Here is a 1153433-nt window from a genome sequence, read left to right as displayed (position 1 = left end):
CAGCCCCACCGGGGGAAGGTCAACTTCTTCCGCCAGGTGGTGATCAGCCCTCAAGTGAGCCGGGAGGACATGGACTTCCTCCTGGATGAGATAGACCTGCTGGGCAGAGACATGTAGCGGTGGCTTTTAGTCCCCCAGAGGCACAGGTCTGTCCTAGGGAGGGTTACAGATCCAGGATGTCTGGGGACAGACACATAAGCGATTACAGCCCTTCTGATGAGAAATAGGAAACACACCCATCCAGGCCCAGCAAAGCCAAAACGTTAAGCAAATAGTGTTCAGGACTCTAACCTAGGCACTACTGTTGCTGTAAAAGAGGTAGTGAAAAGTGGATTTTCTCAAGGATTGTCAGAGAATCGTAGAGAGTTTATTAAGTACCTTGTGGTGCCTGGAATCAAAGCTTTTGTTGCTCTTTGAAGAATGTGTAAGTCAATAGTTTAAAGCTGAGGTTCTCAAAGTGCAATCTTTAGACTAGCAGCATGAGTATCACCTGAGAACTTATTTAAAATGCAGATCCTTAGCCCCACCTCCTACCTGCTGAATCAGAAACTCTGGCGCCCAGTGGCACCCAGTCTTCTTTCTGGATTATAAGGAGTCTTTCCGGATTATTCTGAGACAAGGTAGGGCCTGAGAACCAGTGGTTTACTGAAACCTCGTAATGACTGAATAATTGCTCTGATGTTTTGCCAGCAAAGGAATATTGAATATTTCAGTGATCCCTGAGCCAGTCTTTGAGAATATAGCTGCGGCATTGGTAGCACAAATGTTTAGGTGCGTCAGAAGTATACCAGAGCTATTTTTGAAAGAGAAGCTATTTAAGATGTTTACTTTATAAAGATGTATCTTTTATGCAGGCTGAATGTTTATTCTCAAAAGTTGAAATTAACCATTACCTAAATTATTTAGAGAGAAAAATAAAAGACAAGCACTGTGTTGCATGGCCCTTTAAATCAAAGCAATAATCCTAATTCACTTCTGAAAATCATTGTATCATTAGTTTGGTTTAGAAGATGCTAGATATATGTGTCTCTAACTGTGTACCTCTTTTGGCTTGAGGGGCTCATTTCTTAGCTTGCTCTCTGCTTGTAGAGGAAATAACCAGAATGAAGTTTGCAATGATACATTCCCTTTCTCGGGCTTTGATATGTTAGTGTCGATTTCTAAATGGTTCATATTGGGCAAAGTACCTGGTAATTATAAACCTTTCAGTGCAAATACCTCCTCCATTTCCCCTGGGAGTAGGTGTTGGCAGTTCTGTCTCTTATACTGCCCCTAGATTTCTAGGAGAATCTTATTTAACTGAGAAATAAGCAAAATTCAGAGGTATGATTGCAGAGTTCAAGTAGGTAAAATTATGAATCTAACTAGAGCACCGATTTGGAAAGCAAATGATCGAAAAGCTAGACTTACCACATTAATTAACCTTTGGTACTCCATCATTAACTTGTGTCGTTTAAATTTTGAAGAGTGACAATCCGATATGTATGTACACTGCTTTTATTCCATTTGGGGGTGTGTGGTTTCTTTATATCTCCATTGGGCAAAAAATTAGTTGAGTTTCTGGTAATAGGTATTTGTGTGCGCATTGCATTTCTCACTGCCTTTTGTTTTAATATCTTTATAAAATGTTCCTGAAGCTGATGTTTGCAATAATCTGGGTTTCATGAAATAAAAAGTTACATTAGTACACACTTAGTGTTGTTTTCTTTTCCCATTATTTCCTTTTTATTAAACTGAACCAACACAGTTTAGAAGTGATTTGGGCTCCATTGGCATTTTAGCTAAACAATTGCATAGGTTGCAAGCTGTTTTTAGTTGTTAGCACCTTGGATTAAATGGCAGCAGCACCTGTAGCGAGTGTGGACTTGCCTCTTACTTAGACCTTCTTCGTCTCCTGGGCAAGGTGGGGAAACTCAGTAGCTTCAGCTGCACATTGTGTGAGAGATGCAAGTTCCTTGATCAATTCAAAAGCGGCTGCTACCCGGTAGTTTGGAATTTCCATTTTGTTCTTGAAATGCCAAGATGTACAGCACAATCAGGTATTGACTGGATGGTCAAGAATGATTTTGTATAAAAGGTTAATTATAATTCATTCACTCATTAAACGTATTGATAGTGGGGCTACCTTGTTCCAGGCAGTTAGCATGGTGCTAGGATACGTATGTGTATGTGTGCAGTGAATGAAACAGAAAAAGTCCCTGTTCTTTTGAAGCTTTTCATGTACTTGGGGCAGACAATCAACAAGTAAATAGGTAACAGATCAGGTGGGAGTCAATATTTTGAAAGTGAGAGCGGGGTGTGCTATTGGAGAAAAGGGTTAGGCAGGGTCTCTCTGTAAAGTACCATTTAAATGGAGATTAAGAAAGTAAAGGTGGGCATCTGGGGGTGGGGGTGGGTGGGTTCCAAGTGGAGGGCATGGTGAGCTAAAGGCCCAGGGAGCTGCATGCATGATACTTTCGAAGACCAGCATGGAGGTAAGCATGGCTCGCGCAGAGGGAATCATGGGGTGAATGGTAGATGATGAAGTCAAAGAAATATCTGGGAGTCAGTACACTGGGCCTTGTAGGTGGGGACTTGTTAGATGGAAATGCATTAGAGAATCTGAAGAAGGTATTGAATGATTCAACTTATATTTTATTTATTTTTAATTGAAGTTACTGAGGTGGCATTGGTTTACAAAACCATACAAGTTTCAAGTGTACAACTCAATGAAGTATCATCTATACACTGTGTCGTAGGCCCATTACTCCAAAGTCTTTTTCTTTCCCCATACCCTCCCCACCTCTTTGCCCATTTCTACCTCCTTTCCCTTGGGCTATCACCACACTTTGTGTCTATAGGTGATGTATATATGCTTCTTTTAATCTATCCACCTTCTTTCATCAAGCCCCCCAACACCCTTCCTCTCTGATAGCTGTCAATCTGTACCATGTATCTGTGCCTCTGTTTCCATTTTGTTCATCAGATTATTTTGTTCATTAGAATCCACATATAAGTGAGGTCATATGGTATTTGTCTTTCTCTGACTGGCTTGTTTCACTTAGCATAATAACCTCTAGGTCCACCCATGCCTTCGCAAAAGGTAAGATTTCCTATTTTCCTTTGTTTTGTTTTTAAATGGCTGTGTAGTATTCCATTGTGTAAAATGAACCACAGATTTTTTATCCACTCACCTATTGTTGGGCACTTGAGCTGTTTCCAGATCTTAGCTATTGTCAATAATGCTGTAATAAACATGGGAGTGCATATATTCTTTGGAATTAGTGTTTTGGGTTTTTTTCAGACATATTCCTAGATGTGGGATTGCTGGGTCAAAAGGCAGTTCCTTGTTTAATGTATTGGGGAAACCCCATACTGTTTCCACTGTGGCTACATCAGTCTGTATTCCAACATATACTTTAGAAGGATCACTGCAAATACTGTTTGAAGAGTAGAGTGTATGTTGGCAACTGCGTACTCAGGGTGACCAAATAGGAGGCAATTGCAGTTGTTTGAACAAAAAATGTTGAAAGTTTATACACCAAGGTTGTAGTGAAGGAAGAGGCTCAGTTTTAGGTATTTAAAGGTAGAGTTGAGGGGGGTGGCTATTGGAGTGGAGTGTTCAAGGAGAAATAAAGAATTAATAATTACTTTTGCTTTTGGCCTGGATAGCAACCTCCTTACTGCATCCAGACAGTGATTTGGGGCATTGTCCAATCTCCTCATCAAACTACAACCTGATTAAAACACAAAACTGATCCCCTCTCTCACATTCTTGGAAACTTTCAGTTTGCTCTTAAGATTGACAACTTCCAACTTTGCAGAAGACCATCAGAAAGCCTGGTGGTCAAGCAAAGCTAAGTAAATTAGCCCTATTGAGTGCAGGAGAGCTTTGCCTTCAAAGAATCTTCTTGGTGTCTCAAAAGGGAGAGGCTGTAGGAGGATATTGACAGGCTTCCGGTCTGTGCTCCAGGGGCCTCCAGTGGGTCTTTCAAAGCAAACTGATTGGGACACAGTTCATCACATCCTCGTGTAGAACTGGTGGGCACAACAAGGTGAGAATCTTGACCCAAGCCCCGATGAATAAGCTGCTGTGTGACTAGCAAGCTGTTTCTGTAGGTGAGGCAGCCTTTTGTCCTGATGGGAGAGACAAGTCAAGCATTTGTCTGGATAGATTGGCTGGCAGGAATTTGCTAAAGCAAACAGGAAAGTTGTTCATTGATGTACAGTCTTAACTTTCTGAGCAAGAATCTCCTGAAACAAATGGTTAAATCACGTTGACATAAGTGATCTCAGTCCTGATAGGTAAGCTCTGCAGAGGCAAGTGACTTCAATTTTCAGGATAAAGATCAAATTCCTGCACGTGGCTGCCAAGGCCCAGCATCCTCCCAACCCTCAGTTTAACTTAAAGTTGTGCTGTCTCCCTCTTGCTGAGAGCCAGAAAAACGAGTCTTCTTTCAGATTCTACCCCACCCCCTTCCTCTTTATCCTGCACACCAAAACCTTTGGGTGTAGTAGTCCCTCTTCCTACAATGCTATTTCCCCTTCGCCTAACTAAATATCTGCTTACAGTTTCTATTTCAGCCTGATTCACAGTTCCTTGGAGGCGCCTTCTCTTTCTGCCCTCCACCTATCCAAAAAGGACTCTGCAGCAATATAAGTTCTCTGTCGTTTTCTTAAAATGCAGGCATCACTCTTTGCAATTATATATCTCTGTGCATTTCTAAAATTAAGATGTATTGTCCATTGGAGACTTAGCACATAATCATCACTCAATAAATAATTGTGAAAATAAGCACGGTTGGCATACAAACTGTGGTATTGAATGTTTGGGTTAGTAAATGTGCCCCTGAAGAAAAAGAGGAATGTTCCTCCTTAGAAAGGAACTTAGATTTGGCTCATCACAGAATAATTCTCTTCTTTGGACAAGTATGATTTTGATATCTAAATATTTGCTCACAAGAATGTAAAACTAGAGCCATAACCACCTTAAGTTATAACAAGTTGTGGGTTGGTTTGCATTTCACTAGCATTACCTGGAATAGACTCACATGTGAAATATTCTGCAATTCTGACTTAATATCTGATAACAGTTTAGACTATGAATCATGTGGATGGGGAGTTTGAAACAATTTTTTTTCTATGATTTGAAGGCTTTGAGATTTCCTTGTGTTGGTCATTTCTGCTGGGGAGGTTGTTGGGAGAATTATAGCCATAAACTGCTTCTGATCACTGGAAGCTACTGATTCCCAAAGGAGTCCAATAATCATGACGGGCCAATATGACTTAGGTTCATTTTCAACAGATGAGGCCTGAGAAATGTCTGTTGGAGCACTGGGCAACTCCTTGTTAAAATTCAGTGGGCAGTGGGCTCTGTGGATGGAGCTTCTCACCAGGCGCTCTGTGTAAAGGATGAATGATGTGACTCCTTGGCACAGAAGACACAAGATTGCTCACATAACTAGATCCTGGAGAATCTAGAGTGTCTGACTTAGTCTCCACATTGTTCCCATGGGCTGAAAAATGAAGGCGCCACCCTAAAGAGGTGTGGGTGTTCTCTGGATTATGACTTAACCTCAGAGGTCTGCATGGTTCCTCCAGCTCCCCAGCACACTGGTCCCCAGCCTCCTGGGCATTGCTCCACATCATAGTCCCCTTGTCTTCTTCCACCTGGGACTGTGGTAGGCAAACTGTGGCTTGAGAGCCTCATGTGGCTCTTTGGTCCCTTGAGTGTGGCTCTTCTACAAAATACCACGGCCTGGGCAAGTCTATTTTGAAGAAGTGGCGTTGGAAGAAATTTAAGTTTAAAAAATTTAGCTCTCAAAAGAAATTTCAAATCGTTGTACTATTGACTAATGAGTTTGCCAACCACTGAAGTCCTGGGGAATCTTGGCTAAACTTGATGGTGTGGACGTAAGAAGTTTTGTTCTGATTCAACCTGTCTTCCTCCTTGCTTTGAGTCCACCACCAGCTTTTGAAATTCAAAAAGGCCTTTTCTTCTTTAACATACATACCTAGAATCATCATGCCCCCTTTAGGTAATTCCCCATGATCTGGCCTGAATGGACATGCGAAGGCACATCATGAACGGAACTTACTCATATGTTTATCTCCCAAACACTATTCAAAACCTCCAGAGTCTGATAGATTTAGAAATCTGGACATTTGGAGCAGTTTTAGAAAGCTAGTAAGATGGATATTATGTGAGATCCTAAAGGGCGATGTAGGTGACATTCCCATAAGTAAACACATTAATATTTCTGCCAAATAACATAAATATTCACCCTAAGTGGGATAAGGAACAACTATAAGTAGCCTCCCATCAAGTTTAGAAACTACATGAAGGACATTTAGCTACTAGTATATTTTTTTCAGAGCTCTTTGGTGTAAAATAGCAAATAAAGGATATGGACCTGCATTATCTCATCCCAACTATAAGCACTGTGTCTGCCATTTTGTTCTCTTTTTTGGTATTTTGTCAGTGCTGTTAGCTGTGAAAGAAGCTGTTCTCCCATCAGACCTAGGAGATTTCAGAAATGGTTGAACACAGATTCAAGAAAACTATCAGATGGAAGTGTGATTCCCTTTATTATACTTCAGGCTGTGCAATGCATATAAATAAGGCTGATGTTCTTTTGTTGCAGGATGTGAACATTCCCTTTCATTATGGGAAAAATAATCAATTGGTTCTTCATCCCTTTCTTTCAAGCATTAGAAAGATGGAATGCAAATGCATCCTTCTCTGGGGAAGATTTGAAGATTAAGCAAACTAATTACTTAGTTGCTAATAATTCAGGCTCCAAGTTGATAAGGTACCAAAATCTGATGAGCCAAGAGCAGGAGCAGAGCCTGGGCAAAGAAAAAGATGGGAAGTTGAGAATTCCTAGGACTTAAAGGAGTGATAGTCATGGGTGTCTCTGGAGAGGAGGGCCCCTGCCTATTTCTCCAAGGCAAGGAGCTGAGGGCCTGGTGGGTTTTAAGATAGCAGCCATGGTGCACGAGGAAGCAAATTTAGACATTTGGCCCTCAGATTCTCCCAAAAATAACTCTAAGCCCCCAAAGGCAAGGAAGCAGAGGAGAGGCAGATTTGAGCAGAGGCAGCAAGTAGGATAATGGGCCTCACGGGGAACCAGCTTCACTGACAACCGAGAACCAGCACTCCCCAAACCTTTGCCCCTTTTCTCTGCATAAAACCTGGAGCAATGGTAAAACCTTAGGAGTTAGTGGGGAAGGGTGTCCCAAAAATTAGAGCTGAATTTCTCATAAGCCCAGCAGGATAGGGGTTCATATTAAAAAAAATAGGTAGGTTTATATAGAAAAATAAGACATGTGATATTTCTTACACACCTGAGTTTATAATCTGAGGGTTCTAACCACAACAATTTAATTAGAGTATTACATTTTACTGCTATAGAGCATGTTAGTTGTAATGGTGACTGATGCCTCTTAAAAAACAAGATTCCAGAATGTCTTTCTGGCTTGATTCATTTTAAGAAAATGATTCCAAAATGGTAAACTGGCAAGATCAACATACACACACACACACACACACACACACACACACACACACACACAGCACCACACCCACATAGGCAGATGTTGGACAGCAGGCCATTTTTGGTTCATTTATCCCCTTCCACTTCTGTTTAGCAACATTTTATTTTTAAATTTCTCATTATAATTGACATACAATATTCAGGGGCATAACATAGCAATTAGACATTGATATAACTTACAAAGTGATCCCCACAATAAGTCTAGTATCCATCTAATACCATGAGCCCTTATTACACTATTATTGACTGTATTTCCTGTGCTGTACTTTACACCCACATGACTGTTTTTATAACTGATAATTTTTGTTTCTTAATCCCTTCTCCTTTTTTAACCCAGCCAACCCTAATGCCCCTCCACATCTGGCACCACTCCCTTTGTTCTCCATATCTCTGAGTCTATTTCTGTTTTGTTTATTTTTGTTTTGTTTATTTTATATTCCACATATAAATGAAATCACGTGTTTGTTTTTATTTGATAACCCTATTCTTACTACTCTCCCAAGTCAGTCCTGTCATTTCCCCCATTTTTCACAGAGAAACCAAAACATAAAGTCCAGGGCAAGTCAGTAGCAGAGATGGGCTTTGAACCAAGCGGTCTGATTCTAGAGGCCCTATTCTAGGAATGTTGATGGGACTATTCAGGCAGACATGAATTAATTTCAAAGGCATTTTACCTCTTTGGATGGCCCTAGGACAGTGGTCGGCAAACTCATTAGTCAACAGAGCCAAATATCAACAGTACAACGATTGAAATTTCTTTTGAGAGCCAAATTTTTAAACTTAAACTTCTTCTAACGCCACTTCTTCAAAATAGTCTTGCCCAGGCCATGGTAATTTGTGGAAGAGGCACACTCAAGGGGTCAAAGAGCCGCATGTGGCTCGCAAGCCTCAGTTTGCCGACCATGGCCCTAGGTAGGACACTGGGGCAGTGGTTAGTTATTATGTTTTCTGACATCTTGGGCATGGATGGAGAGGAGATGTTGGGGACAATTTCAGATGCACAGGCTATGTGCATAAGTGACTTAATGATCAAGTGTGTGTGTGTGTGTGTGTGTGTGTGTGTGTGTGTGTGGAAAAGGAGAGAACATTTCACAGTGTATGCAATTTTAGCTTAATTAGAAGAGGAAGAGTGTTAACAAGTTATTTTTAAATGCACCAAAGAGCAGGAGGTGTATTAGAATTAAATTACACCCCGTGAGGCTGATTGGCAGCCCATGTAATGTTGGGAAGTTCACAGTCTTGTCTTTATCAGCTCAGTTTGCAAAGTAGGCCTGAAAGCTGTGTCCCCAAACCCATAGTCTGGAGCTATAACTATTCAAGTTAAAAAAAACAAAACTAATTGGAAATGTTATAAGCAACGATTAGGCAGCCTATTTCAAGAAGAAAATGAGCAAAATGAGCAGATGCCAACTGCTGTGACTTTTGTGAATAAAGGATGGACACTGGTTTAAATGAAAGCTTTTCTGTCAGTCACCTAGGAAAGGCATTTCCCTCAGGGCTGCATATTAGCATGTCATTTGCATAGAGAAGTTCAAACAAAAACCAGCACCACCAGCTAGAAGCTCCTGGGCACAAAGAGCCTGCATTCAAAAGCTGCTAACTGGTGGGAGGGAGGGCGTCCCTGTAGAGGTCACTGGGAGACTCACTGCCAACTGGGAATGCCCCTGACCTTGCAGTAGCGAGAACTGAAATAACCCTGGCAAAATGGAGCCTGCAGGGGGTCAGAGGACCTTGGCTCCTGTTTTGGCTGAAGTTCTTGGGCTGGAGCCCAGAGTCCATGTGCCTTTGAGGAATGACCTTCCCTGGGCTCCCTGGTGGCCATTGCTTCCCTCCAGGGCAAACTGCATCTTCCTCCTCTGATTTGAAGGCTAAGAAGTCAGTCCATCAGCCCTCCACCTTGTCCTCTAACTACAGCTGCATCTCCTGTTCAAGCAGTCGTGTGGATGCTGTGTCTATTTCTGTGCAAATCCCAGCCTAAAGATTGCTCCCTGGGGGACTGTGAGCAAGACGTCCCTATCTGCCTCAGTTTCTTCATGTCTAATATGGAGGAAAGACTACCTCCTAAGTGTGTGGTGAAGATTAAAGCAGATAAAGAAAATAAAACAGAGAAGTGTGTTTGACACTTTCTGAGTGCTCAATATATGTTCACAATTGACGTGGATTTGCTTCTTTGCATGGAGCTAACATCAATTATTCATATTCATATCCCCTGTAGTTGCCAAGAATAAATACCATCATGTACTTAGTGCATTTAAAAAAATCAGTTCCAGTTTTTAAACTCAGCTATATTTCAGGTAATCATATTTGTGAAGGCTCACATGTAATGTGTTTATTTTTTTCTAATATACATAAAATAAAAACAGACTCACTGAACTAATGTTTCCTAAGGTTGGCAGCATCTGAAATACCAGGACACATTTCACAGGTTGGGCAACGCTATCTACACACAGTCATTCATCTCTCAGTGGCTCTCTCAACAAGAATTGAGACAACACTTATCAGGCGAATGGAGAGCCAGAATGGCAATAGAAATGGAAAAGCACCTTCCCTGCCCTCACTGAGCAAACAGACATGCAGCCGGGAGATGAGAACAATGAGAGCCCTGGAGATGGGGGAAGGGGAGCGTGCGGCAGGGCGCCCCATTCCACTGGGCAGGCCAGTTCCCACAGGAGACAGGACAAGGAACGAGGACCAAACATCCTTCCAAACTGTTATTCCAACTTATTCTAAATTCCCATTTCAAGACAACTTGGCTGTGCACCCAGATTCTACCTCCTGGAGATTGGAGGCCTGTTCCTAGAGCCCTCCAGGCATGATTTCTCATCTGTAAAATGGGCACATCGTCCAGCTTGCAGAGCTGGTGGAGGATAGAACCTGCTGCCACAGTAGGTGCCAGCAAAGGAGAGTTTACATCAGGGGATCGATCCTCTCGCGACAGGATCTTCCTCATCGGCAGGCTTGCTGTATGTGCTTGGTTCTCTTCTGGATGTTTAATGCTCTTGGGTTACCTCTTTGGCAAAGCAGCCCTTGGCATACTTAACCAACTTAATATGGGTTGTGGGAAGGCTTTCCAAAGTCAAGACACAACTCTCAGAGCCCTGCATGTATTTCCTGTTGCAATAATATCCTGCATAGGTGGAGGCCCATAAGATCCCACTAGAAACTGAGGCATCGAAAGGTTTTGTCACTTGCCCAGGTCAAACAGCTGGCAAATGGAGGAGCAGGTAACTACCAAAATTAGTAACCACTAAAATTACCAACTATTTGCTCAGATGCTGGGGTTCTTGTTCCAACATTAAGAAGGGTTCAGCAATCTGGAGAAAGGCTGTGTGTAGATTAAGTAGGAGTCCAAAGACAAAAGATAATTTTGAGAGGCATTGGGGGTCAGAGGGGCCTGGCTGAAGAAGCTACATTCTTAGCTCCCCTTGTCTCAAGACCCCTTGCTTTTTATTAACACAAACTATCCTAAGGCAAGGTGGAGATATACACTTCAAAGGGTTTCATACAGGAGCATTGTCAGATTGGGAATGTTCAGGTGTTTGGCCAGTAGGAGGCAAGATGTAGATTAAGATGTCCTGAGCTATCTGGCGGCAAACAATCATCCTATTCAGGTTTGGGAGAAATGCCTTTAGCCATTCCAACAGGTAACTACATATGTGACTCAGCCCTTGTTGAGTCCCCAAGTTCCATCAACTTTTTGATGAAACTCTTAAAATGACATGCTGGAACTGGTTTCTGGCACTCAGATATGTCTCTAACTAGTGCCCACAGTAGTGTAGGACCACATCATCATCTAGCTCAGTGATTCTCTGCTAGAGCAATTTCTGTCTCCACCAGAAGACATTTTGTGACATTTTTGTTGCCACAGCTGTGGGGTGGGTGCTACTGGTATCTAGTGGGCAGAGGTCATTGATGCTATTATACAACCTACAGTGCAAGGGACAGATCTCTCCCCAAATTATTAACTAACATGGAATGTCAGTAGTGCTGAGGTTCAGAAACCCTAAGGTAGGCATAGCCTTCTTAACTCTGCAGAACCTTTACTGTGAAGCACACAGCTATCTCTAATTCCAAAAGGGGGAGCTTCAAGTTGGGGGCAGGAAAACCATATGTGCTTTTGTCACTGGAAAGTGATGACCTTGAGCCAACTGCCCAGAGTACATTTGCCTAGTGATGCAGATAAGCTGGTTACAAGCCTCAGGTGAGACAATGTGGCTAGGTAGAAAGGAAGAGGGACGAAGCATGACATCTGGCAGAAGTCGAAGATAGCTATCAGCCAGCTGCTCGTGTAGAGAAAGGCGAAAATAGAAGAAGCATGTGCTCTTATGCAGCAACCTTGGCTGAGCCACGCCCTGGGAGAAGCAGTCATTGGGATGGAGGCAGCTCCCTGGACGGTGGGGAGTGGGGAACTGGCTAAGAAGGTAGCCAGGGGATGCAGAGGGACCTGCCAGGGCCCTGGGATCAGGCAAGCCACCCACAGCTTTGGCTGCATCTCGTGTTATTGAACTGCTGCTATGAATGCTTTTTTAAAAAGGGGACCTGAGGCTGTCAGTCAAAGAAGGATGCAAATGGAAAAGTTGGAGAGGATTATGTCTTGTGATGTTTTTCTACATAAACTGCAAAATAACCAAGTGAGGCTATAGGGCTTGGCTACTACGAATAGGGACAGGAGACAAGAAGCTGACCTGAGTACTTTTGCTTTATTCAATCTAATAAACATTTTATTTATATAAAAGACTAACAATGCACAGTATGAAAATAAGTGCTTGAGACATTTGATATAAAAAGAGTATATAGCATTCACATTCCTATTTTAATACATGAGTATGGCTGAAGTGTTCCATAAAAGAATAAAACTTTCCCTTTGTGTAGAGTAGTAAAAAAAAAAAAAAAAAAGTCAGTATTTTTAGGAACTACAGATTATTCCTTGGTCGTCGTCTTGAATAAGAAAAACAACAGCACATAAACAAATCAAGCCACAGTATCATCTGATTCTACATTCCAGTTTATGCTGACCCAGAAGTGATAAAGCTCTTTGGAATCATTAGTAGGCCAGTATTCTAGGAAGTCGCCACTAGAGGTCAATGAGCAACAGCTATTGAATGGTGTCAACAAGCCTTCAAAGTGCTCAGAATTTCTGGGCACTTCCCATGTATTGTAGCCAACCTGTCCTTAGGTTTCAGCCCCTCATACTCCCTCCACCCCCACGGGATAGGGTGCCTAAAAGTTCCACCTACTCCCAAACTTCAGTATGCCTGCTAAAACCCCAATGAGATGAGCTCTTTCAAAATCCACATAGAGCTGATTGACTCACTGGGAAGTCTCTAATATTCCTATATTTGGCAGAAAATAAGTAGCTTCTTAAAAACACACACACACACACACACACAAAAATGATTATTTGCAGCATTGACACTTGTTTGTGGAAGAACAAGTTTCCTATGGAGTATTAAAGCTCATTCTTTGTTCTCGGCCACGCGGATTTCCTAACTTCAAACAGGACTCCTGTGTTCCACCCTCAAATCCTCACTAGGAGATTCTGCAAGGTTGGGAAGGCTGGTGTGATGGAGAGACCGGTGATCATGAAGAAAGCTTCTTGGAGAAAAGGACTCCCCTCCATAATACAGAGGGGAAGGAAGCTCTTAATAGAGAGACAAAAGAGACCTGGGCTAGCTGGGACCGCTCAGAGGAGGTCCCCTTTAGTCCAAAAAGGCCAACTTCAAACCTTAACACCAAATGGGGAGAGGAAGGGAATCGGTCATATGATGCAGCCAGGGAATTATGCTTGCATGCATATCCCTTATAGGGGGACTTGGTCCGGGGAGGGGTAGGGGTGGGTGGGCAGAAAGCGCCAATGTTTACATCAAGAAGTGAAGCAGCTTTATAAGTGCGTCCACACCTTCATTTTATAAGTGATGTGGGTCAGAGAGAACTGCAAACCATCTGCTAACTAGTCTCACTGGAGGATCTAGATGGTGTATGTGTATGTGTAAAATCTCCAAATATGTAAAAACTGGCTCTATTTTGTGAAATACAGCGCTGGCCAAGCACAACACATGTTCGGAGTGCCCGAGGAAGTGGTCCCGACTGGGGCAGTGTTGTGTAGCTCAAATCCTTTGCACCAGACCAAGGTACACTTGAGCACTCTGGAGCCTGGGAGACTCAAGCTACTGGTGTGGCTTAGAAAGCTGGAGACTCACACCAAGCGTGCTGAAAAGTTAAACACAAGGAACTCTGGGGAGATTTGATCCTTTTTAGGAAAGGGAGAAGTGCTGGGAGCAAACAAGAGTAACATAGGTATGGGAGGAGGAGAAAATTATATATATATATATATATATATATATATATATATATATATATATATATTTTATTAGTAGAAGGTATAGCAATTTCATGGACAAGGAAATTTGTCCTGATTTTTCTGCAGCCAGTGAAGGCAAAAACAATGCTCAAGAATATTTTAACCATTAGAGATGGGGCCACATTTCTGCGCTAGTTGAGGAAGGCAATGCGAGGCTGGCCAGATGTTGGGCCGGAAGCTCAAGTGAACAATCCAGGACAAACAGTGGCACAAGGAGCCTCGGGATCTGGTCCCCATACAGTGGGACTCTTTAAGTAGCTCCGTGGACAAAGGAGGGCCCGCACACACGGAATGATTTTGCAGAAGCAAGTGCGATGTGGCCATAGCAGACTGTGGGACACGGAGCCTCTCTCCTAATGCCAGCCCCTCCCTCCCCCCATGTAGTCAGAGAACCACCCATCCCACGTGTGATTGTCAAGTGCTAATGTTGTCATGGATCCCTTCTTCTGTGCTCAGCTCTGGAGCTCTCCAATCAAACCCATTTCCGGGGAAAACCTTATCTTTTTCTTTATCTCTTTCCAGAGTATGGCTGTATATATATATATATATAGATATAGACATATATATATATATATATATATATATATATATATATATATATATATATAAAACATAGCTATTCCATATTTATTTACAGGCATTAATAAAGTGCAAATGTTATTAGCAATTATAAAAGTCAATCTCATTTCCTGAGGAACTGCTAACACAGCTTATCCTATGACAACGTCAGAGGCATAGAATGCTTTATGTCACCCACCCCGGCCAGCTGTTTTCTGCTTAGTCCCGTCGCTTACAGGGAGGGGAGTGAGCCTTGGTTTTCCAGAAAGCATCCGTCGGCTTAGGGGCAGCTTCCGCTGCCTCTGTTCTTTGGACTTGGCCCAGCCTGCCCTGGGAAGAGCTATTTGGTGGTGCCCAACGAGCCATCTTCGGGAATCTTCTCCTCGGAGCCGCTCCTCCCCGAGAGCCTGTCCAGGTGCTCCAGCTCGCTGAAGCGCTCGGCCACACACTGGGCCGTGAGCCGGGCTTCTGGGTCATGGTCCCAGCACTCGGTCAGAGTCTCACACACCATCTGGATGCCCTGCAGAGGAAGAGAAGTCCACAGGCAACATGAGCAGGTGTGTTGCTGGGCTCCACGGAGGGCCAGATGGTCCCTTGTTCCCGCAGCGCAGGCCAGGTGGGAAAGAGCCCATGCATCGAACCGTTTCCACCAAGCGCTCGCGGTTCGAGGCCAGCCAGTGGCATGCAGAGTGAGGGGGCTGTGCATAGCCCTGGACACCTGTTGGACCTGACCGCTCTGCTGCCTTCTGATCACAATAAGTCGTGAAACGGAGAGACAGCACAAGGACCCTCAGTAGGCTTCTGGGGTCCTGAAAATTCCCAGGAAGTGCCCCCGTAGCATATTGCGGGACCTGATACCAGTCAGAGCTTCCCCACTCCTCCCCAGCGTTAGGCTGGGCCCTGCGAAACAGTTGTCTTTGTGGGTCAGACCTGCCTGATTCCAGGCCTTTTCAGACGGTTCAACCTGACCCCAATCATGGCCCCCATTCAAAAAGACCCATCCAGAAAATGCTGCCCAGTACCCTAGGGAGGGTCTTCTTCCAGGGCTTGAATGTTTACTTTGCATTGCAAATATTTTTGCTATTATTTCAAGTCCTTGTGGGAAATAAAGCAGGCCTGGGGTTACACAGATAGCCTACAGGCAGAAGGGGTGTGCTCCTGACGACATTTAGGCTCAACACTCTTATCTGCGGGACCACTCACCAGGTGGGCCTGGTGAACAGATGACTCCCAGCACTGCCCTGAGAAGCAGCACACTCTCCCCACTTGTAACTTTCCGAACACCCCACAGAGCCCCTCCCTGCCGGGGATCACGTTCGTGATGTTGAATTAATTGTATAATGCACCTAATTGACGGTATTGATTGATGGCCCCTGTTAAGAGTGGAGTGTTATTGTTGGTACACAAGTAACATTTATTTTATTCTGACACTGTAATTACAGGCAGTAAATTAAATTAAATATTAAGCATTAACTTGAAATCAATAGGGCAACAAATCTCATTAAGGGGATAAATGTATTATGCAAATTCTTTCCAGAATTTTATAATCATGAATCATGGCTTCATTACAAGAACTGCACAGTTGAGGAGGCGCCTTTGCAAAGGAATAACAGGAGTGCCTTGTGATTTCAGAGTTAACGCCCCACAGTCTCCTGTCATCTGAGTCTCAGAGGCCTGCTATAGATGACCTTACCTACCATTTCTTGAAAAGAAAAAATAAAGAAGCCATTAGGATGTTCCCAACAAACTGACTTCCTGTTTGTTCATTTGCCCATCCCTCCTCTTTACTATCTTTCATTCTTAGCTCTGTGCACAGCCTGCATAGGCCTGCACAAGGACTTGGGTGCTTGCCTCTCAGCCCCGCGGGCTTACACACTATGCTGATTTCTCTCTGCTCAGTATTTACTTCTACAGCTGAAAGTTTCCAGAAAACATGTGGAATCCAGAAGGGAACAAAACATAAACTCCCTAGGTAAAGGTCTAGAGGTGAGGGGCAGAGACCGCAAACAAAATATTTTAACTGGAACCAAGGGGCCTGGGCAATGGGACAGATGCCCTTCAAAGGATAACCGTGAGCCCTCTGAATGCTGTATCTACCTGCCAGTTGGGACTTCCAATAACAGGGTCACCCCACTTGACTGAAATTTTCTTTCTAAATAAAATCTTATGGGATCACAGCACACAAGGGAACCTGCCCTCCGGTGGAAGCCCAATAGCTCAGAATCCTCTCCTACCTGAGGGACCACTCAGATTCTCTCCTCACAACAGCCACCCCTTACCTGGTGGCTGAGCCAGGAGCTGGGAATTTCCGGTCGTCCCCGATCTCTCAGCACATTGTCCTTCATGCTTTCGACACAGGGATGCTCCCGCACCTTGGAACCAAATGGAGGCTCATACTCTTTCACTTCTGTTAAGAAAGCAGATGAACACAGAGGCATTGAGAAGAGTATCTGCAGCCGGGGGCCAGGAGCATGCTGGGAAGGCTGGCTGGACTGCAGAGGCACTGAGTGTCCAGATATATCCGTGACGACTCTGAGTACAATTTTTAATCTTGGATTAAAACTAGAAGGAAGGAGTGGTTGTAGAAGGAGCTTGAGGAGTATTCCACAAATGACGACTGAGTGCTAGGTACTGATTGGGCTAGCAGGTAGGGACAGAGTGGAGTGCAAGACCAGTAGGGTCAGCAAGCTTTCACTGGGACACAAGCCATCTCAACGGGGTGATGTTGCCCCAACGGAGCAAAACTGGTTCTTTCTTGGGAGGTGAAAACAGTCTTACACACTAGAGTGGTTTGTAGCCCGACAATGGTCCAGAGTACAAAAAGAGATTTCATAGATGGTGTTGAGTTCATGGCAATGTTCAGCCTAGGAAGGGATGAAATTCTGATACGTGCTACAGTACAGATGAACCTTGGAAACGTTATGCTCAATGAAAGAAGCCAGACAAAAAAAGATAAATATTGTATGATTCTCCTTACATGAGATACTTCGAATAAACTAATTCTTAGAGATAGAATGTAGAACAGTGGTTGCCGGGGTGAAAAGATGGAGGATTAGTATTTAGCAGATTACAAAGATTCAGTTGGGGAAGATTAAAAAAAGTCTGGAAATGGATAATGGTGATGGTTGCACAACATTGTGAATGTACTTAATGCTAGTGATTTAATTACACACTTAAAAATGGTTAAAATGGAAGTCGTAGCGGCCCCGTGGCGGGTGAAAAGGCGACGGGATCCCGGCCTCGGGTGCAGGTATCCCCCCAGTCCAGTAAAGCCCAAAGGCCTTCACCATGGACTTCCAACATCGCCCGGGGGGCAAGACCGGGAGTGGGGGCGTGGCCTCCTCTTCCGAGAGCAACAAGGACCGGCGGGAGCGCCTCCGGCAGCTGGCCCTGGAGACCATCGACATCAACAAGGACCCTTATTTCATGAAGAACCACCTGGGCTCATATGAATGCAAGCTGTGCCTGACACTCCACAACAATGAGGGGAGCTACCTCGCGCACACCCAGGGGAAAAAGCACCAGACCAACCTGGCCCGGCGAGCAGCCAAAGAGGCTAAGGAGGCCCCCGCCCAGCCAGCACCAGAGAAGGTCAAGGTAGAAGTGAAGAAGTTTGTGAAGATCGGCCGCCCAGGCTATAAAGTGACCAAGCAGAGGGACACAGAGATGGGCCAGCAGAGCCTCCTCTTCCAGATCGACTATCCTGAGATCGCTGACGGTATCATGCCACGCCACCGCTTCATGTCTGCCTACGAGCAGAGGATCGAGCCCCCAGACAGGCGCTGGCAGTACCTGCTGATGGCTGCCGAGCCCTACGAGACCATTGCCTTCAAGGTGCCAAGCAGAGAGATTGACAAGGCCGAGGGCAAGTTTTGGACTCACTGGAACCGGGAAACCAAGCAGTTCTTCCTCCAGTTCCACTTTAAGATGGAAAAGCCTCCAGCCCCACCAAGCCTCCCGGCTGGGCCTCCTGGGGTGAAGCGGCCACCACCCCCACTGATGAATGGCTTGCCCCCTCGGCCACCACTGCCTGAGTCTTTGCCTCCACCCCCACCAGGAGGCCTGCCTCTGCCCCCCATGCCACCCAGTGGGCCTACACCTGCAGGGCCCCCGGGCCCTCCCCAGCTGCCCCCCCCAGCTCCTGGAGTCCACCCTCCAGCACCAGTGGTCCACCCACCAACATCTGGGGTTCACCCTCCAGCTCCTGGGGTCCATCCCCCAGCACCGGTGGTCTACCCACCAACATCTGGGGTTCATCCCCCTGCTCCCGGGGTTCACCCAGCCCCAGGAGTCCATCCTCCAGCCCCAGGTGTCCACCCTCCCCCATCGGCTGGAGTTCACCCCCAGACCCCAGGGGTACACCCACAAGCTTCTTCAGTCCACCCCCAGGCCCCTGGGGTACACCCCCCAGCCCCGGGGATGCACCCCCAGCCACCTGGGGTACACCCCCCTCCTCCAGGGGTTCATCCTCAAGCTCCTGGGATTCACCCCCAGCCTCCTGGAGTTCATCCCTCCAATCCCGGGGTCCACCCCCCAGCTCCCATGCCCCCAATGATGAGACCCCCCACTGCCCTCCGAAGGCCCTGGAAACATTCCACCCCCTCCCCCAGCCAACTGAAAAGCCACCCCCTCATTGCAGGTCTACTTTCCTGTTTCCCTCTCTCCCCTCCCCAATCGAGTTTGGTGTTTGTACAGGCTGTGCCGTGTCCCTAGATCTCATTAAACAGCCTTCTCAGAAAAAAAAAAATAAAATAAAAAAAAAAAAATAAAAAAAAAAATAAAAATAAAAATGGTTAAAATGGAATATTATGAATAGTTTCAGCACACTAATTCCAGTGGGTGAGCTAACAATACATGTCAGAGAGGCACGGGAAAATTTAAAAGATAGAAACAACTCCAGAACTAAAACATGTCAGAGCTAAAAGGGGACAGGAGGCTGGATGCAACATTCTTCTCCCAAGGAAAGAGGATCTTTGACCTATTAGCTTCAAAACAATCCTGTTTAATGAGTAAAACTTTCTCTCGTCGGCCCTCCCAGGCCAAGAAGTGAAGAAGCTTTCAAGGCAAAATGACATTTTGTGAAAATAGATGGCTTGCTCTTGTTTGTTTATTTGGTATTTTCCCCTCTTTTCCAGAACCCTGCTTGCATACTTAGCTTCTTCAGCCTCACCCAATCAGGAGAGCTAGCAAGATGTTGTCTTTCTACATCGTCTGAAATAGAGAAATGTGGGAGGAAGGCCTCCCTTCACACAAAGATAAGTACACACACCCTGCTGTGTGTACGCTTTTGCCTTTGTGGGTCCACAGTGTTTAACCCATACTGCTCTTGGGGTGAGACCTGAGTTTTGATTTGCCTGCTGTTCATTTATTTCTTCCATTCTCTTTCTACCAAACTATAAAATTCCCAGGAAGAGGCTGAGTTTTGTGTTTTGCAACTCCCCAACCAGTGCGAAACTGCTGGGGCCAAATTACATATCTTTTATCCTTGTTTATTGTTCTCATTGCTTCTTTATTTTAGAAAATGCAGATAATTAAAAGTACAAAATCACTAGATAGATATAGACAAAAGCAAACATCTCTCAATTCCTTGCCCCTCGTTTAACCAAAGTGGCTTAGGCTAAAGGGTGGGATTAAAAGTTATTTAAATTTTCCCCTTGTTTGACCTTTACCCATATATTTCTTTATTTAAAAAACAAACAAACAAACAAAAGCAAAATTGCCCCCGGTTCATTGGGGAGTGAGACTTCCGGGAAACACTATAGAAATGAATTATAAGGAAAATGAATTCCACTTGGGTGTCATGGCAACACCAGATTGCTACTAAAGCTACTAACCACCTGCTCTCGTTTCCATCCTCCTCCACGTCGCAAATCTGAAACAACCAATCAGAGGACCACAGATCACAGGTCCATGGCATCGCTCTACATGTTTTGCAAGGAATATGCGCTGCATCTCCACAGAGGAAATGAATACAAGTTATTACAGATACTCTAAGGGTTTCAAATGGGTCAGACATAGAATGCTAAAGGAGAGTCTTCAGAGATGTGACCCAGCACCTCATTTCCACAGGTGAGAAAACGAAGGTCAAAGGATGCACTGGATCCCGGGAAGAGCTCTCGGAACTGCCGACGGCATTACTGTCACTCTGATGGGGACGGCTTTGCCTTTTTAGGAAGCTTTCTCCTCCTATCAAACATTTCAGAGACTTCTTTCTCCGCCACCCAGAACAAGCACAGCTGGGAATATGCCTGTCACCAACGTGACAAATGTGTCCTGGCTGCCTGGACTAGGCCCTTCCCACCAGAGGACCAGAAAAGGGGAACCTTCTGGGACAAGTTGGATGTTATGGTTTGCCATTCCTAATCAAGCACTGCAGAGACACTACTGATGGCCAAGCGGACCCCTCTCCTTACTGCTCTTCTGTACCAACATTGTGCCATTCTGGGGTTAGGAGTGCTGGAGGACCAGAAAGGGGGTAGGAAGGAGATGGGGAAAAGGAGACTGCTGCATTTTACGCTGCAGGTACCAGGTCAGGGCATGGCTGGCAAGAGAGTTAAGGCAGTATTTTCTAGAGTTCCTCTATGTGCCTTTGATCAAACAATGCCCAGGCCTCCCTTCTGTGGTGAACTGCAGGGGCAGCAAGTTAAGGGGTGAGTGGGATTAGTTCAAAGAGTGCCGTCCCTGGCTAACCTAGAATGAGAACTACCCTTTAAAAACATCTGGAAATGCCTCTAAGAAAAGAAGCAAAGAGTCCAGAGAGTAAGACTGAGTTTAGCCCTTAAAAAAAAAATAGTGCTAACACTATGCGTCACAGGTTGGGGTATTGTCAGTGTTGTTTGCCCTGGCTCCATTGTGAACAGATAGGAGGATTTGGATAACAGACATGTGCACTTCATGCCTTAGTTCCCATAAAATGAGGGAAGTCAGTGCCCTCCACCATTACTCTGTACTGCAGCCCTTCCTATCCATGGAATCATGCAGAGTGCCACCCTGCAATGTGTGTGTGTGTGTGTGTGTGTGTGTGTGTGTGTGTGTGTGTGGTGTGTGATTTGTTTTTATTAAGTCAAGCCCTTTCACCTTTTTCACTTAAAGGAAGCAATTTCTGGCTTCTCTTTGGCACATCCAAATTGCCAGCAACACTACTCTTGTGCTTCGGGGCCATTGCTAAGTGAAACAAGGTTGGCCTGGACACAAGCAGTAAGATGCCAAGGCAGTGGATCTGATGATCCAGCGGCTATGATGGGCCTGGCAGTGGGGAGGAACATAAACAGCGTGGATGCACTAGACAAAGCGATGATCCCCCTCCCTAGCAGGCCTCAGCACGATTTCACTACGCTACTCGGTACACTGTGCAATTTAAAACTTATGAATTGTTTCTGGAATTGTCCATCCAATAGCTTTGAATGACTGCAAGTAGCTGAAACTGCAGAAACCACTGTAAACTGCTATAGGACCGACCACTGGCCACACCCCCCTCTACACTTACCCTTTCCATGCACACTGGGTGAGCTGGCAATTCATCCTCCCACCTGGCCCAGGAGCAGCCCTTGACCAAAGACGGATGGGCGCTGTGAGATAAACACCCAGCTTCCTCCTGAACCAGGTGGGGTGAGGCTGAGGTACACGTCTGACCTGGCACCCCAGGACCCCAGGGAAGTTAAGCTCCAGTTGTCCACAGTGCAGACCCGCTTGCCGACACACCACTCACTGGCTTCCTTCCCTTTCATGACTCACTTCCCCGCTCCCTCGTTGGCATTTCCTGAGATCTATTCCCAAAGAGCTACACACACTCCAATTCTTGTTCCAGGCTCTGCGGCACCCAACTCAAGGCAGATGCCCATACAGTACAACTACGGGCTCAAACCAAGCCCCCGTCTCACCCAAGGCTGCTTCCCACCCCAGGCGTATGGGGCTCTACACCTCAGGATCTAGAGGGTCTCACACACCTTTCCTAAGAAACATCATTTCACTGCTTGAGAAGGTGTTCTTCTTTCCGACTTCTTTCCCTTCCCCTGCCTTTCCTTGCAGTCTTGACCCTGACAGTCTTTGGTCTGTCCCTCTTTACCCTCCCCGCCAGGCCCTCGCAGCTTCCTTTACTTTCTCTGCTGTTTGGTGTCCATGCGAGTGTTGCTGGGGTGTGTGGGAGGCACCGGAGAGAAACCACACTTGCCTCCCTCTTCCCAGTTGGGCAGGCCTCCAGGGCTGGTCTCTGCACAGCAAAGCCACTCCCCTGAAAGTCAACATCTGGCCCCCAGCTGCTGCACGGACTGCAGCTCCAGCTTCACGGTGCAGAGAAGTTGTTGACAGTTTTCCCCAAAGCAGGGCCCCCGCGTTTTTATGTCTGCCTTCTAAGTAAGCCTCCCCTGAAATCCAGCAAAACCAAGTGCTTCCATCTTAGTCTTTTTGGTCTTTCTCTCCCACCCCTCTTATTTTATTTTTTTCCTTTTCTTTCTTTTTGATGCATTTGCACTTTTTGTCAGTCTCACAAGACTGCAGCAAGCTGACAGTAGGCGCAGGAGCCATTCTGGGGGTTTTGTTTTTCCTCTTTGTTAAGTATCCGCTCGGCCAGCTGCTGTGTGTCAGCTTCTATTTGAAGGCCTACATGGCTAGAGACTTGGAAGTCGGTGGGCTTGTGGGCCTGTTTTGGCTGGGGATGCCATGAACATGGTGCCTGCTGTGCTCGCCAGCGGGTGCCCTGAGAGGCACCCCGCCTTCATCTGCCTCCCACACACCCCACAAACACTTGCATGAAGACTAAACAAACTGAAAGCCACGGACAGAGATTTCTTTGTAAAAGAGCCGGTCACTGGACTTGCTGTTGCTGAATGGAGATTTCAGCACTTTTCTCCTTCTTAAAAAGTAACACACCAGTCTCTTCCTCCTGTCTAGCTCTCTCTTCAAACAACTACAAAGTCCTGTGTTCTTGTGTTTTTCCTCTTGTATTCCTTCAGATCAAAGTATCTAAAATAACACCCTTGGTCATTGTCTATTCCCTAACTCTGCTTTAGTTTTCTTTCTATAATCACCCCTGATGTTATAGTATACTAGAGGCCTGGTGCACAGATTTGTGCATGGGTGGGGCCCGGCCTGCCCATCCCGATTAGCCGATTGGGCTGGGCCATCCAGGGGGAGGGGCCAAGAGTAGTTGGTGGGCCAGCCTCGCCCCATGGTTGAACTCCCCGTTGAGGGGACAATTTGCATATTAGCTTTTTATTATATAGGATATCTACTTGTTCATTAGTTGTCTTTCTAAAATATTAGCTCTTCATTAGACTTTCTGTCGCTTGAGGGCAGAGGCTGGTTTTCCTCACTGCTATATACTTAGCATTTTGATTAAATGCCTGGCACATGTTAGGTGTTCAATGAATATTTGTTGAGTGAATGAATGAACAAATGAATGCATCTTCAGAGAAATGTAAGAATAAGGAAGTTATCTCAGACATGAAGACACCGAGCCTGCAACATGCTACAGAATTTACTAGCCTTGGGATTCTGTGAACAGAAATTCACCTGGGGAGACAGGAAGGTCAATCGCTATGGTATTTCAGAAGTGAGGCCATCATTGAACATTCTTCAATGTGTGGCTGTCTTGTCAGGGACCTCCAGAAAGGCTCTCGTCAAAGGCCGGGATGCACACAGTACTGCTGACTCCCCCGTCCCTAAGAAAACAATGGTGACTGTCCCTGCCATTTATTATTAAACATGTACTCTATCGGTCAGACCAGCAGCACTAGGAAGGTAGGGCCTGTGGACTAAAGTCAGATAATAGGGCTTTGATTCCTGGCTACACAGCTTTCCTCCTGAAACCTCTGTTTTCTAATCTGTAAAATGGGGCTTATCATAGTACAGACTTCAGCCCAGCCAGTGTGGCTCAGTGGTTGAGTGTCAACTCATGATCCAGAAGGTCATGGTTCGATTCCCAGTCAGAGCACAAGCCCGGGTTGCGGGCTCAATCCCCAGGAGGGAGTGTGCAAGAAGCAGCCAATCCATGATTCGCTCTCATCATTGATATTTCTTCCTCTCCTTTTCCCTTCCTCTACTGGAATTCAAAAATAAAACATACCTAAAAAAAAAAAAAAAAAAAATAGTACATACTTCAAAGAGCCCTTACTGGATGAAATGAGCTGATCCATGAAGCTGGTATTCATGTGATGGTAGCAAGTGTTCCTTTGTGTTTTATTACATGGCCAAACCTACCTCCACCAGAAAGCCTTTCCCCTTTGGCCACTCTCCTCAGTTATGGCAACCCATCTCTTGAGCTCCCAGGTGGAAATCTGTGCTAATGGGGCTGTAGCAATTGGCTTCAGAATGGTGCTCTTATCGGCAGTTTGCATTTTCTCACCCGATGAGAGTGAGGATTCCCCGGTGTAGTGCTCTCTGAGCTGGTCTGCACAGTGGAGAAGCTGGATGAAAAGATGCAACTCACGAGCACATGCCTGGGTCTTTCCTTTCCTTCCAGAGCTGACCTGTCCCTCGCAGCCACACTTCCTTTAGCCGGCATGGGCATTCAGTTCCCTGTGCCCCTGCCTTACCTCCCTGCAGCACTAACCACAGCTGAACCGCACGTGCCTGTTTACAAGTCGATTTCAGGGTCCCAGGCCCAGTAAACAGCATGAGACAAAGGCTGGAGGTGAGACCTAAGAGGCGTCCATAAAGGTGACTGTGGAACGAAGAGAGAGTCGAGCGGAGAGGAGACCAGAGAGGCCGGCCAGGGCCAGGCTTCACCCACGTGAAGAATTTGGGCTCAACCCTGAGAATAGAATGGACTTGCTCCAAGCCAGGAAAACAGGGAGCTCGTATTCTCCTGCAGGACTGTCCCCAGCCACTTCATAACCTGCTTCGTTCAGGCAGATGTTCTCTCCCTCAGAATGAACTAATGGGAATATCAGTTGCCCCATTTGGTGGGGGAAAAATATCGCTTTATAACTCCTCAAACTAAGGTGAGCATAGTCTGCATTTTCTTTTTGAAATGAGGCTGGCAATGAAGAGAAATAAGTGTCGTATTTCAAGTCACAGAAAAGAAGCTTTAAGCTTAAGGAGAGACATTTTTACCCTGCCCTCTCTCTTAGACCTTATCCATTGAAGCCGAACATCAAGTGGAGGGAATTCTCGATTTTCTTTGGAAGGGAAGAACTGTGTCTGCATGGGAAAATTTTTTAAGAAGGAGAACAAAATAAAAGTCGGATTCATCAGTAAATGACACGCTTCTTGAGAGCAAGCCCCGTCTTTACACGTGTGTTTCTACAGCAGCCGGGAGGGAACTCATTGCTCTTCAAGTTTTAGGTACCTTCTAAGAGACTCTTGAAATGTAAAAACCAAATCTGGAATTAAGACAAGCCAAAAAAAAATAATAATAATAATAAAAATCTGGCTTTAAGGTTTTTAAGGCAACCCCCCAAAAATATGCTCTTAGAAAAAAAGAGTGTTTGGTGTGTTTTTTTAAAGGACTTAATAAATGAGTTCACACATTTAACTGAGTGAAAGGGTTTCTGTTGGACACAAATGACGATAGATAAACAACTTTGTTTTTTCTTCTGCCTGAGCAGAGATGGAAGAAACAGGACTGTGGGCTGACGATCAAACAGAATGAGAGCCTCTTTCCGGATGCCCCGAAGCCGGCCATCTGCTCTTACCTTAGCGGTTATGAAAGGCTCTCTGGGACCAGCTGAACAAATGGGATCCTGTTCCTTCCTTGGGAAAACTTGTTTATACTGTATCTGTTTTTAGGCCTCATAAAAGTTGGTGAGCTGCGTCCCTCCCCATTAGCCTGAATTCTTCCACACTCAGCAAACAGCAACAGGAAAGGGCCTCAGTCATGGATAACAACGAAGGCAGGAAGCTCACATGAGGCCCTAATGAGCTGGCTGCCCTGACAGAGCGAACGGCACAGAGACACCCTCTCCAGCTCGTGGTTGCAGGATGTCGGGTTTGAAAAGACAGGAAAGATGCCGAAATGTAGGGAAATGTATTCTGACAGTGACAACAGCATCATCTCTTCCACAACTCATACAGGTCCTAAAGGATTCATTTGGGAACTGTCAGAGCTTTCAAACAGAAAATGATCCTCAGTGGCTGAAACCTGGTTAAACAAATATCACTGGGTAAGGAAAAACCAAGTAACTTTTGAAAGTGCTGTGGAGGGAGGAATCTGAAGCAGAAAACCAGAAAATGACAGTGGCAGCAGGAGAGCAAGTGCCATCCCTGGGCAGGGCCCCAGGGGAGGAGGGGAGAATACAGCAATGTGCTCAGGGGCCAGGGGTGACCTGGGCCCGTCCTGGGAAATTGGGTGAGTGTGTTCTCAACAGGAGGAAGAATCAGAGTCAGCACGCGTGTCACCCAAATCTACCTCGGGTGAAATGTTGGGTAGACTAGCCCAGTGAGCCAAGCTGTGGCCATCAAGGCAACAAAATAAATAATTATTACATCACAGACCCGTAGACTAAAATAAATATCCACAACTCCATACTGATATAAATTCATAACTAAATAAGTAACAGGGAGTGATGAAAGCAAGTATAGCTATTCCTGACAGTAGAATATCTATAATAAACACAGGAGGAATAAGAAACAGAGAGAATCTCTGTTAGAAAAACATTACAATAATTATTGCAGGCAAGAACAACTCATGGAGGCTAAAATTATTAGGCAGAATGATAAGGAAACAGGTCTAGTATCCTTACTGTGTACGTGTTTAGTGTCTTTAGAAACGGGTCAAAGTATTCATTACAAATGGAAAAAAAGTAGCTACTGTATAGGGAAGAAAGCTGGTTGACGCCACCTGCACCAAGTGACCAAGGTGAACTGGCTCCGATATGAGACACAGAAAAGGACACAATGTCATTTCTGGGGTATTCTTGCCCAAAATATATAGCTTCAGTCTAATCATGAGAAAACACGAGAGAGACCCAATGTGAGAGACTGTTTATAAAATAATGGGTGTGAATTCTTTGTAAGTCTCAAGGTCATGAAAGACAAAGATAGACTGGGAGCTGTCACAAGTTGAAGGATGCTAAGAGGGTGTGGACAGCCAACGTTGTGGGGAAACCTGGGTGAGATTCTGTTCCAGAAAAGAACATGCCTGGGGACTTGGAAATTTGAATAGGTTCTATAGATTAATTAAAGAGTATTGTCCCAATGTTAGCTTCCTGTCTTTGCTATTTCTAAAACTATTCTGTAAAAGTCTAAAATTATTGCAAAACAAAGAGCTAAAAATAAAATTGAAATTAGGTTGGCTAGACTTAGCAGTCAGCCTGGACCATGTTTAGATCCATAAATTTCTAAGTTGGGATCTCAGACCCTGATGGAAACTACTGAGAAGAGAGTCAGGCAAGGATCAAGTACTGTAGACCTCAGCCATTCTCGTGTCCAGAAAGCTCAGGGGACAAGGGACCAGTACTCTCTAAAACAGTGACATCACCCCTGCACTCCTGAAGAGTGCTGCATTACTCATAACCTCTCTTCGCGCAATTTTTCAAAACCTAAACAGATACATCAAACCATTCTGCTTGCTTGTTTTTCCCAGCAAAGGAAAGTCCTGACCATAAAAAAGTAAATTTTGAGTCAAATCCATATCCCAGACCTTATAATTCTGAGTAACATTAAAATACAAAAAATACAAAAAAAAAAAAAAAATCAGATATTTTTCTGAACAGTATCCATTTGATAAGTAGAAATAATTCTTAATATTAGTGTTTATCACTTTCTACATATTCAAATATCTGTGGGAAGCTACATCAAGATAAAGACTTAGACTTTACGAAAGGTGATAAAAGCTTTATGCTCCAAACATGGGGTTTCAGGTTAAAGACCTAGGCTTTTTAGCATAATTCCAAACCCTACTGAGATGGCTATTACTACCACATCTCAACGAGGCTCTCATTGTGGGGCTGACTCTTTGGCAACCTTGGAATCCTGTTGGAAGCAAATAACATGACATGAGTGTGAAGGCGCACGCACCAGGATGGGGTGCATACATACCTCCCACGGCATTGCAGCGAGACGTCATCTCCCAGAGCACCAGAGCCATGGAGTATACGTCCGTCTGCTTGAAGGACTCCACATTCTCCAAGTTCATCCTGGACTCTAAGACTTCCGGGGCCATGTATCTTGCAGTTCCCACCTAAAGCAAAAACAGACATGGAGGCCCATTATTTCATCCCAACTGCATTTTTATTTTCTAAATACAGCTGATGTTTGTCCCCTACATTGGGTAGATAATCTTAGAAAGTACAACACTCTTTAAAATAAGGAGACCTGCACGGAAAGGTAGACCTTATACCACTGTTTTTAAAAATAGGATGTTCTCTTCCTGAACACCCTTTAAGGAGTATAAACAAAACATGCCGAAATAAGGAAATGCCAAACCCCAGAGCTGCCTTGTCCAGCTCCGTGAGACATGTCACCGTATTTTACAACAACATCCTTGCAAGATAACCTGAGAGGCAACATCTGTGGTACTTCAGATGTTTATTTTTGCTTTTGCCAATAAAATATTTCCTCATTCCTGAAATTCCACAACTTATGGTGGAAATAATCATAAATGCCATTGGTCTGGGTCACTTAAGGGCTGTCTGAATCTTCTTTGTAGTGCCGAGGATTTAGTATAATTTCATAAAATCTCTACCAAATGAAATTGTATGAAATATTTCCCCAGTAAAAGACCAAATCTGGATCTTTGTGTCATTTCATTTGCTGAAGTTATTATGATAATATGAAAATTATCTGATAATTATTACTGATAATTATCAATGACTGATAATATGAAAACAATGAGATACAGAGGAACAGCAAAATATTTCTAGGGAAGGGATTGCTGAAATGCTTGCTGAGGCAGCAGCTATAGAGCTAAATAATAATGGAGTCCTCCCTTCTCAAGAATCTAAGGAAAGTCAAGTGAGCTGGTGTTATTAACCCAGAGAATGTTTTTTTATTGGCATGCATTACAAGACATTTTTCTTTTTAATAGGTCATTGCATGAGTCATTCTCCTGGCACATTGATCTGTTCGTGTTTCCACATGTTTACCTCAAGACTGCCTGAGCAGTCATGGACCCAGGGGGCTGACTGGGCAGTGACTAAAGGCTTCAGAAGCACGTTCCTCCTCCCGGGTAGAGAAAACATTGGTGCCCTGGAGACTCCACTCTGGTCCACAGTTAAGCCTCCAGTGTGGGAAAACAAGGGGCCATGTCATTCATAAAGGATGCTGGTAATTTCTAGTCACTTCCCAATAGCTCCATAGCTAAATGGTTTCTATTTTACTCTGCGAGATGCTTTAAAAGTGGAATTGTTCATTCACTCAGCCCATCACTCACACAACGAATGCTCCTTGGTCACTTTCCCTGTTCAAGGCATTGTGCTAGATGAGACCAAATGGGCGTGGATTTGTACTCCATGGAGAGTGCCTTCTAGAACAATGTAAAACAATAAAATAAAATAAAAAATAAAAAATAAACACAACTACTAACAGTACAGAGTATATTTCAGAGAGGAAAAAAATAGATATAAAGTGCCAACAGTGTTTGAAGTACAAAAAAGTAATTGGCAAGTGGAAGAGAAATGAGGATCGACTCAAGAAGAAAAATGTCTGTCCTGAATTGGGGAGGATTTAAAGAAATAGGAGGAAAAATGCTGCTCATTAGCACCCTGCCACGAGCGAGTGGGATATAGACAAGTATAAGAGTGTGGGGCTATTTAGGGATGAAGAGGTAGGTGGGGCTAAGGACAAGGTAAGGGGAATCCAGGTCTGACTTACCTGCCCACTGTTGGCCAAGTCATCCACAGACAGAGTGGGGTCCAGACGCAGGGAAAGCCCAAAGTCACAGAGGCAGCAGGTCAGGTCATTCTTCACCAGGATATTGGAGCTCTTGAGGTCCCTGTGCACGATGGGCATCTTGGGCCTCCCACACAGGGTGTGGTCGCTGTGCAGGTGAGCTATGCCCCTGGCCAGGGAGCTGCCCAGCTTGCACAGGTCCTCCCAGCTGATGACATGTCTCGTGAGATACTCCTGTAGGTTGCCCTTGGCATGGAAAGCAGTGATCAGCCAGTACTGCTTCCCCAACTCTGTCTTCCGCTCCTCGGCTGTCAGGAACTGGAGGATGTTCTCGTGCTTCAGGTTGATGTCCGAGAAGATGTCCTTCTCCATCTTCCAGGAGGCATACTCCTCGTAAGGGAAGATCTTGACAGCCACGGTCTCGAACTGCTCTGAAGTGTTCTGCTTCAGCTTGGCCTTGTAGACCTCGGCAAAGCGCCCTTTCCCCACCAGGGTGTCCAGCTCGATGGGCAGAAGCTCTGTGTTGTGGTTGATGTTGTTGGCACATGTGGAGCTGATGTCAGAGCGGTCGTCTTCTATAATAATGGCCAGGCGCTCGCTGAGGTCCATGAGCTTCCGTGGCTTGCTGGTCTCCCAGGACGGGGTCAGCTTCTGCTTCCGGTGGACACGGTAGCAGTAGAAGATGATGATGACGGCGATGGCGATGACCAGCGGTGGCAGGAGGCTGACGCCTGTCACTTGGAATATGACTAACAGTAAGTCAGGGTTGCTGGTGGAATATTCTGATGTGGCAAACAAAAGAGAAAAGGAATTGGGTTGAGTAAGTAGGTACATCCTTGCAGATAATCTGGGAGGCAACATCTGGGATACTTCAGGTGTTTATTTTTGCTTTTGCAAATCAAAATCTTTATTCCTGAAATTCCAAGATTTATGGTGGGAATACTCATAAATGCCATGAGTTTGGTCACTTAATCGTCTTTGTGAGAAACTGGGTGTATACCTTACGTGTCAGATGTTTCAACATCAGTATAGTTTTTATAAATAATGCATTTTGAACTTTTATTCCGTGGATGAACGCAGTGTGCACCAGTCTCGTCTTCCCTGCCTTTGGCCATTCATTCAATGTTTCCTCCTCTTCCCTCAAACTTTAGTTTAAATGCCACTGTCTAAAAGAAATCTAGGAAAACTTGGAAAATATTTTCCTTTATATAATCTCACAGCACCCTACAGTGTTCTTGTGTAACAATGTACCAATTGCAATGAAATAACTATGACTCTACTTAGTGGTTTTATATTTGTCTTTTTTTTTTAAATATATTTTATTGATTTTGTACAGAGAGGAAGAGAGAGAGATAGTTAGAAACATTGATGAGAGAGAGTCATAGGTCAGCTGCCCCTTGCACACCCCCTACTGGGGATATGCCCGCAACCAAGGTACATACCCTTGACCGGAATCGAACCTGGGTCCCTTCAGTCCCCAAGCCGACGCTCTATCCATTGAGCCAAACCGGTTTCAGCTATATTTGTCTTTTTCTCCTTCCCACCCCAGTAGACTGAGAACTCTGTGCTGGCAGGGACCATGTCTGTCTGCTTCACGACCATAAACAACACCCAGCGCCCATCAGGGCCTCAATAAGTGTTGAATAAGTGGAAGAAGTGTTTACTGAATGTTAACTATACTCAAGGCATTGCAGGAGGCTTTGGGAAGATAGAAAGAATGACAACTCCTGCTTCCAAAAACTTGCATATATGGGATCTGGTTTAAACCAAGAGATCACCATAGATGCCCAGAGTCTTTGCTCCAACGTTTCCTGTTCTGATCAACATCTAGGCTACCCGTGAAGCATCAGCTCTGAGCCTAGTGGTGGTGGAGGGAGAAATCTGTGGGAAAGGTCTCTTTGGAAGTCAGTTCCCTTATATTCACCCCATATTCCTCTTTTCAGTGTGCATGTGATTTGTAGTTTCACAGAACAGAAATACTTAGTGGCAACAAAGGTGAGAGAAGTTTAAGAAGGAAATATAGCCTGCTTGCTGACTTGGTCTCTGAAGCAGGCCCCATGGTTTGACACCAGCTATTTCACTACAATGCCTCGTATTTCAAACTCTGATTCGTGTGCTGGCCATGGCGGAGGCTGGTTAGACAGTTTTCCTCTTGGGGAGAAGGCCATGGGCGGAATCATTCAGGGGGCAGGAGGAAGTGAATGGAAGTTCAGTGAGAGCTTTGTTAGGCAAGAATCTCAGAATTCTGTTGCTTTATGCATCTTCCCTCAAAGGTATCCTTTCATTAGCAGGCCTCATGCTCAGGTGCTACATTCATTCATTAAACACAGAGCTCCTGAGTTCCTGCTATGGGTCTGGCACTGCCCTTAAAGAGGTTATAACCCAGTAGAGGAGTTAGGGCAATGCCTAGTGATATATGGCTGTCCAGAGTGGGAGCTACGTGTGTGTTGAAGTCTATGTGTTGGTGGAAAAGCTTAGAGAAACCGGGAAGACACAGGGGCAAGGACTGCCTTCGAGTTGGGCAAAAAGTTAAAGATGTGTAAAATGTTATGTTAAGAATTAAGAATATATTATCTACTTAAGGAAGAGGAATCCTCCCCACATTGATTATTCTGCATAAGGGAAATAAAAAGGAAAGGAATGAGTAGGTGATATGGAACAAGGCATATCAGATAAGGGATCTATAATTATTCAATTGGCAGTTTTCACTGACTATAGGCATTTGGGGGTGGGGGAAATGATGAGAATACAGTACAGGTGAAATGGAGATAACCATAATCTCCTTAAGGGAACCCACTACCTCTTTGTTTTTGATACAGTCATTTAATGAAGCACAATGAGTAAGGAAACTAGGACACGTCAACTTGGAGTTTTTAAGTTTAATATGATTCACAACTTATTAGGGTAACTTCTAAGTGGAAACACCAACTTCCACTAACTATATATCCTAAAAAAGAGCCTTAAGTCTTAAGCTTGATGCCACTAAAAACTGGAAAAGTAACCCCAAAACATATTTTCAGCAACTGAAAAAAAAAATCAATATTTTGAGGAAAGATACATTAATGCATTAAAACAAATAGGAAAAGGGATGCAACTTGACTCTTAAAAAACCTGAATTCTTGCCTGGCTGGTATGGCTTAGTGGTTGAAGGTTGATCTATGAACCAAGAGATCACAGTTCAATTCCCAGTCAGGGCACACGCCCAGTTTGCAGGCTTGATCTCCAGTAGGGGGTGTGCAAGAGGCAGCCAATCAATGATTCTCTCTCATCATGGATATTTCTATTTCTCCCTCTCCCTTCCTCTTTCTGAAATTAATGGAAACATATTTTAAAAGAAAAAAACAACCTGAATTTTTACCCACACCCGGAGGCTTAAATGGGCCAAAGGATAGGTAGGACTAGGAGTGGACATGACAGTGGGATGAAGCAATAACAGAAAAGAATTGTGGAGACATGTGGACTTTCCCTGGGATCTGGCAAAGAATAAGCCTGGAGAGCAAAATTAAGGGGACAGATGAGATAATATTCAGGTGCAAAAGCTGAAAACAACATTCCTTCACTGTAACTCCACCTCTATTATCTGAAGTATCCGATGAATGTGTTTGTGTCAAATACCCACTTGTCTGCAAATAGAGATGTTTTATCATCATAAGTTGTGTGCTGCTCTGATCGTTGGTCTCTCCCATGAGAAAGCATGTTCTGCTTGGGGGAAAGCCAGGTGTGTTTTGATCCTCATCATACACCCAGAGCTGGCCTCAGGATGGGGCACTTTCTGGTACTCTGCCACTATTTGTTGTAGAAGCTGAATGAATGATGACTTATGGGGGACAATATCCCTCACGTGTTTTATGTTCTGCAGCAGGAGTTGGCAAATTACAGCCCAAGGACCCATGGCCTATTTTTGTACAGCCTATGAGCAACAAATGTGCATTTTTTCACCTTTAAAGGGTCATTTAAAAAAAACAAAAACTTCACTGATAGGGAAATGAAAATCAAAACTACAGTGAAAAGTCATCTCACACCTGTTAGAATGGCTATTCTCAAAAAGAAGAGATAAGTGCTGGAGCCGATACAGAGAAAAGAGAGCCCTCAGGCATTGTTGGTGGGAATGAAAATTGGTACAACAGCTATAGCTAACAGTATGGAGGTTCCTCAAAAAATTAAGAGTACAGCTACCATCTGACCCAGCAATTCATCTTCTGGATGCTTATCCTAAGATATAAAAACACTAATTTGAAAGATATATGTGCCCCAATGTTCATTATAGCATTACTGACAATAGCCAAGATACTAAAACAACCTAAGTGTCCATCAATGCATGACTGGATTAAGAAAAAGTGGTATATACATACAATGGAATACTACTCAGTCAAAAACAGGTGAATTGTTGCCACTTGTGATAGATAACATAGAAGGATATTAAGGGTACTGTGCTAAGTGAAATAAGTCAGATGGATAAGGACAAAAGCCATATTTCACTAATCTGTGGAATATAAAACAAAAAAGTAACAAACAAACACAAACACAGAAAAGCAAATATAGACACAGATCTCAGAATAGTGGTTAACAGAGGAAAAGGAGAATGAGAGGAAGGCAAATGGGTAAAAGGGGTCAAATATATGGTGACCCATGAAAATTAGACTTTTGGTGGTGAGCACACAGTATAGTAAACAAATACTGAATTATAATATTGGACACCTGAAATGTGTACAGTTAATAACCAATGTTATCCCAATAAAAAATAAATTTAAAAAAAGAAGAAGAAACTAAGTTCATGCAAGAGAGTTCATATCTGGCTCAGACAGCCTGAAATATTCACTACCTTCCCCTTTACAAAAGATGTTTGCTGAGTACTCTTGCTTCTATAGATGTTATTTTAACAACCTGTAACACACGGGCAGAATTTGAAGAGATTGTATTTTGATCCATTGTGAATATTCTCTTTCACATGTGAGAAATCAACACAACTAGAAGTTTTTAAATATTAATTGCATAATTACTTAGTCACATCTCCAATTCATTAAACAGTGCAAAACGTCCAAATGAGCTGTTTATCACTCCTAAGTAAATTTTATAATTCCTGGCCATACAGCAAAAGGGGCTTCCTCACTAAATTCTATTCTCCTTCAGGTTAAGAGACACACAAACACAAAAATCCCTGAAATGTATCTGGTTATTCATTGAAGACACTATAGAAAAATACTCCCACCTTCAATGTCAGAAACCAAAGTTTTACTTTCCCCTCAAATTTCCTGTGTTTTCTTTTTGAAAATCTACTGTAAATGTCTTGTGGGGAGGGAATTATTGAATAACATCTGTCAATTTTGAAACTTCAAAGAGGCGGTGAAAAACCCTCACAATAGCAAAGGGGCTGAAAGGAAGCTTTGGGATATGGCTTTATCTAAACAGGAGCCACCCACACCCTCTCCACAGTATTAACCCTTAGGCTGCTACTAAAAATAACAAAACCAACAGCTGTGGGTGTAGGTACCAGCTAGCATCTTCTATACTCAGAGACCAGCAGGAAGTATTTCTTCTCGCCAGCTGCCAATTACACAGAAACCCCTACCTTGAATTCTTAGTATGAACCTGGCTGTGTCCTAAGAGTTTTATATACTATTTCTATTTCATCAGAAAAAAAAAAATATGAGGCAGAAACTGCTATTGTTATAAACCCCTGTTATAGATGGGGAACATAAAAGGGCCAGATGGTTTAAAAAATTTCCCAAGACCATAAACTTGGGCAATAGGAAAACTGACATTTGAAAAGCACCTGTCAGAATGGTGAGACCCCTGCTCTTAACTCTATGCTGTAATGCTCAGACCCCCCATTGGTGAGAACCAATTTACAATGACTTCCATGTAACCCCCCAATTTGATAAAAGTTGGGGCTGGACTAAGTGAGTGAATAGCCGTCAGTTAAGTGATATCAGCACTTCTTGGATGATGAGTCTTTAAGGGGCATAATCTGATAATGCTCATTATTTCTCTTTTTCTTAACTAAGTACCACAGTTGTGTGGTATCCCTGAAAATATGCATCTTTTCTCTATGTGGGAAGAAAAAAATCTTACATGAGGAAGAACCCTAAAACACTTTTTTCTCTACGAGCCTATTCCTAGATAGAACATAGTGGGGTTCAAGATGTAAGTGTTGAACTGCTGGAAACTTCCATGAATTGTTTCTTAGGTGCATAGGTTGGTAACCACCATCATGTGCTTCGTTGAGCTAGGTTCTGAGCAATTCACTTTATAAGCATCATCTCACTTTAGAGATGGAGAAGAAACTAAGAGAGAGAGGTGGAAAGAGATACAAGAGAAAGGAAGAAAAAAAATGGGGAAATTGAGATTTATGATGGTTCGCACAAGGCAAGCAGGGGTGCCCATTTCCCCAGGTGTGAATGGTCCCTTCACCCTATGCCACCAAGCTGTGTTCCTAGCAATAAACCTAGAGGCCCATTTAATCATTCTGAAAATTTCCTACGAAATGTGTCCCACATAGGCCAGATTTGGTTGCAAAGAAGGAGCCATTTGCAAATGTCAAATTTGATAAATCTTTTTTAAAGAAAATCAAAGATAAATGTTAGTATGCCATAAAAAAAAAAAAAAAAAAAAAAAAAAAAAAAAAAACACAAACTGGCAGAAAACCTCAAAAGGAAATTCCATGGTACACATTCCTCTGGAGTGATTTAAAAGTAAACAAGTTGCTGAATCACACACACACACACACACACACACACACACCCATACCCATACCCATACAGAGGACAATGAAGACAGGTTGCTTCCGAGCCTCTTTCAAATCCTTTGTGATGCCCATATCCAACACTGGTTGAAAAAGAAAATCAAATTTGAGCCTCTGTAAATCAGTATTTTTAAGAGATTGCATAGAAGGCGTTTGGAGCAAATTTACCAAGACATTTATCCGAGCACTAGCAAGGGGCACAGATGATCATTTCCCCATCTCGTGGTGCGTGGGCATACAAATGAGCATCACATGGCAACTACAGAGATTCTTCTGAAGTTGGTAATGACCCTCTAACCACAAAGATTTTCACAAGCCGAGATGCTCATCTAAAGCAACAGGATATATATGCAACTGGCGGAGGTCCAAAGAAGGAAGCTGTGCTGAAGAGAGATATGCTGGGGGAAGGGAACATTTCCTGTCTTGAGCCATTCTGTGAATTATAACCCCAAAAAGTACAGCATTCATTTATTGAGCATCTACTAAAGGCCATACACTATGATTTTATATGGGTAAGTTTGAATCCCCATAGCTGCACAGCTAGGTATGTATTTCCCTTTTCATAGAAATGGAAATGGGAAAATATACATAAAGTGAGCTGGGGCCCAAGCAGAGGAGCCTTGCATGGTAGTCAGCGGTGTGTTTGGAGGAGTTGAGCTTCATTGATGAGGTTGCTCATGGTAGCTCTCAGGAGAGCAAGCCAACACAGGGTTCAATATGAAACTTCAGAAAAAAGACAAGATTAAGAAGCCAAAGAAAATATAAGTAAAGGTAGTTGCAGTTGGTGAAATAGAAAACAGAGATATAAGCAGGAGAATCAGCAACACCCCAAGTGTAGAGTAAATGATTATACAACATTTGGAGCTGATAATGGAACAAAAGCACAAAGGAGACATATAGTTAATAATAGGCCCAACAAAGATGCAAAGGTTAAGAAAATCCATGAGCAGTATTTTGTTAATAAATGTGAAAACTTAGACAATGATCAAATACCTAAAAAAAAATTTATATATATATATATATATATATATATATATATATATATATATATATATATATAAAACTTACCAAAACTGACCCAAGAAAAACTTTAGAATTGGAATAATCTTACAAATATTAAAGAAGATGAGTAAGTAAAAATCTTCCTACAGCAAAACCTTCATAAGTTTTTATCTTTGATTGTAGCCCTTTACTGTCCAAGTAGTTTTCCTGGCCTTAATATGACTGAATACAAATGTCAAAATTTGAGTTTTGCAGATTTGTCCAACCCTACCCCCAAATTCTTCCTACAATAAATACCAGCAGAATCCTTTAGAAAATGTTTAGTCAAAACCCAATTAATAAAAAAGGAAATGAAATTGCTATCTTGAAGATATGCACCCTGATGTTCATTGAAGCATTATTTACAGTAGCTAAGATATGGAAACAACCTATATGGTCCACTAATTGTATATGTATAATGAAATACTACTCAGTCATAAAAAGATGGAAATCCTACCATTTGTGACAACATGGATGGACTCTGAAGGTATTATGCTGAGTGAAATAAATCAGACAGAGAAAGACAAATATTGCACGATCTCACCATATGTGGAATCTTAAAACATCAGCCCTAGCCAGTTTTGCTCAGAGGTAAAACATCTGCCTGCAGACATAAAGGTCACAGGTTTGATTCCCAGTCAAGGGCACATACCTGGGTTGCAGGTTCAATTCCCGGCCCTGGTCAGAGTGTGTGTGGGAGCCAACCAATAGATATGAGTCTCTGTCATCAATGTTTCTCTCACTCTCCCCCTCCCTCCTTTCCACTCTCTGTAAAAAATCAATGAAAAAAAAAAAATCCTCGGGTGAAGATTAACAAGAAAAATATAAAGTTTAAAAAAAAGATAGACAGTACTGATATCTCATAAATATTTACTGGATATGTTCTGAATATGTTCACTGATCACGCAGAGGAAGCGTTGCTGAGTCACAGCACTCACCAGGCAGACATGCTGGGATCCCTTCTGAAAAGATTAAGGATTTCATAAGGAGCAAAACAACTGCCTCTTTATTTTGTTACATTTTATATCCTTATCTGCTTTCCTCTATTCTTGCCCCATCACTCACACATACACGTGCACATACCACAACCTATTAAATATTCAGGGTGTCCCCCCAAAATACATACACTTTAACAACTGGTAGCACAATTTTGAAACTGAAATATATTTTAATAAACACTGCCTTTATAATTATTCAAAGTGTGTACATATTTTTGGACTATAGATATAGAAGATTAGATAGATATAGATATAGATACATATATATATAGATAGATACAGATATAGATAATAAATATCTCATACTAGAGAATTCCAATATTTTATCACCATTTTCTGCATCTTTAAAAATTTTAGTGCCATGGTCCAGAAAGAATCTTTTGATATCCTCTAGTCAAAGTGTGCTCCCCAGAACAGTAGCATATGCAGGCATTACTTGGGTATTTATGACAAATGGGAGACTCTCAGCCCTGACCCAAATTGCTGAACCAGAATCTGCATTTTAAAGAGTTCTCTAGTCAATTCATTTACGCGGTGAAGTTTGAGGTGCACGGCTCTGGCAAACATGGAATAAGCCCCTGGTGCTCTGCCACAGAGATGTTTCCCTCTTGCAAAGAAAAGTTGTAATGGACCAGCTTGCAAAGCCCTTTTATAATTTCATTCAGTGCAAGCCAGTGAGAAATGGTACCTGAGAATTTTCTAGTCCAAGGAACCTCTGGAGGAGTGTAGAATGAGATATGATTCCCCATCCATCATCTCAATAAAAAGCAAACAATTAAATTCAGGCAAACAATGAAAAAGCCATTTTAATTAAACAACAGAAGGACAGTGAGCTCACTGGGCATGCAGAATTTAATTTAACCTCCAGCCCATTGACAGGACTGTTTGTCATTCCAGACAGACACTGAGAATATTGTTCCCCCAGAATGATGGAAGATGCTTCCCTCTAGTTCATATGGTTGTTTTATTCCAATTATACATATTTCAAAACCCCCTCTTGCAGCTCATCCCACAGGCTCCCTTACATTATTTTCTTCCTACCTCTCTCCCCAACAAGAGGGTCTTACATGTAGTCTAATTTGAATTTTTAAAAAATATATTTTATTGATTTTTCACAGAGAGGAAGAGAGAGGGATAGAGAGTTAGAAACGTCAATGAGAGAGAATCATCTACCAGCTGCCTCTTGCACACCTCCCACTGGGGATGTGCCCGCAACCAAGGTACATGCCCTTGACCAGAATCGAACCCGGGACCTTTCAGTCCGCAGGCTGACGCTCTATCCACTGAGCCAAACCGGTGCCAGCGTAATTTGATATGACAACCTCTTCAGGAATATTCCAGAGAGAGAGAGAGAGAGAGAGAGAGAGAGAGAGAGAGAGAGAGAGAGAGAGAGAGAGAGATGAAACGTCTGGCTGAAATATTGCAAGGGAAACCCACTACTCTGTAAATCACCCCAATATCTAATCCCAACAGATCTAGCTGCAGGACTATTAGGATAAACTAATTCTAAACATTGGGCTATTCAAAAGATTATTCTTTATGGTAAGTCATATGCAGCCTTCCTGTTGCTGCTCTCTAACACAGTGGTTCTCAACCTTTCTAATGCTGCGACCGTTTAATACAGTTCCTCATGTTGTGGTGAACCCCAACCATAACATTATTTTCGTTGCTACTTCATAACTGTAATTTTGCTACTGTTAATGAATCGTAATGTAAATATCTGTTTTCCGATGGTCTTAGGCTCTACAGCAGCGGTTCTCAATCTGTGGGTCGAGGCATTAGGAAGGTTGAGAACCACTGCTCTAAGACAAGGGACAACAAAAGGATTCCTTCTTCTGTGAGACTAGAGCTCTTAAACTCCTGGTGGGCATTTAGCCCATTTCTCTAAATCATTTCCTTTTCCGGTTGAACATCCCTGTTTCCTTCAATCACTTTTCAAAAGACATGGGTATCAGACTCTGAAGTCTGACGTATTTGTCAGACCCTAAAGTCTGCCTGCCCAGCCTACAGCAGGTGCCCAATCCATGCCAGGTCCTTTTGTGAGTCTAAAGTGATGTGTTCTCTGAAATCATTCTTGCTACTCAAGAGCCTCCAGGTCGTTTCGGTGGACCCAGGTAGGAGACTTGCGGCATAGGCTACAGTGGGCCCCTTCCAATGAGTGCAGTGTAGGATGACTGCTGGTTTGCTTGTTCTGCTGTTCTGGTTTGATTCTCTCGGCCAGATCACCCAGGTTTCAGGATGACCTTGACTCACCTGTAAGCCCCTGGGCCTTTATCATGAACAGATGCCCAGCCAGCTTTCTCGTGAGCTGCCCCTCTACCATGGACTATTTGAATTGATGTGTCTCACTTTACATTTATCTGTTGCTTCGTATTACTGGTCATTCCAGGCAATGAAAACCCGATTGTGTCTCTGCTGTGCTAGGCATTCCTTTCACTCTGCTCGTCAACCTGTGCGTTGCTCCTGGGGACATGGATTCTTGCTAGTTCCGTGGCTTTGGTTTTAGAAGGAGGACAACTAATGCCATCAGAGAGCTGACACCGGGCCAGGCTTTGCCCAGGATATGACGCCATGTCTTATGAACGTCCGTTCCATCAGGGACAGTGTCTTCGCCTGAGATATGTTCTTTGGAGCTGGAATTTTTTTCATTTTCTTCTCAGTGTTATAGTCTGCTGACCACTAAGGTGGGGTTTTGTTAAGATGCCCAATTCTTCAACTCTTTTTATAGATTATATCTTCTACTGTGTCTAGGGGCCCTTCATGTTCTCAGGAAACCAGAAAGTAGAGATTGAGTTCTTGAGTGTTTTCAGTATCTTCTCCAATAGGGAGACTAGCCGGCTTTAGAAAATGTCCATTGATGGCTCACACTATCAATACCTGTCAGGTCACCAAAACATGTGTGACTTCTCTACTGGCTTTCCACAGGAACCACAGCTTGCCACGATTCTCTCCCACCTGAGGGTCTCACCTCCTCCAACTACACACACTGCCCACCAGCCACTGCCCCACCCCATCTTTGCCAGGGCAGTAGCATCCAACCTTTCAGCCATGCACCCGCCCCTTAGTGTATCATTTCATCAGTTCTAAAATCTCATATACCTATTCTCAATGAATCTTACTCTTGCCCTAGCCGGTTTGGCCCAGTGGATAGAGCCTTAGCCTGGGGACTGAAGGTGTCCCGGGTTTGATTCTGATCCAGGACACGTACCTCAGTGGTAGGCTCCTCTCTGACCCTGGCTCATGCATTTGATGTATTTCTCTCCATTTGAAATTTCTCTCTGTCTTTCCCTCTCTCTTCCACTCTCTCTAAAAATTATGGAAAAATATCCATGGGTGAGGATTTTCAAAAAAGAAGAAGAATCTTATTCTTCCTCAGGGGATTGGTAATATGGGTGTTTTGTTTGCTTGTCTTCCCCTCCTTTAACCTAGAAAGCAAATTTCAGCTACTTCCTGTGGTGGCTGGCATTCTCTAATTGCCACCATCCTTTTCCAGGTTATATGGGGAACGTGCTGAAAAATACAAAAAGATTTGGCAGAACAAACTGTCTTGAGCCCAGTGTCTCCCAGCATTGGCTGCATATTAAAATATCTTGGGAAGTTTCTGTGGTTTTTTAAAAACCCCAATACAAGGCCTCGGACCAATTAAGTCCAAAACTGTAGAGCTAAGACCCTTTAATGAGTAGTTTTTAAAGCTTATCAGGTGTTTCAAACCTGCAGTCAAGGTAGGGAACGACTCCAGCCTGACAGGCGACAAGGTTACTTTAAATACGCTGGGACCGGACAATGGAAGGAATGGAAAGAACTTTAATGACTGAATGTAGGATCAATTGTTCCTGTCATCGGAACTAGCTATATATCCTCAGATAACAGGAGGTCTATATTTTTCAAAAAAGTAGAAAAGCAAATATTGTTTCTTGAAAAGTTAATATTAGATTTTTTTAAAAGACATCGTTGTTGCTGGTAAAACTGAAATCTTACATAATTAGCAATATGCAGGAGTGATTTGCAAAGCAGAAAAGGTTTTTTCCAAAAGCGAGTTGGCCAGATGTCCAGCGGGTGGTAAACACGCCCTCTGAAGTTTAGTATGGGCGGAAATGAAAGTCAGTTTCACAGTGGTTAGCCAGCTCCCTGGTGTTTTTCCACCGGTGGGGCACTGCCCTACTTGTCAAGTAGCAAAGAGTCTCCCTCGACCCTTTTCACTGTCACCCATCCCTGTGTCATTTCTAGAACACAAGGAAGTGGCTCAGGGAGAGATGAGAAACTGGATGTGTGGATGTAAGGATGTACTACCACAGCCTCAGAGCAATCCCAGCCTCATGGGTCCACCTGTTACATCCAACCAGTGGCAGGGATGCAAGGCCGAGGGTCCTTCGTGATTCCACTCTGCCTTGATTCACATCAGAACGAGGTCCCAGAGTAAAAATAATCATAACCAGCAGCCACATCTGGCCTCGAAGCATCTTGTTTACTTTGCTGCTTAGGAAAATAAAAATCTACAAAAGCCACAGATTTGCCTGAAGTCACTACAAATACATTCCCCCGGCTTCACTGGACTGCGTCATGGTGGTCTCTGGCTCGTACAACTTTCATTACTTTCTTGGCCAGATACGGGCCGAATCCACGGATTCCGAAGAGGCTTTCTAAGTGCACTCATTCACAACCCCAGGACCTGTGGGTATGAGTCATCCTGCCAATTCTCTTCCCAGGAATGAGACGACTGACTTGAATCCATCATTTTCCTCCTCTGCTAACAACTCTGCACAACCATACGTCCACTCCTATTTTTTTTTTTTCTTCTTCTGCATTTAGACCAGAAAGTAAATCTGGTTTGCTTCTCTCCAAACAAAAATGCACAGCTGGCGAGACAGCTATTTTGAGTAGCGGGTGCACAACTCCAAGGCTGCACACCCAGAACCCCCCGACCTGCCAAAGCACCACTTAGGCTTCTCGTTTCTTCCACGCAAGAACCAAGGGGCCAGCTCCTCCCGGCCCCACAGTGAAACAAACACAACAATGAGATTTGAGAGGAAAGGGGTAGTACCTCCCTCCGAGCCTTCACTGACTCCGAAACCAATACAAGTCGATCAAGGGCACGGGGCGTTAGATCGATAAACAGAGTGGGTTTGCTGGTTGGCAGGAGGCAACATTATGAAGGTCACAGTAGGTCCACGGGGAACCAGCTGGCTGAGATGTTCTGCTCGCAAGTTAAACACAGACAGGAAACCGCGTGTCTGATACTGTAAAAAAAATCATTTGTCTGCCTGCCAGAGTCAGGCTTGCAAACCAGAGAGGCTGTTTTCATTTAAAAGCAATTCTTACAACAATGAGAGAGGAAGGAATGAAACTCTGTGGCTACCAGAAGTCCTCGTCTCCCCTCTCTCTTGACTTCTCAGGTTAGAGAGGGAGCTAACGGAACGCCTGCACGCAGCCCGCAGGTCAGCAGGGAGCACACCCCGGGTAACAGCCTGCATCTGCTGGTCTGCTTCTCCATTAACCCCATCCATTGAACTTTGAGTCAGAGTGGTTTCCAGAGTCCTGGTTTCTAAGTTGCATAGATGTATTTGATAGAGTTGCTGATAGTTCCATCTTTATTTTGTTTCATCTTTACTGTTGAAAATATTACCTAGATTCTTTTTCTCTTCTCCCCTCCTCCCCCATTAACCTCTTCCAGGATGCTCCCATCCTCCTCCCCAATTTCCATCCTTTTAAAAAAAGAAAAATCACATGCAACCTATGGAGAAATGTAATAGTAAAGGAAGACAGAAGGAGCTGGGACCAAGACAAATGGGAGATAAATGTAGGAAAACAGGCAAGCAGGGATGGTAGCAGTATACAACAGTGTGCTCACAAACTTGCTAGGAACATGACTTAAATTGGACTCTAAGCTTTTCTGGTAGTTTGTATCGAAGGGAGAAGTACAAAACAAACAAAACAAAACAAAAAAACATGACCATCTACATCAGGGGTTGGCCTGAAGCCCGGTTTTGTAAGTCAAGATTTATTGGGACACAGCCACATCCAACTGTTTACATACTGTCTATGGCCACCTCAACGGCAGAGCTGAGTAGCTGCAGCAGGGACTCCATGGCCTGCAAAGCCAAACATGTTTATTGCCAGGTCCTCCATCAGAGACGTTTGCTGGCCTCTGCTCTGCATGCTTCCAAGTGTCCCCAAGTTCTGATGCAAACAGGTCCTCATGAGGGAGCCATCTTTCTGAGGCCTGGAGCTGAGAGCCATTTCTCCTGGATTCTCAGGAAGTCAGCAATGCAATGCACTAAAGAGCTTCCTCAACCACATTCCTGACAGTGAACATCTCACTGAGGTTCACGGGAATGCTGTTATGGTGGATGGCATCACAGATAACTCACCTGAGGCTTTCAGGAAGGAAGAGAACATGGCACGAGGTTGCTATAAAGCTCCTTGTCCATTTGAATCGAGAAGAACAATAGTAACAGCCAAAATGTATTGAATAATTAGCTCTGTGCCAGGTATTATTCTAAGTTCCTACATGAATCAACTCATTTATCTTCACAAAAACCCTAATGAAATTGAGCACTATTTCTATCCGCATTTTTTTTTTCAGAGCGGAAGTCTAAGGTGAATTAGTTCACCCAAGTGCAAACAGCTTAAAAATGGCTTAGATGTTAGAGGGAGGAAAGAAGGGGAGAAGGAAGGAAAGAAGATCCTCATAGATTTGTTCATACATAACCCATTATAAATCCTACCTCTGCTACCCACTGGCCATGTGATTCTGGACAAAGTGTCCAAGTTCTCTGAGCTTGGCTTTCTCATTCATGGGATGAAGATGCTACCAGAGCCTGTTTCATGAGGTAGCTCTGAGATTCAATGGGGCCATGCCATGGAAAGGTCTGAGCATCTTACACAGCAACAATACATTCTCTCTGAATGTGAGCTATCATGCATCACAGCACGGAAAGTAAAGATCCACAATTAAAAACAACAACCTGCCAAAACCGGTTTGGCTCAGTGGATAGAGAGTCAGCCTGTGGACTGAAAGGTCCCAGGTTCCATTCCGGTCAAGGGCATGTACCTTGGTTGCGGGCACATCCCCAGTAGGAAGTGTGCAAGAGGCAGCTGGTCAATGTTTCTCTCTCATCGATGTTTCTAGCTTTCTATCCTTCTCCTTTCCTCTCTGTAAAAAATCAATAAAATATATTTTTAAAAAATAAAAATAAAAACAACAATCTATGGCCCAACATTTTTTCCCTTACTTAAGAAACCAGATGGTGTAAATAATTATCATCCATTGCGTTTTCAGGTCAGAAATCTGGCAATAAGACCAGAGTACTATTATACTAATAAAAGTACAGTGTAAGAATCCTAACTGGTTTGGCTCAGTGAATAGAGTGTTGGCCTGCAGATTGAATGTTCCCAGGTTCGATTCCGCTCAAGGGCACATGCCCAGGGTTGCAGGCTCAATCCCTAGTAGGAGCATGCAGGAGGCAGCTGATCAATGATTCTCTCTCATTGTTGATGTTTCTATCTCTCTCTCCTTCTCCCTTCTTCTCTAAAATAAATTAAAAAATATTAATTAAAAAAAAAGAAAAAACTCAGTGTACGGTCCACCAGAGATTTTGTGTTCACCATCTTGTTTGGCTTGGACTTCCAGAGTTTTTATTTTTTAGTATAAAAAAGAGGAGAAATGGATCCTAAAATGTTGCTGGTTTAGGCGGGGGAGTGGGAGGATAATCTCACTGTGGAGAATAGAGATGTTTTTTGAAAAAGGAAACACCCCTAGAACATTTTAGAAGACTTAAGTGCAAACACCTCTGGAAACGTGTTAAAAGACTCCAAAATCACCCAGACATCTGAGTCATCAGCTGCACTGGATCTCTTGAGTTGTCCAGTGAGAAACTGCCTTTAGGGTGATTATCTCATATCATAAGGAAATAGTCTGATAATGAATAAGAGGGAAAATATGTGAATGTGGGCCCGTGATTATCACCTGAGTTGAAACACACTGAAAACTGAAGTCACTAATATCTTAAAAGCTTATAATACTATATGTAGCCAACTCGCAGGTCATTTATCACATTTTGTCTTTTTGGGGATGAAATAAACTCTTCCATTATGAGCAAGCCAGTATGCAAAAGAAGAAAAATACTTTCACAGATGAGAGTAAACATAGCTGATATTCTACTCTCAAATATTAATTCCTTTAGCTTAGCCTGGAATTTTTTTTAAAAAGTGAACTGTTAGAAGAGGTCAATAGTAGAGGGGAGAAAGGGACATATAATACTTTCAACAATAACTTTTTTTTTTTACGTGAACTACTTGAAGAACATTGACATGTTAAGCCAGGATATCAGGTGTTAACATGCCTTTGTGTGATTTAATCTAGTTATATCTTCCCTCCTAACTCAAATGACATAAGGAAAGTGAGAAAAATGGTGTGTTTACACAATGAGAAAGTAGGAGAGAGGAGTGATTTTTAAGTATTACTGATAAAAATGTACATGCCTGCCTTCATGAACTGAGAAGCTGGAGTAAGTGGGAAGCTGGACAGGAAGAGAGGGGAACGAGCAGGAGGTCAAGGACACAGAGGGAAGGAGATGGGTCCGCATCATTGGGACACTCACAGGGAGTGTGCAGACATAGCACTTGTGTTCCAAAAGGAATTTTTATAGAATCAGATCTATTTTGGGTTAATAACCTGTTCCCACTCTGAATTTACATTCCTAAAACCAAGAGAATATCATTTTCACCATAAGACAGACAAAATTAAAAGGCTTATAATTGTTAGATATGGTAAATGAAAATCCATATGCTCAGGTATCTGTTTTTAGAAGGAGAACAATTTAGTCGTGGTTACTATATTTAAAACGTTCATAACTTTGATCTAGAAACTTGGCTTCTAGAAATCTAGCCTGCAGAAATATTAATAGTACACATGTATAAGATGAGTTTTCAAAGGTATTCACTGTAGCATTAAGTGACAAACTTAATCATCCCCATGGAAATGATTCAGTTGGTCATAGAAGGTAATCCATATTATGGAATTAAAGGTGTGCAGTATATCTGTATGTGTATCTTCTTTAGAAGGAGAAGTAAAAAGTGGTTGGCTAAAAAAAAAAAAAAAAAATGTTGCCCAATAGTATTTATAGTCTGATCAACTATTTGCCCTGAAAGATGGATGAATGGATGGGATGGGTAGATGGATGGACAGAGAACAGATGCATTGATGGAGGAAGACAGGGAAGGGAGAAAGGCTGCAGGGATTATAGGAATGAATGTCAGAGAAACATGTTTCCCATAAGCTCTCAGTATTGAGTGGCTGATGAATTGGGAGTGAGGGGATGAGGTGAATGTACTTTTAATTTTAAAATTTTGCATGTTGTTGGATTGTTCGAATTTTTCATAAGGATATACTGTTTGTATAATTAAAATCATTGAATAGGGTGTTGTTGGTTTTTTAAGGGGATAGCGTGTACTCTTCTTTCAAGCTGAGTGAATGCTGAACGATCTAATTGAGTCTTCTCCTGTCTCCATGGGTAAACTTTGGCTCATTATTGTCCCTCTGCATTTTGGTTCTTTTCTCACATGGAACCAATAATAACCACCCTCAGACAGACAAATCCTAGGAGTATGTACACTCAACCACTGGAGTTCGTTCAAAGCAAGTCCCTTCCAGTGTCAAACGGCCTCCTCCAATCTAGTAGTTCTCAAATTTTTAGCTGGATCAGAATCACTTGGAAAGGTTTGTTAAAAGAAAGATTGCTGGGCCCCGGACCCAGGGTTTCTGATTCAGTGGGTCTGGGCTAGGGCCCCAGACTCTGCTTTTCTAGCACATTCTCCAGTCATGCTGTACTTTGGGGAAAGGAAACTATTGGTCCAAGACAAATACTAATGTGGACCCTAGGATTCAGATTCGAGAAGGACCAAACCTAACCCTGTTGCTCCATAAGCACCTCCTTCCACCATAGACTCACTCTCCAGCACCAGCCAGAGGAGGAGGAACTGTCCTGTGAGAGTGCAGACCAGGGGCCCAAGAAATCAGCCCAGAGGCAGCCAGGCTCCATGCCATCCAGGGAAGGAAACTCACCCTCTGAAAAGATGATGTTGTCATTGCACTCTTCTGTGTTACAGGAACACATGAAGAAAGTCTCACCATCCATTTTCTTCTCTTTCATGATACACGTGGGAGAAGTGGCATCCTCAAGAACAAATCCATGGTAGAGGAGCTCAGGGTCATGGCAGACCGTCTCTAGTGTTATGTTCTCATCGTTTTTCCTCCTTGGGTGCCAAGGTTCATAGGTGGAGCGGGGATGGAGAGTAGAGAAAGAGAGAATCGATGAATGGGGTGGGTCTCTGGACAGAAAGGCAATCTGGAATGCATTTCCTTCATCAAGCTGTTTCTCAGAAGGGCAGCAGATTCTGGTTTTGCATCATAAACAGGTTGCCTATAGTCCCCTGTGCTTTCTCTACTCCAGTGTTTCCCAAACTTCTCTCATGATGAGAATCACCTGATGGAGTTGTTAAAATACAGATTCCTGCTGAAACCGGTTTGGCTCAGTGGCTAGAGCATCGGCCTGCAGACTGAAGGGTCTCGGGTTCGATTTCGGTCAGGGGCATGCATCTTGGTTGCGGTCACATCCCCAGTGAGGGGTGTGCAGGAGGCAGCTGATCGATGTCTCTCTCTCACCGATGTTTCTAACTTTCTATCCCTCTCTCTTCTTCTCTGTAAAAAGTCAATAAAATATATTTAAAATACAGATTCCTGAATCCCAACTAAGAAGTGCTAAACTAGAATTTTTGGGAACATATAGGTAAAATTGTATGCTTAGAGCACTAGTTAAGTATACAATTTTACCTATATGTTCCCAAAAATTCTAGTTTAGCACTTCTTAGTTGGTATTCAGGAATCTGTATTTTAACAACTCCACCAGGTGATTCTCATCATGAGAGAAGTTTGGGAAACACTACTCTACTCCTTTCAGCCTTTCCTTTGTTTATTCTCCAAGCCCACGTATGATCACAAACATGAGTGTTTACCTTGGGGGCTATCCTGTCAGAGGAGTTTGCACACTGTCTTAATTTAGTCGTTAAAGGGGAAGACATAAGAAACAGAAGACTGCTGAGTCCCCAGGGTGATTTCAAACCTTTCACCCTGAGTGTACTGCCAGGCTCAGGTGGCATTTCTAGGTAACTGGGCAGAACCAGGGTCTGTCTAGCTAACTTCTCAAAAGGCATGTCTGGGGAAGTAGTTTCGGTTCCTCTTTCTGTTTGCTGGGCACCATGAGTGAAGGCATGTTCCATGTCAGCAGCGGGCTGCGCTGAGAAAACGGAAGGTACCTCCTAGACAAAGAACTGCAGTTTCCAGAATTGAATTACAGAAAGGAACAGAAGAAGGAAGAACTGAAACCTATGGGAAAGACCTGTAAGATGTCCTTCACTTACAGTTTAGTAAAATAGTTCACGCTAATATAAATGAATTGTGTCTACATTTTGTATTCCTTTACATCACATATTGGGAGCCTAATTCAGCTACAGGCTCAGCGACTCTCTCACATTTTGCTTGGGTCCTATGAAGGGCTCAATTGCTTCTATGTGTACATTGCATCTAATAATGACATGATGAATACCCCCTATTATAACTGCAGAATCCAAAAATCAACCTCTGGCATCCTTGGAAGTGCATTGCTTCTCTGCCTGCTCCCCTCAAAACCCTGCCATCTTGGGTAACTGCTTTGGTCTGATAACCTTCCTCCCATCTTCCTTCCCCTTTTCAGATGCAAAATAGCTGTTGTCTTAAACAGTAGTCTCTAAATCTGGAGGGAAAATCAGGCCTTAAATGACATGCTAGGTCCAGTCAGGTTTGCACATGTAATCTTTTCCGGGAAGGATTCTGAATGCATGCATATGAGTGCCTATGTGCCAGCATACACTAGCACACACTCACCAATCAACCCCCTTACCCCCAAAAAACTCAATGCTCATAGAAAGGAAAATGGGAGGCAGGCTGGAAGCATGAAGCTGTTAAGACAGTTTTCCCCTGAAAAGAAGTGGTTATGGCCCATAACCATAAGGAAACTGCAACTTGACTAATTCCCCGCTGGCTTAGGGCTTAATTCAAGGACACTAAAGAACAGTGTGTGAAGGAGGGGATAAGGGAGTAGGGATGAGGGTGAGGCTGGAATGGAGTCATGGTTGTGACATCCAGAGGTGACTCCAGCAGAAGCAGGTGTGTCATTTTGTGAAATACATTAGTGGTCCTCGAACTAACACTCCAGCAGGAGCAATAGAAGCAAAGCCTTGCTACGCAGGTCCCCACCTTTAGAGGGGGGCAACGATCTGAACCCTCCCTCCAGGGTGGTAGCAGGGAACTCAATGATACTTGGCTTGGCACAATCCCACAACAAATATGCCCATTGGAAAATCTACCCACCCTGAAGTCTTAGCAGAAATGGTAGCCTTGAAACTAATCACCTCCATTCCCCCAAAGCTGTGTCTGTGAGTGTGTGAGTGTTGCAAGCACACGTGCATGTGTGTGTAGATGTATAGAAAGGCACACTGAGTCCACTGTGCTCCCAGGGAAAAGCATGGTGTGTCTTTGTTGTGAAGCTTCTAGAGGTCAAGGAATGGGATGAGGAAGGAGGTGTGAGAACAGCCCCTCGGCAATGACTGGGCATCTCCTTCAGAGCCTCTTGCTTCCCACCTCCTAGCTCCTAGGGAACTAAAATCACAGATAGGAAACTCAATACAGTGCTTGAGTCTGGGTGAAGTCCTCAGCTGCTGTCTCCACTCAGTCTTGTAACACTGTTCTCTCTGATGGCAGAGCTCACTTGGCAAACTATCTTGGGATGCAGATGAACATAGGAAGGGGGGAAAAAATAGATGGCTTTGCCCAGCAACATTTGCCCTGAGCAATTGAAGAGTTTGTCAATAGCCACTGGAAAGCAGAACACGGTCATGAAATTAATTTTGGTTCCAATATATTTCTGTTCTTGGAAAGAACTTGAACGTTTTTACATAAAATGGGTGCACAGTTGACATTAAGTGAATGAATGACTCAATGGATGAATGAAAAGAACACAAACTGATCAGGCCTTGGCATGCATGCCCTATATCATGGTAGAGGCTTTAAGTTTCCATGTGTGACTGTTTCTAAAATAGCCCCCTTTTGCCGAAACCGGTTTTGCTCAGTGGATAGAGCGTAGGCCTGTGGACTGAAAGGTCCTGGGTTTGATTCTGGTCAAAGGCATGTACCTTGGTTGCGGGCATGTCCCCAGTAGGGCGTGTGCAAGAGGCACTTGATCGATGTTTCTCTCTCATCGATGTTTCTAACTCTCTCTCTCCCTTCCTCTCTATAAACATCAATAAAATATATTTTTAAAAATAATAAATAAAAAAACCGGCCTTCCCTGGGAACCCATACCTTCCCTGGTTTGAGTTCCCTGGAAACAGAGAGTGAGGCTATGATGTTTCTGTGCAGGCAGTGTTTGGACAGGCACCTGTAAGTGACCTGCACATGGGAGGATTTGAACCACAATGCAGGTTGCAAATAAAGGACACAGCTGATACCTCAGGAGCTGTAATGCTGGGATGGCCCATCAGAGCTGTCCCTCATTGAGGCCAAGTGGCCAGGCATTGGACCCCTGCATCAATCAGTTCTAGGATGCTGACTGCCCAGGAAGAGGGGCCAAATTTGAGGAAAAGCCCAACTCCAATGCAGCACTTCTGCTCAGTGCCAGGGAGTCCCCAGGAGGGACTAGGGTGAGCCCTTAGCAGCCAAAGCTCCAGAGGCTGATGGGTAAGTGCTAAGGAGAATGAGGGGGGTAGAGCACAGCACCCACTGCATGTGCCTTTCTCCTCATCACACGCATGTGTCTTTACCAACACAGGTAAAACTTAGGCTCACTGTTCAGTACTGACTTCATGGTGGAGACAGCAAGCTTCCTCTCCCCCACACATTCCCATTTTTGGAGAAAAGTAAAGCCTCTATTCCAGTGGCTTGATTCACAATCAATCATTCTGACTTGTACTGTGAGTCAGGGAAAAAGATCCTAATTAAGAAGCCTATTTTTTTTATTTATTATTATTCATTAGCAGAAGTGAGCTCACACCACAGTGATACTTAGTTACAGACAGTAAGTGGAGAAGCGCAGTGAAGAAGGAAGCATTGGGGTCACCAGGCGGGTGTCTCAGTCTTTCCAGCACTAGACTTGCCAGACACCCAGCCCCTCCTGAACTTTGACCCTTCCAGAGGAGGAAGTCTGCTCTGCTGTTAGGAAATCATGATTGTGAAAATGTTTAAGTGTGTACTGAGCATGCGTCCATACCCTGGTAAACTTCATAGACTCTCCTCCTGCCCTTCAGCATTACAAAGAAAGTGTCCACTATTCTTCCTTCTTGAGCTATCTCAAGAGATATCATGTCCTTCAGTATCTCTCAAGAGAACCCTTGTCCTTTGTTTCCTGGAACCGTGTCTAATGGCCTCAGCCATTCTTCAGACGGCACCCTTTCTAAATCTCCAATGCTGGTCCCTTTCTTCTTCACACAGGCTTTGTCAGAATCCTTTTTTTCTAAAGCACTTCTCAGAACTGGACATGAATGAAGCTGGCAGCTACCGCAAACTGTCCTGGCAGGTCTGTGCTGTTAACATTCCTTTAAGTTCTTAGGAAACAAGTTCATCCCCCCTGTATGCACAGAAATTTGCAAAGTTTTTAGATCGCTCTATCATCAAGGCCAACTATATGTGGTTTGGAGAAAGTCCAAAAGACTCATTCCCAAAAAGGGAGGGGGAGATATGTAGGTTTGCATTCTCATTTGCAAATGGTCAGGAGACACATAGGTTATTTAAAAACCTGAATTCAAATAAATTCAAATCATGATCATATGTTGTATTTCATTAATGAATGTAAACACTTGTATATCATAGGGACTTATTTGATGATCTCTCTTATCTTTTGTTCACACTTCCAACTATAACTATGAATTAATCAGATAATTTATGAGTGCATGTGTGTGTGTGTGTGGTAAGGTTGAGAGATGAGAGAGAGAGAGAGAGAGCGGAAGGAATCTGACCTAAGGGAACTATGAAGCTCTGATCCAAGAGAAAAGTAGTGTATTGCCCAGTGGTAGTGTGAGTGACATGGCCAATGCTTCTGACTAAGGAATGGGTAGTTTTCTGCTTCCAGAATACCTTCCCCTTTTTGACAAGTGCTCCCCTCTTCCGACAGCCAACCTTTCATCTCCTCTTTTTCCTTAAAACAAGACTGAGGCTGCCTGAGGAGAACAAAGCTCCTGGTGTCACTAGGGTGTGTGTGGGGGTGTCATTAAATGTTGAAGAGTGTCATATTCTTCTCTTGTATAGAAGGAAGGGTCTCCAGATTTATTGCAAATATTAAAAGTCATCTGATACTGTCACACACATAGATAGATGTGTGTGTGTGTGTGTGTGTGTGTGTGTGTGAATTTGAAAATATACAGAATGTCTCTGGAAACCACATTTAACAATTAAAAGAGAGATGGTCTAAGACAGTGGTCGGCAAACCGTGGCTCTTGAGCCACATGAGGCTCTTTGGCCCCTTGAATGTTGCTATTCCACAAGACACCACAGCTTGGGCAAGTCTGTTTTGAAGAAGTGGCATTAGAAGAAGTTTAAGTTTAAGAAATGTGGCTCTCAAAAGAAATTTCAATCGTTGTACTGTTGATATTTGGCTCTGCTGACTGATAAGTTTGCCGACCAGTGGTCTAAGAGAAAGGGAAACAGGTTGTGTCTACGCTTAGGGTGTGAAGTCACTGGGATTCCATGAATCACGAGAATGTGTTGCTGTAAAAGGGGGAAAAGGTTTTTTCCATGGCAACCTTACCAGACAGCTACACAGACTTCATTGGGCTTCTCACAGATGGATGTGATACTGCAATTGCTCCTGCACAATTTCTGGTTGTCACAGGTGGAAGATCTCACGTCACAGAATTTACACAATTGTGGAATCTTGAGTGCACCATTGTTTTCGGTGATCATCACATCATTATTAACTATGGAGGGAAAAGAAAGAGACACTGAATGATTATCTAATGAGTTCCTACCAATGAATTCCTGATGATGGTATGCAATTTCCAATGAACCTGATGTCAGAAAAACAAATACGAAGAAAGACAAAATAATGCTTTCACATCAGATGAGCATTCCCTGCACCTCTACAATCTGTTAACGTAAGCCATTGCAGGGTGGGAGTGGGGAGGATTTTGAGTTATTTCTTGCTTTTGTCCATGACTTCATAAGTCACTCTTTCTACACAAACCTTATCATCCCATCAAGAAACACAGATTAGATTGGCCTATTGCATTGTTCTGGGTGCTGGGAGCACAATGAAAAGTAGCCATAGGGAAATTATAGTTTAGCTGGGTGGACAGTCAAGGAAACAGATGAGGGTAGGATAACTCAAAAATAGAGAAAAAGACAGAGGATGTGGAAGTCGGACAAGAGTCAACACCCAGATGGGCAGAGAGGTCACAGAGGAAGCAGAGCCATGAAGTGTGAATGGGAGCTGGCTACTCTCAGGAGACATTGTAGGTGAGGCAGGACTTGACCATTTTGTTCCTGACCCGAGAGAGTTGTGGGAACTTCTTGCAAGGACCTGGCTCTGCCTTGAGGAAAATCAGTTGCTCAACCAACATTGACAGAATGCCTCCTAGAAACAATCCCAAACACTGCCACGACTCTGGATTCCTGCAGGCCAGTGAAAACTGAGTTCACCGAAGGGTCTGCTGCCTCACTGGCTTCAGCCCTCGCCACCACCACCTCCTTCACCCATCCTCTTACTCCTTACCCATTAATTTTGAGGACACATGGGCTATTCCTGGAAGAAAACAAGTTCCTTCCTTCCTTGGGCCTTTCCTTATTAGTCCCTTTGTCTGGCTTCTAGTCACCTTTCTGGTCTCTGGTTAAATGAGAGCTCTTCATTTATAGTAGTCCCCAAGTAACAAGGACCAGACTCTGTTTTTTTTTGTTTGTTTGTTTGTTTGTTTGTTTGTTTTTTTAATATATTTTATTGATTTTTCTACAGAGAGGAAGGAAGAGGAATAGAGAGCTAGAAACGTTGATGAGAGAGAAACATCGACCAGCCGCCTCCTGCACATCCCCCACTGGGAATGTGCCCGCAACCAATGTGCATGCTCTTGACCGGAATTGAACCCGGGACCTTTCAGTCCGCAGACCGACGCTCTATCCACTGAACCAAACCGGTTTCGGCCAGACTCCATTTAATCACTTGCACAATCCAACTTGGTCACTTACATGCTTATAATCTAGCCACCAAAAGGCAAGCTCTGTGAGACTTTATCTGTCTGGTTATATACTCTGCCAAGAAGAGGGCCTGTCGCATGGAAGAAGATATTTAAAAAGACTTATTAAATAATTAGTGAAGAGATGAATACATAAAGAAATGAATATCAGAAGTTTGCATTTGGTCCTTCATACCGAGAGGGAAAGAATATAGAACTTCTTCCCCCCATATTAGGGGGTGCGTGATTATAAATGCAATATCCATTCACATCCACCAGTCACACACTGAAGGCAGATTTTCCTTTGCAACCCACATATTGCATGCTGAGAGGCAATAATGTATAACACTCTACTTCCCCAGAATTTTCCTCAAAGAAATCCATTTCTATTGGCAGTGAAGGTAATTAAAGGCATGCATTTAGAGAGTGAGTGAGACAAGGCTAGAAGGCATTTGGTCAATCAACCTGAACTTCAAGACACTAAGGAAGATCAAGTACCTAGACCAGAAGTCACCAACTGGTGGTCCACAGACCACTGGTGGTCAGTGAGGTCTGAAAGGTTGGCGACTGCCGATCTAGACCAGGTGTGGCACTAACCACTCCTTGCTGGTTAAGAAGGTGGGCGGTGTGCTTCTCCCAGGGGTCACGCCTGGAAAAGCCTCCTCACCACCTCCTCTTGTTAAGTATGCTCCTGCCTAAACCCGGAGGAGCAGTCTCCACGCCCTCCCACAGTCCATGTCCGTGAAACCAGATTTCTGTCACTGACACTTTGCCACTCAGCCCTTGGACATAGCACCTGTTTCCTGGGTCTCTAAAAATATAGACGTATATAAATTCAAGGTTTGCTTTCTTGTGGTGACATTAAATATAGAAGAAAAAATAAACCCATTCATCCCTCCCAGGCTTCAAGTTCACTTCAGGAAGTGTATTTTTAGGTAAACTATTTTGAAATTCTCTATGCTTAGCTAAAAATATAGGCCGAAGTGCTCTCCGAACCCTGAGTTAAATTTGGAATGAAAGCAGCAATGAGTATATATATATATAAATATATATATAATTTATATATATACATATATATATATATATATATATATATATATATATATATAATTTTTTTTTCTGCAATCGTTAGATTTGGACCCATTTGTGAAACAATCAGTTTAACCCTTTAGGTTTCCCCACAAGGCATGGGCAAAGCAAAGGGGGGAAAAAAAGTAGGCCGTGTTTTGGTGTATTGGATTTCTTTTTAATAGAGTTTGTGTAAGATAAGTATCTATTTGTGAGGAAGCCTTATTGTTTTTAGCTATAAAATCAAGCTTCCCTTGACTTGGAATTCAGCCTCCCATCACATTAGGATGTTAGCCTAGATTAGTGGATATCCACTTGGGCGCATGTTAGAATCCATCACCTGGGAACATTAAAAAAAATAATGCCCGTCTGGTGTAGGTCAGTGGTTGAGTGTCGAGCCATGAACCAGGAGGTCACTATTTGATTCTCAATCAGGGCACATGCCCAGGCTTCAGGCTCGATCCCAAGAAGGGGGTGTGTAGGAGGCAGCTGATCAGTGATTCTCTCTTTTCATTAATGTTTCTTTCTCTCTCTTCCTCTCCCTTCCTCTCTGATATCAATGAAAACATATCTAAAAATAATAATAATGAAGCGGTCCCATTCCAGATGATTTTATTATTCTGGAGGGTCCCCTGGGCATCAGGAATTTTAGAAGCTGCCTGGATGGCCCAGGCTGAGACCCCCTGACCTAAACTTACCTGCAAAGCATCATAACCAGCACAAAACAAAGCAGAGAGAGGAAAAAACCCTTTCCTCTCTAACTCCACTCAAACACATATACAATTTATGTGACAGTGGCGTGGAAGCCCCCCAGTAAAACTGGATGACTCCTTGTGGAAAGCATGCACCCAAAGCTAGGAGATTAGCATTTTCACACCTCAGGGGGCAATGCATCCTTTTGGGGCTGTCCAGTCCTTTCCTATCAGAAGATAGAAGTGTGAGGAAAGTGACAGAAGTTAGGGGTGATAAGTAAAAACAGATGAGATGGTGCTGGAAGCAGCAGTGGCAGCCACAGATGTGATGACAAGTATAAGGGGGTTGGATTTGATGCCTGCAAAACAGTCAACAGTGAAGAGACCAAAACAAAAGAAGAAAAAAAGACATTTAAAAAGGAGGAGGAGGAGTTGTTGGAGGAGGAGGAGGAGTTGGAGAAGAAAAGGAAAAGAGAAAGAAGAATAAAGAAAAGTCACCAAGTTGCACAGCCCAGGGCACCACTCACATTACACACAATCTGTGCAAACAGGCCCCTGGATATGGGCAGGTGTGAATCCATGTGCCTCAAGGTGAGTCACGCCCAGAAAGAGAAGACGTCTGCATTGAATTCTGAGTAAAAGGCAAACAGCCAGCTCCACTCCAAACTTGGAGGCCAGGCAAACAGGGTTAGGGGAAAGTGTACATTGGGAATTTATGATAAGCTCCTACTGCTGGTTAAGATGCATAAGTTAGCACGTACCACCTGGGAAGTATCCAGCAAGGAGGCCTCATTTTTTTTTCTTTTTTGTGACAGTAAAAGCCACCCCTGCTAAGGTGAGCAGACTTTTTTTTTTAATATATTATTTTTATTTATTTATTTTTTATTATTGATTATGGTATCACATAATTGTCCTCATCCCCCATTGTCCATGTGTCCATGGATATGGACACCTGAGGAAAGTGACCACTGGTTAGGATTTATATGCATGCACACAAGTCCTTTGATTGATCTCTCCCCTTTACCCCCACCCTCCCCTACCTTCCTTCTGAGGTTTGAGCATCTGATCCCTGCTTCTCTTTCTCTGGGTCTGTTTTTGTCTTTTTATCTTGCTCTGACTTTGTTCTCGTTTGAAAGCCTTTTCCACCCCCTCCCCAGCCAGCCACTCACATTAGTTGATTTAGGGAGGATCCCCACCCTATAATTCCAGCCAGTCAATCCCCAGCCATTGCTTTAACTATTCTCCTTTGTGAATAACTGTATTGCTGCGATAGAGTTCAGTGCAGAGAACAAAGCTACTCTTAACCTTTGTTGGGGGTCACCTCATTTTGATAAAAGCTTTATGAACTCACTCGGGCTGGGGGGGCGGAGAGAGGTACATACAGACTTTTGCTCATCATTTCAGAGGATTGGCTCACAGATTCCTTGAAGGTCCATAAGCCCCAGCTGAAGACTGCTAGAGTCCTCAAGAGTGTTAGGTAACTGGCTAAGCAGCAACCTGCCCATCAGAATGGGGTGAAGGGCCAGTGGGTGCCGGGGGGGGGGGGGGGGGGGGAGGGGGGGGGACGCGGGGGGACGGGATGGGGGTGGTGGTGGTGGTGAATTGCTTCTGTGCATTCCACCCACAGAGGAAGAAGTTACTGTCATGACCTCACTTATCAAACATCTTTATGTTTAATACATAATGCTCGTAAGGCCAAAGGAATGCATAAATGCATAAAGTAGGTGCAGAGTTGGCCTGTATATCCACAGGTTTTGCATAATATTTCCCAACTTGTTTTAAGTTACTTTGCTGCTGATGGTTAGCTAGGCCGACCATGGTTGCATCTGTACTAAACACAAGACATTTTTCTTATCCCCTGTATAACATAGTTTATGACTACTTACATTCATAGCATTTATGTTGCGTTAGGTATTATAAGCAATCAAGAGATAGTTTAAATTAGTGGTTGGCAAACCGCGGCTCGCAAGCCACATGCGGCTCTTTGGCCCCTTGAGCATGGCTCTTCCACAAAATCCCACGGCCTGGGCGAGTCTATTTTGTAGAGGTGGCATTATAAGAAGTTTTAGTTTAAAAAAATTGGCTCTCAAAAGAAATTTCAATCGTTGTACTGTTGATATTTGGCTCTGTTGACTAATGAGTTTGCTGACCACTGGTTTAAAGTATATGAGAGGATGTGTGTAGGTTAAATGGACCTGAGCATCCATGGATTTGGGTATCTAAGGGGAGAAGGCAGACCTGGAACCAATCCCACACCCCCAGGATATCAAGGGACAACTGTACCTGTAAAAAGCTAGGGATGGAGCCAAACAATACAACAAAAGCCACCTAATTAACCCTACAGCAAACCCTAACCAACTTCAAAATTACTCCCACCTCAGGTTGCTAAATTACTCCCCTAAGCCTCTTTAGCTATGATGTTCTCATGTTAAGGTAGTGCATTTTAATGTCTGTAGACCCTCTGCGAGCAGCTGACTACGTATCTTTAGGGAATTTTCTACCCATTACAGGCAAATTAGCTATTTGTAATATTCCCCCCAAAAAGTTCCAATATGAATGTCTCCCCTCCCCCCCCCCGCTCTCCCATGAAAGACTTTCAGTAAAGGAAGTGGACATGGGCAGCTGCTTGCAGCACATGATGGTGTCACATGGCCCATCACATTTCACTTCTCTTCAAACAAACCCGTGAGAAATACTACATCCAGACCTTCAGTTTAGGTCATACTGCCTTCCTCATTTTAGGGCACATTTTCCCCAAGCTCAGTGCTAAGAAACAGAGTTTCCAGGTCTTGAGAATATGAATCAAGCAAATGCTTAGCTGTGTCTATTTCTGAAACTATCCTGTTATCTCTGAAGGTCAGAGGTGAATAGCCTAATAAGGGTTAGATTTATTCCTGATAAATACTAGACATTTTGGATAGGAATCCTGAGTCCATATCTTTGGCATAGAGTCTACAACTATGTAAAATCTCAAGATTCCCAAAATAATCCCACACACTTTGCCAGAAATGCTATTGTGTGTCTTTGAATTCATGCATCTACCTACTGTTGTTCTGTAGCATGTTTTGGGGGTCATTTAAGACGTCACTTATGTCACAAGCACCTCTGGATGTCTTGCTTAGTGCTGTACAGTATATTTCGTAGCATGGTCACTAAAATTGATGCAACTCGCTGAAACCGGTTTGGGTCAGTGGATAGAAAGGTCTGCAGACTGAAAGGTCCCAGGTTTGATTCCGGTCAAGGGCATGCACATTGGTTGCGCGCAAATCCCCAGCAGGGGGTGTGCAAGAGGCGACTGGTCAATGTTTCTCTCTCATCGATGTTTCTGGCTCTCTCTCCCTCTCCTTTCCTCTCTGTAAAAAATCAATAAAATATATATTTTTAAAAATAAAATAAAATGGATGCAACTAAGTGCAGCATCTCATAGAATAATCCATGGCAACTGTTGAACAGAACTCACTACGCCTGGGAACCATGAATGTTAATAAGCATGAATCTCTTGGGAACATAGCCCCTAGAAGTGCTGGATAGTCACCATCCAGCAGTGTGTATACTGGCTCATGCAATTGTGAAGCTGGCAACTTTGAAACTGATAAGGCAGGTGGGCAGACTGGACACTCAGGCAGGAATCCATGCAGCAGTTTTGAGGCAGAACTTCTTCTCCAAGAAACCTCAAACCTCAGTTTTGCTCACAGGCTTTCCAACCAGTTGAATAAGGCCCATTCCCACTACCTAGGGCACATGTGTCAAACACAAGGCCCGCGGGCCAAATCCAGCCCGCCAGGCCTTGCAATGTGGCCCACACCGCGCTGTCATCACTGCACTCCGCTGTCAGTTTATGACATTGTCAGTTTATGACTGTTCAGTAAACCATTCGGCCCGCGATTTAGGCTGGATTTTAGATTTTGGCCCCTTCTCTGATTGAGTTCAACACCCCTAACCTAGGGTAAACTTGTCTTAAGTTCAACTGATGGCAGTTGGTATTCACATTATAGAGTCCCTTCACAGCAACACCTGGATGAGTGTTTGATTAAAGGCCTGGGCACCTGGGCCTGGCCAAGTCCTCAGACACTGACCAGCACAGGTAGGAATGGAGACTCTGTTCCCGGGTGACGTCCATGCCACTGGTTCACACTGAGTAGAAAGGCTGTGAAGAACCCAACTGTTGACTGGCCATTATTTCCCTTTCTCCATTCATGTTGGACCTAGCAAAATTAAATACTCTACGTCCTCACTCAAAGTCGCCGATAGGTTCTTGGACTTAAAGCAATGACGTTTAATGAAACTAACCTGGCCACAGGCTAATGGATGTAAGCAAGAGTTAAGTAGCTGTGTCATCTCATCCAAGTTATAATGAAACAGCTTTGAATGAAACGACACTATTCAAGGACTTGCTGTACTACTTCTCACCTTTTTTAAAAGCATGTCTCATCTTACAATTCCTCCCATCTGCTTTTCTCTGAAGCCTGGCCTCTTAAACAGTCACAGGCCCAGCATCTCCAATCACCATATGGGCCCGGAATAGAAAGACTTGTTCTCTAAAACTTTTTAATCACAGTTGGCATTTCAGAGTCAGACACTGAGGCGACCATCTGGCAGTCAGCCGCCATTGTCTGTGACGTAGGCAACACCCCTCCCCCCCTACACACACACACACACACACACACACACACACACACATACACACACGGCCCTTGAGATCAAGTGGGGCAAGTTTACTGGCCTGGCACACATTTCTTCCTGCCCAGAACAGAGAAGCAAGTCACACAGCCTCAGAGGTGTCCCTTTCATGAAAGAAAGACATCCCCAAGCTAATCAGATAGTTTGGCCAATTGCTATAAACAAACAAAAACCACCTTGTGATCAAGTCAAAGATATTGTAGGAATAGTTCCCTTCTCTGAATATCTATTGCACAATTGGAACTTCTAATACAATGAGATACCTTCTTTTTAATTTTCGAATTGTATTGGAACCCTCACCCCCTAAGTAATGTTAAGTACTGTGAGAGCAGGAGAGGTGGAGCTTTCTTTTAGTGACAGTCCCACATGGTCCCAGGGCCAGTCCTGGAGAAGCCATCACTTAGTAAACAGGGAGACCACCGTGTGGGCAGTAAAGAAATGAAGACAAATGGCCTGAAGGCGTTGATTCTTCTTTTTACATAAATGTTTTCATAGTACTAATAATTTTTAAAAGCTTTGCAGGATGACCTAATAAATACTCCCTTTCAAATGGTAGGGAAATCATTTGTATTAGAAAGAAAAGATATATATTTTTCTAGTAAGAAAAGATATGGATTTTGCCACATTGAAATTGCCTATCACATGGTCAGCAATTAAGGATTTATCAAGTGTCTCTGATGTTCACATGGTAAGAGATTTAAAACAAACATCAGGTTGGCTCCTATCCTCCTGTGGTTGACATTCGAGATTGAGAGGCAAGATTACCAAAGCAATGTGCTTGCCTTTGCATGCAAACATGAGGTGAGAAAAGGAGAGAGCCCATACAGGAATACCCAGCTTCACAGAGGAGTTCATTCTTGCAGGATGGTGGTCTTGAGAGGCAGAAGAAGGTCAGAAAGATACTGTGGATTGAGAACATAGCTCAGACCAAGAGGTTGAGCAGAATGGGCGATCCAGACAATCTAGACACCATATCTCTGAAAACAGAGTTATTCAACAACTTGCATGTTTCATTTCACAGATGGAAAGGTTGAGAGGCCCACGGAGATTCTAGGTGTGTATACGGTTCATACGATTGGGTTGATCAGAACTAGATTTGCAACAGGCAAAGAAAATTGAAGAGGCACAAAGTCTCAGACTTTGTCCACCTAATCTCACAATAGAAAAAATATTCTGTTCTAAAATGAACTGAATAAACTCAATGCCTCATTTAAAAATGGAAAAGTCAAGAACTAGCAAATAAATCTGTGAATCTGTAGAACTCCTTACTAAAACTCCAGACTACATTGACTATTATATAGTTATATAGGTAATTATGAATGAACTAGAGGCCCAGTGCACAAAATTTGTGCACTGGTAGGGTCCCTAACTGCTGCTGGCTGCTGGATAGTACTCCCTTCCTTACCCTGGCAGGCCCCGGCCCTGGTCAAACTCCTGGTTGAGGGGAAATTTGCATACTGTACTTTTATTATATAGGATAGGAGTGGAGAGGGGTGTGTATGTATGTATGTATGTATAACTTCCTTCCCTGTTTGACTTGTTCCAAGGAGGGGATTTAGCTTTTTGGATTTGGATTTCAGTAGCTTTTCTGTCCCGTGAGTTTAATTTTTCACTCTGGATTGCTTTAAGAAGACTGCATAAACATAAATCTGTATTCACCAAACAAGGAAATTAAGGAATTACAGGATGCACCAAAGGGATTACCCAAAAGAGTACTTTAAATTAAAAAAATTTGACTGTAGCCTTTAGGATTTTAAATCTTTGATTGACAAGGACATTTCAAAGAAACCGTATATAGAATAAAACAAACCGTAACTGAATGGGAAAAGTAATTGCCTTTTTCTAGTGACAAACATAAACTAACTGAGCTGAAGCTTCCATTGCATCCTGCCCTGTTGAACACGCCCCAGTACCTTTAAGAATGCCCAAATATGCACAGTTTTTCTGCTTCTCCCTGAACTTCATGGATCGCTGAGGAATGAGGTGTAGTTTGAGTTCTAACCCTTGCTGAATTTGCCTTTTTTTTTTTTTTTTTTTAATATGTCTCAGAATCAGGGCACACATTTAGGAGACAAAACCCAAACATTTAAAATGACTCTCGCAGATGGAAAAAATCTACATTGTTGCCAAAGGCAGTATTTCAGAATACCAGCACTTCACCATATTCCAAAAGCTGAAAAACGTTCAGGCCTCTGGATCAGCTTCCTTCTTCTTTAATAGGGATCATGTGGATAAAACACACTCCTGAAAGCTGCGCAGGGGTGAGCAGTTTGCAGCCAATACCGCCATCCACACTTAGAAATTTTAGTTTAGCATTGATAAAGCTGATTTTAACAGTGTATGGCCGAAACCAGTTTGGCTCAGTGGATAGAGCGTCGGCTTGCGGACTGAAGGGTCCCGGGTTCGAATCCGGTCAAGGGCACGTACCTTGGTTGCGGGCACATCCCCAGTGGGGGGTGTGCAAGAGGCAGCTGGTCGATGTTTCTCATCAAAGTTTCTAACTCTCTATCCCTCTCAATTCTTCTCTGTGTAAAATCAATAAAATATATTTTTAAAAAAACAAAAAACAAAAAACAGTGTATGTATCTGGCCAATCCTAACTGTAGGAACTTGAGCCCCAAACCAGGAGCATGCAGGGGTTGGGGCTGAGGACAAGAGTAATCCTGTTGATGAAATTAATTTTATTCTTCTGCTTGGAAGCGCTGAGATTTTACATAAAGCAATAGTAATTGAGAACACATTCTCCTTCTTCTCCCTGGGTTGTTCAAACTTGGACTAAGTGCTGAGCAATTAAAGAAAATCATCCAGATTATTGAAAATAAAAGACGATTAACTCTCTTGGTGACAGTCAAAACAACACTGGTAAATAGTACAGTCTGAGAGAGGCAAGAAAATGAGCACACAATTTATGGAGTTTTATAGCATAATTCAGCTAAAATAATTTGTTGCTTAGCAGAAAAATCGGCCAACTTAAACAAATATACATTATTTATCTACTCTGTGAGTGCCCTCACATTAACCCCAGAGGAGAGGTTGGACAGTATAAGACACAGCACTTTTCTCAAGGGGCTTACGTTCTTGCAGAGAATGAAAAAATATGCACAAAAATTATTTTTTTTATCAAACAAGCTGAAAATGAGAAAGATCTACAGGAAGATGTGCTTTTAAAAACCAACTTATTAATTTAAGAGTGAAACCATTCTTAATCTCAAAGAACTGCATGCAAAAATGAGTAACAGAATTTGCTAAGAAAGAACTTTTTAAAAGATAGCAGCTCTTAGAGAGTCTGAAAAACAGGTACCTGAGATGACCCATGTGCTTCAAGTGAGCAAGGAATTTGGTCTGAATATCAATTTCCTGTGAGGCCGGGCTTTTCATTTATAAATGTTGTGGAAGCTTTTACTCCCCCTCCTTCCAAGCATGCCTAGTGCCTGAAAGGTTTTTCAATTACACTTTTACTAAGTATGTGAAAATATCCGTCAAAGCAGACGGTTCCCATATTCAAGCTCTGGAAAAAGGCTGGAAACATTACTGCGCTGGGGGGGAGGGGGGGGGGGGCTCCTTTTAAAGGTGAAATCCAAGACACATGGTTTCTGACAACCCAATAAGTGGGGAGTAGACCAGGCTGAGAGATGCTGAAACAGAGGTTGTTGGTGGGGGGTGGGAAGGGGAGGATGAAGTGAGCCAGGGAGAGTCCAGGATGTGTTCTGTTGGGCCTAAACTATTTTCATTTTAAAATGTGAACCAACATGCATCTGTTAGCTTTAAGTCTTCTGCAGAGTCTTGTGCAGCAAGTCCAAGGACTCTGAGTAAATCTACTCCAGCAACAAAAGAGACTCATTTAGTAGCTAAAAATATTAATATGTCCATAATTCTGATTTCTCATTTTGTTGTTTTGCATTGGCATTGTTGTTATTATTTAATAGCCAGAGTTTTGCTCTTGACATTCAAGTTTTGAAAAAAAAAAATGTGAACCAAGCTTTAAGATAAGGATACTTCCCATGAAAAGCCAGATTCCCAACTCCACTTAAGAAAGTAAAAAAAAGATGGAGCAACAGTGGGCATACATCATCCCATGATGACAGTCAGCTGGTGGTGAGGGGTGGTGGCCCCTTAAGGTGGTACAAACATCTTCAAGTTTGCCTCACCCCTGCCACTCCGTCAGATCTCCTACCCCCTGCCTGGCCCCTGTGACCATCTGAAATTTTACCATTAATGATCATTTAACATGTCCATTCGATTCTCTCTCCAGTATTAGAGATTTCACTGAAATACAAAAAAAATTCATGATTTAACTCGCTATTGTGGCCATTTTCTAATATGTATTTGATTCTCTAATGTGGATATTGACAATATGGTTCAAGGAAAAGATCAACTTTTTAATCAGTTCTGTATGGGATAATATTACTGGTTATTATTTCCATTATCACTACCTATTGAATGCAAGCCAAACCTAGCCCCATGCTAAGTGTTATGATGATTATTTCATTTGCTCATCAAAACAACCATGTAATTTTGTCATCGCCATTTTATATTGAGGGTCAAAGAGGTGAAGTAACTTATCAAGATCAATGACAGACGGCTGAGAGGCAAAGCCACAGGTCACATGGAACCTTCTGTCCTTCCTCATGCAGCAATAAAATGGATGTTCCCAACAGAAAGGCTTGAGAGCAGAGCTTTGCTGGAATTCCATGGGACACAGAGACACTGCCTGTGGCCTGCAGAGGTTGAGGGGAGTATGTAGGTTCAGCGGGAGTAGTAAGTTTCTCGGAAAAGAGCTTTGATTGTTTGTAATGACTTCACTTATTTAAGAGACATATAGAATAACGGCAGCTTGGTGAAATTCAAGAGTTTTAAGGTCAAAGACCTGAGAGTGAATTTGGGTTCTGCCAATATTAGCTGTGGGGCCAAGGTCAAGCCTCTTAACTTCTTGGAATCTCCATTTCTTGATCTATGGAATGGTACTTTCCAGGGTCAGGAAAAAGAGAAAACATGCTGAGGTACATGTGAAAACTGTCTAGACAATAAAAAGTGCCACCCCAGCACTCTGGTTAGAAATGGAACACACACTGCATGCGATGCTCTATCCCAAGAAAGAAATTTACAGGCAAGGCCGGCCAAGATAATGAAGAGTAATGTAGCAGTTTGATGACTTTTTTTTTTTTTTTAAATACTTCAGGAAATTTGAGTGAGGAGACAAGTTGAAATATAATGTTTGTTACCACTGTGCTCCAAAGCTTTCAGAGATATACTGGAATCAATCACTGATTTATAATAAAGCTCCCAAGAGTGTTTAGGATCTTAAATAATCCTTCCAGAACCAAATAATCCAGCGTTAAAATATTATTCATAACTAGTTTAGGATGAAGTTCAATTTTCAAATTCTCTGCTGACTCTACACAATACTCAACAGGCGAGAGCTGATCTACTTTGGCCTGGAGACACTTTCATAGGTTACTGGCAACACGCTAATAAGATTAGTGAGTCTGACACGCCGAGGTGGGGAGGCAATGAGGCGCCTTGAGATTATGAAATTCTCAAGTGTTGAGATAAAGTTAGATTTGGCTTCCTTTCTCAGGGAAATAAAACCAGTACACTTTGACTCACAGCTGGTGAGAGAATCAGAGTAGAAAATGAGCAACAGTTTGGCTAGATTTGTAAGTATCCAGTTAAGAAGGGCTTTGGGCCATTCAGGTATATGGAAAACAGTATTTCTTAATCTCTTCTCCTTGAGGCCATTTACTCACATAAAAATTAATTATGTGACATTGCTATGCAATGTCTACTGGAGGGGAATCGGCCGTGCTGGGGGCAGAAGCGGGCTGCAGCAAAGAGGGCTATGGACCAGCTGTGAGCTGGGGTCACACCACTAGACACCAACTCAACCACTCTCTGCCTGTCCTCTGACCAGACAGGTGGGTTGAAATCATGACCTTTAAGGTCCCTTTCATTTTGGAAAACATTCACAATCCAAGCCCCCAAAGTGAAGAAAGCTAAATAATTCAAATATGGCCCAGCTGAGAGCAGATAGCCCTGGTGAAAGAGAATGAGATGCTGTTTCAGCTGAGAAGAAAAATGGCTTCAGGACTGTCAGGCAGGGCGTTTACATGATGGGTTGTTTTCTCTGCTCGTTGAGAAACCCACCTTTGGAACCTCTTAGCGTGCTGTTTAAGTACCATGCTCCTCCCAAGCCCCCCTTAACACTCATACACAGACGTAAAACCTGAACCCAGCCACTGCTCAGTCCTATGAGAACAAAACTCCACAGTGTCATTTGGGCATCACGAGGTTGGAAGGAGGAAATGTATGGAAGGGTCACTTTCCATTCAGCCCCTGGAGGCATTTCCTCTCATTTTATGGGGGATGTGGAGGAAATTCTGATTTGCGGCAAGGACATTTACTGTCACAGTTTAAAACAACAACCCGGAGCAGGTTTCTAAAGATTCTAGTCTCTGTTTATTCTGAATCCATTCTCCGGGTTCAGCTTGGATGATAAGGAATAACAACAAAAGGTTGGATTGTATTTTAAAAAAAAAAATTCCTATTGCTTGATCGAAACCTTGATTTTGTCTGACAAATGGCTGTGGAAGGTTAGCATTATTGTTTTCATGTCACAGCAGAGGAAAGTGTTTAAGGAACCTGCTGGGTCAGCAGCACAGGCTGGAAGCTCCCCGAGGGCAGGGACTGTCATCTGTCTTGTTCCATGATGACAGCCTCCGTCCTGGGTGTGCCACCTATAAGGGCCCAATACATGTTGGTTGGATCAAAAGCCAAAATTCAAGATCAAGCTCCTTCTCCTTTGTCATCTATTCAAGGCTGACTTCTCCTCAAATGAAAATGAAGTAAAAGAAGCATAATAACTTTAAGGAAAAGAATATAGAAACAACTTCTAGTGTGCTTCCACTGACATATTAAAAACAGTGATCCACTTCTAAAAAACTTGGGGAGGCTTTTCATTGGCTGGTAGTGGCCAAACTACCTTTGACTACTTAATATATGAGGACTAAAAGGCCTATTCAGATTCATTTTGGTTTCTAAAATAACACCAAACACACCGGAACCTCCCCATCACCACCGTCACCACCACCGTCACCACCACACACACATACATACTTCATGTTTTTCAAGCAGAGGAAGTGAAATTAAAAAGAAACAATCTTCAAGCATTGTCAAGGCTTCAAGAAAAGACAACAAAGGACAGGAAATTTGAAACGAAATCTGAGAATCAGCCCTTAAACTGGGCAACTTCACTTGCTTTCTCACAGTGCAGTTGGATGAGAAAATGTGAGGCTGGTCTTGGCCCTTTCTGGGCATCATTCATTGTTGACCTTCAAGTTATTTGCAATAACTAGGATAAAGGTATATAGCTGCTGTTTGTCTGATGCAATCCTCCAATGAGGGAAAGCCCAACTTCTCTCCAAGCCAGTGCAATGCAACTCAAGTTGGGGAGAAGAGAGAATAACGTTTACATGATGACATTGTCAACAGGCTGCAGTAGAGTCAAGATAGATCCCAGTAGCCATTTTAATATGGAAAATGAGAACTACACTCCAAATCCTTGAAGTACATTCCTCTCACATAGTATTGGAATGTGGGGAGCTCGTGGCATCAAGGAGGAATGACCACATTTGCATACTGAAATTACACTTCCTACTAGGGTGTAATAAGTAACTTAAACTGTGAAATGCTTTGGATTGCCTTTGACTAGAAAATCGAATTAAAATACTTTCTAGTTCTTAAGACAGCAATCTCTGGTATGCAGCTAATGTTTGTGCCTTCAAATTGTCTTCCCCCACCCCATGCAATCTTATTTGTTAAACCTACTGAGAGTCAAGATATAACTCAGCATCATCTCTTTATCAACACCCAAAGGACTGCAATTGGCTCCATTTCTATGGAGTCTAATGTAAAAAGAGAGAAGCAAAGATGACAGACCACGGGGGAGTAGAGATAGCGGGAAAAGATGACAAGCACACTCTGTTTTAGGGGCACTTGAACTTGTTCCCTCCAACTCCAATGTTCTTACCCCAGATATCTGCCTTCTTCACATAGGAATGTGACAACCCTTCTGAAATGACAAACACTCACCATCACTCCCTGCCTCTCAGCTTGCATTCACCATCCCTGGCCTGTGAGTAGAATTCTGTTTGCTAACTTGTACACATGGGTTTTGTTTAGTTACTGCTGTTCTCCAGCATCCTGAACACTGCCTAGAACAGGGGAGCCGGTAGTCAATAAGCGCTTGTTCCCAGCTTTCCATTTCCCCAAGTCCGCTAACGCCAAGTTTCATATCCTGTTCTTAACTCCTAGAGAAAGCTTTTACCCTTCTGGGAAATTCCTCTCACTTGTTTTTTAAAAAAAATAGTATTTTTTTTGCAGTTGCTGGAAAAGGAATAAAGATGTGCTCACAGAAGGACTAGAACAATAGGGGGGAAAGTGTTGAACCCAGGCATGGAGGGTGGAGGTTGTTGTTTTTTTTAAAAAGCTCAAGGTTTATTAGTCAAATTAGCCATATAAAGAAGTCAGCTCACAAGTCCAAAGTTTCTTTTCTGGGAAGAGCTGGTTCATGAAGGTGCAGGGTCAAGAGAACAGTCAAGAGAAGTAGCTTCTCTCAAAACACACAGTTCTGAAATCTGGGGACAATCCAGAGCTGCGCTATGTAATTCGGTGGCCAGAGGCTTTTCAATTCAACTTTAGTTCAATAAAAGCACCTACTCACTTGCAAGGTGCACTAGCCATTTTCAAATGCTTAGTAGCCACATGTGACCTATGTAGGCTACATAGACATAGAACATTTTCATCACCACAGAGAGTTCTGCTGGGCAACACTGATGGAAGGAAATCCAAGAAGACCTGGGTTCCTCACTCCCAGGGAGACCCGAACAGAAAGGCTACAGCACATGGAAGGAGAAACAGGGCAGAGCTAGGAAGAATGTCCCACTGAGAGGAGATGTGCCTACTGGCTCGGAAGCCATCTGTACTTAAAGTTCCATCCTGATTTCTTAAGGAATGTGTTCTGTATTAAATGACTGGCTGTCTGTACTATTTCTGTTGAGATAGGGGAGGAAGACAATTAAGGACAAGAGCTAGATTCCACGGTAAACCTATAAGCCATGAGTGGCAGCAGCAGAAGTTTCCAGAAGTAAGAAAAACGGACCAGACTGGGTGTGCAACAAGCTGAAACCTGTGAGGGTTCGAGTCAGCTGGCACAGCCTCTCAAAATGCAAATCCCTGCGCCTAACATAAAAGACTGTGTGAAAAAAAGTCAGACTCCGAAGGTATTAAGTAATTCCTAGTAAGCCCCATTTCCATGGCTGAGACGTAACTCAGGGCTGAAGCACACAGAATCGGTTTCCAGTCAAAGCCCACATGAGCCTACAGCAAGGAAATGAACATCTCAGAAAAAATACTGGCCTTTTTTGTCAAGGTTTTGCGGAGGATTTAAATCACAGCTGGCCAAATAAGGGTGAGTTTCTAGAACACAGCAGAGAGGTGACCAAAGCAGGAAGAATGTATTCACAGGGGGAAATCCCAGTATCCTCAGAGTAGCCACTTCCCATGGAATTCTGTGATGGAAGCTATACTCAAGGGCAGCCTTTCTCCTCAGAGCCCTTTACCTGCCTTTTAGACTTCTCTTTAGCCAGTTTGTCCAGGAGTTTGAATGGTTTGTAATCCCTAGCATGCGTTGGGCATCCACTGTAAGCATATTTTTTCTCCTGCAGGACAACACTAGTTTTAACTTTTTAAGATTAAAACTAAAAACACAGGTGATAAAAGAGACCTGGCTGGCTCCTCCCACAATGAAGTATTATAATCAGAGTATATTACTAAAGAGTATTTTCTTTTTTTTAAAAATATATTTTATTGATTTTTCTTAGAGAGAGGAAGGGAGAGAGATAGAGAGCTAGAAACGTTGATGAGAGAGAAACATCGACCAGCTGCCTCTTGTACAACCCCTTACAGGGATGTGCCCACAACCAATGTACATGCCCTTGACCAGAATCGAACCTGGGACCTTTTAGTCCACAGACCGACGCTCTACCACTGAGCCAAACCGGTTTCGGCATAAAGAGTATTTTCAAAAGCATGAAAATATTTTGTACCCAGGATAGAAATGGTCTGTGTAATTCCAAAGTACAGGAGTGGAAAAGTACAAATAATTGAAGCTGTCCCACTATGATTATAGGTGCAAAGAAATGACCTCAATAGACTTCAGTATTGGATTTGAGAAAAATGGGAATTTAAAGGATACGCTACCGCTGTTCTGCTATGATGGTAGCCAAGAGCTGCTACATGTGTCAGTGACATTTAAGTTCATTGAAATAAAATAATATTTAAAACAAAGTTCCTTAGCTGCACCTGCCACATTGCAAGCCATAGGTGGTTAATGGTTACCACACTGGACAGCACAGATATAAGATATTGTCATTAAGGCAGAAAGTTTTATTGAATAGTGTTGCCCTCTAAAATCACTATATAATCTGCCCCAATATCATCATAGAGATTATGAAGTGAAAACACCAAATTTCTGGGCTGTTGGCCACCTTCTAGACCAGGGTTCCTCAAACTTTTTAAAGTGGGGGCCAGATCACGGTCCCTCAGGGAGCTGGAGGGCCGGACTATATGAACTACTAATTCCTACTGTAACACCTCGGCTGCGCTCACTGCCCAAAAAACCTGGCGGGCCGGATCAGACTCCTCTGCGGGCCGCATGTGGCCCGCGGGCCATAGTTTGAAGACCCCTGTTCTAGACCCTGATGAATTCCTTGCAGTGCTTTATACATGTTGTATAATCAACACAACCTCGCAGTCTCAAGCCAAGTAAAATGGCTTTAGATGCTAGAAAGTATTCCACCAAGGTTCTCCCCAAGTGAAAGTCTAAATTCTTCAGAGTTCCAAACGTACACGAATCATATGGGATAACTGAAATGTGAGCTTATCAGGAGCATGAATGAGGCCCAGGCAAAATAAGGCACTCTCTGGAATGAATGTACTGCGTCCTTTGTTTTGTTTTGTTTTGTCACACTTATCCCAGAGGATTCAGCAGGCTACTTTGCATGGAGTGAAGTCTAGATAGCACCTCAGGAAAGTTCTGGGACTCTTAAGAGCTTCCCCATAAATCTTTTCAGGTACAAAGAAGGAATGATACCATATTTTCCGGCGTATAAGATGACTTTTGAAATGAAAAAAGTCAACCGAAAATCGGAGGTCATCTTATACACCGAGTATATCCCGAAAAACGTCTCGATATGCCGCTAAACGAATTTTCCAAGTTGATCCCGCACCAATCACTGCAAGGCTGCTCGGACCACCTCTCTAACTCAGCCAATCCAAGCAGGCTTTTTATGCATGCAAATTATACATGTTCTGTACCCGAAGCTACACTGTGTTCTAGTAAAAAGCCTGCTCAGATTGGCCAGGGTCAGAGAGGTGGTCTATTAAAAAAAGAACTGGTGTTGCCTTGGAAGTGGGGGGTAGTCTTATACAGCGAATATAGGCCTAAAACTATGTTTTAACTGTAAAATTAGGGGGTCGTCCTATACACCGGAAAATACGGTAGTTTCTAAAAATTGTGAAGCACTCACAAGGAGTCCTAGCCCCCACATGCTCACTGGGTGCACAGGGAGGTCCTGATACGCTCCCCTGCCTCTGCTATGGCAAGGCATTGTGGGAAAGGAAGAAAGAGATGTGTTACCTTCACATCATGACAAACTCGTGGCCTTGCAATAGTTTACTGATGTCATTCTTCTACTTACAATTTGTAAGCAACTCAAGCCTAAACTATAGAGACGTAAGCCTAAACTACATGGGCTGGCATTTATGGTAATCAAAAACCCTTTGCTCAGTTCACTGCCTTTTCCACCCCCAGCATTTCCACTTCCCCTCAAGATCATGGCCAAGGCCCAGACCCCTGAAAGGATTCAATGGCCTCTTAGTGTGGCTAGGAGAAGGGGCTCAGAGAATGGCTTCTCCTAGGACACCTGGTGTCTGACACTGTCCAGGAAAAGAGGCCGAAGGCAGTCAGCATGCTATTGTCCACACTGGAGGTGGCTCGAGGAAGCTGGAGCACTTCCTCTGTGGGTTCAAGTGGACACAATGCCAGCAGGCAGCTTCCCAGCTTCCCCTCTGTTTCTTGAAGAAGGTAGAGAAGTATAACTCTGGGCTAACAAGTAGACAGTCCTGCCATTGAGTGTTAGCAGCCTTTCAGACCTTGCTCAACTGTTTTCTCCTTCAGAAGTCATCCTGACTACTTACTGCCAACCCAACCCCCCAGTCTTTGGCTATTCTGGCCTTCACTTTTATTTCTCTTCATTGTGAGTAGCCTTTTAGATGGGCATCTATTTTACCCCACTCTGCACGTGAGTTTCCATAAGTAAAGGGATTTTCATTCTCCCATAGCTCTACTCCAAAACCTGCCTCATATCTGTTATACTGGGATTTAGTAATACAGTCAGAAGATGGGAGGTTTTTGAACTCAATAAATGGTACGTCTTAGCTGGGGAATATCAAGTAAGTACCTTGACCTCCCTGGTCAAATTCCCCATTTGTAACCTATCTGGAATAGGCTGCATCAGTGTTTCTCAACCTGGGTTCCACATCTGAATTATCCGGGTATTGGTGTCAGGACCCCCTTACAGGGATTAGGCTCAGGCCTTAGAATTATTTTACAAGCTCTCTAGATGATTCTAATGTGCCCCTAGAGTTGGAGAAACAACAGTTCAGTAAAGGATTTATTTTATATGGAGTAAGAACTTAACAAATAAACTTAGAGGTTAGAGATAGGGGCCATGACCTGAGTTAGGGATGACCAGGCCCATGAGCAATGTGTCTCCATTTACCCAGCTGCTAAGGAAGATCACAAACAACATTATCACAGAATCTTATTACACCTGGGCATAGCTAGAATCAAGCCCAACCCAAATAGTTTTCTTATGTGACTCAAACTCTAATAGTTTAGGATGAGGCAGGGATCATAAGCATAACCACCCCTAAGGGATTTGGTTGTTATTGTACAATTCTTCCTGGAAGAGGATCTTTTGATTAATTTTTTAAGTACGGATTTTAACTTATTAAAGGATGGAAATTCTTTCCCAATTACCAAGGAGACAATAAGCTTAAAGGAAGCTTGTTTTGAAAGATCTGAGGAGCAGGTTTCCTGAGAAAGTTGAATTCCAAAGTATTTTGACCCCATGAGGCAAAATGAATAGTGAATTCAAACAAACGTGAGAAAATGCATCTTTCTTTAGATAATCTAGCAAACAAGTTTAAAAGGCAAATAACCAGCTCCTTAGATCAGTGAACAGTTGTGGGTAAGATTGTCCTTCAAAAAAATCTCAAAGCTAAATAGATATAACACACAACAGATAACTTCTAAGTCAATATATTCCTATACTTTAATTTCTTTTCCTAATCTCTGTGGTATTTTTGTTAGTCCATTAAACAAATATACATTGAGCACCATCTGTATACCAAATCTGGGAATCATTCCTGAAATGTGCAGAAGTTGAGTATTTTTCTTGGTACAATGGCATTTGACTTAACAGAATTCAGTATGTAAAAATTACAATTTTTAAAGGATTTTATATAAAAAATGTATTATTCCAGAAGATTTACTTTGAAGTCCTTTTTTTTTTTTTTTGAAGTGCATGAAAATGTAAAACCTAAACCTATGATAGTTTTCAAGAAAAACTCTCCAATGATAAATTCATGAGTCCAGTCATTATTTAATGAAGCTCATCTTTTCTAGGAAATTTTCACTGAGGAGGAAACATCAGAATGATTGTCAGTTCCAAGTCCTTGGTTGAAATCGTCCTGATGAATACTAGTGGGAACGAAGAGAAAGAAGTCCCTATTAGTGTGGGAGTTGATTTGATGGGCTTCCTTAACCAAAATTAAGTAAAACAACATCATGACTCAACTTCTCTTTTTATGTGGCGGGGGAAATAACATTTATGCAAAGCAAGTTGCAGGAAAGCAAGAATACAAATTAGCCTTCTGTCTGGCAAACCAAATACAGTTTCTGCTCCTTGAGATCATTATTTACCATATCCTTTGAAAATGTCAAAGTCATATAAGAAGTAGACTTTGCTACTCAAGATATAACTTTGTTTATCTGAAAGCAACTTGACTAAATCTGAGATGTCTATGTTATCCGTGTTATGCCAGTTAAAACTATTTTGTATCTTCAGATAGTCATCTTCGAGAAATTCTGTGAAAGGAAGCCCCAGACAATACTTGACCCCTCGGCCCACATGGGTAAGAAGTGCCCTTCCTATGTACAGATGCCCGCCACTGATTACGTTAAGCGCTTGAAGCTCTGGGAAAGAGCAAAGCTCCAGGACTGTAGCAGCGACCACAATGTTTTATAAATGGCAACATCTGTCTACTGACCATGCCCTCAAGGAGACAGACCACATGTTACTTAAAAGAGAAATTATCCCCACATGAAAAAGGGGTAAAAAATGACTCATTGCATAGCTTGAACTCCAATAAGACTGGTGGACAAAACACTCAAAGACATGCATCTTGAAAGAGGGAATTCTCCAATCCTAAATATGGCTTCTGCTTTTCGAGGCCAAGAACAAGGCTTCTGATATCAATCCTTCCATCCCCTTCTTCTGCAATCCAGCTACAGAAATACGAAAACACAACGGGACCCTAGTTTTTAATCTTAGGGTTAGTCAGACAGCAAGCTGCGAGCAGAACACAAGGACTAGAAATGGTAAAATGAGGGAAAGACAAATTTGTGATCCATTGCAATGCCTCAGACAGTTACCATCTTTCTGGGTCTCCATTTGCATATGATCTGTAAGGCAGGATCATTATACCCATCCTAAAGGATTGCTTTTAGAATTAAATATGTTTTGTGGACAATAAAGCATCCTGTTAACCTGAAAGGTTGTTTTAAATTATTATCATGCCCTAACCAGTTTGGCTCAGTGGATAGAGCATTGGCCTGAGGACTCAAGGGTCCCAGGTTTGATTCTGGTCAAGGGCATGTACCTTGGTTGCAGGGACATACCCAGTAGAGTGTGTGCAGGAGGCAGCTGATCGATGTTTCTCTCTCATCAATATTTCTAACTATCCCTCTCCCTTTCTCTCTGTAAAAAAAATTAATAAAATATATTTTTAAAAATTATTATCCCCACACATGGTCAAGGTTGCCAGGGTAGACTTTGTGCGCACTGGTGCTCTTTCCCCCATAAGCTGCAATGATAGTAAAGTTATTCAAATCACTTCTCTTCTCTGTGTTCCTGGCACTAGTCTTCATTTGCCTGGACAAGTAGGCAAATGACTATTTTTACAATGTTTATTGTGCTTTGAATATTTATTTGACAGCTATTTTAATAACAACAAGAAAACAAAACACTTTGTTCTCAAGAGATATGCACCCAAAAGGACTGTGGACAGAAATGTTTATGAAAATGCAGATTCTTTACTGAGCCTTGGTCACCACTGGCGTCGGTGACCAAGCAGCACAGTCATCAGCCACCCTCTCTGGCCCCTTCCTTTTCTTATAAATTGAAGGCACTTCAGTTTAGAGAACAGGGGCCAAGTCTGCCTCTTGTGACCATCTTGTGTGACATGGGAAGGTGATTTAAGAGAGACGATGCCAGATCCATCAGACTTTCAACAGCTCACTCAGAAGTCTCTTTAATAAAACTTTTATTAAAGTACTGATCATAATCAAAATAGTACATTGTATCAGAGGTCAAGTATTGTTTGGGGCTTCCTTTCCCATAATTTAAAGATGTAATGAGAAGAGCAAAACTGTTTTGACCAGCAGAACACAAGTAATGCAGACATCTAACATTTATTTCTTTTAAATATATATTTTATTGATTTTTATTTTATTTTTTATTTTTTTACAGAGAGGAAATGAGAGGGATAGTGAGTTAGAAACATCGATCAGCTCCTTCTGCACACTCCCCACTGGGGATGTGTCTGCAACCAAGGTATATGCCCTTGACCAGAATTGAACCTGGGACCCTTCAGTCCACTGGCCGACGCTCTATCCACTGAGCCAAACCAGTTACAGCATCTAACACTTGGTCAACTGCTACTATTGCAAAGAAGATATTCCTTGAGGAATAGCAAAACCAATAGTGGACTTGGCTACTAAACACAGAACTAAACACTGAACTGTTAAGAAACTAGATTCCCCTCCCTGTGCTCTGAAGGCAACATAAGCATTTCACTAACAAATTGGTAACTGGAAACACTCTGAGTTGGACAAAATACTTTGCATAATGCTGAATAAATATGCGTGATTATGTAATTACCACAAACATCCTCAGGGACATTATCTTCAAAATCTTGGAAGGTAATTGCTTTCAGCAGTTTGAAAGCTTATCAATGGTACATCAAATTAAAAGGACTCTATCTCAACCATTTCCAGGAAGTGCCTCAGGAAATGAAGACATAAAATTCTTATTTCATCTCCTTTCTCTCCTAGGTAGAGCAGGTAGGGCGTTGCTCGTCCATGTTTCATGTTATAAAGTCATTGGTGGCTCCAGAATTCCCAGAGAGGAAGGGCTGTATGGGTGATGGTGAGCCAGCTGGAAGGGAGGCTGGTCTGGAAGCTGGCCTGGAAGCTGGGCAGGCACAGGAAGTGTACTACCTCTGGTTTCTAGACTCGCATTCATCCAGGGAGGGCTTCACAGGGAGCTGATGGAGATGACGATGGGAGAAGAAGCTGAAGACCTTTCAGAACATTCTTGGACCTTTAAGACTCATTCCTATGAAGCACCCATCGAAGAAAGCCTCCATATTTAAGTCTCCTTAGCATGTGCCCTTGACAGGGCTTTCCAAAAAGTACGACCAAGAGTCACCTTTGCAATATGAGATGTTCACCCTCAGGCTGGTAGAAGAGTGTCAGTGTCTTCAGACATTCTCTACGCACCAAGCAAGACCCTCCCATTCAATGGCCCCTTCTTCAACCATCCCAATGACAGGAGATAACCTATGATTCATAAAAGTGAAAGGCAGGAGTGGCAAAATTGTCCTGAGTCAGATGGGATGGTTTACGTTATGACTTTTTCTGGCCTCTCCAGTCATAACATGTTGGCCCTCTATAAAAAAAATTCACACACAAGAAGATAAATGAATCAAAGGCAGCCTGCAATGGGTGGAAAAACAACAACCTTGAACACCCACAGACTACTGTTCCCCCAAACTCACAGACACTGAAGATTGAAGACAGAGGAAACCTCCCCTGTAAAGAGCAGCTCACACACATCAGATCGTCTGAAATTTCCCATAAGACAAAGTTCTCTCAAACAACACTGTAGGTGGCTATAAATAACACAGCCATGGATGACAGACACACTTGGTGGTGAAAAGGTAAGAGCAGTCTAGGGGGGGAAATGTGTGTGTGTGTGTGTGTGTGTGTGTGTGTGTGTGTGTGTGTCCTGTCACCCCATTGTGGATTTATAAGCAGTATTTCCCTGGCCTTTAAAAGTAATGAATTCCAGATAGCAACAATATTTTAGTGAAATGTGTGCTGGGTGCTGAGAAGAATCAGACGGTTCTCCTTCAAAGAGTTTTTATCCTAGTAAGAGAGTTGAAGCACACACACCAACAGCCACAGGTAGTCCAATGGCCAAGACCATCTGAGAGAGAGGCAAGGCCTGTTAGAGAGACTGTGACGATTAAAAAGGGAATTCTGACTAGAATAATAACAAAAAGACAAAATAGAAGAAGTGGCATGTAGTCATGCATTATTTCAGAAGGTGGCGGTATTGTAGGGTCCAGGTAGAAAATGGGAAAATTGGGAGGAGCAGAAAGTCACAAGTTAGAAAATTGGAAAGCTAAAAAAAAAAAAAAAAGTGTGAGGAAGCCTGATTGGAGTGGAGGCAGGGCCTGGAGCATGCGCAAAGGAAGTGAGAAAGAAGGTTGGTCCACTCCATGCATGGGGCCATCACACAGCCCCATGTCCTAACTGTGTGTCTTAGGAGCCAGGATCACTGATACAGCCTCTGCCCTCAAAGAGGAAGCCAGGGCCATGTAATCACCTGGATCCAGGAAGGGGAATCCAAGGGACATTTTCTAACAGAGGCCACCTAGACAACTGATGTGTGTGGAGGTGGTGGGAGATTTAACTGATAACAATGTATATGTATCAGAGAGATAAGGGACTTTGGGTGGCCAGGGGCAGAAACCAATGAGGACATTCTTACCAATGACAGAGAAGAATTCAGCCTTGCATTGTGGTAAAATAATGTAAGAGCAAAAATGAAACCAAACAATTATGCATTTCATGTAACTAGATTCCTCTTGTAAATAAATGTCTCATTAAGAGATTCTAGGTATGAAGATTTTAAAATTATTCTGATAAACAAGTTGACATTTGATGCAACAGGAAACGATATCAGATATAGGTTGCAATGGAAAGTCCTTCACTGTTCTTTTTTTCTAAATATAGTTAAGATGTCAAAAGAAAAAAAATAGGTCAGAAAAGAAAATTTTTTGGAAAAATCAGAAAGAGGGTATGAGAACCGGTTGTTGTGACTGAGAGGGATCCATAATACTTGAAGAAAAAAAAAAATCGAGGTGCAAAACAATTGCTTTTCACTGAGTAAAATACAGAAGTCAGTCAATGAAACAGTCAATAGTGGTCTTCTCAGAACCATCTAAAATAAACCTGGAGAGGAAAAATTTAGTGAGTCTTCACTGAGCAACAGATAAGTTTCTGAAGATAAAAGAAGATTTTTTTTTTTTTAAATATTGATGAGTAGCATCACTTCCTAGAAAGACTTGACATCAATTCATTCATTTATTGGGTACATACTTTGTACACAGTAGAGTGCTATAGATTTTAAGTAAATGCTTAATAGGTATAATAGCTCTTAAGTAAAGCCTCCAACTGTCAAGGCCGACTGTGATAAGATGCCTAGTGAGTAAACATGATGAATGCTGTGAGTTCAGCAGAGGCACGGTTCCCTGGGACCCACAATTGGCAGTCAAGGGGTATTCTGTGGAGGAAAGAACATGAAGGACGCTTTGGGGAAACAGTCTGGTTAAAACGAAGGTATTCACTGACCTGCCGTCAATGCCTTCTCTATTCTGCTACCTTCGTGCATTAGCTACAGCCAGTGAAACGGGGCCTTGGGGCTTGGGAGGAGTCAGAACACCCTCATAAAACCAGGAGCTACTCTTCCTAGAACCTTCTCTTGCTCAGTGCCAGAAACGAGCTGGATCTGATCTACTGAAATCAGTGCAGGTCCCTGGCCTCCTCTGTGGAAAATGCTTCCATGCTACCAGTGCAGTGCTTCTTCACCTGAGGAATATTATTAAAATGCAGGTTCCCACACAGTAGGTCTGGAGAGGGGCTCAGCATTCTTCATTTCCAATAAATTCTCCGTGCTAATGCCGCTGGCCCCTGGATCACCCTTTCAGTAGCAAGCCATTAGAGCATCTTGAGTTGCTATTATCAGGGGACGATATAAAAAACATTGTTTGGGGGGGGGGGGGGGTCAGAATGCTCGAACTCAAATTGTAATGCATGAAAGGTAAAGTTACAAGAGGAATGAGGCTCCTGAAAGAGTGAGGAAGAACAAGCGGGGTTTCAAGCTGGAGGTGATGGAAAACAAGAGATACCAACAAAGCAAAAGATTGGCTGGCCTGTTGCTCATCAGAATAAATAAGTAAGTGATAAGAGAGGCAATAAAAATTATATGATTAGTTATAACAGAAATCATAAGGATAAAAGTAAGAGTGCCGCTCGGCGAGTGTGGCTCAGTGGTTGAGCGTCCACCTATGAACCAGGAGGTCATGGTTCGATTCCCAGTCAGGGCACATGCCAGGTTGGGGGCTCAGTCTCCAGAATGAGATGTACAGAAGGCAGCCGATCGGTGATTCTCTCTCATCATTGATGTTTCTACCTCTCTCTCCCTCTTTCTTCCTCTCTGAAATCAATAATAATAATAATAATAATAATAATAGTAAAAAGAGTCTGGAGAGGGGTTAGATTGTTAAAAATTATAACAATGTTACTTAAGGGAATCCAGAATAGTGAATACAAAGTATTATTTTAGGGTGTTGTTTTTTTTTTTCCTTTTCATATATTTAAGGAAAACGTTATCACTTTTTTGCCCAATACTGTGAGTTTTAGAGAATAAAGCATAAATGTGATATGTAGCCACAAGATAGTCATTCAAAACAATAGTTAGAAGACTCCTCCTCTGCGCTAAGCAGCATCTGTAGAACACATTATGTAAAGAGCAAAAACACTTTCTACAGAAATGCAATTATGGGACTCACAGCGACTCCCCTGCCCAGAAAAAGCAGTCTGAAAACTGCCAGTGTGTAGCAAATTCTGTCTTTTCTGAGAGTATTTTAAGAAAAGTGGTGGAGAAATCTTTGAAAGGCTATGACTAACTATATTCAGACAAGTTTCCTTTCTTTTCCCCCCAAAACATAGAAGCTCCTTGAGAGCGTTCTTTTCCCGGACGTGGCCCAGCATTTCACAGCTCTCTACCTTTAGGGAAAACCTTCACAGACATCCTAACCAACCCAGAGGAAGGGAAGGATGAACACACCATAATTAATCAAAGAGAAATGGAATTACCACCAAAACTAAGTCAGCCTTTTCTTCAGCAAGAAGGATTGCCAGCCGGGGCAAACATGCTATTGAATCAAGGATGTATGCTCAGGCACCCGAACTAGGAACTTTTCGAAAGAACTATGGTTTCTTTTCCTTTTGTTAACGGTAGTCATGGCCAACAAACTCCAAGTGAATGTCTTGTGGTATTTGTCAGTTCCGACCTGTGATGATTTTTGACAGATTCCTATTTTGACTAGTCAAAGCTTGTGTTTTCTAAGTCACTTCAATGGTTTCCTCTCCTAACTAACCTACAGAATGAAAGATTTCAACAGAAAAAAAGCAAAAATCTCAGCTAGTCCAATGCTTATCATTACACACGGAAGAAAAATGAGACCCAGTGAGACCAAAAGACTTAAGCTGGTCACCCAGGCAGCTCGATGGCCAGTATCATATGCTTTAGTCTTTACCAGCTGTCTCCTAGGGAGAGTCTTAATCTCCAACTAAGGGTTAGATCTGGGTTACCTTTCATTCAAGATCATGGGCTTGTGATAATTACATATTTGCAACTTCTTTTCAACTTGGCATGGGGCCTCTCCACTAGGAAAATGATGAGGGGGTTTAGCTACATCTGGGGGAAAAACAGATGGTGATGTAACAATGCAGACTTAAGTAGTCTGTTTGTCCACAAGAAGAGGAGGAGGAAGCAGTTGTTATTTATTTTCTAAGTCAAAAAGCAAATCCTACCATTAGCCATAGAGTCAGGTCTCATGGAAGCTGAAACTTTTAAATTTCAGGGACACTTTTTCAGAAAAAGAATACAAAAATTAAGAATAGAAATTTAGGTATGAAAGTGAATATTTAGAATTTAGAATGGCTTCTTACAAATTACAAATCCTATATAATAAAACCCTAATATGTGGAATGATTAGTTGCTATGATGTGCTCTGACCACTAGGGGGCAGACGCACAATGCAGGAGCTGCCCCCTGGTGGTCAGTGAGCTCCCACAGGGGGAATGCCCCTCAGCCAGAAGCCTGACTCAAGGCTGGTGAGTACAGTGGCAGTGGTGGGGCCTCTTCCACCTCCACTGCAGGCAGGGGGTAAGGAGTGAGGGGTCTCAGACTGTGAGAGCCCTGGACTGCGAGAGGAATATCTGCTTAAGCTGGCAGGCAGATATCCCTCGAGGGGTCCCGGGCTGTGAGAGGGCACAGGACGGGCTGAGGAACTGAGGAACACTCCTTCCAACCCCCAGAGCACAAATGTCGTGCACTGAGCCTCTAGTTTAAAATAAAAGCTGTAAATAACACACATAGAAAACTTCAAAGAAAACAAATATGTGTGTTAGTTACCTGTCTGACACTACTGAAATACTTTACTACATTTTTGGGGGGTTGCATACTGTTTGACCACCAGTACCAGGGATATTTCGCAATATTGTCCACAGAGAAAACAAAAATAATTTAATCTTTCCTCTAGAGCTGTTAATCAGAATTTGTAATTTATTGTTGAATAACTTGGAAAAGTTTCTTTCTGCTTCATTAGTCATTGTAAGTAATAACATATAAATGTTTGGATTGCCTCTCAATTTGGGATAACTCTATCACATTTCTTTTATATGGGAGCTGTAATATTCAGGGCACAGCAAGATTTCTTAAGTGTTCTTTAACTTGATGACCCTCATTAGCCACATTGGCAGGGCCCCATCCAGAGCCAGGAGATGGGCCAGTACCAGGGAGCAGCCCCGAGTGAAATTCCATTCACTTCATGATAAATTCTTCTCGGCACACCATATACATCTCCCACACATTTATGCATCCTTGCATTCCCCCCAATCTTTCCAAATAAAGTGGCTGTTCTGCTCAGAAAACCTGAGCTCTTTGATGGCATAACTATTCCATGATTCAGCCCAGACTAGATCACCTGACAGATAGATATATGTAAATCTCATTTCCCCATTGAGATCACAAGACAGGCACGATGTGTGACTTCTTTGTGTATGAATCAAACATCATTTTATTTAGCTAAAGAAAGTAAGTGGAATAACATAAAAAATGCTAACGCGTTAGAAAAATGTTGAATATTATCATTATTTCTCTTAATCCCTAGAGTCTCCCAAAATCCATGCTACAGTGGAGAAGTGGTTTATGTCAGTTGAGGTGGGCTAGTCTTAGTATAACATAACAATTAAGGTCTAGGTCCCCAAACCAGAGTATTATCCACTTGCTAATCGGATGGCCTTCATTAAGTTTCCCAATCTCAGTCTAGAGGACTTGTAAGGAGCATTATAAAATCTACCTCCTAGAGTTGTGTAGAAGATTACATAATACAGGGGAAGTGCTCAGCACAATCCAGGCAGAAGCAAGGCCTCAGAAAGGGGTAGCTACGTACATTATCGGAAACCTGTCCAGAAAGGCCAGAGTAGTATCCTCAAGATAGGAGCACCCCTCACAGGGAGCATAAAGCCAACTGCATTTCTCTGTTTAGGAACGTTCTAGAGAGTTTTCAGAATGACCAGTAGTTCTCCACAAAGCAGCGGAGTTTTCTCCAAAGTCAATGAACTCTCTATAATGATACAACTTAAACAGATAGAGAGCTGCTGTGCATATGCTGAAAGTATGCACCATATTTTTCTTCAAAAGCATTCATGTTTATTCTGCCAAACCCCTAGTTCTCTAAATAAGTAAATAAATAAGAAGAAAGAAAGAAAGAAAGAAAGAAAGAAAGAAAGAAAGAAAGAAAGAAGCATATATCTTTGACAACCCTATACCTGTTTCAGTGTCAGAGGGATTTTTCACTTTACACTGTTCTAATATCTTGTTTTCTTTAAAGAGGATTGAGAAGGCCATGGACTAGTCAAATATTTACAACAGCAGAAGAAAACATCCAGAGAAGCGTTACCATGTTCTCCATACACAAAGGAAATGCAGCCAAGGCACTGGGAAATCTTTTTTTTAAATGTGTCAGTCCAACAGCAAATAAAAGGAGTCCAGTGAATAAAGCTAACGTTTCCTTCTGGAGCATACAAACTATGAAAAACTGAATTTCCCAAAGGAAATACCACAGTAGGGTTACCAACTCTTGGCTTTTTAATAATAAGCAATCTCTCTACCCCAGGGCAACCATGATGCAATCAGAAAATCACCTTTGTCCTCAACACCTCTGCACAGGAAGGTGGCTGATGCCAGATCCACCACTGGCACTGGAAGGCTCAAGGGCAAGAGGACAAACGGAGGTCCACATACTCAAGGTCACATACCGACAGCTAAGAAAAGCAAGCAGACTGTTCAAAAACGTAGGTTGAATCCTTCTACCTTGACTAACAAATACATCTTGGAAGATCAAGTACTACTTTAAAACTCTTGAACTACTTGCTTCCCTCTTTCCACCACATGGTCCCTCCCACAGGAAGAGGCCCCTGTGAGATGTGTATGGACACCCAAGTTTGAACACATACCACACATGCACAGCTTAACCACCTCTCTGGAACACAGACCAGTGGCTATACAGGCCTGGGGAAGAGAAAACCAATAGTTCATGTAGGTTGTAAAAGCTGGTCTTGCACCATCTGGACAGTGAATTTGGGGTTCCCAGGTACCTGAAACATGATCTAAAAAGAGGGCAGAGTTTGGATTCAGAGGTCTGGAATCTGCTCACCTCATGGACGGGGGCTGGACCAGAGAAGAATAAAAGCAGTACCCACTAAGGCTCATGATAGAGCTCCTTTTGCTCATTTTTTTTTTTTTTGGGGGGGGGGGGGGGCGGGGGGGCGGAGGACATATCTCATCAGAAATTTTTTTTTAAAAAAAGAGAAAGAAAGAACTACATGTCTTGAAAGCAGGCAGCCTTTCCCAAATTCAATGTCACCAGTTGTAGGCACTTAGCCTGCAGCTAAATCCATGCTAATGATCTATAGCTTCAGCCCTGTAAACACAACACAGATGCTAGGAAACCCTTACGGGCTTAAGCAAGCCATCCCACGTTGGCTGTGTCCAAGGAGGCAGTTGCTCCATGTTGAGTGCCAACACCTAAAATGCTGATCAAGGCCAGTAAAAGGCCAGATCCTTCTGTGCAGAGAAGTATCTGAGCCGCCCACGAGTTTTCAAATTAGTTGGACCTCAAAAGTCAAACCATCTCGCCTTTACTGCGTAGGATAAATTCTGCTCTTTCTGCCTGTCCTCACCAGCAGTTGTCTGAGGCCTGAACATAGATGCTGGTCCTCTATGCTGGAATCTGGGGTTCAGTAACACGCCTTTGAAAATGGTTCAGGTATAACCGTTGTAAATAGTCAAACCATGGGTTTCCAGCAGTGGGTCCCACCACCACGATGCCGTTATCAGTCTAGGACTGTAGAGTTTCCTGTGCAAAGAGACTCTGCCCCATCTTGATGTTCTGTTGGACGAAGATAATCAGGAAGGAGCCAGATCATGCAAGCAAAGCAAATCATGAAATCAGGAGCACTGAACTTATGACATTCGCTGGTAAGTTTCCCCTTTCTCAAAAGGAATGTCTCTTTACCCTCTCCCTAACTTCCATCCTAACTCACGCATACACACAGATGCACCATGAAAACAGAACCTGCACAATGCAAGCAGGGCAAGCTTAGAAAACACACACACACGCGCACACACACACACACACACACACACACATAAACCTCAAGTGACCCTGAGCAGATTCCATCTTCCTAACTTATAAAATAAAGATAACAACACTTATCTTCCTGGTTTCCTCTGAAGATTAAATTAGGTTAAGGAATGTCAAACAGCTGGCTTAGAGCAGATTCTCCCTTCTCCCCACTTCACCCTGAGACGAGCCAGTTTGCCTGCTCACAACCTTCTGACGTGCCAAGCAAAAACAGTCAGCATTATCTTGAATGTCAGAAGCAACAAGTATGGGGGGGGGGGGGCAAAATATTTATTATACAATTAAAAGAGGGAGAGCAAAATGAATGGTGAGCCTTCTGGCTGCTAATGAATATCTGCTATATCATTTATACTGAAAATCAGGAGTCAAATCTGCTGGATTAACCCCTGGAAGGATGAAGCTAACAAGGTGATACAGCAATGCTTTTACATGGAAATTGACTAAATGATGCCAAGCTATAGCCAGGAACCATGTTTCCTCAGCACCCTATTTTAAACCTGGTTTGCATCAGGCCTAAATAGCATCCACACTGCTCTATAGCAGTCGGCAGCCCTATAGGACCACCCTTCCCTTAGACCAGTGGTCGGCAAACTCACTAGTCAACAGAGCCAAATATCAACAGTTCAACGATGGAAATTTCTTTGGAGAGCCAAATATTTTTAAATTAAACTATCTAGGTAGGAACATTGTTATTAACTTAATTAGGGTACTCCTAAGCTGGCTTTTGCTAAAAACTCAAGAGGCCGAAGAGCCCCATGTGGCTTGAGAGCCACAGTTTGCCTACCACTGCCTTAGACCAACTCTGCTCAACTACTTATAAACCAAAACATAAAACCCTGATTTAAAAAAAAAAAAAAGGAACTTAGAAACTAAATTATGATTTCAGCACTCTTTTCCATAGCTCATCAGAATAAAAGAACCCATAGACCAGGGGTGGGGAATATCCCGCCCACGGGCCATATAAGGCCTGGAAAATCATTGGATCTGGTTCTGCCAAGGCATTAGGGGTGAATTAATTAAATGTCTGACCAAATACAGCAGGCTAATTTTAAGTTGATACTTCTGAATGGCCCTCAAATGATGCTATAATCATCCAAATGGCCCTGGGCAGTAAAATAGTTGCCCACCCCTGCTATAGACCAAACTCCCAATGAAGAGTGATGGCCTGGTTGGTCAAACACTTGACTCGGCTGCACTTTGTCCAGGGGGATGAAGGAGAGACCAGCGTTTGCTGGATAGTAGTAAGTGATGCACCAAGTATGTACTGCAGGAGACCTGGAGATAGAGGAATGAATAAGCCACACCCCTTACCTTTGGGAGAATTAAAGGCCTGATGGGCAAGGTGATCACATAAAGATATAATTTTGGCCAAAACTTTGGCTCAGTGGTAGAGCGTCGGTGTGCGGACTGAAAGGTCCCAGGTTCGGGTCAAGGGCATGTACATTGTTTGCGGGCACATCCCCGGTGCGGGGTGTACAAGAGGCAACTGGTCGATGTTTCTCTCTCATCGACATTTCTAGCTCCCTATCTCTCTCCCTTCCTCCTCTCTGTAAAATATCAATAAAATATATTAATAAAAAAAGATATAATTTTGGCTTATTATTGTTAACAGTTGTTACAAGCTAAAAAAAAAAAAGATGAAGAAAATAGGCCTAGCCCCAGGAGAGGATGTATCAGCTCACCCAGAGGCATTCAAAGCAGGTTTCCTTAAAAAGAGATGACATTTGAGTTAAGTCTTAAAAGACAAGTGAAAATTATCCAAGGTACAGGTATTCCAGACAGCACCCTCAGCAAAGGCACAGGTGCCTGCACTGCTCACAGCATGTGTGTGCACAGTGGGTGATAAGAGGGGACTGGGAAAATGTGAGTCTTGGCAGGATGTTAGCTGCAGAATCAGAAGGGAACCAGATCACTGAGGGCCATGTTAGGCCAGATTCCCATGTTAATAGGAAGAATAGAAGCTGGTATTTAGTGAGCATTTACTATGTTGCAGGCACTATGTTAAGCACTTTAGAATATAGTATTTTATTGAATCTTCTGCAGAACACCATAAACCCCATTTTACAAATAATGACAATGACGGTGAGAGAAGTAACATCATTGCAACAGGCTACACAGATAGTAAATGGGAGGTGGGTTTGAAACCCAGGATAGCCTGATTCCAAAGCTTGTACCCTTTACTCTTCTACCTGCAAGACTAAGCTGGAAGAAAGACTGGATGGGCACATGCATATGGGTCCCTCATGCTGGCTACAGACTGAAAACTGAGGTAGCCCAGTTATGGACCTGAAACAAGGCCTGTGTGGAAAAGAATAGATCAATGAAAAAAATGTTCAGTGAGACTGAGAAGGAAACATACCCACCTACTAGCATTCAACAAGGAAGTGGGCTTTGGACAAAGGGGTCTGGAAAATAAACTGCCAGGGCTCCCTAATGCTTCCAAATGTACAGGATTAAAATGTGAATGTTCTGCCGAAGCCGGTTTGGCTCAGTGGTAGAGCATTGGTCTGCGGACTGAAAGGTTTGATTCCGGTCAAGGGCATGTACATTGGTTGCGGGCACATCCCTGGTAGGGGGTGTGCAGGAGGCAGCTGGTCGATGTTTCTCTCTCATCAACATTTCTAGCTCTCTATCTCTCTCCCTTCCTCTCTGTAAAAGATCAATAAAATATATATTTTTTGAAATGTGAATGTTCTCTTCACCTTCAACAGGCTGCCACATGTTAAACTCCATGAGGGCAAAGGCCATGCCTCTTACTCAGTGGCTGTCTCCTGTCTGAGCCCCTTGCCTGGCACAAGGAGGCACTAGCTATAAATACTGTTGAGAAGGAAGAATGAGTAATAGCCACTTTTTACAAGGGCCCCCAAGAAGTGTCATTCTTCGTTAAAAAAAATAGGGCCAAAAGATAAAGAAAACCTTTAAAAGTTGGGTTGATAACCGAGGATTGGTAAACTGGAGTGAAAAACATGTAGCATGTATGCGGACTACACAAAGGACAATGAGGACGCATCACCGTGGGGTGCCATCTCTATAAAAAGGTGAGGAGCCGAAACAGGTTTGGCTCAGTGGATAGAGCATCAGCCTGCTGACTGAAAGGTCCCAGGTTCCATTGCGGTCAAAGACATGTACCTTGGTTGTAGGCACATCCCCAGTGGGGGGTGTGCAGGAGGCAGCTGATGATTCTCTCTCATTGATGTTTCTAACTTGCTCTCCCTTCCTCTCTGTAAAAAATCAATTAAAAAAAAAAAAATATATATATATATATATATATATATATATATATATATATATATATATTTAAGTCGAGGAATCCAGAATGTGATGAGTGTTCTGCATAAATCATAACTGGTTAAAAAAAATAAGATATTGTTAAAGGAAGTGACTTAGAAAAGGAAATGTGCTATCTGGTAACAAAAGCAATGAGACCTAAGATCACATTCTGGGCCTACTGCTTTCTGACTCTGACCAAACCAGCACATCATCAAAGTGACCTTAGGAAAACAGTTGATTAGTATGACACTTTTACCAACATTTAGTCAGTAGCAAGCAACTCTTGTTAGGTATTTGAAATATGGAAGTCACATTTTTCAGATTGGAAGAGTTTCCCAACATGTAAAGTTTTTCTTCAAAAGAGTAATTACTTAATGCTGAGCATTTAAGGAAAAATGAATCTATTAATTTAAAAAGTTTTTTTAAGTTAAATATATTTCTTAGTGAAATTTTTTCTTATAGTGCAATCCTTTGCTCACTTATCAATCTGCTGAACAGAACATGGGTGTGTGTGTGTGTGTGTGTGTGTCCTGATAAGATGCGGTAAATAATCTCATTTCCTCATATCTTATCATGAATTAAGATATCTTGAAAAAAGTTTTGACAGTTGACCAATTATGTTGGAAAATCCTGAAACCATTTACTTATCTGGAAAATGAAAATGTAATCATGAAATTATTTTCTCATCTTCACTACCTTTACTTTCTAACCTTCAACTAGCTTCAAAATTTTAATTTCAAATGAATACTCATTCAAAATGATTCCTTAGTTCAACCATTTTGAAACTTTAATTCCATAAAGATATGAAATCTGTGGGGTTTGTAAAACTGTTTAAAGGCCCAAATAAAAAGCCATTAGGCTTTTAATTGTTTAAAAGTGTGTACATAGATGAAATGAAACTGACTCATGAACTACTGAGTCTGGAATTTGTAATCATAAATCTTAAACTTGTAAACAAAACCTAACAAATCAGAGCCCACAAATTTCCTTCTTTCGTAATCTGAAACAAAAATTTTAATGATTTTGCACGTACAGAGAAAATTAAGGGTGCATTTAAAATATTTATTAGTTAGCTATAACTCAGTTTTTAAGAGTCTGGGGTATAATCAGAGACAGTTGAACATATTGAGCATTCTGGTACTGAAATGTAGGACAACATCCAAGAATGAAACACCGGGATTTAATTTAACCCTAGCACTCACATTTGTGTTAGGAACTTTTGTATAAAATAATGCTTCTTCCTCATTCCATTAACAACTCCCATCTCCATGTCAACCTTCCATATGAAATTCTCAATCCCCTGCCAACAGTCTGGAATGCACCAGTTAGAACCTGGTGCATATTTCTTCCAGACATACCTACAGATAAAGCTAACTTCTGCCTTAGAGTGATGGTGTGGACTGTCAAACCGTCTTCATTCCTTCCCAAATCTACACAGGGCATCTCCAAGTCACCGCAGGGGGGAGGAGAGGGACAGAAGATGAGGGAATGGAAAAGTATCCAAACCTAACCATGCCATTTTACAGATGAGAAAAACTGAGCCCTGCAAGGTCCAAATACTAAGCTACCCAGACCACAGTTGTAGATACTCTGCTATATGGATCCTAGCTGAAAAACAAACAAAATTTTTAAAGTGTCAGGGGCTAGGTACTTTCCAAAACACATCTTTAAGTGTTCAGTTCATTCATTCCCCTCCCCCAAAAGAGAAACCTCTAGAGATAGAGATCTGTTGGGCTGCAGTTTACCATTTTCATTTAACCTTTCCGTTTCCACCCAGATAATTGCAGAGAACCATCAACTCCCCAGAAGATAGAGTCTTGCTGCAGGCAACCCCTCAGGCACTGAGCACCTAGCAGGCCCTGGGTCAATAGGTCAGTAATTCTCCGCCTCCTCCTGACCATCCCCAGCCCCTGAAGCATCCAGGCCAGCCAAGCCTTCCGTGGAGTCAGATAACTTTCCTTTGCAGATCGCCTCTTTTTTTTTCTTGAGAGTTTTAACCACCCAGTAACTCTGGGCCAACAAGCCGGTCTGGGGGGAGTGTGTGGCCCTTCCCAGGGGCTAAGGATGTAATAACCGGTCCAGTAGGGGGGTGGCCCGGCAAGCCCTGGGTAGGCACGCAGCATCGCCAAAGGGCCGCCGGGGCCCCAGGTGTGCCAAGTGCTCTGGCGGCTCCAGGCCGCGGTTTCCCTGCCTCCTCCAGATCACCAACTTCTCAAACTTCCCTTTCCGGGGGCTGGGGCGCGCCTCGAACGCAGCCAACACACAACGCCTTTCCTGCCCGCACAAAGGGGGCCCGGCGCGCCCCGCGCCCCCTGCAAACTTGAACTTCCCTTCTTTGGAAAGCACGGCTCACCCACGCCTGTGGCTAAGGGGATCGGGGTGCGCGATGCCCCAGGGGGAAAGGTTCCCGTTTCTGCCGATCGCTGTGTCCCCGGGACCAGCCTGTCAAGCGCAGCGCAGAGGCGGGGAGACGGGGGTTGGTGTGGGGGGGACCCCAGGCGCCCCGCCAAGCCCTGGCTGCGGGCCACTCACCCGACTTCTGGACGTGCGGAGGGATCGTGCTGGCGATGCGCGTCCACAGGACGATGTGCAGCGGCCACAGGCCCCGGAGCAGCCCCCGACCCATGGCAGCCCCCCGCCGATCGTCATAGACCGGAGCCCCGGCGCCTCCCTGGACCCCTGGCTGTGTCTCCGCGCCGCGCCCTCTCGGGGACCCCGCGCCTGGGCCGGCCGGGCAGATGTGCGGGCCAGATGTGGTGCCGGCTGGGCAGCGGCGAGGAGGAGGGGGCTGGAGGCCGGCGAGGCGCGGGGAGGCCCCCGGCGGCCGAGGGGAGCAGCGCAGGAGGCCCGCTCCTGCCCCGGTCCCGTCCCGTCCCGGGCGTGTGCGCGCGCGGGCGTGTAGTCCGGCCGGGCGCGCGGGTGACTCACTCCGCTTCACCCGGCGCCGCGGGGGGAACAGGAAACTCCTCGCCAACAGCTGGGCAGGACCTCCCGCCGCCCGGAGCCTTCTCCCCGCTCGGCTCCCAGCCCCGGCTCGCTCTCTGGAGCTGCCAATCACGTCCCGGAGACCAGCCCCTCCCAGGGCTCCGGCCAACTTTTAGCTGCCCCAGGCCGCCCTCGGGAGTCCCTGCTCCGAGGATTGACTCCGCGGTGACTAAGCGCACACGTTTCACCGAGTAACTGCACGGAGGAAGTGTAGGTACTTTGCAAAGCACCCCCACTGAGCACCTTCCCTTTCCCCTCCCCCCAACTTCTCAGGATGGTTCCAAGGTGCTTGCTTGAGAGCTGTGTTTGCAAACTGCAAGTTGCAACCCAGAGGTGGATGCTGAAATCCAAAGGAGTTGGAGCCCTTTTTTTTTTTCCTGTTAAAATCCACAAAGTATTGCCTGGTCAAACTTGTGTTTCAGTTATGTAGGCAGTGTAGGTGGAAGTTGAGAAGTTTTTTTGGTTTTGTTTTTGTTTTGTTTTTCTCATATACTGTGCCTATGGATCACCTGAGACTCCTGCGAGAATGCAGATTCTGCTTCAGCACCTCTAGGTTGGGGCATTTCTGATGAGCTCCTGGGTGGTGGCTCCCATGACTCTTGCGGGGGAGTGGAGGGGGTGTGATTCAGTGAAGAATTGAACATGATCAGTCATCACAGAGGTATAATGGCGGGAAAGTGTATCCTGTGTGGCAAAAATAAAAATTAAAAAAAAAAAATTAAAACCAAAGTGGCCTGGAGGTCAGCTGGAGAGCCCGGGTGTGCATTCCAATAGTGCCAGCGATGAGAGAGAAGACATAGCCTCAGCTCTGCAGCATGTGAATTCGCGGGAGCAGAACAGGAGAAACTTTCAACTTCCCCTTCTTGATAGGGGGACCAGGTGTGCCCCCAAACACTTCTGGTGTACATGTGTTTTGAAGTTAATCATTACCCAACCAAAAACACATTCTCTTTTGCATGTGTCTCACTTGGACAGCGAATTATAGGCCCGCCCTACTAATAGCTCCAGAGGCTTGGATTCCATATAACCCTCTGGCCAGGGCCTCCTCCAGCAGGTTCAACAACTAGCTCCTTTATCTGAGACAAAGATTGTTCGCAGAGAGGCAAGGTGGCCAGGCTTACCAGAAATGCATCAAGTCAATGGCCTTCCCCGTAACCCCAACTCCCTGGGTTCATTTGCTGGATCTGGACACCCTAAGTCTTGCCACCATGGTTCTAGCCAGCACCGAAGCTGCCTCTGATTGTGTCCTTTAGGAAAATGCCACTTTCCCAGGTCTGAGGGTTAGGGGGCAGGAAGGGCAGGGAAATGTGGAGGACTTAGTATCTCCTTGCCCACCAAGGCCACTGGCAAAATTGGAGCCACTTTGCCGAAACCGGTTTGGCTCAGTGGTAGAGTGTCAGTCTGCGGACTGAAAGGTCCCGGGTTCGATTCCGGTTAAGAGCATGTACATTGGTTGTGGGCACATCCCTGGTAGGGGGTGTGCAAAGGCAGCTGGTCGGTGTTTCTCTCTCATCGACGTTTCTAGCTCTCTATCTCCTTCCTTTCCTCTCTGTAAAAAATCAGTAAAATATATTTAAAAAAAAAAGATTGGAGCCACTGAAGATGCAGAAAACTTGAGTTCAAATCTGCTTCTCCCCATTTCCTTCTCCACAGCCACCTGGCCTCTCCCATTGCCATCCCTTGAGCACAAATCCCCTAGCCACTCACCCTCAGTAGGGCCATTCTGAGCCCTTTTACTCAGTTTCTCAAACCAGACCTGAAGTTGGTGTTTCAAAGTGCAAACCGGAGCATGCCCACCTTCTGATGAAAATCATGCAATGGTTCTCACTGCTCTTGAGATGGAGGGTAGGAACCGTACCCTTTGCATGCCTTCAAGCCCCCTTCTCTCTCTTATAACTTTCCATTGGACTTTCCCTCCTCTCCTGCTGAGGGCCTTCTCTACAGGCCTAGAAAATACCCTTTGTTCTTCCCACACAGGGCCCGTCCCTGGACCTCTTCGCTTCCTCTGACCTTCCTTTCTTCTTCACCCAGCCAACTCCTGATCAAAACTTCTGTAATGGACAAGCTTTCCTTGGCCCCCCTTTCACGATAGGTCCTCCTGGCACCAAATGCCTCTCTTTTTTAACACTTACCATGGCTATAATTTTATCATCCTGTAACTTCTATTCCTCTCCCTGACTTAAATCCAAATTTTTTGAGGACAAAGATCAGTTTCCCTCCACTCATTATTGTACCCTCAGCACCTAGCACAAATAGGTGTTCAATACATTTTTGTTGGATGAATGAGCAAAGGAGATAATAAAGATTCAGAAGGGAGCTACGCTTAATCCTCCTAGTTATTTCATGATTCTAAAGAGGGCAATGTATTACCTAATAAAATGAGATAAACAAGTTAGATTTTAGCTGAAGGTGATGTCACTAACTACTTCCTTTTCTTAAAAATAGAGAACTGTGTAAGTTTCCTTTTTTTTTTCTTCCTTTTTCTAAATTTGCCCAAGTTCCTCCACATAACATACATTTGTTTCCTTTCTCCCCAAAACACACTGAGGCAAATAAATGCCCAATTGATTCTAAAGACTTTATTTTCTAATTGCAAAGACAGATGTTTACATTGTTAGAGACGAAGTTTGAGGTATTTCATTCCATGGTGGAATATTTAACTGGTGGGCCCTGTCATCATGTATCACTAATGCTGATTTCAGTTTCCCTTTGCCATTAACATTTCTTTTTATTATTATTATTGATTATGGTATCACATAATTGTCCTCATCGCCCCTTTCCCATCCCAATCCCCTCCCCACATATGCCCCCACCCTCCTGTGCCATTAACATTTCTGATTTGATCCTCAATATCCTGTGAAATTGATAGTCTGAATTCAACATTGCCAAGTGCAAACTTCTCTTTTAGCAACCATCATAATGAAATCAGGCATGTAAGCACACCTATGACAACTTGACAATCTTGAAAATTTGTCAAGATCACCTTCCTTTCGGGATTCTCATTGAGAGAGAAATTTAACATCCTTGATCTAGACATAGTGTCACACATCATTGTATATTTGACTAAATATAATTTTCTGTATATTCACCTAGGCAGTTAATATGCATATGCAAAAAATCGGGCCACTTGCAGATGGAAACAAACAAACGAAAGCTCAACTCGGGACTTAAAAAACAAGGAAGGTAATGTTTGAGCCCTTACCAGGTTGAACAAGGATAAAAACCAAACTGAACCAAAGTTAAACAGCTTGAATATCTTCATTTACAATCACTAAACACACACACATAAAACAATTGGACTGAATCAAAATGTGGTTAATGTGAGCCCTGCATTTCCCAGTTGTGATGAAGCAAGAATTTTCTACTCCCCTGAACTTGTTGACATGCAGCTGTTGAGGTTACTTTAGTCAACCCAAGTGGCTAAAGCAGTTGACAGGGAGATTCCTCTCCATGTAAATCAATCACTCTGCATTCTGGGCTCTTATCTCTTGCCCGATTTTCCTTCTATTGTGAAGCAGACCATTAAGCACTGAGACAATAGTGAACTTGTGAGGGTCACCCACCCACCCTTTTAAGGTCATGGGTGATGCCAGGCCCTCTGGGAAACATTTTGTGATAATATGATCTCTTCTCTCCCAGGGAGAACTTAAGGAGCATTATATTTACTTATCTTTTTTCTTTTCTTTTTTATGTCTGCTCCATGGGGACATAAAATGCATTATAGGTAGGCACTTATTTTTTGGAATTCTACCTCACCAATGACAAAATCCTTGAAAACACAGATTATTCCTTTGTCAACTTTGAACTCCACTCTGCACCTTACAATGTATATTTCTTATCTTCAATAGAATGAAAAATAATATCTATTTTCTTAATCCATTCTGTTGTTTGCAATTCTTCCTGATATTAATAGAGCCTGCAAGTGTGTCACATGTTTACAGAAAGCATGAATAGCTTCCTTTGGAAAAAATAACTTTAAAGAAAATTACAACAGTAATTTATAGATTACTTTTAGTAGAGTAAAATGTCTGAAATACGAACAAGCCAAAGGTAGAAAATAAAAAGAACCCCTTAACTTTATCACGAAGAGATAATCACTGTCCACCTTTTGGGACACATCCTTGCAGTACTATTCTAACCTTCACTTTCCAAGTAAAAGAATTTGAGGGTTAGAGAGGTGAAGTACTCAAGTACTTGGCAAAGGTCACATGTCTAGATGGGAACTGAACCCGGATTTGAAGTAAGGCCTATCGAGCACCAGCGAACTAATACACCCTCCTTCCTGTTTGCTTGTTCAGCTGTTTCTTCTCAATATCTTTACAGGCTTGTTTTTCTTCCACTTATTGTTCAAATGGAAGTGCTTACCAATGCTGTTTTCTGCCCCTCTGTCACTCCTGCTGGGGACACATCTGTTTCTATGGCTTCACCAATATACCATGTTTTCAAAAGCTAACGATCAAGTTCAAATTTATCATCAAAGCTACAATTATTCCAGCTGCCTATTCTCTTCATGGATATTCTGCTGGCATCCACACTTTTTGCTCTGGAGTGGAACTCCAAAATGTATGCCCCCTTGGCACATTTCCTATATGAAGTAAAGGCTCCATCGCCAATGGGTAATCCAAGCCAGCAGCATAAAAATCAGCTGAGAGTTTGCCTCTATTTTACCCATCAGAACTTAGTAGGCATTGGGGTATATTTACTTCCAAAACACCTCTTAAATCAATTTTGTTCTCATCCTCATCACTCACATTGTTTTAGTTCTATTTCTTATTTCACTCTCTTAATCTTCTTGCCTCTCGTCTCACCCCATTCTATCACATCCTCCAATGTTACCAAAATGTCCCCCTCCATAAATGCAAGAAGAGCAATCAAATTTAAAGTCACCCAATGCCTTTTCATTGCCTTTAGAACCTAATTTCAACCTACCATTAATCTGTTTATTTATTCAATCAGCATTTAATTCTCTACTATTACAGAAATATTGAGGTAAGCAATGAAGACATAAGGACTCAGAACATATAATCCTAGCCTTAATTGAAGGGCACCAGGCTATGATCAGATTCATGATCTAATGTGAAACATTCATAAGGAAACAAATAAGCTTATTAAATATGATGCCAGGCCAGTGTGGCTCGGAGATCATGTTCGATTCCCAGTCAGGGCACATGCCTGGGTTGTGGGCTTAGTCCCTGATATGGGGCATGCAGGAGGCAGCCAATCAGTGATCATCTTTCATCATTGATATTTCTCTCCATCTCCCTTCCTCTCTGAAATAAATTTAAAAATACATATTTTTTAAAGCTTTAATAAAAAAATAAGTATGATAATATGATTGTCACAATGGTGATAAGTTCAGCATGATAAGCTAAGGAGAAGAGACTACAGGCCACTAATCCAACCTGAAGGACAAAAATACATTTGAGCTGAATCCTAAAGAATGGTTAGGGAAGCTGAGAGGAAGATGCTGCAGATACAGAAGTCAGCAGTAAAGATAAGGAGACACATGAGCTTGGATTAGGTAAGGAGATGCAAATATTTCAAATGCCTCAAGTATAGATTTGAAAGAATTTTAGATTGAATTTGTGGGCCCAATTCTCCACCCCTGCCTGAGTCCATGCTCTTGTGACTATGTGTACTTCTCGCTAGAGGCAAAAGGTTCTTATAGGCAAAATGATAATGGGGTTTGCTATGGAGATTGGGGGTGAAGAGAGCAGTAGGACTCTAATTTAAATTTGTGGTGTCATCTACAAATTTGATTATATACACTCTTACAGAATATGGCCAACATTATTGCTTGCTTACACAAAATCCATTCTCCCTATCTACTTTGCTGTCAGAGTCTAATTGTGTTTAGGATGTGACCTTACATCTTATGGAAAGGGCCCAACTTTGTTAAAGGGTAGATATGTGATCTAATTCTGAACAAGGAAATGTAAGCAGAATTCTGATGGGGGCTTGTGAGAAAAATGCTTTTCTACTGGTTACAAAGAAGTGTCCGTGAAGAGTTCCTCTGCCCCTCACCACTCCTGTTCCTTCCTTCAACATGGTTAGAGGAGGCTACAACTCTTAGGGGATACAGTCACCTTTCAACAACAAGAAGAAGGGCAAAGGTATCACAAAATAGAACCAATACTAGCAACTAACTCAGTTTGGACATTATCTGAGGGTGGTAGGTAGTCTTCAAAGATGGCAATGGTCCCTTCCTTCCTCCCATGTTACTCTTCACCTCGAGAGGTAAGATGGAGTCTATTCTGTTTTACCTCTCCTTGAATCTGGGAGAGCTTTCACCAACAGAATATGGTGGGAATGACACAGTGCCCAATCTAGAACTAGTCTCAAAGACAGAATTCTTCTCTTAGAAACTAGTTACCAGGTAAGAAGTCAGAACATCAGGCTGTGAGAAAGCTCAAGCTAGCCACGTACGAGGCACCTGGAGAAAGAGATACCTGGCCATCCACCAGCTAGCTGCTCAGCCCTTCTGGCAAAGGCACTAAACATGTGGATGGATGAAGCCATCTTGGACTTTCCAGCCTTAGCAAATGCTTAGCAATCCTAGACCAAACAGAATCATAAGATATAATAAACTGATACTGTATACATTGTTAGTTCCAGTCAACATCATTTCTAATGCAGAGTAGTCCACTGAAGAAATGGAAAGATGTTGTAGTCACCATATGGCTGTTAATCTGTGTACCAAATACAGAACCACATCAACTATGAATTAAGGATTGCATGGTTTCTCCAATTATCTTGTGAATCATGCAATTATATTTGTATGGATTTGTGTTCAAAAATAAATATATTTATATCTTACATGTGTAATTATATGTTGCAAATATGTACATATACCAACATTTTGTGGGTTTATTTAGCTAGTTAGCTATTTGTACACAATAATAAGGGATCACCGAACCCAAGAGTGGCCCAAGGTAACTTCAGCTCTGAGAGGCCCTGTCTTTCATGCCAGAAAGAAGCTTGTACTTCAAACCCAAGATGATGAAAGACATGGGAAGGGGATTTTGTTCAGGGGAGGGAGATGGTCAGAGATAATCATGTAAGATTTTCAAATTAGTGATCTGAAACTCTGAAAGATGCTCTGAGGACATGCCTATGTCAGAAAAACAGGTGTGAAATAACAAGTCTGAACCAAACTCATGATCATGGGAATAGAGAGAAATCTATATTAATAAAAGCATAATACGCTAATTAGACCAGACATCCTTCCAGATATCCTTCCAGACGACCTTCCAGACAAAGTTGCAGCAGCAGGGGCTTAGCCCTTTGCACGAATTTCATGCATTGGGCCTCTAGTAAATAGATAAGAAAGCTAATAAAGAACTCAGGAAGCAGGAATTGGTGTCTGAAACTGAGTTGGGATGAAGAGAGGGATGCTTTTGCAGAGGGCAGCTTCCAAAGCACCATGCACTTCATAACTGTAGCCAATCACCCCATTTACTAGTATGTGCCACACTCTGTGCTGAGTTTTTTATATGAATAAATGCCTTAAGACTTCCTAAGGACCCGTGAGGTAGATAATATTATCATGCCCAATTTATAGATGGGACTACTGAACCACAGAGAGGATAAGTAATGACAGAGGCAGAGTTCCAACCCAGCAAGACGGGCTGCAGAGGCCTCACTCTAAGCCACTTTCTTGTCTGCTGCCATTACACTGGCTACATTTCAGTCTCTGCTCCTAGACTATGACATCCTGGAGGCACGGACTGTGTTTTAGCTTACTGTGCCTGGTCCATATTAGTTGCTCAATAAATACTTGTGAATGAGAGGGTGACTCGATGAACAAATTCCACAGTATAAAACACAAGAACCCATTGTGAATTTGGGAAATTAAATCTGTAATGCTCTTGATGCCTGACAGCCAAATGAGGCTAACTATGTTTGTCATGGAATTTGAACATCAACATCAACTTCCACTGCTGAAAAATGCTTCTTAAATGTGCAAATGGTACAAATAAATAAGGATAGATTTCACTTCCTGAGAGAGCATTTATGTTCTTGACAGTGAGTTACATTTATCAACTTCAAGCTGGTAAAAATGTTAATCTCTGATTCTTAAGATTTTTTTAAAAATGAAAGTTACAGAAAACACTACATTTTTTTTTCTTGTCTAACTTGATCTTGCTTGCTTAGAAACTCTGCACAACTTCACTCTCATCTTGACATTATTTTCCAATCTGAGCTCCAGAATCATTCCGTTTAATAAGTAGGTATTCACCAAATTATCTCATAAGACTTGAAAGTTAGAAACTTAATCAAACATAAGTTATTACTTTAATTATAACAAACTATTTTAATTGTTCATTTCACAAAAGTACAAAATCACTTAATGGTGCAGGTTTGTTGAGTTAAAAATATGTCTTAATGTGAATTACTTTAGTTCATGTCAAATAATTGATGATAATCATTTTAAGAGCTACACTTAATTTGTTCTTCAAATCCATGGAAATACATATGAATGTGTATAATTAGATTCAATGAGTTTTGAAGTTTTCTGGTAAAACTGTATACCCTGGTCAAAGATTCATTTTCTAGGGTCGTGGTAGCATTTAGAAAGCTCTTATCAAGAAACAGTGCACCCTAAGCAGCTTCTGCCATCTTTCAGATGGATTCCAGAAGTTTTGTTAATTGACATAATGGAAGTCAGAAATAACATTTTTATTACTGAAATGATTGGTTCTCAAGATATGTTGATTAGCTTATGGGAATGGAGCCCTCAGCCTGACCCAGGATCCTGTGTTTAGACACTTTGGGAGGATTCTGACCCTTGGTCTCAGACTAGCTGGATCCTACTGCTAGAAATTGTCACACTTTCCTGGAGTGAAGCATTTCAAAATATGTTCAGAGTACTGTAGGTACCTAGTGCAGAGTCTTCACCTCCCTACAGAGGAGGTCAATGCTGGTTTGCTAAAAAAAAATATTTGTATGGGTAGCAGAATTCAATCTGAGACTTCCTTTCATCATTAAGTGTGATGCAGAGATATGGGGAGACCTTGAGTTCTGACCCATTCCTAACTAACTTCTCCCTTCTACCCAATGGAACCAAGTATTTGCCAGGGACAAAATAACTTTGGTCAATTCACAGCAGTTTCATAAACGCAGAAACTTTAGCTGCTCAGGACGGTTGCCAAGACTGTTGGGTAATAAAAGCCTCATGCTTTAGTTCATTGGGAGTAAAGAAATCACAGTGTGATGTGTGTGCTTGCATAATCATTTGCACAAGTCTCGAGAGGTTATTAATTATTAACCCACCGAAAAGCATGTGTCACTTATGCCATCAGACATTTCAAAGGATTGCCTCCTTCCTGAACTTGATAATACGCATTGGTTCTTGGTAAATGATTATCTCTTAAGTCATTATTGCATTAAATCATCTGCTCTGTGCAGTCATTCTTCACATAAAGGCTATCACCATGCTACCAGTCCTTAGAATTCCAGAGGAAGCAGTTCAGAGAGGCTGCCTTTGAAGTTTATGGTTATTGTTTTGCCTCCATACACAAAACAAACTCTTGAGAGATAATTAAAATATCAGGCATTTCCCCTAACACTTAATGTTTTATTTGACTGATTTTATAGACACCTTTTATGATGCTCTACTTTTCCTTTCAGTTCAGCCATCTGCTCCAATAAAATGTATTTGCTTCTTTCATCGGATAGGACATTTTTTTTTCTCAAAATAGAGAAAACAAGATCATGGCTTTCCAATAGAACTTTTATATAGTTCTGGTTTTCCAATCAGGCCTTATATGTAAATATCTTTTACATCAAAATGGCAATTCTGTACATAAGATTCTACTTTTGGGTGAAGTGTACAATGTCTAGTCAGATCCAAAAATAATATTGGTGTAGCATTTTCCAATTCACAAAGATTCTTCACTTACGTGATCTTATTTGTTACCCAAGAAAATCACATGATGGAAGCAGGGCAAGAATTAACTCTATTGCACAGATGATGAAATTGAGATTTCAAGATTTCAGTGACCTGCCTGAGGCTGCACAGCTAGTAAAAGCCAGCACAGAACACAAATTAGTTACCTGACTGTTCTTTCTTCTGTTCTCCAGGATCTTCCTAACCTCTCTTTTTTGCCAGCGTACATGTTTAAATTGGACTTTCACCTCTGCACCTGGCTCAGGGTATTCTGATATGCTTAAGTCAATCCCTGAAGTCCATGTATTGTCACCTGTCTGGAGCTACTGTGTCCTGGGAGAACTGTTGCAGGGCAGGTAGCATGGGGAACAATAGCATACAGCATCTTAACATACAAAGGAGCTCAACAGAGCTGTCTGTTCAGGACCTGATAGAGATGGGGGTGGGAGGGGGGAGAGGAGGGGAGATAGGGGTTGGGGACAACTATAGAGTCTGGTGAGAAGAGATATATCTTCAAGTCTAACTGCTGCTCTTAACACTACCATGATGCTCCCATAGTTGTTCTCTCACTGCATGGCCTCAGAGCCCCTTGATCTAATTTTTCAATCAAATGAATGGTCATTTGAATGGTCTTTTAGAATGTGATTATTTGCTGCTACTTCATAAATGTGGCCATTCTCTCCCCTACAGGTAAGCCCACGGCATACTTTTCTCCAAAACATGAGATCCTAATCTGGAATTCATATAATTTGCCATGATGTGAAAAATGTCCTAAGTATTTACATAAATGTGCTTTTCAAAAGAGGGGATCATAGCTTTCATCAGATACTCAAAGGAGTCTGTGATTTTAAAAAAAGAAAAGAAAATGGAAATGCCTAATAATACTTAGAGTGAGTGGTAGATCTGGGAACCAAACCCATTCTATCTCACTCTAGAGTCTTTATTCTTAAGGCTTTTTCTGATCTTCCATATTCTTCCTGTGGCTTCTATCTTCAAAGTGACAAGAAGGCTGGTGGGACTCTAGCCATTGTACCTGGGCCCATGAAGGAATTAAAAAAAGGACAAAATCAAAATGGTTGTATTCCAGCTCTCTGTTCTCTCTCACAGAGGAAGGAGGAGGTAGAAACATCAATGATGAGAGTGAATCATTGATCAGCTGCCTCCTGCACACCCCACACTGAGGATCAAGCCTGTAACCTGGGCACATGCACAGGAGGCTGAAGAATGTAGTACTTTCCCTGGCCATACTACCACACCCAACAAATAGTATAGAAGAAAAGAATGCTATTCCTGGTGGTTTGTTTTGTTTTTTTCCTAGTCAAAACAGCCACAGTTATTTTCTGAAATATTTTAAAGAATTTATCATCTCTCATACATCTTTTTTAAAAAAAAAACATATTTTTATTGACTTCAGAGAGGAAAGGAGAGGGAAAGAGAGATAGAAACATCAATGATGAGAGACAATCATTGATCAGCTGCCTCCTGCACATCCCCTCCTAGGAATCCAGCCCATAACCCTGGCATGTGCCCTTCACTGGAATTGAAGCTGGGACCCTTCAGTCCGCAGGCTGATGCTCTATCCACTGAGCCAAACCAGCTAGGGCTCTCATATATCTTTTTTAATAGTTCCCCAACATGTATTCCTTTCTGTATCTATGTATTACAAAAGCATGTGGCAAGACTAGCATAAGCTGAGACATGTATAAACATCTGTGTTTTTATTTAAGTACACAGCACCTTCCTACATGTGTGATTTGCTCTAATGTTTGTTTCTCCATCTCCGTCAATGTTTTCCACATATTTCCTGTGAGTTTGCCAGCAACAGCCTCTCAATTTGTTGCCAAATTGCACCTTCATGTTATTTCATCCATTTTTACTATGGAAGAAAAAAAAAAAACAACCCACACACATTTATAACTGTTGAGTGGCATTTGGTAAAATACTGTATTGAGCATATTGTCACACAAACTTCACTGAACATGTGTAGTTGTTTAATTATCTTGTTCTCATACTAATATTAGCTGTAAATTTAACCTGCTTCTCTTAAGAAAATTTTAGCACGTTTTTCCAGGACTGGCCTTTATGTTATTAGCATGACACAGCCTTGTGCCTTAAACTGTTCAGATTTAAGTACTATCAGCTATCTGATGTAAGCCATGTTTGTATTTTTCAATGTCTAGAAGCCACATTAAAAAATGTGAAAAGAAACAGGTAAGATTAATTTTAACAGTGTATCTTATTTAAACCAATATATCCAAAATATTATAATTTCAACATATGTAAATAGAAAAAATTATTGAGATTCTTTATATTATTTTTATACTGTCATTGGTTTTCATTGTATAGTTTCCATTTACCATCATGTCAATTTGAACTAGCCACAGGGTAAGTGAAGAAGAGGAATGGCAATGGGGCACCAATGTCAGGGACACCAGGCCCCATGAGAGAGAGCCCAAGGAATCCATTTTTGTCAAATGTAAGGGACTGTTAATAGCTTTTAGGAAGGTGGTCTGTTAGGGACTTTTCTCTTTTATAACACTAAAAGGAAGGAGTCACCCCAAGAATATTTTCACAGACTATATTGTCACACAGTACAAGGGAGAGCATGACAACTTTATTTTTCTAAGAAGTTAGTGAAAGAAACATAGATTAAAAAGGAAAACTAATATATATATACATACATATATATACATATATATGTATATATATACATATATATGTATATATATATATATATATATATAAGCCTAAGCGACCGTTATGTCTGAACAACCGGAACTGGTTGACCAGTCACTATGACACATACTGACCACCAGGGGGAAGACCCTCAAGCCAGGAGCTGCCTCCTGGTGGTCAGTGCGCTTCCACAGCCAAACTCCCACAGCCCACCCGTGGCATCAGCATCTGGCATCTGTTCCTTCTGTGACCAGTCCAGCGATTGTTGCCTTCTCTCTTAACCCCACCAGGGGACCCTGGGCTAGGCTAGGTAACCAAGGTGGTAGTGGCGCATGCAGCCTCTTTCCCAGGAGGGCCAAGGGCTGGTTCCCTCCTTGGGGTTGGCAGCCAACCTGCCATGCCCTGTCCCAGGCACCAATTGGCCCGTCCCTGATTGGCCCTGGTCACTGGTTAGGCCTAGGGACCCCACCCATACATGAATTCATGCACCAGGCCTCCAGTATAATATAATATAATTGCAAGTTTTATAGCTGATGAGCTGAAATTGTCAATGATTACCAGATCTTTCTAAGATAAAGATCTGAATACTTGCATAGCTGAGTGTATTTATTCCCATTCACTCTAAAAAAGGGAAGCAGATGGCCTCATGAATGAGACATCCTAAGTTTCATGCCCAGCTTCACTACCTACTAGCTGTGCCATCCTGGGCAACTGATTGAACCTCTCTGAATTTGACTTTCTTTATTTCCAAAATAAGGGAAAATATTTCCCCTGCTTAGATAGGGATAATGTGACACAATGAATCAATGGATATAAAAGTGCCTTGTGAAGGCTATGCTTTCATATTTTATGATTTATTTATGACCGTATTGGTACCACAGGACATTGACTTGGGGGCATTCTAATCCATAACATTTCTGGATTTCCAGTAATATTCCAGGTGTTGGGGATGATGCTTCTAATGTAGCATGTTTTCAATACTGTATATGTGTGCATTCCCCTTGCATCTCAGAGGGCTGAAGCATCCCGCACTCCTTGAAGGGAGAGCAGGCTCTGAGTCCTTTGCCCTGAGTATATTTACCTCTCTTTTGCAGGTGGAAATCTTAGGAGAGCTTTCAGGGGAGGAGTGCTCTTTCAGGGTTGTGGTCTCCACTGATTGGTCAGTGGCAGGGCAGGGGGTTATTGGTTAGTGTAGCTGTTCCTGAGGCAGCCAAGGCACCACTTACTGGGTTTTGCTACTTTTCTGGGCCTGGAGCTGAAATACAACTGAGCACAGAACACAGGGAAAATTATGCTACGTAACTCCGACTCTGAGGGCAAGGCCATAATACAGTTGAGGCCTAGATGCTATCTTTAGTGATATGAAAGATCAGGGATCCAAATCACCTGACCTGTGATACGCTAGAAGAGGTTGCCCTGGAGGCACCATTCTTGTTTTCCCAGTTTTTCCTCTTGTGAGGCATCTGCATCTTTTTTTCCCTGGTGAGTCTCTGAACCTGGCCCATGGTCCTTGCTCTGGTGGGGGGTGGGGGTGGGGTAGGGGTGGGTCTAACAGAGTGAACTGAAGTGACTTGGAGTCTTACCCTGGGAAATGGTAGATTTGGTGTTTGAACTCATGTCTGCCTGGAGCCAGAGTCTTTGATCTTCTGACCACCGTCAGGCTGACCTCTGAGGGCTCACATGCAGCCTGTCTGCTGAGTCCACAGGATGAAGGGGCAGAAGCAGAAATCTGCATTCTTGCTTTAGTGCTTGTTTGTTTGTTTTCAGGCGTCTACAGGGTGATCATTCAAGGAGCCGAATCCCTCACATTTGTTATTATCTGCCTCAGACATCTTAATTAAATACTTTGGAAGTCTGTACCATACAATCAAAACTCTAAGCACTTTTCTCTCTCTGGGGTGGGGGGGGGTGGGGGGAAGCAAACTAAAATTCCCATCCACTATTCAGATTACAACCATTGATTTTTGCTCTTGTTTTTAACCTACTTCTCTCCGAGAGCCCAAGCCCCCCAACAAGATAAGAATGGATAAAAACAAGTTCGTGCCACCTGAATGAATGAGGGTGGGGAGACTAGAACACTGATAGGGCTGGCTGGCGTTGCTGGTTCAATAGGACAAGGTTAAGAGACCTCAGTTTAAAACTTGTTTCAACTTGAAAAATCCTTTCTTGAAACCCAGGTGGAAGGTCTTTTCACTTTCACAGTATGCTTTGTCCTACATACTTTGGCGATAAGAAAAGAGAGAGAAGACAAGAAAGCAAAGAGATGTGTTATCTAAGCACAATTTTCATCAACTGTTTTAGATGGAAAAGGGATTTACTCCCTCAATCTTTTTTTAAAAATGTTTTATTAATTTTTACAGAGAGGAAAGGAGGATAGAGAGCTAAAAACATCGATGAGAGAGAAACATCGACCAGCTGCCTTCTGCACACCCCCTACTGGGGATGTGCCTGCAACCAATGTACATGCCCTTGACCGGAATAGAACCTGGGACCTTTCAGTCCGCAGGCCGACTCTCTATCCACTGAGCCAAACCCGTTTTGGCTACTCCCTCAATCTTATTAGATGAAGAGAACATGGCTCAGAGCCCCATGTGGTGTTTCTGAGACGGCAGAAAACCAATGGAAGCAAGGCCAGAGAAGAATTCTCCATTCTGTACTCTTATTCCCTGAGCATGGTCCATATTTATGTTTATATTGCTCATGCCTATTTTTCTTCAATGCAGTTGTTATGACTGATACTTGTTTTACATAAAATTGGGCCGCTTTGGTTCTGTGAGGTTATATGTAGAATCAGAGTGGTTAAGAGACTTTTAGAGAGAGTCAGAAGGGGAGAAAGAAGAAATACAGTTTGAAAGCTGAAGCATCAGAACCATGTTAGCAGTGATGGCTTAGCAGCCCCCAATTAGTCTATGGAAAGCTCCCATTAGATGATCTGCATATGTTATTCCATTTAATCGTTACAATTCCCCGAGGTCAGTTTCTTTATCTCCATAGTTACAGGAAGACTCTTAGCCCTGGATGGTTTGGCTCACTGGATAGAGCGTTAGCCTATGGACTTAAGTGTCCTGGGTTTTGATTCAAGGCATGTACCTCAGTTGAAGGATCCTCCCAGACCTGGGCCCTGGTCAGGGTGCATGCAAGAGGCAACCAATCTCTGTGTCTCTCTCCCTCTTCCTTCCATTCTCTCTAAAAAATCAATGGGAAAAATGCCCTCTGTCGAGGATTAAAAAAAGACAAAAAAAAAAAAAAAAAAAAAAAAAAAGACTTGACTTATAAAGAGGTTAAGTCATCTTGGAAATGGAAAAGCTTGGACTTGAACACTCATTCATCTTATCCTGGAATCTATGTTCATTCTACTGTAGCCAGGGTTTCCCATGGTACATCCTTAGATAATTCTAGGAGGATGGGCACAATATATTTCATATTTCTGTACTTATTTTAGTGCACATTAGAAAAATTACACAACAGGCACGTACAACTAAAGTATTTATGGATATCCTTTCTTGCAACTTGGGTTAAGACTGTGCATTTAAGTTAACAAAAAGTAGGCAGACTTAAAAACATATACTAAATAATCACAGAAATAAATAATAATGTAAAATAGTTTACGCAAAACTATGAAGTAGTACGCAACGAATCTGGTGTTTGAGAATCTCTGCAATGTGCTAGGCTGCCATAATATTATTGATGTGGCTACTATTTAAAGATTCCCAAAGAATTTATTTAGTAGGTTTTCTGATAATTAACACAAGTGAGATGCGGTTTTATTTTGTGTCTTTTGCTGCAAAAACGCTTCCCTGTTTCCATTTTGCCCACAGCATGGTAGAGGGCTCCAGGGTAGTGGCTGCAGGGAAAGGCTGGGGCAGAAACCAGGCACCAATGGGGGGAAGCAGACGGACCCCCTCAAAGGCCTCAGGGCTCCCAAAGCCCCTAGTCCTGCTTGAAGGAAAGCATTTCCCAAGCTACCTGCCCCATGGATCCTGGGGGCCGGCCAGGCTGCGGAGGTGAGTCAGGTGTGGCCCATCTTCTTGATGAGTTTTACCTCATCACCCGGAAGTGGTTCTGCGGAAGTCGCAGAGATGAGGTTCCGCGAGGGCAGACCCCGGGGCGCGCAGGTGCAGAAGGGCCTGGTTCAGGCTCCTCTCTAAAGCCACCGCTGCTTCTAGGGAGGCCTGAGTTTGATCACATTCATTTGGGAAGCTTTTAGCACATCCTAGAGAAGGATACCACGGCCATCACGACAGTTCTGCATCTTCAGGAGATGCTGGGCCCCCGCCTGCCAGCGCCACACCCGCGGGTGGACCTGGAGGCCAGGTGTGGAGAGAGAGGTAGGTGTGGAGCCCGCAGATGCAGGCTGGCCGGGCGGTGGGCAGTGGCCTCGGCCTCAGTGGAGTGATTCTGACCAGTCTGGGAGCCCAGGGTGGCTTGGCAGGAAGGAGCTAAGCTAAGAAAGTAGTGGGTTGGTCCGGAGGCTGAGGACGACTGAGATGGTGCTGAAGGCGGCGACCGGGAAAGAGGTTGGAGGAAGGGGCATCTTTGGGTCCGTTCTGTCCAAACATTGTGGAGCAAGAGACAGATACAGGGGCCACCGAGGGCACTGCCAGTGACATGTGGTTTTAAAGTGATAGCAACGGTATTTTAGGGTGAGAGTATGCTTTTTAAGAAAATCACTCCTTTCAAAGGCATTTGTTTAATTTTGTAGGATTGTAATCTCATGTATTCACAAAGAGTTGTTCTCACATGTCAGCACTATCCTTCCCTCCCTCCCTCCCTCCCTCCCTCCCTCCTTCTCCCCTTCCTTCCTTCCTTCCTTCCTTCCTTCCTTCCTTCCTTCCTTCTTTCCTTCCTTTCCTCCATTCAATGTAGTTTATTAGGTTCCTGGAAAGTAGTAGAAATAGTATAATTAATGCACATTCCCTATGTTAAAGGATCTCATGTTCACTGGGAAGAACATTCATGTGAACATTTATTCATGACATATTTATTTGTGAGCAAAGTGCCATGGAATCTACTGAAGAGTGAGTTAACTCTCTTGTTCTTGGATGGTGTTTCTTAGTTGGTAGAACATTGTCCCATGCATCCAGAGGTCACTGGTTCGATTCCTGGTCAGGGCACATGCCCAGGTTTCAAGCTCCATCCCCAGTAAGGGGTATGCAGGAGGCAACTGATTGATTCTTCTCTCTCATCAATGTTTATCTCTTTCTTCCTCTCTCTCTCTCAAAAATCAATAAAAACATTTTTTTAAAAAGTGAATTACTCTCAAACTCTCTAGTAATGGGACCTCTGGGAAGATTTCACAGTGCAGAGAATTCTATTGTAGATAACAACCAGACATTAAATTCAGTACAAATGCAGGTTAGGTGAAAATCTGCTACTTTCATCTGTTAAATTATGGGAATACCATTAAGGGTACAGGTGGAACATGGTATTTTACACAGTGAAAGATCTAGCATAATTGTTACCCAGAGCTTGTCCTCTTTTAACAACACCCATCTTTATTAGATAAAATAATTTTCAGTAATAATTCTGAAGTAAAAGATTCATAAAAACAATGGTCAGAAAAGAAAGTAATGAGGCCGAAACCGGTTTGGCTCAGTGGATAGAGCATCGGTCTGCAGACTGAAGGGTCCCAGGTTCGATTCCAGGTCAAGGGCATATACATTGGTTGCGGGCACATCCCAGGTGGGGGGTATGCAGGAGGCAGCTGATCGATGTCTCTCTCTCATCCATGTTTCTAGCTCTCTGTCCCTCTCCCTTCCTCTCTGTAAAAAAATCAATAAAATATATTTTAAAAAAGAAGGAGTAATGAATGGATTAATACTTTGTGATTACCTTAATATACTTTTTTGAACAAAGGGGAAAGTGTGTGCCATCGTATTATTCTCTCATAGTAATAAATAATAGCATGACAAGTTTGTTCTTAAGGATTAATTTGTGCCAATTTGTTGATGACTTCATCAAAATTAATCTTCAGATATACCTGAAAAAATGGATAGCTAGATTTTTCAATCTGTTTCACTCATGATTGATCAAAGAACACACTTTATTCATTTTAATTTTAAATGTTTCTTTCACATGAAGCAACATATATGGAAATAGTTACGAAAAACCTTAAACATAAGATAAATTTGGCAGAGATTACAAAAAACCCCAAAATGCAATACCCATATATTTGTTTTAAGATAGTAGATTTAAGATAACTTTGTACAATATATAAATGCCTAACCATTATGTTGCATACATGGAACTAATAAAAAATTGTATGTCAAGGATAATTAAAAAATAATTTAAAGTTTTACCCAGTTTGGCTCATTGGTTGGAGCATCATCCCAAGGACTAGACTCACAGGTTTGATTCCAATAAAGGGCATGAATTTCAATTACAGGCTCAACCCCTGCCCCAGTTGTGGCGTGGTATGTGCAGGAGGCAACCAATCAATGTCTCTCTCTCTCTCTCCCCTTCTCCCTTCCACTCTCTTTAAAAATCACTGGGGGGGAAAATCCTTAGGTGAGGATTAATACAAATTTTAAAAAAAGAAGAAAATTTTAAAAATAAACAAAAAAAATAGTGTGATTGATTCCAGGGGCTTTAGATAAACGTCTGTGCAGTTGAAGAACTGTAAGCACAAATTAAGACGTCCCACAATGGCAGAATTAGTCACTCCAGTTCTGTTCCTTGGCTTTGCAATCACTGTCCCATCATTGTTTATCTCCAAGCTAATGTTTAAACTGGAATTGTACCCCAGAGGTAGAGACAGGAACTTTGCTTGAAACCAGGATTTCAGACTTACTCTCAAATAAGAATGTAGCTGGGGCAGGTGTTCTGTGTTAGGCTGACTAAGAGGAGTCTCCTAGTTTCATGTGCAAATAATAAAATTAATTAATTTTCTGATTACATATACAGAGTGTCCCCCCCAAAATGTGTACACACACACACACACACACACACACACACACATACACACACAGACACATACATATACACACTTTAACAGCTGATAGTTCAGTTTTTAAAATAAAATGTACTTTTATAAACACTGCCTTTATCATTATACAAAGTATATGTATACATTTTAGGGACAATATACATTATTAATCCTCACCTAAAAATGTTTTTTTTCATTGATTTTTAGAGAGAGTGGAAGGAAAGGGGAGAGACAGAAAGAGAGAAACAAACATTGATTGCTTGCCTCCCTCATGTGCCCCAACTGGGGTCAGGGATTGAGCTTGGAATGGAGGTTGTGTGCCCTTAAGCCAAACCTGTGACCCTATAGTCAGAGGGCCACACTGAGCTAAACAGGCTATGACAAATTTTTAAATGTAATGATAATTACAGCAATTGTTTAGAACTTAAGCAACAACATTTTTTTTTAGAGAGGGGTTTTTCTGTATCACTGTCATTCTTCAGATTTGTTAGTGGGTAGAATTATTAAAAGGAGGCTGACTTTTAGTCAGTTTTCCTGTTGTTTTAGCACTGTCCACAGGCACTAAGCCTGTCTTATAAACAGAAGCAGGGCCAGCCACTCCCCGGCCCACCCTTAGTATGTCACTGCTCTTGGGCAATGTTTGTTAGATAGTGGAGCTAAGTCACATATCATCAGACCCAGGAATTGGGCCTAGCCCTTCCTGTAAGGTTAGGCTCTGGCATGAGACTCTGTATAAGTTTCTTGGGAGGAAACAGAGCAGACGTCGTAAGGAATTCTGCCCACGCACCCTGCCCTTTGGGATTGGCGCTCACTGTCCGGAGGGGCACCACTTCACAGTGGCATGGGGGAGTACCACTCCCTGGGTGCGGCTCCTCTTCACCTACTGGGGGGTAAGCCACTTCAACTGTTCACTTGCAACTTCAGTCAAGGCCTTCAGTTCTTTTTGGTTCTTTTATTTTTTTAAAAAAATGTTAAGGTGGTGAAAACAGGTTTTACCTAGTGACTGCAGATAGTAGAGAAAGAGCAGAGGTCCATTCCCATTTGCACAGCGGTGACTAGATGGTTTATTTTATTTTTAAAATATATTTTTATTGATTTCAGAGAGAGAGAGAAACATCCATGATGAGAGACAATCATATTGGCTGCCTCCTTCAGGTCCCCAGCCTGAGCATGTGCACTGACTGGGAATGGAACCATGACCTCCTGGTTTATAGGTCAGTGCTCAACCACTGACCCTCACTGGCCAGGCTTATTTTTTATTTTTCATTAAAGTATAGTTGGAGGATGATCTTATATTTGTTTCAGGTGTACAAGATAGTGAAATTAGGGAAATCAAAATGAACAAACAGAACAAAACCAAAGCAGACTCATAGAAACAACAAGCACACCGATGGGGTGCAGGATGAAGGGATGGGTGAAAAGGTGAAGGGGAACATGATAACAGTGTAATAACTTTGCATCGACTAAGTATGGTGAGCGCATGGTAAGATATGTAGAGGCTTCTGGAAATGTGCAGACACTGGTGAACCTCAGGAAACACACCCAGAGGGCTGTGGAGGCCGGGCAGGCAGTGATTGAGTGGAGAGAGGAGGGTGTGGGCAGGAGGGAGGAGTGCAGGCTGCTAAGGCCCCAGCACCCACATCTGTCCCATATGGGTCCCATCTACCTCATTCTTGCCAGTCACTGCCACATTCAGGCTCAGGGCTGCCATGTGTTTTCATTTTTTCCAAGAAGATCTGTTATCTTGCTTTTCTTTGTTAACTCTCATGTTTTTAAATGTTGATAGTGAATTAAAAAATATTCAAAATCGGTGTGAGCCGGCCAGTGTCTGGTCTCCAGATGTGGTGAGCTTTCTGACCCTTGGGTTTCCTTCGTGATCTCATTTTGCTGGGGAAGAAGGTAGGCCATCCAGAAAAACTGTTTCTGGTCTGATGCTGAGCTTACCGTTGTAGTTTCATAAATCAAAGACTGCATTGTTGGTTTGGTGCAAATCTGTTTAATCCATACTGATCTCATCCACCAGGCTTTGAGAAAAAGGGGTTATCTTTGATCAATGGTCACTATTCTATATCATGGCTTTCAGGGCCATTTGGAATGGTTTGACTTTTTCTGTTAAGATACTAATATAAATATAAGTAGAAATGGAGATGAAAGAAATGGAAACTCGCAAGCTAGCCAGGCAAAATGAAGGCACAGAAGCTCTTCATGCTAATATGCTGTTTCATTTTTATGGTGAAAGGTGAGGTTATACCCTTTTTGAAAGGGTAAATTAAGACCTATATTTTCTATTTGCTTTGTATAAACTCGTGTGTGTGTGTGTGTGTGTGTGTGTGTGTGTGTCTAAGTGTGTACAGTAACATTATCAGCTTAATTTGAGCAGTAAATTATTAGGGACACTTTGTTTGTTTAACTTGCAATTTATTACAACTCACTACCCATTTCAGTTCTTCTCTTATTGCCTCAGTATTTTTCTAAAGAAACTCTAGCCCAGCCACTGTGGTTCTGTGGTTGAATATTGACCTATGAACCAGGAGATCATAGTTTTATTCCTGGTTAGGCAACATGCCCAGGTTTTGGGCTCAATCCCCAGTAGGAGATGTGCAGAGGGCAGCCGATCAATATCAACATTGATGTTTCTCTCTCTCCCTCTCTGAAATCAATAAAATATATATATATATATATATATATATATATATATATATATATATATATTTTATAAGACCATACAAAGGACTTTTAAGGATTAACATGAGATGAAAAGACATTAAGGTTAGAAGAAGGAAAGGGAAGCAGGGGGCCAGGAGAAGGCACAGGCAGGGGAAATAAAGCCTGAACAGAATTATTACTCATTTTAGTCATTAAGCAAAACTATTGCTCTTTATTATCCTGCTGGGTCTTGGTGGGCTTGCCTCTGGGATAGAAACCTGTGCCCTCATTCTTTTGTTCCATGTTTCCATTGTAATGGGAGAGGTCACTTATTCAAATATAATGCTATTTCTGGAGAAACCATAAGAACATATTGAAAGTCAGTGTGTGAGAAATCTCTCATCCCCAGTTTTCCATGCCATAAAGGACATTTTCATTTGTATTGTTTGTTGTGAACAATTAAAGCAGAGGAGAGAGCATATTCAATTATAAATTAAACCTTTTCAGAAGAGGATTAAAAATGATCTTATAAACAGGCTTTTTAGTGTGAGAGCATAAGCTTTAACTCTGAATTGAAAATCAATAGCACATAGAAACTGACACAGGAGCAATTAATTAATCCACAGTTTATTCTCTGGTGTTGAGATAAACAAAGAAACAAACAAACAAAAAAAACCACAAAAAAAACCCACAAAAACAAAACAAAACAAAAAAACACACCCACAACTCTGTAATTTTCTTTGAACCTTTCTGTTTAATTTTTAGGAACAATTGCATTAACTGAGAGGGTAATTATTAGTGCAAGGGAATGCCTGTGGATGCCTTGCAATCATAGGAACAATACTAAAAGTCTCCATGCTTGAAATTTAATCTGTCTCATATTGCTGTGGTCTAATAAAAGAGAACCTGAATTTCAACCACTCATAAAGTAGTACTTCTTGTATTTGTCTGTGCTTGCCTGTTTTTATTTAACTCCTAGGGGTTGGGGGGGCATGCTTCTGTAATTTAAAACAATTATTCTAAGATATGGCCTCATTGATGAAAGGAACAAAGCAGAGCCAATAAGTGATTTATATACAACACTTTTCAGTGAACATTTCACTTTTCGCTTTGCATACATAGACACAAGCCAAGAGAAACCAGGAATGTAATTTCAGAATCTGTATGAGAATTTCAAGGCCAAATGTCAAACACAAGAATTGAGGAAAGAAGAAAAAAAAAACATTAGCATTAAAAGTAATCATCCTCAAAATTTAACTTTGGTCACATCTCCAATTACTGAAATAGGTATCTTTTTAGGGCAGATTTGGTTATGGAGAATCTTGGTCGGTTTCCAACTTTAGATCTTGCTTAAAATCCAGAAACTTGGGACCTACCACAAATCAATGAATCAGAATATCAAATTTATAGGTCTGGAATGGGATTCAGGGAAATGAATTTTAGACAAGCATGCCTAGGGGATTCTGATGCAGATCACATTTTGGGAAACCCTACACTACAGCTGCAACAAATTACCTATGCTGATCAGACATTTCGCTAGCAGTTAAATGCTTTTTAAACCCAGTAAAGAAAGAGAACAAACTCAGAGCAGATCTGTCAAAGTTAGGTGATCATTCCAGACCTGTGGCCTTGACCTGCCTGGCTTTCAACCTTGAGGTAACCTAGGAATATCCCCATGGACTGCTGACAGCCAGTGCACCTCCCTCCTCAGCTCCACGTTCAACAGAAGCTCTGCAGTCTCTTTCCTGGGAAGAACTACAAGGTTAACACAAACATTCTTGTGAGAGTTTTGCTAATGGTTTGGTACAAATCTAATTACAACTAATGTATGCATAAGTGGAACCTCTTCTCCCCACCCCTCCCTTCATTTTCCCTCCCCCCACTCTACACATACACACTAGATTCTAACCAGTGGTGCAAGGCTATTCTGATTGGTTATTGCTCCATCTCTATTGTTAAATATTTTATATAACCAGTGTTTGTTTTGTTTTGTTTTTAAATTCTTGTGGCAGACAAGAGTATTTGGCCTCTTAACAACCATTCCTAGCTTCAATTTTGCTTTTCTGCTTTCTACTATAAGGGATGAAAAAGCTTCCATGGAAACCAAGAATGGCATGTCACATAGATTCCAACAAGTAGATATAAGAGGCAGTCTTCTGGAGTCTTTATGAGATGGTTTTCTTCCAGGATGAAAGCAGGAAGATATCTGAAAAGAGCTTTCCTACTTTTGGGAGCAGTCACATGAGGAGGTGATATAGGAAGTGGCAGTAGCCACCTGAACATCCCAGGGCAGAGTCCAGGAGAAGTCAGACACCTGTCCTCCACACTATCATACAGAACTGATGAACTAACCTGGAAGGAGCAACCTCCAGTCTTCTTGTTGAATAAAAGTATAAGGCCTTGGATTTTAGATCTTCTTATAGGTTTTTTGTTTTTCTGTTTGTTTGTTTGTTTCTTTTAACTAGAGCATTCTAACTGATGTTGTCTGTAAGTCTCTCTCTTCTTCTCTGTCTTCTCTGGGCCATCTTCTCTTAGTGGAACATCTTCCCCAATTAATTTATTATGTGTTTAGAAAAACTACTTATACCAGTAGTTGTTAAACCAAGATATAGTTATTCAAAGCCAACCCATTGTTCAGAACAATTGTAACTGTTCCTGAGCCTAACGTCAGAGAGGATTATGTCTTTCTGAAGATCCTTATATGTAGACTATTATGCAATGTCCGCAGGCTTTGAGCTAAATATGGCATCCCTCAGCATTTGACTATGGCATCACACCCGTGTGTGGTCTTTCCTGGAGCTCATCAGTACATCCCAATGAAGCTGAAGCAAAGCCTAGTCCATAAATAGACAATTTAAAAGGGATTTATGGAGCATATTAGAAACCCTTGCTTGTTTTGACTACATGAAATCAAATTTCTTAAAAAAAAAAAAAAAAGAGAGAGAGAGAGAGAGAGAGAGAGAGAGAGAGAGAGAGAGAGTGAGTGTTGTGATTTTAGTGTGTTAAGAGCACAGACTCTGGAGCCAGGCGGGCCTGGTTTTGAATCCTAGCCTTACTGCCTACTAGTTGAGTGACCATCGACAAGTTACATAATCATTTTGTGCCTCAGTTTTCTTCAAATAATACTTGGTTCTTAGTATTGTGTGAGAAATGCATGTGTTACAGTTCTAAGCACATAGTAAATACTACATAACTGTTTGATATTATCCTAGTTAGGGTTTGAATTAAGCCATGTAAAATGTTCCATATCCAGTTGCAATGTGGATGGGCAAGGGGGTTGGGTGGAATCCCACATCAAGAAGTCTTTGAACACCAGCTGAGTATCCTACAGTTCAACTCAATTTTGACACTATCTACCCCAACATGGTATTAGATTCCACAGGTTAAGGGCTCTGTCCTATAAGATTGTCCTCCACTTCAGATGCTGACTGTGAGTCCAGGTTGTCACCTGTACTTCTGACCAAACTATTATATTGATCAGAGGTTCCCATGACCCCCTCCCATTTTGCAAAAACAGCTCGGAGAACTCAGAGAAACATTTTTTTTTCTAGATCACTAATTTCTTATTAAAGGGAAGAACTCAAGAACATCCAAAATGGAGAGATGTATAGGGCCAGGTATAGGGAAGGAGCTCAGAGCTTCCCTGCCCTCTCCCACTCTGCCACTCTCTCAGAATCTCCACGTGTTTCCCAACCTGGAAACGCTCTGGCCCCTGTCCTTGTGGGTTTCTGTGGAGACTTCAATACATTGGCATGGCTGATGAGACCATTGGCCAAGCAATAAGAGCAATGAGAGCATCTTTTGTAATGATAGTTCTTCTCTTGTCCTTAGTTCCTGAACACCTTCAAAGCCATAAAGGTAAAATGGGTGTTTTGTTACATATAACAAGCCCCCTTCCACCAAAACTGGGTTTGTATTAAGAGGTGACTTTTGGAAAGCAACTAAGGATGGGGGCTGGTTGCCAGGGGAACCAACCAGAAATAGAGGGTTGGAATTTTTAGTCCCACCCCCCTCTCCCCAATTTCTGGGAAGCAGATAGGGGACTGAAAGAACACCACTGGTCTCATATATGTCTTTTACCTGGTCAAAGTCCCATGTTGGGGGATCCTAACTGAATTTGTCGCTCACACTATCCAATGAGCACACCATTGATTATTCTGTTTTCATTATCTTGTGATATTTTTATTGTGTCTGAATATGTTCTGGGTGGGAATTTATGCTTCTCTCTTAGGCTCAGTCTTCACTATCCCTTATTGTCATACACACATCTGCTTCACTTATGTCTGAAACTTGAGAAGGTCTCATTAGTCCTATGGCTTTTCTCTGGTCTTTAATTGTTTGGGGTTCAGAAGCTAACCTCTAACATGAAGGAAAATGAGGACATAAAAATGTATCATCCACTCACAGCTATTGAAGGCAGGTTCTAGAACTGGAGCCAAGTGAAGCTGGGGAAAGAGTGGATTGATGTCTGCACTACTTAGTCTTAGGGGAGCTGGTTCATAGCAGTGGTATCACCCTGATTATTTTTGCTGGTCATCTTGCAGTTTGACCATTAGGTTTGAATTGAATATTGAATAATTTGACACTTAGTTTTAAGCTTCTTACTCTGGTATTTTACATTTGCAAAAAAACTACTTCAAAAAAAATTGTGGGGCCCTGGCTGATGTGGCTCAGTTGGTTGGGCATTATCCCATGCACTGAAAGGTTGTCAATTCCCAGTCAGGGTACATGCTCAGGTTTCGGGCTTGTTCCCAGTAAGAGATGTGCAGGAGATAGCCAATTGATGTTTCGCTCTCACATCAATGCCTCTCTCTCTCTCTCTCTCTCTCTCTCTTTCTCCCCTCCTCTAAAAATCAATTAAAAATATTTTTAAATAATTATGGAAAAGACACCACTTTAAAAGGATGTGCTCAGGAGGGTTAACTGCTTTTCCTGTAGCTCTCTGCTTGGGCTGGGGTCATTTTCCTAGGGTCTGAGCAGCTAGTTGCTAAATTTATTAGCAACAATTGCAGTGGACTCCTCAATAATCAATAGTTGTAAGGAGGACAAATCTTACATAAGTCATTGGAACATCATGAAATGGACATTATTAGTTACCAATCAGATGCATCAGATCAAGCTTGCCCATGTTTTGACAGAACAAATTCAAAGAAAGCACTTTAATAAATGATCATAATTTATTATATGGATTTGTACTTTCTGGAAGATTTTTCCCCCCACCTAGAATATGCATATTCTCTACATGTTTGCTCATATACATTTCTTCTCATTATTAACACTTTAAGAACTTTCATGTTAGGCTACAAGAAGGAATGTTTCTCAGGGTCCATAGGAAGAAAATGGCTGGATTTCATTCAGAAAATTCTGGAATTGAACTGAAAATAACAGTGGGCCCTCGAGTTAAGAGATTCCTTTACTCCCAGACCCCTGTCAAATATGATGCAATTTGAGACCCTCTGGGTTTTTCCTTCCTCTATACTTGTTGCCTTTTGGTCCTGTGTCAAAGAATTATTCTCATTAGAACAATAACAATAAAAACCCTTTGTTCTTTCAGTGGTCTCTTGGGTAGTTTTAGTGATATTGAACTAAGACATATATTTGCTGTTTCTTGAAACCATGAATTCGACATCTCAGTGGGGTCATTACAGCCCTGTAGTATGAGATAAATCAAATTGTATGGCATTTGTTTGAGAGATTTCTAAAGGACAAAAGGTGTGTGTGTGTTGGGAGGAAGGATGGGGGTGTGGATGAAATCTATTCATACCTCCAAGATCATGGAAAACTCCCTCTCCTTAAAATAGCTGCCCTTTGTGGCAGGTGCTAATGGTTGGCTCCCTCAAATGCATTTTTCTTTTTTCTTCCTAGCAGGATCCCTGGTTTTGTGCATGGATGCAATGTGTGTAGTTTAAAAAAACACACACACACACACACACACAGCTCCTGAAGTTCCTTTGTGTTATGGAACTTCTCTATATTTTAATTGTGACCATAGTTATATGAATCTATATAGGTGATAAAATGTCACTGAAATATAAACAAAAAAGAAAACCGAATTCATGAAAACAACACACTGGTGAAAACATAATGAGATTGGTAGTCTGGTATGTCAATGTAAATATCTGAAGTTTTTTTAAAAAAAATATTTTTATTGATTTCAGAGAGGAAGGGAGAATAGAAACATCAATGATGAGAGAGAATCAAATATCAGCTGCCTCCTATATGCACTGCATGGGGGAATGAGCCTGCAACTTGGGCTTGTGCTTTGACATCAGAATTGAGCCATGACCTTCTGGTTCATAGGTCGACATTCAACCATTGAACCACACTGGCTGGGCTGATAATGTACCATAGCAATGGAAGATACTATCATTGGGGGGAGGGGGAGTAGTATAATGGCTACCTGGCACCTCTTGGTATGATTTTTGCAACTTCTTGCAACTCTAATTATTTCCAGATAAAAACTTAAAAAATAAAGATAGTAACTTAGACATTTTTGCAAGTAAGAATGATGCCATGACTAATTTTGACCTATGGGATAGAAGCAGAATTGGGTAGGCTATTTTACCATACTTAAAAGGGGTATGCCTATGTTTTCACTTATTTTTTATTTTTTGTTAACCCTTATCTGAGGATGATTTTTCCATTGATTTTTAGAGAGTGGAAAGGAGTGGGAGAGAAAGAGAAAGAGAAACTTCAATGTGAGAGAGACTCATTGATTGGTTACCTCTGGCACATGCCCTGACTGGGACCGTCGAACTAACCTCCAACGTAGTTTGGGCCCTTGACCAAGAATCAAACCCAAGACCCTTCTGTGCGTGGAGTGATGCTCTAACCACTGAGTAACACCAGCCAGGGCTCTTTATATTCTTTGTTCTTTTGTCTTCTTCCTGCATGGAACTTAAACATGGGGCCAGAAAGGCAGCTATTTTGCTGCAAGTACAAAGTAAAAAGATGCTTAAGTAGGTGAAGATGAAAATGAAAAGGAGCTTGGGTTCTTAACTATACAAGCTCAGGTAAGCCTACTTTGGAGTTTTGTATCATGTGAGAAAAATAACCCCCTTTTATGTTTAAGATGGTATATTGGGTTTCTGCTCTTTGATGTATGTAATCCTAAATAATAATATCTTCTTTGTTCCAAATGTAACCTTGATCACTAAAAGGTCAGATGCCCATGGACTTGTATTTTATCCTCTTTAGGAGAATCCTGAATGTTGTGGGGTCGAACCCTGGGTTCAAAATAAGACCACTGGAGGCTGATGATTGATTAAAAAAAGCAGGCAAGGATTTATTGAATTGGCCAGGATGGCCACGAGAGCACCACACGCAGGTGGAGTCCACACGACCGCATTGTTTCAGGTGTAGGCAGTCCTTTTTTAAAGGTCTAAACCACAAGAATTTTCCTTTGTTCTCAATTCTAAATTCTAAAGGCTGGGAACAGCCCACAGGGTCATTCTCAGCCACATCCTGCTGGACATTGGAATGTGGCCCTATCTTGCGATAGCAAATAGTACAGAAGCAAACCTGAGCAGCAAATCTCTAAAATTTATCTACAGTTTCTACTCCTGAAGCTCCTGAGTCAGTGGGAATCAATCTCCTGTGATCCTGGTCCACAGGCACAGGAAAAATACCTTAGCCTCCAGGTCTCCATCTGGAAGCTGAGGTAACTACCTTAAGCAAGTGTAGAAGCCAGAATAGCAGGGTTAAAATTCAAACAGCAGTTTTTACCAAAGTATGGTTGCTACCATATTTCACTGAAGAGGGCCCTGGAATGGCATTTAAGAGTCCTGTGTTCTTGTAACGATTTATCCATGAGCTATAAATATGCTTTTGGACAACAAGTGCCATTTTTTTTCTAAGATAGGAGGGTTGGAATTAAGAACACTGAAGACTCCTGTTTATATGATTAACGAAAAATCTTAAACTGGAGAGTGGGTAATGATGGACTCTGGGGACATGCTAAGTCAGTTTATTCTGAGAAATAGATATTGAAAGGAAGGAGGTAGATGACACCAGTTTTCACAATTACCCTCCCCCTTTTTTCTTTCGTTTACAGAAAATGTTCTTTAAAAAAAAAATAAAATCTTTATTGTTGAAAGTATTATGTATGTCCCCCTTTATCTTCCCATTGACGTCCTCTAGTCCCCTCTCCCACCCCACCCCAAGCCATCACCACCCTATTGTCTATGTACATGGGTGATGCCTATATACATACAAGGTCTTTGCTTGATTACCACCCACCCACCCTCCCCCTCCTGCCTGTTGCCATATATCTTTCTGTGCTTCCTGGTTGAAGGATAAACATCTTGCCTCACTGCCTTTGGGTTTGGCCAAATGATGTCCTTTGGACAATGAAACATGAGAGGACGAGATGTATTCCTTGCTCACACAGAGACTTTCAGAGGCATCACATATTTCTATCAGAGCACCTGCTCTTCTCCTATGCCCTGAACACAGGCGCATCACACATAGGAGCTTCTCTTCCCTTCTAGGTCTCTGAATGAGCAAACCTATGGAGCAGACTACAGCCTGGCTGCAGTCCTGCCACAGTAGAAACATAACATGAGCAAGGAATAAGCCTTTGTTGTAAGCCACTGGGATTTTTGAGGTTTTGTCACTGTAGAAAAACTGGCTAGTACTCAGAGGGACCTCTAAGGCTTTGGGGAAAAGCAGTCCATGGAGATAGTTACACAAGCCACATTCCAAGGAAGAAATTGTGAGTAGAAGCTGGGAAATAGAGTTAGGTGCTAAAGAATGGGAACATAGGATTGGTTTGGTAAATTCTTTAAATTCTGCTGTATGCTTTCTATGACATGACACAATGTTTACAAGTAGTGGCTCTGAGGCCAGATGTATGCGTTCTCATCCCAGCCCCTCCATTTGCAAATTGTGTGTACTTGGTCAAGTCACTAATATCTTCTCTAACATCGGGTAAAAAACGGGATTTAATTCACTGGTTAGTATACAAAAGGATTAAGTGTATTAATACATAGTACTTCAAATCATCTAAATTATGCACTCAAAAGTTAGCTAGCATTAATGTGAGTGTCTCTCCCATCCCTCCTGCTGCCAACCATTATGCAACACTTCTTTTGGCTACGGCAATGAAAAAAACTATCGGAGTTGTGAATATAAGCACTGACCAATGGATTATGGTTTAGAAGAAATTAGGGCAAGACAAATGAAAGTCTGAAAAATGAGTACAGAGAAAATCTATCTATCTATCTATCTATCTATCTATCTATCATGTGTTTATTCATCCATCATCCTTTTTTTTTTCATTTCCCTGTGAATTGGCCTCTAAAGAAAAATATATTTATCAAAGGCAAAGGCAGACTTTAAAATAGCTCTGCCTTTTAACTAAATTGCTATTTTTATTGGTAAATTTTAAGCGTACACAAAACTGGAGAGAAATGTACAAGAACCCCTGTGTACCCATCACCTAAGTATAGGCATCATCCACTCATTGTTGTCTCATCTACACCCTCTATTCCCCTGCACCAGTAAATCATTATGAAGAAAATCCCAGTTGTCATAGCATTTGGTTGAATAACTTTGAAAAATTGTTTGCAATTAATCTTTTTCTGATAAAGGACAGTATGCTTGGACTCTTCCAATATTCTCATCCTGAGTTACATAGCATCAGAAAACGGGAGGATAATAATGAACTGGTGGGTGGTATATCAGCTTGTTAAAATATAAAGTGTGGGCTGTGATCATGGTCTGGAGCCAAGAGACTGTCTCGTCTGCTTCCCACATGGCTTCAGGGCGCTCCTTTTTGGAGTGCTGTGGTATGTATGAGAGGGATTTGTAAGAGTGGCAACTTTATAAACCCTTAAGAGCGAATCGATGCAAACTATCAATTCACTTTATTTCCATATATATAAAGACCACCAAGCAAATATAATACGCTTTAGTATTTTGGAAAATAAGTGAGTTCAATATGGGCCCTGCCTTTACAGTTTAGTGAGGATGACGCACATGTAATAGCTAATTGCAACCCGACGCAGGTTGAAGACTTAGTATTCCAAACCAAAGGCTATATCATCACAGAAGTGTGAGTAATTTTGCATTTGGAGGAGGTGAGGCAAAAAGAGAGTTTCATAGAGGAATCAGTTTTTAAATTTAGCTTTTAAAGGATGAGTAGCATTTTAACAAGTGAACTAGGATGTGGGTGGTTGAAATCCCCCCTCTAAAAAAAAAGGAAAGAAGTTCTAAAAGGAGTGAAAACATATAGGTGTCTTAACCCAGCGATCAACTCTACTTTTGGAACCTTCTTTCCAGTATTACTTAAGTCCAAGGACTGTTCTGGAAACGTGTTTTTCAATAGATGTCATTTGTTGGCAACATTTTCTGCATGCTGATGAAATTTAATGGGCAAATCAAATAATGTAACATTTGTATTCATTTTAAATATTCGCATAGACCTAGAGTTGGCAACCTATAGCCCTCAGGCCAAGTCTTGCCCACTGCCTGTTTTTATAAATAAAGTTTAATTGGAACACAGCCATGCCTATCCATTTAGTATTATTCCTAATGTTATGGTGCTACAATGACAAAGTTGGGTAGTTATGTTGATGGAGGGGAGAGGGCTTTTTCTCCCCTGGTTGCTTATGGGAGTGGGATTCTTGGGGTAGCACTGGAATAAGAATTTCCAGAAGCCCCCATTGGAGGATGAAATATAGTAGAAAGCTTTATTTTTGTGGAATTAAATCTCAGAGTTTCCAAAGTCCCACTTCCCTTAGTCCAGTCAGAGAAGAAGAGTAGCTGGGGCTTTAGCAGAGCTAAAATCAGAGTCAGTGTCCAGACATTCCCTTTCCATATTGGAGCTGGGCCTAGTCCAGCATCAAGCTAGTTTAGCTTGAGTTTCCTCATTGCAATCCATTAGTCCATTGCATGTGGGGTTCACATGGCCATGGGCTATTGGGGGGAATGCAAGGAAGCAGAAGCAAAAGAGCCCCACAAGCCAAGGGTCAAGGCCAACAATAGTCATGAGCCAAGTGCACCAAAAAAGTGAGCTCCTTTGTTTTAAGAGATTGTGTTGTCCCAAGTTTTTGCATGCTTGCAGTGGCCCTGCCCATTCTGGTCAACCATCTCTGTCCACAGGTGTGATTGAGAGACAAGTACTTTCCCTATATCTTCCCAACTTTATTGGGCCTCTGTCTTCCTTTTTCCCAGCTCCCTTCCCACAGTACTTTGCAGGGAACAGACTGTGGTTTTCCCAGGGAGTGCAAAGCTGCAGCTTCCTGGGAAGCTGCCCAAATAACATTCCTAGATAATGTCTGGCCTTTCCTTTACTCCTTCCCTATTATTAATAACTAGCTAATTACAAAATTAGTTATAAGAAACAATCTGGCCGGCAAAGCCTAACAGATATACCCATGGTCAGGACTAGGGTGAGTAAGGTGCCCAGGGTGCAAAATTTAAATATGCACTCATTTTCAGAGGCACCCGCAGGGCCTGAGAGTGAGAGCTTTCTTACATTTCATGCCTTGATGACTTACCCTAGTCCTGGCCCTGTACTTATTTATATCTGGCTCTTTATAGAAAAGTGTTTTTTTTTTTTCCCTAATTCCTGTTGCAAAACAAAAGGCTTTGTAGCAAGTTATATTCATAAATTATTTAGCAGTTTTTTTGGGATGAAATGAACTCTGTTAATTCTCCAATGAACAAGAAGAGTGAGCAGTGATGCATGTAACATTCATTAATTTGTGATTTAAATGTCACTTAAGGATACCAGAAAATGTCACCCCAAAATATGCCACTTTGGCATAAGGACTATATGGAGAGCCAGCAGACACAGGAGACACTCTACCTCACCCCAACTGCCTAAAAAGAAAATATTAATTTCTCCTTTTATGAAGGAAATTTACACTTCTAAAGGAAATTTCCATTTGTTGAGATGTTTCTATACCAGGAAGAGCACAACTCACCACCTGAGGGTCCCTAATCTGCATAACAAGACAACCCTCATTTATCATATTCTTCTTCCCTTCACTTTCCCAAAACTTACCTCCCCTGACCAGAAGCCCCAAATCCCTTTTCCTTTGTTTAGCCTAAGATAGTATACAAATCTCCTTCATCTGGCTGCCTGCTGGAGCCACATTTTTTCTGTGTGAGATGTAGTGCACATATATGTAATTAAAACTACTCTTTCTCCTTGTTAATGCCTTTAATCAGTTTGATTTGTGGGCCCCAGCTATTGAACCAAGGAAGGTAGAGGGAAAAGATTTTTTCTCTCCTACATCACTAAATGGAAACTCTACTCCACGATTTCTGCAAAGTATCCTGGGAACAGGACTGTTGAGTGTAGCATGAATGGGCCAGTCAAATAGGATTCATGTATTGGTCTTCTCCTATTTCATATGATATAATTTTATTTTCTGGTTATTTCTGGATATTGCCTCATTAAAAACATAAGGTTATATGGGGCTGACTGCTTTGTATTTTATACATTTGGATCAGTGCATGCATTGAGTTTAATAAAATTGCTCTCATAAAAAGAAAACAATATAAAATATTTTTTTACAGATTTACAGAACCAGACAATAGGAGGTTGGCCAAAATAAGTGGAAGCTCAAATGCAATGCGAATGGCTCTTGCCCCTTCATCTGCTCCTAATTTTTCATCCACTCCTGCAGGCCACCCTGAACAGCACTCTGGCTGTGCCCCAGTTTCTAGTGCTTCTAAAGGAACATTTTCAGATATGAACCCTATTGTCACGTCAGTAAGGGCATTCCTTTCAGAGAAAATTGCTTTGGAATAATGTTTCACTTGAGTTGTTATCCATTTTCTTGTAGCTCTTACTGTAATAGGCAGTTAAGACATACATGAGCAGAGCAAGGCTGATGGCCCAGATGTAGAAGGTCACCAGGCCAGAAAACCCCAGGTGCTTAGCAAGGGTCAAAACTGGGGAAAACAAGGACCTCACCCCAGGTGACCTTTCCTCCCCTCACATATCACTGGTCCTGCAGATTAGCCCCCCTGGCTTTTCCTTTCTAAAGATAACATCTAGGCCTCAGTTGTATTTCAGCTCCAGGCCCAGAAAAGTAGCAGAACTAGAGAAATGATGCTTTTTCTGCCTCAGGAACAGCTGCATTATCTGATGACTCCATGTCTGGTCTCTATCAGCAGAGACCACAATTCTAAAAGAGCACACTTGGGAAGCTGAAGAATATTCTATCGAGATGCTCCCCTGAGATCTCCCCTAAGATTCCTGCTTGTAGGAGAGATAAATATCTTTACCACTAAGGACCCAGCACCCCTCTCCTTTTGGGGAGCATGCTTGTGCCATTCCCTTTTTTCTCTCCTTCCCCCACAGTCATGCATCTCTTAAACTCTAAGGGACCCCAGGAGACTTGCCACTAGGAAAACAGTGGGCAGCAGCAGCTCATCCCAGGCTAAGTCCCTGAACCTGTCTCCAATGCCCCCTTTTCTCTGACTTCCCAGTGAGCCAAAGCAGACCTCCCTCCTAAGCTCTCCTGTTGCTTCTTCTATGCCAAGCCCTTCCTTGTGTGTGTGCTTTTGCTGCAGCCAATACATTCTTGCTTGTTTTGCTGCCCTTTGTCTCTTGAATGAAATCTTTCCTTTAAGAAGATAAGATTTGAGGTTTCCATGTCTTCCTGGAAACATTACCACGAAAAAGATGTCAAGTTGTATATGTTCACAGCATCTGGTGCTACAAACAATGGAAGAATCAGGGACCCAGATATAATGAGATATAATGAGAACATATTGTGAGATCTTTAAACTTTTTATAAGAATATATGGCTACTCAGTTCAGAAGTTAAAATTGTGGCTGTCTTTTGGAACCTCATGAATAAATATAAAATGTCTAATAAAAATTTCATTGAGTAAACATTCAATTCTAACAAAATAATGCAAGGAGTAGGAAATACAAAAATGCATTTGGAGTTGCAAAGCATTCCGGAGGGAATAGAGTTGTTGTTTTATAAACAGCTGTGTAAAAAAGTAAATATCAAGTAGAGATAAATAGAATAATTGTCTTGATGCTCCAGGTAAAGTTAGAGGTCATAAATTTTTAATGCACCTAGTCAATATGGAATACTAGAAGTTATTAGTATTCCACGTGCAAGAGTGAAAAATCGAATACATGACATTTACTCAAGGTCAAAGTAAAAAGCTTAGAAAAGTTTGATGGTTTTGGAAGGCAAAGAAGGCCAGGCACAAAGGTACGAAAGGCAGTTGCAAATAGCAAAATACACAGTGGCGTGTGCATTGTCACCACCCACAGCATGTCTTCTGCAGTTCAGAAATCCTGTTAACCGAGGTCCCCAGAAATCCAAATTCAGGGACGAATGACTGGATGTTGTTTACACATACCACATGTTTCAGGAAGAAGACCACCCTTCCCATACTCTCTAAAGTGCCCCCACTTCATACCAGATCAAGTGGTACACAATAGGGTACTTAGTGGTGTTTAGCCCTTCCTCAAAAGGACCTGGCATAACCCTCAGCAGGAGACAGGATATCAGAATAAATAGGTCATTGTTCCCTTCCATGAGGGCAATGCTGGTGTTCCTGTTGCTCCACAAAGACACAAGTGCCGGGAAGTGGGGTTGATTGTTTCACACAGCTCCTGGTTTAGTTTCAAGTTCTCCTCAGTGGCTTCTTTTGAGAGTTGTTCCTCTGCTGCTAGCCCAGCTGGGGAAGAAGTCTGGACCACACTGTCACGGGGAGACGGCATTTTCTTTTTTCCTGCTTCTCATGTTCACCATGTGTTACTAACCACTTAGCTCTATTTGCTAGGCATTTAAAAAGTAGAAAAATGACTGAGAACGGGTTGGCTCAGTGGATAGAGCGTCGGTTTGAGGACTGGAAGGTCCTGGGTTTGATTCCTTTCAAGGGCATGTACATTGGTTGTGGGCACATACCCAGTGGGGGGTGTGCAGGAGGCAGCTGGTCGATGTTTCTAGCTCTCTATCCTTCTCCCTCTCTGTAAAAAATCAATAAAATATATATCTTTTTTAAAAAAGTAGAAAAATGAGCAAGCATCTCAGATCTGGCTTGGGGATGATCTTGTGTTTAGAAGTGGGGTGAGGAAAATCTTGTGATCAGCACCCGAAAACACAATCATGATATATCTTTCTTTCATAGTAATGAGACATTTTTAATTATGTGTGATTTGATGGAGGAACCAACTGGATTTAGACATTTTGGAAGGTGCCTGTCTTAGTCTGCTAGGACTGCCATAACAAAGAACCCTAGACTGGGTGGCTTACACAGCAGGAATGTATTTTCTCACAGGCGAGAAGTCCAAAATCAAGGTTTGGGTAGAGTTCGTTTCTTCTAAGGCCTTGTAGATGGCCGTCTTCTTTGGGTGTCCTCACATGGTCTTTCTCTATGTGTATTTATGTCCTAATCTTTTCTTCTTATAAGGACACCTGTCATATTGGATTAGGGCCCACCCTCATGACCTCATTTATAAAGACTCTATCTCCAAACAGTCATATTCTGAGGTACTCCAACATATGAATGGGGTGGGGGAGCACAGTTGAGCCCATTGCGTATGGCTTTTTAACTTCTGACCTGCAGAAACTCCCTGTATGGTTCACACTTAGACAAACATTTTTCTGGTTTATCAATCTTACCTGTGCTGTTGAGGGCCCACCTCACACTAAGGGAAGTCTTTTGATCCAGGTTAACTTGGAGATCAGAGGTTTCTCTCTCACTGAGCTCTGGGCTCTAAAATGGAGTTTTCCCAAGTTTCCCCAGAATGGGGTTGGGGAATGAGGGGTGGATCTCTGTGTCAAGAGCCTGTAAGAATAGACAATTATAATCCAAAAAATGGAAAAAGTTATCACATCATTTGCAGTATTATGCATACTTTATCTTCTTTACATAATTATTTTCTAGTTCCCCAAGCCTATGTTACTTTTCACTTTCTGTCTTTCTTTTGATGGCAATTAAAAATATTTAATTGCGATTTTATCTTTCATTATGTCACTTTAATCTAATTAAGGCAGCAACTTTGATCAATATTTATTTTTCTGCTAATATTAAGTTTGTCAAAACTTTCCTTCATGTTAATTATCACTATTAGCATTCCTATGATACCAAAAAGGATTTAAAATATCCCTTTCACGTGCACGCATCAAATGTTAATTTTATTTTCCATTAAACCTAAAGATTATCTAAACCTTTTAATTAGATACATTTGCAACAAATTTAGAACATAGACAACTAAAAATGTAACATGACAGCCAACAGACAGCCAAGTGGCTCAGATAGAACTATGTCCAGGGATTAAGCTGTGTCAGATGGAAGCCAAATGGAATAAAAAGAACTTGGCCTTATTCTTTTATACAACTACTACAGGTCCAGTACATGAATTCATGCTCAGGTGGGGTCCGGCAGGCCTGCTCTGATCGGGGCTGATCAGGGCCAGCTGGGGGAAGGGGCCTGCAGGAGGATGGCCGTCCTTGCACCTCATCAGGCCAGTTGGCAGGTGACAGTGCGTGTCACGGCGACTAGTTGTTCCAATTGTTATAGTTGCTTGGCATCTATCTATCTATCTATCTATCTATCTATCTATCTATCTAAAGAGGTAATATGCAAATTGTCTGTTACGGTGTCACAGTAATGACTAGGCTACACATGCATGGAGCACCTGTAGGTCCCCACTCCCCCCAACCCCCATGCAGGCAGCCTTGGTGTCTCCTTCCTGTCTCCCCAAGCTATGCGGCTCCCTCTCACCTCCCGTGGAATTGGCATGGATCTCTCCAGTCTGCCATGGAATTGTGGAATTGGCGCAGCTGCTTCCTGTCTCTTATGGAAGTAGAATGCCTCCCGCAGAATCGGCATGGGTCCCTCCCTCCTGCAGAAGCGGCTCAGCTTCCATGGAAATGGTGGACGGCCTACTGTGCATGATATCATGTGCTGGGCTACTAGTATATATAGATGAAGCTTTTCTTTTCCAAGGCTGATGGTTCCACTATCAGACTGGGATGACTCTGTGTGGGAAGTAGTGATGGAGATAGATAGATAGATAGATAGATAGATAGATAGATGATAGATAAATGTGCATTGAGGACTGTGGGTCAATTCTTTCCATTTGCTTGTTGAAAATATGGCAATCTCTTTAAAACAGAAACGGGGTAACTGGATAAAATTAAGTGCCATGTGGGGGACAGCACATTCTGCTCTTTAAGACTCTTGAAGATACAATCATCTTCTCCCCCTCAGAATTACCCAGTAACAATGGGCAGCCTGTACCCTGAGTTCTAGGTCACAGGGCGGGTTGCTCAGGTGTTTGATCTCCATTGGAGGTGGGGAAACTAAATCTCAGAGAAGAGATACTGAAACGCAGAAAAAAGAAAAAATAATAATAATAATAATTTCATCAGAAAGATGATGTTTTGGTGGCAAATTTGTGGGATACATACTTGAGTCATAAATGAAATTGACACACCTTTAAAATACATTACTTAATAGGCAGACTGGTCTTTACCTAAAAAAAGTAAATAAATTCAGGTTATATAAATTTTCTTTCCATTTTACAGTTCTTCTAGAAATTTCTTATATTAAAGAGTCAGTTTTGTCCCATAACTCTGTTGCTCACTTTAATAAAATGATAACACTTTTATTGTGTATAATAATTTGAACACCCAAGGATTGCCCACATGCATAAAATTGGAATTATGCTGAATTTATTTGTTCTTACCAAAATGATATTGTAAAGATTTTACACAATTTCTATGATTTTTTTTTTCCATCTTAACCTGAATGATTTATTTTTCTTAAAAATTGGTGATATTTATCTTTGGACCAAACTGACTAAAAATGTCTTTCAGAGAAGGCACTATCTCTTGACACTTTCTGCTCTTTTCCTGACTATCTTTTATTGAGTTAATCAGATAGATGACTAGAAGAAATGCATTTCAAAAATAGGACACAGGGTAAGTACATTTTGAAGGATAGAGTCAGTGAGAGGTGCAGAGTGTAGGGAGTCAAGTCTAGTGGGTCTCCTGTATAGTTAAGAGACATCTTCAAGCAATTAATCAATAAGTGTCCTAATAGAAAGATCCCCAGCATTTTCCTTTGGTCTAAGCATAATCTGAAATCTATTCAGTTTAGAACCTGTGATGTCCAATATGGCAACTATCAGCCACATGTGGTTATTTAAACATAAATTTAAATGAACTAAAACTAAGCAAAACAAGGAATTTAGTTCTCAGTTGCATTAGCGACATTTCAAGTGCTCAGGAGTCACAGATGGCTAGGTGCTTCCACATGGTTAGTGCAGATATGAAACATTTCCACCGTCACAGCATTGGCATTATGGGAAAAGGAGGGAACTTCAAGAGAAGGTAAATAAGTGGCAAAAGAGGAGCTGAACAGGCATTGAAAACAACCGATGGCTGCTTTAAATATGGCTGTGGCCAAGATTTTATAAGGCATGAACTTCTCTGCCCTTCCAGGATCCTAAGAATTGAACACAACACAAGTAGACATCCCCAAATTAGTAATTTTCTTTTCCATCACCACCTGTGCTCTACACCAGAGCCTCCTTGCAATGGAGCTGTGCTGTTTCACTTTTCATTTCATAAATCACTTCTTGGTATTTCTTTATGGGATGTCAACTCACTCTACCTGTTCACACATTACATTCTGTAGCTGATTCCCACTAAATGTAATAAAATATATTAAGTAGGTATATCTCCCATATTCTCCAGAAGAAACGTCTTTCCATCAAATTCTGAACATCTCTTGCAGTGGTCGACAAACTACGGCTCGCGAGCCACATGCGGCTCGCAAGCCACTGTTTGCTGCTCTGTTGACTAATGAGTTTGCCGACCGCTGGTATAGTGTATTGCCATATAACAGCATTTTGGTTTTAATGCTGAAATCTTTTAATCATATGCTTAAAGTAAATGGAAAATAGGTCATAAGATCCATGAATCTTATTTTGTTTTGCTATTCTAGCACATTGTTAATTTTCATATGTGACAAGTATTAATGTTATACTTTAATTGAATCACACTTTTCCAATCCATTTTATATTCAGTAATAATGATTTTTAAAAAAACTCTATTTGAATTCATTTGTCCTGGCATCCAAAAGTATGATATTTTGGCTCTCATAATAATTGTGTTTATAAAAGAGATGAAATCATCTGTTGGTTTTAAGTGCTTTTACGTTGAAAATAATTTCCATATGGTAGAATTAGGCATGATCTCCCCGTCGTAAAGATCCATATGGCTGAAATTATATGTATATAGATTTAGATAAAATGGAGAGATATGAAAAATTTCCCACCAATAACATGTAAATTAGCAAGGATGGATCACGAGTCCAGAGCATCTAAAATTAAATTGCCAATAACAAAGACATTAACAATCAAGTTTTGGCTTTAAAAGTAAAAATAAAAAAATCTCATTATTTATTAGCACTTACTATGTGCTTTATACTGAATTAAGTGCTTTATATAGATTATCCAATTAGGGGTTGGCAAACTTTCTCTGAAAAGAGCCAGATAGTAAACATTTTAGATGTGTGGACCATACAGTCTTTGTTACAACTCAGCTCTGTTGTGGTGGCAGGAAGCAGCCAGGGGCAATACTGAAGAAATGGGAGTGGCTGTTTTTCAATGAAGCTTAATTCACAAGAATAGGGAGTGGACCCAATTTGGCCCTTTGGGCTCTAGTTTGCCTGTCTTTATCTAAATGCATCCTCCTAATTAACAGATGGCCATCTACTGAGGACATAGCTCTCTAAGCCATTCAAAGCTGCTGCTAATGTCACAGAGGAAGTCGGAAAAACATTCCCTCTACCACTTGGTCAGGTAGGATCCACTCATTCAAGGAATCTCTGGTGCCATATCTTTAGGAATCTCATAATTACCACTCATCCTGCTTCCCCTTGAAGCACAGGCTAAAGACTTTAGCCCAGGTCCCTTAATTGTGGGGTTCTCAGGCCTCAGCCAGCACTTGGATTTAAGACTCTGGATTACCTTGCAAAAAGCCATATCTCCAGCAAATTTTTTGAGAAAAGCTATTCCTAAGTAATGAGCAGTTGCTAAGACTCAGGGGCAGGAACCCTACTTTGACAATTCTGTTTCCATCTTCAGCCACATGTAATAATGTGGGCCTCTCTGGCCAGCTCTTCTCTCATATACATCCGCAGTGTGCTTCCTTTCTATCCTACTGGCCTCCTCTTCCGGCTCTCTGTTGTGAGCTGTGGAACCTTATTCCACTGTAAATCAACCCTTCTTCATCCACAGACTCCCCACAGAATCCCTTTTCTATGTGTTCTACCTTTTCTGAGCCTCCTATTTCCATACTAGTCCTTCCCAACTTGTGTGAGGACATAGAGAAAATTATGCCTGGCCTCAGAGTAGCCATATGGGGTTGGTCACAGCTGGAGCCTCTGAGATGTTACCTTTTCCAGCCACATCTAGGCCATACTAGGAAAAGGAAAGTAGAGTCCATACTGTCTCATTCCCTTTCTTGTTTTTAACCACCACATAGATGATGCTCAAGTCTGTGTCACTCGCTGGAATTAATCTTCCGAGCTCCTCAAATTCACACACAGCTGTTTAGGTATGTTTTCCATTTGGTTGTCCCACAAGTTATCTACAGCTCAAAGATTAATTCGTGAACTTCCTTGCAAACTAGTTTTTGCTCACATTGAATAAAACCACGATCTATTCTTTCATCAAATCCCGAAGCCTGGAGGCACTCCTTGACTCTTCCCTTTGCATGAAGCTGGTCCTATAAGATCTAGCTTTCTGACATCACCAGTAACTATTCCCAAATGGTTCCAAACAGTTGCCTCTAAAACCATCTTTCTCCTTTTCACTTAATGATTAGATGTTTTAAAATAACATACTCACCTGGAATAAAGACCATCTTTTGGAAAAATTTCATTTGTAGCTGGGGGTAACCATGTTATTAAGTTCAGAAAAGGAAAAATAAGCTGAAGTCTCAAGAGTATTTTCCAGGGAATATTCTTAAAAGGAGAATACATAGCCTTGTTGTTTTTTTTTAATTACAATTTTTTTTTGGAGACATGTTTCCTAAGTTTGAGTTATCATTCTTCCGATTCTGACTCTACACTTATGTCCCCTCTTTCTTAAATAAATATATTTTTATTGGTTTTAGAGAGCAAGAGAGAGATAGAAACATCAATGATGAAAGAGTAATTGATTAATTGCCTCCTGTATGCCCCACAATGGGGATTCAGCCTGCAAACAGGCCTGTGCCCTGACTGAGAATTGAACCATGACCTCCTGGTTTATAGGTTGATGCTCAACCACTGAGCCATGCTGGCCAGGCTACTTCCCTCTTTCAATAATGTTTGTTAAGTATCTGCTCTACCCCTCAACCCTAACAACATATCTGGGAGGCAACTTAAACCATTCCTTCACACTTCATCAGAAGGATGACAAAGTCCAAACAATTCTATCTCCTTGAAATTCCTGAGTTTCTTCTCCTGCTTTGTTCATCCTTATTAGGATGACCCTAAGGTCAATAGTGTCAGCAAAGCTCATACTCTGCTCTTCTAACTGCCTTCATTTTCTCAGCTTCTTTTGTTTTTTTTCAGTCTTTTTAAAATTTTTTTTTATTAAGGTATTATATGTGTACATATCTTACCATTGGCCTCCCCCCCCCCCCTTATACATGCCCTCCCACCCTAGAGTTTTTTTGTCCATTGGTTATGCTTATATGCATGCATATAAGTCCTTCGGTTGATATCTTATCTCCCCCATATCTCCCTACCCTCCCCACTGTAATTTGACAGACTGTTTGTTGTTGTCTCTGTATCTATCTTTTTGTTCATCAGTTTATAATGTTCTTTATTATCCATAAATGAGTGAGATTATGTTGTGCTTTTCTTTCATTGACTGGCTTATTTCACTCAGCATAATGTTCTCCAATTCCCAGTTGACGCAGCAATCCCACTCCTAGGAATATATCCTTAGAAACACCAATCAAAAAGGATATATGCACCCCTATGTTCATAAGCAGCACAATTTACAATAGCTAGGATTTGGAAACAGCCTAGGTGCCCATCAGCAGATGATTGGATCAAAAAACCAATGGTACATCTACACAATGGAATACTATGCTGCCATAAAAAAGAAGGAATTCTTATCATCAGCTTCTTATCCTCCAACCCATTCTTCATGCAGCAACCTTAAAGTGACCCTTAAAAGCAAAACAAAACAAAATCCAGAAATGATCCTATTACTCCACTTTAAAAACTCACAACTGGCTTCTTAGTGCTGGCAGGATAATATGCCAACACCCTAGTGCGCTTTTCAAGATTTTCCGGGATAGGATTTCTCCTGGCATCTTGATGCACAGAGTACCTTTCTGGTTCGTGTCCCCAAATCTCTAGGCAGGCTAAAGTCCTTGCATTGTCTTGATCAACTGATGGACTTCCATATGTCCCTTCTCACACTGTCTGCAAACTGTCCAATACTCCTGGTCATTAAGCTTCTTATCTTTTAAGTTTCTGTATTATGACTCTGCAAGTTCAACTTTGATTTCTCTTTGTCCCCTTACTTCAGCAAGAGTTTATCTCCTTCCATGCTTTGTGCTCTTTTTAGCCTTCTATTTCATTTCCTGAAACATAGTACTTCAGGTAGGTGTTTATGAGTGTCTTTTTTTTTTTTTTTTTTTTTTTTTTTTAAATAAATTTTTATTGTTCATATTATTACAAGTGTTCCTTTCCCCCCCCTTCCCACCCCACCCTCTGCCCTTTCCCCACTCCCCATTGTCCTCATCCATAGGTGCACAGTTTATGTTCAGTCTCTTCCCACATTCCCCTCTCCCCTTTTCCCCAAGAATCATTAGTTCACTCCCCTTCCATACCTTTGATTCTATTATATTCAACAGTTAATATTGTTCATCAGATTTTTTTTTTTTTAATTTCCTTGGTTTTTAGATTCACTTGTTGATAGTTACGTATTTGTTGTTCATAATTTTTATCTTTATTTACTTTCTCTTCTGAAAGAACCCCCTTCAGCAATTCATATAATTCTGGTTTGGTGGTGATGAACTCCTTTAGCTTTTTTTTATTAGTGAAGCTCTTTATCTGACCTTCGATTCTGAGTGATAGCTTTGCTGGGTAGAGTATTTTTGGCTGTAGGTTCTTGCTATTCATCACCTTGAATATTTCTTGCCATTCCCGTCTGGCCTGCATGGTTTCTGTTGAGAAATCAGCTGACAATCGTATAGGTGCTCCTTTATAGGTAACCTCCTGCTTAGCTCTTGCTGCTTTTAATATTCTCTCTTTGTCCTTTGCTCTTGGAATCTTAATTATGATTTGTCTTGGTGTGGTCCTCTTTGGATTCCTCTTATTTGGAGTTCTGTGTGCTTCCTGGACTTGTAAGTCCAATTCTTTCCCCAGGTGGGGGAAGTTTTCTGTCACTATTTCTTTCAGTATGTTTTCGATATCTTGCTCTCTCTCATCTTCTGGGACCCCCATGATTCTGATGTTGGATCGTTTGAAGTTGTCCCAGAGGTTTCTTACATTATCTTCAATTTTCTGGATTCTCTTGCCTTCTAGCTTCTGCAGAGGAGTGTCTTCTGGCTCTTTATGTTCCAAATCTTTGACTTGATTCTTGTGATCTTCTATTCTGTTTTTAGGACTCTGTATAATATTTTTTATTTCAGACAATGTATTCTTTATTTCTTGTTGATCCCTTTTCATATCCTCATAGGTCTCAATTATTTTATCGGCCTTTTCTAGGAAACTCTTGAAAAACCTTATAAGTGTGGTTTTGAACTCTATATCCAGTCGCTTTTTGTCCTCCATTTCTTTTGTTTGTGATCTATTTGGTTTAGGCATTTTCGCAGACAGCTTTTCTGATGGGGCGGAGTTTCAGGGTGGAGCCTACAGCTTTGGCTTCCGTCAGCCCCGCCCTATGCGACTCCTGAGACTCAGGGTCCTTCAGTACTTGTTGCAAGCGCCTCTGAGAGAAAGGTGCCTTCGATTTTCGCCTGCTACCAAACAGTGTAGGCTCTCCCGCAATGGGCCCGAAACTGGGGTTCAGTTCAGTTGGAAGTGGAGTTGGAGGTGGCGTTCAGAGCAGTCTGGAGCCCCTGTCTCCTTCCCGCCAGGGCAGTCCTAGGGCACAGCCGGCCGGCCCTTCTCTGCGCACAGTGTGCACGCCTCTGGGACCTCCTTTCGCCACTTCCCCAGGTTCCGCCTTACAGCCCAGCTCCCTATGGATGAGCCTGGGTCCCCGGGGTCTGGCCTAGAACGGAGGTTCAGAGCAGTTGGGGGCCCAGCACAATCGGAGCTTTTCTCTGCTTCCCGCTAGGGAACGCCAGCCAGGCACTCGGCCTCCCTCCTCTCTGGCTCCGTCCTCTCCGCGCGCCACGTGTCTCCGTACCTTAGGCTTTTACAGCTCCTCCGCGCTTCCTTCTGGTTTTCTCCTTGCTTCTCGTTGTAGAATTTCCAGTCAGTCGACTTTCCTGTAGTTCTGGGTGATGTCCATTTTATATTTTAGTTGTATTTTATTGAAATTGTTGCGTGCGGCTGCGGCTAGGTGCCTATCCGAGCAGCCATCTTGGATTCTCCTATGAGTGTCTTTTTAAAAAAAACATATTTTTATTAATTTTTATATTTTTATTTTACTAAAGAGGAAGGGAGAGGGAGAGATAGAAACATCATTGATGAGAAAGAATCATCAATCAGCTGCCTCCTTGCATGCTCCATACTGGAGTCCACAACCTGGGCATGTACCCTGACTTGGAATTGAACTGTGGTCTCCTGGTTCATAGGTTGATGCTCACCAACTGAGTCATGCTGCCCGGGTTGTATGAGTGTCTTCTTTCTGACTGTGAGCTCCTTCGGTGTAGACATGATGTCTTATTCATCTAATTTATTGTTTTACTCTAGCACCTATCATAGAACCTTGTAATTACCCAATGTAAGGAAGGAAAGAAGGAAGAAAGGAAGGAGGGAGGAAGGAAAGGAAGGAAGGAAAGGAAGGAACCGAAGGCACATATCAATTTATTAAAAACTTTTATTGCAAGTTACATATATTCCTAATATAGAAATACATGATGTCTGCCCATCAATCAACCAAATATTTGGGTTGGAAACATTTCTAAGCACATTCTACCAAAATTAAACTATATTTTAAGTAGTCCTTGGTAAACGGGGACACAGTTCATGTTATTTCTATCCTTTCCCTAAGCTTAAGCCACCCGCACTTCACCTCCCCCTCCTTCCCCCTCAAGCCTCAACTTCTGAAGGCTGCAGCTGCTAATAGCAGAACTTGATGAGCAAGCTGCCAGGACCCCATCTGGAATTCACAAAACCCTGGCCAGCCTTACTCACGAGAGTCTGAATATGCTTTAATCGAGCAAAATTAACTCAAGAGCATGTGGGACCTGAAATCCATGCTCTGCATATTATTGCAGGTGCTGAAGACGAAGCAAAGCACCTGCTTTTCACATTTGAGATGCATTTTAAACAAAAGGTCTGTTCTTGTAGCTCCACAAGGAAGTGTGAAGCGGACCACAGAACGTTTACATCCACGCATCTCTCTGCTGGAGTGGATCTCACTGACCTACAAGAACTGATGGCGCTCATGTCTTCCCAATTCCCTGTGAATCATTGCCGATTTGTTGATAGAAATCGGCCCCAGTAAGTGTATTTATGCAGTTGAACTTGGCACATGCATCAGGGATTTTTCTTTCTTTTTGGACGCTAGTTTAACAGTGCACCACGTTTCCCATCCAATCCTCCCCTTCCTGCCTTCCTTTCTTCTCCCCTTTCACTCTCCAATCCCTGCTTGAAGAGCCCTGTTCCAAATGAAACACTCCTGAGAAACAGAGAACTTGTGTCTCCACAGGAAGATTTATGTGTTCATTTACTTAATACGGGAAGTTCCTCTGCAGTGTTTTTCAGAGAGAAGTGCTGAAAGACCATGTCCTCTTTGGCTGTTCACCTCTGGTTTATGTGGCCTTTGTTTACTAAGAAGGTGTTGAAATCTTTGTGGAACACTGCACTAGAACTGACCGTGAAAAATCCCCTTAGTGGACTCCAGTTATAAGTACACACACACACACACACACACACACACACAGCAGAAAAAGAAATCTGTTATTTTCCCCTTCTCCCTTTCTCTTGTCCAAACTCCCCCAGAACATTCAAATCGGAAAAGTTTTAAAATTAAGAAAATCAGGCCCTAGCCGGCATGGCTCAGTGATTGAGCATCAATCTATGAATCAGGATATCACAGTTCGATTTCCAGTTGGGGTACATACCTGGGTTGCAGGCTTAATCCCCAATGTGGGCCATGAAGGAGACAGCTGATCAATGATTCTCTTTCATCATTGATTCTCATTCTCTCTCTCTCTCTCCTCTCTCTCTCTCTCTCTCTCTCTCTCTCTCTCTCTCTCTCTCTCTCTCTCTCTCTCTCTCTCTCTCTCTTCTTCCCTAAAATCAAGAAAATATATTATTAAAAAAAGAAAACCAGGAGTTCAAGTACCTTCTGCCTGGCCTATGGCTTGAGTGACTTTATGACTGTTATTGGTAATCTCTCTAAAATAGTGTCATTAGGAAGGGTTTTATCATGGCGCTAATGAGGCTTAACTTACAGCATCCTTCATTTTACATGGACATTTCATCCCAAATTGCAGTGTGTCCATGTAGTCATATCTTTAAGAAAATAACAAACATATTTTTTCATTACTTTTCTTAAAAAGTATCCCTCATGCTATATAAAGTTCAGGTTCCACAGAAACTGGATCTACCCCAAGAGTTATTTTATTGTACATTCTAGTAACTTATTGGAAGTCATAACATTGCTTCCGATCGTACCCTTCTCATTAGCTAAACCCCTATCCTCTTTCCCTCATTCTAATAAGTTCACAAGGTAACCTCTATGTTATGGAGTTGCTGTTTTTTTTTTTAAATTCTGTGTTATTACCAAGAAAAAGAAAATGGATATTTATTTAATTTCTAAAGGGAATTATTATAACATTATTGGCAAGAAAGTTTAGTGCTCAACTGTTTTCTGACTCACTGAATCACAACTGCCTATCCTTCCCAATCTCAGCAGCCCACCGCCTACAAGTCATCCTTTTTCCTTAGCCTGGATAACTTTGCCTCATCCTTCAGGTTCAGCTTCAAGTTCATCTCAGCTAAGAAGCCCTTCCCGGGTTAGGAGCCCTTCTCGTGAACTCCCACTGGACCTCGAGTTTCACTCTATAGAGGACTTATCACACCATTGGGATGTGTTTGAGCTCTGAAGGTCCAGTGCATATCATATATATTACCTCTTATAGTGCCTGGCATGAAACCAGCCCTCAATATATATTTATTGAGTGGATAAATGAATAAACAAAAGAATACATTTCTGAATTAGGAGTCAGGTTACTCAAACTCTGGTTTCAAATCTGCTACTAAGAAGCCTGAGAAAACCAAACAAACCCATGAATTCCTTGGACCACATGTTCCACAGACAGATGTATACAGCAGGGATCTCAAACTGAGATTATCTTTAAGGTCTCATGCCTTTGGAACCAGTCTTTACAAAATAGAATGAGGTGCCTCTTAAGAAAGATCACACCTGGCCCTGGCTAGGTAGCTCAATTGGTTTAAGCGTTGTCCCAATATACCAAGGTTGTAGGTTGGATCTCTGATTAAGACACAAGAAGCAGCCAATGAATGCATAAATAAGTAGAACAACAAATCTATGTTTTTCTCTTTATCTCAAAATCAATATTTAAAAGAGATCATCAAGCAGTGACAGATAACTTGGTTCAAGCTTAGTGGGTTGGTGTTGAGGAGGTCTGTGGGTCTTGCATATATCCAGGGCCCATCACTCTGGTTGTTCTCTAGCCCAGGCCCCATTTCCTCCCTACTAATTGCCTCACTGGCTTTGGGATCTCAGTATGTCAGTAGTATTAGTATTGGCAGGTTGGGCAGAGGTGGTGTACGGCCTTGGTGGTGTTGAGAGATGATGGCTTGGTGACATCAGCAGGATGCTAATTGGTGGCCACTGGAGATGGGCAGCCTTTCTCACGTTATAAAGAACTAAAGATGCCACCACAGTTAGATACAGCAAAGAGAAAGTGGCAGACATCTAGTGTCATACAGAATTCACAATGCATGTATCACAAACACTCTTAACCATTTGTAAAACTCTATGGAAGAAATGTTAGGTGGGATCAGTTTCTCACAAAATCAGAGATATGTTATTATTTTACTATTACTGTGTGAGCCTTCCTTTACTCCAGGGTGTGGGTTGAAATACATTTTTTAGGTTTATCTGGAATTCAAAATTATAAATGATTCTACTATAATACTTACCCCAAGGATGTGATACATATTCACACCTCAGATATTAATAAACTAGGCAGCATTAAAAACAAAGCTGACCACAGCTGTGAAATTGGGAAAGTAAAGTTCAGAACCTAATTCTTCTTTTCCTCGTGCAAAGAAAGGCTTTGGAAATGGTCTGGTATCCTCGCTCTGATACTTAATAGGTAAAATTAAGTATTTAATTAGATATTATTTATCTAATAACTAGATAAAAAAAAAACATAGTCAAGTTATTTACAGTATCTGAGCCCCAGTTTCTCAAGTGGAAGATGGGGATGGCAACATGTATTCTGCAGGGGTGTTGGGAAGAGATTTGATACATAAAAACACTATTAAACTTAAAGTTGGATTTGCAGACTTTCTGCACAAACACAGCACCCCGAAATGGTAGCTATTATGTTAATATTACATACAGAACAAAACAACATGTTAAAGATATCATATAAAGATTATTAACAAGTAAGTTTTAGGAGAAAATTTAAAAAAAAATTTTTTTTCAGAGATTTTGCTAGTAAAGGCCACAGAGACAGAAAAAAAATTTTTTTTTTTCCCCACAAACTTTTCACTAGCCAAGGGAAAGGGAGGCAACTTATTAAAAAAAAAAAGAGAGAGAGATTATTGCTTTATCTACTCTTTCCAATTTTGTCATTGGGAGTGAACTATAAACACAATATTGATTCAACACACTTACTGAAACTTAACCAGCAATGTTCCTCCAGGGCCTGGTATCTTTCTGGGAGAAGCTCTGACTTAGCATTATTGCCTCTTCCAAAAATGATCTGGCAGAAAACAATATCCTGCCCGAATTCACAACATTTCTTCATTGGCAAAAACAAAGCTAAAGGTTCATTTCCTCTGAAATCTTCTCAGGACCCTTTCTCCTAATTTATCTCCTAGAAATAAATTTTCCCACAGCCTCCTCCACTCCCTGTGGTGACAGAGAGCAGGCAGGCACTCTTCAAGATGGAAATGGAACCTTGGAGGAGCAATGTAATGCCCCCTGGATGTTTCATAATTAAGTCTGAAAGGATTTAACCAAACTCTCCATAGTCATTATTTTTGGCCGATGGTTCTAGAAGTGATTAAACAATTCTCATTTTAAAAACTTATCTATATTTTCTAGTTTTCCTACAACCAATACTTATTACAAAACACAATGGAAGTTGAAACAAAAAATATGGTGATGTCCAGGTTGCTTCCAAATACATTTTTCTCATTGTTTGAGGCTGTTCTCATCTTGAGTTTCTCTGGGATCTGTGCTTGACATACATTTCCTTATTGAATTCTTTCAGTCATATCTACTCATTTTGCCCATTCTACCCTTGAAGAAGCACAGCCCAGAGAGTTTAATAAGTCGATCTAAGTCTCACAGCTAGGAAGAGGCAGTGCCAGGATTCAACTAGTATTGAATGAAGAGCCTCATTTTCAGACACCCTATAAAGTGGTGGCAAAGTGGGTATTTGAACTCAGGTGTGTCTGAGCAAAGTCTATGTTTTTAACCACTATTATTCCTTCAAACATCTTCTTGTGATGAAACACTCGGAGTATGACCAATGTGGTTTCTTTTTGTAGTTACAGTTAACATGGAGAAGAAATCAGTTTCCCACTGAAATGAAATGGTTCTTTTTTGAAACTGATGAATTTTTATGAAATAATTAGTGGCCCAGTGCACTAAATTTGTGCACGGTGGTGTCCCTCTCCAATCTGGGACCCCTTGGGGGATATCTGGCTGCTGGTTTAGGTGGGATTGGGCCTAAACTGGCAGTCGGACATCCCTCTCACAATCCAGTACCACTGGCTCCTAATTGCTCACTTGCCTGCCTGCCTGATCACCCCTAACCACTCTGCCTGCCAGCCTGCTTGCCCCGAACTGCCCCCTTTGCCGGCCTGATTGCCTCTAACTGCCCCCCCTCCACTGGCCTGCTCACCCCCAACTGTCTTTCCCCCGCCCCCTGCAGTCCTGATCACCCCCAACTGCCCTCTCCCCACTGCTGGCCTGCTGGCTCCGAATTGCCCACCCCCGTTGCTGGCCTGCTTGCTCCCAACTGCCCCTCCAGTTGGCCTGATCACCCCTAACTGCCTCTGCCTCAGCCCTATGGCTTTGTCTGGAAGGACATCCTGAAGGTCTCCTGGTCTAATTAGCATATTATACTTTTATTAGTATAGATAGTCTCAGTTATACCCATGAAAAGGCCCACTTGACTGAAAAGACCCATTCTAAACACAAAACATCCTTAAAGGGTATCTTTGTTATGAAATGTGTAAAGAAGCTTCCAAATCTGTTAAATGACAAGATAAAATGAGGAAGATCGAACAAAGGGATAACAAAGAGGCATGAAGTGAACCCCCAAAAAGGCCAATTAGTATAAGAAAGAAAGAGCTTAAATCCAGGACACACTCACCCCTACCAAGTAACTATGGAAGGAATGGCTTAAAATAACTCTTAGTAATGCCTAATATTCCAAATTTTTTAGGCAGGATTTAAAACTTAATTTTCTCTGGGTTATAATTTAATGACCATTAAATACTTTGTAAGCCAGAAATATTTGGACTTCCTTTGAGGTTTAAAAACTTGTGCCCCAAACCTTTTCCTTCCATGCTTATGTTTCTCCTTCTCAGAGTTTGGTTTTGCTGAAAAAAAAAAAAAAAAAAAAAAAAAAAAAAAAAGATCTATTTATTTTCATTTGGTTCAAGGTGAGAGACAAGGGCTTACTTCTCTCTTGTGGAATTCCAGCACCTATGTTGAGTTTAATTGAATGGCTAAGGGAAGGAATCTAACAGCAGCAAATATGAATTAGCCCAACTGCCAAGGAATGGATTATAAAACCAGACATGTGCTTTTAAAGCAGTCCCAGGTTTCAATTTTGAAAAGCTGGATTTAAGAGTAACTAAAATCGATGCCCAGGGGCGAGTGAGAAAAGAATAAAATCTTACCTGCTCTGCCTTCATCATATTAAATTTCAAGCCTGCCACCCCCCATGCCTCAGCTTCAAGCTGAATTAGCTGAAAGCTTAAGAATGGCACCTTCAGGGGTCTGGGGAATTGACAAAAAAAGAGAAAATCAAACTCATTGGGCCAGATTGTGCAGAGATGGCTGGGGAGCACAGGGTGCCCTGTCTCACTGTGAAGCCCACCAGACTTGTGGACAGAGAAATGTGGATTTTATTATTGTTTATTCCTTACCTAGAGCCCACATAAGCCCTTGCTCTGAATGCCCAGCTTTGCATCTAAGGCATTTCGGTGTCTCCACTATGGCAAAGGAAAATACTTTTCTTCCCCTGTTGCTATGTATGTTGGCAAATATCCTATCCAAAGAATTGTGCTCCAAGAACTCTGGAAACACCTGCCAGCAGAAAACTTGGGAGCTTTGTTTAAACAAGTGTACCTGCCAACTTTCCAGTACTGTTGACTTTGCAAGACTGAAAAACGCGGACTATTTTAAAACCTCCTTGATGGATAACAGGAACTGGACCATGGAGATGAGGCACGGAATGTGCCTGGAATCATGTTTATCTTTTTTTTTGTTTCTTTTTCCTTTTTAACATTGAGTAGCCTGAGTCTTTTACAAGGGCACTACAATGTTAATGTCCCTTTAGCACTGAGCCTGCCATGTGGCTGTGAATGAGCAGAATGCTTAGGCCTGAATTCAAGCTATCTGGCAAGACAGTTTCTAAGAAATACTGTGGTCATTGAGAGCACTAGGCTCTGACATGTACAGAAAAGGTGTCCTTCAGGTTATCATGAGCATGTAAATTCCTTTTGTGCTATTTTTTACAGTGTATTGCCAGTCACTTAGGGTGGACACTCTTGAGTTTTGGAGAGCAATTTAAAAAATATATATATTTTATTGAATTTTTTACAGAGAGGAAGAGAGAGGGATAGAGAGTTAGAAACATCGATCAGCTGCCTCTTGCACACACCCTACTGAGGATGCGCCCACAGCCAAGGTATATGCCCTTGACCAGAATTGAACCTGGGACCTTTCAGTCTGTAGGCTGACTCTCTGCCCATTGAGCTAAACCAGTTTCAGCTTGGAGAGCAATTCTAAGTCTGAGTATTAATTGGGTTCTAATATAATAAACAGTTCCACTCTTAATGCCCTGTGTCAAATTAACTACCATCGGCATTTGCCCAATAGGCAAGACTCTGTCTCGGGACATTCAATAAAGGCATTTGGATTCATACATTTTAACAACTGGTTTTAAAAAGAAATTGCCATGGTCAAGACAAAAACATTTCATGCCATTTGTTTTCTGCCAATAGGCACTGAATGATTTTTTGAGAGAAACTGAGCTGAGGTCAGCTGAGGAGGTGAAAAGACACCAAGTCTTTCTTGAAGAACCTAAGATCTCATTGAACTTCAGTTGTTTCCTTGGCTGAGCATGATATATGCCATTTTCTGGAAGAAACCAAAGCTGTTGCTCCAAAGTTTCATCGACCTGAGGATAATGGTCTACTTTGGGTAATTGGAAAAAAGTGTGAAAACCTTTTTTTCATTTGTCCATCTTCTGGCTAGCTGTGAAAATCCTACCATTTTGAGTTCTTTGGATTAAGGCTTCATTCGATAGTCACTTTGCTTTTTACTTCTTCTGTAAAGTTAGGGAATTAGACTAGGTGTCATGTAGCTAGCACCATGATAATGCTTTGCACTGAAAGTCTACCTGGTACCGGTCAATTCTGCCCTCACCTGCCATTGGCTACACACATGACCAATCCAAAACTCAAGGGGTGTTGAACTATAACACACCCCTGAAGACGTAGAGGGAGAGAACTAATTAATCCTGTCACAGACTAGTTCAGTGCGTTCTACACTTTGGGGTTCTTATAGCTGTAATAGATTGTATTTCTCAAATACAATCCAGTACAGAATTTAAAAATTGAAAAAATATAAAGCTACAACCATTCTCTAGGAGACTCCTCAGGCATTAGATTTTAAACATTAGTATCATGCTGTGAGCTTGAAAAAATGAAGGTCCTGAGTACCTCTGTAAGATGTTCTGATTTAGTAGAATGGATATGGAGGCCTAGAAAATCCTATTTTTAACAAAAAACAAACAAACCAACCAAAACCCCATACCCCTCCAGATTATTTTAATGAAAGGGCCTAACTACTATAGGATATGAGGATTCTAAGATGCACCTCTATTTTGACATTTCCCATGAATTCAAGTACCAGTGCCATTTTACTGAGTCAGGCCATATATGTCAGCTGAAATATATTACTCTTCCTGTTCCAGCTGATATACTTGGCAGAGACAGTGAGTCCATAAGCTAATGCAAACAGAGAAGGTGGAGCAGAGTGGAGGAAAGTCATTTATCAAAGTATAAATACTAATATCTCAAATTTTGTTTACAATAACACTAAACATGGAAGGTTAGTGATCATTTTAAGCATTATTTCCATGCAAAGTTAATATGCAGTGAACTCAGGCAGTAAAAACTCAAGCAAAATTTCAGACATTTAATAGGTCATTCAGTGTTCCACCAGAAAAACAAAACCAGTAAGATTGCCTGCCTATCTATCTATCTATCTAATCTTTCTATTTATCATCTCTACCTTACCTAAATTGGCAACTATAGGTGCTGACTATACATATTTGGAATCTGATGACAGGCCATCATGTCAAGGTCAGCTGGAACTCTTGGGCAAGAGCTGACACTGTGGCTTACAGATAGAATTTCCTCCCTGCCAGGGATACCTCAATTCTGCCTTTAAAGCTTTTCAACTGATTGGATCAGGCCCAATCAAATTATAAGGATAATCTCTTCCTTAAAGTCAACTGAGTATAATGTTAGTTATATCTACAAAAACACCTTCACAGCAGCAGCTGGACTAGTATTTGATTAGGATTTGATAGCTAAATGAAACTGGCACTTAAAACTGACCGTCATGCCTGGCTGGCTGGCATGGCTCGTTGGTTGAGTGTCAGCCTATGAACCAGGAGGTAATGGTTCGATTCCCAGTTAGGGCACATACCTGGGTTGTGGCTCACACTCCAGTTGGGGCTTGCTGGAAGCAGCTGATCAATGATTTTTCTCTTATGGATGTTTCTAACTCTCCCCCCCTCCTTCCTCTATGAAATCAATAAAAATATATTAAGAAAACAACAACTGACCATCATAATTGAAGATTCCTCTTCTTGATATTTGCCACATTTTTGTGTTATTAGTATTCTTACTTAATATTTGTTTAATTAAACTACTTCATTTTACCCTTATTTTAGCCCCCCTCCTAACAATAACTATGAAATTACTGATTTGATATCCTAGTTATGTAGGTTATAAAAATAAATGATATCTATAGGTTATAAAAAAATATAAAGATTAAAATACCACCTAAAATGGTTACCAAACCCTCTTAGAAATGTTAGGTTCATTAACTCAACTGCCAGAGATCTGGGTTGAAGAGTTTGCTACAAAGAAAGAAAGAATTTTAATGAGCAAATGGAAGTCTTGAACCAGTTCAACCTAAGCATGGCAAAATCCCAGAAGATATTTTATGCTTGAAAAAGTCCAGGAAAAACCTGGTAAAGATGAGTATCTGGGAATTGGGATTGAACCACCTGTGCTGGGAATAGAAAATGAAAGAATACTAAGGGTTTTCCTACAGTTTCATACATTTTTAAAGAATGACTTTAGCTACTTGGGTTGTAACTTTAAGAGGCCACACTATAAAGAACTTGAAGAAATTGCGTTCATCAAGCCAAAGAGACAGAAGATGAAAAAGAAATAGTATTTGTCCCTGTGATTTGTACAGTCTGCTGATAAAGAGGAACATCAGAAGATCAGTATGAAATACTATGCTGCTGGAAGCCTGCTGAGGGGATGAGCCAAGGAGTGAGGCACCCAGGAGAGGCTGCTTGGAGGAAAGGATGTCTGAATTGAGGCTCAAAGAATAGCAGGGATTAACCTGGTGAACAGGACCTGGTTGCCAAAGGGGGAAGTGAAGGCGTTTCACATAATGTAGAAGCATGAACAAAATCACAGACTTGAACTTGCACTCTGTGTGTGTGTGTGTGTGTGTGTGTGTGTGTGTGTGTGTGTAGGGGGATAGAGCTAGGAATGGATATTCACAGTTAACTATGGCTAAAACCAAGTTGCCACGTTACACAGCTCCAGGGCCTTCCATTCATAAAGATCTTAGTTCCCATTGCAGAGTCTGCATTGCCATAGGTGCCTGAAGCACAAAGAATAGAGGCTGCCATGGCAGGGGAGGATACGGAGAGGTAGGCAGAAACCAGATCATCATGAATTCTTATTTCCATGATAAAGAGTTTGGTCTTTAAGCTACAGGGCAATGCTGGGTTTCCCAATGGTATATGCTTAGGATACCAATGAATCAGGAGAAGGGTAAAGGTTTTGTTTTGAAATGGTTTGTAAAATTTTTAAGTATAATTGGAGTTATTTTAGGAAACCCCCCAAAATATTGGTTTTCTTATACTTGTTTAATGCTTTAACATTGCTTTCATTTTTAAATTGCATATGGCAGGATGGAGGTAGTAGGAGGCAGCATAATCTGGTCAGTGTTTTGGGCAGCTAAGGGTTTTTAGATCCTGTTATGAATGCTGTGTAGCTTTTGAAAGGTGTTAACATAAGCAAAAAAAAAAAAAAAAAAGGAGAAAGAACCTGGTAACCAGGGTTAAGTGCCTTGTTTTGGTGTCTGATGAACTAAAAGTAGAGTTTTATTTTGTTTTGTTTAACATTAACTGACCTCTGTGTAATATATACAATAGTATCTTGATATTACAAAGTTTTAAAGTTATTTGAAGAAAAAAGTTTACTAAATCAAAGTTCCTGACAGGAAACAGATGACACATTCCATTGAAATAGTTCAAGGCAATTTACTAAAGGGATTATTTACCAAAGGGAGACTAGGAATTACTTTGTTTTAAGGGAAACCAATGGGGAATATTAAGAAGCTGGCAGCAGCAGGAAGTTGTTAGCACCCAAAAGGTACAACACAGAATGCTGCAAGCCTCTCTGTAATTTCAAGAAGCCACCAGAACCAGAGCTTTGACCTTTGATACAGGGACATAGCCAACATGTGTTAACCCAGCATGAAGAAAGCCAGAAGGCTACATACCTTGTTTTTATTCTTCGCCTGCCTTCTACTTTTCTAAAAACTCTTCCTGTTGTCCAAACTCAAGCAGAAGCTAGGGGGTAAGGTTGTCCAGTGATGGATCCATAGAAGTCAATTTTCCCTACAGAAAGAAGTGTGAGGAAGGATGGCAAGTGGATCTGGAAAACAGAATAGGTGTATATAGCAAGCAAACATTTATATTAATAAAAGGGTAATATGCTAATTAGACCAGGTTGACTGGCCATCTTCTGGACAAAGCCATGGTGGTGGGGGCTGTGGCAGAGGCAGTTAGAGGTTATCAGGCTGGCAGGGGAGAGCAATTAGTGATGAGATCAGGCAGGCAAGGAGTTAGGGGAGATCAGGCTGGCAAGGGAGGGCATTTGGGGGCAATCAGGCCAGCAGGGGAGGGCAGTTGTTCTATGGCTTGTTTTGTGCTACAGTGGCAGAGTTGAGTTGTTGATATAGATTGTATGGCCTGAAAAATTTTAAATATTTATTATCTGGCCCTTTACAGAAAACTTTTGCCAACTCTTGCTGTACACAATGGAAAAGTAGGCCTTCCCTTTCCTAATAATGTTTCATAGTGATAAAAACATGTACTCCAATAAGTACGTGCATATTTTTACTTCTCTCATCAGCAAATATGAATTATTTTTAGACTTGTTTATTTGTATACTGATACTATGATATATATATATATTATATATTATATATTATATATTATATATTATATATATTATATATAATGTATAATATTTGGTATACATAATAATATATAATAATTGATAATATTATATAATATACACTGAGTGGCCAGATTATTATGACCACCTGATGTTTGTAGGCAAATTAGCCGTACACTGCATCATATGGGATATAGATGCCGAAGGCCTACCGAATTCAAACACCTTTGCTGTCTGCTGTTACCAAGATAAAAACATCTCCAATTCGCACAGGAACACAAGGATTGGACAGCCGAGCATTGGAAAAAAGTCATGTGGTCAATGAATCATGTTTACAGTTGCATCATGCAGATGACAGAGTGAGAATTTTGTGGAAACAACATGAAAACATGCAACTCCCATGCATGAGTACAACCCTTCAAGCTGATAAGGGCAGTATTATGGTTTGGGGCATGTTTTCCTGGCATGATTTATGTGGAACAACGTTTGAGTAGCACAACATACCTAAGTATTGTTGCTGATCAAGTTCATCCAACATGTTGATGGCATAGCCCAATGGATATGGCTTCTTCCAACAAGACAATGCACCATGCCACAGTGCTCGTATTGTGCAGGAGTGGTTTCAAGAATATGAGAGAGACTTTACCTTGCTTAGGTGGCCCCCACAATCACCAGATCTCAATCCAATTGAGCATTTCTGGGATGAAGTTAAAAGAGCCATCAGGCAGCTGGTTCCACAACCATCAAATCTCACAGAACTGGACAGTGCTATTCATCAGGCATGGTGTCAGATTCCTCTCATCACCTTTCAATATCTTGTGGAGTCAATGCCAAGAAGAATCATTGCAGTATTTAAGGTAAAAGGTGGCCCAAGTACTGAAGGGATGGTCATAATAATCTGGCCACTCAGTGTATATATGAACTGGCTTTAACATGCAAGTATCTTAAACTAAAAATACATAAAATTAACCAGCAAATAATTTAGAGTACCATATTCATGGTGGAATTTCTAATTTTCCTGCTTTTTCAGATATTTATATGTGAAATATTGCTTTTAAAATGAGTAGACTCAATGTACTAAGTGTACATTGTCATGGGGGGGAAAGAGAAAAAAAAGATGTTTGCATATAAGATGGAGAAAATATTGCAGTTTTTTACTTCATTAATCATACTAAGGTCACTATGACTTGTTTCCTTGTTGTTTTTTAATGACTATATTTCAAAACTCTCAGACACTATCTGTAAAACTTGGCTTGGATCTTTCTTGCTGTTGTGCCATTCCACATTTCTAGCACATTTCTAACAGGATTAATTATGATCTGGTATAGCAAAGAGCAGACTAAACTTGAAGAGTAAGATTAGAGATGGGAAATGAGTTAGGAAGTTTTAATAAGTTAGGAGCTAGAGATAGAGCTGGAGCCAGAGATAGAGCCAGAGAAAGAGATAGATAGAGATAGAGATAGAGATAGAGATAGAGATAGAGATAGAGATAGAGATAGAGATAGAGATAGATAGAGGTAGAGGCAGAGATAAAGGTAGAGATAGAAGTAGAGGTAGAAAGGTGTAAACTGGGCTGGACTGGAAATATTATAGAGATAAAGAGGAATTTAGAATGCCAAATAAACAGGACTTGATTTGGTGTTGGAGTAGAGGGAAATAATAAGAAAGAACAAGAACTCTGAGGTTTTGATTTTGATGGCAAGGACAGTTATCAAAATAGGAAACAAAAAAAAGAAAATATTGGAGAAAGTGAATTCAGTTTTAGAATACTATGCTCTGTGCTTATACTTTTCTCTCATTTAAACCTCCAACCATCCTATGAGTTTATTATTATTCCCACTTTCCAGATGAGAAGTTCATCCTCAGAGAGGCTGAACCACTTGCTAGAGTTTGTGTGACTTGGAAAGAACAGAGTAGGGCAGGGGTGGGGTGAGGGGGTCCATCCAGACTTGTCTATTTCCCCATTCAGGACTTTCAGCTTCCATGTTTTCAGTGGAGGTCTAAAACACCATGCAAGGCCTTCCAAATCTCAGCACATGGATCCAAGTAGACTCACTGTCCTTTCGGATAGATTCAAGTGCCATCTAACTCTGTAAAACTTGCTAATGAGCTACTCATGCTACTGATAATAACTTTTAATAAAAATATTTGCCCACCCAAAAGATCCATCCTTTTTCCTTGTGAGTGTGAGCGAAACAGAGACTGAGCATCATGGAATCCTAGAAAAGAAGAGCTAAAGGGACCATAGAGTAGCTCATTACAGCCTCTCAGTCTGTGATGGAGAAAGCACAGGGACCCACATTACTCAAGGGCACAAAATAAGTGGCAGTGTCACTAGGGGCTCTTATTGCTACTGTCTCATTTTTCCAGCTTCTCAGATCAGTGAAGTGCCTTCTGTGCCCTAACTGGTCCCCCAGGGACATGAGAAGCCACAGGTCAAGCCAAAGGGCAGCCTTGGCCTGACTAGCCCTAATCCTGGATAATGTCATCTTCTGTGCTGTCCCTGAGGACATGGCACATGCAGGGAGATAGAGGCATGTTTTATGAGCCCACATGGATCAGAACATCATGTGCTCTGTCTGGCTTCCTGCCCATATGCACTGGAAGTCACGTGATCTCATTTCTCTTTCCCTTGTAAGCTGCTTGCACTTCTGTGGAAGACAGACTTATTTGGAATCAATAGCAGCTGCCTGGGAGCCCCCTGTGACACTTCTCTGTGGAAGAGTCACCTCAGACTGATCTCGGGGACACCATTGTGCAGTCTCCTGTCAACTTGGAGCCGACATCGCCAGGAGCAAAACATGTTTGTGCAGCCTGGACAGTCTGGCCCTGCAGCCCCTCCCTGTGTCCTCTCTGACCTATCTGAGGAGCAGCTTCCACTGGCAGCCTGGGAACACAGACATAATGCCCTTCAGGCATAAGCTTTTCCTGAATTTAATTTTCAATACATTTCTTAAAGTTAGGAGGAAAAGAAGGAAAGGGAAGAAGGAAATGAATATTTGCTGCATCTACCATGGGTCAGCCTGGGGCAACTCTTTGCATAAACAACCTCTGTATCCCCACAAGATACCTAAGAAATGGACAATATAATATCATTTTTCAGATAAGAAAATGGAGGCTCAGAGGTATAAAGTAAATTGCTTGTGTCTAAAGGGAACAATGTCCTCGCCCTCTTATTCTTTTTTTTAATCCAAGTGGCTTCCTGTGTTTGGGGCAGTAACCACACTTATATTTATAGGGACTTCAGAGTTTGCACAGCACCGTTATTTCTATTCACATTAGGTGGTATTATCTTCATTTACAGACAAGAAAACTGAGGCTCTTAGACTTAAGATTTCACTCAAGAACACATCTCCTAAGTGGGACAGCCAGAATGAGAAATCAGATTACAGAGAAGACTCTTCATGAATAGAATTTCTTTCCATTGTTCTCTGATGCTTGTATGCCTACCGAGCTCTTATTCATCCCTCAAGGCCCCAAATCATCATAATAAGCATGTATTAAGTGCCAGTTGCTTTATGTATGCTTTTTACTTGTTTGCTCCTTAGAATCTCTGTGAGATAGCATTCAATATCTGCATTTGACAGATGAAGAAACTGAGCCCTGGAGAGATTCAAAACTTAACCAGGGTCACCCAGCTGACCAGGGGCACAGATGGACTTTGAACTGAGGCAGAATTGCTCAGTAGGCCAGAGTCCACACCAGAGGACGTGGGTGAGCCTAATGCAGTCTGCCAGGCCTCCCTGGCTCTATGAACACCGTGCATCTTGCTGGACAGGAGAAATTTTGATTCAATTGGTTATCTTCATAAGCTTTAAGGAAAGACTCCCTTTCTCAGATACGGCCCCTCCTTTGGTGATCCAACACATAACTGAGCGAGAGTAATGGAGAAAGCTCACCAAGATATTCCCCATAGAAAGAGCAATTCTCACTGATGGCCTCATTGTGTAACAATGCAAATTCCTCCACCCTTCTTTCTCATCCCCACCCCTAAACATACTTCCTGTTATTTGTAAAGAGGCTAAAGGAAGAGGCACAGAGCAATGGAAGTTTCTGTAGACTTGCTTTCACCATGCACACCTTGGAGGAAATACAGAAGTTTTCCAAAATAAGAAGAGAGGAAAAGAGTCCACATATTATAACATGTTTGATAGACAATGCCCAATCCCACCTGCCATAGCTGCCCTCACCATCTCTGATATTTTAGTTCATTCTCCCGCCCTCTGAATATCAACAGTAATTCGAGTCCCCCAGCATTACATCAAGTTTATCCTGGAAATGCTGAGCTCTCCAGAGACTTGGAGTAAAGAAACATAATTAAAAGTCTATTAATTTTTATATAATCTCGTCCTACTTTTACACAATGCTGTTGATGAAGGCAGAAAATGGCAATAAATAATTAGTTTCTCCGGAAAGAGAATAACGGGGGAATAGGATGTTACGCAGGATCACGTTTGAAGAGCAATCTGTCCCAGGGGCTCTAGAAGCTCAGTCTATTCCCGAGAGAAGAAGAGAGGTCCCTCGGTACTTTTATGGGATGTCTGTGCATGTGGAGAGGGGTATGAATGAGGCTAGTTATGCTGTAAAATAGCCATATCGTTTCTTGCCACCTTTTCCTGCTTCCAGCCCATATACACTTCATGTGTTTCTTGGCTTCCTTATTCGGATGAGGGACCAGTGTCCAAGTGAGCGGAGGGTGCAGTTTAAAAAGCTTCCCCTGGAGACAGGGGCGGTGGCCGAACCCACAGGAAATGAAGAAAACTGATAGGCCAAACCTCTGAGCTCCACACCAAGGCCAGGAATCAGGACACTTGCTCCTGAGGACAAGGACCACTTTGTAGAGAACAACCAACGTACCCGCAGCCCACAAGGCTCTGTGCTTAAGCCAAGCCAAGCCCCGAAACTCATTTTTCCATAAACAAGCCTCAGCCTCAGACATAACTCCCTTTAGAGGCTCGGATGACTTCATTTGCCAGGCATGCCGGAGCATCCAATGCATGACTCGCTCAGCCCCCTTTGAGGGGAAAGGGATCTTGTCCTTTGATTCGTCATTTGCAGAAATGCCATTTATCAAGGTTTTTCAAGGAGGTCGCCTGCTCATAACTCGTTTCTTAAGACCCCGAGGTCACCTCTATCCGACTTACAGCCACACAAACCCTCTCCCTAAAGAATACAGACCTCCAGTTTCTTCACACGGAATGGCTGTTCCTTTAATAAAGACCGATACAGCCCATTTGGTCTCTTAGATCCTTCCGTGTATAAATCCCTTGGCATTTTTATGACTTTTTAGTTTTCAAAAAGAAAATGATTTGCTGCCATCGCTGTAATCCTTTTAATGTAAGATAATTCCAAAGACAAACAGCAGTAACACAAGCTGATTTTTCTGCCAAAAATTCAGGCTTGATAGGCATTGCTCATCTCTCATGGCTGTTTGAGAGAAAGTGAGGTGGTCAGGAGAAAAACCAGATCTGAGGAGAAAGTGCTCCATTAAATTCAAGAAGTGGGACTGAGGCAAACCAGGCAGGGGAAAAACAAGACACTTCTCTAAATTTTTATGTGGCTCAGCTCTTTCTGAGTCGGTCTCAGACAGATGGCAGAGGTTAGTTCCATCTTCCCGTCAGCTGTCAGCCACGGAGACAATTGTGAATTCCCATCTGGTCGGTCTGTGAGGTTTTCTTTAACTGTGGCCACCACGTCTCCTGAATTTTCCAGGTCATCCTAATTTAACCTGCTCCATCCCATGGTTTCTATAAATACCTTGACATTTTCATGCTTCAAATTTGGTTCAATTTTGAGATGTTATTAAAGTATAACATGCATTCAGTAAAGTATAGAAACCTTAAGTGTACACCTGGATATTTTTGACATATGTACGCACATACACAGGACATTTCTAATGAGGTTGTCTTGTGCCTTCTGCCAGGCTCAGAAGCAGCATAACTTGACTTTTATCATCATTGTCTGCTTTACCTCTTGTTAAACTCCATATACATGGGACCGGTCTAGAGTCTTTTGGATCTGGCTTCTTTTATTCAACATTGTATCTATGAGATCCACCATTTTGTTGTATGTGACAGTGCTTCTGTGTAGTATCCTAAATTATTGATATAGCATGACTTTTGAGAGTGAAACACCTTGACGTTTGATGGTGGGAAATTTGGTCACCATACCTCTAGGATACCAGACATCCATCAGAGTGGGCCAGAAGGATGGATACTAGGGTTCAAATACCCATTGGCTCTGCCACATATTAGCTTTATGCCTTGAGGCAAGTTACTTAATTTTTCTGAGCTTTCCTTACATGGCAGGGTATAAATAATATCTATTATGAAGATTATGAAGAATGGAGTTCTGGGAATTGGTTTCAAGGATAAGGTCCCTAAAGATTTATTTCCAGAGACACATACTAATTATTCAATATTCATCCAAGAAATGATTGTGAAGCAACTCCAAAGTTCAGGCTCTGTTAGAGCAGTGGATCAGACATGTAGTTTGTCCTCATGACTATCAGGGGAGAGGGATACATTAGGGGAAGGAAAGAAGTTAACATTTAAATGAACAGATAATTTTGATATCAGTAAATGCTGATGTAGAAAATAAAGCAGGGAAAGGAGATACTGGGTGTCAGGTACTGTAGTAGCTCAGGAGGCAGGGAAAGACCACATGGAGGAAGTTATATTGAAGGAGAGAGCTAAACAAGGTATGTGATTCCTTTCTCTAAGTCTCTAAGGACAGAAACTTGCAGGCAGAGAGAAAATAAGTACAAAGGCCCTGAGGCAGAAATGAGTTTGGAATATTTGAGTAACAGCAAGAGACCCCAAGTGCTTAGAGAAGGAAAAAGGGAATAGGAGAGAAAGAAAGAGACGAGATCCAAAAAGACACAGAGAGATATAGCTTAAGATGAGAAATAAGAAGAGAGGGGGAGAGAAGAGATCGAGGAGTTTGAGAGAATATAAGAAAAATGGAGGCAAGTAAGTTTGTGGGCATGAGTGCAGGTGCACATGTACATGTGTGTGTGCATGTGTGTACATATGTGTGCCTGTTCCTGTACATGCCATTTTAGGTGCCCTGCTCCTGGACTCCCATCCTCTTCATCTCACTCCTTGTGCTTTCTTACCAAATCTAGGCCCAGGGAATCCCATGAAGGTGGACTGCATGCTGGTTCTCCACGAGAGCTAATAGTAAATTCAGCATTTTTTGTCATTGCAGCCTTTTCTCTCAACATCGTGACTGATCTTTTTGCTCAGAATGCCTTATAATCTTATGGGCCCACAATCACACCTGCAATCCGTATTCACCCAAAGCATCTGTAAGCAGCGCAGGACGGTAAAGGTAGGTACCATTATTACTCTTATTTTACACCCAATGAAATGAGGCTTCAATCATAGGTAAGTGGTGCTCAAGGTCATGTAGCTAGTAAGCTTTGGGACTGAACTTTCAGCTCAGCTCCTTCTGATGACAAAGTCTCTACTCTTTAACATGAAAAATGCCACCACCTAGCAATTTCTGGATCCTCAATAAAACTTCTTCACACTAAGTGCCAGGGAAGTTAAGAGACTCCTCATCTGCTGCAAGAGAGGAAGACGAAAGTACTGTGGACAGAGGGCAAGAAATCCCCTGCATCAACAGTTTTATTTTAGAAAGTCCCTCTGCCCGGTGCCCAGGGGGCAGGGAACCGTCCAGTGGTGCCGCCTGGTCCACATGCATGCGGGCGGCTGGGGCTGGGCCCGGCGGCCGGCGGCCACAAGCGGAGTTAGGGGTCTGTGCTCAGCTGATAACTGCCATGCACTGCACTGCACACGTCCCCAGAGCCTACTGCTTTTCAGGGCATTTCTCCCTCTCCAGCCAGCGCCCGACTCCCACCCGCCTGGGCCAGTCTCCTCCGAGGAAGCCCCAGGAGGACTGGGACCAGGGAGGGCGTGGGCCTCGCCTCCAGGGGCCCCTCCCACCCTGAGCCTGCCCTCCGAGGCCTGGAGGAGGCCCCCCGCAGGGTCTGGCTGAGCTTCCCTCCCTCTCCCTCCGGGCCCCTTCCCCGTCCCACCCCCCAGCTGAGGTTGCTGCCCAGAACGAACTGCGTGTGGGGCCGGCACATCCTAGCAGGCAGCCCCTGGCGCCTGCTGCCTCAGGGATGCTCCAACCACCCTCGTTCTCCGGCAGTGGCCCTGGCTCCCGCCTCCCCGGCTGCCATGGGGCCCCGTCAGCCTGGCCCCACCCCATGGAGAACCCAAAGTCTTACTGTATATAATGCCAGGTGATGTTTCTATATTTATAGCAGCGTCCAAACCCCTCGTATTTTACACAGACAACCATCCTCTTCCAGCCCCTCCCTTCCCCGCTCTACAAAGAGGTTTTCAAACCCTCCGGGTCCTGGGCAGGCAGAGCAGGCTCTCGGGTGGCAGAGGCTGCCACTGGTTCCAACGAGCAGCTGTTGACGGGGGTGGGAGGAGAAACGACGTTTTTTAAAAAAAAATCATTTAAGAGAAGATTTATAAAACAATTATTTAGGATGTTTGTGATTTGCTGACCTTGCTCTAGATGCCATGTTACCAATGATTTCCTGTGGTGGGGGCTTGTTAATGTTTACTCTTATTTACCAACCAACTTCTGGCCTAGGCATGGCAGTGGGCAGCATCCACCAGCCTGGCTGGGCCCAGCACCTGTGTTCTGTGTTAGAAGGGTTTTATATATATATATATATATATATATATATATATATATATATATATATATATATATATATATATATATGTAACTACAATATACATATATATACACACACATATAAATATATGTAATTTGGGGGGCCTGTTCCTTGCACATTTTACAGTTACCTCATTTTCCCCATGTATGTATTTGAGAAAATGCTAATATATAGAGAAAAAAAATGGTTAAAAAAAAAAAAAAGAAAGTCCCTCTGCCTGAAACACAAAGTGGTCAAAACAGTTGTCCAATGAGATGCCTGTAGTGAGTGGTCACTACAATGAGCGAAGGCACGAAAGGGCCAAGCTTTCCCCAAAACTTTCTCCACCACCTGGCCCCACTGCTAGTGAGAACCAACTGTGCACACTTTGGAGTTTCTTGTAGAACTAAAAGTCCATGTAAATAGTAAATGGACTATTTTCCTATCTTTTATTCATCTTTAGGGGATAGATCATAAAAAGTGGCTTATTCCCAAAGCTTTGCCACATCATTCTTTGTAAGATACTAAAAATCTATCTGGATTTGATGATTCAGTTTGTCTAGCTAGAGAGGAAAGTGCTTTAAGTTGTTTTATTAAAAAAAATATACACTCCTCCTTAATTATTGACTGAAGTAGTACTTCCACCTGTTTTTAATTTTCTGTAGAGCATCTGGCATTGAACTTGATGCATTGTTAAAAACATGAATTAAAAAACAGGCACCCTCTAATCAAATCAAAAGTTTACGATGTAGTGAAATAGACCATTTTTAATCTCTTATCAATGTCCTCTCCTCTCCTCTTTCCTGAAACTTACTTCCAATCTTGAATCTTCCTCTTTGCTTCCTAGGTTGGCTAAGTTGCTGAATTAATCATTGAACATGCAGTTCATCTGTCAAATACAGGAGACTTAGAAATTACGTACAGACATAGTGTCTGCCTGGCTCCAGGGTTTCAGGTGGCCTTATCCTTTCTCTGCACATGGCTTACTTTATCTAGTGATTTAATCTATAGTGAGGTGGGCCAGTTGATAATGATGTTCTCAGAATGCACTGTCTCAGCAATCCACAGTGAGGCCTCTTCTTGTCCCACCTGTATATCTGGAAAAGTGGAGGATGGGCAGGAATTACTATTTGGAAATGAGAGGACTTTAAATAATCACATGATTTTGTATAAATGTGGCTTAGGAGACAATTCATGACTGGAGCAGTTAAAGGGCAAGACTATATTCCTTCCTTAAGAAGTTCACTTGCCCTCCTTTTTACAAAAGGAGAGAAGTTATTCAGGGGGATAAATGTCAGCCTTGGACACATTCTGACAGGGGTTCAAATGGTTGCATTTATTACTGAGTCACTTTGGACGTTTAAGTTTCCCAAGTCTAAAATACTGTCTTTAAAATAGACATATGGAAAGTAACTACTTTATAGTTTCCCTGAACTCAGATGATATTTTATGTGCCTGGTGTGGAGTGAATGTTGACTGCAATTTCCATCCTTCTCCATCTAGAATTAACCTCCCAAGCAAAGTATGTGTATTTTTCAATGAAAGATAAATTTTGCATTGTTTCTTTTGTGGAGGAATGCCTTAAAAATGGTACAGGAGAGTTTAAAAAATGCAAAGTTAAACAGTTAAACAGGCTCCTGAAGAACCACTCACAGCCTTTAATATGCTAAAAAGCATTTATGCATTATGAGGTAAGAAGGAGAAATAGTGTGCAGTGTTTTGCTGGATGATTTGACCATAGAATTCTAAGATTTTCATCTTTTTTTTTTTTTTTTTTGAAGAAACTTATAAATTGAATTGTTCCAAAAAACAAACTTTAGAGCAGGCTAATTTAATAAGGAAACTTGGCTTGCTATGAAGGGAAGAAAATAAGTTTGAATTCTCTGCACACCACATATATTGAATTGTTTAATGTTAAAAAAAATGAAGGTATATTAAAGCCAGAGTCAAATATAAAATTTAAAAAATATTTTTGCAGTTCAAGGACTTTGTGTACTTAGAATAAATGGAAACATTACAAAGATGAATGTTGATGGGTTTGATTATATAAATGCCCAAATATTTCTTAGGTAAAAGAAAAATTCTTAAATTTAAGAGGCTGAAGTCAAACTTGCAAAAACTCATTTATTAATAATGGCAGCCTATACTAGAAACTAAAACAAATAGTGAATGAAAAACAAATAAATGGTTAAATAGATGAATTATATTTAGATATAATTAGTATAAGAAACAATGAGATTGCTAATAAAAACATGCAATATAACATGTAAAGAAGGGCAAATTAAATAAGAACATGATATTTCATCTATAAATTTGTAATCAATACTCAATAGAATACTTATTTTGAGAAGGAGTTTTCCTGGTATTGTTTACATGAGCCTGTGGGAAATTAATTGGTATCTTTCTAAAGGATAACTTGGTAATATATATAAAAACAATTGCAAGTAACATAAATACAAAAAATAAGGATGTAGTTAGGAGAATTATGGAAAATGCCTAAGAATAGTATGGTTTAGCCTTTCAATTATTTATGAAGACATTTAACACTTGGATAAAAGCAGTGTATACTATTGCAGATGCAGTATGGGCTCAACTACAATAAGTTTACCAATAAATGTAAATGAAAGAAAATATACCAAAAGGTTAACCTTGATTAGCTCTCCTTGGTGGAATTACGGATAGTTTTTTTTTCTTCCTTCAACTTTCTCATAGTTTTTGAAAAAGAAAACAACAACAACAAACTTGTAGGAAAATATAATGACAAATTTTGACACTGCATTGTGTCTGTGATGGTAGAGAAAGAAGCAGAATTCTCTGTGCTCCTGAACACTCCACAAATGCCTGCTAGTCCACTTACTTGTATTTTGGATGATTTCCTAAGGTAAATAAAGTATCTAGAAAGCTGACAAATACATTTTTAACCTGGGTTGTGAGACCCTTCTAGCAAAGAAGAATAGTGGTTTTGCACATCCCAAGAGTGAGGGTCATCATTGAGATTGGAGAAGGTGATAGCATGTGCTATACATTCAAAGAGCTATGCTAATGTTATGAGGATGAAAATCACCTGCAATAATTTTTTTTGGCAAAACAGAAACTAGTCAAAACCACAATGTACTGAGTCATTTTGGTTTATGCTAATTAATTTGATAAATAATGAGCTTAACTTTGATTTGCAACAATAACCCATATTTATCCAATAATATTTCTCAAGTGCCTTGTCTACTCATAGGTTCCACTTTAGATCCTATTTAAAGTAAGGAAACTTACAAACACTTACTGAGTTCTTTTGATGGTTTTGTGGCATGAAGGCAAACACCAAAAAACAACTGTCCTGCTGTTTTGCATTTTGGGTATTTGTTTGTTTGTTTGTTTTTGTTTGTTTTGCAATACATTCTGCAAAGATATGAATACTCCATTAGAATTTTTAGAAGTATGCGGTAAATTGAGTCATCATAAAATAGGCAACTATCCTAGTATTTTCTTAGCCTTTCTCCCTCCTGCATATACAAGGGAATGGAATGTCTCTGCAGCAGCTCAATATCTATTCACAGTATGTTTCTCTGTTTCTGGGTCCTATCAAAGTTGGAGCACTTCTGTGGGACATTTATTTGGCTTTCTCTCCAAGCTGTTCTCCTCTCTGAGAACAACCTCCTTCCATACAGGCATGTGCCCATACAGGATTGTACTGTATGTTCCCAGCCCTTTCCCATAGCTTACTCGGGGCAGGGGTAGGGTGAAGGAAACTGAGGGTTGGAAATCTGACTTAAAGTGAACCAATCAGAATCTTCCTCCTAGGAAATTGGAACTAAGGCCTGAAAGCTGAGAATCTATTTTTACATGTGGCTGGAACAGTAACAGGGAAACTCAGAAGTTATGAGGCCATATGGCTAAGTTGAGAAGGCCAACTTGCAAAGAGAGTAGAATTAAGTTTTGAGAGGACAAAAGAAATAGGTTGCTTTCTGTTTTTTTCTTTTTTCTTTTTTTCTTGTTGCAGCATTCCCTCTCCTGATTTCCATTCCTCTTTAAAACCATGCTGCACTATGACTTGTATTTTCTATGAAGTACCTCTTTTTAGGAGGCTATCCTACTCCCCCACCTCCCGCCACCCCCCACTTCCTTTTTTAGAGTAAGGAGTTTAAATTGACTTCGGTTGTTTGCAAGCCAGGAGGCTTACCTAATATAAACTTTTAGCAGAGGCACATATTTTATTCATTTTATCTCCTTCAGGCCTTCCTGACAAACCTGCCTTCCTTTGGGGCTGTTTCACTTGTAACTTAAACTTGCTCTCTATTTACATCATTTATAAAATGTTCTTGTATCAGGTTGTTTGAACTCCTCTGGAGAAGTTATGGTCTATTATGTAAACACAGCATCGATGTGATTTATACAACTTGTGTTATTTACCCAACAGACTGTGTAACTGCTGCAAATGAACCATTATGGCTGTCATGTGGCGTAAATCCATCTTCAGGCACTTTTGAAAGCATGACTCACTGTAGTCTTTTGTGTGAGGGAATTTATAAAATGTGTATTATCCATTCAATAAGCTCTAATGTCTGCCTGGTGAGGTTTAACATTAAAGCAATCCCCTGGGGGAAAGTGAAACCTATGAATAAAGAAAAATACAAAGAAAATGTAATCCCTATTCCAACCACTTCTTTCCTATATTAAGAAAGAGTGAGCCCCGAATTATTAGCATCCAGTCCACCTCTTTAAAACCAATATTGGAGTAGGTGTCCATTAATGTCTAATCTAGTCCCAAGATCTTGTTTACTTATGTTTTCTTCACTAGACTAAACACTTGGGCCCTGTTGGTTTTGCGCACTATTTTATCCACAGCAAAGGACCTGGCATAAATAGGCACTCATTACAGTTTGCTGAGCAAACCCATATAAATCACCTCATTTAATTATAGCAACAGCCCCATTTTACAGATGAGGAACTATGACTCAAGAATGGTAAATCATTTCTAGCCTGGCTGGTGTAGCTCAGTGGTTGAGAGATGACCCATGAGGTCATATGATTCCTGGTCAGGGCACTTGCTTGAATTGCAGGCTCAATCCCCAGGAGGGAGTGTACACAAGACAGCTGATTGATGATTCTCTCTCAGCATTAATGTTTATGTCTCTATCTCTCTCTCTTCCTCTCTCTAAAATAAAAAGGAAATTTAAAAAAGAATGGTAAATCATTTTTCTTCAAAGTCCCATAAATTTGTAAGTGGAAAAACTGAAATCCAATCTGTCCCACATCAAAGCCATAGTTATTTCACCTACATCAAAAAGCAGGAAAAAGGCAGAGTTAATAAAACTCTAGTGGAATATCCAGCATAAAACTAAAATATTGGATTGAAAGGAATCTTAAAACAAGCAACTGAAGCATGGCAGACTGGAAGTCAGATATATCTGTGTTTTCTACCATCCATCCTTTCAACTTGCAGCACGCATAGGATAAATCACTTCATTTTTCTCATCTTCCCTTGTCTCCTGGTGTCCTAACTCATTTTCTAAAATGTACTGTTTTGGATTCCTTTATTCTTTCTTCCTGGAGAGTGCCTGAGAGTCTCCTTAAATGTGACTCCCTGAGCACTTGGCTTGCTTCACACCAGCCCAGGCCTTGCTCCCTCCAAAATCTTTTATCGCTGATTCTAACCAGGGAAATCAGTCACTGACAACTTCCACTAGTGGCCCATGTCCCCAAGGAGGCTGAGAATGAAGAGTACATTCTTATTTGTGCGATTTTAAATGTCTTGAATTAATACCAGGGTCCATGGGTAGGGTTGTTCTCTCTTTTTCTTTCCCTTTCTTTTCTTCTTAATTTTGCTGCATATTTGAACCTTCCCATGCCTTTGGCATCGCAGCAGGTAGATAACCATCAGGGTGCCCCGAAGTGGACTGTGACAAGAACAGTGATATCACCTCTCCTCTCAGATGACATTATCAGATGTGACCATTTTCACCTTCTGTGAATGCTGCTCTGTTGAGCATTCCCACACTTAACCTTGCCTTTGTCTTCTCTTATGTGATGCTCATGTAATCTCTGGTTCATACCACCCTTTCCTGAGAATAAAGGTGTGTGATGGCGATACTTTGGGGAAGTTTTGGGCTTGTGGCATGCAGGGGGGGCCACAGCCCTGTGATTCACTTCTTTTATTTTTGGATCCACCCAGGTCTGAGGATAGCATATCTGGGTGATTGCTCATAACCCCTAAGTAATAAGCAGGGGAAACCCACAGCTGCCAGAGATTGAGGTTCTTTGCAGCTTAAGCTGGGCTGGATTGAATTCAGAGCACCACTTGGGCTCACAAGAAATGTCTCCTAAGCTTCGGATTGCTCTCCAGAGAGCCTTAAGGTAGTCAAGTGTCACAACATTGGAAGAGAAAAAATGAGGATGGATGCAAAAGCTTTTCTCTCCCTGCAGATCCAGCGGGCTCCATTGTTAGCTATCAGTGTTTTGAATTTCAAGACACAGTACAGTACATGTGCTGTTTCTTAAAGTCAACTGTCCGTAGACTAAGCACATATGGAGGGGTCTGAGTTATTTTTAGATAAATACAAACATTGGGTGGTTGATTACTTAGGGGGGGGAAAACCCACTTAATGAATACGAAATTGAAAATAAAAGGAAATAATCCAACAAACACAAAAGAAGAGCAGCAAAAAACAAACCCCACACAAAGAGAATCAGAAAAGAAACAAAATTAAAGGCCTGCATGGCATTTGAGTAATGGTGAGAGATAACATCAACATGCTGCCTTCCCTTATAATTCATTGAAATAGCAGAGAGCCATGAATAATACACATGCAATGAGGAAAACAAAAGTCTCTTGCATTTCCATGCTCTCCAGAGTGTAACTGAGATAAGCCCCCATTCCTGTTTGAATGTGGCCTTGCAGGGCTTTGAAATCAGAAAACAATTCCTGCATGTGGAATTGGTTGCTTACTAGCTAGCATTTAAAAATGGGAAATGAAAATGAGTGGCACACTAGAGCACTGGAGAAGAGAGAAAAAGAAATATTGCTTTCCTATCCTTCTGTCCCCTTACAATCCATTCGGTCCCACAGGCGTAGTGGAAATTGCTTTTGCATCAGCGAGCAATGGGTTTTCACCACAAGTTACTGAAAAGTCAAATCAAGGGTTTTAGATCCTTGTAATTACAGAGCTAAAAAGCAATTTGAAAAATATATATTCATATTCAGCACCTTCAGAGCATTTGCTGGGACTTCTCAGTGACATGTGGAGCAGGGACGTGCTGTAGAAGAAAGGGTTTCCTATTCAATTCCTCAGTCCTTTCAGAAAGAAAAGGAATTCTTAGCACTGTCTTTGGATTGAGTACATTCAGTTAATTAGCTTCATAAACAGAGCAGATGCATTTTATTCAGCAGCAGACAATTCATCAAAATTGTCTTTCCACAGACAGCCTCACTGCCTGGGCTAGAAGAGGGTGGCATTTGAATAAAAAGTCAGATAGGGCTTTGGATGGAAAGATAAGACATATTGACTTATATGAGTGTGTAGGAGTTGGGGGTAGTGGTAGATGTGTACATGAGTTGTGAAAAAAGGGTGAAAGAATCTGAATGATTTGAAAAATACATCCCTGACCAGGTGGCTTAGTTGGTTGGAGTATTGTCTCATATACCAAAAGGTTATAGGTTCAGTCCCTGGTTGGGGTGCATGCAGGAGGCAACAGATCAATGTTTCTCTCTCACTCCCCCTTCTTCTGTCTCTAAAAATCAATTAAAAAAATCAACATATTATTGGTCGAGGATTAAACAAACAAACAAAAGCCCCACAGTTGGTTTATTTCTTGCCTGGATAGATGTTCCCTGATTTACCCTATTTGTTGAGATCCAGTAACCCTAATTCATGATTTTAGCACAGTGGGCCTGAGCAACTGGACATACACACGCCTAGAGAATGGATTCTCTAACCACTCTCACAAGGACCGCTACATGTAGCTGGGGAGGCAAGAATCTCAATCTATCATCTTTGATTCATCTAGGAACTGTGTTCTGGGAAAAGGAGAGTAATCCAGGTCATCCACCTGTGTCTTTGGATGCCATTGACCATATGGTACGACAGATTCTAGGAATGTTTCACTTGTCCAGTCTGTTCTCTTGATAATGAGGAAATAGCTAAAGGAACATCAAGCAGTTGTGCAAGATCCCTCAGTTGGCTAGCAGCAATGCCCATGATCCCTTGTAGCTTGACTACTGTTTGGCAGCCTCAGAACAGCCTAGAAAACCAGCTTTCCTACCCTTTTCTGTCCAGTGATTTTTTTGCTCTTTATTCTCATTGAGAAACTTTAAGGAGTAGGGGTTGTTTGTGGGTTATGTAGATAGTTTAGGTTTGAATTCTGCTTCTGCCACATAGTTTTGCAATTCTGGACAAGTTATTTAGCTTCTTTGGACCTCAGTTACATCTTCCATAAAAAGAATGGTTATAAGGATATAGATGACGTAGTCATGTGACCCATCTTACTGCCACCCTTTCTTCCCCCTCCTCCACTTTCTTTAAGTGACAGGCCTCATGTACCTTCGATAAACATGGTTTAATGTTTATCGAACCAAGATGTTATGGTTCCATGCCCAGTCAAGGCTCAAGTTGCTGGCTCAATTCTCAGTAGAAGGCAGGCAGGAGGTAGCCAGTCAGTAAGTGTCTTTCATCATTGATGTTTCTATCTCTTTCTCTCCCTTCCTATGGAATCAATAAAATATATATATTTTAAAAACATGAAGAGAGTGATTGATGAGGCTGATGGTCTATAAGATACAAGTTCAGACTAATATGCTACAGTCTTGAGGTGAATAGCTATTGTTTTGTGTACTTAACATTCTCGCCTTCTTCTCAGAAAAAAACACCCATCTCCCCCTTTTTCTGCCCATTATTCTTTTACTCATTCCAGTGATGTGGTTAGAAAGTTAAGTCTCCATGTTCTTATATGGTCCTGTCTCAGTGACCACACTTAATTACAAAGTGGGCACCTATGCTAAATTGAGTAAATAGGTAATTCATCTGGAATTTCAAGCAGGATATGAGAAAGAAAAACGCTTCTCATTTTTAGTGGTGAAGCTGGGGTATTTGAGACTCATAGGACTCTGACATCCATCATGTAGACTCAGTAGAGGAAGTAGGAGGACTTTGGTGACAGAAAACGAAACTATCACAGTAAGAAGAAGAAATGAGCTGGAGAAAGACTTGGCAACATTCAAGCCCCTAAACTTGGCTTTCCATGGGGCCTAACCCTGTTCTGACTTTCAATACATTTAGCTTCACATTTTCTTTGATTAGATGAGATATTCCAGTGTTCATCCATTGAATGACACCTTTACCTAAGTGCTTCTCCACAGTAAGTAAAGAGCATGCCAACTTTCTTGCATGATTGGCTTGAGGAATAAATATTCTCTGTAAGGCTCCTGATTCTTACTGGGTACACATGTTTTATCTTTACATGAGTTTAAATATAGGGTCTGCCATTTATTAGATGACATGCATGTCTATCTTCCTTGGATCAATTATTTCTAAGATGGCATTAATAACAATTCCATGACAATGCCATTGTTAGTATTAAGTGAAATAAAACTCAGCATGTGAGAGTGCATTGTATATTAAGAACTTCTATTTAAAGATATAATAAAGCATGACCTTAGTCAGACTATATTATACCTCCCACAATTCTGAGTCTTATTTAAGGAAATCTTTGCATCATACTTTTTTCTGTACACTTTTTATATAAACTGCTAGTATGTAAGCATAGTTGCACAATTGACCAATCTAAATGACATCAATTTGTATCTCTTTAGTAAACCTTTTTCTAGAAATCTGGGGTTGCTTAAGCACTTAAGCAACAGAAGCCAAGAATCTTACTAGTTTTGGAATAATCACTTCCGAGATCTGAACATACTTGATGCATGTGTGGGAAGTCACTTGACCAGTTATTAAGTCATTTGCTATGATTCTGAAAGCAAGATTTCCAAATTTTCTTGGTTTGGCATTCCATGTCTTTGTTCTTGGTTTTGTTTGAGTGAGATTTGGGAAACCACTGGGCTGAAAATCAAGGCATTTTATTTCTGGATCAATGAGGAGAGAAGAGTAAGGCAGCCAATTATTTCAGTCCTCATAAGCAGTGACTTAAACAGAATAGATAGTCTATTACTTTTTTAAGTGGGGCTTTTTAGCACTTGATTAGACAGAAGAAAAATAAATGACCACCCAAGGGAAATGCATGAAAGAAGAGGACTCTGATTTCATCCTTGCATTTTTTTTCTATTATAAATGTATGACAATTGATAACATTTATTGAACACCAATAAATGAAACTGGAGATTGACATGTAGTATAACCTTCATGATACTATTTGCCTTATTTCACAAATGGAGAGATTAAAGTTCTGAAATGCAATGTGACTAACTTGAATCTAGGGATTTTCTGACTTCCATTGAGTCCAGTGCTTCTCAATGATGAATGAAGTCTTCCTCTGGTCGCAGAACTGCCGCTTCAAGGAGGCATCTCAGCCCCTCTTTCACATGTCTGCCATCACAGCTTCTTGCTATGGAATCAGTTTCTTTCCTCTTTGAACTCTGTCTCTCAAGGGTTGTTTCCTTCTCGCGCCTCCCTTTGCTTTCAGTGGAGAATCCACTTCAACACATTCCTGAAGTGAAGCTATCATTAATGATTCTGAAACCTACAGCCCTAGAGGCCTTGTAAGGGCCAAGACCTCTGCCACAGGATCTCCTCAGGAATCCTGACTTGTTTCAACATGAACTGTCTAGTCCTTCATTGGTATAGTCACTTGGGAAAACGGTCTGTCAGTAGCCACCAAAACTGCACATAAACATACACTTGGACACAGCAATTCTACTGCTAGGTGTGTACCCACAGAAATGCTAACATATGCTCACTAAAAGACATACACTGAAATGTTCGTAGCAGCCCTCTGATAACAGCCCCAACTTAGATCTCTGATAAACTTCTCAAACTGAACACATTCAAAACTACTGATCTTCCCCAACCCCCAATCTATATTATACCTCATTAAGCGGTAAGCAAGTCAATTCTTCTAGTTTTCCAGGTTAAAAACTTCAGTCATCCTTAACTCTCTCTTTTCTCCCTTACATATAATCGTACTGATCAGAAAGTCTGGTTGATGTTCATTCAAAACATATCCCCAAGTTGACCACCCTTTATTACCTCCATTTTGATGACCTTGGCCTAAGTTACCAAAATGCTCATCTGTAATAAATGCAGTAGCCTTCTGACTTGTGTCCCTACTTCTTCCCCCCGCCCCTTTATTCTATTTTAGACAGTAGAATAAAGGGGCGGGTGTGTTTGTTTGTTTGTTTGCTTTTTACAAACATAACTCAAATTATAGCACCTTGGAATGATGTTCCATCTCAAGCAGATCTGCACAATTTAACAAGTCCCTCCCTCATACCTTCCCGACCTCTCCAATATTCTTCTTTTAGCTCCCCGTGTCTCAGCATCACCAACTTCCTTGCCATACATTTTTTTTTTTAAATCCTTACCCTATGCCTGGTATGCTCTTTTAGCCCCCTTCCCTTATAGCTCCATAACTCAAGCCATCACCTCCTTCAAGCCTTTGCTCTAATATAATCTCTTCAATGTGGCCCAGCCTGATGAAGACATTTTACATTGGAAACATTCCTTCAAGCTCTGGAACTCCTAACCCTTTTATATCGATAATTCTTTACCTTTTGTTCACTGATGTACTTCAAGAGTTTAGAGTAGTGCCAGGCACTTAGTAGGTTCTTATGAAATATTTGTGCCTTTGAAGAACTGAATGCTAACACAAACCTGTGCCCATAAAAACAGTTCAGGGTGATTTGCAGAGGCCCCCACAGTCCATGCCTGTTAAAAAGTAGCTGCATAATCACCACAGAACCTGCTACAAATTACCAAGATCAAAAGCCAGAGAGGCCTGAGTTTATGAAACACTGAAGCATGAAGCCTAATCTCCTTGCCCTGATTGAACTAATAACCTTCATGTCTCCATGGATTCCATGGATTATTTCAGTCTCTGAATATCGGTGCTTATAACTATCTATCAGGGTTCCCAGTTGATTCACTAATTGGGAGTTTTATGAAACAATAAATAACATCCTCTCTTGTGTTTCTGAGTTCAAATAAATGAATTAATTAGATGGACAATAGAATAGCAACTTTATTTATGGTAGAGGGGAAAGCAGCTTGGACCCAGGACTATAATTAGGTTTTTCCCGATATATCCTCCTTTTCTTTTTATTTGTTCGTTAATAAAATCCACCACAGCTCTGTGGGTCAGTATAAGTACTGATTCCTGAGGAAAAATGCTTTATATACTGGTATGTGGGGGAGAGAGAGTAGTTAAAAATAAAGATAAAATTTATCTATTGCTAGCTTTCACTATGGGGACAATTGCAAGTAAAGGATGAGTCCTTTCACGTTTCCTCAGTATTGTAGGCAGATGTAAGCCAACATATTCCATCTAATAAGAGAATCTTGTAAATGCTCTGTGGTCTTGATTTCTTCATTTTACTACTTTTGAAGCCTCTGAAGGGAGAAGAGGAAAGACAACACTCATCAGTTCCACTAGCTAATTATTTTCTCTTCCTTGTCCATATTTCTCTCATTCTCCTCCACCCTTTTTATTCCCCTTTCTGATTGCATTCTTTTATGACACAAGGAAAAGGAAACCGAAACTTTTGGCTACTTGAATTTCTCCCCTTTCCTATTCTCTCCCCTTCTCTCTCCCCTCCCCTCCCCTCCCCTCCCCTTCCCTCCCCTCCCTTCCCCTCCCCTTCCCTCCCCTCCCTTCCCCTCCCCTCCCCTTCCCTCCCTTCCCCTCCCTTCCTTTCCTCTTTTCATTCCTTCCCCTTCTCATCCCCTCCCCTTCTCTTCTTTCCTTCTCTCCCTCTTCATTTACTCCCTTTTTTTTCTCTCTACTCCCACCTCAAATTCTCTCCCTGGATTTTGGGCAGCTTTCATTTTATTCACAAACCATGAGCCCAGATGTTTTAAAGTTAGTTGCAAAGGATTATTTCCTGTACGTCATCTTTTCCTAGGACGATAAATCCTAAAATTCTTGAGCCAACAAATCACCAAGTTACATAAACAAAGACTAGGAAAACCACACCATGACTGAGGCATTTTAATAGCTATGGTTATCCCAGCAGCAAATGTTTTCTGTCACCTTCTCTGTAGCTGACTTCTGCTTCAGATGCCATTGGTCCATGAAATCATTTAAGATTCAGTTCCAAAGTACAAGCACACTTGATGTTTCTGGACATGTCCTTGCTATAAAAACATTCAGGGTTTTTCATTTAAACATTTATGAAAGATCCTATGCATGTCAGCATTTTTATGACATGAGTGGTGAAATTTATAATGTTATCATTATTCACAGATAGAGGAAATGTTCATCATAAAATGTAAAGCACATTATGGAATATCTGTATGGCTAAGCATCTCAAAGCAAGAGGAATGACTCTCACCCCTCCATCTGCTCCATCCTCACCCTGAGTTTAAATTCCCACTCCCACTATAAGCTTAAAATTATGCATTGAATACCCCTTCCCCACTGACTTTTTTAAAGCTCTGGAACAGACTGACTACTGAAATACTGTAAAAGTCAGGGAGGTAGTGTAAATGAGAGAGGTGTTTGAATATAAGAGAACCAGCAGAGCAGGTTGATGATAAATATTATAGTAAAGTCAGCTGCAGTGTAAGAGAGACAATAGGGAATGGTAGAAATTGAGGTATACAGGAATACACATGCCCTGTCTAAAGGAACAAGTACTCTGTTCACTGCGACCTTATGAGAATATAGCATCAACCCATGAACCAAGAGTTTGCTGGTTTGATTTCTGGTCAGGGTACATTCCTGGGTTGTAGGCTCAGTTCCCAATAAGGGTTGAACAGGAGGCAGCAGATCAATGATGTTTCTCTCTCAATGTTTTTATATTCATATCCCTCTCCTTTTCTCTATCTCTAAGAATAAAATAAAATAAAACATCTTTTAAAAATTAAAAAATAATAAAAAAGAATAACAGCAGGCTAACAAAATCCTTCTTTTCCCTACTCCCAGTCCTTAGCTTGCAGGCTGCTTGGTGTCCATCACTATGAATTCTCTTACTGATAGAATCAGCTATCCTAGGAAATGCAGTAGGCCACATAGATATCAAAAGAAGAAACCCACTAAGCTAATTAGAAGTGGAAGAACTCATGATGTGGACTAGTTGCATGAGAGCTCTCTAATTTGAGGGAAGCTGGGAAAGTAAGTTGGACTATTTATTAACAAATCTCTTTTCCTCTTCAAGTATTTATGAACAATCCCCAGTTCTATAGATTATATAGTGAACTCTTTATCTTACACATAGATCTGCTCTTTGTTTTGTTTTTTATCTTGGTCAATTCATTAAATCACCCAAAGATAGAAATTTAAATCAATTTAATTGTTCCCTCTGATTTAGTCCTTATGTTAACCACCAAGGCCTATCTATCGTACCTCTGAAATTTCTCAGGGACTCTTGTTCTTTAATTGTTGTTCTTCATTTCTGCTGCCTTTGCCATAGATTAGCTTTGTAATCAAAAGCTTAGATAATTATGATAGACTCAGTACTAGTTTCTTTGATTCTATTTTTTTTCAATATCAATGTTTTAAAAATGATCCAACGACATGCTCAGAACAAAAGACTCGCACATGGTGAGAGTGAAGGGATAGAAAAAAAAAATTCCATGCGAATGGAAAATAAAAAACAACAAAAAGCTGGGGGAGTAATACTCATATATATGACAAAATAAACTTTACAAATGAAAGCCATCACAAGGGACAACAAAGGTCACTACATAATACTAAAGGGATCAAGAGGCTATAACCCTGGTAAATATATATGCAGCCAATATAGAGCACCTAAATATATAAAAAAAACTTCTAGATGATTTTAAAGGAGAGATCAACAACAATACAGTCATAGGAGGGTACTTTAAAACATCTTAGAATATGATTATGTTCTACTTATTCAAACTTTTCTTAAGCTTCTACTGTTCACTCATTGAAAAAATAATAAATAAGAAATAGTTTCTGCCACTGTAGGATACTACCTAGAATCTAGTAGATAAGTTTTATGTGTAAAGACAAATATAATAATGTAGTAAGTGCTAGTTAGAAATTTGTTTGAGATGGTATAAGGGTTCCATAATTGCAGATTATCCTGCTCTTAGTTTTAGGCATGGAAGATGTGACCTATAGGCCAATTAGTGTTTTCCTCTCTTCTGGTCTCAGTCAGTGGTTTAGAGATGAACTTATGAACTCAGCTAATTAAACAAAAATGAGTGCTGGTATTTTTGTAGTGAAATCTGGGTCAGTATTGCTCTCAGTTTCTTTCTGGACAAGGATGCATAATAACCCAAAAGTTACTGGCAGCCACTTGGGAAATGAGAAGGAAGCTAAGGTCACAATCAAGATAACACTATGAAAATTAGAGCAAATTGATGACAGGAAATATATCTTTGACAATACTGTTGAGTTAGGGATCAAGAATTGCTTAAATTCTGCCCTAATTCTGAACTTAGGTAAGCAACATGTCCTCTTTATTGTTTAGGCAAGATTATACTAGTATATGGTTTTGGTCCCAGCCTTTTATTTCTCATCTCTCAGAAAATGCTAGGAACCTCATTTCTGGGGGCTAAAGAAAGACCAGATTTTTCTTTGTGAGGTCTATATTACTTTGTCAACTGTGTTATATGTTGAAATGTCTTCTTTTTGCTTCTGGACTCTCACTATTAAGTCTCTCTCTCATATTCTTTCATATGGACTGTGCTGTGTGTACCTCCGCCAAATGAGTTTCACAATTTACCTTTAGTAAACCATCCCTTTCATATTCTCAGTCTATGTTATGTAGTTGTCTCTTACTATAGCCTGTGACTCTAGGAGAGGATGCAAGACTCATGATTGGTTAATGAACTCACTGGTCACAAATATTGGATTAGGAGTGGATCTGTGGCCAAGCAAGGTCAGTCTGAGTAATTAAGCACAAACACTGGTATATCAGGAAATTTATATATATATATATATATATATATATATATATATATATATATATATATATATTAATTGGAACAAGAAAATTTTCTAACAGGCTTGCAGTATATTATTAAATGATATATATGGAATTGACTAAAATGGAATCAAAGTGAAATTTAAGAATATCCGAGGGGTGAGGAGGCATAGCCAAGGAAGGAACAAACTTGTTAGGTGGGAAATTCTCCTCAAAGCCAGAATTCAGTCCTCATTGGAGAAAGTATGATTGTAGCCAGTAGATGGTGAAATTATTTCCTAGGTTGCTTAATTGCTTAGACCAGAGCTGGTCCAACATGGTGGGATGTTGGACCATCTCTGCGAGCGAGCAGAGATCCACCTTTTGGGGTGCCCCTTAAATTCACTAGGAAGTTGCCTTTAAGAGTTGCTGTGGAACTTACTGATCATCAAGCTGTAGTAGAGTGGGACTGTGGTTTTTGGAACCCAGTGGGAACACTGGGAAGCTGTCACCAAAAGCTGATAGTAAGTGAGCTATGGTACCTATGGAACTCACTCAGAGGAAGCCCTCTGTGTCACTATTAGCACTTGCCTGAAAGCTGCCCACAGGAATTTGTTCTATGTATCTCACTGCTGGAAAGCCACCTGAGGGTGTTGCACTCCGCTGAGTTTGCTGCATGCCAGCCCAACAGTGGGAGCAAGAGAAAAAGCCAAGCCTGCTTTGGTCAGGAAGAGAAGCCCTTTACTTCTCCAGGGTCCCTCAAGTACCTTCTACTGTCAAAGCTTAATGTCATTCTAGTTGGCAAGGAAAAATGTTCCAATATTACAAGGAAGACAATGAAGGGTGGATTTGCTGCTGATAGGCAATACATTGCTATGGGATTTTTATTTTAAACCTGGAAAAATGATGCTCTTCATTGTCCATTGATGAATACTCAGAGCAAGATGGTGGCCATCTTACCACCAGGTAGGAAAAGTCTACCTTAGACTAAAGCCAACAGAAAAAAGGAGAGCTGAAAGATGGGGAAAAACAAGTTGCTAAAAAACATTGTTTGGGTGCCTGAATCCAGCCATGCTTTCGATCCACGTCCACTTAGACTTTCTAGTTATAAAAACAAGTAATTCCCAACTAAACCAGTTTGAATGGGATTTAAGTATCTTAAAGTGTTAAGCTCAGGTCAGGGCTGTTTCTCTAATCTGGATGTATTGTTTCTCATTCTTTGACTGGTTCCTAGATTTATCATCCCAGATGCTGAGGTGTTCTAAAACCTAAAAATTCTATTTGTACAGGGAGCCTTCTGGAACTTAAAATGGATGCTACATTTGCATAGTACCATAAAACTTCTTATGTAACAACCTTTGGCTTCCTGTGTAATGCCCTTTGTGGGAGTATTTCAGGCTGTTATTGCTTAATCATTTTATTAGCAGTATCATATTTTTTCTTTTTTTAAAAAAATTCTTTATTGATTAAGATATTACATATGTGTCCTTACCCCTCCTTTACCCACTCATGCCTTCACCCCCCTATTGTCTGTGTCAATATTAGTATCATATTGTTTTACTAGCACAATGAGATTGAGAGGGGTTGAGTGACAGTGACAGAGCAGCATCCTCAATGAGAGAATCAGGTTTGGGAGCTTGAGCATTGTTTTTCAGATTTGAGGTACTGTATTTTTCCATCTATAAGATGCTATTTTTTTTCTAAAATCGTTAGACTGAAATTTGAGGGGTGTCTTATACACGGAAGTCAGCTGAAGAGGGAGCCATGTGGGTAGCTGCCCTTATCTTGTCAAACATGCTTCTTCCAATCACTAGCCTTATTGTTGCTGATGTCACTGATTCCATAATTGGAGGTGGAGGTGGAGAGTGCACAGACGCAACAGGGACCAGAGTGTTCTGAGCCCATAAAGATGTCAAAAAATAAAAGACAAATTCCAGTAAGCTATTTTCTTACTCTTTAAAATTCAAGCAATGTAATCAGCTATGCAAAAGAGCATGGAAACAGATCTGCAGAGAGACAATTTAGACCTCCTCCCACTGAGGGTATGACCAGCCAGTGGAGAAAACAGGAAGAACAACTCCTTAAGATGCCAAAAAAGAAGGCTTAAGAGGAAAACCAGCAAAACTTTAAGAAATACTGATTTCTTAATTTGGGATTGGAAAAGTGGGGGCCGGGGCATCTTATACACCAGAGTGTCTTATACATGGAAAAATATGATATTTGCTGGCTGAATGAAGTCTCTAGAGTGAGCCAAGATACTGAACAAAAGCCAAGGTACTATCTGCCCTTTTTTGAACTGAATAATTTCAATGTGAAAGAGGAATGAATAACTGTAATATAGCCCCATAAACTTAAATGGTCGTAATTTAAGAAATTGAATTGTTTTTGATGGGTACTTTTTCCTATTGCTGTTGAAAGGTAATTTGCTTGAAAGTCAAAGACAAGGGGAGAGAATTTTGTTGAACACACAGAGAAATGGTTTCCAGGTGAACTATTAGCTCTGCTCCATGATCTCAGTGTCCTCAACCGAGGCTGAGTTGTATCAATAGCAGTCACTCATGTAATCTGACTGGAGAGGAATTGCCTGGTGGAGAACATTTCCAAACACGTGATAGCCCAGAAACTGCTCTCAAATAACCTGGCACAATTCCCAGAGATGACAGCCTCTATTATATATATCTTTGTAAGGAAAGATTTCTGTGTTTCCTGTATTCCCATGAATTTAGTCCAAGTTAGAAGGTTTACAGAAGAACAGAACTGATGTTGGAAGAATTAAAATACCTATCTTATTAATATTGATGATTTTTAGCATTCTTCAGCTTATTGTATAAGAAACTTTGTTCTGACTAGGGTCTGAATGTGAAATATGAAGAGGAGAAAAGGGAAGGAGTGTGGCAAAAGTGAGGAAGTACTATGAGAGGATTTTCATTCCAAGTCACAAATGTGACACAACGAAGATGATTGAAAAATTTATTTTTCGAGGATATCCTTCTGTTTTTAGAGAGAAAATGGTCTGTAATGTAAGCAGAATATTGTGAGCCCTATACATGGGATCATAGACTTATTATGACCAACAATGCATTTTTTTCAAGATTTGAGCCTAAAGCTCTCTAACAGGAGATAAGTGGTTTCCCAACATGTGGGAAGAGAGAGTTCACACTTTCTCAGAGGGCAGAAAATTCTTCTTGAGGAACAATTAGTTTTAAAGATATGCACCTACAATGCCTGAATATTGTGCAATTGATGTTTCATAAAAGCATAGGCCCTTGAGGAACTTGTTCAAAGTTCTCATAAAAGGAGTATTCTATATAATAAAAGGATAATATACAAATTGACCCTCAGGCCCTCATACAAGATGGCTACCCCATGTGGTCAAAGATGGCTGCCTCCATATTGTCAAAGTTGACCACAACAAGATGGCCAGCAGGGGAGGACAGTTAGGGGCAACAAAGTTAGCAGGAGAGGGCAGTTGGGGGTGGCCAGGCTGGCAGGGGAGGGCAGTTGGGGGGGATTGAGCCTGCAGGAGAGCAGTTAGGTGTCTATCAGGCTGACAGGGGAGTGGTTAGGGAGTGATCAGGCTGGTAGGCAGAAGTGGTTAGGGGCAATCAGGAAGACAGGCAGGTGAGTGGTTAGGAGCCAGCAGTCCCGGATTGTGAGAGGGACATTCCCTGAGGGGTCCCGGATTGGAGAGGGTGCAGGCTGGGCTGAGGGACCCCCCTCTACCTCCAGTTTATGAATTTCGTGCACTGGGCCTCTAGTATTTAAAATAAATCTTTAAAATAATCAGTTAGTCCTTAGAAGACCCACGAGAACCATAATTATTGACAAGCCTGTCTACCTAAGATAGATTAAATTAACCATGCTCACTGTATTTGTAATCTCCAAAATCTAGGGATAGCCCAATTATTTATAATTAGATGAATGGATTAAAAAATGTATATCCATTTAATGGAATACTATTCACCAACAAAAATAAATGAGATTGTGATACACATAAAAATATGGATGAACTCCAAATAATTATGCTGAGTGAAGAAGACAGACAAAATGAGAGTATGTACTATGTAATTTCACTTATATAAACTCTAGAAAATGCAAACAAATCTATAGTTATGAAAAACAGGTTGATAGTTTCTTTGGTATTTGGGGAGGGCAAGAAAGGATGGGAAGGAGGAACTACAGAGGGGTACAAGCAAATTTTTAGAGATGATGCATATGTTCAATATCCCAAATGTGACAATTGTTTTACAGGTATATATGCATGTTAAACATATCAGATTGTGTACTTTAAAACATTCAATTATGCCTCAGTAAAGCAATTAAACAACCATATAAACAAACAACTCTGTTCACTCAGTGGCAGAAAAATTAAGTGTGACTTTGAGAATTTCTGAAAAGTAAAACTGTCTCCCAACTTAAAGAATAGGAAGCATTTCATGGAGATGGTGAGAACTTTGGAGTGGTCCATTGGCCATGGAATACCATGGAGAAGCTGCAATAGCATCCAAGGTGGTTAGAGCTATTGAGTTTGGAATCTCAACAGAGAGACCAAATGAGACTTTGGAGCTAAATCAACTAATTTTGCTATTGATATCCAAGTGCTTGGTGATAGGTAAGACTTCAATTGCAGTCAGGGGTAGGAAAAAATTATACAACAAATATAAGAGTACATGTAGATTTGGCATTTATCACCATGAGGCTGGGGTGTTAAGAAGAAACTAGAAGGCAGGAGGATCAATCTCATTGGTGTGGATCAACACAGAAGTTTGTTCTGGTTCAATCCACAAACATCAAGATCTACCTATTTGTCTTCATTTGTATTGAGAAGGTATTTACCAATCAGGATTGTATTGGCCCCAGGATAGATGAAGCAAATCAAGAAGAAAACATGACCATTTCCATACCATACCATGTGTAGGAAAAATAAGACATCTTATGGATCCAGAGAACTGAACTTAGAGCCAATGGGTAAAAATTATTAGGTGGTGGTAGCTCTTGATTTAATATGAAAAAGTCATTAATGATAGCAGGTATGTTAAAAATGAAATGGCCTCTTTCTGAGACTGCACTCTCCTTGTCAGCAAGATCATTGGAGCAGAAGTTAATTATAGATATTGTTTCTACAGTTTGTGCTCCCTTAAACTAAATTATGTATACTTTGATTGATTAATTCAGTAACACAATCTGTACTGTGCAGGCCACTATTAGTTATAACAAGATAACTAAAACAATTGTCGCAGGAAGCATAAAAATACGCAGATATTTTAAGTGGCTGCTTGCTTATTTTGCATTGAATTTCTTTATTTAGTATTAGCAATTGTGAACTGTGTTAAAATTTTGTGTATTTTTGCAGTTTAATTTGAATTTTGTTCATTTTTTAAACAGCATGCAATACAGGTATATGGAGGTATACATGAAACTGTGGCTTTCGTATTATGTAGGTATACATGAAACAATTTTTAATAAAGTAAAATTCTTTATGATTGCAATTCTACCAACTTTAGTGTCACAGCCCCATAGAAGGGCTGATCTCACTGAGTAATATTAGTCTAGATCTTCTATGGTGATTGTTAGTTCTTTAGTTGTCTGATTCTAACACTCTTAGAAAGGTGAATTGATGGAGATGGAGGTCCTTCTATGGGCATTCCACTAATCTCATCCCACCCTTTATTTCTGTCTGGATTCATATTTCTTATTCTGTAGGTCTCAACTCTGAAGCTCTGGGAGTACATTTTGGAGGAAAAGGATCAATAGTTTGGATTCAGCCATGTTACAATTTTAGATGCTTCTTGGACACCTCCCCCTGAAAAAAAAATGAATTGAAGGTTGAGTTACCTGAACTTGAGTGTAGGGAAGAGAGAGCATAGTATGGCTGGTACCTATTTATGTGAGATTGGATGAGACCACCCAGAGAGAGATAGAAGGAGGAGTGGGGAGGAGGGCAAAGAAAGTACTCTGGGCTCTCTGACATTTAGAGATCTAATAGAGAAGACAGATAGAATAGCCAATGAGGTAGGAAGTAATTCAGGTGCACATCATGTCACAAAAGTTTTGGAAATAAAATATTTCCAAAAGGAGAATAGGCTGCAACATAATTTTTGTGCTATTTTTTAACGAAAAATTAATAATAATAATAACTGAATCTAATCATGGGGAAACATCAGGCAAACTTAAAATGATGGACAGTCTATAAAATAATAAATGGCTTGGAGTCTTCAAATATTTCAAGGGCATTTATGATAAGAAAGAGTGAGAAACTCAGAAAGACTGAAGAGACATGACAACAAAATGCAATGTGTGATCTTGAATTAGACTCTGATATAAAAATACTGTTTTTTCTTTTGCTGTAAAAAACATTATTGGTGAGATTTTGATAAGGTCTTTAGATTTGATAATATTGTTATATCAATGTTAGTTTTCTAATGTTGATAACTAATGCAGTATGCAGGAGAATGTCTTTTATGCTAAGAAATTCACATGGAGGTATTTAAAGGCAAAAGGACCAAATTTCTGCAATTTATTCTCAAATAGTTAAGAAAAAAATAATATCTATAATCTATCATCTATTTATTTATCTATGTATGTAGAGAATGAGAAAACAAATGTGAAATTTTTATTTGGAAGATTATAAGTGAAGGGTAGATGATAATTATTTATACTCTTTTTACAACATTTTACATCTGCAAATATTTAAAAACACAGAATTCTGAACATTTTGAAAGATAGAAGAGAAAATGACACTTGTATCTGTCAATCATCATTTTATAGATTGAAAAATGTGGCCCTTTGTGGTCCCGAAAACCCATCATATGTTGTGCATATGTCTTTTAGCCTTACACCTGACTTTTAATACTCTTTCTGCTTTAGGAATGTGGAACCATGTTTTCCAATAGAAAGATTTCTAATGGTCTTAGAATTAAGCCCTGATGAAAGAGTATTTTAGTTTGGTCTATGGACCTATTCTGCTTGACATATCATTTTATTAAAATGACTTCTCTCATGAAGGGATTCTTTGATACATTAGAACAACAATGGCATTATTGTCACCCAACCATTTCATTCATTCCAAGAGCCAGAGCTATATATGTCATAAGAATGCATTCATAAGAGTTAGAAAACACAGCTTTGTAAGATCAACAAGAGGACATTTTAGTATTAGAACAAGTGAGCTTTCTGAAGAGCATTTCCTCGGGGTCAAGAAAATGGCAACAGGGTCTGTAAGAAATTCATATCACTACTTTTCCCCTTTAACATTTGCAATTCTACAGAGGCCAAAAATTACATCTTTGTTTCCTTCACATTTTCTTGGTCTCTAAGATATCTGAGTGATTCCTTAGTTGTCACTCACCAACAAAGACTTAACATTTACCAGGGAATTTGAGAGCAAATTCCTCAGTCCTTCAAACCATGGATGCCTAGAAAAGCCAGTATTTAGTAAATTAGCCATAAGATGAACCTGAATGGCAGAATATTTGGGAGGTTGTTGCAGAATGTGGTCAGTAGTTGTTGAGCATGAGGGACTCCTCTTCCAGGATAAGCTCTTCAGTCTTTAAGAGGTCCCAGGGACCCCTCTAGCTGTGCTGCAGCTTTTCCCTAGCTGGAGATTTTCTGATTCTTCTTAATAGCTAATGTAAATCACAAAATTTCATAATGGTAGACGGGCATCCTAGGGTTGGCTTAATATGGATCATCTAGCAATTTGCAGTACAACCTACTGGGTAACTCTGCATAAGTTATTTTGATCCATTTATGCAACATAATGATAATGGCTTTTCTAAATTGCTTGTTTTTCTTTCCGTGTGATAGATTTACTGCTCAGAATCTGGAGGTGACTCAGAGACCTTAACTTTGGAGAAATATCAAGCCTCACCCCTTTGTGTTAAAACATGAAAATTCTAATGAATCAAGAAAATGCACTTTATATTTCCGGAGCTTACACAATCACAGGGGAACCCATCACAATATCTGTCTGCCATGAATATTTACTGGTATTTGCTTCCTGATTAGCATTTCCTAACAGGGTTCTCATGTTGAATAATAATTATTGTTTTATTCATGGAGAGTAATTATCTTAGTTGGATTAATGATCAGGCTTTTTCTAGATTGGTTTTCTTCCATGAACTCAAAAAGCATGTACTGACATTATGACATTAAAGAAGAAAGTAAATGAAAATGAAAGTATGATAGGCCCTTGTTTAACCTTTCTCAAGGCAAATGAATGAAAAGTAGTAAACATTTATCTACTTTCCTCAAAAGTATCAATAAATATTTAGCAAATAGTCCCAGGGGACCCTTATGTGCACTCCAATGGGGGTAATCAAAAAGTTTATGATGTGGTTAACATATTTTGCTAAGTTTCCTACTCAATCATATCTCTCACTGTTCTTGGTAAGGAAGAGGGGGTGGTGTCTGGTAGAGTAGATGTAGATGTAAGCACCCTTATATAAACACTCCAAGTTCCTGTCTTTGCAGTCATAAATTTCAATTACTTTTCCTTAAAAGTATAGCTTTGGCAAATAAATATCCCCGAATAGGCCTCTTGATGAAGTGATCAGGAAATGACAAGGAGAGATGAAATTAAAAATGGGTAGTTCCTACTAACATGACATCTTTTCATGAACTTAGCCTGTTGAAATTGAAAGAAACTTAAAAAGTTACTTCATAAAACATTTTTCTTATTCTTGGATTTCTTCTCCAGTCAACAATTGTCTTGACGTTGGATTGTTGGACTTGCTATGGTTTGGGATTGGCAACTCACTACCTCTGAAGAAATCACTATAAAAAAGCTTTTACTTATAGTTTTATTATTGGTTTGCTACTGTGTGCAAAGCATTGTTTTAATTTAGCTTATACTCTCTGGCTTAATGCCAGAGTAGAAAACAAGTCTAATTCCTTTTTATGTGATATACATTCAAGTATTTGAAGATGATAATGATATTCCTTTGTTCAACCTGTCTTCTTCAGGTTAGGTATCTTCCATTTTCAACTTACACTTGTAGTTTGAAGTTTTTTCCTTGTTATTTCACCAGTTAACTAGTGTATCTGCAACCCAGATTCAGATCTGACTATAATGTCCCTTATGTTTCATTTGGTATTTCCATGTGTGTTCCCTAAGGTGTGAGTAGCTCCTGTTTTTGGCAGCTACACTATATCATTTACATTGATTTATTTTAATTAGTGTTTGTCAAGAAATTACTATATACCCAGTACTGTTATTTCCTATCTAATAAAGAGAGAATATGCTAATTGACCCTCATGCCCTCGCAAAAGATGGTGGTGGTCACAGCCAATAAGGAGGGAATATGCTAATTGACTGTCCCGCCCTAAAAAATGATAGCACCGACAATAACAAGATGGTGGCACCCAGTTCCCTCAGCCCTGCCAGGCTGGCAGGCATGCTCCGTCTGCTTGAGTCCCCCAGCCCCCTCAGCCCCCCAGCCACCCAGGCTGGCCTAGGTGTAGGCAAGCCTCGGATGGCAGCTGCCCAGCTGCTCAGGACCGCTGAGGCTCAGGTAACCAGGGTTGGCTGAGGTTTGTGCTGCTGGCAATGGCAGCAGCAGAGGTGTGATGGGGGCATCGCCTTTCCCTGATTTCCGGGATGCCTCCTACCTCTGAGGGCTCCTGGATTGTGAGAGAGGGCAGACTGGTCTGAGGGAACACCCCTCCAGTGCATGAATTTTCATGCATTGGGACTCTAGTGTTAAAGAAAAAAATAAAAATGAGACATGGTCTTGACATGGAATCTATATTTGTATAGGGTCACCAAACATGATAAATACATGACTAAGTATAACATGATATGCTTCATGGTCTGAGAAACACTCTGGGAGCATGGGAGAAGGCATAATTCCCTCTGCATGGTTGTGTGGTGGCCAGTAGTAATATCAGAAGATTTATCTTAGAACTACAGGGAATTTGACTGTGACACATGACTAGGATGTTTCTAAACAAAGAAGATGGCAGATGAGTAGGAATATTCTAGGAAGATGCAAAATAGAGAAAATCAGATGTGGAAATGAGAGACATGTCCAACAAAGGCAAATGGAGTAAGAATTAGGGGCTTAGGACTGAGAGAAAGGGCAGCAGGTAGAAAGCAAGGGCAGGTTGGGGCCCAAAAGTGAATTCTGGAGAAAGGCATTTAGAGTTTACACTTAGGCTCTCACCACTCATGTGTGGTCTGCATCATCATCACCACCTGGGAGCTTCTTAGAAATGCAGTGCTAGAAACTGTATCTTAACAGGGCAGCCAGGTGGTTTGTGCACTCATTGAAGTGTGAAAAGCACTGTTAGTGGTGACAGAAAGCACTTTATGTGGAGTTTGGGGCAGAGAAAGAGGTGGAAAGAAAAAGTATATTGTTTGGGTTTATCTCACTTAACCCTTACAATAGACTTCCATTACCTTTTCTTCAACAGAGAATTAAGACTAGCTTAATTCTATCACCCAAAGTCATGACCCAACAAATGGCAGCACCAGAGTTTGGACTCTGGTGTTTCTAGCTGCAAAGAATGTCTGGCTCCTTTCTGTTGCCGAGTGATTTGATCAGCATTGAGTATAAGAAAGTTAAGTGTAAGAGAGCCAATGAAGGGAGATAAGACTGCTTCCTGTCCATGGTAAACTACTTTTGCTCTTGTGAGCACTGAAGAAGCTGGCTTGAAGAATGTGTGTTGTGTGTGGAAGAGAGATGCTAAGAAAACATGTTATTATTAGGAACTGAATCCTAGAGGCTTTCTTATACTCCTTTTTGCAGCCTATACTTATGTCAGCAAATATCTCTGCAGTCTCTTTTCTGTTTCATACCAAAACATCAACTATCTGAGTTGTCACTGTGAGTGACTGTGGAAAGTCTGATCTTTTATATTATCCCCTCTCAAGTATATCTGAGAATGCCAGGGGATTGTTTACATGTTTGACAATTCCCACATGGCTTTCACTTGTCAATTTTACCAGCCATCTGTTTCATATCTCCTTCCTCAGGCTTGTTTCACTCTAACAATGGGGACAGGCATCTCTACTAATTCTCCAAAGGACAGTTAAGGTCAAGGTTTGAGAACAAGAGCAGGAAACGACAATGCAGAAAATATGGTTGGATCCTGAAAAACCTTTTGGTCTCTTCCCCATGGATCTTTTTCTTTAGAGCTTCAATTTCCTTTGATGTTTTAGGGGCTGAATCACATCTCTCCACATGAGCACTTTGGTCATTTCCACTCTGCCTTGAGACAGGCTCTCGGCTTCCTCTTGGACTCAGCAAGAAGGGAAAATAATTCTTATCTCCCTCAATTTGAGATTTGTCTTTTATTTTTCTTTCCCAGCCCTTGTGTGATGGAAATGTTTATTTCATTTAAAGGAACTATCCACCTCTATCCTATGGGTATAAATTGGCCTTCCTGTCTAAATTAGGCAAGTGTAGTATTCAGCATTGCATTTCCTATTTAGCTGATTCAAGCTAAAAAGCATCATGGGGGTGGAAAAGCAAACTGAAGGTAGTTTCTCCTCACCCTCCAGTACTTCATTCCTCCTGATGTGGCTTGGTTTTCTGATCAGTAAGAAGTTACTTTTTAAAACATGTGTACACATTAAGAACAAATAACTTTCTTGCAAAGGGAAGTCTAAAGTCTAAGCAATTAATATCTTGGGCTGAATTGGGCCTTCTCAAGGACGATGAGTGGATATTAGAATTACATCTGCATTTCTCAATGGGCTTGGTCAGCCCACCCTACCTTATCCATTATGATGAGCACATAGCATCACTCATAGGACAGATGTATTTATGAATGGGTATATGTAAATGTGTTAGTGTGAAGTAGGAACCACAAGGTTATAGAAAAAATAAACCTATCTACCTGCTATATTCTTTGACACCATGTTGACACAATAAATCAAAGAAACTGGCAGTATTCAAACACTGATTCATAGCTCCTGCTTGATTTAAGGGTCATTTAATTAAAAGCACTCTATATTAATGCTTGAGGAAATGGTTTACAAAGAGGGTACACATACCCCAAAGACAAAGTTTCCATGTACTTTGAAAGGAAAAAATATCCTGCAATCCATCAAAATGGCATTGCAAGCTTCAACAGTTTTAATATCCTCTCTCCCCTCCTCCATGGGCTCCCCTATGACCCATGCCCTGTTGTTTACCTTGGATACAAGATGAAGACTTTGTGTTTATACCTCTGAAAATTATTCAGGTCATGTTTAGCCACAGAATAAGTTTTGCTGCCTTCACTGAATGGAATCCTTTTTTTATATTTGGAGTTTGAAGGAGTAGGAGAAATAAGGAAATACTTTATCAAATCTTATGTTTTTAAAGACATATGCCCTTATGTGCCTATGGGTGTTAGCCCCTATTAGACTAACAGATAACAGTGAGAATATAATTTGAAGGACCTGATGTATTCTTCCACAACTTTCATAGACCCTCTTCATGAAGCCTCTTGGTTTAAGAATATTTTAGAACAATGGGGATAAAGATTATGTTGCTGTCTTTCTGTAAAAGAAAATGTTAATGCTTTAAGAAAGATTTTCTGCCTATGAAGAATATTTTCTACCATTTCTTACATCATAAACTCAAATGGATTAAAGACTCAATTAAATGTAAGATCTGAAATCTTAAAACTTCTAGAAGAAAACATAGGCAATGAACTCTTTGATATCAGTCTCAACAATATCTTTTTAGATATGTTTCATTTGGCAAGGGCAACAAAAGCAAAAATAAACAAATGGGACTACATCAAATTAAAATAATTCTGTATATTGAAGGAAATCATCAACAAAATGAAAATACAACTTACTGAATGGGAGAAGATATTTGCAAATGACACATCAAATAAGATGTTAATATTCCAATTATGTAAGGAACTCATACAGCTAAATAACCCCCCCCCAAAAAAAAAAACAACAAAAACACACACACACAAAAACACATCCCACAATCAAGCAATGTAATTAAAAAATGGGCAGTGGACTTGAATAGATGATTCTTCAAAAAGGACACACAGATGGCCAACAGATACAGGAAAAGATGCTCAGCATCTTTAATTATCAGGGAAATACAAGTCAAACCCACGAGATACCACTTCATACCTGTCAGAATGGCTGTCACTTAAAAAACCAACAAATAACAAGTGCTGGTGAGGATGTGGAGAAAAAGGAGCCTTCATATACTGTTGGTGGGATTGTAAACTAGTGCAGCCACTATGTAAAACAGTATTGAGATTCCTAAAAAATTAAAAACAGAGTTGCCATACAACCCAGCAATACCACTTTTGGGTATCTGTAGAAAACAAAACCACTAATTTGAAAACACAGATGCACCCCTATGTTCATGGCAGCATTGTTTACAATAGCCAAGACATGGAAGCAACTTCGGTGTCTGTCATTCGATGACTGGATAAAGAAAATGTTATATATAATGGAATATTACTCAACAATAAAAAACGAATAAACTGTGATAACATAAATAGACCTACGGATATCATGCTAAGTGAAATAAGTCATACAGAGAAAGACAACTATCATATGATTTCACTTATATGTGGAACCTAAAAACAAAACAAAACAAACAAAACAAAACAAATGAACTAACAAAAGAGAAACAGGTCTATAGATACAGAGCACAAGCTGGTGGTTGCCAAAGTGGAGGACAGTAGGATATAGAAGGGTAAAAAAAAAAAAAAGAGTATTGTCAGCAGCATCATCTTACTTCAGTCTAAGGTAAAAATGAACTTTATGTTACCATAATGGTTTTCCTGAGGCCAGCCAAGCTGTTGACCAGATTTATCCCTTAGTAGTTAATGCTGGATGCCTGCAGCTTCAATGGCTTTTGAAAGTGGCTAGGAGCTATATATCAATGGTTGGATACTGCTAGTTTCTATGGGTTTTTCTTCAAAATGGAGCCAAGAACAGTAGGATTTAGTTTCTCAGTGACCAGGTATTTCCTTTTTTACACACACACTGACTCCCTGAGTGATCGTGTGTGCCAGTCACTCCTGCTTCTGGAGCACTTGCAAAGTGTTTTATCACTGGAGTCCGTGGAGGTTCTTTAATGGTGCTGTCCCCACAACTTATGTTTTCTCCTCCCAAAGGGATATGTTGTGGTTGTTCTCCAAAACCTGAGAGAGAGAGAGAGAGAGAGAGAGAGAGAGAGAGAGAGAGAGAGAGAGAGAGAGAGAGAGAGAGAGAGAGAGAGAGAGAGAGAGAGAGAGAGAGAGAGAGAGAGAGAGAGAGAGAGAGACCACACAAATTTGTCAAACTAGGATTGTCAGTTTGCGGATAACAAGAGATTCTGTGTTTCTCAAAGTAAACATGCTTAAGTAGCCTACATTTCAGAAGGTGTTTCTCTGTGGTGTAGATTTTTTGGAAGCAAATTTTTAAGAGAACATATAAAGGCATTTAACTTGGTTAAATGTCACCTAATTTCCAACCTTGAAAAGCTATGATATTATGATGTCTCTGATAGAAACATGGTTCTATACACTATTCAAATAAAACTCACATGTTAAAAATGCATAGTAATTAGTTCATGGAAAAGTTGAAAACTTACCTATTCTGGTCCAAGTCTACCAGGGAGTCTGACCAAGACTATAGTAGTCATCTCCCAGCTGAGTCTCCCTTCTCTGCCTTTGCTCCTTGTAATTCATTCTCCACAAGGCAGTCAAGACAACTTTGAAAAAAAACCTGTGACTGGCATCAAGCTTAAAACTTCCCAGGACTTCACATTGTACTTGAAGTCAAGTCCAGTCTCTCCTGGGACCTGGGTGGCTCTTCTTGATTTGCCCCCACTTCTCTGGGAGTTCCATTCTGTACTCTCCTCAATGCCCCAACCCCGCTAGCTGCTTGCTGTTTCTTGAACAAGCCAGGTTCATATTTCTTTGTATTTTCTATTTCCTTTTATTAGAATAAAATCTTCTCATTAGGTCTCTGCTCAAAGTCATCACCTCAGAGAGACCTTTCCCAGAACATTCCATCAAAACCAGCCTTCTCCATTCTCACTCTGCATCTAATCATTCTGCCTGTCTTCTTTATAGCACTTATCACTACTTAAAATACAGAATAGATTCATTTTGTTTACACATTCTTTTTATTTTTAACTCCCCCAATAGGATCTAAGCTCCCTAAGAGGAATGTTATTGTATTCAGTTATATCCCCAATCTATATTACAGTGTTCATCACAGAAATTATTGCTCACAAAAGATCTTTGGATGATTGAGTGAAAAAAGTACTAGGTTTCAATGATATTCTGCATACTGGATCTCTATGGAATGTGGATGGACTAAAAAAAAAAAAAAAAAGCCTATTTTGCTCATTTCCTGACCCTCCCATAGAGACAGTCTCTAATCTTGCTAATTTGTGAGCAGATGAAGAGGGAGCCCCTGGAACTAATAGTCTTTGATATGTTTGGGAACCACTGTAATCCCCAAGTAAGGGCAGGAAGAAGCTTAAAAGTCCATGATAAACGTAGAGTGAAAACAGGAACACAAAGTGCATCTCTCTGAACATAGCACTCAATAGAGTCACGGTCATTGTTCCCTTCCTTGTGCACAGGGAAGAGCCTTGGACTCAGGATCAGATAGAAACTCATGTTCTTACTACCATGCACCTCTGAAAAACAGGACAAGGCCTAGATTCCTGTCCCTGTTTTCTCATCTGGGAAGTGGGAATGCTATTAAAAAGGGATAATAATTTTATTGAGTCCTTACTTCATTCCAAGCCCTATGTAAACATTTGCATGTATTATTTTGTTGAGTTCTTGCACTCATCTTCATGAGTAGATGTTACTGATCTACTCTTTCCCCATCCCACATCACAACCAACCATTCTGAGGACTAAGAGAGATTGGGTCATTACAGAAAGGCACATTGCCATGACAGAGCTGGGGTTGTGGCCTGATGTATATTTGAACTTGAAACTCAGAGTCTTAATGGATATATCATATAGTTTCACCATCCAGTCTGGTTGGGAGGACAAAAGTAAGTAATCACGTTATTCTAATTGAATTTTTCACACACTCCTGTAATGGTGAATACACTTTGCCTCTGCCATTAGGCCCGGAGCATCTCGAGATGACAAACATGTTCTTTATTCCCTTTTGTGTCTCCAGGATCTAACAGGATTTAGCACAGAGCTGTTTTCTTCTGCACTCCCTTCCTTGCTTTCACTCTCCTCTCCTGGCAGAAATTACATTTGTCATAACAAAGGCATTCCCCTGGAAAGAGTGGGAAGCAGAGCATGTCCTCGGCTCACTCCTCAACTTTCCCTCTTTCAGCCTGCTGAGAGGCCACACCGGCTCCTGCAAATGCAGCTTTGACAAGTCCTTGGTGTGATGCCCAGGCAGGTTAGGGTGAGTGCTATGTTTAGCTCACAGCTGTAAGTAGGCAGGAGTTTATTCTAGATAGTATCATCAGGTCCCTCTGAAGCGCAGGGCTTGGCCCCATTAACTTCACAAGGTGCAAGAACAAGACCCCTGGCCACGCATTGTATTTAGATTTAATGGTGTTAATTTCACATAAGGGGAAAGGCATTCTGATCCAGGCCCAGAAAGTGGTGATTCAACAAATACCATAGGATACACAAGGTTTAGAAAACATAGATTTTTTAGTGCCACCTACTGTTGAAGTTCTGGGAGGAAATGATTTAGTTCTTATTTATCTGCTTGGTTCTGTATTAGGGCCCCAAAGGGAAATGTAAACAGCTGTTCTCAGCTGTGTGCTTTTTGTTTATTAATGTTTTAGGTGTATAATTTGTGCAATATGTGATCTCTCTTTGGATCCTTTTATTTATACAGATAGTAAATAATAATGCAAGAGTGAACACACCAGGGTACATTCATCATTCCTGGCGGATACAGAACTGCTGCTCTTTTTTGCAGAATAAAGGGAATGAAATTTTAAGAACTTTAAATGGCATGCCTTGGACCAGTGGATCGAACAAAGGCCAAACCTCCGAATTCCCTCATTAACTCAGTAATCAGAATTAGATTATGTGAAAGCACATTGGAAAGAAAAAAAAAAGCAGGCTACTTTAAACTAAAAGTAAGTTTGGGGAGTTTTGAATGATTTACCGTGGCTGTCCTCTGTCCTTTCAATGACCTTGACTGGACAGCCAGTTGGGATCCTTAAGGCTGATCTCCTATTCCCTAAACAAATAAGATATTTGGTGCACTTAGAGGAAGTTGAGTATAAGGAAGATAGAGGATGTGCCAAAACATCTGCTTTTTTTTGCTAATTTCACATTTCCCTGTAAATATCCATTACTAGGGAAATGAAAGTAGACTCCCTTTATTGTGGAAAGTTACAAACTATAGGAAGACGTAAATGAACTCATTTCTTTACGTGGAGATTTACTTGTGTGATTTAAAATTCTTAAAATTCCACAAATAAATTCTGAGCTAATCTACCTATTCATAACACTCTGCACAGAATCATAGGGCTGGATTGCTGCAGTTTACCCAGAATTGCGCTCTAATTGAACAGATGAGGAAATAGCGCCTCTAGAAAGAGAAAGAGAATTGCTTGAGGTAACATTCCCACTCAGTAGTACATTTGCCTTCAACCCATTTTTTTTTCATTCTCAAGTTCTATTTATCATTTTCCACCCCACCATCTTTGATCTTCAATTCTTTGCATAAAGTCATTCAACTAACATATGGCAAAATACAGATTTTTGGACTCTTCATCTACTAGTCTTTACACCTTTGGCCATAATATTTTGTATTGGAACTTTTTTTTTTTTAATATACAATAAATAAGAAAATCTAGAAAGTAACATTGTACCATTGTGCTTTCCTGCCTCTGACCTTGTTGTACAAATGACATCCTAATTTCAGGTTTTAGGGTAAAAATATTTTATAGAAATAATGGATTTCAAGGTGAACCACAGAAGGAGTCCCTTAATGGAATTGATATTTTTTTTTTTTTAGCATTGTCTTTTTTGTTCTGAAAGGAAACAATTTGGCAACAGACTCATTAGAAATGTGGGCCATTTTAATATTAATTATTTATTATAAGCTGTAACCACTTACACAGAGAAACAACAAAAGCATTATTTGGCCATGTTCATTAATTTCCCCAGAGCTATTTTTTTTAGTACTTAATTTATTATCCTTTAGTTACTAGAGAAAATCAGAGAGCAGTTACTTCACTTTAAAATATATTGAGAAAGTGTTGTTTTAAAATATCTTGAAAATTTGAAAGATAATAATACAGTGTTTTATTTTAAAATTACATGTAGCTCTCCCTGGGATTTTTTTCTTAATTGTTCTTTAGTGGCAATAACTAGAATATTGCAGAAAAGCAAGCAAAGGAAGATTCCTGGGGGGAAAGAAACAGCAAGTTGTTTCTAAAGTGGAAACTTCTTCACTATTGCTAGATAGGACATAATTGGTGGCGCTAAACTTCTTCTTGTAGTTTTGATGAACTGGCTGAATCCAGAGAGTGAACACTACTCTGCAAGGGCCATGGGGTCAATACCAACTAGGGAAAAATTGGTCCAAACGGCTGTGAGGTCAAGAGATGCCGGTACTGAGTTGAAATGGTAATATTAGGGTGTAATCATTGAAATGTTGATTACTTCTGTTCTTCCTATTTTCAAAAAGAATGTTAGGTGACATAATAAAGAAACAGACACACTGAGGGAATTATATGAGGAATAGAAAGTTAACCATCATATGGAGGGCTCTTTATGAACAGGTTGCCTGGCTGGTAGTGCTTGAGTTCCAATCCCACCTGGTCTCTCTTATACTCTGAAGAGAGTTTCTGAGTCTTTCTCTTAGTAAATGACACCTATGGTCCATGTCAGAACATGCGAGCCTTCTTTCCTTTCCTGCCCCAACTCTATTTTACTTCAAAGTACAACTGATATACAGTGAAATGTACAGGTCATAGAATTTTATGAGCCTTGACTAAGGTATTCCTCTGTTTGACCCACATTCCGGTTAAAATATAGAACATTTCCAGAAAATTTTGTTGTGCCTGATGCCTCCTAAGAAATAAATTGTGGTTTTTGAAAAAATAATCAATTTGCTTTTCTTGGTTACCTGACAAGACTTTTGTGGCCTCCTTTGGCAGATCCCCAAAGTCAAGAAGATGTGAAAAGACTCTTTTCAGTGGCTTTGGCCGGTTGAGTGTTTCATGGATTTCTAGGTAGTGATTGTCACTGACAGTATTACATAAACTCTGAAAATAAGATGACATAGCCAGAATTCCTACATTCCCAAAAGAAAACCTTCATTTTACTTTCTGTGTGAGCTATGGATTGATATGTATGAAGCAGAATGGTTTCTAATATCCAGTGTCCCCTGGCTCTAGGGCAGGGAATATTGGGAGTCGCCTTTGTACAACTTTCCCGCTGGTTAGGCAAATTCCCATATCTCTCAAGGGAGTGAATTTAATTTCAGGAAAAATAAGCACTGGGGAAATAAAGTTTCACATGGCTAATGAGGCAGAATACTGTGTTGTTATAGCTGGCCCTTGAAAAGTCCCTGTGCTGGGTGTATCCTTCACACCGTGGAGTAGCCTGGCCACATGACATGCATGCAGCAAGTTGCCCAACCAAGGTTATGTTGAGAGACTCTCCAAATGCTAGTCTCCGGTAGAGCCCAAGTTGACTTTACAGCAAGCAGTTACTTAATATGTTTAGTCGTTGGGGCCAAAGCAATATGTGGACACCACCTCCAGAATTCCACTCCCACTCCCAGGCCTGTGAGAGCACTTGTTAGGGGAAGAGAGAAATAGATTTATCCTGCTTTTCAAAATTAAAGATGCCTTTCTTAGACTAGGGCCTCCTGAGAAACATGAACTTTCTTTAACTAGTTAGTGGCAGCAGCAAAAGTACCAGCAGGGGAGTTGTTCCGCTGAAACTGGGCTGAGGTGCTATAGTTTATTTTAGATTAATGGGCTTCTTGGGTTTCATTCCCAGAGTCCCCACCAATGAATGTGGACGTTTCTCCAGTCCCGGAACCGTGATGCCTGCCTTAGGTTTGTTTCTAGCACGATTCTGTTAGCACATGTTGTCTTTCATCCATCTGGGACATATGTTTTTTGTTTTGAATAAAAGATGTAGGATGAAAGGATGATAGTTTCCTACTGGGAGAAGGGTCTGACTAAAATTTATTGATGCATTTGTAGAGACCCTTGGCATAACTTCTAAAGTACATTCATTCTCAAGTCACTGCAGCTAATAAAATAAAACTCCTGCTGAAGTTTCAGGAGAATGTAAGCATGAAGCTTAGAGAATGTGATGGTATTATGCATGAGGTATCATGGGAGGTCAGGGGGGAGGGGGGTAAACACATACTGGACTGAGAGCAGGGAGGCCAGTGTTCTAGTCTCAACTTCACCACTAAATGGGTGAGTCATTTGCAAAGTAGGGGGATTAGAAAGAGATACGTTCTGAAACGTCTTCCAGCAGTAAATTTCTATATAGATAGATAGCATAAAATCAGAATCAGTTTTATGAGAGAAAGTTAAAATTTCAGTATTGGAATAATGATGACCTGAAACTCATAAAATTTTTCATCTGCAAATCTTTAACAGAATGTGACTTCCGCTTTTTGCAATGATGGAGTAGCTTATGCTGGCCAATCGTTCTGCTTAGTTACCTATAAAAGCTGGCTAAATTACATACAGAAGAAAATAAAAATCCCCATCTGTTTGAAAGCCTTAGACAGCAACCATGATTTTAAAGAAATATGCATTGTGGTGATACAACATTCCTGGTTACTTTTCTTCTTGAGGCATTTACTCATTTGTGAGAGGGTGGGCCAACCAGAAAAGAGATAGCTCAAATCTGCTGTAGTCTTAGTAGCTTGAGGAGACAAAAATTGATGTTCAAGGTTATTAAGCTAGTGGGAACTTGAGGGTCTTATGTCTCAGGAAGGAGGACTCCAGAGAAGTGATTCTAAAATACAGGTTTTACTCTGAAAGCATTTGCAAAATTGTAAATTGCATGTAATAAAAGCATACAAGAAAAGCAGAGAACAGCAGCTGGGAGTAAACATGTTAATTAAGCACAGCCTTTCCCACAAACTCATGATGCTGGTGAGACAAAATTTAAATTTTAGAGCACTTCAAAGGAGTTTCCTGGTAACTAAGCCAAGATCTCATTTGCAATGACTGGGAAGCTCCTCAGAATAAAGCAATATTTAGAAATAGACCAGCCCTCACAAAGACAGAAATGCAGGCTCTACTCACTTCAATTCTTGATTGTATCAAGGTGTTTTGCCCAGATGTGTCTAACTGAAGAAAATAATATTTTCTCTGAAAACAAACAAACAAAATGCAACAAACATGACACAGAGCCTGTGCAATATTTGATCTGCAGTGCCCAGTACTCATTCAAAATTACCAGGAGACAGGCAAAATAAATGAAAACTAATAAAGAAGAAAAAAATAGTCAAGAGAAACAGGCTTATAGGTGATCCAGGTATCAGAATGATTAATTATGGAATTTAAAATAAATACAATTTCTTTTCAGAGTGATGAAGATATTCTAAAATTGAATGTAGTATTATTGTGCAACTATATGAATATACTTAAATCAATTGTACTTTACATTTTGAATGGGTGTACTTTACATTTATATTTGAGTCATATTCCAAATAAAACTAGCAAAAAAAAAATTCCTAAAAAATTAACCCACCAGAAAAATATATCAATATTAAGTTTGTATAACTTAAAAGGAAGCATCAAAATATATACCGTATTTTCCGGCGTATAAGACGACCCCCTAATTTTTACAGTTATAACATAGGTTTAGGCCTATATTCCCCCACTTCAAAAAAAAGACTTACTTTGCCTTCAAATCTGCAGGTAATTTTTGTGCAATTTTGGTCTTTTGCCCCCGATTTTCGGTTGACTTTTTTTCGTTTCAAAAGTTGTCTTATATGCCGGAAAATATGGTAAAGCAAAAATCAATAAAATTTTAAAAAGGATATACAGTGGTGCCTCACACAACGAACTTAATTCGTTCTAGGAGCAAGTTTGTTATGCGAAAAGTTTGTTATGTGAAATGCGTTTTCCCATAACAATACATGTTAAAAAAAATAATTCGTTCTGTAGCATAAAATATGCTAAGATGACATAAAAAAAGATAAATTTTTTGTTATTATTTTTATTTAGATACATCTAAAAACATAATTTTTTTTAAAAAAAACAACACACATTTTTTAAATTTTAAGACAGACTAAGTAGAGTCTACCGAATCTTGCACATCTTCATCCATTTTCTGCTTTTTGGCCGATGGTTTCATGAAAAACCTGTCCAAAGTCGTTTGTTTTTCTCTTTTCTCCAACATCTGCTGGAAATAACGGACAAGAGTATCGGAGTAAAGATCGTTGATCCTGTTTGCTTTAGCTGAATCCGGATACAGTGTATTGAGTTTAACTTAAAGGGACGACTGCCGTGATACGTGCGTGATTTAATTCGTAATGAAGAACGATTGCCGCGATACGTGCTTAAGTTAAGCGCAGTGACTAACGACTGCCTGCAGTGCCTGCGCGGAAGGATGCAATACATCGGCAGCGATCATGGAAGCTTGGGCGAAGCAGTCGTGGAAGCTCGGGCAAAGCGGTTGTGGAAGCTCGGGCGACTTCGTTGTGTGAAATGAAGTTCGTTGTATGAATCATGAAATGAAGTTCGTTGTGTGCAGCGTTCGCTGTGCGAGGTGTTCTTTATGCGAGGCACCACTGTAAACAATTTCAAGTCATAATGACAGACTATAACATACTCCTCTCAGTAACTAATAGAGCAAACAGTTAAACAAAAAGTAAAAATATAAAAGGTGATATATGAATTGACCCATAGATGCATATACATCACTATACCCAATAAATGTAATACCCATATTCCGGTATATTGAGAATACTTAGCAAAATTGATCATATTCTAAGGCATAAAATAAGACTCAACCAATTTGAGATGATTAACATTTGGCAGTTATATTCTTTATCAGAATAGAATTAAGCTGGGAAAAATATTATTAAAAGACAAGTAGAAATTCTCAAATGATAGAAAACTTAAAACAAAACAAGTTTTAAATAACCAATAGGCCAAAGGAAAAAAATCATAATGCAAACAAAAAAATATGTTCAGCTGAATAGATTAGAAAATACATTATCTTAAGCCTTTTAGAATTTAACTTAAAACCTTGATAAAGGAGAATTTAAAGACAGGATTGGGTAAGAAGAAGTAAAACTTAGCAATCTAAGTAGCTACTTCAAATAATTAGAAAAAACAGCAAATTAGATAGGAAGAAAGTAAATATAAGAGAATTGATAAAGTTAATGAAGTAGAAAACAAAGATACAATTGAGCATCAACATTTGGTTATTTGGAAACATTTAAAGTGATAAAACTCTGGTTTGATAGGTCAAGAAAAAGAGTAGTAAGAAGTAAAAAAATCACTATAATGCATAAGAGAGAGATAACATTATAGATACTATAGACATTAAAAAATTAAAAAGGATTTTATGAATAATGTCCTTCTAATAAATTTAAGTCTTAGATTGATTGAGGACTTACTTTAAAAAAAATCAGACTTCTAACAGTGACACAAGAAATAGAAAATCTGAGTAGAATATTCTTTTTTGAAATAATACAATTTTTAATGAAACAAAAACAACAAAGAAATCTTCAGGTCCAACTAACTTTGCTGGTAAATTTTTTCCAACATCAAAGGAGAGAAATATCAGTTTTATATAAACTAGAAAACAAGGAGCACTTTCAAATTCACTTTATATGGCCAACGCATCTCTGATCGCAATTCCTAAAGATGACAATAAAAGAAAGAGTTATTATAAGTCAGGCTTTTTTTAATGACCATTAGCAAAAATAAAACAAAATAGAGAAACCTAAATAAAACCCATTGATATGTGTGTATATATATATATATATATATATATATATATATATATATATATGGTATAGCATCATAATCATACTGGGTTCTTTTCAAAAAAAGAAGGCTGATTAACATTTAAAATTCCAATTAATTCAAATGTACATGTTAAAAATTAAAGAAGAAAATTATATGATTATCTCAATAGATGCAGAGAAAGCATTTTATGAAATTCAATATATATTTATGGTTAAAGTCGATTTTAGAAATTTTGAGTAGACAAGAACTTTTTCAACTTAAATAAAGGATTAAAAAACATATACTGTATTTTCCGGCTTATAAGATGATCCCCTAATTTTACAGTTAAAACATAAGTTTAGGCCTATATTCGTTGTATAAGACTACCCCCCACTTCCGAGGCAACACCAGTTCTTTTTTTAATAGACCGCCTCTCTGACTCTGGCCAATCTGAGCAGGCTTTTTACTAGAACACAGTGTAGCTTTGGGTACAGAACATGTATAATTTGCATGCATAAAAAGCCTGCTTGGATTGGCTGAGTTAGAGAGGCGGTCTATTAAAAAAAGAACTGGTGTTGCCTCGGAAGTGGGGAGTAGTCTTATACAGCGAATATAGGCCTAAACCTATGTTTTAACTGTAAAATTAGGGGGTCGTCTAATACACCAGAAAATACGGTAATAAACCCTGGCCAGTTGGTTGACTGTCCTCCTGTGCACTGAAAGTTTGCTGGTTTGATCCTTGATCAGGGCATATACCCAGGTGGCTGGTTCAATCCCTGATTGGGGTACATGTGGGAGGCACCTAATTGATGTTTCTCTCTCTTTCTCCCTCTCCCTTTCTCTCTCCATAAAAAATAAAAAACAACAGTTATTTTTTTATTTTTTTATGTATATAAACAAAGAGTAAACCTTGTAGTGAAATATTGAAAGTATTGCATTAAGATTAGGAATAAGACAAGGAAACTATCACCAGTTCTATGGATGGCCCCCCATGATACCTTTATCCTGATACTCATGCTCCTATGTAATCCTCTCCTCTTTAGTAAAGGCTGGACTTGTTGATTCACCTCTAACAAATGAAATATGGCAGACATGATGGTAGGATATTGTGAGATTAGGTTATGAAAAGACTGTTACTTCCATCTCACTCTGTTTTTCTCTCTTAAATCAGTCTTCATGGGAGAAGCCAGCTGCCATGTCTTGACATACATGTGAAGATGTGCAAGTAGGAAGGGAGTTAGGCCTGCCAGTAGACATGCAAATGAACCTAGAAGTCAATCATCTCCTCCCCACTTCTCCACTGAAGTCTTCCACAAGACCACAGCCTTGGCTCTCTGGTGTTATTATAATCTCATGAGGCATTGTAAGCCAGAGGCACTCAGATAAACTTCACCCACATGCTTGGCTGATGAAATAATAAACGCTTGTTGTTTTAAGTGACTAAATGTAGAGTTAATTCGTTAGGTAGTAATAGATAACTAATGTAACCTCTGTTTAACATTGTCTTGTATATCTTAGAATGCTCAATAAGAGAAGATACTATCATTGAGTATATAAAATAAATACATGTATTACAGTTGTTGTTTACAAGGTCAAGCTACAAAGAACAATCATATTATATTTATACTAGAGGCCTGGTGCATGAAAATTCATGCACTGGATCAGGGTCCCTCAGCCCAGCCTGCTCCCTCTCATAGTCCGGGAGCCCTCAGAGGTGGGAGGCCACCCAGCGATCAGTAGAACGCAATGCCCCATCACATCTCTGCTGCTGCCAATGCCGGCATCGCAAGCTTCAGCTGGCCCTACTGACCTGAGCCTTGGGCAGCCCTGGGTGGCTGGGCAGCCTCTATATGAAGCTTCCCTTTACTTTGGGCCAGCCCTGGGTGACTGGGAAGTTGAAATCCAAGGCTTGCCTGCGCCTGGGGCCAGCTCTGGGCGTCTGGGGGCCTGAGGGGACAGGGGGACTCTGGAGGCAGGCACTCTGACTGGACCTACTTGGGGGCGAGCCTGGCTGTGCCGCATGCCTGCCACCCTGGTGGGGCTGAGGGGACTGGGCACTTCCATTTTTAAGGGCAGGGCAGTCAACTACCAAATCCCCTCCTTTTTTAAAAAAAAAAATATTTTATTGATTTTTTACAGAGAGGAAAGGAGAGAGATAGCCAGAAATATCAATGAGAGAGAGTCATCGATCAGCTACCTCTTGCACACCCCCTACTGGGGATATGCCTGCAACCAAGGTACATGCCCCTGACCAGAATTGAACCCGGGACCCTTCAGTCTGCAGGCCAATGCTCTATCCACTGAGCCAAACTGGTTTGGCTACCATATTGCCTCCTTATTGGCTGTGGGTGCCATCATCTTTGCCATGGTGTGAGGATCAATTAACATATTCCCCCTTTATTAGATAGGATAGGTATAGGCATAAATCTGTATTAGAGATGAACAATTCAAACATAAAGTTTCAAACAGCTAATAAAGTTAGAAGTTGATAAATTGACTTTCACATACATTAAAAGTTTCTATTTGTCAAAAGATATTATTAAAGAGTAAAGAGCTAATCATTGATTGAGATAATGTATTCTAGCATATATACTCAACTAAATAAATGTATTCAGAATACAAAAAGAACACATACAAATCAAAAACAAAAAGTCCACCCATGTAAAGTCTGAAATAGTCACTAAATATAGGATATCTAAATAGCCAATAGACATATGAAAATGTCTTAATATTATTAATCCTCAGAAAAATTCCAATCAAAACCCCAATAAGAGATTATTGTAAACCCAATAGAATGGCTAACATTTTAAAAAAATATAAAATGTTGCAATACTAAATGATGGTGACAGTGTGGAAAATGGAACTTTTATATATTGCTAGTGAAAGTATAAATTAATTCAACCATTTTATTTATTATTTTTTTATTGAATTTATTGGGGTGACATTGGTAACAGAATTACACAGGTTTCTGGTGCACAATTCCAAAACACATCATTGGTATACTGCATTATGGGTTCACCATCCCAAGTCAAGTCTCTGTCTATCACTACATTGTTGTCCATGTCCATGAGTTTTTTCTTTTTTCTTTTTTGCTCTGTCTCTTCATCCCACACCTCCCACAGCTGTCAACCTGCTCTCTATTTATGAGTCTTTCTCTATTTTGCTTGTTAGTTCATTTTGTTCATTAGATTCCACATTTTGTTCATTAGATTCCACGTGGTACTTATCTTTCTCACTGGCTTATTTCATTTAGCATAATATAACCAAAGTATATTTATGCTTACTCATCCTCCTAGGAATTTTACTTCCAAGTGTATAATCTGAAAGAGAGACTTATATATGTACATCAAAAGACATTGAAAAGAATTTTCATGGCAGCATTATAAATAAGTGCACAAACTGGAAGTGATCAGTAGTAGAATGGATTAATAAATTGTGATCTTGTCATACATGGAATACTATACAGTAAAGAAAATTAGCAATTACTGCTATAAGAAATAACATGGATTAATTTCAAAATCATTATATTGAAAACAAATTAGAAATAAGAGTACATCGCATTATCTCACTTTAAAAACCAGCCCAAACAAATCTACAGGGTTAGAATAGTTGTATTCTTTGGTTAGTAATGATGTGAGGCTGTGTCATTAAATGGAATGGAGAAAACTCAATGAGGAATACATCGGAGGTGGAAATTCAAAGTTTGTTTATAATCTGACAATGTCTATTAGACATGCAAGGATGGATTTCAAGTGCACTGTGATATCAAGAGCCTAAATGAGTGAAAAGAGAGAGAAGAAGAGATTTTGAAGGCCATGGGACCCTCTGACATTTACACTATCACTAGAAAAGAGAAGTGTCAAGCAGGTGAGTTTCAAGGAGCAGCCAATTGTGTAAAAGAAAAGCAAGCAGGTGAAGACTCACAAAAACCCAGCAAGACAGTATATTACGGAGAGGAGAGAAAAGTGAAAGTACAGTCTTGTATCAGTGACAACTCTATAAATGGATAATCAAGCCCTACACAAAGTCCTTTTCTTGTCCATTATGCCATTGCTCTCTCATCATAAACCAAAAGTTCCATCAGAATCAGGGTGAGAGTGGGTAGACTTACCAAAGAATTTGTTCCAAATTAACATAGTGCTCCCTCTTTCCAAGATGACATATAATGAGTAGAATTTTGACTAATCCTAGTGCAAATATTTATCCCCTCTGTGTCATCTCAAACTTTAGATAGTAAAAAAGGAAATCACAGGCTTTAGAATTATGCACATCTGGGTTCAAATTGTAGGTTACTGGCTTATAAAAATTAGTTCTCCTCTGTAACTCAGTTTAATGAACAGTAAATGGTATGTCAACAAGGTAAGTTATAAAAGTCCCAGAAAGAGGCTGGTGGTTTTTTCTCCCCCTTTTCCTTCTTTTTATTAAATACAGCACTTCGCATGGTTCCTGGAGCCTGGGACATGTTTGCAGGTTTCGTGACGTGAAACCAGTTTGAAATGATCTTTGAAAGAGACTTTCTTTCTTTCTTTCTTTCTTTCTTTCTTTCTTTCTTTCTTTCTTTCTTTCTTTCTTTCTTTCCTTCCTTCCTTCCTTCCTTCCTTCCTTCCTTCCTTCCTTCCTTCCTTCCTTCCTTCCTTCCTTCCTTCCTTCCTTTCTTTTCTTTCTTTCTTTCTTCTCCTCCCTCCCTCCCTCCCTCCCTCCCTCCCTCCCTCCCTCCCTCCCTCCCTCCCTCCCTCCCTCCCTCTCTCCCTCCCTCCCTTCCTTCCTTCCAAACTGGAAGGTCCTTAAGGACAGAAAGATTAGTCTCCTAGGAAAAGAGAATTTAGTTGGGTTTTAAGTGGCTATTTTGGTCTTGGTTTCTAGAGATAAATCCTGCTGTGCTGTGTACAATTATGATTATGTCCTGATTGGTTGCTATGTGCATATGGCAGTAGCCTTAGAATCACCCGGCTGTAGAGAGGGAAACATTTTGGTCATCTGAGAAGAGTTAGGAAACCGAACCACAATCAGGCAGGGAGTGGAGAGCTGTTGCTGGTGGTGGGGAGAGGAAATGGAGTAATGGTGAGAGAAATCCAGTTAAGGTTATTATTTGGGGGTCCAAAGAAAATGCAGTATCTGTCCAACCCCAGTCTTCTCCTATAAACACGTTCTTCTCTTTAGAGAAGCTCAGCCTCCCCAAAGTCCAATCCCGCACTAAGGTAATGTCTATCATTAGCTCCTTCCCTCCTCAACGTTTAAAGCTTAGACTGCTCCCTATTGTAAAATACAGGAAAACAAAGGGCTTGTTTTCCATCTAGGCTGTTTTCCTAACTGAATTCCTCCCAGTGAGTTTAATGAATGTTGATTCAATTTATAGATGGTGCTGTTACTTCAATAGCCCCCAAGCCTATAAAACCAGAAGAGGAAAATACCCTTATTCCAGGTGGTAAAATGGAATCTCACCTGTTTGCATGTCATCTTGAATTGTTTGCCTCATTTTGTTCTGTCCACGTGAAATGGAAATGCCTGGAACTGCTGCACAAAGCCAATGAGGTTATAACATTTCAAAGTTTAAATCTCTTCCAAGTTAGTTTGAAAATAAATTCAAACTTATTTTTTTTTCTGTTTGAAATGAGATCTGCCCCTCTCACCCCCGCTCTGGTATGTGCCAAATATATTTTAAATCCAGAATTTTGAGGTTTCTGATCTCTTCTTTGAAAGGAAAAGTCAATGTAGAGTATTACTTATATGATAACTTTTTTTCCCCATACACTTTTCAAATTCTAGACTAAAGGGTGCATTTCCCCTCTCTCCCCGCAATGCCAAGAGTTTCAAACTCTAAAGGAAACAGTAAGATAAAGGGATATGACTGTGAGAGTATCCTGAAGACTGGGGTTTTCTGGCCCTGTCAATCAAGTGCATTTTACATTGGACTCTTCATTTTCAAAGATATGAACAAGAATTCCACATCCAGAAGACATTCTGGCATAGTCCCACAATTGATGGGATGCAGAGCCAATAGAAGGAGGAAAAGGAAAGAACAATGCATGAAAGCAAAATGAAGGAACGAATGTAAAGTGGGAAGGCAGCTACTCAACAACTTTTCTTTCTCCATTCTTCTTCCCACAAAGCAGGCACTCTGGGAAGTTTTTTTTTTACATCATCTCCTGTGAGATACTTTTAATGATTCCCATTTAAAATGCTTTCCATTAAATAATGAAGTGGATGCTCGGAAAAGTTGAGTAACTTGCTCCAAATAACATGTTCTTTTTGAGGTAGATGGATTTCAACCTGAGTATGCTGTATCTATGATAATCTCCTCTTTCATGGGTAGCATTAAAAATAGATGAAAAGATAAAGGAGAAAAAAATACTCTAAAATATAAAATTCCTTCAGATAATTACTAAATATAAGATATTTAATACTTTAAAAATTGTATGTATAGGATCAAAAATTGGAAAATTCAGTAAGGTATAAAAGAGGAAATTTAAATGGTCTGTAATCTCATTATCCCCAAATAATCACTGTTAATTTTTAAACCCAGGGTTTAAAAATATTTGGTATTCAACTATGGGATTATATACAAATATACTTATAAAACTGAGGACATCTATTTGTAATCTGATATTTTTTACTTACAATATCATAAATATTTTCCTTTGTCTATGCACACTCTCCTATAGCATGATTTTAAATAATTGAGTGATTTATTAGATCAAAAAAAGCTTTACTGAATACATCCTATGCCCCAGGCGCCATGGCGGGAAATAGGAGTTCCCTAAGGGATAGGGAGGGGAAAGCAAATGGTATTCTAGCCCTCAGGAAGTTTACCTTCAATGGGAGAAGGAAGATAATAAGCAATAGACAAATAAACAAGATAAATGCAGAATTTATTTTACAAAAACATCACAAAGAAAATACATATAAAGACCTAATGGAAAAGAACTCTATTTTAGTTAGGAAAGTCAGAGAGAGCATTGGAGTTGAAAATTAAAGGATACAAAGGAATTTAAAAGAAAAAGCAAACTAAGAACTCGCATTTCAAGCAAAGGAACAGCAGTCCAGACAAAGGGTCATACTAATAAGGTTTTAGACAGGAGAGTTCTTGCTCTGTTCAAGGAGAAGAAAGGGCTATGTTGCTGGAATATTGTGGATGGAAGGGAGAGAGAAGAGCTGAATTAATGGATGCAAGCCGAGAGGAGACCACACGGGGTCTCATGGGCCATGAGTTTGGATTTCATTCTGAGTAAAACCGAGAAGCTATCAAGGGTTGCCAAGCAAGGATAGACCTGATTTGATTAAAGTATAATAGGCATGAATTTCTCAGTCACAGACTCTGGCATGCAAAAATAGAATTTATTTCATAACCCAATTAAATTTTTGGCTTTTAGCCTCAAGCTTGCCCAGCAGCAGACAATCATATCTATCTAATTGCAAGTTTCTCTCAGTTTCTTGCAGTGATTTTTCAGTAAATCTAGAAGTGTAATTCAATCATATTCTGTCCCTTGCTTCTTCTTCTTTATTTATTTTTTGGAAGAAGGGGCTTATGAACATCAAGTTGATATCTGTGTACATGTGTCATGTATGTACACCATGTTGTATGTGATAGCAGTGGTTTAGTTGGATTATTGCTTCTTTGCTGGCCTTCAGTGCTGATAAAACTGGTCCAGTCCTCAGGCACATTCCCCATCCATGTGAGTGCCTGTGAATTGTCCAAGTGTTTCCTGCCAGATGCGGGGCATCAATTTTGGCTCCACTACCATGGCTCTGGTTTCACCAGACTTCCAGTTACCAGGTTCAAGTAGATTGCTCCTCTCAACAGTCAGGCATCTTCCACACTGCTGGGCTTCCCTCAGACCTTCCATGATCTTCTATTTGTTATAGGAGGGGCCAGTGGTCCTCCTGTACCTTTGTGAGGCCCAGAGGATATGGGCTTGCTCTAGGACTCTCACAAGGTCCGTGATACTTCTCAATCTCTTTCCCAAGCTTCTGTTGACCTGCAAGCAGGAGTACAGGTTTACTTTAGATTCCCAAAGTAAAAGGAAGCATTCCATTGGCCACAGGGCAGAGGCATCATATAAACTACCATATCTATTTCTCTAGAGCTCTATTGTCTGAACTAGATTGCTCCTCACATGGTGGCAGTGTGATGGCAGAAACCAAACTCAGAAGCCAAATTTCATTGGATCTTTGACTTCACTGTGGACCCTCATAGAGCACTGAGTGCCCATTCCATGCAGCTAGCAGATCAGTGGGTACATGCCATGTACATTTTGGAAGTCTTCTGAAGTTGCCCCATAGCTTTTACTCAAAGAAATAACTGTTCCTTGGCTTCATCAAAGGCCATATGTTAATGGAAATACAGGTTCCTTCTTCCACCCCGAGCTTTTTCTGGACTGGAGGGCATGAATCATTGTATTGTTCCTCTTCCACATGCATGAGCTAGGGCCCCCAAAAGGACATCGGGTCAGCGGCTACAATGACAAGAGGGCAAAAAGAAGGGAAGACACTTAGGATACAAATAGGTAAAAATATAAGACAGTTGAAATATTACATAAAAAATCAGAGAAAACAATTTTCTTTGAGGACCAAAGTATGTCTTTCCATTAGAACATAAGGCTAACTCTCTCCCATTTTGTTATAGCTGCAAAGTTTGGGGTGTTATGCAATGATCAGAGTTAGTATTGGTTTTCTGCTCTCCTTGTCATAGTTCCCATTATGTTATCTTTATCCTGATTTCTTACTTTTCCAATAATAATCACATCAATTCTTTTAAATTAATGGATTTAAATTATTTTATAACTGGTATTCAACAGGAATTTTTTTTACCTTTGTTCTTGTTTTCCTTTTTAAATATTTTTATGTTTACTTTCTTCTGAAAGAGAAGAAAACATTTTATACCATACAAAGCAAATTTTACACTATCCTGTAAAATACATAATACTACATTGTGGGCTATCACACTTACTAATCTCAAAGTATTTCAAGTGGTGGAATGATTGCTATCAAACTGGCCCCTTGGGGGAGGGGGTAGATTTTTGTGTGTGTAAGAAAATGAACTTATTATGTCTCTCGTTTGTACATGTGCCCATGTGCATAGAGAAAGTGCTTTGTATATATGTGAGGCTTGTTTTGTGTAGGATAGCACTGACAAGATAATGTTTGTAGATAGGGTACACTTTATTATGGGAGGAAAGTAGGCGAGGGGAGACTCACAGGAAGGGACTTGGGTGCACCTGCTCTCAGCCTCCCCACATGGCACAGATGGCTCCATACTATGGGCAGGGAGCAGATGTGCCTATAAAGAGAATTCCCGTGTAAACATCCTGAGGACCTATGAAAGGCAGGGTGGTGAGGTCTGTTTAAAGTAAATGACTGCTCTTGCTTCCTGTGGCAGAAGTGGAAGAAAATAATCTATTACAGGAGTCCTCATGCCTTCTGGCAAACGATATTTCTGGTCTGTCCAAGAGATGAACAGATTTGAGGACAGAGCATGGAGAAAGTGGGTGGATTCGTTGTTCTGATGGAATTTCTGGCAGAGGCTGCTGCTGATCACCCAAGGCTGCTGTTCTTCTCTTTGTGGCAGATCTTATCGTTGCTCTAAATATTTTCTGTCCTTACCTCTCAGTTGGGGTTGCCAGAAGGAGACTCTGAAGTAAGGATTTAAGTGCAAATAGTTTCTTTGGGAAGTGGTCACAGAAAATAGTCACATGGGAAAAGCAATTCCAATCTGACCCCAATGAAGACCATCCACTTCAGAGTCTCCCTATCAGAGGGATGAAGAAGCTGGAGTGTTTGCTGGTTGAGAGCCTTGGGAGAAGGCTTTCCTTCCCTGGCTGTACGAGCCTGTTCTAAACACAAACAGTGGCGCCTCATGCTGACAGCTGGATGTGAGGCTGATGTGTACTGAAATAGCGAAGGCCAAGCGAACGTTCATAGTGCACCCACATGGAAGGGTCATACATCCTGCCCCATTGACTTTCAGCTTGGCTGTGTAATGCATCATCATCATCATCTTCTTCTCTCTCTGGGAGGATTATATTTTTTTTTTTTTACTCTGTTGACATGAGGATTTGATCAATGAAATGTGAGCAGAAATGATGTGTTCAACTTTTTAGTAAAAGTTTGAAGAGCCACCTGGCAACATTCTTTCTTCTACTTTGCACCAATATCCTGAAGAGAAACTGTTCATTAAGTCAGGGGCCTGAGATGAAGAACAGATGTAGCTGTCTCAGTATGGTCAGCATGAGAAAGAGATAAAAATTGTGGTTGTAAGCCTTAGCATCTTTGAGGTTGTTTATTACAACAGCATAACTAGCCCATCCTGACAGCTGCCTGTGCCTAAAAGTCAGTTGTTGAGGGGAAAAACAAACAAACAATATATGGGGTATTGACTATGTTATTTGGCAGAGAATAGCAAGGAAACTGCTACTGAGGCCACACATATGGCATCCAATTTATGTAGTAGTGAGACATTTGATAAAACTGTCAGCAATAATTTGGAAGGCAGATAATGAGCTAAATGAGCTTGTGGTCTTAGGTGAAGAAGTTGGCAAACAATATTCGTTCTCAGATGTGGTGCCATTGGTTGAATTTCATAAGGAGGTAAGTTCAGAAAAATCACTGGCTGCTTTGCAAGTGGAATGAAAGGAAAAAGAGAACATCCATAAGTGTCAGGAATTGCAGGATTGAGAAACCTTGCTTAAAAACAAAACAAAACAAAACAAAAAAACAGAAGGAGCCAGGTCTTCTAATAGTACTCTGAAGCCACCGCAACTGCCTCGACTGTCTAATTCAGTTATTTTCCTTGGAAAACTTTTATCTTTTTAATGTCATTTGAATTTCTAGCCTCTGTTACTAATATATGAGAGCAAATTTAAACTCATATGATACAGTCCAAAGACTCAGAGGAGTGTTTGCTCTAGGAAACTTTTAACTGATGACTCTGGAGAGACTGGTCTGTGTTTGATCAATGCATGTTCGTGTGCGAGGGCTGAGAGTTAGGGGACAGCATAAGGGCATGTGCCTTATACAGGTGGATATTACACAGTGGTTCATTGGTGGGATCGAGGAGAAGCAGGAACAATAAGCTGCTAACGTAGCTGCTGATGGCCTGAAACATCTGACATTAGTTGTCTTTAGGCTTACCAACAATATCACATTTTTGGGCTCTTTGTCAAACTGGGAGAGGCATTTTATATATTGCCTGCTAATCAGTATGAGAGATCCTTCAGGACTAAGGGGTCATTTTCCTCATTATTTTCATGGCAGTTCTCCCCACAAATATTTGTGGCAAAGTATGAGATAAGAGCTGCTGATCTCACTTTTGTCACTATTCACCTCTTCCTGCTGGTCTACCCCCTTAGTAATGGAGTTATCTTGAATGCATTGTATGGATTTCTAATGAAAAGCATGGAACCCAGGGCATAGAGATCTTGGTGGCAATTAGCTGCAGGTTCTTGACAAACAAAGGAATATTGTTCAGCACCCATGGCTAACTTCGGGCAGGTATGGACTTCTATACTAATACCGCAACCACATTCTTCAGCTGCTGGGCTGACAGGACTGTAAGCGCATTACTATGATTGTCCAAATGTAAATAAACCTCCTTTCCCCAGAGTCTGTTAATAATTTGTGAAGAATTACTATATTTGGTTAGTAAATAAAACCTCAAAAAATTCCAAAAAGCAGAAATAATAAAAGTAATCTATCTGATTATTCAACACTGAAACTTTAAAATGTTTTAATTTAACTTTCACAAGGAAATGTCATAGAAAAAAAAAAGTGAGGAGGCACTTGTCTAGATGACAATAACAAGTGACATACTAAATAACTATAAAGCATTGATCTTGTTTAGATGCTGATTCAAACAAACCAACTATAAAAAATATTTTGAGACAATTGGGTCAAATTAAATATGTACTAAGGATTAGATTACACCAAGGATGATAATGGGACTGGTTTTTCCTTCCATAACTTAAATGCTCCTGATAAAAGAAAGATCATTGGATGTGGGAAGAGAATTAGGCTGGCATAAACAAGCCATCACAGCCTGGCCCAGCCATGTCTCAAACACCATTTGTAACCATCATAACTTTGTATGTCCCAGCCAGGCTACTGTACTTGAAATTCCACAAACACATTCTCCTTTTTCAGAATTTATTGCCTTTGCAGGACTTTGTCTGCAACCCTTTAACCCTTCACCTGGCAAAACTACCCTCTAAGTCTCAGTTCAAAAGTTGCCTTATGTATTCTTTCCTCAGCAATGTGGAACACAGGTTCCTGTGTTACCACATTTTCATAATGCTTCATTGGACAGCATTTATTTATGGGAACATCTGTATTTTCCACTGTGTCCTGAATATCCATCCAACTATCACCTTAGTCTGTCATTTCTTTCAAAAGAGAGTAGTCTCCATTTACTTACTATCTTTTACTCTATCATTTATTTTAATATTACTTCCCCACCCACCTCTCCAGTGTTCTGATTAACAGCTGTCTCTGAATTTTCTAATCTTGCTTGACTTCTATGTCATATTTGAGTGTTTTCACCAACTCTTCCTTGATTTCTTGTGGGTCCAATTTTTATTGACTATTTCACTTTGACAAGTCTTTAAAAAAAAAAATATATATATATATATATATATATATATATATATATATATACACACATATATATATATATTATTTCAGAGAGGAAGAGAGAGGAAGAGAGAGATAGAAACATCAATGATGAAAGAGAATCATTGAATGGCTGCCTCCTACATGCTAACCCCCCCCCCCCCCACCGCCCCCAGGAATGTAACAGTGATCTTCTGGTTCATAGGTCAATGCTCAACTACTGAACCACACCAGCTGAGCAGCAAGTCTTAACATGGATTCCTCCTTGTGAGTCAGAGATTCTATTCAAAAGGCGATTCCAAGAAACAAGAGTGAGTGGGTTGGAAGAGTAGAACAGGAAAGAAGAAGAAAAATCTGATCCAAGGGTTCAGCCTTGACTAAGAAAGTCCCAGCTGTGGACCATAGAACTTCAGCTTGCTAAGAACTGTCTAAGGAGTTTTGAAGATGCCCTTGAGAATGTTCCTCCTGAGGATTAGGAGAGGGGAATATTTATCCACTATTTCCCATTCCCTACTGATCAAGGGTGTTCCACAGCTATGGCTGTGAAGAAAGAGGCAGGAGGATATGAGATATGAGGTAAAGAAAACAGGGGTCACGGATGGTATGCAAAAAGCTCAAGTGGCATTAGTGACCAAAGGCAGTTAGTTGTACAGGTTCCTTCTTCCAGGATTGTCTGTAAAAGGATGTACTTGGTCTGAGAAACAGCTTCTGTTGCTCTCTCTTGTCAATGAGGATAAACAAGTCCCTTAGGCATCAAGCTGTCTGAGCCTAGACACTGATATTTATAAAAACTTGCTAGAAAGACCTGTTGCGAAGTCTGGACAATGTTAAGTTAAGGGAAGCTAAGTTTGAGGGCAATCCATCTTATTCTTAAAAAAAAAGTGGATCAAAAGGATTTATTTTTAAGATGAAAGCGATAGCAACAGGTTCTTGTGCCAATGGCAGTGATCCAAAAGGGGAGGAAAATCTGATGAAGAAAGGGAGAATTCCTTGGAACAAAGTTCACGAATAGGAATGAGGATAGGATCTGGTGCACGAGTTTGGTTTGAGATAGGCACATACAATATCTCATCATTCTTAGTCTACTTGTTCTCTCCAGGGGAGGACAGAACAACAAAACCAAACGAAATGCCACCTTTGGACTCTGGTATGCAGGAGAGCACCTACTTGTCTCAGAAAGTCACTTTTTAGACAGCCCAAACGCCAGTCAATTGTCAACAGCTCAGGCATGTGGATCCAACATTGCCAGGTCTTCTAATTTTCCAAAAAAAAAAAAAAAAGCCCGTAACCCCAATTTTATGGGAGAGCTTCCAATTTTTAAATGCTCGCAAAGAATTCAGAATTAAAATAGTTTTAAAAGCACTCTGCAGGCCAGAGCACATTAGTAAGTTGAATCGATTTGTGGTCTTTGCCCTAGGTAATCACATCCAGGTTCACTATTTTAATTAACATCTCATTCTCCATACAGTAGCTGAAGTGAGTTTTTAAAATAAAAATCTGATTGTATCATTATCCTGCTAAAAATCCTTAAGCAACTTTCTCTTGCACACTGGAGAAAGTTTAAACTCTATAAAATAGCTTTTCCAGGATCATGCCTGGATTAACCTTCCCAGCCTCAGCTCTGGCCTTTTCCTCTTACACTCCAGCCAATGGAACTTCTCATCACTTCTCAAGAGTACCCTGCTCAGTTTTGCTTCCTGGTCATTGTGCATGAAGCTTCCAGTGCTTGTAAACTTCTCCTCATCTTTTCCATTAACTCTTTAGGTCTCATCTTCATTTAACATTTTTACAGGCTGCCTGTCCCACTCCCCTCCCCCGATATGCCACCATCTCAAGACCGAGTCTTTGTTGTGAACTCTCTCCATGTTCTCATCACATCTTGCATTTCCTCTAAGGGCACTGAGAAGCCTCCACTACATTTGCCCTCTTTGAAAATCCCCCTGGACTCAAATATGTTTGGAGTTTAGGGGCATTTTCCCTTATGTTTACTGAGTCAAGCTTACTGGCTATTATGTTAGACATCAAGGAAATCTGTGATCAAATTTTCCGCTATCCACAACTTGCCACCAGTTGTCTCTCATAAGCTCTTTAGAGCTGTTCTCCTAATTATCTCCAGATATCTGAATGGCTCCTCAAATTCAGTGTTTCCATCCTATTATTTTTCTTCTGAATTGATGACACCAAAATCCATTCACTTAATGAGCTAGAGAATTGAAGTCACTCTCACCTCTCATATCTGGCATCATCAGATTCTACTGAGTATTTCTTGATTATATCTTAAATTGAGCTGTTGTTTTATTTCTCATTACTACTGTCTTAGGTAAAACCCTCTTTACCACCTGTACTATCCTATCTAATAAAAGAATAATATGCAAATTAACCATCACTCTGCAACAAAAATGTGGCCCATAGCCACAAGATGACAGGGCCCAGTCCTCTTAGCCCTGTCAGAGTCCCCAAGTCTGTCTAGCTGCGGCAGTCCAGGGTGTCTAGCTGGGAGATACCTGCCCTCCACACAGCGATCCCTGCCCAGTGGCGGCAGCCCAGGGTGTGCGGCTGGGAGGTGCCAGTGTCCAGCGCGATCCTGGCCAGCAGTGGCAGCCAGGGCTGGGGTCTCAGGCTGGCAGAGCCTCGCACCCAAACTGCATGATTCCCTGACCCCAGAGGCAGCCTGGGCTGGGGTCTCATGCCAGTAGGGCTGGGCACCCCCACAGCTCCAGCCAGCGGCAGCAGCCTGGGCTGGGGTCTCAGGCTGGCCAGGGTGTGATCCCCTTCCAGTTGTGGCAGCCTGGGTTCTCAACCATGAATCACACCAGTCAGGAAGATATGGAGGAATTTTAAATGTTTCTTTTTAAAAATATATATTTTATTGATTTTTTTTTACAGAGAGGAAGGGAAAGGGATAGAGAGCTACAAACATCTATGAGAGAGAAACATTGATCAGCTGCCTCCTGCACACCCCCCACTGGGTATGTGCCCCCAACCAAGGTATATGCCCTTGACCGGAATCGAACCTGGGACCGTTGAGTCTGCAGGCCAATGCTCAATCCACTGAGCCAAACCAGTTAGGACTGTCCAGTTTGCTAAAGAAAAAACCCTATCTAATAAAGAGGGAATATGCAAGGGAGGGCATTTGGGGGTGACTGGAGTTTCAGGGGCGGGCAGTTGGGGACAGTTAGGCGTTGATCAGGCTGGCAGAGGAGTGGTTAGGGGGTGATCAGGCTGGCAGGCAGAAGCGGTTAGGAATAATCAGGAAGGCAGGCAGGGGAGTAGTTGGGAGTCAGCAACTAGATTTGAAAGGGACCCAAGGGATCCCAGATTGGAGAGGGTGCAGGTTGGGCTGAGGGACAACCCCTCCCATGCACAAATTTTGTGCACTGGCCCTCTAGTTTATATATATTCAAAAATCTCCCTGTATCTATCATCCACTCATCTCTTCATTCTAATATATTCTTAACCCTTCTGGCAAACCATTCATGTTTTTCCTCTGCTTTAATGCTTCCCTGATTCCTTATGGGCATTTAGGTCTAGTTCAAGCACTGTAAGATATTTATTTCTGCCATTCAATTCCTACCCATTTATGATATAATACTGTAGCTTACATTTCTTCTGACTTCTCACTACACTCCCCTCTGCTTCTCCATTATGCTTTAAAAACATCAAACCTCTTGTTTTAAATGTGTTCACACATACTGTTATTTCTGTCAAAATGCTGTTTAATATCTCCAGAGGAACTGTTATTCATCTTCTGAATTTAGGTCAGTATTCCCTCATCTAGGAATTGCTTCTTTAATATTTCCCTAATTTTTTATGAGCCACCTTTGACCCTTGTTTATATTTCTATTATACTTATTTACACATCTATCTCTTCCTCTACTCTAAGGTCTGTAAGAACAGAGACTCGGCTTTACTCATCTCAGTTGCCCCACTGATGAGCACAGCACTGAGGCATAGTAGCTGCTTATAGACATTGTTTGCATGGATGAATGAATGAATGATGGATGAAAGTTTAAATTCTATAAAATAGCTTTTCCATGGTCTACAGAAAGGGAGACATTGCCACATGTACCTCAAATATATAAATTATTCTGAGACCATTTAATACCCTCACTTATATTTAAAGCATTTAGTTTTTTACTTACATGGAAATAATTAAAGAGAAAGGATCCTATTCTTTTAAAAAATTATATATATTGATATAGATAGATTGATTTCAGAGAGGAAGGAAGAGGGATAGAGAGATAGAAAGATCCATGAGAGAGAATCATGGATCGGCTGCCTCCTGCAAGTTTCCCACTGGGGATCAAGCCCAGAACTCAGGCATGTGCCCTTGACAGGAATCGAACCTGGCACCCTTCAGTTCGCAGGCTGACACTCTATCCAGTGAGCCAAATCAGCCAGGGCTAAAGGATCCTATTCTTGATTTTGAAGTCAATAAGCATTTTTGTGCTCATATCTGCTACAGAGTAGCCAGGAAATGTCTAAGTAAAATAGCGAGAAAATTGAAGCTGCTTTTGTTATCTTCCCTTTCAGAGGTTATTTCTTTTGTTCAGAAATGTTTTGCCTTTTAACCTTCTGTTGTAATCACAAATACTTCTCTATTTCTCATTTCCAAGGCACTTCATTTGTTGGTCTCCAATGGAATTATAGAAACATTGATCAAGAATAATCTTTAAAGTAAATTGGGATTCTTTTTTAAACTCTTGATCTAAGAGGAATAAGTCTACTTATGAGAACAAAGGGATAGAATGTTTGAAATTGAGTCTGTGGCAGGAAATGTACCATGTATGTTCCAGGTAACCAGAGATGACTTCACATCACACTGTTTTTATACATAAGAATGCAAAGCCCTCCTACATTGCCTGAAACCTAACTGCTAAGCAGATCCAGCCCAATCTTTCATGCTGCCACTCACAAAATCCCATTAGGTGTTAGGCAGGTTAGAGCAAATAGTTTTCCTACCACATTTCCCAAGGGAATTCTTTACATTGGGATACCATATAGAACTTAGAAGAATACATCTCCAATGGTAAAATTCTGAACACAAGGCGAGAGAAAAGTTACATGATGTTTAATTACAGGTACATTATTGGATCACGAATGCCATATAATACAGAGAAAAAAATCCAAAAAACAAAGACAGGCCAATTTTTCATAAGTTTTTTTGTTCAGAACTTCAGAAGGACTAGAAGAGTAAGCACGCGGAACCAGCTTTTGTTTTCATGTAACTTACTAACTTGGCATCTTATAGGAAATCCCTATTGTCGCTAAGATAGTTCTGGGAGTTTTCTTTCTTCTCTTTAGATCAGGGGTGGGGAACCTTTTTTCTGCCAAGGACCATTTTGCTATTCTTAGCATTATTCTGGGGCCATACAAAATTATCAACTTGAAATTTGGCCTGCTATATTTGCTCAAACATTTAATTAACTCATCGCTAATGCCTTGACAGGGCCAGCCCAAATGATTTCTCAGGCCTTATACAGCCCACGGGCTGGGCGTTTCCCCGCCCCTGCTTTAGATGCACAATGCGTATTGTGGGTACCCTTTGGAGCAGATAGCAATGGGAGGATCTTGCACTGGCTGATGCCTGAGATACTGCAAATGAGGGTAAAAAAGACTGACAAGAATCTGGAGTCACAGCCAAACAACAGGCCTGGCCTTGCTCATAGTGAGCATCCATCTACAGATTTTGCTGATTGTAGTCTCTGTCTGGGAACTGCACACCCAATCTCATAATTAGCCTAAGAGCATTAATAGCCTTCTGACAAACACCCTCCCCCACCCAAGCTCTTTATTTTCTTTTTAACTTCTGTAGCTATTTTTCCCATGTTTTCTCTGTGGAGTTCGTTAGGAAACTAAATGATGACCATTGCATATTAATTACCTAGATGCTAGGCACTGTGAAATACATATTTTTTTGTTGTTATTAAACAATGTACAATAAAACTCACATCCCCGTCTACAGATAGGGAGACTGATGCAAAGAGAGTTTAAATAATTTGCCAGGCATTGTAACAACTAGTAAGTATGTTCCAAGGACCACTCTGTCACATCTTTGACAAGGTTTTTTTTTTTTTTTTTTAAATTGAGAGATATAGGTGTGTAGTGGGTATAAACTTCATTTCACTAACTCAGGTGTACAAGAAGCATACCTTTGGTTTTCCATACAGAATGAAATTTCCACTATAAACCCTCCATCTGGCCAGTTAGTGGAAACTTTAGTTCAATCATGTCTGGATTCCTCCCCCTCATCCTTTTCTTGGAGTAGAAGAAATTTATTTTGGCCAATTCCTTCTTGGAGTGGTGTCAAAGAGCTGGTGGGTTTCTATAATAATGCCAAGGCCCCAAGGGAAGCATGCAACCTGGACCATCAGCTCTCCAGGCAGCAGCTCACTGAGACGTCCTCATTCCTGCTTGTCTTTCAGTGCTGATCCATGCAGGTCCTGCCAGAGTTCTCCCGAATAACCAGACTTCAGTCCAGCCACAAGGGTACTTTGAGTCCCATACTCTCTCAATGAACTCTCAGACCCCTCTTTGGATTTGGAATCATTCTCCAAATCTGGGCCACACTGTAATTGGGAGACGTGGTTTGACCACCTGTGGCCCTCTGTTTACCATTTCCATGCTCCTCATGGATGCAGGCACACTTCCTAAAGTGTGTTAGTGACTGTGTTACTAAGTGACAGTGGGGCAATGTCCCCATGAGGCTGCCTCAACACCACCTGCACGTACCACACAATCATTTCTGTTTGGAAATTTTGACATTTTTTTCCTCTTGCTCTGAAATCTCCAAAATTATCTAAGGTTCCTTTTCTATCTCTGTATCCCAGATAAAGACAGGGTCCAGCCCAATCCATTTCTCAATAGTCTACACTAAGCATGTCAAACTCAAAGGCTAATACGGGCCAAGTAAACAAGGTTTAAGTTTATGTGGGCTGCAAAAAAACAAAAGCTTTAATTTTCACAGAAACGTAGGTTTATTTAGAAATAGACATGCTGAATACAAAGGGCTGAAATAAATGAGTGATCATTAACATAAAATACTAGAACATTTTAAAAAAAATTACTTTTTCTTGAGCATTAACTTACCAGACACTGAATAACTACACAAATTACCATATTTTCCAGCGTATAAGATGACCCCCCAATTTTACAGTTAAAACATAAATCTAGGCCTATATTCGCTGTATAAGACTACCCCCCACTTCCAAGGCAACACCAGTTCTTTTTTTAATAGACTGCCTCTCTGACTCTGGCCAATCTGAGCAGGCTTTTTACTAGAACACAATGTAGCTTCGGGTACAGAACATGTATAATTTGCATGCGTAACGCAAATAAACCTGTTTTTCTTGTTCTTTGAAAGGGAGATATTTCCTGTTGCCCACACCAAATAAGTCAGTCCCAAGACTAATGATGTGGCAATTGGCTGCTAAAATATTCACTACTAGTATTAGTGGAGAGAAATGGTGGGCCTGCGCATAAGGCTCATAAGGGAAATGAATGCAACATGATTATAGTAATCAGTCATTAGCGAATGTTGTAATTCATAATTAATAATTATGAATAACAGGATATTGTAAAAATTAAGTTACAAATTTTTTATTAAAATGTTTCTTACATATCATTATGTAGGCTGGGCCGCAAAAATATTTGTTGTGGGCCGCAAGTTTGACATGCTTGGTTTACACTGCCTCTTCACCCCTTGTTAAGTCTTTCAATACCATATGGAGGTAGTTTAAATTGTACGAGGGTAGTGTATCCTGAATTTATTTCTCATAAAAATCCTTCTTTTCTCCCAATTCTACTGTATATTTTATTCATGTAACTAATTTTCTTTCTTGAAAATCTAAATTTTTGAAATAAAACAAAGTATTCATTTAATTTCCTTTAAGAATCTCCATCTCTTCCTGGAGAGGATCATGAGATAACAAGAAATACATGAGAGGAAAAGCACATTGGTTAGGTATTCCTTTTTTTAAATTTTCAAATTGATTTCTAGAGAGAGAAACATTGATGTGAGAATGAAACATCCTTTGACTGCTCCTACACCAGGGTGGAGCTTGCAACCCAGGCATGTGCTGGATCAGGAATTGAACCGGCAACTTTTTGGTATATAAGATGGCAACCAACCAACTGAGCTACACCGGCCAGAGTGCCATTGGTTAGTAATACAGTCAACAATAAAAAATTAAATTTAAAAAAATATTTAAAAAAGTATTGTTCTACCACATTCCAATGAAAGTAAATTCTAGAGAATGCTCAACAGCACAGTGTAAACCCAGAGAAGTGGGGGAAAGGAACCTGGTCCACAAAGACAATGAAGCCCACATAGGTGTCCATTGAGTCTCACTTAAGCACCTACCTTGGGTCAAGCTTAGCGCATGGACTGTTGGAAAATTGCCTTTTATTCTCTCCACGAATCTACAAGACAGGTTTTATTATCTTCATTTCAAAGATGAGGAAAATTGAAGTCTAGAGGATGAAATGACAGCAGGGTCTAATTTGAATTGCATAGAGATTGGACAGTGTGGCACCCAGCCCTCCCTCCCACCACAAAGGGTCCACTTATATTTTCCTTAAATTTGTGTCTTGCATTTATTTAGTTTCCAAAGCTATGCAAGATTGTGTTAATATTATCATGGACTACTTTAAGTAAAAATCTAGGCAAAATAGACATGCATTTGAAATAATTTATACTTTTTATTTTATCAAGTTTATAGATTGTAAACCAACTCAAGAGAGAGACATTATCACTTAAGTATGTGCACATACAAGTGACATATCTGACATACTATAATTATTTATATATAATATATATTACTAAAAATTAAAATACATAAAGTATGGCTCTTTTCCTTCAGCTCCAAATATAGTAATGAAATTGGAGAGATACACTAAGTAACAACTTTTTTGAGGATCTAAGTTTTCTATTATTGTTTTTTAACATTCAGTGACTTATAATCTCTGCCCATGAAACTGTAGAATTCTAGAGTAAAAGGTAAAGCCATAATACATTTTTGTTTTGTTTTGTTCAAGACTAAGTCAATTCACGTAGTAAACAATGTGTGGGGAACATAATTAGCATTCTTGGTTCAGTGTCAAGGCCAGAGGCATTGTCCTGGGAAGGAAGATGATGTATGTGGCAAGGTCTTTGTAAAAGCACTTATGAAAGTTGAAAAACAGTAATTCGAGTAAAACCAAAAGGGCGGAAAAAATACTAGTATTTCAGTTGTTAGCAGGTTTTAAAAAGGAACTTGCATTCAGCAGTCTCACGTGGCTTGCTGAATACTGAACATGTGGAGAGTGATATTAACATATATCCTACTGCTCCATACATATTAACCAAATAGCCTAACAAATGCAAAGTTATAACTGAAATAGCTTAAACCATACAAATGTGTGAAGCAAACAAATATCTCACTTTAAAAGAACCTTGTGAGCCTTGGGCTGGTGTGGCTCAGTAGGTTGGGCACCATCCCATGCACCAAAAGGTTGCCAGTTCATGCCTTAATTGTGGGCTCAATCCCCAGTAGAGGGTGTGCAGGAGGCAGCCTATCCATGTTCCACTCTCACATTGATGTTTCCCTCTCACCGTCTTCCCTCCCTCCCTCTCTCACAATCCATTTTAAAGAATATTAAAAAATAAAAAGCATTGTGATTTTTAGAGGTGATTGAGGCTCAGACATGACACTGGGAATCCCCCAGGTGAGGCTTTCTCCCTTTCATATGAGAGAAAACAAAAACTTGGAGAATAACTTTAAATATATAATTGCACTATCTTTGCTCCCCACATGTGATCTATCGCCCTATTGCATTATATTTACCAATGGTTTCACATTTCTTCAAAAGACAAGATACATTTAATGTCAATTTGGTCATTAAGAACAGAGCAACCACTTCCTAGAAAATCTGTACTTTTTGTTTTTCCAAATATGTTGTTTCATACATTTTACTCTGTCATAGAAGGAGGTTTTTTGTTTTGTTTTGTTTTCAGATAAAATGGGTGTTAACCTGGATCATTTGATTAAAATTATTTTGAGACTTCTGTCTGGAAAAATACAGTGATGGTAAGGATTTGAAAAACTTGGGATAATCCAAACCAGAACAGCCTGGCCCTGATTCCCCTCAAATTCTTTCCACTAGATGACATTTGTCACTTGCTATCCAGACATATTTTTTTTTAAATCCTCACCCGAGGATATATTTAGAGAGAGGGAGGGGAAAAGAGAAAGAAGGAAAAACATAGATGTGACAGAGAAACATCCATTGATTACCTCCTATATGCACCCTGACTGGGAATTGAACCCATCACCTTTTGGTGTGTAAGATGATGCTCCAACCAACTGAGCTATTTGGCCAGAGCTATCCAGACATAATTTTAAATCAGGTCTCTTGTGATCATTGAATTGTCTAATATAAGGTGATTGGCTTATTTGCTGTGTCTTTATAACGAATATTTTTGTCAGAATAATCATGAGGAATCCAATACTGACTAATATTTTTCTATTTGTAGTACAGGATTTCAAATCAATTTCAAAAAATAAGTTTCTTTTTTTTTTTTTCTTAGAAGCATAGGTTTATTTCAGTAGAAACATGATGAATACAAAGGGCCAAAATAAATGAGTAATCATTAACATAAAATAATAGAACATTTTAATAAAAATGAATATTTTTTTCTTGAACATTAATTTACTAGATACTAAATAACTACACAAATTAATAAGCATAACACAAATAAACCTACTTTTCTTTTTAAAAAATATATTTTATTGATTTTTAAAAATTATTCACTTTTTTTATTGATTATGGTCTCACACAATTGTCCTTATTCCCCCATTCCCATCCCAAACCCCTCCCTGGATATGCCCCCCCCCAACCCCCGTTGTCCATGGCCACTGGCTAGGCCCATATGTATGCACACAAGTCCTTTGGTTGATCTCTTCCCCTTATCCCCATCCTCCCTAACTTTCCCTCTGTGGTTTGAGAGTCTGATCGCTGGTTCTCTTTCTCTGGGTCTGTTTATATTGTTCATTATTTCCTCTAGATGTGTGAGATCATGTGATCCAAGAATTGCCTACCTTTTCACTCATTGTACCTGTAAATAAAAAAAATCAATTTTACTGATACCCCAAATATCAGTTATAGGAAATGAGGCTTTACTCATTGGGGAAAAGACTAATAATTTGGATAATTGGACTTGAATTTTACCCTGAGTTGGCCCCTTGTTAGCTGTGTGAACTTGACCAGCACACTTTACCTCAATGAGCCTCAGTTTCCTTCTCTGTACAATGCTTACCTCTTAAGGCATTTGTGAGGAGTGAATAAAATCCCACTTGTGAAAGGCTCAGGCTAGCAATGTGTGAGCTGAATCCTGCCCAGAAACATGTCTTTCTTGGCTTATCCAAAGTTTAAAATTTTTTAAATTTATTGACAACATTTAGATATTAGACAATTCAGATTTCTGACTTTTTGTTTTTAAATCTAAACACTATGAAATTTACAACTGGCTGGAATCGAGTATTGGTATAGATACATTCCTATCACCACTTTTTGTCTTTACTCATCCTGCTCAGTAGATGTTCCCTCATTATAAAATAATAATAATAATAATAATAATAATAATAATAATAAATAAAAGTTTAATTGATTACCCTGGTGACATCCTGTTAAAGAACATTTTCTTAGAAAAAGGTCTTGACCACAAATCAAAATTCAGTGAACTACTGAATATTTGCCCTAACTGGTTTGGCTCAATAGATACAGCATCAGCTCATGGACTGAAGGGTCCTGGGTTCAATTCTGGTCAGGGACATGTACCTTTGTTGCAGGCTTGATCCCTAGTAGGGGACATGCAGAAGACTGATATTTCTCTATTATCAATGTTTCTAACTTTCTATACCTTTTAAAATATATTTAAAAGAAAAGGTGCTAGTGAATATTTGAAAAGGTGGAGAAAATAGGGTGTGTGCCTTGATGATAGAACATGTACACAAGTAACTGTACAGTTAAATAGATGCAGGCTTATTTCACAGAAATGTGAAACCACCATCACTTTTTCAATTGACATGGGTTAATTTTAAGATGTGATTTGGAGCCATCCATGGATATAAATGACCCATACATCAGGAAAATTAAGCAATCTACATCAGACATAATGATAAGTCCATTGATCTGTGATTAATAATAGCAAACAAGGATTTATCCCTGACATAGTCAGTGAGCATGGAGGCGCCAAATGGTGTTACATAAAGCTGACAAAGGCATACAGTGCCCTGGTTCTTCTCCAGCAGCAAATTCAAGATGCTAAGCACAGTTAGATGAATTCTAAGTTCAGATTCAAATGTATTTTATCACCATCTCCTATCACTTCAGATATCTAGTTCTATTTTAAATATGTTTATTAAAGTACTAGAGGCCCAATGCACAAAATTCATGCGAGAGTAGGCCTTCCTTTCCCTGACTGCTAGTACCAGCTTCCCTCTGGCATCCGGGACTCAGGCTTCCCTCCAGCCATGGCTTCCTTCACAGTCTGGAAGGGCATCCAGTTTAATTAGCATATTATGCTTTTATTATTATAGATAAATAATATTAATCATATATACATTTTATTAATCACAAAATAAGTGCTGTTTATGTTTTCCTCACATATCAAAATATTTATAAGATAGACCAGCTAGTGTGGCTCAGTGGTTGAGTGTCAACCTATGAACCAAGAGGTCAAAGTTCAAGTCCTGGTCAGGGCACATGCAGGCTCAGTTCCCAGTATGCAGCTTGCACGAGGCAGTTGATCAATGATTCTCTTTCATCACTGATGTTTCTGTCTGTCTTTCTCCCTCTCTCTTCCTCTCTGAAATTAATAAAAATATATTTTAAAAACATTTATAAGATTTAACCATATTTTTAAGTGTAGTTGTAAGTCTTCTATTCACATTGCTAAATAGCATTTCATTGTGTAAAAATGCCAAGATTTATTTATGCATTCTACTGGTAATGGACATTTGGGTGGTTCCCAGTATAGGGCTATTATAAGTAGAGTTTCTATAAATATTCTTGTACATTGTTTTTGGTGCATGCATGAATGCATACTGCTGAGGTTTCTGTATTCCTAAGGTCCACTGTAAGAGGTTTCCCATCTGGTTAGAGTCATGGGATTCAATTATGGGGCTGTCCTTATAATCTTATTTGAGGTAAAGATTGCCTTGGGCTTCAAGTGTCCTTGAATTCTGTTCATAATTGTGCTCCTGCTCTTCAGATTCTCTGCCTGCCTGGACCCTCTTTTCCGTCTTTATCTCTGCCATCTGACCCCCCTCTCTCATCTGACTGCTTGCTAGCTCTGGTGCATTGATGACATTTTTTAGGTCCTGTTCACTCCTGTTTTTGTCCTGCCCTTCCTGTCTCTTGTTATTGTTTGCCATATTATGCTAACGCTCTCCATTGCAGTCAAGGATCTGGACACAGTTCTTCAGGCTTGGGCATGTCGGATGAACTCCATTAAAATAGCTACCTTGTCTTGTGTCATAGCCACATGAGAGACTGTAGAGAGAGAAGCTAAGAGCACAAGCTCTGAAGGCAGACTTCCTGGGTGCAAATTCTGGCTGTCATATACCAGCTGGGTAACAGTTGGAAAATTTTCTCTGGGCCTCAATTTTCATATTGTTACAGTTTGGAAATTTCAATTCAATAATGCTTGTAGTAAAATTCTCTTTCTTCTAACTTACTTTTATTATTTTGATGTATCTAGCCTTTCTGATTGTAAGCTAGTAACTATTCCTCTCTTTTGCTTACAGAGTGCTACCTTCACATCATTTCTCTCTAAAGTCATAACTCATTTAATATTATCCTGCATAACACTTATTCCTTTTCAGACTTGTTAACAAGAACAGCATCTCTTTTATGAACAATAACACACTATACCATGCACTTCTCAATTTAAGGCCTTGGTTGTATTCATTTCCTGTTGCTGTTATAAAATATTGCCACAAACATACTGGCCTGAAACTACATAAGGGTATTATATTCCAGTTCTGGAAGTAAGAAGTTCAGAATAGGTCTCATGGGCCTAAAATGAAGGTGTCAGCAGAAGTGAATTTCTTTGGAACCTTCCAGAATGAGTCTGTTTCTTTGCCTTTTCCTGCTTGTAGAGGCATCCTGAATTCCTTGGCTTGTGGCCCCTTCATTCATCTTCAGAGCTCATTACTCCATCCTTGCTTCTGTTATTACATCTCCTGTCTCTGACCCTGCTTCTCATGACTCACTCTTTCAGGAGCCCTATGTTTGGCAGGTAAACAGCAGGAGAATGTGGGTTATGCTCTCGATCTGGCTGTGCCTACCACTTAAATGATTCTAGTAGTGCCCAGATAGGAAAGACTATTACTAACAAGCACCTACTTACATCTATAGCCTGCGGTTTGGAGACCTCTCTCTGTATAACTGGGATTATAAATAAGTTAGTTTGAGAATTTTATTAAGTAAGGCAAAGAGTTAGAGAATTATTTTTCTGTATGGAAGTGATCTAACTGTGCAGGAAAACACAGTCCAGTTCAACAAGGCAGTGTTTGAAAAGTGAAGACAATTAGGAAACTTGCTTATGTTCACATTACTAATTCAGTAGATTCTCCAGAGATAAAAATTGAAACAGCTTGGTGCTGTTTTTTTTTTTTCTTTTTTTTCTCTCCTGCAAATGCATATTAAGCTGTTAGAAGTGATGGGATAACTAAGACTACTTAGGGCATGGGATCTGCTTCAGGAGGTGTGGTTAAAGGCACATCTGAAATCATTGTGTCAGGTTAATTTTAAACAAAAAATGTCACTGCAAATGAAGAAAATAAAACAACTCTTTACTGGGCTGTATTAATAGTGCAGAACTTGATATTGAAATATCACCTATTCACATGCAGAGAAACATAGAAGTTTATAGAACTAATACCCACCAGACCATTCCAAAATATTTGTCACTTTCATACAAAGTTTTCAGAATTTGTCTCTATGGTTTTAAATCCATATACAAGCAGGTAGAGACTCTAGTAACAATTTGGGGGGGGGGGGGAGACACAGGGAAACCAACCATCTTGAACTTCAAAATGGATCTTCATCCACTCTATTTTCTTGGCTTAGAAACTCTCCCTCCTTGCTTTACCCCAACCATTTTTCATCTCACTCTCATTCTCAATTTAGATATTTCTGAATTGAGGAAGGTTTCTGGACTTTCGAAGCATATGTATGTATAATATAGTATATGTAATATAAATATTGGCTAGGCCTAAATGCCAGTAGAGCATGTGGGGGCAGGTGGCCCCAGGGGTTCTGTAAGCAAGTTTAGTTCTGTCTGTTTACTATTATGCTCTTGCATACTCAGTATAGAGCCTGGAAAATATAGGAGTTGCTCGAGAAATACCTAGTGATATTGGAGTAAAGCCAGATCATTTTCCTCCTTTATTAACTGACTAGAGGCCTGGTGCATGAGAATTCATGCACTGGAGAGGTTCCCTCAGTCTGGCCTGCCCCCTCTCACAGTCTAGGAGCCCTCAGGGGTGGGAGACAACCCAATGATCAGGAAGGTGATGCTCCCATCACACCTTTGCTGTTGCCACTGCTGATAGCACAAGCTTTGGCCAGCCCTGATTACCTGAGCCTTGGGCTGGCCCTGGTTGGCTGGGCAGCTGACATCCAAGGCTTGCCTGTGCTTCAGGCCGGCCCTGGGCAGCTTGGGGGGCTGAGAGGCCTGGGGGACTCTGGAGGCAGGCACATGGCAGGGCTGCGGGGACTGGGCTCCATCATCTTGTGGCTGTGGGCACCGCCATCTTTAAGGGCATTAGAGTCGATTAGCATATTCCCTCCTTATTGGCTGTGGGCACTGCCATCTTTTGTGAGGATGCGATGGTCAATTAACATATTCCCTCTTTATTAGATAGGAAGATAATTAGGTAAGAAGCCAGGTGCTTTATCTGGAGACAATACAAATGACTATCAGAGCAAACATAGGAATGTAAAAGCACATGTCTAGAGAAGCATACAAGGAAAATAACTAACATGAAAGGCTATTGGTGCTATTAGCTTTTTTTTAAAAAATCCAGTTCCCATTATATAAAACTGGTTAGCTTGCTTAGGGACATCCGCTGCCTCCTGTTGCTATTGCTACAAGCTTCCCTGGTTCTAGGGAACAGTCTCCAGAGAGGCTCTAGCCTTGCCGAGCCAGCCATTCCTCAGCCTGAAGAGACCCAGAGAGGAGTCTGGGAGCCGCCTCCCCTGGCACCAAGCATCCTCCCTGTAATCCAGCTCTGGGCTTACCAGTGTGCTCTAGAGTTCAGACAGGCCAGTTGGAAAGTTACATTTAAATATAATCTCACTGACATCCTAAAAACAACATTTCTTCTAAAGCTGGATGATGATGTAACGAATGAAAAGTAGAAACTTGAGAATCAAGAGATAATGGCTTGGGGGCATCAAATTAAAGAACTGATACCCAAGCCCAGGCTTCCTTGTTGGTGTGTCACTTCATCTGTGAATTTACAGTTACATTTTCATCAACATGGTTTTGAATCCAGTACAGCTTTGTCTTCTCTCTCAATTTTAGAACTGACCTTTTATGAATTACTAGAAGACTTGACTTTGAATTAGAAAAAAAAATTAGCAATTTCATGGTAGTTTAAAAAAAATTGTCTATAAAGTTTCTAACTCCCCTCTCATCAAGAATTAGGGTCCATGTTCCCCATCCTTAAACCTGCAGCCTAAGGCTGCTCAACCATAGAGCAGGGTTTCTTAACCTCAGCACTACCGATATTTTGAGCCACAAAGTCTTTGCTGTGAGGGGCTATTCTGTGCATTGTATAATAATTAGCAGTTTCACGGGGCTTGAGCCACTAGATTCCAGGAGCCCTCACACCCCAGTTGTATAAACCAAAAGGCATTGCTGAACGCTCTGTGGGGGCAAACTTACCCCTGGTTGAAAATCACTACAATAGAAAAGGCTGGAAATGAGGTTGCAGGACTTCTTAAGCTAGGTCATAAAAGGTCACTCAGGTGCTCTTGGTTCTCTTAGAATACTCATTCTGGAAGAAACCAATTGCGATGAAAGTCCAACTACCCTGAAACTGCTATTCTTGGAGAGTCTATATTCTGGGAGTGACAGTCTCAGCAGAGCTGAGATGACAGCCCAGCTGAGTTTTACTCAAATTCTTGACCTGCAAACGCTGTGAGATGGAACAATAGTTGTTGTTTTACCCCACTAAGTGTAGGGTGGTGTCCTAGTACAGGAATGGTCATAGAAACAGAACCACTGGGAAATGAGAAGAATGTAGTTTACTTAAGAAACATGTTTGCCTTGAATTAGACGTTTAGCTTATTAGACGAGTAACAGATACACAGGTGCCCACAAGCATGAATTCTTCACACTCCGTTATTTGGGTGTGTACTCCTGGTATGCTGAGCAAGGAGGAACTGGCCTCTTGAACTTGCTCTAGTCCCCCTTCCCCCTTAAGAGAAAATATTCTAACAATGTAAGAGTGTAAGAAAACATCTGGTTTATGGGAAAATTATAAGAGCATGCTTTTCCCTCCCTTGCTTCCTACCAGTCCCACAGTGAAGCATTAGCAGATCCTCAGACCTTAGCAACAAAATCAATAACAACAGGCTAACATAATCACTCTGTCGAGAGGGCAGACCGTGTCAGCTATTACTTTATTACGCAAGAACAACATATGTGGAAGGACAGCATCCTGCAAGGATGGAGAATGGGGAGAATGCAGGAGAGGGGGTGAGGCAGATCCTAAATATGCTGAATTGAAGGAATTAGGATCACACCCCGAAATGGCAGCAAAATGAATGTTTGCTTTTTCTGGCTCATTATTTGCTTAGTGAGACTTCAGCATTTCAGAAAGATAAATGCCTTGGCTGCAGGTCTATCAGTCTCCCTGCTCTATTTGATTTTACAAAGAGGAATGTTCAGATGTTAAAATATTTGTTCTCTTTCACTCACGATTTGCTTCATTTTCTATACAAAATGGAATGGCCCTCCGAGGTAAGATCTGAAGGCCAGGAATTACTCGTTGTTCATCTGGCTCAGGTCCTGTGATAAGTTCTTGACGCATTTTCATTATTTTATAAAACACCCCTGGGAGGTGTTTTGAAACTAAACAATTTATCCCCATTCACCTTCCTTCAAGAAGGTCAAGAAAAAACATTTAGAACGTCAAATCTCCCACACAAGCACATTTTCCCTGCAGTTTTCCACCATTGGGATTAAAGAAGCATCTCACCAGTACAGAGGGGGCAGGCCTTTTGCCCTCTGATACATTTCCTCATCTTCCTCTGCTCTACCCACCTTCACAGGACTGAGCTTTCCCAGGCTCCTCTGTCCCTGCTTCCAGCCTTGTTCAGCCAATAGGAGGCGATAGAGAGAAGGAAGGGTTGGAGAAGGGAGAAGCAGCCAGAGTATCTCTAATCATTCTGTGCTTCTCTCCCCCAGAGTCCCCTCTCTCTCTAGCAGCTCCAGCCCTGGATGCAGTTTCAGTCTAGCTCTGATATGACTGTCTCTTTCTATTGTCCTTCCAGGCCTAGGGCTAGTAGCAGCTAATATTCCCATTATTAAATTTCATTTGATGAACAGCCTGACGTACATTCTGTTTTCCTCCCTGGACCCTGACTAATTCAGGAAGAATCTAGTTTCAAATGAAGTCCAGCATGAAACCTAGATATTACATATGTTTTGATTGACCATTAGAAAAGGAGAAAAACTTGTATTATTATTATTATTATTATTTTTTTAAATTATATTATTTTTTTTACAGTTTGTTCATTGAACTTTACAGGTCAGGTCAGAAACCATTTAGTCATATAGGATTCTAGTAAAAGCAAAACCAATTTATAGTGACAGAAAGTTGATCCATGACTGTCTTGGACCAGGAAAGGGAGAGATTAATTGCAAACAGAATGCAGGCACTTTTTCAGAGGATAGAAATATTCCAAACCACGATTTTTGAATGCAGGCACTTTTTCAGAGGATAGAAATATTCCAAACTACATAGATGTTATATTTGCCAATATTGTTAGTTCAAGGAGCTGTTCCTCACCTTTAAAATTCTCGCAGGTGCATAGTACTTCCTGAAATTGTGCCTGGTAATTCTTTATTGACTTTTAGACACTATACGTCTTACCTTGTTAGAGCTGGCTATTTTCATATTCTTAAAAAATATTCTTAAGCTTTTTACCAGGATGCATTTAAGTTACTTGGAAACAGTTTGTTCCTTTAGAGCAGTGGTTCTCAACCTTCCTTATGCCACGACCATTTAATACAGTTCTTCATGTTGTGGTGACCCCTAACCATAAAATTTTTGTTGCTACTTCCTAACTGTAATTTTGCTACTGTTAATGAATTGTAATGTAAATATGTGTGTTTTCCGATGGTGGGTTTCGACTCACAGGTTGAGAACTGCTGCTGTAGAGCCTAAGATCATCGGAAAATACATAACAGTAGCAAAATTACAGTTATGAAGTAGCAACGAAAATAATTCTATGGGTTGGGGGTCACCATAACATGAGAAACTGTATTAAAGGGTCACAGTATTAGGAAGGTTGAGAAACACTGCTTTAGAGTCTTGCTTTCAACTTTAGTTGGGTAGGAAGACTAAAGGCACTAGTGGGGCAAGACCCATTGGCCATCTACCCACTACCCCAGAAAAAAAAAAAAAAGTTTTCTACTATAGGATAGGAAGTGGCATGATTTCTAGATCTGTGTAAGTGCTGGAAATATTACCTCTAATGATTTCTGTGATTCTTTCCAGGGTTCTGATATTTTCTTGCATGCATGCACTGACCAGTATAATACATACTCAAGAAAGAGCCTCTGCAGAAACCCCTCTTTTCTCCGTGTGCACCCATCTCCTCTCCAGGATGCTGTCCTACAGGTTCTGTCTGCTTGGTTTCCCTAGATTCTTAACTCCATCTGCTCACTCAGGGAGCCCACCACTCTCTACCTGGAAACTCTGTCATGGCATGAAGATAAAGCAATTGTAAGGCTCACCTCATTTGTTTTCCATCGCTCAGGAATCAGTGTCCTTCTATACGTGATCTCTATTATCTTAAAAACTTTTGTTTCATTTTTCTGTCCATTTTTTTAAATTTCATACATTTGTCCATTTTTTTGTTGTTGTTGTTTCAGGAAGAAGGTAAATCTGGTCTCTGTTCATTCATCTTGGCTGAAAGTGGATGTCTCTGCTACTGTAAGTGGAAGTGTTTTATTCCTCAATTTTTAGTTGTTCACTGCTAATATTTATAATGGATTTTTATGAGTGGATTTTGTATTTTGCAATGTTGCTAAACTCACTTATTAGTTGTAATAGCTTTTTTTTTTTTTTTTTTTGTAGATTTTTTGGGCTTTCTATTGTACAGACCATTATGTTGTCTGTGATTAAAGACAGTTTTACTTCTTCCTTTATTTATTTTTCTTGCCTTATCTATGATCTCTAGTACAATAATGAATAGAAATAATGACAGTGGATGTCCTTGCCTTGTTCTTGATCTTAAAGACAAAGTATGATGTCTTTTGCAGTTTCTTTTCTTAGATTTTTTTAAATCAGGTTGAGCTTGTAATTTTTCTTTCTTGTGTTTTTATTATGAATGGGAGATAAAATGTGTTAAATGCTTCTTATTCATTTTTTAAGATAAACACAAGTTTTCTTTTCTGTTAACTTGGCAATTTACACAAATTGATATTTTTCTAATAGTTTTATTGAGATATAATTCACGTATCATAAAGTTCATTATTTCAAAGTAAACAATTCAGTGGTTTTTAGTATAGTCACTAGGTTGTGCAATCATCACAACTATCTAATTCCAGAACATTTTCTAGTAATTGATTTTTGAATGTTAATCCAACTTCATATTCCTGAGAAAAACATACTTGGCCATGATGCATTCTTCTGCATATAAATGGATTTGATTTGTTAATGTTTTCTTAAAGATATTCCAATTTATGTTTATGAGGGATATTAGTCAATAGCTTTTTTAATTTTAATCTCTTTCCTGGATATGGTATTTTGAGTTATGCTGGTCTTATATAATGAGTTTGGAAGTATGTTTTCTCCCCTATTTAAGAGTTTCTGTGGAACTAATATAATATTTTCTTTTCTTTTACAAGTTTGATAGAATTCATGAGTAAAGTAAATCATCTGAGCCTAGAATTTCTTTGTGGAATCATTTAAATGAAAATTTTAATTTATTTAATAAGTAGGCTATTTAAATATTCTATTTCTTTTTGTGTAATGATTATTTGTTGAGGGATTTGTATTTTTAAATTTTGTTGTTGAATTTATTGGCATAAAATTCCTAGTTGTGTTAATTACCTAGTATTGGTTTGAAAAAAAAATGGCTTCAAAATATAGTGGCTAAAACACGAATAATATATTACTTATACCTCTAATGGTTCCAGTAGGCCAGTAAATCAGAAACGGCTTGACTGCATGGTTCTGGGTCAGGCTTTTTCATGAGACTGTGTTTGGATGTCATTGGTACTATAATCATCTGATGCTCTAACTGGGTTTGGAGGATCTGTTTCACTCACATCATGAATAACACGGTCTCCCTCCCTCTGCAATGGTCTGGGAAATCTGCTTCTAGGCAGAAAGCTGTGATAGTTCTAGGGCTTCCTTCTTTAGTTTCCCACCCATCTCAAGGATTATGTTCTGCTTTTTCCTGTTGCCTAATGTTGAAAAACTGTTTCATGTATTTTTTTCCAGTTGTCTAGTTTTTATAGTGTGCAGACCAGTCTAGTCTCACTTACTTTGTCATGGCCAGTAGCAAGAGTGTGTTCTCTCTATTTTAAAGAGCCTAGTAAAATTATATATATATAACCTATTTTTAAATTTTTTGAAATCCCAAATGGGACCCCTTTTCAGGTGGATGTATATATCAATCTGAATTATTTACTGTGGCAGGAAAGAGACTTTTGAGAAGTGTGGGATGAGGTGATGAAGAGAGGGCAGCGAAATTAAAGATACACGCAATACTTTCATGAATTCAGCCTGAGCACAGAGGCAAAATTGATACATCAGAGTCAAGAGGCTCATCTCTTTGATTGAAGTCATCAGGATAAATAGTAATGGAAGGAGACTTGATTTGAGGTAGTGAACACAGAATATAATATACAGATGATATGTTATAGAATTGTACACCTGAAACCTGTATAATTTTATTAAATTATACAATTTAATTTAACATTAAACAATGCATTCAATAAAAAATAAATTCAAATAAAAAAGGACAAAAAATGTGAATTTTGACCCTTCACCCAGACTTAACTGAATCAGACTCTGAATGTAAGACCCAGAAATCTTGAATTTTAATAAAATCTCCAAGTGAATTTTTATGTAAAAAAAAGAAGTAACCAGAAGACCAGAATATGAGAGAATATGAGTAAAATAATGAAAACTGGTCTTTATGTAGATTTTGCCATAGGAATTCTGTATGATCAGTGTCAAGGTGAAGCAGAGCATTTTATTAAGAGTAGAACAGTGTGGATGTAAGCACATCCAAACCTGTAGAAACTTTTTCTAAGAGTTTACTTGAGCCAGAACTGATGATAGTACTGGGAATCAAGATCTCAGATATCTCCAGAGGAGGTCTGGGAAAGAGGATCATTTCTAGCATTTCAAAGGTGTGTTAAGTTAGATGCACAAGAACAATGGACAGGGCTTGTTTAAACCCTTCACTAAAAGAATTCTAGACCTGGGGCATGACTAACTACCATGACCTGTCCAGTTAGGAACTTATGATCAGATCGCCATGTGAGTTTGCTTTCAGTCACCGAACATGTTAGTTTTATTACAGAAGGTGCCCCCCCTTTTTAAATATCCACAATAAATAAGCAACTGTGGTGTATTCATAAAATAGTTTCCTATACAGCCACATATCGCAATATGGACAGACCTCACAAACACCATGCTGAGTGAAAGAAAGAAGAAAGACACTAAAGAACACCGATTTGTTAATTTCCTTTATATGAGGTTCAAAACCACATAAAACTTAGCAAGTGTATTGAAAGTTAGAATCATGGTAAACTTTGGGGAGAAGGGTGGTTGTTTTGATGTAAAAGACATACCAGTATTTCTGGAAATGTGGGTACGTACTATTTTCTCTGTAGATCTGGGTGGTGGGAACATGGGTGTTTTAATTTGAGAAATTCATATTGCAATTCATTGAACTACACAATTATATTTTGTGTACTTTTCTTTATGTGTGACATATTTTAAAATTAACAAAAAACCCTTTATTTTAAATATTAAATGGCCCAAAATATTCAAATCTTTTTTTCTTAATCAAAACACAATTTTTAGTTAAAAATAGTGTATACAATTACTCTACAGACTATGTTATCTATTCAACTAGAACTTTGGAGAATTGTCTACAAACACTCTCTTCTCCTTAAAAAAGACATTATGAACAGAATGCCAACTACAAATAGTTTCTGGCTGTTAATTGAGTAATTTCAAGTTAACTGTATATTAATGTATTTTTTAGTGTTATCATGGAAAATCAGATGCAGTTCTCCTAGTAAAACAGGAAGAAATTTACAATATTTCATGAATGAAGGAGTTTTAGTTATTTTCTGCTGTGTCTCCAGTGCTTAGAACAATGCTTAGCCCGTAACAAACATTATGTAAATGTCTGTTGATGACTGGCTGGGAGTAAGAGTAAAGGCTTATTGGGATAAAGTAAATGCATATTTGAAGAGAAGATAATGATCTTTCTAGGGTGTGGCCAAAACTTTTATTTCATATCTAATGAATGCAGTGTTGTAATTGTAAATAAGTTTTAACCTCCTGGGTATTTGTCACTCTAGTTGTCTTGGGAACTGAGAGGAGGCAGAAAAAACATAAGACAGGCCAAGGCAAGGGTGTGTGGGAAGAGTGAGTAAGCAGTTTTTGGCTAAACTGTGAGGGCAGCAGGGACATAATGACAGTAATGGAATTATGATAAGGCAAATGGGTGATATTGAACATCAAATTGTGACTTTACACTTTTCATTTACTTATCGGTATGACTGTGTTTCATAGTTCCACTTCCCAATACCACAGTGAAGGCCCGGAAAGTCCAATGAAATGACCTGGGTCCATAGTAGTGTCTGCACAATTTCCTCAAACCAGCAAGGTTTTCTCTAAAATATATCTAAGTAGAGAACATCAAGATATCTAACAAACAATAAACAAACAAAGGAATCTATTTGCTTTGCTACAAATGGTTGAAAAGCTGACTGTCTTTCATTTATTCCACTTTCATTGGATAAATATCTGAAGATTGTGGGCACCTTGGAGACTTAGCCTGGTCATTCATTATTTTAAATTTCATGTTTTACCATTAGTCTGGTCATTATTCTAAATTTCATGGCTTTTGAGTCAGCCTTGTTGTGTTCTGGCTTGTTTGGCACAGTTTTCCCAATAAGTCAAAACAGCTATCTAAAACAGCAATTTTCAACCTTTTTTTCTTTTTTTTAATCTCAAGGCACACTTAAACTAATTACTAAAATTCCGCAGCATACCAAAAAATTTATAGTTTTTGCTGACCTGACCAAAAAAAAAAAAAAAAAAGTATAACTTCCATTTTTTCACACCAGATATGCTATTGTGGTGTTGGCTGTTGTCATTTTTTATCTGACAGTCTATGGGAAAAGAGGTCAGTGCCCCTGACGAAGTAGTCAGGTACCGCCTGTTTTAAACATTCTTGCAGCAAACCGGTTGAAAATCGCGGATCTAAAACAACACTTACCCATAGATTGCCTCCTGGAAGGCATTGATTTTATGCATCATAATGAAATGAATCATATACACTTAAGAAAAGGATTTGTAAAATATAAAGCAAGCAGTACAAACCCAAGTGGCCTCGCTTCCATTAAGCAGTGCTGAATATGCAATTACATTTTGAACAATAGGTATTCATAAATCAGGCAGAATGCTCCTGAGAAAACAGCTCTCTAATTAAGTAAAAGGAGAATCAGTGTTTCTTGTTGCAGGGATTGTTGGTGGGATTAAAGGATTGTTGAGCCCAGCACACATAAGAGAGACCTGCTGCCTGTCTTAGATCTATGGCTCCCCCTGCGGAGACAACACAAGCCCTGAGACCAACTCATCTTCACAAAGTGGGAGGATTAAGTCACACCTTGACCATCACTCCCCCTCATTATCAGGGCCACTGTGGAGCACTGTGCCCTTTGAACACTATACCAAGGTGCTGGGCTGAGAGAGAAAGAGGGCGGGGGGGGGGGGGAGCAAGAACTCAGTCCACAGGCCATGGTGCCAAGCCATGCCCCTTGGTGCCAAAAGACTGTTGTTCTACATTAGCTATTAAAGAAGCTCTTCTTCACTTTCTGGACCCACAGGAGCTTGCCCATCTCTCATACTGAATGTTTCCTGAGGTTAGGGATCCTCCTGCTCTGCCCCAGGCCCAAGGACACAACTTCTAGTACCCAGTGCCGGGATCCTCTCTGTAGTGGTAACCTGTACTTCCTCCAGTCATGAGCCCAGTACCCATCACTGATCATCTCCTGACTGCAGAACCCCTTTCTCGAGCTCTTGGGACTGATTGCAATGTTAGCATGATCCTAAAGAACCTTAAGGAGAGCATCTAAGGTCAAATGGTCTGAGGCTGGGTGGCCCCTGATAATTGGCATAAGCAGTATGGTCATCTTCATTTTAGACCAATAGTAATGATATGCCATTGATTGGGATACAAGCCCTGATATCAGTATACACCGAGTGGCCATATTATTATGACCGATCTCTGAACGCATAATAATCTGGCCACTCATTGTATATCCTATATAATAAAAGGCTAATATACAAATTGTCCCCTCAACCAGGAGTTTGACCAGCAGACAGGCTGGCTAACCACCCAAGTCCCCTCCCCCTGGCCAGGATTACCAGACTCCACCCATGTATGAATTTATGCACCAGGCCTCTAATATATTTATAAACACACTATATATATATATATATATATATATATATATATATATATATATACACACACACACACACACACACACACACACACACACACACACAGTCTGAGTGGCCAGATTATTATGTGTTCAGAGATCATAATAATCTGGCCACTCAGTGTATATCAATAAGGATACTAAAGCCCAAGGTGGCCATATGTCTTTCTCAAAGATAAAATGCTTTCTTAAAGATAAAAGGCATATTCCAGTGATAGAATTCCTACTTCAGTTTACCCAGAAATACAGCTTTTCTGCACCACGAGAGCTGAGCTACATAAATAAGGATTGATGTTTAATTGTCAGAAGTGGTGGGAAGTAACTAAAGAGCATTTATGTGTGTTCTGCTACACCATCCTGAGCCACATGGAACTTCTTTGAAGACCAAAGTTCCTTAGGAGTCACGATTGGCAGTTTCAGGAAGTCCCTCCCCATGCTTAGTCAGTCCTGTCACAAAGGAGAGCCTCGCTGGGCATGAAGCACATAATTAATTAATTTCCAGCTCTGTACCTCAAGGTCCTTTAACACTCCCAAAGCAAAAGCTCTTTAGACAGATCTGAAGAAGCTTGGTTCCCACAAAGTAGGTCAGCTGCTGAGAGGCAGCCCGGTGCTCCCTAGCAGTGCAGAGGAGGCCTCCTGGAGCTCGGGGAGCCTGGGCTGAGCCTAACCCCGAAAGAAGCAGACCCTGCACATGCCTGGCCTGGGGGCACACACACTGGGAAAGGCCTGTGTGACTTCAGTAGCCCATCTCTCCAGCTGCCCTGAAAGGTCAGCCTCGCGTTGGGAAGTGGAGCCAAGAATAGTCAGATGTTGTTCTGCTGGGAGCCCAGGTCCCCAGAGAGGACTATTCTGGGAGGGAGTGCATAGTTTACAGCATCCAGGCCATGGGGACTGGAGCATCGGTGGATGATATCCCAAGTGCCATGGCAGGAACTGTGTCTTACCTATACAAGTCTCCTTAGCACCTGGGACGTACTGGGCTCTCAACAGATGCTGCTTGAGTAACTGAATAAACAGAACTTAGTTAATCTCCAAATAAAAGATACCCTCTAAGTGTTCAAAATCTCTCTTTGTGCAGCGTTCTTAATATAGTCTGTCACAGAGACTGCTTTTCTGTTTTAGCTGTCAGCAAAACGGGGCCTATTATTAGCATGGCTGTATATGGTTTCACCTGGCACTGAGCTGGCACACTGTGGGCCTTCAACTCATCTCAAATGATAACAGGAAGCAGGGTGTCTGCAAGTGCACCCAGAAGGGCGTGCTCAGGCTGTGGCTCCACTCTGTGTGCACATTGTTTTGTCCCAATTAGGATTAAAAAAAAATATGTTCTTGTTATTTTATTTCAGAGAAGAAGAGAGTGGGAGAGAAATGGAAACACCAATGATGAGAGAGTCATTGATTGGCTGCCTCCTGCACACAGCCTACTGTGGGAATAGAGTCACTACCCAGGCATGTGCCCTGACCGGGAATGGAACCGTGATCTCTTGGTTCATGGGTTGACCGATGCTCAACCACTGAACTATACTAGCTGAGCCCAAGTAAGATTTTTAAGTTGAAAACATATGACATTGAATTAGAAACTAAATAAACAAGTAATCCTACTTCTCTTTTTGGTCATATTTGGTATATTAGGATAATGCTCTGAGATTCTTTCCATCTGGGAATAGAGTCACTATATTGCTAGTGGGGTTAAAGCCATAAAAATTGCTTTCTTTCTATAGGTGATTCCACCAATAGGTCATGGGACATTAATCATGGAGGGCTCTTCTAGTTGCATCTGGGGGTGCAATTACATTCACATTTTTTAGGGCATCAGTAGGCGTGTGTAAATTCTAGTAGCTTTTAAAATAATTTCTGAGCAGTGTTAGCCCTGTTGCATTTTGCTGAGAATGTTTCATTTTGCTGCTTGATTCAGATGCACTGCATTGGCTTCCTTAAGCTGAAGATTGATAAGCCTTTTCTACTACGGGCCTGATGGTAGCTATTTTATGCTTTGTGCTCTATGCAGTCTCTGTTGCATCTACTCAACTCTGTTGTGTGAGAGCAGACACAGATAGTACGTAAACGAATGAGTGTGGTTGTGTTCCAATAAAACTTTATTTATGGACTGATATTGAAATCTAATATAAATTGTGTGTGCCATGAAATATTATTCTCCCCTCCAACACACACACACACACACACACACACACACACACACACACACATACACACAAACACTTCAAATGTCTTCCAGTCAATGTGGTCAAATACATGGCAGGGATTATAAATTCAGCCCAGGCCAGGTAGCTAATATTATATAAATGCATAAGACAATAAGAAAACCTGAGACCCAAGTTTTCTCTGAAGAGAGGAGACAGAATTCAGCTTCAGAGATGATAATACCAGGCAGGAAGGAGGACTCATAGTCCCAAATCTGTCTATTTTTCACAAATAGTTGTGTATGGACTTTTGTGTTTATTTATTTATTTTTAAATGTTAGAAACTAATTTTTAAAAAATATATTTTATTGATATTTTACAGAGAGGAAAAGAGAGAGAGAGCTAGAAACGTCGACGAGAGAGAAACATCGACCAGCTGCCTCTTGCGCACCCCCTACCGGGGATGTGCCTGCAACCAATGTACATGCCCTTGACAGGAATTGAACCTGGGACCTTTGAGTCCGCAGACCGACGCTCTACCACTGAGCCAAACCGGTTTCGGCGAAATGCTAGAAACTAATTTTAAAATGTTGAACTCCATGTAGATTTAACTTCTCTACGGGCTAGCACTGATTTATGTAATCTCTGGTTTATCATCCCGAGAGGGAGTGCATACATGGGGAAGATTATACACTCAAGGAACCATAATCAAGGCGAACTAGGAAGGATGTCACTGAGAAATAGCTATGTCTTGGGTATGCCTATTTGTCTCTTGTCAGTTCCCCAGGAAAATGAACCAAGTTCTCAAGTATTCGCGTTTTAGGGTTCTGTTCTGTTTCTCAAACTGCAAGGATTTAGCTGATGATTTTTGGAAAAAGAATGCACCACCAGACCTGGGATGGTGTTTATAATATGGATCAAGACAGGAAATGGTCATTGACATCATCTTTTCCAATCTCAGTGTTTGCTTCTTCCCCGTGACATGCCAGCAAGGAGTCTTACTTGCCTGAAGATCTCTGTTCAAAACATTTTATTACATACTTGAATTTGTATGGATATGAATATTACAGCTTAACAATAACCCACAACCTTCGGACCAACTAGATATGAATATTACATTCAGCTTACATTTACTTTCTCTACCTTTAACTCTGACTTTCTATTTATCATCAGGTAACACATTTCAAATGTACCCTATCCTAATTAGGAGGCCTTTATATCAAAGACAGTTATTTTGCTTCATAAAATCTCCCTTCTTTTAGGCTAAAGCCTTCAACCATTCTTTCCAAGATATTCTTACAAGTTTTTTCATGATTTTTACCAAACATCTTCCTGATTGTCTAAATCTATTAATGCCTAGAACCATAAATTGAATAAATATTTTGGGAAAGACCTGATTAGTATAGTATATTAACTTTTTTTTGAGTTAGTCTAATGCTTCATGAGTTTTTCAAGTCTCCATGCCACACTGCTGATATCCATCATCCTCACCTGCACAAGAATGAACTGAATGCAATCTTTTAAATTTGGGTGTTTTTTCTGAATTCACTTCATACCTGCTCTGTTTTATATTCCTAGCCATATTTTTCCTTTGCTACACTTTCATCATCTACTTATTTTATTTTAGTGCACGGATTTTGCAAGCTGCCTCATGTACTTTTGGGAAATGAGATAGAGTATGAAGAAGTAATATGTGAACACTATAACCAATCATTTTTATTTCTCAAAGATACAGAGAGCAATATTATTTTCTCCAAACAAGGTTGGATTAAAGATCCACATCTCAGTCTTCTTTTGGCAGCCAATCAATTCATATTTGTTGACAGAAATGTGTGCCATGGAGATGTCTGCTAGGTAACAGGTTATCTGTATAACTTTTATATTTACATATGTATGTAACATATATATACACATATATATACATATATATGTATAAAATATATACAAACTCATATGTTGGGATATAAACATATGCAGGTTTATACATATAAAATGAATATATATATATATATATATATATATATATATATGCACACACACACATTCCTTAAAACATTATCAAATGCAAAATGTTTTCGGTTGCTTTAGAATGGGTGTTTTTATTGCCATCTGCTCCTGTCCCATTCTTCAAGTCTACAGTTATATTTTCATGACTTAATTCTAACAGAATCTCAGATGCTACATCTTGCCTATGTCAAAGCAGCTGGTTAATAGCTAGGTCAACCCCAGTACCAAGAATGTTGGCAGTTCCTCTTCTAGAATTTAGATGTCATCAGACAGGGGTTGACCAGAGAAATAGAACCACTAGGAGGGACATAGAAGAAACTTATTTAAAATAGAGATCTGACTTTTCACAGTTACGGGAGCTGGTTAAGCAGTTTATGTATGGTTGCCATTCTAACTTTAGCACTGGTGTCTGAAGTCAGTAGAGCAAGCCTTCATGAAGGAAAGACCGATGTGAAGTGGGAGATAAAAAGACAAAAAACAAAACAAACAAACAACAAGAACAACAAAAACACCAGGAGGATGGGCTGGAACCACATCAGCCTCTGTTTTGACTTCCAACCTCAAGGACGAGCATGTCCTGCAAGAGGAATTGGAGTGCCTCATCACAGTGCTAATCATGCATCTGGCCTGGGAGCTGGGCACCAGCAGGAAGTGAACTGGTGGGAGCTGATGGAGCTGCATGCCTGGCTCCCGCCTATGTCCACAGGAGGAGCCAGCTGCAACACTGCCTGGTGCTCTGCACTTGTGCATGCTTCGACCTTCAGAGCTTTAAAACAATTTTTTTCTTTAAAAGAACAAACAAACAAAAGCAAAGCCAACTCCTAGTGGGAGACAACAGAAGGGAAGAAGGTTGGGGGAGAGTGAAATGATTAAAGAGGGTCAAATAGATGGTGGTGGATGGAAACTAAGCTTTCAGTGGTGAGCACACTGTAGTGTATACAGGTATGGAATTATAATGTACACCTGACATTTATATAAAGTTATTGATGTTAATAATATGGTTTTTGCTTAACTTCTAAGTCCCACCATATATGTTTTTGCTTAACTTCTAAGTCCCACCATATATGTTTCCTGTGGTCCATGCTAAACGGGAATTATGCCATGGAGGATCCTATAAATATGGTTCCTGCTTAGCTAAATTGACACAGCATCAATCTACCACACAGGTTATCTACTCAAGCTCATTTTCCTCAGAGACAGCTTGAACTAAAAGTTTTATAGTGTTTCTTCCTGTCCTGAATCCTTGTCCGGTTCAACCAGGGTCCATTTCCCAATCCTGTCCTGGAGAGCAGGCATGACAGCCTAATCCTTGGCATGACAGTCTCGGGTTTAGAAACATCACACTGGGAGGCTGGGAGAACAATGCCATGTTGGAACCACAGCCTTCCCCAGATGTGGCTGTTTCTCCCCTCCCCCCTTGGGGCTGGGGCTGCAGCCTGGTTCTCATGGTAGATCTCATTAAACAGCCCTCACTTCCTGGCTTTCTCTCATCAGGGTGGCAGGGGGATGTGTCTCCCTCTGCAGCAGCCTTCCTGTGTTGACAACAGGGTTTGTTCTTCCCATCTCCCTGGGGAGAGTTCGCCTTATCTTTTCTGTGCAATATATTTGGGAAAAACATATTATTGTCTCTTAAAGGAATTGATTATTGTGCTTCTTGAGACTAAAAAGAAAAGCCTTTGTGGATCCAAATACTGACTTTAAAAAAATCGAAATTCCTTTACAATAGCAGGAAAAAGGACTATTTTAGTGGTGAGAGAAGATATATTTTGGATCACTCTAGGCACCCAAAATATAGTGTGTGTATGAAGAGAAAAAGAGAGAGAGGGAGAGAGAGAGAACAAGAATTGGAAATATTTTTCAAGTACCTGACCTACATTTCTTGTTTTAAGTGGCCTGGGAATTTGTACATATTGATTGAGGTGCTCAGGGTTTTTATGATAAACTTCAATTGGCATTTAAGTGCAATTTAATTAAAATTATCTCTGCACAGGAATAATTTGTGTGTGCGGCTCCTATTTCAGGTGCACTGGATTGTGACAATGATGTTTGTGAAAAAGAAATATATTTTAAAAATATATGAGCTATTGCAAGAAAATTTATCATTAACTCTGTGTTCCGCCTCCATTTTTTAGGTGCATTCCCATCCTCCCTGTCATTCATAACAGAGGACAACCAAGAGATCCACTCATTTTCTCTCAATAATATAATTCTATGCATAGGAATATTGCTCTTTTTTTCTCTCCTTGATATGTTTTTTTCCCCTGTAAGGTTAATTAAGGTTACAAAATTGAGGGGAAAGTAGAGCTGGGGCTCTGGCTCTGTTACTGATTAAAATAATGTATAGTTTCCCCCCAAAAAATTGAATTGTAAAATGATACTATTATGTACATTTTCACTTTTGAGACAAGGTCTGTTAACCACAGTCAGTTGTGTTTGTGTGTACGTGTGTGTATGTCTATGTGTTCAGTGTCTTCAGTCTCAATCTCAATTAAATAGGCATTTATAGAATCTTTTGCTATAAATTGAAATCCTTTGACAGCATTAAGCTCTATTTGGAACCAGAGATGAGTCCTCAAGAATTTCCTAAGTTAGCTGGTGAGAAGGTCTTTCAATTAACCAGAGAAAGAACTAACTGCTTGCAGCAAGAGAGGGTAAACACAATGTGTTTGGAGAATTTAGAGAAAGAAGAAATTAATTCTTTGATTTGTGGGATTGGAGGAAATGTTATCAAGGTGAGGTTTGAGTTTGAGTTGAATATTGTAGGATAAGTTAAAATGAGATAAGAGGTGGGTAAACTGTTTTAAAGGAACACATGTGATGTTTGGCCAGACCACGAGTTGTTGTTTCATAGACATTTCTTCATCACCTTGTTCTTGTTTTGGAACATTTTAGAAGACTGCTTAGGGGTATTTTTGTAAGACTAGCATGGAGCAATTCATGTCAAATCCTGACTCTGTTATGCATCTGTGGACTAACATCTTCAATATGTGATCAGAATGTAGTTCAGTCTTACTCCAAAGCTTATGCTTCTTCCATCAAACTGCAGAAACTTGACTTGGGAAAGATCACTCATTGTATTCTTCAAAAGTTCCAAGGTGGAACAGGATTTTTCTTTTTGTTGAGAAAAATCTTTGTTAATGAGCCCAGGATGATTCAATGCCATCTAAACATAATGGACTGAAACTTGAATACATCTTTTAACAAAATAACATTGGCTACACATCTAGGCACCCAGCCATATATTTCACTTCCTTTGGCATAAACTGTTCATTTTTCTTGCAGGTGGAAAATTACTAGTATTAATGCAGTCTTGGGCCAGATAATGATGTGCACTTGACCCCTCCCAGTGAGAGCAGGGTTTAATTAGATTTGCAAGCAGCCATCTGCAGGTGTAAATTGTCACTTGAACACTGTACATGTAGGTGGGACAGCAAAACCTTTAATACTGTTCAGTCATCCCTATGGACATACAGTTTGGTTCAGATCTTGAATATGTGTAGGGGTGAGTGTGAGCACTTGTTTCTGTGTATAAGAAGGGGTATGGAGGAGAAGGCACAGAAAGGCAGAGAAAGGCAACATCCTCATTTCAGCTTAGCCATAAAATTCAAACACTTCAAACCATGACAAATATGTGCTGTCAGTGTAATATTCTAGTTATAATTTCTTTCTTAGAGAGGTTTTGGAACCAAGTTATATTCCAAAATATTGCCATTGGCTCTCACAGGACTGGACATGCTGGGAGTGGTCTAAGCAGTATGCTTGCCTGATTAGTTTCTTGGGAAGTCATCCAACATAAAACTAGTTTAGTAAATATGAAGGGAGACTAAATAAAGTTAACGGTGAGATTGTTTCTTTATTCAAATGTTTCCTTCCACCTTTTCAAAATATTTTGCCTGACTTAAAAAATCTGAACCTCCCTTGATTTTTTTTTTTTTGTTAACTGAATTTTAATACTAACTGGAGATGTGAGGAGTATTTTTTTGTAAAACATCTTAGGAAAGAACAAAACTGGAATTACAACTGATTGGGGTAAAATAATGGAGATCCAGTTAGCTGAACACACTATAAGTCATCTATTACTCTAAGAATGGAAACTCATGTTCTATCAGAATAGATTTCCTTCTAAATATTAATTTAAAAATATCTAGCAATTCCAAATTGTCAGGAGAGGCTATTCATTGAGGGGGGGGAGGGAGAGAGAGAGAGAGAGAGAGAGGGAGAGAGAGGGAGAGAGAGGGAGAGAGAGGGGAGAGGGAGATTGGCTTTAATAATTTTAGTTTGGGATTGACAGCGGTTAAATTCTTTGGGCACCAGGGAAGAAAATGGTCTGATTAGGATCTGTCACAGGAAATCAATATTCTTTTCTACCTTTGCCCTTCAATTCATCTCTTGGTTTGCTTTTAATAACCTTCTCCTATAAAACTGCTCCTTCTTCTTGCTTTTGGCAATATAGGAGTTATGCAGAGCTCTGATGATGGTATCGGGGAAACTCCTTCGCCCTCAGTTTAAGCTGGAAAACTCTGGAGTTAAACAAAGACTCCTGAGCCTGGTGACCTTCCCTGCCTTCTCCTAGACTGTGACACTGGAATTTTGAAACCTTTCTGGTGTCAATTTCATATCCGATAAAATGGAAATAATGATTAATCCAACTTCATAAAGCTGTCATGAGAATACAGTGATCTTTATATATGAGAAGATTAGCTTCTAAGACACAAGTGAACACTTTCTTCCTTAATAAAAATCTAACCTATAAACCAGGGGTCTTCAAACTACGGCCCGCGGGCCACATGCAGCCCGCAGAGGAGTCTGATCCGGGCCGCCAGGTTTTTTGGGCAGTGAGCGCAGCCGAGGTGTTACAGTAGGAATTAGTAGTTCATATAGTCTGGCCCTCCAGCTCTCTGAGGGACCGTGATCTGGCCCCCACTTTAAAAAGTTTGAGGACCCCTGCTAAACTATACAGAGGCCTTACTTTAGGAAATAGATAGGTGTTATATAATTTCCTATTTTATTGAGCTATAATTACATTCAGTTAAATACACTTAAGCGTTTAGTGTGATAAGTGTATATATTTTATATATGTATCCAGGTGTGCATGTGTGTGTATGTACGCATTGCTATGGTCTGAATGTTTTTGTCCCTCCAAAATTCATATGTTGAAATCCTACCCCACAAAGATGATGATATTAGCAGATGAGATCTTTGAGAGGTGACTAGGTCATGGTGGTAGAGCTCTCATTAATGAGATTAATGTTAGAGAAACTCCCTAGCCCCTTTCATCATCCAGAGTACAGTAAGAATTCTGAAACCCAGAAGAAGGCCCTCACTTGATCAAACCGACTCTCTGATCTCAAACTTCTAGACACCAGAACTATGAGCAATACATTATTTTGTTTATAAGCTGACCAATCTGTGGAATTTTGTTGTAGCAACATGAATGTACTAAGACATATATATGTAAATAGAGTATTGGTATGTAGCCAGGTAGATAGATAGATATACCCATACATCCATATGACCAACATTCCAAACAAGATATGGACCATTAAGCATCACAGTAGATGCTTGGGTCTCATTTTTTTTAATGTTTTTTTAAATTTCTTTATTGATTAAGGTATCCCATATTTGTCCTCAACCCTCCATTCCAATCCCCCACCGCTCCCCACTCATGTCCCCACCCCCCTATTGTCCTTGACCACTTGTTAGGCTTATATGTATGCACACAAGTCCTTTGGTTGATCTCTTCCTTTATCCCCACCCTCCCTCTGAGGTCCAACAATCTGACCCAATGCTCCTTATCTCTGGGTCTGTTCTTGTTTATCAGTCTATGTTGTTCACCATTTTCTCTAGATGACTGAGATCATGTCCTACTGGAAGTATAGTTATAAGAATCGAAAATGAGACAAGCAACAATGGTTATGCTGAAAGGCATATGAGTCAGTCTGTAGTGAGTTTCTTTCTGGACCAACAGTTCTTTTGAGACCCAATTTCAATGTCAAACAAACAGTTCCTTATGTATATTTCTTTCTAGTCTGTGCCCCTCTCCCACAGAGTCAACTACCATTCTGATTTTTTATTCCCATTATTTTAATCCAAGTAAACTGGTTTGTTTATTCTTAAACTTTCATATAGATGGAATCATACAGTAAGTACTTTTTATTTTTTTGGTGTGGTGTTGATAGTTCTATGTTGTGATTCATCCATGTTGTTGCAAGGGTTAAGTACTGGTCATCTGTTTCTTTTCATTCCTGAGTTATTTTATTTTATGACTATGTCACATTTTATGTGTTCTCCTATTGCTAAATCTTTGGGCCATTTCTACTATTGCTAGTACTATAAATCACTTCAATAGTGATGTACTTGGTGTACTGGTTAATAATGCAGATATTTTTCAATAGTTGGAGTTACACAGATGTTGATATATATGCGCTTTGATATGTATGCTATTTTGTTGTATTGCTTCTTCAGATTACCATGTATTCCGATCAATGGCATACACACTTTCTGAGCAGCACTTACTGATTAAAAATGTGGATACTGGTTAATAATGTGGATTGACCATTAACCGGTTAAAAATGCAGATTTTACAACCAGAAAAAACATGATAATTTCAAGAGAAACATCAAAAGTGCTTTATTCAAAGTAATGTCCATCGCTAGCTACACATTTCTCCCATCTTTCAGGTAATTTGTGGATACCATCTCAATAGAACTTTTCTTGTTTTAGGCAGACCATTCAGAGACCCAATTTTACACTTATTCCTACATTTTGAGGTGCCACTCAGAAAGTGTGTGTGCCATCGATTGGTCAGAACATAATCTGAAGGAGCAAGATCTGGTGAATATGGTGGGTGGGTTACTACTTCCCAGGCAAGATATTTTAATGTGCCTTTAACTAGTTTTGAAGTGTGTGATGGTGCGTAATCGTGAAGCAAAATTACTTTGCTGTGTCTTTTGGCCCATTCTGGTGGTTTTATGATCAAAGCATTGTTGAAATAGATTATTTATTGGTGGTATAAATCAGTATTAATGGTTTCACCTGGTTTTAGAAGTTCATAATACCACACCTTCCTGATCCCACCAAAAGCAGAGCATTGTCTTCTTTTCAAAGCAATTTGGCCTTGCAGTTGATGTGGATGGTTGACCTGGATCATCCCATGATTTTGTGCATTTGGGATTCTCAAAATAAATCCACTTTGCATCGCCAGTCACAATTCGATGCAAAAAAGACTTTTGTGCTGTTGAAGCAACATTTTATTGATTACTTTTTGGTTTTCCATTTGTTTTTTGTTCGGTTGATGTGGCACCCATTTTCCTTCCTTTAAAGTCTTTCCCATTGCTTGTAAACTATTGGAAATTATTTGCTGAGCAATGGTTGATCTTTCTACAAGTTTCTTTTTTTGTTTTTGTTTTTAGTTTGACATGCATCTTCATCCAATAATGCTTGTAATTAGTCTTCAAACCTTTTTGATTGACCCAGACGTTATTTATCTTTCACGTTGAAATCATCACTTTTAAAGCATTTAAACCAGCATTCACAAATTTCTTGAGATGGAGCATGTTCACCATAAGCTTCCTGAAGTATATGATAACTTTCAGTAGCACTTTTCTTCAATATAAAGTAATGAATTAAAACTTCCCTCAAATGCTCTTTTTTTGGGGGGGCGGGGCACAAAATTCAGTATTTTTAAGCGTAAAAATATCTATGATATAAATACCTTCAGAAAATTTGACATATGAAGTTTTGAAGCTTGTTGTCAATACAACAAAATAGCATACATATCAAATCACATATATATCAATATATGTGTAACTCCATATATTGAAAAAATCTGCATTATTAATTGGTACATCTATTACTGTATATGTATGTACCTTGCATTAGTGGTCTTTATTCTGCACCTTAGAATATGTGGCATTTCCTAGGCATTCCCAATCTTTTTGAATAGTGTACAAGAATCTAATAAATCTAGATTGTCTGCTTTCAAATGGAACTTTATATTCTTAAAGATCAACAGAGAGTTGATAGATGGGTAGGTTCCAAATGGCCCATGTCCAGCTAGGCATTCCTAAGACTCTTTGTTGGCTGATTCCAGCCAGTGAAATATGGTTGGTTTTGCCCTGATGAACCTCTTCTGTAGTGTGCTGTCAGAGCACCTGAAAGTACAGAGAGCTAGCACTAGAGTTTGCTCTCTAGTTTATAAACTGTTATGCCTTTTTGGTGAAAGAATTTGGTCTTAGTCTTATTTGCATGACAATCAGGTCTTAACAATAGGGAACATGTCCAATAGCCCTCAGGTATCATGAACAACTAGAAGTCAAGATTTTTACCAAAAAAGGTATGGTGATTGGGAATGACACAATTAACTTAATAAAACAAGCAATGTATTTCAGAAATGTTTGTAAAAACAATCATTATAAAACAAATACCATTTCTCCATAGATCTAATCATTTTCCAATGGCACCAGTTGAGAGTTTTTTCTTAAGCAAGGGTTTATGATCAATGCTAACAAATGCACATTAAAATTGAACTTTCTCTTAACTAAAGAATACATTGGAGTCACAGTCAGTATGTATCTAGAGAGGCTCAGATCTTGCTGATGCTCTTATAGATTTGATCTTGTAGATCTCATGCCTCTTACTTGCTACCATGCATTTATTTATTTATTTCCTGACCAAATAATGTCTTGAGGATTATTTTTGTTCTACTATATATGTTTAGAACTATACCCATATATGGTTTGGTTTTGTTCATTCTTGGATATTTTGGCTGCTTTTTTTATTGCCTTTAAGAACCAATGGGATTTTTCATTGAATTATGGGGGCATTCCTTCATCCAATCACTACATTTCCTTTAACTGAGAGTTTGCCATTCACATGCCCTCACTTCCTGGTGACCTCATTCCTACCAAAATTGGAATTTTTCTCTGACACAGTTTCCTGTGTTCTCAAAGAAACTCCTTTTCCCTACATTAATTGACATTCTTCTTTTGTTAAGACTTAAGTGTTGTGAAGCTAAATTCTCATGTTTTCCTCCAGTGCCAGCTTGAGCCTTAATTTTAAAATATTGGAAGCACTCCCACAAGTGAGTTGTGTTCCCACAATTTCCTAGCATCATTTGTTGCTCTCATTTCACAGAATGCAAATACAAAAACACGTCCTTTTGCACATAACAATTATAAATACTTTCCCAAGGTCGGGAATATTCGTATCAGGAAACCCTTATTTTGCCAAAGAACAGGATGTTCTGAGACACTTAATATGTTGAGAATTATCATAGGTGCCTATCAATGTTTCCATTGGAAGCCTTCTACTTTCTCTCCACTGAGAAAAGACATAAGCCTTTAGTTTGTCCTCACTTCTTTGTAAACTGACCCCACCTAAGGGACTCATGTATTGGCTCAATGGTTCACACGTTGTTGAGAAACAGAGATTTATATTACAAGGTAAATGAATGAAACTTTTATGACTGAGAATTTTAAGATGGTTCCAATGCATTAATTCTAGGGTTCTTTTTGCTTTGACTCTAGTTTTGTCATTTTATTTTTGCTCTTGATTTCCATCTTGATATATATTTATTTCTGTTAGCTCTAGAATTTCTGTTTTTTACTTCTGGCTGGACTCCTGTGCAGTTTTGGGTTATTATTATTATTAATAATAATTATTACTGGTTTTGGTGGGGTCAGGGCATAATCCTTTGCCTCATCCAAAAGCTGAACCCGACACAAGAAATTTATTTCCAGAGTCTAGGTCACTCAATTAGCATATACTAGTAAATGTAAGCTCCTGTGTTTATCTGGATGCTCTTACACAGTTATTAGGAGCAAAAGCAATGCCTTTTTTATTCTACAGAAACCAAATATGAAAATATTAAGTGCATTACATGGTTAAAATTTGACTTTTAAAATGATAAGAAAACTGGAAAGTTACAAGAAATTGATGCAGTTATGATATCATTGCTCCATTATACCCAGGGGAGATTGCCTAACAAAGTGTGTGTGTTTTTCACAATTCACCACCTGGCTCAGATCCTCATGTTGTCATCTCCCCAAAGGGCCTTGTTAATGACTCTTAGACTCAGAAGATGGTAGCCTGCAAAGCTTGAGCCTCATGGACTTTCGAGTCAGGTAGATCCAAGGTTTTCATCCAGCTGACATATCCTGAGTATGTTCCTTACATGATTGAGAATTGGTATTTTCTTTATAAATGAAGATCCAAATAGCTACTTCCTGATATAGTTGTATAGACCAAAGAATTGAATGTCTATATACATACACACACATACATATGCAGGTAAAATGGCATAAAAATGGTAGCTATTCTAAGAGATTATTCTAAGAGTTATTATAAAGCAGAATTTATAGCCAGAGGCAAATTTTCTAAGAGAATCAGATACTTATAAATCATATATGCCAAATTATACCTAGAAACTTCGTTGTGCAAACATAGAAGAGGAACAGAGGCAATCAAACATAGTATGTGGATGGGAAGTGTCAGGCTATGCTAACCTAATGTTTCCATCTCACAAGATGAGTATACCTGCCTCCAGGACCACACAGGTGGAGATGGTGAGAAGGGCCATTCTTGATCTGAGCTGAGCATTGTCAGTATTTCCTCTCAGGTCTCTCAACATCCCTTCTCACTGACACGTTCTTTTCTTATATTAATACCTACAGTCTGGGTCTAGGCATGTCTTGCTTGTCTTTGAGTTATGCTCTCTCCTTAAAATAATGATATATTTATTTTCTAATCTATTTGGGGTGAAGAATACCTCTGTTTACACTTATGTGCTAATATAGTTGGTAGCCTCAGGATGGCAATTAGATTTCCTATTACTCACATACCAAAAAGTCTAATGACTAAGGTGTGTGTAAGGGGGTTCTTGAATCACATCCACTTAAGCAGGAAGGAGCAGCATGGTTGATAAGTGATGATGGGTGGGTGAGGAGATGGGCAAGGCTCAGTGTCATGGTTGAGAGCCAAATATTTGTTGATACTGCTTTAGGTCCTGCATTATACCCTAGGCACTTAAAAAATAGTACATATCTAATAATTATTTGCTAAACATTTTTCTTATGAGGGTAGGAGGCAAAATATACAACATCATCTTCAGTTTTGTGGATTGTTTTTCTTTTATTCCATCTTCACCCATCCATTATCAGCTTTCTTTCCAGAGCAAGCCAAACCCTAGAAGCCAATTCACTGCATGACCATTTTGCCAAAGGTAAATGTGTTCTATGACCAATTCACTAAACTTCCATTTCCAAAAACTATTTCTTAATAGACTGCTTTTCATTCTGCCTTCATAACAGAATGCTAAGGAATCTTAAGACCATTTCTGCTCCTGCTTCTTGTTCCTACCAGCTGAAATATGATAGAAGGGCAGGCAGAGACACAAAATACTGGGACATAGAAAAGATAGTTCACAGGGGTAATTATTAAATATGAAAATGCCCATGAATATATTATTATGCATGAGGAGATTATGTTAAAAGAATTCTGTGCATATTTGATAAATATACTTTCTGCAACATTTTCTTGAATATCAGGAACTATTACAATGATCTGTTTGCATGATTAATAATATATTCTTGAAAACAATATTGATAAGAATGTTTCATATTTGAGAATATAGTCATAATTACATCCCTCTTTTCCTCTGCAGTTCCTTTCTCCTTTAGCCCATGTTTCCCCTTTTTCTGTTCACATTTCTGTCCCCATTTTCTGCTCTCATTTTTTTTCAGCCTCTTTCTTTGCCCCTCAGCTCCTTCTGGAACAGTGGAGACTGTGATAGAAACAAATTAAAAATTCCTTAAAATGCAGTGAGGAGGACAAAAGTACAATTCTTGGGCCACAGCTTAATAGTTGAAAGATATAAGTAAATTTGATGAATCAGTCATTTGGCAAATTGGCCTTTCTACTAATTGGCTTTAGGCAAATTGCCCATTCAGCAAATATATTTCTGGTGAATTCTGGGAAGAGTTAGACTGGTAAAACCATGGAGCTTGGAAAAGATTATATTTTGGAATTGCTTTGAGGATCCACAGTAACACGTAGTTCTATGGAAGCAACAGTGACCTGACTTAGCTGATCATTAGCCAGGAAATGTAGGTGCTATTGTTCAGCCCTGACCATTGGCCATGACTTTTGTATCTTTGTATGCACCGAGTATCACTTTTACTTACTTTATAAAATAAGGAAAATGTGACTGGCAAAGTTTATATGACATATATCACCAACATCAGCTTTAAAGTAATTGGCAACAAAAATTACTAAAGTGCCTAATTGCTGTGTTTGGCATATTTTAAAAAATATGAAGAAGCAAATGGCTTTTGTTTATTTAGTGATCCTTTTCTAAATCCTAAAGCTATGGCTCAGATTCAAAAAAATTACCATGTGTTAAATGCTTTATTTGGTTCTCTTATTTAAGAGACACACTAGGAAGCAAACCCTTATTACTCCCAGTTTATAAGGGATAACTGAGCTTAGTGTAGTCTTTTGGCTAGCAAGTGGGGATTCAGAATTTGGACTAATTAGCATCACTCAATCTAGACCAGCACTGTCTAATAAATAGACAAGGTGTGATAAAAGTAGGCTTAAAGTTGTTCATATGAAAAATAATTCAGTAATTAATAACTAATAACACAAGAATGAATTTCATTTACTCACAACTATAAACCTACCTTTGCCCACCCCTGTGTAATGTGAACCACATTAGTGATTTTACATTTTTGTAAAATCAGTCCTATTTGGAAAAATTTTAAAAAGTTTAATTTAATTTTAACAGTTTATCTTATTTAATCCAATATAACCAAAACACTATAATTTCAATATGACATCTATATAAAATATTAATGAGATATTTTGTATTCTTTCTTCATATGAAATTTTTGAAATCTACTGTGTATTTATACTTACTGCACAGTACATCTCAAATCAGACTAGCCACATTTCAGGTGTTCACTCAATAGCCACAAATGATAAGCACCTATCGTATTGGGTAATTCAAGTCTAAAATCTTTGCTTCTCAAAAAATGGTCCATGGACCAGCAGCACAGAAAGCTCAATAGAAATCCAGGCTCTCAGACACAGCCATTTCTATTGGATCAGAATCTTCACTTTCACTGGATACTCCAGGGAATCATGCACTTTGCACATCAGAGTTTGAGAAGCACTGCTCAAGAGTACATGCTCTTCACCATTTACTGCTGGTCCAGAGTGATCATTTGTTTCCTCATTGCACAGACGTGTATTGCATGTCTATTACATGGCGGCCCTCTGCCAGGGAACTGATAGTAGTGGTACCTTATGAAAAGTACATTGGCTTTGGGATGAGGTAGATCACTCACTATCATGTTTTATGATGGTGCACACTTAGCCATAGTAAGCCTAATGTCTGCCTCTGTAACATGGAGATGACATTGTTATCAGCTGCCTATTAATATCCTCCTCCCCTTCCTTAGTTATAGACTCGCTGTTTTTAGGTGAGGACATTGTCTCCAGAAAGAAATACCTGTTTTACGGTCTTCGTAGGAGTGAGGCTCCAACGAGATGTTAGCCCTGGGTGTGTTCCTTCTAACTTCTGGGAAGGTTCTTTAATGTTTCTGATACAGTTGAGAACCCTTCCTGCTTATTTTTTCTTTCCACCTGGATTGTGAGCATGAAAGCTGGAACTCCAGCAGCCATCCTGAGCCATGAGGCTATCTTGAGAATGGAAGTCACATACTAGGATGGTAAAGCAGAAAGATGAAAAGCTCCCCAATTCCTACCTATAGTGGAGTCTCCATATAAGCCTAACTGCCTTCTTTATATTCCTTTTCTGTGTTATCCAGGTAAAATAAGTTAACATATAGAGGGAGCCTTCATAGGCACTAAGGCACTAACTAAATATTGTGTTTTTAACATATATGAGAGACATGGTAATGGCCCTCAGAAGCTCAAAATAGAGAGTAGACTATTAATAAAGTAAGTAAAAAGTATATTGAATATTTATCTGGCATCCCATGAATTCTTTCCCATGAACATTTATCTGGCATCCACACATATATAAGTGCACATCTTCTGACCTACTTAAATTCATAATAGCAAGATGGTCGAGCTAATGCTAAATATGTTTGTCTAGGTAACACTGCTTCGTTGGACCAGTAATGAGATATTGCCAGCGGCAATATGCTTCTTAGAGAAATCTGTGTTTATCGAGTTGCCTTAAAGTTTTTACACACTGTCTGCTACCTGCAAGCCACATGTCACCTGGAGGCCGTGTACGGACATGAGGTTAATCGTGGCTCAAACCCCAATTCCAAGAGCTGTGAAACTGAAGCCCTGCCTCCTCCTCTGCCTCCACTTCTCTGAACTCCTCTGCTTTTCCTCCTGCCCTGCGCATTTGCCTCTTCCTGCTGACAATTTCAATACTCAGTGGTTTTTGAATTATTGGAGAAAATGGAATCATAAGCTTTGTGGGGTTCCTTACAAATAAATACAACCATAGCAAAAATCCTAAAGACCAAAGACAAAGGCTGCATCCTACAATAGAATCATGGAGCAAGAAGCTGACAGCATCTGTTGGTGGGAGCAGAGGTGGCTTCATGTGTAGCTTTGTTATGTCTATAAGTTGATGTAAGTTATTGAAAGTAGAGGGACACATTTTATGCTTAGGAGAATCCAAAGCCAAGTGCATGAGTGCATATTACATGTCATATAAGAAGACCAAGAAACACGTATTAACTTCTTCTGGAGATAATGTCCTCATCTAAATACAGAGAGTCTATAACCAAGAAAGGAGAGAATGATATTTAATAGGTAACCAACAGCAATATCATCTCCATGTTACAGATGCAGACATTCAGGCTCATTGTGGTTGAATAACTGTGCACCATCATAAGATATTATAACTGGAGATCTGCCTTATCCCATAGCCAATGTACTTTTCACAATGTAAAACACTGCTACACACACACACACACACACACACACACACACACACACACGACATATTCCACAATGTAAAGGTGGCTGTGGATTTGGAGGTGGTGGCTGATTTTAAAGGCTTGCCTTTTTATTGAGGTGTCACCATCACCCAGATCAAAATATAAAACATGGTAAGAAAGCTCATTAGGTCTCCTCTCAGTCCATACCACCCACCCCCAAAGCCTGCCTGCTAAGATAGCTACTCTTCTGACTCTTACCATAGGGGTGATTTTTTATATCTATGTACTTTTGTTCTTTTTTTTCCCTCTCAAATATTCTACAGTAAAATGGATTGTTTTTGTAATTACTAAGTCAAAGTATATTAAAAGCTTTATTGAGCAGTATGGGTGTGTCATAATAATGAAGAAAGTAATTTTCACACATTTCCAAGGTCGAATAGCAACAAAGGATGCAGGGTGGTAGTGCCATGAGGGTTGAGAGAGCAGGGGGCTTCCATAGATAGAGGATTGAATGGAGGCCTGAAGTTCAGCTCCAAGGCTTTTGCTCCAAGGAAGGGTCTCAAGGCTATAGCCCAGGGTTTCATTGCTCTAATAGTCCTTTTGCTTTCTAAGCAGTAAAGTAGGATTATAAGCTTCCAGAACCTGATTCTCGCTGATCTGTTTCAGAACCATATAGTTCAAGCCCATCATTATTCAACTGGAGAGTTTGATGCTCCTGAGGAGAGGCAAATTATTGCCTCGGAAGAGCTTTGCTGGCAGAAAGGCAAATATCAGTGTTATGGTAGTTGGCTAATTATTTTCAAGTCTGTGCTAGAGTCAAAAGCAGCAAGACTGAGAGAATCCTCATTACATCTCTCAAACCCTTCATTTGGGAAGGGGGTCCGCTGACAGGGAAGTAACAGTCTCACCATGATTGAAGCTGAATTGTTATTCTTCAAAGCACCTTCCCTTGAAGGTTTTACAGTGGTGGAAAATTTGCTCGACTCTCAGGGAAGACTTTTAAAGGAACTACATTTTCCTGCCTGCCATGATCTTCAAGCTTTTCAGACAATTCCGAAATAGCAGTTTTTGTGCTGACTCCTGGAGATACTGATCATTAAGATTGTTCATTTGTTCTCAGTTTTAGAGGCAGAAGGAGCAAAATGCATTTCCTGGTATCATTAAGGAAGTCAACTCTTTAGTAAGTCCCATGTTAGCATCTGGGCCTTGGAAATTACAAGTGCTACCTTCAAACTGAGCAGCACCCTTTCTAACATGATGTGAAACAAGAGTTAATAATGAGAAGTCACAGATTTGGATTCAAGCAGGACCAGCATAAATCACATGGAAATGTCATTTGTACAACCATATTTAGCCAATGCTTGCACCTAACAAGTGTTCCAACCATAAGTTAAGAATGATACCATATTTTTACAAGATAATTTGGGGGATTGCATTTATTGGGGTGACATTGGTTGATAGCTTTCAAATGTAGATTTCTATCATAGATGATCTGTAGATTGCGTCTGTGTGCCAATAAAACAGGGACATAAATTAAAGCATCAAATGGACACACTTAAACAGTTGGTTTCATCTATCTCTACCTTTCCTGAGCTATCCTAAGGAAGCTATATCAAAGTAAGTATGTAAGTGATGAAGCTAAGAACACATATTTTGGAATTAGGCACAAATAGTTTCAAATCATGGGTCTCACACACATTTTCTGTATAACCCTGGACAGGTTACTTAGCATCTCTGATTTATGGTATCCTCATTTTAAATATCAGATTGGTATTAATTACTAATTAGGTTGTTATGAGAACTAAATGGTATAAACATGTATAAAGTGTTTTTTATCACAATGTTTCACACTTAAGAAAAAACTCAACAAAAAAGAGTTTTTATTATTTAGATTATGCCTTAGGTGCTACCATATTATTTACAAAGGTGGAGAGGTGGCACTAATATTTTTATGTTACATTAATTATATAGAAATGCAATGATTTCTCTAAGTTTGAGAACATTTGTTAAGGATTGTGCTTGATTGTGAGCCATGGTATCAACATTCCAGCCCAATGTTTAACCCATTGACTCCTGAGATTTAACATTCTTTCTTATTTTTATTGTTGTTTTATTAAGAATTTATTATTTGTCATACCTGGTTTTGTTCAGTGGATAGAGCATCAGCCTGAGGACTGACGGGTCCTAGGTTTAATTCTGGTCTGGGGCACATGCTGGGTTTTGGGCTCAGTCTCCATAGAGAGCATGCAGGAGGCAGCCAATGATTCTCTCTCATCATTGATGTTTCTGTCTCTCTCTCCCTCTCCCTTTCTCTCTGAAATCAATATATATATATATATATATATATATATATATATATATAGTATTATTATATATATATTACAAAGAATCTATTATTTGAATAAGGACATAGAATTCTTAACATTATGTAGGCTAAGCAATAAATATCCCAGCCTCTAGCGGAGGAAACCCTGGCATGTGGAAAGTTAAAGGTCTGGTGATTACAATAATGATGAAAACATTGTGACATTTTGTCCTCAATTAATTTCTTTAACACTAAAATTTCTATCTTCTATCTTTGTTTATTCTTCTTACTCTGTTTTTTTTTTCTCTCATCTTTGAGCCTTCGTTTCCTAAATTTGTGGTTGTAATTAGGAACTGAATTTAGGAACTTAGTGCTTAGTTCCTATAGCACCGCTAAGAAATTTTTCTTTTTTATGAAGGTTTATATTTTCTTCTGGAATACATTCTTGATCTACTTTTGCCATATTATTATTTCACTGTGTATGCTTGGAGAGATGCATTCTCTCTCTCTCTCTCTCTCTCTCTCTCTCTCTCTCTCTAATATTGGGTGCACTGAACAGGGCAATGGTATCCAGGTTTAATACAGAGTAGGTGCATTCTCCTGACTGTCTCTTTCATCCAGCTGTGAACTATCTCTTCTTTTATAGTTTAAAACTTAAAGGTATTGTTTATGTAGCCTGAGGGTTGGAATAGAGTGGGAAGCAACAGGGTGTTGAAGTCTGATTTTACCAGCTCATGAGATCAGGTTATTAAATTTTCATTATTTATGAGTCAATTGTTAAAAACATATCACTGTTATTAAAAATTAAGTTTAGTTATTTTAAAAATAAATATACTATAGTACAAATCCATCCTTCCTGATGACTTTATTGTATTTTACCATTATCCATGCCATTGCAGTTATTTAGGCCAGTTTTTGTGCATTCAGACACACCATATTTATTACTTGATGTTGGCCATGATGAGAGTTTTTATATCATGGTAAATGGCAAATGCTATAAATCAGGCCTTGATTTATTGGTTTTTCCCCCCATATTATCTAGACTCAATAAAGTGATGGGGAGATTGCTAGTAACACAGGTTAAACTTAAGTGCTCCATCTTTTTGGCATTACACTGTGATTAGCATAAATAATTGAGAAAATGAGTTTTTAGTACTTGGAAACTATGACCCAGTTCAGAAAGTTGTTCACTGTATTTACAAATAACAAACATCTTCATGGTTTCACTTTATTCTTATTTAATAAAATGCAGTATCAATGAACATTCATGTTGGAACTATACTCGTTTATGAATTTCAACAATAGTTTGTCCACAAGTCCAAGAGTTCAGCAACAATCAACAAAAATATACTATGAGAATTAATTGACTCTGGAATATATGGCATATTATATTATCCTTAAAGACTGGAACTGTTTTGGTCTCTTTAATTATTTCACCTATCCTTAATTATCTCATTTTTAGTTGTTCTTTATGCTGCTTGTTGTTCATCCTTTTTGTTCTTTCTCTGAGAGTCAGTTATTTTACCCATAGGCAAAATGCTTGACTTACTAGGCTAAATCATGGTAGTTATATGCTAACATGCTACTGCTTTTAAAATTGGTCAGTGTGAATAGGAAATAATTCTGATGTTTCTATTTTAACTGTATGCAAATACAAAATATAAATTCAAAATGTTTTGGGGAAATATGTCTTTTCATGTATTAAAATGTATCTATCTCTCAAAGCAATATATTTAGGGAAGCATTAATGTTTAGCTCTGGCCTAGATATTTGGCCAAAATGTGCTCTTTAGCTTCAGTCTCAAAATTGCCCTTGACAGACTCAGATGAAGTTTCATGTGCAACTTCATACCTTCTGGTACCCTTAAACATGAGGTAGTCAAAGTCATGTGATTAAATCGGTTGCCATCATATCTAAACAGCATAACCAGGTCAATAAAATGAGTAAGCTATTTCATTTGATTCATTGTTCATATATAAATATTCACTTTCAAATATAAATATACACTCTAGATGTACCTTGAAGTGAGAAATCTTATGCACTTTACATATGATAAAACACTAGCAATCATTTGAATATAAATGTACATTTATTTTTTCAAACATACAATATCACAGTAATTAATAGTGATTTGGGAAATTGTTAATGTTTATATCAAATATGGTTAAGAACTTTTAACTAGTTAAGTAAATGGGGAAGTGAATAATAGAAAATACTAATACATTGAGAGAGTGTATTAGCCAGATAACTTTGGAAGAATCTTGTATTTTTCTTGGATCAAAATATATTTATAAAAGTTAACAATACAAGGCAGAAAAAATTAAGTTTAAATTATATCATACTTTTAATCCTTATAATGTTATTTGGTATACTAGTAGTCACACTATTAAATGAGATAGTTTTAATAACTGTTTTTAAGTTCTCACTTATTTAATTATACTTAGACAATAGTCTGTCAAAAAACACACTCAAAAAGTCCTATTAAGGAATTCCTTCCATTTTGTGAGAATGAGTCCAAAGAATGTCAACTTTCCCAACTTTTTATAGAATGGAAAATCTGGGGGGAGAAAATGTCACATGATTGTCACTGACTACAGAACAAACACAAATGCTCTGAATGATTCAGCAATCAAAAGCCTTAATTTTTTTTCACACTCTTAGCTGTGCATTTGAAACATAATTATGGCAATGTACAATATAACAGACTTACTGGCTGTGAGCAAAATATATGGACGTTTTCCTCATTCTCTTTAAGCCATAGAAGAGCTCCATGGCATATCAGAAATGTTGAAGCTTCTTGTCTGCACTTTTACAAAATGTTCAGACAGGAAGGAAGAACAGCTCTTGCATGTTTAAGACAAAAGCTGCTTGAAATAAAGAAAGCCTTAATATTGAACTTTGCAAATAAGAAAGACAAATTAACAACAGATGACTGCTTGAAGAGAACATATTTTTTGTTAAAATCTACCAAAGAATAAAACCAATTCCTGTTTCTTGAGAGTGCAAGCATTTCTTAACAGTATCATATAAGAATAAAGGATATTCATTCCATCATTCATTCCAGCAAAGGTGCATAATTGAGGATAATTTCATGGAGAGCAAGAGTGGTTAGTACCAAGAAACATGCCAAACTTTATGCCATTACCTCTGTGAAATTACAGCAGCTCCCCAGCTGGCATATATACATATTTCAGAGAAGAGGAGAGAAGGAGAGAGCAATAGAAATATCAGTGATGAGAATCATTGATTGGCTGCTCTGGCACGCCCCACACTGGGGATGGAGCCCAGAACCTAGACATATACCCTGGCGGGAATCCAACCATGACCACCTGGTTCATAGGTCGACAATCAACCACTGAGACATGCTGGCAGGACCCAGCTGGCTTTTATTCCCCCATTCTCACAAAGCCTTCCCTGATGATCAAATGTGCATTGACCTGTACAATTAGTTATTCAGCATAAGAACAAACATCTCTGAGTGAGTGGCAGGATCCATTAATTATAATAACTCTGGAAAATTTTAGCACAGGCAACAGTTATTTGCATAAAGATGTTATTAGCATAAAAAATGTTTCTGTAAGTGTTCAGAAATGTCTTGTCTGTTTCTTCACTGACACTGGCTTCAGAGAATCTCGAGACAACAGAGACCCTAAGAAAAGTCAGTTACCTGTCTGATTTTGAGTCTAATGAGAAGGATTTCTTCAACCTAAAAAAAACATTTTGATTTCTAGCAAATTTCAGTTGGTTATAATTGAAACCTTTCCCCTTCAAAATGAGTAAGGATAGAAAAGCAAGGAGGGTTTATCTATAGTGCTATATATGGTGAAACAATGTCATATTTTAAGTTACTGACTTTTGGGTATGGAATTCTAGCTCTGCCCCTTCACTGCTGTGTGACATTAACACTTCCTAAACCTCAGTATTCTCATTCATAAAATGGGCATGGCCATAGAATTTACTGTGTATGTTTATTATGATTGAATAACCTAAACCTTGGGAAATGTTTATCAGTTAGCTATTGTTGCATGCCAGACACCCCAAATAAAAACCAGTTATTATTTCTCCTGAGTGTGTGGGTTGCTTGGCATTGCTACTGCCTGGGCCAGACTTGGTTAATAACATTTGGCTCACTCATATATCTATAATCAGCTCAGGGCTGGCTGGTCTAGGAGGGTTCCCCTTATAGGCCTGGAGATTTACAAGATGATGGCTGGCTATAAAGGTCATTTAGGTAACGGCCACATCTCTCATCTTCAGGAATCTAATTCAAGCTTTATCTCATAGCAGATACAGAGTTCCAAGAGATAAAGCAATATATTCAAGGCTTGTTGAAGCCTAGACTTGGAAGAAGCACATAATTACTTATACTGTATCCTATTGGCCAAAACAAATCACACGATCAAACCAAACATCAGTGGAACAGGAAGTACTCTCTGTTTCCATGAGAGGAACTGCAAAGTCACAAGGCAAAGATCATGAAAACCTGGAGGTGTGAACAATTTGACTCTTTATGCAACCTACCACAATGTGTACCATAATGGTTGGTACATGGTTAAGCATTAAATAAAAGATGACTCCTATGTTCTTTTTAAAAATATATATATATTTTATTGATTTTTCACAGAGAGGAAGAGAGGGATAGAGAGTTAGAAACATCGATGAGAGAGAATCATGGATCAGCTGCCTCTTGCACACCCCCTACTGGTGATGTGCCCGCAACCAAGGTACATGCCCTTGACTGGAATCGAACCTGGGACCTTTCAGTCCACAGGCCAACGCTCTATCCACTGAGCCAAACCGGTTTCAGCTACTCCTATGTTCTTATTGTAGAGTAGGTTGGAGGGGTGGGAGAGATGAAAGTAGTTGCATGGTGGGGAGTGGGTTGATAAATGAGGGTGCAGGTAAGGCATGATAATGCTGCTCTGGTCTTTTAGGGGGAGCCCTGAGCTCAGAGGGTATGCTGGACACCAGCTTTCCCTATATCTCTAGCTGAGCAATCACCAAATAGAATGTTTGTATCATTTCTTTCAACTACAGAACACTTTTAAAATATTAAAAAATCCTCAAATTCTTATTCTGTAGCTGGGCAGAGAATGGATAATCCTATAGTCCCCAGGGAGCCTTTGTCACAATGGCAAAGTGATTCATCCACCTAAGGTCACAGGCAAATTGAAATCTGAGCCAGGACATCAAGGGAGTTGCTACCTCACGGCTAAGTGTTTTGACAAAGGGATGATCCAGGTTAATAGAAAAAGCCACTTATAAAAGAGATATTTTTTATCCATAGACTTTGCTAGAAACCTTAACATGAAGATTGATAGTAAGTTGGAAAAATTGCATGGGGAAAGAGAAAGGATTTACTGAAAGTAAGGAGTATAAATTGGTCTTAAAACACTTCATGAGCTGCCATTGGGAACAACTGAAAGGGCCACAGGGCAGTGGAGTGGAGTGGAGCTAATGGAAGAATTATTTCAGGAAGAAGAAAACAGGGACCAAAATGGGGGCTAGGAAATTTCATTACAAACATGTCACTCATTATAAGCGAAGAGAAACATTGCAATCCTCTGCCAGCCAAGCCTAAAGCATGCTTATCTCTAACTTCTATTCCCACACACATAAGGTTCATGTCCAGGGTGTTTTGTTTGTTTGTTTGTTTTCAGTGCCAAATAGACCCCTTCTCCTCTCTTCATCATATCTCTTGAAGACTTATTTTATGGACCTTTATTTTCTTGCCCACAATCTATAATAATAAGAGCAAAATATGCTAATTAGACCGGACAGCCAAATGACCTTCTGGACAAAGCTATGGTGGTGGAGGCCGGGGAGAGGTGATCAGGCAGGCAAGCAAGCAGTTAGGAGTCAGTAGTCTCAGATTGCAAAAGGGATGTCCAACTGCTTGGATCAGGCCTAAATCAGCAGTCAGACATCCCCTGAGGGGTCCTGGATTTCGAGAGGGTGCGGACACCTCACCATGCACGAATTTCGTGCACTGGGCCTCTAGTTATAATATATTTAAGGAAGCCTAGAAGAGTCCAAGTTTTGAATATTGTACTACTTCCTCTCCTTCAACATCCTTTCCTCCTTCTGAAAGGAGCCTCAGAAAACCAGATAATCCTGGCAAGACCTCTACACCTCCTAATTCTCTACCCCTCATGGCCTCAAGGTGGTTATTGAACTTGAGACCACCAGAAATAATAGAAATATGCTATTTACATCAGTTTCCTTGGAGCAGCATGAGGTTTTCAGGATGTCCAAGCCACTTGTCATGCTCAGGCCAAAATGCTAATGGACACTGTGGGCTGGGAACTATCTCAGCTCTCAGCCCCCAGCATTCTCTACCATGGCCCATATCTTCCTTTATTCACAGTCCTTATCATCAACTGTCCTACATATTTTACTAAGTTTTATGTACTAATTGATGTGTTTATTTTTTCTCTCCCTGCTAGAACATAAGCTCAGTGAAGGTTGGCATGTCCTTTTTGGGTTTTACTATATTCTTAGTGGCTAAGATAGTGTATGGCTCATCAGGGGCACATGATAAATATTTCTTGAACTACTGATAGTAATTGTCAGCTCACCCCATGCCTATTTAGATTTGGGGTGAAAAACACCCATGAGGCACACTTTTATTTGAATTTTGAATTATTATAGAAGTATGAATGCTGGTAGAAAGATAATGGGTATTGGAGTCTGATAGAAGTATGAAGCCATTGAAATGTTGGACTTACTTGTTACTGAAGTTTAACCTATTTTATTCTAGCTGACTATACACTAGGTGGCTTAGGAGGTTACTATGAGGATAATGACACTATACTGTGCAAATGATGAAGCTTCTTGCATAAAACTGGAATCAAATTAATGTATATAAAGTACTTATCATGATCCTTTGATTCATAGTATGTCTTCAGTGCAGCAGAGATAAAATATTTGCAGCACAATTGTCACCAAGTTTTCAGTCTTCTGAAGTCACCCTTTCATTCACTATCCAAGTAAAATAGTTCCATTCACTGGAGAATGGAGAATGCAATTCATCCCCTAATATTCTTTCAGGAAAATAGAAATGAGAAAACTTGGACAATAGTTACATTCTTCTGATTGTTATTTGTCACTGCTGCATCCAAAATACCACTTTCACTTCATTGTGTCCCTCTGCTCAGCTTCTCTTGGATTTGCCAGATGTTTTATCATGATGAGGTTCATTTTACTCTAAAACATACATAATGCCTTCTCTCCTTCATGGGCACAGTGGCTAAAATCAATGCCCTCAAATAGTTGAAGGACCTATTACTCAGAGAGATAAGATGTGTCTTGCTTTGCCTGCTGCAAATACTGCAATGGACTAAGCACATAAGCATTCAGTAATTACTTGTTGTTTACTAGTACTTACTTGTGTGCTGCAGTCTTGCTTTATTTAAGTTTTTTTTTAAAAAATCAAAGGCCAGGTATTAAATATTTTTAGTTTTGTGGCCGATATAGTCCTGTCACAAACGTGAAACTGCTGTAGTGGTGTGAAAGTGGCCATAGGCATTATGTACTCAAATGAACATGGCTGTGTTCATTTTATTTATTCAATAAAACTTTATTAAATATATAAGCAACTACTGATTTGGTTCTTAAGTTGCAGTGTGCTGACACCTGGGTTTGGTTATTCCAGTTGCCTTCATCTTTCCAGAGGACACGTTCCTTTAAGACATACCCAGAGATGTTTTTCTTCAACCTGTCTTTATTTTTGTTTATTCAACAATTGTATGGGCCATCTGCTATGTTGTAGGCTCTGGGTAACATTTTGATCTTATGAGACAAGTAACCAATAGTCCTGCCCTCTGGGGTTTCAGTCCAGGGGAAGAATAGAAATGGAAACACAGATAACAATAGAACTGTGCGGGAAGCTTTATAATGAAGTGTTTCCCAAAACACAGGAACATGGGTATTGTCCTGGAAAGTTTATTTCACTCTTCAAATCTCCTAAAAAAAAATGAGACACATTAGTCTGCTGATCTCACAAGTAGATTCTCTCCAGCAGGGATTCAAGGAAGCCATCATTTCCATCTTACCTTACTAGAGATTTTAACCCAAACAACTTGTAAACATGAAATACCTGTTAAAGTGCTCCCTCTTTTATTTTGTATGTATAGATACAATAGCAAGCATCCTATAAGGGTGAAGGCACTACATACTGTTCTTCATTCATAGGGATGCTTTGATGACTCTTACAAAAAGGGGACCGAGACCTGGAATCCTGCCAGCTCCCAGCCCTGCTTCTCCACAGCCCTACCAGATGTCTGAGTCAACCTCAGCCAAAGGGCTGGGTGTTCTTTTACATTTTAAATTACAAGCAGAAGCATATGACAGTTCTTTGTCTTCTCTGAAGGGAAGGGAATTAGGAAGGAAGACATTTAGAGAATAAAGAAGTAGAGGCCAGGGACCTGACTTGGATGGAAACTTCTCAGCCAAATCCCTGTTAGGAAGCCTTTTTATCTTCCTACGGGAAGACATTATGGCCTCATGGACTTATGCCTCTGCCCTCTTTTCCAGACCGCAGAGAGGGCCTCAGCTGATTAAAGTCGACAGGGCCCCAAGGACACTGTGTGGTCGCTGAGTGGAGGACATCCACATCTCCCTGGGGGCTGTTTCTCTGGACTTTCTTTAGTGTCATGACAACATCTTAGAAAAAAAGGCCTGGACTTCAAAAGACAAAAGGCCAACCTTCAGGTTTGTGTAAAGGAAGGAAAGGACAGGTTAGTCAGCCTTATGCCCATCAGACATGTAGTCAATGGGCCAGGCGTGCTTTTCACAGGCCAATAAACATAAAAAAGATGGGATGGCGCCCACTGGCAGGATTAGAAACAAGGGCCCTGCAAAGCCATTTTCCAGGGATGGCTTTGAATGGGTCCACTCTCCTTCCAATCGATTGCTCTGTCTTTTCATTAAATTTTTCAGAGGATCAGGTGTTCTAAGTTTTTTTTTTATTTCGAATGGACCTTAGCCAGACAAATTCTTTTAGCCTTAATGAATGTTCTGTAGCTAAAACGCTGCAGAGATTAGCAAAAAGCCTGCAATGTATTCCTCCTGGAAATGGTACTTCATCATATAATTGCCTGTAGCAGTGATTCTGCTTGTGAATGAAGAATTCCTGTAGCTTTATTGTATTCACCTCCCAAGAAGATATGAACGGCAGGGAGGCAAGAAGAAAAGCTACTTGGTGACTTAGACCACAGACCTCAATATGCAGTCATTAAAGAAGTTTGAATTAGTCGTGGCCATAGATTCTCTTTATACAAATCAGCAAAGTAACCTTAACTACACTTATCCTCCCACAGGCTTGTGCTCAAACACCACACAAAAAGCCCTCCATCAGTGTTACCCATGTGTTGCCTCCTCACTCCATCTGCCATTTTTCACCTTGTTTTTTGCACTGTTGGCATTGGTTTTGGAATAATTCTTGCTCTCTGTCCATATGTTTAGACTTGGCCTTTTGGGATGTCCCTTGCTTTGGCTTTCCATCATCAGGATTGTAGAAATCAGTACCACCATACAGATGAGAGTTCACTTGTTCTGCTTATTTGGCCAGACTGTGATACTGGGAGGAAAAACAGGCCCTCAAGGACAGAGGTTCCCATTTGCTCTGGAAAATAGATGGGGGTCTATTTCCTGAAGATGGATTGGTTATGCTGGTTTGGGAATGATTACAATAGGACAGAACTGGGAGTGGGGTGTTAAGGCCCAACCGAAGAGGGCAGACTGCTATCTGAGGGAATGGCTGAGCCATTTCAAGTCAGAAATGAGAGAAATTAAAGAGAGTAGAGCCATGAAGAGATCAAACAGAAATGCTCAGGAGGACACACACCCTGGAAGTACCCACACCTTTATTGGCAGAGAAAGCACAGGAAAGTGGAGTGAAGGATTCCTTTTGGTTGAGTTGGAAAGTGTAGTTTGTAGTCTATGAAGACAAAGAGCCAGGACAAACCTAGACTGCCCAGAATGAGAGCCTGTTTCTATTCTCAGATACAAAATTAGCTGATTTGACATTTCTTTTCTCCCAGCCCTATGATGGCCAATTATCACCCATTTTGCATGTCTAGAATTTGAGCGTCAAGTTAGGGAGGCCCAAGAAAAGGAGCTAATAATATCCTAATTATCTGAGCCAAATTGGCACCCCCTAATAACACCCTCTTTACTCATGGCTTAGGCTCTGTCCCAAAATGACTTTAGTAAGTTTACTTTACCTCTGTTAGCCTATGTTTTATCACTAGGAACATGAAGATTGTAATGTCTGTCTTACAAGTTTATTCAAGATTGAGTAATAGAAGGAACATAAAGCACCGAGCCACTGTGATGGATGGGAAGTAAACAGTGCTGAGCACTGCCAGCTTTGGGGACTTTCTGCAAGCTCTGGCTCTTGTCCTTAGATTCTGATCTGACAGCTCTGTTTTAATGTCTCAGGTTCTTTTGCTTTTAACCTCCTTTCTATCTCAGAATATGCCCCAATTCAAGAAATAATGTCTTGTAATGTGGGGGTAGAGACTGCAGTGATGCACCTATAAGCCAAGGAACACCAAGGGTTGTTGGCCACCACCTGACGCTGCAAAGGATTCTCCTTTAGAGCCTTCAGAGGGAATGCTAAAACCTGGGATTTGGACCTCTCCAGAATTGTGAGAGAATACATTCCTGATGTTTTAAGCCATCCAGTTAGTAGCAATTTGTTATCTAAGATCCTAGGAAAATAATGGACCATGTTAGGGGCAGGTCAAAGAGTTGGGGAATAGAAACTCAAAGCATAGGTAACACAGATAGTAAACAAATCTCAATGATCTACACTAATAAAATAGTAAGATGCAAATTGACCATACCTTCATGATGCCCACTAGCCAATTAGGAGTGAGTATGCAAAGTAACCCAATAAAGATGGCAGGTTATTTTGCATACTCAGGCACCAACCAGCCGGGAGCAGGGCAGGACGCAGGCATTCTGCACCTCCCTAGCCTCTCCAGGCCTCTGGGCAGTGTGGGAAGGTGGAAAGGTAGCTCAGGGCCAGAGCAAAGGCAGTGCTAGCAGCCAGGGGAAGGAAAGCCCATTCTTGCATTAATCTTTGTGCATTGGGCCTCTCTAGTCATTTATAATTCAAATGTTAGGTTAAAAGTGGTTAGCAACAACTATAAAGAGAACGCTGAGGTGAGCCTGATTCTGGATTGAGGCGAGTGGAGAAAGGGACATCTTCAGTGTTCTGACCATGTAGGAGGGAGTGAATCTGAAGCTTTCAGCATGTAAGAAATGAAAAAGGGAGCTGGCTGTGGAAAGGGTCAGGACTCGGTCACTTACAGGTGTGTCCTGATACCTTGAGATCCTTACAAGAGGGCGATTAGAACCATGGCTTTATTACCCTACAATTGACTAAAACATTTTACTTGCAATGCCAGGCTGACTGCACAGAAATAGTGAAGATGATTTATATAACTAGTAAATCTGATTTACTAGTCCGTAACATTTCTCCTAGTTATTCCTTTCTTCAATGAGAAGCAACTCTTTGAAATGAAAATGGAGTTTCCCTCAGCTGGTAAAGAATATGTCATGACTGGATAGTAAAAGGCAGGTGTCAACGGAGTGAGCATAGGATTGAGGGGGATGGAGGAGGGATACCGGATTACTAGCTCTGATTCCAATGATCTGTTCAGCATTTGAAACATTGAGAACTTTGTGTAAATGTTTATTATAATTCCTGGTTGTTTTGAGGTCTTTAATAGGCCTGAATGAACCTGCAAGTATTGAAAAATTGTCAGCAAGTGGACTGTTTTGCAGAGAGCAAAAACTCAAGGGGTAGAGCTATAACCTTTTACTTTAGTTTGGTCAAAGCAAAATATTGCAATCTCATCTTAGCATCACTAGTTCAAATGAGTTTGCCTCTCCCTTTAATTAATCAGGGGATCCCTCTTTAATTACGTGATAAAATCTATTGCAAAGATGACCCTTTTGTCCAGTCAGCAAAGTGCTAGAGAACTGTTGTTTTGTCCTTTTTTTCTTAATCAGGTATGACTTGCACATTTAGTAGCTTAAGACAGTAATTTAAAATTTAGATTATAGACAGAATACTTAGATTCTTGAAACTTCTTACACCAATAAACACACAATTAACTGTAAATAAGCAACATATGTAACACAAATGACATTCACTCATGTTCCACCTTCATAGTTTCACAGTTATCATATCCAAGTAATGTCTGTATAATTTTTTTGATTGTTTTTGGAATCCACTTTTCTTGCTTCCAATCATTTAACTAGGAAGGAAACTATATATTACCAGTACAAGTGAAAACAGAATATCCTGGGCCACTAGTATACAGCAACTATAAAAATAAATGCATAATTATTGAAACAAAAGTGTTAATCTGGGAAAATAAAAAATAATTTGATATGTCCTCAGTGGCAGGAGTGTCATAATTTAAGAAATGGTGACCAATAGCAAGTTTTCCTAAACTAAAAGACTAACACATTCGTTTCTTTACCAAAGTCTGACTATGCTTCTTTGCTTGTTACAAACATTAATTCATTTATAATTTTAGTACTGTTATTACCTTCATTTTGCAGGCAGGAGAACTGAAACACAGCACCCCAAATCTCAAAGCTGGAAAGTGGTGGAACAGGGGGTGCAGCCTCAGGCAGGCTGGCTCCAGAATCCATGCACTTCACCATTAGAATTTATATTCTAAATATTTATTGAATCTCTCTTCTTTCCATCATTTCTCTTTGTCTGAGTGCTTATCAAAACTCAGGCAATTGAGGGAGTTTCAACGGTCAAATATCCTGTCTTTTTTTATATTCAAAACATTCTGAATCAGAAACTTTTAGAAAATTAAGGAATCTTGCAAGTAGGTGACCATACCCAAAGTACTCAGGTCCAAGGTCTGACAGCTGCTGAGCTACCAAAAAGAGAATATTTTTTGAGGGTCAAGACTAATTACAGTCATTTCTTTTGGAAATCAAAAGCAGAGCTTCCTTCCAGGAATAGGGAGAGCTACTTTGTGTTCTTTATTTTCGCTGTACTGAGAGAATTCCCATGGAATTACTTAGGCCAAAGAACAGGTCTTGTTCTTTCCTTAGCTGTTAAAAATAGGTCAGGATATGAGGGTTGAAGTAAATGTACATGTTTATCTTGGTGTCCCAATTTATCCTATTCTATTTTATAGCCTTCCTATTTGTGTGTGTCTCTGTCGGGGAACCACATGGAAAACAAATGTCTAGCACACAGGTTTTCCTCAGAAATAAAAATCTAAAGGCAAAATGTCTTCTTCAGTAAACCTGCTGCCAGGGGAATTGTGATAGGAAGGCAACGTTTAAACAGATTTTTTCAGAAACCTAGATAAACTGTGAGAATAATTGGTGTTGTTTCTTGAGAAAAGCCATTAAAGGCCCTGATGTTGAAATGAACAGGGTTAAAAGACTTTGAAGAGCACACACTCATTTCCCCTGTACATAATGGTACAAGGCCACGTTTACTGCTGCAGATGGCTCTGTTTCCACGGGAGAGTTGCAAATATCAATAGATGGCAGTGGATTATGGATACCTACTTGGTTTCCTGGAAACAACTGAGATGATTAAATTCCCTGGTAACTAGAAAAAGAAACATTGATCAAATGTATAACATGGATGAGACTGCTAGTATGTGGTTTGCAAATTGGGCTGCTTTTTCTTTGATCTAGTCTTTGGTAAGCAAGGATATTTGATATTGGCTGGAATTGTATTCAAAGCACAATGTATTTGAAAGCTTTAATATTTTATGTTATTTTGTATTTTATTTTATTTTGCTGGTGGTGACTTGGAAGACTATTATTCGATTTTGAAACTCTTCAGATCTGGACCAAGAATTAGTGAGCTGAATGTGTTATAAAGGTGGCTGAATGGTGGTTGTATTGGTTGTTTTACCTGTGTGTTTCATTAATCACCTCTTATTCCTCAAAATAGCACCACAAAGTCTCCATTTTTAATGCTTATGGGTAATTATCACTTAAAATTGTATTTGGAATTGTTTTTTCAAAAATTAAAAAAAGATTTTGAAATTATTTCAGAGGAACAACTATTTCAACAATAGTAAAAAGAATTATTGTTTGCTTTCTACTCAGATTCCCCCAAATGTTAATCTTTGTCACATTTATTATGTATTCTCTCTCTCTCTCTCTCTTAATTACAGACATTCTATGTTGATATATCACACCACTTTAATATTAGCTTTTTTCACTGTTTCTAAAAAATTTGTCGTCACTTAATTTTCATGGTCTGAAATGTCAGACCAAGAATAAGGTGATTTATCAATTTTCAGAGACCCAAATATAGTACAGTCACCATTTGCTCATACAGCAAATGCAAATAAAGAACTGTGTTAAACCAAAGAAATTCAGGAGCAGATCTAATGAATAACAGGGGTAGGAAAAGATGAACCTAATCCCTGGGTCTTTGTCCCAGTGGAGATTTATAGACATCTTCTCTCAAAGGAGAACCCTGAACATGTGTGTGGTATGTAGATATGTATGTCCTCTTAACCCAGATAGTGAGAGGCAGTAAGAGGCAGACTATACATTTGATAAATGTAGGTGAAATCAATACTGATGTAATAGAATAAATAGAGTTTTGATTAATGTAATTATTTTTTGAAATCCATTTATCAATACAAAATAACTGCCTGTGAAGCTAGGGATGAAATATAAAGTACCAACCCACACCCACCACCTTGGCTTTTTGTGAGCTCTGATATATTTACACAAGCAGTGTGTGTGTGTGTGTAGTGTGTGTGTGTGTGTGTGTGTGTGTATATACATGTGCATGCGCACGCACGCACTGGTGTGTGTTTGTTCATTTGTGTGTCTATGAAATAAACATGGGAAAACATGAGGATATGATGAAATAAGAGCAGCTATAATGTTTGCTGAAGTGTGGAAAGTTAGTGGGCATTTCTGTGTGCATAGTCTATATCACTTCCTAGATTGAGTATATTTGGCCTGTTTTTGTTTTTGTTTTTATGACTAATTGATATCCAGGTCACTTCATGAGAAGGGACAGTTTGCTTTATCTTTTAATATTGTGAAAGATCATCAAAGAGCTTTCATTCATTTAACTGCCATTACTATTTGTTCACAATTAAGTATGAAAAATATTTTCGTTGATTTGATATGTTAAATTGTGTGGGGCATGACTTAGATCAAGATAAACATCCTTGCTTTTAAAAAGCCTACCATTAAAAAAAAAACCTAAATGATTTAGCAGCAAATGCCATTTATTGAATACCTACCATGTACCAAAGAGTGTGCTGGGCATAATACATGTCTTGATTTATTTAATCCTTACAACAAATTATTAACGAGGACACTGTCATTTCATTATTGTAGCTAATGTGATCCAGCCTCAGAGAGAAGACAATGATCACTGAACCAGTGGGTGATAAATTCAGGGTTTACATGTTGTTTTCTCTCATGGCAAAGCTCTTGTCTTCAATCATTTTGTTAAATTGCCTCTCATGCTAGTTAGAAGAGGATAAACATGTAAAGAAAGTATTCAGATACAACAGGGATCTTTCCCTTTAAACTTTATCAGTTTATTTCATATCTTGATGAACCTGGAAGCAGAGCCATAGCTGTGGTTAAATGGTTTGTGGATTCCACAAAGGTACCTGCCCAACAGAATGAGAGCTGATCTACTACCCTTGCTGCACCCCTGTCTGGATCTTACTTGTCCACTCACAGGGGGCTCCTTTTTCTAATACCAAGAAGCAATGGAGTGAAGCAATGGAGTGGACACAGTCCACCCAATTCTTTTTCCTTTGAAGTTTTAAACTGACAAACTATGTTTTCTAAGTTTCAGGATAGCTTGTTTTCAGAAACTCTTAAAAGTGAGCCTCGGCAATAACATTATTCTCTGTTAATCAAAAATGCCACTGTAATCTGCTGTTTGCTCTATTCATGCTTTTATTCTCAAAATTCACCTGAAAGGGGAGTACAGACATGCAGTCTGCCATCCCATGGATGAACCTCCATGGTCATGTATACCACTGCAAATAGTGTTTCCTTTAAATATTTTTTAATTGATTTCAGAAAGGAAGGGAGAAGGAGAAAGTGAGAGAAAATCAATGAGGAGAGAGAATCATTGGTCTGCTGCCTTCTGCAGGCCCCCCACTGGAATTTAGCTCAAACCCGAGCATATGCCCTGACAGGGAATTGAACTATGACTCCCCTGGTTCATAGGTTGATCCTCAACTACTGAGCCATGCTGGCAGGGTGCAAATGATTTTTCTAGATAACATTTATTTCACCCTCTGCATTTCAGAAAAGCACCCAGAATCTATTTGCTAGCCACTGTGTTATTTGAAATGTATGTTACCTGATTCTTACATTAATCTGCAAATAATGACTACTAACAATCAATTTTAATGGACTTAATGTTAAAAAATAATTTAGAACTTATTTTAAAAGATCTTATATCTCTGTATGCTTAAATAAGCTCCCACAAATATAAACACAAATATTAAAAGTTGTTCCTCCACAGTTACAAAAATAAGTGACTTATCTTCTCCCATCCTTTAAATACATACATGATGGAGGATTAAAATTTACACTTGGAGTGAAGAGTAAGAGAAGATAGTAAGAGGAATTCCAGGAGCACATAATTTTGAGGCTCAGAAATACAAAATTAAAATTTGCTCTGTTGTCCCTTTTATTCCCTCTCCTCTTCCCCATTTTACTCTAGCATTCATCCATTTGGTAAATATTTATTGAGCATCTATTATGTTCTAAGCAGTTTGAGCCTGATGAAGTGTGCAGACTACTGAGAGGAAACAATGTTATACAACACTTTTTGAAAAAAAATAAAAAATGGTTGGGATGCCTGCTAAGAAAGGAAGGACCAGGGTATGTGGTTGACCAGAAATTGTAGACTGAAGTCAGTCTTCAAATCAACAGAGACGTCTTCCTTTCGTCTACTCACAGGACTTTGGGCTATTACGTTACAGAAACAGTGTGAAAAATCTTGTATGAGCATTATAAAGTTAAACTGTGTTTGTAGTCATGTGAATGTGAAATATCATGTATGAGCATTATAAAGTTAAACTGTGTTTGTAGTCATCAGAATTCACGCACACCCTGCATTTCTGCAAACTAAAATAAAGACAGAGAAGGGGACTGGCTAAAAGCATGAGTTGGACTGAGCACATGCCCAGAGGTATCATTGCCAAGGGCAAGAAGCCCAGTGCTCAGAGCTGTGTGGCGAGACCTCCCGGACAGCAGGGCCTGATAATACCCTGATGGAGTAGTTTCATGGACTGCCTCCCTGCTCTGCTTCCATGAGAAATGCTTTATTCTTCGTAATCCCTGACTAGCCCAGGAAAGCTGTTGGCTCTGTTGGCTCCTATGCAGCCACCACCCTCCTTGCAGCCTTTGCCTTTCCAGTTCCCATTCCTTCAATTTTGCTCTCTGGGGAACTAGAATTGGGAAAAGGACACAAGAAGAATGTAAGGAATCCAAGCATTCCTACTCTTCTCTTTATTCTGGGTTACTGCTAGTCTTAGGACAAAACCATTCCTTACTAAGGAAACAGTTATATACTTAATTAGACTTTCGGAAATGTAAAGCTAAAACACATGACTCTTTGAAAACAGACTGTCTGGGAGGTCAAGATGAAATGCTACTTAAGCAGAAACTTAGGTGGAGCGGGGGGGGGTGGAGTGAATTCCAGGCAGGAGGAATGGATCCATGAACACATTTTTGTGTTTAGTGGGAACTGAAGAGGAGTGTGGCTGGTGCCTGGCAGAAATGGAGGGAGAGTGACAAAAATGAGGCTGGAATCTGTAGGTCCTGGAGGGCCACTTTAAGCAGACAGCTTAGAGTAATGGTCGGCAAACTGCGGCTCTGGAGCTACATGCGGCTCTTTGGCCCCTTGAGGGTGGCTCTTCCACAAAACACCATGGCCTGGGCGAGTCTATTTTGAAGAAGTGGCGTTAGAAGAAGTTTAAGTTAAAAAAAAAATGTGGCTCTCAAAAGACATTTCAATCGTTGTACTATTGATATTTGGCTCTGTTGACTAATGAGTTTGCAGACCACTGGCTTAGAGTAATGGGAAGCTCTTCAAAAGCATTACTGAGTATCATCAGATGGAAAAAGACTCAAGCTAGTTAGAGCATAATCAGTAAGGCAAAGTGGAAAATTCATGCCTCTTATTATCCTGCAAAAGAAATGTTGACATCCAAATGAATGTTTCAACACCTTTAGCACTAGAGCTTCCTACCCACACAGTCATAGATATCCTTAAACCATCTATGTCTCTTTATGGTAGTACTCACCTACAGTTCATGGCATTCAGGGAAGAGAGTTTTCAATACCACCCACCCCATTCTCTCTCCCTCTACCCCTCCTTAACAAAAGGATACGGAGCAGGAACTCTTGTTTCAAAGACAGGAATAAATAGGTGATATACCCAGTAATTTCAGCCAAAATAGCAATATGCTTATTTTTGTGGGACAAAATGTAAAATTCAATAATAATGTCAAAATCAGAGTCTGTTTAGAAAAAAATATTTTAATGGTCATTACACATCTATTTTCAAAAGGTAAATGTAAGTTGCCATTTATATTTGAATGTTTTTACATCAAAATATATAATGAGATTGGCTGGGGTTATTACAGAACATCAGTGAGAACATAATAAATGGAAATGTATTAAAATTATCAGGAGAAGAAAGGAATTAAAAATGGGAACTCATAACACAAGGCGGGTTGCAAGGGCTTAACATTCATAATATTCCTCATTTTCAAGACAATGATGTTATCAAATATGAAAATAATTTAATGTAACTGAATAACTGTAGGCCAAAAAGTTGATAAAATGCCACTCACTTGCACATTTTAGATGAAAGCAAATATTAACACTATGAATATCTATCCTCAGAAATACTTCTTTGCCTAGGACCTAGAACGCTGGTACAAGCAGTGCTACATTTATGTATGGACTCCCAATGTGACTAGGATGGGAATTCTATCTATGCTATAAATTAACAAGTATTTTTTTTAAACAAATGCTGTTACCATATGCCCAGACATTTGCTATGTGTTCAGGGGACACAAAAGATAGAGACAATATTGTCCTTGCTTTCCAGGAGTTTACAACCTACTTCAATATTGTGCCTGAGAAAAGTGTCTACAGTGAGTGTGTGTGTCTGTGTTGGGAAAGGTGGGAGGCGGGGGGGAAGGTAGTTCTGAAATCATATGTCCTGATAAGGAACTTTTAAAATTCAAGATCAAAGTCATATTAATATTGGAACCTTGAATTTACTTTAGTACTTTATTACCCTTTCATTTAGCAATTAGTTATTTAGCATTGACTGCTTTTGGATTTATTACTTCATATGGTACTTACCATAGTGACTAAAGTTCAGTGTCATAAATCTAGAAAGCAGCAGAACGGGGTTAAAACTTACTACTATGTCTACCCACATCCTAAGTCCGAGTTCCCCCCCCCCCCACTCTATCTCATTTCATCATCCCCCAATCCCTGCCCCCCCCACACACATACTCATGTCTTTCTATCAACAATAACTTCTAATAACAAGTTTGATTATTACTAATGCCAATTCTCCAATCCCCCTAAACATTTTCCTTGGAATCTATTTTTCAAATTCTTACTATTTGGTGACAATTTTCCATATATAGACCTGAACTGGAATGCCGTGCACTTATCCCAAGCCAGAATTTCATCTTGCTTTGCAAATTGAGATGTCTTGTTCATTTATTTAATTTTGTTAACCACACTCATAATAATTATCATTTAGATGCTTTTAGAATGTAACAACTTACTTATATAGTTTTGAAACAGATTTTCTTCTTCTAATTGGCAAAGTGCTTTAAAGGTGGAGTCAGCTTTTCCTGTGTTTGAATTCTAGCTTTTCCACTACTACGGGTGAGTCCGTGGGCTACTTGCTTAATTGCTTGAATCCTCAGTTTGCACATGTGTAAATCAGGAAAATAGTAATATCAGAAGTCTACTGGGAGAGTTACATGAGGCTGTGGGTGGAACATACTTAGCAAAATAGTATATAATCAATGGAGATAGTTATCATATGCCATGATCTTCTTCATTATCATAATAATGGGCATTATTGACAAAGTTTATGAAATAATAGAATGTATGTATAAATCATTTTACAAAGAGTTTTCCAATATTGACTTTTCAAGTAATGTAAAGCAGTCATAGGGATCTGTGCCACTAGAAAAAGCTGCAAATTTGCAAATTGGCAGTCAGTAGCTCTGATTTAACTGATGTTGTAGTGAAAATGCTGTTCTTGTTGGAGAAATGTCTGCCCAGAGATAAGCCACAATTTGGAAATAGAGGAGGTGAAACACCTTCACAATGGCTGAGGCAAAGCACCCGTTGGGTATTGAACAGGACATAACCACTCTGTTAGTCTCACTTTGTGTCCCCACTTCCATGGCTGTTACAGGTGGAATAATAATCCATGAAGCACCATGTCATCAAATCAAGGAGGTGAAGGGATTGAATCCTTCTTTGTAGAGTACAGTGGGTATAAAAGTTGTAAGTAGGACTGAGAAGTCATGGTCTCCTGTTCAAAGCTGTTGAACAGGCATCTCCTTAGTTCCTGCTACCACCCAGTACTGTGCCTGGTGCTGAGCAGGCAATGTCCCAGCTCTCAGGAAGCTATAATCATGACTGGGTTGGAAGGAGAGAAGGCCTGTAAGAAGGGAGTATCAGTCAGCTTTTGCTGCAGTCATACAGAGAGAGCACGAGGCCGTCCTACATCAGTGACTTAAAACAAGCCAAACAATATGCACTGGAGACAAAGGATCATATAACCCAGTGTTCCTTCATATTTTTTCATTATGCCCTCTTACAGAGCCTTTTTAGATATTTCCTTTTTGTTGCCAACTCCAAATGAAATTTCCACATAGAAACTGCATAAATATATCCTATATGTACAGGTGTCCCAAAAATGTACACACACTCTGAATAATTATTAATTCTAATGGATTAAATATAAAAAGAAAGAAACATCAATTGGTCTATCAAAAATGTATCTAGCCCTAACCGGTTTGGCTCAGTGGATAAAGTGTCAGCCTAGGACTGAACGGTCCCAGGTTTGATTCCAGTCAAGAGCATGTACCTTGGTTGCGGGCATATCCTCAATAGTGGGTGTGCAGGAGGCAGCTGATTGATGTTTCTTTCTCATCGATGTTTCTGACTCTCCCTGTTCCTTCTTCTCTGTAAAAAAAATCAATAAAATATATTTTAAAATGTACTTGCATACATTTTGGGACACCCTATCTATCAATATGTGTGTAAGAAGAGTAGGAAATTTTTGCCTTTCAAGAGTCATTTTCACCTTATTGTGGGCAATACTCACCCACCCCATCCCCTGCCCCATTACGATTGTAGGATCTAACCTACATAGGAGGTTTCATGATACTTGGATTTAATCTTGGAGGTAGCAAGAGGTTCTCAGACACAGACAAGGGAAGACCATTCCAGCCAGTGGGAATAACAGTGGTTAGCAATGGGTGAAAGAACCTTCTGTGTGTTGGAAGCTGCCAGCGTGGTTGGAATGCTGGGGGTAAGTAAGGCCTGTGCCTGGTGTAAGAGAAAGCTGGAGAAGTATATTGTGTGATTCAGAGCCCTGGTGAGCACCTCACCACAAAATCAACATTCCCATTTCCTCTTGACCTTTCCTGCCTACTTACACTCTGGTCACAGAAACAACTTTGTTTACGAGGGCAACTGTCCTTCACTTTAGCCTTTAAATTCTCCCACAATTGAAGGGGAGGACTTTGCAGCTCTGGGGCTTGAAACCTGCTGTTCTTCTGAATGGCTCAGCTGGGAAATCAGGGGAAATGAATCATTGGAAACAGCTGTGTGGGTTGAACATGCTTTGGCCGTTGGCCATTGTTTGCCAGTAAAAGTAGCAGCAGCAGTCAACCTGTACTGAATGTTACTCACACATTTGGTTCAACCTAGGGTGGATTTCTTAAGAGCCATTTACAGATTCTTTCTGAATTTCACGATCAACAGGAAAGCCTTAATAGACCACAGAGAGATATATTTGGGCCGCCTATCGATATGCAGTATTTATGTCAACTTTTCTATCTCCCGCCTTTGCAGTTTTAGCAATTAAGAAAATGACACCAGGAAGAACAGTACACATTCTCTTGTGCCCGATTTTTGTATGTTCATATTTTCTAAACAAAGATTTGGTCACCATGATGTGAAAAACATGGGCCTCTTGCGGGGCGGAGGGGGATTATATAGAAAATGTGAAACCAGGATTATTCCAAAAATTCTGGATATAAAGTCACCATATTTTAGGGTAATCTGGGACTTAGTAAAAGCAATCATGTTACAAAATATTAAAATACTTCCCTGACCTAATTTAATTTCCAGAGATATTTTAACCTCCACAAATAGCAAAATTTCCTCCCCTGCATATTTGCAAAATTGAATTCCAAACCCTTTCTTTAGGTTTGGTTCCTATAATCTAACATGGGTGACATTTGTGACCTGCTCTGAGTTGTCTATATTTCAGTAACATATGGAGAAACAGGAAGCCCAGAACTGGGAACTGCTGACCATCAGCCAGATATTATTGTGCTGAGACATAATATTCATTCTTCTGGGTCTTGTTAGGGGTACTCTAATTAGTTAAAAGATGACAGATGTCATTGCTGAATTCTTTGTCCCTTAGAGTTCAGGCTTTGTTTTCAGTGTGTGGCACATCCTAAGTGAAAATGATTCACTAATGTCATGTTAAATAGAGATAAATAATAACAATGAAATTAAATAGGAAGAACTGAGACTAGCTATGATTCAGAGGTGACACTAAGTCCAGTGTACTTCAATGATGCAGAAGTTTCCCTATGTCCAAAGCCCCAGTCTGGGTTGGTGCTCCAGGTTTCTCATCACTGGCGCCCCCTTCAGGAGCCACTGCCACTAGCATCACTTGGATAATAGCACTGTATCACCTCCTAAACTGGCAATGCTCTTTATTTTTTATTTTTTCCGCAATGCTCTTCTGACAGTGGGAACCTTTCTCTAGGCCAGGTTCAAGTGGATAGCTTTGAGTCTCCATCAGCCTTTCTGATACATTGATGCACTAAGGTATTTTACAAAGAGAATTGAAGAACCAGGGGTACTGGAAGAAGTCAAGGCATTGGATGATCCATATTCTTGTTCTTTCCTTCTCTTGCGTGTGGGCTGGAATTGGTGACTCATTCTAACCAATAGAATAGAACCAACGTGATGGGATGTCAGTTTGGAAATTAGATTATAAGAAGAAGAGAAAAAAAGAATTTCTTCTCAATTGGGACTCTTTCCCTCTCACACGCAATGAAGCAGCTGCTGTGGTGTGATCTGCCCTCTGGAGAGGCCCACATGGCCAAGAACTGATGTCTTGGGCCAATAGGCAGAGTAACACTGAGGCCTACCAGCAGCCCAGCGAATGAGCTTGGAACCTAATCCTCCTGCCCTTTCTCCCCCACCCCTTGAGCTACAGCCCGACACCTTCACAGCAGAAGCCTTGTGAGAGACCTTGAGCCACACACATCCAGTTAAGTCACACCCAGATTCCTAACCCATAGAAACAGAATTAATAAATATTTGTTGTTTGAACTAGCTAAGGTTTGGAGCAATCTGTTATGTGTCACTGGATGACTAATATATTGCAAAGGATAAGGATAATTTAATCAACTTGTTAAATCCTTCCTCTCAGATAGCATAAAGGAACATTGTCTTAAAAAAATATCATGTCCTAATAGTGGTGAACAATTCCCTTCTTTCTCTGTATGTTCCATAAGGGTCTGGCAATACTCATGAATTAGGATCATATTCACAATGATTGACAAATAATTAATAATATTAAAGAATTTGCATTCCTAAATCTGTATGCTTGTAGGTTTAGATAAAATAATAAAAGATATATGAAATGTGATAAGCTTATTTTCATTGAAAATTTGACAGACTTTGACTTAGAATGATGAAGTTTTATTTTTTAATGATTTAAAAAGATTTACTTACATTTTTAATAAAAATTTTAAATACAGCTTTAAGTACATTTTAGTGTAAAATTGATATTGATGAATTATAATTGTATTTTACCTTTTGAATTAGTATCTTTTAAAACACATGCATAATAATTTTACTTTAAATTTTTTTACATTTACCGTAATTCATTTTTATGATAAAATAATATTTAAATTTGTTTATTTGGAATACAGTTACATTTTATTTTTGATCCTGTAGATGATTAGAAAAATCATGTAAAAAATGTGCTTATTTATATAGAGATTTTTCTGAAATGAAGAAAAATATAATAAATTTTTGGAGTAAATATATCAAATATTATGAATATCTCTCTATTTGATTATTCAGTTAAACATGGGTAGCCCCTCAATACAACACCCCAAAACACATATTAATAATTAAATTCAGTAATGTTTGATATTTTTGTCATAAAAGTCATAACTTTATACATAATTTTCCAGTTTTCCATTACAAAGATATCTTTCAAACTAAGAGGTAGGAATGTATTTTAATTAATTGTTTGTTATTTTGATTTACAATTTTAGAATACTTAGATGTATGGTATGTGGACCCTATTGTCATTCCTGCTCAAAGTCCTGCAAATATGAGGAACAGTGCCTTGACAACCCTCTTTATAATAAAATGTCAGCATCATCAGCACTCTCCATAAACACTTATCCCCCATTCCAGATATATTTTTCTTTAAAGCCCTTATCACTATTTCTCTTGCTATGCAGTTTACTTTTTATTTATTTATTGCCATTTTTCTTTAGAATCAAAGCCTGTTTTTATTTTTTTCTCTTCATTGCTATATTCCCAGTACTTAAAACAACTTCGAGATATAATTCATGCTCAAATTCATTTATTCATTCATTTTCCAATCACAGAAGTAATTATTAAATATTCTTTGTGTTTCAGAAACTGTTGAATTCTATTAATTGGTACTTGAGAAATACAGATAAAAAAGGAAATGAGATGATCTGCTATATTTTTATTTTATTTTATTATTTTATTCTGTGCGAGTCAGTTTATTCTGTGCAAGACAGGTTATTGCTGAAATATTAAAAGTGTTTAAATATTTATTTTAAAAGTTAAATTTATTGGGATAGCATTGGTTGTTTCATAACACAGTATCTGTATTTTACATTATGTGTTCACTGCCCAAAGTGTAGCCTTCCATCACTATGTATTTGACTCCCTTTACCTTCTTCACACTCCCTGCCAAGACCCTTCCCTCAGGTAACCACCACCCTCTTGTCTGTGTTTATGAGTTTGTTTGGTTTGTTCATTTGTTGCTTTCTATTTTATATCCCACCTATGAGTGAAATCATGGTTCTTATCCTTTTAATTAGAGAAAGAAATCAGTGAGGTCATCTCATCTCCTCTCTACACAGTTTTCTCACGGGGCCTGTTAGAGTATAAACCACCACCATCCCCCTTCTCACTAGAGGATTCCATTCAACTGCTGGTTTCAATTAAAAAATCACAACATTGTTTCTTTGTCACCCGTTTTAGAAGACAAGTAGTGACTCATGAATTCTTTAATCCCTCCTGGCAGCAAAGTTGGCTTCAGGTCCACTTAGTTAATTGTTGCCTCAGGATTCACTCCTAGTAAAGATGGATGTGCACCAGTGTTTGGTGGTCAGTCTCACTGGTTCTGACTGCAAAGGCTTTCATGGAGCTACCTTCTTTTTCCCCCACAAAGGGAATTTGATCAGGCATTGCAGATGTCAAAGGCTATTTGCAAGCAAGAACTTATTATAAAGCTACACATATACTTTTGTCAAACAGAATAAAAACTGAGCTTGGTTCTAGCAAAGTACAGTGTTGCCATCATCGAGTCTCTTTATAGAAATTAAGTATGTGTCACCTTCGAGAACAACAAACATAGACTAGAAACCTGAGCTTTATTTTCTGCCCTGCCACCTTTGGCCATGTGACCTTGGGACAATTACTAGAGATTATTTATGCAGAATGATTGACATTGTTAATGGTAGAAATGTTTTAAAAGCTTCCAAAATTGGAACCTAAATATACATTATAACATATTTATAATTTATGCTGAACATACTAGTATTACATGTTGAATATATTATATATTTTTATATTCACTATAAAATTCAACATATTTATCATTTACATTTAATATGTTTATTTTACATATGTATTTTGTAGGGTTTTTATGTAGAAAAAGGAAAGAAGGAAGAAATAAAGACAGCAGAGTGTGCTTGAAAAATGAGCCTCAATTGTTTAAGCCATGTGATTGGTAGTAAATCAAATAGATGAGAGGAAAATGCCAATCTAATTCTGCATGTAATTGGCCATTCAGTTTAGTCAAATGTAATTTGACCTCACGTATGGACACATAGAAGACCATCTGCCATGTGGTCTGTTGAATTCCCTCATTGCCAATAGTTTCAGGCAGCAGCCTCTGACTGAGCATGGAAATCTGTGCAAAGAAGGAATCTGAGAGTCCGATAGGAAATCAAAGGCCCAGGTGGATGCACAAGGATTTTTAATTCAGACTGCTTGTAATAACAAGAAATAGGAAATAACCACCCATTAAACAGAACTGATTGAAATACAATGTGATAATGAGAGACATCCATATAGGGTGACTCTTGAGAATAATGTCATAGAAATAAATGTGTTTACATGGGAAGATGTTTATGACTTATTCAATAAAAAATTGAAGTTAATAGAGTATAGCTTGCATGAACCCATCTTTACAGTAAAAAAACATGATACATGAATTCATGCAAATATATTTCCTTTCTCTCTGCAGTTATCTTTGGGTGGGGGGATTGTGGGTGATTTTAATTTGCTTCCTTATGCCTATGCTTATTTTTAAAATTTTAGATAATGAACATTTATTTGTGTACTAATATTTAAATAAAACACAAATAATAAAAGCAGTGAGTTTCTCTGCCTTCAAGCCTTGAAACTTGAGAAATCTTTAGAGTTTTCTAGATCAAAGTTTCCTAGATCAATGATTCACCCTTTCTTGCCAATAGGATGTGACCAGTTAAGGATTCTCCTGGAAGTCCAGTAATTAGAGCCATTCAATTGGGCTGGATAATAATGATCCCTTAGCTTGATATCCTGATGATTAGTTTAAAACACTCATTCATGTTTCATTTGTTGAATTAGCTAGCAAATATTTATTAAATACCAAGCATGGGTTTTATTTTTATCATTTTATTGATTATTATTAATTAAATATAAATGATATATTATTATTTTATTATGCATTAAACACAAAGCATTTGTCAAATAAGCCTGGCTCTGTGTTAGGCAATAGGGATACAAGGGGTGAGAGAAAAAGACCCTAGAGAGACATGGTCCTTTCTTCCATGGGAGCTAGAAAGGTCATTACTGAATTTTGGAGATGGTTACAGAACAGCACAGAGTTTTAATAACCTGCTTCTAATTTGCTGAGCATTGACTAGTTAACAGCTTTTCTATATCTTATGCCAAAGCATATTTTTGTACACCATATTTAAATAAACTAAAACCCAAATGGTCCATTTTACCTAATGTCAATTAGAACATTAGAAAATAAGAAATAAAATAATTCTTATCCATAATTTTACTACCCTCAGCTAACTACTAATAAGATGGCATGCCAGAAATGTTTCTATACTCATATATGGACTATGTAATTTTGTAAAAAATCAATTAGTTAATATTAACTATGCAATAGAATGCAAATGAATTCTATGCCCACACTCACACCCAATCTCCTATTTCACTACAGGATTATTAATGCATATCCCAGATGAAGATAATTCTCTCCCCCAAAGTCTTCTGTTGTGTGCTATTAAAAAATAAACATGCTTCCCTTTCTGTATAGGTTTCTTTCCCCCTTTTTATTCTAAGATGCACAACTTTCCCAATATTTCAGCATTTCTGAAACCTAGATAATTGTGTGTAGATAACAATAGTGAACTATTTTGACAGCCAAAGGAATATGGGTTTGGAGCTGGAAGGTGGTAATAATGACTCAAATAACATTTTTCAAAAAGAAAATTAATTTTTTTTTTGTTTTCTCTGCTTCATGTGGCCAATGTGCTTTGTAAAAGACCCAAGCTGGTTTCCTATGTTCTAGGAGGTAATTTACTTTGTATATTATAGGACTATTAATGGCAGTTTTGTCATCTGCTGGGTCTTCAGTTCCAATGATTTTTCTGTGGCCAATGCATCTGCACATAGAAGACTATGGCTCAAACACTATGGCTCAGTGAAAATAGGAGACCATTTGATCTATAGGGTCAGCACTTCAGCTGGACATGGGGTTTTGACACTCACAACAAGGTGGTAGTTTCAGAGAAGAAAAGTCAATATATCAATGTACTTCAGGGCAGTGCAGCATCTTATAAATCAACCAGAAATTAATGGTGCATAAACTCACTTTGAAAATGCTCAAGTAGAATGTGCAGTCCTGTTGGAGGACATCATTGAGAGGATGTGACAACTGGTTGACCCATGGGCTGGAACCAAGTAGTTGGAGCCCCCTTTGCTGTCCTTGGAATGTACTAGTCTGCTCTGCCCAGTGTTCCCACAGTGGAAGGTGGTTCCCAGGTTGCAGCCTTGAGAGAGTAAGGTGTTGTAGGGACCATCTGGACTGAATAAGTGACTGAACCCAGTTAAAGCTTCTACTTAAACTTTTAAGATTCTGGTGGGTGGTGTGGAGACCTACTTGCCTTGCTATACTCAAATCAAGCCTCATAAGGAGTGACCAGATTCTTTTTATTTTTTTCCCTTCACGTGTGGGCCAGTTTGTGAACCAACAAATTCAAACGTGTCCAGAGCTGCTACAAAGAGATTTTGAATCTTTATGCCCAAAGGTGACTACCAGGTACTAATAGTAACGCAGAAAAACTAATATTAATATGACCATTTAAAATAGGAGATGAAAAACCAAGAGGTGATTGCTGTAAGAAAGCTTTCATAAATGGTGAGAATGAAATTTGCTATATTCTATGAACTGAAGCTTAATGTGTTGACTTTATGGGCCCATTGTGGTACAGAGTTTTAGCCACATTCCCCAGCCAGCGTCTGGGTCTTTGTGCAGGAGGGCTTATTTTCTCTAAACCACAGAAGACTGCTCTGTCCAGAATCATGAGTAACAAGACAGGAATGCTAGGAAATTAACACTCCCTGGGAGCAGTGCTCCACCAATAACTCGGGAGTAGGTATATAAATACCCAGGCGCACTCACCATCTGCGGATTATTCCAAGGCATGTGCTCTGCACTCCCCATGTTCTGCCCTGGACTTAAGCTCTAGCTGTTCATCAGGCTCCATAACTACCTCTTTTGTCTTTCACTTCCCTTTGTAACCTGTTGTTGTTCCCTGCAACTCCTAGACAACTATTGCACTGAATCCTTGTCTCAGGTCTGCTTCTGAGGTACCAAACTGTGGCACCCACCATCAGACTTAGAAAGTTTTGGATCTCCAACACTTTTTTTTTTTTTTTTTTTTTTTTTGTGAAGAGCCTGGCCGGTGTAGCTCAGTGGTTGAACATCAATCTATGAACCAGGAGGTCATGGCTCTATTACCTGTCAGGGCACATGCCCAGGTTGCAGGCTCAATTCTCAGTAGCGGGTATGCAAGAGGCAGTCAATTAATGAGTCTTTCCTCGTTGATGTTTCTATCTTTCTCTACCTCTCCCTTCCTCTCTTAAATCAATATAAGTAAATAAGTGAAAGCTTTGTTATTGCTAAGAGAAAACTGATAAGAGGGTAGAGCAATAAGCGTGACAAACTAAGGATTTCTGCTTGGTAGGGAAACAGGTGAAGCTTGATATATATATATATTATTGATTTCAGAGAGGAAGAGAAAGGGAGAGAGAGATAGACATGATTATCATGAAGATTCTTTGTTGATGATCTTGGCTGTTAAAAGTGACTTGCCATTCATTTTTGTAGTGCCCATGTGCAACACCAGACAACCATGTTATGAAGAAGTGGAAATTAGCTGATGATATCATTTTTGGGTCTTATTATTTGTACTTGGTATTTGGGTTGGTCTCTGAACATTGTTGGTAGACTTCAGAATTTAATACATACTCATTTTGGTTTATTTATTTCAGTGTCTATAAATTTACAACTTTGGCAAGTGACTTGTTTTATTTTTAATGGCAGATGTCCATTTTAAAATGTTGAAAAATCCAGATTGTGTAGCATATGATCATTAACTTGTAACCAAGGTATGATCTCATATTATTGCTTCTCCCTTTTATTGAAAAAATTACCTATGTTTTTATTATCTTCCCTCCATCAACAAGTCAGACATATGGTTGAGATAAAAATTAAAATACAGTAATAAATAGTGAATGTTTTAAACTGAGAAGCTATTAACTTTATAATGCTTTTATTATCAATGGTATCTTAAAACTGAAAAAATTCAGCATGCATGCATGCATTATGTTGGAAATAGGTTTATTATAAATTTTTCTGAAAAAAAAATTCAAAAAGCATAAAGAAAAAATTAGCCACAATCCCAACATTTAAATAAAAATACTATTAATACTAATATTTCAAAATATATTTCTAAACATCACTGTCACTATATTTTTTCATATATATTAACATAAATAATATAAAATATATTATTTCATAAACTACTATTTTTACATAATAATGCTTCATAAATGTTTTCCACAATATCTTCTCTTATTCAGAATGCCAACATCTGCTTTAATAAGAGTAGATGCCATGCAGAGGCTAGTAGATGATCAGGGTAGAGTCCTTTATTATTATTTAATTTTATGGTTTTTTTTTTTTTTTTTACACTTTATCACTTTAATTGTATTTTTATTTTCCAATTACAGTTGACATTCAATGTTATTTTATATTAGTTTTAGATCCGTACATAGTATTGATTGAAAGAAGTCCACTGTGAAGTAGCATCTCTTTTGGCATGTCAACCATTGTGTTAATTAGTTTTAGTTGCTACTTTTCAGAGACTATGCAAGCATGTACTATAAGCAGATAGTGTTTAATCATCTCTCTAATGTACCTACTTTGGTGAACAAAGCAGAATTGAATAGAGTTAAAACAAATTTATTCCAAATGTTGGGGCTTATTTCAGCAAGACAGGCTCAGGCAGGTCCCCAGAAGTGGATGACAGAATGGTTAAGGAGCATGAAAAAAACAAAAGTGGGACCATTCTTCCCCTAACTTATTGTGGAAGCCTGGGGAAGTTTCTCATGTGCTCTGTGCATTTCTCACTACTCCTAGAGGAGGCTGTGTCTTCTCTATGATGATTTGGTTTGCCCACACTGTATAGTTGACCAATCTGAATTCTGTCACACTGCAGTGAACATGTATGGTGTCTCTCAGCCCAGCTTTTTTTGCTCCTGTTAGCCCAACCCATATCTTCCTTCCTCATTGTTCACTGTGAAATTTGTGTGGGTCTTACCCTACCTCTGGCTCCAGGGCTGGGCATGCCAGTCAGGGCAGGCCAGTCAGGATACCAAATCACTTTGATCACCTTTGTTCCCAAGTTGACATGTGATTCAAGTCAGTCAATGAGAACTCTACTTGGGAAAAAGTTTCTCTCCCTATTTAGGTTGCAGTCTGCTAGAAGGTTAAGTCTGGGCTGCTGACTGCTTTCTTTGCCATTGCTTGGGGAGAATATATGGAGAATACAGTAAGCATGAAGGGAAACACACAATAAAGTCAAGCCCATAGATTCAGATCCTTTTTGTCTGTACCCCTAAAAATTTTTTTTAGCAGAAAGAGGTCTAGGGGTTCCTAGAGCAGAGTGACTCATGAACCACATGGAGGCAGTTTGACAAGGTGAAAGGCAGACTTTAGGGTGTCAGTACTCTGGACATGTTGTTTTCAACCTCAGCTATGATCTCCACATTTCAAGCTTGCCATAAAGCAGAGATCCACCACTGTGGGTTGGGTAATGAGGGTGTCAGTGCATTTGGGAACTGCCTTTAGAAGTCCGTCTCCTGATTCTAGTCCCCACATAGACCTGGATTCTGGTGTGAGCCTGCAAGGAGGGTAAGGCACAAAAATGACTGCATTTGCTTTTCCTGCCAACCCATAAAGCAGAGATCCACCACTGTGGGTTGGGTAATGAGGGTGTCAGTGCATTTGGGAACTGGCTTTAGAAGTCCGTCTCCTGATTCTAGTCCTCACATAGACCTGGATTCTGGTGTGAGCCTGCAAGGAGGGTAAGGCACAAAAATGACTGCATTTGCTTTTCCTGCCAACCCATTTCAGTAAAAGCTCCATGTTAGTCTTCAATTAAAAATATAAAGCTATAAAAATACAGAAATGAGATATTTCTTGCACATGAGAGTTTGTTAACGGAGAACCATGACAACTGCAAAAAGTAGGTTTTAGTGCAGGCTATGGACTGCTTAAAAAACAAAAACAAAAAAACAAAACAAAACAAAAAAACACGTGAAGAACCTGGCCAGTGTGGTTCAGTGGTTGAGTGTTAACTTATGAACCATGAGGTCACAGCTCAAATCCTGGTCAGGGCACATGCCCAGGTTGTGGGCTCAGTCCCCAATAGGGAGGTGCAGAAGGCAGCTTATAGATGATTCTCTCTCATCATTGATATTTCTTTATCTCTGAAATAAGTAAAAATATAAATAAATAAGAGCTTTGTTATTGCTAGGAGCAAACTGCTAAGAGGGTAGAGCAGTAAGTATGACAAAACAAGAGTTACTGCTTGGTAGGGAAAGCAGTGATGCTTGATTTACATATATCTCTATATCTATCATCTATATATACCTATCTTATCTATCTATCTATCTATCTATCTATCTATCTATCTATCTATATCTATCTTATTGATTTTAGCGAGGAAGAGAGAGGGAGAGATAGAAACATCAATGATGAGAGAAATCATTAATTGGCTGCTTCCTGCACACCCTACACTGGGGTTCTGAGCCCCCAACCCAGGAATGACCAGGAATTGAACCATGACCTCCTGGTTCATAGGTGATGCTCAAGCACTGAGCCTTGCCAGCGGGCTTGATCTGCTTCTTAAAGCAACTGCAGGACTAGTGAGGATGGTGGAAGAAGAAGTGCATGAGAAGAGCACAGCATGAAAGGTCACAAATTGCATACTCAGCATACCAGTCCTTGTGTGGGCTGCTGGCATTCTGTTCTTTTCCCATTCTTGCTCTACATCTGAGCCATCACATGCTCATCCCTCCAATGAGTGCAGAGTTAGTATATTCACTTTTATCTACTGCCAAAATTCTGACAGCTTTTCAATTTAGAAACTTTTGGGATTCGTTTTCTCTTTCTAAAACTCTACCTCTACTAAACACACACACACACACACACACACACACACACACACACACACACACACACACACATTACTACAATTCCAGGTGGCAGGAGTCTGTGTTTAGGGTGCCGGTTACCCATTAGATAACATCACCAGCTGGTAGCATGCCCCCACCTTTAGGGTCTCATTCAAAATATCTGCTGAAAGACTGACTACATTTGGGCAGGAAAGTGAGAAGGGAGTATCAGACCTGGGTAATAACAAGAGGGCCTAGACACACCCTAGAAATTGAATGAGCCATTATTCTAGAGCTTATTTGCAAAGGGTCCAGGATGTGGGTTTCTGCTGTTGTGTAATCTTTCACCCATAAGCTCCTTCCCAGGCCAGCTTCTCTAACTTACAAGCATCTGGTCCTATGATAACACTGAATTCCTCTGAGGGCTTCAGCAACTCCTTGGCATTCAATCACGCATACTTCATTTGGGGACTGAGCTGGTCTACATTGCTGAGATTTTAGAAGCTCTTTTGTGCTAGGGATAAGAAAGGAAACACTTACCTGAAGTGCAATTAATGAAGGGTGTAGAGAATTCCATTCATAAAAGAATGCAAAGGGAAAGAGATTATTTGGCTGTGAATTCACTAGGTTCTTTCAGACTATAAATCTATAGTAATCTTAAAAATTCCAACTCTGTGCTGAAACTTGGATGAGATGCATAGAGATAATTTGATATAACATTGCAGGCAAGAAAAATAAGGGCCAAGGAATTTAAATGACTTATCTGAGCTCATTTAACTGGTTATTAGCAAAGCTATTGAATGTAGCATTGATTTCCAATAGATAATTTGTCTTGGGGACATCAAATATAACCCATTGTTGAGCAGCACACCATATGGTAAGGGGCTGTAATTTCACAAGCATTTACTTGGCATTGAACATTTAATTAAAAATCTGCATCAGCTAGAAAGCTCCTAATGGAATATCTGGCTCAAGCTTCAGATGGGCTTACCCTCACAAGCCACCATGCTAATGAAAAGGGACACTGTTCCCCAAATAGGTAGAGATACACAGTATAATTTCCTCGCTCAGGTGGGTGTATACCCAATTGTGGATGCAGTTGTATTTTTACCAAAATGGTATTTTCAAGAAGTGGAGATGATAGACCTTCACGGCCTTATAGTGTCTGAAGAAATGGCATGATCTCAGCTGCCTTGTTGGTATTTAATACAGAATTTCAAATACCACTGCATGTTAATACATTATTCAGTTGGAGAAAGGATGTACTTTACATGTGAGTCACACGTAGAGTGCTGATCCAACTTTAATGTCAGTCGGAGAGCTTGTTAAAAACACAAGTTCAGATTCCACAGGCCCAGGTGGGATCTACTGTTTCCATGCTAACCTACTGACATCACAGTATTAAAAACACAAGTTCAGAATCCACAGGTCCAGATGGGGGTGCTGCTGCTTCATAGACCACACTTAAGTAGCAAAGATCTAGTAGGTTTGTATGTGAAAATGAGTAGTGGAAAGATTATAGACCCTAGATATGGAAATCCAGGCACCTGACCCTTATGTCTTCTGCTCACTAGATAAATAATCTTAGGAAAATCCTTGAACCATTTTGAGCAGTAGTTTTCTAAGAAGTAAAAGGACATCATAATAATGGCACTTGCTCCAAGCAAAAAAGAAAATTCATGGGCAAGTGATTTTGAAAAGCCGTATAAAAAAATTGCTAGCTAAGGATGTCATCCTACTGTGTACCTAATATGAACTCTTAAGGGAGAATACTTTATGGTTATTAGTTAGGGAAATGTTCCTCAATAAAACTTGGAGAGTGAATTTCTTTCTATCTGCACTTTATCATCACATTCCCAATAGTTTGATGGAGAGAAAGTGCCCTGCAGGAAGTCGCAAAAGTGCCAGCAAGCACAAGAACACATTTAACTATGATCCCAAGAACATGTTTGATTCAGATTTAACTGTGAAAGGCATAGCCTGACAGAAAGGATGGTGCACACCATACTTTATTATAGACTCAGGACTTTGGAAGTCTTTCCAGACAATGGTGGGTCTGGAAGAGATGCCACTGCAGGCTGTGCAAACACACAGTGTGCCCAAGCCAACTTCTGTGTGGTTAATGGAAATCTCACAGCAAAGCAAACCTAGAGGCTCTGTTTGTCATGCTGTCCTTTCCTTCCATGGCAAACCAAGCAGGAAAGTGAATTCCTGTGGGATAGCCCACAGATGCCTCTACTAGGTAAATAGCAGATTTGTCAAAAGCTGTCTGTCCATTCCTTCCCTATTTACATGGCAGATGGTTCTCCTACAGCATTGTCAGCTGCCAGGGAGTGCTGACGGAAGGGATAGCTGTATCTGTTAGACTGTGGTTCCCTTTCTCTCCCCGCTTCTTCCCCACCCCACTTTCCACCCTTGACTGAACACTGGACTGTCATCGAAATAGAGACAATATGATCAGTCCAATTTATAGTCTGTCCTACTTAAATGGAGTGGAAACAGTTTCATAATAACAGCTTTCAACAACCCATACAACCAATGGAAATGGGACCATACTTTATTCTGAGTGTTCAGGTAATGATCTTTAACTCACAAGACAATATATCAGTGATGAGCACTAATGTTCAATGTTTATTTTATAAAACTACTAGAGGCCCAATGCACAAAATCCATGCAAGTGTAGGCCTTGCTGGCATGCTTCCCTTTAGCACTCGGGACCTGGGCTTCCCTTTGGCCGCCAGCAGGTACCCAGGACCCAGACTTCCCTTGCAGCCCTGGCTTCATCCCGAAGGTTGTCCTGAAGGATATCTGGTCTAATTAGCATATTATGATTTTATTATTAAGATGTTAAGAATAGAAACAAGATTAATAATTTCTCTTAAATTGATAAAGAAATTACCTCTAGAAAGTTCTTTATAAGTACAAATATTTGTTCTTATACCTCATTGGAGAAGAAGACAGCTATTAGTTAGACCTTTGTTCAAATCTTAGCTTCACCTCTTTCTAGGTTTGTGCTCTTGGACAATTTACCTTATTATACTTCAGTCTCTTCATTTATAAAAGGGCAGTAACAGTAGCACTCCTGGAGTCATTGTGAGACTTAAATAAGATACTGTACATGTGTAATGTTTATTTAGCACAAGACATGGCACAAAGGAAATGTTTAAAAAATACTAATAATTTTTACTCTTAGTGTCTCCATGCTAACTTACTGACATCACAGTATTTCTAAGAGCCCAGGAGCACATATTTTTGGGGACCAGGAGCTTATAGAAGCCATTTCTGAGGTCTTTCAGATGTCTGGGTTCAGTCAATATTGAAATTCATAATCATAACAGTTACCAATAAGGACAAGACAGAGTTAAGTGTTTTACATGTGTGAATTCCCAGGGCAAACCTAAGATGTATTATTTTCATATACCAATAAGGAAACCAAGATTTAGAGATGTGCCTGGTAGGTTGTAGAATTGGGATTTTAATTTCCAGATATATAATCTTTGTGTCCCATGACCTGACACACAAATTAGCACAAATTCTAAAGGCCACAAGGCTACTGGGTGCTGAGACTTACACCCAACAGCTGTACACTGCTAGAGTATTTGGGGACTTTCTGGGGGAGGCATATTTTTCTTCTAGAAACCAACAGAATTTGGGGAGGTTACAATACCTGTATATATGCAAACAATTCCTGCTTTTAAAAGGAAGGCTTCTACATAGTCTCCAGATATATTTTGATTTGTAAGGAGAAAGTTCCAAAGGTCTCACTTTGACATGAAAGACATCTCTGTTATCCTCAGACGTGTATCTATGAGTCTTACCTTCAGGCATCAGAGCAAGTAGCCAGAGTGTGATTTTAGAAGACTCCCATGGTCCCCCAGACCAGAACACTGTTACCTGCTCTTCAATGCACAAGTCTCTTTAAGGCAGTGCAATCCTTCTGTTATCATTGATCATGTTAAACACACACACACACACACACACACACACACACACACGCAGATGTGACATACAGAGACAGCATTTGTGAAATGAAAAAAAAAAATCATATATTTTGAGTTCAATAGACTTATAATCAGGGTCAGCATGGGCAAGTTTCTTTCAACTTCCCCAAACCTTTTTAAAATCAGTCTAATCATAATTATCTCATGGACCATTGCAAAGATCGAATGAGATAACATTTCTAAAGCACTTAACTCAGTACTTGGGGTATAGTAAATTCAATAACAGTAGCTATTGCTATAGCTAGTTACTTTCCAGAGTATAATTTTTCATTGAACTTAAGGACCCTGGATACCTGTGAGATATTATGGGATGTTCTGGGGGTGGGGGAGGTAGGAAGTGGAGAGAAGGATAATAATAGGGAGAGGCAGGCAAGCTTCTCAAAATAGCTGACCATTATCCCTGGCCCACAATCGGTGAGCCTTTCTGTGTATGATTCTAACTTTGATGGGGGGCATTTTCTGAGTGTGTAGAACTGAACCCCCTTTAACCAGCCTCCCTAAGTCACTGTTCTCCATTGAACTGACTTTAAATTAGCCCTTGAAAGGTCACCAGTGATATCATATCTTTCCATCAAATTAGTCCTTGAACGGTTTGCTTTGCTTAATCCAGTGGTCCTTAATTCTCCATTTAACCAATAGCATTTGAGACTTTGATTCCATTGACATCCAATAGAATCTATCCTTGAATGTCTTCCTTCTACTCTGGCTACATATTCTTAGTAATTTTTTTGCTGATTCTTTCTCATCTCTTTGACCCCTTTAATGTTTGACTGTTCCAGGATTCCGTCTTTAGTTTTCTTCTTTATTCTGTCCACACTCATTCTCTTGGCAGTTGCATTCAGTCTGATTGCTTGCTGACCCCATTCTACCTCCAGCTTCAACCATTCCATTGAATTGCAGACATATTTCTCCACCTGAATGACTCATAGACATTTCAGGTTTAACTTATTCAAAATTAAACCCCAACAGCCCTATACTTTCCTCCGACAGACTTTTATATCAGTTCATGTCTGCCTGCTCTGCCAGTTGTGCACACCTAAAACTTCAGAGTAATCTTAGCCTTCTCACTTTTTATTACATGGCACCTTCAGCAAATCTCTTCCCTATCTTTAAAATATATTCTAACTGCATCCAATTCTTAGTAACTGTACTCTGTCTACTCTGGTTTATCATCTCTCATCTGGAATATTGCAACAGCCTTGAGATTGATATCTTGCTGTAGCCTTGCCCATCTACAGTATACACTCAGTAAAGCAGCACAATTCTTTAAATATCTGACTTAAAATTTAGTGTGATTATATTGCTTTCTTGTTCAACCACTCCAATGGCTTCATATCTCAGAGCAAAGGCCACAGTCTGCAGTGGCCTGCTTCTCCGATCTATTTCCTATCCACTCCCTCCGCCTTGCTCCCCCTTCTCTGGCCACACCAGCCTCTTGCTGTTCTTCACACAAGAACGTTCTTGCCTTAGAGCCTAGACTTCCTGCCTCTTCTGTCTGGAATCCTCTTTTCCCAGACATTCTCACTTCCTTTTGGTTTCTGTTTAAATATTGTCTTATCAGAGAGGCCCAAACAACTCTATGTAATATACACCCCCCCCCCCAACTAACTCACCATCTTTGCATACTGCTTTGTTCTTCTGCCTAATAGCTGATGTGTTGTATACTTTGTTTGTTCCCTCTCTCTCTCTCTCTCTCTCTCTCTCTCTCTCTCTCTCTCTCTCTCTCTCTCCATTAGAACAACACTTTACAAAGGGCAGTGACTTTATCCAGTTTGCTCACTGCTCTGCCTCCAATGCCAGGCATATGAATGAGTGAATGGATGAGTGAATGGATGAGTAAAATGAAGTGATGGCAGAAACAGGCTAGAGACCCATAGAACCTATTTTTATTTCTGGGAATATGATTAATTTGACATTCACCAATAACTTCAGTCTGGGTGGTAACCATGCCTGACTTCCATCAAGGGGAGGAGTGTACTTTACTGTTCAAATTTATTGAGACCATATATTGAAAATGACAAAGCCAGAAAACAAAGGAATGTAAGACCTTGAACCACCATGTGGAAGGCAGCCTACTGAACCACATGGGATGTATATGACCAAGAAAAGACCAGGTGTTGCATTAAGCCCCTAGAAGGAGGGGAGTATTTGTTATAGCAGTTAGTTTCACCTAACCTTAAAAAATCCTATTAGAGTTGGAAAGTATTTAGGTAAAAACTAATGTAATTGAAAATACTGAGGCTCAAAATATTACGCATGTGATTTCTCTACAGAAGTGTTGCCAGATAAATTTCTGTGTGCCCATTTAAATTTTCATTTCAGATAAAGAATGAATAAATTTTAGTATAAGATTGCATGAAACATACAATTTAAAAAAGCATTTGTTGTGTGTGTGAAATTAAAACTTAACTGGGCGTATGCATTTTCACTTGCTAAATGTGGCAATCTTAGGCTAAGGGACTTTGTAACAGTCCTGAACCGAAGTTTAATTACCAATCCAACTTTCTTGCCATTGGTCTACCCAGAAAATTGCTAGTGCGGACATGTCAGGAGGCAAAAACTCTCAAATGTACATCATCTATTTCACATTTATAAAAATCCCTAACAACATCTAGAAACCTTGAGAATTCATTCTTCTGCTTTTTCTCCCAGGAGAGAATTGCAGTTTGAATACTGGATATGGCCCGTGGCTATGTCTAATTCTGTGTTCCATACAGCTCAGCTTTAGTATTATTGTAATATCCAACAACTTTTCATTACCAGCAGAAGTAATTATAACTAGATAATCCCACTGATAATATGATAGGGTCAGTGTAAAGGTCAGTTCTGTAATTTAAAAGTGCAATAAGAATTCATTTGTTCTCAATACTCATTTGCCATCAGAAATCACAAACCTCAATGGAGTTTTGGTAATCATCTCCATGGCAACTGGTTACCACCTTCATCCGTGGAATAAGGACTGTAAAATTTTCAAGAAAAGATCCAGTATTTAAATAGACCTTCCTTTCAAACCAATAAAGAAACAAAAATGAAACAAATATTCACAAAATGGAAAAATATATATGTATAAATATAAAACTGAATGGCTTTCAAAATACTTACTATTTTTACAAGGTCATTATGAGAAGAACTAATGGATTGCTTTATGAAATTCAAGAATCCTAAATTTTCTTTTAGAGTAATCTGTACACAATAATGACCATTTTAATTCATTTAAAGAAAAACAGTATAAAATTATAATGCATACATCAACTTAGTCAAATGAGTAGAAGCTTGAAATGACCAAATAGTTCTAAAAATGAATTATTTATTGTGGTACTTTTTATATATGCATTTAGAATGTAAATGCTTTACTTTGGATTTTGAAAGTACAGGGTTGTGCTTTAGACCAGGGGTTAGCAAACTACAGTCCCTAGGCCAGTGGTCGGCAAACTCATTAGTCAACAGAGCCAAATATCAACATTACATAGATTGAAATTTCTTTTGAGAGCCGAAAACCAATTTCTGTGCATGGGCCATGAAGTTTCAATCACATTGTATGTGAGCTGCAAGTGGTATTTTGTGAAAAAGCTACAGTCAAGGGACCAAAGAGCCGCATGTGGCTCACGAGCCACAGTTTGCCAACCACTTTCCTAGGCCATATCTTGTCTGCTAGCTGTTTTTAAAATAAAGTAATTGGAACCAGTTTTCATCCATTCATTTATGCCCTCTCTATAGCTGCTTTTGCTCTAGAGTGGCCACAAGGCCTGCACAGTCAGAAATACTTGCTATCTGGCCCTTAAAAAAAAATTGCCACATTGCCTTAGATCCTACAGGATCTGTTGTGGGACACTATCTTCCTTACAGTATTCTCACTTCAACATTAAGGTCTGTGTTTTTAAGTCTGTGTTAGAAGATGTGACAAAATGTCCAAGAAAGTTGTTCTGGACCTAGCAAAAAGTGGCAGAAACTGGATGATAGGACTAGGTGCTATTTCGAAATCCTGAGCTAAAACAGGGGTGGGATTTTTTTCACTAGGATTCTGAGAAACGGATGATTAATTCTGAAATTAGAGGTGGATTCACCAAGGGAGGCTAGAAAGAGACAAGAGTGGCAAATGAGGAAACAGGACACAAGGACCACAGTGAATTTGGCTCTTCTAGGCAGATGTTCACCCCTTGCATTGAGTGTGGTAACATTCCAACAGCCAAAGCAAGTTTCAGGATGGAGCATAAAAGGCACACAGTAGGGAGGAAATGGGAGGAAGTGCAAAATCACATTGAAAAACGCATGAACCCTGGGAGGGGAGAGGAAACGAGGCCATTAACTCAGCCTCCCATTCCAACACCACCTGTTTGCTGATACATCCTATAGAATGCTTTCTCGCTCAGCTCTCTCCTCACAAAACCTCTTACACCTGGATAGCTTTGCTCTTGCCCGGATACCTCTCCATTTCCCCCAGGGATATACTTTGTAAAAAATACTCTACCTAGTCATTGGGAGATGAATACTTTCACTTAACTCCCCTAACTGCATGGAGGTAGCAACTCTCTGATTATAAATGAGAATTTAACAACTCAGTGTCAGCAGACTTGTCCCATAAAAGGCGAATGTTAGATTGAACAGTTTCTTGACTTTATTATATTTTTTTATAGCTTGAACCTAAAAGCCTTGGAAAGGTTTAATTTATTCCACCTATGCCAAAGCTTTTAGAATTCAAAAAGTACTTCACCATGCTTCTCTCTCTTGCATACTTACAATCCTTTATAATTAAGCTTTCCGGACTGATGTGCTAGTGAAGGTGACTGTGGAGACATTTTAGATGTGGCTGTGGAGGCTGTCACAGTGGCTGTTCTACATATGTGTGAAAATTCCACACCGCATGTGGAGGGCAGGAAGGGAAGGAAAGAGGAAGGGAGGAGAGGGGTGAGGGGAGGGAAGAGACAGGGAGGAGAAGGGAGGGGAGGACAGGAAGACCTTCATTCAGCTCCGGTGAAAATGCTAATTTTTATATGCCTCCTTGGCAGTGGCTGTTTTAAAGTTATGATTTACTGTGATATTCCCTCTGGCCTGGCCAAGTGCCACTTGACTGCAAAATTCTGCAGTTATCTCAATCAATCTATCTCTGCTTTGTGCAGTTCCCGGTCTCATTTGGAATCAAACCAAAGGTGATCATGTATCTGTTAGGCTTGTCCAAGCATTTGCCCTTTCTTGAGCTGAGAACTCTGTGGTCTAAATTGGAAGTATTCTCTCTGCCCAGCTGGGACACGTGACACAGCCCACCAGTCTCCACATGGAATAAAGGGCAAGAAGCCGCCTCAGTGACCCCGGCAAAGTGAACCTGAACACTATGAGGCCAGGCTTGATGGTTCCTCTGCCAGCTGTCAAGGAAAATGAGCCTGTTGTTGTCATTTTAAATTACTCCTGTAGCTCAAGTTCAATAAGCTTTCCATGGTCCTTGTATGACTACCATATTCCATGATTTTATTGGCCTTGCGACTGGAATGTGATCAATTTAACACTCTGTTTTTGAATGGCCCTTTGGCAAAAATACTACCGTTCAAGTGAGCGTCAGGTAAGAAGATATCACTGAATGCTAATGTGAGATTGCCTTGATGTTGAAACATAATTAACTATTTGTTTTCACCAGCCCTGTTAATCAGAACCTTTGTACCAATGATGGTTGATTGCACACTAGGGGCAGTAAGATTATATTTTTTTAGTTGTTTACTGACTCATCCAGAACACTCTCATAGGAAGTAAAATAAAGCTGATGTCCTAGACCTTGCCCCTGGGGAGGTCAGATTTTCCTAAGGGAGGGTAAAGGCACACACATACAGAGAGAGAGAGAGAGAAAGAGAGAGAGGATCCAATATTCCAGAGGCTGTCCATGCTGAGAACGAATGAATACTCTGGGAAATAGCTTTTGGAAGAGTTGGATGATGTCAGTGTTTTTCATATACTTTTAATTCTATAACAATGCTTTTCCAATGTCACCTTACCAAAAAGCCCTGGATATAAAATATTATAGAAACATGGGGCTCTCCTTGAAATAGCTTCACCTTTGACCCTCATGAAGTTTAAATGATGGAGATGCTACCCATTCCAGGTCCAGAACTACATGGATACACTGCACTAGTCATGCACAAGCATCTTCACTACTGTGAGCTCCAAAAAGGCAAGTGTTTTCATTCATCCTGTCCTCCTAGGGCAGGGAAACAGCACATGAGGCAGATGAGTCCACACACCTCTCCCTCATCAATAAGGGACAGACAGTGCTTATTGATCACAAATCTCCTTTAGTCTGAGCCTAGTTTTCTCTTCAAACCCCTCCTCCCAGGGCTCCAGGCTGCCATCACCAAGCTGTTGTGTTGACAAAGGAGAATAAATGGACTTACCCTTCCTGTCCTATCATTTAACACAGTGCCCGGCAAATGTTAGATAAAGTAATTACAAGAGATGTAATGTAAGAAATAAAGCATTTCTGAGTCTCAACACTTCCTCTTCTCCGGAAATGTCTCATATCCTTCAGTTCATTTCCCCTAATGCTACAAATTGGAATCACCCACTGCATTGAAGGAGGAATGCACATGAAGGCTTATTCACACAAATGTTCCTAGCATCCAGGATGAGGTTGCTCTGCATAGCTGCATTTGTGTACAGCTTTTACTTTTTACTGTTAAACCCACAATGCCGCCAAAATAACAAAGCAATGAGTTGCTCTCTGCTCTTGAAGAACAAACAACACTTGGATATTCCTGTGACTTTTTAGTGTGTAGAAGATGGCTAAGGACTCAGACCCAAGCATTACCTACTTATTGAGCATGTGTTAAGTAGTAAGTGCCAGGCACTTTGCAAGTGTTTATTGAATGAATGAATGAACAAAACCAAATTGCATAACATCTGTTCATTTTTAAAAGAACTAATCAACTGTGGAAATGGTTATTAAACATCTAATGTCTATAGTGTATTTTTCACCTCTTTTTTTTTTTTATTCCTTTAGACTTCTCTGTTGGTCTTAATTGCCTTTCTCACCTACCTCATCCACCTGGAATAGTGCTTTTCATCCTTTGAAACTTAATTCAATGTTATATTCTCTAGTGAATCTTTCAAATCCATGACCACTAGTAGAATTTAATGTCATTTCATCTCTGTTCCCTTAGCACTTCATTCGTAGTTCAATTATTGCAAAGGGCACCTTTAATTATGGGGAATAATTTATGTTTCTTTTCCCCAACCAGGTCCTTCAGGGTGATAACTATATTTTTCTCCATTTTTTAATTTTTAACATTGAGAGTTAGCACACATTATGTTGCAATCTGGGTTTCGCAGAATTCAAAGCCTATGGCAAAGGCTTATGTGTATTCTTATCAGAAAGAGACATTTCATGAAGCACGAAGGACAGTAATAGAGGGACATTGAGGAAAAAAAAAAAGAAAATTTGTTATGGAGATGCTCCTGCTTGCAATCAAATGTGAATGATTACTTGATCTCACAAGACAGTTTTTGGGAGATCATCTGAATAATACTTTCTAGGCCAGCCTGTTTTTGATGAAAATGATGGAAAATTTTATTTACTAGTTTTTGTCTTCCTTTGGTTGAGTATTTCCCCTTTTGATCTGAAGTGGCTCACAGTTCCAGAAGCTGCATATGTGGAAGCCAAATGAATTCCTACAGTGTTTAATCCTCAGCCTCTGTAGGGGTGACCCACTGCAGGAGGAGAAAGAGACATGGGTCTATGATGAGGTATTGGCAGATAGCACCTGCTGGAGTGGATCTGAACCCATACAGAGCTGGTCTACACATGTAGTAGTGACTGGACCAAGGGAGAAGCGAGGCTTAGAGGATCTCACATGCCTCATAAGAGCTGTGTGATTCATAGCAAGGATGTGATAGTATTTACAATCGAGTGGAATGCAAAGCAGCCTGTGGTGATTGTCACAGTGGAGGTAGTGTACATAACATGTCATAGGAGCAATTAGTACTATGGAAAGGGCCCACAGAAGCACAATTTAGACAGAAGAAATTTCATAAGAAAAGTAATAGGAAAAGCATATGGCAAGTACAGGAAATGGAGAAAACCTGTTTAACTCAGAGTATGGCCTGATTATAAGAAGGAATGAGGTTAGAAAGTTTATAAAAGTCCTTAAATCCATTCATTCAGTCAATATTTTGCTGAACACCTACAATGTTCTAGGCCCGATTTTTATTTTTAATTTATTTTTTTTAAATATATTTTATTGATTTTTTACAGAGAGGAAGAGAAAGGGATCGAGAGTTAGAAACATCGATGAGAGAGAATCATCGATCAGCTGCCTCTTGCACACCCCCTACTGGGGATGTGCCTGCAACCAAGGTACATGCCCTTGACCGGAATTGAACCTGGGACCTTTCAGTCCGAAGGCTGACACTCTATCCACTGAGCCAAACCAGTTTCGGCTTTCTTTCTTTCTTTCTTTTTTTTCTTCTCTAGATTGCTTTGGCTAGTTTGGGATCTTTTGTGATTTCAAGCAAATTTGAGGATTCTTTGTTCTCTTTTTGTGGTTAAAAAAATGCCATTTTGATGGAGATTGCTTTGAATTTATGGTTGTTTTGAGTAGTATGGACATTTTAACAATGTTATTTTTTTCCAATCTTTAGCATAAATTATTTCTTCATTTATTTATATATTTTTTAATTTATTTAATCTATATTTTATAGTTTACAATGTACAAATTTTTCACCTTCTACCTTAATTTTTTTCTGTTTTATTTTTTGATGCTATTATAAATAGGATTTTTTAAAAATTTCTATTTCTGAATAATACATTGTTGATGCATAGAAATTCAACTGATTTTTGTATATTGATTTTTTTTACTCTGTAAAATTACTTAAATAATTTATTAATTATAACCATTTTTTGGTGGAGTCTTTAGGGTTTCCTATATATAATATTATGTCAGCTGCAAATATAGTTTTATTTTTTTCTTTTCAATTTGGATATCTTTTTTTTTCTTGCCTAATTGCTTTGGCTAGGATTCTTAGTACTATGTTGAATAAAAGTGGTAAGAGTGAGCATCTTTGTCTTATTTCTTATCTTAGAGGAAAAGCTTTCAGTGTTTTACCATTGAATATGGTGTAGCTATGGGCTTGTTATATATGGCCTTCAATACATCCAGGTATGTTTCCTCTATAACCAGTTTGTTGAGGGTTTTATCATTAAAAGAGCTTGAGTTTTGGCAAATTCTTTTTTTTTTCTGTATTTATTGATATAATCATATAACTTTTATTCTTTATTTTATTAATGTGTTGAACCATCACATAATTTGCATGTGTTGTACCATCTTTGCATCTCCAGAATAAATCCCGCTGCTCGTGGTGTATGATCCTTTTACTGTCCTGTTGAATTTAATTTGCCAGAATGCTGTTGAGGATTTTCACATCTATTTTCATCAGGGATGTTAGCCTACATTTTTCTTGAACTGTCCTTGTCTGGCTTTGCTATCAGAGTAATGCTGGCCTTGTAAAATGAGCTTGGGCGTGTTCTCTCCTCTTTTCTTTGTTTTGGAAGTATTTTAGAAGGATTGACATTGATTCTTTTCTCAGTCTTTGGTAGAATTCACTTCCCATTTCCTTCTATTACGATTTTAATAACTGTACTTAAGTATAATTAGTTTCCTTTGTCAAGTGTATTTTATTTTTATTAGTTGGAAAATATTCTGTAGATCGATTCTCAGACTTTACCAGACTGGTAAGGAGATCCAAATAGCTAAACATAAACAAACAAATAAACAAATGTTAAGGGCCTCTACCTTGGAGTAGAGGCAAAAACGAAAAACATATGGTTAAAAGTCTAAAAGGAACAGTACTCTTGGCTACTTCTCCCCCAAATGTCTGCCATATGAAGCTTTTCTTGTGGCTCTCAAAAATCCTTCACAGAAGACACCTGGAGAATCTTATTAAAATGCTGATTTTGAGTCATCTTGCCTGCCTGTCTGTAGTGGTGCCCAGGAATTGCATTTCTAAGTTCCCAAGTGAAGCTGATCTGCTGGTCTGTGAATCATTCTGAATAGTAAGGTTGTGAGTCTTAACCAAGTTTTGCTTCTTTTCTTATAAAATGTTTATCTATTTTGTTTCATTCAGCTAGTATTAAGCTACAGGTGGTATTTGTAAAATCTGACACAGAGTTTATGTGATCAAATTTAAGAGATGGTGTTTTACTTTACGACCGGCCAGCCAGATTATAAGCATTTTTCATCCACCAGAAGAGCAAATATCTCCAAGAAGCTTCAAAGCAAAAAGCTGTGCCACTGGCCTACATAATTAGCACAAGGATTGTGAGTACCCTCCTTTTATCAGAGACTCAAATGGATTTTTTTTTTGTAGTGAAAAATTTCAAGAAGACTATAAGGCTGGTGTTATTTACCTGAAAGGAATTTCAAGTAAAACTGGATAACCCCATTTTGTCCCCTCCCTCTTCAGAAGGTCAGAGAGCTCAACAGAGGCTTTAAAAATGCTCTGTGCATTGTTCTCCTTAGCTAAGAATGGACTTGATTAGGCAAATGGCCTTTATGTTTCCACATTTCCCATCATTGGAAACTTCTGGAAAGGAAAGATCATTATCAAGGCAATCAACCATTGTCACAGGTTAGTGGTCCCTGGTGGCTTTTCGCAAAACTTTCTCTAGGGATTTGGTTTCCCAAAGCAAATTGGGAAACATCTGGTCTGTCCAACCCAATCTCCTCATAGTGCATTTACAGTCACACTCACTTTTGGCCTCAGCTAATGACTAATTTGTTCATGCTGCAGTCCTTAAAGAGAGAGCCGGAGGCTTCTCTTCCAGACCAGTCTCTGCATGTCACATTTCTTTGATCATCATTCATTCTTTTCCAACTCACTCAACAGCCCATTTTCATAGGTGAAAGAAACTTGCCTCAATTACAGAACATGGGATAGATTCAGAATTCAATCCCAGAAATGTAAGGATGGCCTGGGCAAGGGTGACTGTTTTCAAGAATTAAAATGATGTCCTGCCAATGTTGCTCAGTGGTTGGGCATCCTCCTGTGCACCAAAAAAGGTTGCCAGTTCAATTCTCAGTCAGGGCACATGGCCAGAATTGTGGGCTCCAACTCTGGTAGGGTCCGTGTAAGAGGCAGCTGATCAATGTTTTGCCTGTATTGGTATTTCTCTCTCTCTCTTCTCTCTCCCTCTCTCAAACTTAATTAAAAATCCTTTTTTAAAAAAATGCTAAAATGAATCATTCACACTTTCTCTTCTTATTCAGTTACCAGATCCTTAGTAATTCAAATCTGTTTCTACCACCTCAGTCCAAGCTTCATACCCTACTATTCTCCATGCAGAGCACAGTCCTCTATGCTGTATTCTCTGATTATGTCAGAACCCTGCTAAAATCTTTTCTGATCCTCCATGGCCTCAGTAAAAGGCCCTCCCTTAATGGAGGATCTAAGACACTTGGTAATCTGAGCCTTTCTCATAATTTCTCCAACTCTTCAATATAGTCAACTCAAGCTGTTCAGTTTCCCAGATGCCCTCTATTCTTATGATCATTTATACCTTTGCCCAGACTGTTCTCTTTTCCTAGAATGCTACCCACCCCATTATCTGCTTAAAATAAATCTGAATCTCTGGTTGAGATTCTTGGTAAAAAGCTTTTGTTGCTTTTGCAAAGGAAAACTGTTTTTTCCTCATGCCCTTGTCTTGTTCATAGCATCTCTGTAACTCTTATCACAGTGCAATGTAGGTTGTTTGTGTCTGTAGGACCACTCGCCTAAACTTTGAACCATTGGACTTGGGTTTGATTCCTCTGTGCCCAGACTTCAACACAGTGCCTGTCACTTTATCAATATCCCTTAAACGACTGATTGATTATTTAGCTTCTTTACTTCTCTGTGGTTTTTTAAAACTAATTGAAGAAAAGGTAGCTCAGAATAGAATACAACAATGTCAATACAACCACAACTATGTGAAATAAAGGTTAGCCTCATTGCTAACATAAAAAAAATGTTTGTCTGTAAAAGGACATCTGAGCAGTGATTTTTCATTCTCTGTCTGACTTAACTAGATAGAATAATTTTACTTTACCCTCAGATACTATTTATTTTTCCCAAAAATGGCTGGGCTCCGTGTGCAGGCAGGCGTGTGGAATTTTGGAGGAGGGAATATGATCCGATTATTATTACTTGGATGGGTTTTCTTATTATCTTTCTCTGTAGTCACAGATAAAAGTCCCCTAGTTTTTGGATCAACTTACATGAGACAGAGAAACTAAATTACCCGTTCTGGGTTTACAGTGTGCATTGTATGTTGCAAATGTGCTTTCCTGTAGGGACAGCACATAAAGTCTCCATATTTGTGTCCCCTTGCTATTCTGGAAGGTCATTATTTATTTCATCCTTAATTTCTTCATTCTTTTTTTAAGTTGGTATGCAATATAATGTCAGTTTTATTAGTTTCAGGTGATACAATAGAGTGATTTGATGTATTCATACTTTACAGTGTGTTTCTTCATTCTTAATGTCTTCACTCTTGTTAAACTGGAATTCACAGAAAGAAGAAAAGAAAATTGAGTAAGGAGTGTCCCTTCCTATTGCTTTTCAAGCTCAGCTAGGAAGCTCAGATATTTTATAAGTGTTTGAAAATTTGATACTATTGGTTTATCTGTAGATATCTGAATTTTACATGATTCCTTGATCCACATAAAACCCATCTCTGTATGTGGGACCTTTTCGGCTCCTCCAGTCTTGCTCTTCTTTTATGCTCAGCTTCTATTCACTTATTTCCACAAACCAGTTCTGTAATGTGTGTCACTTAACTGTCACAATCAAATGACTGTGTGGCAGTAATAAAATGTCCCCTCCTCCCCCATATAGCAAGATATATGTTATAAGCTCAACCATTTTAAAGCATTTTCTCTGGGCATACTTTTGCAAATGATGTAAAGATTTTAAACCTCTCTGAACCCCGTCCTAGTTTTTTGACTCAATACCTTTTTTAAGTTTTTTAAATACATTTTTATTGATTTTAGAGAGAGAGATGAATGGAGAGGAAGAGCTAGAAAGAAACATTAATGAGAGAAACATCTATTGGCTGCCTCCTGCATGCTCCCTACTTGGGATCCAGCCTGGGACAACACTCAACCAACTGAGCCACACTGGCCAGGGCATTGACTCAATACATTTTTAGAAAATGGTACATACATGCATATCCCCTAGGATTTTTTTCCCATCAGGGTTGAAATATTGTCTACTTACAATAATTACATTATTACTTAATCATCTTTTCAGGAAAGTAATGTTTGCTTTTATTAGCATTGAAGGCCCACTATGAGGGAGACCAATATCAAATTTTAGCCATCAGTTACAGCAGAACAGAAATTCTAGAGAAGGTACAGAAGGAAGACAATAATGACTATGAAAGTACTAAAAAGTGGGACTTATCAAAGCAACTGGAGTTTTTTTTAATTTTTTTTTTTTTTATCTGATTGGAAGGCATGGGAGAACATGAAGCCCTTTCAAGAAAATAGCAAAATAGGCTTCTTGAAAAATTTAAAAATGGAGAAAATAATGAACATCTTTAGAATTAGTGATGCTTAAGAAAAACAGAGACTTGACATAATTTTGCATTTGCTTAAAGGGTGATGCTAAGTTAGAGAGGAAGGAGAGGTCAGCCCACCTCTTTTTTTCACAAAGGATCAAAGAGAAGTCTTTTATTTTGTACTGCACTGTGAGGGATTTGGGCCAACTTGGGATCATTTTCAGACACTGAGGTTTTAAAGCACTGGATTAAGAAGGTGAGCAAGCAGGTCTTTAGAATTTACTGTCGTTTCTAGAGAACTATATAGGAAAAGGGTTTAAAAACCCTCTCTGAATTTTGGGAGAAAAGTAACATTCTCTTTGCTCAGAAATGATAAAAATGTGTCCTAAGTGCAAAGAAAATATATGATAGGTATTTTTCCTGCTTGACAATTCTAGGTAATGGGTGAAAGTAGATGGTGGGAAGTGAGGGTCCCAAATGAAACCCAAGCTTTGTGCATGGTTGGGTTTCACAGGACTCTGGAAATATCTAGAAGTTGGTGGAAAGGACTGCTAAAATTATATTTGCCTCTGGGAAATGAGGAGAGGGAGAGATTGAGAAGCCGACAAATTTGGACCATTAGCCAAAACTCAATTAAAAGAAGTGAAGTTTCCAAATAAGGCATAATGATTACCTCTTTTAACTGCTCCTAGGCTTGGACTGTAAAGAAATTAAGTCTAGAAAAGTGAGGTAATGTGTACAGGTTTAGCAGGTAGGGAGTGGCCAAAAATAAAGTTCTAAAAATTTATTTTCATTAAAATTCCTTTAAGATGTTGGGCCACTGGTAAAACTACTTTGAAACCCATGTGTCAAATATCACACAAAATAGGGAGAAACACGTGATTTCTATTTCTGCTCTAAAGTCCAAGGTGTTGGTACCCAGAGTAATCCAGCACACAGTGTCCATATGAGAGGCCAGAGGTTTCTGGTGCATTTCGGGCCAGCAGTGGAGGTGACAGTGCAGAGGATGAGATGACCATAGTGTGTGGCTGTGGCAATTATTTCCAGGCTGTTGAAACCTTCACATTGAGCCCAGCCAATGTTGCTCAGTGGTTGACCTCGGTTTGATTCCCAGTCAGGCATGTGCCCAGGTTGTGGGCTCAATCCCCAGAGGGGCCATGCAGGAGGCAGCCAATCAATGGTTCTCTCACATCATTGTTGTTTCTATCTTTCTCCCTCTCCCTTCCTCTCTGAAATGAATGAAAACTTTTTTTTTTAAAGTTAACATTGAGGAAAGGCAGAACTTTGGTGGGAGCACATGTGAGACACTATGAAAGATGTCCCAAATAATTAGAAAATCATTGCCAATTATATCAGTATATAGGAGGGGAGTGAAACAAAAAAAAAAATTTAGGTGACTTCATTTATGTATTGAACTATTATGGCAGAATAAACATTGGTTCATAGAAAGAAAAATATTGAGAAAACTAGGAAAACACTCATGAACAATAGTGTGGTGATTGTGGGAGGTGATTTTGGGGATAAATGGTGATGGACGGAGACTTGACTTGGGATGGTGAACACACAATACAGTGTATAGATGATGTGTTGTAAAATTGTGCACCTGAAACCTGTATAATTTTGTTAACCCCAATTAATTCAATAAGAAGAAAAATATAAATTCTAGTAATTTCAATGCCATGAACTTTTTAAGACAGAGATGATCCTGACCAATTGCAATAGAGTCAGAAAGATAATATAGCCAGTATTCCTGGAGGAGGGGAAAATGATTAGATTTGAGAAATAGCTTTTCCATTATAAATAGCATCCATTATATCTGTATACATCAAGTATTATATTTAAACTAGAGGCCCAGTTCATGAATTTGTGCACGGGTAGGGTCCCTAGCAGCTTCTGGCTGCTGGCCAGGCCTCCCATCCTTGGCTGCTGGCTGCTGGCCTGGGCCTTCCTTTGTTCCTCACACCCCTTGGTGGTCAGTGCAGATCATATCGAGTGATCAAACTCCTGGTTGGTTGTACTCCTGAGGGGACACTTTGTATATTAAATATATATATATATATATATATATATATATATATATATATATATATATGTTTAGTGTTTTAAATGTACTGTCTTTTAACCCTCACAATAACCTTATAGGGTAGTTATTATTATACTTGTTATGATCCTTTCAGCTATAACTACAGAAGACCTAACTAAAATTAGCATAACATTAAGGATGGTTATTGTCTCTTATAATAGAAAAGCAGAAAATTGCTGGAGGAAGTGCCAAAGCTGGTGCACTAATTTACAAATATCATTAAGGATCCAGGGTCATGTCATGTCTCCATTATGCCATCCTTCAGACATTTGTTTCCTTCTCAGCCTTGTCTGTCATTGTTTCAAGGCAGCTGCAGGTCTGGTATCCTCATGTACTAGTAGGCACAATTACTGGCAAAGAAGAGGGGAGTCCTTTCCTCGCATCTCAGAGGTCTCTACACAGACCTGCTCTGAGATGCCACTGGATTTCATTGGTTTGAGTCATGTGCTCAGGTGCTAGGTTCAAAGAAAGCTGCAGAAATGAATAATGGCATTTTCAGCCTGTACTATAGGAGCAAGGCTCTGCTAACAAAGATGGGGGGTTGATTGCCAATGAAGTAAGCAGCAATCACTTTATATGTGGGAAGAACAGAGAGGATAAAAGTCTTCCCCCAGATCAGAGCTCTCAGTGGCTAAGCTGGGTTTCAAGTCCATGCTCATTGTAACTAAACTATAGCATACTCACTGCAGAGCATCACTATGAGATGCACCAATCTCTTGGAATTCCGTGAAGGTTTAAATGACCAAAGTGTGGCCTGAGCCTCAGTTGCACCTTGCTGGTGCTTCTATCATTATTCTTTGCCCCCCCCCCCAGCTCAGCACTAGGCTGGTTTATGGAGCAGGCAGACAGTGAGTTTGCCAGCCTGCCCTGCCTTCTCTTCCCAACTTCCCATTTGACATTGGTATATCTCATTTCCTTTGAATAACTGGAAAATTCCATCAATGCTATTCTAAGAAAACGTATTATATGATAAGTCCCTATCAAACATCAAAGAAGCTTCTTTGATTTTAATACTTCTTTAAGTTTGTCAAAAGGCTACAAAGAAGGACATTTTGCTAAAGAACTAAAAGAAGCTTCAAAAGCCATCAGAAGGATTTTCTTTGTGGTTGCTGCTTCAGATTCCTTAAATCCTCATCATTGCACTTGAAGTATCTCTTTAGTTTTCAAATGACCCCTTTGAGCACTGATAATCTGCCAAGACGTATCCAAGAGCTGAAAGAAAAGGAGATGGAAAACATGGTATCCGTGATATAGTGTATAACAGTGGGGGGTTGAAGCACTCTCCAAAATTCAGTCTACATTGAATTAGCAGCCTTGCACTCACACCTCAACTTTTCCAAAGTCATTGTCATCCTGGGGCAAGCATACTGACACAGTCCAACAGCCAGGCAAATGAGGCTTCCTGTTTAGTCCATGGTGTCATAAACACTCTGGTCATGAAATAAAATATTGACAATCAGTCAGAAGAATCCAATTTTTCTATTTTTTCACTGTCAGGCTGTATTTGGCATTTTAACTGAGTCAAGACAAAAATACTCAAATATACTAAAATGTATCCAAACGAAATGTAGTTTCACTCATTCATAACTATATGACCTTGGACCCTATCATTTATTGTCTCTGAAGATCAGTTTCCTCAGTTTGTAAATGAAAATGCTTATGTACATTCACAAGGTTGTTTGTTTTGTTGTTGTTGTTGTTTGTAAGAATTAAAATAAATAAGAAAGTATCCATTTTTACATAACAAGAACATAGTAAAACTTACTTCATTTTCCCCAGAACACTTTTCCTGTTGTTTGTCATGGTTTATCTCTGGATTAACCATGACTAATAACACATAGTCGGTGTATAAAAGGACATTTAGTATAGCCTAAGAACTGGATAAGAAAACCAGATAATACAAATTAGCCACCACATTAACAGACTTTTGTTAGGTAGGCCTTTGTATACTTATCTTTCTGAGAAGACTCTAGAATTTCTGAGGTCAAGAACTTGACCTTGCATCTCCTACCTTGCATCTTTTGGCCTCTTCTCCTATGCATTATGTATAGCATTCAATATAATAGATATTCAGTAAAGTTGGCTTATTAATCAATTTGATGAATGATCAACCTAGAATTAACATTGGGAAAAGGAATCAGCAATTCTACATTTTAATGATCGCCATGTCCATGACTATCTCAGTAACCTGGGGGAAGTCGCTAAATGCCACAATTTTTTAAAGTAGGGATTAAAAAAGAATAAAGAAAACACACACATACCTAGGGATCATGTCTACTCTACCCTCTACACAGGGCTTTTGTGAAGATTAAGTCAGACAGTTAGTATGAAACACATTTATGCTAGTAACACTATAGAAATTCCATGTGAATTTTTAATAATTATTGTACTTTTAATAATTATTAAAAGTATAATAATTACTAGTATTTTTAATAATTATTGACAAAAATGAATTCTTGTCATACTGTGGCAGAAAATGAGCAGAGATGATCTAATGTCTTTGACATGATGTTTATACATCGATTTCCCAGTGATGTGTATGCTGTAAGGATAAATCATGCAGATGGTCCTCACAGTTTTGGCTCAGTGGATAAAGCATCGGCCTGTGGACTGAAGGGTCCCGGGTTCGATTCCAGTCAAGAGCATGTACCTTGGTTGCGGGCACATCCCCAGTAGGGGGTGTGCAAGAGGCAGCTGATCGATGTTTCTCTCTCATTGATGTTTCTAGCTTTCTATCCCTCTCTCTTCCCCTCTGTAAAAAACTCAATAAAAATATATTTTTAAAAAAGTGTTTTATTCTAGAAAACTAAAATTATTTCTCAGGGGATTACCAATAATAGTACACAAATATTGTCTGGGGCCCAGAACACAAATAGATTAGGAGAGAAGAAAGCCTCATAGGACAGACAGAAGGGATATGCCACAAGCCAGGATGAAAGAGCACCTGAACATTGACCTTGAAGCAATGAGATGAGCCCCATGCACCTGTCTGCTCAGCTCCTGCTGAGCCATGGTTCCCCCGTGTTCTCTGTGGGTCCTGCCTACAACCAGCCAAGACAGTGTTTCCCTTTTGCTGTCATGCTGCCTCTCTCCCCTTCCCTTCCTCTCATCGTCTTTCACTTCACTCTTTCCCAGTCTTGAGAGAAGGTATCGTTAGAGTGCAGCACCTTGCCTTTTATTCTTTGCTTTCGGATCATTATAACAAGCTACCAGCTAAAATTTCTATACCAGACGTATTGATTCCTAGGGCTATCATAGCAAATTACTGTAAACTTAGCGGCTTAAAACAAGAGATGCGTTCTCTTACCATTCTGGAGGCCAGACGTTCAACATCAAAGTGTCGCTCACAGGACTGCACTCCCTCTGGGACTCTGGGGAGGATCTGTCCTTTGCTGCTTCAGATTCTGGTGACTCCAGGCATTCTTTGGTTTGTGGCTCCAAAACTCCAAATTCTGCTCTGGCTTTACATGCTTGTTCTCTCTCTCTCTCTCTCTCTCTCTCTCTCTCTCTCTCTCTCTCTCTCTCTCTCTCTCCCTCCCTCTCTCTTTTTCTTCTTATACCTGATTTGTTATTAGGACACCGATCATTGGATTTAGGACCCACTTGGTAATTTAGGGTGTTTTATCTCACAATCCTTAATATCTGCAGAGACCCTTTTCCCAAATAAGGTCACATTCGCAGGCTATAAGGGTTAGGATGTGGACAGGTCTTTGTGGGGGAGCACCATTCAACTACTACACTTGGCAAAGAATAACTTCCTTGCTTTTTATGATAACTTCATCTAAGATGTATCCCAAAACAATATAGTTTTATTCCGACATCCTCCAAAAAGTCCCAGATTGTGGGAGGGTGATTCTCAATGATGTACCCTGTAATCAGTCTTCCTTTTCTCTCATTCCGAGGTGCATTACCTGAGAACCACCACTGTCAAGTGATTGCAGCTCAGCAGCTCCTGCATTGAGTGTCTGTCCCCTGTTGCTTAGTGCATATCATAGCTACTGGCTGGTCAGCCAGTCAGGCAGTTGGATGTCACTTGGGCTTTTATATATATAGTTAATTTAAATTCTGTCTATGTAAATATATATGGAGAGAGAGAGAGAGAGAGAGAGAGAGAGAGAGAGAGAGAGAGAGGGAGAGATTTAATTTCTATTGTTGAAATGATCTTGAAGGAAGAAAAGAAAATAACAAGAGATACTTAACCATGACAGTAAGAAAGCAGCAAATTTTGACGAATTGGAGAAGTTGAAACTGATGAGGCAGAGGAATGCTGCTGATGCAAGAGAGAATAAAGGGAAGAGATGAGAGAATGAGAGAACCCATGACAAATCTGAGGATGGAGATTCAAAGGGAACAGAGAGGGAGGAGAGGGAACGATCTAAAACTGCCCCTCCAACCCCCAGCAAAGGGAGCATGAAGGAATGAAAATAGAATGAAATGGATACAGAATTCATGAGGTACAGATCTAGTGTTTGAAATCTTGAATGAAAGAGACATGAGTGTTTCCTAGAAAGATAGCAAACGATAAGTGTTTGTAATGCATGTGGGAGAGAGCCATAAAACCAAGAAAGCGTGAAGGGGCATTGGAGCAGAAAATTCATTATGGCTATTGATTCCACATTGGACATTGCATAGCACACTGAGATTCTACCTCACAATTTGAGAAAGTGAGAAATGGGGCAATGTGAAATCCAGTTTCTTGTGCATTTGCCATTCCCATGGGAGGAAGTTTTTTGATTCCTCAAAGTACTTTGTTTTATATGCTCATACCACAATTTTCCAATGATACCAAAGCTGCTGCTGCTGCTGCTTCTTTTTCTATTTCTTCTTCTTCTTCTTCTTTTTCTTCTTCTTCTTCTTCTTCTTCTTCTTCTTCTTCTTCTTCTTCTTCTTCTTCTTCTTCTTTTTTGTACAAAGCAAACAGTTTATTATTAGGATGTGTCAGTGGAAAATTACTTGCTTTATGGCTCTTACAAAATATTAACCTTTTGGACTAAAACAAAGTTTTGTAGCCAATTTATGGAACTATGCCTGACATAATAAACCAAACACATTTAAACTATACAACTGATAAGTTTTGACATATGTACACAGCAATGAAACCATCAATGCAATCAAGTTTCCTCATTCTTGTTTATAATCTTTCCCTTCTGGCTGTCCTTGCCTTTTCCCATCCCTAGGCAACCACTGCTTTGCCTTGCATTACTAGAGACATTTCCTGTGATTTTATATAACTGAGATCCTAAGGTATGTACTCTTTTTGTCTGACTAATTTCACTCAGTATGTAGTAGTTATAGTAACTTCCAGTATATGGTAGTTTTCCAAATGGTTGTACCATTTTATATTTCTGCCAGTAGTATATGAGAGTCCCAGTCATTTCACATCCTCACTAACACTTGGTATGATCTGTCTTTTTAATTTTAGACATTTTAATAGATGTGTGATATTTCATATGGTCTTATTTACATTTCCTTAATGAGAAGTGATGCTGAGCATATTTTTACATATGTTTGTTTACATATTGTTTAGGTATTTGTTCAAATTGGTTTTCTAATTTCTATTAACCTATTTGGTTATTGACTAGTAATTTTGAGAGATATTTATATATTCTGAATACAAGTCCATTGTTGGCCTCATAAAATGTTTTAGAAAGAAATCTCAGGTCCCCAATTTTCTGGAGAAGTTTGTATAAAATTGATTTTTTTCCCCTTAAATGTTTGGAAGAATTAGTAAAGATATCTGGGGCTAGAGTTTTCTTTGTGGAAATATTTTAAAAAACAGATTTGATTCTTTGGTAGATAGAGGGCAATTTAGGTTATCTAATTCCTCTTAAGTAAGCTTAGTAGTTTCTGTCTTTCAAGAAATTTGTCCATTTCATCTAACTTCTTGAATATATTGACATTAAGTTGCTCATATTTTTACTAGAGTCCTGGTGCACAAATTTGTGCACCAGGGGATCCCAAGGCCTGGCCTGCAGGATCAGTCCAAAACTGGCTCTCTAACATCCCCTGAGGGGTCCTGGATTGCAAGAGGGCGCAGGCCAGACCAAGGGACACGACTGTTGCATGATCAGGGCTGTGGAGGGATGTGGGAGGTTGGCCATCAGGGGAGGGACTGCAGGAGAGCTCCAGGGCATGTCTGACACACCTCATTCAGTCCTTATTGGCCAGACCCCAGCAGCAAGCTAACCTACCGGTCAGAGAATCTATCCCCTGGTGGTCAGTGCACGTCATAGCGAGCGGTTGGGCGGCCTTAGCATATCATTAGCATATTATGCTTTGATTGGTTGAATGGCTGACCGGACAACCAGGCACTTAACATATTAGGCTTTTATTACATAGGATTATTCTTTTTAATGAAGGATAATTGAATCTACCTAGTAATTTACCTCATTCTCCTCACTTCACAAGCACTGCTGGGTTCCAGTTGAGCTCCTCTTCTCTGAACCACATCCTAGACTCTCCTTTCTTTCCTATTTCTTAGAAATTGTTGTCTGTTGCCTGATGTCAGTCCTCTTGACAAACCATTGTTTCATGTACTTTGTCCTTCTTTTATGGTCATTTCAAGTAGGATATGTAAATCTAGTCTCTGTTATTCCAGAACTTAATGTTCTATTTAAAATGTTAATAACAATAAGAATATCATATGTTACTATGTTTGACACCCTCTAAGATATACAATAATGTGTTAACTTTCTGCTTATTTTGTTAAATTTTTTATAGTATAAGTGTTATTTCTGGATATGTTTAAGTTAAAAGATTCTGTCATAAACAGCTATACATTTTAGCAAAATTCATTCAATCTTCTTAAGTTTTGTTAAAACAACTAACATAATTCTCTGCTAGTTGTTGGCTTTAAATAATTTTATTTTCTCATGTACTAAAGGGTGATTATAATTCTATAGTGTGTCAATTTCTACTATAATAAGTGTTATATCCTGATCTAAAATCGGAAGCGTGAAAGCCACTGTGCTACTTCCCTGGAGGTGGGCTAAAATGAAGACCTGGGAATCTGCAAAACAATTTTATCTCCTCTATCACTAGGTTTACACCCATTTCAAGTCCCCTTTGCACTTTGATTCAGTTCAGCTACAGAGAAGCGCCATGCTGCATCCTGGGAATTGAAAGGTACTTAAGTTATTGTCATTGCCTTTAGTAAGCTCATGTTCCAGTGATTTGAACTCTGAAATTCACCACCTCAGGAAAACATGCAGACTTAGGTTACTATTCCACTTCCCTAATCATCAGGCCTTCTTGGAATATCCAAGGATATTGATCTTGGGCCAGTCTGTCTACACATACAGTCAATACCTAGGGTTTGAGAACTCTCTAGGGGTAGAGGGACTAAAGCATCAGAAAATGAATAGATAATGAGAACCAATTATTTCGAGATAAAGAAAGATGAATATGAACTTACATGAAGGGGAATTAGCTACTTGGTGAAGCAATGAGCTCTCCATCACTGATGTGTATATATATAAAAGTTCTTCAATTTTATTTTAGTTTTCTAAGCATTGTATTAATCAGAATTTATCCTAGGTATTTTGGATAGGAAGAAATATTCTTATAGGGAAAACATACATTTATTAGAAAGCTGGATGAATAAAGGTCACTATGGGAACTTTCAGGACCCAGAAGTTCAGAAATTTCAATTGTCTAAGGCACCAACATATGTAATTCCTTGTAAGATGTCTGAAAGCCACAGGCAAAACTCCATGTTGGCTGTCTGCCAATGCCCACTTTCCTACCTATAGCTGTCACCAGACAATAAAGGCTTCTCATTCCTTCTGCTTTTAAATCTCATGTTAGTGCCTCTCACTATAATCTAACCAGACTCATGCTGGCAGGAGCACATGAGAAACATAGTTTCTAATCTTTATGCCTGTATACAAGCATCAACAAACATTATCTATTTCAGAGTTCAGTTTTAAATGCTAAGTGCAATGGATACTCGTGGGGAAAAGATCAGCAATTCAAATTTATCAGTATGTCCATCATTCCAGTAATTCATCCATTATCCCATCTACCCAGGTATCAGTCCATTCAAAGATTACTTATCTCACAAACAGGTAATGAGAATTCAGTGCTGGCGAAGTCCTGGTATACAATCCACAGGTAGTGAGTGCATATACACATGACAATCAAGATGATGATATCATCTCTTATATCCAGTGGCTAGAGCACTGGTAAAAGCTAAAATTGCATCTATTTCATTCAATATGTTTCATCCTGATTTTGATGTACCAGAAAAGCACCACATTGCAACCGAGTTCAGCCAGTGTAGAGCACACAAAATTTGTCTCTACTCTCCAACTGATTGAATACTTAGGATGCAAAAGAAACCAACCTTGAGTGAGATTATTATGGGAATCATTCATGGCTAACCTTTGCATATCTAGTATGTAGCACCATGACAGATTCATGTGTAATCTTCAGTGACTATTCGTGGTACCATGCATGATAAGAATTTGAATGCCTCAAAAGATCTATCAGGATCTTTATATTAGGAAACTAGTGGTCTCTTATGCTAGTGGAATTACAATACAATGAGCTCCATGCTATAATACACATAAATGATAAAGAAACAGCACACAGAGCAGAGAACTTCTGAGCCCTGAAATTTTAGAGAAGGCTCATTTGGGGCAGTGATAATGGATATAGATCTTGAAGTATGAATAGAAATTTGCCCAGTGATGGGAACAGAGGACATGACAGGCTGCAGGAACTGACTGTTAATATGGACAGAGATGCTAAAGCTTGTGGCAAAAGAAGTGTGTGGCAAAAAAAGCCAAATCTTTAGAGGAACTGGTGGTGTTGAGCCAGAAAATAAGGTTGGACAGAAAATGTGAGCCAAATCAGAAAGTCCTATATGTCATGCTAAGAATCTTGGATTTTATTCCAGCTCAATGGTTTCAAGCAAGAAGATGACATGATTCCATTTGCATTTTAGGTTGAGAAAGCTGGTGACAGAGTGGAGAATAGATTTGAAAGGAAGGAGATTAGCAAGGAGGTACTTGCTGTGAAATATGTCATTCATGTTAAGGAGTGATATTGGTAATTGAGACTGAAGGGTGGATTCAGAGATATTTTGGAAGTGGTAAATGGATAGAGGTTAAAGGACAGGGAAGATTGTTGACAGCCTCAGCCTTCTAGTATGGACAATGGACTGAATGGGGAAGTAGGTTGGGGATCCATACAAGGTTCCAATATCAAATCCTTAAGATCACTTCCTAAGCACTAAGGAATCATTCAGCTGGTCTGATCTTGATCCTGCTTTCCTTTTCCACACAAAGCATCCACTATTAGTAGCCTTGTACCCTCAAATTAATGAGGAAGCAAGACCTAGCCTCCCACTTTCTCTTTTCCCTTGCTCCTCTCAGGAGTGCAAATTGTATTGCTCTTTAAGGAATGTGCAGCTAATCACTGTTTTGTTTTGTTTTGTTTTGTTTTGTTTTGTTTTGATTTTAATAAAAAAATAGAGGTCAGTTTTTAAAATTTTATTTTAAAAAAGCTTGTAGAGTTCTAAAGATTGTTATTGCTCATAGCTATTTCTTGATTTCTGTCCATGATGGTGCTTATAATCCCTACTGGACTCCCTGATCTTTTATCTACAAGGATGGCATTTACTATCCTTTTTCCCTGACACATTTTGTCTGTGTTATCATGACCCATTTCTCATTTAAGTTTCCATCCCCTTTGGATAAGATCAGGATAGGAGAGTAGGTTGTATGTTGTCTCAAGTGAGCAATTAGCATTTCAGGGAATCTTATGTCTAGGAGTCTTATGTCTGAAGGGAACCACTGACCCGCATTGGGCATAATAAGCTAGGCTGAAAAAAAATTTAATGAATTGCTGGGAAGATGATGAAAGAGAAGTTGCTCTTTGGCAAGTTTAGATTCTGTAAGCACCATAACAGTTAACAAACGCTTTTGATTGGCAGCTGGAAATGGGGGTTATTACTGAAATTGTTTCCTGAATGCTGTGAATTTAAACAAGTAATATTGTGAGAACTGCTTCTGAGTCACAATAGCACTCTATCAAAAGTGGAGAATACGAAGATCTCTTAAAATGCATTTTCTTAAAGAACATTATCCAGAAAGAACTTTGAACAAACATCTGCAGAAGTTACTTCTAGTCTTGACGCCCACAATCCCAAATTCAGTAGCTCTGGAATATATAATGGCCTAGTGTCTTGGCATTCTCATCTCTACAATGAAACTTATGCTATTATTTAAAGACTTATCCAGTTCTGAAATTCTATCATTCTACATTTTCTTTTTTCTCTAGTGCTTCATTAAAAATAAAGTGAATGAAAACTCCCAGTTACCACATGGCCATCTAGAATTAAGTTATACTACTCACTTTCTATGGGAAATTTTTCCCTTTTCAACTCTAAATGAATTTAAGTTAAATTTGGCCTTGACATACCCTGCTCCCTTTTTTATTTCAGAGGTAAGCTCTGCTGCTCTCCTGAAAATGTAGAACTCTGTGGTGATTGTTAATCCAGAAGCCAACAGGTGGCGCTGCAGGTCTGCATCAACTTTACAATCACTGACTTTTCAGCTTTTTTATAGTAATGGAATATCTGCACCTCTGCATTTTTTTTTTCTCAATTCGAAATACAAAGGACCCAGTGAAATAGCCTAATAAGTCTCCAATCGGTATAAACCCTGAGGATCAATAATATGTGTTAGCTGCTTGCAAATGAATGTGCCCGCTGTATAGGAGACATTCCCCACCCTACCACCCCCATAAAAATGTACTACCAGAAAAGTTTGCCTCTCAGAGTTGCTGTGTAAATTAAAAGTGGAAATCTGTGTCCAAAGGGCAGTTTACCAGCCTTGGGCCATCCAGCGTGATTCCATACATGTCATGGTGGAGATCTGGAAAGGTTTTATAACTATTCAGGCATCACCATTCAGCCAAATGTGCAATGCTAACCATTTTTTTATTTAAAAAAGTCACAGCATTTAGATCTGATAGTGTCCTTGATGATAAATGAAACCAAGTGAACTCATGTTAAAGATGGGGTAGCAAAGACCTAGAGATGCTGAACGACCTCCAGGAAATGGCCTCTGGAGAACATTAGCTCATTCAAGGTAAGTTCTAGATGCAGGCAAATCCCCACGCCTCAATTTCCTGATTTATTGAAATACCTCTCTCTCTCTCTCTCTCTCCCCCCCTCTCTCTCTCTCTCTCTCTCTCTCTCTCTCTCTCTCTATATATATATATATATATATATATATATATATATGTGTGTGTGTGTGTGTGTGTGTGTGTGTGTGTGTGTATGTATATATATGTATATGTGTATATATATCTTTTGTAATTTATCTGATTCTTGCATTTCATCTTCACTAGGGTGGCTTACATGTGTTGAAAATTGTTATTCTCCAGTTGTCAGGATAAGAAATCAGCTTGGTTTATGATTCAGTGAAACAATCTGGCAGGCACCCTTTTATGACATACACTAGACAGCTTGGACAAGTTGTACTGATAAAGAACTTGTCTAAAATCCCTTTACTTAAGATCAATAAACCAGCAAAGAGTGCAGCTGTTTAATCTACAGAGGAGTAGGGGAGCTAGCCGTGCAGGGGAGGGTGAGTCAACATCTGCTTTTCTGCTCAGTCATTAAGAAGAGGACTTCTTTGGGGAACTCCTAGGCTCTGACTTCCTCCGAAGGACCTGTAGCCCAGTTTCCAAAAGGGACTGGTTATGACCTCCCTTCCACTTCTGACATTGAGCCTTACAACCCCTTGGATCCTAGAGAGAGGTTAGCAATGACCATCTACACCCAGATGAATCTGTTTTCTAAATTGTTTGTGGTCAAATGGCTTGAGCAGCTGCTCAGGAATGTTGAGGGCATGAACTAGAGGACTGAGGTAGTAGTTCAGTTTATCCTCTCTCTCTTGTGTCATCCCAGGGGGGAGCAGAATGGAGAGTGGGGAAAGACCCTGTGGTAAGTTCCTGCAAAATGTAATACAGAGAAAATAAAGGCCCTGACTGGTCTGGCTCAGTGGATAGAGCATTGGCCTGTGGACTGAAAGGTCCCAGGTCAAGCACATCCCCAGTAGGAGGTGAGCAGGAGGCAGCTGATCAATGTTTCTCTTTCATCAATGTTTCTAACTGTCTATCCCTCTCCCTTCCTTTCTGTAAAAATGTAATAATATATATTTTTTAAAAGGGTATTTATCTGCCAAATGCTAATTAATAGTGATAATAGCTGCTGCTTTCTATCAGGTGGATCTCACCACTTCTTACCACCAGCTTGATGACAGATATTAGTCTTTTCTTTTCTAGCTGAAAAAAATTAGATTCAGATAGTCTCAATTAGTTGTCCAAAGTTATAATCTATTAAAGTAACTAGTGGGCTAGCTCCAGGTAGCTCATACCATTATAAAAAGTAGAACTAGGATTCAATTTCAAGTTGGCTTGACTCCACTACTAGAGTTCTTTGCTTGTAAATGGACTCTAATATATAACTGTAGCCTGGAAGCATAATGAGCTAGAAGAATATGAAAAAGTATAATGCTAAGCTCAGCTATCTTAGTCTAAACTATAACTCCTTAGGATCTATTCTTTTATTAGGATATTATTTTTTTGGTAGATCTGTTGTATTCTTAATGGAGATATATTTAACAAGTTAAATATTTAAAAGAAATATAGTGCATAGCCTCATTGTTGCAATAATACAAAGCAGCTTTTGAAACAGACACATGGGCCTATGAAATCTGAGTGGGGAGTCCAGCTTCAAGGCTTGGAGTACTGGGGTACAGAGTAAAGTCAAGCATTTGAAATATGAATCTTGGTTTTTTCCTTCTCTATGAAAAATCATTTTTCTACATTTGTTTCTGAACTTGTAAGTGCAAAACCAGAGCAGCCTTACTTTTCATCTTCCTTGTCTCATGCACCTGGGGAAAGTGTCAGAAGATGCAGGTTGTAAATGTTTATATTGCAAAAAGAGAAATGGTGATTATTTTCAACTCAGCTGTGAATTTCCATCCAGGTGATTTACTTTCAAGACTTTCCTGTTTCCTTACGAGGTAAATTCGGGGACAGTCCAGAATGTTAATGGCCACACGTAATTGTAAGCTCCTATTAGCTTATGTTCTTGGAGGCTCATTTTTCCTCAGGCGGCAGTGAAGTTAGATGTAGGCAGTTGCTGGGATTGGCTGGAAGGTGTCAGTGCTGACATGTGTGACTCTCTGAGCCTTGCCTTCATATTTGGGCATGAGATGGCCGTCCAAGTATTAGACCAAGGTCTCCACTCAAGGCAGCAAACAGAGGGAGGGGAAGCATGATGCAAGTCTGTCCTCTTTCTTAGGAGTCAAACCGTTTCAGATTCTGCTTACATCTCCTTGGCCATCACTGAGTCTCATGGCCACCCCTATGGGCAAAGGAGTTTGGGGCAGTAAGATTTTAGTGTTTATGGCATCTCAGTGAAAGGTGGGAAAAAAAAGTGTTGTTAGAAAGACTGTCACACTTCCCACCCTGTGAGAGATGACTCATGTGATATATGCCTACAAATGAGAGCAACTATACATGATTCCCAACTCAGTAGTTTCAAAAGAATATGCATGTTGACATTCCTGCATTTAATTCAACAAAGACTGATTAAGCATCCTGTTATACACTGGAAATTACAGATACAGTTGGCTGATAAAAAGGTTAAACTCTACCACCAGGATGTCCCTTCACCTAGGCCTTAATTGGTTGGCCAGCTGGTGTAAGGAGACCAGTAGCCTCAGGCTGGTCAGGTTGCGTACAAGGAAAAATGGTGTAAGTATAATGAAGAAGAAGCAACTTTCTTCCTCATAGTTCTTCTGCCTGAAACTCTGGGAGGGAGAAATACATTTCACCCCTTTCCTGGCTCCACTGCTCACTTCTTTTCTAGTTATTTGCAATGGGAGAACAATTAGTAGTATAATTGTTCAGAACTTGGAATGTTAAGGAGTCATGATTTCTAGTGGGAAAATATATTTCTTTCATAGGTTCTGCAAATGGCACTCAGGTTCCACTTTTCTGCTCATTCTACCTAGTACATATGTCTGTGTGGGAAATTTCCAGCCAGCTATTTCATGTCAATGTGGCCATATTGTTCTTGCCATATATTAATCTCTTTCCTCTGTATAACCATCAACAACAGACTCTCAGGATGTAGATTTAGAAAGAGATAGGAAATCTTCATTCTAAACTGTATCTGCCAATCCAGTTATAATGTAGAGTTTTCCACTATAGGTATTCGATTCTTACACAGTTATTAATATCATAAACCTGGTCCCTTCCATGTACTAGTCATTGTGGATATAGCTCCTTTGGGAATCCCATGGAAAGAAAGTTGATACACAGGCCAGGATTAAGGTTTCCTAGGTCTCTGGAAAATATCATTAATATAGCCCAAGCCCACAATCTCACCCAAAGTAAATTTGAACAGATGACAAAAATAGGAAAATGTAGAGGTCAGAAAACTGAGCAGTATCCTGTCTCCTTTGCATGCTTCTACCACTTTCTTAGCTCTTCCCCAGAGCATGGGAGTAGTTCATCTGACTGGTCAGTTTATAGACATTGATTGGCTCACAATTGCCAGTGGGCAGTCACTGTGCTCTTACAGACAAACAACAAAGCAAGTTCCATGCTGCTTTTGTTCAATTTCCTCTTAGGTAGGAAACTTAAAATGTCAATAAGGGTTCCCATCAGAGGTTTTTCAAACTAGAATTCTCACCTCTGACACTATATATCCAAGTGAGTCAATAAATGTAATTGTTTTCACTAACTCCCCACTCCTTTCTTTTTTCTTTTCATAGAATGGCCTAAAGTTCATGCTCCAAATATACCTTTACACATAAAACCCTGTATTGGTTCACTAAGGCATATGCGGCTTTAATAAAATTGTGATATTTGTGCTTCACTATTGTTCTTTGTGTCCAAGGGATCCAACTATCCCTGCATGCCTGATTACAATACTGTATCACCAAAAATATCTTCTTGACTCTTTTCACACTCTAGTAATAATAGTATCAACCATTAATTATTTAATGCCTGCTACATGCAAGATATTAAGTGCTTAATTTACCACTTACCTTAATCTACTAGTAGAGTCATCCCCACCCCATCCCTCACAACATGGCTGTCTTATTGTGATCTGAGGTATGCTTTACAGGGTATAAGTGATGGGCTACACTACACTTTGAGGTTCTTGGGAAGCCCTAATGATATGTAAATAGAGATATAGTAAGTAAGATATAGTATAGATATATACTCTTAAATGTGTATGCCAAGCCCATCACAATATGGCTTTAATGTACTCACCAAAACTAAGAAATGCAGACTTATAAACTTTTTCCTCTTCTCTGTTTTTCACAAATGCCACCATTCATACTCTCCTCTCTCCCTAATTGCCTTTGTGCTTTTCTCCATTTTTCTACAGCCTGCCCATTTTTCAAGGCTCACTTCAGGTTATCAATTGCTCTAAAAATCATTCTCTCATACCCTATTACACAAAAATACTCCCTGGCATTTCTAAAGTGTTTAGGGGCTAGAACTTACAAGGAGTCGTTTTTATTAAGTGTGAGACCAAGTTTGGGTCTAAGCAAGTGAGACCTGAGTACTTCTATGTCAATATAACTTGCATAAGACTTTTAATCACCTATGTCAACATGACTGAGTGGTGTGTTTTTTCAGGAAAACGTTGTCCAGGAAAGATAAAACTGTAAACTAATAAATAACTTCACTGTTTGCTTGAGGAAATTTCTACAGATCAATTTATCAGAGACAGCAGTCTTCTGGGCAAATAGCTTCCTTAGCAAACAAAAATGTGTCTATCAGCATGTTCGAGGGTCTTGCCTGACTGACAACTAATTCTAAACTGTTATGGAATGAATTGTGCCCAGTTCTAGTCAGTTAGTTACCTTGAAAGGCACCCTTTAGACTGCTTAAGTCCAGACTCCAAAGTGCTATGGATAGCTCTCATTTCTAGCTTCTCCTCTGAGCTGCTTCTGAATACCTACCAAGGTGGTATTCCCTCTAACTGCAGTAAATACAAATAAGCTTATTTTTACTGTATTTGCATATTTCTGATAATATTTTGAGGAACTTAACATGGGAATTTTATGTATCAGGTATATATGACAATCTGGGATGGGCTGTATACCAGAAGGCCATGTGAATGAAAACCAAGGAGCTTTTTCCTAGAATTAACAGTAAGGGAGGAAGGAGCTTTGCATGACAGATGTGACACAATACTGAAGCTTTCTTCAGCAGAGGAGGGGGAAAATTCCAAGTCTCTGAGAAGAATCCCTGAGTCTCTGATAACCTACTCCTTAGACTTTGTCCCAGGAGAAAGTAAAGCTCCCAGATAATTTGGGGATTTGAGAGCAGAGGAGAAACTGGAAACCCAATGGCAATTAGATGCAAGCCTAGGTTTACAAAAAGGGCAGGAATGAATGGAATAAAACATCTAACTGTGAATGCATTGAATTGACAACTTTAAGTTACTTCTAGTAGGTAAAATGTATGCTCAATTAGATATTGAGTTCAAAACAGACTATTATACTTTGCTGGTTACAGTGGCATTTCATGGAAATGAGCATCTTCAGGTCTCCGGAACTTCACCTGTACTGGGCAGCTGCCCTGTGCAACACTATGAATGCCTGATAGAGTTGTGGAAGATACTTAACAAAAGTGCAAATGTTGATGAGCTTATACAAAGCACCCTCTGAAGACATCCAGAAATAGTGAGGAGAGGAGCCTAAAGTCATGGACAATGGGGGTGGGGGAATGTGTGGGGAGGGATTTGGGATGGGAATAGGGGGATGAGGACAAATATGTGATACCTTAATCAATAGAGAAATTTTAAAAAAAAGTTTGAAATCACTGAGTAACTGAAGTCAAAAGCCAGATACACTTGTGTAATTATGTTGACAGGACCCCCTCTATTATAAAACTTTGAAGCCTGAGAAATTTGGATTAATATTAAAGATAAGCAAATTTGATATACCCATCGATGAGAATACTATTCAGGAATAGAAAAGGAAGAAGTTATTGATACACAAAACAACACAATTGGATTTCAGAATCATTATGCTGAGTGAAATAAGCCAGACTCTCCCTCCCTAAAGAATGTATACTATATGATTCCATTTATATAAAATTCTTTAAAATGCAAACTAATATATATATTCCAGAAAATGAAAATTAAGCAAATCCTGGAGGGGTAAAGGGTGGTATGGATCACAAAGAGGCATGAGGATATCTTTAAGGGTGATAAAATGCTTATCTTGATTGTGGTATTGCTCCCAGGGATATATACAAATATCAATATACTTCCAATTATACTTTAAATAGGTATAAGTTATTGTACATCAATGATCACCAATAAAGTTATTTAAAAATTACCATTTTTTTGCCCCTGAATTTTCCCCACAGTTCAGTACTTTCTTAAGATTTTTTTATTGTTTTATGCAGTCTCATCAAATGTGGTCCCTGAGAAAAAGGTTTGGTGTCATACTTGATTCTTTAATTAGAGCAGAATTATGGGTGTTGCTTTGGAAAGTCTTTGTTTAATAATTGAATGTTCAATTTTGATTCTGTCTAGTAAAGGAAGAGAATATGAGGATATTGATGATAACAACTAAACAATAAGTTGAAGGCCAGCCATAGGAAACCAGCACGGTCATGATACCCAGTAAGGTGCAAGGTGACATAGACAAACTCATAGAATGTTGGGAAGGGCCTGTATTGGGGCCTTATCCTCAGGGGAATGTTGAGGACAAGGTTATGCTAAAAGAACAAACTCCAAAGGAAACCTTTTAAAATAAATATTTCCAATCTTGGGCATTGTTGTCCTCTTAAAATAACCTTTACTTGTCTATTTATAGCCTGGGTAACAGGAACCAACCTCCTCATCTATTAACACAGGGCAGTTCATTCTGATTGTCACTCGGAAATGAAATTTAATCAATCCAGTCCAGTTCCCTAGTTTACAAAGACATCAGAAAGTTAGGAAGTGAAACCTGCCACGAGATAGCATGATATCTATAGTCTTTGTTTTTTGTACTTTAAAATATATCATTTGGATAAGAGTACAGATACCATGTATTTATAATTTAAAAGATAAAGATAAAATGAACACTGAACCAATCACCCAGCCTAAGACAAGATATCCTTAAAGGTCCCTGGGTATATGTAGCTGATTAGTACCTCCTACTCTCACTTTCTAGAGATAATTAATATCCTGAATGTCATTAATCATGCCCCTGTTTTTCTTCATAGTGTTCTATTTATGTAAATACCAGTAAATAATACATCATTTTATTTTACCTGTTTTTAAGAGTTTAAAGAGTATTCAATCAGCCGAAGCCAGTTTGGCTCAGTGGTAGAGCATTGGTCTGTGGACTGAAGGGTCCCGGGTTCAATTCCCGTCAAGGGCATGTACGTTGGCTGCAGGCATATCCCCGGTAGGGGGTGTGCAGGAGGCAGCTGGTCGATGTTTCTCTCTCATCGAAGTTTCTAGCTCTCTATCTCCCTCTCCCTTCCTCTCTGTAAAAAAATCAATAAAATATATATATATAAAAAAAAAATAAAATAAAAATAAAGAGTATTCAATCAAAGTGACTATATTATTCCTTGCCTTTTTTCATAGAGTATTAGATATTTGTGATTTATTTGTATTGATATGAACAGCTATAGCTTATAGCTCCTTTATTTCAACTGCTATATAATAGTCCATAGCTACAATGTATCTATTAGTACTAAAGTCTATAGAGATTTAAGCTGGTTTCACTTTTTTATAAACAATTCCATTATGCATATTTTTGCATGTCTTTGTATACAGTGTGATAAGTTTGTCTCTAGAGATAGAATTGCTGGGATTATAGAATCTATACATGTTGAAATTTATTGGATTATTTTTTTTCAATATATTTTTATTGATTTCAAAGAGGAAAGGAGAGAGAGAGAGAGATAAAAGATCAATGATGAGAGAGAATCATTGATCAACTGCCTCCTACATGCCCCCTACTGGGGATTAAGCCAGCAACCAAGGTATGTGCCCTGCCTGGGAATACAACAATGATCTCCTGATTCATGAAGCTCAGCCAAGCTACCCCAGCCAGCTAGACTATTTAAATAATTCTCCAAACTGATTTCCTCATTTACATGTCTACAGTCAATGGACAGTATTTCCCATTGACTCACCGTCTTTTCAATAATTGGTATAATCAGACTTTAGTCTTTGCCAATTAGTGGTTTAATTTGCTGATTTTTAATTTTGCATTTTCTTATTAGTAATAAAATTCAGCACCTTCTTACTGTAATTGGTCATTTGTGTTATCTTTCCTTTGAAATTTGTGTTTCTGTCTTTTGCCCATTTTATAGTAAGCTGTTTGTCTTTTATTATTGATTTTAGAGGTTCTTTTTTTAAAAAATATATTTTATTGATTTTGTACAGAGAGGGAGAGAGAGAGTTAGAAACATGGATGAGAGAGAGAGTCATGGTCAGCTGCCTCTTGCACACCCCCTACTGGGGATATGCCGCAACCAAGGTACATGACCTTGACCGGAATCGAACCCAGGACCTTTCAGTCCTCAAGCCGACGCTCTATCCATTGAGCCAAACCAGTCTAGGCTGATTTTAGAGGTTCTTAATATATTTTTAATTATACAGCTTTGTCAATTATATTTGTTGCAAATATCTTCTCTCATCTGAGGCTTCTGTGTGTGTTTTTTAAAGTGTCAATTTCAATGTGGTTAAATTTATTACGCTTTTCTCTTAAACTTTGGGTTTTTGTTTTTTTGGGTTTTTTTTTTTTTTTTTTTTTTTTTTTTTGCATCTTTTTATGAAATCCTTCTTTACCTTGAAGCCATGACAATTTTCACATATATTTTTGTCTATAAGTTTAAAGTTTTCCTTTCACTTTTAAGTTGTTAACCTATTTTGAATTAATTTTAGGATGTCAATTAATTGTGTAAGATATGAACCTGATTCTTTTTGTTTGTTTGTTTTTATCACCCATTGTCTTACAATTATTTAATATTTTATCCTTTCCTCAGTATCCACAGAGTAAGTTCTGTCATATATTCAGTATACTTATATGTACTAGTCTGTTTGGGGACTCTGTTTAGTCTATTTATGCAACTTTGTACTAATATTAAGTTGTCCTCATTTAGATTAAGTTTTTATTTCTGGTTGGACTAGTCATCCTACATTTTCCCCCTTATCTTCCTGTTTTTCATCTAGCTTGTTTCTATACTTCAAAATAATTCTTGCTTTAAGAAATTATATTTCTCAAGATGACACCAATTTATATCCTTTCCCCAAGAAAAGGGATTATTTCTCAACTCTGAGAGACCACAGCCTTAGAAGAAATTACCTTACATTATTCTGAGTTATTTCACTAGTGCCAATAAATCTTTAGCATTGCTTTCATCTCTATGCAAGCAGTTTGCTCCCAAGAGTAATTAACCTATTGTAGACCACATCTAAGACTTCATAAATCGAAAACACTTGGCTTGGAGTTCCTTGGTGAGTTTATATGACAAATATTCTGCATTAATAGAGGACAGCCATCATAAAGCATGGTGCCTCTTCTCACAAAAACATATGTCTGATTAGGAAAAGATTTGACTAGTTCACAAAAATAACAAGGGTCTGGAAAATGGAGTTTGCAGCTCTACATCCCAGGATGCTCTTTAAGGACATGTCAAAGTTACTTAGCTTTTTACTTCTTCATTCATTCATAGTGATTTATTAGTTATGAGCTTATGTGAAGAAAAGGACATCATTGGAGTTGAGATTTAAGTAGTTCAGCAAAGTCCACGTATCAGAAGAAAGACTATTTCACCAGATACTGAAAGGGTAGGGTCTTTCCCAGTGATGAATTTACCATACTTTGGTCTCTGGCTCTTTCAGACTTAGAAGCTCAGTATGTTCAAAAATAGACAGTAGATTTATCTTGGAGGAGCTAATTCACATTTAACTTGTTCACAAAGACTGACATATAATACCGAATGGAGATTTAGTAATTGATAATTGGCAAAGGGTTTGTAATATTTGCCAAACCAGATCTGGAACTTCTTTGTGAGCATGGAATAGATTTGACAAACATAAAAAAATAATTATTAAAAATTATCGTGAACCAAATTTGATCACAAAAAGTGAAGCTAGTTGTATAATGCAAAAGCATCCCTGTTAGGAAACCACTGCTTCCATATGGCAGGCTGGCATTTTGCAGATTTGTTCTGCTCATTCAAACAATAAATAACTCAGATTTTGAAAATGCAGTGAGTCCTGGGCAATGTGACCGCTTAAAACTGTAGGACAGTGATTTTAAAACTGTAGGACAGACTGTCATAGGATTCCGACTTAACTGATCTGGGATGTCACCTAGGCAGGGTTTTATTATTTTTATTGTTATTGTTGTTTGTTGGCTTTCTTAGCTCCCACGGTGATGCAAATGTTCCACAAGGTATAAGAAACAGTGCTTTAGGGAAAGGAGAGCACCTCACTCTGAGCTCTAGGTTTGTGGGCATTTGAGCAAGGACAAGCTTTAGCAGTGTTCCAGTCTATATTTTTATATCAGCAACAGTCATTCCTGGCCAATCTTATGAGTCATCTGGCCACTGTCCCCAACAGGAAAGGGTACAATTAGAAAGACACAATTATCTGTGAATTCAGAGATCAATTCTAGATCTGGGGAAAAAAAAAAAAGAGATCTATATCATCCATCTGACAAAAAGAACTAATGGAAGCATCGCAATGCATAATAAATTAATGAGAAAGACAAATACTTATGATGGTTGTTCTTTGTGTTAGAAGATTCTATTATTGAGCGATATTGATATCTGTTGTTATGGGAAAGTTAGGAAGGCAAATGTAATACGTGCTTAGTAACAGGGATTACTTTCAATGGTGCTAGTAATAGCATTGTGCATTTGTATGCCCATTATAATCAAGTAAGGCTAAGATGGATTTGATAAGAAGTGGCCTGGGAAAATCTCGGAGCGTTCCTAGTGTTTAAAGTTTCAAAACAAACATTTTATTTGCCATAGATACTTGGAAGGATTTTTCAAGTACAAATCAACAAAAAGATATGTTTGAGGACAATTAAACCATGCCAATTCTCCAGCCAGGGGGGCATCTCTTAGCAATGGCTGGATTCTAGCTCTCAGAGGCTACTAAGAAAGAAACACTTTGACATTTAGAATTTCAGAAATCTTTTGATTGAGAAGTAGAATGTTTAACAGAGTTGTGAAGGTAAGTGGGTCACAGTGGTAAGAAGCACAGCATTTCAGAGGAAGAAAGGACCCAGGGCTTTCTTGAGAATAATAAATAATTTGTTCATATTGGTGCGTAGGCTGGCTGACGTTCAAGGAAAAGATCTATTTTAAGCAGGTTAATTCCATTCTCCTCAATACTCTCTCCATCCTCTCACTGCACCAGTAATAGCAATACCAGATATATTTCTTCAGAAATTCGTAAATTTCTCAAAGAAACAGAAATCTATGTAGTAATGAAGCAAACGGAAACACCTCATCCTTTTCCACACTTCCCAAAAGGCTAAACATGACTCTCATACCATCCTCATCCCTGAAAAGAACAAATAAATTCCTATGTGTGTGCTTCGGTTGGGAAGACGAAGTGAGTCAAGAGATGATTCCTGAAGTGAGGATTGTAGAAATCACAGTAGTTATGGTAAATAGTCTACTTTAATGGTTATTAGGTGGCTATCAAAGATTCAATAGCATAAGAGAATGAAGATGCGAGTTGTACTGGTTTGAGTATTTTCTCCAGAAATGGCAGGGTCATGATTTTGGTATCAAACTCAAAGGAAGATGTTATCTGTCGGTGAAAGAAATCCCATAGCCCTGATGCTCTTGTCTCTTAGGAGGAAATTCTCTACTCTCTGTCAGCTTGCTTTTGTTATATTGGCCTTCTCCCTGTCCTGAGCTATCTGGAAAGCAGAAAATCCTTAATCCTTGTCCTGTCTTCACTCTGGTTGCCTATGTGCCATTATTGAATTAGCTACATCTTGATGTCCTTCAGTTACCAAATGGGGATTGACAAGACCCTCACAGATGTATTGTTACTAAGGGCACTAAGTTTGTAGGCCCTAAAGGAGTATTTTTAAATTCAAAGGGCTATGCATCCAAGTTATGATGAGAGTTTAAAATCCTGATGATAGTAAATCTGTCTTAAGGAATTTTTCCTACAATATGTGTGATTTTTATTTGAATGATTACAATATTAAAATATGTTTCAGACAGTGACCAGCATCATTTCTGATTCAACATTTTAATAATTACTAATATTCAGATGGTCATTTGTGTACACAAAGCACTTTTGGAGATATCTGATCTTGCAAGAACAGATTTTTATGGTAAATGACATGTGCCTTTTGCCAGTTGAGGACCTCTACCTACTAATCAGAAATGACAAAGGAAAGAAAATTAGAGCTAAGAGAGGAAGAATTTGATATTATTTCTTTACCCATATCCAGCTATACCTGAAGGTCTGCTTACTCTGCTACTCCTTAAATTATATAAGAATAAGAAAAAGTCTTTTTTTTTTCTTAATCCAAATTAAATTGCATTTATGTGCCTTCCAACTGAAAATATCATGACTAATACATTATTATTCTGATCTAAAATATAAAGAGGAAACTGAAGATCAGAAAGATGAAGCAACTTAAACAATGCCAACAAGATGAAGGAAGAAACAAAACTTGAATCTACTGACTTTTGAGTTCTTTTTGTATGCATCCAACTGAGCTAATGATATCTGATAATATCTGATAAACATGCAATACATCTGTTCAGGAAGTTCTTCTATTAATCAACCACTAAATATTTCCTGAGCTTCCTCCCGTGATGATAAGCATTTCTGCTAAATTTAAGTTAGGCTACCTGCTCTCAAGTCACACACACAATCCAATTAGGGAACAAAGAGAAGTTCACAAAGGCATAGTGTGGTTGTAAAGTACTAACTAATGGTGACCATATAAAAATTGAGGTTTGTAGAAAGGGACTGGTGGAAGCCAGGACTTGTCTTGGTAAATCACAAACACCCAATCCTAATTTGCATGAGGAAAATGGTTTCTGTAGGTAAACTACTAGAAGGTCAGAGTAAAATTGACCTTTAGAATAACTGTCTAATCTAGTTTATCTCCCCTCTCTGCTGCTCAGTTCTGTTCTCTTTTACTGCAGATTGGTTTTCTTCACATAGCAGATTGTGAAGGATTAGGATTATTATTATTAGGAGGATTATTCCACACAGTTTGTGACCAGGGAGGAAAAAGGCTCATCACAGCAGCTTCATTCACAGTTCTTAGGAGAGCCTGGTGTGCTGGCTAATCTCTGTGATGAGTGTGTGGAAATTCTGCAAGTTTTCAGTTGAATCAAGTTCATTCACTATGGTCATGGAGATGGGATTTTACTAATTCCTGCTGATAACACAGCAGGGGAGTGGGGAGGCAAGAGGTGGGAAAACAAGGAATTCCCCAGAAGGAGAGTGTTGTCCCCATGGAAAGAGAAGAGTGGTGGGTTTGTAGAATAATTGTCAACCACAGCTAGAGAAGGAGGAAAAGATTTAGGGAGGACTGGAACAGGCTTTAAGGAATGCAGAGAATTTAGAATTGTACAAAAAGAGGCTATCTGGCAGATTGAAAACTACATGCTAGAATGATTAAGTATCATAACCAAAGGGAAAGAAAGGATGGAACCTAGGAGAGAACTTGACAGGAATAGTTGTTGCTACTGGCTAATTCCTCCATATGAAAACAATCACACACATTTTCTGACAGAGGTTGGGGGTGAGGGGAAATTCAAATAAACAGTTCTTTATTCTTAGTCACACAGTAAAATGATTAGATTCAAATGACACCTTTCTTTTTTCAGCCACGAAGTTATAGAAGAATGCTCTTATTTGTGTGTTTTGGTGCAATATTAAGTTATAGTGCCTAAGAAAAGCCCCTGGTCTTACTCCATCTAAACGCAAGTCAAAACCATGCTTTAACCTCCCAGGAGCATGATGGCCACCCGTTGATGTGGACCAGGGGGTGTATTTTTTGTAATTTCTTTTTAGTTAGAAAATTTGGAATTAATTCATAACATTGCTTTTTCATCTTACCTCCAGCCTCCAAGAAGTAATCCTAGTAAGTAAGGAATATACTTAGCAACCCAAGTGAGAACTCTTGCTGACATTTATTCCTTTTGGGGTCAGGGGCGGGGGACTGTGATGTGGATATACTAGGAGTAGTATTAATACACATTAGAGGTTTATTGGTTTCTTGCAGGCTGGTTTTGTTATCTCAGCACCTTGTAAAATATCATTTCTATGAGAAAATGACATTTGAGTTGCCTATTGGCTGAACAACTGTATAGTTAGGGAACTCTCTGTGGTGGGTGATTAGGTTGCCCACATGGGGCTGTTTATGAAGAAGCAACTAGGCCAGGCACAGGCGATCCGGCTGCTGTAGAGTTTAAGACCGTCGGAAAACACAGATATTTACAATTACAATTCATTAACAAGGGCAAAAATTACAGTTATGAAGTAGCAACGAAAAGAATTTTAAGGTTGGGGGTCACCACAACATGAGGAACTGTATTAAAGGGTCACAGCATTAGAAAGGTTAAGAACCACTGCTCTCTGGCATGATGAAATCACATTGTCTCTAGCTTATGGACAGTCACTCTATATTTGAAAACAGTCTTCCTTTCGGAGTGGGGAAAACACAAGCATAAAAAACCAGAAGCTTTCTGTTGAGGTCATGCTTTAGTCAAAAGCTTTCAAAGCTCAGTGGGCATTTGCTCGTGCAGTAATGGACACAGTGGTGGCTTAAGTGGAAGCATGTCTGAACAGTTCAATGCAGTTCAGCAGGAAATGGTTATTAATAATTCCTGCATCCTTTAAAATTGTTTCTACCAGTTCCTAAAAATAGTGGAGGCACCTGAAGGAAAAAAAAGGTCTTTATCCCTCCAGAAATATTTTTCATGATTATAGGTGAGGGCCTCTTTCCTATAGCTTCTACAGACACTGTTTTTATTATTTTTCTAAGGCACCAGATCCACTATTTACATCAGAGTTCCTACAGTACCCTTGCTTTATTACTCTGAAATCAGCATGTCAATAATTTAATCAGGAACTTATGCATTCCTATTAGTTTCCTATTGCTGTCATAACAAATTACTACAAAAGTAATTGCATTCCTTCTGAAAGCTCTAGGGGAGCATCTGTTTTCTTCCTTTCTAGCTCCTAGAGACTATGTATATTCCTTGGCTCACTGCCCCTTCCTGTGTTTTAGAGCCAGCACTGTAGCATCTCCAAACCTCTCTGACCTCTGCTTCTGTCATAGCATCTCTGATTGACCTTCCTGCTTCTCCCTTTCCCTATAGGGGACCTTGAATTACTTTGATACACCTGGATAATCTGAGATAATCACCCCAACTCAACATTCTTAACAACATCTGCAAAGTCCCCTTTGCCATATTAGTAAAAGAGTCATGGGTCCTAGGGATTAGGACATGAACATCTAGGGATTAGGAGGGGGTGTTATTCTGTCCACCACACTTCCTTTTTTAAAGTTCTTATTCTACTGATCCCAGTGAAGGGATGCTGGTTGAAGATGATGTGAATTCTTATTAGTAAAACAATCGATTGGATTAAAGAAAATGTATTGGGATACATGGAGGCAGCAACATTCTGGTAAGCAGTTGGTTGAGGTCATGACTTTGAGGAGAGGGTGCAGAGGGAAAAGGCTGTCTATAGGCATCCATTCTATTTTGCTGCATTTCCTATCTCAGAGTAAACAAAGGACAGGACTCCTTTGTCCTCCTCCTATACCTTGAAGGCCCCTGACTTCCCCCTCCCTTGCTTTTCTCCACCCCTGTGCATTAAGCTGAACACCGAAAGCTATTTCTTTGGATATTTTCAATCAGCTCTTAAAACTCACTGGGACAGGAATCAGCTGGGTTTCTGCTTTTATGGTTGAAAGTATGTGCTGCATTTTTTAAGAGAGACAAACTTGTCAATTTCTAAACCAGTAAAATTCCACAGTGAAAGGCAGGAATGTATTACAGAAATGGGGGGAGGAGGGGACGGCTCTCACACCTCTGCACACACCAGTGTTTATTCATCCATGGGAGGCTGATTACTCCACACTGGAAATGCACAGCCTGGGTCAGTGGTGGGCCTTTGCAATGCCTCACCCCATGGTCCCCTGCCTCAGGTTCTACACAGTCAGGAGGTATGGATAGTGATTGTAGTTGAATATTTCTTGCCTAGGGAACATTTAAAAGCTACAGTTCTAGTGCTAACAGAAGCTCAAATGCTGCCTTCATTGCTATTTGACCTTGAGCAAGATATAGCAATTGTGCATCTGCTTTCCTATTTTCAGAAAAGGGCAATGCCCACTGACAGTGCCTCAGAAACCCTTTGAAATTCTAAAATCACTAGTATTTCTGTTGCTATACAATAAGTAGAATCATCCTAGAGTCCCACAGTCCTGCATGCATTAGGAGTTATAGCAACAAATAATTGGTTCTTATAGGTGTTGGGTTTTTTTCACCTGCATATAGACATGCATAGTTTTGTTACAAATAAGTTCCTTTATTTGTTTGTGAAACCCTGCCTCTCAGTAAGTGTGATGAAGACAACACATTAATCACTCGAGAAATTAAATTAAATTGATTGGACAAAACTAGCTAAGTTTTAAAATTGATGGGAGTTTATAGGCAATTATGGCAGGTTGAGATCAGATTAGAGACTCCTCCCACCCCAAATTGTCTAATGAAATAAATGAAAGTAAAAATAAAATTTTAAGAAAGTAAAAAGAAGCAAAAATTCAACCATGATCACAGTTACATACTGTAAGTAAGGAAAGAGAGAAGATTCTGAAATGATTCAGCATTGATCCTAAACTTTACTTGAAATAGGACTAGTGAGCCAGACAAATCTTTAAAATGTTGTTATTGCCTCAAAATTGGCAATATTCATATATTTTTCCTATTATAGTATGAGGAATGGCAGAGGAATTGGCAATGTCTATTGGATGAAGACAAATAATCCCAGTGGATTTAGGAATTTCATGATTTTAATAATCTGGATCTTAAACTATCAACTTTGGAAAATACTTCCACTACTACCACTACTACTAGGTAGGAAATTGATAACTTTTTATTAAAGGAAACTAGTTCAGTTGATCTTACTTCTTACCCCCACATCTTCAAAAATGAAATCCCTACCCTCTAGCTGTAGATTAGAGAGGAAGAGAAACCTGTTTTAAGGTGGGAGTTAAGGAAGTCCAAGAAAATCCAAGTTCATATGTAAAAATAAGCTAAAACTAGCTAAGCTTTTAAGATTTATTGAAAAAAATGTAGAAGGAATTTAGACAGCAAAAGAGGGAGATGTTAGTCTGACTTTGAACTTTTTTTGCATCAATGTTCAAAGCGAGAATACGGAAGCAAAGTCTATACAATGTTGAGAAGGGAAAAAATGACCCATGAGTACTATGCTTAATCCAGTTGTCATTACAGGATAAATGTTATGTACATTCTTTTTTAAAAAAATATTTTTATTGTTGATAGTATTACAGATGTCTCCAATTCCCTCTCCACCCCCACCCCCCCCCTTTTTACAACCCTCCTTCAAACCCTTACCCCTTACCCTCTCCACCTAGGTCTTCACCACCCTATTGCTCATGTCCATGGGCTATGCATATACTAGTAAGTATATAAGTTCTTTGTATGCATTCTTAAACATGCAAGAACTTATAGTCATACTCACAAATTCTTTATGGAATAAAAATACTTTGTGAGTTCTCAATAACTGAAGAAATTTTTAATGAACTTAGAAATGCCGATAATGAAGAAAAAGGACGGTTGAACATTAAATTCATAGAGAAATGAAATTAACTAACAATATGAATTATGACCACAAAATAGAATACATATATAATTCTTACTGTGGGATTACATGAGTCTGTGTACCCATATGTACTTAACAAAAATTAAGTGCTAAGAAGAGGAATTAATAGGGTTTTTAAGAGTCTAATATTATCACCATTTATAGCAAGGAATCTAAAATAGAAACACTTGATTTAAAAATACAAAAAGACACAAAAATCTTAATTGCTTTCATAATCTCTTTTTCCTGAGGCTTAAGAGAAATCTTTAGAAATAATTTGTGTTGGATTTAAGAAATGTCATAAGTTTTAAATAAGTTTTGTTGCATTTAAGGTTGTTTTTGTTTTGTTTTTTTCCTGCTACATTAAGTATAGTATTATTGCTTCATTTAATTTATGGATGACTATAGACCTTACCATCTTTGTAAAATCCCTCTCCATTAGGCCAATGCCTAGAGGCATAAGAGTGGTAGTCATTCAATAGGACTCCAATACAAAATGCCAAATTTGGAAGATAGGTGGCCATTCTTTTCCACATTTAAAAAAACACACAGAATACTTGTGGCACTGATTCTAATTCAACAAATATTTATTGAGCATCTACTATGAACAGCTATTATGGTTCTCTCTATATTTTGTCTTATGTGTTGTTTAGTTTAATAACAAAAATAATAAACCAACTTATAAACTTATAGACTATATTTTAAAAACATAAGTAACACTTGTAAAAACAAGAAAACAGGAGCACTTAATAATTTCCCACCCTTTATTTACTTGTATTGAATAGTTTAAGTAACTAGACATACACATAGAGATTTTCCCTTTTCTATAGTCTAGCAAAGAGGGTCTTAAGTATAATGTTTATAAGAATTAGCGAACAGCAATTCCACATGAAAACAAGTATACCCTACAATATGGGTGATTAAAACAAATCTTTTGGAAAACTAGTAACTTTATGCCCTGGTTTTAGAATCAACTGCATGGTAAAATATCACACCACTACAAATTCAAATTATTTCATTAAAAAGTAATTTATATACTATGAATTTATTTACATAGATTAGAATCTATTCACCTCATTTGCAATTCATCAATCTAATGATTCATCCAAATGGTTGGAGAGATTTTGAAATGTCCTTCACCTAAGGCTAAAGTTGTTATTTCTAAGTGGTCGAAAGTTAGATGATTTTTTTTAACATTTACTCTTTTTCAAATGTTGATATTTTGTTAGAATGCTCTGTAATGATCATGCATTATTTTGGACTGAACTGTTCTCCCAAAATTTCTTATGTTGAAGCCCTAAACCCACAATGAGACTGTATTTGAAGATCTAGCTTTTAAAGGAGTAATTAAGGTTAAATGAAGTTTTAAGAATGAAACTAATCCATAAGATTGATGTCCTATAAAAACAGGAAGTGGGTACAGACAGAGGAAATGTGTGGACACAGCAAAAAGGCAGCCATCCACAAGAGGCCCCAGGAGAAACCAACTCTACTGGCACCTTGATCACAGACTTCCAGCCTCCAGAACCATGAGCCAATGGATTTGCATTGTTTGAGCCACCCAGTTGGTGGTATTTTGTTATGGGAGTCCAAGCAGGCTAATACAAAAAAACTTTTTTTTACAAAAGCTCATTCTCTCTCTCTCTCCCTCAATCATAGTTGATAAAAATGACTGCAGGCCTTTTGAGAGCAAATGGTCTGTAATGTAAAGATATAATCACGACAAAGCCCTAAAGCACATGTGTCAAACACAAGGCCCGTGGGCCAAATCCAGCCCGCCAGGCCTTGCAATGTGGCCCGCACCGCGCCATCATCACTGCACTCCGCTGTCAGTTTATGACATTGTCAGTTAATGACTGTTCAGTAAACCATTCGGCCCGCGATTTAGGCTGGATTTTAGATTTTGGCCCCTTCTCTGATTGAGTTCTACACCCCTACCCTAAAGAGTCTGAAAGGGACTTGACTAACCACACTTACCAAGGCTGCGAAATTGGTCTCGGACTTTCTCAAGAATGGGCTCTCTCCTGAGAGCGCTGTGAACTGTCTATTTCTATCAGGTCAGAGGTCACCAAAACAGCTTCTCCTTTTACAGTAGGTTGGCACTTGGTGCTTGAGCTTTCGGTCCTCTCAGGACCCAGAGAGTACAGGGATCTGTTTCTTATTTTCTAAGCTTAAAAATGTTTTGAGCTATGTGAAGGTGATGGTTTAACTTCAGATTAAACTGGCTTTCCCCAGAACCTTGAGAAAATGAACCCTCGGCTCAGCTATTTCTGCAGTTGTCTATCACAGGGAAGAGGCACGATGCACAGAATTTAACTCTTTCATGAATACACTATTTTCCAAAATGTTTCCCTGAGGTGCCACAAATCCGTGGTTTTAAAGTCAAGTGCATTAGGAAAATATTGACTACAAACTTATTTAAAATGGATTCCTCAGGATCCATGGACATAAACTCAGAGCTTTGGGGGTCCCCTATAACAGTGGTCAGCAAACTCATTAGTCAATAGAGTGGTAAACTGTGGCTCCCGAGCTGCATGTTTGCCGACCACTGCCCAATAAGAATTTTTCATTTTATGTTTCTTTAAAATAATCATTAAAAAAAGTACGTATTCTAAATTATGTATCTGACCACCTTGCAATGAAACTTTGTCACAAAATTGCAGTGTCTGTTTTCATTTGTATGTTAATTCAGGCCTATATTAAGATTGTATGATACTTTGGGATCAAAACCAATTAAATTTTAGCAGAATTTCCAAAAGAGAAAAATGGTCAGAGAATTACATTATAAGACAGTAGATGATGCTAACCTCAGAATACCTGCTTTGTAACAAAGTGTCATACAATACCTACCCTGAGGAGATTTGGTGGGATATTCTCATTTTGGTGCATCACCTTTGAATAGTTATTGATATTAAATATGTTATGTAGTAATTGTATTAAATACCCCATAAAGAATTTTCTGTTCCTGAATCCAGAAATAATTGATTATATACTAAGAAAAGAAAAAAGGAATTAAGGACTTGCATTTTGAGAATTACCTTATCAGTTTTCTCCATAACACCATCTATTTTTAAAAAAAATATATTTTATTGATTTTACACAGAGAGGAATTGAGAGGGACAGAGAGTTAGAAACGTCGATGAGAGAGAAACACCAACCAGCTGCCTCTTGCACACCCTCCACTGGGGATGTGACCGCAACCAAGGTACATGCCCTTGACCGGAATTGAACCCGGGACCTTTCAGTAGACAGGCCAACGCTCTACCCACTGAGCCAAACTGGTCCCGGCTATTTTTTTTTTTTTTTTTATGTATCTGCTATTTTTACAATTCACTCATGCCCTCATTTGCTTTCTTGATTTTCTTTGTTTCCTTCCTTTCTGGGCATTATAAACATTGAAGAAAAAAAAACAAACCTGTGAAAATGTGATTGATCTGCAGCTATCTTTCAAACTTAAGGCCTTTGTAATTCAAAAGAGAAAAGGTGAATTTTTGGAAGGACCCTACTGGCAATTGTTTCATGCTTCTGTTTCCCGCAGTTGCTCAGTTAGTTTCATGCTATGAAATTCAGAAGTTAGTATAATGGAATTATAGGCAGGGAGGTCACGTGTACCCATTCAGGGTCGGCTTGCTTCCTCTTACATATCTCTATCAAGAATTCCCTTTAAATAAGCACTTAGGAAAAAGATAATGACTGTCTCCTGCTAGAATAAATTGTTGGCTACATGTCGTAGAATTCCTGGATCCATACATTGATCAAGTAAAGGTATTTCATTCACCTTTGTTGTTGTTCCTAAGGTGTTCTAAGATCTTCTGTCTAATCTTGGTGATAGTCCTGCTTTCTTTCACTGGATATATATCCCCCAGTCTTCCATTTATTTTTGGCTCTCTGTCCTTAACTTAGGCCAGGAGTTGGCAAAAATATTCTGTAAATAGCCAGATAGTAAATATTTTTAACTTCATGGGCCTTATGACTTCAGTCACAGCTACTTAACCCTGATGTAGCCTAAAAACAAAAGCAGATGGTATGTAAATGAATGGGCTTAGCTTTATTCCAATAAGTCTGTTTACTAAATGTGTTGAGGGAGGTTTGGCAAAGGGTCATAGTTTCTTATCTCTGTTCTAAACTTAAGAAAGTAATGAATAAAATGTTAATAATGCAGGGTAAACTTAAAAGTATACTGTGTTTAGCTATTATTACACTTATCAATAGCACAGAAACTGGGTACATGTTCTTTGAGAGTGTGAAAGCTGTTATCCAACATGGCAAAGAAATCTCTCACATTATTGATAAGTAAGAAAAGTTCCCATAGTCTTTATTGTTTTACTTCCATCTCAGTGGCTACAGAAATAAAATGATCAACCAGTATTCAGATTAGAACTACATTTATTTGTCAAATAACCACTGTAGGCTGGCTATACATACAGTAGTTCAGCCAAAAGCTAAGAAAGCAATCTATGGGAATCAGTTGGCTGTATGGAACTTACAATAGAGTATTGTGTATTTATTATTCAAACATTGTATGCTACTCTTCCTTTTCATCAGTAAACTTATACTAGTAATAGATGATAGATATGTGTTCTTCCTTTTTAATGAGCCACACTAGTCACATGAGATCTACCTGTTCCAAGTAGAAATGGATAGCAACCCAATGATTGACCTAATGTGACTATTATGCTCAGGCTTTTGGCCCATGGGTTAGGGAAATCTTAGTAGAAATCAATCCCTTATTAGGGCATCAATTCTGTAATGGGGGCTCTGCGCCACCGCCCCCCTCCCCAACCTAATCTAAATCTCCAAATAGTACTGTATTGGGGATAACGGTTTCAATATTTGGGGTTTGGAGGGCACATTCAGTCCAAAGCACTGAGTATTTTTGGTTTGATATATACAGAGACTGAAGGTTCATAGAGGAATAATATATTTATATATCAAATAAGGCCTCAATTAATCTATGGAACTTTTAAAGAGAATCCTGACTATTGTATCCAGTAGGGGTGGACAGGAGTGATGTTCCTAAACACACATACACACACACACACACACAGTGATATCAAAGGAAGAAATAAGATCCTCATCTTAGAATCAAGCATTAATTTCCTATGGGTCAGAGTAGAAGAATGTGAAGAGTTATTAAAGAGGCAAATAGCCGAAACCGGTTTGGCTCAATGGATAGAGCATCGGCTTGGGGACTGAAGGGTCCCGGGTTCGATTCCAGTCAAGGGCATGTACCTTGGTTGTGGGCATATCCCCAGTAGGAGGTGTGCAAGAGACAGCTGATAAATGACTCTCTCCCATCGATGTTTCTAACTCTCTATCTCTCTCCCTTCCTCTCTCTCTGTACAAAATCAATCAATATATATATATATATATATATATATATATATATATATATATATATATAGAGAGAGAGAGAGAGAGAGAGAGAGAGAGAGAGAGAGAGAGGTCAAATAGTTACCAGCCCTAGAGAACCCTGGAGACAGTAGTTATTACATCAATCAGAAAAGAAAAATGGGTGGTTAAAAAAGATGTTTTCTTAGCCTGGTAGCCAATAAAAGATGCATAGACACAAATGTTTACAATTATGTCCACCTACACATTGCCCTGGCACATTAGTCTTACACCCAATGGCTATCAACCTTGAAAGTTCTTGAATCCTGGAAGGAGTGGTCCCTGTTCTAATTACTTCCTTACTAGCCACTCCCTGTTTGTAATTTGGCACCTGGAGGGGTGTAACTCCAGGGAGAAGTTTTGAACTTATTGTCTCATTTTCTCTGCAGTTAGAATTCAATTTTTAATTTAACCAAGTGATACTTTTGTTAAGTTTTCTATGTTCATCTTGATCAATAGGAGTCTGCCCCCAGTGAATTAACCTATACTTGGAATGAGAAAGAAACATTCTGGTTTCTAAAATTACAGGATTTGGAGATAGACTCAGAACAATAGGAGCATTAACATAGGCTTTTGCTCTCATGGGTTTTCTAGAATGATTTCCAGACTTGGCTTTTCTAAGAAAGCTAACCCATAAGCAAGTGAACAAACAAGGAAGCAAATGAGGAACAGACGTAGGATTGTCCACTTTTATTTTTCTTGGTAAAAATATTGGGATAAAATAAAACAAAAACTTCTACATCCTCTATCCCCATCACCATACACACACACAAAATGCAGCTTCACATAAAAAAAAAAGAAGGCATCATCTTGGAATGAAGCTGGGTCTTCTTAAAAGATTATTTATTGAGTAGCCTATACCTCCATATAAAAGCCAGAAACAACGATATGTTAATGAAACCTGAAGACAAAACAATTTCAACATGAAAATTTATGCTATGATTTACATTTTATAGATTTTTTTGGAAATAACTTGTCGGTTGTATGCTCATATTTGACAATATAAAACAAAGTAGAGCTTGACTATCCAATTTAGTTATGTAACCTATTTCTATTACAATCACTCCCCAAAATCCAGCTTTACAAATTGTAAATTGACAACCTGAAAACAACACACCTAGCATGATTTCATCCAATTTGGCCAATTCTGGACTAAGTGAGGGAAGTGGAAGAGTAGTAATTCCTTAGCCTCTAGCCCTCTCCTGAGCCTTTTCTGCAGCCTTGGATGGAGGGCAAACCGGGGACAGAGCTGCCTTTCACTAACAAGGTGGCCTGTGCTGAAATTATATGCGTGGAATCAGGGGGCAGGGCGACTTCCCAGAAAATTATGAATGATAGATAGGCAAAGCAACATGTGTCCCATGAAGAAAAAATAAGGCAAAGTTTGAAAATAAAACTAAAAGATTATTGTGATACGTGATCTTATGCTAGGAATCATACTTCACTAAGATCATCTGATTGGCCACTGCTGCTTTTAACTAAAGCATATACACATTATAAATCTGTAGAAGTTATAATTCTATAATGATGTTAATTTTAGTAAATGAAAGCAAATTATTTCTATCTCATAGGTATGCAAAAGAGGTTGGTTTGTTTTTGTTTTTGTTTTGTTTTGTTTTTGTTTCTTGATAGCAATGCAGATGACTCTTGTCTATTAGAGAAGATAACCACAGAGGCTGTTTTATTGTGTTGTGGTACAATTAATCAGTTTTGTTTTTAATATATAAATATTACTTGAGCATGTGTTTCATTCAATCACTATACATTTATTTTCTCTTTTGAAGTAACACATGAATACACATTCATTTCCTCTTATCTGCATTTGAACCGCCTTTGTCATCTTGCTGGATCCCTCATTAAAATTTTGATGTATGCTCACTGTCCTATAAATGTGTGGGTTTTTAAAAACATTTGGAAAAATTATATTTTTTAGCATCCAAAAGAGGTGTGTACCTCTCTTGGTGGCTACTCAACCCAAAGCTGTGATGGTTGAGGCCCTGAGCATTCAAAACAGGATCACATAAAGTAATCAAAAAGGCATCGTGGCCTGGCCAGCATGGCTCAGTGGTCGAGTGTTGACCTATGAACCAGGAGGTCATGGTGCGATTCCCAGTCAGGGCACATGCCAATTTCATAGATGCAAATGTCTAGTTACTTTTTGGTTAAATAAAAGTAGACATCTAAAAGTCTGAAATGGGTATGATTTACAATAACTACATCATATTTCCCATTCTCAGTTATAAGATTTATTAGCTAGACATCTGCTGATAAATAAGTAATCACAAAAACAATCCACAGAAATCCTTCCAGGCTCAATCAGATCTCACTTTTGATCTTTGTAGGTGTTCCCACCATCGTCTTGCATGGGCGGAAACTCAGTGGAGGCAGCCCTGCCAACATGCCAGACGCAGGGCGCTATTACTCTTTCAGCAGGCATCTGGCAGCTAGAATCCTCCAATTTCAAGAACCCATTTAGAGGTTAACTCTTGGCATTATCTCTCAGGGTAAAGGCTGCACACCTCACTGTGTTCCTACAGTCTGTTCTTGCAAGACTGGAGAGTTGCTCTAAATCCCCAATCCATAGATCCTGAATGTTTATTTCACCAATGCAGACCTATTCCCCATATTCATCATGGTACCAAGGTACTAATTTCACAAATAGAAAGAATTTCTGAGAGTTAACATGCTAATTTAAAAACATTTGGTGTTGGTTGAGGTAAGGATAACAGACACTCTTGCCATTAATGGCTTCTGATAATAGGCTATCAGATTAGACTGCTGGCTGAGTGATCCTGCACTGATCATTCTTGAGTAGAATGTAGTATGTACCTTGGCTGTAGCTTTATCCAACCAACATTAGATTATCATCTTTTAATGCTGAAATATTTTTTTAAAAATTACACACATACACACACACACACACACACACACACACACACACACACACACATATATATATATATATATATATATATATATATATATATAAATGTTTTTATTGATTTGAGAGAGAGAGGAAAGGAGGGGGAGAGACAGAGAGAAACATCAATGTGAGAGTGAAAATGGGGATCCAGGTGCAACCTGGGCATGTGCCCTGACTGGGAATCAAACTGGAGACCTTTTGGTGCATGAGAAGACACTCAAACAACTGACCCACACTGGTCAGGGAAAATTAGATATGCCTTGAACATGAGTGCAGGGACTTGATATATGGACTTTGTAACCCCAAGGCTTTGCACAGTGTCACACAATGGGTGCCATTCCCTATTTGTTGAATTAACTAATACAAGACTTCATGAGAAAATACACAAATCAGTCACACCATTTAATCTTCACTACAATCCTGTGAGATATGATCACCAGTTTACAGATTAGAAAACTGACATCCAGAGGGTAAGCAAATAATGGTTCATATGAGTGAAAGCTAATTTCTGATAAAAAAAAAAAAGAAAAAGGTCTCCAATCACGTGCCAAGATGCCTTTTTTTAAAAAAAATATATATATATATATATATATATATATTGATTTTAGAGAGGAATGGAGAGGAAGAGATAGGAACATTAAGGATGAGAGAAAATCTTTGATCTGCTACCTTCTGCACACCCCCTACTGAAGCGTGAGCCCACAATGCGGGGTAGGCCAATCAGTATTTTTAAAAAATATTTTTATTTGACTTTTTACAGAGAGGAAGGGAGAGGGATAGAGAGTTAGAAACATCGATGAGAGAGAAACATTGACAACTCCCTCCTGCATGCACTTTGCTGGGGATCGAGCCTGCAACCAAGGTATCGATACATGCCCTTGACCGGAATCAAACTCAGGGTCTTTCAGTCCACAGCCTGATGTTCTATCCACTGAGCCAAACCGATCAGGGCCAATCAGGTTTATGTTTTTACTCATGTCTCTCTGCAGAGGGGACTTCTAGTTGTTTAACATTCAAATTATCAGACAAAGATAGATATAATGATACTTGCCTGCCTGCCTTGCACTTTGAGAAACAGATCCTCAACGTTGTTGATCATGGGAGGATACACATAGGTCAGAGAACTAATTATGTTCATTCGGGAGTTCCCTCACTACCTTCTCACCCAATGATTGTCATTATATCATTTCAATGATTCACCACGGACCTGAAGCTACCCCACTGTGGCCAGGCAACTTTCTTTATTCCTGCAGTTCATTTAATCTTGGCTTTGACACAGTAAATTCCAGAAGATTTTACTGAGATTGTGGCAAGCTTTCCTCTTAAAATCATCCTGAGACCCACCAGCTCATGTCATGACTATCAGCAATTGAAAAACTGTCATCCTCCTGTACAAGTTGGAAACCGCAAGTGAGCTGAAGTTTTGTGCCTTCTGCTTATTACAAATCTCCTAAAACTACTCGCAGGCAAAGCCACTGCAAAAAATCACGGCGAGCCTATTGTTCCATTTATAGAACAGTCTGGGCTTCCTCTAGGACCCAAGTCACACCCGTGTATTCGCTTACTGAAAGAGTTTAGAGCCAGTCAATTGTGCTCCAAAAATGCATTGTGGTTTCACATGTTTTCTCTATTATGTTAAAAAGTAATGAGAGACATAATTAACTTTATAAGATGATTAACAGAACAAGAGAGATAGAGATTTGATAAAGAGATCAAGAGATTTGTAAAGGTCAGGTGATACATTCAAATACTTTATTAGAGCATAAATATTCTACCTCCTCATTCATTATTCTCTGCATTATATGGCCTTTCTCCTCCAGTCTCTCTGCCTGTTTTCAAAAACAGGTGTTTGTAAGTTTTGCAATAAAAAAAGACAAAGCAAATGCATATAAAGATTTAAAAGAGCCTATAATCCTGCAGGTGAGGAGAAACCTGTGAGGAACCTGGAATATCATGGGACTTGGAATCTCAACTGAGCAATGCAGTTGATTTTGAGCTCTGTGGTTGCAGGAGAAGCAATCAAGATGAATCATAGATATCTAATTGTCTGAGAAAATATGTTTTTCAGAAAACAGTATGAATGTCTGGTCTAAATTCAAAGAACAATTTCTAGTAGGATCCTCATAATCAGAGCCCTATGTAAAATTAAATAAAACAGTGATATCCAGGAAAAGCAAAAGTGATCTTCACATAACCATTTCTTCTTACCATCTTTAAATAAACGTAGGAGCATTGTATTACATTGTAATTCAGAAAAGAGCCTTCTACCAGATTGGATTATGTTCTAACACGTTGTTTCCACCTCTGCCATGCAGTTCTTCCAACTAGAATTGTTTCCTTCCTAAGCCCTGGAATTTGGACTAAGTCTTGGGACTTCATTTTACCAAAGAGATTTTCACAGATTGGATGCAAGCAGATAGTTGAAATACTCCTCTGCTGTTTGACTTTTTTTTGTTGTGCCCTTACTATCAGCCTGAGAACACCCCTAGCCATCCTACAAGTTCAAGGAGGATGACAGACTTGCAGGGAAGACCCAGATTTGTAGACTTTCAAGGAGAAGAACAGCTGCTACATTGTGTCCAGCCAAGTCAACTGTCCACCACCACACTGCCAACACACAGGGCTGTGACAATAATTGGTATAAAAATAAGCCACTGCGTTTTGGAGAGGTTTATTAATATACAGTTTCTAGACAATACAATTCACCCCGTTCATATGTGCCAGTCTATAAATTCTTAAAAAATATATATATATAGGCATGAAGTCACCACCACAATCAAAACATAAAACATTTTTATCACACACCCCCAAGTTTCCTTTATTCCTCTTGGCAGGCATTCCCCTCCACCACACTCAGCCCCTGTCAATCATTGGTCTGTCTCTATAATTTTGCCTTTTCCAGATCGCCATACAAATAGAATGATGGAATATGGAGTATTTTTGTGTCAGCCTCTTCTTAGCATAGAGCATTTGAGATCTACCACGTCGCTGCAGGTATCAGCAATGTGTCCTTTCATTACTGAGTAGTTTCCTAGTGTGTGGCTGCACCAGAGTTTATCCATTCCACAGATGATGAGTCTTGAGTTGTTTCGGGGTTTGGTGATTAGGAACAAATAGTCATGTACAAGTTTTGATACACACACACATATGTTTTTACTTAGCTTGGAGTAAATACCTAGGAGTGAGATCACTGGGTCATGTGGAAATATGTTTATAAGAAATTGCCAAACCATTCTCCATTTTGCATCACTTCCAAGATTGTATAAGAGAGTTCTAGTTACTCCACATCCTTACCAGGATCTGATATTGTCAGATTTTATGATTTTAGTCCCTTAAATAGATGTGCAATGGTATCTTATTGTAATTTGGGCAACATTTTTGTGGAATGTTTAAGTGACACAAATAATTAAGTTGATATGATCCAGTGGCAATGTTTTCTGGTGCTCTGAACTTCATTGTTACTACTTTAATTGAAATAAAAATGGCAAAACTTAAACTATGCTCTAATTGTTAGGACTTCCGGAATGGCCAGTGGTACTTCTAAAACCTTCAATATTATGGAGACATGTGCCAGTCCTTTGAAATGGCATAACTACTATGGGTTTTTGTTCTTTCTTCCCCCCTTGTTTTGTTTTTAAGGTCTATTTCACTGAATGTATTTTATTTTTTTAAACAGAGTTGTTTTATTACTTTTGCTTTCTAAACAGAAATAAAATCTCAGCTAACATCAAACCTCCAGGACTGGAGGCATGAAACCTGAAGTGAGGAGAAGCCTTCTATGTTTTAGTGTTCAATTTCTTTTTCACAATTTCAGGGAAATGAGGTGTCAACAATATGTTCTTTTTATTTAAAGCTGTTGTAAAGGTAAGGCAGGCAGTGTTTCAATAGACTCCCTACAGCATGTACATTTGAAATGGAAAATCTAATTACCAGTCATAGGATATCATTTGGCATAATATCTGTTTTAATTCTTGTCAATTCCAAAGGAAATCAACCTAGGAAAATAAATTAAATGGGATTTACCTAGTATATGTTACCAATTAGTTTCTGGTTTAGTAGTTGCAAAATTCAGGTCACCAGTATCTGGAATTACAACTGTCCCAGGCTGATGGTTATTTGTTGTTGTCTTTTTTGTGTGTGTGTGTGTGTGTGTGTGTTTTCACATGGTAGATTCCAATCAGCCTGCTACATTTTAATATGGTATTGGCTGACATTAAGCAAACATTTTTTCTACCAACTCTCAAGTAACCTAAACTTTCTCTCTCAGTAATACTCAATGGACAAACTGGTAGGATGTTTGTCCCAAGGAAGAAAAGATTTGCAGGGAAGTAAAAATTATGTTCAAATATTGTAATCCTCTCATATGAATAAGAAGAAAATGTATTTTTTGAAAAGGAAACACTAGGAATGATGAAGGACGCTTTGCTGAGTCATATTTACTTCAATATAAGGAATAACCATGTTCATTATTAGAGCTATTGACAAGTTCAGAAGAAAAGCTTTGCTATGTTCACTAATGTCTAGGAAAAATCTGAAATCACATCATCTGAATGGAAACTGGAAGATAATTCTCAGCTCGGAGGCTCTGTGATTTTGTCATCTGCGTGTTAGGGCTATACTAGTAGAAATAACCTTGGGATTTACTTCTCCTTGGGTGTCTTTTTAAAACAGCTCACCACCTTCCCCATACCTCATATCTATCTCCCAGTCTGTTTATTTCCAACTCCATCCCCATCTCTCCATCTCTATCTCTCCATCCCCATCTCTCCATCTCTATCTCTCCATCTCCATCTCTCCATTTCCATCTCATCACTAATCTCCATCCTCATCTCCATCTTCATCTCCATCTTCATCTCCATCTCCATCTCCATCTCTCTGACTTCATCTCCATCTATATCTCTGTATTCTCTGACACAAGTTGAAGAAATAGAAGACAGGAACATAAGGAGCTGGTCCCCCCACCTCCACCCCCCGTAAATGTTGGTTTTTCCCAGTTAATTTGTTCTTGTGAGTGACAGAAACCCAGTTTGGACTAATTATGCCCATGTTCCTGTCCCAGAAAAGGAGCCTCTTGATTAATGGAAACAAACTTCAGAAAGGGCATGGATATGGCTGGCTTAGAAATCAATGAAACTAGGATGTGGAACACTGCTTGGGACTTTCCATCTCTTGTCTCTGCCTCCCTCTGTGCTGGAATCTTCTGATTATCAGCTTTGTCCACAGAGTAGGTCCCATGGCTTCTGGAAGCATTTGCATTTATGACTTATAGCCTTACCCTTAAGAGAGGACTGACTGTCTTTCCTTTGTACCCATTCAAAAATCCTAAGGAAGAACATGGATTGGATAATGTAGCCACTCCTGTGGCCAGAGGGGCAAGAAAGCTCCTACAATTGGTAACCTCATTGAACCACATGGAAAGGTAAAGCAATTACCAGTCACTGCTATTTTAAGTTTCTTCATTTTTTTTTTTTAAAGTTATAGAACTTTTTATATGGTAGTTACAGTTGTAAGTGCTTTGCAAATATGAATTTATAATCCTCATATAGTCATGTAATATCCTATAATTTTCATTTTACAAATGAGAAAACTAAGGCACAGAGTATTTAAGGAATTGCATAGGAAAGAGCTAGACAGAATCTATTCTAATAATAGGGTAATATGCTAATTAGACTGGGAGACCTTTCCAACATCCTTCCAGACAAAGCCATGGTGGCAGGGCTGAGGCAGAGGTAGTTAGGGGCAATCAGGCCAGGAGAGGGAGGAATTGGGGGTGAGCAGGCTGGTGGGGGGGGGCAGTTGGGGTCAATCAGGCAGGTAGGCAGGTGAGCAGTTAGGAGCCAGTGGTCCTGAATTTTAAGAGGGATGTCCAACTGCCAGTCCCAGATTTGAGAGGGTGCAGGCCGGGCTGAGGGACACCTTCCCCCATGCATGGGTTTCATGCACTGGGCCACAAGTAGGTATATATTCACATAGAACAGCTTGCCTATTAGTATTCAACAGGCTGGCGACATTATACTCAGTGCTATTTTTTTCAGTCTTCCCATCTCTTCTTTTTCTTCATGGATATTTATCCATTTACTGCATACTCTCCCATATAACATCTGGCATGTCAGTCTCTTTGCCTGCTCTCCTGTCCTTCTCCTCCAATTGACAGAGGAATAATATCTATCTGCCAGAGATGTCAAGTGCTGAAAATATTGGCATTCCTTGAAGAAGTAGTTTGTTTTCTTTTTTTGAATGTATCACTTGCAGTTAAATGGCCTGACTTGTGCCCCCACTGACCAAACTTCACAGAGATGGCCTGTCAGAGGCTAGAGGATCTTTGAGGAATGGCTATTTTCTCTATGGAAATATCCAAATTACCATTTCTTGAGTGTAACGCAGCATCACCCCAGAGATCTGTGGCCATCAAGAGAAGTAACCGACCTGAAGGGACATCCATCTCCATTCCCAGTGGGAATACCACCAGCTTCTCTAACTTGTTCATCTTGAGCAATAAAAAAAAGAGAGAGAAAAAAAAATTCTAAATAAGCAACAACAACAAAAAAGGATGGTGGAAAATAATCCACAGTGACTTATGCATCCTTCTCCATCCATAAATAACTTTATATTTCACTCTGGCAGCAGAGCCAAGCCAGGAGGTAATGAGCCATTGTGGAAAACCCATCTGTTGCTCATAAGGGGAAAGGCCGGATTTATGGAGGAAGAATCTGGAGCGTAAGTCCTGCTATTGTTAATGGGAGTTGCACATCTAATTGGTCATGCTGAAAATATGCCCCGTTATATGCTTTCACTGGCCAGATGGATGTGCTCAGCTGCAATGCTGTGAAGAGAAATGTACCTCAAGAATCTGAGAGTGGGAGTAGATGTGGCTGCCAGTCAGGATCCAACAGTTCTAATGAGGATGGATAGTGCTGCTCCATGGGCCTGATATAAAGATGGTTTCAAAAGAATCCAAAAGGGCCAATATGGGGATTTCTAAATGGGCTGACATAGTCCAGTCCCCTGGAGTGGATAGGGCCGAACCATTTCAACAAGGCCCCACTAACCCCATAATTTGAAACACCTCTACCTCTCTTATTCCTTTTAATTTGGCCTGTTGGTACTTAATAATTTATTTGAGACTTTCTTAAAATGATACTGGAGAATGCCAATTGAAAGCCATTTCTCCCAGTGTCCTCTTTAGCACAGTGATGGGAAGAAAGGCTGAGAAATCAAAGGCAGGTTATGCCTTATCTAACTGCATTTCCTCTGATCATGTTTGAATTAGATTTGGGGCAACAAGTCTCCTGACAGAAATGAGACATTGTATTATAATACAATTTCTGGTACATTGCAGGTACTCAATAAATGTTGAATGAAGGAGAATAAAATAGAGTAATAATGATTAGCAAAAATCTTCACACATTATGGTCGAAAGGGATCATCTTAGCCAGGATACACCAACTGCTCTAACTAACATGTCATGTAACATGTCTAACTTAGTCATGTAAGAAAGGTTTAGTGCTTTCATGTCACGGTCCAATGTAGTAGATGTGAGGAAGGGGCAAGTGGTAGGGGGCAGAGCCTAGTTCTCTACACACTCATTCTCTATCTTGCAATGCTATCAACCCCATATCTGGCCTCCAAGGTCATCAGTGAAGGGGAAGGGGAATGAGAACTTTGGAGTCTGACCAAGTCTTGAAGTGAGAACATCACTTCCGGCCCTTCTACTTGCCCCAATTCAGTTATTTGGTCCCAAGACCAGAGCAGAGGCTGAGAAATGTAGGCTTCTCATATGCCCAGGAGGAAAATTACGTGGATTTGGTGAACACATGGCATTGTTTGTCACTGTTTCTGAGAACTTGAATCCAACCCTTTGGTTTATAGATGGGCAAGCTGAAGGTCTGAGACAGGGTGACTTTCAATAAGTCATATGATAGTTTAGTGACAATTAGGACAAGAACTCTAACTTTCTACTTTCTGACACTATTATTGTATGGTGAGGAGAAAGAGGAGGGGTGGAGTGAGAATGAGATAGAAGGAGATAGAAGGAGGCAAAGAGAGATGACAGGACAGGACAGAAGAGGAGGCATTGGAACCACATATAAACATCCCCCATAGAGAAGTCAGAACATCAAATTTGTATTCCTGGGTCTGTCATCAGCTTGGATAGTCACTCACACTCCTCTTCTATCAAGTTTCCCCTCCTATCAAGTGAGAAATTTGAATAGATTATTGCTGAAATCCCTTTAAGCTCTCACAATCTCTACTTCCATTGAGACACCAGGAAGAAGAAATAAAACTTATAAGTAAAGAAAGGCTATCAAAGAGAAGGTAGTAAGTGTGAGATAAAGGATGGCAGATGAATAAAACAAGGTAGTTTTTTTTTTTTTTTTTGTGGGGGGGTGGTGTCACAGCTCATGAGGACATCAGACAAGCCCTTTACCCTGCAGTGACCAAGATCATGAGCACCTTACTGGAGTACATTTTCTCCCTCCTATTGCCTCTCTCTGTCTCCCTCCTGCCAACACAGGCCATTTGCCAACTCATCAGAGCCTCACGGGGTGAGCACCCACTGCCTGAATGTCACAGGCTTGAACACAGCCCATTCAAACGCAGGGCCAAGGGGGCTGACTGCGTGCAGCTGGGTAATTGCCCCTTTCTTCCCTTCTTGGGAGTTCATCTCTCTTACCCACCTTCAAGTGTGCAAGCAGGACAGAGATTAAGGTGACTCTACGGGAGCCTGGGAGACTGTCCCATGCAGGGGCGATAACAGGCCTCCACTGCAAAGCTGCCAGCAGCCGCCTCAAATCCCTTTTAATTCTGCCCACTTTGGCTCCCTCAAAGGATAAGGGGATCAATTTCTGAAATCAGCCCTTCCCTTAAACACAACCAAGTGGCAGCCAAATCATACACAGAGGTAATCCTTCAAGGAGTGGCACTTCAGGCTCACCAAGCACTTTCATCGCGGGATTCTAAAGTCCTTTTCAATCATTAATACTTTCTCTAAGCCCCCTGCTCTCAGAGCCAGGCAGAGGCAATGTGGAAGCTGAGCGAGGAAGGGCAGGCACAGGGCTCTCAACGGCACCAGGGGGGCTCTGCTGCATTTCCATCATCCACCAGGTTTCCATAAATACCATGAGCAGAAATAAAATATTGCTTATAGCCATGGGTATGGTATTGAAACAGCATTTTTCAAACCTTGGAGAGGGATCAGTTATGAGCTAGGAAATCTAGAATTCTGGATTTCACTCACCTGTTCCCCAGTGGCGGTGGTGCTGAGGCTGAATCAATCACTTAATGTCTCTGAAGGTCTTTCTGTCTTCACCTTTGACTGGGTTAATATGGCAACATGTTCTAATCATGACAAGACACCAGGAAACTCTGACCTTAGCCCGAAAACTCTCAAACAGGTTTTTATTTGTGGAAGGTATACATTTGCACTACAGTTAGGTGTGGTAGGAAAAAAAAAATCACAATTTGTTATTGTTTAATGATCAACTGAATCTGAGTCTCACCAGGCTGATGGAAGATGTGTTTTCAGCCCTTATGGATGCTGCTCCCCACCCCAATCACAATTCAGGAATTCCCAGAGTTCTATGCAATGCCAAGCAACCTGCCAGTCACTGTCCTAAGTCAGTGGTTCTCACTGATTCGATACCCAGGGAGATGCCCACTGGCAGAATTTGTTCAGTTTCTCAAAGTTACTTCTTGCTGCTTCTGTTCATGGTAATAGTGACTAGTTTTGCATACCTCAGTTGCTCAGATTCTCCACATCCACTAGGCAGCTCCACTCTGAGGTTTTATTGTCTCCCTGAGACTGCTCCAGAAGATGGGGTGGTAAGTCCTTCTGCTCACAGGATGGATGCCCTTCCTGGATTTGGAAAAATCTTAGTTCTTTCCTTTATTACCTTTAAAGTCATTCCACCATTCCCTTTCTTTCTTCATATTACCTTTTGCTTATCAAAAGTCTAGGGAAAGGGCCCAACTGGTATGGCTCAGTGGTTGAGCATTGACCTATGAACCAGGAGGTCACGGTTCGATTCTGGTCAGGACCTATATGCTTGGGTTGCAGCTCAATCCCCAATGTGGGAAGTGCATTCTCTCTAATCATTGATGTTTCTATCTCTCTTTTTTTCCCTCTCCCTTCCTCTATGAAAGAAATTTAAAAAATATATTTTTTAAAAAGTCTAGGGAAAGGAGATGATCAGATGTTGGCTCCTGATTTGAATAGGAGAAAAGAAAATTATAGAATAAAGAGAATATTTTAAGATATGTTTTAATAAAACGTTATCTTGGATCCTGTCACTTAGAAAACCACCACAGACCATTATCACCTCAAATGACAGAGGAAACAAGTCTTGGCCAAAAGGATGGCAGAAGCCAACAGTGCTTAACACCGTGAGTCTTTGATGGGCCTTCCCTGTCACCATTGTTTACTGGACACAAGGCTGATGAATCCCGAGATTTACTAAAAAATGCTGTGGCTTGAATGTTTTCGAGGGAACTTTCTGAAAGACTGGGAGAATATTTTCTTGGTTACATGATAGACTAAAGGTACAATCATTCACCCAGCCCAATGTTCATCTGAAATAGTACTTAGTCATCTTCCATTATGAACCAGCACTTTCTCTTAAGGAAGCTCATTCTGATAATGGTTTTTGGACCAAATCTAAACTTCCTCCAGTTGATCACAATATCCTCTAGTCCAGAGTCACAGAGGTTGTTCAGAAGGAAATTAACCTCTGCAAAGTTTCCATTATGTGCCAGACATTTTTAGGCCACTGTTTACATATGCCTCATACAAATTCTGAAAGGTAGCAATTATTTTCTCCATCATAGAGATGCAGAAAGAGAGTCAAGGTGATTAAGTGGTCAGCTATAAAAAGAAACAGCAGTGCTCTGGCTTCTAAAGAAAGGTTCTTCCCACCATACCAGGCCATCTGCCATCTAACACATAGTAACCTACAGGAATGTCATTTTCAAGACCACTGCCATGTCCCCATGACATTCTCCAGATTAATCATTCTCTCACCATTATTCTGCCAATAATAAGAGTAGCCAACATCTACTGAAATGGGTCATCTCATTTAAATAAAATAGTTCAAGAACCCAATGATGCTGGTACAAGTCATGGATTCCTTCAGCTGCAGGGCATGTGGCATGGTGCTTGTGAGTCAGACCACTTAAGATGCAAAGCCAGCTCTTTCAGCTCTATGACCTTGGGTTAGTTTCTCAAGTCCCAGTTCCTTGTGTATGAAAATATAAGCATAGTAATAATAATAACTTCAGGGAATATGGAAAGGCTTAAATACCATGATCCATGGAGAAGGTCTGTCATGTCATAAGTGCCTAATAAAATATTAGTGATCATTATTGGGCATCTCTAAGACCTGTCACTATTGTGATTGATTCCTCATAAAGCTACTCAATTTTGGTATTAGCTGAGTTTCAATAGGGCACCACAGATTTAACACAGTATACCAGGGAACACTTGATTACTATAAAAAGGAGCAATTCAATGCACTCCTTGCTTTCTGGCTCCCTTCGGGAACCAGCCCAAGCACTCTGACTTTTCAGAACATCATACTATGCTTTAGATGCATGCAGAGGTCGCAGTTAACTGGGGTTTCCTTACACAGAAGAATTTAGAAATGCAGGGAGTCAATGAAACGTGGCCAGAGCTACTAGGCCTGTGCTCTTAGCCAGCTGGTGATTAAACTCAAGTCTTGCTTGTGCCTCTTTAGCAGATGGTTGCCCACTTCTCCAGAGGAAGTCCTCTACCTGATTGTCTTTGCGATTGGAATTGTCTGCACATTTCAAAATAGCTTATTTCCTTGGTAGTCAGGCTCAACCCAGCATGCCGCTACTTTCTTTGCAAGGAAGAGGAAGGTTCTGCAGCTTTACCAGAATGGTAGAACTTCCTAATAAAATCACCAAATTAAGGTTATCTTTCTGCATCGATTTTTTTTATTAAAAAGACAGTGCCATGTTTTATATTAGAAAGGAGCTTTCTCTGTCATCCTTTGCCCCAAATGTCCAGCCTTAACAGAGATGCTGAACCCAAACTATAATGCCAACAAATAAATGTCACTATTGATACTTTGAATTTAAACTCTAGCTTTTATATTTCTAATATAGGGTCATACACAAAGCTGCATAATAGCATTAATCCTAACTTACAATGGGAATTGTTCAACTACAAAATGAGGACATCTGAGGACAAAATCCTCTGAATGACTAATCCCCTCCCTTCCTATGTCCTTGCCAAACTTCCGGAGGAAATACTAACTGTAAAACAGAGTGTTTCAGAAAGTTTTTTTTTTCTTTTTCTTTGTAATAAAAGCTTTCATCAGTTGGAAGCAGAATGTCAGATGTCAGATGATAACCATGAGCCTCTGGTGTTTCTCTAGTGAAATAAAAATGTAATAAATGGCAGTGAAAACCAAACAGTCCAACAACTACGCACAAAATAGATGAATCTGGCTAAATTAATGCTGAGCAAAAGAAGTGAGACCCAAATGAGCACATAAGGTGTGATCTCATGTATGTGGTGCTTAAAGCAGGGGATGCTCCTTTATGTTTAGAAATCAAGCGCCAACCAGCATGGCTCAGTGGTTGAGTGTCAAACTATGATCTAGGAGTCATGGTTCAATTCTTGGTCAGGGCACATGCCTGGGCTGCGGACTCGTGTGGGTGTGCAGGAAGCAATCAATTAATGAATCTCTCTCGTAATTGATGTTCTATCTCTCTTTCCTCCCTTTCTCTTGGAAATCAATAAAAATATATTATAAAAAAATAAAAGAAATCAGGATAGGAGTTGCCTTGGAAGAAATAGTGCCTAGATGTGAACACAGAAGGCTGTGGGGTGTTGGTTATGTTGTTCATTGATCTGGATGTTGGTTATACGTGTGTGTGTGTGTGTGTGTGTGTGAGAGAGAGAGAGAGAGAGAGAGAGAGAGAGAGAGAGAGAGAGATTGGTAAAAAGTAGTGAAGCTAAAATGATTTGTGCACTTCTCTTTATGCTATATATTTTTTATATTTTTTTATTGATTTTTTTTTTTTTTTTTTTTTTTTTTACAGAGAGGAAGGGAGAGAGACAGAGAGCTAGAAACGTCGATGAGAGAGAAACATCGACCAGCTGCCTCTTGCACACAACCAACTTACATGCCCCTCACCTGAATCGAACCCGGGACCTTTCAGTCCGCAGACCTACGCTCTACCACTGAGCCAAACCGGTTTCGGCTCTTTATGCTATATTTTAATGTAAAGCTCACTTAGAGTCAACAAATCTAAAACACTACAAATTTATTAAGTGGAAACTGCCAGGAAAATTGGGTACTATATTAGGGGTAAGAATTTTAGTTCAAGACAGCAGTGTTTAGCAAAGCCATTGTATTCAGATGAAGAGCTAGAGAATAATGCTATTTTTCTGTTTCCCCTTCTCTATCTTCAATTTTCAGAACATGATACCTTCTTGAATTAAGCAGGGACTCAGAGAATATCAACATGAAAGCACATATACTATTTACCTACTTTCCAGAACAGCAAAAGAATTGCTCCCTATCCTGAGAATAGACAGGTCATTAAATAAGTTTTGTGCAGGCTGAAACATTGTTCTCTTATAAAAGGAAGCCAACAGTGATCCTATGTTTAATTGTAACCAACCAGGGTTTCATTTTTAGGCAACATAATGCTGTCCTAAAAACAAGTGTCTTTATAAATGTTTTTCTCCAAAGAAGTTTGGCATACTGGAGAAGTAACCAGTTTCTCCCACACCTTGGTACTGTGGAGCCTGTTAAAAAGCAAAATTTAATTTAGTAAATTTAAAGATCAGATTGGCTTTATTTAGCAAGTCAAAGAAACAAGTATAAGGGTGCTCCAGGGGTTGTACAAAAGGGAAGGTTTTTTATAGAAAAAAATGGGTGGATCAGGAGGGCTATTAAGAAAAGAAAGAAAGAACTATTTTTAGACCAGGACATCTTCAGGGGCTGTGGGGAGGAGGAAAGGAAAGAATAAAGGTTTTGATAATGCAGATTGCCTCTTTTGTTCTATGGCAGGGTGGTGGGTGCAGAGGGTCCCCCTGACAGATTACTTTACTGGTGCTGAGCAGAAAATTTCAGATTAGTTGATTAAGATTATGTTTCTGAAAGAGGTTGAAAGAGCAGTTAGGTCAGGCATTAAGTCTAGGTGTGGTGTCGTGGGCTTTAGCAGAAGTGACACCATTTTGGACCTATGGTTTTCTTTTTAACAGACCTAAAGCACTCACTTGACTGTTCTTCTGAGAAACCTTCCTTGTACCTTGAGGTATGTAGGCTGGGAGACTCTCCTTGAGTTGCCAGAGAACCTATGCTAACTCCATCACTGAATTTAGCACATTCCAGCTTGTCCATTTCCATGTTTATCTTTCACAGTGTGGGCACTTTAACTAGAAATGAGGTAGATGAGTTACTGTAGTTAGATAATTATTGATGGGAAAGGAAACAAAAGGGGAGCCAGACATTGTTGAGTATGGTCAGCTGGGGACACTGAGACTGTTTGCTTCACCAGGAAGCTACAGCTTCACACCCACCCAAGGGATCATAGCATTGTCCCTCCAAAAGGATCAACACCCTTCCCTTGCCCTCTCCTGTACCAGATGGTGGAAGGATGGGGAACAAGGGGAGATGAGGACTAAAGACATGCGCAATGAAGTCAAAATGGCACAGGGGGAGGTGCTGGACATTAGAGGTCTGGGAAAAAGATCACTGGCTAGGGGGTGGATACACGGAATTGAGTCTTGTTAATCTGTACAACCAGAGTCTAATACAGAATTTATGACATAATTAGTGCTTAATAAAAGCAGACTGGATGGATAGATAGTCTCACTTCATGGGTTGGGATATAGAAGTAAGGAAAGCATTGACAGAGCAGCTCTTTTTAGAGGTAAAAAAATATTTCATATTGATATTATTTTAGCATTTTCTTCTATCCACAGACCAGATTATTAAATTCTTCAAGCATTGTCGAAGCATTGCCCAGATTACCTGGAGAGTAGAATCATCATTGATCCATGTGACTCCTACACTGTTACCATCTAATTTCAACACAACCGTTAGCACACACTGCCCATGTGAACTTCCTCCTCACACTACGTTGGCTCTCCTATATCCTCTGGGCTGTCTCCCACTTCTCACTGTATGTGAATATTCTCTCCATGCTTGGCCTACAATGTCCTGCTCTGGGCACCTGTAGCGCGCACACACACACACACACACACACACACACACACAGATGCCTACTTCCTCTGGTTGTTCTTAATGGTTTTTAAATTAAATTATTCAGGAAGAAACAAAACAAAACAAACAAAGAAAAGAAAGAGGAAGTAAACTGAAAAGGACAAGGGCAAATTTTTTTATTATTAGAAGCAATCAGGCCTCCAGGAATTGACTGGTGAAATAGGAGATAGGAAACTAAGGCCACAAAATGTTGATTTATTAACTTACTGTAAGAATTATAATGATCTAAGGGACCAGTAGCATTTATTCTGGCATGATTGGGCACATACTCATTTTATTGTCAGACTTCATGGTAAACCAAGTCATAATTGATCATCACATAATGATTTGTCATGGGAAATACAGTCACAGGCCTGGAAATGCTTAAAATTCCATGTAATGAAATACACTACCAGAGTGTTTTATTTGTTTGTTTTTTGTGGTTTTTTTTTTTAATTCTCTCATTCTTCTATATTTCCATATCTGATGAACACCCTTTTATCTGACATAACTTTTTTCTTAGCAGTTCATGATCCATTCAATTAGTTGACAAGTGGTCCAGGCTTATTCAGAAAGACTTCATATATTTGGCTCCCAATGAATGTGTTGATTTTAATTATAGTATCAACAGTTATCATGTGGTAGCTTCTATGTTCCTAGCTCCATAAGAAGTTCTTTTAATATGTACCTCACTTAAGAATCACTACAGCCCTATAAAGTACGGGAATAAGTTCCCATAGATGAAGGTGAAAGAGATAAACTTGTCCAAGGTTATTGAACAACAAGTGTTTACTCTAAATCCTGTGTTTTTCCTGTGTGTCACTGAGCCTCTCATATTTTAGCTTTCAAAGACCAATTACTTTTTCCTTCTCATTTGCATATTTTCTTGGAGAAATTAGCCATAATTGTGGCATTCAAATGCTTACAACGATCACTGTAATATAACTCACTGAAAACTGGAATTGAATATGAGTTGGGGTAATTCTGGATGCCTTCCAAAGGGACTTCCTAACAGTGTCTGAAAAGCCAAAGGGAAGCATTCATAAACAAGATTTATGTGTGAACCCAGAAGGACTCCTCTAAGAGTAAAGCTCAATATGGTAAATTTGAAGAGAAAACAGAGGCAATCTTCTAACTGTGGTTTCTTAGCACCAAAAAAATGCATTGTCAGCAGCTTGAGTACAAAGGCTGAAAAGGAAATTGTTTGGCCTAAGACTTGGCATTTGAATTTTCCCCCGAAGTCACATTCAGATATATTAAAGTAATAAATTTAAATATTACTTGAAAAAGTCTACTTATCTAATCCTCAGGTAGTTCTCCAGTTAAATGTCTTATTAATATCTTTCCAGAAGCCATTGACTGATTTTCCTTTATTTCTCTTATTAATGTGCATCATCTATAACCTGAAATGTGTGGCAAATAGGACAGAGAAGAAAGAGAGAAGAGCGATAGAGGAGGCAAGAATGGAAACAAGAAATGGACTTTGGTACTAAGTAGTTTAGTCAGAGCATTTCTTATTACTTGGGAGGATAATATCACAGAAATGGGATGTACCTCAGTATCTATTTCCCTGTTGAAGAAGATGGGACACTTATCAGGTCATTAGTTACTTGCACTTCATTGTTTTAACCTGAAAAATAAATAGTGCAATAAAAAGAATTTAAGATGAATACCTATGGGTCCCTTTATCAGCCTAGGAAACGATTGTTTAAAATTGTAAATTTGCTTTGTTCTTTATCAGTTGATACTTTTCTAAGCATTGATTTGTGAATCCAACTTGCTTCTGTGTTCCAGGACTAGGTATTAAAGGGAAATAATAAATCACTTGGGGATGACTTAGGTAAAGAAGTTTCCTAGATGGCTCTATGTGTATTTTAATTAACTTATAGATGCAGTAATTAGTCATCATGACCTTGGCATAATAGCCTAACCCTGAAGGTCACTCCAGAAGATTAGAATGCCATTAGCTTTGTTCTTTCTCTCTTTGATTTCTCTCTCCAAGAACTTGCATTTGAGAGTTGAAATCTTCTCACATTCAAGGAGTGGTCTCACCCAAAATTTTTGCTCATGTATTTCTGTTGATTGAATAAAAAACCCAAGTTTGTGAACATATCCCCAATATTAAGAGATATATCTTGTGTAACATACATAATATTAAAATAGTAAGAGTATAGATAAAAAAGAATAAATAAAAATCCCAGTATTTTAATTATGCACTCCATTTTGGAGGCCTTTTCTTATACTTTAAAGTGTATATAAGTCAATTGTTAAAATACATATTTTGATCCAGTAGGCCAGGGACATGGCCTGGGAACTAGCATTTTAAACAAGGTGATGTTGATGTTGCTGACCCATAGACCACATTTTTAGTAGCAAGGCTCAGAATCAAATATCATATTTCATTAAGTATTCCCTCCTGTTTAGCCTATTTCAGAAAATTTAAGAGCTAATTCCTGGCCCAGGGAAACCTACCAAACTACTCATTTTCATATCATTGTGGTCAGGCTGGCTCTGTTCAAAAGAAAATGTTTCAAATAGGGTCTGTGCTGCTTTCAACTCTCTGATAGTGAGTTGGACTCCATTAGTCTGGGCTATGGACCTGTTGGATAAACTCTTTTGGCTGTTGGTCTTCATCCCTATAATTTCCCTCCTGAATACAGTGTCCTGAGCTTGTGTTTGGTAACAACCTCCATATGGTTTGATACCAACAAAATTGGAACTAGGTGAGGTACTATCATTGTGCAAAAAAAATCTAGAGAGGTACCAAATCACTCAATAATCAAGACATGCAATAATTTAATTCATTACTTAAATATTAAATTGGCAAACTATGATTGGCCATATGTTTTTAAAATAAAGTTTTATTGGTCCCAATATTCTTCCTATTCTACTCTGTTGCACTCTGTACACTGCACACCTGTGGGCTCTATCAGAAATTTTCTGTATGTCCTCTGCCTGGTAATTATTAAATCAACCTTCAATAAACTCTTTTTTTAAAATCATAACATACAGATTTTGGAGACAAATCAAATCTTTATAACATCAGTACTCTGAATTATTAAAAGCTGAGAAGGAAGAATTAAAGTTTTGATGTCTTTCAATGGAATTAGCCTGAATTATTCAATAAATGGCTCCATTGCATATCACCCTAGTTTTCATCTTAAATATTGCCTAAAATCTATTCCACAATTTTTCTGCTGCAAGTGGGAGGTAAAAGGTATAGGATTTATTGGTATTTCTACCTAGGGGATAGAAAACTCACTTTCAAATATCTACAAAGAAAAAATGCATTCTTACTTAATACTATGAGATGTCGCAACATATCAGTGAATGACCTTAAAATCCATTCAATCATCCAAGTAGAACTATAGATGCCATCTTTAATTTTTTTCTATTTATATTTGTCCACATTGGTTTTTAAGTCACTTCAATTTTATTCTTCAAAGATCTTTTGAACCTGCTTTTTTTCCTTTTTAATCTTTTGTACCACTAAACCCTCATCTTCCACGCCCTGCAAGGTATTTTCCAGAGTCTAGATTCCTTCAACTTCAATTCATTCTGCATTTTGCTATCAGAATAATCCTTCTAAAACAAAGACCTACTAATTTCACTTGATAGCTTTAAATCTCAAGAAAGCTTCCAGTCTCTAGTTAGACTGCCTAGCTTTATCCTCAACAAGTTCATCTCTTATACAGGAGGGAGAGCAGAGTTTGCTACCCCAAAATAAGCCTTTTGGGATATTGATTATCTTATGCTGGTTATTTTTAAGAAACAAAAGAATCAGAAAGAGCCTTTGACCTTATTGTAAACCTCCTAAAAGGAATTTAGATAGAGGACCTGTACCAGGAAGGGAGCTATCATCACAGATACTATAGTTTAATATGAACCAGGTATGATAGGGAGGATTCCAGCAAGGCCCTTTATTTTTTTATTGATTTCAGAGAGGAAGGGAGAAGGAGAGAGAGATAGAAACATCAATGATGAAAGAGAATCATTGATCAGCTGCCTCCTGCTCACCTCTCACTGGGGATCGAGCCTGCAACCTAGGCAGGTGCCCTGAGCAGGAATTGAATTGTGACCTCCTGGCTCATAGGTTTATGCTCAACCACTGAGCCACGATGGCCGGGCCTAGCAAGGTCCTTTTGATCAAAGTCCTCTCTGTTAAAGATGGCCCAGCAATTATTTCTTCACCAAACATTTGCTTTTCTATTTCCATGTGAATACCCTTCCTGTCCTTTGAAGACCCAAACCACATTCTCTCCCACTTCTCCTTAATGACATATAAACCACAACTGCCCAATGTGTCCTGGGTTTTATATTTTTATGGAACCCCTGCATATACATATTTATTAAACTTGGACATTATTCTCATATTAATCTGGCTCCTGCTAATTTGGTTATAAGCCTGGAAGAACTTAGAAGGTGAGAGAAAAAAATATATATTTTGCACCCTCACACTCACCACAGCCACTTTGTACATTTTCTGAAATCATTGAGAAAGATATATTACCTCCCTCTGTGAGATCATGGATCTCAAGGAATATGTAGGCCGGAAGCCACTTGTTTTTATGGAATGAGTGCTTTTCTGAATATAAATCCAAGAGGGGAAAGTAGAATCAAGTGAGTAAGATGAAGTTGAAATAAGGGCATAAAGGGGAGAGTGACAGAGAGATTAGGAGGGCTGACTGGATTATTTGAAATTTGGATGTAACCATGCATGAAGCAGTGCACCTCTAGATAGTATACATCTATATATCTTTATGTAGGACAATAAATTAATTTTCTTTTTCCAGACTAGTTGGAATTGACTTTCTGAGGTTTGCAACTAAAAGACTCCTGACCAATACAATAAACCTGAAACATGGAATTCTGGTGTTGTTCATGATCATAAAATTGGTATATGTAGTTTGTCTTCATTTTGATTGAATTTGACCAAAATACAGAGCTGAAGTCTTGAGGGGCAAAAGATTGGGGGAAGAAAATAATTAAAGACCAGTAAATAGTATTTATTCCCTATGAAGGTGTTTCTTTTCTTTTCTTTCCTTTTCTTTTCTTTTCTTTTCTTTTTTAATTTGCTTACACTTTAGAACTGTCTAAAACCAACTAGAAACCTCTACTTGCAAATATATAGGGTTTATATGTGTTGGTGGCAAAACGGCACCAGAATGTTACCAGACTTCAGTTCAGCAACCATGGTACTTGAGTTTAGCAAAGAAAGACTTCAGAGTCAAGGAACTCAAATGATAAGAAAGAGTTTATTTAGAAAGTCTCAGTGGTAGACAAAGTGAAGCAGTTGGGTTGTAGGCAAAAGAAAAAAAAGGATCCTTGGAACTTAGGAAAAAGAAAGGCAGAGAGAACTCTCCTGGGAAAAGGAAATGGGGAGAGGCTATTCTCCGGCTCCCTCAGCCCTCCTCTGAGGGAGTTTACCACATGACTAGTAACATGCAGGGGGAATGAAGGTCAGAGGAGATTCTAAACCGCATGACCAAAAATATGAAAGGTCAGGGGGCATAAGCTCCATGACCAGTGACATGCTAGGGATCACCCTGGGGGCGAGGTCCTACCCTACAGTTGTCTGTTACTAGGCACCTGGGGCTTTCTGTCCTGGTGACCTTCAGCTTCCTTCCTACTTTGCTCAAGCCTGTCTAACTGCCTATACATGTGTGCTCGACACAATTGAGAATGAAACAAAATAGTATGCATTTTTCAGAGCTGGCAACTTTTCTCGCTCTACTGGTCCTGATATTATTCAGAAGGGGGGAAAACAAACAAGAAAGAATTTATCTTCATTACTGTTTTTCTACTTGCATCTTTGCTAGGTGGCATAGTGACCTTCCTCCCACAGATGCTCATAGCCATCAGTATCTCAACATCTGTTAATCTTGTCTGTTTGAAAATCCAGAGATTGGATGTACAGCTGGACTTTGCAGTTATTATGGTCACAAGTGATTCAACTGAAAGAAGTATATGCCTCTAGACCATTCACTCAAGCCTGAGCTATTAGGGAGTCTTGATGACCTTTGACTTTTGACCCCCCTCCACCTTGCTGACTGGAGCAAGTGCACTTGTAGAAATCAACAATAGCCATTTAAGCAATGCCTCTATCTTTATCTTAATTACTCTATTCATCATAATCAACTGCTTTAAAACCATACCTTCTGCCCTTGTAGGGTGAAAGCAATTTGAATTTCATATAATTTTTACATGTCACAAAATATTATGCTTGCTTTGATTTGTCCCAACCATTAAAAAAAAAATACCTTGTCCTCTGAAAAACCTTTACCAAATATAACCTACAAATTTGACTACAACTCACTTACTAGCAAAGTCAAAGACCCCAGTGATCTCTTTGAATATTAAAAAACTAAGTCTAGAGAAAATGTTCGACCAAGTGCTCTTATATAAAACTTTTAGTGCATTTGTGGACTTTCTATAACTGTTAATATTTCATCCAGAAAGAAAATCCAGTGCTTTCATTTTGGACATCTGTATCTTAAACCAGAAATCCTTAAAAAGCAATGCGCGGTGTCTTTCCTGACAGACATTCTTTCCTTATCATTGAGTGGATAATGCAGGCAACGTGTTGGCTGTCCTGACACTATTGAGGCAAAGACTGTGGTGACAGCTGTCAGCAAGTGAGCCTGTGGACATGCCAAGGGTCACCCTCTACATGTCGTCTTCTCTTAATTTCATCCCCATATTTCTTAAGATGAGAAGTCTCACCTCCCCTACATGTGACTTTCTCAGCAGCTTGCTGGCCTGTTCACTAGTTGGGTTGATTTATGATTTAATTTTATGGATGATATCACACAATTATCTCCAGATGGAATAATCAGGATGAAGAGCTGCCAACCAACATTAGGAATGAAGCAGGTTCATCCAGCACCAGCTATTTCTGCACTGTAATTATTTTTTGTTTTGACTTCATAAATTTGTCCAGAAACACTGGGTATTCTTTTCCAGCAGGGCCTCATTTGTCTAATTCAAATGAGATTATCTCACCATGGTCCCCATAGTTCCTCATATTTCTCTTATCATTCTGCATCCAATAGTGAAATTCATAAATGATGATTTGTGGAGCTACAGATATACAAAATCTAATCTTCCCAGTTTATGATGCACTTACAGAGTCATCTCGATGAATTGTGAATCTTAAAGTTTTGATTTAGGCAAGCACCACTTTGATGAGAGAAGAAGAACAGGACAAGTAGAGTTACTGATCTGCAAGATCTCTCATCACTGAAATAAACCAAGTAAGCCTAACCAAGTCAAAGTCAGAAATAGGAGGCCAACTGTAATTACCGTGTTTATATTATAGCATTCACCGAGTCTTCCATTGCTATGAGATGCTATGACCTCAAAGGACAATTTTTTTTAATCCTACACTGCAGGATTCTGATAGATCAATCCAACCAGGTCTTCTCCATCTTTCCTGTTTACTCCTAAGCATTAAAAAAAAAATATGCTCATTCTAGCCCAAATTCATCACAGTGGCTCCTAAGTGCAATTAAATTATAATGGTCTACCAGTTGGATGTTGGTTCTTGCAAAATAATAACACAAAGTTCCAACTTCAAAACATATTACTAAACTCTAGATTCTCTTTATTCATTTACTTATTCACTCAAAAAATATTTAATTTTTTTTCAGGCTTATAGACCATATTAAGTGTCCTTAGCCAAATAATAATGTAAATCTGCTATATTGTCTAAAGTAGGGAAGATGGAGTGTGGGGATGACATAATTAGGTGAGTTGTGGAGAATGAATTGGAGCAAGCAGTGGTTTTGTAAGGATGGGTCCTAAGCCAAGGGCTGACTAATTGGTATTTTGTCAACCTCAAGGTAATTTGGCAAGGGCTAAAGTCACCAGAGTGTGGCAAAGGTGTCTTTTCCAGATTTCAGATGCACATCCTTATTCACCAACATAATTGTCTTTGTTTTGAGGTTGGGAGTGCTGCAAAAACCTTTCAAAGTAATCTAAGAAAGCTTTATTTCAGTTTCTTGGATGATAAGTAATCTCAATAAAATATTCATTGTGGAGCAAAAGGAAGACCAAAGAATTGTCTCTACCTGACATAGCACTATTCCACTGAAATCAGAAATATTTGTAGTATTTAGCTGCAATATTTTATCAGGAACTTGGAAAAGTGTCTCAAAACAATGGTCAGGACATACAGTTGTTCACAGTATTATATATTCAGGTAATATGCAATTTGTCACGACCGCTCAGAAGGAGGCTATGCATGCAGGTGGGCAGGAGGGGACTGCGTGCGTTGTGAGGCAAGCCATGGTTGGTGCAGGCCCAGAGAGAACAGGGCCTGCCAGCTACCACAGCTGTGGGGAGGTCCGTGAGCTGCAGAGGAAACATTTTTTCTGACCACTTATTGGCTAAGCTCCTGGTATGCCACTCTCAGTGTTCTTGGTAACTTGGGTAATAAGAATCAAAGAAGGTGATCTAGGGTTTTTTTTTTTTACCTCATTCCTGGAGGAAAAAACAAAGGTCTGCTGCTGGAGGGGCTAAGAAATGTCATATCCTCCCCTAGCCAGTTTGTAAATCATGTTATCTCACATCCTTCTACCCACTTCAAATTTAGAACAATCTTTCTTAATTATAACACTTAATTCTCATCTTCTTAAAACCACTATTATAACTGAAGGAATAAAAACTGAATCTGGAGCAAGCATTCCTGATAGGCCTCATTCCCACTACTAAAACAGTGAGTGGTCATCCCCAGCCTCTAATGTCTTAGGGTTTACATTTTGTTCTGCTGCATTCCAGAAAGGGGATGGCAAAACAGCTGCCATGTCCCCAGTTACAATCCAGTTTGGTAAACTGGAAATAGATGAGACATGGCAGCTTCAGTGTTGACTGGTGCTAGGCTGTCTTCAAGTGACTGCATAGTCATTGTCTTGAAAAACCTGTTTGAACTTAGTTCTACTAATCCGTGTCACTAAATAGAGCATATTTAAAGTTTCTTTAGTAATAAATTGGTTTAGTTTTCCGGGTTGCATGTGGGGTTTGAGATGGAGAGCTCCTCTCGCCACCACCAACATGAAGACTTTGTACTCAGTCCCATTCTTAGTGCAGGAATGCCCCAACCACATGCTCTCGGCTATGATGGTGTACACTCTGGTGGTGGTGTCTTACTTTCTCAACACTGGAAGAATCATTTATGATGTTATTGTTGAACCTCCAAGTGTTGGCTCTATGACTGGTGAACATGTCCTACAGGATAAATGGACAATACTAGTATATTATGGAAGGATCGCATCTAGCTTCCTGTTTACAATCGGAGGTTTAGGTTTCATAATCCTAGACTGATCCAATGCTCCAAACTTTCCAAAACTCAATAGATTTCCTCTTCTATTCATTGGGTTCTTCTGTGCCCTATTGAGTTTTTTGTTGTTGTTTGTTTGTTTGTTTGTTTGTTTTTCCTGGCTAGAGTATTCATGAGAATGAAATTGCCAGGCTATCTGATGGGTTAGCATGCTTTTTGAGAAGAAATCTGTGGATACTGGATTTGTTCCAGTTAATGATGTTTTTAAGGCTGTATCAAACCTCTGATATGAAATATGGAAAAGAATGAAAAGCAGCAGGAAAGAAGCATGTAGTAGGAAACATAGTAAAGCTTAGACTACAATACCTTCTTGGTATCAAAGAGACAAGCTTATACAGTGTTTTCCTGCTGACCTACACTGACATACCAATGATGTTAAGTGGCATTTTCTTCTTGGTTTTTAATTTAAAGAAAATATACTCCATTTCTACAACAATAGCACTGAGTAGAGTGATTATTTATTTATTTATTTTTTTACAACCATCTTAAGGTTATTTTGGAGATGAAATTTCTGACTTTCAGAAATCAGAAAGTAAGATCCCATAAGCAGCAAACTCTGGACAGCTGACCAGTTTTACCTGTGGTGCTTTGCCTTTAAACAGAGTGTGTGACAGCACATTACTTCAGATGTGTGTGTAAGACTGTTTCCTGAACAATAAGGTATATGAAAGGATTTTAAAATATAAATTTGTTTAATAAATTCATGTACAGTACATTGGGGGGGGGGGAAGAATGGATCTGTTTGTGGTTTATCTTTAAAGGGATATACATCTGACATATTGAATTAGTTTCTGCCTTCTGTGTTTTGTGAGCACCGAACACCAGAAATATTTCCATTCTGCTAATTGTAAAGTAAAGAGTTCCCCGGTCCAGAATGTTCATCACAGGTAGGGCCAGCTGGCCTGATGGAGATCATTAGTGAAAGCATCTTCTAGCTAACTGTTCAAAGTGCCTGGCATAAGATAATGAACTATTGCAGCTATGACTTTGCAGGCTCAACCACCAAGAAAAACGATAAAGCTCCTCATCCCCAAATCACAAACCTGTTAGGCAAATTCATGCCATTACAGCAGGATTTTCAACCTCAGCACTATTGACATATTGGGTTGGATAATTCTTTGTTATGGAGGAAGGAAAATGTTCTATACATTATAAAATATTTAGCACTATTCATACCCTCTACCCACTATATGTCAGTAGGTAATTGCCTCCTCTCCCCTCTTTTGCACTCTTCCCTCCTGCACCCCCCTTCCCCCCGCCCCAGAATGTGAAAAGCAAAATCTCTCCAGACATTATCCAGTGTCCCCAAAGGGGAGCAAAATTGCCTTCATTTGAGAACTTTTCTACACAAAGAGGAACATCAGATTTATTTGTTTAAATTACACATATCACTTTTTTTAAAGCCCGGTATTACTTTGCTAGGGCTGCCATTAAAAAATACCACAGAATAGGTAGCTTAAACAACAAATATTTATTTCTTATAATTCTGGAGTCTGGAAGTCTAAGGTCAAGGTGTTGGCAAGTTTAGTATTTTTCTGAAGGTTCTCTCCTTGGTTTGCAGATGGTAGGTAGCATTTTGCTGTGTCCTCACTTGGCCTCTCTCCTTGCATACCCATCCTTGGTGTGTGTGTGTGTCCTAATCTCTTCTTATAAAGACATGGATCAGACTGAATTAAGATACACCTAAGCAACTAATCAATTTTAACTTAATTACCTCTTTGAAAGCCCTATCTCCAAATATAGTCATATTCTTAGGTCCTTGGCATTAGAGTTTCAATATATGAATTCGTAGGGTAGGAAGGGTTTGGGGCACAATTCAGTCCATAACATTCCCTTACTCTGAACAAACAGTATTTGGAAATATTGTTTGCTGACAATACAAGGTGCCAGCAGAAATATCTTGGAGGAAATTAAGGGCTGTCTTTTTTTTAATATATTTTTATTGATTTCAGAGAGGAAGGGAGAGGGAGTGAGAGATAGAAACATTAATGGTGAGAGAGAATCATTGGTTGGCTGCCTTCTGCACACCCCACATTTGGGACCAATCCCCGCAACCTTGGCATGTGCCCTGACTGGGAATTGAACCGTGACTTCCTGGTTCCTAGGTAGATGCTCAACCACGAGGCACGCTGGCTAGACAAGAGCTCAGTCTTTAGAGTGGTTAAGTTTATAGATTTAGACTTTGGAGACCTTCTCATTGAAGTGATAGTTGACATCAAAAGCACCCTCAAATCAATGGGGTGGTATTGTAGAAAAAAGAAAGACTTTAAAAAAGGATCCTGGGAGATAAAAAGACATACAGAACAATCCCTTTTGCGGTGGGAGGAGACACAGAACTACAAGTAGGTAAGGGTGGTTGGTAACATCAAATATCGCTGAAAGGTTGAAGATGAGATTGTTAAATGACCATTGGACATTGTTAACTGAAAGGTCATTTGTCACTAGCGACATTCAAAGAGAAAATTTGAGTAGCATGGCCTGAATAAAAGAAAAAAGCTAAGAGATTGAGGAGGTCACAGATGGCATTAAAAGAGTCTATTTTGGGCTTTCAGCTTAATCAGCAGGCGGAGATCAAAAGTTCAAGCTATTTTAGTTCATATTTCTTGGCAACTGATGCTCTGGCCTCCTGCATTTTCTTGCAACACTTTTTTTGTCTTAGAATAATTGACCTCACCTTTCTCTTGGTTGAAAGGTAAAACCAATGCTCTTTAAAATAACACCTGATCTATTGGAGCTGGACAGGAGTGGAAGACCTAAGGAATACTGTTCCTGCCAAGCTGATGAAAGAGCTTGCATCATTCAGTGCTTCTGGGCTACATAGCACAGCATGCAAAGGCTTGAAAAGGTAGACCGGGAGGGAATCGTTCAGGGATAACAGCATTAAGTTTAGATTGTCTGGTTGATTTTTTTCTTAAAGGCCTCTATGTTCCTACCCCATAATAAAAGTTTTCATATTAGGGGGTGGGGAAGAACAGAGTTGGCAAGAGATTATAAATTTGGGGATCAAGGGGGATATTATATTTCCTATATAACCTTGTCTAAAATGCTCAGGGACATTTGGAGGCTGGCCAGAGACAAGCTATACCCCAGCTCCCTTGAACAACATAATTTCAGACAAATTAGAAGATGATATTAGCCAGACTTGCCTCTGTCATATATTAAATTAACATAGAAACTCAGTACCCAGGTAACGGGTACAGAAAAGGAAGTCCTTTAATAGATAATGTTGGGAACTAAAGGTCAAAATGAAGTTATATCTTTCTATTTGTATATGTATATATGTATATGTGGATATATGTGTTTCTGTATATGGACACGTTTCTGTATATGTGTGTATGGACATGTTTTGCTTGGAGTATTCTTTCTCAAGAGAGCCATCCGACTGACTCCTCTCAGCACATAGGTTTTATCATCTCCTGAGAAAACCTTTCCCCAACCTTCTCATCTAAAGTAACTCCACCCCTCTGCCTGTCATTCATCATGACATTACCTTGATTATTCAAAGCATTTATCACTTTCTAAAATTATCACATTCATTTTTTAAAATGTATAGAGTCATTCCTCCTTATCCATGGGAGATTGATTGTTGCACGTCATAGAGTACCGAACCCAACATATGACATATACTTCCTGGTGTGTTACATATCTTTCAATTAAAAGAAGCATTTTACAATTTCTTTTTGGCAAATTGGAATTGCCGGCATTACTACTCTTGCACTTTGGGGCCATTATAAGTAAAATGAGGGTCACTTGAACACACACACAGCAATATAGTGACAGTCAATTTAATAACCAAGGTGGCTACTAAGTGACTAAAGGGTGGGAAGTGTGTACGGTGTGGAGATGCTGGACAAAGAGATGATTCGTGTCCCAGGCAGGATGAAATAGGGCAGTGCAATATTTTATTATGCTACTTATAAGGGCACTCAATTTAGAAAGCATGAATTGTTCATTTCTAGAATTTTCCATTTAATACTTTCAGAACTTGGTTGACTTCAGGTAACTGAAATAATGAAAAGCAAAACTGCAGATAAAGACAGCAGTACTGCTGTGTCTCTGTCTCTGCATTTCTAGTGCCAAGGACAGTGTCTGGAACATAGTAAGTGATCAATAAATAATTGTCAAATGAGGATGCCTAAGTAGTAACAGAAATTATCTCTTAGTTGAGGATTATGGGATGACATTGAGAAGAGTTAAGAAAATAGTCTTTCTATTATGGAAGAGAATTAAATATATTATAGATTAAAAATAGACATTAAATATAAGAGCAAGGAAAAGTAGGTACCTGATACAATGAAAACAAGAGCACTGATTTAACTTTAGAAAAAAGAAAAAGAAAATGTATTCACTAGAGGGACGAGTGGGAAGAGGATGATAATAAGCAAAGATTCAATAAAGTCTGAGGTAGATAGAAGTGAAATATTAGAGAAGTTTTAAGAGAGAGGGAATTTGAACATTTCAAAAAGTATTTTTTCATAACACCTTATCTCTACCAGTTTTCATTTTCTTTCTTTAGAAAAGAAGTTCCATAGTAATTGGCACCGATTTTCATAAATGATGCTAACAAATGATCTTGGGTCCCATCTCATTTCTGCCCTCCTTTCCTCTAAGTGTCCCTGATATCCTGTTGCTCTCTTTGTCCCAAGTTTTGTAAAGGAGCTCCCATCAGCCCCACTCCTAGAATGGAATTAAGAAATGTCCCTCTAGGATGGTCTGCTCCACAGCTCACTGCTGGTGGAAGGTCTCTTTAAACTCTACCAATAGCACTAGGATGGGATTTAAGAATAGTATCTAAAAATGATTTTTTTTTTAAAAAGGGATAACCATAGTATCTAAATTGCCAAGCTATTTTTGAGAATAAAATAAAACACGGCACGTAATATGCTTCGCCTAGGCATTGTATGTGGTGGTACCAAATTGACAACAGATAATCTAGTTTAGTTTGGGGATTGTGATAGGAGCAAGGCTCAACAAAATAGTCTATTGCTGTTAACATAATGCCAATTCTACAATGTTTGGGGGGGAAAAAACAAAGTAATTTACATGTAGAACAAAAAGCAAAACAAAACAAAACAAATAGTCTTGTTTTTACCTAGCAATAATAACAGAATAAGTAAGTGGAACAAAAGTTTTAGAAATAAGGAAGATTCATAGATAATTTTGAAATTGATCAGCATTTTAGAAATACCATGCAATGTAAAAAAAAAAAAATCACCAAGGATTAAGAATTAGATTGCTTATGCAAAATACAAATAGAAGTTGGCTTTAACTTTCAGAAAATGCATGTAACCAAGGCACACATTTTGACTGGATAGATGCCAAAGAAAATGTGAAATAAATCCCCTAAATGCATTGATGGAACAGACATTTGAAAATGACCATATGATAAGAATATATTACATTTTCTCATACATTTTAGTGAATATTGAAAAGAACAGGTTACTTCAGAAAATAAATTCCTAGTTTAAAATTTTTCTCAAAACCAGGAAAATAATATTTAATTTGGGGCCTACATGTCTTGCATTATAAGCTTTAGAAATTAATTCTAATATCAGAAGGGGAAATCTGTATTTTGAAGCATCACTGTTGTTGGTACTGCTTTCATTCTAGTGCATAATTCCTAAATATGAATAATTCTTTTCTATACTTAATCTTCCCCTCACTTTATACCTTCACTTTGATTTCTGTTCCAAACCATTTGTAATCTTTATATGAAGCTGAGATCTCAGATGGGTGTCTATTGTCTTCTTCTAATAACCCAAATATGTTATTTCATTGACAAAATAAGATTGGAAACAGCTTCCCTAAAAAAAAGAAGAAAAGAAAAAGCATCCAACTATGTTACATCACCTCTCTGTGTATGCAAGTGATCAAAAGGCAAGGCTCTTATTTCTTTCCATCAATAGGCCTTTGACAATGGGTTTGGAAAAGACCCTCCTAATGAATAAGGCATGTAAATACTCAAAATTAAATATGAGGAAACAGCTAATACTTGCAGAGTTCTTACAGTGTTTAGTGTACTATTCTACAGGCTTCCATGCTAACTGACTTAATCCTTCTGACTTCCCTTTGAAATAGAAGCTGTTATTATTATTCCCATTTACAGGTAAAAAATAAATGAAACAAAATCAGAAGGATAGAGGACTTATGGAATATGCTCAGAGTCACAGAGTGATGAGTAGAAAAGCTATGATGCAAATCCGAATACTTGAACTTCACAGCCATAATTCTCAAAAATAATGGAATTAAATAACATGTTGTTATGACACAGAGGTGACATACTTTACTTACACAACATAAAATAGAGGAATGACTTGGATCTTCCCAACTATTTATAGTGTTACATTTTGCCTTCAAGTTCATGATCTCCCCCCGCTCCCCTCTCTTCCTCTTGCCTGTTAATGTCTGATTGTTCCTGTGCCATTTATTGAAAAGGCAATTCTTCCTGTTCCAGTTAATTTTTCTTTTGCTTTTGTCTAAAAATCAGTTGGGCGTTTTTTTTTTGTTTGTTTGTTTCTGTTTATGGGTCCTCTGTTCTGTTTTATTGATCTAAGTATCTGTCCCTCCATGAATACCACACACTCTTGATTGCTTTAGCTGTACCATAAGCCTTAGCATTAGTTGGAGGATTTCTCCCACTTTGTTCTTCTTTGTCAAGATTATTTTAGCTATTGTAGGGACTTGTGCTTTTCCACAACATAAATTTTACAATAATCTTGATTATTTCTAGAAAAAAAAATAGTATTTTGCATCATTCCCAGAGTTTCTCTACAGGATTAAGTTCTAGTTGTCCTTGTGGAAGCCAGCTTTATAATACCCCATTATTTTCTCGCTGCATTTTTTTTTTCATGCTTACCCATATTACTTGTCCTTCCAGATAAACTTCTTGACTCAAGTCTTTGTCTCAGAGTCAACAGAGAATGGAAGTGCTTTACAAATGTCACATACAAATGTCTTATGCACATGGAACAGAGTAATTACAAATTGATACTTTCAATTGAGAATCAGAAAATTTTGTAAGGAAAAATATGGAATTTACACTTATATTTTATATTTAGGCCCCAATGTGGGTATATGTGTGTTATGCAAAAATGTTCATTCTGTGCAATGCATTAAAAGTACATTTGGTGGAAATAAGTATGCTATTTCAAACCATATTTAAGAGAATAGCATTCCAGGCCTCCAGCCATGCTCTTGGCTGCCTGTGAAAACTTTTGTTCAGGTGCTAGAGTGGAAACTTACTGAATATAAGCTAAAATTTCTCCCTTTTCCTTCTTTAAATAAAATAGGAAAAATGAAACAATAACTAAAATGATAGAAAGAGTACTAGTGAAAAGGCAAATTGGGCTGCTATTTAAAAAATATGAAATAGTCCTAGCTGTTTGGCTCAGTGAATAGGACAATGGCCTGCAGACTTAAGGGCCCCCGGTTTGATTCCAGTCAAGGGTACATGTCCGGGTTGGGAGCTCAATCCCAAATATGGGGGCGTGCAGGAAGCAGCCAATAAATGATTCTCTTTCATCATTGATGTTTCTATCTCTCCCTCCCTTCCTCTCTAAAATCAATAAAAATATATTTTTTAAAAGTATGATATAAATAAATGTTTTGCAATACAATTATATAAATTGCAGTCTGAAAATTCGATACCCAACTTGGTTGTTTTTTTTTTATCAAAAAGAGCAGAAAATTTGTACTATGAGTAAAAGAAGTATCGTTAAAAGTAATATATATATATATATATATATATATATATATATATATATATATATATATATATATATTTGTGTGCTTCCTGAGGGAGCATCCTTATAGAGAGAGATCATAAAGTTTGTGCTATGGCCGTGGTCAGCAAATTGTGGCTCTTTGGCCCCTTGAGTGTGGCTCTTCCACAAAATACCACAACCTGGGTGAGTCTATTTTGAAGAAGTGGCATTAGAAGAAGTTTAAGTTTAAAAAATTTGGCCCTCAAAAGAAATTTCAATCCCTGTACTGTTGATATTTGGCTCCATTGACTAATGAGTTTGCCTACCACTGTGCTAGGGTATTATGGATTACTAAAGACTGGGTCAGGGATGTAGGTGGTAGCTGTAACTTTTGGAGCTTGTGAGGTAATTCTTGGGGAGATGCCGATCAATAGAATGGATTAACGTTGGAAATCGTTGTTAATCTGAAGGGTCAATGATAGGAGGATAAAAATAGGTATGAAAGCAAATAAAAAGAGACTTTGCAAACAAGGTGAGAAAGAAAGATAGCATAAGGCAAGGAAATACAGAGCTTGGAGCCACCTGAATTTATGCTGCCGGAAAGAGCTGTAATAGCTTTACCTAGAATGTCTCTGGACAGAAACATAGTGGTGACATGGATTTATCTTCAGGAACATTTTGTTTGAAATGCATGCTCAACTCCTTAAACACAGACCCTTCTCCTCTTACCACCTGCACCTAGAGCTGTTTAACAGCAAAGCGTAAACTGTATCCTTTTATATGCAACCTGGATTCTTCCTCAAGAGTCTTTTGGCCTTCTCATCTTTTTTTCTTAAAGAATGAAATTTGTATCTTTGATCCAAATAGAATATTTTATTTGCATAAAATTAGAGTTCACATGTGATTGCACGTGAATTAACTAAATGATCCTCACAAGCACTCTATGAAGTAGGTCTAATGGGTTCTCATTACTACTTTATTTCGGATTAAAGAAAGGCAGTTTATCCAGGGAGTTCATTTTCAAATGCAAATGCCCCTGAGAGTTAGCAGCTATATAATACCTCAGAAAGAAAGAAAATGCTGGGCAGGTTCCTGCTTGACATGCATGTGAGATTAGATTAAGGCAGGGAGGACGAGAGTGTGTGGGAAAGCTGGCTTTGTGAACTTCATAATTTGCCTAGGACCCTCCCTGCGTGGATTCTAGGGCCTCAGGGCGGGAGCGCTCTCAATAATCAAATACTTTCATGTGAACTGCACAAAAGTTTCCCAAACATCTCTCTCCGGATTCCCTGTTCATACTGTCTGAAGTTCTGAAGGAGAAGAAGAAAAAGAGAATTCTCCCCCTTAAATGTCTGTATTTATTTAGGTCAAGACGATTTGGCCTTAATTCAATGACTTTTTGTAAAAGGCTTGCTTTCTCCACCTAGTGGCCAGCAAAAAATTTTCCTACCCATGGCAGGAAAGAAAAGACAACGAAACACATGGAATAACAGCAACTATTAATTTTTAAGTGTTTGTGCATATAGTATGCTGAGAGCTTTATATAAGGAAATTGAGGCACTGGATTGCCATGCCCACAATTACCAGTCAGGAAATGTCAAAGCCATTTTCAACAGATAGTCCCTTCCTCCGATGCTCTGTGAATTCCAGCTTTATGAAGGTCCTATGCCCACCTCTCCTCCTCTAATTTTCTTACAGTAATTATACTTTGAAATAATAAACACATTATATAGTGTTGTTTCCTAATTGCCCATGCACCACTATTTAGAACTTTGTCATGTCTGCATACAATGTTAAGATACAAGTAGTTAGTGTATTTCCAGTTTAATTAGCTATTCATTTGCATTAGTCCATCACTTTATTTCTTTAACTGATCCAGGTTGTAAAAGATACCATTTTCTCAGCTTTTTAGGGAAATCTGGTGGTGAGGTTTACTTCATTAACCTTGGCCATTATGTTTAGATTAAACCCCCAATTTTCTAAGAAAATAGCAAGAAGTGTCCTCTTGGGGATTAGTGAAGCTAGGTAAGAGGCTTTTATAGTTCCAATAGCAAAGCAGGTGCCTTTTTTTTTTTCTCTAGAAGAAAACAGACCTTATTCTTCGCTAGTTAGAGGGAGCTTTTTAAAAGGAAGAAGAAAAAAAAAAACCTCTTTGTAGCTGGAAGTATCGTTTCAGTTTAGCAGCAAGCAGATGTCTCTCTTCTGAATAATCTCAGGGACTAAGAGGAGAAGGATCCCCCGCAGGAAGTAATTAAAACTTGACAGTAGGGATGTTGAAACAGACTTCCAATCTGGAATGATGGGCCAACTCTCTTGGAAGTCATTTGAGACAAAGTTTAAGATTCACTATAAGTTGAAGACATCAGCACCACACTTGATTCTCCCTGGAATTATTGATGAAAGATGTATGTGTGTCTTTGAGAAATGTTGATTGCTTTATTTTATTGGCTCTAAGGAAGTGGAATCTTGGGATATGATGGAAATGAGCTTTTCTCAGATCAGTCTACTGCCTGGCCTTCTAGAGAGCCCAAAATTGCTCAGCGAAGACAGGAGACAACAAGCTTTTTCTGTGAGAGAATACATTTCTGTTACCTAAACCCAGGTATGGAATCTAAAACTCTGAAATGGAATCAATGTGTTGGGAGGGTTGGTTTCTTCTGTAGATTCTGAGCGAGAATGTTCCACGCTTCTAGCTCCTAGTGGTTGCCAACAACCTTTGGAGTCCCTTGGCTTTTAGACACATCACTCCAATCTCTGCTGCTGTCTCCCCTGGCTTTGTCCCCTGTGCCTTCTGTGGCTTCACATGCCATTCTCCTTTGTGTGTGTAATTATGCCCACATTTCCCTTTTATAAGGAGCCAGTCATTGGATTAGGACCCAGCTGAATCCAACATGACTTCATCTCAACAATTACATCTGCAAAAACCCTGTTTCCAAATAAGGTAACAATCATAGGTTCCAGGTGGACATGAATTTTGCGGGGACACTATTCAACCCAGTGCAGGCAGGGCAAGGGGGTTTGGGTTCCATGCTCCCTGACTTTTTTAGAAGTTGCACAAAGATCTCTTATAGCCCATCTACTCTTTTGTGGCTTACAAACTAATCTTCCAAGTCTATTGTCATGGTAGATTGCAGTAATGGACTCATCTGTTCCCTCTGTGACTTTGTATTTTTTTCCTCACTAAAGTGGTGAAGTTTGTTTTTCCTTCCCATGACTTCACTTATGGCCAAATGGCATATTTGCTTAGCCCACCAGAATATTGTAGAAGTGCCAGTGTGCCAGTGTTGAGTCTAAAACTCAAGTTCTTGTACATTTCTGCTTGTTTCCCATTGCATCTTCACCACCATGAGATGAGCATGCCATGGCTTACTGTTGCTTCCAGAAAGGGGGTTAGAAACATATGGTGCAGAGCTAAGTTTAGCCCAACCAAGCTCAGCCTAGATCTGCCTGCCCACTCTCTGCTGACCCCCAAATAATCCACATACCCAGGATGATAAGTGGCTGTTGATTTTACCAATCACTAACTATTACAACCCTCAGACCAAAAATATGTTCACATAATGTTTACAACAATAACATGCTTCTGGAGAACATTTCTTCTATGAATCTCATTAATTTATATTTGAAGGAGGATACCTAAGAAAGTAGGAGGAACTCAATAATAATGTAATGACAGTTAACATTTATTGGGAGTTTAACACATGTCAGGTGTTCTGCTGAACATTTTACATTCATCTTCATAGCAATCTTATGGAGCAGGTTGAATAGAAACAAATATAGAGGACCTTGGATTCCCGTTTCTGTCTGTTATTCAGTGGCTTCACATGGAACTGGCTCATCTTAACAAATGGAGGGTGAGCTCTCTTGGCTCTAACTAGGTCATCTTCCCGACACGTGCCCCTGCTCTGTTGACATGCAGAGCATTGTAGGTACAGAGTCCTTTCAGTGGAGCGCTCATCAGGGGCATCCAACCAGGGCCTCTGCACTGAGGGCTTTGTGCTCTGATATTCCACTGCGGCAATAAATGGCATGGTGTTAATGGTGTATGTGCTTGCTTACTTTGCTCAATATAGGAAATGTTGTCATCCCATTTTATAGATAAGAAAACTGAGGCTCAGAGAGTTTCATTCAACATCACACTGCTACTAGGTCTCTCTGACTGTAAAGCCTGTACTCCTAATGACTACTCATCCTCTTTCAACCCCGTGAATAGTGTTGGCTTTTCCCTTTATGTAAAGTTTAGTACTCTACTATCTGCACTCCACTCACCAGCTTCTTCACATTCTCCACAGCCATACTCTCTCACCCTCCATTCAAGCTCTTCCAGACAATGCACTGTGATCCTACAAAGCCCTGGATTCATAATAAAAATAAGTGATCATTGTTGTTTTAAACTACTAAGTTCTGGGGTGATTTTCTTATACAGCAGTAGCAAATAGAGTATCTTCTTTTCTATGTTTAATTCAGGATCACTCAAAACAAAAAGTATTGTATTAAAATTGCAGGAACAGTATGGGCAATAAAATCTTGAAATTGGATCACAAGAAACTTGAACTTTGCTTTCTCCACTTGTATTACTTTAAACACACACGCGCGCGCGCATGTTTGATTGATTGATTGCTTGATTAGGTTTGTTTTTTATTTTGTATATCTGGGAAAACAAAAATCAGTTATATTTTCCTGTACTTATGCTTTAGCTCAGGCATATTTTTCTGAGTTTTCCAAATGTATTCATTAAAATAAAAATTGTTTTTCTTGAAACTTAGAAAAAGCCAATCATTACTGGTTGGAATGTCAAGTACAGTAGGCCTTTTTTTCTTAGCAAACATTAGAAGTCTTAATTACCTGAGTCAACTGGCAGATTTCAATTCTATACCAGGTGAAGAAGCTAAGTAGGTTTTCCATCATTGAGACACTAAGAGAGTGTGATAGACTGAGCTGGCTGTATTTTGCAAGCTATTGAAAATTGTAACATATTTTTTTTATTTGACATAGTTTCAAGTTCCAACTGCATATCATTTCTAGTTTTAACTAAAACTATTCCTATAGAACTGATTTATAAAAGAAATGATACTATACGCTTCCTCATTGTATTTATAGTTTTTCTGTATTCTTTAAAATAGAACATTTCTGACTAAAGGTCTTTACAAATTAACATGTGAAAACTAACATTTACTTTAAATCAATCATGTAGTAGGAAATTTATATCATCATTGCTTTAAATTCCTCTTCAAATCATACAAGAATGTGATTGTGATTTTGCCTTTCAGTCTACTGGTGTCTATCTACTCCAGCCTCATCAAACTTATAAGTGGAGAGAGAAAAGATTCCTTATTCAGGTTTTCTTGTTTTAGATGCCATCCTTCCTCAGGACTCTATGCCCTTCTATATTACATCAGTCCTGAAATTTCTTCAGTAAGAAGTCAGTAAATAAATAAATAAATAAATAAATAAATAAATAAATAATTTTTTATTACTCTTTTCTCTGATTTATTATCCCATTTTGGGGGCTATAAGATGTTCATATATTCAATTTTTGCTACCAATATTTTGCTGTCTTGTTCAGTGATTCCTTCAAAGTTGGAAAGAATCAAAAAGATTATTTCTTCAATTGTTCAAGGTAATACAAGATGGTTGCATCACTCTTTATATGTGGTTGGACCCTTCTGCTCTGAAGATTCCAAGTACTGCTTTCAAGGCATCTATCACATTTATAAGGCTGGTTAGGAAATATGTATTCCTGTGAGCCTAAATCTGCCTTCTCTAGGTTTCTCCTGCTCCTAGTACTAGTATAGGTTTATATCTGTCTGATTTCTTTTATAACATGGAATGGAAATGGCAAGGAAAGATCAAGACTCAAATAAAACAGACTTTATTAATTTTTACTACACTTAACTTTTTGAAATCACTGTCTTGGTTTCTCTACTTTCCATGATCTAGTTTCTGAGAAGTTCTGAAGCCCCATCAAGATAAATATGTCCCAGGAAAGCCTTTTGTGCTTGAGGGCCAGCAAAAGGGAAGTTATAATGATAAGAAATCCTATCCTCCTCCATACCCTGACTGGTTTGGCTCAGTGGATAGAGCATCAGCCTGCAGACTCAAGAGTCCCAGGTTCGATTCCGGTCAAGGGCATGTATTATACCTTGGTTGCGGGCACATATTCAATGGGGAGTATGCAAGAGGCAGCTGATCGATGTTCCTCTCTCATCGATATTTCTAACTCTCTATCCCTCTCCCTTTTTCTCTGTAAAAAAAAATCAATAAAATATATATTTTCAAAAGAACTCTTTTCCTTCCTCTCAAGGTTATTGTTTTCTATATTTTCGTCTAATAGTCTACGTGAATCCAAACTGAATATAGACTTAATAACTTTTTTCTGGAAGATCTGGGTGAGGGAGTGGAGTGGGTGAAGAATCCCATAGGAGGTGCTTGAAGCATCTGGACCTCCAGGTGACTTTTTTTTCCTCATGGGAACAGATGAGACTAAAGGTTTGCTTCTTTTTTTTTCAATGTGAGTTATACCATTGCTCTGTGCCATTTCAAAAATATAGGCTGCATATCATTCCTAATGGAGGTTGCATAACAGCAAATACCTTACTTAAAGTCTGTTTGTGTAGTATTTCTATGTTTGAGGTTTTTATTATCATTACTATTATTATTATTATTATTATTATTATTATTATTATTATTATTACTAGAGTCCCGGTACATGAATTTGTGCACGGGTAGGGTCCCTCAGCCTGGCCTGCTATCGGGGCATCTTCCTGAGTCCCCCAGCTGGCCCAGGGGGAGGGGAGGGAATGGACTGCGGAGGGTTGGCTGTGGGAGAGCACTGACCACCAGGGGGCAGCTCATGTGTTGTGTGTCTGCCCTCTGGGGATCAGTGCATATCATAGCTACTGGCCAGTCATCCAGTCATAACAGTCAATTAGGCTTTTATATGTATAGATTATTACTGTTTTTAGAAGTGGAGGGAGAGGGAGAGAGATAGAAACATCAGTGATGAAAGAGAATTATTGATCAGCTGACTCCTACACACCCTACATTGGAGATCGTGTCTGCAACCCGGGCTTGAGCCCTGTATGGAAATTGAATCATGACCTCCTGGTTCATAGGTCAACATTCAAACACTGAGCCATGCTAGCTAGGCTCTTTATGCTCTTTTATAAATTAGGGAAGGATTTTTAAATATAGACAAGGAAGTTGTGATTCTACTTTACTGTAGTCCCTATGATTCCTACTAGAAACAGGCCCTCCTTTGTTGGAATTGATGACTACAGTGGTTCTATAGTCTGCCTTGGGCACCATCCCAGTATTTGTTCCTGATCACTGAGTAGGAAGTGCCATCCCTGGGCTTTAGGACCCCATAGAGAATTGAAGACCTTCCCCCTTAACAGTCTAGTGCTGGAGGAAGAGCAACTAATATATGGACATTGCTTCTCATTGCATTTAATAGGAAATAAAATAAAATTAAAATTAAAAAAAACAAAACAAGGGAAAGCCTTGGCCTGCCCTCTGCTCTTTGTTTCCCCACAATTTTTATCTTATTGTGACTAAAGGAAACAAAGCAATTTGAAAGGATCCTACTTGGCCACTGCTAACTGCTAAATCTCTCAGGAGAACATGGGTTATACATTGTATAGAGGAAGCCATATCCTGTCTCTTTGGTTCACAAATCCCATTAGAATGTCAGCATTTAAAGACACTCCATGTGGAGCTGACTCTTAATCTTTTGTGGCCTACCGGAGAAGTAGCAACATGCCTTGTGTGGACAGTAGGAGCTGTCTACAGCCCACAGGGGCATTGGAGGACTCACCATTAGCTAGTGGAAACCTCCTGGGTTGCTTTTAGGTTCTCATCCTCACTCTAACTCCAGTACTGACATTTTAAGCTTTTTCTCACTTTGTGTTGAACTTGCATGTTCTCTACTCTCAAAGGGACCAAAGCAAACTGAGGACTATTCATAGAAAATGAGTTGAAAAAAAAAAAACAGACTTGTGCATGGATGTTCAGGCACATCAGATCAGAACATTATCAATCTCTAAAAGAAGAGGATAGTCTTAAGATGTAAATGGTGAATACATACCAAAGCTACTCCTCAGTGCTAGGACCTATTATAAGATTTAGAGCTAACATTTACTCATAGAGCATAACTAAAGATAGCTCTGTATAAATCAACATAAGTGCACATACATAAGCTCTATAAGATCTTCTCTTTTAAAGCCTGGTTTATTCACTTACTCAATGCAAAGTCTTGCATTTTGATGAAATTTACAATTGAGAGACTGCAGATTTAAATTTAGAAAAATATTCTTTCTGATAAAAAAGGACTCTAGCCAGTTAATTTCAGACTTGATAAGTGTGAGCTTGTCTAGTTCTTCCCTGATTCCTGTCTGTTTTCATTAACGCTTGATATGGTATTACCTGAGCCAGGATTTTATAGGGGGGTGGGGGGGTTGAGAGAGGGGGGAAAGCAAGAACTGAAGTAAAATGACCTTTGCTGAAGGTTCCCTTGTGCCTGGTATTATTTAAGATAAAACCTTCAAGAATCTAGGGTCAAGGTCAATTTGTAAAGCTACAAAGTAGGCAACAACTTGTATGACATGATTTATAGGAGACCAAAAGCCTTCCCCCTTCCCAGGATCTAAGCTGTTTCCCAGACTATATTACCACAATATCTATATTACTCTTACTATATTAACACAAAGGGTAATATGCAAATAGACCAAATGGCGGAACTACTAAATAACCAATTAAAGTGTAATATGCTAATGATATATAATACTAAGGCCACTCAACTGCTCACTATAACGCATACTGACCACCAAGGGGCAGACAGTCAACTGGTCGACCAATCACTATGACATGCACTGATCACCAGGGGCCAGATGCTCCAACTGGTAGGTTAGTTTGCTACTGGGGTCCAGCTGATTGGGACTGAGTGAGATAGGCCAGACATACCCTGGTGCCCTCCCTCAGTCCCTACCCAGCCCAATCATGTACATGTCAGTGATTTTTCTTTAACACTTGGGTCAGGTATCTCAGCAAACAGAAGGCAGCATGAAAGGTAAATAACAAACTGAACTTGAGGGCAATGCCATGGGGCCATCAGACTATCCATCAGCCTGGCCTGTGCCCTCTCGCAATCCAGGACCTCTTCTGGAATGTTGGAGAGCCGGTTTTAGCCTTATCCCGTAGGCCACTCCCCTTGGGAGGGCGCCAGACTCAGGGCTCATGGCTGGCAAGTGCTGATGTGGTAACAGCATGAGCCTCTCCTGATTGGGACTGATTGGGTGCGAGCCCACAGTAGGCACAGTGAGGCCAAGGTGGGCAGGAGCAGCAGGTAGGAGCTGCAGGCAGTGTTGGGATGTGGGTTTTGGCCTGATCCTTGCAGGCCACCCAGATAGACCCTATCTGTGCACAAATTCATGCAATGGGCCTCTAGTATAAGTAGAATTTAAAAACCAAAACAAAACAAACAAACAAACAAACAAACAAAAACATCAAATTTGGGAAGAAATCAGAATTTGCCTGAGGTCAAAGAGAGACTTGGTAAGGGTTTATGTATTGTAGAAGTGGAATCCAAACCTGACTTGGAGGGTCTGAAAACATAACTTATTCCTAATTTTGCTTTAGGTTCATTCTTACTTGGGTTGTTAATTAGATTAGACAAGGGGAGAACATTGCTATTTCTCCTAGGTCCTTGTCTTCTGCCTAGGGACATAGCAAACTTGGAGATACCCTATGGAATTTCATTTCCAGTTCTCTCTGCACAGGACTGCTCTGGGATAGAGAAGACCAAGTACCAGATAATAGGCTTACAATGTCTCATCTAATGGCCACCCTGTGACAAAGACTTCCCAACCTAATTTTAGTCATGTTTCTTTGAGCTCTCTTTTCAACCAGGCTCGACCTTGGCCCCTGTCCTGTCTTTGGCCTATCCAGCACACAGTCCTATCATGTGTTCCCCCATCCTTGCTATCTGATCAATTATTTTGATCTCCTACCTTTGATGCCTGAGTCCTTGGCCTGTGTTTAATAAGAATCCTGTTTAATCAGTCAGCAGGGTTACCACTAAATCCTTGATGCATCCTCTTCATAATTTTCCATCCACTGATGCCCTTACCCTGTTTCTTGGTAATAAATACCCAGCAGTCATTGTGGTAGTTAGAGTTGAACCAATTCCTCCCCTCCATTGCAACACTCCTATCACAATAATCTTCAGTAAAGTCTTTCTTGCTGTTTTAACAAGTGTCAGTGATTTTTCTTTAACACTTGGGTCAGGTATCTCAGCAAACAGAAGCCAGCATGAAAGGTAAATAACAAACTGAACTTGAGGGCAATGCCATGGGGCCATCAGACTATCCTCCCTTCTCTCTGAAACCCTATGCCCTCTGTTGCCCTTTGAAAGAACACCATCTCCTTGGAATCCACCATTTGGAGGGTGCTTATCTGTGCAGTGGTTTTATGGTGTACTATTTTATTTTAATAGTCAGCCTAAATTGACTATTAAAACACAGCAGACATATTAAGATTATTGCTGCACTGCTAGGGGAAGAACAAAGAAGAAGGAAAAGGAAAACATCTTCTGGTAGTTGGCACAAAGCTCATCAGCCCAGTCACAGAAGCCATGGCAGAGCACAAGTGAAATATCTCTACTTACATTAAGAATTACCAGGAATAAAGAATGGTCTTCTGAAGCGAACCCATCAAGAAACAGATGGCTCTGGTCCCATTAGAAACATTTTCACTAAATAGTCACACTTAGCACTAAAATACCAAGAGCTGTTTAGAGGGAAGGAAGACATGAATAAATAAAAGATACTGCCTGGTTGGCATGGCTCAGTGATTGAGCAGCGACCTATGAACCAGGAGGAGGTCATGGTTTGATTTCCAATCAGGGTACAAGTCCAGGCTGTGGATTGTGACTTTGGAAGATCTGTGGAGACAAATGGCCAAAATTAAATCTGTCCTTCCCCAAATGAGAAGAAAATGGCAGGCAGGTAGTAAGAGATGGCTCCACAAAAGTTGACCTAATTTAATAATTAAGAGCAGAGGACTTTTGAGATAAGGAAATTTGTGTTTTAATTCAACACCATTTACAATTGGATGACCTTGATAAAATTATTTTATATCTCTCAACTTTGGTTTCTTCAATTATATAAATAAGGAAAATACTACTTCTTCATGGGATTGTTGTTAGGATTACATGAGATACTGTATGTAAATCTCTTAGTAGGAAAATTACCTGAAGTCAAAGTAGCTCTTATTATTGTGATTATGATCACTACTATTGCTACAATTCTTGCAGGTATAATTGCCCATGCTGCTACTATCTAGTATATTTTAATAACTATATCTTTATTATATAATATACTAGGGGTGCAGTGTGTGAAATTACGTGAGACCCAGGACCCAGAATCGCAAGGTTCAGCTAGACCCAGAAAGAGTCCTCAGCCCTAACTGGTTTGGCTCAGTAGAAAGAGCATTGGCCTGAGGACTGAAAGGTCCCAGGTTCAATTCCGGTCAAGGGCATGTACCTTGGTTGCATCACCAGTAGGGGTGTGCAGGAGGCAGCTGATCGATGTTTCTCATTGATGTTTCTGACTCTCTATTCCTCTCCCTTCCTCTCTGTAAAAAATCAATTATATATATATATATATATATATATATATATATATATATATATATATATAATCTTTTTTTTTTTTTTTTTTTTTTTTTTAAAGAGTCCTGTGGCTGCCATCACCACCTCGGGAGTTGGGACTCAGAAACCCATCCATGCCTCTGGTCAAGTCCTCCAGAGTCAAGTCCACCTGTGCATGCCTCACAGGCAGCCCCACCCACCCCGCACACACAGCCTCCTGCTGATTGATCGTTATCATGTGATGGTGTGATGACCACAGGCTTTTTATATAATAGTCATTTCATCTGTTATATATATATATATATCTGAATATAAATTCTAAATTATATATAAATTTATATATTCTTATTACTTAATAGTCAACAGGCTAATCAGATTACTATATAAATAAAAGAATAAATATAAACTATTATCATACAAAATATACACCTATTATATATACACATGCTGAATACATATATCTCACATTTATATGAGAAACAGAGACGGGCCTGCCCTAATTTCCTTTTTCTCTGCCAAAGGTATCTTCCCCAGCTCACATTGCTACCTACTAGTATTTATTTTTTTATCAAACTAAGAAATAAAGAGAGAAAAAGAGGGAGGAAGGGAAGGAAGGATAGATGGGGAAAAGAAAGACTAACTAAAGTCAACGTGTTTGAGCAGATAATGGTGTAAGCTGCTGTGAATTTCAGCTTCCAGGAGCTTGGACCCCTGAAGGAAGTTGGAGGAAAGGAGAGGAGAATTCAGGGTGAACCCTAAGGCCTCCTTGCACAGTGCAGTGCCGCTGACACAGAGCTCTGACAGCAGATGGAGGAAAGCAGGGAACTATTGGCATATCCTTGTCATTGTCTATCTCCGAAAGCCAGCCTGCCCTGCTCAGCCTCAACAAGCTGCTTACAGCTGGCAGGAGGAAATGTCGTCCTGTGTACAGGCTGACAGTTCCACTACTCACTTCGGCTGGAAGCCTGGGTTGGCCAGACCATTTAGGAGCCACAGGAACCACTGCTTGGCACCAGCGTGTCCTGGTCTGGTTGGAGCAGGAGTGGGGGAATGATGGGGGTGACATCTAGCCAACAGTGCCTGTTCCAGAAGGGCAGAGGAAGGGCTCATTTTCCAATTTTGGGGTTGAAAAAACAAAAGTCTTTACATATTTTTCAGGCCTGAAATGTAGTGAGGTAATCTTTGTGGAACTAAAATAAGTCTCAAAGTAAAAAATATAAGAAGGAGTCAGGATTTAATTTTTAATTCTTGCTAAAAAAAAATATTTATCAAGATAATAACTGTCAGATCAATATATACTGCTTTATAGTTCAAAATCATTTTCATGGGTATCATCTTCTTGTGGGACTTCCCAACATCTTAATGATGGCAGTTAAGGAGAAAGTTCCTGAAGTGTTCATTTATTTGTTAGATTCAATTGTCTATATCAGGAGCAAGCTGAGCATGCGCTTAGCCTTGTGTGGAGCACACAACCAAAGACATCAGCTGTGGATGTCATCTTGTGTTAGTAGACTACTGTGGTAGAATTTGGTATGCCCGCACCTAACTCCTGACAATACCTGTGACCCACTCCCTCTTGGATATCCTCCTCAAATACTTTTAGTTACCCTTAAATTCCTTCCTAATTCATTGAATTGGCAAGGTTGAGCCTCAATAATTATCATAAAAGGGAAAAAATGGTCTATGTTTGTGGCCTGAAGACTTAGACCTGCCACCTGAATTTTTTTTTTTTTTAATACTTGAGCAAGGTAGAAAGCTAGTCAGATGGCACTTTGTCCTAGAAGTAATCTTTTAAAATATTACATTGCACTTAAATTTCAATCAGTTTAGTCAATGATCAAGGCACCGAAGATGCAACTAGAGAGCCATTGTTTGTGTTTGTTCACCACTGGCCCAGTGAAGTAATTCTGTGAACCCATTTCCCCCCAAAAGTCTAATAGGGAGCTGGTTGAATTAATTTAGTTGGTCCAGTGATCTCTTATATTAATATCATTTTTAAGGCATTAAAAAAGCCCAATGTCTTCTCATATCAAAGTTACAATTTCTTACTCAATTTAAAACCTTCTCCACCCTCAAATCTAGTTCTGAGACTGAGGAGTGAGTGTCAATGTGGCTTAGTAATTGAGTGTTGATCTAGGAACCAAGAGATCGATTCCTGGCAGGATTATGGGTTCCATCCCCAGTGGGACATGCAGAAGGCAGCCAACCAATGATTCTGTCTTATCATTGATGTCTCTCTCTCTCTCTTTTCCTCTCTGAAATTAATAAAACTATATTTTAAAAATAAATAAATAAAAGCACTGCCTGCACACTAAGAATGTAATTATTTTAGTCATTTTTTTTTGGGGGGGGGGGGGGCGATTAATCATTTGAATTTGAAGTAAGCAAACTCACATCAACCCCAGTGAAAAATGGCAATGCTCTATATTTACCATCTTTTCTCTGGTTCGCTGTTAAGAAATGTTTACAGTTCCCAAGTAGAATGAAATAATAAGGCACCAGGGAAAAAGAACAGTCATCAAAAGTACATTATTTTCCTGTCTATCTTGTGGACGTCTGAGGCTGTGCCTTGAGTTTGTGTATTAGAATTGGCACAAAGCCTCTTTCCTCCCAGACTCCAGTTTCAGAAAACCTTGCCTGGGAAGGAATGACCTTTCAGCCACTTCAAAAGCATCTCCTCCCTCACTCGGTGTGATGTCTGGCTCCCTGGGACTATGACAGGGCTCTCAATTAGAAAGATGACTTCTAAATGGTGTCTCATCCTGTCACCTCATGCTTGTGTGGGTGACCTCTGTGGCCAGAGGGAGAATTGTGGCTACGTAGGAGTCCAAAGTGAAAGAGTCATGAGGTTGGAAATGAACAGAAAGATGAAAATGAGAATACCACTTTTTGGCAGGGAAGGTTTCCTGAGTGGCAAGTGGAGACAGCTCTGAATATACCTGGAGTGGTCCAATTGTTCTCTTGTCAATGGTGGCTGGGTTGACAAGCCTTGTCCTGCAGTTCTCTGATCCAAAGGACACTTGAGCTTCTCCAAGATCAAAGGAATCCTTGGGAAAATTTCTTTATTTTTTCCCTGCAGGCTACCTATTCTGTTCTTTCTTCTCTGGTGGTTTTCTATTCACTCCTCTGATACATCCCTTCAGTTTTAAAATGAAGTTGAAGTCTTTCCACAATTTCATCTGTCCAAATAAGCCATCCACTATCTTAATTTGACAGTTCTAGTCAAAGGCTGCTATTTAATGTTCTGTCGTATATAACAATGACAGATACCAAAAATCAAGCATGCTTTCATTTCACAAACACAGGATGGAGGATGCTGACCAGTGAAAAAACTGGCTGATGTGCCCTGGGAGAAACACTGGAAGGTTAGGTTACCCCGCTCAGACTTTTGATTTCCAGATGAATGACCAATTTAACATATGCCCATACCAAGACTTGTACAAAGGTATTTCATTCGGTGAATTGTGCAAGAAAAACTGGTTAATATGTGAACTTATTAAAGTTTAATTTTTACTTTGCGCCATGTTCTACATTCTAGAGGTACAAAATAGTTGGGGGGGGGGAGTTTCAAAATTAATTTATTTTAAAAAGAATAAAATACAGGTGTGTTATCTAACCTCAGGAGGAAAAAGTAAAATTAGTGGAAGACATGCACAAAGAAAAAGACAGTAGCGAAGACTATAAAAAGCACTGTGAAAATTCTCTGCAGGAAAGACTATTAAGAAAGAATGTGGTAGGGGGAGAGATCAACCTGAGGACTTGTATGCATGTATATAAGCATAACCAATGGACACAGACACCAGGGGGGAGAGGGCATGAGTAGGGGCAGGGGGTGGGGGAAAAGGAAATGAAGGGATAAGGAGGCATATGTAATACCTTAATCAATAAAGAAAGAAAAAAGGAAGAAAGAATGTGGTAAAGGTATTGTATTTAATTTTAAACAGCAGGTTGCATGCAGTATAATTCTGTTCTATATAAATTACACATGTGATACAGGTATATATGTGTATGTTTGTGATTGGTGATATAAAGCATCTATAACCTAGACTTTTGTATGTTAAATCACAATTTGCAATTTTATGGAATTTATATATTTACATAGATATTCTAGAATACATTTAAAATGACCAGATGATTCTGATTGAATCATTAATAAACTCCATTCTGGGCCAAATTTTAAAAGATTTTCACTATTATTATAAAGTCTTGATAATATTCTCTTCACAACTATCCTGAACATTTTCATAGGATAAGTTTGTAGAAGTGGAATTGCTTGTCATAAATTGCTTGTCATGCATATTGTAAAAAGAGTCCTGCATACTCCCCAAAGCAATCTCTTCCAGCACTGACTCGGATCATACTCCCACCAGCAAGCATAACTGTAATTTCCCAAAACTCACTCCCACCACTACCAGTATAAGGTATTTTCTCACTATCATAAATTTTAATTTGCCTTTATGAAGGCAAATGAGCTAATTGACATGATTTGCCCATATTAACTTGTTTTATTTTTAAGTTTTTTTTTTAATCTGTTTACTGGTTAAGGATTATATTTGCTTTTATTTAACATACTATCCATCACACAGTGCCTCTAAGAAAAATGGACTTTTATTTTTCTCATATAAAAATAATTCCTCACCCAGACTTCTTCTGCCTTTTCATCCTTATCCTTAGCTCATGGCTCTTAGTTTATTGCTTATTTCTTTAATTCCCCAGTGGTTGCACCATCTTCAGCATCATAGATGTGCTCCAGGAAAGAAGGAAAGAAAGCTTGTACCTGACCAGTTTGTTACGTTCTCCTGGAAGCTCCTCTCTCGGTGATCCACTCACTTCCTATTGGTCAGAACTGTGTGTCACATGGCAACTCTTGTTTGAAAAGGAGGCTGGGAAATTAAAGTAAATGTACACATTCTTTCCCAGAACCCTCCCCAACCTGAAGTCAACCAGTAAATAAAACCAAGTTTTTCATCATGAGTAAGGAGAGAACATTGGATACTGAACTGGCTATCAATAATGTTGGTCAGAATTTCAACATCCCAGAAGTTCTAAGCTTGTCTTGACTTTGATGTTCTTAAGTGTGTTTTTGTTTGTTTGTTTGTTTGTTTGTTTAATGCTCCAGCGCGAAAGTTTAAAATCACCCAACATTGTCTCTCAGAAATATAAGTGGGAAGACAAATCAAAGAATAAGTGTAGGCAGACAATAAATCTCAGCTTCAGTATTTTACAGTATGGTAGAATCTAACACTTGGACAACTGTCTCATCTTCGACTGCAGTGGTTCTCAACCTTTCTAATGCCTCGACCCTTTAATATAGTTCCTCACATTGCGGTGATCCCCAACCATAAAATTATTTTCGTTTCTACTTTCATAACTTCATAATTTTGCTCCTGTTAATGAATTGTAACGTAAATATCTGTGTTTTCTGATGGTCCTAGGCTCTACAGCAGAGGCTTTCAACCACGTTCATCTTTTCCCAGATATTTGCAGGTATTTAAGAGTCATTCAGGGTGAATTTCTGTTGGAGCTGTAAATTCTATGAACTGCACTCAGAATAGCTGCCTCCGCCCATGGTTGCATTCCTGTCACTCTTCTGTCTTGTTGACCCTGCTTGTCATTTTCCTCAGGATTTTCTCCTCCTCAGAGGAGCTGAGCTCTGCCTTGGGTGCCATTAGGTGCAGCAGTCTTAGCCTCACTATCCCCATCCCTAGGCTGTTTGTCCCCCAAGATACTGAATGGCGGTATCAGAGGCCTTCCCTGTTTGGCCCCCTGCTTGAGAGAGGCTGGCTGCTGCTCCTATTACATCTGGAGGCTTACAGATGAGTCAGAAGCACTGACTCAGCCCTGTGGGAGAACTCCAAGAACAGCCTGTGGGAGGGGGGAGGAGGTCAGTGAGATTGAACAAAGGTGCCTCTGGCTTCAGTTAACCTTCTCTCTAAAATCAGGGACAAGTTACTTCCTGCTGGAAGCAATGTGATTGAGGTGATACTTTTAGATATGGTAAGTTTGTCTTTTGAACATTACCACATCAAAGGGACCTTGTTGAAGGCTTCCTACATTTGGAAGGTTTATGTGGGTAGAAGAAAAGGATAATGAAGAAACTCATATTCTAGTAAAAGTTAAAAGGCAGATATGACTAATAGAGTCTTTAAGAATTATTTAACTGCTCTCACCAATATTTCTAACATGAAAGATCTGCAATTACCAGATAATTAGCATCTCTTGAGAATGAGTTATGCCTCAGGACATTCAATCAATAAACAAGTCCTCCGGATATATTTAGAATTTATTAGAAAACACATACGTATCTTAGTATAAAATAAAACAGGCTCTCAGACCTGATATATTATGAAAATGTATGCTCCTTTTGGTAAGAAGGAATTAAAACACACCTACACACACAAACACATACACCTGGCACATTTGGGAGCTTGAATCTAATGATTCTCTCATTGAATATTAATTCCTTGATGGATGTGCTTATTTTCTATATCATCTTCCCCAATCTGCTCCTTTTCCAAAAGCATTCCTTATCTCTGAAGGAACCCATTCTGAAATGTAATCACCTTTTACCCAGTCATACAATCCAGATATTTAGTATTTATTCAAGATTCCCAGCTGTCAATACCTTCTCCCAATTTGGTGCCTGCTCATGTTAGCTACTTAAGCGCTCTCAAATCCACACCCATCTCCTCCTTCTTCCCTTTTGAACTTTGTTCGGTTCTGCCTCAGCCCTACTCATATAAAGTGCTGTCCCCTGCAGGAGTTCTTTTCAGAAGTTGCCTCTAGATTGGGCTAGGAACCTTTCTTATTTATGTGTGGCTATTTAATTCAATTCTATAGGAGAAAACATAAAGTAAAATTAAAAACAATAGAAAAATTATTTTAATTTGATTATTAAAAAAATAAATAACTTCTACTTACCTAAGGAAGTACCAAGTTAAGAAACAAATAATAAATATATACAGCAAATACAGCGAGGAAGTCATTAATATAATTAATGTAGAAATACCTTACATCAAACATAAATGTATGGCAAATTAAAATAAAAGCAATTTTGCCAGGCCAGGTGTGTGTGTGTGTGTGTGTGTGTGTGTGTGTGTGTGTAGGAAGTAACCAATTAATGATACTCTCTCATTGATGTTTTTATCTCTCTCCCATTCTTCCTATCTGAAATCAATAAAAATTAAAAAATATATAAAAGCAATCTGCAAATAATACTGCATAACTGTCAATAAAATATTGAAACTAATCTCAGTGGTAATAAAAGATATCCAAGTTAAAATGCAATTTTTGCTTACTAAATTAGTAAAGATTAAAGTATTCTAAAATGGAGTTTCAGTATACCATCATTGAAATATGCATCCTTTTATGTAACACAGGGTAGAAAGTTATATACTCTTTTGAAAAGCAAGTAAAATATCCCTATCCTATGACTTAGTAATTTCCTTTTTAAGAATTTACCCTTAGGTAAAGAATCTGACATATAGACAGATATTTACTCATTGTTTATAAGAGTGAGAATTTAGCAATAACTTAATTGTTTAACCTTGAAACACCTAAGAAAATTATGACACATCCATATAATATAATAGTTTATACAGAGGTTACAAATTCAAAATGAGTAGAGGCCTGTCAGTTAATATAAAATGAGTAAAGCTAGCACATGAAAGAAAACCCTACTGACAAACCAATGCCCAGTCTAGATTAGATGCTGCCCCATGGCTCTAAGTATCATTTAGTTTCCTTCTGGGGATGTAGGCTACTTTTTCTGAAATTTCCTATTTTTTCTAGAGCAATTGGAAATCTGGATTACTTAATGTTAAAATGCTCAACTTTCAGATTACTAGAAACTAATTTGAATGTATGTCTACAAAGAAAGCACGTCTGCTGACTCAATGTAATGAAAGGAAGGTTGTTTTAAATTATCTGTTTCATAGCCATTTATATTAATTGACATGATCATCCTGTTTTTATAAGAAGAGGAAATGCCTGCAATACAAGACTCAATAGGAGATTAAAAAAAAAATTGAAGACTGAAAACTGCCTGCAGACACAAATGAAGAGTGATTTTTTATTTTATTTTTTGCAGTCTTGCCTGCCCATTTCTGGTACAAACGAGGCAACGGCTCGACAAACATTCAAATACTTGATGTTAAATGAGAACATGAAATCAGCTGTAAAAAAAAAAAAACATAAATTGAATGATAGAAGATGTATCAAAATATCATTGATTGCTGCCTGGTTTTTTGTTTTAAATCTGGTTTTAGAACCAATGCAAAAAAGGAAGAGTATAGATGCATTTTGCTCATTAATGTTTCATTTATTCCTTTCATAAATACTTATTGAGGGTTCAGTATTTGCTAAGAACTGTTTTAGATAGTGAAAAACAACAACCACCTGCTTTATGGAATTTACATTCTAGTTGGGAAAGACTTACTAGTATAATAAGCAATATAAGTAAGTAAACTAGAAAGTGTGTTGTATGCTAAGTGAAAAGTAATAAGAAGTAAATGTTCTAAAATTCATATCTGAGATTTGCTTTAATCAGGTATGGTAAGACATACAGACACAAAAGTGATTGTCATGAAGAAATGTTTAAACTCATGGTTCCCTTAAAGGAGGCTGGGATGGGCACAGCATGTCACGTGGGGTCTCATGGGAAAGCTCCAAAGCCAATCAGGAGGCCGAAGAGACCAGAGGAAGAGAAGGCTTTATCAGAGTTTCAGTAGAAAAGTCAAGGCAGGGCAGGATAAACAGTTTGAGATGGCTAATGTCAATAATTCTGGCGGGCTTTGAGCATTGAGGCTATCTCTAGTCGCCTGGAAGCTTGCCCTGGGTTGATTGAGGACAGGAAAAATGTTAACTTGGGGTGTGAGAGTTTAATAATGCCTAACCCATGGACATAGGTGAAGGCCTGGGGCAGGGCAGGTGTAAAGTGGAGGGGGGTTAGTGAGAATAAAAAAGGGGACATCTGTAATACATTTAACAATAAAGTTAAATTTTTAAAAAATACCCTCAGAGTCATCCACAAGAAAAACTTTCATAACTTACACACCCCATATCATTAATACAAACATAACCCTATGTTATATCGTTTTATATACTTTCATGGCATCAAATAGTTTTTCTTCTTTTGCATGTTTAATGCTTTAAATTATTTAATTAATTAGTTATAGCTCTTATTTTTATCCTTTTCATAATTCAAAAGCTTAGTAATACAGAGAAAGCTTTTAACACTTAGAGAAAGGTGCTCAATGAATAGACATTTTCTCCAGAGATGGATGACTCACTAACATTGCTCACAGCCTCTTTGAGGCCTACTCTCAATCCTCATCCTGAGACACCATAACACATCCATGTCCTCCAGGGAAATTGCACAGACATCAGAGTGTCATGTGACACACACCAAGCTTTAAGCTGCCAACCTAAAGATTAAATTATAGAGCAAAGTATTACAGAAGAGAAGAGGCTGGGAGACAAGAAGCCCAAGTTCAAGTGACAGTTTCCTCACTTAGGAACTAGCTGCATGGCCTTGATAATCATTGCTTCACTCTCAATCCGCTTCCTTATCTACAGATTACAAGTGTGAAAGGACACAGTAGGATTGCACCACCGCTATCTCTTGCTTTGTCTGCCCCAAACACTATTTCTTCTGAGACTGGCACCCATCCTATTTGGTGAGCTGCACTTCTCTGTGCTATAACCATTTGGTTTTTACATGAGGGCCAGGGTTTTTTTTTATTATTATTATTTTTTTTTTTTTTTTACTCTTCTCACCGCTACTCCTACCCCAGAAATGCAAAGCCTTTTCTTGCATTTTTTTAAAATTAGAAATTAGATACAACATAAGGCAACACAGCCCAAAAGAAGAAAGAATGAAATTGTAACTCAAAGAAAAGCAAAAATAAGGGGCAGGGCCTGTGGGCTGGGAGGCGGCATTCCAGTTCCGAGTTCCAGATGTTTCTGAGCTCAGTTACATCCTTTCCCTTCCTGCAGCTTGAGTTTTAAACCAAATAGATCCCTCCTTTTGAGCTTAAGCCATATAGAATTGATTTTCATCCATTTAGAATAAAAATAATACAGGTCTCAAACAAGACTCCTTTAAGTTTTCTAGATTCTCAACCCCTGAAAGTTTGAAGAAACAAATCTAAGACTGGGAAAGCCCCAGATGGTTCTCATCATACAGAAGACATTCTGAAAGGGACAATTACACCTCCATCTGTAAAAACTATAAAAGTGGGTCTATGGTCTCTGACTTTGGAATCAGTAGATTATGAAAACACTTCTAAATCTAAAGCATTTTAAACATGTAAAGAATAATCATTCTTGCCCTGGTTGATGTGGCTCAGTTAACATCATCCTGTGCACCAAAAGGTTACTGGTTGGATTCCCCCTCAGAGCACATACCCAGGTTTCTGCCTTGGTCCCCAGTAAGGGGCGTGCAGGAGGTAGCCAATTGTTATTTCTCTTTCTCACTCCCTCTTTCTCTAAAATAATTAATAATCATAATAAAATAGTAATACATTAATAAAAATATAATTTAAAAAGATTAAAAAATAATCATTCTTTTATTTTTTTAGAAGCTATAGACCAGTGGTCGGCAAACTCATTAGTCAACAGAGCCAAATATCAACAGTACAACAATTGAAATTTCTCTTGAGAACCACATTTTTTAAACTTAAACTTCTTCTAATGCCACTTCTCCAAAATAGATTTGCTCAGGCCATGGTATTTTGAGCGAGAACCACACTCAAGGTTATTATTTTATTTTATTTTTTTACTCTTCTCACCGCTACTCCTACCCCAGAAATGCAAAGCCTTTTCTTGCATTTTTTTTAAAATTAGAAATTAGATACAACATAAATCAACACAGCCCAAAAGAAGAAAGAGCCACATGTGGCTCACAAGCCGGCCACTGCTATAGACAATGACTGAAATGCAATTTTTTTTCTAGTGCTATTACTTAGAATTGGTCAAATGGGCTGTGCAATAACCCAGATGGACAAAAGAGGAAATCTGTCTCTGAAATAAAGCTCAGAGTTTCTGAGAGGAGGGTGGGTGCTGACATGGTCAGGAGGAGAGCTGAGACATAATGTCACTGAAGGTACCTGGAGAGAAAGCAGCCAGGACTGTTGCTTCCATGCTCTGGGCCTATCTTCAGACTTTAGGTAATAGTTCTAGACATTTTGGAGTGTGAAGCTTTGTAATCATGGGTACAGTGTTTTTCCTTCTCTTCCAAGTCCTTAATTTTTTTTCTACCAACAGGCAGATTTTATATGTCTTTCTTGAGCTACTAGAATATTTCTAGGGCAGATCAACTCAGCTTCGAGAAACTAGCTTCTCAACATACAAATTAGCTAATAAAAAACATACTTTTTGTTTGTTTGTTTCAACTCCTGTGATATCCTGAGGATCCATCCTGGAGTCCATTTGGACAGTGTCTTTTTCCAGTTCTGACAGTGAAATAGCTAAACTACACTACAGTAATGACTTTATTTTTTTCATGCTATTCATCATGTATACTACTCACTGCCAACGATAATTGTGCCTCACAATGTCTTCCCCAGAATTTCAAAACTCAGTAAAAACATTCATCATCTAGCACTTAATAAGTAGAGAGCACCTAATTAATTTTCGTATCTTGAAATGCTTTGGGAGAACAACAACTTATTAGTAGACATTTCTAAACATTTAGTAAGCCTCACTATACCCTGGTGAGTGCTGTAAACCTTTTAACGTTTTAGTGCGTAAGGAGAAGAGAGTAGGAATTACTTACCATACCTCTATACAATAAGTTAGTAAAGCTTGGAGTGAATTCAAGAACTCTTATTTTTAGTCCATGGTTTGCACTGCAGGGCTCCATAGAATTCCTTTGAATGGAGAACAGAGTAACACAGAGTTCCCCCTAGAACTGTGATGGGATCTGGTGTGCGATGCAATACCTTTTATCCTGTGTGCCTGGTACAGTTCCTTTATCGTTATTAATGTTGACAGTTCAGTGCAGAAATTTGTTCAATCCAAAAATGAAACACGTGCTGAAGCATCAGGACTGAAGGAGAAATTCTTTTAAGGAACATCATTGGCAGAGCACCTCAGCTTAATTAGCAAGTAAAACGCCTACATGAAGGTGGGGCAAATCTGGAAAAACTGTTGACATTTCCACCCAGGTCTGTGAGATTTGGGATTAAAAAGGCAGAATTTTTCTGAAGATGCTTCCCAGTTATAATGACAGAAACATACTCAAAGCTCCTTTATTTTATCGAGTATTTACCTAATTGCTGTTTCAAGCACCAGCCAATGTCCTTTTGCCCACCCACTTTGAGTTCCCATTCTTGGGTTCAGGGGGAAGGACAGCTCTATGGTTGACTGGTACTTTCTGCCTGTCTTGCTCACATCCTAACCATCTGGCTCATTCCTTCCTTATCTGCCACCTTCCCTCCCCTCAGCCTTATCCTAAACTGTCTAATCAGATCTGACTCCTCAAAACCACTTCAGAAGCCAAGGGTTCCTTGTCTAGGGAGATCCAGTATTGATGACCCTTTACCATAAATGGATGTTTCAAGGTCCTTTAATTAAAACTTACCGACCAGCATTTCCACATACCTGTTCCTCCTAACCCCTTAAAAACCTTTTACTTAGTCCACCAAGTGATATGGATTTGAGGCACCATTAGGCCTCCGATTTTCTTGGTTGGCACTTTCTCAATTGATAAACATTTCCTTACTCCAAATGCTGGCATTGTGCGTTTTGTCGTTTCAAAGCAACAGACACATAAACTTTGAACACTATTAATTTTTAAGCTAAAATAAATTAGGGAGAACAAGATCATCTTTCAAAGGGTGTGAGCAATGAACTGTGATGGATGAGAGAAGAGATTAAAAGCAGAGAACACTTAGGAGGCCATTGTAATTGTGCAAACTGGAGGTCATGAGAGTATGAATTAGTGTGCATGGACATGTTAAACAGGTCATATTAACATGGTTAACAGCTGAGAGACTGGGTGAGGAATAGGTTTTAGAGTTCTTAAAGTTTCTGGTTTGGACAAGTTGGGGTCCCATTCACTGGGATGGAGCCTTTGTTCTGTGGAGCAAGATGAGTTTTGTTTTAGATATATCAGGGCCTTTAGATGTATCGGATTCATAATAATCATGACAGTTTAACTGTTATAACTAACAGCCCAAATTCTCAGTGGTCTAACACATCTTTATTCTTTATTCCGGCAAAATGTGATATGAATGTTTCTGGCTAATGGATTTTATGCTACTATCATCATCCAATGTTGTTAGAGAAGAGAGAAAGCTTAGAGGATCACGCAAGGCATCATATGGACCAGAAATGGAGGTGACATGTTTTAATTCTACCCATATTCCATTGGCCAGAAGTCTGTTACATGGCCCCACATAGATACAGAGAAGTCTATTACATATGTGCCCATCAAATACAAACAAGAAAGCAACAGTTTTGGTGACACAAAGCGTTGTCCTCACTTTAGACATCCAGCTGGGGAAATTTAGGAGACAGAAATGTGAGGCTGAATTTCAGAAGTCTGACCTAGAGAAAAGACTAAAAAAAAATATATCATTATAATAATGATACTTCAAGTCAGGATGAGGGGACATGGGGGAATTATAGACTGAGAAAGAAGGAAAAAAAGAATGAAACTTAGGAGAAATTGTAAGTTTAGGCATAGGAAAGCGAGAGAGGAAATGATTAGAGAGATGGAATTAAACCAGATGAACCATATGAGTAAAGAAAGGAAACCTATGGCACCAGAAGTTACAAAAAGGCAAATGAGATAAGGACATTAAGGCATCTATTGACCTTGGCAATCAGATAGGCATTGGTTAGTTGAACACAATAGTTTTAGTGAAAGTATGAAAGCAGGAAACAATGATCAAGGTTTGTGGAGGAAATGGGAAAGGGGAAGTATGGGTAGCAAATGTCTGTGTCAGTTCCTTAAATGCTTTGAAGGGTAAGAGAGAGAGTAAGCAGTAAGAAGAGAAGTGATACATGGTTGATAGAGAACTCCATGTATTTATGAGCAATTATTTTATTTACTATTTTTATTTGTCAGGAATAATAATGAATGTCTAACTACTGTAACTAACACCCCAATTAGATTCTGATCAGTGCAACCATATTGGATTGATATCATTCCAATGCAAAAGAATACACTACTTTACTAAGACTGAATATCCATATTAAGAGTTTTAAATTATTGATCACAACTTGTCAATCCTCCATACTATTTATTTGAACTTCAGCCCTCAGTTTGAGAGTCTATGTTTCCATTAAATTGCTTAAATGTGTTAATTCTTGAATTCTTAAAATGAAATTCTTTACGGGGAGGACTTAGGTTTTGCAGAGGGCATAAAATAGTCTAGGATTTGGACTGGATTAGAATAAGGAAAACATATTATTGCGGGGAGCAGAGGGGAGCCACAAGAAAAATTACATTTGCTAATAAAATAATTCAAGCTATGTAGACTGCCTATTTAATTACATACATGATGGGATAAAAATAGGTTTATAGTCATGAGTGCATGAAACAGAGTTTATTATTGTATTATTATTTATTAACTATTGTATTATTTTCTGTAGGAACAACTGTAAACCTGCTTTTTTCTCACCCTATATTTAAATGACTTAGTAACTCCTTAATTGTTATAAGAAAATAGAAACAATTACAATTACTATCCAGAGTCTTGGAGAAAATGGGGGAGGGGGTCATTTAGGCTTCAGATGGCCACTCGGCTGTAAAGCTATGTTATTGCTATGAGACCCTTGTCCAATACAAACTCAAGTGTTTATCCAATGTGGTTGTGGAAGCGATATTAGAATTGGGGAGTGGTTTAAAACTGTTAGAAAGCATCTGCTTTCTCCCCATAGAGGAGTCATCATTCCATAAGGGAGGGAAGCCATTCCTTGTAAGTCTAAGAAGTCAGAGCCTGGAAGCCTGATAGTTCTATTGGTTTTGGTAACTGTGTCTCCCAGCATCACCATTGCAGAAGTCCTGGGTCTCAGGCTGGGAAACTCACTTAGTCCTCCTTAGCAGCATAACAGGAGGAAACCGGGGGGGGGGGGGGGGGGGGAAATCACATCTTCACATGAAAAATTATGATCAGCCATGAGCCCTGCCAGCCCATGAATTTCCAATGGCACTCCACTTTCAAATGCACTTTTCCCATCCTAATCAGCCAGTAGAAGGCAGCCGTGGGGGTTATACTTCACAAGCACGTTGGCTTATTGAACACTCACAGGAGACAGCAAGCGAGCCTGCAGCTCATAAAATTTGCCCCTCAGAGTACAAAAGGAGTACGAGTGAATCTGTCTTTATAGGCCCAGCATTTGAAGCAACCAAAGGGCCGCTTGCAAAGCATTTGATTGTCAGAGATTCATGGTCAAAGCCTGGCGTTTCAATAGATGATGGGCAGGGGCATGCTCTGTGAGAACAAGAAGGAATTGCTCAGTGCACGGCTGGGTTGGAAATGAAAGGACACAGAACTGCTAGTGCTAGAGAAATACCTGGGGGGGGACAGGGCCTGGCTTCCTTATAGTTTCCTTGGAAATCAGAGCCCACGATTATTCCACGGAGCCCACACATTCCAAACACTTGTCCCAGATGAGTCTCAACAGGCAAATTTGTAAGTGGTCTTGATCTTGGGGTGCCTGCGGAAAAAAACTGCTTTACATCACCCAATTTCTATAAATAATTTGAAATATAAGTATAAGAATAAGTCTCCCTTCTCCCCACCCCCCTCCATCTGGAAGATAAAAATGTCAGACAGGCATAGAGTCAAGTTAATGTCTTTACTATAAACCCTACCTTTTTGAAAAACCGATAATGCACATTTTGCTGACCTGCAAAACCTACCCTTGAAACCTAAAAGTAGTATATTATTTTGTACCCAGACCCACAAACAAGGTTCCTGGATTGTAGTCTATGGTGCCCTCTGGTGGAAAGAATCACTATCATGTCCCCTAATTCCTTTTTCTTTCTTTTTTTTTTTTTTTTTCTTTTAATACGTTTTTATTGATTTCAGAGAAGGGAGAGGGAGAAAGAGGTAGAAGCATCAATGATAATAGAATCATTGATCAGCTGCCTCCTGCACATCCCACACTGGGAAAGAATCCGTAACCAGGCCTGTGCCTTTATCAGGACTTCTGGTTCATGGGTCAACACTCAACTACTGAGCAACATTGGCCTTGGGCATGTCCCCTAATCCTTGAAGCCACGTGTCCGTTTTCAAAGATGTCTAGATTCAGTTCATGCAGCCTTTTCCTTGGATTTGAGAGATTGACAAGAAGTGGAACACAGCAGTTTTTTTGGTTTTGTTTTGTTTAATGGCCAGAAAGTTATTTATTTTATTTTTTATTGAGTTTAATAGGATACATTGGTTAAAAAAACCCCATATAGATTTCAAGTGTAGGACTCAACAAAAAATCATCTGCACACTGCATTCTGTGCCCTTGACCCAAAATAGTCTCCTTGTGTTGCCATTTATCCCCTCTTTGCTCTCTCCACCTCCCCCAACCCCCTTTCCCTCTGGCTATCACCATACTGTTGTCTGTGTCTATGTGTCTAATCCCTTCACTTTTTTTTTTTTTTTTTTTGCTTAATCCCTTCACCCTTTTTTTCACCCACCCTTCAACCCCCCTTCTGACAGCTGTCAGTCTGTTGTATGTATCTATGCTTCTGTTTCTATTTTGTTTGGTAAAGTATTTTGCTTATTAGATTCCACAAGGAGTGAGATTATAGAACATTTGTCTTTCTCTGGCTGGCTCATTTCACTTCCCATAATACTCTCCAGATCCATTCAGGCTGTCACAAAAGCTAAAATTTCCCTCTTTATTTATGGCCAAGTAGTATTCCATGTGTAAACATTTGATATTATATTAGTTTCAGGTGTCTATCATAGAACTCATGAAGTGATCCCCCAATATTTCTTTTACACATTCTATTCTCACCAAGGAACACTAGGCTTATACAATACTGGTCCTTCCTCACCTTCTCCAGAAACAAAATAGTCTGATCATATAGTTATGAAAACTCAGTCTCTGTAGTGAATGATCAAATTCACTTAATAAATTAGCCTTCTAGTTTTGGATTTATTTATTCATTTGCATGTTTAAAAATTATTGATTGGGATACTTCTAGTTTTCTTTAGGATGCAAATTTTTCTACTTTATTTTCAAATTCCATACACAGATATTTCATATATATATATGTGTGTGTGTGTGTGTATGTATGTGTGTGTGTGTGTATGTGTGTATGCATATATATGACACTAAAAGTAGATCATTCATATATATAAAATCTCACAGTTTTAAATTTACATATAGGTACCACACTAAGGTAAAGAGCCCAAGGTTACATTTCTTATAAATAGAATGGAATCTAAACCCAAAACTCAATGAGAAAAAGACCCAGAATTTGTCTGAAGTTGCATACATGACTGCTGGAGAATGTGCAGATATGTGTGTGTAGACTTTCCACTCTCTGGAAACTTTTCAGAGGCAGAAATATATTTGTTTCATTATTTCTAGTAAAAAACTCAGTGTTAAACAAAGTTACCATTAGGAGAGGAATCAACTCTCAAGGGACTACTCAGCTGTTTCTTTTGATTATGGGTAGGTAATTCTGCTAAAAATTTCCCATCAAGGTTATTTCCCAAGTTCTCATGGCTGACTTCGAAATTTAAATTGTTCCATCACCTTCTAGAACCAAGGCTGAGCTTAAAAAGGCATGTTTCATTTTTCTTTTTTCCCCGTGGCCCACAGTGTCTCCTTTCTCTCACCACCAGCTTTTCCCTTGCCTGTGAGATCTCTGAGAAAGCTTTGGCTTGTTTCTCCAGCTGGTTCTCTTCCTCCCACTTCTCAACTCTGTGTTCCACAGCCACATCTTCCCCTTGGGATGGATGCCAAATATAATTGCCCTGCACTGTTTGAGAAAGGCTTAGATCTGCTTCATAGTTTGTTTCTTCCGCCTTAATAAGTACAGACGTTTATTAGCTGGCCACGATTTCATTCTCCCCTCTGTGGTTTCATTTCCTTGCTCGTTACTGTGTAAATCATAGATTTATCTAATTACATGCGGTGGCCTTTTTTCTTTCCTCTTGGAGCTCAACAATTAGTAAAGGGCTGGGACTATGATAGAAATGTCTAGAATGGTTTCTTCACACACGTTTCGGGATGCAACTGGGACAGAGTAAATTTAGTGTCTGTGTGTTTGTCTGTGGCTGGCTGCTCCAAACATTGTTAGTCTCTGCTTCTGAGATTAGGAATATGCCAACCAGGTTGCAAGGAAAAGAGAGAGTTCAGGAACCTCAGACTTACAGACTCAAACCTATAAATTTAGATGAGCTAGTTATATGTTGTAAATACTATAGTACTATTACTATTTCTCATTAATTTCACTTATCTTACATCTCCTTATGGTGTCTCTCAGGTATTGCCAATCTTTGTTTCTGGTAAAAAAAAAATAAAATAAAATAAAATATAGGGGGGGGGGGGGGGCCGCCTAGCCAAACTTTGCCAGCGGATAGTGTCAGCAGACTGAAGGGTCCTGGGTTTGATGCAGGCTAAGGGCATATGCTCGGGTTATGGGCTCCATCCCCAGTGTGGGGTGTGCAGGAGGCAACCAATCAATGATTCTCTTTCATCATTGATGTTTCTATCTCTCTCTCCCTCTCCCTAACTCTCTGAAATCAATAAAGAAATAAATTAAAAAAAAAGCGGGGGATGTTTTCTATTGTACTTGATCATAAACTTACTTTAATTGACCGATAGTAACCATTTGAACCTGTTAGTGTGTGGAGAAAACTTATTGAAAGCTGATTATAATCAGGGTTATTTTTGAAATTCTTCTCACAAATGAGAACACAAAATAAATATGTCTTCCTGTCCCACCACCTTCAAGTGCAGCCCTGGCTTCAGCATCATTGACTACAGTCTCAAGCACCCCTCTCCACCCCCCACCCTGGACCTTCTGAATCAGGAGGTGCTCATTTCGTGTTTTATCAAGATCTCCTGGCGATCCCTGGTCGTCAATCCTCCTACCCAGGTGCTTCCCATCTAAGGCCAGGACCTGGGAAAGCAGAGATCAAGTCACTCCGGCTGTGTGGGCTAAATTCCCAAGCCACGTGATGGTGGCTCAGGAGCAGAGTAAATTGTTGCCGTAGGTCCTTGGTCGGCTCTCCAGCCAAATGCGGCTCTTTAGCCCCTTGAGTGTGGCTCTTCCACAAAATACCATGGTCTGGGGGGGGGGGGGGGGGACTATTTTGAAGAAGTGGCGCTAAAAGAAGTTTAAAAATTTTGGCTCTCAAAAGAATTTTCAGTCGTTGTACTGTAGATATTTGGCTCTGTTGACTAATGAGTTTGCCGACCACTGCCTTAGGTCACTCATCTTAAGGTGTTTTGTTTTTCCATAGCAATAGCAATGCAAACTACCTCTCTATCCTGTAGGTTTCAATCCATCTTCCCAGGGTCCAGAGTTCTCCTGTGATGTATATTATACTCCAGAACAATCACTGAAAATACATAGAATTTTGACTTTGAATCAGAGCTTAAATTATATTGAATTCAGATTGAGTGCTTTCCATAGAGCTATACTTACATAATGTCTGAACTATTATTAATATGTTTTCAACTCTCTTTACCGCTTAGACTTAACTAAGTGATACAAGCCAAAATATCAGAACTTTGATGCTACATTTGATTTTTTCTAATATCATGAATGTCCCTTAATATAAAAATAAAAACAAATGCATCTGTGTATCACCTGCTAATGTAAGAAAGCGTCAACTCTGTAAAGATTTTTTGTGAGTTAACTGGAGCCAAACTATCGACAGTTGCAGGGAAGGGGAATTTCATGGCAGTTTTTCACCTTGTTTTGTAAATTACAATCAAAGGAGGAGGAGTAAGTGGGTTACCTGAAATCCATTGGTGGTAGATTGAGGAGGCGGGAGAAAGCAAGCAGAGAAACCTCTGGGATTGGATAAAAAGTAAAGTGATAGACACGCGCTTCTATTATTTAGGTGGGGATAGGTTAACCATCAACAATTAACAGGGGAGCAATAAAAAGAAGGAATTGTGGCTCCCTGCTGGTGCATTGGCTGTGCCCTGAAGGGTTCGGAAAAGGTGAAGTTACCCCGACATTCCAAAGGTAAGTTATAAATGCAAAAAGTTTTAATTTTAGGCCGTCTTTTGTGGTTACTTTAGGTCTCTGAGTTTGCGAGGCTTCCACGCAGGCCTTCCCTGATCTTGTCCGGGTTAGCGTGTGGTTCCTTTTCGTCCGCACACCAAATATGATGTTGCTTGCCACCTGTGTTACTTGTATTCTGATTTGGAAAATAATAATCTGATAGAAAACTTTTTATGGGACAGAAAACTTCCTCTGGTCATAAACTAATTGTGTTGTTGGCACATCTCATTTCTGAGCTTCACAAATGGAAGCCATCCCACTAATTTGATGGTTTCTTTTCCTTATTTCTGCTTTTTCTCTCCAAAAGCATTCATTGGCTTTTACACATTTTCCATATTTCTGTGTTTTACTCACTTGATTTCTACTGACTAAATTTCATTCCTTGTTCACCTCCAATTTCATAGAGTTCACCTCTGAAGGTAACTGCTCCCTGAACACTGGTCTTTATAAAACTTGTCCCTGCTTACACCCAATAAGTAGTAAATAAGGCAGAAGTGACAAACAGAACAATCTTTTTAAATATCTGAACAGTGGAAGAGGTTATATAAAATGTCAAAATTATGTTGTAGTCTAGGGCTACTCTGAGTCTTGTTTGAAGGCATGTACAGGTCAATGAGTTGTTTGTTACTGGCCCATCAGTACAAATTTTTAAAGTCTATAATTAAAAACTTTCAGAGCAATCTGACAGAGTAAGTTAATATCAGTTGAATCTATTAATAATCAAAAGTTGGGATTTGTCATTTTTGTGTCTTTTTAAATTTTCCTAGTAATGTTTTTCTTGTGTTTTATAAAAATACTGGTTTGCAACAGACTAGGATTTTTTTTTTACAAAGTCAAAAAACTGGTTCTCTACCACAGATGCTTTAAGAAACACTGTAAAAAACTAAATGGCATAGAAAATGTTCTTTGTTTAAAAAAAATGGTTAATCGAGTGATAGGCAGAAATCTTAACACACTTTATTTTCTGTGTTTGTTGGTACTGTTGCTTTTTAGTCTTTGTGAAATGGTGTATGTAAATTAAAAAACATTAAAATGTTACTAGAAAAGGAATGAATAGTTATTATAACTATTAATTTATAGTGGATAAAAATCAGATAAAAACCCACAACATAGGCAAGGTAACGATCTCCTTAAAAAACTTGATAGCCATTAGTATAGGCCTGGACTTTGGTTAAGTTCTTTTCTTTAAATCTTTATTGTTGAAAGTATTACATATATTGCCGAAACCGGTTTGGCTCAGTGGATAGAGCATTGGCCTGTGGACTGAAAGGTCCCAGGTTCGATTCCGGTCAAGGGCATGTACCTTGGTTGCGGGCACGCACATCCCCAGTAGGGGGTGTGCCAGAGGCAGCTGGTCCATGATTCTCTTCTCGTTGTTTCTAACTCTCTATCCCTCTCCCTTCCTCTCTGTAAAAAATCAATATAATATATTTAAAAATAAAATTAAAAAAAACACACACAACTTGGCTCTCAAAAGAAATTTCCATCATTGTACTATTGACATTTGTCTCTACTGACTAATGAGTTAGCCAACCACTGGGCTAGCATGTCAACATAAGAAAAGTACAAGCCGCTCGGCCGGTGTGGCTCAGGGGTTGAGCATTGACCTATGAACCAGGTCACTATTGGATTCCCTGTGGGGGCACAGGCCTAGGTTGTGGGCTTGATCCCTAGGGTGAGGCGAGCAGGAGGCAGCTGATCCATGATTCTCCTAATCATTGATATTCCTCTCTCTCTCCCTCTCCCTCTCCAAAAGTGAATTAAAAAATATATATATATTACATATGTCCCCTTCTTTTCCCTATTGATATCTTCTAGCCCTCCTGAAAATGTTCTTTTAAATAGAGCTCAGAATATTACAATAACATTTTTAAAAATTGCATATTAAAAACTGGAAAGAAATGCAGACACCAACATATATTAATTTCTAGCATTAGTTATCATTGAGTGATGGATCATGACCAAGAAATGCACGTAGTAAGCAGTAAGTTATTATAGAAGAAAGTGCAAATACTGTTTTTCTTACTCCCAACTTTCCTCCTTTTTGCTTTCTACTCCCAACTCTGTCAGAATTCTGGCACTTGTAAACACGAACAGCACAGAATCTCAACTTCTACAAATTGCTTCTGACAGAATTTATTTGACAGAATTTATATTATTAGGGTGCTTTCAATTAAATCCAATGTTGCTGGGCTCCAATATATTTAAACTTTTAGGCAATACCTAAAGCACAGTTGGGCTTTCTGCTTAGCAGATGCAATAAAAGATAGTTACTGCCAAGAGGCTCTTGCCTGCCTTCAGTAATAACCAAAGTGATTCTCATACATCAAATGGGCTCACGAGATAACTCAGCTATGGAAACACACTCATGCATAATTGATATTCCACTTTGTAGCCGTTACCCATGTGAGGTAATGTAGCTAAAAGAATGCTGGGATTTAAATGCTGATCCATCTGCTGCTCTTACCATCAGGATTGTTTTAAGAATCAGATATTAGGTGTGCAGGAGACTGAAGACAGACTTTATTTCATATATACTGTTTTAAATTAATCCATAAGATTTTTTATCATTATAATGGACTTTAATAAAGAAAACTAGTCTCCTTTATCTATGCTACTCCATTAATTAAGAAACTAATCTTCGTTAAATATGCTATTCCACTGTATTAAGACCAGCTTGTAGTTGAGCTATATGGATGTCATTATGAGTTCAAGGATGCATTGCTGACAAAAGAAGATTTCCCTCTCAGTCACTCCTCAGCCCACTTGCAATTTGGCCTCTATATAAACTCACCCCAGCAGTGTTCAACCATGTTGTATGCTTTTTTTTTTCTTCTCATTTATCTCTTATTCTGGAATACTGTGTTTCTCCATCTAACTACATTTTTTTTTTCTCAGCCTCTGTCATTGACTTCTCCTCTTCTATCCATATGTAAGTGCTTGAGTGATCGTGATCACAGCTTTATCTTTGGCTCAATTTAATGTCCATTACTCATTCTCTCCCTGCGCCATCTTACTCACACACATGCTATTAGCAATCAACTATAACCCAGTGGCTTACCCTTTTTGTACCTTCTCTAGCCTTGAGCTATGCACACAACTGCCTGCTAAATGTTCTCATCTAGATGTCTCACCAAGAATTCCCACTCAAAATGTCTTATACTGACCTCATTAACTTTTGCCACAAAAGCTGATTCTCTTCCACTCACCCTGATCCTAGTTTTTGGAATCACGCTACCCCTAGTTGCACCATCAGAACCTGGAGAATCCTGTCCAATTTTTATCTATTCGGTCACTGAATCCTTAGAACTTTATATCTCTGTTCATCATAGTGTTACACAACAGACAACCTGAAAATCTCAGGGGTCTCAGGCAACAAGCACATATCCTCATTTCTGGGGGTGTGCAGAGTGACTGGGGTTCTGTTTATTTAGGCTGCACTTGGTGGAGAGGCTCTGCTTCAGACTGCAAGACAGCTGAACGTGGCTTCCCACAGAGCATGATGCTCAGGTGTGCTCCACATGTCTTTCATTCTCCTGGAACTAGAGGCTACCTACAGTATGCTTCATGGTGATGTAAGAAGCTCAAGATGGTGGGCTGCACAATCACGGTCACATTTCAGATCCCATTGGCTGCAGAACATGACGTGGCAAAGACCAAAATCAAGGTGATAGGAAATGCAGTCTTGCCTCTAGTGCAAGGTCAGTGTTACATAGCACATTTTGTGGGTGTGTGATTCCAAAACAGAGAAAGCACAAAAATTGGGGGACAATGGTCCTGTCTACCACATATCTTAAATATTTCCTACCTCTACCCTTTGTTCCCATTCCAAAGAAGCATCCTTATTTCATTTTTAATCATCTCTGCCCAGACTTTGAAGTACCCTGATCTCTGGTCTCCTGCCAAGTCAACCTCATCCTCTACAATGCAGCTGATAGAAAAAAGAAAGCATGAATCAGACTAAAGAATTCCCCTCATTACAGTCCTTAAGTGGGTCTGCATTGCTTGCCAAATGAAATCCTCAGCCATGCTCACAAGGTTCTCCTACGCATAACCCTACCCTCCTCTCCAACCTCATCTCCTCCCACCCTCCCATGACTTTGTATTTGAAGACTAGTTCCCCTGGTACTGCAGGTCTACAAGCTCCATTCTGCTATTATTCACATCATCCATCTCCTCAAACATTCTTTTCTCTCGGTTTTCATTGGGAAAATTCTTGCTTGGGCTTAAAGATCTAGCGCAGACATCATTTTTGTGATGAGTCTTCTAATTTCCTCAGACTGGCTTTGTGCTCTCTAACAGACTTTACTGTGTTGTATTCAAGGGGCTTATCCAAAGTGTTTCTCTCCTCCTGCACAAAAAACCTAGACCTATATCTTTTTAAAAAAACATTCACCTCTTTTGTACTCTTTACAATTTTTCATTGGTGTTTACTTTATTAGACCATTTTTAGAGGTAACATGTTCACAGACTAGGAGTGCAAAATGTATGAAAAGTATATTGTTTTTTAAATCTCCTTAACTCATTTTCCCCCTGTGGAATAAACCAGTGATGAGTTTCTTGCGAATATTTTCAGACAATTCTGTCCCTATAGCAGTAGATCTTGTGTGGAGGGACAGGGGTGTGTACCTGAAAAAGAAAAATGATGAACATATATCAACACACACACACTTTCCTTTCTGCAACTCAGTTTGTGGCACACTGCATTGTTCTGCACTTGCCTTTATTTTCCTAAAGAATCACCTCTTATTAGTTCAGAATTACTCTTGGAGATAACAATAAGGACTCCTTGAAATTCAGCTTCACCTGTTTGTCTCACATTTTTAGAAAATAAAATCATAATCAAAATAGAAGTTTAAAAACTAAGTATACATCACCATATACCATCCCAAGCATTATTTTTTCTATTTGAGCCTGAAATCTTCAACGTGAATCTGAGTGCAATGGCCAATCAATGTAAGCAGCTTAAAGTAAATAACAGGAGGCAGTCTTCTGGGTATTGCTAATGGAAACTGACTTTTTTACTTAAGTAGATTAAAGTTCAGCTCTCAAAAGTAAATTGCCCATCATTGCTCAATAGTATGGTTTATAGTATTTTTCAGTGTTTATTAATTAAAACCAAAGGTGAATTACAGTGCGTCTGTTCAAGATAATTTAATTCACTGTTTAAAATAAAATAGTGTAATTGAAAATAACAGAGGGTTCATAACGCAAGTGAAAAAGTGATGCAGAATTGCATAATATAATTTTAATACTGAAATTCTATACTTTGGTATTTTTTTAAATTCGCATACAGACAATAGAAATCAGAGAAAATAAATTGTCTGCCATGAAATTATGGTAGGTATTTGTTTTCTTTAGGTGAGTTTGAATTTTTAAAATTCTTTGTCATAATCTAATGAACATCATCTGCTTGTGGGTTGTGTGTTCTCTTCTGTTGTAGCTGAATTGTGATTGCTATTGGCACATCAGTGGGTGGGATTGGCCCTCTGGCTCCATGGCTGTGAGGACTGGCTGTGATTACTGGGGGAGAGGGGCTTACCTCACATAGTAAGATTTGCTTTAGCAAGGCTCTGGTGCCTGCTGAGTCCCCCTTTGGGTGCTTCATTGGTGGAGCTAATTGGATGATGGTGTGATGTGGTCTGGAGCTTGCCACCAGGTGTGTTGATCTGGGGCCTCTTAGGAGATCTAGTGCAGGCCAAGGTCTCGTGCTACCTGTGTCTGACCCTACTCTTCCTGTAGGACTATACAGTGATCTCTGGCTGCCCAGCCGGTGTGACTTGTGGTTGAGCATCAACCTCTGAACCAGGAGGTCACCGTTTGATTCCTGCTTAGGGCACATGCCTGGGTTGTGGGCTCAATCCCCAGTGGGGGTTGTGCAGGAGGCAGCGGTCAATGATTCTTTTTCATCATCGATGTTTCTATCTCTCTCTTCCTCTCTGATATCAATAAAAAAAAAACACATATTTAAAAGTGATCTCCGGTTGTTAGCTGCCTATACTGGGCTTGGAGGCACCTGGGGTAGTTATGCTGTGAAGCAAGGCTGGCTGCTCCCTGTGTTGGGCTTGGAGGTCACTTAGCAAGAGTTACAGGGCATGCCAGGTCCAGCTGCTGCTTGTTAGAGGTTTGTGGATTTTTGGTAAATTTTAGGAAAGTCTGAATTATGGCTGGCCACTTGCATGGATTAGGCTCTAAAAGTGGTTAGGTTTATTTGCATGCATACAAGTCCTTCGGTGGGGAGGGGAGTGGGGTTGGGGGGGTGTTTCTGGGAGTAGGGGAGTCCCGGGGAAGGTCAATGAGGGGGAAAAAGGAAACATATGTACTACTATGTTTTATTAAACAATTTAAAAAAAGACTTGTTTAATACAAAAATAAATAAATAAAAGTGGTTAGGGGCAGGTAGGTGAATTTCGGTGGAGCAGGATCTCAGAGAATCAGCAGGTGGGGCTAGAGCAGTTTGCCAGATTGATGGAGACTCTGATTTGCCTCCCACCTGTACCTGAAGGCTGGGAGGGGGAGAGCTCAACCAAGGAGCAATGGCACTTGCCCTCACTTTAGTCCTGAAGAGCACTGGCTCTCTAGCCCTTGCCATCCCCATGTGTCCTTAGCACTTTTTGAGCTGTTACCCCTTCTCTGCACCAAAGCCCCCGCTAAAGCAAATCTTACTCTGTGAGATAAGCCCCTCTCCCCCAGTAACCACAGCCAGTCCTCACAGCCATGGAGCCGAAGGGTCAAACCCACCCATTGATGTGCCAATAGCAATCAAGGTTCAGCTACAACAGAAGAGCACACACAACCCACCCATGGATTATGTTCATTAGAGTGTTGGTGAGGAAACAAGTCTGTGCTTGGGCTCTTTAAGAGGACTCCTTGGTCTACAGCAGTCCTCCATCTCACCTGAACTGAGTCCCTGATCATTTCCACAGCCAACTGCTGTGGGAGCTCCTCTTCCCAGCTCTGGTGCTCTGGCTGGGGAGCCTCGTGTGGGACTGGGACCCTTTGCTCCTGACAGGAGCTCTGTAGCTGAGATATTTTCATTTTGTTGAGTGTTTCTTTTGCTGTGCAGAAGCTTTTTATTTTGATGTATTTCCATTTGTTTATTTTCTCCTTAGTTTCCTTGCCTTAGGTCAGGAGATGTGTTGGTAAACACATTGCTATGAGAGATTTTGCTGCCTGTTTTCTTCTAGGATATTTATGGTTTCACGACTTGCATTTAAGTCTTTTGTCCATGCTGAGTTTATTTTTGTCTGTGGTGTAAGTTGGTGGTCTAGTTTCACTTTTTTTTTTTTCATGTATGTGTCTTATTTTCCCAACACCATTTATTGAAGAGACTCTCTTAATTCCACTATATGCTCTTGCCTCTTTTATCAAAGATTAATAGGGCATAATGGCTTGGGTCGATTTCTGGGTTCTCTGTTCTGTTCCATTGATTTGTCTGTTCTTGTGCCAGTACCAGGCTGTTTGGATTACAGTGGCTTTGTAGTATAATTTGATACTGATATTGTGATCCCTCCATTTTTGTTTTTGCACAGGATTGCTGTGGTTATTTAGGCTCTTTTTTGGTTCTATATAAATTTTTGGAGTATTATTTGTTTTAGATCTGTAAAATATATCATTGGTATTTTAATAGGGATTGCATTGTATCTATAGATTGCTTTCAGTAGTAGGGACATTTTAATTCTACCAATCCATGAACATGGTATTATATTCTTCCACTTTTTTATATTTTCTTCTACCTCTTTTTTAATGTTGTATAGTTTTTAGAGTACAGGTATTTTATCGCCTTAAATTTATTCCTGTGTATCTTCATTTTTGTTGTGGCAATGGCAAATGTAATTTTTTAGTTTCTCTGAGAGTTCATTATTGGTGTATGAGAGTTCATTATTGGTGATTTCTGGGTGTTAATTTTGTATCCTGCTACATTGCCAAAATATTTTATTAAATCGAGTAGTTGTTTTTTTTATGGAGTCCTTGAGGTTTTCTATGAACAATATCATGTCATCTATAAATGAGCATTTTACTTTCTCCTTTCCAATTTGGATGCCTTTTTTTTTTCTCTTGTCTGATCATTGTGATATTTTCTTGTTTCATGTAACTTAACCCCCTGTTAGTTACCCCACAAAGAAAGTGCCCTGGTGGCTCAGAGGCTGGGAGTTGGCCTGATTGGGAGTAAAGGGGTAGAAGCTGCAGGTAGGGAGCTTGAAGGGCCATAGGAAGGTGAAAGTGCTGAGGCCTGGGCTGACTTCACTTTGGTTTGTTGGTTCAGTTCAGGATGAGAGGTCTCTGAGCGAGATGGGCTTGCTCTCTTGGAAGGCATGGAACTCTGTCTTGGAAGAAATGATGGTTGCAGCCTTACTCTTATCCATTCCTATGCTGTTTTAAAGGGATGGGAACTGGGTGTGGCTCACTGGTTTAGTTTCAACCTATGAACCAGGAGGTCAGGGTTCCATTCCCAGTCAGAGCACATGCCTGGCTTTCGGGCTCAATCCTCAGTGGGAGGGGCATTCAGAAAGCATCCAATTAATGATTCTCATCATTAATGTTTCTGTCCCTCTCCTTTCCTTTCTGAAATCAATAAAAATATATTTTAAAAAAGAACAATAACGAAGAAACCCCCACAAAATAAAACAAACAAAAAACAAGCACACAAAGCCCAGAACTGAATCTGTAGGGGGAAAACAAAACACAAATAGTTGCCATGGAGCAGTGCTGGAAGCCCTTTGCAGCCAGGGACAGAAGACAGAGGCAGGGATCCAGGGGAGACAGTCAGTATAGGGCAGGAACCCTGGTGAAAGTCACATTCCTGCCACCCAGACTCAGGCTTGGTCAAAACCTCCAAAAACGTAACTTGCAAAATATTTAAAGCACAATGTACATTTTAATAGAAGCTGTTGAGGGTTCACCAAAACTTCGTTTTATGTTAGATCCCCAGACACTGTGATTCCTCCCTCTAGGGTCACAGTGGTGAGAGAATGCTGTGTGTAGTGATCCCTCCACCAAAATGCTGTATAAACCCTAAAGCCCACACCTGGGAAATACTGTAGAGAGACCTGGTTGATCTCCACCTGGCATGAAAGATTCAGAGAAAGGAAGGAGGGAAGGTGAGAGCAAAATCTCCACAGTAAGGAAAGCCCCAAGCAATTTGAAGTTAACAATCAGAAACCAAAGAAGTTGCCACTTGTGTTGGCAGGCATGAGTTTAATTTACTCCAGAAGCTGTGCTTCTATGTTAACCATGGTGTATTGGTAACTTCTGGTTCTGGGTGGTCTCTTTAGTAAAGTCTGACATTGGTACCCCACATCACCCAGTGTTGAAATAAGCAGACAACTACCAAGCCTTCAAGGAAGCCATAGGTCCAGCTTTTCCTGGGGACTTAGCATTGCTTCAAGAATCTGCCTTGACTCTCTCAAGACATGTCAGTAGGACTTTTGCTGTGTTTCTCAGTTATAAAGGATGTTAAACACTGAATGAGGCCATAAGAAGAATTCATGTAATCTCTGAAACTGAAGAAATTTAAGGTTTGAATAATATAGCCTTATGTTTAGAACAATAGATTTCTTGGAGTTTGAAACATAAGCAAAATTGTTTGTCCTCTCTTCATGCATGACACTGACATTCTCCTAAAACCCGAGCCAACCTGCATTTATATAAAGTAAGAATCAGGCAAAATCATTCAGGTTGTTAGAATTCAAAATAAGGGGTAGGATGGGGGAAATGAGTAGAAGGATCATGAGAGGGCACTGTCTCTTGAGAGTTTGATCTTTTATTTCTTTGTTACCCCCATGTATTCAGTTTATGAAAATCATTGTGATGATCATTTATAACATATGCATTTTTCTTTATGACATTATTGTATTTTAGCAAAAAGAAAAAAAAAAGAAACAACAAACATGAAACAAGTCAACCCTGAGAGAGTAGACTGGGAGGGAGGAGGGGACCATGGTTGAAGATAAAAAGGCAGAGCGAGTCAATTGATTTAACAACCACTATCTCATGCTCCTTAGACTTTTTCAGATGCTTAAAGGCTAGATCTCATTCTCATTTTCTCATAGCAATCACTTGTCTTGGAAATATTTGAATCTGATGCAACATGTTTATTGGTATGACTATTTTGATCTCATTTACATCTTGGGATAAGCATACATTATGGACTTGAAGTCTGGAGAAGGTCCTACCCCAGTTCTTCAATCCTGTTTGCAGCTCCCATATAATAGGCCTATCTGGTTAAGGCCTGGCTCCCTCTATCAGTAGCTGCTTTTAGAAGACATGGCACTATGTTGGAGGTTCCAACAAGGCAGAATGCATTTGTCGATTGAATAATTTTAAAGGATTATCATCTGAAGTTGTGGAGGGATTTAGCTCAACCAGCAGCTTCAGTTTCTGTGTGCTCCTGTTCTTATGGCCTGGAAGAAAAGGGTGTTAAGCCTTCAGAATCTGGGCAACATTGCAAAGTAGCTGACTGTGAACCCTGGCTCTACTGTTGTCTTCTTGCCTCCTTCCATTTTCTCAGAGCAAAAACATGTTTCGTGGAGTCGCCTAATGTGAGACTCCAAGATCTTTTCAATGCCTGTTCAGTATTTTCTCAATATTTTGTGACCAAGAATAAAATGGTAGTGGTGAAATGTCAGATAATAGAAAAGTGATTTTGAACAAGACATGTATCCCTCCAAGTCATATCAGTGAATCAGCACTGCATAAGAGGAAAATCTCTGGCTTTGTATCTAGCTGGTCTTAAGCTTGTGCCATGAAAACATGGCTGAATCATGTAACTTTAAAGCCCCAGTTTTCTCATGTTTAAAATGTGGCTAGCACTTCCCTCGAGTGACTGTGAAAAGATCAGTGATAATAAATCAGAGTTGTTACTAGAATTACGACCCAAATAGCTGCTTCTACTCTCTTTCTTAACTGTCAATGAGTTTAACGTTCCAGATGATCGGGGGAAAGGGTAACCGTGAAATACCTGCTAAGAAAAAGGCAGCAGGAAGGGGCTCGGAAGATCTTCCATATATGTGCCTGAGAGGAGACTTGGCTGCATTTAGACCAGACAGCTTTCCCATCTCCTTTGCATCCAGCCATGAAAGGTTTAAACATATTGCCCACAAAGTTCCCTGACCTTATTTCAAGTGACAGTGTTGTCATCGTCCCTGCCTACCAGAGCAGGACATCCTTGTAAACAAGAGCCATGTCTATTTTATCTTTGCATCATCAAAATGTGTATTGGAGTGTCTGTGTGCTCAGCACTGTTAAATGAATGAGGCAATGAAAAGTTATGCCTATCTATTTGGTAGTTAGGTTCTTCTTTCCAGAACAAATCAGAAAGATGATTGAAACAGCAAGTTATTTCTGGGATGGGAAATGTGAACAGTGTTGGGTTTCTGTGAGCAAGATGATTAGAATGACCTCCGTTGCCCTCTTCTATAGAGGTCACATAATCTCAGGCCAAGTAAAGTAACCTTTTGAAATATATATGTGTGTGTGTGTGTGTGTGTGTGTATTTGTGTGTATATATTAATATATTTAATGTCCTCTACATTGGCATTTCCCAAAGTCATTGCAGAAGATGAAACCTTAGAACCCAGGGGTTGAGATTGTGGATATGTTTTAAAAAAAACAAACACTCTAGTCCTTCCTAGGTGTAGATCCCTGGGTAGTATGCCCAAACTTTCCAAATCTCATCTGAAAAATGGGACAGTGACAGTACAGTACTCAGTGCACTCTTGTAAGGGGTATGTGAACTTAGGTATGTGGGGCATGTGGCACAGTGCCTGGCACACAGTGGGGGCTCAGTTAGTGGTGACTCTTGCTCTTATAGCAATACCTCACAGAACTGGTTTTGTTTGGGAATTCAGAATCTGGGATTTGGGTTTGGAATACACTTGAGACTGGTGCAGCAGCGCCACCTGGTGACCACTTTTTCACAATGGTAACCTGCAACTACCTAAGGGTGGAGAAAGATCCTGGGAGAGAAGGTGCACCTTGTGTCTCCAAGGATTTAAATAAAAAGGCAGCCTTGTGATATATGAGAAACTTTAAAAATATATATTTTTATTGATTTCAGAGAGGACGGTAGGAGGAAGGGTAGAAACAACAATGTTGAGAGAGAATCATTGATTGGCTGCCTCCTGCATGCCCCACATTGGGGATCAAGACGGCAACCCGGGCTTGTGCCCTTGACCAGAATCAAACCCAGGACCCTTCAGTCCGACACTTTATCCACTGAGCCAAACCGGCCAATGCGAGAAACTTTTTAAAATAGATATATTTTATTGATTTTTTTAAGAGAGAGGGGAAATGAAAGGGATAGAGAGATAGAAACATCAATGAAAGAGAATAATCATCAATTGGCTGCTGGAAGAAGGGAGAAGGAAAGAGATAGAAGCATCAATAACGAGAGGGAATCACTGATTGGCTTCTTCCCACATGCTCTCTATTGGGGATCCAGCCTGGACATGTGCCCTGATCCGAATCCAATCAGTAACCTCTTGGTTCATGCGTAGATGCTCAACCCTGAGCAACACCAGCCAGGTAAAAAATGACAAACTTTTTTATCCATATTGTAAATGACACACTTTTGCAGAAAATGTAGAAATAATTAAATCATCAGATTAAGTTTGAGATATACTACTTTTCACTTTACTAAGTTTGGAGAACAGCTAAATTGATTATATTTTCAGCATTCTCTTAGAAAAGCTTTACTGAATATTAACTTCATTGGAACTATTGAGAGTTGACAAAACACAGTTCTTTTGGGAGAAAAAGTATAAATCATTAGGAAATACACTGATATGAAGTCAAGAAATCATGGTTAATTTTATAAAGGAGGCCATGTTTCCTTCATTGTTTAGTCTTCTTATATATTTATATCTTGAAACAAAGGATTATTTTTTAAATCAAAAGCCTATGGATGCATTTCAGAAAGTTCCCCAATGTCCTGCAAAAATTTTGTATGCATATGGGTGTGGTGGTAGTATAATTGTCTTCTTAAAAGTCTATAATTTCTGAAAACAAATGGAACTACATAAAAGAACCATTAAGAAAAAATCTCTGGTGGAATATGGATAAAATTGTCTTTATCCTAGTCTTGTTTTCTTATAATCTCTGATAATTCCATTCTTCCAGCTTTCTCTTCTAACTTTCTCTTCTAGCCAAGAAATACAAAGTGAATAGATGCTCATATAGGGAAAGGGGATAAATACAACACACTCTTAGAACCTGGACACTGGTTGGTTAGCTCTCCCTACAACCTCTTGGGTCCTTAGGTATATTCTAAAGCATGAAGATGTCACTGGGAAATTACCTTGATGCAGTGATAGCTTCCAAGTACAAGTTATACTCAAGGTCATAGAAAAAAGAAATGTTCATAGGCCAAATAAACACAGGATGGGGCAAAAGGAAGTTTATAGCTGTGAGTACATGAAACAGAGTTTATTCTTGTATTACTATTTTTAAAACATTTATTGATTTCAGAGAGGAAGGGAGAGATAAAAATATCAATGATGAGAATCATTGATTGGCTGCCTCTTGCACGCCCCCCACTGGGGGTTGGGCCAGCAACCTGGACATGTCCCCTGACCTGACAGGGAATCCAACCATCTCCTGGTTCATGGGTTAAGGCTGAACTACTGAGCCATGCCAATCAGGCTCTTGTGTTATTATCACTTATTGTATTATTTTCCACATTAACAACTTAACCCTACTTTTACCTCACATTGTATGCTGAAAGCACAGAACTTATTAAATAGATTTAAATCAAATTTCCACAGATTTAAATCAAATTTCCACAGCAAAAAGCAAGGGGAAATACATGGTGTAGATTAGCTCATTTAAGGTAATATACAAGAGGAGTGGAAGGACCATACTAGTCAAATGTTCTGCAATGTTCATCTCTTGCTTCTCCCTCTGCCTCATCATCCTTTCCCATGGATGGTGTGTTACAAGGATTGGCATTTTGGTTTGAGCAAGGCAGGCAACAGAAGGAAGGAATCAATGAAACATGCTTGCTCCCTCTGAGAGAAGGGAAAGCAAGTAAGTGAAATGGACTAGTTGCCTGATAAGCTGCTATGGGTTACAAAGGATATCCAAATTAAGACCTCAAATACAGTGAATGCCTCATATTTCTCATGTATATGTAGTGTATGGTGTTTTCTTGGTCTTTCTATTTTTGGCTACATGGTATATTTAATGCATAACAAATACATACACACACACGCACACACACACACACACATATATATGAAGTTTTCTTGGTTTTTCTATTTTTTGTACTAACATACTCTAATCATTTCATCTTTCTTTCAAAAATATTAATTAAATTGATTGGGGTAACATTGATCAACATGAACATAGATGTTTCAGGTGTGGTGGATTTCTGTTACAAGATCTGTATATTGCACTGTGTGCCCACCACTCAAAGTCAAATCTTCTATTGCCTTATATTAGGACCCCCTTTCCTCCCACCCTCTTCCCTCTGGCAACCACCACATTGCTGACTGTGTTCATGAATTTCAGTTTTATATCCCACAAATGAGTGAAATCATGTAGTTCTTAGCCTTTTCTGGCTGACTTATTTTATGTAGCATAATGTTCTAAAGGTCCATCCATGTTGTTGCAAATGGCGCTGTTTCATGCTTTCTTATGACTGAGTAGTATTAAATTGTGTATATGTACCACATATTCTTTATCCAGTCCTCTAATGCAGGGCTCTTTGGTTGTTTCCTTGTCTTGGTCACCAAAAATAATGCTGCAATGAACAAAAGAATTCACATATCTTTGCAAATACATGATTTTGAATTTTTCAGGTATATACCCAGGAGAGGGATTGCTGGGTCATATGGTAATTCTATTCTTAATTTTTTGAGGAATCTCCAGACTGCTTCCCATATTGGTTGTAAAGTCTACGTTCCCACCAACAGTGAATGAGATTTCCCTTTTTTCCACAACCTCTCCAACACTTGTTATTGCTTGTCTTGTTGATAATGGCCACTCAAACAGGTGTGAGGTGGTATCTCATTGTAGTTTAAAATTTTTATTGTTTAAAGTATTACATATAGTATTACATATGCCTCTTTCCCCCCCCCCCCCCATTGACCTCTCCCTGGCCACCCTACTCTCCAGTGCATTCCCTTACCCCCTAGTGTTTGTGTCCATTGGTTATGTTTATATGAATGAATACAGGTCCTTTGGTTGATCCCTTACCACCATCCTCCCTCCCCACTCCTTCCCTCTGAAGTTTGATGTTCTGTTCAATGCTTCTCTGTCTCTGGATCTATTTTGGTTAATCAGTTTATGTTGTTCATATTATTCCACAAATTAGTGACATCATGTGATATTTATCATTCTCCAACTGGATTATTTCACTCAGCACAGTGATCAGCAAACTGCGGCTTGCGAGCCACATGCAGCTCTTTGGCCCCTTGAGTCTGGCTCTTCCACAAAATACAACGGCCTTGGCAAGTCTATTTTGAAAAAGTGGCATTAGAAAAAGTTTAAGTTTAAAAAATGTGGCTCTCAAAAGAAATTTCAATCGTTGTACTGCTAATATTTGGCAGTTGACTAATGAGTTTGCCAACAACTGGCTTAGCATAATGTTCTCCATGACCATCCATGCAGTTGTGAATGGTAAGAGTTCTTTCTTTTTATTGTAGCTTAGTATTTCATTGTGTAGATGTACCACTATTTTTTAATCCATTCACCTGCTATTGGACACTTAGGCTGTTTCTAAATCTTAGCTATGGTAAATTGTGCTGCAATGAACATAGGGGAGCATATGTCCTTTCTGACTGGTATTTCTGATTTCTTAGTATATATTCCAGAAGTGGGATTACTGGGTCAAATGGGAGTTCCACTTTTAATTTAAGAAAACTCTGTACTGTTTTCCACAGCTGCAACAGTCTGCATTCCCACCAGCAATGTAGGAGGGTTCCTTGTTTGTTGATTCGTTGATGATAGCCTTTCTGACAAGTGTGAGATGGTATCTCATTGTTGTTTTGATTTTCATCTCTCAGATGATTAATGACTTTGAGCATGTTTTCATATGTCTCTTAGCCTTCTGTATGTCCACTTTCGAAAAGTGTTTATTTAAGTCCTTTGCCCATTTTTTTTTATTGGGTTGTTTATCTTCCTTTTGTTAAGATGTGTAAGTTCCCTATAAATTTTGGAGATAGGCTCTTATCAAATATAAGATTGGCAAATATGTTCTCCCACACAGTGGGCTTTCTTATTGTTTTGTTGATGGTTTCTTTTGCTGTGCAGAACCTTTTTTTTTTTTATGTAGTCCAATTTGTATATTTTCTCCTTAGTTTCCATTGCCCTAGGAGCTGTATTGGTAAAGATATTGCTTCGACATATGTCTGATAGTTCGCTGCCTATGGATTCTTCTAAGATTGTTATGGTTTCCCATATTACATTTAAGTCCTTTATCCATTTTGAGTTTATTTTTTGTGTATAGTGTAAGTTGATGGTCTAGTTTCATTTTTTTGCATGTATCTGTCCAGTTTTCCCAACACCATTTATTGAGGAGACTGTTCTTGCCTCCTTTGTCAAATATTAATTGAGCATAATGGCTTGGATCTATTTCTGGGTTCTCTGTTTGGTTCCATTGGTCTATATGTCTGTTTTTGTGTCAGTATTAGGCAGTTTTGAGAATGGTGGCTTTGTAATAAGCTTGATATCTGGTATTGTGATCCCTCCAACTTTGTTTTTTTTTCTCAAGATTGCTGCGCTATTTGAGTTTGTTTGTTTATTTATTTATTTATTTATTTATATTTATTTTTTATTCCATATGAATTTTTGGAGAGTTTGTTCTAGGTCTGTGAAATATGCCACTGGTATTTTAATGGGGATTACATTGCTTTGGGTAGTATGGACATGTTAATGTTTATTGTACCAATTCATGAACATGGTATATTTTTCCATTTGTTTATGTCTTCCTCAATCTGTTTTTTCAATGTCCTGTAATTTTCTAAGTACAGGTCTTTTATTTCCTTAGTTAAGTTTATTCCTAGCTATCTTAGGATTTTTTTTGTTGTTGTTATTGTTCGTTGGTTTTTTTGTTTGTTTGTTTTTGTGTGTGTGTGTGTGTGTGTGTGTGTGCGCACATGCACAATGGTAAATGAGATTTTTGTTTTGTTTTTTGGTGGTTTGTTTGTTTCTCTTTCTGTGAGTTCATTATTGGTGTATAAAAAAAAAAGCCATATATTTATAGGTGTTAATTTTGTATCCTGCTACATTGTCCAATTCATTTATTAAATTTAGTAGTTTTTTATGGAGTCTTTATGGTTTCCTATGTAAAATATCATGCCATCTGCAAATAAGGACAGTTTAACTTCTTTTCCAGTTTGGATGCCTTTTATTTCTTCTTGTCTAATCACTTCTAGTACTATGTTGAATAGGAGTGGTGAGAGTGGCCATCCCTGTCTTGTTTCTGTTCGTAGGGGAAATGGTTTTAGTTTTTGCCCATTGAGTATGATGTTGGCTGTAGGTTTGTCATATAAGGCTTTTATTATGTTGAGTTATGATATCTCTATTCCCATTTTGCTGAGTTTTTTTTTTGTTTGTTTGTTTTTTGTTTTTTGTTTTTTTGTTTTTTTGTTTTTTTTTATCAAGAAAGGGTTTTGTATTCTCATTGTAATTTTGATTTGCATTTCTCTAATTGCTAGTGAGGTTGAACATCATTTCATGTATCTATTGGCTGTTTATATGTCTTCTTAGGAGAAGTATATTTTCAGATCCTCTGCCCACTTTTTGATTGGGTAGTTTTTTGGTACTGAATTTTATGAGTTCTCTATATATTTTGGAAATTAAACCTTTGTCAAAGCTACTGATTTCAAATATCATTTCCCATTTGGTTGGCTGCCTCTTGTTTTATTGTCAGTTTCTTTTGCTGTGCAGAAGCTCTTTAATTTGATATAGTCCCATTTATTTATTTTTGCCTTTACTTCCCTTGCCTTTAGAGTCAACTTCATAAAAATGTTCCTTATGTCCAAGGTCCATAAGTTTGGTACCTATATTTTCTTCTATGTAATTTACTCTTTCAGTTCTTATATTTAGGTCTTTGATCCATTTTGAATTTTTGTACATAGGGACTGTAATCCAGTTTCATTCATTTCCATGTGGCATTCCAGGCTTCCCAGCACCATTTATTGAAGAGACTGTCTTTACTCCATTGTGTGTTTCTGGCTCCTTTGCTGAAAATTATCTATCCACAGACACGTGATTTTATAGCTGGGTTCATAATTCTGTTCCATGATCTGTGTCTGTTTCTTTGCCAATACCATGTTGTTCTGATTATCATAGCTCTGTAGTATAACTTGAAATCAGGTAGTATGATACCTCCAGCTTGCTTCTTTTTTTTCCTCAGGATTGCTTTGGCTATTCGAGGTCTTTTGTGGTTCCATACAAATATGATTTCTCTTTCTATTTCTTTAAACAATGACATTAGGATTTTGATGGAGATTACATTAAAACTGTTTATTGCTTTGGGTAATATGGCCATTTTAACTTTGATTCTTCCAATCCATAAACAAGGGATATTTTTTTGCTTTGTTGTGTCTTTTCCAATCTCTTTTAATAATGCTTTGTAATTTTCAGTAGGGGTCTTTCATGTTGTTTATTCCTAGAGGTTTTATCATTTTGGTTGCAATTGCAAAAGGATTTGGGTTTTTCCCCCATTTTTCTGAAGTTTTGTTGTAAGTATACAGGAAGGCAATGGATTTTTGCACATTGATTTTTTATCTTGCAACTTGATTTGTTTATTGTTTCTAATTGTTTTTTGGTGGAGTTTTTAGGATTTTCTATATACAGAATCATGTTGTCCACAAAAAGGATTTCTTCCTTTCCTATTTGGAGTCTTCTATTTCTTTCTCTTGTCTCATTGCCCTGGCTAGGACTTCCAGCACTATGTTTCATGAGAGTAATGAGAGTGGATATCATTGTCTTGTTCCTGATCTTAGAGGAAAAGCTTTCAATTTTTCACATTGAGTATGATATTAGTTAAGAATTTATTATATATGGCCATTATTTTCAGATGCTTTCCTTCTATTTCTATTTTATTTGATGTTTTAATTGTAAATGAATGTTGTATTTTATCAGGTGATTTTTCTGCATCTATTGATAAGATCATGTGATTTTTATACTTTCTGTTGTTAATGTGATGTATTACATTGATTGATTTTGCATATTTTGGAGAATTTTTTAAAATATATTTTTTTATTGATTTTTTCACAAAAAGAGAGAGGGATAGAGAGTTAGAAACATCGATGAGAGAGAATCATTGATAAACTGCCTCTTGCACACCCTCCACCAGGAATGTGTCCACAACCAAGGTACATGCCCTTGACCGGAATCGAACCCGGGACCTTTCAGTCCGCAGGCCGACGCTCTACCTACTGAGCCAAACCGGTCCTGGCTGATTTGTATACTTTGAATCATCCTTTGCCCCTGAATGAACTTTTCCTCCCCCTCTTACCCCCGATCGTGATGTATTATTTTTTGATGGTTGTATTTGATTTGCTAGTATTTTCTTTAGAATTTTATGCATCAGAGATTCATCAGAAATATTGGTCTGTAGTTTATTTTTTTGTGTTTATCTTTGCCACATTTTGTATCTGGGTTATATTGACCTCATAGAATGTGTTAGGAATTATTACTTCTTTTTTAATTTTTTTTTTTTTTTTTTTTTTTTTTTTTTTTTTTTTTTTTTGCAAGAGTTTGAGAAAGCTTTTAAATCTTTGAATGTTTGGTAGAATTCACTGGTGAAGTCATCTGGTCGTGGACTTTTGTTTTTTTGGAAGGCTTTCGATATTTTTTTGGAAGGTTTTTGATGGTGGTTTCAATTTCTTCACTGCTGATTGGTCTATTTAGATTTTTCCAATTCTTCATTATTTAGTCTAAGAAGGTTATATATTTCTAGGAACTTATCTATTTTCTCAATTTTATAAATCTTCTAAAAAAAACCCGGCTCTTTTTATTGATTTTTATATAGTCTTTTCTCTATTTCATTTAATTCTACTCTAATTTTTATTAATTTATTTTCTTTGGGTTTTTTTTTTTTTTTTTTGTATCTTAAGATGTGATGTTAGATTATTTACTTATTTCTTCAGATAGGTCTGTAATGATATATACTTCCCTCTTGTTACTGCTTTTGCTGCATCACAGAGGTTTTGATATGTTTTATTATCATTCTCATTTGTCTCTATATATCTTTTGAACTCATCTTTTATTCTTTGAACCAATCATTTTTAGTAGTATGTTGTTTAATCTCCACATTATTCGTGGGTGTCTTTACTTTCTTTTTGCAGCTGATTTCTAAATTCAAGGCATCATGGTCAGAGAATATTCTTGGTATAATTTCAGTTTTTTTGAATTTGTTAATGCTAGTTTTGTGACCCAACATATGGTCTATCCTTGAAAATGTTCCATGTGCCCTGCAGAAAAATGTATAACCTGATGTTCTGGGATGAAAGGTTCTGCACATGTGCTTTATGTCCATTTGGTCTAGTGTTTAAGGACAATATTTCTTAATTTTTTTTTTTTTTTTTTTTGTCTAGTGCTATCAATAAAGTTTTAATATCTCCAACTATGTGTTTTGATCTGTTTCTCCCTTTAGTTCTGGGAGTTGTTTTATATATTTTGGTGCTCCCTGGTTGGGTGCATATATATTAAGAAGTGTTATGTTTTGCGCCAAAACCAGTTTGGCTCAGTGGTAGAGCATCGGTCTGCGAACTGAAAGGTCCCAGGCCGATGTTTCTCTTTCATTGATGATCTAGCTCTCTATCCCTCTCTTCTCTTCTCTGTAAAAAAAAATCAATAAGAAGTATTATGTTTTCTTGATGTAGTGTTCCCTTTATCATTAAAAAGTGTCCATCTTTGTCTCATATTATTTTGAATTTCACTTTGTCAGTTATAGTATGGCTACCTGCTTTCTTTGTGGATGTTATTTGCTTGGAGAATAATTATAACACCCTTTGTACTTTGAATCAACCTTTGTCCTACAGCTTAGATGTATCTCTTGTATGCATATGGTTGTGTGTGTTTTCTGTTTGTGTCTTTGTTTTTCCCTCTGCTGCTCTCTGTGCCTCTTTATTTGTGAATTTAGACCATTTACATTAGGGTAGTTATTGAGGTATGAGGATTTCCTATAGCCATTTTATCTTTTGTTTTCTGGTAGCTCTATGCCCATATTGGTTCTTTTCCTTTATGTTTCTGTCTGTTTATGTTTGGTGGTATGCCATACATTTTTCCTGTTTCCTCATTTTTTTTTTTAACTGTATGTCCTAGCTTGGAGATTTTTGTGTGTTGTTACCATTAGGTTTATAAAAAATGAAGTTGCATATATATTGTAGTTTTTTTCCTTTTTGAGTACATCTAGTCTTCATCTTCCTTGGCCAGTTCTGAGCCCGACCCCCTTTTATGTTTGCTTTTGTTTTGTTTTTTGTCACAAATTTCCTGTTTATGCTTTAAGTTTTTTGGTGGTATTACTCATAGTATTCTGACCTTATGTTCTTTGTTTCAAGTAGAATAACTCCCTTGAGTATTTCCTGCAATGGAGAGTTTCTGATGATAAAATCCCTCAGCTTTTGCATGTATGGGAACATCTTTATTTCTCCTTCATATTTAAAGGATAACTTTGCTGGATATATTATTTTTGGCTGATAATTTCTCTCTTTTAGACATTTGAATTTTTGGTTCCACTCGCTTCTGGCTTGTAAAGTTTCTACTGAAAAATCAGATGAAATTCTGATGGGTTTTCCTTTATAGGCCACTTTCTTCTTTTCCCTGGTTGCTTTGAGAAATTTTTCTTTGACAGTTTCAATACCAAGTGCCTTGGAGAGTGCCTCTTTGGATTGAGGTAACTAGGTGTTCTGTTTGCTTCTTGAATTTGAGGATCTAGCTCTTCCCATAGATTTGGGAAGTTCTTATCCACTGTTTTAATAGATTCTCCATTCCATGTTTTCTCTTTCTCCTCCATAATACCTATAATTCTAATATTGATTTTTCCGATGGAGTCAGATAGGTCTCATAGAGCTCTTTCGTTTTTCTTTATTTCCAAATCTCTCTTCTACCCCTATGTCATTTCTTTATTCCTATTTTCAATAGCACTAATTCCTTCCTCTATATGGTAGGTTCTATTTTCTGTGCTTAGTAGTTTACTCTTAATCTCCTTAATTACATGCTGTATTTCCAGGATTTCTGATTAGTCCTTTTTAAAAAATATATATTTTATTGACTTTTTTTACAGAGAGGAAGGGAAAATGATAGTTTGAAACACCGATGAGAGAGAAACATCAATCAGCTGCCTCCTGCGCACCCCCTACTGGGGATGTGCCTGCATCCAAGGTATTTGCCAGGAATCGAACCTGGGACCTCTCAGTCCACAGGCCAATGCTTTATCCACTGAGTCCAACTCTCCAGGGCTGATTAGTCCTTTTTTAAAGTTTTTAATTTCCTTGGCAAAATCCTCATTTTGTTCATTTTTTTTTTTGAATGCCCTGAATTGCCTATCAAGATTTCTTGCATCTTGTTGATATTTTCAGAACTGTAACCTTGAAATATGTCATTTATATTACATATTTCCACGTGTTCCAGCCTTTCTGGTGATTCTTCATTTTCTTTCTGGTCCTTCGTGTTATTTGCTGTCCTCCTTTGCTTCCACATTTTTCTCTGAAGAGATCCTTCCACTATTTTTCAGTAGATAGGACTAAATTGTAAGATTTTTACCTCTGTGATCTCTTAGTCTTGAACCTTCTTGGCTTCCTAGACAGTACAGCTGGGCTGCTTGGGAGTGGAGTTTATTTTGCCCTCACTGTCATGGTAACCCCTGACTTCCATGTGGTCCCACCCCAAGAACCCCTCCTGGGGATCGGTCACAGAAGGAAACTGATTCTACTGCATCAGCTCTTGGTTAACAGATAATATACTCCCAGACCCAACTCCAAGGGCAACAGGAGGCGAGTTTGGGGAGTCTAACCATCAGCAGGGCTCTGTGATTCCATTTTTGTCTGAAACACCACCACCTGGCCTGAGAGTGGAGTGCCACCCAGCAGAACCCTGTGTTCTGTCAGGCATCTGCTGACTCACTGTTCATTCTCTCACTGCTCGTCCTGCTGGACTTTCCCCCAGCCCCTGTAACTCTAATGTTTCTCCTGTGCGGCCAAGGGAAATGCCTGGTAACTCTGGCTTTCTCCCCTCTCCCAGCCAACCCATGAGTTCCTGGCTGCAGGGCTGCATCTATGGCCTGTCAGTGCTTTCTCCCTTCTCATCTCCATTTATTTAAGTTGCCTACCTTTAGTTGTTTCAGTATGTAGGTTTCTCAGGTGTGCGTCTATGTTGAGGCTGGATTTCTTTGTTGATTTATAGTTGGTAAACTTGTTGAAATCTGGGGGGGGGGAGGGGGGGAGAGATTTGCCCTTATGCCTCCATTCCCCTTATGCCACTCTCATCTTTATTAAAGGTTACTTACTTTGTTGTGTTTAACATGCCATGTACATTTTATTCATCTCATTTGTTTTCCTGTCTTCTGGAGTAGAACCAAATCTTAAGAGAGCAAATGTGTATATATATAGCACAGAATATTTTTGGTCCTTGAATATGAGCTCTGAATTAGTTTGGATTTTTCTGGACCAGAGGTAGTTTCTGATTATTTGCTTATCATAGCCATCCATAGCTTGAGAAATGGACACATCTGAATTTGGTTGACCTGGAATTTAATTCTTGCAGGGGTAAAAACCACATGTTTTTAGTGTTACATATAATTATCTTCTGGCCTTCACACAAGATGTACCAAGTAGCTGGTAGATGTTAGACATGTTTGGATATAGGAGCTGGATGACCACTGCCAAATCTTGAAGCCTAAAAAGTGGAAAGAATGTACAGGACCCTAGAAAGATCTAAATGGTCTATACCCCACCCCCACCCCAACCTCCAAATAGTGATGAACAGAATGCTCCCTCCTCTCTCTTTTTGTTTCCATGGATTGTTCTTTCTTTGAGGAATTCTGTAGGAAGCAGCAGTATAAATAATTCAATATGTATAAACATTATTCCCTCCCACTAGCCCCTTCCCCAACTCATCTCTGGAAAAAAAAGGAACACAATGGCCCAATTGGTTGATTTTATTTCCATTTTTTATTGAAAGCTTCATCAAATAAAACAAGTTTAAACCTAACATCCACTGATCTACAGAAAGCCCAAGGAATGGGGGAAATGGTAGCTAATTTGACTGGTACAGATGAAAAATTAAAAATAAAACCAGAAACACCATAGAATTACAGAACTTTCCATGACAGAGACAGCAGTACAAAATGCTCTTAAGTTCAAAATTAAATGATCTAGAAGTTTCATGAAGTCAAATATGACCTGAAACAAGGGTTTTAATAGAAGCTGTCCTGTTTTTTAAAAAGAAACTGAGTATTTCATAGCAAGAACACTTTCACCTATATATTTTTGAATTACTATTCCAATTCTTCTTTTTAAGGAAATGAAAGCATTGATTTCCAGAATGGAGAAAACTTTTTCAAGTGTCTCTTTGAAAAAGTATTTACAGTTCCTGAAAAGTATGGAATACTCCTTTTTTATAGATGAGGGAATGACACTTAGGGAGGACAGAGCATCTTTCTTAATAATCTAAGACCAGAGGGCCTAAAATACAAAGTGTAACAGTAAAGTTACACTTTGGACACTATTTAAATTTGAAATGATTATTTAAGTAAATCCACTGGAATGTCAAGGTCATTCAGCCTTAACACAGTAATGTAAAGTAAAAAACAAACAAACAAAAAAACACACAAAAGAATGATTTTGTTTTGTGTATGGAAGATTTAAGAGAGGGATAAGTGTGTATTTAACTAAGAATGATTATATTTTCAAAACTGAATTTTGAGTTGAACTTTTCTACTGGTTCAAGTTTTAAAGGTGAAGGAAACTGAAACAGCTTTCTTTTGAGGGAAGCCAAATTCTTGGCTACAGTTTTTGGTGGTGTGTGTGTGTGTGTGTGTGTGTGTGTATGTGTGTGTTTTGTTTTTTGTTTTGCAAGAATACAGTCAACTCTCAATTATTTGTGGTGGATGGGAAAGGGACACCATGGGTAATAAAAACAAATCAATGCTATATAATGCTCTGACATTAATCTTTACAAATGATTTCAAACTCCATCAATAAATGAATACTTAACAAAGAGCAAAATAGACTAATTTCAACTTTATTTCCAATTATTTTTTTCCACCCTCAGAGTGGCATGTTAAAAAAAAAAAAAACTTGAGCCGCAAGTCCTAATAGTTGAAAAGAAAATATAAAAGAAGTGCACAAAGTAGATAATTAGCCCTTCAAAAATTGAGAGTGATTGTATTTCTGCAAGATTTGGTCATGGGATGGTTATTAACTGGAGTGAATAAAATGGAAGGAAAGTGTGACTCAATGGCCTAGTCCCTAGTGCTTCTTCCTGCAGGTTCCAAGCTTGATCTCACCTCTGCTTCAGCTTTAATGCTTCTGAGTGAAAGAAGCATTTCTTGAACATCACTTTTCCTCCCCAAAATACAAAGAAATGAATATTGAGAAGGCATTGATCCTGTGTGTGTGTGTGTGTGTGTGTGTGTGTGTGTGAGAGAGAGAGAGAGAGAGAGAGAGAGAGAAATAGAGAGAGAGAGGGAGAGAGAGAGAGAATGGGAATGAGAATGAACGTGTATTGGGGTATAAAACCAAAGATAAAACGTCAACAATCTGGGATGAGTTCCCTACCCTGTATCATAAACGATTTTGGGGGCCACTCAGGGATCTTACATTTAGCTTTTGTATTTTCGTGAACTATGTCATCTACAAAGGACAGCCATGACAAAGAGCATTGGGATGAAAAGACTAATTACATATTTAAATATATTTGGTGAAAATTGTTAAATTTGTTAGACTCAACTGTCCTCCACTGCCACAGTGGATGTCATTTGTAAAATGAATTGATTCATTAATGAAATGCCACTATCACTCTGCCACAGGAAGGGGTTAGTGTGCAGAATGAATGAGCCTGCTTCAATTACATCAGTCCCTCTGATTGCAGTGAGAGGCTGTCAGTCCCAGGGAGCTCCAAATTTGGAAGCATGCCAGCCACAATAACGAAAACAAAATCTCATCCTTTACTCCCTAATGTGGACAAGATACTACAGATCAAGGGCTCCATGATATGTTTTAATGTTGTTTTGAAGTGACCCTCAAAAGTGCTGAGTATTATACTGCACGTACATAAATATTACCCTTTCATTTGCTTTTATATCACATGAACACATTTGTCACTGAAACCCATTTAAAGAATTTTTCTCTGCTTATCAGCTCATCTGCAGTGGTTTGTGTGCTCAAATGAAGCATGAGACTCAATTGTCAAATGTATTTTTAGTCTCCTACTAACATTATAATCTGTCCAGACAGCACATTGAAACTCCTCAATCGTAAAGAAGACTGCAAAAGTCCTATTTAAATCAAATCTCACTTTTCACTAATGGAGATTTTAGACCATTGTAAAAGGTACATAGGTATTTAATGGCATCCCAATTATTCAAATCAAGTGGTTTTGCTTTTGGGGGAAAAATAGAAGTATTTTTTGGGGGTCATACATGAATGGAAAATAATTTTAAAGCAATGTTGCAAAAGATTGATGTATTCTGTGGATACAGTGAACTTCCGATTTCATTTATCCACCTGCTGCTCTCAGCCTTCCTGCTCTAAAGTGAGTGCTTTTAACACCGTATAGTTATTCATTAGAAAAGGTTGAAGGTGAGTCTTATATGCTGTCAAGTGTGGCAGATCCATTAAGGTCACAGGAAGAATTGATTCAAGTGAAGCATGGAGACAACACCTGAACAATTGAAATCTACCAGGGAAACAAACTAACCTTGACCAAACTGGAGTCAGATAGAGGGTTTTTTTGTTTTGTTTGTTTTTTTTACATTATTATGTCACTTGCAATATTCAAGACATGGCAATGTTCAAGGACAGTCATCAGCCCCTGCCAATATCACACTGAGTTCCCATAGGGTCCATTTCGTCTTCAAGAGACTGGCCATGCACTAAGGAGCCCCCAGTGACTAGGCATACTTGGCCATACGTGACAACATCTTATTATTTAAAACAAAAAGAAAACAACCATCCTCCTCCAGTGTTCTTGTTTACTAGAGTTTGGATGAGTTTTCTAATGTTTAGGTTGTGTTGGCAATTAAAATTGCAAGGAAAATCTGAACACCGAAATAAATGCTTGAAAACTTGGTGAACTAGAATAGTTAATAAAAAAAAAAAAATTACAGACCTAAATAGGATAAAAAATATCCAATGTAACTAGTGTTGATGAAATTAGGATTCTGATGTTTGCTTATATTGAACACAGATTTTGGGTTGTTTTATTTTTAATACAATGTAATGCTGCTTACCTGTTGATGCTTCCTGCCCCCGCCCCTCCCCAGACATGATTCTTAAAAAACAATTACTAGGCAAAATGACAGATGCAAGTTTGAATGTGTGCCATTTTTTCTTTTTTTTTTTGACTTGAAAGAAGGTATTTTATAGAATGGCATGATATAAAAAATCCAAACACAAAACACACATGGATACATAAAATTATAGGTAATTTCCTTTTGCCTGAAGTGGCTTAAAAAATGAGATCATTGAAATTTCATAGTTGAAAAAAATGTTTCTGAATGTATAAATAAAGCAGTAGTTTTGAATAGAAACAGGAAGTTACCTAGGCACATTCATCAGCCACATGGTAGCTACCTCTTAGCCTCATTGTTGGTTGTGTAAATGAGACTTTCTTTGTATCACTTTTTTTTTTTTTTTTTTTTACAGAAACAAAAGAAAGCATGTTGGTTTTCATATTCAAATGAATTATGCCCAGGATAATCCTTATTTATACAAAGAGTTCAGAGAGTGAAAAAAAAAAAAGAGAAAATACAGTTCCCATACATGTCTGCTTATACCCCTTGAAACATAGGGGCCCAATTCTCAAAGATAAGATTTCAGTGCCACCCTTAAAATACAGGAGAGGCTGAAGGATGGAACAGAAGGAAGTAGGAAACTACCCTGTTTCCCCGAAAATAAGACAGTGTCTTATATTAATTTTTTCTCCCAAAGTTGTGCTAGGTCTTATTTTCAGGGGGTGCACTAGGTCTTATTTTCGGAGGATGTCTTATTTTCGGGGAAACATGGTAGGATTCTCTCTAAAGCATGGAAAACCATAAGGATGGGTGTGACCAGTTCAAATTTCTCTGTAGCATGTTAGGTTTTCTTGGATATATTTTTGCCTATAATTTGATCACAAAGACATGGAGTCACTCTCTAAATTTGAGTTTCCAATACATGGTGTTGCAAATAAGAGAACCAGATCTATTTCAACACTTGGCTTCTGTTTGTAGGTCATAAATGGTGAAATATTGACACTTTCATGTAAGTCAAACTCATTACCCATGTTGATATAAAGGAAAAAAGATTTATCACCCATGTTGATATAAAGGAGAAAAGATTTATCTTTTAAGTTTTTTAATAGTTTTTAAAAGCCAACTCTGCTTTCTTTTACAGTGCACTTAATGCATTTCCCTCTTAGTCTAGACTAAAACAGGTTCCTATGACTTAGTTTGTGAAAAGAGTTTTACTTAAATTCTAAAGATTCTTACAAAAAGCAATTCTAGGCATGGTCCAATTAACCAAGTTTCATTGTCCTTACTTTCAGGTAAAACAGTGTAGGTTGAATATGGGTTTCATGAACCAAATATGCAGTGATGTTTGTTCCATCAATTTAATTCACTTTAGAGAAAGCTTTGAATCATTCTCAATGCAAATATATCTCCTTTGGTTTTAATGATTGATCAAACCCAATTGTTTTGGTTTTTATTAATATAAACCATAATTTCTTGATTGTCAACTTGCATTTTTAAAAGCTTACCTAAATTCCACTAATAGAATCCTCAATCATATTGGTCCTACTTGTCTCAGAGAGTTAACTGAAGTACAAAGGTCTATTTTGTCTTTCTTCTGACACCACCAAGATATGAAAATATAATGAAAATAAAAAGGGCAAAAAAGATATCCCTTCCCCCCTGCAGAATCAAGGTGCCTATTCATTGTGGATGAGGACAAAGACTAAGGTGCAAAGACAAAATCAAGAGGTGTTGGAATCTAGAAGGAAGACTATTGTTACTAATACAATGAGACCTTTTCCAGAGACCACTCACCACTTAACAGAATATCACTATGCGTTTTTTTTCTTTTTTGGACAAGTGACCCTTCAGACCAGGTTCAGAAAGTGTCTTTCGTTCAAAATTCACAAAAAGAAATTTCAACCTGTTAAAGTGTCTTCGCTTACTGGTGGCCATCCATATAGGTTTCACTATTCAAGGGAGCTAGCAAGGAACTGGCAAAGCTCACGGAATTGAAAGCCATTTGGCTCTGTCAGTTGGTATCCAGAACTCTGCATTCTGAAACTGCTGAACACAGCAGGTGCAAGCTTCTACTAACAACAAATGTTAAAAATAATTTTTTTCTTGCAGTATGTAAAACACCAGTGGAAGGTAGTTTAAACAAACAAAGTAAGAACTGGTCCGGCCATGTAGGTCAAATAAAAAAATTTTTTAACGAAAAGTAAAGAAAAAACGACCTCTATCTTCTGGACTGCAATAGGGTGCCACTTCATCTTTGGTATAAAATAGGCCATCCATAGGCTGAATTTGATCACAACTAGGAAAGACTACAGAAATTGTCAACAATTTCTCTATCTATTGCTTTTTTTTGTTTTGTTTTTTTTGTTTTTGTTTTGCACTTTTGACCATAAGCTCCTATCTACTTAAGTTTTTTTGTTTGTTTGTTTTTTTAATGCTCTTAAGCTAGGTTTTGCAATGTGACAAGCAAAGCTGACTAAAAACTTTGTAAAGCTCATAAAAAAGACTGCAGATAAAAAGCACTAATGCTTTTGCTAGCAATCACGCTTTGTAAATTAAAAAAATCTGCATTCTGTCCCCCAAACACGCATTATTTCTAATGCAGTTGTTTTTTTTTTTTTTTAAACCAACCTTAATAACTTTACCATAAAATGTTTTAGCCTTCTCGAATGGGTCAACACTTAAGACAAAGTTCATGAAAAGTCCCAGCATTTTTCCATTTCTCGCAGTTGCCATGGTTTCTTTTATCAACAAATTTTCTTCAAATGAAGAAAAACATTTTCTTTTAAACTGTACAGTATTTTTTCACCCTAAAAACTCAGTCTTAAGCTTTTGTACCAGTGAAAGCTGGCACAATATTTCAATTCTTTCTTGATTTTTTTAACAAGACGTTGACAGCTTGCCTCGAGAGCCTTTGACGTCCTTAAAATTAAGGCAATTAAGATTCAAGATAAACCTTACCTAAATATTTCTAAGAAAAAAAGTAAAAAAAAACAACCCATATTTAAACAAGAAGGAAAAAAAAAAATAAGAGAGAGTAGCTTAATTACCGAGGAAGACAATTTCTTTCCATTTCTGCTTGCCCACCTCTTGACATCCGATTTTCTGTTAAAAAGAAAAAAAAAAATCTATCTACACCTTCTGGTCAATTCTGACTTCAAATGTTCTTCCAGATCAAATGTCAGACTTCCATGTTTTGTTTCTGTTGTTTTTCCTCTTCTGGGATTTTTTTTTAACTTTAAAAAATGATGGCAAAAAAATAAACTGTCAGACCACATGAAGGACCCATTTGCACAGCACACAAAACGCTTTGTTTTCATTGGGTAAAGTACAAAATTAAAAAAGAAAAAAAGCATTCCATGGACGCCTGTGCAAACTGGAAGCCAACTTCTTGTTCAATGAAGTCTCTTCATTCAAGGCAAAGTTTCGGACGGACATTCTTCAGTCTTGTTTATGGTCTGTGAAAACAATTGAATAAGAGTGGTTATGACATCAAAGCAAATTTGAAATCTCCTATGCTCTTTTCCAATGAGACCTCTTAAAAAATACCAAGCTCTTTAAAAACCAAGCTCTTTAAAAACCAGTCATTAGTGGAGTTGTAAAAGCATATTGGGCGAATTCAAATGTCCAATTCTGCCACTTTCCAATTCTTCCACTTTTACAGGAATACATATTTGAGCCAGAAAGTGTGTTCACATTAAATAACAAGGCTTATCTTATAGGTCAAGAATATCTTTCAATCCAAAAGTTGTAAATATTATAAATATACCCAGATAAAAAATACTCTCCTGGGGAATGGAATCTATTTTTTGTTGTGTGGCTTGGATTGTAGCTCTCCCAAAAATTCTTTAAGGAATTCTATCCCTTTAGAACTTCCACGGGATCCATCATTCACTCAGTCAACAAATGGGTGAGTCACTACTATATAGTAAGATAAAAGCAATGGATTGTATGCTATCCATGGTGTTCACCAAGTATGTTCACATTAGCCTACTGTCCCAGGTAACTAAGTAAGGCAGTTAAGAGGGCCGTAGAGTTTTGTTCACTTCCCCTCTTCTCCTTCTCTTGTTCCTTGCTCATTTATCTCATCAAGGTGACATTTTCTAGTGTCACCCCCAATTCATTATTGAATTATTATTTAATCTATTCAAAGTTATAATAAATTTGGGGGTAAGTTCTAGTTGATTCCAGTGTTATTTCCACTAGTTGCTACCCTGTAATTAAACTGACACTTAACAATGATTTTATTCATTTCTGTTGTCCCCTACAGAAAACAGACAACTTTAACTGGAAACACGACCCTAAAGCAGCTCCTTCACAAAATCTTATCTTGAAACTTCATATCAGTTGGTTATGGCAAACCCAAAGATAAGAGACAATCTGTGGACATCTGCCCAAAGTACTTCATCGGCACTATTTAACAAAGGTAGGTTGGTAAAATTTCAAAAGACATAGTAATTTTTCTAATTGAAAAAGACAGTTCTGGTGTTACCAATTTCTTGAAAGTTTCAAATTTTGGGGAGAAAGTTTCAAATTTTGGGGAGAAAAACATTTTTTTTTTTTCTGTCACTGTCCACAATTTAATGGCATCTTGGCAGCTTTCCTAACTTCCTAGCATTAACCAATGCATAGGTCCCTTGGCTTGCAAGCTGCATGTAGCTGGCGAGCTGCAGTTTGCCAACCACTGCCCTAGGAGATATATCAGTAACATATTGCTACAAGAACTGTCTGAGATTTTACTGTTTATGGTTTCTTCTAGGATTTTTATGGTTTCACGTCTTACATTTAAGTTTTTTATCCATTTTGAATCTATTTTTGTGTATGGTGGAAGTTGGTGATCTAGTTTCTTTTTTTTTTGCATGTATCTGTCCAATGTGGTGTTTTCTCAAGATTGCTGTGGCTATTCAGGGTCTTTTATGGATTGATATAAAATTAGGGAGTATTTTTTTTTTTTTAGATCTGTGAAATATGCCATTGGTAATTTATTAGGGATTGCATTGAATCTATTGATTGCTTTGGGTAATATGGACATTTTAATGATGCTAATTCTATCAATCCATGAATACGGTATATTCTTCTACATGTTTATATCTATATCTTCCTTTTTTTTTTTTTAACATCCTGTAGTTTGCAGAATGCAAGTATTTTACCTCATTGGTTAAGTTTATGCCTAGGTATCTTAACTTTTTGTTGTTGTTGCTATGGTAAATTGTATTTGTTTAGTTTCTCTTTCTGAGAATTTATTATTGGTGTATAAAAAAGCCATATATTTTCTGGGTGTTAATTTGTATCCTGCTACATTGCTGTATTCTTTTTATTAAATCTAGTAGTTTTTTGGTGGAGTCTTTAGGTTTTCTAAGTACAATATCATGTCATCTGTGAATATGACAGTTTTACTTTCACTTTTCTAATTTGAATGCCTTTTATTTCTTGTCTGATCACTATGGCCAGGACTTCCAGCACTTCCAGCACTATGTCAAACAGGAGTGGTAAAATGGACATCCCTATCTTGTTTCTGGTTCTTAGGGAAAATGGTCATAGTTTTGCCCATTGAGTATGATGTTGGCTGTAGGTTTGTCATATATGGCCTTTAGTATTTTGAGAGATGACCCCTCTATTCCCACTTTATTGAGAGTTTTTAATCAAAAATAGGTGCTGGATTTTGTCAAGTGCTTTTTCTGCACTGATTGATATGATCATGTGATTTTAGTCTTTCGTTTGTGATGTATCACATTTATTGACGGGTAAAATATTGTACCAGCCTTGCATCCCTGAAATAAATCCCACTTGGTTATGGTCTATGGTCTTTTTAATATATTGCTGGATCCAATTAGTTCATATTTTGTTGAAGATTTTAGCATCTATGTTCATCAGGGATATTGGCCTGTAGTTCTTTTTCTTTGTAGTGTCTTTAGCTGCTTTTGGAATTAGGTGAATGCTGGCCTCATAAAAAGAGCTTGGAAGTATTCCTTCCTTTTGGATTTTTTTTTTTTTTTTTTTTTGGAATAGTTTGAGGAAAGGTGTTAGTTCTTTTAATGTTTGGTTAAAACTCACCTGTCCAGACCAGGCCTTTTATTTGCTGGGAGTTTTTTGATTACTGTCTCAGTTTCTCAGTTGTTATTGGTCTATTGGGGTTTTATTCTTCTGATTCAGTTTTGGAAAACTGTATTTTTGTAGGAATTTGTCCATTTCACCCACATTGTCCATCTTATTGGCATAGTTGTTCCTTCACTGCTTTTATTTATAATTTTAATTATTTGGGTCCACTTTCTTTGTTTATTGATGAGTCTGGCTAAAGGTTCATCAATCTTGTTTATCTTTTCAAAGAACCAGCTGTTGGTTTAATCATTTGTATGATTTTTTTTTTTTAGTCTTGTTTATTTTTGCTCTAATCTTTATTATTTCCTCCCTTCTACTTACTCTGGGATTTTCTTGTTCTCTTTCTATACCTTTAATTTGTAGGGTTAAATAGTTTATTATTAATTTGGTTTTTAAGATAGGCCTGTACTGCTACAAGCTTCCCTCTTAGGACTTTTGCTGTGTCTCATCAGCTTTGATTGTTGTGCATTAATTTTTGTTTGTTTCCAGGAAGTTTATTTCTTAGCTCATTGGTAACCTATTCATTGTTTAATATCATGCTATTTAGCCTCCATATGTTTTTACTGTAATTGATTTCTAATTTCTTTCTATTGTGATCTGAGAAGATTCTTGATATGATTTCAATCTTCGTGAATTTATAGACTTGTTTTATGTCCTAACATGTGGTCTATCTTTGAGAATGACCCATGTGAACTTGAGACAAAGGTACATTCTGAAGCTTTGGGGTGAAACTGTTCTATAAATGTCAATTAAGTCCATTTGATCCAGAGTGTTATTTAGAGTCAGTTTCCTTGTTAATTTCTTGTCTGGAAGAAGATTTCAAATTCTTGAGGGCAGGGACTATGTATATAATGTTTTAAATATGTTTTATTGATTTGAGAGAATAATTGACTGGCTGCCTCCTGCATGCCCCCTACTGGGGATCGAGCCTGCAACCCAGGCATGTGCCTTTGGCCAGAATCGAACCTGGGACCCTTCAGTCCACAGGCCGATGCTCTATGCATTGAGCCAAACCAGCTAGGGTTCAGGGACTATATTTTATTTTCACTTTATACCTTATAGAAGTTTGGCAGAGTGGTGTGCACATAATAGGTGTTTAATGCCTAGAAAATGCCTCTTTTACTATATGCCACTTTGCCTAGCCCAGTCCAAATAATGTCTTTTACTGCTGCTCCATCTGTATTGCAGGGTGGAGCTCCTAGTGGGTTGACTTTTACTCTTAGCTTTCCACCCACAGATTAGAATTTTTCTAAATAATATCAGGGTGTGCTACTACAAGAAGAATCTTTAAACTATCTGGAAGTCATATGTATTTAAGTGCTTTGCAGGTTCTTCTGATGCTCAGTTGCTTAATTGAGTAGAGGAACCTCAGGGATGTTGGAGCTAGTTTTACAGGTTGTTTGCCATACAGATGCATGGCTGAGGGACCACAGTGGGGCTAAGTTCCAGCCATTAGTCTGTTCCCCAACCTATGTACGCAGTGCAGGGCTGCATTCAACCCATGCAAGCAAGCCTTATTCAAACTGACAAAAAAAAAAAAAAAAAAAGCCCTCCACCATGGTTTAGACGATGTGACAATTTAGCCTGCAATGACCCAGAGGGGTTGCTTTTCCTAATTTGGAATACCTTCATATGAATCTGCTATGACTCTTAGGATCTGGATTAACTTGTACCTAGAATTGTGTAAGGAAAACGACTAGTTGGTACATTGAATATAGCCATTTTTAACCAATAGGTTAAGTCTTAGGAATACATTTCCCCCCCTTGATTCCCCCGCACCCCCCGAGTTATGCAATTAAAATATTCATAATAGCAGCAACAATAAGGGACATTTTAGTAGTAGTAGTTATGGAACCAAGGTGTATATTTGATCTCTATACCTTTGCAAAGTGTAGATTTACTCCATTTACCTCTAAAAACCTATCTTGTATGGTTTTGTGACTTTTTTGCATCTATACTTCTACTCCCATCATCAAGCAGAAAATGCAAGAAACAGCACGAATCTCCATAAGAGCTGCTCAATGAACAGTGTCTCCCTCAATGAACTACACAGACCTAGAACTCCCTCACGGCTCAGGTATGTCATGCGCACAGGCCCTGAAGCATCCATATTTATCAGCTAGGCTGGAGCTATTGCCAAGTTTTATAACCTTACACAAATGCTTCTAATAGCCCTCTCCCATCACTTACTGATCCTTCAAGTAATCTCATTGTTACCTGAAAACAATGAGGAGAAATAAATAATTGTACTTTACATTTTCATGGTTGCTAGCTGAAGTTTGAAGTGGGAAAGTATTGCTATTTATTAGTACCTTGTTACTATTTATTAGTACCTTCTCTGTCCCAGGTAAAGTGTGAAAATGCTTATTTAAAATAATTATGGATTGTACTGATACCCATAAAAACAGAAGGTTTCTAAAGGCTGTGATCATTATAAAAAAGAATGCTTTAAGTTGAACAGTGAGATTGCTTTAGAAAGAAAAGTGATTGCAACTTAAAAAGATGTTCTTGTGAATGAAATCACGGGTATAAACATTACTTGCAAACTGTAAAGTTCTGTGCAAACAGAATGGATTATTACTCACACGCTTAAAGGACATGTAAGTGTGGCAGTCAAGGATATCACTTACACATCAATATACTTACAATGTGTAGGGAATTGGTGTTCATGACAGTTCAGTCAGCCAGAGAAGAATCGAATCATAAAGAGACCATGCAGTAGTGGGATTGAGATAAGAGCCTTCTAAAGTTAGTGTGGGTGTTGGAAGACTAGGAGTTTGAATTTAAGACCACAGTCATTTTGAACCCTCGCATCCCCCAATGCCCCTCCCCTCCACCAATACACACACACAAATACACTGAGTGGCCAGATTATTATGATCTCTGAACGCATAATAATCTTGTGTACATCCTATATAATAAAAGGCTAATATGCAAATTGTCCCCTCGACAGGAGTTCTACCAGCAAGCAGGCTGGCCAACCGCCTATGTCCCCTCTTTGTGGCCAGGCTGGCTGGATCCCACCCATGCATGAATTTATGTACCAGGCCTCAAAAAACAAAACAAAAAACAAACATATATATATATATATATATATATATATATATATATATATATATATATATATATATATTAGAGGTCAGATTATTATGAGTATCCAGGTTTTTATGCATTCAGAGATCATAATAATCTGGCCACTGAGTGTAAGAAATAGTGACTATATTAGGAAGTAGAAAAATATAACTTAGAATTGTAAACTTTTAGAGCAGGAAGAAGTCTTAGAGGTTATCTAATAATATAATATTCCCCCATGTCATTCCTGACAGATTGGACCTCTTTTCACATGGCATCATGTAAGGCTAGAGTGTAGGAAAAAAATTGTATACTAGACTCCCACTTCTAGGTTACCCATAGGCAAACCATGCATGTGATCAGAGCACCAGCAATGAGGGTATCCAATTAAAAAAAAGTTTCAATCTTTTAAATTAGTATCAATATCATCATCCTGTGGACAAAAAGTCAACACACACCATTTTCTTAAGTTCTTTAATAATCTAAAATGTTAAATAATAACTTAGAATTCCAAAGGAAGAGGGCAGGGCACATTAATCTTTCAGGAAGTAAAACATTTGAAATCTTTGGCTTTCTAGAGGGTCACAGCCATTAGCATGTTAATAGCTTGGAAGAGAACTGCAATTAAGCAAAACTTTCACTTAGGTTAAAGCTGTGTTTCGGAACACTGCTTCAGGCTGCCCCTCCACACCCCAACTTCAGGGAATGGTGGTTAAGCCTCCCTAGGTGCCAGAGATCTGATTCACACTCTTTGAAGAACAATCTAATCTCTTTAAGAGGAAAAGGAAGCTCCAAAGGGTTGAGTGACAACTAGTCAGTGGCAAAGATGGCATTTGGGCTTGGGATTTTGCATATTAGAATCTAATGCTGCTGGAAAGATGCCTAATTGTTTTTAAGATTTGCTATATAGCAGGAAGAAAAATGAATAACTTGGGCAGGATTTGGAATTTCCATGGAACTTCCAAAATAAACCACAGGTATCTTTTTTTTTTTTTTCCTTTTGGGTTTAGAATTCAGAGTCCCTTTTAACAATGGGGAAAAAAGCATAAATACAAATGTGAAGACCTGTGGGGTTTTTTGTTTTGTTTTGTTTTTTAGCTTGGAAAGTAGAATTTGGAATATTAAAATATTTGCTGTCATAGATCCCAAATATAACCTCTTTGTTCAAATGCATATCATTTATATTTCTTAGACTTTTATCCTGCTGGCCTTCTGCTGTGATGTCTCTAATTTACTTTAGAATAACTTTGGTATGTCGTAGACATTATGATGTTAAACATGTGTGATGGGTTAAACTACTTTTCAGGGGAGCTCAGCTACCCTAATCAGAATTTCACACCCCACAAGAGGTCAGCTGCCCTTTAATAAGAAAGGCCAGAGGTTTGTACCAGCACTTTAAACTATCCATATCTCAATTAACATAATGATTGTTAGAAATGGGTTGCCTGATGAAAGTAAGGGCATGGCAGTTAGCCTAATGATGATGGAAAGAAGCTGCCCTCTGTGAAATTTGGAATGCTAGAGATAATGTGGGTTGTCAAAAGTATTTTAGAAATACTCATCACTCTTACATGAAAAGATAGTTTTCCAGAGAAATTTGTAGCCCATAACTTTAGGAGTTTTGTTTGTGACTTGATCTCGAAACAAGACTGTTGAGAGATTTTTGGTGGTCTTTATAAGGATAATATAGAATCTAACCTTTCGTGCCTTCTTTCTAAGGAATGCTTCCCTAATAAATGCCTCTGTGGGTGCTCTTGCATCTCTGGACATTTCCCTGGTGATGGTTTTATAACAGAAAGAACCCAGGTGTTTGCATGACCCGAATGCATAGGCTCAATTCCCAGTGTCTCCCTTGAATGGTTCTGAAGAACCTCATGTCTTACCATGACACAGGTCAGCCTCCCTTGGCTGCAAATGGATAGCTTCCCATTAAATCTCTTCCTTTTCCTTTTAGGAAATTTCAGAAGTGATTAGACTTAGGATACTCCTCTTTGTTTGCATTCAATATTTTATTGTTTTGTTGTTATTGCAAGTCAAAAGCTCCAAGCACTTTGTAGCTGTTTGGCCTGATCAAATAATTGAATCAACAACCCCTACCCTGGAAACTGACCTCTAGACCATTTCAAGACCCACATTCTCATTCCCTTAGAGGACATTCCATTTGCCAGGTCATTATCCTTACTCTCTGGGCCTTTCATGCATCTGGGCCCACCCAGAGAATTCTCTACCTACAGTTCTTTAAAATCTGACTCCCTGTCTATGACTTAATGAATTACTATTTTTTTACCCCTTTCAGCCTCCTGCATTCCTCCTCTGGTGACCCCGAGTGTGCTATTGTGAGAGGAGTAGCAGCAGCAGCTGGACCTGGGCTTACCTTGGAATCCTACTTGGGTTACAGGACCTCTGGCCTCCCTCCCTTAAAGGACCTCCTGAACCAGCCAAAGTGGATGCAGGATTCGAGACCTCTCTTTCCCATTGCTGTCTCCACACTCAACACCAGCTCCTTTCATCTCTGGTAAGTGACAACTGGATCACCCTTCCAGATTTCTGATTTGCCATCTCAAACAAAAGACCTAGCACGAGGCCCCAAATCTTCTCCAAAGTCCCACATCTTCATCGCAGGGGACGCCCGCCACATGGATCAGGCTGCCTTCTCTCTGGAGCCTGACTAGAAGGTAGCAGCCTCCTTCCTCTAGTTTAGCTCCCCACGGAGTCTCCTTTAGCAGCTTACCTCCACTTCCTAATTTACACCATGGGGAATTATTTTTTGGTCCCCACCCCTTCCCTCCAAAAACACTGGGATGTCTCCATGGGAATCTTTACATGCTTGGCCTTTCCACAGAGGTCTGGCCAAAGCGCCTTGTCCATAATCTACATTACTTTAACTGGCCTGAGAATGGAATGTAGGATTTTTATTTAAAAATATATTTTATTGATTTTTTACAGAGAGGAAGGGAAAGAGATAGAGAGCTAGAAACATCAATGAGAGAGAATCATCGATCAGCTGCCTCCTACACACCCCTACTGGGGATGTGCCCCCAACTAAGGTACATGCCCTTGACCGGAATCGAACCTGGGACCTTTCAGTCTGCAGGCTGATGCTCCATCCACTGAACCAAACCAGTTTTTGGCTGGAACATAAGATTTAACATTCTCTGGGACTTTGACAGTTTTTCATTGTGGTGACAGAAATTGTCTGAGATCCCTTATGTCCAAGCCTTCTTTACACATTGTAATTGTCCTTCTTTGTCAAAATTGCTCTACTTATCAAATCCTCTTCTCCACTCAAAGCCCCCTTCTGATTCGTCCTTCCTGACCTGTCAGGCCTCTCAGAACCCCCCTTCAACCTTTCCAATCACTCGATGCTCTGTTCCCTTTTGGTTCCCCTGAACCCACCTTCTTATGTCCTCCTTCTGACTAGACACACATCCCCTTCATCTATGAACTACCTCTTCCTCCACCCCTTCGACCTCCTTACCTCTAAGAGGTGGCTAGGGCTGAGGGTATTTTGTGGGTACACATCCCATTTTCCATGTCTGACCTCACACAGATTGGGAGGCGTCTTGGGTCTTTTTCCACTGACCCGACCACGTTTACCATGGAATTTGAGGATGTGACCCCATCCTTAGATCTGGCAGCTCAGGCCCATGCCTATGCCTTCTATAGACAGGATGTGACAGCCAACCCAGTTGGCACTGGCATAGTCCCATCAAGTTAATTTTCCAAGTCTCTGGCTCCACAGCCATATGATCACCTGTCTCATTTCTGGACTAAAAAAAGCTGCCCATAAGGTGGTCAACTATGACAAACGTAATGAAATCACTCAAGGTCCTGACAAAAACCCAGCTCTCTTCCTCTCCCACCTCATGGAGGCCTTACAGAAACTTACCACCTTATACCACAGCTTCTCAGAGAGAACCCTTCCTTCTAAACAACAATTTTCAGCCTGTAGACTGAACAGTCCGAGGTTCAATTCTGGTCAAGGGCATGTACCTTGGTTTCAGGCATATCCTCAGTGGGTTAGTGGGGGAAGGAGAGGTACAAGAGGCAGCTGATCAATGATTCTCTCTCATCGATGTTTCTAACTCTCTATCCCTCTCTCTTCCTCTCTGTAAAATATTTTAAAAGAAGACAAAAAAAAAAAAAAAAAAAAAAAAAAAAGAAAGAAAGAAAGAAAAAGACACAGGTCCACAAATCCCTCAAAACTATCTCATTAACCCGGCTTTAAAGGTCTTTAATAATAGAGACGAGGAGACCCCAAAACAAAGGCGAGATCAGGCTGACGCCCAGGAGGAGGTTTTTCAGTTCCTAGCCACCACTCTCATGAATCCCAAACGAAGTGCCTGTCCTCCAGCCAAAGTCAGTCAGGGGCTAAGCCTCCTGCAGGCTCATGCTTCAAATGCAACAACGAAGGACACTGTGCCAAGTCCTGCCCAAACACGAGACCCCCGCCCAGGGTATGGAAGGGAAGGCCACTTGAAATCAGATTGGAGTCCAGCCCCTCCAAGTGGGACCTCAGCCAGTCCAGCAAGGCCACCGTCTGGAACTGGCCACTGCAGAAGCTGCCCAGGCCCTGACAAGGCCCCACAGACTTACCTCACCAGGACAGAGCCTTGGGGAACAACTGTGATGGCAGGTAAGCTGATCTCCTTTTTAAATGTCACTGGGGCCCCTTATTCTGCCCTCCTCAGTCTCTCTTATGGGGATTGATGGATTAGTCTCACAGCCATGAGCCACCTCACATCTACACTGCATCTCACTAGACACATACCCCTTTTCCAAAGAACAACTTTCTTTACTGCAAACGTTTAATTAGCAGTTCTGCTTCTATCAGAGGCAGAAGTCATTACCTCCAAACCTTGTTATGTTATGTCTAAGAAAAATGTGTCCGTTTTAAATCTAAGCAGCCGGAGGCTATAGTCCTAGAAGAGGCTGTGGGGCCTGCTCCCCCTCTGCCTTTTCTCCAGCCTCATGTGCCTAATTGGTAGCTTAAAAGCTTTGGAGCATTTCTGGGTTAAATGATAAACTTAGATATCTAAGATTACCTGATTTTAGCTTTTTTTTTTTTTTTTTAAAGATAATCTATACAGTAGATTTTGAACTCTTAACATAATGTCTTATGCTTTGTTGAAGGTATGTTTCTTGAAAGTGTTCAGAAATGTTAATTTAAGAAATGCTGGTTGGTTACTTTTCAGTTATTAAAAAAATTAAATTTCTAAGAGTTAAGAATTCTAATTAAATTGGCAAGAGAGTGTATGGTTTCAGTAAGAGAAGGTATGGGCATGCATCTTGAGGGGAAAAGAAAGTGAGGTGAAGTTGTAAAAAGGTTTGTAAGGAGAAATGTTAAAAGGAAGTTACATACACAGGCCAGGAATCCAGGACAAGCAGAGGGAAACTGAGATAGGATTTACTAGATGGCTGCAAACTGCTGTTTAACTGTCTTCCCTAAACCCAGGACACTTAAGAGTAAGTGGTTTGTATTTTTTCCTCCCTAACCAGAGGGTAAATAGCTTAAAATCACCCTATTTAGGAAGACAGCAGAAGTCTCCTTAGGACCATTTGCCGACCACACCCAAAGACAAATAAAGAAGGTAAGAGAATAAATCTCACTTTGGTATATCAGACTACAACCCTCCAAACCATTGTCTCTCTTCTTCCACCAGACCATTTGTCATAATTCTTATTGTTCTAACTTTTGCTTCAATAATACTAAAATGTACTCACCGCCAGGTACAGAACCGCACCAGGGCAGAAAGCTCTGGATGCCTAGCAAGGGGGAAAACAAGAACCTGGACCCCCAGGTAACCTAGCCTCCCCTTTCCTACTACTAGTTGGGCAGTTTAGACCCCTGATCTTTTCCTCGTTTGTATTTCAGCTCCAGGCCCAGAAAAGGAGTAAAACAAGACAAGTGACACTGTGACAACCTCAGGACCAGCTTTTACCTTCCAAGTCACTCAACAGGACTGCTTTCAAGCCTTCACGAACTTGGGGAAATCATGCTGCTGCAACCCCTCCCTCCAATCTTGAGACATCTATACAGTGTCCCAGCAACTCCAATCAAAGTCCATCCCTCTATGTTCTCGCATCCCCCTCAGCAGTAAGTAACTATGGAGGACATGACCTTCATCCCTATTCCATAAAACAAAAAGGCTACAATGTTAGGTCTGATCAAATAATTAAATCAATACCCCCTCCCCTGGGATTGACCTTTAGGTCACAAGGAATATAGTCCCTTTCAGTTAGATCACATTCCACTTGCTGAGACCATTATCCTCCCCCTCCGTCTGGATAATTCTTCGCCCAGAAAAAGCCCCCCTACAGTCCTTTACAATCTGACTCCCCATCCCTGGGTGCTGGCACCATTTTGAGTCTCAGCCCATATGGTTTTCCAGATGACCTAATAAATTCATAGTTACCCTTTTCGGTCTCATGCATTCCTCCTTTGGTGACCCTCACAGTATATTCTCAGTTTCCTCCTTTTAACAGTGCTAAACAGGATGTGTTGAATTTTTTTTTCTCCAGGTTCAAAGAAATGTCCCCAAGGTAATGCAAGTGGTTTTCCCACATCACGCATTTGAAATGTTCCAGAGTGCTTTCATCTACAATGTTGTAGCATTGAGCACTCCTTGTGGAACATTCTGTAACATATGGTTCTGCGTGAGGGCAAAAGAAAACTCCCTCAAATGAGGACACCCCTTAGCATAATTCTTACCTCCTTGAGGACAAGGATGGAGGACTTCTCATCTTGGTATTATCTGTGGAGAGCTCTGCATTAGCAACCATAAGAATTCATGGCTCAAGGCACATAATCATGGTGCCACTAGTTTTATGAGGTCAGGTTCAGACTTCCTCAAATATCTCAAGGAATAAGCTTCTTTGAATGGACTCATTAAAATGATAATTCAATCCCTCCTCTTTCTTCACAAATATCCCTCCCCCCATTTTTTTCTCATCTGCTTCTGTTAGTGACATCAATAACTCCACAGTATTGCTTGAGCTTTTAAAGTTCTGATCCCTATCTTTATTTACTTCATTCTACCTCCCAACTCCCCACTATTATTACACTTACCACCATCCTACTTCAGAACTCTGTTCCCTTTTTTCTGAACCATTGCAGTAATAGGACTGTCTGTTTCCAAATCCATTGTCTACCTCAACTGGAAGAATATGCAAAGAAAATTCTGTTTGAGCACTTTAGTATCGCACTTGATATGAGAATCTGTATCCAATCTGCCTTTTTACACTATTATACTACTCTGAATCCATTTCTCAAAGAAATGCTCTGAGTTTTCCTACCCATAACCTTGATCCTTCCTTTAAGACACAATTTCAGTTGCCACAACCACGAAAAATTAAGTGCATTCTTCTATGACTTCCTATTTTACTTTTAAAAAGAGCCCTGTTCATTTTCTTCCTTGCAGTCTATCTTATCTATGTGTAGGTCTAAATCCCACACTAGATTATAAATCCTTGAGGGCACAGGTCCTGTCTCTTAGCATAGCACCCGGCATATGATGATGCTACAAGTGAAACAGGAGGTGGATGGGGAGACTCTCACCAGAATCCATGAGGCACAGCACTTGCCTCCCCATCACATCAGACAATGAAAAGGCGGGAGGACCCTGAGAAAGAGCATCTCATTATGAGCTGACAAGTAAGGGAAGCTAATGCTGATTTAATCAGACAGGGAATGGATTCTGGACAATATAAGAGGGGGAACTCTCCTGAAATCCATCCTAAAATGCATCTCTCTCTCTACTCAGGGTGCATTGGTAACAGAGCCATTGAAATATAAACAAAATTCTGTCATTCTCTTACATCTCTCCAAAGGTTTTCTAACCCACTCAACACAACACCAATAATAATTACTCAGCACAAAGTCAAGTATCCAAGGACACAAAGGCTATGGAAATTCAACTTCATCGCCTACAATTCTCCCCACTGTGGCCTTATCTACAACACTTCAGCGTCAGGTCCCCACTCCAGATCTTTGAATTTCTGTTGGTTCTGTCTAGAATGCTTTTTTCTCCAAAGTGCTCCAAGATTGGCCTCTAATTATCTTACAGATGAGGTCTATATGAGAGACCATCCCTGATACAAATCTTAGGCATCTACGCAGTCACTTTCTACCACAAGAATCTTTTTAAGCAGTCTACATTGAAATTGTTTCTTTATTGATCCATTGATTCTGAGTCTACTCCTAATAGAAAATAAACTCCAACAATTGGGGAACATCTGCCTCTTTCATTGGTTTTTCGCTAGCATCTAAATATCGCTGTCACATAGTAGACAATTGTTGATTGGGTAAATTGGAAAATTGAGACCAAAATGCAGGCTCTCTACTTAGTTTCATGTATAGTTTGAAAAAGCTCAATATTAGAGTTTTTCCAAACTATATATGACAGATTTTTTTTAAATGGCTGCAATGTTCCTTTCTGAGTTCCAGTGTTTTGGTAGTGAACCCAGGACGTGGCCAATGGGGCAGCAGCAAATAAATCACAATCAGAATTGAAAAATACTGGTCATGTCTGACTGATTTGGCTCAGTGGTTGAGCATTGACCTGTGAACTAGGAGGTCACCATTCAATTCCCAGTCAGGGCATATGCCTGCATTGAGGGCTCAATCACCAGTAGGGGGCGTGCAGGAGGCAGCCAAGCAATGATTCTCTCATTCATCCTTGATATGTATATCTAACTCTCCCTCTTCCTTCCTCTCTGAAGTCAGCAAAAATATATATTTTTAAAAATGTTTCTCATTTGGGCTTCCTTCCTTGTTCTAGAATTTCTGTGTCTTCCATGTGAAGAAGCCTGCTGGAGGATCAAAAATATGTGCTCAATGGCTTCTATCACTCAACCAACACCCAGAATCAGAGCTGCAAAAATGACTCACAGCTGTTCCCAGATGCTTAAGAAAGTTCAGTCAACTATCCACCTAAAGCTCAAACCGCCAACCCACATAATTAGGAAGTAAATAAATGCTTGTCACTAAGTGTGAGATGGTCTGTATCGCAGCAAAAGCTAACAGGTGCAATGTGAGAGAGTAAAGCCAAGATAGTTGATCTTGAGGGAAAGAGCTTCATGTAGCTCGTACTTACTTAGACTGTTGGTAAGAATATGCAGATGCATGTTCGTTGGATGTGTCCACTGCTATCTGTTGCTGCTGACCACTGGTGTCCTGGGATGAAGGTGCCACTGTCTGGGGAGAGGTATCAGCAACAACACCCTAAGGAGGCAAATAAGAACACAGAGTCTTACTGGCTTCAGCAAAGAGCCCTCCTACAGATGGACTTCAGAGAATATCCCTCTTCCATTTGGCTTGAGGAAAATTGACTCAGTTAGGAAGCTACGATAAGTACTCAAAGGAAAACCACAGAGCATATGTGGCTAAGAGCTGAGGGAGCTATGCCATCATGTCCTTGGAGCAGTCAACTGGCAGAAATTGTTTTGCTCATACTTACAACTCTTCAACTATACTTGTATGCAGCCACATTGAACAGTAATTTATTAAAAAATTCATGCAGAATTTCTACAAAAAACTGTATACTCAAGCATTTTATTGGGATAGTACACTGTACCATGTCGCTATGATCTGGCAAAGCAATGGACTCTGACCTGCATAAACATCTACATTAAAGTTTGGAATTTTTAAAAAAGAATACTGTCAATGATGTTTCCCTTCAGCAATTTGATTTTTCCTTTCCACAGTAAAACCTGGAATTCATTTAAAGTTTTCAGATAAAGAGTCAAACAAACATCCTTAATTTTGATTTGATCCCTTCCTCACCTTTTCATTCTCTTAATCCCCACAGATGCCCACATGAATGAATTTCTGAAGTTGGTCTCTTTAAGGACACATATTGGTTCCCAGAGAGGCATAGGTAGTTTTACTAGGTAATTATTAGGCCTAAAAAGGCATCTGTCTGAATATATTCTCATGGTTTCACTTAGAGCCTTGAACACCTGCAGCAATATAGAGTTTCAAATGTTCTTGGGCAATTCTCTGCCACAAAAGATCCCTGAGGTCCTCAAAATCTGAAATTTATCCCTTTATTAATTTAATATTTTCTTCCTAATACTACTTGGTATTGTGTGTGTTTTCCTGAACCTTCCACCAGTATTTAGTTGTTTGGATATTGGTGAATTTTCAGTGAGTGTTTTTGCATAGAAAATGAATCAATGCTTTTCCTTATAAACATAAACTAAAAGCAATATATCAGAGTGTACTTCTATTTATATTCATGAAAAACTTCTTTTTAAGTCATAGATTTAGCTATAATTACATTGTTTTCAATAAGCCACACTATTGAATGTGTCTCATTATTTTGTAGTCATCAGATTGCTCAAATTCTGTAGATAACCATATATACCTTTAGTGTTGAATAGAGAAATGCAAATATGTGGCAGATTTATGTTTAAATGTTCAGATTCATAATTTTATCATGTCCTAAATGCTTTCTGGTAGCTATATATATCAAGGAAAATGTGTTTTAATCACACAGTCTTAAAATTTTGAAAATCCTATTAAAACCTATTTAATATTAACTGACACATTTTTGGGGGCCTTACAAGTCTGGAACACATAAGAGATTTAAAAATTGGGTCTATGTGGGTTCCTAAATTACATGAAGTGTCCTCTTAAACTCATGAATAGCAGCAAACACTTGTCACACACCAAACGGGTTAAAGGAGATGTGTTCTTATGTATACAATGGAATATTACTCAACTGTGAAAAAAAAACAAAATATTGCCATCTCTAACAACATGGATGGAACATGAGGGTACTACATGAAGTGAAAAAAGTCAGACAAAAAAGGATAAAAACCATATAATTTTACTCATGTGGGATATAAAAATAAATTCTTTGCCCTAACTGGTTTGGCTCAGTGGATAGAGCATCAGCCTGTGGACTGAAAGGTCCCAGGTTCAATTCTGGTCAAGGGCATGTACCTTGGTTGCAGGCACCTCCCCAGTAGGAGGTGTGTAGGGGGCAGCTGATCGATGTTTCTCATCGATGTTTCTAACTCTATCTCTTTCCCTTCCTCTCTGTAAAAAAAAATGAATAAAATATATTTTAAAAAATAAATAAATTCATAGATGCCAACAACAGATTGATGGTTACCTGAGGGAAAATTGCAAATTTCAGAGAAGCACAAAAACCACACATCAGGACTCCTGGGGCTACGGGGACCACAGTATATGGATCTCTGTGACCCTCTTTCTATAAGACAGAGACAGACTTACTTCAATAGAAACAGCTGACGGAGGCACAGGCGTGTACTGGGGAATGTAGGTCCCTTGCATAGGAGCAGCAGCAGTCATATACTAGAGGGAATCAAAGAAAAAGGCAGGTGAATTTGGGATTGCAACCAAAGAGAAAAGTAGACATCACATGAGCTATGTGGCCCAAGGCCAGTGCATGCTTACAATTAAACTCTATTTGAACAAAAAGGAGGCAGTTCCTAGCAGCACAAAATTACCTCTTCTTACTGATTCAGTACTTATGGCAGCCCACCTCCACAATCTCAGTACAACTTAATTACCCCATTTCCTCCCTCCGTCTTTGTGAACAGTCTATACCAGATCTCAAATTATTTCACATTCTTATCTAAAACATATCAATAAATTCTATGAGGGCAGGGATGATGTTCTTTATTGTCTCTATTTTCCTGCTGGCATCTATCATATAATAGTCTCTCAACAAATTATTTGTTGAATGAATGAATCAGATCGTTAATAAAAATTTCTTGTGTAAATAAATATAATAGAGGAACAATGCAAGAAATACTCATGTAGCGACATTGGGAATCGGCAAATATCATCCTTTTGTTACATGTATAAAATAGTTACAACCTCCTTTGTTCCCTCCCCATCCTATTCTCTTGTCACTTTCAGGATTTCCTTTTCAACTCCTTGAATTCTCCAAATTTTCTTCACCCAAATAAACAATGAAACATTCAAATCATTTTTCCCCCCACTAAGTTGTAACATTCAGTAACATAGGTATTGGACATAACATGTATTTTTTCCATGAAGATAGGGAGCCCCAGAAAAATTACATAGTCATCTAAACAGAAAGTATGACCCGTATTCCTATTTCTAACACACATCTCCCTTGGAAATTCAAAGTTCTCCTCTTTGACAGTGGAATTTTCTATAGAATAAACTTTATTTCTGAGTTCCTAAACTTGATGGACATCACAAAACTTTAGAACCAGAATCCTCTAATGAAGAAAAGATTTCTTAATTCATGCAGGTTAGATAAATTATGTTTATGAAAAAATCACAAGCCTGTGAATATTTATTCTCAATTTGTTGAGTTCAAAATTAAGGCCAGGCATAAATTAGTATGCTGTACGTATCTTGGTACTTTCGGTACCCAAGAGGCACAGTGATTCTGAATCAAGGGAATGTATGAATGGAGACTAACTCATCAGTTGTTTAATATTTATGGAGAATTATATCAGCAAAGCAATTCTGGAGTAAATGTATCTTCATTGTAAACTCAGCACTGCCCTACTGTATCTATTAGTTAAAAATAAAGACAGCTTTAATGAAACTACTCCAAACCAAACTGTTTGTATTCTTGTTGCCACTAATAACAGCTGAGTGCAATTCATATATGTATTAAACAGCCTTGTAACTTGGTCCAAGAGTGATTGTTTAAAAGGCCTGGTGATGTTACTCATTTAGCTTTTTAGTTGAAAATTATCTGAGATTTCTGTGCCCTGTACTCTGTGATCTCATAGCATTCATCACTCTCCTATTAAAATTGTCCAGACTATTATCTCCTGAAAGGCATGGGCCAAGTGTCACTTGTCTCTGCATCTTCTAACACACAGAATGCCTGATATTTATAAGTTATCATTCAAGGCTGAATAAAAGGAAACAAGCAGAAAACCTTCCACTTCCAATTACAAATCTTGCATGCCTTTAGCCATTGATCATTCTAAGCTTACTATTTATATTAACTTCACCAACCCCATAATGGGTTTATATAATGTTTTAAGAATTACTTTATCTGCCGGGACTGGTTTAGCTCAATGGATAGAGCGTCGGCTTGGGGACTGAAGGGACCCGGGTTCGGTTCCAGTCAAGGGCATGTACTTTGGTTGCGGGCATATCCCCAGTAGGGGGTGTGCAAGAGGCAACTGATCGATGACTCTCTCTCTCATCAATGTTTCTAACTCTCTATCTCTCTCCCTTCCTCTCTGTACAAAATCAATAAAATATATTTAAAAAAAAAATAAAAAAAAAAAGAATTACTTTATCTAACTCATTGTCCTTGTATTCTTAAGCAGTTAATAAGTATTCAGGTATCTGCTTGCTGTCCATTTTTAAAATAAGTATAGATCTCTGGAGTCACTTTTCACATCTAGAACCCTGTGGCAGGTGTTTGCATTAACAACAAATCGCTTTAGAGAATACATCGGGGAATATATATAGTCCCCTGATATTTCAGACAGGTGTTTTGACTGTGTTATGTAGGTTTTAAATATCCTTTGATTCAGTTTTCCCTACAATGTATTTTTATAGAATGCTAGGCTCAAGTGAGAAAAAAGCTCTGTGTTCCAATGCACTTCAGCAACGTTGCACACTATATTCTTTTCTTTGATAATGATGTGTAATAAAACACTTTTGACAAATCATTGTTTTACAGAAGCCTAGTTAAAGTTGATTGAACCAGCACTTCTAAAACTTTTTTTTTTTTGTAGCACCTAATAATTTTGTGTAGAACTAGTGCTCTAAAAAACATACTTTGGAAAATGTTTCTTTAATTGAATCTCAAAAATCCTAGATTTATAGCAAATAGAAATATATATACTTCATTTTAATGTTCCATATATATATATATATATATCCTAAACAACCACTAAGACTATTATGACTGAACGTCTGGAACGACCTGATGGGCCAGTCGCTATGACGTGCACCGACCATGAGTGGGCAGGCACTCAATGCAGAAGCTGCCCCCTGGTGATCAGTGTGCTCCCATAGCCAACCTCCATGGCCCCTCCCTCAGGCCATTCGGCCCCATCACCTGCCAGGCCTAAGGATCCCACCAGTGCACAAGTTTGTGCACCAGGCCTCTTGTGTATGTGTGTGTGCGAGTGTGTGTGTGCATGTGCGTGTGTGTGTGTGTGTGTGTGAGAAAGAGTGTGTGTGTGTAATTTTATCTAGGCACAGAGTTGATACTGTTGTGACTCATGTTCTACCCTTAAGTTATAATTTTCTAAGTTAGAGCATACTAGTAAAAGGACAATCCACTATGCTTGAGAACATTGTTTGAAAATTAGGAACAGACAGTTATTTCAAACAAGTTGACACTATGGAGTTTTATACCCTGTAAAACTATTATCTCTGGATAAACTAACGCAACAAACCCTTCTGTAGTAGACAAATATTTCCTAGGGTAAAGCCTCAAGAAGTGGCAGCCTTGTAAATTTAGGAGTGCTTACAGGACATGGTTATATCTATCTGTAAGATCAATTCTCAGCTTTATATAATTGGTGACAAATGACCCTGCATTTTTGTTGCAAGCACAGAGTTTTATTTCCTCAAGAGATAAAGTACAGTCAGACTTAATAATCCAGGATGCACAAGTAATTGTTTAGATCTGGCTGTTTCCAACATGGCTTTCATTTGATACAGATCACAAGTGACATAGGACAAAGACATAAAAACACAAAAACAAAGAATACTGCCCCTTTCACTTGATGAATCCCTTTGGATTACTTATTAAAACTATAACAAGAATGGATGTGCATCCTTGAAACTAATTTCTTTTATGGATACTTCTCAAAAGCTAGAAAAAGTCTGCCATAATTCCTTCATAAGTGAAAATTATTTTGTACTTTTTTCTTGATATGACTGATTGGGACATTAAAATGAAGTATAGATAAAATGAACAAGTTCATACAATATTTCCCTGTAGTGTGCAGCACAAAGTTTGGCATGATTTGGTAAATTGGTATTTTCTGGTAAACAGTTTGATGATTTTTACATATTTTGAAAGCAACAGTTTTTCACATCTACATAGGAGACCTGAATAGCTGCTTTCAAACCCACAGAATAAATTCCAGACTCCATTATTTGCTCCAAGAAGTCTAGACACTGCATCACCAAGATATTTACACAAAGAGAAAGAAAAAAATGGTGAAACTGAAGAGGAGTTGTGTTTTTGCCTGTTTAAGTTACAACAAACTGTTTCTGTTACTGGGGAACCATTGGTTATTTCCAAGAAAACAAAGAAAGGAAACTTAAATTTTCAGTTTTGGATTTACTTTCTTTTCCTCCCACCAAAAACAAATGAAAAATGTTTGATATATTTCTTGTGAGGAAACATAGTTTATTTGTAAAGCAAAGGAGTGGCAAGGAAGTCCCCACATTTCAATTTTGGGAATTTCCTAAAATACTTGATCAAACTTGGTCATTTGGAATTATCATTATACGGTTTAGATTGTAAATCAGTGCTTTAATCCTTGCTATAAAATTCATAAATCTGCTTCACAAATTTCAGCAAGGAAAGCTTTCCAGGCTCTATGAAACCCAGAAAGTCAATGCGAATGATACAGGAAAAGTCATAAAATGCACCTCAGAAAGGAAGCTGAGCGGATGAAGCAGCAATTGTGGTTGATGATGCTAACAGAGTGCAAAGTGAATTACTTTTAAGTTCATCTAGTTCCTTCTAATAAAGGAAATTTGAGGATATAGGCAACGATTTGAGCTATGATTCATCAGGGTTGGGTGAGGGGCTGAGGGAGAGGCACTGTTTTCCTTGGGTAGAGGTATCCTGCAGTTTGGAGAGCATGCTTTTTGAATTTGTAAAACTGTGTAATTTTAATTGGGGAGCAATACTTGACTTTGAGATTGGAAGTTTCTATCATTTTGCAGGTTTGCTTAAAGTAGTAATAGCTGCCAAAGTAGAATTCTTAGAATGCTTTCTATGCATTCATGTCAACTCAATGAATGAATGTGAGACTATCCACAGAGAGGAGACTATTTAAGGCTGGATTCCTACCTGCACCTGTACTGCTCAGTTCCTTTTATATCCTTTCTATGTTTGTTAATGAAATGATGGAAAAGGAAGTGTGATCTCCATCCAGAATAGTAGTAGTGTAGGGTTTCATAATGTTTTATGTTACTATCCTATATAATAAAAGGCTAATCTGCAAATTGACTGGCGGCAGAACGACCGGTTGCTATGACACACACTGACCACAAGGGGGTAGATACTCAGTGCAGGAGCTTCCCCCCTGGTGGTCAGTGTGCTCCCACAGGGGGAGTGCTGTTCAGCAGCCAGAAGCTGAGTTCACAGCTGGCGAGCACAGTGGTGGTGGTGGGAGCCTTTCTCACTTCCATAGCAGTGCTAAAGATTTTAGGCCCATGGGGAGTAGGCCTAAACTTTCTGTCAGACATCCCCTGAGGGCTCCCAGACTGTGAGAAGACATAAGCTAGACTGAGGGATCCCCCTAAAGTACACAAATTTTGTGCACTGGGCCTCTAGTTGATTTATAAAGTGGACTACTTAACTCTTTAAGATGCTAGTATGGAAATACCAAAGTAAACTGTTATAACAGCAATAAGTATCCCTGAAGTTATGGAAATGAATAAAATAGTAGCATATACAGCACACACTAGAAGTAAAAACACTCGAAGTGAGAAAAAGAATAGAAATGGGAGCCCAGAATTATTGGTAGCCAGTATTATACTACTCATTTCCCAGAATAGTAATGAGCATATCCCACAGAGAGATATGTTGTTAAATTATTAAACAAAAAATACAGACTGTTGTATTTTGGGGGTGGGCCATTTGTGGATGGCATACAGCAGAGTAAAAAGAATGACTATTGGAGGTTTTGTTCAGCTTGAAATTCACAAACCTCATCTGTAAGCAGTAGCCATGATCACAGGCTAATGAGGCCTTCAATTTTGGAGAAAAAGTAATTTTCATGAATGTTTTTTGGGGAAAAGAAAAAGCCCATTAAGTTCAAGCATGTTCACAGATCATTGTGGTAGGAGTGAAAATAAAAGATTATACAAGGAAATATAGCTGATTAAGAAACTATGTTTTAAAAATTGAACTATAATAGAAACAACTCTATATACACACTATGAATTATCTCCTCGCCCCCTCCTCAAATTTTTGTGTGATAGATAACATAAAACTTTAAGATGGGACAGAAGAGAGATCTAGTAAACCACAAAGACAACTCAGGAAATAAAAATAAAATCAGATAAAAACTGAAAATGAATTGTACACAAGATTTCAGAATGGAGGGGAAACTATGAAAGCATATGTACAATGGAGTAGTGGAAATGAAATTCTAATTGACTTAAAAAGAGAATGGAAAATGAGAAAGTAGAAAAGAAATAGGATATTATGAACAACTTTATGCCTATAAATTTGACAACTTGTATTAAATAGACAAGTTTTTTGAATCGCAAAATTTAGCAAGAGTGACACACACAAAAAAATAGAAAATTTGAGTAGCTCTTTGTATCAAAATCTTCCCACAATAAAATCTTCACCTGATTTTCCCAAACATTTAAGAAATAATTAATAACCAGTCTTGTATAAATCCTTACAGAAAATAACACAAAGGAACACTTCCCAACTCATTTCATGAAGACAGCATACTCCTTATACCAAAAAACCAACAGGGACATTACAAAAAGGAGAAACTGCAGCTCAATATATCTCATATACATTTATTAAAAAACTTCCTATATTTATTTCAGGATTAAAAAGTAAGTTTAAAGTTTGGAAATAAGTCAACATAATTTACTACATTGGTAGAATAAAGAAGAAAATTGTATGGTCATTTCAAAAGACTCAGAAATATCTTTGATAAGATCTAATACCCGGATATGAGAACAAGTATAGGTACATGAAGAATACATGGAAATTAGGAATAAAAGGCTATATACCAAACACACACAGCTAACATCATAATCAATGGTGACATACCGAACACTTTATATTCAAATTTTGGAATGAGATAAAGATGTCCAGTATCATCTGTTCTAACTTTATTTTAGTGTTTTTAGATAGTATAATAAGGAAAATAAAAGGCATATAGATGAAGAAACTATCACAGATGACATGACTAATGTATAGGCATTCCAAATAATATATTCTTAAAAATGGCTTGATTTAATAAGGACATTTAGCAAGATTCCCGGATATGTCAATAAATTCATATTCGTAAAAATCAGCAACAATTAAAAATAAAATTTAAAATACTGTATTTATAGCATAAAGAACATTGAATAACTAGAAATGATTTTGGAAAAAGGCATGAAAACTATCATACTGAAGTTGAAAAATTTTGCAAAATATTTAGGGACTTGAGGCAAGTGTACAAGGGGTCTCCCTATATCATTTCTTAAAACTATATGTAAATCTATAATTACTTTAATAGTTCGATAAAAACAAAACAATCCTAAGAAATGTATATATAGTCACTCAAACACTTTTCAAAAGAGTATCTAAAACTTAAAGGGGAAGTGCTGCTCAGCCAGAAGCAGGGCGGAAGCTAAGGACGCCTCGGGGGATGTCCTGCATTGCTAGAAGGCTCAGGCAGGGCTAAGGAACCTTCTCCTCCCCCCAACCCCATGCAATAATGTTGTACACTGGGTCTCTAGTATAAACAAACAGACAAACAAACAAACAAAAAACACTTCAAATATGGGTGAATCTTACAGATATAAGGTTGCACTTTTTTCAAAAGCTGACATAAAAGTCTTCCTTCTGTATGATTCCATTTATTTAAAGTTTGGAAACAATCAAAACAAATCTATAGTTTAGAAGTCAGGGTTATGGGTGCTGTGGAGAGTAAAGGGTAGGGCACCAGAGAGGCCTCTGTGAGAAGAGGACCTTTTATATCTTGATGTAGGTGGCAGATACCTACGTGGTGGATACTCTGTAAAATGTACTGAGTTGTAAACATGAACTGTGCACTCTTCTGAACATACGTTATACTTCTATAAGAAGTGCATAGAAGGAGGAGGTGGTAGAGAGCAGCATGTCTGAAACTGAACTAGAGCTTGAAATTCAGATTTGGAGTTGATACAGTGGTTGCTAATAACAAATTTTAAGATAGAGGGGGAAAAAAATATCACCAGAAGTGAAGATCTCAGAAACTAACAGAAGAAGGTGCTCTTTGTAAAATTCCAATAATAAACATATATTCTTAGTTCACTTATAAACAGCACTAATAAAATTTTATTGAGCTCTTATTATGTATCAAATATTAAGTAAGCATATACTATGAAATTAAAGCAAGGATTGGGGAATAAGACCTGATATGGCCCAGAAGGAACACATTTTGTTGCTAACCCTCTGGGTGTCCAGGAGGGTTCATTTCTCCTTTCTGATGTTATACATATAGACCTATTTAATTTTCATGCATTATTCACTATTGCCAATCTTACATTCACCACAGCACCCAGAAACTGAGTAGATAATTAAAACCAAGTTGATCTTTTTGTATTGATAATACTTTCTTATGGTAGTCTTCCCATTTTGTGTTTAAGTTTGCTGCCTTCCTTGTTCTTTCTTAACATTTTCTAGTATGATTATTAATGGTAAAAAATGTAAAAGTCTCTGTTAAGTGGTGACCTCTTCAAATGAGAGAGGCTATTGGGGTCAAATCAACATTTTTAGAACAGTCTCTAAATTTGAAAGCATCAAGAAGAAATCACTTTAACAAATGACTGACTGATCTAGATATTTTTTCATAAATTTATGTGAACACACAGCCCAAGGACTAATGTCCTCAACCTCTTCAGGCTCATTAACCTTTTCTCTAGGAGACCAAGCTTGCTTTTTTATTTTGAAAGAACTGAGGGAACTTGTCAAAAAGACAGACAAGTGAACTAAGAAGTCCCCAACATTCCTGGAAACTTTGTTGTTTTCAATTTTAGTCTGTGACTAATGCATGAAATCGGGCTAGGTTAAAATGCTTCGGCCATAGTGAAAGGGAACTCATCCGGGCTGCCACCCACAGTAAATTCCACCTCCACACAAAAAGTTTCCTCTCAGCCATTTTGCCCACATTTCATGAACGCCAGTCATCCCTGGGGAGTAGAAGAGACAATAAAAGAGAAAGCGTTGAGGGTGCCCTTAAAATGTAGTTTGAAAGAGGTCAGTCTCTATGGGAGTCATCAAACATATTCTTAATTAGTGTTTTTGTTTGTTTGTTTGTTTTGTTTTTTTAGCCAAGAGACTTTTACCGAAACAACTAGACCTACTCCACACGTTAGAATATTCCTGTTAGAGACTGATCCCAAATGGGTGGGGAGCACATGAAGGTGAGTGGGGAGGAAGAAAGGAGAAGAACGAAAGAAGAAATGATATTCTTAATAAGTAGAAAAGAATAGAAAGCAACAACAAATTGGAAACTGCAAAAGTAGGACGTAAAGCTAATTGAGAAAAATACTTCTAAGAACTGCATATTGAGAGAAAATGTTTAAATGGTATTATACTATGTGAGCATATACACTTGGCAATACAAAAACATAATGAGCTAGTTTCTGTGGGGAGACAGATACCATCCTTGCCTCCAAAAATATGAACAGTTCAAAGTAAAAAGAGCTAAGAGCAAAAAGATTAAAAAAAAAAAAAAAAAAAAAAAAAAAAAGACTGGAAGGAAATGGACTTTCTGGTGCAAGAATCCAGATTCCACTCCTTACCCACAAAAATTATAGAACAGTTTGTTTGATATCACCTGTCAAACAATACAGAGACAAAGGATGTAATCTTGGGGTAAATTTCAACCCACTCCCACTGAGTTCTTAGAATCATCCAGACCTATATCTGCCTGCCCATAGTCAAGAGTCCGCCCTTTGTCACTTCTTTTCTCAGTGCCTTTTTCTGTTTTCACTGTGTTCTATCCTCTTTCCACCCACACACAACACATGTCCAAAGCTGTCTCTCCAACTAAGTCCAAATGTCAAACTCCCTCAGGAAGCCTTGCTTTGGTCCTTGGATTTGGAAGTGATAACTTTCTCCTGTGACTTACAAAAGCTCTTCATCTGTATCTTTGCTGTAGGCTAACTATGAAAGCTCCTACAGGGACCATGTCTGATTCATCATGGTTGGCACTTAATGTGCTTTTGTTGAATGAACAAACGAATGCATGAATGAATGAATAATTAAGCACTCTGGATGAAACTCAAGCTGCACAATTCACAGGAATTACAATTGTTCAGGGAGAGGACAGAAGTCCTAATCTTTTGTTGTTGTTGTTTGTTTGTTGTTGTTGTAATTTTTTGTCATGTTGTCTGTGAAGGTTAATTTAATGTGTCAGTTTGACTGAGCTAGGGATGCCCAGACTGCTGGTAAAATATTATTTCTGAGTATGTCTTTGAGGGTTTTCTCCTGAAGAAATTAGCATTTAAACTGGTAGACTGAGTAAGGAAGGAGTGGGCAGCATCCTATCCACGGAGGGCTTGAATTCAACAAACAGTGAATTCTCTTTCTCTTCTTGAGCTGGGATGCCCATTTCCTCCTGCCCTCAGACATCTTAGCTCCTAGTTCTCAGGAGTTCAGAGCCCAGGACTTACAGCACTTATTCCCTTATTCCCATGCCTCAAACTAGCTGCTATACCACTGGCTGCCCTGGTTGTCAGACCTTTAGGGCTCTCCTGACTCTTCAGCTTGCAGACAGTAGAGGGTGAGACTTCTCAGTCTCCTTAATTGCATGGGCTAATTCCTACAATAAATCTCCTCTTATATGTATGTATGTATGTATGTATGTATGTATGTATGTATCCATCCATCCATCCATCCATCCATCCATCCATCCATCTATCCATCTATCCTTCCATCATCCTACTGGTTCTGTTTCTCTGAAGGACCCTAACACAATGCCTATGCTATACATTAAATAGTGAACAAAATATAAACACTTCAGTGGTTTTGTGTTTACTTGGAAGCACATTATGGCATAACACAAAGCTAATAATAATTACTACTGAGGGAATAGATGAGACTTCCTTAGACTCATCAAAATTCTTTGATAGAAAATGTCTGACATTTGTGAAGACTCCTGATTAGTGCCTTCAAATATTTGGAATCTTAAGTTAGTTAGAAAGGCCATAGATTCATTCAGGAATTTAAACTGCAAGAACAACTTCAGGCTTGGGTGAGAACATCTGGCCTGAATTAAGCAAGAATTTGGTAAATGAATGGAAAACCATTTTTGCAAGGAGAACATCAGGAACTCAGGGAGAATAGGTTAGCTAAAAAATAAGGTGTTTTTTTTTAACTGCATAATTAGGGTTGGGGTAAAGGAAATAAAATTAAGAAGTGTACCCTGAACCAAAAAAAAAAAAAAAAAAAATCCTATGTTCCACATGTATTTGAGAAGAGGTTGGTCTAATGGATCCAAAACAATCTACAATTAAAAAACAACAACAATAACTGTATCAGGAATAAAAGGAGGCAGGACAGCAAATGAAGAAGTAGGATTTCCATCACAGGAAAATAATTATTATCATTGCTAAAGACTATAGAGAGCTTGTTAAGAAGTATTCTGAAGGTGAGGTTCATTGCCAGAATCATTTAATTTATCAGTTGGGGATCAAGCAACAGAAGGAATTCACACCTGATATCCTTCATTTTCTCTGAGAAAATGGTGGCAAGTTCATTGCCCGTGACTATTGCTGCAGTATTGTGACACTATGATATTCATGAGGCAGAAGTTAAGAGTTAATGACAAAATGCCCTATTGAATGATCAGGTTGGCAAGGAGATCAGCAGATAATAGCAGAAAGGAGGGAGGAAATAGCATCGTGGAGCACTGTGGTCATTAAAAGAGGAAGGAATATGCACAGTTTTGGAAGAGGCAGCGGTGATATGGAAGACTGATAACACCTTTTCCACCTTCATTGCTCACAGGAATAAATGAAGTCTGTATTGGAGAGGGTAGTTGAGGAAGGACACATTTTTAAGACAAACCAGATCTTAGGTAAGACATGAGGAAGAGAGACAGTTTGCATAGAGCATAAGAATGTAGAGGACTTAAAAAGTGTCTCAGTTTAGGTTCTTACAAGGGTATTTTTTAGATCACATGATCTCACACATCTAGAGGAAATAAAGAACAACATAAACTGATGAACAAAAACAGACCCAGAGAAAGCAGCAGCGATCAGACTCTCAAACCTCAGAGGGAAAGTACGGGAAGGTGGGAGTAAGGGGGAGAGATCAATCAAAGGATTTGTGTGCATGCATATGGGCCTAGTCAGTGGCCATGGACAACAGGGGGGTGAGGGCATATGTAGGGAGGGGTTTGGGATGGGAATGGGGGGATGAGGACAATTATGTGATACCATAATCAATTTTTTTAAAAAAAAGTGCTTTCAGAAGGACACAAAGGAAAAGATACCATGTGAGTTTAGGTACCATGTGAGAAGAGATATCATCAGTGATCTATTGAGCCAGCAGTATGGTGAGCCTGGAGAATAAAGCAATGAAGGGAGAAGCCCCCAACAGACTGAATCAGGATGGTGATTCAAAAGATGAGGATAGCAGGCCTGTTAGCATCATCTCCAAGTTCCAGCCAGGCCACCTGAGACCTCAGATGGTTTCACAGCCTGATAGAGAAATGCCTGTAAGTAATGCTACAACTATTACTTGTTGAGTCTGAAAACATGCTTTCTTCTTTCCCCCCATCTGCGCATTATTAGAGGCCACTTACTCAGGAGAGTTGAAAGAAAAACTTTACATTTTAATTCAAGCTCTAAGCAGCTGTTCCCTCTCTGGAAAGGCACCAAATGAATAAATCTTGAAAAAAATACTCATTAGAAATCACCTTTGGTACTATTATTCTTGATTTGCTAGTGCTTTCATAATTAATGGACAGGGAGAATAGATAGTTACTCATAATTTTCCTTATTTTTGGTATTGCTCAGAAAAGCTTTCTCTGAAAGTTATCCATCCATCAGATAACCTAGTGGCAAACTGAACTTGTCTTCTGGTTTGTTTCTTATTCTTTTTTTTTCTTTCTTTTATATCTATTTTTGAGTACATTGATTATTCTTAAGACATTAACATGTTAACTCAGTGGTTTAGGTGATTTTTATTTAACAGATACACTTATTCATGCATTCTGTTTGCTTTATTTTCTGGCTTCTAGATGCTTGATAAGAAACTGATGTGGGGATGACTCAGAGAATATCACATTAGTATGAAGAGCACTTAAAAAATAAATTAGACTAACACCATGCTTCAAATTTAATAAATTAATGATGAAGATAATGATGTTTATGATAAATACTCATGTATTCTGGAGTAAAAAAGGAAATAAAAAATGGAAACCTCATTTTAATGAAAGGGTTATTGATACATATTGCAAAAGGATTTCTCAATTTGCACTGGTATAAGATTACACAAGTATCAGTGAATTCCTGTCACCCCACATATAACCATTACCTATTAATGGGGTTTGAGAAGTAATTTTTTATTTAAGATTTTCAAGGTGACACGTGTGAAATACAATTAAAGTCTGTAAAATAATAACATCAGCCAACAAAACTAGAAAAATGTCCGCATTGATTATTTTAGCATGATGATTAAAAAACTTTTGAGTTTTGCCGAAACCGGTTTGGCTCAGTGGTAGAGCATCGGTCTGCGGACTGAAAGGTCCCAGGTTCGATTCCAGTCAAGGGCATGTACATTGGTTGCGGGCACATCCCTGGTGGGGGGTGTGCAGGAGGCAGCTGGTCAATGTTTCTCTCTCATCGACGTTTCTAGCTCTCTATTTCTCTCCCTTCCTCTCTGTAAAAAATCAATAAAATATATTAAAAATAAAAAAAATCTTTTGAGTTTTTACCTATAAACCTCACTTTCCTTGTTGTAAAGTGGAATCACACATTCATAATTTAAATGGTTTTTGAGAAATATTAGTGACATAATGCATACAAAGTTCTTAACATAGGACTGGGTACATATTAAGAATCTAAAAGATGGGAAATACCATTATTATTGGTTTTATTATTACTGTTATTATGATAAGACAAGAGTTTCATCTGAATAGCTATGTAGGATCAGAAATCAGCATAGGTAGGAAATGCTCATATACTTTACCTTGAAAATTACATCGATGATACTTGGGGTGGACAGTAGACCACTAATGGCATGGGAGATAGACACTTAACCTACATGAAGAGATAATTCTAAATGTGAGAAATGGGGGAGCTTGTGTTTGTGAGAAGGAGTGGGAAAGAGAAAACAAAGTTCAGAGCTAAGAAAAAGGGGAGGAGAGAGGTACCTATGAGTGAGCTGGGCCTGAACAGATGGAAGGGACAGGCTGGTGAAATCCCACTGTGGGGACATCACTGAAGGGCATTTGAAGCTCAGAAATACATCTGAATCTTCAATTGACATTGTTTAAATTTCATTATGTTTCCACCACTGAACACACATCAAATCTTTATAAATTTTATTCTGTGCTAAATTTTTATGGGAAAACTGGAAAGGGGATAAATTTTATTTCTGAATCAATGAACTATGGACTAGAGAGAGCAGTCAGAAGTGATTACAATGCTCTCAAAAACTTAAATACATACTGCAGAAAGCCTTGGAATTTGAAAGACTATGAAACTGGGGGTTCCAGCCAATCTTATCTAATTTCAAAATATTGGGGGGTCCAATGATCTGGGTTACATTTTTAAACAAATCAAAGGGCTGAAAAGTTACACGAAATCTTACTAATTACCATCCACTGGAAAAATCAAGGCTTCGATCACTGAGAGGAGCATTGAGTAGTAGTTCCAAAAGGAAATAAAACTAATAGATGTAAAATATAAGTAAAAGGGCCAGAAGTGCACTTTCTTGGGTAGTTGTAGAGAGGAGTTAAGGTATCCAAAGTCAAACAGGAAGCAAAATCAATACAGATATTGCTCTACTCTTAATTTTATCTCCTTATTTTCCTGGCCTGGTTTCCCAAATCATCAGTCCTTGACTTTTTTTATCCTAGAATATTTTAGTCTCTTTTTAGGGTGTGGACACATTCATCCACTAACTCCCAGGCTACTACAGACACTGAACAGAGATTTTTCTAAAGTTTTGATCCTGTTTTTACCTTGTTTCTTTTGACCAAAGAAATTGTTTTTCCCATCTATCCTTCAAAAATATTTGTGGGAGCCAACCATGTTTAAGATGCCAAGAGTCTTGGAGAGGTGGATATAAACCAATCTCCTCCTTATTGAATTTCATGTACACTTATAAAAAATAAAAATGTGAGTTTGAATTTCTTTAAAAACATATTTAATTCTTATTTAAAGGATATCTAAAATAAGAGAAATTTTAAAAGAGGAATTGGTGACTAAACTATGACTTGAGATAAAAAATAAAAAACAATGAAAGGTTATAATAAGTATAGATTCTAGAGAGGAGGATATAAAGAATGACAAGAGGGCAAGTGCAATAAATGTTATTTTCTTTTTTTAAAATATATTTTTATTGATTTCAGAGAGGAAAGGGGATGGAGAGAGAGCTAGAAACATCAATGATGAGAAACAATTATTGATTGTCTACCTCCTGCAAGCCCACTACTGGGTATTGGGGCCGAAACCAGACATATGCCCTTGACCAGAATGGAACCCAGGACCCTTCAGTCTGCAGGCTGATGCTCTATCCACTGAGCCAAACTGGCTAGGGCAGTGGCCTGCAAACTCATTAGTCAACAGAGCCAAATATCAACAGTTGAATGATTGAAATTTCTTTTGAGAGCCAAATTTTTTAAACTTAAACTTCTTCTAATGCCACTTCTTCAAAATAGACTCGCCCAGGCCGTGGTATTTTGTGGAAGAGCCACACTCAAGGGGCCAAAGAGCCACAGCCACAGTTTGCCGACCACAGGGCTAGGGCATTAACATCTTTTTTCTTATTCATTCAGAGTCCATTTCTCCTTCTCAATGTTAACCCATATTTCCTCTGGGAATTCTTATGCCCCACTTTCCCAATCATACAGTTAGAATGTGATTGACTTTGCAATTAGTGTATCCTGCTCCCTGTCCAGAAATGGATGAAAATAATAACCCTAGCAGATTCAATGAGACTGAAAAAATGTTCACTGGGACTTCCGATAAAGGGAAAAACTCTTCTTTTACTGAAACTTCTAGAAATGGCCCTTCCTCTTCTCTTGCATGGCACAGTGTAGCTATGTGAGCTCATAGTTGGGACAGCCACTCTGCTGCCATGACATGCAGACCTGGGCTTCTCATATGTCAGACTGTGGAATGTGTAAATGATATGCAGCTAAGAAAGAAAACAGGTCTTTAGTGAAAGCATTTGAGCCACCTCTAATTCATAGACCTATGGCTTTCTAGGTCTATGAATTAATAGCTTCACTTAATTTTTTTTTTCTGTTTTGTACTTTTCTTTTTTAGAAATTAACCATTTTGAGCTGAATGTTTAATTATTCCTTGTGGCTGAGGAAGTCATATGAATTAGAAAGGAAAAATTAGGCAAAAAGTGAGTTAAAAATATATGCACCAGCAGCAGCTTTGATAGAATTGGCCAAAGCATAGCAGGGCAGGGGTCACACAGGCCTCTGGGCTATTTTGCCTATTAGGCATTTGATCCTTGCTTATCCTGTCAATAAAACTCAATTGCTAATGGAACCTTCTCTGACATCAACAGTTGGCTTCCCCTTTTTAATGTGTTTCCAAATCCAATCTGTCAAATTACTTTTAATATTTTTCATTCCTATTTACAGCATCTCAAGAACTTTCCCTAATTAGGAGACTCTAATTAGAATTTTTTTGAGATCTCTTAGGAAACTCAGATGGAGAGCAACTGCCATCATTCTGCATCTGCCTTGCGACTGATGTGGAAACAATCTGCCACAGGGCCTGGGACTCCATCACCAGGGCTAAGTGCTAATACACTCGGAAATTAATATTTTGCCATATAATCAACTCTCAGGAAGAAGTTGGGAGAATCCTGAGAAAAAGGGCACAGGTTTGTTTTGATGAAGGAAAGAGGAACTATAAGATTAAGAGTTGATTAGCTAGCCCCTAGAGGTATCAAGTTCTGAGATAAAGTTTTCAGAAAAGCCTAGGATTAGAGCAGTGATTCCCAAAGTGGTCTATATCGACCCCCAGGGGTCTATGACAACCTGCAAGGGGTCTACGTCAGCGAAAAAAAAATTTGGGGGTCCATGAAATGAAAATGGGGGTCCACGATAGTGGATCTCAACATACACTGATAGTACCTATTTACTTACATCATATTATCTTATAATATAAAAACATATAAATTATTTATAAAAGTACCTATGAAGTAAAAAATTTATTATATATGTTTATAAAATTATGTAAGTTGTAGGATAAAAACCTGCACATAATGATATACCAGTATCATCTTGTTACAAGCATACGCGCAGTAAACATTCTTGCCAATTTTTGTCTCAAAGCTTCGCGAACTTGCACCGACTTGTTCAATTCGTCACTCTATAAATATGAATGTGAGAAAAATACGTTCATTCGTTTCCTGAATCTTGAATAGGAAAGTGCTGAGAAAATATTTAAAAAAATATAAACTGGTAGTTTATCATACAAATTATAGTGAATCAGTGTTATTTTGTTTGAGAATGCCGGAGAAAAGTAGGTACATTATTTTTTATTAAATTTTAACACTAAACTTCACTACAGTTAGAAATTTACAAAAAAATCAATATCAGGTAAGTAGGGGGTCTACCTAAAACCGAAAAACATGGCAAGGGGTCTACGGCACAAACAAGTTTGGGAACCTCTGGATTACAGCATATAAATGGAGTGTGAATTTGGAGAAAGGGGTTGTTGAGTGATCCCAAACTATCCTCTTTTTTTAAAAAAATTTATATATATATATGAAGGATAGAAGTTAGAAACATCGATCAGTTGCCTCCTGCACACCTCCTACCGGGGATGTTCCCACAATCAAGGTTCATGCCCTTGACCAGAATCGAAGCTGGGACCCTTCGGTCAGCATGCCAACACTATCCACTGCGCCAAGCTGGTTAGGGCCCCAACTATCATCTTATTTGTACTGACCCTGCACATGCCACTGAATACTACTTGGCACTATTTCTGCTATCAGATCCTCCAGTTTCTTACCATTTTTTCCCACACCTTCCCATGTTACCAAATGTGTATTTCTCCAGGTACCATTGATTGCCTTTGTCCTGTAGATTTTGGAGAGTTTTTGTTTTTAACCTAAATCTCATGGTGTTTGTGACTCAACTATTTTATTATCAGACACTTTGAATAATTACTGGACTCTTATGACAAACTCAACAAGCTATTATAAATACCAAATGCTACATGAGAGTGAAGCCAAATCTAGCTCTAACCAGATCTTTACTAAGCATTGCAAGGAAAGACTTTGCTGTGGAATCCTTCTATTCAGTATCTTCCAAAAATATTACAGGGAAGAAGCATTATAAATTTTTTTCACAGGTATCCCACATAAAGTCTCCTCTGGAATAAACAAATTTAAAATGTGATGGGGTAAACCGAGCTAAGAAGGCATGCTTCTTTTGCTTGAGGGTGAGGGTTCCTTTTCTCTTTTTTTCCTTCTTCCTTCTTTATATCCACTATATTTCCCCCTGCAGGACTCCTCAGTCTTTATTGTGAGTCTGTCAGAATCTATAGGAAAACCAATACAATTTGCTATATTTCCCAAATGTGTTGGACCTGAGAACCTTTTGTTTTCTAAATATATTTTTATTGGTTTCAGAGAGGAAGAGAGAGGGAGAGAGACACACCAATGATGAAAGAGAATCATTAATTGGCTGCCTCCTGCATGCCCCCTTCTGGGGATCAAGCCCACAACCCAGGCATGTGCCCTGAACGAGAATCCAACTGTGATCTCCTGGTTCAAAGGTCGACGCTCAACCACTGAGCCATACCAGCCAGGAAGAACTTTTTTTTTTTTTTTTAAAGTATCACACTAGCCCTAGATAGTTTGGCTCAGTGGATAGAGCATCGGCCTGGGGACTAAAGGATCCCCGGTTCGATTCTGGTAAAGGACATGTACCTTGGTTGCAGGCACATCCCCAGTGGGGTGTTGCAGAGGCAGCTGATCAATGTTTCTCTCTCATCGATGTTTCTAACTATTCCCCTCCCTTCCTCTCTGTAAAAATATCAATGAAAATATATTTTAAAAAAGAAAAATAAAAGTACCACATTAACATCTCATGAGACTGAGGAGCATTCTCTGGGACTCTAGTTTTCAAACTTCATTTTATATTGGCATCACCTGGGAAGTTTTAACAAAACACTGATGTCTGGTTTCCACCTAGAGATAACCTGACTTAATTAGCCTAGAGTGTGGCCTGGGAATTGGGATATTTAACCCTCCCCTGGGACTGACATGCTACAAAATTTTAGCTCTACTACTCTGGGGGTTGTTTGGGAAATGATGCTTGAATATATTCTCCCAGAAATTTATGTTTCATATATATAAATGACCAAAAGATTAATCAAATTGAAGTGATGATTTATATTGAATACTCTGAATTGCTATCATTTCCCCCTGAAGTTGTATTTTGCCTTGAGAACACAGACATAGAACAGAAATAAAAATGTGTTTCCCATAGCCCAAATTAAAAAAAAAAAAAAATTAAAGGGCACAGGTGATAAGTAAATATTTGCACAATAAAATTTATTTCCAATTCTACTACATAGGAGTCTTTTTGTAGACACTGGAAATGATAGAGGTGGAGAGGAGGTGAAAGGAGGGGGAGAGGAGGGGAGGAGAAGAGCAAAAAGTACAGCTGTTCTCATTAGCAGTGAGTCACAGTGAGTGTGGAGACGGGGAAGGTCAACCTGACTGAAACTGGGGACTCAGTTGAAAGCTTTGTCTCTTGCTTTATATATTTCAGAAACACAAACAGTGAATAATCAGGATTAGATGCTGCCACTTACACAAAGAACCTTAATATCCAAGTAGAGTGTAATCCTCTTAGCTGTGTTTAACACCAGTGGAAAATAAAAAGGGCCAATTTAGTTCGTGTCCTAAATACTAGAGGCTCAAAGGAATGTGCTAGGGAGGCTGATGCTTGTTGACATAGGGTGATAACCTTTTTACCTGTATCGATATATTTATACATGCGTATATGAGTCTTAGCCCTTTTAAAAATAGAACTTTACCAAGATCCCCTTGGAGTAACCATGTGAAAAGACAAGCCGCATATCACACCTGCACATTTTTACAGTTATGTTTATAAACGACTGTGGTTCTTTCCTCTCCAGACCAAGTAAGAGAATTGAGCTCTCATTCTAAGTGTCTCTTGGTACCTAACCATGCCATAATGGATACATACACTTTGCCAATGTGCCGATTCCTTTGATCTCATTTTCCTGGGAGTTCCTGCATATATCAATATAGGCCATAAATCCTGACAGTTTTGAGTGTACTGCATAAATTCGAATAGGGACCTATTTATTTCTTCCCAAGGGACTCACTATATTTATATTCCGACTTAAGGAAAAAAAAATTGTGTTGGTTTTTAAAGGTACATCATGCAGGGGAAGGAAAATCATACAAGACTACAACCTGTAAGATAATTATGGAAGAAAAGAGTTTAAATAATAAAGGATAATTAACAATCTACCTTTATTCTTCCATTGTCACAGTTTATCTTTCCTTGCTTCACACACATGCCTGAGACTAGCTGACTGGCTTAGAGCTTTAGAGCTGCTTTTCTCAAACTTGACTGTGTGTCAGAATTGCCTGAAGGGCTTGCTATGGAAGGTATTGCCGGTCACACCTCTAGCCCCGGACTCAGCATGTCTGGTGTGGGGCCTAAGACTGTATTTTCCACAAGGTCTCAGGAGGGGCTGATGTTGCTCCTCCAGAACCATATTTTGAGAACTAATAACTATAAAAATAGAAAATGGTAAGTCAGAAACTTAGAATTCTACAAAGTAAGTAGAACTGAGTATGTATTATGACCATCAAAATGCTTCATCTAACTCTCCTGGTACATCTCTGTTAGATGTTATATTATCTTCATTTACAGATGAAAAGGCAGATCCAGAGAGGCCTCATGGAGCCTCCCTGGGAGAGCTGGGATTTAAATGCTCAACTTTCCACCAAAACCGGTTTGGCTCAGTGGATAGAGCATCGACCTGTGGACTAAAGGGTCCCGGGTTCGATTCCAGTCAAGGGCATGTGCCTTGGTTGCGGGCACATCCCCAGTGGGGGGTGTGCAAGAGGCAGCTGATCAATGGTTCTCTCTCATCGATGTTTCTAACTATCTATCCCTCTCTCCTTCTCTCTGTAAAAAAATCAATAAAATATATTAACAAAAATAAATAAATAAAAATAAATAAATAAATAAATAAATAAATAAATGCTCAACTTTCCCCAAGTGTGGGTACATGTCTTTACCCTGTGCCAGATGCCCTGAATTGGGAGGGGGTGAGACACATCTGTTGAGCTGTCAAGTATTCATGTCTTCTCATTCTCTCTGAGAGTGGACTTAGTGTGGAGGAGGTGATGAAGGGAGTCCAATGCAGAAATGAACACAAAAACTGCACTTCCCCATCCTTTAACAGGGGTGCATTGTTTGTGTTACTTGTTTAAATATTCATTTTTCCTAACACATAAATTAGCAATTATAGGAAAAAGAGTGTGAAGCTGATCTGTTTTGCTTTGGCTGGGTTGTATACCTAAGGAAGGGTATTTCGGAACCTGGGCCCTATACACAAATATGCAGTTTAATGTCACAAAGAATTAGCTCTACAAATGAACTTCATTTCTAGTGGTTTGGGTGGTAAGTACAAATACTAGTGATGTGAGTTTTAAAGCAAAAAGACACCTTACAGAGTACAAGCTAAAGGCAAAATAATCCAATTGAGTTTTTAAGATAAAAAAAAAACCCACGACACCCTCAAGTCTTGTCTAAATTGACCAAATTCAAAACCATCAAACTAACTTCCTAAAAGAATAAAAATGACAAGAGAGTTTCATCTTCATGAATCTTAAAATAATAATAAATTAGGTTGGTGGCTATTCTATATTCATATTGAGTTTCTAATGAGGAAAAACAAGGAGAAAACATATCTTTGAGAGTAAAGAATTCAAGAAACTAAAATCCACAGACAGAAACAATAAAAGAGAAAGTTTTTCATATTTTATCTCTATGAATATGCAAAATGTTAATCTGCAGAACATTTTAATGTTATTTAGGAAACATTAGTTAAATCCCTAATGGACTGTCAGGACAAATTAGGGCAAAACAAAATGGGAAAGAGAGAGAGGGATGGAGTGCAAACGCCCCTGCTAGAGGAAAGGGTGTCTTGTTTGATCAAGGTTGAAAATCCTGTTTAAGGGAAACCAACCCTACGTCTACTGGCTGGCTGCCTTTCTGCACTAAGCTCTCAATATAATAGTGCATCACTAATGGATTGGGTATGGTGTTTTTCCATTTCATTAATGAAAAAGAGATAAAGGCCATTACTTGTCCTGATTACTATTCACAGTGACAAAGGGACACCTGAATGCATGTCTTCCAGAGAATCTGCAAAAGGCAAGATACAGGCCACTGAAAATCTGATTGGAAAATAATGAGGCAAAAATGCTATGTCATTGGGACCAGTATGTTTGCAGTGGTATGCATGTGAGGACCTGGGTAATAAAATGGGTACAAGAGGACTTTCAGAAGGTGACCCTAAGGAATTTATATGTATAAAAGCCAAGCAACTGGGAAAACCAGAATGACCGAAACAACCAGTTGCTATGATGGGCACTGCAGCCAGCCAACCGGCCCCATCAGCTGGCCCGGCCCCCGATTGGCCCCTCCATCTCGATCAGGGATGGGCCAACCAACCAATCTCCCATGGCCCCTCCCTCCCCCTGCTAGCCTGGCCCCGATTTGTGCACCAGGCCTCTAGTCAATTATAATAATGTTAGTAAGGTAAATGACCATGATGGCTATCTAGGGAAAATGATGTGTACAATGAAACCTTCCAGACACATGGCATTGTTAAAGAACAGTTATATTTCTAATGGTTAAACACATTGGTGGGTTTTGACCAAGTTCTAAAATTATTTCATGTAAGAAAGCTTTCCTAATAATTCTACTTTTTCCAAATACTTTCACTTTTTCTTCCACTTATTTGTTCATGAGACTATTTTCCCCCTTTCAGAAAGCTCTCTGCACTTATTCAATCAAATTTCCAGACTTCCTAGGGTTTCTAAGTCTGTTTTCTTCTTGCTATTGCAATCTTTTGAAGTTAAGGTTAGGGTCCTGTAGAAGGCATGCCTACTATATGAGCATTTTTAAATATAGACATTATTTATTCAGCCAACAAATATTTACTAAGTACCTATTCAGATGCTACTAGGTAATAAGGAAAATATGAATATTCCATACTCTATAGAAGGTTTAAGTCTTGGCTCTAGAGGTAAAGAAAGGCAATAAAATCATTTTATATGCTACATGTGATGATGGGGATACTCCCAGGGACCTAAGGGAATAAGAAAAAGTGGCAACTGTAAGACAAGACAGAGAATGAGGGAGACAACCAAGGAGAAGAAACTATCGGAGACAGTCCCTGAAAAACAAGCCGGCATTAGCAAGCTGAAGAGTAGAGGAAAAAGCAGTCCATTCAGAGGAACTGCTCAAAGTTATCACACTTCAATTTATGTGAAGACCTTGGAGGCTTGGCCCATCCTGAGAACTAAAAAAAGTTCATTACGTCTGGACCACAGAAGTAGTAAGAAATGAGTCTGATTAAGTAGATGTGGGGACCATGAAGGGCCATGTCACACTGGCTAAGGACTGAGGATGATGTTTTGAAGGTTGTGGAGAGAGTTGATGTAATGTTTCTTTCAGAAAGATGGTTCCGGTGGCTATAGAAAGGATGAACTGGGGTGGGTTGAGGCTTGAATTAGCAAAAGCAATCAGATGGATGTCGTGCTCATGCTGCTAAGGGGATGACAGTTACCCAGAGTAACTTACTTGGGGAAAAAGAGGTCCTACATTTTAGGCATGTGAGAGAAAATTCAGGTGTCTGGCTAGCTTAGTATTGCCTCCACATTTGTCTTCTCTATTTATAGTAAAAATCACCGTGAGATTTTTAATTGAGGGTGAGTCCTTATTTAAACTGTTTTATTTTCATCAAAAATGTCAGCTTCAGTACCACCAACGATAAGAATAGCACAGTCTTGATCTCTAAACCTTCAGGGATCTACAGACTAAAAATGGGGTGGTGAGGAATGTACAAATATCTACCCTATACAGTGTCCATTAGGTAAAAAAAGAAAAAAAAAAGAAAAAAAAAAAGGAGATGGATAAAAGACTAATTCCCTATATGGGAGCAAGAGAGACATTTCTCCCATAGGTCTGAAGTGAGCAGATACTCACATGAACAATAGCTTTAAAGCAAGCGAAGCAAGTTTCCAAGGGCTATTTATTACAGTGTCCTTCAAACCTAAGTGAATGGCATTCTGCCAAAGCATACTTCAGGAAAAGCTATTTTTCAGGGGCTCAGTGAGACACAGTCATCCAGGTAAGACAGCTTTCTGAGATTAATCCAGGATATAATTTAGAATAACCAAAGAGAATGGATATACTGCATATTCTCCAAATATTTCTCAAAAAATTTATTTTGTTTTAGCCAAGTTTCTGAAAGGTATGAGTAACTGTGACTTTGGAATTGTTATACTTCTTGACAAGGACTTGAAATATAGCTTTCTTTGCTGCTGGTTACACACACATAGGCCTCTGTTTTAACCATCAGCTGAACTTGGCATTGGATGGATAGTGTTGAATTGAGCAAGCTAAAAAGAATTCAAGAGAACCCACCCACTCCACCTAAAAGGAACCCCCTGTATTTGGAGGTTAGCTGCAGGAAGCATACGATTCTTCTCAAAAAAATTAGGTCTGTTCTCACACAGAGACCAGTGAGCAATCACCACCCTGTGTTCCTACAGTGTGACACTGCTGTAGAGAATCATGTGTAAGCCACTCACAGCTTTGTGTAGTGTCGCATTCCTGGTAGATGTAGGCATGTAAGTCTTGAGGGTTGCTATTAGAAACAATGAGTTTAGATTCAAAGATCTAATCCACTTTTGGCTATATTCATATGGTGGGTAGTTACTTACTAAGGTAACTCTCAATTGTTATATGAAGACTCTATTGTTGCAGATAAAGATTAAAGAGTGTTAATCTAAAATTTATTCAGGCATTTATGTGAAGGCTGAATAAGAATGGTCAGGGCCAGGTATTGGCACTAGGGAGACATTGTAATAATAAAATGAAAAGGTAACAAGGATCCTTCCTGAACTGGGGTAAAAGAATGGAATGGGGAGGACAGATTCAAAGTACATTGTAGAGGTAGAAGTTAGACAAAAAAGAAAGTTTCTATAGGGTGTAGAGAAAGCCAAATGTTTCTGAGGCTATAAGCAAAATTGCCTGGGAGAAAAATGCCTCATCAATTTATAAGAGATTTTCTATCCTACTCCAAGCTCAACTGAATATTAAATCCTATGGTTCTCACCCAAAAAAAGAACTATACTCCAAGCCACTGTCAAAGGCTGTAACAATCCTAACCATATAACTACACTTACTTGTAAAATCTTGGCTTACAGAAATAATATTTATAGAGGTTTGTTTAAATCCTGGGAAAGTCTGCAGAAGAAACTGAACTGGGAAGAAAGAGTGTTAGACTTAAATTATGGATATGAAGTTTGAACTTCCATGGAGCCAGCCAAGGGTAGTGGGAGGAGATGGGCGACATCTAAAAGGCTGGCAGAAACACAGGCTTGGAATTTGAGACAAAAGGATAGAATGAGCAATACAGATTTGGAAGTCATTTATATGAGTTAAAACCAAGAGAACAGATGACTTCTCTGGAAAGAGAATGAAAATAAAGCAAAGTGACCAACACTCTACAAAACAAGATAGAATGGGTTTATACCTTTTTTTTTTTTTTTTTTTTTTTTTTTTTTTTAGCAGAGGAACATTGACCAATGGATAAATCTATGCCGAAGAAGGAGGTGCCTATGGAATAGAGAGTAGTCATGCTAAGACCATCAAAAAGGTAAAGACATGAAATCAAAAGCATAGAAGAGAGGGTTAACATTGTCAAAAAGAGGGACACACTTTACAAACACAGGAGACTAGAAGAGAGGAAAATGAAGAAGCAGACATTTGAAGAAAAAATATTTGTGGGAGACAGATCAATTATACTATCCATTTCTCATAAAGGACAAGGCAGCCATTTTCTGAGCATAAATGGCAGGATTAGTGTTTGTAACTTGAGAAGACTGAAAAGTTTAAAAGAACCAAAGGGAGCATAAATATGAGTGAGGGTCCAGCTAGACTTATAGAGAACCAATGGGTAGAGGACACAGAAACTTCCTTACTAGTTGGTTGTGACAATTACATGTAACAAATCAATCCACATAAAGCACTTGGCACAGCATCTTGAATATGATGTGTATATAAAATCATCTTTGCCTTCACCGTACCTCCCAAATACACTCACTGCATGAAAAGAATAAAATACATTTTGACCTATCCCATGTTTGTATTTACATTTTATCAAGGTGATTCAAGGTTCAGCTGTATTTTTGTCAAGCAACATTAAACATTGCCTGTTAGGTAAGGAAAGGATTAATAAAATACCATTCAAATTGTCTTTAATTAGCTGGTAGCTATTAGGAAGGGCATAGTATTCCCAATTAAACAATTTGAAGATGGTATCAGACAAGAACTTTATGACTGTGATGGATAAAAGAGAGAGAGAAGCAAAGATGTTCTGCCAACCTGGAAGAAGCATCCCCCGTTAGGTCCAGGCAGGGGGGAGTCCAGAGCCTATGCATGCATCTGCGAAGTGGATGGTGACAAAGATAACTAACTGGCGCCTTCCTAGACCCCTGGCCCGAGGCAGGAATTCCACACCTCTCATGCCCTCTGTCCTCCCCTCACTAACAGCTGTATAAAAGAAGTACCTATGCTGTTTTGGCATGAACTTCCCTGGCCCACCCTAGAACCAGCAAGTTTCCCCCCAGAGCACAAAGTTAAAACTTCCCCCCTTTTATTTGCCTGGACTATGTGTCGCAAACCTCTCACCCCTTTCTTTCTACCCTGTTTCCCCGAAAATAAGACAATGTCTTATATTAATTTTTTCTCCCAAAGTTGCGCTAGGTCTTATTTTCAGGGGATGTCTTATCTTTCCATGCACTAGGTTTTATTTTCGGAGGATGTCTTATTTTTGGGGAAACACCGTATGAGTGACTGCTCCATTATTAGCAAAGACGACTCTGGCTATGTTCTGTTCCGCTCACCTACTAGACTTAGTAAGACACCAATCATCAACCTCCCCTCACTGCTCATAGCCCCAATGCAAAATAAACCCTCACTTACTTAGGTCTTTCCCAAAGTCACACTATATGAGCTCAAAGCCTGTAAGAAGCCTCTTAAACTTCTTACATGCTCCATGGTTCACCTGATGTAACTTCTCTCTTTCTGAAAACTAGTAAACCAAATTTTATTTGACTACAGTTGGTTTCTGGTCTTCTTTGACTAGTAGGCTTTAACCTTCTAGGACAAGTATCTTAAAAAAATTATTTGTTTCCTTTTTACCAACACTTTATAAAATAAACTAGCTTTGCTAAAATAACTGCTCAATTATTAATGAAATTCCCATTTCTTGAATCCCGAGTCCTATGCTTTCCCAGATCTGAGTCTCTTGGGTAGATGGCTGGACTCAGAGCAGGCACATAGAGTAATTAAATTTATGCCTTACAGGGGCCTGCAATCTATTACTCTGAACCCAATATGATTTTTCTGCCAAATGAAACTAAAGGGCACCACTGGTTTAATTTTTTTTTCAATTTTTGTTTCCTTTTTAAGGAAATTTGATGTGACATGATTACAGTTTTGATATACAGTATCTGGATCAGGTAGCTGAAGGCTTTTCAATCAATATTTTACCAAAACTAAATCACAGTCGAGTACACCGAAGTGCACAGTTCAGACAAGTGAAAATGTTATAAAATCTGGTGTGATAATAAATATCATTTATGTTATATTTCACATTGTCAAAATAATTAAAGTTAATGTTGTAAAAGAAGGAAGAACAGGCAATATCTTGGATAGCAATGGACTTTGAAACAATATCATTTTGGTAAGGAACAAATATTTTATGATCTACAGCTTGGGGAAACACATATATTATATAAACTATAATATAATCATAATATTATATATAATATATAATCTTAATATTACACATGTAATATATAGCATGGAAGTTAGATAATATCAATGCCATTAAAGTATATTACGTATGGTTCTAATTTCAAATGTGTTAGATCAATTCCATAAACCTAACAAACTAGAAAGTCTCACATTAAGGAAACTGGAAAGATTTTCAGACTGTTCCAAGTGCTGCATGAAAGAAGCAGAATATATTATTTGAAATGTGACTTCATTATGAAAACCACGAAAAGCAACAGCCAAGTGGTTGTGGTTTATTGTCTGCCTTCTGGTAGGTGGGCAATAAACTCACATAAATGAAGAGTGACTTTAGATGACAAAACCACCCAAAGACCTATGCCACTTCTACAGAGAGAGAAGCTTCTCTTAATTCTGCCTTCAACACCTTAGGGTTGAGACATAATGAAGCGAAGTGGGGAAAATTTTAGAGGCCATCACTGCTAACACTACCACAATATAATCATCACAGTCATCATTATCATCTTGATATTAATACACTCATCTTTTCCTTCTATATATATTCCCCACAATTATGTATATTCAAAGGCTGTGCCACTAAAATTTTAGCAAATTATATAATTTCCAAAGCAACACATCAAAAATGTTGAAAAAAGAAATTAAAAACACATGATAATCACTTAATGCAATCTCTTCTAGCTTCTTTTTTGTGTGCATGCTTTAGAACGCAGAATCACAATGATTGTTTAATTTTGTCACTTTTTTCACTTCACATTTATAAATATTACTTTTTATGTTGTTAAAAGAGCTTTAATATTTATATTAATTCGCCTAAAATAGTATAATTGTTAGCCAATAGAGAAGACATGTAATGTATTCCCTTAGTAGTTCTCCTATTTTTAGGTAGTGGGTTAGGAAACTCTATTTTAAATCACTACTTTGGTTCAGTCAATCTATCATGGCAAACATAAGGTTAACGATACTTCAAACGTTCTAACATACTTCTCTGAATGTCTGAATGTGGGGAAAGAGAGAAAAGGAAGCCCCGATTATTCACTATCTATGACAAGTCAAACACTTACTAGGTATTTTACATATGCCATCTCAATTAATCCTCGTATTAGTATGCAGAGGAGCTGCTAATGCATTTTTATCTACACCTAAGAAAAGGAAAGGCAGGCTTCAAAACATTTAGGTGGCTGTCATTGTTAAATAATTGTTAAATAATGGGGCTAGGAGTCATGAATATCCTCTTGACTCTAAAAGCCATTTCCAATTATTATACCATATTTATGTCTATTCAGAGTTGCATGTGTGTGGATGAATAAAAATAGTCCCTGCCTGCACATTTTTGGATCAGATGAATACATAATCACAATCAACTCTCATTTTATCTTTCCAATGAGACCTTACAGCACACAAACTATCCTGAGCCCATTAGCATTTAATTAATTAATTTATTTATTTATCATAGGAATTAGAGCTTTTGTTTTCCCAAATTGAATTTGTGCAGGGTTTCCAAAATTCAGCACTATATTAAAAAGCACACCCACCCACACACACACAAAACAAACAAACAAACAAACAAAAACACAAAAAAACACACACACACCAGCGCATCAATGCACGGTTGAGAGCAATAAGAGAGCACATGCCACTAGGAACATTTGCAATGCACTATGCCTGACTCTGCCTGTCCTGATAACCAAGGCCAAAAGGAAATGATTTGAGTTATATGTTTTACATTGTCAGATAAAAAGAAGTATACCCGTTCATCTGGGAGATTCTTGCCTAGGCACTGAACTCAAGGAGCAATTCATAATTTGCTCCTTTATATGAGTGATGTGGAATAAAATAATAGACAATGACTTCCACTCTGGCATCTCAAAAAATCTAGTAGCATTAAGTGTTTGTGTCATATGCTACCTGTCTAAGACACAAGAGGTTAAAACATTACATTTTAACTCCGTGAAAGCATTTCTAGAGGGACAGGCAATCTTACGGTTCAGGTGTTTTGCTTGTCTGATAAACTAATTTGACAAAGAGTCTAGAGAAATGTTAGCCTGTCAGGCAGCATCTCTCCAGAATCAGATGTCTCTAGCATGCCTTTGCCAAGTGCTGGACTACAGTCCATTCTTGACTGGATTCTCTGATGGGAACCTCAAGTGCCCACTTTGTGCTGCTGATTAAAAAGGGAACCCTGTGCAGTCAGTACCACATATGCTGATTCATGCCACACAATTAGCTTCCATTAAAACCCTCATGCACTGCTGGTGGGAATGTAGAATGGTGCAGCCACTGTGGAGAACAGAATGGAGCTTCCTCAAAAAACTGAAAATGGAACTCCCATTTGACTCCTAGGAATATATCCCAAGAAACTAGAAACACCAATCAGAAAGGAAATATGCACCCCTATGTTCAATAGCTAGGATTTGGAAACGGCCTAGCTGCCCTTCAGCAGATGTTTGGATCAAAAAACTAAGGTACATCTACACAATGGAATACTATGCTGCCATAAAAAAGAAGCAATTCTTATCATTTGCAGCAACCTGAATGGAACTGGAGAACATTATGCTGAGTGAAATAAGCCAATCAATGAAAGAGAAACACCACATGACCTCACTCATTTATGGATAATAAAGAACATTATAAACTGATGAACCAAAAGATAGATATAGAGACAGTAAAGCAACAAGCAGACTGTCAAATTACACTGGGAGGGTAGGGAGATCTGGGGGAGATAAGATATCAACTGAAGGACTTGTATGCATGCATATAAGTACAACCAATGGACACACAACTCTGGGGAGGGCAGGCATGTATGAGGGGGCAATGGTAAGATATGTATACATATAATAATTTAATAAAAAATAATAAAAAACAAACAAACAAAACGACTGTTATCTTGAAAGGGCTCTTGCCCTCTGATGCATTATGGGGACATCACTCTTTAGATGACTGAAGTACTAAGTGACACTGGGTGCTGCTGCTGTGTTGCTAAGCCCATGGCTGCCATTCACTGAGGGATGCTAGGGCAGATTCACTGGGATGCTGCTTTCTCTTTGATGTGTGTGTTGCATCACCAAGTGGAATTTCACTCTGACTTTGCTGCAGAAGGGCAGTCATATCTCCAGCCATCCAAGGCCAGTCCTGTGCAGTATTTGGTCTTTAGACAAAACCAAGAAAGTTTCTTTTTACCTTCTTAGTGCAGGGCAAAAACAAAACAAAAACAAAAACAGTACTCCAAACCAGTTGCTCAGGGGATAACTGGTCCATCAAGAATAACTTCCTTGGACATTAACCAACCAACGACAACAAAAATACCAGCCCATATAGGGTAACAAAGCTGCAAAATATATTTCACTACAAATCTGCTGAGAGGATGAATCTCTTGCATTTTCTCTAAATTTATAAAAGTAAAGAATTTTAAAGGCTGGCAAGGAAATGTTAAACAGGATACATATTTTGTCTTATGAATTGATAATTCTCTGTTGCCGGGTACATGCAAATAAATTCCAGGAAACCATTTACGAGCATGTAAAAAGTATAGATTTAAAGTGTTTTAATACTACACCACTACAATCACTCATGCTATACAATCTAAAATATTAAGAGATGTCTCAGTCTTCATCTCAATCTCTTCCATCTGTTTTTCTGATATTTCATCGGCTTTTCAATAAATGTTTAAAAACCACAAAAATACATATGTAGTACTATTTGTAATACTTTAAAATTAACAAAAAAAAAATAAAACCACAAAAATGCTAACTATAAAGGAAAAGTACATTGGTAAGATGATGTAGGTAAACACTGGTATTCACCTCCCACAATCACATCAAAATTACAACTAAAATACAGAACCACCATCATTCAGAACCATCTGAAAGCTGGCAGAATGGAGACCCTACAACTAGAGAAGTAAAGAAGAAAGCACAATGAGACTGGTAGGAAGGGCAGAGGTGAGGAACAGGACCTGTACCCACGTGTGCAGTTGTTTTTTTTTTAAATATCTCAGCTACAGAATCTGCACCTGACGAACAAAGGGTCCCAGCTCCATATCAGACTCCTAACCCAGGGTTCCAGAGCTGGGGAGAGAAGTCCCCGTAACTTCAGGCTGTAAAAATCAGCAGAGGTTGGGGCTGAGTGACACAGAAGCTGCTGGAGACCCAGTGTTCCTTTGTAAAGGGCTGATGAAAGAACTTACTCAGATTCGATCCCCCTGAGCTCCATCACTGGGCTGCTTTTGGGGAATCCAGGGACATACAGGAAAGAATTGGATTGACTAGCATAGGTGTAAGAACTCGGGGGAGAGGAGGCAGCTTTCTTTATTTCAGCTAGTATAGGCTTAATTTCTGACTGGTCCTTTTTCATGTTTTTGAAAGTCTCACGAAGTCCCTTGAACTCTGTATCCAGCAGTTTGTTTGCTTCCATTTCTTTATTTATGACTTGTTTCTTTGTCTCCACATTTTGACTGCTTCCCTGGGTCAAAATGTGGAGCACAGGGGTACTCGCAGGTATCATTGTTCCTGTGCTGAGACATCCCCTGTTGCAGAGCTGACAGGCAGCCATATCTGAGTCTCCATGAGCCTGGCTCACACTGTTGGCTCCATCCTGATGATTCCCTAAAACCCCCACCCCATCCAGTTGGCAACCCTACTCAAGCTGTTTGCAGCATCTTTTCCATATGAATGGCCAGGCCTGGCTCAGGCTTCAAACTTTACAAAAATCTCTCAAACAAGCAGCAGCCGGTGTCAGCATGCCTCAAACCTATCAGTAAAAGGCCCAAAACCAGGCACCAGCACCAACCTGCCTTGCTTCACAGTAGGACCTTACCTGGGCACTTCTAAGCCCAATACAAGTAGCAGCTGCAGCCATCTTTTTAGCTAATGTCGGGTGGTCCCAGGCAGTGGCTGACTTTGCACGTCCCTGAAGGTCCCAGAGTCAGTGCACCCGGTGGAGAGATTCAGACCATATCAGAATATAATTCTACACATCCACAAGTGACACACTCAAGGGGCATCCTCAGTGAGCACCACTGAAAGCAAGTCCTGCTCCATAAGGGTGTCTCCTACATAGGTGCTTTCCCACTGTAATCGTAGCTGGTCCTCACAGCCAATTGGCCTGAAGATCAATTCCTCTCAGTAACTCCAACTGCAATCAAGACTCAACTACTGTGCACATAGCCCACACAGGGGCACACCTAGAATGCCCAGCTCAGGTGACTAGGGAGGCTGAGCCACTGGACCCTACAGGACACTTACTACACAAGGCCACTCTACCAATTCCAAGAAATGTAGCTGCTCTACCTAATATATAGAAACAGACACAGGGAAAACCCAAAATGCGGAGACAAAGAAACAAATCATAAAAAAATGGAAGCAAGCAAACTGCTGGATACAGAGTTCAAGGGGCTTAGTGAGACTTTCAAGGATCTTAGTGAGACTTTCAAAGACATGAAAAAAGACCAGTCAGAAATTAAGCCTACGCTAACTGAAATAAAGAATAATTTACAGGTATTAAACAGTAGAGTAGAGGATTCTGAGAACCAAATAAACAATTTGAAATATGAGGAACCAAAAATACCCAATCAAAAAAGCAAAAAGAAAAATGAATTAAAAAATATGAAGATAGTGTAAGGAGCCTCTTAGAGAACTTCCAGTATACCAACATTCACATTGTGGCATGCCAGAGGGAAAAGAGAGCAAGATATTGAAAACCTTTTTAAAGAAATAATGAAGAAAACTTCCCCTACCTGATGAAAGAAACCCAAGATATACTATAATTAAAATGTCAAGGGTTAAAGACAATAATAGAATCTTAAAAGCAGCAAGAGAAAAGCAGTTAGTTACCTATAAGCGAGTGCTATATAAATATGACTGTCAGCTGATTTCTCAACAGAAACTTTGCAGGACAGAAGGAAGTGGCAAGAAATATTCAAAGTGATGAGTAGGAAGGACTACAACCAAGATTACTCTATTCAGTGAAGTCATCATTTAGAATTGTGGGTTAGATAAAGAGCTTCATAAACAAGAAAAAGCAAAAGGAATTCAATACCACCAATGTATTACATGATATGTATTACATGAAATGTTGAAGGATATCCTTTAAAAAGAGGAAGAGGAAAAAGATAAAAATATGAACAATGAAATGGCAATAAATACATATGTATCAACAATTGAATCTAAAAATCTAATGAACAAAATAAGCTGGTGATTAAAATAGAATCAGAGGCATGGAAACATAAAAAAGACCAACAAATCTCATAATGTAGAGGGGAGGAGGGGTGGGGGTGAGATTAACCAAAGATCCTATATGCATACTAGAAGCCCAATCATGAAATTCATGCAAGAGTAGGCCTTCTTTTGCCCAGCTACCAGCACTGGCTTCCCTCCAGTACCCAAGACCTGGGCTTCCCTCAGGCCACCAGTGGGCACCCAGGACATGGATTACCCTTTGCCTACCGGCAGGCACCCAAAACCCAGGCTTCCCTCGCAGCTCTGGCTTATCTGGAAGGTTGTCCGGAAGGACGTCCAGAAAGATGTCTGGTCTAATTAGCATATTATGCTTTTATTATTATAGATTATTATAGATATGCATTACCTATGGACACAGACAATAGGGTGGTAAAAGCCTGGGGTGGGAAGGGAACTGGGTGGAGATAGGAAATGAGGGGAATAAGAGGGATATCTGTAATACTCTCAACAATAAATATTTAAAAATAAACAAAAATTTTAAAAAAGAACAACAAAAACAAGAATGCTGGTAACAGTATTGATTTGGAATATTTATGAAAATAAATTGATTAGAAACAGGAGTGAGCAAACTACAGGCCAAATTCAACTTGCTGCCAATTGTAATAAGTAAAGCTTTATTGGAACATAGTCATGCTCATTTATTCACACATGGTCTGTGGTGGCTTTTGTCGTAAAAGACTGAGCTGAGTAGTCATGACATAGACCGTATGGCCGACAAAACCTGAAATATTTTCTATCTGGACCTTTATAGAAATAAAACTCCTTGATTAGCAAATAGGCATAGGATTTTGTATCTTCTTTGCCCAACTTCCCATCCACCACCCCACAAAAAAGTGGGCTAAATTACAGTGATTTTATATACCAGAACAGTCTTTGTGCTTAACCCCTCTTTGGTTATCAGTTACTTGAATGGAGCAATGAAAATTGTGGTCCCTCAGGAAAAGTCAGACTTCATAAGTGTATCAGGAAGAACACAAAAACAGCATGCACATGCCTGTTTGTCAAACATTTGTATAAATATCATGTACAAAGTCCTGTTCTGTGTTTTATGACCGTTCTTTATAACCCTATTCTCTGTTAGATCCTATGCTCTTTGTAGGCAAGGAATGCAACTGTGATCTATAGCCTTGGTTCTTTGTAGTAAGCACTACAGGAGCTCAGAAAATATCAATTGGATGAATGCATAGAAGGTAGAACAAAGTCTGTCTTCTTAGAACTTATTGGAAAGAAAAAATCAATTAATTAGCACACTTAAACAAATGCAGTTTTGTAATCAAAGTAGATGCACAGTATTTGAGCAAAGAAATGAAACCAATTTTCATGCATGGCTGGTGGGAACACATAACTCTGTGTCAGGTCTTTTACAGTAAATACAATTTAATGGCTAATTGTTGCTAATTGGAGGTACTAATGGTCCTAATGTTTAATTAAGAGATGGAAATCATTTGTAATTAGCACATGGTATCCATGAAAACAGATGTTGTTTAGAGCTGGAAAAAATAGTTTTGTTCTTTGAAGTATTTTAAACACCCCCGCCCATCCCAATTATGAGAGAGTTTTATAAAGTAATTCCCACCCCAGAAGAGGCAGTATAAAGATAGACTTCAACCAAATCTTTGGTAGAGCATCACCAATTCCAAGTTAATAAGGTTTTCCAATGCAAAGTGATGCTATCAACTAGCAAAAACAATATGGAAAAACTGCCTACTATTTTAACAGTGAATTCTGCCCTAATTTGGGCAAATACCTCTGTAAAGGACATCATTTGCAGAGCCTAATTTCCTGACTATAACACCGAAGGACTTCATATTCAACCACACTGAGTGAATCTGTATCATGACTTAAGTATGCCTTTTTTGTGAAATATTGCTATGAAGTTGTGTTGATAACATTGAATATTTTCAACCTATTTTTAGCTGGTATGCACGAAGGATAATCCAGAGAATAAATATATGTTCCAGATGTTTGCTGGATTCTTCTCATGCACTTTGGGGGCACTTTTCTCATTTCTTGTCTTTTCCAAAAACAGATCCAAATTTTGAACTCTAAGGTTTTTAGAAAAGGTGAACAAATTTTGGTTCTACTTTGGTTCTCTGTCAATAGTTTTTGCTTGATTTCAGGATGACAACCTTCAAGGGAATTAAGCTTAAAGCAACTGAGATACAATTTTGACAACATATTATTTTTTAGTTTTCATATGTGCCACATCAAATCCAACTAGGAAGAAGGAAAAAAAAATGATGACTTCAAGATTTTAAAAAAAAATTGCTTAAAATAGAAAGATCTTTTAAAGAGTTGTAACTGTTGTGGAAAAGAAAAAACAAAAAGAGAACAGTCTCTTGATTTTGCATGAAAACGTAGATAGTTCCAACCTCTGTCCTGCATTCTTAAAATGAGCTGGAGAGGTAACGCCAGTGAAATAAATCAAAGACTCTTATTTCTCAAACTTTAAGCACTTTCTTTAGGACATCGCCACTATGGCCTTTTCTCTATATCCTATTTGAATTAGTTTTTTTTTTTTTTTTAATGTATTTACTGTTTAACTAGTTCTCTTGGACTTTTCCTAAGCAAAGTATTCCTTAAGCTATGCTTTTGGTGAACTTATTCTGTTATTCAAATTTACATAAAAATAACTATATAGATGCTGAAATACAAATAAAAAGTTTGGGTCCCTGTACTCATAAATTAACTTTAAGTATCAAAGTGATACACAAATCTCACCCTGGAAAACACTGATCTGAAAGACTTTTCTGCCTTTAATTAAATCTATATTCCAAGTGTTCTGGAAAGAACTTTGTTCTTAAAAATTCTTCCTATGTTTTGTAACATGTTTTGGAAGTATGCTGTTAGCAATACCCTATTATTGGGGACATTCTCCCTCATAGTTAGCACATATCTTATTAATGCGAAAAACCAAATAATAAGACAATTCCAGACACAAAAATACCCCATTTAAATAGCAGCTTAATTTCTTTAATCTTTGTCACCTTCACCTCCAGTCCACTTTGGCCTCCTGCTCCCATGACCTTGACTTTGCCAAGAAATAGTTTATTATCCAAAATCTTAGTATTTTCTCCAGAACACTTTATACATTTCATTCATACTTCTTCTCGATCTTTCCACTTTCTCCCCAGCTCCCTTGCCTATTGCCCTCTTTTCTCATTCTGTTCATCATGGAAAGTATAGTATTGATTGAATGTGTCACTCAATCACTCTTTTGACAATACTGTCATCACACATTGCCCTTTTTCTCACTCTACTCAGTACAACCTTAGCTGAGGATTAATCCACCTGAATGCCTTTCTGGATACTGATCACTACTGTGGAAAATTAAACATCTTCACAGATTGGTATCACAAAAATTCGTAATCTGTAGTGTCAAATGGACCCCCGGTACTGCCTTTCAAACTTTCTGTGTATTGCCAGTTGGCTTTCTTACTCCATAGTTTCCCCAAATTCTGTTCTCCATGACATCTCCCATTCATTCTCAGATGTCACTTAATATGCCTCATAAAAAATAGTATTTACATTTAGGAAATTCTTTGATTTCTTATTCCTACATTTACAAACTTGCATACACATATTCCATCCCCTTCTTTTGCCCTCCCACATTCCTAGAAGTAACTGACTTCCTCAGTGACCTTGCTCTATGAGTCACCCCTCCATGAATTACATCTTGATATTTTAGAACTCTTTCCTGGCTTCTTCCTACATGACCAAATATTTTCCATCTTAAAAAGTAGTAAATCAATCAGTTCCATTGTCCATTTGTTTTTTCTAATCTTCTTGAAAGCCAAAACTGTTAGGTTTCTGGCATTTGTTACATCCACTTCCTTACTGCACATTCACTGTCTTCACCTTTCCCTTAAAACTACACCACCGGATTGACTAGTGATCTCTCTATAATTGACTAGTGATCTCTCTAAATCCAATGGCTTCTTTTCAGGACTAATTTACTATACGGGCTTCTCTTGAAATACTCTCTTTGGCTTCTTTTGAAACAACATATACTTGGTTTTCCTGCTATACCTATAGTTATCTTTTCCAATCTTTATTTTAGGCTCCTTGTTCTTAAATTTCTTTTTTGGGGGAGGGGGAGGGTGGCCTTTTTTTTTTTTTTTTTTTTTTTTTCAAGAATCTGCCTACTTGCCTTTGTTCTAAGCACATTCCCTGGGTGACATGACTTAATTCCAAGAAGATAACTCCAGTATCCACCTGTAGCTAAGAGCTATCTTCTGACCTTCAGATACACACACATCCAAATATTTGTTATCTCCATTTGGATGCCTCATAGATACTTTGAACTCAACATGTATAATACTGAACTTGGCAGTTTCCCTCTGGTTTATTAGTGTGTCAATTAATTATTTAAGGGGGTCTTGGAGACATGTTCAGGGGATTAGCTCAAGATGAGATGCCACTGCCCACTGATTCTCTGGTTGCAAGTCTTGTGGGGTCCCTTAGAATTTAGGGAAAACCTGCCTATGGGGGATGGAGATAGCATACCTTTCCTCTGGATTAGATAATTGAAAATGACATAACAAACCATTGAATTGACAGGAACTTAACTTCTCTCTGCTTCTATCTTGATATCCATTTAGTTACTACACTTACAAAGAATTGATTACTACCTGGGTTGTCCAATATTGACATACTTGGAGATATGAGAAAGAAATGTAACACTTTTATAATAATATTATAACACTTTCATAAGCCTGATTCACTTTCCTGATTTTCCCCAAGGTTGGGCAAAGAATATTCCACTTTTCAAAAGTTACTCAAGTTGTGCCCACCAGATAATTTATAAACATTTTTAAAAGGTAAGCTTATTTTCCTTTATAGGTAGACCAAAGAGGCCAAAGAGCTCTGTGCAAATTTATCAAATGTCAAACCACCAATTAAATCTTATCAGGGGAAAACAACTATAAAGTACTGTAAATTGTTCTTGTTCCTGTCACTTCTATATTAGTGCCTCCTTTTATATTCCACTGATGGGATCTTAGCACTTAAAAAAATATTAATGATATCAATACCAAGGCTTTCTAACTGTTATATGTGAGTACTATTTCTTGCTGCTTAAGCACACACAAAAATGCCAGATTACATTTCTTAAGGCTCTACTTTAATTGAGTCATTTCTCAGCTCAAGGACTTTCAGTGGCAGCTGTCTGTGGAATTAGGTGGGAACTCCAAGCCAGATGTTCTGTTTCAATTCATATGCATTGATCCAGACCCATGGCTGATATCTAGTAACTGCTTTTTATGTTTGCATTGCTTGTGTGTGTGTGTGTGTGTGTGTGTGTGTGTGTGTGTGTGTTCTTAAAAGTGGAATCAGGAAACCCAGTAGTAGGAAAGTTTCAGTTTCTGTCTTTCCTCATTAACATTGGTGAATTTTCAAGAATAGATGCCTCTTGTTAAACAAAGATGCCATATATCTATTAAACCAGGTAAAGGTTACATTACATTAAACAAAGTATGCCAAATGAAACACATTATGCTATGATAGGATACACATTTTGGAGAAAGATAAGTGATGTTTTAATTAATGACAATTTATAGAGCTCTCCAAAAAAAAAAGCGCAAAGTGGTCCTGGCTGGTGTGGGTCAGTGGTTAGAGTGCCAATCTCTGCACCATTAATTCCTGGTCCAGGGCACATACCTGAGTTGCAGGTTCAGTACCCACCCCTTTCTCCCCCACCAGTCAGGGAAAGTGTGGGAGTCAACCAATTGATGTGTATTTCTACATCAATGTTCCTCTCTGTCAAAGATCAACGGGAAAAAAAATATCCTCACTCACTCCTTGGGTAAAGATTTTTTTTTTTTTAAAGTGACTTCACAACTGAAAGCTAACTCACTGTTTCTCAATTGAATTTGTAAGATGAATATTCAGCCATGAGCACCATTACACAAGTCCATCAGACGTGAGGAAAGGATCCTTCAGATGCTATAATAGGTCAGGCAAACCCAGTGGCCAAGAGCATGCTGCTCTCTTATCTGAAAACCACGGCTCAGTGGCCAGGCTCTACCAACTGATGGGCTCTCCTGGACTTCATATCTTGCTTAGATTGTATATCCTCATCATCTAACACATGAAAGGATCAAAGGGTTCAGAGCTCTTTAAGCTGCCAGTATTTTATTTAAAAACAAATCAACAAAAGCAAAAAATTATGACCATTATCCTCTTTCCATGAAACCAAAAATCAAAGTTAAGAAGGCACAACTAAAAATAGAAACCCACCTTTTCACACACGCATACCCTATTATAAACTGCACCACCAAAGTTTATGAAACAACTTAAATATTGCTAATAAAAATATTCAAGATCCTAAAGGATTCTCAGATCACTCTCTGACACTTTGCTGTACATTGGCAGCTTCTCTTTCAATATCCAAAATACCATTTTTGGAACAAATCTGAAGTTTTGATTCATTCAACAAACAATTATATTGAGCACCTACTGTGAGTGAGACACACTACGCTGGGTGTTGAGCAAGCAAAATGGGATGATTTTCTGATTTCAGAAGAATTCTGGTCTCCAAAGCAGTGCTTCTCAAACTACAATTTATTAATTTGTGCCCTACTCTGATAAACATAAATATCCTCTCCCATTTCTCAGAAATCCTGATGAACCCTCCCACACTGAGAACCTCTGATACACAGAACATAGATAGACTCCAAGTTCTGCGTATCCTTCATATATCAAATTTCTTTAAGCTTTTACTTTTTATTATAGAAGTAACATATTTATTTCTCATACACAAAACTGGACTGAACTATTAAGTACATTTTTGAACCATACTCTGCCCATTCCCTTGCCCACACTCAACCCCCCACCCCAGAACTGAAATTTAAATTCCTCGCACCCAGCCCCATTGAGAATCACTGCTTTAAAGAGTTTTGGAGAAAACCAGGCAACTTCCATCTCTCCCCACCAATCAAGTCTGAAAGGAATTAGAATTTTCCTACCTGACACAACAGCTGGTGGAGTATCATAATCCTGTCTTGGGACTGAATCTTTGAATGAAAAGAGCATGAGAAAGAATGCAATGAAGTACAAAAGAAAATAAAACAGAATCTTAGCTCTACATCTCGGAAGTGCCCCACTCACTGTATGTCATGTGGTTGCCTAACCCCCCTACCTCCAAGTTCTTCAGGCACTATGACCCCTATCTAGTTTATAGTTGTTACAATAATCCCCATAACCACCACACTGTACATGGTGTTTGTTAGGCTCCACCTGCTAGGACAGTACATTCTGTCCCAAAACACGGTCATCTTCTTCAGTCTGCCCATTGCTTTGGTCACTTCTATGGGGTATCAAGGTGAAATCTGTACCCTCTCTGACTGACCCCAAAGTTCTACAAGGCAGCCCATCTAGAAGGGGCCCATAGCACAATATGAAACAAAGTCCTGGTGGGGGAAAAAAAAAGAATGGAAAATTTCAGAGATCAATAAAAAAAATGTGCACATTCCCATACTCTATGGGGCTGACACATTTTGATCACTCAGCTCTGACTCTGATCCCAGTGGTTGCCAGTCAAGACCAAGGAGCTTTGCCTGCTGGAGCAGTGAGAGCAGGGACAAGTAGAAGAACCTATTCAACGATGATTGCTGTCTTTTTCCTAAGTGTTGTAATATTTCCCTAACAAATATTAGGGAAAGACTAATTAAACTACATGGCATCCATTTCAAAATTTGAGGTTATATGGGATCAAATATATCTTTTTTTTTTTATGAGAAAGAGGTTTTGGTTTAATAAATTTCTTTAGCCAGAGATCTGAAAAGGAAAAGTTGGACCTGGTCTATGGCCCAAGGCCTCTCCTACCTTCCCCCCACCCCCTTTAAAAATAGAAAGTCCTAATTTAGCCCCAATTCCCCTTGGAGGGGTAGACTGTGTAAAAAGACCAAATATTGCTCACATTCAAATAAACTGCCAAAACACAGTTACATAGATGTTCTGTGAGACCCTTATTCCTGTTATATGATCATTATTTTGTTTAAAAACTAAAATCTCAAACTTCCTTTTCCCCCCATACACTTAAAAACTTCATTTGGACTATCAGACATTTCTCCATTTAATCTCCTTGCCACAAAAGGACAATGTTAATCACTTTCTCATGAGAAGACAGATTGAAAATATTGACCAAAGATTCAAAGGCAAATAAACACCTTAGTCATGAATCATTTTGCTTCTCGCAACAGGTATGTGAACTAGTGAGTTGATTATCATCACCAAAGCTAGAATAAGTAGAAACATTTTTATAGAATCTCCAAATATGTTCTTAAATATTGGTAGCAATTCCTAGTTCCTTTTTAAAAACTGCAATCACACATTGCTACAATCAAACAAAAAGTTAATTTTATGATCATGCCACTAGTCATTTTTCCACAAATACATTTATATTAAAAATAAATAATAAAAGTAAATGTTATTGTTGTAAACTTGCAGAATGTATACAAATACGATTAAAATAGGAATGATCCCTAATCCCATCACTCAGAAATAACCACACTTGTTTTGTATTTCTATAGCCTTATTTCATAAATATTTTTTCATGTTTGCTACATGTGCACGTTTAAATCCTGCTCATAATGATAGCTCATCCTTTTCCTACTTAGTTTAATTTCTTATATCTCCATGTAATATTACATTCTCATCTGTGGGAGGCTTATGGCTTAATCATTCTTCTTCATTAGACAGTATAACAAACAGTAGCTTGAACACTTTTGAGGTATAAAGAGGCTTTACTGTTACTTTAGACTATTTCCATAAAATAGCTTCTAAAATTAAAACTTATTGGTCAGTCATCAGAACTGTTTTAAAATATCTTGACTGTCCACCTTGCTATCCAACTGGGACTTTTATAAATTTAGATCCCTGTCATCACATAATGAGAATGTTTATTCCTCACACCTTCATCAGCAATGCGTTTTATAACTTTATTTAATGGGTTATGTATGTATGTCACTGTGTGTATTTGATTAAATTACTATCTATTATTTTTTCATGTTTTTTGGCATTCTATTTCCTCTTTTACCAACTATACATTCACATTGTTTTTAACTATTGGGCTCTTGTATTTTGTTGTTAATTAATTTGAAGTCAGAATACCTTTTTAAGCAGCAAAAGCTTAATATTTGCAATTAAACTTTCATAATACTAGACTTTCACTTAATGCCTATTTACCTTTTGTTTATAGACTACCTTCAAAGTTCATTTATCTTAGAATAAGACTAAACAAATTTTAAAAAAAGATTCCATTTTATCTGTATTTTCAGTCTTGAATTTGACCATTTTTAATTAACTGACACTTTTCCCTCAAAAACCATTTACAGAGATTTACTCATTGCCATCTGTGAACTTACGATATTATTTTCTAGTCATGAGCCCATTTAGCACGATGTGTTGTTCTTTATTACTCTTAGTCCTGATACTGATATGTAATAATTAAAAAAGGTAATCTCTGAGCAAAATTAGTAATTCAGGAATTTCACCTGATACCGTCAACATTTTAGAATAATAAAGGAAAAATGGTATGACTGAAAAATGTTGGAGAACTATCGATACATGCACAAATGGAGTAGAATTACAAGATTATCTTTGTGAGTGGTTATGGTTACACCATGGAATTCAGTGATGTCACAAACCACCAGTGGTTTGAAGGACACAAACAGAACTGCAGATAAGGAGCCTGCAGAACAAAAAACTTTTATTTTTTTCAACAGATTCCGGTGACATTGTAAGCCACTGGTGACCACCAACTGAACAAATGAAAAAGAGATAAGAAACTTGTAAAACAAGATTGTCATGCAATTTGGAGGTTCTCATAACACAGTAAAGTCCCCAGTGATTTCGGCTAATGCTTACAGTACAGTGATAAGAAATGGTGGTTAACAGGGCTTTGGTTCTATGCAGGGATTCCTATGACCAAAAAAAAAAAAAAAAAAAAAAAAAAAAAGTGGTAAAGCTAGAAAATTCTCCAAGGTCAGCACAGCCCTGGAATAAAACAGCTATTTCCTTTAAGTCTGGGAGATTCTGTCTAGCTTAAAAAATATGTAGAGAATTGAACAATAAACATTTGAGGTGGCAAATGGTAGAGAAAAGTTAAACTACCTGGCTTCCACCTCAAAATTGGGGGTTACAAGGGACCAAATATACCTACTTTTATGAAGATGAAAAAGAGGCATCTCAATAAACTTCCTTACCCAGGGATCTTGGGAAGGAAAGTGGGATGTGGCCTAATAAATTTCTACCCCCTTGTAATACTGGAAACTTCCAATCTAGCTCCAGATCCCCATTAGCTCTGGACCACTGTCTACTGTAGATCATTCACTGATCTCTCCTTGTTCTTCCCCTGGAGTCTGTTTCTGGATTGAGGTTCCTGTCTTTATCTTGACTCATCACTGCTTGCATCTTGTTTGTAGAATTGCAGTGAGCTTAGATGTCTGAAAGCCTCTGAAAAGTTACTGGTAAGAGAGACACATGATCAGATAATTTTAGATTGACTGGCTGTGGCAACATGCTGGAAAGTGGATTGGAGCCCACTGAGACAGGAAGCAGGAAGAGCAGTTAGGAGACTATTATAAGTAATCAAATGAGACCCAGGGCAGAGTCTAGAAGTGTGGTGGAAGGGATGTATTTGACAAATGTCTATGAGCCTAAATTGATGGGACTTTAAAAGTAATTGTATGTGGTGGTGTGGGAGAAGGAAAGAGTCTAGACCGAGTCCTAGGATTAGCATTTGACTACAAGAGCAAAAGGGCATGGGTATGGCTTGAGAGGAAATACAAAGCAGGAATGTGGAAGCGAAAGGGCATCAGTGGGGAGGAAACCTGGGGAAGCTAATGTGATTAGTTTGGGTCATGCTGACTTTGAGATGTTAGAGGGAGATTTACATGAGACAGTTAGCAAACAGTTGGAAAAAATGGGTCTAGAAATGAAAAGATGAGGTTAGCACTGAGGACTCAGATTTAAGAGTCTTTGGCATATCAAGTGGAGTTCAAAACAATGAGAGTAGATGGCATGGCTTAAGGGGAAAATCATGTATTAATACGAAGTTAAAAAATGAAACCATGTCTGAGCAGCCTGTGAAAGAACAGAAGAAGCAAAGGCCAGAAGAGTCAGAGGAGACCTCAGAAATCCCTGGGCAGGAGTCACAATCTGACAGCTTTTCAAGCAAACTGGGTTCAGTATTCAAATACAGGGAAATGTTCCATTAAGATTTAAATATTTATTTTATCTGACAAAATTGGAAGGTGAGACCACCCTAGGTCTATATGCCTCTGAAGCAATAATGACCTGGAGTTGAGTAGAGGCTGCCTTCTTTAGAGGCAACATCACGTTCCAGGCTGCCAAGGGAGGCACCTCCCACTACTCTTCACCTACCTCTCAGGCAGAGAAAGTATTAGGATTGCATTAAAAACATCTCTAACTTAAAATGTGACCTATGCTGTCAAGTATATTTATAGTACATGAGCGGTAAATGTAGACCAAATTTGATTCTGTACTTCTAGGGTTTTTTGGTTTTTTTTTTGCTTCCATCAGCCAACTTGATTCATTAATGTGACTTGGCTGGCCTCTAGAATTTTGGGGTTTACAACCTTGGAAGAGTATGCTAGATGCTAAGGAAGTGGAAACATGAGAAAGAAATACGTTATGCCAAACGAAACAGAGTAGGCTGGTGTGTTGTGCTGTGAACTTGTTAATTTCCTACATCCCTTCTGATGACTTGGACTCGATTTCCCGCCAGTTGAAGCCACTTGAATGTAGTGGGGTTAAGGACAACTTGTTTGATAAGCATCTATCTGCTAGATTTCACACTGTATTAGAAATGTCTCATATATCATTGCATTTAATGCTGGCAACTCCCCGGGGATGTAAATATTATTTTTCTACTTTGTAGAAGAGGAAATAAAAGTTCAGAGAGGTTAATAACCTACCTAAAGGTGCATAGCTAATAAGGGGCTGAGCTGAACTATGAACTCAAGTTGGATCCCAACATCTACTTTTTTTCCCTGTGACAACAGGCAATCTTCCCAGCAATAATAAAATACATTGAAAAAAAGTAATAGGTGGGAAAATCTGATAGTCACTCCACATGCCAATCAAAAATTCATGTGAAATGAATCTATGATGGCATGTTGAAGTACAAGAGTGACAGTTCAAGAAATATGTATACCAGTATTCTGGACACCAAATACAGTGATATTTTGTTGAATAAATCAACAAATTACTATTTTTTTTGCTTTTCCTTATTAAATTTCAAACCTTTGCAAAACATCAATTTATACAAAGTTTATAATATTCATAAGCATTTTTTTAGTACACATGTGAAGGGAAAAAAATGGAGGGGGGAAGCTACAAAATATTTGGTATTAAAAATAAACTTCATATTTCAAACTTTTGCTGAGAAAGGGATGGGATGTATATCATTCTTAAATAATTTGCCCATTTCCAGCTAGGTAAAAATAGTGATCTTATATGTAAATGTGTTCTTGTTGAAAATGCTCCAATACTAATCATAAAATATGTTATAGAATCAGTAATTACTATAATCCTAAACCTGTTCTTTATGTTTTAGTTTATTTTTCAATTCCCAAAAGTATCCAGTCATAATCTCAATTAAACTTAGCTCTTATGTGGTTGTTTTTTTTCTAGTTTGCAAATTTAAACTTCAGGAAGTCAGCTGGCTTTGCTTTTGATTCAAATGACTAGGATTTATAAAGTGTTTCTTGCTGGGCTTTGCATTATAACTCTCTCTTTTATCAGATTCCAGATTGTTATTCAATATAATAAGATCGCAATACTTCACTTATTGAGAATTTATGATCCCTCAAGGAGATTAAGGCTGACATGAAGGGAAATCAATAGCGGGCACATGAGAAACTCCCAACACTTCATGGAGTCTGTTTTGCTGGTAAATGAGCAAAGCAATGACAAATAATCCTTAACACAATACTAAAAGCTCCAGAAATATTATCTTTGAATTTTATCTCTCTGATGAAAATTAGCTGTGCCACAGTGTAGAGTTAAATGTCGCCTGAGACATGACTTTTAAAAGTCTAGGTCAGAGACCTAAAAAAATCATTTGACCCAGTCCAGCCTTCAGACAGGTAAAGTATCATCAACTGCTATTTAGACTCTAAACTGAAGTCTTAGAGATAGGTACTTTGTTTATGTTAATAAAATTAAACTTCTTTATTGAAACAAAGCCACTTTTTCCATTAGCTATATGAACTTGCTTCCTATTTAAAGCAGATTATTGAGGCCTCAGTGGACATGTCAGAAACATCTTATATTTCCAAAAAGCCTATATGTCAAGCAAACCATATGAAGATATTTGGAGATGATGCTAGCATAATTGTGAAGAATCACAGAAGTGGTGACTATGAGACATGTAGCTTTAAAGACACAAAGGCACGTAGTCAAAGGAGCCCCATATATCATGTTCACTACTTCAACTAGACAGAGTGAGAAATTGAGACTGGACAGATAGAAACAATAGGGCTCAATCAAGATTTGGGGCTAGAATTCCTAACTTCAAGTCCAGTGTTCTTTCTATAACACTTAACCTGCTCCTGTAAAAAGAAAATATATATTTTCTGCCTACATCATTAAAAATGAAAAATGAAAAACTCTTAGCAATGGTGTCACATGAGAGGTTGGCTTTGATGTCTTCCACTGTTCTCTATAATGTTAATTAACAAAGTTGCAGTACTCCAGGTTGTATTAAAACATTTGCCTTCCTGACTATTTGGGGAATTGCCTTTGTATGGATTTAAAAACTAACACAAAGTATTGCAAATGATTTCAAAGGCCTCCCTGATATAAAATCAAGGCTGCAATGGGAAATGTTTGATGTACTTTTGTTCCCCAAGGAAAAATAATGGCTAGTCGAAAATATTCCAACTTATAAAAAATAAGATTAAGTACATTAGAGTGCTTTCTCATTTTTCAACATCATTTATGTCAATATAGTAAAAAAAAAAAAAAAGATGAAAAGAACTCGATTATGTCAGGTTCTCAATTACTTTTTACTGACTTAAACATGGAAACTGAATAAAAAACCTGCATATTAGTCATAGTCAAGGTTGGTCCTTCACTGTAAGTAACCTGGGAATGATATATTAGCTGAAGAGGTAAGTATCTGGGAAAGGAAAAACAGGCTCAAGCGTATTAAGTTACAAGGTCTAGATTCACAGGTACATGCATAGAGACACTTTTCCAAAATCAGATTTTATTCTTGGTGCATTTTGTCTCAAGAACAGGAAGTAACTCAAATTTAAATGCAACACGATACAGCCTTCAACTCTGTCAATATGAGTAAACGTGTCCCAGAATGGAATAAGCAGGCAGAAGGCAGCTTGCTCATACCGGAACCTGAATGGTGTATTAGTCAGTAATACAGAGCCAGTTTTGCTGACAATGCCAGTGAAAAGAGAGTATTTCATCTTGTCAAAGAAATCCAAGAAAACAGAGCAAAACAAACTCTTCAACTCACCGTTCCTGTTGTGCCCAACGAAAGATGGTTCATCTGTTGTGTCAGGGGGCCCATCATGTTTGCTGGCTGCATTGACATTGGATGGTCCATTGTCGGCGTAATCACAGCACCCTAGAAGCACACACAATTGTCCATCTGAAAATACGTTCCACAGGAAGGAAACTTAAAACTTAAACATAATCATAATAGACTGCTTTAACATCCAACATGTTTACTTTACTGAAAAGGCTAAATTCATCCATGACATTTTCTGTTCATCTAAATAGATAGCATTTGTGACTTCCTTTCCTCTATTGTGATTTATCTGTGATGTATTTAAAATGCCCGTTATTTATAATTTTAATATTTAATGTAGAATGTATTCCAAGATATCATATATATGCCGTCTCTCATTGTTCTAAATACTAACTTTCTTAATTAAAAATATACAGATATGATGGAAATTCTCTAGTTTTTATTGATACTGAATAAGACTTTTGGTTTACATTTATCTATGATTTCTATGGACAGATTTTGATCACCTCAGTACAATCTACCACTGTGGTGATAACACTGGTCCAGATGGGTTCCTTCACTGGATCTCATTGAACATAGTAAAATCTAATATAAATGTTATAAAAATCCAAGTTACTATTTCTCATGTTTTAAAATTTGAATATTTTGACCTACTTTTATTTGTGTCTATGCTTTTGACAGAAGATACTAAACTGTTAAATGCCAGTCAAATGCAACACTGCTATAATTTTCTAAAAATTTAAAAATGTCAATTGTTTCATCAGGTGGTAGGAAAAGCCTACTTTTAGAATATGCTTTTTGATTTATTATAACTATTGGAATGTAAACAATACTAGATATTAAAAACAAAAAAACTTCTGTCCATATACAAAGTGTCGCATGGCTATTGAAGCACAGAGCCAGACCACATACTCTCTTTCCTTTTCCTCTGTTCTACTTGTATGCCTTAATTGACTAACGTAGACAATGGAAAATATTTTTTAAAAATTGAAAATTTAGGGTTTGATGGAGTCTTTGATATTATATGATCCCCCTGTTTTATTTTAAAGATGATTATAAAGGCAGAAGAAGTTCATGCTTATAACAGCTCATTTAAACATCCCATGGTAATGACATGATAGGTATCTGAATGCTATATTTTCCTATAAACATTATTTTTTTTTCATGGTGTGGCTTTTTCTCCATATCTGTAAGTAAATATTTTGAAGAAATAAAACTAGGACAGATCCACATAGTTGACAGGCTCTCAGACCCCAAATTGATTACCCACAGGCAAATGTTTTCTAAAACGCTTTTGCTCAGGATGATGAATTCCTCAGGTTACTATCCAAATCCAACTTCACAACTGTAGGTGTTAAAAGATCAGGCTATCACTCAGCCTTTTTTTGTGAACCCCTTTCCATTAATATGGAGGAAGAATAGCAATTGAGCCAAATATTTGGAGATACTTACTATACAGATTCAACTTTGCTCCAAAAGGCTTTTGAGCAAGATTCAATCAGAAAATATATGTTATTTTAAAGGTCTTTAGCTTGGAGATATACACGGTTGTGGATTTGTGTTGTTTGAATTTTGTGATGCTTCTATGAATTGTTGTTCATCAAGATGCTTCTTGAATGAGAAACATGATAAAACTTTTACTTGTAATTCAGAGACACATCACAGTTTTTTCCTGCTGTCTGAATCGCTTTGACAAAACCATCTTTACTTGATATTAAAAACAAAAATCACTTACTGGCCTTCATTTAAGAAGAATAAAATTTTTTAAGTCACTTAAAGAAAAACTATATAGAATAACCTCAGAGTTACGACAAGTTCTAAAGCTTTTTTTTTTTTTTTTTTTTTTTTTCCCAAGCCCAAAGTGGCACTTGCACAATATTTTAATCCTTAGCAGGTGCAAGACTTCAAAACTCTTCTTGAACTTGAGACTTAGTCTATCTCTTCAGGATATTTGCCCCTAGAGATCCTATCACATAGCTAAACTGTCACAGTCTTGGAAACCCCTCAATTTAATCAGCCTGCGCGAGTCACATAAAGATTGTTTGTCATAAATCAGAGATAAAGACCAAATTGTGTTTGGTAGTAGAATTTCTTTTCAGCACCCTAGGGGGTGACCTCATTCCCCAGTGTGGCAGAGAGGCAGACTTGAGTCTTTGTTTGGAAGGCAATATGCAAATGAGATATGTGAGTATGTGACAGATGAATCAAAATCCATGCATGATAAGGATAGAAGGATTGAACGCCTGCATTATGAACTAATTTAGGAAGGATTGTCTGGTCTCTTTAAAATATCCTTTCTCAGAAAGTGTTTGGGGCCTCATTTGATTACAGATGCCACGGAGCAAGCACTGCTTCTGTGTATAAACCAAACACCTGACAATCAAAGGAAAGAGTGGGAAGGGACTTGTCATCCTTTGGAATTGTAACTAGCAGCACTAGGCAAGGAGTGTAAAACAATGTAAGGGAAACATCCTTTTCCTACCCAGACCAGCCATCACAAATAAATGAACGAGAAAATAGTAATTCTTGCGGGAGAACTGGTAAGAACATACATTTTTTACTCATATTCATCAAAGATGTTCCATGAAAAGAGGATTCCCACAAATTATTAAGAACAGTAATGTCGTAACTGTCTTAAGGGATGGAATAACTTTACAATCAGTGAGTAAGGTGGAAATAGTAGGCAGGAACCTCTTGGAGAAACACATTTTTTTTTCTTTTTTAAAAAAAATATATTTTATTGATTTTTTTTTTTACAGAGAGGAAGGGAGAGAGATAGAGAGCTAGAAACGTCGATGAGAGAGAAACATCAACCAGCTGCCTCTTGCACACCCTCTACTGGGGATGTGCCCACAACCAATGCACATGCCCTTGACTGGAATCGAACCTGGGACCTTTCAGTCCACAAACCAAAAACCAACACTCTACCACTGAGCCAAGCCAGTTTCAGTGAGAAACACATTTTCTTGGTGATACTTTATCAGGGAAGGAAACTTCAAGAATTTGAAGTGCTGGCTATTTACAACCAAGAAATAGCCAGCAGTGTCTGCTAGTCAGTTCCCTCATCAAAGAATGTTCTTTGTATTGTACATGACATTTACCAAGAAGAGAGAAAAGAAAGAAGAACACAATAGAAAAAGAAAAATAACAAAAAAGGAAGAAAAAAACAAAAACCTATGGTTGTTAAGGCCAAACTAGTGCCCTCACCTATAATTGTGTCTCATGAAATATACTGCCAAATCAATTTCTACCTGATGCAGTTAAGCCATAGACTGAAGAGTGTTTTGCGACAGATGTTGCCAACACATTAAGGGGTAATTTCATTTTCTTGAAATGTATAGAATGTGCTGTCTGACGGAGTTTGCTTGGCAAATGGCGAGGCAAAAGGAAACAGATTTTTCATTTTAGCATCTCCGGATGTCTGGGTTTGCTCAATGTTTAAGCCTGCAAAGAAAAATACTGTAACATGCTGTAATTCCACTAAAAAGCACAATGACCAAACAGCTGATGGAAATGTCTGGTCTGTTTTAGCCACTGCCTCTGCAAAACAAAGCTGCTCACGCTCCAGAGATGGAGGGCCGATCTGGTTGCCCTAGCTCTGAAATAAACAATTTCAACAGTAATTTGGATAAAGTTTCCAAAGATCATTGATGTGGAGTAAACATAGCTGACCTAAGGCCAGAAAAGCATCTGTGTTGTTAACCTTCTGCCAATAGTTGAAAGAAATTTCAAGTCTTGGAGAGTTCATCAATATTTTAATTTCCCAAATGAAATATAAGTTGATTGGCAAATAGGGGAAATGTGGGCAGGCTCTCTTCCAACAAGAGCACACATAGCTGGCTCAAACACTGTATGAAACTATTGCAAATCTGCTGATCAGCTTCCCTGCTTTCTCTTATTTCCTCTTGGTTTAGTTTAACACAGCAACCAGAGCGATCCTTTGAAAATTTAAGTCAGATCCTATCACCCTGAGCAGTTAGATGGGATTAGGCAGTTGGACAAGGGCTTCAGGAAGAGAAGATGTTAGCTAAGGTCTGGAGTAGAGACGGTGGCTAGAAGGGTCAATAAGGGAAGAAGGGGGAAATATTTAGTACTTTGAACAATAAAGATTTAAAAACAAAACAAAACAAACAAAAAAAAAACAACGGAGGAGATGAGCCAGGTGCTCAGAATGTGAGCAAGACAGGCAGAATGTACCAGTCAACTACTGTAGAGCTGCCCTCCCCTGAACACAAGAGTGGGAACTAAAGCAGGGAAAGGAGGGCAAAAAGAGATTGAGTGATAAAGAGCCAATAGAGGGCTAGAGCAGAAAAATATAAACCCCTAGATTAGTGACCTTCTGAAGCAACCTTTTTTGGACCCCTCTTGTGTGCCAAGAGATTTCTTACTTTCACTGTAATAAACTTCACGTCCCTTTGCTTACTGCTCCCTTGTCCCTGAATTCATTCCTCGACTTCTGGAAAAAACGAACCCAACAGTTCACACTGGAGTCTCAGCTCCTTTGCTCCAAATCCTCCAATGGCTATCCCTCTTACTCAGGGCAACAGCCAGTATCGGTGCAAGGCCCCAACAAAGCCTGAGATTAATTGCCCTTTTGCTCCTTCTGTGATTTTCTCTCTTATCATTTTCTGTGTGATTCACTTTGTATGCACACTAGCCTCCTGGCTATTTCTCAAATATTTTCCTTCCTTCATCACTTTTGCATGGGATTCCCCTTCACCTGGAATGCCTTTCCCCCAGATCATCTGCTCAAATGTCTCTCCTCAACCCCTCTTCCCTTCTTCAGTTTCTCTCTCAGAGGGGATGTCCTGGCCTGTAGATTAAGTCAAAATTTCAAAATCAGGGTCTTGAAATGACATCCTTTGAGCATCTAATTCAAGCCTTGCCTAGGGAAGGCCCTATCCTAGGACTGTTATATGAGGCAATCATGCCCTGTAGCGTTTGTTACAATATCTGGCCAACAAGGTGGAAGGCATCATACATGATAGACATCAATTTCATTAGTATGCTTTAATCAGAATGTATTATATTGTTCATATTTTCATGTGATAGAATTGTATAAAGATGAGTATTAGCAGAAAGGAAAATTATAATTGTGTAAAGAATAGAGAAGTGTAAAAACAAACAAAAAAAACAAAGACCACCAAAAACAAAAGAAAAATAACCTCTATTAAAACCAGGACATGGACTACAGTGAGAAGAACACCTACATGCATATTCCTGCAGCTATCCATACTCTAGTCCAACTAGTGGCCATCCAACTTACAATCTGTGGACCTGCAGCAGCAAACTAAGGATCAGAATTAAAATCAGAGTATCTTGTCTTTATGTCTTCCAATCTGTTTTTTAATATCTCCAGATGACTTTGATGTACCCTAAAGTTTGACAAGCCTGCTTTGTCTATAAATTGCTATTGTGTAAACAAATGTTATAGTTCTTAAATACCAGCAATTGGTTTTATTTTATTTATACTGTCTCTCAATTATTTATTGTAAGCCAGCCTTGTAAAGGGGCATGAGTCTTTATAGCAATAATCCCATTATATTTTGTTTAAATATGCAAAGAGGCCAAGCCTACATTTTTGATGAGCTGAAATGGACAACTGTCTGAATAATTCAGGGGTCTGCCCAGTGACCTGCAGTGCTTCCATTTGCTCCACCTCCCTTGTGTTGTCGCCAGTGTGAGAATTCTTCCTATTTGAAATTTTGGTCGGGCCAGAATTGGAAATCATCAGGATGTAAAAGAGGAGAGAAAATCATTTGGATAATGTAAGTAGTAAGAAAGAGAAAAAAAAAATGTCATCCCTCTTTCCCCTCTCTTTGTATCTAGGTGCCTTATTGTCAAATTGTGGCCCATGTTACACTTTTTTCCTACCGTGACTTTTAGGAATTTTTTATAGTAATTATTTAACACAACTTAAAATAGAGCCAGAGGCATGAATGCATGGAACAGACTGATAAATGTCAGAAGAGAGGGGGGAATGGGGGGCTGGATAAAGGAAAATGAAGGGATTAGCTAAAGAACAAATATAAGTAGCCCATGGACACAGGCAATAGTGTGGGGACAGCTGAGGGAAGGGGCTAGAGATTGGGTAGATGTGGGCAAAGGGGGGAGGGGCAGAATGAGTGTCAACAATAAAAAATTGAAATTAAAATGATATTGTTTAAGGTCATTTGTCTTTTTTCTCATCTGTATGGTTTTCTGCCTCTCTGTCAATTTTTTTAATATTTCTAATCTAGTTAGAAAATAATTGAATTGAGTTTGTGTACATCAGACTATCTTTAGCCTTAGTAAAATGGAGTAACAGAGAATGATAAGGGCTTACAAGTAAATCAGTGAGTGCAAATGATTTTCTAATAGCAAGGATGATGTAATAATATAAATGGCATAAAGGTAAATTTATTTAATCTGGGGACCAGCTATCCAAATACAGTATCCAGCAATATTTCTGTGCAACATTCCTTGCCGGGTATGCAGAGATATTTAATCTTTTTCATTTGTGATCTTTGCATAGGTGGTTTAAAAATTTTTTGTTTTTTGTTTTTAACAAAGGGGCTTGTTGGGGGAAGTTTAATCAGAGCTGCTGCTGTGGGAAAAGAAAAAAATGGAGCAGAAAGCCGCCCCTCCTTAGAAACAGTCATAAATCCTCAACTACCTTGATAAATTTCCAACCAACTTGTAGAGGGCAGTCTGACTTTAAAACAAATTATGTTTGAAATCCCCAAAGCTGCCCCCGAGCTGGCAGATATGACTTCGACTTTGGAAGCATTTTGGAATGATCCCTGACAAACACTGGCCGTATGGCAGGAAGATCAATCACCATGGCAAGCAGGAATCCGCACTGCCCCGAGGACTCCATCTGAGCACTTAATCCCTTCCTTCCCCTTGTTATTCTCTAATTGCTTCTTTCAGTATTATACCTTCCAAGAGGGCAAGGGTTGTGTTCACACATCTTTTGTAGTCCCAATGAATAGGGATGTCAGGCAGTAGATACTTTTCTCTATCTCTGCCTCTAATTATTCAGTGAAATGAAACATGGCTGACATTTAGCAACATTCTTTATTTGGGATGGTAACACCAAGAGGGCCTGAATCATGTCTGCTCATTCACCACTGTTAAATGAGAGTGACTTTGTGCAATCTACAGGATGAGGCATAAAACATATGCTTCATAAATACCGGCGGGCAGAATGACGAAAGAACAAAATTCCAAATCAAAAGAAAAATTAAAAAATGCAAGTTTGAGAGAACTAGTCAAAATGGAGCATTATTCCAAAGCTTTTGAGAAAACTTTTCGCAAGGGGCAGTTTGAAAACCGTGGTTCAGCACACACATTTGCGAAATTATTAATATCTTCAATCACCATATTCTTAAAAATGAGATCTGACATTCACCTGATGTAAAAAAGTTCTATGAATACCACCACATCATATCTGTGGACATTATTAAAATGAAAAGTATGTTGCTTAATCTAGAAGGGACATTTGACAATATCAGGAGACATTTGGGGAAGGGATGCTAGTGACACGTGGTGGGAAGAGGCCATTGATAGTAGAAGCCATCCTACAACACACAGGACACAGCCCTACAGCAGAGAATTATCCAGCCACAAACATCATTAGCGCTGAGGTTCAGAAAACCTGGCATATGCAGACATATATTCATAAGCTCCATTTATACAGAATGAGAAAGATATCTGAAGTGTCAGTAATTAGAAAATGGCACAAAGTACCTATTCAACTCTCCATGCTCAGCAACTAACAGCAAATCTTAGCTCCTGAACCAAAATTACAATAATGATATAAACAAGTTTCTAAAAGACTTGACATCGCATAGTTGGTTGACATCTAAACCAACTGCCTAAATCCTATAATTTATCAATGAAAGGAGGCAAGACTAATATGGCTATGTGACTATTTTTTTTACTTTAAATTTCTATTTCTATTTATTTTAGAGACATGGCTAACTAGAGTTGGTTTCTCTCTTCTATGTGTAGATGACTTAGATTCAATTGCTATACTATTTGGACTGCTACTTTGAAAGTGTCACTGTGGGCTGAGTATGATGTTTACAAGCAGATAATTTTAGAACAGTTATATATATGGTTTATCCAAAAAGAGAAAAGCTATTAGCTGTAAAAAATTATTTTTTTTCTTTTTCTCTTAAGCATTCTTAATTTTGTGTTGCTTTTTTTTATTTAGTTGCCATTAATTGGAATTGTTTTAAAAATATGTAACATTAGCCTTGGACAGTGTGGCTCAGTTGGTTGGGCATCATCCCATGCACTGAAGGGTTGCTGGTTCTATTGATGGTCAGGGCACATGCCTGGGTCGCAGGTTCAATCCCAGATCAGGGAATTGTAGGAAGCAGCTGATTAATGTTTCTCTCGGTCTCCCTCCCTTTTCCTTTCTCTCTGTCACAATCAATTATTGTACAATTACAATTAAAAAAAAAACTATGTAAAATTAAAAGACACAAAAACCAAATTAGTTTTAAACATGGAGTCTCCTTTAAAGGAATCCTAATTAAATGCCATGCCTATTCAACTGTGAATAATGGTTTCAATGATTGGTTAAGTACCTATTTATAAAATAATGTCATTTTGAATAAGAATATAAGTATGTCACATTGAAGTATTTCTTACCAAAGCAGGTACTTAGATAATTAGGATTCTCAACAATGCTTTATTAAATCCCTTCAATTTTTTTTTCCTTAAAACTAAAGAAATCTGTTTGGCAGTGACTTTGATGTTTTTAACAGCTTCTTTAGAACTTTAATAGATCAAAATGTAAATATGTTACATTACTGAGGGAGTCTTGAAAACTTGAAGACATGGGACCCAATGGTCAAATGGTTTTGTTGACGAAAGTGCAATACCATGATTAATTTTTTAATCATTAAACTTGTTAAAATTATGAAAGGAAATTCATTATGCAGGTGGGTTACTATATTCTTTTCCTTTTTTTTTCTACTTAACAAGATCATAGTTACAGAACCAATAGAAATATGAAATGTGCATAGGAGGATCACAGTACTTCAGTGAGCTTCTAATGACTTCAGCAACAAAGGGTGAATGCATGTCCATTAGCTTCCCATTTTAATTCTATAATTTAATCAAGTGTGGCTCTCAGCACAAACATGTGTTATGAAAATCCACACGTGTGTCCTGAAGATAAGAAAGACACAGTTTATGTGGAAAAACTAATAGTACAACCTAAGTCCTTTGTCTTTACTTTGCAGAACTTATGGTATATGCCTTTTTCGCACATGCATACAGTTCCAAAATCAGTTTGAAGAGATTTAAGAAGATAGAGATTAAAGACATTAAGCTGTAACACTTACCAAATGAATGGGTTGGTCATAATATATTTCACTATCTTTCCTACTCTTTAAGATACAAAGAAAACTACTGATACCTACCAATAAAATATATTACATAATTAAAAATTATATTAGAGATATGGAGAACAGCTCCTTACCATTTTCCTACCTTAAAGATAACCCTAAAAATATGCACATCCCTTTAAAGATAAGCAGAACTCATTTTCCTTCTTTTTCATTCCAAGAGAGAATATAAAAGAAGCCATGTTAAACTACCTTCTCTACCAAAGTACAGCATAGATCACATTTTATAGCTGAGTTAGCATCTTGACAGATATTATTTCATAGTGGAAATGTCACATATTAAGGACATGGGCACTGTTAAGCCAATAGCTGTTGTACGTTAATGTATTGGAGGAGTTTAAGGGCACATAAGATGATTCAGTGATGGGATCAAAATATTTTCCATGCCTGCTCGCCTGTCCAGAAATCATTTAGATGGAATCAGCAGTAGGATCACCCATGAGACCGTGCCTTTCTATTCTAGTTCCACATGACATCTCCAAAATAAGACTCCTACAGGTAGATCTTTAGTATAGCACACATGCTTTATAAAGAGCCCATGGCTTCCCATTTACTCTTTGGTCCAATTCTCCAAAACTATCCACATAAGGTCTCTCCTCCTACCACACTGAACTCCTCATCCTTCTCTGACCCATCTTTCTCTCTCTTCCTTGCTGTCTTAGGCATCTAAAGCAGGTGTGCATGTGTGTAGATCAAATGCTACATTCTAAGAAACATTTGCTGTGTCTGAAGTCAAGCTGTTGGTCAGTTGCTTCTCTCTTTTCTCCTGCTCTATGTCACACACCTTGAACATGATCATGCTTTATTTCTCCCCTGTATTCTAAGTCCACTGTACCACTCATGATGTTTATTCATTTCCCAATGGTTCTACAACCTAGCACGGTGTCTATTATGAAAGAGGTAAGAATGGTGCTGAATGACTAAATGAGTGATGGCACTTGCTTATCAGCCAGGGTACCCCTGGCTTAAAAGGGATATAAACTCAACAGCAACTCCATGCTGACATTGGATAAGAGGAATCAATTAAACACACAACAATAACAACAACAAAAACAACAACAAAAAACAAAAGCAATCCCTTGATTGGATAATAGGATGGTCTTAAAAATCCATTCATTCAATGGGTTTGCTTTCCTTTAACAGTGGCCCTGACTGACAACTGCCAGCTTGATGTCTTTGTCATTTTGTATGAGAATTCCTGGTCTTCTAAAGGCTACATACTACCCAAGGAACTTTAATGTTTGAGTTCACTACATAATTTCCATTCTATGGAACACTTATACATCCCCCATTACATAGTACAACATTCCCTTCATGTATTACAGCTAAGACACTGACACAACTGCAGTGTAAACTTTTTCATTAGGGCTTTCCCATGCCACAAACCGTTTTCATAGCCATATATCTGCTCAGGTTCTTGTCAAACCTCGCCATGCGATAAGAGGGGGGAAATGCTTTATTCACTCACACAGCAATCCCTTTGTACACCTCCAAGTAGGTTTTCAATGTACAGGAAGTTGAAAATGCACGTACTAAATGGTATTTCAGGCCAGTCTTTTTCCAAACGATAAGGCAAATAGGGTTCCTGGCAGATGTCTGAATATTTATGGGTAGCATCTTTTGTCTGGTAAAAGGTTTATCTCGCTTTAACTAGCACTTAGGACAGGAAGCTGTCATAAAGCCTCTCATTAAAAACTTCTCCCTCCTGACAAATAGGCCCCCAGACCCGGCTGCAGATCATTTCCAAGGCCTTGCAGGATTCTATTGGTGAATGGGCCTGGGAAATTACTTCTCAAACCCCAGGGGTGATCAAGAGGAAAAGCTGGCTGTTCTCCTACTTATGGCCATTGTTTATAGTGCAAATTGCCTAAATATGTCACAAGGCACCTTGATTCTGGCTATTACAAGGAAAGCAGCTATTCCTAGTCCTGCAATTTGCTGCAAAATGGACTTTATTTTGTGGTTCCTCGGAGAACATTTCTGGGCTATTCCTTTTCTCTTTTAAGGCATTTTTAGAAATTTGCCTGGTGAGAGCTGGCAACTCAACTAGACCGAAGGATACAGGTGTGAAGTCAAGACCCAATTAAAAAAACGAATTCACTCCCTTTAAAGTACACTTTGTGTTAGTACATTTGTCACTAACATGCCTCACACTCAGTATATATACTATTGATGAGATGGTTTGAAATGTGACACTGACATAAAATATGTCCTGATGCAATGACCATGTCCCAAGGTAAAATTTACATTATATTAGCACCCAACCAAGATCTAATCTGAGGCCTGTGACATGTCAATTCATGTACATAAAGTTGTCCAGTAGATGAGATGAAAGCCAATTTTGTTTCTTTTGTTCAGTATCCTATTTGTTGAAGAAACTTATACATAAAAACATCTTTTATTTCACTTAGATTTTATTGCCCTTTCTCCTAAATAGTAATGCCATAGTAGTAATTATGACTTTTGCTAAGTTTAATAGAATGGCTGTAAACTCTCTAGTACCTTGTTCCTCAACATGTGGTCCAGGACCAGGTAGACTCATCTGGGAGCCTGATACAAAATCAGATCCAACCCCGGCCCCACTGCATCAGAATTTGCAGTTCAATAAGATCCCCAGGTAAGTCATATTTAAGGTCAAGTTTGAGAAAACTTGCTTAATTTCTTCTTTTTTTAATGTCTGCCATGGGTCTGAGTACATTTTCTACCGCATTGTTTTTTTTAAAGAGATTCTTGGTTTGTTTCTTGATCATTTTTCTTAATTTCTTTTCCAGTTCCTATTGGAGGGCCAAGCAGCTTCAAATAATCATAGCAACATTAATATGCATCTCACAAATATAACTACAAACAACTGGATATTTAGTTCAGTTCATGAAGAGTCTCCATAGGGTATCTGCCTTTATCTATAAAATATCCTTTGGCCACCTCCCCAAAATTTCATTTCCTATGAGACGTTTTCATGGCAACTCTTTCACTAAAACTTCCATTCTTTCCAACTATTCACCAAATCGAGTTTGAAATGTCTATTATGGTCCAGATTTAGAAAAGGAGTTATAAGCTGAAACTGGTTTGGCTCAGTGGTAGAGCGTCGGTCTGCGGACTGAGGGGTCCCGGGTTTGATTCCGGTCAAGGGCATGTATGTTGGTTGCGGGTGCATCCCGGTGGGGGATGTGCAGGAGGCAGCCGGTCGATGTTTCTCTCTCATCGACGTTTCTAGCTCTCTCTCTCTCTCTCCCTTCCTCTCTGTAAAAAAATCAATAAAATATATTTTTTTTAAAAAGGAGTTATAAGTATTAAGAGATATAAAGTAGTTAAGACTCAACATCTACACACATACCACACACACACACACACACACACAAACATTTATATATATAAATATGGTGTTATATATATAAACATATATATGGTGTTAGTATGATGTTAGAAATAAAACTGAAAAATATGGCTGCTTGTTAGGCCCTCATGAAAGCAATCACAAGTGCTGAAGTTAGTTTAAAAATGAAAGATTTTTGCTGACTTGACCTTTTGTCTGCACTCCTGATCCAAATTTGCAACTGATCACCGATCTAGCATCTCAGGCATCTCAAAACAACCATGTCCCATTCTGAATATTTTTGTTCTCATTCTGTCTCTATTCTTTCTCCTACATTTGATTATTAGAATAATATGAAAAATTCCAGGTCATCCTTGCCTTCTCCTTCTCTCTCATCATTTATCACAAACCCATAGTCCAGTGTTGTCAATGCTACATCGGAAATGGATCCAAATCCTGTCTATCTTCCTTTCAAGCGAGACTGGCTCTGTTGAGCACTTTACTATCTCTCATTAAGATTAATCCGATTGCTTCCTTTGGTTTATCTCTCTCAGTCATGGCTGAAGACATTTATGTTTTAACTAGAGGCCTGGTGCACAAAATTAATGCAGGTAGGATCCCTAGGCGTGGCCAGTGATCAGGGCCGATTTATGGAGTGACCTGTGGGGCAGTTGGGGGAACCCCACCGGCACCTACTGTGGCCAGCTTGGCACTACCCGCCCCTGGCCAATTGCCTTCCCCTGTGAGGTAACTGGAGGGGCCATAGAGGTGGGAGGTAGGTTCCGTTCACGGCTGCCTTGGCTGACCTGGGGTCTACAGGCTGGGGGAAGCTCCTGTATTGAGCATCTGAGCCCTGGTGGTCAGTGAGTGGCATAGCAACCAGTCATTAGGAGGTTCAGTTGATTTGCATTTAGGCTTTTATTATAGAGGATTCTCTATCCATGTTATCAGTTCCGCACAAGTTGGACCCTGCCTTTCCAAAATAGAATTGGAGAAACCCTACATTTCCTAGAGTCCCTTGCTGCTAGAGAAATGCGGCTTCCGATAACCAGAAGTTCCTGCAAAGGACTTAGATTTGGAAGAGAGTTTAGAATAACAGGTGGGCAGGGCATGTGGCATTCACTTCACTGGCCAAGAGGTGGCAGAAGTAGCAGGATCCCATGGTTTGCAGCAATGTGACTGGGGGCAAGGGGTGACAGTGGCACCCTTCTGGCTCTTGTAACAGGAGATCTAAAAGTTCACTGTTGGCTAACATTCAGCATTTATTTGCTACCAGTGAATCTATTGTCAAGATTTTTCTTTCTAAACAAATTATGATGCAAAAATGTATGCTAATTTCATTTATTTTATTTTTTTAAGGTCGATGGAATGAGAAACTAAACTATGATCATCTCTTATAATTGTTCACTAAGTATTTTTATTATGTCCTGCTGCTCATTGAAGGGAGAAAAATATGACTTTATGTCTGCTAACTGATATTCAAATTTTGAAGTGTTTATCCTCATGTGGCCATGATGATATACACTTTACACTTTTTATGTTACTACTTGAAACTTCTATGAAAAATAACATGGAGCTAAAAACACATTAAACTTATTGTAAAAAAAATTTTATAAAAATATTTTAACCACCAGTTGAAATTATGCTATTGCATTAAAGTTAGTCAAGAGAAAAATATTCAGAATCAGTTTTTTTGTTTCTTCTTGTAGTTTTTCTCCCACCCTTCAGCTTTTAGCACGCCCTCCCTTTTGCACAGATTATATGTGGGGAAATGAATGTTCAGCAAAATTAGGCAGTTGACTAGCATCAGAGGTTTTCAACATATACTTTTGCTTTATTTCATGCAAGAGCAAGCCTGAAGCCATCTGCCTGCCAACAACTACATCCTTCACTCCCGTGATGGAGACAGAAACCCCCACCTCATCATTAAAAGGCAATCTTCAAAGGGACATTGTTTTTGCTTATTCCCGTCGTGACAGATGTTTTATATCATCTACCTCCACATGCGAACTCATCTGTGAGGGACTACCCACTCTCTGCAGCCAGCTGTGGAAATAGCTCTGGTGTCATCTGTGGCAGCTCTCGTTCCATTCTCCTGACCTCACCAAAAAACCACATCCAAGAGCAGGAAAAACAAACAGCCCTGATAACTTCCTTGAAAACATTTCCAGGGCAGAAGATAGGCCAGCTTTAGACACGAGCTCTTTGCAAAGTACGCAACAAAAGAGAGGCAGACTTATTTGGAACACTCAAATGTCACCAAGCTAGCCAATTGGGGTAATCCCTAGATTAAGGAATCATGAAGCAATAGCATCTGGGGGCATGATTCAGCTGAAAACATCTGGTAGGCTCCGAACCACTTCAATTAGCTGGAGTACGCATCCATCAATCACTTCTTTTCTTTTGATTGTACAACGTTCCCACGAGGAAATGTTTACACCACCAAACTCATCCAGCTCTTTGAAATACTGTGACGAGACTATAACATCTTTCTTAAATGGATAGACAATTAACTGAAGTTGTTCTGTGGTGGAATTATACCCTGATGTTAGCATATATTTTAGGAACAAAAATTAATCTTTTTAAGAAGACTTATATTGGCTTGCTGAAAATTGACAAAGCAAAACTTTTAGTAGAAAGGATCATATCACTTTCTAATATTGATGGGGCTGCTAAAATTAGAGTATACATGCCAACTGTCTGAAACGTTGAAGCTTTAATAACTTTAAAAAATGTATTTTGCTGATATTTAGAGTTTAGAATTTATTTTTTTAAACTTATCTTAGTTATCAGAATAAAAATGCCTTTATAGGCAGAGGTCTGGAGTCTCAAGGGAGGGATTGGTTCATCTCTGAAGAAGAGTTAGCAGTAATTATAGATGTCAATCATAACTCACTTATGGAGAGCTTCTGCTCTCCTTAGTTCTTTCATTAATGCCAATTGTCAACCCACTTGTTAATTAAGGGTAGTATTTTACTGTGTCATTCCTCTTAAGGTTTCTGCATTCACCCCAGAAACAACTGTTTAATTAGTGCCTTTTAGTATTTGCATAGCAATGGAGTAGTAAACAAAGCTAACCCACACATTCCATGTAGCAATCTATTCTGAATATGGTGGGATATTTTATAAAATGAAAAAATCCTCAAAAATCTAATTAGAATTCAATGGATTCCTCAGAGGATAGACCTAATACATAGTAATGTCCAATGGTCTTGGAATAAGGTTAACTTTAAAAATTTTTTTTTACTCATTTTACAAAATTCAAACTTAATTAAAAACAATACAACTTCATTGGTTCATAATAGTTTCTGTGGGTTTTTAAACTACCATTTTTTTTGCATAACTTTCATGGGGGGTTATTATGAATCAGGGAATAAGTGATCAAAGTTAAAAATAAAAATTGTATTCTAAAAATTCATCCATGTAAAAAAAAACTAGTGACCTGGTGCACAAAATTCGTGCACAATAAAAGGGAATTAATTGGAGGAAATAATCTAATATTGCTATTTGCCCTTTCTCTATAATAGAAGTGTCAGAGGTGAAAGAAAATTAGTAAAATGTATATGAAAACCTTCCTCCTGTCAAGAGTCTGGGGCTCACCATGGGACTCAGAAACAAGTCCCACCCGCCCACATGCACCTTAAAATCATGTGAGACTCAGTCTCGGCTGAACTCCTCTGCCTTGGGCTAGAACCAGACCCAGCCAGTCCCACCCTTGTCAAGCCCTACTGGTCAGAGGGCATAGCCTCAGGTCTACTGGCTGGGCACCAGGACAAGGAGGCGTGGCCTGAGGTCTACTGGCTGGGCACCAGGACAAGGCGGGGGGGCTTGCCTTGAGGTCCTCTGTCAAGCCCCACTATGTGGGGGAAATGGCCTGAAATCCCTTGCCAAGCCCCAGCAGGTGTGTGTGTGGGGGGGTGCAGCCTCAGGTCACCTGGCCCAGCAGTGGGGTGGGGGTGCAGGCTCAGGTCCCCTGTCAAGCCCCACCTGGTGGGGGGGGGGAGGGAAATGTGTGCAGCCTGAGGTCCCCTAGCCTAGAACCAATATGGGAAGCGTACCTTGAGGTCCCCTGTCAAGCCCCGTGGTCCCTACTGATTGCTTCTTAAGTCTCCTTATGGGAACTTGGCCTCATCTGTGGGTGAAGCCATCTTTGTGAGGGAGTGATGGTCAATTAGTACATTCCCTCTTTATTAGATGGGATGCTTTTGCCCATACTGCTTGGTTCAGCAATATCGTGGACTCAGAAGGGTAAAATGATATTTTTAAGATAAACTGGGATGAAGGTAGTACACAAAAAGGTAGTGTGTAAGAATTTCAGGGGAAAAATCAGAATAGAAAATTAGTTTTGATTTACCATGCTTTTTAAGAATAACCAAATGCAACGCTTAATTTAGCATTCTTTAAACACCTAAATTATGAAGACCAGTAATCATACTTGCCAGTTTGCTCACACCACACAATTTTCAAAACCCAAAGTATAAATGAGTCTCTTTAGATACAGAGGAGTTAAGAGATACGCTGTTTCACTTCAAATACCACAACTTATCAGCAACAGTAAATGACAGTCCTCTTTAAAAAATATCTGTCTTTATTTTAACCTGTGTGGCTAACTTTCAGTAGGCCCGTGAGCAGCTTGCTTCTTACGACCACCCTACATGACCTAATTTGCAAATCTGATATCCAGAGCTGTGGAACATTTTTCACATAGGTATGTTTAAAAAAACGAGAGAAGTCAATAATGGAACAACCAGGTTTTCTGGTGTGTTCTAGAGTTAACACTCCAAAATCATGTCAAATCAACCAAATTAGTTTTTTGTTTTTCTTCCCCCCTCCCCCCCCCCCCCCCTGGAATCTGGGAGTGGAGAGAAGCAACGAGATCATTCCATAGAAATACAGTCTGTGAATATAGCAGCAGGAAAGCTGATGATCTACAGAGTTTAAGGGAGCAGATGGCAGTCTCAGGGAATGACGTTAGCATCATAAAGCTGGGGCCCTGTTTGATCGGGAGATGTCCCCTATAAGAACCCATAGTTGCTGGCAACTCTGTTTGGATTCCCCAACCCTGCTCCATGGAAGCATCCAAAATCATGAAAATAAAATGGCATCAAAACCTGCCTATTTTGATTATAACCACTGAGAGGCAAGGAACTGCAATGCAAATTTAGAGAGAAACCATTGAAAAAAATTATTACTGGGATTAGCAACGGTAGCAATTAATGACTCTACACACTGCATATTAAGCAGGTGTTACACTCATCTATTTGCAAAATAGCTGTGATGATTTGCAGATCTGAGGCAGAGGTTCTAGAGTTCTGACAGCTGCATTTTCCTACTAGGGAAGCTTCAGTCCTTCATTTTACTTCTCTGGTAAATTCTCTCACCTTTTACTTCCCCTATCTCTGATTTCTTGGAATGAAGGCTGTAATGTGCCATGCAAATTCGGTATTGATTTTATGTCCCCAAAAGAGTAGCCTGATACCTATCTTTATCTTTCACCTGTAGTCAATCAGAAGAAGGTCAATGAAACCCACTGAATTTGTTTTCTGTATTATTAACATTTCTGTGTTTGGCAAATTATTCTTAAGGTTTTTATATTAGTATTCGATTTTATGCAAATCCTCCTAAATAGTTAAAAATTCATTAGAAAAAAAAAACCCTTAAAAATGACATATTTCATTTTTTTTTTTTATTTTAAAAATAGGCCTACATGAAAAGAGAAAATAAAGGATTATCTTTTTTTTGGTTTTATGTTTGATAACTATTTTTATTTATGCAATAGAAACTATTTAATATAAGAAAAAGGACAAAATATCATTTGTTTATTCAATTTGGGTTTAATTCAAACCTGCTTGATCTTTATAAATTAGTAAATGTGGCTTGGAAAAAAGTAAGAATCTGGTCTTCAATGCAAAATTGAATCAAAATTATCATACAATGTCCAAATTATTTACATACTTCAGCAGTAAACTACCTTATGTGGGAAAATGGTAAAGTATTTCAGCATATAGTTTCAGATAAAGCTCTAGTTGACATAGGCTTAAAGAAAATACAACACTTTTTTGTAATATGATTTTATGGAATTTTCTTATAGTGACTTATTATATGCTTTATCTAGTCCATCTGTTTTAAAATGCAAAAAGTGTCATTAAATGGATAACGTGATAAAGGTCTATAGTATTTATGGGCTATTTTCAATGACTGTGCACATTAAAAGGTATATTTACCTCAGACATCATCTAGCATTATACCATTTTGAGACAATAAAAATTAAATTCTGATACTACTTGGTTGAATGTGCTGGTCAGAAAGCTTTGAATTAAATCATATTAATTCCTTTCCACTTAAAATATAATGATGGGATTGCTAAAAGATGAAAACATATCTTACTTCTTATACTAATCAAATCAGTATTAATGGACAAAAGATAACTTACTAATATTTTGTATTCTATGTACAAAAGGACCCTATTATAATTTTTTTGTTAATCTGTCAACTTAATTTACTCTGGGTTAAATTATATAACCTGATATATAAAAATTTAATGAAGAATCAAGCCACATATAATGAAACGGAATTGGTGTTAATTGGATTGAAACATACCTGTTTCAGATCTGACATCAATTTGTGTGATATCAGAAAAGGCAATTAACCTCTCTGAATCACTTCCTTCATCCATAAGGACATTATCCTATAATATTCAGGTTTATATTTTGTGATAACATATGTAATATTACCATAAGACAGTGAGGAAAGGACCTTTACATAACCTAAATAAGCAGAGCATTATTCCAGCGATAGAAAACTGCACTGAAAAGATCAATTTACTGTGCTGATGCCTAGAATTTTCTAGAAGGTCACAAACTTTCATTGCATACTAATAGGGAAAAAAATGCACATGCTTAAGTCTATTCAGTGACAACTTTATGCACACTAAGATACTAATGGCCAGATCAAATTCTTCAGAGGAGGTTTTGAGCGAAGCACACACCATTAGTTTGATGGAAAGGCTATGTTCAGTTTCCTCTGGTCTCTCTCCAGGCTCCCAACATACACACACACACACACACACACACACACACACATACACACACACACTCTCTCTCTCTCTCTGTCTGTCAGGGCCTACAGATATGTGCAACCTGGTCCCAAGAAATCTTTCTTTAACAAAATTTAACAAAATACATATTCCCTAATCTACTCTTCTGTTTATCTCTTTCTTCTCCAATACACCGTAGGTTTCACGAGGGCAGGGCTGGCCCTGTTTACTCTGCACCATGTGCCTGAACATGGAACAATACACAGCATCTGGCACACAGTGGCTTCTCTATAAATATTGTTTAAATGAAAAAGCAAAAGAGAGAAAGAACAAGCTTTTGGACTTAAGTGTCTTGAAGAAAGAGCATTGTGGGGGAAAAGTGAAGGATGTTGAAAATAATGGCTGAATTTCCTAAAGACAACTTTTACTTTCCTGACAATTTCATCAAAATCTAACCTCAAATAATGAACATGGTTTGCTGGCATATTTTTAATACTTTATTAGTATTTCCCCTATTGTAATGTAAATCCCATAAAGGAAAGAACCTCTGTTATGATCAGTTTTGTATTCTAAGTGCCTAGAATGGTGCCTGGCCCATAGTAGACACCAATAAATATTTATTGAATAACTGAATAAATGCATGAATAAATGACTTAATCTACAGTTAGTGTAATGGGGGGGGGAGGGGAAGACTGGATAAAAATATCTACTTTTTTATTGCTACCAATCGTCCATGATACAGACAACAGAAGTTTTCTGATTCTACTGGAAAAATTCCAGAAGTTAATTAAATATACAATAATCATAATTTGAAGTTCTTGAATCTCCTTTTGGAGGGTTCTTAAATACCTTGAGATTAATAAAATTTAAAACTCATTTTATTCCCCTAAGGTATATCATTAATTTTCAAATGCACACATATTTTTATGGAAATATAACCCATGTGTTTCTGATTCATATACATGTTTAGTGTTCTATCACAACTGTAGTCAGACTCATGTGGTAATTAAAAGCCTACTTTAGGAGGGTGAGCGCAGGCTAGAAGGAGTCAATGGGGGAAAAAGAAGACGTGTAATATTTTCAACAATAAGGATTTTAAAAAAATAAAAAATAAAAGCCCACTGTAGGAGAAACATTTGCTTCTTTTGACCAATAAGTGCATTTCTAATGAAAGCAATATAAGGAATATCCAACAACTTTCAAGTGGGTTCAAAAATCATAATTTTTGAGAGGTTTAGTAATTCAAAACAAAGAAAGGATGTGCTTTTAATGAATATTCACTGGTGTTTATTCAACTTAACATAGAAAGAAGATATACCCTAAACAAGTGCTGTGGGATTTAATAATTGTCTAATGAATTTAATCTGTATAAGACCAATTGAAAGGAAACAAACAAGAGAATGATCTATTAGAGATTACAGGAATACATGTAAAAATAGACTTTCATTCTTGAATACTTTTGACTTTGTGAGGAAATCAATGCTGTAACAATTTATTTCATTTTCTAGGACAGGTGTGAGAAGAAATTGTGTCAGCCAGAACATTTCTCACCATATGCCTGGCCAGGTGTAATAGAAATGGACATTGATCAAATGATTGGATCTTTCTGATTTACGTGGGACTGTCTACATAACTTCATAAGCAAGGGTAATTGCTACTATCAGGGCAGCCTTGCTGAACCATGGCAAATCAGGATCATAAATACTGGGAACACAGCCTACTCAATCTCTGAAGAGACTAAAGCTACATGATCTTTAACAGTTTGCTCCAGGTACAGAATTAAGTGTCTCTGGTTTTTGTTGTTGTTGTTGTTGTTAGAGTTGTGAAAGAAAAAAATTGCCAAAAATCTTCAAAACTGTACAGATATCAGTTATTATATCCTACCGATGAAAGGTTTATATTTGAAACATTTAATCCTGTTGTATTATGGCTATTCCCCTAAAGGACCCTTCTGCTGATTGTCTGCCAATGAAGCATCATTCTCACCAGTTTCACAATGGACCTTATTTTTTTTAAATTAAGGACATAAAGAGGAAGGTTAAATCTTTGAGCCACCATCTAATTTAGTCTAGAGCTCCAGACCAAAAAACACTGGTCTAGAGCTACAGACATACATTCAAGGATTCTTGGGAAACTTACTTTCTAGTTCTTAAAATGTCAAAGAGGAAGGAAAGAAAGCCAAAGAAATAGTATGTATAAAATCCAAAATCCTCAGGACATGGGAAAATCCCACAGGAAAAGACGATGTTTTTCAATAATTTAGATCTCACATCCCTCTCACCTCCTAAACCCCCACTCCTCCATCCCCCGTGGAGCCTTTTCAAGCTGGCTACTTGAAACACTTGAAACACTGAAATGATGAGTCATTCCAACCTCAGACTTTGATGATAAGTCAAAGTGGACTTATTACCAGCATCAACCATAACATTAGAGGAAAATACACTTGAAAGCTCTCAGTGCCAACCAAGAATGGGATAATCTCGAAAAGCATGAAATAATCTATCCTTGTCAATAAAGCAAAATAAATAAGTAAAATTTTCAGAAACATAAAAAAGAGACTATTCTATTCTACAAGTGGTAGGAACCTTTCAGAGGTCATGGTTTAGGGTTTATAGAGCCCCTTACATTTACCATGATCAATAATGAGTTAAATAAATCTAAATATACAGGTGCCACTTGGGGGATTCCCATGGGCTGGACAAAGGAGCTGGTTGTTTCCTTGGCTTGTACCAGGCAAGGGGCTGCTGCCGTGTTTTCATATTTTGTTGCTCTTTCTCTCCCTGCTATAGAGGAAAGAAAATTTAATGAATAAAATACCTTTCTGAAATATTATGCAGGATTGGAATGAAAAAGTTTTTCATGAACATGTAAGGCAGTTTCTCACACCTTTTATATCAACTTCTAAACTTGAAAAAGGGTTGGACTAAATGGCCTGTAAGATTTCTTATAATTTAAAGCATCTATCTCTATTTTCCAATTTAGCATTGTAGTCAGTTCCTTAAGTGGAAACATCAGATGCATATGCTTTGGCTGATTCAAAAAGGCACATATTGTACAATATATAATTAGCCTTAAATTTATAGGTATAAACAAAAGTATAATCAAGTTGCTAAATAATCTTGCTTGCAAGGGGCATAAGTAAGCACTTGATTTAGTGCACTTACGACTAGTACAGTTAATATAATGTTATCTTATGCATATTATTTCATATTCCTAGGTCTAGGGGCTATTGCATATATCAAGCATAGTAATTATTAGTGAAAAGTAAATGCATTGCTAGGAATGCCATCCATTCTCTCCAATGGGAAAAAATGACTCCCAAGTCTATCACTGACACTTTTATATGCCAAAACTCTATTTCAGATTACATATTAAAAATCTTTATCTGGTTCCACAAACTTGATGTGCCCCAAAGGAACTCTATGTCCCTGATTATGAATTTATTCCTTCTCTTCCACATATTAATTTAGTTTAAGGACATTACCTTCTACCTAGCCATAAGGCTTACTACTAGAGTCATATTTGACCCATTCATCCTCCTTATCTTGTCTCTTTCTCAATTTTTCTTTCTTTCTTTTTTTAAATATATTTTTATTGATTTTTTTTTTTTTTTTTTTTTTTTTTTTTTTTTTTTTTTTTTTTTTACAGAGAGGAAGAGAGAGGGATAGAGAATTAGAAACATCGATGAGAGAGAAACATCAATCAGCTGCCTCTTGCACACCCCCTACTGGGGATGTGCCCTCAACCAAGGTACATGCCCTTGACCAGAATCGAACCTGGGACCTTTCAGTCTGCAGGCCGATGCTCTATCCACTTAGCCAAACCGGTTTTGGCTCTTTTTCAATTTTTCTACTTCTACTCCTTCATACCCGTCTTTCTTTCTCCTTTCATTCTAATTTATACCATGAATATCAACAGTGTTTAGTCTTTTTAAATCATAACAAGACATTGAACATCCTCACATAAACATATCCTACCTAATAAAAGAGAAACATGCAAATTGATGTACCTTTACTAGGCCCACAAGCCACGCCCACCACCAATCAGGGTGACTATGCAAATTAACCCAACCAAGATGGCGGTTAATTTGCATATCCAGGCCAGAGCAAAGACTGAAGACGGTGTAGAAAGAAGCCAAGTGCTGCAGAAGAGAGCCAGGTTGCAAGAAGCAAGCAAGTGGGGCAGGGGAGAAGGAAGGGAAGCAGGTGGGGCGGGGAGAAGGGCGGAAAACAGGTGGGGTGGCACTGCAGTAGGAAGTCCTATTGAGGAATCTTCATACAAGGGGCCACTAGTATTTGTATAAAATGTATAGGTCAGCGTTTTGGCTAACTAATACCTACGGTGGAGATCAGCATATGTGGATGGCAACATATACATGGTATTCATCCATCTAGCCACCCATTTGTCCATGCCATGTATAATAGGAATTATTCCTTGAAAGAAATTCTGTATACACATCTCAGAAAGGTCAGAAGAAATAACTCTGAAGTGTGACATTAGAATCTAAGGATTTGTACATATAGCGTGTAACACAAACTTAGCATTTTAATGATTTTTCAGTATTGGCTGAAGACACTTGAGATACAAGACTGAAGAGATAAAAGGCTTTATAGGAAAGCAAGAATCAATGTTTCACATACACCATTGTTATGCAGAAATAGTTCTAATGTGTATTGATTAAAAACCCTTTAAGGATAACTCTTTGATAAAAGGTCTCTCTTCTGAATAGACATTTTAAGATTATTGTTCAGAACTCAACTTGATAATTAGGCTGATTTCGTCTGTACTAAATGGGAATTAAAAAACCAAGAACACCATACTTGTTTTAACATGGATAGGGATTAATCCTCTTACTTGAAATTTGCTTTCAATTTCCGCATCCTGTTCCTAGCTTCCATTATGTGCCACAAAGTTATGCTTATGTTATGCGATATAAAAAGGAACAGGCACCATACTTTTTCTTTTTAAATACATAAACAGTATGGTACCAACTAAATTATTTGCACATCTACCTGCCCATTTCAGCAGGAAAATAATTTTTCTCTGCTGATATTATGGTTTTGCTGTGACTTCTCAAGTGCAGCTTTCAGAGTGAGCTGACCTTGTGGAATAATTACTGCATGATGAACAGATATTTGCTAGATCTGAAGCCAAGTCATCAATGTATGCAGATATTCTTTAAAATTCTCAAAGTCCATACCAAGTAAGTCCATTCTGTTTGTTCAGTTAACAGAATGGACTTACTTGGTATGGACTTTGAGAATTTTAAAGAATATCTGCATACATTGCACCAGACTCATCTTGGCAACTATATCAGGCTCCAGTACTGCTAAAAACCATGAGTACTTCATGAGCCATTGAGTGAGGACGGCTCATTAGTCCCACACCTACCAACAATGTTTGAGGAGCAATTCCTCTCTCAATAATCAAAGGCACAGAACTACAGGAAATTTATAAATTTCAAAGTATATAAATTCAGATTCTTCTCAAAGACAATTCTTGAGGAGAATTCTGGCACAAATTGCTGATCATCTATCTTGTTGCAGCCTCCTTCAGTGAGGAGGTAAATTGGCCTATATTTGGATGATAACGCTAAGTCAGATGATAAAGCTCTTATAAAATCTTGGCTGAGACTAAAGGAATCTAGAAGATTGAACAAGCTACATGCCAGTCAGTTGGATTTACAAAGTGTCATTGTTATACCAAGCTACATCATGAGAAACATATATATCTGGAGAATATTAACTTAGGTGCTCTAGACATTTCATAACAAAATTGAAAGTTAACATTTGCTTTTTTAAAATTGAGAGTTAATAGACGAAACCGGTTTGGCTCAGTGGTAGAGCGTCGGTCTGCGGATTGAAAGGTCCCAGGTTCGATTCCGGTTAAGGGCATGTATATCAGTTGCGGGCACATCCCCAGTAGGGGGTGTGCAAGAGGCAGCTGGTCGATGTTTCTCTCTCATCGACGTTTCTAGCTCTCTCTCTCCCCCTTCCTCTCTGTAAGAAATCAATAAAATATATTTTAAAAAAATTTGAGAGTTAATAAAAGAAATGATCACAAGAAAAATGTTTTTGTCTACATGTATAATTGTTATCCAAGGTGTCAGGATGGTAAATAACATTATAGAATGATAATTTTTTTTTCTAGAATATAACAGCAGTGAAAAAAAATAAACATCTTCTCCTGGTCATCTGATATGCTTCCCTTTGTCAAAGAATAAAACAATATAATCAATTCTTGTTAACCATTTGGGATTGGCTTTTGAAAACGCAGACAAAATTTTAGTGTCCTATTGTAGTAAACCACTCAGAGCCTAAATTTTTAACAAGTTTATTTTCTTTGCTATCTGATTTTTGTTTCCCTTAATTTAGCTGTCTTTTGAGGTATGTCTTTAATTTTATATCTCAATTTTTAAGATCAGGTGAGGTAGAAACCCTTATCACTCATTCTCCTTGGATCCAAAGGTGGTGGATATATATATTTACTGGTAAAAACATAGGTCACACAGGAAGTAAAACTGAACTAAACTTTTTAAAATATTGCACTGTGCATTTTCCAAAGTGGTTCTTTTATTGAATCAGAGAAGAGGGTTTTCCTTAATTGTAGTCATAACAAGGGTTGTTGCTTGTCCTAACAAGTAGGTGTACTAATTCTTTAGATTTTCTTAGAAAGGAAAACAGGATGGAGAAGAGAATGGAAAGAATAATCTTTACTATCTATAGGCTTTGCCTATAATGATCAATCATGACCAACAAATGCATAACAATAGTACAAACACTGCATTCTGGAACTTAATACTGAGCTAAATTATTAAAAGTATTTATGACAGGGGATCTGATCAAGAGGGAAACAAAGTGTATTCAAACAGAGAAAAAATGTAAATTTAAGTCCTACCTCTGGTAAATATTCCTCTTAAGCAATAGAAAAGTCTGAAGGCATTTCACTGGTATTTGTGTTAGTATTTTGAAAATATTACTCTACCCGAAACTGGTTTGGCTCAGTAGATAGAGTGTCAGCCTGTGGACTGAAGGGTCCCAGGTTCGATTCCCGTTGGGGGCATGTACCTTGGTTGCAGGCACATCTCCAGTAGGGGGTGTGCAAGAGGCAGCTGATCGATGATTCTCTTTCATCGATGTTTCTAACTCTCTATCCCTCTCTCTTCCTCTCTGTAAAAAATCAATAAAATATATATTAAAAAAAAGAAAAAGAAAATATTACTCTAAATTATATCACTTCTTACATTTTCATGAACAATAAAATAACAAATAATTTCTTATAGCATACCTGATTTTACATATATAGATATAAATATAAAGATAAATGTAATCTGCCCCCTCCCAACTCAGGTACACCCGAATTGGTTGTCTGATTAAATCTATGGTAGTCAACATCATTAACCATGATCCTGAATTGTAATACAGCACACCTACATAGAAATAACTAGGGTCACCTGGGCTAACCTACCAGAGGTTAACCTTTAAAGCCAAATAAAGTGTCCAAGTGACATTCTGTGAGGCAAAAATAGAGAATAATATATATTTTTATTAAATTGACTGTGGTGCCATTGGTTAACAGGATCATGTAGGTTTCAAGTGTGCATTTCTATGACACAAGGTCTGTATACTGCTCTGTATATCCACCATCCAAAGTCAAACCATCTTCTGTGACCATACACTAGGCTCCCTTTATCTCCCAAACTCCCATCTGGAGTTTTCCCTCTGGCAATGACCACATTGCTGTTTGTGTTCAGAGTTTCAGTTCTATATCCCACATGTGAGTGAAATTATATGGTTCTTCGGTGGGATGAGATCAACCAAAGAACTTGCATGCATATATGCATATCCCAAGGACACAGACAATAGGGTGGTGAAGGTCTGGGGTGGGGAGTGGAGGTAGATTACAAGTCAATGAGGGGGAAAGGGGGCCATTTATAATACTTTCAGCAATAAAGTTTTTTTTTTTTAAAGGAAATACTCTCAATATTTGAACCCATTAAATGACTATTTGTTTAAATGAATGCCTACATATTTCACATAACTGTTAAAGTTCTAGATATGTATGGACATTTTCTTCCAATGTGCTATGAAGAACAAGTAGTTTTATAAACTATCTGTACCCTTATTTTCAAGCCTTCAGTAATTTCCTAGTAGTTTCTGTTGTCCTAGCAACACTTATAAAATAAATGATTAACCCTATTGCTGTATGATTGTGTTTCCCTGGTAACTTGCTATTCTCTAGATAGTTTGACATGGGTTTTATTTTAGCTTCATACTTGCTTTCTCTAGAGATAACCCATAGAAAATAAGGCTTTAATAGCTTGGATACCTAATATTGTGTTTCCATTTAATTATATTTAATGTGCTAAATAACTATTCATAATGTAATGTCAATGTCTTTACAAAGGAACTGGCATGTTCTTGTTTACTGGTGAAATGATGATAAAGAAATTCTAAGTACTATCTAAGAATACATTAGGAGTCATGCATGAGTGGAACCTTTACTCTTAGGAGCTTTTTCAGTCTTGTCTTCAGAATGCTGTGCCTGAAGTTCTAAAAAAGTAATACATTACGATTCCTTGAGCTAGTCTTTCTTTTTTAAGGTCCATAGTAAAAAAGACACAAAACTGCATGCCAAAATATAGATCATAGGCACACAGCTGGATTTCAAAAGATTCTCGATTCACCATTTATTTTAGCCACTCCTGCATTTAGGAGGCAGGGATATTAGGCATTAGAGAACATTAGAAATGTTCTCTCCTATAAGCCTTCAAAAGCTCTGCTTAAAATATGACTATTACCTCCAAAAATATTTCTGTGGATAGAAAATGACTTTATGTGCAAAGCCTTTGGATAAGGACAATTTTATAATGCAGCCAGATTTAAAATTTTCCATTTATGATTGATTCCTCTATTACTCTACTGGAAATTATGACTTTTTAACACATATCAGTGACAGAATTTAGCTTTTCTGCTTTGCATTTTTCAAAGTAAACCTAAATTCTAGACAACTGCCTTTGGACTATCAAGAAAAAAAAAAGTGTAGTAAAGTGTGTCAGATTTACTAATAAAAGTTGTACTTCAATAGACCAAAATTTATCTTCCCAAACAAATCTTTCTCTTATTCCTTAACACAAACATTTCCTTTAATACAGGTTATTTTACTCTCTGAGCTCTGAAATAACTTGAAAGCCAACATATACTTTTTTTGTGGTCTTTTCACATAAAGTGCCCTCTTTCTAGTGTTGTATAATTGCTAGTCATCTGACATATTTTCTGATGTAAATTTTTAGGTATTATCACCCTAAGCACATAAAAATTATCTCCACAATTACTTTGTATGTTTTCCCAGGTCATTATTTCTTTCTTTCCCTCCCACATTTCCTAAGAGTAAAAGAATCTTCTGTATATATTTGATGCTTAAGAATATTTTTATAACTTAATTGTTTTTCACTGAACTCAAGCTTCTCATTTTCCTAAAATGAACTGCTAGGAATGCTTACTCTTGTCACCTTTATTCAACAGGGTACTGGAAATCCTAGCCAGAGCTATTAGGCAAAAAATTAAAAAAATTAAAATAAAATACATCTAAAATGAAAAGGAAGAAAGAAAACTGTCACAATTTATAGGTGACATGACCTTATCTAATAAAGACAGAATATGAAAATTGACTGTAACTCCATGTCAAAGATGGTGGCACCACAGCCAATAAGAAGGGTATATGCAAATTTACATGACAAGGCAAGAGGCGGGAAAGTGGCTCTGGCATGAGTGAAGGTAAAAAGGTGATGCCAGCAGCCAGGGGAAGGAAGGCCTATACTTGCACGAATCTTTACTCATTGGGCCTCTAGTATATACATAGAAAACCCTAGAGTCCACACAAAAAATGATAGAACTAATAAAAAATTCAACCAAGTTGCAGGATACAGACTCAATATACAATTTTTAAAAATATATATTTTATTGATTTTATACAGAGAGGAAGGGAGAGAGATAGAGAGTTAGAAACATTGACGAGAGAGAGTCATTGATCAGCCGCCTCTTGCACAGCCCCTACTGGGGATATGCCCGCAACCAAGGTACATGCCCTTGACCGGAATTGAACCCGGGACCCTTCAGTCCCCAAGCCAATGCTCTATCCATTGAGCCAAACCGGTTTTGGCAATATACAAATTTTAATTATGTTTACATATACTGTGTTTATATTAACTATCAGAAATAGAAATTAAGAAAACAATACCGCTTATAGTTTTATTATATATATACAAGGATAAAAATATTGAGGAAGGCACAAATAAAGAGGAACCTCTCCTGTGCTCATGGATTGGAAGAAATTAATATGGTTAAAATAACCATACTACCCAAAGGAATACACATATTTAATGTAATCCCTATCAATATTTCTATGGCACTTTTCACAGAAATAGAACAAGCAATCCTAAAATTTGTATGGAGCCAAAAAAAAAATCCCTAAATAGTCAAAGCAATCTTGAAAAAACATAGTTGGAGCCATATACTTCCTGATTTCAAACGATACTACAAAGCTATAGTAATCAAAATAATATGGCATTGGCATAAAAGCAGACATACAAATGAATGAAAAAGAATAAAGAAGCCAGGAAATAAATTCACAAATACATGATCAATTAATTTAAAACAAAGGAGCTAAGAATATTCAATAAATAGTTAGGGAAATTAGATAATCACATGAAAAGAATGAAACCGAATCTCTATATTTTACTAGACACAAAATAAACTCAAAATGAATTAAAGACTTCAACATTAGCCCTGCAACTGCAAAACTCTTAGAAGAAAACATAAGGAGTAAACTTGACATTGGTCTTGGCAATGATTTATTTTGTATTTGACACCAAAAAAACTCCAGAAAAAAACAAAAAAACAAACAAACAACAACAATAATAAAAACAGAAGCATAATAAACAAATGGGACTACACCAAACTAAGAAGCCTCTGCCTAGCAAAGGAAACCATAAACAAAATGAAAAGACAACTTATTAAGTGAGAGAAAATATTTTCAAATTATATATTTTATAAGGGGTTAATATCCAAAGTATATAAAGAAGTCATACCACTTAATAGCAAAAAAAAAAAAAAAACACCCCAAAACAAAACAAACAAACAAAAACAAAAAAACAAAACCCAATTTGATTTTTAAAATGGATAGAGAAATTAAATAGGCATTTTTCCAAAGACATAAAAATGGTTAATAGGTACATGAAAAGGTGCTCAACATCATGAATCAGTGGTATAAATGCAAGTCAAAACTGCAATGAGATATCACATCACACCAGGAGAATGGATATTATCAAAAAGTCAAGAGATTACAAGTATTGACAAGGGTGTGGAGAAAGAAACCCCTTGTGCATGTTGGTGGGAATGTAAACTGATGCTGCCACTGGGGAAAACAGTGTGAAGGTTCCCCCCAAAATTAAAAATATAACCACCCTATGATCCAGGATCCCACTTCTGGGTTTATATACAAGGATATGAAGACAGGATTCCAAAGTGATATATATATAATCTTTTTCAAGGTTGTTTTGACTATTTATGTGTGTGTGTATATATATATATATATATATATATATATATATATATATATATATATATATAAATGTTATGGATTATTCAGCCAGAAGAAAGAGGAAAATCCTGCCATTTGGGATGACATGGATGGACTTTAAAGGCATTATGCTGAGTGAAATAAGTTTGGCAGAGAAAGAAAAATACTTCATGGTATCACTTATATGTAGAAACTAAAATGAATGAATACATTCATTTTAAATTCAAACTCATGGAAACAGAGAGTAGAAAAGTGTTTGCCAGGTGTTGGGGACTGGGCAGGAGAAATAGGAAGAAGTTGGTAAAAGAATACCAATTTTCAGCTATCCTACCTAATAAAAGACTAATATGCAAATTAATCATCACTCTGCTCCACAAGCCACGCCCACATGCTAATAATAGTGAGTATGCAAATGAACCCAACCCAGATGACTACAGCTACAGAGAGCAGGAGGGAGGCACTTCCCTGGCAATGGAGGAAGCCAAGCTTTCCACCTGCCCTTATAGGCCTAGGCTTCCACTCAAGACTACAAAGTTTCAATTATAGAAGGTAAACAAATTCAAACAGAAATGGCTGCCACCAGGGGTGAGCAGGAGGCTTGGCTCTGCTCCAGGCTACAAAGTTTCAATTGTGTAAAGTAAATATATCCCAGATACCAGGGCCTCCGCTTGGGTTGCTGGGGGGCATGGCCGGCCTGCAAACCACTACAGGCCCCTTGCTCAGGCTGACCCATGCCCCAAGGGAACCCTCACCCTGACCCTAGACATCCTTCAGGGCAAACCAGCTGGTCCCCACCCATGCACCAGGTCTCTAGCCTATCTAATAAAGAATAATATGCAGATTGACCATCACTCCAACCCACAAGATGGCTGTCCCCATGTGGTCAAAGATCCTGTCCCTATGTGGACACAAGATGGCCACCAAAAGATGGCCAGCAGGGGAAGGCAATTAGGATGGATCAGGCCTGCAAGGGACGGAAGTTGTGGGTGATCAGGCAAGTATGGGAGAGCAGTTGGGAGGCATCAGGCCTGCAAGGGAGGGCAGTTGAGAGGGACCAGGCCTGCAAGGGAGGGCAGTTGGAGGCGATCAACCCTGCAGGGGAGGGCAGTTAGAGGTGACCAGGCCAGCTGAGGAGGGAAGTTGGGGGCAAACCGCTGGAAGGGGAGCAGTTAGATATCAATCAGGCTGGCATGGGAGTGGTTAGGGGGTGATCAGGCTGGCAGGCAGAAGCGGTTAGGGGCAATCAGGAAGGCAGGCAGGCGAGCAGTTGGAATCCAGCAGTCCTGGATTGTGAGAGGGATGTCCAACTGCCCGTTTAGGCCCGATCCCAGTGATTGGGCCTAAACGGGCAGTTGGATATCCCTCCAGGGCTCCCAGATTAGAGAGGGTGCAAGCTGGGCTGAGGGACAACCTCCCCCTGCCCCCGTGCACGAATTTTATGCACCGGGCCTCTAGTAAGATTAATAAGATCTGAGCATCTAATGTAAATTATGGTGACTTGAGTTGTAAACACTGTATTATATATTTGAAATTTGCTAAAAGTGTAGAACTTAATGGACTTTCTCTCTCCCACTCACACATACATACAAACACAGACACGAAATAAATGAAATGATAGATGTACTAATTACCTACGGTACATGGTGGGAATGCTTTCATAATGTATCCAATCACAATGATGTACTCTTAAGTACCTGACACTTTTATTTGTTAATTATGCCTCAATAAAGTTAGAAAATCATGAGTAAATGCAGACATTTTCTCTTAGGAAAATTGAATGCTATAAATATGTCACATTCTTAAGTTTATCTTAAGTTAATATATAAATTCAAAGTGATCTCAATAAAAATTTTAGTGGAATTTTTTTTAACTTCATAACTACTACTAAAGTTATTCTGGAAATTTGAAATAGGTAGAAGAATTAATGAGAAAGAAAACATAGCTAGAAAATTACTGAGAAATAAGAAAATAACAATATTGGGACAAGTCCTGTCCACACATATGGTATTACAATAGCAGAGTAATGATCAAAAATAGATTAACATAATAGATTACAGTAAAAAAAAATACAACCAAAGATAAGAGAGATTTATTCTATGAAAAAATTGGCATAAAATTTTATGTCAGTGGAAAAATATAGATGATGTATATGGTACAAGTTGTTTAAGATAATCCATTACCCATTTGGGGAGGAGAATTGGATCATACTCTCATCCCATATTACAAATAAACTCCAAGAGAAACAAAAATTTAAAATAAAATATACTATGAACACAATAATAAAACATATGATGCATTGTTGTTTGTCAATTATATCTCGTTTTAAAACTTTACTGAACTTAAAACAGAAAAGCAACAACAATAAAAACCACCAAACAAACAAAACCATATGGTGTTTTAAATCATTGTAGTTAATAAGATATTTTGCATGGAGCCCAGATGTTCTAAAGTAGGGACTGGCAAAATACAGCTTAGGAGCCAAATGTGGCCCTCATCTGTTTCTGTAAATAAAGTTTTATTGGAACTCAGCCATGCCTATTCATTTATGCATTATCTATTGCTGCTTTCAAATTACAGCCACAAAAATGCCTAGGTGTGACAGAGAGACCATATGGGTCACAAAACTAAAAATATTTGTGATTTGGCTCCTTACAGAAAAGGGTTCTTGACCTTGCTCTAAAGGAAAAACTGGCAAATACTAAGTTATATTCTAAATATTAAATTCTGTATGATGAACACTATAAAATTAAATTTAAAGCAAACTAAGAAAATAACTAGATAGTCCATGACAATGTTAACTTACTAATTGTAATAAGATCTTTTTAAAAATAAGAAGAGCTCAATATCCTAAATGATAAACGAGCAAAGTAAAGGAACTTGGAGCTCAAAGAAAAAGAAAGAAAAATCAGTCAATAGACATATAAAAAGCAACTTAAGTCTTCTAGGACTCAGAGAAATAAAAATAATCTGTTTCTAATCTTATAGAGTCTAACCAACATTCATATGATACCATTCACTATGTATCACATTCACCAGGTATTTGAAACTTGAGATTACAGTGTTAACTGAGGTCACAGGGAAGCAAATACTCTCACTTGTAGTGCAAGCTGACAATAATGTATAACAAATTTAAACCACATATACGTTTTATTCTATCAGTTTATCCTATATTTTCTCATAAATGCTCCATATTAATCTTGAGTTTATTGAGCAATTACTAGAAGCAAGTTAATGACTATGACTAGGAAATTGATTAAATACCTTTTGGTGCATTTATATAATTGCATAGTATGAAATTTTAAAAAAATGACATAGGCCTATATGTAAATCATGTAATGGCATTCAGGACATTGTATTACATTGGAATACAATATCTACAGATTGATTTGTATATATCAGATGTAAACATATCCTTTCATATCCTTACAAAAACTGGATGGTGATATACAGATGTGTTGCCAAGTTTACTTCAGGAGGATAGCACTGATGAGTGGAAAGTCTTTTATGCTCTATGCCCTTTTGAACAATGAACCTTGAACTTCATTGTTTAAAGTATTTTTTTCTAAAGTTACTTTAGATTATTTTTGAAAACTTGTTGCAGAATTTGGAAGCCACATACAACAATGGTACAGCCAGCACTCTTGTTTTTGTTTGTTTGTTTACAGTAGTTAAGATGTCCAAGAGACTTTCTGTGAAAATGATTTGTTCAAATTCGCTTTACCCAACCTTAAAAAGAGGTGATACTCAAAATAAGCTGCTCCACCTAAGTTTATTCTCACTCATTTGAGTTATCTTCTGTTAAGATGGTACATATGGGTTAGAGTTGCTATTGTTCTGTTTTTGCTATGTACTTAAAAACACACGCACACACACACCCCCTTGCCTTAACTGGTTTGGCTCAGTGGATAGAGTGTCGGCCTGCAGATTCAAGGGTCCCAGGTTTGATTCCAGTCAAGAGCATGTACCTTGGTTGCAGGCACATTCCCAGTAGGGGGTGTGCAGGAGGTAGCTGATTGATGTTTCTCTTTCATCGATATTTCTAACTCTCTCTCTCTTCCTCTCTGTAAATAAATCAATAAAGCATACTAAAGAAAACAAAAACAAAACAAAACAAACACAACCTGGATGGTCATATGTTTACCTGGTTAAATACTTAGCAAAAGCATTGATTTTGATAATGACACTATGAGGGTTAGGATTTTTGCTCAGCTCAGGTGTTGCTGTAAAAGGATAGAATCAAAAACCTTGCTTTCTGAACAGAATTCTAAGGATTTAAATATTCCTTTCCAACTTCGGCGATGGGCTTTTACAGAACATACACCTGCCAATTTGGGGGACATAACCTCTAAAATTAGGCCTCAGGTCTTACTAGTTTTCAGGGGGAAAATGACCAAAAATAAAGTATTCTGGAGCTTCCTTGCACAGCCTTGTTGTAGAGTTTGTATTTACTCTTTCGCTGTAAACTTATGGTTTATTAAAAATCATTATTTAGCCATGCAGAGCAACAAATCATGCCATGATTCAATGAGGGCATCCAGAATTTCTTACAATGCTGTAATGAGATAACCAATTTGAAATTGAGTCACAGTGAAAGCTGACCTTTCTCCTTCAGATGAAGTAATGCTGCCCAGGTGAAGAACAGAAGATTTATGACTCACGTGAACCTAAATAAAATTTTAAAAGATGAAACCATGCTCCTTCTTGGGAACTCTCATCTTTTCTCCTTGTCAGCACAGCTTTGACAAAATATCCGACGTATTGCAACACAGGAATTTCAATTGTGAATCCATCTGAGATTCCACCGTGGCATGCTGCTATGCAGAGCAGATACTGGGTGCAATCCATCATCTATTAAAATTCTGTCAGTGTAAGGGTATCGTACAGAATCCTGCTCGGAGAAGCAGGGACAAATAGCTGATGGCGTTGACAAAGTCAGCATTTTTAGTTCCTCGCAGCAAAAAGCAAATTCCTAATTGCCTCTAACAGTGGTCTCTCCTCAGTGTCTGCTCAGGTGAAATTCAACAAAGTGCAAACAGAAACACTCTTGCTGCTCTAAGTGGGGTCTGACATCTTTCCACGGGACCTGATCAGAGGCGGGTAACTGACAGAGAACTTGTTTTCTTGCACCAACACCAGTGTGATAGTTGTAATGCAGGCAGGGAGACATCCCCTCTTTCACAAACGTAAAAAGCCTCTCAGCATTTTATTTCTAAAAGACCATTGCATGTAACTTAGAAAATTCAATCTCCAAAGAAGGAAACGTAAATGGCAAGCTTCAGTTCTATGCTATGCTTTCTATTCTCCTCTCATCCCTGTACTACCTACCCCTCTCCTTCTTCACATCATTATATTTCTACTCCTTTTTGGCCCTGACAAAGACCAGAGGCACAGTGCTCTGCTTTAAAACTTTCCGCAACACAGAAACCCAGTTAAGATCTCAGAGTCCCTGGAGTCCAGACTAAACAAGAACCTGCAAGGCTCCGGGCTCCAATGAGGAAGTCGCATTCTTAGTGAAGGCAGGAAAATATGCATGTAACACTTAGAGCTTACACATGAGATTTTCTCAAAATGGTGAAAGAGAAAATGCAAGAGAACAGAAAATCTGGAAGTGAATCTGTATGAGGGCAACATATTTGAGAGCTGTTGATACTGATCCTTTGAATTTATTGGTAGATTCCAAGAGGTACTCACTGGGCCTTTTTGGGGAAAAAAAAATCAAATCGTTACCTGAGGATATGTATTTTCCATTGATCTTTAGGGAGAGGGAATGGAAGGGAAGGAAGGAGAGAGAAACAGCAATGCAAGAGAGATACATTGACTGGTTGCCTCCTGCACACACCCAACTGGGGTGGGGATTGGACCTGCAACCGCTCTTGACTTGGAATTGAATCCAAGACCTTTGGTCCAAGGACTGATGCTCTAACTACTAAGAAACTGGCCAGGGCTTAATGGGCCTTTTTTATTTTATTTTTATTGATTTCAGAGAGAAAGGGAGAGAAAGAGAGAGATAAAGACATCAATGATGAGAGAGAACCATTGATTGGCTATCTCCTGCACACCCTTATGGGGATTGAGCCCGCAACCCAGGCATGTACCCTTGACCAGAATCAAACCCAGGACCCTTCAGTCAACAGGTCGACATTCTATCCACTGAGCTAAACCAGCTAGGGCCATGGGCCTTTTTTTTTTTTTTTTTTTTTTTTTTTTTTTTTTTTTTTAAGTGTCAGGTGTTGAATGGTTCAATAAGTTAATGAAGTTCCAATCTAAACAATCTGTCTTCTGTATAACCACAGTGGTTGTTTCCACCAAACTCATTAATAAATACCTAGTATGAATGTGGTAGAAATAGGTGATCATCATTTATTCTTCATTTTATTTCTATGCATACTCATTTTGTTTAATTGGGCTAATCTAAGGCATAATGTGCAGTCTATTCAAATAAAAAAATAGATTGTTAGATTCAGGTGTTTTGTTTCATTGCCTTAGGTTGCTTAAGCATTTTTGTGCTTTGGTATCATAGAGTTATTAACTTAACACTCACTTTGATGATGAAGCTAGACCAGTTGGATGATTTATACAAACTAGACAACCAGGAAGACTGTTGCTGGGCAAATATTGTGGTATAAACTCTGTGTTTCCATGACAATTTTCAGTCCATTTTTCCATGTTAAAGACAACAAAGTCATGGGTGGCCCAGCCACTCCTTTTTCTAGGAATCTGCCCCAGCCACAGACATTACATTTAAAACCAAGTGACGACCTAAGCTCAAACATGATGCACAGTCTGGTCATGGGGAGTGATAAGATATCACTGATCCATAGCAAGACAGATCCAAGGGGGTGAATGAACGAACATGAACGAACACACACACATACACCACACACACACACACACACACACACACACACACCCTGATTGCAAGAGTAAAATGTATAAGAAATAATGCATTCAAAAATGAGGCTGGAGCTGTGCTGGGGTGAGGAGATGATAATGAAAAATTTCTAAAGTCCTGAGTGATACTTGAAATAGACACATACAAACATCTTCTCTTCTCCTCACAGCTCTAGAAATACTGTAAAGTCTCACATACTTTGACATCTGGCAAAATATTCAGATTTTCTTGCCAGATGTGCATTCCTCTTGGCCACGAGATGATACTTAACCTCGGTGTGAGGACTAAGCTAGCATTAGTGCTCTATAGATGAACACACTATATTTTTTTTAGAAGGTAGTTGTTTCCTTCTCAAAAGTCTACTCTTTAGAACTTGGCAGGACATCTTCTCTTTTCCTGTGTTGGCTCAGTCTGTGCTATACATTGGTTTGGCAGCATATATTGAATTCTACCTCATGACTTGGACAGAAAAGTGTATCTTGGATTCATTGTATGTTGGTATGATTTATAGAACTTAGGCCAGATGAACTCAGGAAGCCCTCAAGGTGTGGAAATCAGAGCAAAGAGAAGGATTTGCAAAATATGGTCTAAAAGTTCTGCTGTAGTAGGCTACATATATTTTATCCTTTAAATAAAAATTTTTAAAAAAAACAAACTATCAAAACATTAGGAGCATCATGGAATGTTCCTTAGTTTTAAAAAGTGGAGGAAGTTCAAGTATGAAAACCAGGTGCTGTGATCCTTTGAGTCCAGGAAATGGATGCCTGTGCATTTAGCTTCCTGGCCCTTAATATGTGCTACCTTAGTCATATTCAACTTTTAAAAGAGTTAAAAATAGCATTGCTTCTTCTTTGTACAACATATAGATCTAATAATCATAAGGATAATGGTAATACTAATGTATACTATGTCATACTTAAAAAAATTTTTTTTCCACATATGCTCTTATTTTATTCTTTCCCACATCCTTGCCAAGTACAGTGACAGGTAAGGAAACAAAGGCACAAATGTGGGCATACCCAGAAGAGTATGCCAGAGACCATGCCACACAGCTCTCAGTCTCAGGCTCCTCCCCTACCTCAACCTCTCATGAGTGTATTGCTATGGAAATCTATCTTGCACTTCTATAGAGCTAGAAAACCGGGAAGAACTAGACAAAGACAAATGAAAACATTAGCCTTCAGTCTAGATTCTAATGGAATATGTAATATTTTTGGGACTGATGTAGTATTGTTCCACAAAATGGAAATTTCTAGCAAGTAGAAAATAGAGTTTGAATATTTTTGGAAGATTCTTCCCACAAAAGAGGAAGAGAAGGCTTCTAGTTAGTTAATGTAAAAATTACCTAGGAACATTGCTATCTATATATTTCCATATATTAATAGATAACTAACTTCCTATGTTAAATATATTGCTTTGAGTTAACACTTGGTCGTGATACTGAAACTCACTCCAAAGCACACCAAATTGCATTTGCAGAAAACAAAGCATTACAGAAGGAGAAGGAGAAGAAAAACAGGCTTTTCTCCAATAATGGATTTACTTGTTTAGAGCTCAGAGTTCCTGCATGAAGTAGAAATTCCCTATTCATAACAAATAGTAGACATCAATTTTTTATAGAGTTTTATTGAAATACAGACACACATATTCAGGTATGTGTTGTCTATAACAGCAGAGTTAACTACTTGTGCAAAAGACCGTAAACATCAATTTTTGAGACTGACTATTATGACTGATACTTCCTCCAAGCAAGTTTATCTCTCTATCTCCTCTATCTCTATCTCTATCTCTATCTATCTCTATCTCTGTTTCTATCTATCTCTAGCTATTGTATATGCTTTTGTAGAATTTCAGGAACAGCTTTTATCTGGAAAATATGGCTGCCTGAAAGAGGTATAAAATATAACAAAAGCTTTACCCCAAAGCTTGTATGCATTACAAAAGCTTACACTTGGATAATAAAATATTTAGCCTCAGGTGACTGAGAACACTTACTGTTGGTTGCATAACGTATGGCGGATGAGGCATCCATGAAGTACTCTGGACCTATGCATCAAACAGCATTTATTAGCACAAAGCAATCACAGAGAGAACTTGGTTCTTGCGTTCAGTGGAGTCACACTAGATCATAAAAAAAAGTGGAGTCCATCTGATTTTTACAGCTAATTAGTGCTCAAAACTAAGGACAAAAAGCACATTCTTGGACCTGATTCCTTTGGTCCCTGATATACATGATAAAATGTAAAGCAAATTCCTGCTTCATTGGAGCTGGCTGCAGAGCCCATATGGACCAGGCTGGGACCTGGAGCATATTTTGAGGATGGTGTTAGAGACTAAAATATCAGGCAGCCTCCGGCACCTCCTATTTAGAGGTCAACTCCCAGGGATACCAAGGCAAATACTAAGAAACAAGTGTTTATGCTAAGACTTCCCTTTTTTTTTTCTTTTCTTCTGTCATTTGTTTGAACTTCAAATTCTCAAGTGATTCTCATCTTAGAAATAAGTCCAAGGGGTAAAAGTTGGGGTAAGAGGTAAATAGATAAACCAAAAATTGGGGAAAATGCTCTGGGATAAACCCAAGTTAAGTAAGTTTGTAATTTTTTTCTTTCATAGTAACTGGTGTGTAAATAAAAATGAGTATTTGAGCCAACTGTTCTGAAATGGGCCTTGTCAGCCAAATGCGAACGTCAACTTGAAGAGCTGTTTGTCACATAAAGAACCTTAAAGATTTTGTTTTCAGTATACTCACACAAGCAAAATTGCCAATGCCATTTAGACTTTAAAAAAAAAAAAAAGGACAAAGTGTTGAAAGGCAAGAATCAACAACATAGGAAATTGCTCTAATTCCTTTTATGAGAAAAGAGAGCTGGGGTTAAATTCCACTTAGGAGCCCTCCCAAGTAAAGTCACTTTTCTGTGGATGTTTTATTCATGTCACCAAAGTGCTCCATACTGGGGCTCAATGGGTGGTCTTGGCTGAAACAGAGGCCAAGATTAGGGGGGTAGTGGGGAGGTTAAAGAAAAAAAAAGCCCCAAATACATATTACAACCAGGCAGGCCTGCGTGAGGAACAAAAAAAGGGAACAGCACCTGCACAGAGCCTCATCAGGGGTCCCAGGGAAAGGCAATTAGGAAATCAGTCATTCAGAGACCCGCGGATGCAATCCACACGAAAGTCTATTCTGTTCGCCCACCAACATGTATGAAGAATCTAAGTGCAGGAAATGAATGAAAATGAACTGCTTCAGGGGGGATCCGCTCAGAAAAAATGTGAATAGTCTCAAGTTTGATGCTCTGACAGCTGGGGCATCCCGAGATGAAGTATGTAGTGGCTGAATAAGGTGACGCTTAACTGAATTAGTAGCAGTCAGCAGCATCAGAGTGTTACCCATTGTAAAGCCCCTACCCCCATCCCCACCATCTGCACAATAGAGAGAAACACATGGTGTGCGTGCTCTTGCTCTCTCTCTCTCTCTCTCTCTCTCTCTCTCTCTCGCTCTCGCTCTCGCTCTCGCTCTTGCTCTCTCTCTTTCTCTCTCTCTCTCTCTCTCTCTCTTTCTCTCTCGCTCTCCCTCTCGCTCTCACTCTTGTTCTTTTCTCTTTCTCCAGAGTTTAGAAAAAATGACACTAGAAACTATGTAACATGAACAGCGATTTCTTCTTAGAATCAGAAGAATTGTCTGAGGAACACTATGAGGGAAAGAGAAGCAGAGAGTGATATCACATCGTGGATAACTCAAAAGAAGTAAGATAAGAAGTCGTTTTTAAGGGAGAAGTATGACTATTTCAATCCACCTGTGTACACAGAGTTAACTGGCTACAACATCTGTTTTAGGACACACACCGGTTCTTGGGTTTTCTTGTGTTTATGTGAAACCCCTGAGGTCCCCTTTGGCTCTTTAGGAACTGAGAATGAAGTCAGAACAGACAGGAGGAATCACTCTTTACCACTTTGATCATCTTTTCTATTTCCTGGGGGAAATGATTGAACATCAGTCCATGTAGTTTTACATGGATGCACAGGACAACTGTGACAAAGTGAGATGAAAATGGTAAAACGTGCCGGAGGAAGGGCAGGGGATGCGAGAAATGTGCTCTCAGAAAAAAACAATCTAGGAAGCGTGACAACCAAAACAACAGACAGCAAACAAAATCATTTCTCAGTGGTGAGAAAGACAGCGGTACTAAAGTTGTCTGGGCAGTAGCATAATCATGAAAACTCAGCAGGTGTTTTCTCAGAAGAATGAAAAGCAAGGTGGGTTTCATCATTCAGTGAAATAGATGCGAACAAGCCCTCGAAAGGGTAGACTAATTGGTGACTTGAGTACTACCACGTCAGGACGTGAGTCAAGTGTGCAAGGGCAATCTTTAAAAGCTCTACTGTGTCTTGGCCTCTATGGCGATTACCACTGTCAAGAGAGATCTCTCCTGAGGGGCGGGGAAATCAGACATACCTGGTATGTGGAGACAGGGGAAGCAGCAATGAATGGCGTGATAGATGTCTGTGGAATCATGCGGTTGGTTGCAATACTGTACGGTGAAGAATAAAATCTGCAAACAGAAAACAACAACAAAAGAAGAAGATTCATACAGCTGCCGAATGCCTGGCTGCTCAACAAATGCTACCAAGCACTTCTGGGGAAGACAGAGTTTTCCACCCTCACGTTTGCCCACCAACTCTGAACAGGAGCACCCAGGAGGTTTGTTGTATTGGACTCCACTAAGAGAAGTTAAGTCCTTCTGAACAGACAAGACAACTTGGAGTCATCTCATAAAATCGGCCACACACAATCTCTTATGCCAGGCAAGCGTGACTGTGTTTTAACCAACAGGGGGAGAAAAGCATCAGGCACTGTTTTGTTTTGGAAAGGCAATGCCATTTTAAAGCTCTTTGGAAAGAAAGGCAAAATGATAGTACCAAGCTTTCTAAAGGAGGCTGGTATTCCTTAAACACAAATTGCATCTATACCTTTTCACTGAAGAAACAGAATCAGCTCCAAGAGTTTTGGATAAGTTGTGTGAGGTATGTGATCATACTCTCATGCAAAAAACTAAGCTAAATACTTTCTCTGTGAGAAGAGAAGTGGACGATTTGTGTCTAGGTAGAGATTCAGTCATGGTGTTGGTGGAGATTCTGGATGTATGTGATATACTCCTGTAGACTCTGTAAAAAGCATTGCTTTTTCTAGTCCTTCATGTCCCTTCATTGAACAATGTAGAATGAATGATACTAGCAAATCAGGATTTCACAGATCAGAGGAAGATTATCCTTCCAGGGATCTACTGAAGAACAGATTCTAGATCCGAGATCAGTGACATACCCAACTTTGCTCAGATGTCGCCCTAGAGTCCACAAGGTACCCAATGCTCAAATTCCTCAGCCAGATTTAAAAACATGTTTCCTCCTTCTTCTCTCCCTGGTAAGTGAAATGGCCAGACCAAGAACAGACAAAACCAGGTTGCCTATGATGGAGTATTTCACTGATGGGAAGATATATTGAGAAAACGTGTACCAGCATCAGGGATAATGAAATCAGTGTTTTACTTTGCCATACTGTTAGTAAAAGTCAACTACTATCAACTACTACTTTAAAATTTTTAAAAAAGCATGACTGAGATTGGGCTTTTGGGGACAAAAGCTACATCAGACCTCAGGAGTCCCCATGACAAAAATCTCATGGGTTACCTTTCTAAAGATGCATTCCACAAGACCTCACATTGAATATAGAAAGGCTGGAATTCAAGTTTACCATTTAAGGCACATGTGTCAAACACAAGGCCCGCGGGCCAAATCCAGCCCGCCAGGCCTTGCAATGTGGCCTGCACCGCGCTGTCATCACTGCACTCCGCTGTCAGTTTATGACATTGTCAGTTTATGACTGTTCAGTAAACCATTCGGCCCGCGATTTAGGCTGGATTTTAGATTTTGGCCCCTTCTCTGATTGAGTTCGACACCCCTAATTTAAGGAATACATTCTTTGAGCATATAGTCTATAAAAGTCTCCAAGCAAGTATTATGGAACTATAGTGTCAAACTTACTTTATTAGCTCACAATAAGGATTATAGCATCATATTATTTTGGTTAAAATATAACTAACAATTATTCTTTACACATCCTTTCTATTCATACCCATCAGACCTCTAAATTTGTAGTTGTACAGTTTGAAAAAAACCTATTGACTACATACTGATTAGAATGAATAATTTTTAATAAAATGACAATACTAGTGGTAGCAAGAAATCAGAGAAGGTGTAATTCCTTGCTCGTGGAAATGGTACAGCCATTGTGAAAAACAGGTTGGAAGTTTCTTATAAGTTAAACATGCACATCACATATAACCCAATAACCCCACTGGTAGATATTAACTAAAGATAAATGGAAACATATGTCTGCACAAAATCCTTAATGCAAATGTTTACAGCAGGTTTACTGATACTTTCCCAAGGCTGGAAACAAGCCAAATATCCTTTAACTGTGACAATAAACAAACTGGTACATCTGTATATTGGACAGCTATTCAGCAATAAAAAGTAAAGAGCTACTGATTCATTTAATAGGATGAATCTTGAGTGAATTATGCTAAATGAAAGAAGTCAGACTCAAATGACTTGATATTTTATAATTCCATTTTTATCATAATATAGAAAATGCATAACTATAAAGGCAGAAAATAGATCAGTGGATGTCAAAGGCTGGGGTTTGGGGGTGGGGTTGACAACAGTGACACATGAGGGACTTTGGGGAAGTGATGTAATTCTTCTATATCTTGGTTGTTTGCTGCTTGAATGACTATGTGTTTGCCAGAACTCATTGAATTGTACACTACAAAGAATGAATACATATTCTATGTAAATAACACCTAATAAATCTGATGTTTAAAAGAAGTCAATTACTATGTAAGAAAACATCCACACTTCCATGTTTAAAACATTTTATTGAGCATATATCATGTGTAACAAAGATGGGGAAGACTCTAAAACATTCCTTATAATTTCTCTATTTAGATATCTAAATCGAATCTTATCTGTACATGAATCATTCTAAAACCCTCCAATTGCTTTCCATTGCAATGAGAATAAAAGTTTAATCCCTAGTATTAGCTAGCACAGTGGTCGGCAAGCTGTGGCTCGCAAGCCACCTGCGGCTCTTTGGCCCCATGAGTGTGGCTCTTCCACAAAATACCAAGGCCTGGGTGAGTCTATTTTGAAGAAATTGCATTAGAAGAAATTTAAGTTTAAAAAATTTGGCTCTCAAAAGAAATTTCAATCATTCTACTGTTGATATTTGGCTCTGTTGCCTAATGAGTTTGCCGACCACTGAACTAGCACAATGCATCTACCTCCCTCTCTAATATTTTCTCTTACTCCTCTCCCCTTAGCCAATTAGGATCCAACTGTACAAACCTTTTTGTCTCATGGTCCTGTCATTCTCACTCCCATCTTGATCACTGACTTTACAATTCTCTCTACCTATTATAGAATGTTCACTTCCCTAAGTCTTCCTTACCTCTTACTCATTATGGGGATCACTCAACTTTCACTTCTTCAGAGAGGCCTGAGCTAAAGTAGTAACCACCATCTCTGTCCCCATTGTTCTCTATTCCTTTCCTCATTGATTTTTTTCATTGCTCTTATCACTATCTGAACTAGTAATTAAAAACCAATTAGATTATCTTATGGGCTGAATGTGAGTGTCCCTCCACAATTCATATTGACATCCTAACACCCAGCGTGGTTATATTTGGAGATGGAGCCTCTGAGGAAGCAATTAAGGTTAAATGAGCTCAAGAGAGTGGGGTCCTGATCTGAAAGGATTAGTGTCCTTATAAGAAAAGACACTACAGAGTTCTTTCTCTCTCTCTCTCCCTCTCTCCCTCTCTCTCTCTCTCTCTCTCTCTCTCTCTCTCTCTCTCTCTTTCCCCTCCCTCACCCCCCGCCCCCTCGGTCTCTGTCTGTCTCTCTCCACACATACAGATGGAGGAAATGCCGTGTGAAGGCACAGTGAGAAGGCCAAGAATAGAGTCCTCATCAGAAATGAAATCTGCCAGACCTTGATCTTGGACTTCTCCTAAACCTGTAGGAAACAGGAATAGAACCCCGAGAAGATAGAGACCATCATCACATATTTATCAATGCTTCCTGGAGACTTAACTAATGCATGCTTTCAGCATGCATTGGGTCTTAGTAACTAGGGAAAATAGTCCTTTTCCAACAAAAATCATAGTTTGCCTTTAAAAATCTCCTTTAGCTCTTATCTTTAACAAGTCTTACTTATGAGGAAGTGAACAGAAGTATGTATTTTGGGCTCATAATGACATGAGAGGCACCCCACATGGTGATTAACTTCTATTAAAAACCCAGTTTCCGCCTTTTACACGAATGGAGCACACTGTGCATCGCATTTTAGTGTGGCTGGTTTATTTTGTAAAACGTACCGACTGGAGTATTAAAAGGGAAAGCAGTAAGGATTGGATTGACAGGCAGAGTTTACAGAAATTCTATGGGGAAAGCAGAGGGCAGACACATAAAGAAACCAGCCATCGAAATCAATACTAACAAAGGGAGCCCTTGGGTGGGGAGGGGGTCAATTGAATGCATTTTCATTCTATCTGCTCTAATCCTAGCCATCCAGCAAGAATGATGTTTCATACTTTCTCACAAGTTCCAATACTGCTGCTAAAGGCAGAGAGGATATCTTCCCAGACAATATCCTGGGAAGAAGGAATCAGCACACCGTCTTGATCCCCTAATCCTGGTATTCTGGTAGAAGCGCTTCCCAAGTCCAGACATAAACCAGATGAATGTACAAGAAACCCTTGCTTACACCATCACAGGAGAGGCTGCGACTGCATTGAAGGCTTAGCGATACGGCAGCTAAAAGAAAACACACAGGACCAGGCTCCACAAAGAAAACGGCAGCATGAGTTTCTCAACCTCCTCACTCTTCTCTCTCGGTCTCTGCCATGTACCTGTCATGATTTAAAATGACTTTCCCATAACCAGCACATAAGAAAAAAAAATCCAAATAAAACTTCAAGCATAACTGTTCTGTTCCTGGGGAACAGGAAAGAGAAACCCAACAAAACGAAGGTCATTCTAACCATGGGACTTTATGCTCTTTGTATCTGCTACATAGGCACTCTGCTTTGCGAAGGCTGTAGCAGAGAATACTGGGAATGGATTCTTTCACAAACTGTTTTCCTGGGAACACAGTTGACTCTCTTACGAGATATTTCTTGGCCACAATTCACATAGCATTTTGTGTGTGACAAGCATTCCTTTTATACTGTGCCCAGTGGTTCTAATTTGGAAGTGATTTTGCTCCCCAGGGGACGCTTGGCAGGGTCTGGAGACATTTTTGGTTGTCACAACTAGGATGGGAGGGGGAGACCGCTACCTAATATGTAGAGGTCTGCAGGGCTGCTAACCATCTGACCAGGCACAGGGCAGCTCCCACACTCCCACTTATCTGATCACAACATCAATCGTGCTGAGGCTGAGAAACCCTACTTTTTTTTATTCCTAAACCCTAGGTATAAAAACGAGTTACTTCCAGAGAGGTTTCACATGAACAAAATACCAGATGCCAAAGTGGCTCAAAGAAGGTAACTAAGTGCGACCTGTCTGTCTATGGATTTCTAAGCTGGGGCATTCATTAAAAAAATGGAATATTTTTAAAAGAATGCAAAGAGTTACTCGGTTCCCTGACATTGAAGGCAAGGGGCCTCTACAAGTCCAGGAAACGCAAGTCTAGGTCACTAACGGGACATTATCCTGTCTGCAGAAAAGTAATCTTCAGGGGATTTGGCAGTCAGTAGGAATATGGGGAAATCTCAGTGCACTGACAATAAAAGTAACATGAATATATCGATAACTCCAGGGTAGAATGTCTTTTATAGTAGAAAAATCACACCAAATCCTATTTGCACACTGAAATAAACAGCACCGGCTTGTCTTTTTCTGTCTGTGGGCAACACTGTTAGTCAGAACCGCGAATACTGTCCTCAGGGTAATACTGTAGCATAAGATTAATAAGTTATTGGTCATTTTTACTGTAATGCCAATGTACCCTTCACATTTGATTTCTGTGCTAGTGTAATAAGACAAGGTTTCTGCATCACTTAATATCAAATGCCCATATAAAATAGCCGGCAAACCAATGCTATAGAACACATTATTTCCCATATCTCTCCCAAGAATGCATTTTATTCAAGACAGACGATCCAAGAGCCTTCTACACAGCGTCCTGTGCCCTAATAAAAAGGCACAGGGAAGATGAGATTTTGAAAAGAGGGATGGATAATTTCCCACCACCCACACTCATATTTTAAAGTGATAGAATTTGATATGGGACTGCTAAAAAAGCAAGAGGGCAACAGTAATAACAAATTATGGAGTTATACTGTATAGCTTTGAAAAAGCAGGGACTTTTTATTATTATTCTCATACGTTCATCTCTGAAAAAAACTATAGTTTTACTTTTCCATTGTGACCCAGACACTTCTTCACTATAACTCTCAAAGCCTTAGATAGAAGGGACACTGAACTTTTTTAAAATATTAAATAATATTTTGGATAGATCCAAGCAGATGACAAAACTGACATTTTCTGTTGCCCAAATGTAAATAGCACAGATTTACCATGGTCCACATTTACTACTGTATGTTTTTTATCGGCTAAAAATATCAAGCTAAATATGGGAATATTTATTTCAGCTTTATATTGCTTATTAATGTGGGGAATTCAGAACATTTAACTCTTCAGACAATTTGTGTAGCTACTAGCAATAACCCCGACATGCATTTGCTTATGATACTCAGAAAACCCTATGGCTGAGTGTATAGCTACAGTATACCATGGAGTCATCAAATAGGTGCTCTAACTATGACATGGGCATCTACAAGAGAAAAAGACAGTGCTATGTCTCATGAAGAAGCTTTATAATCTCCTGTTAGAATGCCTATTCTTTGTGGTCTTATAGCCTTAATTATTTTTCTTTTTGAGAACAATATAAAAACACAAACAGTGAAAATTAAGTCCCTATCACTCCTATTTCCACTGGCTTTCTCCAGAGAACTGCTCTAACCATTTGCTGTGACCCTTTTAGAAGTATTTTATACATATGAAATTAATCTATATCCATATCTCATACTACTCCATGATTCCATCAAATAACATTTCCATTATATCTTGCACTATAATTGTCTACATGTCCATTGTCCTTGATATGATGCAAAATTTTTTTTCCCAAATATGTGTCATCAAAATGATTTTTAAAAGAGCAACAGATAGATATTCTAAAGAAAAAAAGTTTGTTAAACTAAACTGAATCAGCATGAAGAAGTGTTTAATAATATTATCTGGGTAAGAATGAGTTGCAACTTTATAGTTGAATACCATTTGTTCTATGTAAAATGGGACCAGTTTCATTCCTACAGTAATAAATATTTCTATTTCTGTTAGGTTACTGCTCTGTGAGGAAGGTTTAAATGTTAGGTGGAATACAGCAATATAAATAGGGAATAAAATACTTTATTCTGGATTTATACTAGATTCCTCAATAAACTAACTTATCTAAATCAGATTCTATACCTCTAAAAGGCATGCACTAATGTTAACTCAAGGGACAGTACATTAAGAATATTTGTGGTTATTTTGACATCTTACATGCATAGAAATGATTGTTCTGCTAGTTTCTTTTTTGGAAATTTTGTAAATAGATAATAAAACCAAAGATGAGCAAAACATTTTAAAAATCATCTATATGAAGTATGAAATGAATATTAATTAGCTTCTATCATCTTTTTTCAATTTTATTAAATAACATGTTTATCTTCTTGTCACAATGGATAGTCTAAGGCTCCCATAATTTCATTCTTAATCTAGGATATGAGAAAGTCATGGGAAGTTGGTAAGTTCTGAGTGAAACTAGAGGTTGTATTTAAGGAGAATCAGATTAAGGCATTACATGGGGACAGAGTGGGTTGATGTCGGGAAGGGAAATGGTTCTAATGCCAACTAGCTGGAGCCAAATAGATGTCATCAGTGACATTTCTATTTCTGAGTTGGCATGCGCAATGCTAGGTTAAACAGTCTATAAAGATGAATAACACATGGGACCTGCTTTCATTAATAGTCCAGAGGGAAATAAATGCCAGGGTCAATGGCTGCATGATAAAAAGACTCAAACGTATCACGGAAACATCAAATATAGTGCAACGGTGGCATCCACATTTTCACTAATGATTACACTCTACCATTTAGGATGTCTTTAATCCTTACAAGTCTTAGGAAAAGGTACTGTTACTGTTGTCTCCTCTTTCACAGAAGAGGAAGACAACTTGCCCACTTCTGGTGATTGACAGCATTTGGATGCATATTTGGGCAGGCTGGTTCTGGAGTCTATACTCTTAACCACTTCTTATACTGCTTCTCTTATGACTAATTACGTAACCAGCTCTTCCAGGTATAATGTGATGTTGTTCTTTAAATGAGAGCTGTATACAAAGAAAGAGAGAAAGAAAGGAAAAAAGAAAAAAAAGGGAGAGAGTAAAGGAGAAAGAAAGGGAGAGAGGGACAGAGGGAGGGAAGAAGAGGGGGGGAAAAGAGGAAGAGGGAGATGAAGAGGGAGAGGAGGGGGAGAGAGAGAGGGACAGAGAGACAGAGAGACAGAGAGAAACAGAGACAGAGACAGAGAGAGATTACCATGCCTGAGACCCAAGCAGACAGAATTCCATGAATAAGACGACACAGAAAAGTAAAGTTGTGAGATATTCTGAGAATCACAGAAGGTCCAGTTCAGTTTCAGAACCAAATCACGTAGTTCTTTTTGTGCCACTTTTGGAAGCTCTAAATTTGTTCTCAGATAGTAAAATCCACCAAATACTTTAAATCTAGCAGGTAGATGATTCCTAAGATCATATTTTGCTTTTAAAAAATTACTGAAAAAGCAATGTGAAAATGGTTTGGAGAGTTATGGTAGAGACAGGTAAAAGTTTAGCACAGCTAGAGAATGATGAATGAATGAACTCAACAAGTAGCAAGGGGGATGGGATGAGTGTTGAAGCTATAGTTCAAAGATATATCGAATAAGTCTTAATGACCAATTTGATCATAAAGAATGTTGGAGAAGAGAAAAAAATAGAGAACTGGAGTTATCAGTCTAAATGATTTTAGAGTGAATTAAAAAAACAATTTGATATTTGTTTTTCATTTGCATTAGTTTGGTTTATATTATGAAGAGTTGATAAGGTAAATGACCTATTTGGGACATATAAAGATATCAAGTACCTATACCTAATAAGTTGTTAGAAACACAGGTAATAAATCTGTGTATCTGGTTATGAAATTGAAGACCAGACCTGGGAGTCTTCAGTTCCTAAAACCAAGAGCAGTGGATGAGATCACCAGAAAGAAGATAGTGAAAAAAAGACTAAGCTATGAGAAAGATGAGCTAAAGTAAGCAGAAAAGATGGAAAAAGAAGATACTGAAAGATCAGTAAGAGTGGGGAGCAAAGAGGATCAGCAAAGGAAGGAGTTGCGGGATCCAAGAGAAAAATTTTAGGAAGCTATAAGTGGTTTAAAAAATATGCTAACTGAGGCAAGATTTCAAATAGAAGGCTAAAAAAGTTACAGTTGCAAATGGAAAATTCAGAGATCATTGAGGGCATCAGCAAGGGAAACTCCAGTAAAGTTTGAGACCAGACTTCAGAATCTAATGGGATTCATTAGAGAAGAATACAGGAAGACAGAATGTATAGAAGACTGAAGTTGTGTACCTGTGAAAAGAAGGGAGTGATATGAGTATATCTGTAGTCTGATAAGAATGTTCAATGTACATTGCACAGGAAGATATTGAAGGCAGGGATGGATTGATGGAATACATTCTGTATCAGAAGAGAGTACATGAAATCAATGGGTATCTTCAGCATTTAAAAAAAAATTTGTTTCATGAGGGAAATATTCATTATTGTAAGTATCTAATAGCCACTAACTGTTGAAATAGTTCAAAGAATCCAACAATATACTGTTAAGAGAATACACAGATAAAGACATATCACATAGCAGGTGATCGAAGATGAAGAGATATATATATCAGTCTAAGGCAATAGGGCACAGAGATGGTACCTGCAGGAGAAGGGAGAAATGTTCCCTGTCTACTAGACATTGGCACCACCCTGAGTTCACCTTTGGCTGCTCAGACTGGGAGCTGAAACTTCACTCTTTCCCCTTTCAGTTTGTAATAAATAAGGACAGTTCCAGAGAGAACATATAGCATCTAATATGGGCAGAGGCATTGTGAGAATGGGTGACATGGGAGAGTCTCTTAAATACAATGGCGAGAAATGTTTGGTTTACCGTTTTTGTTTAGAGATTTAAAATAAAAGACAGATTTGAACATTTTTCTTCCATTCTGATTTCAGAGCTCAAAGACATCTTAGTAATTAGAGACGAGAAAATGTGGGTTACTTACCCATTTTGTATGGCAGCTGTGGGGTCATAGGTCAGAGCCATGCCAGCCTGCATAGAAGAGGGAGAGGAGAGAAAACAGATCTTAACATTTTTATTGTGGTAGCCCAGGCTTTCACTCCACACAAAGACTTTTATCTTTACTTTCCTTGATTTAAGTTTATTTTCTCCTACACATTTCTCCATTGACAAGACAAGCATTTTTATTATCCACACACCAGAATCCACTAGTGAGTTGGGGAGTTTATATTATGCATCCAGACAAACCAAGGCACAATGCAGCTTGAAGGATTTCCATTTCTACTTCATAAACCATTTGCTGTCTAATCTGGTATCCTTATAATTCCTCACTATTGTCAAAACCACCTATTGTACATCTCATGGCAAAAAAAAAAAAAAAAAAAGTAAGGCTGAATCCTGAGGTCAGAACAAAAAATAAAAGCTCCTTAAAATGCATTAGACCTTTTAGCAGAAACTGGTTTGGCTCAGCGGTAGAGCATCGGTCTGCGGACTGAAGGGTCCCGGGTTCGATTCCGGTCAAGGGCATGTACATTGGTTGCAGGCACATTCCCGGTAGGGGGTGTGCAAGAGGCAGCTGGTCGATGTTTCTCTCATCGATGTTTCTAGATCTCTCTCTCCCTTCCTCTCTGTAAAAAAAAAAATCAATAAAACATATTTTTAAAAAATGCATTAGACCTTTTAGAAGAAAATGTTAAGAAATATTTATATTAAAATAGATCTTATGCCTCAGGGGTATGTAGGTAATGAGCCATAGAGTGCTTGTCCAGTACCTGTCCTACTAAGAGTGGTAGAAAAGGAAAGTCATTTGCATCTGATGGAAATTCTTGGCCTGGTGGCTAATAAGGAAGTGGTTTTATTCTGTTTCTAAGAAGAAAACTACCTCTGGAAAACTACGTCTTGGCAACTGACAATATTTTGAGAAAAGAATAGAAACTTTCATGATTGCTGATTCACAGCTTACCTTATCCCTTCCTACACATCATCACACTTGATCCTCACAAAATCCAGTAAGTAGGCAGGAGAATATTTTCTCCATTTTATTATATTTGAAAACGCTGGTGCAAACACAGAGAGATCCAAAGTCACTTGGAGAGGTCAAGTGGCTTGCTCAAGGTCACATGTTTGACAGCAGAACCTGATTCCAACCAAAGTCTTCAGATGTGGGCTCTGCTGTAACCTTGACCTAGGAATTAAATGAGATCTGAGGATCATCTCTAAAGATGTGCAGCGGGAACTTTCTCTGTGGTCCTATGGGCAGACCACCCTTTGTTTCCCAGGACTGCATCACTTAGTGTGAGCAGAAAGAGGATATAGAATGAAATTTAAAACTTACTAGGTTGTTTTTTTTTCCTCTTTTGAAATTTAAAAGTGAATTAGATCAATGTCAATTCCCTGGCTTTGTTAGTTACCTATAATTACCAAAGATATAACCATTGGGTGAAATGAGGTGAGGGGTAAACAAAACCTCCCTTTTCATTTCTTTTGTAATTTTTGTGAATCTATAACTATTTCAAAATTAAAAGTAAGACAAAAAATGTAAATGATCTTTGAGAACTTTTTATTTTTATTTATTTATTATTTTTTTTTTTTTTTAGAGAATAAGAAAAATCATTAAAACTTTAAAGAAAAGAAGAAAGAGCTTTTGTTTTTGAGCTTTTTCCAGTTGGATGAAGGTGGTTTTCCTGTTAGGCTTGCTGAATTCCTCAGATTTAGCACATAACTGAAACATAAATCCTCCAGCTTTCTAGGATAGGACTTGAAGTCTGGTATGACATGCTGCAGTCAAGCTTAGATTATATGCATTATTTCCCCTAAATAATAATTTTTAAATTATTACTGAGATTGGTATGAGGAACAAACCTGTAGAGCCAAATACGAATTGGATTAGCATACAGCGAGCATGCATAAATTGAAACGGAGATTGCAAACAAAACTGAATGACTCAGGAGTTAATAGAGGAGCACTGAGAACACATGTTTAATGATAACTGTATCTTACTCAGGTTAAAGAAATAAGACAACCAATAATATGACAGGCAGGGGGGAACAGGAAATGAGATAAGAATAAAAGAGGAGAAACAAAGGTAGCCCTTTTTTTTTTTTTTTTTTTTTTTTTTTTTTTGCCACTGGTGTAAACACATAGAGATCCAAAGTCTAAATTCTTTCCAGGGGTGGGGCCTCTACTTTATGACTGGCAAGAGGAAGGTCCCCGCTTGAAGATTTCCCAGAATGGAGAGGTCCAGGTGAGCTGAAACTCCTTGGTCCTGAATGCTATTGGGGATAGTAGTAAAAACAGTCTATTTGGGATGAGACTTCTCTCTTAAAAGCACTAAGCTTCTTTCCCCTAACTTACCCAAGAGGTCACACCAGGGCCGAATGACAAAAATAGGCTTTATACTCAATAGAGATATTGTCAGTTCACGAGAAATTAAGAGTAAACAGCATAGCTTCAGTCTCCCAACCACACCAAATGGTTAAAATCCTAGGGGATTTATCAGAAGCTTTTATTTGTCAACCCCACATTTACTTCTTTTCCTTGCACTTATTTCCCAGGAGTGCTCAAATCCAATGTTATCTAGCCTTTCTTGAATTATAAAATTTCTTGAACATTCTCTTCCAATATGTATTTATTCTGGCAACTCTAGGTATGTTTTATTTTCTTTCATATTTTAATTGAATTCCTCAAGGATTTTCATTAACCAATAAGGTCTACCTAGGAATGCAGTAATTATCAATGCATTCTAGTTGTTCAATACATATTTGACCATTAGAAAGGCTAAGTTGGCCTCTTCCTCCATCCTACAGCTCCATCCATCTTTCAGAAGATGGGCAAGAACTGAAAAATGGCACATGGTTCAGTGGAAAGAATATTATGTTTTGGATCTGGATTTAGGTCTTTGCTCTGTTACTTTCTAGCAATGTAGCCTTGGGCAAATTATTTAACCTACTTGAGCCTTCCTTTCCTTAACTGTTAAGTGGTAGAGTAACACTTACCTCATCAGATTGTTGTGTGAAATTTAAATGAGATTATGTTTGTAAAAGACTCAGCTCAGAGCCTGGAGACAAGACATACACATAAATATTATAATACAAAGCTAGAAGTGGTAAGAGTCATATGAGTGGTACAGATGAGGTATGGGAGTGGGGGTATGATTAGGGATGATACTTGGAGTAGGTAAAGCTGAGTGGAGCCTTGAAAGATTATTAGGATTTCCACAAAATGGAGATGAGTGGTGGAGGCCTGATCAAGCAAAAGGAGTAGTATGGAAAACAGTGTGTAAATAAAAATGGCAAGGTGAGTGACCCACCTGCAGTAGAACCCTGGAGGGAGCAATGGGAAATAAGACTCCAAAGGAAAGGAGGGATCATCTTGACTGCCTGGCTCCTCTTGGGGAGCCACTGAACATTTTTGAGCAAGAAAATTACAAGTCAAAGAGGGACTGGACAACAAGAAACAGTATGAGCCTCCAGGAAAACTGGGTAAATCCGAAGCAATGAACGATGGGAATAGGCACTTGGGGACAGGGAAGTGGAAAGAATCTAAGGCGAGACTGTCATTGCAAAAGGATAGGGAATAAAAACATGGTTCACCTACTTCATGATTTTGCCTAGGGACAGTCCTGCCTCTCAGTACCTTTGGTAAGAGGAGACAAGAGATAGCATGAAGTCATATGCATTTGGAACATTTTGGGTAATAAATCAAGGCACGGGTTCAACAGAAGGTTGTTTGAACTTCATCTGTTGGCTGAACATCATAACACAACAGCGGACACTTGACCTGGTTTTCTTTTCATGTGTAATAGGTTGCTGAATTATAATTCTAGGGTGGTCTGAATGCAGATTTTCATTCAATTTCCTTTTGTTTCCTTCCATTTAGGTAAAAAAGAAAATCAATTTTGCTGCTCTGTCTAGCTACTTTTATACTAAACTAGAACCGTGAAATCATCATTATGTAATTGCCAAATTTTATGGCATGTTTACAAACTCTGGAGTCACACAAAAATAAAATAATTTGGAACAAAGTGAAAATGTCACACTACATATGCATAAAACTGATATTTAATCCTGTCAATCTTTTTTTAAAGGCTTTTAGATTAACAAATAACTTCCATTTCTCAAGTTCACATTTTTGTGTGCTAGAGGTGATTATAATTTATTTAAAACAAAAGGGCATTTTTCAGCAGCAGATGAATTTTGGCTTAGTATTTTGACCATAATAGAATATATCTAGACCTACCTTATAGAGTCTACACTAAAGAGCTAAATATTTTGGAAGAAATATAAAAATATGGCTTATTGGAGAAATTAGGGCTTCGTAATACTTTTTAATATTATAGGAAATTCATTAAGATACATTAGATTGACTTTGGAGCTAAACATTTGTTATTCATGACTTTAAATAATTAACAGGTTAAATGAAGAGGTAAGAAATATAGAAATACAAAGCAGAGGATCATTGGCTTTAACAAAGGCAAGAAAAAAGGTAGGCTGGTAGAATTGTTTTGACCACTTTTCAAATTATTTTTACACTGTAATGTGAACAGGGATAAAAAAAAAAAAAAGTTTGAGGCAGTAAAGTTCAGACAGACATACATTGAAATTCCTGGAAACTGAAACGTTAATGTTTTACTAGTAGCCTAACATTTCTCCTTTTTTCTAAATTTTGTCCTGACATATGAGTCATCAAAATTGGATGAGTTACCGATGAATAAACCCAAAGATTTCCAATCTTCTGTGATCAGCTTTAAAGCAACACTTTAGTAAACATGTGGTGAATATTGCATATTTTAGTAAATACTGGGTAACAAATTATCATGAGATGAGTTCAAGAATGCAAAGAAGAAATTTTCTTGATGTCATTTCTTGTAACCATTTTAGCAATATTTACAACTGTTGGTTGGTAATGGTTAAATCACTAAATAAGATGACTTAAAAGGGAGTTTGTGTAAAGAGGCTTGAAAATGTGTTATACATGTTTAGGTACTGCTTGTATAGCAAAGTCTCACTTGGCTTATATTTATCAGTATTTCTCTGTAGAAAACATACCTTTTAGTGTTGAAGTCACCATACAAAATTATGTGTACATATGTGTCAACAAATAAAATTTAAAAAATTAAAATCTGACTAGAAATAAAAGATTAATTTCAACAGGGGTAAATGTGAAAGTGCTGGGGCATAAGAATATAAATGAGAGTTTTTTCCTTTCATATATATATTTTTTCTCTTTTAAGTTGTATATAATGAGAATTATACTTTTATAATGGCGAAAAAACTCCTTTTCTTATAAAACAATAACAACACGTTATATACTTTACAACTTGTTTAAAATTTAAATTTTAGGAAGGGGAAAAAAAGGCATGTCATTTATAAAAAAGAACTATAGAGCAGAGGCCAGATTCAGAAATATGCTTGCAGATGTCAGAAGATGTTTAGGTTTGCTGGGTCAATGAAATACAGAAGACTGGGGAGGGCAGGGTTACTACATCCAGAAGGATCAAGGTAAGAATGGGCAGGAGGCCAAGAATAAAGACCAAAACTTCAGGGTTCACAGTATAGTATTTTTTTCTAGTAGAGCTAGAATTCATAAATCCAAATAGCCATACTGGCTGAGAAATGGAGAATTTCCTATGTGACAACAGAAGTGTGGGTACCCAAGATATTCATTAACCAATAAATATCACCAGGAAACCACAACATGATTGATACCAAGTAAACCTTTTGTCCAAAAGAAAAGTGCTTTTATCCTACTTCCTGTTAAGAGAACTAACCCTAGGAAACAATACACAAGGAGCCAAGCTGAGGAGAGGCTACTGGAGTCCTTACAGAAAGGGGAAGTGAGAGAATGAAATCCTGGCCTTCTAATGAAGCAAATGGTAGGGTTTTACCCGGGAATGGTTCTGCCATGGCCAGGTGACTACTGAATGCCTTCTTTCTCTGGGCAGGGGGCAATCAACCAAGTGAAGCAGGTGTCTGCTCTCGCCTGCAGAAAGAACATTCCCTGGGCAATGTGTAGCCATTGCCTCTCTGAAGAGAAGATGAGGGACAAATAAGACAGTAAACAAAGAAATTGCCAAAGTCTACAAAAGGCAGACTACACTGGATGGCCCTGAGATAAGACAGCAACATCCTAGCTCTGTGGTTCACAAACTACGGTTCGCAAACCACATGCGGCTTGTTGCCCCTTGAGTGTGGCTCTTCCACAAAATACCACAGCCTGGGAGAGTCTATTTTGAAGAAGTGGCATTAGAAAAAGTTTAAGTTTAAAAAATTTGGCTCTCCAAAGAAATTTCAATCATTGTACTGTTGATATTTGGCCCTGTTGACGAATGAGTTTGCCAACCACTATCCTAGCTAATGTCCGTTAGGGAAGATATTAGACAAAGATCTTATATGCATGTATGCATTACCTCTAGACACAGACAAGAGGGTGATGAGGCCCTGGGAGTGGGGTGGGAACCAGGTGGAGGGGAGCTATGGGGGAGAAAAAAAGGGACATCTGTAATAATCTCAACAATAAAGATTTAATGAAAAAGACAATACCCATTGACCTGTGAAATGGCTCTCACTACACTCCTTAGTTTTCATAATATATGAATTCAAGGAATAGTTTTATTCCAAATTATACTTGATTCATTTGCATAAATTTGCATAATTTAATCTGTGATAGTTCTCTTTTAAAATTCCTTTCCTTTGGCTTCTGTGAGCTCATCCCCTAGTTTTCTTCTGACCGCTCAGAGAGCAGTTTCTGCTTTGGTGTTATGTGTTCTATCTGCCTTTTAGATGCCAGCACTCAGGGCCAGGGTTCACCTTTCTTCTCTCTTCTCTACAGTGATGACATTCACCTTCTGATTCCAACTATTATTTATGTCTGGGTGATTCTTGAATCTTGATCTCAAACTCAAGTATCTATCCTGAATTCCAGACATTTATTGCCAAGTTAGATTAAGTAAGTTTGAAGTATGGTCAACGTCTCTTATGAAGTTATCATTTCTTGTTTGGGTGTTTACTAATATCCTTTGGTCATAACAGTTGTCTCCTCCTTTTGCTCGCAATCTTTTTCTAATCCATCAGCCACACCATTGTGCTTGAGGACTGCTCTTAAGAGAGGCAAATCTAACCACATAATGATTCTTCTTTTAGTGACATACTGTTATTTTCTAAATAAAACATGCCTCACAGAGCCCTTCATGATCAAGTCTTTATTCACTGACTGATGTCCATAATCATGCCATGCAATTTTACCAGGAGACCCCGTTCTTTGCCAAACTCAGACATACACTCACACTGCCCTGAGCCTCTGCAGCTTTTGCTGCTGTAAGTTTTTGGATGGAAACTTTGCATCACTGTCTGCGGGGAAATTGAAAAGTCTAGTCTTTCACCCTCAAACTAGACATCCCAGACTCTCAAAGCCATCTCTGTCTCTCCTTGTAACGTTAACTACTACCTTTGTTCTGTCCCCTCAATTGAAGATGAGAACTAATATGACATACACATTGTCATATATGTTTCAACTAGATTCTTGCCTGTGTTCATAAGTGTTTGGAACATAATGGGGACTCAATAAATGTTTATTAAATAAGTTAATGAACACCTACTTGACTTAAAGACTATTTTGAATTTGGACTTCAGTTAAATTTGTATTTGCAAAAGGAATTTGAGTGTTCTTAACTTTTCCTTATTTTATTAGTAAACTGTACTCTTCAAAACTTCCACTGAACTCAATTAAACTTCTAAAGAAAATATTTCAGCCTTTGATTGGTCAGTAGAGATAGAGGGAAACAAGGTGAGTGTTGGAATTGCTCAGATCCCTTTTCCATGCAGCAGAGAAGCCAGTGTACCTGAGATGGATCATGAGTAGGAACCTAGGAGAAGGAGGCCCCTCTTCTCCAAGTCACTGACCAAGAGTGGGGAGAAGAGGACTGTTAATTAAAGATAACCTCGATAACCTTCAAGCAAATGAGATGCAAAAAATGTATCACTTTAAAAAATAGCAAAATAATAATAATAATAAGAAGAAGAAGACAATAAACAGAAAATTTCACCTCTTTGTCTGGGAAAGAAAAACACCAAGGAGAGTAATGCTGTTGTTTATACACTATGCCACCATGGAATTTCTCCTCCTGGCATTTACTAAAAGCATTCCTGTCAGAGAACTTCTCTCTTATATAGCAACAGAGAAGAAAACATTAGAAAGATACAGACAGAATGAAGACTGGACAGCTGAGAAAGCCTATGGCTGCACAGAAGAAGCATTGTTAAAAAGGGAGCAGAAGAAAAAGCATACGAGCATTGCATGATGTAGCTAATAAGGTTCTCAAAGTCTTGAAGGAAAAAGAAGTCCTACTTTGTCATTAAAACTGAAATTAAATTAAGCCTTGATTGATACCATAAAAGAGAACATTATTATATTTTATGTATAAACTTCTGCTTTGTTCTTAGTCTAAATAACTAAAACTCGTCGATACTAAGATGTCGCTTTTATTTCACATATTAATATCTGTGAAATCGGTACTGACCTAATTGATGGCATTTGATAGTTTAGCAATTGTCTCCTCTTTTTTTAGTGACATTTAAAATAATATTCCATCTTTAATTGATGGTGTCTTGGAACCAATAATAGGATGTCTACAGGGTGAAAGATATAAAATGCTGATGTTGCTAACAGGGCAAGCTTTGCATCTAGATAGGTGAAAGTCCCAGGTATCTGGTTAATTGGTCCATATTCATCCAGTTCCCAACTGCAGTTTGATGTTACCTGGAGGTTGGAAGCTATGGCGTAAGTATTGATGGGGGGGTCATTCTGAGTCTTGTGGAAGGCTAGCGATGTCAAACAATGACAACTCCAGTAATCTCCCAGTTGGTTGATACCCCATTTAGCTGCCCTGACCCATTAAGACTTGGTCAAGGGAATATAGGGGACATGGAGATAAACCATCAGTCTTTCTCCTTCTAATTACTTCTGTCGTCTTCCCAGCCTTATGTTCCCTCCTAATCCCCCATTCATAGCTCTGCTCCAACATCTTAAGTATATTACCCCGTCCTCTTTCTTGAGAATGGAGACTAGACAGAGGACTGGTACTCATCATTAATCATGTTATGTGCAAAATTACACTATTAGAGGAATTTATAAGATTTACTTTTTATCTTTAGTGATCATGGGTTAGTATTGGGTCCAGCAACTTAAAAATAAGAACACTTAACTGAGTAAGAAAGTTTTCATACTAAATTACTGAGAATTTAAGTTCTTGTGCCAATGAGAAAATTTCTTTAGAGATTAAAAGGGTCTTCACTTTGTGTCTGCTCTCTAAATTACAGAGAAAGCACATGAAATAAGTAAGAATTACATCTGGTGGGCTAGCTGACAAACCCAACTTTCAAGTGCTGGCATTCACCATAACAGTCAAAAGTAAGGACCCTCCTTCAATTCAAGGTTAAAAAGACTTTGCAGAACCTGGCAATGTTAATAGATTTATCTTAATTTTTTCCCAAGGTCTTATTAAAGAAAATAATTAGACAACTAATTAATATGCACTGTGATATATGCAAAAAATAGTAGTAAACTAGATAGATGATGTTTTGACTTTTCTGAAATATAATCAGAGATATCCTGAATCTACATGTTTCAGTAAGTTTTTAAAATAATTCTTTAGATATACTATTTCTATTTACTATACAGATATACTAATTCTTTAGATATAGGGTTTCTTCTTAAACTACTTTCATTTTTAGTAGCTCATTGGGCAGTACTTAAACTCCCTATCTCTGAAACATAAAATTTCTAATGTTCAGCATTATAAAATTATACTGCAGTCAGTATGGCTTCAAGGTTAATAGAAATAATACATTATTGAACCTCATTATCAGGTTGTTCTTAATAAGAAGGATGTTGACTGGTGATTAATCAAATAGTTTGTAAAAGGGTTATTATTCTGAGGAGATCAAACTGAAGGCAAGGAGGCCACTTGATTGCATTACATCTTGTCTTCCTTACTGCTAAGAATATCTCAAAGAATGTGCACTGGTCATAGTTAGTGACTGCCAAATGCTTTTAAGAAAAACAACAAAATTTTCTGTTGAGAGGCTTTCCTATGAATGGTGACCATAGGGACAGATAATTTCTTTCTCTGGAGATTTTATGTAGCATGTTTGCTATTACTTCCATAGTCACTCTTTATGTCCTTTAAAGTAATATTTTCCATATAAATGTGACCCATTTTGGTTCATAAAGGGCCAAGAACTTTCTACTCTTATGCAGATAGGTGAGTAATTAAGAATGCTATAAATGATTATAGAAATAAAGCACTGTGTTGGATGAAGGGCTCTTTCTTGCTAAGAAAGGTATGTGAATCTTTACATTGGGTCAAATGTTTGATGATCCTTATTAAATGAGTAGAAGCCCAGGGCAGGAATTCATACACGAGCCCTGCCCCCGATCAAGGTGAGGGGGGGCAATCTGGGGCAGGGCCAGGCCATAGGTGGTTGGCAAGCTGGCCCCACCCCTGATTGGGGTTGCGGGGGGGGGGGGGGGGGGCGTTGATCAGGTGCGGGGCCAACCCGGGAGAGGGGCCACAGGTGGTTGGCTGGCCAACCCTACCCCCTGCTCAAACTCCTGGGTAAGGGGGCAATTGGCATATTAGCTTTTTATTATAAAGGATTATAAGCCAACTGTGCATTTAAATAATAACAGAATCAGGCCTTTCCCCAAATTCCTTAGACAGTTTTACCACTTGTTGGTTGAGTAGAGTAAGAACTATTACTGTCTTTAAATCCACAACCATTAAAATTGGCTGTGACACAACACCTCTAAAGTACAATTGGCTCATGCAGTTACTTTTGATACCCACATAAATTATTTTTTACTTCAACAAAAGTTGAAGTAAACTTAACTGATAGACTGAATCTCACTGATAACAATCATAAAACAAGATACAGTTGATTCTTGTTATTTGCAGTAATTATATTATGTAAAGTCACCATAAATGTTGCATTAGTGAATACTGAATTATAGCTCCTAAAGGAAATACAAGGTTAGGTTCCTGTGAGCCCCTGGTCAACACTTTGACCAACTGACCAATACATAACAGTTGTTTTATGTGTTTCTGTCTAAAGACATCTTATTTAATATAAAGTCAACTCTTAGTATCTGTGGATTTTGTATCCATAGATTCAACCAACCATGCATCTAAGACATTTGAATAAAAAAGATTATTGAAAGTTCCAAAAGGCAAAACTTGAATTTGCCAAGCTCCAAGAACTAAGATGAATCCATGCAAATGACGTTATATGTAAGCATACCCTGCTAAAGCCTATATAAAAATATAAATTATTTGTAAATAAGACACTTTTATATAAGAAACTTGAGCAACTGTGGATTTTCATATCCACAATGACCAGTTGGCTATAATAATTTCATAAAGATAATGGTCTTAGAATCAACCTTCTGTGGATAGAGAGAAATGACTGCATATTGTTGATTCATTAACATTGAACTCCCAGCCAACAGCACTACAAATCATGCCAGATTTTCCTCATAGGGCACATAATAGATTTTTTGCACTTAGAAACCTCAGATAGAACTTGAGGGCCATTTTAAACAGCAAATTCACCAACATAAAGCACAAAAATGTGAAAAATGTGTCCCAACTAGTAAAGGAACCAAATAAAGAACACTTTATAGTATGAGAGCTTAAACAGAAGGAAGAGAGAGCATCATGTATTTCAACTTCAGCTTGGAGCATGCCTGTTGGGTGACTCAAATTTTTCACTGATCTGCATATCTGTGAGTGTCTATGAAGGCACTATGAGTAATGATTCTAGGGTTACAAATAAAATTTAGCCAGTAGGTACATTTTCAAATATGGAGCCAACAAAAGTGAGGGTCACCTTTATCTTTTTTCAAAGTGATAATTTTATGAGTCTGAGTCTTTCAGCAAACAAAGGTAAGTTTTATAGATATCATTAATACCACTACTAGTACTTATAAGGATTCAAAAATTTCCTTACACAGAATTTGTTAACATCACCTTTGAATAGATTAGAATGTGGGAGCTGAAAACTTATTTACATTCAGCACTAGGGAACCATAGCATATGTAAGAAGATTCCTGTTTGCTGAATTTTTTTGTTCTACCTAATAAGTCATCAATTATAGCTTTTTCTGTCAAAGACAGTTAGTTTGAAGAAAGTACTTAAGAATAAAGAGTCCTTTTCATGGCCAAAAGGTTGCATAAGAACCTTTGGTATCCAAAATTAATTACCATTATATTTGCCAGAATGGGTAGGTTAATAATTCATCATCTTTCCCCTTAAAAACACCAACCATGTTATTTATCAGTTCTCAATATTAGCTCAATTCAACCTTTTTCTTGATATCCAGCAATAGTTCATGTTTTCTCTTTTACTTGTCTTTTTTTTTTCTTTTTCTTTCATCTTCTTCATCTAATCCCACTATTCTTGCCAGCATTTGACTTTTATGATTACATGACCTTCAAGGGAAAGTTGGCCAGAAATTTCAAAAACACCTAATGTTTCAGTGCTAATTAATGCTTTATGATTTGGAATGTGATCTTATAAAAACATTAATAAAATGTGGGTCAAAGTTAAAATAATTTTGACTTGTTTCATATGATGTTTTATAAAAACAAGTAAGTAAAGAATTCAGCTAGAAAATTATAATGGCAGCAAATTTTCTTTTATAGAAATAATTTTAAATAATTCCAGTTTTGAAAATAAATATAGACATGGCATAAAATTCGAAAACAAGGAATTAAACATTTGAGTCATAAGAAACACAGAGCAAAGCTTGCTTTCAGATTAAAAAGCCCTGGGTTGTGTTAATGATCTTATGACAGTTATAATAACAGCTGATACGTGAGCAATTCTAATTTTCCAGGCACCGTGCTCAGTGCTTTACCTTCACCTCCTCATTTAATCCTCCCAATTACAAAATATACACTTTTGACCATCCTCATTCTACTGATGAGGGAAAGGATACTTACAGACTGAAAAATCTGCTGTGTTGTCACTCAGCTCACAAGCTGTAGATTTGCGATTTAAATTCTAGAGTTTTCTCCCTTAACCACTAGAGTGCCTTATAAATTATGAAGAAAAGCAAACAGATGTTGACATACACAATTCCTTAGAATTTACAAAGAAGTACTATTCTAAATAGGTGTATTAGGGAAGGACTCAAGATATACTAATTAACAGCCCCCAAGTTCAAGTTGCTTCTCTCAACAGAATTCTCTCTGTGTCATTCAGCCAGCAATCAAGGGCATAGAGGCCTCTATCAGCCAGGTGACAAGATGGAACTTTCCAACTCAAGAGAAGTTCTGATTTATAAATGCATATAAATCAATTTCTCAGTTACCTACCCTGAAACACAAATACCCAAACAAGCAATTAATGCTTAACAACAGGACTGATGTGAGCTAAATGTTCTTGCGGCTGCTGTTTCTTTCTGTTGTGATATTTCTTATTATTTCAGCTTGGTTTTCTGTCACTATTATACAGGTATGAAGTCAGTTATAGGCACTGGTTTTATTCCTGTAGCACTAAATAATATTACATTCCACTTTTAATCTCCTACTTTACAGACAGAGAAGACCTTTGCCATTTTAGGCTCCAAGGAGGCAGGAATCTGCCTATGTGTTGACATCATGTCCATAGCATGTAATCTCATGCCTCCTGCACAACGGACAGTGCTCATTGCTTTTTGATTAAGCTGCCTCTTCTTTAATGTTGCCTTAAAAAATATCTCTTCCAAATACAATTATTGTCTCAAAAAGAACACTCGCGTAAAAGGTAAGAAAGCAAATTGGAAACATAGGGAGGTTAGAGGGGTTCTTACTCTATATGTTTATATCTAATATATGCTGAGGGCAGAAGTAATGCCTTATATCTCACTGTGTCCTCAGGACACAGCATAAAGTATTAGTCATGCAAGGGCACCAATGATGATGGTGATGAAGAAACAGTTAAAATCAAAATTTGTCTGTATTCATATTTTTTTCAAAAAAAAATTGAAAAGTAAAAGCAAACAAAAAATTAGAACATATCCCTCAAAGAAAATGTTTACTTATCAAGAATTGGAACAAAGGGTGTAACTATTGAGTTGAGAATGACTATCTGCCAATTCAGAAATCTAAATAGACATTTTGCCTCAATCATTAGTGGATGTAAACAAAATGAATAATTACTTCTAATGCCTTGAGGCACAACAGGGAGGAGAGCGGGCATTGGAAATCAGGTTTATCAACTTTGCCAGCACATGGACCAAAGTTATAGAACTTTACAGCACAGCGGAGGTTTTTATTATTATTATTATTATTATTATCTATCATTGAAAACAGTTGATTTCAGGTCTGACAATGGATAACATTATCTAGGTTATAGGTTATAACAGATCACTTAGCTTAAGTTGACTGTGATAAAACTGATAACTTTAGCTTTCAGTCACTAAAAGGGGACTTTGTGAGTGGATTAATGGGATCTATTAACTTAAGGACATTAAAGAACACTATGCCAGTTATTCCATCTCATAAAAGGTTTTTAAACTAACATGTCCAGGCAAAGCCATAGCATTTTACTCTGCTAAGGGATGCCATTTCTGGTTTGTGTGAATGGTACCTCCTGGTATTATGCAGGGCCTAACCTGTATTCCTGTCCTCTGTGCAACTCCAAATGCATTTAAATAATGTCTTCAAGAAATAATATATCATCTGATGTCTCATCTAAAACTTGCTCTTTAATTGGAAATAAGTGAGAAATTCCAAACATTAGTATTCCTAGAATGCACACATCAAAAAAACGTATTTGCTTTTCTCTTCAACATAAACTAAAAACTATTCCTGGAAATCTGTTGATTGCTAATTAGTTCCATTAGTTCATTTGAATATTGAGACTCTGAAGATAATCTTGTTAAGTGTTTCTGTAGTTAAAAAATGTATTTCTTCAGAGCATCAAAGACAAAATATTATTCATTGCTTTTAAATTGACTCTAGCAGAGAACTGTGAAGAAGATAAAGGCAATACATGTAATTTCATTGATTTTAGTTTTTGTAATAAAAGCTTAGTTGTTTGTTTTTTTGTTTGTTTTTTTTCTCCCCTAGATGTCTGAGTATTTTGTTGGTTTCTGTATGTGTTCAATCAGCATATCTCTTGTTTGTTTCCATGGCCAAAACATTATTTCTTGGAAGTACAATTTCCAAAGCAATCATTATCAGTGACATTTAATGACTCAATTAGTAGAGGGCTTGGGAAGATTTTATAAAAGCTAGATTAGTTTTGAAGCCAGTGAAGATAATTTGTTTATAGCATTTCAACTACTTAATGGTAATATACCAGCATAAAATTTTGGAGAAATAGCCTTATCTTCTGTGATCTGAAACTTAGCATTTATTGATATTTGAAAATTCTGAAGGAAATCCAAATAGTCACAAGAGTCAATATAAAAAAACTTCAAAATTTTAGAGACTTTCATTATCATAGTAGAAACATAACATCCATCCTTTGATTTGATTCAATTTATTTTTACAAAATAGTTGAATGTTTTTTGATCAGCTATTATTTGGGGCAAAGAGTACAAACAAATTTGGTGGCTTTTTGGTAGTCATTGAAAATATATTCTTGAGAAATACAGAAAGACACAACAGAATTTTCTCTTCACGTAGCTGGTATATTTTTGGAATAGTTTTAAGCATTCCTGAATCCAGACTAGTCCTTTGGGGGAATACTAACAACATCAATTTGGGCAACATATTGCATGAAGTAAGAACTGAGAATATGATGTTAGATAAAATCAAATATATGGCCAATGTAATATTTTGAGAGTCATAGAGATGACACAGTGAGACCATTTCTGAGATTGGGAGGACCTTCAAACATTTTACCTCTCATATGGCATAAGCACTGGCCAGTCAGAATCTAAATGCTGAAGTAGGATCCTAGGGAACTCCTGCTATGCCAGCCAGCACCTCATTTTTGTTGGATCATGAGAGGTCTTCAAGGAGGCACCAGAGAGGAAGAGGAAATGGAATAGCACTGACGGATCATTGCCAGTAATTATGTATCAAATACTACACATACATTTTAATATTTTAACAAGCTGCATGGTTCTTCTGGCATGTGGAAGTGGAATATCATCCCTGCCCATGGCTCAAGCTTCTCTAGGACAATGGTTCTCAAAATGTGGTCTCATGACACCTAAGGGTTCCTGAGATAACTTTGGGACATCCATAGTTTCTGCCTTTTTCAATGACATGTCTACGGTAAGCTAGATTTTGTATGTTCACATAAAGAGAATATTGCAACATATACGCTGAAGCAGATATGCAAATCTGATCATCTTTTACTAAGTCAGACATTAAATGATTTGCAACGATGTAAAGCAGTATCATTATCCTCAAAAATAATTCTTTGCTGTGAAAAATATAGTACTTTCAACAAAGATGGGTTTATTATTTCTTTTTAATGAAGTAATTAATAATAATTTTTAAGAGAATAAAAAATTATTTGAGACCAAGAATTTGAGAACTGCTGCATTAAGAAATAAAGTAGTAAGATCTGTGGAACACCGGTAAAGAAAGGCCAAATAGCCCCAACCTCTAATCATTTGTCACTTGAGAGCTTATAATAACTTTAATATATTCCTTTGTTTTCCTCTAATGCAAAAATATGTACCAGCATATGTTTATATTTCAAAACTCCACTAAGTTATGTATATAAGTTTTCAGTATTGGATTTTTTGGGGTAAAAAAAAATGCATTTCACTAAACTATGCTAAAAGAACTATTATCAAAATGCCACCCAGAAGAAAATAGGTTTATACAACTAATTAAAATTTTAATTAACCTATAAATTGTCATGTTTAATATATTTCCAATATGCTTGCAAACCAGTGGTTTTATATGTTCAGTATTTCATCAGAAATGCTTTTCACACTAACACTTTTACCTGATTTTCAAAAGGAGGAAAGTAAACAGCCTCAACTATTATCTCAAATTCTAAAGCAGCAGAATTTAAATTATCCTTCACTTTATTTAAGGTAACGATGATTGAAAGGTCTACCATTATTGTATACAGTTTACCCTTAAACAACACAGAGATCAAATGCCAATCCCATGCAGTTGAAAATTCACATATAACTTTTAATGTAAATCCCCCCAAATTTGACTAAGTATCTATGGGGGATTAGTTCCAGGATCCTCCCCAAACCAGACACCAAAATACACAGAATCTCAAGTCCCTGATATAAAACGGGGTAGAACATTGCATAGAGTTGGCCCTCCGCATATGTGGATTCCCAACTGCAGATTGATAACTGCTTCTTGTCTGCAGTTGTTTGAAACTATGGATGGGAAACCAGGGGACATGAAGGGCCAACTCTATGCTTATAGAAATATGTGCTGCCAGGCTGGTGTGGCTCAGTGGTTGAGCATTGACCGATGAACAAAGAGGTCACTAGTTCGATTCCCTGTTCAGAGGTCATGCCCAGGTTTCAGGCTCAGTCCCCCAGTATGAGGTATGCAGGAGGCAGCTGATCAATGATGTTTCTCTCTCATCCATCACTCTATCCCTATTCCTTCATCTCTCTTTCTAAAAAAATCAATAAAAACATATTTAAAAAACACACACAAGTAAGTGAACTTGTGAAGTTTAAATGCCTGTTGTTCAAGGTCAACTGTATAACAAAATAAATACACAAGCAAAAGCAAACATCTGAAATGGCTTCCTTAGGAAGCTGGGATGTCAAAGGGCTACCAAGTAAATGAAAAACACCACCTCCCATCAGAAACAAACTTCAAGGGAGCTGCGGGTCTCAGTCTTAGCACTGGATAAAGGAAGGGGAAAAAAATAATTTCCCCTAAGAATCTGACCCTCTGTTCTTGCTTTGATTAATGCTTCAATTCATGCAATCAGTGTGGTCATAGACCTTAAAGAGAGAATGTAGGTAATACACCCAGGTGACTAACAGGAGCAAACACAAATTATCCTATAATGATGACATTGATGATATGAAGGAAACCAATTTCAGAAGTGTTAAAATGTGGAAAAACAACAAAAACATGTTACAGTAATTAGAATTTACTGGTATATAAAATTAAATACTGCTTATTGGGATTAATGTATTTTATGTCATATTTTATCAATCATACTGATATTATTTAGGCTAGCAAGTACAATGCAAGGGGAAATAGACCCAAACATATTTAATAATGGACACACAAAGTTATCCAACATTCTTGGTGTGTCAACTTCTAAGGCCACAATAAAACTAAAAATTAACATGCTCACCTCAACACCAATATATTTGATAAGCATATTTTTAGTGCATGCCGTTTCTTTTTCTGACTTCTTTCCTCTGAACGTGCCTAAAGCCTTGGAATATATTTGTATTGGTCGCAGATAAATTTATTAAGGTCCCTTGATTTTCATAATTCAACAGGAAAATGTATAGCTCTTAAAAAAGTAGCTTTTGAAAACAGACATTAGGAATATACTTTTAAAACCTACATTTGAATTATAAGGGGCTCTGGGTCCTAAACTGGATACCACAATGTTTCCAGGCCAAGAGCATACATGCTCTTTCATATCATACTCCACACCAGAAGCTCAGATTCTGTACATAGTACGGGTGGCAGCGCTAATTCTGTATTTCTTTTATATTGATTGTATAAGGTTCTCCCTCCTCCCAACTGGTGGGCGGAGTTATGACATTGCTGGCACCTGTCACAGAGACATCCCCAAGACATTGAGCCATCGATCAGCACCTGCCAAAGTGTCCTGGAGCCCACCCCTTCCTGTTCTGCCCTGGGCCCAATCCTCTCCTGTTCCTCCCCTTAAGAAGACCCCCAGACCAGCCACATGCTGCTGATTCTCCATGTCCAGGTGGCAGCCCGGCTGGGTCCATCCCCACTCCCCAACTCCTTCAATTCTGACTTCTCTACCTCCATAATAAGTCCTGCTCATTACTGGGGAATAAACTTTACTTTAAAACTCCTTGGTGATCAGTTTCCTGCGCCTCAAACCTTACAGATTGGTTTGGTTTCTTTGAAATGTAGACTCAAGGCGAGGCTTGTTACTACAATTGGCATCACAATTCTGCACTGCAACTGTAATATTATAGGTTCTTGAGAAGACTAGAATGGAACTTCCAGTCATTAGTGCTAAGTTACCTAATTTAGCCTTGAGGTTTTTGGGTTACAGTTTGGATTCAGAAATCTTTCTACTTGGCAGGCATCACATTTTAAAAGATCAAGTGAATCTTCCTAGACTCTGGATGTTTGGTATGGGCCTAACGTGAGAAAGAGCCCTACCAGAAATCAGCTGTCTGCTGGGGGCAGTGGGGCTACCCACTGAGCATTCAACTGCATGGGTCATTCAGCTTTTCTAAAGTTGAGAATATTGGGACTCTTGCCATTTTTAAAAAAATAGCTTTAGGTTCTTCATGGTGAATCTCTTTTTCATGACTGCGGGTAATGAGTTATAGATTATACAGTACTTGGATATAAGTATACTCTTGAAGAGAGGCTTTGAGACCTGCGTGAAAATACTCAAGACTGAGTCTTAGAAACTGAAAAATGGCTAAAGGACTGGCTGAGAAAAATACCCCCCTTTTCTTTCCTTACAAATGTCCTCTCAGTGCTGAGAGTGTAAAATGCTGCATCAAATAGGATGCCTCTTAAATGATAAATGGGTGAAGTAGGTGCTTTGAATAGAAATGCTAAATAAAGCTCTTCTGTTGAAATTATGGCCTTGGTACAAAATGGCATTTATTCAAGTCATTCAAACAACTTCATTCCTTTCACAAAGAATAAAAAGACCTCTTAGAAGCCCAGATACCTTTTCTTTGTTTTCTTACAAGAAAAAAATAACCAAAAGAAATCATTCCAAATGAAATTGGATCCATAGGCTTGCTTTTCTACCATTATGTGTTAGGAGGGTAAATGGGTAATTAATAGTTACATGCTTTCCTCCTTGTTGTGAAAAATCGAAACCCCGTGCGTATCGACTTTCCTTTCTCCTTGACCAACAGAAAACATTATATTTCATATTGATATATAAAGATAGGTAGCACATTTATGAACATCTGGGCATATGCATAGATACACATTCGTGTGCAAGTAGAACACTTCAATCTAAATCTTAGCTTGCTTGTTTCAAAACACATTCAACTCTCACTGTTGATTTCACTAAAAATTATTTTCTTAACTATTGATACCCTCATTTTTTTAGCCATTATACAATTACAGATTAATTCTTGCGAATACATTTTTCTGTGAGTGCCTATGGGGTTCAAATTTAAGGACAGAAGACTTACTGTAGTGCAGAACTGAGGTCAATGTTGAGGTCCTAGCTCTTTCTCAAGAAATTTTATCCTGAGCATATTGACACAGGCCTGCTCATGTGCCCCCTGAGAAGCCATTTGGTTTTCCATGGGACCTGATTTCCTCAAGACCCCAAACGTCTGTGTTGCCCCTCTTCTGAGGGATGTCTGCTGTCAAGTTTCTGAGCGCAAGCCAGTTGGGACTCACCTCTCCTTCCCTGGGCCAAGGCCTTCCATTCTGGGTGTATTTGCTTTGATTCTGTCTCTTCTTTTGTCCTCCATCAGCGAATTTGCACAGTAAAGGCTCACTAGGGGCTGGGAAGATAAGAAACCAAATCCTACATTAGCAAGTCCCCCTTAGAAATGAGTGATTATTTGAGTCACAGTAGGGCTTTGTAACGCATATCTTTTGAAGTAGTCTTGCTTCTGGGGAGATATTTGGCCCCCTTTTAGTCTCAGCTCTGTTGGCTGCTGATCTAACTGGGTTTCAAAAAAGTCCTGGCAGACCATAAAAGCATATAACAAATATTGTTGAAAAAATAATCGGCTGAAGCAGAATGTGTACTTGTCTTAGAAGTAAAGAGGCCAGCCAGTGTTGACCCCTTCCAGTTGCGTTAGAAACATTCATAACCAGTATTCATGTTTGGATAAATATTTCTCCCTCAAATCAACTCTGTTTTCACTGTAGAAACTGTCAGATTCTATTTTGGAAAGAGGTACTTAGGAGCTTCTTTTCATAAAGGGGGCTATTTTGCTAATTGCAACCAAATGAGCTATTTTTTTCTCATTATCCCCTACAATTTCATAAAAACTGGAAATTGATTGTTCGTACAACCCCTTTCACTCCAATTTCTCAGCAAAATCTAGTCAGAATCCCAGGGAGACTAATGATTTGAATATTAAGTGAACTCACATTATAAAATACAGCCAAAGGATATGACCCTAACAAACAAATTATGGATGATGGGGGGAAATATGGTCATCAGTGACTTATGTACATTTAGTTCCTAAGAAAAAGTGACCCAAGCTAAAGTCTGACAGAACTCCTCTTCTGCAATTACACAGCAAAATAATAATCTTTTGAAAACGTAACAGAGCAAGAAATTCTTCATGAATTGGCGCCACCTCTACATCCTTACTTTACTGTGAAAATTGCTGCCTATTATTACTACAAACATATTTAAAAATGAATGAATTTTTAAAGAGCCATATTGGCCTAACAAACCTGATCAATGCACTAACATGCCTGGGAGGGTGTTTTTTTTTTTGTTTGTTTTTGTTTTTGTGAGTTTATTTGTCTGAGCACAAACCAAATATCAATTTGTAAGTTTACAGTCTGAAAATCAAAATAAACCCTTTCTTCCTCACCCCATACTCTGGGGGGGGGGGGGGGGGGGGGGAGAATATGTGTTCCACTAGAAATTAGTTGTACTAACAGTTCTACTTCTTTACTCCTCTCCATATCCTTTCCTTTCGCCATGTAGTATTGTTGAGTTCTCTCGATCAGTCTGACTTTTGGTCTGACTTCATATTAGTTGTTTTGGCTAATGAGATATTTGGCAAATGATACAAAATATTTTTAAGCATTGAGGCTTGCTTCTTTGCATATTTTGCTTCTCTGCATAGCTACTTGAATATGCCCAGCCTGTCCTGCTGGAAGGTGAGCTACAAATAGAGATGAGTCATCCCTACCATTCCAGCCAAGGCCAAACTAGATCATCCAGTGGCCAGCACCCACCCACATTTGAGTGAGCTTGTGTAAGATCAGCAGGGTACATAGATAATGCATAATTGACCACAGAAAAAATGTATAAGCCCAGGTAAGTTCAGTCAAGGCCATCCCAGACATCTTTAATAAATCTTTACTGTTTCATGCACTAAGATTTAGAAATTGATATGTAGCATTATTATCTTAACCGATAATGCCAAGAGCCATTGTACCTCTTTTTCACTCCCAGTTAGGTTGCTTGCATTTACTAATCTAGCTGAAGCAAAATAGTATTATGGAATTTATCTAAATTCTTTCTCCAGATGAAACCCAAAAGGGTAAATGCAATCACCAGACCTCAAACTCTATGCATAAGAAAATTTCCTGTGAGATTTCAAAAGTACATATATATTCCTCACATCCATCCATCCATTCAAATGGTATGGTCATGCTAACACGTGAGTTTACCACTGGCAGTAGCACAATTTCTAGACCACCAAATCTGTAAAAACCTTAAGTCTCCTGCTTATATAGAATTGTAGTTCCACCCTTTATGCTTCTTTGGATAATGACTTTCATGAGTCATACTTTCTACTGTCTGAAGCAAAACTCATTGTAATTTGTGTTCTCCTAAAACAGATTCTTATAGACTATAACAATGGCTTCTCTTCTGGTTGCCCATAGACTTGTTCATGTTTCTTGTCTGCTTCCTGGGTTGAGGCCTACCTAGTTTCCTGACTTACTAGTTACAAGACAATGGGCATTATTATTATTTTTTTAAATAAAACATTTCTGTGACTCATTTTCCTCATGTATAATAAAATGGGAATGATATTGTTATTTACCTCAAAGAGCTGTTGAGAAAATTAAATGAATTAATGCATGCAAAGAGCTTAAAACAATGCAGAGTACATAAAATAAAAACTATTGGGTCGGCAACTAAGTAATTGCGGGTTTCACACATATATGGCTTCAGTTGAATTTTTAGGTTTGCAGACGTAGTACAAATGTAAAACACATTTTGTTATTTGATAGTTGGCTATTCAGCTGTTAATCAGTAAAAAAAGTTTTTTGATCTGTTTTGTAGTTTTCGTTTGGCGTTCGTTAAAAAATGGAAAATCAAAAGGAACATTTTCGTCATATTTTGCTTTTTTATTTCCTCAAAGGGAAAAACGCATCGCAAGCTCATAAAAAGTTATGTGCTGTTTATGGTGACGAAGCCTTAAAAGAACGGCAGTGTCAAAATTGGTTTGCCAAATTTTGTTCTGGTGATTTTTCACTCAAAGATGAAAAACACTCCGGTCGTCCAGTTGAAGTTGATGACGCCCTAATCAAAGCAATAATCAATTCGGACTGTCACAGTACAACACGTGAGATTGCAGAGAAGCTTCATGTATCACATACATGCATTGAAAATCACTTAAAACAACTTGGCTATGTTTAAAAACTCGATACATGGGTTCCTCACAAACTGAAAGAATCACAGTTAACGCAACGCATTAGCAGCTGCAATTTGCTAAAGAAATGTAATGAAAATGATCCATTTTTAAAACGACTGATAACTGGCGATGAAAAATGGGTTGTTTACAACAATATCAAGTGGAAAAGATCGTGGAGCAGGCCAGGTGAACCAACTCAAACAACATCAAAAGCTGATATTCATCAAAAGAAGGTTTTGTTATCAGTTTGGTGGGATTACAAAGGAATTGTCTACTTTGAACTCTTACCACCCAACCAAACGATCAATTCTGATGTCTACATTGAACAACTAATGAAATTAAACAATGCAGTTGAAGAAAAGCGGCCCGAATTGACAAATCGAAAAGGTGTTGTATTCCATCATGACAATGCAAGGCCACACACATCTTTGGTCACTCGGCAAAAATTAATGGAGCTTGGTTGGGATGTTTTGCCACATCCACCATATAGTCCTGACCTTGCACCATCTGATTACTTTTTGTTTCGATCTTTACAAAACTCCTTGAATGGTAAAAATTTCAATAATGATGATGATGTCAAATCGTACCTGATTCAGTTTTTTGCTAATAAAAACCAGAAGTTTTTTGAACGTGGGATTATGATGCTTCCTGAAAGATGGCAAAAGGTCATTGATCAAAATGGGCAATACATTACAGAATAAAGTTATTTAGTTCCATGAAAAAATTGTCTTTGATTTTCTTTAAAAAATCCGCAATTACTTAGCTGCCGACCCAATAAATCCATGTTGGCTGCAACTATCATTATCTCTTAGCATCTCTGTTAGCCACTGCCAGTTTTCAGCTGTGAAGCTGATCATTTGTCAGAATCAGAGTTCAGAGTGTTTAATCAACTGGACTTAATTTTCATCAGCTTGGTTCCATTCTAACTCCATGGTGGTTTGGCCACAGAATGTGACTGTTCTCCAGGAATGACAAAAAGATTTGCTCATGGAGAGGATCTGTGTTTCCCAAATGGTTCTAGCTGACTAAGCTTGTTACTGGACCATCTGGCCACTGCAGCCAGGTCCCTCTCTTGAGTCAGCACCAAAGTCTAGCTTCCATTTTTATCCACCGCCCCTTCCTCCCCCCCCCCCCCCCCCCCCCCCGCCCAATATGAGGCAGGTCATGTTGCTCTTATGTGTGTTAAAATGCAATTGTCAAATGAATGTTCTTTTTTCTTTTTCCTTTTTAAATTATTATTATTTTTGTGTGACTCAATGGCAAAAGATCTATTGATGTCTGAATCCATCAAAGCTGTATTTAACTACTAGAAAAAGTACTAGGCCACCCACAGAGCAATGGGTTTCATTGATTTTTCTTTCCCCCAAATCCCATATTAAAATGTTTGATAATCACTGAGTTAGAACCAAGTTTTAGGAAATTTTTCTTTGTTGAAAGAGGTTATCTTAGTTTGTCCTCCAAAAAAACAATTATCTATATACTAGAGGCCCGGTGCATGGATTTGTGCACTGGTGGGGTCCCTCAACCTGGCCTGTGCCTTTTTGCAATCTGGGATCCCTTGGGGTGAAACCAGCAGTCCAACATACCTCAAGGGATGTAGCAGTGTGCTGGGGAGCAGCCCAAGCCCAGGCTGGGCGCTGCACCACTCCTGCTGATCTTGTGCCACTACGCCTGGTAGTGGTACTATGGAGGCAGGAGAGGCTCACACTGCCAGAGCTGCACTCGCCAGCCCATGAGCCTGACCTCTGGCTTCTGCATTTGTCTGTCAGCTGAGCAGCACTCCCATTGTGGAAGTGCACTGACCACCAGAGGGCAGCTTAAGACTAAGCGACCACCTGACCAGCCAACTGGCTGTAGCTATGATGTGCAATGACCACCAGGGGGCAGATGCTCAATGCAGGTGCTGCTGAACTGTGGTGACTTGGCAGCTGTGGTTCTCGGGTGGTGTACCCAGAACCAGAGAGAAAGTAGCCCGATTCCAGGATACTTCACTTAACCACCGCCCCCTTGCAATCTGGGACTTCTCAGGGGATGTCAGAGAGCCAGTTTTTGCCCTATCCCTGCAGGCCAAGCCAAGGGACCCCACCTGTGCATGAATCCCTGCAGCAGGCTTCTAGTATACCTATATTTACAGATCTAAAACGCCACAGTTTTTCCAATTCTTTAGTTTAAATGTATGTATTAGATGTATGTTATTAAATATGTAACAAGTATATAAGGCATACATTTATATAAAGAAGAGAACTGATATATCTGTTTATGTATGCACACACATGTACATACATATCTAAAAGCCTTTTTTGGTGCAACCTTGGAAGCTATAGAATTGGGGGGGCAGTGTTGGCAGAAAAACAAAAGGCACTGAATAAATTGTTTGGCATTTCTTCTACACACTGGCATCAAAAAATTTTGCAGAAGCATCCTTGCCACAAAATTACAAAGTGACAATATTCTAATTTGCTAAGGATCACATACAGATAGACTATGAGACTCTGGATTTGAAACCTATCTTGAAGTTTTCCATTATTTTTTCAATTAAATAGTTTTTCTATTACAGTTGACATTCAATATTATATTAAACACAGTGATTAGACATTTGTATGTCTAGTGCCCTTCTGACACCAGACACAGTTATTACAATATTATTGACCATATTCTCTATGCTGTACTTCACATCCCTATATGACTGTTTTGTAATTATCAATTTGTATTTCTCAATCCTTTCACCTTTCCCACCCAGCTCCACAATTTTCTTTTCAAAAAAATATTTCTTATCGCTAAACTAACAGAAGCTTAAAAAGTCATGGAGTGAGACTTTCTTAACTTCCAACAGAGATGTCTTTGTGAATTGTCTTTTATAGTGTCTTAGAAGCCTCAAATCTTAGCCACCTGATATTTAAGACTCTTCAATAAGCTCTGGATTTTAATAATGACTTATTTATATTTCCTGATGTTGCTAAATTGGAATAACTGCTATTACTTTACTAATTTGAAGATGGCTATGATGGGGGGAAAGATAGGACCACAGTGAGTTACTAAATGAATAAAAAATAAGACCTCAGAAAAAAATTTTTGTCACACACAAAAAAAAGACAAATATATCCATAATATTATCCTTGAATTCCAGGAATATAATTTGCATTTTTAGCATGGGGTGGGTAGGGTGGGAGGAGAGGTATATTTCATTGAGAGTGAAAGAGATGACATTAGTAAAGTAGGTGAATTAAAATACATATACTCTCCTAGTGATTAGGTGACTCCTAAATATATTGTAAGATCAAATTCAAACTCCTTGATTAGAAGAGATGAGTTTGTCCTCTTAATCTTATCTTTCATTATGCTCCTCCCAGGCCTGAGTGGTTTCCAGTTGTCTCACCTCTAAGTGCCCTTCCTCTTGCCTAGAATTTCCTTTCCCAGCTTCCCTCCCCACTAGCTCCCACCATCTACCCACCCCACCCTATCCCATCCTACCCCACTCCCACACACAAACTCTTCATCTGCAAACTAAATTACTAATCAACCTTCAGAATGTAGCTCCAATGTCAGGTACTTAGGGAAGCCTTCATTGACTTGACTTCAGAGTGAAATTGCCTATTGCTTACTGGGCAGACTTTCCCAGGTGAAATGCTGTTTTTGTGTTAAGTTCTCTAAACAATTTCCAGGGTTGAGGGTGAAAAGTAATGATGCTAGCTGAGGTCAGGGTGTAGTTTATATACGTGTGTGTGCGGGTATTGTTAATGGCATGTTACACATAGGTGTACATAATACTCTAAAGTGGCACTAATCAAAGTATAGTCCAAAGATCAGCAGCACTGTATCAACAGCACTCTACCGGGAGTCTGTTAGAATGCAGAGTCTTGGGCCCTTCCCAGATCTACTGAATCAAAACCCGCACTTGAGCCAGATCCCCAGTGACTGGTGAGAACACCAAAGTTTGAGAAATGGGGACTTGATTATGGCTGCCTCCCTAGCAGAAGAAGGAATACTTCTTAGATATCAAGCAGAAATCCTCTGAGTAATGAGATGATTTCAGCAGCACAGAAATATCATATTGTCTATGATTTCCTTATGGTATTGTTGCCAATTAATTTTGGTTAGTCTCTTTTAACAGTAGTTAAAATAGAGACTAAATGAAAAAGATGCCTTTGTGGAAGTGTGTCGCAGTTAAAAGCCACAGATTGCAATGTGCTAGCAGACATTATGGTCTATCATGTAAGTGGGGAGTATTTAAAATATAATTATAACAATGCATAGCAATAAAGTTGCACGGTAATTATGAAGGAGTAATTACCGTTTGCCTGCTTAGTGGAGTTCTTCTACTCTTCTAAACTTTGTATTAAATGTGAAGCATCCAATGCACAAATTGATAAGTTATAGTCTAATGATTTCTAGGACTTGCTGTTTTAAGCAAACAAACAAAACAACAGCAAATATTTTGCTCAGCAAAATTAATGTAAATTTTAAAATTTTGATTGTCTATGGAAACTTAACATGTCTTCAGTTTTATGAAGCACTAAGAATGTTCTCTAACATCATATTCTACAAGTCAATATTGACCTTGAGTTGAACTAATACATATCAATAGCAGAATTTCTACTGCCTTTTAGAGAAACTGATCATTTAAAAAATATATATTTTATTGATTTTTTACAGAGAGGAAGGGAGAGGGATAGAGAGCTAGAAACATCGATGAGAGAGAAACATCGACCAGCTGCCTCTTGCACGTCCCCCCATTTCCCCCTGACTGGGGATGTGCCCGCAACCAATGTACATGCCCTTGACTGGAATCGACCCTGGAACCCCTCAGTCCGCAGACTGATGCTCTATCCACTGAGCCAAACCGGTTTCTGAAAAACTGAACATTTTTTATTTTCATCATTCAAATTAATAAATTCTTCTACTATTTATAATAGATTGTGGTGCTGGTGTTACTGCATATCTCTTTATTATCATAAGTTCCAGGTCTGGTGGTTTTATTTTAAAATTCCTCACCTCAGATAGATTATAAATCTTATTTTAGAAAAAATAAAGAATAAAGGTAGAGTGGGAGGAGATGGATGGTGAAGATAACTAATGACAACAGAAGCAGTTTATTGGAGGTGGACTTATAAAACTTAATAAAAGTAGAGAAAAAGATTTAATATACATTAAGATCTGATGACAGAACTGCCCACAGGTTGAAATTAGAACTCCAACTAAACAACCTATGAAATCTGCTACTATTGCCATTCTAATAATAGTTCATTTTACCAGGACAGGTACATTTCATGGGTTATGTTTACAAGTGTCAGACACATGGTTACCCCTATCATTTAGGCCAAAACAAGCACAGCAATGTCAACTCAAAAAGTGGAAATAAAAAGTTAAGGATATACTTCAAAGAAGGTGTAATTTGCATGTGCATTCCTAATATTACCCCACAGTAATGGACTAATGCTTATATTTAGTTTCAAATATAAAACGCCCCACAGCGATGTTATGAAAGCACAGAACAGCAGTTTGCTTAGACACATGGCGGAGAAAGCTACTGCTTGATAAATAATGTTATGGTCTCTGTAATTACCCCAAACTCACCTGTTTCAAGCATTAAAATGCCATTTTTCATTCAACAATTCTCTGATAATTCTTTTTCATGTAGGAAAATATTATTTTTTAAAGAAAGAAAGAAAAAAAATAAAAAAAAAACAACAAAGCACGTCAGGGGAATAACATTAACAGAGAAAAGTAATGTTTTCTAGTAGATGGAATGCAAAGTTAAGATCAGCTGACTTTATGGGGAATATGATTGAAACATTATCTGTGCTGAATGAAAACATGGTTTGATACCAAGAAAGTGGAAAGTACCAGTAGTCCCAAGAAGCATTAACTGACTGACATCTGACTGACTTAGGTACCCAACTACAAATTGAGGAACGTTGTATGATTGAAAGACAAAACACAAAGGAAAGGACTCCTGGATAAAGAATCTTTAAAAATAAAAGAATCTCATTTATTGACCGAGATGGACCACTGTCTGGTCTTGCCTCATTCCTCCGTCTTCTGCATTTCATCAATGTACTGGCCTCTGTTAAACTCCTTGCTTACTATATATAATGTTTATAGATTATTACATACTGTATGGAACATGACACATTTTTACAGAAAAAAAGCACAAAGAAGAAAAAAATGCAACTATAATCTTATAGTGCAGTTATCCCTTTGATATTAAAATAAATAAAGAAGCAAACATAAACAAATGGACACATATAAAGTTAGTAAATTCAAACTATATAAAAATTAAAAACAAAAAGTATAAGACCTCTTCTCAACTACCCTCCTCCCTTTTCTAATAATTCCTTCCAGAAAAATGCATAAATATGTATCTACTATTCCATTTATCTAATTCTTTTTTTATTAATTACAAGAGGGCACTATTGCTTCATAGGTGAGCTTTGTTCTTTGTTTACTTTAATTCTACATGAAGAATTTTCCCTATTACCATATATCGCCCTTTTAAAATGCTGCTCAATGTGGTAGCATAGTTATCACGTACCATCCTATATAATAAAAGGCTAATATGCAAATAGATCAAACTGTAGGACAACTGGTTGCTATAACGTGCACTGACCACTAAGGGGCAGACACTCAACACAAGCCCCCTGGTGATCAGTGCACTCTCACAGGGGGAGCTCTGCTCAGCCAGAAGCTGGGCTCACAGCCGGAAAGCACAGCAGTGGTGGCGGGAGCCTCTCCCACCACCTCCACAGCAGTGCTAAGAAAGTCCAACTGCCACAGAGAGTGGGCCTAAGCAATTAGTTGGACATCCATCGGAGGCTCGCAGACTGTGAGTGAGCACAGGCTGGGCTGAGGGACCCCCATCCCCTGAGTACATGAATTTCATGCACTGGGCCTATATATATAGTAATTTATAACTGTCCATCAGTAGGGCATCAGCTAAATCTTATTAAATTTCCATAATGCATTTCCATGTTCTTCTCCACTATTAAGAGAATTAGATTTGACTGAAGTCAGGAGCTGGGTCCTGTCCACTTTTGTCTAGCATCCGCCCCCGGGCCTCTCCAAGTGGCTGAGGGTTAATGCACATTTCATTATCTGTTGATCAAATTACTAAATAAATTCAGGCAGATAAACAGAATAATTTCCTAAGATTCCTTCTATTAATTACATTTTAAAAGATTCAAAAGAGAGGGCTATTTTCCTCTTTAAGAGAGCATAAGAGTCCCACAATTTTTATATTTAAATATAACTAGCAAGTGTATTAAAAAAAGAAAAACAACAAAACAAAAAAAAATTCCAAGTTCTAATCCCAGGTGTAACATTGATTTCATGTGGTTCTCACATTAACTGCTGGAGGTAAAAACAAATGGTGAGGAAAAGAGAGGGACGAATCTCTTAATAAAAAACATCAGGTATTAGCATAACCAATGGATACAGACATTGGGGTGGTGGGGGCTTGCCCAGGGTGGGAATGGCTGGAGGTAATGGTTCAATCAGGGGAAAATGATCTGATATGTAAAACTTTAGACAATAAATACATAAAAAATTAAATTAAATTAAAAGCATCAGGATTCTTCCTAGTATCTACTTACAGTCCACCACCAATGAGAAAAACACATATGCACCCCGTAACTGAACTCAAGCTCAGGTCAAGAAAACATATCTCAATTTCTCACATGCTGTTTCTAAGCATATATTTCCTGTGCTAGAGGCTGAAAGAATTCCCCAAATGCAGTGAACTGAGTTAGGAGAAATAAATATAATTCCGGTTTCAAAGTGAAAGCTGTATATTACACTGTAGGTATCAGTTAACAGGCTGGCGGTGTCCGTGGTTGAGAACCTTCCCCTCAGTGGGTGAAGGATTTACCGGGGCAATGGCATGGAACTGATCTTTTCTAATTCAAGAGCCACGGCACCGACATTGCGACAGTCTGAAGAGTGCTTCGGTAGCCTAAATCACTAACCCATCAATACTACATAAATTTAATCCAGACACTAAAAATTGAGTTTTTCAGAGAGGTGTTAAAGACGACATGTGTGCTGTAAACATCTATGGATAAATTAATCTGAGTGGTAAAAAAAATTAAGCAAATAGCGTAGCAGCCCCCACCTATGGAGGAGTTGACTGCGAAAGCAATGCATACAGATGGCTCTCAGATGAAATTCCCATTTGTTCTTGCCATAGCAACAGGGGGATTAAAGAGCTTAGGGCTAGACTACCTCAGCGGAAGGGTTCAGTAACTGTCCTAAATCCATTTTTCTTAGATAGGTACCGATTCCTCCACCGGGACTGAACATTAAAGGTCTGTTATATGGATTCCAATTGCCAATAGGTCTTCCTAAAAGGCAAACTTTATCATGTTAATCCCCTGATGTTTACCTGCAGGATGAAAATCCAGGCTCCTTAGCACAGAACACCATCCAACATCAACATAAATATACACCTCTCCCTTTCCTCTTACAGGATTACTCAGAAAGCATAGCCGCCTTTCTCAGCTTCCGATTTGCTTATACTGTTTTTTCTGTCTGGGCTGCCTTCCCTCTTTCCCACTTAATCACTTTCATTGAATCCTGCCTGATTTTTCCCCCCAGCCCCCGCCTCCTTCCAAGTTCTCATACAGTGAACTTGCCATTAATTAATTTTTAATACATTCATTTCATTTATTTATTCATCCTTGCCTAAGGTTCATTCGAAGTTAATTTGAAACACGGTGCCATAGACCACGTCTTGTGCTGTCCATGGAAGTTTCAATCAGTGAATTCAAATGGATTCAGGCCTAGCCCTTAAAAGAATTTTCGTTCTGTTAGCAAAGCAGATATTACACTAGCAATTAGAAAAATCGCAAATCAATTCCAATCTCTCCTTTTATGCATCTATCATGGAGACATCTAACTTGGTATGTGTACAACACCTCAGCTCATTCCGTTCAGATGGCTTTCTCTAACTTAAAAGGCTCTTGAGGGTAGGGTCCCTGCATGACTCATCTCTGTATTCCCAAAGCATAATGTAGCTCCTGGAATTAACAGTTCACACACCACACACACACACACACACACACACACACACACACACACACACTTTCCTGGCAAACTTTTTTTTTCCAGAGCAGAAGACACTCTGAAAATTGTCCCATGGCTTGAAGACAGCAGAACACACTGTGATTGCTGATTTTGCATCCACTCAGATGAATAAGCCAAGACTGCAGTTGAACCCAGTTGGGCAGTTGGGAAGCTTTAAAATACGTTTGCATAGAGTCTTTGGATTTCTTAATAAATCACTGAATGTTTGATACATTTACAAAGAAGGCCTTCTCATTTAAAGTAGGCACTGGAGCCCTAGCCTGTTTGGCTCAGTGCATCGAGTGTCCCAGGTTCAACTCTAGTCAAGGGCATGTACAGGAGGCAACCAATTGATGTGTTTCTCTCACATCAATATTTCTCACTATCTTTCCCTCTATCTTCCACTCTGCAAAAATCAATGGGGAAATATCCTCAGATAAGGATAAAAAAATAAAGCAGGCACTGGAAACATTTTCCCTGTCTCCTTAAATGTCACAAATTCTACTAGTCACATCTTGGACATAGTCTTAAGTAACTGCAGTTTGGCAATGTGCTCTATTTTTATTTAAAAATAAATATAAGCAGAGGAGTGCTTGGTGTTGAATAGAGCATGTATTTCCTGGGTGATTAGATCTAACACATGTAGAAGCAATCACCAACCTGGAATTTCAGAAAAGCTTTTCTGAAAGAAGTTGTATTTGACCCAGCTCTCGAAAACTGAGGATAAAATGTATGATTTGTAGGGTCCTTTCACTAATAATTTTCTTTTCATATCTCAATTTTACAATTTATTCATTATAAAACCTTGGATCAGCCACTTATAAGAGCTGGAACTTACTTATAAATTGTGGCTGCCTCCTAACTCACAGGATCATGTGACTTTACATTCAGCAATAACATATAGCAAATGTCTGTTGAATAAATTATGGAGAGTTATTATGTGGCCATTACGTAACATAGACCAGAGGATTGCTTTTATGAACCATGAAGCACACACAAAAATATTAGGTATTTTTAATATTGTTGAGGAACGTACAAAAAGTACTACTTTTGAAGTAGTTCTACTTTTATTCCCACCCTAGGAATTTTACAGTCAATTGAAAACAGTCCTTAAACTCTACAGTCATCTCACTGATAAATTTCAGAAGCGATGAGTGTTCAAAGGTTCTATTTTAACCTGTAAGACTGAAAGGGGTAAGAGGAGAGTGTCCTTCTTACATGGATTATGATCTGTTTTACCTTTGTAAAGAGACCAAACTTTGCTGCATCACTATAAACCACTCTGCTTTGTTTCACTCCTGTAGACACAGCCTGTGAGAGACCCTGTCAAAGTTGTCAGATAATAGAAAGGACAAAGTACTTTTCCATTCTCTACTTTTTCCATTTGGGAAGGCTCTTAAAGAAAGTGAGCTAACCTCAAACCAACATCTGTCTTGCTCTCTCCTTGAAAATGGAAGAAAGCAATCTTCTCACTCGCTTTGGTGACCTGCTCCTGCTTTAGTACTGGGCACATCGCACTGGAACCTTTCTAAATCTGATGCCTTTAGAGGAGTAGAGGCCATTTTCGGAAGGGGGAGGGCATCTAGAATCAGTCACATGGCTGTTCACCTGGGTAGCTGGTTATAAGCAGAGTAACCATACCTTAAAATCAATCACTTACTTTCTCATATGAGAAGTTGGTTCTGAGAAGTCTGGTTTTAGATGGTCAGGAGGAAAAAAATCTTGCCTTTTAAAAAAAATTAATATAATGAGAACACATATATCAGAATATTCTCCTGGCTGGTAAATATAAAAAAATGGAAAAAGAGTACATTTCAATTTAAGATTTGATATAAATTGTAAGTTCTAAAGAACAGATGAATGTATGTTTCTTTTAAAGGTGAACTATATATTTACCAATTTTGAAATAAAGCCTCTCTTTCGTGTTTGACATTGTGTTAGATGCTTTAGAGCACTCTCATATTTATTCTTCAAACAACCTGCTTGTGAATTGAAACCCATCTTTTTGTGAGGTGAAAAACTACAGATCAGAGAGTTTAGGCAAATTGAGCAAGTATAAACAGATAACAAATGTCAGAGCCAGGATTTAATCGCAGGTCTTTGATACTCTATAATTCATTCCATATCATATTGTCCTCTCCTTCTTACATATCATAATTTACACAATTTTAAATAATTATAGCCTTTTCTCAACAGTAGGAGAACATGAAGGGTATTTATTCAACAATTATTTATTGAGCACTATCTGCCACAATTATACATCCTGCAGACTAAACTAGTGAAAACCAAGTCCCTGCTGTCACAGACATTATATTGCATTAAAGAGAGACAGCCAATAAATAGGCAAAATCAAAAATATTATTTCCTTTGTGTTAAGTGCTGGGAAGAAATAGCCAAGGCAATGTAAGAGGCAGAGGATGACAGGGGAGGTGGTGATATTTTAGATCTAGAAATCTGGGAAGACCTAGACAAAGACCTAAATAAAAGAAAGGAAAGAGCTTTGGAAATATATGAAAGAAAGGTATTCTAGGAAAAGGGACAAAAAATAAATGCCCAGAGGTACCTGTGTGCTTGTCTCTTTGGAAAAATTGCAATGAAGTGTGGGACTTGAGTTGAGGGAGGAGGAAGGTGATGAAGGAGGAGATCAAAGAGCTCGTAGAGTTTCACTGTTGATCCCCTTTTGTGCCAAAAGGGAATTTGGTGCCTCAAGAGGGTGAAAGCAAAGAATCCTCAGGAGGAAGACCCATCTTATGGGGTGAGAACTGAGTTTCAAGGGATCACTGTTTCTCATTATATGGAGATATTTCTACTGCCAACCCTAAAGATTTGAGTTTTGTTTCTTTGTAAAGATAGCAAATCCCGCTATGGAATAAATGTTTGCATATATGCGTAAGAGTGTTGGAAGAGAGGCCATCCTTATTCTATCAGGGCTGGGCTTCCGATTCTCAATAGGAACCAAGATAGACATTTCTTTCAGTGAGGCTCAAAGGAGTTGAGGAAAGAAACAATAATGTAATCTCAAAGGAACCAGAGTTTTCATGGAAGAAAGATGGGAGGTGAAAAAATAAGAAGAAAGTTTCTTTTGGGGGCATTTATTCTTGTATCTTCAGTGATCAATAACCAGAGAAGTAGATCAAATGTTTGTACATGATTATGATACTCTAATACAGCTGGTCTCTATCATGGTCCAGTCTCAGGATGGAATCAAGTGCAAAGAAAAACAATAAAACATTAAAAAAGCAATTAAAATCTACCCTACTATCTTTAAAATATGTATATACAGTGCCAAGAATATTCCATTAATAAGCATTCCTCTCCCTTCCCACTTTCTCTGTGATTGAACAATGTCCTGAGAGTTATACAATTCTCCCCCTCCCCCCCTTAGTCTCCACTTAGGTTTTGATTGTCCCGCATATTTGTAAGCCTGACTTACCAATGGCATAAAACCTCTCAAATATTTTTAAAAACAAAACAAAACACAAAACAAACAAAGAAAACTGCTCTTGCAACCCTGTACATCTGCTTTATCTTTTTTTTTTTTTAAATAACTTCTCTTTAAGGAAAGTTTCAAACACACACAGAAGAGGATAGTATAATGAAATCTCCATAGTCTTTTTCACCCCATTTCAACAACTATCAAATCCTGATATGGTTTTCTAAATATTCCCATCTCTTTTTTAGCCAAAAGTATTTTTAGGAAATTCACAGAATATGCAAATTCTTTTACATAAAAGCCCAAGATTATTTTTTAGGTCTCTGTACTTCCCTGGGATTTTCTAATTTCAACAGTAGCTCTAGAACTTAATAGTTATCCCTGAGCAAAATCTACAACATATTACAACTACATGCATAAGCTCTAAGTCAAAGAAACGACAAAATAGGCACCTCTGGGCTTCTATTAAATATGGATCATAACAGAATAGGACTTCATCAGCAAAATAGCACAGTTCATAAAATTCAGGCATGGGAAGGTAAGTGGCTAACATACAGGAGAAAGATCCTGAGAATGTATCCCTGACAGCTGTCCATGAGCGCTGACTGTCTAATGTGTAAGCCCTATGGCTGCCTTAGAGGGAAGGACTTCTCTGAGCTGTCCTCTCCCACCTTTAATGGCCAAATCAGTGACCGAGAAACATACATTTAGCTCCTTCATTATCACAGACCTAAGGGGACATCCAAGAAAAAGATGAACAAAGAGTTATTTCTGTCCTGTACTGAGAACAGGTGTCCTGACTCTACAAAATATGAATGGGAAAGTCACATCCCTCTATGTGGGTTCATAGTGTTTTACTTAAAACACCAAGCTAGCATGGTCTAAATTTATCCCCTTTCCTGGATTTAAAATTACTAGTCTGATTGCTTCATGAGAAAAATAATTTTAAATGAGCCACTGTACTGATACCTCACTTTCCTAGCATTATGGCACTGGTCCAAGACTTAATATACAAAATTATAGATCTTGGCCCAGGGTAATTTTAATCTCTGCCCATAATAACAGGCCTTCAGCTGCCACAGGCAAGGGCTTTGTGTGCTGAAATTGGAACTCTGACCCTGAGATACAAAGTCATAACGAATAAGTGCAAAAAAAAAAATAATAAGATTCCAGAACTTGCAGGAGTTATAAACAAACATGGATCAGATTATTTTTCCATACAATGTGCATCTTCTATGACATTGTATTTTAGATCAGGGAAGGTAGGAACTCTTATTCAATTTAAACTACTTAATTGGACATGGTTGAGAAGATAAAAGGCAGGTTTAATTCACAATTCTAAATGACTTCATCCATTTGTCTCTCAAAAGGCAGGCTTACTGAAAATTGTGTCAGGTAAGAACATTCCTGAAATGACAAATGTATTTACTCTATGCTACTTTGTTATCATGTATGCCACAAAATATGGCCTCTTGTATCTTCCACTTTTTTCTTGTGTACTACATCAGATGGGCATGGATGTGGAAAGCTACAGCAAACTAATTAATTGACTCAAAATTCTAGCCCAATATTTCATTTCATTAGCAAAAAACAACTTAGTTCTTTATAAAATAAGGAAGCTATATAAGCCTATTATGAGTTAAAACTACTCTTTCTTCCTGGTTAATCAATTCAGATGAAACCTGAATGGAAAATAATTTTTTGTTTTTGATCCTCAAGTAAAATTTATTTGCCTGGATTGATGTCTCTCTTTGTAAATTCCATCAGATGTTTCCTTAGAGGACATTATGAACTTCTAAATTGAGTTTAGAACTTTGTTGCAACGGAGCACAGAAAAAGAAAGATACTGATTTCATCTCATTGCTGAATTGCATTCACAACAGTAATAAAAAAACAGGTACAATCCTAAACTAAAAGTATAATTCTCAATATGCCATAAGCTATATATTCTTTCCCAAGCCTTCTATATTTCAGTACCATTTACCCAATTGCTCAGGTCCCAAATCTTTCTTTACCTCCACGTCCTAACATTTATTTTGACTTTACTTTCAAAACATATCCTAAATCTTTCCACTTTTGTCCACCTCCTTCCCTACCTCATTTGTTCAAAAGTGAGCCCCCATCTCTTTCTGGAATTCTGTAATAGCCCCTACTATTGGTTTTTTCACAGTCAATAGTGATCTTTCTAAAGTAAAACTCGTGGCATGCACTCTCCTGCTTGAAAACCTCCAATAGTTTGTCATCAATCATACAAAATATATATCAAGTTCTTTTCACAGACAAAAGTCCCTACTTATCTCCATGGCCTCATTTCTAACCACCAGGCCTACTGCTCACTCTGCTCTAATTACATTTGAAGAGTCAAGATTAACTTTTGCTTATGGGCTTTTGCACTTGAAATTCTGCCAAGAATGCTCTTCCCCCAAATACCTTTGTGTCACTCAAATCTCAGCTGAAATGCTGCTTCTTAAGAGAGGCCAGCCCTGACCATACAAAATTAAATATTCACCAGACAGTCTTTACCAAATCCTGTTTCCGTGTAGTCATAGGAATTATCATCATCTGAAATTACATAGTTGATTATTTTGGCTTGATTATTGCCTGTTTCCCTCTTCACTGACCCTGAATCTAAATTCCATGAAGGCAACAATCTTGCTGGTATTTTTTTATGGCTTATACTTAGCCTATAGAACACAGTAGACTCTGAATAAATGCACGTAGGATAAAATATTAATAATCGTACATACCTGACACAAATAGAAAAAAAAACTATTTTATTAGTTTATAAAGCTAAAATGAATAATAAAATATTAAAATAACTAAATTAAAAGCCCACACATATACGCATTTAACTGGTTTTAATCAACTGATAGATAAAATGAAGAGTAAAAATATATAGTAACAACAAAAAACGCCATCTTTTTTGGAGGAAATACTGCCTGGCAATACTATTACGTTTAGTCCCTATAACAATCTGATGAGGTGAGCTAACTCTACAATGGAAGAAACAGAGAGTTTTAAAAGTTTGCCCAAAGTCATGGAGGTAGATGTGACCTCTCAACTATAAACTACCGTATTCTGCCTCTAAAATGATCATGATGATGATGATGATGACAGGAAAGACAGTCACTCAACATTTATTGAGTAATTATGTACCAGGCACTTGCTAAGCATTTTAGATGTTGTGGGAAAGACCACATATATCCATGTTCCTGGCCTTCCTTATGTTTCCAAGTCTCCCTGGCCTGTAAACTAACAAACATGACATATGTCACGTCTGATGCACGTCTCCAGGGTGGTGGTGCGCCTCTCCCATCTCTGATCCCCTGCCATCATGTCCTGGGAAACTGTTTTATAGGTGGTGTGGTTTCCTTTCACCTGCTCTCTGAGTGACTGTATACAGCAGAGCCCACAACAACGTAACTCTAGAGCAAGCATGTCAAACTCACGGCCTGTATGCCTCATTTATTTGGCCCAGGTTAGCCTTTGAGTTTTACATGCTTGCTCTAGAGCATGAACATTTTTTTACGAGTTAAGCCACTGAGTTTTGATAATTTCTTTATTACCACTAGATGTTATTCAGACCATTTCAAATACAGCATCTCATTTACTTCCTAAACAGGTCATTGAGGTGTATTATTACCTCGTTTTACATACTATTTAAATAAGTCTTAGTAATATAAATAAATCACTAAAAATTACAAAATTAATAAACGGTTGAAAACACCAGCCCATCTGAATCCAAAGCATGAACCATCCACTGAAAATTGTATTCAGTCCCATTAGTGAGATTCATTCCTTCACAGGACATAATTTTAAATATTCAATAACGATATTAATCATATTGCCTTATGTTGTATAACCTCTTAGAGAAAGTCTAAATTAAAGAACAACTAAAAGTTATATTGTTTTATCAAGAAGTATGACCAATTACACATTTGTTTATGGCAACATTTCTGTACCCTGTGTTCCCTAACAAACCTTAAACACAAACTCTAATAACTGATTATGAAATTTTATTGACTAGCCCACTCATAATTGCTTGATAATTTGTAAATTCCCCATTGCTGTCCATTTTATCAGAAATCATGGATTGTGCAGGTCCCCAGGGAAATTAATTACGGGGAAAGCAATGCCAAGAACCTTCTCAGCTCATCTCTGAGAAAGTGGTCAGTTATTTTACAGTTAGAACAATATTTATATAACCCGGGAATTTGTACCACATCTATTTGCATTCTTCCTGGTGTAGACAGAATTACTACCAAGAGCAGAAAATGTAAACCTATATATTTTTAATATGAACCAAAGGAAGAATGAAGCCAAGTGTTACAACCCATGGTTTTCCCCCCACCCCCTACATACACATCCAGAAGCATAAATTATTCTTTCTATAAACAGAATAATTGAGACTGGTCTTTACCATTTGGCTCTTTATGCTCCAAGATGCATAAGACAAACAACAGCAGATGGAATTCATTTTCTATTAATGATGGAATAAAACAAAAACCCTTGTTAATGTCCATGTACTTAATAAATTATTTGTATGTTACAGCAAAAGGATCTTGGTTATAGATTGTGAAATATACCCTAATGGCTCATGGAATAAGCACCTAGAAGGTAAATATACACCTATGAACATCATTTAAAATTTTCCATATTTTAAGATCACTCCTTTACTGGTAACACAAAAATCACTGGTGTCCTGCATTGCTTATCTACAGCACCTTTAAATTTCACACGAAATTTAATATTACTTTTCAGTAAAGCAATAGGGTTCTGCAAGTATAAGGTCCAAACACAACTTGTTTTTCTGAAGGAAGATTGCATAGTTATATTTGAATGTATTTTCATTCATGTGACTGAGACAGGAAAGGCCTTTGAGCTGACAGAAGTCACAGGGCACTCATTGAACAAACTGTAGAAGCCTACCCGCTATGGCAAAGGAGTTCAACTTGAATGTGAACTCTACACATCATCCAGTCTAAGTCCTGGACCACAGATGCTTGGTTCTAGAGACAGCATTTAATGGCATAAAATAAAGAAATGGGAGTAAAAAGACTGGATTAGATTCTAAAGGGAGCTTTAACAAATTTCCACAAACACAGTGGCTTAAAACGATATAAATTTATTCTCTCATATTTCTGGGGGTTGGAACTCTAAAATCAAGGGGTTAGTAGGGCTGTGTCCTTTTGGGAGGTTTCAAAAGAGTTCCTGTTTCATTGACATTTTGGTTTGTAGAAGCTGTCTAAATTCCTTGGCTTTTGATCCCTCCCTCATATCACTAAAGAATCTTGCTTCTGTTGTTAGGTTTGCTAATATTAACTCTGAACCTCCAGCATCCGACTCTTGTAATTACATTGGGCCCAGCATAAAAACTCAGGATAACCTTTCCAATCCAAGATATTTTACTTAATCACACCTGCACTATCCCTTTAACCAGGTAAGGTAATATGTTTATAGGTTCTAGGGGTTGGGTCATGAGATTGCTGGGTGCTATTATTCAGCCTACCACAGAGGGAAAGACATAAAAGGCAGAAAAGATGGAGGACTTGCAAGTATTGGTTTAATAATAATAGTAATAATAATAATAGCAATTATTCACTAATTCAGCATATACCATATATTTGAGCCATTAAATTATGTCAAATAAGGTCTGATATGTGGTAGACACACTTTAAAATAGTGAGCCTAAATTAGCTACATTGGTCATGTATTCAGGTTCTGATAGCTTGTCTTTAGCTGGATGCTCAGAGTTAATATTAAGAAACAAGTAGTATTCTGAACAGTCTTTTAAAAAGGTTAAATTCCTTCAGAATACAGGAAAAACACTCAAAAATTATATTTGGTCCAGGTATGCATTTAATCATAACATACCATGGACAATGCACAGGAGGAAAAAGGCTAATTCAAAACAATATGTGCAAAAAGGTGTTTTTTTTTTTTGTTTTTTTTTTTTGTTTTTTTTTTTTTTACTGTGTTAAGATGTGAAATATTGCAAAGAATGAGTCAGCGGTATAAAAGTAAAACTGCAGGCCTAAAAACAGTCATTCTAAGAGAACATTTTCTCCTTATAGGGATCTTCATTTTTTTTTTCCATTTATTGGCAAATATAAGGGAAAAAAGACACTAAATGATTAGATGAAAAGATAAGTAATTACTAAGGACTTCTCTTTTATGCCTATGGGAAAATCAGAGTTGGTTTTCAGACTGTCTCTCTTGTTCCTAATAAGAAAATGGAAACACTTATGAAAGTAGAACAAATTTTGCCTGAAGACAATTTTAGGAATTAATATAATTTTGGAATTCATTTATTTTGATACATTGCTCCAATTATAGAAACCATCATTTCCTGATGAACTTCTCAAAACTACAGATTAGTTTTAAAGTATTTCCATGTCTACATCTGAAACCAATATAATATTTTATGACAACTATACTTTAATAAATAATAAAAGTGATTAACATTATCTTCAATCTTAAAAAAATTACATATCTAAATTCATTAAATTGGGGGCTTTCAGTAAATTGAGGTGCAGAAAAGAAGTATTTAATTAACATCAGAACCAGAAACTCCGAAATGTTAAGAACCCTGAAGGAGGGGCATAGTCTATAGAATTGGAGAAGCACTGAAATTCCTAATCATCAGATCGAGGAAGATCAATAAAATTTGTGAATGTATTGATTGGGGAAAATATTTATGAGGGATACAACAGCAACATTTATTCTTCCTCAGTATTTTACAGTTAGAAATAGAAACTTGTGTTGATTAGATTACATCTTTAATAAAATCTTTCTTAGAGGGACACCATTTACTTTAAAATCTGCACAACTTCTGACACAGTGATTCACTTTCAAATAGCCATCTTTACATACACCCATCCATGTGAAGAACTGTACAGCTATAAAAATATTCATGGCAGCATTGTCTGTAAGAAAAAACTCAAGGCAATACAAACTCAAGTTTATACAAACAGTACATTCCCTAAAATGGAGTACTATGCAGCTACAAAAATAAAGTGTCTATTCTAGGCTTTCCAGTTCTCAATGTGTGATCTTTGTTTCAGAGACCTTTCAAGAAGTTCACGAGGTCAAAATGATTTCATAGTAATATTAAGGTGAACTTTTCACTCTACTAGTATTTTTATTCCTCATTCTCAATAGGCACAGTGTAGCTGTTTTGAGGGCTACATGACATGTAATGTGGCAAATGAATTAGCAGATACAAAAATTCAGTTGTGTCCTATTAGCTCAAAATTAAAGAATTTTTCAAAGATGTAAAATAATTACACCCCTCTAATTAATTCTTTTTTACTTGTTTGGGAAATAGGGTTATTTTCAGAAATGTTATTTAGAGTAATATTCAATGGTTTTATTATTATTTTTAATGAATTAATAAATATTATTTAAACTGTCAGTTTTAGTTCCTATATGATGCAGTAAAATTCATTCCAACATAATTCTCAAAGCATGCTAAATAGTAGCATGTGTAAATGTCACAGACAAAATTATTAGAGTAATATTGTATTGTAATAATCTTTGAAAAATATTTTTGCAACTTTTTTATGTTTATTGTCTACCTATAGCACAATTATTTTAGCAATTTAAACAAAATTTTTCTAATTAATTATTTTATATTATTTGCAAAATACAGTACATAAAGAAGTCATCTGTAACTTCCACCCCTACCTGAGACGAGTGATTGTTATCATTTTGGTGAATGGTTTTTTAAAGTACTTTTCTATAATAATTGAATTATTCATGAAATAAAAAAGTGAGTTTATTTTTATTGCTTTTTAGGTAACATGTTATAAACATTTTCAGTGCTATTCCAATTATGTCTTTACAATATTTCCTCATGAATAATTTTGAGACGTGTAACACTATGAAGCCTCCTAAGAGTTTGGCATTATTTCCAGGAAAATAACCTACAGGCATAAAAGGAAGGGCTGTTACTTTTTTAAAGAGAAGTTAGAACACTTCAAGCAAAATATCGGCAGTGGATGTTGGTAGCTGTGTCTCTAAGACAACAGGAGTTTTTCTGACTATGAGAGCCACCGCAGAGAAGCCTTGTGACTTAATGATTAGGCCACATGTCATTGCTGTCAGGAAGCTGTTTGGGGGAGTGACAGATGCCTCTCAGAGATTTAGAAGTGATCCCGGGGCCACGCAGGAAGAGAGCCATCTGTGCATTGCAGCATCAGGGGCCAGTTAAAATAATGACTGGCTGTCACCAAACCGATGGCTACAGATGAAGGACTTGGGTTACCTAGAAGGAGGTATGAACAGATCTCCTCATTTACAGTTGACATTGTAGTTCTGGAATGAAGGATAATTATTCATTTTAGTAAGGCCTTTCCCCGTAATGAGGAGGAGCCACAAAAAGAGAATTCTAATAAAAGTTGTCCCCCTGGCAGCCATTATAACAATGCTCATTATCAGAGATTAGTACATTTCAAATATTCTACTTGTCTTTGATTAGAGCTGTATTCTGAGATCTACCGAAGGGGAGCCCAAACTCACAGAATTTGTAAACTTATTTTTTAGACTGGTGTTTCAAACAAAAACTTCCTAGATAACAATAAAATTTAAACTTCAGTAAATCCTAAGAGTTCTCATCACAAGAAAAAACACACTTTCTTTTGTCTTTTCTTTTCTTTTCTTTTCTTTTCTTTTCTTTTCTTTTCATTTTATCTGTATGACATAATGGATGCTAACTAAACTTATTGTAGTAATCTTTCCATGATATATATGTGAGTTAAACCATTATACTGTAAACCTTCAACTTACATAGCAATATATGTCAACTAGAGGCCCAATGGTCCTCCAGACTGCCAGCATCGGCTTCCCTCTGGCACCCGGGACCCAGGCTTCCCTCGCAGCCCAGCTTTGCAGCTTTGTCCGGAAGGTTGTCTGGATGGATGTCTGGTCTAATTAGCATATTATGCTTTTATTATTATAGATTATACACACACACACACACACACACACACACACACACACACACACACATATATATATATATATATATATATATATATATGTACAACATGTCCCCGTGGGCATTTGACTGGGAGACAGGGAGTTCTATTGCTCACTCTGATGTGCACTGACCACAGGGGGTGTTGCAGTATGAAGGAAGGCCTGGGCTAGGAGCTGGCACCCAGAGAAGGAGGACCTGGGCAGCAGATTGAAGGCCCTGATTGGCCCTGTTCACCAGCCAGGCCTAGGGTCCCTACCTGTGCATGAATTTTGTGCACCAAGCCTCTAGTAGATCAATGAAACTGGAAAAAATAAAGAACCACATAGTCCAAAATATTTCATATTAAAACAGAATAAAATGGCAAAATATCTGAATCAATCTGATGTTGTATGTGTTAGATAGTTCATATTTTCTATTGAAAAATTCCCTGTGCTAAACTGATAACTTTTGTGATACATTTTAAAATGTTATTTAACAAAAAAGGAACTATAAGCTTGACACTAATGGATATCTGTATTTATATTCATTTCTTCTGCTTAAATTTTATTACCACATAAAACCAAGATTAATAAATTGACAAGTGAACTAAAAGATAATTGACCATTCCAGATTCAGCAAATAGCCAATACTTAAAACCACTCAATATTAAGGTACAGTAAAATGGCTTAGTTAGAAAAAAATATGGATTTATTAAAGAAAATATGTCAAAACATGTTTTGAAAAATTTGGAAATTCACAATGTAGTACATTTCTGACTATTATCAGTTAGACTTCTTTTATTGTTTTCCAATTTAACACAATACTTATATTTGAAATATCCTATTCAGGATGGGCCGAAATCAATAAGACATTGAAGGACCTATTAATACTTAAGGAGTCAGGTGGTCTTATCCTCGATCAAAGTGTTATTAATAAATAATGGATAAATTTGTCGTAGGAAGCATTCGTTCTATTTTTACAAAATGGACTGTTTAACATTTGAGTATTCAGAAGGAAGGATTAGGATGAAAGGCTGAAAAAAGACAACTCTAGGATGTAAGCTTAGAACATGATAATATGGCATAACTCACACATTGCAGGGAAGCAATGCCTTCATCAGAGTTCTATAGTACTTTCCTGTGTTTATAACTTGAAAGACCGCTGGCAATGTGAAGGAATGTGGGAGGATTAGTAGTATATTTTAAGGACAATTATTCACTAGAGATAGCCAGCAGGCACATGTGACCAGTAAGACACAAAGCCAACATTTCTTAGCAGGGTTCACAAAAATGCTAATTTGGTTTTGATGTCAAAAGTCACTATCATCATGGCCTTACATTTCACACTTCTTTGAAACAAAAAGTGCATTGCTTTGTTGACAAAGTTGGGAGGACAATTCTGAGGATGAAGACATTAAATAGCTATTCTAACTTGACCTCATACAATACAGAAGCAGAAATCTCCATTACGCGGATTTTATTTTCTTTCCTAGAACAAAGATACCATTCACTAGTGACATTAATTAAATGCATGAATGGCTCACACCAGGTCAGGGGAGGGAATACAACACTTCATACAACTTTGATTTAGATTTATTGATTCATATCTACACATAAGAAGGACCCAGGGGTAAAAGCTTGGGAAGTTTGATAAGCTTTATTGAATAAAATGGCAATCAGAGCTTAATGTTCCAAATATATACCAATTATAATTAAAGTATAAAGAAGAAAAACAAGGAAATTAAACCTGAACACCCAAGACATAATATATAAAATCCACAATAAAACCATAGTAACTATAGTGCTTAAGAAATACTAATAGCAACAATAGAAAAAGAGTTAACAAAAACATTACTCCATGCTCACTAGACTGTAGCTTCAAACAGACTTGTAATCACCATGATTTTGGAGGAGAATCACCTATGTTAGAATTATCATTATAGCGTAGAGACAAAAAATTTACTAAAGCTTTTTGCATTAGTGATGATTGGCCCAGTCTTCCAATGTACTGAAAATGCTCATTAGAGGACATCACTGTTCAAAGGTTAGATACTGAGACTGGACTTGGAAAGGTCATTTCTCTTGCTTCTGCACCCCCTCAATGTCAAGGTCACCATCAACCAAGTTAGTGGGAGGACAAAGTCCCAGGAACTTGTTCAGGTCTAAAAGTATAGGCTAGTTCTTTATCTTATATAAATTGATCAATTAGAGCTTAATAAATGTATTACCTGCCCAAGAGAAAGAACTTGCATCAGAAAAAAAAAAATATCACAAGTCCCATTGTTTGTTCTCTCCCTCTCTCTCTCTCTCTCTCTCTCTCCCTCCCTCCCTCCCTCCCTCCCTCCCTCCCTCTTTCTCAACTTAGTAATAGGATTTATTGAGCACTTCCATATGTCAAGCACAGTGCAAATGCATTATGTGCATTATCTCATTTAATCTTTACCAATATCTTACAAGGAATATTTTATCGTCCTTTTTCCAGCTGAGGAGACTTAGACTTTGGAGACTGAGGTTATTTATAGAAGGTCTTGGGGCTACTAGGAGCAGATAATAATTTCTCTACAGATTTCTTTGTAGTGAATTATATCAATAAATTTCATATCTAAGCCTAACAGATATTACTTGGGTTGTACTCATCAGTTTTAGTTTTAATATTATTTCAGGGTAAGTAAAGACATTATTTTCCTCCAATTTTAACTCATTCTTACTTTACTATTTTTGAAGAAATATATTCCTTGTATTATTTTAATGTAAGGTCTTATAAAATTATTAGTATGAATATTAATAATGGAAAGCATATAGTCGATGAGTGGTGGGGTAGAGTACACTTGGGGCAATTAATTATTCTAATAATATTCTTCTCATCTTATAGAGGGTGGGGGAGATTAAGTAACCTGACTAAAGTTACTGGTAAACATAGAAGTCAGAATTCTAAGCTTATTTAAAATCTAATCATATTTACTCTGTAAAACCAAGATTAAATAGTGTGTGAGTCAACGAGAAAAGAAATTATTTTCATTTTTAAGTATTTAACATGGTATTAGTTAGAAAGACAACAAATCTATCTTTCTTGGTAAATATTCCTTGGCAAAAAGACATGCCTCCTTGTCTCCACTTTTACTCGGCTTTCCTGCAACAGGAGGGAAGAAGGCAAGCTGTGTTCTGATAATAGATTTCTAAGTCTAATGGTGTCAGGCAGAGGGAGTTCCTATCTCATGACTGCTATCTTCTAAATTAAGTGAAAACGGATGTCATTTGCTGAGTGTCTGGAGAGGTAGGGAGGCAGCAATTTCAGAAGGGAGAAGGTGGTTTGTAATGGCCATCAAAAAATTGGAGAATGAGGTAACCAAGAAAAGTAGTAGGATTTTAGAAGAAATTCCAGAGACACAACTGATGCTCCTGATCATAGTATAGCAATCTGTTTTTCTCTTTTTGATTTTCTTCACCTATGGGACACATGAAGACCACAAAAGGCAGGAAGCTGAGCTCATCCAAGGTTGCTATTTAATCTGATATGGGACACAAAAGATGATGAGTCAACACTAATGGACAGGGCAAAGAAAGAGGAGCCAATGGATTGGACATTGCCCAGAGACTGGAGAAAGATCATTAATTGAACAACTTAACTGGAAAATAGAAGAAGGCTTTGGGATGAGAGTAGGATGTTGATTTCATAATTTTGGAGAAACAGCAGTTTCATTAGGTTGTATGGTTTTGAGTTTAACTCCAAGGGTGAATGGTTAGAAGAAATTGAAGAGGAAGGTATTACAGATAATATGATAAAGAAATTGAAAAGTCATGCTGTGGGGTAGTCAACACACCAATTCAATGCAACAGTGATTCAATATAAGAAATGGTTGTTGAGCCGAAACCGGTTTGTCTCAGTGGATAGAGCATCGGCCTGCGGATTGAAAGGTCCCAGGTTCGATTCCGGTCAAGGGCATGTACCTTGGTTGCAGGCACATCCCCAATGGGGGGTATGCAAGAGGCAGCTGATCGATGATTCTCTCTCATCGATGTTTCTAACTCTCTATCCCTCTCTCTTCCTCTCTGTAAAAAATCAATAAAATATATTTAAAAAAAAGAAAAAAGAAAAATGGTTGTTGAAAATACTGAAGGGTGATGGCAGAGACTGGGTTAGGACTGAAGACTTATCCAGATGCCAAAAGTCTTCAGTGAGAGCAAATTACAGGAGGCCAGTAGGTGATAGGTAGAGAGGGTGATCTTGACAGCTTGCAGGAGCTTTTAGAAAAGCAGTGTTTACAAAAAAAGAGAAGCAATAATCCAGAAGACACAAAAGAACATGAAAGCCACTACCGCACTGAGAAGAAACAGAATTCAGCCAGGTTGGCCATGGAGGAGCATCTTTGGGGAAGAGCCTGAATTTAGTGCTGGCAGGGCGCAAGCAGGAACTCTCTGAGTGAGGGCTGAAGACCAAGAATAAGGCCTCAGGGAAGGCTTCTAGGAAAAAGGTAGCACTTGGACTGAAATAGGAAATTTCTGACCTACTGGCATTTAGATGGCATGGAGAAATTCAGTCCTGCATTCTGGAACAATAGTCTTAACTACTGAACTAGTGGTTCACCATTCCCAACCAGAGCTGATCTGGGGTGACCTTTATCAGATATGAAATGTTACATCCCATTGGGCCAATTCTCTTACCTTGTTAATTAAGGTTAGTGTTTACTTTGAGGATGAACGAATAAAAGAAAAAGGGTTAATCTCTCTAAAAACTACATCAATTTACTCCCTAGAAAAACAAGAGGCGAAAAACAAACCAAAAAAAAAATCAAGCAGCCATTGACAAATCAGGATCTTATATACAATTTTAACGGGAAGTAACTCCTCTAACAGATTTAATTAGTCATTTCTGCTTTTTTCTTAGTAAAGGTATTTGAGGGATTTTGAAATATCTATTTTACTTTTTATGTCAGCAACTTTTGAGTGAATTCTAATAATTAACTACATTAACTATATGAACCAAAGATTATTTATATATTTAATTTATATTCCTTTTCTGTGGTTTCAAATTGCCTGTAATAAAGATGACATTGTATGTATGGCTTGAATGATGGTCATTCAAAAATTTGTTTCGAGCTATAAATCCAGAACATCCAAAGCTCGAAACAATCTTGCACATCATTTCTTTTCTACTTTTATTTTATGGCCAAAAAAAAGCAAAGTACAAAGAAGTTCCACCATGAGGGGTGCTGTCCAAGTTCACTTTAAGAAATGGACTGGCCGAAATCCGTTTGGCTCAATGGATAGAGCGTCGGTTTGGGGACTGAAAGGTCCCGGATTTGATTCCGGTCAAGGGCATGTACCTTGGTTGCAGGCATATCCCAAGTTGGGGGTGTGCAAGAGGCAGCTGATCGATGACTCTCTCTCATCAATGTTTCTAACTCTCTATCCCTCTCTCTTCCTCTCTGTACAAAATCAATAAAATATATTTAAAAAAAAAAAGTGGGACTGGACCCCATGCCCATGACTTCTCCTCAATCCTCATAATGAGAATTTGGTCAGCATATTATGAGCTAACGAATATATCTGGCTCTCTAGTGTTCTCCTTTTTCATTTATCTGTGGCACCTTTCAATCCATAAATAAAAATTAAAGTAAAAATCATGTAGTGGCCGTATTTTAGTTTGTTCCTATTGGGAGGTTGTTTGTTTAAATGCACTCAGAGTAAATTCTCTGGCAGTAAAAAGCTTTCACAGAGTGTATTATTTTAAGAATGGAATTTTTTTTCCTGATCCCCAAAGAACTACACATTTAAACATTTATTGGTACAAGGTCATTGCTTTACTGAAATACCTTTAACATAAATCAACTTAGCACCTCTGAATATCCCTACCTGATGGAAGGACAGAGAAATCTGAAGTTGAAGGTCAATTTACTTCCTGTCTACACTTATTGAGGTAATATTCTAGCTCCCTGTGCCTCTGTTTTCTATTGGCTGGTTAAGATCAATTGGTATTGCAAACCGCTGAAAATGAATCCACGAGTTGCAAAGAGTCTGACCTGCAATGTGCTAGCTAAACACGTTGCCTTTGTATTGGATGTGTTCACCAGAAATAAAAACGAAAAGGTCCAAAAGCCATAATTTCCAGTTAAGTACTAAAATTCTCATCAAGGAAAATTCCCCAGGGGGCTTTTGGGACCTGTGTGTATATTGCACCCACAAGCACTCTATGTATTATATTTCCTCCAAGCTTTATGAACAAAGTGGACTGCTGACCACCACCAGGACTGGGTTTTGAAATTCTTCCCTTTGTTTCTCAGTGCTGGGAGCAGCCTGCTCTGCATCTTAGCTTCCATCACTTGCACTCCTGAGTTTCTCTGTCAGAAAGCATAGCATGTGATCAAAGAAGAGTTGAAGATGGTATTAAGGGGCTGTCTGCTTGCTATCTGTTCCAGAACAAAGTTTTTCTTTGCAGAAATTGAATCTTCCGTTATTGAATTAATCCTTTAACTTTAGTTTCAAAGCCTGGCTGCATTTAAAAAATATATGTTTATTGATTTCAGAGAGGAAGGGAGAGGGAGAGAGATAGAAGCATCAATGATAAGAGAGAATCATTGATCAGATGCCCCCTGCATAACTGGGGATTAAGCCCACAACTAGAACATATGCCCGGATCAGGAATTGAACTGTGACCTCCTGGTCCATAGGTCAATGCCCAACCACTGAGCCACCTTGGCTGGCCAGAGCCCTGCTACATTTAATCCAATTGTTTAAAGATTATAATATAAACCTCAATTATTTTTAAGTCTCCCCCAGCATTTGAAAAATGCTCTAAGAGAAAAGAAACAAGTGGAGAAAAATACCTGCACAATATAATTAGTTGATACACACATATAAATGTAGCCCTAAGAAATAGCACATCTTGCTGAGAAAACAGACTTCTGTTGAACTGAAATATGGAGACAATCACATCAGTTCAAAATGAAGCAACTTTTTTTGATCAATTCCCTTGACTACAGTAGTGAAGAGGGACGGGAAGCTTCACATTAATTCTGCAAGTTAGAACCGTACATGTGAGAGACCCAAGCTCAAGAAATGGGGCTGAAATGCAGTCTAAGTAGAATTTCCTGTTATCAGAGGCTCTCTCCTCTCCATATTCCTTCCCACCTTGTCCTCTGCTCTCTGTCCCTTGGAAACCATCCACATACCCACATTCCACCTTCAAGACTGGTATTGAAGTAGAGAATGCAATGGTCATTTTTACATATAGAGAACTCAACACATTTCATTTGTACCACGTCTTAAATAAAATATACTGCTCAAAGATAATTCTGGGAAGCTGGAAAAGCTTCCTTCTCAAACTTGTTAAATTTTAAAAAGCTCATGTCTCTGAAACTAATGTAAATTGATTTATTAGAAACCACTAGGTATATTGAGAAGAGAATGAGTCCCAGCATATTTTCCTTAATGAATATCCCAAATAATAGTGTTTTTATCACATTTATGAGAAAGTGTCTTTCTCTTTTTCATTGAGTTATTTTTAGTAATATTTTTTTTGAATTGAAAAACAGACCAAAGCAAAAAATTAATCTTCAAGGAAACTGCAGCAAGTGTATTCACTCACACCTTCTTTCACTGATTCTTATTCATCCATTCAGGCAGCCAGCCAGCTATCCAGTCACTCATGTATCCATCCTTTCAAGAGAAGAGGCTGAATCTTTTCATTTGTACTCTGGCCAGTGGGCATCCTTGAAGAGAAAAGTCATGTTGCTGTTCGATTGGGAACAATTTCAGTCTCTGACTGGGGACAGTGCTTAATGGGCAGAGCTTTCTGGTTCCTATATCCTTGTTCCAAGAGCTTGGAAAGAGTTCAGCATTCGTCTTTCTTACCATGTAAACCATTTTATTCAGAGCTATGTAAAGAATCACTCTAAATCCTAACAACAATGTGCAGAGAGGCATCGAGTACATTGAGGAAAAAGGCTGCACCAGGAGACCATTGATCTATAATAGTTGCTCTCCATTTATCTTGAAAATCTATGGCTATCCAGATGCCAAAGAGGCTTTCCCCATGGTTTCTGATAGAACTCATTCAGTTTTATATCTTCTTCCAGAGTGTGCTAGGCCTGGAGAAGCGTGTTTAGAGACATGTCAGTGTCCTTTCTCTAGAACAAGTGAAGGAAACTTGGTCCTTCTCAAAAAGGTTGTAACTGGAGGTCATGCAAGAAAATTATAGAAATGTGACATTGACTAAGGTTGGTTTCATAAGAAACCCAGAGCAAGTGAGAGCTCTAGAGAAACTAGCAAGGAAATGAGAAAAGCAGGGTAGAGGACGCTAAGCAAGGATATTATCTCAGTTTGGACTCTAGTCTCAGCCTGATTCCAAAGGGAGCAAGGAAGCAGAAATAACACCATTAATTAATCCCCTCCTTGTGGCAAAAGGGCTGGTCTTTTGACCTTACATCTGTCAGTCACTAGCTGTTGACTGCCTCTAGAATAAGGGAGTAACTTCCAAGGAATTTCTTGGCAAAGTAATTCCCTGTTGCTACAGGTCACAGATGTGAACTGTCAGAACCCACAGAGGCTGGTAGAGGAGTGCTCCAGCCTGGTAATTAGGCTCTTGGTAGGGGCACCAACAAGCTCTATTAAGGATGTCATAATCAGGTCTTCTTATAGTCCAGTATAGGGGTTATACATCTAATAGGGGCAAGTTATTTGCCTCTAATAGCTGAGGCTAAAATTCTCTAACTCATTCTAAAAAGGATGGCCTTCCCAGAGTCAACAGCAATGCAAGGATCTTGAGGACAATCCCCGGCCTCATTTTCACCAGTAGCTCCAGCATTTAGCACAATGTGATGGTAAGTAGGCAACCTGGGAAGGAATTCCACTCCACTCAGAACCATTTATTCATCTGCAAAATGTAATACCCTTACTAAGTTCCCTCTAATTTATCCATTAAAGCAAATTGTCTTGAGATCTTAAATTGGCCTCTGAGGATGGAAATTATGATCAAGTTTGACGACATGAAATAAATTTACAAGAGTCTAGATCTAATGTAAAATGTGAAAGTATGAACAGCAGCTCTGGGAAAGCCCCCTTTGGCAAGATGGTGTGAAAATCCTGGAAACGCAATCCGTTTTCTCTGTTTTATCTTTTATTCTGGCCGAAATGAGCTGTCCCTTCACATTACTAGGTTTTCTTAAACCACAATCCAAAGAAATATGAACTAAACACACTTTATTAAATTTCAGTCAGTTGGAAGACAGTAAAGTAAAATCTTTTTCATTGCCCAAGAGTCTGCAAACAGTGTTTTGAAATTAAGATAAAGTGTATCATCATTCCTTTTTGATCTGTTAAACATGAGATATATTTACTGGCTAAGAACTTGCCTTTCAACATCATGTAGTTCAAATCCCTGCTCTGCCACTTACTATCTGTAAGACTTTACACCATTCGTTTAACTGTCCTAAGATTAAGTATTATTATTAGTTTACAGATGGGACCAAGAATCATATCCATTTCAATGGGTTCTGAAGATTAAGTACCAAAATGTTTAGAAAGAACTATGTCTCTTACACATAGCAAGCCTCAAATGTTTCTTCTGATTTTTTTCTTCTGCATGTTCTTCCTCTTAGTTGTGCTATTATGATGCTCTTGAAGATTTTTGAAAGATAAATGCTCTTTTTCCATTTGGGTATCAGTCAGTTTGGTCATTAAGGCCCCAACTGGCTTGTCAGTGCTGTATATAGATGGTGTCAATCTCAGAGATGAGATGGCTGTAATGATGAGCTCTGGTTTTAGTTATTATTGCAGACACTTTCATTTGCAATCGCAACGTTAGTTAAAATGCTGGCTGCAACTTTCACCTTCGCAGCCATGAGTCTCCTGTAGCCATTGTTACTATGGACATCTCAAGTGTCTTCCTGTCCAGTCATTGCACACACTGTATCTTTGGCTTGGAATGTTCCTAATATGTCTCTCTCCAAGAAGAAATCCAGCTCCTCCTTCAGCACTGCATCAAGTGTGACTCTCCATCAGAACTTCTCTGCTCTTCCCATCTAATAGGCACGCTCCCTCATTTCAATATTACTCTCGTGTCCTTTTCTCACTTTTAAATTCTAAATATTTTAATTAGACGCTGTGTTCATTTTTGTATTAGCATGAAAAATTACTATACACGGAGGGGCTCAAAACAACACAAATCCATTATCTTATAGCTCTGTGGTCAGGAGTCTGATGCAGGTCTCACAGAGCAAAAATCCAGGTGCCACCAGAGCTGCTTTCTTTTCTAGAGGTTCTGAGAGAGAATCCAGGTCCTTGACATTTCTGCAATCTAGAGGCCATCCATATTCCCAGGTTCCTGTCTCCATTCCTCCATTTTCAAAGCCAGACACAGTGGATCAGAACCTCCTCAGAGCACATCACTCTGACCTTGTCTTTGGCCTTCCATTTCTCCTTTTAAAAAACCATGTGATTACATTGGGCCAACACAGATAATCCAGAATAATTTCCCTATTAAAGATTATCTGATTAGCAACTTAATTTTGTTTGGAATCTTAATTCCCCTTTGCCACTTAACATGACATCTTCACAAGTTCTGAGGATGAGGACTTGGATATCCTTGGGGACCTTTATTCTGCTCACTACAGCCATGATTAAAAGTGGCATGTCCTTACCATCACAGAGTTTATAGTTCAGTGGGGGTAAGAGGGAGATACCAGTAAGACAAGTAAACGAATAGCCAAATGAAGGATTATAAGTAGTGATAACAATTGAGAAAGAAATAAACAAATCATATGAGCTGTTAAAATATGAAGGGAAGACCCTGAATAGATAATCAGGGAGACATTAATGAAGAGGTGATATTGAAACTGAGAGTTGAGGAAGGAGACTGATGTCATGTGAACTGCATGCTAAAGACAGTGGGAAGTTGGTAATATTTCAAACAAGGAGTTATTATATGATATGTATTTTTAAAAAGATCAGATTCTTTTGTGAAGATTAGATTGGAAGAAGCCACGAATGGAAGTATGGAAAGACTATGGAGGCACCTATAATGTCAAGCTATTAATATCCAAGTATTATCAATGAAGAAAAGAAAGTGGAACTCTTCTACATTTTTGGAAATATAAATAAGCTCAACTGAACACCACAGGTAGAAAACTGCTCGGCAATATTTATGTAATAAAGTTGAACATTTGCATTTTATGACCAAGTGATTCCACACCTCGGTATGACAGAAATCGTTGCCAATAGGAATAAGTGCATGTGATCACCTACAGACATGTTTTAAGTCTGTGATATCCAGCAAGGTAGCCACTACTCAAATGTGACTGACTACTTACATTTAAATAAATTAAATTAGCTAAAAGTAAAGGTTTGTTTCCTCAGTCACACTAGTCACATTTGAAGAGTTTGATAGTCACATGTGGCTAGTGGCTGCCATATTGGGCAGTGCAGGTATGGAACATTTCCCAAGGCTTTTGCACAAATTTCATGCATCGGGCCTCTAGTCAAGGAATAATATGGGTAAATCTTACAAACTTTAAAAAAAAAAAAAAATATATATATATATATATATATTCCCCCCCCCCCCCCACATACTTCCCATACTTCCATTCGTGGCTTCTTCCAATCTAATCTTCACAAAATAATATATATATTATTGTTGACAGTATTACAGCTATCCCTTTTGCCCCCCTCCACCCAGTTTCTACCATCCCCCTGCAATGAACTTCACCACACTATTATCTGTGTCCATGGTCTATGCATATAAGTTCCTTGATTTATCTCTTCCCATCTATGCCCCCTGCTTACAACATTTTTAATTGAAATGTCAAGACACAAAAGAGCACAGAAGGTAAGACCCCACTTATATTTTATAAAAACAGGTAAAACTCATCTATTGTGTTAAAAGTTATGACAGTGGTTATCCTTAGTGGGTGAGAAGGTGGTGAATGGGAGAGAACACAAGGAGTCACTTGAAGGACTGGTCACATTTTGCTTCTTGGTGAGGATGCTGGCTGCAATGACAGTGTTCAGTTTATAAAAAATGTATCAAACTTCCTATTTATAATATGCACATCTTTCTATAGAGATATTGCACTTTAAAGAGATTTTTTAAAAGAGAAGCTGCAACAAATTTTAATGTGAATTGAAAATGTAAATAGTCATTTTCTCTTCATTGCTAATTAAAATTGAGGTCTTTGACTTCTTGAATTAATCCACAGAATACAATGGATTCCTCCAGGTACCACACTTTGCTCAACTTTCCTTTATAATTTATAGGTTTAACAGGTATGCAAGGTGCCTAGGAAAAACTAGATGACTTAGGAGTCCTTCTAACCATCCACCCACCACCTTGCATCAGAAGATGTCTTAAATGTAATAAGGCAGCCACGGCACCATCACACAGGTAGACATGAATGTGATGTAAATAAAGGCCCACTAAGGTTGCAGAGTTTACCTAATGTCACAGAGCACATCAGTAATGGGAAATCAAGTCACATACCTATCTTCTTCATGCACTCTTTCCAGTTTATTGTCTTACCTTTCCATTCTAAGATTTTGGCCCCAAAGCCAATAATTTATGGCATAAATTGTCATTGGATACACTGAAAAATGTAGACACATCAAATAGAGAGTGGAGTGTTGGAAAGGAACTCAATCCAAAGCCAAAAATTAATCGAAGTGTCTCAGACTCTGACATTGCTAGAAGAATCATTGCTGTGACTCTCAATTTATTCCACCAAGAAAGTGCAGTGTAATATGTTTTAATGCACTTTCTGTAGGTCTGCAATGCAAGTTTGATTTGTTTTTCCCAGAAGCAATTTACTTTTAAATTCCAAAGCCTCAGACATCATTGAAGAATGTTTTGGGCTACTTAATCATGGCAATGGGGAGTAAGCTGGGAAACTGACAGAAATAGTCCATTTAAAATTAGGCATTTACTAGTCTGAAGGAAGGGAAAAATAAAACTCTCAAATACTTGAAGTCACACACTCAGGCTCAGGAAGTGGCAAATGCCACAGAATGTGCTGATGAATGGTTTGTCTAAAAAAAATGTGAAAAAGAGAAGAGTACCTATAAGCCTAGCAAAACACACATAAGAAGAAACCTGGAGAGTATTATGCTTAAGTGAAATAAGCCAATCAGAGAAAGACAATTAACACAGGATCTCATTTACATGTGGAATCTAATGAATGAAATAAACGGAGGGAAACATGAATAGACTAAGGAATCTCAGAGGGATGAGGGAAGGGAGCATGAAGAGAATAACAGAAGAATTTATATGCCTCTATGCATTGCCCATGGACCCAGACAATAAGGTGGTGAAGGACTGGGGTGGGGTGGGAACCAGGTAGAGAGGGGAATGAAGTGGGGAGGGGAGAAGGGGGACCTCTGTAACACTCTCAACAATAAAGATTAAAAACAAGAAAGCCTTAAACCCAGTGACTCAAGGATGTAATGGTGGGATTACGTGCCCTCCGAGTGCAGTAACATTTGAGTTTTGAGAAAAACAACCAGACATAGTCTATTTCTGATCATGTGTATTCAGCTTTCTATAATCTAATGACAAAAAAGGATACACTTTCCACCAAAATGTGTTGTGGCCAGAAGCAACAGGAAAGAAATATAAGGCAAAAACTTACTGATAACTACAAACACCCCCCATGACTCTGATATCACAATCTCAGAATAAGCCCGGCCAGTGTGGCAGAGTTGATTGAGTATTGCTGGCACCAGGATGTTGCTGGTGCGATTGCTGGTCAGGGCATGTGCACTGGTTGTGGGACCAATCCCTCATAGGGCATGTGCAGGAGGCAGCCAATCAATATTTCTATTTTTCTCTTCCTCTCTCTGAAATCAATTAAAACAAAACATATATATTTTTAAAATTCTCAGAATGAGCTTTAGTTTCTAGTCTACTTTGTAGGTTCTTTATATAGTAAAATATTCTTATGGGTCAGACTTTCTTTTAAAATGGTTCCACTGTACTTTCCAGAGAATAATTCTACAGGAAGCTATCCTGATATCCCGAGTCCACAGTGTAAAAATAGTTGCTGTCTCTCACAAGTTGTTTGCTTATTCTATAATTATGAAAACATAAGCTAGTTGAAATCAGAAGTGATGCCTAAATTGATGTGCCTTCTTCAAAAGTCTATGCTGCTAGGTTTGCATAGTTAGGAACTGAGTAACTGTTACCGTGTCCTGTGCAGGGGTCATGTAACCAACCCCGATTACTCTCCAATACCTTTGCAGCCCATCTTTAGGTATAGAAACAAATCTTAAATACAGATTGAGGCCCAAAAGGTTATATAAAATAGAGTTCATGGTTATGCACAAAGGAGTAAATAAAAAAATTCTAGGATAATTGAAAATAGAAAAAAAGGTATAGAAAGGGAATCAAGAAATTCTTCCTACTACTAAGCAATATTTTAGAAGGAAAATGGGAGAAAAATCAAATTGTGTATAAACTTATCTATCAATGAAAGGAGCAAAACACTTGGCTGTTTGGATAATGGATATTATTTTGGTAGAAAAACAATAAGGAAGTAGAAAAACATGCATTTTGTGCTTGTATATATTTAAAAAGATAATCTATTCCAATCACAAAACATCACTATTCTAGGCACAGAATAGCCTTGGAGAGAATTGCAGAATCTCATAATATTGGCTGCTTCCAGGGAAAAGAATTACTTGGAGAGAGACTTACTTTTTATTGTAAACTCTTTTGTCCTCTTGAAATATTGCAGTACAATGTACGTTGATCATTTTAGAAAATACTACCACTGTCTATCCACTCATAATTTACCTGAATTATAGGCAAAGAACCTGGAACGATACAACCTTGCAGATCAAAACGTAAGAGGTGATAGGAAATGTCTTAAGGTCAAAGAGAAAACTTGTATTCTGTGTTTATGAATAGTTCTATTTTGAATAAAATACTATCTTTCCAACTAGGTGAACTGAATACAAGAAGAAAAATAAAGTCACAGTTCAGCAAATATGAAATGGTGTTTGAACCATTTGAAAAATTTGCATGGAAATGATCAAACTCCATTTGCAGGAAAGATCTGTGTTTTTCAACCAGAAAGGATTCACATTTCTATCTTCAAAGATAAGACCCTTGTGTTTTGATAACATAACAAATATATAAAATATAGTGTTGAAAATTCACCATTTTCTTTACCTATTATTTAGTATAATTGGGTAGAAATAAAGAGAATGGCTTTGACCCTTTGATTCTCTCTAGATTCACCGGAAAAGTTTGCATAGCCCTGCTATCCATGATTTTCATCAGCTAGGATGCCTGCTGAGCTGCTAACTGAGACACACAGAGCCTGATAAGTCTTCTGAATATCAAGCAGTGCCACTGAGAATCATTTGCACATATGCACAGAGAAAGAAGCTGAAGGATGATCACTGAAGCATTGCTGACAACAGTGAAAAACTGGAAGCAAAATAAATGTTCATCATTAAAAAACCAGGTAAACACCGCTACATTGCATGTCAAATGAATAAACTAGATCCATATGTACCATCCAATATAAATTTTAAAGCCATAATGTTCAATGAAAACAAACAAAAATGCCAAATATATATTTTTATGTTATCCAAACACTTTTTAAAAAATACTGGCTAATATTACATTTCAGAAGTAGACCAACTATGCCCCATGAGCCAAACCTGGGTTGCCACTGTTTGCATAAATGCATGTTTATTGGAATACAGCTACCTCCATTAATTTACATTTTGTTTATAGAAAGAGTTGAGTAGCTATGACAGAGAATTTATGGCCCATAGAGCTAAAAGATTTACTACCTGGCTCTTGTAAGTAAAACTTTGCTGACTCTGCCATACATAATGATGGGGATATGGTAAATAGCTTTGTAAACTATTTGTAGATATAGAAACCAATGTGAAATATAGATTGAAATAACATGGAGGCCCAGACCTGTGAGGGTAGGATACACACTAGCTCAGGAGTATGGGAAAGGCGACAAGACTAAAACACTCAATATTGGTTCAACACCATCAATCTAAGAACCCAGTACAAATTTCTTTTACATTTTGTTGGGTGACAACAGAATGCATTTCATTTTTGTTTTTTAGTAAAATATTCTGGTTTTAGATTTTTTTTTCCCAGAAAATTTTAGTACAGTTTAATTTACAATACATTACTCTGCATTCCGGTTATGTAGGTTTCTGAAAGTAAAATTCAACTAATTTTTGAGAAAGGCAGAAGGAGCTACTATAGAAAAAATACTTTTCCTTGAATGGCTAAGTTAAAATAACCTATTTAGGCTTATTCAGCACTATTTAGGCTTATTCAGCATGTGGCCAATAAAGGAGCATATAATATGTTTCCAGAGAATACAAAAAAATGGCATACTGATTATTATTATTATACTAATCAGATTTGGATAACTGAAGAAATTAATGTTTATAGTATGTTTGGTTGATTGAAGTATAATAAGTAGTGTTTTGCTTATCTCAATCTAATCTCTGCGAAGAAAATCAGTAAGTAGATTATTATTCACACTTTTCAAAGCATCTATATTTATAGATTATAATCATCAAGAACAGAACTTTTATAAGTACATGGCTTATGTCAAATGCAAGCCTGAATCACTGAGAAATTCTATCAGTAGGTTAAAGTCATATCAAAGGTCTACTAGAAAAATCAATAAATTAGTAAGAGAAAACAGAAAAAAGATACATAGGATAAATTTAAGGCTGTGAAAAAACTACATAACCTCATAGTTATAAAAAATTAAAATTTGGGTTATACTTTACCTGTTACATGAGCAGAAATTGTAAACTGGTAACTAACTTAAGGGGAAAATAGGTAAATACTACTGTATATGGTGGAAGAGAAGATTGGTACATTTTCTCTGGGGGCAACTTAGTAATTATTAAATTTAGTAGGTTTTGTTTTGTTTATTTTAATATATTTTATTGATTTTTTACAGAGAGGAAGAGAGAGGGATAGAGAGTTAGAAACATCCATGAGAGAGAATCATAGATCAGCTGCCTCTTGCACACCCCCTACTGGGGACGTGCCTGCAACCAAGGTATACGCCCTTGACCAGAATCGAACCCAGGACCTTTCAGTCCACAGACCGACACTCTACCACTGAGCCAAACCAGTTTTGGCTAAATTTAGTAGGTTTTCCATGAAAGATACAGACCTGAAATCTTACATGAGCTTTCACATTGACACATAATACCTAATTGATACTGACTACTTATATATCTTTCTCACTCTTTATATCAATATTCATTTATATATCTACTGGAGGCCCAATGAACAAAATTCATGCAAGGGGCTTGGCCCTCATAGCTGCAGTGGCTTGCCTCGGCCCTCACAGCCCCAGCTTCATCTGGAAGGTCATCCAGGATGTCTGTAAGGTTCAGCTATCTGGTCTAATTAGCAAATTATGATTTTATTATTATAGATACATATATAAACCTAAATCAGAAGTTTGCTGAAACATTGAACCTAAAATAATCTAACCTAAAATCAGAGTATGACATAAAACAGGTATGCAGTAAGTCTTTGCCACGTGGATGAATAGATGAATGGATGGAAAAAGGAGCAGTACTGAAGTAGACTATTGAATTCACAATGACTCTATTTCTTTTTTATTTATAAAAATTATTTCAAATGGCTTATTCTTTTTCCCCATCAGCTTACACAGACATAGCTCTCACCAGGAATATCATGGAAGGCAGCATTTGCATTAGTAAAACTATTTTATAATATTAAGTACGCTGACCAAAAGCATTTCTTGTTCCTCGTGTTTTCTTTTTCAAATGCATGCTGACTTCTACTTTCAGATTCAATCAGAAGTAATGAAAATGTAAGAGAACACATTATTAAATTCAATTTGTGTCTTCCAAATGTGCCTTTTAAATAACTTAGAAAGACAACACATTTAATTTAAAAAAATCAAGAGTAATGAGAAAATGAATTAGGAATATTTGATATTTGCTTCATTTTCAATTTAGTCTATTTTTTAAGTCTATTTACTTAGGTGTCAATTGGGACCAAACATGACATATAGTTTGTGCCAATTATTACGGCTCACAAAAGTTTTTTGGGCACGAAAATGACTATTTCTTAAAGGTTCTTTTTTGAAAAAAAAAAATCAAAAGAACTGTAAATTATGAGCATTTGTAACCATGTCTTTGTATTAAATTGTTTCCAATCACCACACAAACCTTTGATTTCGGGGCTTGGCTGTGTTAAATTTCAACCAAGCAAATAACGGTCACAGGAATGCTTAGAAGTTGTGCCAATTAACAAAAATGTGTTGATTTTATGTCCAATGATAATCACAGCAGAGGTTTGCTGAAATGTTCACCAACATCTGTGTTCTCTTTCTCCTGGGCATACAAACAGATTACATTTCCCTGCTCTTGTGCATTTCGGGTTGTGTCAGAGGATGGAGTCCTGGCCAATGAAAAGTGGGAGGGATGTACACGGCTTCGGATTGCTACTCAGGCAGTGCTTTCTCCCTTCCTTTGCCTGCTAACTGGAAAGAAGAGGATCCAGAGGAGGACTCAGAAGCCTAACTATGGCCACGCCCTACCATGGAAGGAGCCTGGACTCCCACATGTGGATACGGGTTAGAACACACACACCCTACTTACACCCTAGTCTATGAAGACTAAAATTTAATTTTTCCTGAGTTATGGCAGGGAACCAATAATAGCTACCGTAATAGCTAATACACTATCTAAATTTAATCCTCACAACACCCTGTTTTAATTTTAACCCTATTCTAACAAAGAACAGAGGCTTAGAGGGATTAAATGAATTGCCTTCAACTTCTAACCAGATGTCAGTGACAAGCCTGAATTCATAAACATTACTGAGTATCCTTTCCTAAGGAGAAATCCGCAGGGGTCTTCAAACTACGGCCCGCGGGCCACATGCGGCCCGCAGAGGAGTCTGATCCGGCCCGCCAGGTTTTTTGGGCAGTGAGCTCAGCCGAGGTGTTACAGTGGGAATTAGTAGTTCATATAGTCCGGCCCTCCAGCTCTCTGAGGGACTGTGATCTGGCCCCCACTTTAAAAAGTTTGAGGACCCCTGGCTAGGGGGAAGGAAGGGAGATACAACTAAAGTTTAAATGTTTCAAGTTGGAAAAGAGAAGACCATAAATCATAGTATGGCAGGGTGGCTGAAGTGGGTGACCTCACTTTTGGGTGTGTATGGGAATTAGAGTGCAGATAGGGGCCTTAAGAACCTGGGAATTAACTTCAGTGACTAGGGTGGAGGCTTGCTCCTGCCCTAAAGGGAAGTGCTATGACATTTAGATCTTCTTTGAGCTCCTGCTGCCTCTGGAGATGAGACACCAGGCCCCTTAGAGGAATGCTGGGAAAATGGGAAACGAAGGAGAGCTATGTTGATTCATTTGTGCCTGGACGACTTTTTATGCCATTCCAAGAGTTGTTTTTTCACTACTGCTCACGATGTCTTTTCCCAAACACCGATTCTCATAGAGAGATTCAGTCAATGCTTTAGAAATCTTTTAAAAAAGATGTTCTCTGGGACCAGGTGGACTGTAAGAGCAATGAATAAAAGAGAAAGAGCTTTTAGGGTTATGGCCCAAACGCTAAAGTGCAACCAACCCCAGGAAGCCATTTCATTTTGGTTCATTTGGGAAGCATCAAGACTAAAAGGTTCTTAAGGAAGGAATTTTTAATGATGAAAAGATGCTGAAAAGTTCCCTCTATATGTTTATCTGTAAAATAATAAACTTCTCTGAAATGAAATATTCCAGTTTTAGATTTTCTGTAAGTTTGAGGGACAAATCAATATGATCTACCTACATGTTAAATGCACTGACTCTATGACCTTGCCATCCCAGTGATCAAAATATATATATATATTTTAAAAAGTCATTATGTATCCAGGGTGGGCAAAAGGAGGTTTACAGTTGTTCACATAAAAAAATACTGTAATTAATACATAATACTATAAGAATAAACTCTGTGTTTAGAGTTATTCATAACTATAAGCCTACTTTTGCCTCACCACATATGTAGCGATATTTTTTAAGTATACATATGAGATCATATATACAAAGTCCTTATGCCTTCAACAAATAAACATTTTTAAAATACAAATTTTAATTATTTTCATTATATAATAGTAATAGGAAGATGATCAAGTAAATCATGGTATATCCATACAGCTGCATACTATGAAACCATTTAAAAGAATGAGTTAGATCCATATTACATATTATCAATCAAAAATCAAGTTGCCAAAATATTTATAATATATTTCCATTTATGTTTCAAATCCATATGTACTTAATTTGGCATAGAACAAAAATTGGACATATATTTTACTCTATATATTTTATAATAAGTTTTACAGTGAGAATTATGTGAATGAAAGAGAATTTTAAAATTATAATGTTAAAAAATGTAACTATAATATTAGGGCCTTCTTTCCAAGGCCCTATGGTCATCCTGCTTTCATTTGAAATTGGCAACCAGGCAGACCTATTTTCTAAAAAGCCTGATACATTTTTAAAGAAACATTCATTCTGAAACTTTATTTTCTGCAAGGAGGAGCACATTACAGACAGATGGGTCTTAAATACCTGTCTTCCTAAATTAGCATTAGTTATTTCTAAGGTCTTATGGTTTCACTAGAAACTTCTCTACAAAAAACAAATTAGACATCGATTTTAAATCTCTGTATAGCACAACATGGTTTCCTGAGGGATCAATACATTTTAGAGAGACATCCTAACTGGTTCCTTTTTTGGCTGTTATGCCAAGAATCTTACAGAAATTCTACTTTTAATAACATGGCTTATATGATGACCCATAAACAATATTATGATCAAAGAATGACTTTGCTAAATTTATCCTAAGCAAATAATTGAGGACCCAGATTAAGGCAGAGCCACAGGATGCTCATCACAGCATTATTCATAATACTGAAATCTGGAAACATAATTCATGTCCAATGAGAGGGGATTAAATATTACGAAAAATTAAACCATTATGGGACTATGTATCTAGAGTTTGTGAAATATTTGAGCTCAAAAGCCTAGGTACTTAACAATCTATCATATATTAAGCCATTTTTATATATGCATATGTGTGTACTATGCTAATACTGTGGTGAAATGAAATGAAACAAAACGTGTAACCAACAGAAGGAAAGTTTAAGAACCAAGAAGGGCGTGGCAGCAGTAATGGGATCTTTATTTTAAACAGATGTTGCTTAGGTACCCTTTTCTCCCTCCAAAATTCCTGAGATGGAAGTTCTTTTCTTCATTTACTAGAAAGCATTTCAGCCTAACATTGCTGTCTTCACAGGAAACATTAGTCCATTGTATTAATCATCACTGCAATCAAACCTTAAAGAGCACTGTCCAGAAAGTGAATACTTGTTTACAATTCCTAAAAATATCTGTGAGAACAGAGGCACAATCTGTGAAGAACAAAAGATGTGAGCTCTGAAATGAGCAGCTTTCCTGTTTGCCTTTTCAAAGTTAGTTGGAGAAATTTTATTTTTTTAAATATATTTCATTGATTTTTTTTTTTTTTTTTTTTTTTTTTTTACGGAGAGGAAAGGAGAGGGATAGAGAGTTAGAAACATCGATGAGAGAAAACATTAATCAGCTGCCTCTTGCACACCCCCCACTGGCGATGTGCCTGCAACCAAGATACATGCCCTTGACAGAATCAAACCTGGGACCCTTGAGTCCACAGGCTGAGGCTCTATCCACTGAGCCAAACCGGCTAGGGCGAGAAATGAAATTTTAAATACTTCTGATATGTCAGTGCCATTAGCATACACATAGTTTTTGTGAAGACAACACAAATGTGAAAGAAGACAGTATAGCTTATACATCTAGTGATTCAAAATTATGATGAAAATATACAATTAGTAAATTTCTGAACATTTCTTGAATTTTCTAAAAAAAAAAAAAAAAAAAAAACTCATGTTTTAGTTCACCAACAATTTTTTGGTCTTCTTCCTGCTTCTCTCACTTCCTCCCTTTCTTTCTTTCTTTTCTTACATTTCTCTCTCAACTTTTGAAGTCTGAGATAGTTACAGAGTTCTATTTTCTGATCTTTAACTTTTATTTTGTCTTCTCTATTAACTATTAAGAAATATAAGTAAATCAGTGCTTACTAGATCTTTGGTTCATCCACAGGTAAGGAAAAATAAGGAGAATCCATATTGAGGTTCCTTTTCCATCTCCTTATCAAGTCTCAAGATCAATGTTTCCTCACTGATCATTTAATTAACCTCCTTAATGGAACAGAATTCAGCAGGAATTCTTAAAATGCCTTTTAGAATAAAGTTTTAACTTCATTCAATTGCTATCATCATCATCATAATGCTTTGTAAACCATGTTATTCAATATATGGATCCTTCACATTTTTCAAGCTTTTCTTATTCTTTTCTCCCTTTATAATTTAATTTTTCTCCAACAAGTGAACAGGTCTAAGCGACAAACAGGTAACAGAATGAGCCACATTGTAGAGTCTTATTACAAGCAGTCCGATCGAGCAAATGCAAACCTATTAACTCATACTTACATAATGTGGGATTGGGCTATAGGTATTATGCTTGGGTGCTTTACTGAATAGCTGATCAGAAGATCTGCTCCTGGTAGGGTGTAAAATCCTTCCCCGCAGGGGGGAAATGGATGTGTTCCACCATCACTTCAACAATGCATTCTTATTTTGCCACTCTGTGTTTCAAATTGCAAAAATCCTTTGGCATTTTCCTTTTCATTTGTCACTTGGCTTTAGAAGGCGAGAGATTTCCTGGAGCACATTCCATTGCGTGGTTGACAATATCAATTCTACATTTGATACATTAGCAGGCAAAGAGAAAGGGAGAAGCAGCCAAATTGGGTATGAATAATTAAATTTGCAAAAGGTCAGTGAGTAAGTGGCAGGAAGGAAAAAGGATGAAAAAGTTATGGGGCTTTGATGTTAAGCCGCAGGAGTATTAAAATATGAATATTATCTGCTGGCAGAGCTAACAAAGGGAATGAACAAAAAATAGCCCCAACCAGCAAGATTCTGACGCATGATGATAATCAAGTGTTAATTGTGCTTAAAGAAAAACGCGAGTTAAGTGACAGCAAGTTGGATTCCTATACCCTCTAGTAGTAACCTGGCATTGAAACATCAAATCTACCCACATTTAAAAATAATATTAACGTTGCATGTAGGTTGCAACAGCTTTGAGAAATTTTGGTTTAAAATGTTTGGGAAAGTCCTAACCGGTTTGGCTCAGTGGATAGAACATCAGCCTGTGGACTGAAGGGTTCCAGGTTTGATTCCGGTCAAGGGCATGTACCTTGGTTGCAGGCACATCCCCAGTAGGGGTTATGCAGGAGGCAGCTAATGGATGTTTCTCTCTCATCAATGTTTCTAATTCTCTATCCCTCTCCCTTCCTCTCTGTAAAAAAGAAAAAAAATCAATAAAATATTTTTTTTAAAATAAATGTTTGGGAAAACTGCATTGTTGCAGATGAGATAATTAAGGAGTAGAGGAGAGAAAAAAAGGATTAGAATTTTAAAACGGGGGAATACTATGTTTCTCATTGTCCAGACCAATATATTTAGGACATACACACACACACATGCATACATGCTCACACACACACACACACACACACACACCTTTGCAGTGTATTTTATTTCTACAGCACCATTGAGTTACATCTATTAGCTTCAAGCTGCTTGTTTAACAGAACAGTATGCTATGGAACATTTTCCAACTCATCACATTGCCATCTTCTTCTTTTTAATGTCTGCATAGTACTCCACTGTACACTAAGTTTTAAAAAAAATCTTTAAAAGTCATTTTCTTATTGAGAGACATCTGAATTTTTATATTGCAAATAATGCTGCAGTGAATATCTTCGTACAAATATCTATATGCATTGCCCTACCTACAGAATTGTAGGGCTCATAGGTTATGTATGTTTTAAAATGTAATACATGGTGCAAAATACCTTGCAATAAGATTTTATATCTGGCAGAGATCATTTATAATATTTTATTGTGTTTATTAATATATTAGGATCCACTTTTATTCAAAAAAGGACTTGGGGAAGCTTAAAGGCTAGATTTACGCAGAGTAGAAAAAGATAGTTAACATTTTTGACATGTTGTGATAAGAAGTAAAGCGATCTTGATGCGGACAGCTTTATGTTCTTACTATTTTCTTACAGGTGCTTTAGAGTTCCACCTCCCTCTGGGTGTTCTACAGCGCTGTCTTCTTAAGACATCATTTCTTTCTCTGCTTCTAAAGTTTTCCTGCTTAATTATCCATTTGCAAATCAAAGCATATATTTTCACACACACCCAATTTACAGCTTAATAATGCATATAGGCAAAATGGACTATTTCTGACATTTGAAGGTGCATACAGATGTTCAGGACTCAGATATATATAAAACTGGAAAAACAAATCCACTTCTAATGGCTTTGCAAAAGAATCCAAATCCTTTTTGGAAAAGCAAGTGCAAATACTTAATTTGTGAAAGGCAGTAAGATTAGAAACCGTAGCTCTTGACCAACATTCAAGACTCACTGTAGAATAATCAGTAGGTGCTGAGAGAAATAGAATGGATAATGTACCTGAATAAAGTGACAGAAAATGCACCATGGTTCAGAACTCTGACATTATCTTGTAATAATTATTAATGATCCATGATATATGAGACTGGATTCTAGAAACAGACATGGTGAAGACACTAAGCAATCATAATTTCTGAAGTCTCTCTTCCTCCATTAAATTTCACATTTATCTGTAGACCCTGTATTCAGTCTTTGACTACAAGAATCACCCAAGCAGGTTTAAAAACTGGGTAGGCTTCCTTCTTTTACCAGTGGGTCTGGTTAATAGAAAGTGCAAAATCATCCTAAATTTGCAAGAGAACTTTTTCACTAATCATACATTCTAAATCACACTTTTGTGTGTGTCTTTCAAATTATCAGTCATAAAAGACCACCTTTGTCTATTTCTTTTTCATTGACTTACATTAACAAGAGGAGAGAATGTGAAGGAAGCATTCCTTCATTGGCCTGCCTTAAAACACTAGCACAGTGATGAGGTCCCACCAAAATAATAGGAAATACAGGAGTGGTTGAAAAAAAATGAACTCTGCTTTTTAAAAATATGGTGGTATTTCTTTTCCTTGGTTCTTTTTAGTTGGGTGGAGAAAGTTCTTATTTTGTCTGTTGGTATCCAGTTCTCAGCATGAGAAGAAAAATATGGCTCATGGATCAAAGCTATGGTTAAAAAAAAAACACTATTATACTGTGGAATGAAAAAGTACAGGCTACTTCTCAAGCTCATCCTTTCTTATACATTTTGCAGGCAAATTAATGCTGAAAACAGATATTAGAGAGCAGTTAAAGTAAGAGGGATTGAATTTTCAGCCAACTTTGAATACGCATGAAGGAACAATAATCTCTTTATATTTGTCCATTTTTACATATTTAGAAATTCGACAGTCCAGGCTTACCATAACCACACACACACACACACACACACACACACACACACATAGGTCTTTGCCAAGAAAGGATGATGCATGGTAGTAAGGTATGTTTTTAATTAAACTAGTTAAAGCAATTGGCATCATCATTCAGATGTTAGAAGAAAAACATTACAGATTCATTTCTCATTTCTCTAAGGCAAAATGCAAATTGAGGTTTCATTCCATGCTCTGAAAATGAACAAACTAGATTTTTGACAGGACAGAAATCAGATAGTTTCCATGAGTTTCTAGAAATAAACAGCAAGAAAAAGAAGCATCTTTAAAAAGCATATAAAACTCAGAGAACTGAAAGTTCAGTTTTTGTGTCATAGGTTTTATATTTTCATAGGAGTAATAAAACAATAGAGTTGAATATCTATTATTGGCATATGGTTTATCTAATTTGTAGAGTTTTTATAATAAATCTGAAAACAGATCCAGGCTTCTCTCTTCCCATTTACCAAACTATGGGTTGCCTTAGAATTACTTGGCATGCAATCAAAAGGCATCAACTCAAACAGAATATATCTATATACTGTGTAGCTAATTATAACTTATTCAGGCCTCTTCTGTGACCCTGTTTTCCTCTATTAATTCCCCTAATCAAATAAAAAACAGACTCTCAACTAATGGCTTCCAGGTTGAAGCCATTGTATATATCTTTTGTGTCAAAAGGTTCTTCTCAATTACTTCAAACATGAATATTACTCTCTCTCTTAAAATAGGAAGGACACAAAGGATTTGTCTTTTTTTTTTTTTTTTTTTTTTTTTTTTTAGCAGTGGTAAAAAGAATAATTTTACTCAAATCTAACATGAAGTGATTTATATACAACCCCATGGTCCAGGGCAAATCAATTAATTGGGCATACATTTTCTTATCTGTGGTGATAGTTTTGAAGTAGGTGTTCTCTAATGATTCTTATAAACTTCTATTAAAAATCATAAATAGTTTAATAGAACATACATGCTTAAGAATAAAATAACTTACTGTCTACTTTTTATACATACGAATACTCCCAGGTTAAATGTGATTCTACTCTTAATGATAATTACTCATTTGATAATAATATTACAATTTCTTAAGACTATACCATGTCAACAACTTACCCTCAAACATTTTAAAAATGCATTCTTTCTTCTTCACTTGTAATTTTTCTGTAACTTGAATTGTTTTCTGTATATATGGAATTGTGTCAACATATTGATGAAATATATTTTTTGGCTCGATCTAAGAAACACTAAAGCCAATCAGTTTGCCAACTGTAAATACTACATTCAGGTGATGGATGCTCTTATCAATTGCCACTTTCATCTTCAACATTCTTTTGTTCACAAACTTCCTCTCAATAGAAACCATTCATTCAACATTATGGTGAGAGGTGATTTGGGACGGGATACTTTATGGAGCCAAAGGTAATCCTATAGAATAAAGAGCTAATATGCTAATTAGACCAAACAGCAGAAAGACTGCCTGGAGACCTTCCTGACAAAGTTGGGGCTGCGACAGATGGCCCAGCCCCTTGCACAAATTTTGTGCATTGGGCTTCTAGTGTCCTATATTTATTCAGTTCTTTTGAAGTTTTTGTAATGCATCTTTACATCTAATTTAAAACTAACCGCTCCTGGTCCAAAAACAAACACACACACACAAAAAAAACCAACAACAACAGAAAATATAGGCAGAGTGGTGGGATATTGTCATGTATGTACAGATGAAAATACTATTTGCTCAAGTCATAAGATAGAAAATAACAGAGTCAACTGAAAACTGAATTTTCTGATTATAACTAGAAAAAAGGAAATGGATTTAGTAGGATGGTGGATATGTCACTTCCTTTTTATGAGCCTCACTTTCTCCATCTGTACAACAGGAATATTGATCTTTTCTGCCTAAAGGTGTTGTGAGAATCCAATGGGATCATATGGTAGAGCTATAATACTGGGGCTTTCAGATAAAACCCTTGATCCTATTTCCAGAAAGTCTACCTTTTTGTCCTTCTTCACTAACTCCCTTACCTCAATCACTAGTATTTACGTTTAGTACCTAGCATTCAGTGCTGGGTCTCTAAAGAACAAAGTTCCTAATGACAAAAATAAATGTATTAACGGTCACAGACTCACTTTATAAATTATGAAAACTCAGTGAATGCTAGATACCATTTTTCCATGACATCAAACTGCCCTAACTCTACTAGGCTGCAGGACAACTGCTTGCTTCTCTGTTAGTTTGGAATCCTCATCCAATCTTACTTCTAATTTAGAAATTAATGTATAAAAGTAAAATGAGTAGCATGCTATAAATAGAGCATGAACAAACAGGTATATATATATATATATATATATATATATATATATATGTTCAAATATTTAATTTGTGCTTCTTTTATTGACATGTGGGAATTAATATTTGTCAGACAATGGCCTTTGAACAAATGCATGTTATAATGGCAATGGGTTATATTTAGGTAGGTACTCTACTAGTCTAATACATCTTAAATCTCATTATCAATATAATAAAATAATTGAACATTAATTATTTTTACCATGAAAACCAGAATATCTGTATACAACTGTGTATACACACACACACACACACACACACACACACACACACACACAACACCCTATGTCTTAAAGGGCAGATTCACTGATAATATAATATAAGAAAAATGGTTAAAAAAAAAATTTAAAAAGATGAACCTTAAAATAATTCATCGAGGAAAATCTTTGATTGGTGACTTAGACTTTGTCACTGTCCAGTCAGATAGATAAATAGTAGTGAGTGAACAATAGCCCATAACATAAAATCCTTTACTAATGCCTAATAGACAGTTATGAATTGCTCCTGGCTTACGCCTGAGCTTCCTGTAAGGTTATGGTAGTTGAGCAAGAGCAGCTTCCATTTATTAAATGCAAGTATGTGTTCTAACCATCACAACAATCCCCCAAAACATAGATATGAATAACCTGGTTCTAATGCCGATGAGGAAAGAATCAGAATTTGAACCCAAGCTAGACTAGGCTTAAGGCCTAAGATATTTTCATTTATGTTCTCTGAGACATTAAAAAAAAAAAAAAAAAGCAGAAACTCCTAGAAGGCCGTATGTTATAGATTACATGTTTTCATTCCCTAAATTTTATATATTGAAAATCGAATCCCCAGTGTTATGGTATTTGGAGATGGAGACTTGAAGGAGAGGCAATTAGGTCACAGGTCATGAGGATGGTGCTCTCATGGTGAGATTAGTCTACTACATAAGAAAAGACACAGAGTTTCTTTTCTCTCTGCTCTTGGCCATGTGGGGGTATGACGAGAATACAGCCACGTGTAAAGCATGAAGGGGACCCGCAATGCTGACAATGCTGGCACCCTGATCTCCCAACTTCTCAGCCTCCAGAACTGTGAAAAAGTAATGTTTGTTGTTGAAGCTACCCAGTCCATGGTAATCTGCCTTAGTGGCATGAACTAACACACCATACCTTACTGTGTGTCATAGAAGTAAAAGTGTGAGAGGAATTTGTCCTAAAACATGTTTTGGTTTATTTATGTATTTGTTTATTTATTTTATAGTAGAGAGAAATACATCTGAAATGTTTCAGTGTGGCTACATATTTTCCTTAAAAAACACACAACAACAACAAGAAGATGAGTAAGATCAACAATTCTTCTAATGTATACGTGTAACACAAAGGAGCCATAGTGGGATCTCCAGGCAATTTGGGCACTGACTTCCACTGCTGCTTTAATGCCAAAAACATTTAAGTTTTGGCTTATGATTTGGTTTTCAATAAATGATGTCAAACTTGCTTACAGTATCCATCATTAGCGTACTTACTGGTCTATACTATTTTTTCAATAGCAAGACTATGACACCCTTTATTCTAGTTACAGTGTTTGGGAGGGAGGGGGCAGAAGAGGAGGCAGATGAACAATTACACGAAGAAATTAGGCAGGGAGTTTAAGCGCACTTTTCTCTTGACAAAAGTGTTCCATGGATTTGAGGAGTTTGACAAATCTTAGCTCAAAATGTTGTGATATGAATAAAGCTCTATGTTCTCAAAGTGCAATTTATATAAAGTGACTGTTAACTAGTCATCATTAAAACAAATCTTTTTTTGGGGGGGGTTGTTTTGTGTTTTACACTTAAAGTTTACTTTTACAAAAAAAGGAGCAATACTGAATGTACACAAATTGTTCTGGCTCTTTAGAAAATAATGTTACAAAGTTTTAAATTGTATTGTTATGATTAGTTACAAAGAGAAAACTATGTGTTGTATAGCTCTTATATATAACCTTTGAGATCTGAACATTTCATGATAGAAATAGTGGAGGCTGCCAAATAGTGTGATAGTTTTTGTAGAAAGTATCTTATAAGTTACTTTACTCTTTGGATTCTGTCCTTAAAACTTTATCTGCCACACTTATAGAAAAACAGATTTTAAAATATATATTTTATTGATTTCAGAGAGGGAGGGAGATGGAGAGAGAAATAGAAACATCAATGATAAGAGAGAATCACTGATTGGCTGCCTCCTGCACAACCCCTACTGGGGATCTAGCCTGCAACTAGGGCATATGCTCTGACTGGGAATTGAATTGTGAGGTTCCTGGGTCGATGCTCAACCACTGAGCTACACTGGCCAATAATAATTAAAAAAAAAAAAAAAAAAAAAAAAAAAAAAAAAAAAGCACAACAAGAAACACAGAAAAAGCAATTTCCTTTAAAGGAAAGTGTCAACACTGTATCTTTACTTGCTAAGCTCTGTTTGTGTCCTTTTCTTTCTTTTCTTAACATTTCTAGGCTTAAGACATAATCGTAGGGAGGAGGGTGAGAGGAAACACTGTTATGGTGAAAAATATTATCCCTCTCTCCAAAACCATTCAGCTCATCAGTTAACAGAGTTCAAAAGGGTAAGAAGCAAATAAAACCGAAGATTTGTTCCCCTTGCACTGCAGGAGATGAGCTCACATTGATTAATTTCCGAGAAGTTAAAACTTATTTGTATTCTCTGAGTTGGCTTTGATTCCTAGATGTCATTTGGTATACCTGGTAGAGCTATTATGTGATGTGAGCAGAGGGAGCTAAAAGGGACAAGCAGTGACTACAAATCTTGTTAAAGGTATTCACGAGGAACACAGGCCGTGGGAAAAGGTATCAAAGCATTCTAACATCTTCCACGTATTTGCTGATAGAGCTGAAGCGCTGGCTGGGCCCACGGGGATGGAGATGCAAACAGACAGAGGCAAGCCAGTCAGAAATCACAGAGTGGCAATTCCAGGGTCAGCTTTCCAGCAGCTTTTATTTTTGTTTCCATCAATGTAAATTTTATATGTAAACGAGTGTCGCTCGTTTTAATGAAGTGTATAGTGTAAATGTATTAAAATGAATTATTCAAGGACACAGCGGGAAAGCAACAGATGTACCCATCTGAGGGGGGTCATGCTTAGTTTCACTTGATGAATGTTTGTTTTGTGGCTTTGAAAAATTAATGCGATGAAATATTTAGAATGGATAAGCAAGTTTTAAATTGACTTTGAGATAAAGAGTCCTTCCTTTCAAATTTTTTTTTTTTTATGTGCCATTGGCATTAAGTAGGATAGTATTAACATAGTTTGTCTTGATGTGCTAAGAACCTTGCAGAGGTATTTACTGATGTGTGAGTACCCATCATGCACAGAGAAACTACATTTGAAGACAAATTTTGAAAAGTGGGAAACCCAAGCATATCCTGTCACTCAGATAGAAGTAAAAGGCTTGACAGTTTGGAAATTTGGTGATTTGAATGGGGAAGATAGAGAATTAGATATTTATTTGAATAGCTTTCCCATCTGTGCTAGCAACTTCTTCAGGGATCTTGTTTCAGAGTACATTAAATCATTTATGTCATGGATAGTAAGAGACATTCACCATTATTTCCTTAAGGGGAATTGGCAGGTCCCATTGGTGTATCAGTGATATTTTTTTTTCTTTTAATTTTTTAAAATATGTTTTTACTGATTTTTTTAGAGAGAAATTATGGATGAGAAACATCCATTAGCTGCCTCCTGTATGTGTGCTATGGGGAATGGAGCCCACAACCCAGGCATGTGCCCTGACCAGGAATCCAACCATTGATCTCTTGGTGACTAAATGATGCTTAACCAAATGAGCCACACCAGCCAGGTTGCATGATATTTCTCAATAAAATCATTTTCTGTGTAATATTTGATGAATACTTAAAGAAGTTACAGAAAAAGATAATAATAGGATCCCAAACTATAAGGGTTGTACAAATTAATCACTGAAGCAATGCATCAGCCCAACATCCTTTTATGCTAATACTGCAGAGAATGTTGGCATTGCAAGGGACATTCACAGGTCATCTAGCTGTTCCTCTTAACACTGCATCCTCCTGGTGTAAAGAGGAGAAAGATGAGTACAAGAGACCTTAAGGAAGGTACTCAAGGTTATATAACTTCTTAATGATGTATTATATATTACAATTTAATTCCACTACTATTTATCTATTAATTAACTCATTAAGCTTTTAATAGTTATGTAATCTTAGGTTGGAGATATAACAAGAATAAAACTGAAAAGATTCTTGACCTCATAGAGTTGATGCTTAAGAAGAGGGAGATGGGAATTAATTAGTAAACAATGAATCAAAGTGATTCGCAATTGCATGATGATAATTACACAAAAAAATGCACATTTTATCACCACCATCATGTATGCAGTTAACCAGAAAAATACAAAGGTGCATTTTCAGTAAGTACTCAGCCAGGAGGTTTACAGGGATGGAGCTTGCCTTTGATGTACTTCCAAGGTAGGCTATGAATTTCACAGGGATGCAGGCTCCCACTTTCTGTGAGGGCTCGCGTGTTCATTTGTCTTCTTTTTTCCTCTCCCAGGAAATCCTGGATTGTTGGCAAGCATTTATAATCATGGCAAAAAAGAGAAAAGTACCAGCAAATACTATTTTGTTCACTGCCCTTTCCTAATCCCCGTCAAACAATAGCTAAAATGATGAAAGCGGCAAGGAGAACAATATTCCCTATGATAACTCACAGGCAGCCTGGGGAATCCGATGGGGTCCAGCAAGGATATTAAAAATGCCCATGTCAACAGACACCTGCAGCCTTGAATGAATAGCATTCATGAGTGGAGAACAGGAAGCAGAGAGTTATTCGACATGCATGCTTTTTAAAAGGAGCCCTCTGAGAAAGAAAATGAATTTAATCGATTCTCTTTTCCCCATCTCCTTTAGCGATTGTTCATTATCACACATGGGTGGTTGCATACCAGGCCCATAGCCATCTATACGTTCACCTGATGAATCCCCTGTACTAAAACGTTTCAGGGCCATCAAAGGATCTCTTCAGGGACAAGCAGTGCTTCCTAGACTCATGATTCACCTGTGGGCTCAGATTGCTACTAAGTCCCGGGCCTGGAAACTCATTTACATCCAGGACTCAAGGCCCAGATCAGATGGTTTTAAGATGCTCCCTCCTTGGAAAGGGCTCAGGGGACAGTCCGGAGGAATAACCTAAATAAGAACAGTCTATCAACACCATCTGAGCGCTCCGTGGGATTGCACATTATTAGGCAAGACCCAAGAATGACCACACTCCTCTAACCAGGTGTACACGTCGTGTTAGTCAAGCTGAGCTTCAAAGAATGCAATGAGCTTATGCTTCTCATCTGATTATCAGTTTGGCTGAAGATACAACCAGCTAGAGAGCTGAAGGGAACTGCATTTGTAATGAGCCAAATTTGTGTGCACTGTGCACTTCCAAGTGGAATACATTTTTAAAATATATTTCATTGATTTCTTACAGAGAGGAAGGGAGAGGGATAGAGTTAGTAACATCGATGAGAGAGAAACATCGATCAACTGCCTCCTGCACATTCCCTACTGGGGATGTGCCTGCAACCAAAGTATATGCCTATGCCCTTGACCAGAATAGAACCTGGGAACCTTCAGTCTGCAGGCCGATGCTCTATCCCCTGAGCCAAACCAGTTAGGGCTGGAATACATTTTTAAAGTAAGATAGAAGAGCCACAAGCACAGCTGCGGCTGGAAGTTGCTGACACCTGCAAACCCATGCAGGCCTTCCTCGAGGCGAGAACAGGCGCTGCATTTAGGAGTAAGCCTACTTTCTCAGGGAGGTCCCTGGTGCCCACTGTCAGAGAATCCTGGCATAGAAGTCAGTGCCAGCCTTGTATACACGGTCCACAGATGAGGTTCATCAGGGTTCCCAGTATCTCAAACAGTATTCATTTGGTAAAATGAATACTATTTGAGATAAATGTTTAATACATACCCAGTGATAGAATACTCATAACTTCAGTCTTGTCACCTTAAGAAGTGCTTAGGGAAATAATCCGTCTATCTATTTATCGATCTATCATCTAATTATCTAACCATCTATTGATCTATCATTTATCTATGATCTATCTACCTACTTATTTGTCTACCTACCTATTGGTTTCTAGAGATTTCTTCTGCACATGGAACTTTATGACCACCCCTAGAGATGACAACACATTATCGAGAGGCCTTGTTTTCTCCTTCATCACCCTTCACTCAACCAAAATAAATAAAAATAATGGATTTTTTAAATCCTCTCATATATTCGCTTGTCATTTAAAGGAGAAAATATTTTCTCCAGGTAATTCTTTTTCATTCTTTAAAGTAGGGGTGTCGAACTCAATCAGAGAAGGGGCCAAAATCTAAAATCCAGCCTAAATCGCGGGCCGAATGGTTTACTGAACAGTCATAAACTGACAATGTCATAAACTGACAGCGGAGTGCAGTGGTGACAGCGCGTTGCGGGCCACATTGCAAGGCCTGGCGGGCTGGATTTGGCCCGCGGGCCTTGTGTTTGACACATGTGCTTTAAAGCATCCTTAAGGGATTTAAAGAACAATTTGCTTCCTATGTGGCGGTAAGCTTTTCTTAGAGAACACTGCACCCATTGCCACACTGCCCTTGAGGACCATCATCCAGACAGAGGCTTCCCATGAGCACCCGGCATCAGCATCCAGGGCTGAGCACAGCGCCTGGTGCAGACAATAGTTCCAAAAGCAGCCATTGGACCAATGAGACAAGCATTTGCTTGCACGTGTCTAGAGGAAAGGGAAGGAAAGGTCAGTCCTCAAACATCAACCTGCAGGCTAGTGTTTCCCTCACGTCCTTCTGATCTATTTATATTGTAAATCAGCGAGACAATTTGGCCAACACTGAAAGACAGTCACTTGTATTAACTGTGTTCCCCACAGCAAGGCACTTCCATCACTACCAGGGAATCAAAGCGCCCTATCAAATCACAAAACAAACGCAGTGAATGAGGGTCCTGGATGCTAACAGGCCCTCCTTTGTGTCATAGCAAAGATGTCAGTTTCAAACCTAAGTCTTTATCAGAAAATCATTTTTTACTGAGCACTTGCCATGTGCTGGTATTTTACGAGTTCTTTATGTGGATTAGTTTGTTTAATCTTTAGCAGACTTCTATGCTGCTGACTCACAACCAGAAATGTACATAAGAGCTTCAACTACTTAGAAAGAGTTCTCCATCTTTTCTACTTTAATAGATGACGCCATTTATTTATGTCTATAATGTTACAACATAACATCTGTAACGTTATTTACGTCATTAATGGAGAGTCACCTCATTCATTCTGGATACTTTAATTCCCTGCCAAACTAACATGCAATCCCTCACTGGGTCCTGCCTCTTCTCCCTCCAAATGGCAAATGTAATTAACAATATGTCAATATGTTGGGATCCATCCTTATCAACTGTCCCATAGGTCATTATTAGTTCTCTCTTGTGCACAGCAATAATCTTTAACGTTTGTCCTGTTGTTATTAATTTTTCTTTAGATTGTGCGGGTTCAGTTTTTACACATGAACCAGCACAATCACTTAAAAACACATATTGGACTGTGTACTTCCCTGCTTAAAAACTTCCTGATGCATTTAGAATCCAGCCCTGAACTTTAAGTTCTCTGAGGCCCTGAGGGGTCAGATCTAGCCCTCCACTCCAGCCTTGAGATATAGCTCCATTCTCTTGCTTGCTCCCTGTGCTCCAAGTTCATCCACTGTCTTTCAAGTGCTCTGACACCTCCATCCTTTCCTGCCTTGGGGTATTTCCACATGTCAGATTCCTTCCCCCTCCCATTCTTTACCTGTCCATGCCCATTTCCGATCATGTTAAATAGCCAACTCTAGAAAGCCCTTTTTTGATAACTAAAATAGGTTATAGCTGCTCTAACCAGTTTGGCTCAGTGAATAGAGTGCCGGCCTGCAGACTGAAGGGTCCCAGGTTCAATTCCATCAAGGGCATGTACCTGGGTTGCAGGCACATCCCCAGTAGGGGGTGTGCAAGAGGCAGCTGATAGATGTTTCTCATTGATGTTTCTCTCTCATTGATGTTTGTAACTCTCTATCCATCTCCCTTCCTCTCTGTTAAAAAAAAAAAAAAAAGTCAATAAAATATATTTTAAAAAATAAAGTAAAATAGGTTATATTTACTCTCTCATTGCATTCTCTTCTTTACCTTTATAGAATTACAAAATGTGTAATTACATTGGAAGGTTATTTGATTATTAATTATCTCCCATTTAGATATTAAGCTTCATGAGTTCAGGGACCATAACTATTTTGTTGACACTGTATTTTTAAGACTGCACTGTGCCTGATTAATGTAAGAGACTCAATAAATAGTTGCTAAGTAAAAGGGATAAATGCCAGCACAGTTTCAAACAAGCCATTTCCCTAAATACAATATCCCTGTTTTTATGTTGTTTTTGCTAAACTGTCTTGCCTACTCTAGAAAGTAATTAGGGCTGCTAACAAGAATCGCTATTGCCCACTCCAAATGTCTTAATGGTAGAATTTAAGATGTGTTAAAGCAAGGTAGAAGAAAAATAAATAATACTGACCTCTACTGTGATGATGATGATGATGATAAATATTATTACTATACCAAATACTGATTGCTTACTAGGAGGTGGTAATCCTATGAGAGAAGGTACCGTAAATGAGGACCTTGCCCAAGGGCTTACAAGTAATTGGTGAGCTGGGATTCTCATCTAGGCAGTCTGTTTCCAGAGTTCAGTTCATGCTACCTTCCTTTAGAGCAGCAAAGATCCATGCACATGGTGGTAGAAGACAGTGCTAGAAAATTCTCTAAGTATTATTAGAGTATGAAGCCAAAGTGTGAAGGACCCTACATTTCAAAGGAAGTACTGCGTATAGAGTATGAGAAATGGCAAGACATATAGAAACTCCTTTACTAGAAGGTGAAGTTTGAAGTGTAATTTGGTTTGAGTATTTATTTTCTGGGATTGCGACATAAAATAACCTTAATAACTTTGAACCGAAATCCATTTTCTCTTCCACTTTTAGACTAAGAATTCCAGAGCTACAAAAGAGAAATCATATGTAGTAAACATCTATGAGGATATAGCAATGAATTCTAGTCCATGTACCTATTTTTTTTTTTTTAACAAATATGGTTCAAAGGTAAAGCTTATTGATGTTTTTGTCAACTGAATGTATTTCATGAACTACAATAGGATTTAAAATAAGTTTGGAGATTAAGGTGTATCATTATCTTTAATTAAACAGTAAAATCTGGTCATTTTAGGGAACAATAAATTGGTAATGATTAAAGGCAGGAATAACTTATACTATGCTAGTGCCAATTCAAGTTTCCTTTTTATGTGCCCAAGTTGGGGTGATATAAATGCACAATGCATTGACATACCTGTTCACTGCTCTGTTAATGGAAATCTCCCCTAGGCTATGCATAAAGCAGTTTTCAGCGGAGCTCCCAGGATGTCCTAAGAGACCAGGAGGTTCTATGTATCCTGGTTTTCCTAGCTGAGAAGATGGAGTTTGGACTAGAGGAGAGTTCTAGCCACTTAATGATGGGTTCAACTGCACCATCTCTAAAGTAAGTAAATCCTCCACTGTTAATGATAAACAGTAAAATCTATTCCTTATAGACTGGTCTAGTTCAAAAGCCATCTCCCAAAAATGGATTTTCTAGGAGAAAAAGGAAAAAAAACACACACACACAAAGGACTGAGAATCTGTTTGAATAATGATGTCAGCTAAAGTGCACCTCCATTTGTTCCTTTGCCATACATATATTTTTAAATGACATCCTGAAACCCTGAGGATGATACATAAGAGGCTTTTAAGCATCATTTCAACAACTTTGGTCAGTCACTTTCATTTTGCAACGTGGAATTTCTGTTAAAACACCAACACATAAAAAAACAGGATCGACTTCAAGGCTTTAAGATGAGATCAATGCAGGAAATGGAAATGCAATTCTACTAGGCGGCATTTACATAGCACCCTTCTTTGAAAGAAATCAATGTTATTCACCTATTCACCCCACTTATGTCTGAGAGGCTTTTAAAAAACAAACAAAAATATTAAAGTGACTTTAAAAGCAGGGCTCCTTGCACAATTTTACAAGCAGGTTGGAATACATACAGAGGAATAGGTGCACATTCTACCAAGGGCTGTGGTGGGAGGGCTCACTGAGCTTTCCTGGCCTGTCTCCACCCAAGGCTGAGACTCAGGGCAGGGAGGAGCCCAAGCTAAACAGAGAAGGTCTTTGGAGTGCAGAGTCTGGAGACTTTGTCCACAAAGAATTAAAAGCTTTGAAAAGTAAATGTGAATACAATTTATATTCAAAGATCATGCAATTTGGGGAATTTCACTCAATATCAAAGTAGAAATATTTTACCACTGAGGCTACGTAGTGTCTTAGTATTTGAAACTTCAAAATCCCTCTGACTCAAAAAGCAAGACATAAAAAAGCAGTCCTTTTGAAAACTAATTCTCTTGAATGCTTAATCACTTCCTGTGAAACACTTGGTAAATACCAGAGAAAGGAAAGAAGGAGGGAGAATCACTTGGGTCATTGTAGGGAATCTGTGTAGGTTCATTTTCTTTTTTTTTGTTTTTTTCAGTCTTTCAATTTTATTTTATTTTAAAAAATTTCTTTATTGATATTGGTATCACATAATGTGTAGGCTCATTTTCAATGGTACACTTCTGCGAGTTTTGATATTCGATGGAAAATCATCAAAGCAGGGTTTTCTAATGACTACACGAGGAGTATAGGTTACAGCTTACTCATGAATGAATCACGCTCTTTGAAAAGTCATAGGGCTGAAATCCACAAAATACATCAATACTTTCCATCCACATCAAGGTTAAATTGTGTCATGGAGTCCTCATAATGGCCTACCCTATTTTACAAAAGACACTTCACCAAAATCAAGGGGTGTAAAGTATGGGGGCACTGTATGAGTCCCCCCAAGATATGCCTCTGTGGTTGGCAGATTGTTTTGAGCTAAAGGCAACTCTAGCTGTAGGCTCAAGAGAAACTTCTGCCCCCTCCCAGTTTAACTACCTGGAATAATTTGAATTAGAGGTGTTGCCCATAAGAGATTATCAGAAGTGTCTTCTATAAAGCAGGGCAAAATTCTATTTATTAAAGATTTGCACTTCTTATCATCTTGCAATGGCCATTTGAAGCCCCAAGGCTCCCTACCTCATCCCTACTCAGGATGTTTTATATACTCATGTTCCCTTTCTATCTCTGAATGTAGGATCTCTGACTCTCTCATACTAGTATATGCAGAGTTCTCATACATATGTATGTAAAAAAAATTGTGTTTTTTTTTTCTTGCTAACCATTTTTGTGCTGTTTGTAATAGAAAATGATTGGAAACAACCCAGAGATCCATAAGTAAGAAACTTTAAACATCTGTATAAAAAGTACTACTCTTCTACACAATGGAATACTATACAACCATCCAAAGTAATGAGGTAAGGCTTTCCTTATACTGTTAAGAATAATCTTCAAGGAACGTTATTAAGCTAAAAAAAAAAAAAAAATCAAGGTTGAAAAGATTATAGATTTGCCACCATTGGAATAAAAAGATAAAATGTGCTTAGAATTCAGGAACAGCCTCTGGAAATGCAAGCATGTTCCTACTGTTCCTACTAATCCTCCTAGGGAGGGAACAAGGGTGGTTGTACCACAGGAAAGAGAAACTACTTTTTACCATGAAGCTTTACAACTTTGCAACTATCTGCACATATTATCACCTCAAAACATAGAGTAAATGAAATTACATTAGAAGAATCCATCATAATTAAGTTTTAAATTTCCCAAGAAAATAAATGGCTTTATAGTTTAAAATTTAGTTTCATAAGATACAAGTCAAGGATTAGATAATTCAGTTTTTAGATAAAATTCAGGATCCACTCCCAATGAATAGCACCAAAAAAGGCACTGATTTGGCCTAAAAATGGGTATTTTATCATATCCACTTTCTGAAAATGAGTAAGAATTGAAATGCCCTTCAATTGGAGAATAAGCAAAATGAGGTAGAACAATTCAATGAAATACTACTCAGAAATAAATAGGATGGACTAAGGACACATTCAACAACATGCATGCATTTTAAATGCCTTATGTTAAGTGAAGGAAGGAAGATTCTGAGGACTACACACTGTGTGGTTCCATTTGTTTAATATTCTACAAGAGGCAAAACTATATGGATGGAAAACACAATTATGGTTTTTCATGATTTAGAGTGGGAGGGAAAATTAGACCACAAAGGGGTAGCATGAGGGAGTTCTTAGTAAATATTCTATATCTTGACATAGCACCCTAATAATGTACCATTTATATTTTAGAGAATGTGTGACAGATTTGGAAAATGGAAGAAGTCAGAATATCTAAACATTGAAAATAAAAATTTGAAAGTAAAATCTACAGCAGGGACTATCTCTGTGAGATAACATGCATTTTAATGATTAGATAAACATACCAGTTCGACTCTTAAGCAAAGCAAGCACACCTATCATGGGTAATTAAATTAGTAAAGGAAAAGGGTGACATCAAACAGTATGAAAGGAGTGGATTAATTTCAAAGTGCTGCTGAGATACCTTGTTAAATAATCAATTTAGATACTTATAATATTTGATGATACCAAATACATTAAAGAGCTAAATGTAAAGTAAAAGATGCAGAAGGGAATGCTAATAAATCTCTTACATTGAATGTGATTTTGTAAAATGTACAATGTAAAATACTACTTTATGTAATATAGTAATTAAATTACTGTTTAAACATGGAAGTAAATTTCAACAGAAAACTAAAAACACACACAGAGAAATATGATAGAAAAATGCTTAATATCCTCAATATATAGAAAGCATGTCATTAAAACAGAAAGATAAAATTCATTTGTTTAAAAATCTAATTGGATAGCACGTAACCCATGTAATTTAAAATCCAACCCAAGCTGACCACCTGGCTCCATCAAGTTCTGTTCATTCCAGGGATGACTCCTGGCCATTTCCACCTGGTTCTAACAAACACAAATGGGCTCTCATCCATTTAAAACACATGTGTCAAACACAAGGCCCGCGGGCCAAATCCAGCCCGCCAGGCCTTGCAATGTGGCCCGCACCACGCTGTAATCACTGCACTCCGCTGTCAGTTTATGACATTGTCAGTTTATGACTGTTCAGTAAACCATTCGGCCCACGATTTAGGCTGGATTTTAGATTTTGGCCCCTTCTCTGATTGAGTTCGACACCCCAAATTTAAAGGAAAGCTTCTCCGTTGGAATTGTTTTAGTATCAAGGAGGTTCCAAAAGCAGCAAGCTGCTCTGTGTGGCAAGGATCTTTCATCCATAACTTTAGAATATCTATCTATCTATCTATCTATCTATCTATCTATCTATCTATCTATCTATCTATATATAAAAAGCCAGCAACTGTAATCCCATAATGACTGAAATGACCAGTTGCTATGATGCCCACAGTGGCCAGCAAACCGGCCCAATCTGGGGATGGGGCCGGCCAGCGAAAATCCTGGCCCCTCCCCTGATCAGCCTTTCCTACCACAATCAAGGGCAGGGCTGGACAGCCATCCCCAATCTCAATGCCCTCCACCCTGCCTGGCCCACAGCAACTCCCCCTAGCTGGCCAACCCCCAATGGGCCCTCACCACACTGGTGGGCCCATGGCCCTTACCCCCAGCCAACCGGGTTGTGATTGGGCTCCAATTGGGGCTGGCCGGCTATCTCCTCCTTCCGACAGGCCCAGGCCCAATCTGCCCCAATTGGGGCCAGGCTGGCTAGAACCCACCCAAACATGAATTTGTGCACTGGGCCTCTTATATGTATTATTATTAATCACTCAGAGGCTCAGTTGAAGTCACTTCACATTTGATTTTTACAACTTTGTAATCAGTGACTAAAACAAAAAGAAATGAGGGCGTCATGGAACAACATCGTACTGGAAAACAGATTTGTAATCAAACTGTTTTAGAGATTTCTTAAACCTAAGAGCTATACCTCTGAATGTTTCTTTTCAGAATATATTATTTTACAAAGTTGTACTGTAGCCCTGGCCATTTTGGCTCAGTGGATAGAGTATCAGAAAGGCCCCAGGTTTGATTCCAGTCAAGGGCATGTATCTCGGTTGCAGACTCCTTCCTAGCTTGGGCCTTGTTCAAGATGTGTGCAGGCGGCAACCAATCTATGTATGTCTCTCACATAGGTATTTCTGTCTTTCCCTCTCTCTTCCACTCTCTAAAATCAATGAAAAAATATGTTCTTTATATACTTGCAAGGCAAACATGAATTAATTGCATAGTTGCAAATGCTAATTACTTGATAACTATTTATCACTATTATTGTATCTCATGAAAATCTAGAACAGCAGTAAAAAGGGGTCCTTTCTTTAGAATAATACTTGATCTCTATAGGTGGAGTTGATCATCCCTCTTTTATTATCATTATCTGGCCTCTCCATTATACTTTGGCTATATGGTTATCCCTCACTTTGAAAATGTATTCCTATGTCTACTTTACAATCAAATTTAAACCATGTGTTTTATGAATAAATCCAGAACAAATTAAAATGTCTACTAGTATAAAGGCCATTGATTGATCATGAGATAATTTAGATTTTAAAGCATACAATGTTTTGTGCTTTCAATCATTGAACTATAGGGATTTTCTACCTTGTTATTAAGATTTGATTTTTTGGGGAGTTCTTAATCTAGGATTGCTGGAATTGTATTCACCCCAGTAGACAATTACTTTCTTTTATGGCTCTGAGATTTGCAGCCCCTTTACAACACAGAAGGAACTCTGTTCAGTTCTTTGAATTGGGTACCTGTGGTAATTATATTTCTAAGTGGTACATTTCAGCCTAAAAATATCACTGATAACAAGACATTTCTCTCCAGTATCTCAGGAATGCCAGGAATACAAAGCATTATCAGGTACCACTTAGTTTCTATGACCTTTTGGTTCATCCAAAGAAACAATACCATAGAGATTGAGGGGAACACAAACAAACAAACAAAACAAACAAACCAGTCTGTAACTCTTCTAATTGAAGCTTTTTAAATGTGCCTTTTCTTCTCTACCCAGTTCTCAATCTTAACATACAATTCAGAATAGAAAAGTCATTCTTCAGCTTAGTTTTTGAAGAAAGACTGTTTCTCTAAAGGAAGTTTATATAAATAGGCTACCTTTCCTTTGTAACAAAAGAACCATTTATTAAACACTAGTATAAAAACTAAGTGCATGGCTTGCTGCACGTAATGGCCAAATATTTTCACTCTTCTGAAAACTAGAATGAGTATTGAAGGAAACAATTGAATCCTAAGGAGGAAAGCTTTGAATGGACTAAAGGAATAAAACATTAAACTCAGTACAGAACATACATATTCATTCTATTTATCAAGTAAGAAAAAAACTTCACCCTCCAAGTTTGGGACGTATGAATAAATGTCTCACTGTTTTCTTCCCCTATAGCATTTCTCCTCTTCATCCAAAAAAAGTTTTATGACTTAGAGTAACTAAGTGCTGTTAATAGTATCAATAGTATTAATTAAGAGCATCTTCATATATAAAAGCCAAGCAACTGGAATGACCAGTCACTTGATGTGCACTGTGACTGGCCAACCAGCCTGACTGGGGACAGGGCTGGCTCACCAACTTCCTGAGTCCTCTCCCCGCTGATCAAGGCAGGGCAGCCGGACCCCATCCATGCACGAATTCATGCACCGGGCCTCTAGTTCTGAGATAAAAATATATATTTACATTACTATATAACTCATTTAATTCACAGCCACCCTCACAATACCAGCCTAGAAAGGAACTATGATTTTCTCCATTTTGTCAATGAGGAAAATGAGGCACAGAAAGGTTAGGTCATTTGCCAAAGGTCTCACAGCTAGTAAGTGGCAGAACTAAATCCTGGGATCAATCAGTCTGCTAACTATGCTTGAGTCTGTAAGATGGAACAGTGTAAGATGGAACAGTGCCCATTGAGAATGAAATAGAATAATCCATAAAGCACTAAGCACAAGGTAAGGCAGAGAGTAAACCTCTCACTTTCTCCCCACGAAAAAAGGTGTGCATTGCTAGGACGTGGGAACAGGGGAACAGAGTTATTTCCTGGCACAAACTCTATCTCCCCAGCTTTTTATTGAGATACTAGAGGCCCAGTTCATGATTAAATCATGCACGTGTAGGGTCCCCTAGGCCCTGTCCATCGCCTCATGATGCCGCACACAATCCATGGATGCTGCCAGCACCCCATGACACTCCCAGCTCGCACCCTTCCCCCACGAGCCACCTCCTTCCCCCACCCCTTTGCCACATGCTCCACCTGCCTTGCTGCACCCTCTTCACTGCGGGCTTCCCCTTCCCCCCCACAGCCCCGCACAAGCCCCATCTCTCCTCTCAAGCCTCCAGTCCTGGCCTGTGAGAGATGCTCCATGCATCTCCTGGTGACCAGTTGTTTGGTCATGATGCCATAACGGCCACAGGCTTTTATGAGTTAGATAACTGACATATAATGTTAAGTTTAAGGTGTACAATGTATTGATTTGGTACAAGTACATACAGCAAAATGTTTACCACCATAGCGTCTATCTTTTAGGAGATACACGTGCCAAAACTAAAACTGAAGTGATCATATATGAAGAGTAGTAAGAGAAATTCTCTATAATCAGACAAAATAAAAAATGTGCAGAAACTAGAAATGCCTAAATCTTGAATTTAAAACAGGTAACCCAAAGACAGAAATTGTCTTTTCTACAAAAGCCGAAAAGAGTGTAAAATAATTCTACTAAATCCAGGACAAATATGTTGCTGTGCCAAACTGGACTAAGGCAGCAAGAGATTAACAATGTAATTAAACAGCTTGATGAAAACTTTCGGAGGGAACAGGTGACAAAGGTCAAGGGGAGAATCTCTCTGTGCTATTGACATAGGACTTCATTAAGCCATCAGGGAAAGGGAGTATAAACACTCATTCTAACCACAGTTCAAATCAATGTAAAGGTTAATGAATCCAGCCCTAGCTGGTTTGGCTCAGCATATAGAGCGCTGGCCCACAAACTGAAGGCTCCCAGGTTCGATCCCAATCCCTGACCCTGGTCTGAATGCAAGTCTCTCTCACATTGATGTTTCTCTCTGTCTCTCCCCCTCCCTTCCACTCTCCCTAAGAATTAATGGAAAAATATCCTCCCATAAGGATTAGCAAAACAAAACAAAGAGAGATTAATGAATCCATTTTGCTGATTCCCTGGGGCACTCTAGCCCATGAGTTGCAAGGACACACCTGCAGAAGGTTTAGGAAAGAGAAACCTTTGTGAAGACTGGAACTGTGTTTTCAGAAGATTTTAATTAGGAAAAAAAAGTTATGTCTACTTGCTAGTTAGAATTAATTGTAACAGCTAACAGGATGTTTGCTGTTCCAACACATTTATTTTATATTTCTTTTGCTCCTTTTAATTTCCATAGGCCATTATTTCTTCTTCTTCTTTTTTAATGTAGAGACAGTAGAAAGACTGTGAAATGGAAAGATTTAACCTTTGTGTGAAAGAAAAGGATTCTTGTGCTTTTGATCATTGTCTTCATCCCAAACAAAGCTTTTGAGATTGAAATATTTTAAAATTCACAAAGAGGAACATATTATGCAAAGTATCTCTATATGGAATTGCTGTAGTTGATGGTATCAGCATTCACTTTATAAGCATTTACTAACCAAATGCATTATCAAGAGAGAATTAAGACAGCGTTGATAAATACACCAGGATAACTGAGCTTAACTATTTTTAAATTATTTCAGTCTGTGCATATTAAGTAGCTCCTATGTTCAATTGCTTGGCATTGGAGGAGATATGAGATAAAATTTTTTAAAAAAATGCATAATTCTGTGGTCCAATGGGATAAAGAAAGTATATAGCAACTAAAACTGAAGTGATACAAGACCACTTATCACAAATGGATCCTCAATAAAGGAGAAAATAATTTAATGTAATATAATGAGGGTTAAGAGCAGAGGAGTTAAAAATCAGGAAAATCTGCATAAAAATGTTGCATTGATATTAGAGCAGACTTTCATAGAAAGTATTAGAAGGCATTAACAAAATAAACTGATGAACAGAGTGGATCCAGATACATGGAAGCATGGGAAAGAGTGAAGTCTGGGGAGGGTGGGTGGGCAGGAGATATCAACCAAAAAACTCATATGCATATATGCATAACCCATGGGCATATATGGGTGGTGAAGGGCTGGGGTGGTTATGGGTTGGAGGAGGTCAAGGTGGAAGGAAAGGAGGACATATGTAATACTTTCAACAATAAATATATATATTTTAAAGAGAATAAATCAGAGGAAGTAGTTTTAAGATAAACAAGCGATGGCTAGTTCACAGCTTGCCTAATGAGCGATATCATTATTTCTATTGAAGCATTTTCTTCAATTTTTCAGATGTTTCACTCTGAAAAAATTAGATAATAAATAATGAGTTGTGTGCATGCAGGCTTCTTGACAATTACTTGGAGAGAGTGGCAAGTGTTTCATTTAGGATACTACACATTCATCCAAAAATTGGCTAGAATGTTTTACTGGTAAATCAATCCTAATAAATGAGTTTCTAGATTTGGAAATTCACTAAGCACTTAATTATTCAGAGCTTGGTTTCCATAGTTTGTATCTTAATTGGTCTTAAGCCACTCAACCCTCTTTTCTTGCTAACAGGACTTATTTGGGACAGACACTAAATGGTTTAACTATTCATTAGTGATGCTGTCAGAAGGCAAAGCCCAACATTGTCTTAGACATACAAGTAAGCTTTAATAATTTATTTTCTAAGTTTTCACTGTGAAATCTTTAATTCAGGAATTTTTGAAGACCTGAAGGTAGTTACTATTGGGTCGGCAGCTAAGTAATTGCGGGTTTCACACATATATGCTTCAGTTGAATTTTTAGGTTTGCAGACGTAGTACAAATGTAAAACACATTTTGTTATTTGATAGTTGGCTATTCAGCTGTTAATCAGTAAAAAAAGTTTTTTGATCTGTTTTATAGTTTTCGTTTGGCGTTCGTTGAAAAATGGAAAATCAAAAGGAACATTTTCGTCATATTTTGCTTTTTTATTTCCGCAAAGGGAAAACGCATCGCAAGCTCATAAAAAGTTATGTGCTGTTTATGGTGACGAAGCCTTAAAAGAACGGCAGTGTCAAAATTGGTTTGCCAAATTTCGTTCTGGTGATTTTTCACTCAAAGATGAAAAACGCTCTGTTCGTCCAGTTGAAGTTGATGACGCCCTAATCAAAGCAATAATCAATTCAGACTGTCACAGTACAACACGTGAGATTGCAGAGAAGCTTCATGTATCACATACATGCATTGAAAATCACTTAAAACAACTTGGCTATGTTCAAAAACTCGATACATGGGTTCCTCACGAACTGAAAGAATCACAGTTAACGCAACGCATTAGCAGCTGCGATTTGCTAAAGAAACGTAATGAAAATGATCCATTTTTAAAACGACTGATAACTGGCGATGAAAAATGGGTTGCTTACAACAATATCAAGTGGAAAAGATCGTGGAGCAGGCCAGGTGAACCAACTCAAACAACATCAAAAGCTGATATTCATCAAAAGAAGGTTTTGTTATCAGTTTGGTGGGATTACAAAGGAATTGTCTACTTTGAACTCTTACCACCCAACCGAACGATCAATTCTGATGTCTACATTGAACAACTAACGAAATTAAACAATGCAATCGAAGAAAAGCGGCCCGAATTGACAAATCGAAAAGGTGTTGTATTCCATCATGACAATGCAAGGCCACACACATCTTTGGTCACTCGGCAAAAATTAATGGAGCTTGGTTGGGATGTTTTGCCACATCCACCATATAGTCCTGACCTTGCACCATCTGATTACTTTTTGTTTCGATCTTTACAAAACTCCTTGAATGGTAAAAATTTCAATAATGATGATGATGTCAAATCGTACCTGATTCAGTTTTTTGCTAATAAAAACCAGAAGTTTTTTGAACGTGGGATTATGATGCTTCCTGAAAGATGGCAAAAGGTCATTGATCAAAATGGGCAATACATTACAGAATAAAGTTATTTAGTTCCATGAAAAAATTGTCTTTGATTTTAAAAAAATCCGCAATTACTTAGTTGCCGACCCAATATGTTAGAAATAATAGATGAAGATGGCTGATAATTCTGGAGATGTACAGAAAACCTCCTTGTCCCTCTTCTCTATTTCATGAAATTATGACTGTGTAAAAAGGAAAAGTAGAGACTCCAGACAAATTCTGCTATTACTTACTGATGCTTATACATAATTATAGAAACTATATAGTTAGCAAAGCATATTGACCATATTATGCTAATTAAACATTATAGATTTTATTATATAAATAGGAACTTATATATGTATATATAACAGAAATAATCGATATCTATATATCTATATATATCTATATATCTATGTGTCTATATGTCTATATGTCTATATGTCTATATGTCTATGTCTATATCTATTATATAAAATGGGAATAATAAGCCAATGTAGTATTTCTCCTAGACAGGGAGAATCAACTCCCAAGTTATGCCAAACAAGACAAATGTATAGACCAAGAAACTCTATTTTCTGTTTATTCTCAAGATATTCATATTTTTTTTATGTGAAAAGGGAAAAAGGAGAAAGTGCTTACCTAGATCCAGTGACAAAAAGTAAAGGACTAGACATTATTTCAATGTAAATTAGGGGAAATCATTTGACATGTCAGAAAGCAGAATTTATCATTGTGCCAGGAATGAGTTATTTTAAGAAACAACAATTAGAATGCCAGCATAGCCCCCTGAAAAGTAGTCTTAAAGAAATGAGGCATTTTAAAAGTAACTAGTACCCTTTTCTATCAAATTAAGTTTCTTTTTCTTGTGAATATTTAGATATACAAATGTATATTTAGACATACAAATAAGGGAGTGATGTCTTTGTTTTGTTTTTTTCAAAATTAAGAAAATAGTTCATGCCCTAACGGGTTTGGCTCAGTGGATAGTGGGGCAGCCTGAGGACTGAAGGGTCCTGGGTCCGATTCTGGTCAAGGGCATGTACCTTGTTTGCGGGCACACAGTAGGAGGTGCGCAGGAGGCAGCTGATCAATGTTTCTCTCTCATTGATGCTTCTAACTCTCTATACCTCTGCCTTCCTCTCTGTAAAGAAATCAATAAAATATATTTATATAAAAAAATGATTTCACTTAATGTTTGCCGCCAAGTTTGTTGATATTTATTTAGCAGAAGGTGTGTATCCCCCACATATCCTCAGGAATTTCATTAAAAGCAAATAGGAATATGAAGTTTATTCAACTCATGGAATTGTGCATCAACTCCAAGGAATATTTATTGAGAATTTACACTGGGCTAAGCAACAGTCCTTAAAGTGATTGATAAATGAATGAATGAATGAATGAATGAATGAATAAAAACCTGGTTTCAATTACTGGGAATCAAATAAATAAAAATTATCTCAGCACTGTTCACACTTCCTAACCTGCTTCTGTGAAAATTAGAACTTCAGACAAAAACAAGGCAAGTGTGAGGTTGAGGAAATCTATAGTAGTGTTGAAAAACCTTTCAACATTCTAATCAGAAGCCTCCAATTTGTCAACTAAAGATCATTTGTATTTCACTTCAGCTAAGTATAGGCAGTCTCACCCTGAAGTTCATTTTCAGTGTCCACCACTCCAAGTTGATCTAACACCAAAACATCACAAATTCCTTTCTCTGTGACCTTAATTTTCTATGCCCACACTTCACCTTTATTTGCTGACATTATGACTATATCCTACCTAGCCCCTAATTCCATCTCCATTTTCATATACCATCCACACTTTATGTGCTCAATTGTCCTGATGTCAGCCATGTGTCACTGGTCCTTATCTTCTCCCATACTTCTCTTACTAAATTTAAAGCCTGTCTACTGTCTGCCTACTACCACTAATACTTGCCTTTATCATCCCTGATACATGGTTCATAATTGCTGCTGCAAAAAAAAAATCATGAAAATAATATATTTGGCCCATGAAATTCATTTCACTGCTCTAGCTGGGTCTACCTTCCTCTATGGCCAGAAGTTTTAAATCAAAATGTTCCCCACCACCATTCCTGGAACATTTCAATTTCAGTTCCCCCAAATCAGAGCCTGGGACAAGGTAGTTTAATTGAGAGCTGATGTCAAGAAGCAGATATGATAGAAAAGTAAAAGAAAGCAGGGAGAGGGGTTCTCAAAAGAAAAACCAATAAAAAGGTGCCTCATTCAACCTGTTAGGACTATGGGTGATCCCCTAATGGACCCTGTTGATTGTAACTCACAGATGTCCCTCCAAAGGACAAGAGGCCCAGTCTTACAGAGTGACACCCATGTCCATTGATTGGGCTTGTCTCAGGGAATAACAACTCCACCAGTGTTTGCAAAAATCTTATGTCAGGTTGAGCAAGCTTTTAGATAGAGGTTGAAAAGTGGAGAGAATCATGGATGCTTGAGATGGGACCTTTCAAGGGTGTATGGAGTCTGCCCATCTTCTCTGCAGCTGCAATCACAAGTGGGAAGATGAGAAAGAGCACTAGGCACAAAACCCAGTTCAATCATTTCTAATCGGAAGCTGATTCCTTAGACCTGTGGTCTGCAAACTATGGCTTGTGAGTCACATGCAGCTCTTCGGCCCCTAAATATGGCTCTTTCATAAAATACCAGGGCCTGGGTGAGTCTATTTTGAAGAAGTGGCATTAGAGGAAGTTTAAAAAATTTGGCTCTGAAAGGAAATTTCAATCACTGTACTTTTAATATTTGGCTCCGTTGACTAATGCGTTTGCCGACCACTGCCCTAGACCTTCTCTTTCTGGATTCTCCTCATCTCTCCCTCCCTCCCCCTTCTTTAATTAGTCATAATGTGTTTACTTTCACAGCATCAGGTGTATGGCTCTATCAGAAGGTTTAGAAATGACTAGCCAAGTCCATGTTCATAGAATTCCCACAAATTCTAACACTTTTGACCATGAAATGATCAGGCTGCTTGTAAAGTTCATTGATTGTATTCCAACAATGCTTCATGAGTCAACTATGTGTTTGGCACACAGAAGTAATCTAGAAGGCATCACTAACATTAACGCTGAGAGTCTTTAGAGGAAGTAGCTCCTCAATGTTGCAAAGTCCTCTTAATGAAAAATCTGAACTAATGCCCAGTTAGGGACTGTAGTATTTGCAAAGTTTATTATGTAAATTATGCTTTAGAGTCACAAAGATGGATAAGCCAACATTAGACAGTTTCTCAGTAGAACAATAAAGGATTATTCTTTGCTAACCTGTACCATAATATCTTTCTATTTGCTGCCTCTTACTCAGCTCTCAGCTATAGTTACATTTGTGGCCTTAATAGACTGATACCACAGAGGAAACTCTGGTTGTGAGGGTCTGCAACATTTTCCACTGATAAAAATGTTTATGTCTATTGCTCAAATACTCAGAATTTTGAATCATGTCTCTAAACATAAATTTTATATAAGTATATTGTTGACATTTTACTCTGGGGGACAATTTAAATTTAACAAACATTTTCTTTCTTCAGTTTCTTTAAAAATTATCGTATTTTAAATATTTTCTTCTCTTGCGCTCACTATATATACTACATATCCACAATCATATACATTTCTTATTTACATAAACACACAATAACAAAATTATATCGATGCATCAAGAAGGAACACAGTTTTATACTAATTAGGAAAATATGATTCCTGTGTCACTTAATTATCTGTCCAATTTCTATTGATCACAGGATTTGTTAAAATCGAAAAGATCTCTGAATGTGCTGATCTTTCTCTGACCCTTTCCTACTTCTTGAAGTTCATTTGGGATTAGAAGTAATAACCCAAACGATAAGAAAATCATACCAACAGAGAGTTGTGCCATTGTCTTCTAGAAAGACTACTACATGTGCTTACAGGCAAAAGGCTAGTTTGAAGGGGAAATGTGCCTTGTTTCTCTACAAATTAGCCTGCCCGTTCCCTTCATCAATACGTGTCCTAACATGTAGAAGCCTTTTCCACATGGTGCATCACTCTGCTCAGGGGGCTCTTTGAAAGTGAGCCTTTCAAGTTCATGCCCTACAGATCCCTGAAGTGTCTGGGAACTTACCCTTTGTTTTTGGTTTGAAAATGGAACGCTTTGGGGCTGCACAGCATTGCTGAGCAATTCATTACAGGACAAAGACATGTCTGGGGTTAGGCAGGCAAGCAGCTAATGGTCCTTCATTTTGTCCAGGAAACATCAAGATCGATATGTGGGACATGCAACATTTATGGAACACCTGTTTTCATTTCCCTCCAGGGAAGGGAGAACACGTTGGATGGTCTCTTTCTGAGGATGGCTACAATGACTGAGGCTACTAAGTACACATCTTTGTCATCTTCTTCCCAGCTGCTAGTAGCAACACAGCCACCTGATCTTTGTTAATTTCCTAATATATATTATATATGTGTGTATATATATGTGTGTATATATACACACACAGACACACGTGTGTATGTATATATATTATACACACACACACATACATACATACATCAGAATTCAAATAACTTTATTTTTGACAGGTATATTTAGCTTCATTGATTGAAATAACCACAATCTTGGGATAACATTATAAATCAAAATGAACAGAGCTAGTTCTGAGATGCACTAATAGGCATTAATGATCCATGATGCACTCATTAAAATTAGATCTTTTATGAACAAACAGGAGAAGACCAGAGGAAGAAAATATAAGTCAAAAGAAGCATCTACACAGGTTGCTTTCAACTCACATAATCTGTCAGCAATGAAAACTAAATATCATCACGAAATCTGTTTAATGAATAAATTGTTCCTAGAATAATGCAAATCAAAATGGAGACAGCAACATAAATGTAGTCCATGTTACATGTCCTTGCAAATATCCTTAAATATGATGTTTTTATAATTTGAAAATCAGAGCAATGTCAACATTTTGGGTTGAAGTTCTTTTTTCCTGGTTCTTTTACAGAAATGACACTGTAGAGGATTGGCAAACTAGATAATCTTCCGAGGGGAAAAAATTAACTTTGCATCTTCTTTAAGAGGAATCATTGTCAAAAGTGACAGGAGCCAAAATGGCAATATATTTGCTCAATGACATGTGCACATTTTCCCAAGTCATACCTAAATGGAGCAGTTAAAAATTCGAATTTGGCCCAATTGTTCTCTACTTGTTTAAAGGAAGGTTAAAAGCAGGGCTCTAATATGAGAAGATAACTGACTTAGCATGCAATCTCTTAAACAGCTTTGATAGGGTCTGAGAACCTCAGGTCATTGTTGTATCACTGTGGGTCCCTCAATCACACAGCCTTGAAGTATTACATTGAAACCATCAATGTGAGTTCTATAAAGCCACAAACTTCTGAACTCAAAATGATGTCAAATATTGAGAATGTGGAAGCATGGGTTTTTAAAATAAATTTTGAATTCTATTTTAGTTGCTGGTAGGTCAGATCAATGGTAGTTGGTTTTAATTAGGAGACCCAGGAGCCACAATAGTATTGAAAAAGTTAGGAAATCAGTCACTCCTTTGGAAAAGATCAAAGCAATGGCTTCCAATCTGATATGAGAGCTCACAGTGACACTCGACTCAGTTTTCAAACTGGAATAGATAATTGGATTAAGTTGGGAGTTACTGCATGTGAAATTTCAACCTTCTACAACAGGTAAGCAATGAGGACAAATAAAGGCAAACCGCCACACCTCAATTTGGTTATACCTGTCTTACTAAATGTACCCAATGAGGGCATTTTACTACTGTCTTCCAAAATACACACATCTTGCATGATGTCCTGTTTTATTAACACTAAATTTTAATAGCAAAGATTAAATACCTCGGTTAGCCTTTGTTAAACTCTGAATTCCAATGCATGAATAAGCAAATCCAAATACCAATTATGATCAATATTGTATATTTCATTCTATTAAAGATGAATGCAAGTATCAAAAGCATAAAGTTATGTCTCTAAGAGTTTTATAACCGAGAACAATTATTTTGCCTCCCATGTTCCCATGAGATAAAAGTGAGAAACTCATAACTAAGTTCTTGCTATTCACAATGTTTCCATTGGGTGTAGCTATGATATTAGATAGGCTGATATTAGAGCCTGCATATTCAGGAAGAATGCCCAGACATTTGGGGATTTTTAGTGACTCTCTTTGTCTTTAGCATTCAGTTGAAATAGTCAGCTTTACATTTTATGGGGAATGCAAATCAAACAGTTTTCAAATCAATCAAGTCAATAAGTATTTCAGTGTCTTTTTCTGAAAAGGAAGAAATCTAAAAAACAAAAACAAAAAACACACACACAAAAAAAACCACCTGACAGCTGTATTAAAACTTACATCAACACTACTTCTATCTACTTTGTTCATTCTTAATTTTTTTAGATAGCCATATAATTCACATCTTCTATATAGATAGGCCTCTGTGGGGTAAAATGGGACAAATACAGGAAAAATCCTCTAAGAGTACAACTCCTTTCTTCAATGATGGGTCTGAGCAGAGTGTCTTAAAGTGCTTTTTTATGCTAAAATAAAAAATAAATAAAAAGCATGTCTCCTAAAATGCAAGGGCAGCTTACACACTGAGATGTAAATTGCTAACTCTTTTCTTAACAACACCATATGTCTCAGACAGGTTCCAAATGCAGTCAGTCCTCAAGGGAGCATTATGCATGGGAGCTAACCAGACCGAGACCCAGGCTTTGCTGTGTGCTGACTCTCTGATTAACCAGAGATGCCACTTTGGATTTTGCAGATCACCCAAGTGTCAGTCTGAAGGGCTCTTCTCCTTTCCCGACATCCTCCCCAAACCAACCAATTCACAAAGAACCCTGACCCCGTAACAAAAGAAATATTTATTTTTGTTCAAACTTCTTCTTGAATAAACCTCAAAATATTTGAAGGAATTAAAATGTCCAACCCCTTGCCCTACCGGTTTTGCTCAATGGATAGAGCCTGCAGACTGAAGGGTCCCAGGTTTGCTTCCGGTCAAGGGCATGTACTTTGGTTACAGGCACATCCCCAGTAGGGGGTGTTCAGGAGGCAGCTGATCGATGTTTCTCTCTCATCAATATTTCTAACTCTCTATCCCTCTCCCTGCCTCTCTGTAAAAAAAATCAATAAAATATATTTTAAAAAATAAATAAAGTTCCACCCCTGAACTCTCTAACCATGGGTTTGAAGTAATGCACAGATTGCAAACACTACAGAAATCCAGCTTAGAGAGATAAAAAAGGAGACATCTGTAATACTTTCGACAATAAATATATTTTTAGAAAGACCAAAAGGAAAATTATTGTAAGGCCAAAGAAGTTACATTATTCTAGAGAATCACTAAAAACAAAAGAGCAAAAAATAACACCAACATGCATTAGTAAGATATTTCTATATTTATTCACCGGTTTTTAGAACCTCTGTCAAGTTTTAATGTTTTCATATGTGATATATATATTTTTAAATGTACTCACCTAATATTAAATACCTTCTACATATGCTACTACCAGGTTAATATCAACATAAGACAGGCATTTCAGTTTAAGCTCGGACGTGTGATAGATTCAACCTTTGTATGTTGAGTGTAATTCCTTTTTTAAAATGTAATTCTTAATAGCATAAAGTTATATCATTTTAGTATATATGGACTTAAGAATTTTGCTTTGGGAAATGAGAAATGCCCTGGGGCAGTCTAGGTTGGTGCTCCTCCATTTCTCTATCTGATGAATGGACAGTTTTAAGAAATTTTTCAATATGTCAGTAATTGATGTTTTTTGTAAAATATGAATTATGCACCCAGATTTTATGACAATGCCCAATTGCTGTGAAAGTTTCTAAATGCTTATGCTCACTTTCTGTACTCTTGTCATTGTCAGGGAAGATATGTTTGAACACTAGAATCAACCTGTGGCCTCTGTTGTGCATATATCACTGTTCAGATATTTATAAACTAGAAATAAAGATAATGTATCAATATGAATGACAAGAGTCAGAAACTTCCTTCACTTGGAATGCATCTTTAACTACTTTTTGCTATATTTTTCTTTAATTCACTTTAGGGAATGAGCAGCAGAGATTCAAAAGAAAGGCAACTGAAGAATCAGCAAAAAGTGTGTGGTAGTTTTAAGAAAAATGAGTTGCTACATGATATTAAAAACTATACATTTATGAATGGATCTTTTTCCATCCTAGTGACCCACTAAAGGTCTTAGCATGGACTCATTCTAATCCTAACAATAAGCCCAGACACTACTGAATCATTACTTAATGATATGTGGGTCTTACCTGGGATGCCAGGTGGTGTTTTCAGATATTTTCCATTAAAATGTTGAATTACCACTTCACATTTTTCAGTAGACTCCATTCTGGAAAAAGAAATAAAGGGAGATCATATACTTTTCACAAACTTTGCATATTCAAGAAAATAAATAAAAACAAAAAGGAAAACTGAAAAGCTCAACTTGTTTTACCAGAATTTACCAGCTGTTACCATGACCACCATGACCAAGGTCTACAGGACATTACCAACACATAATTGCTGAGAGGGTATTGCTTATGCAAATGGCTCTGTACTGAGTCCTCAACCAGAGGCAGTACTAAGGCATGAACTTATGTAATCTATACAACAATGTTTGGCCAATAAATGTGCTCTTGCCTGGCTGGTAAAGCTCAGTGGTTGAGCATGGACCTTATGCACCAGGTGGTCATGGGTTGTGGCTTAATCCCCAGCAGGGGACATGCAGGAAGCAGCTGATTGATGATGTTTCTCTCTCCCTGATGTTTCTATCAACCTCTCCCTTTCTCTTTAAAATCAATAAACCATATTTTATAAATGTATTTTTATTGTTGACAGTATTATAGATATCTCCCATTTTCTCTCCTTCCCCTCCTCCTCCCAACACATAACCACCCTTCCCCTCCCACCCCCCTACGCCCGTCTTAACTACCTTATTGCCCGAGTCCATGAGCTATGTATATAAGTATATAAATTCTTTGGCTTATCTCTTCTCATTAAAAATATTTTTAAAGAAGTGCTCCATAAATACCTGTTAAATGTCTAAATTAGCAAACTTCATTATGGCTTTTCATATCAGGGAGGGTGCTGAGGCTTAGAGAGGTGAAACACTTGCCAATAAGTTTAATTGAGACCCATCAGACATCAAAGCCATTCTGTAACTACTGAGTTATCCTGCTGAGGGGCTTCACAAAGCAAATTGGTGAGATGTGCTTCATTTAAACCTCTTCCAGCCTAAATAATAGTTAATAGAGTAGTGTCATCATCAGTTTCATGACACTTTCATTGATAACCCACTGGGTGAAAGATACAAGAGAGAATTACTTGGCATCTGTAACGTGAAAGGAAAATGTAAATATATAAACCTCAGGTGCTGAGCTTTCTTCATTTTGAACAGCCCTTGATTTTTTTGTACTAGATATCAATGTTCCTAAACTGTGTTTCTCGTGCCAGATTTTGTCATCTCACATAGAAGCTAATGAATGAACATTTTGAGCTATACCATCATCATTTTAATATTGGCAGTATCACCATATCCTGAGTAGTATTGGCAACAGTTTTAGTAATGAACTATATCTGGGCTTTATTACTTTATAAAATTGGATGGAAAAAGATAAAAAATAAAGGGTTTACTCTGATTAAAGGAAATTAAGTCCCACCAACAACACACTAGAGAAAAAAAATAAATTTAAGAAACACATCCATATGAAAGGATGTATATGAAATGTGTGAAATTTGTCTAAAATAGATGCTAGCTATTACTGAACTTGACTATTTTGTTGTTTGGGGCAGAGTATATTTAAATGTTCTGCTCTGTTATGACTATGAGTTTTCTGGGAATGGAGCCCCTTGACACAGCTGTAAAACTTTTCTACCTCTAAATCTTACGTGTGTTTCCAGGATCATATTATTTGACCATATTGAATGCAGAGGATACAAGACAAGGAAAAAGGTGTAAGCAAATGACAAAGAAGTTATGCATGTATTACAGCTATAGGAACTAAAATATGAGAGGAATTCCAGAAGCCAGGGAAATGCAGAGAAAAGGGGGAAAGAGAGGCCAGAAGGGCCCGTGAGGAAGTAATTGGGCAGGGGTCTGAGCGGGGCAGGCGAGAGGGCCTGTGCCTTTTAGACGGGGTAGAGTGAGCAGATCACTGTGGCTGGAGTGGAAGATTTACCTGGAGAAACTCTTGGAGAAAAGCTGAGAGATGCAAACAAGGCCATCTGAATGATCAGATTAAAAATTTGGAGTTGGTATCAGGAGCATGTTCCATTCAGGACATTAAAGTTTTTTGTATTAAATTGAAAAAATAAAATCTTTTCTGATGTACATTCATTCCTACGAGGCAGAGGATGGACATACATTTTTCTGTATTGATACACCTAACGAATCTCTTCCTGCCAATCAGATTGGCTTTATGGCACGAGACCTGTGCAGAACCACAGAGCCACACACTTAGACCAAGCATGCACTTGGTTTAAACATCTTGTTGTCAACATCGTAAAATACTTATTAATTTTCAAAAAAAGGTTCTTGCATTTTTATATTTTACTAGGTCCCCAAAATTACAAAGCTGGTCCTGCTATGATAAGAAAATGCAGAAAACTAATGTGACATGAATAGGCTAGTATTCATTCATCAGATGGTCCAATGATCAACATAGGTGTTATTTTGATAAACAAGAATGAACAGATTTTATATCCAAATGAAACAAAAAAGAAACTCTTTAATCTTAATAACTTGCAACTTGAAAAGTTAAAACTATAAAGATAGCATTTTGTTCATTGCTTACTCACAATTTCCCCCAAATCAGAAGACATCTGGATTAGAAACACAAGGTGAAACCTTCCTCATTCCAAATATTCTGGAGTAGCTAAGTGCAATTTTTCTAACTTCTCTAAGTTTTTTTCCTGGTGAATCTTTTATAGTAAGTCTTCCAACTTTTTTTTTTTAAGTAGGAAAGTTCCATTTCTAGGAACAAAAGAATTCTAATTTTGTTCTTTCTCTCTTCCCACAGGATCCACTATCTATTGTCTCTGAGGGAAAATAACGTTCCCTCCTAGCAGAGACATGAATGGGGGAGAAAATGTAAGCCCTTAATGACTACAGATGTTACTTTATGGAATTTTTATTCCAGGAGAGCTACAGAATAAAAATCTTGGGCCCCAGAGTCCCCTTCCCTATTCAGGATCTCTCTGGGTACTCATCTCAATAAAAGGCAGTTAAGAATCTAAAAGCTTGCTTGCAAGAGTCCTACAAATCAAACCCTTTCTCTTTGTCTTAAAATGACATGGGATTCTGCCCTAACCGGTTTGGCTCAGTGGATAGAGCATCGGCCTGCAGATTCAAGGGTCCCAGGTTCAATTCTGGCCAAGGGCACATGCCTGGGTTGCAGACTTGATCCCCAGTGGGGGGCATACAGAAGGCAGCGGATCAGTGATTCTCTCTCATCGCTGATGTTTCTATCTCCCTCTCCTCCCCTCCTCTCTGAAATCAATGAAAATATTTTTAAAAATAACATCAGATTGCCATAACCAGTTTGGTTCAGTAGATAGAGCATTGGCTGCAGACTGAAAGGTTCCCAGGTTCGACTCCGGTCAAGGGCATGTACCTTGGTTGCGGGCACATCCCCAGTAGAAGGTGTGCAGGAGGCAGCTGAATGATGTTTCTCTGTCATCGATGTTTCTAACTCTCTATCCCTTTACCTTCCTCTCTGTAATAACATCAATACAATATATTTTAAAAAATGACATGGGATTCTAAATGAAAATTGAAACCTAATGGGGATCAGTACGTGTGTGTGCTTGCGTGCATGTGTATGCACTTGTTGATTCTGTATCATGTATTTTAGGGAATCCAGAGATATCTAGAGAAGAACATCAAGTGGCCAACCCACTCAACTGACCTAAAATATTTCTGCCCTGGTTTGAAAAGCTCAAGTCTTCCTTTTGAGATTCTGTATGTGATCCTCTTTTCTTAAGACTGTTTTACAGCCACATCAAACCGGATGGGGGCTGTTTCCAGGAACACAAAGACAGCAGCCTAGATGGTTCACGTTAGCTTCATTCAGATTTAACTAAGTCAATGTCTACAGTGAGGCTTTAGAGACTCTTGTCTCTGAAAGAATAAATGCAATGAAAGTCTGTTTTCTATCGCTGCTGGCACTTAGTGTCAAACCGTGTTACGCTGCACCACCCAGCAGTGACAATTTCATTTTAACACACGGGGCACATTTTAACTAGGCAAAGTGGTCCCAGCAAAGACAGCAATATCAGAGCCGCTGAGGGGAAAGACTCAGTGTGTCTCGTGCATTTTATGTGGGAGCAGAACAAAAGTGGGACCCATGGAGCTGGGGCCGGAGGTCCTGGGGTGGGGGTAAGATATGTGTGTGTGAGGGGGAGGGTAGAAGAGGGGGGTGGACCTTGCATTTGAATAGCTACCCCTGAAGAATGTGCCCATTTTCTTCTCGAGTTTCACAATTAACCGCTTTGAAATGCCAGCTCAAGCTATCTGCAATCTGGCACACGCTTCATTTGAAACTGACACTAGTATTATCAAGTGAGTCTGAAAAGGCAGCATGCCAGACAAAGCTGCCTTTACATGTCCCTTTCAGATGGGCCACTGAATCACTACAACCCAATCTATTCTTACTCGCAGGTACCTGAGCCCCCTCGCGTCCCCCGGAGACGCTCGCATGCCAGGCCAGCCATTCACCCGATGATACATTAATTAGGTTCTTACAAGGCTCTAATCATTGTATAAAGCTTAAGGGTTTTCTGTAAGGTCTGGTGTTTAAATATAAACACACATTAAAGGCCCCGTTTGACATTCTTTCTTGTCTCAGTGCCTAGGAACCCGGCTTCCGTCATTCAAAATGCATCACAGAATTGTGATTTTTTTTTTTAAACTTTTTTTTTTTCAACAGCTACGAAGAGGAGCTAATTTCACAGCCAATACAATTCCCACAGGCAGATGACATCAGAGGAGAGCCAGATCCAATATTAGGAAAATGTTCTGGATCAGACTTGACGTGCAGAGGGAAAGAAGTATTCTGCAAAACCATTTGCAGCCCACCTATCTCAAGCCCAAAAGAGGTCTTCTCAGTGTCTGACCTTAAACCAATAAGCGTGATAACCATGTATTTAAAACAAATCCTCTCTGTCATTTTATTATGCCCAATTAGAGGTTTTCACTGTTGCGAAGTTTTTGTGGTTTTGCAATCCCCGGCTCCTGTACAAATGATCGGCAACTTAGAAACATCCCACACTGCAAGCCAGTCATCCCTCCTTTCGGATAAGATTTACGCCAAGGGCCAACATTAAAAGCTTTTTAAAAGTACTCCAATGTGTGCTCCTTACATTTTGAAAACAATTTATGTCATTTTCTCCTTAATCCACTGTAATGGAGGAATAACTGGGAGTCCCAGGAATGAAGATGGATGACTTGAGTTTTCTTCTTAATTTTTGCAATTTGTTTTCTTCCGGCCAAATCCTAGACATCCATATGATACAAGGGTCATACATGTCACATAGTGACACAGAGTTGCCTCCTTGCTGTCTCCCTTTGCAGAAACCTCGGCATCTGGGTAGTCTCGCTCAGCATTACAACACAGCCTCTTAGGAAACACAGGTGTGGGTGTGGATAATATTTGACTAATGGAAACCCACTCCCGAGTTTGGGAATCTTATACATTCAAAACCAGAAATAGCCTCAGATAACTTCAACTGCATACAGGTGAAGAAACTAACGCCAGGAGACAGTGGACGATCCTGGAATAGAACATGTGTCTCTTGACTTTCAACTCAGGTGGCTTCTTTGGAAGAGATGGAGCTCTCTTCCAAAGTCCCCAATGGCACTTGTCTCTTTGGCACTTGTCTCTCTGGTCTCCTGATTTCCAATATTCGTCTTCTTTAATCCGTTCTGACGCTGGATGGATCTTGCTAGCCCTATTCCACCACAGCCGCTACCGTCTAAAAAATGGAGATAAACCCTGATCTGACCTGACCAGAAGGGCACTTCACCTCTTTGGCATTCATTCCAAAAGTATGCACATAATATGGATCCTATCATGAATAGAAAATCAGACAAACCCAGATCTGAACTCATTCTGCAGAAAACCTGGTTAGTACTACCCGGGAAAAATTAGGAAACTGTCTAAGAAACTGTCACAGAACAGAGCAGACTGGTGAGATATGGCAACTAACTGGAAAATGGTACCTTAGCCTGGATCCTGGAACAGAAAGAGGATATCAATGAAAAAGATGGGTGAGATCCAAATAAACCTGGATTTCACCAGCTGGGGTAGCTCAGTGGTTGAGCATTGACCTATGAACCAGGAGGTAGGTCATGGTTTGATTCTCGGTCAGGGCACATGCCTCGGTTGCAGCAGTTAACAATATACCAATGTCAATTTCTTATTTTGATAAATACTGCATGGTAATGTAAAGTGTTAAGAACAAGTGAAACTGGGTGTGTGATATTTGAGAAGTCTGTATTATCTTTGTAACTTTCTGTAAAACCAAACTTATTCCAAAAGAAAAAGCTTATTTGATGATGTTTGTACATTAAAATTATCAGGAAACTATTTTTAAAAGTAGCAATCTCTGGGCCCCAACTCAGGAGATGCTGACTTAATTGGCTTAGCATGAAGTCTAGGGACATATTTTTCAAAGCTACCCAGGTGATTTCAGAGTGTAGCCAGGATTAAAAACCACTACACTGGAGTTCTATGTCAGGTGTCCCAAGCTGGAAATGGTGGGCCAAATCCAGCCTTCTGGGATGTTTTCTTTGAATTGCAAAGAGTTTTTGGAAAATTTGAAATACTTGTCAAAATTTTAAATTAGGAGACTTGACATTAAAAAAATGAATTTCTGATTCCTCTTAAAAATGAGATGATTTGACCCATGTTTGGTGTTTTTTGTTTGTTTGTTTGTTTGTTTGTTTGTTTGGAGAGGGGGATGGCAAGTATGGTATAATAAAAATCCATTTGGTTTTTGGCCTAGTCCCTGCCACAGAACTGTTAAATCCCTTGGAATTTCCTGAGTAATAGGAATTTTTTTTGTTATTCACAATAAGCCCCTTTTGACCATATCCGAGTTTATGCTAATGAAATGACTCAAACCGGGACCCCTATGAAGATTCAGGAGGAGGCCAGTCACCAGAAAGGCCAAATGATCAGAAGGCTGCAGCTTTCAACTCCACCCTCCAACCTCTGGAGAGACCGGAGAGGAGCTGGAGATTGATCTCTACCAACTATGGCCAATAATTTAATCAATGAAACCTCCAGACAAACCACTGAAGGACAGGTTTCAGGAGCTTGATTGGTTAACAAAGGGGTTGGCAAACCAAGGCTCGCAAGCCGAGGTTTGCCATTCTGTTGACTAATGAGTTTGCAGACCACTGTCTATACTACTACCCTTTACCTCTTTGCACACAATATGCCACAATTGCCCTAGCCTCACAGCTTCCAACTTCATGGTAATATTCAGTCTAGTTAACACAATGATGTTCTGGCAGGGCAGTGTGCCTTTAAAAGGGATGGGAAGCCGAAACCAGTTTGGCTCAGTGGTAGAGCATCGGTCTGTGGACTGAAAGGTCCCGGGTTCAATTCTGGTCAAGGGCATGTACATTGGTTGCGGGCACATCCTCGGTAGGGGGTGTGCAAGAGGCAGCTGGTCGATGTTTCTCTCTCATTGACGTTTCTAGCTCTCTATCCCTCTTTCCTACTCTCTGTAAAAAATCAATAAATTATATTTAAATAAATAAATAAATAAATAAATAAATAAATAAAAGGGACGGGAAGCTCTTGGGCATCCCCTGTGCATCTCTTGTGGCTGTTCCCCAGTTGCATCTTTTATCATGCACCGGTATACATACATAAAGTGTTTTTGCGAGTTGTCTTGTTTGCTCCAGTGAATTATCAAATCTGAGGGGGATCACGGAAGCCCTGAGTTTGCAGTTGGCCTGCTAGAAGTGTGGGTCGCCCAGGGCCAGTTTTGTGAGATGAAGCCCTTACACCTGTGGAGTCTGATGAGAACTCTGGGTAGAGTCAGAACTGAATTGTTGGACTCCCACTTATTGTCAGAGAATTGGGAGAAGTGTCGTGAGAAAATGACACTTACTTGGTATCAGAAGAAAAAGACATCATAGCCTAGAGCTGAGCAGTTGTTTCCTTTACAGAGAGCCCGTCTGCCATCATTCCTACTAACCTGTACCAAGTGCCAATCCCAAGGCAAGAAGAAGATGCTAGCTATTGCTGACCTTGACTATTTTGTTGTTTGTTTTCATGATGGACTCAACAGAGGGGGAAAAGTTAGCTTATCCATGTGTACTTGTGTTTTTCATTTACCTCTTCTCATAGGTCTTCTCTGCTCTGTTCTATGCCCCAAAGAAGTAAGCTTTCTATGGAGAGGGTATCATCTTGGCTCCCTTTTCTGATGGCTTTTCATTGGGTTCAGCCATTGGGGACTTAGGGAAAGTAGAGAGAAGTATGACCAGCTCTTTCTCATTCTCTCTCTGCTTTGGCACTTGTGTCTCTGGCAGGAGCTGTATCCCTCTCTGTCTCCAATTCATTCAGGCAGCCCCTGCTCCAAAGCTGGGTCTCCCTGGGCTCTGGGAACACTCCTCCTCTTGTCTTCAGCTCTCATGGTGGTCCAGCCTTCCTCCTGCTGCCCATTTCTGAGTGTCCTAGTATTCCTTTGACAGTTCTCTTAACTCTGCCCACCCTTCTGTAAATACTCCTTTATTCTAGTCTCTTCAGTTGAACCATTTGGGGCAGTTTCCAGCTCACAAACTGATGGCTACATCACAAAACTATCAATAATCATGAAACAACATTATCCTGGAAGCTGTGTATTTTAAGAAAAAAATGTAAGAGAAGAAAAGTTTTCTTACACTTAATAAAGGAACCACTTCTCTCTCTAGCTTAGTTTACTGCCTGCCTGTAATGAACATCCTTATCTAGATACTTCAGAAGCTAAATTTCTCTCTCTCTCTCTCTGTCTCTCTCTCTCTTTTTTTTTTTTTTTCAATAAGTTCATGCTTTCAAAAAGAATTTGGGTACAGAAATAGGAGAAAATTAAATTTGAAAAATTAAAGCTGAGATAATGAAAGAAATCAATGAGAAAGCCTGCCATTAAAGGCACTGGAATGCATCATCACTTTTAATCAGTCTCTTTGAGCTGCAATCATATTCCAGTCCTAGATATTGTTAGAGATTACATCTCTTTTCTTTCCTCTATGATCTAACAACTTTGCCTTTCTTCTGCTGCCCAAATATGTGAAGTTGGCCTCACGATGGATCTCCTGTTCCCTTTTTCCTTTGCCAAAGATGCTCTCTTCACTCCCCAACCCCACCAAGAGACTCTCCTGGCTGGTTCCTCTTTATCATTTGCATCTTAGTTTAAATGCTCTCTCCTCAGGGGGCTCTCCTGTCCCTGACTTCAGCCTCTGATTCTGCCATATTCTCCACTGCACCTCTATGTTTCATTCTGTTTTCACGAATCTAATTATTTGATATTTTAGTATTTGATTGAATGCTTTTTGTTTCCTCGAATCAATACAGTATCCACCTATGAAAGTAGATATTTATCTTTTCTGTACACCTCTGAATTACTGCATCTAGAATAATTACTGGCAGATTAGCAGTGCTCAAGACATATGTATCAGATGAGCTGAATGAATATAAATGAATGAATATGTCTTATATATCAGGAAAGGAGGCTCAGAGAGATTAAGTAACTAGTGCTAGAACATAGATAGGAGATGCAGAATTAAGATGTAAGCTCAGTTGCCTCTGACCCATTAACCTGTGTTCATAACCACACAGAAAATAGATTGGTCCAAATTATAGAAAACTGAGACTGTAGGAAAGATCCTAAATAAAGAGACTGACACTAGTAGTCCAAAGGAGATGTCCAAGTTTTTCCTCTTTATTGGCTGGAAGCAGACAGACAGCCTACCTCAAAGGCACACAGCCTTTGGATGGCCCAAGGGTCCCCGTCATGTTTTGTGCTTAGAGCAGGGAGAGCAAACAGATCTTACTGGTCCGGAGCACACTGAATGGCACCACTTCCAATCTAGAGGCAACAAAGTTCTCCCATTTCAGTTTCTCATGGGTAAATCATATTTAGAACTCCCCTCCCATTCTACAGAGGCAGGTCATTTCTATTTTGTAATTACAAAACAATAACATATTAGTATGTTTTTCTTCCCTCTTTAAACATATACACTGAGCCAAACTGGCAAGGGCTAGACAGTCATTTTCAAGGCACACATTCTGCCCAATAAAAAAGTTTTAGCAATTTGCTTTATAATTTTTAAAATTCCTATATTTTCATTATATTTATTCTGAACCAGAGTTCTCATTCTATCTCACCAGGTGAGAAAAGATAGGGGGCAAACAGATCAGGCAGTAAATGGAAAATCAATTAAGTTTTAATGATATTCAGAGTTATAAGAATACAATTTTTAATCCTCTATTTATATTGATTTTTAATAATCTGGCTGATATTTGTCTGCCAGTAACCATGACTGATTTTTTGTGTTTTGTTTTTTCTTTCCTTTGTGAAAAGAAGAATTGAAATTATTTGGAAAACTTGCTCATTTGGGTAAGAGAATTGAGACACAGGCTTCCTCTGTGTTAAAAGTCATTCAAACAAAACTCCATGAGAATCAAATTAAAAGCACTGGAGAGGGGCGGGGAAAACTACAAATACAAAGGTCTCTGTGCTCAGCAGTCTCTCACGCTCTTTAGCTCACCAGGGGACAGTAAATGCATTTCTTAAAGAGGGTCTATGTTCCCAGATGTTGAGGCTGGACTGTGAGAGCTCACCCCCCACCCCTTCTCTGCTTTGGGTCATGCTTTACCAGCCTCTCATAATACTTTTTCAATGTGATTTTTGTTAGACAAACGGGCTCATGTTTCTGGGAATGGGAAACGGATAACACGGAGCACACAGTCCCGTCCCTCCAAGCAAGGGCTGATTTATGCTCTGATCCACACCCTCTAAGACAAGGTAGTCTGTGGGCACCCACTGGCCTTGCAATAATGGGTCTGTCTATCAGCATTCCCACCATAACTTCTGTTTTTAGAGGTTTATGACTTGGCTATAAAATGCTGCCTGGAGGGGGGTGGGTCGTACAGAATTGGTTTAAGTTACAAGAGAGTTAAAAACATAAAAAATAAAATAAAATGTCTGTGAAGTCAGACACTATCTAGTGCTTCTGGAACTTGGGAAAGGCTGTAATTGTGCTGTCTGTGCACCCTACTGGCATTCACATCGGTGCTTTGAAGTTCGTGTTTTAAATATAAAATGAAGATTCTACTACCTTTACTTTGAAGAGATGGTTATCAAAGAAGATTAATGCACAGCTTTCGGGTAAGATAATAATGTGGGGGTTTTCTCTCTAGTCAAAACAATTCGAGGATTTCTTACACACGAATTGAGGCCCACATCTGGTGGCTAGAAGTGACCAGTGGTAATATTCAAACTGAAGCCTGATGAAAAAATGATTCAGGCTTCACGAATTGAGGTGGTAAAAAATTCAAGAGCTACCTACAGTTCACTACTACAATTACAGGCTAGCTGTTCCCCTAATCATTCTTTTAATAATGCTGGTGGCACTGTGAACTTTTAGAGGAAGAAACAATTTGTGAACCAACAATAGTTGGGATAATGCTACTGTCGATTCCTCCAATGTCTCAAAATTGGTTTTTCCTGAAATGCTATCTTCCTGCATATTGCTTTAGTAAAAAACAAACCTACAAAAAACTTAAAAGCGATTTCATTGGTTTACTATTAAAAAATTGGGGGGGCGGGGTGTGTGTGTGCAGAGTCCTAGCTGGTTTGGCCTAAGAATGAATTGTCCCAGGTTTGACTCCAGTCAAGAGTACATGCCTGAGTTTTGGAATCGACCCCCAGTAGGGGGCATGCATGAGGCAGCCAATCAGTAATTCCCTCTCATCATTGATGTTTCTATCTCTCTTTCCCTCTCCCTTTCTCTCTGAAATCAATAAAAATATATTTTTAAAAATTTAGGGGGGAGCAATTTGCATCAGACTCCATTCTAGATTCTAGGAAAGACACTAAGAAACATAAGGCTTGGCCTCTACCCTAGAGGAACAGGAAGAGAGACAGCTTCATGATAAGTATAACTTTGAGAAAGTGGGACAGTGTGATAGAGGCATCAACAGGAATCCACTCCATCTGGAAAAATATCTAATAAAGAGGTCTAGCAATCTGAGTTTTTAAGAGAGCCTCCTGTTGATTCTGAGAACCTATGCCCTTAGGCTCTCACGTTTTAGAGAGCATCAGAGACACCTGAAGTGCTTGTTAAAAACCCACCGCTGCACCCCACCTACCCCCCACTCATTGCTGATTCAGTCTGAGGTGGGGCTCAAACATTTGCATTTCTACAATTTCCCAGGGTGTGCTGCTGTCCTAGAAAGGACACTTTGAGAACCATTGTCCCAAGGCATCCATTGCATGTATTCCATTAACTTCTCTGACTAGCTATAGCTATGTTCTATCTTTGGAAGAATTCAGAAAATAGTGACTCAAAGTATTTCTGTTTTGTGGTTCAGAAAGTGAGCTCCTGATAAGAAAGGCTGAGGAGGAAAAAGACAATATTTTAGAAGCCAGAAATGTGTGCAAGAGTTAATTCATGTATGATCAAGTTAGTTAAAGCAGTAGCTGCAATTGTTTGAGAAAATGCAGAGCACATATTAAACTGTGGGGAAGCAGGAATTTGGGCAGGTCTATTTACATATGCAATAGCCAAAATTCTTTTCTCATTCCATCAAACTGGTAAATCACATGGGATCCTGCTTCTTAAAATTTCAGGTCTAAGGTAATGGAGAATGAAATACTTATTTTGTTTCAGCTTCCTGGCTTCTTACAAGAGAGGCAAGTCAGATTTTCTTGAGATTTCTCAGACATGAGAAATCATTGGCTTGCTTTGAACCTAAGATTTCCTTTACAATCCACGTGCCACTTTATGAAACTGGAAAACGCACGAGTTAGAGTACAGAGACCTAAGTTTCAGTATTGAAATGCAACCAATAATTCATATTTAGAGTTCAAAGTTTTAAAAATTACTTGGGGTTTAGTCATTCAAAACCTTCATAAAAAGATTAATTATGCAATCTATCCATCCAACAATAAAAAATTTTACTTCAGTAAATGTACAATCCAAATGGGTGAAGACATAAAATAGTGAATTCGTTATGATCCTGATAAATGTATTAAAAACACACAAGACACAACTTTGACAAGAACTATAACAAGAGAACTTAACTTTGTCTAAAGGCTAGAGCTGGAAATCAGTGAAGTTTTCTTTAAAGAAAAGACTTGTAAGCCTATATTTGAAGGGTGAGTAGGCAGAAACTAGCGGAAGAGTCACATATAATAATGGAGAAGGGCAGCTTATGTCTAGGGAGGGAGGCAGGAAGACAGGCTGGGAAGATAAGCCATGTCAGAAATAATGATGTCAGGGATAATGATGTCGGAGGTCTGAATCCAGTTACTCAGACCATATGGGAAGGAAATCAGCAGGCCTCTGACTTGATCAGATTTGCATTTTTAAAGAATCTCTCTCGTGGCATCTATTAGTATATGCAAAATGCACTGAAGGACTGAGAGGATACATTCAGAGAAGATAACATAGTAATTTGAAATTCCCATCCTTATTCAGTTTCAAAAAGAGAAAAAAGAAATTTATGGATTTTTACTATTTCGTGACAACACATGCTGTGATTATAATTTTACCCCTTACAGTGTGCATCACGCGGTTCCGCACATAAGGAACATATTCTTCATTTTAAGCAGACTCAACATGTGCAGAGAAGACACAGATGAGAGAAATGAACAGCCCGGTCTTTATGTTATGCGCTAAATTGTGTCCCATGCTCAGATTCCCATGATGAAATCCTCACCCTTTACAGGATGTGACTGTATTTAGAGACATGGCCTTTAAAGTTGTCCTTAAATTAATATGAGGTCAGATGGGTGGGGTCCTATCCCAATCTCTACTTAAGAGGTTAGTACTCAAACAAAAGGGAAGGCCAGAAGAAGACATGGAGAAGAAAGCCAACTATAATACAAGGAGGGGAAACCAGACCTGCTGACATCATTATTTTGGATGACTGGCCTCTAGAATTGTGAGAAAATATATTTTGTCTAAGCCACCCAGTCTGTTTGTGTTTTGTCCTGGCAACCCTAACAAACTAATATACTTAATGCAAAAAAAAAAAAAAAAAAAAAAAAAAATCCTCTGATTAAAAAAAAAAATCGTCATAGATATTCTTAGAAAATATATTCTTAGAAAAATTCTTTTGTTGATTTAAAAGATGTTCATTTCTCAGCAGGATTACAAGGGAAGGAGAAATTAATTTTCCAAATAGAGTTCTTTGGGGTGCGAGAGGTGGGGGTGAACCAAAGGAATGTGCTTACTGTGTGAAGCGTAACAGTGATTACAGTGAACTCCCACACTGGTCAGACTTCCAACTGCAGGTTATGCACTACTCAAGAATGACTACATTGGCAAAGCAGAGCTAATCACACCATTTCCGCTTTGACCATGAAAACCAACTGTTAACAGCGTTCTGAAAACTGATGTTTCATGCATACATTCAAGTCTGGGAGACTTTCCTCATTTTGCCCAATTCTCTTCAAAATCATCAAACATGTACCTTGCATATATCTACTGGTCTACTATGTGTAGAACATTGTGAGGCATATAAAGAACTTAAAGGCATGGTTCATGACCTCTGGGAAGTCAAGACAGAAATCAACTAATATTTACATTACAATTTGCTATCTTTCTTAAAAAAAATTTTTTTTAATTGATTTTTGAAAAGGGGTGGGGAGAGAGAGATAGAAACATCGATGACAAGAGAGAATGATCGATTGGCTGCCTCCTGCATGCCCACATTGGGGATTGAGCCCGCAACCCAGGCATGTGCCCCTACCTGGAATCAAACCATGACCTTCTGGTTCACAGGTTGATCCTCAACCACTGGGCAATGCCAGCCAGGCTGCTATCTTTCTTAAAAAAAAAAATGTCCCCCATTTTACCCATCTCTACCCCACCCCAGGCCTTCACCACAATATTGTATGTGCCCATGGGCTATACATATATATATATGTATATATGTATACATTATTAAGCTATTCCTGTCCTCCCACAGTCCTCTTCCTGAAATCTGTCAGTCTGTTCCATGCATCCATGCCTCTGGATGTATTTTGTTTGTCAGTTTGTTTAGTTCATTAGATTCCACATGTATGTGAGATCATGTGGTATTTGTCTATACTACCCAAAGCAATCTATAAATTCAATGCAATCCCTATTAAAATACCAATGGCATATTTCACAGACTTAGAACAAATATTCTTAAAATGTAAATGGAACCAAAAAAGGACCCGAATAGCCTCAGCAATATCAAGAGAGATGAACAAAGTTGGAGGGATCATAATACCAGATAACAAACTATACTACAAGATCATTATAATCAAAACTGCCTGATATTGGCATAAGAAAGGCATACAGACCAATGGAAAGAACAGATAACTCATAAATTAACCCATACCATTATGGTCAATTAATATTTGATAAAGGAGGCAACAGCAGACAATGAAGTAGAGATAGTCTCTTCAATAAATTGTGCTTGGAAAACTGGACAGGTACGTGCAAATAAATGAAACTAGACCACCAATTTACACCATACACAAAAATAAAATCAAGGTGGATAAAATACTTAAATATAACTTGCAAAATGATAAAAATCCTAGAAGAAACCTAGGCAGCAAAATCTCTGATATCTCACAGAGCAGTATTTTCACCAATGCATCTCCTAGGACAAGAGAAACAAAGGAAAAAAAAATAAACAAATGAGACTACATCAAACTAAAAAGCTTCTGCACAGCAAAAGAAACCATCAGCAAAATGAAAAGGGAATGCACTGCCTGGCCAGTGTGGGTCAGTGGTTGAGCAGTGACCCATGAACTGATAATCATATGCCTGGATTGCAGACTAGATCCCCAGTAGGGGTTGTATAGGAGGCAGCCAATTGATGATTATCTGTCATCATTGATGTTTCTCTCTCTCTTTCTCCCTTCCTCTCTCTGAAATCAATTAAAACATATTACAAAAAAGAAAAAGAAATGGGAATCCACTGTATGGAAGACCATGTTTGCCAATGATACATCTGATAAGGAATTAATTTCCAAAATATAAAAAGAACTCATATAATTCAACACTAGGAACAGAAACCATTCAATTAAAAAAAAATAGACAAAGGACTTGAATAGACATTACCAATAGATAAAAGAAGAAATGTTCAGCGTCACTAATCATCAGAGAGATGCCAACAAGGGTGGGGGGACATTAACTGGGGAACTTATAGGCATATAGTCATTGCCCATGGACACAGACAATAGTGTGGTGAAGGCCTGGAGTGTCAGTGGAAAAAGAAAATGGGGACATTTGTAATACTTTCAACAATAAGATAGATGATAGATAGATAGATAGATATAGATAGATAGATAGATAGATAGATAGATAGATAGATAGATAGATAAAACTCCTATCATGTGCTGTCTTTCAAAGTGGGTTTAACAGTAGATTTGAAATGGTTTGCCAAATGATGATAGGGTTTGTCACAGTGGACACTCCTGTCTACAATGGACTGACTTTCAGATGACACTAACATCCATCCATTCATCACGGGAAGCAGCGGGAGACATGCTCACACCAAGCCATGGAGACACAGCTTTTCCTTTTCTTGTGAGCTATTGAACAGTTTCTTTTTCTCTGGGGTTTCTTTAGCTTTGTTTTTTATGAAGGCACAGCAGGTATAACCATTTTAATTCTGTTCCTGGCTAAGACCCTCCTTTATAAACATTCCCTTAAAGTTAAAGTAAAAACGTCTTCCTTTGATGACAATGAAAAAAAGTGCCATCTGCTTTTTCTTCTATTTTTCTGTTGTGTAAAACATCAAAAATCACACGGCAAGGGCCTCTGAGATGCAGATGCCCTCTGGACCTCCTCTTTCAGTTTTGTGTTTCTTCGGACTTCCCAACAAGTCCTGTTTCTCTATATGTTTCTTCTCTTCTCTCTTCTGCAGACTGAGAAATGCTATCATCTCATTCTTTGGAAATCAATGCAGAGCCGTCTGGATGCTTTGTTCACGCATGGCTCTTTAGCTTTGGGGTACAGGGCATTTATTATCCCTAACAGAAATTGGCAGCATCTGATTTTGTTGATCTATAGCCATAGAGATGCTTGAGAACTCAGTATGCATATCATTACGACTCCAGACACATATAATAAACATTCGATGTACATATTTTAGAAAGCACAACCAATTTATAATTACATTGGGATTCTCTGTCTTGAAGCAAAAATACACAGAATAAATTTGATAAACTGATTTTAAATTTTCTATTTCGTTGGGCCCTAGTGCTAGAAAGGCCCCAGAATTAAGAGGAAATGATGAGGAAAGATAAATAATATACAAAGCAAGTGTTTTACCTGGCAAAGCCAACGCCTCGGCTGACTCCGTTAGCATCTCTTAGTATTCTTGTAGAAATGACGTGTCCAAAGGGTTTCAGCATATTCTCAAGTTCCTGTTCATCCATGGAAATGGGGAGATTTGAGATGTATAGGTTTGTTGGGTCTTGCTCTTGTTGCTAAAGGAAGGAAAGAAACAAATGCAGTAAGTTCTAAATATTGAGAAAATTACTGCACAAATGGATAAACTTTTGATTAAACTGTAACTGGGCTCTACTTCAGCATGGTCTTGAAATTTCTTTCACTAAGGGAATTGCTTTTCTTCACTGAATTCCCTTCTTGCAAGAATGTTTCTTATAGAAACAATATCATCAATGAAAAGCAACTTTTCTGCCCAGCTTTCCTTAGAAAAGACTAATGAACTTTTATTGCAATTGAACTCAGGTAAATAAATAAATTCTTTTTTATTACTACTATTAGAGTCCCAGTGCATGAAATTCATGCACTGGATGATCCCCAGGCCTGACATGCCATCAGGGCCAATTGGGTCCTTCCAACTGCTGGCCAGGGCCTTCCTTCCCCTGGTTGCATCGTTTCACGCTGCCCCTTGGTGGTGGCACGTCATAGCAGGTGGTCAAACTCCCAGTGGGTAGAACTCCCACCAGAGGGGCAATTTGCATATTAGCCTTTTATTATATAGGATTTACTTTTACTGTTACCACTCACTTCTAGTTGCATTTACAAAGTGCTAATAATGTGCTAGGCATTGTTTTCAACTCTTAATATGCATTATTTCATATCCTCAATATTGCCCTAGCTGGTTTGGCTCAGTGGATAGAGTGTCTGCCTGTGGTCTGAAAGGTCCCAGGTTTGATTCTGGTTAAGGGCACATGCCCGGGTTGCAGGCTCGATCCCCAGTAGGGGGCATTCAGGAGGCAGCTGATTAATGATTCTCTCTTATCATTGAGGTTTCTCTCCCTCTCTCTCTCTCTCTCTCTCTCTCTCTCTCTCTCTCTCTCCCTCTCTCCCTCTCTCCCTCTCTCTCTCCCCCTTCCTCTCTGAAATCAATAAAAGTGTATTTTTAAAAATTCTCAAATTGTTACTATTTTAAAAATATATTTTCATTAATTTCAGAGAGGAAGGAGAGAGGAAGAGGGAAAGGGAGAGGGAGAGAGAAAGGGAAACATCAATGATGAGAGAGAATCATTGATTGGCTGCTTTGTACATGCCCCATACTGGATTGAGCCCACAACTCTGGCCTATGGCCCTGATGGGGAATCAAATCGTGACCTCCTTGTTCATAGTTTGATGCCCAACCACTTAGCCACACCGGCCAGGCAATTGTTAGTGTTTTACAAAACTGATCCCTACCTTGTCCAAGTTACACAGCTAGTAATTACCAAAGCCAGGCTGAAATCTGCTCAAGTTTGGGAATCACTGCTCTAGACCATCCATGAATATTAATATGCAAATGAATTGTGATGCCTATCATTTTCAAATCCAGCAACAATCATGCTTAAGTAAGTTTTGCTTAATAGAATGGGAAACCAAAGAACTTCTAGGATTATTTCTATGTACATGAATGTTCTCTTTCACATAATGAATTAATAAATTGGAACTTAGTTGTATGTATGACTCAAAATAACCTGAAATAATTAATTATTAATATTAAAAGATATCAGTTATATCATTGAACCATTATACTTTAACTAAAACAGCCTTAACTTCAAGAATAAGTGAGATTAAATGGGAAAATAGAAATCCTGAAGTTTATAGGAAATGACATTATGTAACAGTAAAATATCTTTTGTAAAGACTTGGTACCATATGTTGCAGGAAATTTGGAAATGTATAAAATTTGATATTTTATGCACAATGAAAAAACACAATACACAAGATTCCAAATATTATTTAAGATCAATTAATAATTCTGGTATGAAACTAAAATCCACTATTTTTAAAACAGCTTTAAATATTTAGATAGGCCATGATATTTTTAGTTAGCATTAAGATTAATAAGATCTATGATTATGTTCACTTTTTAAAATTTATTTTAATAAATATTTTTATTGATTTCAGAGAAGAAGAGAGATGGAAAGAAAAATATCAATGATGAGAGAAAATCATTTGTTGACTGCTTCTTGCACATCTCCTATGAGGGATCTGGCCCACAACCCAGGCATGTGTCCTAACTGTGACCTGTTTCATAAATCAACAACTGAACCACACTGGCAGACCATAGGTTCATTTTTAAACATAGGTTAGTTTTCAAATATTTATTTACCACCACAGAAAATAGTAAAAATAAACATATAATCAATCAGAAAAAGACAGTACAACGTATTTAGCAATAGTGTAACTCTCTCTCTCTCTACACACACACACACACACACACACACACAAAGTGGTATGTTCATAGAAAGTAAAGAGAGATAATATTATCTTTCCCTCCTTTCCTAAATTATAACGACCATGATTTGTTTTGTGGTGTGTGTTTTTGCTGGGATGGTGAAAAAAAGAAAACAAAAGAAAAAAAAAAGTGGTGGTTTAGCCCTAACGTGATTTTCTCAGTGGATAGAGTGTCAGCCTAGGGACTAAAGAGTCCCGGGTTCCATGGAATCCAGTCAAGGCACATGCCCAGATTGCTGGCTCAATCCCCAGTAGGGGACATGCAGGAGACAACCAATCAATGATTCTCTTATCATTGATATTTCTCTCCCTCTCTCTTCTTTTCTGAAATCAAAAAAAATATGTATTTTAAAAAAAGTGGTGTTTCAGGTTCATAATAATGAACCTCATGCACATACCCAGCATTTATTTTTAATCTTCACATTGTTACTCTAAAGGTAGCTGGGAAACTATCATTGTATTTATTGGGCGATGAGAAAATAGCATGAGAGACTCATCATTTTGTCCAAGGACAATCCAATAATTAGTGACAAAGTTAGAACCAGATTTAACAACCAAGTTTCCCATCTGCCACTCAGTGTGCTTTCCACCAGCCCAATGTTTCCCAAGCTTCATTCATTTGCATATCATTTTAGAACATTCTGCCAGCCTTGTGCTATTATTTACATAAAAGTTTGTGTGTGTGTGTTTTTTATTTTTAACTCAACATACCTTTGGGCATAAATAAATTTATTTCAAAAGATAAGTTTATGTGGGTATCATAACTTGGCATAAACAGATTACTGTAAAAATAGGGAACAAACCAATGTTATTACATCATATCTATGATGTTTGTTTGCAGAAGGTTTTGACCCCAGTGGTTGACTCTTTCTAAGTAACAAATGAGATTTGTAATTAAAAGAGGTATCAGAAGCCGATGAGCACCAGACAGAGTCTTTTTTTCCTTCTGGGAAAAACAATATTTGAGAAAGAAATAAAAAAAAAAAAAGAACTTCCTTATGATCTGATTTTTGGATCCTAAACACTTATATCAACTCAAGTTCCATGAGAGACAAATACATGTCACACAACTTGGGAATTCCTGCCTTCACCCAGAGCTTCCAAAAGAGTGGGCTGCAACATGTGGCAGAGCCATGGATAGAATAAAATTTGCCCAACATTTTGCTCTTCTGTGTCCTTGATCAGGCTAAATAACCATAAGCAACCAACAACATGATGCAGAGTACTGTACAGGTCTTTTCATTTTCTGTAGACAGAAGTGCACCGATTTGTCCTGATTAAAATCCATTTCTAATTCCCCAAGTGTAGAATGCATGGCAGCTTTTCAAAATGTTGTGCAATAAACATGTAGAGCCTGCTACATAAGGGATCGCCCAGAAAGCTATGTTCTGAATCCAAATTCAAATGGTAAGGCCAACTCATTAATTTGTGTTAAGAGAAACAATAAGACATTGGACAGTATCATCCTTTAATTTGAATTCACAGAAAGAATATGGTGTTGGACAGTTATTTATTAAGAAATTCTGTCCTTTGAAGTGCAGTATTCATGTTGAATATATTTGTTGACTTGAGCATAGATTTTAATTTCTAAATAGAATGAACTTTTGAGTAATACATACATTCACATTTTTACTTTCAATTTTATTTATGTATTGGGTGTAGATAAATAGATGCTGACTTAAAAATTCTTTGGCACCATGAACCAAAGAGCACTTTCCTCTGAACTTTTCAGTGATCAATGCAATCTTAAAGAACTTTTAAAAAATATTTTGACCTTAAGTGTTTACGATCATTTAGCTCCGGAATGGATCTACGAGGGCATTTTAACCAATCTGATCAGTTCACAAAGAGAACAAAACAGAAGCGAGAGAAATGGGTATGACTTGTTCAAGGTTGTCCAGCTAATTAGTAACACATGAGAAATAGAAACCATGTCCGTTTATACCTGGTCCAATATTCTTACCAATTCATGGCACTGCCTCTGCTCATAAAATCCAATGGCCAGTAGACAGCACTTTGTGACTCAAGGGAATATTAGTACAGACAGAAAGAAATATCTTTGAAGTCCTTGTTTTAGTAACTTGTGCTTATTCATCAATTGGCTTAAGTTACAGAGCTAAGGATATGGAAAAATAATAAAGAGTTCCTAACCTTAGCCAGCATTTCCTAGATAGTCACTCAATGAATACTTTATAGCATATACTAGTTTATAAAAGTACGTCACTGCAATTTACACATCTATTACATTTAATTGACCCCATAAGTAATTGACACCATAATTCCCCCATTTGTTCTGTTTCCACATATTTTTCATCCGTACTGGAATTTCTTGATTTATGACTTAGTTTTCTCAAAAGATGGTGAAAAAGTTAGAAAAATACCATCTCTATTGTTAATGAGAGTAGACACAAGTCATTTCACTCAAGAATGTGTAAAGTTTTTTTTTCCCTTAAATGACTTCACTTTTCGTGGATTTTTCTGTGTATGCAAACTGCCAAAATAAGATTTATTAGCACTCATTTGCTTTTTAACACTTTAAAACAACTTCAGAATTTCAGACATTTCAAGATAGCTAAGCAAATGAATACAAATAAAGGCCAAAAAATTGTTGCCCACATCTAAGACAAGGTTATGTCTGGGACTATGTTTTGGGGTATGCATTATGGTTATTATACATGATTCAAAAAAAAAGGTGATTAAGAGAAAAGTATTTCAAGATAATCTACTAACACACACGTCTGACAAAACTACATTAATTATTCAGGAAGCAGTTATTGGCATTAGAGATTTTAAAACAACGTTTCTCTGGCTACCTGGCGAGAATACCTATTTTATTTATAATCCGTCACAGACCAATATTCGTGCAAAATACAATAGAAACATTAATAAAAATAAAGTTAAAAGATATGAAATATGCAAGTTGTAATTTGTATTATTACGTTCAATGGACCAAAATTACATTTAGATTAAATGTCATGTTAGCATAAAATCGCTATAAAAGGTTTAGAATGCTTACTCTAAATTTTTGTGCTTATTTCCATTGTGGGCAAGTACCATTTGGTGAACGAAACTTGAAGTATCCCTGTTTTAGGGAACTATATTCCTATTGTCCCTTGGTCATATAATACTAAGTTGTTAGTTTTAGCTTATTTTATATACTCTCAGGTGCTTTTTTAATCACAAAATTGTGTGTAACCAATTTATAGTCATTTTTTAACTATTAGGTAGACAAAGCCTTTATAAGATGAATTATCTTCAGCAGTTATGATAAAACATGCAGAAAATACCCTGGGGAAGTTTGAAACAACTCTAAAGTAAACATATGACTGTAACACTTTAAAAATACCGGTACTCATACACTGAAGATAATACAATTATTATTTTACATAGGAAGAATTTTATAGTATTCAATGTGTTCCAGGGTTATTTTATTTCATATAGCCCCTTATAATTACCTTATGAAGTAGATAGGGCAAGAGTTATTATTTCCATTCTACACATGAGAAAGCTGTTTCTGATATCTTAAGAAGATTAGCAAGGTCACATGGCTAGAAGTAAATAAATGACACTATAAATCATATTTTTTTTGACTCTTGCTCTTGTACTCTTTCTACTACACTACACCATCTGGATATTGCCTATAAATATTACTTTTCATTGGATTTCACCTGTAGAAAGAAAAAAAAATCAATGGCAAGACAAAGGAGCAATTGTTCTTAGTGGCACAATCTATTTTAAATGTTGTAGCAATTTAAAAGTTATTAATAAAAATTAAATGTTTTCTCTTGGCCTGAAAAAAGCAGCAGAGTCAGAGCCTCTTGTATTAATAACAAGCTGAAAGGCATCTGAGGTTTTAGAACTAGTTCAAAACCAACTTTGTAAAAAGATGCCCTCACCCTCTAGCAGTATTCTCAGCATGTGGGCTGCATGGCTACAGGACATACAGCACCTCTAGCTGAGACCTGGAAGCAGCCTGCCATTCTGGTCAGGTTTGCTTCAGTATCATGTGTGTAGGATGGTTAATTCTATGTGCCAACTTGACTGGGCACAGGATGCCCAGATATTCGGTCAAACATTATTCTGGATGAATCTGTGCAGATGTTTCTGGATGAGTTGAACATTTGGATCAGTAGACTGAGTAAATCAGATTGTCCTCCCTAACGTGGGTGGGCTCCATCCAACCAGTTGAAGACCTGAATAGAAAAAAATGGTGGATCCTCCCCAGAGTTAAGAAAGAATTCTTTCTGCCTGATGGCTTCCAAGCTGGGCCACTGCTTTGCTCCTGCTTTTGGACTCCAACAGGAACATTGGTTCCTCCTGGGTCTCAAGCCTGCTGGCCTTCACACTGGAACTATGTCACTGGTTCTCTTGGGTCTCCAGCTTCCTCACTGCAGATCTTGGGACTTGTCAGTCCCCATACGTATATGAACAGATTCCATATAAAAAAAAAATCACACACAGACGCATACATATACATGGTTTTATTTCCCTAGAGAACCCTAACTAATACAATGGGTTGATTTTGTCACATCTGTATTGCTATGATAAAGTAAGACACAGGCTCGGCTCTAACCTTCATACTACGACTTCTGCGTTCCCTCGCCACACAGCCATGGCCGTTGAGCAGGGAAAGAGGTGCACAGCCTTCTCCTAAGATCAGTGCTCTGGGAGCACACCTCCAAGCTAACGCATTAAAGAGCAAAGGAAAAAAGGAAAGGACTGCCAGGAAGGAGGCTTTCATCCTCATCCCTAAGTGGTGCGAATAAATGTGTGCTCCGTTTGCTAAGCAGAGAAAGGGGCCGCCCTATGTTTTCAATTGCCTTCTCCCTCCACTAAAAGTCAGGGAGATTTCTCCTCCCCCAGTTTCACATGGTGCTAGAATTAGAGGCCAACTACTAGGTTTTCCTCCCGAGGCACCAATTAAAATAATTTTCTTGAAATAAACACTGATAAGAACAATTTCTCTAAGAAGCACATAGTTTAAAAAGAAACATTTAATTATTCCCAATGTAATGCAAGCATTGGAGGTTGGAGTTCACATCCTTGAGTTCAATAGGAGGGTTTAATTTTGAATAATAAACTCAGCAGAGCCCTAACTATGGAACTATGCTGAGTGCTCAGGTCAATCGGAACCACTGGTTCTTTGAGCTGTTCTTTAAGGCTGCTGTGAGCTCTTCTAGATCAATTGAGCAGCCTCAGGTTGAGGTGAGCAGTGAATGATTGAATGGGCCTCTGGGGTCTTTATAACTGAATTTGCATTACCTGTGGTCCTGGGACAGGTGGCCAGATTGGATTCCTGGCTTTCCTTGACTTCTCCCTCCACATGCACCTCATGAATTCGAGCTCAGTATCACCAGCTATCAGCCCTGACGTGATGGTGTCCCCTGTGAGAAAATGCTAAATTAACATTTTACAATATTGAGATCTCTCTATAGTTTTATTGTAATATATTACTATATCACAAATACGTCTGGTGTTGCACTCAGGGTCCTGACAGTAATAAATGAGAACAGGAAACAAAACTATAGAGAACTACTCAATATTGTAAACAAATCATGCCACATTTTCTCAGCCTCTGATTCACTTCTCTGAAGTGGCTCTTCAGGAATATCTCTTTTATCAGCCCGCTGTGAACTCTGGGATGGAAAGTTGTTGATAATGATTTGTTGATAATGACCACGATCCTCCCTCAAATAACTGGAGTTATGAAAATGACATTGAGTATAACCACAACTTTATTATGCTACCCTACTAAAACCATCTGGAAGAATCATTCCAACAACATATCAATATTGAACAGATACAAATCGTTTTCATATTTGGTATATAAAGAAACATGTCACTTAGATGTTAAAAGGTATTAGGGACACAGAGTTCCACTGAAGGGCAATCATTTTCATTGTATTCTATGTCAATGACACCCCTAGAACATAGCACAAATGGTGATCCATGGAATTACACAACAGAACACATGTGGCAAACACTATGTCCCATGAAATTAGAATACCCTGACAAAAAAACAGGACACCCTGTTAAATATGAATTTCCTATAAATCAAAAACAAGTTTTTTAGTATAAGTATGTTTCAAATATTGCATGAGATATATTTATATGAAAATAATTACTGCTACATAGGATTAACATTATTAAGTCACATCAATTATTTATTGTAAAGATTCATACCATTATCATTTGATGACACAATATTAACTCATATTCATTTTATGCTTACTATGTGCCAAACACTATGATTGAAAGTTATTTAAATTTATTGTGGTTTCATTCCTTAAAATAATTCTTGAGGTAGATACAGTGAATGTCCTCATTTTACATGTGAGAAAGCTATGCAATTGCCCAAGGGCCTATAGTTATTAAGAAATCCAACTAGAATTCAAATTCCAATCTATTTGAATCAGAGGCCTGAGATTTCAAAATAAGTGCAGTGTATTTAATAACTGGCTCACGACTTTTTCTGACAGGTCAAGGTGAAGGAGCTACCACTGGATGGATTCATAGAGATGTTCAATGTGTAAATCTACTTGACAGCACAATTTACCTTTTTAAGTCTGGCAATCACTTAATCGTACTGAGGGAATGAATTAGCAAAAGAAGACCCAAAGTTAAATCTTACTTACAAGGCCAGCTTGTCAAAAATAGAAGAAATAAGTAATATACAGTTAAAAATCACAGCGCTGTATACAAAACGTTGCTATTACATGGCATTTTTGCTTGAATCTCCTTTTATTTTAAAATTGTCCAATGTCAATTTCACAAGAAACTGTCTTTTTAAAGACATGCACATTTCACAGGTTATAGAGGAAGAGGAAACACTTTTTAAGAATCTGGCTATACATTGAATGCTGTTTGTCTAACTGAAAGATGGCATATCTTCGGTTTATTTAATTATAGTCTTTCCAAAAGAGCCAAAACAAGCTACCAAACATTTAGTGGCTTACGATCCTTAACTTCAGTTTGGAGAAAATGTGCATGAGTGTGTTTGTGTGTCCATGCTCATGCATAGTTCATGATGAAAACCAATTTATTAATGCAAGAATGCAGGGGCAAGTCCGGAGAGGAAGCTTAGGAGGTGCTACTGTCACGTGTCCATTTCTTGTATTTACATTGTGATCCTGGCAGAGGAATAGCAAGTGAAGGTGCAACCTTGGGTTCAAGGTGTTTAGATGAGATAAACCAATTTGTCTTTTAAGAGAGAAACTTCCATCACCACTGTCAGCTTTTATGAGACACATATATCAATTGTAAACTGCTCAAAACTCAGACGTGGAAAGAGAGGTAAGTCTTATTCTTAATGTGCCTCCACAATGAGCTAAATGATTCTACCAAGATGGCCTAGAAGGTCAATGAAAAAGGAATGCCTGCGTCTCATATTTCCCCTCCCTCTAGCTCTAGGAAACTTCAGTAGACTGGCATGCTTGAAAAATTGGAGGCACTTGGGGTCACAACACTAATATGAGTCAAAGTCACTTGTTGATTTGCACATTTTGAGTCCAGGCACTTTACTAAATGGACCATCCACTTATTTTTGACATCGTTGCTATTGACCATTTATTTATTCACTCACTCAACATTTAATGTTCTCATATATGTCAGCCACTGAGCTAAAATCCTGAGGATACAAATGTGATAGGACGATGATTCTTGCCTACCATAGAGAGTTGAGTCTAGTGGATAATTTATAACTACATTTCAATAATAAAGAGCCATTTCTCTTCAGTCAGTACATAGTATAGTTAAGAATGTAGACATTTGCCTTGTAGATTTTCTAATAGTCCATCACCTGAAATTTTATTTTCCTCAAAATGGTGATGAGATAATATCTAAATTATTTCTAAAAGGTTTCTGTTATATAATAAACATGAAAATTAATTCGAAGTATAAAGAAAAACACCCTAGGATAAGTTAAGCCTTAAGACAACTTGACATTTCAGTTTGAGCTGACCTATTTACATATTTTCATTTCAACAAAAATAATTTTATTGATAAACCTCAGGAAAATATCGAGTAGGAATAATATATGATCAGATAGTAATATGGATGCTCTGACTTAACTAGTCAGTTATCTGATATTAACTAGTTATTAACATTTTTCACCAAATTTCCTAAACTTTAAAGTGGACATAATAATACTAATAACCTCAGAGTGTTACTGTGAGAAATCAATGATCCAATACATTAAAAGTTTAGTAGAGTTCCAGGTACATAGGGAAAGCTCAGCAACTCATTTTATACTTATGACTAAATTATAAAAATAATTTTATAGCATTTCAAAAGGGATAGCTGCTAACTACACGTAAGTCACGTTCATAAATAAAATGATTGCTATTTAGAATCTTTCCCATTGAGTTCCTCATAGGTGCAAACTTAGTAGACATTCTATTAAGTTATCTGGAGACGGGCATATTAAACTGATGATAAGATCCTAAAAATGTGGCCACTGTGTTAGCAAGAGAATCTAGGAATAGGATGTGGGGGGGGGGGGGGGAGAGAATACTGTTCCTATCATTCATGAGCTAAAACGATTAATGCTTTATTACTGGGCTCATTAATCAAAACTGTGTGATTTTTTTTTAAAGGAGCAATTCCACTGTTCAAGTCAATTAGCCTAGCAGAGAAAGCTATTATACCAAAGAAGCTACAATGTTTTTCAGACTTCCCTGGGAGTATTTAGAGTATAAAATAAATGCTATTATTCAGAAGATACCGAATTGCTAAGCTTCTTAAATTCATACAATTGGGAACCTGCAGTACATTAAAATGCTGAAACTCATTAAGAGTCTTTTTTCCCCTCCCAGCTTTAGAGTCATTGGCATTCTCGGCACAGTGAAGAACAATAAAACACTCCCGGCTTCCAAGGATAAAGGGACTGGCCCTCCTTCAGCTCCACTTCAATGAATCACTGAGGCAGAACTGGCACCTACCCACTGAGACAACGGTGCTTCTGCTGGATTACCCTAATACCTGAAAAGAACTGCAAAAATTAGCTAATATGCTCCACTGAGGGGGAGAGAAAAGAGCAGCTGGTTTATATCCATCATTTATCTTTACCTCATTAGAGCTCTATTCAAAACATTGGAGCATAAATATACAAAGTGTAAGTAATGATTGTAACCCATAAAATAAAATAAGAATCTATGAGTCTCTTCTCGTACAAGTGAATAACTGAATAGAGGAGGAGTTCCTTAAGGTAGAAGGCAATCTAATAAATGCAGAAGGGAGACTGGAATTGCCAATCACCACTTGGCAACCATAATAGTAATAATGGGATAAGCAGTTGAGATAGTTGAGTAATGCATAGATCAGTGATTCTAAAACAGCACAATTTTGTCCCCCGAGGGACACTTTATGGAAATATGTGGAAAGCTTTTTGTTTGTTATATCTCAGTTGAGGGGGTTGCCACTGGCATCCCAGAAAACACAGAAAAGCTGCCTAATAAGGAAGAATCATCTGGGAAAGAAGGCACCTGTCAGGCCAAGGTTAAGATATCCTGGTACCAGGCCTTTAAAGAAGAAAAAATATACATCAGATATCTATCACTGTATGCTACTATATACATTATAGATTTTATCTAAATACTAGGGAACCAATGCAAGAAATTCATGCACTCGGGTAGGGGTGTCCCTCAGCCTGGCCTGCGCCCTCTCACAGTCTGACTGATGGCTTAGGCTCATTCCCCAGGGAGAGCAGGCCTAAGCTGACAGTTGGACATCCTTAACACTGCCATGGAGGATGGAGAGGCTACCACCACCACCACTGAGCTCTCCAGCTGTCAGCCTGGCTTGTGGCTGAGCAGCGCTCTCCCGGTGGGAGCACACTGACCACCAGGAGGCATCTCCTGCATTGAGCATCTGCCCCCTGGTGGTCAGTGCACATCATTGTGACCAGTTGTTCTACCATTCTGTCGCTTTGCTTATTAGCCTTTTATTATATAGGATATATAATAGATTCCCAGCATTGGTTTGGTTATTTTTATTAAGCAGAACTTAAATATGTACAAACATTTAATTATGGGATATAAATGCCTCTGTTTATAGCTTGAATTGCAACTATTAAACCAAATAAGCTTTAAAAGTGCATAAAAGCAAAGTTGCATAACCAATACAATTTAATTAAAACATTAATTTAATATCATGGATGATGATGTTTTGCCAAATCTGAATTGTCACTTACAACGTGAATATGCTGCTGACTGCATACAATATCCAATAGTTTTGAAATTCACAGGTTACATTTTTTTTGCCACATGACATTCTGCTCCTTCCACCACTTCTATCTACTTGGATTACTGCGAAACCTTCATCTGAGCTTAGCTTGCCAAGTCAACAGCATTCATTTGGCTTGTAGGCATCATTTACTGATTAGGTCTACCTCCTCCTTTCCCCATTACCCTGAGACAGTGACACTAGGTCTCCTTGGCATTGTATGATTACAGATGTACAATAAATACAGGCATAGGCAGTGGCATCATCTCATCAACCAGACCTCAAACAGGCTCTCATACATTTTTTTCAGACTGTCATAGAATGGAATGTCCCAAATTTATAAATTCTCATAGAGAACTCAGGAATTCTTTAAAATTATTTTCACAGATTCCAATGATTAAATGATGCCAATACAATGAAAAACTGCTCTGGATTTCCACTTCTGATCTGGTTGTAAAACTAGAAGCATTGACGTAGTAGCTATACATAAGTTTATATACATGGAGATTATATATATGTACATGCAAGTATATGTGTATGTATGTATACAGGTACACAAACACACGTGTGTATACTCTGCAGTTCTGGACTAGTAAATTCAACTCCCAAACTCTTCATTTCCTTGTCATTTAAAAGAAGGCTATGGTTACTACCCTGTTTCCCCGAAAATAAGACAGTGTCTTATGTTAATTTTTTCTCCCAAAGTTGCACTAGGTCTTATTTTCAGGGGATGTCTTATCTTTCCATGCACTAGGTCTTATTTTTGGAGGATGTCTTATTTTCGGGGAAGCACGGTATATAGTCACTATCATTATGAGGATTAAAGAGACACTTTATAGATGTGAATATCTATGTCTTCTCTTTTTTAATCTTAAACTGCTGTGCCTGCCTACATTTTCTTCTCAAGTAAATGGGAAACAAAATTAAGCACTTGAGGGAATAGGTAACTGCATCAATTTCAGAAGCTCATATTAAAGAAAGCATTAAATCAAAATGTATCTATTTACAGGTGATGGTATTTAATTTACTATCTCTTCTGTAAAAACTACCTGGTTAGCATACAGGAATTCAGGAATCAAAAAAGATGGGTAGGAAGGGCAGCAAGAACTGAAATCTTGACTTCCTTTTATTTCTTTCCACCTCCCTTTCCTTGTGAATCTTTAGAAATCACCAAAGTAAGACTTAACAATGGCTAAATAGGGCAACATTGGCACAGAGAAGAGACTGATGCATTTCAGATTCACTGAAAAGAAAAGCAGTATAAATTCATAGGACTGAAGACATTTCCCAGGCAGGTGGAAAGTCCCTCAGGAAGAAAAGAGTTTCCTGGCTCCAGGGAAAGCAAAAAGGCCAGTGGGGCTGGGAGCTAGGGGGCAGTGATATAGACTGATATTGGAAAGGTACAAAGAGGCCAGATTGAATAGGGTAGGGTAGGCCATGCTGTGCCCACATGCAGGGACCTGGAGATTATGTTCTTATGTGCAGTAGGACAGCATTGAAGAGTTTAAGTGGGGAAAGACATGGTCTGATTGATTAAGAAAAGAAATGTTTATAAGAGAATGGAAGTTAAGCAAAGGGGCCATGTTCCTGTTAGCTGGGAAGATGTTGCATAGGTCAGGAGAGGGATTATGAAAACAACAGCGGAGATGGCACTATTAAAAAGTCGGTTAAAAAATTCTATTTTTCAGGTAGGCTGCCTACTTTCTGATAGCTGGGGTGTGAGGCTTTTGAGAAAGGAGGTGTCAAGGATGACCTCAGGGTTTTGACATTTGGGTCTTCACCCACATGTTCACTGTTTATTGTGATAGAAGACATGGCTGACTAAGAAATCTAGAATTCTCCTTCGGATATTTTAAGTTTAATATTAGACATTTAGGCTTGTGATCTGACTCATTTAGTTTTAGTTAATAATAATAGTGATAATGTATAAATGTAAATACTCTGGAACTGTGGCATATCTTACATCTGGTTTTATAGGCTAGCTTGGTCAAACACATTGATATATTATATATATAAGCAGATAAGGAGAATAACCTCTTTGCCAGCCCAGGAATGCACACATTGGATCATAACATATTAAGAACCAAGGGATGATAACAATGCCCAAGGTTTTCTCAGAGGACACAAAAGACTTACCCAAGGTCCCAACGCAATTTTGTAGGTGAAAATTATGTCCTCCCTGCATACTGAACTCAGGTTCAATATGTCTATCCTTATGAAAACCTTTCAGATTCTTATAAAAATATTTTCACAGTGTACATTTTGTTGTAGACCCTTGAACTCAAAGCATGGTTGGGTCTTACCCCAGTTCTGCTAAATCATATCACTATTTTAACAAGATCTACAGATGATTCTTGTATCCATAAACGTTTGAGACACATTGTTTTAGAAGTTAAATCACTCTTGGTATTAGGGAAAACTATTTAGTGTTTCACACAGTAAAATCGCATTGCTCTCACTCAAATGATTAACTAGCCCCTGTAATATTCAGGGAGGAATGGGGCCATTAAAAACAAAAAGTATGTGTCCATGTACTGATGTGAAAATGTATCCAAGACATATTGCTGATGATTTTAAAAAGCTAGTTGAAGAGCAGCATGCAGGATAGGATTGTAGCTGATGCTTGAAGATCGCAGAGTACCTCAGCATGTCTCGTTGGCTCATGCGATTACACCATCATGGTCACAGGCACCATTGCCAGAGTCATACCAGCATGTGCAGGGGGCCTCTCTGCTCTGCCTTTTCCAAAGGTTGCTCATCTGTGCACAGGCACAGACCAACCTGCAGGGGAATTAACACCCCAGAAGCAAACTTGCACTCACAAAGTATGGAAGCAGGAGCATAAATCCTTGTCTGAGGTGCATTCCACATGGTTCCCCAGCAGAAGGGAGCTCCAATTGTTCGTGGCCAAAGTCTGCTTATTAGGTCATCCTATTTGGACTTCTCTCTCAACTCTATCTCATTTTTCCCATCTCTGTTTTCCAGGGTGACTTTCCCAATAAACTATGTCCACTCAAATCTTTGTCTCAGATTCTGCTTTGGGGAAAACACATACACACACACACACACACGATTGATTTCAGAGAGAGGATGAAAGAGGAAGAGATAGAAACATCAATGATGCGAGAGAATCATTGCACTGTTCAGCTGCTCCTGCATGTTCCACTCTGGGGATCGAGATTACAACCCAGGGATGTGCCCTGACTTAGAATCCAGGCTTGACCTCCTAATTCATGGGTTTACACTCAGCCACTGAGCCACACCTCTTGGCACCAATGCTAATTTTAAAGTATATATAATATAGATATGTGATATACTGGAATGCATGTATATACATGAAGGAAAATGGAAAGGTTTACAGACAAAAACTACAATGTCTGTCTCTGGGACAGATTTTCAAGAGACTTTTAAACATTTCTGTGTTATTGTCATTATTATGTCATTGTTGTTGTTGTTGCTTTACATTTAATGTTCTTTTTAGAAACCAAAAAAGGGGAAAATGAAAAACATTAGGAATGTAGGCCTTTTAATCTCTATATTAAAGACAGGGTGGCAAATGTCAGTTTAGACAAAATTACATAATAAGAACTGTCATTTATGATTGTCCCTCTGTGGTTTCCATTTCCCATGGGAATCTGACTGGTAGTGACAATGGATCCCTTCAAAAAGAGCGGCTCTTCATGATCCCTCCCCTCCCAAGAAATGCAAAATGCCTTTGACAAAAGCTGAAGTCAAGGACCCAGAAAAGTCACAGGCATAATGAAGTGATCTAAACAGGTCATTACCAACTTGCCATGCATCTAAATACATTTTGCTTCTCCTCCTTCATTCTGAAGTCTGCACTAGACTCACTGAGGCTGCAGTTGACTGTTCAGGAGGTTAGTGAGGGAACTGGAAGAGTTCAACCCCACTTCTGTGCACTGCTGATGGGTCAATGGTCTCATTAAGATGTTTAAGAATCAGCAGTTTAATAGTTCTGACTTAAAAGATACAAATCAACCCGATATAATAAAAGACTAAAATGCAAATCGAACAAATGTTGGAATGACCAGTCCCTGTGATGTATACTGACCACCTGGGGGCAGACGCTCAATGAAGGAGCTACCCCCTGGTGGTCACTGCGTCACTCAATCAGGCTCATGGTTGGCACATGCAATGTCCATGGTGGAAGCTCTTCCACCTCTGTGGCAGTACCAAGGATATCCCCTGAGGGCTCCTGGACTGCCAGAGGGTACAGGCCTGACTGAAGGCCCCTCCTCCTCCTGAGTTCCAGTTCCCACCCCCCCAGTGCACGAATCTCATGCACTGGGCCTCTAGTATAGATATGGGGGGGGGGGACTGGAACTCTGGATTATGTCATAATTTTCATGTAATGCTAATTCACAATTCCTATTTTAGCAATACCTGGGGTGGGAAAAATGACAGAAGAAAAGGAGAAGGGAAGTGTGATGATTACAGGAATGACTAAGTTTAAATAAACAGCTGAGGAAGAGGTCCTTGAAGTGAGGACAAAGTATGTGAACAAAAACAAAGAAAAACTATGGTGATATATAAAAATACAAACAAAAAACAGTGTGAATAACAAGCAACAAATAACAATAGCAATGGTGACTACCTCTCATTAAGCACCTACTATACATTCAGCACTGCACCCTGCATGTTCCCCAATATGTTTAGCCTTTAAGGTGGACATTATTATCACTATTTTGCAGATAAGAAAACAGAAACTACAACTGGATAAAATACTGACCTAAAATCACACGGCTACCAATCAAGATTCACACGCAGTCCAGTGACTTCTAGAGTCCAAGCTTTTAAATGGTACCAGGGACTAGCACCACTAACATAAATTGTGTCACCCAAAAATTCAAAAAAATATGTGCATTAAAATAAAATGCTAAGGCTGAAATTAAAACAATACAGTACATATGTGATATATTTACATATATGTATATGTAGTAATCTTGATAACTTTTTGACTTTTAATTGCCATAAAGGTGATTTACCACGAGAGAAACAAAGAATATACTGACCCAGACTCTATTAATGAAGCTTCTGCAAACGAAAACCAACCAGGACATGTGGGACAAAAAATTTAATTAATAAAAATGTAACTAATAAAAAAATTTAACTATTAAAAAGCAACGTATTGGCCTGCTACCATCAGAGAGAGTACTTCAAAGCGAAACTAGAAACAAATAAATAAATTTAATATAAATTTGGAGCTTAATTTACATTTTGTTTATTTGTTTTGAGAAAACTACAGAAGAGTACTTTGCCTTTTATAGTGTAGCAAGCAAAGTCTTGGGCTCAGTTATCTCTCCCCAGATATCTTTAAAAAATTTATAATTTCCTTTTTTCTTTTGAGAGAGAGAGACTTAGAAAGAGAGGAAGAGTGTGAAAGAGAAACACTGATTTGTTGTTCCACTTATTTATGCCTTCATTGGTTGATTTTTGTATGTGCCCTAACCAAACTGAGCTACCCACCAAGGGCTCTGCTCAGATATCTTACCTCCAGCAGCTGTATGAGTATATCTAGAAGATACATTCCCAGAAGTAGAATTACTGTATCTAAGGGAACACAAATTTAGTATGTTTAGATATTCCCCTCAATCTGTACCAATGTATCATCGCCAAAAATATAAAAAGTTCCACTTCTCTGACACACCTACTATACTAACATGACCCAGTTTTGTAATTTTGTCAACCTACTGCCTGAGTTTAGGGGCCACTCAGGCCTTCTGTTCTTAGAGTCACTGAAATTCAAATGTTATAGTTTAAGATGCATTTTTTCTTTTTCTTTTTTTCTTTTTTTACTTCCTTGGCATAATAAGGCAGAACAAAAGATGAAAAAGCATCAAAGGGTAATCAGACTGGTTGGGGATTTCTGCAGGCCAACTGAGCACACATGGAAAAAATGTGCACAAATATGATAAGGCATTGGATGCACTAAATTGAACAATCCCTCCATCAAACAATAACACTGCCCCAGCAGGTGGTACACTCCCAAAGAAATGAATTGTTACTACAGAATTGGCCCATGGCTTCACCTCTGATCTCAAGACCATTTTTGGTTTTTGTAATTCTCAGTTACTAAGTCTGTGAAATGAAACTAATGATAGAAACAACCACCCGATGGGCAATGAGGGTTTAGGTAGCTGCACAATCAACATGCAGGGGGATTCTCCAAGGGAAGATGCTGTCAACACAAGTCAGTATTAAAATGTGTGCACCGTCACACACAATTGGGAGAGAATAAGCACTGATTCCTGGGAAGTCACAGCAGCTAGTCTTGCAACTTTAAGAAGATCTGCTTGGCTTGCCCTTCAGGCAGAAACTCGAGAAGTGGGAAAAGTTAAAAGTTGTAAAAAGACACAGCCTGGCATACAGAGACAAGAGCCTAGGTTTGGGTTGCTTAGTCTCTCTGAATCTTGCTTTTCTCAGCCATAAACCAAGCTCCCTAGACCACTATCACAGGGCTGCTAGGCAAATTGAGTGAGGACATTTCCAAAATACCCAGCACAGTGCAAGGCTTATATGGGCACCCCTCATCCAGCCTCTGGATTTCACATAGATTCACTAAAGAAATAAGTCTTGCTTGACTGGAAGACATTCTTTTACAATTCACAAAGGCAAGGGAAATCATCTTCCGGAAAAATATTCTTAAAAAATCAAAGTTTCAAACAAAACCACAAATTGGATTGAGGTGGGGAGGGTGCACACAGAGGAACAGATTTATCCTTAGGAAATTGCTACTCTGATTTTTTTTCCTCAAATGTAAAACAATTCTCTATTATCTACGTGAAGAAACAACACAAGCTCCCTTTGTGCTTTGTAACATGGAAGATATACAACACACTCACCCAAATAATAAGGCAGGCCCAGGAAGAAAGATCTGCCTCGAGGCCTGTAACTGCTGTTATATTCATTGTGCGCCAAGTTTCAATAACAGCCCATTCCATGTTGCCCCCATTTCTTCAGAGCTATTTAAGTCCATGTGTATGTTGTTGCAAGCATGTGCATGCTGAAACATCTAAAACAACTTTTTACAGCCTAACCAACTTAACCAGCTTACATGTGAAATGGGGAAAAAACAACACCTTTACGTGACTTACTACATACACCTGATCTTTGTGCTTCTAAGAGAAGATAGATAAATATGGCTGTCATCTAGATCTTGCATTCCCTGCACTACATACAATTCCTACCAGGTTATCTTATCAAAACTCATGGCTTTAAATTCTATAAGTGTGTGTCTAATCCAGTTCTTTCCTTTTATCTCCAGACTCATATACTCAACTGTCTACTCAACATTGGCACTTGTAGACCCACCTCAACTTCCTTCTTCCCAGCCCTCTCTGTCTAACTCTTCAGTGGCTCAGCCACAAAACTTGAAGTCATCCTTGATTCTTCTCTTTCTTTCATCTTTTGCATTTAGTCACTAAATCCTATTAACTCTACCTTAAAAATTATTCAGAATTCAGTGATTTCTTTACAACTCTAGTGTTGCCCGCTGGTCCAGTCCCCCTTTCATCTCTATCTCAGGTTAGCACAATAGCCTCCTATGGGGTCTTCCTGCTTTCATCTTGCCCATCCATAGTCCTGTCTCAACTCAGAAGATCAGCAGATTGAGTAATCCCTGCAAGACTGTAAACCTAGTCATAGCATTATCTAGCTCAAAATCGAACTGACTTCCCATCTATTCAGAATAAAAGCAAAAGTCCCTAAAATGACCTACAAGCCCTACCCTACTCTCTTCCCTTTGCCTCTTGCTCACTGTGCTCAAGACACTCAGGATTCCTTTCCATTCCTTAAAAACCCCAGGCATGTTTCTGCCTCAGGGCTTCTGTACTTGATGTTCCCTTTGATTAGAGTCCTCTTTTCCCAGAAAAATCACATGCCTCCCTCCCTTAGCTCTTGCATGTCATTGTAAAAATATCACCTTTTCAGAGACCACCCCTTACTTACACTGTACACTCCCACCTTTATGTCACTTCCTTTACATGCCTTATCTTTCTCCAGAACAATATGGTACAGAATGATTCAATATATATATATATATATATATATATATATATATATATATATATATATATTTTTTTTTTTTTTTCATATTTTATCTCTCTCCCCATGGGAGTGCAGGCTTTACAGAATAGAATATTTGATCAGTCATGTGGTCTCAGCTTCTAGACAATATCCTGGCACACAGTAGGTACTCAAATATTTGTTGAAATAAAGAATGGATTTTTAGTAAAGTTTTGGAGAATTATTATAGCTGGTTCCACTGCTCTTAAGAGAATGTACACTCTTGGAAGAAGTAAGGATGCTACATATGAATACCCATAAAAGTAGGAAGCATTTTCTTACTCGTGTGTATGGATAGTATGCCTAAAAAGAATGTGAAGTGGATAGACTACAGAATTTTCCTAGGACAGAAACTAAAAAGGTACAAGTATGAAGATACTCTTGCTTTTCTTATGGTATAGAAATGACCAGTCTCTTTTATAGAGAGAAGCCAGCATATGATGTGGCCACCCAGGTATGTAACATATTCACAAAAATCAGGGGAAAATGTATTTTTTTCCTCTAGGGCACATGTGTCAAACACAAGGCCCGCGAGCCAAATCCAGCCCGCCAGGCCTTGCAATGTGGCCCGCACCGCGCTGTCATCACTGCACTCCGCTGTCAGTTTATGACATTGTCAGTTTATGACTGTTCAGTAAACCATTTGGCCCGCGATTTAGGCTGGATTTTAGATTTGGCCCCTTCTCTGATTGAGTTCGACACCCCTACTCTAGGGAGTAGACTGCCTATAGACTTCCATCATAGAATCTTCTCTTTGACTCTAGGAATCATATGGCAGGTAGCTTAGGAAAATAGAACATTGTACCTTACTGTTTCTCTTTATTGTGAAACAATGATTTTCACATCTCTTAGGGGTTTTAATTATTCTGATGGGGGTCAGAAGACACACTCAGAACCAGGAAAGGGTGAACAATTCTACTAAGGCATGGAAGTGAATGTTAACTAAAAAGAAAGAAAGAGAAAAAAACAACAACCAAGTGATTGATAACTTTTCTAAAGTCTGATTGTACAAGGAACTTGTAATTTGCGTCACAAAGAGGTTTGGCTTGAATCACAGTATTTAAGGAAAGCTCAATACTCAAAAGACTCCAATCGGTATTTGTAATAGCAATCAGTCCCTAGAAGGTCATAAGTATTACAACTGCCAAAACCACATCCTCACAGAGAAAGTTATAGATGACTTTAAATCTACTTTTGCAAAAACAGAAAACAGCCCTTTCTCTTGGATAATGAACCATAACAATAATTTAAAGGGGCAGCTCGATTCTCTAAGCTGTAGGCTTTACTGTGGGAGGAAATGCTCTTCTAGTACATGTAAGCACACAAAGAGGAAAAAGGAACAGTGAAGTCATTGCCCCAAAACACAATGACTCTGTTATTTACCTAAAAAGTTACCCAAAGGTAGATTTATTTTAAACCCTTTTAATAGTTATAATAGTATTCGTATTTGTCTTGGTAAATAATGCAGTTGTTTAGCTTTATTATTTTCCTTTTATTAATTAGAAATAAAACCAGATATTTGTTCAATCACAAAAATAATAGCTAATCCTCATGATCAACCTGTCCAAAGTTTAAAATCATCCATCCCATTTATTAAGTTAAGACCAGAGCAGGCCAAATATTAGAGCCTGTATATGGAGCCACCGGAAGAGAATGATCCTTGGTGGAGAGAACTGGATTCCAGGCTGGCTTTTGCCACGAATTCACTCTGAGACCCTGGGTTAGTTGTTTGACCCCTCTTGGCTCCAAAGTTTCTGCACCTGTTTCAAATGGCTGTATTCAGTTGTCTCTAAGGTCTCTTTCTGTTCCAGATTCCATGACCGTATTCATCAGGCAACCTCTTAGGCCATGCTCCAAGTTCCTTGGAGGCCGGGGCCACAACCCAATTATTCACTCTCAGGCCAAATTCAGACCCACAACATTGATGCTCTCTTCCCAAACATATTTAGGGCAGCACAGAGAGCCAACAAATGTGGAGAGAATTATTTCCAGGAATAGTCTAAGGCAGTGGTCAGCAAACTCATTAGTCAACAGAGCCAAATATCAACAGTACAATTGAAATTTCTTTTGAGAGCTAAATTTTTTTAAACTTAAACTTCTTCTAATGCCACTTCTTCAAAATAGACTCACTCAGGCTGCCGATTTTGTGGAAGAGCCACACTCAAGGGGCCAAAGAGCCGCATTTGGCTTGCGAGCCGTAGTTTGCCAATCACTGGTCTAAGAGATGCATTCAACAATGGGCCAACATGACAAGTCCAATTGGTAGAGGTGGGGTCCTGAATCTGATCCAATGCCAATAATAGGAAGGATTATGACACTAAGCTATGGACGGGGTTATAATTTGCAGAATTGTCTGCTATGCGAGCTAATATGCTGAGAAGGATGACTCAATACTTGGGAACAGTTATGGAAAAGCTTATGGTTTAAGATTTGCAGGTTTATCTTGTGTATCTTTGCTATATCAATTGGTATAAACAAACAGAAATGCATTTTGGGATAAATTAAGTGGAAAATATAGAGGTAATAATTTATGCATTTTAGAACATTTAAAAATGTTTTATTGTTATAAAGGTTTTATAATAATAAAACCTTTAGATCATATTAATCGGGGAACGTATGCCTCAAATGCCGCTTTTTAGATGTCATTTTATATTAACTCATGCAGTTTTTCAAATAACATTTCATTGTTTCCAAGGTGGAGATGAGAAAAATATTTTATTTGAAAGAAGTAGATCTCTTTTATTTCAGAATGTCATAAGATTAAGAATGTTAATAGCTCATGGATGAACTCCTTAGAGCAAGTTAAAATGAATTGGCCCCTAAAATTCATATCAGTTGACTCTTTTCCCAGAAGAAATTAAACATAATGAAAGTGGACACCATGTCTATTTCCTTTACTAGTCTATATTCAATTCCTGGCACAGCACCTAACACATAGTAGATCCTCAAACATTTTTTTATTTAACAATTATATGCCAAGGAAAATTAGTTAAAACAATTGGTTATACTGAAAAAAAATAAGAGAAATTTAAGCATTATCATAAGGCATAGCATTAATTCAGTTCCAAGAAATAAAAAAATACAAGATGCAGGGTGCAGCCTGACACTTCTAAGAAACTCTCAAAGAGGGCAGTAACTTCTCAACTCAATATCTGAGATTCTTTAAAAAAAAAAAAAAAGGTGAAATACACAGTCTGAAAGTTTAAAAGGATGAAGAGAATTCACTAAAATGAGACAGAGTATGACTTCTATCTCCGAAATTTACTATATTGTCACTTGAACTTGATTCTATTCATTTGACAACACAGAACTGTCATTCACTACTGTTCACTATTTTGGAAAGCATATGGATGCCAGAGTCAGGCTGTCTAACCTTTAATACTATAACTGCTAATTTCTACTGGTGGGACTTTTGATGGCTTATTTAAACTTTCTGAGCTTTAGCTTCTCATGGGTTTGATGTGATCATCCTTCCAAGACTTCTGGAGAAACAAAGAGAACATATATGTAGAGGCAATAGAATGGAGCCTGAACAAAGGATCTATGCAATGAAATCAGCTTTTATTACAACGGATATAATATTATTCACCACTGACATAGGGAAGACAAAGAGAATTTAGCTTTCCTAACTGATATCTTACTTTATTGAAAACCAGTGCATATAAATGTATAAGACTGAGTCCTTTTAACTCACAAGTCTAAAAAGGCAAATATTTAACAACTTCCAATAGCAGATTAAAAATCCAAATACTTTAAAGGGCTGCTTCATTGAAAATGTGCATACATGTACCTATTAACAACAACGTTTGAATGGGCAATGACAATTTCTCACATGAATTGCCTCCTTCTATTTTATTTACAATTGCTAAGAAAGTTATAAGTGCAATCTGAAAAAAAAAATAGCAACTTGTTTTGTCCCCAAGTGTCTTTTTTTTCTTTTTAATCCTCATCTGAGGATATTTTTCCCTTTGATTTTTAGAGAAAGTGGGAGAAAGGGAGGGGAAAAGAGACAGAGAGACAGTAATGTGAGATAGAGAGAGAGAGAGAGTGAGCGAGAGAGAGATATATCAATTGGTTGCTTCCCAAACTTTCTAGGGCCAGGGATCCATCATGGAACCCAGGTACATGCCTTTGACTGGAAATCAAACCCTCAAACCTTTGGTGCTTGGGCCAATGCTCTAACCGCTGAACACACCAGTCAAATTGGTCCCAAGTGTCTTTCAATTATCAAATACCCAAGTTATGACTTTAAAGCAAGCCAATGCTTTATCATGATTATAGCTTTCTTACAGAAAGAATCAAATGTAAATATAGTGTTGTTTTTTCAATTATCCTCAGGCACTTTCTATAAAAGTTATATTTTAAATATGTTCTATATAAGACATGCATATTTAATGTAAAAAATCACTTAGGGAAAAATAATTTTTATTGTTTTAGTTTACCTTGGCTATCACTGCCCTCCATTGTAGATAACTGAATTGGGAGCATTGGTGAGTACTGATAATGGAGGCAATAATTCTTAAAACCTTAAATCAAAAGGGTAGAAATTTTTAATTTGTTAAAAAGTTTTCAGGGAGAGAGAGGGAGGGAGGGAGGGAGAGAGAGGGGGGTGCAGGAGAGAGGGAGAGAGGGAGAGAAGAGAAAGAAACATCAATCAGTTGCCTTCTGCACAAACCCTAAGGATTGAACCCACAACTTGGGTATGTACCCTGACTGGGAATTGAATCTGACACATTTTGGTGTAGTGATGATGCTCCAACTAATTAAACCACACCATCCAGGGCTAAAAGGATACAAGTTGTTTAAAAGGCAAAAATTCGTAGGGCCATGCATGTAACTCAAAAACTGTAAAACCTTCTGCATACTTTAAAGCCAAAATATTTTCACAGAACATAATATACACTGAGTGGCCAGATTATTATGATCTCTGAATGCATAATAATCTGGCCACTTAGTGTATATTCTATATAATAAAAGGCTAGTATGCATATTGTCCCCTCGACCAGGAGTTCAACCAGCAGGGAGGCCGGCCAACTGCCCATGTCCCCTCCCCCTGGCCAGGCTGGCCGAACCCCACCCATGCACAAATTCATGCATTCAGAGATTATAATAATCTGGCCACTCAGTGTATAGTCTTAATTTTTTCCACTCTCATCAGGAGCTCACAATTGACCCTCGATGTAAATATAAAGGCATATGACCTTCCTTCAATTCATTCACATATTTCTATTCTTTTAATTTTTGCTGGAAAGTTGTTTGCATTGCTAACAAGGCCTATCAAACAAATCAGTATTATAATCCTACAGTGTCACTTACAAAGGTTAACTGCAGTCTGAATGTAGCTGGTTACTTGTTGACTATAGGTTGGGTTTCCTGAAAAGCTGACCCTAGTACACTGTATGTGTGTCAAGGAGAGGCTTTGGGATTGTCACCTGTGACAGTGAATGAAAAGAAGCAGGATTAGACAGTGGGAGAAATTGAGTGTGATGCAGGCCTGGCCTTGGTTGGCCTCAGTGGGAGCACCAGAACCTGAGTGATCTTTAGTTGTTTGAGTTGGGCCAAGATGGACAGATATTAATACTATTATACCAATCAGTACTTACATGTGGCCCACTCCCAAAAAGGCATAACCTTGGACCATGTGGCACTCTGCAGCTGAGATAATCCTTTTCAGGAGTTGATATCTAAAGGTTGTCAATCAATAGCCTTCCTAGTTGTTGGGGCAACACATTCTTCACTGAAGGGATATATGGGTGGCATGTCAAAGTGTCACCTCATCCATCTACCCTTCTGAGGTTTCTAAGCTCCCTTATTATGATTTCTAATAGGTGACACAGGTAGGTATAGGGACCCAGACTAGAGTCTCAGCTTCCCATTAGAGGTGACTGGCTTGAATCCATCCATCCTGGCATTGAGGGAACAGTGGCCGCTGCTAGAATCATCCCAACCCCCTGAAACTTCTCTTGACATCTCAGTGGGAGCATCTAATCCAGATGAGGACAATAAAAGAGAAATTAAATTTGCACAGCTTTTGATATGTTAGCAAGGAAAATTATTCATTTCCCACAAGATTTAATTCCAATTTTGTAGGGATTATTCTATTTCTTACCTCATTTGTCTCCAACAGAATACCTGCTGCACTCAACAATTTGAGGACATTTTTTTTTTTAATATTCTTGCCTACATTTACATCCCCCAAAAGCCATGCCTCTCAAGTGGTGGCTACTTTATTTCCCGGGGCTTAGGTCAGTGACTACTTAATCACATAATCAGCAGGCTTCAGAACTTTCCATCTGCTGTTTAAATGAAGAGTAGAGATAATCAGTATGGAAGGTCGTCTTCAATCTATCCTCTTTCCTCCTGACCGCTAAAGGCAATTGACCTCCTCCTTTTCGAAAGCACCATGTACGAGTGTCAGATGTTAAAGAATTAAAAACAAAGCAGCATACGTCGCTGTCAATCAGTAGGGGCTTTGCTGCAAAGGCAAAAGACGCTTTCTAAATGGAAGGAGCAATCAGCCCACGTCAGGCCTGCCACCAGGAACGCTTGACACTGTCGCACTTGAGGGCCATCCCAGAAGCCGGGCCAATCACTTGGTGTTCAATGGGACTGAACAATAAAACACACCACAATAAAAGTGTCAACAGAAAGCATCGCCGCGTATAACTATAGGCTGTTCTGTGTTTTGTAGGCTCTCTAAAATGAAAAACCTTGACCTGTCTTTTCTCAAATGGGCTTACTGGCACTTGACAGTCTTTCCATTCCTACCCTCGTTTGGCAAGAAACGCAGTTAGAAATTGCCCCATGGCAGAGAGAAATGGCAGGGGATCAAAAAAATAAAAGTGTCTTTGATTTCTGTAAACATGAATTGTTTCTGCTTGGCCTTATGTGGGACGGGAGGAATAAACCAGGAAAAAGAAGGCATACTTTTTTTTTATTTTCTTACAGAAAAACGGAGGGAAAAAATAGTCAGCTTTTTTCTGTCTGTGAAAGACTTGATTTAGTGTTTTTGCTTTTTTTACCTTTCATATCATTGTTTTTACAGTGAATACAGTGATAATGAACCCTTCACTGTAGGTATGAAGAATCATTTTAACACTGAACTGTAATTCCAAACTAAACATGTCCAGAAAAGATGGCTCTTTGATAAAAAAATATATCATGGGAACATCACTAATCTGGGTATTCTATTTAAATGTTCTAGCAATGAGGATGAATGCGTTTATTAACCCAATCAGCAAAAGCTACCTTGGCACAAAAGTGGATTCTGGCTTATTTCACACAACTCACTTTGTTTCTTACAATAATAAATTGTTAAAAGAGAAACTAAATAGGCATTGCCATCATTTGTTTAAAATGCACGTGATAAAACTTCATCCTTTATGATTATTTGGGGACAGAAACATTAACATAGAGAAACATCTTCCAGATGTGAAAATTATCTTCATGAAAGGCATTAATTTCAAGGAGCTCTTTGATGTCTCTTAGACTTTTCAACCCATACATGTAACAATTGGCAGAGACCGTTCATATAATACACCTCGCTTTCATTTTCCAAGTAAGCAATGGTACCCCCTCAGCACTTGTCTGCCATCTTAAAGGGATGCAACAGGGACTTCTCTGAGGCCTCAGGGTTAGGGCAAAAGATACAGCAGCCAACCATTTTTGGGAAAGTCAGCACTCTATTCCCTTCCAACCCAAGAAAATGCCTACAATATAACAGGATTTCAGCTGTCCTAACACCATCTTCTGTTCTTACATAATTTGAAAAAGCAATAATGAAAAAATGGCGCACGCAAAAGTGTTTGGGGAAAACACAGCAGTCATTGTGGTTTTGCTAAGTCATCCCTCCATCCAATAGGGAGCTTTTAAATGATGGTGACTGCGTTTGTGAATGTCCATGGCGCCATCCCTGAAGATCTGTAAATGTTTCAAGATGTCACTGGCTGTTCTGCCTGACGTTTTTTGAGGGAGAATGGTGTAGTGGGGTGCGTGCTTTCATGCTGTATAAATTCTGCCAAATCCTGAGTTTAAGGCATCCTTGGAGATGTCTTTTATAGACGGCCCCTTCTTCACCCCCTTCATCCCCCCACCCCAGTGCTGCCTGGGAGATAAACAATGAATCAGACCAATTGAGACCTGGAAGTCTTCATTACGTGTCACTCTAGATTGATGTCATGACAATATCATAGTACTCTTTGCAGAACAGAGCAAATCAGGGATATAAATACTTCAATATTTCCAGAGATTACATTAGAGTTGGGGGAACCATAAGTATCAATGCAGGAAAATACGAGTCTGGATTAGAATGTACCTGTGAGGGGGGATTTTTAGAACGATTTTAGGCATACGATGGATTCACAACTGTTTGAGTTCTCTTCCTGACATCAAGTGACAGGGTTCCCACAATCAATGGCTTATGCTTCCTTTGTACCAGGGACCGATCACTCTGTCACAACAGACTGGAAGCCTTTAGTCGGTGACATCATGTCCTTGGAGCTTTGATGGATCACAATTGCTAGCAGCAGCTTTATTTGATTGACAGCCACGGAAGGAAGGCATGGTCCTTACTAGTACACCTGTTGCTTTGTTGAAGAATAAGGACAAACCCTTTTCTTCAAGTACCCCTAATTCTTACTCTCTTGTTTTCAGGTAGAAAACCTGAAATCACCACAACCCCTGATGGGAATAATAGCATTGACTGCGTGGAGTTAGCAGCACCCTCGTTTTCAAATCTGAATAGCAAGACTCATTCCAGATCTCAGTCCATCTTACCACAACCTTGGATGTGATTATGCTATGATAATGCTTGTCTGTGGATTAAGGTTTGCCTGGGGTTAAACATAAAAGGAAACGAGTGGAAGGATATGGAGTGGATTCAATGTAGGGAATGATTAATGAAAATGCAAAGCATAAAACAAATGATCTATAATTTTTTTCTGGTTTTGAATGATTTATAATCACTCAAAACCAGAAAAACTTTCATTAATTAAATTCCACTTTTTAACATTCATCTTGCCCAATTTCAAGTATTTTCTCTTTTTACTTGTGTGCTATACTTAAACTCTCTAGCTTTGGATGGACTTTTCTGACTCTGGTTTCAAAGAAAAGAGCTCCTACAATGTGTGACTATTTTATGTTGAAAGAGCAAAACAGGAGAAGGAAAAACTAAACTTCATTTGCATAATATGCCCCTTTAAGGACCATGACCTGATCCAAAGGGAAAGTGTGTGTGTGTGTGTGTGTGTGTGTGTGTGTGTGTGTGTGTGTGTGTATATGGGAGGGGGGGGTGTTACCCCATATACTTTTTCTGCATGGAAATTACTTTAAAAAGTTATTGATTTGAGAGAAAGAGAAAAAAAAGAGTTCCATTTGTTTATCCATTCATTGGTGGATTCTTGTATGTGCCCTGACCAGCAATCAAACCAACAACCTTGGCATATTGGGATAATGCTCTAACCAACTGAGCTACCCAGCCAGAGCTGGAAATTCCTTTTTCAGCTTTGCACACAGTACCAGATTTAAATGCCACTCTTGTGAATCACAGCTGCTAGGAAACCTTTCAACTCCTTGCCCTTCCATGTGGCTGTAATAATTGGTCAAGTGCAACAGGACTGCCATTCACTCTGGACATGGCTGAGAAAGCTGTATCTTCACTTGCTAAATCATAAAACCCAGGTCTAGTCACAAGTACAAGGGAAACTACACCAAGAAGCATACCCCTTTGGAAAAGAATGGTGTGTGTGGTGGTGGGAGTCACATTTAAATTAAATCAGTGGTCATGAGAAAAGAGTCTCATTAACTTTGTAAATTTAGAATCAAAACCTAATCTTGCCAAGCAATGGTCAAAGATAATAAATGTAATGCTGGCTTCTTTCATAAAAAAATATTTTGTCTTTTCTGGTAAACTCTTTCATTCTTCAGTAGAGGTAATTATAGTAGCATGTTTGTTTTTTCTTGTCAAAAATCTAAAATATTCCCTGAGATTTAACATTTTTAAGTAATTATTTCATTCAGAAAGATTGTAATCAATACAGCAATTTGAAAAATGATCTCAGCATTTTTAAGTAATGGCAGCTTAACTGTGGTGACAAGAAGAAGAAAAAAAATCACCATTCTGAAATTGAATGAGTGCTCCACTAAGTGCCCGTCACGTTACATGTGTTTTCTCACAACAGTCCCATAAAATAAGCATGATTATTTCCATTTTAAAAACGAGGAAGTGGTAGCTTTGAGAGGATATCTCATTTGCTCAAGTTGGCAGAAATGAGTAGTTTCTGTTGCTCTTGGGGGATTATTTTTACCCTTTTAAAAAATGACTGGAATTTTTTTTAAAAAGTGGTAAAGGCCAAAATTCATTTGTATTTATATATTGGGAACACATTGAATGAAAAGTCCTATAATGTCAGGTCTCTCCCTAGAAGATAAACCTGTATTTTGTTTTATTTTTAACATTAAAACAGAAGTAATGGTTAAATGAACAAAGGTCTTTCAGAATAAGACTGGGAATCTGGAATCTTGACTTAATTTTCTAAGTCTATCCCACTGAGGTGAGTCTTTACTCACTTTAACAGTGACTGACTTGCTAGACATGGAATGATGGAAAATAACACTTTGCTGTAACAGTCTACTCACTAGCAAGAGGGAACTTTTAGTCAATCACTTGCACTCACATTCTGGCCATTGTGGAAATGTTAGCACTCGTGTACTTGCATGTGCTAAGATAGAAAGTTCTTACTTATAATGCTTTTTTGGTGATATTCAGATGACCCTCAGAAATAGCATCTATTAAGAAGTATAAGGCAACTAATCTCTTTAGAATGCTTGCTATAGACAACCTTTTGCATAGTTCCATCAGCCTTTCTGTCAACACCACCCCCCACACACACACACATTGAGTTAAAATAATACATGTATTAACCCACTCAAGCACAACAACTATGTCATCACAGTCTCAATGGGGAAGGCAGTACAGCCCAGTAGGGAGGGGAGTGGATCCTGGGAGCAAACTACCTGAGGTCAGATTGTGCTTTCTATATCTGCCCACTTGTATGGCTGCAGAAGTGTAATTCAACCACACTTCTGACTGGGTGCAATTCCATGTAAGTGAAGATGACTGTAATAAACATCTATACTCCTAAAGGCGTTGTTTTGAGTGGTAAATAATATATTTACAATGCTTCACAATAGTACTTATGTGCAGGAGTGGCATCTATAACCTAAATGTTAGTCACCATTAAGCTCTCTAGGGCTCTTAAGCAGTTTCTTTAGCCTTCAGGTTGGCTACTCAGTAATTCATTCTCCAAGTTGCGGTGAGTGGGCTTTTGTTTTCCTGGAGGGAGTTGACATTACCTACTTTAAATATTTGACCAGTTCTTTATCATCTTGAGAAATCATTTGAAAAGGCTTAGTTGGGTTAATGAGGCTCTTCAAGGTCTGGCCTTGACTTCTACAAGTTCTTCACCCTCCTCAAGAACACTTCTGTCTACCCTTTTAACCTCCCCTGCCACACCCCCCTCTACACACACACAGTCACAATATCCTTCTGGATCCTCAAGACAGATTACATGCAGTTTCCCAATTTGCCTTTTCTTTCTTCTTTCTCTTTTAGAGGTTCAAACCTTCCTACAAGTTATTTCCTCCTTACAAAACTCCCTCTATTCCCTTGGCTAATTATACCTTGTCTTCATTCTTCTGGGAAAAAAATGCTAAAATATTGAGTTAAAATTCCCTCCTCTGTGCCTACTTGTAATTTACGATAGCATTTACTGTACATAAATTCTATAATTACCAATTATCATGCCTGTCTAACATCCTAAACTCCAAGATCCATGAGAACAGATATGTACACTTGGCTATTCATAGCTTTATTGTGAGGGCTAGCCAACCAAATATTATAACGAAACTTTTGTGAATACAGGCCCTGCAAGAGAAGCAGAAAGCATGTGTTCCAGGGAAATTCTAGAGCCTCATCAGAATCCACCTCACTGGAAGGGCTTCAAACAATACAGTTTTGTGTTGATTCAGCAACACAAGAAACAGAAGGAATGTGAAGATAGGTCTTTTACAAAGCAGACAACATGCTATAGCATTGAGAGCAACTATGCTCTCTTTAGGATAGTAATGAATGTTCCACTTTAGTATGTATATTTGCTTTGTAAAGAGTGCACTGTGCTTGTTGATTTTGTTGATTTGAGGGCATGGAGCAGTGCTTTATAAGATAATGTGACTTAGTATTTTTCAAAACATTTAGTCGCCATCGTGATTTACATGTATATTTCCAGAAGCATGTAGCATAACATGCATCATAATGGCTAAGACACTTCTCCATAATCACCTTTACCAATTTCACCACCACCTATCTGTTGGTTGATCTCTCTGAAGCTTTGGGAGAACATGACCAGCTTCACCCAGGTTCTCTTCTGTCCATTCTTCTATCCATCCAGCTGAGCTACTTTGCATATCAATGTTACCCATGAACTGCCAGGGCAAGGTTCATTTTAACCCCTTATTCTGATTTACAGCAACGTAGATGGATACTCGGTCCCTGATCTGCTGGGTGGTGCATTCACCTGCAGATTCTACCAGCTTCTGTCCTTTTGTTATATGGCTGATAATTGTTATTCCTCTGGCATGTGCCATGCGCACCTCAGTCTTAATAACTACGGGGGAAACAGCACAGAAATCTTCATATCTGGTGCTTCATTTTATGTGGGCTCCCTGAAGGGACGGGCTTGTGGCTGTGCCTACATGTCTGTGAAATTAATGTTCCTTCTTCAGACTCCTGTTATTCTATTTATAGCCACAGGGCTTCATTTTATAAGTGTCCAGAAAGTTCTGAGTAATGCATAGAGTTCTACGTACACAGCAAATGCAACTTTGGCAAAATGTAATAATCCCTGGTGAGAGAGGAAGACAGAGAATCAACAATCCATTGCTTTTATTGGAATAATAAAACTGGAACAGCTTGTGTCTGAAAGTGCTGTAAACCAGATTTTTTTTACCATATAAATTTGATAGCCCAAATATAATGGACTGGTCATGGATTTGGTAAATGGAGAATTACAGTGTTTGGAGAAAACGACTTTTTCCTCAACTTTCTTTGTTTCTTACTCAGTTAAATGAGCCCATTTTTATGAATGGTTGGTCAAAATGTGGGCTTAATTGAAACAGTATTTCACGTGAGCATGAAGAGAATTTGTGTATGCCTAAGAAAACATTAAGAAAAAATATTGTGGTATCATATTTACTGATACCATCTCTTAAATTTCCCACTCACTTTTTTCAAAATATTAAAAATGTTAGAACATGATGTGAAGTTTGCTAGTCACAATATTTAGTAAGAAGGGAGCATTGCACTCAAATATAAAGCCTACTCGATTATTGTTTTGACTGAATGTAATTTCACATTTTTGCAACAAAAATTACAGAATTAGAATCAGATTTAAAGATATCAAACATCTGCGTTTTGTTTAGGGATAATAAGGGTGATGTGGTGGACTTTCAAGATTCACTATATGCTGGGTGGGGCCTGATATAATCTAATGCAATGACCTTGGCAAAATGATAAATGCACCACACCAATGGAACAACTCCACTGTAGACAAAAAGGAATAGGATGCCTTGAATCTTCTTTGGTCCCTGGCTCTGTACTCTGTAGCTGGGCTGTCTGTGCTCTGATAGTTCTTTGAGAAAAAATTAAGAATCAAAATTGTTTAGTATTCTTATATTCTCTCTCTCTCACCATAGTATCGATAGTTCGCATTTCATTATATCATCCTATAAGCCTTCAGAAATACCATTCCTCATGAGGCAACAAAAAGAACAGTGTCCCATTTTCAGCAGATATATACGGTAGCACTTACAAAGTAGACCCTGTAGAAGGCCCTAGGTCCTATGGTAATTGCTTAAGGACTGACATTGGTGGTGGCATGGGTATTTGCTTAAACTATTTTCAAGATACTCACTCCCGTTCCTCTAAGACTGAGCAAGGGAACTAGACTTGGTGAGTATGTAGATTAAATAAATAGACTTATATACACACACACACACACACACACACACACACACACACATATATATATATATATATATATATATATATATATATATATATATATATATTAGTTTTCTCAGAGACCTTCTAACATAGAAACTCAGTCTATGTTATTTGGGCCTACAAAGACCAAGAGTACTCTGTAATAAAAGTTATTTTCTGTCTTTTTTCTTGGTCTAATAAGCCAAAAAATAAAAATCATTTGCATAGTGCTTCCTCAGGAGGTAAGAATTCAAATTAATCAGGACATATAAACACACTCTAATGAGGGCTCCATCTCTCCAGTTTAGGATAAACCTTGCATGTATTCCACTCCGCTTCCCTGGTAAAATTGTCCTAATGAAATGTTGTAAAACTCACAAACCATCAGCTTTCACTATATGAGTAAAATTAACCCCCTGAGAATATCTACTGTTTTGTTATTTATTAGCCCTATATTAAACATTCAAAATGTGTGGGTCATCAAATTAAGCTTTAGGCTACATGCTCTCATAAGTTAATTTGTGTATTTAAAAGAACATTATAAAGAAAAAGAACCCAAAGTATTTTCAATCCAAATCCTTCTCCTCAGGCCTGGCAAGCCAGAAGCAATGGTAAGAGCATGGCTCTTTATGATTAAGCATTTTACTGTACTCGAGGGCAAGAAGAATACCCAAGGGGCTTTCTAATAAATAAGTTTAAGTTCCTTAAACAACTCACCCCTTTAAATACATATATTACCAAATTCACAAACTCGAAGGGAGGCAGAAAATCACTATAATTAAAAACAAAAAGTTCTAGAAATTTTGGCATAGAGTTCATAGATAACAGAGCTCAGAGGCTGTCCCAGGCAAACCCTGAAGGATGCTATCATTTTTACAAATTCTCAGTTCTTTGAGTTCCCTTTTTTAAAAAAACCTCTCTAGAAATCTCCCTCCAGAAAAATCATGTGACTTTCTGTTTGACTTGAATATCTCCATCACCAGGAAAATTTTTGAGATGTCAAACTAAAGATTACATTTAAAATGTGGGAAACTATACTCTTCTGGAAAGAGATAGGTGGGGATAGATAGATGCAGCCTTTAAAAGCATTATATTTTTTAAACAGGTATAAGAGAACTGCTAGCACCTTAATCCCTTCACTTTGTAGTCAGAACTTTAGGGGACCAGTGAAGAAGCAAAAGATCTCTCCATCCTCAAAAATATTTGGAAATGACACTAACGGACGTGAAGCCATTTGGAATACAAGTCAGTGCTTGAGGAAATGATCCTGCTAAATATAATCAAAGGTAGGAGAAGAGAAGGAAAAAAATAAGTGAAGAGTGAAGAATCCATTTTATCAAACAGAAAGATGGCTCTTAAGAGTGGGGAAGAATGAGAATAAAATCCATGTGGATGTTTCATGAAACTGGCTGCAATTATTCTTTTTACGTCATGCAGTTTCCTTTAATTACCATCAAATAATAATGCGAGGGTTGTCTTTTTTGGCAAGAAAATATTAAAACATCTGTAATGTAGAACTATTCTAATATGTGATCTTATTATTCTACACTTTGCATACCTGATTTCAGTTCATGAGACTAATAATCCATTCAAAAATGGTTGTCACCAGAATTGAAGAGGCAGCATATCATTTTTTTTTCACCACTTATTTCTAGCAATCCATGATGGGGAAGTATTGGTTATCTCCCTACTAACCTATAAAAATGAGAATGCAAAGTTTGACGCCACCATTTTTTCCCCTTCCAATCCATGCTTTTTATGATATAAAGTTTTACATGTAAAAAGAAACATTTGCCCAGGCATGCCAACAAAGCATGCCTCTAAAGCCTTTGTGTCTAATTATCATTTATTTATCAATTACTTTTCAAAAATAATTAGCTCAGTGACTGTTTAATGAAGTAAAATGGGGATTAAATTGAGACACTTCATGTCAAATATGAAGCAAACATGCTTTGCTCTGCAAATCTGAACTAAATGTCTTAATGTGGAAGGAAAAAGAAATCCTGTGGATAATTATGTCCAAACGCCTGGAAGACACTGTCAAAACTAATATGATGTAATACATGTTGTCTATAAACTAACTTCTTTGAAAATTCTATCCTTTGGATTATTTACAGAGGATCATATGACTTCAAATATCAGGAGCATAAGATACATTCTGAAGGGACTGGATTAAACAGAAGGCTAGATGTTCTGGGGACTTAGAAAAATCCCTTTATGTTTTTGGCTTTTAAAATCACTTATACTATAGGTCACTATTTCCTCAGTTGACATAATTTACGAGATTCTACATAATGGTATAAGTGAGACCTGAAGAGGAAGGGGGAAAAATCTGACTCAAAAGGAAGTTACATGTAAAGAAAATCCACAAAATAGGGTGCACTCTCAACATGCATGGCCTCATGCTTTCCTGGTACTACTCTGAATGCAAACCAAAACACCAATGATATATATTTTGTAACAGCTAACCAGAGCCTGCCATTTAAAAATACATATGTTTTTTATTGATTTTAGAGAGGAAGGGAGAAGAAGAGAGAGTCAGAAAGATCAACGATGAGAGAGAATCGTTGGTCAGCTACTTCTTGAATGCCCCACACTGGAGATTGAATCTGCGACCCAGGCACGTGCCCTGATCGGGAATCAAACCAAAACATCCTAGCTCATAAGTCAATGCTCAACCACTGAACCACACTGGCCAGGCCAGAGACTGCCATTTTATCTCAGAAAGAAAGATAACAGCCATGTTTACTAAGAATAACTGTCCCCTACTCCTTAAATAAAAGAATGAATTCATTTTCCCCAAACCCCCAAATTTGTTGCACACAGAAATTGAAGGAAAAGGGAAACAATAAGCATTAAAAATTAATTTGTTCAAAGTCACACCTTATTATTTTGGAGTCTGTGTGTACTGAGACGGCTGTGTGCCATAAAATGAATGTGTATGTATAATTGTAAGCAAACATTGGTTCTTATATATAATTCATTTTCTATCCTTACTGATAATTCTTTTTTAGTTAAAATATTAGAATTGTTTATGATATTCAATCCAACAATGAATATATGTGTCAGCCACTTCAAAGACACACACCGAACTTGCAAAGATGGCATAAAATACTTCTTTATATGGAGGGACTCAGGAGACCATATTTTCATTTGGAGACATGCAAACAGATTCAAGTAGGCTCTTTAAAGTGACAGAGCTAGCCGAAACCGGTTTGGCTCAGTGGTAGAGCGTCTGTCTGCGGACTGAAAGGTCCCAGGTTCAATTCCGGTCAAGGGCATGTGCATTGGTTGCGGGCACATCCTCTATGGTATGCAAGAGGCAGCTGGTCGATGTTTCTCTCTCATGGACGTTTCTAGCTCTCTATCTCTCTCCCTTCCTCTCTGTAAAAAATCAATAAAATATTTTTTTTTTAAAGTGACAGCTATAGTCAAGGTGAAGCAAGTGAAAGCTCAAAGGAAAAATGGACTTGGTTTGCCTAAGTAGCTAGAAAAAGGCTTGGGATGGGGGTCCTCCTGGATATGACTAAGTGCTGAGGGGCACGAACCTTCCAGATCTTCCTGTCTGAGATCAAAACTGCTGCCAAGGTCAAGTGCTTGCCTCCTCCTCCATCCATGAAGCTCCAGGCAGGGGCAGTTCGTCATACAATTTGAAGTTGGGCTCACTAAGCGCTTTTGGGAGGATTATCAGTAAAGTGTATCTGGTGGAAGCTCCACATTAGATCTTTCTTATTCAGCCAGCTCCAGAACTGGGTGGAGGGGGTGGCAGTAATGATGCGATGGTGGGGTGAGTAACCGTGTCAGGGACTTCCCATTGAGGACTGCCAGGAGAGTGAAGATGCTGGCAAGGCCTCACTGAGTCCTGAGCTAATGCACACGAGCTCTTAAAGAAAGTTCATTAAAGACACACAAAATTCTTCCTGGTCCTTACCTTGCTTTTCAAAGATCAAGTCCTGCAGTTTATGCCCATTGTTTTGCAAAAGATTTTTTTCTAAAGATAGATAGATAGATAGATAGATAGATAGATAGATAGATACACACACACACACACATACACACACACACATATATATACACACACACACACATATATACATACATACATATACCTTTTTATATGTGTTATCTACTTATCTGTCCATCTTCAAGGCTGAGGGAGGGTGCCCATTAGCACTTGCCTTGTGTCAAGGAATGACTGAAAAAGGTTGCAACTAATGTTCTTTCCTTTTTTAAAGCAATGGAATTATGACCTGTTTTGTGCTTGGAGGAAACCCATGAGGCAAAAAAAAAAATTTGGAATAGGAGCTAAGCAGAAAACTAAGTATCTTATCAAACAAATGCAAGAAAGAAAGAAAAAAAAAGAAAAACACATATCAAAAGTATTAAAATTATCTTTCTAAAAAATGCTTATCACAAATAGTTCTGACCACTAGAAGATATAAAAGTTTTATGTGTGTATGCACATGTATGTGCGCACACGCACACACACACACACACACACACATGCACACAACTAAAGTCTAAGAAAATAAAATATGCAAGATAAATACATCAAAGAAAATTCTGTTTGGGCTTATCAAGAAATATAGACAGAAGGGGAATTAGGAAGTGTTATTCCTTGATTTACACAAAGACCAGCCTATTTTCCCTGTTTGTGTGTGTGTGTGTGTGTGTGTGTGTGTGTGTGTACCTATGTGTTTGTGTGTTTGTGTGTGTGCATGTTTGTAAAATGAACGTTACATTTTAGTTGTTTGAATTTTGGTCCTCTTTAGATTTTCTTAGTATTCTCTAATATCAGAAGCTATGCAGGATAATGGCATTCAAATTTTGCATAATATGCAATGATAAAAATTGCTACCCTATGGTAAAAAGAAACAGAAGTTAGTCATATATGAAAAAAAATAACATCCCAGAATATAGGAGAAAAACTTTTGTTTAAAGGGCTTTTATCTAGCAAACAAACAGAAAACAAGCAAAACAATGTATTCTGTGAAAAATGACCAGTCTATAGCTCTCTAAACATGACTAAACAAATAGCTAAAATAAATCCACAAGTAGTGATCTTTTAGCAGCCAGTTTTATGTGCTTCTATAAATGCTCTAACCATGTGGTAAAACAGAAATACACTTAGGTAGCACACCTTACAGAACTGTATGGTTCTGAAAACCTCACCTATTTTTAAAACATTAAAGTGCATTATAATATGGCATTTGAAATTCTTTGGGGTGTCAAAAATAGTAAAGGCATCAAACGTCAAAATTTAAATCCTGTGACTCATTTTTTTAGGAATGAGGATTACGTTTATTTTATTTCTGAGTTTTAATTGGTAAACTGCCCAGCACAGCACCATACTATGCAAACTGTTGCCCTGGATATGACTAAGTAGATCTCCAAATGCATTGAGAAAATTCTGTGTAATGCAATATTCAAACCAGACTATACACCATGCTGCTAGCACACCAGTGTGAATAATTAAGTGGCTTCCGGTAAGAACAGTATACGCTCCTCCTGTTGCTTATACTATTCAGACCTTTCCTGGAACAAGCTGTTCCCTTCTTAAAGAGCCGCATCAATCTGGAGAGAACCGCATGGCCTCGGTCTATGATTGGCACCCAAACTGTCCAGCCGGCGGCTCTGGGGAGAGTCATTTTACCAAACTGCTTAGTCATTCCTGTCTAGCCTAGGGATGCCCACGTCTCAGCGGCTGAGAAACCGTATCATGAAATGTTCATTTGGCTCTTCGAGATAACATGCTTTTAAAAAGTGATAAGAAGGAAAAGTTGAGCTGGGTTCAGACAGACTGTCTCTGTTCCCAAGTTCTGAAAATGCACTCCTAGAAATATTTTCTGCAGTCTTATCAGCAGCGACATTCCTCAGCAATCCTGATGAAAAGAAGAAAAAAAAAAACAACCAACTTTCCTTCAAGGAGGGGTGTGTGTGTGTGTGTGTGTGTGTGCGTGTGTGTGTGTGTGTGTGTCTCCCCTTGTGTATTTCTGGTCAAGAGTTAATGTGAGAGTTGGTAAGAAATTTATCCTACTGGCATGTCTCCTTCAACCTCACTCTTTGCTCAAGTTGTGCCTTTAGCTTTCTTTGATAGAGCTCTCCGTCCTCCTCCACCCCCATTTCTTCCCCTCTGCTGTTCAGTTTGGCTGCGCATTTATGGATACAATCTTTATGAGACCTGCCATGTGAAATAAGCTGGCCCTCTATTCTCAGCACCCTCCCCCACCTCTCCTCTAGCCCCCTCGGGAAAACGTGATAACCTTTGTTTTCGAAAATACTACTGACTTGTGTGTGTGTATTGGCTTTGAAAACCGAGGCTTTGAAAATGATCCTGAGCTCAGCACTTGGGTGGAACACTGCAGCAGAGAGAGAGAGAGAGAGAGAGAGAGAGAGAGAGAGAGAGAGAGAGAGAGAGAGAGAGAGAGAGAGGGAGAGAGATCACACAGAGACTGTGAGCCACAGAACAAATCGTCTCGACATCTGCTGAAGTGTTATAAATAAAGCCGTCTAGTAAAAAGATGAAAGCGGGGCCCGATTCCTCACCCCACCGTCCTGCCCCCACATGCTACGGAATAATCTTGGTTAACCTGGCATCTAGTTGCTCTTTAGAGAAAGGCGGTCAAGTTGAAGTGGGCCTTATGATCCCGTGGTGGCGGTGATTCAAATATTTCACTACAGATGGTCCTCCATTTAGGATGGCTCAACTTGGGATTTTTCGACTTTACAATGGAGTGAAAGCAATACGTATCATAAACTCCAGGAGAAATTCCACACGTTATTATAAAATAGGTGCTGTATTGGATGATTTTGCCCAAGTGAGGCTCTGTAAGTGTTCTGAACACGTTTCCAGTAGGCTAGGCTAAGCTACGATGTTCTGTAGGTTAGGTGTATTAAATGCTTTTTTAACTTATGGGGTTTATGGGGCTGTAAGCTGAGTAGCTTCTACACTTGGAATTTTACACTGTTCATAGGCAGGGTAATCCCTGGAGTACATCAGCCTTAAGGCAATTAGTAACACATTTTCATTCTTAAAATGATAGAATAGGTAAGTCTTTGTCTCTCTCTATCCCTCTCTCGGACTCTTACTCTTTTTTCCCTATCTTGTATTTTAAACTCCATTGAGACATCCCCTTTGTGAGTACAACTGTTGCAAAGCAACACTGAAGACTTTAATAAGATACAAATATTAACTCAGAGATATTTTAGAGTGGTATTGCCCATCTGCCCTTTTCCATTGTCCGGTTCAATCTAGGTATGCCTTGGGGTGAGCACAGGGAGATGTTCAGGAGCTCACTTAAACCTGGGGTGTAAAAGGGATGGCATAGCTGCTGTTGCTTCACAGACATAGCTAAGCAATTTTGGTACCTTCCCTTTAACTACAGACATAGGAGATCCTTCTCCACACAGCAACATCAGCAACCATCAGCCAATATCAACTGAACATAATGGGGCAAGTGTGGGTGTACAGTTGTACGTAGGAAAATAATACAATGATAAATAATCCTATTTAATAAGTGGGGAATATACAAATTAACTGTCACTCCATCACAAAGATGGCGGCTCCCAGTCCTCTCAGCTTTGCCGGAGTCCCCCAGTTCTGGAGGGGCTGCCACTGAGAGCAGGCAACCTGAGTGACCTGGTGGAATGCTTGCTTCATTGTCATGGCAACACCCCAGGCCACAGAGGACCTCTCCATGGCCCAGCACAGGACCAGAGAGGAGACAAAGGGCCTGCCTCCTGCAGAAACAGTGCAGGTCTCTCCCACCTCCCACAGAATTGGCATTGGTCCATCCCAGCTCCCGTAGAAGCAGTGCAGCTTTCAGTGGTGCACTGCGGTTCCTGCCAGCTCCTGCAGAAGCAGTGGGAAGCCTACTGTGCATGATATTGTGCGACTGGCTACTAATAACACAAATATAAACTCTGTAACTTCTTTTGGTTTATCTTTGTGAGTATGAGAAACACAGTTTATTCTAATTTACTTCCTGCACCTACCCAACCTTCCTTAAGATCACTGAGCATAGAAAAGTTGTTCATCCATCTGCCTAAGTCTATTTACTTTCATTAGGGGTAGTTTTGAGAGAAGGAAGCTGATGAGCTGCTGCTTCATACATCTTTGCATTCTTCTACTAACTGTGATGAAGCATTAGAAAAGGTAAGAGATGATGAACTAAGTCCAGGATATGCAGGATTGCAATTAGACTGAGTATTACCGTATTTTCCGGCATATAAGACGACTTTTGAACCGAAAAAAAGTCAACCGAAAATCGGGGGCAAAAGACCAAAATTGCACAAAAATTACCTGCAGATCTTGACGGCAAAGTAAGTCTTTTCTTTGAAGTGGAGGGTAGTCTTATACAGCGAATATAGGCCTAAACCTATGTTTTAACTGTAAAATTAGGGGGTCGTCCTATACGCCGGAAAATATGGGGTATGTAATTTTCATTAAGTATAATAGAGAAAGATATTGGAGAGAATATAAACATGTCAACCCCCACACTTGCCATGCAAAGTCCTAGGAGAGCTGCATTATTAAATTTAAAAAAGTACCAGAGGTACAGCAATACATACATATGTGAGTGTGTATTATATATATATATATATATGTGTGTGTGTGTGTGTGTGTGTGTATGTATATATGTGTATATATGTATATATGTGTGTATATATGTATATATTTTTAAATACATTTACATAAATTTCTAGGGTGATAGCAATGCTTTCTCTTTGGATAGGGCTTTGTGTGACAAAGGTAGACACTTGGGCAAAGCTCACTGAATTGAATACTTAAGATATGTATATTTCATTTTAGAGAAGTTTCAATCCAACAGTGGGAAATACAAAAAAATATTGAACTCTAGCTAACAATATGCATGCTGAATATTTAAAAGTCAAGTGTACTGATAACTACAATTGATGTCTTATTGAAAAATCAAGGCAGATTACTGAATTGAAAGAACAATAGGTATGTAATAAAGCAAGTATAGTAATAGGTTAATTATAAACCTAGAGAGGGAGTTTACTGTAAATTTCTTTCCACCTCTCTGTATGTTTGAAAATTTTCATTATAAAATGAGGTAGGTTACAATGTATACCTTATCTTACAATGCATACAATGTGAAACCACAGGGCAAGTCATCCTTCCTCCCGCTTCTTTCTGACTGGGACCAAGCAACAGGTGTCCCCATTTGCACAAAGTGCAGTGAGATGGAATGACTTGCTCCTGAATTGTTTTAATTTTCATTTTTGCAAGATTTTATTTTTACTCCACTATTTTCTTCATAGCCAGAGCAATAAAAGTGGTCCATGCTAATGTATCTTAATCCAGCAGTTTTGTTAGCCAAAATACCACCCAAACAAAAATATAAAAATATGCTTGGCATCTTGATTAGAACATCACCATCTTTATTTCTTTTTTCTTTTTCTCCTCCCCCCCCCCCCGAGCACACAGACATTAATGCTGACTTGGCAAACCATGGTTGATAAACTACTGCTCTGTCAAATCTCCACTGGGGATTTCAGAGTCTAAATGATGGATACTGTGCGGCATGAAGTACTCAAAACTTGGGTCTTACAAAACAAGTGTAAAATGCTTAGTGAAAACCTATTATCACTGGTAGAATGCAGGAGGAAACACAACAGTATTTCCCCAGCATGAAATTCACAAAAAATACTTTTCAATTCTCAATAAGACCTCTCTCCCCAGTTTAATAGTTTAAGGGGAGCTGGGCACTGCATGCTAAAACATGAACATTTTTAAACAAGCAAAGCAAATAAATAAAATAGAATATTTAACCTGTTCTACTCATTCTCATTGGGTGCTAATATGTTCTGGCAATTATTTGCAACAGTTGACTAAATATCTTACCTAATAATAGACAAACATGTAAATTGGCAATACCTCTTCTACGCCACCAGCCAATCGGGAGTTATATGCAAATCAACCCAACAAAGATGGCAGTTAATTTGCATACTCAAGAGCCTAGTGAAGGGGCAGGTGGGAGCCTAGTGAATGGTGACAACACAGGCATTCTGCCCCACCCCAGGTCTCTAAAGGTCTCTAGGCAGCTTGGGAAGGTTGGGCTGGAGCAGAAAGAGGTGGCTCCAGGGCCTGAGTGGAAAGGGGCTGGGCCCTAGTAGAAAGGCAATGCTGGCAGCCAGGGAAAGGAAAGCCCATTCTAGCACAAATCTTCTTGCTTCAGGCTTCTAGTATATATTGCCTCCCAAACATATACGGCAAAATGTATACTAATAAATACTATTATCAGGTTAGCTGACAGGTATAAAAATGAAAGGCTCCTGCAAAGAAGTATTTGACCCCACTTTGACATTGTTTGCATGTGGGCACATTTGCCAAGAGGCAAAAAACAACAACAACAAAAACACAAAATAACCACAACAACAATACAATAAGCTCATGTATGTTCTTAACCAATAAAGAGCAATCAAAACCGGTGGCTCTCCAACTTTAGCATTAAAAACGTCACCCGGAGGACTTGTTAAAATTCAGAACCCTGGGACTCCATCCCCAGAAAACATGACAGTTTAGGATGGTGTCCATGAATCTGTAGTAATAACAAGCTCTCGGATGTTGCTGATGCCCTGATCATGGGACCACTTGGAACACTGCTTATCCAAACTTTTTGGATGTGTGTAAGCACAACTGAATGGTTGCTGGAAAGTTCAGGAAATCACATAAGATAACTGTAACTCATATGCCCGGCTTTTCAAGATATCCAGAAAGGTGACTTCATCAGATGAAGCAATAACCAGTCAGTTATTAACAGCTCCCACTGAGGGTCGAATCTCAATAAAACCAAGAGGTTGATGGGACTCCAGGCTCCACAGGCTGTACTCTTCCCCCTCAGAGGTAATGTAAACTCCTCCCCCTTCAGCCACCCAGTGTCCTGTTACTCTCTCCCCATGTCAATCAAACTTGTTTCAGGCAACCATGCTTACTCACTGTATCAAACTTTTAATTTTTCATATGGAATAGTTTGTTCCTCAGTCAAAGCAATGACATTTTAATCATGGAAATTATGCATCAGTCCCTGAGATAATGGGAGGGATTTACAGAGTAGAGGAATGAGTAGCTACTCCTGGTCCCCTGTTACCACAAGTGGGCAGCCCCTTCCTACAAGGATGCCCGACCCAGCTTTCACTGTCTGGAGATTATTACAGGATGCAACGTAATTCAATTCTATTTACCCTATGCTCACTGCAGACAAAGAATCTCAGCTGGTTATTAATCTCAAGTGTAGCCCATGGAGTAGAGAGTATTAAATCTCCCCTCTGATTCTCTTTTCCAAGCAAAATCCTATAAGTTTCTTCAGTATTTGGTATAAGGACTGCTTCTGAACCCCTAATCGTATTTATAAATGTCCTTTGAATTGTCTTCAAAATCAAGTGCATATAAGAAGTTGAAAGCCAAGTTCGTATATGATATATTTTTAAAATCCCTCGTCTGTACCTTCCTCCCACCATCCCCAATTCAATGGAATATTTTATGTCAACAGAAGTTGCAGGGAATCCTGGGCTGACAGCAGCTGAAGGATGGAAAGAACTTTCACACAGGGTTATCCCAGAGCTGAGCATGATGGAAGGCTTGCTGCCTGGGTCCAGTATGGACTAATCTTACTTTTTTTTTTTTCAGCCCTATGGCTGATTTTAAATAAATAAAATAATACTTGCTAGCACTTCTGTTTATATTTCCCATGTAACTTACTCATAGCTCCGGGCAGGCTATTTATTTCATCCTCACAACAACCTTGTAAAGACACGGCCGGGCTGCAGAGCTGTAGGCAATAGAGAGAGCTGTAGTTTACACTGTAGTCTAACTGGGCTGCAGAGCTGTATTCAAGAGACAGAGCTGTGGTTTCAATCCAGCCTAATTCTTACTCTGCAGCTCCTCCTAACCCCTAGAGTACTAACAACTCTTATTAGATTATTCTTCATCACATATAATTTCTCAGAATACTACCCTAGACTGCTTGTAACAAAAAGAGCATGTTTTCCAGAAAATACAACACAATAAAAAAAGAAGAAGAAGAAAAAAAAATTGGGGGAAGCTGAGGCTCTCTATAGTAAGACAGGCAAAACACTAACTCCAGCTGCCAGATGTGGAAGTGTAACTGCCAAATGCAGAGAAATTTGGAATGAGGAGGAGAATAGATATCCCTGAAAACACGATACAGATATGTTAGAAAAATCACACTGAAGAAAAATATTCAAATATTTAAACAGACATTAACTAATACTTTCATAAACCTACATGAAAGTGGAACATCATGTTTTAGGACAATTTTGATACAAAACAGCAATAACCATTGAATTTCGGGGGTTTTGAAAGAGTTCTTGAAGAATCCATTCAGAAAAAAGAAATTTCGGTATCAAGTAGAAAATCAGGATTACTTTAACAAGACTAATACCAGAAAAAGGCTTTGCCTTTATCTTATAATGAACTCACTCCTTAACTCCTCTGTTCTGAATGTAACTGAAAAGATTAAAAAAAAAAAAATCTCACAGGTAGAATGCCAAGGACCACTTAACCTCTGAAATTCTGGATTCCCATGAATTGTTTTAAAATGTGTCCTCCTGTCTCCCTTCTTTCAGCTTCAATACACCCTTTTGTGTGTTAACTTGTATCCCAGGTGCTTGGACCCTGAAACTACATTTCCCAGATTTCCCAGCTGACTTCTGGTTGCATCTGCCAATTGGAGGCACCAGTGGGAGATGGGAAGTAGGAAGAAGCTAAGTGCTCTTTTTTTCCCCCCTTGGCTTTGCAAGTGTCACCAGCATTAGCAGGCAGCTACAGACTATAGCAACCTCTAGGCCCTCCAGTTCAGCACTGGCTCCAACGCCAGGGCCCCACATGGCGGGGCCAGCCCATGCCAGCAGGCGCATCTGGCTGCCCCAGCTGTGGGATTCGTGGGAGTTTCATCAGTAGCAGAGACTCACAGTAGTTGTAGAGATGAGTGTGCCCTTGCTTTCTGCTAACATCACCTCCTCAGCTTCTTGGCCCTTCTGAGAGGCAATAGCAGTTTCTCCTTATTATTAATCTCAGTGTTCTTTCCTCCTCCTCTTTTTCCTCCTCCAGTTCCTCTAACATGTTTTGTAAATAAATCCAGTCTGAAAGGTCCTAAGTCTCCAATACCTAAAGTGGTTTCTGTTTCTGTTTTTGTTTTTCTGTCTAAACAGTGTCTGATACAGGAGCCTTCCTGACCCACGAAGAAGCTAATATGGTGTCCAGTGAGAACAGTACCAGAGAGACCAAATTGGCGTTCACTGAATTACTCAAAAACAATGAAGGAAGTATCTTGGGATACATCTGCTACTCTTATCCTGATTAGGTTCTCCTTGCCCTCAGTCAAAATTTATCTAGACATGATTTCAAGAGAGCACTCCTTTTGTTTTTTGTTAAAATTTTTCATGAATATGATTTACTATCCTTAGAGGATTATTTCATTTAGACTCTACTTTTTATCTTACAAATTTAAATGTATAAATATGGCCTTACAGATTTCTGCAGATGAAAATGAACAGAAACCCAGAGACCATGTGAATGCTACAAGTCTCCACTAAGGATATTAATGTGTGCTAGCAGAGGCACTTTGGGAGACTTTCAGCATAATTTCTGCTATAACAGAGAATGTTTATTTGCATCTCTTCCCCTACCCCAACACATAGTGTATTGTATATGACAAAGGCTCTCTATATATTTACTGAATAGGATCAATCAGCAATTCTCAAACTGGAGAGTCAGATCACTTCAAAGACTTGTCAAAACACTGCTTGTAAGTGATTGGGCCTCATTTTCTGTTTCTAATTTAGAAATGTGGGCTGGGACCTGAGAATTTTACATTTCATACTAATTCATAAGGAATAGCAATGTTGTTAGTCTAGGGATCACATGTTGAGAAACACTGGGATAGATTATAAAACCCTCTGAATTAAATATAATCAAGTAATGGATTCTTAACCAAGAAAAATGGACATTTTCCAGCCTATGTCAGTGTCAACCTGATAATAGGTAGGGAGCTCTATTTTTCAAAACTCTATTCCATCACATTCGGATTGCCTGACCTCACCCATTTATCACTGATGTTTTCCACTTTCCAATTTCATTGGGAGTGGGGGACAAGCACATTATTAACCAGGCCCCCCTTTTTTTAAGCAGGGGAAATATTTGTTTAAATATTAAATATTAGTTAATATATTCAGATAATATCAACAATTGACCTATTTGAGCACAAAATAGGGCAGTAAAATCTTATTCCTTTTTATTTGCCCTGTTCAGTGCTAGCAGGATAATCCCTGATCTTAGTAGATCATTAGGTTAGACAGGTCCGTAGGGCTGAAGTAAATGATTGAATTTCAAAGCCAAAGAATGTTTTGAGGGCTAATCCATATATATAAAAGCCTAAGCCACCTTTATGACGGGTTGATCAGTTGCTATGACGCACACTGACCACCAGGGGGCAGATGGTCAATGCAGGAGCTACACCCTGGTGGTCAGTATGCTTCCACAGCAGGAGGCGGCTCAGCCAGAAGTCAGGCTCATGGCTGGTGAGTGCAGCTGCAGCAGCAGAAGCCTTTCTGGCTGCCTGTCGCTTAGGCATTGTCACATCCCTTGGGGCAGGGGTCTTCAAACTACGGCCCGCGGGCCACATGCGGCCCGCAGAGGAGTCTGATCCGGCCCGCCAGGTTTTTTGGGCAGTGAGCGCAGCCGAGGTGTTACAGTAGGAATTAGTAGTTCATATAGTCCGGCCCTACAGCTCTCTGAGGGACCGTGATCTGGCCCCCACTTTAAAAAGTTTGAGGACCCCTGGCTTGGGGGATGTCAGACTGCCAGTTTCAGCCCGACCCCAAAACTGACAGTCCAACATCCCTCAAGGGATCGAGGATTATAAGAGGACACAGGCCAGGCTGAGGGATCCCATCCATGCACGAATCCGTGCACTGGCCCTCTAGTAATTAAAAACGATGATAGACTAATTCCTACTTGTATAAGAATGCTAAATATTAAAATTATTTCTACACAAAGTAACCAATCTGAAAAAAAATTAAAAATGTTTCCTTGGCAGATTTATATAGCCATTAATAAAAAAGTTATGAAATTAATGCCAGTGAAGCAAATGACACTATGTTGAATTATATTAATATTCAACTCATAGAGAGAATGATTAAAAGATAGTATTGGTTTTACATAGTCAAATACTTAATCATGTGCCATTTCTCTCCACTCAAGTATTAAAATGTTACCTTTTCATCTAATCCCATGTTAGAGTCTATAACCCAAAAATACACATTCCTACTAATATACTGAAAATGTTCAAGAGCCCTATGAATTTTTAAATGCAGTAAATACATATTTATTCATTCAGTAAATAAATATCTAAACAGATATTCAATGCTTAGTAGGGGCCAGGGACTGTTCTCTTCTCAGGGCACAGAGCAGTGAAAAATCACAAAGATCCCTGCCCTATAAACAGTTTATAAAAAAATAAAAAAGTAAAGTACTTAACATATTACAAACACCATGAAGAAAAATAAAGTGAAGGTGAGGACAGAAAGTCCTGGAATATGGGTCATACAACTTTCATGTTCATTTCAGTAGGGTATTCGGGGAATCCCTTATTGAGACAAACTCTTGAAAAAGATAGGGAGGCAAATGGATATTTCTGAAAATACTGGTCCAGGAGGAGAAAATGCCATGAGTGTGAGCTCCAGCACATGAGGATGCCCTGTGAAGCCTTCTGTACCACAGAGAACTAAGAGTTAATGGAAGAGACTCAGAGAAGAGGGTAGGAGAGATGAGGAGAGGGTTAACTCTAGGCAGAAATATTCTCAGGCCTTGTAGATCATTCCAAATACTGGCTTTTACTCTGACAAAGATGGGGAGCCAATGAAGGGAATTTTATTAAACGTTAGTTATGAGCTGGTACTTGCAGATAATGGTGCTGGTATTTAAGATTAGATGTTTTATCTGCACTGCACAGTTGGAAAATTTCATAGAGAATCCCTATCACACTCCATAGAGAACAGATAGAAGTAATAATTAATATTTTTTTTCTTCTTTAAGCATTTTTTTTCTTCTTTTTTTCTTCATAAGCTTCTAAAAACATTTTAAATGAAAATGATGAAACTGTTTTTAACTGGAGACTAACGAGTTCTTCTCACAATGAACTGGGCTCTGAGGAAGTTATAAAACCTAAAAGTGAAAGAAGAGAACTTAATGCTCACTGATTTAGAGCAACTGTTTATATTGCCATTGGTCCTATTTGGCAGAGGAGAGGGCTATTATCAGAATGTTTATGTTCACAATATCATCCCTGATAAACTGACCAGCTTAGCCTGGGAAGGACAGAGGTAGGCAGAGGAGGAGAAATTAAAATATTTCTTCAGAGCAAAATAATTGAACCATTAAGTCTAGCTAAGGCTAAAATATGTAAACTATTCCACCTTTTAAATATAGTAATGTTTTACAAAGAAAAATTATAGAATTCAGTTATTACATGAGCCACTTATATTAATGGGTTGTTTTTCTTTGTGTGTACTATATAGAATTTATTTCTTCTTCTGTAGCCTCTTTTATAAAATTAGTAAGGAAGAGGTTTAATCTACTTAGCTTATCACACACAGACTAACTAAATGTTTATCTTTCAGAAATCTGATAAGAACTGGTTTCTAAATGACTAGATATTCCTAATTGTGGTTATTAGTGTCTTCATTTCTTATGGGAGTATTTTTAAGCTGGTATTACCTAGAGAGCCAGAATGTTCATTTTCCTAAATATTATGCTTCACAATTACTTCTCTTCCAACATGGGCTTTAATTATGATTCCTTTCTTTTTCCTTTAGCTCGCTCAGTAAGAAATTTCTTTTCATTTTCCTTTCTTTTTCTCCCCATAATAAGTTCTTCCATTGAACAGAAATACAGAGTAATTGTAAATGTGGCCTCTATGAACACTTTCCTATTTGGTGTTCAAAATAAATACCATTAACCTAAAAATGTTCTATCATTGAATCCATATATCTTAAGTAATAATAGCCTGATATGCTAAGTGTCCAGTCCACCAGTCAGCCATTCAACCAAAGTGTAATGTGCTAATGATATGCTAAGGCTGCTCAATTGCTCGCTATGACATGCACTGACCATAAAGGGGCAGACACTCCAACCTGCAGATTAGCTTGCTGCTGGGGTCCAGCAGATTGGGACTGAGAAAGACAGGTTGGACACACCCTGGAGCCCTCCTGCGGTCCCTCCCCAAATGGCTGACCTCTCACATTCCTCCCCGGCACCTATTGTACACCAGTGGGGTCCTTCGGCCTGGCCTGTGACCTCTTGCAATCCAGGACCCCTCGGGGGATGTTGGAGAGCCAATTTTGGCCTGATCCCACAGGTCAGGTGGAGGAAACCCACTAGTGCACAAATTCGTGCACTGGGCCTCTAGTATATATATATATATATATATATATATATATATATATATATATATATATATACACACATACATACACATACATAGTTTATACATATATACTAGTATATGCACTCCCACACAATTGGACTTCAATTTAACTCCCACACAATTGGACTTCAATTAATAGGATTAATGTTCAAAGTGTTTAAGTATCTTCTAAAGCCTTTTTTTTTTTTTTACTTAAGACCAGTTGCTCCAAAGAAACATAAAATACTTTTTCCTCATATGAGCTTATAATCAAGTTGATTTTTGGTAAGACATACTTTCCTTCCCATCCTAACTCCATTGGAGTAATCTAACATATTTACAAAGAATCACTGCCTCAACTCTGGACAACAATGTCATATTAGATATAGACATTAAGAATAACCTTGATTATCAAATACACTTTGCCTGCAATCCCCTTAAATGTCAAATTTTTGGGTCCACATTAGAGACAATATTTTCTTTTTGGCTTAAAAGTGGTGAAATTCAGGGTCAGAGTGAGTATTAGATAATTTCACCATTTTCAAGGGAGTGCATATGTACTTTTAGATCAATACAATAATAGAAAACTACTTTTGACATTTTATTTTTAATATTTATCAAAATCCTATCAAATAAAAGGAAAATATGTAAATTGACCTTCACTTCAGGACAAAGATGGCACCCACAGCCAATAAGAAGGGAATATGCAAATTAACGTGACAAAGGTGACAGCCACTGGCCCAGAGTGAAGGCCTGGGTCCTGGGTGCTAGAGGGAAACCAGTGCCAGCAGCCAGGGAAAGGAAGGCCTATTCTTGCACAAATCTTTTTTTAGTTAAGAAATAAAAGTCACAGTAATTATCCAATGGAGTAACCCAGTCATTCATCCAAATATTTATTAAGCTTCTGCTTCTCCAGGTACTATGCTAGGCTCTGGGTACAGAACCATAAACTAACACTTTGTTCCCAAGGAACGCACGAGCTAAAACCTTAATATGCTGTTTTTCTAAAATATCAACTTTTTAAAAAGAAATGACCATTAGAGATCACCAACCATAACAGATTGAGGAACTTCCCAATGAAGCCATGACATGGTCAGATTAATCACAAGAACTGTTGGGTAGTATAAGCCTCTTGAGGCCACTGGAGGACCTATATCTCCCAAAACTGTCTCTAGTGGCTACCCAAACTTCAGCTCATTTATCAACTCTTAAATGGTGTTGTATTAATCCAGGCCCCAAAAGATACTTTTGTTTTGGTTCCTTTTGGGAGAATGCCATCAGAAGAACAGGGGGAAAAACGTTTCTTTAAAGGCTACAAAAATATCTTCATGGCCACTCTATTAAAGAAAACTGTATAAAATCGCTCTTTCTACATTTACCTGCAGAATGGCATTACTGATCATACACAGCAGCAGGCTTCAGTTTGCAAAAAATAAATATAAATACAAGTGTTGTTAACATTAGCTACTAAGAAAATTTAGGAGTTATTGGCCATTTGTGCACTTTATAGGGGATGATGGGCATTAAATCTCCCATTCTCATGAAATGTTCATAGTGGTGATTTAAAACTATAAGCCATTTTTAATTTATTACATTATAAATCATAGGGAGAAAGTATGGGGAGATGATATTAATTCAACACACATTCCTAAGTTCCTCCTCTATGAGAGCCATTGTATTACCAAAGGTGTTAAAGAAAATAAGGTACAGCTTTTGTCTTCAAAGGACTATCCATCAGACAGAACCCTCTGCCTCTAAGCACTCCACCGTCTTCTGTAACAGACTAATGTAACCCAAATCCTAGGCATTTATTAACACCAGGTCAGATTTATATTCACAGCTAAAGATATTCTTGGAAGAACCATATATTTTATATCACTTACATTAATAAATAACTTATAAATATAGTGCTCGAGCTGTGTAAGCTTTCTATGAGCAACCCACTGGCAGATCACCCCTCTTCTTGAAATAACTTTTATTTCCATGTCTTAAAATCCCCAAGTTCCAATGTAGAAGAAACTTCTAGAGGGTCAGTTTGAGAAGTGAGAAAAATCACAGTATTAGAATTCAATGAAAGTAATTATTTGGAGATGGGCAGAGCCACCCATCAAATTACTGTGGTCAGAGAATGTTGGGGTGTGAATGATTCACTTTCATCCCTACTTTTTTGTCATATTGGGATTTAGTCTCTTTGCAATTTGTGTTGACAGCTTGGTTCCAATATTAACTTTTGGTCACTTTAAGAATGACTCTTTGTTTTCATTTTATTGTATTTTTTTTTTAACCACAATAATCTAGATTTCCCCTATTTTGTACATTTGAAATGGGCTGAGTTAATATACATAAAGCATTGACTGTATTTTTTAGATAAAAATTTAATAAATTTACTTATTGTCAGTTAATCTTAATGTTCCCTCCTTCTTCCCAGTGCTTATAAATAGGTAATGTGAAACGGTACTTTAGTTTAAAATGCTAGAAGATGTCAAAATGTATACTTAGTCTCTCTTTCAATGCTTTTAATTTCACAAGTGTCATGACTCCATAAATTCATATATTTATTTATACACATACAAAAAATAATTATTTATACACAAACGAAAAATAATTGTCATATGCCTTTTCTTTTTCTCCATATGTTGTACGTTTAACTAGCACAACTTTGTAACAAACTCTTAAGTATAAAATTTTTCCCTAAAAAATGGAAATGCAAATGCTATTACAAAATGTGTATACCATTCCATTGATAATTATGCAATTATAATGGTTGTGAAGATTGAAAATATGTGCAGTGAGGATACACAGTCACTACAGTGTATTGTGACAAGATACAGGGGCTGAGATTTTGATCAGGTGGGAGCTCTGGGTTCCTAGCTTCTGGGAGCTTCCTATTTTATCTCTGATTTATAGGCAAGGTACCGTTCATTATGGAAATTTGGCAGAACAAAGGGAGAAGAAGGAATCCAACCCTCTATGGGATCTTCAAAGCCCAGCACAGGCCATTGCCAACATTAGCTAAAATCTTGATGCAGCCATAGAACTCCATTAAAATAAAAATAGATCTACTTTAAAGGAAGGGAAGAATAAAGGAATATTTAGCAAGATGACCAACAGACATGAATGGCTTAAAAATCTGAATAATGGATTAACAATGACTTTAGCAGATAAAATTACTAAGTGGACAATTAATAGAAAAAGGTAGATGGTATTAATGAAAACAATAGTGATCTAAATTAAATACTCTAGCAGGAATCCCAAAACACTGCTCTGAAAAATACATGCAACCAGCTTTACCAGAAACAGGAGCCAGAAAAAACTAGACAAACTTTCTCATTTTCTCTTTAGCATACTGAAAAAAATAATAATGCCAGAACAAACCCTGGCAGACATCAGTTCCAAAAAAATATGTTAAAAAAAAAACATACCAGTAAATCAGAATTTCAAAAAGTCTCATTAGTATTGAAAGCACATCAACCCTATATCATTGGCCCTTCAAACTACATTCCAGGACCATGACAATTCTTGACAAAGTATGAAAGGCATGAATACAATTTTGGATTAGTTCTTTTGTTTCTCAGACATCTGGTTCAACATCCCTTACTCACTTATGGAAGCTTTTCAGATATTTTGCATCATGAAGAGCTCTTTGTCATCATTTGCCAGGAATCCTCCCATTGACAGATACACAGATAATCCAAGATTTAGATAAGAATATAACTATGCCATTTAGTTCTTGTATATTAAATGTGAATTGCAGCCCTGGCCCATGTGGCTCAGTTGGTTGATATATAGTCCCATACACCAAAAGGTGGTGGGTTTGATGACTGGTCGGGGTATTTAAGGAATCAACCAATTGATATTTCTCTCTCACATCAATGTTTCTCTTTCTCTTCCTTACTCTTTCTCCCAAATATAAAATATATCCTTGTGAGATTTTTTTTAAAGTGTGATTTAATCTCTAGCAAAATTAATGTAATCTATAAACTAGTAAGAAATGCAAATCTCAGGTTCTAGAACAGACCTAAAAAACCAGGTCTCCATACTAACATAATATTCAGGTGACTGGAATGCCTACAGCATTCTAAGCATTGTTTTAAACTATTTTTGTGTTTGTGTGTTTTTTCTATGAATTGTCATAAGCTCTTTACAAATATTATCTTATTGATGATCCCCATGACATCATGAGTTCTATTCCTGTTTCTACCTTCATTTTACAGAAGAGGAAATAGAGTTTCAGAATTAATTTGCTGAGACTCAGATAGAATTTGGTGAGCCTAGGATTTAAATCTGGGTAATTTCATTCAGAGAGTTCTTAGTCACCACACTTTAATGCTATCCTATATAACTAGAGGCTTGATGCATGAAATTCGTGCAAGGGTAGGCCTTCCTTCCCCTGCTGGCACCAGCTTCCCTCTAGCAGCTGGGACCCAGGCTGGCTTCTCTCTAGATTCCCTCTGCCCACTCACCCAGACCTGGGCTGGATTCCCTCTGGCTCTGGCTTCATAAGGAAGGACATGTGGAAGGATGTCCAGTCTAATTAGCATATTACCCTTTTATTATTACAGATAAAAGCCTAATATGCTAAATGTCCTGTTGACAGTTTGGCCATTCAACCAATCAAGGTGTAATATGCTAAGATGCTAAGGACATTCCACTGCTCACTTTGATGTGCACTGACCACCAGGGAGCAGTCAGCCAGCCAGTCAACCAGTCACTATGACATTCACTGACTACCAGGGGGAAGACACTCCAACCCATAGATTAGCTTGCTTCTGGGGTCCAGCAGATGGGGATTGAGAGAAATGGGTGGAACACACTCTGGATTCCTCCCTCCCATCATGCACTGGTGGGGTCCCTTGGCCTGACCTGCACCCTCTATCAATCTGAGATCCCCTTGGGAGCTGGTTTCAGCCCCATCCACAGGCCAGACTGAGGGACGCCACTAGTGCACAAATTCATGCACCAGGCCTCTAGTAGATTGATAATTATATTTCATTGTCACTTGTTTACATCTTCAAATTCTCCATTTTCATAGATTTTGAATAGGAGTTATGTCAATGGTTAAATAAGCCTATGCTTTTTATAGATCCTCAGATTACTAATCCCCATGACAAGTACCAGCTTGGGTAGGTTTATATCTATCTTTTTCCCTTATCATTTATCAATCATTAACAGCCACATCATATACAATGTTGTCCTAAAAGAGCAAGAACATTTGTATTGTTTTGTGTGTACTGATTAGTATGGACTGCCTACACTAATCAAAGTCACTGAATAATTCCATAATGTTCAATCACTTTATTTTTACATTACACATCACTTCCAATATAACCCTGCCCGCCTATTCCCCATGACAGTTTCAGAGTCAAAAACTAAAACTAAAAACATATTTTTGGATTTCTACAGTGTTGTCCATCAGGATCCACAACTAAGGAAATCACAGAGAGTAACAGGCTGTGTTCATCACTGCCAATGCTCACCAACAACAAAGCTATTCAAACTTCAACATTTTCAACACTCAATGGAGTGAAAACCTTCCTTCTAAGCAACAAGATGGGGAATTTATTTAGTGTGTAGAAGGAACAGAAATGTTAAAACAAAAAACACCCTTCAAAATAGGGTATAGAAATGTTTAACTGAAAACCAAGAAGCTAGCTGTAGAGATGCAACAAAAATAAAGGGAATGGCGAATTCTAACTTTGGTGTCTTGTGTTCAAGGAATCAACCATGTCTAGCAGATGATAAAATAGAAGAACAAATGTTTGAAAACCTTTTAGGCTATAGATAAATGTAGTGATTACTGGCTAATCAAAATGATGTTCTCTTCGTGGGGCAGGCTTGACTACATTTGACAAAGTCCTTTGTGTGGCATTGTGATGAGTTCTAGCCAAGGGAATGTGAGCCAAAATGGAATGTGTGCCTTTCGAACTTGGCTAACAATGATCTTCCACATGTATACTTCACTGCATTCTTACCCCATTTGCCAACTAATGGTGAGGCCCATAGGATGAGGGAGTCATAGAATGAAAGAAGTTTGGTTTTCTGGATTATTATGTGAAATGTCATCTAGGAGTACCAGCGAAATGCACTGTTGTTGGGTTAATATTGTGCTATGTTGGATATGCTTAAGTAGTCTACCCTAACTAATGTACCAGGAAGGGTGAGAATCCAGCGACAAAAAGACAATTTGATTAAAGCATAAAAAAGGGTTGTGAGCAGAGCCTTAGGTAGGTAGTGCACAGGTTATTTTCCATCCACATCTGTTCACCCATATCCAATAGATATAAACTCATATGCTCACATAGGGAGGGTTTTGCTCTCTTTGGGTTACTGTGCTTCAGAATCTATTGTATTACCATCATGCCAATAAACTCTCAGAATTCCCAATGCCACTTCAGAGTTCACCACAGGAGACAATCATGAAGAAACATTTTCAGCTTCTTCCTCCCTAGTTTCATCTTTATAACTCCCTGCAGAGGGCAAGCTAAATGGCCCAACTCTCTTCCCATGAAAGCTCACATGACTCAAATGCTATTAGTATTCATATGCCATAGTTCTTCTGCTCAGCAAGATGCACATAACCAAATAAACACATTAATCTTCACAGGCACACAATCCTTGATGGTTTGGAGGCAGAAAAGAAAATTCTCTTATTCCTATTTCACAGATGAAGATACTGAGGAAAAAAGTGAGAGAAAGGCTACAGAATAGAATAAAAAGGGCTGTTGTTTAATTGCCACTTGAAGCAAAGAAAATGGATTTAGATGCAAAACCTTCATTTTCTGAGGTCATAAGGTCAATGAGGCCAGGCTTTGTTTGGCTAGCACTGTCTTAACCAATTAGTTAGTTACTAGAGTTTACAATCTCTCTCTCTCTCTCTCTCTCTCTCTCTCTCTCTCTCTCTCTCTCTCACACACACACACACACACACACACACACACACACACACACTAATCTATGTATTTTGATTTTTGCTTAGGAAATCAGAAGATTCGGTTACACCTGTATTTGTACATTTCTGGGATCCTTACAGTTGTAGATTAGTACAAGTGTTTCCTTATCCTCCAGGGTCCACTCTCTCATTTGCTCCAGTGTCCACATGACAATCAACCTTATGGCAAATAATTCCTGGTGAATCTAAAGGCATATGAGTTTGTTGTCCTATAATTATGATATGTCACTAAGGAATTAAAGACAATCTAGATTCTTCAGTTACCAAATCTCTCCCTTACTACAGCTTAGGTTTATCATTTGTAAAGTAGATTTAAAACAATAAGAATTGATATTCTACGCAGTGTCTTTCCTGTTAATCTTCCCTACCCTCTCGTTTCAATATTGTGTCTACAGTGGCAGCTGTTAAAAAAGGGGGTGGGGTAGAGGCACCAGCTAAGTGGTACCTGCAAATTGACTCACTGCCAATCTCTCCCTTCTTGCAGAGATGGGGGGGGGGGGGCGGAGAGATGAGGGGGATGAAGGCCACTTAGGATGCAAAACAGTACATCCTTGTGAATTACTGAGCACAAAACAGTAAATATGGACTGAATGAGTGGATGTTTAACAAGGTTTATAAACACACTGAATAATGTGGCTTGCCAAAGCAGACCTTGGGACTGGTAACTGAACAATTTCTGTTCATGAAAAACATCAGACCTTCTTGAGTAGGGTATTGTGGTCAAGAAATGTGACTCCTGGCAAAGTCAAAATAGGTATAATTGTGATAGGACGATTGCTAGAGATATATAATGGTGTTTGCTATTGGTATTTTGAGGAGTGGCTGCAAGGTTTATTTGGTAAAAAACATATACACTCAACTGACATGGGCCAACATCAAAATGAAAATGCTATTAGTGGGAGAGGATGGTTATGATAATTAAGGTTTAGGCTCAAAGACAATTATCACCTGGAAGCTCATAAATATGCATCCTCATCCTGGCTCATGGTTGAAAATCCTTTAGCTGAAAGAAAAGAATATTAATCCTGAAATTTACTGCTTCTCTGGCCTCGAGTGGATACACATGCTTCCGAGGTGTTTACCTTCAGCTCTCCAGCATCTTTTAGACTTTAAACAGAACTGCACATCTCCAGTGATAAGTAGTAGCAGCAGTGGTTATAACTTAATCTCTGCAAAGTTTTTCATTAAATACTTTCTATTCAATGTCTATAGTCCTCAAAACAACCATGCAATGTAAGAATGCTTATCCCGATTTTAAAAATGAGAAAATGTCACTCAGAGAGTTTAAATAGCTTATGAGAACTCATAGCTAATAAAAAGCAGAACTGTGATTAAATGCTGTGGACCTAAAGCCTTGCTACAATGCCACTGACACCAAGATTTCTAAGCAAATTTTAATAAAGTCAAGCCATTCTTTATGAAGGGTTTTCTTTGTATCTTTTCAAATCATGACTGTTTTCGAAGCAACAGTTCCAAGTGTGTGTCACCTTCTTAATCCACTCCTTTGTATGACATTTGTCTACAGAAATTGATTTATATTCCACATTCCCACCTACATAAAACGTGCTACTATCCATTATGTTGCTTTGTACACGTCCATGCCTCTAAGCTTCTTGTATGATCAGTCCAAAGAGAATAAACAGGCTTTGAAATTTAGAGGTCAGCATCTAGAAGCAGAAATTAATACTGTGAAGTTTGCATTTCCACAAAGTTCAGAATTTGCATGAGAGCATGTGGCTTGGGAAAGAGATTCCCTTGGGACCTCTGAGATTTGAGGGCTTCTATCACAAAATAAACCTTACAGATATTTGAGAAATAGAATTCCAAATATTTTGCCTGTTCAAACACATTCCTCTGTGTGTGTGTGTGTGTGTGTGTGTTCCCATGAGTTGATCTAAGGACTTTAAAAAAGAATTTGCTTTGAGAAATTTTAGTTTTCTCTCTTATTCTCTGTATCTGAGCAATAAAATTCTGTCACAGCCCCAATTGGGGCTGGGCCAACCAGACCTCACCTGTGCATGAATTCATGCACTGGGCCTCTAGTGTAATCATAAGATCAGTAGCAGGGAAGCCTGACCCATTGATTTGTGATAAATGCTAAATTGCCTGAGGTAGGCATAGAAATTAAACATAGTGTTGATTTTTTAATCTAATCTTCTTTATCTAGCTTCCATAGATTTTAACAGGCATCTTGGTGATATCTTAAATAATGATTATGTATATATGAATTTTTTACTTTCTCTTTACTTCATCTCCCAACTGCCTATGAGGGTAGAAAGTTAGATAATTCAAAGATTTTGGTATAATTTTATTTACTCTGGCTATCTTGTGGTGGCTATCTTGTGTCCACACTGGGGCAGCCATTTTGACCACATGTGGGCAGTCATCTTGTGTGTTGGAGTGATGGTCAATTTGCATATCACTCTTTTATTAGATAGGATAGAGGCCTGGTACACAAGTGGGGGCCATTTGGTTTGCCCTGAAGGGTGTCCCAGATCAGGGTGGGGGTTCCCTTGGGGTGTGGGGTGGTCTGGGTGAGGGGCCTGTGGTGATTTTCAGGCCAGCCATGGCCCCCAGCGACCCAAGTGGAGGTCCTAGTATCTGGGATTTATTTATTTTCTATAATTGAAACTTTGTATCCTTGGGTGGAGGCCTTGGCCAGCCAGGGTGTGTGGAAAGCTTGGTTTCTTCCATGACCGGGGAAACCCAAGCCTCCTGGTCACTCTGTGGCTGCAGCCAACTTGGTTGGGTTAATTTGCATACCCTCTCCTGATTGGCTGGCGAGTGTGGCTTGTGGGCATAGCAGAGGTATGGTCTATTTGCATGTTTCTCTTTTATTAGATAGGATTCATCTTAATGGCCTTTACACATTCAAGAAGACATTGGGGATCAGCCAATACATGGAAATGTCTACGTTTCTCAGTTATTTGGGATCAAAGACATCTTATCACAACCATAATCAAAAGGGGAGTTTTCTTCTATCTCCAGAATTTTATGGCCATTAATGATCCAAACTAAAGAAGTAAAATACCATTACTTATTTGTGTTTGTGTGAGCAGAAGTATGCCAAAGTAAGTTTGAAGTTGACTAAAAATAATTGATCAAAAATTGTGATTTACTTTTGAAAAGGCTAATTATATATACACACACACACACACACACACGTATATATATACACACACACACACACACACACGTATATATATATATATATATATATATATATATATATATATATATATACGTGTGTGTGTGTGTGTGTGTGTGTGTACTTCAAGTGGAATTATATTATTTCTAGAATGTATTCAAAATTGGGTATGAGAAATGATAATATGTATTTAAGGCTAAGTTGAATGAGATTTTGCTGAACTACCAACTGTCTCACCTGCCATTGTTATAATCATTCAGCTCCTTGCTTTGAAAGAGGGAAACTAAGTAGTCAATAGGATTTACATCACTGAAATACTGGGTGGAAAGAGGACAAAAGAGGTCCTCTTCAGGATTACACAGCTAACTATTTTAGGACTAACAGTATTTTTGAAACTAACCAACTTTCAATCAAATCTGTATATGTGTTTGTATGTGTGCATCCGTGTGCATGTGTTTCCTTAATTTTGAAAGCTAGTACAAATTAGAATAACTCTTTTACTTAATTTCTGAATTTTCACATACAAACCACAGGTAAATTTTCAAGTTTAAATTTATCATGACAGACTACCTGAAGTTTTTTTCAGTTGTGTCAAAATCTATCATTTTCACTTTGTTTAAAAATAATAATGACACTCAAGACCCCCAGTTCCCAATCCACAAAAAATACAAACTTTTCTTTAAACAATCTATTCTGAATATATAGTTTCAATTCCCTCCAATTTTTCCATTAAAAATATTGGATGTTCTTTCTAATCACATAAAATAGCACATCCATCATTTTTATATGAATTAATCTTGTCAGCCAGGGTAGAGGCCTAACAATGAGCCCTATACTGATTTGCATGCTCTGCAATTAGTAGGCTGAGATGCAAGGGAAGCATTGATTGTTGAGACACAGAGGCTGCAATTAAGTGAGTTGTATAACTTTTCATGTGACAGCTTGATGGCCAATTGGTTTAAGTAATAAATATGGTTTTGAGGTTTTATTTTTAAAGGTGATACCAAAAGAAACCAACAATTAAGGGAGTTTGGATTGATCAACACTTCCGTCTCTATCAAATAAATTGTACTTAAATCCTGGTGAATACACCAGTATTTCTAAGTACAACATGATGTTTAATACATTCCCGATGTTGTTAAGACCAGTAGATTTTCCAAGTAAATATGATTGAAAGATCAGAAAATCTTACAAGAATGCAGCTTTGATAAAATAAACTCTTTTAGCCAAAAGACAATTTTAGTGCTGCTGTTTAAATAACTTAAGTGGTTTCTTACTCAGTAATTAAATTGCTTTGTCTAATTCTATTCATTTTTCCACTGGGCAAGTACCTTGTCAAACACTACATATAACTGACACTTTGTCTGCTATGAAAAACTACCTTTTCAAGTAGAAAGAGCAAGGGTCTAGTTGACTTACTTGGGTTTCAAGTATTGGCTAGACTTCTAGAAAAGTTCAAATACACTCACTTTTCTGGGTGTTTGCATTCCTATTTGTAAAATGATAAAATATGTGTTCCTTTTTATCTCTCAGACAATGCCTTTAAAATAATAGCACGCATGCAAGGATGCAAACCTAAACACAAGGCAAGTCTCTTCATTGTCTTAGAAATGCTTTTGTGACCATCTTGCCTGACCAATCACACTGTGAGGGGAATGGCCAATGGGAACTCAGCCTTTCTCAATAAGAGTGCTGGATTCTTAACTTGATCACAATGGGTGAGAGTTCATATTGGAGTCTTTGGTCATCTCCATAATCATGGCTTTTGGTGAGAGACTGCCCAGAGGATCTCCCACATTGGATAAAACCGTACACTCAAATTTTATCATTTGGTAGTTTATCAACCTACATAAAAAGTAGTCAGACGTGTTTCTCGGTAGAAGATAAGAAAACAGGGTAACTTGTCCTTGTCTCATGAATGACAGTACATCATTCCCACCTCATCAGTTGTTTTGCACACATTTCAGACTATGAAACTCTGAGGCCCAAAGTGACTTTGCAGCTGCCAAGAAAGTTCATTATGCTTCTTCATTTCCCACATATGCTTATAATAAACACCCAGTGCCTGTGACGTGTGCTTTTTTCCTTACCACTTGTAAGAATCCAAATAATACACACCTTCACAGGCCACAAATCATATATTTACCACACTCAGCTGGCTTAGTTAGCTAAAGTAACATAAGAATGTGCTTACATGTGTTAAAAAATGTTATGTGTTACAATTTGATGATTTGATCTGAAATGTAATGATAAATTCATATGGTGTTCACACGACTCCAAATGAGAATTGTGTCCCCAGAGCAACATACCCCAATTGCCTGGACTTCAGGTGGAAAATTGTCTACTAATGACTGTAAAAAAGGAGACAAATCTTTACATTTACTGTCATATGAAAATATTATCTCTTCCAAAAATAAATATACAAATTAATAACTACTTAAAAGTAAAGAAAACATGACATGGTAATGCACAGTGTTGAAGGGACAGAGGGAGCGTGGGAGTAACAGATTTTGAGAGCCTCTGACCAAAGAAGTTGTGTGTATTAAGTATCACAAATTAGTTCTGAAGTAGGGAATGAGGACAGGTGCCATATTAGTTAGGTCCACAGGTCTACAAGCATTAAAATCAACATTTGAATGATTTCATTTAATTGCAATGAGAACTCATGATGAGGTGTAATTATAAATGTGTACCTTCTGAGAGTCTCAGTCAGTTTTATTGACTGAGCTGCTTCTGGTATCGAACCTGGGGTTGGATGGCCACAATTGCTCTCTGTCTCTAAGTCAATGGAGACACTCTGCTCTGTGAGTTTATCAAGCAGGTAAGGAAGTGCTGTCCACCAGGACTTCCTGCAGTAAAGTGAATGTTTTGTACCTGCACTGTCCAATCCGGAAGCCATGACTTACCAGCAGCTATTGGTCATTTGAAATGTGACTAGCGCAACTAAGAAACTGAATTTTTAATTATATTTAATTGAAATGAATTTACTAATTCCAATTTTAACAGGCACATGTGGCAAATGGTTCCTCTACTGGACAGCACAGATTCAAGGGAATATCACAAAGAGAATTAGGATTATATGTTACCATATAAAAACCAATGCATGTTCAGCATGATTGCCTAAGGAGATGAGACACATTGAAGGGCTTTGCACAAATTCCAAAAAGTAGGCCTTGATGAAGAAGCACATAAATAGACTGTATAAATTTCAAAGACTAAATTAGGGTTGGGGGAGGGTTTGGATAATGGCCACTAATAACTCACCCAAACTGTCAATTTTAAAAAATATTATCAAAGACACTGAACAGTGCCAATATGGAAGCTTTGGAATCCATGTTGCTAAACAACAAATATCCCCTTGGAAATTTCTCCAGTGGAAGAAAGAAAAGTGATCACAAGCCTGACATAGACTCTGCCTCAAAACTAAAACATGTTATAAAAATTGACTTAAAAAAAAAAAAGAAACCAAATCAAAGGTAACAGGAAATAAACAGCATTAAAAATGATACAGTAAAATAGAAGGTCCCCTACACATCAAATCAAAACTTAGAATCATTGCCTCATCTCCGATTTATCTAAAGTTCAAAGTCAATAGCATTCTTTGTACAGAAACTAACGTGATGGAGGGCAGGCTGATAATTCAAATATGATAATAACAGAATGTGTCACTGTTTTCACACAATGATCTCTTTGTCCTGAAACATTCCTTGGACAGCATCAAACACTCTGGCGAAAAATGAGTAAGACACAAAGCCCATCTCATTCAGCAGATATTAATTTGAACAGAAGAACCAATAATGTATACTGACTTGCAGATCACAATCACCTGCATAATTCAAGATCTAGAGTTTAAAGCGGAGAAAAGCAAGATAGAGACAAATGCAAAGACCACGAGAAGGCTGAAGGCTGATGGGTTGGGGAGCTGGATTTGTGTGTCTGTGTGGAGGGAATGGGGAGAAATACACACACAAAAAAATCTCATGACAAGAGTAACAGTGAGGAGATTGCAGGGAGGGGAGGTAAAGGAGGATATAGGGAGACTTGACTTGAGGTGATGAGCAAACAATACCGTGTACAGAGGAAGGGTTGTGGCATTGTGCATTTCAACCTGTGTCATTTTGTTAACTAATATCATCCCAATAAATTCAATAAAAATAGCTCCACATAGGCAATAGTAAAGCTCTTAATGCACAGTCCCCTTTGTGCTTCTCCTGCTTTCCTGAACCATTTTCACTTCTATTGAGAAGCAGCCTTGAGAAATGTAAGCACTGATGTTCTTTTTATTTGTGCCAATTATATACGAAGATGCCATCACTGTAACGTAACATCACTCTCGTTTGGATTCTGTAAGTAGTGAGCCTTGGCTAAACTCATTTCAGTAGGGATTACCTAGCACAGTATTCATTTCCCATGAACGTTTTCACAGTCTCAGATGAATGTTGTTACATAAACTGCTGGGATATCACCATGTGTAAACATCATTTCTATTGGTAAACATTCTAATTAGTGACCCAGAGAACACATTTCATCTGGGCTGAGAGACACAGTCTGACTCTTGGAAGCGCATCAATAAAAATGCCCAGCATGACCTGCTCTTCGGATGTGGTCCAACTTTCACCCTTACTTGGGAGTCATACAATTATAGCACTTGCAGTAAGAGACCAAAATGCGTATCTGGTGTTGGGTAACAGTCCTAAAGTTGGGCTTATTTATAGTTTTACAGAACTCCTTATTGAATGAACTCATATCTATCGGTTTTGTGAAACCTGAACCTAGACCAAATGAGGAGGCAACATAATTAGAAGCAGAGCAGTTGTCTACGTGCTCCATCCCACACACCACAGCCTCTGGGTTCACGTGCTTCAGACTCTAGCACGTGAACATACCTGTGATGTAGTAACTGTCTCTGTGTATGTGCACAGGCACACCCAAACAACCAAGCCCCTGGGGGCGTATACCTCCCACAATGACAGGAATGAAAACGCACTTCAGGTCCACAAAACACTGCCATTTAGAGAGTGCAAATTGTGGTTGAAACCTGTTCAAATTTACAACACAACCATTTCGCACCGCATCTCACATTTCCTCTGGTTTATAGGGTTCCGCCTAATGTGTTGTGTTTTGATTGCTGGAGGCTCTTTGGGAAGCCCATTTATCACGGGTAACTTGGGGGGAAATGACTACATTATAAAGCTATTAGTGGCTGGAATTCCCCTTTATTAGATTCAAAGACTCTGATTTCCACTGACCAAGCAGTGATTTTGAAAAGTTGGAAGGAGGTTCACAGGATGGGAGTAGAAGGAAAAAAAAAAAGGATCTGCTGCTAGTATCATGATTTTTCAGGGACACCTCAATTTCTGAGTGTCAGAAACCAGTGCACTCGAAACACATTCTGATTTACAAAAATAATATGAATTATCCTAAATGCAGGTTTTCAGAGCAAGAACATGGCAGGGTAGTAATTAGCGTGGCAGCAAAAGTTCCACTCTCTGGAGGTGCTTTTCTCCCTCCTTTCCTTTTTTCCAATCACTGCATTACTTATTAAAATTATGATTACAGAAATGATGCATGATCAATATTGCCGAGATCTTGACATTCAGAGGCAATGAAAGACTAAGTACCTATTAATGGTCTCTTTTCTCTTGCCTTTTTTTCCCCCTATAAAACCTGTCTCAAAAATTATGTCAATAGATAAATGACATACAAAAAAGTTCATAAGAAATAACACTCTCCATGTAGAAAGATAACTTTTTTATCTTTCTTCTCCCCTCCTTTCCCCTTCCCTTCCAGATTAGAGTTATTCCTTAAATTTATTCTTGGATGAGAAAATCAGTGCAAGAAGCTTGTCTAACTTGGAACTTGAAGCCAACTTCAGACCATTTTGGCAATGAAGGGGAGAGGTAGGAAAGAGGGAAAAGAAAAACACAACAACCAGAAGAACCCACTTGGGGCTTGGCGGGGGGGGGGGGGGGGGGGGGGGGGGGGGTAATGGTGGGAGGAGGGGCATGGTACTGCTGTGAGCTCTCAGAGCCAGGGCAGGCCTCAAAGCTCCATCCTAAAAGCTCCCTATGTGTGGCTGCTAATGCACAGGAAATGTGATTAGCTGCCTGAGAAAGGCCTAGAATTACTCCCATTCTGACTAGATTACTGGGTAATTAGATTGGTAGCACTCTTCCCTGACGGTGGCTGTCAGATTAAATCTGGCTGGTTCTCTTCAGATAACTGCCATGTCCCACAATAACCAACAGAGGCGGACACGGTGCGGCTTCTCTTGTTTGAACGCCCAGAGAAACAAAGTGCCCATTTCCCCTCCATCAGAAAACCTGAGGGAATGCCCAATGAGCTGAACCGTCTACTGAGATTGCCATTACATTTGATTAAGGAAAAGCTGTCGGACAAAGCCTGGCCAGGCAGCCTTAATCTGCGTCGGTAACTGAAAGTCACCGGGCTGACCAACCACTTCTGGGGTCTACTGATGGCAAAGCAGCCTTTGAATTGCTGAGAAGGAAGCTGGGTGCTCTGGGTTTATTTTTTAATTATATATTTATTTTAATCTCTATTGTTCAAAGTATTACATATGTTCCCCTTTTCCTCTATTTGCCCTCTCCCCCTTCCCTCCCCCCCACCCTGCAACCCAACCTTCACCACCCTATTGTCTGGGTCTATGGTCAGTCAGAGAAAGTAACTATCACATTATCTCTCGTAAGTGGAATCTAATCAACATAAATATATTTTTATTGATTTCAGAGAAGGAAGAGGGAGAGAGAGATAGAAGCATCAATGATGAGAGAGAGTCATTGATCAGCTGCCTCATGCATGCCCCACACTGGGGATCAAGCCCACAACCTGTCACTCAGAGTGGGTATATGCCCTGACTGGGAATTGAACCGTGACCTCCAGTTCATAGGTTTATGCTCAACCACTGAGGGTTGGGGGCTCTGTTTTAATGCTGTGAGTCTCCAGCCATTTTGCTAGTTCCCATACAATTAAACAAGACACAGTGAGTACCTTCTCTGAGCATAGCTGAACCTTGGGAGTTCTTTCCCCCTCCCAAACAATAACAAACATCCTTCACACCGCACAAAAGTTCACCCCCCAGGTCCTTCGGGGAGCCCCACGGAAGAGAATGAGAACTAAGAAATGGACAGGAGAAAGTCACAGAGGTCCCAGGTTCTCAGGGAGCTCCCACAGTCTTATCCTGTTGTCCCCACTGAAAGCATCTGTTTCCATTAGGGAAGCAAACAAGGTCTGTGGTCGTGTTTCCCCAGATGCCATTTTCTGGCCAATGGCAGGAGAGGGTGAGCAATGGGGCTTAGAGGACAAGATGATTTTATGTGGTACATATGAGAGTACATATTTTAACTTATTTATATGTATTAAATATGACTGATTCACATTTGTGACAGAGATATACAGTCTCCTTTTCCAATACACCTTCACCAGGAAACATAGGGAATCAATTTAAAGAAAAGTAACAGGTAGATAAGGCAGACTCAGAAATGCAATAAGCAGAAAAGTTGAGAAATCCAAGTGAAAATGAAAAGGGAGGGGGAGCTTGAAACAGATCTGATGAAGCCCAGCGTCTCCACGCAAGCAAGCCCATTGGCTTCTCTGGCAGACCTGCTTGTTATACCCATTCGGAGTGACAGATAGTAGCGAAACCTCAGCCGTGACCCTGTCAAAGCATGCATACTCAGATGAAAGTAGCCATTGTTCCTCACATGGGAAACTGGAGATCTTTATGGATTTAAAAATTGCTCAAGGAATGTCAGTTTCCTTTGGGTGGAACTCGAAGCTCCTTGTCTTTTGGTTCCCTCCTGCAAGGGGAGGGATGGGCCCCTTGGCTTCTACAGATTAATATGCAGCTCCATGGCCCCCAGAGGAGCCATGCCAATTCCACCCAGCCTTGCTTCTCTTAGGTACCACCCACTTCAGCATTAGTGTCTTTACACTTGTCACCTCAATGTGCCTGCCTTCAGCAAGTGCTCAACAAATGTCACCTCAGGGAAGGTGGCCACTGGAGAATTATTCTTTAACATATTCAAATATTCATGTAATGTACAAGAGAAAATAATGACCCAATTTTTCTATCTCAATAGAGTATAGCAGTGTTTTTCAACCTTTTTTGGGCAAAGGCACACTTGTTTCATGAAAAAAATCACGAGGCACACCACCATTAGAAAATGTTAAAAAATTTAACTCTGTGCCTATATTGACTATATATAAAGTAATTCTCTTGAATAGGAATCAAATAAACACAAAGAAAGTATTTTATAATTACTTTATTATGAAATATTAAGTAAACAAAATAGTGAAAAATTATAAAATTCTTGTCTTGTCTGCACCTATGGCACACCAGGCAACATCTCGCGGCACACTAGTGTGCCGCGGGACAGTGGTTGAAAAACGCTGGAGTATAGTATACAAAAGCAATGAAAAGCCATTGCCATTTTTTTTCCAAGAGAGGATGTATCTATTGTTTAAAGAGTATTTTCTATACCTTTAGAGATGGCAATTGGCACAAACTTCCTGGAAAGCACATTGGCATTAAAGAATAAAAATATATTTAACACATATAAAAAGTATCTAATTTGGTTTGATAAGTTTGATAATTCCTATTCTAGAAATGCATTCTAAGTTAATAATCATGGATATGCACAGATATTTTCATGGATATGCACAGATACTAACTTATAAAGATAGTCAGTGTAGTCTTCTTAAAGTATCAGTGATTTGAAAACAGCTAGTATGTCCAATAATGTATTATTTAAACAAAGTATGATGTTTCATTACAAATGGAAAATGATGTTTTTGGAAAAGAAAATTATTTAGTTTACATAAAGATGAACAATCCTTCTTATGTAATAAAATACTAATATGCAAATCAGCCAAACGAAGGAATGACCAGTTGGTATGACATCCACTAACCACCAGGCAATAGACACTCAATGCCGGAGCTGCCCTCTGGTGGTCAGTGTGCTCCCACAGGGGGAGCACCACTCAGCCAGAAGCCTGGCTCATCTAGAAGCATCTCCTGCCTTTGCAGCAGTGTTAAGGATATCCGACTGATGGTTAGGCCCGCTTCCCGCAGCTCCCAGACTACAAGAGGGCACAGGACGGGCTGAGGGTACCCCTCTCCGAGTGCACAAAATGAATTAACCTATGATTGGTGTTTGTCCATAGAATCTTTCAGGCAAGAAAGAAAGAAAAAAAATCATCTAAATTTGTGCACTGGGCATCTAATCTATAATAATAAAAGCATAATATGCTAATTATACCAGACCTCCAAATGACTGTCCAGACAAAGCCAGGGCTACTAGGGCTGAGGCAAGCCACCACAGCTGTGAGAGCCGAGCCCCTTGCACGAATTTTGTGCATCAGGCCTCTAGTCAGATTATAATATAATATGTATATGGCAGTCTATTTTTGTTTAAACAAAGAAGGAAGATGAAAAGGTACCAAAATGACAGTACCTCTTGTCTTGGATACAAGTATTTAGATGCTTTTTTCTTTCTTTCTTGCCTGAAAGATACTATGGACAAACACCAATCATAGGTTAATTCATTTTGTACAGTTGCCTACAGACTACACTAAGCACTAAGCTCTTAACATGCATTAATTCATGTAATCTTCACAAAAGTCCTAAAAAGTAAACACAGCTGCAGAGTCAGGAAGTAATTTGCCCAAGGTCATCCAGGAGTGTGGGAGAGAGGTGGCCTTCACATTCAGTTTATCTGATGATAGATACTGCATGTTTGGGGACTAGCTACATTATGGTTGTGTAAGTATTATTCTTTAAATAGGTAAAAGTTACCTTTAAAAGAAGGGAAAGAAGCCATAAGTCCCTGTATGATTGATAGCTAAAAGAATTGTACAGATGAATGTAAAATCATTAAAATGTTTTCCCCACTTTGAACCAGTGGAATCCATGCATCATCCAACAGTTCAATGTAAGCTATTTTGTGTGTCCTATCAGCTTCCCAGAACCCAGGGATTTGGTTTTATTTATGATAGGCTAATCAACATAGCTCTGGCGGTTATATGATTTGAAACTATTAGATTTGCCTTATTTTTAAAACCAACCTTTAAACTAGTTTATTGAAAACATCTGAAAGTTATCTTTATCTCCCCAAAGTTTAATCATCCCCCCCCCCCTTTGTTACACAGGTAATATATGTTCCATGGAAGAAAGTAATAAAAGAAGATATAAATCACTTTTAATCTCAGCATGCAGAGATAATCCTTCTGACTTTTTTTTGGGGGGGAGGGGGGGGTTGTGTGTAGCCAGCATGTCAGCTGCCTGGTACTGCTCAGATATTCTACATTCCCAGAGTCACTCGGCATGTTTGGGGAAATCATTGTACTGGTTACAGATCTGCATTTATTCCTGCTTCATTCTGATCTGTCAATGTTCTCTTCTCTCTGCTTTGCATCAGTGTGTCTGTGGAATGTAGCTGTGCCTTTTCTCTTCAGTCCTCACAGAGCATGATTACTGTCAGGAGAGGGAATGATATGACAGTTGGGGCAGCACAGTATAGATAATCACTTACATTTTAACAGCGGGTACCCCTGGTCCTATGTAAGGAGGTTATCCCCACCACCTGGAACACCTCATTGATAATCAATCATGTGCCTCTTTAGTCTCTAATCTCTTGTTCAGTCTCCCTTCCTTTTCCTTTTAACAGATCAGTCCTTGCCCCAAGCAATACCCAGGGAACAAAAAATCCTGCCACTTTCCTGCAATCTTTTCGGTTATAATTTGTCTCATGCTGGTCCTCCTCTACAGCAGACATTGAACTTCTCCATTCACTTACAAGCATTTTTCTAAATGACAAGAGGGCATCGGAAGCCAGCTTTTACAGGGACACTTTTTATTTACTCTGTGTTACATTTTGATCATACTATGTATGTAGTATTTCTTGTCATTGAGTATTTTATTGTGAATATTCCCTCATCTTATTACAAATTCTTTGGAAGTAGAATACAGATATAATAGTGTGGTGTTTCCAAAGTTTGCAGAATTATGACAATCACCAGGAATATTTATTTAACAGAACACAATTTTTAAAAATCCACCCATGGATATTTTTATTTGGTAGGACTGGGATAGGATCTAACTAGGAATGCGTACTTCTTTATAAGTGCCTCCAAGCTATCTTTTCTTTATATGACCATTTCCTTCCTCTTAGAGATGAAGTATATTTGTATCTTTTTGCAAAAGTAGATAAATAATACTGAATTCTGTAGCCTTTCACACAGAGATTAAGTTAAATCAAATTGGAAATTCAGCTGAGATAGACCATGTAACCATATCCATATCCAGAACTCTTGCTCTCAAATTGCATTATTCCTTACAATGGTCCTTTTGCATTTTATAAATCAACTGGAGTAAATAATTTGAACAAAAATCTGCAAGTCTTAAAAATAAAAGGGAGTAAAAGAAACTTTTAACTTGAGGCAGGGGCTATTCTGATTCATATTTTTAGCATAGAAAGGAATCTGAATGTATTTTATCCACCCCCCCTCTCCCCCCAAAAAAAGTGGTCTTATTGTTCACTGACATACATTAAGAAAATATCTAAGTATGAAGCAATATCTAGTAAACAACAAACTTTGGAATAATTTGCAACATGCCTCTAAGTCCTGTTTGACTCAAAATAGATCTAATTTGGTAATGTCTAAATAATAGCACATTTTTTCAACCTACATATACCAAGTCAAGAAATGTCTATGGAGAAATATAAGAGTAGGAGGAACTATGGGATATGTTGGCCTATCTCTTCCTTGTGTTTGTTTGCTTCCCAAATCATTCACTTGACAGGCAATTGAATATTTAAGGAATAATGTTATCTTTTAGTAGTTCCAGGATGACAAAATAATTGGAAACTATATTCAAATAGTGACTATGAGACACCCACCAACAGCTTCTGGGATGTGTTAAGTGACAGAAGATGATGAAGATAAAACTATCAAGTAATTTTACAGTGGTGAGGGAAAATCTTGTAATCCACATGACCCAGGGAGATTAACTAAAAGTATCAGGATAATATCAGAGTATCAAAAGTTATCAGTTATAGCCTTAGTGGGTTAGTGACTTCAAATATATCCATCCACATACTCTAAAATAGGCTCATAATCTCTTATGGACTTGGATTAAAATTTGTTTTCCATTTTTTTTAAAAAAAAATCTTTTTATATAACATTTTTCATCCATACATGTCAATACACACTTTTCTTTCTCTTTTCTATTGAATTTGTTGGAGTGATTGGTTAATAAAGCCATACCATTTTCAATGGTGGAGAAAAGAGATTTGACTTTGAGTTGTGAGCACAGGGTGCAGTATGCAGATGATGTCTTCTAGACTTGGGTTGAATTTTAGTATGTGGTCTTACTCCAGAAGGATCAAATGTATTACGGTCCTATCCTGGCAATTTTCCAAGACAGTTACAACAGGCAGAAAGTTACTACTATGAAACTCATCAGCATATTGTCTGCAGTTACATTAAAAATGTGTTCAGGCTCCGACATCTTTTTGCTTGGTGTGAAGGCTGCTACTTCATATTCCTGTACCTTCTAAGAACATACTCAAATTGCCTAGCCCACATGTATCTTTACCTACATATTCTACTAAAATAAACATAGTTGTCTTAGAAAAGGTGTCCTTCCACACCCCCAATTCCGCTGAGGGCTCTAAATGTTCCAAACAAGATGAATAGTTGTTGTTCCCTACTGACAAAGCACAAACTTCTTTATCCTCCACCAACCATCACTGGCTTCTTAGAAGACTTGAAGTACTTGCAGTTTGTGGTGTTAGGAAAGTTTCTTCCTTTCTCTTAAAGGCAATACTTCCACTTTACAAAGAGAAATGGTCTACTCCCGTGCCCGTATTGTCTGGGTACTAAATGCTGTATAACCCTGTCCCAGGAATCAGAATTCCACATTGAAGAAATGAGGGACTTTAAGAGATAATACTACACACAATGCTTCCAGTCTAAAATCCACCCTGTTGCCCATTCCTATAAGAGCGATGCTTCTTGCCCGATGGCAAGAACAATTTGAGATGCTTGGTAGAAGTTTATCACCCAAAGCTTAATAAACATAATTGCCAAGGGGAAAGTTTTAAAATCCACATTGTTACTAAGCACGTCTCTCTTAAAACCAGGGAAGTTTTAAAATCACTGGGTTATTGAAAACGGTGGGGTTCTGAAAAGGTTGCATTTGAGATAGGCATAAAGAGCAATAATTTTTTAGTTTCTCTTAACCAACCTTAACCGACTTTACTTGACTGCTATGTCTTTGCTTGGGAGGAGTGATTTCAACAGAAGTTTCAGGAGGCTGTTTTTTGTTTTTGTTTTTTTAAAAAAACACCTGGATACCTAAAATCACCAAGAAATCTAGCAAGCGCAGAACTCCTCCTTGCTGCCTTCATTTTCCGCCAACGGGAAGCTGCAGTCCCCAGGGATGCCACTCTGGTATCTCTTCCAATCAGCAAAATAAGAAAAAACAACCCACAAATGAGCACTAAAAAAAAAAAAAAAAAAAAAAAAAAAAAAAAAAAAAAAAAAAGTGCTGCTTCCTGCGGAAACAAACTTTGAGTGGCATCCCTGTAAATGAAAGGTGGGATGCTCCTAGGAGAGGAAGTTCCTCCAGCCTCATTAAGCACTTCCACGCCATTAATAACCTGGGACTGAGATTAGAAATGGTTACAGTGCACACACACATAACGTGCTGCCTGGTACTTCCTTGAAATGACCCCTTCGCTACTTTACAAATAGTGCCGGCTATCTCTGGCCTGACGGATCTTTTAGGCTTGGTTCAGCCAGGTACTTAACTCATTAGAGAAAATAAACGGTCATTAAAATGGGGATCCATCCACCTATTGGGCAGAAAGACTGAAGCACGCAACTATACCTTCATGTACCTCACGAAGTCCTGCTGTGCTAATATATTGGGGGTGATGCTCACATTTTAAATATTCCCCACACCCGTGGTTGGCAAACTGCGGCTCTCGAGCCACATGCAGCTCTTTGGCCCCTTGAGTGTGGCTCTTCCACAGAATACCACGGGCTGGGCAAGTATATGTTGAAGAAATGGCATTAGAAGTTTAAAAAAAATGGATCAAAAGAAATTTCAATTGTTGTACTGTTGATATTTGGCTTTGTTGACTAATGAGTTTGAGGACCCCTGTTCCTACACTAATGCTCACATAAAAGACCTTTGGTTCTATCAGACATCCAGAAACCCCATCACATGCTTTGACTTTCATGTCCCAGGGGCAAACTTGTTGGGCATTCTATAACAAAAGCCAAAACAATACAAGCCAAAATAACAAGGACATCCTACTGTCTGGCTCTCTTAAATCCAACTTCCTCCACCCATACAAACAGTTTTGGTATAAAGGATTCAGCATTCATTTACTACTCTTAGCAACTTTGATTTCCTTGAGAAATTTTTTATTTGCACTTTATAACTATCATTAACTTCAAAGGATACTGACAGTTCTCCAGTTATTAAGTTAAAAGGCAGCCAACTTTCAGTTGGAGTCGCTGCAAATTAATTCTGTCTTACAAGGCCATGCCGGGTCATTTCCTGAGCTGATGGCAATAAATAGACCTTATTGTAATCTGAAAACAAGTGAGTACACTAATGCTTTTCTGATTCAAATGTTCAGAGGTGGACAGGGCCTATACTCGGTGTAAACCACAGGTCATTTCATAGCAGACATGGTAGAAACTATTTATCTACATGGCATCCATTCTCTTATTTCTTAACAGACAATATAAATAAAAAGACCACACTCCTGATTTTCTTCCTGGCAGCAATAAACCCTTCTAAACACTTTCATTTCCCAGCATCCCTTGCAGTTAGGGTGGTCCAAAGACCTTGTTTGACCAATGAGGATAAGCTGTCAGGTTATGGAATTTTTCTAAGAATTCATTTTCTAGCTATTGATACTATAATTTCTTTGCCTGCATCTTATTCTTTGTCTCTGCCTGAAAGACTGAAGTTTGAAACACAGAATCTTGGGAGAAAAGGCTGAAATATACAATTGATTAGAGTTACACCTTAAACGACAGCATCTTAAATGGTACTAGAACCTAAGTTTCAAGAATATAGGAACCATGTATCCTGTTTTATATGTATCCCTAATGCCTAGAAGGGACTGACACAGAACCAAATGCATAGAAACACCTGTTGGGTTGGTGAATACATTAATGAATTGATGTGGCTGGGGTGAAGTGAGAGAGGAGAAAAGCAAATGAAGATGAGGGTCAGAGTGACATGAGAGATTCTTCAAGTCAGCCCTTATAGTGATTGTACAGGTGTTGGCTTATTCTGTATGAGCCATCCAATGTATGGCTTTCTTCAGTAGAGGTCATGATCTGACTCAAGAGCTTTAAAGGAGCTCACTGTCTACTATATGGGGAATAGATAGAAGGAGACAGTGCAAGAAGCAAAGAGAACAACCAGGAGGCATAAGAATTCAGGTCAAAGGTGATACTAGCTTATGCCAGAATCTTACTTGTGAATGGGTGAAAGGTTGTCTGAATAAGACACAAAGATTTCCTAATGGATTGGGGGTGGACTGTAAGAAAGAAAACAAAAAGATTCAAGATATTTCCAAAGGTTTGGGTCTCAGCAACTAGGAGAATGGAGCTGCCTTCAGCTGAAACGTGGAAGGCTGTAGAAGGAGGTTTATGGGGAAGATCAGGGGTTCAGCTTTGATATTCTGATTTTGTACAGATGCTAAGTAGGTAGTAGTATCCAAAAGATTGAAATTCAAGAGAATATGATACAGAAATATAATTATTAGGAATCAGTGCCATGTAGATATTGAAAGCCATTAATCCAGATAATATCACAATAGTTGGATGCAGAAACCTCTGAATTTTTTAAAAGTTAGGACCATGGAAGCAATAAAAATTTAGTAATACTTGTCAGTCATGTGGTATGTAAGATTATCTGAAAGGCATACATACAGAAGTAGAAATGCTGGCTAGAATTCTGCTGCAATAATCTAGCTATAAGTGGAAGAAAACCAAATTCAGTGTACTATGGCAAGGCAGAGCTCTATGTGCTAATATTTGTGATGAGTTGCATATTAAGCATGGGAAAGGAAATGGTGATGTCTTGAAAGGAACCTTATTTCTCTAACCTAAATGAACAGGTTAGCAAAGGGTATTATTTTGGTGAGATAGAGACTCTGAAATAAGCATTTAAGTAAAAGTAGATTATTTTGGAGATGGTATTAGGAAACAGAGAAGATAGAAGAGTAAGTCAGGGAAGAAAAGGAAGTCAATAAATAGTACATTATCAAGTCTGTCACCTCTGCAGGAAACTGGGAAGCTGTTTGTGTTGTCAGAGGCAACAATGAACACTCCATGTACTAAACACGGCTATGAAATTTCTTCATAAGAGATTAGCAGGTAAATTGTCTCCATTTTGCCCAATGTTCACACCCAATTAGTTCCGAGGGCTCGCCAGACATGAACCCTTGTCTGGCACCCTCCTAAGGGGTGTGGCTGCAGGATTGGCTGAAACCAGCTTTCCAGCATCCCTTGAGTGGTCCTGGGTTGCGAGAGGGCACAGGCCAGGCTGAGGTACCCCATCGGTGCATGATCAGACAGGGAAGGGACCACAGGAGGGTTCCAGGGCGTGTCAGGCCCCGTCTTGCCCAGTCCTGATCAGGGCCAATCAGGGTCAGCCAGCCAGGGAGGGACACGGGAGGTTGGCCAGCCGAGAATAGACTGTAGGAGGGGTTCAGGGCATGTCCAGCTTATCTCAGTCCCAATGGACTGTACCCCAGCAGCAAGCTAACCTACTGATTAGAACATCTTCCTCCTGGTGATCAGTGCACATCATAGCAACTGGTCGACCAGTTGACTCTCTTCCCCCTAATGGTCAGTCCATGTCATAGCAAGCTGTTTAGCAGTCTTAGCATATCGTTAGCATATTATGCTTTGATTGCTTGTTCTGCCTTTTGGTCTATTTGCATGTTACCCTTTTATTAGATAGGATTCCCACAGAGCCCCTTAAGCTATATCCTCCATGTGAAGGTGCTATGAGAAAGTACCAATTATTGTATAAATCACAAATAAAAGCCTCATCAGAAGATGACCATGCTGGTGCCCTGATATTAGAATTCCCAGCTTTCAAAACTGCAAGAAATGTATTTCTATTGTTTTATAAGCTCCCTGGTCTGTTATTTTGTTATTGCGGCCCAATGACTAAGCCAAGAGCTATGGATATTTTGAATCTGAGAAGAGAAGCAGAGGCAGAAATCATGCTTTGATAGGATGTATATAGTACAAACCTATAGCTTTATTTCCCTGAAACATTCCAAAGTATGATTTATAGAAATGCAGTTAAATTTTTGTTCGGAGATCTTTAAAAAATTGCTTTTAGCACACAGTAAATCTCATTGAAATCAAAATGAAAACCGAGATGCCAGTTATTTAAAAGAAAAAGAAAATGTCATTAGAAACTATATAAGGTGTAGGGAAATAAGCAGAAGGGGGATGTGGCCTTGCTCTTATCCTGTCCAGAGAAAAGCTCTTAAATGCAATGTTGGGGAGAATGAACATAAAGGTCCATTCTTTACTTACGAGGTTGCACACATTCATAAATCACATTTCAGAGGAGTTACCTTTCAATGTCTTTAAAATGCCCAAAGACCTACGGTACTTAAGTAACTTCCCCTGGCTTTTGAATGGCAAATGCTATTTAGAACACTGAGCATTTTGAAAGCCACCACAAAATTATCTCACCTTCAACACACTAGCTGCACTAAACAAGGGAAGAACAGAATTCCCAACTCGGAGATACTCAAGTGCCCCAATGTTTAGTAGCATTCAGCTTTGAAATGAAAGAATTTGAAGACTTTCTGGTATGACAATTATGAAAAACAACTTATCATTATCAACTGATAAATCTTCAAGAACTATGAGCATTTTCAATCACCGACACTAAATCCTCTCCCATTTCTCTTCGTCTCTTTTCCCTCCATGACACTTAAGGAACTTGGCAACCAAGGAAAGAAGAAACTTAATGCAGAACAAAGATGGCTCCGTATTAATGTATTTTTTAAAACTTTTCGTACTGAGTATTTAAATAATCTGTAGTCCTAGGAAAGTTGCTAGCTCCTTGAATCCTCCGGGCCTTTTTCTACGCAAAATTTGGCTGACTCGGAATTTCACTCTACTTTTCTGGAATTATAATGGGGAAAATATAATCAAATATCATCAGTGCCCAGGCTCTGAACTGAATTAGCTCCAGGGAGAAACAGAACAAACACCAGTCAGTACAGGGCAAAGAAAGCATCTGCTCTAATTGCTATGCCTTTGCAAGGAGGTGTGAACAGACTCTCCTTCCCACCCATTTGTTTTGCTGGGTGGCATGTGCATGCATGTGTGTATGTATCTGTTGTTCCTCTTGGTCTGTGGCTGGGAAGCTTTCCTGGGGTGAGCTTGGAGAATGTTGGTGGTGCAGAGGGAAGACGGGCAGGGTGCGGGCAGGCACAGGATAATTGCTTCTTGCCTACAATTCACCCAGAGTCAAAAAGTTTTGAAAAGTTAACCTTGCCTCTCCTCCCCTTTGCTGTTTAATTTGCACAGATCATTAGCAAGTGAGAGCTGCTCTGCAAACAGAACAAAATAGCTTTTCAGATAGACAAATAGTGATTTACAAGGACTAGAAAAAAAAGCATGCTGAGATTCGGCCATTCATTGCACAAAAATCTCATTATAAATGAATCAATAAACCACTAGTAATAGGGGACAGGTGTGATTATTTTGTTCTAGTGGGATTCTGGGGACTCTGGTATTTGACCTACGGTGCATTGACGTGCTTTACTGAAGGAAAGTAATAATATTGTAAAACTATTGAAAAAATATCTACTTACATGTACACAAATGTTCATTAAAATCTTAACACAAGGAGTTGAACCTCTTATTTCCTCTGCAATTGAGCTACCAGGTCACTCAATAATGTGCACTATTTATAATACTTTGTCTGATGCAGACCCTAATAATAACATAGATAACCAATTAGGGATGAAATGAGGGTATCAAAATCCCACAGGTCTGCAGACAGAGAATATGCACAAATAGAGCTTGGCAATATTACCAAGCATCTCTTACCATACTGCAATGGAAAGCTGTTAAAAGTAGAGCCACAAGAAATGTTCTCATTCTCACCATATATATGTATGTTATTTAAACATAATTTCTTATTGTTTATAATATTTACAGCAATAGGTATAATGTAATTAGAATCCGAATCAATACCTATTTATCACTTAAAAAAAACTACTCAGATCCTGGGCACTGGAGAATATTAGGTCCTGAGATAAGATTAAAATTGAATGTTTTTCTGCTGCTCAATGAGATGTGACAGAACACTCTGGAAAAAGAGTAAAATTATGGTTTCTGTACCAAGCCTCAAGTAAGAAAATTTTCCTTCCAATTACTTTGCTACCCAGTACCACATTTTAATACTCCCAATATTAAGTAGTCTGAAACAAGTCATAAGTTGTTTTGTCAAATGTAGCATTTTTTTTTTAAAAAAAGTATTTGTCCCCCAGTATTTTTTAAATTTTACCTGAGAGCAAGAATCATTAGGAGTGATAATTTATAAGCATGGATTTCCAAGCCTTGATCTTAAAAAAACTGGGTTCAATGGGCCTAGGTCAGGGTTCAAGAATCATATTTCTAATGATCAATACAGGTAATGGTGTTTCTGAGTAACCCAGTTGTTCTGCTCCCATTGGGATGACTTTGAAAGAATTCAAGAATGTTATGTGAATACCTAAATTCCCCTCTCTTCCTCTTTCCATTCCTAATTTTTCTAATTTTCATGACAGTCGATAAGACTTTATAGAATGCATGGCAGGTACTGTAATAGGCATTGGGGGAAGCTGCAGCGAATTCATATCCAATTATTGCTTCCAGACTGTTCATTGCCTATTACTGAAATAATAAAAATTTGTAACATAATGAAATGCATATGAATCAATGGTGATAAAGTGCATTTCTTCAAAAGTCTCTCAGCTTGAACAGTATCTGCTAGTGACTGGAACAATGACATTCATTAGTTGTCTGCCCTAAAGAAAGGAAGAACAAACTAAAGCAGCACTTAAAGGAAGTCCAACTTCACATTTTGTAAAAGGTATTTGAACTGTTCCTTGCTCTATGGGAAATAAGATGCTTTTTCTAGATCCTTCTGGAATTGGTAAGATAAAGAAGAAACAAAAATAGAATAGAAAGTAAAAAATAAAAAAACAAAACAAGGGAAGCCAGTGGCTTCCAAGTTGCAGTCACATTCTAGAGGAATCTGTACATGGCTTTCATTTTCTGCCTTCCTATCTTTCTCTGTTTCATGGAATGAGAAACTGATGATTGCCTGTGACCTATTATGAATTTCATACATAATTAACACTAGGAATGATAATGCTAATCCTCTGATTAGAATTTTCAAGACTTGGACCTCCAGAACAAGTCTCATTCGTGCTTGCACTGGGAGATACATGTTACTTGGAAATAGAAAGCCTTAACTGGTCAGCTGTATTTCAGCCATGATATAGCGTCTGAATTAACATCTGTTTGAGACTTGGACTGAAAAGGATGTAGGAGAAATAATAAATTATTTGACCTACTGCTGATTCACCACTTGACCTTAGTCAAAATTCAAGTCCTTAATAGAAGAAACAAAAATTGACAACACAACCATGGATGGGTTATGTTAGGTGAATTACAAGGTTTGGCAAAAATGAGTATTGTACAATAGTTTATTCTTGTATTATTTATTATTGTGTTATTTCTTTGTTCTATAACTATAAACTCACTTTTGCTCACCCCTGTAAATTAAAAATGAGCTATATGAATGTGTCCATCATCTTCAAAAATGACCAATTCATCATTAAGGCTTAATAAGTGTATTGAATTTAGCAGTCTTGACCTGAACACATCGCATTTAAAAAGTTCAAATGCAGAGAAAACACTAGTTTAAACTGAGCTCTTATTTCACAAAAAGAAGATAACACATTTTTGTACAATTGCTTAGGGCAATGAGGTTTATTCATATTTATTATCCCCCATACTGCCTTAAGACAAGTTTTATAGATGAGAATGAGACTCAGAGGAGTTAAATAATTTGCCCTCATTAAAATAGCTAGTAGATAGAGAAATATGAACTCAGCTCTGTCTGGCACTGAAATCTATGTACTCTCCACTCTGAATTTTTCAAGCCTTTAAAGTAGAAAGAAGATAGTTCTCATTATTAAGGTGTGAATTACTTATTTCATCAATTCTAAAATGCACATTTCCCCCACATTTTAATGGCTCTAAAATGAGGATGCTTCTTAAAGTGGCTGTCAACCAGGTACAATGAGGATGCAATTATCATCGCCTGCGTCTGAGCCTCAAAAGGACCCAGGGTGGCTGACTTAGAAGAAAACCTCAGAGACATCAGCAGAGCATCTTAAGCAAGTGCTGGTACATCAGCAGTGCTTGTGACAGCATACAGGAGCACAAGGTAAAACAGCCGTGGACTATGACAATTCTCACTCACAAAGTCATTCAGAGTCAAGTTCTGATTGTGAAAATTCGTTAGAATTACTTAAGCAGTCTAATTTACTTACATTTTCCTTTTTATGTATGCACAGGAATAAATTTTTTAAAATCTATGCTTAAAGAAATTTAAAGGAGCTACATAAAGTATTTTATAAGATACTGTCTTTTTAAAAGGTTATGTTTTCTCTTTCCTTGTGGTATATGAAACAATGATTCCTATGAAGCTAGATGGAATACATTCCTCAGGCCCTTTATGTCCTTGAAATACAGCCGGCTTAGGGCAAGATGCTAGTGCACTTGTTTGAGCTCTTGGTCCTCTCTGATGGTTGAGATGTAGTAAGACTCCACTCCCTGGAGAGACCACCCACCTCTCTCAAGTCCACTCCCACTGTGTCGGGTGGAGAAACTAGCCTGAGAAGAAAATCACTGACAGAGTCAATTCCATGTGAGGAAAACTCCTATCCCTCCCTTTCTCTAGGGGGAAATGTTCCAATTGCATTGGCATATCTGTGGACTTCAGCCCATCTTTTTTATTGTTGCTTTGACAAAAACACAGACATAAACCAGCTGAGGCAGCCCTTCCAGTTCATTTTGCTAGTGAGCATTAATCAACCAACTCCAGTGAGCGATACTGGGAGTTCCCCCTCATAAAATATGTCCTACCCCCCACCATCCCTCCACAACAAGGGTTTTGTTCTGTTTCTGCCTGAAGCTCTTGGGTTTCTACCCAGGAATGCAAGGTGTCCGCCAGACACAGGACCAGTGCTCATATTAACAATCGGCCCAGTTGCATGCAGAAGTTGGGTCTCTCCCTGAGAGTCAGCAGTGGTCTATGCACATTAACTCCTTAGGAACCTAGTTACCCTTTTACTAGTATCTTTGCCCCAGCATGAAAGATATGTAATGGGGTGTTAGACAATATCAAGACCAACATCTTGTTTTCCAAATGAAACAGCAACAGAGACTCAGATAGTCTAAATGAATCCCTCAGGATCCCTAGTAAGTGTGACATGGCCGGATCTACCTATGGTCCTTCATTCTTTCCTTCATTTCTTCCTGCCTTCCTTCAACTCATATGCATCAAGTTATCTACTGTGTGAGGACCAATGGTGAATAACACACTATCCCTGGCCAAAGTGAACTTAGAAGCCACGTGGGGATGTGGATAAGTAAACAGGTAATTATGATAACAAGGTAAATAATTATCTGGATGTGGACAGACAGGAACACACAGGAGAGACAATAATGGTTGCTCAGGAAGGCTTTTCTGGAAGCAAGTGGTTTCCATGCTGACTTCTGAAACTGGCCTCCTGAGCCGTTCCTCCCTCTTTGTAATCCAGTGTGCGTGTGATTAAGCACAGGCCTATGTAGGTTTCCAACACGCACGTGTTGGTGTATTTTACAGAGCTTTGTTTATCACTAACATCTGTAATTAAGTCAATATTCTGGGAGCTGTTTCTTGTCCAGACTTCAGGGGAGGCACATATCCCCAGGACTGGGTGTCTTCTTATATCTCAGTAAGTGAACTGGTTTGGTGAACTTCTGAACACCTGGCCAGCTCACTTGCCATTCTGGAAAAGTTTAAACTCTGTAGAGTAAGCAAGAAGTATTGGCCATAGATCACACAAAGGTGCCCAAGCTGACGAATGGTGGGTCTATGGAAACTTCACCAAGAGAAGACGTCTCGCATCAAATCCTCTTCGCCAAGGATCAGAAGTTTTGCTTACACTTGCTTTAAGTTGGTCCCATGAGGTCTGTTACACAAATGCCACAGAAATATATACATGAAAGCTATGTTCAAGTGGCCATAGTTTTCCTTAAACACTGAGAAATTTAAATAATTAGTAGCGATATTTTAACTAAGGGAAAAACCTGATAGGACCAAAAGATATGTTCTTTTCCTTTCAAGGGTATCATCATACACAGAGCATTCTTTGGGAATCAAAAGAATATTTTCATATTTATTTATGTTCACATATGAACTCCTCTGAGTATGTTTGAGGGGCACGAGAGGGAGCACTTCATTTAAAAATAATACTAGATTTCTTAAATTTAGACATATTCAAATGTTAAAACAATTGATATGTGTGTTTTACCACAATTAAAAAATATAAAATAATTGGGTCATCAGAATATTTCAATTATGAATAAAACAACCCAATGTAATTGCCTAAAATGACGACCATCATAAAAAGGATAAACCAGTTACTTTAGATTACTAAAAGAAAAGTAATTCAAAACAGCTAGGACTGACTCCTGGGATGACTTAACAAACATCTCTAAGCAACCGAAGTTAAGTTAGTACCCCTTTAGAAAGCCCTTTAAATGGTAACAAAGAAAATAAAATTTTAATTAAGCCACAGTGTTTTAAATATAGATATGGAAATTTAGTATGCAAAGATAATATACTTCGATATATTTTTCTGCTCATTGATTTTTCTAACAATTAGGTCTACCTTGGTTAAAGAACAATGCCCTACATCACGTGAGTTTTATCCTAATTATAGCTTCTAAAATCCTTTGGCTATGACTTCAGGTGACTGATAGCTGATACCTGATTTTAATGGAAAGTGAGATGGAAGCTGTAAGCTTGAATATTAAAGAGAAATCATCAGTAATGAACCAAAGACTTCTTTTAAAATCACACAAAGAAGTCATTGGAACTATCCAACCACATAAAATATATAACCTGGAATGTATTAAAAATTGCTTTCATATCCTAGAATTCTTAGTAATGGGCACGTACATGGATGTCAATAAAAATAAGAATGATGGCATGCAAATCTATTAAAGGGCCCAATTTAGGAGACACAATTTCATGATGGCCATAAAAAGTTATTAAATTCGCTTCTGCCAACGTGGTATCAAATTTTTCCACTTTTTTTTCTGGAACTGTTAAATCTCTCCTCATCCTTATCCACCCTTATTTGAACTTAGAGCACATTTTTCTCAGGGTTCATAGCATTTGGAAGTTTATTTTTCTATCATCGATTTTTACTTTTTAAGATCAAACATTCTTGGGCTTTTAGTAAACATAACTCAATGTACTCACAATTTCTTGGGTGATTAAAACATTCAACAGATAATAATTTTAATAATACAGTTCAGGAGCAAAATTCCCTGTTATCAAATCTTTCTGCACAAAAATTTTGTAGTGCTTAACTGAATCGAGAGAGTTGTATTTTATAACTGGCGGAAGTTAATTAGAGAAACACTCCCATTGTGTATATGGAAACACTGAGGCCTGATGAGATAAGAGCCTGGACCAAGGTCAGCAGAGGACAGATATGTAATTCTTTACTTCAGCTTTGCTTTACAAAATGTGACAACTATTTCAAAAGCAAAAGCAATCACATGCTACCAATGAAACCAAGTTTTTAAACTCCATGTAGCTTTTTCTATCTTGGTGTCTCTTCTCTTTGCTTTTTCTAAATATAGGCTCTAAATGAATCTTCCAAATAGCTCCCTTACAAGAAAACTTATTTTGCTAGTAGAAGCTAAACTTGGCAAAGGTTTGTAACATATTTGTCAGTAACTAACACTATTTTAGATGCATGTGCCCTGGGACCAATTCTGTGCATTTATCCTACAGCTATAGTTGCAGAGAACCATAGTAATATACAAACAAACACCCTATAACAACATTTTTATTACAGCACAAGTTTGGAAAAATCCCAAACACCCATGAATATAAGAGTTATAAATTAAGGTGGGGTACATCCATGAGATAAACTCTACATAGTGATTACAAACTAGCCTTTATAGGTGCTAATATAAAAATGTATCCAAGATAGGTGTCAAATACCAAGCTGCAGACCAGTTTCTACAGATACATGTTGAATAAATATGAAAAATACATGTGCAGTTAACTATTTGCCTACACAGATTTTGATTTACATGGCTATGCTGTTATTCATCGTAATAACAAAATAATCAATAGTTAATTTTGAACGATTCTTCAGGGAAACAGATGTTCTTCTCCGCCTAAAATACTTGTTCATCCTCCCAGCAACCTTATGTCATAGGTCCATAATTATCCTCATATTAAAGAGGAAGAAATTGAGATGCAGAGAGATTCAGTGACATGTTTAAGTTTATACAGCTGGTAGGTGAGGCCCAGGAAGTAGACTCTTAGACCTCACACTCCTAACCCCCAAGCTGCACTCTCTCTCAGGGGGTGAATACTGGAGAGCATGCACCTGTGTTTGGATATGCACAGCAAATGCCTGGATATACATGTATGGAGCTTGTTAACATTGACCACCTCTGGAGATGGATGGGGAGTGAGGATTCACTTTGTATTTCATAATCCTCAGAACTTTTAATCCTTTTGCATTGAAATGCACGACCTAGAGTGTGTTTTAACACACAAAATGTGACACTTCCGGTTTTCTACCCTGAAACCTGAGCCGCAGAAGTTTGAAAGTTGTCTAGGGTGGTAGAGCTCCCATCTTCCAGTTCTAGGCCCTGAAAGATTAACTTCACGTATAAACTCATGAAGATTCTTTAATGTATCCACACCTGGGTTCTTCTGGTACAGGAGATTTGATTTTTACTGCTTTGGAGAGTATGCGATTTCATGAGACACGCATCAGACTCATTCCAAAGGCCATTCATTTAGCTGTCTGTTCGGTGTACATACGCATTCCGTCATGTACTGTGAGCGAAACACAGCCGCATTTAATCAGGCCGCTGTTTATAATTTAAGAGAGGGGCCTCCAAATGACTCCTTTTGGGTACGCTTCTAAAAAGGTCAGGCACCAGCATGTTTTACCAAATAAAACTCAGGTTTGAAGAATATGCCTTCTCAATTGGTTTTTACTACCTGGGCCATAATAAGTTTTACAGGGCTTCTTTGTTAAATTGCCCTGACAATTTCCATTTCCAGTGGCTTCAATCATATTAACAGAAGGTGAAGTTCACAAAGGGTAAAATATGTCACTGCACTGCATTTGGGTTTGGGAAATAGATCACACAGCTGACAAACATGCCGGCATAATGTTTGGCATTCCTGTTCTTGTTTGGCTTGGCATGTTTCCTTGAGGGCGGGACAAGATGCCCAACCACAAGTGGAAGTATTTCATTACTGGAGACATAAAACACGTCTGCACCGATGACTTGACAAAGCCCATTAAATATGTATATGTTTTTTAAAAAAAATGGATTTTTTTTTTCTGCCAAAGAAAGGCAGAAAGGTCAGGGATGTGGGGTAGAAAATATGTGTGTAGAAACATTAGTTCTTGTATGCATAAAAATGGGTAGAATTCCTCTAGAATGCATGAATCCTTGACAGAATCCTTTCTACTATAATAAAACCATCATCAGCAACCTGTGGCATGAGACACATGCGGCTCTTTGGCACCCTGAGTGTGGCTCTTCCACAAAATACCACGACTAAGGCAAGTCTATTTAGAAGAAGTTTCGTTAGGAGTTTAAGTTTCAAAAATTTGGCTTTCAAAAGAAATTTCAATCTTTGTACTGTTGATATTTGGCTCTGTGGACTGAGTTTGCTGACCACTGTCCTAAAATATAATGTCTATGTACAGCTGTGCTCAGCAAGAGTAGGGGCAGAGAGCCTTTTTTAAGAAATTAAAATGAGGTCAGATGGTTTCTGAAGGTTCATTAATCAGAGACCCATAATCTATCACTTGTTTTATGAGTCAGCATCTATTTCTTGAGTCCTTCTATACCAGCCATGGAACTAACACGAAGGGAGAGACCAGAAGTTAAGAGCCAATGTAAAAACGTTTTAAGTCTTTTGACAAGATCATTATTGGAGGCTGGGAAGGCTCAAGCAAGAGCCATGAGTAGAGGTACTATCCCTCAAAGTGGTCTTGGAAGAAGTGCTATCTACTCAGATATCTGAAAAATGCTTTTGTGTATTCCTTCAACAAAGGGCAGCAAGCTGGGTGGTGAGGACAAACTTTATGCATAAGCTGAGATTTGCACAAGAACATGACAAATTGTGGTGGCCGCTGTATAAAACTGTATCTCTTCTGGGCATTTATCCTTTCATTAATTTGCCCCTGTTCTCTAGCTGATGTTTATGCAGGAACCTGTCATATTCATTCTACGAGGTACGCGCACTAATGTTAAGGTCCATATGTATCTTGGATCCACTTTTATCACTTCATTTTCTATCACTACCCTGGTGGCTGTCCTCAGATCAAGAAAATTAATCATCTGGAAAATATTTAAAATAACGTTCTTTTAGAATAGGCCTTGATTCAAAGTAAAACTGATGTTTGAAATTTTATTATGGCTGCTCCTCAGAGGAAAGTAAAATGTTTATAGCCGCAAACATGCAAACAGGACTTGGTCAAGGAAAGTGAAAAGCTCCATGTGCAGCTCAAAGCAAACGCACTTTAGCAATTCTTGGGCATGGACCTGGGTTCAAGAACAATTCATTTTCCTTATTTGTGCTTCTTACCCCTGAGGAGCTGTCACCTGACATCTGAACAGAATGAAAGCTCTGCACATCTTGATGTTGACATGTCCACATCCTATGTCAGAGTCTGAATTATCACGCTTAGCAAGCATTCTCAGGGAGAAGCGTTCCTCCCAAAACCTCCCCTTTCAATCAGTCACCCATTAACTCAACAAATATTGACTCATCATCGAAAACTATGCCAGGACTTTAGCTAGGTACCTGGGTAACAATAGGCTCCCTATCCTCTAAGGTCTGTAGCGGTGAGATATGAAGTGCTGAAGATTTTCCCTTGATAGTACTGATACAGCTTGTGTATTATTACACTGGCAGTTAGCATACTGAAATACTTCCACACCTCTTGAAAACTAGTTACTGACCCAACCACCACACTCTACCCCCACACTGTCTGTCACCCAGACTCCCTGGTTACACTGACTCCTCTTCTAGGACCCCTAGAATCATCTTGCAATCCAGTTGACACCTGGCATGGATAAGGGGCATCCAAGACCCCCTCTCCAGCTCTTTGGTTAGGGTCTGGAATTCATGGTGAATGACAATGACATACTGACAATTAGGCATCATGACTGTCATTCCTGCAATACAATGTTTATGCAGAAACCTGTCATATTCATTCTACATGGTACATGAACTAATGTTAAGGCCCATATGTATCCTGGATCCACTTCTATCAGTTCATTTTCCATCACTATCCTGATAGCTGTTCTCAGATCAAGAAAATTAATCATCTAGAGAATATGTCCAGGCCAACACTCCAGCCCAGTCTGCAGACTAGGGCCACATACCTGAGAAGAATGACAGAACAAAAATGCAGAGGCAGCATTCAGAGACTTAAAGCAATTTGACAGATTGGTTATACGTCATTTACAACTAATAATAATAGAAATGAAGCTTGTATTTTACATGGCCCTGCTTTCTTTTATTTCATTTTTGTGATTACTCATTTTTATTATGTTTTATAAAAGCACTGGTCCAGAACGAATTGGTAATAAAGCAACCAGTCCTGCCGCATACAGTCTGTGAAGACTGTTGCTAGTACTAACATTCTTCAGAGAATGTTTATAAAGAGTATGCATAAAACACAAAGAATACATACATCAAGCATTATATTTGCATAAAAAAGACCCCTGGCTGCTCTGTAACAATTTCCCTTACCCAAGCAAGGAAGGCCAGACACATGCACACACCACACATGCTGCTAAGCACACTGGATGTATATCCTAGTTCAGGGAACATGTCCATCTCCTGCCTCACAACTATTCTGGTTAAAGGATAAATTAAGCAGGGCTTTTCCTAAGCAGTTCAGATGAAATGGATAAGTGGCTTGTTCCAGCTTTGAGATTATATAAAAAAACATGCATGAAACCTAGATGTTGGAGTGCAGGGGATTTGGGTGAAAAGAGTGAAGGGATTAAGCAAAAAACCAACTCATGGACACAGACAACAGTATGGTGATTACCAGAGGAAAAGGGAGTAAGAGAAGTAGAAGAGGCTTAAGGGAGGACACATGGAGATGGAAGGAAACTTGACTTTGGATGGTGAACACAATACAATATACATGTGCTACAGAATTATACACCTGAAGCCTAGATCAGTTTGGTAAACATTGTCACCTCAATAAATTTAATGAATATAATAAAAAACAAACCCTTATTATATTTAGATGAATGACGCATCTAATTGAAAGAGTACATTCTGTTATCCAAACAGTAACAGAACCAAACACCGACCCTGAGGCAATTACCCTGGGAAATTTTCTGCAAAATTGTATTGTGTTGACTTTAAGCAGCATATAATTCAGAAACAATGAAATTAAGAACATAAGAAGAAATAAAGAAATTAATCATGCCTCACCCCTTAATATTTTATTACCGTTATCACTCTTACTTTTAAGTCATTTTTCTCCAGGTAATTCTCAATTATTTGCTTGAAAATATTTGAATTTGATTTTAACTGAGGGTACTCTAACATTAAAGTACATTCACAAAAATGAAAAACACCTTAAAAAATAAGTTTACAATATCTTGGAAATGTAAGCAATACAGCAATTCTAGAATCCCAAACAGGATGCTTGCCATTTTCCACTATATATTAGCACACAGACTTTAATATAATATTGAGTCAAGATGTGAAAAGAATGTTACTTTTTTCTCTTTCAGATTATATATATTATATACTTTGGAGAGGAATAGAGAGATAGAAACATCAATGATAAGAAAGAATCATCGCCGAAATCGGTTTGGCTCAGTGGTAGAGCATCGGTCTGCGGACTGAAAGGTCCCGGGTTCGATTCTGGTCAGGGGCATGTACCTTGGTTGCGGGTTCGTCCCGATAGGGGTTGTGCAAGAAGCCACTGGTCGATGTTTCTCTCTCATCGACGTTTCTAGCTCTCTATCTCTCTCCCTTCCTCTTTGTAAAAAAATTAATAAAATATATTTTTTTTAAAAGAAGAAGGAAAAAAAGAAAGAATCATCAATCAGTTGTCTCCTGCATGCCCCCTACTGGGGATCAAGCCCACAACCTGGCCATGTGCCCCAGCAGGGACTTGAACCAAACTGCGACCTCTTGGTTCATAGGTCAATGCTCAACCACTGAGCCACACCAGCTGGTTTCAGATTATTTTATTAATTTACCTTGTATGATTTGCCTATTGCTTTGATTAACTATTCAAGAATAGTTGTGTTTTACATGAATAACTTACCCCTAAATTAATATAGTTGAGTCCCCCACCATAATTTAAAGAAAAAAAAATAACATATGATGGGTAGAATGTTTTCTCTCATGTATTTTCCCTTAAACATTGACATCAGCACCATTTGTCTATATGTGAGCTATAGAAGATGAAAGAATGAATAAACAAATAGAAAAGGAATAGTACAGAAAAACTCAGAAACAGATGTGTTTACTCTGGCTGTTGTTTTTTCTCAGGTCCACTTATGCCTGGTTGTGATTTTACACTGCATACAAAAAAATACAGTCATATGTTCTGCTCATAAAATCAACCCCAGTTCTTATAAGAAATTACACATGGCAGCTTCACATGGATGCTTTGTACTTGAGAAAAGATTCTTATAATATGAGCAAACCACTCCAGCTCTGAGGAGAAATTCTATGTGCTACTGAAATCCTCTGGGGTCTAGTAAGACTTAAGTTGAGGTTCAAAAGAAGTTAAATACACTTAAAAACCCTTGAGAACAAAATCCTTTGGTGTGCAAATGGCATGGCCAGAAAGTCTATCAACTTGTAATCCAAGTAGTGATCCATATGCATTTGCATACACTTTGATGTGAGTCAGATTCCAATATAGTCTTTAACCATCAGTTGCATGAGCAGCCAAAAGGAATGCTGTAACACCATTGAATTCGTGTTGAGCAAAAATCGGAAGTGAGAAAAGATAGTTATCCTCAATCTAATTAGTCACTATGCAACCCAAAGATATCAGAAGCAGATAATTCACAACATAGTAGTATTGATGCATGATTCAACACCACTATTTTCCGAGAGAGATAAATTATTGTATATTGTAAACCGAGTTTCACCAAAACTAATATCTTAATTCCTGAGAAACCTACACACTGCCACAAAGCAAAAAAGGAAACCTATGTTATTTTATATCTTAACAAAACCAGAAAGAAAGGAGACAGCAGAAGATCTTATAACACAAAAACTGCTACAGCAGACCAGTTCCTCACTAGCTATTGCAACATCCTTAGAAGTACAATGGGCATGGTAGCAATATTAGTGTAAGAGACATAAATCATCAAAGCCTGTACACTGGACATCATGCATCATGGCCATCCATTAAAACTGGAATTGGGAGAATATTCAATATCACCGAATCTGAACTGCAAACCAAGCATAATAGATCTCCATGCTTTATTCTTACTGCTTCATCAACTTTGAGGCAATGTTATTGATCTCCCATTTCTACTTTCTCTACATTCTTCTTGAATATTCCTTGTTGTTATCTGCATCCAGTCTCAATCCCATTTTCTCTCCCACAAGTGTCTGCCATGAAGTACAAGAGGTACATAGATGGTTCCCCTATCCACACTGTATTCTGGAGTCAACAGTGTGTAGAGTAACATACAGCAGCTATGAATTCACTTCCTTTAAATTCTGGAAAACTCAAAGGAATTCCTACAACATTACATATATTATTCTACTGGCTGAAATGCAGAATAGTTTGGAGATGAAGGCTTGCTTATAATAAAGCACAGTGCATCATTACATTGGTGTATTGGTCTTTGCACCCTTGGGTCAATGTTAACAACATTTAAACATGTGAAGTACTTTTAATATTTTTTTAAGAATTTTTATTTGGCATAGATGTTCCATTTAGTCCATATCTTATTTTTTTGGATTGCAAATAAAGAAAGTAAGGATAAACAATTTACAAAAATATAAGCAGAATATAAATGTTACAGTTCAATATTTAGAGAAGGAATAATACCATAATCTTCAATGCGAGTTATAAAAACTAGCTATGGTATAGATGTAGTGTATGCATAGAGAGAAAGGGATAGAATCAACTAGAAATATGAAAGAGTCATTATAAGGTTTATTTATACTTTATTTGGGGACTATGTCAGCATAGCCAAAAATACCAAAATACTTCTAAAATTACCTGAGTTTTTCATTTATCATTATTTTCTACCCTTTTTCAAAAACATACAGGTAGACAAATGCTAGTCAAATTTCTGATACTCTATTGGTCTACCCCCAAAGGAAAACCAATGTTCTCTATCTCCTAAAATGGATCTTGAAAGAAAAAGGGAACAGAGGCATTTCCTGAAAAATTCTAATATTCATAGCAAATGATCGAGCAGAAGCTTAATCAGATAGGATTTCAGAACTCTAATGGGAAGAAATTTCAATCATCAAAAATTTATTATCTGGGCCCATTTGCAGGGACTGAAGTATAATAAGTATTTAATCAGCTGGTTTCTATTTTTCAGTGGACTTAATTGTTCAGCCTTTGCAAGAACTTCTTGGAAGCCCATGATGAGCAGTTCCATAACGTAAAGATGAAGATGAACCAGGCGTGAACTGTAGCCCCAAAGTGAGAAGGGCATAGGACTATACTGAAAAGTAGAAGTGGTATAAAGGCTTAAGATTGGACTGTGATAGAAATTAAAAAAGGAAAAGATATGATCAATTATTATTAAGTATGACATGTCATTAAAGGTATTAAAATGTTAGAAAACTATAGGATGGCTTATTGGAAACTATCACTCATAAGATGCAACTTAATACATAGTAGATAGGTAGGTAGCTGTTACTTTATTGCCATATGCAACTTATGAAAGTAGTAATCAAGGACAACAAAATTGAGTTAAAAATACATTGATGGCATTACATGGCCTGGAATACTCATTCTAAAATAGGATTTCTCTATAGGTTAAAAGGGGATAAATGGTGATGAGAAGGGGACTTGACTTGGGGTGGTAAGCACATAATACAATATACACATGATGTGTGATAGAATTGTATACTTAAACCTATACAATTTTATTAACCAATGCTACCCCGATAAACTCAATAAAAAGAAATAGGGTTTCTCAACCTCAACATTATTGACTTTTAGACCAAATCATTCCTTGCATCATGTGTGTATGACAGGGGGGAGTTGCTGCTCTTTGTATTGTAGGGTGTTTAGCAGCTACTCTGGCCTCTACCTACCCACTAGATGCCAGTAGTGTCCTTTCTCCCAACTGTGACAACCAAATACATTTCTAGATATTGCAGTTGAGAACCAGTGCTCTAAAACATCTTTCAGATATTAGCTTAGATGCAACTTACCTCCTGGAAAAGTTTCCTGAACATACCAAGTGAAAAATATGAGCTGACAAGTGGAGACATCCCTGATCAACTGTTCACCATATATAACAATTGCTTATGTGCTTATATGTACATTCCTATGGACCGTGAATTTATTTTAATCTGTAATTGTGTCTTATTCACCATTGGTTCTCCTCATACTAGGCACCCTGTTGATATATGTTGAGTAAACCAATGAAGGAAGGTAGGTAGGTAGCTGAACTGAGCAACATAGCAGGGGAGGACATTTTCATGCATCATAAGATGCAAGTCACACCTTTCCCTGCATTGATCATTAAAACTGTCTTCAATAGTCCTTGGGGGAGGAGGGCATTACCTCTGATTGAGAACCACTGCTCTAAAGATTGTACAAAGAAATGGCAACCACTTAGTAAAGTTCAGTTTCGTTATAGAAACATTTTACAGTGTTTCCACTGTCCTGTTCAATTAAAATAAATCTAATATGATTAATGGCTTTGGAGTCAGATGTAAGATGAGATCCTGACATCTAGTTAGCTGTATGACCTTGATTAAGTTAAACTTCTTGCACTTTAATTTCTTCATTTGTAAAACTGGAACAATAATAATCACCAACAGAGTTCTTTCATTCAACAAATGTTTATTATTACCTGCTATATCCACTGGGCAGACACTGTGCTTGGTTCAGAAGGTACACAGTGGTGGCAGGAAGCATTAGAGTCTTTGTACTTAAATTATTATACTTTAGAGTGGGAGAGGGACAGAATATAATTGCCTTTAATATAAAACTTAAGTTACTAATTGTGAAGATAGATTCTAGAAAACTGAGCAAGATCCTATGAGACCATATAAAAAGAGCAGCATGATATAGATGGGGGTGTCATTAAGATTTTCAAAAGAACTATTATTTGAATGTTCCTTCAAGGATACTCGAACATGAACTCTGAAAGGGGAATAGGAGGAGAAGGGTAGAAGGATTAAATGAGACAGAATGTGAAAGCATAGCACAAGGCTGCCTGATTCTCTATAGAAAATCAATGAATGTAAGCAATTAATTATAAATAATCAACACTATCACTGAAAAAATTAATAGATAGGAATAGGACATTAAGCAAAGTGACATCTGATTTAGTATCTTTCTCACAACTAAAGGATATTCACAATTCATTTTTAAAGAATACTAAACTAATTAAGATAACAATGTTATGAGAAAAATATGATAATAATAGTGTTAAAATAAAAAGATCCTTTTGCAATTTAAAATGTTTTTAACTTTAACATCTTGACATTCTAGGTATATAATTTTCCAGTGTATTGTATATTATGGTTAAATTCTTCAGTTAGAGTATAACATGGATTAGCATGCAGTCTGGTTTATAAAGCCTTACTATTCCACTGTGCTAACAGTCCCTATAAGGGCTCCAGCCATCAGTTAAATAAATCATTTGGCTGGGAATGGATCTTTTACATATGTATGAGTTACTAATTTCCTGGACATTATAAGCCATAAGCTGGTTTCCTGTGTGCTAGCAAATGCTAAGGTGAGCCTTGATTGCCGAAACTGCACATTTTAAACATTAATTCATAGACCATTTTCTCCATCTAAAGATATAATAACATTCTCTATCTGTAGTTCTTCTGTCAAATGGACCTAACAGACATATAGAAAATTTCATAGAATAGTAATGGGATATATATTCTTCAAGTGCACACAAAACATTATCCAGGATAGATCATATGACAGATCACAAAATAAGTAAGCAAATTTAAGAAGATTTAATCATACCAAGTATCTTTCCCAACCACAAAGTTATGAAACTAGAAATGAATAACAGAAGGAAAACTGGGCAATTCACAAATATGTGAAAATTAAACAATACACCACTGAACAACCAATGAATGGGACAAAGAAATAAATTAAAAGGGAAATGAAAAAACCTTTGAAGCAAACAAAAATGGAAAATATCACATACTGAAATTTATTGGAAGCAACAAAATCAGTTCTAAGAGAGAAATTTATGGCAATAAACACATTAAGAAAAAAGAAAGATCTTAAACAATCTATACTCCAGGGGAATGGAAAAAGAAGAAAATTGTCCCAGAGTTAGTAGAAGGAAAGAAATAACAAGGGGCAGAGCATATATAAATGAAATAAAGACCAGGAAAAACAATAAAGAAAGATCAATGAAACTAAGAGCTGGTTTTTGAAAAGCTAGACAAACTGACATTTAGCTAAACTAAAAAAAAAAAAAAAGTCTCAAAATCCCAAATGAAAGAGTATTTACAAAAATACAAATGGGGATTATAAGATAGTACTATAAATAATTATACGACAATACATTACATCATCTAGAAGAAATAGATAAATTGTGAAAACACAGAACCTATCAAGATTGAATCTTAAATAGAAAATATGAGAAGACCAACTAATTACCCGTAAGAATATTGAATCAGTAATAAAAAACTTCTCAATAAGGAAAAATCTCAGGGCCAGATGATCCCTTGGCTAGTTCTATCAAACATTTAAAGAAAAATTAAGAACAGCCTTTCTCAACTCTTCTAAAAACTTGAAGAGGCGAGAACACTCTTCAACTCATTTTACTAAGCCAAAATTATCCTGATAACTAGCTCAATACAAACACTACAACTTCTTTTCCTATTTTCAATGGGATTACAATCTACCTGTGACAAAGTGATGCTTATAATTAGGTCCCCCCACTTTACAAAGACCTAATTATGATGACCAGAGAAAGAATCTGCTTCTTTCAATTTTAAGAACAAATTACTAAAGCCATGAATGAAGACTGTATGCAATTTCTCCATGATTTTATCAAGAAATGAGATACTGATTGAGATCAGCCTGTGGACACATTCCCTTCAGAGAGGCAAAATGAGAGAGTTAGTATTTCTTGCAAACTGAAGAAAACTTGTATTCCATAGATACCCTAGGGCAGTGGTCAGCAAACTGCAGCTCACGAGCCACATGCGGCTCTTTGGCCCCTTGAGTGTGGCTCTTCCACAAAATACCATGGCCTAGGCCAGTCTATTTTGAAGAAGTGGCATTAGAAGAAGTTTAAAAAAATTTGGCTTTCAAAAGCAATATCAATAGATATTTGGCTCTGTGGACTAATAAGTTTGCTGACCACTGCCCTCCGGTAAAAAAAGTATCTCGTCACCAGATACAGACTCCAATTTATGACACAAATTAAGGTGAGTGTTTTGTTGATAATGTGTACTTGTCAAATGCTAGGAAAGCAGCAAATTGTATTCTAGTACATGCTCACTATTTCACTAAGAGGAGACAGGGGAATCCTTGCAGAAGTAGAGTGGTACTCACAAGCAGATTATGTAAATAATTTGGCAAAAGCTAATACAAATATTTAAGTTCAGAAGATGCTGTCTCAGAAATGTCAAATAATTAACAAAAAGGATTAAGATTTCCTGACAATGTCAATATTGGGGTTTGAATCCTTGCATTGTCCAATAGGATCAGAAAAAAAAAAAATGAGCCAAGTTTTTTGACATAGGCAACAAAGCAGACTTTCACAAATATTTTACAGGTATATAAACGACCAACCATTAGTATTGCTTTTATTGACAACTTCAAAAATCTCAGTCATGAGGAAAAATAATATTTAGTGTTTGTTAGCTATGTTCTTCTGTTCAAAATATGTTCAACGGGAGCACGTGACACAGACATTCATTTTAGAAAATGAGATAGCAAGGTTTTCATTACATGGCATCAGTCATCAAGAGTAATGAACTGTTAAAACCAACCCTGAACTGCCATTCTTTGGAATTAGTTATTTAATGTGCATTCAATAACAGCGGTATATGTATCTTGTCATATTTTTACATCCAGCAATACAACTGAACAGCATAATTTGCAATTAAATATATTGAAAGAAATATTTACTGACTCAATTAGGATTTGGTTCATAAGAAAAATATAATCAGTGAAATGCACCATTAGAATGACTGCAAATGAGAAAACCCCCACATAAAATAAAGGGAGAAGTGATGGAGAATAGGCATACCTCCTATTATTAAGAAGAAAGTATAGCTATAGATATAACACAACCTAAACATGTTAGCTCACTAAAACGTCTGCTCTATTTTGCATTACAAAAGACTAATTTTTCAAAATAATCTCTTAAACATATTATAGTTTACTTTCATAGTCTCTTTTTTATTTTTTATTTATTTTTTTAAATATATTTTATTGATTTTTCACAGAGAGGAAGAGAGAGAGAGATAGAGAGCCAGAAACATCGATGAGAGAGAATCATCGATCAGCTGCCTCCTGCACACCCCCCACTGGGGGTATGCTCGCAACCAAGGTACATGCCCTTGCCCGGAATCGAACCCGGGACCTTTCAGTCCGCAGGTCGACGCTCTATCCACTGAGCCAAACCGGTCCCGGCCTCTTTTTTATTTTTGTTCAAATGTCATATCAGAGAGACTCCCTGACACCTCTAAAATGCATGCCGGCTCAACCTTCTATCTCCATCCTCATCTACTATGTATTTAGTGTCCCCATCCTGCTTTGTCTTTGAACCACTTCTTACCACCTAACATATCAATTTATTGTCTGCCTTCCATTAGCAGAATGTGATCATAAAACTTTGTTTGGTTCAATACTATATTTTTGGAATGTAGAATAACTTATTTTTAAATTTTCACCTGAGGACATGCTTAGAGAGAAGGGAAGGAGGGAAAGAGGGAGAGAAGGAGGGAGGAAAGGAGAGAGAGAGAAAGAGAGAAAGAGAGAGAGAGAGAGAGAGAGAGAGAGAGAGAGAGAGATGCCTGCCCTGACAGTAGAACAATCTTGGTATACAGTAGACCTTCAACATGACTTAAAAAGAAGGAGAGTAAAAATAAAAATAAAATTCCAACCTAAGGCTCTCTTCTACCTGGTAAATATTTTTGGGTATAGATAAATAATAATATATATGCTTCTCTGATCTCTTTATCTTCTTGGAAAAGAAAAATCCTGGACATTACTCTTGATATATTAGAATCTGAAGACAACAGTTATCCATCATTACATCATGTATTGATTGAGTCTCCCACCTGACTTCAGAAAGCAATATCTTTCCTATCAAGCAATGAAGTTGCTCTTGAACAATGCCTCTCTCTTTCCTACATGAGAACCTTTGAGAAGCTTCCCTGTTTGGCTGGTTAACTAGTAGGCCCTACCCCATTATAGTGAACCATGAACACAAGATAGCCTGTTTACTCGCATATACCCAGGAATCATAAAATCAGAGACTGTAAATATTGCATTAGACCATAAGAGTCTGGCTGACAAAACCTGGCACATGGCTCTGCATTGCGAAAAGTAGCTTTGGTAGACAACATGCCACATCATGGGGCTAGTAATTGAACTTAAAAATATTTTTTTCTAGAATAATCTGTGTATTAGGCCCTGCCTTCATTAATAAAATTTCTACTACTAGAATATAACTGTTAGGGTTATGCATTAACCACCGAGATGATATATTTTGTAGTTAACAGAATTTATTGTCACATACTCATTGATTTTTCACTTTATTTCTTACAATATCAAGTGGGGGGAAATCCACTCATTTTGATTCTTTTTTTTTTCCCCACAAAGAGAACTACTATTACAGTCATTGATTTATAGGAGAGAATTCCTTTCTCTGGTCCCAATCTGGTTCTCTGCTCTAGTTGACATGTATTTTCAAATTATCCCTGATGTACTTGACATTCTCTCAAATGCATGGTCTCTTTTTTATAATCACTTAACTTTGATTAATTCTACATTTCCCATGGTGTGGTGAATCACCTTTGGTAATTAGAATGACAGTCTTAGTAGTAGACCTGATAAAATGGAGGCCTGCTAAGTTTGAAATAGCTCAAGGTTTTGAAGGTAATAATTGATAACTGTTCAATATATAGAATATTTCTAGAGCCTAGAAACTTACATCCAAGAAAACTAAGCTTCTAAAGCTGTACAATCCTCCAGTGAGGCTTCATTGAGACAATGGGGGATAATGGGCAAGGGAATTCTATTCCTGCCCAACAGTACTTGATATGTATATCAAATAAGCAATGAGTGATTTCCACTTGTTTCCCATTCTCCCTGTTCCTAAATGGCAGTATTCCTTTATTTTCATGTATCCTGTTGTTTCTCTATGATTCAAAATTATGTGAGTTCAGATAACCTGTCTTATAAACATATTGGCAACTAAACCATGAGGGCATCCATGTCTGCGCCTGTTGGAAATGATAGCATCACTAGATGTGATTAGAGGATGGGGCTTTCAAGTAGGCTCCCCCCAGGGAAGGAATGAGTGCATGCCACCCAGGATGTATAAATTGGAAGAATGGAGTTATTGATGTTTAATAGCCCAAAAGTTAGACTACTCTTATTTTTCTGTACTAGAGGCAACTAAACTATTCATCATTACAGACTCTCTTGCAGCTAAGGAAAAACCATGACTCAGCTTTGGGCATTGATAGGTGAACACAAGCTCCTGAGTTAGAATTCTGGGAAAGCTTTTAAAAGGACAGAATCAGCCAGAATGGTTCTTGAGTCTTTTGTCCTTTTCTTTTTTATGTTTTTATTCAATGGATTGGGGTAACATTGGTTAATAAAATTATATAGTTTTAAGGACTGGCAAAACTAGAGATACAATAGCGGGAGCTTTAGAAAGCAACATATGATATTATGGATGGAAGCCACTAATAAAGAATGGCAAAGAAGCTTTGATTCTGATATTACCCCAAAGCATGTGCCCTGAATTGCTGATTTATGGCTGTCTTATTCATAAGATAACACAAGGTTAGGCTATTGTTAGCTGGATTTCTTAGCTCTCTTCTTTTTAAGTATACAGAGACATATTCTCTAGCCAATGATTTCTTTTAAATACCAATTTTTCAACAAATAGGAATTAAACAATAAATCACCCAGTAAGTGATAATTGATTAATAATGTATAGCCATTAACATGGATGAACGTTTTCTGTATACTTGGCAAGGACAGTAACAGCCAATATTCTCAACCTTGAGCTGTAGCAATCCAAGGAGAGAAATTAAATTTTAAAAATCAAGAAAAAGGAAGGAGTCAATTCAGTCTTGACTCTCTAACACCTAGTAAAGTATCTGGCACTTTGCAGCAAGAAAAATGTTTACTAATTGATACTACTTATTATAGTCCTCAAAAAAAACTGTTTTGTAATAACATAATACTTAAAGCATATGTGATAAGAATGTTCAGCAACAAATGTGAATTTAATGAATAACAACATTTACTGAATAACTAACATTTATTGAATTTTGGTATAATCTAAGTACTATGCTAAATTCTTTGTGTGTTTTTAAAAATTAATTCTCACAGCAGTCCGATAATGTAGGTATGATTATTAGACACTTGCAGAGATATTTAAATAACTTGGCCAAGGCCACAGAACCAGGTGGTGTCTGAGGCAGTATTCAAGGCCAAGTTTCCCTCCCTCCAAACCTATGCTCTTAACCACTATGTATTACAAAAATATTATAAATCTGCTCTCCTAAAAGAAACATATCCTTTGATCCCTAAAAACCCTTTTCAGCAGAACAGCAAGGATACAGAAAATGTTAGCCCATGTTAAAGGTTATACATTATTAATCAATTACCACTTACTGGATGATTTATTATTTAATTCCTATTTGTTGACAAATTGGTTGAGTTTTTCATATGCACACACTGGAATAAGTTAGCTAAATAAAGCAATTCACTTGGAAGGTTTCATGTTCACTCTAGGTTGCTATTGGGAACCTAAATTTTTTTTTTTTGCAGCATTTTTGCTTTAAAATCCAGGAGGTGTAGCATCACAGCCCGCATAGTAGGATATTGATAAGAACAAGGATGCAGGAGGCAATTCACTGGACACTTAAATGGCAAAAAAAATATAGTGCAGTTTCACACACCCTGCAGACTGCAGGTTTATATGATAATAAATAATAGCTTTCACCAGGACAAAGGAAAAAAAAACCGCCATGAAATCCAATAGCTCAGTGAGAAATCTGCTAATACAGGTGGTCAAGCTTGTTCCATTTCATTGTCAAAGGGAGGCTATTTATTTGCTTCTGGGTAGTTAAATTACAAAGTCATTTACTGCTGAAAGTTTTCCAGTAGGCAGATGTGGATCTAAAGCTTTGAGCTTTAGATCCAAAGTTTGTGAGAAAAGGGGGAATAAGAATTTATTCCACAGACAGCATAATTGGTAAGGTAGACATCTTTCATCAACTATAGAAGTGGAATGAAGTGTCTTTAAACATTCCAATTACCTCATTACTGTGTACACTGGGCATGAGCTAAGAATCAAAATGCTAGCTATTCTAAATAATTTTCTTAGAGACTCCTTAAAATATTTCTCTCTGATAATTTCCTGCTTAGCTGAGATGTCGGTGATGGAGATAGGTAGGTAGGTAGGTAGGTAGGTAGGTGTGTGTAGGGGTGTGTGTGTGTGTGTGTGAGAGAGAGAGAGAGAGAGAGAGAGAGAGAGAGAGAGAGAGAGAGAGAGAGGGAGAGAGAATAGATAGAGTTCTCCTGTAGAAGAATGCTGAGAAAAAGAGGGGAAATCCAATGGCTCCTTGGTAGTTATAAAATTAATGGCAACTTTCTTTTTCTATTAATCCATAAGTACCCCGTATGTATTCTCAGAACATTAGAAATATTGGAGATTATGCATACTATATTCATAATTTCTAAATTGTCACAAACTAGTAATTTCCAAAATTTGGTAGTTTATCAATAAAATTGAATATACAATTTTTATAAGCATTTGTAAATTTCTTATAAATAAGTATTTCTTTTAAGTCCCAATTTTGCATATACTCAACACCTACATTTTATCACTTGTTTCCTAGGTGTAAGTCACTGCTTAAGTTGCCAAGTAACTTAATTTTTTTCCAAGTAAGTTTCAAACCAAGACATGTACATAATTTTCTTATTAATTGCAAATATTAACTTCATCAATCTTAGCTTGTGACCAAATTCAAAGCTTCCAGGCATAATCCAGATGAGAAATACATTACACAGCTGAAAGAATTCAAACTCTAATTTATACTGCCTTGAAAACAATTAATGAGTCATAAAGAGCAAGGAGTCTATCAAAGTAAACTATATGTGAAGTGACCCACAATAAAAGGTTAACAGATATTGATGGTATCAGTTTGCTAGAAGAAAACCGAAGATGAAGAAAATCAAATATTCCAACTCTAGTTATCTGAACTTAAAACTGCAAAATATTCTCAGTGAATGTTAGCCATCCTAACAAAATTCCAATGACTGAAAATTTGATGACTCTGTCATTATATCACTCAGCTGTTATAGCAATAATTAAGAGTTTATGTATAGATGAATATGACATAAATGCATTTTAAGATATGATGGCTCTTCTACCTAATTCTTGAGAATTAGAGATAAACAAAATCAAACAGTAATAATATTCAGAAAAAATATTTTAAAGTTTAAGTTGTACATAAAACAAATATAAAATGACTTATCTTGAAATAAATATGTACCAAACATCTTTATGTCATAAGTTAAAAAAATTAGTTGGAAATATAGATTGAAAGATTTTGAAAAAAAAAACATATAGTCACCCTGTTTCTCCAATATACATATTATGTAATAATAGTACAATATCAAAACCAAGAAATTGATACTAGTACCATATGTGTGTATAGTTTTGTGTCATCTTATCATACCAGTAGATTCTTATTACCATCACTGTGATCAGGATACAAAACTATTATATTTTGTTTTATTTTATTTTATTTTCTTGAATATAAAAATGCATTATAATTTCAGATAGAAAGTTCCAAACTATTTGTTCTACATACCAATAAATGAGTGTTGAGAATTATTAAAAGTTAGAAAATTATCTAGGTAAACTCTAAAAAGGCCAACGTGAAATTCTAGCCAAATAGACAACAAACAGTTTGGTTAACCTCAGTTCCTTGCACAGATTAAACATCATCATCATCATCATCATCATCATCCAGCAATCAGCTCTCCCCAACATGAGACAGCAATTTTTTTTCACACTGTTTATCAAAGACAGCTAGCTGTGACCTGGCCTATTCCAATACTATTTCCTGCTGAAATTCCTGAACACACACACACACACACACACACACACACACACACACACACTTTTTTCCAGGCAAACCATAGCGCTCCACAAGTGCCCTTAAGTTACCAGTGAGGTTACCATAACAAAAAAGCACACAAATAAACATACTCCAAAAACAAAACAAACCCCAACAACAAATAAAGCAGCCAGATTCTTCTAAGTCAAACTTACTGTGGGGTTTCTTCTTTCCCCTAACAAGTAAATATGACCCAAATTGTTGCACACTGCAATTCGGATTCAGCGGGCAGCAAAGGAGAAACATAGGATCACAGAGCAAACAACCTAAAACACCATGGTCTTACCTTGGCCATCTGTGCCTGCACCCCATTGGCCTTGAGAGATGCTACCGCTTTCTGGGCGGCCGCAGGACTGTCAAAATCCACAAAACCATAACCTGTGGAGACACAAAACCCGCTGTTAGCACTCGCAGGTAGCTGGCTCTCCACCGCACCGTGGAAATGAGGGTGTGAGCTCTCGCTTGCATAAAGGCTCTCCACCTACGGTCCTTACCGCGTCTGGAAAAATCACAATATCATCAAAAAGAACGCCCAGGGCGCCCAGCACCGGCCCCCGAAGTCTGTGTCTGCGGCCTGCACCCAGGAGCGTTTTTCTTTGCGGCCCCACGTGCTTCCCCTGGGCCCACGTGCTCCCTCTCTGATTGCGGGGATTGAGAACAGCTTTACTTCCACTTGTGTCTGTGGGAAAGCAAAACTCAGCCAGGTGCTCCTGGTCTCGCTGGTCAGTTAATTTGCAACATAGCAGGGTCTACAGAGCCTAGAAGAAGACTGTGTACATCATTCTGGGGGTATCTAGTTTCCATTAAGGGATGGAATACTGGAGTTGTTGTACAAGAAAAACTTCTGATTTAATTAAATTCTTAATGGCTCAGTCGTTGAAGGCCTACCTATGAACCAGGAGGTCATGGTTCTATTCCAATCAGGGCACATACCTGGGTTGTGGTTCCATCCCCAGTGGGGGATGTGCAGGAGGCAGCCAATCAGGGATTCTTTCCCAACATTGATGCTTTTATCTCTCTCTCTTTCTTCCTTCCTCTCTGAAATCACTAAAAGTATATTTAAAAAAATAAATAGAATAAACATAAAATAGTAAGTCTCCTGTTTTGGAGGTTGCTTTGTAGTGTGGGTTTACCATCAGCAACCTGATGCAGACTCATTTGGTGAGTAAGGTGATAACACATTATTGAGCCCTACTGTATTGTCCTGAATGGATTTGTTGCAAGAATGAGAACCACAAAATGTTGAAAGATATTCTTTTTAGAGTTTCTCTCTAAAGCGAGTTTTCAAAACCTCAAAAATGTTGGTGTTGACAAAAGTTATAACAGAACTTGACTAAAAATATCCCCAGCAACTTCAGCAGTGCCTGGCATACAGTAGGCATTCAATCCATACATGTTGACTGCATGAGTTTGTAAATGTTGTCGATGAGATTTAGGGTTGGAATGTGGCTCCTGCTGCTTCCAATGCCCATGCTAACACATTACAGGACCTTCTCTCTCTCAGTCACATCTTAAGTGAATTATTTTAAGTCTAAAGTGGTCTGTGATAAAAATAATGACATAGATATTCAAGCTTCTTGTAAAAGTAAGGAACCTGTTTTAAATTAAGTAAACACATCCATGCCACTTGTTATTGGAGTACAATCTGAAAAGGACACAAGTATCACCTATACTGTTGACTGATTGTGTGTGTGTGGGGTGGTGGTGGTGGTGGTGGTGGTGGTGGTGGTGGTGGTGGAGTAGTGAATACAGGGTGAGGCCAGATAAATAGCCAATAAAACAGACTAAATGCAAAAGATATATTTGCATGCCCATAAAATAGCAGATATGAGTCCAGGACATAGCCTAACAGTAAGGTAAGCTGCCAAGAATATTTAAAAACAGAAATACTCAAGAATGAGTAGGAGGACAGCTTTGTTTGGCACATCTAAAAACCCACCATATGTAACTTACGCCTCTTCTAATTTATTAGGCAGGGACTGGCTCTGTGCTCTTTTCCTTGCCTCATTTAGGGGTTTTGAGGTGAGCTACAAAGGCAACCTTACTAACCATGCACTGTGACACCCCCCCTCCAAACAAGCAAAGAAATGTGCAAGAGAATTCAATTACCAGGTTGTTTCTTTTAATTAACTTTTTAATTTTCTTCCCTCAAATCCCTCCTTCTTTTTTCCTCCCAGCGTGCTATCCTAAAATGAACTTGTTACCCAGCAGTCTACCATCAAATGCTTCTGAAAATCTGGGCAGAGTAGCTGTGAAGTTTGTATTTCTAATCCAAAAGAAAGCCTGCTCTATAAGTGCTAGCAATTCTTCTCTTCCCACGAAACTCAAACTATGGGAACAACATGAGTAGTACCACCCACTAAGTTGAGTAAAATAGGCAAAAAAAAAAAAGCCAGAATAAAAGGGGAAAAGAACAGAATACATCAAGCATTAGAGTTAGAAGGAGCTGAACATAAAACTAAAATGCAGATGTTTTCTCCTATGTACTAGAATATGTGCTCGGTGGCTGCCATGTTGGCACCTGCTGAAACTCTAATGGCTTCGTGGGCTATTGTCCTCCTGTCCCTTTGGGTGTAAACATGAAGGAACTGGGGCTAGGGAGAGGTGACACAAACCACAGGCTGCCTAACTGGCAGCTCCAGGATTTGAAGCCAAGTCTGCATACGCCCTCCCAACTATACCATTAAATGAACTGCTCCATTCTCTCACTTTGCAAACTATTTCTAGTGGCCCCTGACATCCACCATGGAGATAATGCAATTCTTGAACATCTCTTGGATTTTGAAGTCAGAGCATGGAATAAAGCAATTCCGTGAAAGAGCTCAGTCCAGCTTGTTCAGCCAGTTAATGGAGTGGTTGAGTTCTCAATAGAAGTGGCTAAGTCAGGCACCCCCTTCTACCTCATACTTTAGCCACTCTTCCTCATGCACTCCCATGCTCATTCTTTCACTCAATAATGAAACTCTATGTCAGGCACTTTGCCAGGCACAAGGCATATAATAGTGAACAATATAGTTCCAGATCTGCCCACCCAGCATGGCTCAGTGGTTGAGTATAGACCTAAGAACCAAGAGGCACAATTCCATTCCTGATCAGGGCACATGCCTAGTAGGGGGCTTGATCCCCATTGGCAAGCAGGAGGCATCCCATCAATGATTCTCTCTCATCATTAATTTTTCTATCTCTCTCTCCCCATCACCTTCCTCTCTGAAATCAATAAAAATATATTTTAAAAAATAGCTCCAATTCCCATCCTTATATAGCATATAGTTGAGTTGGGGGATAGACATAAATGAAATAACCATATAAATGAATCTATAATGACAAAATGGCATGTCTCCCTTGAAAGAAAATGAGAGAATATAATATAGTATCTAACTGACTGTTTATTGTCGAAAGTCATAAGGAAGCAGCATTTCTTAAATTGTCACTTTAACTAGCTTCTGCTAAAGACTGAATGGTTGTGCAGAAAGTGGACAGCAAGTATGGAATCAGCAAGGTGACATAGAGGCACGTGGCAGCTGGCAATGAAGTGGATGAAATGAGATGGATGATTTGAATTATACTTTTAATTAATAGGAGTTGGTAATGATTGACTTGGTTGGCAGTAAGGGAGCTACAGAGGACACGGATTATTACTGCTCTTTCTTGGCATAAGCCACAAGGTGGCTAGAGATATGATTTACTGAAATGGGGAGGCTAGAGGGGGATCCAGCCATGGAGAGGAAAAAGTAAAGTATCAATGTGAGACATGTTGAGTCAGAAATTCCTGTGAAATATCTAAGTAAAAATGTCAAGTAGCAGTTGGGGTTTTTTGGCTGTTGCACAAAAGGGGGGATAAGATTGGATATGCAAATTAGGAGGTCAACACCATAAATATGTGTACAAGATAGAAATAGATAAAAAACGCCAAATGTAAGCAGAAACAAAGGGTCCAGCTTTAGAGTTGAACAACTTCAACATTTAGCTGTCAGCTGAGAAGATGAGCATGCGAAGGAGGTGGAAGGAGAATCAGAGAGGAAGAAGGAAATGAAGAGGCAATGGGATGTCTTTGCTTTAGGCAAGTAGTGGGGATTGAAGCCTCTATGAGTGTGGGGGGGGGGAGGAGAGAGAGAGAGAGAGAGAGAGAGAGAGAGAGAGAGAGAGAGAGAGAGAGAGAGAGAGAGATAAGGAGGCAAAAAAAAATGTTTACCAGCCTCATGGCTGGGATGGACAATTAATAAACAGCTTTAGCCAGTGGGGAGTATGAAGTCTATTGAACTGTCTGATTAAAGATAGAAGATACCATCGTTTTCAGCCTTAGCTACAAACTACAATCATATGGGGAGCTTAAAAAATACCAATGCCCTGGACTCACCCACAAGAAAATTGAATCAGTATTTTTGGAAATGTGGCCCAAAATGTTTACACACACACACACACACACACACACACACGCACACCCCACACACACGTGTTTGTGTTTCTCTGTATGTGTCTGTGTATGTGTATGTGTCTATTCCCTGCTGATTTTAACATGAAAGCCATGTAGAGAACTACTGAGTATTTATTCAAATTATTCAACAAATACCTTTTTTGTTGTACCTGTTAAGAGATTGTTCTAGGTAATTTTTAATTAAAAAGATCAAGCAGATTCCTAGTTAGTTTGACTCAGAGGATAAGAGCATTGGTTTGTGGACTGGAAGGTTCTGGGTTCATTTCCAGTCAAGGGCACATACCTAGGTTGCATAGCATCCTGGCCATGTTTCAGAGACAACCAATCAATGTGTCTTTCTCACATCAATGTTTCTCTCTCTCTCTCTCTCTCTCTCTCTCTCTCTCTCTCTCTCTCTCTCTCTCTCTCTCTCTCTGGTTCAGCCCTGAACCCAGAAAAGCAGCCCCAGATTTCAGGACTGCTGGACTCTAGTCCAGTGCAGCTTCTCTTTGAGTTCCTCCTCTCTTGCCAGCAACCAAATGTTATACAGGATAGGACAATAACATGATGCGAACCCCAATCCAAACAGAAGACATCTCTGTGAGGCACCCTCAGCTCTCTCTGAATTGAGGAAGGGATGGGAAAACTTGGAGAAGAGAGTATTTCTGAAAGCCGCATGCCAGCAAGAAAAGAGAATATCCCTTTCCTATATAATGTCTCCTCTATGGAAGGCTCCACGGCAACAGGGGAGCTTAGACCTGGTGAAAAAATGTTAAAGAATAAGGCACCAGAGGAAGGGTTGGGGGTCTGGATGGAAAAGGTGAAGGGATTAAGCAAATAAAAAAAACAACAACTCATAGACACAGACAATAGTATGGTAATTGCCAAAGGGAAAGGAGGGGTGGGGAAAGATGAGAGTAAAGGGTGGGGGTGGCCATAAATGGTTGGGTGGAGACATGGCTTGCCATGGTGAGCACATAATACAATGTACAGTGATGCTTTATAGAATTATACACATGAAACCTATATAATCTTATTAACCAGGGTCACACAAATAAATTCAATTAAAATAAATAAAGCAAAAAATAGAAAAAAAAAAGAAAAAATATATAAAACTGGGGAATAACTTTGGGAATTGGAAGAATGAACATTATAAAGATTTAGCACCAATCAAGAAGAGTTTCTTGTTCTTTACCATTAAAATATATTTCGCCACAGTTTTAAAAAGCTAGCAGGAGTGAAATACTTCACTGACCTTTGTGTTGTCCATACACACTCTCCTTAATTAAAATGCAAGTTCCCAGGTCAGAGTATGCCCAGCCACCCCGAGAAATACGCCGATTCTAGAAAAAAACAACAACACTCCATGCCTGAATTTTTTGTGACTGCATCTGCCACATTGCAATGAGAAGAAAACAAAATGGAATACGAAGCTGCCCCTGAAGAATCACGAAGCATTCGCTAAGGAAAAAAAAAATCAACTTCAATTTGGTTTCAATTTGCTTTGCTTAATGACAAATAATCAAGTCGGGGAGCAGGAGTCTCTGCAGCTACATCTGGTGAGGGCCAGGGTGGGGAGATTAGTTCAGCTCCAGCTCATCATGCTTTATGGTGACTGCTAAGCCCTGGACAACACACCCGTGACTGGTACCCAGCCCAAAGCCCGGCCCAAATGGCAGGAAGCCCACCTGTCTCACCCCTCAATGGCATAATTAAGCTTGGCAGCAGGTTCGAGTGAATTAAAAACGATGTCACTGTTTTCTCCACACACCCGTCCTTGTTTTGCTTCCTTGTCGGGGGAGAAGGCCAGCAGTCCTCAATTAGTGAGAAGCAGAGCAGGAGAAAGAACCAGCTCCCCGCTAATTAGGTCATTCGCCAAATGCATTCAATCCATTGGCAGATAGAATCAATGCTTTCCTGAAATGCTTTAAACTTTGGGTGTTAATTGAAAGTTTTGCTTTTTGTAGTACATTACAAGCCTGAAGACATTACAGAAAAAAAAGAAACCATATATACCTATAGATATTTAAAAATTATAACAGAATGTTACCAACAATGGTATTGCCCAGAGAATTTTGGTTTTATTTTTGGAGGATTTTTATGCAGCTTCTTCTCTGTGACCATTGTCATTCAATAGGACCACTGCGTGACAATCCGTTTGAATTTTGTTAAATGTTTTATATTTTATACCATCAGCTCAGCTCCTTAGATTCTCTATTTAAACTGCTTACTTCCATACTAATGTTGGAATTGTTCTTGAGGGGGATGTGTGTTAAGAGAATGATAAAACCAGAACTCCAGCTGCAGTTGGTGGTGGCACCTTAGAGGCCAAGGGAGACTTGCTCTCCAAGTGTAACCACACATTAAATTTCACGACATTTGCATTGCTCATCCTCTTCCTCTTTTGAATGACTGTTGGAAAAGCCCACAAGAAACACAGCTGGCTTGATGTGACGCCCAACTTCTTTCAAAGACGATCCAGCTGTGAGTCAAATGCAATTTTTAAACAGGATAAGCATACACTTTGTCTAGGAATTATATGTTCGACTGAAGTTCTACTCAAATGTAGCAGTTGGTGATGTTTAAGACTTGGTCTTCCATAAATTCCCCTTCTTCTACTTAGACTGTACCATATTCGGTGATTGTTGTCCAGGCTCTGAGCAGGAAAACATCACAAGGTTGATGTGATCTGCAGAAAGGGACCAGTGCTTTGCATGCTTTGTAGAGGTGATGGAGTCTAGCTGTCTCCACGTCTTTCTGTCTCTGCTGGATTTCTCTTGCATCCCTATGCTGTTGAGTTATTGCTGAATGCATTCTCTTATTATTGGATTTCCTAGTTCTCTGCATTATGTGATCAAAGAAGGTAGCTGAAAGGCATCATTCATAAATTCTTTGTTACTTTTATACTTATAAAACCAAACGAAGAAGAAAACTCAGTCATTTCTTTAGTATCTTCTTTTGCATCCATTTCCTGTGGGTGATCATTATAATGAAGCAAGGGTACAACAAAGGAACCCATGCAATAGCAATATGGCCTAAGGTAGATGTGTGAAAAATCAAGGCAAAAGGCAAATCCTGCTAAACGCCAAAGCCAGAGACAAGAGTGCTCGTTTTGAGGGGGGGAGATTCCAAACCATGAAATCACTTGTGCTTTGAAACATCTTAGAAAACAAGATGCTTATGGTACAGCAAAGGACAGCATATGTACATCTTATACAAATAGCTGCAGCCCTCAGACACTTAACAAATAAGAGGCCAATAGGATGGGAAATGGTGTCCATTATACAATATCCATTATATTGCTTCAGTATATTCCCCAAATTTTTAGCTAACTTGAAATTTCTGATATTCTAGAGCACATGTGTCAAACACAAGGCCAGCGGGCCAAATCCAGCCCGCCAGGCCTTGCAATGTGGCCCGCACCACGCTGTCATCACTGCACTCCGCTGTCAGTTTATGACATTGTCAGTTTATGACTGTTCAGTAAACCATTCGGCCCGCGATTTAGGCTGGATTTTAGATTTTGGCCCCTTCTCTGATTGAGTTCGACACCCCTATTCTAGAGCCAGAAACACTAAAATGAGACATCTATTTCTTTAATGGGATCCACCTGGTATGAAGGACACATTTGAATTACGGTGTGACTTTTCCATTATTATTATTATTCAATTTACTAAATATTTTCCATATGCAAGGAAGATAGCATGCTAGACACTGCAAGGAAAACAAAGACACTTTACCATGGCTCTTCCTGGCAGCAAGTTTATAGTCTAGTAGGGTAGATAAAAACACTTCAATACAGAGGAGATTAAGTTAGGTGAGTGTATGTAAAGTGGCATGTTTTCATTTGGTTTAGTATGCATTGTTTTGTGTTTATAGCTTTGATCATCAGGGCTGAATACCTGAGTCGGGTCCCCTTTCAATGAGTGACATAATGGCAAAATTACCCACATTCTAAATTTATGTATGCATGCATTATTCTGTCTTTCTGTTTGTCAGTTTCTGCGCACAGTAGAAATGAATTAAGCTAAATACAAGGTAGAGAGAGGAATGAAAGGCAAATAAATTGAGCTAGTATTCTAAGATGGCAAATATTTCCTCCAGGTGGATGCAAACTCAGGACATTTTGTGTGCAAATGACAAAAGTAAAGACGAAAAAAAGAAATTAGGTCCTAAATGGCATTACCCAGCAGAATAAAACAATTACAAAGACAGACAAATTTAGGAAGTAAAATGCTTGGTAGTATGCCACTTTGAAAATGGGATACTTTCTCATTTCATTTATGTTGCACACAAAGTCTTATTAAACCAAACACAAATCCCAAAACTCACTTCCCTGCTCAACCTGTTCAATTGACTTTTAAACCAGAGAATTTGCTTCTTTATACTGAATAATGACAAAATTAGAATCAAGATCATTATTTATTGGCTTGAAGAGATCACTATGCTTTATTAAAATTAGAGAAACTCACTGACTTGACAAGGTCTTCTAGATCAACCATTATTTTACTATAATGCAGGGATTAAGGGAGCAGTCTGCTTGACTATAAATGGGCAGATTAACCTCTGTGAATCATCTTGCAAACTTCCCTTTGCTGAAAGGCAGTGTTCAAAAATACAAATAAAAAGTATGTCTTGTGTGAATCATTGGTCTATGGGTCTCTGCCATCAAAAAGAACAGAAGGTACAAGTATGTAATGCAGTGTGGTTGCAGAAGCAAGCCAGGATATTGATAAAACAATTCCACTGAGTTTGTAATCATGATAGAAGCAAGCTGTAACAGAATGCTCTATATGTCCACAATCCCAGTGCATAGTAGAGAAGGCAAAAGGATCTATAATTTCATTTCTTTTTAAAAAAATATATTTTATTGATTTTTCACAGAGAGGAAGGGAGAGGGACAGAGAGTCAGAAACATCGATGATAGAGAAACATCGACCAGCTGCCTCCTGCACACCCCCCATCGGGGATGTGCCTACAACCAGTGCACATGCCCTTGACTGGAATCGAACCTGGGACCCTTCAGTCCGCAGACCGACACTCTATCCACTGAGCCAAACCGGTTTCGGCTATAATTTCATTTCTAAGTGCTCATCCTTCCCTCCTTCTTCCTGCCCTGGTCTTCTGGACAGGCAGAATTGTAGACTATTCCTCTATGAGAAGATCCACGTGTGAGGATCAATGGAAGCACAACCCACCCCCCAAGCCCCTACCTCCCAAGTACTGTAATTCACGTTCACACTTAACAGCTCTAGCCAATGGCCTGGGAGGCATGTTTGTAGTCTTACACATCATTCTACAGCAAAGGCATCCCCAACTCACCACCCATTCATCTTTACAGGATGGACATTATAGTACAAGAGGACATTATAGCACTCAGGATGGACATTATAGCACTCAAAGGGATGTAATAATCATGCAGCTCAGTGGCAAAAGGAAGAGAAAGTGAATCCTACACACAGGCCAACCTTCTTAGAAACATGCACTACCTGTGAGCCTAAGTCTTTGTTGCACTCTAGACATTCCTTCTTTCGACTTGTCACTTTATCTAAATTTAGTAGTATGTACAAAGCCCTGTGTCTCTTTGAACATCGTTATTATTCTAGGAAAGGGCTGGAGCTGGATCCATAATTTCCTCCTTACAAACCTTTGACAAAACTCACTTTTAAACACCTGGGAACTTCTGTTTTAGTAAAATTGTGTATTTCTTAAGGTATACTCATATATTACTGGATACAACCTTCATATATGTTTATCATCCTTATTCCCAATATTTTTTAAATGTCCACACCACTAGCAGAAACAGTGGCTTTTACATGCTCTTGGACACCTCCCCCCATAACTTCCCTTCATCCCAGCTGATATATCAAGCAAAATCCCAGTGTGGTGTTAGAATTTACAAAAGTACAAATGGGCAACTGAAAGTAACACACACATGGTTTAAAAAAATGATAATGAAGCCAAACAAAATAGTATCCAGTGAAATATAAGTCCCTTTCTCTAAGGACCTTAGTGCTCTGGTCCACCTTCCTAATAAACTATGCTATGATTCCTTTTGACGTATAATATGAAAAAAAAAATTAGAACTAACTCTTTAGGTATTATGGTTGTGTTTATAGGAAGCACTTATGGATGCACAGAGTAATAAAATAATTTGTTATCAAAAATCTTGACATGAAAAACACTCTCGGTTAAGATTTCATGACTGGCAACCCAATTGTCTATTTAACCCTAAAAAAGATAGAAGTTTTTCCTCCTAATAAAAAAAAAAAAAGTTATACACATTTATTGAACAAATTTCACTCAATATGAAGAGAAAATAGTCGTGATGCACCCAAAATTAAACTATTAATTTAATTTTGTTCTTTATTTTTAACCAAATGGTATCAGATTATTCACAGTTTTATAATTGGCTCCTTCTCTTCATGACATGTGGCTACCTTTCCACGCCAATAAATATGGATCTCTATAATCTCATCAATTTATAATTTTCAACATCCAAATTGCCAAAATCTTTCTTAAAGATTCCGAACTTGAAAAACTGATTTTATTTCAACTTTTCAAATATTTAAAAATTAATAAGATAGAAATGAGCAATACTTTGAAAACCTCCATGACTATAAAAAGTTATTTCTCTAAGTTTTTTTGTTTCTTTCAAAGATATTTTAAACATAGACCCTTATTTTCTGCAATCCAAAGATATCAGGAGCTAGTTAAATTAGATTTAAACAATAACCATCTGAAATACAGGAGGGCTGAAAGTCCATTTTCTTTTTTATTATAATTAAGTTGCATCCATCTAAAAGAAATTTTAAAAATACATCAGGATTTTATGAGACAAAATTTCAGACCTGTGATTCAGAAAGAATACCAAGAGTTTAAATAGCCATGTCATTATATTCATGATTACACACTTGTGTTTAAGTTAAAAGTGGGTTGTTGTTTTTAACAAAGACATGTTTTCCCCAAAAAAATTTTACTACAATTTTTAAATCGGTGTGCTACCTGATAGTACCAACTCTTATTTTTCCCCTTTAATAGCTGGTGATTCATGACTTACAGCTTAGTCTTCTCTATTCTAGGTAGAACTTGCTTGAAGAATCCTAATTGTCTAAAGAGAATAGGATTTCATTATCCTAGGACATGCTGGTTGAGTTTAAGGAATTGTGGCCACAATGTATAAGTACAATTGTCCTAACTAGAATCAGGACCTGGATCACTGGGGAAATGGCTTTGGAAGCAGAGATTAGAAGGTCTGTGGGCCAATAGTGATGGTATTAGTTGAGAGTCTGTTACAAATGCAGAATCTCGTACTAGCCATGTTACTCAGTTGATTGAAACATTGTCCCACACACCAAAAGGCTGTGGGTTTGATTGCTGGTCAGAGCACATACCTATGTTGTAGGTTCGATCCCTGGTCAGGGTGAGTATGGGAGGCAACTAATGAATGTTTCTCTTTCACATTGACATTTCTCTCTCTCTCTCTCTCTCTCTCTCTCTCTCTCTCTCTCTCTCTCTCTCTCTCTCTCCCTCCCTCCCTCCCTCCCTCCCTCCCTCTCAAAATCAATGGCGAAATACCCTTGCATGAGGATTTGAAAAAATGACGAATCTCAGGCCCAAATCAGATCCATGAAACCAAGCTCCACACTGACAAGATCTCCAGGTGATTGAATGATCATTAGAAATGAGATACTCTGGTCTGCAAGAATCCACTCACTTCAGGACTGTGCCTACTATTCTCATAAAATTGCAGAGAAAATGGGAATCTTAAATGTCATCTCACACAATCCACCTTCCCTCATAGGTTGGACAGTCTGTTCGATGTTTCTATGACTCTGGGTTTATTTTTGTTTATTAGTTTATGTTGTATATTATATTCCACAAATGAGTGTGATCATTTGGTATTTATCTTTCTCTGACTGGCTTATTTCGCTTAGCATAATGCTCTCCAGTTTCATCCATGGTAAGAATTCCTTCTTTTTTTTTATATCAGCATAGTATTCCATTGTGTAGATGTACCAGTTTTCTAATCCACTCATCTGATGAAGGGTATTTAGGCTGTTTCCAAATCTTAGGTATTTCCCTACCATCTCTTTGCCAAACACCCATCCAGGCTCCACCTGGGCAGGACTAATGTTAGGGAATACACAGTCTCCAAAGCCTGCTCACACTAGAGAAATGTATTTAATAGAAAATTGGTGTTATTGAAGGACAAAGATATGGGCATCATACAATCTGGGTTCAAGTCCTAGCTCCTCTATTGGAAACAAAGAGTCCAAACAGCATAGAACACTAAACCAAAATTAAGGGTAATAACACTATTACCTTAATTGGGTGTTAGCTTTGAGCACTGAATAAATTTCAATGCCTTTATAGCACCTTAGCCTATAGCTAAGACATCTTCTCTCCCAAACTCCCTCATCTTCTTAAACCATGTTGAATTTCAGTACCCACATGCCTTAAGTACATTCTAACAGGCAGGTGCAATCCCTTTTCTATATAACAAATCTTTGTACTTAAAAAACAGCAATATTTCCCCTGCCTCTATGTGCAAAATGAATTTGAAAATACAGGATTGGGGCTATTTTTACATAATAGCCAATTTTAGAGTAAGTGTATTCCTTCCTCTTTCTCTTTTATGTTAGTCCTTCAGAGATATACCTAATTCTGTTTAGTTACACAGCTCAAATTTGCCCAATATTAATATACCCCCTTAAAAAAGTAATGTCCTTTTGAGAAAGCGTGTAACCAATGTGAGGAGTGATTATACAATAAATGTATTATGCAAATTATAGTGAACATTTTATGCACACTGAATAAAGAATCAAATTAAAGTCTCATAACCCTTGGAAAATTAGAGTTAGCAAGGACAGAGGTTTATTTGCCCTTGAACAAAAAACTGCTAAGAGCAGACATTCCCCCATCATTTCCACAAAAACCAAGCCATTTCTGAAGCTTTCAGATTAAAATAAGAAATCCCCTGGGAGTCATAAAGATCAGCTACTTTTTACAGGAATAATTTGGAGTTGCAATTTGAAAGTGTTATGAGTTGGAAGGAATTGGCAAACTTCTGTGTCACATTTTGAAAAGCTAATATTCCAGGTAATCAGCCAGTTGAGAACACCAAACATTGCATAGGGAGAGGGTATAGGGAAGGCGGGGAGAAAGCCTTCATAAGAGTAAGCACAGGAGGGCTGATTTACAGAGCTTTCCCCCTGAACAACCTAGAATGGCAGTTATGCAATAGACCTCCATATTTTTATGAATTTTCTTTACTCAATGTAATAATAGGACACAATAGGCACTTTTTTATTACCATGTCATACCCACCTCATTGTGGCTTACCAATACTGGTCCTACCACTGGACTCTATAGAAAAATAATAGATGTTAAGAAAGATAATATACCACCCAGAGTCCAATCTCTTTCCATAACCATATATTTGACCCTCTTCGCCACTCTACTTCTCCCTAACCCTCTTCACTTCCCCTCTGATAACCACCATACTGTGGTCTGTATCTATGAATTTTTGTTTGCCTGTCTTGTTGGTTCATTAGTTGTTTTCAGTTTTATATCCCACATATTTGTGAAATCGTATGGTTCTTGACTTTTTCAATCTGGTTTAGTTACCTAGAATGATATTTAGTATTCATCCATGTTGCCACAAATGTCAGTGTTTCATATTTTCTTATGGCTGAGTAGCATCCCATTGTTTATTTGTACCACATATTCTTTATCCAGTCATCTGAAAGACACTTCATTTGTTTCCATGTCTTGGCTACTGTGAGTCACGTTGCAACGATCATTAGGGTACCTATAGCTTTATGAAAAAATATTTTCAAAGTTTTCAGATAGACTTAGAATAAGGGTTGCTTGATCATTTGTAACTCAACACACCATGCAACATAAAGATCATGCATAATAGAATAGTGCCATTGAAACCTATCTAACTTTATTAGCCAATTCCACCCCAATAAGTTTCATTAAAAAAATGAAAATGTAGATGGTCTGTATTGCATTAGCGTTTTGGAGAACAAAGAAGCAGCCATCACAAATATTTAAGTCAATAAGCACATCGGGTATAAATAAGGTGGGTCAAAAACCCATTCTGCTCATAATTTTTGCACATTGAGTTAGAATGTGGGCTCCAGTGCCAAGAACAGTGCTTTCATTTATCCACCCTTAGAGATCAATTTTGTTTCCTCTTCATCCTCTTTGGGTACTAGACAAGGTGTTTAAAAAAAGAGTGCTATTCACTTAACAAATACTCAGGGAGCATTTCTATGATTTCTGAGGTGGGTGCAATGAGGATGGGGAGGGAGGAGAAAAAGACAAACGGGACATAGATTCTCTCATAAGGGCATATGCAAGCCCAACGGAGAAACAGCCAGTTTAATACTATGCTGCTCATTAAAAGACTGTACATGGTCTGCTTTTCACAAGTACACAAACCTATAGCACATACTATGATGACAGAAAGAAAGCTTATATCTGAGTAGGGAAGCGATAATGAAGACAATAAAGTTGAGCTTTTTAGCATGCTCTTTTTCCTCTTTTCTTATTTTATAGTATGCTAATGAACTTTATTGAAGTACTAGAGGTTCATTGCATGAAATTCATGCACTTGAGAGGTGTGTGTGTGTGGGGGGGGGGGTTCCCCTCAGCCCTGCCTGCACCCTCTTGCAGTCCAGGAGCCCTCTGGGGATGTCCAACTGCCATGGAGGCAGGAGAGGCTCCTGCCACCACTGCTGCACTTGCCAGCCATGAGCCGGCTTCTGGCTGAGCAGTGCTTCCTCTGTGGGAGCGCACTGACCACCAGAGGGCAGTTCCTGCATTGAGCGCCTGACCCCTAGTGGTCTGTGTGTCACAGCAATTGGTCGTTCCACCTTTCAGTCAATTTGCATATTAGCCTTTTATTATATACGATAGTCTACATATGATAAATGCCCATTTCAACATTCACTTTGATGAACTTTGACAAGCATACTCACCTGTAAAACTGCCGTAACAATGAAGCTATGAATAGTCTCATCACCCACAAAACTGCTACACATCCCTTTCTAGTCACCCTCTCCACAACTCTGGTCTCCTGCAGCCACTGGTCTGCTTTCTGTCGTTAGAGATGGATTGTGCCTGCCCTAGAATCTCATACAAATGGAATCCCCCACTAAGTGCCTGTTTTTCCTCTGTTTTTGTTTCTTGCTTAACATAAGGATAACATTTAGAGATGAGAAGAAAATGGCATTCTAGTTTGAAGAAGACGTAGGGAAAGATACAAAAGGGGTGAGTTCAGGAGCTTTATATAGACAAAACATAGACAGACCACAGAAGAGGGGTTGGAGAGAATACAGGGATAGAATACAGGATAAATAACATGAACTGATCATGCATCATGTAGAACTTCTGAACCTCAAGCTACCCTCCTGCTCCATTGTTATACTCTGGCCATGCCACTTCGGGGTTCTTGTGCCTGCTGTTCCCTCTGACTGGAGCACTCATCTTTCAGATTGTACAGAAGCCGGGTTCTTCCTCTCTTCCATTAGCTTCCATCACCACATGCTGTTAATGTCACTCCATTGGGCATGGGGATTACTGTGTTTATAAGATTACTATATTTTACCATGACATACTGTAAGTGCCACAGTAACAGCAAACAGGATAGTTCTGTTCATAAATGGACACATCACCAGGACTGGCTACCTTTTTGGGGTTCATATTAGTCACTGAAAAAGTAAATATGTGAGTAAATGAATGAATAAATGAGTAAATTTATAACAGATTGAAAACCTCAACATTTATCCAGTCACATGCATAACTTCAGGCATTATAAGCCTCACAACTCTCTCTGAGAAATAATTCCTCACCTTTCTTCTTCTAAAATGCCATTTTATTACTACATAATTTAAAGTGCAGCAAAGAGCCATATACATTTGCAACATCAATCCTAAAATCATGACATTGGCCCGATGTGTTTATGAATTTTGGGACAAAACAAGGCAAACTATTTAACAACTAGGTAGATGTTGATGTAAAAGTCACTGTAACTAAAACGATAGTGACTATTAGAATAAGGCAGGGTTATGTTTTCTAATTATAGCAAATGTGCACAGAAAACAACATACCAGGTGCTTTGGTGTTAATGCTTTGGCTGTTTTTGTGGAACTGGAGTTGCATGTCATAGGATTTTAAGGTCAGGTTAGCACAGCACTGTTTTTAGATCAATAAATGCCTTTGTGTCAAGGGCCTGATTGCTTGCTTAGTTTATTGTGACTTCACAAAAGTGCCCAGGAACAATACTGCTCAGCAGAAGGAAAAAAATAGGTGAGCTGATGGCCAAAAAAAACCCCAAAAAAACCAACAGCAAACAAACAAACAAACACACAAAACAAAATGATGTTTACAAAGAAGGGCAGTTTAGAGAGTGCCAGAGCTCCATAATAAAGAGGACAATTGCAAACGTAGTGAAATTACTGTTTTCAAATCCCGTTCTTTGAACCTGACCTTGGAAATGTTTTCAAACACACGAAAATTCACAAGCAGTGGTTCAAGTCAGTTTTATTTTTTCCTTTCTGACACAGAAATACCACATGAAGAACTCATTTTCTATAAGTTCCCAAAAGTTCTCCTTTCCCTGTATTCTAAGGTCCTTTAGCCATTTAACAAATACCACCTACAAAGTAAATAAATGTTTAGGAACATAATTTAAGTTTCCCTCCCCAAACTGCAGGTGAGGAGGGAATGCGTTTCTCTCTTGTTCATGTGTGTCAGTTTCTTCTGCGTGTGAACAGGAAGCTTGGAATTCCCCATGGGCTCCAAACACACGTGGAAGAAACATAGATGGGTTTTTGAGAGCTTGCTTTCTGTCCTGATGAAGCAGGAAAAGAGGAAAACAAAATAACTCTAAAGAAAGCTATTGCCCAAAGCTTCCTTTTCTAGGAAACAAAGCAGTGAGAGTTTCAGCAACATCAGATAGTTTGAGATGGCTCTTTCAAAGATATCCTTTTGTTGGGAATGATAGAGTTGACTTGTGTCTAAACCCAAAGTGATATGTCATTATCTTTCCGGAAGCTGATCTATCCAAGCTGACAAAACATCACAGCAGGATGAGATGACCTCTGTGCTAAGAAGGAAGCTGGGGCTGGGGAGGAAATACAGTCCTTTGCCTGGCAAGGTTGTGCAAGACAGTTTAAACTTCCTGGTTTGAGGTATATGCTATCAAAATTAAATAAAATAATAAAAACAAAAGCTATGTACTTTACACAGTGCACTTTATTAAGCTTTTAGTCATAGCTTATCTCGTTGAAATCTCACAACAATTTTATATAAGTATCATTACTCCCATTTTGAACATGGTATATAACCTAGTCTCAGAGTGTTAAAATTATCTCATTGTAATATAAATGAGTTGCATAAACAGTAGAAGACTGTGCAGTGGGGAACAGTTTGTATATAATATTTTTAAAAATACCCTGTTTCCCCAAAAATAAGACAGTGTCTTATATTAATTTTTGCTCCCAAAGATGCTCTAGGTCTTATTTTCAGGGGATGTCTTATTTTTCCATGAAGAAGAACACGGTACACATTTATTGTTAAATGAAAATAAAGGAAATTTACCATCTGTATATGGTAGTACGGTAGTTGTAAACACAAACAAGACAAACTGTGAATCCTACAGTATCAAGAATTTACTCATTTATTCAATGACAATCATGACATCATCTTCTGGAACATCATAACAATCCAATTCCTGAATTTCCTGGTGAATTTCTTGTGACTCCATTTCTTTCAGAATCAGTGGACCAAATCTCTCATGTTTAGCAATAGCACCGTCTTTTTTTTTTTAAATAAGTTTTTATTGTTCATATTATTACAAATGTTCCTTTCCCCCCACCACCACCATTGCTCTCCTCCATCAGGTTCCCACCCCACCCTCTGCCTTTTCCCCACTCTCCATTGTCCTCATCCATAGGTGCACAGTTTATGTTCAGTCTCTTCCCACATCTCCCTCTCCCCTTTTCCCCAAGAATCCTCAGTTCACTCCCCTTCCATACCTCTGATTCTATTGTATTATATTCAACAGTTAATATTGTTCATCAGATTTTTTTAATTTCCTTGGTTTTTAGATTCACTTGTTGATAGTTACGTATTTGTTGTTCATAATTTTTATCTTTATTTACTTTTTCTTCTGAAAGAACCCCCTTCAGCAATTCATATAATTCTGGTTTGGTGTTGATGGACTCCTTTAGCTTTTTTTATTAGTGACTCCAAACAAAAGGAATCCAAAGAGCACCGTCTTTAAATGAGTACTTCTTGTCAAGGTAGCTTGCTCGCAGTGCATTTGCAATGCAACTGTCAGTGATTTTCTCCCATGAATTCTTCACCCAAGTCACATATATTTCACTCAGAAGGAAACCTGTAAGTAGGTCTTATTTTCGGAGGATGTTTTATTTTCGGGGAAACACGGTAGCAATTATATATTCAGGAACAATTTCTAGAAAGTGTGCTTCGATTATATCTCTGCATGACATATACAAGGGTTTAAAAGAATGCATCCATTGGGCTTCCGTGCCTAAAAAAAATAACTGCTACAATGTATGCCATCAATAAATATCAATTACATAAATGAGTAAAAATATGATATTAAAACTTTCTGTTCTTGTATAACTGAGACAGAGGCTCTTCCTTTAGCAGTAAAGAGCAAAGAGTAAGAATTTCCGTATTGATATATCACAGTTGAGGGTTCAGATAGCTGTTAGCTCAATACTGTGCCTTTACCGCCTGCAGGAGCTCCTGGAATGGACAGACACTCAAGACATATTGATTGAATAAACGAATTAATAAATGGCCTTTGACACCCAGGATGGTCACCAGTCATTTGGGGTAATTGACAGCAGCATGATAGCAAGAAATGTCTGAGAGTGTTAGGAAGGTGTTTTATCAATTGATATGGATATGTCTTCCTCTACAGCTTTTAAAGTAATTGAAATAGTCCAGGAGCAGATGTACAAATGACAGCACAGCCTTATTTCTTGTAGACCTTTAGATTCTTTGCAGGAAGGCTCTTAGCAATGGAAGAAAGGAGAGATTATCCATGGAAAAAGGCTTTCCTCTACAATGACCTGCTTTTCTAGAGATGTATCTGATTGTCAGCTCAAAGGCCAAGATCACCAGAGACCTAGTCCTGTACTCCCTTCCCTTGGATCAAACCAAGTAATTAACAATCTTATCAGCCCCTTGAATTTAATTGTTTCTCATTTTCCCTCCACTTCTAAGTTTTTCTTCCGGACATATCTCCATCCATCAGTTCTTTAAGTCAATTTGTAAACCCCAAATAAAAATGAAACTACTTAGATAAGTTGTTAGAATCTGAAGAGTGACTTCCCCTGAAGGAACCATATTTGTAACATGTGAATATTTTCCCTAGAAACTAATTTGGTGTTAAGCTCAAAAGCAATCAATGCTCATGATGGATGAGCATGGCTTAGAGGAGGATAAAGCTGATTAGGTATATGTGCATAAAGAAAAATCTATGGAGAAAGAGAGTAATGGTAGACCCACCCTGCATGCAATTAACAATGGAAGGTAGATCCTCAAGAGGTATTTGGAATTCTGTCCCAAAAGCAACTTACACCAAGTAGCATAGGTGGTAGAAGGTAAAAGAAATAGTTCTGTTGTGTGAGGGTGTGAACTTTGGAACCTCTCCCAGAGGTAACAAGTTATTGCCTTATACATATGACTCCATAATCAACACCATGGCGTCTTCCATATTGATTTGTGGGCCATGCAGTAGAGCCAGGTCAGGGATGTTTATAAATTAAAAAAAATAATTGCAATGTAGTTTCAAATTTGAGAAATTTCAGATAATAATCATATGATCGGCTTCTTGTTAACAATCAGAAAACTGGGAAGCAATGGGCCTGTGTGAAAATAGTTGTCTGTCACTGATTAAGGGCTGTTATCTTCTCTATTTTGGACATGCTTTTGTATTATTTTGCTATAGCACTCATCAAGCCATACTTAGTTTTAGTTCTTACCTAGACTACTTATAGCTGATGGAAATAAGCAAAAATTAGTGTGTGTGGGGGGAATGAATTTCTGATATTACAACACCTCTAGGTCTGAAAATGGAGAATTATAGGATAACTGAATCACGGTCAAGAAGAAAAGAAAATTCACACAATATTTTCATTATTATCAATTAATTCTACACTATCATTCCCAAGCACTGGGTCAGTCTATTTTAAAGATATATATATATATATATATATATATATATATATATATACGCAGATTTCAACTTCTTGCCCAAATATATATCACTGTTTGAGAAACAACCCACAGAATAGCTTGGTTAAGCACACAATACACAAGGTTTGGTGTCAAATCTTGGTTATTAATCTCTATCTCCATTTCCTCACTGGAGAATAGAGATGATCATAGTACCTATTTTCAATTCATAGAGTTGTTGATTAAATTAATTAATATATATCAATCACTAGAAGGAGTACCTGGCAATGTTATTTTTTTGTTAGGACCTCAAATGTTTTGATTAAGAACCATATTTTTCATTTCTTTATTATTTACAAAAAGGTGTGAGCCATAAGTAAGCCACAGTATTACTTGTGTTGAATTCAAGTTCTTAGGCCCAGTATTTACATGCAGATAGCCATGGTTAATTTTACCCTATTCTCTTCTAATTTACTGAATGATCTTAAACTTCATTTTAATAAGCTTAATAGGCCTATGTTTCAATTTCTATGATTATTAAAGGAAAATAGTCATGTTTTTAAAGTGTTCTGATTTCTTAAACATGACATTCCATATTGAAATATTTGGTTTTCATCATCTCATTATGGGGGAAGTGTTTGCACTAATTAGGGCATTTAAAAAAACATAGTTCATATAATAAAATGCCATCTTTAATTCCAGTCACCCCTACATTTTCCTCTTTCAAAATCACGACATTTTAAAATTATATGTTCCAGAACAGACCATTTTGGGACATTTGCCACACACACACACACACACACACACACACACACACACATGCACGCGTGCACACAGTGCTGAAGGAAAGCATTTTGTAATCCTCACATAAAAATGTCAAATTTAAATTTTATTAATAAATTTTCCCTATTTCAGAGGTGTTTTTTTTTTAATTTTCATCTTTCTTTATGTGTGTATTTGTTCTTAGAAGCTTACTGTTTATGTATCTGTATATTCCATACTATTTTCACTGCTAAGTTAACCAAGTACTTGTGAACATTTTTGCATATTTTTATGTGGCTCATATAGTTGTAAAACAAATAGAGCCATAATAAATCTTATGATCTTAGGCAATAATAGTACAGAATGTAGCCATTACAGTATAAAAAGATTCTTTACCAGAGAATATAATTAATTTTAAAATTCCAGATGGGCTCTTATTTTTGACACACTTTTTTTTTTTTAAATAACAGTGTCATCAACTTTCAAAAAGCAGGAAACTCCATCTGGTATTTGTACCTTTCTGTGAGATGCTTCGATTCTCCCATTGTCATTTTCTACCCACATTGAATGAAATTCTGACTCTTGGATAAATTTAAATAATGATTATGTAGAAGCACAGCCACTTATGAAAAAAGATTACGATATTTTTGGAGGCTAGAATAAATGAGGAAATCGTGAATTACTACTGGGCTAACTTCTGATCCTATGAAATAGTAAAATACCTTTGCACATCACTGAGTGTCTTGCACACATTAGGCACTTTATAAAATTTGTTGAGGAGTACTTAGGGAATGAGAAGTTTCAGTTCACATAAATAAAAATGACAATGGCCTTTGAAAGGAAGCTCTTGGTTTAGGTTCAGCACTTAAAAAATATTAATTAGTAAGTATTCAACATACATTAGCTAATGGTTCATTGAATCATTCATTTTATCCATTCATTCAATAAATAACAAAGGGTGCCTAATGTCACTGTATGGACCACTTATTCTTTAGAAGACTAATAAATGTTCTTCACTGTTTGGTGGACATACACATTTAGAAAATACCGGAATAAGTAATATTAAATGAGCTTTTCCCAGCATTGAGACTTTTCAGAGCCTTTAAAATCTTAATGTGCTTAGTCAATTTTTAATGAATGATATAAAATATGATGAATGCTCTCATGGTGTGATGATGGAAGAATTCACAGATGCCATTTGGTTTAATTATATGGGGACCTAATAGGACCTTCATCAAGGAGACAACATTTAAACGAGGCCTTTGGGGAAAATTATTTTTCTTTTCCCCCTAAATAAAATTAATACACATTCATTTAGAAAATACAGAAAGTTATAAAGATGACAATAACAATTAACTATTAAGGACATGGCCTTGATATAATCACTATTAACTAATTTTGAAGTTTTTGACAGTCTGTTTATTTCACAACTATCTTTCCTTTTTAAACAATATCTCTTTATGTAGTTAAAGAACTATAATTCATATGTGTGCAATATTAGTATTTTTCTACAGCATTAAAAAACCTTCAAATTTTTATTTTAGTGGCTATAACTATGAAATCATTCCACTGTAGTTGAATATTTCTGTTATTCCTTCCCAAATTCCAGTTAATATAAATCAATGATTCTCTATGTGTGTTTCCTAGACCAGCTACATCAGCATCACTAGGAGCATCTTAAAAATGCAAATTCTTGGGAACTACCCAGACTTCCTAAATCAGAAACTATATGGGAAGAGCCTAGCATATAAATAATTCTGAAATCTTTGCATGTAATTGTGATGATCAATTATTTTTCATTTCACATGCAGATCATCTCAGGTTATTAATATTTACAATGTTTCATTCAGTATCTAAGACACATAGAAAGAGCTACTAAATGACAGCTGCTCTAAATGTGCTTCCTTATCCTTTGCAATCTTGTGATGCAAATAATTCTATGGGGTCAAATTAACATTAATTCCATTAGAGAAAACCTGTATTTTTCTTCCTTGATGGTTGTTAGTCTTTTTCTTTGCAATTTAAAAGTAATGCCCTAGCCGATTTGGCTCAATAAATAGAGCTTTGGCCTGCAGTTTGAAGGGTCCCCAGTTCGATTCTAATCAAGGGCACATGGCCTGGTTGTAGGCTCGATCCCCAGTAGGGGGTGTGCAGGAGGCAGCCAGTCAATGATTCCTTCTCATCAGTAATGTTTCTATCTCCCTCCTCCTTTTCCCTTCCTCAGGAAAATCAATACAAAGTATATTTAAAAAATAAACAATATTATCAGGATATTCTGAAGAAACCCCAAACACTAATTTAAAAGAATATATACACCCCATGTTCATATGGGCATTATTTACAATAGCTAAGACATGGAAGCAACCCAAGTGTCCATCAATAGATGAGTAGATAAAAAAGCAGTGGTGCATATCTTGTATACAGCGCAATATTACTCAGCCATAAAAAAGAATGAAATCTTACAATTTGTGACAACATGGATGAATTTAGAGGTTATTATGCTAAGTGAAATAAGCCAGACACAGGAAGACAAATACCATGTGATATCACTTACATGTGAAACCTAAAGAACAAAATAAATGAACAAACAAAATAGAAACAGACTTATAAATACAGAGAATAAACTGATGGAGGCCACATGGGAGGGTTTTGGTGTGGCAGGGTAGAAAAAGGTGATAGGATTAAGATTTATAATGGATAGTTCCAAAACAGGCATGGTGATGTAAGGTTCAGTACAGAGGATACAGCTAACAATATGGTCATAACTATCTATGGTTCCAGGCAGACACTTGAATTATGGTGGAACACTTTGCAATCTATAGGAATCTCTGACCACTGTGCTATACACCTGAAACTAATACAACAAAGTATTGAGTTCAAACAATTTAAAAAAAATAGTTGCTTTAGTCACTGAAAAAAAAAAATCAAGATATATATATGGTTTTCCTAAATAGTTTTGCCTTGATTATGGCAAACCGCTATCATCTGCATTTCTAGTTCCCTTCTTTTCTCACAACCCCTTAAATTTGGGAAGGGCTCTTCAATTGTGTCTTTAATTACATATTTATGTTATATAAATACTCTAGTTTTCTTCCAGACGCTTATAATTCTTAGTTTGTACCTCCTTGACTTGTCCCGTATTCCTTTCATCTCATTTAATATCCCTTTTTGCTGTTCTTTTATGTGCTATGATGGGAAATATGTGTGTGAAGGGGTCAGCTCTAACGTGGTTTTAATTTTGAAATTGTTATTCTTGCCTTCGTTATCTCCCGCGCTGCCATTTCATCCCAGCATGTTGCCTTCGCCTCACATCCTGTCCTCTTTTCATTCCATTCTGTTGCCCCTGCATCTCAGCTGATTCTATTTCGTGGCTTTCTTTTCCTGTTTACCAAAGGCAATGTCTTCTTAAATCAGATTAAGTATGACAAATAGTCTTCTAAATTTTTTCTGGTTCCTGTTATAAATAGCGTTCAGAGGTCTGCTCTTCCTCTTGCTTTCAGGATATTATTTCTTTTCATTTTCGCCACAGGATGGTTTGAGTAGGCTCCTATTTTTTTTTTTTTTCCTGCTTTCCTAAAATAATGAGAAAAGTTCCCAGATTTTGCATTTATAAATAGAGTTAGTGGATTTCCCTTGGCTCACAATTATTCTTTAAATACTTAGTTAAAAGATCAGTCAGATCTATAACTGTACAATACAAGGACAATCCCAGTGTCTAACAATCAGTTTGTATAGATGTTTTGGGCAGAAATGGGCTCTTCCACTATTTGCTGTTCATCAGGGTTTCTGAACCAACTGAACACTGTAATATCATCTCTTCTCAACATGCCTTCTGCTACCTCTCCCTCTCTATCTTCTTATCTCCAGCATCTTACTTTAGGGATTAGACCTCCAGCCAGAGCTTGGTCTTAGCAGCTGTTCCTACCTCTTGGAATTCCAATCACTCTTTGGGTATAGAAAGAACAAGCCTGATAGAAATGAGCAAGGTGCCTTGGGTACCTTAAAACGCAGCATCCACAGCCAACCTGGTTTTGCTATTCTTATGAATCTTAGATATTCAATCTGTCTCTGATATCAGATTATTGGGGATGTTCCATTATACATATTCTTCTCAGGTTATTTGAACAGCTTAGAAGATTTATCAACACAGAATATACACACTTTAACAGCTGATAGCTCAGTTTTGAAAATGAAATGCATTTTAATAAACACTGCCTTTATAATTATTCAAAGTGTCCGTATACCTTTTTTTGGAATCCCCTATAACTCTAAAAGCTGTGAAATAGGAAGAGATACTTTTCATAAAAGCACTGTCCTCAACTTCCCTAAGATAAACAAGTATTTGTAAGAAAGCCATTTATTAAGGAAGTGCTTCGGGAAAACAAACCCACAAACATGTTTTAGAGTGACAGAGATAGACAGAGGACAAGAAACCAAGGAAGGAGATATAATCCTATCTAATAAAATAGTAATATGCAAATTGACCATCACTACAACACATAAGATGGCCGCCCCCTTGTGGTCAAAGATGGCTGCCCCCATGTGGACTCAAGATGGTCACCACAAGATGGCCAGCAGGGGAGGGCAGTTGGGAGGGAACAGGCCTGCAAGGGGGGGAGGGGCAGTTGGGGGTGACCAGGCTTGCAGGGGAGGGCAGTTGGGAGGGACCAGGCCTGCAGGGGAGGACAGTTGGGGGGAAACAGGCCTGCAGGGTAGGGCAGTTGGGGGGGATCAGGCCTGTAGGAGAGGGCAGGTGGGGGAACCAGGCCTGTAATGTAGGGCAGGTGGGAGGGACCAGGCCTGCAATTGAGGGCAGTTAGGGGCAATGGGACTGGCAGGGGAGCAGTTAGGCATCAATCAGGCAGGCAGGGGAGTGGTTAGGATGTGATTAGCCTGGCAGGAAGAAGCAGTTAGGGGCAATAAGGCAGGTAGGCAGGCAGGCAGGCAGGAAGATGAGCAGTTGGGAGCCAGCAGTCCTGGAATTGTGAGATGAATGTCCCAGATTGGAGAGGGTGCAGCCTGGGGCTGACGGACACACTCTCTCCCCCTGTGCATGGATTTTGTGAACCAGGCCTCTAGTTTCAAATAAAGTTTCATGAAGGGTACCATCGGCCTCATGCCTCAGGTGAGTTCAATTGTGTAAATCACACCTCAGAATTGCCCCAGTCCAACCCAGGAGCTGGGCCTTCACTTATAGTCAATAGTGTCATTGGGTAGGAAGCATTGGTGGGAAGGAGAAGGCTCTTAACATTCCAGGCACTGCCCTAGCTGGTTTGGCTCAGTGGATAGAGCATTGGCCTGCAGACTGAAGGGACCCAGGTTTGATTCTGGTCAAGGACACATGCCCTGGTTACAGGTTCAATCCTCAGTGGGGTGTACGAAGGAAACAAGTGATCAGTAGATTCTCCTCATTAATTTTTCTATCTCTCCCTCTCCCTTCCTCTCTTAAATAAAAATATATTTTTAAAAATTCCAGGCACTTTTGGCTCCTGGACCTATAACTTAGCAGCACTAGTAACCTAAGGGCTACTCTACAAGGAAGAGTCACAGATTCTGACAGTTGTAACAAGTACTCCAAATCTGGAGAGGGGCATGAGAACAGCTGAGAAGGAGCCAAGGGGACCTGGGTGAGCACGGACAGTGTCCTCTCTAATTACCCGGTCTATTGCCATCCCTCTCTTACCTAGACCCAACCCACACTTCCGGGGGCATGAGAAGCTAATCATACCCACGAAAAGGTTGTTAACTCCTGCCTCAAACCCTCAGGTTTCAGTCCACCCATTAAAGAATGGTTCTGAGATACAGTTGTATCCTTTAAAAGCAGAAGGCGTTTTTTTTTAACCTGGTCATAAGCTATTTCTCATAGAAAGTTTACGACAGCTGACAAAACTACTCTGCTTGAGGCAGAATAATAAAATACAAATTTTGACATATTTAATGTAGCTAATCACTTCGGACATGGCTTCATATTAAAACACGTTTTCACAAATGATGTATTTCAAACACAATTTGGTTTTATCTTTCTCATATTTCATTAAACATTTGATTTAGTTGTAATAGTGTATAAAATTAAGTACTATTATTACATTTAATTTTGGAAATGGTTTTGAACAAAGCATTTTTTTTGTTGTTGTTAAGAGCAGCGGATCACCCATAAATATGAAATCTAAGGGAAGCAGTACAGCCTGTGTCCTGGGGTATGCTTGAACAAGGTGGAGGGCAATCCATGGAGAGGAGGGGCAGGACAAGGATCAAACCCTTCCCTAGACTAGGAATAAAAGTGCTAAAATGCAGGTATCTCAGGGCCCTTGATTTCTCATAGAAGTAAAATGTCCTCAAAGACTCAGTAAATATACATAAACTATTTCAAGATACTCTTGCCGGGACCGGTTTGGCTCAGTGGATAGAGCATCGGCCTGTGGACTGAAAGGTCCCGCGTTCGATTCCAGTCGAGGGCATGTACCTTGGTTGTGGGCACACCCTAGTAGGGGGTATGCAAGAGGCAGCTGATTGATGATTATCTCTCATCAATGTTTCTAACTCTCTATCCCTCTCTCTTCCTCTCTGTGAAAAATCAACAAAAATATATTTAAAAAAAAATAGATACTCTAATGCCTCCTGCTCCCCCAGTAGCCAGAAGACACTGCTTATGCCTCATTTTGGTTTGGATTTGCAGGTTTAGATTTTGCTTCTCTGAAGAAAGAGGAGAAAACATAAGAGAATAAAGCCAATACACTATTTCTTTAAGGGTTGGGGTGAAGAGTTCTTTAGAGAGTCTATCTAATCCCCTTTGTGGGGAGTCACCTGGTGAAGAACTTTGGGTTCTATTCATATGGCTAATGCTAAGGCCTGTGATCGCCAAATGCTAGGCCCCTCACACCCAGACTGAGAACTCAGGATCCAGGATGGAGATGAATTCAACTGTGATTGGCACATCTTGCAAAAAAAAGTAGGCTCTCAATTCATATTTGTTGAATGAATGGCTAATTTTAAATAGATCTTGATTCCAATAGCCCCAGGTCTAATATGCTGCAAGGTGATTATATATTTATGATGATTATAAATGAATGAAAGAACCCAAAAATGAAAGAATAAGTTAATACATTTTTCTCCAACTAGTGCATTATCTTTCTAGCTGGGATGAGAGTCTCCTTCCTGTCTAGCTCTTCAAGGAATGTGTGCTTCATATTAATGCCAGTGACTGTCTTCTGAAGCACTAATCTAATCATGTCATTCTCAGGCTCAAAACTGTCTTTGTACTTACAGATGAATCCAACCTCTTCAATACAGAGGCTCAGTTTCTGGAATATATGACTCTAAATTATTTTTTCCATCACCTATTCATTCCCTATAAACCATTACCAGATGACTCACAGTTAGTTATAGCTGTAAATTACTTTTACATTCCCCTTTCTTTCTTTCTATCTTTCTTCCTCATTTGAGGATATTTCTCTACTAATTTTATATTATTATTATTATTATTATTATTATTATTATTAAGAATGGAAGGGAGGGGGAGAGACACAGAGAGAAAAACATTGAAGTGAGAGCCACACATCAATTGGTTGCCCCTAGCATAGGCCACGACCATGGCCAGAGATTAACCCTACAACGAATGCACGTGCCCTTGACAGGAATCACACCCTGGACCCTTCAGTCCTGTGGCTGATGCTCTATCTACTGAGCCAAACTGGCTAAGGCTACATCCCCCTTTTTTTGCTATTACTTTTCTTTTGACTTAACATGTTCTAAGTGTCCTTCTCCCTTGTCTAAATTTTATTCATACTGCAAAGCCTAACTTAAAAATCCTCCTCCTCTATGACATTTTCCTCCTACACAGTTAGGAATAATCACTCTGTCTTGTTCTACAATGTCATTGACCAAGACTTATTATGTGGTTACTTATTTATGTGACTGTGCCTCACTTTCATTCAAACATGCTTTTGAGACACACACCGATATTATTATCATTATATCTGCCCTTTATTCTCATGTGAGCCAGCATCGACTGCTACTGTTTACTGAATTGAAATGATTGGCTGAGTTCAGAATTTTAAAACGTATGTTATGATTTGGTCAGGAAAATCTGGAAACAAGCTAAATGCCAAACAATAAGGGAATGGTTAAACAATTTATAGCAGAGAAACTCATTGGAATCATGTTTCTATTAAAGTTAACAAATGTGAAAATTAATAGCTACATAAAAATATTTATGATGTAATGTTAAGTTACAGAAAAAAGATCATAAAAATGCATCCAGGCCATAAATATAACTATGTAAAATACATTTGCATTATTAGGAAGGATAATAAGGCAATTAGAAACAAACAAATGCGATTGATATCGGAGCATGGAATAATGACGGGTACATTTAAAATTAACAATGAAATGTTATTTTTCATTGAGTTAGCCAGTTAATTTTGGTATCATAAGAAAATTGCTTTACATTGCTCTCGATCTGAACATGCAAGATCTATATTAAAGCAAATCAAGACACTGTTATATATTTGTGCACACGAGGGTTGTATTGGTGGGTCACCATGTAGATGCCTACTTCAGGGCTGAGCGACTCATTCCCTCAGCTGTTTTGGTGCTGGTGACTGCCAGCTGCCAGATAAGCCATGCTCTACGCACCAACCACCTAGGAATAAACAAAACTCTTTGGTTCTGAAGTGTTTAGAATTGTAATATTATTATTATTATTATTATTATTATTATTATTATTTTGTTGTTGTTGTTAATCTTCGCCCAAGGATATATTTTAATTGATTTTTTTATGATTTTTTTTTTTAGAGAGAGTGGAAGGGAGGCAGTGAGGCGGGAGAGAAAGAAACATCTTTGTGTGAGAGACACATTTATTGGGTTGTTCCTCATATGCAACCTACCAGGTTGATATCCAATGGGCAACCCAAGTATATGTCCTTGACTGGGAATTGAAGCCACAACCCTTTGATGCTAAGGCCAACACACCAACCACTGACTGAGCCATACTGACCAGAGGTACTTTTCTTTTTTTCCAGACAATATGCAAAAAGAATTGTGAAGATTTTTTTAAAAAACCATTGGAATAACAGAACTCCTATCTGTTCACATTTGGCTTAATGGTGACAACTGCTGCATCTCAATGTACTCTAAAGAAACATAAAATGCTTTGGGGGGGAGGGTTGAAAAAAGTCAGGTAAAGAGAAAGCCAAGCCATTTTCAGAGTCAGGCTACAGGGGAGATTCTAGAATACAAAGACTGTTTTCATTAAAGATATGTGACTTTTGTTCTTTTTTTAATGCATGCCCTAACTATGGATATTTGGTAAGGATGAGTGCAGCAATTTAGATTGTACAGCTAAACTCATGAGATTTTGGAATAGTCACTAAGCTTCCAAATGGATAAGAATGTGAAACATTGAGATAACAATCTTTAATACAGAAATAAGTTTTCTTCATAATGTTCTATCAGGCTTATCCACTAACCCTAGCAAAAATAAACATTCTTTTCACCTCCAAAGCACTCCCCTTTCACTCCACACAGCCATGATGTGCTGTGTAAAGATTTTCATTTTCCATTCTGATATTCATTTTCCATTCAACATTCTATCAATTATCCCCTGAAATGTACTCAGCATGAAAAATCTGACATCCAAGGCTAAAAACAGCTTTGTCATGTAGTATTTCATTGTTTAAAGCATTTGTAGCCTTGCATATTTTTAATTTGGGGATACTCCCAATATACAGCATCAATAAAAACTAACTTCCTGGGAAAGAAAAAGTTGGAGGTATCACACACTACCTGCCATAAAATTATACTACAAAGCCATAGTAATCAAAACAGCATGGCACTGGCACAAAAACAGACACATAGATCAATAAAAGACAACAGAAAGCCCAGAAATAACCCCATACCTATATGGGCAATTAGTATATAACAAAGGAGACAAGAACATACAATGGGGTAAAGAAAGTTTCAATAAATTGTGTTGGAAACACTAGACACAGACATGCAAAAGATGAAACTAAACCACATTCTTACGCCATATACAATAAACTCAAAATGGATTAAAGTCTTAACTGTAAGACTCAAAACTAAAAAAAACATCCAAGAAGAAACCATAGGCATTAAAATCTCATACATTTCTCTTAGCAATATTTTTCCTGATATATCTCCTTGGACAAGAGAAACTAAAGAAAAAATAAACACATGAGACTACACCTCAAACTAAAAAATGTTTGCATGCAGAGGAAACCTTCAACAAAATGAAAAGACAATCTATTAAATAGAAGGTAATCGCCCATGATACATCTCACATGGGGTTAATATCCAAAATTTATGAAGAACTCATACAACTCAACACACACACACACCTCCCACACAGTATTCCTCCCACATTTTTCTTAATCTAACAATAAACTCTTCAGTGGAATGTCTAGCAATTGGAAGGCACCGTACATTTATACAAAATCATAAAAACTTAGCCTTATCTTTTTGTTTTAAGGACAACTGACATGTAGAGAATATGACTGAGATAATGAGGTCTTATAATCATTACTGCAATCAACTTAGTTGTTTGGACTATCAGCTTAGTGATCTTTCCGCTACAGCCAAATGTTTCTAAGGAAAAGATCTTCTGAAACAAAAACTGTCCTAGGGAGGTTTTTTTTTTTTTTTTTTTTTTTTTAATATATTTTTATTGATTTCTGAGAGGAAGGGAGAGGGAAGGAGAGAGAGAAATATCAATGATGATAGAGAGGGATAGAGCCCACAACCCAGGCATGTGCCCTGACTGGGATCAAACTGTGACTTCCTGGTTCATAGGTCAACGCCCAACCACTGACCCACAAAGGCTGGGTCCAAGGGAGTTGTTTGCTTGGTAGTTTATTTGCTAAGAAACTAAATTTGCAACACATCCCAAGAGAGCCTGGACCAACTAAATTTCATCATACTGAAAGAAAATTCTACAAATTCAAAATGAATTAACAAATGATTGCCAAGATCTCATTGCTCCCCTACTTTAATCATTATTTATGTGATATTAAACTCTGGCAAAAATAATACTGCATTAATGATTTCTAATCTTTTGTCTTTTAGAATCTGGTTGGAATACTAAGATTACAATCTGAAACAGCATTTCATTTATTTTCTTCCCCTCCTCATGCATTATGAGGGCAGCAATGACAACTTTGGCTGATAATATTTTTAGTATTGTAAAAATATATATATATATATATATATATATATATATATATATATATATATCTTAAAAATATATATATATTGTTGAAATTATTACATATGTCCCCCTTTTCCTCCCTATAACCCCTTCTAGCCATTCCATCCCACCCTCCCACCCCTACCCAGTTCTCTCCACCTCCCCCTTCCCTGTCCCATGCCTTCACCACCCTGTTATCTGTGTCCTTGAGTTATGCATATATGCATATAAATTCTTTGGTTGATCTCTTCCCATTTACCCCACCTGCATTCTGAGATTCGACTTACAAAAATAATATCACTTTCAGATGCATTTGCTCTTTTCATAATGATCATCAAATAAACTATTACATATCAATAATATGATAGTTATTTGACATTATATAATAAGACAGTTTTTGATAGCCTTCCAATCCTGCATGTCCCGACAGTGATATCCCAAATATACAATAATTATGTATATTTTCTATTTTAAAAGAGTATTACTGCTATGCTAAAAAATAGAGGCGTCTAAAAGTATTGCCAAATGTTGTATCTTTAAAAAGAAACTTAAGCAATGCATTGCGACATTTTCCATAACAAGTCTGAAAAATTTACTAAGTGATTCGGGTCCTTTTATTTATTTGTTGAATATAAATTGTCATCTCATATGTGATTTTTCTCAAAACATTTCCCAAAAAAAACATTCTGAACTATTCAAAGATTGTGGTTTCGTTGGCATTTTTTTTTTTTCTTGCTTCATATTTTCCTTTTCTGGGTTTACTTCAAATTGAGTTCAGAAAATACAAACCTTTGCCCAGTGCATGCAGCAGGTCATGAGTTTATTTTCTGATAGTAACATTAACCTCTAATCCATAACTGAACCATCGCGTGTCTCAGAGATCAAGGAGAAACATGGTTTTTAAGCTGATTTTTCTTCTTCCCGCCATGTGGCGGGCCCTCTCGTCTGCCCACATTCAGGAGATTCAAAGAGGGGATACTGTCCCGAGGATTCTCTCCCACAGTGCACACACCGAGTGAGGCTTTATCCCGCCTCTTAACTTAAATCATTTAAAAATATTTTTACTGCTTCTGACAATTCTCGCTGACTATTACATTTTACCTTTACCAAGGATGGTGAACATTATTTTATAGATTGCTTATGAGACCCTTTGATCTTTTTACAAAAGGCAAGAGAAGATGCTAGTCTTTGACATGAGTGCCTGAAGGGGATGCTCAAATAAGAGGAAGAAGGGTTATTCAAACTTTACAACTGTCAGCCAACCTAGAAATGGCTCCACACTTATTAGAGGGAACAGAACCATTAATAGGGAGAAAACGGCCACCTCTCTTGTCATTAAAAAACTGTGAATGTTAATCCTTGATGTGGGGCAAAGAAGACCACCTACTTGTCAGAATAAATGACAGGCAGTGGAGAACGTGAGGCTGCACTTCGGGGAAGGCAACTGGGCTTGGAATACATATTTGGGAGTATTTCATGTATAGGAGCTACTTGAAGACCTATTTTATATTCATCTGCTGTTTAACACTGTGAAAATTAGGCCCGCCCACCTGAAGCAGGTTACATGGAGGATAAACTTGGTTATGCATGTTCATGTTCCTAGAAGCTACACAATGGCTATGGTTTTCTGTCTATTTCTCAGCTCATTTCCCTGAAATCATGCGCAAGTACAGGCAATCGAGGGAGGATTAGTTGCTAGCATTTGCATGAGATTAATAATGCAATTTGGCAGAGTAGGAACACTTCTGAGAAACTTCACAAATGATGAAGAAATTGATCCCTGTGTCAAATGGAGATGAGCCCAAAGGTGCATCTCTTCTCTTTCTGAAATAAACATTATGGGAGTGGCTACTAGTTCCCAGGCATCAACCCAGACCCATGGCCCTATTATCAGTGGCACCACTCAAAATACTGGCAGGAAGAGGTAGATCCACCCTGCCTGGGAACAGTTCCAACCACACGTCTGCTAGATAACAAAGGCAAATACTCAATCTCTCTGGCCTTAGTATTCTCATCTGTACAATGGGTATTATAACTTTACCTATGTTAGTGATATATTTTGAAGCAATGCTGAAATCATGTATGTAAAGCCTTACACCCAGAGCAGAACACTGATTATGAACACATGAAGCGATAATGGGAGAAGTGGTAGAAGCATTCTAGACACTACTCAATATGTTCCAAATACAACAGAAAGATTAGGTGTGACTATTGATTATTAAGGTACAGAGTCTTATATAGTAGAGTCAAATGAAAAGAAGTAAATTAGCTACCTAATGGAAACTCCAATAAAGGTGACACAGAAGCAAATTAGAGAAATAGGAAACTGTACAGTCTTATATATCAGGGAAAGTATAAGAGGAATGCTCTCCTTCCAATTTGTCACCAGGGAAACACTTATTCCTGTCTCAAGTCACTTTAGCTTTAAAGACTAGATTGGAAACAAAAAAATGTTCCATTTACAATGTACTAGGAAGTGTGACCGATGGACAAAGAAAGAGCTGAGATTCTCTACTAGTGCATACAACTGAATAGTCAAGCCTTTGAGAATTTTAACAACTTTGAACTTTGTGCATGTGGGACATTGCTGATGTCTTACCAGTCTTTTTGTTAAATATATATATATATTTTATTAATTTAAGAGAGGCAGGGAGAGGGGAAGAGAGAAAGAAATATCAATGATGAGAGAGAATCACTGATCAGCTGCTTCCTGCATGCCCCCTACAGGGGACTGGGCCTGCAACTGGGGCATGTGCCTTGAGCAGGAATCTAACCGTGATCTCCTGGTTCATAGGTTAATGCTCAACCACTGAGCCACACTGGCCAGGCTCTTATCAGTCTTTAATAAGTCCTGGAGAACAGAGAATAACCTATCACCGTTCAATCCATAGAAAAAGCAGCACATAAGTCAAAAGGAGATCCAATGGACTCAAGACAAGGCACAAAGTTAATGTCTAAAAATTCAGGTACCTGATACCTAGACGACCACATTCTACTTACCGTATTTTCCGGCGTATAAGACGACCCCCTAATTTTACAGTTAAAACATAGGTTGCTGTATAAGACTACCCCCCACTTCCGAGGCAACACCAGTTCTTTTTTTAATAGACCGCCTCTCTGACTCTGGCCAATCTGAGCAGGCTTTTTACTAGAACACAGTGTAGCTTCGGGTACAGAACATGTACACTGTGTTCTAGTAAAAAGCCTGTTCAAATTGGCCAGAGCAGAGAGGCGGTCTATTAAAAAAAGAACTGGTGTTGCCTCGGAAGTGGGGGGTAGTCTTACACAGCGAATATAGGCCTAAACCTATGTTTTAACTGTAAAATTAGGGGGTCGTCTTATACGCTGGAAAATACGGTACTAGTACTTACTCTCATTTTACTCAGAGTTAAGATGAGTTGGTTATCTACTTTTCAAATGGATGTTAAATGTAAGACTAGAAGGGGCTAAAGTGGCCACTGGGCTGGTAAAAGGAAAGGTGTGATTCACAATTCCAGATTCACATCAGCTTCTTGTATGGAATACACAAGGCACTCTAGAGTGAGCAGCAGATTATAGCAGAGCAAAGTCTAATAACCCTAAATGGCTACATAGCTTTTGTGTTGATTTGGTAGGTCCTCCATTAAAAAGCAAGAAAGAGTGCGACTGAACTTGAAAAAAAAGATTTTCATTATGAATAGTCCCCTTTTGTTTTTGAAATAATAATGTGTTTTGTCTCCAACAGGATAGTTCCTTAGCTGTGGAAACCCATCTATCCATCATAACTCATTTCCTGCAGATCCTAAATCTATATGATATTGGCAGCCAAAGGGAACACCTGAGTCAGAAGTCCAGACTTCAGTTGTAATTTCTGTGATTTGGTTCATTCATTTGTGCCTCGTATCCCTCTATTAGGAAAGTGAAACTTAGTGACCATGGGAAAGTAAACTTAAAAAGTGAGGAAAATCATGTTCTCATCTTTAGCATGTTTGATGCTACAGTTCTGTGGTGATCTTAGATATTTTAGATATATCTCCTCACATAAACTCAATAATCCTGAAATGTAACCTTCTTCTTCTACAGATGAGAAAAAAAACGAACAAACGAAGGTCACAGAAGTCTCAGAACTTGACCAAGGACCCACCGCTGGCTATGAATCCAGGATGGCTGAACACTGTGCCTCTTCCCAGGTGCCTGTGCCTCTACTGCCCCCAAGGACTCAGTGACCAACCTGCTGCTTATCACGTTCCCTTTCCAAGAGGAAGACATTTATAAAGATAACACTGAACCAAGTCCAAGGCCTGTCATTCCGACACATAAATCTACCCTTAGCACTGTTTTTAAGCACCAGACAAATTCCAACTCACTTGCTTCCAAGCAACGCTTACTTAAATAAATCAAGAACATTTCTTTTAGAATTTTCTGCCAGGAAAAACGTTGGCCTCTCCTGAAGCACTTCCTCAGTTATAATAAGGATAACAATGTTCCTTATTTGTGTCTCTTTCTGTTTGGGTTACCAGGAAGCTCAGCGTTTGAGAACAGTATATATTTCCGTCTACTTCCTGTCAGGGCTCTGGCTTTCTATTTCTAAATCGAGTTTATTATACCCACTGTAAAGCATATGCTTTTATAAGTTACCTCAAGTCTTTGTGGGAAATCCAGGGCACATGAATTGTACAGAGGCCAAGCCCTTTATAAATGTGTTTATGTATATGACGGCGACATAAATGTTACGGTGTTTGATTGATTTTCTGTGCATCCACATTTATTCTTATTCATGTTTGCCAAGGAAAACCCAATGTAAGTCTATAGTGTTTTTCTACGATATGCAGAACCTGCCCAAGAATAAGAATCACGCGTTACATTGAGGGCCAAGCCTATATACTGAGTTCACATAAGGGGTAGAGTCTATTTTCCTAAGTGTCACACAATCATCTGGCCCATGATTGCCAAATCGTGTAAAACTTGGATGCAGACACATCTACACACAAACCAAACAGAAGGGTTGACACACTTGTGGGGGCCATGTATTCTTACTCAGTCATGATTCATGATGAAATGGAAAAGATTCAAACTCATCATCTCAGAGGTAGAATTGGTTTTTGGGAAAGCGCCTGGGTGGTTCTTATGAAGATGGTGCAATCATTTCTTCCAACAACTTTCATCCAAGCGATTAAAAGTAAGGCGTTTTGGTAGCTCCTTAGGAGTTCAGGGCATTCCCTGGCATAGACTGACTTCAGATGGATGTTGCCAAGAGAGCTGATTTAGAAGCCAGAACATTCTTCTATCAAAATACTTCTTCTTTCCAAGCAAAATAAATTAGTATTTCACCTGGTAAAGAAAGTTTGGGGCCGAAGTTAGGGCCCTGACAAAGTATTTCAAATTCCACTTAAACTAATGAAAATATGCCAGTGGTCCATTTTGCCAACATAAACATATTTTTGCATTGGGAAAAAGAGAACTAAATCTTCAGAGGTTATAGGGTTAGCAACTCAGTGATGGATAATCTAGAAACTTCATCTTTGTATTAGAAAAACTGTCCTTTAGCCACTCTCCCCTATATGGCAGTTTTGTCTTTATTTCCCCTCTTTCCATGATCTCTCAGCAAGAGACCCAGAAACACATTTTTAAAAATTGTTAATACAATAACCAATCCAAATCTTTTTGGGAAAATACATTTGAAAATTTTAGAAAACCATCATTCTTCATGTTTCCAAGAAAGGAAGTTCATATTATAGCAGATATAAAATAAAAGTTATTATTTTTCTTTTCCTTGCCTTATAATAGTTTCATGGACTGCATGTTTACCCCCCCCCCTCCCCCGCCTAAGATTCATATGTTGAAGCCCTTTCCCCAATGGCATGCTATAGGAGGGAGGGCCTTCAGTTGGTAATTAGGTCTAGATGATGTCATGAGGATGGAGCCCCATGATGGGGATTAGTGTCCTTATACAAAGAGAAAGAGAGTAGAGCTAACTTTCTTCCCCATTCTCACCAGACACCAACTCTACAGCCACTCTAACCTTGGGTATCCCAGCCTCCGTAAGCGTAAGAAATAAATATTTGTTGTTTAAGTTATCCAGTCTATGTTTTTGTTGTTGATTTTTTGTTGTTGTTAGAGTAGCCCCAAATGGCAAAGACAAATACTTTCTTGGGAACTTAAAGGTTGTGAAAGCATGAGTACACTATTTTTAAAGTCATTTCAAACTGTATCTCTGAGGCATACCGGCCAACATCTTTAAAGCAGCCCAATCCTCATATTTCTAGTTATCACCCACATTCAGGGGAGAAACTGCTTTTGTCATCCTAAGTGCTAAGAGAGACAGGCACAGAATGTGACAATTCATTTTCTCTCTCTATTTACAACTTAGGGTGGCATCACAGTGAAATAATTAATTGACCTGCCCAGCAAACAAATAAATCACACACTCAATATACTGCCTGAAATTTGCAGCTCATTTCTGCAGCTCTGCCGTGGAGCTCAGCTAACATATGAGGCTGGTAAGCTCTTCTGACATGTCTCCAAGTCTTCCTAAGCCCTCGCAAGGTTATGGTGCTGAAATATGACAGGGATCGTGGCACAGTTGCAATAGCATATGTTCCAAATCAGTGACTATGAGAACAGAGCACACACGTACAACAGAACCAATGCAACACATGGTCAAACCATGCGCAAGGTAAAGAAGAGCAATCTCAATGGTCATTCAGTAACCCCGGAAGCAATTCTTTTATTTTATTTTATTTTATTTTATTTTATTTATTTATTTATTTATTTATTTATTTATTTATTTATTTATTTTGCCAGTCTAAAAAAGTAAAATATGCTGATCTAGCATATTATGAATGCTGGCATCACTTGGTTATTGAAAATCAAATACACACAGATACAATGGTTCTTTTCCTTAAAGTGCCCAAACTTCTAGTTAATGAGATGACCATAAATGATTGTCTGGCTCTACTCTGTATGCATAGAGCATGCATGCCTACCAAGAGACTCGTGGCATTGTCTCTCTCAGATAGTTTCTATTTGTGAAAGGAATACAAATCAGCAAGAAATTTGATACTACCCACAATGCTAACTTTCAAGTGGTTCGGACATCATTCCTTGGCAGTACCACATATGTCTAGCTAATTCTGTAGAGATTCAGATGAGAATTGAAGATAAATAAGGTCAATACACTTTAGAGAATTTTCGAACACTTATCTGTTGCTTATTCTCAAGCATATGTAATCAAATGTTGCTGACCTGTTGTGGACTCCATATAGAACAGAAGTAGATTGCTTTACTAAGAGGGAAATAACTCTAACAGAATTTGTGCTTGAATGTCAAATCAGCCCAGGAGATGAGGTATGCAGCCTAAACCCACCACACTGAATACCAATCCTTTGCAATTCCACTGCTATTTATAGCAATAAAAAGAGAGCAATGACATCAACTATTGATCTCATACTTAAATGCCTTATTGGATAGACATCTGTTTTATGGGTCTCACAAATTCTTTATGACTCTAGCATCAAGGTAAAGTGTGTAGAAGGGACTATGATGTAGGCTAGGTTTTTGCCAAACTCTCACTCTGAGGACTCCAGGTTTGAGGAAATGCCAATATCCTGAATCTTCAGAGAGCTCAGGAGGGGTGGAAAAAGTTAATTAGGAGAAATGCATATGCAAAGGGAAAATAAACTTACCAGAGATGGCAATTAGCTCTTATTTAACCACAGTCAGAGAATTTGAACAGTGATGTGTAATGAAAACCATTAAGGAAGTGATCTTTATAGTTTAGCAAATGAAATTACTGACTGATGATTTTACAATCTCTTGCAAATTGTCAAGATTAAAACAAATCACTAAGAGACATTTATAAAATCTTTGTATCTTTATCATGCTATAGTTAACAGCATCTCTACCATACAACTATCTTTACTAAGTAAAGAGGACCTTCTTTATTGCTTTAATTCAGAATTGGTCTGAAAACCCCTAAGGGAAGTTAGCAAAGTTATATGTCTGACAATGGAATGTCTTTAATAGAGAACCACTAGGTAATTGATCTTGTAGGTGATGTGCTAAATGGCTTCATTATTTGCAGTTATTGTAGTTTTATTCAGAGGAAGAAAATACACTTTTGATATTTAGTTCGGCAGTTTGTATAATAGCAGCTGCCAACATATATCATCATGTTGACTGAATTTTTATTTTCTAAATTTGTGCCAGGCTTTCTTTTCTTCAAACAATTCCATTTAATCAATAATCTCTCTCAAAAAAATTAAAACTAATTAACGTGATAGAGATAACATTTTTTACCAAACCCATGTGATGACAGACAATAAAGTGAACAATACGTCAGCTGTGCTGCTGACAGCTGAGGGGCCTTACTTGAAGGTTGATGGATACTCAAGGCTTGGTTAAAGTGTAATTAATTTGTCATCATCTCAAAGAATTGAAATAAACCCTTCTAAATACCCACTGCTAAATACCTTTGTGATCCAAGTGGTTGAACTAACTCCAACCAAATCCATACATCTGACATTGGCCATCTTAAATCTCTTATAGGTAACTTAAGGTGGAGAACGTTTAAAAAGTTTTCTCATGTTTAACTTATATGAACTATCTCCCACCTATGGCATATCTCTAAGAAAGACAATGTTTTGTTTTTCCCTATAACAGAGTATAAATTTATATATAATTACAAAATGAAACTCTTCTTTTTTTAGTGACTTTTAAAGGAAGATAAAGAGAGGGAAATAAAGAGATATACATTGATGTGAGAGCAAAACATTGATCTGCTGCCTCCTGCACACCCCCTAACCTGCAACTCAGGCATTTATCCCAAATGAGAATCAAGCTAGCAACCTTTTGGTGCATGGGGCAATGCTCAACCAACTGAGCCATACCAACCAGGGCAGAAACAGAGATCTCTTAAAAGAGTGAGGAAACTTGTGTCCTTGTTTCACTCAATCAAAGCAAATGTAAGGGGAAAGCCATATCGGAGCCACCCACTTTTGTAGGCATAGGCATCTAGCCAGCCTTCCCTCTCTGTGTGCAGAAACTTGGGATTTCTTGTTCAAAGATAACTGAGTTTCCAAACAGAATGTGCTCGGTGCCAAAGGCTTGCTCAGGATGTTCCTGGAATGTGACCTTTGTCTCCAGGCTGCTGCTCAGAAAGAAAACCACATCTTTCAGAAACAGGTGGCAGATGATAATATGTCAAGATGGAACATAACATAAGGAGGATAAATAAGAAACTAAACTCATGAACTTCCAAGGACATTAGCTTGGTCTCTTAAATTTGATCTATGACCTTTAATCACCTTCACATTTACATTTCCATCAATAAAATGAACATAAAAATACAATACATTTAGGAGTGACTTAAGAAATGGCCCATAATGTTGATCAAGAACCTGGTAAAAACTTGCTTGGCTTTTTATCACAGGGCATTTTATGCTCCACAGAACAAACAGATTAGACACAGATTTTCTTAACCTCCATAGCAAGAACTGAGCAGAAGTATAAACTCCAAAGAGGGTATTTAATAGATCAGTGGTCGGCAAACTCATTAGTCAACAGAGCCAAATGTTGATATCAATAGTACAATGATTGAAATTTCTTTTGAGAGCCATTTTTTTTTAAACTTAAACTTCTTCTAATGCCATTTCTTCAAAATAGATTCGCCCAGGCCATGGTTTTTTGTGGAAGAGCCACACTCAAAAGGCCAAAGAGCCGTATGGGGTAATAGATAATAGTAGTTACAAATAACAGCATGAAAATGAAACTGGTATGAGGATATCTAGTCCAATCATATGGCCCTAAATGCTTCTGGTCTGTGATGACTTCATAATGAACTAGCATAAAACATACCCATTTAAAAATGCAAAGTAAGAAAAGGCACCTGGGAGAAAGGTAATCATCTGAAGCCCCTGAGTTTGTAATTTAAAAAAAAAAAAAATGCAAACTTCAAAAAGCAGAAAGTAAACTTGTATAGGTTATCCAGTGGCTTTATTCATGCAAAATATATTTTGGAGCCTATCTAATTTTTGACACAACACCAAGCGAGTACTGGGAGGCCATACATATATGTGTGCTGTATTCTGTCCTGTTTGAACGATTCTGATGTGCTTTGCATTATCAATTATGTTTTATATCTTAGAGAATCAGGTCTCACACTTAATTCTTAAGAGCTTATAATTGTTCTCAATGAAAACTTAATGAAGACATATAGTATGTACAATACATGCAAGGGCCACAGTGTTTACCCCATTTCAGAATGGCACCTAAGGCATCTGGTATTCTCAGGAACTCTTTTTTTTTTTTTTTTTTTTTAAGAAATACCACCCTGAAAAGCAGCAGAATAATAATAGATCTATGGAACTATAGTTGAACTCATGGTCTTTCAGTCTAATCTTTTTTCAAAAATATATTTATCAATATTTTACAGAGAGGAAGGGAGAGGGATAGAGAGCTAAAAACATCGATGAGAGAGAAACATCGACCAGCTGCCTCCTGCACACCCCCCACCGGGGATGTACATGCCCCACAACCAATGTACATGCCCTTGACTGGAATCAAACCGGGGACCCCGCAGTCCCCAGACTGATGCTCTATCCACTGAGCCAAACCAGTTTCAGCCAGTCTAATCCTCTTTTGTAGAAGAGGTGAATGAAAATTAAAATAGTTAAAAGTACTTCGAAGTCATCTATGTATTAATAATGAGAAATAGGAAAATAACTAACATTTATTAAATATCTACAGTATTAGCTGGTATTAATTCAGGCCTCTTAAGACTCAGAATGGCACTCTTCCTGTTATTCCAATGAATGAAGTAAACAGACTGGAGACCAAAATAGTTAGTTGACCATGCTTCTAGAAGAATGTACCATAATGGAAAAAGAGGAAAAATACTAGGCAATTGCTACGTGACTACAAACAGCTTACAATGATCCCCTGATGAGCTAGCCAAGTGTAGTTCAGACGCTAGTACCCAAGATCTATTTTTGTTCCTAAAGTTTGTGTCCAAATTTGATCAATGCTGAGAGGCATAGAGGGTTAGCATCATATTCATTACCAGGCCAACATCCCACATGAGCACAGAATTGCATTTTCCTTGCTGCCTCAGCAAGAACACTTGCGATGCTCAGACAGCGAGGGAAGGGCGCTTATTAGCAACAAAAACATCAGAAGCCAGCACCAAGGACATGTGGAATACCGGTGTCTTTTAGCCTAAAAGTATCCTAGCTACAAAATTCAGCTCCAAAGTAGATCACACGTTTCCCTGACACACACACCACCACCTCCCAAATTACAGTATTTATGTCTCCTTATAAATGAAGTTGGAAAACAACAAATGAGGAACAAAAAACTAGTCACTTTGTACAATAATAAAGGTGGGGATATCACCATGCAGCCTGTAGTTTAAGTAAACGGAAATGAAAACAACCCTGGGAAGGCCCGCGGCTGAAAGCCTGTTTTACGCAGTACCAGAAGAGAACTGTGCTTCTCAAATTTTAATGTGCATCTACTGATCTTGTTAAAATGCAGATTCTGACTGAGTAGATTTGGTTTGGGACTAAGATTCTGCATTTATGGCAAGCCCCATTTCTGGTAGACCACACTTTGAGAAGAAAATGGACCACATTCCCAGGGACTAGTCACAAAATACTCTGCCTCAATCCCTCAGGTGGGTGGTATAGTTACATTTCCATTTGGTTCAGTCCTCAAAATGTAAACCTTGAATTCTGCATGCACACACACAAAAAAGTATCCCTTAGAAAAATAACCTACTAAGTTCTTGAGAATAAAGAATATTCTGATCTCATGATTTAGACTCAAATTTTTGATTGACAAGATGTTTTTAATTCAAGATTATGCATATAATCATTAGATCAGCCCATTATACATTTTCATGAAGTATTTTCCAATATAAACTGCATTTAGCCACGTTACTTTGCAGATTAGCTTTGTATACATAGCATAAAAATTTTAATTTTAACTTCCCTGAAATCATTTTCTGTGTAACTTATTTTTATGCAAATTTTATTTATTTTTTTTTTAAGTTCATGTCCAACTTTATTATTGTGAATTTTCTTTTGTGACTAGTACTTTCAGGGATCCAAAAATGTGGGGTAAAACTTTATAGTTCTGAACTTGGCCTATGTTGTTTGATTCTTCTGGAAAGTTTATGACGTGCTGTGTTAACTGTGTTCAGATAGATGATTGCATTGATTCATTTCTAAAAGCATATTTGCTATAAATTTTATAAAAGACAGAGCTTGAGTTTGTTTCTCATAACAAATGGCCTGAAAGGGAAAAGCCCTCGATGTTGGTACAAAATAGGGACTTCTTGGATGAGTTTTGAGAAAAGGAAGATTTTTGACATGAAAGACTATGTTATAAGATCATAGGATTAGCAAAGGATAAGGAAATGTCTGAAGCAAACAAAACATGTTGATATGAAACGTACAGTTGATGAGTGAATATCCATCAACTATCCATCCTGTTGCATGTTATTTTCAGATGTTTTCTTTTCCAATAACTACCCATCTGCATTTATAAAAGGTTAGTTGAATCTTATAAACATTGCCACAGATCCCATTTAATCACAAAGTCACAATGGCATTACATATGAGTTGGGCTTCATAAAATAGAAACTAGAACTTTTCATTTCCATTTTTTGATGAAATATAATTAGGAAATTAATTCATAGACCTCATGGAAGCAGCCACATATGTAATAATCATGATGTTTTATTAATGTCTCCAGAGGAATGGCCTATATGAACAATTTGAAAATGAAGCAGTCTACACTGCATTTCAAATTTAAAAAATCAAAATGTCTAATATATACATTCTCTATATATTCTGTATGTCTGTTTATGCTCTCTTTATAACAAAGTTCATTTTTAAAATTTATATTAAATAAAGTAGTTTAAATGCAGGAGATACTTTTCATGACTTCTTGCATTTTCAAAAAACCCAAAATGTTGTGAGTTATTAAACAACAAGATGTCTGAAATTTGGTGGTCATCTGTTTCTTCCTTCTCTTTACAAATTTGGCAACTGGCTGTCCCTTTTCACCCATATAGTCATAACTCACATTTGTGTTATTTCTAGCAATTACAGCCATTATTTGGAAGATTAGATTCTGTGTAGGAGAAAGGTCACAGTTGTGATAGGGCTTCAGAATCTCCTGTCTCAGTGCACACATATGCTGGTCTAAGTAGTTGGTTTAGATTAATCAATATAGTCCACTAGTGGCCCAGTGCTTGAAATTCATGGGCAAGGTCTCTAGGCCTGGCTCAAATTCAGGGCTGATCAGGGCCTTCCTTCCCCTGCTGCCAGCTCTTGGCTGGGGCCTTCCTATGCTTTGCGCCACCCCCTTTAGCTCACATCATAGCAAGCAATCAAACTCCCAGTCTCCTGGTTGAACTCCTGAGGAAAAAATTTGCATATTAGGCGTATATATATATATATATATATATATATATATATATGGCCTGATGCATGAAATTTGTGCATAGGGAGTGGGGGGGGGGGGCGGTCTCCTCAGCCCAGTCTGCACTCTCTCCAATCTGAGACCCCTTGGGGGATGTCCGACTGCAGGCAGTCAGACATCCTTCTCACAATCCTGGACTGCTGGCTCCTAGTCGCTCACCTGCCTGCCTGCCTGCTCACCCCTAACTGCCCACCCTGCTGGCCTGATTGCCCCTCACTGCCTCTGCGTGCTGGCCTGGTCGCTCCTAACTGCCTTCTTACTGACCTGGTCACCCCTTACTGCCCCCCCTACCAGCCTGGTCACCACCAAATGCTCCCAATATGCGAGCCTGGTTGCTCATAACTGCACCCCCTGCCAGCCTGGTCACTCCCAACTTCCCCTGAGACTGGCCTAGTCACCCCTCCCTGCCCTCCTGCCAGCCTAATTGCCCCCAACTGGCCCCCCCACCTGCCAGGTTGATTGCCCCCAACTGACCTCCTCTGCCAACCTGGTTGCCCCCAATTGCAATCCCCCACCATCCTGGTTACCTCTTACTACCACCCCCTTGCTGGCCTGGTCACCCCCAAATACGCCCCCAACCCCTCATGGCCTCCCTGCCAGCCTGGTCACCCCATGAAGCCTGCTGTTCACTGGTTTGGTCATCCCTTGCTAACCCCTTGCAGGCCTGGATGCCCCACACAGCCTGCTTATTTAGTTGTTTGGTTGTCACTCACTAATCCCTCTGCCAACCTGGTGGTAGGAAGCCATCTTTTGAGAGCATGAGGATTAATTTGCATATTACCTCTTTATTATATAGGATAGATAATCCACACTTTGGTGTGTTTTTTTATTTTTTATTTCATTTTCACTTTCATTGTTATCATAAAATATGAACAGCAAATCAATGCCAGAATCTAATTTTTATTTTTTCAGATAACATGAAAGCAAATGACTCTTCTACCACCAAAACTCTTATTAGAGAGCAATTTTTCAATGCTTTAGACATTTTCAGTAGGGTATGTTATCAGAATTGGGTTTTGTATCTCTAAACCAAAAGACACTTGATTGGAAAACAAATTCTGAAGTAAGCATAAAATGCTTACAGAAATTAAAGGTATAAAAATAAAAGTAGATGCAATTGATAACATACATGAGGTTCAGGGGAGGTCTAAGTGATCATCCACTTATGTATCTTAGATACTTGAATAATGTGTGTTAATGTAGATTTTACAAATATTTAGGAGATAGAGTATTATGTATGTCACTTAAAATAAAGTTATTTGTTAGACTTATTTATATTTTTGAAAATTTCAGATATGTTAAGTATTTCTTAATTACTGTTCCTGATCTGTTTATACTTCTTTGCAATAATGATTGTGAAGATAGTAACCAATGCTTGAGTGTCAAAAAGAAAGAAAGAAAGAAAGAAAGAAAGAAAGAAAGAAAGAAAGAAAGGAAGGAAGGAAGGAAGGAAGGAAGGAAGGAAGGAAGGAAGGAAGGAAGGAAGGAAGGAAGAAAGAAAGAAAGAAAGAAAGAAAGGAAGGAAGGAAGGAAGGAAGGAAGGAAGGAAGGAAGGAAGGAAGAAAGAAAGAAAGAAAGAAAGAAAGAAAGGAAGGAAGGAAGGAAGGAAGGAAGGAAGGAAGGAAGGAAGGAAGGAAGGAAGGAAGGAAGGAAGGAAGGAAGGAAGGAAGGAAGAAAGAAAGGAAGGCCTGGCTGGCATGGCTCAGCAGTTGAGCATCAATCTATGAACCAGGAAGTCATAGTTCAATTCTCGGTCAGTGCACATGCCCGGGTTTTGGGCTAAATCCCCAGTGTGGGGCGTGGACAAGGCGGCCTATCATTGATTCTCTCTCATCATTGTTGTTTCAATCTCTCTCTCCCTCTTCCTTCTTCTCTAAAATCAGTAAAAATATATTAAATTTAAAAAAAATAAAAGAAAGACACTTAAAATGTAACAGGAAAATCATACTTGGTGTTTTTATGTGGATGTCCTAGATGTAAATCATGGCAGTGTTTCTATATTAAATCACAGGAATGTCATCATATTATTTTTTTGAGTGACATTATGTCCAATAAGAACCAACGAGTGAAGGCGGTAAAATCTTAGGACTTCCGGAGGGCTGATTTATACAAAATGTGAAAAATGAAGAGCAGACTTTCAGCTAGAAATTATGATACTCCTTACATGTGTGCACCCCTCAGTTACCTGGGAAGTGTTGACTGAACTGGGCCAAATTTCAGACCCAGAGTCACTGCAAGAATCTAAATTCAAGCCAATTGTTCCCTAATCTGCTACTTATTTACCCAAGTCAGGGAACTATCCTATATTGGAAGAGTTCTAAATCCTGCTTCAGGAGTTGACTTGTTTAAATGGCATTAGACAGGATCATGTCAACTACAATAAGACCCCTTATTCAAGTATCTACACTATGTAAGAGGTTGACTGCTTAGACTGCCCTTGAACCTCAAGGAATATTATAAATGGCATTTTCTTGATCATTTTATACTTCTAATTTTCATAGGCATTTTATACTTAACCCAGAATTTATTTTCCACTCAACTTAGGAGTTGAGGAAGGAAGTGAAAAGTATAGTTATAAATTCGTACTGTTCCTTTGGTATTACCTAGCATAGTTTTCATTTAAGTAGTTACTTCCCATCTTTTTCTCTACTCAATCTATTGATAACCATGTGACACAATGGTGTCAGTCACTGGATCCTCCTGTGCGTGGTGACCAGGTGGCCTCCAGGAAGATGCCTTTCGATTCTTCAGACTCAACAGCAGCAAATCTGCCTTTGTTCTACTGCACTAAAAACATCCCCTGCTAGCCAAAACCGGTGTGGCTCAGTGGATAGAACATTGGCCTGTGGACTGAAAGGTCTCAGGTTTGATTCCAGTCAAGGGCATGTATCTTGGTTGCGGGCACATCCCCTGTAGTGAGTGTGCAAAAGGCAGCTAATCGATGTTTCTAGCTTTCTATCCCTCTCCCTTCCTCTCTGTAAAAAATCAATAATATATATATATATATATATATATATATATATATATATATATATATATATATATTTTAAATCCCCTTCTGGACCAGGCATGGCTCAGTGGTTGAGAGTCAACCTATGAACTGGGAGACCACAGTTCGATACCCTGGTTGCAGAAGCGATCCCCAGTGGGGGGCATGCAGAAGACAGCCTACTGATGATTCTCTCTCATCATTGGTTTTTTTCCTCTCTCCCTCTCCCTTCCTCTCTGATATCAATAACAAAATATATATACTTAAAAAAAAACCACCTATACTTCTCTACAAACACATATGATAAAATAAGATTATCAAAACATCTAATGAAATATTACTAGTACATTCAATATTAGACATCACATGCTAAGAGGAATCTGACAATTAGAGTTCATTAGTAAAATAATAATCATTGCTGTTGAAAAACCTGGAACTCAGGCCAAGGTGAGGGATGACAAGAGAAATCACTTAGCATGAAAAGAGATAAGGGCAGGATTAAGGGAGGAGGGTATGAAAGAGAGAAAATGGGGGGGGGGGGAGAGAGAGAGAGAGAACAGAAATGAATGAGAGAAAGACAGGTAAAGGGAGAGGTAGGGATGGATGGAATTGGTTGGGGAACATGTTAGCTACCTTCAAATGTTAGAGAGGTCATAATAAAGCCTGTGTTGTTTGCTAAAGAGAAGAATAAAGCTCTAAATGTGGAAACAGTTCAATTGCCCAAGTCTTGCAAAGTGGCATCCATATTACTGTAAATATATATATATATATATATATATATATATATATATATATATATATATAATAAAAAAAGAGCTGGAAACCCCCTCTCAGGTCTGCTTAGAAGATGCATTTGTGGTTTTTAATCTGGGCCAGCTCACCGCTTTTCAAACTTGAGTTTGGACATGAAATACTGGGGATTTTGTTGAAATGCCAATTCTGACCAAAAAGTCTGGGGAGGGCCTCAGACTGAGTATTTCCAGTTAAGTTCCCACGTGATGTCCACACTCCTAGCCTGGGCAACACACTTTCAGTAGCTAGGGACTGGGTGATCTTTTTTTTCTTTTAATATGCTTTATTGATTTTTTTACAGAGAGGAAGAGAGAGGGATAGTTAGAAACATCGATGAGAGAGAATCATCGATCAACTGCCTCTTGCACAGCCACTACTGGGGATGTGCCCGCAACCAAGGTACATGCCCTTGACCGGAATTGAATCTGGGACCTTTCAGTCTGCAGGCCTATGCTCTATTCACTGAGCAAAACTGTTTTCGGCGGACTGGGTGATCTTTCAGGTGTCTTCTCACAGTCAATATTGAGCATTTCCTCAGCCAAGTAGTGAAAGAGAGAAAATCACAAGTCAAGAGTTAGCTACACTGCACACTTAAATTTCATTGATAAAATAGCTAAACCACCCTGTCTTTTTTAGAGGCAGAAAATAGCTGGAAAACAACACTTCAGAGATAATAGCATAAGCACTGGGATAATGATACTAAAATGCCCTCCAAGAAAATTGGCAGCAGTTCCAGATTCAGACCCGGCACAGACAACTGTGAGGAGCCTGAAACCACGCGTAACCGCTAATATTGAAATTGAACCCTGCCAGCTAATAGCGTGTCCACACAAGCCGGTGTTTAGGAGAGACAGATGGAAGATGGAAGAATTCTTTGATGAGACAAGGACCGGGCTATGTCGTAGCACTGAGCCGTAGTGGGAGTGGAATTACAAACCAATACACTGGGCTATTCTGTCTTCCTTTTGACCTTTGCACTCAAGCAAACCCCAAACGGAAAGAGAACTGGCATTTTGGTTGCATCTCATGCTACTTTTTAATCAGCTGCAAGATACTGCTGCCCTTGAGAACACTGCGCCCTATTCTGTGCAAACAGCTTGACCACGGGCCAGCTGAAGGGGCTGCCGCTCGGTCAACAGGAAGTGAGTGTGGACAAAAGGTCCAAGTTTAGGAATGCCTCTCTGGATTTCATTTTGATACAAAGCCTAGTCGAAACTCAGTTTCTGAGGCCAAGCCAGAATTAAAATGAGCTCACAGGCTAACTGTGGGCTTTTTCTAAAAAGTATTTTTTAAAGTCACAGTCCCCACAACAATCATCTACAGAAACCCAAATGGAAAAAAAAAAAAAAAAAAGAAAAAGGCAAAATGCAAGAGAGGGATGTGAATACCTTAATCAAATGTACTGTCCAATGACATTTAAAATATGTTTGTTAATGATTCGTTCACTAAAGGACATTTATCCTTTTGACACTTTCTGCTGTTCTTTGTGGTCACAAGAGGTCATTCTTAAGAATTTAAAGAGAACCACTCATATTTCCAGGCTAAAATGTTTTGTGAAATTAGTGTATGGTGCGTGTATTTTTAAAGGAGCATTCCCATACCTTAGGCATCATAAGGAGCAGATGCATTTCCTTTATCTCTGCAGGCTGCTGTGTTGTGAAGTATTGAGTTTCACTGGAACCTTTGTAATAAGTTTTTCAGCCAGACCAATCCAAGTTCAAATGCCCTTCCTGCCACTTACTGGGTGTGGCACATGAACCTGAGTTTTCTCTTATTGAAATTGGACATGATAACAGTTGAAAACAAACGGGTAACCAAAAATGACACTAAAAACGAAATATGTTGGAAGTTTTTATCAGAATGCTCATAGGGTTGCTGTGGGCATTCAAGGAGATCACATATGTAAAAAAAAATTTAAAGTATAATTAGCTCTCAATGGTAGACTGGTAATGGAAAGTAGCTGTGTGTGTAAGACTATTTGCCTCATTAAAGTTAACTTTCCAGGAATCAACATGACTCTGTTCCTGAGAATGTAGAGCAAAGGATGCTCCCCTAGATAACATTGGAAACCTCTAAAGAAGATATCCCTGGATATTTGACCCTAAGAATATCGCCTTCCAAAAAATTGTAATATTCAGCTACAGAGTTGAAAATGTTCATAAGTTGAAAATCATAAAAAAGAAAAAAAATTGGAAAAACAAATAAACCCAAATGGTTATGCAAGTTTAAGAATCTGATTACTGCATGATATTACAAACAGAAAAAACATTTTTTTTCAAGAATGTTTAATGAGCATCTGCTACATGCAGTGCCCTGTACTAGATGCTCAAAGAATTAGAAAGGCAAAAATCTTGAGAAGCAGGGGCATGTGGTAGTTAGGAGAATGGATACTGGAGCTGGACAGCATGGATTTGAATGGCTCAGTGTGTTAGAGGAATTACTGTGCTGCAGTTTTCCCATCTGGAAAATGGGGCGATAGTTTTAGTTACATTACACGGGTCTCCTGAGTATTTACAAACTTATTATATGGACTGTTTACAACAGTGCTGCTATTCAATAAAGTCAATGAGCGGTGACTGTGTGCTCTGCACTGATCTAATATCTAAAATGCCATAAAAGAGGAGAGATACTAGGGAAGGGCCATGGAAGTTCTGAATCCAGAAGAATTTGGTTTTGGGCTGGTCCATAATCTATTGGCCTACATAATCATTCTGCTCTGTATCCTTGGGGGACTACATTTCCCAGACTTCTTTGCCAAATGGATCCCAGAAGGCTTAGCTAATGGAAGGCACTGGCAGAAGAATGAAAGCTTGGAGAAAAAAGACAATGTACTTTCTTCTTCTATAGTGTCTCCTACTGGTCCAAGCTCCCACCAGATGACCTTCCTGTAGTTCTTGCTTTCACTGAATGGCCCTAACTTCTAGATTATGGAAATCCCATCTCCTTCCTCTTTATCTAGATAGGGTGGTGAATATCCTCCCCTGCCCACAAATTTATATGGTCTGGCCCTGCCAAGGCATTAGAGGTGAGTTAATTAAATGTTTGACCAAATACAGCAGGCTAATTTTTAAGTTGATAATTCTGTATGGCCCACAAATGATGTTATAAATATCCAAATGGGCCTTGGTAGAAAAAAGGTTCCCTACCCTTGGCTAGACCTAGGGTGCTTTGCAGTTTCCTGTAAACCCACTCCCTCTACCCCTCCAGACCTAGATGTGTTAGCATTTCCTTACTGTCCTAACCTCTAGGTTGCCCCTCTAGGGGCTGTGTTTAGCTTCTTAGCTCTTCTATCTCTATGCAAACAACCCCCTTTATGAACTGTCTGGAGGTATTTCTGATTTCCTGACTGGATGCTGATTATCAAGTGCTATCAAGCAAGCTAAGTCTTGTAAAATGGGCAAGACTAGGTTATGCCTAAATGGAGATAAAGAACATTCCAAATTGACTGCATGCCCAAACCAGATTAAATAAATCATGATCTTAAACTTTCAACAATAGTTCTATTTTCTTAAATACACAAGGTTGGCTGCGTCAACCTTATGTATCTGAGTTGTTAAAGACTTATAGACCTAGCCTGTCAGGATTCAAATTTAAACTCTGGTCCTGTCACTTATTGATTTTTTGCCTCTTCTTGCCTCAGTTTCCTCCAGTGAAAAACAGAGATAATAATAGCCCTGATGGATAAATTAGTTAATTTACGCAAAGAATGGAGAACAGGGGCCAATAGTGCTCTCATTTCCTTGATCCCATTGAAAAGTAGAAAACAAATTTGTCAGCACAGATCTGTACATAATGAGCTCAATTTTCTGGCATTTCAATTCAAAAAGGAAGTTTAAGACCATTAAGAATGAAATAGTTTTTAGAAAGACAAATCTGCAGAGGGTTGGAACACAGCTATAAGATCAATGATCTGTTCCCAGACTTTATCTGACTCAGTGGAGAAGCTCAGAATGAGGAAGTGAAGAAGCAGAGATCTGGGACCTATGTTTTGATCTCTTCCAAAGTAGGGAAGATCAATCAAAATTTGATTTTTTTAAAGATATTAACAAATATATGAAGTCACAGATGTAATAAGAAATAACTGTACTAGGAAATATCAGAAAGGATCATAACACCTACCTGAGATCTAGGCCTTATTCTAGGTTCTGAGGCTACTGCAACAACAACTGCCCCATCATGAAGCTCTATGCTAGTTGGGAAGAAGGAAAATAGTATATAAAACTTAATATAACTTAAAATATTTACTACCAGAAAGGATGGAAGGAAATGCAATAGAATGTCTGGGTTATGAAAAAAATAATAAAGTGGGGTAAAAGTAGGAAGTGACAGGATGCTAGCTTAGATAACATTGCCATGGAAGGGACTCTTGGAAAGATGACATTTGAACAAAGACGGAGCACAGAGAGAGGTATTTGAGCAAAGATGGAACACAGAAAGAGGTGACCCTGGAGCGTCTCACTGGAAAGCATGTTATAGGCTGATGGATGGAACAGTTCATATTTGTTTTGACAGAACCTTGACCTCAGTAGGGACTACGTTATAACTTCTTCCAAATAAGTGTCTATGGTACAAGATTCCTTACTAGCTTCCCTCAGTAGAATTAAACACAAATGAGTAATGATGGAACTCCAAGAGGCAATAGAATGTGCATCATGGAAATCACAGAGAGAGCAGCACTTTCAATGTTCTGCTGAGAAACAGCAAAAAAGGCATAATAATCCTTTATGTTAATTTATGAATGGTACATATGCATGCTCTGAAATTGACAAACTCTATTCCCAATAGTGTTTATCAAGTTAAACTATTTCCACCAATAAGATTATACTAAAATTTTTCTCAATTTAGGTTAGCTAATGACTTGTATAAATCTTGCACAACTGTTATTTAGCCTACTGAGATGATGGTATGCACTTGCCTTCTTGAATTTGTGCATGGTACACATGCATTAATTTGTGCAAGGTAAAGCAGTTCTCAATACAAATTTGTGCAACTGTACTTTATATATATATATATATATATATATATATATATATATATATATATATATATATATATTTTGTGTGTGTGTGTGTGTGTATTTTGTTTCTAAGTTACTGATCCAAGGCAGTTATCCAGGCCAAAATCTGTAGTTCTCTAGGTTTTCTCTTTTCTCCTTCCTATCCTCCAACTCATCCTCTCCATGATCTGGTCACCTTGACCTTCTAACACTTCTTGAATCTCAAATCTTTTCCATTTACATAGTCCTTATCTTATATGAACCTCATAATTTCTAATTTATAGTTTTACAGTTGATTTTCTTCTTCTCTTGGATTAGTTTATGTCCCAAAATTAGTTTCCAGTAGGTAATATATCTAGGGATATCTTAAAACAGAGGGACATATTGCTTTCTAGAAGAATTGTACAAATTTGCATGCAATGATCAATAGAAGATATAGCAATTTCACTGCAACATTGTCAGTTCAGGCTATTACACAGAAGGCAATTGCCCCCTTTCCAACTCTCTACCCAGACCTCATCAGCCATGCTCAGTTAGACATCCCTATCATGCTCAATTTGTTAGTGAACATAATAATACATTTTTATGGGGGAATTGAATACTCTATTAATTGACACACACAAAATTATAATGTCATCTTTGCCACCTTATAACAGTGTAAGTGGACCCCTGCCTTCAGCCAATTACAAACTGTGAATAAGCTTATAAAACCATACATATTTTGAAAGATGAACAAAGAAAGTGGTATGAAGTATGCTGACAAGATGAAAATGGGCACTTAAACTTTAGACATTTCCTGCCAAGGTGAAAAGAGTGTTGCTAAAGTCTTTTCTGTTAAAGAATGTGTCTTTAATCATGGCCTTATTTTGTTATGGAAGAGGTAAAGAGAAGATATACTAGTACATACACATTTACTAACAATTTAGCAATGACCCTAGCACTCAGATCATCATCTCCTGACCTTTCAGTCTGTTTACACCAACTACTTAAATTTTCATAGATTTTCTAGTGTTATGTCAAACCCAATATATCTTCATCAAATGTGTTAGTTTGTCCATAAGGCTAATCAATCTTCCTTTATTCTCCACATCTCTGTTAAAACTATATTCACTAACCCAGTTGCTAAAGTCATAAACTATAGCATCTTCCTTGATTTCTCCTCTTCCCAGACTGTCTCATCTTATTGGTGCCCAAGTCTTATTGATTCTCATCTCTAACGTTTGTCCCCACTTTACCTTTCCTATTCCCAAAGCTTTGTCCATGACCTCTCTAACTCTCATATAGATCAATGTAATATCCACTTTTGCAATAAGGTACTTTCACCAGTACCTTACTTTTTCATTTACATTCTTTATTGTTGAAAGTATTACATATGTCTCCTTTTTCTTCCATTGACTTCTCCCCAACCACTCCTGCCCTTCAGCACTGGCAGGGGAAGATGGGGGGCGGTGAAGGGGCAGGTAAGAGATCAACTACAATAGTTCCTTATTTTATTAATGGTTGGCAATGTGCTCAGTTATAAAAACAATTTCCAGCCTCACCTGAGTAGTACAGACTCGTGTTGATGATACAGTTTGGGGTCAATGACATATAAGTGGAAATCTGTCGAACAAGGACACATTCAACTGCCACTTGTGTTTTGCCCTTTAGCTTTCTCATTTTTTCAGCCTGAAATGTAAATGCAATGTGAAAATGGAGCAGCTATCTGCAGCCACAGGCAAAAGGCATGAAGAGAAAAGGCAAACACAAGGATCTAAGGGTAGGTAAGTGCTAAGTTCCTAATGATGGAGTCATCACATTGCCTCTGAATCACCTACCTTCCTTTGGTCTCCTTCTAACAGTATGGGGAAATACAGTTTAAATAATTGTTCAGCCACTTGTAGGCTATTACACTAACAAAGAAATGCAAGGGAAAGGATCCATTCTCCTAGCCCAGTGGTCGGCAAACTCATTAGTCAACAGAGCCAAACATCAACAGTACACCGATTGAAATGTCTTTTTGAGAGACAAATTTTTTAAAACTTAAACTTCTTCTAATGCCACTTCTTCAAAATAGACTCTACCAGGCCTTGGTATTTTGTGGAAGAGCCACACTCAAGGGGCCAAAGAGCCGCACGTAGCTCGTGAGCCGCAGTTTGCCACCCACGGTCCTAGCCTGTCTCCTGCATCTAGCTTACCCCCTCTCTGTCATTCTCCATTCTTTAGCTAGAATTGACTTTCCAAAGCATAGTTCTAACCACATTATTTTCCTCTGCCTATACATCTCTCCTTTATTCCCACTGCTTTTGTAGTATACTCTGCTCTCACTTTTATACAAGAAACCTCACAATAAGACCTGAGCTTGCACTTTGAGTTTCATCATTTACTGATCCCAAACATGCACAAACTCTACTTTCAATCCATCAGAAAAACACCGCATATTTCTACCGCATTCTGCCATTGCCATATTCTTCCCTCGCCAGGTGAACCTTTCTCTGCCACCTCTGCCGGATAAACTTCCATTCATTCTTTAGAATCAAGCTCAGATATTGCCTCTTCCCCAAAAGCTTCTTCTGTGCTTTTTCCAAAGGTAGGAGAAATGTAGACAGTTCTTCGTTTTTGCCTCAGAGCAATTTATTTGTAGCACTACTGCATATCTGTTAAGAGCTTATCATTTGGACTGCTTGGACTCAGACTCTGAGGTTTGGAGGCCAAATGATCTTGAAAACAGAGACTGGAAATTCTCATCGGTAAAATGCTAATAATCTTAGCATTTACTGTATAGAACCATTGGGAGGATTTTGTGAGTTAAGCCAGGTAGAGTCATTAAAAGGAGATCTGGCATGCATCAAGTGCTCACTGGCTATTTGATATTATTATTAGCTATTATGCTCATATTATTTTTCAATTATACGTTTATAGTATCTGCTCCTCGTACCCACTGAGTACTTGAGTATAGGCAATAGATCTTCCCTATTTCTTATGCTAGTGCCCAGCACAAGATCGGCCAAAAATACACATTTGACAAATGCTGGATGCAACAAATTAGACTGAGCAAGGAGCAGGTGAATCCCATTAATTGCTAAATGTCACCCTCAATTTTCATGTTAAGTTGTTGTATATGTTTAATAAGAGAATTGCCACTAATCCCTGGCATATCTGAAGACTTCTTAGAAATAAGACCATTGAGGTAGAGAAGTAATTACCTCCATGGAAGTCTGGATAGCCTTATTGGTATAGAAAAAAAAAAGTCAATTATGGCAATGGAGCCTACATAATTTCTCATAAAATAGGTGAGAGAAAAAAGCCCTAAAAATTTGTAGATAGGGAATGATGTCCATCACTATGTCCTCAACACAGTTTTTTGTTTGTTGGTTTTTAATCCTTTTTCTTTCATTAACTTTTTTCATCAATTTTTTTGGAGAGAGAGGAGGGGTGGGGGGAGAGAGACACTGATGTGAGAGAGACACATTGATTCATTGCCTCCTGCCCCAACCAGAACCCAGGATTAAACAAACCTGAAACAGAAGTACATGCCCTTGACCGGTAATGGAACCCATGGACTGATGCTTTAACCAACTGAACAAAACCAACCAGAGCCTCAGCATAGTTTTAAATTCAGAGAACAATGCAGACATTTTAAAGTGTGCCATAAATTCTTCTCTTACCGATTCAAAATGTCTGATACCATCAGGTGCCACCATTTGAGCCTATTGCCCTGTTGAAGTACACCTAAGGGCCTCTAAACATTCCAGGAGTGATGATAGGCATGAGAAATACATAAACTGAGTAAGATCCTGAGGACTGGGGAGGGTGTTTTACAGACTGAAGAACCCCCGCCCCCTTTTCTTTCCCCAGAACATGATCATGTCAAAGGAAGTGATGGGTGTTGAATTTTGAGGCCACATCCGGCATCTCATCCTGCTCAGATTAGAAAAGGCAAAGCAGGAAGAAAAGCGTGCAATGAAATTAGGAAAGGAAGAAAGCCCATTTTTATAAGCTTCCCTGTGGCCCAGCACAATTTTATTTCAAATGGAAGGTGACGGAAATAGGTGTCTTACAAAGAGGAAATTTACAGGCACCCTGCACACTTCTCCCACAAACCCCGCCTCCACCCCCCTTCCCCCCGCCTCCCCAGAGAAATGGAAACAATTTATAGAAGTTACTAAAGGCACTGAAGAAATCCTTGCAGGGTAATTAACGAGGGATAGGTCAGTCACCCGTGTTTAAAAGAAAAAAAATCAAATGTAAAAACTCATGGCTTTGTCAAGAACTTGGAGGTTTTCAGACTGGAAGCAATTTGTACAATGACTATTTTGACCATACAACTTCCTAATCTCCGTTCCCATAAAGTCTGGGCGGGGGCCAACTGGAATGATTCTTCTCAGCTGCACAGATACCGGCCACAGAGGAAATAAAGGGATTTTAAACACTGGAGTCATTTCCTTTGGTTCTCTGCTCTTGGAGGGGAAGGAAAAAAAAAAAATTCCTTTTTGGTCAGTGATATCTCCAGCTCAATTCCTGTAGCCCCCGCTTAGAAAAATAACAGAATCCGTTTCCTGCAACTCTTTCCAATCAGACAAGTGCGGCTTTCAACTCCAAACTGTTTCAGTCCCAATAAAAGACTTTCCTTTGCCCGAGGGTTCTAGGAAGACTAACACCTTTTTAAGGTTCAGAAGGCTCTCTAACGAGTTACATAAAAATCTGCAACCAGTGTAAATGTCAGACGTGAAAGGATGTGTTTGGGAGAGAGACCCATATAATCAAATCTCGGGCTGCTCCTTTGGAAATAGCTGCTCAGGGGTCTGGCTGCCTATAATAGGGGCCATTTATGGCACACGGCACACACGGTAATAGCGAGTTCCCTCTCAAGTGGAACCTTAGCGGCTCTGGAATGGTTACCTGAATGTGTGGAGAGCGGAAAAGCAGCGCTTTCCAAATATATCCTCCAGCTCAGGGCTTTTGGAACGGGCTGCGGCGATTATAGAAAAGATGGATTGTCAGGATACCCCTGGGCTCATATATATGCAATTCTAAATGCCAGAGGTGGAGGCCCGTGGCACACGGGATTGTTCACAAGCCACAGAATTTGAAATATTAGACAGCCTTTGTCCAAGATTGATCTGCAAGGAGCAGGCAGGAATAGAGCGCTGCCCGCCACGGCTTTTGTGTTTGGTTTAGTTGGTGCCAGGTTTGGATTCCCGGTAAGGCCCTTGATGTGAATCCTCGAGCCTTCAGGCCAGTTTCTCAGGGAAAAGGGAAACAATAGAGCAGCCCGGATCACAGATCAAGTGGAAACTATAAATAAGTGGCATTACATTAATACACTGCCGTTGCATCCTGAAGTTTTAAGACTATTTAAGTTACTTATTCCAGGAACACTTTGTGGGCAGTATCATAGATTGCAACAATTAAATTCAAGCAGTGTTTACAGTCTCTAGATAATAATTTGATTCAAAAGATAATGTCACGAGAATAAAAATGTGCCCATTACATTCATTACATGTTGCAGCTAAAGAAATAAATTGCTTTTTTTTTTTACCCTTTTCAAATGCTCATACCCATAACTTAGAAATATGTGATGCACTTATTTACTAACCAGCATAATGTAAAAATGACAGAGCAATTCTGCATGTCCTTAACGAGCATCTGCTGAGAGATACGGGAGATAACCTTTCCATGGTATAGGCTTTCCAATTTTTTTCCTTCCCCTTGCCTTTATTTTTAATAAATCTGAATGAAAAGTTAGGAAATATAAGAAAAGGGAGGATGACATCACAAATATATAATGTTTCTATAGCATATATATATTTATATATATATGCAAATATATATGCATATATGCGTGTATACACACACACACACTCATATTTAGAATTTTAATTGCATGTAAACTTAAAGCAAGTGTTACAGGAAAAATTCCCCCTTTTACTTGCCAGCTTCTGCTCTTTGAGGAATTCTTAATTCAGGAGCACAGTGTCAACAAAGTGACTAAAAACGTGGGCAGATAGGAAATTTCTGTTTGCAGTCAGTCTTGTGACCCATGTGCTCTCATTCTTTCCTCAGACACAGTGGAACCCCTCAACTTTTAAGTCAGAGTATGAAAATCTCATGGTTATTATTCTTATAAATGGGAAAATGATTGAGCAATAGTTCCCCCCAAAAGGCCTAAAGGATATTATTCTTCATATATAGTGATTCTGTGAGGAGGATCCATAACTCCTACTTTTTTATGCCTACCAATGCAAACTCTTTTTCCGGGTTTCTGTTTATAACCAACAGCAGATGTTGGCAATGTGTTGGGCTAACTATGGGTTATTTTAACCTGGAGTAGTTCGTAGACCAAACACAGGGAGACTCACAGAGGCACCAACTATCCGAGGAGAGTAAAAACTGTTCTGCGCATATGCTCTGTACTCAATATTAAAGTCACATGAAACACCCAAGCTCAGAAATAGTATGCTGTTGTCTGTTCAAATACAACCATGAGTCACTGGAATCGCTGTTAAATTTAGGTCAAAGTTATTTTTAGAAACCAACTTTTGACTTCAATCAATTCTCCGTTGAAAGCTTTTCTCCTTTGTCATTAACCAAAGGGCAACTCAAATCTATTCCAGATAAGATGTTTGTAAGACTTGCAGCATAGATCCCAGCACATAGTGGGAACTCAATACCTTGTGGTTTTAAACAAGAGAAATGCAAGGTGTTTGCTAATAATTTTGTAGGGAAAACCATGCTCGCATAACTAAAGCATTGCTGGAAATAGTCAACAATATCTTTAGATGGTAAATTATCTGAGACGGACAATATGAATTCATAGAAAAGAGATTTTACCAAGAGCTAAGGTAAATAGGTAAGCTTGCACTGGCAACGTAGAATTTGAAGTTACCCAGGAATTCAAGTCTGGTTTACAATGGAAGAAAGCTACAGAGAAGAGGCTTCTGGGACATAGGGATGAGTTGAGTAAAGACCCAAGGCACTATACCCATGATGTTGGAAGAGTAAAGTGACTGCTTAACATTAAAGGCACATGCTGGAACAGAATGAAAAATATTGTGAGTTGAGACGATATTTTGGTGTCTCTTTAAAGCCACACTGAGGGGTTCAGGTTTGATAAAGAATGGGATAGTAAGTCCCAAAGTAGTTAAGGGACATGATTAAAGCACTGTTTTAAAACAAGACAAGGGATCTGCAAAAGAACCCTAACCCCAAGAGTTCTTAACAAAAACTTGTGCTAACTGCAGCTGGGTGATAAATGGCTACACATTTATTCTGGTTTCTAATCACAACCCAAATCACACGCTTGATGATTTCTTGGTGATACATCCATGTAATGAGAACCTAAGATGTGGTTAAGCCATTCATTATTTCATTTCTCCAGATACTCACTGGGTAACTACTTCATGTGCCAAGCATGTGCTAAGTATGGTGAACAAGAAATAAATAAGATGTAGTCTTTTTTTTATTATTATTATCTGAAGATATGTATAATTCTTGCCCTTGATAAGGCCATGGTATAAGAGAAACATGAAAGAAAAGTCACTGATGGTACCCAGTTTGTTAAAAGCTGGCTAGACTTTGGGAAGAACTGAGAGTTTTATTAAGACATACAGGAAAAGGGCATCTAAGTCAGTTTGAGCAGGGATAAAGGAAAAGATAAAGCTTTGAAGACTTGGTGCATCTCTGCTGAATCTTGCAAGACAAGGAAGAGCACAGAGACAGCCTAGGAGAGGGATGAGATAGAATAACCAGGCTTTAGAACAAAGCCAACCTGAATTTATATCCCATATCTGCTATTTCACAGTTGTATGGATTTGGACCAATTCCTTATCTCTCCAACCTATAAAATGAAGATCATAAATAAAGCAATTGGGAAAAGTGTGCCATAAAATATAAAAATGTCTTAGTGTAATTTCGGTATTTAGTAAATGCTCAATACATACCAGACTTCATTATAATACTAGAGGCCCAGTGCATGAATTCATGCACAGGTGGGGTCCAGCTGGCCCACTGGGCCAGCCAGAGGAAGGGGTTATGGGAGGTTGGTTGGCCAGTCCTGCCCCCATGGGAGGGGGGGTGGACTGGGAGCAGAGCTGTAGGAGGTTGTGGGCCAATTGGGGCCCTGATTGGGTCGGTAGGCCTCCGCAGTTTGCATATTAATGACTGGTCAATCCAGTTGTTCTGTTATTGTGGTTGCTTGGCTTTTATATATATCGATAGGGGACAGGTGACATTTCAGGCAAAGGGAACAGATACCCAAGTGTCTCTGCATTTGAGGTGGAAATAGTTGGATATGGTGGGAAGAGATGAAAATTAGCCAGAGTCATCAGTATGGCCACAGGCTACTCATTGTACAACTCCATCGGTGCAATCACATGGACTACAATGGTAGTGCTCCATCAGTTTCTGAGTTGTGTGGGGCTCATGATATATAAAAGTTTAGTCATTCTGCTGCTAGAGATAGGACAGGCCAAGTCATGAAAGACCTTATATTCCATAATAAGTAGTTAGAAGTCTAGTATTTTTGCTATATCATTGCAAATGACAGAGACCCAAAAATTTACACATGTAATTGAATTTTAATGAAGATAATTCATCCTTAAACTGTCTTGTTATAGAATAAATGAACATATTTCTCCTTGTTGCATTTTAATACTGTCAAATTATTTTCACATTAATCATTATTGTTGTTTTTCTAGACATTTGTTATCTTTTCATGGATTAACTGAGAAATATTTATTAGCCCTTGTTGAATGCTAGCTCTTAGTTCTGCAGATTTAGTAAAATATGGTCCCTCATTCAAAGAATATGATATCCAGAGGAGAAGACCTAAATGTCAACTGATAGTAATACATATCAAGAAAAAGTATCTTCAGTAGTCATCATAAATAATATTTTAGCAGAACATATATATATATATATATATATATATATATATATATATATATATTCTATTTTTCTTTCTCCCATTCTAGCCAGTTTTCCATGCTACCTCTGAGTTTTAACAATTGCTATTTATATGGCTATAAAATACTACATTACTTCTACTGGAGTTAAGTCACTCCCCATTTTTGCATGTTTATGTTATGTCAGATATTTCAGTAATCTTATGCAAAAATTACATTCATGTGTCTAGATTTTTCACAACTGAAGTATTATTTTTTAGGAAAAAAATGATATGAGATGGTTGAGTGACTCTTGTTTGGTCGTCATAAAACAATACCTTTGCTTTTAAATAGAGCTGACAGATAGGAGGCATCCCCACTGTCCCTCTAAATTAACTTTTTGGTTGACTTTCATAGATAAAGTTTCATCAATGATTGTCAATGATCAATATTTTCTACTTTATTTGGGCCCATGTTTTGTGTAAAAAAAAAAAAAAATCCTGCATACTTTAAGTGAGTTGCTGCTCCCTGGAACAAGGACCTGGCCAAGTTTTAATGATGCACATATTATCCAGGAGGTCCATTTCTTCCCTGCTGTCCAGGACAGCTCAGACGCATGCGTGACCTGGGCAAAACCTCAGTCCCCATTAGTGGAGAGAGAGAGAGAGAGAGAGAGAGAGAGAGAGAGAGAGAGAGAGAGAGAGAGAGAGAGAGAGAGAGAAGCATTTCCTCTCTAGAGTCAGAGACTACCTTTATATTTCTAGAGGGGAATCTGAAGGTCATGGCCTCTGTGTTTCCACATGTTTGCAGTTAGCTAATGATGGCTGGGAATTCTGAACAACCATCTACAAACTGTTTAGAGAGCAAAGCCTGAATGAAACCAGTTGCAGCACAGGGCTTCAGGTAAGGCTTTGCCTGTGGTTAATTAAAACCAAATGAAAAAGCTGTTAATTTCTTTCCATTATTTGTCCAAAATTTTTCAATGAACTCCGGCAATGTCAAGTCTAACTGTGAACTCCGGAGGAACATAGATACCAACGCACAGGGACTTCATAGTTGCCTAGGGACATAAACCTGACTAAGCGCAGCCATGCCCTACCAGAGAGTGAGTTTATTTGGCTTACATAAATGCAGTGGATGCCTTGCTATTATGGTAGTTCCACCAAAAATACCATCCACAAAAAACAGAACAAATGCAAACGATGATTTTGGAGAAGTGAAATAATCCTCTCAATAGTCCCAATAAGTAAGAGCCAGGGATGAGATCAGCATCTGGAGAGTAGAACATCAGGCCTGAGACACATCTCTCTCACAGACCAGACAAGAAAGACATGGAGTTACAAATCCAAACGTTCTAAAACGGGAGACACATCCTGGGACAGGTGATTCTAGGGAGGTTGAGGTAGTAAAACATGTGCCTGTTGGATAGATCTATTGAAAAAATACTAAGCACAGATGCTCAAGATTTCTTTAAAATCCCCCCCCAAAATGAGAGACTAGGGTAGCCTTTGGGTTGGAGTTAGAGAATTGAAGGCCACTTGAGACAATAACGAATTATGAGGATAGGGGAAGAACCTTTGAGGAGAAAAAAAAAAAAAGATTGAGAAAGGAGAAAACTGACCTTAGCAGACATTTGTGTGTTTTTCCATAATAACTGGTTCATGGGTAAACTAAAAACATTAAAAAAGTTTTTTTTTCATGAACCTTGATCATACGTTCAGAATCCAAACAGAAAATAGTTGTTTATTCCTGGGTGCATCTATCAAGGAGATAATGACCCCCAAACACTTTGCACAACTAAGTGCAAGCTATTTAAAGAAAAGAAGGGAGGCTGAATAAGTAATTGGGATAAAGTGGCCTCTTCAGAGGTCTCAACCTTATCCCCATGAGCAAACAAGGGAGGCAAGCCAAACCGAACTTAAATAAGATGAAAGAGAGCGTTTGCTGTGAAACTCGACCACATAGGCTCTTTAAGAGAGCACATGCCTTTTTCTGAATCCCGGATCCTGAGAGTAAGAGAAATTGGCAACTGCCCTCTGCCTGCCACCATCCCTAATTATGTGATATTTCCCCCACATAAAATCGGTTTAACTGATGCTCACTTTAAAGCTAAAACACGTAGAAAGCTAAACACTTGTCAATCTAATTTAAGTATAAAATCAAAGTGAACAAAAAACCATTATTAAAAAAAATAATAAACTTACTCTAAATAAAATGAACAAAATATTTTCAAAAGGTACCTCTGTTTTCAAGCCACCATGTGCATGCTCTTTTATATCTGTATTCAATGACAAAACAGAACCAGAACACTGGATCCCTACTGTCGATAGTGGCGTGGAGGTGGGTGGGTGGGTAAAAACTATTGCATGTTACCTCCAAACTGTCTGCCTTTGCACAACCTCAAAACACTGTGCTTGTGTCTGCTTGTGATTACTAACATCCAAGGTCATTTACTGCAGGTCTTACTTATGGGGTTTATTTGGAGCGAGGAAAAGCAAACAGAGGATAGATAGGCCTTGGCAGACATAGATTTCTATTTGAATGCTGGCTATATGGTGTTTGAGAAGTTAACTCAGCATTTCCAGATTTGTTTTCTCACCAGTAAAATGGGGAAGATAATAACTCTTAAAGTTTCTTGATATCCATTGAACAATGGTATAGGCCACGAAGTTTCAATCGCTCTGTACGTGAGCACCCGCACATGGTATTTTGTGGAAGAGCCACACTCAAGGGGCCAAAGAACCGCATGTGGCTCTCGAGCCACAGTTTGCAGACCAAGGTTCTAAGAGAATAGATATATCAGCTGCTTGCATTACATATACAAAAATGGTACATATGTGAGGAAATTATATGTTAATTAGTTTGTAGTAATTGTTTACTATGTATATGCATGTGAAATTACATTGTACACATTAAATACATTTGATTTTCATTTAAAAATTGAAGTGTAAGAAAGTTTTTTCTCAAATTAAATCATTATCAATTTCATTATCTGTTTCTCTATGAAAAGGCTTAGTGTTAGCCATAATTTCTTTATATTATATATATAAAATTAGAGACTTTCTGAACTTTAACCTCTTGAAATAAAAAATATCTCATGAGAACTCTGGAGAAACTTTTTAACCACAGTGTTGTAACAGCATTTTTTTAAAAAAATTCCATTATTCCATTATTCCAAAAAAAATTTCTTTCAGTCATTCTTTCTATAAAAATCTACAGTTTTCACTTTAATTATCTACTGTAACAATAGTGGCACAAAGACAAATTCCAAGGTGCCTTATATAGTATATTTCTCATGGGATTTTGCCACTTGATTTCATTTAGTACGATATCAAATGTGTTTATTTTTCACATCACCCTCAAATCCAATGCCTAGTGAGATTGTTAGCAGTTGCTTCCCTAAAATCTTCTGTTTCAGCTCCTGCCTTCCCACAGTGGGCACATCTTGAGAAGGTTGACAGCTGTGATATCGGCAGCTTAAGCATTCTTATTTTCTTTGGGAGAGAAATTTTATCTGTAATTACTTCCATTATCATACTGCTTTTTGGTGAGTTTGTTGGTTTGCTTTTTATAGTGATAAAATAACAAAACATCGTATTCTAACAAATTTTTAAGTATACAGTTCAACAGCGTTAAATATATTCACACTTTTGTGCAGTCATCACCACCATCTCAAGAACTTCATCTTCTCAAAGGGAAATTCTGTATCTGTTAAACTCTAACTCCCCATCTCCCCAAACCCCCAGACCCTGCCAAACACCCTTCTGCCTTTTGTCTCTATGAATCTGACTCCTCTAGGTACCTCATATAAGTAGAATCATACAATATTAGTCCTTGATTGGATTATTAAAATAATATTGTGATGTTTTCACAATTACAGAAACTTATTGAGGCGATCACATTGTAATATGTATAAATGTAGACTCATATGGTTTACCTGAAACTAATATAATACTGTATTCCAAACATAAAATAAAAAATAAAAGTGAATAAAAAAGAGAAATTGTATCTTCAAAAGTGGCATAGAGGTGTTCCAAAGACACTTTATGAATGCAGATTTCTTCCTATTCAGGACTGATGTGATCAGAATGAACAGTTGGTCTATCCAGATGCCTAGTAATGTAAATGAACTGCCCTTTTCTTAAAGGAAGTAGTACAAATTAAATGCAGAATTTGCTATTTTCTCGTATTCTACAACAGGAAGAAAACCACACCAGTTGTTTTTTTTTTTTAAGATTATATGAAATAGGGACTTTATATCATCCATATTTTATAACTAAAGAAACATCTGACCCCACTTAAAGCCACTTGAAGACTTATAACAAATGATACATTAGTATTTCAGCTTCTGTTTAGGTTTTTATAGTTTGGGATTTGGGTTTGTTTTGTTTTTAATGCCATATTCATGAGAGTTCTTTTTTTCCCCCCCTCTTTCATACTTTAAAGTTCTCATTTCTTTACTAAAGAAAAAAATCACTATTTGATTAACAAAATGAATAACCAACAAGTCAACAAAGAACAATGGCAGCCACCAAATTAAATGACAGTCCATGCTTTTACTGTTGTTTCCAACACTAAGGAATCAAAAATCTTCAGATTATTTTTGGTTTTCTTTTTACTTTCAAACTTATAAAACAACATAGTAAACAGTGCAACAAAGGGTGAAGTAAGACGCATTTTTCAGAACCGATCCAACTCAATTACAAATGAATTCCACCACCTGCTACTGTGACGGAATGTGCTTTTACTCAAAGACATCGGGTTTATGGGCCTTGAAAAAAATCAGGAAGGCTCTCATATAACCAATACCAAAATGTGTGAAAGAAATGTTCTTTAACTTTCCATTATTAACAAAACTAGTGTTAACAAACACACATCAGTTCATGAAATAGTCATTCCCTGAATACGTAATATGTACTCAGGACTGCATTATATTATGAAAGATATGAATGAGCTCTAGACAGTATGGTTCTATGAGAAGAAATCTAGGTCCACAGTCATAGAAAAATTCACCTGATGTTTGTGCCAGACACATTACAAACATGCCTCTATGGAATTTTGAAAAATACTTTTAAAATCATAGGTATAGATGACCTCATTTGACAGTTGAGAAAAATCGATGTTTAGAGATGTTTTGTAATTTGCCCAAGAAAACTTAGGATATTATTTGGAAATTTTCTTGGTATAGACTTTCACTGAAAAATCCTTGAAGAACTAAGTAGGATTTTTTTTTAAAATCCATATTTTTTGAAATCCTATATTTGAAAATATATTATGTTTTTGCAAGTTTATGTAAATTGTAATAAACAAAACATCCCCATATTATATTTGTCTATTTCACATTATTATATTTTGCATATTATTTAAAATATGTAGTGCAATATAACATTTCTGATATATTTGTGAAATCATGGATCGGTAAAAAATAGATAACTTCAAACCAGTAAAAAGAATAATTCCACATTGATAATAAATACTCTTAGGCATAAATGCTTATTATTCAAGAATAACTCTGGGAAACGCATATGTGTACATCTTTGGTAACCCTGGTGTTCACAGGCCTAGAAGACATATACCCAGCCATGTCTGTTCTTTCCATAGATGCCGCATCAAAGGATCCCAGAGAGAAAGAAAAAGCCTCCATCCTGCTTCCTCCCTACCTTGCCAGAAGGTTCTCCCACCTGTATTCTGAGTAATTTATAAACTAGATGAAGGACTCAAACTAATCACAATGGTATGAGAGATAAGGTAGAATAGGATCTTCCAGATAGTGCTCAAAGGAGGAGGTTTGTATGCTTTTCAAATAGGATAGGAAAAGTCTACTGAGGGCTTCTTGAGAAGGTGAATTTTGAAAGAAATACTTGAGATATCCCAGTAAAGGTATGAGGAGAGCATTTTATGTATATTAACATAAGTCTGATTTAAAAATAAGGAATTGAAAGATAGGAGAAGAATATCTAGAAGTAAGGATTTCTGTTCATCTACAAGTCATGGATTAGTAAAAAGTAATATTCAGATTACGGGCAAAAGCAATATGTATCTCTACCATATTATTATTTTTAAATGTTTTTATTAATTTTTAGAGAAGAGAAAGGGAGAGTTAGAGAAAGATAGAAACATCAATGATAAGAGAGAATCACTGATCAGCTCCTTCCTGCACACCCCACACTGGGTATTGAGCCCACAACCTGGATATTTGCCCTTACCAGGAATCGAACCATGACCTCCTGGTTCATAGGTCAACACTCAACCATTGAATCATGCCGGCTGGGCTCAACCATATTATTTAAGCTACATTAAACTTCATAAAAATTATTTAAATTACTTCCAATAAAAATAATTATTGTGAAAGAATTAGACAGCAAGTTATTGTATTAAATGCAGTCAATTTAATATGTTTAAACTGCTAGGCTACCTATTTTATTAAACATTTTTGGATAGTTTTACTTTTGCCTACTATGTATATTATAAGTGATCACATAAAATTACTGAGTAAAGCCGGGACCGGTTTGGCTCAATGGATAGAGCGTCGGCTTGGGGACTGAAGAGTCCCGGGTTCGATTCCGGTTAAGGGCATGTACCTTGGTTGCGGGCATATCCCCAGTGGGGGGTGTGCAGGAGGCGGCTGATCGATGACTCTTTCATCGATGTTTCTGACTCTCTATCTCTCTCCCTTCCTCTTTGTATAAAATCAATAAAATATATTTTAAAAAAAATTACTGAGTAAATACAGGGGTGGGGCAAAGTAGGTTTATTTTTGTTCATATGGAAACTAATATAATAATAAATAATAATACAAGAATAAAGTCTGTGTTTCACGTACTCAACATTGTAAACCTACTTTTGCCTCACCCTGTACATAACTGTATAACACTTTTGAGAAAAAATATGCAGTCATATAACTCAAAACATATTATAAGTACATTTTTTTCATTTATTACAAAGACTTCTCAAAGTTAAAATATAACATCAACAATAATAATAGAACCTTATAAAATATTTAATATCCTAAGTTAGAAATAATAAGTGTCGGTGGAATACAGACAGAACAAAATCCTTTCTTTTAGATGCTAAGGTAGACTAAGAGTCTAGAGTTTGGGTTAATACAGCACGATTGATTTTGATGCCTTTTCTTTTCATCTCTAAGGAGACTGGTACATACATTTTCTCATCACCCTAAACACTAACTTGCATATAATATGCCACATGTTCAACAACCTGTGAAAAATTGAATTCATACCATTTCTTTAGAAGCAAAATTAATAAACCCTGTTTTCATAATATTTGGTTTTGATTGCATAGTCTTAGTCTGGAGGCAAAGTTGAAAATGATTTAGAAGCAAGTGTCTAGGAAAAGTCCAAATCCAATTTGTGTTCTCTAATTACAGGCTCAATGCTCTCCATGATTTTGTTTGAAAAAGCCACCTCACACACCCTTTCCATTCTTTCCTAAAGAAAGCAAAAGTCAAGACGAACTCAACTTTTGTCTAATAAAGAAGCAAAGGTAAAATTCTCTCCTAATTCATTGCTAGTTTCACCTGATATTATTTTACAAAGACAAAGAACTATTTTACTATTTTTTTTCCCTCTAAACTAGCAACAAAACAGATTTGGAGAAATTTAAGTTAATCATAATCTATCATCCATAATCCCACCGCCTCAGTAAACATTATTGTTTTGCTTAATATTGCCAGTAATTTTGTAGGACAGACAACCAAAGTATTGAAGAGCATCATCCATGTATTAACTCATTTACTCATTAATATTATTCATCTAGATTATTATTCATCAATATTACTTACATAATATAATTTTTTAGATGAAGAAACTGAGGCACCCAACGAAGTTCAGTAATTGAGCACAGATCACATGCTACAAGATGGAGAGGTGATGTTCTAACCAGACATTCTGGCTCTACCACAGACATAGCCATATGTCTCTCAAATAAGAGCAATAATGACTGAAATATTTACATAGCTCCATATTTATTGTACATATTATTTTACTTTCTTCTATAGCTATTTAACTTCCGATAATTTTCATAGTGGACATGTTTTAATCCTCTTGACTATCATCGCAAGACTATATAACATTTGTAGGTGCTCCATAAGCTAGAATTTGGGAGGTTTCCTATATTTGCTCCAGTCTATAATAATAAAAGGATAGTATGCAAATTAACCAAATAGCCAAACAACAGAAAGACTGTCCAGATGACCATGCTATGACACCCACTGGCGTCAGGCCAGCCAAGGTGGGTGTGATGCAATTGATTGGGGATCCAGCCATCACCCCATGATTGTCCTACAGTGGGAGGCCCAAGCCACTAGCCAGCAGGGCAATCAATCGGTGGGCTGTGTGATCACCCCAAAGAGGGAGGCCCAGGCCACACTCTGCAAGACAATCAACGGGGGGCTCTGTGGAACTGGGGAGCCAGGTGTGTGTGGGGGAAGATTAAGGCAGCACCAGGCCAAGGCAAGTGCGGGCAGAGGGCAGGGCTGCAGGGCTGCGAGGCAGCCAGGTCCATGAGGGCCCAGGAGCTGGGGCTGTGAAGGCCTACCCTTGCATGAATTCAGTGCATTGGTCCTCTAGTATAGAAAATAAAAGAGGGATTTCATTCCCAGAGAATGGCAGGTTTTCCAGATTCTTACTATTGCGCGACCTGAGGTGGAAGTAAGGTTTCCAGGTGGGTTTAAAGCCTTCACCACTACACCCTCCTCTTAGACCCAAGGGGATGAGCAGTGGAGGAGCTGCTTCACCTAGCCTGTGGCGGCTGGTAAGAGGTAGTAAACCTTGAAATGAAATGGAAACAATCGCCTGGATGGATCAGTTTGCATATCAGTGGGTGAGTGGGTGGGTCTGCCCCATCCTGTAGAATTATACCACGTCTCAACTCTGCTCTCTGAGATCTTCTGAGGAAGTGGCATTCAAGGAAATCCTGCTGGGGTTCACTGAAGAGGACTCAAGAAGCTGAAAAAGTTGATATTCAAGGACTTTCACTGGGTCTGAAAACCACATATTAAACAACAGGGGTCAGATTATCACGAGTCAAAATTTGAAGAGAGGCCGAGATAGAAGCAACATCTGAGTCGCTCAGGGAATGTTGATTAGCAGATCACTCTAGGAAGGTAAGGAAGTGTCCGCTGGACAATTTTTCCTGACCAAGCGGCCAGCACTCCCGACTTCTCCCAGAGCTCCGGGCTCGGCGCAAAGGCGGCGCCACCCTACCAGGAAGGGAGCAGCTTCTCTGAGGCCTGGAAAACCCACAGCCGAGGAGTCCATCGAGCACCTGTGGCGCCCCGATCGGAGCAAGCGCGTGGATTCAAGGAAGCTCTTCAACCACCCACAGAAAGGTCAGAGTTTGCGTGGCTAGGCTGAGAGTTCAGGCTGCGATAGCCCCATTGCTCCCACGAGGCCCCGTCCCCAGAGCGGCCCTGAGCGCCGTGGCTCGGAGCGCCGCGAGGCCCCGCCCCCAGAGCGGCCCTGAGCTCCACGGCCCCACCTATTGATATATTGTAGCACCAAAGCGCCGCGAGGCCCTGCCCCCAGTGCGGCCCTGAGCGCTGCGCCCCGGAGCGCCGCGAGGCCCCGCCCCCAGTGCGGCCGCGGCCCCGCCTATATTGTAGCCCAGGAGAGCTGCGAGGGCCCGCCCCCAGAGAGAAAGAAGGCCAGAGCAACCAAAGTCTGGGAGGTCAAACCAGTAACACTGACACCTAAGGGCTGAACTACAAACTGCCTTTTTTTTTTTTCTTTTTTCTTTTTCTTTTTCTTTTTCTTTTAATTAATCAAAAATAAATGGACACAAGTAACTAAGATATAGCCTACCTAAAATTAAGGACTACCTTACAAAACAGGTGCAGTGGAAAGCTGGGAACTGCAAGACTCTCTGATCCAAGAACCAGGCATACCAAATACAATAACAGAGGAAGTGATTGAACTCTACTGGACAATTTTATGCTAATTATACTATTCTTTATTTTATTTTCATTTTTTACATTTTTTATTTAATTTTCATTTTTTACATCTTTTACTTCACAAACGATTTTTTTTTCTTTTTTCCTTACTTGATTTTACCTTTTCAATTATTACATTTTTCAATCTCTATCTTCACTATTACTACTGCTATTTTGCAATTTTTTTTTTCTTTTTCTTTTCCTCCCCAGTACCATTTTACTTCGTCTTTATTTTACATTGGGAGTAAACTTCATTCTATTTTAATCTCTACTATAGCATCATTCAACCCTATCTCAATTCGACCTTTACCCCATCACTCTCTTACTAAACTTTAACCTTTTAGTCTCCAGTTTATCCTATCCCTTTCCGGCTTTAGTTTTTCCTCTATTCTTTCTGTATACCCCCTGCTAAAGCTCTCACTATACTCATAGACCTAAGTTCCAACCCCTGATACAAGTGTATAAATATCACTCTCTGCACTATATTAACTAGTTAAAAAAAAAAAAAAAAAAAAAAACACAAAAAAAACGGTTCTACTTTCTATCCTTTTCTCATTGTTTGAGTGAAGGTTGATTATTGTGAATATTTGTGCTTTTCAGTGAAATTGTTATGCTTATTCCAGTGTTGTTATTGTTGCTTTGTATTTTTTTTTAAATCCTCTGTTTTTGTTTGTTTCTTTGACTTCTGTATATCATAACCTTACTTAATAATAGTGGATATTGTATTGTAGTTTGTATTAATCTCCAAGTATTGTTACCGGCATTGGCTGGGCTCAGTGGTTGATCTATGGCAATTTTCTCCACATATATATAGTTTGTTTCCCATTTTTTTAGTTTGCTTCTTCTTCTCTCTCTCTCTCTCTCTCTCTCTCTCTCTCCTTCTCTCTCTCTCTCTTACTCTCTCTTCTTTTTCTCCCTGTTTTCTAACTTCATTTTGTCATTACTTTATTTCTTCTTTGACTTTTTTTTTTTTTAATTTTTCTTTATTTTATTTTTACCTTCCTTCCTTCCTTCTCTCCTATACCCTAATTTGCCTATCGCTAGGGGTTACCTTTATTAGAGGTTATTAATATTGTAAATACATTCCTGTTAAGTGCCTCTCGTGTTGTACCTGGCAGTGTTGTATTTTGCACCTATAAATTAACGCAAGAGAAAGAACACCACATAACCAGACATCCTGAAAAGAGATACCATGGGAAGACAAAGAAACACCCCACAAATGAAAGAAAAGCAGGCATCACCAGAAAAGGAAGTAAACGAGCCAGAGGCAAGCAGCCTACCAGAGCAAGAGTTCAGAATAATGATTATTGGTTGGCTAAAAAGAATGGAAGAGAAATTTGACAATAACCAAGAAGAAATGAGGAAGAACCATCAGGAATTGAGGAAGAACCAAGAAGAAATGAAAAATGACATCGCTACCATGAAGAACTCAATAGAAAGCATCAAGAGTAGACTAGATGAAGCGGAAGACCGCATCAGTGAGCTAGAAGACAAGATGGAAAAAAATACCCAATTAGAGCAGCTTCTAGAAAAAAAGATTAAAAAGCAGGAGGAGAGCCTACGGGAGCTTTGGGACATTACAAAACAAAATAATATTCGAATAATAGGGGTTCCAGAAGGAAAGGAAACTGAGGTAGACGTGGAAAAAGTATTTCAAGAAATAATGACAGAAAACTTTCCTGAGATAGAGAAGAAAAAACCCACACAAATCCAAGATGCTCACAGAGTCCCAAGCAAAATGAATCCCAGAAGACAGACGCCAAGGCACATTATAATTAAAGTGGCAAACAACAACGACAAAGTAAGAATCTTAAAAGCAGCCAGAGAGAGACAGAAAGTTACTTACAAAGGAACCCCCATCAGACTAGCAACTGATTTCTCAACAGAAACATATCAGGCCAGAAGGGAATGGGATGAAATATACAAAGTCATGCAAAGGAAGGGTTTGAATCCAAGAATACTGTACCCAGCAAGACTATCAATCAAAATTGAAGGGGAAATCAGGAGCTTCACAGACAAAAAAAGACTGAAGGAATTTATCTCCACCAAACCAGCAATGCAAGAAATGCTAAAGGGTCTACTGTAAAAATAAAGAAATAGGAATTGAAGAAGGAACATGGGTATAGAATAAAAATGCCATCAAATGAGTACCTATCAATAATAACCTTAAATGTAAATGGATTAAATGCTCCAATCAAAAGACATAGGGTGTCAGATTGGATAAGAAAACAAGACCCTTACATCTGTTGCCTACAAGAAACCCACCTCAGAAAAAAAGATGCACACAGACTGAGGGTGAAGGGATGGAAAAAAGTTTTCCAGGCAAATGGAAAGGAAAGAAAAGCTGGGGTAGCAATACTTATATCTGACAAATTAGATCTCAGAGTGAAGGACATAACAAGAGATAATGAAGGCCACTTCATAATACTAAAGGGTACAATCCAACAAGAAGAAATAACCCTGGTAAATATTTATGCACCCAATACAGGAGCACCCAAATACATAAAAAAACTGCTGGAGGACATTAAGGGAGAGATTAATAGCAATACAATCATAGTAGGAGATTTTAATACCCCACTGTCACCCTTCGACAAATCATCTAAACAAAAAATCAGCAAAGAAATATCAATCCTAAACGACTCACTAGACCAGATGGAATTAATTGACATCTTTAGAACATTCCACCCCAAAGCCACAGAATATACATTCTTCTCAAGTGCACATGGGACATTCTCAAAGATAGACCACATTTTGGGACATAGGCAAAGTCTCTTCAAATTCAAGAAGATAGAAATCATATCAAGCATCTTCTCAGACCATAGTGGCATAAAACTGGAAATTAATTACAATAAAAATAATCCAAAGAAATCAAATACATGGAGACTAAACAACATGCTATTAAACAAGGACTGGGTTACCAGAGAAATCAAGGAAGAAATTAAAAACATCCTGGCAACAAATGACAATGAAAACACAACAATCCAAAATCTATGGGACACAGCAAAAGCAGTTTTGAGAGGGAAGTTCATATCCTTACAAGCCTATTGCAAAAAACTAGAAAAAATGGTAACAGATGAACTAACTCTACAACTCAAAGAGTTAGAAAAAGAGCAACAAGAAAAGCCCAGTGTAAGCAGAAGGAAGGAAATAACAAAAATCAGAGCACAGATAAATGACATAGAGACCAAAGAAACAATACATAAGATCAACAAAACCAAGAGCTGGTTCTTCGAAAGGATAAACAAGATTGATGGACCTCTAGCCAGGCTAACCAAGAAACAAAGAGAGAGGACCCAAATAAACAAAATCAGAAATGAAAGAGGTGAAATAACAACAGACCCCACCGAAATACAACAGATTGTTACAAAATACTACGAACAACTCTATTCCAACAAACTAAACAACCTGGAGGAAATGGACATATTCCTAGAAAAATACAAACTGCCAAAACTCAATCAGGAAGAATCTAAAAATCTCAATAGACCAGTGACGTGGGAAGAAATTGAAACCGTCATCAAAAAGCTTCCAGCAAACAAAAGCCCAGGGCCAGATGGCTTCACAGGAGAGTTTTACCAAACATTCAAGGAAGAACTAAAACCTATCCTCCTCAGACTATTCCAAAAAATCCAAGAGGAAGGAACACTTCCGAACTCCTTCTATGAAGCCAACATCACCCTAATACCAAAACCAGATAAAGACAACTCAATGAAAGAGAATTACAGGCCAATATCCCTCATGAACATAGATGCCAAAATCCTCAACAAAATTCTAGCAAATCGACTCCAGAAGAACATCACAAAGATCATACACCATGACCAAGTAGGATTTATTCCAGGAATGCAAGGATGGTACAATATCCGCAAATCAATAAACGTGATACATCACATAAACAAATTGAAAGATAAAAATCATATAGTCATATCAATTGACGCAGAAAAAGCATTTGACAAAATCCAACACCCTTTCCTGTTAAAAACTCTTAAAAAGGTGGGAGTACAAGGATCATACCTCAACATAATAAAAGCTATATATGATAAACCCACAGCCAACATTATACTCAATGGGCAAAAGCTAAAACCATTCCCTCTAAGAACAGGAACAAGACAGGGATGCCCACTCTCGCCACTCCTGTTTGACATAGTTCTGGAAGTACTAGCCATTGCAATTAGACAAGAGGAGGAAATAAAAGGCATCCAAATTGGAAAAGAAGAAGTAAAGTTATCCTTATTTGCAGATGACATGATATTGTACATAAAAAACCCAAAAGACTCCATTAAAAAACTAATTGACTTAATAAATGAATTTGGCAACGTAGCAGGATATAAAATTAATGCCAAGAAATCCATGGCATTTCTATACACCAACAGTGAAACTACAGAAACAGAGGCTAAAAAAGCAATTCCATTCACCATCGCACCAAAAAAATTAAGATACCTAGGAATAAATTTAACTAAAGAAATAAAGGACCTATTTGCGGAAAACTACACGACACTGAAAAAAGAGATAGAGGAAGATGTAAGGAGATGGAAGAACATACCATGTTCATGGATTGGTAGAATCAACATCATCAAAATGTCCATACTTCCTAAAGCAATCTATAGGTTCAATGCACTCCCCATTAAAATACCAACGACATATTTCACTGACCTAGAAAGAACTCTCCAAAAGTTCATTTGGAACAATAAAAGACCCCGAATAGCCACAGCAATTCTGAGAAAGAAGAGTAAAGTAGGAGGGATCTCAATACCAGACTTCAAACTATACTACAAAGCCACTGTTCTCAAAACAGCCTGGTACTGGCACAAGAACAGACAAATAGATCAATGGAATAGAATTGAGAACCCAGATATCAACCCAAATCACTATGCTCAATTAATATTTGACAAAGGAGGCACGAATATACAATGGAGTCAAGACAGTCTCTTCAATAAATGGTGTTGGGAAAATTGGACAGACACATGCAAAAGAATGAAACTAGATCACCAACTTACACCATTCACAAGGATAAACTCAAAATGGATACAGGACTTAAACATCAGACGGGAAACCATAAAAATACTAGAAGCATCCACAGGTAGCAAAATCTCAGACGTATGCCAAAATAACTTCTTCACTGATACTGCCCCTAGGGCAATGGAAGCTAAAGAGAAAATAAACAAATGGGACTACTTCAAAATAAAAAGCTTTTTTACAGCAAAAGAAACCATCAATAAAACAACAAGAAAGCCCACGGTGTGGGAGATCATATTTGCAAATATTACCACTGATAAAGGTTTAATCTCCAACATTTACAGACAGCTTATACAACTAAATAAAAGGAAGATGAATGATCCAATTAAAAAATGGGCAATGGACCTAAACAGAATATTTTCAAAAGAAGACAGAAGGAAGGCCAAAAGGCACATGAAAACATGCTCAAAGTCACTAATTATCCGAGAGGTGCAAATCAAAACAACAATGCGGTACCATCTCACACCTGTCAGAATGGCCAACATCAGCAAATCAACAAACGACAAGTGTTGGCGAGGTTGCGGAGAAAAAGGAACCCTCGTGCACTGCTGGTGGGAATGCAGACTGGTGCAACCACTGTGGAGAACAGTGTGGAGTTTCCTCAAAAAACTGAAAATGGAACTCCCATTTGACCCAGTAATCCCACTTCTAGGAATATATCCCAAGAAACTAGAAACACCAATCAGAAAGGATATATGCACCCCTATGTTCATAGCAGCACAATCTACAATAGCCAGAATTTGGAAACAGCCTAGGTGCCCGTCAGCAGATGATTGGATCCAAAAACTATGGTACATCTACACAATGGAATACTATGCTGCCATAAAGAAGAAGGAATTCTCATCATTTGCAGCAACCTGGATGGAATTGGAGAACATCATGCTGAGTGAAATAAGCCAATCAACGAAAGAGAAACACCACATGACCTCACACATCGGTGGATGATAAAGATCTTTATAAACTGATGAACCAAGAGACAGATATAGAGAAAGTAAAGCAACAGGCAGACTGTCAAATTACAGTGGGGAGGGTAGGGATATCAGGGGGAGATAATAGATCAACCGAAGGACTTGTATAAATGCATATAAGTACAACCAATGGACATAAAACTATGGGGAGGGAGGGGATGTGTGGGAGGGAGGGAGGGGGGCAATAAAAAAAAATCAAGAAAATATGTAAAAAATAAATAAATTAAAAAAAAAAAAAAAATTTGAAGAGAGGCCATGCAAAGAAAAAAAAAAAAAAAAAAAAAAAAAAAAAAAAAAAAAAAAAAAGAAAATAAAAGAGGGCTAAGAGTCTGCATATATACACATTTAAAATAATATGTTTGAATAAAGTACTTGGGTCAACACTCTCAGTGAAATTACAAGTATTAATAATATCTTCTTTATTGTTCTCTCCACACTGATGTTTGTAAATTTTCTACCAATGTGTCATGATACTAAGCAGAATGGATGAACCAGTTTCACAGAAACCAGATTTGGATGGCCTACATGTCATCGTGTTTGCTACCTGAAAGAATATATCCTATCATTGAAAATTGCTTTAATTTCTATTTTACCTAATACCCTGTGGACACTATTCCTTTGTAGCTCTCTTAAGTGCTTTTGTTTGTTTTTCTTAATAGCCCTTCTCCCCCTGGAACTATAAATGAAAGTCCCCTCTCCCCCCAGCATAACATTTTATAACCAATGAATTTTCTTTTTCACCATAGTCTATAGACCTCTGGTATCATTCTTCCTATTTCTCCACAAATACCTTCAGGATCAGTCACTTTTCCCAATATTACTCCTGCTTCAATCATTGATTATTTCAATAATTGTTTAAATGGTTGTTTCAATGTCTTGTCCTAACAGTTCCTTGAACTTCTCAGTGATGTCATGTCTTCCTCCCCACCTCAGCAACTTGCTTGATGAAGGTCATGATTTAGAATCACTACTGCTATCCACAGCCTCCAAATGCTGAATCCAGAAAAGGTAATTAGAGGCTCTCCTTTGTGTGTAATGACCACATGATGGTTGCTTTTGTCAACTAGAAATTGAGTGATTAGGTGACAGGAACCATGTCTTTTTTTTTTTTTCTTGCAGTACCTGAATACCTAGTGCTTTTGTAAGTTTATAAGAGATATGAAGTGTGTGATCTGCAGTGTATGAGTATTCATTCCTAAAAGTTTTGCACATTATACTTATATGTGAAATAGGGACAGAATTTAGAATAATCTTGGCTCTACCCTACTTGTCAATGTCAGTATCATAAAAGTGACTCGTTTAGAGGAACAACAAATAACATGTTACAGGAAGCATTCCAATTTTCCAGTAAGAACTAAGTCATGAAAGAGAGACTATATAGACTTCATAAATAATATAATGCAACCCTTAAGAGTATTGGATTCCAAGACATGAAGAAACATGATCCATAGACATAGTCAAATAACTTCAACAATATTTTCCCCCTCCAAAAAACATAGAAAAATCCTTAATAAGATACCAACGCTGAGATCCCATGGGGTGCTTATAGCTGAAGCTTAGACACAGTGGACCCATCAGTGAATTCAATCCTAGTCAACCAATGTTGCTAAAGCCTTAAAGTACAGATAAATTAAAACATGTTTTGCATGGGAAAGTTTCCCCCAGAGTTCCTCATCTTTATATAGGAAATCAATTTGCATCACTGATGATACCATTCATACCAGACAACCCAAAGTTGTTAAAAGATAATTTAGTTTTATGTTGAAAGCAATTTGGTACTTGTTCTAATTTGTGAGTTTCATTTTGTTTGTTAATGAAAAAAATTAATGAGCAATGGTACTAGAAATACAACTCTTCAAAGCTTCGGCAATGTTAAGGAAGTTTGCCATGTACTGTACATCATGACTTTGTGCAGCAGGTGCGTGGACCTCCACCTGGGAGGGGCTTCAATTTAACAGCATAGTTCAGAACAAAAGGTAAAGATGCCCTCACACATACCTTTGCACTGATTTGTGTTCTTGTCAAGAATTGCCTTTGTCGATACAATTTTCCCATACCTGAAAGAGAGAGAAAGAAGAAGAAAAAAACAACAGTTATCATAGCCCAATGAAGACACTTAACAACACTAATTACCATGGGTGTACACACAAAGGAGCAGGAATAAACCAAGGAAAAAGCTCTGAACATTTCACACCTGGATGATCTCTTTCCACCAGTTCTTCTCTATAACTGGAGATATGCTTCCCTACATAATCACTGGGTAGAGCCTTCAAAAATAAACTTGTTGGGCTGTCATAGGTGTCTGAGAGGGGATTGCCTGTGATTGTAATAAAAGTAAATTGCACTCCATGGATGCTTGGAAAAGCACAGACCTAGCGCCAGGCTGAACAGGGCTTGCATCCAGCTTTGGTGCTCACCTAGTGTTGCAACCCAGAGCAGTTTAGCACAGCTTCCCCAGGCCAGTGTTTTTATCTCTAAAAATGAGAATTGTAATGATCACCTTTCAGGATTTGGGAGAGTGTTGAATTGATAAGTTGAGATTTTCTATCAGTGCTCATCGGGTAAATAAAAATAAATTTATTTATTAGTTGGTTATTTTACTACTAAAAACATATTATGTTGTAAGTTAATTAAGGATAAGGACTGAGTTTTGTATTCTCAATGCCTGCCACCAAAGCCAATAGAAGTTAAATAAATGCTTGTTATAAATAAGTAAATTATCCAATGGTACTTCTTTTACAACAAAGTACCTTTCAGATATTCATTATTTAATCATCTCTTGCAGATGACCTACTTTAGGCTTTGTCTTAAAAATATGGCTTACATGAAGAATAAAATTCAACCTCTTTGAGCTGTTTCATGTGGTATAACTGATGGGAGTACAGAAAGTGATTTCCTAAAACCGTGTTCTTCTCAGGATTCCATGAAGGGTGATTCTGACTCAACAGAATAACACGAAGAAACCATCACACAAATTCAGTGCAGTGCTTAATTACTACATCATGCTGCCTTTAAAATAGAGAAGATACAAATATCAAATCTTCTAATTCAATCAATCTTTATTTATTGGGAAACCAAGGCAATATAGTGTTGAGTTAAAATAATATACTGCAACAACAATCTACCATGGCTTGAATCTCAATTAAGCACCAATATATTTGGTTGGTAAAACCTTATGTGTTCTTTGTATCATTTCATTATTTATGATAATATGAATCTATTTTTAAATATCTACTTAATTATTTATTTAAATTTATATGCATCTATTTAAATCTATACCACGATGACACTGGTCTTTACCTCACAGGGTTATTGTGAGAATTAAATGCGGTTACCAAAAGTACTGGTAATAGTGGCTGGCATAGAGTAAGTCTCACTAAGTATTAGTTCTTCTTGCAATGACTTTCTTCCTATTATCTGCTATATAAAATGTCCAGTCTTTGAAATTCTCTAAGATGGGTAAGATATGAATGGAGGTAAAACTATTATCCCAAATGGCAGTTTAAAACATTACTACTTGTTTAAGTCCTTTATCCATTTTGAGTTTATTTTTGTGTATGGTGTAAGTTGGTGGTCTAGTTTCATATTTTTTTTTTGCATGTATTTGTCCAATTTTCCAAACACCATTTATTGAAAAGACTGTCTTGCCTCCAATGTATGTTCTTGCCTCCTTCGTCAAATATTAATTGAGTATAGTGGTTTGGGTCAATTTCTGGGTTCTCTATTCTATTCCATTGATCTATATGTCCATTCTTGTGTCAGTACCAGGCAGTTTTGAGAACAGTGACTTTGTAATACAGATTGATATCTGGTATTGAGTTCCTGCCTACTTTGTTCTTTTATCTCAGGATTGCTACAGCTATTCGGGGTCTTTTTTATTCCAGATGAATTTTTTTTGAGAGTTCGTTCTAGGTCTGTGAAATATGCAGAGAAACCATAAAAATATTAGAGGAATCCACAGGCGGCAAAACCTCAGACATATGCCAAAGCAATATCTTCACCAATAAGCTCCTAGGGCAATAGAAACTAAAGAGAAAATAAACAAATGGGACTACATAAAATAAAAAGCTTCTGTGTAGCAAAAGAAACTATCAACAAAACAACAAGAAAGCCCACTGCATAGAAGAACATATATGCCAATTTTATCACCAATAAACGTTTAATCTCCAACATTTTCAGGGAACTTATACAACTTGATAAAATGAATATAAACAACCCAATCAAAAAAATGGGCAATGATCTCACTCATTTATGGATAATAAAGAACATTATAAACTGATGAACTAAAAGATAGATATAGAGACAGTAAAGCAACAAGCAGACTGTCAAATTACAGCAGGGAGGGTAGGGAGATCTGGGGGAGATAATAGATCAACCGAAGGTCTTGTATACATGCATATAAGTGCAACCAATGGACACAAAACTCTGGAGAGGGAGGGTATCTATGGGAGGGGGGGAATGGTAAGATATGTACACAGATAATAATTGAATTAAAAAATGGGCAATGGACCTAAATAGATACTTTTCAAAAGAGGACATAAGGAAGGCCAAGAGACATGTGAAAACATGCTCAAAGTCACTAATCATCTGAGAGATGCAAATCAAAACGACAATGCGGTACCATTCACCTGTCAGAATGGCTATCATCAATGAATCAACAAATGACAAGTGCTGGTGAGGATGCAGAAAAAAAGGGACTCTCTTGCACTGCTGGTGTGAATGTTGACTGGTATAGCCACCATGGAGAGCATATGGAGTTTCCTCAAAAAAACTAAAATGGAACTCCCACTTGACCCAGTGATCCCACTTTTAGGAATATATCCCAAGAAACTAGAAACACCAATCAGAAAGGATATATGCACCCCTATGTTCATAGCAGCACAATTTACCATAGCTAAGATTTAGAAACAGCCTAAGTGCCCATCAGCAGATGAGTGAATTAAAAAGCTTTGGTACATCTACACAATTGAATATTACATTGTAGTAAAAAAGAAGCAATGCATGGATGGAACTAGAGAGCATTATGCTAAGCAAAATAATCCAGTTCTAGAAAAATATATATCACATAATCTCACTCATTTATGGAATATACTGAACAACAAAAACTGATGAACAAAAACAGATCCAAAGACAGAGAAGCATGAATTAGACTTACAAACCTCAGAGAGAAGGTAGGGGAGGGAGGATGGGGGTAAGGGAAAGAGATCAACCAAAGGACTTATATGCATGCATATAAGCCTAACCAATGGACACAGACAATAGGGGGGTGAGGACATGAGTGGGGGTTGGGAGGACAATGGAAGGATAAGAACACATAAATAACACCTTAATCAATAAAGAAAAAACATAAATAAATATAAGACTTGGACTACCAAAACTTCCCTAAAATATTTGACAGGTCAAGTTATTTGCTAAAGGGATAGTTTCCATTTACAGTTTATATTGTTATTTTTAATGTTAATTACTTCATTAATTAGATTTTCATCATATTTAATTGCACAAATGCCTATAGGTTCAAAGATTTTTGGGGTTGATTACTGAAAGGTCCATTTCCTCATGGTATAATCATATAAGCTCACTCACTCCAAAATTCCTCATCTCTACACCTTTCTCATCCCCTAAAACATATACATCCTATTTTTAAGCTTTATTTCATCCCAAGAGTTTCTCTCTTAGGAAAATAACCTGTAAAATAATATCCTATTAGAACAGTCTCTTTAGTTGCCAATGGTTCAAGGTATCTATAATCAGATCCATTAGCTAGTGTAATGTTTGCTAGATTTTGGTTACTCAAGTAAACATTTGCAAAACTATATGTATCTTACCATAGACAACTAAAATGGAAAGAAAGGGAACATAGACTGAAACATTTTTTCCCATACAAAACACCACTAGTATAGTATGGGAGAACTGAAAACTAGGAATAAAATATTACAGAACAGTTATAACCATCTCACATCAAACACACAAACTCTTAAGACAGAAATCCTCTTAATTGGTTACTAAAGCTACTCCTGATTTCTTTTTTTTATTTAAGTACCTTCTATTAATTAAAATTTAGTCCTGTCTTTTAAAGAGGAAATTAAAAATTACTACATCTTATAACAAATAACATTTCACAATGAGACTTTTAACCTGTGGTGTGCATGTTTTCCTACTGTATCATTATTACAAAGATGTCTTCTCCATTACATGTAGTGTAATTAAAAGTGGTTAAACATTTTTAGAGCCAAAAATAAAATAAAATACTTTTGTGTGGAAAGCAGTTGTAGATACCTAAGCAAGCAACTTTTTTTCTTAAATAAAAGCACAATTATTTCCCAGAAAGTGTTACAATACTACTAAAAATTAAAAAATTTGTGTGTGTGCACATGTGAACGCGCGCATGCGTGCACACACACACACACACACACACCCAAAAAATAAATTCCTATTTTTAAATATATGTTTATTGATTTTGAAGAGGAAGAGAGAGAGAGAAACATCTATGATGAGAATCATTGATGGGCCTATGCCCTTCTCTAAATCAAACCTTGACCTCTTGGTTCATAGGTTCATAGGTCAACCACTGAGCCATGCCAGCTGGGCAAAATTATGATATTAATTGATTTCCTGATTTAAAATTACACTCTAGGCAAGCCTTTCCATAGTTTAGAATCACCAAAGAAGGGGACACAGCTCAGAGTACATTGCTAAGCCTCTACTCTGACTGGAGGTATAGAAATTTCATTCCTTTGCTTAGTTATAACATTCTGCATTAACAATTATTTCACCAAGCTAGAATGTGCTTTAAACAACAAAAGGAGGTATTTTACAGGCCATGGATTTCAGTCCATGTCTGTATTCTCTCTCGACAAACAGGTACTTTCTGCATCGCTGGTGCTGCTTTCTCCATGTTCCACAAAGTCAACAACTGAGGTAGGTAAATAAAGTTTAGACATTTTTTAATGACACAAAAATCACTGATATAATATTCTGGTGAAGAATTAGGTTAAATTTTTCTTCCCAATATTTTGTTAAAATATACTAATCGACTAGAGTAAAAATTACTTCATTAAAGATACATTTTTTTTCACACTCGGAAGGAAATAAATTACTTCTGAGGCAAAAAAGGTATTTCTAAAATTAAATTACTGTATTTATTTAGTCTTACCATTCCTAGGATTTGGATTAAGACTTTAAGTGTTCAAAAAATTTTTCTTGATGCCACCCATGAGTGGGAAGCAAATCTGATATTAGAGGAAAATGTGTGATCCAGCCACTGAATGATGCCTGGAAGTAGACATCGGAGCTCTGGTCCCAGGTTTCCCTGGCTCCAGAAACTCTCAGACAAATCCAATCCACTTTCCTATATGTTTCAATTTCCTTCAGCTAGAAGAGATCAAACATTAGCCACAGTCAGCTTCCCTAGGGGTCTCAACTTCTTGGGGGAAACAAATCAATGAAGCAAACTCATTTTATATCATAAGTCTTTCCATCTGGGCATGTAGTGCCTTCTGTAGCCAGTGTCAGAAGCACCTAACACAGAATTTCCAGGCCACTTTCCAGCGTTAAAATATGCAGCTTCACATCATATCTACATATTCTGTGACTAACATGAGTATCAATACAGTGACCAAATCCAAAGCAACATTTTGTTGAATTCCAAGTGTACTCTGTAAAAACAGTAGCCAATCTAGGATAACTAGCCACTTATTATATTTTGATTTTTCATAATTGACTTTTATAAATTTATGTGTCACATATGAACTCTTTAAGCAAAGCGGGGGGGGGGGGGAAGACTCATGGACACAGACAACACTATGGTGATTGCCAGAGGGAAGGGGAGTAGGAAGAGGGGAAATAAGGTAAAGGGGATATAAATGGTGATGGGAGGAGATTGACTTGGGGTGGTAAACACACAATACAATATGCAGATGATGTAATGCAGAAATGTAAAAAAAAAAAACTTAAGATAATTTTACTCTAGCTTATCAATGAAAGTTTTATATTACACTTTTTAAAGAAACAATCAATTCTTTCTGGCATTTATTCTCTTATACAGCATCTGATTCTAACTATATTTGTTGATATACATGGTTATTCCACATAGAAGCCTAATTTAAACTAATGGCATCTTTTATTTTTCCAAAGTTAGAGAAAATAGAGCTATTATGGGTCTATGCTTCATGAATTATGAAGACATCAAATTGATGGGATCTTTCTATAAAGAATTTATTTTTAAATTCTTTTGCTGAATCACCCACTGTGTATATTAATTCAAAAAATACAGACAGAGACTGAAAATAGTCTCTGCAGTCAATTAACTCCCAGCTAACTCATTATTCACATGCCTTGTATATTGATACCAAACTAGAAAAAGGTATTACATTTATTTAATGCATGAAACATTATCCTTTTAGAAAATGTGCTTGTTTGCCTACTAGATCGCTCATTCATTCTCTGGCATTTGGAGATGCTAATGTGAAGGCCAAATAAAACAGTTCTAGGTCCACTGAGCCGGAGGACTGCCAGTTTTTGATGGTGGCACTGATGTCCTCCAGCTGCCCCTTGTCTTTCTAAATAATAAAGGTCCTTCAAGGGCAAGCTCCATGTTCTTGCTGTCATAACTACCAGCTATTTCTCCCAAATCGGAACAGCTATTGTGCTCACAGCCTGCATAAAATCACCTAACATTTACTATTATTATTATTATTATTATTATTATTATTACTATTACTACTAGAGGCCTGGTGCATGAAATTCGTGCATTTGGGATGGTGGTCCCTCAGCCCAGCCTACGCCCTCTCACAGTCTAGAAACCCTTGGGGGGATGTCCAACTACCGCAGAGGCAGGAAAAGCTCCCACCACCACTACTGTGCATGCCAGCCATGAGCTCGGCTTGTGGCTGAATGGTGTTCCTCTTGTGGAAGCACACTGACCACCAGCGGGCAGTCCCTGCATTGAGCATCTGCCCCCGGTGGTCAATGTGCATCATAGCAAAGGGTAATTCTCCTGTTCAGTCAATTTGCACATTAGCCTTTTATTATATAGGATTATTTTACTGTTTCATAACATTGTCTGTTCCCCAAGAGACTCTTTTCAGTAAGACCTTGATTTTTCAGTAGTCCAGATAATATTTTTATTCCTTCCTGATCATCTTCATAATATCCAGCATAGAGCTTGGTGTGATGTATAGTAAACCTCTATAAAATCTGTTGATTTTTAAATAGTTTTTTTTTTTTTAATGGACTTGACAACTCTTCCAGTTCAGAAACAACTATTAATGATTGGGTTAAATTTATATGCAAACACACACACAGCACACACCATTAATTGAATACTTGCTATGTGCCACTTATTACACAGAGCACATTAGATATTTTACTCCAAATTCTCAACACTACCTAAGTTGATATTGTAATTCTTATTTTTAAGATAAAACTTATAGTTAGTTATGTTAAGTTACTTTCCCAGGTTGACATAGATATTGAGTTATATTGCTTACATTTAAACTCAGGTGCATTTAGTGCAAAAAGTCCCTCATTTTTTCTTGATATCACACTATCCCTTAAAGCATAAGAAGCAACTGGGGCCATGGAAACATCAAAAAATCTTGCAGATGTTGTATATGATTAGTCCCCTAGAATAGTGATGTTCAACCTTTTTAAATCTCATGGCACACATAAACTAATTGCTAAAATTCTGTGGCAAACAAAAATATGTATTTTTGCCACTCTGACAAAAAATAGTGTAATTTTGATTCATTCACCCCAGATGGTTATTGTTGTGTTGGCTGTTTTCATTTTTTTTTTATTTGAGAATCAAAGGGAAAAGAGAAGTCAGTGCCACTGACTAAATAGTCAAATATTGCATGTTTTAAAAATTCTTGAGGCACAAAAAATGACCACCATTCACTGGAAATAGTGCAGGCAGGCATTCATTGTTGATTGTTAGAACTCACTTTCAAAAAACAGATTCTTTAAAGCAGCGTAGGACTTTTCAGCTTGTTGCACAGTCTAGTAGATCTGTGAACTGAGCACATGATGGCAAATAGCTTTGTGGCAGAATTTACACTTGCTGTTAAGGGAAGACATCAAACCTAAATTCTGAAAATCCTGATATCATCTATCGCCTCGATAGTATTATCAAAACACTGAAACAAATGCACACTGTATGTGATCATTTTGAGGGCTATATTTCAGTAGCAGTGAAACTCTGCTATTTAGAGAACCCTCTTGGTTTCCACTGTACCCACAGTTCTAAGATGCACAATCATGGCTCTCAAAAAAGTTTTGTGGTGGAGCTGTTGCTATTAATGTAGTAGTTCCCAACCCTGACATAGGTCACCTGGCTTCATTCTAATTTCCTCCCAGGTTTTCTTTGTCACGACCCTCATCCTCCTCCTCCCAGCTCAACTGACATTTTCTCTTTTCCTCAAGCAGCTCATTTCAATGCTGGTTATGATCCAACAGGCATTGAGCATAGCTCTAGTGAAGAATGCATTGTATCATCAATTGCATTAATGATACAAATGCAATATTTTATCCACACTATATTATATCTTTTCTTTTCCTAATATAGAGGATGAGTTCTTCAAGGGTAGGGCATAAGTTTTATTTATTTTATACCATTGGCCTTACACACAGGGCTCATCCAATAAATGTTTATTAAATAAATGAATAAATGAGTGAATGCCGAATATCACACCCCTCATCAAATAAGACAACCAGGATGGCAATGAGAACCAAGTATATCTAGGCACAGATACATCTCCCCTTTCCAACATGGCAAAGTGCACAGTCTCCTGATAGCCATACATGACTTTTCCTATCTTCAGCACATTCACTTTATTTCATTCAAAAGGGGAGTAAGCTAGAACATCACCCAAGTGCCAAACTAAAAAAAAAAAAAAAGAAGTAGTCTTAACTTCTTCCCTGTAAAATGTTTAATGCATTATTTTAAATCTATAAAGACACTCAAGGCAAAATATTGACATATAATACTGAAAAGAGCAGCCACTCTAAGCTTTTTAATGAATACACAGTTTTTATTGCTGGTATGAGGAAATGCCTAATGCTAACAACTCGATGCATTATTTCCCAGGGAGATTTGTCTTTAAAAGAATAATCATCATGAGCTGCCGGTGGAATCTTTCTGAGCTTCATAACATTTAAAAATGCATTCCTGTAATTAAGTAATATAAGAACGCCACTGCTTCATTTGAACTAATTAGAACTCACAAAGGGAAAACCAGACAAAACCATGTAATAGTGCAAGAAGTAGTCCAATGAAAGTAATTTTCATTTTTTAAAAGCTCACATGTACAAAAAGCAGAAAAGATAAAAATCAAGCCAAATTTTAATTTTTATTAACTGTTTTCTCCTTGATCCCAAAAAAGTATACAAGAACATACCCAAATGGATGAGAACACAGACATTTTTGTCAACATATTGATCTCTCTGTGTTAAATTATTTAATGGTTCTGTGTCACCCCCGAAGATTCAGCTCCTGTGGAACTATTGCAGAAAGCCCATTGTCTAATGGATATCCAATTGATCCATGCTACCATGAATCAATGGTATGGTCAAATTACCTATTTGAGGTTATTTGAAGATTACATGTTCTCTGTATTATCAATAGTACTTTTACATTTTTATGTAAGTATTATATATAACTGCCACACTAGGTAAGTGAGAACACAATGAAATGATGCATTCTATGCTTATAGTAGACAGTCAAAACTGTAGTTGGTGAGGTGATGCTCAATCTTTCAATTACCAAAAGGTCAGAAAATGTAGGCTGATATTATAAATGATGTTGAAACACCTAAGAAGGTAAATAGATTGCAAAATTCTTACAATACCGTCTCAATTATTTATGACTTCTGGTTCATTTGCTTTTATCCTTCCCACTCTTATCACAGATATACACAGACACACACCCCTAAGTGCATTTCTTTCATTCCAGTGGGAAAACTGTTTTGCATGACAAAAAATACACCTAGCATACTTTTTTTTGGTCTGTGCCATTTGGGAATGTCATATAGTAAAGGAAAAATCCAAAAAAAAATTCAACAGTTTCACATATGCCAGGAATATTATAATGCCTTGTTACAGATTATTTTTTATCTGAGAACTCTTATTTAAGAAAACTTGAACATATTGCCTCTAACTTCCACTACAAGACCCCCTATGAGACTCTCAGTGTAACATAATGTCTATATTATCACAACCCAACGCCTTGTTTTCGTGCTTTCTTGAAACAGTATGAATCTCATGTTTAAGCCCAGATCAGGCGCCATCCATAATAATAAAAAGGTAATTTGCTAATTAGACTGGACGTCCTTCTGAACATCCTTCCAGATGATTTCAGGACAAAGCCTGGGCTGCAAGGGAAGCCCAGGTCCCAGGTGCCAGAAGAAAGCTGGTGCTGGCAGCCAGGGGAAGGAATTTCATGCACCGGGCCTCTAGTATATAATATTTAAGGGAAGATTCAATGCTTTATATACATTTATGGAGTAAAGAGTATGTACATCTAGAAGAAACACAATAAACATGTGGTGCTGTGGTAATATTCCTCCTGAAAAGTTAAAACCAGCTATTCTTAACTGTGGTGTAAATAAGAAATGAAACTTATGAAAGTGAATCACTTACTGACAAATGCATTCTTGCTTGATTAATTTTTTGCCTTATTTTATGTGCTTATTGTGCCTTAAGAGTTCATTACAGACATTATACACACCAAAATTAACTCTTTATTATCATTATATGTATTATTCTACTCAACTGGGTTGTGGAATCATTTCAGAAAAAAAAATCCATTTGGCCCTCCACAATGCCTTATAGAATTCATTTATGCTGTGTGAGTCAGGGAAGATAGTAAGCTCAGTTTCTCTTTCTAGTCTCCCTTCTCATCATTCCCCAATTTGAGGCCCCAAATACAGCCAAAAGTTGATTATTGTGAGTTTCTAGGGTGTTCCCTGCTATTATAAATACAATCCCATCAGCCAAGAATTGATTTTCTTTCCTTCTGCCCCTCTACTCACAAGTTCCTTTGCCTACCATTTTGATTATGTCTCCTAGATGGATTTCACTCATTTTCTAGATATAACAAGAGCATCTCATCCCCCAGTGATTCTCCACCACAGCACTGTCCTCACTGCATGGTAAGCACAGGTTTATTTCTGAGAGCTCCTTGAGAACAGAAATGCCTTTTTTTTGTTTGTATCACCCAACCACAGTACAGAAGACAGCAGAGGACAAGTGTCCAATAAAAGCTGATGCAGAGACAATGATGAAGATGCAAATTCCTATGTAGCTAATCAGCTTAAAAGATAACTTAAACTTTATTTTTTTCTGCTATAAGCACATCATATGAAATTACTAAATAAGCAGTATTTTTCTCCTTTTATTAAAAAATAGTTTATTAGAATGCTCATTAACAGCCTAAAATAGGAAACAACTCAAGTGGACAAAAGAAAGATAGTAGACAAATACACTGGGTTTATTCAAACAATAGAATACCATACCACAAAGGGAGTGATAAACTATAGCAACAACATGAATGAGTCTCCAATGTTGAGCAAGATGAACAAAAATATGCCATTAAGTTATTCTATTTATATGAACTGATATATTGAAAAAACTGATGTAGTGGCTATCCTTGGAAATAGTAACTAGAAGGGATGAAAGAGAGGCAGCAGAGCTGGTCATGTTCTGTTTTATGAGATGACTGCTGGTCACACGGGCATGTTCAGGTTGTAAAATACACCAAGAAGCTGTACAGTGATAATTATTTCAACTTACTTTCATATAGTATTTTTCAATAAAACATTCAGAAAATAATAGCATTGATTGCAAAAGATAATGACGTGGTTTGTGCTTTTTTTGTTTGTTTGTTTGTTTTGTTTTTTCATGAAGAGGAGACACAGACATGGAGCTGCAAGAAACACTTCCCATCCATCCATTCGTTACAGTTATGTTTGAAGTCTCTAAAATCATTCATTGCGACCCATGTGTCACACAGTGAACAAAAAATAAATATACAAATAAAACTATAGATTAGTGGCTTCAACAGGTTGCCAGCAGCATATTGGTTTTTATTTGTGCAGGGATACTTTTTTTACCCATATCAAAGGATGGTGATGGGGGCGGGGAGTGTGAGAGTAAACAACAAAAACTAAGGCTCCTATATAAAATTAATTATAGCAATCAAGTAGTCATTTCGAGAAGTGTCCAAATATACCCTGCATCCCACACATATATGTATTTCCTACAAGTAAGCCTGATTCCATCACCACCTAGATTCCTTTTGAAGCTACATTATTTTCCCAGTGGGATTAGCAATGGTTTCATATGCTGTGGTTACAGATGTGTATTACACAATGGGGATTCACCTACAGACAAGATGTGATGCAGTATATTCTGCTTGGGAGGTAGCCTCTTGTTCAATGTCTGAACGTTAACTGCTAGTAAAACAAAGTAGAAGTTGTATGTTTAGATGGTTCGTAGTTTTCTTGAGCTGTGGGAGCATAATTGGTTCCACTTTCCTTTACATTATAGCGTAATGAAAAGCCACATTTCATGCCCATAAAATTGAAATTCTATTAACAGTCTTCAGCCCACTCCTCACTTGAGTACTGACATTTTAATAAGTTGATTATTTTTTCCATTATAGAGGAAATATGTCTCATAAAGTCAGATTTGAAAAAAAACGTACAAAAACATAACCTTACTACAAACACTTGCTATGCTGCTTAATTTCTTTGTCAGAATTGTATTTTTCATGTGTGTTTCATATAATCCTATCAGTTCTATAATTCTGCACTTTTAAGGACTACATGACTTTTTAAATATAAGTAATACAAATATCAATATCAGTGCATATAACATAAAAGTTATTTCAGTACTATTAGAAAAAATTTAATAATATAAGCCACACATACAAAAAGCTGGTCTGAAAAGAAGTAGTCATCATCACTGGATAGTTTATAATTTACACACTTACAAAGCAATCTTTATTATTATTAATTGAATTAATTATTTTTTTGCAAATATTTACCAACTAGCAAAGAATGTCCTCAGAAAGATAAAACTAACAGTTCATTTACTGTATTTCTACTGCCTTTTTTTGTTTCAAATATATCTTTAATCTTGGATATGTTAGCATACCAGGAAACTTCAAAAGAATAAAGGTGTGGTCAAAGGGACACTGATCAATGTTTATATGTCTACTGGCTATTTTCGAATTAGTATTGTTACAATGATCTGTTGAGCCAACATTTATTACTTCCTACTGGAAATTACTTATTTCTCAAAACAATAATATTAGAAAGTGTGGGGGGGGGGGCGGCGCGCGTTCAGAAAGGTCTCTTCCTTCAGCCTCTATAATGGGGTTACGGAGAGAAAAGATTTCATCTTGTTTGAGAAATAACTAATATTTCTATTTAAAGTTGTTGATACATTGACTTCAGTTTCCCATTATATTGACACCTGAGTATTTTAGAGTACTAACCCCCAAAATGCATTTTAAAAACTTACAATATGCAATGCTTTTCAACATCATTTTCTATATTGTACTCAAAAGGTAAAAGTTAAGGGTTAGTTGTGGCTATTTTTAAATTTTAGTTTGCTTACATCCAAATCCTGCCTTGCTTGTTTTTGTTTGTTTACTGTTGTTTTAAAATATCTTTTGATTGACTTTAGAAAGAGAAGAAGAGAGAGGGAGAGAGAGATAGAAAGATCCACAAGAGAGAAACATTAACATGATTGGCTGGCTCCTGCATGGCCCATACTAGGGATCCAGCTGCAAACTGGGCATATGCCTAGACTGGGAATCAAACTGGTGACCTCTTGGTGCACATAATACAAATAAATAATACAATCATTAATAATACAAGAATAAACTGTTTTGACATTCACAACAAACCTACTTTTGCCAACCCTTGTATAATTATATTAAATTATATCTTAATTTATGTAAACATATTAATAAATATTTATACACAAATGATTATTGATTATGTAAGTATTATTTTTAACATGTAAAAGCTATACAATTCTTTTAGATTGAAACACATCACAGAGCTTAAGAAATGAATTATTGATTGTAATTGTGATATACTTGCTTGACTATCTCTAAACCTATTTCCTGCACTTTCCTTCACTACTAGTAGTAGTAGAGACAACCACTACTCCTTATTCTGTAATAAAATATCCCTTGCTGTTTTCTATTATTTTATAATAGATATGTACTTTACATTGTTTACTGTTGCTCATAATAGCACTTCACTTAAAAGAAATCATAGTTTAGTCTGGCTGGTGTTGCTCAGTGGTTGAGCATCGACCTATGAACTAGGAGATCATAGTTCGATTCCCAGTCAGGGCACATGCCGGAGTTGTGGGCTTGGTCCCCATTAAGGAACCTGCAAAAGGCAGTCAATCAATGATTCCCTCTTATCATTTATGTTTTTATTGCTCACTCTCTTTTTCTCTCTGAAATTAATAATATATATATGTATATATGATATATATATATGTATATATATGTATATGTATATATGTATATATATATATATATATATATATATTAAACCAGGAAATCATGGTTTACATATCGTACTGAAACTTGCTTATTTTCATTATAAATTCAGCAATTTTGGTGCAAGAGACTGTGGTTCTTTTATTTTCACGGAGTTACACTGCTCCTCTGAACCAATAATTCACAATTTGTTTATCAGAGTTCCTGTCTACTTTCACTAGGCTTATCCATACTCATCCCTTTATTTTTGTAACTGTAACATTGCTATCATTAATATTTTCATATCTATTTGCTTCTACAAACAGGCGAGAGTTTTGCTAGGCTCTCTGATCAGGAGAGGGATTGCTGAGGCTTGCAGAACACATGTTGCATCGCCAGCAGAATAACAATTCCTCCACTGCCTTACCAATGTTTAATTTTACAGACTTCTTTACTATTTTCCCAAACTACCAAGTTTAAAATATTATCACGTGTTGTAAGATTTCTAAGTTTTACAGATTAGTAAACATTAATGAAACCAGATGGGCAACTCTAAACCAGGTAAATTTCTGGGCATGGCTTTCCATTATTTAAGAGAATCAATGCATTGTAACTTGATTAAGATAGGAACTAGTCCCAATATATGATTTCTTTTAGAAAAGGTAAGTGTTTGTAATGTTACAACTAACTGTGTCTCTATAACTCAGCATGCTTTGATGTAGAATCTTGAATAAGTGTGTGTGTATGTCTATATATTTGAATATTGTAGAGGTAAGAATAAAAACTGAAAATAACTAGAGCGCGTCCATGTTTCCAAAAACTTGGTCTTTAGAAGGTTCTGTCTCCAGATTATTTTGGTCACTTTGAGGTCATTTACAAGAGGTCTGGAGAAGACTCTTGTAGCTCAGAAAACTGACTCCATACAAAATAAACTACTAAAGGGAACGTTCAAATAACCAGTATTCCACAGTCAAAATGAAACTATACTTTCCAGAATCACCATACAGACAAAATTAAGGGCTAAAGTCAATGTGTCTTTTACTTCGGGTCATTTCTCAAATATTACAAAAGATATTATAGTAGTTTATATATTGGAAAACTCTAAAACCTAAGTCCTACAAAGTTACTGTATTCCACCAAGTACTCAGGATCCGCCACTTTATTTATCCCAGATTAGATGAACACCAAGCGATGTTTTTGCAAGTGTAATGGCTTTACAACAAGCGAAGCCTTTCTGAGGTAACACATGAGTGTTGTGTGTAGTCATCTAAACAAGCTTAAGTTCTAGCAAGCCACAAGCTTTCTGGGGGATCTGCCACCACAGAAGTCAGAGGACATGCTGATCTTCTGGTTCACCCTTCCTTGTTGAAGGATGGAAAATTCCAAGAACATCAACAGTGTTGCCCGTAGGCTGCTGCCTCAAGTTCATTACCACAAAATCAACAAAATCGCCCAATTTCTGGGATCTTTTATGACCCCGAAGTCACTGCTCCTGCCACATATATTTCTGTATTATACAGACATGAGACCACATTAATGTAGAGAAACATAATAGCTGAAGGTATTAACAGCATTCTTAGAGAGGATAAAGTCTAGCCAAAAGACAAAGAGATTAAATCGTATTTATTCCTCTACCCTAGTAAAATCCTATATAGGCCCTCATTTCTTTAACGTAATAATATCATATCTGTGTATATTTGTTGGTGCCTTATTCTTTCACATACAAAAGATGTAACATGTTAAATTCTCATGTCCATGACCTTGGTATTCAAAATGCAGTCTATAGAGCAACAACATTGACATCACCTTTAGCTTCTCAAAAAGGCAGAATTGAGGGCCCCACCCAGACCCACTGAGCCAGAACCTGCATTTTAACAGGCACCCAAAGGATTTCATATGCACTTCACTGTAGTAAACATACTGTTTTATGATCCATGCACAAAACCCATGAAATTCCACACCTTTTGTTGAACTGAGAGGAGCTAGAACAAATTAACTTTGTATTTAGGGTCAAATTAATTTTTATTTTAGTAAAACTCTGCATCTGCCAAAGTGGACTAGCAGAAGGATAGGTTTGAACCTCATGTCAGGCTGTTTGTTGTCTTCTTCTCCTTCTGTAAGATTGTTTACATCGTTCAGTGGACATGTCCCCCGAGTCTATAGCTCATACATGCAGACATCACATGTATTACATGACCACATTTGAGCAAAAGGCACTGGGGTCTCACTGGGGGGATTCTGTAAAATAGGCAAGGAAAAGGAAAACCTGGCTTAGACAATGTGGGAACTCTGCAGAAATTTAATTACACGTGTTCACTTGGCCTGAAATGTCCCTGTAGCCTTTGGTCAAACAATTTGAGAGTAATCAACCAGAAATGGGATCCATGTTATCAAGTCTTCATCAGTGCCAGCCTATGTAAATAAAGACTCGGAGACACGGAGCCAAATTTCGCTGGCACCCTGTGTCAGTAGCAGTAAATACAATTGGTAATAAGACAATTAAGCAAACATTCAAACTGCGAGTGTTAGAATTACAGTGCCATTATTACCTAAATCAAAGATTAAGGGGAAAATAAGGCCAGCCATGTCTGTGGATAAACAGTGCTTAATTTGTTATTGTGTGGAGCTGCCTGTGTATGTGCAGTGGGTCTGACAAGCCGTTCAGCCTCCCGCTTTCTTAAGGAGGTTTCACTGCTAAATTATATCTAGAATGAACCAACATGCCAGTGTACCGTGATATTAATCTCCCAACTATCCAATCACTTAACAATACCGTCATTATTCTGGAGAACTCAGCTTGTGCACTGTTTGTTCATGTTTTCAGATGTTTCATTAAGAGCAATTTTATTGCAAAAGAATTCAAAGGCTGTGCATGTGCAAATGCAGGATCTTAAAAATACGTCTTACATATTTCATCTTCTTAAAGGAGGCCAAAGAGAGAGAGAGAGAGAGAGAGAGAGAGAGAGAGAGAGAGAGAGAGAGAGAGAGAGAGAGAGAGAGAGAGAGAATCAAACAGTCCCTAGGTCTGTGCATTCAAAACAATTACTTAAAATTAAAGCGTTCTGGAGAGTTCATGGAGAGGGCACTTGAGCTGGGGGGGGGGGGGGAGTTGGGGGAGTGTGTGTGTGAAGCTCAGGAGCCTGAACTCTGCTTTTCTGAGAGAAACCAACATCCTGGTCTGTGTCCTATCAGTTGCCGGAATTCAGCAGTGCTGCTGTAATACTGGTGTATCTCCTTCTCCTTCCATAGCGATAGTCCTTAATTGGCATGGGTGTGCAGAAATGAGTATAATCACAGCATTAAAAACGGCCTTCTCTTCAGACTACTGGCTTTTATAGTTCATTAAAAGCATTGCTCAAGAGGCATTCATATTGAATTCTGACTTCCAGGATGACCACAAAGAAACAGTTACAGGCAGAGAGTGAGGTCCCGAGGTGGAGTCATGCTGAGTCTTGAATTCCATCCAAAAGTCGTGAGCTGGTGTTTCCAGGACCTGCTGCTTACACAGCTGTTTAGATGGCCTCCGGCACAGGAGAATGACCAAATCTTTTTCCTCCAGGGCAATTCCACCCTAGCATGCCCAGCTCCAAATTAGGCTGGGGCTTAAGAAATAAAATAGCACAGCATATAGGTAATGTGCCTTCCAGTGATTTCAGAATCTGCTTGGCTGAAAGAATACTTAGGGAAACTTAACTTTCAAAAGTCAATACCAGGAACTAGTTGCTTTGGGAAAATAAATCTTCTGCCTTTGAAAACCCCTTTTTTCAGGGCTTTAAACAAAGTGTTCCAATTAAAGAGATTTTTCACTCCAACTGAACCTGTAAATACAAACTGTGTGTTTCTGAAAGGCCCCTGGGCTCAGGGGGCTCATTAGATATTCGGGAGGGGGGATGTTTCAAAGAAAATGCACATTCCCCTCTCTTTTGGTCTCTTTCAGATTTGAAAGTCTTTTATTTTTATTTATTTATTATTTTTAAAAAATATATTTGCATTGATTTCAGAAAGGAAAGGGGAGACAGAGAGAGAGAGAGAGAGAAAGGCAGAGCGAGAAAGAGAGAGCGAGAAGCATTGATGATGAGAGAGAATCATCAATCGGCTGCATGTCCCCCACTGGGGAAAGATCAGAATTGAACCCAGGACCCTTCAGTCCGCAGGCCAATGTGCTATCCACTGAGCCAAACCGGCTAGAGCAGAAAGCCTTTAAAAAGGATAAATGAAGACCACCCAACAGGCCAGAGATAACAGAAGCCATCCCTCTAGAGGAACATATTAATTAGTTATTTATTATTAATTATGTAAGCACTATAGTGTTCCCATCTCTAAATATACACTTGTACATTAGAAAGTCATTAAAATGTACTGCCTACCTATTAATGCTCAAGCATTACGCCAAGAAGCTGGCACAGCTAAAGCCGATAAATCCATTCGTTGACATTTATGTCTTTCATCCCCTTGATTTCAGCTGGGGCTTTTCAGAAATTAGGAAAAAGAAAACTCCAGATTTACATTTTCCGCTCCCTCTCTTAAAAACCCTTTGTGCTGTCTTAATTGTTCTTGCAGAGAAATGAGATTGAACTAGATAGGTAAATTAAGGTTTTTATCATTGTCATGTTTATTACTTACTATTCATTTAAATGTTGAGTAACTCTATATCTAGCTTTTCCTATGCTCCAATAATTGTTCTGAGAACACAGAGATGAATTCGACAGGAGCTTCAACCCCAAAGTACTTACCAACTAAAGCAGGATCACCAACATGAAAATACATCAGTCCAATACAGTGTTTGTGGTAACAAGAGGCTGTGATTGAAGAATATAGAATGACTCATCCTAAGGGAACAGGGAAGGCATGGTTGTTCCTAAACTGGGGGAGTAGGCATTGGGAGGGGACAGAGAAAGACAAGCACCATGGGCTTCCCAGAGGAAGTGGCACTTGAGCTAAATCTTGGAAACTTGCAATTTTCCCCATAATGAGCAATGTTCAACCTGTAACATTCATCATTAGCCTTGTGGACTTGCCAGTCCTAGAGAATTCAATCTATCAGCCAAATATTCTAAATATTTCTTTTGTCTGTTAAGTGTAGCAAGTTCTATAGATATCTATAATAACAAAAGGGTAATACACTAATTAGACCAGATGTCTCCAGGACATCATTCTGAAAGTCCTTCCAGACCAAGCTGGGGCTGGAAGAAAGCCAGTCCCGGTCCTGGGTGTCTGAAGGCAGACCAAGGGAAGCAGCCTGGGTCCCAGGTGCCAGAGGGAACCTGGTGCTGGCAGCCAGGGGAAGGGAGGCCTACTCTTGCATGAATTTTCGTACACCAGGCCTCTAGTTTAAGAATAAAGTTCCAGGACAAAATCCTGGATTTAAATTGCTTCTCGTTCTGCTAAGAGTAACCATGGCCTGAACCACTCATTGGAAAGCCTAGTCCTCCTAATTATATGGTCCCCTTTCAATATCAAATATGATATTTTAGAGGATCAGAGGGGGTTATGTGGAAGGAGAAGAGATCAACCTTCAGTCTAAACTCTATGTCCTTGAGCAAATGAATCTTCAGACAATTGTGAACCAAAACAAACTTGAAGGTCTCAAAGACCTTAATTATGCCTTTCCCTGAGGTTCCCCCACCTTCAATGTATACTCTCTCAATACCTTGTAATTTTCTCCCATGGCTTTTGGTAGTTTCATGTCTACCTCCCTTCACTGGACTTAAACATCCATAAGGACATCACCATGTCAGTACTGTTGTCCTTTGATACCCCAACACCTAAAACAGCACCAGTTCCATAATAAACACACAATTAACATTTGTTGAATGAGTGATCAAAGCCTATATCTAAAGTGCTATAGCTAACTGAACAAGAAACAACAACACATAAAACAGGCATAATTTTGTAATTCTGTTCTTAGTTTTCGTAAGTCATTTTGTGTTTCTAAGCAAGAGCAATAAATAAAGAGCTCTGATCGACAAACTCCATTCTCCTTCCTACCTTATAGATTTATCATTCTCAACATCCTAGCTGTGGTAGCAATCTATTAATATATATATATTGGCACAGCATCAAAAACAGCTTTACTGACACTGCAAAAACTGGAGAAGCAGGGATAAACTAAGTGTTCTACCCATTCTAAGGGTTGGGAAACATTGGGAAAAGCAGAACAGGTGACCATATCCTAGAACTGACATTTATGAAGCCACAGAAAAATGAGATGTAGCTGCTCTATGTCTGCAGCCAGGGAACTACCAACAATTTGGCCTAGACTGCCCAGAAAGCTTAATAAATGTACAACAGAAGTAAATGAGAATGTGATATGCCATCCAATTAGGAGGTAATATATGACACTGCACAAGTAAGAAAATAGCCAGTGATTTATCATTAAACACTTGGAACTGACAATAAGATTCAATGAACAAATGGCATAGATTGAAGACAGTGTGTCTAAAAGGAGGGATACAGCCTGAAGCGGATAGGAATATCATTGAGAAAGATCTGTAGAGGAATGGGATTTAACCTAAAAAATGATTCTGTGATTCAGGATTCAGATTAACAATGGTAAATGGGACAGAATATTCCCTGATTATATATATATATATATATATATATATATATATATATATATATATATATATATATATATATATACAGATTTCAGAGAGGAAGGGAGAGAGAGAGAGAGAGAGAGAGAGAGAGAGAGAGAGAGAGAGAGAGAGAGAAGCATCAATGATGAGAGAGAATAATTGATTGACTGCCTCCTGCACGCTCCCTTCTGGGGATTGAGCCCACAACCCGGGCATGTGTCCTTGACCAGAATCAAACCAGGGACCCTTCAGCCCTCAGGCCGACACTCTACCCATTGAGCCAAACCACTAAGGGCTAATTCTTTATATTTTATCATGCACGTAAAGCACTTAGCCTCAAGAATCATTATCACCCCATTTTATATAGGAATGGTGACTCAGACATTTAAGCATCTTGCCTACAATTTATGAGGCTTATAAGTGGCAGATTTGAACTCAAAAGCTGAGACTCCCTTTTTCTACTTAGATTTCCCATTGTTATAGCCCAAAATATCACATATTCACATATTCCATAGAACTTCTCTGGCATAATGTTGCAATATTACCCACACATACCCTTTTCCAATCTGTGTGTATGAAAGCTTCTTTGCTGCAGTTGTTATAGTTTGCTAACAGGTTTGGAATTGTGGGAAACTAGGGATGCCCCCTTTATTGATGCTGCTGTTACTGTCTGTGTGATGGAAGAATCCTGGAGAGAGGAACCATGGCATAGAAAGGCTCATGAACACCTGGAAAGGTAAAGCCTCACGGCAAACTCAAGAAAGGAAAGGGCAGGACAGACAATTGAATGTCAAGATAAAACAGCAACAAAATGAGAACATCTAAATGGGCTATCTTGGTACTTCAAGGATCCATTTGGAAAAGACGACTAGGAAGCACATTTCCTGTACTGTATTGCATTCTGTACTATATTGCATTGGGGTTTTCTGTAGAGCAGAATCAACTTAGAACTGGAGAAGTCAGATAGAACTGATGGTGCGATTGTAACGTAAGGAATTTACACTGACACAAGTTCCCCACCAAATGAATTTAGGATAGTTTGGGGTACAGTTGTTCGGAACTAAATAGGTCAGTCTCTCTCAAACGTTCCCCAATAGAAATGATTAACTCCTGAGAATCACATTCTCTGTAGGTCCTTCTGGAGTTTGTGTCTCTAACCCTGACCTCCCCTTCAAGGGTTAGTCCCATTTCTCCAACTGTCTCCAAAGTGGGGTGTGAGGGAAAGAATTAAAAATGTCTGTTTGAATTTAGTTCGAATTAAAAATATAAAAGAATTTATTCACTAAATTAAGCACCACTAACCATTTACTACACAGACTGTCACCTGAGCCCTCACACCATCCTTATGTGAGTTAGTCAAGTGTCTCTTGGTGTGGTGGGCTCCATGCATTAGCAGGAGCAGGGATTTATTAAAATGCAATTCATATGAAAATGCCAATGCAATTCATTGCACCCCAGACAGTCTGACTCAGAATCTGGAGGAAGGGGAAGAAAAAAATGGGACACGACTGTTTGTTTTTAACAAACTCTCCAGGTGATTTGTAAGCACACTCATATTTGAGAAACACTTATCTAAAGTACATGAAATCTCCTGTGGGACTGTATCAGTGGTATTTTATTATTTTACTGGAGACCCAATGCAAGAAAAACGTGCAAAAGTAGGCCTTCCTTCCTCTGGCACCCAGGACCTGGGCTTCTCTCTGGCACCCGGGACCCGGGCTTCCCTTACAGCCCCAGCTTCCTCAGAAGGTCGTCCAGATGTTTGGTCTAATTAGCATATTACACTTTTATTATTATAGAAATTTTCTTTTTTTCTTTTTTTTAAACTGGAACTCACATTAGGGAATAATCTGAATCCAGGATTCATGATATACACAAACATAAATATACAGAAACACAAATAGATGTGCATAAACATCTAAAATAAACCCTTCACAAAACAATACTTATGCTTAAAACATTCTGACATTACATATTTGGTTCTATGCTGTTATTCTAATTCTTATCCACCACGCTGATCGCACCACCCACTGATTGTAACTGACACATTGAAAAATACTTTTCTATTGTGTGTATTCAGAAAATACTTTGGGAAAATAAACAGACTTCTGCCAATGGTGGATCGATTTTATTTAGCCCAGAGAAAAGACCCAAGGGCACTGACAATTACCTTGTTATATTTGTAAGCCTGTTATCCTGAAGAACTAGCTCTGCTCTGTATGGCAAGATATATTTTGACTTGTTACAAGAAAATACTTCATAAGCAATAAGTTGATCAACAGGGACACGGAATATATCGTGAGAGGGAGCACATTTCATTAAAAAGGTTGAGGCTAAGCAAGTGGACCCCTTGACACCTGGGTTTCAAATGGAGCTTTAGAAAATAGTTTGGATTTGATGTGTCTTAAGGCTCACTCTAACCCCGTGATTCTCTGGTTCTCTCTCTCTCAGTTCTGGGTGCTTGCTTCCCTTTAGCACATGACTGGTTTACATTTTCTGTTGCACATACTCAAAGTTCCTCTGTAGCATAAATGCCCAAGAGGAAGGAATGTTTTAAGTTAGAAAACATGCACTTATAAGTTAGTACTCTGCTGTGATTATTTCCTTTTCTTTGACCCTCCACTCACCTTCATGGTCCTCGGGGGCTGGATCTTTAATCCCTTTTGATTCCATCCCCTATCGCAGAGCCTTAATAGCTGGCGGGAGGGGGTGTCAGTTAATGAGTTTAAGACTGAATGAATGAATACCTCTCATGATGATAAGCACATATGCCTAAGAAACAGAGGACAGTTTATAAGAAGAATATAATTTATCTTTATGGCAACCTAAACAGGTAGATAACAAATAATGCCATTCTTTATTTTTCAGGTGAATGTTACATGATGCTGTAATGGTTCATCTGGTAGTAGGAGAAAAAAAAAAGAGAGAGAGAGAATGAAAAAGCAAGCCTACAAATTTGCAACAAGCTGTCTGATGACACTCCTGATAGGATGCCTCCATTGCATAACCAAGTTTGCCAATGGCTATACAACAATGGGAGGCGGGGTAAGGGACAATGGTAAAGTCAAGCAAATTAACCTTGTCAATGTACTTCCAAAGGTTAATAAAGAAAAGATGATATATGTGTTTATCAGTAGACCTTGCAGAGTTCCCTGTTAATAATGTTTCAATAACTCACTTGTCTTTGGGAAAAAAAGACTGGCAAGTTCTGATGGACCATCCCAGGAGCCCCTTCGTCAGAGAATCAAAATAACTCACCTAAGGTAACAGGGCTCAGAATAAGATCTCTTGATTGCTGTCACATTGTTTTCTTCCCCGCCCAGGCTCCCTCACATCATGAAGCAATCGGAAAATTAATTAATTATAGAGAAGCATTTTAGGGCAACTGAATAAAAGAAGACCTAGCCCTGTTTATAGAGTTATATAATATGCTATGCTTAGCTGAGAGTATGGTGCTAAGATTCATCTGGCTTAACCCCTTACATTCAAGTATGCAAAGAAAGCCATAGACAATTGGCAATACTCAAGGTTCATGTTTTGCAAAATGATTTAAACAGCTTTTTTCCCCTTTGGTCTTATCAAGATGTGTAGTATCTCTTTTTTTATTTCTATATATTTATATGCAAGTTATTATAAAATTTTAACCATGAATGCATGTTTGTATAGTAACTATTACGTAGCTATATAATATACAGAGTAATTTATATATGTGACTGTGTATCTATTGTAGCACTATCCTTTCTGCAAAAATCTTCACTGACCTGTGTAACTCTTGTTGAACTCATTCAATTTATGCTGAAAAGTACAGAGTAGTAAATATGACACAGTCCTTGTCTACAAGGAGTTTACTGTCTAGTTGGAGGGGAGGCCAGCACTTTAAAAATGTGGTTATAATACACTCTGGATTAATTCTCTATGGACTAAGCACATGGTACTATGTGAACAATTCAGAAGGTCGTCTGGTCTAATCTCAGAGGGGTCAGGAAGGGCTTTCTAGAGAAATGGTCATGTGGGTTGACACGTGAACATGTGCAATGGGATTACCTGGATAAGAAGGTGATGGGCAAGGGAGAGTGTTCTAGGCAGAGGTAACAGCGGGTGTAATAACCTGAACGCAGATCATAGTGACTTGAGGTAAGTTTATTAATGTTGAGATAGAGAGTGCAAGGTGAGAAGGGGTAAGAAGTGAGGTTGGAGAAGGAAATGGGTGACCTACTTAACCTTAGGTGGACTTTATGACATGCCAGGACAATGGGAACACATGAAGAACTCTGGGCTTTGGGGTGAAATTATCTGGGTCACATAATGCGAAGTGGGTTCCAGTTGCATTGTAGAGTGCAGATGGAAGGGCCTTTGTTAGAGGCAAGGAGAAGAGTCCAGAGGCCTTCTCAATAATAGAGAGCAGTTACCTGGATGAAAGTAATGGTAGGAATAATGAAAAGCAAAGGATGAACAAAATCAAGAGAAAACCAAAAGAGAACCATGAAAGGACCGGACAATTGGTTGGATGTGAAGGTAGAGAAAGACAGTCAAGGACATCACTGATTTGAGTGAGTCAAACCCACCTCTTTGCCAACTCAGTCTGCATAATCCACACACGAGTTCACCTGGGCTGAAATGTGTCTCTGAGTGTGCCCTGTGTGTTCCATTAATAACACTGTTCATGCTTTAATGTCTGCCTCACCATATGCAAAGTCCATCTCAAAAGACACTCTATGTTTTCTCATACTGATTATATCTTTCCCACACTATTTTATGAAAGTTTTGTATGAAAGTTATTGATGTGTTTTTTGTGTGTGATGAGAACTTGAAAGATTTACTATCCTAGCAACTTTCAAATATGCAATACAGTATTACCTATAGGCGTCACACTGTACTTTACATCCTCATGACTTACTTATTTTATAAGGTTGTACTTTTGAACTCCCTTCATCCCTTTTGCTCACATGCACTTGTTTAATGCCTTTTCTATGCCATCCCTAACCCCCTGTATTATCAGGGCTATGGCAGGATATATGCCTTACCATGTATTTCTTTTACCACCTTCTACACAAACACTTGGTTCTTTAATAGAACATATTTATTTAAAGATGTAAGAGTATGCATTTTTTTTAACTTTCCTCAAATACTTACACATGCACACTACTTGAATAATGTCTTGGAGGTACAATGCCCATTTTTTTCTATTAGCAAAAAAATCCATTACTATGAAATGGCCATTACTTCCCTATGAGTCCTTCTGGTACTGTTCATAATCCCACATAGGATGAATAAAAAGATGCATGTGCTATATCCAGTGGCACACAGTGGATTGGATAAATTGCCGAGGGAAGTTCCCCAGAGTGAATTACCATCAATAATACATGCATATCTATATTCTGTTCTCAGTCAAGCTCATTGGTGCTGCTGCTGCAAATCCATTGTGCAGATATGTGTGCTCAGGTTGTGCCTTTCTGCATTAATATTTTTTTTGGGGGGTTCATGTTGCATTACCTTCTAGATTAGAGCAAATGACAGGGGGTGTGCAGTGTCTTCTAGAAAACATGTCTTTAATGGTCTCTCAGTTTTCTTTTCTGAATTATGTACTACTGATAAGTAAGGAGTGCTTTAGATGTCATATAATTTTAAAATAAAATGTACTTCAAATGAAAATTTTCTAGTCCATTTTTTTAATAAAATACCCCACAGAAACTAACTTTCCTAATTCTATTCCCCACCATATATTCAACTAAAGTTAAGCAAAATGGCGACTAAGCATCATATTACGTATCAGTGATACTTCATATAATAGATCGTCTTTTTTCAAAAGATGATCTTTATTTGTGAATTTACCTACTTCCTAAAATTTATTGGTAAGCCCCAAATCAACAACACTTGCAGTGGTGGTCTCGTGGTCATTTGTAGACATGTGTGATGAGGTGAAACACTGAGGTGTCTGATATGAATGCTCCAGCTGAGGGTGAACAAGGCCGCGATCAGCCTTGTACTATAAATAAGTGTCCTCTTTGCAGCCCATTTAGTGCCACATTTTTCACATTTCTGTGCCTTTTCTTTCTGTTTCAAAAGGCCCTCAATCTATGCTGAAGGGCTCTCTAGAATTCCTAAGTGTGAGAAGGCTACTATGTGCTGTTAAAATAAAAATAAAATACAGAGCAGGCTTGAAAAAACCCCCAAACATACAAAACCTTTTAAGCCACGTAAGCAAAACGAAATCTAGCTTATTTCATGAACATGAGTACAACTTGGATCATTTCTTGTAAATGCCTCTGATAATCAAAATAAACCTCTCCCCTTTCCAAAATGATAAGTGAAAGACAATCACTTTCAAGCAGTCCTCTGCTGTGGAAACGCCCATTATAATAACCAATCAATGCACTCATTGAACAACTTCCTCATTTTCACTTTAGAGGCCAACCTGTAACATGTCTCTGAGGCTCACATCAGCTTTGAATTTGAAAGCTCCCAGTGTTGCCATCTGTTCTTATGGGCACAATATATTCTTACCAAATACTTTTTTTTTTTTTTTACTGTTCTGGTGGTTGTAGTTTTGCTATTTCGGATTTTTGGCAGCACCTTAGCAAGAAAATATATGTTAGATAACCTTTGTTCAGGCTTGAGTTATAATACCGTTGGCCAGGAGTTCCATGTTAATGAATTAACAATTTATATAAGAGGTATCTTTAAACAGAAACACACATAAAACAAGGTTGTGTATTGATCAATTGATGAAAATGTTGTGATCAGTTTCGCAGAAACCTAAGTGCATTAGGAGCAATGATTCAATATTTGCTAATTCAGTGTTTGTGGTGACTTTATAAAAACAACTGCAAATAATATGAATGGACTGTACTTGTGTACTTGAAACTGAAAAAAAAGTTCTTGCTGCAAATTTCAACATTTTAAGTTTATTATATAATTCAATGTCAAATTAAAATACATGCAAATATGGATAGGAAACAGCTTCTAGTCTAGTAGGAGAGATAAAGATATAAAAATGAACTAGAACACGGAGTGGTAAAAGTGATCATATATAAGTAAGATGGAATGGGACCAGAGATGCATGTTGTGGCACATACTTTTGTGAAAATGAAATAAAAAATATGCAATGTTTGATGCAATATATGTGAATTGGTTTCTTAGGTATGAGTTCAACAGATAAAGAGGGAAATGAGAGGGATGAAGGCTCAAACACAAGCTATCCAACTTTGAATTCGTGAACAAAAAAATGCCACATGCCAATCTCTTAGTTTGACAATGGAGATGGATTGCTAAATTAGAAAAACACTCGTACCCACTATTGTGAAATTTATTTTTGAGTGAAGTATTTATTAATTAAACAAATACCAGATTTCACCCTTACACCAGGCATGTGAGCTTGCTTTGTCTGAACATGCACAGTCCTAAGGATGTTGTACATGGTGAGTGACAACAATAACGTTCCTTGGCCAAGCGAGCAAATTAAAAAAAAAAAATGTTAGTGGACCTGATTTCAAAAAGAGAGAGCGAGAACAATATTTGCAGTTGGCATAACACATTGGAGCTATATTCCCACTCTATTTCCTTCATCCACATGAAGTGGTAGGCATGCTAGTCATATGCTTCATTCCAGAAAGTGATCAGATATTCAGAATAAAAGGCAAGTTTCATAGAAAGTATCCTGCTGGTACTTGTCCTGTGTGGTGAGGCGGGAATCCCAGCAATTAAACACAATAGAGCCCTTGTTCCTCTGTGCCAATATTTTTAATAGATCCACCATTGTAGTAGACTTCAACTTTCCCCGGGGAGAAATTACAGGCATCCTTTGAACGATGCTGAGAATTACCCCATGGCTATGTTCAAATTGTCAGGCTTCACACTGAACTATTCTGAATAGCTCTCCAAGTTCCAGGGAATCGACATGAGGGCTCAGTGCTGAAAACGGTATGATGGTGTCTGTTAGAGAACAGTGGGAAAATAATCCCGCCAGAGTCTATTCTCCCCCTTCTCCCCCCAACAAAATAAAAGGGATGACTGCTTTCCAAATATGCTGTGCCCAACTCCTGCTAACTCCATTTACATCCATCAGCAGCTGCAGCACCATGCAGATGGCACCAGACCCCAGGAGGGGAACACCTAGGGGGACAAAAGCCTCCCCCCAAAAAAGCTGGGCTCTCTCTCTTCCAAAGGCCAACATCAAACCATTCTCAGTGTCCAGAAGTCCTGGCAGAAAAGGGAGTCTACAAAGCCTAAGAAAGGCACGTTTTCCACTTGGCATGCACAGAGAATGTGCAGTCGCACCCTGCTCACCCGTTGCTAAGGGCATCATCCTTGATTACAGCTATAATTCCTGAGCCAGTTCCTCTTTCCTCTGCCCATTTCCTCTTGACAAGTTCGCTCACCAGGCCATTCAGCACTTCTCACAAAGCACAGCGCAAAATAGATGCCAGCGGGGCCCAAGGCCGATGCCAGTGGGCTGCCACTTCTTCGCCTCGGCTGGCATAGGATGGCAGCAGCTCAGACTGAGTCTGCCCTCTTGCAGCCAGCCTCCAGTGAAAGCATGCTCTGTCCAGGGCCCCCACAGGGTCGGGCGCAGCTGCCAAGTGGTCCCTCAGCCTTAGGGGGTCCATCAGCATCCTCCTCCAGGCAGAAGCCATCGCTCAAGACCCAGGCAGGACAACCTGCTGGTGACCACGCTTTCCTGGGCAAAGTCCACCACGAGGTGAGACGGGAGCAGAGCCAGGGGAAGCCTCCAGGGTTCAGTTGCTAACTGGGTCGAAAGATCTGGCACCAGAGTCACGGCCCCACGCTCACTGCTTGGATGAGCTGCAATAACCAGCTGCTTGTCTGGCTGCTCGTTGCCAAATAGCAAACTTGGCCTTGAGCCACTGGGCGGGCACCATGACTGAAGTGCTGCAGCTCAACAATTTCACCTTGCTGTGCCAACTGAGAGAGAGAGAGAGAGAGAGAGAGAGAGAGAGAGAGAGAGAGAGAGAGAGAGAGAAAACTGCCCCATCTAAAATCCCGGCCAAGGGTACCTACTTCCTGTGGAAGCTTAACTCTCCACTTTTCTGGCCAAAGAAGAGCCAAAAGCATTCCAGAGAAAATGGATGAAAAGTAAAGGCTATATAACACAGCTTTCTGGATGAATGGGTTAAACGGAAGACATTGAAGGTGAGCTAAATATGGTGTCTCTGAAACAAGCTGCTGCTGTCCCTGAGACTCAGCAAGCAAGAGAAGCAGGGGTTCAAGGAGTTTTCAGTGTAAACTCCATGAATATGTAAATGTTTCCCTCCCATTTATAACCACTAGTAATTGCAAGATTATATGTATCGGGTTACTGTAGATCCAAGAATCCATGAAAATGTAAACTAATTCTAAAGTCTCTTTCAGACTACGTGAAGTTCACCCAGAACAATGTACATTCAGGCATACTTTCAAAAGTTTATTTATTTTAGTGGTTCCTTAGCACCCCAACTTTACCTACACTTCTTCCATTTAATATAAAATACTTGGTTGGAGCTACTAGAGAAGGATAGCACCAATGTGGATTTCTCTCCATTTTCACTGCATGTTTATTGCATGATTTGTAAACCGTAACCTAGATCCCCTACAGAAAATCAAGCAAACAACGGTCAAATAATTTGGTGAGACATTAATAACTAATTTCTTTAGCTCAACAGCTGAAACTGTTTCTTCTCTCCATCTCTCCCAGACTGATTTCAATTCTTTGCCTAAAATGCACCAAAAGAACAGTTAGAGTTGACTTACCCATCATGTTGCTAATACTGGCTTATGGGCATTCTGGTTGTCAGAAAAAAACTTATTTGGTCACCATGCTAACATTTGGAATCAGAGAGATCTCTTTTCCCAGCCATTTTAAGAAATCTGATCTTTGATATAGACTTTGCAGAAATCGTGGATTCTAGATCATAGAGTGAACCATAGGAGGATGTCCATAATTGAAGTTAAGTTACAAGCTCTAAAACAGGAGGCAGCTAAGAAGCCACCGGGCTATCACATCTTGTTTCCATTGGTCCAGATTGTAAGAAAGTGGATCGGCACTTTGCTTAGAACTGGTTTGCACATCCCTGAGTGTTGCTCTATGTGAAATGTACAACAGCAAGACAAATAAGTTGAGGATCACCTAGGAGAGACCCTTCCTATTAGGGAGCTAATTATTATACATATCACAGTTAAAAGCTATTAGCTCTTACCAGCGCATATCCCCCGTGTCTGTCTGATGCCATGCCTAAATGTATAACTTGACATTCTGTAAACATGAAGAACACGTCTGGGTCCAGAAAACACCTCCTCTGAAAGGCTTGTTGCCCAATTTGTCTTTGTTTACCAAAAATATCCCTCATAACTCCCACTATGCAATTAATGATATCTGTTCAGGGTAAGCAAAGGTGATCAGCTAACTGTGCCATTGTACTTGAGTTACACCATGATTTGCTCACACCATTCATCTAGGCTATACTGCAACTACCTGACAGTGTGTGGCATGCTTGCAGCCTCTCAGGGAGAAACCGTCTAGGAACATGGTTTCTTATATATTGTCTAAGCTGGTAGTGAGGAAAAGCCAGGTACCTGTCTATTAGCCCATCACAATGAGGCCAGGTGGGCATGAGTTAACTACCCATCCATTCCAATCCAAGGGGAAAGAACAGAAAACACCAGCACCCTGACTCTTGCAGAAGCTTAATGCAAAACCTGCCATGTCTGACCTCGCAAAAAGTGAGGAATCCCGATCTACTTAAATGTCTGGAGAAAATAAAAGAAAATGCCTTATAAGCAGAGGACTGATGTCACTGACCTCAGTGCTTTGCAGTTATAAAAAAGGTTGTTCTCGTCGAAACTGGTTTGGCTAAATGAATAGAGCTTTGGTCTGTGGACTGAAAGGTCCCAGGTTTGATTCCGGTCAAGGGCATGTACCTTGGTTGCAGGCACATCCCCAGTAGGGGGTATGCAGAAGGCAGCTGATTGATGTTTCTCTCTCATCGATGTTTCTAGCTCTCTATCTCTCTCCCTTCCTCTCTGTAAAATATCAATAAAATATATTTTAAAAAAGGTTGTTCTCCAAGTTTTAATATACAGAGAGGGATTAACAGAAATTAGCTATTCTGTGTAGGCTGTTTTTTACAGAATGTATTTTCTCCCCACACTGTCCTAAGGAGTGAAAATGATAAGTGTTTAAGGTGTAAGAAGGATCTGGAAATTAGTTCTAACACTTAACATTTTATGCGACAAATAGTTATTGGCCATTTGACATGTGGCAGGCATTGAGCTACATGGCTGGGGATACAATGATGAAGACATCATCCCTGCAAAGATAGAAGTGTTAGTAAGTATACAGACACAATGGTGTGTGTGTGTGTGTGTGTGTGTGTGTGTGTGTATGGTATATGCTGATGGGTACTGGCTATAGTGCTTGCTTAAGAAAACTAGCCATACATTTTCAGTTTGTTCCACTCATTTTGTTACATTAAGTGCATGCTTTCCTATTCCTTCAGAATTTCATTTTGTGTTGTTTTCTATTCATCACTAAGATTTAGGCTTAGGGCATTGACCTTCCACCAGGTTTCAAAGTTACCTCTGTGCACAAGGTACTCAAACAAAAGTTCAGAGACATGTTTGCAGTATTTTTGATGTTGTAGCAATTAGCATGAACACCAAGCAGTTCTGTGCATAAAGGGATCATAGGATTTTGAATTTAGACGAAATCAGTGTTGCTAAAATCCAGGTAAAATTGAATGTATTACTTGAGAAGACAAATCTACTAACTCAGTAAGACTGATTAGTGTTTTAGCACGTATCATATTGTTCAGTAGCAGAAAGCAGGGATCTCAGAGAATTGGCAAACTGCTGTGTGTTTTGTAACAAGAGCCTAGCAGGTCATGCAATCATAGGAGCCATTGAGGCTCAGGCAGATAAAGGGACTTGCCAAGGTCATGGAGATGTTTGGTGGCAGAGCTAGGAAAAGAGTTCAGGTTTCCCAATTTCTAGCCACTGCACTAGTGGTCCATCCTTGGCAGTGTTTTCCCAGACCCAATGTATGGTTTTCAAATACATTCCCAACTGCTCCTTGCTGGCCTGTAGGAGCTCCAGGTAATGGAGATCCACCCCTAATCTGAGAAACCCCTGCCTTGACCACACTAGGAAGATGCTAGGCTTGCTGTGACTTGTTGCCTTCTTGGTACTTGCCTGGGGCTATGGTTTCTCAGCTTCTCTAATTTTTCCCAAAAAACTCTCATTTGAGTTAAGTAGCATGAAATAGGCTGCTCCCATTTCTGTTAACCCAGAGATGTGAACCTGGACACCACAGTAACCCTGGGTAGTGTCACACTGAACAGAGCACCCCAAACTGACGCACAGCATATGGTATGCAACAGTAGAGCATATGCTTTTTTTTTTTCTTCTTCTTCAAGCTAACACCTAGTTTCAAAATACAGAGATAAAGTCTAACTTCCTTGTCTCATAATAAGATGATGGACTTTTGGTATTAAAATGAACTTTGGTAAAAATGCTAGTGATAGTAATTTATGCAAATAGAACTAGGTGCTAGTAAATAACAGTAGGTGTTTTGTTTAGTATCATCATTTAATAAAATTAAAAGCTGGCAACACCATGCTGATCATCCTCCCTTCCTGTTTTTTCTAAATCTGGAAGTCTGAATTGTTTTCTACTCTACCAAGAACATTTGGCAGTTTCTACACCCAGTGAGTGACAGAAGAAATAAAACTCTATCAAAGGGCATTTCTTTTTTTTAAAATTGACATCTTTTTTTTAAAAGTATGTTTATATTGATTTCAGAGAGGAGTGGAGAAAGGGAGAGATAGAAGCACCAATGAGAGAGAACCATTAATCGACTGCCTCCTGCACACCCCTACTAGGCATCAAGCCCAAAACCCTGGGTATTTGCCTAACTGGGAATTAAGCTGTCACCTGGCTCATAGGTCAACACTGAGTGACACTAGTTGGGCTATTTAAGGGCATTTCTATAACACTGGTAACCAAGAAATAGCAGCTACCATTTCAAATATAATTTACATTTTTGGATACATCATAATTTCCTGAGAGATTTTCAAGTGTTTTTTTGTTTTGTTTTTTTTTTTTAAAGAAAAAAATGGGGGAGGAGGGGAGAGAAGAACAGTCACACACAAAAAAAAACAAAACAAAAAACAAAACAAAAAAACAAAACAAAACAAAAAACCAAATACATTTTGCTTGAAGTGTCTACCCCACTGGTATTTTTTAAGTAGTTATGATGCCAGATGCTATACTAACTGCCTAGAATGGGGCATCGCCAGGATGTGGGACTTTAATGCTGAAAGTGGGAAAGTCCGGGACAATCCAGGAAGAGCAGGTCACTCTCCCTGTGAGGTGCTTGTAACAATACCTGGCACAGAGCACCTGTAAAATGTCATCTCTCATTGCATTGTCCTTTTCACCGGGATTCAAACATGCAATGAACATGGATGCATTCATCTTCCAGAGAATAGTGTGAGGCTGTAACCTAATGCATCCTGCCCTTTCACTGTATAGCCAGAGTAAAACAGAGTTCACACGCAGCAACAGGGAAGCAAGGACTCTGTTTCTGTCAAGGCCCAAAGCAGATCACTTTCTGCCCAGACAAAGTGAGCCTGGCAGGAAGTGTTCTCTAGAAATATGCCTCCTTTCCCTTTATCAGAGGTGTCATCGATTATTAGAGCAAATGACTCCTCTTCTACATTTTCAAACTGGGGCACCCTTTAAAAGTTCTCTGATAACCTCATTTCTAGTTTTTATTTGCACTGCTTACAATTTTTTTCTGGTTTGTGGTCAGGAATGCATCTTAAGGACACTTTATCCAGTAAAGCACACAGGTAATTGTAGGGATCACCCTGTAAGTGTGCCATGGTCCTCGGTTGAGACATGCAGAACCTCCACCGATTGTGTATCTGGCTTGCCTTGTGCAGTCATAGCAGGAATCTATGAAATAGGTTGGCTCTCTATCTTAAACTTGGTTGCTTTGCTAAGATTCCTGTGCAAGAACCAGCAAGGTTCAGTTTTTTTTTTGGTTTTTTTTTTAGGTAACAAATCAAGTCAGGCTCAGTTGTTTTTGAAAACTCTTGTGCATGGCAGCAGTTACCAGGAACCAATGTCTGTGTCTTGAATGATGAAAGACAATTGTGCTTATGAAAATAGAGTCTAGAAGTACAGAATATTAGAACTCCAGAGGTATAAAGGACTTGGGAAAATAACATTGTAATATACACTCTCAGTACAGAGTGGGAAATCATCAGATCAGATGAATACTAACTTCATGCAGAAACTTCATACTGAGCAAATTAATTCCAGTTTATAATGGGAAAATGCTTATAAGCATCATAAGCTGACTAGAGGCCCGTTGCATGGAATTTGTGCACTGGAAAGTGGGGGTAACCTCAGCCCAGCCTGCACCCTCTTGCAGTCCGGGAGCCTTTGGGGAATGTCCGACTGATGGCTTCGGCCCACTGTCAGATATCCTTAGCATTGCCGCAACTGAGGGAGCCCAGCTTGTGGGTGAGTGGCACTCCCCCTGTGAGAGTGCACTGACCACCAGGGGCAGCTCTTTTGTCAAGTATCTGCCCCTGGTGGTTAGTGGGCATCATAGCAACCAGTCATTCCGCCATTTAGGTGATTTGCATATTAGCCTTTTATTATATAGGATAACACCCAATGCTTATAATGCCCAAATGTATTTTGGGTATTAACTCATTTAATTCTCTTAACAACCCCAAATACAAGACACAATTACTATACCCATTTTATAGAAATAGAAACTGAGGCCCTGCAAAGCAGTGTAACTTGTTCAAGGGCCCATAGCTAATGAAATGATAGATTTGACAGTGGAGCCCAGAGGGGTCCTCATCAAGATGTAAAAAGAACAAGGCTCTCTGTACTGAGACCTGGAATAACAGGATCTCTGTATTTTCCAAGAAAGAAGTCAACCGAAACCAAGTTTGACATGCCCTGAGTTTATATATTGATGAAAGAATATTTCAGTAATTGATATCATTTAAGCATCTGTGTTCCTGATTCTAACTTTAGTGCAATTATTTAAATAAAGATCTCTCGTTAGCAAAAATATTTTTAAAAACATTATTAAATACACCGAGGAAATATGTTTTAAGCCCAGACTTTGTATACAAATTTAGTTAGTAAAAACGGATTCAAGCTAAAACCAAACTCAACCTGTTCATTCAACAATCAAATGTAAGTGATATTGGCATAGAGTTAATTTATGCACGGTGACTAAGATTACCAAAAATGTTTTAAAGAGCCTTACTCTATTCAAGAGTCAAGATGTTTGGCATAAATTTGATCCTAAAACTTCCATTTTGTTAGCAAAATGCATATCATTATGCCATATTTATACACTACAACTAAAAATGCTTTTAAATCGTTTGTACTATCTTTTATTTTCCATCTTATAGACAGAAACCAAATTGTATGTCTTTATCATAATACTTTGGATGCTTATAATAAAAATATATCAGCAGACAACAGATAGCAGCAAGACTGAAAATAGTGCAAGATAATATGTATTTATGGTTATGTAGAACTGAGGAAGACAGGAGTAATATCAAAACCAAAATACATGCTTTGAATGCTGAACCCTTAAAATTACAGATGAACTCCACTTAATTTAGTTATATAAATCTGAATGGCAGTAACCATTTTTGACATTGCATAAGTGAGCAACAAAAACTAGACTTTGTTAAGGGTTTAATATGTATCAGTCACTAATAGGCTTGCTGAATAGTCTAAATGACTAAACCAAGCCTCCACAACTAGTAAGTGGTTAATTAGAACCCACAACTGACTCAAAATTCTCTGACATGCTCATGGTATGATACTACCTTCTTGCTTTTTAAAATAAGATGACTTTAAATTGTGAACTTCCTAGCCTATGACTGTATTCTTAAACAGTTTTTAGGATGATGGAAATGTTTTATATTTTGATTGTTGTGTTGGCTCGGTAGATGCATATATTTGTCAAAACCCGTGAATTCCTACACTTAAAATGAGTGCATTTAATTTTACTCCTCGATAATGTTGATTTAAACACAAAACATCAAATTTACTTACAAAAATTGCAGGGGCATATTTATGGCACAAAATAAAGTTCTCATTTATCAAGAGACACCACAGTGTTCAAGATAGCATAAATACGGTTACAGATTAAAAAGTAAAGCAGATGGTTTTTAAACTTTGTTTTAAGGATAAATTGCAACTATAACTTATCCTGGATCCTGTGATTAAGTAACATATGCAGATCATCATACTACTGCCAATTTTCTGATGACAGATACACAGAGGCATATTTCCAGGGAACACTTTCATGTGTGTTTTTCATCAATAATCTCTTATATTGTGGTCCCACAAGTCATTTGGTTGCAGAGAGAAATCTGTAGGAAAATTCCAGAGCCAAAATAACTTTTAGCAAACACCATCCAATGAGCACAGATTACTTGTGTTACGTGCAGAATTAGCAGTCAGTGGCATACTGTGATCCGTCTGACAGCCAAATTTTATAGCTTAGACAGGAATAAATGGTTATTTCCTATCTCAGGAGCAACACCGACTGAGTAAGCAAAATATTGATCTTATTTATTTCTTTGAATACATGTGACTCACGTTATCCTGACACTTTCCTCCAAGACTCTCCTTGGGATCTGCACAGTAAAAGATCTTCCTATTCCAAGTATTCCTTCTTCCACGTCTGTGGTAAAACTTTGAGTGCAGTGTCTAAGATAAAACCCTTCCTCCTATATCTCCCAGTATGAACTACAAGTCTACCCTGAAACAAGCTTTATAAGTTCAATAAAATCATTTTGATATTAGCAATGAATGCAGATTTTATTTCGGTCATTAAATATTTATCAGTTAACACACTTAAATACCTGGAATTGTGCTAAGCACTGGTGTTCAAAAGTGAATGAGAGAAGTCTTTTGTCCTCAAAAGTTTATATTTAAGAAAGGTGTGAGGGAAATGAGCAAAAGATAATTGAAGAGACAGAGATATAGATATAGATATAGAAGCAGAAAGAGGCAGAGATATATAAGAGATAGGTGACAGAAAGAGATAGAGATTGAGGTAGAGATAAATGATAGACAGATGATAGAAGAGTTGAGGAAGAAAGGAAGGGATGGAGGGAGGGAAGAAGGGAGGACAAATGAACCAGTGGGAACATTTTTAGAAAATATAACTATGTAGATATAGTTTAGGCAGAGATAGGCATAAGGAGAGATAGGCATTTCCATTTGGAAGGCTGGCCAGGTAATGAGCCTGAAGAAGGCCCACCAAGTGTTTCACCTTTTACTTATCTACAAAGAGTGCCCTGGTCAATTTTGCCCATGACTTTGATGTTGCCAAATCCAAATGTAACTTTTCTGTTGGTACATTTTCTTAACTTCTCATTAGTATTCAACTCACTTGATTATTTTACCTTCTTGAGATACTTTCTTCTCCCAGCTTCTATAATACAACACTCTTCTGCTTTTCTGTATTTCCTCTGCCTTACTGGTTATTCCTTTATAAGCCCTTTTCTTGGTTTCTCCCTGCCTCAGAACCTCAGAATGTTGAGTTGTGTGATGACTTTTCTTTTCTTTCTCTCTCTCTCTCTCTTGCTCTCGCTCTCTCTCTCGCTCTTGCTCTGTCTCTCTCTGCCTCTCTCTCGCTCTCTGTCTCTCTCTGTTTCTCTCTCTCTCTCTCTCTCTCTCTCTCTCTCTCTCTCTCTCTCTCTCTATATATATATATATATATATATATATATATACTGTATAAATCATAATTAAAAGAAGAAACTATTACACTAAACTCCTTAAACACTGGACTAGACAAGTAACCGGTTGTGTAACCTTAAGAAAGTAGTTAACTTCTTTGTGTCACTGATTTTTTTCAGCTACTAAATGGGGGCTGTCATGAGTTGTAAATGAGTTAACACATGTTCTATGAAGTACTTACATGTAAAATATTTAGAATAATGTTTAGCACAGATTAAGTACTATATTACTATAACAATATAATATATTTAAATGTCATTCATAATTTTCATTGTTGCCCTTTTTCTGTATTTTAATCTAAACTCTGCTTTGAAATTCAGTCATCTATCTAACTTCCAAATTGTATCTCATTTTAGATGTCAAAGAGGATCTAAAACATAACAAAACTGAGGAGAACTCTTGATTTATCTCCATCCAAAGTTACTCCTTCTATAATCCTCCTTGTTTTATTAAGTGACTCTATACTCTCTCTAAATACTAAAGCCAAAATCTGAGAATTATCCCTAATTTCTGTTTAGCTTAATCTCACTGCCATGTTCAATTCATGAGTAATTTCTGTCAGAATTATCTCTAAAATGTATACTGTATCATCACAACTAACTTCCTCTATCACATGATTCTACTCCAAGCATTTCCATCTCCTCCTTGGACTTTCATAATTGTCTCTGTTCATCTGCTTGCCTTTCTCATACTCCCCCAATCCATTCTCTATATATTGTAATAGCAAAAATGACCTTTCTTAAAAAAGAAATGTTAGGGGGAAAAAATCAAAAATCTGGGAAACAAACTTTGCTGATTTAGTCCTGGTATAGTTCTTTTTTTTTCTTTCTTTCTTTCTTTTAACTTCATTTTCTTACTATCTCCATCTCTCTTTACTTACTATTCTCTCTAACCTTTGTGGTCCTGAAATACATTAAGTTTATTTCCACCTTCGGGCTTTTGTACAAGCTCTCTGATATCTGTCTGAAGTGCTCTTCTTCCTGAATAATATATTTCCGACTCTGTGACATTGATATTTCATCTCAAGGTCATCCATGCAATAGTAACCTAGTCTTTATATACAACCTGCTTTTCAAGGCATTTAAACCTTTTTATGGCATATTGTTGTTATCTTCTTTATTTATTCATTCATGTATTATATCTCTTCATCAGAATGCAAATTCTATGCAGAGACTTACCAGTCTGCAGTGCTTGGCAAAGGATAATATTCAATAAATACTTTTGATTAAATAAGCAAATAAATGATGGCAATTGTGAAACATAAGAGATGTTGACTTTCATAAACACAAAGCAATTGGAATCTATCCACCTTGGGAACTGTTTCGATGTTGGGAAGAAGAATGACCATAAATTTTGTTTTTTGTTGTTAATTTCAGTGACTGGATAGATAATGGTGCCATTCATAGAGAAAGAAGCAAGTCCAGGAATAGTCATTATAGAACATTGAGTTTCATAGCTCTTAAGATTCAAATTTGGAATTGTCCAGGTAATAATGAGATATGGATCTAGGACTAGAAGAAATATATTTATATAAGCTAGAGATATACACTGAGTGACCAGATTATGATGATCTCTGAACGCATAATAATCTGGCCACTCAGTGTATATCCTATATAATAAAACGTTAATATGCAAATTGTCCCCTCGACCAGGAGTTCGACCAGCAGGCAGGCCAGCCAACCACCCATGTCCCCTCCCTCTGGCCAGGCTGGCCTGATCCCACCCATGCACAAATTCATGCACCGGGCCTCCAAAATATATATATTGAAAGAGGGGGGGGGGGGAGCGGGGAGGGAGAGAGGCCAGATTATTATGTGTTATTATGCGTTCAGAGATCATATTAAATCGGTGTAGATTTAATAATCATAAAAAAGTCTGAAATTAAGTAGAGAAGATTAGATAGTTTTTGAAGTGAGAAGACAGGAGGTCAACACTGGAAAACACCAAAATATCCCACAAGAGGCTAACAGAGGAAAAGAAGTTGGAAAGAAGAATCTCCCCAAAAGTAGGCAGTGACCCAGGAAACAGGGGCAGAATAATCAAGGAGGAAGAACATCTTGAGCATAAAGAAGAGGTCAACAGGGTCAAGTAACAGAGATATCAAATAAAATAAGGGCTACAAAAAGTCAGCTGCATCGACAATTAGGAGATCACTGGACACCCTGAAACCCAAGATGCCATCTGAACTTGCCAGAGACCTGTCCTTGAACCCTAAGTTCCTCAAAATTTCATGCACAGAGACACTCTGCTTGGAATTCAACTTCTCTCAGACCCCAGGACTTGAATTGGCACATCCAGAGAGAACTGATCATACTCGTTCCCATTCCCCCTTTTTTAATGTGTACTACCACCAACATAGAAACCTAAGTTAACGGTGTGCTCAGTGATTTCATTTTTATTTTTCTCAATTTCTAGGACACATATGAAAATGTTTTATCAGCTATCAGCAATGCAAATAAATCGCTTTTCAAATATCATGGACATTCAGCAGAATCTTCATCCAAAGTAGTGAAAACAGCCGAAACCGGGTTGGCTCAGCGGTAGAGCGTTGGTCTGCAGACTGAAAGGTCCCAGGTTTGATTCCGTCAAGGGCATGTACGTTGGTTGTGGGCACATCCCCAGTAAGGGGTATGCAAGAGGCAGCTGGTCAACATTTCTAGCTCTCATTGACATTTCTAGCTCTCTATCTCTCTCCCTTCCTCTCTGTAAAAAATCAATAAAATATATATTTTTTTAAAAAGTAGTGAAGACAATAAGAATGAATAGATGATCTATCAATGGGACAATAATTTTTTGGATGTCCTCCAAATGCTGATTATTATTATTATTATTTTTTTAAGATTCTCTAGGTTTATATTCCCTAGACCAGTGGTTGGCAAACTCATTAGTCAACAAAGCCAAATATCAACAGTACGACAATTGAAATTTCTGTTGAGAGTCAAATTTTTTTTAAACTTAAACTTCTTCTAATGCCACTTCTTCAAAATAGACTCCCCCAAGCCGTGGTATTTTGTGGAAGAGCCACACTCAAGGGGCCAATGAGCCGCTGTATGTGGCTCGAGGGCCACAGTTTGCCGACTACGACCCTAGACTGTAGTTACTAAGGAAAATATGAATATATATATATATATATATATATATATATTTAATAACGTGTCAAAATAAGAATGTTGTCTTGCTTTATCAATTAAATGCAAAAAATATTATTAACAAGTGAAATGTTGAAGAGATGCTTGGCTTATGAAAACAATTACGTGAGGAAGGAAAGTGAGATCCTTCCAGGGACATTCTGAAAGCACTCTTGGAGACCAGGGCTTTATTTTTCACATCTAAATCTAAACATTCCGTTTGGTAATCAGAAAGCCCAATTCCTTCTAAAATTGTCTTGATAAAATTTACTGTTAATTCTCATGGCTAATTAAAATCAAATTGGCACTTCTATGAAATTTCTAGATTCTACGAAAGTCAGCGCAAGGAAGTTTCAATGAAGGATAAAATTACGTTTTCTGATTAGCGTGGGCAGCATTTACTCAAGGGGTTCTCAAATCCTGTTCGTATTAGAATAGCCTAAGCAGGCTTTTAAAACTTCAGTGTCTAAGCTGCCCCCATACTAGTTAAATCAGACTCTTGGGGAGTGAAATTCAGGCATCAGTACCTTTTAAAGCTCTTAGAGGGATTCTCATGAGCAGCCATGGATTTGAGGACCCGTGACTTAAGCTACCCTTGTTCTCATTAAATTAATGCTGTGATGGTTATGAATAAGGGCTTTGAAATCAGAGCCGGGTTTTGAATCCTGGTGGCTGTGCACACTTGGACCAGACCCTTGACCCTTAGTGCCTCAGTTTACCCAATTATCACTCTCGGTGATTATTGTTCCCACTTCAAAGGGTTGTTCAGAGCATTAAATAGGGTAACATAAAAACTTAGCAGAGTACATGGTATGTAATACTAACACAATAAATGTTAATACATATAGATACATTTATTAATAATAAGCATTTATTAATTGCAAACCAGGTCTGGTTTACAATATATAGTTAGCAAATATTACTGTAACTGAATGTGAATTAATATAATATATGTAGCCAAGTGTCAGCTCCATGCTGTCTCAATGAATCCAAACATCTAACCTGGGTCTTAAAGGCCCTCTCTCATTTAGATTGCACAAAGGCAGGGGTCAAAGATCCGCAAATCCACTTCCTGCTCACACCTGCCACCACCCGGATTTATGACACCTCCAAAGCAGCTGCGTAATTTGAGTCCGACTTGCAGAAGAAAGCTCCTAATAAATTTCCTCGGGTCTTATTAGAGGGAACGTTTAAATCTCCTATGACACAGTCAGAAAGAACTAAAAAAAAAAAAAAAATTCCAGTCATATTTTTCTTATTTACTCAGTTACCCCAGAGTGCATTACGACTTGTTTTCCTTTGTTGTATCTGAACAGTCTGACAGATTACGGTGACAAGGTTACTTTTAAATTGATAAAAGGTTTGATTGTGTTGGTGCATTTGTCAAAATGGTCTGACACCACGTATAATGGGCTCTGCACTTGGAGCCCGGATGGCCCTTGAGTCAGCGCTTCCTGCTCCGCTTTCAGTGCTCACCTTAACGGGGTTGGGTAAAATTCCAGGAGATTAGCCTGGGTAAGACCCTCAGCTGTGGAGCAAAAACACTCCTACTTCATTCCCTTTTCGCTGTGGGTGTTTCGTCTGTTGTTAAATGTTAAAGTGACATTTACAGCCTCAATTTCAAGGGAGCCATGCTAGAGCGTAAGAGCTTGAGCAGGAGAACATTTACAGAGAAAAATGAAGGGCAGGGAGCTGACTTCCTGGTCATCTGGTGATGACTGGAAATATGTGTGCACCTACCCAAGCGTTTCCCTCCTTTGTCTTCATTCTGCTTCAGGTGGCCTTAGCAGCATCATTGCATGTTGAACAGGACAACTTACTCTGCAGCTGTACAATGCAGTTACTAGCTAGCTCTAGATTACTTAAGGATGTGCAGTGGGGGCAATGTCCAATTAAGGCTTGCTTTTTAATATATTCTATTGATTTTAGAGAGGGAAAGGGGGAGAGAGAGGGAGAGGGAGAGGGAGACGGAGAGGGAGAGGGAGAGGGAGAGGGAGAGGGAGAGGGAGAGGGAGAGGGAGAGGGAGAGGCATACCATAACATAATAAATTAACACATTTTCTTTGTTATATGTATTATAATTTTTATTCTTATCATAAAGTTAGCTAGAAGGAATGTTATTAAGAAAATCAATATGAGAGAGAATCATTGACCAGCTGCCTCCTGTACACCTCCCACTGCAATCTGGGCATGTGCCCTCACCTGGAATTGAATTGTGATCTTCTGGTTCATAGGTCATGCTCAACCCACTGAGCCATGCTGGCCAGGCTAGCTAGGGCTTTCTAAGAGCATTGTACTTGTTAAAATTTATAAGTCATGAAAATGACTAGATAAAAAGTATTGTTCACATGGACAATATAAACACGCTAATGAATTTTCTTTACTTTTATAATTCTGTCCATTATGTTTAATGTGTGGTTTTATTTTTTACGAGTAATTTCAATGTGTTTCAAGGGAATGTTTACAATAATATGTTTCCAATTTATTTGAAGGAGGAAATATAGTTTAACATGTGAAAAGCAATTATACTACGAAAATTTTAATTCACCCAAAAATGTTGCAATATTCTCACTTTATTAAGGAAAATCTATCTTCCCCCATTTCTATCTCCTCATCTTGAAATAAGCATAAAAGGCATATAAGTATTGCACCCACAGTCTCCAACTAATAACCATCTCACAAACATAATTGTATAATCCACTGAAGTTTTAGTTTTCATTACATGGCTGACCCTGGAACAACATGGGTTTGAACTGCACAGGTCCACTGTACATGGAGGTTTTTCAATAAATATACTGGGAAAATGTTTGGAGATTTTCTTACAACTACTGAAGCAATCATATCAATTACACTAGAATACCAAAAAGCAATCATATTGCTGCTTCTGGGTTATCAATGCATGGATCATTATACCTATAAATAAACATGAATTTCTTTTTCACAATATCTTTTCACTTTTTATGTGTTAGTTATACATATAACATTTTAGTGTTAGTTATACATATAACATTTACAGTGTTTTGTATTAAATATGACAATATTGATACAGATACTGACAGATAATTTATCTTATGACCAGATATAGAAATTTATGGTATGGGTAAATATAGTAAAGTACTATAAATGTATTTGCATGTCCTTATGATTTTCTTAGTAACATTCCTTCTAGCTAACTTTATGATAAGAATAAAAATTATAATACATATAACAAAGAAAATGTGTTAATTTATTATGTTATGGTAAGCCTTCTGGTCAACAGTAGGTTATTAGTAGTTAAGTTTTGGGGAAGTCCAAAGTTATATGGGATATTTGACTTCATGGTGGGAGTCAGTGACCTTAACTCCATGTTGTGTTGTTCTAGGTCCACTATATTTGCTTTAGTGCTTTTAATATTGTAGCTACTCAATGTTTAATATTATATTGATGATCCATTCATGACTGGATAAGAAAAAGAGACTAAAAATCAATGATTTGGGTCCTCTTTTATGCTGCCTCATTGTTTCTTTTTGGTTGCCTCTTAAGTCCTTCCGTTTTAATAGGAAAATAAATGCATGTGGAAAAAAGACATATATCACCACACATAATTGTTCCAACACCACAATTATTAATTCTCATGTCTGCTTCTCTAACCATAACTTATTCTACTATGGGGTCACTTTTCACCTCTTCCTACTCTGATTGTTCTCTGAACACATAGAATCCTTTCTTTCCACATTGCAGTTGGTGTTATCTTTTTGAAAAAAAATCCTATATTACCTTCCTGTTTGTGACAATTCTGTGATTTTCTCCATTGCTCTTTGGGTAAAACAAAGCTCCTAATGATATACAAAGGGATCATCACCTTCTTTTTTAAATATATATTTTATTGATTTTTTAACAGAGAAGAGGGGAGAAGGATAGAAAATTAGAAACATTGATGAGAGAGAAACATCAATCAGCTGCCTCCTGCACACCTCCTACTAGGGATGTGCTCGCAACCAAGGTACATGGGACCTTTCAGTCCACAGGCTGATGCTTTATCCACTGAGCCACACCGGTTAGGGCAGGATCATCACCTTATTCTTCTCCATGTTTCTAGTTCATATTGCCCTTTACTCCAACTCTTTCTCTCTGCTAAAACCATACTGGCCTTGTTTTCAACCCTTTATGTTTGCCTTGCTGCCTCCAGCCATTGATTCTATACACATGAAGTTCTTTCCACCAGAAATGTTCTTCTTGTCCTTCCTCACTTAAACCTATTCCTCCTTCTGATCTTAGCTCAACTGTTACTTCCTCAGAGATGCCTTTGCTTGTTGCCCTAACTAGGTACCATCCCATGTTGCAAAGACTCTTAGCTTCATGCTCCTTTGTTGTCTGTATAGTAGCAATTTTATATCAAATCATATAACTATTTAACCGAAATCCTATTTGGTCAAGGAAAACATACGCTTTGCTAAAGCAAGGCCCTTTTCTAAATGTACTCACCCCTGAATCATCAGCCCAGTGTTTGGCATGCAACAGAGGTACTCTGTAAATACTGCTTGCTTTAGAACACAATAAAGTTCCTTGAGAATTCTCAAGATGAACACATTATAAGGTATTTCCTACAAGACACACAATGCAATGTATTCAACCAAAACATAGTTATAATTAGAGATTTTCCATGGAGTGAAGTCATTCTTCATGTCTATTAGTTTTCATTCTTGTCTTAATTTTTTTTTAATTTTACTTGCAATCCAAACATAGAAGATTTGATGATGAATGTAAATGGAATACTTCAACAGAATTTGCTCTCAGAATATCCATTGTGAAATATTGCAACTGCTTTCTTTTAATATCATTTCCTTGCTGTTCATTAGTATTAACCTGAATATTGCATTCAAATGCAGATGATTTGATATATCTATGCCTTTTTTTTGTATGTCTCTATTTTCCATCATTTCATTACTATGGATACTAGCAAATATTGTATTTTCTATATTATAAGATACCATTAACTCTAAAATACATAAAATTTCATAGGAATAAATATGGAAAGTTGATCCAGATGGCAAGTTCATTTAAACCAATAAATATTCTCTTTTTTATAGATGAAATTATTTTAAAGTGCTGGATGAGTAATCCCAATGCAAAAGGACTTGCATCTTTAGAAGACTGCTAATGTAAAACAGTCATGAGCAATGGGAGAAACCAACACCACACTTGAGGAAACAGGACTTGGCACATGACCTGCATTCATCTTGTAGCAAAGGCCTCTCCAGCCATGAGGTCAGATTCTTGCAGTTATATCAATTTAGTCTGTGGTCCAGCCATTCTGCAAAAGGGGACTGATTGAAAGATACAAAAGGTGGCCCAGAGCAGGTTTTATTGCTGATTAATGAAGGCCTCAATAAAAGAAGAGGATTTTAAAAAGAAAAAAAAGAAGCTTAAAAGATTACCAAGTTCAAACACATTGTTTTATACATAGCGGAAACTAAAGTGAAGAAGGGACAAATCATTTGTCTAAGGCCAGGACTGAAACCCAGACCTCTTAGTGCACAGCTATTTCCACTACATTCCATTGCCCGATCACATTAGTTCTGTAAGATTCTCAAGGAAAATGAATCTAAGCAATAAACCCCAGGCCTAGACCACTTCAGTAGCTGGAAAACCCATAAACATTTTCACAGTAACATTAGAATGAGCCACATCTTATTAGCTAGCAAAAATTAATATGAACAAGTAACCATTACCCTCTGTGCACTTAGCATTCTTTACATTTCTCAAATGCACATAAGAAATATAAACAAAACTTCTTTTCTCAAAAATAATGTTTCTGTGTCACTAAATCTCTTTGCTGAATTAAAAATGCCAATACAGGCGTTTAGGGAACACTTTCCATTTATTCATTTCTGGCAACATTTTTTTTTCAGAAATGGATACTGACACAAAATTTCATAGTATAATGTTCTATCAGTAGTATATTCATAAACCAGCTCTCCAAAAAAATAAAAAGAGATTACATTTTTTAAATGCCTAGTTTGTAAGGCTCCCTTATTCCTGTGCTACAAATATTCCCACCACAGCCAATTTCAAAATACTGAGTCTGAAACAAATCATTGACAGAATTCCAGAACATATAACAAGTGGTTCTAGTGCACTAATCAGAGGCGGCCCCAGAACACCACTGATACTGTAGGGTAACCTACTCTTCTAAGAGGAAATTGAGGCTCAGAGAGGGCCCATGATCTGCCTCAAGATCATAGAAAGGCTATGTAGGTTGTAATGCACAGAAGTCCAACTCAATGACCTGCTTGTATTAAGTGAAACTTGATGCATTAGAAATAGTCAGTGGTCTTCATATTATTGCAGAGAGAGAAGTATATCCCCCACCACCACCACAAAAAAACAACACAACACACAAAAACAACCCACAAAAAACAGCAATATCAACAACAACAGGGAACCCATGAGAAGTGCATATGCTTGGGCCCCAAACTTAGTGAATCATAATTTCTTGGACCCCAGAAATCTTGGTTCAACGAGTGTGCTCTGACTTATATTGGAAACAATCTTTCTGTAATATCCAATAATTTTTTTTATGAATGAGACTCATATACGAAACAGTTAATAGCTACCCTTCTTTCTCACATCAGATTCTATTGAGGAGTTATTGCGCCTGAAGCTGTAATCATTCACATTTTCTTACTTTTCAAACTGGCTTAGATCTTTCTAATAGCAAGAACAAAAGAAAAGTGGGTGATTTACCCTCCAATTCTCAACTTCAACATTTTATAGACCAAAACCTAACATATTCATATGTCTTAGCCCTGGCACATTTCAGTTTCTTTTGAAAACTGCTTCTAAGTAATTTTTTCCCCCTAAGTGTCCCCTCCCTAATCCACATACTTCCTAGTCAACTGGTTATATAGTAACATTATTTGTCTTTTGGTTTATCTGCCACTTCCTGTTGTTTTGCTATTTGTTCTCAATCAAAAAAAAAAAAAAAAAAAACAGAACAAAGGCAAATAAATACTGCCTGCTTTGTTTTCCTCTTCCAATATTTTAGAGGTTGGAAAATTTACAAAATAAATATCCTCTCAACCTTCTTGTAAAAGGATTGCAAAAGAGAAAAAAGAACAATTGAGTAATAGTTTCCCCTAATTTAAAAATACCCAGCTAAGGCACGATCAAATCACAAAACACGGGGCTGATAGGACTTTGAAAATCACCAGACAATAATCTGAAAATATTGATCTATGATTCTTAATTCATTACCCATTATCAATGTTATTTGGAAGGTAAATTTAAATAGTTTGATTTCTTCCCACAGAAATAAGAGAGTTGATAATATGAGTTGGTAGATAATGGAATAACGAAAATATTTTGGAAGGGCGTTTAATCATTACCACATTTCCTAGAAAATACAAAGCTACTTGGCGAGTGCAGTTCTTGGCCTTGGTGGAAAGTAGCTTCACTGGTCTTGGAAATAGATGTCTTTAAGGAAACGAGAGCATTTGCCTTATAATTCTCCAATTACCTGGTTCCCATTGAATTGAGATTTATGAAGCACTGGCCAGGAAGTTTGCAACACAGGAGATAACCATGCTGAAGTCTATCACTTCTGAGTTTTTGAGATTTCCCCACTAATACTTCTGGGCAGGGAGTGGGAAGGTTGGGGGGTGGAAAGAAAGGGGGTAGCATTCCCCCCCCCCCCCCCATGAGATTCATCATTGACTCCACCAGCCACAAGGTCTCAGGGCCCAACTCAATGTTTGCCCATTATCTTCCTAGTCAATATCAATACATGCACACTGGCCAGCACTCCCATGTATATCTGCTCAAGAACCCCCACGTCACACCATAAACAAATCCATTCCCTAAAGTAAGCCGGACTTAGACCTCACATTTAAATCCCTTCAGGCAACAGCATCATCCCCACTGAGACACCAATGCATGGGAGGCTGGGGTACAAGAACCAAAGCCTGCGTAGTCTGAGCCATGTGGGCGAGCATGTGGGTCAGAAACGGCACAGAGCAGAAGGGCACTTACGGTTGGCACAGCTTGATTAGGTCCTGGTCAGTGGTGCCTGGTGGGAGGCCTCGAATGTACAGGTTGGTTTTACTCAACTGTTCCCCGCTGCTGTTGTTGCTGCTGTTGTTGCTGCTGCTGTTTGTGCTGGGGCTGGGAGGAGCCATGGGGTGGGGAGCTGGTGCATAGGACTGCTGGAAACAGAAAAGGCTGTTACTGGAAAAACAAAGCCAGCACCTATTCCCAGGCCAGCAGAGCACCTCGAAAGCAACGCAAGCATCTCTGGCTCTCCAGTCCACACACGCACACACATGCTTAAACACATCACCGCTCTGTGGACTTCTGAGAACAAAAGATGCCTTCTCCCCTCTCTGGCCCTGCATTTGGGTCGGCATAAGCTTGCTATCAATGGGACATAAAGAAGTTCTCAGGTGTCCCTGACAGCAGCCCCTGGCTTCTGAGTCTGTCCACTGTGATTTTCCTTAGAGACCCAGAAGGTAGCATGTTATCTCCTTTTCTGGCAGAAAAACACAACTCACTCTTGACACCAAAGCTCCGCCCAGCCCGTGTTCAATAGCCGAGCATCTTTGGTTTGCCTCTACTCTTTGTTCCTCCCAGTTCTTCAAAGCAACCCCATAGATTGTTTCCTTAGCATTACTCTCCAGCACAATTCCCCATTCAAAGAAATCACTCTGTGAATAGTGCTTCTATGAGTAAACAAGCAAATGAATGAATCTCTCTTATCTCTTCTCTCTTTCCAAACCTGCTTATTCCTGGGGAAACAGACTTTGTTAGCAAGGCTCAGCCACCATTCTCTTCCCTCTCCCTTCAGTCAAGATCCCCTTTATTTCACTCTAACCCAGGGTCTCAACCTAAGCACTATTGACATTGAGGACAGGACACTTCTTTTTTTTGGAGGGCTGTCCTGTTCATTATAGGGTCATAGCAGCATCCTTGGCCTTCACCCACCAGATTTTATCAACACTGGTCCCCCAGTTGTGGCAACCAAAAATGTCTTCACATACTCATGAATGGCCCTGGGAGTAAAATCTCATTCAGTGGATAACTCTTTCTGAGAAAATGAAAATGATAAAATGACCTCCAGAAACTTAGGGTATACAATGTGAGGGTCTTTTTAATTATACATGCCCAAATGAGTAGATATGTTAATCATTATACTTTATTTCTTTTGCATACGGGCATATCATCAGAAATTCTAAAATTGCACTGATTGGAGTCCCTGCTGCATTTCTTAAGCTCTCTGTGACCTTTGCATGGTGCCTTAACCTCTGTGAGACTCAATGTTCTCATTCATGTGAGGAGGATGTATGAGGGGGATAGAAATAGTACTCCCCCACATCATAGGGTTTTTACCACAACTCAATGAGCTAACGCAAACAAAATGGTTCCTGGAAATTAGTAAGTGCACAATAAAAGTTAACAATAAAAAATATATAATGGTAATATTCGTCATTCATCTCTGTATTGCCAGTGATATTAGTCTATATAACTATCCCAGATATCCTCAACCATAACTCAGAATGCCACCTATAGGTACAATAAACACATTCATCAGATTCCAGTGGGGGCATTTCTGGCTGAGTTTTAACCTGAAGACACATTAGCTATTTTATCAGGGGTGGGAGGTATGTACTTATCAAATAGCAAGTAGGTGCTTAATAAATACTTAGGCTACGTGATGTACAATAAAAATGGAATAAACACAGCCTTTAATCCCTACATGAGGGCACATTTTAGCTGTATCCAGCCTTGTTTCCTGCTGTTACAGTCTGTTTAACAGACATTTCTAGGATTTCCTATTTGCCCCAGTCTATATTGCCAATGACTATACGACATGCCTCTTAGGCGCAGTTTTTTGAAATGCAACTTTTAATATCTACTCTCATCCCCCATCTTTCCACACCAGCCACCCATCACGATTATCCCATTTCTCCATGTTGCTGTCATTCTTCCAGCCTCCATGCTAGAACTTTGATGTCAATTCCATCTGTTCCCTAATCCTAAATCTCGAAATACAGTCATCTACCAAAATCTCTGAAAGGTTTCTAGAATCATCCTTTCCTCTGAACTCCTACTTTTTCCCTAGGCCAGGCTCTGAACCACCTCCTATATAAAGGACTTCAAGCTCCCTTACCTCAGGCTTCTCTGTTATTAACTGGGGGTTTGGGAAAGAATAAGAAAGAATAGTCCAATGTCAAATGCAAGCACAAAGTGGTCAAGGGAGTACTAGGCAGTTTGTTTAAAAAAAAAAAGTGGGGAGGTGACAGGGCTGGAATGACAGGAGCAAACCCCAGAGCCTCCAACTCGCTTCTTTGAAGTAAACATTTTTCTCAACCATTTCTTTAGTGTGAGTTTGTTACCAATGTTTTTAATGTTCAATTTTAAAATGAATTACACAGAATATTTTCTGCCCCCAATATTCGAATAAAATGGCATATATTCATTGCCTTTTGGAATCTAATATCTGCATAAAGATTCTTGGCTTGCATGAAAAATGATTCCTTCTTGAGCTCGGAATTGGGTTTCGCTCCTGGGACATCCATAATACTTAACTCTACCTCTTTGCAAGCCCCGCACTTAGTAGGTGTTCAATACATCCTGGCTGAAGTAGCATCCTGGTCTCTGTGTATTGCAACAGGACAGATGAAATTTATCTTTTACTTCCCATCTGCTTTCTTCTCTTAAATAACTCAGGGTTGTTTTTTGTGTGTGTGTGTGTGTTTTTTTTTGTTTTTTTTGTGTGTTTTTTTGGTGTAATTCTTTTGCCACTTTCCCCTCCCCTCCCTCTAAATTCTTTGAATTCCATTCTGTGCTCAGGCTTCTTTTAAAATGAGGCTTTGTTTAAAAGCAGTTGTTCTGACTGCCTAGCCTTTTAAACCACCAGAGAGCCAGAAAAATGTCTCCAGCTCCATGTATCTCAGATCAGATGGACCAGTTCAGATTGAGCCCTTGATTGATACAAGAAAGCACCCACTAGAGGCTGATCAATATCTGTTGACTTAATTCTTTTGTTTTCCCTCAGGAATCTTGGCGAGCATTTTTACACAGCCGGGGCACCACTTAGTAAATTGCATGGTGCCTAAAACAATAACTGTGCCCTGCAAAGGGCCCTAGGTATTCACTGGGGCTAGAGGGGGGAGTTAAACAAACAGTCAAAAAGCAAACCAAAGCTGGAATGAGTAGAGGGAACGGGTGTGCATGGAAACAAGGTACGTCATTTATAAACAGGAGCGGAAGCACCAGATTGTTATGGGAAAAGGATGTCTTTCAAAAGCCCTTTGAAGAAACTATACAAAGGTGTTTTTCTCTGTCACAATCTTGTTTGTGAGTCCTAGACATTCTGCTGAAAGGGATAGACTTTCTCAGTGTAACGGAACCAATTGATCCATAGATTTGAAGACCCTGTGCTGACACTCCTGCTAATTCTTAATATTTCATTCATGTGTTGATGATGCACTGAATGATTCAGGTAGCGGGCCTGCGTTATAAATCACTCTCTGGTTGTGAGAATTATAAATCCCTTCCTCTCCATCCATTTTCAAAATACACATCTTTTTAATCAACAAAACATTGGCTGAAGGTTCCGGGAATGTCTGACAAATGCACAGGCTGAAATGAATTAATTTGTGAGAAGCAAAAGAGGTTTTGTATGCTCTGGCTGCCAAAGACAAATGACTAACCTACAGCCTCTTTACAAAAAGGGGAGCATCAATAATCTTTAGGGGTTAATGGGTCACAGCAGCTACTTTCCTGATTAAAAGTGGTTAAAAGTGACTGATTCTCAATTCTTCATCTTTAAATGAACTTGGAATGTTATCATTGATTCGCTTTTTAAAGTACTGAGGAATAAATGTTAAACTGGTAGTAAAAAACATTTTCCTTATGATGAAACTGTCTTTGTGATATTGCCCAAAGTCACACATGGTAAATCCTGTTGAGGGGTGGTGAGGACTTAAGGGCTGGGGTTGCTGAACATTGTAAATCCGAGCTGCTACACGGCAAGGGGTTGCTCTGAATTTGCAGTGTCAGTTGGTTAAAACTAGTAGAAATGGCAAATTTTCAAAAAAAGGGCTTGGGATGGCACTCGGATTGAAAGGGGAGATAGAACTCTCAGGAAGCGGAAGCCGCATATGCTTGGCAAGCGTGCATGCTCTTCTCAGATGTTTATTCACGGTGGCATTGCTGGGAGGGGCTGCTAGGGATTATGGGATGAGGCTGAAGCCTTCTTAGTCACGTGTTGGGGCTGCTAAATCAGCGGATTAGTACCTGTGTCATCCTTAGTAAATTAAGAAAAATGACTTGGCATCCATTTTGAAGATGTTATTCTTAAGATACAGATTCTAATAACCATAGGTATCACTCAGTGTGTGCTCGCTAAGCATTTTTTTATGGATTCTAGAGAGGTAAGAAGGGAGAGAAAGAGAGAGAGAAACATGGATCTGTTGCTCCACCTATTTACACCTTCCTGGGTTGATGCATACATGTGCCCTGGTGGAGGATTGAACCCACAATCTTGGCCTGTAGGGATGACACTCTGATGAACTGAGCTGCCCTGCAGGGTCTTGCTAATCATTTTATATGCTGTTTTTATAACAGCCTAATGAGGCAAATAATATTAATCTCATTTTATAAATGAGAAAACATAGGCACAGAAAGCGAAAATGTTTTTTGCAAAGTCACAAGCCTGGAGCCCCAAGATGAACTGAGGGAGTCTGACTCCAGGAGCCACTCAGTCCCCACAACACCGGGAACTTCACCTCTTGAAGACAGAGGCTCCAACAAACACAACTGACCTCCTTGCAGTGAGTCCTGGACAGGGAGACTCTGGCAGAAGCTCTGGTGAGCCAAGGATAAAGGGGGAAGAAAAGAGTGATGATGTTAAACCGCGTGCAGTCAAAATGAAGGTTAAAGAGCTCTTTCCTTCTACCAGAATTTAAATAAAGCCAATCTCAAAATTTAATTTCAAAGGGGAAGTGCCCAACAGAAGCAAGCATGTTATGAGTTTTCCAAATAATGTCAAACTAGTGGGGTTCATTTGTCAAGATTCATGGTTTGTTATTTAATAACAGGAAAATGAACTGGCTTGTAGATCATCCTAAACAGCTGATTCATTTAGTGTGCTTTGTTAATATGCCTCATTTTTCAAGTTTGAAAAGTGAATCAAGCGGGTCCTCCTACATTCTTGTAAAATGTGGTGTGTGTGTGTGTGTGTGTGTGTGTGTGTGTGTTGGTCTGGAAGGAGGTTCATTGTCTTTTCCACCCCTCCACCCCACTATTTTGGATACAACCTGAAGAGGATGTTTTTGCTTGTTTTAACATAAAGCATTTAGTACATTCAATAAATGTTATTCACACATCAATGGAGTAAAGTAAATCATTAAAAATCATGTTTTATACAATGCCAAACTACATTAGAACCATTGTCTAAAGGCAGGGCTGTAATATTTATGCACTGGCCAGGTAATTTTCAATTGGGATTCTCAACCTTGGCACTACTGACATTTTGGAAAGAACAATTGTTTGCTATAGGTGGCTGTCCTATGCATTGTAGAATCTTTAACAGATCCCTGTCTTCTACCACTAGATGCTAGTTGTTCTACCCACTCCTCCTGATGTGGCAACCAAACATGTCTCCGGATATTGCCAAATGCTCCCTAAGGGAGTGATATTGCTTCTGGTTGAGAATCAGAGCTTTAAACAGATCCAGCTACTCTCTTTGTAGGACCAATATGGTACACCCCCCTTGTTTAATACTAACCAACAGCCTAAAAAGATTCCATCGAAACACCTCATTACCTAAAAAACATTCAATTTCTTACCCCTAAGTACACACAGCATCACCTCTCCAGGCCTCCACCCTCTGCACCTAAAATGACGGTGTGCCACATATCATTTCCAAGCAGAATAGGTCTGAAACATACTTCTCCCTCTGACTGGAAACATAACTCTTTTACAAAGAGCATTTCAAATATTTTTTGCATGTAATTCCCCTTGGCTGGGAATCACAGAGCCTTGATGCCAAACTGCAGTCAATTCTATTCCTGGCATCCGGTTGCTGGCAGGATCCTGAAGCAGTTGGTCTGGTGGTTTTGGAGTAGCCTTGGGCTCCATCATGCAGCAGTCTGCTTTGCTGATGGGCTCCCCAATTCGTTTTTATTCCTCATCAGTGCAATAGAATTTGTATTCTTTTATCCATTCAAGGGTAAAGCCCTGGATAAAGTCTCTCCTGGGATTGGCATGCCAACTCTTTCACTATCCAAAAATGAATATAAACCACATTCCTGTCTTAATTCATACATTATTTAGCCTGCATGTACACATGTAATCCATTGCTCAGTGGATAATGCTGTTGCAGGCTATTGGATTCCTCTCCCAGACAGTGTAATTTCCATATAACCTTGCTTCTGTAGACCTCTCCTCTAGTATCAACATGACATGAAAGAGTGGACATGGCTAAAACTGTGGCAGTCACTGGAGTGTTTATAATAGCCTCAAATGAGGGTGAATATGAATACTATGCATGCAGGCAATAACAAATGCAGCTAAATTAATATCTAAGGCAAGCCATGCAATTTTAGCCAGAGTTTCATGAACCACATACATTACTGCTTTGCAATTTCATACGAGGCAATTGCCTCTCCATTATGTAGAATATGACTATAGAAAACAATTGTTTCAATTACGCCTTTTATAACAGAGTTTGGTAAAAACCTGCCCCACAGCTCTGATATGGAAATGAGCAATAAAGGACAAAATTCTGCACAAAAGGCAATCATTTGCACATTCTCCGCCAACTGGTCTAGGTAATAGCTACTGTCAACAGTGGTAATATGGTGCTTGAGAGCTCCAGAATGCCTGCTGAGAATCCTGCTTTGCCACTAACTAGGCACTTAAAGCTCTAGTCAGAAGACAAAGAGATTATGATGATCTCACCTCATAGGACTGTTGTAGGGTTTTTACTATATAAATGACCTATAAAATGTATAGCACAGTGCCTGACACAGGGTCAGGACTCAATAAATATGTTTTGTTCCTATCAATTGCATCATCATCATCATGAGGCAGATCCTTAAAATGAACATTTGCTCTTTAAGACCTAATTGGAATAATTTACCTTTAAGGGGAAAGTAAAAGAGTCAGCCATTTATTTTTTAAAGATGGGAGCCACTGTTCTTGAGATGAAACTATGTCATTAGAACTGTGATTTGCCATTTTCATCAAGAACCAAAATGTAATAACTAAGCAGTGATGAAACAATCACTGTGGAGGGAATGGCTAATTAGTTTCAAGGTATTTACAAGTCACTACCGGAGTTTTATTAAAATTCTGTTAGGATGAGATTCACTCTTGCTCTAAATATTAGGTTTGAAAAACCTCAATAGATTGCATAATTACACATTGCTCTGTACTATTTACAAATAGGCTTAATCTAAAGTCATTGAATTCCATTCAGAGGTTTAGATATTAAATGACATTTTTAAATGCATGTACTTGAAGACACAAATAAATTATTGTAAGCACCTATAAACCAATTTCGTTAATAAATTTACAAGCTAGAGAACACTGGCTGTTATAATTGATGCCAACAGCCTTTTATAAAGATTGCTCAATTTTCCAAATGCCAGTGACATCCTGTCTTTGCCTAACCCTTGTCCATTTGGCCAACTCTTGATCTCTTTAATGAAAAACAAAATTAAAACACTTCAAAATATGAGGTGTTTGTGCCATTATTTTAAACTTTGAAAATAACCCAAACAGTTCATGATTCTAATATTGATAATTATTGGTTGCTCCTGAAAAAAAAAAAAGCCATGATTGGTTCCCTAGGTGGAGATTACCATGTCTGCTATACTGTAACAGTAATAGAATTCTCCAGAAATACCAAAAATTACTATAATCCCTGTTTAAGACTCCTATTTTGTTTCCCCCTCGCCCCCCCACACACAGGAATACTTCAGAGACCCACTCAAATAACTGATTTACAATGGTCTAGAACAGTGGTCCGCAAACTCATTAGTCAACAGAGCCAAATATCAACAGTACAACGATTGAAATTTCTTTTGAGAGCCCAAAACTGCACATGGGCCACAAAGTTTCAATCGCACTGTACATGCGCACCCGCAGCTTGTGGAGGAGCCACACACAAGAGGCTGAAGAGCCGAATGTGGCTCGTGAGCCGTAGTTTGCCGACCACAGCTCTAGAACTGGGAAAAGAGTGACAATCCATAACAGGGCACCATGAACTGTTGGAGATCTCTGGGCTTGCCAATGGTCAGCATCTCAATTCAGAATGCAATTAGAAATAAAAAGGCGATCTTGTGAAGAGTAAAACAATTATACTTGAGTCCCATTCTTGTACCTTATGTTTACTTAAATTTTTATTTTCATTTCCCCCCCATTATCTCTATCTTTGACTCTCTTCCTAGTTGTTTCATAATCTTCTATGTTTCACAGTCCAATATACTCTTTATTTCCCTACAATTACAATAACTAATAATGTCAACGATGAATTCCCTTCCCTTTGTCATGCATGCTGGCCTAAATGAATGAAGACAAATAGTTCTAGCCTAAAGAACACTGCCATAAGATTTATTGCAATTAAATGTACACATTCAAAGTTTTCACCTTCATTCTTGAAAACTGATATAATGAGCTATAATTCCAATCAAAAGACAAATTTTCTTGTTAACCAATCATATCACTGATTTGGTTACTTGTAGCTAATGGGCGACCTAAGTAAATGATTTTCTTTCAAACCATCTATAATAATAAAAGCGTAATATGCTGATTAGATCGGACAGCCGAACAGCTGAACGACTGTCTGGATGACCTTCTGGACGTCGCTGGGGCTGACAGGGCTGAGCCCTTGCATGAATTTTGTAAAATTACAGTGAATAATGCATGGCTAATCAAAGCATCAAATGTTATAAGGCTTTTTTTGGTCTACTGAATAATATTGTCCAATTGCATAAAAAAATTGTTTATGAAAGTGAATCTGTGTTGACTGAGGAGCAATGCAATAATAGCATAAATAGCATTAAAATGAAATTTAATTTCCTTGCCCAAGCTTTCATCCTACCTCCATTATGTCTTTCTAGCTCATATCTAACTCTGTTTTCTTTCCTTTCCCAGTGCTCATTCATCTTTCATGCCACATCATAGTCACATTTGCATCTATACCTTATTTTCCTTCCTTCCTTTCACCTAGAATGCCTGGACTCCGTTTCTATATATTATTCTAGGGTTACTAGAAGATTTATCTTACAAACATGTTTTAGAACAAAAGAGGGACATAATAATTAAATCAGGATACAAGGTACAACATGAGACTTTTCTAAAGCAAATTAGAATATATGGTCACCTGATTTATAAATTACTTTTTATTTATTTAAATCTCAGTCATTCCTCTAGGATCAACCTAAAATTCTATCCCATTTTATGGCTTTATCTGTTTATTACCTTAGACCTATTTCATTTCCATTTCCCTTTCAGTTCCTATATCATTAAAAATCTACAAGATTATAAAATAATTAATATAAATAGCAATGGCTCATGATTATTGAGCATGTATTGTATGTTAGGCACAGTTCAAAGAGCTTTATACTAATCGATTTATTTAGTGATAGGTACTATTTTGGAGATAGGTACTATTATTATTATTATAGAAATTGAAAATACTAGATTTGGAGACTCAGGGAGGTTAAATGATTTTCTAAGGTTGTTCAACTTTGTACCATATCCAGGACCTGAAGTTAAGCAGTCTTCACTCCAGTTATTCTACATTTTACTCTAGATATGTGCAGTAAAATACAGTAGCTGCTAGTGACATTGACTACTTAAATTTAAATATAAATAAGTCAAATGAATTAAAATAAAAACTGAAGTTCCTTAGTCATACTAGTCACATATTCAAAAACACATGACTCACTCATCTAGGGGAAATAATTAATGAACAACATAAACTGATGAACAAAAACAGACCCGGAGACAGAGAAGCATCAATTAGAACCTCATAGGGAAGGTAGGGGAAGGTGGGACAAAAGGGGAGATATCAAAGGACTTGTATGCATGCGTATAAGCCTAACCAGTGGTCATGGACAACAGGGGGGTGGGGGCATATGTGGGGAGGGGTTGGGGATGAGAATGGGGGAATGAACAAATATTTGATACCTTAATCAATAAAGAAATTAAAAAAAAATTATAGTAATACTATGTTGGACAGGCAGGCATAGAACATTTCCACTGTACAGTGCAGATGTAGGTCATTCGTACAACTATTATATAAGGCATCACACCATACAACGCATCTACAGTATCTAAATGTGCTGAGCAAAATAAAGGTCACAATGACAAGGCTGCTATTTAAATATTGTTTTTAGGCAATTGATCTTTCAGCTAAGTTACTATTTAAGTGTGTTTTTTTTCTTTCATGAGTGGGTCTAGATTTTTACCATGTGAAATCTCTCTTTCAGTTGATAACTCCCCAGACCCAAAGTGGACATTATTAAAAGAGATTTCCAGGAAATAAACTCTAATTTGTGGAAGAAACAGGATGGATTTTATTTGTTTTCAGCCAGCAACAACGATTTCATCTGTAGTGTAAAGTGACTAAATACCAAGAAAAGAGAGCAGTTGAGATAAACTGCTGGTAAAGAATAAATGCCTCTGTTTTAGGCAGACAAGCTTCCTGCCTGGGTAGGAAGCCCTGCATTTTCAATGTGACATCATCTACTTTATGAGGTGCATCTGTTTTAGGGTGTGCATCTACCTGCACAACCCAAATGAAAGAGCACCTTTCTCTCCCCACCCCCATGTAGTATGTAGTATGTTATTCTACCAATCTTATTTCTCTCTCCACTGAATGAGGCAGAGGAAGAAGCAGAGGAAGAAGCAGAGGAAGAAGCAGGAAGAGGAGGAGGAGGAGGAGGAGAAGGAGAAGGAGGAGGAGGAGGAGGAGGAGGAGGAGGAGGAGGAGGAGGAGGAGGAGGGAGGAGGAGGAGGGGAGGAGGAGGAGGAGAAGGAGGAGGGGAGGAGGAGGAGGGGAGGAGAAGGAGGAGGAAGAGGAGGAGGAGGAGGAGGAGGAGAAGGAGGAGGGGAGGAGGAGGAGGAGGAGGAGAGGGAGGAGGAGGAGAAGGAGGAGGAGGGGAGGGGGAGGAGGAGGAGGAGGACTAGGAGGAGGAGGGAAGGAGGAGGAGGGGAGGAGGAGGAGGAGGAGGGGGAAGAGGAGGAGGAGGAGGGGGAGGAGAGAAGGAGGAGGAGGGGAGGAGGAGGAGGAGGGGGAGGAGGGGAGGAGGAGGAGGAGGAGGAGGAGGAGGAGGAGGGGAGGAGGAGGGAAGGGGGAGGAGGGGAGGAGGAGGAGGGGAGGAGGAGGAGGAGGAGGAGGGAAGGAGGAGGAGGAGAAGGGAAGGGGGAGGAGGGGAGGAGGAGGAAGGGAGGAGGAGGAGGAGGAGGAGGAGGAGGAGGAGGAGGAGGAGGAAGAGGAGGAGGAGGGGAGGAGGAGGAGGAGGAGGAGGGAAGGAGGAGGAGGAGAAGGGGGAGGAGGAGGAGGAGGAGGAGGGGAGGAGGAGGAGGAGGAGGAGGAAAATGCTTTCTTACAGTGAACTACTGGGTCAGTTGAGAATATTCATAAACAACAACCTATTGTATATTCCATGACATAAAAATTTGCTGCTTTATTAGCCAATTCATTCATTTCTTTATTGATGCAGCAAAATTAAATATGGACCAAACCTATGCTTGGAAGTTCTAAATATGAAATATTAGAGTACAAAGCACAATAATTAAAAAAAAAAACAATGTTAGAGCACAGATTAAAATGTGACAGCAATTAATGCATGCAAAGTAATTGCTTCTTATAAAAATTGGAAGGAGCACTTGCACAGATAATTTTCTGTGAATATATTTTCAACATTTATTGTAGCTTGGGCCATGAGATTTTAAATATGTGAATAAATTAATGTCCAGGGTTTAAAAACAAAAAGGATCAGGCAATAAAATGACTATTGGGCATTTTATATTGCTACTAATTTACTACAATTTTTAAGTAAGAAGCTCGTGCAATATTTATAGATTCAAAATTATGTTTCTCCTAATTATAAACCTCTATAAGGTCTCCATTTTCAGTATATTTTAAGTCAATCCATCTTGTACCTTAGAGAATCTCCAAAACAATATGGATCTATCCAGTTTTTTATGTATCTTCTCTGTACTGTGATTACTGGAGATTCTATTTGCCCAGTGAAATTTTCCATAATCAAGATAATGATTTATTCCCAGTGATAAGACAGTTCTGCTTTTCCTTCTCCAAGTTACTTTTGTTCATATAAAATTAGTGATTGAGGCTTCTGAGACTTGCAAATAAATAGTATTTGCGCTTGATCGGTAGACCCTCCAAAGGCTCAAGGAGAAGAAGGAAGTGTTATTGTTATTGGAACTAAGAGCATAGACTTTGAAGCCACACTACCCAGGTTCAAATCCTGCTTTCCCACTTAATGTCTGTACAACTCTGGGCAAATTATCTCATTTCTTTTGCTTCAGTCTCCTCATCTGTAAAACTGAGGATCATAATTACCTTAGAAAATTGTTAAACATTTCAAATAAATGATAATGTGTAAAGCACTGAGAATGAAATCCAGAACACAATAAGCAATCTACAGTTGTTAGTTATTATTCTATAAATCCTAAAGCATTGTGTAATACTCCTTGTTATTATGACAATAATGTTCTTCTGAGTAAGAGGTATATTGGCTGGCCCACTGAATGATCTAGCAAACTCCAATTATGTGTATTAAATGAAATCTTACAATAGACAGTAAAATGCCCCTTCATGATTGTCAAACAAGTTCTCTAGATTATAAATAATAAATGTCATTCTTCAATGAAACATTAGGCTCAGTTAGTACTATTTTAGCTACTGCCACTAATTATCTCCAGACAAGCTGATGGCAAGATCCTCAGAGGAATTAAAACACACACACATAAACTTTCACAAGGGAAGTTATCTTAGAATATGTAAACTCAGGAAAATTATCTATAAATTGTAGGAGTACTGAGTCAAGTAAGATATATCATTGCCAACTATATCTTATTCTTCTGATAAGTGGGAAAAGCTTATTACACACTAACTACTAAATGTCCATGCCCTTACCTAAAATGACTTTCATATTCAAAAAATAAACTAGACTAATTTCATAGCTTCTAACATTAAAAATAATTAGGATTGTAAAATTTGCCCTAGCTTGTATGACTCGGTGGATAGAGCGTTGGCCTGCAGACAAAAGGGTTCCAGTTTCGATTCTGGTCTGGATCCCCAATGGGGGGGGTGGTGGGGGGAGATGCAGGAGGCAGCCAATCAGTGATTCTCTCTCATCATTGATGTTTTTATCTCTATCTCCCTCTCCCTTCCTCTCTGAAATCAATAAAAATATATTTTAAAAAATAAATAAAATAAATAAAAATTGCTGCCCTGAAAGGAGATTTTGTAGATAAACAATAGCTTCAACTGCTTATTTCAGGTTAATTATAACCCTAATTTCTAACAAATTGTATGGTATGTGTCCTAGGGTAACTAGCAAATAATTTATTATATCAAAATGAAATAATCATACTTTATACCGTCCAAAGTACTTACTATACATTTCCAATATTGCACAGAATGACTTGGTTTGGTTTGGGTTTGCTTCAGTTTAGAGTACCACGTGCAACTTGACAAACAGAAATCTAAACCATAATCCCCAAGAGTTTTCCAATAGTCACTATCCTCTTCCCCACCCCTACCCCAAAGAAGCCTCAGTGACTGCTGTATTCCATAGAAGGTTGATTGGCTGGAATGGGGGTCAAAAGAGAAAACTGACTCAGAATAAGCACTGTGTTGATATTCCAGGTCTCAGAAATAAGAAAACAAAACAAAACAAAACAGCAGCTCGAGGTATAGCTTTGCTGATTTTTGACATGTGACTACGATTACTTATACTCGGGTGCTTTTAACCTACTAACAGTTCAACATCTGGCTCAGGACATTTCTGAGAAGTTAGCAATCAGCTCGCACAAGAGGGAAGAGGTAGCTCCAGGCCCCCGCTGCAGCACAAAATGGATGTGGCCACCGGTGACATTCTGGCTATTCAAAGGCCTGACATCCTAGAGGACATACAGGAAGGAGAGGGTTTAAATGCATCAGAAGTAAAGAAGCAGGCACACCCGAGGAAGACAGAATAAACATTTGGTGGCTCTGTCTCCACGGCGAGGCTGCTAGGACCAGAGGAGTGTGTGGGCAGACAGACTGATTTAATAAAACCCCATAATCTAATGGAGAAACAGCACAGGGCACATTAGAATTTCTTAAAGAAAGATGGGATTCAGAGACCCTCTCTGTTTATTAGCCCGCAGAGAGCTCCTTGAAAAGGAAGTATAACTATGTCATCATTCTTTGCAGTACAAACACGTAGGGCCCACTTTAAACTCTTGGAGGGAAGACCAGTAACACCAATCCTCTGATCACATCTTAAGCAAAGTCAAAACAGAGACCAAACCTATGTCAGCAGCCATCACAAAAACAAAAATTACCAACTATATCTTATTCTTCTGATAAATGAGAAAAGCTTATCAGTTAAACAACATATCATATAGCCGAGGCATGTACTAGGCCAGTGGTCGCCAAACTCATTAGTCAAACAGAGCCAAATATCAACAATACAAGGTTTGAAATTTCTTTTGAGAGCCAAAAACTGGCCATGAAGTTTCAATCACACTGCATGTGCGTGCCCGCACGTGGTAATTTGTGGAAGAGCCACACTCAAGGGGCCAAAGAGCCGCATGTGACTCACAAGCCACAGTTTGCTGACCACTATTAGGCTATACCACCTAGTTTTGTGTAAGTGCATGCTGTGATGTCTGCACAAGAACAATATCATCAGAAACATTTCTCATAACATATCCTCATAGTTAAATGATACATGGCTAATTAGAATTCATGTAAATTCAACAATAATATAAAAGCTAAATATTATTATGGAAATATTTTAAAAGATGAAATGTAACCAATGACAACTGCTCCTTTAATTTTGAAAGAAACACAACTAGAGAAACAGTCCATGAAGGTGAAGTTAGCATAAAGTTCTCAGCACATATAATAGCAGGATAGAAAGCAAATGAAAGATGAACTTGATATGCACCAAAATGCAATCTATATTTATTTTTATTAAAATATGAGAGAAAACACTGCCTGTGTGTAATGCTAATTCTTATAGAATGCCTGTTTATGTTATTGTAAGCTCTGTTCTTCTCAACAAACAAAGAGCAGCATATTTTATAGCTCACAGAGATCGTTTGGAGTATCAGAAAGAATAGAAATAAGGACTGATGTGGACTGGTCAAGTTATATCACCTGAGTTCTCAGCAACAATAAATGAAACTAATTTTATTGTTTGTTCTTGTGGTTTGCAGGAATAGGTAATAATAAAGATAAAAATAAAATGAGAGAAGGGAATAACAACAAAAAACTTTCTACCACAGTGATGACTTTTATTCAGATGAGTTATGGCCTATCAGTAGATTCATATTTAAGAGGATTTTTTTTTTTGTGTGTGTGTGTGTGTGTGTGTGTGTGCGCGTGCGCGCACTGGGGTATTTCCTATTCAGTGGAAAAAGGGATCCACCGGTGTTATGTTCTGATTTCAGGGGAGGAAAGTAAAGATTCCTGAAGTGTGGACCACACTATGCGGTGGAATGCAGGAGCATGAGAACCTCATACTCCCACCGCTGACCAAGAAGCACTTTGGAATATTATTATAATATTCTACAACGTTGACCTCCACTCACTCTGAGGCTAGTTGTGCTGTATGTAAAGGCATGTTTCCTTTCATTTATTTGGATTCAACTGGTCATTCATTTCTATCAGTACTAAGGCTTCTGGCAAGGCCAGTTCATGTCATATGTTAGCAATTTGTAAAAACAGACAGATAGACACGCCTATTCTTGGCTACTGGTTTCCATTATGGTCACAATCTATAATATGTGCAAGAACACAGACAATGACAAAAAAACGATGTGTGTTTTTAAACATGCTTTTTCCTTATTAGAAAACTGAAAATGGCATGACCCAAAGTATTACTTTTTCTTTGAGCTACTTACTTGTCATACCTGTCAGGTCACATAGAGACTTGTTTATAAACAGAATAAAAATGGAAATTATGATTGTAGCTAACATGTGTTAGTTCTACTGACCAATCAATACCTGCAGGTCTTGCCCAACCATTGTTGCTCAGTGATTGACCTATGAACCAGGAGGTCATGGTATGATTCCCAGTCAGAGTACATACTTGGATTGTAGGCATGATCCCAGTAGGGGGCTGTGTAGGAGATAACCAATCAGTGATTCTTTCTACCTTTCCCTCTCTCTTTCTCTCTGAAATCAATAAAAAATAACATATATATATATATATATATATATATATATATATATGCAGGTATTATCCTTATCTAATCTCACTGATTTTTTTCTTTATTGAAGACACAGAGAAAAATTAGGGAAATTAGGAAAAAGATATCTGACTTTCAAATTTGTCCATTATATAAACTTAAGTTTCAATGGGTCGTCTCCCTGTGTATTAGAATGTATCTTATTTGTTCCCTTATAAAATAGAATAAAGTAATTATTTTATATTTGTTTTGTTTGCAATGGAGTATTGATAAAGGGTGGACAATTTCTCTCCACTGGCCATACTTCAAAATTTTTTGTGTATTTCTGCAAATACTTTTCTGAATGAAAACAGTTATAAATTTCTTAAACTTTCTAAGTGGAATAATGTTCCCTATCAAGGTCTTCCTGGTGTTATATATATATAGTCTACTACAATTTTCATCTGAACATATATCTCCTGATACCATCTCATAGGATTTTAGCATGTGAACTTCCAGAGAGCCACAAACATTCAGGACACAGCAGATACTTAGCCCTTAAATGGTCTTCATGGATGGGTCAGGAATTAAGATTATGTACTTGATTATACAAATTAAGGTCCTTCCCTCCAAATGTAAGGACAGGTATTTAAACTTATACAACTTTAAAGATTCCTTAAGAAAAATTAAGTAAACTTTATAAAATTAGTTATAAAAATGAGTATTATTTAGAATGAACAAGGAGGCTGCAGTAAATCATTTATTTTAAAAAGCTGACATATAAAATAAAAATAAAAAATGTTTAAAATAACAATAATAAATGTCTCATACTTCAAAATAATTTTCCCTCTTTCTGTGTGTGTGTGTGTGTGTCTGTGTGTGTGTGTGTGTGTGTGTGTGTGTGTGAGGGTCTGCATATTCTTTAATTGCCTCATCAGATAGCATGAATTTTATAATATTTTCCATACATAGAATATAGAATAAAAAGATCATTTTGTTTGTCTCCTAGTGGTTGATAGAAATGCATTTTTTTAGAGTTTACAATACATTTTTTCTTCAGCTTCCACAACTCATTCATGGTAACAGCTTATAAATTGTTAGGACAGTAAATTTGGGGAACAAAAAAATGGGAAGAATTAAGAACTTTGCATAAAGTTACCTGTTGGCTTCAGATTTTGCAAAGCCTTTTATTCTATATTAAAGTCTTGGTGCACAAAATTTGTTCATGGGGGGCGGGGGGAGAGGTGTCCCTCAGCCCAGCCTGTGTATTAGAATGCATCTTATTTGTTCCCTTATAAAATAGAATAAATTATTTATTTTACATTTGTTCTGCTGGCAATGGACTATTGATAAAGGGTGGACAGTTTCTCTCCATTGGCCATACTTCAAATTTTTTGTGTACTTCTGCAAATACTTTTCAATCTGGGACTCCTTGGGGACATCCCTCTCACAATCTGGGACTGCTGGCTCCTAAACACTTGCCTGCCTGCCGGCCTGATCACCCCCTAACCGCTCCCCCTGCTAGCCTGCTTGTCAGCCAACTGCCATCCCCTTCTGGCCAGATCACTCCCAACTGCCCTCCCCTGCAGGCCTGGTCACCCCCAACTGCCCTCCCGTGCTGGTCATCTTGTAACAATGTAGGGGTGGCCATCTTGTGACATTGTGGGGGCAACCATCTTGTGATGACGTAGGTGTAGCCATATTGTGACTACATGGGGCAGCCATCTGTGGTGGCCATCTTGTGATGCAAAGGTATGGGGGTCAATTTGTATATTACCTCTTTATTATATAGGATACTTTCCCATAAACTTTCTATGTTGAATATTAGAGGCTAGACACCAGTCATAACAGAACCTTGTGGTCCCATGTTCCTGCCACAATGCCCAGGACAGTGGGAAGTTTGAGTGTTCTTGGAATAATTGTTACATAGAACAGCTAGGGCTAACATAATCCTACATCTCATTAGATCCAGACCAAATGCATCTCTCACCTTACTTCCCCTTAACTAAATTCCAAAACCACCACCACCATCTGAGAAAAAGTAAAGTGCAAATGGGGAAGCCAAATTGAAAAAGGACAAGGATTTTAACCAGTTGTGATGAAAATATCTTCCATTTGAAATTTTTCCAAATCCACATGGCCATGTGAAGACATGACTAGGCAAGGAAAAAAGTGGCTTTTGTGTAGCTAAAGTTTATACAGTTTGGATGGTTACTGACCATTCATAAGGAAAATTCAAAATGAAGATACGATTAGATATGCAATAGAATATTGAAAAGGTGGAAGAAAGGAAGAGCCCTAAAGATTAAATTTCATCAGCTTTCAGGCAAACCTACTGCTACTGACCCCTCAACCCACCTTCCCAGCCATCCTCCACCTCTTCCCCATACCAAGGGGTAAGCCTTCATTTTTAGATGTAAGTGCTTTGTATGATCATTTGCACCAATGCTCTTCCACTCACTGTTCTTTCTGCCTATAAAGTGCTTTTAGCCCACATTTCTCGATTACCGTTTCTGGACACTTTTCTTGATGGCTCATTGAGCTGAAGGACACTTCCAAGTTTTACCTCAGATCATGTAATGAAAATTTTACAGTGCATTATGCCTTGAATGCTGAACTTGAACTTAGCAGTCATTTTTCACAGATCAACTGTGCATTGGTCATTTAACAACTGTATGCATCTGTTTTTTATTTTCATGGCTATGTTTCAGTCAGGCACCAAGTCCTACTTATGCTTCCTTCTCAGTGTCTCTCACATCTGTCTTTTCCATTCATTCCACTGCTTCTATTCTTGTCTGGAAGTACTTCATATATGGATTATTGTAACCATCTCTAAATTGTGTTTCCTGTTTCCAAGCTGCAAATACTCGAATCTGTCCAGCACATAGCCTTAAGCTTTATCTTCCTAAAACAAAAATTGATTTTCATACTTCATCCCATATAAGAAAAAAGAAAATCCGAAAATGCTTTCCATAGTCTACAGATCACATTCCTTAGACTGACACTCAAGGCCTCTGAACCATTTTCACAAAGTCTCCTTGACCATTAGCCCATAGAAAATAAATTATTATTTCTAAATATTCAAAAAATTTTACTGTCTTGCATCTGCAAGGTATTCCATTTCCAAGTTTCCAGTTTATACAGTTTGCTTCATTTTCTACTCAAAAAATCCAATGCAACTGGGCACTTATGAGGGCCCTGTTGAGTAATTTCATCTCACAGGGCAGGAATGTATCTGCATAATTCATATTTACAAAGATATGAGTTATACAAATCATCATTAAGTAGAGAGAATGCTCCACGGTGACCACTCACAACTAAATGGCCTTGGAATTGTCCTCAGCATTCATCAGCCATCTCCTCATTTTCTTCTGTTAAGAGAGAAGGGAGAGCAATGCCAGACTAATCAATGTGCCAGGGAGTCTTATGGCTGTATTTTAGAATGACCTATATTAAAGGAATTAGGCAAATGCAAGGAAAATTTACAACTCACAGGATAATGGCTCACTGTAGCATATGGGTGTTCCAACATGGCATATTCTTGCTTTATTTACACCCGAATGCTTGGCTGATAGTCTTGCTCATATTTTTGTCTTGCTTTTGAAAGCACAGTTCCCTTGCCTTATTGATCTCCTTATACCCTTATCATTTTTCCACTGAGTTATTTGGCTTGATGACAGTGGTGTGTCTCCGAGGCTGATTTAACATCATCTCCCAAGTATGCAGCATTGAGCTCAGAGTCGAATATTTTAGGACTGAAACATGTAACATGTCCGTCAGGCAATGATACAAACACAGTCCCTTGTCAGAACTAATGAATGAGGTAATCCAGAGTATGGATAAATAGCAGGAAGATGGAAGATGCTAGAAGCTATGTTTCGCCAAAAAGCATTTCTGAGTAATTAAATTATTTGAAGAATAATGACGTTCCTTTAGTTTCAGTTCTAACTTATTTTTTCCCCTCAAAAAGACCTTGATGGTAATACCTAGAGAATAAAAAGTGTACTGAGAAGCAGATTCAGTGATGTACATCGATAAAAAGTGGGTGGTCCTTAAGCACCGTACCAAAGGGGGAAGGGTATGGAAGTATAGGTGTGTCTAAGTGTGTGCGATTAGAGAAGAAAGGATAGGTTAGCAGCCTATAAGGAGAAAGGATAAGGGAAAGGAGGAAAAAGAGAAGGACCATGTCCCCAGTGAGGCACTGATTATTCTACTGGGAAGAAGGATCCTGACTTCTCACAAGGATATCCTCGGTTATTTATAACATAGGATGCAATGTTCTGGCCACTGACTGAGTACTGGGACTGGCCTTTGAATACTCTACTCTCTTCATCTAGAAACAAAGATGAAAAGCTAACATGTAGCATCCAAAGTAAAGATAACTTGAAAGCCCTACTAAGAATCATCTGAATAAAAGTTATCATTCATGTCATTTAACCTTGCTTGTACCCAGAATCCTATTGTACTGCCATTCCTATGACCATTTCTCATGCCATCTCAAGTGATACCCATGTGACCATTGCATACAACTAGAAATATATTTGTAAATATGTGAGTTATTAAATCTCTATTAGAATATGAATACACATAATTGTCTGCAATTCTTATCAAGATTATAGTGGATTTCTCCAGATGTTTCAGCTGCAACTCATTTTCAACCGGAGGAGAGAAATGTCTGTGTGCGAACAGGGCCACCTCTCCTTATTTGTGCCATCTAACCAAATAGTGGTATTTGAGAACGTTCTAAAAAGGCATTTGGCAAAAGAGGAATCCGCGGCCTCCTGATCCATGCTGTTGCACCTATGGGATGCCCTCCTGGTTCCCCAGTAGCAGAACCTATTTATCCTGACTAAAATTTCACCTCCTCTGAGAAACCTTTAGCACAGGCAGATTTATCTCCCCCTGCTCAGAGCTCCAGGGAACCTTTTCCTTATGCCTCCGCAGGTGAGAAATATTGCGTGCAATATTTTGTCCTTTGGTTGTTATTTCCACCTCGGGGCATGCCGAAGAGTTGAAGACAGGGTGTGCGATGAGACACACCTCTGATCTTCAGCACTTTCATGCAAGCTTAGGAAAACTCTCTCCACTGGTACTTCATCACTTGCTGGATGTTGAATTTCCCCATAAAAATCTTGTCAGCAATGATTATTCTTGGGCGAACAAGGGGTAATCCAGAAACCTAATCCCCAATTATATCCTTTAGTTTTATTAAATAAATGTATGCTGCGTTTTGTGGTTGTGAAAACATGGCGACTGGAGGAGAGGTTATGCTTGCCTTTCTACTTAGGAGGACTTGTGGTAAGAGCAGAAAAAGGGAGCTATGGAAAATACATCTTGCCCTTTCTTCTCCTGCAGTTCTCAGCCAAACGCCTACTAGCTTGCTGCAAACAGACACAACTGTAGCAGCTGGGCTACCCCCGAAGAAGCAAGCATATGGCTTATGGAAATAAATTGGTTCATCAGTGACCAAGGAGAGTACTCTCAATTTTTCAAACATAGGACATTCATGCATGTCAGTAGAACTGTGAGGGAAGTGAACTCTATATTTTGGGTCTCAAAATATATGTATAAAGTGAAATTTGCCTCATACGGAAGTGCAGACTGCATAGAGAGAGCTCATGTAATTTTTACAAATACTTGCAAATGAAGGTCTTTCATAATATTAAATAAACGTAGGTGTTTGACTCACAATGTTATTTGCCTATCAGCCTTGAGACAATTTTTAAAATCTTGATTTTAATAAGGGTATTCAATTAAGTGTTACAATGTAGTTTTTCAACTACTTTGGTAAATGATTTCTTTTTTACTATCACATCTTTCTTTATTGATTTTGAGAGAGAGATAAACATTAATTTATTGTTTGACTCAGTTATGCATTCATTGGTTGCTTCTTATTTGAGCCCTGGCAGACACTGAACCCCAAACCTTGGCACATTGGCTCTAACTCTTGAAATGCCCAGTGAGGGCTGGTGTCACATCCTTTGAGGGACATGGAACTTGCATGCATTTATATTTGCTTCATATCAGATTTGTGTGTGAAACAATAAAAACTCCAATCAATTCCATTGCTATTTGCAAGTGGTGATGGAAGAGATCCATTCTTTGCTGGAAAAGAAATATATTTGTTGCAAATAGCCACCAACTTCAGTAGAGAAAATAATTTGCACACTGAACAGGGAAACTGCCAAAGCGAAGAACAGAGCATCTGCTGTGGACAAGGGTATAATTATCTTGCTCATCCAAACACCGCTGGGCATAAAAGTTTTACTCCCATGTCTGGCAAGATCCTCGGCTCAGACTTTTAACGAAACATTATTAGCCAATAATAACTAGTTTGGAAGTCCTGTCAATAACAACAGTACGTCTTTTGGACCATTTCCTGAAAAAAAAATGGAAAACAGGATCTAATCTGACAAAATTATGAACCATTAAGCTGCCAAAATGATCAAAAGCACCAAGCCTATCCTGTCATAAGCCTTTCAGAGACCTGCATACATTGTTTGCCATTGGCTTGAGAATTTTTCAAAAGAAGAAATGCTCTCCCTGGTTCTAGGTTTTGACCCATTGAACATGTCTGCAAACTCTTTCCTCCATGGGTGGTGAGGCCATCATTATTTCTATGCCACCTTTCCTACATTCAGGAAGAAACTTGAGTAGATCTTGCTGCTAGACCAGATTGGTAAAAGGAGCCTGTTTGTTATGAGGAGATATCAATGACCAAAGGGATGGCTGCACTTCTGATTCTGTTGTTGTCACTCCTAACTCTTCCCTGGGGATTGTGACCTGAGAAGGAAAAGAGATTTGAATCTAATCAAAAGCCATCAAAGAAATGAAGGTTAGACTTCCTTTCCCAAATGCTTGCCATGCCACTGTTGTCTTAAAAAAAAAAAAAAAAAAAAAAGAAGAAGAAGAAGAAGGAAGAGGAGGAGGAGGAGGAGGAGGAAGAGGCTAAGAATATGAAATAATTCCCAATAAATGCCCTTAATAGGCAAGCCTGCTAAAATAACACCATCACACCCTCAAAACCTTTGGACAGCTATCAGCAACAGCTGACAAGTTCCAGCTAATCTGAAATAGTGTGTTTCCTGTGAGGATCAGACCACACACACAGTGTACAATAATACCAGAATTTCCCCCACAGAGGGTTCACCATGTTCCATCTTCCAGGCTTAAATAATAATGTGCACATTTTATTGAGAATAAAAAGCTTTGCCCTAATCTGTTTGGCTCATTGGATAGAGCATCGGCCTGCAGACTGAAGGGTTCCAGGTTCGATTCTGGTCAAGGGCATGTACCTCTGTTGCGGGCACATTCCCAGTGGGGGGCGTGCGGGAGGCAGCTGATGGATGTTTCCCTCTCATCAATGTTTCTAACTCTCTATCCCTCTCCCCGTCTCTCTGTAAAAAATCAATAAAATATATTTTTTAAAAAAAGCTTTTCCCATTCATTAATATTTGTGCCTTATAATTTAATTGTGTGGGGGATGAGAGGAGAGCAAAATTAAAGTCAGTAAAAAACAAAACAAAACAACAAAAACCCACAGAAGTGAGAAAGTCCTCCAAGGTTGGTTGTACCAGACACTGGCGTGAATTCATCCATCTGGGTGTCTCAAGGACATATTCCCAGGTGAGGATCCAAAAGGGAAAGTGTCACAGAACTGACAGATGGGCTTCCCTTGCCCAGACCAGCCTAATGGAGCTTTCAGGCAATTTGCATACTAGCTGTCAGTGACACAGGTATGTATCAAGGACTTCACAGAGGCCAGGAGAAGCCTCCTAGAGGACAAAGCTTTATGACTGATTCATGCTTGTATTTCTCTGTCTATGCTGATAAGTGGGATTTGTTAGCAGGTTGGCACTTCTTTTTTCTCTTCTGAGTTACCGTCTGTAGCAGGTCAGTGGAATTCAAGCCACAATAATTTCATCCTATACAAAAATCTAATACTGAAGTCTCGCTCTTTTCATTGGTATATTATACCCAAAAATAGTATTCCTATGTCTTCACTTTTTATTGTATATACATGGAAAATATTGGCTCTTTTCTGTTCTTTTGGTTCAAGATTTAAGTGTTAAAATGTGAAGAGCTGCCTGGCTCTATCACAATCTCACCATTTGAAATAAAGAAACAGTGTCTGCCAAAGGCAAGGTAAACATCTCGTCTCTCATCATATCTTGGAAAGGTTCATCTGCCCCCTATAATCCATGCATGATAGTGCAATTGGACTTCCAATTCTGAAGCAATGCAAATTTTTTTTTTAATTAAACAGTGTCATATCATGTGTCAAATATGTCATGCTCTGTTGACCTTGACCACATAAATTCTCTGCCACTTTGATAGGGAGGTACATTGGTAGCTCCAAATGAACCACATCTTCCAAAACTCCTGCTCTATGATAGTGGCCTCCTACATTCACTCTGACCTTGACAGTGGACTTGCTTTGACCAACAGATATCCACAAGTATGAAACAAGCAGAGGTCTGATGAGTACTTGGTACTTTGGGGCTAATTATTTTGCGAAGACCCCTCTTAGGACCCAGCAGCGTACTTTCTTGAAGTTGATTTATCCAGATAAGCTTTAGGGACAGTAATCTGTACGCGATGTAAGCAAGACTGTGCTAAGAGTTAGGGCTGAAACATGTGCCATTTCAGTCACAGAATATCCTGCAAGAAAGAGAAGCTACATGAGAAACCCAAGAGAATGAGACAATAATTGGAGAAAGAGACCATGTAGAGAGGACCTCAGGTGCCCTGACTGAGGTGCTTTCCCAAAGTCTCAGATCAATGAAGCTGTGTGACTCCAGTGGCACCACGTGGGCAGAAGAGCTACTCAGTCAATGCAGAGAATCACGACCGCATTCTAGAAGGCCACAGTTTAATAAATAAACAGCAAATCACGATTGATTTAGCCATGTTATCTATTGCTACTTCTTATGTAGAACTGAAATAGGCACTTTCAAAACACAACTTTTCTGAGATTTTGATGGACAGATGCCTAACTTGCTGTGTGACCTTGAACCTGCCAGAGGCTGTTTTCTCATCTATAATATGAGCAAGTTAAACTAGATGACCTCAAGGTTCCGTCCAGCTCTGATAGTCTATCTTATTCTGTTCTGGGACTAGGAAAACAGTTGTTAGTGACTTGACTGCAACAGCAAACAAATTACGGGGCATTGCAGCCTTACAGAAAAGGGACTTTCGTTGGCAGCTATGGTCTACTATAAATCTATCAGATAACAAAACATTTTTTTTCTGGGTGGAAAAAGGCTTCTAGCTCAGCCTCATCATAACTGAGCATTTTGATGTAGATTCCTTAACTCTGTATATTGAAGAAAATGACAGCAACACCCATTGTTTGGTATAATGATCACACCATATAATGGCATGGATGCTTTCAAAAGAGGTAAGATCTACTGGCATAAGATTCCACTATTTACGGGAAAAAAGAGAGAAAGAGAACTATAATGTATTATGACATTAGAGAATCAACTTAGTTAGACACAGTCTTCTAAAGTTCCAGGGTAACTTAAATACCATTATCAAATATTGATTCTGCACCAATTAAGTACCAAAAATAAGGTGATGATTGCTCCTGACGCCTGAGATGTTTTCTTCCTAAACCATCTCTTTTATAGTGCTTTTGATGTATCACACACTGTTCCAAGCATTTCACAGATGAGGAAATTGAAGCAGAGGGAGATGAAGTGCCCAGCTGGTATATGGCAGAGCTGGACTCATTGTCTCGGCAGCCTGGCTCCAGACTCTGTATTCTTTCCATAAACACAATGTTTTGACCCATATGGGAAATAAATCCCAGACTGCATTGTTATTTGAACCAAATTCTGACTAACTGCTTTAATGAACGTGGTAAGTATATTAAAAGAGTCAAAGCGTTATGTCAGAAACTGTTTAGGATGTAAATATGTTGATAAATCCAATCTAACTCAAAAGAAATCTGTACTTCCAATGCACACTAACTGGAAGCATTTTATTTACTAAGTTTTTTTTTTTTTTAAAGTCACTTCTTAAGCATACTTTCCTCTAAGTTTCTCAATGCCTCTAAAATATATTAATGTTTATTTACTGATTTCATTTCCATTAATACTGTGAACTAGCCTAGTAGTACCCAAATTAGGATACTGAAAAAAAAAAAATGAAAAAAAAAAAATCCAGCAACCTAATTTAATGATGTGGATTAGTTTTGAGGACAATGATTTTTACTGCCTATTAGGATGATTGTGCTATGGAGTCATGGCAGTGATGGAAGCGAGTAGGATGCTCAAATCTAACTCAGATGTATCTCAGATTGAAGAGAGGAGGCTGTAAGTGCCTGGCTAAATGGTTGGACCTTGAAAGCATCTTCCTAAACAAGGAAGATTCTTTGACTCTATATACCTGCATCACATTCATAAGTAGGTTACATCTACCTATATTAAGATTTGTTAATTCTGTGTATTTTAAGAAAAGTATTAGTATATCGTACCTGTCTACATTAAGATTCTTGTAATAAAATTACGATGAGTATATTGATGAGAAAAACTGCCCCTATAGTTCAGCCTCAGAGAACAGTGGTAAAAAATGGGTACCCCAGCCGAAACCAGTTTGGCTCAGTGGAGAGTGTCGGCCTGTGGACTGAAAGGTCCCAGGTTCGACTCTGGTCAAGGGCATGTGCCTTGGTTGCGGGCACATCCCCAGTAGGTGGTGTGCAAGAGGCAGCTGATCGATGTCTCTCTCTCATCAATGTCTCTAACTCTCTATCCCTCAATCTTCCTCTCTGTAAAGTTCAATAAAACATATTTTGAAAAAATGGTACCCCAGCCCTAACCGGTTTGCTTCAGTGCAAAAAGCGTTGGCCTATGACTGAAGGTCCCCGGGTTTGATTCTAGTCAAGAGCATGTACCCTGGTTGAGGCACATCCCCAGAATGTGCAGAAGGCAGCTGATCAATGTTACTCTCTCATTGATGTTTCTAACTCTCTATCCCTCTCCCTTCCTCTCGGTAAAAAAATTAATTATATATATTAAGTATATAATTAATTATATATTAAATATAATATAATATAATATAATATAATATAATATAATATAAATTTTATATTATATTACATATATAATATATAAATATATATAATATAAAAATACTATATTAAAATGGGGACCATAGAAACTGTCGAGGTGTGTATACATGTTTCTTTCAAAATCAAATGAGGAACTTATGAAGTTATTTAACTTCTATGAGCCTCAGTTTCCATGTCTGAAAAGCTAACAATAGTACCAACCTCCACAGCTATTGTGATGTCTGATTGAACTAAGCAGATGCAAACCACTAAAAATAGTTTCTGGTACCGAGCAAGTGTGCAGTAATTGTCACTGTTATCATCTGCATTGTACTTGTTTATAAATGTATTATTGAGCTAGAGTTAAATCAGCATTGGTTCTACAAAATGTACCAGACAGCTCCTACATATAGGAGCTTCAACTTTAAGACACTGTCTGAAAGATCAGCATATGTCTAAGTTTCATAAATATGATTTTTTTAAATGATGATCAAATTTACAACCTTAAGATCATTTTGTTTGTGGCAATAGAAACCTGGATAGAGGTACATGATTGTAATACAGACCACAAATTTGATTTTAAAATTTAAAATTCTGCCAATTTTAGCTACAGTTCCACTACTGAAATGAAAGGAAGTAGAGTTTCAAAGGAACAGAATGACATTTTGCTATTTCTAACTAAAAGTAAGCAGTCAACAAAAAAGTAAAATTTTAGTTTAATAAAACAAAAGTGTCAAAATATAAAAGTGTGCTTGTGTCCATGGGTTATGCATATATGCATATAAATTCTTTGTGTGATGAAGGCTTGGTGTGGGGTGAGGGGAGGAGAGAGGAGACAGGTACATGCTAGAAGAAGCCAAGGGGGGGGGTATCTATAATACTTTAAACAATAAATGTAAATATATACATAAAACTGTGTGTATATATAAGTAAATAGCGTTCAGGGTCTGGTTAAGGGTTATAAACAATAGTCTCTAATGATAAGCCTAGTTTTGCCTCATTATGCACTCACTATAAATATTTGCTGAAATACTGAATGACAGGGCAACAGGATAGAATTTAACAAATCAAGTATAAGCAATGTTTGGCTTTATTATTCAGGACGAGTTTTGATGTGATTTAATGAGCCAGACCACCTCTCATTAGGACACAGAAAGGAGCTCGAGCTGTCATTTAGGAAGAGTCACTGTTTAAAAAGAACTCATTGCTCTGTGTCAGTTGTAAAGATCACAATCACAGCTTTTAGTACAGATTTCATTTTTAATAATTTCCTTAACAATCACTAAGATTATCACCCCACCACGTAATCTGTTTCTTTCACACTGATGGCACTCCTACTGTTTAAAACTAATTGCTTTTTTACATTATCTTAAGGTCAGGCTCAACAGAATGGATTTGGAATAACTGTGAGCCACAACTGTTTAGCACATCAAGAGCAGATCACAATGCTGAAGAACTCCCCTTCAGAAATGCACCAAAGATACCTAGTTATCTAGTTTAATTTGCCTCTAGGCAAACATCACTGTGATTGACAATGTAAGGTGAAGGTTTGTTCAACTTAGTCTAGATGTTTATTTCATCTCTCTGGAAGGCAATCTTAGGAACTACTTTTGTTTTATCAACTCAACAATATGTGGCATGGCAGCGTGGAAAAATTCAAGTCAGTGATTTGGTGGGGATATTCAATACCCAAGCACTCCTTCAATATCCAATACACCTCTTTCAAGAGGATAAGTAAGTTAAAAAGTTGTGCAATATTTTCACCTTTTCCAATAGTGTCAAGTGGGAGAGCCAGAACTGCAAATTCTATTGTCCAATCAATCACTAGGTCACTAGGTCCATCTTGAGTGATTGCAAATAGAGCTGAAATGGCTGAGTTTTCCCCCCACTGCTATGGGTGACAAGTGAAGCAGACAGCTGAACAATAGCCATACAATTTGCAAATTGACTTAAGCAAGATGTATTGAAGCAAGTCTGTGTGTGACTCATTCATCCAATTAGTATGCACGTGTCCTGTCCCACCTGACCCGATACATGTGTGGCAAATGGAACCTACCACATATCAAAGACAACCAATGCTCACTATGAAAATAATGTATCCTGATTCACCACAAAACCAGTTTAAAAAGTGGATTAGAATATTTATGGATTCAGAAGTATTGTTTGGAAAAAAATTATTTTTTCAGAATCACTTAAGATTGACTAATTTTTAAAAGCATGACTTGGCAGATACATTTTCTGTGATTTTTTTTTTTTTTTTTAAACAGAGGCCCGGGACCGTACCCATGGTCTGGAAGTTAGCATCCAAAGGCAATGTCTGAGCAGGCTGTAAGAGGTTAATGGGGAAAAAAGGAGGGCCTATATAATACTTTAAACAATAAAGATTTAAAAACAAAACAACACAAAGGCAATGTCTGGAAGTGTGTAGTATTTGTTTTGTCAGAGAAAGTTTTGACAATCTGGAATTCTCAGAAACAGCACAGAGGTCTCCAAATAACTTATTCGCAAAGAACACCTGGTTTTCCCATTAAGATCTAAATTTCTTTCAATAGTCTCAAAATAAAATATTTATAAAACTCCATGAAAACTTGTGTTTTGGTACTAGAATTTAAAACACGTTCTAAAAACATAAACTCGAGGCACAAAATGACTACATAGAATCATTTATCCATGGTTATTATGACTTTTGACTCTAGATAAATGTTTTCTTCCATGCCTACTTTTATGATCATTCATTAAAAGTCCACAACTGAATATCTAAGACCAAAATATTTAACAATATTAAAGTTACTTTTTTTTTTTTTTTGCTGTCTTTTGGGTATATATATTTTTTCACTACAGTTGTTGGGAGAGAGAAAGAGGCTAATGTGTCTGGGTTGCAGGTATTTTGCCATACTCAGAACTGTCCTTTTTTGTAACTCAATACTCTCACATCTATTAGAAAACCAAATTGAAGTTTTGTCACTCAAGGTTGACCTGCCATTATCATCCTTATACTACCTTATACATCCTTATACATCCTTATACTACGCACTCAAGGGGACAGACAGGCGCATGAGGGGGAAGGGTATCACTGGAAAGTCCAGAGATACTCAGGAAGTGATGTACCTGTTAAAGGAGCTGGTAAATAAAAATATACTACCCTGCAATCGACAAATTTACACAAACATCGCCTGTAAACCCTCAGCTAAAACTTGTCTTCATTCATTTACATAAGTACGGACTAACAAAACCATTTAGATCCTTAGCAGTAGATATGATCTAAATGTTTCCTAATAGTAAAAAGAAAATACTCTAAACATGAAAGCATCATAGGATTTCAGTAATCATCTAATGTGTTCCCCATTCATTTGAAAAAGGGGGAAAGGAATTTCTGAGAGGTAAAATGACTGTCCAAAAGCAAACAAGGGGTGCTCTAAGTCAGCATAACTCAGAGTGTGGGCTGACATCAACCTGCAACTTGTGACCAGTCAACAAGATTGATTACATGAATTGAGAGTAAGAATGTTTATGCCAATTTGACATTGTCACAACACCCAAATGTCTGGTTTTGTACTTTGTGGAAATATCAGTCTATAATGGATTGGAAAGAAATAAGAACTAAATTGCACACCCGCCCCCGGCCTGCTCCCTCCCCCCCCCCCCCCCCCCCACACACACACACACTTGGATAGTCTGAGAAGCACTATTGGAAGTCAGCGCTCTTAACTCCCAGAATTTGGTCTCTCCTCTATAGTTGCATGTTCTTCACTCTGATCCAATCCATGATGATAGTGCGTAGTACAGTTGGGAAGAATGTTGATATCACAGACAGATTGCAGTCAATAAGAAGGACCTCAAAACTCAATCAAATTTCTATTACGGAGAAGTTTCAGAGAAGAGGAGGGAGAAATCATTGAGCACTTTAGGAACTGAACAACACTGTCTTTGGGTCAGATTTGTATAATTAAAAAACATGTTTATTTATTATATCCCCAATAGCAAACTTGCTTCTTTATTAATAGAGATTTCAATCTCATGTCTCTAGACACATTGGAACAATGACAGAAAAGGCTATGACTAAGCATGATCACCATTTCCTCAACTTAAATTGCAACTCATTATTCCCTTCACTTCACACCGTCCCTTCAGAGAATTTCCAATGGCCTCATACTGCCCTGGAAACGGAGTTCTCAACAGTCCTGGGCTGTTCCTCTAGAAATCCCATTGTTCCTTCAAGTTTGATCTTCCCTGTGAGCCCTACAAAGGATGGGGCCTAAAGATGGAAGTACAGAATAACAAACCCTACATTGCCCTGTTTCCCAGAAAATAAGACAGAGTCTTATATTAATTTTTGCTCCCAAAGATGCGCTAGGTCTTATTTTCAGGGGATGTCTGATTTTTCCATGAAGAAGAATACGGTACACATTTATTGTTAAATGAAAATAAAGGAAATTTATTACCTTATACAGTACGGTAGTACGGTAGTTGTCAACACAAACCAGACAAACTGTGAATCCTACAGTATCAAGAATTTACTCATTTATTCAATGACAATCATGCCATCATCTTCTGGAACATCATCATAACAATCCAATTCCTGAATTTCCTGGTGAATTTCTTGTGACTCCATTTCTTTCAGAATCAGTGGACCAAATCTCTCATGTTTAGCAATAGCATTCTGAGACAGAGCCTGGGGGTAGGGGGGGGGCTTATTTTCGGGGGGATGCCTTATATTTCACTCAGAAAGAAACCTGTAAGTAGGTCTTATTTTCAGAGGATGTTTATTTTTGGGGAAACATGGTAGCTTGCTTTCAGCTCAGGTAATCAGGGTGATGAGAAGAGAGTAACATTAGCTACATAAGTGTTTCCAAGTTGGCTACCTGGAGCCAGGTCTGGTTTGGATGCTGCACAGTATCCAGTCCTTCAGACAAAACTCAACTTAAAGTCACAGCAGATGCTCCACATGCCCTGGCCTCCACAAGCATCTTAAACATATGAGACTTGTAGCTCTTGGGGAAAGGAATCCATCCATCTATGTCATATGCCTTTATTTCCTTTTGACCTTAGCTTAGGCATGGCTGGGCCCATTCTTGCCTGGATAAGGAAATATATTCATATATAGCCACAATTCTTAAAGAACTATAGGAAACTAGGAGATATGATTGTTTATTTTAATTACTAAATTTATAATCTTTTACTTGGCTTGAGAACAGGTCATCTCTGATTCATTTGTGACCAACAGCTCAACATCCTCTTCCTCTTATTCTATTATATTAAAACATTAAGGATCCTCTTATATACCCTTCATTACTCCAGGGCCTTGTACAAATGAAATGCTCTATAAATAAAGTATAAACAGCAGATGGCTATCGTATGAGATCACAGTGTCTCGTGTCTCCCCCTCTTTGGAACTCCTGGGCTATTTTGTGCCAATAAACTCTAGTTCGTCATCACAGCCCTCCGTCTGGATTCTTCATCGATACAGCTTGAATATTATCTGGTGTCAAGTTCTGTGCTACAAACTGCAAACTTTTGCAGAGTGCTGTCTTTCTGCTTGAAAAATATAAAACCTAATCCCAGATCTAAGTCCATAAAAAACGCTACATCTGGGAGTCAGTGCAGGGTATACAAGAGCCATTTCCAAATGCTCCTGGTCTTTGACCAGTTATCCTTCTGTTTAAAAAGATCCTGCAATCCAATGGGAAAACACTTCCAAGCCCTCTCTGCCATGACTATTAGAAATCAGCAAAGTTAGTCAAAGCACAACTCAACAGGATCTTACAATGTTACTCATGTCTTTGGTTCTTGGTATTGTAAAAACCGACATCACTGCTTAATCTGTTCATTCAAGGAGTAGTTATTGAACACTAACTCTCTGCAGGGAATATAAAACACAGTCCCTTGAAATACTTTCACTGATTTTTAGAGCAAGCAATTGAGGTGTTAGTGTATTTGGCTTATTATATGCATGATTCTGCTGGAGTTTTGAGTGCTACCTTGAATTCTTGGTTAAAGACAGTCCAGGTAAGCTCTTCCTTCAGTAGGATAATTTTTCCTGTATTCCCTGTGTCTCGTGAGGACCGTAGGATTCACTACTTTTTCAAGCACATGCTCAAAAGCCTAGTTTTCAGTATCCGAGGGCTTTCTTCATCGTCAGTGTAAAGAGGTAATACTATAGCGTAAAATAAAGCACACTGAGAGTGGCAATCATCCACAGGGCTGAACAGCTACCACACACCAGCTCAGCGTGTGTGCTGTTACCTAAATTACAGTATAGTCAGCTTCACTAACGTTCTTGACTTTGAAAATGCTTTACTCTAAGGCAACTTGTTCAAAGCTGTCTTTCTTTAATTTGAGGTAATTTCCCCTTTTCCATTTTAAAAAAAACTTAACCTTCATACCATGACCATGGCCATGACATAGAAAAAAAATTAACAATGGTCTAAATGCTGTGAAGGCTAAAATTTCAGCACTTAAGGTTTTCTGTAAAGGGAGCTACTCTGTTTAACAAATTTTAAAAATGTCAAACTCAGTTCAGTTTCCCTTACTAGTATAAGCAATATTTGAAAGGAAGGCAGATTTCTGTCCCTAGTCTTCATTCAGAAATCCCCACTGATGTCTCTCTATACATCTCTGCTCCTTTATGACACCAAAGTGATTATCACTGTTTAAATGAAAAGCCAACCTAGTTGCTTTATCTTTTCTTCTTAAAACATGCCCTGGGTTTAAGTAAGCAACAGTAAACAGAAGCAATATTCCTTCCTGTAGCCCTGCACCAGTGAGGGCATCAAATCTCTACTTATGATAAAAAGGTAGATTGTTCGGAAGCCCTTCACCATCTGACAAATGGTAGGCTGAAAATGCAAAGATTGTAAATGCAGGAAACCTAAGTTAGAGGTAGATATAACGATTTATCACTTCATCTTATCAGTGATACGATGGAATCTTACTAAAATATATCTTATACCAATGTCAAATGATAAAACATAACACTTAAAATACTGTGTCATTTTTATGTCCTAACCAGTTTAGCTAAGTGGATAGAGCATCGGCCTGCGGACTCAAGGGTCCCAGGTTTGATTCTGGTCAAGGGCATGTACCTTGGTTGCTGGCACATCCCCAATAGGGAGTGTGGAGAAGGCAGCTGATCAATGTTTCTCTCTCATTGATGTTTCTAACTCTCTATTCCTCTCCCTTCCTGTCTGTAAAAAAATCAATAAAATATATATTTTTAAAATAATGTGTCAATAATATGTTTTGTTTTTGACAATGAGTGATAGACATATTGGAAACTCTATTTATATCTAATATAGCCTACTTTCTATCTTTTGTTTGCTGTTGTTAATCCTCATCTGAGGATATTTTCCCCTTGATTTTTAGTGAGAGTGGAAGGGAGAGAGAGAGACAGAGAGCAAGCAATATAATTGTGAAAGAGACACACTGATTGGTTGTCCCCTGCACATTCCACAACCAGGGCTGGGGATTGAACCTGAAACCCAGGGATGTGCCCTTTGCCAGAATCAAACCCAGGACACTTCAGTCTGCTGGCTGATGCTCTATCCACCAAGCCAAACTGGTGGATATACTATTTATAATATATCTTACTAGTATTTTTAGAGCATTTTAGGTTCATAGCAAAACAGTGATAAGAACAGAGAATTCCCATATACTTCCTGCCCCCATCATCAACAAAATATAGAGGCAACCTAAGGAGTGGAAGAAAATATTTGCCAACCACATACCAGGTAAGGATTAATACCCAAAAAATATATATAAAAAAAACACCCTCAATAGTGGGGAATCCTCCCAAGTATTTTAATTAAAAACGGGCTAAAGACCTGAATACACATATTTCCAAGGGAGACCTACAAAGGCTCTCAGGTACACAACAAAGGTGATAAAGATTACTAATCATCAGGCAAATACAACTCAAAATCACAATGTTAGGATGGTTACTATCAAAAGACAAGAGATGTATTGGCAAGCATGTGGAGAAAAGAGAATCCTCCTGCATTAATGGTGGGAATGTAAATTGGTATAGCCACTCAAAAAATAAAAATAGAACTACCATATGATTCAGCAATTCTACTTCTTGGTTCATATTTGAAAGAAATGAAATCACTATATCAAAAAGATATCTGCAGTCCTATATTCTCTGCAGTATTATTCAATGGACACCTAAGTATCCATCAAAGAATGGATGGATAGCCGAAACCTGTTTGGCTCAGTGGATAGAGCGTCAGCCTGTGGGCTGAAAGGTCCCAGGTTCGATTTCAGTCAAGGGCATGTACGTTGGTTGTGGGCACATCCCTAGTATGGGGTGTGCAAGAGGCAGCTGATCGATGATTCTCTCTCATCGATGTTTCTACAATAACTCTCTATCCCTCTCTCTTCCTCTCTGTGAAAAATCAATAAAATATATATTTTTAAAAAGAATGGATGGATAAAGAAAATGTAATATATATGTACATAACTTGAAGTAATGTATATAAATATGATATATAGATGATAAAATAATTCAGCTGTAACGAAGGAAATGCTACTATTTGTGCAACATGGATGGATCTTCAAGGAGTTACACTACGTAAAAGTAGAATAGTGAAAGATAAATACTGTATAATCTCACTTATACATGGAAGTTTAAATCCAAATTCACTGAAACAGAGTAGAAAGGTGGTTCCTCTGGGCTGGGGCTAAGAGAAATGGGGAGGTACTGGTCAAATGATATAATCTTCCACTTATAAAATGAGTAAGTCCTGAGGTCTCATATTCATAATGGCCTATACTTAATAATTCTATTCTACACAGGTGCAACTTGCTAAGAGAGTAGAACTTAAATGCTCTTACAATGTACACATAAAATAACTGTAGCTATGTGAGGTGATAGATATGTTAACTAACCTTATTATGGTAATCATTTTACAACATATAATATACATATATCAAATTATCATATTGTATACCTCAAATTTGCACAATGCTATATGTTAGTTACATCTCAATAAAACTAGAAAAACAAAAAGATAGCACAAACCTAGAGAGATAAGTAATTGAAGGTGAGAAATGAAAGTTATCCTTTCTTGTATTATTTTCTATTTCTTCCATCATTCCTTCTTGTTTGTATTCTAGTGTGTTCATCCAGGTTTTACAAAAAAATAAAATAAAAATAAAAATCTCTTTTCAGCCATGATGACATCAAGCCTTCCAGCTGGAAAGACTCTTTTCTAAGTCTTTCTCAAGTTTTCCCTAGTCCCATGTAACCTTGGTCAGTGTAGGGCTGTAGGCACTCCTTTTCCCATCCTCCCACAACTAATTAATCTTTCCCCTTATGCCTGTCCTCTTTCTCCCTTGTATTTTTAAACTTGCTCTTTCTCTCTATTGGCTCCTCTCAATACATTCAGATCTCCCCGGTGTTTAATATCCTTCATTATATCTTGCTTTCATCCCAAGAACCTGTTCACACGTTCTTTCTTTAACTACTGAGCTTCCTTAGCCATCCACATATATTATTTTTATTTTCTCAATTACCCCCTCATCTCAAACTCCTCCTTGCGTTGTACTATAAGCATCTTAGGAGCACTACAGCCAAATAGGTCCTGTGAGATCTCTAACCACCCAATTCAATGGAATTTTCTCAGCTGTTATCTCCTTCAAATTATGAAAGCCTGCCCTGGCCAGTGGGGCTCAGTTGGTTGAGCATCATCCCAAACTGAAAGGTCACCAGTTTGATTCCTGATCAGGACACATACCCAGATTGAGGGTTCCATCCCTGGTCTGGTCAGTGTGCATGTGGGGGGCAACTGATTCCATCACCATCCTTCATTCTATTCTTCTCCCTGCTATCAGCCTTCTAGCTGGGAGTGGCTCTGGGGCAATCTGACTAATAAGGCATAATTGGAATTCAGCTGAGTGAGTATTTGAGAAAAATCTTACTTGTCTAATCAAAGTAAGAGACTCAACTGGCACATATATTTGTCTTTGGTTCACTTCCTCTTGGCCTTAGTGAGGCCTTGAACATGGACAGGATGCAGAATACTGATTTAATTAGGATGTAATTCTGGAGGTTCTGCAGCTATTTTGAGATCATGAGGTTAAAGCCAACATGCTATGGGTATTCAAATTTTTGAACAGCACCTCAATCCCATGGGGATTCTCTTATCCTTCTTTTATAAAAGACAAATAAACTTCAAGGTTCCTGGTCATCTTTTCCGTGTAGTCAAGAGCATTTCTTTCTTTTTTTTTAAAAAAAAAAAACAACACCTTTATTAATGAAAGGATCACATATGTCTCTTTTAACCCATAAACATCTTCCAGCATTTTTTTCTTAATCAGGATGCTCAGTTAAATTGCACATAAGCCATTAAGTGGAAAAAAGCTGAGTTTTTTAAACCACCTGCAAATGTAAGTGCTTCACTACCAAACTCTTACTGATCTGAGACACCTGTGAGATGAAAAGATACATACATATACATATGTGTGTGCATTAAATACACATATGTTTGTTTATACCAAACACTTTATATATATATATATATATATATATATATATATATATATATATGCACAAATATATTATAGGTCACAGCTGTTTGAGATTTGGGTTTGTCTGTTGATTTGTTCCAAATAATTAAGCCCTGTAATTTATGAAAGGAAGTTAAAATTTTCCAGAACAAGAAAAAGGGGATGAGGCAGGACTAGAGAGAGGATGCTTGACATTGTAGGAAGAAGTGATTTTCCAAAGCTGGCACTCATCCAGAAACCCAGCCTAGCACTGGCAGCCTGGGAGCACAGGAAACGGAAACACCCTTCTGAGGAAATCTACAAAGTGATTCACACTCTCTACAAACATTTCCCAGATGTAGGGCAGAAAATTGTAAGAAAAACACCCGAACTCTCCTCTTCAAAGCTGAATTCCAAGAGACCTAATCATATTCTCTCTTTTATAAGTGTCCTCCAGAATGTCAACACACCATAAAACACAGACTGGTTGGGATTCACGGGAGGTAAACATTTGTCGGGACACTTGACACCTGTAGTACATGACATTCTTGGAAGAGAGGGGCCCTTTAAGAACTAAAAACACTATTTTATTGCATACCCATCTTGACAGCATTTCAAGAGATCCTTGTCACATGCTTTCAGGATGGGTAATGGCCATGTGCTCTGGTAACAGGGAAGACATGGGACATATCTCCTCATCACTAATTTAGAAGAATTTTCTAATCACAAAAATAATCCTGGCTTTTGCCAGCTCCGGGCTTTGTTATTTTCAGTTAAAAGACTAGTTTATTTATTTATTCCAAAAGTAGGCAGATGATTCTAGGAAATACACTTGATAAGATAATGACACTGAAATCTTACTGGGTGACTTTTCCAGGACTAGAGAGAAGAAGGGAGAGAGATTTGGCTCACTCAGCTATGAAGTTATTCACATAAATTGTATTCATCTTGCTCATTAACCCAAACAAGCTCTAGAAAGACTATCTTGGAGTTGGGTGGTGGACTCTCCAGAAAGTACATTAAAACTAAAGAAGTGACATACTTACTAAACTAACAATATAGTGACATACTTACTAAATATAGTGACATACTTACTAAACTAGCAATATAAATAGCATGTTAGACAATCGGCCATTGTTAGGATTGTTTTATCTGTGTAATCTCATTTTATCTCGACAAGAATCCTCTGAATTGGTATTAACATTTCCTTCATTTGTTGGATGAGGAGTCTTTGATTCAAAGAGGTTGGCTTATGATGTTCACCCAGCTAATAAGTGGTGAAGAAGGGATTTGAACTAAGGTCCCTTGGGGTCTAAAGGCTTTGCACTCTCATTAACAGCACGGAGAGTAGCTATGTGTATAATTCCCCGAAGGCCATGAGGAGAGCAGTCACTCCCACATCCTTCCTTCATCACCACAATTGGAGCACTTGGTCATGATGGCAGTTTTTCTTCTATTTATTCTATCACTAATCCCAGAATAAGACCCTGTGATTTTGGGATTGCCTGCTTGAAGCTCTCTTGAGGCCAAAATGGAAAAAAATCTTGGACAAGAAGAGCTGTAAGTTACTGGAGGTAGAGGGGCTGGCAGAATAATTAGAGGGTGTGAAGAAATGAGAGGAAAAGAGATAAGAGTGAAACAGTGGAGTGAAAGAGTTTTGGGGCATGACTGTCTTTGGTGATCTTTTGCCTCGATTGAGGACTAAAGCGAGTCTAACTGCCTCATTCCGAACTAGCTAAGGGCAAGCGTTGCACTATGCATGCTGAGCATGAATGGTAAAAGTTGGAGGAAACTATTCAACACCGTAAACTCTTAAGACCAAGGTCAATTTTTGTGGTAGCACCACAATAAATTGAGAACTCATTTACAAAAAGAATCCCAGAATATTAAGGAAGAAATTAATCAGTCTTTGAAATTAATCAGTCTGTGGACCATGGAAGGCGTGTTACTAAACCATGCTATATACTTTGAGCACCTCAGTAGATGTCTAAGACCACATAAACAAAAGCTCAGGGAATGAGTACTTTGCATACAACTCAAAAATTCATAACATGTCAGGTCAATCTGGCAACTGTCTATGTAGACATGCATTTAAAGAGCATCCATTGGTTCACTCCCTTATAAAGTGAATCGAAGAGTATATTGAATTTGTGTTCCTAACACATATGGAGCACAGACATTTGAAAAGGTACTTTGCACAATTTCATTATTAAACACTCAGCAGGCTTCAAAGACAAACTGCATTTCATTAATAATAAATAAAAAATGAGAATGCAGAAAAACATTAACATATCAAACACCTTCATATTGCTATTTTTATGTACAAAATATCTTACCTTCCCAAGAGACTAAGTCCTCGTCTGATTGTAACTCAGGTATTTAGTAAAGAAAACAAATCTATGAGGTAAATCAAGAAGTCTCTACTGCTGCTACACTAAATTGTAACCTGGTGCCTAATTAGTTTTTAATGTTTTATTTGAAAATAACTTCAAATGCAGAAAGGTTGCAAGAATAGCACAAAGAATATGCAAGGATACCCCTTTCCTCAGATTTACCTATCATATTTTGCCCCCTTTGCTCTATTTTGCTTTTGATGTTGACATGTAGACATTATTCTTTTTATAAGCCTTTATTGTTGAAAGTATTACATATGTCCATTTTTTCCTCATTGCCCTTTCCCTTCCACCACCCTAAGCCTTCACCACCCGATTATCTGTGTCTATGGGTTATGCATATATGCATATGAGTTCATTGCTTGATCTCTCAGCAGCTTACACCCTTCCCTGCCTTCCCTCTGAAGTTTGACAGTCTGTTTGATATTACTGTGTCTCTGGGTCTACTAGTATTTTTGTTCATTTGTTTATGTTGTTCATTAGATTCCACATATGAATGAGATCATGTGATACTTATCTTTCTTTGACTGGCTTATTTTGCTTAGCATAATGTTCTCTAGGTCCATGCATGCTGTTGCAAATGGAAAGATTTCTTTCTTTTTTTATAGCTTCATAGTATTCCATTGTATAGCTGTATCACAGTTTTCTAATCCATTAATTTGCAGATGGACACTGAGCCTGTTCCAAAATCAGAGCTATTATAAATTATCCTGCTATGAACATAGGGGTGCATATATTATTTCTGATGGGTGTTTCTGAATTCTTGGGATATATTCTTAGAAGTGAGATCACTAGGTCAAGTGGTGGTTAAACAGTTGGGAGTTTCCTCAAAAAGTGAAAAAAAGGAATTACTTATTTGCTTTAAATTTGCTGTTCCCTCTGTCTAGATATCTCTATTCATCAACACCTTTATCTCAAAAACATTTTTACTAAACCATCTAAGAGTAAATTTCTAAATTATGACCCACTACCCCTAAAAACTCCCATGTGACCTTCTTTAAAAAAATAATATTATTCTATACAGAATAATAAATAACATTGATACAATACTTTAATCTGGAACCAGTACTCCAATTCTGCCATTTAACCTCATAGAATTAATAGCATATTCCTTCTACATTATATGAGCCAAAACCAGTGCATTTAATTGTCATAACATTTCAGTCTCCTTTAACCTGAAATATTTCTTTGGTCATTTTTTTGTCTTTCGTTACAATGACAATTTTGAAAAGTAGTTGCTTTGATTTAAGAGCACTCTTAATTCTTTACCTTTTCCCTCTGTTCACTCCCAGTATTTTCAGAAGGCACACTCCTCTTACTTACGCATTGTATTATATTCATTTAGATACTGGTATCATATCCTAGATAAATGAGTTCCTTGAGGGTAATCCTATGCATCTTTTAATACACAGAATAAAAAGGTTTCTGTGTCACAGAAGGGGACTTTATAAGACTGAGTGAATGAGTATACACAGAGATAGACAATGTCTATATATTTTTTACATAGTATTTATATTAAAAACCATGGAAAAGGTTCTGTTGTGCTAATATTTAAATAAAAATACAACAATGTTACCACACAGAACACCCAGATTATTTTGAGGACTGCCACTGAAAAATACTAAATTTTAAATTAACTTTCCAGGTTTTGTGAAAAGAAAGGAAAACTCTCAAATAAAATAGTTTTAAAGGTTCAGCTCTTCCGAGGCAGCATTAGAATGCAGAGAGGCAGAGAGCTTAATATATCGCCTTGTACATATTCTCACATCAATATATATTGGGAGTTTAAAATTCAAAGTCTCAGGAGAGAAAAAAGGCTGCTCATATCCTTGGGATGCTGAGGCATCATTTCCTCCCCACCTGAGCACTGACTTTCAAAGATGAAGCTCACCTTTGTAGTGAAGTTTTCACACATAAACCAGGAAAAGTTTACTCACTGTAAAAGAATCTGTGGAAATAGTGGATGTTTTAAAAAAAACAAACAAATAAACAAACAAACAAGAAACGAAAGCAGGGAGAGGGAGTCAGCAGCAGGTTATGACCCTTCACGTTGGAAGAAAAATTATAATGGGGGAAAAAGAGGACTCCATTCTGGTTCCTCTGCAGACGCCAGGCCATTGGGCAATGTTGCATCTGGCGACTACAGTAAAGTGATTCCTACAGTGACCTCTCTGCACCTGAGCAAAGGTCACAGCAGATTCTCTCCTCTTACCCTTGCTGTCAGAGAAATGTAGTAATGACTGATCACATTAAAGCAAGTAATATATTTACGTATGTAGCCTTCCCCCCACTGGGGTGTCCTCTGATGTTTAAAATACTTTGTTACCTCTAATTTTAATAAGTTAATCAGGAGAATATCACCTACCAGGCAAAGACTGAAAAGCTTTAAGGAGGACACATGAGCAAATGATGAGTTGTAAAGGTGATTAATTAATTAAATTGTATTTAATTCATTCATTCATTCATTCACTCACTCACTTTGCCAATATTTTGTAAGTATTTGAGTGACCATAACCCAGGCATTCACATAAGAGCTGGGATACAACAATGAAAAAGACAAAAACTACTCTCATGAGTGATACTTTCCAAAGGGAAGAAACAGAATAAACAAGTATGCCAAAAATAAGATAATTTCAGATATGGGCAAGCATGTTTCCATTTGATTAACAGCCCACCTCATCTTTCCTCTATTTATTTCCCAACCTTAACTCTATTTATCATAGTTACAAAGTCAGTGCCATAGTTATTCTTCCCAGGTACTTGTTAGGGGGTTGCATTAGGCGATAACTTTACATTTCTGTAGGTAGTTTTTTCAAAAAATATTTGTATGTATCGAGAATATAACCTTTTTCTGTTTATTCCTCTTACCCAAAAAGGTTTTCCACAAAACAAATTGTAATTGAGGAGATAATTGCATGGAGATCGTTCCATTACCACGCCAGAACAAAAGAATATCATAGTATTAAATTCTTAAATCACTTTAACAGTTGTACCCTAAAGTCCTCAGTTACTCAGTTTTGTTCATCCCATTTTGCAGTTGTGGAAGAAGTGACTGCAAAGTTGAAGTGAACATCTTTTGTCTGAAGATCGAATATACCTCTCCCCCCCCACCCTTCCTATATAACTTTCACAAATATAATTTGAGTCACCAACTGATATCAGATTTGAACAGCATCCCAATAAAAATGCGATGGTCCTAGCCAAGATTATATCAATGGCAATAATAGCTTTTGTACTTGTGTCTATTCCCACAAATGTTCACCAATCACAATTTCAGACAACATTTCTACCCCTTCTCCAGTTGAACTCCTCCTAGTAAAGTCACAGCTTTTTACTTTTTACCCAAATTCAATAGCGTGTTCAGAATATTTTCTTTGGGAATTTCTATATTCTTCCTAGTTGCCCTGCCTGAATTGTTGCATCTGATTTTTTTTTTCTTCAAGATTGTACTCTATTACACCTCTTCCTTTTCTCACTCTTCTTCAAATCTTTCAATATACCACCTATGTTTGCCATGATTATAATGGATGATACTCTATCAGTTTTCTCCAAAGAAAGTTTAACTAATATTATGATGCCGGGTGGTGTGTTAGAAACTCAGATGGCTAATCAGGTGCTTTAGGAAATTCTGGTTTAAAGGAATTTCAATAGAGATATTTACTGCAATGCTCTCAGAAACAATAGCATACTAATATACTCTACGGCTCTTAAAAAGATTGTATACAATGTGTTTAATAAATCCAAAACATGCCTTTTTTTCCTACAAAACTTTGATGTGGAGATGCTTCTATAATTGAATCATGGTTTAATTGGCAGCAATTTTTTTCTGGCAGAACAATAAAGAATGGTCCATATTGCAATCGACAGCATCTCAGATTTAATAAAAATACATTAATAGACAGTGCCTGGAGGGCTTATTTGACTATGAGTTCTTTAAATCACAAAATATCTCTTTCAATATGTGGCAATAAAACATATTTGAGGAAATATTGTGTAAAAGCTGCATTTCCCAAATCTATTTATTTTAGAACAGTGACATTTCATCCCGAATTTGGAAATCCCCAAGCTATCTAACAAGGCAAGGGAGATGGTGGTGGAGGGATTTTGCAATCTTCAATTTTCAAAAGAATTTTTTAAATCCCCTTATCTTTATTACTTATTCAGAATGAAATTTGATATAGAGCCATGCACACATAAATAACATCTTTTGTTTGTAGCGGAGGTGGTTCCAAGGGGCCTTTTTGCAGAATTCCTTTAAGAATCTCTGACTTTCCATCAGCCCTCCCATTACCCATCAAGACCCACCAAAGTCATCCCAAACACACCCTCTGAATATACAAAGTGTGTCATCCATTGTTAATTGCAATCCTCTGCCCCTTCTTCCAGCAACCAGTAGCCTCTCCCTGCCACTGCCAGGCCCATGGAGAAAGTCTGGTGCCAGTAAAGCCTCCTCAGACCATCGAACCTCAAAGGGAAGATGGGAGAGGGTGGATGGGTGGGAAGAGAACAACCTGAGAAGTTGTATACACACTAGTCTATGCATAACTCATGGGCACAAACTGAATGTTTGGGATGGGAGGTAGGCTAGAAAGAGGTCAATAAAGAGAAAAGGAGATCATATGATCAACTTTCACAATAAAGATTTGAGAAAAGACTCAACCTCCCATGGTAGAAGCATCAAACGGCAGAAAACAAAACAAACCATGACCTTCATTTCGTGGACAAGAATGGAGGTTGTGACCACCCAGAAAAGCTCGAGATCTTTGCTCTGTCTTACAGAACCAAGGACGCCACTTTGGCTAATCAAATCTATCACCATTCAACTCCATGTAAAAGTCATACATTGACTAAACCGGAGGTACTGAATAGAGAGAGTATCTGAAATGTCAGTGTCTAGCAATCTGATCGTGGAGTCAGAATGTATTGATATTTAAGCATGCCCGTTCCACAAAATACATTGTGGCTGAGGGTGTTTGGAGGGTTGTGTATGTCCCTTAAGAATTCAGTCCCTGTGACAAGGCACGTGTTTGGGTACTTCCATACCAGAGCCCAGACAGCAAACACAGAACCAAAGTGCAATTCTACAGCTAAAGAGTGGCCTTTCTCCCCATTTCTGTCCTCATTAAATTTGTAAACTTGTCTTATCAGGGATTGAGATCACTGTTAGAGCCATCTCAAGGGTAGGCCGCTTTCACAGAGAAAATAAAGAATTTTAAAAAGCCAAGCAAATGTCGAAGAAGGGCGATGAGAATTCATGTCTTGGAAAGAGACCTGGGCAATCAGTGGGAGTTGGCTCTTTTTGCACATTTTTATTTTTTCCTGGTCTAGAGGGAGAGTCGCACTGATTCCGCTGTTATTACTTCACTATTTTTCCCAAGGTAGGCTAATTCTCTGAAAGAATTCAATTAAACGACACTTTTAAATTTAAAATACAATCAAATGAGGATTTAATTTTTAGTTAAGTGCTCTCTCCCTCTACCCAACTCCTCTCAAATGCTCAGACCAGCACTGCAGGACGCTGCCTAATGATGTGTCTGCGTCGAAGGGAGGGCGCCATCAGTCTGCACACTTTTTCTGTAGGAATAAATGTTGCAGCAGAAAAAAGTTGTCGCTCTGCAGATTGGGGAGAGGGCAGAGGACACAACATGATGTTGACTCAGTGCACAATTACAGTGCTTCTTTAATTGGCCTCCCTGGAAAGCAAACTGGGATTAAGTGTTGCTGTGATAAAAAAGACAAACAGCCAAATCTAAGCTCAAATATGTGTTATTTATTCAACTAATATTTATTGTGCACCTGCTATGTGCCCTGTACTCTTTTAGGTACTAAAAATCTAACAAGATACAAAACACACCAGTTTGTGTCTTCCTGAAGCTTCCATTCTATTGCCAAGAATCACATGATTTAAAAAAAAATCTATGTGTCTACCTAGAAGAATAAGGTATAAGGTGTATGGAAAACCAGAGTAGAAAGAAACTATAAAATTATATTTTATAATATATATACTGTATATATTATATTATATTATATTATATTATATTATATTATATTATATATTACATATATACACTGAGTGGCCAGATTATTATGTGTTCAGAGATCATTATAATCTGGCCATTCAGTGTGTGTGTGTGTGTGTGTGTGTGTGTGTGTGTGTGTTCGATTCCCAGTCAGGACATATGCTTGGATTGCAGGCTCGATCTCTGATCCTGCAGGAGGAAGCTGATCAATGAGTCTCTCTCATTATATAATATATTATATAATAGTTTGGCAGTTTGGTTGCAGAAGTTCTCTCTGGTAGGGTGACATTTAATTAAAGACCTGAGGAATAAATAGACAACAGACAATTGGAGTTGGGAGTACCAAACGGGTGGGAATGGGATCTTTAAAGCACAAGGAATAGGAACTAGGCTATCAGGGCTAGGATGCATAAATTAGAAGAGAAGAAGGTAAGGCAAAAACATTGCAGGTCCTCTTAGATATTTATAAAATCTTCTGCTTGTATTTTACTGAGCTGAGAAACTTTGAAAGGGTTGATACAGACAAATGGCATGCACTGATAGGTATTTTAACATATCTACTCTGGCAGAATGGTGGAGCACAGACCATAGGGAGGCAGGGATATAAACAGTGTGATCGGTTGAAAAGCCATGTAATAATGTAGACAAGGAATTATGTGCATTGGCTTGGGCTGGGTTGATGGTTATGGGAATGGTGAGCAATGGTTAAGTATAGCCATTTAGTCATTTGTATCTGCTGATATTTTCTACCTGATAAGTGAGAGGGGATTAAAAAAGACAAATCAAGGTTTTCCCAAGTCAAAAGGACTGAATTTCCCCTTATTGAGATTTAAGGACTGAAGGTAAAGCAAGTTTGAGGGACAAGTAAAGATTTGCTTTAAAAATGTTAACTTTGAAATTCCTGTTTAATATCTAAAATGGGAATGTTCATTTCCAGTTCTTAGAAAGACTGGAGTTTAAGCTCTGTAATGTAAATTTAGAAACTGAGATATAGATGATATTTTAAAAATGTGAATTTGGATGAGCTCACTCAGGCAATGAGTGAAAACCAAGACATCCAGACATCTGAGGACTGAGCTTAGAGTCCTCCAATATTGACATAAGGGGAAACAAGAGAGGTTGTAAAAAGCAGCTAGTGAGTGAGCTGGAGCAGAGAATCTGTGTCTTCCTAGCCTAGTTTTAAAAAAGAAGAGCTGCCTGGCTGGTGTTGCTCAGGGAATGGGCATCAACCTATGAACCAGGAGGCCATGGTTCGATTCCCAGTCAGGACATATGCTTGGATTGCAGGCTCGATCTCTGATCCTGCAGGAGGAAGCTGATCAATGAGTCTCTCTCATCGTTGATGTTTCTATCTCTCCCTCCCTCTCCCTTCCTCACTGAAATCAATAAAAATATATTTTTTTTTAAATAAAGGAGAGCTGATCAATTGCATCAAATGTTGCAGAGAATTAAAAGTAAAATGAGAAATGGGAATGAATTGGGAAACATAAGATCTTTGGCAACAGTGACAAAAAGTGTTTGGCTGGCGTGGTGGGATGGAAACACAATGGAAAGAGCAGGAAGAGAGCAAGTGGAAACAGTGAGAAGAGACTTATCTTTTAGGAAGTGTGCTATAAAATGGGGCAGAGAGATTAGGCAGTCACTGAAAAGGAAATGGAGTTGAGAGCTTGCTTTTTTTTCTGCTTTTTCTTTTTCTCTTAAGATGAGAAATGTTACAGCATGTTGGTAAGCTGATAGGAATAACTCCCCTGGAAGATATTGTGGCTGGGAGCATTTTTAAAGTTCTCTTTGTTTGCTTCTATGTCTCCAGTGAAAGAGCAAGCAAAGTTATCAGCTGGAGTAAACATTGAGAAAGAAAGAGGAGGTACATGAACAAACTAGTCACCTAAGTGAGTGGGAAATGAATAGAGCTGGAGATCTAATGGTTGGGTGATCACACTAAAGGTTCACATAAGGTTAGTGGTCATAAATTTAAAGTGAAATCAGTCATCATGTAGTATGTTTTTCTACAGCAGGTTCAGGTTTCTGCATACAGGTTAACTGAGAGAGAGAGAGAGAGAGAGAGAGAGAGAGAGAGAGAGAGAGAGAGAGAGAGAGAGAGAGAGGGGAGACTATCATAGAAAGATATCCAGATTAAAGTAATTCAAAAGAGAAAGTCTGCAACAATAAAATGTATATCTATAATAATAAAAGCATAATATGCTGATTAGACCAGACAGCCAAGCGACCTTCTAGATATCATTCCAAACATCCTTCCAGACAAAGTGGCAGTGGTGGAGGCTGAGACAAAATCGGTTAGGGGCAATCAGGCAGACAGGCAAGAAGTTAGGGGCTATCAGGCAGGCAGGTGAGCAGTTAAGGCGTCTGGCAGGCAGGCAGAGTAGTTAGGGGTGATCAGGTAGGCAGGCAGGCAGGCAAGTGGTTAGGGGCCAGCAGTCCTAGATTATGAAAGGGATGTCCGACTACCAGTTTAGGCCCAATCCCGCAAATCCCTGACATGTTCAGAGCCAAGTCTTTTTATATGTTGAAATGTCCTCAGCAAAGATCCCTGTGAGATCAGGCCTAAACTGGCAGTTGGACGTCCTCCAAGGGGTCCTGGATTGCGAGAGGGTGCAGGCCAGGCTGAGGGACCCCCGCACCCTCAATGCACGAATTTTGTGCACCAGGCCTCTAGTGTATACATAAGAGAGAAATAATGGTTTTCCATGAAATCTAAGCAGAGGACGGAAGGATGGATAGAGGGATATGGAGGCATGAAGATAATGAGTTACAAAGAAAAAAGGATCAACGTAATAACTCATCATTCCTATTGAGATTTTTAAACATTGTTGGAATTAGAATACCTAAAACCAATAAAAACACACAAAATAAACAAGAAGTGACTCAAGAATACGACACCTGAAATTGTAATTACAGAGGGTTTTTAGTAACTGGTAAGGGCAAGATCCAGAATTATGACTGTGAAATGGAGAAATGGGTGGCTGAGGTAGAATGATGATGAAAAAAATCACTGGAGGAGAAGAGATCAAGGAAGTAAGAGTCCAGGGTAGTAAAACTGTCAAGAATATGGTGACGTCCTATTGGGTACAATGAGTGAACTGGAAATGAAGGGTGTGCCTGACGTGTGGAGAGCTGGCAGGTGATGTGGTTAGAAGACCCAGGAGGTTCAAAGATGGGTATTTCCACAGGCAAAAGAGTGAGAATGATCCAAAAATGACAGCAAAAATGGCCTTCTGACACCAGTGAACTGTCTTCCAGCCATCAGAGGTGGGTTTAGGCAAAAAACATCTTCTGGGACATCCAAGTTTGAGTTGGAGTGAGAAAGGGAAAGGAGGAGTTCAAGGGAAGTTTGGGGCTAAGAGAGATTCTGGATAGGATTTTGGGGCCCAGGGGAGGGATTTAGATATGCAGCCAGAAAAAGGAATGGACAAAGCTCTGAGGGACTAGGGTCTGCGTGTTAACCAGACAGACTTGAGGAGTAGCCCTGTGGTCTGGTGGGCATACCATACTCTTTCCCTTCTTGTCACACGCAAGAGGTAGGCAGGGAGCTGAGTGTCAGAATAAGGAGATTTGCTCTGCAACACAAGTCTCTCTCTCTCTCTCTCTCTCTCTCTCTCTCTCTCTCTCTCTCTCTCTCTCTCTCTCTCTCTCTCTCTCTCTCTCTCCTTCAGGAGTTATAAGATCATATATCTCTGCTTCAAGAGCCCTGACTTGGCCAGCTGGAATTGTGGTGACAAGTAACTTATGCTGATATTTTTTAATTTAATCAGAACCAACTGAAACACATTTCTCTCCTCCTCTCTCACAACACTAAGGCATGTCAGAGGCCCTGGGGAGCTAGGACACAGAGTGGCCTGGGGAGAGAAGAAACTGCCTCTTGGTTTCCCAGCTCCAAACCTGTCAAATGCCCACGTCTTCTTTCCTACCTTCCCACCGAGACTCCAGACACCGGCACAGAATCACACTTGCACTGTAACATGGTGAAGGCATCAAATTATTATCCGTGGTAACAAAACTTCCCTCCCTGTTTTATGGCACAGGAGTCCAATAAAAAGTTTCAGACTAGAAAGTAATAGCTGCAGGCCTCTATTTCACTTCCCTTCCCGCCTTCAAATCCTGTCGGGTGTTATTTAATATGTCTGGAGTTTTTTCTGGCTTATCTGTTTTGGGGGTATGCTTTTTTACTTTTCAAACAAAGTGAGAATTCCAGCTTTGCATTTTGATTATTTTCCATTTATCATTTCATAGATATCAACCACCTCAGGGCAACAGTTTCCTCTAAAGTGGGGTGGGATAAAAGTAATCATTATATAGCTGACATGTTGTTACTAGCTGTTCATTTTGGGATAAGTACATGCATTACCTTATTTAATCTTTATAATAATTGCTGGGTGTATGTAAATAATATTACCCTGCAATTATTAAATTGAAGACAATAACACATTGAAAACTTCTGACTCAGGACCATATGACTAGTAAGTTAGAAGAGCCAGGATTTGAACTTGGGTAGTCTGATTCCTGATCATAGATAACCCTTGGCTACCACAATTCACTGCCAGGTTAGTCGCTCACTTGTAAAACTAATAAAGACAACTGACCGAAAGGAACTCAGAGTCCAGCAAGGAAGTAGATATTTTATGTTAACAATGTCCCTTGATTCTTAAGTGCATACAAACACACCACAGCTTGAGTCTGACTCACAATAAATTTAACTAGCCATCTGCATTGATTTTTAAAGCATGCTTGGAGGCTAAGAGGAACCCTTCTTGGCAAATCAATTTATAGGAATCCTAGAAGAAAGATGAACATTACAGAAAGAACTCTGTGCAGCCTTTGCCCATATGAAAGGGGTGAGCAGCATCAGCACACGCTGATGGCCAAAACAGGTGCCTCTGGCCTCCATGGCAGAGTGGAGCAGGACGGGGCGCGCACTGCAGCTCTTCCCACACAGAACCTCACTTCTGAGAGGAGCCCCAGTTATTCGGGAATATTTCCATTGAAGCTTTAATTCTTAATGAAACCCCCCAAACAGAAGCCCAAACACAACTTTTACTAACTGATGAGACCCAAATAGTAACAGTTACTTTGGCAGAGACCTTCTTCTTATTATAATGTGTGTCCTAAAAATAAAAGGTGTTGCTGTTTTGAGAGACTATGTCAGCTACAACACAGTAGCCCTGGAGTCTGCCCATGGGGCCTGGAGGGCCAGAGCACAGGTAAGTGTGTGCTTCCCAAAGCCATCCTCTTTGGCAGCCATGTCCTATCCAGTGGTCTGCAAACTCATTAGTCAACAGAGACAAATACCAACAGTACAACGAATGCAATGTCTTTTGAGAGCCAAATTTTTTAAACTTAAACTTCTTCTAACGTCACTTCTTCAAAGTAGACTCGCCCAGGCTGTGGTATTTTGTGGAAGAGCCACACTTAAGGGGCCAAAGAGCTGCATTTGGCTCCCGAGCCGCAGTTTGAAGACCATGGCCATATACCTTAACTAAGAGGACAGATCTCCTCCATGTGTTTTGTTCTTTCATCAGCAAGGTCAACAGTAATGCATGTGTGCTGCGTGTGAAGACTTGTTTTTCTTCTTTCATTCATCCATCCCAGATTTTGTTAGTTTTCTTCATTCGGGTTGGTAGAGGAAATAAGAGAACTACAATAAAACTATTCAGAGTGCCCTCAACTCCATATTAAAATTGTAAAGAATCGTTCATGTTAATTTGTTTAAATGATGGCAATAAAGCATCACCACCTATCTAGGGTCTCCATTAAACTCGGAAAGGTATTTCAGTAGATTGCATTGTACCATAGGTCTTGCCACCTCGATTCCAAACAATGTGCTGTTTCCAGGACCTCAGTGAATACAGTAGCCATCCAATAAAAGCTGTTTGATTGTCAGGGCTCCCAAGAGTTAATAGAAAAACCTTTAACACTTCAGAGGGTTCATTTTCATGACCCCTTCCCCTCCCTCATGCATGGATGGCAATTTTCTTAAGTGAACCAATTTAGACAACAAAGCAACAGACAGCTTGCCACCTTGAAGAAGCAGGAAGTAGTATTAAAGAATAAATCAATAAAGTACAAACCCATAGTTTTGCATAGTCAGTGTGATATGGATGAGACCACTCATGTCGCTGTATACAAGAGAAATTGCTTCTCTATTGCCTCTTACTGTCCATGAAATAAACTACTCAAGGCAAATGTCTGTCTGCTATTTAAATAAGTTGCTGGTTTGTTTGAAGTAAAAGTTTCATGATGTTTTACTAAGGCAACATAAAAACTACATGTCTTCCAAAAAGTCCGTATTTTCCCCTCTGTGTGTGACTTGTCTGTGGAAGCATCTAGACCTGGGATGATAAACCTTCACAAAGTCTTTATCAGAGCCCTGATTTTACTCAAAGCTGCAAGGAAATTATGTCTAGAGGAAATATTCACTTATAATATCTTATCTGATTGAAAGAAAGAGAAGGAAGGAAGGAAAGAAGAAAGGAAGGAAGGAAGGAAGGAAGGAAGGAAGGAAGGAAGGAAGGAAGGAAGGAAGGAAGGAAGGGACTAGGAAAGGAAGGAATGAGGGGAAGAAGGAAAGAAGAGGGGAGAGAAGGAAGAAAGGCAACTGTTCTTCAGTAGGCTGTGGGAATTGCTTTATTTACTTCATGAAAGAGACAGGAATGTGGTTCCACAGCCAACCCAGAATACCAAACACATGAGGTGACACCATTAACAACAAGAACTAAGACAAAAATGAACACATCACTTCCCTTCAAGTACCACGTGTATGATATCTGACCCAGAGAAAGTCATTAGCTAAGGAACAAAATGAACCTCTCAGTCAGAGCAAGAGGGCAGGGGGAATATGACTTAAGGGTTATCATATTGGATTAAAAGATAAACATTTCCGGACAAAAGTTGCTAGCACTAATGTATTGTATAATATTAAGAATAGCATTCAGTTCCCTTTATGCTTTTTGAAAGGAATGTATCTCCCTCTTCTCCACCCCATGGAAGTAACATTACAGGATTCCAGCCAAACCTCACAGCCCATCCCATTTCCCCAGGCTAGTAAGTTGCAGCCAGAAGACTTGGTTACTGTCTTCATGGAGAAAAAAAGGTAGCACATGCCATTGGTCTAATTAACATCATGCTGAAATCTGCTGAACCACTGGACCAGAGATAATTGTGATACATATTTAACACTACACAATGTTGCTTCTGACATAGGCTCACAATTTCCAGAGGTGTTGCAGAATGATCACAGGTAAGTGACAGTTATACCATGAAACCCAAATTTCTACTTGGCTTGGATCAGTGGAAAGTGGAAGGTCCTATGACCTTATCCCTTTCTGGACTTTTCTCTCATACTTACTTCCTTATTCTCACACTTCCAGGCCCAAGATACAAGAAAGAAATAAAATAAGCTTCCAAGTTCCAGAGGCCATTGTTGAACATGATGTACCATGTGGAATACCAAGAGACACAGGGAAGGAGATTTAACACCTTGATTAATCTATGGCAGCATAGCTTATGCTTCTGACCTATGCCTTTTGAATTATTTCAGGTGAAGGACCATTTTTCTCCCAATCCATCATGAGCTGGTGTATGGTCCTACAGATCATGACTCATACTCCGTTCGTGTCACATGCAATTCTACACCACTTTCACAACACTCACACCGGTCCCGACCTCGTTCAATGAGACAAGACCACTCATCACACTCTGGCTTTCAATTTGTGTATTTATGCCAGACCAATGACGAGAAAGAAGTTCACAGGCTGGCATCACACTGCTTAGAGTCTGGGATTTGGAGTCTCACTGTCCTACCTCAGTCTGGGTGGGCTTCATTGCTAATGTGTATGACAGGTAATTTACGTAATGTCTCTGTGTCTCAGTTTCATCTGTGAAATGGTGACAAAAACAAATCTTATTTCCTACGGCTGCTGTGACCATTCAAAGGAGGTAACATATGCAAAAGCAACTATAACAATTAGAACAGTACCAAGCATACAGTAACCATATGTGTTAGATTTTATTTTTATTATGCCACTTTGAACCATAATCCAGCTGGTTTTGCAACCCATGCACCTCGTTACAGGTGTACAGCAGGCTATAATGGTATCTCTTGTCACTTGCCAGAAGAAAAGCATACTTATGATGATTTAAAAAGATTTAAAACTTACAAGATATTGTTAAAAATCTGTTCTTTACACACACACACACACACACACACACAGAACTACTAAAATCCCAGTGGGTTCCCACTCTTATTCTGTAACCTGGCTGGAAAGCCCTGAGTGATGGTACCCAGCACTCATCTGAGGCCTCTTACTCATCATGTTCCTGCCTCTTTGCTCTTCTTGCAGTTCCTCATACTCTTTTGCTCTTTCTCTGTCAGGAAGTCCCTCCTCTGGGTCTCTGTAAAACTAATTCCTTCTATCTCTTCAGTTCTCATATGAAAGGCTGTCTCTTCTGAATGATCTTCCTTGACCATATTAAATCCCCTTTCTTTCTCGATAGCTGGAATGAAGCATATTTCTCAATTAATTTAAGAAAAAATTAAGAATCTTCTCTTGCCCTTTTTTTCTTGTTACTCTAACATCTCTGGGTGGGCTTCATTGCTATCTCATTATTATGACCTTCAAAACATTCATTCTATGATTCACTTATTCTTTCAGCACTTATCAGGATATACGTACATATTGATACTCTTAGGTGCAAGGGAATGGATGATACATTGGGTTACTACTTTTAAGAATTGAAAAAATAAATTATGAACAAATGACCCTTATAAAATATGGTATATGAGAGGGTGTGTGTGTGTGTGTGTGTGTGTTACTCAGAAAATCCACAGGAAAACACAGAGAAGGGTAAAAGGAATTCTATCTCAGTGAATTCAAAGGAGGCTATAAATTTGAGATTGATCTTGAAAGCAAGACTCTAGGCCAACAAGATAGATGAAACTCTGAAAGCAAAACAGTATAACCAATAAACCTGTTTCAAAGAAATTATACAATCAGATGAGAGATCATATTCCAAACCTCAATTAAGCTTATTTGAAAAATAAATTTTATATATTAATGAATAGATACATTTTTTATGTTACCCATTTTTCTTTTGTTTTAATTTTGATATTACACTCAATGGTTAAGAATGATAAAATTAAAAGAAATTTAAGAGTTTCCATAAAATTTTGTCTTAGCAAAGGCAGAACTGCAATCAAATCAGATCTGCAACTAAAAGAATGTGTATCAGAAGAAAAGTTATGTTAAAAATAATCATCTGATAACTGCACTTGCATGTGTATTATCTTTACTTGTAACAGATAATACCACCTGGTTAACCAGTAAAGTATAAATAACTTTACAGCTGTAGATTGATACACTTTTCAAAATTATTTCATCAACATTATTTCTTTAATCCTCATAATACCTTGTGAGGTAAACATACTGGCATTTTAATCTCTATGGCAAAGACATGTTAACTGACAGAGAAATGCTAATGGGACTTGGCCTAGGCTGCAAACTAGTTTGAGGCAGATAAGGAATGAGACCTCAGTTACTTATCCACTCTAACTTTGGCTTTCCAGAGAAACTAATGCCCAAAAGTAAAAGTCAGGACTACTATATGCTGAGGTTATAATATTTGAAATAGGATAAATCTCTATATTATGATAAAAAAAAATACATGCAACAAGAGTCACTTTTATTCCTGAAACAATAGACTTGAAATAATTTGATACTATTTTAGGACCACCACATTTTGCTAATGATTAAAATAAAGTTTTTATGGTTACCAGATGGGAGGGGTCTCAGGCTGGATGAAAAGGTGAAGGGATCAAGAAGTACAGATCGGCAGTTACAAAATAGTCATGGGAATATAAAGTATAGCATAGGGAGCACAGCCAATAATCTACACTAATAAAAGAGGAAAATGCTAATTGACTGTACCTTCAGTATGCCCGCAATCAATCAGAGCAAGTATGCAAAGTAACCCATCAAAGATGGTGGTTAATTTGCATACACTGAGGGAGGGAGGAGTGAAGACTGAAGACAGCATAGAAAGAAGAGGGAGGAAAAGCAGAAAGCAAGGCAGCTGCCAGAGGGAAAGCGTGAGCAGGGCAGGGGCGACTGACCCCTGTGGCTCCTTGCAGGAATCTTCCTGCAATAGGCCCTACTATTGTAATAACTATGGGCCAGGTGGGTGCCACAATTATTGGGGGATCATTTTGTAAATTATATAACTATCTAATCAAGATGTTGTACACGCAAAACTAATATAAAATAACATTCAAATGGACATTCAGTTTATATTGAAAAATAAAATAAAATGAAAATGAAGCCTTTCACACAGATGATTCCACCAGTAGACACCTTAGCCAGTTGAGCAGTTGGCTCAGCATCTGTCTTCAGGAGTTCACTGGGGTACAGCACCACACTCAGGCAGGGGGACACCTGTCCCCACCACAGTGATTGGTTGTGAGGTGGACACACATGCTCCAAGCCAGGCAAGTGGAATTTCTCCCTGAGGCTTTTTATTTTATTTTATTGATTTTTTACAGAGAGGAAGGGAGAGGGATAGAGAGTTAGAAACATTGATCAGCTACCTTCTGCACACTCCCTGCTAGGGATATGCCCACATCGAGGTACATGCCCTTGACCGAAATTGAACCTGGGACCCTTCAGTCCACAGGCTGTCACTCTATCCACTGATTCAAACTGCTTAGGGCTGCTTTCTTTTTTTTTTTTTTTTTTTTTTTTTTTTTTTTTTTTTTAATATATATATATATCCCTGGGGCTTTTAACGGAACTATTGGGAAAGCATTCCTCTCTGGTTTGGTGAGCAGCATCTCTAGAATTATGCGATCCTGATGATTTTCGGTCAACATAGAGCTCCGGGAAGAGTCACTAAGAAAGTGATTCTTGTAGGCAGCAGGTTAATAGGAGCTAAAGGATACTGAAGGATCTCGGGAAGCAAAATGAAACCTTCCTTTTGACTAGTCTAGTAGTTTTCAACCTTGCCTCCATTTGATAATCATTGGGAAGCCTGAAGAACTCCCAATGTCCAGGCCTCACCCGGGAGCAATGAAATCAGAACCTTTGCTTTTGTTCATATCCATGTTCAGGTCCGTGTTCAGCACATCTGATCACCAGCGGTGCCTGAGGTCTCCCGGTGCTGGCAAGTGCTTTGTTGCTGGAATTGCTAATTAACTGCTAAGAAATATGGGCCTTAAGAAAAAGAGCCAATGAAGGACTGATAAAGAAGCTGATTTTAGCAAGTCACATTGCATTCAGTTCATTGTCTTTTTAACCATTCCTGTGAAACCTTCAGAATTATCACCTGCTGCTGCTTTACATGCGGGTGGGAGTAAGGGCAGTTGAACTTGGAAATGGAAAGCCAAACTCAGCTACCAACATCACACAAACATCACACAACAGGATGCAGAGCTGGGAGGATAGCTAGAGAAGCACACCATTATGGCCTTTTCACCACACAGGTGGGTATAAAGCATGTAAATAACTTCAAGAAGACAGATAATAGCAACAGGCATTAAAGTCATCATGAAGTGGTGAATTTTGAGCATTGCCTTTTGCATATAATCATTTAATTACAAGTTTCCACAATGCAATTTTTTATAATGACTGTGTTTAAAAGCAGCTTGCGAAATTCCTGGAAAATTGAAAAATGGGCTCTCACAAGCTCATACAAGCTATGTGTAAGTCACCATTGATACCTTCTACCACTTAACAGGTGCACTCTCAATAGGAAGCACCCATGCTTACTGAAGGGATGTCTATCTAGGTGGTGAATGACTCACCTTCACAGTTTTGGTGTCTGGATCTCACTGACCTCTGCCATTTGTGATTGGTTGTTAGACTCAAAAGGAGAGATGTCAGATGGCTCTACTCCTGGGCCTTTTACATTCTTCCTTCGCTGCAAGCCCAGGGTGTCCCACCCACTCCAGGGATACACCCTCTTTCCAGCAAATGTGCATAGCGCCCTGGGTTTTCTTCCCTCTGCATTGTGTCTAAGGCTGTGATGCTGACCACCCACCTACAAGCAGAATGTGGAAGGCTTCCACATTTGCTGGCAGGATACTAATAGACCACTGGATTTACATCATTGTGCCTCCAGCTTCAAACATTTCACAGTCATTTTGAACTCTAAGAAGGCTTTGATTCCTTCAGGGAACACTTCCCTCCCCTATCCTAGCCTTTCAAACAGCAAAGCCTAGAGTTTGATTTCCTGCAAACAGGCACTCAGAAACCAGCACGATAGATATCAGAAGTGCATTCCCCTAAATGACTAGCCTCTTTCCGAAAGGATCCCTCAAGGCTCAATTATTTGCCACTTCTTTGCTTGGCTTCATATGTTAGCATTCCTTCCCAGTCTCTAGAGCAAATCATAAGGACCTTAACCACTGATAACAGTCTGCAAACAGGGAAAGTGATCATTAGTATTTCTTTAACCAACACCAAGGGTTTTCCTTCCCACTAGGTCTGGGGACCAAGTTTGCCTCTTGTTTCTCTTTTCCATCTTTTAGCTAATTGCTTCAATTTGTTCCATTTCCATTCCCTTTCTTTCCCTAAATCACAATTATTCATCACATATGTGCAGCCAGGAGGTTAGGGAGAACACCCATCTGTTATTATTGGGAAGCCAGAATTTCTTTCAGGGGGAGGATTATCCTCGGCATGACCCAGCATTAGCCATCTCCTCTTCCCACTCCTCTCCCAGTTTCAGAAGCTGCTTCCATCCAGATTAACAGTTGAGAATTCATTGGATTTCATATGATCAGTAGGTTCTGGGAGCAAATTAATAAGGAATTCAAGATTGACACACAAGAGGAACGTGACATAGCAACCTCTTTTACGTGTCCTCCAGAAAGGAACTCTAATATGAGAAACCCCGTATACTAATCCAGCATCCTGCTTCATGGAATGATAAATTCACAGAAAGTTATGTGTTCCAATATCTTAGAATCTTTCCTATTTGTTTTTGAAATTTATATCTAGTTTTGCTAATGTGTAAACATGAAATAGAAAGAGTGAACATACTTGAGCACCTACTATATTCCAGGCATTATTTTTATACTGGCTTCAAGTGCTTTTTTCTCTCTCTCATTGAAACATCACAATAAATCTGAGGTAGATTAATATTATCATTTCCATTTTATAGAGGGATAGACTTGAAAACAAATATCTTTTTGGTTTTGTTTTGTTCTGCAATGATAATTCTAGGCAAAGTACACATGTCAATCAATGGTTTCGTTTTTCCCATCCCAGAAGAAAGATGTGGATGGTTTTCCAGAGACATTTAATTATTAGATGAACAATAGTTAAAGTGATAGTAAAAAATAGAAATCCAATACTTGAAAAACATTGAAATTATCAAAAAGCAAGTAGAATAATTTTATTGTTTATCAGTTCATATAGACATTGGGGATTTTGGCTCCTGATAAAGACATTTAAATGTTTTTCCTTATAATAGTTTCCAATTGAAATTTCTAAAATATTCCTATTAGATCGTTCATTAGATATTATCATTGATCAAAAGGGAAAAATATGATACTTTAGCTAGCTTATCTTATTACAAATACAACCAAGAATTTTAAAAAATTATTTTCTTCAGACATTTAATGTTTTCTCTCAAAATAAAAGCAATGTGTTGGAAAACTTCACAATTGTCTTTATTACATTTACATTTGCCTATAAGTGGCAATCATTGGGAGGCTATATGTGCTTCTATGGTCCTCTTGCTTACTGTATACTTTTTAGCTGTTTTTTTTTGTTGTTTGTTTGTTTTGTTTTGTTTTATCTGTTGGTCTAGAATTGCCATTTTTAAAATCTCTCACATCTAAGATAATATTGATTCATGTGTGTTACTTTAAAAATGTTCAAGCCCCGGTCACTGTAGTTCAGTAGGTTGAGCATCACCTGTGCACCAAAGGGTCACTGGTTCAATTCCCGGTTAGGGCATGTGCCCAGGTTGCGGGTTTGTTTGGTCCAGTCAGGGTGGCAACCTGCATGAGGGGGGCCACCAATCAATGCTTCCTTCTCTTTCTCTCTCTCTTTATCTTTTTTTCTCTCTAAAATCAACAAAAAGTGCAATAAGCATTTTAAAAATGTTCAAAGAATTAATGAGTGAAGGAAGTAAGGTCTCTTTTAATGTTATGAGGCTGTAGGCCAGGGGAAGAATTCACAAAGACCTTTTTGTACCTGGAACTGATTGGAAAACTGCCTAGTTCAGGATTAGTCAAGTTTGCTGATCTGACTTCCTCCCTCCTCCAGAGTATCATTTCCATCTTCATTTTGGAACTTTCTTAGAAGACCTAAACTAAACGTAAAGCCTTCCTTGAATCCACCATGAGAATATTATTTGTGCCTGCCCTGGTCTGCTTGACTCAGTGGATAGAGCTTTGGTCTTTGTATTGAAGAGTTCTGTGTTTGATTCTGGTCAAGGGCACCTGCCCGGGTTGTGGGCTTGATCCCCAGAGTGGGGCGTACAGGAGGCAGCTGCTCAATGATTCTCTGTCATCATTGATGTTTCTATCTCTCTCTCCCTCTTTCTTCCTCTCTGAAATCAATAAAAATGTATTTTTAAAAATTATTTGTGCCATCTCCTGCCTCCCTTTCACATCACATAACACCTGCACACAGACCCTCATATGCACTCATACACATTTGCACACACATTCACAGGAACGGTTCTTAATAACGCTATCATGTTTGAATATGGTTATCTGTGCATGCTATCACTCCTTCCCTAAGAGCAGTGACCACATGTCTGCTCACTCAGTAAATCATGTGTTTCCAACATCATCTTACATATAGATTTTTAGATCTGACCCTAACAAATAAACTTGGCTGGCCATCCAGTACCCATGTTTGCATTCTGAGCACTAGAAATTGCCTCAAGCCATTAGTAAAACCAATCCAATGTCTTTGTTTCCATTTCAAAGATTTAAACTCATCACCTTGTACCTGCCCTTCCTTCCCACCAATGTCGATGAGCCATCCCAGTAAACCCTCCCAATCTGAAACCACTAAGTATGTTGAGAAGATTCTTAGGTTGGTTGACAGGAAGACAGGTGTCAATGAAACATTATGTCATAGGAAATAGTTCCCACTCCCCAGTCAAAAACGCCAGGGTTTTTCTCAAAGAACTGTAAGGGCACAGCATATTGGGAAAGCTGACCTAGCTCATTGCTGGAGCTCTGAGCAAACAAAGGTGGCATAAAAAACAAAAACACAAAAATGGTATCAGCGATCGTGACATTCAGACATTCTTCTACCTCTCTTTTCAAATGTCAGTTCCTCCTGACAGCTGGATCAGCCACTGGAGGAAGAATTGTTTCTATTTGTGAATCCCTCCAGCCTCTGCCACGGAGGACAACTTCAAACAGCCATCAGTAAACAGCATTCTCATCACTCCAGCCCGGACTGAATTCTAATCAAGGTCTTTTAAATGCCATTGAACAAATCCATATACTATGGATTGTTTCTTGTATGCCTCTGGCCAAATGCAATTCACTGGGTCGTTTATTATTTTTAGAAAACCAAAACAATCCACACGAATAGTATAAATTACAGCACATATAGAAGCAGGGTTCAGCCATACCTTGGTGATTTAGTGATAGAACTGAAAGAAGCTTTTAATTATCCCTCCTCAGGTGATTTATTAGATGGTCTGAATCTAGGAATCACATAAGTGGAAGAGCCAGGTTTATAGTATCATTAACCAATAGAAAGAGGCTGGTCTGTAAATGCCTGAAGAGCCAAGTACTAACATTCAAGGGGCATGCATAGTTGAGTCCAGAGAGCACTAAAATATGAAAATTAAAAATCCCAGAGATTGTCAAAAGCAATCTATCCAGCAGGAGTCAGGAATCCTAAAACAGGTTATCTAACATGAAATGAAAGAATTTTCTTATAAATTTAATTTAAGACATGAGCTGCTGAGTCAGTTATGACTACACCCCAACCAGGTTCCTAGGCTCAACAAAACCCAGTTGAAATCCACAAATGATGTCATAATCTACTTGCCTTTTCTCCAGAAAAGTCCACCAGGAAGGTTATTGAGAAAAGAGCAGACAACTTAGCTGCTGAACTTCTTCACTTCTGGAGCTAAGTCCATTAAAAAGACTTCCCAGAACCACATGTCATAAGGCCTGTCTGTCCGTCATCCTTGAATGTATGAAAGGAAAACCACAAAGCAATTCTCCGGGCTATTTGTTAGAGAGACATAATTTTAGGCTTCAAGAAAATGACATATGAAAGCAAAGCTGGTGCCTGCATTGTATCGCTAGATTAATTAAGCCAAAGCCTTGGAAGGGTAGAAGTTTCAGTCATAGCAGCTCTTTTACTGAGAAAGGTTATCTTTATCTCTATAACTCAGGGTTCAAATTGAAAAGTATGATGTGAATGACTACCTTTACAATCCTGACTGTCATCATTTGGGGACCCTTTTACTAAACAGAAGGAAGTGTAGCTATATTTATTTCCAGGTTGGACAACCCATTCAATACAAGTTTCCCACATTAGGCTGTCCCTCTTGCCACTTAGCTTTGAACTCTGGACACTTTTTCACTGGTCAGTCCTATAAGCTCTTCTGCTGGGTGCTATACCAATCACCAAGACAAGCAGAAATTTCAACAGCTACCTGAATTAACCCAACTTCATTTTCTTCATTTCTCCCTCCCCTCCCCATCTTAAACCTGTGTGTGTGTGTGTGTGTGTGTGTGTGTGTGTGTGTGTGCATGTGTGTTTTTATGTGTGTATTAAGAAGGAATGGTAGGGTTAGAGACAATGACTTAAGAAATTCCATCTTAACAACTGAAAATATTTATGAGATTTAAAAAATAAAGCTGATGCAAATTGGGGATGTCACAGATTCAAGAAAGTTAAAATAGTCCTTGTATTTTTTTTCATTACTCTGTTTAAACCTAAAATGAAGTTTTGATTTTTCAACAGCCTCTCCTGAACTTTCATTTTTTAACAGTGATGTGAAAGATAGCATAGATTGGAGCTTTTATAATTCATTAATTCATTTGACAAATATTTGTTGAGCACCCTGAGAGCCAGGCCACATATTAGGCATTGGGAAAAAGTGACACCAAACTTGCTTTTCAATCATAACTCCAATGAACATAGATTAACCCACTCTACTGTTAGCCTTCTGCATTTCAGTAATGACAGTTCTGTCCTTCTGGCTGATCAGGCCAGCTACAAATAGAGGGTTTGCTAGTCCAGATAGCTGGATCAATATTACTCTACAAATCAGTACATGGACTTTTCTGGGTTTTTCATCTTAAAAAAAATCGTAGATTCCATTCTAACTTCTAATGGCAAGCTAACCCCAATTGAAATTTCTCTACTTTAATAAAAAAAGTTAACTAAATTGATGGCCACTGAAGTATTCCAAAACTATATACAGAGACATTGTCTAATTGCCAATTACAGGGCTTAAAGAACTAGTTATGATTTCACTGAATCCATGTTCAAACTGATCTCTAAAAGAAAATTACAGCAGAGATTCGCTTATTTCCATCAAAGTTGACATCTTGATTGTTGTTTTGTGGGTGTTTAAACATAATTCTCAATATTTTCTTTCATGTATTAGCTTAGAACAGAGGGATACAATAAATGTAATAAAATAAAGTAACTATTGTCCTTCATTAGTAATAATCAAGTTGCAAACAAAGTGAATTGCTGTCTTTTATTTTTCTAGTTCCACCAAAACATTTTATTTTTTTTTAAAAAGGGGGGGGGGCAGAGAAATATTGTTTCTATTTTTTCTTAAAAAATTAACTTCATCTTTTCTTCTAAGAGTAGCATATATTCTTTGTAGGAATAGAATGGAATATATAGAAAACCATAAATAAACAAAAAACTATTATATTCCTAAAGCAAACACAAACATAATTTTTCAAGTTATATATTCTTTAAATATTTTATGCTTTGTTGGTTGGTAAATTAAATAATTAGTTATTGTATTTTCTTGATTATAAAGGTAACACATGTTAATAACAAAAATATGGAATTTAGGAATTTTATAACATAAATAAGTCATCTTATTCTAGCAGTGCTAGTATTTTGGCACATTGCTTTTCTGCACAACTTAAATGTTTTCTGTCTTATCCCCCCCTTTTTGTCTCTGTCTCTCTCACTCCCTCTCTCTCTTACATATACACATATTGTATATTGCTTTCTTAAGATATCATAATTAGCCGGTTAAGCATCAACCTATGAACCAGGAGGTCATTGGTTTGATTCCCAGCCAGGGCACATGTAGTGGGTTTGATGCCCAAGTTATAGGCTAGATTCCCAGGTGGGGGTATACAGGAGGAGGCCGAAGGATGTTTCTTTCTATCTGTCTGTCTCCCTTTCTCTCTAAAAATCAATCAAAACAAAACTGATTCAGTTACATTTCTACAAAATTATTTTTTTATGTGTCCCAAATTTAGATGCATACTACTGATAGAATATTCTTAAAGCTGAAAGTTCATTTAACCCTTTTTTCACATTCTTTTCTTCAATTATAATGTGGTAAGAACTATCCATAGATTAAAATGTTAAGGATATAATGCTCAAGAACTGGAGAAGACTCTGTAGAAATGATGAGATCAAGAACTAAGAAATCAAATATAGGGAAGTTGTAAATGGGAAAGTTAACAACTAACTTTTTTGGGGGGTTATCTTTTGTGGATGTTTTGTTTCCCTAGTCAGGAGCAGAGCACAGAAAATATAGTAGACAGTCTGTGTATTTAAAGCCAAAGGTAGCAAAGAAAGTTTTGAAAGGAAGCCCAAAGCAATAGACATGACATCCCAAGAAGATATACAGGAATAGCACACAGACATAGGTAAAACATAGAAAAGATATATTTGCTAAGAATATAAGCTGGACGGAAAAAGTATATAAAGAGATTTAACAAAAAAAATGCAATGCCTTTATTTCATGCTTATTGTATTTAGTTGTACATTTTTCTCCAATTTTATCATAGAATTATTTTTAAAGATGCAGAAGTTCATTACCATTTATAAATGTATTTTTCTACTTTGATACAGAGAGGGTGCAAAACCTATTCTAACTATATTTTAATGATGGGGAAATTCCCTATAATGCCAAATTTCTACACTGAATGTCAATTTCCTAAAAAATTTAAATGCATATTTACAATATATACCTTTCCTAAATCTTTCTGATATTCTTCATTTTAAAGGGCACAGTTTAATGATAAATTTATATATTATTGCTTTCTGAAGCCTTCCTCATAAATGTATTTCTACCCATAGAAATTGCCATATAGTGTGACCAAGGCCTTTTCCAAAATCTGTTTGAAAATATCAGTTTAATGTGCTCATTTCCATATATATAAATAGATACTATGGGATGATCTTGATATTGGTATAATGGTAGCTGAGGTTAAACTCTAGTACAAAATATATTTTAAAAAATTTTTTATGTGATCTTCCATTTTAGCCCTCTGAAGTCTCTTTCCATTAATTAGGTCTTATCTTTTTGCCGAGCGCTTAGAAATCGAGAATAAGGAGGACTGTGTAGAGCTATTGCAATCCAAACTCCACAAATTATTTTAGGCATTAGTGACTCCATGAACTCATTATGCTGGCAAAACTTTGGAGGAAGGACTAGGTCGGCAATCCCAATACTTCAAAGCTACAGGAAAATGGAAAAAGCATAAAAGGAAACTGCACCTGAAGCTTAGAAAGCCAGTGTACAGAGAAGTTTAATTTATTATTCCAATGACTTTCACAGCATGAGACTCTCACCAGGAGACACACACGTCTGTGCATCTAATAAGGCTGCAGAGAGTGAGTGGGCTATTCCTGAAGGACTCTTGTGGCTCTTTCGAAAGCATCCTTTTAATTCATCAAAAATATACAGTATGTGAAAAAAGATGCAGGACTGATTCTATCTCAGCTGTTTTGCTGCTAGCTACCTTCACATAGATTTCTCAGAAATGAAGCCAATTTTGGCCAGCAAGCTCCAGTTAAAATATTTAGGTTTGTTTTCATTAATACCTATGTGTACTGTGCTTTTGAAGAATGAAAAATCCTAGATATAACTAACTGGATTGTACAGCTTAGTTACAATACATCACTGAGGTCTGTGACAAAAAGGTCCTTCAGTTTGACCTTTCCCACCTTATAGCCCTTCTCTGAATTTTACTTCCTTTCCAGATTTGCTAATGTTTCTATGTAGTTGTAAATGTTTATGAACACATACACATAAATCTATTTTTATATAATAATGTGATAATTCTATATCCATTGTTTTATAGGCTTTCTTTTGCTTTTTTCCCAATGAGATACCTGGAATTTTTCAATGTCATATTTGTAGCTGTATCACATTGAATCAATCCCCTTTCACTGTGGGTATTTAGTGGTTTCCCGTAAGTCTATACTGGACATCCCTCTTCATATATCATTTTGTTCAGGTACACATAATTCTTCAAAGTAGAAATACTGGAGCTAAGACACATGATTTTAAAATGTTGAGTTTATTTCCAAATGATGATCAAAAAAACCTTTTCTGATTTAGACTTACTAGTATATAAGAGTAACAATTTCTGCTCATCATTCTTCTCTCAGACAATATATATTTTGTATTTTTTATATATTTGATAGCAAAAAAAATATTTCTCATTGTTATTTTTTTATATTTTATTGATTTAAGAGAGGAAGGAGAGAGGGAGAGAGAGATAGAAACATTGATGATAAGAGAGGATCATTGATCAGCTGCCTCCTGCATACCCCACACCAGAGATGGCAGTCTCAACCTGGGCATGTGCCTTGACTAGGAATGGAATCATGACCTCCAGGTGCATAGGTCATAGCTCAACCACTGAGTTATTGGGCTGGACTCATTGCTGTTTGGAACTTAACTTTGCAGTAATGTGTAAATAGCATCTCTAATGTAGTAAATAGCATCTCCTCAATCATTCTTTTCTTACATTTTGAAGTGTTGTAAACCCTGGGTTAGAGAGCCTTTCCATATATTACAGTATACCGTTTACCATTGAATAACACAGGTTTGAACTGTGTGGATCTACTTATAAGCAGATTTCCCCCCCCCCCAGTAAATACCAATATTGTTTTCAATCTGCAGTTGGGTGTCTGTGAATGCTCGGAACTGACTACATGCATTGCTCTTTTGCACTTTAGTTAGGGGATTTGAGTATCCATGAATGTTGGCATTTATGGGGTCCTGGTAGCAATACCCTGCAGATACTAGGGGTAACTTCAGTTTTGGGGGAGTCAAAAGTTACCCATATATTTCGTATTGCACAGAGGTCAGTGCTCCTACTCCCACATTGTTCCAGGATCAAGGGTAATTAGGTTTTGCTAGTGTCTCTGTGATTATCTGTGGTGAAGATACTGGTCCACAAAGTAGGCAAACCCAAAGAAGGAACAATCTATTCCTAATTTTATCTAATGTTATTTCTATCCAAATATGTTTAAAACAAAACATATTGTGTACCAGTCCTTCTAAATTAAGTGGTAAGCTGCCTTAGAGATTATAATGAGTCACTCCCCAGATTTAGGCTAGAGCATGAATACAGACCAAGAACAACTAATAAGATTTAGGCCCTAAATTTTAGGGGCTAGGACATAAATCAGAATTGGATGCCGAATCCATGATCAAATGTTTGGAACAGACTTATATCTAGGCCAGTCCAACTTTAAGAGCAGATGAGAGAGAGGAAGAGTTTGTATTTGGCCTCAAAATGTAAAAGCAAGGGAACCAGTTATGTATTCCTCTGTAGAGAGTAAGATATTCAAAATTATTTATGATGAATGACATCCTACAAGGACTACCAAACTGTGATACAATGGAATTACCCCTTATCTGGGAGTTAATCCTGAAGTCTGTATTAAAGCTCAAGTATAGTCAACATTACACTTACAAGTACCTTAATCCCTTAGTGCAGTACACTAAATAGATGGTCCAATACAGAACAGAAACTGTAGTATTTTGGAAGTAACCATATAGATTAGAATTGTGGCAGTACCTGCTAGTTTTCCCCACTTGAAGTTAGATATTTATATGCAACTATTCATGTATAAGATTCTGTAAAAGCTGCATCTAATGTAATACCAGCCCTTGTATAAATTTCCAAACCAAATACTATCCAACATATCTTGAGCATAGTATCTCATTTGGTCCTCCCAGAAGCTTGATGCAATAGATGTTATCGTTAACTCTCTATTTACAAGGAGAAAATGGAGTTTCTTATCACATTGGAGGTATTCGTTGTCTGAACACATGGAGTCACTAAAACACACATACATCTTTCCCAGTAAATATTATTCACTATGTAAACTTAGACTGATCCTACAAATATGTACAAATTACCAACTTTTAAAGCAACAAAAATGGAGTCACTTAACTGTTACAGAGGCCATGCTTTTTTTTCATATGCATATTCAGGACAATCATAAATACTTACTCACTGGAATAAAAGCCACTAAGATCACACTTTGGCTAGTCTTGACAAATAGAAGGAGACTAACCAGCTCACTGAAAGTAAAAGATACTATTCTTTCTTTAAAGGGTTTGTTGGCCCAATAAATTGCTTAAGAAAATATTCTATTGAGGGATTACTGTGGCCTAATTACCTGACAACTGGTTGTCACTAGGACAATAAAACATAGAGTGAAAGTATTTTCCCATCAGTACTTCATCAGTACTTTATGGAGAAGGTTGTGAAACCATAGCACACAGTAGTCATTCAAAGAAAAGGGACAATGCTCAGAGGTGAGAGAAGCTGTTGGTGTGAGGCCTGCTTCTCAAGAAAAATCTGAAAATACCCTTACATGACGGTTCAACATTACGTGTGAATTCCACTTGCACTGGTAGTATTTCCTCTACATGAGGTATCTACCATATAGCTGACTAGAGTACCTGAGAAGAATAAAAGGGATTGTGATATAGTTCTTTTTAGTAATTCCTGTTTATTATGAGGGTCATAGAAAGTTCTAAAACAGAAAAAAATTAAGTTATGACTTGCTGAAGGTAAGAGTGGGGAGAACTGATGGTGGGGGAATGTGGGAAGTTTCTGGAAGGTAAAAGTTATATACTGATTGGGATGGTAGCTATGGGTTTATACTTTAATAAAAAGTCAATGAACACTAAGTCACTGAACACATTGTAAGCTTAAGATTTGTGCTTTTTTGTTTTATGTAAATTATTTTTCAATTATAATTGTTCACCAGATTTCTTCTTTGGAAAAGAAACTGCCACTTAGCCAAAGCTTTTACTGTGGTTCTGGAAACAAAGGAACACACTGTGGAGTTGCTGTAATGCATAGTATGTTTTTTCTAGGATGTGACAAATATGCAATCATGCTTCCTAATTAAACAAATACATGTGCCATCAGAACATGACCAAAGTGTCTATGTATTGTTTGTTTGTTTGTTTGTTTGTTTGTTTGTTTGTTTTTAACTGTGCCTATTTGGCTAAAAGAGTGAGTAGAAAGAATGTTAGGAAGCTCCAAGTTATTAAGAATGGCCATTTGTTATTAAAATACTGAAGGGCATTGATGACAAATGTGAATTAAGCAGTAGACCAGATGAGGCATGTGTTAGAAAAATATGGGCTTGTTTTTCTGAATTGCTTTTCATTAACCAAACTTCATCTTTTCAAAGATTTTATAAAAGCTGCTTATTGGGGAGGCATTAAAAAAGGGTGATATAGAGAGAAAATTTTACTTTAATTCACACTAAAAAGAGAAAGTTATACATCCCCTATTACATGCCCAGTATTGTGATGATGACACCAGAAATAGAAAGGAGGCAAGATCAACATGGCTTCCTATTCAGAGTCAGGCAGGAGCCCATGTCATTAAATAAATAATTACAATGCAGGTAAAGAATAAGATAGTGCTGTGGATGAGTGGATGGGCTCTGAAACCAAACTGCATGGTTCAAATCCTCTTTTGCATTTACTAGCTGTGTACTCTTTGACAAGTTACTTAAATGCTTTGTGCCTTGATTCTCCATTTGAAAAAGAATGGATAAGTAGAGTGTCTATTTCATAAGCTTTATAAGGATTAAATAAGGTAACATATTTAAAGTTCTTAGAATACTGCCTGATAGAGAGTGGTCTATAATTAACAAGAAGACATGTGGCCACCAAGGGAAAGGGTAATGACCAACACTAGCATTGTCTTAATAAGCACTATCTGGGCAAGAGTATTTCTCTTGTCAGTATCCGTTTGGCCAGGTGTCCCGTTGTTGGTAACCAATACATCATGTTTGCAGAATGGGACACTGGTCTACAGTAACATCATCCATCTCTTCTTCTGGTAACTTCATGTCCCTGAAGACTTGACTTCCTATGTAGCTCCATACATATGGAGATGGAGAGACAGAGACAGGCCCAGAGAAGCAGACCCAGAGAAAGAAAGAGACAGAAAGACAGATGATGTGACTATGGGAAACAAAGATTTGGCCTTTTTGAGGCTTATATTTCATATCATAAATAAGAAAAAAGTTTATTGCGGTAGACTATTTGTGGTCATAAAATACATGTGGAAATTAATATAAACATATGTATTACATATCTATGTAGAATTAAATAAAAAGAGCAAACACATGTTCAAATGTACAGGTATTTCCCAATTTTATAGTTTGAATAATAACACTAAGAAAAGCAGAAAGTATCAAAGATTAATCAATAAGTAGTAAGATCAAATTTAAAGAGTGTATCATAAAAAATTTTGCCATTGAGTAAAAATCAAAACAAAAATAAAACAAAGTGAAGGGTAGGCCAACAGTACGTTTACAGTTATATGTAAAAGTTTATTCTCATATTATTATTTATTGCTATGTTATTTTCCACATGAGCCAACTGTAAACCGACTTTGACACACCCTGTAAAAAACAGACTAAAAATTCACTTTTATTGGTGACGAGAATTCCTGGGGAACCATCTGGATCTAATACTAATTGGTGTCAGGTAATATGATTCCAATCCCAGTAGTCCATATGAAGAATTCATCTATTTCAAAAAGACTTTAGGTTCACACTTCAAATAATTCTGCAAGTGTTTATCAATGAGATTCTTCTAATAAGAACTATAAATTAAAATGCAAGTGTTCATCACTCCTTTTCCTGGTTTTTAATTTTATCTCATAGACATCCACATGCCCTTGGTAGAAACTGCCAAGCAATAGTTAATTATTTTGTTTTAAAACACTATTGGCTGTTTTTTGTTTTCTTAAGTTGTGAATACTAGCATCCCATTAGCAAAATCATCAAGTAAAAAATATATAACTCTATTTGATTTACTACACAGAGATTCCGTGATGAATAATTAAAACATTCCCACCAGGACTTTTGGTTTCCGATGGCAGAATGAAGCATGATTTCAAAGTCTTTCTTCCCACAAACCTAATTATAATAAGTAGGAGAAGAGCAAAAGGGCCCAGCTGCAGTCAGGCGAAAAGAAGAAGCTGGTGGCCATTTAAGAAATAAATGCTTCTATGAATCTATGCAAAAAAGGCATAGAGCTGAAGTCAAATATTGATACTAAAATAACTTCAATAATAGAAATACCCACTTTCTTTACACAAATACACACATACAGTCAAATGCCATTTCATTGTTAGTAGAGAAACAAGCATCATTCACATTTCATCAAGATAGAGCAAGAATGTGCTTTAATTTTACATTGTTGTATAGGTATTAGGTAATGCAATCAGATAAGAGTAAGAATGTCCCTGCCTTTCTCACCTCTCCCCTTCTCTCCTCTCACTGGAACACTTGCAGGGTCAGAAATGCATGTCAGGGGCTAAAGGAGGAAGTGAAATGTGGGAGAGGAAAGACAGAAAGAGGCACATGCTCCCTTCCTTAAACTGGAGAGTCCGTTCTGCTATGGATTTGAACTGGAGGAAGGGACACACTTTAATATTAATCTACATTTTTATTAGAGGTTGATTACTGAATACGAACTGCACATTTTAATTTCTGAATCAAGCCTCAATCTGCTACTTAAAGTCAATCCCCAATCCCTGTGACTCCACTTAATTAGGAGAAAAGTGGAGTTCCGAGAGCTTAAGGTTCTTGTTTTTTGCCAATTGCTACTCAACTTACTAATGAAAAGCTGAGACTATAAACTATACTTCCATTATTGCATTGTACCCCTTTAAAAAAAATAAAGAGTGATTTGATTTGATTTTTTTTTTTTTTAAGAATTGGAATCAAGAGTGAAAAGTTCCCACAGCCTTAGGTCTACCACAAATATGCAGTATTATAATAAAGCCTGCATAAATTAACTTTCACTTTCTGGAGACAGTAAATGCAGTGTTTTGTCTGATTATATGTACTGCAAACAATGCAGCATTTTATACCATTCCTTTTATGCGTAACCCCACTTGCATATTATTAATATTTCCCGACTAAATTCAGTCTTGGAAGTGATTCTGCCTGGAATGTTTTAGTTCAGTACTCCCTTTGGGAAATTATTTTCAGCCTTAATTAGCTTAATTGACAATGCAACCAAGAAACTTGAAATGAGAGGAAAACAAGAATATGGAGGTGAAAAATAAGGCTTCCAACTTTATTGATAAGAGGCCGTGGAAGTCACAAATCTGGAGCAGTTGCTTGCTATTGTTTACTTCACTACCATTTCATACATATAGTCAATCCTACCCAACACAGTTACATTCTTTTCCAATATGTATGGAATAAGCTATAATTGTAATACCAAGCTAAACTTTTTAAAGGCTAATATCGTCTTCAATGCTCTTGGGCTTCATACTGCTAAAAAAATTTTTAGCATAAAACTCTGCTGCATTCTCTCACTCTTCAGGGCAGCTGTAACAATGGAGTTTGTGAAGAGAAATAAACAGAAAATGCAATTCTGTCCCCACCCTGTACTCCTCCCACTTTAAACCATTGGAATTGTAATTCCATCCAAGCTCCCTTTGGACCTTGGTTTATGAATTTCAGAGGTAAAAACTTTGTGCTAGCCTTGGGGACTGTGTGGAATCCACATAATTTGCTATTTCCTGTGATTTGTCAAAATGTCATTCTTCCCAAGAGGACATTTTCCCCCCAGCTTTTTCAGGAGCCTGCTTGAGTGTGCACGCACACACACACACACACACACACACACACACACACACACACAGATATTACTATAAATTAGTTATTAAAAACATACAAAATAGGCTATAATTTAGCAGGATTACAAGTGTGTCTGGTTTCATTAAAAATAAATTAAACATATCCAAAGACCACCCTTTCTCCTATTAATTTTAGTCTGCATTCTGCATGCAAAACATTGGACCTATTTATTATCTTTAAAAATTATAGACCCAGAATGAGTGCACTTACCTACACATATTTGTCACTTACAAAACACTAACTTGCATTAAAATCGAAAATGCTAGAAAGTTTACCTAAGCTTTATAAAAACTCACAAACGAGTTCAGTTCTTTGAAACAAAAATAAGTTGCACAAATTGGCATGATGTTATAGCTTCCCCACTTTCCTCTCTCTCATCAGCCTCCAGAGTCCTCATATTTCCTTTTGGGCACCAAAGGAATTCCCAACATTCTTGGTGAAACTCCTTTTTCATGTAGCCGAAGGCATTCACTGAAAATCCACTGGTTGGCTTTACAAAACACAAAGAGAAAGAAAACCTGAAATCTAGCAAGAACTTAGTTCTCATATACTTTTACTTAGAAAGTTCCAGTGAACAGCTATTGAGATTCTTTTATGCAATATCTTCTTTGTTCACTAAGAACGCCACTTCACAACATTAAAAATTAGCCTTTCTAAAAGCTAAGAAGTTGTTTTAAATAAGTTGTGTACACAAACAAGTCTGAAAATATGACCCTGCTAATGCTCATTAGCAATCCACAAAATGATCAGTCCATGATAATTCAGGTGGTCTAACCTATAACATGTAATTGCCTTCCCTGGAATTCACAGGACAACAGAAATGGCCAACAAAACCAAAGCAAAACTTAATAGTCTTATCATTTTGGCATCTTCAAAGTATTGTTTTGGCTAAATCAGCACACACACAAATATTGAGTCCCTACTATATGCTGTGTCTTCTGCTGGTGTTTTTGTGTATTGTTTTCCCCTAAAGGAGCAAGTAGCTAGTGACTGTGCGGTCCTTTTGGTTGAGAATTAACTTATATTACTATGGGCCAACTATAGATAGGCATTGTTTTTATTTTGTTTTTTTAACATGACTCCACCATCAGCAAATCTGTAAAATGGGCTTTGAAAAGAGACCCAAAGACTCGAAGAAAAACTACCTATATAAAAATAATCTAGAGTTTTTAACTTTGTAGTATTCCCTTGATAAAGAATGACATTTTAACATACATATTTACATTTCCCTCCTCTGCATCAAAAATGTGGTTTCTCCTGGCCACATGTACAGTCCATGACCAAACCATTTTTCTAATTAGTTTGAAACACTTTTCTTACTTCCAATTAATCATTTTAATTATGCCGTCAACATCTGTGTTGGGACTTCAATCAAGCCAGTTTCCTTATTGGTCTCCTCTGGCCATGGATTGTCAGCCTGTTCCTTAAAACACCAGACCCACACATGGGCCTGGTAACATGTATTTTCAGGGAGAAGTTTAGTAAGTTGCATTAGGGCATGATGAGCTTTGAATGAGAAAACCAACAGCAAGTTAAATAAAAATGTACAGATGGAAAGAGCTATCTCCCATGAAAGGGCTTCCTATAGAGAGAAGCGTTGTGTCTTTTAAGAGGAATTCCCATATAGTCAATAGGAGAAATCAAGGTTTTAGATAAAGAAGAGCTGACTACAAAAAGAATGGAGATATAGTGGGAGAAAAAATATTCATCTTCCTTCAAAAACTCTACAATATAGGAGGAGTTCATGTTACTAAACATTCCTCGGTCAAGAAAATTTAAATCTGTAGCAATTTTGCAGCAAGGAGGTAAACCATGAGTTTTCATGAGACTATTTATCACCCTCACTCTTCTGTTCCTCTTACAAGGAAAATTATAGACAGGACTGTCAGGTAGAATTCATTGAACAAATAATGCAAATTGCTGGCCCTTAGTTCATGAGAGCATTGAAAATAATAAAGGAAGTCCAGATGAATGAGAAGACCCTAGTCCATAGCTTATTTCCACCATAACTAACAAGTTGGCCTTAAAGGAAAATAGTGCAGCAGTAATTTAACTTAAGGATCTTTAGCAAGACAAATATTGCTGCCTTTAGAGATGGCTAAAGGGTATTTGCAAGATCAGTGACATTAGACATTTGATAATTAACAATCGTACAGCCCATTGTCAAGACTTCTTGTTGGTGTTGTTCCTGAAGAAAAATCTGCAGGTGCTGGGATTTAGAGACAACAGCCTCTGGGGATATCTACAGTATTCTATTTATTGGAGAAATCCCTTATGGAGAGATTGCAAAATAATCTATCTTATTAAATTATTCTATGATTTAATGTTGAAAATGTAAATGATCTTTTTTGGGGGGAGAACGAAAGGGCAACACATACATGAAAATTGTTGGCTTAAATTACTTCCAGAAAAGCAACAGTTACCATCTCAATTCCTTATCCTGTGGTTTAAGTGCCAAATAAATACTGTAGCATACAGAAAAGAGAAAGGTTACCTTTCTAATGGGTAACCTGGCTACACATAATAGCGGATTGATTTTGGACTGCATTTAAGACATTAGACTCAACAAAAGGAATACCATTTATAGACACAATATAATCCTTATGAAACAAAAAAAATTGTAGCTATAATTGGGAGCTTGCTCTTTATCAGCAGTTTCCAAAAGAAAATTTAGAACTGGTGAACTGAAGAAGAACCAAGGGCAATTTCAATTTGCCCTTGTTTAGGTCAGGGAAATATAAACGTTTATACGATAATGTTTGTTATACTTTCCAGGAACCAATCAATTTCTACTATGTGAGAAAATGCCATAGACCATACTGTATGGTGATAGTGTGCAAAATGGTTTAGCACTCCATAGGGCTGAGCACTGTGTTGGGTATACAGCATACCTTCAAAGGTAATGGCTGGAGAAAAATTATAAGACATAGAATTCCTTTACAAATATGAGGAGGTTTAATTCCTTTGCTTTAATAGAGGGAGGAAAAAGGAGAAGAAAGGTAGGAATGGTGGGAGAGTGGAGGGAAGGAAGGAAGGAAGGAAGGAAGGAAGGAAGGAAGGAAGGAAGGAAGGAAGGAAGGACGGACGGAAGGAAGGAAGGAAAGAAGAACGGAAGGAAGGAAGGAAGGAAGGAAGGAAGGAAGGAAGGAAGGAAGGAAGGAAGGAAGGAAGGAAGGAAGGAAGGAAAGGAAAGGAGGGAGGGAGATAGAGAGGGAGGGAAGAAGGGAGGGAGGGAGGGAAGGAGAGAGGGAGGGAGGTAAAGATTTTGGTTTCTTCTGTGCAGGATCAGTATAAGAAACAGCAAACTTAGAAAGACATCTAATTTCAAATCCCAACTTTACCACCCATTACTGCATCACCTTAGGCCAGTGCCCTAACCACACACACTCCCCATTCCCTTATCTATGAAGCAGGACCACTGCTATTGTGCTTACAGTGCTGTTTGGAGACAGTGTGTGTGTTGGTAGCAAAGAACAAGAACAATGGAGACAAAAGAACCTGTGTACATTCCACTACTTCTTATAGCAAAGTGGGGATGGAGAGGATGGCCCCAGTTCACATCTAAGCTCTGCTACTCACCAGCTATGACCTCAGGATCAAAGGCAGCAGAGAAGTTAAATTTATACTAGAACTGTGTGTGTGTGTGTGTGTGTGTGTGTGTGTGTGTGTGAAGGAACCATTAACAATAGGGTGTTGTTGTTTTTTTAAAGAGATTTTATTGATTTTGAGAGAGAGATGATAAGAGAGGGAGAGAAAGAAACATCAATGTGACAGTGAAACACTGACCCACTGCTTCCTGCACACCTCCTACCAGATACAGAGCCCACAATCCAGGCACATGCCCTCACCCGGAACCCAAGGGAAATCTTTTGGTGGACAGGATGATATCCAATCAACTGAGCCACATCAGTTAGGGCAAAAATAATGGTTTTAAGAAGCAATGAGTTAAAATCCGTTTTCTTTGATGCATTCAATTCACCAACATTCCTACCAAGACTTAAGCAATATTCCAGTGGGGGAAACATCATTTTTTATCTTCAAAGGTAGTAGGATTTTTTAGTGATTTTATATGATATACAAAAGAAAATATTTCCATAAATAAGAAAGAAATATTAGCCATATTCGTAAGAGAAACAAGTGATATTAATTAGCTATGTAAAATAATTTTTCAAATAGTAACATTCATTTTGAAAGTTCCTAAAATTATTTATTCAGACTAAAACACTTAAGATTTTAAATTGCATTGTTTTTCTTTGTCAATTAAAGTGGTTTATTTAGATTTAGCAATGTTAATCAATGTAGATGTGACTAGAGTTAAGTAGAAAATGCATGGTTTATCAGGTAAATGGCTACATTTTCAGAGAAAAAATAGTCATCATACAGCATCGTTTATGTTCATTTCCATAAGATGGTTCATTCAGGTAAATTATAATCTGTATTGGATTTATACATGCTCTCCCTAAATCCTTCTATCAGTTTATTAGATAAGAAAACATGGATGCAAAGATATTACTGAATCTAGTTACATACACGAATGTCAATTTCTCAACATTCAGAAATTATTCTACTGAATAGTAATCATATAAGAAACCAGTTCCACTAAAATTCTTTCCTAATAGCCCAACTTTTAAAATAGCTTAAACATATAATATAATGTAGAACATTCATCTGGTTAGAATTTCAGTTTCCACTTTAACACAAGCCAGTAAATCAATTTTTCCACCAGTATATTAGCCCAACAATTTTTTCCCCACTGGCTTCTCAAGGCTTTCTTTATCTTACAAACTTGGAATCATTACATTTGAATTTTACAGGAAGAAGGGGTTTATGGGAGTCTTCCCCAACTCTTCCTCAAGTACATGAACTGTTTCTACAATGTGTGGAAAACTTCCTGGTTAGCTCACAATTTGTAGATATTTAATGGGCACGTCCCTACCTATGCAATTGGTCAAAATAAGGGTAGCAAATAAGATTCACGGTATCCTATTTTTTATAACAATAACAATAAATGTCTCACACATTTGGTAATATCCCAGGTATATAGCTAATTAGTCCATTGTGTTTCTGTGATCTAAATAAGTTAGCTATTCATTGTACTGTGATTCTTAAATATATATTTTAAGTGATACTCCTCCCCAATGATTCTTATATTCCAATACCTTATACAAATAGAGGTTAGATAAGAATACAGATTAATAGCCAGCAATGGGTCAAACATAAATACATCATTTTTTTGCATATTCCAAATGCAGGAAAACAATCAGCTAAAAATAGACCAAAGCCAATTCCTATCTATTGGAAATTGCCTTGGAAGTTGATTTTACATTTTGGTATTCCTGTGAGTAGAGGAATGAACTAGATCTCAAATCCCCATGAATGATCCACTAACTCAGTTGCTAAAGTAGCCAATTATCTACTTTCTGTCCACATTTGAAGCCTCCATTCTTGGAAATAACTCAGAATTCGGCACAGGTCTCTTCTCAATTAAACATCATTACTACACAAAAAGCACCTGCCTATCACATCACGAGTCCTTATTGGTGTCAGACTTCCCTAGAGTCACGAGATACCCCAGTTGTATTCCCCAGGATGCAATCTTACCAAGCACATGATGTTTTATGAAATGACACAAGAGGCCGAAGCCGGTTTGGCTCAGTGGTAGAGCGTCGGTCTGCGGACTGAAAGGTCCCAGGTTCGATTCCGGTCAAGGGCATGTACATTGGTTGCGGGCACATCCCCGGTAGGGGGTGTGCAGGAGGCAGCTGGTCGATGTTTCTCTCTCATCGACGTTTCTAGCTCTCTAACCCTCTCCCTTCCTCTCTGTAAAAAATCAATAAAATGAATTTAAAAAAAAAAGAAATTACACAAGAGGAGTGAATACAGGAGAAGAAAATTCCTCCTCCCTTTTAATCCAATCAAATGAAATGCAATTAGCAGTGTTTGGCACGGCCCCTAAAACAAAGAGCTGAGTTCTACATTCTCAGAATGAAAAGAACTACACTGCACTTCCTTGTTTGATGGTAACTATTATTTTAGATGCTGAGAGATGGGGGATAACAATCCTACACATGTTAAAGAGGTAGAGACTTATAAAGGACTATAAAGTACTTAGAAATGTATGCTGTTGCCATTAATGACTTAAGGGAGGTGCCTGGAGGAGAACCCAAGTAGAAAAGGCATGGTCAAGGGACAAGAATACAGAGCTGGGTTCATAGATGCATCATTCTATTCCCAGGTGGGCTCCTGAAGAACTGATGAGACTTCAGGCATGTCCCTTTACCTTCTTATGTTTCAGTAAGCTGGTTGGTCAAACTGAGCATTTATTACATGATTTACTAAACACAGATCAAAAGCAGTAACAGAATTAAAAGACTTGGGAAAGTTAAAAATATTGTTTGAGACTGCAGGGTAGTATGGAAGAACATATATTTTAGAGTTTATTCAAACATAAAACTCTCCAAGATGTGAGAATGGGCAACAACAATTTTCCTAAATCCTTTTCTTTCTTTCTTTTTTTCTAAGGTATAATATTACATATGTGTCCTTATCAGCCCATTGCCCCCCAGCCCCACCCCCACTCATGTCCTCATCCTCCTGTTGTCTGTGTCCATTGGTTAGGCTTATATGCATGCACACAAGTCCTTTGCTTGATCTCTCCCCCTATTCCCACCCTCTCCTACCTTCCCTCTGAGGTTTGACGGTCTGATCGATGCTTCTCTGTCCCTGGATCTGTTTTTGTTCATAAGTTTATGTGGCTCATTATATTTCACAAATGAGTGAGATCATGTGATATTTATCTTTCTCATACTGGTTTATTTCACTTAGCATAATGCTCTCCAGTTCCATCCACGTGAATCCTTTTCTTTCTTGGGGAAAGAGTGATACTGTCTACTTCACAGAGTTGTCAAGACCAGATGAGGGGACATATTAATTCTTTAGTTACATGTGTTATAAATATTTCTCAGCTTATTTATTTACTTTATTTTTACACACACATATATAAAAGCTCTATTATCTATCGATCTATCTACCAATCCTATATATCTATCATCTTGCTCTAACAAGCCAAAAGGATCATTGCTAGTGGTTAGTTCTTCCTCTTCACTGAAAGAGTAGCATGGCACTTATGACAATATATCTCACAGGCTACAAACTAATAAAATACACAAAATAGGATTTAAAAACATCATATAAAGATAGCCTTTTATCTGCTTAAAATAATTCACTTTATTCTAATTTCTTTTTTATGATGTAATAAAAAGTGATAATCAAGAACACAAAATGCACTTTATTTGGTACCATTTCTATGATGCCACTAAAACACTATGATAATTATTCTGTTAAACCAAAAACACAATAAAAATAAAAATAAACACAAAAGCCAAAACCGGTTTGGCTCAGTGGATAGAGTGTCAGCCTGAGGAATGAAGGGTCCTGGGTTCGATTCCAGTCAAGGGCATGTACCTTGGTTGCGGGCACATCCCCAGTAGGGGGTGTGCAAGAGGCAGCTGATCGATGATTCTCTCTCATCGATGTTTCTAACTATCTATCCCTCTCTTTTCCTCTCTGTAAAAAATCAATAAAATATATTAAAAATAAAAAAATAAAAAATAAACACAAAAAAGAGTTCTAAGATATTTGACATATCCTAAAAAGTAAAATAGTTTTCTGCAATAAAATGAGCTTTGTTTATGTTATGATTGATTAAGGCAGAGGGCATTTCTTTTCCCAGTCCTAAGGACATACTTTTGAAAAGAAACAAGAAATTGGCATTTCGCTAAATCTCATTTGAACAACCTTGCAATTAATGCTATATAATATTATTAACCAATGTCACCCCAATAAATTCAATTTAAAAATAAAAATACTAATAAAACATTTTTAGAAATGAAAATGGGATAGATTTTGACACACATTCAACTTTCAATGTATTTGGGCACTATAGAAGGTATTCCTCTATTCTCAACATCCTTCATTATGTCAAGAGAGATCTTTTCATACACACTGTTAAAAAATAGACTTGACAAAATTGCATTCCACCATAACATAGATCTACAATGGTGCAAAAGAGACAAAATACTATATATTTTGAAAGTATTGGTAAGAGAATGGCAGGCATCATGGGCACTAGATATGCATACAGGCTCCCCACTTATTTTTTTTTCAAAAATTTTTATTGATTAAGGTATTAAATACATATGTCCATATCTCCCCATTCCCCCCTCCTCACCCAAGGCTCTTTACTTAGAAGGGTGCTTGTTCACTTTGGTTTAATTCTTGCTAATGCCATCTAGAAATTCTCAATAATTTTTGACCAGTTACCATTTTGTCCTACATCCTGCAAATAATGTAACTATTCCTAAGGAAAGACAGACAAACTCTGTTAAAATGTCTCCCTACACGTGGCGGAAGTTTCTCCCATCTAGGATTGGCCCACCACTGGGAGAACACTACCGTGGCATAAGAAGTCAAGCACAAAGATGATCCTCAGTAAAAAGATAATGTGCATGTTAGGCTCCATCTTGTCTTTTTGAACCATTCTTCCCTTGATGGTCATTTTCTCAGGTGCTTTTATTCCCCTACCTGCAACCAACCCAATGCGCTCCTGACCCTATTCCAGAGCTTAATCTGGAAACAGAACTCTGTACCATTGTTTGCTTTTAAGTCAACAGTTTCTCAAGGCATTTCTACCTTAGGCTTTCCTTTAATTTATTCAAAACATTTCTCTCTGTAAAAGGAATTTTTGGCACTTGTGATTTGTCAGGCTCTTATTTTATAGAGAGGTTCTTGTTAGAATGCTTGTAATTTACTTGCAAGGTAATTGCCTATTAATTACCACTGCCCCTGCCCCAACCCTAGAAAGATGTAAAGATGTGACCTGCCTGACATCATCGTTCTGTTCCTGTTTTGTTTTTTTTTTTGGTTTTGTTTTTTAAGTGATGTTTTGCTTGTGGCCTATTTCAGTGCTGCTAGGAGTTAAATAACAGCCATGAAGCTCTCCTCTCCCACCGCTTAATAATCATGATTAATGACTCTGCAACATAGCACTCTCCAGCCGCTTTGGACAACAAGAGATCAGAAACTCAGATCAGAAACTCTGCTTCTGGGAGGACCTGCTGCCCCTTTCAGGCAGCGCCATCAGCACAGGAAACACTGACAGAGAGAACAACTGATCTCTTATTAGGCCCCCTCCCAAGCCCGTGCCCCCAAGATTTTCTCATTTGCAAATGGCATTTGTCTTGATCTTTCTCCAGTCAGACAAGGATAATGAAGTGAATTTAGTGTTGTTAAAAAGGGAATTTAGGTGTAGAGCTTGAGGAATGAGGCTTCCTACTGATCTCCAGAAGTATGGCAGAGCCGAAAAAGCAAGCTTCCCCAACTACCTCATCCTGTTCCACTCTCCTGCCCTGGAGGAATCGGGGGCAGGGTGGGAGGGCAACAAGGGTGAGATGATCATGGAGTCTTCTGGCTCATGATGGCAGACCTCTCAGTGGGGTCTGCCAACAAAAATGCCAATTAGTCGCAAGAGTGGCAGAGGCAAACGGGAGAGTCAATCAGTTGAAATTAGCAAGGAAAACACCAGCCAAGAACCATGTCAAAACAGATGATGCTGGTCCACTCATCTAGAAAGGGCTGACAAAATTGGCTCTAAACTGCACCGGAAGTGCAAGTGCAGCATAATGGTTGACATCTTGCTTGCTAAATAACTATCTATTTAAGAGAAATTAAATATGCAAAAATAAACTTTTTGAAATACTTATGTAACAAGAAGGAAGGAAGGAAGGAAGGAAGGAAGGAAGGAAGGAAGGAAGGAAGGAAGGAAGGAAGGAAGGAAGGTTGTATATTAGACCAATGAAAACTAAGTAGGTAGACTGATAGTTTTTAACATTAACATGCATCAACACTACCTTGCAAGCTCTTCATATAGAGATTGTTGGGCCTCACCTAGAAAATTTCTGATGCAGCAGTTCTGAGATGTCTAAGAATTTGTTCTAACAAGTTCCCAGGTGATGCTGAAGCTATTGGTTCAGGGGCCGCACTTTGAGAATCACTTCTCTAGACCTCTATAGGAGAGATTGACTCTATTCTACAGTTAACAAAAGGCATTGATAGCACTGGGCTGAAGGCAAGTCTTTCTTCCTTTGCTGCAACTGATGTCAGTCTGTAAAGTAGAAAACAGTTTACTGGCTTTTGTATGACTCACAAATGAAGTATCAAATGCATTCTAAGCCTTGTGTATAATATTTAAGATACTGGCATTGGTATTTTACAGCTGGAACATAAAAATGAATGTATATAAAAGACAATAGGGATGTGAAGCCTGCTCACAAAGCTTAGAGAGAGCCCGTCACAATGCAGAGGAAAGAGCACAGCCCAGGCCATGTGGATTCTGTTCCCCATTCCCTCCACCTTTAACTGCCTTTTAATTAGGTATTGGGCCTGTCATTTAATACTGTTGGCCTCAGTTGTCTTATCTCAAAAATGGAGAGGCCAGAGTAGAAGAACTTAAGTTTCTTCCAGGTGTACCATTCTAATCTAGGTTATCAGACAGTCTATGGAGCTGCTTGTTTTTCTAAATCACTTGCTCTTTCCTAAAATACAATGATCAGATACCGTTTCACACCATAAGTAGAATTTAGAAAGTGTTGGCAAAAAGTGTTCTCTAACTATGCACCTGGGAACACTATGCACTGGTCCAGGCAAGCAGTATTGTGTGGTTATTCTGTATTCGTGCCCTAGGTTTATGAGATGGTTTTAGCATGACCTCAGTCCTCGGTTCCGTGCAGCTACGTATGACATCAGAACACACAGTAGAAATCTGAATGTAATTTTCTCTAGAATATTCCTAAAGATGATGGATCACTGGCCCATACAGTGACCACTTTTCCAATAGGAGAAATAGTTTGAATCCATTAGAAAAAAATTTCAACATTTTTTATCAGATATTCCTAGGACAATATGCTGGGATGGCTAGCCATTAATCCAGTGATAGCAATGTTTCCACTAATTTATAAATGTCTCTATAAATGGCCATCAAATTTAAGTAGAAATATTTTCCTTAATCATCTCCAAAAATTAACAAAGGGATAGGTGTGTGGGGAGGGGGGGGTAAAGAATAACCAAAGATATTACTTATCTTAATGTTCCAGAGTTAACTTCAGAATTTTAGGCATGTTACAACGAACTTGAAATGGTAGCATTTTTTAAAAAAACACAGTTTCAGGTTTTCCGAAGCTGTATGCTTTAAAATAGCAAATGGTGTTAGAAAACTAGTAAATAATTTGACTAATTCTTTAAATATGTGAATTTTTATGAATTTTACCTAAAGAGATCAAGATTTTGCCATTTTTCCCTTCCCTGAAGCTGAACAGGAAAGCAGAGGAGGCAGTGTCAAGCCTGGGGATGAATATCTTGGCTAGTATTTATCAGCCAATTGATGTTTGGCAACTTGCTACATTTTCTTAGTTTCAATTTTCTCAGCATAGAGTGACTAATAACTATAGGATGAAAGGTGAAGATGGATGTAAAGTCCCTTTCATGAGGCCTAACACATGGTAGTTGATTGATAAATGAGGGCAGTGGCTATTGTTCTTAGAGTTCAGCTTTCCTGGAAGAAAAAGTTTAGTACTAAACTTGGGTTTAGTACTAAAGTTACTGCCATCTCGTACTGTAGGCTGTGAACACCACCTCATAAGCTGGCTTTGCTTTTCTTCCCTTAAAACCTCCTAGGAAATTGGCACCTGTCAACAGATCATGAAGGATCATTTCACCTTGGATACCAGTATCAGAGTTTTACGTGAAAGCTGGCTTGTGATAGGTGTGGCGCCATGCTCATAAACCCAATTGCGGTGTCTCATTTTGGATTAGAAAGCATCCTTGAGCAAAGCAGGTTGTACACGTGCAAAAAAATAAAAAATAAAAAAGTACATCAACTCTTACGCCTGTGAAAATTAACAGAAAGCTTGTTTCAAACTGTGCTTACCCCACAAAACATGAAGAGAATGTCAAAATATTTTTTCTTGCTTGCTGGAGCACTATTTTTAGATGGATTTTGAATAGAGAACACATATTTGCTAAAGACGCCGAATTCATTCCAGATGGGGGCTTCGCTATGAAGTTCGGGGATGCAAAAGAAATCTGGTTTTCCTTTGTTACAAAAACCCAGAACAGTGGATCAGCTGAAAAACTAAGGTTAGCCAAGCCCAGACCTGGCATCGCCATGAATATTTTATAATCATTTTTAATACATTTAGAACAGAGCTTCCTTCAGAAATAAAACAGAATAGAAAGCAAAATCAAAGAGAGGGAGTGAGGAGGCCAGGAGGGAGGGGAGAGGAGTTGAAAGGGAGGGAGGGAAGGAGAAAGGGAGGGAAAGCAGGGAAAGAGAGGAGAGGGGGCCAGAGAAAGAACTTCAGCACTTTCTGGTCTCTTCTCACTCCATTTCAAACCTCCCACCGGTGTAATTGTATCTCCCTGCTGAGGTCTGAGTTGGGTGGCTAAACTGCTTTGGCTTTGGAATGCTCAAACTTCAGATGTGAGGGATGTTGTACAATGGGCAGTTGCAGAGTTACGAGTTTCTCCCACATACCAAATGTATTAAGTAGCAGTGGAGTGCTTGGAAGAGCTCTGGCAGTGGGCCACTCTGTAACAGGAACTTGCTTGGCAAAGAGCTGCTTTAAGCACATTTGCTGCGTGCATACTCGCAGCCAATTCTTTCCCTGTGAGCCCCCCCTTGAAACTGACATGGGTGGGCCAGTTCTTTGAGGATGTCCACCAGCTGAATGCAGTGCAAAGGCCAGACCTAGAATTTGCCACGTGGGCTCTGTCCGTGATCTCTGATGACCCTCCCTCTGCTCACGCCATCATGCGATGTATGTGTTTCTATCACATGCCAGACTCTCCTCTGGGCTGAGCTGAGGCTTTTATATTATATTACTAAGCGTTATCACTGGAGATGAAATCAAAACCAGGAAGGAGGTAAACAGTGTCTGCCCTATCACAAAACTGGCAAAATCAGATATGTTAAGCTTTTGTAGAAAGAATGAAAACAACTACAACACTGATAGTGGAATCTAATTGTCACAGTTAACCATTTAAATATATGTCAAACAGCGGAGAAGCAGGCTTCATTTTCCAGGATGTTAACAGAGTAAAAGGAGGACTTATAGCCGGGAGAATAAAGCCTGCTGGTAGAACATAACCGATGTGTGTTGCAAAAAAGAGTATTTGTCATCAAACAATGCTTCCACTGTAAAACAATTCCAACCTATGCATGAAAGATTTCAAACGCCAGTACAGCATTCAATTTGATACTGGAGTTTTATCATATTATTTCATGCGAAAAAATTATATACTCAATCTGTCTGACAGCTTTGCATATAAAGAACAGTTTCTGCATGACAAATGCGGTGAGCTTATTAAGTTACCAATACACTGCCAAGCCATATTGTCTCAGCGACAGCCAACCCAAAATATTTTCAAATGATTTTTTTAAAGGGCAGTGTGGGAAAGGCTGAACAACCGCATGTTCTGACTTTAATAAAAGTCACAATGGCAGGAACAGTTACCTTCTATCTAATTGGAACAAATCATCCATAAGCCTCATTTAGCCCATATTTAGTCTGTCACAAACTTTTATTTTTTGAGGAAGTTGGAAATATTAGTTTTTGATTTATCATCTGCTGCCTCACTATTTAAAAAAAAAAAAAAATACTCCCCCAAACTATTAAACTGGCTATAAAAACAGACCACTTTTTGTTTCTTAAAAATATAAAGACAATATAGTCTATGAGGGGGGCGGAGGGAAAGCCAAACTATTCAATAATGCAAAATATTACTTTAAGAGGATATTTAATCAAAGTTGGGACTAGAAAATAATTCAAGCAGACTAGCCTTCTAATTTCTTTATGTTCTTGAAGACACATTTACTCTTTATCTTGAACTAAAAGCACTAAGTTATGGTTCTATTACCAACAGAAATTGTGAAAATCTTAGATAATAATAATATCTACACTAAAAAAATAGAGAGAAATATTCAAATTGACCATCACTTCATGACACCCACCGGCCAATCAGGAGTGAATATAGAAATTCACCCATCAAAGATGCCAATGGCCCTGCTGCCCAATGGCCCTGCTCCCCTTCCTTTCAATATGGCCTCTGGGCAGCATGCATGCCAGCCGGGTGGGGCAGGAAATCTGCTATGAGGGGGAAGGTGGGGAGCAGAGGGAGCTGCAGGAGCAGCGCTCCTACTGGAGCAAAGACTGAAGACTCCGGCAGGAGTGAAGATGGAAGGCTCTGGCCAAGCAAAGACAGAAGGCAGTGGCCAGAGCAAAGGCCTGGGTCCAGGTGCTGGCAGCCAGAGGAAGGAAGGCCTATGGCACGAATGTTCATGGAAGGGGCCTCTAGCATAATAATAAAAGGATAATCAAACAGCTAGGACTCACTCTATTATTCATATGATTAAAGAGTACTACTATTAAGAAGAACTTGCTAGGTGTCGGGTACTATGCCAAGCAACTTAAATATAATTTTTTTCATTCTCACATCAATTCTCTAATGTAATCCCATTGAACAGATGAGGAAAATAAGACAAAGAGTGCATAACTTGCCTAAGGTCATGGGGACCGACACAAACCCAAGTTTCTGATTATAGATGTGCCGAGCTCTAAACTATCCTTTTACTTTATTTCCTTGCTTCATTAGATTGGGGGAAGGAGGGGAATTTTCCTCACATAAATGAAAACTATGCAGGGTGGTCAGACTATCCCATGAACAAATGTCAGTCATGGCAAAGATCATAGCCTAGCCACACTGACCTAACAAAGATGACTTCGTAACTGTTCTGAATCAACAGCTATGCAATGGAGACACATCTTAGACACAGGCATCAGACTTTGTTGAATATTTTAAGAATCTCCCACCCCAATTACAGGGAAACTTGCCAACTAAGAACAAAGACTCTTGCTAAATTGTCTTAAGTACAGCTTCATTATAAATTTAAGAGTGAAGTTTTCCAACAGATTGAAAGTAGTCTGGTGTGTAGTTGTTGTTGTTTTTAATTCCCTTCCCTCCAATATGGTCTAGAGCAGGTGGCGGCAACCTGCAGCTCCGGAGCCGCATGCGGCTCTTTTTGTTAAGTGAAAAAATCCTTTCTTTCTTCAGATTGACAGCTAACTGCACAATCCGGTATACAGCATTAAGGTAAGAAACAATATATGCAGTGTTATATTTTTTTTAAATGTCGCAATGGTATTGCGGCTCCCAGGTGTTTTTTTTTTTTCCTTCGAAAACAGGTCCAAGTGGCTCTTTATGTCTTAAAGGTTGCCGACCCCTGGTCTAGAGTGAAAGAAGAATGGGCTCATGTAGGGGATGTGTAGTTTTAATGTATATTATTTTATGTAGACTAGTGAATTCTTGAAGTCACTTTCCCAGGCCTGAATGGTACGTGTGCTGACACTGTGTACACTATGGTCACTGCTTTCCAAATAGGCAGAAACCCTGAGGGAGTCCTGGCTGCCAATGGCCACTGACTCCTCTCCTTTGGTCAAAAGGGTGGGCAAAAGTCGCTTTTATAGTTGTAATACAAATAAATAATACAAAAAATGATAATTACACAAGAATACACTCTGTATTTCATGTACTCACAACTGTAACCCTACTTTTGCCCACTTTTATAATAAGGGAAGTAATCTAACAGGTAGTATCATGCCATAAAAGAGGCTAACAACCAATTTGAAGATAAACTAAGTTATAATTTTAGGGTTTGTCAAGACTGTTTTTCTTAATTTCTCTCTGATATAAAGGTAGGATATGCAAATCTTACTATACACATAAACTATACACTTATTCGCACACATATACACATTTAAGACATTATCAACCAAATGGAAAAAAAAATACATGGTCATTGAATAAAAGGTCAGATTTCCTGTTACTAAAATTTTTTTCCATATTTATTTCCCATTACTGATTTTTTTTTTTTTTTATATTTAAGAGGGTAGCTGAGACAATAGTAACAAGAAAAATCATATGCTACTCTACAATACGGGTATGAAGTCATCCTAGAACAATGTATTATTTAATTATATTTTGAATTCTTATTTCAAAGTCAACCTGCTAATGATTGCAGGAGCATGCAACATAAATACAACTCCCTTATTCATTTTTCAGTGGCATCAATTATGTATTTGAAAATAGCTTTTAGTGCTCACAAGAAATATGGTACTAGCTCCATTAGATCTTAGTTTTATTTATTCAATATTAATTTTAAAATAAATATTATGGACCACCAGACTGTGTGTAAGGCATTGTTAAAAAGAGAATATATGATTGGACAGCTCAGGTGTTCATTGAAAGGGTTTAGAGCTGAAGGAGACATTGACACCATAATGAGTGTGCTGTTCTACATTTCAGTAATAGCTTCTGGAACATTCATGACCAGACCTGTTGTCCCTTGTGCCCCTAGGCTAATTCGACATTACTTTCAGAGCACCTTTCCTTCCTGGTAAGATAATCACTTCTAAGATAAAGCATGTTTCTCAGTTAATATCCCTAAAGTATTTGAGAAAGCAAGCAGAGACAGAAAGAGAGAGAAACTGGGGGGTGGGGGGGGGGGGGGCGGTTGAGAAATACTTCTCTTTCTATGTAAAGCCCATAAGAAAGAAAAAAAAAACGAAGTAAGAGAATGATAATGACCTGTTCTTGTTATTTTCTCCCCAAATGCATCACTTCCTTCCTACCTTGCCTTTGGTCCTTAATTATTCTGATATTTCCTGATTTGGGATATAAAATGTTATTGGACTTAGAAAGATAAATCAGACAGTGCTTCAGGAACTAAGCACAAATAAACTGAAATAAAACAGCTAATTAAAGTAAACCAACCACAAGGACTTTGCCATTAGCTTGCAAATACTTAAGTCCCTTCATCAGTAGAAGGCAACAGGCTACTAGTGAGCAGTCTGAACTTGCTTGGTGGGCATTCTGATAAGGGACTTCACAGACCAGTCTGAAAGAAGGACACATTCTGTAATTGGAGTCAGTAGGTAACCTTTGCTCTATTAGATAGACAAGCTGATTAAGAAGCGCAGGACAGCCGAAACCGGTTTGGCTCAGTGGACAGAGTGTCCTCAGCCTGTAGACTGAAAGGTCCCGTTTGATTTCGATCAAAGGCATGTGCCTTGGTTGTGGGCAAATCCCCAGTAAGGGGGTGTGCAAGAGGCAGCTGATAGATGATTCTCATCAATGTTTCTAACTCTCTATCCCTCTCTCTTCCTCTCTGTAAAAAATCAATAAAATATGTGGTTTTTTAAAAAAATAAAGCACAGGACAGATGCTGCAAGGAGGAAAACTTCAGGAAAAAAAAAAGAGAGAGAGAGAGAGAGAGAGAGAGAGAGAGACAGAGAGAGAGAGAGAGAGCGAGCGCACGAGCCATTTCGAATCTGCATGCCAAGTAAGCGTTGTGATTTCAGGAAACTCCACGTAAGATTAGGGATAATCCCCTTTCAAACCTAGAACAAACCCGATGATTTCCGTGGGCAGGATCAGATGTGTTTATCATGAGAAAGGCATCCATGGAAATCAGGTCTGTTGACCACACGAGGCTGGGGAGCCTGACAGCCACACTGAATGATGACTGGTGTCAGGACTGGTGTCTTGAGTCTGGTTCCCTACAAAGTCCAAGATGAGGGGTCCGGGACAGGGTTTATTAAAGTGCTCCCAGGATGACATGGGAAGGGAGTGGGAGGAAACATGACAGGAAAGGGAAGGAAACCAAGCAAGAGCCCTTCTTTTTCTTCTTTTAAATCTTTATTGTTGAATGTATTACATATGTCCCCCTTTCCTCCCGTTGAGTCCTTTATCAAGAGAAGTGCTACGAAGGAGAGCTTTAGTTTGGTCCCCCTGGGGAACTATGGTTGGCAAGTTGGCATGTTAAGTATTTGTCTCAACATAAGGCAAGAGCTTTCATACATGCCAGGGAGGACATGCACCTGTAGCCACCTCAGCAGCCCAGCAGTCCCAGGGCATTCTTCTGAACTAAGTCCAAGTGCAGGCCGCACAGGCAAAGCATTCAGAGGCTAGGGCCACATTCGGCTCTTTGGCCCCTTGGGTGTGGTTCTCCCACAAAATACCATGGCCTGGGAGAGTCTATTTTGAAGAAGTGGCATTAGAAGAAGTTTAAAAAAATTGGCTCTCAAAAGAAATTTCAATTGGTATACTGTTGATATTTGGCTCTGTTGACTAATAAGTTTGCTGATCACTGGGCTAGGTGATGGGAGCACAGAAATAGTATTAATAAAAGGGATTCGCTGAGATACGGGTAGAATGCCAACAAGGACTGATGAAAAATGGGTGAGGATGCTCCTTATCCGATCACCAGAGCCAATTCTTTTCTGGGTCAATTTTTTGACCACACCCTCCTAGGATGGATCTAGCCAATGCCCTTGTCCCAACACTAAGCATTAACATGCCGGCTAGCCCCTAAAATCTCACATTAATCTAGGGCTACCATTAGAGCATGCAGAAAAGAAAGAATAGTACTGGCCATGCAATGTATATATCTGCAAAGCAATTTCATCCCAGTGGCATAAGCAAGGCAATCACCACCGTGGTGCTGCAGATTTAATAGCTTAATTTTGTATGGACTGACAATGTCGACCCTAACCCCCTGATATCTCAGGACAAGGCTGCCCAACATATCATGTGGTACCGAGTGCTTATATATAAGTGTGCCCCCTCTAGGAGCAATTCAAAGGGTAGGCAGGGAGGAATGAGTTAGCAGGGGAAAGGAAAGCACTGCTTCAATATTTAGAGAACATAAGGTATTATTATAGGATTAATAAGCAAGCTAGTTCAGCAATAGGGAAGGCTGCCAAGGGAGGCTGCAGAATTGCTATCACTGGAGATAATGAAGGCTGAGAATAGATACCCACCCAGAATGGATTTTATAGACATTAAAAATCTATCGCATTATTCTAGAAAGGGGATGAGCTATGTGTTTCACTGTCGGTCTCTTCCAGCCCAAATAATTTCATAAATTAGATAAAGCTGATGGGTTTAAAATATTACTCATTAAGCATTACTTATTCCAAAGTGTGTCGAGCACAGGGGTGGTTGAAGGCAGAAGGGATTGAGTGACGAACATAACTGGAATTATAAACCATGGCTAGCGCCAACAAACAAACGCCCACTCTAAAAACAGGACGACGGGAATCCAGGAAGGCAAGGTTTTTAGACTGTGGAGAAAGAGAGACCAAAATACCACATGGTGGTATATTTGAACTTCAGGTATTTGGGGGCTTGGAGGAGCAACAGTTGCAAGTGTCTGTTCAAACACTGTCTGATGTCTATGGTGAAAAGACAGAGTTCTGAATACTTAGTCTATTCTGAAGATAGGGCCTACTGATGCCATGGAGGATGATGTGAATTTCACAAAGATTTGAATAGCTGCATAGGACAAACTGGAATGATTAAATTTTATTTTATTTTTATTTTTTTCATTTCAGAGAGAAGAAGGGAGAGGGAGAGAGGGATAGAAACATCAATGATGAGAGAGAATCATTGCGGGGCTGCCTCTTGCATGCCCCCTACTGGGGATTGATCCCACAACTTGGGCATGTGCCCCAACCAGGAGTCTAACTGTGACTCCCTGGTTCATAGATGGATGCTCGACCACTAAGCCACATCAAATGGGCAGATGAATAATTTTTTTAAGTAACTTATGAATGTGACAAGGGGTTCAAATTTACTATATCTGACCATGGTCTCTTTACATCATAAATAATTAAAATTTTAATAGCGGCTCAAATAGCAGCTTATCACTCAGATGCTGGGACTGTGGCTAATTGGGCATCAGTGCATGGCAGCCTGAAACACATAAATTTCTTTGAAAGAGCAAATTGAGACAATGATAAATCTACCTATTTAATACTCTGCAGTGGCCTCTGACCAAGGGAGGCACCAAGAAAAAGAGATTGCTCTAAACCTTACCACTTTTCTATGAAGCAATTCTATGACTAAACTCTTAATAGACTACTTCAATGTTTCATGCTAAACATTTTAATGCACTAGAGACCTGGTGCAAAATTTGTTCACTAGTGGAGTCCCGTGGCCTTGCCTGCAGGATTGGGTTCTTTGACATCCCTGAGGGATACTGGATTATGAGAGGGTCAAGGACCAGGCCAAGGGAACCCACACATGCATGACTGGGGTTGAGGAGGGACGCAAGAGGTTGACCAGCTGGGGAGGGACCATAGGAGAGCTCTAGGGCTTGTCCAACCCATCTTGCTCAGTATCTATCAGTCAGAATCCAGCATCAAGCTAACCTACCAGTCAGTGTATCTGTCCCCTAGTGGTCAGTGCATACCATAGTGACTGATCGACCAGTCAACTCTCTTCCCCCTGGTAGTCAGTGCAAGTCATAGCAAGCAGTTGTGCAGCCCCAGTATATCATTAGCACATTACTCTGATTGGTTGAATGGCCACCTGTACGACTGGACACTTAGCATATTAGGCTTTTATTACATAGGATTCTCTTGCTGGGAAACTAATTCCATGGTTTCCATTGTACATGCATTGGACACATGCTACCTATGGGATCTTCTTTGGTTTTTAAATTTTAGATTCTGATCCTAGAGCAACACAATAAATTATTGGAACCTCTCAATCACCTCTCCTTATAGATATTAGTTACACTATAATATCTGGAGAATTATATAGGCATTTTAAAGCCCATATGCTTATTCTTGTCATTGGTTCATGAAAATGTGGGTGCAGTTATATCCTGAAATTAAAAGGGTTATCTTAAAAAATAGAAAAAATTTAATTGAAATATAGGGAAATTAAAAATCAAAAACACCTTTTTACCTAGACACTGGCAGTGAACACACCATTATCTTATTTTTCAGGGTTAAAAAAAAAAGATACTGATTTGTATTTCAGAAAATTGATAAAATCATAAAACCTTAATTCAGTATACATTTGACAAAGGTATCCCAAATGATAAGCTATGCCCCAAAATGAGAATGTTTAGATCTAAACAGTCCTGCATTTTTTCAAAAATATTTATTCAGTGCCTAGTGTGTGCAAAACACTATACTAGGAACTGATGACACAATAGAGTTGAAAACTATATTCAGCTTTAGCTTCCTTTGGATCAGTGAGGAACAGAGACTAATCAAATAATCATGTAAACAAAGGTGAACTTGGAATTGTGACAAGGTTAAGAAAGTAAGCACTTGCATGAGTACCTACCCAGAAGGATCTGATTTAGCCAAGGAGGTCAGGGAAGGCTGGCATGAAGAAGGTAGACCAGAGCAGAGATTAGAAGGATGAACAGAAACTAAATAAATAAAGAGGAAAGAGAACACTTTCTAGCCCATGAAAATACTAGGTGGCATTAACTAGCAATAAATTTACCTAAAGGTTGAGGGAAAGGAGGAAACACTGCAGACTTTTTAAGTCCTCTTATACATGGAAACTGTGGAAAGGAAAGAATCAACCCCAATTCTTGGATGAAGCACTGAGTGGTAGGGATGTTAGAATTCAAAATAAGTTGTATAATACTAAATATCCATTTCTTTGTTTACCCTCACAAGCTGTAAAGTTTCATTCCAATTTTCTCATGTTTAGAAAAAACAGATCTATCATTTGTTCCTAACAAATGATCACCTCCTCAACATTCTCAAGGACTTTTTGTTTCAACATTTATTTTAAAATATATTTTTATTGATTATAGAGAGGGAGAGAGAGATAAAAACATCAATGATGAGAGAGGATCATTGATAGACTGCCTCCTCATGCTCCTCCTGGGGATCAAGCTTACAACCCAGGCATGTGCCATGACCGGGAATTGAATCAATGATCTCCTAATTCATAGGTCAACATTCAACCACTGAGCTACACTGGGCTCATTTCAACATTTAAAATCATACCCATTGTCATATAGAAAAATGTGCTGTATGCAAGTCTAATGTATGCCGAAGATGTGCGAGTACTGCCAAGCCATTGAAAGTCTGACATTGTTCAAATGGAGGGGCACTCTGAAAACAGTTGGCAGGAGGTTAGCAAGACAAACTGATGTTATAATAGACTACACCAGAGCAGGTCCCACTAAGTGAGCCCAGTGCTTAATGATGCCATTTTATGTTCTTTCTATGGTCATGAATGATTTCTTATTGATCAAAAAAGCAAGCAAGCACCAACAACTAAGATGCGGGGAACTAATGTTGTTTTTGCTCATCCTCTAAAAAGCACTCCAAAGTGATGAATAATAATGCTTGGGTGCTAATTTTTATGAACTGCAAGGCAACAGTGAGTCACACATAAATACTAAATTTTATTATGAGCTACAAAATGGGAAGCCTAATCTTTGGATGAGATAAAGAATATAATGACTAAAACACCCCCTTGTAGTAAAACTCTCCAACAGCAAGTGCCACTTAGTAATGTATTCGTGCACTCAGCAGTACCCACATACTACTAAGAATTCACATTCTAGGATGAGAATTTACTTCAAGGTAATAATTTAATAGTTTTCAACAAAGATAAATGTCCAACTCAAATAGGCTAGGTTAACAGGGTACTATTTTTCCAGACTAGGGAACATAATAATAGCAATAATATTAAGTAATAGGAGGAAAAGGGAAAAAGTATAGGGAGAACTAGGAGGAGAAAATCCTTCATTTATCATCCAACCAGAATTGTCAGATTTATCTTATCTGACAATATTCTACCCTTCCTATGGTACAGAAGTAGCCTGAACTTTTACAATTAAACATGCACACAAGACTTCACAGCCACAGGAAGGAATCAAAACTTGTTAAGGCATAATTAACAAAAGACAACACAGTTCTTCCTAGTGCACTGCCTTCCTTCATCATAATCAAAATAAACACAAGTATCAAACAATGGAGAATTTTTAAAAACCTGGTGAAATACATTTAAAATTGAATTGGATCCTTATTACAAACATAGTGAAGAAATTAGAAAGCCTGCATTTATTTCTCTACTCCCAAGATCATCTTTAACATGTGTCCCATCTTTAAAAAAAAAAGATTAAAAAATAACAACCTTCTTCCTTACAGAAAAGGAGTCCATCATAAAATTGGAGCAGTACTCCTATATCAATATTTACCAAGCACAAAACTACATACCAAACACTGGGCTAAGCATAGGGAATATGAGATAACCAAGACCCTTTGTTTCTGAGGCCAAACACACCCTAGTTAGTAAGGAAAATGGTCACATAAACAAATATCTGAAATATACCCTAATAGTAATATTGATTATAAGGGTATGTATGTGGGGCCATGGAAACATACAAAAGAGAAACTTAATTTGGGGAGACTGGGGTCAAAGCTACAGAGGAGGTCTCAGAAGATAGAGAAGGTCTTCTTGTAAATAGCAAGTCATTACAGCCTGGCCAGCATGACTCAGTGGTTGAGCATGGACATATGAACCAGGAGATCATGGTTTATTCCTAGTCAGGGCACATGTCTGTGTTACATCAGTGTGTGGTGTGCAGGAGGCAGCGAATCAGTGATTCTCTTTCATTATTGATGTCTCTCTCTCTCTCTCTCTCTCTCTCTCTCTCTCTCTCTCTCTTTCTCTCTCTCTCTCTCTCTCTTTCTCTCTCTCATCCCTTCATCTTTGAAATCAATAAAAATACATATTTTTTTAAATTCATTACAAATCTATGAAGGCCTATTGAAGAGTGGAATTTGGGGAAAGCAGTTATAAAGTGTTTGCAAAAAGAACCAGTGGCTGTAGGTAAGAATGGGGCTGCACTGCATGCCTTGCCAAGGGGTTTAGTGCACGTTTACTCTGTAAGCAGTGAAGGGAGATGGGATGCATGATGGTTAACTTTTTGTGTCAACTTGACTGGGCTAATGGATGCCCAGATAGATGGGAAACCACTATTTCTGGGTGTGTCTGTGAATGTGTTTCTGAAAGAGCTTAATTAGTATTTGATACAGTAGACTGAGTAAGGAAGACCTGTGTTCACCAAGGTGGGTGGGCATCATTTAATTTGATGGAACAAAAAGACAGAAAAGAGTGAATTTCCCCCCCTAGTTCTCCTTGACCTACAGCTACACTGTACCCCACCCCCATCCCAGTTCACCTTTAGAAGTCAGACTGGGAGTTACACCATCAGCTCCCCTGATTCTCAGGCCTTTGGTTTAAGACTGAATTATACCACCAGCTTTCCTGGTTCCCCAGTTCGCAGAGGGTAGATCATGGCACTGCTAGACCAATTGAGCCAATTCCTATACTAAACCTCATCTCTTCTAGTTCTGTTTTTCTGGAAAATTCTGACTAACCCAGCATACATTTTTTCAGGAGAATCATGATCCCGTCTGCCTCGTAGAAAGATAAATGTGGTGAGCATGATGACTTTAGAACTACAAGGAATGCCTGGAATTCAGAGTGAATTCTCAGAACACTATAATCCCAGCGGTAGAATATGAGGGCTTAATCTACGGCTATGTGCAGTTAATAAAGCTTGGGTAGAAAGATAATTCATAATTGCCACACCTCACAGTACTACCCAGGTGGCCCAAGAAAATGAATAGATTCCAAGGCTTTTTATGTCACAGAAGAGAAATGAAATAAAACTTAAAGGGCATAATACCTCAGGCAAAACTGGTGATGGATTTTTGATGCCTGGACTAAGATAAACATTCATTGAAATATAAGAAATTGTCAGTATGCAAGAGAGATTTTTTTTTTGTCTATACAAAGAATAATTTTGCATGGTTCCAAGAATAAACAACTAATATGTTAAAAGGGCACCCAAGAGTTGGACAAATGTATCCATCATGTTAATTCTGCATATTTTTTAGCATTTCATGTCAGTAGTTTTTTGTTTGTTTGTTTTTTGTTTTGTTTTGTTTTGTTTTTTGTTTTTTTTATCAGCTAAATCTTACCATGAATTTCCAGGTTTACATTATATTTTATTTTGAATAAATAATATATTAATTGCTTTTAAGAGTTAATAAATAATATCAGGTATAAAATGAAATATCTCCTCCCATTCTTCATCAGCCTACCCATCCCTTGACACCCATGGGTAGCTTCCTGTGTCTTTCATACCAATGACTTTGTGTTTACAAGTTACAATAAAAAAAAGCAAAAGTAGCATATTATTTTCCACCAACACATTTCTCACAAAAGGAAATATAAAATACAAATTTTTCTGCATTTTGCTTTTTTTCATTTAACAAAATATCTTGGAGATATTGCATACAGTACTTTCTGATTCTTTTCTGTGGTTGCATAATATTTCAATTTATGGAAATGCTGTAGTTTATGCAACACATCCTCTATGGATGGATATTTGGGTTGTTTGCAATATTTTCTTTCAAACAATGCTGTAATTAGTAATCTGTGCATGTATCCTTTCCCCTGTGTGCAAATAGGTCCATGGTATAAAATCTCCATTAAATTTGGGTTCAGTTTCATTACAATAAAAAAGTAGAAGATATATATTTATTAATTGTTAAATTGATTGGGGTGACAATGGTCAACATGAACATACAGATCTTAGGTGTGGGTTTCTATGTTACAAGACCTGTATACTGCCCTGTATATCCACCACCCAAAGTCAAATCTTCTCCTGACAACATATATTAGGACCCCCTTCTCCCCTAAATCCCCTTCTCTCTGCAACCATCACACTGCTGTTTATGTTCACTCACGAGTTTCAGTTTCATATCCCACGTATTGATGAAATCATATGGTTCTTAGCTTTTTCTAACTGGCTGAAGAAGAAAGGCATTAACAGAGAAAATAAAGAATTGAAATAATGAGAAGGAAGGAAGGATGGTAGGCAGACCAAGAAAGACCAAAAGAAGAAAGGAATGAGAAAAAGGAGAAAGGAAAAGAAAAGAACTAAGAGTGGGGAGAACATTTGACTTCTTTCTGCAAGCTCTTCTGAAGGAAGTGATTAAATTGGAGTGCAGGAGGGCGGGGGCTTAATGGAAGGTCACATGGGAAACCTCGACAGCTCTACAATGCTGGGAGAACATAACAAGGAAGTGACTCTTCCTGTCCAAACAATCCTATCCACTAGGGCAACACAGGAGAAATGAGTTCCGAGGCTAAAAATACAGCACGTAGAGGCACACATCTCTGAGCACAGCCAGGGCAGGGCCATTCCAGGTTATCTAGCAAGTGAGCCTTCCGGACGGAAGCCACATGTTTTGAAGACTGATGGTTGCCAGGGAGGAGATGGCCTGGGGGAATGGGTAGAAAAGGTGAAGTGATCCATTAGTACTTAGTAGCTACAGGGTAGTCACAGGGATGTAAATACAGCATATATAATCAATATAATCAATAACATTGTAAAAACTATGTACGGTGCCAGGTGAGTACTAGAAATATCAGAAGGAGGAGAGGTGATCATTTTGTAAAGTATATGAGTGGGTAACCACTATAGTGTACACTTGTAACTAATATAAAGTAATTTTGAATGTAATATATACTTTTTTTAACTTTTTAAAAAATATATTATTGATTTTAGAGAGGAAGAGAGAGGAAGAGAAAGAGAGAAACATCAATGATGAGAATCAGATTGGCTGCCTGTGCACACCCCCTATTGGGGATCAAGCCTGCAACCCAGGCATGTGCCCTTGGCCAGAATCAAACCTGGGGCCTTTTAGTCCACAGACTGATGTTCTATCCATCGAACCAAAACAGCTAGGGCTATATACTTTTGATTAAATAAATAAGAAGAAAGAAAAGAACCAACCAACATGTACAGACCTGGCTCTTGGAGCAAACATTAATCATAATAGTCAAAACTGTGCATAACCTATAAATACTTATGAAGCCTTCATTTCCAGAAGCTCATAAAAGCAGTGCCAACAGAAAGGAACAGACAAGGGATGGAAGAAGGAAAGAACCCAGACCAGACCAAAACCCTGTGCCTCTTTGCTTAGTCGTAGTGCCTGATGGTCCTAACTGGGTTCCTCCTGAGGAAAATGAGAGGTTGCAGTCAGTCTCAAGATTTGCTTTGTAGAAGAGCATTGTAGTTCACTGTACAGTAAAAATCTACGTTATTCTCGCTCCGGTTAGTTTCTTTGTCCTCTTAGTAAAGTCCAGAGTTAAAAATAAAAACAAAATTAAAAAATATATATATCTCAGTATTGTTAAAGATAGTGATTTATACTGCTGTGAATGTATTTCCATGCAGAGTGGGCACAGCCAAGAAAATAGGCCCCGTTTCAGAACCCTGTTTGAACCAGGGTAATATCTGAGTGGGTGTGCTATTTTATTGGCTTCATTAGTGTTTTCCAAAAATGCCTACAACAGCATAATGCCTTATAAAGCTTATTTCATGCCTGAAGTTGCTGCTATGCTTAAATGGAAGTCATGGGGGAAATGAGAAGAGCAAAGGGAGCGTGAATGATATGATGAGATACCAGATAGTTGATTTTGAAATGTGATCTAGAACTCTTCCAAGTAGGAGCTTACATTTTAGAAGAGATGGGAGGAGGAAAAGAGCCCAGAGCACATTAAACATGTTGTGTATAAACTCTGTCTTTTGTTTCTTTATATCATTAATTTTACTCCACTTGCTGGAGTTAAAAATATGCATTTTAGGTCATAGAAAGATCATAATAGTGTAAATGATATAGAAGATTTGAATCTCAGCATTTTCCAATGTCCAGTTACCCCAGTCAAAGTTTGCCGAATTATCAACACTGCTCTGTCCAAAAACTCAAAAGACCAGAGAAATAATATGCTACTATATAGTTGTTTGTTTGTTTTTACTATGATAATTTTAGATAATTCTGCATGCTTATTACCAAAACAAAACAAACTACTTTGTTTGGGGGAAAAAACAACTAAAGTGTGCGCTAATGTTTATTAAGAAAAATAATCCTATATAATAAAAGCCTAACACGCAAATTGTCAGACCAGGAGTTCAACCAAGAGTTAGACCGCTCATTATGACGTGCACTGACCACCAGGGGGCAGTGAAGAGCACGGTGGGTGTCTGGGACACTGCAGGCCCTGATGGGCCCCAACTGATTTCCGCAGGAGGAATGGTGGAGCAGCTAAGGGGGTGGCGCCAGGCCAAGGCAGGGTGCCAGGAGGGGTTGTGGGGCTGTGAGGCTGGGAGAAGGAGCTGGGGCCTGATTCCCACAGGCTACCCCAAGGGACCCTACCTGGGCATGAATCTGTGCATCAGGCCTCTAGTTTATATTTAAACTGAATGATATAATGCTAATAATTGATATAGATATTTGATATGAGAGAAGGACCTTCAAAAATGGAGATTTCATGAGTGACACGTTGTCTGAACCTCAGTCTTGTTATTAATAAAACCAACTTCTGCTTAGTTCTGAAGGCTAAGGGTACATTTTTTAAATTATATTTTTGTTGATTTCAGAGAGGAAGGGAGAGGGAGAGATAGAAACATCAATGATGAGAGAGAATCGTTGATCAGCAGCCTCCTGTACATGCTGCACTGGGGATGGAGCCAACAATTAAAGCATGTGCTCTGACCATGAATTGAACAGTGACCTCCTGGTTCATAGGTCGATACTCACACACTGAGCCATGCTGACTAAGAGTGAAATTTGATGGTCTCCATGGAGGTGCCAATTCCAGTTGTTAGCATACAATGTGCACTTAAACACCACTTGCTAGGTGAATGAATGACTTCTAGCAAGAAACCTCAAAACATAATCTTCAAACAATGAGCTGCCCCAGCATTCTAAGCAGCCCCACAAATTCTCCACACTATTCATTCAGTGGCAAAGGGGTGTTACTCTATCTTAAGTAGCTAAAGAGCTTATGACAATCATTTATAAACCCTCTCCATGCTTAGGGTTTAAGTACTTTCTAATGCACATAAAAATTAACTCCAAGGAACTATCTACAAATCCTCTGCTTATATGGACATATTTGCTGAAATAGAAAGGCCATAGCTCGAGTGTGGCCATTCCCCCCACGCCCCCTCCCCCACCCCACATCTGAAAAATTATTACCATGGCAACAGAATTGATCTAGACTAGGTTGTTTAAAGGAAGTTCAGTGAAAAGTAGCAAAAACTGAGATTTCCTACTTGTAAAAAGGAAATATATTCACCAGATCTATTTCCAGATCTCTTTATATTCACCAGATCTATTTAAATGTGAAAGAATAAACTTTTTAATTGTGTCTGTGGTATGTGGAGGCTTATATTAAGTGATAAAAGACCCAGAACATTACTGTATTTTAAAGCATCCAAAGTGATTACAGCTTCATTAGAATTCACATATTTATATGTAAATAAATACAACTTCTGGGAAAATTAAAAGCTCAGAAATGGAAAACATTTTTGTTCCATTAGAAACTCTTCTCACAGCCCTAGTTTCTCATCTGGATCTTGGGGGGAATGCAGTAAAATGTTGGTTGACTCAAAAAAAAAAAAAAAAAAAAAAAAAAAAAAAAAAAAGGAGGTAGGAAAGGAAGGAAGCAAAAAGAAAGAACTCTTCACAGAGGGGTTATCGTGTAGAAATATCTATGAAACACTAGCCACAGTGCCTGGCACAACCTCTGTTAATTATTTTTCACCTTTTTCATCATATGTTCCTGGGCTTTCTTGTCATTAAAGCCACTATTTATTATTCATCATAATATAATTTTAAAAAATCAATAAGTAATGATTACACAGTGTTTCTTCTTAAAAGGGAGTTTAGAGCTCTTAGTGTTGCTGAATAAAGGAGCACAGCAGCTAGAAGAGAGGGACTAATATGCCCATGAATTGGGCTCTAGTAGCTGTAGCCCTAAGCTACACACCTCTAGCCAACTTGGTGGCTTCTACCTTTATAAATGTAAAAAAATGCTTGGATTTTATAGTCATGTAACTATTTTTATCCCCTAATGCAGCTCTAGCTAAAAGGCAGGAAGCATATGGAACACTGATATCGAGAACAAGAAGACCCTAGTATTTCACAGTCAACTATAAGAAGACAAAACTCATGTTGGCATATTTGCTATGTGGGTATTCATTGATAAGGAATAAAGAACTATACATTCCAGCAATGTGTAATAAGCTGAGAAAGCTCACAACCTGTTCTTTATCTAATCACTTTGAGTCAGCTATTAAAATTATAAAATTTAACCATACAGAACATTGTAATTTGAAATATTCTTGTGGTCAAATTATATTTTCATATTTTTCTTAAAAAGGTAAATTTGGGGTAATTGAATAGGGTACATCATTTATTAAATGGGAAACAGTAATAATTTGTCTTCTAGATACACCAGATAATAATGTCAAATTGATTATCTTTAATACCTAAGGGAGTTTCTAGGATCATGTATTTCAGTGAAAAATGGCTAAGATATAATAAAAGTTTGGGAAACATGTGTCTGGTATAATAAAACACAATGCAAAGTGACTATTTGGAGGCTATTCAAGTTGTAGGTGAAGGAAAAGCTCTAAGGAATTTTATCTTCAGATTCCTTCCCCATGACATAAAATAAGAGATCTAGAAATCATTTGGTATCTCCATTGGCTAAGTATTTTATATCTTAACTCAATCTATTCCTCAAACCATACTGGTATGGCAAAACAGGGCAAAGCTCAAAGACTTTCCCAAAATCTTAGAAATAAATAGCATTGGAGCCACGGTTCGTATTTTATCCTCTCTGACTTCCATATCTACTCTTTTCAATACGAAACGTCTTATTTATCTTACCTTATGTGAAAAGGGTATTTTTGGCTGCAATGCAGTATCTATGAATAGCTTTCTACTTAATACACAACTAGAGTTATTTATTCAAACTCTTAATTCATAACTAAATATAATATCCTTATTCCAATGCATTTCTGATGACTCCAAGTTATCCAAGTAGCAAAACCAAGACATGCTAATAAGTATCTAACATAATATAGAAAATCAACCTTTTGGCAAATATTTCTATTAAAAATATTCCTCTCTACATTAATAAAACTCTCTTTGATGATCATTTCTAGGAATTAAGCATCTCCAAGTGATGCATGGCATGTTTGTAAAATTTTCTCTGTGATCGTATGTCTCTTTTTAAATGCCATAGAATGCTTTTAAGAAGGAAGATAATCCAGTTTAATAAGCAATGAATGGCTCCTTTCACCTTTGGAGAGATCACTCTTCTGAAATTCCTTGAGAAAGTTTTCAAGGAGTTTGACAGCTAAGAGTTACAACAAAATCAAGCATTCTGAAACTGAGTTTATGAAGTCCTCTCATTTGGTAGAAGCTCTTTCCTTTCCCAGTCACAGTCACCTGTGGTCTAACCTCGGAATGAAATTAACTATTGTTATCTAACAGCAACGCCTATCTTGTGCAAAGGTGATCTAGATAAACAACTGGATGTCTCGCTTGAGAAAACAAAATCCATGGATATAGAGAAAAAGGACTTGACCAGTAAGTCAATGCCTCCTTTTACACAGTAGGGACTGAAGTCTAGAGAGGCGAAATGACTTGAATCCAGTCCCACAGGGTGTCATAGTAAGCACCAGGTTTAAAACCTTAATCTTCAGAACCTCACAACCGATTTTCTCTGCCATGTGCCTGCCGGAAGAGCAGCTCAAGAGGTTTACGAGGGCAGGGTTTAAGGAAGAGAGGATGATTGCTGACTGCGCCATTACCTCCTAAACCTCCCCTGACGGCATCTCTGCTGCTTTTTATACCCCGTCAAACAAGTATAAATCAAGGAAAAATGGTTCACAAGAACTAGGCAGGCTGAGCAGCCCTCCAGAACTTAACAAGGGAAATACAGATAAAATGAGAAAAAGAAGCTATTCTCCCAGCACTTGGTGTGGGAATTCCATTTAAGGAGAGGAGGCATGCCTTTGCTTTGAAGGGCATACACTAAACCCCATGGAAATGGCCTGAATGGGACAACGATGTGACATGGAGTTGGCATGATGCAGGATGCTACGGAATGGGCAGGGTGAATTCTTCCCTTCACCTGAAATGCTTTGTTCCAAGACTTGGTGTCACCTTTCCTAGTTTAGCATCAGAACCTTTAGGGATCTGGCCTCTGGCTTTATTCTGAGCTCAAGGCATGCTGAAGTATTTGACATTACTCAAATACCTGGTGCTATCTCGTGTCTCCTTGACTTTTTACAGGTCACAAGGCATTCTCATTGCTTCTTCGGCTAGCATTCCCTCTTGATCTTCAAAATGCAGTCTAAATATAGGTTCCTTCATGGTATTTTTCCTGAATTTGATTTTGATGCCCTTATGCTTGGCTACCATTCTCTTCATGCTCCATCTAGAGCACTGATAAATGTATGATCATTGAATTGCATATTTATTACTTACTCTAAGCCTCTGCAGGTTTGGGATCTTGTCTTTCCCAATGTTGTGCCCCTGGCACGCAGCACAGGACCTCGCTAAAAATCAACACTCAATAAATGATGAGGGTGTGAATGAATTAGTAAAATGTCCAAGAAAGTAGGTATTCCATGATTACCTCTATTAGTTGTGACTTTGGAAAAAACACAAATTCTATGGAATCATTCAAAGCTAATCACTCAGAACCAACTGTTAATCAGGGATGACATATTTCATGGGAAGGAGCTCTTGCGTTTGATGAGTTCAAACAGTGAGGAACTCATCTTTTGAAGGAATTAGTAAACAAAATATCGGCCAAGTGACTCAAAAGGCCTTCCATGTGTCTTGTGTAGTTGTGTGTCCCTGTCCCTATTAACTACTGCTTACAGCACCCAGGTTAGGCCCTTCTGCAACTTTATGAATCATTTCAACATGAAACTGATGCCTAAGTGACCTCCGTTTCTCTACTCTTAGTTCACAAGATTCCTCACTGCCTATTTCTTAAGCCTAAGAAAAAAATTAGCCAAATTAAGCCACGAGGGACTGTTTTGTGATGAGTACTACATAAAATACAAGCTTTTCTTTGGAATAGAGTGATTGTTATGAATGTCACAAATGCCTGGTTTTTCTAGTTGGATTGACAAAGCAGAAGAAAAAAACAGGAAATGAATACTGAAGACTTGCAGGACAATAGAAAAGTGTTTAACAGGATCCCAAATGGGGTAATATGAGCTTTCCCATTATTGCCTTGTATGTACCTACAAATCAGAACAAGAAAGGAATTCTTAAAAAAAAAATTAACTAAGATGAAATAAGATATTGCATTCATCACTGAAATTCAACTATAAAGAGGTTAAAGCAGCCCTGTAAATTCCAGATAAAAGGCTCATAACTCATTTCCACTGGAGGGTAATAAGACAAGCTGTTCTTTCCATGCCTGGATCTTGTAAGAAGAAAAACAAGTGTAGTCTTGTAAGAAGAAAACGGAAGGGGAGTAAAACATCATCCCGCTACCTCTGAAAGATGAACTATGTTGTTTAAGTGATAGGACATCACTGTATTTTTTATTTTTTACAGTTGATAGGGAGAAGTATTCCTTCCCAAATCTTTAATATATAAATATATAATCTCATTGTATATAATAAAAGGCTAATATGCAAATTGTCCTCTTGACTGGGAGTTTGACCAGGGATGGGGCTCACCAGCCAACTGCCTGTGGCTCTTCCCCCCAGCCAGCCTGGCCTGATCAGCCCCGATTGGAGCAGGCCAGCTGGACCCCACCCATGCACAAATTCATGCACTGAGCCTCTAGTATTTTATAATTTCTTAAATTTCTTATTCATGTCTAGTTTTCTTTGTTTTCATTTACTTGTATGTGTGTGTATTCTAAGTATTTACTGATTCACGTATTTTCTATCTGATCTCAGAGGGAAGGTGGGAGGCAAGAGATTAACCAAAGAACTTATATGCATATATGTGGTGCCCATGGACACAGACAATAGGGTGGAAGGCATGGGGCAGTGTGGGAATCAGGTGGAGGGGGGCAATGGGAGAAGGAGAGGGGGGACATTTGTAATACTCTCAACTATAAAGATAAAAATAAATGAATAAATAGATAAAAATAATAATAGCTTATGCTTTTTCTCTTTGGCTTCTGAAAGGTTGCAAATTCATTACATGGTCCTTAGCCTGTCATACTAACAACAGAATAAGTGAGGTTTTCAAGTAGAGATGTTTTAAAGCTTTTATGTTCAGTTAAAGTCAAAAACCAGAGAGAGAGAACAAACAAAAGTCAATATGCTACTATAGGTCTCCTAAGGAGTATCTCATTCAGGATATATAATGAAATATAAGGGTGAAAAAATATTTCATTCATCATGTTATGTTTGCTTTCTGAATATATCATTGCTCAGATCTATTAGCTTAGTTTGGTTAAGCCAAAAACAAATTAGCAATTCACATAAACCTTTTTAGACAAGAATAAATGTCATAGAGCTCATACTGGATAAGCTTTCTTTTAGATCAATCAGATTTTTATTTTGGACTTTTTTCACATTGGGTTGTGTGATTTTTCTAAACCCCTTTTATCTCTAACACATTTCTAAAAAGAGTAAATCTCAAAGAATACACTAAATCTGGCATATGAGCAAGGGAGCAATAAAAATATAAATTGTACAACAAATTAAATTCTTAGACAAATATTATTTTGGTGTTTAAATATAACCAATATTCATGCTTCATATTAGAAGCACTAAAATTTCTACAGAAGAGAAATAATGATATTAGTATTTTTTACTCTTTCAACAAATCCTCTCGAGTGCACAGGAATTAAAGTTTAACCACATAGCCATGTAGCCTCATTTTCAAGAACTAATTAATTCAGAATAGAAGATTTTAAAAAATTAACAATAACTTTTAAATAGTCTTGCTCAAAATATAGGGTTCAGTAAAGTATGGCAAGAGGCTGGCCAACTAGCTTTGCTAATGTAATTTTATAAGAACACAGCCGTACCCATTTTTTTAGGTATTATCTAGGGTTGCTTTTATGTTCTAAGAGCAGAGGAGGTGGGTTCAATAAAAAGTCTATGTCTATCAAATCCAAAATAGTTCTTACTAGTCCTTTACAGGAAAGCTTGCTGACTCCTGGTGAGGATAACAAAAACTACCATTACAAGTTCAGACAAAATGACAAGACAGTTCACCAAAGACTCTTTTTTACTATGGAGGTTCCATTTGAGATGAACCTAGACCTATGAGTGAGAATTCTGACCAACAGAGTCCCTGATAAGAGGCATATTGGCCAAATATATTTGCATATTTAGAATATATCCAGTTGTACAATTGGGTAAGATTATGGGCTACAGAAAATAAATTCCAGTGAAAGTGAAATAGCTGGTATCAGCTGGTTCACACCAGTATGGCCATCTCAGTTGCTTATGGAGTCAGTGATTATGGCACATTTTTCTGATAGTTTGTTATAAGTTCTTAAATATTCTGAGTAGCCTTACTGATAGCACATATCAAAACATATGATATGGAGCCAACAGAGTAAAGAAAATATTATAGTCTAGTATCAACTTATAATAAATAATAAAATAAAAGATACAGCAATTATCTTAAAAAGACCTAGAAAAAAATAAAGCTAAAGGACAATCATACACTGTGGACAAGTGGACAAGTAATTAGTAGAGTTTTATCAGTGATGGTGGCTGAGCAAAAGAGAATGTACTTATATTGATCTATAATAACTTAAAAGTACTTAAATTATTAAGTACTATCAGCAATTCCACTTCTAAGATTTTATTTCATGATCATACTTCTACACATGCAGCAAAATACAGTGACCCATGTGTTACTTCTGCATGTTTATATCATCAAAACTGGAAACAATCTTAGTGTTCACTAAATTTAAAACAATCTTAGTGTTCTACTAAATTCACTAGTTGAAAGTCATGACTCTCATCTACTATAAAGTTGAAAAGAGATTTATATATTTCTATATGCTCTTACAAAAATAATACTTATACTTTGATGGGTTAAGTAAGTTAATGAGCAATATCTATAGTCTTAAAACAATTTTCTTAAAATTATATTTCTGAATATGTGTGTAACTAAATGTGTATGTTTGTGTATTCATGAGTGTATGTATGTCAATGTGGTGTATGTGAATGGGAGAAATAAATATAACGAGAATGAGGTTTAGAATGATATGCAATACTGTTAAGAGTAATTGACCACAAGCAACCCAGAATAGTGAAAGCAATTTTCAGCAAAAAGAACAAAGCTGGAGGCAACACAGCACCTGAATTTATAATATACTACAAAGCCATAGTAATCAAAATAGTATAGCTTTGATAATAAAATAGCCATATCGACCAATGGAACAGAATCAAGAGCTCAGAAAGAAATTCACCCATTTATAGTAAATTGGTCTTCCTCAAATGTTCAAAGAATGGAAAAAGAACCATCTCTTTAAATAAATTGATGCTTGAAGAATTGGATTCCCACATGCACAAGAATGAAATCAGACCCTTAATCACATAACATATATACAAATCATCTCAAAATGGATTAAATACTTAAAAACAGAAAATTGTAAACCTACTAGGAGAAAACATAGGGGGAAAAGTTCTTGACCTTTATAGACAGTGATGAATAAAATAAAATTTTAATTATGCATGATCAATAAGTTCTGAAGATCTCATGTACAACATGATGTCTATAGTTAATAATCCTGAATTGTATACTTGAAATTTGCCAAGAAAATAGATCTTTAAAAATTATAAATATGTCAGGTAATGGATATGTTAGATGCCTTGACTGTGAGAATCATTTCACAATTTGTATGGTATATCGAAACATCATGTTGTACACTCTAAATAAATACTTTGTCAATTAGACCTCAATAATGATGAAGGGGATGGGAGTGATTGAACTTTGGGTAGTAGAATTATAGTAAGAAGCATTTTGACATTTTACACTATAAATTTCTATTTGATTTCTTTTCAACCAGAATATTATTTTATAGAACATCTAGATAGATAGATAGATAGATAGATAATACAATAAAGAACATATCTAAATATGAACCTCTCCTACTTCTCTAGATATAGGACAAAGTTTATGAAACATTTTTAAAATATATTTTTATTGATCAATAATAAAATATTGATCAATATTTTTATTGATCTCAGGAAATGAGAGGGAGAGAGTGATAGAAACATCAATGATGAGAGAGAATCATTAATCACCTGCCTCCTGCATGCCCCACACTGGGATTGAGCCTGCAACCCAGGCATTTGCCTTGACCAGGAATTGAACTATGACCTCCTGGTTCTTAAGTCCACACTCAACCACTCAGCCACACCAGCTGGGCAGTTTATGAATCTTTTTAGGTTATTGATAAATATTGCCATATTGCTTTTCAATAATGTCAACAGAATCTAATTTACATGTTTTATTTTTCAGGTTAAATTTCAAATTAGATTTAAGCAAGGGCTGTGATTAGATCAGAGATCCCAATGTTCCGAAGCCTGAAAGCATCAGATTATAAACATTCAAGCTCTATATTTCTGACTGCAGGCATTTAGAATTTTTTTTTCCATCCTGGATTTTCCAAAGTTAAAACCAGAGATGGGATCCAATGTTCTTTGGGCATATTTCCTACTGATCTCACATGCCGGCTACTGCCACCACTTTACCATGTAAAAGCTCATGCCTTTTTATGGCACCTTAGGAAAGGACAATTCTACTTAAGAAAAAAATATATACAATACAGACAACACTCATGTTTGATACAAGAAGTTGGCTTTTAAAATAATTCCTCCAGTTGATAAAACTCATTTTGAGATAAAACCTGAGACTGGAATTTAAAGTTGAGGCCCCTTGACAAGCCAGTGCCCTGGAAGGCTTTGCTTAGCACGTCTGGTTCCCTCCACTCCTATGCAGCTGGGGGAGGGGACGCAAAACACAGCACTAAAACACAGTGTATATTTATCCTATTATATAGGATAAAGTTAAATCCTATATCTGGATTTAACTTTGAGAACCAAGACTGGAGGCTGTCATTCAAAGGAGAATCACTATAAAAAAAAAAAAAATAAAAAAAAAATAAAAAAAAAAGGATTGGACTTGTTCAAGCATTCTGTCCATCTGTGCACCGTCACCTGCTTGATACCCACTTTTGGCTTTCGAGTTAAATGTAGGGATAGAGTAGTCCCATGGTCTACTGACAACTTTATCTCATAGATAGCTTTTATACACCTCAGCCTATACAGTATTAGAAGGAATCATAGATTCTGGACCTGCTAATCTGGTAAGCCTCCTGACTTCTAGCTTTGTGATCTTGGAAAATCTACTTAAAAACTCTGTACCCCAATCTCTTCATTTGTAAAACATGGATACTAAAAGGATAGTAAATTGGCATTGTATTTTTAAAATAGAATCTAAATACTCAAGCCTATCAAATGCAAGAAGAGATTATGGCAAGATTCATGAAATGACCAGAGTTAGCTAGCCAGCTAAGAATTCTAACAATCATACAGCCAACCGCCAATTACACTATAACCTGGTTTATAACCCTATAACATGAGGTGACTATGATGACTGAGTAAATATGTAGAATATGTAAAATACCTAGAGCAAGGCCTGGCAAATCATCTACTATTGTCACCATGACTGCTTCTATCACTACCATGAACCCAACACAACCACTGCTGTATCATCACAACATACACAACCACAGGAAGAGAATCTGCTAATGACCAAGCAGCAAGAAGATGATAAAAAGTAACTGAAAGAAGATTTTCACATATTTGTTCAAGGATTATCCCTTTAGGTTAAACTGACTACTCTCTACTCATCCTGGGATCTTTTTACCAAAAGCTATCAACAAGTCAACTTTTTGAAGGGAAGACAGCCAAGACTTGAGGCTGTCATTCAAAGGAGAATCTCTATATAAAAAATAAAAAAAATAAAAAGATTGGACTCGTATTAAGCATTCTGTCCATCTGTGCACCATCACCTGCTTCAGACCCACTGTTGGCTTTGGAGTTGAAAGCTGTCTTTCTTCTGGTCATCATGAAGTTTAACAAAGCATTGCCAACCTGAAGTCTAGGTACCATTAAGCTGTAGAATGCTATTCCTAAGAGGGAGTTTAAGATTCCTGAGAAAAGAAAATCCTGCTTTGTGACTAGCAAATCTGAGAGGTGGTGGTGGCTCACATCCCCCTTACGAATGCCATGGCATTGAACGTGACGCTGCTGCAAGGAAATCCCGTCACTCCAGACACCAGTGACCTGTACCTCAACCTTCCTTGTTCAAGGCAGAGTCCCAGTCTGAACTGTGGGAAAGCTGGCCACACATAGCTTTCATGCCCCTAGACATGAAAATGAGTCTTGGCAAACACAACTGTTGTGAAATTAACTTCATTTCTCTACCAGAGGTGATATGTTTCATAACATAATGAAAAGACAGGGCTGAGGGCAGTGAGGGTTTCTGCATGTTTCCCACCTCTTTCTTGCCGTGCACTAAACAAGACCAGATGTTTCTACAAAGAAATGAAACCAAAGTCACATTGCGTTTGATTTGTGGGACCACCCTTACTTGAAATGCCAGCTCATCATTCCAACGTTTGAAAAATGATGTGTATAACAAGCAAGATAAGAAATGTGAGCATTCCTTCAGAAAAGTAATTAATTATGCGATCCACAGCTGGTAAGAAAATGCCTTCCAGGTCGGCATTGAGAAATGCAGAGATAATTTGCTGGGGGGGGGGGGGGGGGGGGGGCGGGCGCACGTTGTTAGAACAAGGGCGGGCTGGCCTCTGTCCTTAACCAATGGGGTAGATGAGAATAACACTGCAGGGGCAGTGATGGTAACGGGAAAAGCAGAACTGAGCCCACAAGATCCAAGAGAGAAGAGTGAGCAGATCAAAGGCAAGGAAGGGATCCTGGGATTTTCTAGTCGATTTCCCTGGCAATAGCAGTTTGGCAAAAGGTCAATATAGGGAGTCACAGCCCATGCGCATTTGATTTACTGCGATTCAACTCCGTGTTCCTGGATGTGCTGGCTTGGGGAAAGTTAAAAGAGAGGGAAGGGGAAAGAAGGTAGAAAAAGGGGTAGAGAAACAGAGAGGAAGGAACAGAAACAGACAGACTTGCAAATTTTAAGGAAAGGGGAAAAAACACCACGCAGATACAAATGCAGACAAAGAGACAGAAAAGAAAAACAATAAAAACAAATTAGTGATTTAAATGTGTGGTCACTTACTATGGCCACCACTGTTCCACTAATGCATTTCTCACAGAGGGTGAGCTCTAGTCCTGAAATATTAATTGGCCTTCTCCTGGCCATTCTTCTTTCTCTTCTGCCTCTATGTGAGTGAATCTCTTGCCAAGTTGAGAGCAGTTCAAGTTTTAAAAATACGAGTATATAGTCCTCAAAAAAAAAAAGAAAAAAAAAGGCCCTTAATTACGAGCTGATAACTTTAGCTTTTGCTTTACCTAAGACATAAAATGCTAGAGAAAAAAAAATTAATGTTGTTTTATATTTTAAATTCTTGATAGTTATTTCATAATTTTGAATATAACACTGGAGGTATTATTCTGCACAAGCCTATCTGGTTACAAAGTTTGGGCAATTTAGGCAGGTTTTTACCTTCAGATCTTCCCAAAGACTTTAATATACAAATGGTCATTGTTGTATTTCCCATGATGCAAATGGACTATGAAGCCTTTCCCAAACTGACTTGTCTAGGGAGTCCTTTATTTTAAAGTACTAATACACAGCACCATACAAGTGTATTGTGGAGTGCACTTTACCAATAGAAATCTCTGATCCGGTTCAAGCCCTGTCATTTCCCTATTCTAATCTCCTGCTAGCCACGTGTATCATATACCACATAATCAAGCAAATATTCCTAAATGCAAATTTCATTGCGTTTTCCCCATGTTTAGTACTCTATAGTGGCACCCAATTGCCTACAACAGTAAACCTCAAACTTTCTCCAAACACCTGAATTAGAGGGGCACCCTAGCAACATATGCCGTATATGTTCTCTGGCTTCTGATATCTCCTATTATAATACCAACTTCCTTTGGGGATTTATAGATTGTGATGTAAATATAGAATATTAACTACTTATCTCTCAATGAACCTGGCAGTCAGTGCCACATTTTTTAGTCCCACCTGGGGCCTTCCTTCCTTCCTTGTGGCCTGGTAATGGAGCATAGAGCGGTCTACAGAAATGTATTATTAGATTCTTCAAACCTGGACAGATCCGAGATCTCCATTTCAGTTCACAGAAGAGCCATATGAGAGAATTGGAAAATGATATTCTCCTGCCAGGGCTCTCTGGAGAACATAAAAGATCCTACCAAATGTACCTCAAATCTGTTTGCACATAAAAGATAACTTTGAGCTTTGCTGATTAGCTCTGTTTATCAACCACTACCATATTCAACAGCACCATTACCCTAGGGAATCAGGGATATGATTGGAAAAGAAATGCCCATGGCGTGGACCACAGAACAGGCAGCACACAGGAGTGATAAGCCAGTGGCAATGTTGATATGTAACATTAGACAGAGCTGTGGACGCACTGGCTCACCGGGAGAATTTATGTTTTATTTTGGATTCCTTTGCTTTGCTTCACTCTTGCCTAATCACAGAAAAACTCAGTGGAAATAAAACAGTAATCTATGTAATAAAAGTAGACTAACACATGAACGTTACAGCCATAAACATAGACAGATATGCCAACTGCTGCTTCCCAAAGTGCCATGACAGTAAATGTTCATCACACCAATCTACCCCCAAGGGTTCACTTGAGTGATTTCCCCCTCCAGCTTTGGCCAAATAACAATGGGGAACGGTGGGGTTGGAGGAGATAATTCCTGTGATTTTCCTTTGTTCCATGTTCCTCAAGAAGAAGAAGAAAAAAAAATCTCCCCATAAAACAAACCAACAAATATATCTTAGTATTAAAATGCTGACACACAAATATGTCTTGCATGCTTCTCATTCTTCACCATGGTTGTAGAATTTCACTAAAAACCAAGCTTTTATTTTACTCCCTTTTTTGAAGCATAACATCTTGGATTCAAATGTATTTAAGCATTTCAATAGAATGGATCCAAATCCATCGCATGCGTTTCCTATGCATGCAGTAATAGTTTCCTCTGTTTTAAAATTCCTTAATTATTGGAACTATAAAGCATGAAGTTCTACTAGGAGAAAAAAATGCCTTTGCCTCTTCAGATATGACCTCTCCCAGGCCCCCGGTTCACTAGCAGAGATGACTTATTACTTTGTTGAAATTAAAGTTTTCAGAGAGGATCTATTTCTACTTTTCCCAATGCAAGTCCCAACACAAAATGTGTCATTGTCCTCAGCTGTCTCCTTTCTTGGAGAGAGAAGTGCTTATAGATGAAGTGTTCTAAGGCCAGTTTTCCCACCTATGCCCTTGACCTGTCAGTCTCTACCACCTTATTCTGCCATTGAGACCACAAATATGCGCCAATATCTGAAACTCTTTCCATACATGAAATCACCAGGAACCTTTATTGCTATCATATTGCATATTCTATCTGCTATAATAATACTCATTTCTGCTTATCCTATCTCTCTGACTAACTCTTACTCCTTCATTGACTGGCTCCTTAATACTCTATCAGATTGTGTCCTTGATTTTTCCCCCTCTATTTCTACAATTTCCCTTTTCATTTTGCTGTTTCGAATAGCTATGCTGATTACCTGCAAATATCAGTAAAATGAAGACAACTAAAGCACCTACCTCATAGGTTACTGCAGGGATTTAATGAGTAAGGACAATACCAAATCTTCCAAATGTATGAGTTGTTGCTGTCATTATTATTCTTAATATGATTAAAATGATTCTTTATTCCAGATCCTTATTGTAACCCTCAATACAAATTCCTAATATTTTCTAGGCAGACAGATCAACGAACAAATCCAAACGCACATGTCCAAAACTGAAATCACTGCTTGCCCCCACAACTTGTTCTTTCCTCCTATACTTTCTCTCTCAGTTGAGAATGTCCCCTTGTCATTACAGGATGAAGCCTTTGAATCACCTTCAAAACCTCCCCATCCCTTACCTGCAGTAATCAAATCATTACCTAATTTCTGCCAATGGTCCCTCTGCGATAATTCTACACTTCCAGCAGAACTTTTAAAACCCAGAAACTCATGATTTCTTACCTGGGTTCGTTCCATAACTTCTAAACTGACTTCCTGCCTCTAAGTTCTGCCTTCAGCATCCCCATCCTCATCAATACTCACCTAAGTGTTCAAAACTATTGTCTGATATCATCTCACACTGAAAAAAATTACAGCTCAGGGTCTTCATGAAGAGGTACCAGCATCCTTAACATTTAAGATCCTCCTGATTTCTAATCAAACTATGTTTGCCAGGTTTTCTCCCTGTTGTCAACCACGATGCTCTGTATCTCTTAAGTGCATACTTTCTAGCTCCAGATTGCTGGCCAGACCATCCCTTCAGATTATGCTACACAATTCCATGCAATCTTCACAATGCATCTCTAACATCATATCCTCCATGAAGTTTTCTTGTGATTCTAGACTGACATAGCACTAAACTCTGGCTCTTGCAAGTTTCTTTCCCTTCTGTGGGACTAAACATATCATATCACATACTAGGTATGAATTCTCCTGTCTTACATCCCTTCTAAATTATATATTGTTTCTTATTTATTAACTGATCCACCTTATTCATCCAGTATTGACTGAGTACTTTCTACATACCAGACACTATGACAGACTCTGAAAATGCAATATGAAAATAATTATGTCTCCTCCAATGAGCCAACCCTTCCAACGTAGTAGAGTGCCTAGTACAAGGCAAGTGGTAAATATATATTTGCATGATAGCATTTGTCCTAACCTCACAGGTAGAGAAAAAGACACCGTGAATTCAAACATTTCTCCAAATCTCTATGACAAGCTAGAACTCAAAGAGTTGAATGCAGCATTCATCAATTTTAAATATTCATTTCAATTGCCAGAACATACCAGCCCACAATTATTTTTAAAAGTTTTACATTACTTAGCAGGTTTACAAAAATGCTATTAGCAAATTCCTATATGAAGATTTACTTTGTTTTTAAAACAGTGAAGAATTAAGGCATGTTTTATATAAATTTAATTCAAAGGCAAAGTGCGAGTTGCAATGTAGTAATTTTCTTGATTCGTATAATTTACACATTTATTCATTTAATGACTTATTCATTACCTTATTACTTATTAATTTAACAAAATATATTATACATAATATGAAACATAATATGAATAACTAAATCATTCATAAACCAATAGTTGATTTATACACTTATTCTGCACCTCCTCAATTTATAGACAATCAATTAATTTACAAATGCTTTTATTTTCTACATTGGTAGAATGAAACTGCATTTGGATTATTATAATGACCTTCTACCCCATAGGTGGTATTCTCCCCTTCTTTTCTCTTAAAGTCCCACCACCAAAGGCAGCCACTGTCCACCTGTTTAACATTCTATGTGGGTTTTTTCATCTGTTCTGCTCAGGCAACAACAAACATCAGTTTCAAGAAAACACAAACAGGGCACTGCACTGAATCACCTAAATTCTCATTGGTTTTCCTGCTGGTTACCAATGTAATCCTTCCCTTCAGAAAATCCCTCTCCCAATATAGACCACTACTTCTAGCCAGGCAAGCATGGAAAGGGAGTGGGAACCACTTTATAAATAGAGACTCGTATGCCTACTCATTGCAACACCAACTATAAGTGAATTCCTCAAAATAGGACTAACGTACACACATAATTGCTTAGAAGCAATGCAAAAACATTTCCTCCAATCCTCCACTTGATTTTTTTTTTTAGATAAAACACAATGCATCGATTAGTTCTCTGATAAGTCGTGGAATGGACACTAATGCAGGTGGAGGTATTTGGTAGAGGAGTAGAGTGAAGGACACAGAGAAGAGGATGTTCTAAGGCTGCCTGAGTTCGATAAATGAAATGAAAATATTGGCAACAAAAGTAGCAGCTATTTTAACCAAGGTCAACAAGTGCAGCAGAAAAAAAATATTTTTAAAGAGTGATTTTCTTCCTAATTGCGTGTTGTTGTTTTTTCTTACATTAACAGGTTAAATTAAAATGTGGCTTTGTGTCTAGCAACAAGATACAACGACCTCCCTACGCACTGTAGAGGTTATAAAATGAGTAAGACTCATTAAAGGGCAGAGGAAATAATGAAAGGGCAAGAGTAAGAGATTTATTTTAAAATCTGAAGCTACAGTTTTAGAAGGTAAGATATTATGAAGACATAGAAGATGGAGATGGGGCAGGGAGACCTGAGAAAGATTTCAAACAAAGAAGATGGCATAAGCAAAGTCAAGGATACGGAGACTCAATGTGATCCACTGAAAAGGGCCCTATGTTGTTTGAAAGTAACCACTGCTGCTTCCTTATGTAAACATGGGCATCACATAGGCCTGGGAAAGGCAGGAATAAAGACTGGAGGGACAATTTTGAGGTTCTGCTGTATTTCCTCATAATACAAAATATCCATTTTTGCCTTATTATTATTTAATATTTATTAAATACTTAACTCTGTATGAGTTAAGGTCCCATGGCTACAAATAATAGTAAATTATTTTTATTAACCAAAGCAAAAAAAAAAAAATGTAAATCAAGCAAAAGCAAATCTGAAGAAACAGGAGTCTGATAGGAACCAGAGAAGCTGTTGGGAATTTAAGCTGAGAAAGTTCATAAATAGTATTTTTTAAATGCTAAAGTTAACATGATAAATCAAGATATATCTCCTTAAAAAAGAACACTTGTGCTCATCCAGTGTGGCTCAGTGGTTGGGTGTCTGCGATTCCAGGCCAGGGCACATGCCCAGGATAGGCTCAATCCCCAGTGTGTGTACAGGAGGCAGCCAAATCAATGATTCTCTCTCATCATTAATGTTTCTATCTCTCTCTCCCTCTCCTTTTCTCTCCAAAATCAATAAAATATATACACATTAAAAAGAAAGAACACTTGTATTTCTTAGCCTGTGTCAAGAGTCTATCTTGTGTCCATGCATCTTTTTTTCAGTTTGATAAGCAACTGAAAAAAAAAGACCATATCCAAAAGAAGCTTATTTTCCCAGTAAGAAAACTGGATTGCAATGATGAAAACAAGATGCTGGACTAGTGAAATCAGATGTCCACACCAAGCAAATGTCAGAACAGAGGTTTTCAAAAGGTCTAAGAGGAAATTTAAAAAAGGGTGTTAAAGAGCACATGGGCATGAGTGTGTGCCCACATGTATATGGACCATTGCTTGTAGAATAATTGATGAATGCTACCTGGGAATGGAGTTCATATTCTTTTTATTATTGCTGTTGACACTATTGCAGATGTCCCTTATTTCCCCTCCCTTTGCCCACCTCAGCCCAGCCCTTGCCCCTTCTTAGCTCTCACAACATCATGGGCTAAGTATACATGTCCTTTAGCTAATCCCTTCACCTCAATGAAGTCCATATTCTTTCTGAATGTTCTGATGTTTAATGGGCTCCAAACTCTGGATCTCCATAATTTTACTATTTTGATAACTTCCGGTATTTTTAAAACGAAGAGCAAAATTTCCCTCAACAATTTTCTCTGAAAAACTACATTACTTGAAAAGAGAATGTACATAATTCAATGCAGGTACCATCAATCAATCCTGGTAGAGTGTAAATTCAGAAACACCTTTAAGGATAGAAATGAACAGGCCATTTAGATTTCATTCTCAGGTAAACTGGCAGTGTCTCCTGGAACATGAGTAGGATCATAGGATTGTGGCATAGCTAGAAATTACCAATGTCTTCCCAGCCAAGAGAAGTGGGTGAATCTGGCCAATGTATCTGAAGTAAATGGGTTCATTACTGTTATCACAGACAAAGGAAGCATGATCCTAACATATAATCTGGCACAGAAATTTGGAGAACAGAAGCAGGTACAAAATTAAACCTCAGGGGCAGTTGGGTATTAAACAAATATTTACTGAGCAGCTACTATGTGTCGCCTATTGTTCTAGGCTCTGGGGCTACAGCTGAGAACAAGACAGACCAGATTCCCATTCTTGTAGGGTTATATTTTAACAGGTAAGGCATTCAGTAAATAAGAAAATATACAAGAAAAATATCCAGCAATAGTAAGATCTATGTGCATTGCAAGGAATTAAAATATAGTGAGCAATGGAGCTTGACTGGAGGCTGCTTTTAAACTGGGTGGTCAGCAAAAGCCTGTATGCTGGGATCTGAAAGTCAAGAAGACATTTTTCATGCTAATACTGGGTAGGGTAAGAAGGGGGATTGAGGCAAAGAAAACAGCTCTTGCCAAGATCTTGACAGGTTGGAACAGCAGAAACCATTGTGGCGGAATAAGAGGGTGAGGAAGATCATGGTAGAAGATGAGGTCATAGAGTTGGGCAGGGGCCAGATGGGTGATTGGTAGTAAGGGCAGTCTCTAAAGGGTAAACTTAGGAACACTAAAGATATACTTTAATTTGGTGGTAAAACAAACAAACAAAATACAATCAAGTCAGTGAAGAGCTATATGTGGGTATTTGGGGAAGTGAGGCAAGTAGGGTCACCGGGCTAAAGCAAAAGATTAGATTTCAATTAGGAGGAAGAGGATGGATACATTGCTGGGACTCAGGACCTTACCATGACAGAGCATAGAGCACAAGGAGAACAGTGATGTCAGATGGAATAACTGACCAGATAGTGATCGGGGGCTAAGGGAGAAGTACAGTTCTACAAAATCCAAGAGCAACATGGTTACCTAGAGGAGGCCTTGAGGTAAGTGAGGGGCTGTTAGTACTTGTGATCAGTTACTCCATCCCATACTTGGGTGGGTGATTTATTTCTGGGATCGTCTAAGTAGTGAGATTAAGAGTTGATATAGCTGCTGACATTAGTCAAGATTGGGGCGGACCTGTGTCTTCAGGATTGTGTTCTCAGCAGATCCAACTGCAAAAAGCTGAAGAAGGCAGAGGCAGGACTTCAAAGTGGCAAGTCCACATATAGTCTCTAAATGCTTTAAAGTCCATCTTTGCTTAGTCTTACTGCCCATTCTAAATATCAGTTTAATTGAGAATATACTTCTTAAGAATAACTACCAATATTCAAGTATGTACCAAGGACCATATTTCGGGCAAGTTGCAAACATTACCCCTCACTCTTCTGTGCAACCAACTCTTGTAGAGAAGAAAAAACTAAAACCCCAAATAATAGTAAATTATTAGAATCAAGATTTTATAGTCACTTTTTCCCATTATCACAGACAATATATAAAAGCAAACAAATTTTAAGAGTTCTCTATGAGAGAAATTGTTTTCTATTCTCCTTTATAACATAAAGAATGTTTAAATATATGTTTTCAAATGTATGGGCCTACTACAATAAGTCCAAAATCCATTCTACTTTATTTGGTGCTGTGATGTGTATTTTCCCTCTGATATGTTCTTAAGAAATCATGTCAACAGGATTTATTCTTTGAAGTTTTTATCCAGAAGTGTCACCCTGTGCTAAAATGTTAAAAAGAGGAATTCAATGAAAGGGACATTCATTTTTAAAGTTAAGCAAAACAGACAGGTTTTATAATGCAGATATGGATTTCATAAAGTATTCTAAAGAAGGCTGAGGGGCTAAGGTTTAATGAATTCTGGTTCTAGCATTAACTTCTGAACCCAATGCCAAGCATCACATTTCAGAAGATGATATCACAAAGGAGAAACACCCCACCAAGCTGTGGAATATTTCTGAGCAGTGAGCCTAGCCTTTTTAGTAATGTCAATTGTCAGGTGGGATAGTCAGATTCCAAAGGAAGGTCTGACCTCAGCTTCACAGTGAAAGGTCTGGCCCTGATGATTTCAGAGTTCCTTTCGGTTTCATCCATTTTTCTAGTTCTCTTTCCTAGTAAATGAACAAATGACCAGCAGGTCAAGTTCTCAGAAAAACCGATGAGTCTCCATTCAGGCAGGCAGGACTGTTGGTGGTTCAGAGGACCCACCATTTGGCTGTCTCGGGGTTCCATGGTTATTTCTCTAGCTCTGTAGTCATTAACTGCATATTTTCAGCACACACTGAGATGATCAGAATCCTGGAGACAGATTCAACCTAAGTCAATTCACAGGAGACTAATGTGCAAATAAGATGGCCAGATTACCAACAGACAACAGATATCCTTATGACCAATATGTTCACATTGTGTAGAAATGAAAACACAGAAAGATTGCTGATAAAATGTAATTTAAAACAAACAGAAAAATAGACAGACAAGAGGGATTTTTTTTTCCCTTCAAACCAGGGTGAGGCATGACAAAGGACCCTAGTCACATAGCAGGGACCCCTTCCCTATTGGCAAGAATGTTTCTCTCAGCATTCAAAGTTCCTTTCTCTGGGAAAGCCCAGGCCACATCTAATATATTCTTCCCTTACCTAGCCTGAAAAATTACTGATTAAACTAGATATTCTTAAGTTCCTGGAAAATAACGTTTGTTGGCACGTACTAACAAAATCAGTTAATTTTAAGTTTCTGAAGGCAAACACATTTTTCTCTTTTGTAAAGATCTTGGGGACAACTCCCTGTGCTCCCCTTGAAGTCTCATTCCAACCATATCATGAAAGTCTGAAGGCACGAAGGTCATGAAGGGTAAACCCCAAGAACAATTTTAATTACTTAAATTATAGCTAAAATAAGTCTGGAAAAAAGTGACTAAATAGTACATAACCATAATCAGTATGAGCCATCACCAATAAAGTTCAGCAGAGTACCTAGCGATGTAGTTGGTCGCTAGTATTTGTGAAAAGAGGCTCCATAAAAATGAGAATGGGCTTCCAAATCATGTTTCCTAAACAGTGTTATTCAACCTTTGGTTTGCAGACCAGAAGCACCAGCAGCACTTCAGAGATCATGAGAAATGTCCCCTGGGCCCCATCCCAAACCTACAGTCAGAATCTTCAAAAAATACATCACTGTCTTATCAAGTTTTCCCAAGGATTCTTAAGTGTGCTAAAGTTTGAAAACCCATGCCCTAAAATACAACTTGAGGGGGAAAAAATCCCACATAAAATATGAAATTGGTCAGCCAAATGAATAAAAAAACTAAGTAAAAAGCAACCCTTTGAGCAAGGTCACCAGCAAACAAAACATAACCATCTGTCTCATTCTGTCTAAATAAAACTTTTCAAAAATGGGTCCCCACGAAAGAATCATTGCACTAAAATAAAATATTTATCGCAATAAAATAGGATGTGAACAGGAAAACTGCATGTAAGGGTACAATTTAAACCTGGAAAAAATTCACACTTTAAGATGGGTTAAGTTTCTGCTAGCCAACTCCTCTAAACTCTGCGAGGTATTATCACTCAAATACTCTTGCTAGTGACAGATTCTTAACACTTAAAAGAGCCTCGTTGTGTTGAGGACAACCTCAAACCATAAATAAAGCAACCCATGTCTCAGATAGGATGGGATAAGAATAAAGCTCTCTTTACCATCCCCCTCTTCAACACTGCTTTGTCCTCCCTCTTAGCAGTCAGCTGTCACCTCCATGTAGGTGATACATAAATCGGTACTTTTGCCATTGGATTCAGATCTTACATCAGCTCTCTCTTCCTTCTTGCCTAAACCTCATCTGCATCCGGCTGTCCCATTGTCATCTCAAAGGCGTCATGCTTAAACATGAACCATCATCTTCATATTCAGATCATTCCCAGGCACCTGTCTCCAGTCTCGGTGTGCCACACTGCGCTGGCCTTTCTCTGGCCCCTGATGTTTTGTGTTTTCCTACAGCTCACCCAGGACTGGCTTGACTTCCTAAATAGTACCTTTCTGCTCCACTGCGCCTTGTAAAATACTAGTGATCAATGCAAGGTGTGCCTTTCTCGTGTATATTCTTCTCTCCCAATTAAACTTGTAATGGGTTTCTTCCACTAATTGCATCAAGATCTTTAACGCGTGTGCTTGCTTCCTCTTCATGTTATTATTATTTTTTTTGGAAAGAAGTTAACTTCCAGTGCTAATTGTGTGCAACGATCATCAATTCATACTCAAAAGCATCTAAAAATGTCTCTAATTTCAAAAACCCAGACAAAACTTTTCCTGTGTGTTTTTTAGAAATAAACATGAACATCAGTGTAAACAGAAACACATAGAGATTTTAAAAGCAGATTTGGAATAATATAACACTGTGTTATAGCTTTGCTTAACCTAACTCTATGTCAGTTTCCCTAGTCAATTTATCCATATTCATTGATTTCATGGCTGCATGGTTCTTTGTAAAGATATAAGATCATTTATTTAATCTACTCCTTATTGATGGACCTTTATATTGCTTACAGTCTTCTCTATTAAAGGCGGTGCATTCATAAGCACCCTTGTGCATTAAATCTTTAACAGGTTATTTCTAGAACTGGACTTGCTGTAAAAAAAGGCATGAACATTTTTAAAATTTCAATTTCTTCTTTCAAACTTAATCCAAACTCTAGCTAGCTGCTAATAATCTCCTGACCATGAACATTGTATGGAGTGGCTGTCTTCCTACACCTCAGTCTACTCTAGCTGATAAAAAAATATTTATTTTAAAAATCTAGCAAATGAAAATAATATCTCACTGTTATTGCTTTGTCTGTTGTTTGTTAGTGCTATTTCAACATTTCAAATTTTTGTCCCTATTATTACTGGAGTAATTTCTTTTTCTTTTTGTCCTATTTGTCGTAGAAGCATATTTGATATCCAGAGTTTTAAACCTTTGTAATGTTATGCTGAAAATCTTGATTTAAAAGAGTGTTTATTTGCTTTTTACTTTACATTATAGTTGAGTTTTGCTAGATGACGACTTACAAATATTCCCTTAGTCAAAATGTGGGAATTTCATAAAAACACTAAAGAATTTTAAATATATCATTCCTTTCATTTATGGGTTATGCCTTTGGAATGAAGCTTAGAAAACCACTCCCTGCACAAAGATTAAACCAGTACTCATTTCTCTTTTCCTTTCTGACCTCTTAAGGCCTTTTAGCAATTGCTATACTCTGGCTATCCAACCTATTCCCTCTCTGCCTGGTTCCCTCTTCCAGTTAAGTCTGTTTTCTCCTGATCTTATCTCCCCAGAATTCCAACCTCAGGCCTATGTTATGCTGCTACTTTTATTCCAGCAGGGATACCCTCCCATCGCTCCCAGACTTAGCCAATATGCCAAATGCCCAAGTCCTCAGTCTTCCTCAAAAAGGACCCAGCACTCCTGTTTCCTTAAAGACTCCTCTTGCCCAAACAGCCTCATCCCTTCTTGTCCCCCCTCATCCTCTAAGTTACTGTCACACAGCTTAGCATTTAATAACTTCCCTTTGTTCCATGTGTCATCTCTGCTTCCTCAAATAAATTGCCAGCTTCTGAAGAGCAAGAGTCACATTATAACCTCCTCTGTCTTTCCCAATGGGCCCAGGCAGGGCTGACCCCAGGGAGACCTTCATGAACATGCATTGATTGATACACTTTATTTCACATTCTGAGATTCCAAGTTCCAAATCCCTTCTTAGTAACTACAAAATAGGATATAACTGAGCACAGTACTGGACTGAAAGGTATTATAATTCAATGTTGCACAAACATTGAGAAAGAAAAACATTATTTCCCAGAATGTCTTCAGACAATCATATACAAAGGAATGGGAAAAGATATATGTTCCCAGACACTTGCTATCTTGTTAAGTTAATGTTGCCTTGAGAGTTTACATGTGAATAAGGAAGAAGAAAGCAAGTACGATAGAGAAAAAATTGCCAAACACCTTGAGGAAGTGTCGCCTTTATATTTTTCCTACTTTTCTGTATCATTGAAATTGAAAGTGAAATACTATTTTGAAATTAAAAGGTTATAAAGAAAACTGTAAGAGAAACACAGGTAAGTATAAAGTAGGTTTCACTAAATTTTCCTAATTATAAAATCAATTAAAGGGTGTTCAGGTAGTGAGACCATTGATTCTTCACTCAGTAGATACCAGTTTGTATGGTGTTCAAGTCAACATGGTAGGAGCTGAGAACTGTACAAAGAGAATGGAGGCAAGGGTTCTTTTCTCTTGGAGCCAATGGCAGATAGCAAAGGGAAGAAGAAATGGTTCAGTGTCCAAAGGGTATTTATCAGAAACTGTTACTAGAGTTCAGGATGGGTAAGAGCTGCTTCCATATAACCAATTGATATTTATTAAGCACCAGCTATATGCTGGGCAAGTGCTGAGAATCACACAGCTTGAAGACCTTTAAGATAAGTCTGTGTTTTGAGGAGGAAGAGCTTGATGAGGGTAGCTGCTACAGTTGGAAGAAGATTAACAAAAAGGTAAAATCAAAGCTTAGCAATGCTACATGTGAGCATGTGTAAGGGCTACTTGAAAGCTTAATGTAAGCTAGAGAAAATGAAACAAAACTTAATTCCTTCATTCCCCAATGGATAATCTAAAAAATTACCTAGATAAAACCCAATACTGCCTCACAAGCATGCCTCATTGTTAAGAGTGTCGGTTTGCCTGCCAAAGGCAGGCAATTCCCAGTCAAAGGTTGCAGGTTCTATCCCAGGCCATGGTTGGGTTGTGTGCATTGGTGGAGGCAACTAATAGATGTGTCCCTATGTCTCTCTCACATTAGCGTTTCCTTCTCTTTCTTTTTCTCTCTCTCCCCTGGCCTACCTCCCTCCCACTCTTTCTAAAAATGAATGGTCAAAATATTATTGGATTAACAGAAAACAAAGGAACAAACAAAAAAACAATACCACACCCAGAGCCCATGCTGGCCTCACTCAAAACTTTTATGTTTGTTTGTTTTTGATAATCCTCACTCGAGCATATTTTTCCATTGATTTTTAGGGAGGGTGGAAGTGAGAGTTAAAGACAGAGAAAACATCAATGTGAGAGAAACACATTGATTGGTTGCCTCCTGCATGCTCCCCAACCAGGGCTCAGACAGGGGCAAGGAAGGAACCTACAATCAAGTTATGTGCCCTTAATGGGAATTGAACCCAACACCCTTTGGTCCAAAGGCCAATGCTCTATCCAATGAACCAAACAGGTAGGGCTCAAAACTTTTTTATTCTTGAGGATTATCTCTAGGGAACCAAGAGCTGGCACTCCCTATACTGGCTGCAAGGATGACACTCTTTACCTCCACAAGTTAGTTACTTTAGGGGACAAAAAGCATTGTGGGAACTTAAAGGGGAAAAGTATAAGTACTTTGAAATATAGCAATGTAAAAAGGAGACAATTTCCCAATAGATTCGTCTCAGACTCTAGGATGAGAGCTCTATGGAACACTGAGACAGACTTGCATTGCTTTCCAATCAAAGCAACAATAAAAAAAAAATCAGGCAGGAAGTATAAGAAATATTGAAAGCAAAGCTCTCTACATGATTTCAGTCCAGCTGATTGCAGAGATGGATGCCAGAGAAACATAATGGAAGCTCAGAGAAATGTTTCAATGAATAGCATTGATCTAAGCTATCACAGGGATTGGTGCTCTATTATATTCATGTATCAAGTCAATTTCAGGCCTTTCAGTCACCCTCTCTTTGCCATTATCACTAATAACTATCTCTTGGAGCTGATGGTCCTTATTTATATTTTATCATCTTCGTAATATGTTAATATATTGGCATTCTTTGGGGAACATTGAAACACATTACTACTAGAGTAACATTGATTGTCAAGACATTCTTATAAAATCACTAAATATTCTTGGGATAGGAAGAAATGGCAGGAAATTGGAATATAGAAAGGTAAGGAAACCCTAAGGAAATGGTATTAAAGCAAGTTTTAGAATAAAAAAAATTGTGCCTCCAACAACCACTGTTAACACACTGAGTCCTTTCACATAACTAAACTGCTGCTTTCATTTCTGACTATTAAATTCCTTATCCAGTCTTTGTAAAAATGATTCTACTTATACTTAATACATGCTATCTAATAAAGGAGTGATATGCAAATTGACCATTACACCAACACACAAGATGGCTGCCCCTATGTAGTCAAAGATGGCTATTCCCATGTGGACACAAGATGACCACCACAACATAACCAGCAGGGGAGGGCAGTTGGCTGGGATCAGGCCTGCAAGGGAGGGCAGTTGTCGATGATCAGGCCAGCATGGGAGGGCAGCTGGAAGGGATCAGGCCTGCAAGGGTGGACAGTTGGGGGCAATCAAGCCTGCAGGGAAAGGCAATTAGGGGTACCAGGCCAGCAGAGGAGGGAAGTTGGGGATGACTAGGCCTGCAGGGAGGACCAGTTGGGGGAGACCCAGGCCTGCAGGGGAGAGCAGTTGTGGGGGACGGGGCCTGCAGGGAAGGGAAGTTGGGAGTGACTAAGCCTTTAAGGGAGGGCAGTTAGGGGTGACCAAGACAGCAGGGGAGGGCAGTTAGGGGCAAACAGGTTGGCAGGGGAGCAGTTAGGCATCAATCAGGCTGTCAGGGAAGTGGTTAGGGGGTGATCAGGCTGGCAAGCAAAAGTGGTTAGGGGCAATCAGGAAGGCAGGAAGGCGAGTAGTTGGGAGCCAGCAGTCTTGGATTGTGAGAGGGATGTCACAGATTGGAGAGGGTGCAGGCTGGGCTCAGGGACACACACACCCCTGCACACATTTTGTGCACCATGCCTCTAGTATGAAGTATAATAGACTGTTGATGTGTAAGCATGAAAAAATAGTGAGTATTCCAGTTCTGAAAAGAGAAAATGCTTGTCTCTGAGGTGCTGAATTTATATCTCTTTTCCATCTCACCCTTGATGGTCCATGTTTAGAAAAGGTCCTTGAGTTTCCAAAAAAGTATAAGGGATATGGCCATCAAACTTTGAAAGATGTGATTAAGTTCTAAAAACTGTGAACTAAGTGTTAGAATTGCATGTCCTTCGTCGAATTTTTCTTATAGAAAGAGTAAACTGTTTATGACCCACTGTCTTCCACACAGATCTTGGTCAGTAAATATTTCTATATCTTGTGGCATTACACCTTCTGTAGGTAAACTCTTGTTTTATTCTTTTTATTTCCAGGTTTTGATTTTAATTAAAACTGGTATAAGTAATGAAAAACAGAGCAAACACAGGAGAGAAAAGAAATGAAATCAGATTTCACCTAAGGTCATTAGATTTTTTTTAAACTCAATTAATATACCATGACATTAGCCCTATGGTCATGTAGTAACAAACAAGTCCAATGAGTGATGGTTCTCACAAAATATGTTTGCAGCATTCCCAAGATCATGTAAAAAGAAAAATTCTGATCCCCAAACCCTTTGGACAAAATATTTGATCTGGACAAAAATGCCTCCTCAAGATTACAATCAATTAGGCAGCTCTTGGCTGCATAATGCTGTCCTTGCCTACTGTTGGTCTTTGAACTTGGAATAGGAGGTGACAGACAAAGAAAATCCACTTGAGACACCAGTGCACCCCACAGACAATGCAAGAGGAGCAATGAAATGGTAGCACCACAGAATCCCAAGCATCTGTTGGGATCCGAAGATGGTGTTGTAAAGGAAATGAGACATTTCTGCTTCTGCCAGATCCCTTTCAGCTCAAAACCTCAATCAGGAAGTTCATTTTCTTCCATCGAAAGGAGCAGACTATTGCCCTTATTTTCATGACACAAATGGCGAGCCAAGCCCGCAGGACACAGAACCTCTCAGTGAGGCATCTAAGCAGAGATGAACATCTTTGTGAAATAGGAGATTCATCAATGCATTGTTCTTTCTTTTTTTCCTCTAAAATTTTATTTATTTCATTTGTTTATTTTTTTATTTTTTTTATTATTGATATTCTTAAGAGAGAGAGGGAGAGAAACATTGATCAGTCGCCTCCCATATGCAGGGACCAAACCTGCAACCTAGATATGTACCCCAGCAAGGAATTAAACTTCCCACCTTTTAGTGTATGGGATGAGTGACACGGCCAGGGCTCATCAATGCATTTTTAGCATTTAAAACGAAGCAAACCTGCTTAAAATATCATCAATTAAATTTCAATATTTAAATGAGTACCTTATACATATATTGTAGTATTATTTAAAATGGAAAAACAATAGCAAAAAAAATTAAAGAATCCATGCCCATCAATGGATAATGATTACCTAAAGCATGGTGCAAACACACTAGAAACAATTATACTGACAATAAAAAACAAAAACTATATGCCTAAAGTCCTGGTGAGAATTCACAAAGAATCTTTTTCATTGAAAACAAAAATGAATAAAATAACTTATTCAGAATTATCTCATATGCCATACATCTTATTGTATGTTTGTGTGAGCATAAAAAATGCTACAGGACATATATGACTTTATTATTAATATTAATATTCATGAGAGTTCTTGACAGAATGATGTGGTATGCTCAAGAAGATTATTAATATTTTCATTATATATCTTGAACTGTTTTACTATAAACAATTAGTATGAATTACTTTGAAATAGAAAAATTTACTATATGCTGTGGAATTAAATATACAAACTATTTTCTACAAATGGCAATAAGAACTTTGATGTGAAAAATAGAACATGATGCCCTAACCTGTTTGGCTCAGTGGATAGAGCGTCGGCCTGCGGACTGAAAGGTCCCGGGTTCAATTCCGGTCAAGGGCATGTACCTTGGTTGCGGGCACATCCCCAGTAAGAGGTGTGCAGGAGGCAGCTGATCGATGTTTCTCTCTCATCGATGTTTCTAACTCTCTATCCCTCTCCTTTCCTCTCTGTAAAAAAATCAATAAAATATTAAAAAAAAAAAAAAGAAGAAGAACATGATAGAGAAAACAATGCAAAGATAAGGGAACAAACATTTAAAAAAATTAAAAAATAAAAATTTAAAAAAAAAAACACAACTTGGAAAAATCAAGAGTTACCCAAATTAAAAAAAAAAATAGTTTGTGTTCTTAGCCACAACTGGGTTACTATTTTCATACTTTCCTTAGGGAGAAAGACTTTAAAGTTTACATCAGAATCTCATCTTGTATCATCCATAATTGCTTTAGGTATATCTTTATACCTGCTTAATTGTACAGGGGAATTGTATAGAATTCTCTTTCTGAAAAAGAAATTTTGCCATTCTCATCTGAACTTTGGAATTGTCTTTTCGAAAATTTGAGTTAATAACATCCATGTCAGTATTCTTGTTGTCCTGGCATGGGTAGATTATATATTTCTATGATACATAAGATCTTTTGTCTTGAATAAGAAAAATAGACAAAAATGTGGGCCTAACACTCAACCCATCTCCTAGCTCCTTAAGCTAAGTTCACCTCCTTATATGCCCAACTCTCTGCCAACCCGAGAAAGGAAGCCACATATACAAGCTGATATTCTTGGCGATTGCTCAGGAATTGCCTCCAAACCACCACCACTACCATTTAGCCCTGACCTACTTGCTTACTCTCATCCCCAAGTTCCAAATACTAGCTACTTAGACTGTCTTTGAAATCCACTTCTGTCCCTCCCTGAGTTGGCAAGCGTTCCTGAGCTCCAGCCAGCATCTTGGAATGCAACACTGGCAGTTTTTCTTTTCTGTTCTTTCCTTTTCTCTCCTTATTCTATTGCAGTTTCTTTCTAACTTGGCTCACCTTCTGCTATCACAGTATATCCCTTTAGCTAGACATGTAACACAACTCCAGCCAATAGTTCCAGGGTATCTAGCCCAGTAGCCCACTTGTTTGGGCAGGAGTGAGAGGATTGGGAGTGGGGATTGAACAGGGAGAGATTATATCAATCTGTACCTATAAACAAAGATACCCCAAATGATTTTTGATATAAAGCGCCACAGAGATGAAGATGACCTTAAGCATCTCTGGTTTAAAAGTGTTGACTTTAGCAATGGAGTAATACATGAGGTACAGAGAACAAAATAGATTAATGCATTCTGAAAACCTTTCATTCTGCCCTCGGTTTGCACCGGGCACGCGAATGAATTCTGCAGGGCACTAAAAGATGAAGACTCCGTGGTTCTAGTCCTCAGGGGGTTCACAGAACAGCTCTGACACGAATATGATCCTGATGAGTAAAGCACGTTCAAAGAGCCAAAAAATAAACATTACAACCAAGCAAAAAAAAGAAGAAAGTTGAAACCCAATCTCACTCTACCTTGAAAAGAGATGGAAAAAATAAAAAAGCAATAACTAAAACATCAAGAGGGGGCTAAAAGCTCAGAGAACAAAGAAGAGGAAGTAGAAGTTTAGGAGACAAAGGCAAGGAGACAAAGTCAAATCCATAGGAGAAAGCTTGAGGGCAGGAGAAAGGGGGTAAATAAGAAAGGAGGGGGATAAGAGCTGTGATACAGAAAGAAAAGACTTTTCCCAGAAAGAAGAATGTGGGAAAGGCAGGGAGATACAAGCTCACTTCAAACAGTTGTTCTAAATGAAATGAGGATGGGTGGAGTAAAATGAACCTGGCAAAAAAGAAGGGCCATAAAGAATAACAATAATAGCTAACTGTCTTGAACCTCTATTGACTTCAATTCCTTGATAACCATGTTGAAGTCCAGACAACATTTCACCAAGTCCCCCACTTTCACACATGCATGTGCTGAGAGAGCATTAACCATTGCTGCACACTTATCCTCAATTCAACCACCCCATGGGTCCCTAAAGCACATTAGTGGCCCTCAAGCATCACTGCTGTCTGGTTAGTACTTTGGATTGTGTAATTCTCATGCCAATACAGGTTAGTTGGTTTTATAATTTATGCCATTGGTTTTCCCTCTCAAAGCTAGATCCTTGCCCGGCTGACCTGGTTCAGTGGTTGAGCATTGGCGTATGAACCAGGAAATTGGGGTTCGATTCCTAGTCAGAGCACATGCCCAAGTTGCGGGCTTGATTCCAGTATGGGGTGTGCAGCCCATCAGTGATTCTCTCTCTTTACTGATGTCTCTCCCCCCGCCCCCCCGTCTCTCTCTCCCGCCCTCCCTCCCTCCATTCCTCCCTCCCTCCCTTCCTCTCCCTTTCTCTCTGAAAAAAGTATTTTTTTTAAGAAAGCCAATCCTTTCTACACAGAAAAATATAGCTTCACTCATGATTATATTTTTGAACATACATGAATTTTATATGAACATTTCATATACAGAAATTTCAAGCCATGTTTCAAATTTATCTAGGTCCTCCCTAAGACCTAGTGATGGGTAAGCCAAAGCATCAGAAGCAACTGCTATAGGTCACTAAGTGCTCTGACTTGTGAATAAACACAACAAAAGTACTACTTTGTCCTCAAAAGCATTAACTCTACGACTCCTCCATACCACATTTCATACTCACATTATAATTTTTCCCCCAATGATGGTTCTTCAATTTTTGAACTATCTACTCCTTGACAAAGAGCTCTTAACCTTTGCCTTAGAAAGGAAACAAAAAGTCAAATTCCAGAAATTTTCTAAAGTAGATTAAGATCTGATAACTTTAGCTTCCAATTGTTTTTATACTTACCTTTGTTTTATCTTTCTGGGTGCCTCTCACAAATCACTTGCTAATTAAAATTATAAAACTGTATTTTTTTTATTTATCATGCTATTGACAGCCTCATCACTAAAAGTTTGAGGATCATTAGAATATAATTTAAACAATTATTATGAAATTATATGGGTAAAAATCAGAATCACTCAATCAAGAATTCTAAAGGATACTATGAAGAATAGCAGGAAAAATAGTAGATATCTAACTTGCATAATATATTATCAATATATTTCTGATCACAGTAAGCTACTACACTTTAGAAAGGATGTGAAAATATTTAGTCACCCCTATTTTGGTGAGTCTCATTCCTTTTGATACCAATTACCAGGAAGCAAAATGGTATTAGAACTGGAAAGAGCAAGGATATATCTCCTTAAGACGACTTTGTTCTTCCATATTTCTCTGAGGTCAGTTAGCCTTTAAGAAAGTCAGAACCACTGAAATAATCCTCAAAGTTCCCAGAAGCATCTATGTGTGTGAGTGTGTGCGTATGTTTTATTATGAAAGAGAGGATTGGTAAGAAAAACTGAACAATTATATAGATGAAGAATCAAAATATTGAGTGTTCAGAAGGATTTTCCCTTCAAGATGTGGGTAAGGAGTGAATTTCCCAATATGAGCATATGCGTAGTGCTACAGTCAGAGAAAACTCTTGTTGATTAAGGCAGGAGGAGATGGGATCCTGATTTTTCTTGAATGGCTGGAATAACAATGAAAATGAAGAAAGCTATCCTGCTTGGATCAGGGCTGAAAAGGTATTATCTTCAGAATGCCCAACCACGCGTGAGAGTAATGGTGGATGTGGTCCAGGTGTGTATACATTTATGAGGCACAAAAGATCCTGGAAGGCCGAGAGGGACTTCTGGATACCAAGAGAAATTATTCCAGGTGAATAACCATAGTCACTGAGGATCGGCAGGGGGTGGCAATTTTAATACATGTAATAAACCAATGAACCCACTTAAAGAGAGAAGGATTTAGAAAGATTATGCCATAAAATAAATACTGTGCCACTGAGTTGCCTCCTGCTTGCACCTCAAAGCTGGGAGCCCAGGGAAACACCTGTTGCATTCAACCTCTTTTTCTTTCCAACTGGTAAACAATTCCAACAGTTGCACAATGAAAAAAAAATTCTGTGAACCTGGCACCCAGATCGGGAATTCTCAGTTGTTTTTGCTGCCAAAGGTCAATCCAATGCGTCTACTTTTGACATAGTTTAGCCAAAGAATGTTAATGACATTTTCCGATATGTTCTGCTGTTCTGCCACATACTCCGCCCCGGAAATTTGGGATTACTAAAATACAGAGATATCTCAAATGCCAAAAATGCCACAATAGGTAGTGAGATGGCCAGCTTTTAGACTCTCTGGCTGCTTTAGGAACCCAGAATGATATAAATGAGATGAGAAAAGTGTATTGCCCTCAAACTGAAATGAAAACTGTGAAACATAAATTAATAAGTGTTTGTTTGCATATCTACAGAACATAATGCATTGCCAACTTTACTTATTGTTCTATTTAGTTCGCTGGTAACTTTTCTTTGTTCTTCAAGAGGATTTGTGGATTATATATATATATATATATATATATATATATATATATATATATATATATATATATATATATATATTTAATTTGCAAGAACACCCACATATGCAAGATAATGGCCCAAACTTTACGGGCACACAACAAATGAATTTACTTGCACTCGGAGAGTTGCAGCAGCAAAATTATAAAAACTCTAAATTTTATTGCAAAAACATCTACCTTGATGTGTGGAATGTGAGTGCATTTTAATAAGCTTGTTATAATATCTGATGTGAGCCTCCAAGAGTATCCAGAAAATATGGAGGTTTTACAATGACCCTCAACTTCTCCCTTTTTGTTAAAAGAAGCCACTAAATTTGAAGAAAAATTCTACCACGTTCATTGACTTCTTTCGTATCTTTTTTAGCTTACCAACAAAGTTGAGTACAAGAATAAGAACAAGCTAGAAAGGAAAAACGTCCCATTGCTAACATGAAGTCAAGTTGTCCTACAGTTAAATAATATAGTTCAAAGGCATTGGTTAACTTTTTGGAATGGAGAAATAACAAACATCAAACTGTTATTTTTTTTTTCAAAATTCCATGCCTACCTTAGATTAACACACAACATCCTTATGTATTCAAGTGCAGTCCGGATTGGTGTGCAAAGGACTAGAGACCTAGGGGATGAAAGTCAAGAGCTGTCACAATCCTGAAGGGACTAGCACTAAGTAAAAAACAAGCGTTTTCCTCATCTTAAAAGAAAAAAAAAAAAAGGAAAATACCATCATATATGGTTGTGTGTGTGAGAGAGAGAAAGGGGGGGGGGGCAGGTTGGGGTTGGGGAAAGAGAAACTGAGAGAGATATCCTGAAAAACAGTCTGTGAAATTTAATTTCAAGTTTTATACACACTTCTTCAAATAATTCCTCTACACCAAAGAATTTGTGAGTTTAAAAGTAAATTTGTTTGAATTTTAAGCTACGATAGCTTTAGATTATTTTCAGGATGCTACCATCTAATTTGTGTGAATGATAAGTTTTAAAGGGGGCATCATGAGAGCTTATAGACATAGATAAAAGCTTTAAATATGATGTGCATACATAAGAAAAGCTTTTAAGGTATCCTAACCAGTTCCAGAAAACCAGATAGTTAGCATTCTGTTTTCCATTTTCCTTTTCATTAAATTGTCATCAATCAGCAACTTAACTAAGATAAATAGACAGCAGTACAATAGATAAAATAGGAATGGCTTCTCAAAAGTTCTCATTTAATTCTATGCATGATCTCCATTCATCTTGGAAACTACCAGTTAAGAAGGTGATAACCAAAAGATCATCTGATTTTAGCATATTGAGTGCCATATATACACATTTCTTAACCCTACAATATGATGATAGGAAAGCTAATTCTAAAACAAATTTAAAAATCAGTTCCTAAAATGATTACTACCAATATTTAAAATATCATGATTTATTTTTCTTCTATTATACTTTACTTTTCACACATCAGGAAAGGACATTATCATGGTTGCCTTGACTGTATATGTAATTTAGTCTATTTTTTCTATTTGTTTATCATTCATAAAAGCTAAATTCAGGGTTCCATTTACTTTCATTAATTCAGCTCACAGGAGCTTTGTGGGGAACCAGAGTGTACCTTGCATGAAAAAGAGGAAAAGATGATGTTCTTGTTTATATGTCCTGGAGAATGTAGTATTTTCCTCCTACAATGCCATAAACTATGGTTACTCTAATATTTATTTTTTTCCCCATACATTAAAGGTTCTTAGAAAAAAATTCAGGAATTTGAAGATCTTGTAAATTCCAGTCAAAATGTATTTCATCTATCAATTGTTATTTCCATATCCACCCAAGCTCCTGGATTCACTCATGAAACTAGGGTTGAGAGGATCTTAATGAGGCAACCCTATGTCCTTCAGTACCTCAACTGGTTTAGCCAAACAGCTCTTATGCCACCTGTAGAGAGAACATTGAATGAGGAAAAGTAAGCCTCACACTGCCACTATTAATTTTTTGGTAAACCCTAATTTTACCCACTTGAAGGGAAAAATACTTATCTCTGCAACAAGGCCATGAAAATGATTAATTGATGCCTGTCATTGTCCCGCCCCTGGGAACTGTTCTCTCCCCACTCCCAGGTGACAGATGTGTTTCTCTGGGTGCATGGGATTTAGATGTGGCGAAGGATGCAGACTGTTAAATTTGTCAAATCACCGGAGTCGACAAAGCAGCATTTGATCTGCTCTGTAGAAAGCATCAGGGACCCGAACAAAACTCATCAATGGCACAAACGGAGGTCATCTCCCCATACCACTAATATATCAAAGAGGGCTCATCCATCTCAAAGTGAGAGTCACAAATGCTCAGCCTGGAGCAGGGCTCAGAGAACCTGACCTAGAAACCAACTCATTGACACGCAAATCAGAGAATTTCCCCAAAGTAAAACAGAATCCATGTCTCATCATTTATTATCCATACTCTTGAAATTGGATGTCTGTTAGAGATTGATGCTCTGAATTACAAAACTTTATCCAGATATCTGATTCCATATGGTATGCATTTCCTGACTAATAAATCTACACGGGGGGAAAGCGCACCATTTTAAATGTGAACAAATTCTCTGCCAATATTAACTTGAAAAAGAAAAATTAAAGACGGAAACACAGAGAATCTATCCAACATTTCTTTTTCTTTTCTTTTTTCCTTCTTAAAACTGTTTAGTGTCTGAAATCTGAAAACCAATAGCCAACCCTGTAGGCTTTTTCAAGGACACTGACAACAATGACTTACTAATAAATTTTTATTAGTATTAACATTCCTATAGACTTAGAAGCTCTAAAAGAAAAAAAACTAAAGATTATAGTTTTTATGAACAAATATTACTTTAAGAAACTATAGTTAAAACATCCCATAAGAAATAGAGACCTTTTTACTATATAACATCTTTGCCAAAGAAATAGACACAGAAGCTGTGCCTCCTTGTGTTACTATGTAATTTTTAACACTGGAAATAAAAGAGCAGTATTAATAAAATAAAATAAAATAAATTTAAAAAACACACGGATAATCATATTTTCAAATAACTTCAAAAAGAGTCATACTGCTGCCTGTTTTGCTCTAAGTTGCTGATTTTGATTATCTATTGCTCTTTTGATTAGGGATACATAGCCTGAAGTTTCTCTTACCATAGTTCCATAGAAAGTAGTGAGAAACAGAAAAAACGTTTATAATTTCAAGACGGAATTGAGAAAATCCCTTCTGCTCTTCGAATGTGTGTTTCATGGGAATAAGCCTGGCCTTTCCATGTGCATCAGTTTCAGACCCATGCCGTGACTACGTATCTTCTAATTAAATGGCCCGCCACACTTAAAATAAAAAATGGGTATTGATACTTCCGGTTTCGCTTTAAGAAAGTATATTTTTTAACCATATCCAAAATGGCTCAGCATTTTCCCAACTACTGACCAAAAGAGCAACCTGTATCCTCAACAATCCCAGAAGATATTTTTGCTCCTGGTCTCCCTTCTGGTCCATCTGCACTCTTGCTGTGCAACAACTATAGCATAGAAATGTCTATTCTCACATGCTTTTGATATTACACTATTTAATCACATACAGCTGTGGCTTATGAGACTGTTACAAAACACAATTTTAATGTAGTACTCAAAGCCAATTTTGGATAAACATCAACCATTTACTCCGAATAAGAAGTCCAACACTAAGAAAGATTTAAAGGAAAAGATCTGGTTTTCTTAGCATTTGGCATGGACATAATTGTGACTGAGTCCTCTCTCTGCCAAAAAGACTGATAATGTCAGAGAGAATTGTGTAAAATCGTATTAGTGCAAAAATGAAGCATGCCAGAATTCCTGGAGCCAGAGAGACCTGGAATGAACTTAACATCTCCCCTCCCTTCTTGTGCCTCCTTCCCTCCAAATCGCCCCCAACTGCCACCCCTCAGATAGATTTTATTATTTCATGGAAATAATTTGAGTTGTAATTCAGTTATTCTTTTTCCAAAGTCAGAGAATCTGAAAGGAAAATGTGTTAGAAAGATACTATTAAAAGAAACATGCGTGGTGTTTTCCTTTAAGTTTGGAATTATTCTGCATATACAACATGAACTTGTTAACATTTCTACTCCTTTCAAGCAGGCACTAAACTTAGTGTTGTTAAACAATGACCACATTACAGAAAAGATAAGCCAATCCCAATGGCAATAAAGATTCAGGGAGTGGGAAAGAAGGGGGAAAAATAACCATCTTTCTATTATTAAAAACTATTAACATCGTATACATTCTAAAATGAGACAAACAAGATTTATCATGGTTGCAGGCTATCATGTTACACCCCTGAAGCGAAAGAAATATTTGGAGTTGTACCTAAAATTTCAATTGCTGAAAGATTTTTTTTTTTAGAAAACCAGTTTTGTATGTTTCAGCCTTTCAAAGGAAAACAGAACTTGGGAGTTTTCAAGGCTGTTTTAAAACTGGCAAGTTCCCAACTCCGGCTATCAATGCAAATCTGGGCAGGAAGTACTAAGGAAATTCTAAACTCATTCCCTCCCTCGGCAAGATTTTCTGCATTTTCATGTGCAAGAAGTGTGTTAAGGGTTGTTTTGTTGTTGAAGGATCTGTACATTCACATCTTAAAGAACAGCCCTTACAGCCCCGCGCCCCCCCCCTCCCCCCCCCCCCCCCCCCCAAGGAGCCTCTCTCTCTCTGTGTTACTCCTCAACTCTTGTGTTCTCAACTGTTTGCTCTTTCTATGGCCCAATCCATTGGGCTCCAGCTAGACTTTCAGACAAGGGCGGCAATCCAGGCTGCAGATGGCTGGAAACCTGGCCTGGAATCAGCGTGCAATTGATGAATGACTTCTTATACCTGACCCCAACTTCACACCAGGTTCTGAACACAATCTGAGCATCACCTGCCAGAGAAACCGTAGTCTGCACCTCTGCTTCAAGATCTTCCTGGGAAGCAGATGGGAAGGCAATAGACAGATGTAAGAGCAATGTGATTAGAAAGGGTGTCCTGCATTGGAAGAGACAGAGTGGACTGGTAAGGGCGTAGAAAAAGTAAAAAAAAACAAAAACAAAAAAAAAAACCAGCTTTGCTGAGTGTACTTATGCAAATCTTCAAGTTTTAGGAAGATGACTGACGTTTTCCAAATATCACATGCCTGGGAGAGAAATATCTATTTGTTATCTGCAAACTATCAATGTATCAGGCCCTGACCATGTTTTACCCCTGTTAGCTTTTCTGCTTTGTTTTTCTAAGAACATCTCCTGCCTCACCACCACACACAGAAAATAACCTCAAATTCAGACCGAAATTCACTCTGGATCTCAAAATGCAATAGCAACAGGTCAGTTGCTTTGAATGGGCTATGACAAAATTCCTGAGATCTACTGGGTTACAACTCAATCAAACGTCATTATGTAAATTATCACTTAGCTAATGAACACATTTTTTGGTCCCCTTTCTCTAAAATCTGCTGATGACTCTGGGTGGATTCCCCATAGCAAATTTCTTTTGATGAAACTCATGCTTTTTAATCCAGTTATGTCTCTTATTTAAATATTATGACATGTCACCAAGATTTCTTCATTACTCCTTAATCAAAAGCAATATTCTTTTCCAAACTTGCTCTTCTTGGTAGGAAAGGATTTGATCAAAAAGAAAATTTGCAAAGGGCAACTTTTAATGTGAGGTCCGGGAGAGTCAGCTAAGGCTATTGCTTCAAGTCAGCCACTGGGTTTTCATTTTATTTAACTTACACACAAATTTTTTCTAATAACACATTTTAAGCACCTGGAAAATTATTCAAATGGGCAAAAGCATAAATATCTTATTTCTATTTTTAAAAAGTTAAGCAATGAAGTTCAGAAATTAGTTTTAATGTAATGGAAAGTAGGAGCAAGGAAGGCCAGAAAATGTCACAATTTTTTTTAAAAAAAACCTTAATTACATTTGAGGAAATGGGAACCATTTGCATTTATTTAAAAATCCCATTTTCATTTTGTTTCATCACAAGAAAATAGCAACTATATCTCACACACATATTTAAGTAAAAACAAAAAAAGAGAAGGTTCAGCATTTTATGAATAAATACAATAAGCATTTCAGCTCTTTAAAATCCCATGAAGATTTTCCACCAAAACTAATGTCCACAAATAGCTTTTGAGGATTAGTGAAATTTAGAATTTGGAGAACAATTGAAGTTCTGATATCACCAGAGTATGTATGGTCTTTGTTGTCAACGACAGAATTCTATCAACCATAAGCATTCTGCACATATAAGCACCATTTTAAATAACTATGATTCCAAAATAGGATTAGAACTATAAGTCACATCTAGAACACAAGAGGATTTTTGTGAATTTCAGTTAGACTTACAAATAAATAGATCAGCATGTAAGTCCTTCAAAATTATTATAGGTTATATTTTGAGATATAAGTGTGAAAAGGGCAATAAGTGATACTGAAATAACCCAGTGGTTACCCTGCTATCCTGGGGCATGAGAGCACTTTTTTATATAGTGTTCACGTTGGCAGAAAAAAAAACAAACACTTTTTAAAATGCAACTGCACATTGACCCTTCCTCCCATTCCTCGTGTGTCCAAGTTTCAAAACAGGACACGTTTTCACTTCTTCAGCTTCCAGGGATGTCACTAATGCCTGTCATTTCAGAGCCTCCGTAACAATATCGACAACTTCACAGCACTGTCGAAATTTTACCACATAACAATCCATAGGAACTACCAGGATAGCCAAAGGAGCTGGTCTGATATTTCCTACCACCCTGATCTGATTACCCCAATATCAGCTTAGGTCGCCTAATGGATCTCACTTCTTTAAAAATGTTCCAGAAGTTGATGGCTTTGACTGGCTTGAAAGTAACAAGATCCAGATGTCGCCTGTCTACATAACACTAAAGGACATAGGACCCCAAAACAGCTCTCCTCTCTTCCCTCCCCACTCCACTTTCTCCTTTACCCCAATCACTCACACACACACACACACACACACACACACACACACACACTTCCCATCAGGGTGGCTCATGGAGCATCCTGTATCTTTCATATAATGCGCATGACATATTATTTCCTGCTACTCATAGGTTAAAAGAAACCCCAAGCAGAAAAGCAACTCTTCCATTCATTTATTCATTTCTATCTAAACTTTTTTTTTGTCTTTCCTGAATACACTTCCTAGTAGAAAACAAGGACCCAAAGGAAGAGCGTGAATTCTGAAACATTTGGAAAAATTTAGGCAAATGAGTAAAAGGGATGGAATGTCTGATATTTTTCACACAAACCCCTTGCGTGTGTTGTTTTTGTTTCTTGGGGTGATGAGAAATGACTACAGTGCCCCCCCCTTTTTTTTTTAACTTGCCCTTGCTTTGCCATTTCCTCAAGAAAGGCAGGCAACCTTCTCCTCCCCATCCCAAAGAGTTAAAACTCAAGGCATTGGGCTGGTCTCTTTAAGCAGCAGCAGCAGCAGCACAAACTAAATGCTCACAAAGGCAAAAAGCAACATGAGTCGACCTTGGAGGGGCAGGGCGAATCCTAGAACGATGGAAAAAAGAGAGAGGCAAAAAGGCAACAATCTTTTACTCTAATATTGAAAGTCCGCTGCCTGGTCTGGTTCACAAACAGGCATTGTCTGATGAGACGGAATAGAGGAGCGATAACTACAGCATGAATTCCCAAAGCCTAATCGCATCAAGGAGTCCTGGTGACAGCACAGATCACTCAGGCACGCCTTGTTCACTCCTGGCATATTTATCTGCGAAGAGGACCGTGGAGTCTGGCTAATGCGATACAAAATAATATCATCCCCTAAAGAAATAGAACCCATGAGTTCAAGGTGGGCATGCTACCCAAACCCCCTCCGCCCCCCAACCTCATCATCAGATCCAATCCATTTGACAAATTGGAGCGGGGACATCACACCTGAGAGTCCTTCATGTGTGAACTGCAGGAGAAAGTTCATGGTTGGCACTGCCCACGGCTTAGTTACGTGGGCTTCCCACTGGCCCCCTCATGATCACTTGAGCACACACATAAAGCCTGGAGTATTTAACCAGTTCACGTCCAATTACCGTCAGTTACATTTCATCCCGTCCCAACCCCGGGGCCTTCTGATGGCAGCTAGCACGGACAAACGGAGCTTTTTAAAAGTCAAGAACATCTCTGGCAAAGCTCCACCATTCAGTCTGTGGGATCCTGATCACCCCCCCCCCCCACCCCATAGGAAACAAAACGCATAAGGCAAATAAAGAAAAAAGAAAAAATACACCCAAACAAACTCCAAGAGACTTTAGTTCACTGCGGTCTGCCTTCCACACCCTTCTTTTCCTCTACATTCAGCGATTAAAAGTTTGAGTTACCCCCACCCTGGCGTGTCCTCTCCAGTGAGAAAAAAAAAAAAAATACCCTCTCAGAGTCACAAACAAAGGACGGCTCACCAGAAAAGCCCCTGAAATTGTATTCTCGAGCCTGATAATCACCCTTAGGATCTCCTTTCTAACAACCCTGCCCATCTGCAGAGACTTTACAGACACCAGGAACGTCTGTGCTGCCAAATAACAACAAAAGAACTCCCGCGAAACTATTCTCTCTCCTTAAAGAGAAAGCCAGGATCCCAGGCTTGCTCTCTCCCTCTGGTCTCCGCTGCCTTGTTAACTCCGCTGGGCATGTTACTAATTTCAAAGGAGCAGGAAGAGGTGATGGGAGAGGGAGGGGAGGTAAATAATCATTCACATGCCTGCCTGTTTCCTATCCCAGTTGCAGAAGGACAGCACGCTGACTAGCCGGACTGTGGGTCAGAGCCATACCTTGGTTTGGAGATAATGAGGATAGTAGTAAGTGTACTGAGGGTACATTTGTGGCTGATCCAGGCGTTTGCCCATGTAGCTGGAATCTTTATCTCCGAGGCAGGGAACTGGATGACAGGGTATAGTGCCCCAGGCCGAGCTTCCTCTTAAAACCACTATTCCTGACAGTCCCGATGACTGATGAGGCTTCGGAGATTCCTCGGCTTCCACCACTCACTAGTTCCAACACAGCAAGAATATATATATAAAAAAAAGAAACACACCAAAGGGAGGAGAAAAATAAAAAAATAAAAAAAATAAAAGGAGGTGGGGATCGGTGGGAAAAATCAAACCCCACACACAGCTTCCCCAGATCTTGTCTGCCTTCTCCTCCCAGCTGCCGGGGTCCACTTGGGATGAGGCAGTTTGCTCCTCTACCAGGCTGTCTGGATTGATGTCAATTGCCAGCGTTTGTAAAAGGGGGAAAGAAAGAAAGAAGGAAAAAAAAAAAAAATCAAAGTCCTTTCAGCATAACTCTGAATCCTTGCAGATCAGCTTCCTGTCTCCTGCTTGTCTCTTTCCTCACCTTAAAGCAAAAGCAAATCAAGAGAAAGAAAGAAAGAGGAAGAAAGAAGAAAGAAAGAAAAAAAGAAACACAGGGAGGGAACAGAAAGAAAAAAGAAAGGGGAAAAGAAAAAAAGGAGAAAAAAAAAACAAAAAAAAAAACCTTGCACAGCTTAGTTGCTGCTGTCTCCCTCCCAGAGTGACATGGTGATCCGGGCTTGTCCTGTCCTTTCATTCACTTCCCCTCCTTCCAGCCGGTGGGTGGAACCGAGAGAGCCTCTCCAGGGAGCGGCGTATGCAGTCCAGAAGGCTGCAGTATTTCCTCCAAGAAGAAAAAAAAAAAAAAAGGCTGCTTCAACCCCTGCTGCAAGCAAAGTTCCGATTCCCTCTGCTGGCTATCTGGAATAGCAAAGCGATTTTTGCAGCGGGGCTGCCGCCGCTGGAACTGAACCGGGGGACTCGGCTGCGGGCGGTGGATGGCTTCTTGTCCTTCCCTCCATGGACTCCACGGAGGAGCTGCCTTCTCTCCTTTAACTGCCAAGTTTAAAGGTAAGCCGCCCCGCTAAACAAAAACAGTGCGGACCTCCTCGGGAGGGAGGCGAGGACAAGGGAGGAAGGAGGGAGAGAGGGGAAGAAAGAAAGAAAGAAAAAAAAAATCCAGGAAGAGGGACAAACCTAATTGGTTAAAAATTGCAAAAAGTGCGTCTCCGGAGGCTATCAAAACCCGTGAACGCCCCGAAGCCAGATGTATCTAACGTTTTAGAAAAGAACCTTTTAGAAACTAACATATTTTACTTCTTGGAGGGCATGGAGGATGCCGAGGGTGGAGGAAATTTGGAGTCTACACCAGGTTAATAAGCCATGCACCACGGATCACAGGGACCAACTTAGAGCTGAAACAGTCACTCTTAGCATCACATCCCGTTTGGAAATGTCAAAAGAGATGTTCTGTCGGGTTTATGAACTTCTTGATACATAAAAACACCGGTCCTCTCACTGTCTATCTCGTTATGATGACTTTGATCATGGATGTTCTGATTGCTGCACTGATATCACACACACAGAAAAGGAATAAAATCATAATTGCTTGGCAGAGTTTTCCCCCCACCAATAGTAAGTAATATTCAGACTTGCCGATCAGCTGCTGCATTATAATACAAATTGTTTCTGAGAAAATATATTTCCTTAAAGGGTCTCTTTGCAAGGCTGGCAGGGCTAATTTTAGCCTCGCCAGCTGTGTTTGCTGTGAGTGCTCACGCATGCCCAAAGCGCCGGGCAGGCCAATCCTGAGCCGCTCTCTACTTTTTCAAGACTGCTCTGGGCTCCCCAGCCCTGATTCCCTTTTCAGAGAGGAAGTTCCTGGTGCAGATCCAGCTTGCTGGTCCAGACCAGAGACTTCAGGGCCAATGCACAGTGTTGTGCTCATCCATGGTCAAATCCCGCCATCCTTGAGGCCACCAGCTTCCGCCCAGGGGTCTGGTTTCTGGAAGCTGTGTAAGTGCATGCATGTCCCTTGGAGAAAGATAAGGGAGGCGAGCTAATAGTTTTGTTTGACTTTGGACAAGAACAGTAATCAGCAGGAAGGAAGGAGAGAGGGTGGGAGAGAAAAGGGTAAGAGCCCTGACAGCCCTGTCATGAAAGAAGTGAAACCAGCTTGGCTGATGTTTAAATGTGTCATCCTGGGCCTCAGTTGTCCCATCTGGAAAATGGGAATGCCGCCAACTTGCCTGGCTGAAGGTGGTAAACGCAATCACATACTGAGTAAAAAAAAAATCCCATTGATTTAAAAATTCATCACCTTGCTTGGGCAATCGAGTCCTAATGCAAGCTTCCTTCTCCAGGTAAATTATTTCCCTTATCTTCTCTGTCCTAGTCCCACTCAACAGTTTCTAGAACCGGAGGGTGTTCTCTCAGGGCTTCCCGCTCTCCCAAATCCACTTCTAAGGCCCTTACCCTTCAGCCTGCCCTTTAGGTCTCGGCATAGATAACAGCCCGCACATAAGTTTCCACTGAATCCTTGCTTCCCCAGTGCCCCTTGTATTGGCCCTGATATTGTGCTTACCCCATGTCGCTGCCTGTTAACTGCATGTTGCTTCTGAGGTGTTCTGAAAGCACCACGGACCTAGGAGTTCCCATCACGCTGGTTCACTTTCATATTTCCAGAACCAGTGTGGTGTCTGGCATAAAACGGACACCCCGTAAATGGCTGCTGAATGAGACACTTAAAACATGACCGTTCTAACAGCACTCATATCCTTATTCCAGTCCATTCCAGTTCATTTCGGGGTGCAGGGGAAGTAGTGATACACTGGTCAGGACAAGGCCTTTCCCTCATAGAGTATGCATTCTAAGGGGGGAGGGAGGGGATAAACAAAGAGATAAGCAAGGTAAGTAGGCACTAAAAGATAGGTGGCATTTAGTGCTGCTACAACGTATACAGAGTAAGAGTCCCAGGGGCCCCATCCGATTTGGCTCAGTAAATAGAGCGTCAGCCTGCAGACTCAAGGGTCCCAGGTTTGATTCCAGTCAAGGGCATGTGCTTTGGTTGCGGGCACATACCCAGTAGGGAGTGTGCAGGAGGCAGCTGATCGATGTTTTTCTCTCATCGAAGTTTCTAATTCTCTATCCCTCTCCCTTCCTCTCTGTAAAAAATTCAATTATATATATATATATATATATATATATATATATATATATATTTTTTTTTTTTTAAGAGTCCCAGGGATTCTTCCTTTAATATGTAGTAGGAAATGCTCTCCAAGGAGGAGCTCTGGGGTTAAAGGAAAGGCATAAACCATGCCCTGGTGTGAGACGGTAAGAATAAAGCCTTGGCTCCCGCCTAAACATCATTAGTTCCAGGCCTCCCTCTGATGTATCACTGCTCCCCCATTTATTCCCATCCATCCAATGGCACTGCCCACATCCTACAGTTACTATCAGAATTCACCAAGTAAACATGTGAAGGATTTGTAATACTGTGGAACATATTGGATCTGCTAAAAAAAAAAAAATTAAAAAATGTCAGCTTGCGTCTCGGGGAAGAGCATTCTGGGCAGAGGGAACAGCAGTACAGAAAGCCTGGCAACAAGAGCGTGTCTCTGGAATGTGTGAGAAATGCTGCAGGTGCTGGAATGGAGCACGTGAAGAGTAAAGACTATAAAAATAACGCTGGAGAGGAACCTTAGAGCCAGTCTGGAAAAGCCTTGGTGAGAACTTGGTATGGACAGCTCAATTCCTGACAGTTAATAGTCTGTAGCCAGGACTCTCTCCAAGTGTTCCAGCTTTAGGTCTAGACATCTTCAACTACAGAATGCTCTCCTCCTAAAAGACCTACTGAGGCTCCTCCAGATGCTAAGACACATGTGATCGGGATCCTGGGACTGCCTCTGCCAATCTCACCGCCACGGACAAAGGATACCAGTATTCTTTTATTAATAACTGATCTGGGTACTCCTCAAGGGCAAAAGAATACTGTCTTGTTTGCAAATAAAAGGTAAAATAATTCCTCAGCCCAAGCTACAGCCGTTATGTGCACTGATGTTATCAGCAATTTCTACCCCAAATTGCTACAAAAGGCCATTCTGGTTTTTTAGATTATTGCTATAGTGTTTGCATCAATTGTCATTAGCCAAAACAATTCACTGAACATTTAAAGCTTGTCTTAAATAATAGAAAGGTGGTTTACCATTTGTGAGAATTGTAAAACCCATGTGTTTGTTGTTTTTTTAACTTTCCCACTCAGATATACCAGTAGCCTTGCCAGTTTGGGAGGGAAGGTATTCGTGTCAGAAATAATTTTCAGCCCTAGCTGGTTTGGCTCAGTGGATGGAGCATCAACCTGCAGATTGAAGGGTCCTGGATTCGATTCCAGCCAAGGGCACATGCCTGGGTTGCAAGCTCGATCCCCAGTGTGGGGTGTGCAGGAGGCAGCCAATCAATGATTTTCTCCCATCATTGATGTTTCTATCTCTCCCTCTCCCTTCCTCTCTGAAATCAATAAAAAATACTATAGTATATAATAAAAATTTTTTTTTAGAAATAGTTTTCATATCATGTCTGCTCTGTTGGAGCAGTACTGCTTTCCATTTAAATGATCAACGTAAGGTAGGAGGTAACTCGTTTCAGACACTCTCTAAATCAGAAGTCAGCTGTGTCCCATTTGCCAACTAACCACCAAATTTTGTACAAATTCAAGAGCAATTAACTGCAGCGAAGGGCATGGACTCTTACAGAGACCATGTGACTCACAGCACAGAATGGAGAGGTCCTTTTTTTAGACAAATTCTTGGCAAACAGGAAGGAGGTGATGCCTCAGACATAGTGGAGAAGTGATGGTCCTGAAATGAGGGTTAATGGGGTAGAGATGGAGACTCTCTTCTCATTTGTCCTTGACCTTTCCACCCAAAGAAAAACCGAGTCCTCTCTTGAGAGGTTTATTTTTAAATTCCAAAGACTTAGTCAAAAGCAAAGGAAAAGAGCAGTGGAGACAGAAGAAAAGAACATAATTGTACTGTCTTTGAAAGGACGTGTGTCATTCTATCTTTAAGAAGGCATTCATGCCTGGCCAGCATGGCTCAGTGGTTCAGCATCCACCTATGAACCCAGAGGTCACAGTTCATATTCCTGGTCAGGGCACATGCTGGGGTTGCAGGCTTGATCCCCAGTGGGGGGGGGGGGGGGGGTGCGCAGGAGGCAGCTAATCAATGATTCTCTCTCATCATTGATGTTTTCATCTCTCCCTCTCTCTTCATCTCTGAAATCAATAAAAATATATTTTGAAAAAAGAAGATATTCATGACCTTGAATAATTTTTTATTTGGCATTTTCTACCTTCTATATTTAAATCTGTGGATTCCTTTTCAATACAGTAACTTCCAAAGGAGTAGTAAACATGAGTTGGTTAAAAAAAAAAAAAGATAAGATGGTAGATTGCAAATTCTAACATTAATTTTTATAACTTTGTTTTTTCCCAATGGCTTAAGAAAATACTCAAGACAAAGTAGAAAAAAGAGACCAAGTGATTCAACTATGTGTGGTTAAACTTTAAATTATAGTTTAATAGAAAAATATTAATGTAAGTAAAACCAATAAATATTGGCCTTGGAAGAAAATTTCAAGCCTCAGGATAAAATTGTATTGGACTAGAGCATTAATCAAGTATAAAGTCAATAATAATAAAGATATATACTTTTTTATTGTTGTTGTTATTGTTATCCTCACCCAAAGATATTTTTCCATTGATTTTTAGAGAGAGTGGGTGGAAAGGGGAGAGACAGAGAAAGAATAACATCGATGTGAGAGAGACACATCAATCCGTTGCAACCTACATTTGCTTGACAAGGGCTAGGGATTGAACCTGCAACTGAGGTACATGCCTTTAACCAGAATCGAACCCAGGAACCTTTAGTCCAAGGGCCAACACTCTCTCCATTGAGCCAAACTGGCTAGGGCATAATATATTTTTTAATCTGCACCCAATTATATGTTTTTGTTGATTATTTAGAGAAACGAAGAGAGGGAGAGATAGGGAAAGAGAGAGAGAGAAACCTATCAATGTGAAGGAGAAACATCAACCAGTTGCCTCCTATACACACCCCAATCTGGGATGGAACCAGAAACATAGGTATGTGCCCTGACTGAAAATTGAAGCTGAGTTCTTTTGATGCAAGGGATGGCTCCAACCAACTGAGCCTTCAGCCAGGACAAGCAAGAATAATTTAAAGCAATAATCATTATTAATTGCAACAAAGTTTTATTGAGCATCTACTAGGTGCCTAAATACTCAAGGATACTTATATAAATACTTTTACCTTGTCCTCAAGTAGATTTAGTAACTCCATATCTATCAAACTTCAACCATTCATAAATTACCTTAATGAGTTTTCTCATGTCTGAGTACATATTTATAGCAAGCATTATTAAAATAACTTTCTTTAAGTTGACTCCATTTTTTTGAAATGCATACTTTAATATAATTCTAAGCAATAATGCACATAAAAGCCCAGTGTTATTTTGATTCTATTGTATTTGCAAAAAAATATATAATATCCTCTCACTTTCTTTTTTTTTATTCTTCACCCAATGATATTTTCCCATAGATTTTTACAAAGAGGGAGAGAAGAAAGGAAGGAAGGAAGGAAGGAAGGGAGGAAGGGAGGGAGGGAGGGAGGGAGGGAGGGAAGGAGGGAGGGAGGGGGAAAGAAGGGAGGTAGGAGGGAGAGAGAGGGAGAGAGAGGGAGAGAGAGGGAGAGAGAGGGAGAGAGAGAGAGAGAGAGGGGGGGGGAGAGAGAGAGGGAGAGAGAGAGAGAGAGAAACACCAATGTGAGAAGGGCACATTGATTGCTTGCCTCCTGCATGTGCCCTGATTCTGGATCTGACCAGAGCTGGAATCGAGGCTGTAACAGAGGTACATGCCCCTGACCAGGAATCAAACACACAACCCTATGGTCTGTGGGCTGAGGTTCTATCAACTGAGCAAAATCAGCTAAGGCCCTCTTGCTTTCTATACACACTTTTTTGTAGCACTTAATACTTTGTAGGCACTTCTGGTTCGCCTTTACCACTGGGATTAGCAGGACACACTTCTCCACTTGATTGAAAGTAGGCATGAACACATGACTTACTATAGCCAATGCAATATGAAGGAGAAGTAACATGTGTGAAAGCTTGTAACTGTTATTTAATTCTCCAGGCCACTCGTCTCTGATGAATGCACCTGCTGATATAGAGGAAACATCTTGGAAGGCTGAGCACAACTTCCTTAAATAGTCACCTGGACCAGCCATTGATTTGTCCTGAGTGAGAAATGAACCTTTTATTGAATTATGCTGTTGAGATTTAGTCACAACCACAGCATCACCTAGTCAACCCTACCTAGTATAACAGTATTTGTGGTTTGAGTTTATAATTGTTGATTTCCTTGTTTGGGTGTCTCCCCACTAATACCTGAGGTCCAAAAGGCAGGGAATCCTATCCTATATAATAAAAGTAATATGCAAATCGACTGAACAGTGAAATGACTGGTTGATATGATGTGCACTGACCACCAGGGGGCAGGCACTCAACGCAGGAGCTGCCTCCTGGTGGTCAGTGCACTTCCACAGGGGGAGTGCTGCTCAGCCAGAAGCCAGCTGAGAGCTGGCAAGTGCAGCAGTGGTAGCTTAAGCCCATAGGGAACAGGCCTAAGCCATCAGTCGGACATCCCCAGAGGGCTCCCAGACTGCATAAGGGTGCAGACTGGGTTGAGGGGCCCTCCCCCACATCAAGTGCATGAATGTCATGCACCAGGCCTCTAGTTAATTTATAATGTCACTGTCCTATCTCCAGCACCTAGAACAGATCTTGGGATGTAATATGCAATTAAAAATGCTTGTTAAGTGAATGAATAAATATTCAACAAAAATAATCTTATTTATCTATCAGTCATTCATGTATGATACTGTCTGAATAATAGAACGGGAAATGAGACATGTACTCAAAAAGCAAAATGAGTTTAGCTTTCTGGTAGACCTGCTACAGTACTGAGTGTCTAGAGGAGGAAATATTTTTCTGCACTGACTTTTAGGAGTGAGCACTGGGGTGTGGTGTTGGCTAATTTAAGAAAAAGGTGAATGAGGAAAAGAACTAAAATACAGATGGCCTATTACATACTAAACACTGTACAAGAAGTTTATAAATGCTTCCTCAGTTAAAATGCACAAACCCCCGGAAAGTGGGTATGATATTTCAGACTTCACTGTTGAGAAAATTGAGAGGGATGGGGTTTAACTACCCCATCCAAGTTCACACCCAGTTATAACATGATAGAGGGCTATTTGTGAGTTATCCTATATAATAAAAGCCTAATATGCTAAGTGTCCAATTGACTGGTTGGCCACTCAACCAATCACAGTGTAATATGCTAATGATATGCTAAGGCCGCTTAACTGCTTGCTATGATGTGCACTGGCCACCAGGAGGCAGATGCTCCAACCAGTAGGTTAGCTTGCTGCTGGGGTCCAGCTGATCTGGACTGAGCAAGATGGGCCAGACATGCCCTAGAGCCTTCCAATGTTCCATTCTCAGCTGGCCAACCTCCTGCATCCCTCCCTAGCCCCAATTGTGCACTAGTGGGGTCCCTCAAGCATGACCTTCACCCTCTCACAGCCCAGAACCACTTGGAATAGGTCGAAGACCGGTTTCAGCCCCATCCCCCAGGCCAGGCCAAAGGACCCTACTGGTGCACAAATTTGTGCACTGGGCCTCTAATGCCTATATGAAGCCCAACCCCAGGCTTGTTCCTAAGCATCATTTGATAGAGATTATAAATGCCTTATACCAAAATTGGATGAGATAATCTTTGTGTTTTAAACAGAAAACTTACATTCTACATAAAAGTCTTAAATAAGTCAGTGTGTCTTCACAGAAACAGATGGTGTTGAACAAACAGACAACTGGGAAGAAAGAGCAGGCATGGCCTTCCGTCAAATAGCATACAGTCTATTTGTACCACAGGCCTGATGGTGAATTGTATGTGTCAACGTGGCTGGGCTGTGGTGCCCAGTTGTTGAATCAAACACTATTCTAGACACTGTTCTAAGGTATTTTTTTTAGGTGTCATTAACATTTGAAAAACCAGCAGACTTTTAGTAAAGCAGATTATTCTCTGTAATGTGGGTGGGACTCCTTTAAACAGTGGGAGCGTTTAAGAACAAAGACTAAGATCTTTCAAGAAGAAAGAAGTGCTGTCATGAGAATGCTTTTGGACTCAGGACTCAGTATCAACTCTTTCCTAAGTCTCCAGCCTGCCAACAATAACAGGCATTTTTGGATTTGATATCCCAACATGTGCCAATTCCTTAAAATAAATCTCTCTGTGTACACACACACACACACACACACACACACCCCTTACTCATTGCAGTTCCCTGGAGAACTCTAACACAACAGGTTAATAAAATAAAGGGAATATGGTAGCAATGAAGTTCAGTGAAATGGGAACTCATACATTCCTAATACATGTCTATAATGCTTTTTAATGAAGCTTAACAAAATATATTGCCTTAAAAGTCTTTGTCCTTGTAACCCAGTAATATTAGTTCTATGAATTTAAAACAGATCATCACTAGAAGTTTTAGAATTGGAAGTTAGAAAAACCTGAATATCCAACTCAAGTTTATTAAATAAACTTACTATAAAATATGATTCGACCATTAAAATGATACTTAGAAACATTTCCACAATTCAGCAAATGCTTAAGTTGAATAGCTAATGGGAAAAAATGAGGACACAACATTATATATGCTCTCAACAATGAAATATAAACACACACAAGAGAATAGAAGAACAATTGTGGGACATTTTCTATGTGATTGGGTTTTTAGCAGCTTTACCCCCCCCCCTCTCTCTCTCTCTGTTTCTGTCTCTCTCTCTCTGTTTCTGTCTCTCTCTCTCTCTCTCTCTCTTTTTAATGATCACCTGAGGATATTTTCCCAATTGCTTTTTTTTTTTTTTTTTTTTTTTTTTTTTAAGAGATAGTAGAAGGAAGGGAGGAAGGAGGGGTGGGAGGTGGGGAGAGAACATCGATGTGAGAGATCATCAATTGGTTGCCTTCTACACATGCTGCGACCAGAGCTGGGACCAACCTGTAACCCAGTTACATGCCCTTGACCTAAAATCAAACCAGAGATCCTTAGTTGCACAGGCCGATGCTCTAACCACTGAGCTTCATAGCTCAGGACTTACTTCTCTTTTTTATAAATACTTACATTTTCCAATTTGTCCCAAAATTATATATATATATAATTTTAAATAAATATTATTTCAAAATAAATTTTAATAAGTATATTTCTAGGTGTGTTTTTATTATTAGCTAACAAGAAATGTTTAAACAACCAGAGGTGACAGTATCAAAATAAACTGCAGTGTATTTTAAGTAGCCATTTCCTTCTTACCTGGATCAGACATCAATTTAAGAAAAGTGTAAATCTTTCTTTAAAATCTAGGAGGATTAATTCTACATCAAAAAATGTCAAAACTCTGCCGAAACCGGTTTGGCTCAGTGGATAGAGCATCGGCCTGCAGACTGAAAGGTCCCAGGTTCGAATCTGGTCAAGGTCATGTACCTCAGTTGCGGGCACATCCCCTGTGGGGGGTGTGCAAGAGGCAGCTGATCAATTATTATCTCTCATCAATATTTCTAACTCTGTCCCTCTCTCTTCCTCTCTGTAAAAAATCAATAATATATATATATATATATATATATATATATATATATATATATTTTTTTTTTTTTTTAAATGTCAAAACTCTCATGTAAGACCCAAAAACAAACATTCACATTGAATGAAAGAACAACAGCGAGCAGTGACATACCTTTGAAAGGATAAAAAAATAAATAAATAAAATAAAAAGCCTGCATAAATATCCAAGACTTCCATTGTTTTTTAACATAAACTAATTCTGCCTTTGTGCTTCTGAGTTTCTCATAAAGTTATTTGTAAAATAATGTGGATGCATCCCTGCCAGCTTGCTTATAATATGTTATAGGAATAGGGACTTTATTTTATCTATCTTTATGTCTGCTTGTACATTTCCATGCAAAGAGTTCCACTGAGCCAATTTTGTCCCCAATGTAGCTGTTAAATTCAAATGGCCCTTCTCACCAGCTCACCTTCTGCCATGCCTTGTGCCATCATTGAACTAGAGCTTTGGAAAACACTAACTGAAAGTCACTCAAAGTAAGGAAAGATGAGTGGCTGCTTTGTCCCATTGAAAATATATTTTTCTAAAGGAATATTATCACTTTGTATTGACCATCCAGCTTTCTGCTGTCAATAGCTAAGCAAGTTGGATTGATAGGACCAGATTTGATCAGCTGAGCTGATACTTTTCCCTAGAAAAATCCAGACATGAACAAGTCCAGTCTGAAAGCTACTACTAAATGGAATTGCCAGATAAAATACAAGACCTCCAGTGAAATTTGAAGTTCAGACACATTTTACTATGAGTGTGTACCAAGTATTGCGTATGGCGTGACTCATGAACTATTGGGACCATAGTTATAGAAAGTATTTATTGCTTGTGTGAGATTCCAATTTAGCTGGGTGTTCTGTGTGTTTATTTCCCAAACCTGGCCATTCTGCTCCTAATTGATGCACCAAAACACTTTACAGGCCTCGCAGAGGAAACAAGAATGGGTAGAATTCAAATTAAATGACAACTAGCCATGCTTAAGATTTTAATCCTCTTTATACCTAAACCAGGTGAAGCCAAAAGTCTCCAAAGGAAGTCTCCTTTAAGAGAGTTCAGCCACAGTCATGGTCTCTATATGAATCTGTACAGTTTCCCAGGAGCTGTTTTCATTGTAATTGTACACTTGTTTTTAACATGATAGGAAGCAAACCGTTTTTTCTAAAATTATAATTCACCACAATAAAATGCCTGTGAAGAATGACAAATGCCCTGATCCCCATCCCTGTTATTAGGAAAGTCCATTTTAGAGGAACAGGCGATCGTGCAAAGCACAGGAGGAAAGGAGACCAAGGGCAGTGCTACCCAAAGTATGTTCCCCGAGGCCAGTGCTGCCCAGCAGACTCTCACATCACCGGCAGGTGCAGGGATCCAGATTGAGTGTTCAGCAACTTTCCAGTAACTTGTCGGAAGAATCGTATGTCTCTTGTGTCTAAATAATAAAAGTTTGGACTTGTATTTTAAAAATCTGTGGTTTGGGGTATTTTGTCGTTGTTTTATTTTAATTTATTTGTTTTGCATTTCACTTTTTTAGTGATGTCTAGCGTGTTTGCAAAAATATTGGGTCAATTGGAAAAGAACAAAAAACAGTCCTTTGTGACAGATAGTTTGAAAAGTCTTGATCCAGAAAATATACAATTATCTCATTCCTTTTCATTTTCATTTACACACTGATGGTAGTACATGACTTTGATGTGTCTTCTGACTGCAATGTAAAGAAGAACGAAACCAAGATGCACTACAAAGGAAAATTGTCATTCTCTGAAATGTACCTTTCTTGTTCTCCTAATTCTCTTTTCTGTGAGTACTCCTGACCCTCTCTGGGCCACCTTGCTGACCCCTGGGAAGTTATAAATAGCACCAAACCCCAAGCCAGGAGGTGTGTGTGTGGGGGGGGGGGGGGAGCTTCTTGCCTGAGAGAGACTGACCCTGGCAAGATCCACTCACAGCGGGAGCCTCAGTTATCTCATGTGCAAATGTGGGCTGCAATTAGGTCAATTTAAGGTCCATTTCTGACTCGGACACTTTGCAATGCCAGGATGCACTTGTGGAACTAAATGAGACTGTATCTTTAAAAAAAAAAGTGTGTGTGTGTATATATATATATATATATATATATATATATATATATATATATTTCAGTGAGAAGGAAGAGAGAAATAGAAACATCAATTATGAGAGGGAATCATTGATTGCCTGCCTCCTAGACACTGCCCCCAGGGGATAGAGCCCACAATCCAGGAAATATGCCCTGACCGGGACTGGAACCATGACCTCCTGATTCATAGGCTGACACTCAACCACTGAGCAACACCAGCCGGATGGGACTCTTATAAGCTACAGAAAAAAATGGGGCTGTACCCCTTCACTCCAACAGAACAAGGTTGAAACTCTCCAGCCAGGGGCTCTATGGGACTTCCAGCCATCCCCAGCATCTGCGGACTGGGAGGCCCCAACTCCAAAAATAGCCCCACAAATCATCATGGGCCTTCCAGAGGTGACATCTCTGTGAATGGCACTAAATCACGGCCATCCAGTGAGCCTGCCGCTTTTGCAGGTGCCTCAGAAACCATTCAATTCCTGGCTGTCTGGCTACACCATCCGGGGGGGCTGTCAGTATGTTGAATGTTTACGCTCCTATGCAGTCAGGAAACATAATTATGCCTTTTTCTTTAAGGAAGTTTATGACCGAAGGTAATGGGTGGGACATAAATGCCCTAGCTGTTTACTGAGACTCATAAATGCTAAGATCACAGACAAATAATTGTCGCTTGGAGATTTGTTCTTGTGGTAGAGAATCTTCGTTTTTAGCAATTTAATGACCGAAAGTTTACCCACCTTGAGGATAATTATTTAGGAGGAAATAAAAATTAGTGCTCATTTCATTCCCTGCTCTGCCAGCTTTCACATAAAATGTGCGGAAGGGTGCTTGCTATAGAGGGCTGGTAAAAGGAAAAGGCTATGAGGACAGGCCAGACCTCTCAGTAATAATGCCAAATTCTTAACTTGAGCAGAGATCCAGAACAACGTTAACTAATATGTTTCTGTTGTCCTCTCTGTTCTGTGTCTTACAAATGATCCGTAAAGAAAAAAGAAGGGGAAATCTGTTCTGGCCATTTAGGAGAAACAAAATGGTTGGAATTTAGCTCAGAATTTAGTGAGTGCAATCAAATGTTCACACTTAATTTTTATTGTTTTCAGAGAGGGTGTGGGAGAGAAAGATAGAAACATCAATGAGGAGAGAGAATCATTGATCATCTGCTTCCTGCATGTCCCCTACTAGGGACCGAGCCCATAGCCCAGGCATGTGTCCTGACCAGCAATCGAACCGTGATCTCATGGTTCATAGGTTGATGCTCAACCACTGAGCCATGCCTGTGCTACTCAGACTTCTCAAGAGTTAAGAACAGTGTGCATGTCAGGCTAGGGTGGGCGGATGGTCAGGCTGAGCTGACAGGGGACTTTCTGGGATGGTTTGGCATTGCAGCGTGGAGAAACTAGTGTGAAGCCACTGGGACTTTGGGACTCCTGATCTCCTATCGCATCTGCCACAGAGACAGGTAAATGGTGACATTATGTTGGAGGGCAGGGAGGGGGCAGAGAGGTGGTAATTCAGCATGTAGGTGGCCAACCTGTGGCTTCTTCCCTACATTACATGTGACAGTTAGCCGTGGCTCACCCTCTCCAGCCATAGCCAGGCTCTCAGAGTCCCCAGAAGGCCACTCTGGGAAGCAAAGAGAGTTGAGAGTGAACCATCCCAATGAAGGACAGGTTTTGTGTTAATGCTGAAGATAAGACTCCTCACTGGCTCACCTCTTTTTCTTCCTACACCCAGCGGGAAAGGGAAGTGGGAGCTTTTCAGGATTGGCACAGTGATATTAAACAGCCCCTTCCAGGAAGGTACTCAGAAGCCTTCTGGTAGCTGCTTTGGGGAGTGGCGGGAAGGGACACCAGTATATCTCCATGAAGCAGCAGTTGGAAAAGGAGACATCTGGATTGGAGAAACTTCTTGTTATTTCTCCTTTAGGCTACAAATGCTGACTTCTCAGTCCATAAAAGTGGCAAATGCCCAACCGCAGTGGATCAGTGGTTGAGCATCAGCCTATGACCAGGAGGTCATGGTTGGATTCCTGGTCAATGGCACATGCCCCAGTTGTGGCTTGATCCCCACTAGGGGGTGTGCAGAAGGCAGCCTATCACTGATTCCCATCATTGATGTTTCATTCCACTCTGAAATCAATAAAAAAATTTTTTTAGAAAAAGGGGGCATGGCTGAAACCGTTTTGGCTGGGTGTATAGAGCATTGGCCTGTGGACTGAAGGGTCCCAGGTTTGATTCCAGCCAAGGGCATGTACATTGGTTGCGGACACATCCCCAGTAGGGGGCGTGCAGTAGGCAGCTGGTCGATATTTCTCTCTCATCGATGTATCTAGCTCTCTATCCCTCTCTCTTTCTGTGAAAAATCAATAAAACATATATTTAAAAAAGAAAAAAAAGGGGGGGGGCACATAAATCAATAAAAACTTTTTCTTTTGAAAATGGGGCAGATACAGAGGGAAGTCAGTCTGTCTATCAGTGTGATGGATTCCCATCAAACTGCAGTCTGGTAAGAGACACCTTACTCTTCGTCTCTCTCTGACTAGGGGTGTGGGAAGCTTGTGCCAATGTTGGGGCTAATAGTGGCCTGGCAACTACAATTCTTCTATTCCCTCCAGAAGAGGGGTTCACATTTTACCAACGACAGGGGACTCAGGCAGGGGGTCACTGTGCTCAAATGGGCCTGTGGGTTCCACATGGAATCATTAGACAGTTGCTTATTTCTGCTGCAAACTCTAAAAATTAGTTCAGTTTCCTAGTAATGAAACACCTGGGTCAAAGCCCCTAGAAGAAAAACACAATTTTGTCTCGCAAGTTTGTAATGAAAGGCTCTATCTGATATGACCAGGGATAAGTGTACGGGATTCAGTATGTTTGATTTGGGAAATAACTTTTTGCCAATTCCCAGATAACCAATGGACCGTTATAATATTGTACATTATCCTTGCTAAGGGGAGCTGATGTAGACATACTTACGCTCCCCATCCATAAACATTTCTTTCCTCCCAACACAGGAAAGGAGTGAGCTTCTCGAGGCTTTAATGTGATTTATTCTCCACTGAAGGGATGTGATTTTTATATCAGGTATGGCTTTCCTTCAGTATTTCGTTGAAGTGGCTGCCTTTGAAATGACTCCTACAATGAAGAGGCTGACCACTTGCCCTTGTTAAATATCTGGTGATCCTTTCCCCCGGCAGATGGGAAGGGCCTCCTGATACGCCCCTGGCCTAATTTCATTTTGGGTAATTGCATCCTGTCGACTTGAAATGTCCCCATCAGTTCCATCGGCCTGGGATCCGAGGCCTCATTCTCAGTCCTGACTGCCTGGTGTGCTGTCGGAGGCTGGGAACAGCTGGTGCATTCCAGCCCAGAAGTGGATGCATTTCGGTGGCAGGTGCAAAGGTTTTCTTTGGCCGAATACAAATTCTAAGCTAGGAATAAGCTTCGAGGATGCTTTATTTTTTCAATAAACAGAAGTAACTACCAGGAAACCAAAAATATAAAAGTATCCAAAGCGTAAATGTGAATTGGGATGAAAATAAATACGCATGCACTAAAACCAGTTCTTTGTGGGTTCATTTTGTACTCTGAATCTTATCAAGTGTCTAGATTTGGATGTTGACATTAAGGATAAATAATTCACATAAATAAGACAACCCTTCCCCTTCAGAAAGAAATGATTTTATACATGTATACACACACACACACACACACATGAATTCATATGTATATGTGCATGTCTATATACATGTGTGTGCATGTGTGTGTGTATCTTTGTGTGTATCCCAACTGTTACTTCTCTCTAGAGAGTCTTCCTATATCTGGTAAAAAAGCAATTTCCCCCATGAAGCTGCACAGTAGGTATCTTACCTTATACATCATTTGAGTGAGTAACACTTTTTTTAAAATATATTTTTATTGATTTCAGAGAGGGAGAGAGAGCTAGAAACATTAATGATGAGAGATAATCATTGACCTGCTGCCTCTTGCATGCCCCCCACTGGGAATTGAGCCCATAACGTGGACATGTGCCCTGACCTGGAATTGAACCCAGACCTCCTGGTTCATAGGACAATGTTCAACCATTGACCCACACCAGCTGGGTGAGTAACACTTACAATTATAATGAACTTATTCCCTGCACCAAATTGTACTCTTAAAAACTATCCTTCCCTAACCAGTTTGGTTCAGTGGATGGAGTGTTGGCTTGTGGACTAAAGGGTCTCAAGTTAGATACCAGTCAAGAGCATGTACCTTGGTTCCGGGCACATCCCCATGGGGGGTGTGCAGGAGGCAGCTGATCGATGTTTCTCTCTCATCAATGTTTCTAACTATCTCTCTCCTCTCCTTTCCTCTCGGTAAAAAAAAACAAACAATAAAACTATTTTTTAAAAAATAAAATACATAGGCCAAACCTAATTAGTTTTAAGCTCTGTTCCCCCCCCCCCCCCCACTTGCCAAATGCTATTTCTAAGGGCTGCAAGTTAAGGCATATTTTTCTTGGATACATACATATGGAAAAAATCCCAAAAACTTTGGTGGCTGTGTCCCCATTCCCCTTGGTCACCTCAATTCTAGGAAAGTTTCATGCAAGCACAGACTCACCTAGCATAGAGCGCCCCTCCTCAAGCAAAGGCCCCCGTACCATCAGCCACAGGTGCTTCAAGAGCTGCTGGCCCTCTATCAGTGAAGACTAGAGGTGCCTAGTGATTGCATCAATGCAACACTAAACCAGCAGAGAACAGAAGCTGGTAGATAAATGCTCCCGCCTCCCAGCCTCCTCCAGGCCGACAACTACGGAATTCCTGTACCTTCTCTGAATGTCTCTGTGGCACTGAACCCCACTGACCAAGTTCAGTTTTTTCATTTTTATGCCAGCTTTTTAGCAGTGACCTTGATAAACACATCATTATATTGGACTTTCCTAACTTCCACTCTCCCCACTTTCTCACTCTTGCTTCAGGAATCACAGCTCACACACACTATCTACAACCAAGCCTTTGTTGCCTCAGTCTCTGCATTTGGGGAGAATCCAAGTTCTGACAACTTGGGGAATCACTACACTGGCAATTCCACTAGCAGCTTATCCACAGAGCAACGAAGCTGCTGGCCCGCCATTCATTTTCCTTCCCTACCATAGGACAGATACAGCAATATATCCAGAGTGATTACATACCATGTCACCAAGTCGGAGGGAGAGCTAAGACTGTGCCTTGATGTGTATTCTGAATTATTATTTTAGCTCTAACTATTCTATCTTACCAGTGACTCTGGAGTCATTCCCAGAGTCTCATAACTAATGGAAAAGTCCAGATTCTGCCTCATTGTAGCCTCTGCGGGTCACTATAAATTAGCTTAAAGTTCCCAGGCCTCTGTTCAACTCAGGCTGACTTGAATCCTAATTTGTCCCATGCAGCAATCTTGGCGATGCCATCTGCATGCTTAAGTCTTATGCTGCCTTGGCCCTTGGGGTGTAAAAACATGTTTATGCAGTAGGGCCTGTCACGGCCACTCTTGCTTTGTGTAGATCACCAAAGGGTAGTGCCCTACTTAAGAGCAGGGCTTGGTGAATATCAGTTCATGAAACCAAGTTCGTGTAATCAAGGGCAAGATACCACAGAAGAAGGTCAGGCCACCCTGAGTTGACAGTCTCCTACTCACTGCGGGGGTATCCTATTGGCCACAGGAGATAGAAAAATGCACTGAACAAGTGGACGGCAAAGGGATTCTCCCTCGTCCTTTAAGGCGCTGGTGTTTAGACCTGTAATTTCTATAAGGTATTCACACTGAGGTCAGAGCCTGAAAGAGCAGCTGGATTGAGGAGCCCAGTCTCCCAGTTTATGGCAAGGGCAGCAATCTTTTGAAAGTTGTATTAAAGAAAGATCCATGAGGTATCTTCATCATTCTTGAATTTTGGTAAAATTAATAATTTTATATGACTTTTAGAACCCTATTGTTTCACTGGGAAATACTGAAATGTGACATTGCATAAAAACAAAAATTCTCACAGCTGATCCCATCTGATCATATCACCCAGAGATAATAATAATCTATTCACTTATTTTATTCCTAAGAATATTTATATCTCTGTCTCTGATTCTCTTTCCATGTATTTGAGATCTGAATAAAATTTTTACTTACATTGTTATGTACTTTTTTCTGACAACCTACTGTGATTATTTTCTTTGAAAATGCCTTGGAATGAGAACATACTATATAATGGTAATAATTTACAATCCCCCATTGATATTCTATGTATAGTTTTTTCTTAGGTTTGTTATTACAAATGTGGCTATAACCTACATATATATACATAAACACACACGTATATATATTGTGAGTTTTGGGGTATCTCCTATTTGGTGTGGATTCAGAAACGTCTTTCTGCAGCAAGAGGCAAATACCCAACAGCAGATGATGCTGGAGACAATCACTTCATCATGGCCAGCCATCCTCAGTGTGTTGATAACTGCCCTCATGGCCACAAGATGCTATCCTTACTCACCAACATCTGGAGACAGCTACCTTTTCCTCCTGTACCGTGGAAAAATATAAGAAACTTTTTAACTGGAATCTCCTGACCCTATTAGTCTTCCATTCAAGTTTTTTGCCAGAATTGATCACATGAAATTTTCTAAGTCACTCATATTCTTTTCCCTAATAACATTATATTTTCCTCCTTACTTGACGACCCGGACATTATTTCATCCAATTTTCACTGGCTATCCATGAATCTCCAAGAAGAAAACTAAAAAGTAACAGCACCATGATAATGAATTTACAGTCTTGCCTCTCACCTCTCCTTGGGGAAATCTCTGTTCTAAAATAGAGTTCTTTAAGATAAAAACACCTTTAAGATGTATAGACACAAAGCAATAATGGTGGTATGGATTCAAGACCAATGGGGTTCTACAGCCTCACCTCACCACACCTCTTCCCATGCTCCTCTGCTCATTCTGTCACAGCCAAACCAGCCACCTTTTCATGCCTCAGCCAAACCAGCCTCCTTTTCATGCCTACAGCTGGCCAGCAGACTTTCACCTCGGAGCTTTTGTCTTTTACTTCCCTCTGCCTAAAACAACCTTACTTCAGATAACCACCTGCCTTAGCTTCTCATTTTCTATAGGAGTCTGCACATAGGCTGCCTTATTAAAGAGTTTTTTCCTGATCATTTTATTAACATAGCATCCTTCAGTTCATCCTTCATCCTATTATCTCACATTATGCATGTTTCTGGCACTTATAACCATCTGATATGGTGTGTGTGTGTGTGTGTGTGTGTGTGTGTGTGTGTGTGTGTTTATTGTCTTTTTCCTAAGAAGATAGTAAATTCTAAGAAACTAGTGTCTATGTTTTCTGCACTGTTGGTTCTGTTGAGCCTAGAGCAAGTGCCTAGTACATCATAGGAATCCCATAAATATATGTACAAATGGATTGATGGTTGAATGGATATTTTGGTAATGGAAAACTTAGATGGTCCTTTTCCTCTTACTTAACCTGCATTACAGCAGAAGTTAAGTAGAACCTAATCTTGTGCTGATATCTTTATGATACCAAGTGGTACACAGAGTGAGTACAAGCCAATATTTCCCTTTTTAAACTAACTTTCCTATAGGCAAGTCCTGTTCCAGGATGAGTTGTATATATTGAAATCTAAGCAATATTTGTCCAACAACAAATAAGAGAGAAGTCCCAATTTAGAGTAGTAAGTCCCATCTTATAACTTGTAATACTGCCTAACTAATAAATAATTTTAATCAGATGTTTCAAATCTGATTGAAATTTATTTTGCGTGCCATAAATAGTCGTAAAGCCTTACCTCAAAGCCAAAAGGCAATAAAGTAATATAATTATTCAACAGAAACTCACTGCATGACCTGGAGTTTCCCCTAGATGTTGTAGTTGAACACACAGACACACACAGACAAACACACACACACGCTCGCACGCACGCACGCACGCACACGCACATACACATTGTTTCAGAGACTCTCGGGGAAAATGGCGATATGAACATCTGGACATATTCACCAATTTGAAACTATGAAAGAGCTTATATTAGAAAATGACACCAGGAATGATACATATATACCAGAAAACGGGAATTATTTCTGTGAGTTGTGGTAGAAATATACTAGACTGAAAGGAAAGCAACTAGACCACAGTGGCAGGCAGGTGAGAGAATAGACAGAGATAAATATGAAAGAGATTCTATCAGAACATAGTAACACACACTGCTTTTGTGGGGACAGTAGAGGTGGGTGCATATCTGGATCTCACAGTTATCTCTGGGAAGATTGGAAGATACTGGACACCATCATGAACAGCCTATGTAGGCCTATTTTAGGTGAGCACAGCCCAGAGAATGTAGGAGAGGGATCAGGAGCACTTCAGGTTAGAACAAGGATACCCATGCTTCGCAAAGAACAGAACTATGATTAGCTAACTCTTACCTTCCACACCCAATTCAAAGCATAAACTCTTTGGCATATCTTCTAAGCAAAGGAGCTCTGAAGTGGCAAGATGAAAGCACAGCAAACCCAAGCAGCTTTCTTCTCTTCTGGGGGCAGCCATAACCCAATTTCTAATAGAACCCATCTCATTCTCAGTTCTGTGTATTGAGCAATATGGTCTATTTGTGTGATATTCTATCACATTTGTTTTAAATAGCATATTCCCAGCTGATATGTAAGGATGTAGAATATCCTTATGTCATGATATATATTTTATTAAGTGAAAATGCACACACTACAGTAGTAGGTGCTGTAGGATTACAACATCAAAATATTTGATGCACATACAAAAGTATTAAATAGATATACTCCACTATGGTCACATAACAAGAGCCTTTGCTAATTTTATTCTTCTTTCTACTTCATATGTTACAGGCAAATAAATTTAAGTGGCCTTTTATTCCAAATATTTACAGAATCTAAACATTATCCACCACTGCTACTACCCCAGTCTGAACTACAGTCATTTTTCACCTAGCCTACTCCATTTATCTCCTACTAGGTCTCCTGCCCTCCATTTCTGCACACCCTGTTCCCCGTGGTCTATTCGCTACCTAGCAAACTGTAAAAAAAAAAAAAATGTAAGACAGATTCCTCTACTCAGAACTCTCCAGTGGCTGCATCTCACACTAATTTCATAAGCCTCTTTGTTACTTTTCAGACTTTATCTCTCACTACTGTCCTTGTATCTACTCTGGCCCAATCACACTGGCCTTCTTTTCAGTTGCCAAGCATTCTCTTCGGTTTACCCAGACTGTCCCTGCTGCCTAAAGCACCCATCCTTTAAATAGCAACATTGTCAGGTCTTTAATGTCACCTTCTTGAGCAACCAGCCATTGCACCAAAATACACCCCTCTGTCCTCCACTCTCACCAAGATTTTCCAAGTCTCCTTCTGAGGGTCACATGGCACCATTGCAGGGAATGAGATTCTCATAAAATAGAATGTAAATGGTTCCCTCTAAAATTGCATGCAATATAAAGACCTCACTTTATATTTCTTCATAGCTCTTATCACCTTCTAACATACTGTATTATTTACATTTTTATTGTCTCTCTCCCCCATGAGACTGTAGCTCTGTGATTATTCAACAGTTACTTAAGAAGTAAGTTAATGTATGACCTGGAGTTTCCATTTGATGTATTTGAGACACACACACACACACACACACACACACACAAAATGTCTATTTCAATGCCTAGAACAATTCCTGTCACATAGTACATGCTAGAAAATGAATGCATCACAAGATGCCAGAAGTAAAGGTGATTTTTATTTTCTTCTATAAATGATCTATTGTTCCCCTATTATTTCTACCACCAGAAAAATTAATAAAAAATTAAAAATGTACATTGTTCACTTCATTGCTCTTATTCTTAGCCTGAAAAAAAAATTCCTATGGATCTCAAACTAAAGAACAAGAAGAATGTCCGTTTAAACTCCTGTGAAATCAAACTCCCAATGAAACATATCTAAATTCTTCTGTTATTTCCATGGGTTTCACCCACTCCCACTGATTTTGGTGTAGTTACTGATCAATCTTGATGGTGGAAGATGACCCAATTTTATAACATCTAAAGCTATTCAATTTCTCTGATACAATTCCATCATGGGCCAACTTGAATGGTCTAACAGAGAAATGCTTTCACATTCTCTTAAAAGGTTATCCGTTTGGCTTTCTTTTGAGATATTGCTTCTTAGAAGAAAAAATTGAAGTTTATATCTAAGGACAAAACTATTTGATAAAAACTTTCTCTCCCCGACCAGTCCTCCTACTCTCACCATAAGGTGGGGGCGGAGGGGATTCTGAAGACTTAGACTTTCTGTTCTAAAAATGTTAGTGATGTACTTGAACCCATCTTGAAATTTGCTTCTAAGTATTTCGGCATCAGCCAATTGAGCAATTTGATAATATCTAAAGTATCTCACAGCTGACTCCCTGACAATAATAGATAAAACCAAGCCAACATACAAAAACAATAAATGGCAATTGTTGTCTTTGCCACTCTTAATTTTATTTAACATTGCAGCAACTTTCTCTGGAAATAAACAACTCAAGACGGAGCAAAGACATACCCACCATAGAGGAGAAAATGAATCCGGTCACCAGAGATTTGGGACCCACCTTTAATCCTTTAATAATGGCCCAGAAAATAATTTATCTCTTGCTGTTATTTTGTATCTGGCAATTCAACCAAAGACATCATTTTGGCCTCAGCAGGGGCGGTAATTTTTATGCTAGCCTCTGTGGATAGCTTTGTATAATTTATATAGTTTTTAATTTTCGTAATAGCAACTAGCTGACTAAGGCAATAAGCCCTTTTTTAACACAGACTAAATACAGAAATATCTCATATTTCAATTAACTAGCTGACCCAAATCTTAACGAGTATGGTTGGCCATCGCTCAAAAAATTAATTTAAAACACGCCTTATTGTTAATATGTATCATGTTCACACTAATATTGGAGAATTAGAAAACATCAATCTGTAGTCAAATATCCCATCACACCATCAAAAATCTTGCTTTTATCAAATTAATGGTGTTGTCCTCAGTGTTTCACCTCTTGAAATGTGACAGGTACCAGGGAAGCAAGCAATGGGGATTGAAGATGGTGTGAAATACAAATCATGCATTAGTGGCCCCATTTATTCAAAAATCTTTTGAAATGATCAATAGCCTCACTAGTTTTATGCTTTATGCTGGAGATTTAAAAACATATGCTCAAGAAAACACTATTTCAATACTGTACATATATCATTCCCGACACCATAGTATTCATTGAGTAACTATTGATGCATATAATTAACAATTCTCAGCCATAACACATAATGGTCATGTATGAGATCATCACAGCACTGTCTTTGCTCAAATGTAAGTTTTAATAAAAAGTGTCTGCAGATTCTATCAAAAGTCCATCCCTGTAATTGGCTAGCAGAACATGTAATACTTACAAACCCTTGTATGCACTATATTAGTTTTAAAGTCAGTAATAATCATTTTAAATAACCCCTTATAAATTAATTGCCAAGAGATTGTTCATTAATAATCTAATATTGTAAAATTCCAAACATAAGCTTCTTCCTACTTGTCATTTGGCCATCAATATTTACAAATATCCAAGTTTCACACACAATCTTAAAATGTACATTTCAATATCCCTGAGAACAGGTTGTGTTGCATAATGGACGGCATGAAAGTTGTGTATTATAGTTTAATAGCAAGCATTTTCTTTCCCTTCCTTGTAGAGCAGAAGAACATAAAATGATGATGTCTTCAATCAGCACTTCTCAAACTCAATGAAATACAGTCACAGACTTTGTGTCTCAGCTCACTGATCAGATTTGTTGGATGATAGCACACCTGGATGAAAGTTGGTTAAATTTGCATACTCCATGATATACCTACTACTAAAGGGCCCAAGCTCATACCCATGCTTATCACAGCACTTGACAAAAGGAAGCACTTATCAAATGAGCTCTGCCTTATTTAACATCTATCAACATTTAAGTATGTGTAGCAGATGCTACGTTTGCCTCTGGCGGGTCTCCTCCACCCAGCTTGTATTTCTATGCCCCCATCTCTTCTATAAGTGTATCTTTAGCCCACAGGAGCCACCTCACCTACATTTGCCTAGGAGATTACAATTACCCTGCTTTCAGGGTGGTGGTGGAGGGGAGAGAGAGAGAGGAATCATAATCAAAGGTATAGAAGCCAAGCTCTCTGCCCAGAGGCAGGCAAGGCTCATACTCCAGAGTTTCCCCTGGGAGAAGGCTAAAGCTAGTCTTTAGAATCCCTTCCTTTACATAAATCCTTCCCCTGTTCTACTCAGCTTTCTTAGCTCCCCTAAAGATTTCTCCTTTAAAGCACTCCTTCAATAAATCACTTACACAAGAATCAGCAACTCTGCTTGTAGGCAATACTACCCAAGAGCATGTTATCTCAGGTCTCAGCTGCATGTGGTATTTCTACTGGTTTCTACAACATACCTGGCCAGCATAATCATTTTAAAACAACCAGTTGAACCCTGGGAAACCATAAATATGTATTTATATGTCAGCCTGCAGGGTCTCAGAGAAAAAAAAAACACAGGTATGTAAGAAAGCAACCTCAAATCAGTGATATTAGCGTATTAAAAACATGCTAGAGAAATACAGACAAAAGAGTGAATAACAGCAGGAATTCACTGAAAGCTACCTTGAGAAAGTAAGCTTTGAGTTCAATCATGAAGACATGAAGATGGCTGAGATTTGCTTAGGTAGACATGGAGCAGAAAGCTGAACCAAAGAGAAAATGCCATGTGTTAATGCTTAGAGGTTTAAGAAAGAATGTTGTGTTCACAAATCTGCAAGAAGTTTGCTGTGCAGTATATAAGATACAAACTGGGAGAGGATGAGTGAGTATGTGCGTGCATCCGTGTGTGTGTGTGTGTGTGTGTGTGTGTGTGTGTGTGTCCACACATAGAATTGCATACAATTCATGATCAATTAATTACATATGGAGGCCAGTGAAACATGAGTAGGAAAATGGACATAGTTTGTTTTTGTAAAAAATGAATTGTTAACTTCATATGAAGAATGAACAAGAAAATAAAAAACCTCAAAAGCACACAAAGATGTAAAAACTGGATTTTAACTAGAAGTCCTCTAAGGTGTTCTCATAATCATGCAGACTTGTGTTGGGATTATGCTATTTATTGTACAGAGTAAGTAAGCCAAACCCTCTAAAACATTTGGAAGAGGTCAGAGGGTATAAAACTCTATGAAAGAAAGGCAAGGGTAAATTCTGGAGGGAGGAAATCAGTTCACTCACCTTCTGGGCCTCGTGTTCTGCAATAGGGTCCCTCTATAAAGAATTCCCATCTCTGGCCCAAGCCGATTTGGCTCCATGGATAGAGCATCTGACTGTGGACCAAAGAGTCCTGGGTTCCATTCTAGTCAAGGGCATGTACCTCAGTTGCAGGCTCCTCCCTGGCCCCACCCTCGTCAGGACACATGTAGAAGGCAACCAATTGATGTGTCTCTCTTACATCAATGTGTCTCTCTATCTTTCCGTCTCTCTTCCACTCTCCCTAAAAATCAGTGGAAAATATCCTCGGGTGAGGATTAACAACAACAAAAGTATCATGTCATTGATCTCTCGCACTTTTCCCTAATATTAAAGGATGTGCATGCTTTGATTTTGCTATAAGTCACCATTATGCTTTTGACAAGTACATAACAATCTATTATAATAAATACCCCAGGGAAGAAGTGATAAGGGTCTAAACTCAGACAATGATAGGTGAAAAGAAAGGGGAAGGCGAAGAAGGGGAAATCTGAACAGTGTATTGGGTATAAATAAAAGAAATACAAATCAGCCATCCCTTGAAAGTAAGACAGAAGTGCAAAATACATATTTATGCCAACTTAAATCTTCATGCTTAGAAACTCCTCAGTGTTAGCACACTGAAATAATATTAAAGAGCCTGGCCTTCATTAAACCTCAAAAGTGTTAACAATTCACAAAACTCAATTCAAGCGGTGTGGATGAGGAAAAGGGAAATAGGGACATAATCAAAAGCTATCTAAAAGTAAGATATGAACATTTAGCCTAGATCTGCAAACTCAGAATGAAAAAGGCACTGTTTTTTCTTTACAAGATTTTATCACCGCACTTCTGTTATGCTGAAGACAGCGTGACTGGTGGTGGCATGGCTCTGATGCTACCCTACCCCTCCTCCAGGTGAGGTCTCTGTACTGATGCGATTATGAAAGCGGGTCCAAACCCTGCCAGTGGCTAAGCAAATATTGGCATTGACCTAGATTTCCAATGATGCATGCCCTCCTGCCAGAAAGGAGAAGGTTCAGCTGTGAGTTGTATGTATCTTCCTGCTAGAAAGAAGGTTTGCTGAAGAGTTAAAACTTCTTGCAAGGAGAGAGGGGGGAAAAAGCAAAAGCAAATATCTATTCTCCCTTTGACCAGAGGTATGTGCCTGGCAATGACTCAACCCCTGAAGGTCAAATGAGAGAGGGTAGACTGTTTATGAAGGGCCCAGTTCCCCTGTATCGAGCTGGTACATGCCCCTCCAGCTCCAGAGCCTATATCACCTGCTAAAGGCTCCAAATTGCTGGACTCGGTATAATAACCCACAGCCCCACTTTTTGGAGAGAAATATGAGGTGGAGTGGGGGTGGAGGGTATTAGATTTACAGTTGTGAGTACACAAAACACAATTTTATTCTTGTATTATTATTTATTATTGTGTTATTTTCTTTTTAAAAAATATATATTGACTTCAGAGAGGAAAGAAGAGAAAGAGAGAGATAGAAACATCAATGATGAGAGAGAATCATTGATTGGCTTCTTGCCACATGCCCTGTACCAGGGATCAAGCCCACAACCTGGGCATGTGCCCTGACCGGAAACTGAACCATAACCTCCTGGCTCATAGTTCAAAGCTCCACCTCCAAGCCACACTCGCAGGCATATTATTGTGTTATTTTCCATATGAAAAACTATAACCCTACTTTTGCCTCATCCTGCATTATAAAGTCTTACTTAGGTTTCAGAGTCCCCACCCCCACTCCTGCCCAATGACAAGGGCAGGGTTCAAGTTTCACCAGAAAGCATTTCCTTGCTTGACTCTTTTCCCTATCCTATTCTACTTCCCTCACTTCCTTTAAAGTATTTTTGTTTTGTTTGTTTGTTTCCTGGGAAACTCTATAGCAAAAAATCACTTAAACCCAAGTCCCTGCCTGGAGATCTGATTCTAGGGAAGCTGATCTAAGACAATGGGTTAAAAACAATATGGCTGCTTTCAAATGAAAACTGACAGCTGCCATTTTGAGCAAGAAAAGAGAACACTTTCATTGACAATAATCCTAATCCTAATCACACTGGCAGAAAATGGGATGCTTATATTTTATTAGATCTCAAGATAACCTGGTGGTCCAACAGAGAGGAGTTAAGCAAAAATTATCCATGACAACGGTAGCATCACATCTGCCAGGTAGACTAACAACTGCATGCTGTTTTCTTTTGCAATTGTACTGACACTAGTGCAATGTTTGTACCACATGTTTGTATGTCGTTAAATTATGCGACCCTGAGAAAAAGTTGCTTAATCTCCCTGGTCCTCAGTTTACCTCCAGGTAAGGTAAGGTTGAGATTGCCTTCCTTCCATAATGATCATGAATATTAAATGAGAGGCTCCAGGAAAGCAATTAGCATAACACTTGGCTCTCTCACCAAATATCAATTTCCTTCCACTTCCCTACCTGTCACCATCAATTAATATTTCTTTGTAGTGCACTGACTGTATTGTTCCTTAATCAACACTAAGATTTAATCTTAGTCTATTCTTTTAACATTGTTCAAGGTGATGTGATTAATATGAGTGACTATTTCCCATGCTTCTGAAAACAAAATATAAAAGCTGATGGGAATAGCTCAGACACTTTAGTGGATATTTGTGGTTCTGCCTGCCCAGCATCTTTTGTTTTTTGTTTTGTTTTTTTTACAATAGCATGCTAATTTTTTCCCTGTGGAACACCCTCTTTACTTTCTTTATTTCTGAATTTGTTTTAAAAAGATGATCTCTATCCATATGAGGATTGGGCACTTGACTTAATGGAATCAATCATATTTGTTTCTCAAAAAATGTTTGTCTTGAGTGACCTCAGGATGGAAAATGTTTGGCATTTCTTCCTCACCACAGTGATGCCCTGAAGCAGTGGTTCTCAACCTTCCTATGAGAGGGCAGGGCAGGGTGAGGATAAACTCAGGACTCCACTGTGGGGCAGGGCGGAGTTATCCTCCATTTTGTGTAACTGGACCCTAGCCCTTACCCAACCAATCAGGGTCAGCCAAAGCAGTGACATCACCACCGGTGTAAAACCCCTGGGCTTGTCGAAGTTCACGCTCTCGTCCGCCTTGGGGTCTGCGTGAGTGGGACAGAGCCCATGTTAACATGTAAGAGGCTCTCTTGTTAATTGCATCAGACTTGGCTCCCTGCTGGTCTTTGGGGATCACTGAATCATGGTTCAACACCTAATGCCTCGACCCTTTAATACAGCTCCTCATGTTGTGGTGACCCCCAACCATAACATTATTTTTTTTTCGTTGCTACGTCATAACTGTAATTTTGCTACTGTTAATAAAGCATAATGTAAATATCTGTGTTTTCCAATGGTCTTAGGCGACCCTGCTAGTGGTCGTGACCCACAGGTTGAGAACCGCTGCTGTAGAGCCTAATAACATTGGATAACACAGATATTTACATTACAATCCATTAACAGGAGCAAAATTACAGTTTATGAAGTAGCAATGAAAATAATGTTATGGTTGGGGGTCACCACAACATGAGGAACTGTATTAGAGTCGCAACATTAGAAAGGTTGAGAACGACTGCCCTAAAGAGAGACCCATTAGTTCCTGTTCCTTGATCTCACAAATCCAGCAATTCTTTGAGAGGGCTTTGATTTTTCAATCTACACACCATTTTAATAATTGTTTTTATTACTGTTAGTCAGAGACAATCTCTGTTGCCTGCCACTGTAGGACACTATATACAGTGACTCTTAAATTTAAAAAATCTAATAATTTCCAAACATTTTTAAAAAGTGGAATTATGACCACATTCTAAGATGGAATTTTTTTTCAAAAGGCAAATAAAAAGAGCCTTCTTAATATTATTTGAATGAATCAATATCAAGATTGTTCATAAGTATATGTTTGCTGTATAGAGGCACTTGCCAGTTCTGATGCAAATGGATTACATCTCTTAATTAAACACTTTTTACATTAAAAATACATTACACATGCTGAAAAGCTTCAGATACCCCTTCATGGCCCTTTCAAACTTCACTTATGTGTTTTATAACGTAAGCTCTCACTCAAACTAAAAATAAATATACTAGCAGGTTTTAATATTCCTACCTTTCAGGCTACAAATATAAATGTTAATGAGATTGTCAAATTATAACTAAGTTATGATAGAGTAGAAGAATATCCTAGAGCTTCTGATTACAAATCAATTCCTAGAAAAACAACCACACACTATTCCACATAGAGGGTATGTCCTGGTATCTATTAGTAATCTGCCAAATGGGCATTCATCTGGTGGCAGCAAACACTGAGTAGTACCAGTACAGTTCAGAGAAGCATACCTTCTTGACATGCCCTCCATCCATCCAACCCACATCACCAGCATGCTATCCCAGCTCAGACCACATAGGCCAAGAAGAGACCAGGGCCTCTGTGGAACTCTTAGCAGGACAGCTCCTGATCCAGGAGCAGGAGGAAGGCTCAAGGTATTCTGGAGACCAAGTATAGGCTCGTAAGGTAAGGTGACATTCTCAGTATGTCTCATTTTGTGTTAAGCCGCCAAAAGCTTGGAGTTCCTCTTCCCATTTTCTCCTACAACTGTGTCTCTCTCACAGAAGCTGTTTCAGATCAAGTGCATTCCATTGAAAACTCATTTATTCGCTGAACAGATATTTATTGCTTGGAGGCTATGTTCAAGACTGCCAGATAGACTCAATGAATACAATAGTGAACAAAACTGAGAATGCCCCTACTCTTATATTTGGTGGTGGGTGAGTGGAGTGGGCAAGAGACGGGTAAATAAATAGATTAGACCAGTGGTCGGCAAGCTCATTAGTCAATAGAGCCAAATATCATCAGTACAACGGTTGAAATTTCTTTTGAGAGCCACATTTTTTAAATTTAAACTTCTTCTAATGCCACTTCTTCAAAATAGACTCGCCCAGGCCTTGGCATTTTGTGGAAGAGCTATACTCAAGGGGCCAAACAGCAGCATGTGGCTTGTGAGTCACAGTTTGCCGACCATGGGACTAAACAATTTCAGACAGTCATAAGCATTATGAAGAAAATAAGTAAAATAATTTGGTTGTGGGATTAGTTTGGTAGCAAGAGGATGGTCAGATTTAGATTGGGTAGTGAGGGAGGGACCTGAAGAAAAAGAAAAAAGAAAAAAAAAGCTTTGTAGACACTAATTTAAATTTTGTGGGAAGAACAGAGGCCACCAACACAGACCCACAAAGCATTGATTTTTTAGTGCCTGTGTCCCACTGGTTTATATCCACGTGAAACACACATACCCTGAATATTTTAGTTTAAGAAAAACAAAAGCCCAAATCTTGAATGCCACACATCTTATCTCCGTTGTGGTTTGCTTGGTAAACATAAAGGATAAAATGGCATGGCTACCTGAATGCTTTGTTCCTTAAGAGGAAATAATTCCCTTTTTTTTTTTTTCTTCTTTGGGGTATTGATTACTCATTAATCCAACAAAACAAAGGATTAATTAATCTCCATGGTTCAATGAAGAATAAATTAGCACAGTTTAAAATGGACCTGATTCAATATTACAAATTGGAGGAATGGTTCCAGCACACTCTCTCTCCATTCACTTCTCCAAACCTAACCTCCAGAGAATGGCATTGGAAGATGGAGTGTAGTTTGCATGGTATTTTGTGTTTTGTCTCCTTCTTTAGAATTCAGTCCCTGGAAATACTCATCTCTTTTCCCAAACCCCACTTTATTTCCAAACACAGAAACAGCATCATTTTTAAAACGTGCTTTAGATATATCACTTACCTGGAACAACCTTTTTCTATGTAGAAAATGATTTGAATAGCCAGGTTTTCAAAAATGAAAATAATACAAGAGCCATATACATTCAGGCATTTACATAATCTGATTATTTCCCTTGGCACATGAAAAGGACTCATACATATCATCATCTTCGGTCAGGATGCCTCTGGAAACTATAAAGCATGTGTAGGGTGCAGTCTCTCTGAGCAACCAGAGGAATAAAAAATGGCATGTTTTCTAAAGTCATTTTTTGCGGTTATAAATTGAGCTTTTTCAGAGCTATAAAAGAAATCCAATGTTCGGATGTATTAAGGGGTAGAATCTACACTTGTAAGTAAAATGCCTCCATTTGGCATGTCTATATCTAGGAGATGATATTCCCCTCGGTGCCTCTTCCCCATTTTTGTTGCAATTATATCTGTTTAAGGAATTACACTTGTATATTTGGCCTCTGGATTCTTAGCCAAAATTCCTACAGAGAGGTAGCATTTGAAAGAGTAAAGAAAGAAAGAACACGGGCCTAGTCTTGGTCTCCTCTAAGAGAACTTCTATTGTTACATGTTCTAAAACAATGGCTTCATTCTCTGGTTCTCTCTTTGATGAAGGATGATAAACAATCACCAAGTATGAATGTTAAAGCCATAAATAAAACAATAGCTCTATTCTGTAAAGATTAAAAACAAGACTTTAATGTAAGTTTACAGTTGTTCATATGGAAAATAACACATGTAACTGTAAGCCTACATTTGCTCCCACCTGTACCCCAGGTATTCAATATTTATTTTCATAATATAATATCAAGTTAGTATCATAGAGTGTCCAGGGGATGCCCTACCTATGGCCAAGGGTAATGTCATGGCATGTCCTGACAATTCCACGTGGTTGAAGAGTGCAGGACTGGAAAAGAACACACGTGGTTTCCCACCCAAACTACCCCTCCCCACTTGTCTGGCTCAAACTCCTCCAATTCCCCGGATTCCAGCCTCCTCACCTGAAGAATGATGGGTTCAGATCAGATGAACTTTAAGGCCATTTCCAACTCTAATACTGTATGACTCAATAACGCAGCTGACTGCTCCTGATGACGCAGTTAAAATAACATGGCTTTGGATCCTATATTTAGAAACCAGCTACTTTTAGCAAAACAAAGCTTTCAAGAGCCAGGCTGGCAAAGCAAAGCTTTCAAGAGCCAGGAGACTTGGGCAAGGCAAGTGAAAGTATCGCTGTTGCTGATCAACAGCCACTTCTGGTTTTCCAGTGAAGACACTCAAAATCACCAACGGCGACCACTATCCCCAGCATCGCAGTGACTTGGAGACCACTACTCACGTAGGGAAGTGACTCTGGAAGGAGGACAGTGCTCACTAAAAGCTACCTTACATATATGACTGTGTGCTCAGATGGACCTGGAATGACAACAGGTGCTAAGGACCGGCCCAGATCAGGGGAAGACTTCTGTCAGCCTCCGTCTCCACATCTGTAAAATGGACACTGAAATTCATACTTTTTCCCTGAAGTTTTTGTGACAATTAAAATAAACAGTGGTTGAAAAGCACTTAGCATAGTATCTCATTATTTTTAGCAGCTTTAATAAACCTGTCTGACCTTCAGACAAAAAGCACCTGCACTGAGGCTCACCTACACCATATGTCTTAGAAACAGTAAATCATTCTGACAGCTTTCTCAATAGGTAACAATTTACTTCCATAAAATTAAAGTCAAGTGTGGGGTGTGTGGGGTTTTTTTTATTATTATTATTGAAACAAGCAAAGCAAAGGTAATAAGATTCTGTTTCTGCTTTTAGCTGAGCTTTCATGTGAATGTAATTATAACCATGCTCCATAAATCTGACAGCCATTTTCAAACTCGATTGGTAAATTTGGTGCACGTGGCTTGCGCTGTACATTACACAGCCCTGTTTCGGATACAAATGATGTCTAAACACAGTGGCCCCGGACTTTTGAGACCCTCTCGAAGGCTTTCACAACACCCAGAACAACTTCACTAGACAAACGACTAAGCCTGGAATACCCACAACCCTGATGGCTGTCATTGGTCATGCTGGGCAGGCAAGTCTCTGCTTTCTGATCTAATCAACTTCAGAATGATTGTGAAGCCAACAGCTGTGTCGGAGCAATTGAAAAAAAATAGATTCCTAACAAAGGGGAAGATCCATCTCTCTAGCACATCTCCCTCTGGAACATACGCTAAGCTTCAATGGAATGTATAAATATTTCATCCACTGTTTTGTACTGCATTCCTCTAACAATTTATTTGTCTGTCCCATTACTTTCAAAAGCACATTAATGTCCCCCTCTAATGGTATCTCCTCTCACTGCCCCGCCTCCCTTACCTAATGAGCCTGGGGGGACTGGAACCCTAAGTAGAAGCTATGTCTGTTCTGTGTAACATCAAAGCCCATCAAAATGTAAACCCGTTTTGTTTTCATTTTGTGGCAGTGTACTTTCCCCCAAGACAGCTGCTATACTGCATGTTTTCTGTTTACTTTCACGTATGATATCTGTGAGGGACAGCATGAGGAAGTAATGCGACGTGCACTTTCTAATTCTTCTGACATCTGAAGGGGACAGTGAGAGACATGGGTGGTGAGGCATGCAGAGGAAAGGTGGGAAGAGGGAAGCAGGTGGGAAACTATGAAAAGGAGCTGAGGGGGGAAATCCCCTCACAACCTTACAGTTGTGTTGGGGCTTCAAGGATGTGGAATGAACACTCAATGTGGTCTCCTTGAATTGCTTTCTCTAGTCTTTGAAAATGATAAGAAAACAAAGTCCGGAGTTCAAGTGGATTGGGATAAATGCAATACATGATTAAGCATGATCCCTATTTGGCAATTTTCACTTTGTAATGGTGACCATAATTAAAATTTAAGAAAATGTAGGCTAGATCACTACAGGCTGTCCTCCAAGTCAGGAATGAAGATCTATTAGTTTACATATTTGAATAATGTGATAACTATGATTTTCATTAACCTCCAGGCATCTTTCCAGGTGAACTAGCTTGAGATTTAAAGCAGTGGGGTTGTTTATCTGGAGAAAAGCACAAGGGGTACATTATTATTTCTCCTTTCCCCAGATATTTGGGAAGCTCTCAAGTCTTCCTGATCCCCTAACTGTAGACAGACCTGCACTGATAGAGAACAGATAAGTCAGAATGGATTTATATTTCTTCTAACTCACTGGAAGGCTCCTGTGCAGGTAAGACCCTAACCAGTTTGCCCACATGTCCATTCTTTACAATCCCCCAATCCCATTAGATGGGACACTGGGTGTATGCTGTCTCCCAAGTTCCTGGGGTTGCTAGCTTTTGTGTGGCCTCCGTCTTTCTGGACAGTGGATAACAAGAAGGAACAGTAAGTTACTCCCCTTTCTCTGCTTGTGGGGGCTTCTCCAACAGCAAGTAGTTTCCCAGGAGTTTCAGCTTCTATCTCGTGAAACTGGTGTAGGACTCTAATAGCATAGCTTTCCCCATGTGCCCTCAGCATCGGGATGATGGTGGCTTCCTGCTGATGATAATATCACACTGTCCCTGTTCAGCTTCTCAGTTCTTTCATGGCCTGTGTAGACAATTCTCTGCACCAAATTCCCTTTATTTTTTTAACGTTCTTTGTAAATAGCATAGATTCTGCCCAGCCCCTCACTGATACAGCTCCATAGTAATCGATAAGCTATTATTTTCTCTTTAATTCATTCAACATTGAGTACCTGCAAGTCGCAGGTGCCATTTTAGGTTCTAGAGTCATGGCAGTGTACAAGGCAAGCAGTGCATCTGTTCTAATAATGTTTCATAAGTTGCAGGAAGACATACAATACATAAAATGTTAGATAACAGGCAATAATAAGTGAAGGGCAGAGAACTAAAGCTAGATGGTGTTAGGGGGAAGGCCGAGCACTACTTTAGCTTTGAGGGTCAGAGAAAGCCTCCTTGAGGGGTGTCATTTGAGCTCAGATGTGAAGAACAAGAAGGGGCCAGCTATGTAATGAAGAGGAGAACGAATACTCCAGGCAGAGGCAGGGAAGCGTCACCATGGAGGAGCTTAGAAGAGTGGACCAACAGAGGATCAAGAAAGTAAAAGCTCAGAATTGGCAGGGTTCAGGGATGCAGGTAGAAAAGCGATCATGGAGATAGGAGTTGGAACTTTAACTTTCTAAGTGGGGTTGGAAGTCACTGGAGAGTTATAAGAAAGAGTAGAGTGCATGATTTAATTTACAGCTTTAGAAAGTCACTATGAATACTACTGGTAAAGTCCATTATTGGAAGTTTCTAAATGAATCACCTGTATTGCCAGGTGACTATGATGGTGGAGATTGGACTAGGATGGCAGCCATGGAGAGGGAAGAAGTATAACAGCTGTCGGAAAGCCAGGGGGAGGTGCACCTATCTTCCTCCTACTCCACAGCCATCTTGGAATCCCTGAACATCCTTTTCTATTCATATTATGTCTAAGTCTTCTCCAAAGAGCCATTGCTAATAGACTGTTGACAGATATTTAAGATGAGGGACACACACATTTTCTTCTTTCACTCTCACTGTTGCTAGTTTCCCTAGATCTCCAGAGGGCTACTCACTGTTAAATGAGTATACTTAAATCCAAAGACATCGGCAGGTTTATGGTGATAAAAAGTCGGTCCATACAATAAGGGCAATAGAAAAATTGGCAGGAATAGTAGATATACATTATTTCCTATTGGTCAATTACAGTTGAGGATAATAATAACTGTCAAGTGTTCTATGTAAAAATTCCTGAGAGGAAGCAGAATTGAATAAGATATGACTTCTATCCTTAAGAGCTTTAATCTATTTAAACCTTAGCTTTTTGAACTGGGAATAATAGCAAAAATAGCTCAACAAAGTTTCTTTCAGCACATTATGTTGGAAGATAAAATTCCCTCAGTTTGTTATGTAATGTATTTCTTCAATTATCCTCAACTTCCTCAGGAATTATGCCTTTAAAAAAGATGCTAAAGCCAGTAGTGAAAGTGGAAGTCTTAAATAATAATTAAAAACAACAACAAATGAGTATTTTCTTAGCGCAAGAAGTTTGTTCATTTTATTTGTATTTCTAACTAGTTAGAAATATCACAAACTCATGATTAATGCAACAACAATAACCAGCTTTAGGCAAAGAAAAAAAATGACCCTCATATTTCAAATTTCCTCACCTTTCAATTTTAGGAAATTATTTGCTTGTCAGTCCATTGATTTTGCTTATTTTGACACTTTATCATCCTTAATGCATTAACATCAATGAATAGATAAAAGGTTTATAAAAATATTATTTAATTATAAGATACAGGCATTTCCTTCAAGGATCTCCAATCCTTTAAAATACTGACTCTCTAGTTTTCATACTATTTAATTTCATAAGCAAAGGCCAGGGGTTTAGACACTCAGGAGGGATCAATCTTAGATATGCAGCATTCTTGAATAAAACTTACCAGGGTGAAGTAATAGAATGATAATGAGAGAGTCTAAGAACAAGAGACAATGATAGAAAAACGAATGAATTTCTGAATTTCCCTTGATTCTGAATTTTAAGTTATTGAAATTTCACTCCTCCCGTCCTCTTTTAACATTCACACCAGTTGAAAAATCAATAAACACAAAAATACTGAATGGACATCCTTTAAGAAAAGACAATATTTGGATCCAAATTGGTTCTGAAATTACCCAACTCTATGAACTTAGAAAATTCTCAGGTACTCTATGCGCCTTTGTAAATGAGACTATTGAACTAATCTCTTTGTAGCTCTACAATTGCACAACTCCATAACTGTTAAGTTAATAGTATAGTCTTTATAGTAACCCCTTGCACAAGGTACTGGACCTAAAAGGAATTTAAGATTCTCTGATGCAGATGAACAATTTTCAACACAAAATTAAATTTATTTTTATATTTATTCCTTACTGTGTGTCTGGGTGTTTCTGTGCATATACTTTTCTATGGAAAATAGTAAAAGTCTACCATCCCATATCCTGCAATAAAGTTAATTTAGATATAAGACTACTGGCACATGACTCTTAGAACCTAAAATTTCCAGTCAAATGGCTGAGTTATTTCACCCAAACATCTTATTGAGCTCTCCTTAATATGAACAAATATTTTATGCATTTGAATTTTTGGTTCCCACTTAATGTGCTGTTTGGGGATTTTACCAAAATGTTTCTCTCTCTCTCTCTCTCTCTCTCTCTCTCTCTCTCTCTCTCTCTCTCTCTCTCTCTCTCTCTCTCTGTGTGTGTGTGTGTGTGTTTGTGTGTGTGTGTGTGTGTGTGTGTGTTTATCTCAGCAAATATAAAGTCAAAGGTGGTTGCTTCCTATCTTGTGGCTTGCAATGTGTTATGTGTTAAGTATAAAATGATTTTGAACTGTCTGCAGAGGGGTCAGGAGACAGGCTGATATTTCAAAGATTCCATTGGACTTTCTGGATGACTCCAGATTCTTTCCGCTGTAATATTATTTCCTGATCATTGATTTCACACCTGCAGGACAATGACCAGCCCGTCCTAAGAGAGCCATTGTTGAAAAGCCATTAAAGAAAGGAGCACATTCAGAAGTAATAAATTAATTCTAATACCTAACCATTGGAAATTCTCACAGACACAATGCAAATGGGCCCGCTAAAACAATTCTCCATCCTACTTTCTTTCTCAGCATTTTTACAGACAAGATTCTTTTTCTCTCCTCAGTGGAACAAGGAAGAACAAAAGTAGATTCCCCAAAGGAGGAATCATCCATACTAAGATTCTTTATGTAGGTCACCTCTGATGTGTTCTTGGTTGCATTTCAACTGCTAAATTTCCCATGTCAAGCTTTCAGTTCTGATGGCTCTGCACATAAATCCTATTGCTTTCAAAGAGAATAATTGTTTAAATTCCCTGTTTGAATGTTGATGGATACTATATGTTTGAAAAATGCCCAATACATTATAGCTTGTGTTAGTAGCATGATAAAAAAAAAAAAGTGAGAATATATTACTGTGAGCTGTCTCTGTGTATGTATATGTTAACAGGATGTTTCTCATTAAACAAATGTCTAATTTAACTATCCCCTATATTCAAACAGATTATAAATGTGTGACCTGTGTTGTGGCCAGCCACTCACATATGAGGCCAGTTCCCCTAACTTTTGCCTTTCTCCAGATTTTTGTCTTATACGTATCTCTTGAGCCCATGGCCACCTCACTATTTCAATTGCTACTGTTTTGGTTCAAGCTTTTGGCAAGCTATTCTTCACTTCCAATCCTCTGATCCAACCTCTACTCTACCATTAGGTATTTTTATAAACTAAATCTTGTCAATCCACCTCTGCTTAAGAATCTTCCCTGTTTTCCCATTATCTATAAAAAAAGACTCAGACATCCCCACCATAGGCTCCTCCCCAAGCTGCTCAAGGCCCCAAGGGAACCCCCACCCTTATCCAGGATACTCTTCAGGGAAAACCAGCCTGCCCCCAATAAGAGAGTAATATGCAAATTGACTATAACTCCAACACACAAGATGGCTGAACCCATGTGGACACAAGATAGCCACCACAAGATGGAAGCAGGGGAGGGCAGTTGGGAGGGACCAGACCAGCAGGGGAGAGCAGTTAGGGGTGATGATGCTGGCAGGGGAAGGCAGTTAGGGGTAACTGGGTCAGCAGGCGAGGGCAGTTGGGATTACCAGGCTGGCAAGGGAGGGGAGAGCAGTTAGCAGTGACCATGCCAGCAGAGGAGGGCAGTTAGGGGTAATGGAGTTAGGCATCAATCAGGCTGGCAGGGGAGTGGTTAGGGGTGATCAGGCTGGCAGGCAGAAGCAGTTAGGGGCAATCAGGAAGTCAGGCAGGCGAGCGGGAGCCAGCAGTCCTGGATTGTGAGAAGGATGTCTAACTGCCCATTTAGGCCTGATCCTTATGGACATCCCTCATGGGGTTCCAGATTGGAGAGAGTGCAGGCTGGGCTGAGGAACACACATGTCCCCTCCTCCCCCCATGCAAATTTTGTGCACCGGACCTCTAGTGTTTAATAAGCATCTAGAACAGTGTTTGGTATGAGGCAGATGCTTAATAAATACAAATTCAGCAATATTCTCTGTGTACTTATTATGTGCCTCATGGAGGGTCTAGATTAGATATTCAGTGATGAAAGCCATTATCTCTATTTTTTAAGAGCCACCAGGTAAACTGATATTTATACTGAGAAATAGAGAAAGAGATAAAAGGTGAGGAATCAATTCATCATTGGTGTCTTTGAAGATGGAGCAAGGAGGGCATGAGTCAAGGAATGTGCAATCTCTAGAAGCTGGGAACAGCTCTCCACCAACAGTCAACAAGAAAATGAAAACCTCAGGCCTACAACTTCAAGGAACTGAATTCTGCCAACAACTCAAATGAGCAGGAAAGAGAGCCTCAAGGGAGAAATGCAGCCCAGCCAACCTCTTGATTTCGCCTGGTGAGACACTGATCAGATATCTGACATACAGAACGGGAAGATAATACATTTGTGTTGTTTTAAGCCACTAAGTTTGTGGCATTTGTTATGGCAACTGTTGAAAAGTAATTGGATACTCACCATATCCTTGGAAAATTGGCCAAAATGAACCTCTGTCTTAGGTTCCCATGACCAAAAGAAAAATGATTATCCTTACAATTCTGACAGTACAATCACCACATTTTCTTTCAAAAGACATTCTGATTAAAAATTGGCTACATTTCCAGATAAAACAAAAGTGTACTTCAGAAGAGATATTTAGATAAAACCATTTTCTAAAATGATTGTGGCTGAATCATCAAAATTAGTATCTTAGGACTTTAAGCTTACTATTAACAAAACAACAACATAAAATATGCACATGTAGCCTTTGGAATGTGCTTTTAAATCTGTAGGGCCTTGAAGACTAACTTTGATATCTGGGACAGTTCGGAGTTACTGTCTTCCTCCTAGTCCGTGGAGCAACAGAAAGAACCATAAACAATGGTCCTAAAACAGCATTGTGAAGGTAAGCAAGCACAGGGTATACATTAAATAGAAAATTTTCTTAGCTATGAAAGAAAAAGTTGGCATGAAGCTGCCATTTGCATCTGTGTAGATCATTCCTTGTATAATGAGCCAGTGGAGGCTAAAACACAGGCCACTCTGCTCACAGAGTCATGTGCTATGGCATGGGACAGTGACCTCTCAGAGGAAGGGGCCCCTTGATGACAACACTTGAGGCTGAACAGCTTGTTCCAGGCTTCACTCCAGAAGGTATCCTTCACCAAACCTACTGTGAGAGCAGCATCTTCTGAGGTTGTGCTATGCCCTAAACCATTGGTTGTCAAACCGCAGCTGGCGAGCTACATGAGGCTCTTTGAGTGTGGCTCTTCCACAAAATACCATGGCCTGGGAGAGTCTATTTTGAAGAAGTGGCATTAGAAGTTTAAGTTTAAAAATTTGGCTCTCAAAAGCAATTCAATTGTTGTCCTGTTGACATTTGGCTTGGATGATTAATGAGTTTGCTGACCACTACTAAATGTCTTTTTTTATTTTTAATATATTTTATTGATTTTTCACAGAGAGGAGGAAAGAGGGATAGAGAGTTAGAAACATCGATGAGAGAGAATCACCGATTAGCTGCCTCTTGCACACCCCTACTGGGGATATGCCCGCAACCATGGTACATGCCCTTGACCAGAATCAAACCAGGGACCTTTCAGTCCACAGGCTGACGCTCTATCACTGAGCCAAACCGGTCCGGCTAAATGACTTTTTTGTACTTTGATTGCCAAGAATCCTCCAGGCCTTCTCCAAAAAGGCTGGTACTTTCCAATAGTGTCACATATGATAACTGAGTGGCCTGGTTTGGCATGATACTGGGAATACATGTTGGCTTTTTATGTTGTTATAGCTAGATTCAAAAATAAAAATAAAAAAGGAGCCAGAGACTGTACATGCCAGTAGGATAGGGGCAAGTCAAAGGGGTCTCTGTGCCCCATTCTCAGTAACCTTTTGAAGGCCATTAGGCCTCTGTCCCAAATAGAAATAGTAGATAATTTGTGGAGTTTTATGCACCCAACATGGTGCAACTACAGCCTTTTCAACTACAGCCTTAGAAGGCATGAAAATAAAAAATTCACTCAATCATTCTCTTCCTTGAAAAGTAGACTCCCCTCCATAATCTCTGCTTTGGGTCTTTATTCTGCCCTCAATTATTTGTTCTCCATATTTTGTTCAGAGTTAATATTTATTATCTGTAGAAAGTGTGGCCTAACGTGAGCTACTCTGTCGTACTGGAAGCAGAACTCACTAGCTTTCCTTTTGTCAAATGTGTCCAGGTATCCGTGGTTTGCCCCAGAAATGTTATTAAATCCACAATTTTCCTTGGAGGGGCAAGATTTAAGTCTTTGTTCTGGCTAATCATCCAGTTTACTATTATTTGTACTAAACTAAAGTATTCTGGCTACAACAGTAAAAAATATATAGTCACCCTACACAAAAGACATATTAGAAAGCAAATTGTATCTTCCAGAAGACAAATCAAGAGTAAGGATTCATGAAATAGCTAGAAAAGTTTGCTTCCAAATCTACCTTTTACCCAAGGAAAGAACATTCTGTTTAAAGACACCCTGGGGACAGTAACCTATTTCTATGTTAATTATGATAATACTCTGCCTAAGCACTCTTTTGTCAAAATTTAATCCCATTTTCTCTCATCTTGTACTTTGTATAAATTGATAGTGTGTTTCTTCCTTAAAATTACCCTTTACATAATTCAAGAGAATTCAAAAATCACCTCTCAGTCATATCTTGCATATCTGAGTAACCCCACTACCTCTTTTTCCAATAAGTACTATTTTACTTCATTTGATTTACCTTCCTCCGCTCTAAACAGCATTCCAAATCACTTTTTGAAAATCTAAGCCTGACTCTGTGACTCAACAATTCCATTCATAGGTACATATTAGAGAAAAAAATAAGTGCTTATGTTCATACAAAGATTGTGACCAAAATGCTCTTAGCAGCTTTAATCCAAGTACCCTTTCATAGAAAAATGGATAAACAAATTAAAAGATATTCAGACAATGAACCTACTATGAGCATACAAATAAAAAAACAAATACTAAATGAGAAAGAACATGGATGAACTTTGAAAACATGTTGAGTAAAAGAAGTTAGACTACAAAGATGGCATTCCTCATTATTCCACTTATGCAAAGTGTATGTACAGAGAAGACTAATCTATGGTTATAGAAGTAAAAAATTGTAGTTACCTCTAAGGGTCTGTATGTTTATATGTGGGAACTGAGGGTTGAAGTGGTGTTTGCTTTGGTCTAGAAAGGGACAAGGGAACTTCCTGGGGGATATGAAACTGTTCAATCTCTTGATGTCAGTGGTGGTAAACAGTTATCAAGTTGCGTGTACACATGCATATATAATGAACTACAAACATATACTTAGATATGTACATATATATGTGTGAATATATGTGTGTGTCTAAAAACCAAAGCCAAATATTGTTTCACAAAGGAAGTCTTCAATGATAAAATACCCCCAAAACTTAAATCTGCAGACCCTTAACTTCCTAATTGCTCTTTGTATGGCAGAGCCAACTGACTCTGCAACAGAGTGGATGTAGGAAGACAAAGCCTCAGGGCCGACACCGGTTTGGCTCAGTGGATAGAATGTTGGTCTGCAGACTGAAAGGTCCCAGGTTCGATTTCGGTCAAGGGCATGCATGTACCTTGGTTGCTGGCACATCCCAGTAGGGGGTGTGCAAGAGGCAGCTGATAGATGATTCTCTCTCATCGATGTTTCTGACTCTCTGACCCTCTCTCTTCCTTTCTGTAAGAAATCAATAAAATATATATTTAAGAAGAAAAAAGAAAGAAGAAGAAAAGGAAAAGCCTCAGGGACTCTTGTGAAGTAGGGACTATTTTGCAGCTGAAACACCTTCAGGTGGGAAAGTCCATCTGGGTGAATGCAGTCCACAAATGCTTCCTATCATGTTTGCAAGTGACTTAAAAGTCAACAAAAGAACAGTAATTAAATGTGACTTAAAACTCCAGGTTGGAGAAGTTGTTATAAGCTTAGGAAAAAGAGCAAGGGCCTGAAGGTCATGTGTCAATCCCATATCTCTACCTACCTACCATATTTTCCGGTGTATAAGACGATCGGGTGTATAAGACGACCCCCTAATTTTACAGTTAAAACACAGGTTTAGGCCTATATTTGCTGTATAGACTACCCCCCACTACCTAGGCAACACCAGTTCTTTTTTTTTAATAGATCGCCTCTCTAACTCAGCCAATCCAAGCAGGCTTTTTATGCATGCAAATTATACATGTTCTGTACCCGAAGCTACACTGTGTTCTAGTAAAAAGCCTGCTCGGATTGGCCAGAGTCAGAGAGGCGGTCTATTAAAAAAAGAACTGGTGTTGCCTCGGAAGTGGGGGGTAGTCTTATACAGCGAATATAGGCCTAAACCTATGTTTTAACTGTAAAATTAGGTGGTCGTCTTATCCGCCAGAAAATACGGTATGTTATCCTCTGGAATGTTTCCCTATGAGCTGTTTAGTTGCTTGTTAGAAAAATGAAATCATCAGGAAAATGTCACGGCATTCTCTAAGAATTTGGTGGCATAATATATAAGAAGTGCTTAATAAAATGTTGATAGAAGAAATATAATACCCTAAAATTTTCATCTGTATAAATTCTACAAAAGGATTACAGGGTTAATTTTCTCTTACCAATTTGATAAACACTCTTATGAAAAATTCAGGATTTCACAAAGAACCATTGTTAACCCAGGCACTGCATAATCCTGGTTAGAACATCATTCTGGCAAGAATATGGGAGCTTGATGGAGCCTCATAGGAGTCAGTCAGTTTCAATTTGGGCCATGGTCAGTGGCCAAACCCTTAGCTCAAGCCAACCTTCTGTTAATTCTGTCATCTGGCCACAAGTAAGAACAGATATGAGCCTATGAAAGGACCACTACAAATCTATCTATCAAAACCAGAGAAATGATTCAACCTAGGACCTGCTCACCATGGGTACGTTATATCACCATGCATAAAAGCAGAATTCCTTGTGTCCGGGGAAAACTCAAGAGACTCTAGAAATGGCTGGTGAAAAGTGTTTGATAAGAAAAGAAAAAGCTCAGGACAACATCTGGATTGTACAACTGAGCTGTTGTATTTCATTCTCTCCCAATCCCCCCGAACCCCCTTCCCTAGCGCCCTTAACCCCCCTCCCCAGCGCCCTTCCTTTGTAAAACAATCCTTTGTCGTCTTGAAGCATCTTGGCCAGTGATCAATAAGAAAACTACTTGTAATTGCTGATAATACAAAACTCATTTGTACAGTTTTTCATCTGTTGGAGACACTATTACTGTGGCTTGGTATCCCACGTGCATCTATGACAGATAGGAATAATGAGAAAAGCGGTGCATCTACTGAGCAACTATGTTTATATTCTAACGTGAGCCCACCATTTCTCCCTGATATGCTCCCTGATATGTAGAACTCTGGTCTTTATTCCAAGAGACACTTAATTGACTTTGGAAAGAAAAATTATGAAATTTATTTCCAATGTCATTTCAAGTATTATTTTTCTACTCGAAAGTTTTCCCTAAGCATCCATTTAGATTTTCACAACACTCTTCTATAAAAATTGGATAGAAAAGAGGCTCTAATAGAAAAAAAATTGTGGACCAAAACAACTTTGGAAAATGAAGCATATGCTATTTACAGTATCTATATCTACATGTGCCCTTAGTGATAAGATTCAATCCTATGGTTTTAAAGAACATCTGTAAACTGATGGCTTCTAAATTTTTAATCTACAGCTCAGGCCTCTCCCTGAAATTCCAGACTCAAATGTCAATGATGATAACAGTTCAAAGTATTTAGTGATTTAGAATAGGGCTCCCCAATATGTACCACTCTGACATGTAGATTACTTACTTACTTATTTATTTAATCCTCACCCCTGGACATTTTCACTTGATAGCAAGGGGAAGTGAGAGAGAGAAAGAGAAACTTCAATATAAGAGAGAAACATCTATTGGCCGCAAGCTGCATGCACCTCAACCGGGGCCAGACATCAGACCATTTGAATTGGAAAATCTTATAAATAAGAAAATTTTTAGAGAACTCTCATCAAAGCAGCAAGGTTTTTTTTTTTAATAAATATATATTTTTATTGATTTCCGAGAGGAAGTGAGAGGGAGAGAGAGATAGAAATATCAATGATGAGAGAGCATCATTGATCAGCTGCCTCCTGCATGCAGCAGTTTTATTGGTGACTACAGAAAGACCAAATTTTTAAAAGTAGATACAAACATGCATATTGCCTCAAGAATTTCTTAAAAAATTATTTGGGGTAAATAAAACAGCCACTGATAGGGTTAAAAAAAATATAACACTATCTAAGGCTGGGTGTTCTAAAGCAATCCTCTTTTGATTCTACATTAAAGGGACCTAAATAAGTCTGATCTCTTTACCCCAGTTTAGAGAAATTTAAAAAGCCAGGAAGCAGAGATTACAATGAGAAATATGACCATCAATCACATGGTGCAGCACTTAAAGATTGATAAAGGGGCCAGAGTACCTTGGCTTGATCTCTCCCTGGAGACTCAAAGCCCTTTTACACATGAGTGAATAAAATGGTCAGAGGATAGAAGAGAGATGTTTCTGGACTCCTTCATATGGAAATCCATGAACTATGGTACCAAAACCCATTGGTAAAGCCCCAACTGGGGCTACAATCAGATTCTAAGAATTTAGAAATATAAAGGTTGGTAAGTTTATAAAGTTAGAATGTTTAAACAGGCTTTATGTAAAAAAGTCATGTCAACTTTACCTGAATGCTTTATGGGAATGGATATTATATCTGGAGCAGAACACTTCCTCTACGCAGTATTGTAAAATGAAAACCTGTTGATAAAGTCCTAATGAGGGCTAGAGGAAGGGAAGGGAAGGGAAGGGAAGGGAAGGGAAGGGAAGGGAAGGGAAGGGAAGGAAAGGGAAGGGAAGGGGACAAAAAGGAAAGGAAGGAAGAAAGAAGGTTATAGAATTAAAGTAAAAGTTTATAGGAGAATTAGTATATTTAAACAACTTTTATTGAAATGATTCACATCTTTTTATCTGACTATACTAGAGGCCAGGTGCATGAAATTCATGCAGGGTATGGTCCGTAGGCCTGGACAGTGATCAGGATCAATTGGGACCTTCTGGCTGATGGCTGGGGCCTTTCTTCATTCCCTGCCACCCCCTGGTGGTCAGTGCATGTCACAGGAGCGATCAAACTCCTAGTCTCCAGGTCGAACTCCAGAGAGGACACTTTGCATATTAGCCATATATATATATATATATATATATATATATATATATATATATATATATATATATATAGAGAGAGAGAGAGAGAGAGAGAGAGAGAGAGATGGACACTGTGTTCTGTGTTTCCTACAGAACTACAGAACATACCCCCTGCCTAATAATGTAAAACAGAAGACATATAAATCCACCCTTCAAGCAATATTAATTGGCCATGCTAAAAAAAAAAAAAGGGAAAAGAGAAGAAACTAAAATAGCCTGAGCCCACACAGTATGAATTAGAAGCTGGAGGCTAATATTCAGAGGCGAATAGAAACAGATTTTTTTAAAAGGTTTGTAACTTGGATACTTTCTCTACTGCCTTTACGATGTAGATTTTATACCTCCATTTCCTCAAGGAACTAAGAGCCATTCCTTGAAATGTAAATGATTATTATAATTTTATTTTATTTTATTTTTTTTAGAGAGAGCTCAGAGGGAAAGAAGCAAATTGGGAATAATATAATAAAGTAGTTAGACCAGTAAATCAACCTGTGATGTCATTTAGGCTACAGCCCAAGTCTTTGGGAAATTGAGAACAACTGTCCTTATCTTACAAAAAGCTTGGCAACACCAGAAGAAGAGCTCAAGAAGCTGCTCAAAAAGCCTACTTATTTGCCATCCTCAATTCTTAAGACATAAAAGAAATTAAAAGAAAAAGAGGATTAAAGAATACAAGGTGTTCTACAGTTTCCACAAGATTACTTGTCAAGAACAAACACAAGACTTAATGTATTATACACAAACTAGAGGCCAGGTGCACAAATTAATGCACAGTGGGGGGCCGGCTGGTCCTGCCCACAATCGGGGTCAGAAGGGCGCCAATCAGGGCTGGGGCCAACCAGTGGGGAGGGCCTCGGGAGGATGGCCAGCTGGCCCCACCCCCTGAGTGTGCATCTTAATGACCGAACTGTCCTTCAGGTCACTTAGGATTTTATATACATAGAGATAATAAGAAAAAGCTTTAGCCATCTAAATATATAAACTTAACTCATTCCAACTGCTCTTTTATACATTTTACATTATTATGCCCATCTCATGGCTAAAATTTTAAAGTAAAAACTATTTGAGATCTGTTTGCCTTTGTCTATGTGTCCATGTATGTTTATGGATATTTGACATATATATATATGTAGTGTTTCTACCTTATATTGATATTGCTAATTTGTAAAAGAGCTCTCTCTACTTAATTGGTTGGGAGGGGGGGAAAAAAACAAACAAGAAATCACCAAAAAATAATCTTAGATAGTCTCAATGAACTAAGTCTTTAATTTCTAGAGGGTCCCTGAAATATCTCAAAGACTTGTTCTCTCTACTTTTAAAAAGAGATGTTATAGTAATTACACTTATTTGATAGTAGAGGCCTGATGCACAAAATTCATATAAGAGTAGGCCTTCCTTTCCTTGGCTGCTGACACTGGCTTCCCTCTGGCACCCAGTACCAGGGCTTCCCTCTGGCTGCTGTCAGGCACCTGGGACCTGGGTTTCCCTCACAGCTCCAGCTTTGTTCCTCTGGAAGGATGAACTGTCTGATTAGAATATTATACTTTTATTATTATAAATGTTAAATTGCATGGGGAGTGTTGCTAAATAAATGATATTAAATCTTCCAGGATAATACTTATATGTTTAATAATGTGTTCTAGAATTTGTATAAAATCTCTAAAATTCTGGTATGTCTGGGTATACAATATCATTTGTGATTATAATTATTATCTTAAAGTGTGTGTGTCACAGAAATAAGCAAGTTTCTTTTTCAATTGCATTGTATTTGCATTAGATCTTTAATCATGCCATTTTAAGTCCTTTTGTCATTTACATTTATTTCCTTATGCTGATGCTTCTGTAAATTCCTTTTATCTTCAAAAATTTATGAAAAGGACTCTGACACTTATTCTAGAATACAACTTTTAATAACTTTCAGATCATACCACTGAAATGGGAGAGAATTTACTCTAGGAAAATAAAAAGCAGACTCATAAAACTGCTAACAAAAAGATTAAGAACAAGAATTAATAATATGGGACGAATCAACTGATGAGAATAACTGTAATTTTTGTGAATGGTTGTTTGAAATATTACTAGTTCTTTACTTTATTTTCCCGATTTGAGAAAAAATTTTCTCCTAAACTATCTATGACTTAGAGAAATTTGATAAATTACACATTTGCAAGTAGCATTGAAACATTTATCTTTTTCTCCCAACTTAATCCCTCTATAATTCAGAAACTCAGTGAATATTATTATTTTTATGGCAATATAGATATTATTGTAAATTTAATAATAATCTGTTCTCCTTGTAAGATGACGTAATTGAGAACATTGATTATATTACCAAGGTTTTAATGTAATGTCATGTATGAGAGAGACATGTATAAACTCAGATATGACCAGACAGCTTTATGGAACTAAGACTACCTTATGAAAGTTAACAAAACCCAGGTACCTTGCTTAGTTAGTTCCCAGCAGCCTTACCGGGTGAGAAAGGTAGTTCACTTTCCGGCAGATGTGAAACTACAAGATATTTTAGGGACCTCAAGGAAAGAAGAACGGATCCAAATCTGTACATATTACAAGTGAAATCTGATGGCAAATCCATAACTTTGCTTTTTTGGCCTCAAGGAGCCTTTAAAAGTTTAATCTAAGCCCTGAATGGTTTGGCTCAGTGGATAGAGCATCGTCCTGTGGCCTGAAAGGTCCTGGGTTTGATTCCCGTCGAGGTCATGTACCTTGGTTGGATGCACATCCCCAGTGGGAGGTGCACAGCCAGCAGCTGATTGAAGTTCTTTGCTCTCTATTCCTCTCCCATTCTCTCTATTAAATAATCAATTAAAAATAAAAATAAAAATAAAATGAAATAAAAGTTCAATCTGAGACTTCTTCTAAAAAGTTCTGGCAAACAGATGTAAAAGAGCCTATATGGTTAATTACTCTTCTTGCTGCACCTATGTAAATAATGGGCCACATTAACGGAAACTAAACTAACTTTGCAAAGAAATTAGTCCTAATTTGGCCCTTTTGGTAAAGATGGGGAAATTTTTAGAGAAGACAATTATGTTTCAGTAATGTACCTTTGTGGATACTGGAATCTAGTGCTATTCATTGTGTTTTGAGGTTTTGTTCCAACCGGTTAACTAGATTGGATCCTCAATTCTTCTAGTTACCTCAAATATTTGGCTACAACTCTCCAAACACTTTCAATTTTCTCTCACTTTTGACTTGGAATTATTAAAAACTGAAACTCTCTTTTTTCCTGAAGTCCTGTAAACTGAAGAAAGATGACTTGCTGTACACTTCAGGGAAATCACTACAGTAGCACCTATCTGGGCAATCTTCCTGTTGCTAGTCAGAAAGATCACCAGAGACATTCAAAGTGCAAACCAAGTGAATCTAAAAGATTGTCACCCCCTGCCCTCACTCCATCTGAAGGTGTGTCAAGCCAGGTATCTGGAAACCTTCTCAACTGGCTGCCTTCAGAAATCAGAAATCGAGATCATAGTCTGTTTGAATAATTAACCACTGTTTTTCTTTTGTCTCCATTGAGATGTCTCTTATCAAATACCTGATTGCTTGCACCATAGGCTTTGGGGAGCCCAATGGCATCACCACTGCCTGAAATGAGTTACAGCTATCCAACTGAACTAATCTGTTCTCAGTACCAGGAGAATGGTTTAATGAGATGAAGAATATACCAGTTCAAGTTCTGGGATGTAAAACTTTTCAGTAAATTTCAAAGACTTGATTGAGTGTATACTCAATGTGCCACTTTGACACATAGATTATTCAAAGCTGAAGGCAATCAAAACCTACAGGATCAGGAGAAACATTGACCCCTCCCTTAACTACCTAACTCTAGGTTCTAGAAGAATATATTGGGGGCTTTATCCAAAATAAGAGTTGTTATCACAAATAACATGTTAGGACCTAGTATATAGTTGGTCAAACATCTACTTACTGAAAGTTTGCTCTTCTTATTGTCATGCAAATTGCCTTCCTCCCCTCTGAAGCCTCAGGGCTCTTACCTCATTTATTAATTCATAATGTCACATGTACTCCCTTTTACTTTTTGGTCTTTGAACCTCTCCTGACTAATGTCCTGACCTCCTGCAAGTCCTGATCAATTGTTATATCCTCAATGAGCCTTAGCCTCACTGAGGGTGGGCAAATTTACATACTGCCTTACCCCATCTTTTACCAATTTTCTTTCCTTTCTCTACTTTTTCTTTTCCTAAGCATTTATCGTATTCTAATTTTACATATATTAATTCTTAGGTTTTGTTAATGTCTGTCTTCCCCAACAAGAGTATAACTACTGTGAAGTCTAAAATTGTTTTGTTACTGTCATATCCTCAGTCCCCAGAATGCATTCAACCTATTAAACTATTAAACAACTAAAGGCTCTGAGAAGTCATTTATAATGATTCTGTGTATTTCTTCTTTAATCTAAAATTTTTCAATCATTGATCACAGGCCCATATTTCCCCTATAAGGCACCTATTAAAATTTCATGACATTAGTGCTTGAAAGAAAGAAGTTGGCTGATGGCTCTTGTGGAAGATATAGGAAAGGCATTCATAAAATTTGAAGGCAGGTTTCAAGGAACAGCCAAAAACACCTATGATATAATTTGACAGAATTTAAATTATTGCATGTGTAACTACCAAATAACTATATCTGATGTTATATTGTTTGCAGGTGGCTACATAAAGGGAATATAAGAAATATGATTTTGCACACAAATTTCCCTTGGTAGGTCTTTCTGAATGATTCCAATAGTAACATGTGTGTTGTATAAAGATTGTATAACCCCCTAAAGAGTTAATGAAACTAAGGGATCATTGACAAGAGGTAACAAGCAAGGAAAAGCCAAAAGACTGCATATATATATATATGCATATACACAATGTTTTTAATTCATTTTAAATAAACTTATTGGGGTCAAACATTATATAAGTTTCGAGTGTACAATTCTATATAATGCATCATCTGTATATCGCACTATGTTTTCACCACCCAATGTTTAGTCTTCTTAATCGCCATGTATTTGACCTTCTTTACCTTTTTCATCCTCCCCCATCTACTTCCTCTCCAGTAACCAACATACTGTTGTCTGTGTCTATACCTCATTCTTAAACAGAAAATTAAATTCAACTTTCAAATACACCATAATAACAGTCAAGGAATATTTAAGGTAAAGAACTTTAGACCAAGACACATGAGTTTTAGTTATGTTTTTGTCAACTAGCTTCAGGCTTTGTGTAAATTATTTTATCAAAGATTTAATTTCTTCATTTATGAAATAAGGGGACTATAATAATTTACAGATTCATTTCAGGTATAATTCCTTCACTTATTTTTTTTTTAATCAAAATCTGATGAGCGGTAATAATCACCAAGCTTTTTTGTAGAAGATAATTAAATGATTATTTTAAATATCTTCTCACATGTTCTTTTGATAAGTATTTATTATAATTTAAGTTGTTATGATGTAACAATAATGATATAAGAATGCATGTGATTGAATCTCTGCCTAGAAGCAATTATAAGGCATGACAATTCCTGTGTATTAAGCCATAAAAATTTTGGTTTTTTGCTTCAGCATCATCTTGGTAGGCTAAGTTACCTGATGACAAATTCTCTCCACTCAGGTAGAGGAAAGAAGTAAGCTATATAATGTGCTCACTGAGCATGCTTCAGAATTTATAAAAATAAAATACATCAGATTAGTTTTTAATAAATTACATCATTTTCAGTCATTCTTCTATGAGCAAGCTCAGGCTTGCAAAGATATTTCAGATAAGTTTTATGACAACTAGAAGCATATATTAGAAATCTAAGTTCTGTGGTTTGTTAATAAACCAATGTCTGTGAATTCTGCCACCAAAATATATTATTGTTACATAAGAGATACACTGTTATATATTGGTTTTGAAAACTGGAGAAGGTATAGTAATAGAAGTACAGCATAGCAGATAAGGGTAATGGAGAGAAATACTGTGTTAGACAAAAACTATCTGATCATGCTCTTTCCCTTATCTGAGCCTCTCTCTGACATGGTGCATGCCATAGCTCATTACATAGAGGATCACTGCAAACAAAAGGTGAGGGGCAAGGAGAAAGGACAAACTATTCTTAAACAGAGAAAGGCAACACTATGTAATCAAAAATCTTCGTCTTTGCTTGAAAGGTAACCACTCGCCTGTAATCCTCTCCCACTTTATTGGATTTTTCAAGTCATTTGTAATATGAATTATTCAGAGTTTTCAAAGTTATAATACAGAAATGACTATACTCTATGTGTAATATAAATACTACTCAGAAATAATTTAAAAAATCTAAGATACAGGGATATGTTTGGTTCTTACATTAGGAAATCAGTATATACTATCTTAAATAATGAAGAACTTGCTAGAAAAATATTCTAGGCACTAGGGCCAAACAAACATAGCTCATGCCCTCTAAAACAAAGAAACAAACAATAAAGAACACAAAACAAAGAAAATTAAAGAGGGATCAATAGGGGAAATTCATATATTCCCAGGAAAGTTTGGAGTACGTAACAGTGATCCAATTTAAGTTCTATACGTATATACAGCTAAAGAGTTTTATTAGTTTTTCACACTGCCAGTAAAAGAGATGCAGAGCCAACCAAAGATATTCTGCTTACACCTCTTCTTATGATTGTTGTTGAATTTAAATGAGATTCAAATGTGCTGACCTGTCGCTAGTTTGCAACAAATCACTCAGAATTATTTTCATCTTTCATCCAGAACTACTAAAAATTCTGCTCTCTTCCATGCTTTCACATTTGTATAGATAATAAATTAGATGGTTTCCATTGTGTTATTTTCATTGCTTGAATTTGGCTGTGTATATTTGTTCTCCCACTCCCTCTCACTATTCTTCAATAAACAAGAGAACCTCTAGCAAAACAGCTCTCTCTTAGAAACTTACTGCCTCATTTTACTGGAATACCAGAATTACAAGAGGATTAAATAACCAAGGCCAACCAATCTCTATCCTGGTTCTGGCAACATCAAATGACCTAGCCTGTTCACCCTTTCCCACCTTTTCTGTGTCCAATTCCCCACCTTGTCAAAGATGGGAGGCAAGAGGAAGGGAACCAGGCCTTCCTTAAATCCGATACCTAATTTGTGGCAGCTTCTGCAAGCTATCACAGAAATGCTCTCTTTGACCTGGTCAAATTTCATTTCTCTTACTTTTATCACTCTCAAAGCTAGTGCAACGTGTTTGCAATAAAAACAAGGGAAAACAAAAGTGTACTGCCCCATCGACTTGTCAGATTAAAAAAGTGAATTGATTTTTATACCTTTGAAATAAGCAGCCGGCTGGAAGGCTCTTTCTTCTTTCTCTGTTTAAAAATTAGTGTACTCTTTGGACTCAAGTATTAGGTTGGATAAATATAAAACACAATTCTGTTCATGATAATGAGAGCAGCTAACATTTACTGAGCATGCTGTACTAGGGGTGGTGCTCAATGCTTTGTGTTCATTATTTTATTTAATACTGAAAACAACTATTATCACAAGTTCTCCTCCCTGTTTGCTTATTAAATTAGTAATCCATGGCCTTCTTTACTTTATTCATTATTTGTCTTAGATCTCCTGGTTCATTATTTTAAAAATGCTCTTGGCGACCCATAACAGCCCTTCCTGCTTACTCAGAAAATAAAGAGAATCACACATTTTCTTTTTTTTTTCTTTTCTTTTTTTTAAACATTTTTTTATTGATTTTGTACAGAGAGAAAGAGAGAGAGATAGAGAGTTAGAAACATCGATGAGAGAGTCATCAATCAGCTGCCTCTTGCACACCCCCTACTGGGGATATGCCCGCAACCAAGGTACATGCCCTTGACCGGAATCAAACCCGGGACCCTTCAGTCCCCAAGCCGACGCTCTATCCATTGAGCCAAACCAGTCTTGGCACACATTTTCTATATTTGAGAAAAGGAGCCACAGAAAGGCAAGTGAGTTTCACTATAAATGTATGATCAACAAACTCAAATAGGAGCATAGCACTGGCCAGCAATAGTGGTCCATTTCTTTAATCAATTCACTTCTCATCATCTGCAACAACTTCAATCTTGTCTACTCTTGTAAATAATCCAAATTCTAACCCTTCCACTCTTTGTTTCCCTCTTTTCAACCAGATCATGCTAATCAAAATTTAAGCATGCTCATATTTCTCCCACTTAGAAACAGTCCTTCATCCATTATCCCATGCTCTAGGTGTTTTCTCTTTCCTTTCATAGACAAACTTTTCAAAACAGTTGACTCCACATTCAATATCCATATCCTCAGGTCAATTGACACTGGATTTTAACCCCTCTGAATAGACACAGCTTTAGCTCAGGCATTATGGTGTAGATGGAACTATTCATTTTGCAGAAGTAACAACGGTGACACCGGAACATATGGCAGTTTGATTCTAGAATCCAAAATTTTAATAAGTCAGACAACATTAAAAAAATTAATCTATTTCTATCCAATTTCAAAAGCACTAAACCACTGACCTCACTATTTCAATCTTGGATATTTACCTTATAGGTATTCTTAAATACCTCAAAATGGCATATGTATGAGGTTATTCCCTATATATAACTAATACTCAGGAAATGAATATGAGGTTTATAAATAGAGGACTGTTCAAATAGACTATGCTCTGGATAAAATAAAATACTATGTACTTGTATAAAAGAAGAAACAAGTTCTCTAATTGCTGGTATGTAATGATTTTAAAGATATATTACATTTTTTAAAGTAAGGTAAAATTTTGTGCAAAGTTTGTACAAAAATTAGGCAAAGTGACAGTATTCTTATTTGCTTATTTTTGCATAATGGACAGAAGCACACACAAATAACAAAAGCGATCACCTCATGTTGGTGGACATTGGGAATGGGTCAGTAGGGGAAAGAAATAGAAGTGTGACTTATCATAATATACCTTATATACTTTTTTATTTTTTAACCATGATATGGTGATAGGTATTAAAAACTAAATTTTAATTGTTCTATATGGGTTTACTCTGATGAATTTGTGAGTAAAAATATTCAGATATGATGTAAAACATTACTTTATCATGATTTGATTTATGTATTTGCTCTATCAGATTACTCCCAGTGATTTTCCAACAGCTTCCCCTACATCCAAAATAAAATCAAACTCTTTTTCAAGACCTAAAAGGCTCAACAGGAGAAAATTTTACCAAAATATATTCAAGAATTTTCCTAGAATGGAAACATAATTTTTGTATTAAAAGAATTTACTGAGTTCTTAGATAAATTGATGGAAAACATCCACGACAAGCAACATTGTTGTGGAATTTCAGATCATATACAGTATTGGGAATTAGATTCTTCTGAACATCAAAGTTCAAAGCTAGGAAACAATGGTGAAATGCATTCAATATTCTAAGAAAAAATTATTTCGAACTCAGAAGTGTATATCTGACTGAACTGTCAATCAAATATGAACCAAGCACAAAGCAAAATTAACCTCCCTTATGCTCCTTTATGGGAAACTATTGGAAGCTTTATACCACCAAAATGAGGAAGTAACCTCAGAGAAAGGAAGAAATTGAAGCCAGAAATCAGTAGATCAAAGGCAGATGAGAATCCTCATGATGAGTTGTGGAAGGAGATCCCAGGAGGCCAGCTCCGTAGCGGGTCTAGATAACAACTCTCCAGATTAGAACAGAAAAACTACCACACAGCAGCAAAGGAAGATTAGTAACTTTAGGGTACATAAAAAAGTATATATATATATATATATATATATATATATATATATATATATATATATATAATTGCTTTTTTTTTTTTTGCAGATGACATGATATTGTACATAGAAAACCCAAAAGACTCTATCAAAAAACTAATAGACTTAATAAATGAATTTGGCAATGTAGCAGGATACAAAATGAACACCAAGAAATCTATGGCATTTCTATACACCAACAATGAACTTACAGAAACAGAGACTAAAAAAGCAATCATATATATATATATATATATATATATATATATATATATGATTTTAGTATGGTTCAAATGTGCAATAATACAAACAGCAAATATCATCTAACTAAATATTAAGCTATAGCTATATTAGGAGAAGACGTATATGGGTATGTGAGAATGCATAAAGCTTCAACATCTAAAATGGAAAAAATAATAATCAAAATCAAAATGCAAAGAAATGGAAGTAGAGTGCACTGTTGAGAACTGCATAGAGAAATCCTAAAGAAAAACCACAGGAAGATTTCCAAGTAGTTGCCTTAGGAAGCAGAAGGCAAGGGCAGAGCAAGGAACTGCTATTTTCTCTTGTTCCTTTAAGAAATACTGGATTAACCAAGGACATGAATAGCTATAATAAAAATGAAAAGTAAAGAAGGAAAAAAAATACCCTTAACATCTAAACTTGATGTTAAAAAACATTAGTCAATAGTTATTAGCTATCACAATTCGAGAGAAAGGAGACATTCAAAGACATTTTTTTTTGGCATTCTTAGAATGATACAAAAGTAATAAACTATCTGCTAAAATGTACAAGTAATATTCTTAAGGGGAAAAGATTAGGAGTTTATTCATTTTCCATAGCTGTTTTCCAATTCACTTTCCATTCATAGACAGAAATTCTCACTAGAATTAATGGTAGTTATTTGAGTGTAAGTAAAGGATAATATATTCTTCCACAAGGCAGGAAGTACTTAGTAAAAATAATGTGGATAGGGATTATAGCTGAATTCAAAATAAATTTTCATGGCTAAATAATACTACCAAAAATAAAATAACAAAAAAAACCCTCATTATTTTACATCATTTTTCCTGTCTTTGAGAAGTAAAATGACACGTTAAAAAATGTCCTAACTTCACAAGAATTTTTGTCTTACTAAACTTTAATTTTACTGGAAATACATACCATCATGATTTCATCTATTTATGTTTCTATTAGCAAGCAGAACATTTTAACACCAATAGAGTTATTTAAGTCATCAATGAACCACAATTTTAGTTATAATCTTATAGTACTGATTTTAAAAATTACTGAACTTTGTACTCAATGATGCATCAAAAGGACTAAAATTATAAAGAAGGAAAAAGGACTTTTTCTTCTAAGTAAGCATGTCATTAAAAATCCTTTTCTATCGAATACCTTAAATATGATGAGGGTTTTGTGGATTATTTATTTAGGTTTGGGTCATTGTTTACTATAATTTATGCTTATTTTTTATTAAAATAAGATTACTTTATTTTTACTTATAACATTTCCTAAAGTGTTTAATTTTGAAAAATCAGAAATATATTGTAGAAAAGAAAAATATCGCCAATATTCTCTCCTACTGTTCTAACATTGATGCCATTTGTTGCAATGGCAGATTCATCACTGCCAATGCAAAGAATTGGTGATTAATAAATCTTTTTTGGTATTAAGCCACTGAGATATTTTGTTATTATAGAACAATCTAGCTTAGTCTGATAAATACTTCTCCCAAACCCAACCCCATTACCCCCTCTAAGAAGGTCAAAGAAAGAAGGAAAGAGAGAGGAAGGAAAGGGAAGAGGATGGAAGGAAGGGAGGAAAGGAGGAAGGGAGGAAGGGAAGGAGGGAGGGAGGGAGGGAGAGGGAAGAGGGAGGGAAGGAAGAGGGAGGGAGGGAGAGGGATAGGTTGCCAGCCTGGATCCATTTATTTGGTAAGATAAGATCTTAATGCTAACTTAGCAGGGCATATATGGTAAATCATGCTAAAGCTTAGGTAAAGGCTACCCTGGTTGCAGTGCTACAAAAATAAACTAAAAAGAGAGAATGTAGCAGACTACTAAAATTATGAATAATTATGATAATATTGGCCAATATTCTTTAAGAGAGTATTGTTGTATCAGATCCAGTACTAGGCACTTTGCACATGTTACCATTTATTTTGCACAACTTTACGAGGCAGGCACTAATAGTATCCTTATTTTACAGGTGAGAAAACGGATACACAGAGTGACATATAATTTTGCCAAGGTCATACATCTAGTAAATAACAGAGCAAGGATTTAATTCTATGAAACTTGACTCCAGGAAATGTGCTATTGTCCACCAGGCTATGCTGCCTTATCAGTAACTGGAGGAATTTACTTCTCCATATGAGAAAAATGGCGCATTAATATGATCACTTATAAAATAGATAAGATATGCAGTAATTTGTAGCTCACTCAATTCCATTCTTATATTTGCATTTAGTTTTGCTTTTCTTAGGTTTCTGGCAGGCTCCCTGTCAGAGAATAGATGGGTTTCTAGAGACAAACCAGTAAGTGGCAGAGACTGAACAAGAAGGAAAAGTCAGGGTCTTTATCCCACTTGCCATGCCACCTTCCCTTTTGGGAGAGGAGCTAGAGGTTAAGAGCTTTGAAGACTTAAAGGCTTAAATAGACATTTATCTTTCATTATCATTCATAAATAAACAAAGGAGACATTCTGAAATTAGTCAAATACTTCCGGTCAAGATGAAAGGTTAGACCAGTGGTCAGCAAACTGCAGTTGGCAAGCCACATGCGGCTCTTTGGCCCCTTGATTGTGGCTCTTCCACAAAATACCACATACCCTAATTAAGATAATAACAATGTACCTACCTAAATAGTTTAACTTTAAAAAATTTGGCTCTCAAATGAAAATTCAATGATTGTACTGTTGATATTTGTCTTTGTTGACTAATGAGTTTGCCGACCACTGGGTTAGACTTTAGAATTCAGCTATGACAATGCTAACGAGTATATCTCAAAAGACCCCAGTATGAATGTTAGCAATGACGTGATTTACGAGAAATAGACTTTTGTAATGTAAAAGCAGTGTGCTTCATTTTGATCAGATTTAAGCAAACTAAGCATCTCAGGAGTAAACATATTTACTTCCACTTTCCTCAAAAAATAAAAATGTTTAGAAACAATGTATATGTATACACAATATTGAGTATTTTACCCCAGCTAAACACCATAACCCTCAGTTTATTTGGGAGTAGTATACCTCCTGCTTTATAATGAGACTTTTTTAAAAAAGAACTGCCTTCCTCCTCGCAACATTTTAATGAGCCAAGCAGCTTAAGAATGTGCAAAAAGCCAACAATTTACAGCACTGCACAGAGTTCCTTGGGTGGCTAAACATTACATGCCAAAACATTTCAGAAAACTATACTGTGCAGCTCTTTCCTATTGAATATTAAGAAAGGCTCAAATTTAAGAACCACTGATAAATATGTTTTGATTTTCCAAATTTATGTAAAACAGTGAGTGTTTGGCAAACTACAGCCTGTAGGCCAAATCTGGCCTGCTACCTGTTTCTGTAAATAAAGCTTTATTACAACACAAAGCCATTCATTTATTCATTGCCCATGACTGTTTCTGCATTGCAATAACAGAATAGAGTGGGTTGTAGCAAACCCCATATTGCCTGCATGCCTAAAATATTTACTATCTGTCCTTCTACCAAGAAAAATGCCCATCCCTTGTGTTGACAACATAGGCAAACTACATCTATGATTCCAGGTCAAATGTATGATTCCAGGTCAAATTACACAGAGAAGCAAGATAGTCTTTTTCCTGACTCGATAATGTTCCAGCAACTGTCCCTATAAACCATCTAGAGCACCTGTGTTTTTAAATGATTTTGCGTGTGTTTAGTACATGGTTATTTCGTAGCTACATGAAGGATTCTCTAGGTCCTGAGATAATTTTTAATCTAACAGCAAAAATACTTGGTTCTGAAACATAACCGTGATATGTGAGGACAGAATGCCCAGAAACACCAACGTGATGTTCTCATGAATATTTATGAGCACCTCCACCTGGCCTTCAAGTGTTTCATGCTTCAGTGCTAATGTATTTGCATCTGCATGGAGGTGTAGGGGTGTGTGATGTGTGTGTGTGGCGCACTTGCACCTTGGGAAGGTTGACAAAAGAGCAAACCATTCTGAGCCCACCTCTTGCAGAATAAGCAAATATGCTAGGTTCAAACTGCTACCTTCCTTTCTGCCTTTTATGAGTCCTGACCGCAGATCATCTTTGGACCCTCACTATAGCAGCCTCTTCTGATTCTTGCATACTCACTGTCTGCATTCATGTAATTGCCTTCCCCCCCACTTTTCTAAAACATATTTTTCCATGTCTCTTAGCTCATTTCCATCAGTACACAAGCATGCGGTATTAACTCCTTCCAGTGCACACTACTTTATTTCATTGTACTTACAATAACACTCATTGAAAGGCCTTTCTGTATTTGCCCTCTTTTAATTACTCTCTCCCCATTCTCTTTTGAATCTATTCCAATCATGCTTTTGGGCCCCCTGCTCCCTACACCACTGACACCGTTCTTTACAAGGCACCAAAAACCACCACAATGTTATATTCTCCATTGTTTTCAATGTTGATTCTACTTAACCTTTCAGCAATGTGTATACATGTCTATCAGTATCGTATCTTTATATAACACTTTCTTTACCTGATTCTGGGTTACCACTATGTTATGGTTTTCTTCCTCGAATATTTCATGTTCCTCTGACTGGTTCAATCTCATTTCTCTGACCTCTTAACATTTCAGTGACTGTGTTTATTCAAGAGACTGACCTCTTCTCTTTTTATTCCTTCTCTCTTTCTACATACATTTTCTAGGTGAACTTGTCCAGTCTCATGATTTTAGGTTCTGTTGTTATCCATATTTATAGACCTGTAGACATTGTGGGTACATTTGTTCTCTTGTGATGTTGTTTTCAACACAAAAGATGCCCGTACATCATTAAAGATTCCACCCTAATGATTACACATGTCCATGTTCTTCAGAGACAAAACAAGGATGCATCTGTTACATCTGATGACTATCAAAGCTGTTCGTAACCCAAGTCTAATGTAAAACTATTCAGAGAAGGAATGGACCTTGAAAGAATTTGAGGCTAAAAATGCAGAGTTAATATACTTGAGCACAGGTTGCTGGTTGCCCCCAGTATATATTCTCTTTTTACAAACTATTAGAATTTTATGGATATATGGCCAAGATAAAAAGTTGACATTTCAACTGTTTTTTGTAAGAAAGTGTTGCCATGTGACAAAGTTCTGGTCAATGGATGTGAGGTATTATGTGCCAAATTCTGAGTTATTCTTAGACTTTCATATGTGATAAAATATATTCATAAGTTGCTGTTATTTGGAGTGTCTCTGACAACTTTCAAACAGATCCAGTACACTTAGATTGCTTTGACAGACTAAGCATGGTATTCAGTGTTCACTTCTTGTATAATCCTATACAACAAAGAATATGCTAATGGTCATCATGCCATCATGACCGATCAGCAGGAAGGTGTGTGAGAGGTGGGTGGGGACTTGACTCTGTGTCCTTCCAGACAAAGCCACAGTAGCTGCCTGAGGCTCAGGCAAACCACCGATGGCGGCCACTGCTGCCCAGGGCCCGAGGATCAGACAACAAGGGCTGACCCTACATTCAGACAAACCACTGTGGCTGCAGGGGTCGAGGTTCAGGCAGCCATATGGCTGGCAGTGGCAGCAGCAGAGGTGTGATGGGGGTGTTTCCTTCCTCTAATTGCCGGGAGGCCAGAGGCAGCATCAGTGAGGGGGTGACAGGGGTGGTGCCTTCCCCGCATCAGCCATGGGGAGCAGGCCTAAGTTGTCAGTAGGACATCCCCTGAGGACTCCCAGACTGTGAGAGAGGGCAGGCCAGACTGAGGGACCCCCCCTCCCAGTGCACAAATTTTCATGTTCTGGGCCTCTAATACAATATAATTTTTAAGATCACAGGCTTGAGTCTATGTGTTTAAATCCTAGTTTACTGTTTATTAGCCAAAGAAGTTTGTGCAGGTGACTTTAATTATCTTTGCTTTATCTCTTCGTGCTCTCAGTAAAATCAGTTAGTACTAGTGCCACCACTCAGATTTGCCGCTAAGCAACGAGCATTTAGCAAGCTTAGAACAGAACATGGCACTCAATATGCATTACCAATCTATTTATTTAGCAATGGCCCAAGGCCAGTCATTCATTCAGCCAAATTTTCATCATCTTAGTGAAGCTTTCTTTGTGTGATACAAGTTTCATTCTCTTAGCAGCTGGTATAACAATTCCTGCTTGAGGGAAAATTACCTTTGCTTAGAAAATTCCCTGATAAGCCCAGCTGCACTAGGTGAGTCTATTTGGGTGAAGTGAATGAGTTGAGGGTGATGCCAAAAATTTTAAAAGGAGATTTAATGACTCTGAAGACAGCCATGAGAGACACTGCTTTGATGTCAGGGAGAAAGATGAAAGAAAAGAAAGAAAAGAAAGAAAAGAAAGAAAAGAAAGGAAAGAAAGAAAGAAAGAAAGAAAGAAAGAAAGAAAGAAAGAAAGAAAGAAAGAAAGAAAATGGTGAAGACTGTGATATCTGTTATCCCTTCATTTATAACACCTAACATACCACTGCCAATGGAATAAAGTACTTTAAAAACTGTCTTAATTACAATTTACATTCAATATCCTATGAAATAAAAGCCTAACATGCTAAGTGTCTGGTTATCTGTTCAACCAAAGTACAACATGCTAATGATATGCTAAGGCCACTCAACTGCTCATTATGATGTGCACTGACCACCATGGGGCCAGTGCTCAATGCAGGAGCTGCCTCCTGATGATCAGTGCGCTCCCACAGGGGGAGTGCTGCTCAGCCAGAAATCAGGCTCATAGCTGGTGAGCGCTGTATCAGTGGCATGAGCCTCTCCTGCCTTCATGGCAGTCAGACATCCCCCAAGGGCTCCTGGACTGTGAGAGGGTGCAGGCAAGGTTGAGGGAAACCCCTCCCTGCATGCACAAATTTTATGCACCGGGCCTCTTGTTAGTTTATATTACTTTCAGGTATACATCACAGTGGTTAGACAATCATGTACTTTTTAAAGTGATTATCTTGATATTTAAATTACTCACCTGACATAAAACACTCAGAGAACTTACTCAAGGTCAGGAAACAGTGACATTGAATATATTTTTTTTTTAGAAAATTAATGATGAAGCTGAGTTTCCTTTTAAAATTGATATAGAATACAATAGAACTGTATAAGCAGGATCAGATAATGTATAATCTTAAAAATGTGTTTTAAAAAAATTCTAGGGTAAATCTTCAGGACTTCTCCTTACTTGGACCTGGGCAATCACCAATCACAAGTTCAGGTGGAACTCTTTTTCATCCATCTCCTGGAGTTTCCACTCTACCATACACATGCCTCTTTTCTATCAGCTATTGTACTGAGTATTGTTATTTGTTTCTTAATATACTTTTCTCCCCTACTAGTATGTGAATTCCTAGTGGTGGGGATTGTGTTTCATTTATGTCTATGCCCGAATATCTTGCTTATCATTACTGCAAGTGCTTATTGAATGAATGAGAAAAATAATACATGATATCCACTTTTCTCCCCATACTCATAAATAAAGTGAAGAGGATGGTGGATACAGCCATCTAGAAGTATGATATTAAAAGTCAAAAACAAAACAAAATAAAAAACTGCAACTATTTAATGATGTGCGTATTGTGATCATCCATACGTTATATTCTGTCAATTAAAATAATCACTTTTTTATTTTAGAGAATGAGGAAGGGAGAGGGAGAGGGAGAGAAAGAAACATCAATGTGAGATAGAAACATCAATTGGTTTTCTCCTTTACACACCCTAAGGATCAAACCCCCCACTTAAGTATGTACCCTGACCAGGACTAATCACTTTTTAAAAGGTAGGTATAGCTTAGTGAGAAGGGCTCAGAATTTATGCACAATATATAATATTTATGTAGTTAGAGTAGCATCTTTTATTGTACTGATCAATAGAGACAGGTTAATATCTTAGAACCCCAAATGGGGGAAATCTTAAATTTCTATACCATATCACCCCTACATCAATTATGACCTTACTATTCCCATAATAGCTTTCTAGGTTCTCTTTATTTATTCAGTTTTTTTAAATATCAGTAGAAATCTTGCTTTTTTAGAAAAAAAAATAGAAACATATGTTAGTCATCTGGGAGTGGAAAAGGTGGTTTGAGACATTTGTGGGAAACTTTTAAAGGATGCAGAGATAATGAGAACAACAGTCCTTCAGCAATATTCACCCTGTACCCTTATTTCAAGGAATTGGGATATTTTGATCCTGGAGTTTAGTTAACATTTTGCTTTTCTAACTTTATAACTGTTGTGTACATATTCATCTGCCAGGTTACTTATGGATGGTGGGAAGGTTGACAAAAAAGAAAACAACAGGAAGTATAAAAATTCCAGATCTGTGAGCTCTTCTGTACATAAAGTTGGATTTTTTATTTTTATTTTAATTGTTGCCTTTCAGTGTCCCTGTCTCTACCAACTCCAAACGGAGACTGTTAATTCAATAATTAACAAATGTAGTAAGCATGATTTCCCCTCATTATTCTTATTGCAGGCATTGTATTCTATTTTTTTGAGTTTTAATATACTTTTACAACGGGAGCCCATTTGGGGCCTTTGATTGTAAAATCTGATAGAGTTCATCTATGGCAGAGTAAATGCAAATAAAATTCAGTACAACTTGGAAAAGACAGCATGTGTGGCTTATGAACAACTTATGGTGAAAAAGAAAGCCCCAGTGAATTATGCACAGAAAAATCTCATTACTTTCTATTGATGGATGGCATTTCTTTGCAAAGCTGTTTTGCTCCTTAATAAAATGAGCAGAGGTACTGCAAATCCAAAATGTTAAGGTGATGGAGAAGGAGACTTAGATGCATGTGCAGCAAATGTATGGAAGATTTAGGCAGACACAGAGGACAGTGGAGGCTGGCAAAGCTGCATGAAGAATACAGACATCAAATCATTTAGTGTATTGATTCAGTTTTAATCTGTAAGCAGGGCATTACATTTATAAGATGTCACTCACCACTGCCACTGGAATACAGCACTTAATTTTTTTTTTTTTTTTTAATTACAGCTCACATTCAACATTAGTTTACTAGAAGCCCTGTGCAGGAAATCAATGCATGGGGGTATGTGTCCCTCATCCCTGCCTGCACCCTTTCCAATCTGGGACCCCTTGTGGGATGTCTAACGGCCTGTTTAAGCTTGATCCTACTGGGATAGGGCCTAAACAGGCAGTTGGACATCCCTCTCACAATCCATGACTACTGGGTCCCAACTACTTGCCTGCCTTCCTTCCTGATTGCCCCTAGCAGCTTCTGACTGCCAGCCTGATCACCCCCTAACCACTCCCCTCCCAGCCTGATTGATGCCTAACTGCTCCACTGATGGCCTGTTTGCCATAACTGTCCTCCCCTGCCAGATTGGTCCCCCCCACCCCCCTCCCCTGCCAACTGCTCTCCCCTGCAGGCCTGGGTCTCCCTCAAATGCCCTCCCCTGCAGGCTTGATCGCCCCCAACTGTCCTCCCTTGCAGGCCTGGTCCCTTTTAACTGCCCTCTCCTGCTGGTCATCTTGTGGAGGCCATCTTGTGTCCACATGGGGGCAGCCAACTTGTGTTGAGGTGATGGTCAATTTGCATATTATTCTTTTATTAGATAGGATTGGATAGGTTAGAGGCCTGGTGCACAGGTGGGGTCCAGCTGGTTTTCCCTGAAGGGTGTCCCAAATCAGGGTGGGGGTTCCCTTGGGGCATGGGGCTGTGGTGGTCTGCAGGCTGGCCACGCCCTTCTGGCAACCCAAGCAGAAGCCCTGGGATCTTGGATTTATTTATCTTCTACAATTGAAACTTGGTAGCCTTGAGCAGAAGCCTGGGCCCACCAGGGCAGGTGGAAAGCTTGGCTTTCTCCATTACCAGGAAATTCCAAGCCTCTTGCTCTCTGTGTGGCAGCAGCCATCTTGGTTGGGTTAATTTGCATACTCGTTCCTGATTGGCTTGTGAGAGTGGCTTGTGAATGTAGTGGAGGTATGTTCAATTTGCATATTACTCTTTTATTAGATAAGATATTAGTTTCAGGTGTACAACACAGCGGTAAGATAATCATATACTTTACCAAGTGGTCCCCCTATTATTTCAAATACCCAACTGACACTATATATAGTTATTACAATATTATTGACTTATATTTCTTAGGCTGCATTTTACATCCCCATGACTATTTCATGACTATCAATGTGTACTTCCTAATTTTTTCACCATTTTCACGCAGGCTCTCACACTTCTTCCCTTTGGAAACCATCAATCTGATTTCTGTGTCTATGAATCTACTTATATTTTCTTTTTTCATTTCTTTTGCTCTTTAGATTCCATATATGAGTGAGATTATATGGTATTTGTCTTTCTTTGCCTGATTTATATCACTTAGCTAGGTCTATCCATGCTGCCACAGAACGTAAAAATTTATCCTCTTTTATAGCCAAGTAATATTCCATTGTACCACAGAGTTTTTATCTATTCATCTACTGATGGGCACTTCCTTTACTGGCTATTGTAAATAATTCTGCCATGAACATAGGGGTGCATACATTCTTTAAAACAGCACTTATAAATTTGTTGTTAGAATTATTAACTCCACAGACCCTTTCCCTATCACCTATCAGTTGTATTTAGCATCTAAAGATTTGCAAGAAATTTCAGGGACAGTGAGCATGAACAGGAATAGAAATAATGGAAATTAGGGTATGAGAGATGACAGAGCAGGGCTGGAGGAGCAAAGTGTGAAAGCATGGAGAAAAATAGCCATGCCATGATAAGAGGACTTCACAAATATGATGCATCAAAAAGTAATGAGTTTGGCTGAGATACATCTATAAATGTTCTATTCTTTGTTTGCTCATCTCAATTTGGTAGATATACCACTACTGATTCACTGATTTGTGAAGCCTTACTTAAAAACAAAAACAAAAAAACCCCCACAAAAACAAAAAAACTCTTGTGTTTATAGCAGTGCCAAACCCCAAGAGGATTAAATTATAATTCAAGATCTTAATTTGATTATCTTAATTGTAAAGTTTATGTATATTTGCCCAACAGTAATTTAAAGAATTAGAACAAGGCTTTTATAGTATCCTGACTAATAAGGGCCTTGTTCTGGTTTTCTTGTTCAGATGAATTCTTCTCATAACACACTATATTGGTGAAAAGCCTAACTGCTGATGTTGCCCTTTAATATCTATCCATTTCCTGCTACTGTATCAATTTCTAGCCTTTTTATCTAATTTAGGTTTCCTCATCTATAAAATGCTGATAATAACAGCTTCTTTTGTGTAGGTTATTAATAGAGTTAAATGAAGTAATATTAAAAGAAAGTTTTTCATTGTCAAACATAATTGGCACTCAATAAATGCTTGTTGTTACTTCTACTAGTATCATAGGGTGCATCTCTGTCCAAGAAAATAGGTTCCCCTTTGGAAATATATAGAATAAGAATGAGGATATCATCAGAAGATACGTGAATTAAAAAACTGTGGTACATCTATACAATGGAATATTACGCTACTATAAAAAGGAAGAACTCTTATCATTTGCAACAGCAAGGATGGATCTATAGAGCATTATGCTAAGCAAAATAAGCCAGTCGGAGAAAGATAAATATCACATGATCTCACTCATTTGTGGAATATAATAAATTAAATTGATCCAGAGACGCAAAAGCATCAAACAGACTGTCAAACCTCAGAGGGAAGGTGGGGAGGATCGGAGTTGGGAGTGTGGTAAGAGATCAACCAAAGGATTTGTATGCATGAATATAAGCAAAACCAATGGACATGGACAGTAGGGGGATGAGGGCGTATGCTGGGGATGGGAGTGGCCAGGGAGGATATCTGTTCAAATGCCATGCTTCAATTCTGAAGACAGAATTTTCCCCTTTCCCCACAAAGAAAAGAATTGACTGATATTTATTTAATTCCTTTCCCCCAAATACTGGATCATCTAAAGTAAACTACTCAAACCCCCTATTTTTCTGTATCTATCACATTAGAGAACCCAACACTGTGTACTTCATGGTATTTTTTATTAGATAATTAGGAAGTAATCATTTTAAACAGTTTAGGAAATGCCAAGTCTGTATGCCAGACTAAATGATATTGACCTAGAAACATATTTAGCAATTATAAATAGCTAGGTACAATAGAGAATTATGCAAATCTTTATCATACTGCTAAAGGTCTTCAGATTTTAACCTACTTATTTTGATTAATTTTCTTATCTCTATCTAACTGTGATAAACAGATAAAATAATATGCTCTTGAATCATGTACTGTCACTAAGGTAATCCATGAAATAAATAGTACAATAAATGCAAAGCACCTGTTTTAATAAAATAGACTTTCGTGTGATTTTAAAAAATAATCTGGCTTCCTATGGCTCTTTGGGAATTGTTTTTATCATGAGAACATAAATTCTAATGTGTGCTAACAACGAATACTGCTATAGTGCATTTCTTGAAATATATACAAATAAGAAAACATTTTAAAGGCATAGTAATAGTTTTAAGTGTGATTTTCAGAAAAAGCTAACACCTACTCTCTAACCATCAAAGAAAGAGAACTCCAGGGGAGCCAAAAGGAAATCCATTTTTCAGCCTCAAACAAGGGAGAAACCATCTGTGCTAAATCATAAAACAAATGCGCTGAGAGTTTATATCAATATACACATGGGAAGGAGGTTATTTACTCTGTGAAGGAAAAATCCTCGTTACATTTAATCATGTGAATTTCATGAAAAAGTAGATTCCTAGACCATTTGTACGTTAAAAAAAATGCTTAAAATTTTCATCGGAGAGAAATATACACAATCCTATGTCAACTAAACTCTTTAAATAGAGCCAAGCTCAGGAACCTCCTTATCACTATCCAATAATGTTCAAGATTTAAATTCTGAAAGGGAGGATGAGAAAATGAGTTATTTAAGTATTAACATTTTTTGTGTCAATTCTTTCTCTCCAGCCATCTTTCATATTATTCTTTTTGCACATTAACTGATGCTGCCTGTGAACTCTCAAAAGTCTGATACTAGATTAACAAAGGGAAAATACACAAAACACGAAAGTAAGAAGGTATTTGGAAGCTGTAATGGTTGTTTTTTAAACTAGGTTACTAATATAATTTTGTTCCAATAGGTAGGTTTAGGTTTCTGAGCAATACTCAAGCGAACAACAAAAATTCTATATTTGAATTCAGGACGATGCTGGTCTTGAACCCCTCCAAAGGCATCTATGCCTGAAAATAAGGGGCCCTCATTATAACTCTCTGCAGCAGGAGGTCCAAGGACAGCTTTCCTACCAAGTCACACATTGTATCTTGGTGAAATATGAACCTAGTGCTAGAAAAGGAAAATAAGAGAAGCCTTCCTGAAAAGGAATTGCAGTAGGTTTCAAAGTGTTATAGCTTGAAGATAGAGAGAACAACTTTAAATTAATAAGCACTTACACTGAAGTTTTCACATTCACAGAAATTTTTGTAAGCAATATTTTAATCTATAGTGTTAGCTTAAATAGGAGTTATGTTGCCTGGGTGAGGGCAAAAATGGTCTCTGACTTTAAAAGATTATGAGGTTTAGCTAAAAGGAAGCACTTCCTAGAATTGAAACATTTCTCCATCAGTTTAATGAATAGCAAACTTTTTCTTGAAGTTTGACCCAACAATAGGAATAGCCTGTCTTGTATGAATAGGTTAAGAGAAAAAATGGAAAGAAAGAGGAACAAAAGAAAACTGTAAATTTTTAGAGTTTTTATTCAACATGGGCCAAATGTATTTCAAGAACTCTAATGGCCTGTGCCCTGAGAATCTGCATAAATGAATTCTATACCCTTGGTCTACAATGCACTCATCAAAATTTGTTACATGCTGAGATAAATCTATAATATATATTCCCTCTTTGCATTTAAAAATTCATTCCATCAGAATAACTTTTTATTTCTCTACTAGTTTTATGAATACTTTAATATTCATTTCCATTGTGTAAATGAAAAGCCAGCTTGTTATTTGGCTATATGCAAGATTCATAAAGTTTTATTTCTAAAATAACAGCACCTCTACACTTGCCTTCCTCATGCACTGTTGGCTTCAGTTGAATACCTGACATTCTCTCACATCTTGTTTATGATCTGCAGATGTGAACTTTCCATATCTACCTTGACAGCTGAAAAAGTTACACACACTATTCCAGGGAAATTTTCATTTTTCACTCAACACTCAAGTAGCAGTTACATATTGAATGTTTTCTGGATTGGAGTTTCCTCTCATGCACCTTCTGTGCCAGCTGCAGAGGATACAGTGCTCACCATACTGACCCAATGGCCCTGCCCTTAAGAGTATATACTGTTTCCCTAGCTGGTTTGGCTCAGTGGATAGAGCAGTGGACTGTGGACTGGAAGGTCCTAGGTTAGATTCCAGTCAAGGTCACATGCTCAAGTTGCAGGCTCAATCCCCAGTAGGGAGTGTGCAGGAGGCAGTCAATAAATGATATTCATTCATCATTGATATTTCTATCTCTCTCTCCTGCTCCCTTCCTCTCTGAAATCAATAAAAATAGTAGTATGGTTTTTTAAAGAGTATATACTGTTGCCCTAGCTGGTTTGACTCAGTGGATAGAGCATCAGTCTGTGAACTGAAGGGACCCGAGTTTGATTTCAATCAAGGGCACATGCCTGGGTTGCAGGCTTGATCCCCAGTAGCTGGCATGCAGGTGGCAGCCAATTAATGATTCTCTCTCATCTTTGATGTTTCTATCTTTCTCTCCCTCTCCTTTCCTCTATAAAATAAAATACACACTGAGTGGCCAGATTATTATGACCTCTGCAAGCATAATAATCTGGATACTTAGTGTGCTTTTGTAGAAAGGAAAACTTGCAAATCTTGTTATGTCAAGGGACCAGGAGACAGTGCCCCCCCAGCCTCTGGCTAGTAAGTCCTCTGCTCTTTCTAACTACCCACAATGCAGTTCTTATACATGGAAGACCCTTATTTTAAAATCCCAACTCTGTGGTCAGTCTACAGTGAGTGGCCAGATTATTATGCATTTGGAGATCATAATAATCTTGCCACTCAGTGTGTGTGTGTGTGTGTGTGTGTGTGTGTGTGTGTGTGTGTGTGTGTGTGTGTATAATTTTTTTAAAGAGTATATACTGTTATGGGAGTGACCCCTCTGAGGGGAGTTGTAATGGCAGATAAGCCTTTAGGACAGCAAATGGAATCCAACTTGTCCAAGGCCACTTAGACTGAGTTTCTGCTTTTTATCACCCAAACACAAAATCACTTTCACTGCTCAATGAGACCTCTGACTATTGGTTAAAAGAACAGATCAGGACAGTTATGAATATCTATAAAATGACACTTTAGTTTTCAGGAGGCTTTCTTTTTTATTTCATTTCATTAACATTTTGCTTTTATAGGGTTTGGGGTAACTTGCTAAAATTAACCTCTAACACTAAAATAAAATGATGAGTGTGCCTCGATTCCTTTCTCCTCATCAGAACAGACATCCATAATTGATCACAGCACTTGTCATAATGAATCTCAACATGATCTTACAACCTGCTCAGACAGCACTTCAAGCACTGCTATCAATTGGCCAGCTGAAGAAATGAAATCTCTTTACCGTATCTTATGGGAGAGAAAGGTCCTTGAGAACAGAGCTAACATTTTCTGCACAGAGGTCAGCACATTGCTTTGAGTGTAGCAGATATGCAAAACACAACAGAAATCCTAGGAGCATGGAACTTGGAGAAAGGCATAATCATTCATTTAACACAAATGCCTCCGGTTACAGAAGAATTTGGGCCCAGAGAGAATGATGATATGCAAAGAAATAGGCTTTGCTGATTTGTCCTGTTTTATATGCCCTTCCACACACATGGCTAACTCTTAACTTTCCAAGATTCTACTAATGTAGCCTTTCTCCTGTAAAGTCACCCCTCATTAGAAAGCAAAAAAATAGTTAATTGTATTTGGTGCTTAGATAGCAATTTCCACAGACTTTGTTTTACCAATATCTTAGGATTTCAATAAGACATAGGTGTTACATATTCCTTCAAACTATGAACTCCTTGACTGATTTTTTTCTTATTCATTTCTGCACCCCAAACATCTGGACCAACATGTGGCACACGGCAGATGCTCAATAAATATTTGTAAAAATAATGAATAAATAAATGAATGAACGTATAAGCCATTTTCAAATAGAAACAACTTTTATTTTAAAAGGCTATTGCAAGTGCTTTGTAATTCAAGACTCACTTTCCCCAAAAAACAAATTTAAAGAATGATAGGTAGTAGAATTCTGTATAACCAACCACAAGCCTGTAGCAATGTTTTGATATAGAGGAGGATGAGCTAGGAAGGACTTGCTAGAGAAAGTGAAACCGCCATTGAATTTAATATGAAGCGAATTTTAAATTACTTCCTTTTTTCCCCCCAGAAGAAGAGCATCATTTAATTCAGAGTCTTAAAGTTCATAAACTCCAGAAAAATCATAAGAATGTATTTGCTTGCAAGCAGGGAACAATGGAAACAGAAGGAGCCAGGAAGAATTATGGAGCAAGGTTAGGGATGGAGAAGGGAAAGATGCAGGAATGCATTGATGAATGAATCTGTGATTTTGTCTACACATAAAAAAATGCCTCCTTGATTCTAGAAGAACTACAGGGAAAGCTTTGAATGAAGCAAAATAAGAGAGAGCTTAGAATGTAAGATGGTCCTGGTGTGGCGGAGAGCTCAGAATAAATAGGGATTTTACGAAGGTAAGAAGATAATCTTAAGAGCCAGGGAGCTCAATTGAATCAGAAAATAAAGATTCTAGTCATGTTAATATTTTCACATTAATATAACATTAAATATTACTAAGTGCTTTCAGTTGTGCTATCAAATTCCACAGAGAGTTATAGCTGATCAGAATTTATAAATGATTTTGCCCAGAGATGGCAAATGAATAAAGGGTAGAATCCAGACAAAAATTTAGGTCTTCTGACACTGCTCATTACCTGCTTATTTTACATTGTCAACCTTATAAGAGATAATAAGAAAGGAGGGTGGTAAAAGAGGAGATAGCAGTATATTAGTAGACATTACTTGGTCAAAATATCTTTAGATTTCTCTCAAAAATATTTCTCACTGTCTTCTTTCAGCCATAAAAAGTGTTTATATCTGCTTAATATCCCCTGAAAATAATTACAGAGTTCTCCCTATCCTTAAAATAAATCATCACTTAAAATATTTTTAAATTTTTCATGCATTAGAATGAAGAACAATGAAAAGGGGATTTGCAATACTGGGAGTATGTATCAGATGACAATTTCTAAGTTTCCCTAACTAGGTTTCCAAAGTAGAAACTTTTCACACACAGTGACACACTGCAGGGTTTCTTGTTCTGTGATAATCCCACATCATTTATGGAAAATAAATCAGTGGACAGCTCCTCCACAGACACGTTTCATGTTGACGTACTTTTGTATCCCATGGTTCAAAAGTGAGCTTGTATCTGTCCTCCTCAGACAGACAAAAGATACCATGAGGAAAAAATAAGATGAAAGGAACGGAAAGACATGGAAAGAAAAATTGAATGATAGGGTTGGAATAGGACTCCCTGCTATCTTTTATCCTTAATTGGTTGAGGATTTCTAGTGGCCTGTCTCGGTTTGAGGGAAAGTAGACTGACAGTGATTTAACCTATTAATCCATGCTTTAGAATAAGCTCCAAGTTGAATAGCTAAACTTAGGAAAAGTTAGATGCCAAGAAAATAGAGATGGGGATGAAGGCAGGGGCATTTTGCACAAATATAAACTCTAAGAACAGCAGGCTAGACTGTGATAAAAAGGAGGCATCCGTGATCAAAATGTACACTGGATAATCCTGTGAGTTAAATCTGGAACAGGCTGCTGTACATTTAGGAGAGGGGAGGATTGTGAGAGCAGTATTTCCAAATGGAATGATCTGCATCAAGTTTCACATATTTCCTCACATCACAATAATTTCTTAATTGACAATGACAAACCTGACTAAAATACTTAATGTTAAGAACAACACATATTTATAGTAGAAAAATTGTTATGAAACTATTTTAAATGTCTTATTCCATATACATTAGCTTTGGCAGAATCTCGGTGGTTTTGAGTTGTCAGAAATTATAAGATGGCAGAGCTCATTCTTTTGCATCATTGCATGTGTGGAAAAGAAAAACGCTGGGGGGTGAGGGCATGTATGGGAGTGGGGGGGTGGCAATCGTAAGATATGTACACATATAATACCTTAATAAAAAAAAAGGAAAACAAAAAGAGGACACAGGTTCTCAGTGTCGGCTAAGCACTTGGTTCAAACCATGGCTGCATCCTCTTTGGAAGCGTGCTTTCGAGTCAGGCTCGGGTATAAACCTGACTCTACTTTTTTATTGATTGTGCAACCCTGAAGAAGTTAACCCTCCAGGATGCTCCATGTCATTGTTCCCAAAAGGCGGAATAATAATATCCCCTTTCCAGATTTGCCCAACACATTAAAAGAGAATGCATCCAAAATACTTAGCAAGGCATCTCTATTTAGAATCAGCAAAGACCTCCAGATCCTGCAGAAGGTTCTCCTGTACCTCCCCCTCTGCTCACGCATCCCACTTCCCATGTCAGTCAGTAAGCTTGGGCCAGATGCAGCTCTTCTCTGGACTCTGAACACACTGAGCCCAGACTCTGACCCTTTGCCCTCTGTGTGTTGTGTCTGGAAAATTTCCCTCTAGGTCTTGGCATAACTGGCTTTCACCTCATTCAGGTCTCATGGAATTTTTTAAAAATATATATATTTTATTGATTTTTTTAGAGAGAAAGAGAGAATAGAGAGTAGAAACATCGATCAGCTGCCTCCTGCACACCTCCTGCTGGGGATGTGCCCACAACCAAGGTGCCCTTGACCGGGATCAAATCTGGGACCTTTCAGTCCACAGGCCAATGCTCTATCCACTGAGCCAAATCGGTTAGGGCTCACATGGAATTTTATCTCAAGAGGTAGTCTTTCTGTCATCATGCTACTTAGAAGATCTCCCTTCCTCTAAGGGATCCAATTCCCCTTGTTTGCTCCATTGCACGAATCACTATCTCTATTGTTATTTACATATCTATTTACATTTCTTTTGTCCATCATGCTATACACGAATGGATGCCCCATACAGATATGAACCCTATCTGTCTTGACTAATAGTGTAGCACATTTGCAGAGAATGGCTTCATGCTCACCAAACATATTTTCTCTTTTCCAGGAATGATGGCCACATTTCCCAGCTTTCCTTGCAACCAGCATGACCACATGGCTGAGTCCCAACAAATGGAATATGTGGCCATGACATATGTCCCTTCAAGGCCAGACCCACAAAGCCCTTCCAGTTTTGGTTTTCTGTTCTCTTCTCCCTTCTTTGCAGGTAGAATGAAGAGGGTTCTGGGGTTGACTCCAAGACTCTAGTCTAGGGAATTGCAAAGTTGTGGGAGAGGGGCAGTGTGACTATAACCTTAATTATGTTGTCGAGAACCTTCACAAGTTTTTCTATTGTCAGCCTCTGATATTTGGATATCTGTTTGGTAAGGCAATCAGCCATATGAATAGCTGAACAACCATATTGAAGGCACATAGTAGGTGCTATGGGCTGAGTGTCTGTGTCTTCTCAAAATTCATATGTTGAATCCATGTCCCCATGGTATTTGTAGGGACTTAGGAACTCAGAAAGTAATTAGATCATGAGGGTGGGACCCTCATAGTGGGATACATGGCCCGAGGATGATAGTTTCTTTCTTTCTCTATCTCTCAGCAGGCAATGAAGAAAGGCCATATGAGACACAGAAGTTGTCCATCAGTTACAGAAAGAGGGCTCTCATCAAATATATCCAATATGACCGTGCTGGCACCCTGACCTTAGACTTCCAGCCTCCAGAACTGAGAGAAATAAATGTCTGTTGATTAAACTACTCAGTCTATGGTACTTTGTTACATCAACCTAAGACAGGCTAAGACAGTAGGTATTTAATACATATATATATATATATATATATATATATATATATATATATATATATATAGGGTCGGCAGCTAAGTAATTGCGGGTTTCACACATATATGGCTTCAGTTGAATTTTTAGGTTTGCAGACGTAGTACAAATGTAAAACACATTTTGTTATTTGATAGTTGGCTATTCAGCTGTTAATCAGTAAAAAAAGTTTTTTGATCTGTTTTGTAGTTTTCGTTGAAAAATGGAAAATCAAAAGGAACATTTTCGTCATATTTTGCTTTTTTATTTCTGCAAAGGGAAAAATGCATCGCAAGCTCATAAAAAGTTATGTACTGTTTATGGTGACGAAGCCTTAAAAGAACGGCAGTGTCAAAATTGGTTTGCCAAATTTCGTTCTGGTGATTTTTCACTCAAAGATGAAAAACGCTCTGGTCGTCCAGTTGAAGTTGATGACGCCCTAATCAAAGCAATAATCAATTCGGACTGTCACAGTACAACACGTGAGATTGCAGAGAAGCTTCATGTATCACATACATGCATTGAAAATCACTTAAAACAACTTGGCTATGTTCAAAAACTCGATACATGGGTTCCTCACGAATTGAAAGAATCACAGTTAACGCAACACATTAGCAGCTGCGATTTGCTAAAGAAACGTAATGAAAATGATCCATTTTTAAAACGATTGATAACTGGCGATGAAAAATGGGTTGTTTACAACAATATCAAGCGGAAAAGATCGTGGAGCAGGCCAGGTGAACCAACTCAAACAACATCAAAAGCTGATATTTATCAAAAGAAGGATTTGTTATCAGTTTGGTGGGATTACAAAGGAATTGTCTACTTTGAACTCTTACCACCCAACCGAACGATCAATTCTGATGTCTACATTGAACAACTAACAAAATTAAACAATGCAGTTGAAGAAAAGCGGCCCGAATTGACAAATCGAAAAGGTGTTGTATTCCATCATGACAATGCAAGGCCACACACATCTTTGGTCACTCGGCAAAAATTAATGGATCTTGGTTGGGATGTTTTGCCACATCCACCATATAGTCCTGACCTTGCACCATCTGATTACTTTTTGTTTCGATCTTTACAAAACTCCTTGAATGGTAAAAATTTCAATAATGATGATGATGTCAAATCGTACCTGATTCAGTTTTTTGCTAATAAAAACCAGAAGTTTTTTGAACGTGGGATTATGATGCTGCCTGAAAGATGGCAAAAGGTCATTGATCAAAATGGGCAATACATTACAGAATAAAGTTATTTAGTTCCATGAAAAAATTGTCTTTTTCTTTAAAAAATCCGCAATTACTTAGTTGCCGACCATATATATATATATATATATATATATATATATATATATATATATATATATATATATATATATATATATAACAAATAGTGACTAAATAAGCAAAGTAATGAAATTATGGTCATATGTGCCATATGATATCACATTCTGTCCCTAAACCATATTGTCCCAAAGTGGATCAGATCAGAAATCACTCTGTAGTGATAAATTCCATTCAGGGGTGGGGAACCTTTTTTCCTCTCAAGGGCCACTTAGTTATTTATAACATTCTTCTCGGGCCATTCAAAATTAGCAACGTAAAAATGAGCCTGCTATATTTGGTCAGACTTTTAATGAACTCATCCTTAATGCCATGGCATGGCCAGACCAAATGATTTTGAGGGCCTCCTATGCCTCATGGGCTGGACTTCCTAGGCCTGTTCTAGACGATGCTTGAAGATCTCCAAGGTGTACACATTGCAAGGGGTTGAAGAAATTACCCTTCCTGGGTTTAGAAGTTTAGTGACTATTAACATAAAAAAAGAAAATCAAAGAGATTTTGGTGTAGCGTGTTACTAATTCCTGCACTGACATTTGCTGTTTGGGATCATAAAGAGAATATGAAGGACTCATAAAAACCTAAATGAATTGTGTCATAAATGTTAACTGCCGCTGATAGCAGAGTTGAGCGCCACTCCATGGTAATGCTGCTACAGGGTAAATCCCTGTCATGAGATCTGAGAGTAAAATCAAAGCCAATGTCAAGTCCAAATGCGTACCAATAAATATGGATGCCCCCCAACGGGTGATACATTTTTATTCATGTCTGTCAGTAAAAGTCTTTGCCAACAAAAGTTAACAAGATAGAGCTCCCTATTCTAAAAAGACTTCTCCAGAAAACATTCTTGCATGTTACTCATTAAATCTAAAAGTGACCAGTATTAGCCTTCAGTCTTTTATCTCCCATAATGAGCCAGATGTCCAACTATGGGGCCAGGAGAAGTCCATCACTCTTACCCTAGGGTTTGGTAACAAATGCACGTGGGAGATATCACAAATTCATCATCACTATTTAAGAAGTGGAAGGTGGTGAGCATCAGATCGTTATTATTAGATAGGCAAACAATCGATCAAGGTAAACAGTTGGTTAAACTTTTAGAAAATGTTGAATAGGGTCAGGCGTCATCCTTATTTTTCATCCTTTTCTCCAGATGCCTTTAAGAACTTTAATTACTCGTGGTTCCAATGAACTCAAAGAATTCCAGTAATTGCTATCATTGGAGTGTTCCCCTCTGCCAAATAAGCAGAGGCATCCAGGCCATTCAGACTTGGTGAATTGGTCTGCAATTCCCAGCCGGAGTGGCTGCCAAGTAGACTGGCACTGGAGCCCCTCAGATGTGATCGTTAAGCTTTAGAGTGGTAATCCCTTTTCATGTGCCACTGCAGAATTGGAGAAAGGCAAGTGCAGAGGCTTTAATTTTTGAGAAATTATTTACAAATATATGAAGGTAGAAATCATATTTGCAAATACTTGTATCTCTATCACCCAGGTTCAAAAATAGAAGGTAGCCAGGAGAGCTGAGGTACCCATGCACCCTCAGAAATACTCCTTTGTATCCTGATTTTTGTAATTTCCCTGTGTTTTATTTGTGCTTTGATTCCATTCTGTCATTAACATAAAATATTTTCACTAAAAGCTTACAATAGGGATTAGGATGCCAAATATCTAATACCTGCTAAAAGAACTTTTGCAGTAATAAATTAATAAGCAATTTGTTGTGCTTAATTTATATCTGTGGGTTTAAAAATATTTAACATGTAACAGGTCAGACAAGATAACATTGCTAAATAGGTCTGAAAAATCTCTTATTTTACAACATCAAAACTAAAAGATCTCAGGCAGCAAACGCAGACAAATCAATTTGTTTTTAGCATGGTTAGGTTTGTGATTTTAGAGGTTAAGTCCAAATAGCCACAAAAATACCAATTTGCAGGTGATGTGACTATGATTCTATTGCTTTTATGATGAAATTACAATGCAGTGGAAGCGCAAACATCACCGGTTACACTGCTTTACGTTATCATTCTACTGTTATTCAAGGAAGGAGCCCAGTTCTTACAAGATTATAAATGGTTGATTAAATGGAAAGATGGCCTCTCCAGTGATGAGAGAAATGCAAATTAAAACAATAGCTTACCATGTTCACCCATTCACAAAAGTGTAATGGACTGATAGTATTCAACATAGACAAGCCTGTGGTCACACATCCTCTCCTGGCCCTAGGAAAGTTGTTTCTGAAGGGTTTACAAGTTCTGTTGGGTTTAGAGGTTCTGTTGACTTTAGAGGATCATGTTTTATTATATTTTTGTTGTTATATTTCTCTGTTATTAGTTTTTAAATACACACCTTAGGTGATGAGCTATTAAAGAAGAAAAACATCCACAACCCAAAAGTATCTGAAAGATAAATAGCTAGGGAAGGAGGATGGTGGAATTTTCACTCTCACTTTAACATATAATCAAAAGGTTTTAATGTTTACCCCAAGAGAACCAGTGCTAATTTTGTAATTGAAAAGACCCAGCCTTAACTGGCCTTCATAGAAGAACAATTAGGGAACAGCTCCAATGAGCTGAGCTGATACTCCCAATGCCATCCAAGTTCACTGCCTGTGATTACTGAAAAGCTGGGCCTTAAGAGACTGCAGTGAAAGTCCCTTCATAAAAGCGATCAGTAGCACTTATCTTCCTTAAAAGCATGAGGGGGGCAAATAACCATTTTTGTTTTTAAGATTCATTTCTTTTTTCTTTTCCAAAGGGATCCACTGTCATGGAAGCATAAAGTCTCAGCTTAACAATTTATGTTTAGGAGGCCTCATTCACAAAAAGAACAGATAGAAGACATATCAGTAACCTATGTGAGTCCTAGCATAACCTTCCCATCTTACGTGACTTTTCATAACAATTAAGCTAATTTCCTTATCATCCTTAAATTCTCCCCATGTATCAGAGGCCTTGTTCTTAGGAGAGTTATACTTCAACCCAGTGGTCATAATTAAACTGTCCACGGCACCATGCTATCAACTGGTCTTTGGAAATAGTTTAATTTTATAAGGTAATATGTTAGTGACAATTTTTAAGGGTGCTATTTTATGTGATGCTCTAGTGCAGTGTTTCCCAAACTTTTGACATATGTTTACCCCTTCTATAATTTTCATAACGCTGAGTACCCCTCATACTCATGAGAACGTAGAATTAGGCGCAGCTAAGCACGGTGCAGTGCATAACCCCACCAAACTCCAGTGCAACGCGTAATCCCACCAAACTCTTCCCGTACCCCTGGGGGTACGTGTAACACACTTTGAGAAACACTGCTCTAGTGCAATGGTTGGCAAACCATGGCTCATGAGCCACATGCGGTTTGAGAGCTGCAGTTTGCTGCTCTGTTGACTAATGAGTTTGCTGACCATTGCTCTAGTGCATGTAATCAATCATAATATTATTTTTTTTAAATCATTAAGAAGGGGATGTTTAAAAAAATATCACACCTACAAAACTGAGAGTTAGGTGTAAGCAGTGTGAAATCCTGCCTTGAATTCCAACAGTATCTTATGAAATCCAAGCTTGTCATAGGAGGTATGGATCAAGCCTTGAGGGATGGCTGACTAAATTCCCCAGAACATCTGTTTTGAATACCCAGAATGAAGCAGCACTAAGACCTTCTCTTTGAGATGGGGTACAGGATTATTAGAAGAAAGGAATAGCCAAGGGAAAGTGACTCTCATGGCTGGGAAATGAGCTAAGGGTATAAAATGCACCAGATGAAACCGTAGCTTTTCAAGTCACATGGGGAAAATAAAGATCAGGAGGAAGAAGCAGAATGAGATTCTCACTTTTTTCCTGAAAAGATTGCCTTTGGGGAGAAAACCACATGGAAAAGAAAATATTTCAGGGCTCACTAGAAATGACCAACTCTGGGCAAAGTTACAGTGCCTTCTTGGTCTTGGTCTACTAAAGCACGATATTCACTTAAGGGGGAAGGTTGAAATTTCCAGGCAGATACAGGTAAGTCTTTGTGTGCCTGAAGAGTTCTCAATAACTCAAATGCTGAGTCCCAGGGTCTTAAAGAGAATGCCATCCAAATAATGCAATCTGGGAATCTGGGAGACTTCTCCCAAAAGCCAAATTGAAATTGATTTATTTCCTATTGGAGTATAACATCTATCCATTAAGTGATTTATAAGGGGTCAGCCTGTGTTAAACAGCTTTGCATATATTATCTCATTAAATTCTCACAATGACCTCAGGAAGTAGCTTATAATTTTCCTATTTTTAAAGGAGGAAGTGGGCTCTGATGGGCTCAATACTTTTGTCCTAGGTCAGTGGTCGGCAAACTCATTAGTCAACAGAGCCAAATATCAACGTACAACAATTGAAATGTTTTAAACTTAACTTCTAACACCACTTCTTCAAAATAGACTCACCCAGGCCATGGTATTTTGTGGAAGAGCCACACTCAAGGGGTTTGGTAACCACGGCTCTAGGTCATCCGGCTTCTATGTGATACAGCTGGGATATGAACCCAAGTCCCAAGGTCCAAATGCTCAGTCCTTACAAGTCTGCAGCATTCTCTACCTTCAGGTTTCAAGTTTCTACATTTAGTATTTAAAAGCCATTACTTTAAAGTCTTATTACCACCCAGCTGGTGAATCTCAGTGGTTGAGTATGGACCCATGAACCAAGAGGTCACTGATTCGTTTCTTGGTCAGGGCACATACCCAGATGTGGACTTGATCTTCAGTGGGGGGCATGTAGGAGACATTGATGTTCCTCTATCATGGATGTTTCTATCCTTCTCCCTTCCCCTCTCTTCTAAAATCAATAAAAACATATTTTAAAAAAGTAATAAAATCTTGCTATCATTATCTACGATAGGTCTGTTTCCTCAGATCTCTTGCATACCAGCTTTTAAGCAACTTGGAAATATGGACACTTTATATTACCCTCCAGTCCCTTCCTCTTCTACCCTACTTTCCTATATTAGAGCCCACCCACCACAATGTCCAGCTTACAAGATGTATTAAATGTTTGCTGAATGAATATATGCCCTTGTCCAAAGTTTAAGAGAATTGAGGGATCATGCCGGGGACTCAGCTTTTCTGGGTAGTCTATCAGAGTACTAGACAATCAAAAAAGTATAGTTAAGATGCAAGCACCCTTTAGTGAAACAAGCCTTAATCCCTGAAAAAAAAATGTGCAAATAAAGGAGAGAATTCTAGGACAGTAAGACCAAGAGTATTTATTCTCCTTGAGCCATGTACAAATGCGAGACAAACCAGCCACACAGGGAAGTAGAAGCATCACAGCTGATTCCATCTTGGTTTTACAATACTGTAATAAAAACAGGAATTGGCATTTAGTGTGTGATTTGTAAAACTGTGTTCCTAGGAGACTTACTCCTCTAGGGAAATGCCTCAAGGCATGCTGGGGGGAAGCAAGATAGCACAGGTATGGGTTCCTATAGCAGACACTGTTGGTTGTTTTCCCAAAAGGCATTTCCCTTTTTCTATCCTAAGAGAACCCTGAATTTCAATATGACTAGCCCTAGGGAATAACTTATTGTTTGTTTAAACCAGTGCTTTGCAAATGTTCATGTGCATACAAATAAACATGGGATCTTGATAAAATGCAGACTCATATTTAGTATGTTTAGACTGAAGATTTCTAAACAAGCTCCCAGATGATGCTGATATCATTAGTCCACAGATCACATTTTTTAAGTCCTAGGTTCTAAACCAATGATCCTCAAATATGATTACACAGAAGAATCACATGGGTGGCTCCTGCTTTCATTGGTTAAGTTTGGGGTTAGTTATATATAAAAGAAAAACATCCAAGGTGATTTAAATGTGCATGGCTTCTAGCAATAGGGGGAGGTCTACGTATATTCTTTTGCCTCTTATTATCACATTAAGTGCCCAGTCAGTCACCGGTGACTAACACTATACTTTCCATCAGGAAGACAAACAGGCTTGGTGCTTAATATGTTAAAGTTGACTAGGAAAATCAGTCTGGTCAATGACATATAAGTGGAAGTCTACCAAAGGAATTCTGGGGAACATTCTCTTTTTTGAGAAGACAGTAGTGCAAATGAAAGTCCGTGCTCTCTTCCTTTCTAAGGACCATTATAGGTAAATGAAGTGTTTGGGGGTGTGAGCTTCATCTTGTGCTAAGTCAGGGAAGGTGACACCACAACACACTGAGAGGATGGCGAGAGGAAATACAGAAAGAACCTCTCTCTTTGCTGATGCTAATTAACTGCCATATCAAACCTAGAAATATCTACTGTTTCCGTTACTGTTGCTGAGTAACAAGTGATCCCAGGTTTAGTGACTTAAAACCACAGCATTTTATCATGCTCCCAGTTCTGAGAGTCAGGAATTCATGAATTTAATTAAGACACAGTGGAAATGATTTGTCTCTGCCCTCTCCTGTCTGGGGCTTTAGATGTGAAGATCCAAATACCTGGAAGTGGCTCAAACAGCTAGAGAATGAAGCCATATGATGGTATCTTCACTCACATGTCAGACATGCTGGCCGAGAAGACAAAAGCTGGGCTCAGATGAGATTGCCCAGAGAGCATCTCCACATGGCCTCTCCATGTGGCTTGGGTGATTCCTCACAGAATGGTGTCTCACTCAGAAAGAAAGTGTCCTGAGAGAGAAAGCATTCAGAAACCCAGCTTTCCAAGAGAGTTTCTGATCTTGACCTAGAAATCACACAGTATCACTTGGGCTACATTCTATGGTCACAAAGGCTAGCCTAACTTAAGAAGAGGGCATTTAGACATCACATCTTGGTGAGAGAACAGCAATGTCCCACTGCAGAAAAGCATGTGGGATGGGTACTATTATGGCAGCCATATTGGCAAACATAAATGACTATCTCTATGTCCAGACTTTTTATTAAGACAATTACTACCCATCCATGTTTTTGAAGCCACTGTCAGTTAGATATTCTGTTTCTGTAGCAAAGGAATTCTAACCAATAGAGTTCCTTACTCCAACTTCAATGAATATAAGCATTTTATCATGTGCTTTGTATATTTAGACTAGTAGAAGATCTGTGGGTGACGGGAGTGATAGCATTAGACATGATGTGGCATGAAAGAGAGGGATGTGTAATGTCTTGACCTTTTGAGCAGCTGGGCAAGGTCTGGGGCAACCGGGTTCCTGAGCAATGAGCAGTCTCCATGAGGTGAAAAAAAAGTTTAGGAAAAATTACCATTGAGTAGTAGTCTTCTCACTCTGTTCACATGTTCTTTGAAGAGTTTTGAAAAACTATAGACACACTCATTTGTAAGCTGCCTAAAATTTTCATTGTGAGTTTTAACAAATTGCTACACACTACTCTTGTCCCTTGTGTGTGTGTGTGTGTGTGTGTGTGTGTGTGTGTGTACACACACATAGCATCTGGGAAAGACTGGAAACCCCATTGGTTTATGGTGCCCAATTAATCATTATATGAAGCGTTTCTTTGTTGGTGTCTCCCTAGCAAGGTTTTTACACCCTGAGGCAATAGACCAAAGTAAAATTTATAAGCAAGAGATACGCTTTCTCTTGGAAAGGACTGTGGTAGAGAGACCCTATAATATATCTTCCAAACGTGAACATTTTTTAGAATAAAAGGGAACACTATTAATAAGTGCTCTAGGAAATAAACATAAACCATAGAAATGGAGATATATGGTGACTTTAGCTACTGGAATACTAGTAAGTTATCAGACTAATCCATTTATAAAAGAGAATTCATGGAAGCTGAAGATCTGGTTATTACTTCATTTTCACTACTCTTTAAAAAGTTTTCAATAGCCCCTAGGAGTTTATGCAGACTTGTAATTAATCTAATGTTTAGCCATATCAGTCGCTTCAAGTATTAAACATTTTCACACATGTTAGTTTACAGAATAACAGTAGTTGGGATAACCATTAAAATAATCAATAATCTAAATGCCAGCATTTGTGCTTCATTTCAGAAACCACAAACAAGCAAACTGTGACTCTAAAACATCTTTGTGGCATGGGCATTGGAGCAGAGAGCTAGGATTCTATTGAAGAGGACTTGCTATTTATTTTTAAAGTTGGTGGGTAGCCTTTAAGCATAAAAGTCCTTATTTAGAATAAAGGAGAGGTGCAACCTATCCCAACCCCTTCCATAAACCTCCAAAAATATGCTTGTCCCTGCCCATACGGGGGAGTAGGGTCTGGGTTCAGGAAGCAGCTAGTAAGTTGCTGGGTCCCGTGGATACAGACAGTTGCCATGGACACAGGCAGCACATGCCTTCAATGTGAGACAATGTCCCCTCTGGTAGCTTTGTGAACCCTTGTTTTATATGACAACTTAACTCCCGAGGGAAGGCAGCTGTCCCTGTGCTTTGCAAACATGTTTCTAGAAAGGGACTTTTCTGGCAATCCGTTCAGGGACTAAAAGTCCTCTGCATCCCCTTTCTCCCTTGCAAATTTATTTCTACCTTGCTGGGTATCTCAGTTGGTTAGACTGTTATCCTGATACTCCAAGATTGTGGGTTTGATCCTTGGCCAGGGCACATACAAAAATCAATCAATGAATGCATCAACAAGTGAAACAACAACTCACTGTTTCTTTTTCTTCTCTATCTCTAAAATTCAATCAATGGGAAGAGAGTGAGAGAGAGACAAAGAGGAAGAGGGCAGGAGGGAGGGAGGGAGAGAAGAAGGGAAAAGGAGAGAAAGAGAGAGAGAGAGAGAGAGAGAGAGAGAGAGAGAGAGAGAGAGAGAGAGAGAGAGAGAATACGTATCTAACAATCTAGCACCAGGCTGCCCACTCTTCCACCCCTACCTGCCTACTCTTATCTTGA

At 38.5% G+C, this 1153433-nt stretch overlaps 4 protein-coding genes, 2 long non-coding RNA genes and 1 pseudogene across 18 annotated transcripts in view; 5 read left to right on the top strand and 2 right to left on the bottom strand.

The window, feature by feature from the left end:
- GADL1 (glutamate decarboxylase like 1) overlaps positions 1–1685 on the top strand; it is a 104714-nt gene extending 103029 nt beyond the window's left edge. The window contains exon 14 of the mRNA XM_084902491.1: positions 1–1685. This exon is cut by the window's left edge and continues 57 nt beyond it. Within this exon, the coding sequence (XP_084758617.1) occupies positions 1–117 (117 nt within the window). The 3' untranslated portion in view covers positions 118–1685.
- Positions 1686–12218: 10533 nt separating this feature from the next.
- Positions 12219–94133, bottom strand: TGFBR2 (transforming growth factor beta receptor 2). The gene is made up of 7 exons (XM_084902490.1): positions 93684–94133; positions 54837–55005; positions 49067–49257; positions 30205–31004; positions 28432–28573; positions 16734–16861; positions 12219–14974 (listed from the first exon to the last, which is right to left on the bottom strand). The coding sequence occupies exons 1-7, from the start codon at positions 93775–93777 to the stop codon at positions 14795–14797; spliced, it is 1704 nt and encodes a 567-aa protein (XP_084758616.1). The 5' UTR covers positions 93778–94133; the 3' UTR covers positions 12219–14794.
- Positions 17620–19202, top strand: LOC311631863 (splicing factor 3A subunit 2-like). Its single transcript, XM_084902492.1, is given in 2 exon segments — positions 17620–19014; positions 19016–19202. Coding segments are annotated over 2 exon segments (1329 nt in total). The 5' UTR covers positions 17620–17742; the 3' UTR covers positions 19073–19202.
- Positions 94134–376296: 282163 nt separating the features above from the next.
- On the top strand, positions 376297–376730 carry LOC311632184 (oligosaccharyltransferase complex subunit OSTC-like; annotated as a pseudogene). The gene has a single exon. The product of its transcript is annotated as an oligosaccharyltransferase complex subunit OSTC-like (transcript).
- Positions 376731–441113: 64383 nt separating this feature from the next.
- RBMS3 (RNA binding motif single stranded interacting protein 3) lies at positions 441114–1066065 on the bottom strand (the record flags this gene model as incomplete). Of its 12 annotated transcripts, none has more annotated exons than XM_084902493.1 (15): positions 1065956–1066065; positions 921749–921921; positions 871740–871798; positions 790393–790484; positions 683847–684004; positions 666586–666665; positions 585912–586018; positions 565363–565409; positions 555343–555439; positions 552885–552935; positions 512650–512760; positions 505115–505162; positions 463952–464032; positions 461805–461932; positions 441114–446996 (listed from the first exon to the last, which is right to left on the bottom strand). In XM_084902493.1, the coding sequence occupies exons 1-15, from the start codon at positions 1066028–1066030 to the stop codon at positions 446990–446992; spliced, it is 1314 nt and encodes a 437-aa protein (XP_084758619.1). In that variant the 5' UTR covers positions 1066031–1066065. The 12 variants fall into 12 exon arrangements, with proteins under 12 accessions (XP_084758619.1, XP_084758623.1, XP_084758625.1 ...); XM_084902497.1 differs by having other exon boundaries at positions 921749–921918; positions 1065956–1066063; XM_084902499.1 differs by lacking the exon at positions 1065956–1066065 and adding an exon at positions 1065629–1065676 and having other exon boundaries at positions 921749–921918.
- Positions 1066066–1066905: 840 nt separating this feature from the next.
- Positions 1066906–1073501, top strand: LOC311631868. Its single transcript, XR_014796657.1, has 2 exons — positions 1066906–1067047; positions 1073190–1073501. It is a non-coding gene; the product is annotated as an uncharacterized lncRNA (long non-coding RNA).
- A 27528-nt stretch (positions 1073502–1101029) lies between these two features.
- LOC311631869 lies at positions 1101030–1143178 on the top strand. Its single transcript, XR_014796658.1, has 3 exons — positions 1101030–1101151; positions 1142497–1142655; positions 1143040–1143178. It is a non-coding gene; the product is annotated as an uncharacterized lncRNA (long non-coding RNA).
- Positions 1143179–1153433: the final 10255 nt, after the last annotated feature.

Source organism: Pipistrellus hanaki (assembly GCF_964339955.1).
Source record: "Pipistrellus hanaki genome assembly, chromosome: 13".
In the NCBI taxonomy this organism is placed as follows: Eukaryota; Metazoa; Chordata; class Mammalia; order Chiroptera; family Vespertilionidae; genus Pipistrellus; species Pipistrellus hanaki.
The sequence above is the reverse complement of the archived record's forward strand: the minus strand, read 5'-3'. Positions and strand labels throughout refer to the sequence as shown.

Excerpts from the sequence above, each read along its gene's own strand:
- TGFBR2 (XM_084902490.1), bottom strand. The coding sequence starts at position 93,777 with ATGGGTCGGGGGCTGCTCCGGGGCCTGTGGCCGCTGCACATCGTCCTG. Across the intron at positions 16,862-28,431 it reads TCGCTGCAATGCCGTGGGAG|AAGTGAAAGAGTATGAGCCT; the intron begins GTATGTATGCAC and ends CTTTCTTAACAG. Across the intron at positions 14,975-16,733 it reads GCTCCTGGCTCAGCCACCAG|GGCATCCAGATGGTGTGTGA; the intron begins GTAAGGGGTGGC and ends CTTCCTCTGCAG.